The sequence below is a fragment of the Ciona robusta genome, chromosome 8 (assembly GCF_009617815.1).
Source record: "Ciona robusta chromosome 8, ASM961781v2".
NCBI lineage: Eukaryota > Metazoa > Chordata > Ascidiacea > Phlebobranchia > Cionidae > Ciona > Ciona robusta.
Window position 1 is genome coordinate 2027809 of NC_143242.1, and position 1114960 is coordinate 3142768.

A 1114960-nucleotide genomic window follows, 5' to 3' on the forward strand; every position below is an offset into this window, starting at 1 on the left:
TAATTCGTGTGTACTAGCTGAATCTAATTGCTTTGGTATCACCACAAAAACGTCGTATATTTTGAGTTTAGAAATATTGGACAATATGGGCTAGAAAGTCCCGTCTTCCTCCACTCTACTAGTAAGTACGATAATTCCGAAACATCCATATTGTAATACAAAAAAATATTAAGTCTAAATATATCTATTTTACTCTAAAGCTGTTAGCGATATAATACGTGTTGCTCCGTTGTACAATATATCATTTTAAAAATTTGTCGCACGGTGGCGTGAAGAGCAACCCGACTTGAAATTTGTGGTTGTGAGAAAAACGAGACAGCAAAGTCTTCTTAATTGCCAATACAAAATATTTAAACTTAGCTGTAACTATTCTTCTTATAAAGGTGAGTTCGATACATGTTTGAAAATTTACAATGACCAGACTTTTAATCAGCACATAGGTGTTTTAAATTCAATAAACGTTGGTGGTTTTCGTGTAACTTTTAAAAAATCCACAAAACAGTTATTTGGTTTTATATTTCAACATTCGTTTCTCGTGATTGCATTTAAATTATTGAGTACCCCGTGACGCTATGCGTAAAAGGCGCACGAAGCATACTTGTAATTAAGCTAATAGGACTAAAATCAATCAGACAGCCTTATCCGTAATAACAGCGCGCGCTTTTAGTCTCCAACTTCAGATACTTAAACGCCCGGAAAAGTATCGTAAAATGCTGTATGTTATATAGCGTTTGTATAGCAAACACACTGGTTGGAACTGGTCGTACAAGTTGTTGACGTGTTTCTGAAATATCACCCACCACTCCCGGCCTGCCGGCAGATCTTCTAATCACACAAACTATCTACTATTATCCATAATTATCCACGCATTGTTTTCATTGATATTTTTTGGATTATTCAATAAATCGTGATCCACTAAGACTTTTATATATAGGCACAGCTCTAATATTATGACATAAAAGGAAACAGATTAATTAATGTATTTAACTATTACGTATAAAAAAGATGCGATCGGAAAGACGGGCTTTATTGGTCAGATTATGCCATGCTGATCTGTTTTGGTTATAAAGGATTTAATTAGCAATGCTTTATAGTCATCAGTGGTGATAAATGACCCACTAACCTACTTTTACAGAGCTCAAAAGGCTATGAAAGTTAAACATTTTGCAAATTAAGCGCCAACTTTGAACCATAGATTGCTTGGTAAACTATTGTATAAAGATAATTGCTGGTTCAGTCACCAGCACTTAAAAAATGTGACGTTATTATGGATTTTAAGCATTTATTTCTCAGAGTGACGTTCTGGGTGATATTTAAAATACAATGTCCTTCCCGTGTAAAAAATGCAAAACATTATCGGAAAGCATAAATTTACATTGTATTTATTTGCTTCGCAAGTAACATTTCTGTGAGGAAATAGTATTTTATAAAACTTTTCACACTACAATGACACGATCCTTTTTTAACCACCATGTTGTAGCAGCAGTTTTGTCTAAGCAAGATTTCATCAGCCGATATTTCAAGGAACACGTGTCCTACTTACTGCACGCCGCTGGGTTGAGTGTTAGAGGCCGCATGATCAGCGCATGTTTCTCTGACACAGGGTGATTCTTGAGTGACGTAAGCTTCTGCGCTTCATCAGCTCGCGTTATCTTTGGTTATAAACTGCATGTTCGTTTGCGTGAAACATCATAATGTGTAATGGCATGTGTTCTACGTCATCGATTTACGTCACTAATTTATATTGAAATTACATATGCGATTAGGCGGATATAGTGCAAAATCTCAGAAGTAAAAAACATTATCATATACAAACTGTCGAATTCAATCTCTGAAAATAAAACTACGAATGTACAACTTCCAACTGTTTGGCGAAAACTGTTTTCAGTGGGGCCGTAGCCTTGGTAAATATAATATACGCTATGTGTCGTTGAACCGGCACCGCCCACGTACAGCCTGTATGGATTGGCTGCTTTTGTGGGTTGATAAAGTCAGCTGAGCGCGAGGTCTGGGACGTGACCGACAGAACGTGGTAAATGGCGACTAACGGACGGGTCATTCTCTCTTTTTCTCCGCAACTTTTTTGTGTGTAAACTTTGAATGGCTATTCGGTCGATATCAGAGGAAAGAGAAATACTCTAATTACATCCTACTTCGGCTAGGTATGTGCGTTGGTTATGTGTTATGTGTTGTTCGGCTAAAATATATTTCAGTAAACCCCACGTGGGACGCGGTTAAATAATTCTTAACCGCAGAAATGCACGTACACTGTTTTTGCCCATTCATTAGTCCATTAGTGTATTATATATACCATAAGTTTTGATACACATAGCACAAACATTATATGCGAATATTAAATATCTAGACAAACAAAGACTTCAATACATTAGCCCATGTTACCAAGATTAAGTGATATGTTTAGTCAACATACCTTGTAAATGGAATGCATGGGTCGACCGGGTTCGAACGCACAGAACAACTTTAGTCCAACCTTCGCAGCACAAACAAGGAGTTGACCGCAGACAATCACGCGCCCGCCGCGTGCTCGATCGAACAAAACAACACCAAGTTAAAAATGGAGTTAAATGGCATGCGAAATACACACAGTTTAATTACACTAGATGTTTACTTAAGGCCGAACTTCCCGTATTATAACACAATGGCGTGTCGTTTGGTTTAATTTTAAGATTACCTATACATTTCACACACGTTGCCAAATGATGCATAATAGGATTGGGGAAGATGGGACACCTTTTCATTATATTTTCTCGTACTTTTTGGTAGTAAACAAAGATCATTCAAGGAGTTATAAAGCCGCATCCTCAACCTCGAGACTTTCACCGACCGGTGTTAGTTGTTTAAAACACAATTAAGATATTCGAATATTATATGTGCTAAAAGCGTCCCGTCTTCCCCCATTTTACTATATTTTACATATTATTCCAAGCAGTTATTTTTTAAAATGTACACTAGACTTGTTTATATTAAATAAAATATCAGTTACAGTGGTTAATTTGAGTTTTCGCAGGAACATAATTGATCGCAGTCTTTATATTCAAACCTTACCATCCGTCTTTGCAGAAGCGCATTGACATTATTGTTTGTTAATTCGTTGATGAAAGTCGTAATCGCGTGACGAACCTTTGTCAAGAGCGAGTTACTTCTGCCAGACATATTAACCCACTTTTATATAAGTGTTGACTAATTGTACCATGGAAACAGTCAATGCCGTTGAATACTGCACGCCGACTGTTTGCTTAGAAGCCATGTGTGCTATTTTAACAGGTAAACAAACGCGTCGGAACAACACAGGAAAGCACCACGTTTAGTTAGTAATCTTATCCGTGCATTCTAATACGTACGTAATACGGTATGCTATTACGGTCATAGTAGAACACTAAATATAATATGGGGTGGCCTATGGCCTACTAAAGATATCTTTATATCCCACGTTAGATATTTTCAGTCATGCGGATGCTCTTACCGGAACCCAAACCACAATCGGTTAATTACATTAATCGACTTAAAATAGCCCGAAGATGACGGGTATACCTTACCATCTTACTCGTTTAGCGTTGTGAATCATTATTGCAGCTAACGGTACATTGTCCGTTTTAAAGAGCGGATATGATTAGCCATATCTACCATCGATATTAAAGGTATTGGTGTCGTCATTATGACTTTATATTATATTTTAACCCAGCATTACTGATAAACCGCAACTAATTGATATATTATTGTTGATCATGTATTACCAACTGCTTTCAGTTGAAAATTCCACACATAACCTATGAAAGCAGCATTTAGCTAATCGCATTAGGTCACCTGTGCTAAACCAATTATGCTAATCTAATTAAATGCCCTAAAACGTTGGCCATTTATTTGTTGAATGTAACAGCCCGACTGCTATAATGTATATTATATAAAGATAAACTTAAAATACAACTTTCCACGTTGAATTTATTGATATCAAACAGTGTTAACGGCACTTTGACAAGAGGTGTACAAAAATATGGGATACATTAGAAATGAATTAAATAGCTATGTTCTGTATAAAAGTGTTCAGGAAGGCAAGTGCTGAAATTAGGCATATCACTTTAAGAGTATATGCAACAGTAAGCATTTAAAAAGAAACATTCCAACTTTATAAAGATGGCTGCTTAATTGGCAGCCAAACGCAACACTTTTGTGGGTGATGAACAACAATAATTGCAGCAGCATTCACAGCACCAGAGTTAAGCTGAAATTATAAAGACGTGACACAACATGCCAATGTAGACACAACAGCAATAAACCTTGACAGTGCGATTGTACATGTGTGCTCATGACAAACACCGATCTACCAGCAAGCGGCGATTTATGCGCAATAAAACGTGCACAATGAACAACACTGTACAATTTGCTTCCTGTCTTTCTTGGGAAATAGCGCAGAGACTACCAGGAGGACATGGGTATTAATACTGCAGTTCACAATAATGTTATTGCATATGTGTAATTATAGAATTATTTCAGTGGACAGTATCAGTAAAAGGGTCCACTGCCTTCCCACCCCACCCATGTATTAAACTGTGGGCCAGGCAATTCCATGTAAGTGGATGGTGCATGGGTTGAAATATTGGACAGGTGGTTTGCAACAGGTGATTTCGATTTTTCAATACTACTTCTGTTATTTATAACAGAAATGACATAGTTCTGTCCTCTGTTATTGTCCCAGAATTCACCAGCATCACAAACATACTGAAAACACATCTGAATATCCTCTGATTGACACTGAGGAACATCTACATTAAACTGAAACGTATCAAGGGCCCCATTTTCATATGCGTTTTTAACATATTGACATTTATGATCAGAGTATGATTTCCAATTATCGAATGTGATTCGCACGGAAACAGTTTTATCAAAACTTAAGTTTTTCACTTTTACAGTTCCAGAAATACAAAGGCTGTTTTTTACAACTATATTTTCCAGTGATACATTATGTTGCTCAAGGCTTCTTTTAAATTCCACATAGTTTGCCACCGGCTGAGTGAATTTAAAAGCAAACTTTTGTTCTTTTGTAGAGGAATCAGTATCAGAGCTAGATAAGTTTAAGTTTTTAACAAGTTGCCTTATAAGTGTACCAGAAGTCATAGACTTGGGCGGCTCATTCGTAGACTCAGTTAAATATTTGGTGAGTGTTAAAGAATAACCTTGTGTGTCTGCAAATGTAACTTTCTTGTCTTTTCTCTTACTACCATTAGAACATACTCCAACATTCGAGCTTGTTAACACTTTGCGGTGAGTAATGATTGATTTCAGTTTTAAATTGTTAACAGATTGTTTGTCAGCATCATTGAAACTGTGGGTTTTTACCCTCTCTTTAAGCAGTGATTTTTGTACAGGGTATTGAAGCATTGAACTTGTAAAACCAGCATCACCATAACGATTAGATGTTTGGAAATCCGTGGCTCTTTTTTGGACTGGATAAAAGTCTGAAGAAAATGAATGGAAGGGTGGGCTGACACTGTACAAGTATGACACATCGGCAGGCATGATGCAGTGAATACAGTGAGTCAAAAAGCAACCTAAAAACAATTAGGGTTCATTATACAATATATTTGTACTAAGTGAACACTTAAATATACACACATTGTACAAGCCATTTAAAAAGTAGCCTACATATTTTCAAAAATAACTTTTAAACAACAAACTTTTAACTTTATAATAATAACTTCTATTTGCCTCTTTAACTTACCAGCAATAGGATATTTGTACAGAATGTTAAAAGCACGTTTTATTCAGCATGAAACCGCACACAGCAGACAACAGTAATATTTTTACAAGATCATCAACTTATAGGGTATATCTGAAAGCGAAAATGATTTTTAAAACTGAACTGTCATGTTGCTGTGGCCAGTGGTAAACATTTGTATTTTTTAAAAGCTTTATTGTATTACTAAGTTTAGACTGTCGTACCACTTATTGCTGTTACTAACCGGTTCAAATGAATGTTCAATCAGCCCGAATTCTTATACTGCACTGACAGCTCTTACGAGGAAAGAACGCACGTCACGCGTCCCATGCCCCGAGCACGGCTCTCTCTACCACAAACATTGCAGCAAAGTGCGTGATGTCGGTTGGATCACGCCTTCGGCGCATGATCACTGTCTGGCCGCGATTGCTAATGTTTGGTGCTCGCTATTGAAGGCGACTGACTCTCGCGTGGGAAGTTTCGCAATTCTTATTTCTTGGGTTGTGAAATTCAAAGAAGAAAGTGTAGACATGGTACTTTTTAAGTATAACACACATACTGAAAACCTCCCAGTACATCACGCCATAATACCATACTGCATCGAGTAATTTTGTTTGCAAAAGTACTACCTTAAGTAGTCTATTACATATTACGTTTAAATTAAAATATAGTAGGATGGGGGAAGATGGACACCCTTTAATTCTATTTTATCGTCCTATTTGATACTATATTTGAATTTTATTTGCCAAAGGTGTCCCATATCTTACCCCACAGAACTATACAGTACCCCAACAAACGGCCGAAATGTCTCCACATTACACATGAACTAATGCAAATCTAGGATAAAATAGTCTACTTTATAGACTGGTATAAATAACACAGAGTCAACAAATCTAATTAATTAAATACGTTTTATGAATGAATGTAATAATAGCACGTGCATTTGTAAGCAAAACATGCTGTTTTTTTCAAAGCAAATCGTTTCGGACCTTAATAATCTTTGATGTTTGGACTCTTGTCATTATGTTAACCACTTTATTTTGAAACGAGTTGAAAGTTATAATCAGCGATGGTTTGGCACGAAGGAGAAATATAGCACTGCTAGCAGCTGTTGTTTGATTTATCACTGGTCACTTACGAATCGTTGCTAAATTTCTGACGATGCGGCATTTTATGTGTTTATGTTCTTCGATTAGTTTGACCCAAATGACCTTCGCGACTTAGTCTCGTAAGGGAAATGCGGTACCCCTTCGATTTTCTCAAAATCCAATTTCCGCCTGCGTTGCATAATCGCTTGGAAAGACATCCGCAGGAGAAAGCAACTGGATTACTTAATGCATTACTCTTCACACGGCTAAATTTAGACAGAATGCTTCTAAGCATAAAATTTGCAATAAACTATTTATATAAATTGTAAAGTTGAAAAAACGGACGACAATCAGAAGCACATATACCAGAGTCTATAAATATGGCGAAACCCTGATATATACTTAACTTAAACTATTTGTTTTATTTATAGTAGAGTGGGGGAGATGGGACACCTTTTCATTCTATTTTCTTGATTCATTTGGTAGTGAACAAAGAACATTCAAATTAATATAAAACCGTATCCCAACTACTTTCAAGAAGAGTTGTTAATTGTTAAAAATACAAATATATTTGGATATTATGCACTAAAGGTGTCCCATCTTCCCCCACCCTACCATATTAAGCGAACTAGTTGGATTTAAAAAAAACCCAACCGGTTTAGGTTAAATTTATCAGCGGTAGCTTTGGTATATTAGATAAAAGTACAAACAGTTCATGACATTATATCGAATATTATAGTATACCAATGTATATATAAGTAGTTATATACATTGAGTATACCCACAACAACTGTTATTTATGACTCTCTATCGACATGTAGTGTTTGGATTTATGTGTCTAGAATTCGTTGTTTATTTCGGAAACTGGTAGTTTGTATCCAATGAATGTAGTTAATTTAAGCAAGATATTATATAATTTTTAAAATTTTAAATAAGGACAAAAATCTTGGTTTGAATTTATCTCACGAAATGCGTTTATTCAGAGTCCGTATATAAACATGCGTTTACTGTCGTTGGAAAGAGTACTGTAGTTGGAAACAACCTCAACCGTTGCTCTTAGCGTGAGCAAAGGTAATAAAAACAACCATTTTTATTATTTCTTGCCTGAATGGTTTAACTTGCTTTTTTAAACTCGGCAAAAAGCGAACCGAACTGCCATTTCTATAATGTACTAAAACACGCATTTATTACCGACACGCCTCACTGCGCATTGAGTTGTTGTTGTTTTCGTTTTTCTCTCCTCGCTCCTCCCATGCGGGATATGCGAAACAGCGGGACGCAATAAGAAGAACGAAAGATTTTCTCAGTCGAATAAAGATAGATTCGCCTGATCGGTTGTGACTTTTGCAACGCTTGCTGCTCCGTTTAGGACATAGTGAACGTACTAACGTAAAAAGGCAGTTTTTTTTATAATTAGAGAATAACAAACTCTTCAAGTTTATACTTAAATTGCTTTACCCAATACGCGGTTATTGAAATAAGGTAAACAGAACGGCTTTTATAAGATTCGAGCTTTTGTAGGTTCAGTGATTATAGATTAATTGTGTATTGTATATATAATTTATAGACGTAAAAATTTTTTATGTTTTGTATTTATACGTTTCAGAGAGCAGATATCAAATGGATCAGCTTTAAACATTTGTGTTCAGTGTTTATACTTTTTATTTGTGTTAAGCTACTGTGAAAGATTGCCTGCTGCAGTGTCAGTAGCAATATTGTACTTGTTACATGAAGATGCTTTTCACTTGGTCTCGATTGCTGCCTAAATATCTGGCCACTTTTGTGCTTTTTGTTGGCCTTGCAAGCCCAACTGAACCTATTTTAAGTATACACCGTGCTGGAAGAACAGAAGTATTTGAAGAAAGCTCTTTGTTGAACTCTAGTTTTGATTCTATGACAATTCCTAATGTGCCAATTGAACAAGAACTAGGAACAGAAACGAGTGAAAATGTCATGAAAAGTGCCAATTCTACTTTGCTAGATTACTCTCGATTTGAAGCTACAGTCTTAGCTTTATTAAGTGCTGGCCTTGTTGGAATGAGTGGAATATTTCCATTGATTATTCTCCCAAAAATCAACGGTGGTTTAAACAAAAAAGGTGAATATTAGGAAACTTATTTGTACCAAAATGAGAATGTATGTTGCTTTACTTCCTTTGTTTTTAATATTTTTTACTCTTGTTTCAATATTGCAGCAATTGCATACATGTTTGGTATTTAACCTCATTTTTACGCAAAGCTTCAATAACAGTTACACTCAGTCATGAGCTTTTGAGTTTGGTTTCGAGTTAGCGCCTTACTCCCATTGTACATAACACAATATAAAATATGTGAACTATTTAAAAATAAATATTAAATTTTACACTCTGCATCAGACAGTATTGTAATGGGACTTGGCAAATTTAAAATTTACTGCAAGGTATATCACCTTATGTCATGTTTCTCTACTAAAACAATTTTCACACGATGTCATGTGACATGCCCATGAGAATAGTGGTGTCTGTAACAATTCGGCATGGTGATTTACCACGCATGTTTGTTTTCTTTTATACTATATATATGTTATATATATATATATATATATGTATATATATGTATATTTTTGTTTACAGAAACTTTTAGAATCTTTTTATACTAAATATCTTCTTATGTAAATAAAAATACCTTTCTTTAAAATCTAAACATTTTGTATCCAGGTAATCTATTTTGTTGTTTTGTGAAGGTGCAAATTAAAGAAAATACAAACATAAATTGGTTTTGGCCACACAATATTTTTTTAATTCATCTGGTGCTGCTTTTATAGTGCTGTAATAATTCATTGAACAATTAATGTTTTACAGATGGGTCAGTTCAGTTACAACGCTTGTTAAGTTTTGCAGTTGGTGGTTTACTTGGTGATGTTTTCCTTCATCTTCTACCTGAATCATGGGATCAATTAAACAACAACAGTGAGTTGATATTTAGTTGATTTTGTTTCCAATGATGAAATAAAATATTGTTTCTTGCAATATATTCTTTTATATAAAATGTGTTTTAATTTTTTTTTATATAATTGCTTCAATGTAGGTTTTCTTTAATACTTTTAGCTTTAGCATATAAATCAGTGCAGTGTACAAGCATATGGTTTATAAATTTGTGTTCAGCTGCCAAGCAAGCTTGATTGAGGAAGGAAGTTATAGAGTTACTGCTTACTGTTGTACTGTGCTACCAATTGTGCTGAAACTGCAAAACTATTTTACTTTAAAACAATGAAAGCCAGTAATAATTAAATTATATATTTTTTTAAATCAGGCGGTTCACACACACATTGGCCAGCAGTTGGCAATGGTTTATGGGTGTTAATTGGCCTCATCAGCTTCTGCCTCCTTGAAAAACTTTTCCCCGATGACAAACCAGAAATGAGTGATGATCTGACAGTTTCGGAACATACTGACATTAGTTCGTGCGCTGAAACAACTTACAAGCAAGTATGAGTCATACAGATAAATAGGCTGCAGTTAGGCTGCAGTTTCGCTGTGTTTTCGGAAGTGTTTTTTTCACACATTTAACTTTTAAACTAATACAGCTGGTAATCACATTAGGTATTACATTGTTTATGTTGGAAATGAACCTACACGTCCGTTTATCTAACTCTGTAATCAAACTTCAGATTTTACTACTGTTTATATTGTACTTTAAATTTTAAGCGATTTTTAATATTGCATTGATTGTGTTTTGTGTTTACTCTACCCTTTTACTTTGCAGTATTCAAACGGCTTTAATCAAAATGAGAACAATAACTTACGGCAAGTTAATGGTACGTCCAATGGTCATGCTTGCCATCAAACATCAAAACAGAATGGCAGTAAAAATACAAAGCATTATGAAACAAACAAAGAGCGAAGCAGTTCAACACAAATCAAAGTAAAAATTTTTATTGGGTGCTTTTATTTTTTATTATATTTGTATATCTTTTTTTATTTACTTTTTCACGTTTTCGCGGATGTCTGTTAATTATAGTTCCATTTAAATCTAAATCTTAATTTTAAATACCTTTCAGACAAGTGGATATTTAAACCTACTAGCAAACTGTGTGGATAACTTTACACACGGGTTAGCAGTTGGCGGAAGTTATCTCGTCAGTAGACGTGTTGGTGTTTTAACCACGCTTGCAATTCTACTGCATGAAATACCACACGAGGTACGAGACTTTTTTGTATTTTAAATAAGATTAATGTCTGTAATTTATGAATGCGCGCTTATGTGATGTCTCTTTAAATCATTTAAATCACGTATAACTTTCTTTATGACTGTACCAAATATGTAATATTTACCAATCAGCATGACTAATTCAAATATGTTTGTTTATAAAGTTAGTATAAACTAGCATGACGCCAGCACCCAATATCAAACATGTTAACTAAACAAGTTGTTTAATTAAGGTCGGCGATTTCGCAATTCTGCTGCGAGCTGGCTTTGATCGCTGGCAAGCGGCTAAACTGCAGATTCTCACAGCAGCTGGTGGATTACTAGGAGCAGCCGTTGCTTTGTTGGCAGAATCTGCCAAGAGTGCAGGTCAGCACTCAGCATTATATCATAAACCACTGCCACATTGAATTAAGTGGAACGCCAATTTTGACATGAAAATGTTTTTTCTTAAAATTTGGCTGTTTGAAAGCAAATACTGTTGCTAATGAATGACTTCATGTATATATAGTAAATATTCATCGGCATTCTTCCATTGGATCTGAAAATATCTTGAAATATTCTTTTTGTATAATTTCTCACTGATCTATGTTTCATTATCTCACAAGGTGATAGAGTGTCTTGGATTCTTCCGTTTACATCTGGAGGATTTATTTACATTGCACTTTGCACTTGTGTTCCTGATTTACTCAAGGAAAAATCTCCCAGGTTAGTTTGACCCTTCAGGTATAATTTATTCGGATTTGAATGAAAGAATGTAATTTGCTTTACCCTCGTGTGGCCGGAAAACGGCAGTTGTTATGACACAACTGTTCTGTTTTATACACTTCTTGCCAGCTTATGAGTTACCATGTATTTTATTTTGTGGGTAATTATTTTTTTAATTATTTTTTTTAAATGTTTTAATTTTTATGTGGCTCATAATCAAGACAACCGATCTTGATAAGTTTATAATTTATGATGTAAATTACATGTGAACAGGCCATTATAAGCCTGATGAAGTCCAACCAACTACATAGTAGATAAAACATTGTTTTTTAATAAAATTTGTCAATTTTTTGTGCCAAAAGTTGGCCCTTAGAAAATTATATTATGTCTGACAGTGACAGCAGAATGTCAATAATTTACTTTTAACAAAATATGACGCAACCCTATATACTTGCATGTGCATGGGGTCAATGTGCAGTTAAACTAGTTTTCATTACAATACAAACAAATTTATTTGACAGTTGTGTTTATATTGCTCCGTCATCATTTTGCTTTTCATGTTAAATCATAATTTTATGCTGAGTATTACATTTCTTTTACCACATTGCGTGCTCTAGCATTTGGATCATAGTTTATATCAAATTTTGTCTATGATTGCCACAGGTTGGTGGTAAAACTTATTTTTGCGGACAAAACTACTGTATTAAAACACACAGTTTTCACTCTTAGTGTAAATCCAGTTCATAAGTGTATTGTATACAAGTGCAGATCTAAATATCTAGACATCCATTCTTTAACTTTTATGTCATTTTTGTTACAGTTTGTCTGAGAATACGATGGTTTTTGAGTTCAAAGCTTAGCTTCCATTTTGCATTTGAAATCATTAAAATTCAATATTATTTGCTTTCTGCCTTATTGTCTTTCCACCACACACAATATAACATGTATGAATTATAAATAACATAATCTCTTTTGTATCAACAAAAATGTATAACGTGATCCTAAAAAATATTTTTGCAGGGAATCTTGTATTCAAATCCTCTATATTATCCTTGCTATTGTCACCATGCACTTAGTGAGTTACGTTGGCTGATGTAAAGAAAATAGCCGACAACTCGTTGGATTGGTTCTATCTATGCAATTCTGGTTCTGTTTGAAGTGATGGTAGTATAAGAAGTGTTGTAACTGTATTATCATGCCAAATGATATTATTCCGAGTGTGTAGTAGATAACATCATGCTTGCCATCCTCTGTAGCAGTCTAAGCAATATGAGAATACTTTATGTCAAGGCTGCAGTAACTTTTATATTTTCTTAATCGAACTAGGAAGCAAACTGCGTGAATGCTGCCCACACAACGTTGCAGCTAACAGTATTGCTATTTTGTGCAAAGTCTTATTATTTTCCATAAACTTAATTGAACTTTCTGTTTCCTATGTTCAGTAGACGCAACACGCAATTTGCGTCCACGGTTCAATGCATGTCGTTCAACCGTAGAAATGGCTGATAAAACAGCTCCTACAGCTCCTTCTCCACTGTAAGAGTCTGTATTTCATACTCAATATCTGCAGTGCCTTGTCTGAACTCGTTAGTTCAAAATGCATGAATTATAATATATTGTCAGTAGGAATTTGACATGACGTTAAACAAGTATTTCATTGTATGCAGTCGCGTTTTAAATAATGTAAATATTTCTGTCAACAAATCTTGATTTTAAACACTTTTATTATTATTGTTACGGCGTATATTCGTTTGTATAAAATTGATAACATACGTAGATGATCAAACTGTATGACTTGAACACACAGTACTTCTTTTTAACTTTACTTTTGGCTTAAAGTAAATAGCAGAACAAATAAATTTAAGACTACTTATTGCCAAAGAAATCTCGTTTTAGTTTAACTTAGTTTAACAAATATTTTATGTGCGTGGTAACAACGCTGTAATAAAACGAACGTTTGGTTTTATAACTTAGTGCGCTTCATAAACTACTCGTGTGCAATATTCTCATTGCTTTGGCTGCGTTAATATATTTATTAAACTTAATTATTTCGAAGAACCATTTTTATGAATCAGAACTTTATAAATTATACTGTAAAAAATTATACTGTTTTTACAGTAAAAATCCGCCTTAATTCTTTTTAATAAAACCACAGTTTTGTTTTTTTGTAAATTGTTTTCATTGGTCATCGAATTTGCTATTGTTTTAATCTTGTTTTTTTTTCATCGTGGTGATAGCGTATGCAGAAGTGTGGGGGAATAAAAGATTTTAAAAGCGTACATGAATGAATGACACCTATTCGTTGCTGTGGTGGGGTAATGAAGTCGTTATAACACAGGTGCACTATCGCACACACCTTGTAAACGCTTACGAGTTACAACGTATGTAACTGGATCTGTGGGTGATTTTTATTGTCCGGGACAATTTATACTGCTCATTAGTCGCTACTGAGTTTATATATATACAGTAGGGTGGGGGAAGATGGGACATCTTTTAACTCAATTTTTTCGTCCCGTTTAGTAGTCAACAAAGAACATTCAAAGAATCATAAAGCTATATCTTCAGGACTCCCATATACCGTTGTTAATTATTAAAAACATGATCAGGATATTTGTATATTATGTGCTAAATGTGTCCCATCTTCCCCCACCCTACTATACAGTATTGGTAAATGGAAGATTGGCTTTTACTGTTGGTTGATTTGGTGCCAATAGAACAAAAAAAGCAAATGTTTAAGAACAATTTTATATTTACATCTCAGATTGGGAAGTTTTTTGTACAAAGAATGTTAAACTAAAATGTTATCTGGTGTTGTGAGTTATAAAAACGTATTTGATGCATGTTTATACCCGTTTCTTATTTAAAGAACCGTATGGCGGAGGTAGAGAGTAAAGTTTTTTTTAAATGTGACATTGGAACTCGGGCATAAAAGGCTCGTGCGGGAACTGTTTCACCAGCAACTGTGTTTTAGCACCAGCTATTAAGATTTTTATAGAAAATTTATAAAACCGAGCCTATGTTACGCATATTTTATTTAAAGCAGGCACATGAAGCAACTTTGGAGAACGAGTATAAAATGTTGAGGATATAAATAATTAATTAAGCAGATATATGGACAGATTTACATACTCGGTTATTCCTAGAACCAATATAGACTTGCTCACTTTTTTCTTTGTAATCTTACCTATGTCGATATAGTTATGTTGATCAATGCGTGCCGACTTCTTTTATAACATAAACCAATGGGTTGCTCGTGTTTGAAGTAGCTTGAAACATAATTAACCGAATTCGATACTTCCAAACACTTGAAGTACCAACCCTCTAAAATGGGACTTCTAATGCTGCAAAATAGAAAATCCAACCACTTGCAATTATATCACTGATGTAACAGCGAGGGGATGTGAGATCTGTTTCGTGTCATATAAATCATAATTAGATAAAGAGATTGGTGTCTAAAACCAACAGTTATAAGAAAAATGTATGTGTGCTTGTTTTACTTGCGCTTTATGAGACACTCATTAAAGTTATCTAAATTAAGGAAGGGGCATAAGAAAATAAAGTGTTTAGTCGTTGGATTTGGCTTTTACATACTTTTGTATATTTGTAACGGTGGTAATGGAAGAGAGATAAAGGGAACGGGGAACGAGGAATATACGTTCCGACATACATGAATATTTCATTACGACGTATTTTTCTTTAAGGCTATCAGCTGTTATGCTGCGATTGACAGGTTTTATCGTAATTGCTTTGACTAGATTTACGGTGTTAATATAATTGTTTCACATAGTAAGAAAAACATTTTTTCCTCTTGGGTTACCGACAAAGCATTAATCAGACAAAACACTGAGAGTACTACGATATGTGAATTAGTCGCAAGTAGCGTGATGTATGTCATAAATTAAACACATTTATCGCATTGTGACTCGTTTAACTTAAATAGTTGAGTTAGTCTGTAGTGTTTCATTTGTTCAGGAACAAAAGCAGCAACAGCATATAGATAGAGGAAGCGAAATAGGTTTCGGTGTTAAATTCATAAATACACATCATGGCTCGTTGATGCGAATAATGAACAAGTTGGTAGACCTGTACATCTTACTGTATCCTAATATCAGTTTTCGCTTCAGTGCTTTTCGATCGATTGGATTAGCCATGTGATAGCGTCGGGGCGGTGTTACGCTTGAATTCCACTGTCTCCAGCCTTTGTGTTTATTTTTAGCTGAGTGAATCGGTATAGACCTAGTTGCTATACAGTTGCGTGATGTTTTTATTTTGTTTTTGTTTTTATAACACTGCAAGGGGAAAGTTTGTGAATGTTATTGTTCGAATTCACGCGGTTATTGCTACCTTATGTAAAGTGTTTTATTAGGATGTATTAAACTATTAGTGTCACGTTGTTTTGTTTTTGCTCAAATTTGATAAATTTAATGCCTGAGGCATTTCGTCTTTTTGACATATAAGCAAGCCGACTCTCTACCAATTAGTTTTATGTCATCATATCTGCACTCAAGTACGATAGCTAAAAAAGGCTTATGTAACCCGGAGGCGAATTTACATGTCTTTCAACACGATACAAGTTGTACAGTGAGTGTAGATGACATATTACGTCGTTGTATTAAAATTGGGAAGTGAAGTTTAGCTAGGTTTGTAGCTAGTTCGTTAATAAAACGCGTTGTTCCGTTTAGGGTTTTTAAAGCTACATCAACGGTATGGCAATTCATGGACAGTGTGCTTATTCTTCAGTAGCCGCAGATAGGTGTGGGCCCACTTGAACTTTTACCGATGTGGTGAATGTACAGGCTTGCCCTTGGTTGAATTAACCTAGATGGTAGTCTAGCAAGTGCTTAGTTATGCCAGAACGCTGGCTCTAACATGTTATTTTAATGTTTTGCATCTCTACACTTCAGAGTCTCAAACCACATGTACTTGTTTAGCGTAGGAACGGACGGTAAGTAGCTCGAGTGGACCCCTCGATTTCGAGTAATGTTACCGAGCGAGGAAACGCAACAGTTGGAAAAGTTCAGCAGGAATAGACACGAAGGCAGTGGCTTCTTGGTTCAGTGGAATTTGACGACTTCCAGCACACCAGAGAGACCTGAAGAAGGTGGAATGGAATTGAACATTACTGCTGGAGTTTTCATGGTGCTAATGATAGCCATAGTAACAGCACTCCTGCTTTGCTGTTGTAAAACTTACGTGGTTTGTCAAAAGAGAAGACGAAGGCAGAGAGCGTGGGAACGAAATGTAATTATCTTAATGTTTATTTAATCTTAGTCTCAAGTATAAATTCGCCTGCTGAATTATCTTAAATACCAAAACCACATTAACATCCAAGTTTTACTTTTACTGACTTATACAATTGGCAATATTTTGCTATACAAGTTTTTCTGTCAAAATTACCATAATATTTCAATATAAAACAGCAGAAGGGATTTTATTAGAATTTAATAATGTTCTGTTTAACTAAAATTAAAACTAATTAAATCAATTACTTTGGATGGAATGTACCAAAGAATCTAGATAAAAAAATGTATATATATAATAGGGTGGGGGAAGATGGGACACCTTTGACACATTATAACCAAATATCCTGATCGTGTTTTAAACAATTAACAACGGTCTATGGGAGCCGTGAGGATAAAGTTTTATAAAAAATCGTTGAATGTTAGTTGACTGCAAAATTGGAGGAGAAAATAGATTGAAAAGGTGTCCCATCTTCCCCCGCCCCACTATACTCTATATAAGTGGCTGCCCGATAACTGAAATCAGAAAGCGTGACCTCTACATCTGTCATATGGTTTATCAGCATATCCAGTTGTTATTGATATCTTAAAAAATTATATTCGTCTGGTGTATTTTAAACTGAGCTGGGTCGATATAGCTTGTCGAAATGGGTATGAGACTCATAGCGTTTCAATCGTTACTAATTAAACTAAATCTATAGCCCACGGCGTACCCTTGCATATATATATAGAGAGAGAGAATTTATATTTCTGTCTCCATCGTAGATTAACGAGCAGTTAAGCAAAAATAAACCCAAGTGATTGATTTTGTCATAAATACCTGAAATATAAATAGCCACAATAGATCTACCCAATTGGGAGTAATAAATAGCTATTCATTCTAAGGAACTGTTCAAATGTGTTTTCAGAACGGTGGAGCAGAAAGAGGTAACCGAAGTCTACCGACAACCCAGCGGTACAGTGACGAACCACCAACATACGCAGATATTTTCTTCAGCCGTTCCGCAGAGCAGTCACACGAAGCGGAAACCCCAACAGGTAGTATAGCACGCATCAAAAATTTCCAAATCGATGTAAATTTAGATGCACCAAAGGTGTTTTTTTTTTCTGGGAAAACCAATCGCAGAAAGTACCCAGATTATCTGCAAGTTTCTTATACTGCCCTGGATGCACCGTTTTTTCGTTATTGAACGTAAAAAACGCGTTTTCGTCATGGCCGTAATATATAGTAGGATGGGGGAAGATGGGACACCTTTTCATTCTATTTTCTCGTACATTTTGGTAGTAAACAAAGAACATTCAAGGAATTATAAAACCTTGTCCTCGCGACTTTTATAGAACGTTGTTAATTGTTTAAAACACGAACAGGGTATTTATATATTTTGTGCTAAAGGTGTCCCATCTTCCCCCACACGACTACATTGATTTTTCTAGAACGTGATTATTGGTAATGTAATAATTGGTAGATACAGCTATTCGAAGAGTTTTAAGCTATGGCTCCTAGTAATAATCTTTCTCTTTCTTCAGTTACTGCAACTACTATTTCAAACAATAACACTCAACCAAAAGACCCAGAAGATTCAATTGCTGTGTATTGGTCATTTGATGACATAAACATCAGCACTGAAGCCCCGCCACCTTTATATCCAACCGTGGTGATAGAAAACGAAGCAGCGATATCAGAACTGCCACCGCCGGAGTATGAAACCTGCTCAAGAAACCGCGTGCGAGCGCCACCATCCGGTACGTCTACAAGGCGATCAACGGGGCGGTTAAACATTGTCTCAAATGCAGTGATGAACGCCATTCAATCAGTTTCTGCTTTGGTTTCAAAAGAAAATCGACGTACAGTCACAAACCAGCGGACAGAAAGATCTGAAAATAGTGTAAATGAGTCTACTTCTCGCACTGTAGGGCCACAAACATCAAGCACACCAGATACTGTCCCCTCTGTTGAATATTCAAACGCTTTAACAGATGTGTAGAACTCGTTACACTACATAATTTATATGTCTTGTCCTTAATTTTATTTTACCTGTTGTTCTTTTGTATGTGAATGGTGATTTCATGCGACAAGTGTTAAATTATCTTCTGTTGTCTTTTGTAACCGCTTTTAAGTTTCTTACAACTGTTTTGTTATCGCCTTGCAGTATTTTGTTTTGTCGTCGTTGACAATTATTTGCATTTTATGTGGCCTTCAGACATTTTTTTAATATCTGAGTACATATAGGCTATTTATATAAAAAATTAAAATATTAAAGGCAGATCAAGTTTCCGCGTTTGTACCATTCATATATTTGATTTCGTGTTTTAAATTTTTCTTCAAATGAACTGTTTATTTGATAGACTAATTTGTAATAGAGATTAAAAGGTTTTGGCGCTCACTGGTATAGATAGATAAGCCGAGGCTACCAAGCTGCATGACGCCTGGCATTCACACGTCATCGACATATTTAGTTCGTTAGGAATTGGAGTAACAGTTGTCGACTCGCCTTTCTCTATTCTTATGCTCCCTTAACCGAGGCCTCAACGCCCGAACTTCATTCTCAGCTTCGCTTCTCAGTTTCTAAGCACGGACAAAAGCTAAAAGGCAGTTCCTCACCAACAAAAATGGTACGTTATACTTAGTTGATAATTATCTCTTAGAATGTATAGTTATAGATAACGATGTTTTGTATTTTAGGAGATCAACCTGTCAGATGAACAAAAAACAGGCAAGTAACTTATTTTTTAAGTTTAACCTAAATGTCGTTCATGAACAAGCTATTTATAATAACCGATTTAGTTGGTATTATAAGGAAGAACAAGGTAAAACCCCTACGCTATCTGTATATGAACTGTAATCAATTTAAACGTGCCAAAACTAGTGTAGGGTTATCGCAACAGCGATGCTAGTGGAACATGGTATATAACCGTTGCCGCTAACTAGAATTCAAAGCGGCGTTCGATGTATTCGTTGCCGATTCCGCCGATGGTACTATTACTATAAGGGAGTTGGGCACCCTTATGAAAATGCTCGGTCAGAATCCTACCAACCAAGAACTCAAGGATTTGATGGCAGAGGTAGATGAGGATGGTAAGTGAAGATCCAGCACGGAAGAATGGACGAGTGGGTTTATGGACTGACGAGCATGCGTTGTCGTTTGAATTAGACCTGTTTAAAATTCGGAAGGAGATAGATTGACAGTCAGGAGGAATTAAACGGTTTAGAGACACAAGAAAGCAGAGTTTAGTTGCGCCAACATACGTCGTCGGTTACTCTCAAAATATCTCGAAAAAGTCGAAATTTCTCGAATGGTTTCTTCACAGAATTTCGTGCCGCCTACGATATTTTTGTAACTGACTCCGATGATGGTACGATCTCCACAAAGGAGTTGAGCAAGTTAATGAAAATGCTCGGGCAAAATCCAACTGCCGAGGACTTGCGAGAAATGATAGCAGAGGTTGATATTGATGGTCAGTATATTCCCATCACATCACCTCACTTCACCATTGTACCATACACCACATCACTTGTTTAGGCGGTTAGCAACATCAAACACGGTTCATCACAGCGCATTCACCGATAGAACATGGCACAAGCATGGGATATACTACACTACTTGCATATATATAAGCATCGTTGTAAGTCAATAGACAAAGAAATAGGACGCCAAGAAAAGTTTTATTCTCCTGCATGCATTATAATTTGCCGTCTGCATGTTGCCGCTCGCCTTTGATATTTGATACTGGAATATCCTCATGGGAATGATTAATTGCATGCCATTTCATTTCACGGGTGCTTGTATACTTGAATTGGTCAGTTATTATGCGATGATTGATCAAAGGCAGTGGAACGATCGATTTCGAGGAGTTCTGCTTGATGATGTACCGCCAGATGCAAGCTGAGGAGGAGGCGAAGATTCCCGAACGTGGAGAGAAAGAGCTTTCCGAAGCTTTCCGAATGTTCGACCTTAATGGAGACGGTTTTATCGATTGGGATGAATTAAAGGTAAAGGTCATGGGCCGGGTCTATATATACAGTTCTGTGGGGTAAGACGAGACACCTTTAGCACATATTATTCAAATATGTTGATCGTGTTTTAAACGATTAACAACTTTCCATGGGAGTCGCAAGGATAGGGTTTTATTTGTTTACTATATCTAGGGAAAGAGGAGATGAAAATGCGTTTAATCTCCCTCAATAAATCTACCCTTCACCGACCCAAAACAAAAAAAGTTAATAATTGCATTTCCTGTATAGATGGCGATGGAAGGAACAGGCGAGTCTATTGAAAAGTGGGAGGTCGACGACATGATGAACGATGGAGACAAAAACCAGGACGGCATGTTGGACTATGAAGGTGAGAACTATTTAAAAACACTTGGCAACAGAAACTAGTTTTCACCGACTGTGTGTTGTCAAACTGTGCAGTACAATTTGCAGTTTAACACGCAGCTGTAACACTTCCGAATTCGATTCCTGCCGCATTAATAACTTATGTTCATTATATGGCTTAGCTTATATTCGATCCGCTTATACAAGCATTTTACTTTCATTTTAGAATTCCTCAACATGATGAAGTTTGTCCAGTAAACTAAAACCACTGACTCATGAAATGTCATCAGTCGAAGAGGGCAAAAACATTTGAAAAGAAACTTTTACACAATTATCTGTGCACGCAATTATTATTCTACAATTAAAATCTCCCGCTAAAATCAAAGTGGATTTCTTGCTGGTTAAGGGTGGTCATAAAACAACAGGCAGCCCAGTAAATTATTCAACTGCTGCTGTTTTGCTTTGTCCCAACGTAAACTTATGGTGCTTTGTACAAAATAAAACAAAGAGGATTTTAAATTCACAATTGTGGTAAATGCTGCCCGGCTTTGTAAATAATTGATCGAGCCGTACGAGCTCGAAGGAATTCAACAGACGGCGTAAAAGGAAGCAAACAATCAATATACGGCCGGGACCGCCCGTCCCAGTAAAATAACATACAGCGAATGTCACTTAAGAGGTTGCGGCGAAGCAGCCTCATTCCACTCCATCGCCTTATCTGGTATGGCGAGTATTTATAGCCAGAACGCTACGCTTGATGACGTAGAACCCAGTGGGACTGAGGTTAATCAGCATCGACTGGGATGAACGTGATCTGCTTTAACAAAAATTTCTATGTACTGCTATTTAGAAAGACATGTATATTACACTCATATAGTTCCGGTGTATTTTTACAATCAAATTACGTAACCAATTACGGTACATTAAGTTATCTAGGCTTCATAAATAAGCTACAGATTTAAAAAAACGTTTGATTTCGTGCATAGATTTTATTATTAGGAGCAAGAAAACGATCGATCGATATCCGGGCAATATGACTACGTTGCATTATAGAGAATTGCGTCATCGACTGAACCGATCGAAGGCAGCCCTCGCCCGTTTGCTTGATATTAACCAAGGCAGTAATGACGCGGCTGCTAAAGTTGTTGCAAAGAGTGGACGAAACCGCAACCATCCAAATGCGATGACAAGCAATGACAGAAAGAGGGTGAGAGTCATATTGAAACTAGCGACGCTAAACGCCACGATTTGTCGCACCACTGGTATCCAATCCACTGCAGTAATGTAAAGGTTTGATAAGGTCATCAGAACGATGCACACAATGACTAAGAGTGCGCTTATGAATTATGGAAATTTCAATTAGGAACATTCGCTACACTGACTCACCGAGTGTGGTAATAATATTCGTCATTATAGAAAGACCAACGTACATTAGAATCATTCCAATGAATCTTAGAGCCCATGTTAATGTGCTATTTGATGATTCCTCTGACCTAAATATTTGTTCAGCAGATACTGAACCACGATATAGAAAAGCAATGGAATGGCCGTTGTTTGAGGAGTATGTCGTGAACTTGTCGTCCTTTAACATTGCTACTATGCTCACCTAAATAATCAGAATATGAGATAGCAATGGGTTAAAAAGTATAATTATGTTTACCATGTATTATTCCTTTATGGCGTTTTAACCATTTTCAAGATTTACAAAGAGAAACTTCTTAAACACACTTGGCTTTTAGCTTAGAAGTTCAAGTACAAAAACAACACACACAACAAAATATTCTTAGATATCCTATGACAGGATAAGCTTGGAATATACAATATCTACTTACCACGTCACGTTTACCAACATGGTTTGTTTCTCTTGTAACACCGGCACATTGGAATGAGGTCCTTGTGTCACCTACTTCTGGATACAATAGGTCACCACCATGATAGTAATAGTGCTTATGTATGGTTGCTTTACTAGAATGTTCAGGCACCGGTAGATTATGGATTGTTTTAAACCAATTTATCTTATCTATTAACGTGCCGGATAGCTTTATTCCTTGCGAGGTCACATATTCAAGTGAATGAGTTGTAGAATCTAAAAGAAAATCTCTGAAACAAAAACATGAGAAAGTTAATATAATTTTAATTAAAAAAGAAAGCCTGGAAAATATGTTTGGTATACTGTTGTTTTGATGGTAGAACTAAATCTGGTAATAGAGCTGTCTTAGATTCGTATTATGCCTAGAAGAGTTTATATTTTAGATTTGCTAAGCTAGTTTAATCAACTTTGTTAACAACAACAGGATTTATCTAGAAACAATGCTGGAGTTACATGAGCATATACTATCGCATGCCAAATTGGCAAGACATATTAAAAGTACCCTATACGTACAACGTTGTATGCATATTTCAATGAAGCATGAGGCAAAACACTTGAAATATGTGTCAAATACTCGTCTGGTTGTTTCATGAACAAAATACTGATGTTTATACATTGGCACATTCAGTGCTATAAAAATTCATTATTTTAAAACCTATAGTTATTGAGAAACAGAACAGATGTAGGCAATTATCTGAATATTGGAGAAAATGCAGGATTACAGCTGCATGGAATAGGAATACATATGGATTTCCAATACAAATCAATTTTCTGCTCTACTTTTCACTGATTAGTGGAAATCCCAAGGCAACTTGGTTAATGTCTATATTGCTTAGGGAAATGAATTGAATGTAAAGCATTTAAACCTTGGATTAGTATGACCTATTTCTTCAGCAAAATTCCGACTTTGTGATAAAGTAGATGACCATTCCAAATCATATGTGTATGTTGTCTCTGTCTCAATCTTGTCACCAACATTGGTTTCCTTGCTTTGTGAATGCTCAATCCACTGATACATTTCAACAGTCCGTTTCAATTTGACGCAGGGCAGTTTTATCTTGTAGTAATCATCTTGAATATCCTTTGTACAATGGAGAGCATTATTAAGCATAATTAATAAATAAATGTTTCTTGATTATCTTTACATGGCGACACAGCAACACACATATTAGCTTAGGTGTAAAATTTTATACTTTGTACACCAACAAGGTGCATCTGTTATTTCAAGTTTGGTTTTGTTTTCTTTTATAACCCTGACCAATACAAACCTATGCATTGATTAATATGTACAACATAAATAGATACTTTTAAAATACATTTCTATTATCAAAGAATGTGTTTCCATTCTTATTTGTATGGAAACATTTGGTATTAAACAGAGATATTATTTACATTTTGAAGTGACTGTTATTAGTAGGGTAGGACTAAAAGACTTGACTATGTTCCAGGAAAAAAATCAATATTCTTACATTTTCTGCTTCAAGTAAGCCGATGTGATGAACAAGTTTTCCATTGAATTGCCATTTAGATGACATTTCCAGGGAAGCAACGCTGTTTAAACCTTCCTCCAGCATTATTGCCACAGCAACTGATCGTCCCTGCAATAGAAAATGCGTGCTGGCCTTTCCAATGAGCTAATAAATTAATAATGCACAGCATTTTACATAGAATGCGAGAACATCTGTTCCATACTCAAGCAGGGCATTGCAGCTTGCCTAACCTCGTTATAGTAAAGTAAGATGATTGAAATGAGAAACACACAGATTCCAACTAAAACACCCATACAGCTGTTACCAACTCTTTCCAAAAATCCCGGTTTATGGCGATGGGTAACTCTTCTGTGCTGGTCCTTCATGTTCACCTGCAAAATAATATCAACCCCATATGATACATGTCTCGAAGAACTCCGTTTTAGAACTTAACCTACTGTTTTTCACTTTCAAGAGTAAAAAAATATGGCCACATACTTACGTTTGATGAAAAGATGTATGTTTTTGTATCAATCGTCCATTTGGTACAATAAAGGAACTTATCCTATCTTTCATGCATTCCTATACAAAACATTACAGGTATATAATGCACATGTACAGCAACTACAACCTTAACTACCTTCCTCATAGTTTATATTGCAAGAAATATACATCTAGTAGTTTTTATTTTCAACATTACGCTCATTTTACACCCAATTCTAAAACCAACTGCACAATAATGGTAAAAGCAATATATGCAACTAAGGAATGGCAGTAAAAATCAACTGTTGACATCAGAACAACGAAATTCACATGAGTTTATCATCCAGGAAAGTAACCTTTCAACCGTTAATAAGTTTATATTGCACGTCTTTTATTATTCGGATAATTTTGTGCAAGTAACTAAACAAAATCGCACCGTGCCATGATACTTAACTCAAATATATATATATAATTTACAAGACAGAAAGAAATGCATTTTAAGTGCAGAAAAAATGATGCTTCATACCTTTTTTTGTATAAGGAATGGTCTTTTATACATAATATGTATTTATATGTAACGTTGACGAGTTTTCTAACATACATAGTACCACTACACAGCTAATGCTTTGATAGCATACAACATTAGGAAAATGAAATTTACGACAATGCAAAAACTAAATGTTTGAAGACATCGACTATATAAAAGTTGAATGAGGAGACGAGGAATCCACAATTAAGCAACAGCTCAACAAGCGCAGTTCCCAGCAGCTTGATCTTGATCATTTTCAGTCAGACGTGTGCCTTTGTTGGCATTTCCTAGTGAAGGATCAGATTCCAGGCTTTCAGACATCTTCACACAAATGAGGTCCACCAGACGTTCGAACACTTGCTTCACATTTACATTATCTTTTGCACTAGTTTCGAAAAACTCAAATCCAAGTTGATCAGCAAGTTGCTTTCCTCGTTCAGTTGAAATCACTCTTTCGTCCTCCATGTCACATTTGTTGCCAACCAACGTTACTTGAGCATTATCCCAAGAATACGTTTTAATCTGGGTTGACCAATCTTGAACACTGTTAAAAGATTCTTCATTTGTGATGTCATACATTAAGATAAAGCCCATCGCCCCTCTGTAATAAGCTGTAGTAATTGTCCTGTAACGCTCTTGTCCAGCGGTGTCCCATATTTGCAGTTTCACTCGTTTGTCTTGCCGAAATACTGTTTTCACTTTGAAGTCAATTCCCACCGTGGAGACAAATGCACTTGTAAATGAATCATCAGCATATCGAAACAGAAAGGAGGTTTTACCAACACTGCTGTTACCAATAATTAACAACTTAAACATGTAGTCAAAATTTTGATCTGCCGCATCTTTTTGCTGCTGTTGGACTGCATTGGAGTTTGCCATATTCGTACTATTACACGCTTGCTAAAAACACAAAGTCTGAACCAGTTTAAGAATGTGTACGCCCCCTGTACAAATATTCCGTGAATGAATGAATGTTAAACAATAGCGTCCACGGCAAAGCTGGCTGTTGAAACGATGATTAATGCTTTGTTGAGTGGTGAAGCGTTACAGCTGAGTTTCTAATTTATCAAACAGTACAGCAGCTGTTGTATAAAAAGTAAACCGAACTTTTCTTTTAAAATAAAAAGAAAAAATTAAAATTTCCGAATAACAATTGTAGAAAGATTAATTATTAATTAGATATTTCCTCCTTTACTGATAATGGCAGTGCAAATTTAAGGTAAACAATATTGAGTTTTATTAATTACAAAACTCAGCTAACCCAATTCACAATTTATATTGACAATTTAAGTAGGAAATTCGAAATTGGAAAGATAAAAATGATAATATGACATAAAAAAGTCAATCACTATGGGGATTTGGTTTAAGCCTTACCAAAGGTTGGTTAAGGGTTTAGAAACTGTTGTCCTTAAATGTGGGGTTATTAATTGTAATGAAAAATTCAAAAACTTAAATTTTTATCCCACTATTTTTCCAAAACTACAAAAATAAGTCTTTTGCTTGAAAATATTTCATAAAAATGCAAATGGGTTTTCTGTTTACAGTTGTTTAGGCACAACATGAATAAATTATTAGCTAATTTTTAACAAACAAAGACAGATGTCAGTTTATTTACTTGTCTAAACTGTGCATCTAACAGAAAAACTACTTAAAACATGTCATTTGTTACAAACTGCAGTTACATATATATACACTTCACTACTTCAGCTAGGTAGAATAAAAAATAAATAATTAACACTGCAAATATTTAATGTTTAATATTATCATTGCTTATTGTGGCATAACAACATGGGGGGTAAATTACAGTGGAGTTGTATAGAATTACACTGTTGATAAATAGTAAAAATATCGTATCCTATCCCTTTCTTCTTTATTGCTACAAAAACAATTTAAGATAACATATCTCTCAAGCATTGAAATTCAAGGCAGTTATATCAATAACACCCTTGTTATTATGGAACCAAGAGCTAACTATTAAATATTGCAATACAAAGACTTTTTTTATATTAATGTGTTAATAGCTTAATACTCCCACCACAAAAAAGGAATTTGTATAATTGCATTGTAAAACTTTATAACTAACACAAATAAAACTAAATAGCTTTTCATAAACTACTTATACCAAGTACTGAAACTAAAGCATTAAAACAAAATGCGACAACGATACAAATTAGAATTTAAACAGGCTTGCCCACATCTACAAACTTTTTTTTAAGATAAAAAATGGTAATTGTTGTAATTTTAACACATCGAGCACGCGAATATTTCCTGTACAACAGTTTAACAAGATACCATTTCTACATTTACAACTTAGCGTCTTGGTATAGGCTGCGTAACAGCAAACACGGAAACAAAGCGTAACTACATTTGGGCAAACATTCTGCTCCGTTGTCGTTCTGCTTCAGAAAAAATGTTTCCTTTTTTATTCTTCATTGAAAAGTCTGCTCGAGACTACTATCACAAGACTTTTGTTATATTTATGTCGATTTATCGTCATTTTTTAATACTTAATATAGTGATAAAAGCAATTTAAATATTCTGTATGTATACTACATGATACTTGTATTGTAAATAGTCGAATCTGGTATTGTTTGTACTGTGTTTGTTCTGTACACTACGCTGTGTAAGTTACTCGATTTTACTCGTTTTTTTTTTTTTTATTTGAATAAGCCTTTTACCATTGAGCAGTGCCAAATGCATTGGCTTCGGTATAACCAATGTATATATAACTAGTTATAATAGTTATTTACATTGGTATAACCAAAGTCTATGGCTCTGGGTATAACACCCCTAAACAAAATTGCATTCAATTTACATTGGATTCATCGTCATATTGTTGGTTTCCGTGCTGGTGGGATACCATATCCCTACATTCAAGTATTCAATTTCTATTCTAAAGGGGCATACCAACGAAAAATGAAAATTTGTACATAGATAGAGATTTTACAAGTAATTTTGAATGAGAAGTGTTAGTAAATTAAGTAAAATATGCTAATTAAACCAGCATAAAATAAGTTTGTTAGTATAGTACTTGCTTATGGGCTTCAAATAACATACCTAACTCAGTTCTGCTGACTTTAAATCAAAAACTAAAGTTTTAACGTGTAAACGAGTTTGGAACGTTTTCAACGGGGAGTCGTAATAAATTTGGACCGGGTGGTCATTATTTTTGTTCCGACCTACTTCGCATGCGCAATATTGTCCGCTACAAGAAGTATACCGATTGAAACAAGAAAATGGAATGAAAAGGTGTCCCATATTCCCCAGTCCTCACCCTACTGTAACAAAACATCAAAAGTAACAAAGTCTAGTAGAGTGGGGAAAGATGGGACATAATTTTCTTCTATTGTCTCGTCCCATTTGATAGTAAACAACGAACATTAAACGAATTATAAAATCGTATCCCCACGACTTGCATAGCCCGTTGTTAATTATTTAAAATACAATCAGGACATTTAGATATTTTATGCTAAAGGCGTCCCCTCTTTCTCCACCCAAGTATATTATGAAACAATAGCAACTCTTTAACAAGTCAATTCTTTTAAACCTGAGGCGTTGACTGGTACACAATCAACCTTTCTATTATGTGCCCTTAAACTACCAATCATCCCGAATGTTTTATTGCAGTTTTTACATTTAAAGGGCTTTTCTCCAGAATGAGATACTTTGTGAATTGTAACATGTTCCTTGCGTTTGAATGATTTTGGACACAAATCACACTTAAATGGTCTTTCCCCTGTGTGAATAAGCTCATGTAAGTTGAGATGTCCTCGGTGTATGAATGACTTGTCGCAATGTTTGCACGTGTGTGGTTTTGCACCAATGTGAATTCGACGGTGTTTCTTCAGCGTACCAACATCAACAAAAGATTTGTCACAAAATTCACACATGTGAGGTCTGTGTTTCTCGTGAATTCTCTTGTGGTGATCTTTTAGATCACGAAGTTCATTAAAAGCCTTTTTACAAATTTTACATTTGAACGGCCTTTCACCGGTGTGAGTTCGCAAATGCACCAACAGTCTGCTTCGATGTTTCAATTCCTTCTCACAAACAACGCATCTGGTTCTATTCTTTAATTGTGATTCACTGTCCAAAATTTGCTGAGCTGTCCGTTGAACAACAGACATTCTGTTGTAGTTGTCACCCTGGATAATTTCACACTAACATATATACCATTGGCTAAAATGAAGCAAAATAATGTCATATAAAAAGTGACTAAACAAACAAAACCCTCACATTCTTTTAACGACTAGCTACACCAGATATTCAATAAAACCATTCGTCTAAACGTACATAAAACTGCGTAAAAGTATAACGCATTTACACTGGCACAAAACGTTTTTACATAAACTCTAAAAAAGCTGCTGTAGGCCTACTAAGCTATATAGAGAGTGTATATCTGGCGTAACTGTGTTTATGATTGAGCGACACATCTTGCGTTTTTGCAGGAAAGCAGGAAACTATATATGCCCCTTAGCTATAGTACCGCTCGTTTGTGCGTATAATGAACCCAAAGTTAGTATGGACCTACTAACTTTGAATGAACCGAGCTGTCGACCTATAGTGTTATGGAGTCTTTAGAGATGGGTGCGACCGTTAAACTTGTTCCTGCACTTCCAAAAAAGAAAACTGCTTGATTGCCTGCGGTGATGCAATTATGGTGATTATAAAACTTTTTCCGCAGTAAACATCAGTAATACCCGTTTATTTTAAAGCCTGGTGCCCTGGTCCATAATATGGCATTACTTGCATGGTATAAGAGACGTGCCTTTTCATCGGCGAAATTGTTTGTTTAAATTCAGACCCCTAAACTGAACATTACAAACGGAACATTTTGTGAAGTATTTTGCCAGTAGTTAACCGCTGAAGCAACGAACTTGTGGAACGTTCAAATCAATAAATTGTTGCGAATATTGAATGTACTTATCAGTCTGCGTCAAATTTAGTTTTCTTGTACTTTTATTTGTTATGGCGATATGATTTTCTTTCATTTGTTTTATTCCGATTATATATACCCGGGATTTCCTTCGGTAATAAAATATTGATTAAAATCATTTTCACTTAATTTCCACGTCACCTCTGACCGGTTATAAATACGATTGTTCAAGTGTTTGAACTTGTAAAACCTAAACTGTCTGAGACCCTTAAACCTTGATTGTACGACATATATTCTGGTGAGCTTGTTTTCTCGCTATGGTGTGAGTTATTATCGATTTATATTGTGCGATTTATATATTCGTTAGTGCTGTGTTACGGTTTTAAGAGTTACAGATGGATTTTATTCGAATTAACTATCGAAAGTTTCTCGAAGCTGGTGCTGTTAATTACTCTAAATATAACGGGGGGACACTTAACCACATATTGACCAATAGGCGGCGATACCACGACTTAATGACTGTAGGTAACCGTCGTGCTTATTCCTCTTACTCACAACAACACGTAACTCAGTTCACTCTTGTATACATCGTGTTACTACGGACCACAACACGCTTATAAAAGCAAAAATTTCGCGCCAAAAGACACACAAACAAAAGAAAGGCGTGATAACTGCAACGTTTAGATACGTAACAGCAGGGTGTTTTTGATTTGGCTCCAGATTTTGCAGTTAGGTTCCACGACTTCCGCCATGCAACTATCGTTCTAGATAAGCCCATAGAACTTCTTACAAACTCATCCACACAATAGAAATATAAGAAACAGCAACACTGTACGCGCAAAAGCGCCAAAACTCTCGCTTTACTGACATGCTGCATATGCGTATAGTGCGTATATGCCTGCAGTCGATCTTGTGACAAAATATACGTAAAAACAAGAGTTACCACGAATAGGAATGCGAATGAAAGCAGCAATGAGTGGAGTGAACTTAAACTGTTGAAATAAACACACAAAACATAAACGAAACGGAAAACAAGAATATCAAATAAATATAGAGCTATTAGCTTTGACGTTATACGTATGAGCATTTATATATATATAGTAGGGTGGGGAAAGCTGGGACGACTTTTCTTTCTATATTTATCTCCCATTTAGTAAAAAACAAAAAACATTTAAAGAATAAAGAATTATAAAACCATATCTTCATGATTCCCATTGACTGCAGTTAATTGTTAAAAATACGATCAGGATATTTGGATATTATGCGCTAAATTTGTCCCGTCTCCCCCCACCCTAACTATATAGCTAAACATCATTGTCACAATTATGAATCCTTCATTTTAAATAAGACCGTGGGATCTATGGTTTGTCTGGTGGATGAATATTTCCGTTTCCAAGAGTAGGAAGTTGTGCAATCGTAACGGGTGCGGTGCCGTGTGTTATTATTCCACATTGTGCGTTAGTACTGATAAAGTTAAGTGTATGGGATTTCACATAAAAACTTTGCCCGTTTCTAGTTTCTACACTACTGAAGAAAACTCATAAAAATCGGTTGAGAACCTTTAGCTACGTTTTGATACACATATCGGGTATTGTTTTGTAACAAAGCTGCTGTTCTGGTATTGACTGTTACGTCATTGACAGTTTTTGTTCTAGAACCAAACTTTATTTAGAATCTGAGCATCTGGATAAAACAAAACTTTTACTGACTGTCAATAAGTCCGCTTGTGGTCTATTTTGTTCATCGTATCATTTTACCACAACCAGATATATTAGACGCAGACCAACTTAGTCGTGGGAAAGATTAAAGTCCTACTATATAGTTGTTGGGGTGGTGTGCCAGTTCGGCGAGTTGTTAGATTATTCACTTTCATATGTCTGCAAAAATGCTTCTATACTAATTTAGAACATTGTTTTCTGAAAGAGTGCTAGACTAGTAACGATACGTTGTAGGTGGTTGCCAATTACATTAACTAGATAAGTTATATATACATACAATGTGTTGTAAAGCGCTATAGAGTAGAACAATAACAGGACATATAGTGGGGTGAGGGAAGATGGGACACCTTTAGCACATAATATCCAAATATCCTGATAGTGTTTTAAACAATTAACAATGGTCTATGGAAGTCATGAGGATGCGGTTTTAAAATTCTTTGAATGTTTATTGTTTACCAAATGGAACGAGAAAATAGAATGAAAAGGTGTCCTATCTCCCCCACTCTACTATTATTCTTGCACTATATGATAATGTCTAGTGAACATCCTGACATGAAGTTATATAGTTTTGTGGGGTAAGATGGGATACCGTTAGCACCTAAATCCCACATTTCGATTGTGTTGTAAACAATTAAAAATGCGATTACTTCTGTAAACGTTGTTTGTTTACGTCCTATTAAATCAACAAAAAAATAGAATGAAAACATTTTCTATCTTATACCATATTACCCGTTTTTTGAGTTTTTTTCGTTAACTCAAAAATTGTTATCAGCTAAGATACAATTGGTGTAAAATCAAAATGTCTGGTGTTCAACGAACAGCTCAGTAAATTTTGGACAGTGAATCACAATTAAAAAATAGAACCAGATGCATTGTTTGTGAGAAGGAATTGAAACATCGAAGCAGACTGTTGGTGCATTTGCGAACTCACACCAGTGAGAGGCCGTTCAAATGTAAAATTTGTGAAAAGGCTTTCCATGAACTTCGTGATCTAAAAGATCACCACAAGAGAATTCACGAGAAACACAGACCTCACATGTGTGAACTTTGTGACAAATGTTTTGTTGATGTTGGTACGCTGAAGAAACACCGTCGAATTCACATTGGTGCAAAACCACACACGTGCAAACATTGCGACAAGTCATTTATACACCGAGGACATCTCAACTTACATGAGCTTATTCACACGGGGGAAAGACCATTTAAGCAACGCTTATATATATAAGCGTTGATTTAAGTGTGATTTGTGTCCAAAATCATTCAAACGCAAGAAACATGTTACAATTCACAAAGTATCTCATTCTGGAGAAACGCCCTTTAAATGTGTAAACTGCAATAAAACATTCGGGAGGATTAGTAATTTAAGGGCACATAATAGAAAAATTGATTGTGAACCAGTCAACGAATCAGTTTTATTAGGGCAAACACAGCACAATTGAATATGTAGACACAGCTACACAGCAGTTAAATTATTGAACCCTATGACAACTACACTTTCACCCAATTCGTTGATTCCTGTGCATGCACAATCGAATACATACTAAAGAAAAAAAACACCGATGTAAATATTACAAAACTTTATTTCCTTTGTCGCTTTCTTTTTCTTTGTCACCCTAGAAAGGTAAACAAAAAAAGTTGTTCGGTTTAAAACATTTTTTTGTTTTTAAATATTCAACAAGTAATTGCAGGAACACCAGCAATGTTTCCAGGCTCGAGACTCGATTAGCGATATATATACGGCAACAGACTTCGCATAGAGCACCTCCCTGTATACGTTGTTCAGCCTTTAATTTTAAAGTTTATAATATGGGAACATATAGTAGGGTGGGGAATAATAAACATCTTTTCATTCTATTTTGTCGCCCCATTTTTTAGTAAACAAAGAACATTCGCAGAATTATAAAACCGTATCCTTAGAAATCCCATAGATAGTTGTTGGGATATTGTGCGCTAAAGCTGTCCCGTCTTCCCCACCCGACTATTGACCTGTATTAAGGTTTCTGCTGTATATTCACCGTTATAATAACATCTCGTCTTTTCTATAACGCACTCCTATGTATTCCTCAAATTCTTAAACTCTTATTTGGCTCGATATCCGCGTTAAGCGGCGCGTACTTTTCTCAGTAAAGTTTAGTAGGAATATCAATCAAGCAATTTATTTCAGTTTTGTATAATTAGAAGAACGGCCAAATAGCGATTATAATATAAATGCATCACAAATACGACGATATAAGGTTATACGCATATATCACCCCGACTTTCTAAAGGTGTCCAAACCAGCAGAGGCCAGTCCTGAACTGGACCTTACGCAGTTAACAAGGCAAGTGCGGCATTGCTGCATTTGCATTTGTTCCACCGTAGAAGGCCGTGGACAAGACGGGCAGTTGATTCGAGCAGAGATCACACAGCTCGATATCTCGTTCATTTGTTGCGGTTGAGTTGTGCCTGTGTTGACAAAGTTAATAACCGTGCTCTACTTCATATAGATTTCTCCCATATACGATTAGCAGTCTTACTGCATACTTACCGCATTGCTGCCTTACGCAGGAAATACACCCTGTCGTTGTGCTTCTTATTGCGGACCAAGCTTGAGATCTTGTAAGACACGCGTTGTTAGTTGCACATCCTTGCATACACTGTCTCATAGCTGGTGACGAGGCTCCTAAACCAAGTTAAGAACAACATTAATCAAATCGTGACAATTTAAGAAATCTAAATGTAAGAATGACACAAGTTTTTACCTCCAAGTCCACCAGAACTAAATCCTCCTCTTCCGGATGTTGGGCTTCCCGGTCCTCCACCCATTGGTCTCATTCCTCCTGGGTTCATGTTGTTGGACTCATCGTCGTCATCATCGGTGTCGTCATTATCAGTGTCGTCATTATTCATGTCGTCATCATTCATGTCGTCATCATAGCTGTCGCCATCGTGGTCTTCTTCATTAAAACTTGTTGGTCCGAACATCGATTCAACTAGTTCAGGGAACATACCAGACACCTCATGTTCGGTATCGTTTCCTTCCATACCCAGTAATCCGAAAGGCCACATTCTAAACATTCCAAACTCGATGCCAACGAATCCAACAGAAACATCATCATCTGTAAAGAAACAAAGCGTTAAGAAAGTCGTTATATATTTTGACTTTTTTATGTTTTGATGATGAATAAAATTTACCATCAACATCGCAGTCGCGAATGCATCTTCTACAACTTCTCATGTTGGTTTGTTCACTTGACGATAAGGTTGGACATCCTGTACATTCAGCCTTTGCTTCTGTGATGCAATCGGCCACCTCGCTTCTATTGGCTCTGTTGAATGGTCCTGTAAAATGTGGTAATTGAAATGATTTACATTAAACTCTGTGTATATTATATTCTAATGTATCTTAAATGCAATGCAAAACTTCCAAGGTTGGTTTTAAACATACCGCATCTTTCGACGACACAGGATCGACATTCTTGTGATGTTTGCTGAAGACGGTTCCAAGCTTCACCTCTGGTTGGACATTGGTTGTTCGTTGCACAACTGCGCATACAAGTTCTGTTCCTCCTCATAAATGGGGGTCCAAAACCTATGTTTGAAACAAAGAAATATTCAGCAAAATTTACAACTATTTTGTGGAATTAACATGTCTCAAGACTATATATCTAAATTTTGTGTTATAAAATTACCTCTTGGTGTTAGCATCGGGAAGCGTCCGTTTCCAAATTGCATGCCCAAGTTGCTTCCTAGTTAAAATATAATTGTGTTTTAGTACTTGAAATAAAAATTAGTTTTAAGTTCATACCTTCAACAATTGGACAAGCTTCTCTGCAAGTCTTGCACGCTAATTTCCTTGCAACCTGAGCGGGATTCAAGGCCGGACATTCCGTGCAATTAGTTCTCGCTTCCGTCAAACATTCCAAATGATCTCCATCTGTTGATCCTTGTCTTCTGCCTGTTAACACAAATACAACTTTTAAAGATTGCGGTAGTTTTCTTTAGGTTTACAAACCCCTAGTTCTCACAGAAATAAACAAAACAATTGTCCATACTATTTTACTTTTCCAAATATATCCAGGATTATGTTTCTTACCACACAGTCTCATGATACAGGTTCGGCATTGCATTGATAAAGATTGAAGTTCTTGGATTTTCTCTACTTTAGATGGACATTGAGATGGACTGATACATGACCGAACACATGTTACATTACGACGTGGTTTCCTTCCACCCATTCCCATACCTGGTAAAAATACGAAGAGTCATAAAGTATCTTATATATTTGAGCACCTCATGTTTTAAAGATACAACTATATGCGAAAATTACCTGAACGTCTGAGCATTTGTAATCCACGTTCAACAAACACACCTTGACCTGCAGAAAATATTTGTGTTAATTGACTTAATAATAACAAAATCATCGTATTATCACGCAAATTATTCGGCCACATGGTACTTACCCAAACGTGGCAAGCATCCACGAAGACATGTTTTGCAAGTTCTCATTCTAGTTTGTTCAGCAGATGAGAGTGTAGGACATTCGTCACAATCTGCTCGTGCTTGTGTGATGCACTCTTCAACCTCACTTCGGTTGGATCGATCATATGGACCTGTGTTTAAAGAATTGATGGATTATTTTGAAAATAAGTTTTCTTCGTATAATATATAATTATACAAAAGTTAAGTTTTTAAATGTCTTGTAACAGTTTGTCATGTTTGTAATATTCTAGTAACATTAACATGAATTGCAACACAAGAAGAAGGTAAACCAACTTTTACCGCATCGTTCCTGGACGCAACTTCTACATTCAAGTCGAGTCGTCCTGAGCGTGTTGAGTGCTTCTTGTCTACTTGGGCAACTTTGCGATGAAACGCAAGTTCTTTGGCAAGTTCGATTTCTTCCAATAAACCCGGATGTTGAAACAACTCCAGAAACAGATAAACGACCTAAAATATAAAACAAAATGTAAGAACCGAAGTTAGGCTGGTATTGAACAATGTATTTACCTCCGAAACCTCTTATAGGAAGCATACCGACTCCATGCATTCCTGGAAAGAAATCTCTTGACCTGTTGCCTGTAGAAAATATAATATATTATGTTATTAATCGTTTTTTTAAGGTATGCGTCTAAATGTAAGGTTAAAATTATAACATACCTTGATGTGGAAAACAAGCACGAACACAAGTTTCACAACTCTCCATCCTATGCTGTTCAGCTGCCGACGGTGTTTTACATGAAGAACATTCAATTAGAGCGTCCACGACACAGTTTCTGCTTCGGTTATGAACTCTCGGTCCTGTATTTAAAAGCGTTAGTTTCATACTTATGGCATTAATGACAAAAAAACACAAAAATTACCGCATTTATCCATAACGCAACCGATGCATTGGAAGGTTGTGTTTCTCATCTTTTCATGAGCTTCTCTACGTGTGGGGCATTTATCTGGACCAATGCAAGCTCTCATGCAGCGTATAGGAGGGTGAGGGTGTGGCCTTGGGTGGGGCCCAGGAAATGGTCGTGGTCCAGGGTGGGGTCCGGGAAATGGGCGTGGCCCGGGAAATGGACGGGGTCCTGGGCGTGGTCGCGGACCAGGCCGTGGACCTGGGCCTGGCCTCGGGTGTGGGTGTGGTCTTGCAGAATCTTCGGGTAAACTTGTTTCTGCTTTAAAATTTGTGTTAATGTGTATAGTTATTTCATACATTGAGCAACACATATTCTAAAAACTGAACTTTACCAGTTCTGTTGCGCTTGCACGTCAGTAAACATGCCTCACACCTCTCCATGCGTTGGTTTTCTTCTGCAGATCTCGGTGGACACATAGGACATGCTGTGAATGCTGATTCAATGCATTGGATGCTGCGATTACGATGTCCTGGGCCTGTCAAATAAACACAAAAGTTTTGATAACTGACTTAACCAGTTGACATTTTTAACTGGGCGAATTGTACATGGTTTTCTGATACAGCGAATAATATTAAATTTGTACTCACCGCATTTATCCATTACGCATCCAACACATTCGAAACTCGTGTTCTGCATTTTATGTCTCACTTCACGTTTGGTTGGACATTTATCCGGTGCAACACACGAGATCATACACCGACGTCTCGGTGGGCCAGGTCGTCCGTGAGGAGGACCAGGTCTTCTACCAGGAAAGCCAGGTATAAGACGGTTTGGTCCGTTTGAAAGCCCCTGGTTCTGTGGAGAGAATTCAGTTCTGCCGGGTCGGATACTCGCTGGTCTGATGTTGGTTGTCAATTGGGAGGTCGTGGGATCGTTGTCTATTTGAGGTTCTAAAATAGAGAGATTAAATCCTAAACGAATATTATTTTAAACGAAGAATATACTTTTAGGTCTAAAGTTTGATTTGTAGCCTATGCGTAGTAAGTTCTTTAACCATAAAAGTAACTTACCATTCGGGTAATGAGTGTTTATGCAATTTTGTTTGCAAGTTTCACAATTATTGTGGCTTGTTTGTTCCTGTTGTGAATAACCAGGACATCTTTGGTTGGAGGAACATTCACCAAATGCGGTGATCAAACAGTTATTATCTGTGTTGACGAGATGATTGTCTGATGGATCTAGAAAGAAGTGTCAGTTTGAAATAACGACTTAACAATGTGATTTCTAATATTTCTGTAGATTTGGAAAACGATTAGCTGTGAAAACATTGTTTTGCAGCAAATTTTCTAAAACATTGTGATTGAAGTATACTGGTGTAAGGTAAATAGAAAATCCCTTACTTGTACAAGCGTTGAACATGCAGCGAATGCAAGTAGCTCCTTTGCTCAATACAATTGAGTGCATCTGGTCCTTTGATGGGCAAGATTCATTTCGTTCGCAGGTAATTTGACACAGAGCATTTGGTGAAAGTTGACCGTTGCAATCTACAATTAGGAAAACACGTATCGTGATTCAATTCAGTTATAAAAAAAGGATTAATTTTGCTTAATATAAAGTTATAAAAGAACTCTTTTGGCCTATATATTAGGGTGGGAAAAAATGGGACACCTTCTCATTCTATTTTCTTGTCATGTTTGGTAGTAAACAAAGATCATTCAAGGAATTATAAAACTGTATCCATACGACTTACATATAGATCGTTGTTAATTGTTTAAAAAAACGATCAGGATATTTGGATATTAGGTGCTAAAGGTGTCCCATCTTCCCCAACCCTACTATATATTACTTATTTAAACACCTTCAATAAATGCCACGAGCGATAACTGTGGTTAAGTAGAAGTTGTAGCGGTTTCATACAAAGCTATACTCACGTGCAAGAGCACACAACGCAGCTAGAAATATCACAACCTTCATTGCGATGATCAGAAGTCTTTTCTTCTAAAACAAATCTGAAAAGGAAAGTTGATTAAAATTCATCACAACAGCACAATCCCAGTTTCCTTACCTCTTGTATAGAAGCTATGAGATCCTTGTATGTCTCTTGGTATATCAGTGTCACCGATATATACCGCGAGTCAATTGTGATTCTTTGGCTGAAACCCGTCGCTTATATAGCTATAACTGATGACGTCGTATATCCTGTCACGTAGGCCTCCGCTTAGTTTATTCTTTAAAATTAAAACCGATGAAACTCAACCCAGATGCCGCGGGATGAAGCTTCAGGGCGCAGCTAAGTCGGCAATCGCTTCGGGGAAAATTTATTTTAAGAAAATTATTTTTGTCATGGGTGGGTCACATGTTATATTCTTCATGTTGCTGCCTTTTTCCTTTTAAACAATTAAACCATGTGATTCCGTTTACGTAAAACGCTGACGTCAAAATTCCAATGGAATGACATCGTTTTGTTTTAAATGTTATTTTCAATATATTAAACGTTTTTGTATGTTTAAAACTTTAGGACAGTTATCATTACAAATGCCATTTTCGTGGATACCCGGATCCTTTTTTTAATTATAAATTTAATTTTTTTTTTATATTAAACCTGCATGCGTAGTTTACGCATTAGATAAAAAGATACTCTCCTGTGCGTTAGCTGTAAAGGCAGGTTCTGGTTTACAATGCAGGGAAGATTACCTGCGCGAGTAAGCATCTCTCGAGTGAAAATATCACAGAATAATTAAATTTTGCAGAAAGACGTTTGGTCGTGACGTAAAATATGCTTCATACCTTCAGGCAAAATCAAGAGCTTTTATTAATTTGCAGTTTGCCTTGCTGCAAACGTCGACTCTTGAGATGCTATTTTTAAATGAGAACAATTTAAGCATGGTGTGTTATTCCAAATTTAGACAAAGATTATTTAAACTACGTCAGATAACCTGCACAGAGAGATGTTTGTGCAAATAAACGTTTTTCGTTTGTTTCCGGTCAGACATTACGTGATACAATGGACATTAAATTGCAACAAAACAAATGTTCTGGATCTACTCAAATGCAGCAAACACAGATCTTGGCCAATCAGCAATCGTTGCTAAGTGTGTGACTTCAGAAGCTATATTTTACTAATCAAAAGCCAGACGCATGTTGTCACGTGTATAAAGGAAACAAATCCATCAGAAAGTTCAAACAAAGACCGAACTTAAAATTCCTGCGGAAGTAAAGATCCGCTTAACATTACCAACGATCACGTTGTTTGTCGGGTTGTGAGAGTACACCTAAGCCAGGGAATCGACTTTATATATTCCTGACCGAGTTGAATGCCCGTCATATTTAAATTTTCCAAAGAATTATTTTTTACGCATGAATTATAATTCATACTTTAGTAACATGAAAATATTTTCCACTTGTGTTCGTTTTACACACGGTCTTTACATAGCGATTGGATTTTACTGAACAGTTAGTTATACAACCATAATGTAAGTCTGACCACACTACAGCCTATAATATTGTTAGTTTTGACTGTTTTCGAATATACAGGGCACACTCAATCAAGGACCACCAGTGACGTCACGGAATTGATTTTCCCGAAAACAAGTCTAAAACAGTATGATTTTAGTAGTCTCATTAGAATAAAGTAGTCACATTAGAATAAAACATAATAATGTATTATTTGGAAATACAGGCAAACATTTGAAAATATGTAGTCATACTTGCGACACAGCCTGTTGTGCCACTTTCAAATACGGCACACCCCGCCAGATAAAATACCACAATCTAGTTATTTAAGTGTAAATATAATAAAGTGGTTTGTTATTGGTTGATTAACCATTTGATTATGACGTAGGCATAACCCGGGGCAACCCTTAAGGCAACTTCCTGTGCAACGTCATAATGGATGGCCTTGAGGTAGAGCGACTTTATTTTTTCTTTTATTAGGCCATGTCAAATTTTCAATAATTTATTTCCAAATTCAATTTTTCAGCGTGACTTTTACAGAATAAATTCCACTTAAACGTCTTTGCGGAGCGTGCAACGACATGATGGATAACACAGGTGCCCTATATCTCTCACATTTCGCGCTCGTGTTGGGTAATACTAATTAACAGGAAAACGGAACTACGGGAAAGACGGGAAAAACTGCAAACTAATGTACGGGAATACGGAAAGCTACGGGAATCCGGAAATGTGTTTTAAGCACAATGCCGTTACAGGAATGCTGTGTTTTAACTTGTTTTAAGTCTATACCAGTTACGGGAAGGTTACGGGAATGTGTTTTAACCTTGTCTAAAGCCTATACCAGTTACGGGAATATGTTTTGTGCTTGTTTTAAGTATTTATCAGTTACGGGAATGTGCTGTAGGCTTACTAACGTTACAGGAAGATTACGGGAATGTGTTTAAGAAAATTACAGGTATTTTCTGTCTTTAATTCGTTCATGTGCGAACTCTCCTATTATCCCTCTCGTGAATGGGAACGCCAGATTTACCTCCATGCGCTTTCACCAACATTACCCGCTTTTGTTGGGCTGCTGTAGCCTATCTGCTCTTTTTCTTTAAATATTGGCTGATTCAATCCTGTTTGAATACAAACACAGATCATTCAATCTTTTGTGCAGGAAAATTACTTTGCTGGTTCAGAATGACAATTTAATTTAATATTCTCCGATCGACGTAGGAAGTACAGACCCAATGGAAGAGGATCGAATATGCGAAATGCAATTAAAATGACATGGCCGGACCCCACAAATAAATTGGCCGCGGGAGTTGGGAGTACAGAAATGACTTCTTTGTTCCGGTAGTTTGACCCACGTAACCTTAGAGGCTTAGAAAGCAAAGTCATAATGAATCGTCACAAAGCCGCTCAATTGGGGTGAATGCGAAGCTCTTAACTGCAGCGGAAATAAAGAAAAACAGCTGCAATTTTTTGTGTAACATGTAGAAAATATTTTCATAAATGTTGTTTACCTGCTATTAAAGTTGGTCTTTCAAAAATATTTCTTTGTACAAAACACTAAATGATTTCCTAGTGTTCTACATACTAGTCTCATAACATAGTAGAGTGGGGAAAGATAGGACACTTTAGCTTTAGCACAAATTGCCCAGCAATATTTTTAAATTTAAAATATAAGACTGTTTTTAAAACATACGAAGAGTTATTTAGCGATTCTGTCATGTGTAGTAATGGAACGCACTTGTTCTGTTCAATACGAGCTTTAATAAGTACGTAACGACTAAAAAAAGTTCAGAGGAAAAATATTACAAAACGTATTCTACCATCTGTACTGTTGGCGTCGCTATGATTAATTTTTAGGTGTTACGTAAAGCTATAACATATTTAAAGCTGGGTCGGTAAAAATCCATAAATATGTTTTTTTATAACGAATATAGTAGGGTGGAAGAGGATGGGACAACTTTTCATTCTATTTTCTCGTCACATTTGGTAGTAAACAAAGAACATTCGAGGAATTATAAAACCTTGTCCTCGCGACTTTCATAGACCGTTGTTAATTGTTCAAAACACGATCACGATATTTGGATATTATAGTAGGATGGGGAAAGATGTGACACCTTTTCGTTCTATTTTCTCGTACATTTTGGTAGTAAACAAAGAACATTCGAGGAATTATAAAACCTTGTCCTCGCGACTTTCATAGACCGTTATTAATTGTTTAAAACACGACCGGGATATTTATATATTTTGTGTAAAGGTGTCCCATCTTCCCCCACTCTATTATATTAAAATTCAAAACTATTTTTTTTAATAAATAATTTTTTTTTTTAGAATCGGTACCGCTGAGGTCCAGTTGGTACTACAGTGCCCAAATTTTTGGTAGTAGCACGCGTCATCACCTTGGTTCACAAATAAATTGTGCTTATTGAACTACCATAAACTTTTCTAGGCTACAAATAACATAACTAAAGTTTTAACGTATAAACATTTTGTATAGAGCGTTTTCAATGTAGGGTCAAAATTTGGACCGGGTGGTCATTGTATTTGTTCCGAGCTGTTGCGCTTGCGCAGTAGCGTCTCGGCGCATGCGCAATAGAGCCCGGTAAAAAATATATTAATCGGAACGAATATATTACGACACCGGCGTCGTAATAGGACTTTCTGTTGTTTTTGCCATGTACGTCACAACAAATATAAAGACCTAATTTATTGCGACTTTTCGTTGAAAACAGTTCTTTACACACCCCTTCTCTCTTGTTTTCCTGATTGGTTGGCGGGAAAAAACAAGATTTGTTTTTATTTTATCAGAGAATCAGAAAGCACAGCATCGTTAAGTTTTATGTTTTTTACATAAGTTTTATGTTTTTTACATACATACGAAGTAAAGCTGGAAAATATTGTATATTACAACAGTGACGGTTTATTACAACTAAAAGGATTGTTCATTTTTTTGTTAACTTTTATGATTCAGAAACGTGTACAACTTTTATCAATTAAAACAATCAAGATGGCAAGGAAAAGTCAAAAAAACAAAGAAAATGAGGAACAAGAGAAACAGAAAAAAATAGAAGCTGTTGTTGAAAACTATGACACTGAAGGTGAACTTATAAGTGTACAAAGTATTTTTTTATGCAAAATTGGGGTAATCTTATTTCTATTATATACACATCAACACATGGGACTATATGAAGAAGTAGGTACACTTTTCCACTAGATGTCGGTAATTATTTAAATTAAAAAATACGTAAAAACGCACAAAACAATACTACAAAGTGTTAATAAGTGTAAAACAAATTAATTAAATAATAATAATAATACCTTTCTAAATTCATAAACCACTAGTAAGAACAGATTTCTCATATTAGGTCGGTTATATACGCTCTTTCGTTGTGTCTACTGTCGTCGAGTCTGTGGTGTAACGATTTGCGTGCGGTCGTATACTCTCTTTGTTTCATTTTTACCGGGTTCGAGTCCCGCACAGTGAAATACTTTTTTTATTACATGGAGCTATACAGAGAATACGGAAATTTTTTTCACATGGAGCTATACCAAGATTTTAATGGCAGTTTAGCGGCCATGAAAAATTACAGGATTTACTCGTTTGATTTCAGGTAATTCATTACGTCACAAAGGCCTTTACCATGAAAATAAAAATTTAATTGCTGATTGCTGAATTGCATTTAAGCAAAAGTTGGACTTGAGGTCGCGATTTTATTGAATTCCCGGCATCAACCATAGGTAGCCTACGATAGCTAGCCTAGCCTACATAACTTTCAAAAGCGACCCAACTAATTTCATCCTTGGGGTCACCGCAACTTGGCAAATGTTATAAAAGGGTCACGGCACCAAAAAGGTTGGGAACCGCTGAGCTATACAGAGAAGACGGAAAATTGTTTCCGCTAGGAGGCGATGACAAATTCGTTTCTCTATTCTATAAGGAGCAGTTAGTTTCACGGTTTATACACATAAGATATAAACCCCTAACACTAACCCCTAACCCCTAACACTAACCCCAACTTCTAACTCCTAACCCCAAACTCGTCCAACAAAAAAAACTTGAAAAAAAAAATATTTCGTAACAAACACGCTGCTTGGCTGAGGAAAACATGGTAAATATTATAAAGCAGCAATACTTCTGTAACAGATTTAGGTTGATTATTACGGCCTAAATCGTTTAGAATGCAATGCAGGGATAAAACATTGTCTGTTTAGCAGTATTGCAGTAATATTGTTTGTTTACCTGAATTCCTATGCAGTAATAGAGAGACTGAGAGAGTAAACTAAACTCGCTTAAGCAAAAAATAGTAACATCCTGCGTAAATAATCACTGTTAACTCCAAGAATTACTATTTTACTGACTGTCTAGCGCCACCGTCTGACTGGCATATATATTGCCTTTCTCCTGTCTTCGTTATGCGAACGCCGTCTGTCTGGTCTGCGTTTCAGTATAGGTTCTTGCATGGTTCTGTTAGCATCGCCAATTTAGCGTAACCGTTTAAGATTTAGTTATTATGTGTTCAGCTATTATCAATGTTCTATTTGAAAAAGCGACTGAACGTAACTGTTTTTTAATCTCTCTCTCGGTCTCTATCTGGCTCTGTGGCAACCTGGCTGATTTGGCTCTCTTTTGGTTATTGTTGGAATCTGGCCATTGTTTATGATTTGCGTTATCGTCAATACATCTGTATATATTCATCAAGTGGAGAGCATTAATTAAGTTATAGACATCAGTCGCTTATTCCTTATAGGCTAAAAACGCAGCCGCGTTCGAGCTAAACCGTAGCTCCTACAAGGACTTTGTTATGGGTAGCATAGATTAATGTTGCTACCGCGGGCGAATGCAAGTGGTCAATTAAAACTTACGGGTTGGTTTACGCTCATGTTAATACGTTGCTTTGCAACTATTAGTTAAACATTTTCTTGCGAACACCCCTGTCAGAATAATCCTAGATCCGCCTATGATTGTACCACAGTTACCACCTAACGGTAAGGAAACTTACTTTGCATCTTTTTATTTCAGTGAAAGCACAAATTGAAGCTTATCGAAAGTCTGTTCAAAATGTTACCGATAATCTAAGAAAAGAAATGCAGGTTACGCTAATGAGTATTCCAAAACATGTTCAAGAAATGACATTAAGGGAATATTGCGAAAAATATATCATTGAAGCAAAGTCACGGGAACAGGTATTGTATTTAAAGAAGCGTTTTATTAGTTTTTGTATTTGTAAAATACTTGGATAATGTGGTATTAAATTGATTCAAGACACAACAAATATGTTATGTTCTTTCGTTTTTGTTGATGCTTAACCCTTTGGCCGCGTGATTGTTTTTCGTAATTTTTTACTTTTTGACCAGGTCTCACTTAATTGGAATTTGCAAGCAAATTATAGCAGCTAGACCAAAACTTTCTTTAGGAAGTTTGTGCTTTCGCCCCGTGATTATGAAATTATCTTCAAATTCATATTTTAATATTTAGATTATGGAATATTTCAGAAAAGAACAAAATTGTTAAAATATAATCTATTACAAACTTGCTTAGTATGTAAAAACCTTCTTTTTGATGTATAATTTGTGAAGTTACCTGCATCATAAATGAAAAAATTACAACAATGTTCAGATTCATCAGAACAGGTTGAACTTCTCATGTTCAGAGTTTGACAAAATAATATTTTTTCGATGCAAATCTTGATTTTTGAAAACATTTTTCAGTCAGTACCTGTGCAGCATACCAGTTTGGGTACTTACTAGGAATTATGAGAACTAAACCTACAAACACTGTACAGCTAAAGCCTAAGGGGTGCCCTTTTTATACATTATGTACAACATACCTGTTCTATATTGTTTTCAAGGCTAAAACAGCTTTGCAAAGACCAAATCAATGCCAAAACATGCTTTTTACACTAGGGTTTCCCTATCATAACTATTCACACAGTTAAGTTGCGCAAAAAGGCAAAAAAACGGCCAAAAACTAGGGACCGAATTCTAAGCAACACTTAAATATGCCAATAATATGTTCACAAACTTTAGCAACAAAATGCTTAAAATTTTTAAATACATTGACATACAATTGATTACTTCTTCTTTCAAACGAGACCAAATTTGGGACCGTATGATAAGAAATAACCGAACTACTGACTATTAACTAACTTGTGGTAGGAAATAGCCCGGGCGAGGGTTGCGGTCCAAGGGTTTAAATTGTTTTGTATTTAATGAAAATGTTTATATAAATGTTTATATTGTTTATGTCAGTGTATTTCTTTTGTATAAGTTGATCATAAATTCATCTTGAGTGTTGTGGTAATTATACTGGGATTAGTGGGATTGAATTACTTTTTAATTCATTAATATAAAACTCCACAGCTAAGAAATAATACTTGAATGTTAAAATATATCCCCAAACCTATATTTTATAATTTCTTACTGTTGTAAAGACTAACCATTGAATATTGTATAGGGTGAAAGTGGGAATGACCATGTAGAAAACATAGAAGAGATGACAACTACTTCAGTTGCAACCAGTGCTGGTATAATTTGTGTGTTATTGATTTAAAGAAAGAGGATTGATATTCATATGCTTAATGTTTTGTTCTGTTACTATGTTCAAACAATACTTTGTGTTTTGTCAAGTTATTATCTTAATACCTATAAGACTGTATGCATTTTGGTTTAAATTTATATATATTTATATTTTATAAGTGTTTATATATTTTGTTTTAACAAATGTATCTATTATCAATTATTTCTATGCAGTCAAAGGCAAGTCCAAACGTGTCAGTCGAGCTGTTAAAGGAAAAAGAGGTCGAAAAAAGGTATCAAAACTTCAATAGAATGTAATCGACATCGAAAAAATTAAAGTAGAAACTATTATTTACTCAGATTCCAGAATATAACTTTTGTAGTTGGTCTAATTGATATTAAGCTTAAGCTTAAAATTTATCACTTTTTATTTGGCTGTAACTTATCCTTAGAGCAAAGTAAACTAATAATGAAGTCAATTTATTATTTACAGTCTTCATTAAAAAACCCAGTCCTTGCAACACCTGTCGCACATTCCGGGGTTGTCCAAGGTACTCCTATATTCAAGTAAGTTCAATAAAAGTTTTGCTTTTTTAATATACAACCATTTTGTGTGTTGGTGCTACAGAATCAGATTACAGTTAAATTTGCATGTGTTTTACGAACTGAAAAAGAAACAAAACCGTTTAGATAGTTTAATTGCCAATAAATTAAAAATTAACACAGTTTACATATGAAACAATTCTTTGACTAAGTTGGCCACATTTCATGTTTTTCATCTTTTAAAAATGAAGTAGAATAGTAATGCTTTAAGTTTTTAATTATTACCCAATGCTTACATATGCGGATACTGTATACTAGTCCATGTATTAATTATGGTAACTTACTTTGACAGACCTGGCCTGACTGAAACCTGCACGCGCACAATGACACCAAGAGACATCTCCAATTTCCAGCTGCAGTTGTTTTCAAGTCGTGGATCTCCCCTGCATATTGCAGTAAGTTGGTTTGTAATGAAAGTATGAAAACACTAAACAGTATGATTTTGTTTTTCAAGTAAGTTTAATATTTGATGGAATGTAATTTATACTTCTGTCGTTTCATGTATGTAAAAGATGGGCAGATCTTTTTGTGTATGGCTGAAAACTTAGACAAAGTACTAGTTACCAAAGGGTTAAATGAATGATCGTTAAGTGTTTTGCTTAAGCACACACCTACAATGGGAGTGACATTGAGCATTGAATCTGATATCGTTTGGTTACGATGTAACCTTTTAACAATTAAGCCATTATTTAGGAAATATTTGAATTGCTATGTTGGCAACGCAACGAGAAAACATACATAAAATAAAATAATATATATATATTTTAAAAATAATATGTTTGTTCAATTAAAACCGGATGTTCTTTTGTTACTAAAAAATTTGATTGATTAAAAATGTCTAAAAATATGAACAAACATTAGCATCTGAATTCTAAAGTAATTTTATATAAACCAGGCAAACCACATGAGTGAAGAAATGCAGAGAAAGGTGGCAGAGCAGTTCGCAAACATAACACAGGGACTGCAGAGAGGATTGCCATAATAACAATGATAATTCATTAATTCTATCTTTCCAGCAATGTACTTATATCTCTGATGTTAACAGAGTCACATACTTGTCCAAGCCTATCCTAACATTGTTTGCCACGCAAACTTTTTTAAAGCCCTACGTGTAGGCGTTGGCGTCATGGTGTGTTGGTTGTGAAAATGATGTAATAAAACCTACACATTAATCATTTGTTGTGTCGATGGTATTTACATGTTTTAAAATAAACACACACTAATTAGATTCTTTAAATTGACATTCACAAGAGTTACTTGACATTAACTTCAGTATTTAGCAGCAAAAACACATCGGTAAAGCCAAACACGCAACAATGCAATGAACGAATGTAAACGGAGTTTTTATTCAACGGGTAATACCCAAACCGAAAACCAAAGTTTCGCCTCCTCAACAATTTCGCAATGTTTGTGTCTTGTTTTGCTTGCTGGATATTTTGGAGTTGTGTTACCAGTAAGTGGACGTTTCCAGCGGACAACTCGTTTCTCGTTAACAGGGGTCAAAATGCGATATAGGTAAGTCACCTAGATTTTTGTTTTTCCCGCAATAAGCGATTGAATTGTAGACCTTTATTTAGGTTATTTTTAAAACGATTTCTAGAGTGTTAAGCTAAGGCTTTTGTGTTAGGAGCAACAAAAAGCGACTGTACTACACTAGTAAGTTAGAAACGAAATAGGCCTATATCTAGTTAACTTCTGTGAATCGTGTTCTGCTGCCAATATTGCATGCCATATACTACTATACATTAAATAAGGGTTAAACCACGAGTAAAAAAAAACTTATTAGGGCTAGTAGGCCGTGGTCATAGATATTAAAGTCATTCAGTGAAAACTTTGATGTTACAATCTTACAGTTGCGAATTTGGTTCTATTGTTATATAGAAGCTGGTTTTAATCTGTTTGAATAAGTCAATGGACAACCATATACGGTCGGAGATATATCTACATAGTTTAAACACTGTATCCTGACTATTCTACAATATCAGTCACCCGCAACCCCAACATTGACGTATAGGGTTACGCCGTTAAACATCCGAACAAAAGTTTTCAACCTGTAAGACACAAAGGGTAATAAACAAAGAATTATCATTAAATGGGAGTCCTTATAAAGAAAATTAAAAAAAGTCTCGTCTGACAAAGTGTCCCATCCCCCCACCCTACTATAGACTATATGTTCATGCGAAGGGTAGAAATTTTGTTTACAAGCTATTTCGGTCTAGCAGCTAGCTCTAGTAGGCCGTGGTCTAGCGGTCTGTTGTCATATGGGCGTGACTGAAGGTTAATGCACGGCCTACTAGAGATCTCTTCATGGAATCTTAAATATAAAAAAGTATGATCATAACTTGAATCATATAAATATTATATTTCCGATTTTTTTGCGAAAATATAACTTACGCATACATCTATGTAGGTCACTAGCATGTTATCCCCATCGAAAAAAAAATTAATTTCAACTTTTTTTATAACTGAATATTAATATTCGTCATAAAAACATATTTATAGAATTTTCTCCCGGTCCAGCTTCGAATATGTTATAGCGCTACGTAATACCTCAAAAATGAAACATCATTTTCTTCAAAAAAGTGCGGGGAAGGGTTCAGAATACAAACAAGTATGAGGGTCATAACCCGAATCATACAAGTATTAAATTTTAAAATATTTCGGCGAAAATATAACTTACGCATACATCTATGTAGGTCACTAGCATGTTATCCCCATCGAAAAAATAATTAATTTATTTTTTTTTAAATTTGAATATTAATATTCGTCATAAAAGTATATTTATGGAATTTTCTCCCGATCCAGCTTTGAATATGTATCCTGTCCGTACTTACGTAGCTGGAAATATATCAAGAATTTTAATTTATTTGTTTCAATTAATACAAAAGATTGTTTGTTCTTAAAGCCTCTAAGATTAATTGATAGGCTGGATCGAATTGTCGCAGACAATAATGAATGTCTAAAGGAAAGGAAGATAAACCTGTTTGTTATAGAAACGCCTGAAGTAGAGGTGCAAGGTCGCTTTCGCCCATTTTATGATAATCTTTGCACCTCCGTTATTGAATTTGCGAATGTGTTCACCTTTGGCATTTATAGAGTTTTAACGTTGTTGGCAAGGTCCACCAGAGAGGAGTTTTGTGCAGTTATAATCTAAACACTTTACTCTTCTACTATTCTGCAAACTGATACGATGCAGAATTAATAGAAGAGTAAAAAGTGAGGAATAGTGACCAAACATTTAGTGATCTCCTCGTTGTCTGTTCGTTGATCATCGTCGGATTCCTGTAGAATATAACTGAAAACACATAGTTATCATAGGTAGTAAACAAATTAGTCAGAGCAATTGATACAAAACCATTTAACGCCGATACTTTTAGCCTCACTAGGTATATCAATATTCTTATATTTACTGTTATAATTTTGTTATAAAAACATTTATGTGGATTAGTATGTACTATTTTTGCGTTCGTGCAAATAAAATATATAAACACGAAATTCGAGTAATTAATACTCTCCACAATATTTAACATCCATCCCCGCACTTTTTTTGAAGAAAACAATATTTCATTTTTTAGGTATTTCGTGGCGCTATAACATATTTAAAGCTGGATCGGGAGAAAATTCTATAAATATGTTTTTATGACGAATATTAATATTCAGTTATAAAAAAGAGTTGAAATTATTTTTTTTCGATGGGGATAACATGCTAGTGACCTACATAGATGTATGCGTTAGTTATATTTTCGCAAAAAAATCGAAAATATAATATTTATATGATTCAAGTTATGATCATACTTTTTTATATTTAACATCTATCCCCGCAGTTTTTTAAAGAAAATAATGTTTCATATTTTAGGTATCACTTAGCGCTATAACATATTCGAAGCTGGATCGGGAGAAAATTCTATAAATATGTTTTTATGACGAATATTAATATTCATAATTAATATTTTTTCGAATTTTAAGTTTTTCATTTTAGAATCGGTACCGCTGGGGTCTAGTTAGTACAGTGTCCAAATTTTAGGTTGGTGGCACTAGTAGAAGGTATCGAAAATGGTCGCTAGAATATTTGTATTCTAGGATCACCTTGGTCCGCTGAACGAGGTTTATGATATCCCGTTCAGCCGCTGACAGACCCAAATCGCTCCCATTTTATCGCATGACGTCACACTGCTGTCACGTGATTCTGTCCGGTATAAAATGCCATTTCGCCTTAACACAATAACGGAACAAGAACTACCAAACTAACGCCACTATCGGTACTGAGACCTTAAGGCCAATCTAGGCCCATGGCGGGCTCTTACGAGCCCTTGCCCGGCAGTCAAGTAAGCCTTTGCCCCATACTGTATCGTGTATTTGTTTACCAGAAAAAGGAATATAAAATATAGCAAGATATCATGAACTGTTTGGTCTCTGGTTATAAAAGCAACTAGTACTACAGTAGATATAGCACCCCGCTGAAGCCTGTATATGAAGTCGGATCAACAAGGGCTCATTTAACCCAACCATCAATCCTGTTTATTTAGTGGGGGCTATATGTTCATTAAACGCCAGTTGATTCTATAAGGCTCCACACCTTGTACGTTCAGGTAAATACGCTGTTGGAATAATAAACTGGTTGCTTCATCAGCGATTACGAACAGTCAGAAGGGAAGTTTACCTGCCGAATATCGACCTAGTCGGGATTCGCGTAGACACTAACGCGCTCAGCCACTGGTGCCCAATGTCCGTTGTAGCCTATATACAGTGGGGTGGGGAAGATGGGACACCTTTTCGTTCTATTTTCTTGTCCCATTCAACTGAAAACAAAGACCATTCAAAGAATTATAAAACCGTATTCCTACGACATTCAAAGAATTAAAAAAACGTATTCCTACGACTTCAATAGACCGTTGGTAATTGTTGGTTAGCCTGCATGCCTCTAATTGTCTAACACAAAGGCTATGGGTTTAAGTTGGCACGAGGTGTATAGAAACAGTACACCCGTGTTATAACGGCTGCCATTTTTCAGCCACGCGAGGATAAAGCAAGTTACATTGATTCACATTTAAATCTTATGATCCCATATTTTATAGGATTGCCTTTACTCTACTGTATCTGCACAACAATTGCATTTTCTTATTATGAATGAAATATGAATGTAACTTACTTTATCCTCACGTGGCCGGAAAACGACAGTCGTTATAACACGGGTTTAACACCTCGTGCCAGCTTACGAGTTACTATGTATGTTGCTTTGTCGTTGATTATTTATTTCTGATAATTTGGATAATCCATTAGTGACCACTGGGTTAAAGCAATTGCCGGTAATATCTTGTCCAAAGACACATACGCCCACAATGGTAGCAGCGTCGAGCCTTTAACCCATTACCTTTGGGTTACAGGCAGGCGCGCCAACCACTACCCCACGGCGCCGGACATGTCCCAGGGATCGGGGCATAATTAGTAAATTAAAACCTTAAACAGGTATCATGATCGCCAAGGTGAAAGAAGAAGACGGAGTTTCAGCAGAGGAAGAGAACTTCGCTTCCAAGGAGGAAGTCGAGATGAAGCAAGATTTGGTCACAGAAGAAGGTTACCTTTCTCTAAACAATAAAGATGTATTAGTTGTATTTTTTTAATACATTGTTTTTTAAAGTCTATACTCTATGGTTGGTAACTTACTACACATGCACATCTGACTTTATAAGACTAGCTGCTCTTCATCAATCTGGTTGCATTTTTTTTATTAAAAACCGAGGTGTTTGAGTAATAGTTTAAAGTTTCTATTAACAGTGGAAGTTTATTGTCAGGATTCATAAGATAACCAAATTATATTTTACTAATATAAGAGTAGCAAGTTGAAAGTTCTGCAGATGTTATTTTAATATATTATCTAAATTCAAGGTTTAGAATCTTATTATCCCAATTTTCTTTTTGGGTTATCTCTATTTCTCTGATCCTGAACCACAAATACATTTTCTAAAAATCATGGGGCAGGAATCGGGACATAAATAATAATTATCAGAATCCAGATTAAAATAAATTATAACGTTGTTTCCAACAGGTATCGTGAGCACCAAGGTGAGAGAAGAGGACGGAGTTTAAGCAGAGGAAGAGGACGTGGCTTCCAAGGAAGCCAAGGTAGAAACAATAGAGGAGCAAGATTAAGCAATGGTCACAGATCTAGGTCACCTGTATCAAGAGATAAAACGTACATAAGTCGTACCTTGTTTTAAAAATGATTTGTTTTTTATACTCATTTGTTAGTAACTTATTATTTTAATACAGTACCAAATGATAAATAGGCATGAGTGCATTTAACTACAATTATATCAACATTGCAGCTTTAACATAAGGGATCTAGATCAAATTGTGGAAATGGCAAAACGAAATTCCACAAAAGCGTTGACAAAATTGTTGCGAGATAAGGAAGAGTTTTTAAAACTGCTGCAGAGACAAATGCTTGATGGTAAATAGTTACCCGTAGAAAGTAAATAAATTAAAAGCAGAATAGAAGATCCTAATAAGCTCTAATTTGGCATTTTAGGGATATTTGATTTTTAAACTGTAAATCAGCAATTGGATCTGGGGTATCATTCTGCTACCGGTATATTATAAAATAATTATAAAAGGTTCTGAAGATTTCTAACATTTCCCTGAAGGACTATTTGATATGTTGTAATAGTCTTTATCATTGCAGAATTAAAAGCTTCTGTTCTTGATCTTTGTGGTAAGATCGCCCAAATACATGGACCAAGAGAAAGTCTTGTTGAAGTCTCAGAAATTATCATTGGAAGTGAATTTATTCTGCAAATTATCTCTTTGTTAGATGACAAATTACACACAGAGTATGCATTTGTCTTTTATCGCTATTAGGTTTTAATTTTAGATGTTTATTTGTTTAACAAACTCTTTCTTAGGAACACCGACAATTTTTGGTCTCAACTTCTTGGTTGTGTCAGATTAATAAACATGTGCCACACTTATACTCCACAACAATCCTGTGACCAGGTTTGGGAATTTTATAAAATATTTGTAATGATAGAAACTTATACCATCCTACTAAGCATAACATTTCATCCAAGACCCAGAGTTTAAACAGTTATGTATTCTCAGGTTACAAGGTTGATTCAAGTTTTAAAAACAGAAATTGACAAACTGCCTCAACAAGAGGAGCATTTTAAACGCATCATACAACACCTTATGTCCCTCAGTTTGTATGGGCTTAAGTTTTCACAAACAACTTTATTATTAAAGTTCACTTATTTACAGCTCTGTATGTGAAGTAGAAGAGAATACAATATTTGAAAGATTTAGATTAATTTCTGTACTTCCCACACTGGATGATATTACAAGTATAGAGAATCCAGTTTTACGACCGAATCAAGTTGATTCACCCTACCAGAGGTATTCATATTCACATAGCATTTAAACCTTGTGTAATATAAACTCGCGCCATGGCAAAGTAGTTGGCGCGCCTACCTCTAACCCAGAGGTAATGGGCTCAAGGCTCGTCGCTGCTACCATTGTTGGTGTATGTGTCCTTGGGCCGGACACTTAAAGACAATTGCTCCAACCCAGTGGTCACTAATGGATTGTTTAAAATATCAGCCATACAAAAAAAAGAAAAATTGTATCACACATGGTAACCCGTAAGGTGGCACGAGGTGAATGAAACAGAACACCCATGTTACAAAGACTGTCGTTTTCCAACCACGCAAGAATAAAGCAAGTTACATTTAGTCATTCATTCAATATCTTGATTGATAAAAATATAAAGTGCATTTGAAATTCTCAATTTTCTTTCAGTTTAGTTGATTATCTTGATGTTCAATTTCGTTTATTAAGAGAGGACTTTGTTCAACCTTTTAGAACGGATATCAGGAAGCTAAAGCAACTTGGTATATTACTTACACCTTAGTTTTTTCTATGTAAACTGTGCAAACTTCAAACTATTTTCTTAAGGTGGAAATGAAAGTCCGAATGAAGTTAAAAACTTGACTGATATTACGGTTTATCAGGATGTGCGGATATTATTTCCCGAACCAACTAACTATGGTTTGTGTTTCCTTTAAACAATTCAATAATTAGTTTATTAAACATTTGCTTTGTGAAGGTATTCATTATCATGTTCAGTTTAATGTGAAGAATATTGGAGAAATAGATTGGGCGAACTCTAAGTGTTTGCAGAGTGCTAACCTCCTTTACTTTTCTAATGACAATTTTAAGGTATGGTAGGTCAATCACATTTGTAACATTAAGTAACATACCTCCAACTTTTAATTTGGAAAAAAACTTTTTGATATTTACTATTCTTTTTGTATTTTTATAATTTATTAATTTAAATACCTTCAAATTTAATTTCCATATAAACACCATATCGTCTTATCTCTGGCATTTTACAGGAAAATGTATTATTTGGAGTGATAACAAAAAGAGAACCCAAGGAGCTAAGAAAGGGATTTTTCGAGGTGAAGTTGTTGGCGGCCCACAACGTTCATTTTTTTGGAAACGGTACCATTAAAATGTTTTGTTTTATAATTACCTTATGTTGTTTCATGTTTTTATGCATAAAATGTGTAAATGCCCTTTTAATTTACCTCTTTTTTTCCCAATATTCACTTTTATCATATATTAATGCAACCTATATTTGGAAAGAAAAGCTCATCTTGGCTGTTTAATTTTCAGGACATATATTTTCCTCCAGTTACACTGTGGTTGAAAGCCAAGCATTTTTCGAAGCATATCATCATGTTCTTTTTAGTTTGCAAGGTTATTATTGTTATTCAAATTTATTTAATAAAAACTTTTAATTATTTTACCAATAATATTTTCTACATTATTTTATAGAAATGAAAACCTTACCCCTGAGCCGATATATAGTTGGATGTGACAAGAATGTTCTTTTACCTATGTATCAAATGAAGAACAAGCATGACTTTCTATTTGGTATGTAAAAGTGAATCTATCCTATTTATGATTTCTGCAATTGAAAGTGTAATTGCAGCGTCATTGCTGCAATTGAAACTCTAGGCATAATTTTTTTAAAGACCTCATATTTTTTAACAGTGGGCAATATAACCGCCTTACCCTTGCCAAGTATTTACTTTTAATTGTAGACTGTTATAGAAGTTATGTAATATTAATTACCTGATGCTCTATTAGATCACACAAAATGGTTATCCGACATCCACGTAAATTTGGATGATTCTCAAAAGTTTGCTTTGCAAACTTCGCTGGCCAATGAAATAGCTTTGATACAAGGACCCCCTGGTACTGGAAAGACGTACATTGGTCTATTAATGATGAGAGCTTTGTTACGCATGCATGGAGGAAGGTAACAGTTCAATTATTTCTTGTTTAAAATTGGCTGAAGTAATGTTTCTTTCTTTAATTTAATTAGGAATCCCATTCTTGTGGTTTGTTATACCAATCATGCACTTGATCAATTCTTGGAAGGAATTATTGACTTTCATGACAAACGTATCATAAGAATGGGTGGTCAATGTAAAAGTGAAAAGCTTAAACAATATCAGTTCAATAATGTAAAGACAAAAAAAAGAATAAAAACTCGCTATGAGCGAATTGATGGTACGACTATTTTCCCGTTACTTGAAAGGAAGACACCCAATTTAAACCGCAATCTTGCTACCAAAGTCTGCTTTTATTTTTCTAGACAAAATACTTTAGGATGATGCATGTTGCGCAATAAAGTACATGCAGCTTCAGGCCTTTTTTTTACTGTGCAAGATCGTATTTTCTTTCTGTACTTGTAACAGCTAGTCATATTATAAGTTGATGTAGCTTCTGATGTGACCACCATGAAAAAGGCAACCTGTATAGGATTGTTGGTTTAAATAATACTATGTTGCCAGAAGACTTATATTTTATTAAGTTATTTGTATAGTGATTTTGATTATAGAACTAAAATAGTGGAAAAGGAAATATTTTTGTTTTCACATTTTAAAACTATATTGGGAGGTGGTGACTGTACAAAGTTATTACTCTATTTTTAATTTAAGATCTCAAACGTCCAATGAAAAATGAGACAGTCGCGCTGAACGCTTCAACAAGTTGTATTCTCAGTTTAAGTGTTCTTAAAGAGGTGATTCCAACAGAATTGTTTCAACAGTTTGTTCACTTCTTCAATCAAGGTATTGTTTATATCTCTATCATCTTTTTAACTTAGTTTCCATTAAATTTAAATTTGTTTTTCAGAAAAACACAATTTAGATACTGCTTTGTTGCAGTGGTTGGGTTTCTGCCAAGTACAAAATCTTACACCATATAGTTATGTGATTGAAGGTAAGAATACATTTTATGAAGTGTGCATATTAGAGTTTTAGATGAACCATTTTCCAATTATTTAACTACAATTTCAATATAGAAGTACTAGAAGCATGGGCTGGTAGCTTCCATTCAAACTATACAAAGGACCAAATTAAACAAGCTATTAATCTAGCAGGTTTGTTCAAATTATATAAAAATTAAAAATAACCTAAAACTTTAAAGTTATTCTGTGGTCAGATCTTCTTTAGACCCTTCCTTTGTTACCATTTAGGCCTTTTTTATACACACCGTATTTGTGTAATTCATTAACTGTGTTTTTATGTAGGGCCTATAGCTGTATAAGCTTATCAGCCGTTATTTGGTCAACACAGATCTTGTTTGTTTACCGCCAAGTCTTTCAATATTCTCATATTTGTATTGTATGGTTATTATTGCATGTATTAAAAAAAAGAAAAATTATCTTAAAAACCATTTTTTTGTAACAGGCTCTTTAGATTATACAGCTGTTGCTAACTGTCTTATACACAATGGAAACAGAACAGTCTCATCAGATTCAATCGCAGGTACAATATTTAATTATTAAACACAGAGTACGATATTGTCCTTGCCTCTCAACTAGATGACATCGAACTTGAAATTTAATGTTGCCCTAACTATGGGCGATACAGAAAAACAAGCCTAATGCCAACAAAATGAAAGCCTGAAAAAAATTAAGATAAAAAATTAAAAATTCCGTAAACCCGGAAACTCTCAAGCCATAAGTGTATGAAATAAAGCCATCTGTGTTGATACTTTCTTAAGTTACCCCACCATAAATTAGTAAGGAAATTCATTTATTAAATTTGATGTAACAAACTGTTTCTCAAATTCTTTGCTAATATTCATTTCCTAAAACACAGAGTGTCTAAAGATGGTTCTTAATTTCTCTACATCCATATTTAGTTACCTTTTATATACATACAACTTACCTTTGATTTACTTCCTCACTACACTGGCACAATGTTGCCTGTTGTTGGTGGCAATAAATTAGCACTTAGGTACCTTAATTAGTCAATTTTATTTCAGAAATAGTTTACTCATTTCTTGTATTTGAGGAACTGCCATCACATATCGAACCGCTTCTGGAATGTTTCAATGAAGTTGAAGTAAAATGTGCTGTCTATGTTTTAATCGAAAATCAAAAGGGTTTGTTGATTATACTATGTATTTGTTGTTCTCACTAAAAATTAGTTTTAATCTGGTTATATTTTTTGTATTTGCAGACAATGACGTTTCTCTTGAAGATGTTATAAATTGGTTGTTGAAAAAATGTTGTTTGAAAGGTGTGTATAACAACTGGTTTTTGCACTAAGGTTGAAAGGTTTAAAAGTAAAACCTTGTGCCCCCTTACTTTGGAAAAGTAAGAAGGGGTTGCAATGTTGCAATACTTTTTTTGTATCTGCAGACAATGATGTCACTTTTGAAGAAATTGAAACATGGTTGTTAGAACAATGTGATGTATGCAAAGGTGTGTATAGTATACTACCATTGTATTTTGCGCCGACGTTAAAGATTAAATTTGCCTGCTTATTTTACAAGGTAAAATAAGATGGCAACTTACAACACTTTTTCGTGTCCATGGACAATGAGCTGGATGGAATTGTAAAATAGCTTTTAAAAAAATACATTCAATTCAAAGGTGTATATACCAATGTAATTAATTTCAAATTAAGATGAAGGGAAACTACTCTGCTTTAAGTAGCATTTTACAGAGCTGTAAATATTTTGGCTGGTCTAGCAAAATTTAAGTTTTAATTTGCATTAAAAATCTTATATATCTTGCTTGTTTTGTCACATGGTAATGTTATAAACTAGGAAGTTTCTACCTACACTTTTAAGTTGTTACCTACATCGGATATTATAATAAACAGTTATGTTTATGAAACAATCTAGGCAGACAAGTTTGCAATGAGTACAAACAAGGCATTATTGAGAAAATGTTGCAGCGTCGAATGCTCGCTGCAGCAAGTTATACAAGCATTCTTCCTGGTAAGTCATTGAAGTTGTTTTTTTCCGAATTTAATTGTCATTTTTAGGATCACAGCAAATGCACAGCAATAATACTCGAAGAATCAAACTGGAATTAAACAACACCACTACAATATCCTTTCAAGAGATGATCGGAATAAAGAATATTAGGATTCTCACTTTTCAAAAAAAATGGAAATTGTATCGGTCAGTAATAATTTTCAAACAGATGTTGTATTGTACACCATGCGTGATAGCAGAAAATATTGTTGTATTGTACACTGTGCCAGGTTCATTTTCTGATAATGGGACATATACCCATTGCTCTAATGGCAACGTACAGTTGTAAATTCTATTTCTTACAAAACATTTTTGTTCTAGCTTGTGAAAAAAGTCATTCAAACTATTAGCAAGAAGAATAACTGTTTCTGTTAGGCAACAAAGTTATGTGTGTAGTCTAGATTATATTGTAATTTTTAAAAATGATTAATCAAATTTTCCAGACTGTGGGCTCAACTTTGGAGGATGCAGTTTAGTGAAAAAATAGAAAACTATGCAGAAGCTTACAATAAACAGGCCGCTAAATGGAAAGAATCTTGTGATAGACAAGATTGTACCGTCTTGGAGACAGCTGATGTTATTGGAATGACAACTTCTTTTGCTGCCAAGTACAGATCAATGCTACATGAATTGCCGGTAATATAAATAACCGAAAATTTTTAAACGTAGAGTTTGCCATCTTTTTCTGTAGATAAAGGTTGTGTTAGTCGAAGAAGCAGGCGAAGTTTTGGAAGGACACATTGTAGCTTCATTACCAAAAACTACAGAACATTTAATTTTAATCGGCGACCACCAGCAACTGAAACCTCCAACTACAGTATATGAGCTTGCTTTGAAAATGAATTTGGATGTTTCTCTCTTTGAAAGATTGGTAAGAAATTTAACGTCAAGTTAACATATGAATGCAAATGGTGGTGAATTTTTAAAACAACAGAGTGTGGTTCTAAAGTTATCTTTGAAAAATTAACCCAAATAATAATTTAAATAGGCTACTGTAAAATGATGTATAATATATTGTATGATATCTTATGCAGAATTAAATCTTTAAAGGTTTGCTTATAATATGAAAAAATAACTTGTACAAAAAATCAATCTAAGTTAAATTCTGCTGTGTAATGATGTTTAAGATTGTTTATTAAATCATCCTGTTATAACAACCCATATGTTTCCAGGTGAGAAATGGACTTCCATTCGCCCAACTCACCTGTCAGCATCGAATGAAACCAAGAATCGCTGACCTCATTCGACCTCATATTTATAAGACTTTGACTGACAACAACAATGTGAAAAATTATAAGGAAATTGCTGGAGTTGAAAAAAGCGTTTTCTTCATAAGCCATGAGGAAAAAGAGGAAATGGTGGATAAATCAAAGGTGAGGAATTCATAAACCATTCATCCTTCTGGGATTGGATTAAAAGCCCACTAAAAGTTTTAATTTTGTGGTTGATTGGTTTAACTGGATTTTTATCACCCCACTCACCATGGAACCTGCTATGTAAACCTTACTTTTCCTGTTGCATTGTTGATAAATGTTAATTTAATGTGCACATTAAAATACATCCCACTTATTCTTTAATTGTAGTTTAGTTACTATTAAGGATAAAGTGAGAAAACATATTTGAATTTACTAATCAGATGAACTTGCATGAAGCGGAATTTCTTGTAGCCCTGTGCAAGTACTTCTTGCAGTTTGAATATTCAAGCAAGAGTATAACCATACTTACTACTTACAGGGGTAAGTCTTAGTGAAATTCGAATAATCACTTAAGGAAGAATTGTAAGTTTGTAAACTGTGAATCATCATGAATGTAAAGCTTTTGTTTGTAATTCTGGCAACAACTGTGGCGTATGTGTCTTTGGTAAAGACACTTACTGGCAATTTGCTTCAACCCAGTTGTCCCTAATGATTTAAAAAATACAATCACCCACCTCCCAAAAAAAGGCAAATAATCACTCATAAAATTACATACGTGGTAATTTGTAGCCTGGCACGAGGTGTATGAAAAAACATCTATGTTCAAACAACTGTTGTTTTCCGGCCATGTGAGGATAAAGCAAGTTACATTGATTTATTCTTTCAACAGCTTAAAACATAATGCTACACACATGCAAAACATGTACGAGTTATTGGAAGAATTTTTCATTAACATTTAAATTTATAAAACATTTGTTTTTGGTTGGAATAAGGTCAAATGCTTAAAATAAGGAAGCAATTAAATGAGGAAAAGTTGAAGAATGTTAAAGTTGCTGTAGTGGATAATTACCAGGGCGAAGAAAATGATATTCTTCTTCTTTCACTTGTCAGAAGCAATGATGAGGTATGACTTTGATTTGTTTACTTGACAGAGTGTGTTTTTTATTCTATTAATTTTTTTTTGTATTAGTGGGCATAAATGAATGTAACGCATTTATTCCCATATGGTAGGGCAACCTATAGATTATAACAAAGGTTCTCTATTTTTATGATTGCTCTTTGGGTTACATTCGTATTAAATTAATGCATATTCTAAACTACTGTTTGCCATTACCTTATATCACCTATAAGTTGTATTGTTTGTAGGGAAATATTGGCTTTTTGAAAACTCACAATCGCGTATGTGTTGCTCTCTCTCGTGCAAAGAAAGGTCTATTCTGTATTGGCAACATGAAAGTAGGTGATCAATCTATTATTATGGTCTAAGGTATAAACAATTTGCCTTTTATAGCTGCTACGTAAAGAAAGTCAACTCTGGAATGAAATTGTCTCAAATTTAGAAACAGATGGTTCAATTGGAGATGGTTTGGTACTAAAGTGTGCACATCTAAACTCATTGGTGGTTGCCAAAACTGCAGCAGACTTCAAAGATTCCCGTGGTGGTATGTTATTATGTTTCTTTCAATATTTACTTTTTTTTTTTTTTTTTTTTTTTTTTTTATTCTTTATGGGTGAGGTCCTTGTCAAGGACCTGGGATTTAGGCCAGATTTGGCCCATTACCCCAACACCCGGAAAAGCCCATTTAAGTCTTTTTTTGCGTGCGGTGCCGCGACACCGCATCGCAGTCAGACGCGTATTGTTGGCACCATTTTTTATCCTCGTGTGCTTACGAGTTACCATACTTTTCAACTTTGTGTATGATTTTATTTGATATGGCTTACAATTTAGACAACCCATTAGTGACCGCTGGGTTGGAGCAATGTCCGTTAAGTGTCTTGCCCAAGGACACATACGCCGATCAGTGTTAGTACCGCTGCCGAGCACCGAACCGGGGACACTTTGGTTTCGATGCAAGCGCCTAAACCACTGGGCCACGGCGCCGGACAAAAAAAAAAATATTTACTTTAAACAAACATGCAAACTTGGTTTACTTTTCTAGGAAGTTGTGGAAAAAAATGTAAATTTCCCTTAAAATGTGGTCACTTTTGTTTGAGAAAATGTCATCCTGATGATGCTGATCACGAAAGATACAAGTGTCTTCTGCCTTGCCTGAAGTCGTGTGAGGAAAGACATAAATGCCTCAAAAAATGCTGGGAAAATTGTGGGACTTGTCCAGTATTAGTGGACAAGGTAACATTCGAATTCTAATTAAAGAATGCTGTTTTTAATTTTTATGTTCACAACAGATAATGCCCGAGTGCGGTCACACTCAAACGATGAAATGTGGAGTGAATCCTCAAAACTTTTCTTGCTTATTACCGTGTACAAAAGTTTTACCATGTGGTCACCGATGCATGCTTAAATGTGGAGTACAATGTGGAGATTGTGAAATTTTTGTGGAAAAAGTAATATTTGTCAAGATTGATTTTTGTTTTTTAAATTAATATTTAGCAACAATTCTTTTCATAAATAGTACTACACGTTTAAAAATTGTCATTTTTTAAATCTAACTTTAACAGTTATGACACAGTTGTTTTATTTACTACATTTACAAATGATTGCCTATTTAAAAGAGACATAAGTGCCTCAAAATATGCTGGAAAATGCAAAATTCGTCCAGTATTTATAGACAGAGTAACGTTCTAATTAGAATTAAAGAATGTTGGTTTTAATTTTCAAATTTCCAACAGATAATGCCCGAGTGCGGTCACACTCAAACAATGAAATGTGGAGTGAATCCTCAGAACTTTTCTTGTTTATTACCGTGTACAAAAGTTTTACCATGTGGTCACCAATGCATGCTTAAATGTGGAGTACAATGTGGAGATTGTGAAATTTTTGTGGAAAAGGTAGTTTTTGTCAGGCTGATGTTTGTTTTTTAAATTAATATTTCGCAACAATTCTTTTCAAAAATAGTACTACACGTTTAAAAAATGTTTTTTTAATCTAACTTTAAAATTTACTTTTTTTTAATCTAACTTTAAAATTTAAAATACACAAACAGATTTTTTTATACGCTCCCTTTACAGTATTGCCTATTTAATTTTGTCACCAATTTAATTTTTTTGTATGCCTGACAGTTCTGCAGTCCAAAAACACTACTTAAAATAGGGAAGCAAATATAAAATAAGTAAAAGCCCTGTAAACAGTGTAGTCAATATTGTAAGTAAATAAATTTTGAAATATTCACTCATATAAAACACTGCCTAATAAAGTTTTAACTATTCTGTTTTGCAGACCATGCCTGAATGTGGTCATCAACAAGAAATGCCTTGTCATATTGACGCAACCCTCTTAAAATGTTACTTTCTATGTGACAAGCTGATGTCCTGTGGACATACACACATGAATGCACGATGCCACAAAACCACATGCGACAAAATTATGATTCAGGTAAATATGACAAAATGTAGGGACAGTATTTTATAATATTAATATCAAATTGCCTTATTGGGTATTTTGGTAAATTGCTTCATTTGGTATCAACAAGCAGCTCATTATGTTTCTGGTACAGGTTTACAACAGATGTAAGCATAGACACGTGGTTCCTTGTTACCTTCATGAGAAGTCATTTCCATGCAGGGCTACGTGTGATATGCCACTTATTTGTGGTCACGCATGTACTGAGTACTGTGGAGAACCTTGTCCTATTTTGTGTAATGTTTGCTTGCAAGATCCTGAATGCAGGAATAGAATCCTAGTCAAACAATTTGTATAACATCATTTTTTTTTTTCTTTAATTGTTGTTAAAATATCTGTAATAGATGTAGCCTAAACCCCAAAGTTGATAATAGAGTTGTTGTACTAATGCTATATACACATATTGTTGACCTTTTTCGTTCAGCAGTTCTTTTTTTTTATTCTTTTATCTGTAAATAACTTGGCACTATTAGTCCATTTGAAGTACTAATACACAGATACTCTAAAACTGATGAATGATTATTTACCCTCGCGTGTTGGACAAGGACAGTCCTTATGTCATGTGTGTTTAATGTCAAAAACAGGGATGGAATGTTTACATGCCAAAAATCTGAGCGAACAATAAGATTGACTAGTTTTGAACTTTGATATATAGTAAGATGGGGGAAGATGGTACACCCATAGCACATAATATCAAGATATCCTGATGGTGTTTTAAACAATTAACATGTATAAGTTGCGAGTATACGGTTTTATAACTCTTCAAATGTTTTTTGTTTACTACCAAATGGGACGAAAAAAAAGAATGAAAAGATGTCAATTCTTTTCCCACCCTACCACACTATAAATTGTCTAAGTTTGCTATCTTTGTATAAAAAATATATTGCTGTGGGGCAGTGGTGAGACATTGAACCCAAGAATGCGGAGTTCTATGGGAACAAATTGTAAGCAGCTGTGTTTTGATCAAGGCACCGTGATGGTGGTTGCTCCACCCCAGTGGTCACTAACACCAAGGTGATCCTAGAATACAGATAATATAACGGCCATTTTCGTTACTGGTGCCACCAACCTAAAATTTGGACACTGTACTAATTAGACCCCAGCGGTACCGATTCTAAAATAAAAATTTTAAAATTCAAAAAAATATTAATTATGAATATTAATATTCGTCATAAAAACATACTTATAGAATTTTCGCACGAACCAGCTTAGAAAATGTTATAGCGCTACGCAATAGCTACAAAGCTGTGTTTTGATCAAGGCACCGTAATGGTAGTTGCTCCACCCCAGTGATAACTAACGGGTTGCCGGAATTGTCAACAACAAAGAAATATTACGAAAAAACAATATTCATACCTGGTGAATTGTACGCGGGTACGATATGTATGAAACGGGATTCCTGTGTTAAAACGGCCTGTCGTTGTCTCTTTACATGAAGTTAGATATAAGCAACTTTTACTCAATGTCGCTCTACCTCAAGGCCATTATGACGTTGCACAGGAAGTTGCCTTAAGGGATGCCCCGGGTTATGCCTACGTCATAATCAAACGGATAATCAACCAATAACAAACCACTTTATTATATTTACACTGCAATAGCTATAGATTGTGGTATATTATTTGGCGGGATTTGGATCATTTTAAAGACAGATCTCAAATTGCCCCGCAGGCGATCTATTTTTTAATTTGGGATATTTTTGTCTCGATTTCGAAATAGAATGAAACTATTTGATACATTTTTGCTTTGACGTTATGTTTATCTTTTTAAATTTGTGAAATATAATTTGGCAAACTACCGGTTTGCATGCTGGTAAAAAACAACATTCTTTGAATTCTATTGATGTTGTATAGTTATGTGGGGGAGGATGGGACGCATATAGAACATAATATCCTGATCGTTTTTTTAACAATAAACAACAGTCTATGAGATTCGTGAAAATACGGTTTTTATTTCCTAAATGATATTTGTTTTCTACCAAATGGGACAGGGAAATAGAACAAAATAAATGTCCCATATCCCCCCGCGCTAATAGATATATATCCGTATAGTTTACAACGTGGTGGTTGCAAATACGAAGAGAATATTGTCTTCGTTTCGCTGGAATTCTATTTTCAGTTTGCAGCAATGATGAATTTGTTTTTCTGTACACGTGACAACATGTGTCTGGCTTCTGATTAGTTAAAATATAGTTTCTGACATCACGCGTTTAGCAACGATTGCTGATTGGCCAAGACCTATGTTTGCTGCATTTAAGTTGATGCAGAACATTTGCTTTGTTGCAATTTAATGTCGATTGCATCACGTAATGTCTGACCGGATACAAAAAAAACGGTTAATCCCATAAACGTATATGAGCTCATGCTACGTCATCTGTTTGCGCAGTTTTTGCAGGTATTGTGACGTATTATAAGTAGTTTAAATTTCTGAATTTAGAATGATATATTTTGGTCACATAGGTTCTATGTAAAAATAGAAGCTCAGTGTGGTCTTTTGCAAAGAATACAAATTATTAAAAAGACTGTGATTCTGCCGCAGGGCATGCCTGATATACGTTACGGACGGCTGAACATTTTTTGTACAAAATGCAATTAATTTGATGATATTCACACTAAAAAATGTTTACCGTACATTTAGACATTATGGTCAGCAGTGAATCAAACTTATACAATGCTTAACACAATCAAAAACCATTTTTATTAAACTTAGATATAGTAGGATGGGGGGAGATGGGACACCTTTTCATTCTATTTTCTCGTAAATTTTGGTGGTAAACAAAGAACATTTAAAGAGTTATAAAAACTTCTCCTCGCGACTTTCATAGACCATTGTTTAAAACACGACCAGGATATTTAGATATTTTGTGCTAAAGGTGTCCCATCTTCCCCTACCCCACTATATATTGGATATATCAGTTAATAAAATCACGAAACACTGTTTTGTGCGGTCTAAATTGGTAATTTGATTCTTTTAATTAAATTTATATATAGATGACATAAAAGGCCAAAAAAAGTTAAAGAATTAAAATGACGACAGTGAATTTCGCTGGAGTTTTGACGTCACAGTTTTACGTAAACGGAATCACGTGACTTAAATTGAATATTGAAAAAAAAATGCAGCAACCTGTTTTGCACGAAGGATATGACATGTGACCCACCCATGACGAAAATAATTTTCTTAAAATAAATTTTCCCCGAAGCGATTGCCGACTTAGCTGCGCCCTGAAGCTTCATCCCGCGGCATCTGGGTTGCGTTTCATCGGTTTTAATTTTAAAGAATAAACTAAGCGGAGGCGTACGTGACAGGATATACGACGTCATCAGTTATAGCTATATAAGCGACGGGTTTCAGCCAAAGAATCACAATTGACTCGTGGTATATATCGGTGACACTGATATACCAAGAGACATACAAGGATCTCATAGCTTCTATATACAAGAGGTAAGGAAACTGGGGTTGTGTTGTTGTGATGAATTTTAATCAACTTTCCTTTTCAGATTTGTTTTAGAAGAAAAGACTTCTGATCATCGCAATGAAGGTTGTGGTATTTCTAGCTGCGTTGTGTGCTCTTGCACGTGAGTATAGCTTTTGTATGAAACCGTATTTATTGCTTATATTGTGGCATTTGTTTGGATATTTCAAATGAAGGATTTTTATATGAAGAGTATTGAGTTAAAGTCTTTGGCACTTCCTTGTACAAAATTTGTTTCCTTAATTGTAGATTGCAACGGTCAACTTTCACCAAATGCTCTGTGTCAAATTACCTGCGAACGAAATGAATCTTGCCCATCAAAGGACCAGATGCACTCAATTGTATTGAGCAAAGGAGCTACTTGCATTCGCTGCATGTTCAACGCTTGTACAAGTAAGGGATTTTCTATTTACCTTACACCAGTATACTTCAATCACAATGTTTTAGAAAATTTGCTGCAAAACAATGTTTTCACAGCTAATCGTTTGCCAAATCTACAGAAATATTAGAAATCACATTGTTAAGTCGTTATTTCAAACTGACACTTCTTTCTAGATCCATCAGACAATCATCTCGTCAACACAGATAATAACTGTTTGATCACCGCATTTGGTGAATGTTCCTCCAACCAAAGATGTCCTGGTTATTCACAACAGGAACAAACAAGCCACAATAATTGTGAAGCTTGCAAACAAAATTGCATGAACACTCATTACCCGAATGGTGAGTTATTTTTATGGTTAACTTATTATGCATAGGCTACAAATCAAAATTTAGACATAAAAGTCTATTCTTCGTTTAAAATATTAATATTTTTAAGATTTACACTCTCTGTATTTAGGGCCTCAAACAGACAATGATCCTATGACCTCCCAATTGACAACCAACATCAGACCAGCGAGTATCCGACCCGGCAGAACTGGATTCTCTCCACAGAACCAGGGACTTTCAAACGGACCAAACCATCTTATCCCTAGCTCTCCTGGTAGAAGACCTGGTCCTCCTCACGGACGACCTGGCCCACCGAGACGTCGGTGTATGATCTCGTGTGTTGCACCAGATAAATGTCCAACCAAACGTGAAGTGAGACATAAAATGCAAAACACGAGTTTCGAATGTGTTGGATGTGTAATGGATAAATGCGGTGAGTACAAATATAATATTTTTCGCTGTATTAGAAAACCATGTACAATTCGCCCAGTTAAAAATGTCAACTGGTTAAGTCAGTTATCAAAACTTTTGTGTTTATTTGACAGGCCCACGACATCGTAATCGCAGCATCCAATGCATTGAATCAGCATTCACAGCATGTCCTATGTGTCCACCGAGATCTGCAGAAGAAAACCAACGTATGGAGAGGTGTGAGGCATGTTTACTGACGTGCAAGCGCAACAGAACTGGTAAGACTCTGCTTTAGATTAATGTATGAAATACTTATATATATATTAACAAATAAATTATAAAGCAGAAATAAGCTTATCTGGAGATTCTGCAAGACCCCACCCACACCCGAGGCCAGGCCCAGGTCCACGGCCCGGTCCGCGACCACGCCCAGGACCCCGTCCATTTCCCGGGCCCCACCCTAGACCACATCCCGGGCCACGCCCATTTCCCGGACCCCACCCAAGGCCCCACCCTGGACCACGTCCATTTCCTGGGCCCCACCCAAGGCCACACCCCCACCCTCCTATACGCTGCATGAGAGCTTGCATTGGTCCAGATAAATGCCCCACACGCAGAGAAGCTCATGAAAAGATGAGAAACACAACCTTCCAATGCATCGGTTGCGTTATGGATAAATGCGGTAATTTTTGTGTGTTTTTGCCATTAATGCCATAAGTATGAAACTAACGCTTTTAAATACAGGACCGAGAGTTCATAACCGAAGCAGAAATTGTGTCGTGGACGCCCTAATTGAATGTTCTTCATGTAAAACACCGTCGGCAGCTGAACAGCATAGGATGGAGAGTTGTGAAACTTGTGTTCGTGCTTGTTTTCCACATCGAGGTACGTTATAATTTTAACCTTACATTTATACGCATACCTTAAACTCCTGGTTTAAAAAACAATTAATCACATAATAGAGTAAGTAGGGGAAGATGGGACACCTTCGGCGCATAATATCCGAATATCCTGATTGTGTTTTAAACAGTTAACAACGGTCTATGGTAGCCTTGAGCAAATAGTTTTATAATTCTTTGAAAGTTCCTTGTTTACTACCACATAGGACGAGATAATAGAGTTAAAATGTGTCCCAACTTCCCCCACCCTACTATATATCATATTTTCTACAGGCAACAGGTCAAGAGATTTCTTTCCAGGAATGCATGGAGTCGGTATGCTTCCTATAAGAGGTTTTGGAGGTAAATACATTGCTCAATACCAGCCTAACTTCGGTTCTTACATTTTGTTTTATATTTTAGGTCGTTTATCTGTTTCTGGAGTTATTTCAACATCCGGGTTTATTGGAAGAAACCGAACTTGCCAAAGAACTTGCGTTTCATCGCAAAGTTGCCCAAGTAGACAAGAAGCACTCAACACGCTCAGGACGACTCGACTTGAATGTAGAAGTTGTGTCCAGGAACGATGCGGTAAAATTTGGTTTACCTTCTTCTTGTGTTGCAATTCATGTTAATGTTACTAGAATATTACAAACATGACAAACTGTTACAAGACATTTAAAAACTTAACTTTTGTATAATTATATATTATACAAATAATCCATCAATTCTTTAAACACAGGTCCATATGATCGATCCAACCGAAGTGAGGTTGAAGAGTGCATTACACAAGCACGAGCAGATTGTGACGAATGTCCTACACTTTCATCTGCTGAACAAACTAGAATGAGAACTTGCAAAACATGTCTTCGTGGATGCTTGCCACGTTTGGGTAAGTACCATGTGGCCGAATAATTTGCGTGATAATACGATGATTTTGTTATTATTAAGTCAATTAACACAAATATTTTCTGCAGGTCAAGGTGTGTTCATTGGACGTGGATTACAAATACTCGGACGTTCAGGTAATTTTCGCATATATTTGTATTTTCTAAAACTAAGGTGCTCAAATATATAAGATACTTTATGACTCTCCGTATTTTTACCAGGTATGGGAATGGGAGGAAGGAAACCACGTCGTAATGTAACATGTGTTCGGTCATGTATCAGTCCATCTCAATGTCCATCTAAAGTAGAGAAAATCCAAGAACTTCAATCTTTATCAATGCAATGCCGAACCTGTATCATGAGACTGTGTGGTAAGAAATATAATCCTGGGTATATTTGGAAAAGTAAAATAGTATGGACAATTATTTTGTTTATTTCTGTGAGAACTAGGCGTTTGTAAACCTAAAGAAAACTACCGCAATCTTTAAAAGTTGTATTTGTGTTAACAGGCAGAAGACAAGGATCAACAGATGGAGATCATGTGGAATGTTTGACGGAAGCGAGAACTAATTGCACGGAATGTCCGGCCTTGAATCCCGCTCAGGTTGCAAGGAAATTAGCGTGCAAGACTTGCAGAGAAGCTTGTCCAATTGTTGGAAGTATGAACTTAAAACTAATTTTGATTTCAAGTACTAAAACACAATTATATTTTAACTAGGAAACAACATGAGCATGCGTTTTGGAAACGGACGCTTCCCAATGCTAACACCAAGAGGTAATTTTATTTTTAACGCAACATTTATACAAATATAATCCCACAAAATATTAGTGAATTTTGCTGAATATTTCTTTGTTTCAAACATAGGTTTTGGACCCCCATTTATGAGGAAGAACAGAACTTGTATGCGCAGTTGTGCAACGAACAACCAATGTCCAACCAGAGGTGAAGCTTGGAACCGTCTTCAGCAAACATCACAAGAATGTCGATCCTGTGTCGTCGAAAGATGCGGTATGTTTAAAACCAACCTTGGAAGTTTTGCATTGCACTTAAGATACATTAGAATATAATATACTCAGAATTTAATGTAAATCATTTCGATTACCACATTTTACAGGACCATTCAACAGAGCCAATAGAAGCGAGGTGGCTGATTGCATCACAGAAGCAAAGGCTGAATGTACAGGATGTCCAACCTTATCGTCAAGTGAACAAACCAACATGAGAAGTTGTAGAAGATGCATTCGCGACTGCGATGTTGATGGTAAATTTTATTCATCATCAAAACATAAAAAAGTCAAAAAATATAACGACTTTCTTAACGCTTTTTTTCTCTACAGATGATGATGTTTCTGTTGGATTCGTTGGCATCGAGTTTGGAATGTTTAGAATGTGGCCCTTCGGATTACTGGGTATGGAAGGAAACGATACCGAACATGAGGTGTCTGGTATGTTCCCTGAACTTGGCGGAAATCCGTTGGGTGGTTTAATGCCAGGTAAATGTCCGCGAATTATTTGCGCTTACTTTTATTAAGTTTGATATTTGTTGCAAACTTTTGAAGATTAAGTAATTCTAATAATATTTACTACTTTTTAATAATACCGTTTAAATTCGTCTCTTCGATTACTGAACCAAGATAAAAAAATGGGAAAAACGATAAGACAGAATATATAGCGACCAAACTAGAGTCGTTCGAATATGCCTATAAAGAAAACTATTTACATTTATTGGTCGAGAAATATTTATTGTCGATATCTACCGTTTTTTTACAGTTGGTCCTTTCCAAGCATTTCCTTTATCTGGGAGTTTGACTTCGATGTTTGGACCAATAAACATGGATGAAGATTCGAACGACGAAGATGAAAATGATGATGATTCGACCACCAGTATGTACACTGGTTTTAGTGGGGGGCAAGGTCAGTCTCCATTCAGAGGTCCACCAGGAGGTATAAGACCTATCGGTGGCAGAGTAACGCCAATGGGTGGAGGACTTAGACCAATGGGTGGAGGAATTAGACCAATGGGTGGAGGAATGAGACCAATGGGTGGAGGAATGAGACTAATAGGCGGAGGAACGGGAGGCCCAACATCCGGAACAGGAGGATTTGGCTTTGGTAGACTAGGAGGTAAAAAAGATTTATTGTTAGATTTGGTTTTCTCAAACTGCTTGACAATATTTCTTTGTTAAATAAAGTTTTCTTAAAACTTTCATCAATGTTATTCTTAACTTCCGGCTCCGTGACAACGGTTAGCGCGCCTGTCTCTAACCCAGAGGTAATGGGTTCAAGGCTCATGGCTGCCACCATTCTAGACGTATGTGTTCTTGGGCAAGACACTTAACGGCAATTGCATAAATCCAGTTGTCACTTATGGGTTGTCACTAAAAATCAGCCATACATAAAATAAAATAATTACCCACAAAGTAACATACTTGGTAACTCGTAAGCTGGCACGGAGGTATGAAACAGAACAATCGTGTTTAACGACTGTAGTTTTCCAGTCACACGAGGATAAAGTAACATTCATTCATTGTTAGATTTAGTTTTTTCAAAGTGTGTGACCTCTACATTAATGTTATTCTTAACTTGGTTTAGGAGCCTTGTCACCGGCTATGAGACAATGTATGCAAGGATGTGCAACTAACAACGCGTGTCTTACAAGATCTCAAGCTTGGTCCGCAATAAGAAGCACAACGACAGGGTGTATTTCCTGCGTAAGGCAGCAATGCGGTAAGTATGCAGTAAGACTGCTAATCGTATATGGGAGAAATCTATATGAAGTAGAGCACGGTTATTAACTTTGTGAACACAGGCACAACTCAACCGGAACAAATGAACGAGATATCGAGCTGTGTGATCTCTGCTCGAATCAACTGCCCGTCTTGCCCACGGCCTTCTACGGTGGAACAAATGCAAATGCAGCAATGCCGCACTTGCCTTGTTAACTGCGTAAGGTCCAGTTCAGGACTGGCCTCTGCTGGTTTGGACACCCTGAGAAAGTGGGGGTAATACATGCGTATAACATCCCATCATCATATTCGCAGTTGTGTAATACTTGCGATTTGGTCGTTTTAAATTAAAAAAATTGCATTACACTGTTTGATTGTTTGCAGATCAATTGTCAGGGTGTCTTCTTACTGTTAAGATTTATTCATATATATAGTTAAGTGAGGAAAGACGGGGGGGGGGCATTTAACCACATATTGACCAATAGGTGGCGATACCACGACTTATTCACTGTAGCTTACCGTCGTGCTTATTCCTCTTACTCACAACAACACTTAACTCAGTTCATGCACTCTTGTATATCATGTTACTACAGACTACGATACGCATATATACGCAACAATTTTACGATGAAAGACACACAAACAAAATATCAGCGTGATAGCTGCAGCGTCTGGATACGTAACAGAAGGGGTGTTTTGTTTGACTTCAGACCTTGGAGTTACGTTCCACGACTTCCGCGATACGCATTTGTAGTTCTAGATATGCCGATAGAACGACCTAGAAACTTACATGCACAAAGCATATAGTGGTGTGGGGAAAGATGGGACATCTTTTCATTTTACTTTATCGTACCACTTGGTAGTAGTAAACAAAGAACATTTAAAGAATTGTAAAACCATATCCTCACGACTTGTTGCAACTCGACACCTAAAGTGTCGTCACGATACCCAACCACAATACTCCGTCAATCAATGTCAACACTGCGGGTAAGACTTATCTCATGGCGAGACTATTCTCATGAAAACAACCTGTTTATTCAGTGGCGGCTATAGACTCTCATTGACCGTTGTGAAAACGTGATCAGGTTATTATTAAACACTTGCGTTGGAGCATGAAGTTGTGACAATCTTCAAGTGCAAGTGACTGTTGAATTTCGAAAATATTTTTCATATATCTTTTTATTATATCAGTATAATTATACCAGCATAAACCTACAAAACTACAATGTCGGGAAATAAAACGGGACAAAAGATATTTTCGACTGTGCATCTTTGTCATGTAAACTTTATATATATATAACGTTAAAACGGTATTTCTATCTTAAATTAAAGCTATATTGACCCGTGCCTATCTTTCTCGTGTAAGTTTTTTACAAAACTAAAACTATTATTAGACCAACGCTAATATATGTTCGGATATTATATTCTAAAGACGTCCCGTCTTACCCCCACAGTACTATATGTGGCATTTGCACATTTTCATTTAACAAATTACCCAGTCAAGTTTTGCTTCATAAAAGGCATATTATACATGCATTATTCCACATTATAATCTCTGACATTTTTATTTAAAGAGAAACAATAAAATGTATTCACACCATTTTAACCTAAACCAAAAGTGGTGTCGAAAACCAATCGCAATGTTGTAACATGCAAACATATTTTAACTGAATAAAACCGCCAAACGCACAAGAATTTACAACTAGGAAAACTATCGGTACGTTTTCATTTCACTTCTACCTCGTTGTGTTCTTGTTACCTCTTACAATACCTATTTTATTTCGTGACTTTTTTCGTGAATTTCGTGAACTAATCTAACAACTCTTGCAAAAAAGGCACTAAACTTGCGAAAATTTAATCGATAAAACAGATAAACGGTAGAACGATCGCACTACCGGATAGTAGGCAGGAGATAAGATGCATACTGATGATGATAATATGTAAACAAGCAAAAATCTAATCATGTAGGCGCGCATAATAAAACTCACGAACCCATCGCTTTTGGCGGCAATAAGCCAATCCCCGCAAGTTTAGGTGCGACTTCTACAAATGGAAAACCCTGGGAAACCTTAATGTTACATCGCATTAAAAGCATGTTGCTTACAATTTTATATAAGTTGTAGCTGAAAAAAAAATAATCAACTTACAACTTAAAAGACCATTGTAGCTTAGATTAAGTTTAAATTAAACACAGCTAGGTGAGAGACATAATACAGTAGCTTATAAAGTCTCATCTGATAAAAACTGGTCACCTGTATATTCTTGTGCCATTAGTAGTAAATAAGAAAATTAAAGAATTATTAAAACTGCATTACCACAACTCGCATAGCCATAGACCGTTGTTAATTGTTTAAAATACGATCAGGATATTTGAATATTATGTGCCAAAGGTGTCCCATCTTCCCCCACTCTCTTACAGGATACTTTATTATATATGTCCCTTACATATATGTTTAATCCAAAATTAATCTACGCCTAAACGGTCTTTTAATTTGTAATGTGCTTAACTATTACTGATTTCATAATCAGCTACACAGGTCTACCACAACAAAACTAAAACGGGCGCGAAGAATTATCTTACCATACTTTTTCATATTCACCGTCTATACTCGATCCTTTCTCTTATAAGCTATCCCCCTCTTAATCCTGCAGCCACGACACGTCTTTCTAATTGTGCTTTGTCCCTCGTTGTTGTGCTCCAAAAGGGAAACACAGCTGTGTCGTCTTGTTATAACAGAAAACGTTACTCCAGCCCTCTGTCTCGACCAACGGGGGGAGTCTGTTTTCGTGAGAATAGTCTCCCATGAGATATGGCGTGTCCACAGTATTGACATTGATAAATTGAAAATTGAGACTGTGTAATGTGACGTCACTTTGAGCGTCGAATTCTAACAAACTATAAACTGCGCGAGACAAATCACGGCACTGTGCGGCCGCGTATTTGCGCAGCTAGACGGAACATTGATTGTAGGTGGTTTTCATATGAATGAATAAAACTTGCTTTATCCCCGCGTAGCTGGTGGATTGTATAAATTGTCAGCATAAACAAAATAATAATAATAACAATCACTCACGAATTTACATACGTGGTAACTTGTAAGCTGACACGAGGTGTATGATGCAGAATATAACGACTGTCGTTTTCCGGTAAAATGCATTTATTCGTTTAACATCTTGGGTCAATGTATTTTAGTATGGCTGACAATTCAGACAAACCATTAGCGACCACTAGTTCGGGGCAATTATAGTTAAGTGTCTTGAGCCCAAAGACAGACTCACAATGGTAGCAGCGACAAGGCTTGAACCCATGACCTCTGTGTTTGAGGGTCGTAGGACTGATAGGTTAGATTTTCATATTCGAGCCTATTATTTACCGGAACACTAGCTGAGTGTAAGGTCCCGGCAGCCATCCTTTATTTACTGCATGTTAACTCGGAAATGCAGAAGCTTGGTTTGCCTTTGCTGTAGTTTTCGTCACCTGTTTTTGTCCCCGCCTTTTGCGTATACCTATTATCGCTGGTGATGGTCGGCGCGAATTCACGTGTAAAAAATTAAAAACTTTCGCGTGGTATTGAGATTCAACCAGTTGTATCTAAATTTAGTTGGACCGTACTTCATTAACGGTTTGGTGTAAGAGCGTATGAAGACATGGCGATCAAACGCAAAATATATCTTATTTGTTTTATCTCTAATGTATTTGATCTTCGAATGAACTTTTTTATTCCGGTTGTTTTACTTGTAATGACCCGATTTAACTTTTATCTGGTGTTATATTTCGGTTGCTTAATTGTAAACAACACAAACGATACTTTACCTAGTTTGTTATCCTCATCGCAAATGCGCATGTCTCATTTGGTAATACTGTATAAGCGTTAAGCATATAGATGTTGTTTACCGAAGTTTTGTTTTAAATTTCTTTCTGCATCGGAAGAATTAAATTAAAATGAAATATCTTGGGTTATTGGTCGTTATATACACTTTGATGATTCAAGAATCTGGTAAGTCGGTAAGATGTTGAGCCATTTGAAGATTTGAACTTCTTAACGTTTTTTATGTGGATATATGTGACAGATCAAATCTTGTGGAATACTGGAAACTTTGAATTTTCTTCGTATTCTCCAAAAGCAAGCACAGAGGTGGAAATCCCTTATATGAGTTGCCAGACGGTGGCCCCTTTGTACGTAAGCGCAACAGCCAAACCCACAGACCCTTCACTGCCTTATAAATTCAACCTAACGATACTGAAAGTTAGTCTGACTAGTTTTGTGGTCAAATTAAAGAGAACTGACGATTCGACTGGTTGGTATGTGTCGTTGAACGTGGCATGGCTTGCATTCCAAAGTAATCACTTACTGTTTACCTTTATGAGCTCAACGAATCTTTGTTTCACAAACTTTCTGTGTTTCACAGGACAACCATTTATATTTCGCAACACGGTGATCTGGCTTCGCGATTTTTCTTACGCTGTTGCCATGCAGCGTCAGGTGGCAGAGCAACAGTGCAACGAAGTTGGCGGTAAACTTGTAGAAATCTCTGATAAACAAATGTACGACGCAGTCTATAATCATGTCGAGAAGAACTTTATATTTGATAATCGAACCGCAATTTGGTTTTGGTTGGGTTCCAGTTATGACTACAAGGTAAAGAACGTAAATTATCGGCGCGTGCTGGCGCAACGACAGTGGGTTTACCCAAAGTTAGTATAGACCAAGTTAGGAAACGGCGCTCGTGTCCGCCATTACGGAGCCCACAGAGCGTTAATCGCCTATACAAATGCATGGTCGGCATGTGTTCATTTAGTTCTTGTAAGCGAAACAAAGCTAGAAAACACGTATAGCGGTTGTTTTAACATTTAAAATATAATTTATAATATAAATCTTGTAATATAATATAAAATCTAGGAATTAATGTGGAGTAAATTAATATTTTGACTGGTTTTCGGCGTACAGTGTGGTTTAACAGGGTACTTTACGTTGGCGATTAAGACAAGCAGCAATCAGCTTAGTTTACATAATAATATATGATCATACCTACGAATCTACAGAGCCATTCTTTACTACATTTATAATCCAACATGAGTGGACATGCAGCTCCCAACTGCTTAAGTACTAGCAGATAAGGTGTTCGCGTTTTCCGATTTCATAAAGACCCGGAACGCAGAAAAGGTAGCTTATTACTTCAAGCAGAGGACCAAAAATAGTAACTCAGTATTGTTTTCGTCAATGTCACTTCGATATTAGGCAAATTTTACAAAGATACCTTAAGTTTCGTTGCCGGGTATACGTGTTAAGTTTGTGAGCCAAAAAGTAAAATCACGGCAATTTACATGCAAAACTGCAGCTAGATACACCAGTTTATGGTAATGTTATGCGTTTTTGTTTGTATTTTTATATTTTAAACATGTTCTTTTATGTTTTTGGTTAGTAAACTTGATATTTTCTGTTTTTTTCTCTTTAATCGATTGAGTGTTCAATAAAAGTTGATTATTTTTGTGAGGTTTATTATTGTGATAAGATATAACATTAGTAGAAAGCCATTTTTACGTGCAGAAGTGCTTGGTTTTTAAAAAATCGCAATATTTAAACGAAAAACAGCACTCAGCAATGATAAAATGCTATGCCGTGGGCTCCCTAATGGTGACGACTATGACGTCATAGACGCGAGACAATGGATAACAAGACTCGTTGTTTTACAATCCGTTTCCTAACTTGGTCTATACTAACTTTGGGTTTACCATGGAAGTAATGTTTCATGCACGATACACCCTTGCTCTCTCTTACGAATTAAACCTATGTAGGCTAATTTGTTGAGTGTTATTTTTATGGGTATTTAAAAATTTAAAACATTTTGTATACACCACCTAACAATTCATTACTTTTGTATTATATAGAACAGCATGGTTGTACAAAGCAATGGAGAAGCAGGTTATAATGGGACCTGGGTCGTCGGTTTTCCCAACAAGAAACATAGTTGGCGTGGCCTACTCGTGCTGATTGTGTCACCTGGAGGAAATAAAACCTTAAGCGGGATGCAAAATCGGTCATCGAAATTTTATTCATGCGGAAACACCAAATGCACTTCACTTTGTGCAATGAGACTTCCATAAACCACGGGGCGCGGTTTTAGGTGTTTCTTTGAATATCGACAAGTAACTGAAAATTTGACGTATATATATTACTGTACACTATTAAGTATTTCTGCATTTAAGTTATAACCTGTGGATATTACTATTTGTAAAACTGTATAATGGCTTTATTTAAACCGACAAAACTAAATGGTCGTTATAAAATTGCAAGCAAATTATAGACGTTTATGTAATAAAATAAACTGACGCTCAAAAGCCACGCTTTTTACCTGAAACTCTTTCCCACACCTTATATCCGTATCATATTTTAATGACTGTAGTTTTGTTGTTCATTAAATTATCTTCGTTCTTTAAATAATATGATCTTTGCTATTGTTTTCGAAAAGAAAAAGAAAAACCCTGTGTTCGTCATTTAAATACAACATTTTATAAAACTGTAGAAATCACGTTCAGCCCCTAAAAGCTCTGTGTTTAATATTTTGTATGTAGGTACGTAACTTAAAGGGCAAAGGCTAAAACACGAATGCAATTACTCTTAGCCATCTAGTGCAACCGATACTACATAGCCGAATCAACTGATGTTATAACACAGTAAATTAACTAACACGTGTATTCATAACAACTAAAAGTATGTGTTATACCAAATAATATTTTTTACCACATTAATAAAAAAGGGTAGGGAAAGATGGGACACCTTTACATTCTATTTACTCATTATTTGGCAGTAAACAAAGAACAACATTCAAAGAATTTTAAAATTGTATCCTCGCGAGGATATCTGGATGTCTTGTGCTAATGGTGTCCCGTCTCCCCCACCCTCTACCATATAGTATTGTATTTCTAATAATAAAATTATTTGTTAATTAAAATTAACCAAGGATTTTAAACTGTTCTGTCTTACGCTGTCGGTTTCCGAATTGATAAAATTACACTGGGTGTGCGAATCGTTAAATAACTTCTCGTGTGTTTTAATATACATATTTTAAATTGTATCACCGAAAATCATATGTCCTATATTTTGTTAGGGAAAGATTGGGCAATATGGGCTCAAGTGTCCCATCTTCCCCACTCCACTACATCATTTAAAAAGGTTCTATGATGGAGCAACAAGCAGCCGAAAGGTTCTATGATGGAGCAACAAGCAGCCGACACAAGGGTTAGATGCCGTTTACCTGAGCGATAATTCACGAGACTTTTCAAAACAGGACTGTTACCGCAGTGAAACAATAAAAGATCTCACGTTGATCTTCCACTAAGGGTAAGTTTACAGGCGAGCTCGACATTTAAGTCAAACCAAATTTTAACATGTTCGAGGCTCTTCGTCGATAGCAAAACAATTGTTTGGCGGCGGCGTTTTATCGTATTTTAAATCCCATCACGTTTTGGCTGCCCTATGCTGTGATGTCCTGCCTGATAAATCAATAAATTGGCTCACGTTTCTTCTTGCCCACTAAGCATGGTGGTTGCTATACATTGTTCAATCAGAGTATACTAAACAATAGTTTAAACCCGTTGGTTTTAACAATAGTTTAGAATACTCTGGTTTAAATTTCCATACATGGGCAGTAGTGCGTTCGTTGGTAGAGCAGTGTTTAAGTTGTTTGTTTTTAAACATCGCAATGCCTTAATAGTTGGTTTAGTTATGTTTAACCTTAATTACGCCATCGGTACTTGCACTATTGCGCCACCGACACTTAATTATGTCACAACACTCACGTTGTGGTGGTATATTTGTTCCGATCGACGTATTTGTACTGGTAGTATAGGTAGCAGTACTTCCTTATGCCCTATACTTATATAGTATAGCTTCTATACTGTTATCAATATTAAGGCCAATATAACTAATTATTATCATTAATATAGACTTTCATCCATACTTTATTGACCGCTTTAACATATAATATATATTTTTAAATGCTATTATAAAATTTAATCTTCTGGTTCCTAGGATCAAAAATGGTCGTACAAGTTGTGTCTCCCGTACTATACAACCGATACAACCTTGTTTCTTTGTTGCTCGCAACAAAACTAAGGTAGGCTCTTTTTTTCGTATCCCTGAGGCATCCGTACTGTGAGTCAATAGATATCTTATAATATTATCGCTGTTAATATTAGGGGAAGTCCCAACTTGCTCATTCCCCTGAAGCATAACGTAAAATAAGGTAGTATAGCCCCTTTAAGACTACCTACCCCTGGAGCATAACGTAATATAAAGTGGTATAGCACATTTTAAGACTACCTTTCCCGCGGGGCCCGGTCGGGCCCGGTGGAAAAAAATATACTAAAACACGCCCGGTGCGGGGCCCGGTGGGGCCCGGTGGGACCCGGTGAGGACCCGGTGTTACGAGTCATACTAAAACACGCCCGGTGGGGGGCCCGGTGAGTATTTCTTGAAAGGGGAGCTTTCCCTATGCAAGAGCCACCAAAGTGCGTGTGTGAAACAGAACTTGTGAAAACATTTTTGGAAGATATTGTCTCTCTTCAAGGCATAAAGATGGCAATTTTCGGTGATAGAAGTTACATTCTTGCTTCGCACGTCATCGCTGAAACAAAATGTGCATAGGAAATAAAACATGATGATGAAAATGGACACGTAATTTGCAAGTCCTTTAATTGTCGCTCTGCTAAAACGGAAACAAACGTGGGATCGCGCTACTGAGGGCTTGTCCGAATCAGAGTCGTAAAAACACCGAGTAGTCCAACTGCCGTCTTTGTGTGTTCAAAATAGAGCAAAAGCGGTGACTTTCGCAATGAATTTAAACGAACTTGTTGAGTTTTATTTGCGATTTCCTTTTGTGGAAAGGCGTAAAACAGCTTCTATTTACATTACCAAACATTTTTTTGAAAAAACATATAAATTTACCCCCATTAAATGACTAAAATGTCACAAATCAACCGCTTCTAATTCCATTTTTGACTTTTTTTGATACAGAAAACAAATAACACTTGTTTTTTACACTTTTCAACCTTTAAATTTGTTTTTAGACTTAAGTTTTTCTCTAATTTACCGAAAAACATGCATTTTCCCTATACCCACTGTGTTATTTTGGAACCAAATTGCCGTTCAATTTGTGTTTTACGTAACAATGGGTTGGACTACTCGGTATTTCTATGGCTCTGGTCCGAATACGTAAAAGCCTAACACGCTAACTAAAAGACACATCATGTCTAATATTTACATTTTTCGTTTTAAAAGTTACATTGTTCGTCTTTTAAAGTTTTTAATAATAAAACTTCGATCACGTATAAGTGTATGTATAGTACTGTGGCCTAAGGTAGGGCACTTATAGCACATATAGTAGGGTGGGGTAAGATGGGACACCTTTTCATTCTGTTTCTCGTCACATTTGGTAGTAAGCAAAGAACATTCTAAGAATTATAAAACTATATTCTTACGACTCCCATAGAACGTTGTTAATTGTTTAAAACACGAACAGAAAATTTGGATCTTATGTGCTAAAGGTGTCCCGTCTTCCCCGTCCTACTATAATATTTAAATATCCTGATCGTGTTTTAAACAATTAACAACAGTCTATGGGAGTCGTGAGGACATAGTTTTATAATTCTTTGAATGTTCTTTGCTTACTACCAAATGGGAGGAGAAATAGGATAAAAAGGTGTCCCATCTTACCCCACCACCTATTAACCAAATTTAACGAATAAATTTTGCTAAAAATACAGTTCATTATGTAAGTGTACAACGAAACAAACTTCGTACATCCATAATCAAAGTTAATTTTCAAAAAACTCAACTCGGGGGTCTCATTAGGCTATCTGAATACAAAATCTGAATACACGCATCACATTTTGGTGGATCTTGAATAGGGAAAGCTCCCTTTTCAAGAAATACTCACCGGGCCCCCCACCGGGCGTGTTTTAGTATGACTCGTAACACCGGGTCCTCACCGGGTCCCACCGGGCCCCACCGGGCCCCGCCGGGCGTGTTTTAGTAGGACCGCTTTATATTAAGTTATGCTCCAGGGGTATGAGCAAGTTGGGACTTCCCCTAATATTAACAGCGAAAATATTATAAGATATCTATTGACTCACAGTACGAATGCCTCAGGGGTACGAAATAAAGAGCCTACCCAAAACTAATTCGATATACCACTGTTCATAGTTTAAATCAGAGTTTATATACGGACTCTGGTTTAAATATTAAATTATTGTATATACATAGTAGTGGTACGGTGTTAGAACAACTCATATATAGAGTGTGAACACATTATAAAGCTAACATATTATGGACTAGATATTAAAAAGAACGAGCGAAAGTGGGAGAGGAAACTATGTTGAAATTATGGTGTAATAATTATGACTCATCACAATTTTAAATTTATAGTCACCTTGTTGTTTCGTGTTTACTAGCACATACGCAACCGGTAGGATGCTGTATGTGGCAGCAGTGCCAGGTTATTTAGTTTTCGTTTAGTTTTTACTTTAAATAATAGTAATTAGTAATTACTGTGTATTTACTTTAGTAAAGAATTCTTACCAATTATGTGCAGTGTGTTGATATGTTGTAGGAAATTAGGAATGGTTTGGGTTTATTGGTTATGGTTAGTAGGAAAGGATTCTTCTCCAGCACTGATACAAAATACTGATATATTGTTGTTTTACCAAGAGCTAATGTCAATGGAGTGATAATTTTCGTCTTGTGATTTGTGTGTGAAGTGTGACATAGTACAGTTTTTATAATATTTTGTAAACTGCACGAACATTTTACAAAATATTATAAAAACTTTGCTTTAAACCCAAGATGTTTTCTACATCAAACTCAAGCAGCCTTTCCACAAACCAATATGATGGTCATGAGTTTATTCAAGGTATTAGTTTAGTTTGTTATCTGTATATTATATTGTTGTATATATTGTATATATATATATATATATACCATTAGATAATATAAATATACCCTAATTTGATACAATCGATTGGGTTTTAAAAAAATGTTGAACCTTTTTATGGTAGCCTGACAACTTTATAGTAGTTTCAATAACTTTGATTTTTAAAGTTATATATGTATGTTATGTCCATTGTATTCTATTTATAAATACTAATACGCCAATCATCATTTTTCCCCAAGCTTTTCCTAAGTATGGTTGTTTACAGCTAGGGATGCACATGTCAGAATTTCGAATCTGTGAGAATCGCATCCTTTTGTATTCGAATCTAATTACGGGATTCGGTGTTGTGTCTAATGAAGTCATCTTGTAAACTATAATAACAATTTTTAAAACTAAATAATTTTGAAAAAAAATATTTTTATGTTTCTGGGACTTTAGAGAGTAAACGTTTCGCAACGTCTTTTCATAGCCTACTATACGTTTCATGACGCAAAAACTACCCAATAGTACAATTTTTGGTCATTTTACAGCTCATGATCCAACAAGGTACTACGAAAGAGTCAATAAACTGACTTATGTGGTTTTTTCCTATAAACATAAAAAGATTCGAAATTCTAGATTCGTAAATTTTAGATTCGAAATAAAGTATTCCAGGATATCCTAGATTACTTAATTATTCTGTGATGTGCATCCTTATTTACAGCAAAACAGTTTCAAGCAGCAATACATCGACATGTTTATGTTTGTTCATATTTTATTTAACATTATAACTTCCTAAATTAATTATGTATGGTGTTTTTAAAAAATAGTTTCGTGCACAAAGCAAATTATACCTTGTATAATAAAAAGAAAGTTAATCCAATTGAAAAGTGAGCAAACCTGTAACCTTAAGCATTTATATACTAATAAGCCTCCAGTTAAAAAAAATCGCCTCTAGGTACGGTTTTCTAATAAATTTCATATTGCACAAATCCAAGACAAAACCCCTTATGCAAAAATTAAGCTTTCTAACAGGACTATACCCAGCAGAAAGCCATGTAATGTTTAACAACATGAATTGGTAATATTTTGCTTTATCCTATAATTTCAATTCTTATTACAGATAATTTGACCAGTGACATTGAGGTGGACGGCAGAATATCTCAAAGAATAAATGACCCACCTGGTGTGTATTGTTAGATTTTATTATTTTATGATACTATACACTCGAAGAACCGAGATACATTGCTTGTTGTTCAGCTAATGCAAGGGACTTAAATTTTTGGGTATTCCCCTGTTATTGATGTGACTAATCTCATGTGACGTGTTTCCTGCGAATGTATGCAACAGTTAAATATGCACAGTTGCGTCTTTTATTCTTAGTGCTGATTCACCTCTAAATTTATCACACAGTAGGTCGATAGGTTTATAATGGAATTGTGGCCACAATACTATTTATTATCAAATAATTATATATTAATCTATGGTGCGCATGCAGGGCGTGCCATTAGATTATACTACTAGTACTGACATACTGAGTGACTCATTTAGTCCTGTAAAGTAGGCCTATAATTGTGCAATTTATTTATATTACATTAGGTTTGTTTGTCTTTCTATAATCATATTATTTCATGAAATTATGCTCTAGTACACAACAACTGGGTGGGACAACTTTTTTTGGGCCATTATTGTGTTATAATTTTAATGTCCAATTTAAAACTGGTATTGCCTGGTTGAACCAAGTTACATTTGAATGAATTATGTTTCAGATGACAGTCCAGGGGCGCAACCAGGGGGGCTGTTTTGCTGTCATGACAGCCCCCTTTTCCGCAGACACGCACGTAGCCAGAAAGTGCTAAGACGCAGACACACGCGTTGCATTTAATATTACATTCGTTCGCTTAAAATTGGAATAACTTTTCGTTCAATTGTTACGTCACTTGTCCTATTGTAACGTAACTATTAATTATGACGTTTCATAATATAACAATCTGGAGGAATGTGCTAACTGCCCAACCAACCACGAGATCAAAACATCGTGTATGAGCGTCACTAATAAAACTCTGGTTCTCGTGCGGTGCCAACGAACACGTTTTTTGGCCTTTGTCCAAGCTCTGCCGGGGCGATACTTTATAATAATATATTACAATTTGTGTTGGTTCCAATTTACTGATAGCGCCGCTCCTCGCACTTTTATTTGCACCAATTAAAATGCATAATAATCGCGGTTTATCAGCATTCAGTGGTTACCAAACTTTATCTACTCGCGTACCACTTTTTGGTTCAAGCAGCGTTCTCAAACCACCTACATACTAAACTACTAAAGGCTCGTGAACAACTCATTTTAAATAGTGAAATTAAAAACCGCACGCACACCTATTTTTTCCGCGGGCATGAACTTGGCACTGCCTTTCTCAAAGTTGAAAATAAAAGTAATTTGCCTATTAAACAGGGCAACAGGCGCGGTAATAAACAACCTAAATATGTTCCAGAAGTAGCACTGCTGTATATTTACGATGTTTTCCTCAGCCAAGCAGCATAATTATTACGAAACAGTAGGGATTCACACATGGATTCATCGCGTCATAATAGCGATTGTTTGACCTGGAAATTGATTACGTCATAATAGCAGTTCACACGTTGATTATTTGCGTCATATTAGCGATTGTCCCCTTGATTATTTAGCCTGCAGGTGCTTGAAAACAGGTTGAATATTTGCCTTTTCATGCGCATAAGTAAAGATAGGCTTGCAAAAATATTCTGTACACGCGTAAAGCAACGCCTAGGTTTAAAAAGTTAGGAACACCGGTGTAGGGAATATAGCATGGAATGTCACGCTCTACGTAATTTATGTGGATTAAAATAATGCTCACGACAATCACTAAAAGATCATTTGCGATCGTTTGGTGTGAACTTAATAAGGTGCTCGCGTACCACCTGGGAGGCCTTCGCATACCATAGTTTGGGAAGCACTGATTTAAACTAATCATCAGAAACAGAATCATACAAAAACTACAGATCGTATGGGAGCAAATAAAACACGATTGTTTACCAACAATCTCGTTTGTGATGGAACAATCGTAATGGTTTATCCAAGGTATTCTGACGTAAATAATCGTTACATTAACGTGCGTAAATCTGCAACAATGTTTCCTCTGTTTATATTAATTTAGATACGTCTTTTTAATAATGTGGTGTTAGTTTTAATTTACCGCGTAAAATAGAATATATATTCGTGTGCACAACCAATAAAGGGAGTGTTTTATCGCGTCAGAGATAAACGTCAAAACGTGGACTAGACGTAAATATGACAGCCCCCTTTTGAACGCGCTGGTTGCGCCACTGGATGACACAGAGAATAAATATTGGTTCATACTTTTGTTATATTTACTTTCATACATTCATGTTAATTTGTAAATATGTCCTACCACTGCATTGCATAGTTTAAATGTAATATTGCGTGATCTTAATCAATAATCATATATATATATAAATATACTAATATACATATAGTTAGATGAAGAAAATTTTATTATGGCTTATCCAAAATGTGTTTTACACTAATACAATGTTTTTCAATCAATTTTTAAGTTTTTTTTGTAGCCTATGCGCTAAATACTAAAACTACATTTCACACGCATATTGTAAGCTTACAAGTTACAATAATACATGACTTATATTTTATCCAGTCTAACCATATGCGTTTAAAGGGGTGCTAACACAGGACGAAAAGTAGAAAACAATCAATGTATGTATATATGTTGTGTAGTTTTTGTTAATTTTATATTCAAGGTCAAAAGAGTTTGTACATTTTACCTGGAGATACGGAAAGAGAGATTTATCGTCTTACAACGTACATTAAATATCCACAAAATGCACCAATTGATGTTGTTCTTCTTGCTAAACATGGATTCTACTATACTGGCTACAAAGACAGAGTAAAATGTTTCAGGTTTGAAATTGGTTTGTTTAGTTCTGTACACTAAACTAAATGTATGCTGGTAATATTCATAAAAAAAGTATCTTGCTCTTGCATCCCATAAATGGCCAAGGTAATGTTTTAGTTGTGGAGTAAATATTGATGGTTGGTCTATTGGTGATGATCCCACTTCTGAACGTTGGCACTTCACCAACTGTGATCTGGTGAGCGGGAAAGATGAAAGAAATGTTCCAGTTGCAAGTTTACTGAAAGGCAGGAAACCGAAAATTGAATTCAGCAAAAGTAACAATATTTCAGCAATGGATGTTTCGGATCAAAACTCACAACAATCAATAGAACATATTTCAATGGAATCCACAGAACAGAGCAATGATGTAAGTAGACACATGTTGTGAAATTATAAATCCAGGCCTCTATATCTATACGCCCTATTTTTGTCCCCAAAACAAAACATGTTTATAAATAAAACCTAAAACTGTTTTGATTATGTAACGCAACAGTCAAATTGGTGTATTATAAACATCTTCAAGGTTAGAATTAAATTTTATTCACTGTTTTATATAGAGTACAGCACAACAAGTATTGCAGTCCGATATATCGTCAGCACCAACAGGTAATAGAATGATGATTACACCATACGTCAAACGCCCTCAGGACATTTGGCTTTTGTTATAATGAAATAGTTCTGTCTTTGTCAATCTTGTTTTTGTTCTATGTGGAATGGTAACACTTGTTAACCTTTTAATTCTACCATGATTGATATGCTGGACTTTGTATATCACTATTTTAAATCATTCAAACTTGTGGGCAACTCTTGCTCCCTTATAAAATTTGATTCTGTTGTCTTTGTGCCGGTTTATCAATATTTAGATAACATTTCTGTGTTAATGTCATTTTAGACAATTCATTACTAGGGGGTTAAAGCAATTTCCTAACCAAGAACATTGGTAGCAACATAAATGCGTTCAAACTCCTACTGTAATCAAATATTAAGTATTTTATCTTCCAGATGTTACAAACATGACACAAACATTAAGTACAATACAAATTCAAAACAAAAAATCCAGCAATGTTAGCAATGGGAGTGGTAACAAAAATCCAAATGAAGTTTACATGACAGCAAGATATGTCCCTCCAGCAATACCAAATAACCCGGTATAAATATAAATAATAATGTTGTAAAACTTATTTTTTATTTTTTTTTAAATATATAGCCTATTTTTATTGTATAAAAACGTAGCTTGTGTATTATATAAAAAAAGTACTGATTAAGAGTAATAGTCATTTGCAAAATCCTCATTTTTAAAATTAATTTTATTAGCATCGAAACTAGGTGTTATGGTTTGGGTATTTTCAAAAACTTTTCCCTTGCTATACCTCTCTTTGTAGTTCCCCTTTAGTTTGTTAAAATCTAAGAATAAAGTTTTAAAACCTTTTTTATTTTAGGGTTTAAATTTTGCCAGCATTGTTGATCCTTTACATAAACAACTACTTTCTGAAATGCAGCTTTGTAAAGAAAGTGAAAGAAGGTATTTTAATTATTCAATAAAAACTAAAACATGGCATTTTTCAAGAACTGAATTTTTGGCACCAAAACATTAACAGAGAGTTTATTAAACCTTTATATTATTACGTTGCAGTGTTTCTGTATGGAAGACAAGATTTCCAGGCAGTTACTCCAACTATTGATTTTCTTTTAAAAATTGCTGATTTTTTCAAGTTAAAATAATTTTTTTTAATCCAATTTTACAGACGTTCATTTGATTCTTGGAGCACGGCTTTTTCTGTTGAATATATTGAAGCATTGGCAAGATCAGGTTTCTTTTATCTTGGGAATTTAGATCGAACCCAGTGTTTCTCATGTAGTGGGGTGCTAAGAAATTGGAGGTCCAACGACAACATTGATTCAGAACACATTAAACATTTTCCACACTGCAAGTAAGTATATGTGGACACCAATCTCCCACTTTTGACTTGTTTAAGTCAAAGAATCTAACTAAAAAGTTATGAATTGACACATTAATGTTGACTGAAATGTTTTACAAAAACGTTTTTTGGAACTATGCAAGTAAATATTTAGGTATAAACCTTAAACAATATCTAGATGCTTGTTTTAAAGTAAAGGTTTCTTTGTGTTGGTAATTGAATTTGAAACCAATGTTCGGTTAAATAGCATTGACAATTTGATATAATCTGCACACTAGAACACATCAAAGCACAAAATCATTAGATGGACTTACTAATGGGCAAAAATTCTGTAACTAGGTGGTTGTACAATAACAAATTTCTTACTTTTATTAATTATTAATTCACTTCACTTAACAAACCGGATGCTAATTTTGAAGTTATACTTCGAAATTCTATCACATGCCTAAATCTTTATCTTGAATAAAAAGATAAATCTGAATTTCTGCTCCTGAACTAAGTATCATGTAGTAAATATGATGTGGTGTTGCTTGAAATACATCTAAAACTATTCGCTATAATGGGCCGCAAGCTGTGTATCTGTAATACAACTTAACTGTATTTACTTCAATTATAATTCAAATAAATAAGTTATTACTTCATCAACAGGTTAATGATTGGTACTGAAGATAGAAACATAGGTCTTCCAGTTGGAAATGATGCTTCTTCTTCCTCTGATGGAATGCCAGAACCAGCAGATCCTGATCAAGAAGAACAACATCAATTGGCAAAAATCTTTCCGCTCAGAAATCCAGTCAACTCTTCTATGAAAAACTTGTCATCACGACTCAGCACTTTTGAAAAATGGCCACGTCATAAAACTGTTGCAACTCCAAATCAAATCGCGAAATCCGGGTTTTTTTACTTGGGTATGAATAAATAAATAAAACTTTTATGTCCTTGACCGGTGCGATAAAGGCAAACATGGTGTTTTATATCATACTCCCACTGTGCGCTTACCATTTACCATGTGTTTAGTTTTTTGAGTGACTGCTTTACCATGGGTCAATGGGTGACAACTTTAATAACTCGCTAGTGCCCACTGGTTTGAAGCAATGACTGTTAAAGTGCCACAAAAGTATCACCATACCCAATATCATTTGGTTAAGGTATCAGTACTCTGCCCACTGAGCTACGGTGCCGGACAGTAATCGGGGTAACTTTAAAATCATCAAAAGCACATCACTTTGTATAAGATGGACAATAATATGATGACTTTATTGTACTGCCTCCAAAACAACCACCAATGATTGTAACTGTTTAGGTGACCGAGATCGTGCTAAGTGTTGGTATTGCAACGGTGGGTTGCAAGACTGGGGTCTGAGAGACGAACCATGGACGGAGCATGCTAAGTGGTATCCTGGGTATGTGGAGCAAAACAATAACACCACTAACTGTTTATTTTCATTCAATTATTTTTCACAGCTGTGAGTTTGTACTGCGAAGCAAAGGCATTAAATTTGTTCGAGACATCTATCTGAAAGATCCGAACATCCCAAGACCTGAGATCTCAAATGGTAGAACGGAGTATCTTGATCCTTTAGTGTTGAGCCCACCTTCAGCTTCCAACGTTCCAAGTGCTGGTGATGTGCTCGCTCACTTTTCACCCCCGCCACCGGATGCAGTAGAGAGAATGCCAACCAATGGTCCATATGATATAGACGCGGAGATGGGAAGTGAGATTGTCTTGGCTGCGCAGACCATGGGGTTTCAACCAAATCACATACGAGTGGTTGTTGAAAGGTGGGGTACTTAATTTGCATTTCTAAAATAGCTGTATCTGTATATTATTGGTAAAATTAGTGAATTAATATGGTTTATCTGCTAGTTAGGCCAGTAGTTGCATTATACATACCTATTGCTAAATTTCTTTAAATATTAAGACCACTTGGTTTACATTCGTGCCATTTCACATCTATAACATTTGAGATATGAATGAATGTAACTTACTTATCCTCGCATGGCTGGAAAACGACAGTCGTTATCAGACGGGTTTAACACCGCGTGCCAGCTTCTGAGTTACCATGTATGTTACTTTGTGTGTAATTGTTTTGGGGGGATTTTTTTATTATGGCTGATAGTTTGGATACACCCACAATGGTAACAGCGTCGAGCCTCGAATCCATTACCTCTGGGTTACAGGCAGACGCGCTAACCACTATGCCATGGCGACGGTCCCCTTTCATTTTAATGCCTCCTGGAATTAAATTTTGCAAGGGTTTGCTCCAGTTTTATATTATCATCACACATTCGCCAATATGTACTTTTTAAGTATTCTCTCTGACCAAACCATTTGCTTATAAAACTAATATATTTTAGACACTTTGCTGAGCATGGAGTAGGCTACCAGACTGTAGCAAGTCTCATTGATGCGATGTTATCGTATGATGATCAAGCAGAACAAGCAGATCAAGCGGAACAAGCAGATCAAGCGGAACAAGCAGAACAAGCAGAACAAGCAGAATCAACCTCAGTCGGTTTGAAGAGAAATAACGTTATATTAAATCATCAAAACATTAAACAGCAAAAAATGGATGAAGTATAAGAACATGGTATGTTTAGCTTTAGCGATGAATTTTTAATAAAACTTATTAATTGTTGTGTGGCGAGCCCAGGGCAACAACAGTCTATAAAATGGATGTTTTATTCATTCGGTCTAACTCATGCCCGCTTACCACTTCCACTAATGTAACTTTAATCACATATCAAATTAATTATACTTCTGAACTAGTGGTGATGGGCCATACAAAACAAAAAAAAATCAACACTTGATTGTTATACTTCATTATAAACCGCTACTTGTGCTGTACAGTTTATATTTGCTTTTATAGCCCTGTGTTGGTGGCAAAGAAATAGTGCCGTAAATAACTGTTGGCACTGCTGATATTATACTGTAATATGGTGTAGGTCTGTACACTGGCGTAAAGTTACGGGGTTGCAGGGTTGCCTGGCAACCCTTTGATTTTCTCCATACTAATAATGCGTAAGGAATTACGTTCGACCAAACGAAGACGCCATTATTACTGCGAACAAACTTCGTTTACGTTCGTTAAAATATGCCAATACCGATGCGTCATTTACGACACAAATGCATTCAACTGGTATTTAAACTCCTGTTTGCTAAATAATTCACGTGTGAATCGCTATTGTGACGTCAGTAATCAACGTGTGAATCGCTATTATGTCGTAATCAATTGCCAGGTTAAAACAACCGCTATTATGATGCAATGAATCCACGTGTGAATCCCTACTATTTCGTAATAAATATGCTGCTTGCCTGAGGAAAACATTGCATATAAATATAAAGCAGTGTTGGAAACGTTTTAGGCAGTTTATTTCCGCGATATTTCGTTCTGGAAACCTACTATTTCCAACGGACCGGTCTTCGTTTGTAAGATAACCACACACTCGTGCGGGCTTGACGAAAGGCGCATGCGACATAGCTACTGTGACGTCACTCGCCAGGCAATCGGATTCGACCGTTTCTCATTACACGGACTCGCCGAACGCGCGTAATTTTAATTTGTCTCATCCCTACGTAATTCTGAATACGTTTACGTTTGTATGAGCTTTTACAAAGCACATATTTAAAGGGTTGCAAACCGAAAACAAAGGGTTGCAAACCGTTTTTTTTTCGCGCCTACCGGCGCGAAGACTTCCTTTTTTCTGGTTTTTGCAACCCTAACGTTTAGTAAAACTTTACGCCTATGGGTCTGTAGGAAACTTCATGTAAACAATATTCACATACTTTTATAGAAACATTTATGTATTAAATTCTATTTTCAGACAAAAGAAAAGGAGACAAAAGATAAGCGTTTGAACAATGCAGAAAGTTTGTTTAATATTTACTTCATTACTGTACAATAAATGTTTCTCTTTGTTGCTTTAGTTTATGTATTAAATGTATAATTGTATTGTATACACTTTCATTTGTTTTGCCAACAAAAGCTACTGTATGCTACATACATGCAAATTGGTAAACTTAGCTTTGCTCATTGTAAATTGACATTGAAGTGTTAAATTTCACATGCTGATATGACAGGGTGTGCTGATAACGCGTGTGGCCCCTTCCTTTATAAAGTGAAGATCATACTGCGTATATCGAAACAGAAGATTCCACATTTAATATACATCTGGTATATTTATATACTTACAGTCATACAATTTTACCTGTGAAATTTTTGATTGAAGAAATACTTGTTTTACCTAAGCCTATAACATCATATCACAGGCTTGGCTAAACTGAAGTTTTGTTTGGTGTAAGGTACATGTGCATTATGTTCTTCTTTCTAGTTAGCTGGTGGGAATGCTTTTTTTTCTGCAGTTTGTGCTTCTAAATACAAGTTGACATATCTGCATGCTAATGTGAAAACACAACACTTCTGTTAACAGAGTTGATTGTTTGTTTGAAATAGTCAGAACTAGATAAACAATTTGCAGAATCTTAAGATCTTTGAATGGCTGATATCCTTACGTGCTTACGAATTACCTCGTCTGTAACTTTGTGGGTGATCATTATACTCTGTGTTACTAACAATTTAGACAACCCATTAGTTACTACTGCGTTGAACCAATGATTAATATCAAAAACCAAGATCTCCAGCCCTGGTGCTGGACGTTAAACATTATTGTCAGTGCTTACATAAATTTCAAAATATAAATCTAGGTCTGTAAGCACTGATAAATATATTTGCCGTCATTTTAATTCAGATTTTCTACTAAGCAAAATTCTATTTTCTTTTACTTGATCACAAATAATTTTTAATTCTCTTTTATTAACTCATATGAATTAAGTGTGTGATCTGTCAGTATTGGACCATAAGCCTTGTTAACAGTGTCCTCCTGAAGCCACTTGAATCCACTTACTGAATTGAGTAAGGTAAAATGTCATACATGTTTTCGATGTATTATTTTAAACCTTACCTTCTGGATCGACCAATGTTCTGGGAACACAGATGGCATTTGTTAGCATAAGTTATTCGATCAGATCCGCAAACATATTCGATGTTCATTGGACAGATAGGTGAAACATCGGATTCACTGCACTCCTGTTGAAACAAATATAGTTACATATATTACTAAACATGGTAACTTCCACCAAACACATATATTTACCTCGGCACAACTGCTTCCAAGAAACAACACTGTAAATAACAATTGATTAAAAAATATCGCTTTGAATATTTCAGCAGATAATCTACTATTACTCTTACCAAGACAAAAGAAGGCAATGGCTAAGATTCTCATTTTCAATTCGTTCTTGCTGTAAATTAAATACTTTATACTAAGGTTTCCAATCTTCAAAGTGTTATTATGTTGGAGGATGTGTGAACACCAACACCTGTTGTATAAGTAAGCTTATCACCCTCTAATTAAACTTACCTCAAGTATGTAAACAATACTGTGTGATTAACAAATGCCTTTAAATACACCCATACAATTCAAACAAGATAACTAAATTTATTTCACAGAATGTAACAATTCTACATATGTATCACTAAACTGTACTTTATAAAAACAGTAAATTTACACATTAAATATCTTTTTTACTCTTGAAAAAAACTGTGAAAATATAAAATAATTTTGTTATGGTAGCAATAACAGCTATAGTACCAATAACCACATGTATGGAAGCTTTGATGAAACTGAGAACACGGATGATATTCTACCACAAAAACCTTAAACAAATACACGATACAGTATCTTAACATACAAGAAAGAAGAATCCAAGTGTAGGTACAACGGTATATATAAACTTATACAGTTAGTTTATTATTCAGATATGGGGTAACTTATTTCTGCATAAGTGCATGATTGCGTACATTGTATGTTACAGCATGATGAGTACATGTTAAACAGTGGCCATTTCCATCAGTTAAAGTAGTGCATTACCAAAAGATAAAGAAAGTATTTATTAAAAAACTCAAATGTGTTTTAACAAGAAAATTAAAGGCAACTTTGGTAAATAAATTGCTTTGTGGTGTATGTATTCACTTGTAGCAGCATTTAAAGAATATAAACCTTAAAATAGAAAAAAACATTATCAGCTGCCTTTGTTTTTAACAGCAATTGAAACAATGATTATTATAAGGATCATTAACAAAAGCACACCAATAATAATCTTTGTCCTCATGTCTTTCCACCACATCTTTTTTCTTAAACGAGTGGCATGTGTGTTAAAGTGTGTGGCTGAATCTGCCAAACTTTCGGATTTATCCTGCAATGAATTAAATGAATATAAGTACTTCAATTTAAGTATAGGTAACATAGGTTAATAGGTATACAACTAACATGCTTAATTATGAACTAAGTTGCAGTAAACTAATTGATTTTTTTACGCTTGTACATATATATACATTGTTTGCTGTTGCAAATAATTTATAAAGTATATATATATATATTTAGAATTTTTAGATATTTTAGGTAATGGGTTAAATAAACAGCATGCCGCAAGGTAAAATTTGCCACTGATAATTATAATAGGCTGCTTGGTAACTCCCATAAACTATGTCAAATCCAGAATAATGTTTTGCCTATTGGCACATGAAGTTTTGCCCACCCCTTGGCCCCCTGTTTTACAAAGCAGTTTGCATTACGAACCTGTAAATCTTCAAGTTTATCTCCTCGTTCTAAAACCTTTCCAATGTTTGTCTGCATAACATCAACAACTTCATTGACTTGACTCTGAACTCGTTTCACCTGGAAATAAAAGGGTTTAATAACACAAACTTTAACATAAACCTGTCCTACATTCTAGGACCCATGGCGTGCAACGACGCATGACCTCGTCCACATAGAATACAAAACATAATTAAACTTATTTAAGACCATTTAAAGTTTCATATACCATCAGTTGGTGTCTAATAAACTGTATAATATTTATTGTGTTCATGGGACATATTGGTGTTGGTTGACACACTTTAGTCAGACCGGAAAAGAAAAATTAATGTACAGAATTGTCCAAAGTTCATTTTATTAGATATATATGTTTTAAAAATGTTCTTGGCATTGATTTTTTCACCATACCATTACTGCTTAATGACTTTTAAGCATTAGGGTGGGAAACTAAGACAATACAACACTTGGGACTATGCGAAGAAGAAGTAGGTACACGATTCCCGCTAGGAGTGGTAATTATTAAGTTTAAAATTTAGGAGTTAGGGGTTTAAATCTTATGTGTGTAAACCATAAAACTAAATGCTCGGCACTAGGGAAGAATCTTCTGGTACATAGCAGAATAGGCTGGTGGAAAGTTTTAGTGGTTGTGAGAAGGTAACATTACTTCTGTTAATTTAAATTCAATATGATTCACACCTGTGAGCCTATGGAAGTTCATTAACAGTATAATAGTATATTATATATATGAATAAACATTTACTTTATCAGAAGCACTAGAGGGGCCTTTAAGAAAGAAGTCGTCGTCCGATTCATAATCATCAAGCAAGGCAACCCTTTCGGTATTCTTTCCCTTGTTATACCGCGTCATCGACCTGGTTGAAATTTTTCTTACTTTTACGAGTTGTCGCAATGGGAATTTAACGAAAATATCGGATTATATGCTACGTCATTGTGTTGCAATCTGCAACGTCAATAAAGTGTTTATCGTGTAGATTTTGATCTTTGTTAATTTACAAAAATATTGAAAAACGCATTTACGAAATGAAACTTTTTCTAGAGGCAATTCCTTGACATTTGATATCTCCATATAAAATTGTGTATGTATTGGCAATTAAACTTAGTAGACGAAAACAAAACGTTAATCGACTAAAATTTAACGGGAATCACTGATAACATGACTAGGCATAAGTTTGTTTTCGCTGTAACGCATTTACTTCTCACATGTGATTTGTTGTATGTTGTCGTTATGTCGGGAGACAGGGAAATTCCTGAAGATGCTCCGGCACATTGCCCGGGAACTGAAAGCGAAGATGCCGGGAAAGCGTCTGCATGTGCAGGGTGTCCAAACCAAAATATATGCGCGGCTGCTCAACCCAAATTGCCTGATCCAGACTTGTCTAAAATCCAAGAAAGCTTAGCAAACGTAAAACACAAAGTACTGGTTCTATCCGGCAAAGGAGGTGTCGGGAAAAGCACTGTGACTTCACATCTGGCCTATGCACTGAGTGAAGACGTTGATTGTCATGTTGGTGTGTTAGACATTGATATATGTGGACCTTCCATTCCTCAAATCATGGGATTACAAGATGAACAAGTGCACAGTAGTGGTTCAGGTTGGTCACCTATATACGTGGATGATAACTTGTGCGTTATGTCACCAGGATTCTTGCTGGCAAGTCCAAAAGATGCAGTGATTTGGAGAGGACCTAAAAAGAATGGTTTAATCAAGCAGTTTTTACGAGATGTTGATTGGGGTAGTTTGGATTACTTGGTTGTTGACACACCGCCTGGAACTTCTGATGAACATCTTTCCATTGTAAAGTTTCTGTCAGAGGTAACTCAACCTAACTGTTATGTTAAACAGGCTAATAATTTCTTAACTTAAACTTATCCGGCAGTTTACAGATGTCCTCTTTTACCCCAATGTAATCACGTGACTCACGTCTGTTCAGGAGTTAGACCACCAAGTATATGCTATGTAACTTTGAGAGTTATTGGCTTACCTTTTCAACAACTGGGACAATTACTTTGAAGTATTTTACGCAAAGCAAAGACATATACTAGTGACACAATTTTAAATCCTGTAGACTCCTCTGCACTTACTAGTAAGCTTACCCAGAGTAAAACAATAAAAGATTAATAATACTATATTCTTTTGATCTGAACACTGCACATGTCAATTTTATACCTTTTCCCTGTTACTTAAATTTAATATGACCAACCAGCCGCACACTAAAACCTATGTTTTACAGGCAGGAATCTCTGGTGCAGTTATAGTGACTACTCCTCAAGAAATTGCCCTTCTTGATGTACGAAAAGAAATAAATTTTTGCAAAAAAGTGAACATTCCAATAATTGGAATCATTGAGAACATGAGCATGTTTGTTTGCCCAAAATGCAAAAAAACTTCCATTATTTTTCCACCTGTTGAGAATGGTGTTAGTGGAGTGGCACAATCTATGGAAATACCGTTTTTGGGCAGCATTCCCCTTGATCCATTAATAGGCAAATGCTGTGATAATGGAAACTCATATTTACAATTACATCCTGATGCTGCAGGAACTGTAGCATACAAAAATATTTCACAAAAAATTAAAGACTATTGCATCAGCTTAAATGAAAGCAAGGATTGAGTACTATTACACTTAAGTGATATTACTGTTTATATAATGTTTGTTAATATCTGCAATACTTGGTGTACAAGTACAATATTTATTTTTGACGGTATTTCAGATAATTTAATGAACAAATTAACACTCTATGCTTTGAATGTTGTGAGAACTTAATCTGGATTATGAACCAAACAGTTTGCTGTAAAAAAATAAATCAGTATCTGCCAATATAAAACTCGCGCAATGTTCTTCACTCTTTACATCAGGTTTGCTTAGGATGGATGTCAAGTGTTCTTGGCATTCCTCAGGTAAATTTAATTCCTTTCTTTTGTAAATCTTCCTTTGCTTCCTTGATTTGACATTTTAGTTCCATATATGCCCCTTCACAATTATTAAATGTTGCCACTCTGTAGATTATTACAAGGAGAGAAACGACTGCAAACAAAACTAACAGAACTAGTGGCATGGGGAATACAATTGCTTTGATATTTGGTGAAGTTTCAATAAGTTCATATACCACTGTGATCCATACAGCAAGAATTACAGACACACCACTTAGCCATTCCAATAGTTTTGTCATTTTACTAAATTTATAAACCTGCAATGACAAAATAACAATTCAGTCTGTTTGTATTGATTATTACACTTAAAGTAACAGAATAATGTATTCTCTTTGATTTATAAAAAACGATAGCGAAGAAGTTTTTTTTATAAGTTTTATTTTCACACCAGTGTTTTTCCATTCACCAACATATTGCAATTCGCAGTTCAATGTAGTGCATTAAAACAGTGAAGTAGAAATGCTTCATCACGTTAATCTTCATTCAAATATTAAGATATGTAACCACACAAATTTTAAAACATTGCAGAAAAAATATAACTAAAGTTAGTTTTTCTTTGCTTTGACAGTGTACTTCGTTTTGCTGTTGTAATACAACATGTAAGGAAGCAGGAGAGAAGGTATGGTCCAGATACCAAACATTCCCCACTCAACAACATGGGGAGCATAAAGGCGGTTGTATTCTTTTAAAGAAAGGATTTCAACTTCTCCAATCTCACTGCTGAATCCAAACTTCGGTTCTGAGTCTTCACTGGCGACGTACTGAACGACAGCAGAGGTGAAATTCTGAGCACCAGATTTGAGAGGTCGTACTACAACAACATGAGTGACATTGGTTCCTGGTTGGATTCGGTCCCACTTCACGCTCATTTTGCCAGAAATCAGCTCGAAATCCGTATCATGTAAAGTTGAATCTGCAAGTTCTACATCAGTGGCCACGCCATCTCCGATATTATACATGTTATATTCGATAGCGAGATCATTTCCTTGCGTTATAATAGAATTTAAGATATTCTTGGTCAATATGAGCTTTGCACTTGATTCTTCACTTGCCACGACGCAAAAACATGAAAGAAACAATACTAACACACAATATTTCATGATGCTTCTGGTGAATGTTCCAAAACCTCCGCTTTAAAATTCAATAAGAAATGTTCAAACTGTACGGCTTCTCAATCAAATTACTCTAGAATTGCGCTACGTGGAGAATTTTTAGAAACGATGAGACGAAGGTTTGCTAAAGTTAAAAATCAGAGCCATAGAAATACCGAGTAGTCCAACCCATTGTTACGTAAAACACAAATTGAACGGCAATTTGGTTCCAAAATAACACAGTAGGTATAGGGAAAATGTATGTTTTTCGGTAAATTACAGAAAAACTTGGGCCTAAAAACAAATTTAAAGGTTGAAAAATGTAAAAAAACATGTGTTATTTGTTTTCTGTGTCAAAAAAAGTCAAAAATTAGAATTAGAAGCGGTTGATTTGCGACATTTTAGTCATTTAATGCGGCTAAATTTATACATTTTTTCTAAAAAATGTTTGGTAAGGTAAATAGAAGCTGTTTTACACCTTCCCACAATAGGAAAACACAAACAAAACTTAACAAGTTCGTTTAAACCCATTGTCAAAGTCACCACTTTTGCTCTATTTTGGACACACATAGACGGCAGTTGGACTACTCGGTGTTTATACGACTCTGTTAAAAATTACACCAAAACTCTATAGTATCCGCTTCCTTAAACAAATAGTAAACAAAGAAAAAAAAATTAATGACGTATTTTTAAATGAAAGTATTTAATTTCAATTAAAAACCAATAAATAGCATCTGATGTGTAGGTGTCTACTTACATAGCATCCATTTTAATACTACTACGTCCCTTGATACGTCATCATAACTCGTATTCAGTAACCAAACTTTTTAAACTCGGACTTCCTATATATACCGATTATCATTTTGTGATAAGGTCAAACTAATTCACGAAAAAGGTGTGACCAATGTGTATACGAGTCACGAGTATATGCATTTTTACTCTTAAATGTATAAATGAATGTTACTTGCTTTATTCTCGCGTGACCAATAGGTATTTGCACGCCACCGTATCGGTAAAATGACACTCTTTATAACGAAACTTCTTTTCCGAGACCTTGTGCCCGCTTACGAGATACTACGTATGTAACTTTGTGGACGGTACCTTTTGCGAATATAGATACGGACGAAAAATAATTTACGGCCTGCAATCAATATCCGAACCTAGAAATGGCTCAGGAAACAATTTGAAGGACTCAAACTGCCAGTGACAAACAGAAAACGTTACCATGCAACAAAGTTTATGACGACTTGCGAACACAAGGTCGGTGAATACAGGACTCTGTTGTCGTAACGCAGTTATTGCTAAAAGCATAGCGCTATAGTGACTATACCTTTATAGCAAGCTGATGACGCCCTGACGTCAATAAAACTGCTGATCATCAGGTACACACGTAGTTTTTTCCAGTGATTATGCAGCAGGAGTATGAATGAATATAATAACTAGCTTTATACTCCGTGACTGGAAAACGACAGTCGTTATACGTTACAACACATGTTCTGTTAGATATACCCTGCGAGTTACCAAGCCACACCTTACGAATTACCAAGTATGCTACTTCGTGGGTAGTTATTATTTTGGGAGATTTTTTTATGCGTGGCTTACAATTCAGACAACCCATTGAATGAATGAATGTAACTTACTCTATCCTCGCGTGTCTGGAAAACGACAGTCGTTATAACACGGGTTTAACACCTCGTGCCAGCTTACGAGTTACTATGTATTTTACTTTGTGGGTGATTATTTTTTTGTTTTTTTTTATGTATGGCTGATAATTTGGACAACCCATTAGTGACCACTTGGTTGGAGCAATTACCGTTAAGTGTCTTGCCCAAGGTCACATACGCCTACAATGGTAGCAGCGACGAGCCTTGATTCCATACGAGCCTTGAACCCATTAGTGACCACTAGCTGGGGAAATTGCCCTTACGACCACAATGGTAGTAGCGACGAGCCTTGAACGTTTAATCCATTAGGGCTAACCAACTGTGCTACGGCGCTGGGCAAACACAGTATAACGCTTGTACTACAACACCAATCAAACCCAGGACATATTACGAAGTTGCACAAGTGTTTTTTTTATGTTTCTTGTATCCAATTCCCAGATGATGTGTGATAATAATTACAAAAATATGGCAGTCTGTAAAATGCTGCATTAAAGACAGTTTTGTTGGTGGTAAAAATAACAAGGCTTATTTGACAGTACCACAGATTGGTGTGAAGAATTTTTTTTTCATAGGAAATTATATAAATATTCATTTATAACATAAATATTGCCACATGAATCAGTGCTAGCCATGCATATTGTTTAATACCATCACTATTTTTGCAATGTTCAAAAAATTTCCTAATCACATCTAGCATGAGCACCATGCTACAAAACTATTAATTTACAAAAATTGTTTAGAGGAACACACCAGAAACAAAAGCTTCCTGCAACAACAACTGGAGTTATAGTAACCCCACTTTCACACCAAGATGATATTGCACAAATCTTTTTAAGATAAACAGGTTTTAATCATCATCAAATGTAAGTCTTCCTGGTCCTCCTTTATTCATCCACCTTCTGTACCTCTTCATCCGAGGATCATTGGCCATCTTGGCTTTTGCTTCCTCTTGCTTTTCATGAATATAAACCTGGAGAGGCAAAAATAGTGTCAAGTATAGACTAGTCAAAATAACTTAGTAGGTACTTTTTAGTTTTTTTTTATCACTAAACTAAGCTTAACTTAAAGCGCTAAAGGGTAAATATGTATTATAGCGAGTTACTAGAAGAAACTTAATAAAAGCAAGAAAATTACAAAAATGTTTCCCAAATACAATTAATAAAACCAACAATAGAAAAAAAGTTAACATTACTATTAGCACTAAATCATCAGTTGTTTAAAACTTGCTTTGGGTAGAAATTACCGAATGAAATGTATTAAATAATAGAGTGAGCGGTTTAAAACTTGCTTTGGGTAGAAATTACCGAATGAAATGTATTAAATAATAGAGTGAGCGGTAAACTTTGTGTTATTAAAAGTTCAAATTTGATAAATCTTTATATGATAGTTTGTATTAATAGCATGTTGTTTTAACACACATTACCTTAGCATTGCTTGTAATCCACAGTTCCCGATTCATACATTCATACTTATTCTTGTCACTTTGCATGTCCCATGCAACCGGTTTTATGCCCAAGTTTTTGCAAACAAGGTAAATTTTATCTTCTTCAGTGAACTCTTTTTTCATTATTGTGTAATTGTAAAGCCAGCTAATATGAAACTTGAAGAACCTGAATATAACATTATCATTATGTATCATTAAGGTTGACCTGTCGCAGAACACTTGGAGATTAGTCAAGATTACATGCATATGCTACTATCATTATTGTGGGTATTCAATTTCGTGTCACTAAATTATAGGGCTGTACAAATTGTAGTCATATAACAAATTTTATTTATAAAGTTTCATATTTGATTTGATTACTTGGTTAGTTGTAAATAGTACAAGGTGTACGAAGCCACAGTATATAAATTACCACAGAGTTGTCATGCAAAACAGAAAATCAAAAGGACTGACAACATATTAGCAAATACTAAATAATAAACTAAGTGTTATCATAACAGTATACGTACTTATAAATATAATACGGCAAAAGAATTATTTGCATCCACAGTACATCAGAGTACTCAGGTTTTTGATAACCGCCTCTTATGTCCATCTTTTCTTCTATAATGGAACGAATTAGATCATCCTCCTCTTGCTTTAAATCTTCTTTTGTTTTGAATTTCTTTTGTTTTCTTTAGGAAAAAATTATTTTAATACCCTAGTTTTCCAATGTATAATTTTAACAGAGTAGGCTATGTAACAAGTAATATTAGTTTAGTACTATCCTAGATAACGGCTCCCTAAAACTGTGTGTCACTAAAGTTAAAACTATCTTTAACAATAACTCAAAAAGTTTCAACAACCGCTGCTGTGCTGCATAAACTTAACTTAAAAAATTTGTTGTGTAGCCAGCAGTTTCAGGGACCACGACCCTGAAAAGTTTGCAAACCCTAGTTCTCCATGTTTACGACTATAATACTGAATAAAATGATAAAAAACACAAACATCATATAACAAGCAGTTGTTATATTTTTAAATCATTTATTACTTATTTACCTTTTTTCAACCCACAACCCTCTGCTCTTGGCTTCTTCCTTCGCAGCATTTCTATATTTTGAGTTCTGTACCATATACTGTATTGCTGTGTTATAGGAAGTCATCCAACTAATGTATTGGAACACAGAGATTACTGTAACTGTTCCAAACAAAACCACTCTCACATCCACGTTTGGCATTTTGCGCTTATAATACCGATAATAATTGTAATAATATTCTTCAGGATGTTGAAGGTAGTAGTCATATTCATCCCTTGTTTGAGTGTTTCTCAATGTCTCATACGCTGTGGCAACCTGGTGAAACTTTAACACACCCTCTTCAATCTCCTTTTCAGACCCCCCACGTCCCCTTAAATAATCAGGGTGATAGATTCTGGCCAGTTTTCGGTAGGCCTTCGAAATTTCACCTTTTGATGCGGAGCTGTCAACATCAAGAACATTGTAACAATTTTCTGTTCCGCAATACATTCCAGGAATAAGTTGACATGATGCAAGATCAAAAGTACACAGCAGAATCACAACAACACTGCTTATGTGTACTAAATATGAAGCAAGCATCCTTCTAATAATTAAGAACAAATTAAATCATGAATTCAAGAGTAGCTGTACAACATACAAGAGTGCAATGCTACCTTGATGATACCATAGTTGGAACTAAATTATTCATCAGTGACTAAAACGAAAAATTATACATATTTTAAGTATTCCAACCGATATATATGACTAAACCCTTACACAAACTTTTTTCCCAAAACGACGTATAGCAGGAATCAGGGAAACCTATGTGGTACACTTTAAGACCAAAGTTTTAACTAGTCACCAACAACAGGAGCATCCCATACCATAATACCTATGACACTCCAAACCAGTAGTTTAACTTTATTTAACAATTCAAACTTAAATTGGTTAACCCGTGTTAATTAATTAATATGATCAAAACGTTTAAAACATAAAATAAATTAATAACTTTATTGTTTTAATTGATATGTGTACAAAAAGTTACAGATTTTCTATAAAATCATACCCATCTAAAAATTAAATAAATAAAGGAAGACACTGACAGTATTTCTGTTATCATATCCTACGACCGCGTACCTTGCTCTTATTTCCGATTGCGTTTTCACTGTTCACTATAACTATACAGTAAGTTGCTATCCATTCCACGCGAATATTTCGTCACAGCTGAAATCTCTTGTGATGTCATAAGGCAGATAATCGGGGTGCGTGCCGCGCGATCGAGGAACAAAAATGAAACTTTGTAGCGAGCTATGATTGTTCACAAACATTTTGTCGCAAATTATTTAGTTGACTTACAGGTGCCAGCCAAATTTGTTTATTTTTAAAAATTCTACAAACTAAAAATATTTTGTGATATTTTAATATTACCAAGCAAATAAAAGGTTTATTTGATTGCACTATTTTATTACCAAATTAATTGCAGTAGGGTTACAAAATTTTAGTAACAATGTAACGAGCAACATGATATGAAATAAAAACAATATCACCCAATTTTTAAGAAATAACGCAGGCTACGTTTAAGTAAATCGCCCACAACACTTGCAAATGAATTGTGTGGGCAATCACAACAATTAGTTTAATCTAAATGCTTAACGGTTGCAGAAAATAATTTATATATTTATATAAAAGCACAATGTTTAAAACAAACAAATTGCTGAATCGAATTTTTGCTTCCAGTTTAGTAATAATTAAGGCTACATTATCAAAACACTTCAAAAGAATACAGCTGAAAAAATTACAACTGAGAAGAAATAAACATGAAAACAATGGCAAAGGCGAAGCAACACAAAATTATTAAAATTAAATTTTTAAACAAGCTAAAATGAATAAAATATTAAAAAACCAATGAAAATAAAATACTTTTGAATTAGGTGAACCGTCAAAGCAAATGCTTAAGTATGTGATGTACGACCGATTTATTTCTATATTGTCCACGAGAGAAGTATATCAAAACTAAAACGCTGTAAAATCTTCTTCTTGATCAAGATTTGGATAAAGACGATCAGTTGAGACATCAATTGTAACATCACCAGGTGATACATTTGAAGTTACTCCCATGCTGATGAGCTCCTAAAATAAAATAATGTAAAAAATAGGAAAAAATTGTGGTAAGGCACTAAAAAGACAGCTTACTTTTTTGTAACGTCATAAAAACAAAGCTGAGTACACAAGTGGAGTGATATAGTGTTTTTCATGCATGTGCTGTGTGGTGATTGTTGCCGATTTTAGTGTGAGAGTGTGAAAATACATGTTGCATTCTACGTTTTTATTAAAAGCAAATAATGTGCAATGTTTATTTGTGAAAAAACATCTAATAATAGTTAAGTTAACTTACATAATTACCAATGATGAAATTGTCAAATGCTAATGCTTCAGAGTGGTAGTTTGTGGTAGTTTTTAAAGTTATTAACAGTTATTCCTTGGTTTTGCCAATACGATTTTGCATTTTATGACTGGCCTGGCAGTATTATAGAATTTAATCGGATTAGGAGCTAAAGCTATGATGCTGTCGACTCGAGATACTAAATGTTTCATGCAAATTGAGTGGATCGAAGTGTCATTGCATTCAAATGCAATCAAGCGATACCTTTCATCAGGTACATATTTATTAAACTTTGGTTCAATCGGGGGTAACCTGGCACCAGCTATTGGTGGCAACTTGTGGCCAATAGACAGAGGCATCACTCTAGATGATACTTTACCAAGGCGAACTTTTTGATTTGTAAAATGTTCCTACAAATTTTATTTTTTATACTTTTTACTGGATTTGAATGTGACAAAATAAAATAACATCTCATTAAAGCTCATGATCAGTACTTATTTGCCACGTAGGTGACTTGGTGTGCAAATGTTATTTACATTTTTTGTGTGTCTGGCTTCTTTGGCAACCCATAAGTAACCACTGGGGTCCAGTGTCTTGTTCAAAGACATTTCAATACCGGTTAATGGTAGCAACATTAGAACTAGAACTGATTGTCCTTTGTTTACAATGAATGCACTTTAACCACTAAGCAAAGTTGATTATTCAACTCTACAGTGCGTTAGGTGTTTTATAAATTATACTTATTTGAGCACTTAGTTCCTACAACTTAATTTTCTTACATCATGATCTTGTGTCAACATCTCATCAAGGCTTCCATTCAGGACGTAAACATCTGGTCTCATTCTTGACCTCTCGTTCCAACAACCTTCCATTACCTTAAACCTTGTGGAAAAAGTTGCTTTTGAAAGATAGATCACAAGCACACAGTTTCATATACTGTAATATGTGATCAGCTACATAAGTGAATATTTAAGCCATATGAAGTTGCTCATTGGTAGAACTCAAATAATCATCACATAAAATACTTACACAGCATCAGAACAACCAGCGGGCTGCCTAAGTCTCTGCCCTGATTCCAAATATTCTTTAATTTGATCGGTAGCAATGCTAAGGTCTTCATAAGGAACTGCACCAAGTGACAATACTTCCCACATTAAAACTCCAAATGACCAACTAGCAATAAATACGATAATGTTAGATGATATATTTATTTACCAGAAATTGATTTTATTTATTTTTAAACAACTACAAAAGTCAATTTTTGGTAGGGCATGAAGGGTACAGATGTGTAATTAAATAAGTTCTTGTTGTGTTTGTGATTGCATATTGTACTTAACATTTTATATTAAACAAACTTACATGTCAGTTGATTTTGAACTCAGTTCATTGTTCAATACTTCTAATGCTTGCCACCTCTCCCTGTCCCCAACCTATTTGATATTAAAAAATATATGAGCCAGATTTTATTGACGCATAGAGTAATAATATGTTGCAAACAAAACTATTTATAGGCCACATATTACATCTGTACTGTGAATTGGAATTAATATTCCTATGTAGGCAATACTTTTGGTTGTTACTTTATATTTATAGTTAAAGCTGTTGGTGCTGCAGCAATAAGTTTTGTCTTGCAATTTTTATTTTTTTGAACATTCATATTTACTTTATTTTACCTTAATGCTCGCTATTTCATTATTTTCAACATCAGTAACAAGTGGAGTAAGTTGATTGTCCAACATAATACATTTTGCTTGAAGATGGCAATGCACGATGTTTCTAAAGTAAAAATAGTTAAAATTTTTCTTTCTTTACTAGGGGTTTTGGAAAAGCAAATAGCTTTTGTAGATACCATTACGAAACCAAGTTTCATTCGTTTGTCAACAGCAACTTTATTTAGCCTTTAAACATTGACGTAACGTAACAGTTCTACTGCCCTGCCACTTACAAAGTAAATCATTTACTAATGTACACATACAGCTTTTATATTACTTACCTCGAGTGCAAATATTGCAAACCTTTTCCAGCACCTGATATGAGGAAAAGAATTTGTGAGGAAGAGAGTTCATGTCCATGAGATCGTAAGTGATCTCTTAGATTCCCCTTTTCAGCATACATCATAGCAAAATGTATTTCATCTACAATTAGATAAAACAACCAAAGTTTAAAACATGCAAAGAGATAAAACAATTCATATTTATAAAAAAAGGAAAAGTAACCTGAATCTTCATGTTTTCCATAGTACTGCAGAATGTTGTTATGTTCTTGCTCACAAATTCTTTCCAACAAAACAATTCGGCTTTCAACACTGCTTTTCTCTGTATATGATATCTTAGCAAGCCTGTTAAAATAAGTATACTTTTTTTTAAAAAACATAAATGATAAAAATAACACTGAAGTTGCAATATTTATTCCAAACAAAAACATAAAGTTTAGCACTTTAAACTTTGCTTTACCCAATTACCAATACATTTTCTTACTCTTAGTATTTAATATGTCTAGGTATTACCACACTGAATGTTAATCACATCATTTCAGAACATGAGTGCAGTATCACATCATGTGTTATGGCATCTTACTTGTATTTGTGAACAACAGAAAGTTTATCCCTTCTTTCGGAGCCATACTTTTGAATGGTAACTAACTGAAGTGAACCAAATGATCCCGTCTATAAAGAGAAATCAAAGTAAGCATCTACTATATTATTATTTCAAAGCTGTTTATTTTAACACAATAAATGGACCTTTTTCCACCTTTATATTAAACCAAGATGTTGAGTTCAACTATGTTCTGGTAAAATATCTTGCAAACAATAACCATATTTAAAATACCGACCTTTAAAATCCTTTCATGTCTCACATCATCATTTACATAAGCTTTTCCATAATCTTGCGCATCATCTTCATTAACTGGTAACGGCAAAACATCTTTATCATCAACTTCATCTGCAATTGCAACAGCAGCACCAGCAATACCAGCAGCCACCAAACCTCCTGCAGGTAACTCCAATTCCGAATTTCTGAAATAGTAAAAATATGTCTCCCAATACACAGTTTATGAAGTTTTACCTCCCATTTATTTTTTCTTTGCTTTGTATACATAAGTCACACCTATTCACAGTAATTTACTTCTGTAAAATATTCATTGTTTTTATTTAATACTTTGTTAACTCGTTTAAAGGGAGAAAACTTATTAATATGAATGAGTAAATGTCACTTATTTATCCACGTCAAAACACCAATATACAACATGAGTGTTCTATTTCAAGACTTTTTACAAGTTGCCGCATATGTTACTTTGTGGGTGAATGTTTTTTATTTATTTTTATTTTTATTTAGCTGACAATTTAAGCAACTCATTAGTGACTACTAAATGGGATCAATGGCAGTTTCTTTCTTAAAGACAGAAACACCCACGATAGTGATAAAACCAAGCACCAATTAAATTACCTATCTTCCTCCTCAGGTGGAACAAAAGGTTCAGGAAGAGATGTTTCTTCTTCTTCTTCTTCTTCTGGTTCAGGTTCAGGTGAACTTCTATCCTGATCATATTCATTTATCTCTGTCCCACTGTCGTTCTCTTTTCCTTCTACCTCATTCACTTCTACAAAACAATTAAAAAGATATCTTAGCTACAAGTTTGGGTTTTTTAAAAACTTAAGTTAATTTTCTTTACTTACGTATATTGGATCTTTAGTAAACAGGAAAAAAATGATGAGTTTACATTTTCATTATCATATTAACAAGATCTAACTAACTAAAACAATTTTAAGGTTGAAATTTAACAGCAAAACGACACCAAACACACCAAGAATAAAAATTATAAATAAATGCAAAAATATAACATATCTATAATAACTGAATATTTGAATTCTGCTTTACCTGTATACACTCCATCATTTGATTCATTATGTTTATCATAAGCCCCATTTGAATAGCCGGTCACCGTTATAATTTGCTCACTTGACTGAAAATGTAATACACCAATGTTATAATATTTTAATACTTGTTACAGTAAGCTTGTTTGGTAATTTTGTTTAACTATTCAAAATAAATTTCAGTGAATTTGTGTATTAAAAGCTACCCTTGGTCAAAAGCATAATATAAAATAAAAAGATCAGTTTTTTTGTCTGTGGAATCTGCTAAAAAGGTTTTTAAAGACTAAATATGTGCATGGTATGTGTTATAAATTACTTACAAAACCCAAAAATTATTATTTACCATATTTCCACTTTCTGGTTTGTTTCCATCATCTGACTTATCATCATCCACATCTTTTGGTTCCCGACAATATTTGTATAATAAATAGGCAATGATGATCAAGCAAATAGCGAGAGCCGCACCCAGACTTCCAGCGACGGCATACAAGGTAACTGCTGACACTTGATCACCAACTGGAACTCCTGTTAAATTTAAAAAAAGTGTGAGTCCTAAATATCTTATAACACTCTGCATTGGATTGCTAACACAGAAACAAACACATGTTCACATGTGTTCAGTACTGTAGGTTTAAAACTTGTATTAACACATGATTAATTAAAACAGGTGTTATTGCAGAACTACTGTTTAAAGCTATAGCATTGCAGCTATGTTTACGGCCATAACTACGCTAAATTAAATATTTGCATGCAAGATGCTACTCTACAAATCAACATGCAAGTCAACAACTAATATTAGAAATATAATCCACTGCAACCTGCAACATAGAACAGAAAGGTTAAAGCAAACAAAAGCATTAAGTCCTACACACTTCACAGTTTTATTTCACTACATGAAAACTGAAGAACACAAAATTATTGGAGTTGTGGAAACAAATTAATATAGAAAAGTAGCTGTAAAAAAAATTACAAAATTACTTACCATTGCCTTTGGTTGTCGTATCAACTGGACATGGTTGAGATGGAATGTTTGAAGTAGACACTTGTAAAAAGAGAATATTTAATAAGGATGCTTTTGTTTAGCTGCACAGTAAATAACAAAAACATACAACACATGGGAAGAAAAATCAAATAATTCGATAACTGTTTAAAATTATAAAATGTTATGACCAATCACCAAACATCTAATTGTGACAAATTTTTAGTTTTGATTGCTTCCAATTTTTTATTCTACCTGTGGTATGTGGATTATTGGTTGCGGCTGCAGTGGTATTAACACCATTATTGGTTGGATTTGCAGGTGAGGTTTGAATAGAAACCGTTTGAGATGAAGTTGTATTTGGTGCAGTAATTACAGTGTTTGTTGAAATACCAGCTGATGTTGCTGGTGTGGCAGTGGGTGTTACAACTGTGGGTGATGTGCTTTGTACACCTGATTATTTATAAAAATAATAATTAAAATGGTTGTGACTGATCAAAAACACACTTTGCATGTTACAGAGAAAAATATAAACATTTTGTTGAACTATAAAAAGAATCATTCGCGTATCATGTTTTATGTTTTATTAAACAGTTATGTGCCTACCATAAGATAGGATTTTATTAAAGTTACAAACAAAGGGTATTTGTGCATTTAAAATATTTGCCAATGGTGTATTTTTTAATATTGAATCAACTCCACACGTATATACTTGATATCTTAAGCCAAACAAACTGTACACATTACACAAGTGTTCGGTTATAAAGGAAACAATAATTAATGATTAGCACTAAAAGACGGGACAATTTTATTGTAAATATTCAAAGCTGGAGTTCACATAATGGTAATATTAATACTTGCTAAAATTGAAAAAAAAATAATTTTAAATTATTTGGGTAATTAAAACACAAATAATTGTGTAATTCACCTGTTGTTGAAGCAAGACCTGTACTACTGGGATGTGTGTTTCCTATAAAATGTAAAAAATGTATGTATGTTGATAAAACATTAATAATGACTAAACAGAAAGGGTATTTTTAACTACTGCCAATATATTGTAACTAAATTTTGCAGAGAGAATAATAGAATATCACCCAAATTAACAAAGCTAATAGCTATCCCAACCAATTATAAAACTACATAAATTATGCACCGTTGGTAATTGTTGATTGGCCTACGGTTGTGGCTTGTGTTGTGTCAGGTGGTTGGGTTGTCACTACAGTTGTTTGAATGGTAGTGATTTCTGGTGTTGTAGCAGTGCTTGTAACAACTAATTAAAATCATGGGAAGGTTTAATTAGCCTTCTTGTATTACTAACAAGTGCTACTGAATATGCAGAGAAAATCAAATCTAACGATTGAAAGAATGTAACTTGCTTTAACCTCAAGTGGCCAAAAAACGACAGTAGTTATAACACAGTGTTCTGTTTCATACACGTGCCTTAGAGTGGTATACCAAAAAGTTTTATTCAACAGTCTAGCAAGATAAGTTATTCAAATTAAATCAGGAGTATGTAAATACTTAACTACAAATTTAGTACATAAATATACACCTCTGTTTTTTTAACTTTGTGTTAAACATTATTCACAAGAAGCGGAATTCTGCTTCCATTCAAAAACACATTTAAGCTTAATTATTAATAGGCGGAATTTTGTTTACCAAAGCGCAAACTTTACGAGGTGTTCAATATATTTCTATCCAATGTGAACATCATGCTTTCCCTATGTCTACATTTTAAGAAAATGACAACCATAGAAATTTATTTTCCAACTACAATAAATTTGCAAGATAAATATGAATTAAGGTCAATGCATGATATTGGTTACATTACCAGTACTGTCTGTCGTTGACTGCTGTGTTGTCACTTGAGCTGTAGTGGCTGTATTGGCAATTGAAGTTTAATTAATGCAACATGTGATAAATTCAGCAAAGCCAAATTAATTAACATTTTAATTTACCAGTTTCAGCTGAAGTAACTGCATCGGTGGTTGATAATGAAGGAGTGGACACTGATTGAAGAACAAATGACAATAAGCAAAATTACTCTACACCGCCACCAGCACAATTACAAGCAACGCCTACACATCTAACATTCAAATAAGTAACTTTTATTACCTGTAGTTGCTGGTGTAGTAACTTGCTCAGTAGTAGATGAAGGAGTTGTCACTGTATTGGAAAAATTAAACAAAGAATTAATGTGTATTTCTAGCAAAATCTGGTTACCAAATGGTCACAATGTTTTCAAGAGTATTACTATTAGTATTGTAAATGCCTATATTTTTTGAAACAATAGACCATTTACAATGAAAAGCAAAGTTAAAGTGAATTTTGAAACTAAAGCATCAAATGTACCTGTGGTGGCTTGTGAAGTAACCTGCTGAGTTGTGGAAGCTGGAGTTGTAACTAAATAAAAAATAAAAATGATAAAATATACATTTTTTTAAAAAAAGTCAATGTACAGTCAGAACAATCATAAAACTAGTAGCTGCAAAATTTTAAATAAGTGTTAAAATCATTACAAAAAAAAATAAAAAAGTTAAGATAAGTGTTGTAAAATCATTAAAAAATTCATAAACCTATTTTAAACAACATTTTTTTAAACTATGGCCAGAAAATACTAAAATTTACGGACCCGGTGTTGTTTGTTGTTCAGTGGTTGACACAGGTGTGGTTACTATAATTAAAGCAGTGAAAATCATGCACGGTTATAACAATATATATTTTATCAACCAAGTTAACTTCATGCATGGTTAATGTCTTAAGCAAGACACTTCTACAAGTCTAAAGTTTTTTTTATATTAGCTACTGTCTAAATTTGAACAAATTTTGCCTTTGTGTATTTAATTTTATTGTAACTACTTGGTAAAAAGCAACATAATGTCTAATATCACACCTGTGGTGGCTTCAGTAGTCACTTGTTCTGTAGTTGATACCGGTGTTGTGACTACAATTAAAATATCTATATTGCGGTGTGAATTAAATTAATAACACAATGAGAAAATATTGCATAGAAGTTGACTTAAATTTATAAAATTATTTAATTTGGTTAAATTACAATTTCGGTTTAATTAGTAATGCTTTAATGTATTTCAGCTATGGGTTAAATCCCTTTTGCACCTTACCTAACTTTACCATCATATTTTTAGCAAAAAAGTGAAAATAATTAGCAACAAAAAGCTGTTTTATGAATTCTCCCCACACCTGTGGTAGCTTCAGTAGTAACTTGCTCTGTAGTTAATAGTTGTGTTGTGACTACAATTAAAGTAAGAACATTTTGATCACATTGCAATTACTTTTAATTAAAAATAGAACTAACTAATTTGGTTTCATTAAATTATATTTACTAAAGAATGTACGTATCTTCACTACAGATTAAACTAATTTTGTAACTTCACCTCTACCGATGATTAATTATTTTGCCACAACCTAAAATTGTAAAAAGCAGCTTAAACAGAATGCCTAATCTCACACCTGTGGTGGCTTCAGTAGTCACTTGTTCTGTAGTTAATAACGGTGTTGTTACTACAATTAAAAAAATATTGCAGTGTGAATTAATAACAAATTACAGGATGGAACAATGTTGTTGTATTGTAATAAAATTAAAAATGTTTCAAACCTTGCTGAGTTGTTGCTTCAGTTGTTGCCGGCTGTGTTGTTTCCATTGTAGTTGGCTCAGGAGTTGTGACTAATATTTAAGGCAAACTTAAACAGAACAAACTTACCGGTGGCAGTTTCACTATATAAGTACGTTAGTATTTTAATTAAGCTTGGTTAAGCAATGACGTAGCTACAGCTATGTCTAAAGCATGTTTGCTTTATGATAAATCAAAATTGTTATAACGCAATTTTAGTTTTATAGAAAACGCACCCACTCCACTCGCTATTTTATGAAAAATTACAATCACCAAAAATAAGCGAATTAATAAATGTGTTACAACCAGACAATTTGGTTGAAGTATTAAAAGAATGTGTTTAGTACAATATTCTTGATCTAAATCTAAAGTTCCTAAACTTTTGCAAAGCCACTGTGCATAGCCGCCACCTTGCAGCAAAATCATTTACTCTGCAAATCAGTTTTTCAACTAATTTTCATCGCCTGACTGCACACTTACCAGAGTTGACAGTAATGGACACGGGATCCGATCTTCGATTTGGAGACGCAACGTCAACATCAATGTTTACTGCAACAATCTACAACAAGAATTGACAAATAAAAACACAACTGATACCAGTAAAAGCAATACAATTGGTAGATGCTGCCATCATTGGGGGCAAATGTGTCTTTGTACAAGACAATTAACGATACTTCTACCATTGTCTATCATACATTAACAAAACAAAATTAGCAACAAAGTTACAGTGGTAATTCGTAAACGGGGAAAATCTGTGATATAAGCGTTGTCCGCAACACCAGGATAAATAAGTTTCATTTATGTAAGTATTTATACCTCTATTATATCTGAAAATGTAGTAGTTGTACCCAGAGGGTCATAAATTAGATATCCAGCTTTTGTGACATCATAAGGTGAAGTGACTTCATAGATAAAAGTTCCCTGTGAATTAAGAAACATATATTTAAAGGGCAGACAAGTATCAGACCAGCAAATATAAAAGGAGGATGAGGACATTGCCCTAAACATGTCTAAGCGACTTGCCGTTTATTCAAGATTAAATCCGTATCTTCAAGATCATTCTGTATAGTTTTAAGCATTTTTCTCTGAGATTTGTAACTTAAAACACAAATTTTACACTTTAATAAGATATAATAATTACTTTTATGATCAACAAAGTTAAGTGTGAAACTGTAAGATAGTACGTGGTGTACCACTACCAAAAAGTGGCTAATATATTTTATCATTTTAAACTGTACTTCTATATGTGAGTGTCCAGCGAAAAAAAGAGATGCTTACGTTGTTATCGGCATCAGTGGTTGTAAATTGAAATGGTGTGTTTCCTTCTTCATCTTCAGTTACATATGCTATTGAGTTAGCATTACTTGCTTGAATGTATCCAATACTTGCAGAAGATGAAACAGTTACCATAGGTTTGTGTTGGTCAACAGACATAACAGCATCAATCTAAAACAAACATTGTATTTTCACTTTAACATTTGTATCCGATCAATATATTAAAAGGTAAACAAGAAAACAGCGCCTTTAGTGTACAATATACTCTGTGTATCAAATGATTTCAGCTTTTGTCACAAATTTAAAAGCCATTAAGTAGGCTGTACAAAACTAACAACATTTGTTTTAGTTTTATCCACCTGCGTTTATTGGTAGTTTATCAAACTAATAAAATATACCTAAAATATCAAATACCCAGCAAACTGAGTTAAGCATTACAAAACTATTAATCTATAGCTTCAACAATAAAGTTTCCATACAATGACTTACAGTTAAGTATGTTAATGAAGACTTTCCTGTGTCTTCAGTTGCTGACACTGAGATTGAAAACTTAGTAATTCCAGAAGTTGCTTCCAAAGCTTTTTTCATTGATACGGCACCAGTTGTTGGATCAATTTGAAAATATTCAGTGTATGTAGAAGGATCACCTATCATTCCAATATTGTCAAAATTAGTTTATTTATAAAAACATGTGAGATGAAAAGTTAGTAATTGACTTTTGTTTAAAATCCTACCATGCAGTAGAATAAATTTACTTTTAGTTTACTGCACAATATACAATAACGTATTGCTATTTTATCTGGATACAAAATGTAATTGCAAAAAAACACTGACAACCAATCAATAAAATTTTATTTAAAGAAAACTTTAAATAAAACATGTAACATATTTTAAATATACCATTTACCATTCACAAATCCGTATCTAATTGCGGAATTAAGTTTCACATCTAAATCTTTAGCTTCTATTGATGAACTCGTAAAATTGACCTTTAAAATGTAAGAGTATGTTTAACTTTTAAAAATTTGTTAAAAAATTTAATTTTAATTTCTTTTGCAATTTTATGCATTTAAAATAAAAACTTTATCTTTTCTTACAGTGAAACCTAAAGGTTTCAATAAAGCTACTACAAATTTTTCAACATGCAAATAAAATATTTTATTTTCAATTACTTACATTAGTTTCTCCATACACCACAGTTGCAGTGTATAATGGTGGAACAAGAATGTTCCCAACTTCAACAGTTGGTTGAAACTGAGGAGCATGATTATCATCATCAGTAATGGTAATACGAACAACAGTTTCAGTGTTTTGTATCAAAGTACCTCCCACATTATTAAATCCAGTGCTTGTTGCTGATCTGAAAATTAAAGAAGCGTTTATATTTACATAAATATAAAATAATTCACTTAATAATTAAACATGAAAAAACACGCAAGCATAAAAAAGAGATTTTTCCAATGTCGTTTTCATAATAGGTGGAACTTGAACTATATTATTTGTACAAGAATAAGTATTGTTTAAAACATGTGAAAAGTTTTAAAAGCACATTAGTAAAGAATTATTATTATGGTTCAGTCACCATCAACTATCTATTAACAAACATATTTTTATCCACAGGAATTGTTACGATGTGAGCTGTATTCTACAAATAATCAACCACATAAACACAACTTACATGGTAATATTATGCATTTCGAAGGACTGAATTGGATTTTTGATTGTTATTATTCCACTTGAACCAGTTAGTGCAAACATATCTGCAGGAGTTTGGTCAATAATTGAGTATGTCACCCTGGTGACTTCTTCATCTGTTGCTGAAACTTCAATAACTTGTGAACCAACACTTGTTCCCTGTATTGAATATACATTTAATAATTTGCTAAATATTTGCAGCTCTATGTCTATTTATCTATGTCTATTTAGTTAGTTTGTTCAGTAACTTTGCAGAAAAAAATTAAAAGAATAATAACCCACAAATTGATGTAGTAACTGAAGCAGCTACAAGGTTGGTGTAACAGAAAACCGATGGTAAATTGACTATTGTTTCCCTATATTGACTATCGATAATAAATATTTTACATTAATAAATAATACTTACATCACCCAGTGATGTTGCATAAGGTTCTCCTTGAAATACTGGTGGATTGATATTAATCTTTTTTACCGTAATTTCTATACCACTGTCCTGTAAATAGCATAAACCGATAATTTATTTCAACAATATTTGATACTGTAAGGTACTTACTATTGATGGACCCGGAGTTGCAGTTAAGGAACAAAGAAGATCTCCCTTAATTTTATCGTCATCACGAGTGATATTAACACCAGATTTTACAATAAGCGTATCTCCACTTAAGCTAAAATATTTAGCCAGCTCTGGATCCAATTGAAGTGTATAATCAACGCCATTAGTTCCTTCAACTCCACCATCCCATGCTGTGCTGTTAGCAGGAGCATATTCGTATACAGAACCACTGGTGGTAGTAACGTCACAGACACGACCTGAGAATAGCATATTACTAGGATAAAAACCAATGTACAACATAACAAAGTACTTTACCTCTACTGTAGTGCAAAGTGCCAATCAAACACAACAGAAAATATATCTTTATCATCTTTCTTTCATTATTTTAACCAACTTCAAATTAAAAAATTCTTTAAAAACAAGTTGCTATACTAAAGAACATTAAACTAGTAATTGGTTTACAATTTTTCTTCTTATTAAACTTCTAACTCAAAAATTCAAAACCATATGACCTAACCTCAACATTCGCTAACTGAACATAGAGAAGGATGACAAGGGAACGACACTTGAACTGATTGAAGCACTCTTCACTTACTACATACTTGACATGATTCATCGTTAAATTAGCGAAAACGCTGAGGCACTTCAAATATTTAAAATCTAACTCAATATATTAATGTGGTTCATTGTACTATTAGCCTGCTTTCTTTAGTACAAACTGAATGTATTGAATCGCTGTTAAAAATTATCTAGCTATGAGCTTATAGGCACATGAACAATTTATACCCCGCATTATAAATTTTTTCAATTATTAACTAAAGTGTTATTGCATGTTTACCCATTGATAAAGTCTTCACAAGGGTAACAGGCACGAAAGAACTAGCAGTCCAAAACAAACACACTTTTAATTCACTGTGTTTACTTTCAGCAAATACAATGTTGGTGTAATGTTTAATTTAAAAGAAAAGAAGTTGAATGGATAATAATTACAAAATAAACTCATCTACTCCTATCTGTATGTTTAACTGTATTTCAATATTATTTCAATTTTAACAATGCAATCTTCTATAAATGGCACTAAACACTTACTGCAGTTTCATGCATAATAAATATTTGATTAGGGAAGTAACCATAGATGGTACAAAATTTAACAAACACTTACATACATCATCATAAAGGTAAAAAAAACAAAGCTTTAAATTTGTTTGAAATTTATTCAAAAATATAAATAAAAAAATGTGTGCATATGCAGAAAATGTGAGTTTTATTGGGAAGTCAAAATCAAAAAAAGATACATCATATATATTTTTACATATTCTATATCTAAGTCAGCTGTTGTCAGCTAGGATGGCCTACAGTTACTTAAATATTTTTAATGCATGAAAATGTCATCTGTATATATGTTTATTGTTCTAAAACTAGCGGACGTTATAGTTATCAAGTTTTAAAACGTAACAAATTTACAGTTTAAAAAAAACATAATATAAATATAAAATCATAATACACAAAAGTAAAAAAAATGAAAGTATGTTTTATTTTGAGAAAAGCGATTGGAAAAATTAGCAACAAAATATCTTTGTTCAAGTAGGGAAACCTGTAATTCCTTAGTGAGGCAATGGCTTTCACTTCTAAGCAATAACTTTTAAAGAGAGTGAATTAACTTATTTGCTTTTTTGGTATAAAAGTTTGTAGCAGATTGTGCAATTAGGTTTCAATAGTAAATTCCCCTTTTAATCATTTCTTGCAACTTTCACAACAAACACTATTAATATACAAAGGCAAATATTGTTGTGTGAAACACAGTCACTTTGTATAAAACCATATTATTTATACCTTCGTCATTATTTATTTCACAAAATGATTTTATTGGGTACCAGTATACAGTCCTCTTGTAATGCATGGCGAAAACTGAAAAATAATGCAAAACATTACAGATGTGGTTAGGGGTTGGTGTATGTCATAGCTAGTGGATTTTTCACTAGCATTAGGTGTTAAATTGTTTTCAAGTAAACTGGGCTTAATCTATAAATGAAACGAGGTTTAACAAGGGAAAAGTGGTAACAATAAATAATTGTGAATGAATGAATGAATGAATGAATGTAACTTACTTTAGTCTCAAGTGGCCGGAAAACGACAGTCGTTATCACACGGGTTTAACACCTCGTGCCAGCTTACGAGGTTCCATGTAAGTTACTTTGTAGGTGAATATTTTTTTGGGGGGATTTTTTCATTTTTTTATGTATGGCTGATAATTTAGACAACCCATTAGTGGCCACTGGGTTGGAGCAATTGTCGTTAAGTGTCTTGCCCAAGGACACATATGCCCACAATGGTAGCAGCGACAAGCTTTGATCCCATTACCTAATGGTTACAGGCAGGCGCGCTAACCACTACACCCCCGCGCCGGACAATGAATTTATAATTAACCATATTTTAAATTTATCAAGATTTATAGTTTTGCTGTTGTAAAAGCAAGTAGTTAAACATTAGCACAATAGTTCAAGATATAATCACCCACAAAGTAACATACATGGTAACTCGTTAGCTAGCACGAGCTGTAGCCCCGTGTAATAACGACTGTTGTTTTCCGACCACGCGAGGATACAATAAGTTACATTCATTCATTCAGGATAAACTCATAAAGTTGTATACTCGGAAATTTGTTAAGCTGTTTTATACCTTTGAGTTGCGATACAACAGCAGGATTAGCAGCAGATAAATAATTTATCCATAACGTTGACATCAATTAAATAAAAGGACAAGAAAATGCACTCTATAAACATTTTATAAAACGCGTCAACTGAAGCTGTGTTGTATTATTATGGTCTCTGCATAGTCACACTTACCGGCGAATAAATATTAACTTTTACTGCAGGGGATTTCCCCACAACGATCGTAGCAAAGATGAAACGTCGTAGTTTGTCGGTATCCCCAGATATATGAACTTTCGAATACAAAAAAACATAATTTTGATCAAATGATTTAGGTGAAGCAATAAAATATTGCAATGGACGAGAAAGTACAGTATATATGTAAGGCATCTTGTTTGAGAAAAGTGTTAGTAAATTAAGTAAAACATACCTATTAAACTAATCTATAATAAGTTTGTTATTGGTACTTGCTTATTCTAAGCTACAAATTACATAGGGCCTACTCATCTCAGTTCGGCTGACTTTAAATTAAAAATTCAACGTGGAAACATCGTGTTCTGGAACGTTTTCAACGAAGGGTCGTAATAAATTTGAACCGGGTGGTCGTTGTATTTGTTCCGACCTACTTCGCATGCGCAGTAGCGTCTCGGTGCATGCACAATAGCGTCCTGTACACATATATCAATAGGAACAAATATATCACGACACCGGCTCGCAAAAAAAGAAAGTTACATTTTATATTAAACAAGAGATCACAGATCTAATGAATGAGCACGTTTTAAACTAATTAGCATAAGATAGTAGAGTCGGGGAAGATGGGACACCTTTAACGCATAATATCCAAATAGCCTGATCGTGTTTTAAACAATTAACAACGGTCTGTGGGAGTCGTGAAGATACGGTTTTATAATTCATTAAATGTTCTTTGTTTACTATCAAATGAAAGGAGAAAACAAAATGAAAATGTGTCCTATCTCCCCCCACCCTGCTATATTAATTAATCCTTTTACTACAACGGTCGACTGGGCTCGATCAAAAACAAATCTGAAGTAACCAACAAAACGAGTTCTAGTCGCCATTGGTGACTGTGAAGCAGTAGGCAGAATGTATTTATACATGTATTATAACTAATGAAACTTATGACGTATGAGGATTGAGTGATTGGTAAAGAATATGTGTAAATAAGCTTTGTACAACTCCTGTACCATGTGTTTATTGTAAACTTACACTACTTAACGTTGTCGTCGCTTAAAAACGTTTGTTTTCATGAATTTTGACAAATCGTAATCACGCAGTAATTAGGTAATGTTAGAAGTTAATATTAATCATATGGTGTTAATTTAAAAATAATGTTTCAATTACGATTAATGATAATACGGTATAAGAGTAGTGCATTTAATGCGTCCCCACTTAAATGCTAATAGTTTGATTCAGACGTGAATCGTTGTGTGGATACAACACGTGCCGTCGTTTTCCGCCAAACTCCCAAACAGTGTTTCCGCTATGTAAAGTGCATAAGGAAAGCAATCGTTAATTAATCGCTCATCGTGCGGTTTTAAATCTGAAAATTCAGTCTAGAAATTTTAAGTATTATGATTTGATTTCTATCAAGAGAATAAAGAAAAATGCTAGAATTAAGAATTGAGATAAGTGCGAAAAAGAGTCACGAAAAAAACAGCAACAACAACAACAACAACTCTTCGACGAAAAAGGATCTATGAGACCACTAACGTGCTCAACTATCCATCAATCTAAGAGAGCATAGCTCTAATAAGTAAGCACGTAATATAATTCGCCTAATTTTAATTACCCTATTACGATCGACTAAGCTGGGCTAACGTTAGAAGTTAATTTTATTAATATCATGATTAACTAAAATTATGTTTTGTTTACGATTAATGACAATCGTTGTGTAGATTCCTTATCTCACTACTGCCAACTTCCCAGAGAGTATAGTCGCTGTTTCGACTATACCGATTACTGCGTTACTACCGGGACCCTGGCATGTTGGAGTTTACTTTGCTTGTGAGTATTGTAATACTATTTTACTTAATATTTGGACACGTTTATATGACTATGCTTATATGGTTTATATATATATGCTTAGCTAGAAATGTTCAATTTCATAAAATTAAATAATTAAAGTTAAGCTATTTCAGATTTGGTGTTTTTAAACAAACGGAAAAATAATCTTTACTTACTCGCTAATTAGACGATTGTATGCACTTTGGTTTGTAAAACTATGCTAAGTTAGCAACCCATTCATAGAGTACAATGATTTAACTAAGTTTTAAGATACATTTTAGATTCATCACTTTTGATCATATAGTCGTTAAATACTCGGTAATTGTGCGATTTTAAGTTTGAAAATATTTCAACATTCATGGATGTACTTTATTATTTGATTTCGGTCAATAGATTAAAAAATATGTGTGTTAAAATTAAGAATTAAGGTATGTTAAAAAGTTATGACAAAGTACAACAAGAATAACTGTTCGGCGAAAAGGAGGATAACCACTTTCGTGCTCAATAACCGAGGACAACGTGTAAGCTATGTGTTGGAGATCATGCTACTTGAAAAACAAATTCCAAACTATGCTTGCACGCGATGGTGACGCAGAAACCGTATTTACGCTGATCGAAATACGAACAAAACAGTAATTGGAGACGAGCGGCGATGACGTTCTGGTCATGCCAACGCATGAGAATTATGGGTAGGATATGAAGTTCATGCTTGAACAACCTCTAACACGACTTATCTTTATTTTGCAGCGTTCTTAGCGAGGTTTCCACTTATATATGCGTATGTGGTACCTATCTTCAAGTTCTGCCGATTTATTTGTTGTTTGAATACGTTAAATTGTGTATATGAGGAAACTTCACGAATAGCATCAACCAAAATACAGGAATATTTAAATACAAGGCAGAATGTTGCAGAAGCTTCTTCCAATAACTGGTTGTTTGATCTTTATATCATGCAAGCATATCTTGGCGACTGGTGGGTGTCAGTCCAATACAAACCAAGTTCAAATTTGCGCACCTGTGTCTAGTTTGTCTGCACTACCTGGTAACAGTGGAGGTAAGTCTACAATCATTCTATTTAAATGTTACAAATGTACACATGTCAAACGCCATGGCAAAGTATTAATTATGGGTTGTCTAAATTGTTAGCCTGACATTACAAAAAAAAAATTAAAATAATTACCCACTAAGTTGCATACATAGTAACAAACTTGTTGTAACTATTAACTTATTATTACATTTTGGTGCATTTAACCTTTCGGTTTTTTACACAACTATTAACTTGTGAGTTAATAGTGGTGTTTACATAACTATTAACTTGTGAGTGGTATGATGTATGAAATAGACATGTAATATTTTTTTACAAAGAATAATATGGCACAAAGAATAACATGGCCCGGCGCCGTGGCGATGTGGTTAGCGCGCCTGCCTGTAACCCAGAGGTAATAAGTTCAAGGCTCGTCGCTGCTATACCATTGTGGGCGTATGTGTCCTTGGGCAAGACACTTAATAACAATTGCTCTAACCCAATGGTCACTAATGGGTTGTCCAAATTATCAGCCACACATAAAAAAAGAAAAAATCCCCCAAAAATAATCACACACAAAGTAACATACATGGTAACTCGTAAGCTGGCACGAAGTGTATTAACATCCGTGTTATAACCATATCGACTGTCGTTTTCCGGCTACGCGAGGATACAGTAAGTTACATACATGCATTAATCACTGTTCTTATTTTTCCTATTACTGGTTAAACCAAAAGCTTCTTCTAGAGAATACGATGTAAGTTTAATTAAACCAACATTTAGTTAGTTTTTAAAAGGAATATACCTACAGCACTATTTGTTATCGTTCTCAATGTTGACAGATTTCTTTTCTCAACTAAATGGCAGAGCCGGGGTGCGTGGTAAAGCTGGCCCTAAAGGAGAAAAGGGAATTCGCGGCCTTCCTGGACCCAGAACAGGTGTAAATACTAGTTCTGTATAATTTTCTACATGCGCTGTTCTTACTTTATCATATATTATAGGAATAAACTTTACTAATGTTTTGTTATTTTAGCTTATTGTTATGACCTACAAGTAGGTATTTAACAAAACCCCTTAAAAATATTAAAACTTGGTCAACGCTGGTAAATGTTCTTTATGGTGTAGAAAATGAAAATGAATGCAACTGCAATGAAGAACTGGAACGTCTTCGAAATGAAATTCGACAATTTACGGCTCTTGGTAAGTAAGTATGTATACTGAGTAGATTAGTGGATCTTACCCTGATGGCCTAGTTCTCAACACCAACTAAAATACAATAGTTAGCCTACTTATCCTATATAAATGCACGCAATGTTCACAATGTTATTACTGAAAGGTTGCGTGTATCAGTTTACTAAAATCATAAACCGGTAAACCACAATTTGAAAATACGATGGGGACAATTTAAAGGGCATACAAACGAAAAATAAAAATTTGTATATGGATAGAGATGCTCAAATGTGATGTAAACGTACCACCAAAGTTTTTTTTTAAAAAAAACGAAACACATAACAAAAAAAAATAACCCTGTCGTGCGCACTGTAACCAGAATTTAAAACAAATTTATCCTTGTCTATTTTTATCATGTATATAGAGTAGGGTGGGGGAAGATGGGACAACTTTTCATTATATTTTGTCGTCCTATTTTGTACTAAACAAAGAAAATTCAAAGGATTATAAAACCATATCCTCACGACTTCCATAGACCGTTGTTAATTATTTAAAACACGATCAGGATATTTGAATATTATGTGCTAAAGGTGTCCCATCTTCCCCCAACCTACTATATCTCATTTTTCCCACAAAACTAAAACTAATTTAATCAAAAAAAAAATCAAACTGCATACGAAATATTTCAGCCTGTTTTATTACACTAAAATACTGAATTGATGATTCAAACTTGCAAACTTAAAAATTTCGATTTTCAGAGCATTTTAATTGTGTAACCTACTGTTTTTTTACCCATTGAAAATTACTGTTTCTATATATTTCAATATGCTGGCGCGCGGTTTATATAGTCGTGAGAATACTGTCGAATAAACCAGTAACGTTTTTTTTATTAAAGGGGGGACCGAATAAAGAATTTTAAAAAAGTGTCCTACTTTACCCCGCCTGGCAATACCAATTGCGTATGTTATTGCAGTGACGGCGTTTCAGATTATATTGTACAGAAATAAGGGAACATTTAATACCTTTTTTTACTTTATGGTTTAGTAAATGTTAATGAATACAACTGCAGTGAAGAACTGGAATCTCTTCGAAATGAAATTCGACAAGTTAATGCTGATGGTAAGTAAGTATGTATATCAGTATATTACGGAAACTTTTACCTTAAATTTTATCTGATAATATTCGCTGTGTTATTACCTAAACATTGCTTCACGGCCTACTAGAGATATCTCTAGTATAGGCCGTGGTTGCGTGTTTCAATTCAATGCCAACAGTTGTGATCTGAGTCGTCAAGGAATATATACGCTTTTTCTAAACATTGCCGCATGATAGAAACGAATACGGGCGATTGCCACGCGAAATAATATAGTGCTAATATATGTTAAGGTATATAATATATATTTATTCATAAATGTTCTTTTCATCGTTCAAATGATGATAAAGAATGCTATACTATATAGAAACACTGGAAAACTGGGACGACTACGAAATAAAGTTCCATAGGCTCGCTTTAAAGTAAATATGCTACGGCAACTTGTTATTACGGTTTAGACGCTTTACAATAACGACATAGCTCGATCACTCACAACTCCAGTGTTTTTGAACATTTACAAAACTAACACTTTTATTTGAACAAACTTTTAAATTAAAAAATAATTATACTCGTCCTTTTCTCCTTCAAGGTTGCCCGAGCGTCATTTTCAACTTTTCAAGATTGAATCAAATCACAGATTATGTTCGGTATCGACATTACGTTCCCCAGCTAAATTCCGCTACAATATGCATGTGGGTGCACACGTCCGATTTTACTGACAGTTCTTTATTCAGTTACGCGACCAGATCGGGGCATGCCAACGGAATACTTATAATATTCATGAATTCAAGAAGAATTGCGTTTTATTTGGAGAACAAACATGTCAAAGATTTTACGTTTCCTTCAATCATGAACCAATGGGTGAGAACAAGTCGTTATTATCATATAGTAGGGTGGGGATGATGGGACACCGTTCCATTCTATTTTCTCGTCCCATTTGATAGTAAACCAAGAACATTCGAAGAATTATAAAACCGTATCCTCAAAGGTTATGGGTTCAAGGCTCGTCGCTACTACTATTGTAGGCGTATGTCTCCTTGGGCACGACACTTAACGGCAATTGTTCCAACCTAATCTAAATTGTAAGCCATACAATATACGCATATATAATATTCACAAAGTTATGTAAGTGGTAACTCGTACACGAGATGAGCTGTATATGAAACGGAACAACCGTGCTAGTACAGACTGTCGTTTTCCGTCCACGCGAGGACGAAGCAAGAATCATTCAGTTATAATTAAAATACCCTGCCAACTGATTTGTTATATATATTTTTTGTATTCATTTTTTTAGTAAGACCATGTCATATCTGTATATAAAGTAATATGCTATGTAAAGCAAATATATCTTGTTAAATCTTTGTTGTAAGTCAATATTTTTGGTGCGAACTAAAAACACAATAAAAAGGTTGACACCATATATATTTGGAGTAAAAAAGTAAAAAAATGTGTAATCGTTTCAGGCTCACCTTTGCGTTTGGTTCTCCACACAAACATCGCAACTCGGAGTTTACATTAACGGTAATAATTTGGGGAGTTTCCCTTACACTGGCGGCTATGTAAGAGGTGGGGGGTCGTTGATACTTGGTCAAGATCAAGACCAATTCGACGCTGGTGATTTACAAGCTTCACAGGCGTTTAGGTAAATTTATATTCAAAGATATGACTCACATTTGTGATTGGCGTTACTGTGTTGTTTTCAGCGGGCAAATATCCAGTCCAATAATCTGGCCGCGTGTTTTGACCGCTTCGGAGATTTCCGACGTCACGCACCGTTGCATTTGCCCACGTGACTACGCAATAACGATGACGTTGGACAAAGTTGAGTTGCATGGAACAGCGGGATATCGAATGGAAGATTGTCCTCCTGTGTGAACATTAATTAAGCAATGTATATAGTTGTGTCATGCAACAAAATGGTATAAACATATGTACATACAGTTTATGTTGATTTTAATCTTACTTCGTGCGGTGGCTGGTGCCTAAAACCCTATACGCAGAAACCATATAGACTTTTTAAGTTTGTTTTTTTCTGTGCATATGTGCTGGTGTTCTTTTGAATATTCTCTCTACCCGATGTATATATATAGTAGGGTGGAAGAAGGTGGGACACCTTTTCGTTTAGTTTTCTCTTTCCATTTGGTAGTAAACAAAGAACATTCAATGAATTATAAAGCCGTATCCTCACGACTTCCACAGACTGTTGTTAATTTTTTAAAACACGATCAGGCTATTTGGATATTATGTATTAAAGGTTTCCCATCTCCCCCCACCCTACTATAGCAAAATAGCGGTGGTTTTAAGATACAAATATCCCTTGGTATAGATATCCTCCATGTCTCCTTTAGGAAAATAGCAATTCTCGCCTGGACCGGACACGTCAATAAATGATAATTTGTGTTTGTATTGTTAAATTAATAATACTAAAGTTTGATGCGATTAATCAGCTTAATTTATTACAAGTTTTAAATAAATAGCGCTGTCATTCTTAACTGTTAAATGTATGGTGTTTTTAAAGGAGCATAACAAAGGAAAATTAAAAACTTGTATATGGATAAAGATGCTCAAATGTAAGAATACCAAAGTTTCAAAAAACGAAACAGCTACAAAAATCGCCTAAACAAAACAGCTGGACTAAAAAATTCGGTCCTGCCACAATGCATGATGGGATTTCCCATAAGAAAAAATTCAAATCCCCGAATTTGGACTGTTTTTAGTTTCTAAACTATGCAAATTTAAATTTTATTTAGGATTTGGTATAATAAATGCTCCTTCTTTGTGAATATATCAAAAAATTAAAATATAATCTTTAATGTTTTTTGATTGAACTGAGCGACATACCAGATTACGCTGACTCTTCACTTATTAAAGGAAAATGGTACAGTATGTAGGCTATAGGTACCACGTAGACACAATGAACGTTTTAATATAAAAGTGTAGAAAATTAACGAATACGAGAAAATAAGTCAGCATAGTATGCATTTTCAGTCAGCATAGCAGATATTTTCAGTCAGCATAGTATGTTTTTTTTAAAAAAAAGTCATAATATACATATAGTAAAGTGAGGCGTGACATTTAGCACATAATATTCAATTATCCTGATCGTGTTCGAAACAAATACCAACGCTGTATAGGAGTCGTGATTATGCGTTTTTTTAATTTTGCATGTTCTTAGTTTACTACCAATGAGGACGAGCAAGTATGAAGCGATGTTCCATCTTCCACCCTACTATATTAATCTTCAAGAATTATATGATTATGATCAAATATTATGCACCTTATTTTTAAACTTATAAACATATATAGCCTACTAGTAATTTATTTGACTCGTTTGATGTAGATTTAAAACACAATTAAGAACTGAGAAGTAAAAAAAACTAAGACCAAATGTTGGACGAAAAAAGATTTCTATGACAACTACGTGCCCAACAACCCGACTGTGGCAAGACAACCATGTTTGCCGCTTTGTTTGCTGTATGCTTAGCATGGCCGGATCAATACGATGTGTTTACATTGGTTCAGCATTGCGTGTTCATAACAGTCCGTTAATAAAAAAACAACTTGGGCTCGTTCAATACTGGTAACAGCTTTTTGAAGCCCGGTTAACAGGTTTCCTTAAGTATCTTATTGTGACTTGAATAGCTGCGTATAAATAGGAATTTTAATAATAGGAACTTAGGAATTACTTAATAGAAATAGGAACTTATCATATTAAACATGCCGTACACAGAAAGCTTGACTTTAAATACAGGGGCAAAAATGCCTTTGTTGGGATTCGGAACGTGGCAGGTTTGTAGAAGATCGTTTAAGCAACAATACAAGTAGTAGGGTGGGGTAGATAAGACACCTTTTCATTCCATTTCTTGTCCCATTTGGTAGTAAACAAAGAACATTCAAAGAAATATATAATTGTATCCTAACGACTTTCATAAACCGTTGTTAATTGTTTAAAACAAGATCAGGATAATGAAATATTATGTGCTGATCGGGTGTCCCGTCTTCCCCACTCTACTATATATGCAGTATTATAAAACGTGCATGCGTGTTAAGTGTCTGCATACATCTATTATTGCGCATAGGCTGTGTTTTACTGCACACGTCGCATATAAAGCGAAATAAAATTATTGGCCATCAGACACCAAAGGAAGAAATCAAAAAGTGTGTTGAACTCGCCATCGATGAGGGTTATCGTCATATAGACGGTGCTTGGGTTTATCAAAACGAAGAAGGAATCGGAGAGGCAGTTGAAGCAAAGATTAAAGAAGGAATAATAAAACGTGAAGATATTTTCATTACGAGTAAGGTAAGAACTTCCGTTGAAGATTCTTTGATATTTCGCCTGCAGCAAAAACGTGTGTAAAGTTTAACCTAAATAACTAGGTAGTTGGAATAATATGTATTCATAATATGCACAGGTTAACATAGTAGGTTTGGAGAAGATGAGACAATCTTTCAATCTGTTTTCTCGTCCCATTTTGTAGTAAACCAGAACATTTAAAGAATTATAAAACCGTATCCTCACACTCCCATAGACCGTTGTTAATTGTTTAAAACACGATAAGGGTATTTGAGTATAATGTGCTAAAGATGCCCCATCTTTCCATACCCTACTATACTTAAACAACATTACTGTAATAATTTCCGCGAATCTGACCCTGACCTGGAGCTCATACAGTTGGACGATTCTTGTGTAAAGAAATACAGTAAGGACCTGGTGCTATACGAAAACATAACAGACAAAATCAAGTTCCAATTGTTTAATAAAAGATTTACCGTTTGTTTGACTCAACTGACATCGTCGGTCTCTTTTCTCTTTTCAGCCAATGACTTGTAATATTCAACGGATATACACTGTGTAAACAACATAACATTTGATTGTGTAACAGCTTTGGAGCACATTTCACGAGGCTGATGACGTCAGAGAATCTCTCCTTGAAACACTTAGCTTGTTGAAAACTGATTACGTTGACTTGTACCTTATGCACTGGCCATGGTCTATGAAGGTATATATGTGTATTTTGACACGTAGCATTTTCTTTTGAAAATTGCATAAAACAATAAAAGTTGAATGTAAATTATAGCAGGTAAGATTTTTTTATTAATTGAACCGTTAACCATATAATGTAGTTTTTACGTTAAATATTGTGCTGCAATCTTAAATATATAGTAGGGTGGAGAATAAGGGACACCTTTAGCACATAATATCCAAAAATCCCGAAGAATTAACAACGGTTTATGGGAGTCGGGAGAATACAGTTTTATAATTATCCAAAAATCCCGAAGAATTAACAACGGTTTATGGGAGTCGGGAGAATACAGTTTTATAATTCTTTGAATGTTTTTTGTTTACTACCAAATGAGACGAGAAAATAGAATGGAAAGATGTGCCGTCTCCCCCATCCTACTATATATGAGTGGTTGCGCGTGTCACAGCATTGCAAATATACATTGTTTAAGTTTAACCTGCAGATATGCAGATATGCTAAAGATAGTTATACTTGGATTCTTATATATTCTGTGTGTGGTAACAACAACGGTCCATTGATTCAGTTAGTATGTAACAAATATTTGTATAATTTCAGAAAGTTGGAAAAGAGATTTTACCGAAGGACGAAAACGGCAAATTTCTCTACACCGATGTGGATTACGTAGATGCTTGGAAGGTTAATATCATTGGAGAAATTCTCGCAACAATCTGTCATAATCTTACATTAACTAACAGGCCATGGAGTCCGTGTGCAAAGAAGGTTTGGCTAAAAACATCGGCGTTTCAAACTTCAATGAGTTTCAAGTTAGTCGGCTGTTGAAGGAATGTGCAGTTGTACCAGCTGTCAATCAAATGGAAGTACATCCATATTTGGCTGATACGAAGAGAATTGAATTCTTTCAGTCGAAAGGAATTCAAGTTACAGCATACAGTCCCCTTGGATCTGCACAACGGCCATGGTAGATATAACACTGTAATTAAGTTTAATGTTTTTATTTGCAGTTTATTTAGAGTTCAATTATTGCCTAAAACAAAAGAAGATTGTGTAAATTTTTCTAAACATTTGTTGATTTATATTTTTTTATTTCTAGGGGAAAACCTGAAGAACCGGTGGTTTTAGATGATCCAACGTTAAACTCTGTAGCGAAAAGGCTTGGTAAAACAGCGGCCCAAGTCGCACTGCGGTTTCAAATCCAGCGTGACGTCATTGTGATTCCTAAAAGTGTTAAACCACACCGAATCAGAGAGAATGCTCAAGTAAATTATACATAGTAAAATGGGGGAAGATGGGACACCGTTTTTGTCTACTTTCTCATGCCATTTGGTAGTAAACAAAGAAAATTCAAAGAATTATAAACCGTATCCCAAAGACTTCACTATACCGTTGCTAATTGTTTAAAACACAATCAGGATATTTGGATTTTACGTGCTAAAGGTGTCCTGTCTCCCCCCACCCTGCTGTATAATATGAACTTTCTGCTAATACAAGAAGCATAATTTTTTTGGCAAGATATCTTTTTTAATTTCACACTTACAATATTTGCCAGAAGATTTCTTGCAGACTTAAAGCATTAGCGGCAAACACGTTTTATTTTACTACACCTACTTCTACATAAGTAAATATTTACTGCTGACGGTTAATTTTTGCGACGTTAACTGCTGCTCTACCGGTTAATAATTAATTCACTGTATTGGTTACCTTCTTAAATCTCTTTTCGGCTGCTCAAAGTTTGTTTGTCAATATCTTGCTAAACTCACACTAGTCATTTTGCAGATATTTGATTTCAAACTTTCTGATGACGATATGAAATTAATTGCTGGCGTTGACAAGAATTGGAGAGCTTGTGGAATGGATATGTAAGAAATAATAATAAAAATAACTTTCATTACTAAATCTTCGTCAAACTGTCCTATATTCAAATCCTAATCCCCCAACCGATCGACCCCATTGAATCTTTATAGCCTTCAACCATGGCCTACTATAAAATTACTATATATAGTAGTGTGGGGTAAGATGAGACACTTTGAGCAAACAAAATCTAAATATCCTGATCGTGTTTTAAACAAGATCAACGGTGTATGGGAGTCGTGATGGAGACGATTTTATAATTCTTTGAATTCTCTTTGTTTACTAGCAAATGAAAAGAAAAAATAGAATGGAAAGATGACCCATCTTCTCTCACACTATACCATGCATGAATGAATGAATGAATGAATGAATAAATGAATGTAACTTACTTTATCCTCGCGTGGCTGGAAAACGACAGTCGTTATCACACGGGTTTAACACCTCGTGCCAGCTTACGAGTTACCATGTATGTTACTTTGAGGGTGATTATTTTTTGGGGGATTTTTTCATTTTTTTTATGTATGGCTGATAATTTGGACAACCCATTAGTGGGTTGGAGTAATTGCCGTTAAGTGTCTTTCCCAAGGACACATACGCCCACAATGGTAGCAGCGACGAGCCTTAAACCCATTACCTAATGGTTACAGGCAGGCGCGCTAACCACTATACGCCACGGCGCCGGGAAGTATTTTAACATGAACAAATGAGATGCATGTAGATTTGGTATTAAGCCATTATCATTGCAGAACGAATGATGCTAAGTACTGGCCGTTTCGTCCAAACTACACAGAATAAACTGACATTTCGACATCGATCGTAGCAAGTCAATGATTTCAAACAGAACTGTCAATTTAAGAAAGTTTTAAGTTTTCCTGTGCGATGGTTGCTCATGCGAACTTTAATGTATAGCTGAAAAATGTGTAATTCGAGAGTAATTAAAATTAAATCGTGAGAAAAAATATCCAGTATACCTGTTTTACGTAAATATAGCTGGAAAGTAAAACGGGCAATAGTAATGATCAAAACATTAATGTTAATTTGGCAATCTTATTCTTTAGCATATACCATTATGTTGCGATATGTGGCTAAACGTGACCTACCTAGAGTTTGTTGGTAAAAAAACTGTTTCAAAGTTACGAAAAGTGCCTTGCTTATCAAATATACAGAAATAGTATTTGACTACGAATATGAGCTATCTCTTTCAAACGGTGTCGGTATCATGTAAACAAACATTTCAATTCACGTTTACTCCTAGGTTGTACAACACGTTTACTCTGGGGTTGTGGCTCTTACTGAATCTTATCAAAGTTAAAGCATTGCAGATATAAACATTTATGTAAAGCAGGTTTTATTTGGTTTTGCAAACGGAAGCATGATTGTTAGATTAAATATTTGATCTTTGTTTAAAGTATTGCTAAGAGGTAATATTGATAAGAAGCATTTGAAATAATATTACCTTGGTTTAAAAGTACAACGCATAAATAAAACACTCAGACGTAGTAAGTGGCCATATGAAAGAAAGTTTCACTGTTGTACAGACACTTCACGTGTCTGAAGGACAACGAGTAATCAAAATGAGAGTTATTAAACAAAAGACCTATGGGAGGGAACAGTTTTCCGGAAGGCAACCCTTTTATAGGACTTATAAGTTTCGCTTTTTTAAATGCATTTGGTTGAAGTTTTAATAATAGAAAATAATAACTGGAAAGAAGAGCGAAGAAATATTTAAAGCATAAACCATAACATGCCAGTGCTTGGCCTTAATGTCGGTAAGTGTTAAAGTAATTATTTCTCTAGAAATATGGTTAAGCAAAATCTGTACCAGAAGAACGGCCAGCTACAGCTCTTCCGTTGAGGTCGGGCCGTTTAACTCCTCGTATAAGTTTTGCACAACGGCAGTTTATTTCACGGTTGCGAGCACGAGGGTACTCAACAGATTCAAGCTTTGGGGTTTACAGTGGTAGAGACTGTGTTACAACATTACCACAATCTGCGTACGTTTCATCTGGTGAACTCACTGGGCGACGCATTCGCGAACCAAATATTGTTATTGCAGCATATGGAACCCAAGCGCTACTACATGATCATAAGTATGAATATTTATATATAATGCACTGCTTTAGAAGCGATATCGACTATATGTAAATTGATTAAAATGTTCCTATGGTATACGGTGGGGGAACATCTTCATTCTTTTTTCTTGTTCCATTTGATAAACTATAGTAAACAAAGAACACAAAGAATTTTAAAACCACATCCTAGCAACTCTAAAAGACTGTTGTTAATTGTTTAACACGGTCAGGATATTTGTATGTTATGTGTTAAAGGTGTCCCATATTAACTTACGTACTACATGTACATACATGTTTTTATCACTTTTCCTAAGCAGAAGTGCATATTTTTTAGATCCAGACCGAAATCTGCACCGACGCCGCAGCACCCTGGTTTACGAGGCAACCTCGATACGAACCGAACAAGCTTGTTCATGAATTATAGTAAAAGTGATGGACCGTACAGAGGAACAGCAGCCAAATGTAGTTACTCATTTGTGAAACAAAACCTCAGACCGGACACTCATACACAAACCTTTTTGCCAAAGTTTTCCTGCATTGCTGCTAAACCAGACAAACGTAAGATAGTAGGGGGGTGGGTCGAGAAGATGGGACACCTTTTCATTCTAACTTTTCATCCTATTTAGTGGTAAACAAAGAACATTCTAAGAATCTAAGATTTATAAAACCGTATTTCTTACGACTCCCATAGACTGTTGTTAATAGTTGTCTAAAACACGATTAGGATATTTGGATATAATGTGTAAAAGTGTCTCATCCCCCACCCTACTTATTTGTTTAACTTTATTAGTGTTTAACTCAACATGAATGATTTTAGATGTAAAGCACAGTCTCCGTCCGCAGTCGTCGACAAATGGTCGTCGTAGGACATCAGAAATGGCAAAACCAAGACCGGAACGCAATGAAGTTACAAGCAAAAGTATGTTGCTAATTAAACCAGAGTTGTAGTACTGTGGGGTAAGATCATATAACGTTAGAATCTAAATCTCACATTTCGTGTTTTAAACAATTAACAACGCCATTTTATAGTCGCGGGGCTACGGTTAAGTAATTCCGTAAATATATTTAATATACTGTACTACCAAATAGGACGAGAATGAAAACATGTTTCATATTCCTCCACCCTACTATATATATTAATTTTTAATTCATTGGTTTATCGTAAGAAACCAAACTTTACAGATTTCAACATCGCAGCTTCTCGAGTTCAGAACAACAACACCGAATTCAGATGACAATCAGCCCGGCCGCCATTGCAGCACGCCACAGCAGTGGCGGCATCAAAGAAACCAATGACTAGCATTGAGACGATTACGTATTTGCTGCAGAACAACACATTAAGTCATGTGCCGCAAATGAGAACTACTAAAATCGCAAAATCAGACAGGACAAGCCAGCAACTGCGTTACCCCACCAAAAGTAAAAAAGCACAAAACGTGCTGACACGCGAGAACTTGTGGACATTTTGTTTACAAGAAGAAAATAACACGGATCTTTACACCGATGAAAACAAGATTAAAACTTGGTTAGAAAACATTAAATATGATTCTTATTACTCAGACGAACTGCTGAGTTAATATTAGTTAGTAATTTATATTTAAAACGTTGTTCTTTATTTTAAATTGCTGTCTTTTTTCATATAGTGGTGTGGGGGGGGAATGGTACAACTTCAGACATGGCCTACTCAATACAGTCAAAACGTGTAGTGAGTAGGCAATGCTTCAGGACATAATAACCAAATATTTAATCGTGTTTTAAAAAAAATACGAACAGTCTGTGAGTCATGAAGATACGTTTTTATATTTCTTTAAATGTTTTTGTTTACTACCAAGTGGGAAGAAAAATAGATTGCAAAAGCGTCCCACTTTCCAATAACCCCTTTATAGATAAAGACTTTTTCATTATTTACATTAATACTTTATATTTATACAGCTTTCTTTTGGCGAATGAATTTATTACACTGACTGATATTAAACCAAAACTCGTTTCTTTTGCACCGGGAAGCGATGAAATTTTCTCATATACTCAGACACGTAGGATGATGTAGTTCTTCTATCAGGGTAGTAAAGAGCAATAAAAGGATCGCTATTGGTGCGATCAGTCTTTTTCTCATTACTTTCAAGGTCTGTCATCGGAACATCTGAGGATTTGGCTGAAAACATCAAAAATATATTTGTTTCGGGAGGTTTTTTTTTATTAGAAGTGATATCTAAAATCGGTATATAGTAGGGCGGGGGAAGATGGACACCCTTTTATTCTATTTCCCCGTCAAATTTGGTGGTAAACAAAGATTATTCAAAGAATAATAAAACCGTATCCTCGCAGCTCCCGTAGACCTGAGTTAATTGTTTAAAACACGATCAGGATATTAGGATAATGTGTGTTAAAGGTGTCCCATCTTCCCCCACAGTACTATATGTTTGACTTTATATTCACCGAATTTTAAATTGTGTATAGATATAATTATCCTTTTGTTTTTATAGTTTGTTTTAAATTTTTCTTTAATTTCCTGCCCAAACACGGTTAAGTCTTACTGATTTTTTCGGTTTTTATTTTTACTGAAAATGTATAATAGGGTGGGGGAAGAAGGGAAACCTTTAGCACATAATGTCAAAATATCCTGATCATGTTTTTAACAATTAACAACGGTCTATATGAGAGTTGTGAGGTTACGGTTTTATAATTCTTTAAATGTTTTTTGTTTACTATCAAATGAGGCAAGAAAATAAAATGAAAAGGTGTCCCATGTTTCCCCACCGTACTATAGTAAAAATAGTAGCTTATATTCTAGTCAATATTTCATAAAAAACAAAGGGCTTTTGGTAAAGGTCGATAATTTAAAATATCCAAAATGATTTAACTTATATACCATCATTGTGGACTCTTATTTTGTATTCCGGTTTTTGACCAACAGGAACTTTACAGTCTTCGGGAATTTGAACTTTCCATTCTTCTCCTTTGTTCATTGGCAAGTTCCAATGACCGCTGTAATAAAAAACTTATAAATAATCTGAATGAATTTATTTATTCATGCGTGGCAGGTAATCAAAATTCGTTATATGTACAGAGATTTATTTGTTAATACACCTAATGTTCGCCAACGAGTTTACACGTATGTCATTTAAGCAAGACATTGGTGATCAATGGGTTGAGCAATTTTCGGTAAATTTCTTGCTCAAGGACCCACACCCCCACAATAGTAGCAGTCTTTACCATCGAACCTAGTATATTTCATCAATGTAATACTTTTTCATTTTGTGCCCTGGTGTAACCGTAACAACTCTTGCGTTATAATGCGCACCATAGTCGGCTTTTAGTTAATAAAGTTAAATGAAAATCGCCAACTATGCGATTCATATAGAAGTATCTTGTATAATGATAAATATGCAGCTAAATGATATAAGGTTTAAAGAAAATATTGTAAAGATAAACAAACAAACGAACAACAAGAACAAAAAGGAGAAAAAAAAAACAACCGTTAAACACAAGCGGTTAGACATTGGGGTACATACTGTAATACATCAAACATGCATGTTATCCAAACATACACGGGCAGAGTATTTAAAATTTTTGCCACAAAAGTTGTACTGTATAGTCATTACCTCCCCAGTGAAACGATCGTTTTATTCGCCCAGATTGGCGCCTCTGGTGGTTTAGGTTTGTGAGCTTTGAAAGTACTTGATGACGTCATATTCATCTTCATTTTGCCACTGGGTCCAAAAAGTGCTTGAAATTCTTTTTCTTCGATATCATCGGCTTCTTTTATTAGTCTAATAAATAGATAAATGTCACTTAACCTTGTGTGGCGGGGAAGCTTGATAAATTCAATTTTACTATAGTTGTCCTCGCGTGGTGGGGCAATTCTGAAATTATGACATGGGTGTTCCCGTATATACACTTTAGGTGTCTGTTTTTCTACGGTTGACAATTAGAATAACCAATTACAATGTGCCACTGCGTGAGTTTCCTATAGATAATGATAAGTTACTTTTTGTTCATGGACATTATACAGCAAGATTTTTTCCAAAGCTCCAACGTAGTAATACCGAACTGCTAATAACATACCTATCTCTTTCAGCAACACGTGGGTCCGGTGTTTTTCCATGAAAGTTTACTTTTTTCTCCGGATCTTCGGCCCCGCTGCTTTGTAGTTGATCTTGTGGGCAACTTTGTAATTTAGAAACAGGACATTCGCTGCACGGGGGACCTACAATGATATGATGTGTTCAAATGTCAAATGAAAAAAAAAGAACAATTTTTTTAACTTTATTAGTACATAAACATTAAAAGACGGAGCCTCAAACACTTTTAGCCCACTTACAATAGTAGCAGCAAGCGATAAACTCCGGATTTTTCGGTTATACTGAACCGATCAAAACACCGAGTCACGCGGTGCGCTTACACAAGCAAAAGCGGTTTAATATAGTGAACTCGTACATAAGGAATATACTATGCGAACGTAGATCGGTAATACAACTTCTGTGTCAAATACCCAATAAAACGCAACTTTGTAAATAGCAGGAGCAATGAAAACGTTAATACCTTCAGTTAGAAGCTGTTCTTTATCAGTTGATTCATTCGTTTGAGTTGCACATTTTGATCGCACATCGTCGTAATGACTGGCGTACCAGTTTTTAAAATCAATGCTGTAACTTGAGTTCCAGCCCTGCTTGATTTTAAAGCTGAAACATGATGCATTTTGGTAAAATTGCCGCTATTTTAGCTATGTAATAGGGTGAGAAAAGATGGGACACCTTTTTATTCTAATTCCTCGTCCAATTTGGTAATATTGAAACAGCATTCAAAGAATTATAAAACCTTATTTCTATGAATTTCATAGACCGTTTTTAACTATCAGTATATTCAGATATTAGATGCTAAAGGTGTCCCGTATTCCCCCTATCCAACTATATGTAAACGCACACTAAAATACAGAGAACGATGCATTAAGACCTTTACGTAGGCGGTGCAGTTCCTAATGCAACATAATGTATCACTTTTCCCCCAAACCTGAATCAAAATGACTAAATCAAGCAACGTGGGTAGGCAGCTGAAGAAAGGGGCAAACGTACGTACAGGCCAGCCAATAATTACTTAAGCTAAAACGTGAAAAATCAAACCACAAAAAGGTTTGCTTTGCTCAATCGTATCAATAATTATTTCCCAATTTTAAGATATTTTTGTAATACAGTAATGTGGGGTAAGATGGGATACCGCGGGCAAATAAATTCCATATTTTCTGATCGTGTTATTGCCAATTAACAAGATTATTTTATAGTAATGTGGATACGATTGTATGATTCTAAAATATTCTTTATTCACCATCAAATGGGACTTTAATAGAGAATGTTAATGCTTCCCATCTTACCCAACTTCACCCCGGTATACGATTGACATCTTGCCAAACATAAACATAGTGGGGAATGAGGAATATATGCACATTAACTGTGCACACAAAATCTAGGTTTATTATCAACTTATACGTTTCTTTGATATGATCTGTGTCGTCGTAACAACTTGCAAAGAGTTTCCGTCTATCATCTCCGTGTTCTTCGCCAGCGCCTGTTAAATATATATAGGTGGGTGGGGTAAGTTGGGACGCTGGGCAATTGAGACATTTTCTAAAATCTTCCTTTGCGGCACCCAATTTGATGATGAACAAAACAAATGTTACAGCATTTTTCGACATTATTTTCACAATTTTAAAACGCCCCTTCTTACAACTTATTGCGATTTGAATGAACAAATAAATGAATGAATAATTGAATAAACGCGTATTTATTCTCACACGCCACTTGCGGTCGTTTTAACGCAAGTGTTTTGTTTGACTGCAATTAAACAGTTTAAATGCGTGGCTGTGTTAATTAGCAACACCAGCCAAATATATACCTTGATAAACCCACCAAGCAAGCCTTTGTAAGTTTTTCGTAGAGTTTCCAAATCGTTCGGAGGTATGTTGCTGTAGAGTTGTCTTAAACTATCTTCCCCCACAGAGTCAACTGAGAAAGGCTTGCTTCGTCGTCCTTCTTTACTGACAAGATGTTTACACGACTTTTGAGGCGTCCTTGGCAAGTCGTTGGTTTGTTGATCAAACGGTTTCAGTATGATAGATTCACTGAAACAATAAAAGTTACATAAAGCCGTCGAATTGAAGTTTTATGATAAAATTACCTTCGCACCGGATTTATTTTATCCAGCGAGTTGTCAGAAGGAAGATTCTGAAGGTACTCCGTGTTCGGTGGTTGGTCTGATGCCCACTGTCGACCGTCCTCGTTCATTGAATCAATTGCTTTGCATAAATCGCCTAACCTCAATTTATCATTTGTTCGTTGTTTTGGAACTGAACGAGGCGTAGAAACCAGGGAAGTATGCCCTGGTATGGTATTTGTAGGCTCAATGCTGTGACCTTGGTGGCCAGTGCGAATATTCGGGTCTTCTTCTCGTCCCCAAGCATGTTTTCTGCGGTGGCTTTGGTTGTTTCGGCCTTTACGTGGCTGAGAAGTGCCAGAAGAAGAAAATGTGCCTTTGGTTGAAGCGATATTCGAATACGCTGTAAGATGGCGTAACTTGGCTGAAAACTCTTCTTCCGGGGCAAGTGGGAATGACTCAACTGCTTGAAAACTTGAACCGCTTCGTCCCTCTCGATTCTTACTTGCATATTTTCCGCTGGATTTGCCCGGTTTTCGTGGGGATTTTTGTTTAGGTTGTCGTTCGTGCATTTTCGCAGTTTGGGTGCGCAAAGTAGAAGAAAGACTTTCGTCTATAACTTCACCCACGTCGATTGACGGAGGAAGCGCGACAATAGAATCGTTGGTTTTGTTTTGCCGTTTTTCGACTGCGGCCGTTGGCAGACCATCCTATAAGTTTCAAACAGTTTTATGAAGGGTCAGCTTTATACAAAAAATCCAAAAAATATAGTTATAAAACAAACTAAATGCAATGTGTAGCTTATAAAATTCCAACTCAATTACTTATTTATGTATTTTGTGAAAATATATTTTGCACCGTTGTCGCAGACAGATTTCCGCGACACTGTAATAGAATATATTATACATTAAATAGGAAAACAGTCATAATCTCACCGATGAAGCTGTTGAACAAGGGTAGTCTGAATTAAAGCTCCCCATTTTGCAAAGACCATGGGTAGGTTGTGTAATCGGGTCTTTATGTTCTATGAGTTCTTTTTTCGGTTGTTTTTTGACTACGCGGAAAGTATCCAAAGTAAATGGTCGCAGCGGCCATTTTTTGTACTGTAAATTATACTCAGTCGGCGCTTGAGGACGACTTGGTTTGATCAGCCTAACAATGTATAAAGTTTTAAGTTAACTTGGTATACTATCGTTAGGTTCGTTATGTATGGAATAAAAACTTACCGAATGCGCTCCTTCACCATGGATGGAACAATGTTATTCATTTCTCAACTATCGGAGCAGTCAGAAGTATGATAATCTTGGAAACATAGATTGGAGATTCAAAACAATACAAAACACTACACCCCTAGTTATATACAAACGCAAATGCACTTTAAAAAGTATGCAAATAAGTCACCATGTATTCCATTGTCTTATTTTTGACGTCATAAATAGTTACTTACTACCTTAGAAACAAATTACAAAGTGAAAAGCAGACAAACATTTTGAAACCTAAGCCGCAAAAATGCCAGGGAAAATAAAAATACCGAAGATTAGAGTCGTAAATGTGGTAGAACCTGTCATAGAGGAGAGGATGGGTGTGGGTAGGGAAGTACCAGCGCCAGATTCTCGCCTTAATCTGTTATCTCCTGAAGAAACACACAAACAAGCAGTCAAATTTCATGCAATAATGGGCCTGGTTTCAATATTGTGTGGAATTGTGGTTCAATTAATAGCCGACCAAGCATCAGTTGGATGTGGATACTTCTTTAACTCATGCACATCACATGCAAGCCAAGGGTTGTTCACTGGCTTTATGTTCCTTCTTCCGGTGATGCTTGATTTCTTGAACAACAAAATAAAAAAATGGGACCTGTTCAATATCAATCCCAAGCTTATCTGCAGTTTGACTTTTGTCGAATCTAACTACACTGTTTTATATTTCACATTGTGTTGTTCAAACTGTATATTTTCTATGGCTTTGTTCCTAACTACGTTCACATGGGCTGTAAGCTTGCCCTCATTTGAGATAACTTCAGCACAAATTGCCGGAATGTACGAAATTGTCATATTTTGCCAAATTATGCTGGTTCTTGTGGGCTTGTTCGAACTGTTAGTATCAATGACCGATCTGTATTTTTTCGCCTTGTGGAAAGAGGTGATAACTACAAAGAATGAAAAGAGCGAATCTACTGAAACCAACGACATTGAAAATCAATAAAAATAAAAGCAATGCATATGAATGTGTGCCACGTATTTATCTTCTCGTGAAGGGGCAAACTGTTATAAAACAGGTTATGTTCTGATTCAAGCACTGCATCGTTTCCGCTTACGTTAGATCTTTTAATATTGTACGCTTTATTTTTTTGTTTTTAACATGTTACCTAAAGTATGTTATTGTATGAAGAAGTGTTTTATTATTAAGAGATAAAAACGCTTGGCAAAACTCAGTCACCTGGCATTGATCGAGCAATAATTGTCATTGTAGGAACTTTATCGATAAATATTACAAATGCATTTAAACTTATTACAACAGAAAAATTACCATAAACTTTGTACTTTCGCCACAAATAGGGTTATGTCATACTGAAATTAGAATAAGCCACGTCTCGTAATTTATCTCCAGGTGCCCGTGGGCCGTGACTGCATTTTAAAATGGCATACCAACGAAAAATAAAAATTTGTATATGGATAGAGATGCTCAAATGTATAACCTAAACGTACCATCAAAGTTTGCCAAAACGATACGACTTCTAAAAAAATCGCGTGAAAAAAAACTGCTGGAGTAAAACAAATTCGGCTGTTTCGACAATGCATGGGATTTCCAATAAGAAAAAAATTCACTCAACTTTGATCGTTTCTAGTTTTTAAAATACTAAAGAAAATTCAAATTTTATATCTTATTTAGTTTAATGAATGCTTCTTCTTCAAGAATATATAAAAAAAATTGTAAAACATAGACTTTATTATGTTTTAATTTTTTGATTGCAAGTAGGTATATACTAGAAATTCAGACATGTGCAACCAGTGGCCCACGCGCTAACAAAAACAAGGACAACACTAAAAGGAGGAACGGGGGAACGGAGGGACGGAGGGAAACTGAATACTAAAAGGAGGGAAGGGAGTGGCGGAGGGAAAGTATCGTTACTAAAAGGAGGGACGGTAGCAAAATGGAGGGACAGAGGGAAACAATAATTCCTTTGCTTAAACCCAATGGGCGTAGGGACGGAGGGAAACTATTTTTTACCCAAAATAAGTGGAGGGACGGTAGGGAAATGGTAGAGGGACGGAGCGAAACTATTTTCCCTAGCGCTCCTCCACTCGTTTTGGGTAAAAAATAGTTTCCCTCCGTCCCTCCACCAGTTTCCCTACCGTCCCTCCACTTAATTGAGGTAAAAATAGTTTCCCTCCTTCCCTCCGTCCCTCCCTTCCCTCCTTTTAGTATTCAGTTTCCCACCGTCCCTCCTTTTAGTGTTGTCCGAAAAACATGGTGAATATAAGGCCGCTAACCTACAACGCAAACGTATAATCCGAACGGTTATATTATTTCTTTTTTTGCGTTGATTGTGATAATGCGTTTAACACAATATACAAATACCGTTAACCGGGGGGCTCGTTTTAAAGCAAGTCCAATATTTTTATTATTCGTAGTTAGTGGATCATCTGGACTCCGTCTGAGACGTGTAACTCGAATACGTTAATAGTGTAAACTTTTGCATACCACTTTCGGAAGACGAGTATATGAATTGTACACTGATGATACTGATAGAAAAACAATTTGCACATGCAGAAAATACTTTCTGTAATGAGTGGAAGAGATGAATTTAAAGACTAGCCGTTTAAATAAAACATGCTTAAAAAATTTGTGGGAAATTACTTGCAAGAACAGGATGTTCAGCTTTATAAAAACCTACAAAATTACGTGAGGGAAGATGGGACCCCAAATTGAAATATATTTACACTAACAGTATTCTGAAACTTGTAGTTAACCTAGCGAAATTAACCGGCCGAGCTAGTTTCTTTACCATGTAAAGTTTATATATATAACTTTAAAACGATATTTTTGTAGTTGTTTTTATCCCAAGTTAACTCATATTGACCCCTGCCTATTTTCCTTATGCTTATTATCTCAGTTTTTTTTTTCACAAAACTAATACTAGTTTTATGAGACAAAATCGAACTGTACGAAATATTCAAGTTCATGTTATAAATCTATAAAACTATAGTTTAATCGTTCACACTCGCAAACTTCAACATTTCATCGGCTTTACCATAAAGTAGCATTCAAAATTAGCACCTTATCTTTTCCCATTTTTACTGTTCAAAAAATAAAGTTTCTATTTAACATATTTTTTTTAAGATTTATAAACAGTAATCAGTTTTGACGTGCGCTTTATGAAGTCGTGAAAATACTGTCGAATAATTCTGTAACATTATTTATCTGATTATCATTAAATGGGGAACCGCAAAAGAGAACATTTAAGATTTTTCTCGTCGAACAAAGTGTTCCATCTTCCCCCACACTACTATATGATAGTAATAATTCGTACTATCACCCAAAACCGTATTTCGATTGGGGAAATATTGGGCAATATGTGCTTAAGTGTCCCATCTTTCCCCACTATACAATATATGTATTATGATTTGATTTCAGTCAAGACATTAAAGACTAAATTCGAAAATAAAGAATAATTATAAGTATATGTTAAAAAACACAAGTATAACAATACCAACCGGTCGATGATAATGAACCTGTATTGTCAAAACGTGTCCAATAGGGATCTATATATAGCCACATCGTGCCCAACAATTGATCGGCGAAAACGAGTTTATTTTTCCACTAACGTGCCCAATATTAATATGTATACACTTCCCATGTTGCAATTATCTGACCCTGTCTTTATTTTTTCTGTCACATTTAGTTTAGTGTTTACGCAGTTTTATCTATTGTTGCATTGCCATAGCTTTATACCATCAGTATGGCTGTAGGTTGTAAGTATTATTGCTCAATATAGGTTTGTATCTGTATATACCCCAATAAGCACTTGCAAAGATAATTCTCAAGTATGGATGTACTTCATAAATGATTCCATTGAGAAATATATAGATTGCTTGTAAACACAAAGACGTGTATATGCATGTTGGTTTATTGATATCGACAGCAAGTGTTTTGCATTTTAAGTCGTCTAGTTATCGTTTCACCATCTATCATCCTCGACTTCTTCAGCTGAAATGGCTTCTTCAGCTGAAATGGTGTAAAAATTGTTATGAATTATGACAGGACCTATGTTCGAATTATTCTTACGATCATCACGAAATACACAAATAAGTGGCGAATTATGACCATAATATTTCGTTGTTTCTTTCCTTTTAATGTGTTATTACGAAACAAACAAAGCTTAACGCGCTAGATAAATAATTATCATTTCCTTCTGTTGTTCTGGTGTGTTTGGTTACGAATTACGTCGTAAATACGAATTACAACATTCGTTTGCAAGTTATAACGAATGTAAAAACCATCATCGTGTAAAATTATAAAGATGTTAATCAATGCTGATTTCACTAGACGTTTGCATTGCGGGTTTTCCGTACCAATCACGCACTTGTGAGTATAGCATCATCCTTTAATGCTCACCATTTTGCCTTTGGTTCCAATTCCACTTCGAGCTCCCACTACGACGACGAATAACTGCGTGAGAATGAGCATTCGTATTTTCGGTGAGGACGAGGAGTCCGATGACAAGCAAGAGGAGAAGCGCTGACTTATTCATCTGCAGAAAAAATATTAGTCACAAAACACGACTAAAACAAACCAACCACTCACTTTGTTATCTTGTGAACAAAGAGGTGACTTCGTACCGGAATTCGACGCCTTTTATTACGAGTGTGGTGGTTATTAAATGCGTCCATATTTCCGAAACGTTTTGATTTAAGAAGAATTAGTATGTTCTTCCGCAAAGCCAAAAATGATTTCGCAATTTCGGTAAATTGCTTGGTTTCCTGTGCTTGGAGAGTCTGTTCACGAAAGCTTGCCATCATATAATATGGTTTCTATTGTTTCTATAACATGCACCAACGTGATTGCATTCAATTACACAAGTACGACTTAATGATTTAAGATCGAAATCAGCGAGCTGCGCAAGGGCAACAAGAGGCTGCATATAATATCACTTACATACGCCTCGCGTTGGTAACACATGTTGCAATATTTTTTTATCCAAATATCCTGATCGTATTTTAAAAATTAACAACGGTCCATATGAAAGTCGTTAGTATACAGCTTTATAAGAAATGTCCCATTTAACCCCAACCTACTAAACGACGGGTTTGATGACATCATAGGAGTTTATCATTCTTGATCAATTTAAATCTGTTCTTATATTTACAGAGTTTTGCTTTCGAAGTCAGAGAACTTTTTGGAAACCAAATTAATGTATGAAGGTAACTTGTTTATCCTGGCGTTATAACACAGGTGAATTATTCATAAACCTCATGCTCGCTTACGAGTCACCACCTATAGGTGTATGCAACTTTGTAATGAAGAATACGTTTTATATGACGGATAATTTAGACAAGCATTAGTGAATGAATGAATGAATGAATGAATGAATGAATAAATGAATGAATGGCTTCGCTATAGATTTGTGACCACTGAATTAAGGCATTGCGCTCTAGTTTCTTGCTCAAGGACACAACTGAAACAATGATAGTACCATTATGTGCCTCAAACACGTGTATATCAATTGCGTTTAGGTGTAATCACCAATGCGGTATACACCGGGAAACTCCTGTTCATGCTCAGCAGTGCTGATACACCATTTATCTATATTTGTAAGTGTTTTGGTATAATATTCTTGGATCTAAATTCAGTACTGGTGTTTGTCACCGAGTGTGTGTTTGGTTAACAAAGATGCTGCGTCCATAAGTGCGGGTGTTGTTCGAACGAAGCCACCACGTATACTGCAGGGTTCAATCGAGCACAGCACCCATGTTGTTACAGCTAAATAAATTTTGAAACTAAATTCTTCTTGATAAAAGCAACTTTTGTCTTCTCTATCGTCTGTTTCCTTCTAACTGAAACGATCACGTGATGTCTCAATTGATTACTTCCCGTGATGTTTCCTACTAACTACACGAAAATTGCTGTCGATAATGCTGTATTGGTAATTTTCCATTCTGTGAGACTGAGAACAACTGCGAAAAGATGCGTCTCACAACGTGAAAAATTACCGAAGAAGCAATTATATTTTAGTATAACATGCGCTATGGTATCGAAAAGTTACTTAAAAACATCACTGCTGGAAAGTATTACTTAAGCGAGAAATCACGTGATGGTTTTGTTAAAGGATTGCAGCCAAAAGAAATTGCATTACTTTAACAAAAGTCTGGGTGTAATAAATGAACGCATGTACAATTGAACCTATTTTACTTGTTTGATTTCTATGTTTGTTAAGTTCATCTTGATCAAAATAACTTTGTTCATCTGTTAATACCTACATCTGGCACAATTGTTCTGTCCCGTCAACTGTTGCAAATATTTTGATTAATACCTCATTTACATGTTTTAAACAGCACTAAATCCAATATACCATATACTATATGAAACACCATATTTATTTTATTTTAATGGAATTTTATTATAAAAAGCAATTACTGACTTTGACATTTTCGCTACATTGCGCATGTTTTTGTTATAAAAAGCCATTTCCTGGCTTTTATAGGTACATAGTTAGTTGCTGCGGCTGGCAGACGTTCTTATGCCTAAAGTACTTCTTACACACAGTTTGGTGCGCTTTATTTATTTAACCACCTTCGTTTGGTTGCAATTCGTGCGATAACTAAGAAACGGAATACACGTCAGCACATACACATTAGCTAAAACAGCGTTGTTAATCTAAATTAATAACTGAATTTTCGGCATTTAAAAATTGTAAATAAAAATATAATCAAGCGTTAGCATTCTGAAATTAGGTAAAGAATGTTAGCGTTAATTAAATCGAAAGCAAATACACGAAAATGACAAGGAACATAGAATGTACCCTCTGTTATTTAATTGTTTGAAATTATATGTATAGGGGGGTGGGGAAAGACGGGACACCTTTTTATTCTGTTTTCTCGTCCCACTTGGTAAACAAAGAAAATTAAAGGAATTAAAAAACGTACCATTATGACTCCCATACACCCTTTTTGGTTATTTAAAACACGATTAGAATCACCCCCACCCTACTATATATGCACCAAGAATGAACTTAGATTGCCACGTAAAGATACTAAAAATGAAGCAAAGACACATAAACATTTAAACTTAAATAAAATTGGCATTCAGCCAACCGTGATATAGTTTGATTGGCTGTTATTACGTATTTCCTGATTGTTACGTTCAGTTGCTTCCTATAAAATTCACGTGCATGAACAAATGGTCTTCATTCTCTTCTATACAGGTACACATATATAAGTACTGCATTGTGCATATTAGTAAAGACCAGCTATAAATTTGTTTTTTTTTTATAAAGGTTTTACCAAAGAATCTACGTTGTCTATAACAGCTTAAAGAGTTTAACTTGAATTACAAGACCACGGATCTTCAAGAAAAACCAACTGTTTGTTTTATAGTGGTGCTGGGGTTCAAGTTTTCATTCATCGTTTGATTACAGCAATATGGACGGATTTACTAAAGGCTATGACGTTACGACCATGAATGCATCTGCTGATGACATTATTGAACCAAAAACGAGGCAAATCCAGTTCATCGCTTCTTTGACAATCGAAGCCATTATTGCGGCATGTAGTGTATGGTTTATAGTGAAGCTGATTGTCCATGGTGTAAGCACGAAGAGATTCGGGCGACGAAACAAAGCTGATACAAACGGTGGTGTTTTGTACAGCTTAGTTGTGTTGGCCGCTGTCATGTCTTTCGCCCGGAGCAGCTCCTCCCTCTTGATTATTGCACTTTCTCCTCAGAAACCCGGATATGACGTACAGTGTGGCCGTTTGATGGGATCCAGTTTCGTCATTTACATGGTTGCGTTGGTGTCTGTGTATTTCTCGCTATGGTATCGACAGCGTGCTTTGTACGCGAATCGACTGCTTGCCCAATCTCACAACAAATTTGTTTTGGCTTGGAGTCTATTCAGCGGTTTTCTCATAACGGTCGGCAGTGTTTCTTATACGATATATGCTGTGGTCACCGGTGTTGATGGTTACGAATCATCATATTCTGGTTGCATATATACAGGTCGTATAGCCCGATACCTAATAGGGAGCATTCTTAATACTATTATGCAGTTTTCACTCTTAGTTCTTTTTATTATTCCCCTTCGGCGAAATTGGAAAGGGTGCGCAAACTTTTTGTCATTTCGGAAATCTATGATGCAGTGTATAAACAAACAGGAACCTGACACGAGCGGTTCTGGCAGTTCTTCACAAACGTGCACAGATGTAGTGGAGGAAACTAATCTACCAGAGGCCACAGAACAAATTGAAACGAAATCTTTAATAAACAAGAAGATACTTCGCTTGCTTAAACGGTTGACGTTTGTCACTGTAGTTTGTATTATCACAGACTTTCTGGCCACAGTGCTTGCTATCGTTATAATACAAAATAACGGAAGTTTTCACAACCTTACAAAAGTCGTTTATGATGTTAATCTTCTATTCAATGTCATCAGTGTTATTTTATCATTTGATGACTATGGGAAAATACTCTGTCCATGTGGCAACATCAAATGTGTTTAAAGAAGACACCACAATTATTAACATTACATCAGTCGTCTAATCTCGCCGCTGTAAAATACAATTTCTCCAATGTTTTCAAGTTTAGCCTATATATAGTAAGGTGGGGAAAGATGGGACACCTTATTATTCTATTTTCTCGTTCCATTTGGAGGTAAACTAAGAACGTTTAAAAAGTTATAAAACTATATTCTCACTTCCAAAGGCCGTTGTTAATTGTTTAAAATACTTTTAGAATATTTGGATACTATGTGCTAAGGATGTCCCGTCTTACCCCACCCTAATATAACAAAATCAATATTTAAATAAATGGACTATATGTTAAATCGCCACTTAATGTCAAGTGTTGCTAATGTAAAATAAACTGTACATATACTTGTGGATTGTCACGATCTAACATTACTTAAAGCATAGACTTTCTGGTTCACAAAGGTGTCCCGTCTTACCTCACTCTACTATACCGTTTTTCAGAAACGACAGTCATTATAAATAAGTTGCATTTTAAAATATAGTTGGTCATTACTAATGCATGTGCTTTTGCTCGTACCCATACACATGCAACAGCTCCAGAACCACACGCTTTTGGCCCAAATTTTTAATCAAGAGATTTTGGGACCGAAAATTAAGAATTTAGTTGAAAAAAAGAACTAAACAAAAGTGTTTTATTGGACAAAATACCCTTATAAAGAAGTGTATATCGAAATCCGCAGCCCATATGGTTACACATTTTGTAAATCGTTTGAGTTTCTCCTGATAGAGTAATCTTTACTCGACAATTCAGAAATGTTTGTTTTCCTTTGATTCTCGTACGCCCTGGACCTTTGATGACGTGCAGCAGGTGTGTAGAAAAACGGGTCCAGCACTGGCTTTGGGGCCTTGGCAGAGTTAATTTTCTTAAAATCAAATGGTTTCGATTGATAAGGGAGAGGAAGTAACATTGGAGGCAGAATATATTGTTGCTGCGTGACTGATCGAGAATGTTTTGGTCTGTATCAAAAGGACAAGTTATTAATTTTTAAGTTGTTCACAGTTTTAATCTTACCGTACTGGAAGCTCTGTTTTTGTATTTGCTGAAGTGTCAAATGGTTTAGCGTGCTTGGAAGATATAGATCTAAGAATGGTTTTCACTGTTAACATAAATTTCAACAATAGCATAGCATCCCTTTAGTGTACTATGCTGATAGATCTACTGCTTACCGTGCTTCTATAACAGACGGTAACTTGTCCACACTTTTTTGGCGCATTTCAAATGACATTCGTTTGTGTAATTCCCTTTGATTGTAGCAACGTTGTATGTCCGATGCTTTTGCAACATCAATTCCACTTATTATTGGCCAATGTTGTAAAAACCTGACATACACAGAACTTTTCTGACGCTGTCTGTTGTGCATTCTGTAAAGTACTAACCTGCAATTTGCAGCCTACTTTTATGCGCTTGCCTTCATACTGTACAACGCATCCAATAACGCTAGGTTGAAAGAAATGGGGGAGTGTGGAATCAACTTTGTCATGTTCTTGGTAATACCGCAGGATGGTGTAAACGCCTACAGTCCTACATCGTACAACTACGAGATTTCTAATAGCGCTGACTAGCTAATTAACTAAAACGTTACTAAAAAAACAGTAGATTTTTTACAAATAAAAAAACAACGAATATTTACCCGAGTGCTTAAATTTACCAGGTTTTCTTTTTTAAATACATTACTTGAAAAAACAACCACCAAATCAACGAACTACCGTAACCAGATAAAAGAAACTACCGTATTTGTTTCTATTATAGTATTGTGTTGTTTGGAAAAAAACTCACAAATAGGTGCTGTTACTTTTGCATCGCAAAGGAATGACCAAAACTGGCCCATTTGATTTGATCGCTGGGAGTTCACAAAAAAAGACTGGAAAATTTAGTGTACGCTAACAAATAGTTGTGTGAAAAAATGTAGTCATATAAATAGTGACTAAAAATCAAAACAAAAAAAATAGCTTAAATATTTGTGTTGTCAGAAGAAAGGTTGAGAAAATGATTACATGTATTTAAAAATAGTATCCTAAGTATAAGTTGCGAGTCTTTTGACTGTTGACAATTGAAACGAAAGGAAAAATTGGTAAAATACTGTAAAACAGAGAGCCCTTGAAATATTGGTTACGATGACACTGATATTTGTTTTGTTGCATCTATGATACCATGGATTGTATTTCCATTTGAAGAAATATTAGATTTGTTTTTGCGAGTGTTTTGGTATAACCTTGTGCTGAATCCTTCCTTGTTTCGAGCAATTTCAATTGCCAAAAACTGAATTCGAGTTGCTAGAAAAACAAATCAATGCAAATGGGTTAAACTAATCTATAAATCTAATCTAATTTTAAAAGCTGACTTTACAATTTGTGTTATAAGCAACTAAAATGAGAATGTGTTCTAAGAGCAGCATAAATTTAAAGTATATAAATTACTTAAAAAAAAAATTTTTTTTTTTCAATTTTACGGCATGAATTAGTAAGTTTTTTATGGTATGAATATAAGCTGTGATTGGCTTGATCTACTTGAATGATTAAACTACAACAGTAACTTCTTACCAAATAAAGTATTAGATTCACTATACTCCAACAGCGGGTCTAACCGCAACAAAGTTCCATAATTAAAATCTTGAATAACTCCATCGAACTTATTACAAAACGTTCTCCACTCCTGTTAATATAAATTTAATTTATAAACAAGTTGAAACAATATAATATAGAAAAACCTATAATGCCCTGTTGCTATAACACTGTCTACTATAATTATAATATTAAAGATAAAGGCATTTCTACTCATTTAACAAGTTACTTACTACAGATTGGAGATAAAAATCTACAAATATTTGAACGGTAGCCTTGGTCCAAATCACATACACAAGTCACGGACTTAGACATTATGTTATTAATTTATTAATTTAACACAATCTTGGGTGGCAGTGCGAATATACAATTAACACACTTGTTCACATAGAATAGGGAAACCGATTCTTAATCAAAATGGTAAATGCAATATAGTTTGGCTAGGCTTGTCTGAATAGATAAACTACCTAACAGCAGAGTAAAAGGTGGTTTAGGAGCGGGATGGTAAAATATATGTGGTCACTTTTATTTTCAAAAGTATATAACTTAAACAGAACAAAATAAACGGTAATTAAAAAGTGGGCATTAAATCTTAAATTTATTAGCAAGAAATTGTAACACTACGGGTGGTATGCAGAAAGTATAATCAACTTTGATCTTAGATCAAAGTTCATTGTTGACATAACAACGATTTAAACGGTATGCAGAAAGTATAATCAAAGTTAATTACCGATTTTTGATTGTCGATTATCGTCAAAAAGTTAAACAGCGAAATTGGCTGTTTAAGTGTCTGGTGGCGATGCAAATTGGTAGTTTTTAGGGTTGGTAACGCGACATAAGATTAATTTCTGTAAATCCACGTCAAATAGATTGTATTGGATCGTTTTTATAGGTTTTAACGGAGTCTGGGCCTTTTTAGAAAAAAGGGCTTCGGATCGCAAAAGTTCGGTAACCGCTTACTGACCTTACTCCGACTTGCTGCTACTCTTTCCATACTATTTTTACCGTTTATATTGATTACTATTCTGTTAAAGGTATAAAAACAATAACAAATTCGATTTTGACTTTTATTAAACATTTTTGTCGTCATTTTTACCGAGAATTGCCTTCTTCGTGGAGTAATTTTCGAGAGAAATTCTCTCGTCCATTGTTACGTCACAAACACGAAAAAGATAAACATAGATCAGCTAAGAATCACTGATTATACTTTCTGCATACCACTTAAGTTTTTTGCATGATCTCCGTTTAGCTAAACTAAGATCAAGCAAAAAGTTAAGTATACTTTCTGCATACCACCCTAAGTGTGACTCCTGTATTTAGTTATAGTACCACAAAAATATGATAACCTCACACCAAACCAAATAATCTAATATTATTATCATCCAGTCTGCAAAGTATGGCAGTTCCTGACGAGATCTCGCGCGTGCAAGACGGTTATTTTTCGCGTTCGCGCGTGCTATCATTAAAAATCTGCGTGCAAAGCATGTACATTGTCAAGCCACGTTAGGAAATCTTACTTAATTTAATACGTATTTTTTTCTTTGTTTAATTAATTGGCGTGCTAAGGACAAATTGTGGCATGCATAACCGAAAGTCTGTAAAAAAATCGCGCGTGCACCTGCCATACTCTGCAGTCTGGATTATCATCAACCTACTTCTTTACTTTTCGCTGTTTTTAAATCATCCTCATGTAAGTGAGCAATGTCTAAATCTGGAAATGATTTTCGAAACTGTCGGTATATTAAATCGTCTTCCTTTGATAATTGAAGGTAAGTTGGATCAACTGAAGTTATCAACTAGAACAGAAGGAAAAATAATTAAACCCATCATTATATAATAAATATATATATATATATATAAATACTGGCACATGTAATTTTTTATTCGAATTTTTATTGATATATTATTGTACATAATACTTTGTCCTACATCTGTCAATTACTTTAACAAAGGGCAGAGTCTTATAGTTTAGCAGTAACCTACCTGAAAATAAACAGGTAAAAGTAATCGAAGACAAACTGAATGCTTACACTCACTGCAGTACTACTGGCAAAGCAACACAAAGAAATTGAATAACACTAACATGGCAAATAAAACTAAACCAAATGGGAATGTAGGTTCTCACTTGGTACGACAATTAAAGGCAACAGAATACATTACATTAAAGAAGTCATACCTCACTACACCTATGTTCGCCAAATACTTTTAACACCAGCATGAAAATCATATATTATTTGGCATAGGATATTTTATTTTGCATAGAACAGCCACATTCCAGAGCACATTATTAAACCTAAGCAATAGACCACACCATGCAAAAATCACTACATGTAATACATATTAACATAAAAACGCAAACAATTACCTATCGAGGTATAAAATTGCGCTTACGTTATAATGTAGTTCTGCCTCATCATAAGCTTTCATTGCCCATGACACTTCAATCGTTCTCTGTGGTTCAAGAAATAAATAATATTTATCTTTGTTTAAATTCGAACAAATAGTGAATTTAACATTACGTAATAATTACAGCAAGAACTTACGTCATTTGTGTATGATTGCGAATTCGTATCCATTTTTCATGTGAACGTAAACGAAATAGCAAAGATAACAACAAAGACTAAAAATCTTGAAAAACGTGAGTATCCTGAAACGTTGTGAATGTAACCACCATGTTTATTTCCAGTGTTCCCATTATTTACCATCATATAAAATAACGTGTTCTCTAAAATTTTATATACGATAAAGCATACAAAATACGCGAATTTTATGTAACTTGATCTAAATTGAAAGTAAATTGACAATTTCTTTCTTGAAATTTTAAATTAAGCATATTTCATTTACACAGTAAAACGAAATTTTATGCTTTGGAAACACTACGTGCCACTCGCGGGAAACAGTATTGAAGCAAAATCGAAGAGGAAAAGAAAGGGCTGTGTCGGTAAGAGTGGGAAAACCGAATATTAGTTATTTTTAGTGTATTCTACTAGAATAATTATGTTTATGTGTTTTTTTAATTGTTTTTATTTATTCTGTTTCATAAAATTTTTATATCACACAATACAGTATTTATAAACCATAGTAAATATTTTTTTAATAGCGTACCAGTATGTGGAACGGGTATTGCTATTATTATTGTGTTATATTAATGTTTTCAAATAAACAAAAGTGACTATAATATATATATACGTTACGATGTAAAAAGCTACCAGTGCCACAAAGACTGCAGTGTTGCCAGTCTGCAGAGTATGGCACGAGCGATTTTTTTACAAACTTTTGGTTATGCATGCCATAATTTGTCCCACGCACGCCAATTAATTAAACAATGAAAAAAAAACGTATTAAATTAAGTAGGATTTCCTATTGTGACTTGGAAATGTACATGGTTTGCACGCCGATTTTTGATGATAGCTCTTGCACGCGCGAGATCTCGTTTTAAATATATCTAAACTTAAATCGTCCACATTAGAGAGACAACGTAATAAAACAAAGTTTTATTTTCAAAAGCAGTATCACCCCTTCCCATGTGTTTGATAAGATCGATAGCGGGTGTGATGTAATAAATAAAATAGTTTTACATTTTAACATCGTATGAAAGTGGCTTACATCTCATTAAAACATGTTACGTAAAAGAGCTACATTCAAGTCCACCATTTATCGTTACTCAATATTTAATGTATTTGTATTTGGGTCCCAATAACACTTGTTGCATAATATTTTGGTGTGACAAGATAAACATAAATGTTTTTTTGTAAGCACTTTTTTTCATGCAATTTTACTATTTGTCCCACTTTTCTTTGTTTCTGATTGATCAGTCAAAACTGGTTGCTTTGTAATAAATTCATTTTACATGTATGTACTTTTTCAACATCTTCACTTGACCAATTATTCCAAGCCCCACTATTTACTGGTAAACAATGAGAACAGTTTTGGTTTTCTTCTGCTGCGTAGTATTTTAACTCTCGTGTGGGAACATAAGTCTCACTTTACCAGCGAAATTATAATTTGTTGCGTTCTGTCATGTATAGCCAAGAAAAAGGGCTTTAGTTTCCACAAAAAGGGTTTTGTGGCAGAAACCTGGTTGTTTTCATATTTTAGATAAAGTTAAATATTTTTGTTTGATGTATTCAAATTTAAGCTTTTTTATATTTTATAGCTACAGTGAAGGTGTGTACTGGTTGAATTAAAGTTAAAATAATAGAAATGGGAGAAAAAGACGGAGCGTATGATGATTCTGTTGAAGAACGTGTCATCAATGAAGAATACAAGATATGGAAGAAAAATACACCATTTCTGTATGATCTTGTCATGACCCATGCTTTAGAATGGCCCAGTCTTACTTGCCAATGGCTTCCTGATGTGACCAAACCTGAGGGGAAAGATTACACAGTTCATCGTTTGATTCTGGGCACCCATACCTCTGATGAACAGAATCATTTGATCATCGCGAGTGTTCAACTTCCAACTGACGATGCTCAGTTTGACGCCTCACATTATGACAGCGAGCGTGGGGAGTTTGGCGGCTTTGGTTCTGTGAGTGGAAAGATTGAAATTGAAATTAAAATCAACCATGAGGGAGAAGTAAACAGGGCCAGGTTCATGCCTCAGAATCCATGCATCATTGGAACAAAGACTCCATCCAGCGATGTGTTGGTGTTTGACTACACAAAGCATCCTAGCAAACCAGATCCATGCGGAGACTGCAATCCTGATTTGCGTCTGCGTGGTCACCAGAAGGAAGGGTATGGCCTTTCTTGGAATCCAAATCTAAGCGGCCATTTGTTAAGTGCATCTGATGATCATACCATTTGTTTATGGGATGTTGGTGCCACACCACGTGAAGGGAGAATTCTGGATGCTCAACATATTTACACAGGTCATACAGCTGTAGTTGAAGACGTATCTTGGCATTTATTGCATGAAAGTTTGTTTGGTTCAGTTGCTGATGACCAAAAATTGATGATTTGGGATACGCGTTCTGCTGCTTGTAACAAACCAAGTCATGTTGTTGATGCACACACCGCTGAAGTTAACTGCCTTTCTTTCAACCCATACAGTGAGTTCATTCTAGCAACAGGTTCTGCCGACAAAACGGTTGCTTTGTGGGATTTACGGAACCTCAAACTTAAGTTACATTCGTTTGAGTCTCACAAAGATGAAATTTTCCAGGTATAACATTTTGAATTGAATTTAAATACCGTCCTAAGCACGACTCTACCTTTTTTATTATGATAAGTGGCCAACTCACATCACAAGTCACAACCACTGCTTGGTGACGGCCGCGTACCATACAGTACAATTTCCCCTTTTTTTTAACCTTCATTTATCAAATTAAAAGAAACTAATTTTAAAAATCCGAACTAATATATTATATGTTAGGGTACAAACAGTACATTAATTAGGGAAGCACTATACAGTGATTCATACTGCTACAGTTTTACTTTACAAAAGCCAATGTGTAATGGAATATTCTGACAGCATTAGATCATTGGCCTTGTAGTTGTTAGTACAGCTAGTTTGTAATACTTCCAATTTTGTATCTCTTTCTGAACAATTGAAATTTGAACATTTTGCTACTTTTTCAGGTTCAATGGTCTCCACATAATGAAACCATCTTGGCTTCAAGTGGAACTGATCGGAGGTTAAATGTCTGGGATCTGAGTAAGATTGGGGAAGAGCAGAGTGCTGAAGATGCAGAAGATGGTCCTCCTGAACTCCTCTTCGTACATGGAGGACATACAGCAAAGATTTCAGACTTTTCTTGGAATCCCAACGAGCCTTGGGTGTCTTGCTCTGTTTCTGAGGATAACATTATGCAAGTATGGCAGATGGCTGAAAACATCTACAACGATGAAGAACAAGATACAGCCGGGTCTTCTACTCCTGCTGCAGAGTTAGAGCAAAATGCTACCTGAAATAATCATCTAAAAAACAAAACAGTTCAAAAACGGTCTGAAATAGATTTGTAATCTTGGTTTCTTTTGTATTGGTTAATAAAATGTGTTCCAAGGTTATATATTGAGGTAAATTTATTTCAGACTGGTTGTAATACCAAATACGTATACATGATACCTTTTTATAATTGGAAAATCATTTTGTTGTGATAAGTATAAATGGAAATTTTTCGATAAATTCAGTCGTATTTTTTACTTGTAAGGGTTTACCATTGGTTGTACATATGTAATAAACTATTAAGCATACAACTTGTATTAAGTTTCAATCTTAGATCTAGATGTTTCTGAATCTAAAGTTGAATGAATGTAACTTACTTTATCCTCGCGTGGCCTGGTGTACTGTTTCATAGACCTCGGGCCAGCTTACGAGTTACCTAATATGTTACTTCGTGGGTGATTATTTGTTGGTGTTGGTGGATTTTTAAATTTTTTATGTCTGGGTGATAATTTGGACAACCCATTAGTGACCACTGGGTTTGAGCAATTGCCGTTAAGTGTCTTGCCCAGGAACACATACGCCCACAATGCTAGCAGCGAAGGGCCGTGGACCATTAATTCTGCGGTAAAGGCAGGCGCGCCAACCAACTGTGCCACCGTTCGGGAAGTTCCCATCATAACGTAAAAAACATACAGGGTGGGATAAGATGGGACATTCTTTCATTCTATTTTCTTTCCCATTTGGTAGTAAAGAAAGAACACTCAATGAATTATAAAACCGTATCCTCACGACTCCAATATATACCTTTGTTAATTGTTTAAAACACAATCAGGATATTTGGATTTTACGTGCTAAAGGTGTCCTGTCTCCCCCCACCCTGCTGTATAATATTACTGTGAAGTAAGGTAGGAAACCTTAGCCATTAAATCACATATTTGTGTTTTAAACAAATAACAACGCTCTTAGAGTCGTGATCATACGGTTATACACTTTTCTAAATATTCTTTGTTTATACAAACAAATAAAACGAGTAAACAGAATGAAAACCCAGCCTACCCCACCTTACTATATACTGAAAAAATTGTTTCGCACAATGACAGATAAATGTTTCCAAAACACATTGTGGAGCAACAACATACGTTATAACTCGAACATCTTATTCCACATACACCTCGTGCCGCTTACGAGTTGCCACTTGTATAACTTTGTGTGGAGGTTATTTTCATATGCCTGACAATTTGTACAATAGTTTAAACACTAGCAGACTAGCTAATTTTGGTTGCCCGTCACGCGACGTCAAATATGTTCCATCCTGCATTCAAAAACTTTTACGTTACATGTATAATATAAGGTACACCACGGCCTATAGGCTACTAGGGATATCTCTAGTTGGCCGTGGGTACACCCCGAATGCACATTGTTGAAAGAAGAAGAACGGATCGTTGTTGTTCGTGATCTCTTTCCTGCTAACTGCGATCGTAATACAACATTATGCACAAGCTACTATCGAAATACTCTGTTACGTCATAACTGAAGCGACTGTGGTAAAATGAGTTGGGTTATTGCTTACGTGTATACCCCACATATTGTTTTAAACATTAAACTGTGCTTATTAGAAGTCTGTTTGTAGTACTTGCTTACTAGGCTCCACGAACATACCGAACTCATTTTTACTTGCTTAAAATATAGAGAAGCGTTAACTCGTTTTAACTGTTTTATTGTATACATTATACAACATGCATAATTTGTACAATCTGCTTTAAAGGTGGGTTCTCTGATAATACAAACTTTTGGAATGCGCAAACCCTGCTCTAACAGCTGAACTTAATATTTGTATGTGTTAGAAATGATCCACTATCGTGATATATTCGTTCCGACTGATATAGTAGGGTGGAGGAAGATGGGACACTTTGTCGGACGAGACTTTTTTAACTTACTTTTTACGAACCCCCATTTAATGATAATCAGGAATATAAGGTTACAGAATTATTCGACAGTATTATCACGACTTTATAAAACGCCCGTCAAAGCTGATTACTGTTTTTAAATATTGAAAAAAATATGTAAAATAGAAACAGTACATACTTTGAACAGGTAAAAAATAAATAAGGTAAACACCCTAATCACTTCAATGTTCCACTTGACTCTGTTAGTACTGTTCTATTTTGTTGCAAAGGCAAATAATATAGTTCGCATTTAGGTTTTAGTTTATTTTTGATCAGCTGAAGCAAATATTTAGTTTCTATTTTAAACAGCATATTTTTCTAAGCAATTTTACAATGGACGCGAAAAGTATGGTATGTAGGGCATCTTGTTTGAAAAAAAAAGAAATCGCACCAGACGAATTTGACAAACTACAGGTCTCGGTTGGATACACCAACGGAAACCATATATCCCCTTGTCGGTTAGGCAAGTTGCACAAGCTATGCACGTTGCATTAGAATTTTAAGTTTCTTTAGTTTAGCATCTTAAAGATGTTCTATTGCAAATAAATTTAGATATAACATTCTATTTGGTTGACACTTTAACAACGTAACAGAACTAGAACCCTACAGTAAGTATTGCTAATAAAAAAATAAGGTTATTTATTAAAACAATCGATAGTTAGTTTAATGTTCGTAAAGTATGATTGACATATTTCAAACTATTTGTGCTTCAACTGGTCCATACCCTTTTACCGTTCTGGTAATTTGTGTGGTTTGGGTGTTTCGATGGTGGAGAAGACCACACGATCTCCCACCAGGACCGCGGGGATTTCCTCTTCTTGGGGTGATACCTTTTATGGGTGAATTCCCTGAAAGAGTTATAAAGAAATGGAGTTTGGAAAACTATGGACCAATAATGTGTGCCCGGATGGGAATGCAGGACAGCGTCTTCTTAAACACTGCGGATGCTATTAAAATGGTGAATTTTATTTATATTCTGAATATTTCTTATCAAATTGGTTGGATAGACATATATTGTAACCGATGCAAAATTTGATTTAGGCATTTTGTGACAACAGTGAATATTTAAGTGGAAGACCGACAACAACAATCTTTAAGCAAGTAACAGGAGACAAAGGAATAGGGTTAAAACAGTACGGGGAAAATTACAAAGTAATACGAAAGTTTATTGTAAGGACACTTTCCAAGTAAGTAATCAGTTGTTTTCTGTTTACCACCTCGTGCCAGGACACAAGCTACTACAAATACAGCAGGGTGGAGAAAGATACAATATGTTTATCACGTAATATCTGAATATCCTAATCGTTTTAAACAACTTCGTGAGAATACGGTTTTATAATTCTTTGAATGTTTATACCAAATTGGACAAGAAAATAGAATGAAAATGTGTCCCATCTATCCCTACCTACTATATATAGTAGAGTGGGGGGAGATGGGACACCTTTATAACATAATATCCAAATATCCTGATCGTCTTTTAAACAATTAACAACGTTCTTTAGGAGTCATGAGCATACTGTTTAATAATTCTTTAAATATTCTTTGTTTACTACCAAATCTGACGAGAAAATAGAATGAAACGGTGTCCCATCTTCCCCCACCCTACTATACCTTTATTTAAGTTTTTTTAGAAGATTTTTTTTCATTTATTACTAACAACAGATTAATCTTACAAAATAATATTTAGATATGGAGTCGGGAAAACAATGATTGAAAATCAGATAGTTGAAGAAGCTGGGTTGCTGGCAGAATTTTTAAAAACTAAAACAAACCAACTGGTTGATCTGAAGGTAAAGATATAGCCCCCACTAAATAAACAGGATTGATGGTTGGGTTAAATGAGCCCTTGTTGATCCGACTTCATATACAGGCTTCAGCGGGGTGCTATATCTACTGTAGTACTAGTTGCCTTTATAACCAGAGACCAAACAGTTCATGATATCTTGATATATTTTATTCCTTTTTCTGGTATAAGTACAGGATACAGTATCGGGCCTAAGATTGCATGTCGGCCGAGCAAGGGCTCGCAAGAGCCCGCCATGAGCCTAGACTGACCTCGAGGTCTCAGTGCCGATAGTGGTGTTAGTTGGGTAGTTATCGTTTCTCGTTATTAGTTATTGTGCTAGGGAAAGGGCGAATTATTTACCGGACAGAATCACGTGACAGCAGTGTGACGTCGTGCGCTAAAGGGGAATCGATTTGGGCTGAACGGGACATCATTAACCTCGTTTAACGGGGGGTTTGTTTTCATAGGAAAGTCTCTCATGAGATAAGTCGTATCTGCAGTGTTGACATTGATTAATGAAGTATTGGGATTGGGTTATGTGACGTCACTATACGCGTCGAGTTGCAACAAAGATTATACAAATGACATCGGAAATACATATCACAGCATGGCATATATTGCACTTGTTAAAAAGGATGTATATAGTAGCCTACTGTAGGGTAGGATAGGACACATTTAACAAAAAATATCCTAATCGTGTTTTCTATCGGAGTCGTGTGGATACAACTTTATAATTCTTTGAATGTTCTTTGTTTACTACCAAATAGGACCATAAAATATTTTTAAAAATGTCCCATCTTACCCTAATTTACTATATCTAATTGTTATCGCAGTTTTATCTTTATGTTCTTACGTCAAACATTGTAAGTCGCGTTGTTTGTGGAAGACGATACGATTTTGAGGACGAGAAATATCACCAAGTTTTAATCAATCTACAAAAAATGTAAGTTAGAATGTAACTTTCATTAAATCTATAGACCCAATACAAGGTTTACATTTAGTTTGGGTGACGCGAAAGATGCACCGTTCACACTTCTCATTGATTTTTTTCCTGGTCTTAAACACCTGCCTTGGTTTCGTGGGGCTAATAACAGGATGATCGAACGAATAAAAAACTGGTTAGGTGAGAATGTGTTTACATATAAAAGCTGTTTGTGGTGTTATATATTATGCAGCATATTATTAAGAGAACCATATATTTATCCAAGAACATAGTAAAGATCACGTTGAAGAACACAAGAAAACCTTTGATAAAAACAATCTTCGCGACTTGATTGACTCATTCCTACACGAACAAGCATATGGGAAAACGGAAAACAAGAACGTATATACAGTAAGTTACGTTGTATGCAATATAAATAAGAAACATTTTGAAAACGCATTATAGTGTATTGAAATAACGTTACGTCGTTACAGGAGGAAGAACTGATTGTTATCGTCCGTGATCTATTTTCTGCTGGCTCTGAAACCAGTAGTAACTCTATACTGTGGATATTGATAGTTCTACTGCATCATCCACACCATGCAAAAAAATGTATACAAGAAATCGACGATGTTATGGGTAAGCGCTTTTAAATTCCTAATAATTTATTGTTTTAACTGATAGAAATTACTTAAAAAATGAATAAATGTAACTTACTTTATCCTCGCGTGGCCGGAAAATTACAGTCGTTATAACACGGGTGTTCATACACCTCGTGCCAGCTTACGAGTTACCATGTATGTTACTTTGTGGGTGATTTTTGTTTTTGATTTTTTCATTTCTTTTATTTATGGCTGATAGTTTGACCAACCCATTAGTGAACTTTGGGTTGGAGCAATTGTTGTTAAGTGTCTTGCCCAAGGCACATACGCCCACAATGGTAGCAGCGCCGAGCCTTGAACCCATTACCTCTGGATTAGAGGCAGGTGCGCTAACCAACTATATACTACGGCCTACACAAACACACATTCCTTAAATCTTGTTTCACGGGTGCCACATTCGATAATAGCCAAAAACAAATATTACAATATTATTTGACAGTATTTTTTCACGGTCAAAAAAAGTGCTCGATAGATGCAACCTTAGATATAACAGGGAAACAAGTCAAGGAGTGTATAACTTGATTTTTAAAGTGTGAATATTATTTTGTGTTACTTACGTATATTTATAATAATAAATTTAGTTATGTGACAAAATTAACAAGAATTTTAAACTGTCTCTTCTTACCCTGTCTATTTTCGAATCGATAAGGTTACACCTGCTGTGCAAATTGCTAAATAACTCGCGAGTTTAATATATAGTATAGGATGGGGAAAAGACGGGACGCCTTTAGCACATAACATCCCTGATCGTATTTCATACAATTAACAATGGTCTATGGGAGTCGTAGGGATACGGTTTTATGATTCTTTGAACGTTCTTTGTTTACCACCAAATAGGACGAGAAAATGAAATAAAAAAGTAGGTGATCCCATCTTCCCCCACTCTACTACGCTTCTTTGAAGTGTCGTCACTTGATAAATGTATGGTAGTAATAATTCGTGGTGTTACTCCAAAGTCGTATATATATTTTGAGTAATATTAAACTTAAGGGGTCCCGTCTTCTCCCACTCTACTATATTATTTAAAAAGGTCCCAATGGAGCTCCAAGCAGCCAACATAGGGAAAAGATGCCGTTTACTTGCGCGGTGATTCAAGAGACTTTTCGATACAGAACTGTTGCCCCAATTGGATTACAACATTATGCACAAGCTACTGTCGAATTAGGTGGTTACGTTATTCCTCAAGGAACAATGGTAAACATGAGTTTTAACTATAGTTAACCTACTGATCGTTCCTTAACAGTCATGTTTCTACCAGGTTTACTCCAACATTTGGGGAGTTCACAACGACCCGGTAGCTTGGCCAAACCCTTCTGAGTTTGACCCGTACAGACACATAAACAAAGATGGAAAATTCGTTCTCAGTAACAATATAATGACATTTTCAATTGGACCACGCAGTTGCCCGGGAGAGGCCTTGGCAAAATTGGAAATCTTTATGTTTGTCACAAAAATTTTGCAAAAGTTTAATGTCAGAGCATCTCCTAATAACCCGCCGTCTTTGGATGGTGTTAACTGCCTACAGTTTACTCCATTGTCGTGTGAGGTTATTTTAACGGAGCGCTGACTTGTATTGGCTGATGCGTCGTATACACATTGCATAATTTGTACAGTCTGCTTTAAAGATGAATTCTGTGATAAGATGTACAAACTTTTGGAATTCGCAAATCCTGCTCTATGGGAGTCGTAAGGATATAGTTCTATAAATATTTAAATATGTTCTTTGTTTACTGGTAAATGGGAAGCGAAAATAAAGTTAAAATTTTGCATCTTCCCCCACCCTACTGTACCTATTCATTATTTAATTCTTCAAAAACCATGGCGAAGAAAGTATTGAAAAAAAAGAAGAAATGAAATAAATACCAAAACGACGGTCGTTAAACCATTCGCATTTGAATACGAATACACTACATGGGTAAAAGCGCTGATTAAAAGCATGGCTAAAGGCCATGGTTTATACAGCTTTAATTATTTTGTGTGTCCATAACGTGACACGTCAAATATGCGAGTTTGAATGTACATATCACATAATTCGCCTTGGAACACTCCACTATAGAAGTATATAGTTCGCTTGAATGTTACGCGTGCTTTGTGTATAGAATATGAAAGGAATCATTTCAATTGACGGAAACGCGCTGGGAATCGCTATGGCTGCAAATGGTTTTGAATTGTAAGTTTAGTTCAGCGCATAGTGAATGTTGAAAGGCTTTAATTTATCATCGTGTGGTTTAGAACTACTAAAAAAAGTATGTTGTGTTATGCCTTGTTTATCCTTTTTACATTGAAACTTATTAGTGCATCTAACAAACCTCTTCCGTGGAAAAAAGATACTGTTACCGAAGATTGCAGAGATTGCATGGTAGGTAGGCCTATATGGGAATGTGACAAAAACACAAGTATATATTTTAATTGTAATCAAAATGGTTAATGTATTAGAACAATAGTTCAGCCTATAGTTGAAGTTGAAGTCAAACTATTAACATAGCGCATACTTGCAATACATTGCACCACATAGTTTGTTCTGGTTATAGCAGTTTGTTTTACCAAATTCGCTTGTATATGTCATATATAGTGGGGTAGGGGAATATATTGTGGGGTGTTTGTCCTTCCCATTTAGTAGTAAACAAAGAACATTCAAAGAATTATAAAAACCGTATTCTCACGACTCCGATAGACCGTTGTTAAATGTTTAAAACACAACCAGGATAGTGTGTACTAAAGGTGTCCCGTCTACCCCCACCCTACTATATGTCAAAATAATATCTGGAAGTATTGCTCTATCATCAGGTGTACCGGTACTATGAATGTGAAGATAATGCTGTCTGCAACCAAGGAGTGTTCAAAGACAGCTTATATTCTACTGCGTTCAGGAATCATTGTTTCGGAAGATACGCTCTTGATCAATCAACCATTGACGATTTTTTTACCAAGTTTTATTCTGGAAAAAAGGGCTGGAGAGACCCACTTAATGTTACGTATAGATCTAGTGTAAACAAAACACCAGCATTTAAAAGCAAACCAATATATTTGTTCATTTAAAAGCGTACTAATATTTCTTAAAATAAAAAGAGAATTTATGTTGGGGGAAATGGGACATCTTTTCTTTATATTTTTTCGTACTATCTGGTAGTAAACCCAAAACATTCAAAAATTATAAAATCGTATCCTAACGACTCCTATAGACCGTTGATAATTGTTTAAAGCACGATCAGGATATTTGAATAAGGGTGTCCTGTCTTCCCCCACGCTGCTATATATACGGTCCATTAGGCAGAAATCAGTTTAACATGTATTTCCATATAGGAGCTGGTAACTACTCTGCATGAGACGACGTACTGGGGGAACCCTTCTTACTCTAATAAGACCAAATGTGCATTGACGTTAGAAGACATTTATTCGTTACGGAACCAAACTGATAGGAAACCACCTGAACGCAAGAAGAACAAAAAGCGAAAACGAAAGAAGCGAAAACGTCAACGGTCTGTAGAGCCTCAACGGCCGCATATTTCAAAGCAGTTGTTCTATTGTCCTATCAATAAAAGTGTCATTTGGATGGAACAAATACGCTATTGTGGTCCTAAGGATTCAGTGGTGCATTACTCTGAATGCATATGCCATCAGTAAGTTGCAATCTTTCACAAGTTTTAGATAGTATTATTGTTATTTCTTTATTTCGTTGACATAAAGCAGTTTTGTAGAGTTTAGCGTTACCAGAACTGGCGTCCGAGGAGCAGCAATGGATTGAGGCACGGGAAATCGCCCACTAGCTCAAAAATGCATATACCGCTGTTGTTACAATATCTTGACAATGTTTGACAATTTGATAAATAATTTCAAACTGTTCAAAAATATTCAGCCTTTTTTTTTTGTCAACACTATATATGTAGTATAGGGCGGGCAAGGTGGGCCACCTTTTTATTCTATTTTCTCGTCCTTCTGGTAGTAAACAAACAAACATTTACATTATTTTAAAACCGTATCATCACGACTCCCACAAACCGTTGTTAGTTGTTTAAAGAATCAAGATATTTGGATATTGCGTACTGCGGAGCACCGTCTTCCCCCACACTACTATATATTGTGCAAAGACATTGTTGTCAAATCTGTATATATTGTTATAGAGCCAACACGAAAGGTCGGTTAATGCAAACTGGTATTTGTTTTGACGACTACGGTTACTTGGATGATAACTGTACATCATATGATCTCATTCCATGTTACTGCCCAATCTCAATAAATGGTGACGTAACTGTTGCAAGGTATATATAGCAAAGCATAAAGAATGTACTACCTTTTATTGGAATGTTAATGTTGGAGATTTGGTAATTGCTTGCTTGCTTTTAAGTCACACGAATTCACCAAAAGTTTCGACTGCGATCGCTTCTAACTTCACAACTACAGTAAAGGTAATGCCTGTACAAGGTGGTAAAATAAATAATTTCTGTAAATAATTTATGGACATGGTTCTATAATTAATTCTTTGAATGTTCTTTCTTTACTAACAAATGGGACGAGAATAGAGAACGGACAGTGTCCAATCTCTCCTTTCCCTATATAAAAACTTTAGTCCAAAATAGTTTTTGAAATATTGGCAACCTTTCTTTTATTTACGTTACAGCAAATAGGGTTCAACGCGACGGCTACACTGAACAATCAACCACTCAAGTCTATACTCACTACTGTAGTTATTGTACTGTCTGCATGTTTGATGGTGGTTATCATAACTGTCATCGTATTTTGCGGATTAGAACTGCTAAGGAAATCGGTTGGCGATCAAAGGCAAAGTCGGGCTGGATCACCTGTGAGTTGCCTTTCCTTCCAACATTTTTACTGTCATTTGACATTTACAATTTGTAAATAACCATTTTTATGGACACATCATTTTTTTATCAAGCATCAAGGCTCTACGATCGGGGATCGGCAAGGCGGGAGTAACCAACAGGATCCGGTTTACTTTTGCATGGCTGACAAGCAGGGTCAAAGTGTTTACCAAACTATCGGTGCTTACACATTCAAACCAAATCCACCATCTGAAGTGGATCCTCTACCGCCTGCACTCCCGTTACGTCTCTTTTCTGTTGGTGGTTCCAGCTTACGAACCCCGCCACGTTCCCGATGCACAACTGAGCCAAGCGTCTATCTTTCCCCCATTGTTTCCGAACCCAAACCGAGCACCGAACACCCAGTTGTTCCTGTCGACCAAGCATATGATTCTATCAGCGTACAGGAGGAAGAATACGACCTGCCCCCGCCTGCTGATGACCCTGAATTCAGCGATGTTGAATTTTCCGATGACCCCTGCTACGATGACCGAAATGACGACATGAGAGTAAACCCGCTATATGCTAGCGAAGACGACATGCAGTGACACGATGTTATTCTAATATAGCACAAATATATAGCTACCAAAATCTCAATGCTCGGTCTGCAAGGAAAGACTGAAAATTTGAAAAAATGGTATAGCTGTCCATGACCGAACTTTAATACTTAAAAACAGTAACAAATTTTGCCACGAACTATGGGTACCGGTTAAAGTGATTTAAAAAAAGAAAGTCTCGTCTTTTCCCACGCTATTGTATATAGTAGGGTGGGGAAAGGTGGGATACCTATAGCACATAACATCTAAATAATCTGATCGTGTTTTAAACAGGTCACAACAGTCCATGGGAATCGTGAGAATATAGTTTAATAATTTTTTGAATGTTATTTGTTTATTACTACTAAGTGGGACGGAAAAATAGAATAAAACAGTGTCCCATCTTTCCCCATTTTACTGCATGTAGTTTACTCATATTTTACTTAATGCCTATAGAGATTAAATATTAAACAGTCGTATTCCGTAAATATTATTTTGGCAAAACTTTCGTAAATGATTAAAACACACGTCTGTTACTGTATTCGCACAAGGTTTTATGTAATAAAGGTTCTCCTATTTTCTGTGTCAGGAGGGCAAGCAGCACGCGCTTTAATTCCCGACTGTCCTCACATTGTCTGTAACCCGATGCCTTTCGTCGTTTTGTTTAACTTTATTAAACCGAGTTGTCGACCTATCGTTATGGAGTTGGATAACGTTGAGATAATTCCGAGCTTAAACTTGCACTGTCAGCAATTAAGACTTGACGTTTTAAAACATCCGACAACCAAGACAAACCGGTTTGATCTGCTCGAATTAGAATAAGAATGCAGTGTATTTTATAAATAGGGGCATATTTTATGCTTCTCCAAGTTTCCGTAAAAATACGGAGTATCCTGGTTTTGAGAATGGCGCTTCTACCTCAGCTTATCATAAGCTCTATTGCGCAAGTGTTTACGCGTAAATTCGACGTGTGAGAGAAGGCAATGACTAAGCAAACTTTTGGTGTGTAAGCTTCTTTGCTAAGAGGTAGCACATTTCTTTCTCTACTGTTCTCCTGTTGTTTGTACAAATAGATTAAACTTGTCCCTTATCAATTATTCAAAGAGTTCCCGAAAAGAACCAGTGGTACAAACATTTTATTATTTGAAATTACTAGAACAACCAGCAAAACTGGTACATTCATTTGGAAATGCTGCTTAAAAATTTAAAAGAAACTGAGAGCATAATTTTTTTCGAATTCCAATGCTGCGGAAATGTAATATCTGAATGGAATAGTTTGATTTCTTATTATAAACTATATGCGTCAATCAAAGATTCTCCAAGGTCATTTCAGTCAGTTTTTCCTTGTTTGCACCCTTGAAAGTTGCAACCTGCAAATATAGAATTACCCATCAGTTTAAAATAAGATATATTTTTGTGTTAAATATTGTCTTCCTGCAAAAACAGACTTGCTTACTCAATGCAAACCCAATGAAAAGATAGTTTCCCTGCCATGAGAAAAGTGGACATAAAATAATACCCTGCGTCTTTAACCGGATTTAACCAATTGTTTAATGCTTCAATAATAAAAGAACAACTTTCCCAGGTCTGCTTTCCTTCATTATTGTGAAACAGTACAATTTAAAATGCACATACTGGTACTGTATAACAAGTCAAATCAAAAGACCAATGGAGTTGTTTTGACATCCAACTAAAGTCATAGTTTATGCCCAACTTACTTGTTTTCCATTTTTGTAAAATATAAATGTTGGCATGGCAGAAATTTCCGCTTGTTCTGCGACGTCCTATTAAAAAAAATTTATTACTTTTAAAAATTCTTATTATTATACCCTTTCAAAGTTTTCGTTTTTATCAAGCCGTTTTTTATTTTGTTTCATGAATAATAATTACTAAATTAAGGATTTTCAATAACGGTAATGAAAAACTGAAGATTAAGTATTTTTTGTAAGTGCGACTATCAATATAACAAGACCATACTGTTTTATGTTGCGTATAGCAACCATATGTTTCAGGTGCTAGCTTTTCAACTTAAAACTCCATAACTCACCGCTGCTTCATCCACGTCCACTTTCAAAACAACAAGTTTATCTGCATGTGTATTTGCTAACTCCTATAAATACAGTATATTTTAGTAATTTCATACATTGAAATAACTGAAAAACCATGACTGCAATCAAGTTACGTATAAACTCTTATTGTGCTTTTATTAAGGGCATATTCTGTTGTAGTATGCGTGAGATATATATTTAATAGATCTAGAATGTGACTTAGAGATAAATATACAACATAATGATAGTTAAATTAAATAAAAAAAATTATGCCTGAGACTGAGAGTACATGTTTTAGTATCTACCTTTTTACAACTGATAAATCTACAATGTCTAAAATATCAGCTACAGAAACATTGCAGTTTACCACAAATATTTTTAATTTTAACAATACGGTAACCTATATCTATCTCTTTAAATTCAGGGAAAATACAAATAAACCACATGATAATTAAACTACTTACTTTTACAGTTGGGGCAATCATTTTGCATGGACCACACCAAAGAGCATGGAAATCAACCAACACCAATTTATTACCAGCATCTGCCAGAGCTTTGTTGAATTCAGCCTAAAAATGGATAGCGATTTAATTTGAGAGATGTTCGGGGCGGACCAAATACACAAATCTTACCAGGTCACGAATATCTGGTATCGCCATTTTCAATTATTGGATAAAATCTTATTAACCACAATAAAAACTTAAGATCTATTAGAGAAATTTTATCATAAGATATTTGACTGTACAAATATTAACCTAAACCGATACTGAAGTATACCATTAAAGAAAACTTTAGTTGGCTGAATCATGTTCTAGTTTAGTCCACATCTAAACTTCATATTTCTGACCGGAGAGATAACACAATGTAAAAAAACGCCTCGCTCTTTTATAGTGAACAGAAAGATCGAGAAAACCCGATACTGCGCGATCTTTGTTGTTTTACAAGTCATAGACAATCGCCGGTTTTTATGTCGAAATCACGTACCGTACACTCGAAATCACACGTACGGTACGCTGCTCACAGCTTCTCAAGTACAATGCGTTGTGAACACGCACCATACACAATACGTAATCGGAGTTCCCTAAATAAAGCACGTGATGTGGTCATGCGGTAAGCGCATGAACGCATTCTGTAGCATTATAGACCTTTTTACATCATAATCCGTCGTATTTGATTTATATAACAGCACCAAAGGTGAAAGGTCGAAAACTTTATAAGACGACTGTTAGCTTGATACACGTCATTTGGTAATGTGTAAAATAATGAAAAGTATCTATGGCTTGATGCACAAAACGGGGAAATTCCGCTATGTAGGCGGCTGCAATCTCATAAAGGCGGGTTCACACTACGGGCGGTCAAAGCGCTACCGATCGGAGAGAACGATTGTCGGCCGATATGTCTGCCGACAAAGCATTCACACACAAATGTAAAATCGCCTCGTATCCTGTTCTGTTTGGCGGGAAGTTGGAAAACAAATTTAATAGTTTTAGCGTAAATATGCGATTAAAGTGAAAGAAAATACACAGAAAAGAATATAAGTTTCGTTTAGCAGGCATTGGATTTAAAAAATTTTAACCTAGATGCCGAATTTATCAAGGAATTGGCTAGTGTTATATCTGCCAGTGGCGTATCATCGACCCCGCGAACCCCGCAGCCGCGGGGGGCTCAAACGAATTAGGGGCCCACTATAATACCCGATAGAAAATTAACCACATATAAATTGTTGTTATGTCGCAAAATAAGCTTCGCCGCTGTAACCCAATAACACGACAACATACGTGGTAATTTAAACATTTAAATAAGTTTGTAAAACGGGGGAGTTTTACAGTAGAAAGGGAGGGGTTTAATCCAAAATTTTTTTTCAAATTAGAACCCCCCTTTAAACACGTTTATTTGCGCCAATAGTGAGACCTATATGTAACAGTTTGAGTTGAATTGTTTGACAAGTCACCAGATGTAGTGATGAAGAAGGGGGCCTACGTACAAGCCTTGCGGGGGTCCTTCTATATCTTAAAACGCCACTGATATCTGCCTATATATATCCATATAGTTTGGTTTTATTTCATCATATTTCAACAAAGTAATTGTGTATCGTGTAATTACCGTAATATTAAACTGTTTTATTTATTTTTTTGTTTAAAATGCTGAAAATAGTCGCAAAACACCTTAACGAACGTTGTTTTTAATATTATTATGCTAAATTTACAATATAGTATTCATGCAACAAAATATATTCATTTTTACTTTCATATTTACTCGAAAATAATCTCCACTGTTTAATTTGCAGTGAAATAGTTTAAGCGAAAACTGTTACTTTTCGTGCCAAAGCGGTTCATCACTAGCGATCAAGTATACAAGCAATCAAGCATGAAACCTAAGAATTGCTGGTCTACTTTTCCTATTCACATACATAGCTAATTATTTGATATAATTTACCATCCTTTTTTTGTGTAGATAATAGGTGTAACTATTATAATACTACTGTTAGTGATAAAGAATCTCTGACAACGTTATTTAATGTCAGCACATTCCCGAGTGGTGAGAGGTTTGTATAAGAGAATTTTAAGACTGCATGAAGGCTTTCCTTTAGACCTAAAAGTAATTGGCGACCAGTACGTGAAAAGCGAGTTCAAGTTACACAAAGACTCACCACCGGAATTTGTACCAGAGTTCTTGCAACAGTGGAATGAGTACGCTGATTCATTGGACTCACAAATAAAACCTAGCGGGACACAAACCCAATCTCTTGGCAAAAATTTGGATTCAAAAACTTTGGATAACTTGTCGGACGATCAGGCTGTACAGCTTTTTGAGCTTATGAAAGAAACGAATAAGGAAAATCGACAATTCAATATTAAAGAGGAAGATTAATATAAAAGTATAAACATTACAAATATGATGTCAAAAGCTTTGGTTTCAAAAGTAAACCTATTTTTTTCAATTTCAAAACCTGCCTTACCCAGGTTAAATTTAAGACATTACAGGCCATATACTGAATTGGACAAGTTGGTAGCACGTGAGGACTTGGGTGGTCTTTATTCAAAATGGAAACATATAAAAAGACGAGGAGATCCAGAAATTAAAGTTGACCCTGACGATGAAGTTAATATTTGGACAGAACTTGGCGGTGAAAAGAAAAGTGACACCACCGTCAAACATGCTGAATCATCAAAAAAATAAAGATCATTTTTAATTCTTATTTTTTCTCCTAGTAGTATAATACTGTGATCACTTCGCTTGTATTCTAAGACAATAATAATCTAAATTTAAAGTACTCTTTTCAGACTCCGAGCATTAACCTTGAAATTATTCAGTTCGCCTATTTAAAGCAAATGCATTAGAAGTGCCTATTTGGACCTAATGGTTCAATGCATTTGTTAAAAGGACCTGTTTTGTACACAGAACGAACATATTTAGCTGATTAGTTTCTTGATAAAGACACTTGAAATGCAATGTCACAATATTTACTACACAAGCGAATAAACATGTCAGGCAAAGGTGGAAGTCATGAAACGTTAACACGAAGGTATTTCATACTGCTGGTGAACAATAACAAAACGGAATGTGGCAATCATAGTGCAATTGTACAGCAGAAACATTGATGGAAAGCCAATTACAAAATTCATTTCAGATCAGCAGCCCTTTGGTTGTTCACATATATGAGCAATAGGATGTGAGGTATGCAATATCAACTCTCAAATAGTGTTTAGGTTTAGTGTACGCTGTGTAAAGGTACAAAGCAGGATTTAATGAATTAGAGTTGATATATTTTACAACGATTGAAAATACAAAGGGTGGTTACAGAGTTGGGTAAAATAAAATTGTTACAGAAGCTAGTGGGTACAAAACAGTGATACAAAGGTACACGCACCAGGGAATAGTTACAGGGAATCACTATGGTATAATATGGATATAAAAAGCATTATTGCTAAAATAGTATAGCCACCAATAATGTGGGTCAGCTTAAAAATGGGTAAAACTCAAAACCAATATGAGAATAATGGAATGCAACTTGTGTAAAAGCACAGGTTGGCAGTGATTATAGTAGTTGGGTTATGCCAAAACATGTGTAACATGATCATTATTTACAAGGATGTAGCAAAAATACAATGATTGGAAGTTTCAATCATGTTTAGGTTACAAAATGAAACTAAAAACCAGATTTTCAAAAATAATAACGTGGTAACACTTTGTCCACAAAACTGATATAATTCATTTTGAAGGTCAAATGTAAAATTAGTTAGTGCAAACTAGGAAAAAATACAAATCAGCTTCACAGCTGTGTTGTAATAGGGCAGTTGACTGTCAGTGAAGAAGTTTTTATAGGATGAAGAAATTGCTTCATTCACGGCGCTTGGTGGTGTTGTACTAAGAAAACAACACTGCAATGACAAGTGTGTATTACGTGGCTTACTGAGGTAAAAAGGGAAGTAGCACCTGTTAATTTGGTGCTGTCATCTGGAAATACACATTAAGAACAAATGAAATGGTAGGTAGTATAGTATAAAACAGACGCAATAAGGTAAAAGCATTTGGTTGTGATGTAATTTTTGTCACAATTATTGCTAATTTAGATTTAAATCCTTCACATTTCGGCATGCACAAGCGAATGTGTTGACAACTGGGGAATATTTTCAAAGCGTGCTTGTGGCTCCTTGTAAGCAAAATGGCCCAAAACAGACATATTGTTTGTCATATGTAATGCCTCGATCTTGGAAAAGCCCTTTTGGTCGACTGAATTTGGCTTTGAATTGCTTTGGAGTTGCTTTCTGCTTGAACGGACTGAGGAATCAATCTTCTTGCTCTTGTGTTGCTTCCGGATGTGCACAAGAAGAGAGTCAGAGGTGGAAAAACTGCGACCGCATCCGATGCAGATGTGACACTTGGTGGCGCTGTGGTGAGCTACAGCCAGATGACTTTTGAGAAGATAAATCTTCGGAAACCCTGGATGCACACAGCAATGGCATTTATACCTCAACTGCATCCTGGACTTCATTTTTTTAATCATGGCTTTTCCATAATAAATTTTTATTCTGTTCTTTCGTTTGGTATTTATCTTAACTGCAGTCATCTTCTTTGGTGGATCCAGTTTAAACTGGATTGATCTGCCTTGGCCAATGACCTCAGACGTTAAAGGGTTAGACTTAATATTTAATTTTGAAGAAATGTCATGGCTCTCATCATCATTAGCAGTAAGTAACATTGATAGTTGTGAATTGTCTTCATGCAGTTCATGTCCTTGTACTTCACTGTTGTGTAGGTTGGGCTGTAGCGGAACAGTCGAAAAATTGACGATCTGCTATATAAGAATTAGTAATAGTATTAGGATATTTTACTCAGTATTACTGTGTGTTGAATTGGACTTACCTGCTGTGGCGTTTGCTGTATTGTTGCATTTGACACAACATGTACTTCATTGTTCTGTTTGTTTAGCTGTAAGAAACAGTATTTTTAAATGCAATGAATAGACTTTATTATTAAAATATTGAAACAGTAAAGATCTGGTGCTATGAAAACGTAATAAACAAAAATCAAATTCAAACCAATTGTATAATTAATAAACAGATATATATTGCGCCTGAATGGCATTCGCATTCAAATTGATTCCATGTGAATAGAAGATTGACAATGCCATTTAAGCAAAATATATATTTTTTTTATTATGAAATTGGTTGGGCTTGATTTTTTCAGTTACATTTTCTGAACACTTAATCCTTACTGTCTTTCTTTGCACAAGAATTGTACAACTTTAAAAGCACCAGATCAGAGTCAAATTCCAGTAATTGATTACATTGCAGTTATATTAAAACAGAGGCGTATTTAACACACAAGCAACAAAACCTAAACTAATTACCATTTTCTTGCTTTCATTTTGATCATAAGGTTTTGAACCCATCTTTTCTCCTTGATTTACTTGATCAAGGTCATTAAACAAGTATCCGTATTTGCTCCGGAGGTCTTCTGATCTGTTCTTGTTCTTCGCAAAATGCTTCCTCTGCATGTGACCTCTCAGATGGTGGGTGGTCAAACAACGCTTGCCACACTCAGGGCAGTTGCATGGGTTCAATTGAGAAGCAACCGGACTGTCTGCCTTCGAATCAATGTGAGCTCGCATATGTCGCTGTAGGTAGCAGAGCCTAAAAATTTTAAAACCATATATGTAAGCCACCAAATTTTACACACAAAAATTTAATCATTTGCGAACAAAACCTTTATTATAAACTTTTTAGTGTATCGGGTTAATTTTGATTTTTCCTAAAAAAAACTATTTGGGACCAGTACATAATCTGCACAGGCCAGTAGTTAACATAATTGTATTTCTTACCGGTCAAATGTAGAATCACATTCCCTGCATCGGAACGGTCGCTCTCGTAGATGCACGAACCTTATGTGTCGTTTTACGTTGCCGGCTTGCGCAAATCGCTTGTTGCATATGCAACATTCATGAGGGTTGAGACTCAAGTGAACTGCTTCTACATGTTGCATCAACTTGTCAATTCCCTGTGGAAAAACATGGTTTTAGTGGCCTGAACATCACAGCCACAATTAATTAATTAAGGCTTAAAATGGGAGATTGTAAGATACAAGGGCGATGAAAGAAAATCTAGTCATTTAGTTAATAGCCATTCTAGTATGCATTGATGTTCAGGTAAAATAAGATGTCTGTAGTGAATACACCAACACTTTATTATTTACAGTACGATAGAAAAACACCTACTCACCTCATACACCTCACTGCATACAGTACAGTTGTAACTTAAATTCTCGCTGGCTGGATCTTTGGTAATCATCCCAAGTCCTTGATCATCATCTTCTTCTTCTTCATCTCTCCTTCGTTTCTTCTTAGGTCTTCCTCTCTTCACTTGAAACGAGCCATTTTCGTAACTTTTGTCTCCATTGAGTGAATCTTGCTGCAGGGGGGGTGTGACTGTAATATCATGGCACACTGGTGCTGAGAAGACTTTTACTTCAGGATAAGACAAAGCCTGGCCTGGATATGCTGCACCAGTTTCCTGTTGCACTGATGAGGCTTGGTAGTAATCCCTTGAATCAACTTGGTCTGTTTGCATTCGGGCTCTGCTGGGGTAGTGAAAGTTCGGCAGTGGCGAGTTGGACTGGAAAACTGATGGCCCCGCACTCAAGTAGTCAGTGGAAGAAAAAGAGAGGTCATCATATGAGAAATCAGATAGAGCTTTCATTGCCATGGAAAAAGCTTCGGAAACTGTGTTTGGTTCAGAATAAACAATGGGTGCTGCCGGCTGCAAGGTGTTTGAGGCACAGGATGTAAAATATTGCTGAGAATGTATTGCTTGTGTTGTGTCAGTTACAGAATTTTGAACGATATTTTTAGGCATTTTATTTTCTATTTCTTTTTGGTTTGCAGTGTAACTTTCCACTGTTAACTTTTCTTCTTGCACAGCATGTGGTGCTGGGGCGGTAAGAACACTTTCAGATTTTATTGGTTTCACTGCATGCTCTATGTTCTGACTTGCAGTTGTTATTTGAGGGACAACATTAAATGGAAAAGTTTCAGGTACAGCCTTTGGAAGTTCCATTTGGAAATTAGGTTCACTTTGGTGGTGAGCTTGTACTGAAAACAAAGTGTAAATGACAAATTTAAGATGGTTGAGTGGAAAATTTATGTTTTATTTCGAATTTCATAAATACCTGGTTCTGGTTGGGCAGTAGGGTTTAAAGCATTTGCAATTGTTGTATTCACTGTAGGTTGTGATTGTGTGCTGACACTAGGTGATGCTACAGCAGTTGAAGTATTGCTGATTGCACTTGTACTATTCTCTTCCATAACGTCTCTACAACATATAACACTAATTTTTAAACACTTAATGTATCAATATGGTGATTTAAAAAATATTACATACAAGTAGGTTACAGTCCAAATAATATATTCAGAAAGAGTTCTGCTTTACATCACAAAAGAACAACACAGTCATTGACATCCTGAAACCGCATTTACCACACAGGATGTACCACAACAAGCCAATACAAATTCCAAATGTGTCAAAAGTTATGTTTTGCATAAATACTCATTGAAACTGAACAGGAAACTAATGCTTATTCACTTTCTATGGATCTAATTTTACATCTTAAACTGTAGTAGTCTGTGGACCGAATTACTCTGCTAACTATATTACATTAACTCTTACTAACCTGTCCTGCAATTACCAACTGTTATTGTGAAAAGCTTTGAAAATGAGCTTGTATGGAGCCACAAGCCATTAAAACTGATGATTCGAAAATTTTCAATTACATGCATTAAATAATGCATGGCACCCCTGCAGTAAATGATTTCATTAATCGACTGCTGGCTAAAAACTGGCCTTTGTTCAACCTGACATGGCTAATTTTAGCATCTGCACTTGGAGTAAAACAAAATCATTTCTAACTCAGAATGTGCCCCGCCCGACATATGAAAGAAAGATAAGAGCTTAAATTGTGGGCAATTCTAAAACATTGCATGACAAAGAGTTGACAAAGAGCGAGAGAGAGAGCTTGCCCAGGTGAAATGCATGAATAATTAATATCTCAAAGTGGAATCACTCAAATCTAATGTTCTTGCATATTAAAGCATGCTTTCCACAAGAGCTTTGGGCTTCCAAGAGAAGCTGTAATATTGACAGCAACTGGAAGAGAAAAAAAATTGGAAAGCAAAAAGGGAGCTTAAGTTTAATTTCAAACAAACCATGCTCCATGGACTTAAATATTTTAACTTTGGAATACATTTACCACAACCAACCAGACACATTACGCATATAGTTAATTAAACAGGCTTTCCTAATGTTGTTGTTTTTACCAACCAATATACAAAGCACACCTTGACCTTACCCATGCAATTTCTTTACATGCCGCTTTAAATTTTTTTCAGATGAGACAGTTTTGTTGCATAAACTACATGAGTATGTCCTGCTACACTGGTTGATATTTTTCATATACTCCAAATCCTGTGCTTCATGTAAACTAGTAGCATGATTTTCAAACTCCTGCAGGTTCACTATTCGTATGTTACACCTGCAAGAACATAGTACAACATAAAAACACTGTCAATGGTTGTATTATAATGTATCTTTTAGCAATACAGAAAGACTATTAGTGAAAGGCTATAACATACTTTAATTAAAAGGAAGACTAACAAAATCTAAACACCTTTGACCTAAATATAAACAACAAAAAAACAACTTGTCGGTCTGCAACTGATTTCAGTTAGTTATAAAGAAAGGCTAGTTAAACACACAAAGTGATACTATTTCAAAACTTTATGTTATTTTAAACTACTCAAGCGTATATTCTACCAACATTTATTACAGTGCATCTCTATATATACACCCACAATATTTTGCCTACAAAAAACACGATTTTTGTTCATACCTGACACATAAATGTCCCTTTGTTGTTATGCCAGAGTGTGAGGTTTGTCCGTGCCGTAAAAGGGTGCTTATTGAAGCGAAACCCTTAGAGCACTCTCCACATTGGTATGGGTGTTCACGGTCATGGACAGAAAGAAGATGCCTCTTCAAGTGATCTCCTCTTTTAAATACCTAGCAAGTTTGTAATACATTGTTATCAATATCCGTCATAAACTATCAACAACATGTTATTAAATGATTATATATATAAATATATATATATATGATATAATCAAAACTTTAGTAAACATTTACATCTCAATTCCCATCTATTTAAATAAAGTACAAATGAAATTATGTTTTTACACAGTTTGCAATTTTGTTATCCTATGTATAAAAATATAATAATAAAATATTATACATAAGTTCTAACGTTAATTATGTTTCATAAATACCTTGGCACATTTTGGACATGTGAAAGATCTGTTTGCACGAGAACTTTTACCGTCATTGCTGCTGTTGGAAGTGGGACTATTGCTCATGTCAGATTTTGGAGACTGGAGGTGGTTTGCAGTGCGTTGATGGTGGTGTATGTTGTGTGTTGTGTTGTCCCATGTTGGGGGCTGGGAGACTGGAGCTTGATTGGGGTATTGAGGCATTCTTTGGTAGGGATTATTTTGCATGGGGTAACCACTGCTAGTGGGGTTGTTGTAAAACATGGGGGACGTTTGGGGCAGGGAATGGTTGTTGTTGTTGTTGTTCTTTAATGCAAAACTTGGAGGTGCAGTTGAAACTGGGTTGGGTTGGTGATATGCAGAATTTGGCATCAGGTGTTGTGGTTGAGTAAAACCACTGTGAGTTGAGGCTTGCATGGGTGTAGGGTTGGACATGGATATATTCGGGTGTGGGACTCCAGCTTGGTGGGGCATGCATGGTCTGTTGTGCAAATCATGGTGGCTTTGGGTGCTGGGGCTGTATGGGGATTTATGCTGTAACGAATAGGGCTGTGGGGCAAAGTTTGTGGCATGAGGAGACCCTGTTTGAGGGACAGGGAAGTTAGAATAACCTGTGAAAATAAAGTTGACCAGTTTAGTAACAAAGCAGGAAATATGAACAATTAAACATATGATACTTGTTTACTTTATTACTTTAAAAGAGTTTACCATTATTTTATAAATATATGTACCTAAGTCCTATTAATTAGTCTATTGTAATAATTTTAATTTAACACATTATGCATTATCGTTAATATTTACCATTGTGTAGCCCTCTATGCGGGGATGCATTATTAGAATGTGAGGGTGGCTGTTGGTACATATTTGAATATTTGGCTCTTCTGCATAAGTTTATTCATTTAGAAGCAGGTTGGTACACATGTTGGAATTCTTCATTTAAAAATACTTTGACAACACAATACAGTGGAAAATCAATTACACCAAATCTGTTTAAAAACTGCATACAATATTGGATAATTATTCGAAAGTATAATACAAACGAACATATATTTTAATCAGGTTAATTTGTACACGAAAGTATTAAACAATCCGGCTAAATTTGGTGATAAACAAGCTAGCTAAACTTGGTAGTAAACAAGCTAGCTAAATTTGTTAAACGTTTTATCTATTTTAGGCTATAATTGTGTCAAATACACTATTAGAATTGTGATAAAACAAACCCATTTACTATTTCCTAATAAAATTATAACACGAAACTGTACAATATTTCTAAAACAGGAATAATTCTTGTAACAAAAAAACTTTTCTCGCAGCTTTTTTACTCTTGCATTGTAATCTAATTACGAAGCGTTGTGCGCATTGTCCACTGGTAGTGCTGTGAGTATTTCTTTAGTTCTGTACTTTCAAAGGGGAGCGCGCACGCTTATAAATTACAACCTCTTTGATACAATGGTTTTAATATTTTTGCTACAACAAACTAGAGCAGTTTACAGTCTGATTTTACTTGGGGGTAAAATAAATATAAAACGCAATTTAATTGCTACATTTTAAGAAGGCATTGAGTTGCGACACAAGAGTTTATAAAATATCATTGTAACTGTGTATGGCAGTTCTTCCTGGTTTAAATAGTACTGTAAACTATGGAAAAGTGTTTCAGGAAAAAGTTAAACTTGTGGAAAAGAAAAAAAAATGAATAAAATCAAAATATGTTTCAATGCAGGGACTATTAAAGCAGAAAGTTTTTTACACAAATTTACTTCTTACACCAAAACTAAAAACTTTTCCTACATAATTACAATGCTTCAAGAGTTCTGATGTCAAACTCACAGTAGAAATTAATTATTTACCAAAAAGTTATGAGAAACCACACAATTTTGACATGCATGCCATTTTCGTTTCAATATTTGTAAATATTAAAACTGAAACTTTGTATGCACTTGGCTACTGAGATTTTAAAATGAGTGGATAACTTGAGAAATAATGGCAAGACTTTCATCGAGCTGTTCATCTGTTATACAGAGTGGTGGAGCAAATCTTATGATGTCATTGTGAGTTGGTTTTGCCAGCAATCCATTATCTCGAAGGCGGATGCAGACTTTCCATGCATTGAACTCTGTTTATACATTGTTATTAATCAGAGACTGATAAACCAAACATTTTTTTATGTTGAGTTACAAAATACACCAACTTTGTTAACTACAATTGAGCTTTTACATATATGTGACATAATACAACAATCAGTTCAGGTTTAAAATCCAGTTATTCCCCAGTTTAAAAATGAAAATATTTGCAAACAAAAAAATCTAAACCAATGTATTGGGGCAATGAAAGCAATGAAGCAACTTAAACCTGAATCAAAAGTAATCATACCATGGGACCTCACCCAAACAGAATTGAAAACCAAAACAAGAAAACATTTAAAAACCTTTAGTGTTGTTGATGACCATGGCATTGAGCAATCCCTTGCCCCGAACCTTTGCCACAACATTCGTTGGAAGTTCGGAGAGAAAAGATCGAGTTTTTCTCCCAAGACGTTCTGAGTTTTCAATAAGATTTTCCTCCAGCAGAACCTGCAAAGACAAGCATTTTTAATTCCTTGAAACTGTTATTTATACTTTACTTTAAATGTAACTTGCTTTACCATTGTATGACCGGTAAACAGTTGTTATAACATAGGTGTTCTTTTTTCATACACCTCATGCTCGCTTACAAACTTAATAGGTAATTGTTTTTTAAATATATATATTTTTTCTTATATCGTGTTGCTGACAATTTAGACAACCCATTAGTGACCACTGGGTTGGGGCAATCCCGTTAGGTAAAACGTAAAAAAGGTAAACCTTTATTGCTTAAGCAGTAAAATGTAAGGAAAATCAGCTCAAACACAAACATTCAATGATTGAATAACAACAAAGGGTCATTATATTACAGTATCGTGTTTCGTAACATAATATTGGCTTGCAACATTTCTAATAACACATATCAAGCAACACAGAAGCTCCACAATAAGTGCTAGCTTAAGTACAACATGCAAAACCATATACATATATTTCTAAAAACTTACGTCCAAGGCAGCCATGGCCACTTTGCAGCCAAGAGGGTTTCCACCATACGTTGATCCATGTTGACCTGGTCTTATAGTCAGCATCACCTCATCTCTGGCAAGCACAGCTGAGACAGGGTACATACCACCAGACAATGCTTTACCTGAGAAAAATCAACCTTTTTTTTAAATTAATAAGTGTTATTGTGCAGAGTAACACACATACTGTTGTGTACAATTTTTAGGCATACATTTTAATACAATACTCTTATATTATGAATGAATGAATGTAACTTACTTTATCCTCGCGTGGCTGGAAAACGAGTCGTTATCACACGGATTTAACACCTCGTGCCAGCTTACGAGTTACCATGTATGTTACTTTGTGAGTGATTATTTTTTTTTGGATTTTTTCATTTTTTTTATGTATGGCTGATAATTTGGACAACCCATTAAAGGCCATTGGGTTGGAGCAATTGCCGTTAAGTGTCTTGCCCAAGGACACATACGCCTACAATGGTAGCAGCGACGAGCCTTGAACCCATTACCTAATGGTTACAGGCAGGCGCGCTAACCACTACGCCACGGCGCCGGGTAAATACAAAACATTAAAATACAATACTCTTAATATTATTGACCTGTTTTAATTAAGTAGAATGAAACCACATCACATATTCAAATATACAACACTATTTGCAGAACACAAACCATTATAATACTTACCTAGAACAAGGATATCAGGCCTTACATTTTCGTGATCACATGCCAAGAGTTTTCCAGTTCTACCAAGACCAGTTTGAACCTGAACAAACCAGTTATCTCCTATTTATACAGAACCTACAGAATGTGTTTGTACACTTGTTAAATGAGCTGATTAAGTTTTATTTTATCATTAATATTACATGAGCGAAAATGGTTTTGTGTTCCCATACATTATTCCGATGAAAAATATATTTTATTTGTTGTTGCCCTTCATTATCCACACATATGAAGTGCCACTTAAGTTAAAGCTTGAATTTAAAACACTATGTCAACCACTCTTACCTCATCCCCTATCCACAACACATTGTGTTTGGTGCATAAATCTCGAACACCTCGTAAATATCCTTCATCGGGAACAACAACCCCTGCTTCTCCTTGTATAGGTTCAACCATATATGCTGCTGTGTTCGGGTTTTTTAATTCCACCTAGTTTTGCAACAAATATGAAAAAAATGGTTTTAAATTTTTAACATTAATATTAATAAACAAAATAATTTAGGGAAAAAAATACATTAAAATATGCTGGAATGGTTGATGGTTCAATTACCGCACCATAGAATGCCTTTATTATACACCAATGAAAAAGGATGAAGTACACACCTCCAGTGCAGAGAGGTCATTGTAAGGAATAATAGAAAACCCTGGCATGTATGGACCAAACCCCCCATAGCTGTCACTGTCTGTTGAGGCAGACACAGCAGCAAGTGAACGACCCCAGAAGTTTCCAGAAGCAAACACAATCCGTGCCTCGTTGTTAGGCACACCTTTAACATCATATGCCCATCGTCGAGCTAGCTTACATGCACTCTCACAAGCTTCAACACCTGCAATAAACATTCAGTTATTATTTGTCCGGCGCCGTGTCATAGTGGTTAGTGTGCCTGCCTGTAACCCAGAGGTAAAACCCATGTGATAATGACTGTCGTTTTCCGGCCACGCGAGGATAAAGTAAGTTACATTCATTCATTACATTCATTTAGCTTGGAATTGTCTTATAAAACACCTGTAATCCATTTAATAGATCAAAACTGAGTCACAGATTCAAAACCAGTTAATAATGAGCATTTAGTAAGCGTGAGTTATATACTCATTTATTTCATTAAGAATTTAATTTGTTCTCTGTCAAATCTGTGTAAAGTATAACTTTATGAATGCGATATTTTATGCTATAATAATACTGCACATGATTACCTGAGTTCATGGGTAAGACCTTATCAAAGTTAAAGAGTTTAGTTATATATTCTTCAAACTCTCCAAGCACATCTGTGTAGAAAGCTCTTGAAGTGATTGCAAGTGTTGATGCTTGGCTCTATCAACATGCATATTAACTTTTATATTTATTTTCACATATTGATTGCGAGGGTTATCCTTTTTTATAAGAATTATTTTTTTTATTTTACCGGTGCAACTGCAACGAAATGTATTAAAACTAATCCTTTCTTGATATATTATTACTAGAATTAAATAAAGGTATTTGGCCAAACTATAAAAGCACTACTTTCAAACCCAAATTATAAATTCTCACCACAAGAGCGTCAACAATTTTTGGATGACAATGTCCTTGATTGACTGAGCTGTAAGCACTCAAATAATCAAAATATTTCTTCCCATCCACATCCCACACATGAACACCTTTTCCAGCAGATAAGGCAACTGGTAAAGGGTCGTAATTATGCGCACCATACTGACGTTCCCTCTGTGATAAGAAAGGCAAATTATATACACAATTTAATAACTAAGAGTGTACATATCAATCTGTTCTGTAAGAAAAGTTATATAATTCATCAAAATAAATTTAATTCTGATTTATACATACACAGTAAAGTGGGGTAATAAAAAACAATGGGGGAAGAAAGGACAACCTTACTAGCCTGCTAAAAAGAACATTTTATAGTGAACAGCTCTTGTGGGTAAAGGGGACATTTATTTGGCTTATTTTATATCCTTACTGTTATTCTAGCTGGCAATTTTTTCGGTACAACACAAATTACTAAATGAAACAAAAAAATAACAAAAAAATCTTTTTATGGGGTTTGCTAAACTTTTGTTTGTAAGAAGGTCTTTCATAATAAATTTATTATAAACTCAGGTATTTGCTACATATTTAAGTACCCTGTTGCTGGTATATTTTAATTTTAAATTTTACGAACATTCTATACTTTTTTCGTTTGTTTTTTTCACTATAAAATTGCCTTTTTGATTTTCAAAAGTGTTTACCACATAGTTGGACCAAGTGTAATGCTTTGGTTACTTCTTGTGCTTTATATAGTTATAAAACTCAGGGCTTTTTAGTCAAATAGACGTTATTTGCGGGTAAGCTTATGTTTAAAAGAAAGTATTTAATTAAAAATAATAAATTATAGAAAAAAAGCTTTAGAACAAGACTGTTAAAAGTTTGTAGGAGATATTTTGCTTTTGTGAAAAAAAAGAGAAAAAGTTAAGGTTTCTCAGAAAATATAGACTGCATAATATCTTGTATGATTAGTATTTGTATTATTACCCTATACTTCCATTAATAATGTTTTTTTCGTAAGATTATAATAAGTTGCTTTTGAAAGCATTGTTTTTTATTGCCACATTAATGTCCGTTTACCCCAAAGCCCAAGCAATAAAAAACAGAAAAAAGTTTTGAATAAAATTTATATGCATTAGCATTAGTGATTAGTTATGTTTGATAAATAATTTTTACACTATGAAATACAATAGAATTATAGAAATAACCATAATTTTTATGTTTGCTCATGAATATTTAGAATGTGATGTAGCATTATTCAATTTCATTGTACGAGCACTCGACATGACAAACACTTGTAAGTTAATAATTGTACAGAACTGAACTTTTAACCCCATTTTATCTAACTCTTTATAAACAGCAAGATTTGTGTGACAAACAGTACTTACATGGTAAGGCAGTGACTACGGTTTGTTTCACTATTAACAATATTCGTTGAAAACAAGGGAAATAAGGGGTGTACAGTATTAAAACCAGACATCTATGTCTTAGGTTAGTACTACAATTTTGCATAAGAAACTTTACCGAAGTTTTTACGACAGCTTACCTCAATTATTTCGGTAGCCGAAAGCTTTCCTTTATGAGAGTTGGCGTTTGGTATTGCAGTACTTGCTTGCCGAAGTAAGTAGGTTGTTTTTATTCCTTTAGTGTAGTATTGCGATAGAATACTAGAAGTCGCCCGACGCAGCATCTTTTAAGTTTATGATCGTGTAGCACTGTAGCTTCTCTGTAAATACGGTAATACCGTACAAGGTTTTTAATGTTAAAGCGTGCGTACTGTTAACAGAAAACACGCCCACAATAATTAGCCAATAGAAAGCTTTTGCGGCTGTAGAGAAAGAAAAAGTATGCGTAAAATAAAAGAAACCAACGTGAGAATCGGACAATATCGGATTAGGTCGGTGATTACCGCTTTCGCAATTCATAGTTTGCAGAACTGACGCAACATGACATTACAAAATCCTGCCCAATCGCAACTCGCGAAAAAGGCAGCATCATTCTGACTCCACAGTTATTTCTGTAAAATTCGCGTCTGGGTCAAACATTAACACAACGCGTGGTGCATTCACGTCTAATGATCAAGCGCTTTGTAATGTGTGTAGATAATAACTAGTAAGCGAAAGAGACAGTTACCGATAGAACGCTCAAAAATCGGGTGTAACTTTCTAATTTACAATCGTTTTATCAATTAAACGACGACTAAACAACGCGCTGAATGTCATTTATTTTATCGGTAAGCGTAGATTTTGTACTCATGCATGTAAATTTCAGAGCGGAAAATCATTACACGCATAATTCATAGGGCTTCAGACGTTACACAAAGATATATTCGAGTCTGTGGACAACGTACTCAACCAAGATGCCGCCTACGGAAAACGTGAGGTCGCTGGTCGAGCAGAACATAAAGGATAATCCTGTGATGGTGTTCAGTAAAACTACATGTGGATTTTGCTCTAAGGTAAATTGATATTTTTAGTAATGGTTTGATGTACTGTCTGAATACCTTTACAAATCTTTTCAGGTCAAATCCCTATTCGATGAGTTAAAAGTTACGTACAAGGCATTGGAAATTAATCAACTTGGTAGGAATGAGATATTTTACCATTTCCCAAGACTCTATGTCATAAAACCCGATTAAGAATACTGACAATACTATAATTTGCAGAAAATTCAGCTGAAGTTCAAGCAGTACTGTTGGAAGTTTCTGGACAACAAACTGTTCCCAATGTTTACATTAAAGGCCGGCACTTGGGGGGCTGTGATACAACTTTTAAAGTAATTTTAAAATGTTACATTTTAAATAGGCCTATGTTATTGTTTGTACTTTCATGCTTAATCTGTTAAATATTTCTTGATGGTGCTTAAAGTATAGTAATTCTTTAATTTAAGGGTAATTGTTGATTAGCACACAATGTTTTTTCCATCACATTAAATACATTTGTAGCTTGCACCATTCAAGCCACCTAACCAAAAGAACAGATCAGTCATTCGCAGATGTTTTCACGAAGATATGGTATTGACACCTGACATTATCATTGTATTTATATTGCCAGGCACACAGTGAGGGCCTGTTGTTAAAAATGATTGAGGCACCTTCATCCACCCATGAATATGAATACGATCTTATTGTGATTGGTGGTGGTTCTGGGGGATTGGCTGCTTCCAAAAGAGCAAGTGAACTTGGAAAAAAGGTATATATAATAAATATACTTAACATAAAAATAAGTTTTGCATATATTGTCTCATATACTATATTAATGGTAATATAAACATACAACAAAGTGAATCGGCTATGTATGATTGGAAAGGCAAAATGTGATAATTTGTTGTATAAACATTAACATAAAAACACAAATTAACATAAAAAAACAACATATATATGGTATCGGTATGTAAACATAAAAATATCAAATGTATAATATAAATATAACATAATGTTTAGGTGGCAGTATGCGACTTTGTCCAACCAACCCCAAAGGGTGTTTCGTGGGGATTGGGAGGCACCTGTGTCAATGTTGGTTGCATTCCAAAGAAACTTATGCACCAAGCTTCAATGCTGGGTAAAAGCATTGAAGATGCAAAGTCATTTGGATGGCAGTTAACCTCAGAACCAGGTATGTAATGATTTCATTGTTTGAAGGATTTTTCTATTATGTGTGGATATTAAGGGTAAATATGATATATCTTTTTGGGTTACATTTTTTAATAATGCATTGTTCTCTTTTTTAATATTCCATAAATTTCACCAGAGTTGGTGCACATTTTTCAGTTTTAGCATAAATACGTGTACATAACTCTTTTTTAAAATAGTGAAAAACAAATGGGAGGGCATGGTAGAAGCTGTGCAAAACTACATTGGCTCTTTAAACTGGGGGTACCGGGTTCAACTCCGGGAGAAGAAAGTTAACTATGTGAACGCTTATGCAAAGTTTGAAGACCAACACACTATAACGGTAATTGTTTATTCACTCATGTAGAACTATCTTGTTTTTGCTATAGTTAAAAAACTAGGAATAAACGCTCAATAAAAAGTATTTTTTATCAGAGCACACAATGAACATTTAACTAACATGATTGTTTATTACAGACTGTGAACAGGCGTGGTAAAGAGACAAAGATGACTGCAGATAAATTCATCGTAGCAGTTGGTGAAAGACCTCGCTACCCTGATATACCAGGTGCAAAAGAACATTGCATTACAAGGTAATGAGTACCTTTTTTAACCTTTTTAAACTTATCTGTTACCAATCTAGGCGTTTCACAAATTGAAAGTATGTTGCCCTAACAAGCCAAAAATATTTTTAAATCTTTTTTCGGACTTACAAATGCAACTAATCTGTTTCTATTTTATTTCATTTTTAAGTGGCATTTACAAAATAATGAATTTGAACGTTTTACTTTTTCAGTGATGACTTGTTTTCACTGCCATACTGTCCTGGTAAGACACTGGTGATTGGAGCATCATATGTTGCACTGGAATGTGCTGGGTTCTTAAAAGGGATTGGACTTGATGTAACTGTTATGGTTCGTTCCATCTTTTTAAGAGGTCAGTTAATATATTTGAGCTGTTTAACCAGTAGGAATTAGATTTCTAAATTGGTGGGAAAATGCATTTGTAAGAAATATGTACATTTATATAAGTTTGTTGTTCTGTGTCATACTTCTGTCATTCTTCAGCGATCAACAATACTGGTTTTAACAGGATTCGACCAGCAAATGGCAGATAAAGCAGCTGGTTACATGGAAAAAGAAGGAGTGCAGTTTCTTAGAAGGTATTAAATTATTTATTATTGCAAATTGGCATCACCAATAAAATACCACTTGCAAGTTGCAACTAATATATCTACACAAGTTGTTCAATCCCCTTTTATCCAAAACATAATTTCTTGTTTTTTATCAACAAGCGTGTTTAAATGTGTCGTTTTACTGTTTCTACCTGTCATTTTGCTTTTGTAATCTTCCCTGGTCCTTATTATCGTGACTGAAGAGATGAAATAAATTTCATTCAATTCTATGAACTGTAAACCGGTTTTGTTTCCAGATGTGTTCCTGTCAAGATAGAGCAAGTAGAAGCAGGAGAACCAGGTCTGCTGAGAGTTACTGGGAAAATGACGGAAAACGGAGAGGAGGTCACTGGAGATTATAACACGGTACGGATATTGGCCGCTATGGAATTTCTATACACCAGTAACAGTAATATTGCTTTGTGTATTCAATACTGCAGGACTGGTATGTAGTGTGAAGCTCACACCGGAAAAACACAATGAGTTTGACTAGTGCATAGATTTTGCTGACAACTCAATTTAATATCATTGTCCACTACCAGACAAATATTGACTCTGCATAAACCAAAAAAATCCTTGCTTCGTTGTGTGAATGTAGTTTATAAAAATGTCTGAATTTTCAAAAGCTAAAACTACCAATTTTTTGTCTGTTTTACATTGGTAATGTAAACATATTGATATATTATTATTAAACCAACACACAGGTTATACTGGCAATAGGAAGAGACTCTGTGACCAAAACCATCGGGTTGGACAAAATCAATGTTCAAGTTAGCAAGTAAAAGAAACCGACCTTATATTTGATATATAGTATATGCTTAGAATCACACTTTGATTTAAGTCTTGCATAATACATGATCCTACCCAATTCGAAAATCTTTTACGCATTTTCACTTTCATTTTCTTCAATGGTTTAATACAAGAACATCCAAGTTACAAAGATATTTAGAGTAATAAAAAAAGTTGGGTAAAGTTAGACCTAAATTGTAATTTCCTCTCATGCCCCAACTGTAGGACCTCACCCTAATAGAATAGTATGTAACACATTTAAAGCCAATGTTTTTTGTTGTTTAATCCCATAGAAATGGAAAAGTTCCAGTAAATGACTATGATCAAACAAATGTGGAAAATATTTTCTGCATTGGAGACAATGGTGAAGGAAGACCAGAGTTAACTCCTGTAGCAATCCATGCTGGTCGACTTCTATCAGAACGATTATATGGTGGTTCAACACTCAAGGTATGCTACATACAAACTGATATATGTATTTAATTGTGATATATGGCTAACACGAAGGTGCCTTTAGATCAGAGGTTAGAGTGTAGTGTGAGGTTAATTAAGTTACATTTATTCAATCAATCAGGTTTCTCTTTTTGCATTAAATTTGGGTGTAATTAATAAAAATTGCTTTTTTTTATAGTACCATAGATGGCGTATCAGCTTTGTCTTACATAAATTTAGGTTTAAATGTGTTTGACGTCTTCAATTATGATATACGATATAAATGACTTGCATTTACCAACAGTGTGACTACGAAGGTGTCCCCACTACAGTGTTCACTCCACTTGAATACAGTTGTTGTGGACTTTCAGAAGAAGCAGCTATTGCAAAGTATGGAGAAGACAACTTGGAAGTGAGTTATTTAAATTAGCACTTATATAAACACTGAGAATACCCTATATTATATAACATACAGCAGTGATAACTGAAAACCTATTAAATGTATTGATTTATCATTAAACTGTAAATCCTATGTATAATTAAAGTGACAACTGGCAACCTGTTTATTGCATTGATTTATCATTTAATTGGAGCTACATTGTATAATTACAAAAACTTTATTTCCATTCAGGTCTACCACACAAATGTGTGGCCATTAGAATGGTCAGTGCCTGGCCATGACAACAATACTTGTTATGTGAAAGCTATCACCAACAAGTTGGACAGTGAAAGAGTGATTGGTGAGCCAAAATCTATATACCACTTTATCAACTATTACTGTATCTTATACATAGCTGCATATTGGATATTTGTATTAGCATTCTATACTTGCCATTGTATATTGTGTTGCGGGTCTGCATAGCTGAATTCACAGCTCTGTTTCTGACTGAGAAGGAAATATCAGCTACGTGGTTAATTTCCTGTTTTCTGACTACAATATATCTCAATATTATGATATACAAGTCACTGTTTGTAAAAGCAATAGCAAATACAGCACAAGTTTTTATGGAAAAGATAACCTATTAACTACTGTACACTCTTTAAGTATCAGATAAAACTAATTAATCTTCTAAGCTCTACATTTGAGAGAAAGTGTAAGTGCCTTTGAATACAAACTAAATTTAATGTTCCTTTCACTATTCGTCAGGTTTGCACTACCTTGGTCCAAATGCTGGTGAAGTAATGCAAGGCTTTGCTGCTGCCATGAAATGTGGAATCACCAAAGCTCAACTTGATCAAACAATTGGAATTCATCCAACTACTGCTGAGGTTTGGAACTAGCATATTATAGTAGGGTGGGAAAAGATGGGACACCTTTAACACATAATATTCAAAATGTCCTGATCATGTTTTAACCAATTAACAACAGTATTTGGGAGTCATGAAGATATGGCTTTAAAATTCTTTAAATGTTCTTTGTTTACTACCAAATTGGACGAGAAAATCCAAAGAAAGTGTGCCCTATCTTCTCTCACCCTACTATACTTTGTATAATCTCAATAACTATCATAAAACCACATTATTTTACCGTATTCGAGTTTTTAGTGACTATACAATATAAGATGCCTTTATTGATAATATAATAACTAAATTTTTTTTTACAGCTCTTCACCACGTTAAATGTAACGAAGAGATCTGGTGCAGCCATTGACCAAAGTGGTTGCTGAGGTTAAATACCAGCTGCAATAACTAAGTAACCACCAATCTAATCATCAGTATTTCTGGCTTACAATTCTAATTCTTTTTGTCGCAACAGCCATAGTCAATTTGAAATACATCCTCAAATTTTAGGTTCGTGTTTTAGTTCTGGTGGTTACTTGGTTGGCAGCTGGTTTACTTTTCTGGCAAGCAACGGTGTTTTATGTTGTTTTCTCTCTTGAAAGCAACTTTCATGACGATTGCTTCTTAAACCACTATTAGTGGCTGAAGCAGTTTGAGTTAAAACATTGCGCTTGCCTCTTTCATTTCTTTGCGTTAGAAAATTCATGCCTAAACTATTTAATAATTTAATTCCTGTTCGCCCGTATTGGTGTTATTGTACATAAATCACTGCTTGCCGATCTCATAGTGTAATGCTGTACTATGTGAATAGACTTTAAGTTCCCTCACAGAAATTATGAAGGCTCCACTGTACAATTAGTTTACAGGTGTGTGATTGTAATGTGAATAAAAGGCTCTAGAATTGAATCAGTAGAACTTAAAAACGCCTGCCTTTGGAGCATAGTTACAAGTGTTTAAGAACAATAGGGCTGCTTCTAAGTATCCTCTAAAAAACAACATCTTTAATGTGTAGATCTTCCACATTAAAATGTAGCTGCCTAAATTTCTGGGTTAAAACACTACAAATTGAGAACATCACTTTGGGACATTGAGTTGTGGCAAGACAGGAGTCACCGGTTGCATGAATTCCTAAAGCAGCGGTTCCCAAACTAGGTTCTGCGGACCAACTACGGAGTCCGCACAGCAGTTTTCAGAGGGATATATTTTATAGTTTTTGCTATTCAGAGATATTTCATAGTTTTTGCTTTTTATTTCAATGGTATGATTTTTGCATTTTCGGGATAGCCTTCTTTGATTTTTATAGGGCTGTGAAATATCAAAAAATGTGCAAAGGGTCCACCAGGCAGATTTTTAAGAAGTTTGAAAAAGACTGTCCTAAAACGCAATCCATTCTGGTGTACTTAACTATCAGGGTGCTGGGGTGATTGGCTAAATCTAGCTGAATTTCTAGGACCTTGTGTAAAATAACTGCATGAATAATAATACCATGCGTTTGGTGACAATCAAGTAACACAAAATTTGCCACGATCTTTTGACTTTGACCATTATAATATCACATATATATACATCGTTACACTGCGTACATAATCATATTCGAAATTAATTTAAATACGGCAAAAAAGGCCTTTAAAATTTCAGAACCAAAATCGCTGGGTATGATGGAAAATTTACCAAACTAAACTTGACCAGTAACATTTAATTGTGATAAGAATTCAATGTAACTGGTCATGGATAGCAATCATTATTATGAGATAGGTTTAATTATGACTGCTCTTGATTAATATACAGCAGCTGCAGAACAAATAAAGCTGCAAACAGTTACACAAGTGCATCAGGCAAAGATTTTGCTCTAGCAAAACTTTTAATAAAATCTTGTTGAAATTTGTTTGCGAGTGCAGTGATTTGAGTGGGCACCTCATGGAATGTTTCAAAACTGTAAAAAGAAAATTTGCAAATTAATATACATCCTGAATCATACAGAAACATTAAAGAACTAATTTACAGAAGTGTAGTTTAAATTTATTAAACATGAAATTAAAAATAAATCTATTTTATTGTTGTAACAAATACACAAGTTTCATGACAACATACTAAAAATCTGACCACAAGTTTGCTTTTGAAGTGAAAAACACTAGTGTAGTGACCAGGCCCAAGGCAGAAACTCATAGCTTTTACATTGATATACCAAACTGCCATAACAAGTCACCTTTTTTAAAAATTCTTCTGCTACGATTCTTGCTCTTGCATTCACAGAGAGTTTCATCTCGCTTATTTCTTTATCGATCTCCTCCATGAAGTGAATCACAAAGTCAACGAGTTTGTGTTTGAGCATCTGCTCCGTGTGGATGTTGGTGATGAGGAAGCTGATGTCGTATCCCTGAAGATCAAAACAAATGATAATTACCAGTAAAAGTTTCCTTATTGTTATACACACAGACTGCAATAGAAAAAAATAGTTAAATAGTAAATACACAATTAAGGAAAAGCCTTGACTTGAAGCTAAAGTATAGCTTAAATTGACCTTATTGTTGTAGACACTACACACTACATGAGCATAAAACATACATGTATATGCTTTATTACTATAGTTGTCATACTAGTTTTAGTTTACAACTTATAAACTAAACAAGGTGGCAGATTAAGACAAAAGGAATACTTCATTCTGCTTTTGCCTTTAACAATTGATTTATAGATCCGAAATAATTTCTAAGACCGAACTTTTAATTTTAAAATTGGAATTGTACACATGTACAGAAGACTGGTATTCACACATTCTAAACACATAAATGGGTATGGCTATAGCAAAACTTTTCCTATACATGATACCCACTTCAACTGGTTTTCTTCGTAGAACAACAAAATTCTCAGCTCTCATCATCATAAACCTCATGAACTTTTGGCACAGAATTTGTTCGATTTCATCTGCCTGCCATTGAAAGTTTAAAATGCAATAAAAATATTCAATTGTTCAACATTAATAGTGACTAAGATGAATTTGAATAATTTTGTACTGGCTATATTGGCTTTCATGTTAAACTGCATGTTTTTTTTACATTTAAAACCAGGTTTGAGGCCACCACAGTAAACTTAGTCTGGTAAGCTAGCTACACTTGTGATTTTCAACCAATGTTTTGCAGAGTCTTGTGACGGTTATTAAGCATTTCCTAATTGGCATTACTAATCCAATCATTGAATCTTTGTCAGCAATTTTAGTTTGGTGTTAAAACATGTTTTTTAATTTTTTCTATGAAATTTCTTACACATACGGTGTTCGTGTTACATTGGTTAAAAAGGTTAAAAATCGTAAAGCTAGGGACCAGATTAAAAAGTTTGTTTTTTAATGGCAATATTTTTTTACATTTTTTTGTAGCCCATTATATAAGACTTCTGCATAAATTTTGGGGTAAACCTAACAATGCGCAAATGCCTTATTCCAATATGGGCTATGGATTGTCACCAGCTTAACTACATAGCTATTGCATTTCTATGAGAATAAAGTTTATGCTAATAATTGCAAAAAATGTACCTGTTTGACAGCAATACTGACGCGAATGGAGTTAATGGATGATTCAATTAAAACTTTTTCTTTTTCATTTCGTGCAATTACGAGTGGTGTTAATAGAAGTTCTTTGCTTGTTTTTACTTCAACCTGCATAATGTATAATGGATAAATGAAGCTGTATTGCAAGTTGTTACGCAACTTACTCGAAATTTAGTCTAAATGAAATTTGTTTATTCCTTACATAACAGGACAAGGTCTGACAATGATGTGTGTCCTATTGTAAAATATTACTGTAATTAATGTGCATGTCATGTAACTTAAGGTAAAACTGATTTATTACCACGACAATATATATGCAGTTAATAAATATAGATATACAAGTGGTGTACCCAAAATATTGGTGCTACTGAAGAATCTTCCCCCCCCACCGTATTTGCTAACCACTCCACTAGCACCAAAATATTACCTCTGGTTTAACATGACGTTCCACAACTTGTGAGTTGAAATTCTCCAAACACATCGAGGCATTCAATGTCGCTCGAACTGCGTTTAAATACGGTCGCAAAGTCGTTGACTGCGGTAAAATAATTTATTAAAAGATACACTGATACATATGCGTTGTAATAGATAAGATTCGTTTAAGTTAAAGTATAGATCAACAAGTTTTATTTCCTTTACACGTACCATTATCGAATTTGACTTTTAATCCACTGACGATGGTCCAAATTTATATAAATGTGATCACCAGATCGTATAATTCAATACTTAAATCTGCGGCTGCTAAAAAGGTATGTAATTTTTATAAATGAACTAAAGTAGGCGTTCGTTCCGCCCTCAACCAAAGTTTTTCGCCGGTCTACTTCCGGCTGTTTCGGCACTAATTATCGAGTCTATTCGACATCTATTCGAAATGGTTTACAATGCAAAAAAATAATAAAACTATTTTTAAAAAAGTTGAAAGTATAAAATTTATATTTTATGTTTTAATTTTTATAATTGTTCGATAACATTAAAAAAATTATGCATTTATTCAAATAAACTTTAAAACAAGAGATCAAAGATCTAATGCGTGAGCACGTTAAGTAAACTATCCGGCGCCGTGGCGTAGTGGTTAGCGCGCCTGCCTCTAACCCAGAGGTAATGGGTTCAAGGCTCGTCGCTGCTACCATTGTGGGCGTATGTGTCCTTGAGCAAGACACTTAACGGCAATTGCTCCAACCCAGTGGTCACTAATGGGTTGTCCAAATTATCAGCCATACATAAAAATGAGAAAAAAATCCCCCAAAAAATAATCATCTACAAAGTAACATACTTGGTAACTCGTAAGCTGGCGCGAGGTGTTAAACCCGTGTTATAACGACTGTCGTTTTCCGGCCACGCGAGGATAAAGTAAGTTACATTCATTCATTCATTAATAGGCATAGTATTAATTAACCCTTTTACTACAACGGTCGACTGAGCTTGATCAAAAACTTTTAATGCATCCCACTTAAATGAAAATAGTTTGATTGAATCGATGTGAGGATTCCTTATCTCACCAACACGTGTCCTCCAAATTCCCAGACAATATAACCCCTGTCTCGACGCTTTACTAACGTCATGTTCCGGGTTCGATCCTCGCCTGCCGTAACAATTATTTTGGATTTGTTTTCTTTTAATAAGAGATATATGAGACTGATACTATATATACTTATTGTTTATATTTGCATAACGTGAACAAAGCCAAAAGTTACCGATTACCAGCGACTTCCCAATGCATGGCAGTTTACTTGACTCGCAAGCATTACTATCATTAATTACTAATTGGACGATTTTATACACTATGGTTTATAAGGCTATACTTAGTTAAAATTATTGTATCGAATACAGTCGATTAATCAATGGTAAAGTACATTTTAAGTAAAAATCAAACAGCAATGTAGCGCCATAAACAAACATGAATGTAATCGTTAATTACTCGCTAATTAGGCGATCATATGCAATATGGTTTATAAAACTATGCTTAGTTTAAAATACTTTATAGAGTACAATTATTTTATTAAATTTTAAGGTGCATTTTGAATTTGGCGCATTTGATCAAACAGTAAAGTAACTGTTAATTAATCGCTAATTATGCGGTTTCAATTCTGAAAACTTAGTTTAAAAATTATAAATATATATTATGATTTGATTTCAATCAAGAAATTAAAGAATAGGTGCTAGAATTAAAAAATGAGGTAAGTGCGTTAAAAAGTCGCTAAAACAACAACTACAACAATAAGAACAACTGTTCGACGAAAAAGGATCTATATGACCACTAACGTGCTCAAAAATGTGGTTTTTGTGCCCGGTAGTAGTCATATCGAATCTATAGATAACTAGTGTAAGTTTACATGTCAACACATGGTACAGGAGGTGTACAAAGCGTATTTACACCTATTCTTTACCAAACGTCAATCCTTATACGTCTTAAGTTTAATGAGTTATAATACACGAGTAGATGCATTCTACCTACTGCTCTACAGTCACCAATGCCCGCTTTGTTGGTTACTTTTGATTTGTTTTTTTTATCGATCTCAGTCGACCATTGTAGTAATAGGGTTAATTAATACTATTCAAATTATTAGTTTATACGTGCTCATGCATTAGATCTGTGATTTCTTGTTCTTTCAACTTTGATGAATTAAAAGGTTCTGTTATAGTTTGTTTTAGCCATTTTAATATTGACTTGTTCTTGTTTTATTATCGATTCTATTGCAACGACACATGACCACTTGCAAACAAAATGAAGTAATGTTCAAATGCTACTAATCTCGCTCCACATGTGGCGCAACAGAGCACAAGGGAGCAGGAAATAATTGTTTGTGGACTACAAATTGTGGTTTAGTGGAAAGTGTATATACGGTAAGAGGTTATGTGGTGTGACGTTAAAGCCTGTAGTTTCACTTTTAACTAGTGTACTGTGGATGTTAGATAGATACATTATGAAACAGACGTTTATACCTATTTATCGAGTGTTCTGTTTTACGAGGATTCGAGGAAGGCCTATATTTTCGGGCAGACCCTTTTATCCTCCATATAAAAGCAATCTAACTAACCTAATTGTGCATCTTTGTATTGCAGTGTTATATATTGCAACGTAGAGACGTTAACGTTTATATGTTGCAAAATCCCCTTCGCAACACCATCCAGTGTAATTACGTTGCTGGGTAGGGAAAATTTCAAGTTATGACTTTGGTTTAAAATATTGCTTTGGCAAGAAAGCAAAGATGTCATCCACACAAGATGTAATTGATGATTTTATCAACAATGCTGAAAAATTATACGACCAAAATATAAAGGGTGAAGATGGATTTTCAGTGGATTTTCAAGTAAGATCGTCAAAATGTTAACTTTATTATTGTTAAAGATTAAAAAAGTTATGATTGAAGCTTTGTTTCAATTTCTAGTTGTATTAATTCCTTAAATGAATTTTTGTTATTTGTTTTACTGTTTAATACATTATAGCTAATGTCTTTTTAAACAACAAAGTTTTCACTTTTTATTATCATTTCTATCATTAACATTTGTTTTTCTTTCTTTAATTTAGCATTTTAGTACAAGAAATACCCTAAAACTATGTTTTTTTGTGTCAAACTATTTTTTATTAATTTACAGAAACTAAAACACCTTTCCGCATCATTAAAAATAAGTTCAGATTCCCAATACAAATCAAGTTCTGGTGAAAAACCTGAAAATAAAAAGAAAAACCGATATAAAGATATATTACCATGTGAGTAAAGAAATTACACCATTTTTAATGTGTCTGAAATGGCACGGACTGATTATTAATTACAGTATATTTAATACACTTTAAAAATTCATAACTTTTACTGCATCAATACCTTTTCATATAAATTCTTTTGTATACATAATATAAAGCCAGATAAGTCACCATAAATATTATTTATATACACATAAATAGACTATGATGTCAATCTAATTTATGCGTAATTCAATTCTACCTCACATTGACTTGTAATTCTGTGAATTGACTTTGGCAGTTCTGTGAATTACTCTCAATATGTCAATATTAAAATGTGTGACATTTTAATTCTTTTTTTCTTATGTTTAAAGGGGTCCCAAAATTTCTGATTTTTTTATATTGTGAATAATATGTTTAAATTACAGTTGATACAACAAGGGTCAAGTTATCCACAATCAACAATGCTTCAGATTATATTAATGCAAGTTTTATAAAGGTTTGTTAATATTTAAGTTAAAGTTGTTTATTAATGTGTTATCTTGTATACAGCTTTACATTGGTTTGCTCTGTGGCTGAGTAATAAAAATATTTCTGTACGCCTATTGTATAAATATGCTGAATGGCTGTTTTAGGGTTTCCTATACATGTATTACATTTTATGTATGTTAGTTTTTCTTACAATTTGTCTAATCTGTTACAGGGCACAGATGGAAAAAATAGTTACATTGCTTCACAAGGCCCACTTCCACACACTGTGACTGATTTTTGGCGAATGTTGTGGGAATATAGGATTAGTACAATTGTGATGGTGTGTAGGGAAATTGAGCTAGGAAAACAGAAGTGTGAAAGGTGGGGAGTTAGCTTAATTATTTTCCCTACCACTATAAAGTTCCTGTATTTACATTAACAGAGGTAACTAAATTTAAAAGTTGAAAACACATTAAATATTAAATATATATAACTTAATAAAACTTGCAAACATTGCCTAATTTCTATCACATTGCACAAATGTACAAAATATTAAAATACAGAATGTAGCAAAAAAGTATGATAATATCTAATATGTAATTTTGTGCTAGTGTGCTGTATTGTTTTCAAAAGTTAATGTCCCAATTAAACAGGTATTGGCCTCAAGAACAGGAATTAAAGCAGTATGATGACATCTTAATCATCCTGGTATGTAATTTACACCATGCATTGTCAATGCAACACCACTATTGAGACAATTGCGTAATATATGATTTCATTTACTTAGACTCGTGAGGAAAACAGTGAACACGGCTTCGTTATTCGCCACCTTGTTGTACAGAGAGGCCAGGTAGGGTATTCATACAGTATGTAGTTGTGTGGGATGTACACATGTAACCTTGCCTTTCATTTGAGGAAATGGGCAACTCTATGCTTTTGTTGCAAGGAAAACACAGTGACTATGCAAACCGTCATGTTGGACTACATAAACTTACTTGTTCTATCACGAGGTCATTGCAATAGGGGAATTTTTACAGCGTTTCGTGTAGTTGAAACGTGACGTAACTCACTTTCCTTTCATGTAGTTATTTGGGGTTTTAAATATATGTATGTTTCTTAAGGATTTTGAATATAATATATTTGTTAAGTGACATGGTTTACTTGTTGCCTTACTTGGTTGTGATAGCGCTTGGTCATGTTAAATTCCTATAATAGCATTGAACTTGTCATGGCAGTAGTGATTAATTTTGATGTTGGCGCTCATAAAGCACTGGGTGTTACTTGTGTAATTGCCATGTGAAAGCTAACCTCACATTGCAAAGAGGAAATTGGCGCCTTACACAGGAGGTAGAGTTGATTTACACATCTACAAAGTGTGACAGGTTCTTTTGTAAGCAAGCAAGAATGTGGCCGCTTGTTTAATATGACCTCAGAGCGCTTATGCAATTCTCTGCGAATGAGCGTTTCCTGTATTATACCGTAAACAGCAACTGTGTCAGGATAACAATTAATGCAACACAAGTTCCAAACAAATCCAATACTTTATTTACTCTCATTGTTATTAAAGGAAAAACGAAAAATATCCCAGATCCAGTATAAAGCTTGGCCTGACCACGGTGTGCCAAGAATAAGGGATGAGATCTTAAATATGATAAAGTACGCCCGTGACATTCAACCTTACAGGTACAAATGTACAATCATACTAAAACCTACTTTTTACATTTCATTTGTGCAGCTGCCATATCATAAGGTTATATCAACCATGAAAATTTATAGTTTATGGTAATTGTAAACATGTTGTTCTACATTTGAGCAAGCAGGATGTAATTTACTTTTTACACAAGGCAAAATATCTGTTTAGGTAATTTAATGTCATTTTTTCAACAACGCTACTATTTGCATATTTCTAGCATCCTTAAAGCGAGCTTTTAAGTAAAAACCTGATATCGTTTATCATAAACTTGTTCTAACATAACACTGTTGTTTAGCATGGATTCCCAAGTTCCCCTGTGTATTCACTGTAGTGCTGGATGTGGAAGGACAGGAGCAGTTCTCGCAATTGATTATTTTAGGAACCTGTTACTGCATAAGGTATGTACATGTGTTGATGTGTGTCTACTGTATACCAGCCCATTTTTGTATACATTTTTTGACGTTTTAGTAAATGGGTATTTAAGCCATTTTGGTAATGGTTAAGAAATGTTATGTCAGTTGTTATACGGTTCAAAATGCCTGAGGTTATAAATTAATCGTTAAGCTGCTTGAAACACAACTATTTGTATTTATTTACCTCAATGAACCTCCTGCCTTTTGTGTTTATTTTGCCATACATGCCCATATTTGTAAACAGAAACTGTTAAGAAGCATTACAGTGTTCAACGTTGTGGCGGAAATGAGAAAACAAAGACCAGCAGTCGTACAAACAAAGGTATTTTAACAATAACCCTTATCTGTAGTAAGCGAACGTTATGCTGCATGTTTACGCTAACCTTATCATGTACCCTCAGGATCAATACGAGTTCGTTCATCTCGCTGTTTCAGAGATGTTCGTTAAATATATAAAGGACCAAGGAGGTGTGTCTAATTCAAGCCTCTCCAGGGCATTGGTGTCGAAAAACTATGAAAATGTGACAATAACTCCAAAACCACCACCGTCATCTCAAAAACCCACATCTGCTGGAAATAACGACGAACCGGGCCGTCCTTTTGAACAAGCAAAGCACCGCAAAAGCTTGAACCAAAAAGATAATCAAGTGATGTCACCGATGCATAGGCCTGAAGATTTCCTTGGCCCCCCACCTCCCAAACCCTCCCGTGGCGACAGACCTCAAGGTCGTGGAAGTCCATTGACCAGGCCGGTGTCGAGCTATGAGTCGTCAAATTTCCGCTACGGTGGTGGTCAATTAAACAAACCTAACCAAGACGGTGGGAGGAAAATGAGCACACCAGCTTTAAAAGAAACCCAGCAGCCTTCAGCTAAGCCAGCAGTAAGAAAACAGCTGTCTAATAACAGCCCACCTGTCAAGAAGACGACAGCCTTGCCCATGCGACCTAATACAGCAAGCAACTCTACATATCCACCAAACCAAATATCCGGGGCCATGTCGTCAAATATTAAACCGAAACCAAGGTAGGAGTGAAAGTAAACACTGTTTAACAAATACAACCACACCCTTATGTTTACACTGTTCATCACTAGTCATTTTCTTAGGTTTTTAGGCACACAACAGTCTCTTAGCTCTTAATACTAAAACCACGGCAATAAACAAGCGCTACTGCCTAATAAAAGGTCAGAAAACATTAAAAACGTTCTTACCTTCACAGGTCACAAGCGCCAACTGGTATATCCTTAGCAGATTACACGAAAGCCGCAGGTAAGCCCGACGCCTCCAGTAAACCAACTAAACACATGCCTGCTGCATCATCCATTTTGTTTGCACCCAACAAGCATGATCCTAAGTTACCAGGTTCGAACCTCAAACCCCACGACAAGGTACCTCCCGCTATAAAACCAAAACCGAATAAAGTGTTAACAAAACCAGAAGAGACAAAAGTTCCCGAATCAATTGAAGCTCGAAAGCAAAGACTGTGGCCACAAGGGTTCCAGAAAGAAACATCTCCAATGCAAAAGTCCAACGTCTCCGCTTCCGTATTCGACTTGCGCGACATACACGAGCAACCACCAATCAAACCAAAGAAGCAATTCAAACGAACGGCGTCTGTGGACCGGGATATACGCTCACCGGCAACCGCTGCTTTACACCAAAGTTCCAAACCCGATACCCGAAACAGTTTCCACTCAAGAAACAACAATAACAACAACAACAGTAAAGTGAATGCTGCTAAACACAAGTTTGAAGCAGTCAAGCCTACAGAAAAAGATACAGATAAACCTGCCGTAAAAAAGTCAGCCATAACGTCCAAAACGAACCAATTCATCACAACCGATCATAAAACCAACCCAGACTCCCAGAAAATCTCTACCACGCCTGTGACGACCACGAACAGCACTGGAGCATACACGGACATCGTAACCAACACTACCCACGAAGTAGCACGTACCAGTCCTACCTACAACGTTCTACAACGCTCAATAAAAGACAAAACAGCAACCCCAGCCTCTTATGAAGTCGTAAAACCTCTTGCCCCCGAAAAACCAAAGCCCCCAGAAAAACCAACCAAACCAGATGCAACCGAAAACCTTTACAACAGCTTCCAAAGAACAGTCCGCCATAAGCCCAAACTTACTTGTGCATCTCCATACAGCAGTATTGATATCCGAAGTGCATCTGAAAGCAGTTACCTCCACAGCAAGTCCAACCACCTTCCTATTGCTTTGGGCCCAATGCCCTACCGCACTCCCATAAGCTCTACATCCTCAAGCGTCTTTGAAACATCACCCACAACAGAACCTACCCATGACCCTTACTCTGCTGTAGCCCATGAGCCGCATGGTTTGGTTGTAACGCAAGGTTTGCTTTTTCCTTTTATTTCCGAATTCGACTCATTTTTTGCAATCATTCTCATTGTTTGCGTTCAACATTGGTTGAATTTTAAGTTTTAAAGCATTTTGTTTTATTTTACGATCATGATCGTTTTTTTTATATAGTAGGGTGGGGTAGGTGGGACACCTTTACCACATAATATCCAAATATACAGCTCGTGTTTTAAACATTTAACAATGATCTATGGAAGTCGTGAGAATACTGTTTTATAATTCTTTGAATGTTCTTTGTTTACTACCAAATTGGACGAGAAAATACAATGAAAATGTGTCTCATCTTCCCCCACCCTACTATATATTTATTTTAAAAGCTATATGCTAAGATTGTGTGTTATTCACCCACGTCGTATCACAGATAACAAGCCCGCCTTGACTAGTAAACCACAGCCTCCATTGAAGCCAAAACGTACAATCAAACGCAACAACAATCCATACAAAGCTCAAACCACCGAAGACAAGGGTGAGTTCAATGTGTTTAATTTGCTGGGTGTTTTTGCACGTTTACTAACAAAAATGGGCTTTCTTTGCTGCTGTGCTACTTTGCCTGCGCCCGTTTAATATTTCAAGCTTTAACCATACGTAGCTGTTGTAAACTCTGGAGCCGCGAGTCCTACATCTCCAAGAGAGCTGTACGCGTCAGTAGGTGGGAAATACGCCGAGATAACTCTTCCCGAATCGTCCATGTACTCTGCTATATCCCGGGACGAAGCCGATGGCCCAATGTACGCATCCGTGGCCCGCGAATCACCCGCAGACACGATGTACTCTGGCATTACCCGCGACGAACCGGCGTACTACAGCGTACCTGCTGAAAGCATGAATTTGTCGCACCCTACCCAATTCACTGGTTTGTTCTTAACAGTGACATAATATGGACTTTCTTTTGTTTACTTTGCATGCTGCTACTAACACAACAAACATCATTTGCATGTCTGTATCCGTAATTTTTTTTCGTAATTTTTCATCAAGTTTTACAAATCTAGGCAAACAAGTAAACAGTGACTACTCCGAAATTTCATCCCAGGATTCAAACTCCATTGCCAACCCAGCTTACAACCCAAGTTCGTACATATCTTTGTTGTGATAGATAATACAATACATCACATGCTTCCTCTTACGGCTATTACTACCCCAACGAACATGAATTTCCCGTATCAAGGGTTGTAAATATACCTTAATACATAGATTATACTCCCGCGTTTAAAGTATTTGCTCAAGTCACAAGACTGATACCATAAGAAAGATAAATGCGTTTCACTATCTCGGTTCTCGTATTGCTTCACACGTTACACGACCCGTATTTACACTTCAAAAAGATAAATCAAGACATTTTAAAATGAAACTCATGCTTCGTGTCTCATACCACACGTAACGCAAACAACTTTTTGCACTGTTTCATTGTAATATCATGTCTTAGGTTTGCTACCAGAAGGCAACGTACCTGCTCGGATGCCCACGCGTTCGTCAGTTGATATGCCACGTAAGTGGAAGCAATGTAACAGTTTCCTTATATACCCATGTTTGTTAGATCAATGGTTCTTAAACTGTTTTGTAAGCTTTACCTTTTTAACAAAGATACTTATCAGATTTACGCCCAATATGTAATATGGCGCTCATTTATTAAAGAGCGAAAACAATTAATTACAGCAGTTTTGTTTAATGCGACGGAGGCGCTTGCCTTTTGGCAACGAGTAATTCAATGTCCAATAAAGTACCACAATCGGCTCAATTTGTCTTGTCAGCCGATATGAATCTTGATTAGTATAGATCATTGAAATTTACCCCAGTTTAAGAAACGCTGTGTTACACGAAGTTTGATTAAATAAACAGTTAAATCTACCAATACAAAACTCCGTTGAACCCCGTTTACCATGCCTTTTCACGCTCCATTAGGTCTCTGGTTTTTTTCTCACCCACATAGTTTGTAACATTGCGTTTCTATCCACCGTGACTAACTACGTTCTGTTATTTTACCAGCACTTCCTGAGAGGACTGCAGCTTCGTACCAATGCATTGACCCAGACGGTAAGTAACCTTGTGCTAACACGGAAGGAAATATGTTCTCATGAATGAAGTTACGTTTGATTTCAACAGATTACTCGCTCGCCTCTGACCCCGCTGCAAGGCAATACGAAGACTTGAATTCAAACACCAAATCTACCCAAGATACGTAAGTGATTAACAGTATAACAGACATTGCTACTTTATATATTGACATGTCTATCTGGCGGCTTATAGTGGCGCTACAATACAGACCAATTTTGCAACATATTATTTCAGTTTTACTTTTAACCCAACCTTTCATATGTTAGAATGTTGAACCAGTTGTTTCAACTTGTTTTTTTTGTTTTGACAAAAATGTTCGAGATTATAGTTATAATTTAATTATGTTGTTCCAGTAAAGAACGTCGATCTAGCAGTGCTGGTGGTCTGTCTGGTTACAAAGCCAAAGCAAAGAACGCATTGGGAAAGGTATGTCTTATTCACAAACAAACATGAAATTTGTTTGCGTTTTTGCGCTACTGTGCCGTGTATATATTGAATGAATGCACCTTGCTTTATTCTCGCGTGGCCGGAAAACTACAGTTGTTACCACACGGGTGTTCATACACCTCGTGCAAGCTTACGTGTTACCACGTATGATACATTTTTGCTTTTTTTTTATTTGTTTATATGTATATGGTTGGTAATATGGACAACCCATTAGTGACTACTGGGTCGGAGCAATTACCGTCAAATGTCATACCCAAGTACACATACGCCCACAATGGTAGCAGCGACGAGCCTTGAACCCATTACCTCTGGGTTAGAGGCATGCGTGCTAACCACTATGCCATGTCACCGGATATCAATACGTCAAATGTGTTTGTTTACGTACATGCACATACCGCTTATAACCCGGTGACTCATTTTACAGACAACCAATGTTCTGAACGAAGCAATTCACCAATTCTCTACTGGTCGTCAGAAATCAGGTTAGTTTCTTAAGGAAGTTTTAACATTTTAGTATTGTCTGTGACGCAGTACGTGACTGTTTCCATGTATTAACTAGTCATATGCTGTATACTGTATGTATACCTCATGTGTAGTTTCCAATTGCACATCACAAATCACAACCATGGTATAATACGTCGGATCGCATAAAACTGTCGACCGAATAACAACCAACCAAAAATAACAATTTACACCGAAACTATGGGCGTAATATCTTTACTTATAACTGCCCACACCATGAAGGTCCGTTCCGCAATTAATTCACACACATAGGTGTATATATAGACTCTTAAAACGATCTCCTGCGTTGCCAGTTTATTTTAAGTGGTGTTTTTGCTTGAGTTGTGTGTTGATAGACACGCAGTGTGGTATACCGCTTTGGAACTGCAGTCTGGGCACTTGCTTATCATCCTTGCATAGTTTCTTCAGTCGCTTCTCGAACGATGGGTTACTACAACAAAGCGAAAGTTACGCATGCGCTTAAATATAGACGTCATGGGATATTATGTATGTGCTATATACGAAGGCTTTCTAGTCACCTCTTGTTTACTTGAAACTGATCGTCTCTGTTTCTCGTTACTTTGCACAGAAGCAACTTATGTTTTCTCATCCACTCCAAGGCGCTGTTCAAGCCACTGTGGTGGTAAAACAAGCGATATTAACGATTATCCTTAACTATAAACGGCAACAGCAGTACATAATATCCCACCCTTCTTCTTGGTCTACTGTTACAATACACCCGATTTACACCACTTGTATATAATTGATTAAACGAAGCGCGTTTAACGAATACATACATCTTATTTATCCTAAATGGTTATCCGGGCTATATGGCAGTCGTATTAACACGTGTGTTCTGTTTTATACACCTCGTACCCGCTATCGAGTCACTATGTATGTATCTTTGTGGTTGAGTATTTTAAAACACGTGCACACACGCTTACACTAAATTTAACTCCGTGAATTTCCATTTCGACTTCAGCTGTTCCAATATCTTTAACGGATAAGCTTTATTGTGATTCTCCAGTCGAGCAATCACTTGTAATATCGCCCATCCCAACGAAGTCGATCCTAAACAACATTCGTAAAAGCAAACCATTAAAAAATTATGCGTGAATTTATACCCTTTTCTCTGCTAAGGTAATGCCCGGTCCTATGTTTCTTCTCGTAGATAAATTTAGACTTTTTTCTTGTCTGTTCAAGTCGACTTTTCCACTTGTTTCTAACGCACTCCTTGCAAATAGTCTTTACATTCACATCTTTACGTTTCTTCTTATGCTTCCTTTTCTTCGCAGATTTTTTAAATATACAGCTGTTTTTCCTTAGGCAAATCTTACTTCCCGCTGTCCGCTTCCGTGTTTTACCCTTTCGCATGCGGTCTTTTTTACACCGTTTCCCACTGGCTGCTGGTACGTTTTTACCCTCGCTATTTTCTCCGCGTTTTTTTTTTGGCAGTGCCAATTTCACATACTTCGAAGTGCCCGCCGTACATTGCACAGATACAGTGGAAGGAGTCGCCCCCTTTGACCAGTCACTTACACTCGGTTGCTCACACAACCATTTAATGCAGCGTTTACTGGGTGATAACTTGGCCCCCATCTTAAACTCCCTTTCAAATTGGCTGGCTCGGTTTTGACCAACAGCCTCTGGTTTATGAAATTTGTCTTGTTTATTCTTCTCTTTATTAACTTTCCCGCGTTTAGGTCGATTATTTTTTCTTCGGTTTCTAATTTTAGCGGCCGAGCTTTCGTCCGAACAAACCGATTCGTTCTGAACCCGTCTTACTTTAGTTTTCTTCAAACGGGGCTTCTTACCATGTACATCCTGTTCAAACAACCCCAGTAATAACTCCTTACCCAATAAAAGGGAGTATATACCTTTTCCAACGCTAACGCTCGCTTTAACCGATCATATTTTTCTCCGTGGTAACTTCTCTCACCATCTTGATTTGATTCCTTTCTTACTTTAGTGCATATCTTCTAAAAAAAATACACCTCGTAGTATATGTGTCCTTGGTCAAGACACTCAACGGCAATTGCTCCAACCCAGTGGTCACTAATGGATTGTCCAAATTATAAGGATAAGCCAAGCATAAAAAAAATGATTACCCACAAAGTAACATACTTGGTAACTCGTAAGCTGGCACGGAGTGCGGGAACAGAACATTCGTGTTAATACGGCTGTCGTTTTCCGGCCACGCGAGGATAAGTAAGTTACATTTATTTCATCATTCGTTCATTCATTCAAGGTAATGAAACTTGTTTTTATTCTTGCGTTGCGGGCAACGATATTCCATTATATACTACACGTGCGTTCTGATAACAAAATACAAACCTTTTTATCTTTCCATTTTCGTCTCTTACGATCCGTACCGTTAGCGTTCCCCATTCCAGACAACAACTACACCGTAAAACACGGGGCGTATATCTACATAATGTATTTCAGTCTAATCCCAATAAAAAAAACAAAACCCTAAAATTTTACCAATCAATTGCATTATGACGTTTTATTATCACACAAGCCATCGAAGTGACGTCACAAAACCGATAGTGACATCTTATCATTTTGAGTTCAAATGTTCCTTTATTTTAGAAGACCTAAGCAGTCCACGGGCACGACAGCAAGGATATTCACAAGAACCGCATATGCTTAACGGGCAAGACATAAGTAAGTAATAGGTTTGCTACAACAGTATCGAAAGTATGTCATATCAGTAAGAGTACTTTTCTATTATCAATAATATGTCTAATCCATCAATCGCATGTTTTTTACCGAAACGTGAAACATCACGTTTACTCGCCAAATACGCTGCTACATCGGTACTTTCCAAAAAACTGCTTTCGTTCTGCAGGTTTCGGACACCGATACCAAATGAAACCGACCGGCCCTCGCCCCACCCCCAATCATTGGAAATAATGGCAACGTCCAAAAATTTTAGTTTTAGCAGATTTATATGGCAAACTTTTAAATTTACTTTCATTGTGACGTGTTATGAAGCATTGTGACGTCACGTTGTGAGCAACTGCGTGCCACCAACGCCTAATCTAATGCATCACTTAATGTAGTCTAGCAACAGAATCATGCCTGCCAAGGTCTTAATACCATATTATGGAAATTGTGCCGAACAGCGCAGACCTGATCGTGTTGTTTTTATTCCACGGTTTGCACTTTAACTCGTATTTTCTCGCCTTTAATACTCTGCAGCATTGTATTTAACCATCGACATTGTATCCCAAGTGTTATTGAATGTAATCTTTATCCTTTTCGCATTTCTACCAAAAGTATCACTAATGCTAAAAAGACTAACGGCTTTTTAACTTTGCTCTCAAAAGTGTCACCTTTAAACCCAAACTTAAGACACGTTTTGTAAACCCATTAGCACTAAGCCCTAATACAATCCTTCAATTACTTTTTAAAGCAATTGAAGCTATATAAAACCTACAAATAGCTTTATAACCGTTCACCCCGCTGTACATAAAATAAGCCAAGATTGGCTTTATAATTTATCACATAGTGTCAGTGTGTAAAATCACCGCCACTGTAATTGGCAGCTTCATCCGCACTTGTTTATTATCGCGAATGTATTGTGTCTTTAACCCATCGTCGCCCATTTCGTTAATTATCAATTTCTTTCGACCGACAGTAAATGCAGTCTGTTTATTTAATCGGGCACCTAATCTAACCCCGTGCAATATTAACACCATTATAATGACTATAAATTAAAAGACCGAGACTTTTTTATCGTTATATACCTTATATCGTCTTCCTTTCGTTCTCGTCGTTCAGTTTTAATCCGTTCATGTTCCGTTCAAGATGAACGACAAAATACAAGCATCTTGCTTTCACTTCTGGTACAGTTTATAATCGCACTTCGGAGATCGGTCATTTTAAGCTGCCTGGTAAGCAAATATGACTAAAACATACCAATATTCTTACGTTTTTAACCAATAACAGTTATGCCCCTATAACAACTTATTAAATTTAAAACTTAAACAGCGCCACCACAGCCGCATGAACTCGCTTCATGACGTCATATTATCGTTACTAAGTTGCAACTTTATCTTGAGCGAAGTCGGAGTAAGTGCTTTGATTGTGGGCGTGCCAACACGTTGTATAACGTGTTATTTTTAAGAAGATATAATTAATTGCGTGGCCCAAAACTAGTCTCTGTCAACGGTTAACACAGGGTCGCGGTAAGCAGTTACGAGCAGTATACGATTGAATATTGGGTTCTCTAAACGTCAATGCGTGCATGAATTTTTAATTACGTGCCTGATTTTTTATATAATCGTCGTTAATTTGGCTCTGTGTTAATGTATGTCGTATTTTTTGTGTTATATTAAGAATAATATTTTAAAATTTTATTTAATTTATAACTTTAAAAGCTAGGGCTGCATTTTTGTAAAATGAACTAAAGTATTTGAACTGTAATTTTACCAAAATAATGGCTGCGAGTTCTGGAACTGGAAGTTCCAAGTCAGAATTTATTGTCGGTGGGAAATATCGCCTCGTTCGTAAAATTGGAAGTGGTTCATTCGGTGATATCTATCTTGGCATTAATGTGACCAATGGAGAGGTTTGTAGGCTCTCTCTATATGTATATTTACCAAATTTATGCCTATTATGCTTGATTTAGTATTTGTATGTATCAGTTACTAGGGGCTAATAGCCTAATACACAAGTTCAAGAATTTTAGAAAAATTATTTTTATGATTTTAAAAAGTCTGAAGTTGTAGTTGATTTATATAGGCTAGGCTATATCCTATATATTGCTGTGTTAAAACTGTGTCTGCTAAAAATTGGTAAAGTTTATTAATTAAATATGATATATTGCGAAATATATGTACAAGCAGTAACTTACGAAAAACTCACTTTTGCTACCTGTATAGTACAACAACATTTATAAAATTCATATTACTGTTGGTTTTAAAATCAAAATGTTATTTAATTTCCATTATAGATATATATATTTAAATATATTTCCAATTGAAAATGGTATGTAAAAATAATAAAATTGTTCATATTATTGTTGTAGGAAGTTGCTGTGAAGTTGGAATCACAGAAGTGCAGACATCCACAGTTGCTTTATGAAAGTAAACTCTACAAAATATTGCAGGGAGGTGTTGGAATACCTCATATAAGGTTACCTTTGTTTGTTACAAACTCATTTAACCGTTTTGTTTTGCTTTTTGACAAATTTTGTATAGTTTTTGTGCTAATCAAATGCTAACATATGGAATAAATGAATTAACATACTCTATTCTTGCGTGGCCGGAAAACGATAGTTATAACATGAGTGTTCATACACCTCAAGTCAGCTTATGAGTTACAATTTATATTACTTCGTGAGTAATTTTTTGTTGGCCGGGGGGGTTTCTCTCTTTTATTGCTGTTATATTGCTGGAGGAATTGCTGTTAAATGTCTTACCAATACTATATAAATATTAGTTTTGTCTACTCACTACATTATCGACGAATATATAAATGCAGTTTTAAAGTTGCATTTGATTAAATAGGGGGTGGAAATATTATGTTGATTATTGAAGTTCACATATTAATCTTATGTGCACTTAAACCACTAGCCTACTCCATATTGCCACGCTAATTGTCAGTGAAAATTGTAATTGATTAGGCACGCCCAGCCACTTCAAGCAATGAAGTAGTAGTGTTATGGTTTGTGTACCATACTTAAATCATCCCCAGGGCCATACAATTAAGTTTCTGTTTATTTGGATACCACTGAAGGTTTGAGAACGTCATCATCTAATTGTAAAATTGCCTTTAATTGCTGTGTACCGATAACATATGTATGTTTATGCCAACTTAAAATCAAATGGCCCCTACTCTCTTAATATAGGATATGATTTATATGCTGCAGTATAATGGTGTGTTACCTAAATGCAATTCTTTACTCTCCTGTGCATTACTTATAAATAAACATAAACGCAAGGATGTTCTAGTTCACAATTATTGCCAAAGTTTGATTTCTTTGCCAATACACCACACAGTAATTTTATATTCTACTTCATAGATGGTATGGCCTTGAAAAAGATTACAATGTCCTTGTGATGGATTTACTCGGGCCAAGCATGGAAGATCTTTTTAACTTCTGTTCCCGTCGTTTCACGATGAAAACAGTGCTAATGTTAGCAGATCAGGCAAGAACTTATAAAAATTTTCAGTTAAACCTGCGGCCTTTGTTGGTCACGACCACCCCTTTATAAATTATTCACACAATGATTGAAACGATATTGATTTCCCTCCTAGATGATCAGCCGCATCGAGTACGTTCACAACAAAAACTTCATCCACCGCGACATTAAACCCGACAACTTCCTGATGGGAATCGGGCGTCACTGCAACAAGGTAACAACTTGATGATAAACAACATGCAGGAAGCTTATAAGGAGCCATATATACTATATAGCAGATCCACATACAGTGTTGATTGATGTTCGTTCTCCTGTGTAAACCGCCAGTAAACAACTGTTTTTATTAAAAAGAGACGATTCTTAATGTTCAAGTTCTTTCAAATCAACATGCTTTTTTTTTCTGTAAAATACAGTCAAGTGTTAGAAAATACAATAAACCTTATGCAATTTGTCAGTCACATACACTATTTATATTGCTAGTTCTAGCTGGTTTTGTTGCACTGACATTTAATATTGTTCCAGCTCTTTAAAGCAACACTATTTGTAAATTACAAGGTTGGAAAATACATGCACTCTTTATGCCGCTGTTTTTGTCTGATTAATTCTAACTATAGCATAACGACTTCATTATTTTAACTGCGTGTTGAAATTTTCCTTCAGCTTTTCCTCATTGACTTTGGGCTCGCGAAGAAATATCGTGACAATCGAACACGTCAACACATTGCTTATAGGGAGGATAAGAACCTCACCGGTACAGCGAGATATGCGAGTATCAATGCTCATTTGGGTATTGAACAGAGGTACGAACAACTATGGACTAACAAAAAATATTGTCATTTGTCTGGTTTATTCTGTTGTTCAGAAATTACAAATAAAAATAACATATTGTCTTGTTTATAATATTGGCCTATTGTCTTGTTCTGTTGTTTACAATGTTAATGGCAAAATTAGAATAAAATAAATGAAAGAGCGTTTGTTAAACAATAATAAAGTTATTGTTTTTTTTTTATTAAAAAGTATCGAAAAAATTGTAGTAATAAAATGAAAAATTGTGTTTTGTCTCTTTTAAAATGAAATGTCAAATATAAAAAATAAACATATGTTTTGTATACTGTGCTATGAATTGTAAAGTACAATCAGTATTATAGACTTTAGTACGCTTAATTCTACTTTATTAATGTAGTCCTAATGCTTCTTATATACTACTTCCACTAATGCTAGATTAACCATCTGATTAACGTAATTGATTTTAATGTCCAAAGTAATACACTGTACCATGTACTATTATACTAATGCATTTTTTATTGCCCCATGTATGGTTACTTTAACATTAATTTGTTTGTTGTGCTGCAGTATTGGTTTATGTATAGAATAACTGTGTGAAATGGTTCAACAATACTTGTGGTGATTTTGTCATTTACTTTCTGAATATTGTCTGCATTTCTAAGAATTATTGTACATGTACTCGTTAGACCGTAAGGCGCTACCTATACCTAAGTCTTCTTATATAAGAAGTTACCACATCTTTTGTTGTTTCCTGCAGTATACAATACTTAAAGTATAACTGTATCCTTTCTTTATGAATTCATACACATTATCACACTACTTAATTTATCGGGCTATTTGAAATAGCATATATATACTGCATTGGGCTTCCAATACTACACGAAACTAACTTCAAGGGTATTTCAATTTTACTATTGCCTATATATATTATAGTGTTATACTATTAATTTAAATTATTGCATATGCCATATATTATACTTACTATATGAATCGCTAAAAATTTTATTGCGATCAGAAATGTTTGATATGGTTAGCAAAAAAGTTTGGAAAATTCTGGTGTTTTTCAAGCCTTGTTTTTACAGTCGACGAGACGACATGGAATCGTTGGGTTACGTTCTCATGTATTTCAACCGAAGCTCTTTACCATGGCAGGGACTCAAGGCAGCCACTAAGAAACAAAAATACGAAAAAATTAGTGAAAAGAAAATGTCTACGCCAGTCGAGGTTTTGTGCAGGGTAAGTAATTGTTCCAAAATAATTGGTTGTAAATTGCTACTGTATCAGTTTGGGTGGTAAATGCGTACCCACACCAGAGCCCTAGAAATACGGAGTAGACCAACCCATTTTTGTCTAGAATAACACAGTAGGTAGGGAAAATGCAGGTTTTTCGTTCAATACAAAAAAACTCACAGCAAGTTTAATGGTTGGAAAGTGACCTCACAGCAAGTTTAATGGTTGGAAAGTGTGGTTTGTTTCTATGTAAAAAAAATCAAAATATGGTATTAGAAGCGGTTGTTTGTGACATTTCAGTCATTTAATGTGTGTAAATTTATATATTTTTACCCAAAAATGTTTGATAAGGTAAATATAAACTGTTTTACGCTCTCCCACAAAAAAAACACGAATAAAATCTAAAAAAGTTTAAACCCAATGCGAAACTCACCACTTTTGCTTTCCTTTGGACACTAGGCCCTGACCCTACTAGTGACACTACTGATTATTTAAAGCAAAGTTTTTTTCCAAGATTTACTCGGATAGGTAAGTAAACCCACTGGTATTTTTCATAAAAACTATAGGGCTACCCTGCTGAGTTTGCAATGTATCTCAACTACTGCCGTGGACTAAGATTTGAAGAAGCACCAGACTATATGTACCTGCGACAGTTGTTCAGAATTCTTTTCCGTACATTAAACCATCAGGTGAATACATAGAAATATAATACTACATTGTAATTGGTAACAAGTCCTAAAGTTTTTCGAGGCAAAACATATTTATGCTACTATACTACCTCTGCATTATATTTATTAGCACCTTTTTATGGAAGATTATCGTTTTATTAGGAATACTTCCCACTTCCCAGTTTACCTCTTGATGTCTATGGTGCCGGTGTCCATATTTATTCGGACCTGTATCTAACTGCCATACGTTCAAAAACAGTGATTTTTAAAATGTAAACTGCAGATGATCCCAAAATATTATTACATTGTTTTGTAACTGTTTTTCTTCAATAAAATCTATATTTTATTCACCATTTTTCATATCTTCATGCAACAGTATGACTACATATTTGACTGGACAATGCTGAAGCAGAAGGCAGCAGCTGCAGCAAATTCCACAACTGGAGCCACTGCGTCGAATAAAGCAGAAAAAGTGAAGTCAAAACCAACCTTCTAACCAAGGTGACAAAAAAAATTATATTTCGGGCCGTGATATGCAACCCAAAATTAACCACCCCTTTAGCTTGGTTGTATTGCCTACTACAGTAGTTCCTAACAAATATTGACTGGATTTACTATGTCTAAGAAATTTATGTAAAATGCATTGGGAAATCCAAGTTAGGCATTTAATTAATTTTTAATATTTGGGTCGCGTTGAAAAAAGTTATCAGAACCAGTTCGAGGATTTATTTATATTTAAAAGATTTTTTTACAATAGTAAAAAAATGTATGGAATTTTATTTCACAAAATAGTATAGAAAAGTTTACTATCTAATTAAATGTTTTTTTAGATGTTCCAGTTCCTCGACTTGTACAATAAAATCCTAAGTGTTCCTCTACTTTATGTATTAAATTTTTAGTTTAACCTCTTTTTTGTGTGGTGCGGTTTATACAACATATATATATATATATGACTGCTGGCTTTGAACTGAAATGTATTGTTTTATTTTTTAACTTTTTGAGGTTCCAGTATAATTCAGTTGTTTCTAAATCTGTTTACCTAAGCAAAAAGCATTTGTAAGTCTTATTATCTGTTCTCACATGCTGGTATCCCATTACACACGCGTTCGTTTAAAGTTTCAGCAACTATTTCATTTTCGTTACAAGTTTTCAGGGTTTGTGGTATCGATGTATTTATTTTATCATCTTTTTTCCAAGTGCACCAAGCGCTCATAGTTGGTGTTTAGAGTTTTTAGTCTTTTTCATTTTTTCCTTCTATGTTCTCAGCTTTTCTGTACATAAGTAAGCATATCACTGTAGATACTTTATATAACACCATGTTTTTGTAGTACCTGATTGCAATTTTCGACAAAACACTCAAATTGCTGCGTTAAACATTGGACATCAGTGCTATAAACCAAAGTAATCATTAATTGCTGTTGTTTCATATCACTTTTAGATAACACAAACTGTTTTGTAAGACTCCTGCTGATCTTAACGATGCAGTACCAACATGAGTCTGCTATTTGTTCTTAACTTGTATAACACGAGCATGCTGAAACTGGGTGTGTTTTGTTTAAAATGGATACAAAAGTTTTACATGTTGTTGTTTTCTACCCTGTCCGGCGTGGCCAGCATGGAACTAAACAGTGTTGATTATTAATTCATTACTAACGGGACCAGTGCCACGTTTCAGCCCCTCGCTGTCTTTACGCGTTTTCGTTCCCCATGTATCAGTTTTTAATTTATCGCAGCCTCCTGGCTTCTCTCTCGGAGTCAAGCAATTTAAGAATATCTCCTTCTCTTACTGGGCCTTTACCATTACGAACGATTGGTCTGCTTGAGTCATCTAAAAACTCAACACGGACCTGTGCATATTGTCCTTGTAATAGCCTACGGTGTGACCTTTGCCAATCTGGCCCTGAAATATTTTTCGGTTTTAATGCGACGACAAGAGTGGAGAGGGGTTAACATCTAAGTTTTTTATGCAACCCTCCGTTGTTTTACGTGACCGTCTAAGTTTGTATGCATTTAAGATACTTTATTTTTCAATAGACATGAGTGGACCAAAGAAGTTAAAACAAAGTTTTTAATCTCTTTGCGTAAGTTTAAATACTAAGCACCAAGCAGGTCAGGCTACGGATTCAAAATCATTAATGTGTCCATTCATTAAAGCTCAGCACTCTTGTGCTTCCTATTCGGGTATCTCCCGAAAGAAACGAATTTTGACTTTGTTGTGTACCCACAGTTTGATATGCAAGTATCCAATGTAGAACATAGTTTACTACAGAAGAGATTGAAGAGAAAGGTATTCACTTATTTCTTTACTCACTTTCTAGTTTATAGGTTTTCATTTTATAATAATGATCACGTTACTTGTGTACTGCATCGTTGCATTGTTTACATGCAGTGACGCAATTGACATAATGCAAATGAAAATAGTCAATGAGGTTTCAAATTATGGTTGGAATGCTGGTGTAGGTGCAGATTCCAGGTCAAAACTAACAGCCAGGGTGTCTCCAGCATCATTTTCTGGCCCAACAAGTCTAAAAGCTTTGTCCCGCAAGTGTTTTTCCTACATGGGTGACTATAAGTATGAGCTTTGCCCGTTTCATAATCTCACTCAACATGAACGCTCAATGAGGTGGAACCCATATAGTGGTGTTGTTGGTGTTTGGAAAGAATGGGAGATAGGGAATAACACGTTTAAAGCCATGATTATGAAGAATGGTGATGACTGTGGCTCTGTCACACGCCAGGCTCGTGTTTTATTAAAGTGTGGCACAGTTAATAATATAACTTCTGTAACAGAGCCTAGTCGGTGTCAATACGAACTTATTTTTGAAACTCCACTTGCTTGTCATCCAGATTCAATGCTGGTTTATGTAACAATGAATGCTAGTTTGCGATATGAATGGGACAATATAGAACAAGCTCATTACAATGAGTTCATTACAGAAAAAGGTTACAATCGAAAATTATTGGAACTCTTTGACAAAGCTGGTTTTCTAACAGTGCCAGAAGAAGATAACATTGTTTCACAGGATATACAAGAGTTTACATCGGTACAAACATGTAATGTGGAATATCAGAAACTGCTTTCTGAAGTAACAAAATTACGAAAATTAAACAGTAATAACAGCTCGTAGTTCCGGGATGGGCAACACAATTAAAATGTACGTGACAATATTTATGCAACATCTAATACATATATATTATACCTGTGTTATAAAAATTTGTGCAATCAAAGAACTAAAAATTGGTAAAATCATTTGTAAAATTAATTATAGTAAGTTTAAAGAAAAATACGTTATTTCTTACAATCGGTACAAATGTTATTCATTACAAACAATGCATTAACCTGTAGGATGCAACGGTATTGTGTTGCTTAAGCATTCTTCCCTCTCTGTACCAGTCCACCAACTGTCCAAAGACTTTATAATTTTACTTACATTGTTAAATTTGACTTTTTCTGTCAGCATTTGACACATCTGACATATTCCACTCCTCCTTTTGTATTCACTGGCATGATCCACCATTTTGTAAACAGATGGCGATGGTTGCTCAAGTCTCCAATTAAAATACTCTGCATAAGCAGTGTCATTTGTATCTAAATAATTTAAATATTCAACGAGTTTTGCAGACGACTGAAAATCCTCATAAAAAATATAGGATCCTTTAGGTGCGAGTTGCTCTAAGTCTTCACGTTTGGGACCCCATACTATGGGAACCAAACCAGAATCCAAGGCATTTTTCCATAACTTCTCTGTGATGTAATCTCGGCAGTGCATTGCATTTTCAAATGAAAAGTAAAACTTATACTTGGCAGCAAATGTTTTGTAAACATCTCCTTTTGGAGCTTGGGTGCCAAAACACCCTCCACGTTTATCAACTTTTAATCCTGCTGCTTCAATTTCTTTTACCAATTGCATTCGTAATTTAGCACCATGTGTTGAACCACAGTTTCCAGCCATCCATAATACCATAAGTGGGCTCGACTTTTTAGATATTATGTCCTGTACCACTTTGGGGGAATACTGATCTTTTGTGTCTCCATTAAATATGTTTTGTCCAACATACCATTCAAAGCACGGGAAAAAAATATCAGCGTCTCGTCTATAATTCATGGTCCAATTAAAGTAAGGTCCTAAACTATCAAAGTGCAGTCCTCGCAAAACGCTTACTGCATACGGTGACTCCATTGAAAAATACACATACATTTGGTTGGGATGCCTGTAGAAATAACTCAATATTAGTTTACATAGTATCACACCAATGTCATATACAGCACAGATTTCTCTTTACAAAACTTAATGAATAGTACTAACCTCTTGGCTGGGTTAGGTAATGCACCAACTCGTGCCTCACTGTAGTGAATTATGACTGCATCACTACTTTCCAAGTACTTGGTATCATAGGAAACCACACAGTTACCACACTGCTTGCGATCAATGTTAAATTTAATGTATTGGCCAAATATGGGTTTCCAAAACAGAATGCGTATCTCCCTGTAAGAGTATAATGCCATAATTCTGAGTAAAGTAATATAAAAAGTGAATGATATTAAAATCTCTTCTAGATATAGGTTACTGTTAAGGATTAAAATTTATAAAATAAACAGCTCACCGGTCTTTATCCTGAGTAGTACTGGTTAAATTTACAGTTGCTGAGTTTGTGTAAATGTTCTCAATTTCTTTGTTTCTATATTTCAGGGGAAAAAGTTTTGGCCCCTGTGTTGGGTCGTCCGACCATTGGTAAATGCCAACAAATATAAACAACCCTATTAGGCATGCCAACGAGGTGAACTTTACGTTTGACATTTATCTGATATGGCTTCGCATGTCACTCGCAAATAGCTCTAACGAAAGTGGCTGTTTCAGCGAACTTAACAGCTGGTATTCGGGACCTATAAATATTGTTATCTATTATTGAAAGTAGTCTTGCCGTAAAACCGCGTGCGCGACAACACACTAGTTACAAAAACACTAGATACAAAAACGTTTTCAAAATCGAAGGCAACTGTGTTTTGTGTTAAGTGACAACGTGTGAATACGGTGGTGGTTTGTGGTAAGTATAGCAACTTCATTCTTTACAAAAAACGGAGTCATAGGATACAAATCAAACCATCACGTAACGCGCACATAGAAATAAACATTTCATTTACAATTTCGCAAATATAAAGTCTTCTATTAAGCCAGTTTAGCACAGCAGAACCTTGTAAAACACTAAAAACTGAAATTAATACATTTGTAAACATACTAGATAGTTTTGTAAACATACTAGATAGTTCTTTATGCTACATTTTTGCAAACATTATCAGTTGCGATTGGAAACACCATAGCGTTCCGCTCTGTTGAGTTGTAGGGTTCCTTTTGTTTTGCTTTTATATTGGTATTTAAAGTAATTGTTCTTGTAAATATTTTAAGGTTTTGTTTTGTGAATTATGAAAAAGCAGCAGTGATTGTATTCTGTTTCAAAAATTTCCTGGTCGCTGTCGTGTATATACGTCTTTATCGTACAGCCTTAGTATAATGGACATTTCAAATTCAGCAACTGAACAAAACGAAGACCAAGTCAATCCAATACCCACTCCACCCGTTCAGAATGTAGCCCCTGATAATCCAGACACGTCGTAAGTTCAACTACTTTGTTAAATACTGTAGTTTTTAATTAATCTCATTCGTGTTATTTAGAAAAAGCTGTTGGGTCTGTTTTGGTAGCGAGTCAGATGACATTACGGCTGTGTGGATTCGGCCATGCAGATGCAGGGGTACTACAAAGTGGGTCCATCACAATTGCTTAATGCGCTGGGTTGACGAGAAACAAAAAGGTCATTCATACACTAAAGTTCACTGTCCACAATGCAACACAGAGTATGTTATAACATTCCCACCCTTCGGTAAGTTATTTACAATATTGTAACTGTACACTGGATAAATTGTAATTTTCTTACACACGTACTGCGTAATGAGTATAACATGTTTATATTTGTTTAGGTAAATTTTGTGGCATAATTCAAACTGTGGACAGAATGATATACAAAGCATCCCCTCTTATTGCAACTGGTGTTTTGCTTGGTTCTGTTTACTGGACCGCTGTAACATATGGTGCTATTACTGTTATGCAGGTAATAAAAATTCAAAGCATCTGAAACGTAGGTATAGTCTACAATGTAAATTTGTACCAATTTGCTTTTGAGTGGCAGTAGTATGTTACGTCAGGCGCTGCAAAGTGGTTAACGAGTCTGGCTGTAACCCAGAGGTAATGGGTTGTGTCTTTGGGCAAGACACTTAATGGCAGTTGCTCCAACCCAGTGGTCACTAATGGGTTGCCCAAATTATCTGCCATACATAAAAAATTCCCCTAAAAAGTAATCAATTACAAAGTAACATACTTGGTAACTCGCAAACTGACACGAGGTGTATGAACAACTACTGTTATAACGACTGTTGTTTTCGACCACGTGAGGATAAAGTAAGTTACATTTTCACTTACTGTCACGTACCAGCAAAAGTACTAGGCTCCTAATCTAAAAACAATGATAAAAAATGTGTTTTTTAAGGTTTTAGGTCACAAAGAAGGTTTGGACATGATGGAAAGAGCTGATCCACTGTTCCTACTTATTGGGTTGCCAGCCATACCTGTTGGCTTGGTGTTGGGCAAAATGATACAGTGGGATGAGTATCTACTTCGAGTGTGGAGGCGTCATGCCCACAAGCTTGGTATTCTTAACTACCTCTTCCCAATGTGAGGCTATAAAGATATAGTAATAGAACCATATAAATAAAAAATCAAATACAAGTGGCTGCATTTAGGTCAAATATTTTGTTCAAAATTATTCACAATGCTTCTTTATACTTGCGTATGGATAGTAACTTTTTTGTTCTATCCTTTGATAATGCTAGTCCAATTTTTCAGGAATACTTATGGAACTGTACGCCCCACTCAACCACACGAGGCACCAGCGAGAGAGATAAAGTTCACCAGAGTTTTCTGTGGTGCAATGTTGTTTCCAACAATAGCTACAATCGTGGGTAAACTCGGCTTCAGAAAAGTGGATGGTAACCTTCAACGAAGCTTTTTGGTAAGTGGAAGTTGGTTTGCTTTTATAAATACTACCAACCATTATAGTAATTTTCAAATGTTTGGATTTTGGGCAGGTATTCAATGTTGCTGTTTTATATACAACAGAGCCATAGAAATACCGAGTAGTTCAACCCATTGTTACGTAAATTGAACGCCATCTTGTTTCCAAAATAACACACAGCGGTATAGGGAAAATGCATGTTTTTCGGTAATTTGAAAGAAAATTCGGACTTCAAAATAAATTTAAAAGTTGAAAAGTCTTAAAAACATGTGTTTTTTGTTTTCTGTATCAAAAATTGGAATTAGAAGCGGTTGATTTGTGACCTTTTAGTCATTTAATGCGGCTAAATTTATACATTTTTGCAAAAAAATGTTTGGTAAGGTAAATAGAAGCTGTTTTACATCTTCCCATAAAAAGAAATCGCAAATAAAACTTGACAAGTTCGTTTAAATTCATCTTTTTTGAACACACAAAGGCGGCAGTTGGACTACTCGGTGTTTCCATGACTCTGATATACAACAGGCTAACAGCATTACCTTTTATACTGCAGGGTGGAATAGCTTTTGTTGCGATCAAAGGGATCCTGAAGATTTACCTCAAGCAGCAAATATATTCACGTCTTGGCCAACGCAGAATCACAAATTACGAACACACAGATAGTGGAACGCCTACTTGAACAAATACATGCAGCATACACTGTCTATTGCGCAAATTTTACACTAAGTTTAAAAGTAATTATCACTAGTGCATGGAGTAAAGTTTTTTTCTTGTTGAATTCAGATTATTTTAATGAAACTGCGCCATCCTGCTTGCTATGCCGCAATTAAGTGGTATACTGTGTGTTTTGTTGTTCTGTATAATCCTGTTGGTATTTTTCAATATACAAATTTAATCTGTAGGCTATTCTAATCTTCATGGAAGAGGCTGCAGTGTGACACACTATGAGACCTGAGATTCAGGCCAGATGAGATTCAGGCCAGAAAGTTTGAACTTTTTTGAGCAAAAGACTGGCTCATATCCTGTGATTACTTAAAGAACACAGAACATAATGTTTGTCTTAGGAGATTCAAGAGTTGCTTTGTTAACAATTTGTAGCGCTTGGTGATGTATTTTCAGCAGAATGGAGGTAGTGGCTTACAACTACAAAAGCGGGTTCGTGAATAAAGGTAAGAACGAATGGAAAAGTGAAAATATCTACAAAATATTGTGATGGTCCAGTGGTTTGAAACGAGTATTAGATGTCGTAAGCATGATCAGATTACGTTAAGTGATGTTCCTTGGTTAGTAATAATATTTACAGTTTACATAAGATGTTCACATTGAACATTTAGAATTAGCAAAGGCAGTAACTGTTTAGTGATTTCTGTACAATGCTTAAAAAAACAATAATAAAATGGTAAAATCTGACAAATTGAACTGCATAAAATGGTAAAAAAAGTAAATTTTTAGCACCTGGGATCTTATAGTTCCGATTGAAAAGCTTATGGTAATCGCACTTGCTTTAAAAATGAGCGCAAAGTTTAAAGTTTGGCGTTTGCATATAACTATGAGGCATGACAATGTATGCGAATTAGCACAATGAGATGCAATAAAAAATGATGGATTATAATACTTATTGAAGATGAGACACTCGTTGGTAGAAATGCTGGTTCAAGCATTACACGCTTGTTTCGTTTCGCAAAGCAGCGTAAGCCAGGTCTGTGTCTTCTGTAGGAGAAGTTGTGGCATTTTCATGGCCCACGTTATTGTCATCCATGTCTATAATTTGAAAACCTGGGTTCTGTGGCTCGGTGTTGCTTGGTGCCTGGCAACTTGAAGATTTTCTTGATGGAAGGTGCATTGCTCCTGAGAACAAGTCCTGTGCAGTAAGGTAGTTGTGTGCTTTGTCTTGGTGCATGGCCCACCCCGAGCTCCTAGCTTCAGCAGCTGCTTGGTTAGCTGACATTCTGCTCTTGACACTGACATTATCAGTAACTGGAGGTGCCGTGGCTTCAACCTGAGAAGCTGTGGCTTCAGTATGGGAGGCCGCAGCTTTTATCTGAGTCTCATGCCTTGTGGCACGCTGCCTGGCTCGTCTCCTAGAAGCCGGCGGTCTCCTTCTCTTTGCATTTCTGCTGCTTCCACCAGGTTCCAAGGGCACTGTATTCTGTTGCAGTGATTTTCTTCTGTATGATGACACAAGATTGGGGTCGCCCGTCACCCTTTTACGTTGACCATACTTCCCCTGCATACATGTTTCACCCTTCTTCTTATTAGGAGATGAAATAAGCAACAACCTGTAATTTTGCTCGCCCTCATCTGCAGGCTTTGGCATGGGAAGTGTAATGATATTATCTAAAAAAATAATTAAAAGAAATAAATTACCTAGAAGCTTAGGAAATAACCATGATTAAAACAACAGAAGGTTTACTTTTATACACAAAATCTTTCAAAAAGACCAAAACAAGATAATGATTAATACGAACATACTTGTAAAACATCTGTATGTAAAACTACTTTTTAACAAATGTACTAAAAACAGCAACAAACCTGTGTTGACTAAATTATCCAAACCCATCTCATCTTCATTAGCATTGTGGCATTTGCTCACGTTAGATAAAAGTGGAATCTGTTCCGAACTTTTGTCGATTGACTTCTGTGGTTTGGTGGGAGACTCATCATTGCTTGTGAGCGGATCTTGAGCGTATTCACGAAGAACTGTAAGCTTCTTCTGTCTGTTACGTTTCGCATCTAAAGCTTTCCGCATTTTCTGATACCTGAAAAAATAAAGTTGGTTGTCTAAATTATCAGCCACAGATAAAAAATACTCACCAACAAAGTAACATACTTGGTAACTTGTAAGCTGGCACAAGGTGTATAAAACAGAACACCCATGTTATAACGACTGTCATTTTCCAGCCATGTGAGAATAAAGTAAGTTACATTCAATTATTACCGCTGATAAAAATGTACAACATATCCCTCCCTACCTGTGATATAAAACTTTGTTGTCAATTTTTGGTTGTGTGTGTTGAAGTACAACAGGTATGGTATGCATGTTGTTGTGACTGTCATCAAAGCTGTGTTCGGTCATGCTCGAATCCAACTGGTGTTGCTGCATAAGACAAACATTTTTTTGATAATAAAGATTGAAAAAAAAGAAGAAAAAAACCTAATAAAAAACACATTAAATTAACAAAAAGTATTAACTAATTTTTTTTTGTAGTTTGAAAGGCAGCGTAGATTTTTCAGATTACCCTTTTTAATATATCCACTTACGTTTACACTCCATTATTATATAAATAAAACTCAAAGTTTTAATTTACCTGCAAATTGGTCATTTTCACTGGTTTCGAACTGCTTTTATAGTAATGTTGTCCATAACCATGGTAACCCCACTCTTGTGAAGGGGAGTGGAAAGAATCTCCATGTTGGTGTTCCGTAAGTGTGTAGAAGTTGTTTGGATCAGATGGCTGGTGATAGAGGTGTAGTGATGGTATGAGGAATAGAAGAACATATAAAAAGGAAGTAAATATACATAGTCAGCTTCATGTACAAAAATATAGTACCGGGGGAGGGGGGTAAGATGGGACACCTTTAGCACATAACATCCAAACATTCTGATAGTGTTCTAAATAAATAGCAATCGCCCATGAGAGTCGTGAGGATACGGTTTTATAATTCTTTGAATATTCTTTGTTTACTATCAAATAAGACGAGAAAAATGAGAAGATGTTCCATCTTCCCCCACCCCACTATATACAAAATATAGTACTGTGGGGGAGGATTAGATTTTAAACACTATTGACACCTAAATCCTATATTTCTTGATTGTGTTTTGAACAATAGTGGGCCAAAAAAATCTTACTATATACATAATTTAAGCATACAAGGTCCATTGACTTTCAGTAAAAACGCTCGAAAGGAGATGAGAATTAGTTTTAAGGCACAAAATACAGTAATAGAAGATATTGGAGAAATAATTTGATTTCCAATATAAACTTACCAACAGTAATGATGAATTGGAATGTGGGACAAGCAGACCACTCTCAGTGAGTGTGTTGCTTAATGCTTTCTCCCTGTGAAACTGTGCGCACTTATGTGCACTGTTGGCGCGGGATGTGTCATATGTGCCACCGGGCAGGGGAGCAGAGCTGTTTTGGCCAAACGGACTGTGACGAGAGGTGAGATTACCACGAGAGCTCTCTCCTCCAGTTGTGAGATGAAGAGCAGTTTCAGTCGTTGTTGGATCAGTTGCTAAAGCAAGAAAAGTATTTTTGTAAAAAATTATTTTTTTTCAAGGAAAGCTTAAAGAAAATGGTTGTAACTGTATTTTGCCAAGATTTATAAAGTTAAAAAAAAAGTAAAAAAATAAAACAAAAAATATGACTCAATAATGATTTTTGAATCTTTTGACACAGACATTTATATATATACAGTATTTTTTGGGTAAAAAATTGTTCAACTTACCAGCAGTAGTGACGGTGTTCTCTCGTTTCCGATCCGGAATGTTGGTTGCGATGTCATTGTTGATCTGGATGTTGCTCTCTGCCTCCAGGACCTTTTTCTTCCTCCTGTTACAAAGGTTCCTCCAGCTCCTCCGGACATCTGATCTCGAAGTAAGATGTTGGATGAGGAGGAAGGATGACATGGCGATACACATCATCGCGAAGATGCACGAGAAGATAAGATGAAGATCGATGGATAGAGTCGGCTCTTCTTGCTTGAAAAACTGAAAAAAAAAACAATATTTTACTTTTAAAGAGATTAAAAACAAGTAAAAAAGTAATAAAATAATAATTATTAATTATACAGTAGGGTGGGGAAGAAGAAACACCTTTTAACTCTATTTTCTCATTCCATTTAGTAATAAATAAAAAGGACAGTTAAAGAATTATTAAACTATATCCTCATGACTCCCATAGACCGTTGTTAATTGTTTGAAACACGATCAGGATATTCAGATAACATTAGCTAATGGTGTCCAATCTTTCCGACCCTACAATACCAAAAGTTGAAAAATTAAAAAGCATGAAACCCACCTTGAAATAATTTTGGTTGAACAAAGTTTGTCGGACATGACTTGATATCTTTTGTTCCTGTTAGAAAAAAAAGAGATCAGTTTTTATAAGTTGTTTTTGTCAAGGCACATCTTAAAAACATTGAATTCTTCCATACTATATTAATTATTGGGTTGAAATATTGTTAAGGCACATTTTAGCGAATGTTTAAAACAAAAAACATTGCTATTTATAAACTACTCCTGACATTTGAATAACAAACCTGTATTCTTGGAGCTGCAACCGTCATTGCAGCCGTCACCCACGTTGTTATAAATAAAACAAGAATAAGCGCGACACCTTGTAATCTTGTCTTCGAACTTTGTTCATTTTCAACCTGAATAGTTGTGTGAGTTAAAAAAACAAGAATTTCTGCATCCTCATGCTCTCTGTCAAGTCATTTATGCAACTAGCACAAGATATTTGAACACATTTTGAACGATTTGTTTTTTTAAAAAATAACACAAATATTTCAATACTTTTGACCCTACTATTAAAAAAAACACGTTTTGACCGATTGATTTATTCTGTTGAAACTTACATCTTTAGAGAAAGAGTTGTTAACTGAATTGGAATGTTGAGTGAATGAAGACTCCATGTATTGTAGAGGTGTGTCTTCCCCTCTGTGTTCAAACAACAATATTTATTTAATAAATAAACATAAAAATGGTTTTAAGCAACAGCTGTTACCATTTTAAATTAATTCATTTTTTTTTTTTTTATTTTTTTTATGAAAAACTACATAAAACGCTCCTGTGATACAAAGATAATGCACCAAATAAAATATATGTTGCTTCTAGTTCTGTCTTACCTGCACAAACAACAAGTCAGACATTAAAGTCTGTACACAAGACACAACCGACTTACATAAACTCTTTACTATATTCTCGCTTTCTTCGTTTTCGTGACTTCCTCTTCATTTCACCACTAGGAGCGCAGTTGAGCGTGGCAAGGATTCGAAGTAAGACGAGGATGCAGAAGATTGCGATGCAAGCAGCTGGTGCGTAGAACGCATATAAACTCGTCTCCCATGACAACCAACAGCTGGAAATAATAAAGTACAAGCGTTAATCACTGGTTAGTAAAATAAACCTTTTTTTTAATTTTAGGACAAAACTTGGTTGCTGAGAAAATGTCTGTAACCTTTTAGAAAACAAAATAATGTGAAGTTTCTATTTCAACTTTCAGAATATAAAACAATATTTTTTAAAAAACTTACATGACTTTATAAACCCCAAAAGCGAGAGACTTAAGGTCCACAAAAACGCTACAAATGTTAACGTCTTGATGATATAAAGATATATCGTTGCTAAGGTTATGCATTCGTTTGAATGATATTTCTACATCTTAGAATATAAATTATAATTTATGATGCAAGACACACCACTGCTCACTTACTATTGACCACCGTCACCATTGTAATTTTCAATCTTGGCAGAAGCCGTGATTCCACAAATAATAATCGGGATTCCGCAACCAATCAAGTAAAATCTGGAAAAATATTAAAAACAAGATATTAAAGTGAATATTTAAATATAGTAGAGTGGGGGAAGATGGGACACCTTTTCACTCTATTTTCTCGTCCCATTTTGTAGTAAACTAACAAGCCCCCCACAATTTTAAAACCGTACCCTCACTACTCCCATAGACCATTTTTAATTGTTTAAAACGCGATTAAGATATTTGGATATATTGTGCTGAAGGTGTTTTGTCCCTCCCCGCATTTTAAACAGCTTGACAGCTATGAGTTACCTTAACATTGGTTTTGAAGGTTTTGGTTCCAACAATGGTGGTTGTTGAGCAGCCAACATCTCCTTGCATATGTTGCCACTAGATAATGTAATCCACAGTAGTACAGATAGTGAGGAGTAGTGAAGTAAGATGCCGGTTACATAACACATCACCTGTGAAAGTAGGTTGGTTGTTACTTGTAATGCTTGTGAATTCATGGTGCAAATATGCGCTGATCGTATGCCATATTTCACTTAACTTTAGGAGCGTCTAGCATTTTGAAGAGACATACCAATGAACAATGAAAATTGGTATGTATTTATATAGATAGAGATGATTAAATATGTTCTAGAGATACCACTAATGTTTTAAAAAATATATTTCTTCAGAAGCTGTTTTGTTCATTAAAACTTTTGTGGTAGCTTTTAAATCACATTTGAGCAATTTCTTCAATTCATAAATTTTGTTTTTTAAGTTGTATGCCCCATAAAGGCTTTAAATTTGTGTGTTTAAACTGTTTTGTCACAATTTGGCAAGTGGTATATGAGATAAGACTGTTGGTATTCACCCCGATAATACTTTAAAGCTTGTTTGTGAAACTAATTAATATGAATAACACTTTATTATTAAATAAAGGTTATTATGTAATCGTCAACCCTGCCATTTTAGTTTAATTTTGTTGGTAACTTTTATCTTGACAGTATTTTTGAAAGCAATGGACAAAGAAGAAGTTCAGTCTAAAAGATATTTTAATAATCTGGAAGCAGATTAATCCGGTTGAAACCAGATTACACGTTTTACAATTAAATATTTCCGAACTCATGGCATTTGTACCAAATTTACTCAACAAATATTTGTCTTGTCAGCTCGAACATTCAGAAATGGGAAAAGCAAACAACAACAGTTCAACTGTAATTGGTTAACATTCCAGGGAAGGTTTTGAATTGGAATAATATGTGCGCGGGTATGGTAATGTCAATATTTGAATGACATACAAGAATTTCTTAACCTTACATAATAAGTTTGCTGACTGAACTTTTTAAATGCATAACATAGAATTGGTCAACATGTTTTTCAAACACTTTATTATAAATATCCCACTTTTAAGCAGTTTTTTAAATAAAATACAAATTTTTACATACCAAAGCATTAAGAAACCACTTTGATGTGTATTTGGAATAAGAAATATTTTATAATGGTTAGAAATAATTCAATAATTAAACCGTACCTTTGAACTAATGCTCCATACACCGACAGTGAACGTAAGGACAGCAACGAGGAGGTGTAACGTTGTGTTGATGATCATGTGGCGAGCGTCACGCGACAGCAACAAGCTAGAACAAATCACGAATTAAAAAACAAACAAAAAGTTTTTTTTTTTCAACTGTGTCTGTGTAGTGTGCTATGTATGTGTTACTGGCTTGCATGTAAACATGGCTTCAAATAACAAAAAAAGGATAAATAATTCAAGAAATACATTAAGCCTTAAGTGTAAGATAATACACTAAAAATGAAATAAAATAAAAGCACATACTTTCTGAACACTGCATATGTGATGAGCATGAGTAGTAGAGTAAGTGTAAGCACAGCAGATCCAGCATACACTGTGGGGTGGGTGAGAGTTGTTTGTCTGCCATTGTTGCCTCCTCTACTGTTAGGATCTTGAATGTTCTGTCGGGTTAAACAATAATGGTTGGTAAGGAAGAACAAATAAGAACATGAATCAATTGTTGTTTATTACTGAGTAGTAATACATTTTATGCTATATGGGTATATATGTATACTGCATAGTACATATAGGGGTATATGGCACACTGATACACTGACATTTTATGCAATAGGGGTAAGGTAGTAGGCTCTAGGCCAGCAGACTTGGAATGTAGGCATTAGGTTCGCCTCTTCGGTAGTATTAGGCAACAACACATAAAGTGCTTAATGCTTTGTAGCCTAAAAGTATAAAAAGGCACAAACTGTAATTTTCCTACAAATGCAACTACAAAATAATTTTAAGCAATATCGAATTTGTAATTAAATTTAATGTCATGAATTTTAAATTTAAACTGAAGTACTAGACTTTTTGTATTTGCAAAGTAAAGGTTCTTAGCTAACAATTAAAAACTGCCAGTCAGGATATCCACACAAATACAAGGATTAGTATTAAGCAAACACAAACACACGGTTATGAATGGTAGGATATTCGAAACTTAATATCATTTTAAAGCGATTTCTTAAGTTAATTCTTTGCTAGAGGCATTTAATTTATATCACAATATATAAAACAAACCTTATACTTAGTGCTAAACTGCTTTATTATTGTTTAGCCTGTTAAAATTCCTAAGGTAAATTGAAGCCATAGAGTTAAATTTTAAACAAAAATTACATTGTGTGCTTTGTTGTATTAATTAAATTTAAATTTTCAAAAAAGATTCTTTTATATATATATATATATATATATATCCTATGTACTACAGCAAGGCCTGCCAGGGGTAGATCTATTACCTAGTACCAAAAAATCAAAGCTGAAAATACTAAAAATAAAGATGACATGTCACCTAGGCACCTTAATCTGCTGCATAAGCCTATGCTGATAATAAATTGAATCAGGTCATACCTTCATAATAGCAAATGTAGCAAGCACATCACATTGTATGACAGTTATATTATGTTGTTGCTGATCACGAGTTGTATGGTTGAATATACAGTGATGATGAGCTCTGTTCCAACCACTACCATTCCACATAGCAATGTAATGCTCATAATCCAAGTTCAATTGGGAAACTAGGGGAAAAAAAGAGTTTTAATTTTTATTTTTTAAAGATTTTTTAAAAATATTTTAAAAACATTTTTAAAAGATATTTGTGATAATAAACATTAAAAAGCTCGCTGTGTTGACATAAAACAAAAGGAAAAACAGAAAGGAGTCTAATGGAAAACTGCTTTATTTTTTGGTAAATCAGGAAAATAATATCAGACATTTTAAAACAGCCAACTAAATTGCATGAATATAACAAAACAACACATATCGTCATGTAATAATTCGTACACAGCTTTAGAACTATTCTATTCTAATTACCTGACTCTTGTGTATGGAAGATATATACAGCAGGTTTGGTGAGATTCACCACATTTCTATTGTTCACATGCACGGAATATATGCTCGACACAAGAACGTGTCGTTCAGGATCAGGTTTTATATTCTTTTTTAATTCCTGCTTAAATTTTGTCATATCGGCAAGAAAATCAACTTGTTTGGCGACTATTTTGCTTTTATCTTCTTGCTGGCTGGATTGAAGGTGATTTTTCCATGCTTTGTATTCCATAAGACTCATTGTTGTTGTGGTGGAAGATTGAAACAAATTGCCGTTCCTGTGTAATATAGGCAAATGTCGCATCTTATCTGCTTTATAATATAAATGTGTAGTATATTCCATATGATATGAATGAGGTCTTACCGAGTCTGAAGAGCGCAGAGTTGCCAAAATAACAGCAAAGGTACAGGTGTTATTTATAAAACATTTTCCACTATTATTTTTCAATAGTTATGCTAAATACAGTTTGCTTTGGTATAGTGGGGCGGAGGAAGATAAAACACTGTTTCTTTCTATTTTCTTATCCCATTTGGTAGTAAACACAGAATAGGCTATTCAAATTAATATAAAACTGCATCTCTCCGACTTCCATAAACCATTGTTAAATGTTTAAAACACGATCGAAATATTTGGTTGTGAGCTAGAGGTGTCCCATCTTCCTCCACTACTACATAATAAAAATAAATAGATGGTACATACTTGTAAACAGCAATGTAGAGTTTGTTTATTGAATTTCCATTCAAAAACGCAGTTGGAACAGCAGGAGGTAGGAGGAGAGTGCTTTGTGACGCCTGTAATGCAAAATGTTCTGTACTTGTGCTTTATATGAGATATTTAAAAAATTCACCTATGGCTTCAAAATACTTTTTATATTATGACTGTAATGTTAACATTATGACAATATATCTGTTACATTACATTTTTTAACAGAATTTTGGACGACTGTAATATATTCCGTGAATCTGACCCTGACCTGGTGCTCATACAGTTGAACGATTCTTGTGTAAAGAAATACAGTAAGGATCTGGTGCTACGAAAATGTAACAGACAAAAATCTAGTCCAACCAATTTGGGATGACATTGCTAAAACGCAATTACACTAATAGTCAATTATAAGGAACCTAATGCAGATGTGGAGAATGCAGTATTATTTAGCTATGCTAGTTTGTATGAACAAATAACAGCATTAAAAACGCTGTTTTTGACTTAAAATCGGGGTGCAATAAATCCACAAATACCCCTAGTGTTACAGTTATGGTAATGTATGTGTTAAGTATGAAAAAATAAAAGGAATGAAAAATTAAATAATAACAAATCCTGGCATACCAATTCCAATTCTGGATATTTTGTCAATTCTGTCCATTCAATCGCCTCAGAGATGGAGCAGTAGATATACTTTTGGTCGGTAGCGTTAAAGTTATAACCAGCTAACGCAATATTTGAAGATTTCTGGGAAACAACTTTGTTAGAAAAGTTAAAAAAGGAAAAAGTTATTCAACTCCATACCATGTTTATGTTTGTCATATTTGAAAGGAATCCTATAGCAGTTGTTTTCAGTATTCGTTGTAGCTTGTTACATGTTTGAACCACTTCATGCGAAGGTAGTATAGAGTAGAATGCATGGGATGACATGGACTTGCCCATTAACTCCAGTATTGAACTACTCAGAGATATCTAGGAGAAATTTCAGGATTAAATCAATTTAAATAGGGGTATGAGACGAAAAAATCAACACATGCTTACAATATGCACAAAGCATAAAACATAGGCAGTAAATAAATCAATAAAAAAATCAAAAAAATGGACATAAAGACCAAAAATAGACATTTTGGGCTCCTTGGGTATAAAAATGAAAACTTTATTCCAACGTTTTGTTTGCCATTCGGCAAGACTTCATCAGAGTATGACAAATAAAACCTACATTACATTATGCTTAGAAGTAACAAAATATGACCAACCATGTTCTCTTGTAAATGTTCACTGCAGTTTCCGATCACTTCACCCAACAGTTGGAAACCGATTGAATCGCGGACAATCACCCCACTCAGGTTACCGACTGCATTACTGCACACTGACCATGCATTTTCCCGTGATATGTTTCGTTCAAGCATCATCTAGAAAGATAGGTTTATGTATTTTTTTAAATTGATTGAAGTACATATGAGAACACTAAAATGCTTCTCATTTATTTAGAAAAAAAAAGTTTTGTAACCAAGTGGTTAAACACAAGCATTGCAAAACCACTTGCGTTGTAATGCAAGTATAGCCTGTTCGATACTTGATGCAGTTGTGGACGTGTAATTTCTGGGGCAAAACACTTAATGAATATAAATCCCACCCAGGGTCCAAGTTTTCAGTCATACAGAAAAACAAACAAAAAAATACAATTACTCATAAAGTTGCATATCTGTTTCCAATATGTGTATGAAAACAGACATTCATGTTACGATTACAACTACATCATTCATTCTAAAGATATACAACCGGAATGCTAATTACACAAGTCATAAATCGGTCACTTGAGAATATTAAATTCAAAATAACAACATTAAGTAGGGTGGGGGAAGATAGGACATTTTTCATTCTATTTGGTCCTAAAAAAAGAACACTCAAATAAATATAAATCATAAACCTATGTGCTATGTTAATTGTTAAAAAAAAACTTTAGAATATTTGGATATTTGATGCTAAACGTGTCCCATCTTACCCCACCCCACTACAATACAGCCAATAATGCAACCGAAAATTGTTTAGAATAATCAATTTTTGTGCTACAGTTACAGCTTGTACAATGTAACAGTTTAATGTAAAGTACAGAACAAGCTTTTCAGTAATGAGAGGATACGGCGCACTTAACAATTACAGGAATAAAATCCAAGTATTTGATAATAACCACCACGTTACACTACACAACTACCAGCGCTGTAACACAGCCGATAATTACATCGAGATCTCAAGTATTTGAAGAGAGGTAATGACAGTGTGGTATGAACTTTCTACAGTAAATTAATAGTTTGGTATTTCATGTCATCTATGGTAACCTTGTATAAGGAAATCATTGTTTTGTTTTTTTATTTTTTTTTTGTGAAAACTTGCCGGAAAACTTTGTGAAAACTTGCCATTTTACGCATAAAATTTGAATCTTCATACTGTATTGGTAATTTGGTAACACACTGTAGTTGCATATAAACTGACAGCATATACAAGTATATCAGGATATTAACAAAACCATTTTTTTTTTATAAAGTTCTAACAGAAACTTTCATATAAGTTATTTACTATGTTTTCATATTTTAAAAAATATTTCAGCAGGAAGAGAAAAATGTTAATGTTTTTTTAAACATACTTTACTCAAAACAGAAAAATAAAATGCAATATGTCTTTTAAAAGCATGGCTACATTATTACTTTTACTTAAATACCTTAGAATATCTTGCAAGTGGGTCACGGAACTGACATTGTGAGTAGTTGCCAATGGACCAAACACCTGGTAGTATACACTGTCGTGATGCTATGTGTGGTTCCATGGTAATCTTGGGAATATAGAACAACAATTACTACAATACAATGTGTGGACTTTGTATAAAGTGGGGCAAAGGCAGTCAACCAGTTGCATGACAAAGCCTTGTATTTTTCTAACTAAACGGAAAATGTCAAATGGTTATGCTGCTTTACTGATAACCACTGAAGCAATTTATTCCCTTTTTTTAATTTGTTCATGAAGCAAACAAATTAGGTGGAATATGTCATTGTCAAAGTTTTAGATGAACAAATAATGAATAAAAATTCCAAAATTTAATTTCAAGTCCTCCCACAAATAAACACGAGGATAATGCAGCTTACTTACAACCACCAGCTGAGGTTAGGAACACTAGACTCAATATGTTGCATTCGCTCGCTTAAATTTACTACCCTAACTTACTTCTTGTTGTGGTTCAGTGCAGTTGTAACGTACCGTGACACCCGTCACGGCTTCGTGCCACGTGAAGTTGCCCATATCGTTTGTGACATTCACCCTGTCACAATACTTGGCTGTGGTTTTGAGCACCTTGATCTCAGTATGTTTTGATACGAAGGAAATATTTGATGAGATAGTGCACCCCCACACCCCTGCAAAGAATTTGTGTTTTAAATGTTTTTTGACGGGGCATTAATTTCAGAAAATATGTGTGCTGAAATAAGTTTTTGGGAAGTGTTTAGTTAAATGAAGAAAACGTTTTTAATTATACATGCTGCTTCTTAAGAAGGCCCGCTGATTTTCTACTATTAAGTTTAATTTACATTATTTGAAAGTAAAAAATACGGTGCAAAACAATGTGCAAAAACGTTCATAGTCATACTACAATACTATACATATGACTGCAATTTTAAAAAAACTAAACATTTTGTAAAAAAATTACAAATTTTGCATCTAACGGCTAATACAATATTACAAACGCTATATTCTTTACCTGAATATTGTGCAGTTAGATTAGGTAGTGTAAGTCTACTTGATACAACTGACGTATCAAAAGATCGACGAAAGGTTTGGTTGAACATTTGCATGGACGAGTTGCTTATGCGAACACCATTTAAACTCCAATTGATCTAAACATAAGCAAAATACAGATGATATGGAGAGAAATATAGAGAGCTAAATGTCTAAAAATTAAAGGATATTTATGAATGAAACCTGAAACTATAGGCCTACTACAATATAAGCTGTAGCTTAACTGTGGAAAGCCTATTTCGTTTGAAAGAACACAGGCATAATAGGTTCAACCACCGACGGGTTAAAGTTTGAAAACACACAGAATATTTATACTTTTACTTCTACTATTGGTATTACGGTAATCTTAAAATAAACATATTCTATATGCATCTGTCGATTTCAGACTTAATTCTATGGCTTAATAGATTATCTATGTTGTTTCATTGTTTATTCTATAAATAAAAGTTCACCAATTACATGTTTTACAGTTAAACAACAAAAACAAGACGATAAAAAAACCTTTTGCCCGCTATTGTTACACGTGATTGTAAACAGATTTACCTTGGCATGGAAAAGGTCGGTGCCCTCACAATGCAATGAAATTGAATCGCCTTCAAACACCACTTGCTGTTTAGCGGGTCGTATATCAAAGTATGGAAGATCGGATAACACGTCTGTAACAACGCCACTTATCCGTTAAATTATCCACACAAGTTAAACAACGGAGTAACAAAACTACTGTGTAAGTGCAACAATAATACAACTGCAGCAAATGGCTATTTTGGACAAAACTGATAGTATAACACTATATTGTTGAGGGTAAAGCAAAATAATTTTAACTATAGTCCAAATTTGCAATGTCATTTTCCTTGGGTGGTCTAGCGTTTCTGTTTAACCATCTTTGTAAAACAATAAAACTCATACAGAACTTGCTGGACTAAAAATTAAACACATTAAAATAATCTAATAAACACCCTAAACACAACGCAAAATTCTGTTACAAAAAGATCATTCCAGGTTTTTTGTCTCAGACTTAGTTCAGATTTCGTCTCAGACTTTGTGTTTTAACATTAAATAGTGTCCTATAGAAAAAAACTAATTAAATAGTGTCTTATATGGACTTACATAACTTTATATCAACTTACCACATTTCAACCGTTTAATTTTCACTCTTTTTAAGTTGATTCCTTTCATAGATAAAGGCACTGTGCATGCACCGTTCAGTTTAAGTTTGGTTGTTCTATTCATTTTAGACCATACCAGAAATTTCCTCATCATGCAGTTGCATACTAAGTGGGTTGATGACACATTCCTATTGGGAATAATATGATGATAGTAACATAACCTTGGAATTACCTTGCAAACATGGAACCAATAGATTAGGAAGTAGTTGATATAATAGCAGGAAGTAATAGTCGTAAAGTGGTAGCTCGTAAAAGTAGTAACACATGTTATAGAAAAAAAACAACTCTATTTAATGGCTTTATGGATATTCCATAAAAAAAACTATTAAATCCTCTATCTTGCTCGTATGTGGAACTTAAAATCCAAGAAAAAGTAGCAATAATTTTAGAATGATTAATTATAAAAACAAATTAGTAAAAGCAAATGTTACAGTCACACAATAAATACTTTCAGAATAGTAAATTCAAAATACCAATTACAAAATTTTTAGGGGAAGTGGTTGATAATGTGGTAAAAATTTGTTGCGAATCACTTAAATGAGAAACTTACAATCTTTTAAGCGATGTCAGAGATGTGAATGTGTCTCCTGGTATGAGGGGGAAAATGTTATTGTTCAAATACCTGGAATACAAATCAAAGTTGATTTATGAGTTACTTTATAGTGTATACACTACTAACTGCGTATAACATAAACGTAAAATTTATTAAGTATTGTACAGTGTACACAAAAAATAACTTTAAAACAAAGTCCATTTTCCAGAACAAAGTTTATTCAAACTACTTTAACAAGGATTTGCTGCTATAGTTGATGCTATAGATCAAGGATTAATTATATAATACATATAATATTTATCTATATGGTCATCAAACTACATTATTACACTCACAGTCGTTCAAGGCTGGTAAGGCCCAGAAACATGGATCTGTCGAGTCTCCCGATGTTATTATGACTCAGATTGCTGAAATGATATTATGGTATGATGGTATGATGGTATATAATAGAGCCTACCATACAAATATACAATCAATATCATACATAGTGATACATTATAGAAGACATTTACCATAAAACATACAGCGGAGGAAGGAATTATTGGGACTTTTGGTTGCTTATCTAAACACATATAAAAATTTGGCAAAATAGTATGTTGGGTTTTAACGATAGGCTTAATTTTTGCCATGCAAGTTCTCAGGGCAATGTAGTTTAAAAGAAAACAGTTAAGTGAATGGCATTTTGTTTTAAGGTTAAGGTAATTTTAAACAAACTTAAAATACACAATACACAGAACAATGCGCAACTCAGACGAGTGGCTCCTCTAACGTGTCTGGCATAAACAAGCTCTCTAATCTTATTGAGAAGCACTTACAGTCTCTTGAGATTCCTGAAATTAGTGAAGGTTGAAGGCCCAATATAACTTATTTGGTTTTCCGCCAATATCCTGAAAGCAAAAAGAGGAAGTTCTAATAAATATCATAATTGGAATTTTAAAACAATAACTGGGGAAGGAAAAGTGTTTTACTTTAAACAGATAACACATCAGCTTAACCTTAGAATTTATATTGGATGCTACTCATTGTGTCATAACTACAATGTATGGTGATTTTGCCAGGACTATTCATTAGTTATCAGTATAATTATTACTATTATATATGTAAATATATTCATATAAAAAGTATTTGCTATGCAATGTGGAAAACTGAACAATCCTTTTTATTCCTCATATATATTACAAAAAGCAGCAAATAATAATAACACTCAAACATTTTTATTAAAAAAAACACTATCAATTTTATAGGGGTGGTCTTGCAGCTTCTATAAAAGTTTATTTATTTCAACACAAAGATGTTTTAGGGTTTAGTTTAAAATGAATTGTGGTACTTACAAAGAAGTGACACTTTTCAATAGCTGGGAAATTGCTGCAGGAAAAAGCTGCGAACTGATATTTTTAATCCAGTTGTCCGACAGGTCACTGTAAAAACAAGCGTATTTTAAACCAGAATAATATTTTTTTCTGGACAGTAAGTCTGTAACACAGTATACAGAATTTCCGGTTAAAATGGGAAAAGTTGTATTTTAATGTGCTCATATTTAAAACAATTTTAAATTATAATGCAAGTCTCTATATATTTGATGTATTTTTATACAGCTTACGCACAACATATCATAACCTGTACACCATATAAAAACACATTTGTTGAAACGATGTTTTAAGCTTATAGGTAATGTAAAGGAAATGTACCAGTTTAAAGTAATATTTGTATTTTTTGTTCCAAACTTACATAGAAATGACATCGTTTGGAAATATCCCAGCTTGAAATATTTTGTGAAATTCACTGGTTCTATGGCAGTAGACATCTTTGGAGTTACTTGACTGTAAAACAATTCAATTAATGTTTTTACTTCTTTGTAAGCAATTTAAATAACACAGTGTGTATCATAAAAGGCCCTAAACTGATATATGCTGACACGCCAGTCTGTAGGATATGGTGCACACTCAATTTTGCCTACATACTTTCGATTAAGCATGGCATAATTTGTCCCCGCACGCCATTTAATTAAACAATGAAACAACTGTATCAAATTACAAATTTCCTAATGTGGCTTGGAAATGGATGTACTTTCACTCTGATTTTTAATGATGAAAAAAAAACAAAATATAAAATGCACAAGATCTCTGTGCTATATTCTGCGGACTGGTTAGCATGAATATTACAATTAGAAAAATGTGTTATAACAGTAAACAGGCTTTCGATAATCAATTTTTCCCAAATAACAACTATATGTTTAGAAATTCACATGGGTCTATACGCAAAATAAACAGCAAAAATTGAATGTAGTAGCCAACCTTTATTGTATAACTGTATATTGTAAGGACTTACAGATTGAAAAAAGTACACCACACTCACTTTTTTGTTGGAACAGCCACATGAGTTCATAGTAGTGTCGGAAAAGCAAGAATATCCAAGATGGAGAATAGAACAAACAAACAGTAGAAATAAAATCCGTTTCACATGTAATACATACATGTTTGTTTTAAACAAATTGCTCTTTTACTGATTTACATCCGTTGAGACATATTCTGTAACTCCTGGCAAGTGCTTTGTTTTTTCATATTTATCACACGCATATATTTAGCTTATCTCACGCATGTCGTTCAATGGTCGTTAATTCTACACAGAAAAGAGTTTACTGTATATTTGGTACCTATATCTTCTTACAAAACTCTACGTTGTTTTTTTCTCTGATTCATTTTACATTAAAATAAAAAAATACCGCCTTGAAAACAAATGAAAATTAATGGAAACTTTAAACGCCAAAAACATATGGGAGCTGTAACTATCCGCCAGAATCTGTGACGATTGTCATAGTTTTAAAGCGCGAAACAGCGAACCAAACATTGGGGGGTTGGGGATTATTTTAAATGATTCTAACGGTAAAATTACATTCGGAAAGTGAAAACACCTAAATGCCATATAATTTCAGCTGGTTCGTGTTTAAAATAGTTTGGTTTTTAGGTTTAGGAATTATTTTAAAAAATATGAATCAATTGAAAAAAGTTGCTGGGTGATAATGAATGCAACAAAAAAAATGGGAATTAATGGTATATATTCGTTTTGGTATAAATACGTTTGCAACATTTCAGTTTGATAACATAAGCACCATTTAAAACTTAGTATAAACCTCAGGTTTAGGCTACATGTGTTTGGCTACTTTTGAGTACTAGCGGTCCGAAAGCAGGCATTCTTTTATTGAGGACCCTAGAAGTTAAAGCAATTGCGGTAAGTGTCTTGCTAAAACACATAGGCCTCTAATGGGAGCAGGGTGATCCTCGGAATCGTATTTTTTTGCTTAGACGTGGGCTAACCACCGTGGCACAGCGCCAAACGAATCCTGGTCTATAGAGTATTAGTGTGAAGGAAGAGGGGACACGTATGGCGCATATTATTCAGATATCCTGGTGGTCTTTTAAGCAATTACCAACGGTCTATGGGAGTTGTGAGAATACAATTTTATAATTTTTGAATGTTCTTTGTTTATTGCCAAATGGAACGAGAAAATAGAATAGAGGGTGTCCCATCTTGCCCCCACCCTACTATATATTAATAAAATAGAGAACAGCTCAAGATTAACACAGAAACACACTAAGGAAACACTCCTGAAGCCAAATAACACATTTATCCTGTACTTTAACTAAAGCTGCAGCAAAATCAAAGAACAACAACATTTCGCACAGCCAGCTTGTAATTCGCGAGATGCACAAAGTAAAACGAGTTTTATCGCTCACGAGATTTTAGTACGTTCCAAATAAAACAAGCTTTAGTTTCGTACCCAAACTTATCACCAAAAAGTAAAAAATTATAGCACCGATAGTTAACCATTATACCTTGCATACGAGATTTACTGATTAAAACGGGCATGTTGGTTATTTCATGGCACAAGCATCTACGCGTTATTGCTTATAATGATGTATATGGCGAATTTGATGCAAGCGGAAGTATATAGCTGTTATGTAGACTTCGTATCACGTGCGACTTTGCCGAAGAAAAACAATTATTCGATTCGAAGTGAATTATTAAGAAAATCTAAGTCTAGGAAAAGAAACAGGTATAGTCTAAAAATTGATATTTGTAAAATCATTGAAAGGAAAACTAGAATTAATTGATTAGGTGGCTCGCCTGGCTTCTCGTAGTCATACCATTGGGGAAACGTATACGATGGCACATTCCAAAAAAACGATAGGGCTAACAGTGTACAGTCGGGTATATGAAATTATTTTCTCGGGCAAAAGTACCAGTTTCGGCGGCCGTTTATCACCCTTTGCCTTCGCAATTGGGACATATTTACATGCGGTGGCCAGCTTCGTTGGCAAATTACTACGCGACGAAAAGCACCAGTGGAGAGAAATTGCTGGCTAAAAACGCGAAGGTCTATACAGCAACGTGGGAATAATATACAGGGTTCTCAAAAATCGAAGCGCTGGTTGCAGAAAGTCGCCACGCAATATAAAATTAAAACGTAACTTCACAAAGAGCCATGGTGCTTTGATTAGAGGCGAACTGTAACTACTTTGTCGGTGTAGATTCTGCTGGTTTGGCACTGCGTCGAGTTGGGTCCTGCTCTCTTTCAGGGTCGGGTGGAATTCTTTTTACAGTGTGCGTAGCGGCGAATACTGTACGGAACGATACAAAAGTGCTTTCAACCGATTTCGCAAAAAGATAGAAAAAGTTTGTCCTGCGTGACTAAATTCATTTTCACGCTTCTTGTTACTCGGTAGGATGAATGTTCGGTCGGTGATAGATCGGATACACGGTGGGTCATGGCTGGGTCAATGACGGAGTAATCTTGTTCGGTTACAATTCTATTTTTCTGCAAAAAAATCGAGTTACAGCAATGATATGAAAATACAATACAGCTTTGACGTCATTGAGAAGTAAATACATACTTGTAGACTGTTTGTTCGCGGAAGATCGGTGACTTGAACCAAGAGCACCAGCTATCATGCGCTTCGCAACAGCATTACTTGATTTTGGTCTTTGGGCTCTTACTTCTTCGAATTCTGTGCGTTAAAATAGCGCCGTTGATTACAAAGATAACGTTACAACGAAGCTACTGTTCAAACTCCATACGTAATACTGAGTAAACAACCTTAAAGCGTTTTTAAAGTTAGGATTGATATGATTGTAATCTATAGGAGAGGTACTATAAGTCAAAGCACGCCATGGGAACTAGAATTTGAGTCAGAGTTGGCCAATTACCCCAGATTGTATTGACAAATATTTGAGTCGCCATAAAAGCAAAAATCATACACCCCCATGTTTATAGTATACTTTTAATTAAATATCCCCATACTTTCGTTTTCTAGTTTGGCCTTTGCTTTTGCCTTTGTTTGCTTGCTTGCATCACATAAGGGACGAGTTTCAAACGCTGTGAAGTGCTGATCAGCTAATTCCTCGGCGATCACATCCGATGGTAATGTACAGAGAGCATGCGTGGCATCAACACGAGCTAACCTGAGTCCCCTATTTATATATATACATATACATATGAGCAGAACAATCATTTTATTCAAGAGCTTTTCGTTTAATTTAAGCCAACGTCATACAAGCTGTTAACAAAGTTGCTTTTGTCATAGGGTTGGACTACAGAACCAACATACCGAAAGAGTATGTCGTATGTGCACCTCTATTTACATAGCGTCAAAGATAAGAGGTAGGAAATAACATACCATCAGACAATGGTTAACTTGGGCCGACATATAGCACTGGATCATGGCCAGGTTAACTTAATAGTTAATTATTAACGATTACATCATGCACTTGAAGATAACAGTTCACTTGTTTAAACGTTACGTGGAAAATGACTGGTATATTTAACATGACCACACGTTTGTTTGAAACGTATATATGATTTAAGAGAGACGAGAAAATATGAACTTTACAGGCATGGCTCGAAATTAGTTGCACAGCATATCTGTTATAATTAATTTAAACTAGTTAATCGTAAATTGACTGTAACACGGCTTTTATGGGCAAAACTAGAATATAAAGGCAAAAATGTTGAATGTTTTTTTAGATATTTCCACTTTACCACTAACCTGTATTTGCTCAAGTGCTGCGTGACTTCTATATCGCTCATAGAGGCGGGAAAATTGAAAATCTCAACGAATTTCTTGTACTCTGGGCTCTTCCACACGTCCTGGTCTGGTTTCCACTTATAGTAGTCGAATTGTGGCTCCTAGGGCACGTAGGGGCGTTAAAAGGGCATGCAAAATAAACCACAATTGCGTGTGGTGGGAAGGTATATATACCCAAAAAACACTTACAGTTTCAGCGGGCGTAAAATTCGCAGAAACAGTTCATTAGAATATGGTGTCCTATCACTGTCATAGTATACACACAGTGAAGGCCGTGTAAATAGCAGCTGTTTCGACTTGTAACATAAATCGTAATGAAACATACTTTACCTGGACCACGACCATTTCACCGTCCACCTCAACTACTTGGTTTGTTCCGTTGGTCGCTGGTTGCTCTTTATCAGCGAGGATCGATTCTTCTGTCCTGCTCTGATCCCCATCATAGCTACCGTCACTCATTTTGTGGTTTTCTGAGGGACAAGAACGGTTAGACGGCGATTTGCACGCGAATTACACACATTAGTCTCGGATAGGCACCCTACTATTAGTTTATTAAAACGTAGATAAGAAAATTAGGCACGGCGAACTTGTAGAAAGCCATGCAACATTCAAGCGAGAATTTAGTAAAATGTTAACAGCTGTAAAGATAGTTATGAGAAATGGTAAACATTAGACGCGGATATAGTCGGTTAGGAACTATATACCGTCGGACGTGGATAAATCCGAGGACGAGTTGCTTCGCTCCCTTTCGCCGTTTCCCAAGTCGCCATTTTTTGAGGCTTTTTCGCCTTCGGTAGCGGTCGAGCTCGCGTCGGAGTCGGAAACGTCAATCAGCGGGACTTCGGGATGCTGGGGAGCGGCAAACGGCTCAGAGCTGCTCGATGTCACGGAGCCAGCAGACTGGTGCTGCTCCATCTCTTCGTTATCAGCATTATCAGTCGGAGACGTTACTATATCGATCGTTTGAGTGACGGTCGCAGGCTCTTGCGGCGGAGATGGCTGCTCGTCGCCTGATACGGGGGACTTGAACTTGTCTACGCCGTCGCCGTTTACAGGAACAGGAGGTGCGGGCCATGTCGCTTCTTCAGAATCTGAGCTTTCCCCGGAGCGTTCTTTGTCGCTTTCCTGCTTATCGTCTTCGTCCTCTTTGTCAGAGCCGTCGGAAGCGTCCAAGGAGTAAATAGATATGTCACCAGCTGAGCGGTCGATTGACCCAACGTTGCTTTTCGTAGACGCAGCGTCGCTTTCGCTTTCGGAGTTTTCCTCTGCCCCTGTTGCTTCATCGTTTTCATGCACCTCAATATCAACAGAGTTGGTGGCTGGTTCTATATCTTGTGGTTTAGGTATGTTCTCTGTTGGTATAGGAGGCTGGGTGGTCTCTTTTGGTGGAGCCTCCGTATTCTTTGTTTCTTTTGGGACCGGAGGCGCTGAGTTAAGGGAAGAACAACTAGAAGCATGTGACCCGGAAAGGAAACCGTCAACATCATCTTCTATGGTGGCGAGAGGCGCTCTTCGCAGCGAAAGGATCATTTCTTCGTGTGAAGCGTCAGGATTGGCATCTTGTAGCATGGCACTCGTGTTAAAACTTGTGCTGGGTGTATCGGGGTCGTTATGAGGTTTTCTTGTCGAAGATTTGACCGATTTTCGTCCCGACGGTGTGCTGTTCTTTACCGGCTCTTTTGGCCGGCGGTTCGGGGCTGAAAGAGCGTTAGAAAATGTGTTTGGTGACGGAATTGGCTCCAGAAAGGCGTCTGTTGCATGCAACGAGCTAACCTTCTCAGTAGAAGGTGCGAGCGAGTGATTATTGTTACGATTAGGCGGTGGTATGCCGTCATTAGTGGAAAACGCGAGGTTAGTGCGCGGTGGATCCACTCTCTCACCTTCGGTCGCCTTCCTAGAGCTCAGTCCGTTTTTTGCCGGCGAACTTTGTTTTGTGATCTTCTTTCTCTTGCTGCTGCCGCGGGGCGACTTCTTTCGCTCGGAGAGGTTGGTCTGACTCCCGTGCTCGCTGCTGCCAAGCGACTGAACGTTGTCGCTGGTGTTGAGACTCTCGACGCTCTCGTGTGTGCCGGCGGTGCTGTTGGACCGACTGTTGGGCTGGCTGCGTACGTAAATCATCACTCCTCCTTTAGGGTTGTTCGCCACTGCTATTTCACCTTTCGCCACCGAACTTGCTACTGATGATGTGTCAGTCATGTCGGCGTCGGTGAGGATAATAGACGTGTTGCAGTGGCCGTTGTCGCATTTAGTCGTGGGTCGCCCGCGCTCCTGCCGCGCGTAGTCTTCTGCTGGGACACCATCGTTAAAATGGTATTGGTCGGTAGGTGGGGGCACGTCGTTGTAGTCGTTGTAGTCGTCATCTTGGTTATGGGGGTGCGCGAATTGCTCGTAATAGCGGGCTGCTTCTTCAGCGTTCGGTGGACGATCGTGGGTTTGGTGGAGTTGATGCGTCTGCAGGTTTGCTGGGCTGAGGACGGGAGGAACGTCCAGGTGTTGGCTGTTGCTGTTATTCGTTTGTGGGATGATAAAAGGGGGCGGGGCAGGAGGTGGGGCTCCTGTTGCTCCAGCGTAATATGCTCCAAGCCAGGATAAGTACAACTGATGAGCTAGCTGTGGCGGCAGTGGTGGCAGGTTTGAATTCTGCTGTACTTGCTGCTGCATAAGGTGATGGAATGCGTTGAGTAGATTCTGCTGTTGGAAGCTGTTGCCCTGTGGTGGGGGAGCTGAAGTAAACCGGTTGGGACTGGAATAATCCGGATTCGAAGGCTGGTGTGAAGGAGAGTCTTGTGGGGTGGTGTCCGTCGACTCTCGTAGCCTGTTGTCTTTTCTACGGGACAAAGTACCGCTGACTTCGGTCTGAGCAGTTCCATCACAAGTCACTGGTGAGATTGCATTGGGGTCAGACGGTGGGGTGGCTGGGGAGGATTGTTGGGAATGTTTCTTTTGCTTTTCTTTCGTGGATTTCTTCTTACTCGTTGATGGTTGCTCCTGATCAGGAAGAGGATGATAGAGAGTGGAGTTGGAAGCATCCAGCAAGTCGTCCGTGGATGTTACAACAGAACTATGCTTCTTTGGTTCATCTAAGCTGGTAGGCTTCTTTCTTTGTTTTGAAGACGAGCTGCGTTTCGGTTTTTCTTCTTCTTTCTGTGGAGGAGGGGGAGCAGGATGCTTTTTAGTGCTCTGACTCTTTGACCGACCGGTAGAGACTGGAGGACCTTTTAAGGTCTGGGATCTGCCTTTAGAAGAGGAGCGCTGTTTCTTAGCAGGTTCTTTCGTTGAACGTGGCATGGTAGATGAACGTTGCATTTTACCTTCCTTTGAATGATGTGACGACGTTGAAGCGGGTGGAGATTTATGCGTCGAACCACGCGGTGCAGGTCTACCGCTGCTGCTACTACTGCTGTCCCTAATCTGAACATCTTCGTCGGAAGTTGGTTTCGAACGTTGGGAGTCGACCCTCTTGATACGGTTAAGGTTCCGTTCCGCTTTTTTAATGGAGCTGGAGTGCTTGACACGCTCGTATGACGGAGGACGCTCATCGGAAGCCATTGATGCGGAGTCTTCGTCTTCATAGTAATCATTAGAGGAGTCTTCATCCATGTCATCATGTATCCCACTAATCCTAGACTCCACTTCAATAGAGTCCACATCACTGTATTCTGGTCGTCTCTTCGCCTTCCCAGGAGTGGTACGTCGAGGATCGCGGTGGTAATGGTGTGCATCGCTGTCCTCCGACACCGACCTCGCGCTGCTTTCTTGGCTGTGACGTCGACTTCTCGGCTGGCCACGCTTCAGTGACTCGACGGGCGGTGCCTTTTTCTTGTGTCTCTCTTTTTCCTTGTTCACAGCGACATGGTCGATGCGTCCGATGTCGCTCTCGCTGTCACCGTACGAGTGCGGATCGGCTATGTCCCCGTTTACGACCTAAGAAACACGGTGTAAACATGCTGAATTAATAATTACTTAGGGAGCATTTGACGGACAGGAAAGCCAAGAACCGTGCCAACCTTGCGAAGCTCCGATGGTAGAACTGGCCCATATAGTAGCAGGCGTGTCATTAAATTTACGTGATAATCGTATATACAAAAGGATAATCAATACCAGGGTCAGATTGCACTGTGCTCAGCCAAGTGTAAACAAGTAAGTAACGACGGAATTATTGGTAAACCATAGTTGCTGACTCACGCAGAGTGAGAGTAGCTTAATTACCTTTCCTTCCATGCGTAGTCCTTGCGACCGCTTGTGTATGCTTACGTCAGAGACGTTATGACGTAATGGGGGGTGTTGTTTTTGGCGCCGGAATTCATCTTCGGACGGTTCAGGCGAAACGTCACGCTCCCTGAAGAAGTAATGACCTGGTTATTATGAGAAAGTTGGGAGAAAACACCGACGTAAAGTACGCCTTGAATCATATCGCATTCTAAGCATAACTTGTCACTAAATACCGTCAGAAATATGATGAAATTGTTTTTATTCTGTATGGGTGAGGTCCTACGGAAAGGCACGAAATTTACGTCAATGTTGGGTCGAATATAAAATGACATAATCAAAATTTCACTTATTTTCGAAAATCTCTCACCGTCTTCGACTGGGAGGTTTCAGACTAGCGCTCCTCGGAGCTCTCTTCCCACTCTCACTTCCTTTGCTCCTCCTGCCTCTCCTCCCGTCATCATCCGTGTGATAAACCTCTTCATCCATCCTCACAGGGGAAGACTGCAGAGAACGAGATCTCTTCATTTGGTCGCGTTTGTTCGTCGCTTTTTTTGTCCGTAGCGGTTTCGGCACATATGCCTGATCCAACTGCTTTGGTTGGCTGTAAAAAAACACCGTTAATTTGAAACTCAGGCATGATAAACATTTAAAGCAAGCTGTGTAAATAAAGAAATGAAGCCGCATAATATGTTTTTATGGGACATGGGTGAAAAGGTATTGGATCCGGTATAAACTTTATGCCAGTTTAACAATGCTGAACAAATATTTCGCTGCAATGTATATTACTTTGAAGTATTTGCAAACAGAAAGTTTGTTATTCTTTTTACAAACCCCATAAACGCCTAAGTGCAACTATCTCAACCATGTAAGGAGAAAGGGGTAGAAAATAGACAAACACGGCGACGTTATTTTGTCTAAAAATAAATTAACATTTCTGCGACTTCCGTTCCAAAACTCACGCCTTACCGCGGTTGTTTAGATGTGTTAGCATCGTACGGCTCGTTCTTTTTTCGACTCCTTGAGGAATCTCGGCTCCTCGGAGCAGATTGTCTTCCTTCCTCCTCTCTTCCACGCACAGGTGCGTTAACATATTCGTTTTTAGGGTTGGGAAGTGTTTTAGATGTTCCGTTCGCTTGTAATCCTTGCTGCTGGTCTTTCCTACAAGGTTTGCAAAAAGGATATTAAAACACACTCAGAAACAAATCATTTTATGGAATATTAAAGTAGATCTATTTTTATAGGTTAGAACAAAATATTAAGAAATTTTCAATGTTGGGTAAAATATAATTTGCGACCATTCTCTTACTTTTTGCTTTTGAAGCAAACTACAGTTCTCCTGTTACTGTCATCGCCAATGCTGAAACTCGTCAACTTGGGAAAGACCTCAGTTACTTTGTGAATGAGATACCGCTGGAAACCTCCCAGGGGATGAAACATCAACGCCCTAAAACAAAAATGTCGGTTCAACGAGTGCAAAGGCCCGATTTTGGCAGCGATCAAACGCTGTGTTTCATATATTGTTGTGCACAGTGCGCAGGCGAAGAGGTCGCGCGGGAATTTCCGCAACCGCAACTTTACTTGCTTATTTATGATTCCTTGTTTCTTTTATTAAGTTAGAAGGAAAACAGTACGCGCACCCCATGTCACGTTAACAGGGCAATGTACACCAGCTCCTGTGGTGGTGACCGCCTTGTTGTAAATAAAATTCGCCTCAAATCGAGTTTGTAAGCGCTAAAGGGTTGACCTTAAACTACCAAGTATCGTTTGGGATTGACAAGTTGGTAAAGTGAAGTGTTTTCGGCGGCAAGGAGCGCTGAAGGGTCGGATCGGTCTTAAATAAGAACAGAACAATCGGAAGGAAAGGTATGGAGTGTTGTAGAGCTACGAAACTTCACCAACGACTAGGCTTCATTCTGTGCGAAGCCCGTTGCGGAAACAAAGCGCTGCGATCGAATTACCATCTCGCTTGCTGGGCACAAAGACTACGTGATGCTGGTTCAAACAGACCCGAGGCATGCACGCTGGGCAGACAAATAAAATCTTAAGAAAATACACGAGCTACTTTGGGAGGGGGCCGTGACGTGAAATTTGTCTGGGAAAAGAAAATAAATGCGCGTTTTTCACACCGGCACACAGTATACCAATTAGCGAAATTCTGACCTTTAAAGTTTTAATATTGTATTTGGTAAACGAAACCTATAGGTAGGCAATTCCAAATTGCATCTGTCTTAGAGTACTTACAGCTTAGCAGCACTGAAATGTAATTGGGGATCCCGATTGCTCAATCGAAATCAAATTGACATTGATCCTAAGAATCAAACACTCTCGCGGCATTTTATTTCCATGGTGGCAATACGTGACAGTAAAAGCGACTTATTTCTGAATTAACTACTTTTTTTAACGTTTTCTTTTATAAACTAGATTTAAAAATGGTCATTCTTTGGTAAATTGTGTTAAAGTTGTGTGTTGACTACATTTTGGTAAAATCTAAGTCTATGGTTTTATCTTTTAAAGATCATTCTCCAAATATAACATAAAAAGAACATTCCAGTGACGAATATAAACCTGTAAGCCAGTTTAATACCATTGTACGATTGTACAATAACATCACCGATAGCGTGAATTTCACAATGTAACAGTGGAAACATTGTCTTATTTCGTGTCAATTGAAGACATATCAAGCTATAAATATAAATATACAAAGAAATAAAGTATGCCTTTCACCGAACTAAAAGTGCGAAGTCACAAAGCTACGGTGACATTTCTGATAACGTGAATAACTCCCCAATGTCAATGTGAAATCATTGTCTTATTTCGTTTCAATTGTAGACACATCAAACCAGAAATACATAAAAAGAAAGTCTACAACGTAATTCGCCGCACACAGCGTCGTGAATTTTTCAAAGGTAAATTATTCTCTGTTTTGACGGAGTAGGTATAGAGGTTCATACACTGCGTCAGTTCGCGCATTGTATTGAGCATAGTCGCGGTTTTGCTCAAAGATAGACGAGCAAAATTACCAGTTGCTATACCTGATTGTACGGCTGAAAAGAAATCATGCGGAAGGGAGGCTTTAACGCTTCGTAACCGTTTATTGCTTGCCTATAACAAAGCAGGCATTTCATAATGTTCATGGTTAGATTGCAGATAAAATTAGATTAAAAAAATCCCGGTATGTGATATCTTATATAAAACTTTTAAAAATGCAGAGGTTTTTAATGTTTTTATGAAGGTTTGCTCTTGCCTGTTGTAAAAGAAAATTAAAATGGGACGATTAAAATACATATCTACACAGACCTAAAAGAGCAGAAAAGGTTTATAAATACAGTTTTATTCTTAACAATAAACAAAGTTAGGATAAGAATTTGATTTCAACGAATCGTGAACTAAACCACATGGATACTCGGCGCACAAACGAGAAAAAACACACCAAGAAAATTAAATATTAGGTTACGTTGGCTATTTTGGGACGAAAATTCCGTAGAAAATTAAACAGTCACGAAGTTACTACCACGTACAACTTAATCTGCACCACCATGTGAGACGATACGCACGATTAATAATTATGTTTTCACTGAAATATGCTCACTGGCGTAATTATGCACATTCCACATACGAGAATAACTTTCTAATAACTTAATTTGCAGTAATGGCTGTATATGTTTATTGTTTGAATATAAAATAAATAGACGCAATTGGTGCGAAAAAGTAATGAAAAGTGGTGTTCGGTAATTGAGACGAAGTTGTTGTCGTGGCTCGTTTAATACAAGAGCTAACATCGCAGGCAAATGAAATATCGAGTCCTTTCGTATTCTGGGCATGAGAGTTGAATCAATAGCAAGAAGCGGGCGCAGGAAAGGGGCGCCTGTAATGCAATTTCCCTAGGAAATAATGCGGCGAATTTAATCAGAAAACTTCCATCGATTGTCAAACTCGCAGTCGAGTAGAGTTGTGGCGCGCGAGTGTGCGCTTAAATCCACCCTTCTGTCGATTACGTGTACGACGGATGAGTCCGTAAGGCCTAACTTCGATTTGGGAAACGACCCAGCCGTTCGCGCGTGTGTGAGAACCGCCTAAACTCTATTTTTGGTTACGATTCTATAGTCAGACATAGATAAACAGTAATGTTTTAGCCACTTGTCTGGGTCTCTGGGAGATATGGCCAATACACGTTACCAGCTAAACCAACGATATATCGGGTACTTTTGGTTTGTAGGTAGGAGGAATATGGTTTCTATAATCTATAATGGTATCCTGATAATGCTCGGTAATGATATGGGTCACTAGGTTATTTTCGGCGGTGGTTTACAATAGACTCTGCTTTACAGGAAAAGGCACGCCCGTCGCATGTAATAAGCGTCATGACGAGGAATTTTACGCTTGCATTCTTTCGTTCATTAATATTTCATTGTTGATCATATGCAGCGGTGGAGGCGTTGATGTGTTCTGACTGATAATGCGCCTGTCGTCGCTCGTAGAACGCCATGTAGTGTCCGGGTCATCCCACAGTGATGATGTCATATCAACCGAACCAGCAAGTACGCACTGTGTGCGGGGGTGTCTCCGCATGTCCAGTTTAAACCGGAACAAACCATAGCTCACAGCTACTATGCGCGTTTAAAAACAACCAATTTTACTTCACACCCAGATGCGCTTGAGGTAAACAAGAAACGGGCATGAAAGAAAGACGCATGGCATCAAAGTCACTGCATATCGGTGTAGAGGGCACGCAACGTGACCTACAATTTCGAAAACAAGGTTTATCTTAACTTCTGTTTGTAGAAGTGACGTATACCTTCGATCACGTGTGTTTTATAGAAGTGCTACGTCACGCCGGTGTCATAAATCAAACGTCAGATGAGGGAGTGACGTGGTGAGAATGTAGCAAAACATGTTCGATAAGCAGCGGCTTAACCGCCGACATGTGACGTTGGATTCCGAGACATACAAGGCTGGCAATTCAATAGAAATCCAGATATCTGTAATCCGCGATAGCAAAACGCCAGCAAATGCCAAGTTGCCGCAAAGGCGTCTGACAAAAATTCGCGATAAAATTTTGACTGGGACGGTTTGGGGGAGTGAGTCACTATCGAAATGCCCAAGTGTATTATCGACTTCAGTCCGACTAATTATGATTCCTCTAGAGCTGAGACATACCCGCAGGCGTGCACTGGGCTGAGATATTATTCGGTGACTTTGTTGGTGGCAGTGGAGGAAGCGGAACCCGTGAATCGGTCGTTTCTCGGGTGTGAAACGTGCCGTTAATGTACAAAAGCGACGAGGGTGGAGATTAGGCCACGCGCGTAGGCCGATGAAATAAATAATTCAAATGGACGCCCTCCTTCCTATACACCGTCATCGCGGGGTCAGGGGTGGAAAAACGTCGCTGTCTGGAGCAGAACATTCCTTCACAGAATGGTTCCGGGTAGAAATTCGGTAACCACGTTGTGTTGTAGACATTCGAAGTGTTGTTATTGTGTGAGACCCTTGGTGTGTGTAGCCCAATGACGCCTTTTGATTAGCTCTACGAAGCGAGCGAATAACAGTCGCAGCAAAACCTGAAACGCATGTTTTATTCAAATTAAAAACGCGCGGCGGCGAAGCAGCAAGCAAAGCGTTTGCGAGCGGCCACCGCAAATTGTACAAGAAAATCGATTTCGGCTGAGCAAACCTAAAAGTTAAACGCGCTTGAAATGTCTTTTCGCGGTACAACAAGTCGATACAGAAGTAGCTTTTAAGTGACGCACAGTGTGATAATGATTCGTTAGTAACACCAAAGCAAAGTCTGGGGCGTTGAGATAATGAGTTTTAAACGATACCGTAAGCGTTTTTTTCCCACCATGAACCAATCAAAGATTAAAAGTCATTTTATGGGCTTTTTAAGCAAAGGTATTTGCCATGTAAATAGCCACAAAGATATTGCTTCTTTGATGAATAGTGCCCATTCAAAAGGTCCATACCAGTAGTATGGGAAATGAAACAGCACACGGAATGGGTATAACAACAAGCTTTGTACACGGTTATCCGCTAATCACGTAAACTGTGGCCTAGTTTAATTGTAGTTTAAATCGCCAGCATTGCTCCGGGCCATAACGCGATCATGATATTGGCCGGTGTTATCAATCCTGTATGTCTGCACGTCACTGCAAAACAAACAGCACCGTTTCGCTCCATATAACGACGAATGGGAGCGAGTGGCGATAAACGGCTTTATGCACCAGTGGCGCATAAATGGTATAATCCCAAGTTTTAAACACTTGACAGAAGATCTCACGGGCCTTCGGTCTTTGTACGATTTTTTTTCAATGAGCGGCGTTGTTTGTTGTCCAAAAACTTAAGCTGCTTTCGCGACCTGTGACCGCGATTTTGACGGCGAAAAAAAGTTGACAGGATTAGGCGCGAAACGATGTAGCCTACTTTGCGGAGCTTTTACGTCGGGGGTTAAGTCGTCACACGCTTTGTTATGGGAAGTTACGCTACGGGTCATGCGGGTACGACGCAGCAGGCGGTAAATGACCATTTTATTAGTTTTGTAAAAGCGTTCTTTATATGCCCACCATGAGTTGACGAAAGCAAGTGAAAGGGCTGAGACTGATCCCCTAATAACGGCGAGGAATGTATTAAATCACGAGACCCGCATTTTCAGTAAGTTTAATGAACACAATAACGACGATCAACTGTTGCTGCGTTGATCTTTGGTAAGAATAAGTCGCATTTTCAACTAGTTGGGCGAATCAGAGCCTGAAATCAAGCTGTCAAATCGGATTTGATATCCTAGGGAGATTTGCGCAAGGGAAATTTTAATTTCGTGAAAGCGGTCGGTTGTGCCGTGGAGAATACGAAGTTAATCGACAATCCATTACCGCGATGCTTGCAAGGCGGGGTCGTGTATTTAAACAAGGGTGCTGTTGCTAACATGGCATTGCAGCGCAGTGCACTTGGCTTTTGGTCGCGTCAGCGTAAATGGCGCAATAAATATTAATTTAATCTGATCAAGCCGCGGCCGATGCAGGCAGCGCTATTCAATCAAATTGAGTGTGCACAAAGTGGCCGACGAAATTGACCCTCGAGGATCTTTGGGGTCGATGAAGCAACGCAGTCAATCGTTAGCATGAAGAAGTTTAATTAATTTGACCGTTAATCAATCTGCCTATCTCGATAGGACGCAATCTTTCCTCATTTAAATCAATCAGGTGGAATCGCGTTGAGAAACCTGGGGTCACGGGGCGCAAAAGTTCGACAGTTCTTAAGCAACAAAATCATGAACATCCTGGTTGCGGTCGCTTATTTGCCTCATAAAACTCGCGTACGTGAAGTCACGGGGAAGTAAGTATAGTTGGATACAAGGGTCGTATAACAATTACCGACGGCAAACGTGGGGGAACTGAAATCGAGTAAAGTGTGCGTAACATAGTTTCGCTTAGTCTGGGTTGACGACACTGGTACAGGTGAATCGCGGCGAATTGGGTCAAGTAAAGCAAACACAGACTGTCGAGACCGACGATTGGCCATGTTTGCGAAAAGATCGTGCTCGGATTGGCCGCAGTGTCGTCGGATGACGCACTTCGGTTGATTTATTACGGATAGTCTTCGGCGGATTTCGCTTGGGGCGTTGCCGGCGACGGATGAAGCTGTGATCACGTTCATCTAAATACTGCTCAACTGCCGTGTGTTGTGACGCCAATCCTGTATTAGTTGCACCGTAATTGCTCCTCCAATCTACTCCTTTTAACCGCGGAAAGCGTTTATGGTCAAAGAAACAGCGCAAATAGGCAAAGTCGGTTGTGATAGCAAAACTACAAATAAGCAAATCTCGGATAAACGACAAACAAAAACATAGCTGGGTCACCGAGTTTTGACCTTGGACAAGATAACACTTTTACTAAACATTGCTTAGCTGACAAGATAGTTGGTTTATTATGTACACATCATATAATTGCCTCGTTCAACCAAAGGCACACACAAATGTGTTTAGCCAATTACTCCAATCCAGCCGTTGGAAACCACAGCAAACATGCTCCTTGGGACGATACATATTTTCCATGGGCGAGGCAAGTAAACAGCGCTGGTTACAGAAAGAGTTATGTGCCTGGATGGTCATTTACGATTGCGCTGGAAATTTGGTTTTATTTCCACGTTTGATGCGCTAGTCTTTCGTTGCTATGAAACTACTGTGCAAACGAATGGTTTTACCTAAAAGCGTTAAATCAAAAACGCTTTGGTTAACAGTAAACGTTATATAACGTAAATTGGCTTGGGCTCCAGACCAGAAGTCGGGGCGATCTGCAACACGTTTAAGGTGAATATATAGCGCATAATATGAGTTTAATTTGACCGGGCATTGTTACGAAGTGGGACGGACATTCTGTATCGATTATATTTTCATTCACGACTCTCACGAGTTATACCTCACGTTGCAATATCGACAAATGTATCGGTCGGTCAGTCACTACACTACACCAATCTGTTGGGCATGTTGTTACTGTACAAAGCGTCTGCGGTGACGTCAAAATTTCGCTTTTTAAGCCAGAGAAATCGCCTTTGCTGACGTGGACGAGGAAGTTTGACGAAGAAGTGTGAATTTCGGGTGGGGCACGATAAGGCAAATCCATTAGATAGCTTACTCCCGCGGTGACAGCCTGCCTGCCTATCACTGTCAAGTCACAAAATATTACGATAAGACACATGACGGGCCGTTATAACGATTCTAATGCCTCATGAATCGAATTCGAACTGTTTCAAATTGAATAAACTGCCAAGTGCTCAAGTGGGAAATGTAAAATTGAGATTTGGGTGAAAATGATCAATAAATGAACTTTTGTTGACCAGGATGAAATGGTAACTAGGTTAATTGCTTGCTAACTATCAAATGATAATTGAACAGCACAAGGAAAGTGGGCCCTTCTCTATCTAAGGAATTGTTTAACAGGTCAAACAAGCTGTGAACTTGTGAAGACAACAGGTTGTGCCAAAAAAGCATGTTATCACTGCACACAGCTAACACAAGCTTGGGATGTTAAAATCAGATGCAAATCTTTCAGCGAAACAACCTTTAACTATGGTATGGACATACCGGTGAATAGAAAATTGGTTATCGGCATAAAGATCAGGGGAAAGTGAATCAGAATAACTTCCCAAATACATGTCTGATTTACATTAAAATGCAATCCTTAAAAAACAAGAAGTCAACATTTTCACAAAATAATGAAAGGGTTCGTGCAAACCATAAATACTAAATTTTAAACAATTTTACCCTTCATTCTAGATTTTAGTACCACATTTTAATAAGCAACTTCTCAAATTGTTATGAAAATGTTAAGTTACCCCTTTGTTTTATGGCAAAGTCAAAGTGTCAAACCTAACTAGTGATCCAAATAGAGTGAGATTTTAACAATTGCACTGCAGCACTTTGTCACTATAAACTCAGCAGTATACAGCAATTAGACTTTGTTTAAAGAGCAGCAATTAGAATACTGACCCGGTTAAATAGTCACTGGGAACATTTAGTGCATTGTAACTGACACAACAACACACTCTAAAACTATAAACAAAAAATTAGGAAAATTACCAACTGCTGTAAGACTTACTAGTGCATTCTAGGTGTTATTTTTTAAATTATAAACTTACCCAAAGGAGAATTAGTAGAATATGTCTTTTGTAATACTTTGTTGTTATATATAATAATAATTAATATATATATATACAATATACATGTATATATACAAACTTTGGCATTAAACCTATTAACCATATTTGAAATGCTCACATTTTGGAATAAATTCCTAGTCACAATTAGTAGTTTAGCAATACAAACATTCTTTTCATCCTATCAGTATCGCGGACCGTAATTGTTTTTAATCGGTAAAACAAGATTACAACAAACGTAAAGGTATTTTTTTGATCAACGCTGTACAAACAATAGGAACATGTTTTGGATATCAAGATTCATTGTAATAATTACAGCTAAAATTTCACCCTTTCAGTATATTGCTACCCAACGCCGAACAAGAAAATGTAGTAGCATGGATGAGTGGAAAGGAATTGAATACAACTCATCATGGCTTGACTAAGCTAATTCAATCGGAACAAACCGTTTAAGCTTGACCTCTAGTGTTTGCTGCAAACTTTGTGCCAAAGATTATTTTTATGATTTGAAGGGATGTCGGAAATTTAAATATATATTTCAGAAATTTAGGAAGATAAAAACAACCTAAAAGTTGTGAAACTTATGTGATACATAAAAATGGTACATAGACAATCTAATATCCTATAAATTAAGTTAAAATCTGTAACAGATTTGCTCATTTCATTTTGCTCTATGTCAACTAATGAAAACCACTATATACACGTTAAACTTAAGAATACATTCTAAAAAATATTTGAATGTTACCACACCCAACCCAACTTTAAACAAACTGGAGAAGGTTATCCAACTGTTTAGGCAAACGAATGCTTTTACAGCCAACCAATATTCCTTGAAAAATTTCTAAAACTGCGGTTTTCAAGTATTATATGCCATGTTCAAAGATAGGGAAGATAAAACTGCATATTGCACAGTGCGTGTTCGTAGAACGTGATAAAACACTTCCCATGACTGCACAGTCATGCACCACAGACCACAGCAATAAACCATGCCTTACCGATCTTTCGGTGCTTGATATTGGAACTGTTCAAGCTCGCTAAGCAATGTAGATACAAACTGACGATCAGCAGGGCTCAGGTAACGGCCACCGGTGTCTAAGAGATTTTCTATACGATCCATTATGTAGTTTAATCTTTGTTCTTCAATTCAAGTTAGTGCCATATTCAGTAAAGAGTTAACCCTTCTCCATTTTACTTAAACCTGTAAATGTAATTCTTTATTAAACAATTCTCCACAAGTACACATATGTATATATACATATATATTCCTCTTTTGCAATCTACAACATAGTCAATTCTATATGGCAAGTAAAAATTGCGAGTAACCTAAAATTTAATTCATTTATAATAACGCTCATTTATAATAATTGAAAGTAAGTCATACTATCTTAGCAGAACTAAAAGCCCAAAGTTTTCAGTTTAACACGATTGTGTCTTCGGATGTATTCACAGTAAACAGTGAATAATTCACTATGCAAAACATATTGGGAAAATAATACAAATTTAAAATAGGGCAGAATAATAGACAAGTAGAGCAACATTGTTTATCTGTATTGCTGCCTTTACCATTCAAATTTAAAAAATCTGGATTATGAGCCATTTTATAAAATGCTGACTCTGTTATTACCCTAATACTAATAAACATTCTGCACGTTAGCCATTTAATAAAAAAAAAACTGATAAAACAGTTGCTTTTATCCAACTTTGTTTATGTAACTAATAAATCTGATTTTTTGTAGAGCATAAATGAATAAAAACCTGTTAATTTAAACCTAATCTCGACTGTTTACCAAAACAACATATAGTAACCTTAAATCAGAAACTTGTCACAGAACAGCTGATGTCAATTTAAATGTTAAAACTGACAACCAAGGTCCATAAAACTACACTGGACTTTGCTCAGAAATCAGGGCATGATGTAACCGTCAGCAACTATAATGGTGTGATCTGCCAATATTATATAAGATATAACTAACTACATATTAAAATAGTAACCTGGAAGCTACCTTACAGTAACTTACTCCATAAATAGAAACATGATCACCTAAGAAGGCAAATACACTTGTTAAATACATCATTTTATTTCAAACAAACACACTGCTCTTAACTAAGCTCTTCCGTAATGACTGGAAAGAAACTAAAACTTTGTGCAAGCGATTTGTGCAAATACGTTTATCGGCTCGTTGCTGACACCAGCTGACAGCTATTCGATCCAAACATAGAAAACGGTCTTTCGACTGATATTCTCAACACACACACAGTTCGTTCACCAGTAGACCGGGGTCATTTCTTTTGATTTACATATTTAATATTAACTACAAACCACCACAAAAACAGATTGGTCTGACTTTATCGTAATTTAGCGGCGATTCAATGAACGAATGACAAATTTTACCCTATGGTCAGGAACCTTAGTCAAAACAACAAACACAAAATTCTGCTTTTTTCAGAAGTATCTTTATTCTATACAAACAACACTATACTACAGAACATTATAGATAGGAGTAATTCACGTGAAGGTTATAGCAGTTGATTTAAATACATATGCAAACTTGTTCCTTCACGTACAAACATTCTCCGATGATAGCAAAATATTGGTCTTGTATCTACTAATAAGGTTCCTTCTAGCTTTATGGTAGTTCAAGGCTTGGTATTTCACACGGTGTTGTCCGGGGAAGAAAGACCGCTTGATCGTAGAACATCTGCAGCGGATCAAATGCATTAAAAAGAAACAACACAGTCGTTTTAAGCGTTTCAAGTAATACCAGATGGTTTTAAAGCTCGGAAGAAGATTCATTGGAGGCGGACGGATGATCTCTCTTCGGAGGATACGAATCCACATCTTTGTTCTTTGAAACTTCCACTCTTTCTCTTCGTTTTCACTGGTCCTCTCGTACGATCTGGACATCATCGCAATCAGCATGTTCAGTAAAACTATAATGGCGATTACGTGATAAATTGCCAGCAGAGCTTTTGCAACATATTCCGTGAACAAGTGTTTTCCAGAAAGAGAAAGTTTGCTCATATCCAGTTGCCCAAACAAAGACCAAAACAAATCTATCATTGAATACCACACACTATGAAACATCGTGTTGATTTCCGGGCAAGAGGCAGTAGTATTCGTCAAGTTGCTCCTTACCCCGACATCACACGAGATTTCTTTTCCTTTTGGCGTCCCGTAAAACCAATACAGTTCCGTTAGAGCCAAAGCAAAAGCAAACAAAATAAAAGCAAAAATGCACAGAAATTGAACCACGTCTTTAACCATTCGGGCCAAGGAAATTTGAAGTGGCCCAAGTGTTCGATCTACTCTAGTTAGTCCAAGCAGGCGTATGAACACAAATACATAAGCGCATGCCATTAGGCCTTCTGCTACCAATCGCCATTCAAACATGTACCACTCCGATCTAGGTGGACGCTGCTGGACGGGAACTTGGTGATACTTGACGTAATCGACAATTCTGCGCATTTAAAGTTGACTGTAGCATTAATATTGCGGGTATGGTCAGCATATCCACAAAGACATGATTTTGCTTACTTGATTTATATATATACGTACCGAAATACATAGTTAAGTGCGAACAATATTGTTGCCCATAAGTCAAGATGGTTCCATGGGTCAAAGAAATAACTTTCTAATCCACGTTTATTTAATTCATTTATTTCTTGAACAAATTTTCCCATCACCCAAATCAATATAAGCACCTCCCAGGTAGTTGGTGGTGCAGCTGAAAAGAATAATATATAGTTATATATAGTACAGTGGGGTAAGATAGGACATCTTTTTATTCTCCTTTTTCATTTGGCAGTAAACAAAAAATATTTACACAAAAATATGACTGTAGTGCCGCGACCTAAAAGAGTTTTAAACTGTTTAATCACGATCAGGAAATATTGGGATTTAGTTCCTAATGGTATGCCATCTTATCCCACACTACTATATATTATAGTATAGTGGGGTGGGAAAAAATAGGATACCTTTAGCACCTAATATCCAAATATCCTAATCGTGTTTTAAACAGTTATAACAATGGTCTATGGGAGTCGTAAAGAAATACGGTTTTATATTTCTTTAAATGTTCTTTGTTTACTACCAAATGGGATGAGAAAATAGAACGAAAAGGTGTCTCATCTTCCCCCACTCTACTATATAAAAACACAAAGTCCTATTGGTTTGCCTTCGGTTTTATGCGGTGGATTTTAAATACCTACAACCTACAATGTAGTTATTTTGTAGTATAGTGTAACGACTTACCTAAGTATTCCAAATGCATTTTTTTGTTTGAGATATTCGTGACGAGAAATACAACAAACAGGAACTCTGACATCATGCGACAATCGTATGACGTACATGGGTATGTTATTAGTCCTGTAATAAACAACATGGAAATACATTGTGGTCGCATATAGCCTACGCTGTAAATAAGTTTTACTTCCTGCTCAACTTTTGGGGTTTATTATGTTGAAGATACTAAGAACAGGAAACATCAACGCGAGCATAATTCTTGTCAAATAGAACGTGATATGATTTCCCGTGCGAAAGAATGGCGTGTTTCTGTATGTTAAATGCTCGATGGCTAACTGTGAGAAAAGTTATAAAAGTAACAGTTATACATGTGGTATAGGACATACCTAACTTAATGAATAGTGGGTGGGAGAAAACCGGAAACCTTTTTATTCCATTTTCTCGTCCCATTTGGTCGTAAAAAAGAACATTCAAAGAATTATAAAATCGCATCTTTACAACTTTTATAGACTGTTGTTTTTGTTTTAAACGCGATCTTTGATAACACTGTGCTAAAGATGTCTTCCCCCACCCTACTGTACATTATATAGTTTGTACAAAACAACTAAAATGTTTTACCTGTGGGTTATGGTGTGTGACAAAATTAACTAATTTATAGTCGCAAGCTTTCTCTAGCATTCTAACTCTTGTACCGATACCGATTTCTTCTAGTCCGTTGTTAATGTCACACTCAGGCGACCATTGAAAAATGTACTTCAATGTCTGTGTCCTTGCTCTCTTGTCGTAGTCGTACTCAAAAATAGCAGCCAAATCCGCCGATGTTTTAATCTAAATTAATGTGCAATTTTGCGAACGTTTGGATTGAAAAGTTTAATTGTAAGGTTGGCCAATGTATAATTGCTTTAAGATTGCTGCTAGTAATATTTTCTTATAAATAATACCTGATCTAGTAGTTTGCACATGAATTTTTCCACGTCTTCAACAAGTTGTAGATAAAAGTTACTGATCTCATGTTCAACTTTAGCGAGTTGTCGCAACTCGTAAATATGCTTAATGCAATATAAGAATGTATCAAAGTTTCGGTCCGCCTGTATTAATAGGTATTCGTATATAAACTTGGAACGAGCTATTAATTTGTTAACTTTGCCTACATCGCCTAGTGCCAGGATATATGCTGGACTGGATCTTGCTTTTGAAATCATTTGCAAGTGATACGAGTCCTCCAAAACGAAGTGCATGTTATTTTGCGGTGGTTTCTGCAAGTAAAATATGGAAAATTTATATAGATACTCAAGGTGTGCTTTGTGTAAAACAAAACCATGTTAGCCTATTCCAACCTCTATTTCAATGGGAAGCTTTGTTTGCAAATACGAAAGGATTTCGTAATTGTTGTGGTAGGCTGCCAGTATTTGAGGTGTAGTGCCTGCCGGAAAAGCTTGATTGGAACCACAAATTTTCAGGTTACTGTCAGCTTCCCTCTTTAGTAGTAGTTTTACCCCTTCAAGGAAATTGCAAGCGATTGCGAAATACAAGCAATGGTCTTTCAAGATCTGTTATTACGCTTAAAGTAAATACAATTTTTTGTCTCCTTATAATATATAGTAAGGGGGGGTTGAGACGGAACACCTTTACCACACAATAGCAAAATATTTCTATCGTATTTTAAACAATTAACAACGGTTTATGGAAGTCGTGAGGATACGGTTCTATAACTCTTTGAATGTTCTCTGTTTGCTACCAAATGAGACGAGAAATACTATGGTAAGTTGTCCCATCTTCCCCACTTTATACTATATATAAAAATTTCCATCTCCTGATAGTATACTTATATATGCACATATCGTTACTAAACTGCAACATCACTTTACCTTTATTTTCTCGTTCTTAATTATGTCTTCACTCAAAAGAAGCTCAAGCATTTTAATGTCCTTGTTTTCAACTGCGATTCGCAAAGGTCCTCTCATCTGCTCGTCGCACGCTTGCTGACACGAGAATTTCGAGTATTCTTCTTTTTTTAACAGGGCGAATATTGCTTCGACTTCTCTCCAGTCTCTGGACTTTACTTTAGCGATCAGTAACTTGTCTATTGAACCTTTCCTAAACAAAAATGCAGATATTGACGCTGTTGATAGTTATTATCGTAAATATAGTGGGGTGGGGGAAGATTGGACACCTTTAGCACAAAATATATAAATATCCTGATCGTAATTTAAACAATTACCAACGGTCTATGAAAGTCGCGAGGACAAGGTTTTATAATTCATTGAATGTTCTTTGTTTACTACTAAAATGTACGAGAAAATGGAATGAAAAGGTGACCCATCTTCCCCCGTCCTACTATATATAAAAAAGCATGCTTCTAGTTTTGTATATAGGTACTCTGACAATTCTGTCTATATTGATTACGATTATTTAAATAATAAAATATGTTAACTGTGTTGAATCCCCAAACCATTGTATAAGATGTGAACATGTTTTATACTTTATGTTTCGCAACAATTACGACCACTTTGTATTTTGGGAAACCATTTTGCCCCCTTCTAATGTTGAAGTTCAAACAAATAGTTTTGCTGTTTTTACATCTGCATACAACCGGCCTATTTATCGAGCCATCTACTTTTAAGCGTAATGCGTCTTCGGAAATTGTTCGGTACGCATATTTGAACCATAGCTGTACTATAGTACTCTGGAGTAAGATGGGGAATATCTTTAGCACATAACATACACATGACGTACATATATATTAATCGTGTTTTAAACAATAACAACGGTCTATAGGAGTCGTGAGGATACGGTTTTATAATTCCTTGAATGTTCTTTTTTTGCATGTCTGACAAGCGTGAATATGTCTACAATAATCAAATTAAACTTCACCATCATTCCCTCATCGCTTCATTACGATTACCAAACAACCTTCGTGGTGTGAGTCGGAGAACCAGCAGTAAGACTCGGTCATCATCGTCTGTCGCAGGTATATCCGGAATGTGTTTTGTTTGCATGACTTAATTAATTAGTCATAACAGGCAGCACTTCAATATTGTTTACAAACAGAATTACCAGTCTGGCGAGGCAAGAATCTGTCGGATTTTGCATCCGGCTTCAATCTTTTCTCTGAGTTCGTTTTGCATCTTCATTTCTCTCTTCTTCTGCTGCTTTAACTCCCACTGTTGAGCTGGACTCATTTGCTCCAGTGCCGCGACCACAACTGGATACATTTTAACACAAGATTGTTTAGGCTTTAGCAACGTAAAATACTACAGACTCTTAACCAGAACAAACCAAAATATGATCTATTGAATATATAAAATATTTTTCGTCAATTACAGTATCTGCCGCATCCGATAAATATTGAAATAAGAAACTTACCAATTTCGGGTTCAATGCATACTATAACTTCATCATCGTGATTCGATTTCTCTTCAGATGTTGAAGATTTATCTAAACTTGGTGACAAAGAAGTCCCTGAATTGTTTAGGCTTGAAAAGGATGATGAAATTTGTGTAACAGGGACACCTGTATGTACAGAAAGCATGTTTAGTTTTTTTTTCAAATTCAACTCAATATTGAACAACTCTCAGTTCTTTGTATAACATCGTACATTTTTTTGACTTTTAAGGTAGGTTAAGTCAAGCCATTTTATGCTTGGTGAAATAGGTTTGGGTTACATATATCATATTCTTTGAGATATATTATGGATCAGGTTTGTCGAAATCAAACTCGTGTTATGCGATAAAAAATGTTACACATATTGTCTTACCTTCATCTTCCAACGGGTGCAGCTCAACGTTGTTGGAATTCGTAAAAAGTTTCAAGATGTTTCCATTTCCCTCCGTTACTACTTTAACCAGTGACGTATCTTTTTCCATTGAAACTATATAGACAATGCCGTTTATAGACAGTCGTTTGTCACCCTGTATATCACCTTGTATTTTCGTGACGATCAGTAATAAAGACTTACGACGGTATATTCTGCATTGGTCTAACTTTACTAAACAAACATTGTTATGTATTTAACGTTCTTATATCATTTTAAAAGCTTGCTTTTAAAACTTTCCATTCGCTTTATTTTCGGTTTTAGTCTAATGGCAACTAAACACTCACTTCACGACAGGATGCGCCTAAAACCACACATAGTTCGTAGTGTAACAGATCACGTAGTCAGTGATACAGAAAGTGTTAAATTATAAAATGTACCCTGAATATGCATACTTATTCATTCACTCAAGCTTTAAACGTTTTTGCTATTTAAAGCCTGTCTGCGCAATACGCTTATTATAGCTTTGCAAGCAGCGCAGACAGGTCGAACTCGGAGCAAGAGAATCTTTGAGGAATTATGGTAAAATTAGCGAACCGGCAAGTTGTTTATAAATATGACCGACTTGGCGTGTAGTTTCTGTTTTGAAATGAAAACAAGAACGTAAAGCAGGTGATCATTGGGTATTAATCGTTGCAGTTCTATACAAATATTTATTGCTATTCTATGCAAATATAGATTAAAGCATTAAAGTAACAGATTCGCAATATTTTTCATTAAATATTTGAAGAGTGTAGCCTATACTACGCATTACTACAGTGTACTACGGTTCAAGATAAATATTCATAGTTTACATATATGTGGGCATGAAGGTCAAAACAACAAACAAAAGTTCTTGCGGTTTCCTCATGAGTATATTTACAAACACACTATACTACAGAACATTGTAGATAAGAGCAATTCAGGTGTAGATAGCAATTTAAATACATATGCAAATTGTTCCTTCACGTACAAACATTTTCCGATGATAGCAAAATATTGGTCTTGTATCTACTAATAAGGTTCCTTCTAGCTTTATGGTAGTTAACAGCGTTGTACTTTGGCACGTAATTTCCTACATACCTATTTATCTGTTTGATGTTTCTCCATCTGCAGCGGACAAGATTTTTGAGAAAATACCAGATATATTTTCTGGCAGAATTTAAGTAATACCAGACGGTTTCTAAACAAGGAAGTAGATTCATGGGAGGCGGACGGATGATCTCTTTCCGGAGGATACGAATCCACATCTTCGTTCTTTGAAACTTCCACTCTTTCTCTTCGTTTTCACTGGTCCTCTCGTACGATCTGGACATCATCGCAATCAGCATGTTTAGTAAAACTATAATGGCGATTATGTGATAAATTGCCAGCAGAACTTTTGCAACATATTCCGTGAACAAGTGTTTTCCAGAAAGAGAAAGATTGCCAATATCCATTTGTCCAAACAAAGCCCAAAACAGCTCAACGATAGAATTCCAAACGCCTTGGAAATACGGATTGCCTTTGGTGCAGGGAGAAGTTGCGTTTAGTGTTGAGTTGGACTTCTCTAATCTGTCACAGAAGATTTCTTTTCCCTTTGCAGTTCCATAAAACCAATACAGCTCGGCCAGAGCTAGAGCAAATGCGAACATGATGAAACCAAAGATGCACAAAAACTGAATTACGTCAATAATCATTCGGGCCAAGGAAATTTGAAGTGGTCCGAGTGCTCGGTTTACTCTCGTAAGGCCAAGAAGTCGCATGAACACGAAAACATAAGCGCATGCTATAAGAATTTCTGCTACCAATCGCCATTCAAACATGTTCCACTCTGATCTAGGTGGACGTTGCTGGAACGGTACCTCTTTATACTTGACGTAATCAACGATTCTGCGAATTCAGATAGAAAAAAAGGTTTTTTAAAAAGTGTGACTCTAGAATAAGCACCAGCTACGCGCTTGACAACCAACTAATTGTGCGGCCCAATGTTTCAGACGTTAAAGCTATTGTTCATGCCTATTTCGAATATACGTACCGAAATGCATAGCTTGACGCAAACAATATTATCGCCAATAAATCAAGGTGGTTCCACGGGTCCATTAAATAGCTCTTTAATCCACGTTTAAAAACTTCTTGGATTTCTTGAACCCATTTCCCCAGCACCCAAAGTAGAATGAGCAATTCCCACACAGTCGGTGGTGCGCCTGAAATATTAGATATATAGGATTTGTGCAACTGAGTTCATTCACTTTAGTTTGCACAAACATGTAAAAACTACCATTGACTATGCAGTAATCGGGCGGACAAAGAACTAATAAATTGGTATTGGTGTGTACAGAAGTAAAACTCTATCAGAAGCACGACATCTGCGAATTGCTTTTATTCGATGAAAAAAAGACTTTTTCTGTAGATTGAACAGGCCTGTCAGCAGTTGAGTGAAACCATTTAAATGTCCATTACAATAGCATGCTGGACACAGGCATGTGCCTTTGTTCATGTATAATGGTGTGTAGCCAATATTTTAGGATGTATAACTTTAAACCATTTGAAGAATTATTAATAAGACCGCATAATGTTTCTTCTTATTATTTCTGATGTTCTATATATGTTTATCACTGTTTAAAAAATGTTTTGAGTTTTTGTAATAGTATCATGTGATACAGCTTACCTAAATATTCCAAGTTTTCATTCTTTGTGGAAATATTTGTCACAAGAAATACAACAAACAGAAACTCTGACATCATGCGACAATCGTATGACGTACACGGGTATGTTATCAGTCCTGTAAAACATTAAATAAAACAAATTCCTAAAGTAACTATAAGGCTTATTAAAAACAGGAGAGCAGAGCTTTAATGAACGGGCACATAAAATATAAAATGACTGATACAGAATAGGTGTATATATGCGCATTGTAAAAATATACAGCGACTACGTGTGCATTACACGATTACTTACTCCCAGGTTTACTCTTGGGTGCCACTATGTTGAAGATACTAAGAACAGGAAACATCAACGCGAGCATAATTCTTGTCAAATAGAACGTGATATGATTTCCCGTACGAAAGAATGGCGTGTTTCTGTATGTTAGATGCTCGACCGCCAACTATAGAAAATAAAACAGCTACACACAACCAAGTATTAATTTTATAATATACGAACTATTAGCTTGTATATTTTTCACCTGTGCGTTATGGTGCGTCACAAAGTTGACAATTTCATTTTCGCAAGCGTCCTCCAGCATTCTCAACCTTGTACCAACACCAACTTCTACAATCCCAGAGTCAGGGTCATCAGCAGATGAAGTTTGGTGAATGTACTTCAATGTTTGTGTCCTGGCTGTTTTGTCGTAGTTATACTCGAAAATTTCGGCCAAATCCGACGACGACTCAATCTAAATTGTTAAACATATAAATGTTTGCTTTGCACAGAATGCACCTATCGTGCAAGTACCATATACACATTTAGTTCTATTTCGTTTTCTTTCACAGTACCTGGTCTAGTAGTTTGCACATGAATTTTTCCACGTCTTCAACAAGTTGTAGATAAAATTCACTGAACTCATGTTCAACTTTAGCAAGGTGTCGCAACTCGTTCACAATTTCAATGCAATACTCAAACGTGTCGAATTTTCTGTCGTCCTGTGTAATGTGTCAAACATCTTTAAGAACGTGTTTTAAACACCTGTACGTATATTTTCTAGTAACTGGTCGCTTGGTGTTTAACGTATTGGTTTTATTAAAACTAACGTTTCGTCTGCAATACAACGAGAACTTATTTGGATTTCCTCCAAGGACCAAGGTTATGGCATTATAGTAACAGAAAACACTTTTCTTACGTCGCTTAGTGCCACTATGTAAGCTGGAGTTGACCTTGCCTTTGAAATAATTTGCAAGCGGTACGAGTCTTCCCAAACAAAATGCATGTTATTGGTTGGTGGTTTCTGCAGATAAAAGTATATCACTCAGAGAAAAATAAGGTAGCAACCCATGGATCTTTGACTTAGTACGAGACCTCCCTGGACAAAAGAAAGCGACCAGAGGCTTATATGCAGGCATCAATACAGGCGTATGTGGGCTTGGGCAAAAGCCGAATGGCAATTGCTTAAATCCAATGGCCCATTGTTGTTTATTTACAAGTTATAAATAATACAGACAGAAAACATATTAAAACTCATAAAAATTGCGTATACTTAGTAACTTGTAAGCGGGCACAGTATGGCAAACATTTGGCAGTCGTATTTTAATGACTGGCGATAATAAATAGATTAAAATTACCTCTATTTTGATGGAAACTAATGTTTGTAAATAAATGAGGATTTCGTAATTGTTGTGATAGGCTGCCAGCATTTGGGGTGTAGTACCTTCTATAAAACCATGACCGGATTTGTGAACCCTCAATTCATCTTTATTTTCCAACTTCAGCAGTAACTTTACCCCTTCAAGGTAATTGCTCGCAATTGCAGTGTACAAGCAACACTCTTTAAAGAGCTGGAAACGGCAAATGGTTTAGTTATACTCTATAGCCAACGTCGGTATAAAATATCGTTTGCTACAATACTAATAAAAATAACTCTGACCCGTGGCAAATTGATATATAATGATACATATAGTACAGGGGGGGGGGGGTAATACGGGAATCTTAAGTACATAAAGCTACCCACTATTTTCAAAGTCAAAATATATCGCGGCTTTTTGGGTGTTTAAAATAAATTAGTACTATATAAATTTATCAAACCTTTATTAATTGACAACAACTCAAAGAAATATATAAAAACACACAAGTGAGTTTTAATATGATTCAATGAGCATTCAAAATGAGTATATTATGCTTTTTTCAGCCATTGAAATAATGTTGTAGTCGTTTAACACCGATTTGTAATACTAACAACAGTAACCGTATTTGCCACGCATTTCGTTGGATCGTGAGAATATACTGTCGAATAATCCTGTAACATATTTGTCTAATATCAAATGGGTACCCCGTAAAAGAAGATTTTTTAAAAAAGTCCCGTCTTACGCCACAAGTCTCGTCTCTCCCTACCCTATATACTATATTAATATTGCATTAATTGCCACATCGGAATATTACCCTTATCTTCTCTTGGTTAAATATTGGATCACTTATCAGCAGCTCTAGCATTTTAGTATCACGGTTTTCAACGGCAATTCGAAGAGGCCTTCTCTTTTTTTCATCTTGCACGCCGTAGAAGTACTCGTCACTATATTCTTCTTGTTTAAGTATGGCAAAGATGGCCTCGACTTCTCTCCAATCTCCGGACGTTACTTTAGCGATTAGTAGCTTTGGTATTGAACCATCCCTAAAGTACCACACATTTATTGAACCTGACAGCTTTAATTAGCACATTTTTAATTAATATTAAAAAAACTAATACGAATTACCAGTCTGGCGAGGCAAGAATCTGTCGGATTCTGCATCCGGCTTCAATCTTTTCTCTGAGTTCGTTTTGCATCTTCATTTCTCTCTTCTTCTGCTGCTTCAACTCCCACTGTTGAGCTGGACTCATTTGCTCCAGTGCCGCGACCACAACTGGATAAATTTTAACACAAACACATTGGGTATACCGGCCGGCATGTAAACTATCGGAGCCATCAATTCAACGTAACGTTTCTTACTTTGTCAAGCGAAATAGCGACCAATGATTAGTTTAATAAATAAGTGATGGTTATACTGGGAAATACAAATGCTCATCTGCAATACCCGTCGTCTACTATTCAAGCACTGTTGTATTAGTAGGTATTACATTCTGATCGTGTTTCAAACAAATGATATCGTTCCAAGGGAGTCATGAGAATACGGATTTATAATTCTTTAAATATTCTTTGTTTACTACCAAATGGGACGGAAAATAGAATAAAAGATGTTCCATCTTCCCCCCACCCTATTATATTTAACAGATATTATGAGTTTACCAATTTCGGGCTCGATAGATGGTTTTACTTCATTATGATTCGACCCCTCTTCAGATGAAGATGTTGAAGATTTATCTGAACTTGATGATGACGAAGAATGAGATTCATGAATTTCTGCAAAAATGTAAAATTGTATCTTATATTAGGGTGGGGAAAGATGGGACAACTTTAGAACACAATATTCAAATATCCTCATCGTGTCTTAAACATTTAACAACGATATATGGGAGTCGTGAGAATAAGGTTTTATATTTCTTTGATTTTTCTTTGTTTTCTACCAAATGAGTCGAGAAAATAGAATAAAAAGGTGTCCCATCTTTCCTCACCCTACTATATAATATTTAAAAGGTTTAAACGTATGCATGCAGTTTTGCACATTCCCACAATAAACAACACGGTTTAAAGATAGAGAACACTCGAAACCATTTGGAACAATTACATATATCGCTTGATAAACCAGGTTGTTTACTACTCACTGAACGTTTAGGTGACAAACATTGATGATAAATGGGTATGTTTAAGATTGCAATATTACGTATACAAGCATGTTGATTCATATATAGTCGTGCAAATAAACAATTAGTCACACAGTTGGATTCTTACATGTGTATTTATAATCGCACAATAACATTTTTTTATATAGTAGGGTGGGGAAAGATGGAACACCTTTAGCACATAATATCCAAATATCCTGGCCGTGCTTTAAACAACTAACAACGGTTTATGTATGGGACCCGTGAGGATGCGATTTTTTATTTCTTTAAATGTTATTTGTTTACTACCAAATGGGACGAAAAAATAGTGTGCTAATGACGTGTCCTTTCTTCCCCGTATACTATATATCTAGACTACCCTTTAAAACGTTACAAACCGAATCAAAATTTATGGAATTATTTAAACATAGTCGTGACTCTGGAAGAGCGTTGGTAATTGTTCAAAACACGGTCAGGAAATGTGGATAAACACACATATATTTCCCCATATTACTAAACACTTACTGCAAATCAGTTTTAACATTCCGTTTAGTCGCTTTAGTGTAATCAAATATAAAAGTAACATATTATTTTACCTTCGCTTTCAGCATGAATCAACCGATGCATTTCAATATCGTTCGAATTCCTTTTCAAGATGTTTCCATCTATCTCTGTTACAACTTCAACAAGTGACATATCTTCTTCCATTGTTGTACCAACACCATTTGTTTGTTACGCACTATTTCTCTATAGTTTCGACACACAACAACTTACAATGGTTCTTCCTGCTTCTAAATTTTGCTTTGCCGATATATAGTTTGATGCGATCGTCTGGAACAGATATAACACAACGTATTTTTTAAATTAATACTACGAAAAGAAAGGAATTAGAAACAAAAAAGTCCTTATATAGTAGGGTGAGGGAAGATGGGACACTTTTTTATTCTATTTTATCGTCACATAAGGTATATAGTAAACAAAGAATATTTAAAGAAATATAAAATCGTCCTCGCAACTTTCACAGACCGTTGTTTATTGTTTAAATCACGATAAGGATATTTGGATATTATGGTCTAAAAGTGTCCTATTTTACCCCCACAGAACTATATACAGACGCTGCGGGTAAAAACTGTTTAAATAAGAGTGTTAGGTAAAATCGCTGCTATTAAACGTATTAGGAATCTGTATAGCACGTAAACTGTACTCTCTTTAGAACACATCATAACTAAACAACCTTTTTTATCACGACTTGGTTATGAAGGAATGTGACAGGATATGCGAGTAGATGCCTGTATATACAGTTCGTCGTGTCATAGTCGGGGCAATCTACTATAGTTTATATAGAAATTCAGGATGACTATCTATAATCGGTGACTCACGCCCATCAATGAAGCATTTTTGGTGTTTTTAACTCGCCTACGTATAAACTCGCTTGCGCAGTTATATTCATCCCTATATTAACTAAAACAATTATAGAAATTGTACGGACAGCTCAAACTCAAATGGCTTCATTCGGTCTGATGACAATTTCTTATTGAAACTAAATGCGGCACCCACACGTTCGCTCTATTCAAAACGCCGTAAAAGCTTTTATATGAACAGCTTAACAACTTTGTGGTGCGGCCGTTTCCTTGTGAGAAATCAGCGAAGCGGTAAGCTGTTTACGAAAGTGACCCCTTAGCGAGCAATCTTTGGCTTAACGTAATAGTAGACTACGGAACTTTACAATGAAAAGTAGTATAAGAGATACAGCTTAAAGGGTGTTTACCGTTTAAAAAATGCGCCCAAGCTTATAGGCGAAGAAAGGGTCTTTTTGGCGAAGAAGAGACTATAACAAAAACCCATAACAAAAGAAATAGCCCATAGATACGTTTAAAGTATCCAACTTGTCGAAAGCGTCTTACCCTATATGTTGTTTAATGAATTGTCATTGGTCACTAAGAGAAACCGTTCTCGAGGGAATAAGGAACCCTTATTGTCCAATATCTCCAGACTAAAAATTTATTATGGTGTTGGGGTGATACCACGAATTAGTACTATCATACCTTTATTAATTAACAAAACATAAAAGAAATATATTAAAACATACGAGAAGTTGTTTAGCGATTCGCACAACAGTCGTAGTTTTACCAATTCGGAAACACATAGGGTAAGACATGACAGTTTTTAATCATTGTTAATATTGAATAATAAATTTGATTAGTAGTACGCCTAGTGTTGTAAAAAATAGTGTTGTACGCTTTAAAAATAGTGTTGTACGCTTTAAAAATAGTGTTGTGCGCTTTAAAAATCAAGTTTTTAAACATATAATTAATTTTGTGGGCAAAATCAAACTGCAAGAAACATTTTACCCTATTTTATTTAATTACGATACTGAACTGAGGGTTCAAACTCGCAAACTACAAAATTTCGCCTTATTTAGTATACAGTAGGATGGGGAAGACGGGACATCTTTTACCTCTATTTTCTCGCCCCGTTTAGTAGTAAACAAAGAACATTCAAGAAATTATAAAACTATATGCCCATGGCTCTCATTGACCGTCAGTAATTATTTAAAACACGATCAGGATATTTAGATATTATGTGCTAAAGGTGTCCCATCTTCTCCCACCCTACTATATGAACCAACGAGCATTTACAATAAGCATCCTATTATCACATTTTTTCAGCCGTTGGAAAAATGTTGTATTCGGTTAACACGGAATTGTAATACTTAACTATACAGTAACCCTTCTTGAGCACCACGAAAAAATTAAAATCGTATATACGAACATTTTGTGGATCGAAAGCGGATGATCTCTTTTCGGAGGAATACGAATCCGCATCTTCCTTCTTTGAAACTTCCACTCTTTCTCTTCGTTTTTACTGGTCCTCTCGTACGATCTGGACATCATCGCAATCAGCATATTCAGTAAGACTATAATGGCGATTATGTGATAAATTGCCAGCAGAGCTTTTGGGACATATTCTGTGAACCCAGAAAGAAAAAGTTTGCTCATATCCAGTTGCCCAAACAAAGACCAAAATAGACCTATCACAACACCTTAACAAGTTGATGGTAAGAATCATAGCTTGACCCTTATCACTCACCACACTGGTTGCCCCAAACAGAAGCTTTTAATTGAGAAATATAACGTGTAGTAGTTAAATTGGTTGCCCTGCCGCTGTCTTAACAATTTGAAGCATCTGATTGGCCTATATTGTCGGTTAATGTTGTGGTCGTATTTATAAACTTTCAATAAAAGGTTCTTCGTTTACGGCCCTTTCGCGCTGCGATATATAGAATATAGATCAATCCAACTATATACCACCAATTTAGTTACGCTAAACGTATACTGAAAACATTTGCGAACCAAATTTCGTGTTCTAAAATAAAAGCAAAACTGCCGACCAAACAACCGCTGTAAAAACAAAAAAAAAAACATGTGTGGCTCTAAGGGAAGAGTACCAGATAGGAGCGCCCGCGCTTTTAATAATTGCTGCGTGAATGTGCAACTTTCCAGCAAGCCAGAAACAATACCAAACACGCCTTTGCCACAGAAATAAATAGGCAACGACCTCATGGCAACATGTTTTATTCATTATATATTATCTGTCTTGAACATGGATTTGGTAAAGTTCAGAGCTATATTTTAGTTTAAATACATTTTTATTAAAAATAATAAACAATGGTTACTCTTTAGACAATCCGTTAAGCGTAATGGTAATCGAACTGTATCAAGTGTGATGTTGGATTGAATATTCGATATTACAACCTGTATTAAAGTGCATATATCAGTTGTTGTAACGCCTGATGCTTCTCTTTATTTTAAAAAGTATTTCTTACATTGAAATGACCATGTTATCGCAAGATATACGTGAATATGTTTAGTTAACTTTAAGTTCGAACCTACTTTGTTACCCGCATTTGATTTACCGTTAATCGTATATAAGTTCAATGAAGCGTGCTGTATTTGCGTTCGTGCGTTTAAGTTTTAGTTTATGTGCCTTTAAGTTTATGTGCTCTAACGTCTAGCCAATCAGCGCCGCCCGCATCACTCGGGTTTGGCTTACTTCCTTGGTTTCCTATACGTCCTTTAGTTGTAGTTGCATTGACTTTAAGTTTAGTATGCACGTTTAGTTTACAGCCAGCTTTATATATTCGCTTTAAGTTTATCGTTTCACCAATTATTCTTTCCTATTCCAGATGTATAAGTTATTAAATCCAAAATGATGGTATCATATTAATAGCCGCAAACAGTTTGTAAGTACTTTGTTGTTCCTTTAACGTTGCGTTATTTAATCGTTCTTATTTTGTTATACAGAAAACCATCCGTTAATAAACAAATCAAAAGGGATGCGTTGTCTAATGCGGCAACAATAAAAGAAATTAACTGTCATAGAAGCTTGGCGGTTATACAGTTTTAAACTGGCCTTTAGAAGACCCATCATTATGGATTCAACAAGAAACCAAATCGGAGAAGCTGCATCAAATTCACCAATGCTTGCAGCAAGTTTTACCGACCCTCCTGAAACGGTCGATGAACTGCAATCTAACATAACAGTCCGGACAAAACAGCGTTTAAAAAGGATGTCAAACTCCGACGTCGACGAGCCGCCACACGCTGTCAGTCAACATTCCAACAGTCGCACCAGCCTACCTTCAAAGACCACGCTGGTGAGCACAGAAGAGAAACGCGCTGCTCTAATCGCGCGGGCCGAAACTGAACAACAACTAAACAGATTGGAAGAGTTGCAAATAAAACTGCGCCTCGATTTCGAGGAAGAGGAATTGAGCCGAAAACAACAAATAGAGGCAGAAAACTTCGCACGCCAACGCCGCATGGAGGAGCAAGAGCTTACGTACAGACACCGGAAACGGGAATTGCTCTTAAAGGCAGAAATCGCTGAAACGGCGGCGGAAATGAGCTGCCTGAAAGACAACTCCCACAATTTGGGCGAATCGACGAAGCATCGGGCACCAAACACCTCATCAACCATGTTTGCATGCCCAGCAAAACCAATAACGCGTCCAATAGCAGTCGAATCCGCTCCACCGCCGGTCGACAACGCCATCCTCACAAGTCTATGTTCCAGGTTACCCGCACAAGAACCACCATCGTTCGAAGGCGATCCATCAGAATATTGCAACTTTATAGACGCGTTCGATACGATAGTCGCCAACAAACTATCCGACGACAAACAAAAGCTGTTCTTTCTCGCCAAATACACTAAAGGTAGTGCCGGTCTCCTGGTTCAAGGATGCCAACACATGCCACGCAATGAAGGATACCAAAGGGCAAGAGATCTACTTCAGCAAACGTTCGGACAAAAATTCCAGATAGCAAGAGCATGTATGGACAAAGTTATTTTCGGACCTACCCTGCGTTTGACAGATAAGCATGGGTTAATCGAGTTCTCCGCAAAACTCACGGCATGCACATGTACATTAGCAGGGATCAACTACCTCCATAAAATGGACAGTATGGACATTATCGAAAAAATACTACGTCGGTTGCCCGCACAATGGCAAACCTCCTGGGAATCCGTGGCCGACGATATATTGTTTACTAAAATGACGGAAATAAGTATAGACCACCTCGCCAGCTTCGTTACGAAGAAAACAAGAGAAGCAACCAACTACATGTACACTCCATCAAGATACGAGAAACGCACTTCCCTTCAACGTACGTCATCTCAACCCCCCAAGTCCTTTGCTACAGAGGTAACTAATATGGAATGCCAGATGTGTCACGCACCACATTTCCTTAATCAGTGCTGGAAATTTCGAAACTTATGCTACAGCGATCGTCTTTCATTTGTCATTGAGAAAATGTTGTGCATAGCTTGCCTACAACGTGGACATACGGCTTCCCACTGTCGACGGATAAACCCTTGCAAAAAAACCGGTTGCACTAAAGCCCATACAACCCTGCTTCATCCTACGCCCGACCTCCACAATGCAGAGCCAGAACGTCCAATACGTCTCGAGAGCCACCATACAACGACGTCCGCCATCAAAGGGCATAAACCAATGAGAGCTCTTCTGCCAATTCTCCCAGTAAAGGTGCGTCACCCGCGTTCCGGTAAAACGATCGTTACGCACGCGTTCCTAGATCCAGGTAGCAATTCATCCTTCATAACCAGTTCGCTTCTTTCCGACCTCGGTATCACTGGACCACCAATCCGGATAAGTACAACCACAATAAACAGAAAACTGCGCAACCAAACCGTCATGTTGATAAAACACTTGGAAATCGCTGATCTCGACGAAAACGTACGTATAACTGTTAACCCTATGTATTCAACCAAAGAACTACCTGTGACGAAGGACGACATGGCACATCAGGACGACATAGCTATGTTCCCGGAATTCAGTTTTATCGATATCCCGAACATAAACGCGGAAGTAACGTTGCTAATTGGAAACGACAATCCGAAAATTCTACAACCAAAACAAGTCGTCGCAAGCGATAAAGACTATTACGCGCTAAGAACGTCAATCGGATGGGTGTTTAACTGCCCCAGCAAACGCCCAACAACAGTAAAAACATTTTCTTTAAAACTGCATACGGAAAATATATGTTCTCTGTGTGCAGATATACAGGATTGTCATCAAAATGCGAAGCAAGAGCTGTCTAGAACCGATCAACAATTCATGAACCTGGTTAAAAACTCACTACGTCACCTACCGGATGGCCATTACGAGATCGCACCACCTCTCAAAAACGTCGACTTAAAAATGCCACCAAATCGAACCCAAGCAGAGCAACGAGCCAACAGCCTTAAACGTAAGTTCACCCGAAACCAAACGTTTTTCAGCGACTACAAGACCGCCATCGACGACATGTTGCATAGCGGATATGCGGAGAAAGTTACAATTATTAAGCCGACAGACCGCACAACCTGGTACGTACCACATCATGGAGTTTATCATCCCGAGAAACCAGGGAAGCTTCGAGTGGTATTCGACTGCTCTGCTAAGTTTAAGGGCACATCCTTAAACGATAACCTTCTACCTGGACCCAATCTAACTAATTCCTTGTTTGAGGTCCTTCAACGATTCCGCCAAAACAATATAGCCATAATGGGAGATATTAAATCAATGTTTCATCAGGTACGAGTCCCGGAGAAGCACAGAGACCTATTTCGTTTTCTCTGGTGGGAAAACGGTGACCTGGACGGACAATTGCTGGACTACAGAATGACGGTCTACCTCTTCGGAACGGTCTGTTCGCCTAGTTGTGCCAACTTCGCTTTGAGGACAACCGCCTCTGACCACGCAGACGAATATCCAGCGGACGTCGCTGAAACGGTACAGAGAAACTTCTATGTAGACGATTGCCTAAAGGCCCTTCCAAACTCTGCAACTGCGATCGACATGGTAAACAACTTACAGCACTTACTATCGAGAGGCGGATTTCGGATCACTAAATGGATTAGTAACTCGCGGGAAGTCATAAACGCTATTCCACACGCTGAACAAACAAGTAGCGTCAAGGGGCTAGATTTAGAAAAGCAAACGCTGCCCGTCGAGAGAGCCCTTGGCCTCCAGTGGAACGTAGAAGGCGATTCCCTTTGTTTTAAAATACGTCTAAAGGACAAACCTTGTACCCGGCGAGGAATCCTATCCATCGTAAATTCAATGTACGATCCTCTAGGCTTTGGCGCCCCGGTCGTCCAACCAGCCAAGGTCCTTCTGCAAACGCTATGCAAGCTGAAGCTACTGTGGGACGAACCAATTCCAATCAAAGCAAGGCTCCGATGGTCGAACTGGTTAGCGGAACTGCGAGGTCTCGCTAACTTCCACATACCCCGTTGCCTAAAGCCAGCAGGATTCGGTAAAATAACGCAGGCCCAACTGCATCATTTTTCAGACGCGTCCACGGAAGCGTACGGTGCCGTCTCGTACATACGATGCGTGAACAGTAAAGGAGAAGTTCACTGCAGCTTCGGATGCGCAAAGACACGACTGGCCCCAGTTAAGCCGATGACAATACCGCGCCTGGAGCTTACCGCGGCAACCGTCTCCACCACCCTCGATTCCATGCTTCAGCAGAGTCTCGACATATTAACAATGCCGTCGGTGTATTGGACAGATAGTGCGACGGTCCTGCGGTATCTACAAAACGAAACCAAGAGCTTTCACACATACGTGGCAAATCGTATTTCCGTAGTTAAAGACAAAACTAACGTGGATCAATGGAAGTATATTCCTACAAAGCTTAACCCAGCCGACGACCTGTCGCGAGGACTTAACGCGAAGGAGTTCCTTAACAACAAACGATGGTTAACTGGACCAGATTTCCTCTGGAAATCAGAAACGAATTGGCCCGCACAACCAGACTTTCTGAATGTCAGCGAAGAAGACGACGAAGTAAAGAGGTGTCCAATATCCATGGCCTTGCTTACCGCACCCATTAACGAAGATCCGATTCGCCACCTTTTCAATAAATACTCTAGCTGGACCAAATTCACAAGAACCATAGCGTGGTTATTGCGACTTAAACGACGGTTACAATCCAATGCAAAGCTAAAACTACCGGCAACAACAGTTCAAGTAAATTTTAAGCCCGTAGTAGAAGCAATGACCGTGGAAGAACTGACTATCGCAGAGAATGCAATCTTCCAGGTGCTGCAGAGACAAACGTTCGCCGATGAAATATCGTGCATTGAAAATAACCGACCAATCAAGATGTCGAGCCCATTAAGCAAACTGGACCCCATTCTACGCGAAGGTTTATTGTGCGTCGGAGGAAGAATTGACAAGGCCCCGATTAATTACAATGCTAAGCATCAAATTATTATACCACGAAACTCACACACGGCAAAGTTGCTCATTCAAAACGCACATACAGTATCGGGCCATTCCGGAAGAGAACACGTACTGAGCGTCCTTCGAGAACGATTTTGGATCCTACGAGCAAATTCAAGCGTACGTTCTATCCTGTCCAGATGCTTTACGTGTCGAAAAAGAAGCGGTAAAGCACTTCATCAAAAAATGGCAGACCTACCCACCGATCGCATTACACCAAACAAGCCGGCTTTCTCCTGTGCGGGCGTCGACTACTTCGGACCTTTCTTCGTAAAACAAGGAAGGAGCAGAGTAAAAAGGTACGGCGTCGTATTTACCTGTCTTGCAATCCGAGCGGTACACTTCGAAATAGCCCATACACTAGACACAAACTCGTTTATTCAAGCGCTACGACGTTTCATCTCACGCAGAGGACATGTTACAGAACTAAGGTCTGACAACGGAACAAACCTAGTCGGTGGTGAACGTGAGCTGAAACAATCCATCGAAGAATGGAATCACTACCAAATAAACAATTTTTTATTGCAGAGAAAAATCAAATGGACGTTCAATACACCCACATCATCTCACTCTGGTGGAGTGTGGGAAAGAGTCATTCGAAGCGTTCGAAAAATTTTGTTTTCGCTGATCAAAGAACAAACAACAACCGACGAAAGTCTTCTGACACTAATGTGCGAAGCAGAAGCTATTCTAAACAACCGACCAATAACCACCGTATCGGATGATGTTCGTGATGCGGAAGCATTAACACCAAACCATCTCCTGCTACTGAAACCAGGGAAAAGCCTACCACCGGGAGTGTTCAATAAGGATGATACACTCAGTCGAAAGCGATGGAGGCAGACACAATACCTGGCCGATGTGTTCTGGCGCCGATGGCAGAAAGAATATCTACCCCTACTGCAACAACGAGCGAAATGGACCAATGTACAATCGAACTTAAAACTGGACGATATTGTCTTAATAATCGATTACAGTCAGCCCCGTGGCTCATGGGTAATCGGTCGCATAATCGCGGTTTTTCCAGACGATCACGGACTAGTTCGATCCGCTCGCGTCAAAACACAACATTCTACTCTAGAGAGACCAATAACAAAGTTGTGTTTGTTATCTACTGATCTCGTATAAACTTTCCTTCTCCTTTATGATGTATTCTGTTTCCTTGCGATATTTCGATTAAGCTTATGACCTTAATGGGGCGGGTGTGTTATCGCAAGATATACGTGAATATGTTTAGTTAACTTTAAGTTCGAACCTACTTTGTTACCCGCATTTGATTTACCGTTAATCGTATATAAGTTCAATGAAGCGTGCTGTATTTGCGTTCGTGCGTTTAAGTTTTAGTTTATGTGCCTTTAAGTTTATGTGCTCTAACGTCTAGCCAATCAGCGCCGCCCGCATCACTCGGGTTTGGCTTACTTCCTTGGTTTCCTATACGTCCTTTAGTTGTAGTTGCATTGACTTTAAGTTTAGTATGCACGTTTAGTTTACAGCCAGCTTTATATATTCGCTTTAAGTTTATCGTTTCACCAATTATTCTTTCCTATTCCAGATGTATAAGTTATTAAATCCAAAATGATGGTATCATATTAATAGCCGCAAACAGTTTGTAAGTACTTTGTTGTTCCTTTAACGTTGCGTTATTTAATCGTTCTTATTTTGTTATACAGAAAACCATCCGTTAATAAACAAATCAAAAGGGATGCGTTGTCTAATGCGGCAACAATAAAAGAAATTAACTGTCATAGAAGCTTGGCGGTTATAGACCATTTTTTTAAATTACAAATGTGTATGGTATAGTAGGGTGGGAAAAGAAAGAACACGTTTTCATTCCATTTTCTCGTCGCAGTTGGTAATAAACAAAGGAGGTTCGAAGAACTATAGATCCGTATCCTTAGGACTCCCATAGACCGTTGTTAATTCTTTAAAACACGATAAGGATATTTAAATATTAAGTGCTGACTATGTCCCATCTTCCCCCACCCTGTTGTATATAGGCATTAGCTGAAGAGTGCCAAAAGTCATAAATGTTTATTGAGACCGTTTGGTGATATCTACGCCGCAGTTCATGCTTGTACTGCCACGGAAGCAAAGATACAACACGAGCCTGTGGAAGTGGACCCACATGGACAAGCTATATGTCAAATCGCTGCACTGCTGTAGGTCGGTGATCGAAAATATATTGGGTTTTCAAAATCTTCTGCATCTGCTTCAGAAATTCGTTTGTTGTATCCTCGCCTTAATCTGTAGGTTCGTATTCCACTTCTAGCTCGGTTGCAAACCAACGTGGCGTACCAAGCGAAGATAAAAGCAGCTATGATTGCAAGGAAAATAACCACAACGTACACGCCCGTGTCTGTAGAAAGAAATTGCTGTATGAATATTGACTTGGTAAAATATCATGTGTGTTTTATTCTCACTAATATAAGACGTATAGTAGGCTGGGGAAAGATGGGATACATTTAAACTCTATTTTCTCGTTCCATTTAGTATTAAACAAAAAACACTCAAAGAAATATAAAACTATATCTTTACGACTCCCATAGACCGTTGTTAATTGTTTAAAACACTATCAGGATATTTGAATATTACATGCTAAAGGTGTCCCGTAATTCCGAATCCTACTATATATATATATAGAATACAGTAACCAATATCAGATTAATTAGAAGAAAATGAAACCCTGGTCTGAATCAAAAAATCCTTTTGTGGTTGCTAGTTTGTTTATGGTACAGACATTTGCTTCTCAAGGGAGAGAAAACGGTTCGTACGCACGCATGTGGAACGTTTTAAGACGCCTGTAGGGGCTATACTTTAACGTAAAGTAAGTTTTATAAGCGAATATGCAAGATATAGTATCCCCGAACCAAAGAAACTAGACTTGCAAATTTCACATGAACTTGTTATTGAAGAATACACAACAGTTAAATGATTAGTCGCAGCAAGTAAATATATAGAATACTTACTATTGAATGGCTTTTGCGTTACAGCAGTTGAATATTCTACAGTTGTCGATAGTATTGTTGCGTTTACCAGTGATTGTGCTGTGGTAGTATCATTCAACATATTTTCCCAGGTTATTACTGGTTTTGCTGTACGACCGTTATAGATCTACGTCTTTGAGGTATATACGAATACGATCAAACTATCACGAAAGAAATGTTTAACTTCTGTTGTAAAACTGAAAAACAGATCTGCCTTTGAAAAGCTTCTGTTTCTTACTTTAATTGTACTTTTTTTAAAACTAGTGCGAGCTTCAGGCATACGATCACAACAAAGGGTCTGTGTTGTGCGCAGTTGCGGCCGTTGCTTTCACACTTCGTTGACAGAGATAATAAGGTGTCGTCAGAAAAGGTAACGTCTCGAAATTTTATGGTTTACTCGGACGTCATTTCTAGCCGCAAATGTAATATCAATGGTATAGGTTGCTGAGACACCATGTCAAAATTTTAAAACGCTGATTTACGTACAACAACAAAATACAACGTAAAATGCTTGTTTGTAGATGTCCTTATATCACCAAAATAAATAAACAAAAGCTTGAACTTTACCTAAAACTGACGTGTTATGTGCTACAGGTGTCCGGTACTACTAGACTTAAAACTATAAATATTTAACAGTTTTTTATAACATAACTATCAGTCAAAAACAGAAATATATATTAACTCAAAACAAACGGTTCCCGCAAAATTTTAACTCTTTAATGCCTAAAATATGCAAAAAACATTTAAATGTAAAGTGCTTTAATTAAATATAATTATACCAACAATTAATTCCGGCACAGTTAAGTCTTGGGAATTATTAATTGAATAACTTTCTTCATGTCTTGCTTCATGATAGGTGTTGGAATATTAAGTTTGTTGGCAATTCTCATGCTCTCAAAAAAGCATATGAACGACTCGTAATATTGGCCAACATGGTAAAAGCAACTTGCGTAAGTATCATAAAGCTGCACGTGCTTTACTGTCTTTGTCTTGCAAGGGTGCAACAAGCGTTTGGCTTCATGCAGTTGTAGAAACGCTTCTTTATATTTTCCCTCTCTGAACAGTGTGTCAGCTGAGTTGCACAAAACTATGGGGTTTAGAGTAGTTAGGTCGGACCTCGATATTCCGATTTCGTCACTGATAGCCTGATACCTGTCGCTGTTTGCATATACTTTTGATGCATGTTGGTGTCGACGAAGTTTAACCAAGTTTCTAGCGTACTGCTCTAAACACCCGTGGACTCGAAGTATTGGTATAAGCAAATCTGGCTGCTGCGTTTCACCTGAGCAATTCTGGGTTTTTATTGTTTGTTCAAAAGCTTCTATTAACCCATCTAACTCGTGTATCAATGGATCAACTTCACAGTTCGTGCAATCATAAGACGTGGTCTCTTCATTATAAGAGCGAGCTACAATGCACTTGAGTTCATGTACTTTAACTAGAATTTTCTCATCTTCCGTTAAGTTGAGACGATATGTCTTTGCACATAAATCCAAAACCAGGTCATAATCTTCACAAATAAATGCGTAGCTAATGACAATCATACAAGCAGGAACTGAACTATCATCCCACGGTATTGTAGTCATCATCTTTTTGATTTGACATATCAAATCTTGTCGTAAGTCGAGGCAAAACAAAGCATCCAGCTTTCTTAACATTTGCCTTACATTTCTTGGCATATCTAGCTCTTTTCCCAAAAACAAAAACTTGAGTATTTCTTGAAGAGCAAGTACTGCCTCCATAAAAGAAACAAGGCTGTGTTTTCCAACAATCCCGCTCAAGCTAGAAGTAAGGTTGATACCAGCACTTTCTCCGGCAAAAACATCAACTTGTTGTCCCTTTGCATGATAGACTTTTGCACGAACTTCGCAAGCCACTGCCACCATGAACCGAAGCTGATGAGCAACCTTTGCATCGGAATTCCCAATTTTTTCCAATTTGTTGATGACATCAAAGCAAGAAGATTCGGTTAATGAATTTAGTCGCCCGAAAGCTGAAATAATGACGGTCGCGCTTCGATAGATCACTCTCTTCATGTTATAGGCTTGTAAACCTAACGATGAATTCAGTTGCTGGTGTGATACATTCAAGTTCTGTAAATCTTCTTTAATTTGGTCCATTAAAGATGAAAAATTGGTCTTTTGGTCATTTTTTTTTATCCGAAGATGTGCCTTTTCTTGATATTCATCATAAATTCTTTTATCTCCAGCTACGAAGCAAGTCTTCGACAGCACATCAGTCAAGTGATATCCCTGCTTTAAGTCTTCCTCGCTGTCTAAGTATTGGATCATTACATCTACTGGTTTAATTAGTTCCATTTTCCATGGTTTGGCTTTGGTTGGTTGTCGTCCAAGAGGAAGTTTACACGCATGGGCTACCATCCCATCGAATGTAACGCCATTCGGTGTAAAGTGATCTGTAAACCAGTATCTATACCTGGGGTTTATACTTGGAATTGCAACACAGTTGATCATTGTTTCCCCAAGGTTAATTAGGACGATGCTAAAGATTGTTGTAAACCATCTAAAGTATTTCATTATTGTCTTTGAACCTTGCCTATTAACGGCTTCATTTTCAAGAACAATAATGTGTTCAAAGTCTGAATATGCGGTAATTTCTAGGCGTGCCAAGGAACCCATTCCAACTACAGCATATCTACATGGTGGTGGTCCCATTATTTCGATACATTTGTTAGAAATAAATCTCATTAACTCAGTGTACCTTCTGGTAATTTCAGCTTGGAGATTTTGTACATCTTCTATTTTCTTCTTTTCAAGTGCAAATAGTACGCCTTCTTCTTCGTCATACGGAATAGTTCCAAGCTGACTAAAACCTTTTCCAAAATCCTTTCTAATCCCACTGAGAAAGGTCTTCACTGTGAAAGCAATTGAAACCAAATCAGCGTCAAGTTTTGCGGCGTTTGCCTTTGTCAAAACTGTTGAGCACAAACCTTGAAGTTCACTTTTAAATTGAACGTTCTTTGGATCTCGTACAATAGCAGCATTATACAATGCTGCACTGCGAATAGCATTTAGTTTTTTGAGTTTAGTTTTATTTCTATAGACAGTGGCGAGCGCGTGCAATATCGGTGCTGATTTTATTGGATCAAGTTCTTTTCCATTCGAATCACACAACTGTTTAAACTCCTTAGCAAGTTTGTCTTCGACTTCACATACCTCATCAAGTATAAAATCAGCTTTACCTGTGGGTTCCATTTTATATTCTTTTCATATTAGGCTGTTATGTCCGTATACCAACTATATCTTTATTACTTCCGTGTATTCTCCAGTCACTGCTCTGTTGAATGGCTGGTACTAAATAACACAACGCACGTACAAAGTAGGTCATGCTTGAGTAACTTTGTATGCGCATGAGAGAGAATGATGTTTGTTTGGTTCTCTCTCACATTCTTGGAGTAGATTTGTTGAACGTTTGGTGTTGAAAACTTCAACTTAGCTTTAAAATTATGTCAATTTGTGCCGGTTAGCTTGTTGGTCTTGGAAAATTGAATGACTGTGACTGTAAGATCGTGATTCTGCATATTAGTAAATGATTTGGAAATCGCAACTAAATAGTGATGGACGTGGTTATGACTCTTCATGCTGAAATCGTGGGACCGAACACAGTGTGGTGGTCAAAGTTCAAATGATATCACATTTACATACTGTCACGTGATACACCTTACTTATATAACTCCCACCCAGTTAAATCCATAAGAAAAAAAACTGTGCCGGTTGGTCTAGGAGAGACTTTGCACTTACACGCTAACACGACTTGGAGATTTATCTGGCTATTACGTAGCCTATATTGGAAAAGTACCGTGATGAAAACTGCAGGCTACGTCTGCTTGATAGGCAAACGTCTATTGAGCTAACAGAAAGGAATTCCCCAGGTTCATTATCAGATGGTGTACGCGTACGGTTGTTGTAGCGAGTGACAGTGCTTTGGCGCAGATTTAAAGATATAGTAGGATGGGGGAAGATGGGACACTTTTAGTGCATAATATCCTTCTCTTGTTTTAAACCAGGTATGTGCAACCTTTTTCACAGGAGGGCCAAATACAAACTTTTGAATGACAACGCGGGCCGCATGATTTTTCAGAAAAAAATAGTATCATAAAACGACTTTCCTATGCACATAATATAATTACTGTTAAAAATAATAACTTTTTATCCACTGTAAAAGTTTCGAAATTAACACCTGCAACCAAAAATAACACAAGTAAAAGAACTAGCAAATGATACCAACTAGCGCAATGCCTTAATTCAGTGGTCAAAAATCTAATTTTTAATTTCAGTGGTCACAAATTGTTTTTCTTAGTCAGGTAGACTGTTTGTTACGAAATAGTAGGCATTCACACGTGGATTCATTGCATCATAGTGGCGATTGTTTGACTTGGCAATTAATTACGACATAATAGCAATTCACACGTTAATTATTTGCGTCATAATAGGGATTGACACGTTTTCATTAAGCACGGAGGAGTTTTAAAACAGGCTTGAATGTTAAACAAACACACGTGTCGTATTTTAGCCTTTTTTTCAAGACTACATTGAAAGATCCACACAAACAGTTGAAAAGATCCGGATACGGATGGCGATCCGCCATTTGAACATCACTAAACTATGGTACTGTACAATGCCACACAGCTTTATCAAAGTGCTAATCTCGCATTGCAAAATTATGGAACACAGCATCACAAAGCGCAATATTTCTGTACACAGCGTGCGAAAATTTCTAATGCTTTGATGTTTGAACTAACATTTTGCTGAGCACCATGCGGGCCACAGGGCCACTGGTTGCGCATCTGTTTTTAAACTGTTTTAAACAATTAACAACAGTTTATGGGAGTCGTGAGGATGCAATTTTATATTTATTTAAATGTTGTTTGTTGACTACCGAACGGGACAAGAAAATGGAATGAAAAGATGTCCCATCTACCCCACTCTACTGTATAAAGATACCTAAATTTAACACTAACGCATAAAGATTGAATATAAAGCAACGTTGTAAAGCGAAAACAAAAGCATGACTTGAATTGAATGAAATTTTGCTGATTTCGCAATACACTACCTACTTTTTCGTCATTCTAGTCGTGATAATAAAAACAGTTACCCAGTTGTGTGTACGCCAGGCGAGGCAATTATTGCCACATGCCAATGACGCGTTTTATGTTTTGTGACACCTCTTTTTCGTTATATAAACCTTGAAATTTTCTGTACTGTATGGCAGTAGTACGCGGCTAGTATTACTCTGCTGTGTCACTTTGTCCCTAAAGCTTGATGACACTCTTTCCCCGTACTATAGAATGAGCAGTGCCGTACAATGTCTTACAACGATGTGCAATCCCTTCGTTGAGTAAGATATAGCGCGTACGTTGGGACAGGTGCGGCGTCTCCGGCTGCGGAACTTAAACTCGCGAACTATACTTGCAATATTAGCCGACCCCCACAGTGTGAACAAATAGAAACCTAAATGTAGGTATCTATTGTAGCCTATAATATAAGCCAAAGGTATATATATATACCTATATATCACAGTAACAAGTAATAATGCGCATGTAGATAAAGCTTAGCATCAATAAAAAGTTGATACAATAATTCTTAGATTCAACCGGACAGCACTTAACATAATATTACCTATTTGACTGAATTGTGCCAACAATACTGCGAAGTCGACAAAATTCAAATAAAATAACGCGCAATATACACGTCAGAAAACAATGTGTGAAAACAATGTGTTTTCTGTTGTTGCGCAACAAAGTAAACTGCCGCTTGGTGTATATGATTAATCTGTTTATTTTCCTCAAATATAAGTACCGGATTTTCGAGTGCTATGTTTGTAACCAAGATTTTTGTTTTTCTTTTGAATCTAAGTTTCAGCAAAGGTTCGTAAAATTTAGGATGAGAAGATCTATTTTGTATTAATGCGTATATAGTGGGTTGAGGGGAGATAGGACTTATTTATTTATTTCGTCAAATTTAGTAGTAAACAGAGATCCTTCAAAAAAGTAAAAAATACATATCTTTACGACTTCCATATATAGACCGTTGTTAATGATTAAAACAGGATCAGGGTAATTGGTTATTATGTGCTAAAATGTTTCCAGTCTTGCCCCACCCTACTATACTTAAGTTTGAGTTACTGCATGTAAATTTGTGTATAACTTTTTTTCTGTTTTAGGAAAATTAAATTATTTTATCCACAGAAACATTGATTTCATCGTACGGTAAATGGCAGACTTCCATTTCTTCGATCGAATCAAACATTTTTCTTTCAATAAAGTACAATACTTGCATTTCTTCTACGCCGATGTCGATCAATGTAACTGCCCAGTCCAAAGATGCGTCATTGCCACATATGTTTAATGTGACGGTGGTGGAAATATTGCAGCCTTTGTTTATATTTAACCTAGAACGTGTTGATAAAAGCGAGGGCTGGGCGGAAACAGAAATCCTATTTGAATGGAACCTTACCTATGGTATGTACCCATAATTTTTCTATAAAGTTGAGTTACCAACAACCATGCATTTAGGCGAAGGAATCGTGTTCAGACATCAATATATATGGCTACCGTTTGCATCAGAGAATGACATGTTTGACAGACAAGGCTCATTCGACGAGTGTAAGAAAACTGGTGGTAGTTTAGTGGATATCGCCGACAAAGAAACTTTTGATGTCATTTGCAATTACGTAAAAAACACTTTGCATTCTGGTAACAACATTTATATTAACATGTGGACAGGAATGACATTCAACCCAACGGTGAGAAATATAAGATTTTGCCATATATACTTATATTGACGACTGTCAAAGTTTAGTATATATATATAGCACTGTGGGGTAGGATGGGACACCCTTAAAATTCTATACTTACTTCTCGTGGTTTGAACAATTCAAAACTTGTTTACAAATGCGGGAACAAAAAAAGCAAATGGCAACATCATGACACATCTTATCTTGCACTATTAATTATGCTTTTCACTTTAAATCTATGTGTTTACCAAACTCGTTTATTTGATAGACATATGAAATAATTCAGAGCAATGGCGAACCTGGCTACAATGAATCTTGGCGTCAAGATCCAAACACAGACATATATTCATTCGGCATCAGAATGTTTGTTACAACTCAAGTCAATTCTTTAAACGGGTTTCGAAATCGAAAATTCACCACACTGGCATCGCCTCTCTGTTCATCACCACTAAACGTCGCATTAAACGTGATGGACTGAGAGTATTTTGGTATGGTTAAACACAAGATGGCATATTACAGCTAAGAGAACTGTACTTGCTGTATCATACTTTTGCTGTTGATAAAAGCAGATTACGAAAGCTATAAAAGCTATTCTTTATAGTCATGTTCTCTAATATTCCGGGGTGTTCTTTGGTCTAAATTAAAGATTAAATAATAATTATTGCTACTGTTCATTATGCATTATAAACAAATAAGCTTTATTGTACATGAAGTCATAAATCGCTCTGTCCGGTATGTTTGTCAGTTTACTATTATACTTATACGTTAGGATCTGTTTATATAAAATGTAATAAAAGCCCCTATAATAAAACTGTAATAAATTCCCCTATAATAAAACTGTAATAAATTCCCCTATAATAAAACTGTAATAAATTCCCCTATAACAAAACTGTAATAAATGCTCTTATTAAATTCGTCTTGAAATATACCATTTATTAGGGCCCTTATGACCATTGTGTCAGGTTACGATGAATTGTATGATCGTCTATTAAATTTGTTAGGGTGCTGGGGGAGACAGGATACTTTTTAACTCTATTTTCTCGTTCCATTTCGTAGTAAACAAAGAACATTCAAAGAATTATAAAACTATATCATCACAACTCCCACAGATCGTTGTCCAAAACACGATCGGGATATTTGGATGTTATGTGCTAAAGGTGTCCTATCTTCCCCCACCCTACTATATCAACGACTACTATGTAACCAAATCAAAACTATGAAAATTATTGCGTAATTAAATTTAAATCACATTATGAACCGTATATGGCTTTAACCTATCCAGGTTTAGCTCGTAATAATAAACCTGTATTACAATGTGTGATCGTTCCTTTCTACAATACGGTGGGTTTAAGTTATAAGCACTAAAGGTGTATAAAGGATATATAGTAACACTAATATTTAACTCTTAAGTGACTCAGCACACGCCGCTCATATTCGTATGTGCATGGTATACTGCCACTGCTAATACATACAAAGTGGCACAGCAGTATGAGCGGCACTAAAGTTTCGCAGCCCTACGTTAGGAGCTGCTGTCGGTTTAGTTCCAACCGAAATAACCACACCGATACGTGTTGATCCGCCCAGTGGCCACCCAGGGTTCCAATCATCATTGTAGCCAGGTTCTCCATTGCTTTGAGTTACGTTTCCGTTCTAAACACAAAACGAGGGTCGTTAAAGCACATATACGGTTAAAAACAAAGGGTGGGAAAGATAGGACACATTTTTATTCTATTTTCTTGTCCCATTTGGTAGCAAACAAAAAAACAAAGATTTATAAAACAGTATCCTTACAGCTCTTATTAACTTTTGTTAATTGTTTAAAGACACGATTAGGACATTTAGATACTATGTGCTAAAGGTGTCCCGTCTTTTCCCGGCACTATTATATACTATTATATACGACAAAAAAAAAAAATAAAATAAATGGTTGTAAAGGCGTGGTCGCTAAAGTATTTATATTTAATTGGGTAATAATTAAATTTCTAATAGAAAGGGGTGCGCATTAAACACGCGTCCCCTAAGTCAAGTTATATAGTTTTCCATACCTCAGTATTGAAATTCATTGCTGTCCAAATATTAACATAATTATAAATGCCAGAATCGAAAGTGGTAGCGACGTAATAGTATATTACATCATACATTTCCTTGTCAACAATATCCACTAATTTTCCTCCAGATGAACTGCATTGTGTAAAAGACCGGGAACGGCTATACGATAAAGAAACAGCCGTGTACAGCAGCTTTATGTATCTGTTCTTGTAAGCAACACCGCCCTGTCCTGCAAATCGACATTTTAAGTTTAGCTCAAGACTCAGATAAATTAATCTTTACCGAATTTAAGTTGCCAATCAAATTTGATTGGAGTTTCCGACCATCCCTCAGTTTTATCAGTTCTTTCAATACTAACAATGAACAAAGATTCTAATATTTCTACCACGGTAACTTTGAATTCGTAAGGCAATGACTGATCATGTGTTTTTGCTTCAACGTCTATTCCAAAAGGGGTAGCAGAGAGACATTCTCCGTACTTTATTGAAAGATAAAGTCTTGGGTTGTTAGAAGAAAGAAGCGCCTGCCAGGTTCCACTTGAAGTGGTTACTGATGTGATAAACGTAAAAATTAGGTTTAATTAATTTCTCTCACTACTCTGATCACTTTAACTCACAACAATGAAATAGGTCATTTACCTGATGCTGCTGTGCTGTAGCTAATGTACAACAACAAAATAAGTGTTCTGACTTGCTCCATTTACAGTTAAGTTTAAACAACAACGTAAGATGCTATTACATGAAACCACTTTCTAATTACAATGATTAGTTTGAAAGGTGTCAGCCAAATAATAAGAAATGAAGATCTGTGCTCTCTTGTATAAACTTATTTCGTAAAAATTGTATCTGATACGCACACACAACGTCATACATGGTTACACAGAATCACAGCAGTACATGCTTATACGTCCGCTTGATTTACATATACACTTCAATAAACTGTAACTAATTTTAATTGTACATTTTGTTTACAACACGCATTTACACCGGTTTTACTGTCAAACTTAATTTTTAATAAACGGTAATAGAGCTCAGATTGTGGGAGTATAATACATTTTTTTACAAATACAAACTTAGAAAAATAGCATGATCTAAATTCTAAAAAGAGCAACTTTTCGGCATATAAAAATACTTTGTGGTTATATAGTACTGTGGGGCAGGACCAATCAAGCACATATTGCCCAATATCTCCAAATTTAAAAAATATGGTTATGGGGTGATAACACGAATTAGTACTTTCATAGTTTTTTTAATTAATAATAACAATACAAAGATATATGTTAAACCACAGGAGTTATTTAGCGATTGCCACACCAGGTGTAAATTTAGCAATTCGAAAACAGGAGGAGTAAGACGAGACAATTTAACATCCTTGTTATAACATTAATTAACAAATGAATTCATTGTTAGGAATACACGTAAATTACACGACACACTACTAAAAGCTTTAAAACAACATTTTACAAAATTATCGTTATTGTCATTTTCAAGCAATATAATAAGCCTATTCTTTGCTTGGGGAACCATTTTTAAATAGTCTTCTTTTGTATAACGCAAATAAATAAATATACACAGGGTATATTGCAGCTAATGTACGCAGAGAATAACTGCGGTGATGTATGCATTATGTCAGGATATTTCCTAGAAAATAAAAACATATCATGTAGTCAGCAGTTACTATGTAATATTTGCAGGTAAAAATTGATACTATTGTGTTTTTAGTATGTTCCACTTTATCGTATGCGTGTATTCTAATAAACGCACAGAGGTACATATCGTTGGGAAATTTCAGCGTTTCGCATTCCTATGTTTGTCCCTGCAGAAGGGTTGGTGCCAACAAATACCACCACACCCGTACGAGACCCAGATGTAGTTGGATAACCAGGATTCCAATCTCCATTATAACCAGGTTTCCCATTGCTCCGAGTTACATTGCTGTTCTATGGGAACATGTTATAGAAAAGATTAGGGACAATGCAATTATAAACTCTATACAGTAGGGTGGAGGAAGATGGGACACCTTTAACCTGCATTTTCTAGCCCCGATAAGTATAGTAAACAAAGATCATTCAAGAAATTATAAAAACTATATGCCCATGGCTCTCATTGACCGTCAGTAATTATTTAAAACACGATCAGGATATTTAGATATTATGTGCTAAAGGTGTCCCATCTTCCCCCACCCTACAATAACTAAAATTATCTCACACCGTTACACAAGGATAAAGTTTTATTCACTCATTCTTACCGCTTGGTTGTAATTCATTGCCGTCCATATTATAACAAAATTTAAATGGCCCGAATCAAAGGTAACTTCAACGAAAGTATTGACGAAGTCGTACATTTCCTTGTCAACAATATCAGCCAATTTCCCTCCAGACTTCGAGCATTCAAGATGACTCTTTTCACGGTTAAACTCCGTCCCTCCAGACGTGTATGGAAGATGGAAGTAAAGACCCTTGTAAGCACCCCAACTGTAACCTGAAAATCGACATGTTTGTAGTTCGGCCGGCGCCGTGGCAAAATGGTTAGCTCGACTGTCTGTAACCGCATAGGTACAATGAAAAGGCAGGTCGCTTGATACCATTATGGGTGTTACGTTGTTAGTATAAGGCCTTTGAGCCTACATACGCTTATTTACCTTTGTGTTGTGTGTGCTATATGGGTTTGAATTGTTTCAGTCTTTGTTGTGTGCGATGCTTAAGTTGTCGATTTAATAGTGTATTTTTATTCGTTTTCCTTATCACTGTTTCACTTCTATTCACTCCTTTACTTCTTTTTTTCATTGTTGTCACGCTTGGTTTCTTTGATTGCTCACGTGTTTTATAAGTATCGTCGTTTACTGTGCCATTGGGCTGATTACTGCTGTAAATTGCGCGTTTTCCATTTCTCGTTTCGATTCGCTTTTTAGTGAGCAAGGTTAGTTCTTGTACAAAGTGTTATTTCAGTCGGTTTACAAAATACGGTTTTTCTTAGTAGTAATATTGCATCAGTGTACGTTAACTTGTTTATCGGTCATTGCTCCTTTTATAGTACAATGGGGGAAGATGGGACACTTAAGCTCATATTGCCAGACATTTCCAGAATCAAATTAGATGGCGGTTTTGGGGTAATACTATATATTTTAGAACGTCTATTTTTATATTTGCTTTTATTAAAACGACATAGGATACAGTGGTTTTAGTTCAGGCCCCGCGATTGGCCTTTAAAGGCAACGTTCCGGACCAAACACCTCAAACACGTAACACAGACGTATGTGTTCTTGGGCAAGACACTTAAGTCTCCAACCCAAGAGCAATGGCTCCAACCCAGTGGTCACTAATGGGTCGTCCAAATTGTTAGCCATACATGAAAAAATAAAAAAAGTCCTAAAAAAATGACCCACAAAGTAACATACATAGTAACTTGTAAGCTGGGACAAGGTGCATGAGTACTCGTGTTATAACGACTGTCGTTTTCCGGCTACGCGAGGATAAAGTAAGTTACATCCATTCATTCGTTTATAGTTATCTAACCCTAACACCAACATTCAAATGAAATCCTTACCTAGGTTAAGCTCCCAATAAAACCGGAACGTAATTTCCGACCATCCCTCATTTTTATCAGTTCTTTTAATACTGACAATGAACAAAGGTTCCAATATTTCTACCACGGTAACTTTGAATTTGTCAAGTTTATAGCCACAGGAATAGAAAAAATACAGGTTCTGTATTTGATTGGTACGTAAAGCTTTGACTCTTTTGATGATATAATTTCTGGCCAGTCGCCGAGTATTAAAACGGTTGCTTTAAAAAAGAAGGTTACCGTTAAAATTTGAAACGTTATCTTTTAAAAGTAAATTTGTACCTGCTTTGCTAATTTTCAGCAATAAAACGGCTAGTCCGATCCAATTCATTTTCCTCAAAATATATAACAGCTATCTCTCCGAAGATCAAGCAGAAATACGGCAACCTCCAACAAAGAATCACCTATATATTATACAAAATCAATCATATTTTCATGAAGTGCATGGAGGTTTGTTAACTAAATCAAAAGAAACATCAAGCTGTTTCACTTTGTATGAACGTAGTTCGTAAAATAAAATAGACCAATCATCGTATGTTCACAAGAAATGTGCTATACCGCGGGCTAATTCAGTTCGTTTTATAATACACAGCAGTGTGTAAACGTGCGGTCTCTAAACGAGTAAGAGCTTTCTCGGTAATATACCACAACTAACTAAAAAACACAAATTAGGCTGGTCCCACTAAAAAGGTTTGTTAAAATCACCACGGCCTACTAGAGATATCTTTATAGTAGGCCGTGAAATGACACGAACCTTAAAATAAACGCCCAGGAAAAGTCGGAAAAATATACATGGAATAAACTTTATTTTAAATGGATTTAGTGATTCGAACTGCAAAAATTGCCATCGGGAAATATCTTTACATTAATTTACTGTTACGAACACGTATCATCAAACAAACAATAATATTTGTATCAAACAAACAGGGTATGCTAGCTATAGTAGGGTGGGGGGAGATCGGACACCTTTTCATTTATTTTCTCAATCCATTTGATAGTAAACAAAGAACATTCAAATTTTTATAAAACCGTATCCTCACGACTCCAATAAACCGCTGTTAATTGATTAAAACACAATCAGGATATTTAGACATTATCTACTAAAGGTATCCCATCTTACCCCTCAGACTTTATAGTGTGACGCGGATCATAGAGACATTGTATTACAATTCCCAACATCATATATGTTTTACTAAACATACAACTGGACAGCCTCTTAATTGCAGAAGGCGGCTATTTTGTGTTTTAAAATTTGATGATCGACATTTTTCTGCCCTGTTTTGTATAAGTATATAGCAGCCTCATGTAGTAATCATAACTCTCACACCCACTTCGTTGTCGTCAACTATAAATCGCCATTTAGTTGTATATAGTACTGTGGGGTAAAACAGTATAGAGCTGGCACTTTAATCACATATTTCCTGAACGTGTTCTTAACAATTACTAACGCTATTTTACAGCCACGAGAATTGCGATCTTATATAATTCTGTAAACTATATTGTTTATTTACTGTCAAATGAGACAGGAAATAGAATAAAAAATAAGTCCTATTTTACTCCACCCCACTATATTCAAACTTTTTGTTTCCGTATACCCCCCAGTTATATTACGAAGATAATAGAATGACGTAATAACATAATCGTCAGCTGTTCGAACAAGTACGTACTCGAGACGATCACGTGGTCCCGATAGGGTTAAATATTAAACTAGAGACACGTTGAACAGAACTAGCTCGAATCGAACTCAATGGGCGACAGAAGAAAAGAATAAAGCTAAGCTTTGTTTGAGTTACAAAGCGCAGAACAATAGCTTTGAATAAACAATACTTTGACAGTTATAGGCCTTAAACACAACTACAATCTCTGCCTATCAGCATAGGCATATTGTTAGATATATTAAGATTTTGATATGCTGTAGTATACATTATAGGTGTAATCATTGGTTTAGATTGGTAATCGGTATATCAAACAACCGGTTCGTCAGCATAAGGACTATATACACTTTAAGTAATACTCTAGAGAAGCAGAAGCGTATTGTCCCTATACTGTTAGACTGTATATGTATCGTAATCCTATAATGCTATAGAATGCTGTGCAATTAAAAGCGTCGCTACCATTAAAAGCATGTGCCGCAGACCAGCTCAGAATAGATTACAGTTAATTACCATTTCTGTCGATTTGTAGCTCATTGTACAGATGTCAGTCAAATCAGTTATTACCGCTATCTAATGTTAGATCAACCAACCACTTACTAACATTTCATATTTCATACACCTCGTAAACAGTTTAAGGCAACAGAGCGCTCAGAATAGGTGGAAATATGACCTTGCATTAGTTATGGTCGTGGTGTTGACCCTTGGCCGTTTCACAGCACAGCACAATAATGGACCCGGGAAATAAAGAAAAATCCGGCCTAAAAGTTCAGAGACATGAAAAGGAAGATAAAACAAAAGCAGAAATCGGTGTGTATGTTTGGAGTAAGTATAGGCTGAAAATGGTGTAGTGGGGTGGGAGAAGATAGTACACCTTTAGCACATAATATACAAATAGCATAATCGTGTTTTTAAAAATTGACAACGGTCTATGGAGGTCGTGAGGGTACGGTTTTATATTCTTTTAAATATTTTTTGTTTACCATGAACTGGGTTAAGAAAATAGAATGAAAAAGTGTCTCATCTTTCCCCACCCTAATGTATGAAACACGGGTGCTTTTTGAACGTGGTGCGTATAACGCTGTTCCCTTCTGAATAAGTTAGTGTTAAACGAGTTACATACGCATGTATTCTTTAAACATAGAGCTGTATAAAAGCAGACAGTCTATTATCGATTTTTATCATTATCAACACTCATAGACGGATCAACGTCGAAGAACTCTCCGGTTATACCAGACAATGAATTCACTGAAGCAGCACGTATTCAAGAACAAGAAGATTTAAACGAATTTCTTCTCAGTAGCAACGAGGACGTATCTGGAGAAGATGAACATTTGGATTCCTTCCCTGTGCTTTTAAATGACGAAGAGTTTCAGTCTCACGAAAATGACGTTTTGGATTTGAATCCTTTTGATGGCTTGCCTTACTCAACTAACTATTACCAGTTATTAAGGGAACGAAAAACGTTGCCAGTCTGGCAAGCGAAAGAGGATTTCGTTGTTGCAGTAGAAGAGAGCTCTGTGGTATTGGTTACTGGAAAAACGGGGAGCGGTAAAAGTACGCAGGTAAAGTCGTATTTTAGTGAAAACGGACACGAATGAAACAGAACTTCCGGCTTATAACGATTGACTCGCCACGCGAGGATAAACAATAACTTCAATTTCAAACCGAGACTTTAGTTTTACGACTATCCCTCTGTTTTTCATGATAGGATTACAGTCTCAGGCTGCCATTGCAAAGCAGTGCAATCTGCATGAAATTATCAGTACCCAAAACAAACGATAAAAGTGTATAAAGAAACTACTTTCCATTTTCAGATTCCACAATGGTGCACTCAACTGGCGAAAGAAACCGACTTTAGTTTTGGTACAGTCGTGTGTACGCAACCTGTAGCAACCGCTACCATGTCACTTGCTGTTCAGGTGATTGTGAAACTAGTATATTACAATCTTTTTAATATAGTAGGGTGGGTAAATATGGGGCACCTTTATTCTATGATATCCAAATATCCTGCCCGTGTTTTAAATAATTAACAGCGGCCTATGAAAGTCGTAATAAGCATACGGTTTAATAATTCTTTAAATGTTCTTTATTTACTACCAAATGGAACTGGAAAATAGAAAAAAAAGGTGTACCATCTTTCCCCACATTACTATATATACTGTTGTATGATATAGTATGTACACCATGTATATACAAGAAAATCATTTTCAACTTTCGTTTATTTCAAAGCAATAATGGTCACACAATAGTATGCGTTGCGGAAAACTTTGGCATGCGATCAGACTATACCTTCATCTTAATAAAATATGTATCAACCGGCTCCATTCATTATTAGCACATTTATGGGTGTTTAAATAATATTGTTTCAGGTCGCACAAGAAATGGATTTCACTAGCGTTGGTAATGAGGTCGGTTATAAGGTACACCAACAAGACTGTGCCTCCGAGGACACAGTGTTAAAGTAAGTCGATTGCTGTCTTAAATTTAGTATTGTGTTCGAATGAATGAATTTAGTTGTTATTTTGCCCGTATCGGTTCTAGTGGCAAGAAGAGGACTAACATGAAATGAAATGTAACCTACTCTATCCTCGCGTGCTGGCCGGAAAACCACAGTCGTTATAAAACTCCGGTGTTCATACACCTCGTGCCACAACTTACGAGCTGCCATGTATGTTACCTTGTGGGGGATAATTTTTTGTTTTGTTTTCTTATTTTTTATGTATGGCTTGGACAACCCATTAGTGACCACTGGGTTGCCACATAGAATACCAGAAAGTTACTCGATATTTGTATCAGGTTTACAACGGATGAGATATTGTTGCGGGAAATGTCAGATGATCCACTGTTGCAGAAATACAGCTTTGTTATCATCGACGAGATTCAAGAAAGAACCGTCTCCACTGATATTCTGCTAGCCCTGCTAAAGTAACAAGTATTTCTACGTACAGTTATCATTTTAACTTATATTCATAAATATTTTCAGAATTATATTAAACTTGCGGGAAGATCTAAAAGTTATCTTAGTCAGTTTGATTCAAGAAATGCCAACACTGGAAGAGTTTTTCGAAGGTGTTCCGATCGTTGATCTTCATTTCCTGGACGAAGCTGTTGCCTCCGATGAAGATAAGGCTCCCGAAAAGTCAGAGCAGGATGAAAACCTGATATCAGAAAGAGAGCGAAGCAGGAGAGAGGTCGCTGAGAAGAAAAGGACGGATCAGATCGAAATAGTACATCTTCCTCTACAAGGCCAAACACTCATTGAAGAAATCACTTCGCTTGTTTTGAACCTTCATTCCGACCAAGATCTCGATGGAGATATTCTTGTGTTTCTACCAACTGCTGCGGTGAGTTATATATGTTAAAAAATGCATCTAAACCTGAAATGTGCTTTTAAACGCCTAAAGATGGCTTTACACATATCCGGCGTGCGAATTCGCATGCGAAGTCGTATACAAACCCGTGTACAATTCCGCATGCGGCAGCGAAATCCGGACAAAACAGACAAAACGGACGAATTCCGGATAGTGTGTACAGCCACCTTAAAAGTATATGCACAAAAGTTACAAAGAAAAGATTATTAGCAACAATATCTACAATTATAGTAGGGAAGAGACAGGATACCTACCTTTGGCACATAACATCCAAATATTATCTTGATCGTGTTATAAACAATTACCAACGGTCTGTGGAAGACGCGAGGATAGGGTTTTAAAATTGTTTAAATGGTATTTGTTTACACCTGAATAGGACAGGGAAATAGAGTGAAAAGGTGTCCCATCTTCCCCACCCTACTATATATTTTGGGCTGTGAAACTAGCCCTATTTTCAAGGTTCTATTACTTTTATGTCGCAGGATGTAGAAGAAACATGTGACAGAATAGCAAGGGAGATCGCGATGAAGACGCTGCGAGGAGATGCTGGAGAAGCAGCGGTAGTTCGCTTGCACCGTTGCCTTGCTTACGGTGCACAGCAGGTGATAATATGTTGCTTGTGGTGAAGTTTGACTGAATACGAACGATTGCTTGACTGTTGTTCCGTTTTTATGTAAGAATAATGTATGTCAACGTATTTACAACAGTATAACATGAAAGGCTTTACGCGAAATGTATATATAGTGTATAGGGTGAGGAAAGACGAGACACATCTACCACATAATATCTAAATATCTTGATCTTCTTTTTAAATTTAAACAATTAACAACGGTCTATGGGAGTTGTAAGGATACGGTTTTATAAATCTTTGAATGTTCTTTGTTTACCACCAAATGGAAGGTGAAAATGGAACGAAGAGGTGTCTTATCTTCCCCACCCTACTATATCTCATAGAGTACAACTAGTTGGACCTAATTATACGTTACGTCTTTCGTAGGACTTGATTATAAAAATATGGCTATAATCAGATACACGCTTTTTACAGGCAGTGTATGACAAGAAAGCAAACTTCGGAGATGGTGATCTTATAAATCGAAGAATTGTCGTGTGTGACGACATAGCCGAGTCGTGTTTCTCAATGGAAAATATAACAGTAGTTATTGACACCGGCGTGAAGTTTGAAAAAGTAAGTTTTCCCACCTTGCGTAAGCAATCCGTATTTTATAAATACACTTGGCATGTATTTCAGGTTTTTAACACCCGATTTCGCACGTACTCCAATATTAAGCAATACATTTCTCAAGCTAGCGCATCGTTACGTATGGACCGATGCCAGGCAGGTGGAAAGTTATACAAACTTTACGACCATGTTCATTTTGAAGAGGTGGGATCAAACTTACTTTAATGTTTAATCTCTTTGCTATTACCAAATATTCACATACGTACTTTAGTTTATTACGCTTTTATTACATATATACGAGTTTTACAGACTGCATCAGAACAGTCGATTCCCGAAATCAAACGTTTTGAACTTACAACTGAAGTTTTGCTGATGAAAAGATTGTTGCAAAGACTAAACGTATCTCTCACACAATGCCAACTACTTGAAGCACCAGGTACAGTGTTGTTGTTACATGCGTTACGTCTTAAACGACCTGGAATAAAAACGTATCTGTTCTATATGCTTGATGAATGTGCAAATGATATGTATAGTAGGATGGAGGCAGATGGGACACCTTTGGAATATAATATCCAAATATCCTGATTGGATTTTAAACATTTTACAACAGTATATATAGAAGTCTTGAAAATACGGTTTTACAATTCTTTAAAAGTTTATTTATTTCAACCAGATGAAATGAAAAGTGTCCGATCTTCCCCTACCCTGCTATATATAGTGGGGTCGGGGAAGATGGGACACTTTTAGCACAAAATATATAAATATCCTGGTCGTGTTTTAAACAAATAACAATGGTCTAGGAAAGTCGCGAGGACAATGTTTTGTAATTCTTTAAATGTTCTTTGTTTACTACCAAATTGTACGAGAAAATAGAATGAAAAGGTGTCACATCTTTCCCCATCCTACAATGATATGAGATGATGAATGTATTTATTATGTTTTATACCGTTCTATCTGATAGTAAATAAGAAAAAAACTACAGCATTATATAACCAAATTCTCACGACTCTAAAATGTTGATATTATGTGCTAGCGGTATCTATCTTATCCACAGTATATATTTAACCTTATCTGAAACACAGCCTGTGGATACGAATCATAAATTACAAATTTAGTAAGGAAGAGATGGGACATCTTTTCATTCCATATTCTCGGTGGTGTTCCGAGAATTATTCAATCCTCGCGACTCACATAGGCCGTTTTTATTAGCTTACAACACGATCAGGATATGGATAATATGTCTTAAAGGTGTCCCATCTAACCTCACATATATAGCCTACTATATAGATCAATTTAAACGTTATTCCATATGTTTATTGGTAAAGATCCCGAAGCTTACATGTTGGCATTGGAAGAGTTGGATTACCACGGAGCATTGGACGAGAATGGGAATCTATCTGACCTAGGAATGGTAATGAGTGAGATGCCGCTGTCACTTGCGGAGGCCAAGGTGGTTATCGCAAGTTGTGGAGAAGGATGTACCCAGGTAAACATAATATGCTGACATGTTTAGTTTACCGATGTACTGCCGTGTTTTAAACGTAACATTTAAATTTAAAACTATGGTTTCATATACTTATCTTATAGTAGGATAGGGAAGATGGGACCCATTTTTATTCTGCTTTTTCGTCTCTTTTGGAAATAAACAAAGAACTTTCAAAGAATTATAAAACCGTATCCTTACGACCCCGAAAGACCGTTGGTATTTATTTAAATCACGAGATGTCCCATCTTACCCCATAGTACTATATGCATATATATATCACAATTCAGTGTGTTTGAATTTGTAGGTTTCATCTGTGTGAAGTACCATTCACAATTGACAACTCATAATGCTTTCATGATGTTTTTTTTTCAGGAAATTGTGACTATTATCGCAATGCAAAAATGTTCAGATTTGTTCGTAGTTCCTCCTGGCTTAGAGAGCAAAGCTGCAGTGTGCAGAAGAAGCATGACCCATAAAGCTGGCGACCATTTCACTTTCCTCAATATATTCTATCGTTTCGCAAGGCGTAAGTCAAAGTTAAGCAATAGAAGAATTTATACGGTCATATCATGCATGCTGTAATATAGTTGGGTGGGGGAAGATGGGACACGTTTTTATTCTACTTTTACGTCCAAATTAATAGTAAACAAGGAACATTTAATAAAATATAAAACCGTATCCTCACGACTTTAATAGACAGTTATTATTTGATTAAAAACATGATTAGGATAATTAAATAATAGGTACTAAAGGTGTCCCGTCTTCTCCCTTCGCCTTATATACCAATATGGTTGAAATAAGCTTCACTTGCGTTTTACGATATTGATAACCAAGCATATGTTTGTGCATACATGTTGTTCGCAAACATTGCCGTTGCATTATTTAGTTAGTAGTGCAGAATATCCAAATACTGATTAACTTATTAGGTAAACACAAAATACTGTACAGTCCGTTATATATAGTTTTTCAGTGTAAGTACATACTTGTATATTACAAACTCTGGAATCTTTTTCTTAATCCTTTGTACATAAACCAACACATAATATAAATGTTTGATAAGAAGGTGGTAACAGTTTCATTGTTTGTTAAAGACAAGCGATCTGAGTCTTGGTGCAACGCCAACTACGTGAGTTACGATGCTTTGAAAATGGCGGACAAGAAACGAAGTGAAATACTCGAAGTGATGGAGATTCTTGAACTTCCTGTTAGTGAACCAGTCATCGAACCACAGTTAATGGAAACTAGTGTCAAGAAAGCGTTACTTGCTGGATACTTCATGCAGGTATATTATGAGCTGTATGGGTTATTATATTTGCGTTCAAAGTATACGAATCAAGTGGTCTTGTTACTACTGCGTTTTTTCCAAAAAAAATTTTTTTTTTCAAAACTCCATCCATCTATAATTGAGCTGTCTTAGTTTCTATTTTAGTTTAAAAACAATGTAAAGTTACGGGAAATGTAACTTCATAGTGACACCAAAACAGAGAAGACAAAAAATTTAGAGCACATAACTTTAATTTTGGTTTGAATACATGTTTACCCAAAACAAAAGCGCATTACATTCTACATGCCACAATGCCACAAATATCTACCTAAATATGTACTATAATAACAAATAAATTATTTACCAGATCGCGAGAGACACCGATGGGTGCGGGAATTATCACATAATACGAGACAAACACATATCACGACTTCATCCAGACTGTGGATTGGTCAACTCAAGGCCAGAGTGGGTGATTTACAACAAGTTTGAACTCACAGAGAACAGCTACCTTTCAACTGTCAGTCCTGTTGATCCCGAATGGTAAGCGAAATACTAGGTTTTTAAAAATCGCAATAAACCTGTAAAAGGCTCGTCGCTGCTGCCATCACCGTGGGCGTATGTGACCTTGGGCAAGATATTCATCAGCAGTTGTTTCAGTCCAGTAGTCACTAATGGGTTGTTCAAATTAACAGTCATTTAAAAGATAAAAAAAACAATTAAATAAATCCCCAAAGCTACATACGTGCTTGGTAACTCGTAAGCTGGCACGAGGTAAAACAGAACACCGAAAATCCGTGTTATAACGAATGTCAGCATTTCCCGGCCGCGCGAGGATAAAGCGAGTTACATTCATTTATCTGTGTGATGCACAAATCTTGCCTATTGTTACAGCACCAGTTTAAAACCAATATTGTTAAATTTGCATTTTCCGATTTTGATTACGTTTTAAGCCATTGCAATGGCTGTGCAGTAAACGAGGCAAAATTAAGCATACGAGCACTTCTTGGAATAACAAGTTAGTAATTTATTTGTTCCTATAAAGTATCTTTGTATCTATAAAGGAAGTTATTAATAGACTTTTTTTTAGGATTGCAGAAATCGTCCCACATAGCTATCTCACTAACTTGCCAACAAATGAAGCGAAAGACACTCTTCTTTATTTAGCTGAGAGGTACCGTGGTAATGCCGGCGGTATTGAAGACGAAGAACAGAACAACTTTAAACCCAACGAAATTCGAAAATCTATAAATAAACAAGACGCGAAAAAGGCAAAGCACAAACAACAAGTGCAATCTTCAAGTGCCCTTAAAACGGGGTTGGAAATTAACAGAGCTCACGTTGACAGTAACGACGCTGGTAGCGAACGGGGCGATGATGCGCTCTCTGATGACACTGACGTTTTGACGCAAGCTGTACGCGACGTAACTTACGTTTACAATCAAGCGTCAACTTACGTGCGAACTTCGGAGTATGCTTCAGAAGGCTCTCAATGTAACGTGCAATAATAAGATGCAATAATTTTACCTTTGTTTATTTACTGATTTCTTCCTAACTATATTATCAGTCCTTTATTAATTAAATCACCAACAACTATTAGAAGTGTACACCTTTTTACGTCTCTGAAGGAGTTTTAACAATATATATGAATTCTTTATTTTATTTCACTAATTCAAGTGAAGTTTTAATTTTTTTTGCTCTACTGTGCGCAAAAGATATGCGCTCGAATCCTGTGCTTTGTAGAACTGTGATAATTGTTAATTGACACCTATTCTGTTGATCGTAGCCTAAAACTGTGTAAAATAAATGATTTTATCTCAAAGTTACAACATAATATATGCTTGGTATCATTATATTAGTAACATAAGGTTTGAAAAAATTGAACGAGTAGGAGTCCCCAAATATTTTTGCAGATTTGTGTTTTTGAACCAGTGGCACGTGACAATCCAGTCATGCGTGTTCGTACTCAGTCAAGCGTTAAGCATTTACAAACATAAACTTAAGACGAAGAAAAGACTGTTGTATGCGATTGATTGTTAAGATGTGCTATGCTTAGTCATCGTGTGCAAAAGTTTTTACTGGCGAATTCGGTTAGAGTAATACTTGCTTGTCAGATTCACACGTCTTTTGCTTCTCAAACTACAATGCGCGCTGTCAGACAGCATAAATTCGGCGGCTCTAGCGAGCTTTACGTTTCTACAAACGAAACGAAACCGACGGCCGGCGATAATCAAATTTTGATACGAGTGCACGCTACAGCGTTGAACCGTGCGGATTTGCTCTTGAGAGAAGGAAAATATCCTGGAATGAAAGAAGCTGCTCATCTAGGCCTTGAAGTTTCTGGTGTTGTGGATGCTGTTGGAGAAAAAGCGAATAAATGGAAGATTGGAGATAAAGTTATGGCTCTTTTGCCGGGTGGTGGATATTCTGAGTTTGCAGCAGTAAATCAGGACCATGTTATGTCAATTCCACAGGCTTTCACCTTTGAAAAAGGAGCTGCAATACCTGAAGTATGGCTCACTGCATATCAACTGTTACATTTTGTTGGTAACCTGCAAAAGGGTGAAACTGTTTTGATTCATGGTGGTGGAAGTGGTGTGGGCACTGCAGCTGTACAGCTTGTTACACTTGCTGGTGCAAAAGCAATAGTCACAGCGGGAACAGATGAAAAAACAGCTTTCGCAAAGAAGCTGGGAGCTATAGATGGTTTCAACTACAAAAAATCGGAATTTAAAGACCTTGTGTTAGGGGCTACTAATGGGAAAGGAGTCAATGTCATATTGGATTGTGTAGGAGGTTCATACTGGGAGCAAAATGCAGCTTGTCTTGCTGTAGAAGGACGTTGGGTGGTGTATGGGTTATTAGGAGGGCCAAATGTCAATGGTCCTATACTGGGTACTGTTCTCAGGAAGCGTGCTTCTATACTTGGCACTACACTCAAAGCTAGAAGTGATGAATACAAAGCTTCATTGATTAAGGCATTTGCTGATAACGCTCTGCCTCATTTTAATGCTGGTACCACTGGTAAAGTGCTACAGCCAGTAATTGACAGAATACTGCCTTTGGATAACATAATTGATGCACATGATTACATGGCTACAAATAAAAGCAATGGAAAAATTGTAATAACTGTACAAGAGGATTTAAATACACAAAAAAGTGAATTGTAGTTTGCTACTCAATGTAACTAATTATATATATATATTACATATATATCCAATTTTTAAATGTATATCATGTAATCTTGACTTTTGTGTTTAGTTTGTTTATGATGCAACTCCATTACTTAAAATTTGTGCTTTTGTTGTGTGTCGCATAGTTCTAAACTCTAATAAAGTTTACTCTTTAGCTTTTCTAAAATCCTACACTTAATTTTCCAAATAGAACTAGTATTTTTGAAATGGTAAACACTTCATATATTTAGCATTGGTGCTTCTCAGTAGGCAAGTAAAGTGGTGAAACATGGAGGAAAATCTGATCGATAAATTGTCTCAGGAATTAAAAGTGCCTCGTGCTTACTTTAAAATTCTGGATGAAAAATCTGCGATTGCTCTTGTTGATGCAGATTGGATCGAAGCAATAAAAGATAAGGATCAAGTTCCAGAGTCTTCTATTTCAGATTTGGTCTCGGAGCAGGAGACGGAGGAGTTGTTCCGACTTTCCTCTCGTTGTGAAGATAAAGGAACATTTAAAGTTTCTATTTCCATTGTTGATTTAGATTCGGTTAAGCATTTGAAACTAACTTTATCCAAATCGAAATACCAAAGCTTAGGAAAATTGTGTGGTGATATCGCGAAACAGAACTACCACAACCAACTATTAACATCCCATCAAAGGTTCCCTCATAATTATTTTCCTGCCAACTCAGAATCTGCATATGATGAACATTGTGAAAGCCCTGTACAGGTTCTGTCTCATAGCAATTTACTGATGCCCTATGGTATTGTAAAGGGATGTGCGAACTCCTATATAATTAGACCTTTTCTTAGCCACAGTGTACGACATGCACTCATGTACAGTCCAAATATGCTCAGTCAGTCGAACTCTAAACCTTTGTTTTTGGTCTACCAAATTCTTCAACTGTTTAAATTTCTGCATCGAACTTGCCCAAGTTTAGACTTGTGTGGTTTATCTTGGGGTGACATTGCACTGGATGAACTCATGTGGTTACGAGCACGTATTTGCCACTTCATACCTCAAACCTCAACTAAAAATCTTCAAGTGAAGGCACCAGAACAGCCAGAATTAAGTGAAACTGTAACACACAAAGCTTTTGATGAAACCATAGCAGATATTGTGGATAAATGGGTGAGCTTACTGAGTATACTTGGTAAAGTGCTTAGCTAACTTCTTGAATTAAAGCAATCAATACATTTTTTTACCCACAATTTTTTTTGAAATTAGGCAATGGTAAAGTTGGTCACATAGCCTTACAAAGAACATAATTTAAACATACTATATTCTGCCTTTTGTGTCCTGATAAGGTTAATCCTGTGAATATTAGTAGAATGTAAATTGTTTCGTTTGTTTTAGGTTTGTGGAGAAATAAACAACTTCGACTATCTGATGTACCTTAACAAACTCACAGGTAAAATTTGTGTTCTAATGTTTTTTTTTTTTTATTTAATTGCATAGCAATGCTGCATGTTTAAAAAAATAACCTGAAATTAAAAATGCATTTTTCAATAAAAATGCTTATCCCTTCATTTGTTCTGTGAAAACGCATTTCCTGCCTTTTAACAACATTTTAGTTTTTAAGGACGTTTATTTAATTTCAATTTGATTGAATGCAGGAAGAAGATCAAAAGATCCCCATCATCACCCTATTCTTCCATGGATCTCTGATTTGTCTTCTTTTAACGGGGGATGGAGGGATTTATCAAAATCAAAATACAGGTGTATATATAATATATATATATATATATACAGTGGCGCAGCCAGAAAAAAATTAGGGGGTGGGTTTTAATCAAAAAAATTTCCAAAAATTTTTTAATTATTTTTTTTTTATTTTTTTTTGGTTTAGAATGGAGGGGTTGCGACCCCCTTAACCCCCCTGGCTGCGCCAGTATATATATATATTTAGTTTATTATGAATTTTGCAATGTACTCTTATCAAAAAACTCTAATCCAGGAAACTTTGCTAGTGCATAATGTAAACACCAGTGTCATTACAGGTGTAATGGTCCTAAGGTGGCGGGCTTACTTTAAACTTAATTCCAGGACCTTGCCTTGCCTCACTATAGGACCATAATAGAACACCCAAATAGAATAAAATATAAAGTTATAAACTAGGCTTAGTTATGGAAACATTCGAATTGGAACTTTGAAAAAACTGTAAAATGTTTTACAGTGTGTACATTTTTACCACAAATGCATACATAGGGATGCACATTACAGAATTTCGAATCCATGAGATTCGAATCCTTTTGTATTCGAATCTATTTACGGGATTCGGTATTCTGTTTAATGACGTCATTACACGTCATCTCATATACTGTATTAACAATTTTTGAAACTTATTAATTTTGAAAAAAAATATTTTTGTGAATGTAGGACTTTCGAGAGTAAGCGTTTCGTAACGTCTTTTCATAGCCTGCTATACGTTTCATGACGCAAAAACTACCCAGTAGTACAATTTTTGATCATTTTACAACTCAAGATCCAACAAGGCTGTTATGAAAGGGTCAATAAACTGACTTTTGTGGGTAAAATTTTTTTTTCCTATAAATATAAAAAGATTCGAAATTCTAGATTCGGAATTCTAGATTCGAATTAAAGTATTCTAGGATATCCTAGAATACCTAATTATTCTGTAATGTGCATCCCTATGCATACACATTTTACACTAGTTGCTTCAATTAATGCCATGATATTATCCAGGTTAAACAAAGGAGATGACCAGTTATACCTTCAATACGCGATGGCAGAAGACAACAGTTGCCACGGAGCACAAGTTCCTCACCATGTGCCTGATATGTTGTCAGATATCACATACTATGTTTACATGGCTCGTAGGATATCAAGAGATGTACTACAGAAGCACGTGCGGTTGGTCAATAGATGAAAAACTTAAGTTTTTGTATAGTTTATTGCTTTTTTGGATGGGACCTTCAGAGATAATATGCATGTTTTATAGTTACTACAAAAAAAAAAAAACGGTTTTAATAATATTTAGACATATTGAGGCATACGGTTTCTAAATAGTAAACAGTTTCCTTCTTGTACTGCATATCATATAAACATGACATGACCAGAAAGGCATGAGTCATAGGTAGCAGTATTGTTCAACTCTATTGGAAGTTTACAAATCTAAAACTTCAATACATGCATTACTGTGCCTATTTCCTGAAGTCTTTATAACTCAGTGGTTCTTAAACTTTTTTCTATGCTTAACACTTTCAACAAAGATGCTTATCAGATTTACCCCCAATATGTAATATGGCGATCATTTATTAAAATGCAAAAACAACTAATTACATCAGTTATATTTAATGTTTAATCGGATTAGCAGTTAATTTGAATAAGTAAGCTACAATAACTACAAATGGCAAAAACTTTTGACCCCCCTGATGTGGATTTTGATTGGTGGCTTTTTTACCCTCTAAATACGAGAAATTTACCTTCAGGGGTAAATTCACGCCAGTTTAAGAAATGCTGCTTTATATAAAAGGCAAACTTATTTTGTAATTTTTTAGATCATATTGGGAACCAAATGAATATCCCTCAACCATCCAGAGAATACAGGAGTGGTCTCCGGATGAATGCATCCCGGAGTTCTTCACTGATCCTACTGTCTTTTACTCCGTGCATCCAGACATGAGCAATCTCGGACTTCCAGATTGGGCCGAATCTCCGGAGGATTTTGTCCTCCAGCACATGTAGGAAGATCATTCAACTATTAATATTCATTTTTTTAAGTTTGTGTAGATATCATAAATGCTAATAACAAATGCTTGTTTACATACTTGCTACTTTTTAAATAATTTGTTCCAGCTAAAGTAAAGTAACATAAAAGGTGCCTAAATAGTTTTTCTGCAGTTCTAATTGCACAAAATATTATATGGTGTTTTTTTCCTTATTTTATTGTAAAGCAATTACTTTTTTTTTTTTTTTTGATAAGCAATTCAAATAATTAAGCGTTTCCACCCACAGGGAAATGCTTGAGAGCCCACAAGTCTCTGCTAAACTTAATGAATGGATTGATGTAACTTTTGGTTACAAACTATCAGGCAAACACGCAGAGCAATCAATGAATGTGTGTAGACAGTTGGTTGACCATCATACTGACCCCCACACACAAGGTATTGTACAGTTGTTCACAACACCTCATCCACAAAGAAGAATGTGCTGTGGGGATGAAGCTTTGATTGTGAGTTGGTATTTTGAATATTATAATATTATTTCTGCTGCATAAAGCATGTTTTTTTCTGTTTCAATACAAACATAACATAACGTCCAGATTAAATTGAAAACGTTTGTCCAAATTTTATTTGAAAACTTTTCTCCAAATTTTATTTGAAAGTTTTTCTCAGTTTTTATTTCGGAATTTTTCTCCAGATTTTATTCAGAAACTTTTTTATAAAAATTGCAGCATTAACACTAATATTTTAAAAATTACATGAGTTTAATATGCAAATAGATTTTGCTTTGATTTTATTTTGATCTTTTTTCCAGTTAAATTCTGATCAATTAGACGGTGGGTTTCTTAGCCCAGGAGTAGAAACTGCAAAGGATGCGTTGGTTGTGCAAGAGGTAATATTAATTTACATGATTGACACACATGTTTACTTTAGGACACATTATGTTTTTATCCTTGTTTTTGTGAAGATATAAATTTAAAATAATAGTCCACCGGAGGGTTCAGCTATCCAGATGCCGCATAAATATTTCATATTGTTTGTCTGTTTGTGCATTTTATAGCAATATTTGGGTAACAATTATGCATGTTTGAGTAATAGTTTCTTTATAACTTGATGACTCTAGTTATTTAAATGTTTCCACTTGTGTTTCTACACATAATGTAATATTTAATAGTATAAAAGAAAAATACCTATAACCTTACTGAAAATAAGTATTTGACAGCAGTTTCCGAAAAAAATTAAAACCATTGACATAAGATGTTTATTTGCCATATACCACAACACATGACTACCTATATTCACACAGACTGGCGAATTAAAGAGTGGGGACGATATAATGATAAATGATGAAATAAATAAATCACCAAAAATATTGTTTCCGGTTGATTACGAACCATTTAAGTGGTTAGACCAACTGGAAAAGTTGCTACTGTTTAAGTCCAGAGATACAGAAAAGTAAGTTTTTCATTTTAACTTATATGCCGGAAACTTTAATCATAAAAGTTAAATTTTGCTTTACACTAAGCTAAGCGGTTACACAAGTGGCCTTATATAATTATATGGCCTAATAAAATGTAATTTTAACTTCAATGAGAACTATTTCAGTTTAAACTCTATTAATACCTTTGTAGGGGTTGGTAGATAATTTTAGATTCGATTTTCTAGGTTGCTTTCCATTTTTTAATTTTATTCCAGGTCGTCATTGTCCACTACTTTTTGTGAAGTGTTGCAAAATGACAACGACTTAAAAACAATGTGTTCGCTAGAAGACCTGACCAGTGATAAAAACATGTTATTGTTCATTTGCCTCGTACTAGAGTTATACCTCGCCCCACAGTTACATGCTAAAGTTGAGAGACTCCCTTTGTCTAAGAGATTTGAAGTCACTACAGCATGCTATAGTTCATATAAGGCTGAGCTTCCATCTGGTATAAGATACCCTGTGGATTACATGCTTAAAAACTTGGCTGCTGGCATTCAAGGGTAAGTATAAATGCACTAATAATAATAAGGCACAAATGTACACATCTGGTAACTCATAAGCGGGCACAAGGTGTATGAAACAGAACACCTGTGTTATAACGACTGTCATTGATTTGGCACAAGAGGCTGAATATTGTTACTAAAATCGGTAACTAAACAAAAAAGCGAAGTTTATCAATAATATTTACTTATTTTCGATTGTTGCACATTAGACATACAACATTAAAATTAAGCAAGCACTTAACCTCTTCAATTTAATTTATTTGTTTCCGTAATTTGCGCACACTTGTACACTGTAGAAAAAAGCAAAACATTTTTAAAATGGGCTTGTTAACAAATGAGTATTTTAATTATGTATAGGATTTTTAGTCTAAAAAGTTTATTACTCACCAGAACATGCACACAGCTTATGCAGTGGGAATCAAGCACTAGTTTTGATTGTAAACAACAGCAGAGACTATTTAAATCCACCACCAACCGTGGTTTCCCTCCCCCCATACCCGACCATTTACTCCATACATCAATGCACATCATGCACTTCCCCGTTTACTTTGACAAACTTTATGCATTCCTGGAATATTTACTGGTAAGGAGAAAAATACAGAATGAAAAAATATTATTTTGATTTTATGTAATAATTTAATGTTTCAACAGTTTTGGATCTACGCATTTTGTAAAAAAGCTGACAATATTTCTTACTCTCATGCAAATGTTTCAAAAATGACCGTCTATTTACTAAATTAACAATACTGTTTTCCTATTCCTAAGAACGAAATATATTATTTTTTTTAATTTTGGAAAACTTGTTTTTTTCCAGGTTACTACAGACCATTACAGCAGCCCGTTACTAGAGTCAAGTTTCCCTGAAGTGAATATTTCACTGAATGAGCTTCTTCATGAACTGCATGGTCGTCATGAAGGGCTTGAGATACTTCTACCTCATGTATTGAAACTGTTACAACAACCCCCACCCCACAGCATCAACTTTTTAATTATGGCTTTTGACAGTATAGCTCAGGAATTAGGTATGTACTCGCTAGGTGGTGTGTTTATTTGAAAGGGCATACCACCTAACAAAAATAAATAAAGTATATGGATAGAAAAACTTTAATGTAATCTAAAGATACTACCAAAGTTTAAAAAAAAACAAAAACGCAGAAGCATTTATTGTAACAAACCCCATAAAAAAAGATTATTTTGGTGACATTTTTCTTAAGGGATGTCCCATGCAGATGCAGTGCTTTAGTTTTTACTTCGATAAAATTTTGTGCAATGTTGGGCAACTTAGTCTATTTCATAGGAGTGGGGTCCTTTATCAATGTATACTACGGGACTGGGGAATTAGATCTTGTTAGCCCATTACCCTGGGGAAACTATAACACACATGCCAAATCCTTGCCCAGTACTTTTATTGATTATTAGTAAAGTTGGACTTTTTGCAATTTGCGTTTGCTAAATGTATTTGTGCAATGTTAAAAGCATTTTTTTTCTCTAAATTACTTTTTCCTAAAACCTCAACATAGCTTTAAGGCAAACACAAATATAAATTTTAAAAATACCAATAATTTTACTCTCCTTCAAATTTATTCTATATTCAACAAAATGTTCTCTCAGGACCTAAAGAGAGTTGCAAAGTGTTGCTGCCAGTGGTTGTAAATGTGTACAAGACCGTCAGCAACCACCAGGACAAGTTATCTACATTGATTTACACCAAACCATTCATCACTCAGTTATACTACAGGTTTGGGTTGCAGGTTTTCATGGACAACTTCCCTTGTTTAATGATTGAAAAACTCGCAAAATCAAGTTTTGATTCAGGTAAGGTATAGTATATGTTGAATATATTTGCCAAACCTGAGTTGGCTTTATGTATTTTCTGTAGGGGTACTTTATTAATTACTAAACATTGGAACCAAATTTTGGGAATGCAAAAGTGGTATTCTTGGCTACCGACTAAACTAGTTGGTCGCGGTAACTATTGGTTACCACGTTTTTTTTAACCGATCAACTAAAATTTAGTTGGTGGTTTTTTACATTTAGTCCACCGACTAAAATTTAAATAGTGTTTTTTCACATTTAGTCCACCGACTAAAATTTAAATGGTGTTTTTTCACATTTAGTCCATAATTACTAAACATTGGAACCAAATTTTGGGAATGCAAAGGTGGTATTCTTGGCTACCGACTAAACTAGTTGGTCACGGTAACTATTGGTTACCACGTTTTTTTTAACCGATCAACTAAAATTTAGTTGGTGGTTTTTTACATTTAGTCCACCGACTAAAATTTAAATAGTGTTTTTTCACATTTAGTCCACCGACTAAAATTTAAATGGTGTTTTTTCACATTTAGTCCACCGACTAAAATTTAAATGGTGTTTTTTCACATTTAGTCTGCCGATTAAGTTTCTGTACATTACTTATTACAGAAGTTTGGCCCACTTAAATTTTAGTCAGGCGACTTATAAATCAAGACCAAATTTAGGCGCGAGTTTAGTCGGTAGCCGAGAATGGCATCCCATGTTTAAATATTTCTTCCTTGCGTTTTGTGGCTATATTGTTATTACATGGAATAATTTTTTTATTGCAGTAGCTGTAGGTGTAATAATATATATGTTCCGGTATGTGGGCAGTGGATACATATTTTAGTTTGTCTAACAGACCATAGTATGCATGTATTTTTCCCAATGTTATTTGTATTCAGTATTTTAACATGGTATTTTGCAGGTTGTTTTTATTCATATTATACATACTGCTCCTACTTGAAAAAGTTTATCAAATTTAAACCACTTTATTTTAGAAACCATAACTTCAAGTCTACAGTGGATAATAATGAAGTTTGGTCCAACACTGACTTCCAAATATGTTGTACGTCACGTACTTCGTGTGCTTAATACTTGCTTTTATAACAGCACTGGTAAGTATTCCTATTTAACAAATTCATCATTACTGTATTGAGTTTAAACTCTTCTAATATTGTTTTTATTATAGAACCTATACACTCTGAAATATCAAGTTGTCAGCATTGTATGAACACCTAATTTTTTATACTTTTTTTAATTGAAAAATTTAGAATTGTTTGCAAAAAATAGTATTTCCTCTTTTTTGTTTTAGATGGGGAAGTCCCCAAAGAGAGATTCCAGCCGCTTATAAACTGCCTCATATTTTCTGCATCAATGTATGGACCATCTTACTTCACACTGCAGTATATACCATACTTATCCCACACTGTGAGTTCATTCATTATCCTATGTTTAAATTACTTTAAGTTTTCCAAACTACCTTTTCTTATTACATTAAATTTCCTAACATTGCCAGTAAAGGTGGCTGTACACAGAATGCGTATTGCCTTAACATGCGTATATCGCATCTGAAAACAGACCGATAGATAACGTCTGTAAACGAAACGATTTTTCGTTCTAAACCATCCGTTAAAGGGCGGTGCACACAGAATCCGTCATGGCACGGTTTTACGCTTGGTTGCTAATGTAAACAAACGGTCGGACCGAATTTTAATGCGCGTATGCGCATACGGACCAAAACGGATCCTGTGAATATTTTGAAACTTAAATAAAAACTTTTCGTTAACTTAAAAGATAAGTTGACTTAAACGAATAACTTTTCTAAACCTGGCTAAAAATGTTGTTAATGTAAAAAGTTAAGTTAAAAACCTCTATTAGGAAAACTGAAATACATAAATATAGCCTGTGCCCCATAAGGATAGCAAAACTTAAACACCAACATGAATAAGTAATGACGTAAGTATGATGTTTCAACAAGGTGTCTTCTGCAATACGTGGCACCAAGTTCACAGGTCGTGCCTGCGCGGCTTTAGAAGCCACGACAACCATCCTCACCCATCTGGTGCCGTATCTAACTGACAAAATCTTAATGGAACAATTGAGTCGCTTGTCAAAAGAGATCATTCTTCCACTTATTGGAATGCTGGCAGCCAAGAACTGCAGGTACTTATGTGGGTTTTGTCAGAAAATTGTTTTCTTTAATGCGTTTTTTTCTATAAAAATTAGTTAGTTTTCAAATTTCTGTATTTAGTTTGTCGTGCATCAACAGCTATATTCAAAGAGGAGTTTAATATACCAAATCTAAAAAAATATTTGATTTTTCTTCAGTAGTTTAGAAACTAGAAACAGTCAAAGTTTAGTTTCTTTTTTATGGGAAATCCCATGCAATATCGAAACAGCCAAATTTGTTTTACACCAGCTTTTTTTTCACACAATGTTTTTAGAAGCTGTATTATTTTGGGAAACTTTAATGGTACCTTTAGGTCACATATTGGCATCTCTATCCATATAAAAAAATTCATTTTTCCTTGGTATGCTACTTTAATACTGATCTAAATATGAAATGCGGCTTTTCTAATCACACCGGATAAAAAAATAAATAAAAAGCTTCACAGGCCAGATATGGCATATACACTGTAGTATGCTCAGTTCTCACTGTTTTGTATTTTTAACACAAGTTAATCTTTTTACCAAATTTGAATCTTCAGTTTTCCCCTTGGAGGACCTCAGCGAAGACGTTTGTGTCTTAAAACTGTGAAACTCATCTTGGCGATTGGAGTTCGGATTGGTCGCGAAATGGCACGATTACACCTCAATGAAATCCTGCAATCTTTTTTCAAGTACATGAAAAATTTTAGTTTGAAAATATTTCTTATTTAAGTTTGAATTTCATGTGTTGGATTTAGTAAATACGTTTGTGTTAGTCTTAAAAATATATCTTATCTCTTTTAACTAAATACTTAATTTAAGACAATGTTTCTACAACAGTGTGTTTAGAAACTGAATAATAATTTATTAATTTTGTACAAAATTTGTGTATACGGGTAATCATAATGTTTTTTCAAAAATTACGAGTACTTTTAACAACATTCTGTTTAATGTGAGAAAAAAAGCATTAAATTCGTTTGTTATTCACATAGAACAATAATTTATTTCACAGAAATTATGAACTTTCAATTTCTAATGGACTTGGTAGAAACAATACTTACTGTGATGACCAGGTACGTTTGAATAAATGATTCAATGAAATAGATTAAGTTTAAAAAGAAACAAAAAATTAAATATATTTGAAATCCAAAGATTCTATAAATTCTTCATTGTTTTATAAGTTACCTCATTTTAAAGACTGTTTAATTAAAATATAACACATTTTAAAAAAAGTTAGAAAAAAATCCGTAGGTTTTATAAATTCCTTATTGTTTTATAAGTTATCTTAATACTAAACTAAGTCTTACATAAGTATAATATTAAATATATATTACTGTTCCATAACTTTCATTTCAACTCAATTAAGGAATTAAGGTGACTTGAATAGGACATACCGGCCTGAAAACTAAGTCTGACAGAATAATTATTTTACCATCATATTCTGCATGACAGCAACAATATATATTTCTCCAGGTTGAAGATTTAGTTTTCACCATCCCTAGTAGCTTAGAACCTGCAAGTGATTCCATTTCTGCCATGATTAAAACAAGTGGATTGAATGATTCTTGGCTGTCTGAATCTCCCAACTCTTTACATGCTAGCTCTGAAAGTCTGGTAGGTAGAAAATGTAGCACTTTGCAACATGAAAATATTTGTATAAATTCTTACTTATTACCAAGAAAAAGTGTTAAACTAGCATTTTTATGTGTTTATAATACCAAAATTGTTGTCCTGGCGTTTTTAGACATGTATATTATCAGGAAAAAAAGTGATTATTTAGCAAAATACTTCTTTTATTTTTATTTTTTGTTTTTATTAAGTCCAATTGAAACAAATTAGTCAAGTATTAAGTTTAAACAAATTATATCCGTGTTTTTTTAGAACATGACATCCAGTTCTACTAAAGAAAAAACCTCAGCCAGTTTACAAAACCGTGAATTAGAGGAAAAAATCTTGGCTGAAATTTCGGAAACGTTTTGCCCTGAAACCGCATACCACGCATATGTTCCATTCACAAGACTCATGGGTGGAATTCATATGGAAGGGATTCTTAAACCAAACCATGAATTAATTTGGAAACTAAGCAGCAACTATGGAGATGGTTTAGAGGAAGCTTGTGGCTCCAATAATAAGGTACGTTGATGCACTCTGCAGATTTTTTTGGCAGTCTTGGGGTAACAGGGACGTAGTCTTGTTGCAGAACTTTGCGGAAGCTTTAAGGACATACTCGACATAGACTTGAAGCTTTTATGCTATAGCCTTATGTTTTTTTCAGATTTTTAGTTTTTTTTTGTTTTTTTTTCAGATTTTTAATTTTTTTCTTATAAAATTGTAAAAATGCAGTTATACCTTAATAAATAATGATAATGTGGCAAATGCAGTATACTTTGGCTTTAGTCATTTGTAGATACTTACAAAGTAGTAAAACCTATTTTTACTCTCAAGCTTAATTTCTAAAACATTCAATCTCACCCAGGTTCAAAAGTTCAGTCGACTTTTTTCAAACCGTGTCATATCATATGTCATTACCCAGTCAGTGTTAAGTCATATTATCTTCTAACCTGTGTTTTATTTAAGAGTGACTGTAATTAATTAAAGTTACGGTTTCATTATTTCTTTAGGTTTCTTCAAGTAGTAAACTGTCATCATCAGCTAATATAACAATGGTTGGCAATCGAATTGTGTTAGATGAACATACAGAACCAAATGAATATTCCACTGATGGTATCACAGTACAAAGGAAAGATTTAAATGGTCAGTTGCTGGGTATTTGTAACATTTTTTTTTTTGGTTATAAATGAATGTATATAACTTATTTTATCCTCACTTGGCCGGAAAACGATAGTTAAACACAGGTGTTCTGTTTCATGCACCTCGTGCCAGCTTATAAGTTACCAAGTATGTTATGTGGGTGAATATATTTTTTCTCTATGTATGGCTGATAATTTAGACAACCCATTAGTGACCACTGGGTTGGAGCAATGTTGTTAGTGCCCAAGGACACAACGCCCACAATATATTGTGTTACACTGCCACTGGTGTCGTTTAAAAAGGGCCCAGCTGCAAAACTTGTACTAATTAAAATCAACGTATGAACTAGTTTTTTCATGTGTTATAAAAATTGTTTATAACACATGGTTTTCAAAATTTGATGTGCCACATACAGATGCGGAGAATCCAAATTTGATTTTACCATAAATCGTTTAACCCACTACATGAAAATATACCTTGTCATTCTCTTAAATAGTTTGGCAATTTTTCTACAATTATCTAATACTTGGGTGTTTGTATCTCATTTTCGTTCTATTCTTTTTAACCGAAGTTTTTCATATAATTTAGGTAATGAGAGTTCCCACCTTACTGGCAACTGGCTTGCATATTGGGAGCATGAGATAGGACTTCCAGATACTGATAATCAGATTCATTTTAATCAGATCAACCTACAAAATTTCACTGGCCACAATGGTGCCATACGGTAAGGCATATCCGAATGTTATTTTTAAACTTAAAAGAAACTGTTAATTTAAAAGAAACTGTTAATCTAACCTAGTGGTAATGTTTAAGAATCATTGCTGCTACCATTGTGGGCGTATGTGTCTTTGGGCAAGAAACATAACGACAATTGCTCCAACGCAGTGGTTACTAATGGAAAGTTATTAGCTATATATAAAAAAAGAAAAATCCCTTAAAAATAAAATAATCACCCACAAAGTAGCATACATGGTAACTCGTAAGCTGGCACGAGGTGTTAAACCCATGTTATAACGACTGTTGTTTTTCGGCCACGCGAGGATAAAGCAAGTTAAATTCATTCATTCAGATGTTGCCTCATTTCTGTGTTTTTTTTTGTGTTTTTTTTTCAGCATTAAAACTTTGTCTTATTTACAGGTGTATGTGTGTGAACAACTCTGAAGAATGGTTTGCTACCGGAGGCAAGGATAAAGCAGTGAAGATATGGTCTTTACAAAACACCACATCTGACTACATTAAGCCTTCTTATGTGTATACCTCACATAAGAAAAGTCCATCACATATCAGTATCTTGGAGTCAGATAATACAATGCTGACTTGTGATGGTAGTGTGCATGTATGGGATCCTTATACCGGCCAAACTGTGAGTGTTTTGTTGTGAAATTGACTGTAGTTCTGTTGTGTATACTTTTCTTAAGTACTAAAGCTTTTTTTTTCTTAATACTGCGGATTCACCCTTTTTGTATAAAGATGGCGATTTGAAAACGTTATTTTTATATTAAAGAATTATATATTCTTTAAATTTGCAAAACATAATATAGTTTAGAATAGTTCACTGATCTTCTGGCTCAAAAAATCAATTGTATAAGTCATCATTCCGGAAAATAACCTATAGAAATTGCCTTTGGAGCAAAATATTTTCAGAAAAATTAAAACTAGTCATACGGATAAAGGAATAATAATACAGCTTTTTATATAAAAACACAACGCTACCTTTTTCTCAGATCACAACGTTTGATAGTTCTGACTTTAAATCTGGTATTGTGTGCCTTGAATCTCTACCTGCTCCTAACAGAACAACATTAGCTGCAAATTCGGATTCCATCATCAAAGTAATTGATGTTCGTGCCCAGAGTTTGGCTCAGGAATACAAAACGAACATGGGGCCTTCTGTGGGCGTGATAAGGTTTGAAACTTTTTATTTATTTCTTTTACTTTTATTTTAATACTGAAAAAGCTGGTTCATATTAATTTTTAATTAGGATCGTCAAAAATATCATTTTTGCTTTATTTTAAAACTTAAAAACCCGGTTTGTTTTTAACAATGACTGTCAAACATATTATTTTTATATTTTTTGGAAAATATTGCAGGTTTTTTCCAGTTTTAATTCTATGAAATCCATTAAATTAAGGAAAAATTTATAAACCGAAAATAAACCTTAGTTTTTATTAGGACAATGTGTGCTACTTCTACATGGGTGGCTGTGGGTTTCTCATCAGGAGTTATATCCATAATTGACATTCGGATGGGACCAATACTTCGTATGTGGCAAGCACATGACAGTGACATTACAACATCTTGTCTCATTTCACCAACAAACTTTCTCACGGCTTCTATGGACCAGACAGTTGCAGTGAGTTTCCTGGAATTGTTTTCAATGTGTTTATTACTAATTTTTAGAAATTATTATTATACCATACCATAATGTTGAATTTTGCTGGTTTTTATAGATATAACATATTTATGTTTAAAAAGTATGATGATTTATTAGTAAAGGATATCTTTAAGGGGTTAAACCACTTTTGTTTTAATAATTATTTTATATCATATATCGGATGTATATTGTGATATTACATGTGATAACAGGTTTAGATCTAAATTATCTATCAGATATTATCTTCAAAATAGTTTTTAACAGCGGTGTTAGATCATTTTTATATGCAAATTTTTCATTTCCAATTTTTCATTGACTGTTTTTTATATGCAAATTTTTCATTTTCAATTTTTCATTGACTGTTTTAGTCAAAAAAATTTCCATAATTTGTGATTTTGTCTGAACACTTTTTCGCACCAATTAACCATAAATACATCACAGCATTGGGAAACGACCAGCACTACCCCACGCATGGTGTACCGATCCATTACTGAACCAGTGACCACAGTCCGAACTTACCACACTGAGATAGTTTCAAGTTCTTCTTCAAACAGAATCAACATTCATCGTTTACTCAACACTGGTACTGAGGAAGGTGCATGTTTATTTTACATTTTTTTGCAAATAATCAAGATTTTTTTCAACTATCAAGATCTGATTCAAAATGTAATAGAATAAAGTAGAATAGAGACTCACTGCAAGTTCAAATTTTTACTTATCTGCTACTGAAAATTTCTTTGTTTGCTATTGCTATGACTCGGATATGTGAAGATTAAACTTTAGCTTTATGAATAAATGCCAAATTAATCATCAAAAAATTGTTTACTTTTGGTTTCTTATGTTATAGTATATACTTTTTATTTTTTGCATAAAGTTATTTAGATCAAAATGTTTGTTTCATTTGGTTTCTGTTGAGATACAAATAAAGTAACTAACCAATTAACAAATATGTTTTTTTAAGATTTTCAGAATGGCAAAGTGGGTTTAGATAAGCCAACAGCAGTGACAAAGTTGAGGTCGGAAACTTTGAAAGGAACACTTTCCACATTCCGTATTTTACCCATGAAAAGACAATTACTTGTTTCTTCAGACAGTGGGGCTATATCTTTGCTTGCATAGTTTTAATACTGGCCTATTGTTATTTTAATCTAAACAGTGCAATTGTTCTTTATACACTTTTTCAAGTGTTACACGTTTTTTTTGCGTTTTATAACATTATATGCTATTTCAGTATGTCGATGATACAAAGTGTTTATTAGCAATTAGCATCTGATATTGCTTGCTATCTTCAGTCGAAATTATTACACGTTACGCTTTTTTATTGATCAGACCAACCTTTTTTTGATTTGTTTGATTCTAATACAAAAAGATAGTGCAATAAAATACTCGTTATGAATTAATCAAAATTCAACCAACATAAACCATGTTTACATCATAACTGGTACGCGCTACGTTGGTACGCGCGCGTTAAGTATTTGTCCAGCTTGATAAGCGTCCTATTAACGACCATACCACGATATTTAAAAAGGACAAACAAACAAAACCGCACGCGTATATTTGCGGTAAAAACATGGCCAGAGGCAATGTACAGTCATCCCAAATTTGAAGAAATTGGTGTATGTGGTTGCCAGGTTTTCAATTTTTCATAAATTACAAGATTTGGTTTACTTTTAACACCAATTTAAAATATATGTACCGAAGCCACGGTTATCAAAACACATGACCCGTAACGCCGTCCAGTGTTCCTAGTAACAGAGGTGAAACGTGTTGGAGCTTGGGTCACCACGTGTTTAGTTGCCGCGCCATCTCATTCGAGTTAAGCATAGTACTCGCGTTTGCCCGCAGCTGTACGTGCAGCATACTTAAAATGGAGCGCATGTAGCATCCAGAAATCTGTTCATTACCGGAAAAATAACAGAACGGTAAGTTTAAGTTAATTGTGACAAGTCAGTTTGTGGTAAATTTAGTTTAGTTTGGTGAATTGGTTTAAGAAGGTTTTATTTTTAGGTGAAGTAACCAAGTAAGGTTCAAGTCACGTTCACAGCAGTCTACAAAATGTCAACTGCTGCCTTGACAGATGCCATTTCCACTGTCACGTCTGCTATTACATCTGCAACGACTGGTTTCTCAACCGAACAATTTCAATCCGATGTACTATGGATGATAATAGTTGGATTTATTATCGCATTTGTTCTCGCTTTTGCTGTTGGCGCAAATGATGTGGCCAACAGTTTTGGTACGACTGTTGGTTCAGGGACACTAACTCTAAAACAGGTAACACCTTTTTGTAGTTATTCTTGCGATATGGCAAAATATATTAGAAAAATAAGTTTAAAAAATTGTCGTCATGCATAAAGAGAAAAAGACCCATAGCATACCCATAAATTTAGTCCCATAGTAACTTGTAAGCAGATCTGGACATGCAAACTACTGTATAAAGTAAGCCTGTGTTATAGCAGTTAAATTTGATATGGCATATGAAGCTGATTGAGTGTAATGATTGTCACCCATTCATTTATAGGCATGCATCTTGGCCTCTATTTTTGAAACTCTTGGTGCTATTTTACTTGGTGCCAAAGTAGGTGCAACAATCCGCAAGAAAATCATAGATGTCAATATTTATTCTGGACAACAAGCTCTGCTTATGGCTGGTAACATCAGTGCCATGTTAGGTGGGTACACAGACTTTATTTACACAAGTTGTCCATTTAAAAACATAGGCACATAATGTGATATTGAATAATTAGTAACTAGTTTAGGGGCGTGGCTTATGGGTTTGGAAATGCCCACTTTTTTGTCGGATTGATTTAGAATATTTTTTTCAAAATAGTCTTCGCTAACTATGACTATGTTCTAAAGAAAAAATAATGTTATTTTTATCTCACTAGTTAATTTGAAAAGAATGTATTGATATATATAAATAGGCTATGTATCTAAACATACATTTCGCTCCTTTGGTTTTGGAAATGGTTTTATTTTTTGGTATGGCCAATGTCTTTCTGTGAGATCATTTTGCTTATTTATCAAATTGATCTAAACATATATATATTTTCATTTTTAGCGTCAGGATTATGGCAACTAATTGCAACGTTCCTGAAACTACCAGTATCTGGCACACACAGCATAGTTGGTGCAATCGTTGGTTTTTCACTTGTTGCACATGGTGCTGATGGAGTTAGCTGGGTTATGATGGGGAAAATAGGCAAGTATTTTGTTGTTATAGTTGTGTTTTTGTATGATGTATTGTATAGGCCTAGCTAAACTGGACATTGTATTTGTTACAATTGAGTTGGCATAATACTGTTTGCTGTGGTGAGTTATTAAGTCTGCTTGGAATTTGGACCTTAACATATGATGACTGTCAGAAAATTGAATAAATAAGGTATTTACATGTTGATTTATTGTTTAGTTGCATCATGGTTCTTGTCACCCTTGTTAGCTGGTGGAATGGCCGCTGCATTTTATGTTCTTTTAAGAGTTCTTATTTTTCAGAAGGTTTGTAGTTCAAGTTCTGTTTTAATTTTATCCCTTTTTTGTTTTGTTTTTATTTAAATTTGTTTACATACACAAATACAAGTTACATAATGCCCTGTGCAAATAGCATTTAATTTTTCACATAATGGCTTTTTCAACTAACATTTAATTTAATGTCCCACACTTTACTGGCAAACAGGGCATTTAACAATTACTTGATTCACTACCTTAATAATCCCTTATGTGTGCTAGATTTTATGCGTCATTTATAATTTTTTTTCACTTTATTTTTAAAACTTGACGCTTAGGTGTTAAGTAGACATATTTGATTTTCAATTATATAGAATGACATATATATCCATATGCTTGGATTTTTCACATAGCCTTTTTTTACTTAGGATGATCCTGTTTACCCTGGTTTGATAGCCATGCCAGTATTATACGGTTGCACTATCGGCATCAACTGTTTCTCAGTTTTCTTTTCTGGTGCTCCATGTAAGTAAAAAATTCAGTATCATTCTCAATTCCCCAATTTAAGACTAACTTTGTTCCAAACTTTATTTCTTAATAGTATTTTTAAACGTGTCTGTCCATGTCTACCATTGTAGGTTATCGAATCAATGTTTTCTTGTGGGTTGTTACTGAGTGATATATCAAGTAGATGCTTTATATAAACCATTTTCTATAGGAGTATTGTAGAAGTAGCAGTAGCATAAAAGTGCATTTGCATATAACACTGTTTATAAAAAAGAATTTACAACGTACTTAGTAACTTAACATATTTACAACTCTGTAGTGCTTGGATTCAACTATCTCTCAGTTGGAGCTGATATTGGAATAGCTATCGGCATCAGTGTTGTTGTTGCATTGGTCGTGCAGTTTGTGGTCGTAAAAAAGATGCGTGCTTCTATTGAAAGTAAGTGATATATGTTTTGAATGAAACAAGGAGATTTATTTTTATTGTGGGACATAATTCCTGTCATTTTACAAAAAAATCCGAATATCCTGATTGAGTTTTAAACAATTAACAACGGTCTTTGGAAGTCGTGAGAATACGGTTTTATATTTCATTGAATAGTTTTTGTTTACTACCAAATGGAACGAGAAAATGAAATAAAAAAGTGTCTCATCTTCCCCCACCCTACTATATAACCTATCTTTACCACAATTAAGGAAGCAGAAGTGAAATTGTCAACCAAGCTGCAGTTTCTGATCCTGACAACCAGCAATTGTCAGCGGTGGGCAGCAAGAAACATGTCAAACTTCCAACTGTGATGGAAACCATATCAGAGAAAGAATCTCCTGAAAGCAGCAATGCTAAGTTGGCTGAAAACTGTAAAAAAGTAAACGCTAACTGCAGTAAAATCACAGACGAAAAAATGCCAAGAACAAATGGTAATTTTGCAAAATTATAAAATAAAGTTTTTCTAATTACAATAAAAGCAAATATGTTATACTATTATACATTCACAAGAATTTTTATAAGGACCAAAACATATATATATCTTGATTGTGTGCATTTTTACCAAATAAGTGGGCATGTGTTACAACCCAATCATTACCTTAGAGAAAATAATAATATTTATTGCTTTAGGAGATGGCCATTGTCACAAGCGAACTCGTAATTCTTCTACAAGGGATTATTTTACTCCTAAAACTGTGGAGGCAAGTTTTTTTAAACCAACTGTATTAATTATACTTTCCAAGAGTTTTTCAAAAACTACCCACAAAGTAACATACATGGTAACTCGTAAGCTGGCACGAGGTGTATGAAACAGAACACCTGTGTTTAACGACTGTTGTTTTCCGGCCACGTGAGGATAAAGTAAGTTACATTCATTCACTCATGAGTAAAATATAAACACATAATCTTTAACATATAGGCATACACTTCCCATATGTTTACATTGCTGTAAATTACATCATTTTGTGCAGTAAACATATTTTGCATGTAAGTTTGGAATTTATTATTTTAACCCTTTGACAGGAGGCAAAAATGCTTCGACAAGCATCTTCAAAACGTTCCAAATCAACAGGACACGATATACATCACTCTTCGGTGAGGCTTCCACCTTTGTTGCAGATGGAAAAGCAAGTTTTAAAGGTAAGTTGTGTCAAGGATTAGGTAATTATCCAACTCTGGCTTAAACAGATATTTCCCACAAAGGGCCTTAACATATTCATTGAACTACGACTTGTGTGAAGGTTAAAATAAAAAAGGCAAACATTCAAGCCTTTGTTTAAACTTCCCCATGATAAATGATGGACATGTGAATCAAACAATCGTTATTATGATGCAATGAATCCATGTTTGAATCCCTACTACTTCGTAACAAACAGTCTACCTGGCTAATTTAGTACGGTGCTTCATTTTATGGTTAAAAATATATACACTGCTGTAAAAACATCTATACCTACTAATGTGAGTTCAAATACAACGGTTAAACTTGTTCATGCTTATCAGAATGAAGATATTTTTTATACATTTCACCTTAAAATTTCTGGGAGAATATTGCTGTAGGCATGACTTTAAAAATATTTCAAATTATTATTTTTTCCACAGACAAGTGTAGCACTTCCGAGTGTAAAGCAAATCAAGGATGAAATTCGTCGGAATTTTTCCGAACCAGCAATGATCACAATCACCGAGAAATCTGACGCTGATGTGTATGAGGTGTTTATTAATAGACAACGTAATCTTGTCACTATACAGAGGAAAAATGAACATCTACCTTCTTACAGTGTAAGTTATAGGGATTTTACATATAGGCTTAGCTGTATGATACTTGTATAGATTTAATCAGCACATATTATATTCTTTGTGGGTTTCTTGTTAAGGACCTGGGTTTTGGGCCAGATTTTGCCCCTCACCCCATAATTAGCAAATGCATTTATTATTGTTACGTTTTATTATATATTTTAAGTTTTTTTATCATATATATGTATATACATGAAACTTGTTTTATCAGCACATATTTTATATTTATAAAGATTCTTTTTTTCACAAAAGACTTTAATACTCTATAATCTTATTTTATTTTTCTTGAATAAAGAGTCCACATAATATAGTTACTCAAGCAAAGAATTTTAAACAACATCAATCTATACTACAACCTTGCCCGTCTCCAGCCCAGTATAAACCGTCACCCTTATATTTATAGAGTGTTGACGCCAAAGGAGACGGTTCGCATGAGTTGGAAAACTTGTTATCAGCTTATCCACAAGATATGAAGTTCGAGGAATGTTTTGAAGAAAGCGACGATGAAGGATTGGTGGGTTTTTTTAACTAATTTGTCGGTTTATTGAACTACTTAACTTAGTGCTTTATCATTATTTGTTGTTTTGGCCGGGAAATGGTTGTTAAATTAAACTTCTTTGTCGAAGATTTATAAAACTACTTTATCATTATTTGTTGTTGGGGTGGAGAAATAGTTGTTCAATTTTAGGGAAATGGTTGTTAAAACTAGATCAATATTTCACAAAAGAAAACAGTTAAACTTTCAAAGAGATTTATAAATCTACTTTATTAAGTATTTGCCTTTAAGGCGGGGAATTGATGGTTAACTCATATAAGGTAGTTTTACAAGAGAAACTGCAAAAAATAATTAAAATCTCCAGAGGTTTAAAAATACATTTTGTCATGCTTCTCTCTTATATAGGTGGGAGTTTTTAAATTTTAATCTCCATAGGCTGAACATTTTACCAAAGAATCGCAAAATATGACTAAACAGTCCTGAACATTTGTGACAAAAATATGTTTAAAATTTAATATTTTTAGTCCGAAATGCTGATTTTCAGTCAGTTGTGCTAAATAATCCTAATATTAAGGACACTTTTCTTACAACCTTTTTGGTATTGGCATAAAAACTTAGCTTTCTTACTCAACGTTGAAGTTTAATTGAAAAAACTCAACCACACAATGAATTATTCAAAAAGCAGTGAATATGTTTTTTGTTTTGCTCTCCTATAGTAGTGAGATTTGTTTATTTCCAAATCACTTGGGAAAAACAAAATTTAATTTAGGTATAGGACAGTCTATTTGTCTTGTTACTGCATTTTGTTTTTATTCCAATTTAATAAAAAAATATATTTATTGCATTAGTATAGGATAGTATACCTTTTTCAGTTTTTAGGGCACAAAATAAGTATTGGCACTCATTGAACATTTTGTACAAACTTTATCTTATATAGGAAGCAATACACCATTAAACAGATTTACTGTGAATATATGCGCATATAAACACCAGCCTTCGTGTCAATTATGTTTCATAAGTTTGCCTGCATGTAGACTTAATAATGTTTGTGTAATAAGTCCATTTTTCCTCCCATAACTTACATTATATTAACTTTGCTATAGTAGGGTGGGGGAAGATGGGACAGCTTATCATTCTATTTTCTCGTCACATGTGGTACTAAACAAAAAATTCAAATAATTATAAACTGTTTTCTCACAACTCCCATAGACCGTTGTTAATGGTTTAAAACACGATCTGGACATTAAGAATCTTAAGATATTGTCTGCTAAAGGTATCCCATCTTCCTCCACCCTACTATATTACTTGGTGTAAGTCATTCAATGGCACTTAACTTAATCTGTTATACAGGCAATGAAGCCAACAGCACAGCTACAAGAGAAACACGGTTTATCGAATAAATACAGTGGAGCAATCATGGAAGGCTTCAGAAGATTATCCTCATCTCAACAAAACATTGTGGCAATTAGGGTAAGAAAAAAGCACGGCCAATTTTTGTCTTACATCGGATATTCTGTATACAAGGATTTAGTAGTTATTAGTTTCCAATTTAGTATTTTGTGAAAGTATTTAAGTATGTAAATTAGTTACATTTTTGTTTTTTTGTGAAAAAATTCTAAAATAAGTAATTTTAGATTAGTTACATTTTTGGTATTTTGTGAAAGTTTTTATAATAGGGTGATTTAGGAAATTCTAATTAAAAGTTACCGTTATTATAAGAGATTTTGTCCAAAAAGTTTTTACTGCGTCGGTGTCCATACTGTTCAGGACTACCATCCAGGTTATAACTTATTAAACCAATAATATTTATTCATATAGGTTGGAGATGATGTAGAAGAGAAAGAACATGAAGAACTTACAAAGGAAGAAGAATTGGAGGTAAATTGGAAACAAAATATTAAGAAACTGAGAAGTAACAACCTCCAAAAATTTGTCAAATCTAGTTGTTTTTAAATATTTAGGTTTTCTTATAAAATTTTTGGAGATTTTTTTATGTCTTGCCTAACTAACAACCTGTAAAAATTAGTTGCAGCGTTTTTAAATGTTTCTGTTTTCCAAAAAAAAATATAATGTTTTATATATAATCTTGTATATTTAGGCAAAGGAGGGTCGTATAGAAGTAAGAAAAATATTCAGTTTTCTTCAAATTCTCACAGCTTGTTTTGGTGCCTTTGCTCACGGTGGTAATGATGTGAGGTGAGTGGTGTATTACATAACCATGTGGAATGTTTAAATTCTATGTGTGTGACGTCACGCACCGTGACAAGCCATGGTTTCTTGAATTTAGGCCAAGATTGGCCCAGGGGCTTAGTGCATGTATGTTATGTGACCTTTCTTTATAAATATTATAAAATTTTCAATTATGAACAAAACTACATTTAAAATTTTAATCAACAAAATATGCAAAAATGCAGCTGTAAATAGGTAGCAGGGTATTTTCAAATAAAATCAATTTATTTAAGTTGTTGCGTTTTTTGCCAGTAATGCAATTGGGCCTCTGATTGCCTTGTGGATAATCTACTCCGATGGTTCAGTACAGCAGACATCAGGCACACCACTGCTTATCTTACTGTATGGTGGCTTTGGTATTTGCTGTGGTTTATGGATCTGGGGACGCAGGGTGATCAAAACTATGGGGCAAGACTTAACCAACTTAACTCCTTCAAGGTAAAAATCATATTTTATATAATATCAATATATATCAGGGGTTCCCAAACTTATTTTATCGCGGGCCAATATGTGAAATCCTAATTATGCGTCGGGCAAGGTTTTCCTTGCTATATTGGCGACGCGACTTGTATTGGCCAAATTTGGTTATAACGTATACTGTTAGTTAGGTCAGGAAGTTCGACACATATGCTGGTAATAAACATGGCTTCTAGAACAGATTAAACTACGTACTTGCGAAGTAAAAGACAAAGTTTCACAGTTTTTTTGTTGAATCATGTCGGGATATAACCCCTATACCAGAGTAACAAGCGTGGAAGGTTGGCTGATGCTGTGACAGTCATAACTATTTTTGTGACGTAACAAAGACAACGTAAATTATTACAGAAATTAACATTTTTAGACGATTTTTTTTTTTTGTGAATGTATGCAATCGGTAATTTTGAAGTACTCTGAGGGCCATTTATTTTGCTTCTGCGGGCCGCAGATGGCCCTTGGCTTTAAGTGCTTTGTCAAAACTTTTTTTTCGTTTATGCTGAGAGTTTTATTGTCATTTTTATCCCTTATCATCAGAAACTCTATTTTAACACTTATCAGACTGACCTTTCTTATCAGACTGACCTTTTATTCATATCTCGGTTTGTACCTAAGTGAAACAGTCGTAAGAAACTATGTCTGTAAGCTACATTGCTTAACTCTTATGCATTTTGATTTTCAAATTTAAATAATCTTACACAGGGGTTTTGCTATTGAACTGATGAGCGCTATCACTGTTCTTGTTGCTTCTAATCTCAGCCTTCCCGTTTCTACAACGCATTGCAAGGTATTTATATTCAAGTATAAAAACTCAGTATCACCCATAAGGCTACCTAAATGTGATGGTAATTAAACATAAATGGTTTGTTTGTCTGCAAGTTGTAGTAATTAAACACCAGTCCTTTTTTTTACAGCTAAATGTAAATATGTTTTTAACTGTAAGTGTGTTTTAACAACTGTTGTTTTGTCACTATATTCTGTTTAACATATTTGTTTAACTTAGCTATCGTAATCAAAGAGACATATAAAGTTATTATGATATTACTATTATGTCATATAAGCGTGCACATGGATAAAACACCAGTGTTAATATGTTTTAGAATTTTTATTCTACTAGTACAGTCAATATGTGGTATTTACTCATTAACCTTTGATACCAGCATAGCTGCATAGCAAAAAACTGGCCACGTAGCCAGTAATTGAACCCCCTATCACAGTATATGTTAAGTACACTTCTTATAGTCATATATATTGTTAAAGTAATCCAATATTTTACTACAAGGTTGGAGCTGTTGTAGCAGTAGGTTGGGTAAGAGGAAGAGAAGCTGTTGATTGGAAAATATTTCGAAACATCATTTTTGCTTGGTTTGTAACACTACCTATCAGTGGTGGACTCTCTGCTTTGACGTTTGGTCTTATACGTGCTATCACTAAACTATGAACTCTGTGTACTTTATGTGGCTTGTCATTTTTCCTCTATATGTACCAAAGTACTGCTGTATTGCTGCTGTTTTTTATTGCGTCAATTTTAGTTGGGCTTGTAACACTTGTTTTATTTTCTGTGCTTCCTACGCCTCATACAAGCAGTTCCATATGCTTTTATTTCGATTTTATGATTCATAATTGCGGATTTTTAAGATTCATAATTGCGGATAAACTCAAGAAGTGTACGTGTTGGCCTTCCAGCCATTCCTTTGCATAGGTATGGTAGATCGCTACCATTGGTAGACATCACACCAGCTATATCAAGATGTGCCCATTTTACCCCTTGGTCAACAAAATGGTGCAAGAAAGCTGCTGCAGTGCATGAACCACCTCCCCTGCCACCAGTACCAACATTGTTGATATCCGCAAGCTGTGATGGCTTCACCTGACTTGAATAATGCTTCAACAAAGGCATTCTCCACATTCGATCACCCGTGCTTTGCCCTGCCTGTCACAACACATCGTTTTTCAATAAATAAAAAAGAAAAAATTTCAAAACTTACATTTTGTAGTTGATTCCACAGCAATTCATTGTTTGAATACACCCCAGTTACTGCAGTGCCCAATGCAACAACTATTGCCCCTGAAAATAAGAGATAACTTTTTATTTATTGGTAATGTTTTTTAAGAACTAAGGGGGAAAATCCACAGCAAAACAATAGTTGTTAATTACACTATAGATAAAAAGTTTGGCAAAAAATGTTGGTTAAAATGTGTGGCTGTTCCCTAAACACATTGTTAGAGTCCAACCTGTTAGTGTAGCAGCATTAAGTATAGCAGTAGGTTTGAAATCCTGTCCATATAGCAATGCATCTGCTAGCAACAATCTTCCTTCAGCATCTGTATTGTCTACCTAGGAATTCAATAAAGGTCAGTTTGAAATAGTTGGGTTTTGACATTCAACCCACCTGTATTTGTGTTCCATTTCTTGCAGTGACCACATCACCAGGTTTGGTTGCTTTTCCGTTCACCATGTTCTCACATAAAGGAAATAACCCTGTGGTACAAATACAAAGTATTAACTTGGTGTTTCAACAATACACAAACTTTAAAAAAACTATTGTAAGTTTTTTTGTTAAAAATTTTAATTTGATTAACAGCAATCCAAGGTATCTTAATTTTAATGCACTGGAAATTTCGACACACCATGCATTTTGCATCCTTTAACATAAATACCCTAACCATTAAAAACTTTATTGTTATTTAATTACCAGCAATTCAAAGTATTTTAATTCTGAAACATTACAAATTTGGACACCATGCATTTTGCATCATTTAACAAAATACCCTTACCAATAATATGTCCTGGTGCATTCAGTTTGCATGCTCCTAAAATAGCAGAAGTAACAGTAGCAGCTCCACCCATATCGGCTCTCATTTCATCCATCGCTTGTGAAGGTTTGATACTTATACCACCACAATCAAATGTAACTCCTTTCCCAACCAATACTAATGGTTTACCATTGAAGTTTTCACTAGGAAAAAAAGAGTTCAAGAAATGTAAAACGCTATACATATTGTATATAGTAAGAGGGAAGATGGGACACCTTTAGCACATAGTATCCAGGTATCCTGATCATGTTTTAAACAATTAACAACGGTCTATAGAAGTGGTGAGGATAAGGTTCTATAAATATTTAAATGTTCTTTGTTTACAATCAAATGAGACAAGAAAATAGAATGAAAAAGTGTCCAATCTTCTCCCACCCTACTGAATATTAAGGTTAAGTATGCTGTTATGTTTAGTTTTAAATAATACACCCACCATAAAATAACCATAACTATTTCAAGAGTAGTGTTATAATTAGTTGGCCAAACAAGGCTTTGTATAGAAAACACTCACATGTGATTGAATTGGTTATTTACAAATGTTTAGAAATACTCCAATTACCTTTTATAGTGGATTTCTACAAACTTTGGTGGTTCATCCGATCCATTGCTCACACTAAGGAACGCTCCCATGTTTTCCTTCTCAATCCAATCAAGATCTCGAACAAAAACTTCAATACTTCCTTTTGTGTCTGAAAATATATCATTAGTTGGAGACTTGGTATTTAAAAAATAGATAAATTTAGGATGAACCATTAAATATGGCCAATGTAAAAAACATATTAAATCTGGCCAATATAAAAAGCATATATGTACACAATCACTTAATAATGTTTTATGTCAACTCCCTTCTCAAATTTCTTAGTTAAGCTTATATAATGTTAACTTCAGATGAATGAATGAAATTTATTTCGTCTCTTCGGTCACAATAATGAAAAACAAGAGAGTTGACAAAAAGCGAAAAGACGGGTAGTAACGGTAAAACAACAGTTGTTAAAACACGCTTATTGATAAAAAAGCAAGAAAGAATGTTTTGGATAAAAGGCGTGACCGTTACACCCTACAGACGATACAATGTCAAAATTAAATAAATAACATTTAATTAAACATATTTAAGTTCTAATTGGAAGAAAAGTGTGCGTAAGGACACAACCAGTACAATGGGGGGAGTCGGCCTTAAAGAAGATTGATCCAAAGATTGGAACATGATGAAAAAACAAAACCCCCCAAAGATGCACCCACCTTTTTTAGCATCTTCAAATGCTTTGCTTACATTCTCAGCAAATAGAGTTGGTGTCATTAAGTTTGCCGGACTCTCCATTAAAAAGCGAGCAAAGTTTTGACAATCTGCGTAAACTTTTCCTACATTCCATTCCTGTTCATCTGAAAAATCGCATGAATTATCCCACATGTTTTTATATTAGTTTACAAGTTATAATGAATTGTTAATTTAACTGTGCTTCTCAGGCCATCTGTTCCATAACAATTCTAGGTAACTTAATCCCTGTTATAATAGTCAGGATAATAACTTAAAAACAAACATAAAAGACTGCTATGTAACACTATATTTTGTTAGTGTTGGTACACTATAGAACAGCAGTTTCCAAACTGGGGTCAAGACAGCAGTTTTAGAGGGTCCACAACAAAGCAATGATTGTGATTTAAAATCAACCCAAGTATTGATTTAATTGCAGTAAAACAAGTGCACCCATCCCATTAAACAGCTTACTGAATTTGATAGTATTTGCGTTTTCTTTCATTGGTGGTTGTTGCTTTTTTCCTATAGCATTCTTAGATTTTTATAGGGTCGTAAAATATCAAAATAATTGCAAAGCGTCCACCAGGCAAAATTTTTAGCAAAGTTTAGGAACCGTTACTATAGTACAAGTGAACTTTATTACCTTGTTCTTGCAATGGTGATATTGTTGAAGGAAATTTGTTTCGTTCTTTCTCCTTGTAACTCCATGATGCGAGAAATGCCCCTTCAGCAGCACCTAGTGGTGAAACTGCTGCATCAACGTGAAGTGAGGAGAAACCAGAATCTTTGTAGCTTTTTATTCCAGCTGTAAATATTTAACAACATGAAATAGGCATTATAGAATACATAGGATTATAGGATTATAGGCATTAGGATTATAGGCATTATAGAATACAGAATGACTTTCTTATAACACAAGTGTTTTGTTCTTATACACCGTGCCAAGAGTTACCAAGTATGTTACTTGATAATTCAGACAAACCATTAGTGCCCACTGGGTTGTAGCAATTGCCGTTAGGTGTCTTGCCCAAGGACACATACGCGGTAGCAGGGATAAGACTCCATTACCTCTGGGTTACAGGCAGGTGCTCTAACCAATTGTGCTACGCTCCGTAGGAAGCTGGAAGACTATATTCGAGTTGTACACATTAATCACATGCATGAAACATTTATCATCTAAGTATTACAGACTACCTGCTACTGCCAGTCTCATGTTTTCTTTCTCATCATCAATTAGCTCTGATGATTTAACTTCTGGGTCACTTTCAGCGATGCCAACAACAGTGACTGCTGAAAACTCATCTTTTATTCCATAGAATGTCCGAGCTTGTCCTGCTTTGAGGGGCTTCCCGATACTTACCAGATCTGTTAGATCATTGTTCCATTTTTTGTTGTAAAAATTAAACGATTCAGTTCCTTTGATTTCTTTTACAGATATTTTGGAAGTAGAATTTGAGTCTGATCCTTTTTCTTTTGGTGTATGGAGTCCAAGAATTATTGCTCTAGTCTGAAAAGTACAGCCTTGCCATTATACAACTAATTATCAAATATTCTACACAATAAACAATTATAAAAAAACATGGAAAACACAAGTAAAAAAACATGAAAAAATGCAGCAGTCTTACCTCAGCTTCATTGCTGTACTTTTTAATTGAAACGTATCGTCCTTGCACTTTAGAGTAGTTTAGTAATCGAGATGCTTGTCTGTGTAGCATTTTATTCGGTTTAACAAACGGCAGTATAATAGTAACGCATGTAACTACAGTATCTATGATGTTGACATCCTCTAATGGGGAATCACCTTTTAGTGTTTCCAGGTTTATTTTCTTGATTTGGATTAATTTTCGTATATCAATAAATAAAACTAGTTTTAAACTTAAAAGATGCATACATTATTTTTATTATTAAATTTTAGATAAATAAAGCATAATAATATGTAAAACCTTTCTTATAAAGTATTGTTAATTATAAATTTAAAAATTGTTTCCTAATTGGAAACATTACTTTCCAATTTCCAAGGTGGTTCTTGTTTTGAATTATATTAGACAAGCAATCCAAATTCCGCGAAATATTTTGTGAATGAGCAGATCTAGTGATGTCAGAGGCTATACTAAACAGAGTTCGCAACATAGTAATTGATTACACAAATAAAGTAAGTCAGTTATTGCTAGTTTTGGTGCTAGGGAAGAATCTTCACCCCCCACCCACCTTATTTGCTAACCACTAACCCCCAACCCCTATAACCACTAACCCTCGAACCATCAACACCTAACCCCCTAACCTAGGTGTTAGGGGCTAGTGGTTAGCAAAAAAGGTGGGGGGGAGATTCTTCACTAGCACCCTAGTTTTAGTATGTTTTGTTTTGAAATACCGTTTTCTGATCATTTATGCATAAATAAGATTTTAATAAATATATTTTCACAGCATCAATATGAGTCGGCGCTTTTTTGGTCAGACAAAGCTGCATCTTTATCACAGTGTAAGTTTCATCAAGTTTGAGTTTTGTTCATCCAGCATTTAAAGTGTACCTAATTTCCTCCACATTTTGCACTATAACTTTATGAGAATTTCATGTTTAATGTATTTTTAGACCATGCATCAGATGTATATCGACTTGCCCAATCAATGTTCCACATGAAGCAATTCGAACGAGCTGCAGTGCTTATCATAAAAAAAAAACTGCATTTAAAATATAATGCATTTAGGTAACCTATGCAATACAAGTGTTTATTTCAATGCTACGTCAAATATTATATGCCTGAATTTTAGCTGCAAACCTGAAAGCTGGTTTAGAAATTCCATGATGATTTAAGTTGATCAGTCCATGCTTAACCCCTTGCAATTAATTTAAATACTTTGTTATTCAAATTAACTTAGCTTTAGCTCCGGAATTGCTAATATAGAAATCCTGTCCCGCTTTTTATTAAATATTCTATGGTAGCTTGGCGGTTTACTGCTTTTAAAACTGCTAGTTCTGTAAAGTATGTAAACCTACTTCTTAAAGTATGTATATATGTCAAATTGCCAAATATGTTAAATTCTATAAAGTTTGTAAACCAACCTTCTGTTAAAATTGGAATATATGCATTGCCATTGGCAACCTTAAATTTTAACTTGCTTTTATTTTATGTACATTCAAAGGTACCTTGTTGCAAAATGTTATGCTTCATGCAAAGAATGGCAACTTGCACTTGATGTGTTGGAAACTGTGCAACCAGATGGTAGCACTAGTATGGTGTCCAAGAAAATATTGTTGGAGGCTGAAAAAGTGGAGGGCGTGCCAGAGGATAAGGTAGAATATTTGTTTAATTATCAATAATTAGGAAATATTATTGGTGTATGTTTGAAAATGTAAAACAATGTTGTTGGTGTTGTATCGGAATATCCACATACATGCAAACATGCCAATTCGCAACATTTTTGTATGCACAGTGTTTTGTTGGTAAGCCAGGGTTTTAATTGGTTGCACATTTCGCTTTTTGGAGGTTTTAATTGGTTGCACATTTCGCTTAAAATGAATGTATTTTTTGTTCAGTTTTGTATTTTTGCCAAAGGGATTCAGCTAAGCTGGACTTTTACAACTTCCCTAGATGGAGTAAGCCTTATAAAGTAACTTCATGTTTTTTTTGATTCAGGAAATGATTGCCAGTCTGCATTTATTGAGGGGTGACATTTATGAAGCTATGGATGTAAGAGATATCGCTGCTGACTGCTACAAGGTGTGAATTCATTTTATTTTATATTAGAATTTATGTGTCACAGTGTAACACAATATTTGGGTATTTGCCAAACTGCTGGAATTTGATTTTAATTTAGCAAGTAAAGCAGTGATACTAGCGTATGATAAAATAGATCATAGATGATGTCTAATTGTTTAAAAATAATAATGAAAAGCAATATTTTAATTTAGCAAATTGCTGAACTAACTACACATTAAAACTAATGGATACCTATCTCAGAGAAACTTAATTTTTAAATTTTTTAGGAAGCTGTAAAAGCGGATGTATTTTGTTATGAAGCTTTTGATCGTTTGATCGGACATCATATGCTGCGTGCGGAAGAGGAGCAAGATCTTCTTGATTCTCTTCCAATGAGGAAACAATGTAAATCAGTGGAGGAACAAAATCTTCTACGATTTTTATACGACATCAAACTGAAAAAAGTAAAAAATAACTAAAAATATAAATTTTATCTAAATTGGTGTTTTTTTGTAAAGAATGTTAAAATTCCTGATTCAAAAATACATGTTGTTTTCATATTTTAAATTACATAAATAAATTCAAGCTTAAGCGTAAATTCAAGCTTAAGCGGTCATCCATTAATACCCAGCCTTTTTTAGTACAACAAGCCTGGACAGCTTGAGGTTCCTAACAGTGTCGACAACCTGCATGAGAACCTTGATATTGCTACTAGTTTAGCTGAGAGACATTATTACAACTGCGAATTCAAAACAAGTTACAAGATTACAGAAAAGTAAGTCCTAAACTAGCTTTGAAAATTGTTGAAGTGCCTTTAAAAAAAGTAATTATATATCTGCCTGTAATTTTTTCTTTTTTTATTCCTTTTGGGTGAGGTCAAGGACCTGGTATTTAGGCCAGATTTGGCCCATTACCCCAACACCAGGAAAGCCCATTAGAGTCCTTCGCGGACCTATGCCGTGATACCCCATCGCAGTCGGATGCGTATTTTTTCACACAATTTTTTATCCTCATGCGCTTACGAGTTACCACAGCTGTAAAATCCTTTAAAAATAAACTATTTTTTGTGCCATATTTTTAACAAAATATACTTACTTTACTTATTTCTAACCTCCTTCATATTAAACATGCATTCCTATTCCAGCATATTAAAATGTGATCCATACCATGGTGCATGTCTTCCTCTGCACGTTGCTCTGCTTGTTGAGTTGAAAGAAAGCAACAAGTTATTTTACCTCGCACATCAACTTGTATCAAGATATCCTGAGTTACCGGTATTTAGAAAATATTTTCTGCCATAGGCCTATTGTTAGGGGTGTGCTGTGTGACCTACTGACATGTCACTCGGACTATTGAAATAGGGCTGAAAAAATGGATGTAACTTACATTGTCCTTGCGTGGCTGAAAACCAACAGTCGTTAAACACGGGTGTTCTGTTTCATAAACCTTGTGCCAGCTTATGAGTTACCATGTATCTTTCTTTGTGCGTTATTATTTTTTTTTTTGTATAGCTGATAATTTGGACAACCCATTAGTGACCACTGGGTTGAAGTAATTGCCGCTAGGTGTCCTTCCTAAGGACACATAAATTGACATCATATGTTTTAGAACTCAAGTTTTATGTATAATACAACTTCAACCCTACTGTTGTGTCTATACAAATAAGTGGAGCCAAAGTAAACAATATTCAGTGCAATATTTTAGACTGTTGCATTGATTCCACATTAAACAAAGAGGATTTCTATATTTAAGGCCGATAATATAACTTATATTATACAAGTGTAACTGAATTTTAGAAATTCCGGATTTCGGCAAAAAAATTAACTACGTTATGCTAATGCATATTACAGTGTATATTCGAATGCAGGTTTCCGATATTATGATTTAATTCCAGATATCATGGTATGCGGTTGGCTGTTACTACTTACTGCAGCCAAAGAAGCAAGAACTAGCACGTCGGTATTTGCTCAAAACAACGTTACTTGATAAGGTAGGGTATGATTTCAAGTAAGACTGAAGGTTAACATAAATGTAATTGCTTGAGAACTCTAACCTTGTGCTACAGTTCAAGAAGAATTAGGGTTTTCTTATCTGCAACAGTGTATTTCTCACAGTTCGAACAATATACAGTGTTATCTGTTTTTCGTATTTAAAATGTTGACAAATAATATTTATCATATTTCCTAATAGATGTATGGACCGGCATGGTTGGCTTACGGACATTCATTTGCATCGGAAAACGAACATGACCAAGCAATGGCTGCATATTTCACAGCTTCACAACTCATGAAGGGGTATAACTTGCCTATAAACTCACTATACAAGATTTCTTCTGAAGTCTTCTTTGTACTGGTACAAGATTTCTGTTCTCCAATTTTAACTCTGTGCTTTATTTGTTAAATGTCCATATTGGTGGAGAAGCAAAAAATATTTTTAAAATATTAATTAAAAAATATATATTAAAAAAATATTTAAAACAGTTTTAAATTTAATCCATCTGTTTTTCCACAGATGTCACCTGCCATTCCTATACATTGGATTGGAATACAGTGTGACTAACAACACAAAACTTGCGGAAAAGTTTTTCTCCACTGCGCTGGAGATATGTCCCGATGATCCGCATGTATTGCATGAAATGGGGGTGGCTTCATGCACAAATAATGAGTAAGTAACCTTATTATTTATATTTACAAGTTTTAATGGTAATAAGTTTCACGCATCAGATAAGTGCTTAATCATTTGAATATTTTGAATTGAAACATGAATTCGGACCAATTTAGAACAGCATTTAGGATTGTAGTTTTCCCAGCTCATGTTTTCATTAATTATATTTTGTTTTTTTTTTTTGTTCAAATTCTCACGATTTGATTTTCTGCAGTTACCAGAGTGCAGTAGAATATTTTAACAAAGCTTTGAATAAAATCCAAGAACTTGGAGATGAAGTCTCAATTGAAGAATGGAAACCATTGCTTAATAACCTTGGTCATGTACACAGGTGTGTGGGGGGCTGGATTGTTTATTGCATTTTTAACATATGTTTTTTTGTAATCTCTGATATAGTGTATTCCTAAGAGAAAGTCAAAACTCAAATGAAATCGTTTATTGAGTTTTTTACAAATTTTTTTTTTTTTTCTAGAGTTTTTGTAATATTTCATTGTTGCATACAGTAAAAAAAGATGAAAACTCTATTATAAATTCACACTTAACAACTGCATCTTGGTTTTTAAAGCAACTTTAGAGTTATAGGATTTATAAATCTATTCAACTTTCTGTGCCATATGTATTGTGTCTACCAATAACTCTAAAATATTGGTGTGCACAATATATTTAACAAAAAGGCGTTGTCCATTATGACATAGAAACATACGTATGCTCCAGAAAAAAACTTCATTAGACTATAGACATATAATATATGTGGCAGTAACAGCTAACAGGTTATATATGAGGTTCATGTTATTATTTTATTCTTTGTAGGTGAGGTCGTTGTCAAGGATCTGGGATTTAGGCCGGATTTGGCCCATTACCCCAACACCCCGAAAGCCCATTTAGGTCTTTTATGTGACCGCAACACCGCATTGCAGTCAGACATACTTTTGCACATTTTTTTCCTTGTGTGCTTACCACACTCTTCAACCTTGTGTATGATTTTTCTTTAATATGGCTTATAATTTGGACAACCCATTAGTGAACGCTAGGTTGTGGCAATGTCCTGCGGGAGGACCAATGACACATACGCCGATAGGTATTAGTATCGCCATCGAGCATCGAACCGGGGACACTTTGGTCAAGATACAGGCGCTGGCGAGGTTAATGCCATGTAAAATACCTTATATTAAAATCACTACAAGTGGATATATACCGATTTTCAATTGCATTACATACATAGGCATTTAAAGAATTACCCCCAAGCACTGACTTACCACCGACAAGCATTGGTTTTGTCCCCACATTCCGCTGATACTTACACCAACATCGGGTTTGTGTTAAGCTACATGGGGAACTATCTGGAGGCAATTGAATATCTGCATAAAGTGAGTGAAAATTGACTGTTTAAGTTGGGAGTTTTTAAACTATGTTTGTGTTACTAGTAGTTACATTTTGTGACACAACCCTTGTGTTCTATACTGCTATGTAAAAAGCTTGGTCTTGTTGCAAAGTCATTTGAAAATTTTTAGATATATTGAATTTAAATTGCAAATAGTTAATAGTTTCATGTTTTTTCTATCTTTTTTTCATAAAACGAATGTTATCATTTTTAAAGTGGGGTCCCTTTTAAAAGATATGGGAATACCTGTAACCCTGTTAGCCTATCAAAAGCTAAGGATTAATTTTTTTATGTTGTCTGCTTTATGAGATACTTTAATTTTCAGTCACTGGGTCTTCGAAGAGATGATGCATTCACAGCAAGCTTACTGGATACTGTGATTGAACAATTCTCAGATTCCGATATCCCGGTGTATGGTGAAGTGGTTGAACCACCTGAACTTCCTCCAACTTGTACGAGAGAATTTGCGTATAAACCTGAAGGTAAAATAACCTGGGACAGTATTTTAGTTATTTTTCAGTTACTGTTTTTTACTACGTACGCCTGTTATTTTTAAAAGATTTGTGAACAGTGTTTCTTTTTTATTTTTTTTTTATTATTTACAGTAAATTATTGGAACTACTTGGCTATTTACAATAAAATTTTCAAAATTACCATCTTAGCTTAGTAAAATACGAACGTTTTTCAGATTCTCTGATAGATTGTCAGTCTGAAAAACCACGGAAACCACTTCAACCAGCTTTTTCTGATGCTTCTGGTGACAGCACCACTGCCACACCATCACCAAACAATCCTTTGACATTTAACTATAAACTGGAAGTCACAGACAACTACACCACACCAGAAGAAGCAAAGTGTCTTGACACTCCCATGTCTGGTATTACGGCACTCAACTACACAAGTCATGACGAGAGCTGTAGTAAAGATACTGACCTTGGTACTTCAATGACTGGTATGTCGTACCCCCACACTCGTAGTAAGGGAACTGTTGACCATGATGATTCTACATGGTGGGCCAGAAAAAGGGGCGAAGCACATAGTGGGTCAACCGGCACGTTGAGCACGTCCACTGTGCACGGACAAGATGGTAGCTTATTAGATCAATCTGCTTTCACATCCCCTGGCACAGAACAAGGGGGGAATCAAGTTTTTTCAACAGACGATGATATGGATTTGGATGATTCAACAGACCAATAAACATTTTTTTCCAATTTTTCTCACATTCACATTTACAGAAAATGAACCTATTAAAATGCTTTCATTACTTTTTAAAGTTCTCTGTATTGCAGATTGCGCAATATCTCTTTTGTAATGAGTTGTGCTGTTAAATGATGCATTAGTACTCTTGTTAACAGAGACTTTGTATTGTTTAGGTTAATTTTTAGGAATAATTTGTCACTGATGGCCCTGCAATATGGCATCGTGTGTTACTGTACAATTAGGCCAATGTGGGACTCAAATAGGGCATGAGCTGCTTGATATTCTATATGAAGATGCATGTCAAACTTCAACTACTCTGACAACAAAAACCAATAACGAATATAAAGACACCTCACTCAAGACATTTTTTCATGAAACCGGCAGCGGATATGAGGCCAGGTCCGTCATGGTGGACATGGAGCCTAAAGCTGTGAACTGTGCATTGAGTGGAACATCTGGTAAGGGTTGGAGTTATGCAAAGGGGCAACAGTTCTGCCAGAAGAGTGGTTCAGGTAACAACTGGGCATATGGGTTTAAGGTTCATGCCCCGCGCTGTAAAGATGGGATTTTAGATTGCATTCGAAGAGAGGTAGAAAAGTGTGATTACTTTTCTGGTTTCCTTATCTTAATGAGCCTTGCAGGTGGTACAGGCTCTGGAGTTGGCTCCTACATTACTGGTTTACTCCGTGAAGAATATCCACACGCGACTTTAATAAATCCTGTGGTTTGCCCGTACACTGCTGGAGAAGTAGCTGTACAAAACTATAATGCAATCCTCTCACTTTCCAATATGTGTGCGACAACGGACGCCAACATTCTCTTGCATAACAACCACCTACATGAGGTGTGCCAGAAACTTCTGGGATTAAAACATGTCACATTCACTGACATGAATTCTGTAGCAGCTTCCCAGCTTGCATCTCTTCTCCAACCTATTTCAGCTTCTACCAGTTCAATGGATCTGTTCGCGCAGCAGCAAAGAGATGTTTTGAGTGAAATTGTGCTGCAGTTGGCTTGTAATGGCCAGTATAAGTTGCTGGATATAAAGTCTGTGCCTCACATACCAGTTGGCAGCGTAGCATACAGTACTTTTGAATGGGAGGCATTAGTAAAGAGGATATACCAAATGCACATCACTGACTATTATATGGACGAAGGCTTAAATTGGAAAGCGAGACTTCCTGCAACAGGACTTGAGGAAAAATGCGCAAAGTATCCGTCCAAGTATTTATCCACACTGCTTATCATGCGCGGTCTCGAAGCGAGCTCTTTTGACCCGAATTTAAGCAGAAAATTTACTGACTCCAGACTCTATGCAAATTGGATGCCAGAGTATTATCGCTGCGCCGTTTGGAAAACCGACAAACCTTTTCAAAAATATGAGAAAAGTTTAACCATAGTAAGCAATGGTACACCCTGCATCAAGCCACTTAACATGACTGTTGGAAAAGCATGGAACATGTTTGGTGCTCGTGCGTATTTGCACCAATATACCAAGTATGGACTTGAGGAAACCGATTTTATAAACGCATTTGTAGCTGTGGAAAATTTAATTTCTGTTTACAAAAAGTTATAACACTAATTTTTTATACATAATATATATATGACAAGAATAGTACTGATAATCTGGTATTTTGTTTTAGTAAACCTATATTTCCATAGCTCTTAGGAATATAATTTATGGTACAAATTATATAAAAATTTGTTTAAATTTAATTGCTGTATCTCTCTATGAACATTGTCAATTCATTATAGTTTAGTTTTTTCTGTATATATATATTCACTTTTTTATTCTTACAGGTTCATATGTAGGAAATGGCGTTTGGTGGTAGGGTATCTTCACTGTTAAATACATCACTGTATTCTGTTGTCAAAAACTTTTCTATGTTTGAAAGAGATCTTGATGAAATACCTGTCAACATAAAAAGAAAACTGACATCTATTCTAGCACAGCAGGGCTTGTTGTCCGATGATAACATTAGATCATGTTTGTATGCCAACCTTGGAGAGTTAAATTTAAATAGATGTCACATCTCTGACAAGGGACTTTTGGAAATCTCTAAGAGTTGCCCGAATTTGCTGAAAATTGACTTGAATGCTTTGAAAGGTTCACAAACTGAAATCACTTCAGTTGGGGTCCAAAATTTGTCAAAAGGTTGCAGAAAACTTAGAGTAGTTTACCTACGACGGTGTGTGCACGTTAATGATAGTGCTGTTATTGCTCTTGCAGAAAACTGCAAAGCTTTAAAACAAGTAAATCTTGCTGGTTGTTCTGAGATAACAGATTTAAGTGTAAAAGCATTGTGGGTGCATTGTCATTTTCTTGCACACTTAAATATTTCCAATACTTCAATCACTGATGATGGAATAAGTGGCCTTGCTACCAGTCCTTGCCGAAATACTGTTATGGAGCTGCATATAAACCATTGTGTTAAGTTGACCAATGCTGCCTTAGAATGCATTGCAAACTCATGCTCAAATTTGCAGATCCTGGTTTGCCATGGCTGTCCGAATGTCACTGATGTTGCAGAGAGAGCAACAGAAATTCAGGAAAAGAAGGGACAATCTTTAAGACACTTGACATGGACCATTTAGTTGTACTAGTAGTTTATTTTTGTAGCAAGAATTATATTTTTGTAAATGTGTTTCTGCATATAAATTAAAAAAAGTTTTTATATATAATAATTCGTGTTTATTGCACATAGTTATTGTTGCTGCGGGACAGCAAAAGAATGTGAATATCCATCACATTAGTTCCCGTCATTCCACATGTTACCAGCTCTTTGTAATGGTGCTTAAAGAAGTTATACGAATCGTGTCGCATCAAATGCTCTTTTGCTATTACAATATCAATGTCACTGTAATCTAAAGTAGAGAAAACTGCTCCAGCAGAGTCAGTGGGACCATCTTGTCCATCAGTGCCCGCAGATAAAAAGCACACATTAACTCCAGACATGTGTTGAAAAAGGTCTTGGAGTTCCACAAGAGCAGAGAGTGTCATTTCTTGGTTCCTACCCCCTTTACCATGTTGCTTGCTCAAATTTACTGTGCTTTCTCCAGCACCAATTATACACACAGGGTTATCAAAGGACACAACATCCTTTACATCTTCAATGAACTTTTGAATTGATTCTTCTGGGAGAATAGTTTTTAAAAGCTCTTTAATTTCATGCTCGATATTCAGCCTATTTTCAGCTTCTAGCAACAGTTTATTCAAAGCGGAAGCCATTTTCATGAAGCTCGTTCCAATATCTTTTGCTTCACCCTGCACTGCAGAACTCAAGACAAGAGTAGTGCAACCAAATTCTTGCGCCTTAGCACAAGCTGCTTCTACTGCAATTGTATTATTTCCAACCAATAGATTATTAATGTTGGGCGTTCCTAACCCTTTCTCTGGAGCAGTGCGAAGACCATCGTTTAAAACTAACTGCACAGATTGTGGGAGCATATTACTCAACCCATACTTTTCAACCACAGCCATTGCATCTGTGCATGTGTTGCTTGTAGGAACTGTGGGTCCACTTGCAATCAGATGTAATGGATCACCAATGATGTCTGATAATATCAAGCTCCACATCTGAAAAATATTGTATTTCACAGTTGAAAATTTTGTGCATAACAGCACTCAGCAAATATTGCTTATCATATCTTCAGGCTAGTTCATCTAGATATACTTACAAGCTATATCACGATACAAAATACCTACTGTAAGGAGTATTGCGGCAGTTTTTACATGATTCAATAGATTTACAGGACAGTGAAACTTTTTTTGTCTATATTTATCTATTCGATACAGTCACAAAAATCAGAATTATAAAAACAAAGGACAGAATAAAATTACCAGTAATGCAAAATTACCGTTGCTGGTGTTGACATCTGAACCAACTTGCCACCTTTAACTTGAGATATTTGTTGACGAACTATGTTCATATCTTGAATAGTGGCTCCGTTCTCTGTGAGTAGCTTCACCACATTACACATATCACTGATGGTTATTGGATGTATTGGGGAATTGAGAAGTGCTGATCCACCTAATGCAAATTACATTATTTTATTTTGCTGCTTGAAAAATATTGGTTTATGACTATGTTGACTTTGTTGTTAAATCATATGTAGCAACTACAAAACAAGTTTAGGTCTACACACGATAAAACAAAATACAGAAGTATGTTTAAAAAGTTTATGTACCACTTACCGCCTGTTACAAGTGATAATATTAAATTACTCTCTTTGGCTTCTTTGCATAATTTAATTATTTTTTGAGTAGAAGCAAAGGAAGCCTGATCTGGAGTATTATACCTTGCTCCTTCCAGTACTTCTATTTTCCCATCATTCCGTGGAAGTAAGTGGCTGAGGCAATAGGATTTTAACATGAATGTGGCATTCAACTAGTATTTTTAGGTTAGTTTAGACCTAACGATCAAAATTAGCTTCATAAATTTTGTTTGTATATATAAGGTATAATGAAATCAAAATTAGCTTCATAAATTTTGTTTGTATATATAAGGTATAATGAAATCAGAATAATATATTCGATGACTTCAATTTAAACCAACCTTTTGTTGTTAGCCTTTAAATCATGTATTATACCATGTGGAACGCTCAGTACCCCACCCACAATATGGTCTCCTACAAGATCCTGAACAGCTCTACACATGCCGCATACTGCTTTCCCAAATCCAACCACGAATACATTAAGGTTTAAATTGAACGACTGGTTTCCTGTACATAACTCATTAAATATACATGAATGGCTGGTTTTAATGCAGTGGGCTATCTACCTTGAATTAATTGGTTTCCGCATCTCTGTATTGTCTTTTTAACAAGATGGTCTGGCATTACAGCACTTACAGAATGGTTGAAAATTTCTTTCGCAATTTTTTTTCCATAGGCAGGTCCGGCCATTTTAGTGGTAACAAGGTATGTTTTAACGTTATTTAATTTTATTTCACAAAACTAAGAGAAAAAATAACAATTACAATTAGGGAACAGTGATGAACTATTGCTCTATAGTCTATATAAACAGGCTATGGTCATATTTTAATAATTAATTAAATTTCTTCAAAAACGTAAAAAATGAAGATTTATTCTACACTAAGCACAAATGAACAAGGCATAAATATATGTAGATTTCCAAGTGGTCATTACATTCAGAAATTGGGGAAACGGTATGAAGATATCGATATGTGTAATTGTATAACATAATCAAAAATACATTAGGTTAGGTAATTAAATTGAACTATTCGCCATACAGAAGTAAAGTTCACCAGCAAACTAGGTAGCCAGCATTACGAAGTTAACACAGGCTGCGTGTTTCCACTTTTTTCACCGACTTTTTTGGTCTCACAACCAGGAGTGGATGGTGTACTACTGTTGATGCTAAGACTTTCCAGCTCTGACAGCAAATCTGACGATGCAGGAGTTGAAATGTCTTCTGAAAGAAGATCATTGAGCTCTTGCTCCAACTCATCATTGGAGAATTCTGTTTCGGAAACAGGAGTAGCCATGATGGAGGAGATGTCATCCTGCTCTGCGATCATGTCCCCAAGATCATTCATTGTGTCCTCCACAGCATCAATGTTTAGTCCTCCTTCATCTTTTAGTTTCTTATACATCTCAATCCCAGCTTTGTATGTTTCCACCACTAGCATATCTGTCTTGCACTGATGTATGCGCTCCAAAAGCTGCTGAACATTGCTTAGTGAGGCATCCTTCTTGTCAAGAACTACAGTTAACCTTCGCTTTTTTCTCAAATAATTTTTAGCAAGCACTCTGTGCTTATTCCGAATACTCTCCCTGCACAAATTGACGAGTTTTGTTTGCTCCGTGTACAAAAGAGTGATTTCTTTCTCCAGAATCTTTTCAGACTCTTCTAATTCCAGAATTCCAAGGTCTACTTCACCTACAGGTTGTGCAGTTGTTTCTGATGGTGCTGCGAACTTGATATACCTTTTTACTTGTTTACTTGGTGAACTGGTACCTGCAGCTGCTGTGGGCTCTGGCATATACACTGAAGCAGATTTCTTGTTCTCTAATGTTAAAATAACTAAGTCCAAGCAGTCTGTCCCATTCACAATATCAGATGTCAATGCCTGTAGTTGCTTGTATGAATAAATATATGTCTTGTTGGGGTGATCCTCTTTTTGTTTTTCTTCATGAACTCTCTCCAGCACCAAATCGCACATTTTATGCAGCGATTTCATACAAATATACTGCTGGCTGCCCAAATCCCCTTTCCCTTTCAAAGGACTAAATACTTTCCCAGTTATCCAAGTTGTTGGTTTTCGTACCAGCACATTAAGGCCCCAGCCCAACCATGTTGAATTTCTACTCAGATCCTGTGCATATTCTGATGCTGAGACAAATTCCTTTGACTGCTTTAAGTCTTCCCACACAACATGTAGGCCCATAGGTTTCCTGTCATCCCTTGCCACCCATACACTCACAGTATCTAAAGTAACCTTCATTCTATTGTTCTGCACACATAAGTCCATGATCAGGGTCCTCCAAAAGTCAAGTTTTGACTTCCAGTGAGCGGGATTATGGGAAGGATCGGGAGGAAATGCAGAGAAGAGAAAGTTCATTCTCTGTTCATCATTCCAACAGTCTGTGAGATCACTTGGCTTTTTTACCAATTCCATCTTCAAAGTCTCTTCTTTTCTCTATAAATAAAACAATATACATTAGGAGCATGTTGTACAGTGGTAACATGTTGTACCGTCTATACATACAGTGATATGCCAATACTATGTTTTTTATGCTAATACTATGTCTTTTTTCATTAAAAATTGGCACCACCAATCCATGCTGAAAAGTCAAACTAAAAGTGGGGCGAACCAAACTCAAACCATATAATGCCCACAGGTAAAGCATGTATTTTATTAGAAAGTCAGGTTTTACTTTTCACTGACTAATCTACCAACCTGTTGTGTTCACCACGTCCAGCAGTTGGAGATGAAGGGTTGGAAACTAAACAAGAAAATTTTTGCTTTAAAATCTATCGACACAGGAAATGATAACAGTAACAGGAAATAAAACTTACTGTTGTTTTCCTTTGAAAAGTGTTCAGTAATTGATCTGCTGTATATTTTCCAAGCTACACAGATAAGAAACACCAAGCAGATACAGATCACACACTCAACAAGAAGAACTTGAACTTGCCAATCCCCGGATTTATTTGCCTCTACAAGCTGTAAACAATGTGTCATTAGGTGCATGGATTTTCTGGTCAGTTTAAATGCATAAATTACAGCCCATATATATGACAAAATTGTCTTTATTTTAAAAACACAATATTAATTGTTTGTATTGAATTTTGATTACCGGTACTGCCAACAATTTATGTTATAGGCTAATAAAGCTATATTATGCTCGATAACTATTCAAATAATGATATAAAATAATAAGACAACTGCAACAGAACCTCTGAATATATCCCGTTCGTATAATTTGAAATAAGAGTAAACAAATTTCCTGCTTTGATCTCTTCAATTATATCTACCATATTTAGCCTAACCTTCTGCACGCAAAAACATGTCAAAAAGGAAACATGTAAAAAGGTAAATAAAAAAATACGAAACTTCAAGGCGCATTCAGAATGACCATAAACTATTTACCAAAACTGTTTTATTTATCTTTTGCAAAATGGAAACGAGAAAAACACATCTCATATTGAAGTCACTGAACTGTGACCGTTATTACATCACAAGCTGGGGATTCCCCTTAACAGAAATCTAAAACTTTATAGGCACATGTTCTGCGTTTGTTCTTCGTCTTCAATTGTTAAAAGATGGAGAAAGAAGAGCCATCTTTTAGCGAGGTGATGAATTTTTATAATGATAAACTCGATGAGCTGTTGGGGGATCCACTGCTTAATGATTTACCACAGGAAGTTACACTGGAAGAAGTAAGTTTTCCTAATAATGAATGCGCTGACAAACATTTACCAGAGTTTTAACACTTGACATATGTTTTATATAAAAGCATGAATTCTGCTGCATTGGCTACTATACGTAAGCGTTTTTTTTAAACTAGAGGACTGCCAACATTCGTTTACTGCACCAATTTCAACATGTTTAATAAATACATTTAAACATAATACATGCACTTTTATTTTTAAGTGTTATTCTTAGGTGAATGCAAAAATTGCTTTGGAATTCGGACAAGCGATGACTATCAGAATAAGAAGAGCTGATGGCTTTACATATCCAGTCATTGTCAAGCAAGATGCTACTACTGGTGACTTGAAGAAAGCTATTACACGACATGTACAGCTGAAGCAGCAGAGGGAAGGTGGAAATCAATGTATTTCATGGAGAAGGGTGTGGAAGTCATACTGGCTTTACTACGATGGACAAAAATTAAAAAAAGATTCTCATAAATTAAAAGACTATGGATTGCGCAATCATGATGAAGTCACATTTATAAAACGTTTAAAAGAAAAATAATAAATCTGTATTTTGTTCACTGTTCTGTTTCTTTACCTTTTTACATGATGTTTTTGTACTGCAATATATTATACTTTCCTGTTGAATAACATAGAATATTAATTGGAAAAATTATGCTTTAGATTATAAACTGCTTCGAAGCTGCATTTAAATATGTGTTGCATAAATATTTGTTGTAAGTCTCTCATGTTATCCAACACAGAAACAATAATACAAATTTAACCAAGTCAGCAATTCAAGATTTAACCTGTGTATTAGTAAATGCCTTGTTTTTCCTTCATCCAGCTGCTTTACATTAAAATGAACGTTTATGTCAGAAGCAGGAAATATTATTAAGGTATTTCTCTGACTGGTTCTGTTTAATTGGACTTAATGAACATTGTTTGCTTACACTGCTGGTTGTCGCACTGCATATTGATACAGCTTATTCACTCCAAATACAGCCACTCTGAAAAATGTGCTTGTTAATCATTATTCAAATATATGTATGAGGAAATCATGTTCATAGGCAATCAAACTGCTAGCATATAACACCAGCGTAAGTGTTAAAGATAAATATAAACTAGTTGTTCGTAACTCCAGTAGAAAAATTTTGCTTAAATTATTACAATTGATTTTTTTCTTAAACTTGTTTCTTTTATTTATGAAAGCTTTTGTTTAGATTATCTTTTGAAATACCATATTTTAAAACAACAACCTAATTTAAATTTCCTTGGGCTTTGATACAGATGAGTTATACCTTTAACAACTGTGTGGTGAACTTTTCAGCCAAGGGCCCTGAAAATGTACCTCTTCCTGGTTCTAGTAAAAAGGATGCAAAAAGAGGGCCAAAACGGACAAATTTCAAGTAAGAAATTTCATTTGTATTGAGCAATTTTATAAAATAAATACCAATAAGGGCCCATTATTTAAAAAAATAAACTGTTTAAATATTTTTAGGCGGGGAAGACCTACAGAAACATCAAAGTTAGTATTCTTGGTTTTCTTTTACCTGTTCCTATAATGGCTGGTGTAATGTTATAGGTTGCTAAAAAAAAGAGGTCTCAAAGGTTGGTTAAAAACAAAAGTAAAAGAAGAGGTTCAAAACAAAGAGACAGAAGATGAAGTGGAGCGGATGCATATGATAAAAAAGGAAGAGGAGATGATTAAGATAAAAGAGAAGATGCCAGAAGAGGAAGAAGAAGAATTTACAATTCTATCTGTGGATGGAATTGAATCCGCAAACAGTCAAAAATCAAAATAAAGTTAATTTATATCTTTTGGATCTATTATGTATTGTAGTTTTTTAAACACAATATTTTTTTCTTGTTTAGAGTCGCAAAATTGACTATTTATGTTTAAGAGGTGCAAGGGCTGAATATGTTAAAAAATTTTTTTTTTATTTGGTGTTTTTTGATTATTTAATTTTTTATTAATATTGACAATATGTGGATGTCTATTTAGCAATATGTATAAAATAAGTAATGTTAACCAGAGAAGATGTTTTGAAAAGTCTTATTGAATAAAGAATAACCCAATACAGAGTTTTATTACGAAAGTACTTTATGGATTACATGGTTGGTCAATATTTACAAACTCATATTGTTATACCATTAGTACTGCATATTGATACAATGCACAACCTCTTGCATTAACATATGCTTGTTAATAATTATCTATGTTCCAGTAAACAATATGTCACTTGCCAATTGCACTGCAAGCTTGCAAAAGCACTTTGACTTAAAAAGATGGGAGATCAAAGAACTATTTTACAAGAATGGTTAAATAAAATACAAGCGGAACTAGAATCAGTTGTAAAGTTTTGGACCACACATTCACATGATGTTGAAAATGGGTAAGAGTTTAGGATTTGAAATTGTGGTGTATCATGCTACATTTTGTGCAGGGGATTTTTTAACTGTCTGGATAAAGATGGTAAAGTATATGATGAGATAAAATACACCTGGCTTCAAGCACGGCAGGTGTGGATGTATTGTAGATTGTATGTAGAAGTGGAACGATTTCATACACCCGATATTTTGGAAGCTGCAAGAAATGGTATGTATGGGTAAAATCATCAAAACAATAAACTTAACTTTGTGTGTAATGATTCTACATAACTATTTTTAAACTTAAAAAGATGCAACACTGTAAAATGTCACCTACCAATTACGTTTCCATGTACATTTCACTTCTAATCAGGCGCAGATTTTTTGCTGGAAAAGTGTCTTATTAAACAAAATGGTTTTACCCGCTGTCCATTCTCTGTTGCAAAAGATGGGGCAACTATAAAAGTGCAACGAACTATGTTTGCTGAGTGTTTTTATGTTCTTGCAATGTCCGAAATGGGAAGAGCATCTACAGAAGAGAAGTATAAGGTAAACATGACATAAAACAGTTTAGAATAATGTATGACTTAACAGAGTATTTAAAGCAATATATGGTAGATCATGTAGATTTTTGTTGTGAATTGTGTCTTTTATATTGATTTATATTTGGAAAACAAGTTGCAGCTACACTATAACTGGTTGAAGAAATTTACTTGTTTTATTCCCGCTTGGCTGGTAATAACAGTCAAGTTGGAGCAATTGCCATTAAGTGTTTTGCTCAAGGACACATGTGCCCACGATGGCACTAGTGAGAGCCTTGAACCCATTACCTCTGGATTAGAGGCAGGAATACTAACGAACTGTGCAAGAGCATTAGACAATGGTTATGTGCTGTTGTTTCTTACAGGCACGATATAAATACATACTAGGGACCCAGGCAGATAGTGTAATCTATGAATAACTTAATTAAACAATGATTATTTTTATTGCTTTTTCTTATATTTCCATTCAGGTTGCAGCAAGAGACATGATGCGCCAAATTAAGCATTGGTGTCTGGTGGATACTGAGGGCTTAGGAAGGGAAAATATTCCAGGAAGTAGTTTTTCCGCTTCTTTGGCAGTGCCTTTGATGGCTTACTGTGTGTGGGAGCAAATGTTAAAATGTGAGATAAACTAGAGTGATGATGCAGAGGTTTTGCAAAAATGGGCACTAGATAAAATGTTGCAACATATTCAGGTTTAGAAAATTATATCTTATTATTTGGTTTTGCCAAAATTTTTTAAGACTTTGTTCGATACAGGATATTTGCTTGCGGTAATTATATATTTTTACTTCCGGTAGTTATATATAGACTTTGTTCGATACAGGATATTTGCTTGCGGTAATTATATGTTTTTACTTGCGGTAGTTATATATAGACTTTGTTCGATACAGGATATTTGCTTGCGGTAATTATATATTTTTACTTGCGGTAGTTATATATAGACTTTGTTCGATACAGGATATTTGCTTGCGGTAGTTATATATTTATTTTCTAAAATGATAACGCAAAATAGTATTAATGTGTTTTTGTATAAATATTGACATGTGATTGTTCAAAATCTCTTCATTCGTTTTTGTTTAAAAGAGAAATGGGCAACATGTTTTGGAGAATGTATCAGACTTGGGAGAGGAACTTCCAGGATCTGCAGGTCGTTTGCAAATACCAGGTAAATGAGTGTAACTTACTTATCCTTGCTTGTCGGGCAACAAAAGTCATTATAACAGGGGTTAACTTTTTCATACATCTAGTACCTACTTTTGCCACCTTCGTAGATTTGTGACTAATAATTTTTAAATGTATGGCTGACAATTTACACAACTCACAAATGAACATCTGGGTTGGAACAATTCTCGCGAGGTCCCTTAATGGTAGCAGCATTAAGCTTCGTCTCTAGGCTTAAGGCAGATGCACCAACCACCATACCAAATGCACCAACCGCCATGTGTAGCAGATGCACCAACCACCATACCTGATGTGTTGAACGAATGAATGTAACTTGCTTCCTCACTTTTTATCTCCATAAACTTAAACATTTAGGTCATGCTATTGAATGTGGCTGGTTCTTGTTGCAAAATGCGATGATTAATAAGGACAAAGAACTTGCTGAAAAAGCACTGACATCATTTATAAACAAACCTTTCGAGTAAGCAAAATTCAGTTGTTCTTCTTCTTCGATCATATCAAACAATCATCATTAAAAGTTTTTTCTTAAACCACCTTTTTTTAATTCTTATTAAACTTGTTATGTAATGTTTAATAACTTAAACTTTAAATTACTTCATGTTAAGGCAGGGGTGGGATAAAGTGAACAAAGGTATTTTCTACTTTCTTGATGTGGAGGGGTATTCTCCAACTCAACTTGAATGGAGCATGAAACTGTGGTGGCCACTTAATGAAGCAATGATTGCGTTTCTTATGGCTTACCAGTACACAGCGGATAATAGCTATTTAGAGAAGTTTCAAACTGTTGCTGAGTATACATTTGCAAAGGTCATAAATGATGTAAACATAGCACAGCTCTTGTAAATGACTGCAATGGTTTTATACCTATTTAATATGAAGTGATACGTTACTGCATATCTTAAAACTTGCGAGTTCTGTTCCAAGCCTGCTGTAGCAGTTGCTGTTAGAGGCGATAGCTTTAACCCAGACTGTTTACACAGAGATCAAGTACACAGGTTCTAACATCTATTAATGCACATACAATGTAATAAAGCTATATGTGTAAGCGTGATTTAACAACTGTTGTTTTGTCGCTATATTTTCCTACCGTAATCCAAGAAAATACAAGTTATTATTATTATTATTATTACAGTTCCCTGATAAGCAGCATGGTGGTTGGTATGGTTACTTGGATAACAAAGGTGAACTGACTCATCGTTTTAAAGGTGGTCCTTGGAAAGGTTTCTTCCATGTTCCAAGATCTCTCTATATGTGTGAAAAAATCCTAAAGAAGTTGTTGTAAATTATCAGGTGTTTGAAATTAAATATGCATAGCTGTAATGAATGTGCATGTAAATTGCAATGTCTTAAAAGACAGTTTAATTCATGCTGTTGATTTTTATGTACACTGCAAACATTAAAGCCTTATTGGCATTTTAGGTCCATTATAGTCTGTTGTGGAGCAAAGACAGTTTGGGTTCTGTACAGAGACTATGTTTGTCACAGACATTCAGTGTAAATTTTAAAATCCGGCGCCGTGGTATTATGGTTAGCGCGCCTGCCTGTAACCTGGAGGTTGTGAGTTCAAAGCTCGCGGCGGCTACCATCGTGGGCGTATGTGTCCTTGAGCAAGACACTTAACGGCAATTGCTCCAACCCAGTGGTCACTAATGGGTTGTCCAAATTATCAGCCATACATAATAAAAAAAATCTCACCCAAAAAATATTCACCCACGAAGTAACATACATGGTAACTCGTAAGCTGGCACGAGGTGTTAAACTTGTGTGATAACGACTGTCGTTTTCCAGCCACGCGAGGATAAAGTAAGTTACATTGATACATTCAATTGCAGAGATTTTTTCTGTAAAATTATTTATGTCCCAGGTCAAATGTGTACATGAACTAAATAATAAGCATATTTTCTTTTGTAACTTTTTATTCATTCAAAATGCAGTATAGTCAATTTTTGTAGTCACGGCTATGTACAGTAAAATCACTCCTCAGCTTGTATAAAAAAGAAATAGCGTGTGTTGCGCCCAACGTACTTTGTTAGGTACAAAGAAACATAATTTTCTAAAACAAATTTTTCAACATTTTGTTTCAACGTGACGAGCCAACAGTCAGGTAATTTGTGGGATGAGAAATTTTGAGCTGAGAGAGTATTCCAGCGTACGAGCAATCAACAAGTGCTCTTTGCACAACACGTTGAACACATCACAGCTAATACATAAAAGGGGAGCGGGTAAGAAGAGAAGAACAGTTTACACCAACACAAAGAACAGAACGTTTTGGAGGGAACAAGACTCTGTGAAGGTCACACAATCAGTGCTCAAATCCATGTTCACCGCAATTAAGTGTCCCAACACCGCAAATCAAAAATTCATCCGTGCCACAACGCAATTCATAATATCAGTTCAACAGAAGTACAAATAAGACATGTTGAATATCCAACGAAGCTTAAAAGTCTCTAGGATCTTAGTGTTAGATTAGTTTTGTTACACTTTTTTTGTATTCTGTAGTAAATACATTTTAGGCAAATAAAAGTTACTAACAACACACTACGGTGGCAAACATGCGGGTAAAACTTAAAATTCTAAAAATTGTCATTTACCGAAAAACTTCACTTTTTCACCATCTACAATAGTGGTAACTTGGGAGGTGAAAACTTGGCTGGAGAAGCAAGCTTGCTTCACACAGAGAACATCAACGGAACATTGATTGTTACCAGTCTCGCTGGATAGGGGCATTGCATTAAAAGTATTATGCTACGAATAAGCTTTTTACTATAGTTTGTCTCTACATTGTGGGAATAGATGGACTAGAACGCTTTTTCATGTGACCTCCTTTTGTCTGAACAGCACGTGTGGAAATAAAAGGTACACAGGGTTAGAACAAATAAGACGCGTGAAATACTAAATAAGAGGAAGTAAAAACGTTTTGCAGCGCCGTCGCCATGCTGTCAGGACCCAAACCAAGCATTTGTATCAAAGTAGCAAGCCTTTAGCAACAAGTGAGCAGACAACAAGTGCTGCATCAACAAAGTCCTTGCTAAGGTTTGACCTAAAAAGTCAATGACGTGTGAGCTGCTAAAAAAGGTCCAAATCTGCCGTCACAATTCCATGGTTTCTGTCTCGTTCTCTGAGAAGTCACTGAGCGTTGATTCCTCTGAATCGCTCGACTCATCGTGTCCATTCTCCATGTGTTTGTCATGCTCCTGTAGGGCCTCCTCTGTGGCATACCGACTCACATATTCTGTAATAAACAAATTATCATTAAGATATTTTTAACAAAAAGATTTTTACACCTGGTCTGTCATGTTTTTATTAAAACTGACCAGAAAATCAATGTTTTATGCATATAACTTGAAAAAATTCTGACAGAATTAAGTATTACAAATAAGTGGAACCTAATATTGCTGTTTTATTGGAATTTCACATAAGAGCTTTTTCTAGATTCTGTGAAACTGTAAATTTACAACTTATATTGGTAAAATTATCATTGGACCACCATAGTTGTGTTAATTGCCTTATTCTTGAAACAATGTGTATTGATTGGACCAACCTTTGATTTTTTTCACATAGTCATCAGGCTTGTGTAGATACAGGGCAGCGGCATCACCATTCAAAGGATCCACAGCATTTGGATATGAGAGAAGTTGAGGCAGAAACGCCTCGAAAATATTGCTCAAGTCTAAAACAGATATGATAGTCATTTTTTGAACAAATTAACAAAGAACAAAATTAGCAGGGCTTTACCCATAGAAGAATACAACTACTCCAAAATACTCATAAATCATGGTAAATTGTTTCTTTTTAATTTTTTTTCATTTACTCTTCCGCAAAGGTAACTAATTTTATTTACAGAACATAAAACTTTCATTCATTGTAGAAACAGCTTTATTAAAATCCAGTCAGTCAGTCTTTCACACTTTTCTAACATTACAACATACACTTCATTAACTATTGACATACTTTCAGTGTATACAAATGCATTTAGCAGCTTATTAGAAGCACTTTAAAGCCCGCGCATTTATTTTAATCCAAACCACATCAGTAATGAAATTACTAGGCAAAGCCCATTCATCATCACAGTATACTTCACAGCCAATATGAATGTATAATATGAAGTAATTTTGTCATAAAAACTCAAACATATAAGCATATAAATACAATGCTTTCATTGGTGCCCTGCTGCTGGTTTCATTTAGCTATTATTATAACAGCTATTTTAGGCATTGTGTTATGTGTCCATTGTGTCCAACACTATGTAAGTAGACATTTTCGGATATTACAAAAAATTATATATTAAAAAGTGTGGAAGATTTTTTGTACGGATTTTAGAGACCATATACCTGCACCATTTGTTATAAATATTATAATAACTGGTGCAATGAGCAGCTTTACTATTCAAACTCACCGTAAAGTGAAGTCCATGATTGATTTATAACATCCAAGCAAACTGTCCCAGATCTGTAGATACACAAAAGGATTTACAATGTTATAACTAACTGCAGTTGCCTGCAATTTTACTAGATAGTAGTATGGCTGTTCCAGGTATTATATTTATTTGTATTAAATCGTGATCTGTTTCACAGACTGTTTGCTTGTATTTCACCACAGTGATCAATAAGCCATTTTGATCAATAAGTAGGTAATGCCAGATTTTTCAAGGATTACACAAGTGTGAAGTATCACACAAATGCTTTAATCCATTTACAAAACACAGAACTGCTGACATGCCAAATTCAGCAGCTCTGTTAGGGATTTGAGTGACATTTATAGAATTGCGGCTGACATAAGTATTGACACTTCAGCCACTACAATGACAAACATGGCACTTAAACCAGATTTAAAATTTTACGACGTACCCCTCATCAATGTTGGGGTGAAATATTCTGTTCATGAAACCTGTGTAAAAAACAATGGCTTTAAATGTGAATTTACACACCAGTAGTCTTAATGCTTCACTGGATTCGAAATACAACTACTCAGCTATACACATACTTAAAAAATTAAGCAGTGACAGTTATATGGCACAGATGACTCATGATAACAAAGGATAAATGGGTATTACAAATATCGAGTTACCAACAATTGTACAGCAAATACCGTAACTGTACAAGTCGTATTAATTTAAACTGGATTTACAAAGCAAAACACATGTGAATATAGGTTTAACTTATAAAGTTCATTATGAAATATAAACCTATATGGTATACCTACATTATGAACTTATATGGTAGTATGTTCAACATTGGTCTGTGTGCAACTATATTATATTTTATGTGTGTTATATATTTCCATACAATAAGCAATAGTCCAATACTGTACAATTAAAATTGTACAGCAGTAACAGCACACATAATAAACACATTTTACTTTCTCGATAAGCTGATACAGACTGTTCCCTGTTCTGGTCGAATAAAAAAACACAATTATCTTATTAAAATGAAGCAAAGCAGCACACAACTGTCTGGACGGGATAATCAATGTTTGACTAAATTGAATAATCATTTTCTAGGTTAGTATTTTAACAAAACAAAAACAGCTTAAAGAAAATATACAACAATTCTAACAACTTGTTAACAGTTGACTAAATGTACATATTGATTACAATATTGAAAATTAGTTGTTTTTATTACAATATGTTGACGTTATAACAAAATTAAATGTTTCATGTGGTATGCATTATATGATAAGACTATATCGGAATTGTACTGTTTAATAACAGTATATTTTAATAATGCAAGAGATAAGTATTATGCTTTAGTATGTATGCTTGATAGGGAATACCAATATAATAGTCTGAGATGTGGTTTTAATTTGACAGATATATTATTGATGTCATATTTTATATTTTAATTACAGCTCCCATTGGTTTGTTGTAACATAATCTCATGTTGACAATAGTTTATTGTATATACAAACAACACTATCTGCATCCTGACATGGTCATGCAGTTCTGGTGACAGCTCAACCATTATATTTACAATATTTTCATTGCACGACATATGAATGGTAGAACACCTACTTCCAGGTGTCTTACTATTAGTTAACAGTGGGGCCATGTTTGAAACAGTCGTTCTGTTAAAAAGAACCACAGTTTTCTGGTTAAATTAAGGCAACTTACCAATTGATGGTGATTTAAACGGGTATTTTTCAGGCAGGTCAACTCTAACCTTCCACACACCCCCCTCGTAAGGTGCTGAAACAAAAAGCATATTTTGAAAGCCCACAATACAATTCTGTAAACCTAAAATTGTGACATAATGGAAATCAATACTAAGCTGCTGATAAGTCAGGGATCTGAATCCAAAAAATGCATGAAAGTGGGAATCAGTATATTGATTTATTTGCACCAACTTTTTGAAATGAGGCCATATACTTTAAAATCCTCGGGTCATTTTTATCATTAATGCAGATAAACAACATATTTTTACTATTTAAATATATACTGCTTATAAAAGCGTTGGTATGCTTTAAAATGCAAGTTTTGAATCTACAATAGCTTAGTAATGGTTAACCAAAACAGTCAATTAGTCTACTGCATTAGACACACTTTGGAAATCATTTTAAAAGGTAAAATACTGTAACCTAGTTGTGAATGATTGTAAAATACATATAATTTCATCATGTTAATTACTGTTTAACACAAAAGTAAAATGTTGAATAACTCTTTCTAAACCACCTACACACAAAAATACACACCCCTTCATTATACATTACTATTTTCTTATTGAATCTGTTGTCCAATGATGTCACATGCAGTAGCAGTGTAAACAACTAGATTAAGCCATTGTATTGTTGCTTGACTAAGACATTGTTTTTACAACGAGTAATTTCTAACATGGTGTTCCTTTGTTTGGCTAGCTGTTGGATTTATAATTACCACTCAAAAAGTATTTTTGCATTACGTGTTCAAAAGAGGAGTGTACCAGAGTTAATAACACAAAATCGCCATCTAATGAAAAAAATGTTTAAAATTTGGTTCAAAAAAACAAACAAAGAAACTTACTCCCAGCTGGTCCTTTGAATTTCACATAGAATTCATTCAATCCACCAAGAAATGTTACGTCATACTTTTTCTCACTGGTTAGAAAGTTATTAAGGAAAAAAACAAAAAAATATTAAAATAAAACTTATACCCATTAATCATATACAAATAGGTTATAGTTTTAGGCTTAAAATTGTATTGTGCATGCAATTTTCTTGGAAAAGGATACAGTTTGATGACATCTGTGTCCATCCGTCGTTTTCCAGGACTGGGTGAAGACATGGGTTTTGGTATCTCAACTTCTTAGGTGGAAATGTTGTGTTGACTTATATTTGTGAAAACAAAGAGATAGAGAGAACACAGGCAATGGTAGAAGTACCTGGTGCTTTCAGTTCTCAGCAAGGTTTATTTCATGTACTTTGTAAAATGTGTTTAAAAAGCCAACAGAGAAATTAACCAATGGGATAGACTTGATAGATTTGCCTACTGATACACTGACAAACAAGTATATGCATATTTATTTATTAAGTACTTCTATTTACTTAGTAAAAGTCTTTCATTACATAACAAAGAAAATGTAGGATTTTAATTATTGTTCAATAGTCTGTCTTTCTCAATATTATACAAACACATAAACACTTTCAGTTCTTTCTTTACAAGTAATTATTTTATTAGTAACTTAGGGAAACGTCTATCACCCACTTGTTAGAAACTGAAGTATCTCTAACTTTTCTATTTGTATATACTACCCAACTTCTGTGAACCATATATGGTTATGTTACATGCAATGCGTTAGTATTACGATTCACGAAATTCTTATGTGTGACCACGGCCTACTGGTGTAACAAACAATGCCTATTCTATTTTCTTTCTTTGGGGCAGGACACAACACACTTCCGTTCATGTGATAAGTTGGTAATAAAGCAGGCACAGGCCTCAACATATAACTGGCTGACCTGCGAACCCAATTCCTTTTTCTCTATTATCATAGCAGAGCAATGCGTTTGCTCCTGCGTGCTCTCGGTTTTGCCTTTCGCGAGTTTTCGCTTAACTCCTGCATTCTCATTGGTCAAAACAGCGAAGGTCATTTTATCACTACAGAGCGAGGAAATGTGGGTTTAGGAGGTAAATCTGTGTATGGCGGATACTTGTTTATTGCTAGTATTCGTTTTTCAGTTCATCTATGTTGTAAAGTGGTTAGTACTAAGCCGAGTTAAGTAGCTACGAGCTTTTCTCAGTAAATATCGGATATTAACCAATGTATGGCATAACTTTAGTATTTGTTCGCACTAAAGCTGTACCAAGGGTAAAGAATTAAGCTCGGTTTACAATTTGACAGCAACAGCTTTATCAAAGTCATTTTAGAATGTTACTTGGCGTTCATATCCATTTTACTGCCAACCCCTATGCCCATAAGATAGTCGTTACACATTAAGTAAACCTCATCAAGAGAAGGCCATGTAGAACATGACATCAAACACAAAATAGAACCACCCTGGCACATTCGCTTATAACAGCTGGCAAAAACAACAACGCTCTCTCCTTACGAAGGTACCTAACTACAAAAAAGGCAGATTCGACATCAGCTGAAACGTAGCAACGTTCGTTTCGTGACGTCACAACGGACCTCGCCTCCTGCCCGCTCGCGCGTAACGAGAAACAGCTGATTGAATGTAAACATTGAACGCGACTGCGTGTGTGTGCTCGTGCGGGTATGCGTGGGTACTGCGTGTTGCGCTCGTTCGAAGAGCGTGATAAAATCTACAAAACTCCGCCTTTTCTTTGTTGCGCCAATCGCTGTTTCATACTTTTGTGCAATACCATAAATAACCGAATTGGTCATAAACAAGCTTTCCTGCAAGTCATACCAACACGTATAACAGACTAGCTGTTAAAAACACATTCAAACTTTTACGTCATGTAATCATTAACCTGGCTTTACAATCCAGATAATGAGAACAATCATGTAAGAACCAATTTCCTGTTCTAAGAAGCAACGGGTTTAATTATATTGTCGCTGATCTTCAGATAAATAACCAGTAAATCTGTTGAACTATATTTGTAGAAGCATACGACTATGGGTTTTTTTATGAACAGTTTAGCTGTAGTTGTAGCCTTTATTTTGCTACCTTACTACTTGCCTGACTCACCAACTACTCAAGATGTAAACAAGCTACCAGAAGAGGCACAAACATGGTACAAGCAAGGACAACTAACATCTATCAATGGCTACAAAGTGTTCTCAATCTACAAAAAGTGCAGCAACCCAAAAGTTGTGAACCCGCCCACTTTTGTGCTCATACATGGTTTCCCATCATCAAGTTATGATTATCATAAAGTAAGTTTTGGGTTGATTGCTGCAGTCCACTAATCTTAATCAGTGTAACCCAGCTCATATGTGTGTACTGTTTACCTTATTTGTCTTTTGCTTTAAACTGAGTGTTAACCTAATTAGTAATTGCCATAGCTCACTAAACTCAATCAGTTTTCCACATCCCCTGGTGTGTATTGTACACTACTCTGTTTGTCTCTTGCCTTAAAGACGATGCTAACAATTGGAGTAAATCATAAAACAGAGAATACTAAGCGGAAAAATCGCCCCGAGTCAAACTCTTGTTTTGTACAACTGAACTGCAGTTCAAATAATTGCCATCGTTATAACTTTGAAAACGGTCGTTATCTCTCTGCTTAGTTCAGTAGGATATGTAATTCAGCAGCCGACACGGGCGAGTAGAGCTTCGTGGAACACTGTCTGACGTATATATGGCTTTTATAATCCTCTACGCAGGTTTTGGACGGACTCTTATCAAAGGGCGACGTGTTTATGCACGACCACATAGGTTTCGGGTTTTCCGATAAACCTGTCCAGAACTTCACATATTCCTTGACTGAGGCTGCAGATAATTGCTTAGCGACCTGGAAAATGTTTGGCATCAAAAAGGCCCACGTTGTTTCACACGATATGGGAGACTCTATATTGACTGAAATCCTTGCTCGTAGACACAGAAGTATGTCTTGTGATACCGATATGAAATCATTTAATGACTCTACTCACGATACGTTTCCCCAGATATGTTGCCGGACTATTTCAGCAACTTTTTCGAGAGCATCACTTTTACAAACGGTGGCATGAAATATTCGATGATTAACTTTCGAATCGGCCAGCGTATGATGAGCAGTTCGCTTGGCCCATACTTCTCAATGGTAAACTCTAAACTCGGCCTTTCTAGGGTATTTTCCTCGCAGTTAAAATCTGTCTGGGGCCCGAACAGCGATCATGACGAAATGATGAAAGAAATAGCGTTGATCACCGCCTTGAACGACTACAAAGGCGGAACTAAAATAATGCACAAACTAATTTACTATTTATGGGACCGAGCACATTTCGAATTTCGGTGGTTTTCAGCGCTGTCGGAAATAGATGTTCCTGTTCGCTTCATTTGGTCAGATTCGGATGCAGTAAGTCCAATGTCCATACCACGTTTCTTTCGATCTTTTGTTCCCGGGGCGAAGTTCGAAATTGTACAGGACGCAGGTCACTTTTATATGCTGGAAAAGCCCAAGGAATGGCTGCTAAAAATTACCAATATTTTGGACTGAAACAACTCTTTTATCGACTAAATTGAACTAATTCTTTCCTAATTTCGAAACAAATTGGTGCCCGACGGTACTATACGCAATTAGATTAGATAGATTATACAAAGCGCGCACAACTATATATTTTATAATTTATTAAATAAAACAAAGTTCAAACGAATTTTATTTTGACAAATCATTACGCTACAAAAGTTAAACAAGAAATCACAGCGTATCCAGGCCTGTATTTGTTTAATCAGAACATATAAGTCGTGATTCACTAAAACACCAATGTCACCACACGTTTATATTATACACCTTCGCACACTTAACAGGAGGTATACAGATGAACGTAATATGAAAGTATCAACTACTGGCTATGTCAAGTATATAATCATTTATAGAAGTAGAACACTACAATTTACTACGCCAACAACATTAAATGTGATTACTATTTATAGATCATACGTCACTCCAAATCAAATTAACCTACGATTAAAAATCGCTAATCACGCGTAATGAAGACTACGTTTCACAGTGAATTCTTTGTATCGGGTAAGGATATAGTAAAGGTAAATATTAATGTACGTTGCAACGATAATAAATGCACACAAAACAACGGATACTCGAACACTAGCAAAATCTATTTTCGTGTTTACATTGAGGAAAGTATGTACATATAAACATGATGAGCTGTAGTAGTAAATGGATATGTCATCGCCTATATAGTTGTAATGTTTGCTCGTAGTAAAACTACAGCAGTCTGTGTGTTGTTCTTTGAAACTTGCGGGTTACTTAGTATCGCAAAGTACGGCCACGCCTCGCAAAACCCAGTGGTCAGGATTTTGTGAAGTACGAAGAAGTAAAGAGAATATGAACGTCAAGTCTGTGAAAAAAGAACGCATTACATGTTATTTATAACCATAACAGGGGCCATAACCAAGATACAATGTGCCATAGTGGTGTGGGATATACAATGCATACATGAGTGAGTTATGAAACATACTTATGTGGATTGTAATTCTCCGAAACTAACGCTTATCGCAGAACCTCTATACAGTTACGTTATAATGATAACAACCATATTGCTGCTTACCCGTACGACGTGGTTTCTTGTACACGGGGCATGGGAACAAAGACATGCCGCCCCTCTTGTCGTCACGTGACTGGTTGATGTTGATGGCGTACACATGTACGACAGGCATTTGTGTGAACAGGACCTTCGGTAAAGGTTCCATCAGTTTCATGGCTTTTCTGTCCCAACCAGCGCCGTCCAGGTATAAGCCATACACATAGACGCCACCTATAACGCAGAAAAAAAGATGTTTGTTCAGTTTAACCACTTTTCTATTTCTGATCATCGATTACCTATATCTGCAGGCGGAGGGGCAGTGACGTCTTCCTTTGACATTTTCGTGACGTCATTATAAAGCATGACGCCATCAAGAGCCCATCCTTTGTTTGAGTGAGCACGCGTCACTTCCTGTCTCATCGCAGTCAAAAAGCCCTAAGATGACGACATTATGTCAAACAATATAAATTCATTCGAGTTTGCATTTAAGCGTCGAAAATAGCAGACGCAACCGCGATGAATCTGAATACGGACTAAATTAAGGTTGCAACATATTTACAATCATGCGGGACTTTACATATTTAATAGGTGGTTGCGTTCTAAATGTGGGCTACTTAACAAGTATTATGATCTTTAAATTTTAACACCGAACTAACCTGTGGGTTGAAAAATCCTGTCATCCAAAATTGATTAGGTCGTCCTTCGAATAGCCAAGTAAAGAACTGCTCATGACGTTCAAGGAATTCGGTAAACCAGAAGCCCAATGTCGAACTGTCCCATGATATCTACGTGGAATAAAGTATTAGGCATACAGCGCGTTACGTTAGGGGTGTGGTATAAAATAAAAACGAAAACCTGCATACCTTTTGCCATGCTTTTGGTATGCGGGCATCGTACATTTGATCGAGAGCATCACGTAAGTTGTCGCTCATGATAATAGTTCCATCAATTGCGAGCTGAAGGTCCATCAACATTGTCCGTACAAGGGAAATAACTCTTTGCATTCGGTCAATCTCTTGCCTTAAGAAAATGTTCATCGGCTGAATAGAGCCCATTTTCTGCAGTCGTGATTTCACCTGAAGGAAGTTTATGATAATTACAGAAAGACGATATATATGACGACGATTAAGCACATGAGGACAATTAAACAAAGTCAAATAATAAACCGCAACTCTGCTCGGGTCGTGCGTCACCACTTGGCATATTAAAAGAAACGCTGCCTATACTCGACGTTTAAGAGCCGATTACGAGTTACCACCAATTCGCTGTAAGTAGATCTGGTAACGTCGTTAAATCCAAAATAACTGTTGGAGACAACTTAAAGTCGAACGTTTATCTACGAGACTATGGGGATTTATTTACTCAAAAAACACAATTGTTTTTATAGCTTATTACCTCATGAGGTAAGAAATCATCGGGTAACTTTTCCAACATTTCTTGAGCCATTTTCCATACAACTGACTCTCTGGTCTCACCAGATCCTCCGCTGCTTTCTTTTGGTTGGATGCTCACAATTGTCCCCAAGCTGTCATTTGCCATGTTTGTCTAAAAGAAAGACACCCCAATCAATTAACCGTTTACTAAAATAGCGGGAAACACTAAACAGAGTGGCGCAAAAATTGATTTCAAATACAAACGCGCACGTTTTCGCCATATATGTACAGGCAAAACATATATTTTAGCTATATTTTTGCTAACTTTTACCTGATATGTGATGTCAGCATTTGGATGCAAGCCAAATACTTCAGGAGTGTCAACCAAAGGTAAATTGTCGATGTATGTGTGAAACTCTGGCAGACTCTTCACTTTTGGAATGATGTATCCTGTATCGGGTGAGAATAGATGAAGCAATTGTACAATGTGTCTACTTCAACACTAAATTTGAATAATTTCAGGTATGGCAATCACTACAGATCATATTAATATTATTGTTCAGGTAATAACTTTATGATAAAATTCACATGGGACTATACAAATAGTTTCTCTATTCTATGGGGAGCATTTAGTTTCACGGTTTATACACATAAGATTTAAACTCCTAACCCCAAACCCTAACCCCTAACTCGTGCTAATCAAACAAAAAAACTTTAAAAAATAAATAAAAGTATTTCACTGTGCGGGACTTGAACCCTGTAAAAATGAAACAAAGAGAGTAAACGACCGCACGCAAACCGTTACACCACAGACTCGTCGAGGGTAAACTGAACGAAAGAGCGTATATAACCGACCTAATATGAGAAAGATGTTCTTACTAGTGGTTTATCAATTTAGAAAGGTATTATTATTATTTAATTAATTTGTTTTACACTTATTAACACTTTGTAGTGTTGTTTTGTGCGTTTTTACTTATTTTTTAATTTAAATAATTACACCTAGCGGAAAAAGTGTACCTACTTCTTCGTATAGTCCCATATATAACATTTAAATGATGACATCTTTTTTAGCATAAATTAATAGCTTGCCCTATTTCAATTATTATGTAACGACACACGACCATACTGTATTTATAAAATAACAAGCCAGCTTCTTGACTATTGGTTATCTATAAATGCACTATTGCATGATCTGTTACCTGTGTAGAAACAGAACTTTTCAGTAAACATATGTTCCCCAAACCATGCCTTGCAAAATGTGTTAAGTAAGATTTTGTCCAAGTCGTCAGTGACGCGACCTCCATATTGAATTTCCCCAAACATGTAACGAACAGTGCTCCATGAAACACCCTAAAGTGCATATTGTTAAGCACATGAAAATTTACTGTCCAGGTCATGGTTACATAACAGTTTAGTCAATTTTATTCATTGTGTAAAGTCAATTTGAATTTTTTTATTATAGTCAATTTGGAATATTGTATGTAATGGTTTAGTAAGTTTGAATTTTAGGGATAGGTCCAAAAGTTGTGGGTTATATCCTACTTGTTAATTATTGTTTAGTGAAGAGACTCTTAACACACAGAATATGTACACAGAACACATATATTCTAAAGCTAATTCTTTAGTTGTGTTTATGAATGATTACAGTGATTCATATAAATAAATAAATTACCTAATTTAAACTCATAAGCGAAAGCTTACCTTTTTCACATCAATGTCATCCAAGTGGTTCTGTACAAATTGCACACTGGCAGAGAAATCTGACTGGTTAAACTCATATGGAATATTCCAACCTAAAGGTCCAAATTTCCTTCTTTCCTGCACTGTTGTGTGCAAGAATGCTACACCATACAGTATCGACTTCCATTGTGGCATGTTTGAAATTTCCAAGAATTCCTAAAAAAGTCTCAATTCAGTGACAGTGACTACAGCCTATAACTAATTACTGACTTATTATTGTGCATGACTATTTTTCATTATAAAAAATAAAATTTAATTTTATTGTTTCTCATTTTATTTAAGTTATAAAAAGTAACTTGGTACCTGTGTAACACTGTTGTATGTTCTCTTCAACCCAGCTCTTACACCTTGAGGTGGCTCGTTGGTGTATTTAATGCTGGATTGAAGCAAGTTGATAGGGAATTTCTTGTGTTGTTCGGTTGTGATCCATGTTCTGTAACCCTCATGAATATGTTCGGTGTTTGTAACCTGCATTTCGAATTTAATTTAAAATAAACACAAATTCTGGTTTTAAAAATACCCACGTTTTCAAGTAGTTCATCCATGTAATCCAGCCCAAGATGACAGTTTTGGAGCAATAGCCAACCACCATCTTGAAAGCTCAGACTAAGCAGTCGGCGTGCATGAACCTCTTGCCCTTGACCCATAGAAATTGCTCTGCACGCTGTAATTACATTTGTAAATTAAATCTGTTTAATTGAAATTGTAGATGTGCTGTGATCATAGTGTGATGTATCATGAAGGGGAAAATGTATAACATGCTTAAGTTTTAATTAATTTACAAATGTAATTACAGCGTGCAGGGCAATTTCTATGGGTAAACTTGCTTAAGTTTTAATTCATAATTTAAGGTAATTTTTTTCTGGATTGTCTCCCTCCTTTTTTATGATTATTTTATTTTTCATACGCGGTATTAGTAATACTTACGAATTCCTTTCAACTTTGCCAGTCTCTCAATGTTCTCAGTGGGATCTGAACCCATGCTAAGGAAGCAGATCATTGGATTCCTATTGTCTGATTCATTCCACATCGTCTCCATGTCCAAAATCACAGACTCTGCATACTTTTGCCCCAAAGATTGTGCGATGTAGTGACGAGACTATAAATAAAATGCTTATAGGTCTGCGCATTTTCAAATAGTATTTTTCCATATCAAACCTGAGCTATTGTGCGGTCAGGACACCAGCTTCTTATAAGAAGTAGTTTTCTGAATGTATCGAGAGAACTGCTGTAGCCATCAGGAATAACAGCTTCTTCTGGTGCCTCTTCATCAAACCATGTCTTCCACCCCTGATTGAATGTGTGTGCTAATTAGAATAAACCGCAGTTCCATACAATACCAGTAGGCCTACTGTATATTGTTTTTCAAGCTTATACTTTCTCAATCACGCAATACATACCCTGTCATTCCTTGTGATCTGGTTAATCAATTGTGAGAACTGAGGCAGGCGACTCAGCTGAATCAGGTTGAGCCATGTCATGTCTTGAATCCATTTCTTTGGTTTTGCTTCAACTGCATTCAGATCAAGTGACGCACCACCTGAAACCCAACGTGTTAGCAACCAATTCTTTTTACTGAATAAGATAATAAGGATCTGATTACCTTTGATGAAGGACTGAAACTCTTCATGCGACAAGTACCCACGGTTCAGATCAATTTTTAGAGCCAGTAGCAGAGTGTATAAGAACTTGTGGTTCTCATACAGTCCACGTGCAGTGTACTTGAACACGATAAACGTCAAGTAATCCATGATGTTAAAGATTCTCTTTGCAGGTATTGGAGACTTAGCACTTTTTTCCAACGCTTCGTCAAACAGGCCAAGCACTTGTCGAAGTGATGTCTTGAAAATATTCATTATAAGTATGTCTTGTTATAAGACCTGCTTTTAAACCATAAATTGTTACAACAGCCTACATTGGCCTTGGCTGTTTACCTGGTACATTACATCCACCAGACTCATTTCCACGATCAGGAAATAGAGAATGGATCCTCTAGTAGCAACAGGTCGATACTCCTCTCTTGCTGCATTGATCTTTATTTCTGTTTCTGCTGCAATTGAAAGCTTCTCACTTACTTCCTCAGCAGTTTGCTTGGTTGTCTAAAAATAAAAAGTTTTATACTACAACAACCCGTAACCTATTTATTTTAATGTTTATATAACTTGTACAAGTACTAAAGCCTGAAATACACACCTGAAGCACTTGAATAAGTGATTCATCATCAACGAGTGATCCCTTGGTTGATGTAAGGCGGTATAGCAAGTTATCTTCTAGTTCCTGCATTCTTCTTTTATTTGCAGTGACCTCTGTCATCAGTGCTACTCTCTCTGCCTCCAATTCCTACAGTATACAAATTTAGTATGTTGTGTTTCTTTAAAGCATTCAGAACATACATTCCAACCACATGTTTATGCTGTATAGCTTTACCTGCTTCTCTGTTAAAATGACCCGACCAAGCAACTGGTCCTCCAACCCTTTCATTGTGACAGTGAAGTCAATGATAGAAGTACGCGCATAGATTTCGGGTGTGTAAGCAGGGTTGGATAGCTTGGTCGTGATGTAAAGTTTGAAACCCTTCATCACATCTACTTCTTTGTCTCCAACTTTAACCTATGTTTACAAAATTTACATTAGATCAAATTAGTCACAATATGTTTCACTGTAATAATGACAATGTATTATTCCTGTTTGTTTAGTTGTATTTTAACCAATTTTATACAATATGGGCTTATTTTCTAAGAATACACATTGTTTAATTGTCTGTACCTTGAATGTGCTTCCTGATTTTATAAAATTTTGTTCCAACACATTATCCAAAGCTGGATCCAATTCTTCTCTTACATCTTCAATGATGAGAGAACGGCCAAGAGACAATGCATCTTCCAGATGTGTGCGGAAGTATTTATGGTTCAATGATGTTAACTACAAAATAAAACATTGCTTTAGCTAACTTAGAAATATTGTTTGTACAAAATAATCACAAATTCCACATTTTAACACAAAGCTGGTTTTGTTTTTTTAACCCCATACCTGTAATTCTTTGTTCTTTTCTCTGTTTTTAATCCATAACTTTCCTTGACCTTGTGGATCAATTAGTAGTGGATACCTTGTTGCTTTGGTAACAATGATACCATTTTGAATGGATAGTTCATCATTGGGTAAACCTTCTAAGTTCCATTCTCCAATTGTCGCATTGTCCACCAGCATAGAAATAAGGTTCACATCCTGGAATGACAAAGTTATATGTTTGTTTTTGGTATGATATCGGTAATGTTGCTGATTGATTTTAGTATATTCATATACTAAAACAAGTTAACATACATCTGAATATGGGATTTCGTTCTGTGCCATTTCTTTCTTCCACTGTGACACCAAAAGGGACCGGAAGTCCTGGTTGAACGGACCAGAGTATGACAGGAAACCTGTAGCAAGCAACACATCTCCAACAAGTTTGTTGATTTGGTCTTCAAATTTCTTCCCAGCAGCTTCCCATCGGACCTATTTGAAATTGTTTATTTATTGTTGTTCAGTGTATCAATCATGTTGCCATATGAACAGGAATTCATATTACCTTTTCACCACCAAGTCCCTCAATAAGTGCCATTGCATTTGTCATCTTCCTACGACATGTTTCTGCATCATCAAGTAAAGCCTGCTTGTGGCTCATTGCTTTGTCATATTGGGCCTACAAAACATTACTTATCAGTATAGTTTAAAAATTAGGTGGCAATATAACAAGGTGATGACTGCTGATGTACCTGAACTTCATCTAACTGCCTCTGTTTTTCATCCAAGGTGGCCTGAGCATTTTTCAAATCTATCATTGCGCGTTCCAAGCGTGCTTCTTGCACAGCTAGATTTGCCTGAATGTAAAACACACACCAATGACTAACATTGCTTCAACCTTATATTACTAAACCAATTACTTACCTTTAGTGGCAACACCTCTTTATTGATGCTGTAAAAGATAGCCATGGCTTCTGTCCATGAACACAAGCCAGCAACGTTTCCACACACCTTCTTTGCAGTGTCTAAGTTATAATCTTCCATTTCAAGGTAAGGTCCTAAAAGTTCCACCATCTCTTCAGTGATAGAATCCTAAATTCAAAAACAAACTTGGTAAAACGAAATTATTCAATCATAATCCTTGCCTTGGGGAAATTAAGAAGCATTCCAAGGAACTGTGACTGGTTCATCAGTTTGAGCGCTTCATTCCAACTTGGTCTGACACATGGACGTTCAGGATCAACTTCCACTGGATTTAATCTTCTTCTCATAAGGATGAGGACACAGTCCATGATCCTCATGATCAAATGAGGAGGTTTACCCAGTTTACGCACAGTAGCAATGTCAGAAGGCTTGATGGTCTGTAAACAACATTTAATTTGATACGTACAATATACTCTTATTAAAATTTATTCCTACCTGTAGTGCAGCTTCTGCTCGTGCCAGTGCAGGTTTTGCTGCCATAAGTTTTGCTTCTGCAATTCCTTTGTCTTTGTTAATAGCATCCACAATAGCTTGGGCTTTATCTTTGACTTTCTGAACCTCTGCTTTTACCTTTTCAGCAGCCTGTGCCTTTTCAGTTACTACTTTAAGTACCTGTGATAAAACACAACTTAAATAAAATCTATAGTGTTTAAGCATGAAAGTATTGAACATTATTATCAAAGTTGTGTTAACTTCTATATTTATCATTATGTTTACCTCATCAGCTTCTTGTGATGCAACAGCAAGATCTTTCTCTTTGATTTGAAGTTCAGCAGACAGAGCATTCACTGATTTTTGAGCTTCCACAAGTTTGTCCAGACCTGTCTTCATCCGTTGAGACAGGAGTCCAATTTCACTCAGTTTTAAACTAAATATGTGAGTAATAATATATGGCATTGTTGTCTTACTGGGTATACTAACCTGTAAATTGTCTTATAACCAGTTATAAATGAGAGATAGGACTTCGGTGTGACGTGACACAATCTTCTGAAGCGTTCAAAGTATTCAACACATTTCTCCGCAACCAAATCTTGCACTGAACCCATGACCTGGTAAAAAACGCAATTTGTGATTGCAGCAAAAATATCAATGTTTGAATAAATAAAGTAAAAAAACATATAAATTTTAATTTACTAACTTACTTGGACCATTTGAGCTTTTGTTTCCGGTAGACACTTGATTTCATAGGATGATAGGAAATGTTGGGCAACTTGAATCAAAGCCTCTCTTGGCCATCTCAGAAACCAATCCATTGTGCATCCAGAAAATAACCCTGAAATATGTGTTTTTTTACATACCAAGTTAAAAAGGGGATGGTGAATAAAAGACCAACACAATACCAGCAAATTTATTTAAAGTGATGTTAAATTATTGTATTCTGAATAATATGTGAGCCACATCTGTAAAATGTATTGTTGTTGGCCTAATAAAATGTATTGTTATTGGCCTAACTAAAGTGCTCTAAAATTGTAAATTACACATCCTTGTGTTAAAATTTTGTATATCAGTACTTACCAGGAAATTTGAGCGACCGTGCTCTGAATTTTTCACCAACTGGTGAGAAGCAGAGGACGACATGCAAGTTTTCACGAACACGTGAGAGAAAATAATCGTAAAGGTTCTCAGGTGTTGGTGGTCGTTTAGGAAACTCTTTCTTCATCACTGGAATTAGTTCCATGTTGATTTCATCTATCTCATCTCGAGCAAACAGGTTGGAAACCTAGTTTAAACAGGCAATAAATATAACTGGATTACCTTCGATACTATTGTTATCGGTTCTGGGCCTTACAGCAGAGAGAATTGCATACCAACTCAATATACTAACAGCTATTTGCAAAACCTATGAGTTGATAAAGCATTTTTGGGTTGACAGTTTACCTCTCCTGAAGCCAACACATTGTTCATATATTCAAGGAATCCTTCATCTTTTATCTCATTGTCAGTAAATATAAAAGTTACGCCCATTCCATCTTTACCAGCAATTTTGTACAAGACTTTTAAGTCATCCATGAGGTTGGTTACATTGTAGGTTCTGAAATAAAGTACATAGGTAAGTCGTGAGTATCATACCTCATTAGTATTTATATGAATTTGCAACCTAGCTTGTTTACCTGCTCAGAGTAATCTGGAAAATCTTGTATCCTGCAATAAATGAAGCGAGTCTTGTAAGGGATTGTTTGCCAGAACCACCAACACCAACAAGCAGTGCATTTCCTCGTGGAGTTCGAATTATACGAGATATTCTAATCAAATGAAGTGCAGCATCCTAACATAAAACAGAAACATAGTTTGTTTGTATCTTGAAAGATGAATCAAAATTTTTGAAAGCATTGTGAATGAATGTAACTTTCTTTATCCTCGGAAAAACAACAGTCGTTGTCACGCAGGTTTAATACCTCATGCCTGCTTACGAGTTACCATGTACGTTACTTTGTGAGTGATTATAAAACCCTTCTTGTACTTTGGGAAATTTATATTGATTGTCACCTTGAAAAACACCAAGTCCATTTTTCCTCCTCGTACAGTTTCATTGTATTGTTCTAAGTAGCCATGAAGGCGGTCCTCAATCTCAGGAAGTGATGGAAGAAGCTCATAGATCTTTGGAGCTTCTGGTTCAAAGTCATCAGGCTCATCTCCTAATTAATAAAATAGTTTAGAACTCTATTTCTATAAAATATACCTGATTTATCAACCTGTTAGTTCAGGTGCTTCACGTAAGAAGTCAACAAAGAGAGGTTCTTCTGGCATTAAACTTGCCACTTCTTCCCCAAGTTCTTCATTTAGCATCTGTAAGTGATATATAAAAACAGGAGTTATTCGTATGTATGCTTTAAAAGTAAAACCTAAAATGAACTAATAGAATTAACATGTTTTAAAAAAATCAAAATGTAGCAGCCTTTTACAGAGTATCATTTGAACCTTTATCAACATTTCATTGAACCAGTCTTTGTCAGGTTGATTGGTAAATCGATCAGATATGACACGCTCGCATTCATGCTTCCACAGTCCCAAGATGGTTGCAATATCTTTCCCAACTTCAGACTCAACAATCAGGATACCCTGTTATATATATGAGTTATTTCATATCAGTCTTTTAGTGGTTTTATAAAGGCTAATTTAACCTACCTGCCAAATTCTGCTAAGATCACGCAAGTTAAAAATATAGTGAAACTTTGCTGGTGTGGGCAACATCTTTACTTTAGTCTTCTGCCACAGGCTTCTGGTCAGTGGTACAAGTTTTCCAATGATGTCAATCACCTGTTACAAGTATAAGTTAGATATAGTGTATGATTCGCAAACTAAAGGTTCCATACTGGCTGTGTGAATTTCCGTTCTTTGCAGAAGTAGCCAAGAGCAATGGTGGAGAATATCTTATCAATTGAACTGTTGGATGGCAGAGTGCAGTTGAAAGTGCAGAACTGTCTCTTTAGTCGCTGAGGAATGTCATTCCTACCTCCACCAGGGTGAATCATGGCTGACACAAGTTGAATGTCAGCAATGTTGGTGAAGTCACCTGAAGAAACAATATAAGTCCATCATGTAATAAATATAAACTTTAATTCAGTATCGACATTTAAATTATCTGCCATACCTGGTTTATCAAGGCTGTAAAATCCTTTGTTTTCCAACAATTGTCGAACAATTTCATTTGTGATCTATCAAAACAGTCACTTTTTAACATAAGCCAATTCAAAACTACATAGCATTCTATGACCCTTACCTGGTCACCCCATTCATTGATGGTGGGCATGTTTATGTCATCCACAAACACAGTCATTTTCTTTCCTGCTGGTGGACCATAAGTTGTCCCTACTCTCTTGTCCACATAGCTTTCAATGGTTCTCTATTTTATAATGTTTAAGAGAATGTAAAACCATGCTTTAAGTGGTAGGTTTTTATGTTATGCTATTCTGTTACTTCTGCTACCAGGCACAATGTGTTCATAAGATGAGCCATAAAATATTATTTATGGTATTATACCTGGAACATGTTAGGTGTGGTGGCACTGCTGAAGTTCAGTGCTTTGTTCAGATGAACCTCTGGGTCTGCTTTGCTTGCATAACCCTTAATCATCACTGTTTTTGCTGTTCCTTGTTCACCAATCAGTAGCACCGATTTTTCCTGTAATAAGCAGGATATAAGCATTATAAAATCTCAAGTTGAACATTTAAAAAAAAGCTATACAAAATTGTTTACACTTGCCTGTTTCATAATTGTTTCAAGCAAGAAATCTGTTCTGATATTGTCAACATTTGGTACAAGGATTGAAGCATATGCTGGGATACTGTCTTTAGGGTATTCGTATACTTCAACCCTAAACACGCAAGTAATCATTAATCAAAAAACCTACTATAGCTGTTTGTGTTCTTACTTTGTTCTCCAGTGCTCCCATGATCCTTTGCTAGAAACGTAATACTCAAAGATGGTCTCATCACCTTGCGTTGGTGGTAGATTAAGTTTTGACTCATGGGATCGTAGAAACTCTTCCATTTTCTCTCTGCACAGTTGCAATTGTTAATATACTGTGACCAAAAGTGCACTAGTTTGATTCACCTGTTATCCAGTTCCAATAATGCACCAAGTGACCACATCAAGGAGAAAATAAAGTTCCGGCTTAGAAGCTCCTTGTTTAAACCTTTGCCTCCATCTTCATGACTTGGCAGAAGACCTTATATAAACGGAACTTGCAATAATTGAAATTAAATTATGTTCATTACTTTACCTTGAAGAAGGTCAATAGATTGGCGAATGTACATACATTCTAAGATGTCCATCTTTACAACAAGTTTGGTTGTAACAAAGTTGTACAGATCCTAAAAATTTAAATTTCAGTTTTATTACTGCTGCATTGAACATAAGGCATGGTTACTTACTTGAAACACGCTGTCAAATAACTGCCATAGTATGTCTGACTGCTGTTGTGGCAGAGTTTTTAGCCATCCTTGACATACTGGGCGCCAATCAAGAGCAGAAGATGACATGAACACCATACCTGAATAACAATGTGTGATAGGTCAAAACCACAACAAAGATACAAAACTGCATTACCATTTCTGGACACTGTAGCGGGGGAAGCGTTGTCAACATTATGAGGCTCGAAAATGATCTTACAGTTCGGGGCCATTGGAATTCGATCACCGTTTGCTAAAGTAAGTGTCTTGTTATCATCCAACACAGAGTTTAGGTTTTCAATCCACAATGTATCGACTGGCCCATCCAGAACTAACCAGATATGCTCTCCCTGTAAATTAAACACATTATTTGGTATGTGTTTCAAAACTTGAATTGCAATGTTTCGTATAATAACAATCCCCTACCTTCTTGGCCTTGTGTGATCTTCTCCACAAAGTGGAGAATATTCCATCTGTCCAATCATTTGTTGAAACATCAAGTGTACCAAACATCTGGGGTGCAGTGATTGCTTTAGGGTTCATTCTCATCTCCCTAGAAATAATAATATGAAAACAAATTTCTGTATACACAACAGTTTAATAGCAAATACTTACCGGTGTGGTTCACCACAGTCGGTAAGAGCTTTCATGAGGGTGTAGATGCATTTGGTTTTTCCTGCACCGCTTGGACCAAGCACCATCATTCCATGTCTTACACGTTGTGTCTCGAACAACTGGATGATTTTGAGAATCCAGGACGGATGGAAAACTAAGCCAGCTTCGTTTACCTGTGATGCACTTACAGTGTCAGTATTACTGATCAACATATTTAAATTACACTTTAAGGGACACTTAAAAAAAGGAAGTTCGAGTTCTATAAATGCCCTTTTATGTAGCTAGTATAGACATACCTGCTTCTCAATTGCAGCTTCAAGCTGTGGATATCCTGCTTTATCGAGGTGGATACCTGGGAAGAGATCATTGATAAGGGAGAGGAACAAAGGTTCATCTTCATCCACAAGTTTTGAGAGGTTCATATCACGGAGTCCTCGCATCACGATCATTGATTCTGGATCATTCGGATTTTCTCGTTTTACGGCGCCAAGCGTTCGTAGCACAGATAAGATGTTGCGGAGACCAAAATCGTAATGAACCTACAATAAAAGTATAGGCATCTTATTACAATACAAAGTAATACCTTTGTTTGGTGTAAGGTGGCCAACTTTTACTAAACGGCATTTTTAGAAAATTTTTATCTCATTCATAAAAGAAGCATTTAAGAATGAACCGGAACATAAATAATTGTCATACTTGTTTTGAGAGTTGTTCTTCACACAGCTTATACAAGGTGTAAAACTTCTTAGCAAGCATGATGTTTTCAAGGAAGCCACAAGCTGCGAGTTTGACACGAATGATAATAGCCCGATCTGGCACCATCATTGCCACAGTACGGAAGTTAATCTTTAGATTCTCTGGCAACTCTTGTCGGCCAGCATAACCTGGATTCTACAAGTACAAAATTAAGTTATTTAAGTCTCGCTTAATGTTTTATACAAAGAAGTATTTCTACCATTGTAAGGAAAATTCCAAACTCCCTGTCCATTGAAACCACATCGCCGTCACTGAATATGAATTCAGATTTCTTCATTTTCTTGCAGTGCAAAACAATTGCAATCTGCTGTGCAGCTACAGAGAGTACAGGAAGCTCAATTCTGTTAAACTCATCAAAACAACCCCAGGAACCAGATTGTGCAAGCCCTAAAGAATATCAATGTGTTATGTATACTTTGCTGTAAAATATTGTTGGTCTACTAATAAATGTTTTGATAACTGTGTCAGATAGCTAAATTACCTTTATAGATCCTTCCAAGACCTCTGTAGTCCATTTGATCTGAGCAGTTAAACACCACGACATACTTTGCAAGACACTTGCCCATATCCTTCACTGTTTCTGTTTTACCAGTACCAGCGGGGCCAGCTGGTGATCCCCCTAAGTTCATGCCCAACGCTTGTGCTAGTGTGATGTAACATCTAAAAATATATGTAAATATTTAGGTTAGCAAAGATTTAGTCTGTTCAAGTCAAAGAATTGTTTTTGTACCTGTCTGTAAGTGGTGTTATGACCAACCGTTCATTGCAACCTGTGTATTCATTGCAATACACAAAGTTCACATCAGTAATAGAGATTTGACATTTATCTGAATCTTCAATGTAGTAGAACCTTGACTGTTTCAACCACTCAAAGTCAGTTGGTGACTTAATGTGCATTTTGACCTAAAATAAGCATTACAGGGTGCTTAACTGAAACTATTGTGCATCTTGTAAAATTAGGTTGAAAATAAAATTAATTGTAAGTTTTAAATTACCATATCATCAAAGATGTCTCTTTGGTGAACATGAATTGTAATGAGCGTTTCATATTTGATTCTTTCATATGAAGTCAGGTCTAATGTGGTTTGGTCGATAAGTTCTTTCAGGATGTCCATGAACCTTTGGTTTGCATTTTGCATTGCCTGTCAAGGTTGAATTAGGCTTTAACTACCATTCTATTTACTTCAACTTTAAGAAGTGGTTTAAACATCTTATTTTTGCATACCTTTTTATCTGACTTAGCTATTGTCAATGCATCTTCAGAATCTCTTGTCCAAAGCATTTGCAGTCCCAGGATTCCAATCTGTGCTGGAAATACATTCTCAAAGTCAATAACTTGAAATCCAGATTCATTAATTGCGGATGCAGCTTTCCTCACAACTGAGTGGACACTGTTGCGAATCCCATCAAGCAATGTACCAAGCCAGATCTCCACATTGCCCTGGATTTGTGTATTAGGTAAAAGCAGTATTAGGAAAAACATAGAATATTATTTTGCTTGTATTAAATAACCGAAAATTTTACTGTATATTAATTTATGTAATATCGTGTGTATCAAGAACAGTAGTGGATTCGTGTGTTACCTGTGCCAACACAGGCTCTGCCAACTCCATGACTTCTGTTTCTTGTGAAACCATCTTCAGGATTTGGTCGTAATTCTTCTCATGAAACTCCACCCGATATACGTTGTCAAACAAGCCAAGTAAATGGGCCTGTGTGGTATAAATGGCATAAATTTATTGGACTTTTGTAGTGTTCTGTAGGAAAATCTTACTATGAACTAAAAGTATAAAATTTTATGCAAACATTTTCATTTACCCATGTTAAATTTCTGGCGTAAATTGTCAATATACCAGGAAAAGTAATATATACTTACTTGGATAGTGTGGGAGTCACTTGCTTGACCCAAAATCTCAAGTAGAGCAGGATCAGAAACAAAAAAGAATCTATTGAAAAAGCATATGTAATATATATATACATATAGATTATTTCTTACAATCTGTGTACTGTGGCATATTATACCTTGGAAAGATTAGACGTTTTTTCTCCAAGTACCCTGTCAATGACTTCTGGCACATTTCTAGTTGTTCCAATATGTGGGGAAGTAACTGTGCAAGTGTGTCATCACCCATGCAACACTGCACCACATTTGGTGTCTCATGAGCTCTTTGCATGATCTTTAACCAAGACTTGTCGATGTTGGCGAACCGTTTTGCTTCCTAAATGTGAAAACTCACATAAGTGCTTACTGTAAGAGCTTTTTGTCATTAAATTCAAAACTAAAAATATTTTCCAATTTAAATATAAAAGTGATGGCCAGAACTAACACTTACTGGTAATGGTACACATTATAGTTTCCCCCTACCTGTGGTAATTGTTTAGCAATGTCCCCACCCACAAATACAGCTTCGAGGTAGACCCACAAGTTCTGTACAATCAACCAGTTCTCAATAATTTCTGTTGTACCAGATAACTTATGAACCCACTGCTGAATGCTGGGCTTGAATGGAGCATTATACCTTGGGAAAAAATTAAAATAAAATTACTTAACGCACAAAACATTTCATCGAAATAGAATACAGGAAATGATGATGTATTAGCAACCAATTTTTGGTATCAATTTTAAATATCTAAGTATTAGTGATAGCAAGAAATATTCAATTTACTAATAATTTTGAGGCTAATAATAAACAGTAGTTACCTGTTACTCATGAGGGATCCAAGCACCATTAAGCTGTCCTCCATAAGTGCCACAATATCATTAATATCGGATCCTTTAAGAAGAAGTTCACCTCGAGCTTTGAACTGACTGAAAGTGAACACCTGTACACTCCATTCATTTATAACTTGTTTCAATTTAGCTTCAATGTCCCTCTCTTTTACTGCACTGATGCAGATATCCTGTAACATATAATTTTATATATATCTACTATTATTGTGTAAAGTAACATCATATGCATTACTTCAATATCTTCTTTATTTTCCAGCAATGGAGCCTCCATGATATTACGTAGCAAGAAGTTTTCATTTTCCACATCAAAAGTGCAAGCTGTGATCTTTTCTATCCTCTCCCAGTGTCGAGGCATCATAGCCTGGATTTTTTATAGGTAATTAACTATTACATTATACATATCAAGATATTAATATAAGTGAAAATAGATTCATGTATTTAGTTTTTTATTTATATATACTACACTTGCATAATGCAAGACATAATATTAACCTTGTCTGACATCATTTCAAGCAAGGGGCAACATTCGCTAAAGTTGTCAATCTTGGCTTTTAGATCCAGAAATGCCTGCCATTCTTTTAAAGCTTTTGGTAGTTTACGGCACCTATGAAAGAAAAAGTTGATCAAATTAAACTGTTTGTTACACTATTTCACTTACTACAGATAACCATTACTTTGTAGGGATTCAAATATGTTAACTGGTGTCAGACTTACTTGTTTTGAAACTCTAGAAGTTCAGAGTTGATTTTGTCAATGTCCAGTTCCGCCCACAGTATGTCATAGTAGCTATTGACATTTTCAATAACCATGTTGTAGAGGTTGTAGAGTTTCTGTAGCAGTGAGAGCTCTCGCTTGATTCTTTGTAGATCATTGTATTCTGCACAAAAATAACATAGTTAGACATGAACTATTACTACTTGTTAACACACCCATTTGAAAGACTGTTTGGTTTTTATAAAGTCTATTGAGCTAATAATATTTAAGATCAATCAAAACAATTAACCTGTAACACTGAGTCCAAATAGTTCTTCCCCTCCTGAATAAGTTGTGTATTTTCGCCACAACTCATCAAAACGTGTCTGGAATATTTGCAACCTGTCGCTGGCTTCGCGTGGTGCAAGTCCTTGTATGTTAGGGCCTCTGTTGGTTTTATACAAAATTTATAATTAGTGTAAAGTAGATTGATTCTTTGTCAAGCCAACACTGAACAACTAACAACTATCACTAAATCTCTCTAGCCCCAAAACCCTGCTAACAATAACTCCCTCCTTTATATTGATGTTGGGTTTAAATTGTCAGGGTAACAGTAGATTAATTGAATCAAAAATGTACTTACTTGACATCATAGTCTCTGTAAAACACACCCACATCTGCTTGAAACTTTTCCACTCCAGACAACAGTGCTGCCTTAAAACCAGGTTGCACTTCAAGTAGAGTGTTTTGCACTTGATTAACCTGCATAGAACATTAAACACATTCAATAAACTGCCTATATATGCACATAATTGCATAAGAAAACCACACTTCACCTGGGCCATAAGATTCCGCCATTGATACGCCAACCCATCCACTCTTTCTGAGTTTCCATCATCAAAGTAGAGTTCAAACCTGTTCAATAAAGCATAACTTTCTTCAATTGGCCCGATAGTCATATCAATTCGAATCTGTGCTTCTCTGATGTCTTTCAAAGAGCTCATTGCCGTTCGTACATCATCCAGGTCATTAATAGGGCGACTGTTAAACAAAGAAAACAGTTAGGTATGTTGCAAAGGCTTACACATAGCTCGCATGAAAATCAAAATATTTATTTGCTAAGTTTTAAACTATCACCTTAGAATCTTGGTCAAGTTGTCTGTGAAAGCCATTATGCCATCCATGCCTGCACCAGCCTTCTTGTTAAGAGCAGCACCAAATGCACGCTTCCATGCTTTGCATTCCTCCACCAATGCAAGCCTCATTTGGTCAGTTTCAAAATTCACTGCACCAACTCTATAGCTGAGTGGAATGTCTTCAACCATGGCTTCCATCTTGGCATAATATCTATCAAAACATTTGAACCATTACTACAAGGTTTCTTACTCTTCAACATAGTTGCATAGTGTATAATTTTACTCAGTCTGGTGTAAAGTTGGACATTTTACTGTATATTTTACGCCGTTAAGTTGTCTTCCCTGAATACGATAGTTATGCTGATCAAATCTTTTGCTATGTTTGAATGATGCAAATCGTGTCTGGTGTTGTCATTTTAATTTGTATGATGTATCACTAAACTAAACCTACAAATACAGCATTCTCAGTTCGGTCCCTATGTCTTTGTAGGATTGTTACATATGCCAATACCTGATCTGACTTTCATACTCTGTCATCACTGGTTCATCTTCCTCAAATTCCTTCACACGATCATGTGGATCTTGTGACCAGAGTTCTTTGAACATGGAGAAGGTTTCCAAAACCTGCAAATGTTTTGGAACATTTTAACAAAAACGGTTACAAACTGTTGGAAAATAAGATTTACCGAGTCAGATTCTGTCTTCAGTGATGTTATTGTGGAATGGAGAGGACCAGACACTTTTACCACATCCTTATGCTCTCTGTCATTAAATTTTATGTCAGATGTTATTTTATACAACAATACGTATCCTCATAATAAACAACTCACGTGACTTGTAAGTAGAGTGGCATTTGTGGTTGTGTCTTTGTCATTTTAGGATCATCTCCCACCTTCTTTGCTGCTTCTGCTTCAAGTTTCTGTTGTTGCTTCTGCATTTCTGCATGCTTCCATAGTGGAATATCCTTTGCTGCCTTCAGGATAATTTCAATCGCCTTGTTTAGGGATGTCTGCAAAAGGTATATGTCAGTAACCATGCAGTTCCTAGGAGCCAACCCTACTAAATCATAGGTCACATACCTTGCCTTAACACCTCACCAAAAGAATTCATGCAGTTAGACAAGGTAGCCCAATCACTAGAAGAAAATTACCTGAATTTCATCCAAACTTGGTCGCATCACAACAGCAGGAATAGATAGGATGATGTTGGATTTGAAAAGAGGAATCTTTTCTTCATCTATTTTCCCACCTCCAGGAAGTTGGTATTTGTTTGAGGATTGTTGAAGACGCCGCTTTATGGTATCCAAAGTCAGTCGTGTACATTTAACCTAAAAATGTTCCATGATTGTAATCAATGAAAGTTTTGTGTAATAGTAAATTAGGAATACTAGAAGTCAGTTACTTACCAGAGCATCTGTATTTTTTTGGCAAACAGCACCCATCACACCATGGTACCATGTAGGATAGTTCTCAGTTTTACCTTGGGCATCCAGCACAGCCATTTCATCAGCTGTTAAAGTCTCTTCGAAGATCTAAATGCAAACAACAAGTTAGTGAATAAGAAGACCAAGGCCACATATTTTTTCTTACCCTGATTATTTCAAACACTGCAAGTTCCACATTCTGACTTTCCTGACAAAGACACCTCGCAGCTATTTGCACAGTGTGTTCAGTTCTTTCAATAAATTCCTCTGGAGAAACTGCCTCATATTCCGGAAGATCACAAAGTGCACTCATTCCCATGTCTTCAGTTGTCGCCTCTATCCTACATTCTAAGATATCTACAACCTGGGGAGAAATTATTGTTTTTATTTAATATGCAAACCCAATGATCTCACGATCAAGAACATTGAATAGACTTTTGTACCTTTTTATTGAACATTTTCAACTTTTCAAGAGCATTGCTAACATCCTCAATGAAGTTTTCAAAATTCATGGACCCCCAATTGAGGAGAGTAAGACCTGGTATAATGGCATCTTCTACCCGGCTCACCAATGGCTTCATGCACTGCTGCATGATCAATGGTATGTTCTGCTTCGTCTTTTCAAAATCATCTATTAAGTCTTGCAGTTTCCGCTGTGGATAAAATAAACTGCATTAAACATAATTAATACGGAATAGGCTACACTATATGTACCATTGGTAACCCATACAACTCAGTTTCACATTTCATTTTAATGTCAAGATTTAAAATCTAATTCAATGTATCCATATATTGAATTCATTATCAAGATTTTAAACAGGATTGCATAAGAGCTGACCTGGTTCTGCCTCAGTTTCTCTTCCTTAAGACACAAGGTATAAACAGCTTCAGGAATATCAAGACCAATCTTTCTTAGATGTTTTGCTTCACAAAAGATTTCAAAAACAGAAGGATCAAGATTCACCAAGAAGTCTTTTGTTTCCGGATGTCTCACAAGCAAGGATGATTGAAGATTTGTCTTTGCCATTTCAGTTGCTTTGCACCTTATGTCAAAACACCGGTAAAGAAATATTTATCTTGCCAGACATTTAAACCATGTGCATGTAACCAACAAAGGGCACTTATTACAATATTAAAGTATAGCATATGCAATATCCTGCCTTACCAAGCTTTATGATACAGAAGTTCAAACTCGAGCAAAACTGCAGCCATTTTGTTAAAGTTCTTCACAATTCGTTTTCCTTCTGGAGTAGCAAGTACTTCAGGCTGCTTTTTTAAGAACTCCATTGGTACTTCTATTCTCCTATATTAGTGCACCAAAAGTTGAATTCAATATTCCCTGTATACTTCTATATACCAACCCACCTATACATCTGGCGAGCCCATGTAATTTTTCCTGATATTGGTGGAGTGTTCCTGGGAATTGGAGGATCTGTCTTCATTTTTTGATAGGCCTTTTTCACACTTTCCATGTCTCGTGCATAGCGGGACAGGAGTGTCATACACTTTTCATGTGTGTCCAACTTTGCTCCTGTTATGTTTTGGAACTTCTCCAAAAGACCTTAAAATAACAAAAAGGTAATTATAACCCCTTATATTATCTACACTAGCCAAGCAACTTACTTAACATGTATTCAGTAGTAAGAGGTTTAGAAAACCAAGTGTCCAAGAAATCTTGTAATGTTTGCTGCAAATTGTCAATCTGCATTCTAAATTCATTGTAATCAACCTCAAACTCAGCCTTTCTGTGGTCCAACACATCATATTTCTTCTTCTCTGTGTTTGTTACAATGTTCTGGTACCTGTAGATATAAGTTGTTTATATATGCCTAACAGGTAGTGGTAAGTGGTCAAACAGTTAGCATACTTAAGTGCAATTGAATCAATGCCTTCAATTTTAACTGTGTGGATCTGAGAGAACTGGTGCATGGTGGAAAACATTTCCGACAATTTGTCAAGTCTTCTGCAGAATGTGTCAAACTTTCCAAAGATGTAGTTTTCACTGAATTCAAATTGTCGTTCTTTAGGATTTTCCTATAAAAAATTCGATTAAGAACAAATTTGTTACAAATAGCTAATCAAAGAAAAACATTTTTATGAATTATTACCCTTAGTTTTTCTTTTATTTTGTGGAAAGCTCTTTGATATTCTCTGTTCAACATTCTACAGTCTTCCATCTTGCCCAAGATTGTTACTCTGTCCTGATCCCATATTTTTACAGCTCCCTCATTGATATAATGCTTGCATGTTGTGATCATTTGGTTCGTCACCTGCAGTAAAAAACTTTTGATGCTTCGAAAGTAGATTATCTTTTAAAGCTAGAAACACTAGCACCACTCACGTGATGCAGTTCAGAAAAATGTGCTTTATTTACCACTCATGTTTCACATATTGGACAATGCAGTAGAATCAGACTATATTTTATACCTTTACAAACAAAGAAGTCATTCTCTCAGAGGTATTGTAGTACTGAGATATGCTGTGTATCATGCGAATGCTGTTCATTAGACTTGGTATGATTTCCACCATATTTCGAGGGTTGCATTTGCTCAATGGTCCAAAGTACTTGTCCAGTGTATACAAATACTTGACGTTGTCTTTAGCTTCATTTGCTGCATCAGTTATTCTGCTGTCCAGAACAACCCAGTGACGAATGATTCGAGATTTTGCAGCGTGCAAAATTCCAACAACTGTTTTAACCTTGAAAACAATAAATATCAAATGTAACTAAAGGAATATTTTACAAGTTTTAAAGTAACCTACTCAATATTTCAGATGTTTTTAAAGCATTGTTAACTACCTATCACTGTAATAATATAAATACCAAGTTACACACCCTTGGGGTCTTAATTTCATCAAGTAATGCATTAAATTTTGACATTCTTTGCCTCCAGTGTTCAAGTTCTGCTGCTGGACCGATGTCATCTGCCTCTTTTCTCATTTGTTCACTCTCTGTAAGCACCTGTGAACAAAACACTTATCGTCAACAACAAAACTAAGAACATATATTTTTTGTGATGAATTGGGGTAACCTGTGTTTAATATTAAACTGTTGGTTGTAACATTTAATGCATACTATGACAGAAGCATTGTTCCAGTGAAGTTGGTTCAATTAGTTTGTATGAACCTAATCCTAAGTTAGCTTTCCATACACTAGCACTACTCTAGTATGTACCTGGTCAATTTGTTTACACCAGACTTCCACCACTTTATCAAGCTTATCGAGCAGATCAGAATTCCTGGATGCTTGAATAAAGTCAGCAGGTGCTCTCATGCTGTCCAAGTTGTAGCCAACATCAATTTCATCCAATTCAAATTTGCCTGTACAACATAAGATATAAAACATTCTCATTATGATCATTTAAACTCACCTTCCATGCTTATTCTTGCTGTGGATAAAACACCAACAAACTTTTCAATGGACTCAATAAATTCTTCAACCTGTACAACATAACATAAATTTTTATTTATCTCTATAAAGCGATATCAAACATCATATTATTGAAACAATAAAGCTAAATGGTAAAGTTTAACTTCTACTTTTATTTTTCATCCTGAAAATCATTCAAACACTTACAACGGGTGAAGTCGACTCATCTTCTGCTGTTAAAGCTCCCCAATTATTCTGTGCCCTCAACGCTGGAATCATAATTCTTCCAAGCAAGGTCTCAATACCTTTAAGAAGACCATCTGCGAGAATAACATATTATGGCATGCTGTTTCACTATTTTAAATACAATCGAATTGCCAACTTGATGCCTCACTAGTTGGATCTGCTACTAGGCCCAATGCTGAACACGGCAACTAACGATCATTGCTCCAACCCAGTTGTTACTGTCCAAAACGTTAGCCATACAGAAAATAAAAAAAAAGATAAAAGATATTACCAAAAAGTTACATACATATAGATGACGCTCATCTAAATAACTGCTTTCTACTAACCGGAGCTGTCAATCATCCCGAAATTCACTTCGTTGGCGATGTTGGCACTGGTGATCGGTTTTGAAATCGTTCTCACGAAAAAGTAGCAAAACCCGGTAAGGGCTGTGATGAAAAACAAGGTTTTAAGTAAATCAGGCAGTAATAAATTTAGCTTTTCGTAGGTTTACCGTCTCCGTCGCCGTTTGTGAGAAACAGTTTCTTTGCAGAAATGCTGGGTATAACGCTGGCTACGTCTGCCGCTCTCGAGTAAGCACTCTCTCTGGGTGCAACATCCTGTGTAACATTGTGTAAGCATTTATCGTCTTACAATCCTTCGTTAGAATATTACCTGGTAATAAAACATAAGCTTCTTCGTCCCGTTGGGGGCGAAGAATGTTTCTATTAGGTCGAAATGATCATCGCTTACGATTTGGTCCTCCACAGTCGTATCGTCAACACCGATAGCATCAGCAACCTAAATAGTCGTATTGCGTGTGCATATTAAAAGCTACTTTATTCACGTAAACATTCATTTCCGTAAAAGGTTTTGGTATTGAGTAAAAATTCTAGTTGATCATGTTAGTGTACACTACCTTCGAGATAATGTATTTATGTCTCGCGTCAAGGCATGATCTTCTCTCCTCCCTTGTTGCTTTCGCTTGACGAGCCATTTCTTTCATAGCATCTCCCGAGAGCACCATGTTCTTTTTGTTTGCCAGCTACAAAAGCAAAACATTTTATATGACGCATATATATTTTTATAGGTGGAACACACCTTTTCATTCTGTTTTCTCGTCCTATTGGGTAACATATAGAACATTGATAGAATTATAGAACTGTATCCTCACGAATACGATTGGCCGTTTTTAATTGTTCAAAACACGATCAAAATATTTTGATATGTGCTAAAAGTGTTCCATCTTACCCCACAGTACTATATCTCATTATGGACCATTCAATATTGGGTATGTTTTGAGAATGCCAAAAGGTCTATACATATCAACATTATTCATTTGCGTTACATTACCGCTGCAGTGCTAGTTTGCGCTTGATGAGAAAATGTTGTCATCCTTTTCCTCCCAGAATTAGATTGTTCTTGATCCTTTACTCTTCTGTGAGTAGATCTATGGACTGGAGCTCCACGGACACTGTTTGGTGTCGAGGTGCCTGCAGTGACGTCATCAGGTCGGCTTCCGTCGATCGGTGTGTCTGATACCAATCCTGTAATGTAGTAGGGTCGGTTAAAAAGGGCCATGTTTTCTTTTTTTGTCCCATTTGGTGAGAACAAAGAATATTTACAGCATTATGTAACCGTATAGCTCGGCGCAAATTTAAAATAACATTTTTATTGTAAAAACAATATTACGAAATTTAGGGGTTTAAGTGCTACATAACACTATCCCATCTTGCCTCATTGTACTATAAAATCAGTTATGTTTGAATATAAAGAGCGCGTCATATTTTTGTGAAATTTCAAAGCGATTTAATTTTACTCAACTCGTCTTGTAGGGTGAATAAGACGACTGGCAGTCGATAACCACTAAATCACTTTTGATTATCCCTGATTGGTCCGTAGGTAGAGGTGTGTTGATCACCACCACGAGTTTGTTGTCGTCCTTGTTGTTAAACTTACTCACGTGATGTTTATCATCAAGAACAATGGTTCGAAAATATTATTGTTATGGCAGCTCTGTTCATAACAGCGTATTACGGTGTTGGGTTTTAGCCCCACGCATGTTTGCACGCGACACCCAGTATTCAGTTTCACATCAATGCGATTCATTGGCCACTTGTTCATTGTAATCAAGCTGATTTTAAACGAAGCGTACGCGAGGTCAACGACCTAGATATAATTCGATATGCTGGAACGGCAAAAATGCTATGGGCGATTCCTGAACTGGAACCCGACTATACATGAACCGGAGTGAAAACACAACTGTCGTATCAGGTTACACGGACGCTAGTTGTCAACAAAGTATTATGTATTAATTTGAATAAAAAACGCAAGTTTGTAAAAACAAACTGCGATATAAAATGTAAACTTAGACGCCTTAGAAGTTCGGTGTTGTTAGGAAAAATTAGATTAATACAGTAAAAAATTTGGGCACGCAATAAGAACGATTGAGTTTTTTTCTCACAACATTTGTTAAATTATATTTTAAATCGTGTTTAAACTTGTGCTAATTTTTGCGGTGTGTAAATTACAACTATACTGAAATAGTTACGTGAACAAAGTTACTATTATGTGCTGGATCGATTTCCCATTTCTGCGTCAACGGTTTGTTATGAGCGTTGCTACGAGAGATAGTAATTTAATACACCATCCGCGCCGTTGATTGTAAAAAGCTTGAAGTTTGTTGTTATCTCTACATTGCTGTATTTCATCAATGTATACGTGGCGTTTTTTTGTAGCTTTTGGTGCGCATACCTTAGCAAATAGGGTGTTTTGTGACACACGCATTTAGCGAGCATGCTTACTGCTTTTTTACCACTTATGTGATTTTTTTAATTAACAAAAACAAATTTGGGATTGGTAAAATATCTACTGACCTGCTTTTTGTGTCGTTTGCGGACTTCCGTTTGCAGTATCCGGCTTCGGCGATGGTGGCTTGTTCGCCTCCTTGTCCGCTACTGGAGAATCCGCCATTTTGAATTCTCAAAAAATCGCCTCCAACTCGTTTTTTTTTAAATCTCTGTAAAAATATCCTTGTAACAAGTGTGTGTTCACGCTGGGTAAACGTATGAGAAATGACGCCCCGTTTTGTATCGCTGAGAGCCAACGATACGTGGTGTCCAATGACGCTTCGCGCTTGGAAACCAAGGATTTTGATTGGTACCGACTATGGGAGTAATTCCATCTTGTGTAACGTGATATTGTTTCTCTGGTTATGCGAGAATACTCAACGACTACGAACTGCGCCGTAGCCCAATGGCCAGAGCGAACCCCTCAGTTTAAATCTTGCACGGTCGACGGTGTTACATATGGAAACTGCTAATAAGCAGACATAAGGTCGTAACACATAATGTATAAGCCACATGTGATCACAAGGGATTACTTGCATTATATTTTCTAATTTGCCCACTTTCAGGTCGCTAGTGCATATACCTTTAATAAAACTTGCATTTCAACAAAAGTTAAGCCATTTTATTCCTTGCTTTGAACTTTTACACAACCAGTCAACTTGCAAAGGCATATGATCCGAATTACCAATAAACACAGTGGCGGATCTGATATTTACACTCAAGCAAAATAGTGTGGAACATTAAAAGAACAACAATGTCAGAATGGCAGTGACAGCAGGACATTTCACATAAAACCACCAAAGCCACCTCCACCAAAACCTCTTCTGTTTCTCTGCTGGTTTGGTAATCCAGGCAATCCAAAGTTCATATCATCCATCATACCTCCTCCTCTTCCAGGTCTAAAACCCCCAGGATGGGGGTTCATGGGATCAAACCGGGACCCTGGAAGTGGATTGTGGGGGCCTGGGCGCATGGGCCCCATAGGATTTGGGTTAAATGGGTTGGCACGCCCTCTTCCACCGAGAGGACCAAAAGGAAACGTAGGATCCAAATCGTAATCTCCACCTGTTTGAATAATGGTTGCATGAAAATATCTTTGGAATTTACATCTCCATTGTTAATATTTTTTAGATGGGTCATTTTTTGTATATTTTGAATTTGGTACTTACACTTAAAGGAATGCTGTACAAGTGTGTTATCACATTATTTACAAACTTAAAGACATTTTTACATTAAATGTAATTCAATTTATCCTCCCCTGGCTGGAAAACGATGTCGTTATAACATAGGTGTTCATACACCTTGTGTCAGCTTACGAGTTTTGCCACGACGCCTGACACACTATTACCTATCATTCCGAGTGGTTGGCCAGGAAAGGGTTGCGCAGTTGGGTGATTAGGACCAAATGGTTGTCCGGGAAACTGTGGTGTTTCAGGTGTAACTGGGTAAAAAAAATCTTGTTCTCTTGCAATTCGCTGACGTTCTTGTTGTCTCTGTTGTTTTCTTTTGTAACGTTGCATATATACCTATAATTGAATAAAAATAGTTTTTGGCAGTAAATTAATATTCATTACCGTTGCATATTATCTATAGATGAAAATGGTATTTGGATATGAAAGAAAACTAAAACTGTTTTTTTTCTGTGTACCAGACTAAAGAGAAACGAATTTTTAACAAAAACCTCTTTCCAAGAAGTTCCTTGCATCTCTCTTGGCACAGCATTGAAGTCTTTGATGAGGAGACTCCTCCACAGATTATCATCTTTTGCAACATCACAAAGAATCCGGCATGTCTGCATTCAAGAACAAGCAAAGTGAAAAAAGACCAAATAAACAAAAGTTAAAAAAAGGTTCAACAGTTTTAAAAAACCAAGGTTTCTTTATCTATGTTTGATTATGTGTCATTTTTAATGGTTTTGTTTAACTAGTTAAACAGTAACCTGTGAAACGGCACACAAACTCCCAACATCCAGATGTGAGAGGATTCTTAACAAAAGCTCAGGAAACAAAGAGAGCATTCCATGGATTGGTGGAAGTTGAAGTTCTAAAATGTTACAAAGAATTATTAGACCTGGTGTTATCAGTTATATTCACACAACGCATTTAGATCTTTTTGAATCAGTACATGATTTTTATGCAATTTTGAACAAATCCCCAAAGTAATTACCCACAAAGTAACATGCTTGGTAACTCGTAAGCTGGCACGAGGTGTATGAAACAGAAAACCGGTGTTATAACAACTGTTTCCGGCCGCGCGAGAATAAAATGATGAAAAAAGGTCCCACAGCACTCAGTTTGAGAAATTCTAGAATAGATAGATCATGCGCAATACCTGCTCTCATATTGTCAATTGCTCTGTACGCAACAGTCTCCTTAAAACTGTGTGCAAGTTTTGTGAGGTCTTTGAACACCTGACTGCTATCAGAAGGCTCTATAAATAATATAGCGTAAACAAAATTAATATTTCATTATTTTAGGTGATATTTTTGCTTACTTGAATCTGCATTAAATTTCTTCACAAAATCGCTAGACTTGACTTGTAATGTTAGAACTTGTTCCTCAGTATTGCTGCATGGTCGCACCAAACCTATATTAACAATGACAGAATAGGAATGATCATTATGCCAAAAAAACGAAAATGCTAGGTAATTGTGTGTTAAGCAATTTATAATTTTTATTATAAATAATAAAATTGTCCGGCGCCAGAGCATAGTTGGTTAGCACGCCTGCCTTCAACCCAAAGGTAATTGGTTCAAGGCTCTTCGCTGCTCCCATTGGGGGAATATGTGTCCTCGAGCAAGACACTTATAGGCGATTGCTGCAACCCAGTGGTCGTCAAAATTTAGCCACAACAAAAAAAATATAAAAAAGCCCCCAAAAATAATCACCCACAAAGTAACAACTTGTAAGCTGACACGAGGTGTATAAAACAGAACACCTGTGTTATAACAACTAAAGTTTTTAAGCCACGCGGGGAAAAAGTAAGTAACATTCATTCCTGTATTTATATATTTTTTCTTTACTTATTTTCATGATTTACCGTTTACCAACACAAACTGTCCGAGTGGATTACACGTCATAGAAAAATGCAAATCATTCCCAGCTGGATGTTTGTACTCCAAGTTCACAACAAACGACTTCAATGCATTCTCTAGATCAGGAGGCAGCTGTGTGTTCAAACCCTGTGAATGGTAAGAAATGGAATTGTTACCTTGTTTTGTTATTGCACAAAAAATGAGCGCTTTAATAATAATATTTACTTTTATTTGTGTCTTTGATTGCAGTAGCAAAGATTTGGAAATATTTTAAACGAAAAGACAGGACATAGCCACGAAACAACAGTTGTTAAAACACGCTTACAGTTAAAAACGTATTTACATTTAATTGGAAAAAACAAGTGTGGTTGCTACACCTAGCACTAAGTTACGATTCAGATTGTATTTCTTTTACAACACTGACCTGAAGGATAAAACCACTTTCCAGCATAAAGCTGTGCAGAATTAAACAGATAGCATGAAAGTCAGTTTTCACTGATTCCAAGCTGTAGAGTTGCTGCAGATAATCAGGTAGCTGCTGTCCTGCTTTGTAATCTTGTAATAGAAGAGGACCTGGATGGTAGCAAGGTACCTCAAATGCATCTGAAGTACCTGGCTGTAATTAGAAATATAAGCTAAGTATGTTAGCTATTCAGAAAAACAGTGCATTTTGTGTTGTTTTCATGTAACTACTAGCTGCTACTGCCATTATAGACGGATTTGTCTTTGAGTGAGAAACTTATCTTCATTAGGCCAATCCAGTGGTCACTATTGTTTTGTCTAAAACTGAAAAATTGTCAGCCATGGGCCTATAAAATACAATCACCCACAAGGTTACAACTCATAGATGGAAATTAGATGTACGAAACAGAACACCTGATGTATAACATTAGTGGACATCAGTTGAATGAAATATCACACCAAGTTATAATAACAAATGTAGGAAGTGTAAACTGACTACAAATCAAAAAGTAAATCTTAAAAGTAAGTAAATTAAAAAGTAAGTTTATCTTAAAAGTAAGTAAGTATATTTAAAGTTGATTATAATTTGGAAATACCTGATCATCTTCATTGCTAGCATCTTCAACTGGATCCATCTGTTCAGTTCTAACAGATGTCATGCTCACCGAATCTTGTACTGAGCTGCAATTAAAATTTAGGAAATCTCAAACCAATTCACATATAAAACATGTATTGGTGAATGCACACAAGTAATTTCAAGCACAACATTTTAAGTTTACTGGAATGACATTTCCGTAGTTAATATAGCTTTTTTATTTCAACTAACTTATAAATCATAAAATCAGAAAGTTTTTGTGATAGAAATCCAGTCTTGCATGTCTAATAGATCCAATTCCTGACAAGATCTCGTGCATTAAAAAGTCGACGTGCAAAGCACATACATTTTCAAGTCAGAAGTCACATTAGGAAATCTCACTTAATTTAATACGTATTTAGTTCATTGTTTAACTTATTTGGCATGCGTAGAACAAATTAAATTTGTAAACAAAATCACCTGTGCACCGGCCATACTCTGCAGACTGGTAACACATAAGAGTATACCCATTTGCATGATAAAAGTTAATGAGAAAAGCGATCTACATTAATTCATTATTTGATAACTCGCTAACGGCGTTGTTTTGCATGGTCATTGGTTTATGCACGTAACATTGAGTTAGTTTTTTTAGCGCAATTTTGCTAAACCTAGCTTATAACATAAGTTCTGATACTTTACTTAAGGTGTTATTACCAACTAAAAACCGTAAAAGTAAGATCCGAAAAAGATTAGGTTTTTTAAAGTGAAACTGTCCTTCCACCAAAGTTTTGTTTACTCAAATTATGCGAGTGGCAACCAACCTTCTACAGCAGATGACATGCTTATGACATTATGCGTGTCAACTTCGTTCCTGCCTCTAAATATGCGAGTACTTACGAGCATAAAAGTTAACATGCAAAAAGGGTAATAGACGTTGATGCAACCTACCTGATTTGATCTGTTGGTATTTCATCACTGATCAGTATTTTAAGTAAATCTCCTGAAACGATTCCTGCTGCACTAAGTAAGTCTCCATCGTTGCCAATGCTCGTCTTCCCATTTAGACTCAATGCAAAACTTGTGTTATGTCTGTAACAGAAAACAGTGTCTGGGAAAATGAGAAAATCGACACCAGATTTATTTTAATCTATTCACTCACGGAAGCTGGAGATCATTTAGAATCTCTCGTACTTGATTTTTCACGTGTAAAACTGTTAGTACGTTCGAATCGTCCAAACTAACTACAACGGTACGAGTTTGAAAACGGACGCGTAACTTCATTTTGTTCAAGATCAGATACGAATGATGACACACACGAATACGTGGGCAATCCTACTTTATGTACAAAATGTTGCCAAACTCACAATAAACCCTATTATGCAAATAGCAATTAATACATTGAGTTACAACCTAACGTACCGTACAATAACAGACACATCTAGTTTACCATTACTCAGCATGTCCCGGGTACTTCCCCTGGTTTCAACATAAATTGCGTAAAATAAAGAAAACAAATTTCCAAAATCGCTTAAACTTCTCTGTATTACTGGACGCATTAAACTTTCCATTTACATTTTCTCTACCGAATCATTTATCGTACAGTACCAAATACTATGTTGAAATGAGTAAGCAGAACAGTGCGTGACCAAGAATTTTTTGCAGTTTATAATAACACCGTACCAAAATCAATACTACTCGGTGGTCGGTCACTTATAAAAAATGAAAACTACTAACTAGCCTAATGCTATATCCAATTATGAACAAATATCAAAGTATCTGTTACTTTCTTTGGATGCGGTGTGGTCTAATCTATTTACAATCGACGGAAATGCGTATGCGTGCTGCTCAAGCGCTCAACATTCAGACAGTTGAAACAGTGGTTTTGGTACTCAGTTATTCCGCATTTATAAATAGACGCTTTAAATGTGGTATTAATGCTTTCGAAGAATTAAGTGAACCTAAGTTTAATCTAGTTGGTTGGGTCATTTTATGTAAAGAATATGTCAGCTCGGGAAATTTGTCTCACCAGTTATAACTCTTCAGTAGTACAGTACCTGTACCACAGTCGACAGTTGACGTTTGTAAACGCAAAATATCATTGCGAGCAATTTCATGATTCAGCCCTGGCAAGATTTCAAAACCAAGCAACGTTAGAAGCTATTGCCAGCCATGCACCACGTTATGGGTCATGCGGGACAAACTATTACAGCATTGGCCTTGTCAAAGATGCCGGTGAGGACGAATTTCGTTGGTTGAGTGATAGAAGTGTCTTTCAATCAAACTTTACTTACATACGGCAAACATCGAATACAGCGCAATCAAACGCATGTAAAAATGCCGCCATATTTATTACTTCAACTGGTGAAGTGAAGCTATACGCCATGAGATGCAGTACTGCCCTGCCATATGTTTGTGGTAATATAGTCAACCATGTAGTCGAGGACGACAATATACACCACCAAGGCGGGTCGCCAGGGTCTAAAGCCGGTCTAGTTTTGGGGTTACTATTCCTTTTCTTTGTCATAGCCATACTTTGCTATTTGCTGTATAAATTCCGAAAAAGGCTTCACGTTCGAGAGCTGCTAAACCGGCGCAAGTCACCACGTCGTCCATCCACAACTCAACCAGCGAGCAGTAGTATGCCAGAGCACGGTCAAGTCAACAGCCCCGCTGTTGCCGAAGATCATACCTACACTACAATAGCAGAAGTAACAGGTGGTAGGAATGGTCAGTCTAGTACAAGTAGCGACGTTCAAGTGAGATATTCATCAATATTAAAGGACAACCCAGACTCTGTTTATTATGCGACTGTTGCAACGGATACGCAGCTGAGTAGTGGAAGTCGTGAAAGTGAACATTACTCCGAAGTTCATAAAAGTCCGTAAAGCAAAAACTGATTATATTTGTTACGTGTGCCTTGCCTGCACCGCGTCTTTCTATTAAAGCCTAAAACTTATTAACGGGTGGGCGATCTTCACGGAGTTTTTAAGATATAATGATCGTATAGTAGGGTGGGGGAAGATGGGACACCTTTAGCACAGAATATCTAAATATCCTGATCGTGTTTTGAACAATTAACAACGGTCTATGGGAGTCGTGAGAATACGGTTTTACAATTATTTAAATTTTGTTTGTTTACTACCAAATGTGACGAGAAAATAGAATGATAAGGTGTCCCATCTTCCCCCACCCTACTATATATGTATAGCTTTGATTAGTAAAATTCAAGCAATAAAGATTGTAATTTTGATTTATTCAACTCGTAAAAACTTCCGCATTAAAAAATCCATTTGAAAAATCAGTATTATAAGCTGGAATAAAAATCGTTGGGAGTATCATTATGCGTCTGAAGGGCGCGTAAGTGTGTGTCTTTTCCTTCTCACAGTATCTGCGAGGGAGCCATCGGTTGCACGTTTCAGTTTCATATCATGCAGGAAAGTTTTCGCCTGACCATCTCTGTCTTTCTTTGCTGCGTGGACCTTCCGTATCTTTTCCTCTCTCTCGTTTTCTATCTTCTCTTGTGTCGTGTAGTGCTTCACGTTGCTCTTTCGTTGATCATCCCGCCACTCAGCGTCTTGCATCATCTCTCGCCTTTTCCGTTCCAGTTCTTCTTTATCCAACTTCTTGGTGAAACCTTGTGCGTGCTTACGTTGGTAGCGCGGTTTTTCGGGCTCTGGTGTTCTAACTTTTTTCCTATGCTTTTCATGTTTGACGTCTTTTTCCTTCAACACAATCAACCCATATCCAGGTTTTCTCTCACGTTGTGGTTCTGGTGAGCCCGGCGAGCGATCTGGAGATTTTTTTGTTATTTTTTCTTCGGATTTTCTTCCATTATCTCTATCACGTTTTTTAAATCGGTCTTTACGATTTTGTCTTTCTGACGATCTATTGCGTTCATGTCTATATTTATCTCTATCTTGTTTATCGTGTCTGTGTTTTTCTTTGTGTTTACTCTTCTTTTTACGAGGAAGCTCTGGCTCTTCCTCAGATGAGGATTCGGATGAGCTGTATTTCCCCTTCAAATCTTTCTTGAGAGCATTCTTTAATTGTTCTTGCAACTTTTTGTTTTTGTGGGCGCTTTTCAGAAGTTTATCCGTATCAGACTGGTCTGAATCACTTGAATATTTTTTCGACTTTTTCTTCTTTTTTCTTGATCTTCTCTCCTCTTCTGAGCTCTCTGTATCTGAGCTGCTTGAACTTGAATTTTTTCGATATTTTTTGCTCCCTTTTAAATCTTTTTCCAGTGCAGTTTTCAGCATAGTTTGCAATCGTTTCCTTTTTACAGGGTTACTTAAAAGTTCATATCTTTTCTCACTCTCCCTCTTCTTAATGGCCATAAGCGGATCCTCTCTTAGTTTACTCTCATAATCCAGTTTTTCGAGCACAGAAACACTCAGATTATCGTTCGTTGTTTCTTTAACAATAAAGTCCCCTTCATCTTCAGGAGCTTTTGTGATCCTCTTCCCTAGAAGATAAGCTTCTCTGTCGATTGTTGAACTTTTTCCTTCATACATCCATTGTATGTTAGAAGATTCACCAGGTCCAGAGTTGCCAGACATATTCAATTACTTTAGCCTAATAAAAAAACTAGAAATTCTGAAACATAAACAAAGATAATTATAGACAACACAAAATATTAAATATTTAGAAAATACATCTGCTTATTAACGGCTACAATACACAACAATTTACTATTCGATTTTTTCATGATAGCATAAATGTAAAAAAATGTGTTCAAGTTACAATCACGAAATTTTCTCAAGTTTTTTCCACAGTTCAATACCTTTTCCCACAATCAAGTTACCAGTTTCATCGGAGAAAGGAATACTGTTTAACACACCTACGCATGATGACAGGTTGGTACAATGCATTAATTGTCGGTCAAATACCAGCAGTATCTGAACAGCAACACATGGAAGAATTTGACATGCTTTGCCAATAAGAATGTCCCAAACTCTTTCAATCCCTCCACCAACTGGAATAACTTGAGCATAACATTCTTTGTACCATATTTCAACTGGTAAATTGGTAAAAAGTTCTAATTCACTTAGTTTTGTGTAGAGGGGAGGGTTTTCCTTTTTAACTGCTGACATTATTATGGCATTGAATTCTTCACTGTGTTGGGTGTAGTTATTGTCCATGAAAAACTTGTGAAAGTTGACTGTTATCCAGTAAGCAATAACTGGAGAATCCACCAAGTCACACACCACGTTTCCGACTGCATAAAAAAACTTATGCCATTCTTCATCTTTAAACTTGAGGTAAAGCTTTCCAGTCTCTAAAAAATGCATCTTTAGAAACGAAACTGGAAGTTCGGTGTCACTGTCAATCTTTTTCATAACCTCAAGTGCATGCTGTAGATCCTCAAAATGCTGTGTCCGTTGGTGCATCACAAATTTATGTGACTGCTGATGCAGGGGAAGAATTTGCAACAAAATCTCCCAAATCAGGACCCGAAAACTGCTAGGTAGAGGAAACCTCACACAAAAGTCTTCCAGTTTTTTCTGTTCTATTACATCATCTTTTAAAATGGCAACAAGAGCTTTTTCCCCGCTTCCACGAAAACCAACTTTTTCATAATAAGAAACTCTGAAGTTTCCTTTGGCTTGTTCATCATCCAACATGTTTAGTTCATTAAATACACTGGTAAATACCTGGAAATTAAACAATATTTTTCAGTCAATTTTCATATATGAATGTTATCAGAACGAAAGGTTTAAAACTATATGTTTCATAATCAAAGAAATAGAACATGAAATACAAAGGGAAAATATTGCACAAAAATTTCAAACACAACTTAGCAATATTATTTTTGGAGTAATGAACTTTAAAACTATTGAAGAGACACCAGAATAGCATAGTAACATACAATACAATATACACAAAACATCACGAAAGAACAGTTTCAAACAGTGGTTACATGCTCAGGCATTAATAAACTGTTTGCTATCAGTTCCAGGCGTGGCATGTATGTTTGTGCTTTGCCTATTTTTGCATGTTGGGATTTCAACTGCGACTTATCCTTGGCAAAATTATCCTTGGCAAAATTATCCATGACATTTGGGAACAGTTTTATCACAAAATGTCAATGAACTTGTGATTCCAAAGCTGACAAAACATCCTTTATCTTGTGGCTGTAACAAAATAGATTCATTGAGAAAAAATAAACATATAATAAATATAGTCTACACTACATACTGTATAGGAACATAACCAATGTTGTTTTACCGTGCTTGAATTATGTTTCAATTGCTTTCAGGTGTAAAATAATAAACTAATAGTATTCAGCAATATGCTCAGACTTTATCCGTTAATGCACACCCTTACAAAAAGAAACTGTTTTTAAATACTTATGCCATAAAAAAATGTCATACATTTTAGCAGCAATTAAGTATGCTGGTTCCATGGCATCATCTAACTCTTCAGCATGTGCAATAAGTGAGTACATTGTCCTTACTGATTGATCAACTGTCAATCCCATTTGATTGACAGTATCCGAACAGGTTTGTATGTTTCCCACAGATAGAGCACTAATCTGTAACAAAATTACATTTAAACATATGTTATCTTTAATAGATTTTATACCCTGCTTACATTTAGTTAATTTACTTGTAAAGCCTTTCCGTCTTTAAACAAATGTATGACCACTAATGTCAACCACAAGCAACTGGTGTATTTATGAAAATTTAAAGAGCAACATCAAGCTCTTGAAATCAATCAATTAACGACACCACGCAAAACACAGGAATGTCATATTGATAAAAAACGAAGGAATGCACCTGGCAATTGACGCAGGCTCTATAACTTAAAATAGAAATATGATAATGATAAATCACGCCCTGAATAAAACGTTACATAACTATTTTTCATTATTCATTTTGAACTGACATGACCAGTAAACTATTTAGTATTTTTCAATATTACCTTGTCAAGTTTACTGGCCATTTGCTGAATAACAAGATCAACACTCTGTGATAGTTTTTCACAATCCTTTTCCAAGTCGTCAATCACATTTCCATCCACAACCGGCATGTTGCTTTTACGTTTAAACATCCTATCGCTCGTACTGCTGCTAGGTGATAGTTCCATTAAACTGCTTGCTGTTTCGCTTGGTTGGGAAGAAGCTGCTGTAAAGTTGAATAATGTGGTATAAAAATGGGTGACTAGATATGGGTAAAACCAATAAGCAAACACTAAACAGGTAAAATAACTAATTTTAGTATAAGCATATTTTGTTTTACATATGTAATATACAACCCAACTTTAACACATATTAATTGCTTATACAATCCAACAATTAATATTATTATTACCTGAATTTATTTGGCCTAGAAGATCGTTGGAAACGAACGATACTTGCCCCCCTTTTACTGTAACCACTCCAGCCCGTGAAAGCGAATTGACGATTAAATCCTGTTCGGTTAAAACGTCATTTGAAGGCTCCTCATTCGATTTTTCAACTATAGATTCATTACTACTTTTTATTTCTTCCGGTTCTGGTTGGGAGACGACTTTCTCTGGTGTTGAATTTGTACTTTCGGACATTTTCCTGAATAATGTTTCGACCCCGCAATCTTACCAACGATATTTCCCCTAAAATAAAACCACCGAATCGCTGTCCTTGTCATAGAAAACTGAAGAACATAGCATGAGGTCTGACGTCTCGAACATTGTAATGTAAGTAATATAGCAAGGAATGTGTTATTACAATCTCGTTTATATAAATTATGAGAAAACTCGTTTATATAAATTTTTAAACTGTTCCATTAAAACCAATTAATAATTTCTGTGCCGCATTGCATTTGTATAGTTACATTCGCAAGAATGAATGAACGCATTTGCTTTGTCTTTGCTTATTTTGAAATAACCGATTATGTAAATGCACCCAGCGATTAACGTTGTATAAATGGTGAAAACGATTTTAGTTAATTAATATGAGTTGGTTTCCTTAGTTTTATACGGTGCGACATCGGTTGAAGCATACGTGCTGTGTGAGGCACGTGTCAAACGTAAACACGTTTCGTGTTGTTGCTTTCGCATGGCTTAATAAAAACATTACATTAAAACAGATTTGTCATATTTTAACATCCTTTACATTTGCAGTAGCTCTATTACGTATTATATTACACAATATTGAAATGGAATCCCAATTAAACGAAGCATGTTCTAAATCTGAAACCACTTCTGTTACTACCACTGTTGAGGACAATACAGATGCTGTGCAACCCAAAGATTGTCCTGAAGATACTGATGATGCAACAGTGTGTCCTACTACACAAAACAAAGAGGTGGATGTAATGAATGGTTCTCAAACTCCTACAAAAAGTGGTGAACCTACAATATCTGATGATAATAAACCTACAATGACTGATGATAATAAACAAGCTGATGAAAACGGGAATGAAAATGTGGTGGACAAACAAGAAAAAGAAGCAACTGACGAAAACGCTAATAAGGTGTTTTGTTTTGTTGTCTATTTTTAAGAGGCCCAATAGCTCACTTAATTCTCACTGATTACAGCTTAATAGCGATAAGCAGTAACATCACATATTGCATAAAATCTTTAGATCTTCACAGTCCAAGCTTTTATGTTTTTATCATAGACATGAAACCTGTATACCATGCTAGCCTTAGAATTGCTGTTGTGAAATTTTGTCATTATATAATTCTCAACCTAAATTACAGTTCGTCTACGATGAAAAGTCAAATAAAAGTGGATTGGAAAATGACTCAATTCTATTACCTCTCGTGTTTGATGATGTACGATCCGTTTCTCAATTATCGGAGAACGGTAAATATCAATTTAATCAATTAATATTCCAAAATCATGTCACGACTTGCTTGGTAGGCTTATACCCTGTGTGTTATCTTATGTTTTTTGATTGTTTGAATACCTAATGTAAAAGAGTTAAACGTTGCAAAAATACTGGAACAGTGTATATTTTAAACTCCTTTTTTATTAAAATGACTATTTTATTGAATATAGTGTAAAACAGAACTAATAAATATTTTAACAGAGTTGTTATTCAACAGGCAACACCAATGCTGACAACAACAATTTAAACAACAACGTTATGACAGTTGTGGCTGAGTTAAAGTTGTCAGATAATGACATACCATGCATGCTGTGTGAATATGTGGAACATGAAGTTGATTCAAAAAGCCACAAAGACGAATACTTGTGTCATCTTATTGTGGAACATTGTCTTGTTATTGCCGATGTCAAACTGATTGCTGATCTTCGAAAGTAAGAATGCTTCAGCAACAAATTTAACACATTTTAAATAGTTAGGTCAAAATTAAAAGTCATTTATCTAAAAATGATTATTTGCTTTGGCCGAACTATTAAAAGTGTTGATATAAATAGGTTTCTGCCTCCACAAAAGTTTTGAATTAGTTCGTAGCTGCTGTATGTTTTTACTGGTTAAGGTCGATTCAGTGTTTTTGTACTATTTTCCTAATATTCTGTGGTTTTTCTTTGTTGCTTGTAACACACTTTTATTTCCAGATATGCAATTTACTGGAAGAAGAAATTTAAAGAAGCAAACCTTGAAACATTTTGCTCTAAAATCCGCACAAACACTGGAGCAAAGGATGTAGCAAAAGGTGAAGAATATTTTCTTCTCTGTGATGCTCTTCCTGAAGATAAAGAAGTGAGAGAAGAATTACAACTTATAAAACTGGTAAATTTAAAATACATCACAGCTATGGGTCTTTATGTCAGTATTACTTAAGTATCAGTTTACTGTAATTGAGCCTTTGTGGTAAAGTAAAATGATTGTTTTAGTGATATATATATATAACAGGGTGGAGGAAAATGGAACACCTTTTCATTCTTTTTTTTTGTTCCATTTTGTAGTAAACAAAGAACATTCATAGAATTATAAAGCCGAATCCGCATGACTCCCATAGACCGTTGTTAATTGTTTAAAACACTATCAGAATATTTGGATATTATGTTCCAAACGTGCCCCACCTTCCCCACCTTACTATATACTAAATTACTTGTTGTTGATTAATTTTTAGAAACAATTACTACTGCGACAAGAATTTGAACGAAAAGATGACGGATTTAAAAGAATGTGTCCATTCTGTACCAAGTGTTTTCAGGTAATTAAAGTAACTTAATAACAACATTTTGCCCACAATGAAACATCTGTTATTGTTAAATTTTATTATTCCGTTCAATTCTGTTTTTCTATACTCTGTTTCTAATACACATAGCAAACATTTTCCTTTTCCTTTAAGATATAAATAATGCAAAGTGTTTTCTATTTTAAATTGTAGCTTAAATATTTCAGGGCAATCGGTTGCTACTATTCAACCACATGACAGATGATCACAACTTTAACATTGGTCACCCAGATAACATAGGTAAGCAAATGGTGTTGAATCTGTTGCAATTTTTTGGTAAAAATTTCTTAGAATTGTTTTGTTGTTAGGATTTAAAGATTTGTACTGTAAGGTGGGAGGAGATGGGACACCTTTGGCCCATAATACTCAAATAACCTGATCGTGTTTTTAACAATCAACAACGGTCTATGGGAGTCGTAAGGATACGGTTTTATAATTTTGTGAATGTTCTATCATCTTTGTTTTCTACCAAATGGAATGAGAAAATAGATAAAAATTTGTCTCATTTTCCCCGACCCTAGTATATATATATAAAATATAACAGAAGCCCATGCTTTTTTGTTTTTCAGTGAACGTGAGAGAATTACTTGACGACATAGAAAAAAAACTTGACTCGTAAGTGATGTGTATTAAAAAGTAATTATTGAAAAACATAACACTGTTGTTGTCATTACATTACAGGTTACATTGCTTGTTCTGTGAGAAAGTTTTTAAAGATCGTCCTTCACTTCGTGAGCACATGAGGAAAAAATCGCATCGAAAACTCAACCCTAAAAATAAAGATTATGACAAATACTACATTATTAATTACTTGGTGGGTTGTTTTTCATGTTTAATTTTCTTATGACTAATATATTTTACAGTAATATATTTTGGTACCTTTTTTTAAAAAAGCCTTCCATTTTTTGGTTGTTTTATACATTTTTTTGCAATGTTCTAAATGGCTGTAGATATACTTACACATACTGTGTCTATCTGTATACACTGCCGTAATGTATTTTCAGTTCAGTTTGTACAGCTATATTAAATTGTAATCCTTTTTAACAAAAAGTATTTTTGTTGCTATATAGAAACAGAATGGATATTTTATCTTATTTTTTAAGGAGCTGGGAAAGAACTGGGAAACACTACAAGGAGAGTCCGAGAGATTGGATTCAAACCTGGAGTGAGTTTGTGTTTGCCTTGTATTATGATTGACGGTTGTGGTTTTTAGATCTTGAGATGAAAGTAAGGGACCATAAGCAGTGATGAGGCAGAAGTGTTTGATCTGTTTAATGAAAGAATTAAAAATCTTAGCGTGCACTAGGCACACATATTTTTTAAAACTTAGTTTAGATTTTACGTTTGTTGCAGTTCTTTGTTTTTAACTAACTGACCATGCATGCTGGTATTACCTGAGAAGAGATGGAAAAGGCTAGAGGATTTAGTTTAGTATATGTAACCACAGGATTCTACGTCTTGGTTAGTGGCTGGCCTGCTAGTGAAAATATAGTGTATGTTGCAATTAGACCAGGGCAGACGCGTGTGTTTCAGTTAATTTTTAATGCAGTGACTCAACTTTAATGATATGAGTGCCGAATATGTTATTTCTAAGCTTAATCGTAGTCGTCGATGGCACACGACAAGTTGGGCCCAATCACATAACTAAAATAATGAATGGTTGTAACTTTATCCCCCGTGGCCGGAAAACGACAGTCGTTCGTGTCAGCTAACGAGTTACCATGTATTTCACTTTGTGGCTTTGTGGGTGATTAATTTAGTAGCAGTGATGAGCCTTGAACCAATTACATCTGGGTTAGAGGCAGGCGCGCTAACCACTTTGCCACGGCACCTGACATACACTATACATACTTCAGTGGACCAGTATTTTCGCGACAAGCTGTTTATGCTGTTTACTGATAAGCTGTTTCTGTTGGTGTGTTCTGTAGTCAAATGCTTATTTATGTACTTACAGATTTATTGTTAAATTCATTTTGGCGAGAAATGCAACACAAGATACAGTTTGTTAAATCCAAAAGACAAAAATGTACAAAACCGCCGATCAACATTTAACGGCGTAAGGTATGCGTGCAGAAAGGCGTAACACAAATCGTCAGAATACATGAAATTAAACATATACATCGTACACAAAACGACGTAGCGAGGCTAATACACGCAAAAACTCCCTCAAAGTTGTAAACAAACACACTTCGCAAAATTGTCTTCTTTCCAACCCCTTGGACTACGATCGCCACGTACTACGCGCAGTCCCGTACCTGCTGCTTACCCCAAACTTAAACCGTCCGTTCAGGTTCCGTTAACCATGGTAACAGGTACGTGGTCGTTAAGACTCGTAACTTTTCCTTGGTAATGTATCTTTCCACTACCAGTACTGCTTAAGCTACCGTTGCTTCCACCATTTGTCCCATTAAGTACAGCATCCAGTGCTTGCTGCCCAGTAAGCGACGGTGTAGAAGGGGGCGCGATTGGGGATAAAGGCGTCATTGCCGTTAGGTCGCTGTCGCTCGACGAAGATTTCTTGCTCGCCAAAGTTTTACTCGGTTTACGCGTGATGCTAGATGTCGCTATTGTATTATGAATGTTGCCGTTCGTCAGTCCGTTCACTGAAAAGCAATTTGGTTATTACACACGAGAAGTGGTTTTTGTCGTAGTTTATTAAAATCAAGTTTGAATGCAACATTCATACTAAAAGTGTGTGTTTTTGTTCTTTCGTATTTTACCTGCATGTTCTGGGTCTTGTGCGTTTGGCGATGTTAGCCACCAGGACACTTTATTACTGAGCAGGTTGGGCAGGTCAAATTGTCCAGCTAACTGATCGAAGTCAGGTATTAGTGTCGTTGGTGATATAATCTCATCCATAGATGAAATAGAGGAGTCGTGACGATATTCTGTGCAATAAAAAGTGGTAATTTAAACGAGACATTATAATTTATGTGTTTGTACCAACCTGGTAACTCGAATATTTTCACCGACCAACTGTAGTCTTCTGACAGCACGAGTTTACCGTTTGTTGTCAAAGAAATGCACCATGGGAAGTGTAGACTGTCAGCGCCTGTTAAAATGCATGTTCATAACCCATTCTAGACCTACATTACGCTTTAATCAATAGACATACCGGTTGCTATATGGCGCATAAAACAGCCATCCGGTGTGAATATATCCACTCTATGGTTCCAGCAATCCGCCACTAAAATATTATCATGCTCGTCTGTGCAAAGACCGCGAGGTCCTTGAAACTGTCCACGTTCAGGTCCTTCGGCTCCAAAACTCAGCAGAAATTCGCCCTAAATTGAGAAAAATCATTATTTAATAGCTTTGGTCCAATATTGCAACTAAAAGTGTTCATAGGTATGATATGCAGTGTTTTTTTACCTGAGAAGAAAACTTCTTTACGCTACAATCTCCACCGTCCGATACGATGATGTTATTTTGTGAATCGCACGCGACGTAACGCGGCTCCACGAGCTTGCTTTCGCCTTTGCCCTGTGCCCCGAATTGTAGAAGCATTTTTCCAGTATCCCTGTTAGGTAAACGTCGTATTAGATTTCAAAAAATTGCGAGTCGTACACGATTTTGAACTAAAACTTACGTGAATACCGAAATACAGTGCTTGCCCACGTCTGCCACTACGATGCGGTTCTCGCTGTTGACGGCAATGCTAGAGCAATTGCCGAATTGACCTTTTCCGAAGCCAAGAACGCTTTTCCCCTCGTGTGTCCAAATATGTACCTGGTCTTCGCAGCATACCACTATGTCATCATTATCGAGGATGGCAATCCCAGCTGGCTTACACATCCGTTTGTTTACCTGGCAACGTTAAATACCCATTAAGTCGCAATACACCACATTTTCCGCAACAGTGCCGCCGCTACAGACGATTTTTAATTAAACCTGGGGTTCCCGGAACCCCGGTCGGGCCACCGGCGAGCTTCCAATGTCATGAATCACTCCTGGCTTTTGGCACGAGAACCAAACCGCCTAATACTGCTCCCGAGAGCAGTAAGCTTACATTCCCAGTTATTCGGGCGTGCAAGGCAGGAAAATCCAATACCGGTGTCTGCTTTTTAAACGACGGATGAGCCCGCAATCTCGGTCAGGTCCCGTAACCCGACTCGACTTTCCCTCGCGGGATTGGTCACGTATGGCGAGTTTAAACCACACCAGTCGATTCCAATCTCTCAGCACAGCCCACGTCCATTATGCGAATATTTCTGGGTTATATCACGCCCCTTACCTCGGTGACGAACGAATCTTTAAAATTTCCTTGCGGGTCAAATATCTGGATTTTCGCTCCATCATAATCAGCAGTAATAACTTCGTTCACTGAGTTGATCGCCAGATTCGGGGTAGACTCAAACTCGCCATCAGCAATCCCCTGCTTCCCAAGCTGTGGTCATAGAATAGATGTTGTTATTGGGCTTGGCAGGAGATTAGCATGTAATTATAACAAGGCGTTGGCAGTCGTAACTCATTTCCGAAAACCGCAATTACCTGCTAAATAGTTTTTCACGGATTCTGCCGTTTCTGTCAAATTTCCTATTTGTGTTTAAAGTTAAGTACGTTCTCTATACCCAGCGTAGGTTCATTATCGATGGAGCTTAACTTGGGTGAGATCCCCACCCTGACAACGTGTCGTACTTTCCCATAGTTAAGTCGCATAGACGTCAAGCATCGCGTTTACCGCCACTCCCGGTAATTCACCTGTACAACGAGCTTGGTTTCCGTCGATTCCGCCCTCTGTATCAAAGTTTTTCCATTCCGACGTACCATGCTGTGGTTATCCGCCACGCAGAACGAATCCAGTTGCTTTAACACCTGTACAAAAGCTGAATTAAAGCACGCGTGATGTTATGCCAGTGTACTTCCTAGTTGCGGTTAATTTGTCGGTACTTTAAAGCAAAGCAGATATCTGAGCATTTGCTCTCGGTTTACGTTATTTTAGAATAAATCTCATCAATTTTCGAGTATATTCGGGCAATTTTAAACTTGTTTCATATAAATTTTCCCATTTACGGTCAAATACTTTTCTTACCTTGTTGACAACCTCGTCAAATGTGGCTTTTTGTATGATGAGTCTTCCTAAATTATCCCGTATCACCCTCACACTGGCATCTGCGTTGGTGTCGAATTGTATGTTATCGGTTTGGTTAGTATTATGATACGTAGCAGCCGGATGGGTTTCCAGTAACTGGTGCAAGATTTGCGTCATTTGATTGTTGAGGCCAAGAACCTCTTTGGGTGTACCGTACTCCAAAACCTAAAAATAGAAAAATTTGTAAGTTTGTTCAGCCTCGCATATGATTTCATTTTAAATAGGTTTTGGTGGAAACAAGGACTTGGTGATCATTTTTGTTGTTATTAGTTTTTACCTTGCGTGAGAATTCGGTGCAGGAAACGAGAGAGCTGAGTTGCATTTCAACGGAGTCTTCGTCGGCGTTGATTCTCTTTACCTCGGTAGCGTGCATGTTATGCAGCTCGTCTGTCAGTTCTTGCTTGCGCTGCATTACAAGAGCAATTATAAGCAGGTTAAATCTGTGCATGTTATGCAGCTCGTCTGTCAGTTCTTGCTTGCGCTGCATTACAAGAGCAATTATAAGCAGGTTAAATCTCCTCGGCTCAACGCCAGGAAACGTACAGTGCACACTGCGCGCCTAATCGTCCGCAAAAATCAGGGATTAGATCGCCTTAAATCCGAACGCCCGCGCTTCACACACATTGTTGGCCTGATCATACCAGCAGTACAAACCAACGCACTGCGGTTAGAACGGACGCTTCAGAAAACACGTCAAAATCGATTGATCGGTAGTTCTAATTATACATTATCGAAATTTCTGGTTATTTTTGACGGCCTATTTTCCAGGTGCGCATGCGTGTCCCATTGAGTTGGCTACTTTCGACTGTACGGCCATGGGTTAAACCGCGCTAATCGCTTAGCATACCGTTTCTTCAAATGACGAAAGTAATCTCCGCTCCCAGGTTGCCAATTATTGACTGGTCGTGTGCAATTAGTTGAATTTCTTGCATTTTTGTGCCGAACTGGAACACGTATCGTGCATATAGCGTCTTAATTATCGACTTGCTTTTTGAGTAGGCGGCGCGGAAAATCCGACAAAATACAGCCCATAAATTGAATCTATAATGGGAAACTCGTGGGAATTCAGCATAACTCCGGAAACAGCTCGGTTTTGTTTTCAAAAACAGAATATTTGGCTGTGTTCACAAAACGCCCCTTGTACAAGACTGTTACCGACTGTTTGTTGTGCCCAATTAGTTAGTCATGTTTAATATACTGGAAACCGTCCGCGTTGCAAATAAACACCTTGTCAAACTGTACTATGAATCTGCCACGAACGATGAACCAAACACTAACACAACAGCAAACAGTTCTTACCCTGTGTATTGTGTTGATGAAGATCTCGCATATTCTCTCTATCTCGGATTCGGCTTTGTCTCGATCAAGTTTCTTAGTCTGTTTGATGTCTTTCAGCGTTCTTTGTAGAGTTCGAAGCACGTCTGTCTTCTCCTTCGCAGTTTTAAGGAGGTTTTCGATCTGAAAGGTATTTTTGTAATGGTTGTCAACACAACACGAGCTTTGGACTTTTCGAACTAATAACTTGTTACCATAGCAAACCTACTCCGAAGTGCAGAAGGTTAAAACGTAACACGATACTATATCAATACATCATTTGTGTTGAAAATATAGAGGCAGCGGAGCCAAAGCCTAGTTTACCAGCAACTGATCCTTGGGTGGCTGGGTGAAAGCCTGCACGCTTCACTTGCCGCACAGATTCACCTTCTTATTCATTATAAGCCACTATATTGTGTGTTAGTTGCTTGGATCTTTACCTGGTGACTTTGATTGAGAACTTCTTCTTTCAACGAGCACCGGCGATGCCGTGAGTGCCCGCTCTCCACGCACTCATGGCAAATCGGGCATTGACATGACTGGCAATATATCTTTGCTGCTTCCCCGTCATGAATCTGTAACACAAAGCAATTTTAAGTATTCCAACTGATAGTTGAAATGACTAACTGATTGTGACCGATAGTACGTGAGGTAATATTTGTTTGACAGCTGAATAAAACAGTTGCATTTCTTCCACTTGAAACTTAAAAGCGACCGCGATTATGTCTCAATTGGCGCCGCGTGCTTTGATAGCATCAATCTTCGGGCACCGTGGCTCAAATTTTCGACTTAATCCTAACGCCACCAGCGTTACCCTTTTTATTCAGAAACTCGTAATCGTCGATACGAGATAGCGATAATTGACTTTCCGTGTCTCGCCGATGCAGAGATCGCAGGAATCCGCACTTATTTACCGAGTAAATATCATTCTACTTAAACTTCGCTTCACAAAGAAAACGTTGTTGAAATCAGTTTTAGACAACCAAACTTAAATCAAGACGTCCTCTTACCATGCAGTAAATCTTGGCTCTGCTTTTGAGCTCTTGGTTGTGGATGCCGGACTCAAACTCTGATAGAGAGACGATCTTATGTCGTCTTGTGAGCTTTGTACGTATGTGCCACGTCGAGCATTCGTTGCATAGAAAATCGGTGCAATCGAGGCAGCGAGCGATGGCCACTTTCCTATTGTCATGGTCGCATGTGTCACACATAAGAGAAGTCCCATCCTTGTCCTCGCTGCGAATCTCTTTGACCGTCTTCAGCATGTCGGACATGCTAGAGATAAAGAAATTGTCCTTTAAGCCGTTGATCCCATCTGCTGTGAGCGGTTGTTCACTCCTGCAAGTCGGGCATATCACTCTGACGCTGTTGGGCGGCGTGTACTCTTCCAAGCATTTTAAGCAAAATGTGTGCTGGCAATTCAGACTTTTCGGTCTGGTATAGGTCTCGAAGCAGATCTGGCACGTAAGAAATTCATCGTTTATCTTTGTCAGCAGGTCGATCGAACTCGCCATCATATGTCCCGCGAATCTGTAACGCAAAACAATTTCTGTAACTAAAGCCGGCACTTGTTTGCAGCAAAAACATGGTACAAGCATTTCCGATGCAGCGACGGTCACGCGAGCCTGATTTTCGCTGCACCGGCGTTCTAAGTTCCGAAGAAACGCACTCGTCGGCGCATATAATGTTACAGGTTAGATCTGTAAATGCGCGGTCGACCGCAGAGCTATTGAGTGCGGACGGATCGTTTTCATGAGAAGTAGCCGACTCGGAAACTGCGGTCGACATAGCAACGTCGCCCAGCGCACCTGTGCGTTTGTGGTTGTACCCAAAATAACTACTTTAGTAACACCGAACCCCAACTGACATTTTGCTGGGCATTTTTTACAAAAATAGTTTGCTACAGTTAAAACAGGCAACATGGTCGTTATATTACTTTAAGGTCTTACAGCGCTCCTCCGGTTTAGGCTGCAGCCGCAGTGCACATATTGTTTACCCAGAGCTTTCACTCATAGGTTATACATCATACTGCATCATCCGTTGCGATATCAGCCGAATGTTTTCAAAGCTGTCAGTCGGACAGCATGTACGTACGTATGACGTTAGTTCAATGCTGGCTAATTCGTGTGTGGTCTCGGAAGGCGTGTTAACCTATATAGGGAAAACCCACCAGGTGCCTGATCATTGGTTATGGACGCTGATAGCAATGATTTGAATGGTCTGGTGGTTCTGAAAACATCCATTCCGGTGCCAAAGCCTTAAACCACCGGCACTTGCTTGCTGGAATTTGAAAGTTAGCCGCTAAACGGCGGTTTTAGTATACCTCTACCTCACTCGTCATCAACTAATAGATTTGGGGTCGACCAAATACGGTAGTAGTCTACCGCCCACGCGTCGGTTTCCTTTATACTCAATTAACGTGAAGCTACCGCGTTATATGCGCGTACAAATATTTCTAATCGCTAATGACCCTGTTGTTTTGCAAAGCGTGCCGTAATGGTACGCGGGGTTCTTTAGCAGCCCACGGACATAGCCCCGCGCCTTGAACCGTGGATTTTAAAGTAGTACTCAGCGTAGTTCACTCCAAAACGACCCTAAGAACAGTCGAACATTCACTTCGATGCCTAACGCAAAACCGCAAGACTTTGACTTTCTTAGTTAAAACGCTGCGTCCAAACAAATATGCCGGATGCATTTATCGGCTGAGGTGTCGAGTTTCAGCCGCGAGACCTCGTCCGTAATACCTGATGTTTTCCTTGAAGATATTGTAGTCTGGTGTCGAGCTCGCTCTTGTGCGTATCGGACTCATGGGTGGATGTTGGCGTGTACTAACAAGGGTGTTTGTGAACTACCCAAACTACTACACGATATTAAGTTTTGCTTTTAAATCTAATTTGCGAAATCTGTAAAAATGTCACACGGGCAAAATGAAAAACCGTTTACAAAACACGGCATTTAGTTATTCAGAGCAAACGCAGACACGCTACTTAATCACATTCACAGAACAATTTGCGACTAACTCTTCGCTATTTAACGTCAAAACAGAACGCCGATCGTTATTCAACACGGAAAATCTGTGTTTTCTCAGCAAAACAAAACCGCGGGCTCTTTGACACTTGTTCGGACGCGTCTAAATCCGAATAGATGTAAAGACTCGGCACTGCATAACTCGGCTGCACTCATTACTAGATTATAGCAGAACAAACACTATGATTGCTTCAAGCTCGCCAAGACTAGCCTGTTGCCAATTGGTTACAGTATCAGCCAAAGGTTTAGTTTTGCAAAGCTGCTCACAACTATGTCTTTTTCTTGTTGCCAGTTGCCATGATCAAGCAACCTCATAACTTTAACTTTTGTATGCGCATTTTTCCTCAAGTAAAAGCGCGACCTTTGCATTATCTATATCTTGCCTGAAATGCCTGTCTTATATTGATAAATAGTAGGCTTACCGCACTAGATAACGTTATACAGTGTGATTATATTCTTGATCCGAATCGAAAATTTCCTATTGTAATGCATTCATTGCATTGTCTGTCACTTCACGGCCATGTCTTCTGTTTTTGATCCCATTTCCAAGTACCAGTTACCATCTTCCTGTATCTCTGTCTCAAGGCGAAGTAAATTTCCTTTACTTGCGATACTCCCACAGTCGCGCCTGTGCGTCCTACTTGCGCTACCAGCGCCAACTGTTTCGTCAGTTACTAACTATGCCAATTTACTTGTAAACGCCGAGTATACAAACACGGCGATTTGTTTAATTAGAAGCTTGGGTTTCTCGCCCTTGTTCCGTCCTCACTCAACAAGCAATAAATCAAACCCTCATCTATCATTACCCTGCAGGGGCTCACTACTCCAGCGTTCAGGCTCCATTGCGCACAAAATTGCCTCGATTTTCAATCCGCCCCTTTGAAAGTCGCCATTACCGCATGAACCGCCGTCCACAGCGGTTCAGGTGTGTTCTCAATTGCTCGAAATACGCTCGGAGACTTTGAAGTCATGCAAATAGCAGCGAGTTCGGTTCAGCTTACTCCTGGAGTCTTGTTCCTCAAATTGTTCAACTGCTATTCTTCCGTCTCTTGTTATCCAGTAACAAAAATTCAGATCCGTTGGGCCGTAACAAGTCCAAGCAAACTCGAGAAGCGAAACGATGTTAAAGTACAATGGGGAAGTGACATCTGCTGAAACTGTGGCTGTATCTGACTCTGATAGAACTTTTTGCGCTGCAAATTTACAACGATGCTGCAATGCTTTTTAATCCGTCCAAGCAAACTGCAGTTATAAATTTAAATTGGTCCCGAATTTTTTTGTTTACAAAATTCTTGTCCGAAAAGCGTGTCCAGGAGCTTCAGTGGCAAGATAAACACATGCGATGAAAGGAAAATTCTACTGTCGAAGTTTGGTCACGCTGAAAAGAATTCGAATGGCACGACAAGGTCCAACGATAATTGAAGACTGTCTCCAACCCTTATGTGCTTACACAGTCACAGCATTGTTTTTAGCATATGTCGATGTTGTCATGGCTATTTTTCTAATAGAATATTTTTGCCACAGTTATTGAGAAATATTGTTGACTCACTGTATACACTACTTCGGCACAAAACGCGCTAGAAATGATGTTAATACACCCACGAAGCTTTTTCCACACCAGCAGAACATACGCTTGTACTACACCAGAATAATTACCGATAAGTTATCGGTTCCTTGAATTTACTGACCACACTCAAGCCTCGCTTTGAAGATCGCTTTAACTGAACAAGTCCTGTCTGTGGCGCCAACATGATTGAAGACAAATTAGCTTATCATAGATACGACGACTGGGACCACACAGCACATCAAAACACTCAAGAGTTCCGACGTCACCTAAACGCCCAAATCTTAAACAAATCAGTGAATCGGAAATTACCACCAAATATTCTCGTTCAAAATGGGCTATATAACAAGCCCAACCTGCCTGTGACCTTAACTCGCATCAGGTATCGACCTTTTTTCTCAAATTACTTAATTGTACCATGGTCAACGACTAACTTCTTCTCTGTCATTCGTCATTTTCTTGGCTGACTTGATTTCTGCATTGGCTTTTGCCTCCCTGTCACAAGAAACGCCTATCGCTGCAGTCACAAGTCGCAGAACAACCGCTACGCCCGTCAGCCGCTTTTCTCTCGCAACATTCCGTTCTTTCCACCGCCTTTCTGAGATCAAGCGCACCGATAGGCCGTAGAGACGACGGAAAAGAAAACAAAAACAGCAATTTAAAGCCTATTTCGCTGCTGAGCGGTTCGAATTAAAGCGAGTTGCGATTTCTCTCGCAATATTTCATTTGTTTCACACCACCATGACATTTAACAAAGCACAATCATAATTTCAATCGCGATTTTCACATTTCGAACAACACCAGTACTTATCGGAATTCACTTTTGCCCCCCTTTTCATTCGCACCGTGACGTGAGATATCGGGCACTGAATCTGACCAAAAAAAGCTTAAAATTCCGTTTCTTTTCGATTCCCATGGAGATGGCTACTTAGAGGCTCCTCGCTTGACCGCAGTCACCTATAGGTCACGACCCCTTGGCATTTCTTACCCAGGTTATTTACTCAACACGTTTCCTGTGGACACTCGTTTCCGTCAACAAACGGAATCTAATGGAATTCGCTATCTTGCTACATTTCCAGATTTTCTTGTTACTTACTGGCATATCTGGTAATACATTACATTGTGTATTCTAATCAATGCGTAGTGAATTCGATACACAGGAGTCAGTCTCCCAACAACGCTGCGGTTATTACTTTGTTTTGTTCCAAGAACATGTTGTTTCCATGGGTTACAGTACATAGTAAATGCAAAACCGCAAGATAACGAACCTAGGCTACCTAACTACTCTGTTGCGTTTAATAGATACGGCGTATACTCTAAATCTGTGAAGTCCGTATTATCCTAAGCCTGTTAACAAACTCCCGAATTTCACTCATAAGCAAACTGATGAATGGCTGGACATTAAGCTCTTTTGGATTCGTTCCTGCGTCTTGATCTGGCTTGACTCAAAAACTTGGCTACATAACAAAAGTGACACGAAGACACGCTTGCGAATAACCAGTTCTAATGTATTAGGCCACCCCGCCATACGCCGAGAATCCCTCGCCTTCGAGTTCACATACCTCTGTGTATAGTGTTTCAAGCATGCGTGAAAACCGTGGCGGGCGAGCCGAGCAGTGTGCGACCCTATGCGAGCAAATCGGTAAAACTAACACCCGGCCAGGTGCGGTTTGGACACTGATCCATTGTTCGTTATAAAAATGCACCGACCAATCGGCCATTCCGCTGGGCAGGTATGAAAACAACGATGGAATGTTGAGCAGCGTATAGGTGCTTAGCGTTAGATGTATAGCTTCCCAAGAACGCTTGACCAGCTACGAATTTAGAGCAATTTCCGGCACAGCGTGTTATTACTGTCGCTGTAACGTCAGCCTGGATTTTCTCCGCCATGTAATAACCGAGGTACACTACGACCCGCACATACTTGGTCCGGTAATTGTTGTTTTCACAATTGTAGGTTTACATTTCTTCACGGCAGGGTTGTTGTTTATGTTTTATAATCAGTTGCACAAAGCCGCAATGGTTCATTAGGCGTCGGAACGTTTGTTTGTGTTTCACCGTTTCACGGACTTATTGTTTGTGTACCAAATCCTGTCGTCGCGGCTCATCCCACAAGAGCAACGCCGGGCCACTGTCGCCCCAGGCTATACCTCCTAAATTGATACGTTTCATAGCACCGATCAACGAGATGCCACGATCGTTGACTTAGTTTGCCATTACTGCGACCTCGCTCGTTGTTTTTACATCTATTACATTCCCCAAGTATTGTCAGGACAGCAAATTGTCACGTTTTTGTTGAATAGCGATTTTTGAATAGGATTTGTTTATAAAGGCAATGACACTTTTAGTTGCCCGGCATTTGTGTTTCATTACAAGATCCTCCTGTGCAAAATATTTTTTTTACAAGTGCAGCGGTCTCTTAGCGCCACCAAATCTTTCAATTTTGTGATCTATCCTGCACATATGAAAATCGTTTATAAAACCAGCAAAGATTTGTCTGGCTTATTTTATCTCTAGCGCCACCCCGCGGGCCATAAATTTCGTCTTCTCGCACTATTTGATTCTATTTTCTGGTGTACATCTTGGTTTCTGGGCGCGTCGTGTTGTTTGCACCAAACACCGTTCGACTGTGTTCACCGCAGATACTCAATCTTATCGGGCGTGCTTGGCACTAACAGGGTTAAACCGGTATACCTTTTACGTTCTAACTTCCATATAGATACATTTGATGTCAATGACTGTACAATATGCAAATATAAAAAGGCAAACACAGAACACTTTGTAAGATTAACCCCTCGAAAACAACAACTTCAGTTTAAGTAATACATTGTTTTTTCCCTCGATAAGCAATCTTGGATGACGTCATTGAAACATGACGTCATCGGGTACCGTGATAAACAACTGACAGAGCAGTGAACTCACGTACACTAACGCAATTACCAATTCTGCATTTTTTGTACTACAGCACAAACCGACAGCTAATACTTATGGGGCGTGGGCGTTATCATTACGATTTTATCATGGCGGGGGCGAATTGCATTTCTAAAGCTAACCTATGTTTAAAAGTCAATGTTCGCTATATCTTAAAATCTTTACTCACCGATCGTCTTCCTCTTCGTCCAAATCGCAGAGGTTTCGGTTCATTATATCAGCCATCGCAATGCCTACTAAATTGCATCTAAAACTGCGTATGCAACAGCAAATAGTTACAAACAACTGAATTTAACGCTAAAGTCGCTTTATATACCCGTTTCCTAACCATATATAGTCCTCACGATAAGGGTTTATCGACACGTATTGGAGTCAAACTTGTCGTATTCAGTCACGAATCACCCATCCCGAACCTCAATCCAAGATCCACTGCACGAGCAAGCTACTACTCCGTGCCAGTTTATCTCATCAACGACTTTGCTGCGGTGGGTAACGAGCATTACGTAACCGACAGACTTCTCTTCGTCATCCGCGTCTCCCTCAAACTTACAATACTCTCTTTGTTACCGAGCCGTGGCCTGGGATCCTCCGGCCATGCAGTCAGCTGTAGTTCGCTTTGTTTACTCGCAAATAGAAGTTATTGTAAACTTGGTCGGGTGATATCAAGCGAATCTATGCTTACGCTGCCTTAGGCACAGTTCCGATTTGTCGACTATGAGCCATAATCTCACTAATCCTAAACAACTCGTCTTCACATGACACCGTATTTACTTAACAGTAAAAAACAAACGTTTAATTTGACCTTATCCGCCTTGCAACAACATTCGTACCGTAGACTCTCTCCCGAAAATAGGACTCAGCCTTATTATACCGCCACATTAAACCAAAACTTTGTTTTGATAAAGGATCAACGTTGCTGAAGATTACAGTTACATACGCGTGCTGATACTTGTCGCTCAGGATGCATTTAAATTCTTTCAAACTTCTGCAACGATCTCTGTAACTATGACAGACTACTCTCAGCACCAACAGCAACAACTACCTGAGGTCCTTGTCGTGAGACGCTCCAGCGAACAGCTCGATCGCGGCCTACGACGCCACACGCGAATTCCGTATTTAACCCTTACGTAATCCCCTGCTAAGCTCTTCGACTCTATTTTGCATTGCGTTTTACGAGATTTAAAGTTTCCCAGCATTCAGGTATCTTAAGCTTGTGTCTTGCGTTCAGTATATACAAAGAATGTCCCGATCATATACACAACATCACGAGGAACTTTTACATAACCCAAAGTTGAAAAAAAAACGTTTTTCGCCGGTAAAATACTAGGGTACGTTTCCTGGGCAGGAAACCGTCGCTTAAAATGCAACACTTTCAAGGCAATATATCAAAATAACACGTACGGCGAGGAAGTTATGGTGTAATTGTGAAGTATCGTTTCGCCGCAAACGAAATCCGGCTCGGTGAGGTTTGCATATTAAATAACTACAAGTTTGCGCAACGTAAACTGAATATCGGAAATATTCAATTTTCTGAACACCACTTAAACAGTGAGGTCATAAACCGCCCAGCAAACTGTCTTTATTCCATCACATGTGTAATTGTCATTTTACTCGGGCTTTTAAACAATTGCATCAATTGTCGTCATCGTTTTGTGTCCCAAGTTATCACGCGTTGAGTGTCACCTTTAACCTCAGGTGTGACTAAAATACTTGGAGCGGAAAAACCCGAAACCAACATTATCGTACGCTCGCTTAAGATGATTTAGCAGCGATCTGTACAAAGCTTACTTTGTCCTGGTGCTCGTATCACATTGCGTTGTACCTTTTCAGCGGCGCTCTTTCCCGTGACCGCTTCCCCTGCCCTTAATGCAGTTGAAAAAGGCCCGTGGCTTGCGGTAGGCTTGTTTGTTTCGGCGCTGTTTTGATGCCTGTCTGCGGTATGTTAATTTGCGTGACTCGTTTTTCCGCAAGCGGGCTGCTTTAACTGTTAAGCCAGCTTACGTACCGTCGCGAACTTGTTTTTTTATTATTTAAAATTGCTCTGTACGACAGAAAGAGTCCTTTGTTTAATTCTGTCGATTCACTAATAGATAATCTGTTCCGGAATGATTGAGTGTTTTGGCTGGAAATCGGTGTTGCGTGTAAACATCGTGTGTGTTCAGTGCAAACAGAGAAAGATAAATAAACAAGATAATTAATTTTCGTCAATGTTCACGCAATCGGTATCTAATTTGATCAATGTGTTAGCAAATCATTGTTCAGTGTAATAAAATACGAAATTATTACAATTTCATCTAAACTACCACCCAAATGTCGCAAAATTACTTCTTCGAATTGTCAAGTTTGATAGCGACCTCTGGCGGTTTTGCGTTGCCGTATTTTAATCCGCCCACCGTCGCCACCGTGTGATGGCTAAACATTGGCTTAAACTGATTCTGAATGACCGAGACCTCAGTACATTCATGTGCAATGTGCTGTGTTATCGCAAGCTACGATTTAATCGGATCTACAGAACTCCGACCACGTTCGACTTAATAATCTCACGAATATGCGGGGCCTTCAAAACCCAATCCGTTCCGGTCTGTTCTCATGCACAAGCCGTTTTCGTCATTCATTGTCTGACCGCCTGAGCGGCAATAACCCCTCGCCGGTGATCAAAGGGAAACGACGCACGCCGTTTGATGTCACCCAGTGACCTACCCCACATACGATCGCTAAAACTAGGGGCATTACTTAAGCTCTTAAAATCTCGTTTATATAACCGTGTTTTCAGGAGTACAATGCTTCCAAAAGCGTACAGTGCTGTGATTTCGTCTTTATGCGATTATAGGAAAGTCCCAGGCCCTTTCTCAATAGTACATAAGCGATCATTTGTATTCATTCTGTCCGGTTGTATCTTACACGCCGGGCAAAGCGATCACGGATAAGAATAACAAAGTACCTGTATTATCTCTGTTATATCACCGGCCCCTCCTTCCCGCTTTAGATCTTCCCAATTTTGTTGAACTTCAGTAGAACTAAAAGCAATATCGATTTTTATCAACAGTCCCTAGAAACAGGACCATAATATTAATATATATAACAAATGATGTTTGTTAAATGGTTCTCAGACAAATGCCTCGCTATATTGTCGTCAAGGTATTTACGACTCGTCATCTAAACAGTCATCATAGAACCCAATTAGCTAGTAACAGGATGTGCCTCTTAAGTTTGTAAAATAATCTGCCATTTGTGGGGCGCGCGCAGTGCAACATTAACGGTCATAAATCTGTATCGCGTGTTGTGCGCTTCACATACAATAAAGCTTAAGTTTATGTTATTAAACCCACAGCCTAATGGTGTTTATAAACACTGCATACTTTGTGGGACTATAAACAGATTGTTTATTCAGAAGAGTTTGAAATCGGTTTCTGTCTTAATGAAATACCCGCAGTTTACTTTAAACTTCGTATGTTACCTTACGCTCATTTCACATGCCTATTTTACTTTCCCCAGTTCTATAACTTCAAACACCTTTTAATTTTGGTTTTCCATCAATTCATTAGCTTATGTGATGAGTTGTTGAGAGATTCACAACAGAGGCACGCGCTTAATTGCTTCAGGCATCTATTCGTTTGTTTACACATCCGTATTTTGTAGCATCTATGACGCAATACGACGCTAAGTAATCGGTGTCAATCACATTTAGTCTTAATAAGTTTTATGCAAATTTATATTAATAATAAACGCATACCACCCTAGAGAAACAGTAGTTACCCCAAGATCGCAGGTGCTACCAGTATCCGCATACCTCGCTTAACGCGTACAGACACAGATGCCAAAATTTCAAGCTGCAAGCTTACGATGCGAAATTCCAGGCACCGCTAATGCGTTAATCGTTTGATTAACTTTGCAGCCAGCTTTATCCATTTTTTCTGCTGCATATCCTAGCAAGCTGCAACGGCTCAGCTGTGACGCTTCGCCCTTGGTGCCATGTTTCAACTATTAGGTGAAACGGAATTTTGTTGACGCAAGTACCAACCACATGAAACAACGCGCGCTATCCAGAACTCCCCACTTTGTTTACACGGACGGCAAAATAGACCGTCATGCGACACCGGGCATCCCTGTTTTTGTTTTGGTTTGCGCTTCATTGCAGCCCCATAGCGTTCAATTGCTGCCTTTTAGTGATCGTTTTCGTGAGCTGTTTTTGGACGAAAGTAACAGTACCTTTCAGACTTTGACAGCCCGGTATGTCTACCCTGTAGCAAGGAAACACGTCAGAGCATCGACCGTCGTAAAACAGTTTCCCTAAGCGTCCGAATCGGAATTGGATCCGTTTCACTTAAAACAATAAGTTGTTTTGTGTTCACGCTATAAACCCGTTTTGACAGCATGTATAAACGCATAAGGTTCTGTACCTTACGAATGTAAGCGGCACTGGCGTCCGTTTTAACCGCGTATTGATAAATTCCTCTATTCCAATTCTCCTTTATGTTTGACATTTCAATTTTTTAAAGTTCCGTCTGTGGGCAGTTGGTGAAATTGCCCATCAGTGACAACAGCCTCTGACGCACATAGGGCCAGAGTAGATGGCATTGTGAAATGAACGTGTTGGCCACCTTGCTTGACTTAAGTCTATATCTGCATGTACAGGAAACCACGAGCTTTCTCAACTGGTGGTCGTTCCCACCGTGTGTAACGCGGAATAATGTACGGTTATATAAGCACTTACTGCTATGTATACTGCCAGCGTAAAGCAACCGAATGCTGTGTAATTACCTCCACAGCTGTGTCTTTTCGTATTTAGCATCACCTGATATTCGAGTATTTACAGAACTCAAGTTTTGCGGTAATTGTTGTTTTAGTTTACTCTCCTAAACTTTATGTTCGTGAGTTTAATTGGGTGGTCGGGCTTCACGCTTCAGGTACCGTTGGTTCTCGTAGCTTAAACCCAGCCAGTGAGATAGTCATGGCTTGCTTGTTTCACGCATGGGAGAAGCATGAGCTGCGACAAAGTTCCAGGCAATTTTAGCCCGGTGGAATGAGTTGCATCGGCGCCTTACGATCGCACCAGACGTCTTTACTCCGCCAAAAATTCCACCTCCCAGCAGTCTGCGTACACACACCGCTTAGCGGAAAAGAGCCTTTGTTTTAAGCCAAACTATAACCGAGTAAAGTAACCGCATTGACGATATCACCGCCCAAGGCGAAAACCTCGACCAAGAATGTTCATATCATACCATTCGCCGGCTCCTCCGTATAACGAGGCTGTCATCGCCTTTGTTTCCGCTCTCCTAATTCGCACTTAACACGGCGCCGGAATGCGCCGATCAGTTCGGCCCGAGCGCCCCAGGCATTTTGCGTTCTGATGCCATTCCGCTAATCTTGCTTGCATATTCAGTTTGCCGTAAAAGCTCCACCCTCTCTGTTGCACGAAGTCGGAACACGACAGCCTGAAATCATCCAAGGCTTGCTTATCTCGTAATAAACATCGCTTGCAGATAACGCAAGCTCCGACCTCGCCGCTAATTAAAGCATGCGCGTAGCCGACGACCGCGCAGATAAATCACACAAAGCTATCTCCTTCATTGATCGTTGTAAACATGTTCAAGCCCTATAAGCCGGAAGCACCAACTCCACTAAAGGCATTCCCGATTCGCCACGTCAATCTAACAATCCGTGTCATCGCTTAGAAAAGCACAGATCGCAAAGCAGCGACTTTGTTCTTCGGTTTTCCGGCCCAAAATAGACCGCACGATCAAATTGCCAGCAATTTGTTGTCGCTAATCCCACTTCCCACGCAAAAACGCCGCTAGTTCACACACCTAATTGTCGTAAAACAACAATGACTTTTAGCTTGATTAATCGGCACCCGAATTTCACAGCTGACATTTCGCCATTGCTTCCCCTTTGCATCGCTTGATCGGCTTACATATCTCCCAGGCACAAAGCGGGCCCTGTGCCCAGCCATGCCAATATGCCGCTGGTTAATGCGTCATCTCCGGGCAATATAAACTGTCCATTGTTTCACTTTGTTATGACAGTCCACTCCTGTTCTCCATATAGGGTTACCATGCTCACCACATCCGACTTCCGTCACACGAAAGCGATAAATTGTGATTTTCCGTGTATCAAGTTACGTTTCGCGTCGATCCGGACGTTAAATGGCATCGCTTATATTTAAAACAAAAGTGGTCTTATAGTTAAGAACCATATACTACTCATTTTTATCTTTTGCCTTGTTGATGAGCTAACAGTATCCATTTTACCCCACAGTTCTATACGTAGCGCACACTAAACCGCATTTTGTTTCATACATTGTCTCATCTCTCAAATCGTTCTTTTAAACCCATTGAATCATGGTCGCACCCAGCAGTCATATACGTCGGAGGCGGAAACGTCCAAATTTACGAGCATCCGAGCGTAAAATCGTGTTTCAGCGCCCGCGAGAAAGCTGTAAACCTTTTCGATCGTTTCCCGGTAAAAGTAATAATATAGATTTCCTTTCACTGCCACTGCTCGGGCATGATATGTTTACCCAATCCCGTTTCTCCCTACAGTAAGAAATTGCCACAAAAATCCTGTTTACCTAAAATTACTACTCTCTCAGTCGCATTACACGTGTAATAAACGCAAAACTGACAGTTAAATTTCACGTATGGGACTGGCATTGTCCATATAACATTTAGTATACAACTGGGTATAACTTATTGTGCACCATTAAATAAAAGTAAGGCATAACTTTTTAGAAGGAACACCACTCACCGTATTTCAAATGTAGTTCCGTATATTCTTTAGCTATCGTCCTTATATTATGCAGCCGTTTATTACAGTGAGTTAAAGTTCAGTTATGTATTCCTGCGTTTTAGTATAGCATAATTAATCAATATTCAATTAAAGCTACGTTCTGCAACAAAATAAGGTCATTTTAACTTGTGTGTCTGGAAACATATAGCAGTGTGGGGAAAGATGGGACACCCTTTTTTTCAGTTTTTTCGTCCCTATTGGTATAGTAAACAAAGAAAATACACAGAATTTTAAAATCGTTTCCTCACGACACCCGTAGGGATGTTCGGATATTATGTACTAAAGATGTCCCGTCTTCCCCCACCCTTCTATATTTTATATGCTACTAAAAGAGATATTTTGTGAAGATGTTTTAGCAGAGCACTTAGTTCGTAACTCCGCACGTAAAGCGCATATTCTTGGTGGGACAAAAAGGGGTTCAATTATAACTTGGCACCCCTATTTGCTTATCCACGGTCATTGCTTTAAATACATGGCGCACTGTTCTTTGTAGTTTTGGACAACTAAATAATTCCTAACCAAATTCATATGCTTAAGCTAAAAAAAACTCCCCTCAGTTAATTTTCCCTTTACATACCACTCATACTGTAAACGATCATAATCACAAATAACTCTGCTGTCCTGTTCTAATTCCCGGGCAGTTTTGTCGCCATCATTAAGCACATTTCGCTGCTCAGCCGTGGACCGCATACCTTCGTTTACACCTGGACCCTTTCGCCTTGGTTCAGTGCATCTTATATCTTCCTTCTCCTGGCCTACTCTTATAGCTGTCTTACGCCGCAGCCCACAGTCGAGCATCCACGTTTTGCGTTCTGCCGTCTCGCCATTGTCGCCGGCGGTAATTTATTTGCCACGGTTATAATCGCCTAAGAATCTTATCAACGTTAAGCTATGTTTGCACAAGCTTCCATGCCTACCGTACGCACCTCAATCTCACCTAAAACTGGACAACCTTTTCCCCGCGAGCTCCTGTATCTAGACGCCTAAGAAACTTGTCAAGTTTCCACGAAACCGCCTCTTAAAACTGACGGCTTCTCACTTTTTAATTAGTCCGCATTGAAAATATCGCCCAAAAATTCAACCACGCACTCTTGGCTGCAGCCACCCTATCTCGAAATTGAGGCACACAAATTCTTCTAACGTCAATTTAGCTCCGTGTTGGTTTCAAGTGTTCTGTCCTCGTCTGCCTAGGTCACCCTCTGTTCGTTTTACTCATTCTCCTCGAAGTCTCTACGCCCAGGAATGCCAAATATCCGCCAGCGGTCTACGCTTTCTTCCGAGCGATGTCTCGTTATCTAATATTATTGCTATACTTACAAGCTTACCCGCCAAACTGCTCCTCGCTGTCCGAAGCTAAAGCTCTGCTTATTCCACTCTCGAAAGCCGATAACCTTAATCCAAGGAAAACCGATCACTGCAAATTCTTGTTCTCCCCACCTTTCTAACCACAGAAAGTAATCACGCACTTTAACACACTCATTTTCAATCGTACGAAAATCCCGCGAATCTTGTTTTTGCCACGTCCTTTAACTTTCCGATCATTGGAATTTTTATCCGAGCCCAAAGCTTAAAGATTCCCGTGTTACAGTAGCGCTGCGCTAATTACCGCTAGCCGTGTTTACAGTTTTAAATTCTCGTGAGTGGTCAAGAGGGTTGCTAAGGTTTAAAGACATGTTCAACTTTGTATAAAGGAAGCTTAAATCTCCTAAATTTGTCTACTTGTTGTACATTACCGGTGCGTTGTAGGTTAGCACACAGAAAAGAGAAAATACAAAATTAGTTTGAAATTAATTTTTAAAATTAAAGGTTACATAGAAGGTTTGGGTAAGATGATTAATTCTTTTATTATTTTTAACTTTTGATTTGGTATTAAATAAAAATATTTAGAAAAACGTTATTATATGTTGGTAAAGCGTATATGAGTAAACAAGATACCCATCTTACCACACAATACTAATGTTGTCGTTAGAATCCGTCCCGTTTGTGTGACCTGTTAACTACAGTGCTAAAACACATCTAAATACCTTGGTCTATACAGTAGGGTGGGGGAAGATGAGACACCTTTTCATTCTATTTTCTCGTCCGATTTGGTAGTAAACAAAGAACATTCAAAGAATTATAAAACAGTATTCTCACGACTTCCATAGATCATTGTTAAATGTTTAAAACACGAGCTGTATATTTGGATATTATGTGCTAAAAGTGTCCCATCTTCCCCCGCAGTACTATATAAACAAAGTGTTAACATTCAGCTCGTTCCGAAACGGCTCACCTTTGCCCCAGCGAATAAACACCCGTCTACAGAAACTTCAACTGTTGCTGTTTTGCAAAATACACGTTAGGATTGCCCCTGTGCCCTTTTAAAACCACACGTTGGTTTTCCTATGCACCTGTGTCGGAAACGGGGACACAAACTCACAGCTTGTATAAGAATCTCTCGCCTTCCCTTACACACTGTCTTTCGAAAGTGAGAAGCTGCTCTGACGACAGTTTTCCGTCGATCCCGTTTGACGTCATGCGGTGTCTACGTCAACGGCGGCCAAGATCGAGCGTGGTTAAGTCTGATCGTTGCGTTGTATTTACCGAAGAAATTCGAACCCGTGTGGTGGCTGATCAAAACCCTTATACGGCAGTTTTCTCAGTAATGCCTTACTTGGCAGTGCAAGTGCGTGGTCGGTGTCGTACAAACATGTTTGCATCTAATTTAAGGTCGTGTTGACGATATCACATCCGCATAACACAAAGGTATAACTTTGCCCTTCAACACAAAGTCATCTCATACGAAAACTAAAGACTCGTGCTCTAAAGTCTGCACGATGTGTCACTCGCAAGGGCGCGTGCGTTCATACCGCAGACGAAAGAGCTAACTCAGTATAACTTGTGTACTATACACAGCCTAATACACCGCTCTTTATGTGCACGACAACGTACTAACAAAACATGCATTATTTCGGCAGTATGAGTATACATAAACATATAATACCGCAGTATTTAGGTGTCATTGAACTTTCTGGATCAGCCATATATATAAATACCTGCTGCACGTTCATGTTTCACGGATAAACATCTCGTTAAAAAACCCACGCGTTTACAACTTGTCAATCATAGTTTTATTTTAGGTATTCGGTTCCAACCGAATGCTTGTACCCTGAGCTGCGGATTTTTAGTCGGAATCCTGCTTCGGGGTGTTTAACACGAAATGAAAACATACTGGCAGTTTTTGTTTTATTGAACAATAAAGCAAATTCATACATTATGGGTTGCATGAAATTGGTTCAGTGTAAAGCTCCATCTTATAAAGTATATCATTTGCTGTACACATTTTAAATACGACTATAGTACTGTGGGGTATGGTGGGACACCTTTAGCACATAATGTCTAAATATCCTCATCGTGTTTTAAACGATTCCCAACGGTGTGGAAGTCGTAAGAACATGGTTTTATAAATCTTTGAATGTTCTTTGTTTACTACCAAATGGGGCGAGAAAATAGAAGGTGTCCTATCTTCCCCACCCTACTATACAATAATTTACGTGCATATCCTGCACAAACCAACGACTGTTTCATTTTAACTTTGTCACTTTAACATCGATTTAACTTAAGATAATCTTTTACAGTGATTGGTCGGGTTGGAACGAGGAATCACAACATGCGGTCTGCTTCTTCTGCGATGCTGCGTTCGACCAATCAGATAAGGTCTACGATCACATGACGGTGGGTCCTTTGTTCCACCTTTTTCATATTTTTTAATATTGCCACTGAACAGCAGTGCTTTTGTTGCTACCGAGATGCCACGCCTTGCTTAGGAAGTTTGCGGTTTCAGAGGAAATGTTAACATTAGATGCGAAAACCACAACCGATATTTACAAAGTTTGCGATTCCCTCAAAAGGGCAAGCTCTAATCTAACCTTTCATTTTATCTATATTATTGTTACCCCTTATCAGAGTTACATACAAAGCATCATTTATAAAATATCTCGAAATCTAAACCATAAATTATAACATTTTCTGTAAAACAATTTATTCACTGATATTTTATATGGGTTGGGTCTTAAGGCGGGGCATGCCACGAGACCCGGGATTTAGGCCACAACTTATTACATTTAACATGTTTGTGCTCGTCTCCAAACGTATCGTACAAGCACTCCTGTGCAGCTTCCATAATCTATATTACATAATTGCGCACAAGGTAACATACGTGGTAACTCGTAAGTGGCACAAGGTGTGTAAAACAAAACACTCGTGTAATAACGACCATCGTCACCCGCTACCCGAGCATAAATAGGTTTCATTCATTCATCCGCGTCATAGGAAGCTCACGACTTCGACTTCCGGACGATGCGCCAAGAGATGCAGATGAGTTTCTATCAACAAGTAAAGATGATCAATTTTATCCGGAGGCAAGTACATCTCCAGAAGAAAGAAAGAGATTGGAGCTCAGATGACATCACTGCCTTCGTTGTCGAAAACCTCCGCAGCTCCACCAAGTGGAACCACCCGCAGTAAATAATTTCAACTTTGGCGGTTTGCTTACACAGTATAATATGCCCTTTAAACTTAGACGTCCTGCATTGCGGGTAATTTTAACAATTATTTAAATCTACGAAGGTATACGTTAATGTTTTCTCTTATATTTGGACCTTTGTTTATTGTAAATGTTCCAACACTTGTATGTACAAGCTGTTTTTGACGTTCATATTAAAATAGGCAAGGACGTGCCTACATAAACGTTAACAGAACTGTAGGTGTATTTTAAAACTAATGTGTGGTAATATAATATGTTTGCTGAATGACCTGCTTCTTAATCGTGAAGTGAACATGCGGATTCGGATATTATGTGATATCCCTTCTCAATTGTGTGGAATTCCTTACTTTATATACAATATAGTAGGGTGGGGAAGATGGGACACCATTTTATTATATTTGTCCCATCTTCCCCCACCTTACTATATAACCTGACAAAACTGTAACTCCGAGTCAAAAATACCACCATATTCAAAAATTTAAAATGTGTGCAGATATTACTTTCCTACCTACGAAAACGACTCCCTGCTTTGCCAATTGGAGGACAAAGATGGTTTATTTGAGCCAGAAGACACATTCGTGATCAGTGAGGACGGAATCGACTGCCGATCAATTGTAAATAACAGCATTTTAACTGATTTGGTGGTAGGTGGCTACTTTGATGTGTAAGAATATGAAGCCCAGCTGACAGAAACAAAAACTGCGTCTCTCTATACGCAATTATGTTCGTTTTAAACTTTGTTTTGCCATGAGCTGAAATCCTGTTTACCTTTAAAAACAGCAACTTTTTTCCGGCAACTGCCTTACGTTTTTATGTCGCCCGTTGCGAACTCCTACTTTACCAGTATTAACCTGCTTTAACTTGCTTTTTCACCCGGGTGGTTTCTGCCGTTGCTAACATTTTCTTAATCGTGGTGGTTAGGTACAGCAATGCTGTAAGTCGGTTGTGCTTTAATTCTTTCAATGTGTTTAACGGTTCCACTCTGTTTTACATGACTCGCAAACTTGATTAAAACTTCGCATTTCAATGTACCGAAAAAAGATGGACAGTTCCACATATTTACTTTATTTATTGAAACACGTGCACCAAAGATCTGGAATATATTTCCGAATGAACTAAAATCGGCTTATTTGAACACGCTTACAAGTTACCCGATGTATACCTGATTGAAACCGTGATATGTCATACCGTGAGAAAAGTAATTGTGCCACCGCCAGTGCAAAGCAGTATAGTCCCAAGTCATGCTGCATCGAAGCCACGCTACTGGGTAGATTCTAGCTCCCCGCGTGTCGTGACACCAGTGTTGTTTTATATTATATATATCGTAATTTTGTTTATCCAGCCGCCCACTCAAAACAGAAGTAAGCTAAATTTATACAGCGTAGGAAAGTACGGCAACGTGACGCTCGAAAAGCTTGCAATCGCACCTTCCACACCTTAATGTTTTGTCAGTTTTTTCAAGCACGATGATTGCTTACAGCAGGGACGTTGTTTAGAGTTCGTGTATGGTACCTTGTTTTCCTATCCACATGCGCAGCAACCGTATTCTCACGAACTTGACGCCTGGAGCAAAGTCCGCCTCACAATTAACTAAGATGTGAACAGTTTGATCAGTATCTGCATAGCTGTATTTCATCAGTGTTCAATGTATATATACGTAGTTATAAACAGGTTTTTACATTTTAAGGTTTAGCAATGGTGGGAATGTATGAAAGCCATATAAACAATACGCTTGATCTGGGTATAGTAATAACAACCAGATGCGCTTATAAGTTGCTCAAACGTCAGCAAAGTCGGTCACACCTAGTATAGAACCGGTTATTAGGAAAACATTTCCCAAAAATATAACGGGCACGCCCGAAGAAAACGTAAACATGCATTTTATTTTCGTTGCAAATGTTTAAACGTGATGTAAGGATAAAATTTTATCGGTTTTTGGACGGTTTATAAACGAGGTGCGGGAGCATAGTTTTTCACAACGAGTAAATGCAAGTCTTTTTAACGCAATATTTTCAACCGTGAAATGATAGTTTTTTTTAAGAGTTTTGTTGGGTTTTGTTAAGATTAATTATTTAATGGCGCCTTATCGATCTTGAAATGTGGCCAACAGTAACACTTTAAAGCTGATTAGGAAATGTAATAAGTACTATGTAGTGTAAACTCTAAGACTTTGACATTAACATTCTACTAGTGTCTGAATTAAGGCGTGTGCATGTTCCGCCATAGCATTTTAACATTGTGTCTTTAAGTTTTTACACACCAAGTTTGATCCGCAGCACGCCTTTCTTAAATTAGATGTCTTAGCCGTGATTCGAGGTCACGTTTAGCAGCAATGTTCGATTATAAACATTATGTGATAGCCGAAAGCGATTCTTGAGAATATTAGTTCATGAGCTGATCTAACATTCCAATTATTTCTAACAGTTTGGCTCGCGAGGTTAGACTTGTATAGATTAGATGGCAAATGTTAACGAAATTAAGGTTCTTAACAATGAGAGTTTTCGTGCCGAAGACATCTTTACAACATGGATGCCAGGATCAACCACCGGAAACTCAACAGAAATGCCGAGTAACGGTGACGACCGTATTCCTGCAAAATGGATAGCATTTTCTACATTGTCAATCTTTGTTCTTATGGTTTCAATATACTTCGTTGTGAGTTTGTGCACGTATCTATGCGTGTTGGAAAGGCGAAGATCAGTAAGCCGGAAGAGCTCGTCAGGAAATGGCTCCTCAACCCGCCATCCAAGGTTAACTAGGTACAGCAATGCTTTACGCCGGTTATGCGTAGGTGTTGCTATCATAGTGCTTTGTACTGCCGCCTGCGGCTTAGCTGGACTTCTGGTCTACAGTCTCAACTTCGACTTACAATACTGCGAAAACTTCGCCAAAGCTCATCACGCCCTTAGATCAACTACGGAGATTTTATTGAACTCAATTCTTTGGTTGAGACAGAAGATTTTTTACCTTCACCCTGCTATGCGTCATCTTACGTCACCATTCACGACTCTAATAAGCTGGGCGTTCTACATCATCATGATCATTTCAACAGCGCTTTCGTTCGTGACGTTTTTAGTCGGTTACAAAGCAACGGACGGAGTTGACATGACGTGTATGGTGGAAAAGAACGAACTGATCAAATTAATTCCAAACCATGTCGTCCTTGCAGTGACCATAACTCTCCTGGTGACTTACCGTGTCTTATTCCTTGGCTTGCTCATCTACCCGCTTATTAAGCACAGTCGGCAAGTTAGGTCGTCCAGCCTCGGAAAGAAACACGCTGTAGATCTAATGAGCCTTATAAAACGAGTGCTGGTAGCAGACTGCTTATGCATCAGTATCTTCATAACGGTATCAGTGCTCACGAGCGCGCTGTACAAGGAATCAGTTTTCCTTCTCATCGTGATTTGGGAGGGTGAACTTGTACTTGGATTCATATTCGTGATGTTGTCTTTCGTTGATTGGCGCCGTAGACTCTTCCCTTTCTGTAATATGAAACAGAAGCGACAATCTTCTTCGCAAAGATCAACCCGTACTACAATATGGAGTACGAGCAGTTAAATGTAAAGCTGTAACAACTCGCAATGTTTGCTTAATAGTAATACTGTGTTTCAAAAAGTGATATTTACTTGTATTTCTTGCGCCACATTGACCTATATAAGCTACATTTCTAAACTTTATCACTAATATTTAATTTGTTGGAACTATATGTAGATACTTTTGTTAAAAAGTGGTTATATTTCTTTTTTTTTCGCCTATACATTCTTATACTTACATTATATCACTGGGTAAATCCTATTCCATAACAGAATTCTGTAAACGATGGTTTCACAAGTTTTTTTTTCCAGTTTTTATTTGAACTTTTCTTTTTTTGCAACAAAGGTGAATATTCTATATATTTTTAGACACTTTATTGCGGTGTTGCCTTTCGTTCCAGGGGATGTGTTAAATCTCACACATAAAAAATACAATAAACGAAAATGTAAAAGAAAGTGCTTACTGTATAGTAGGGTGAGGGAAAAATGGGACACCCTAATTCTTATTTTGCTTATTAGTACCATTTGATTGTAAACAAATTAACCCTCAAAGAATTATAAAACTGTATTTTCGCGACTCCCATACACCTTTGTTAGTTGTTGAAAACAAGATCAGGGTGTTTGGATATTATATGTTAACGGTGTCCCATATTACCCCTTAGTACTATATGCCACACATGTAAGAAGTCTAATAAAATAAACACGAACGCTAACACAGTATAACCATTGTTCTTGGTGTATATTTTTCTATGCTGGCGAAGTTGTGGCTGTTGTTTATTTACGCAACCATATCACACAACTCAACTCGAAATGTGTCATTAAACGAACATATATTTTATTACATACCGGCGCAAAAAAATCACGAATTGGTCACATCCTGATATTAGTCACTAAACGTAAGTTTAAAAACACACACACAAATGGCTGCAATTTATAACGTACCACAGTAGTCATGCCTTGTGCTCTTGTTGTTCATCTTTTAAGTTATACAAATCACAGTAAGGAATACTTAAAGCCGCCACACCCATTTAACTTTCGACAACATTAAAAACCTTAACGCCGCTCAGCCGTTGGACGAGCTGCTTTCTGTTGCCAGCGTTTGATTTAAAGATCTTATTGGCCTGTCGTTCATTTGAAACTTTCGCCTCACGGTTCCAGTGACAGTTCTTGAACGTACAAGAAACGGTAAGAGTCTTGCTTTCCAATCTCGAAAGGAAAACACGATACAGATAATGGATATTGTGTGGTCCAGGTTGTAAATTACCTGTCGCAATGGACTGTAGGTATCAGTTAAGAATAGCGCACCAGAGAGGGTGCAGAACAAATCGACGACAGTCGCTACTGTAGAAGTAGCAATAACTCTTTTCATTAGCTTAATGTGTTTTTGTTTAATGCTGGCTGTGGGTGACTGGTGTATGCACATTGGGTAGACCAGCAGAAAAAGGAGTATAACTTGAAAAGCAACGAGAAATGCCATGTACGTTAGGCCTGCAGCCATTCCCATAGCTTCGTTTGCCCAGTACAGTTTGCATCCAACCGCTGTACCTTCAAAGAATCGACTGCTCAAGTGTATTGTGAGAACTGTGCCGCCACACGTCATAATAAGCCCAAGCACGCACATGCTTAAAAATCGTATGAACTTGTTTGCCAATGCCGATATTGCGGATATTCTGTAAAGTGCTCGCTGTCTAAGCCATAAAATCAGGTACACGGAGACTAGAATAATCCCCGACAAGATGGTCGCCGTTTTTCGAAGTCCCGTACAAGTGGCCGTTGATAGGTCCCAGTGCGCTAGCTCGGGATATGTCGTCAATACCCGTACCAGTGTAAAGACACAACCCGCGAAACCAAAACGCCTCATAAGGTCTGCGACTCGGTCGCGTATAAGAAGCGACCTTTGACAGTTAAATGTAGAGTTTTGCATCTTTACTCTGTACTCGTAAACCGACAAAACTGCGATGAAGTACATCATAATCAGAAGCATTGCTGTATTAAAAACAATGCAAACAATTCTTTGTCCGGTGTATAACTCCATAATGAAGCTCTCATTCAACATTGTCAAATTGTCCATCTTCGTTTTAAATCCCAACATATTCTATAGCAGAACTTTATATGGCTTAACTCTGCCTAAAAGTATGCTGTAAATGAAAATCCCACTGTCCCATAAACATTATTAAGTCTACTGTTATTTTGTTTTTCGAGACATGACTGACTCTATCAACCTTTTAGGTGCTATTTTAGTCAACAAAAATACCCAGAAAAGTGTAGCCGTTTATGTTATATCGGCTATAGTTAGCTGATACACCGCATGTGTGTCTCGTATTTTTTCGTGCATAGTCTCATGTCCGATATTAAAAGAACAAATGGACAACGGAAATTCAGTGTGCTCATACCCGCTTGCTAAACACGGTTTAGTTTTTACTAAATGTTGTATGATGAGCTGAGTGTTCGGTTCACAGTGACTAATTCACACGTAAAAATGTAAACAATATTGCGTCATAATCATAAAGGACAGGGTGCAGAGGCAATACTGTTGCAATCCCAGTTACATTAACTAAACTTTGACCAGCGTTTTCCTATTTTATTATTCAAGCTCTTGTAAAGCTGTACAATGCCAATATTTTCGTACAGTACTGTTGGAAAAGATATGACACCTTTAGCACATAATATCCAAACATCCTGATCAAGTTTTAAACAATTAACAACGGTCTATGGGAGTCGTAAGTATACAGTTTTAAAATTCTTTGAATGTTTTTGTTTACTACCAAATGTGACGGAAATATAGAACTAAAGGTGCACCATCTTTCCAACCCTTAGCACGCTTGTAACATAGCGGTTACGGATTTAAGGATCGTCGCAGTAACAATTGTGGGCGTATGTATTTGGGGGCAGCCTCTTATTAAGATTAATTATTAAGAACAATGTTAACCAATGGGTTGTCCAAACTGCCAGCCTTGAACAAAAATAAATAAATAATGAACACCCTCAAATTTAAATAAATAGTAACTCGTAAGCGGACGCGAGATCTATAAACAGAACAGCAGTCTTATACTAAAATCTGGACTCTTTATGTTATAAGGACTATCTTTGCTCTTTCAAGCGTGGACAAATAAGTTACAATATCATTCACAACCGTAATATACTAACCTTGACCTAAATTAATGTTCACGGAAAATTATTTGTTAATCGGTTTACCAACCTAACAAAACTCAAGATATAAAACCTTAAACTATCAACTCAATTACCTTATGTCATTTCTCTTTTATAACCCGTTATATTTAAAGTCTGGTGATTCACTTGTTCTATATACCACCTATGCAATCATGGCACGACATCTGACTGCGCAGTCATTATATACTGATGTAACTTTAATTTATTTGACTCATATATAAACAGAAACACCAACGAAAAAGTAACTAATGAACGGTAATTAGGTGGAGCTTCATAGAGCGTTGACTCCTAGATCAGTAAAGAAAAAAATTAACTGAAATCTAATCGTGTAGCTGTAGCCTATGTGTCAAAATGTCAAGTCGTGATAATGCGCATCTGTTACCTAACAAAAGCAAAAAAGAAAAAACGCAATCGTTGCTCAAATATTTTTCTTTATGTGTCCTTCCTGTTGAGGTTATTTACGGTTTAGGAAGCGCTGACATAAAAGGTTCATGTCGAAACGTTGTGTATTTACAGACTGTGTATCTGTATATAGTTCATCAAATAGTGCTAGGATATTGTTGCAATGTTCGTGTTCTCTGAAGTGTGGTCGCTTGCCCCTTCCAGCCTCCGGATTGTTCCAACTACCTTATCAGGTGTCACAAGGAAAGGGAACAAACGGTCCCTCCAGTCGTTAAAAGATACAATAACGCAAGTCAATGAAATCAGCATGTCAAAGTCGTAAACCAAATGTCTTAAAACACCGTATTTTTTCTTTAATAAAAATACGGATATTCCTCCGCAGATTATGTCAGTGGCAATTGCCATAACTGCGGCAATGGTCACGCGTTTAATGAGGACCATTTCTTTGCTTGGTCCTGTTTTTGTGGAAGCCATTCCGGTTTGTCTGATTGCTTTCAAGTGTTGCAGGATTGGGTTAATCAGCAATCCTAGGAGTATGATTTGAAACAAAAGTGTGGAAATAAACAGAACAAGGCCGGGTATGAGCGTCCAAATACTGCTCCACTCAACTACACAGCCCCTTAAAGAACTCATGTAGGCTCTCGTAGACAAGTAGAGGCCTATGGTACAAATATTAGTAACTGCCATAATTATAACGACGAAGAAACTCATGCTGCGCACGAAAGGGTTGCTAAGTTGTGCCAGAGCCGCCATTTTATAAAAACCGCGCTGACGTACCCATAGTACAAGGTAAATACAAGTGACTACCAACGAATGCACTACGGATTTGAATTTTCTTATATGTCGACAAACATCGTGAGAAGTTTCACCGTACCTTATCTCAACAAACTCTGTGGTAATTCGAATTATAAGCAACAAAGAGGCTGCTAGGCATAACCTTCTCATCCAATCTGCCGCACTGTCTTTTGTAACTTGCTGGCTCCTTCTCCTGCTGCGTTGTATCGTACCAATAGAGGCATTTTTCTTATACACGTATACTTCAAACACGCAAAGCATAGAAGAAACGTAGACACTCCAAATCATCGCGAAACTTCCGATCACAATAGCCGCAACTCGCTGTCCTTCATATGTCACCAAAACAGTTTGATTTCCTGGAATTGTCGCGTTTTCCATTGTAGCTTCTAAAAAAAATGCAAAAATCTACTATATCCCAAAACTGTGAAGCCTTTGAAAATGCGTGCTATTATTACTTTCGTGACTTGATGCACGCAAAACTATGAACGATAGGCAAAACGCCGTCTAAAAACTTATTGAAAATACCATCATCCTTTCTTACGTTAGTGGTGTGTCATTGCACTGTACAAGCGTAAAGGGAATCTAACAAAGGTATTAGTCATATCCCAGTAGGCGACAAACACAAACACTTGGCGAAAGGGCGTGTAAGCAATACATTGTTTATGTATACGTATTGTTAGGATACGCTTGTATCGCTATTTATAATATTTTAGAAAACCTGCATGTAAAATAAAAATTTACATTCATTTGTTTTAGAAAAACATAATTATTTGCAACATTTCTAATAGCAGATCTCCTGCCCTACTTCTTTGCAGTTATAGCTCATAAGAATAATTTATCATGAAGTGACATGTTAGTATGAGAAATAGATTATTCATTATATAAAAATACATCTGTGACAAAAACACTATCCATAGCTTTTGTACGTATAGTTATTGAATCATCACTGCAAGCAATCACCATGTCTCAGAACACCGCATAGTATAATGATGTTGTTTACCCACTGAATATAAACGCACTTCGGATAGAATATAACCACATTTAAAAAAGTCTGACTGGGATGCTTACTACTCAGAACTTTCAAGGGGACTGGAATATATCGATGCCAAATATATCAGAAAGACTGAACGGAACGAACATTGAAGAATATGAAAGACAGAAAGTCGGTTCGCTTGTGGTTTCAGTTTTGATTGCTTCCGCTGGTGCCTATGTATTCTTTGCACTATTGACACATGAGATTATTGTTTGTAAAAAGAAGCCGAAAAAACGAACTGGGCCCAAAAAAGTGACAAGAGAAGATTTGATGAGATGTTTGTGTTTAGTGGCATCTTTTCTATTATTTTTTCGGATTATTGCTGAATTTATTGAAATCAGTCATGGTGAAACTTCGCGCAATGTTTGTCGGTATGTGAGAGCCTTCAAGTCCGTAGTGCATTCATTGGTGGTCACTTGTATTTACCTTGTACTGTGGATACGTCAGCGACGGTTTTATGAAACACCTGCTCTTGAATATCTCAGTACTCCCTTCGTGCGCAGCATGAGTTTCTTTGTCGTTATTATCATGGCAGTCACCAATATCTGTAACATTGGATTATATTTGATCACCAGAGCATACACGAATTCAACAAGAGGATGTGTGGTTGAATGGAGCAGTATTTCAAAACTTACACCAGGTCTTGTTCTGTTTGTATCTACTCTAACTTTCCAGCTAGTCTTGCTCGGCTTACTTATCTACCCACTTTTTCACCACCTAAAGTATAAGAAACAGAGAGGTCTATCAGAGGCATGTTCCGGCCCAAGCAATGAAATACCTTACATCAAACGCGTTACAGTGGCAGCCATGGTTGCAGTTATCACCGATATAACTTGCGGTGCGGTAACAGTATTTGCGCTAAAGAATACGTATGGTTCCATGCGGCAAGTGGTGTATGATATTGATATGTTGATATTATTAATTGCCATTTGTATGTCGTTCGAGAACTGGAGACACCGCTTGCTGCCGGTTTGTTCACTTTCAACGAACAGTCGCTCTACTTCTAGAAGCAGTACCTGTAACAGCACATCAGCGACTTTTCGGCATACCGGTTCACAAAACACTAGCATTGCTACGATATCTTGATACCTGCCGATAATAGTTGTATTTTTATTTTGTCTTCGCATTAATTTGTTTATTGTGCGCAACTTCGATTTTTTAATTTTAAAATGGTAAGATATAGGTATAGTAAAGTGAGGGAAGACGGGACACAGCGCAAAACATGCCTTTTTTATTTTTTTTACCGGTACCCATTTAATGAAAGACGAAAATGTGTTACAGTATTATTCGACAGTATTCTCACGGTCCATAAAAAGTGCGCGACGAAAATGAAAACTGCTGTTAAGTATTAAAATTCGGTGTTAGACGACTATACAGCATTTCTAATAGCTAAAAAAAGCATTATAGTAAGATGTTCATTTTGAATGCTCGCGAAATCATATTAAAACTTTTGAAACTGTGTAGTTTGCGAGTTTGAATCATTAATCCAGTATCGCAGTTTAATAAAATAGACTGAAATGTTTTGTACAGTTTGATTTTTTTCTCATACAACGAATTTAAATTTTGTGAAAAAAAGTTCAGATACATACATGAGAAAACTAGGCGAGGGTCAATATGGTATTAATTAAACATTAAATAAACAAAAATATCGTTTTAAAGTTATCATAAAGTTTACATTGCAATGAAACCATAGTATATACAGTCAGTTAATTTCGGTTAAATTAAAGTTGCAGAATACTACTAATATAAAAATATTTCGCTCATTTGCCCCATCTTCCCCCACATTGTAGATTTAAAGATTTTATTGTCAAACTTTGAAAGGATTGCTTTTAATTCAAGAATTTATACCTCAGGTGTAATTTAAATATAATATACTGATATAATAACATGAGAATTTGTTACCTTTCGTGGTATCAACCCGGAGACCGTCATATATTTTGATTTTGGAAATGTTGGGCAACATGTGCTTAAGTGTCCCGTCCTGCCCCACTATACTATACTTACCAAAATCATGTAAAAAATTGTGTTTTTATGTACCAACATGGCCTACTCAATACATTGAGTAGGCCAATGTATTGAGTAGGCCAATGTATTGAGTAGGCCATGGTACCAACTTTTCTAGACTTTAATGACGTCATGCTATACCATAGACAACTTATAAGTTATCTATGTTAATATTAAGTGCTCAACTTGTTTTAAAATAATACATTTTCAGTTTATAAGCATGTATAACCAACGAATGATGCTGTACCCATTTTTGAAATAAACGTGCATAAATTAAATCTCTGCCACGGTAATGGAAGAGAGCAAAGCTATAAGAATTGTATTTCTATGGAATTGGAAGAGAGCATAAAGTTTTGTTTTCCGTACCCATTTATTACATGTCTGCTTTCTTGTTAATTTCAGGTCGCGGTGCATGTTTGTGCCGCCATATAGGTTGAAAATGGCACGCGTGCGATTCACTGCAGATTGTAATTCAAACCACCAAAGTGGTGATACAACGTAAATGCAGTGTTTAAGAAATTATTTTATATATTTTTTACTGGCCTAATTGCAATTGATAATGCGGATTCGGGGTTTAGAAATGTAGTGTTCAGTGTATTCTAATGTTTAGTGTGATTGTAAAATGCTATTTACATGTTGTGCGTGAATGGTCCACATCTCCCGTGTGTTGTAATAATCACGTGTGCCTTGTGTTTTTAATATAAAATAAATCAAGGACTTTAAAACAGCGCTGTACTGTCGCATTTATAGGATCATTAGAGAGGAAACCATTTGGCAATGGCGAAAGCAATCTCATTTTTCTGGTACGCATGCGCGAACATTTTAATGGGCACGTCGCTTTACATTTAGTTTTTCTAGTCAAATTTGAACTATTACTCCATGTTTGCGGTTATTGCTTGCCGTTACAAAGGTAAAAACATAGAGTACATTAAAAACATTCTAACCAGAGTAGCATATGGTATTATTACCAAAACAAATTCAAAATAGTTTTCTGTGACCTAAAATGGCGACCGCCTTGAAATTACTTGCACAACTGTACTCCCAAAGCGTATTGTTTTTTGATTTAGTTTGTTTGTTATATTTTCATGCAACAATGAGCAGGTGGTTCGTTCTGAATGGCGGGAATAAGCTGAAAGTTATGTAATTCATTTAACAACCAAAAAGCAGGGTATTTTTTAATTTATCCATTCTCTAGCACGTATGCAGCGATTTCCTGCCAAAGCTAGTTAGACTGGCGTTTGTGTTAAATTTGGAATATGGATAACTCTGAACTGACTCGCGGACCTTTCACATGTCCGAATTGCAATAAAGAATTTCAACAATTCTCTGTGTTCAATGCACACAGTCAAGGTATGCAAAATTTAAAATCGGTGCTAGTGTAGAATGTCCCCCCCCACCTATTTGCTAACCACTAACCCCTAAACCCTTGGGTTAGGTGTTGATGGTTAGTGGTTATAGGGGTTAGTGGTTAGTGGTTAGCAAATAAGGTGAGGGAGGGGGAAGATTCTTCACCAGCACCGTTAAATCCCAGACTGCAGAGTATGGCAGGTGCACGGGCGATTTTTTTACAGACTTTCGGTGATGCCTGCCACAATTTGTCCCACGCACGCCAATTAATTAAACAAAGAAAAAAATACGTATTAAATTAAGTAAGATTTCCTAACTTGGCTTGAAAATGTACATGCTTTGAACGCAGATTTTTATTGATAGCACGCGAAAAATAACCGTCTTGCACGCGCAAGATCTCGTCAGGAACTGCCATACTCTGCAAACTGGGTTAAATCTTAATAGCTTTAAATATTTGTGTGTTAAAATATGTAAATGTGTTTTTTGCTTCATTTTACACAAGCTATTCTAATGCCCACTAGGGCAGAAAATTTCACCTTGTTTGTTGTATACAGAGAAATGTGTTCCGGCGGATTCCCAACCATTTTGCATCATTTTTAATCCAACCAGCAACAAAAATGCCAGACCACGTAAAAAGTTGCACCTTACAGTAGAAGAGTATTTCTACGGGAAATGTAACGGCAAGAAACATAAACAGTGAGTGAAAATTAGTTACCAAAAATACCTTTATGGTAAGATAGAGCTTTAGGACATGCATATAAAATGCATTTTGTTGTTTTGTTTTTCTAGGATAAATATTGGAAATTCTGTACAAATGTATTTAATTTATCAAACTGAAAGATGCACAAGAACAAATTTAGCTTTCTTGGGCAAGCTTCAGTTGGCAATTCAAAATCATACAGAATTTATGTTTAAACAACACATACTAAACTAGTACACTGCAAGTTTGGTGAATCTTAGTGTTGTAATTGTTACAGACAGTTTTTCATTATATAGATCAATATAAAACGGTCCCATGTTTTTTCCTTTATTAATCTATGTTAAATGAAAATGTTTGAAATTTAGTCCTATGTTTGAAGTGCCCACCAATTGAAACCAAAACTTGATTTACAGGGTAGCCAACTTCAACCCATCAAAGAAATATAAATGTTACAGCTGTGCAAAAGTTTTGAAGAACAACCTCCGGTAAATTTATTCTATTTTTTTCATTTAGTACTAAATGTTTGAAGAATTATAGAAACATATTTACTGTTGTTTTTTGTTTAAAACGCGATCAAATTATTTAGATATTATGTGCTAAAGGTGTCCCACTTCCCCCGCTCTACCATATGTGTTTTAATTAAAATTAAAACCTTGACAATGTATTGATAGATTTATGAGCCATGTTCGCCACAAGATTGAAAATCATTGGAAACAGAACGACAACATAAACGACTTCAACATATGTAGTCACTGCTACAGACATTATGATACACCTTTCCAACTACAATGTCATGTTGAAACTGTTCATTCTTCTGTAGCTGCATCGAGTCAGTATAAAATGTTTTCCTAACTTTATATATAGATATTAGATAGACTGGAATACCTTTTAAGCTACATATGTAATATAGACCTATAAACTTCCTGCCTTGAATGTAGATAAAATTCTACTATCTATAGAAAAGCAAAGTTCAAGCATTTCCCATTAAAGATTAAACACATTATAGACATATCAACAAAATGTGCCTAAATAGACGGATTCAGTTCAAGTTAAAATAATAAAGTTTTCCTAATAAAGTTAATGTTACACTCTGATTCAATACAGACTTCATTAACCCCCCCCCATAGACTTATCCAGCAAAATGTGACTAATTTCAGAAAAAAACTTGCAAAAAAAATTAAAGACAATTTTTTTTACCAGCCACATGCTGCATTTGTGAGCTCAACTTTCAAGACGAAGAAACTTTTCTATTTCACATGAAAAATCGTCATGGTTGTCAGGAAATGCCTTATGTGTGTAAGATCTGCTCTCATCGCTCTTCACTCTACTCTGACTTGATGCAGCATTTCAGGTGAATTTTTTGTTTTAAAAGTTTTATTCTTTTACAATTTTTTTGTGTTTGTTTAAAATGATGTGTTTTGATCATGCATATGCGAAGATTGGTTTAGCTTTAGAAATACATGTTATGGAGTTACAGTTCTAAGTTAAAAAAGCTATGATACTACACTAAAAGCTATGCTACTACTACCTACTGCTCTACCAGTAAATAAAATCTCTGCCAGTGTCTGTTTTTAGATAATATATTTATTCATATGACACATAACATGCTTCATTTTTTATAATAAAATCTTACCAAGTTTCTGTTTTATTAGAGAGTGCCATGAAAACAGCAATTCCTTGATGTGTCCCTTCTGCTTGTGTATTCACAACACTGGCAACTCCCATCTAAACCATGTAATTCAACATTTGGTAAGCTAAGCCATAATTCCTAACTATATAGGCTTATTTCATACTACAACTCCAACTGTTGACACATTTTTCTTTATAGCTTTTTACAGTTTTAAATTTAAGACTTTTTTCCTGCTGTTCAGTATCTACCATAGCGAACTTAAATACTTAAGTAAAAGTTCGCTGTGGTTTCTATTTTTTTAAGTATATTACATTTACTTAACCTGAACTAATAATTCCCCATGTTTGAAAAAGATGTGTGAAACTATTTTTACAATGTCACCAAGTTTTGTAAAAAAAGTTAAAAAATAGGCCTATAATAAAAAAAACAAGCCATTTTTGACCATTTCCAAATTGTCCGTCAATAACATATATATATTTTTTTGTTTAGAAAAAGTCGTACAGATGTTCACGTTGCCGTCTGCAGTTTTCCAGCAGTGTTGCGCGGTGCCAACATTTAACAATTGACCACATAAAGACAATGAGGTCTAAACTTCAATACCCCGTACCTCCCAATATTAATGAATACACGGTAAGCTATTTACAAATTTATTTTAAGAATTTTAGAAAATATCTAAATTTTGCGTCAAGGCAGTTACCAGTTTACCAGCATTTAAATGTTGATTGCCACGGCCTAAATATTTCAGCTTTGCTTAGAAAAAAATTAGAAAAAAAAATGCATTTTTTACAATAAGCAGCCTAAAAATAGTATTGGTGCCAGTACAAGTGTTTTTAGACATATTCCTTAAAATTTAATGTATTTTTTGTTAACGCTTGTTATTGGTGCAGGTCTTTGTAAAACTTGGGAAAAAGACATCTTTACCACTTAAATCATTTTTCTTTGGTTCTCCAACTGCACGGGAAGTATTAGCAACAAGTTTTCCAAACTTTGTGGATACCAAAGAAAAAAGCAAAAGTAAGTTGGCTTGTTGCATTTACAATTTAAAACTAAATACAGAATGACTCACACTAACTAAAAATGTAAAGTTTATAATTTTTTTTTGGAAAAATATATTTCACTGCTGCAAAATTTATTAAACGTATATTGCCTAAGTTGATCAATTTTTTTTCATCAAATGAAAAAATTGAGTAAATGCCGTGAGTCATGAAAAGTTAAACTTTTGTTAAAATCAAAAATATGTTATTTTATGACCAAGGAACCAGAATTGAGTCTTAGAATTCGATTGGATTACATTAAGTTTATCAATCCTGTTGTTTAGGTTGCAAACGAAAATTAGATCAGACTCTCAAACAAAAGTTAGTTTCAATGAAAATCACAAAGTCTACCTTACATCTGAAGTAAGTTTAAGTAATCTATCATTTGTTTATGATAACATAACACTTAATGCATTGCTATAGAGTAAAGACAGAGTATAACTAAAACAAATGTGCACATAGTTTTAACTCAATGGTTTGTAAATGCACAGTGCATAATTTAATGCAGGTATAGACCGTGTGTAGCGTTAAAATATGGCTCTACTCTACTGTATGATATTATTTTTATGCACACAACTGAATTAAAGTAGTAGACTATAAAAAAATCGGTGATAACTGACATGGTATAGTATGGGGCAAAAACTAAGAAGGGACATCTTTCTTTCCCCCTCATTTGGTGGTAAACAAACAATAGTTACCGAATTATATAACTCTAGCCTATATAACTGTACTCCAAATGAGTGTATTTAATTGTAAAAACACGATCAGAAAATATGGAATTTAGGTTCCAACAATATCTCATCTTGCCACACAGTAATAAATGTCTCGTTTGTCTGCTAGGTGTAGCGACCATGCTTATTTTCTTTCAATTAAATGTAAATATGTTTTAACTATAGGGGTGTTTTCACAACTGTTGTTTTGTTGCTCTATCCTGTCTTTTCGTTTAAAATATTTCTAAATCTTAGCTACCATAATTGAAGAGACAAATAATGTAAATACAATTTTTGCAGCTTTAATCTAATGGACGATACCAGTGAGTTTACTTGTTGGGAATGTGCATTAACTTTCCAGCATGATGTTCAACATTATATACAGCATTTCCAGACAGAATACAAATGTAGGGAATGTTTTTATGCCTCACACTGTCTCTATGCTGCTGCAGATCACAGTGAAACACACACAAACAGGTACAAGAATTTTAATCTTGGTTAGGTTTAATTTTTACATCTGATAACAGAAATCTAATTTTTCATATATAATAAAATACCAAGAGTGTTGAAAAGTAGATAGGACAAATAAAATAAATTTAACTACATTGTTAAGTTTAAATAGAAATATAGTAGGGTGGGGAAAGATGGGACACTTTTTTATTCTATTTTCTTGTCCAATTTGGTAGTAAACAAAGAACATTTAAAGAATTATAAAGAATTATAAACCGTATCCTCACGAGTCACGACCGACGTTGTTAATTGTTTATAACATGATCAGGGAGTCGGGGAAATTGCATTTTATCTGTTAAAGCTATCCCATCTTCCCCCACCGTAATATATTACCTAAAAATGTGTAGTAAATGTGTAATAAATTTAATATTGTTCTAAAAAAACACTATAGCAAACAAACGCATTGGTCCAAAGCAAAACATTAAAAGAGTCTGCAATAAGATTGTTAATCATACAAATAACAAAAACAGTTTTTTTTGTTTTAAAATCAAAAGATTTAGAAAAGAAGAAGACAGGATTAAAGAAACTAAAGTAAACGTCGTCGTTTCACCGACTTGGCCATCAAAGTCACCAACAGTTAACAGGTAAATAAAACAAATACGCATATCAGGATATGCAAACGTGGGATTCTATGACCGTGGACTTGAATGTACATCAAAGGGGTTTAAATTTGTTCAAGTTTAAAACATCTAAACATGTTACGCCTATACCTCATTTTACAAGTAAAAATTATATATATATATATATATATATATATATATGTATAATGTATTTGTTTTTAAAAAGACCGCAGTCTGCAAAAGTGTTTGTAATCATACAAATCAAAATAATGTTTCGTTTTAAAAGCAAGAGGTTAAGAATTGGAGAGAAACATGGAGTACAAGAAACTGGAAGAAATAATGACAACATTTCACCATCTAGCCCACCAGGAATGTCAGTTACAATAAACAGGTAAATAACCCAAAATACTGTAAATGGTAGAATTGTGGTGCATATTAGGGTATACAATTGTAGTAGGGTACCGCTACCTGCCAAATTGTGTATTAAATGTGTTAAATGTCTTGAGTTTGGAATTTAAATGACACCAATGGTACAGACCTTGTAGATGTGGTGTATGGGAAATGAAACACATTTTTTATATCTATCAGTATAGTTTCGAAGTTGGTTACTTAAAATTTCTATAGTATAGTGGGTGATGATGGAACATATTATCCAAATATCCTGATCGTGTTTTAAACAATTAACAACGGTCTATAGGAGTTGTAAAGATACATTTTTTTAAATTATTTAAACGCTCTTTGTTTACTAGCAAATGGGGCGAAAAAAGTAGAATAAAAAGGTGTCCCATCTTCCCCACCCTACAATATATGTTTACATTCATGCACAAATTGCACAACCAATGTTGGCAGCTTCAGTTGGTTATACAGTTATCAAATTTTCTCAAATTCCCCATCACATGTCTACACTATGGTATTTGAAGCCAGCAGTCAAATGCACAGGGGGCAATATAATAGGAGGTCCAAAATATCTTCGTTTCATTTCTTCATGCTCACTGACCACGTTTTTCGAATCTTTTGTGTCCATTGAAGATGTTTCAGTTTTGATTTGAACTTTTTTTTCCGTCACTTTTATTTCTGTCTTTGTTTTATCGTCTGTTGGTAATATAATGCTGGATAAGTCTGGTAGACTGCTTGAACGACGTCTGGTCCTTTGAGTATAGTTTGTATTATCCATTATAGATTAAACAATTGTTCACCTAACAGGGTTATGTAAAAAAAACTGGTTTTAAGGTGTAAATCGTATATATCTAGAAAACTATTGTTTTGACATTTTTAATGCTAAGTAAATTCTGTTTCTATTTTTATTGCCAAGTAAAAAAAAACATTTTTAATGTCATGTAAATTCTGTTTCTATTTTTAGTGCTGAATTCTGTTTCTATTTTTAGTTCTAAGTAAATGCTAAAAAACAACAGTTAAAAACGTTCACACTATGATTTTAACATAACCTGTTCCTAATTCTTACCTGACCACTTTCATAGACAATGACACTCAACACATATTGTAGCTTGTTATTACCTATTCTTGAAAAATAGAAAAACATTGGTCTACCTACTTTCCACTATTGTAACACAATACCAAATCCATTGTTGTGGTGTAATATTATCCTAAATGGTCCTTTGAAAAACAGCTGTGGTATGTAGACTGTCAGTCCTGTCACATAATTACATACATACTCCTTATCTTTATTATGGTGGCATCTATGATTTGTATTGTTATAGTATTGAATGGGATCTTGAAAATGAGGAGAAATTAGAAGAAAACTGGAAGCCAAATGAAGATCTTCCGCTTAATAACTCAGCTCAATCAGGAGAAGAGAAAACTAACAAAGAAAAGCAGTAAGTGCTTTGTAATAAACGGTGGAATTTTTTTCTAAATTTTAAACTTTTTTTCCAGTGTCTCCAAAAGAAAAAATCCTCGAAGAAAACAACTTTTACCACAAAAAGTTACCTTTGATGGCGAGGACTCACCACAGAACAGTGAGTGTATGAAGTATGGGCTAGAGTTGTAAAATAATCTCTCGGAAATAAAAAAAATACAGCTAAATTTTGTTAAGATTAGTCATTATAGTTAGTTTACACTTTATAGTGTATTTGGATAATTTAGGTATTCAGGCGCCGCACCAGCTGTTTAATACTCATATTGTGCTTAACACTTTAGTAAAGTGCAATATAGCATATGTGTATTTTTTGCTGATAATTTGGACAACCCATTAGTGACCACTGGGTTGGAGCAATTGTCTTTAAGTGTCTTGCCCAAGGACACATACGCCCACAATGGTAGCAGCGTCGAGCCTTGAACCCATTACCTCTGGGTTACAGGCAGGCGCGCTAATCACTAACCACTATGCCAGACATATATGGCATATAATTTTGGACAGTGCCCAAGCATAGGTAATACACCAACTATGGCTTAAACACCTGATCCCACAGAACAGGTCTGCCATGCCATAGCATCTCACCATTACAGAATAAAATACAGTCATACAGTAATAAAAAGAAATCTTGATTAATTGTAACTTTTTCCAGACATTACACCAAATTCAGTTAACACAGTTGGTTCATCAGCCACCCATGTGCCAAATTCGCTTTCCTCTGCTCCAAAATCAAACAAAAAATCAGCAAAAAAAAGAAAATTATCTGAAGAAGCTTCAGCAACAGAAGAAAAGCCACAGCGCACCAGGGCAAAAAAGAAAACTTCACAACTAAATTTACTCTCAGAACCCCCAGCTAACCCTTTTAATTTTCAACGGAATGGTGTCGTCTCTTTGGGTTCCACAAACAAGCCTATACAAGCACCGGACAGTGCTAAGATAAAGGCAAAACCATTTCCCGCTAAACCATTTGATATTTCCCAAATGTCTTTTGGAAAAGTTTTTGCAAGTTCAAGAACCTTGAGTGAAAAACTTTATAATCCTTTAAAGAAAAGCAACAAGCAGTCTACAACACCAAGCAAAAATGTTCTGAAACCCAGTAAGCAGGTACCAGCCTCTCCAAAGAATGTTACAGGTATATATTTGCATTTATGTTTTTTCTGAACTATATGAATAAAAATTTAGTATACTTAGTAAGATTTAACGTTAATATAAATTTATTGCGAAAAGGAGCAATATCTTGCATATGCTGTACTTTTGCTGTTATGACCGTTTTATACTTAACTTTTTTTTGCATGAAAAACATATACACATCAACAAATGCATATATATTAGGGTGGGGGAAGATGGGACACCTTTAGCACATTATATCCAAATATCCTGATTGTGTTTTACACAATTAACAACGGTCTATTGGACTTGTAACTCCCAAGCACACTAGGATAAAAAAATAGTGCCAATATTACTTGTCTGACTGCAATGCCGGTCGCACAAAGAACTTAAATGGGCTTTCCGGGTGTTGGGGTAATGGGCAAATTTCCAGGTCCTTGACAGGGACCTCTCCCATAAAGAGTAAAAAAAATGGGTGGCCTGAGGATACGATTTTATAATTCTTCAATGTTCTTTGTTTACTGCCAAATTGGATAAAAAAATGGAACGGTGTTCCATCTTCCCCCACCCTAATAAATTTCTGCGTCACTGTTTGCTCATACCAAAATATATTTTATTTAGAAACACCAAACCCACAACCTCCAGTAAAGGATTTTGTGTTTGAAAAAAATGCAAAAGGGAAATTGGTTTTGGTTCCTAGGACACTGAAGAAGGCACCTGCCAAATTTGGTATGCATTTTCCTAGTGTTACTTTTGCCCCAATACGTGTGTTAGCATGGTATTGCTATGTTGCAGACTGGAGACAATTGTATGTGGCAGCTTAGGATAATTCATAAACCAAGATTATAGTATGTTTCTAATGTTAATTTTATAACACTGTTTATCAACAACAGTTTCACCACTTTTCAACAGGAAACCATATATTGGTGGCAAACCAAAAAATAATTCTTTGAATAAAATGTATGTTTATTACAGAAATGCCAAAACCACCTCGTGCCATAAGCTTCAGTGAAGTCACAAAGAGCAGCATCTTGGTCAAATGGCTTCCTCCAATAGACTGCAGTGTTACCCAGTACTTGCTCCAATTTCGAGGTAATTTTATTTTTCATGTTGTAATAAGCATGAAGAAAATTATTTAATAATTTAATGGGTTATCAGGACGTGTTCTGTTTCATACACCTCCCCCCCCCCCCTTAGTTACCCTGTATGTTACTTTGTGGGTGATTGTTTTTTGCATGTCTGACAATTTAGACAACCCATTAGTGACCACTAGGTTGGAGCAATTGTCGTTAAATGTCTAGCCCAAAGACACACATGACCACAATAGTAGCAGTGGCAAGTCTTGAACCCATAACCTCCGGATAAGAGGCAGGCGTGATGCTATCTACGGCGCCAGATATCGGTCTTTAATTTTGCTATCATCACTTACTGCCTTAGAAATAGTTGCTGCAGCTTGAAAATAGGTACAAGTGAGCATGGGCATACATAAAACCATAATCAAGTTACACAATCTACAATTTAACAATTATTAATGTATTTTACCAGGCTTCGGGATTCCCACAACTGAAGTTCTTCCACCTGCACAGACTATGGTGAGACTTGTGGGTTTGCGTTCAAATACCACCTATGTTGTGCGTATGTATTCCATGTATAAAAACATGAAGAGTTCTTGCATACACGGAAAGCAGAAAACATGTAAGTTTCTTGAATTCATTATTTTTTACTGCCATCATGGGCCTGGCCGTTTACTGTTTAAAAATGTTTTTTAATTTAGTGACCAAATTGTTGTTAGAACTGTTTGAAATTTGGTTGTAGAAATTTTAAATTCTGTTTGGTGGATGTTAGAACATTTTATAATACAGCTACTTGCTTTGGCTGATTTACAGCTGTAGTTTCAGAAGCTTGTGTGCGACCTGATGCATTATATCAGTGATTCAACCTATAGTACTACTTGTGGTACATGAATTTCAACCTGTTAAGGTTTATTAAAATCAAACGAATGTACAGTAAATGAATTATTAGGGTGTATATTTTGTCCCACGCCACAAAAGGTGTATACGGATGTATTTGGTAATTATAAATAGTAAATACTAAATAGTTTTTTGGGTAGAAATTTGGGTAGAAAATGAGAGCATAGCTCTATTAGATAGGTACATTTTTATAGATGAATAAATGTAACTTACTTTATCCTTGCATGGCTAGAAATGACAGTCGTTATAGCACGGGTGTTCATACACCTCGTGCCAGCTTACGAGTTGCCATGTATGTTACTTTGTAGGTGAATATTTTTTGGGGGGGTATTTTTTTATTTTATGTAGATTTGTTTTATGTATGGTTGATAATATAGACAACCAATTAGTGACCACTGGTTTAAATCAATTGTGTGTGTCTTACCCAAATACACGTCTGCCCATAATGGTAGCAGCGACAAACCTTGAACCCATTACCTCTGGTCTACAGGCAGGCACGCTAACCAACTGTGCCATGTCACCGGACAGATGTTTGCCAAACTTTTATATTTTTCAGTATATTTTTCATTAGTATATACATATTTATATTGAGTGGCATATTGATTTTTTTAGTGGGATTGCGAGAACTTACTCAGCTGAACAAACAAGCAATGGAAAGTCCTGTGATTATTCTTGATGATGAAGATGAAGAAAAAGATGTGAATTCATCTAGTGCGGCACCAGACACCTTTAAACCAACACCTGTGGTGTCAGGTGCCACACCCGTGGCGTTGAATGCCACCTCTGGCACCGCTAAATTCACACCCTTTCAATCCAGTTCCGAAACACAAAAAATAACTCCAAAAATAACTCCAAAACTTATCCCGGTATCACAAATCAAAACAGCCACGGTACTAAGGACAGCTATGGCAACTCAGCTTAAAAACCTATTACCAATCACATCGCAGGCGTCAATCAGTATAAAAGTCACAAAAGTTGGCGGGATAAATATCCACAAACTATCTGCTCAACAAAAGACACTGCCTAAAACAATTGACAGCAATGTGATCATGCCCCCGATGAAACTAGTAGTACAGAAAGGCAAAGTTACCGGAAAACCAATTGTACCTATATCAAAAACCGAGCTTGTTAGAGTTTCTAACAGCCCTCAACAAACCGTTCTGTCAGCTTTGAGTTTGGAGAAAAAGGAAAATACTGAAACTGTATCGGCAACTAATGTTGTGGACATGGAAAATACGACCAGTGATTCAAACAAAGATATTTCTATGGATACTGGCACAGTTATCATTGAGACGTCTAGTATAAACGATGTCGAAATATCTAGCCAAAATACTTCTATGGTTGATGGCATTGCTAGTGGTGCTCAGAGTTCGAATCAGGATACTGTTATAAATACTATGAGCCAAGATAAGCCTTTGGTTTCTGATGTTGTTGTTGATGCTCAGATGTCAAGCGGGGATTCTTTGGAAAATACAACAGGCAAAGATAATGTTTCTGTTGATACTCAGATGTCAAGCGTGGAAGGAAAAGATGAAACGACATTATTAACGAAAGACATTGGTGTGAATGAAAAGGTTGTTTCAGAAAAAATGGACAAACCAGATGCCAAAACTCACGATGTTCAATCTTCAAGTGCTGATGTCGTAACACCCGCTGTGGTAGAAAGAGTTGAGAGCGTTGCAGTTGAAGAAACTGAGAGTTTTGTTGAAAAAAAAGACCCAATAATTGAACACAATATGGTTGAAACTGTGCCCATTGAGCCAGCAACTGAAACTATCGATTCATTTACTGTTGCTTATAAAAGCGACCACAACCCTAGTGAAGATACAACGGATGTTCCGTGTGATATTGTAGGTGATACCTTCACTGTCACTTGCACAGGTACCTACCATCATAGTGAAGATGCTTTGAAAGTTTCAAGCGGTTTGGCTGCAGTGTTTGATAATGAACAGGCAGATGATGATGATGATGATGATGATAGGGATAACGGATCTATTGACGATATTGCTATGGAAGATTTAGATGAATATTTGAAGCATATCTGAAGCAGGGTGTGTATTTCTTGTCTTTAAGTTCAAATTAAGGGGTTACTGACAGCTAACAGGATAAACTTAAAGAAAATGTACATACGTGGTGACTCGTGGTAAATATGATCAAAAAGCTGCTGTATGAATTACGCTGCTGTACAATTTAGTGCTAGTTTTAAACATAGCACTTTTATTTTACTTTACTAAAATTAACGAACGAATTTCAATTTTTGTGTTTTATCATGATAAAAACACAATGGGAAACTACTTTTGCATCATTGCATCGCTTGTTGTTTACACTTGTTTTGTCTTTTCATTTTTACCTTTCACATTTCAAGTTTTAAATGCCAATCATTTCAGTATAAATTGTTCAGATGAACTTGGTATATTATTTTAGAGGTCACTTTCTGTTTATTCCTTCGTTATTGTTTGGTTATTATGGGTCAGACCATATACCTGTAATAGATGTAAATACACCACATGCATTAGTGGAGTTTTATTTTCTAAATAATTACAGATTCAGAGCCCACTATACCATCCGATATAACAAAGGTGTTTGCATGGTATACACAAATATAATAAAAACATAATCTGCAAGTGCTTATATATGATAAAATCCAGAAATGTTCTCCATGTTAAGAAAGTACGGGACAAAATGTCAGTGGTAGAAATTCCGGTGTCGTGATATACTCGTTCCGATTGATATATTTGTACCCGGCGCTATTGCGCATGTGCCGAGACGGTACTGCGCATAAGTAGCTCGGAACAAATACAATACGAGCTCCAATAAATACGTACCGACTAAAAAAAGTTCTGGGGATTCATTTTTAGGTGTTACGTAGCGCTATAACAAATTCAAAGCTGGATCGATAAACATCTTTTTTAATTATTATTATTAAAATTTTATTTTAGAATCGGTACCGCTGGGGTCTAGTTAGTACAATACACAAATTTTATGTTATACCACGCGTAGAAGGTACTGAAAGTTGCCGCTATAATTTTTGTATTCTAGAATCACCTTTGGTTTACCAGCGCCGTAAAAAATTAAAATGTGTTATTGAACTAGCATAAACTTTTTCTAGGCAACAAACAACATACCAACTCATTCTGATGACTTTAAATTTGAAACTAAAGTTTTAACGTGTAAACATCTTGTCTGGAACGTTTTCAAGGAGGGTCGTAATAAATTTGGACCGGCGGTCATTGTATTTGTTCCGAGCTGTTGCGCATGCGTGGTAGCGTCTCGGCACATGCGCAATAGCACCCGGTACAAACATATAAATCGGAACAAATATTTCACGACACCGGCCTGGGGATTTACGTGACTAGGAAAAAAGTTGTAGCAACGCAGTTATTAGCAACGCAAAGTCTTTATGTCCAAGGTTTCAATATCGTTAAAAAAATTTTGCTCACATTATTGAAACTGGAAACTGCATATTCTCATGGAAACACATTCCTAACTTTCAACGGGTTCAGCAAAAGATTTCCGACGTAGAATTCGAATTGCGTCTTTAACAGGACCACCGCACACAGGACACACGATAAACCTGAACCAATAAGGGTTTAAATGATGGATTGCGTGATTATAGCACGTGTATCTTCCTTTGCAGCATCTACAGTCGTTATAACACGCGGGAGTTCTATGTAAATACTCTATGATACGGCGGATTAGACAATAAGGTCAAAATTAGTACGCCTAATAGCCAAATACGATGTATAGTAGGGTAGGGAGTCTACAGGAGTCGTGGGGATGCGAATTTATAATTCTTTTAAATGTTCTGTGTATACTACCAAACAGAACGAAAAAAAAACGGAATGAAAATGTGTCCCATCTCCCATCACCCTACTACATCTTTTTAAAACAAATGCAATTTTAGATTTCAAAAACTGACTTACCGTAATTGTTGCTTCACCATACAAGTAATGGCACACCAATGACACAATGCGATATGACCACACGGTTGAATTGTACAATCCCTTCGTCTGTCTTTTTTGAAACACATCAGACATTCAAGTTCAGTTTCTTCGTCCTGCACGTGATCTATGGAGAAGTTGTATTTTTCCGTCACTTCCTGTTTTGGATCGAAACTTTTTATGCGGCCTGCAAAAAAGAGCCAAGTTTAGCTACAATGAAAAAACAAGCAGCCCAATGCTTGTCGCTGCTACCATTGTGAACGTGTGTATTTCTGGACAAGAAACTTAACGGAAATTGCTTCAACCCAGTGGTCACAAATTGGTTGTCCAAGTTATCAGCCACACATAAAAAATAAAAATGCACGACGTACAAAACTTTACTTTCGAAAATATTAATATATGCTGAAACCGAAATATTAACACCAATAACACATACCCATTAGTTTGACTGTGGTAGTGCTGCCATAAAGATCACATATTAACCAGTTGTGTTCTTTGGTTGAAATCTTGTCAAACAAAACCTTATGTTTGGAACCGTTTTTGCTGTAAACCATTCTACCGTCTGGTTCCAATATAAAACCCAGCTGGTCGCCTGTAACCAACGTAAAACGAAATGGTTAGTACTGACTCTACGTCTGTGTGTTGGAGCATTGAGCCATAACTCGGTTATAAATCCAAAGTTTTCTAGTATGCCACCTTCCCATAAGATCTTACCCATATAGAATACAAAGCAGAATCGAATCGGTTATATGGAGAAACTTCGTAACCAAATCATGTTTACAAGCTATATTGGTGGAGTGGTTCTAAACAAACCATATTTACTGTCGTACGAGTAAGTATATACTGGTCAAACATAGCATTTATTGTAGGAAATTATCTATACTAGTATAGGGGGGATACAGGACACCTTCAGCACATAACATCCTGATCGTGTTTTAAACAATTAACAACGGTCTATAGTAGTCGTAAGGATACGGTTACATAGTTCTTTGAATGTTCTTTGTTTTATTACATGGGATGACAAAATAAAATTAAAAGTTGTCCCATCTTCCCCTACCCTACTATAACACAAATCATTTACAGGTAAAGACTAACCAAATGAAACTTGGGTGAAATTATAAAAAGAAAAAATGAAACTATAAAAAGAAAGTAAAACAGGTCTTACTTAATTCGCACATCAGTTGTTTATCAGGGTTGATTTTTAGGGACGTATTTTACTTTTAAACATTTTTCAGTTTGTTTGTGTTAAGTTTTATCCAAAAAATCTAGCATGCTGCTAACAGTTCCCCACCTTGCTCCGTTTCAATATCTCGTGAAATTCTCCAGTATTTACCAGGGCTTACTACAAGCAGATCCGCATTGTCTGGTAAGTCTTCGCTTTTCAACGTCGCTGGATTTACGTTTGTAAGCCCAACACCAAGCGCACCTGAGATAACAGTATAGGAACTTGTTGTGATAAATATTCATATTAAAAGTTATTTCTTTGAGGTTTAATCTTAAAGTAGCTTCCTACAGTAGGCATGAAATTTTGCTACTAAATACGTACCGTACCTAAAAAAACTGCTAATTAAATAAATAGTCGCGCAGTGGTGGAGTGCAAAGAAAGCATAAACGCTTGTATAAACTTCTACGTTTTCATACCTGCATAGTTTGCTTCCACTTTTGCAATCTCAATAAAAGTCATATCCGACGTACGCAGAGGCTTTGCAATAAACGTGAGGGCATTCCAAAACGAATCGAAGCGTTTTGCGACCGTCCTTCTGCTGTCCATGCGCACATTACGTCCACATGTGTCATGAAACGCCACAACGTTTTCCGAAGACTTCGAAAGACTGCTTCGTTTTGTTTTCCGTCCGAAATGTCCATCAGTTTCAGAGTCACTATCATCGCAGTCTGAATCAAGCAGTAACTCTGAACCCCTTTCTGCCGTTTCGTCATCAACGATCGCCAGTTCTTCAACCTTCCCGTACAAGTCCAGCATCGGCCACAATGATATTTTGGTGCTTAAACCAGTCGCAAAAATACCTTTGCCTTCGTTGTTTATCATGAAGCTTACAGAACCATCATCTATTAATAAGAAATAATGACAATCATTAATCATGCTTATAATTTTTTTATAATGTTTACATTATATAGTAGAATAGGGTGAAGACGGGACACCTTTAGAACATAATTTCTATACTAGAATGGGTGAAGACGGGACACCTTTATTTAGATTTAGAACATAATATCTAAATCTCCTGATCGTGTTTTAAACAGTTATCAACGGTCTATGGTAGTAGGGTGGATATATGGTTTTGCAATTCCTTGAATATTCTTTGTATACTACTTAGAGACGAAAAATTAGGATAAAAAGGTGTCCCATCTCCCCCCAGCCCACTGTATATTTTTTCAATTACATTAATTTTACAACACTTATGTTATTTTCCCACCTTTGCAAACGAAGGAAAATATGTTATACTTTGTTGCATACTTCTCGGGGATCGGGATTGCCCAGAACCTTGATCTTCGAGATAAATCGGGCACCGCATAACTTGGTAAGGAAGCTGAGTTACACCGGGCTGGGTTGTAAGGGGTAAAACCTAAACGAATACAACCTCGCCAATCTGGCCGAACCTGTAATACGGTAAGTTTTATTAAACCTTGTTCTTTAAAAAACTTTTGTAACAACAAAGAAAATTCTAACTAATTTTTTAAATCTAACTTTGCAAAAATAGGAAAAATGTGCTTGTGCGTTACACCGAGATAAACGTTACAGTTTTTGGTTGAAAAATATTTGCATTGCATACATGAAAAGTATTTTTTGTAACTCGAGTGTGTAATACATTTAATATAAAAATATGGGCCTATATTGTATAGTACGGTGGGGGAAGATGGGACACTTTTAGCACTGAATATCCAAATATCCTGATCGTGTTTTAAACAATAAACAACGATCCATGGGAGTCGTGAGAATACGGTTTTATTATTCTTTGACTGTTCTTCGTTTACTGCCATATAGGACGAGAAACTGAATTAAAAAGGTGTCCCATCTTCCCCCATCCTACTATATAGTACTTTATGGTAAGATGGGATACTGTTAGCACCTTAATACCATATTTCCTGATCTTGTTTTAAACAATTAACAACACTTTTTTAACTTATAGTACTGTGGGGGAAGACGGGACACCTTTAGCACATAATATATCTAAATATCCTGATCGTGTTTTATTATGCTATCAAATGGGACAAGAAATTGAAACGAAAAGGTGTTCCATTTTTCCAGACCCTAGTGTATATAAATACTCTTTGTTTACTACCAAATAAGACGAGAAAAGAGAAAGAAACCGACCCATTTTACCCCATTCGATATACGTGTAACTTGACTGTATGTTTTCACCTAGCTGTAACCAATACCTAAACCCAGTACCTTGTTAAAACGAAGATGAATAGCTTCACCAAATTTTACGGGACGATGACCGAAAACCAAACCGTTGCAGAAACTGTCCGGTTTTCTTGAAGCAACTTGTCGGTCACAGGAGAGAACTACGTTCGAACCATGCACCGGGTGAAACCGTAACATATCATAAAATCTGTTAAAAATGTCATGAGCATATATTGTTTATTGGTAAAATCGTTACGTGCGTTGTTTCAATATTAATTCGACTGTCGACATATAGGCCTGGTTTTTCGCTCTTTATATTTGTTTAGGTTTCCTGTGTTGAGATTTACCGAGATAAACAAACGGGTTAAGTGTACTGCATGGGCTTTTATATAAATTCATTGCCAATGTTAACATCCAAATTGCATATGCCTTTATAAGAGAACTGGAAATGTAGATAGACATACATGCAACACTCCAAAGGGTATAATACTGCGTGGTGTATAATGTATACTATAGACACAAAACATTCTATACTTCCTAATCTTGTTTCTAACAACTAACATCGCTCTTTTTAGAGTTGTGAGGATACGATAATGAAATTTTATAAACATTATTTTTGACTAACAAATAAAACCACATGTACCCATTTTATACCTCAACGTACGATGCATAGTACAGTGGGGGAAGATGGGACACATTTTCATTCTATTTTCTGGTCGCATTTAGTGATAAACAAAGAACTTTCAAGGAATTTAGAAACGTATCCTCACGACTCCCAGCATAGGTCGTCGTTAATTGTTTAAAACATGAACACGGTATTAGGATACTATGTGCTAAAGGTGTCCCCTTTCACCCCGTTATACCATACATCAAGTATTTTTCGTTTACCTGAACTTTGTGCTTAAAGTCGTCGATGTGACGGCTGTGATGGACGAACGTTTGGATGATTTGGTCGAGGTACTTCCCCTCATTGAAGAATAAGTTGAACCGTGTTCGAACAAAGAACTGACGTCAGAGAATGAAGATTTGAGATGGAATCCGTCACGTGTGTGTAACTTCGGCCGACTTTTTCTGGCGTCTGAAAATTGAAAGTAAGTAATTTAACAGCATAAAGCTATTATGGATTGGCGTTTATTTTTTACACATTACAATAAAATTTCGTAACTTATCCTTATACATTGTAAATATATAGTACTGTTGGGTAAGATGGGATACCTTGAGCACATAATATCCAAATATCCTGATCTTGTTTTAAACAATTAACAACGGTCTATGGCAGTCGTGAGTATACGGTTTTATAAACCCTGTTTTTTGTTTACTACCAAATGGGACGAGAACATAGAGTGAAAAGGTGTCCAATCTTCCTCCACTGTACTATACATTGTAAATATACTACGGCAGAAAACATTAAAAATTAATCTAGTAAAGTCGAACAGAAACAAAACCACAAGGCGCAAACACGCAAATTAACTATATTAGGCTAAAGATCTATTTACCGCTTCCGCAACGTTTTGTACGGTTTACAATCAAAGTGAAAGCTACACTAACCTTTCACGAGTTGATGAATGTTCCAACCTGCGACATATTCCAATCTTTTATGCTTCGGCTGTCGCAGTCTGAGTTCTTGTTCTGTGTAAAGTTACCATAACATCAGGTTATTGGTTGATTTGTGTTTTTAAATAATGATATCTTTCAACAAAACAACGTTTTTATCAAAATGGTTATATCTTTTGACGACTTATACCGATTTTAAAACTATATTCTATAGACACGAAGAGTAACACGTATATACGATAAATGGTTGAAAATACCCTTTACGATAAATTATGCGTATATATATTTCTTGCCCAAACTGCATACACGCTGTATTATTTTATTTTGCAATAGACCGCCACGGAATTTGATCTGCCCTTATTTTGTTATATAACCCGACCTGTCAATCATTTGCGCAAACACCGCAATAATAAAACACGTTCTACAAACACTACTATTGAAGTACATTTTGACTGACGAGTTGATCACCCCCGGCAAGGTGTATGGAGCCTTTGTGTGGCGAGTAACACCAACAATATCACGAAAACTTTGCCAATACAACACATAGAATTAAACCTCCTGAACGGTAACGCCTATAGCGCAAACTGGGAATATGTTTTACATCATTGTCCCGTTGTGTGATACAGTAAATGTGGGGTAATATGAGACACTTTTAAAACATAGAATTCAAATATTTTGATCGTGTTTTAAACAATTAACAACAGTCTATATGCGAGTCGTGAGGATACTGTTTTATATTTTTTTGGATGCTCTTGTTGCTACCAAATGGGACGGGAAAATAGAATGAAAAGTGTCCCATCCTTCCTCACCCTACTATATAGCTCTTCCTTTAAAGTTTAAACATATGGCTGTCGCATATTGGAGCATGCGATTAACATTATGTAGGATAGGCTGTGTGTTGAAAAGTTAAGTAAATGTTCCTTTCTGACAACATCAGGCACAAAGGGTATTAATTATGTATATTTTAGCGCCGATCAAGCCACAAACTTTTCCGCACTTGCGTGCCAAAAATATATACGTTACAAATTAGCTTTAAATTTTGGAAAAGCTATTTTATCAAAAAATTTCATTACCAGAAGAACAATTTAAGATTTGTCATAAAGGCTTACCTATTACATCATCGTTATGATGTATAAGATGCATATGTCGTTCCTTTCCTTCCGTTTGTAACATTACATCGACTGCCATAACTCACACTTCACACAGAATACGAACCTAATAACTGAGTACAAAAAGCTGGCGATAAAAAGTCTGAAAATACGTGTTAGTAATTCCCTCCAGCACCCATGACTCACATAAAACACGAAGGATTACAGTCTGGAACCGAATTCTTTTTTCACAAGTGGCTCACACGTTCCCGGCGCATCGGCGCTTCTCCTGCGCCACTTAATTACGCAAAAACCAGAACCAGAAAACTGGTAGCTACTCTGAGCTCACGCACTCGAAGCGCTATAATATTTAAACAGTTGTTGTTTGGTATTATAATCCCTCAAAACAGAAAGCCTTTATAAACAAACAAATAAACGCTAAAGCTCATTTGTCGGACTAAGCCCTTTCTTACATCAGTGGCGTTATATGTTCACTTTTTAATTGACAGAACATGTATATTTCGACTTAACTTGGCACACACTTGAATTTCAAACTCATAATTCAATATTGATTTATTAAGTCTGTTTAGAAGCTGAACCACACTGAAGCGCGTATGCTGCTCTTTGCCTGGCTTGTTTTCTGCGAGTAATCAAGCAGAAGTGGTATGCTTCCACGGAGACGGCTGTATCAGAGAGATGACATTTAATTAGATTGTGATTCGTTGTTTATTGTTGTGGTAATTTGGTATTGTTGGTACACAGTGGGAACGAGGCATATAGCGTCAGGTTACTATAGGCGTCTTCAATTTAAGTACGAACAATAGATCGTATTAATTGGGTAGTCTTACTTACAAACAAATGTAAATTTCATTTTAACTATGAGATGTTGTTTACCCATCACATTCCTGGGTTTAGTCGGTGGTGGTTAACATATGTACGCTTGTTATTTTATTTGAGTCATTAGGGGTGGCTGAAAATTCCCTGTTTAGAGTATTATTACTCATCTCATTAAGTGCGGTTAGTCAGAATTTGATCAAATACGTACCTCGAAAAAACATTAATATATACAAAACTTTCTATTACAGAGATGATAAAACTAAATAATATACGTAAGAATACTCAGTTGAAAATAATACACTTTTATACACCTCATGCGTTGTCTAAAGTCTGTCTAAACCGAGTAGGTGGATAGAATGTCCAGCGCCGTGGCATAGTGGTTAGCGCGCCTGCCTGTAACCCAGAGGTTCAAGGCTCGACACTGCTACCGTTGTGGGCGTATGTGTCTTTGGGCAAGAAACTTAACGACAATTGCTCCAACCCAGTGGTTACTAATGGTTTGTCCAAATTATCAGCCATACATAAAAAAAATAATCACCCACAAAGTAACATACATGGTTACTCGTAAGCTGGCACGAGGTGTTAAGTCCGTGTGGTAACGACTGTAGTTTTCCGGCCATATTCATTCAATTTATTCAAGTTCAAGGTAAATCTTTCCAAAAATGTGGTTATGAATTAGCCTGATTGAATACTGTAACAACTCTTCTACCAACTATATAAACTTCGGTATGTCTTTTAACATTAAAATACACTGTAAGTAACTACTCTATTGAAATACCTTGCCTTATTATTTGTTATTATCAATAAATTCTTTAAATAATGCCTGTTAACTTACACACCTGTCAGATTCTTCTAAAGATCAATTCCACAGTTTCGTGAAGATTTGGTAAATTGGTAAATTAAAAGTTACTTTGAAAAGAGACAATAGGAAATAGAATATCTAGAAAAGCAACTGCGAAGCGTGCTGGAAAGAAAAGCAAGAAATATCGCAAAAACAGTGCGTAGTGAGAAACAGGTTTGAAAATCATCGGAAAAAAATAAAAAAAACGCAAGGAATGAATAAATGGCTTATTACTTAGGTAGCTAATCTCTGTTGTCAAATTTAGAAAAATATTTGAAAGGCACACCATCGGCACCTGAATATCGTATAGTGAGACGCATAAACTGCAACATACTTCAAGAATGGTCATGGAAGAGAAAACAAATGCATCATTGAAGTACACAGCAGTAAAAACGCTTCGTTGGTTAGGAAAAAAAACAGCTGTACTTTGAAAAGTTTTCCTAACAAAAACCCTTGGAACAGTAGTAGCAAAAAAAATAATAAAAAAGACAACTATGTCTCGAGCTTAGTGGTTGTAGAAGCTATTTCAGATACACCGACATTTTTTTCTGGAGATGCTTCTCGTAAATCGTCATTCGGATCGGTCTCTATGTTCTGACTATCGACCATTTCCTCGCTCACACGAGAAGAACGAAGGTATTTGAAGATACCTCTTTGGTACTGAAAGAATGTATGAATTAATGTAACTTACCTTATCCTCGTGTGGCCGGAAAACGACAGTCGTTACAACACAGGTGTTCTGTTTTATACACCTTGTGCTAGCTTACAAGTTATCATGTATTACCTTGTAAGTAATTATTTTTGGGGGGATCTGTTCATTTTTTTATGCTTGGTTGATAATTTGTGTATGAAAAACATTGTCTGTGTTATAACAACTTCCATTAGGCATGTTAGGATTAACATTAAATTCATTTCTTTAATGCTATTTTTAATATTTAGAAACACCTACACTTATTTGCTTGGGCATTTCCTCCAATTGGAAATCTATCCTTGCTGTTGTTAATCGAATAAAATGCTTCACTTCAGAGCAATATAAACTACCATCTCTTATTCCAACATCTAATGCTGAAAGACTTGCAGATATTTCGTCCAATGGGGCCTGGGTATTGAAAAAAAGAGCATTTTACAGAAAAATCAAAATTAAAATAGCATGGTATCACAAAAAAATACTTTAAAACAATGAACAGTTTGTGTGGTGTTTTAAAATACTAACATTGATAAAATTTTCTTTGTGCATCCAAGTGTATAATAAATTACTAGTGTAAGTTAACTAATTAGGTTGTGGAAATCCGTGGTACTTAAACTTTTTGTAAGCTTTACCCTTTTCAACAAAGATGCTTATCCGATTTACCCCCAATAAGTAATATGGCGCTCATTTATTAAAAAAACGAAAAAACAACCTTATTACATCAGTTATATTTAATGAGACAGATGCGCTTGCTTTTTGGCAACGAGTTGTTCAATGTCTGGTAAAGTACTACAATCGGCACAATATTTCTGTCCCTTAAACTAATGTGGATTTTGATTGGTAGCTTATTTACCTTTTAAATACGAGGAATTTACCCCAAAACCCCTGTTTAAAAATGCTGCTCTAAATGAAAAGTTTATGCTTTTAAATAAAACTTTGAAAAAATGACCAGAACACCTTAATTTTTGATAATTGGTTGTTTTCAATCGTTACCTTCTGTTGCTTTGGTATTTTGTCATTGCCGATAGAAATTTGCACAAGTAATACGCACGACCATAATACATGTAGCACCTTGAGGTGAGATACATGCTTGTTGCATTTGTTGAGGAAAGAACGGACATTTGGGACCGTTAGTTTCTTTGAAAGAGCAGCAACAGGCTGGAAAACAGAATGTTGCATAGAAATATTTCAAAAATTGGGATTTTTAATTTTAAAACAGTTTAAAAGATTATAATTTGGGTTTTATGCAACCTATTATAAGGTGAGAATTTTATGAAAAGTTTTTTTGCAAAAGTTAGAAGCCGATGTTTTTTTAAATATAATTCAAGCATATTTTTAGCTGTAACTGTAGAATAAACACAAAATTACTTTATAATTACCTGCTTTTCACAATATTTAGGCAGGAAATTAAACTTATTAATCAACATAATGTTACTTGTCTAAATTTACAGACTTTTTTAACTGTAAGCATGTTTTAACAACTCTTGTTTTGTCGCTATATCCTGTCTTTTTCGTTTAAAATATTTTAATATCTTTGCTACTGTAATCAAAGAGACAAATAAAAGTTATTATTATGTTATACATCAGTGCTCTTTAACCTTTTTGGGGTTGGTGAACCCCTAAGGTTGTTGCGACGAACTCATCCACCCCTGATTGCTTTAACGTAAAACTCAAGGCGTTTCGCAATTCCCAGTGATACGAGATATAGAATTCATATAAAAAAAACTGTATCGGAAAATGGCTCAATTTAATAAAAATGCTCAAAACTGAATATTATTGCTGAAAATTGTTGAAGTTTGAGATGCACCCCCCTTTTGTAGTTTGAGATGCATACCCTTGTACTGGTGCACACCAGTTGAAGAGCACTGTTATAAATAATACAAGTATAATATTATAATACCATGCATATAACACACCTGTAAATCTCCATTATCAATACCACGTGGAACAATATCTTTGACTTGAGAATTCTCAAGACATCGGTGTAATGCTGATTGTGCAAGACTTCGACGTAACTGAACGCATTGAGCTGTATTGGTTGGAAGATCAGATGCTAGATTTTCTAACGTGTGGTAGTCTTCAACGTGGTTTAAAACCTCCCTTGTTACAACTAACCTCTGTGAAAATATGTTAGGATTAAAATATGATGGCAAGTAAAAAGGTACAGCATGTTTTAAGACTAAACAATATATGACTAGACCAAGTACAGTAAAAAAAAATATAGAGTGCCCTTTTTTGTAATACAGTAGTAACTAAATAGTCAATTTTGTTTTAAAATTTGATTACTCTGTTAATACGAATTCATAAGTGATTTTTTTTTAAATTTATTATTGCATATTTTTCATAAACTGCTACACATTGTAAAATCATAGTTATAGTCGAGAGGAAAACGACAGTTGTTATAACATGGGTCGGATGGGTGTTCATACACCTTGTTCCAGCTTACGACTTATACTATGTATGTTACTTTGTGGGTGATTATTATTTGTATTTTTTTATGTATGGCTGATAATTTGAACAACATATTAGTGACCACTGGGTTGGAGCAAAGTGTCTTACCCAAGGATACATACGCCCCAATAGTGGCAGGGACAAGCCTTAAACCTCTTGGTTACAGGCAGGCGCTAACCACTTTGCCACGTCACTCGACGCCTATTTAAACTTAGTTGAAGAAAATAAGGGTGGTCGCTACACCTAGCAGACAACAAGCCAGCTACTTACCATATCTTGCCAGTTGTGCACAGCATTGACTGTGGTGGACAGAGCTTGTCTTAAAACAGACTTTAATTCGCTTTCTTTGCTTGTTATAGACAACATAATGCAGAATATCGTTACATACTTGGCCAGAACCATGTCCGCTATTCTGTAAGTGCTGTTTCGAAGGCAGTAGGCAAAAATCTGAAAAGTAATGTATTTTAGGTTATAATGGAAAATGTTGTGTGTTTATAGTATACAAATATGGTAATGAAAAAACATTTTTTTCTATTATACATTAAAATTGACTCAATCAGATAATTTGGGTGTCTTATTCATATTTTTTGGCTGTTTAAAACATGCTGTCACATGAACATTTAGATATATTAACAAATGAGACAACTATTGTCCTTTATTAAAATCCGCTTGGCATTTATACAATGGACATGCCACTACTGCTAATCAGAGCAGTATAGAGAACTAATGAGAATTAGAACAATTGAAATGATGTGTATTGTTTAAAACCACAACAATTAGTCATTTACTACAATACTATATTCCTCACTTTTAACACAAGGCATAAATTAGAATGAAGATTACAAATTCTGGGTTTGTTTTTCTTGCATACGCAGCATGGTTTGGGTACCCTGCAAGTAAAATTGTATTATAGTTATAATATATCAGGGAAAAGCAACTGTAGTGTAAATTCTCCTGGCGAGTAAAAAAATAGTAAATATATATATAGTATATTATTTATATTCAACACATTTTTAAGTGAGTGGGTCAGAAAGTTTAGGAATTTTCTGCTGAATTTGGGTCTAATATCATAAACTTAATAAAAGAAAAATTAATTTTAGACGTAAAAACATAATATTTTTGACTTATTGATTAAAAAACTTACGTTTTGTGGCAAGACATAATTTCTGGTTTGACACCAAAATTACAAAACATTTGATCAAAGTTGTTTGGGTCTAATGGCCCATACGTTTGCAATAAATCGGTCAAAACACTCTTTGCTTGGTTTACAATTTGTCTATCAGTGTGGCAAGACACTACCTGTACAAAAGTAAAAGTTTTTTTAACACACACAAGTTGGACACAACATATACCAGGGGTGGTATTCTCAGCTACCAAATAGTCACCACCTAAATCAATCGAATAAATTTTACAGACTAAAATTTTCTGTAATAAGAAATGCACAAAAATTTAGTCATCCGAATAAAAAAACGCGGTAACCAATAGTAACCGCGACCGACTAACTTAAGTCAGTAGCCAAGAATACTATCCCTGGTCGCCTCTCTAGAATGATTTCCTAATATGTTGTACTTAAATCAGTTAATCAGCATGTTTGTAAAAGCCCAGGCTCAAGTTACAATACTACCAGGGGTAATACAGACAACAACGTGCATGGGACTAGATTGTCTTCATGTTTATCTACATTAGGTGTAGGTTTACCATGCAAATATTTGATGCCTCACTTTAAACAACACTATATGTTGATGGGTGCTTTGGTCTTATACCTGGCTAAATCTGAGTTTAAACAAAGTAGCATTCTTTTAATACAGCAAGTTATTAATTTTTGTAAACAATTTTTTACGATTTAGTTTGTTAATAACAACTAAATGAAAATAACCTATTGCCATGCACAAGGTAAAGCGAAGCGATTATAACTTCTTAATACTTACCAAAACATCTCAAATTCTACCCATTGTATTAAAAATTCCTATAAAGAGCATTATTGCAAAATTCAAACCAAGAGTTCATTTAAATTTATCAAAAATATTTAAGTCAATTTACCTTGAGCAGCCACTGCATAATGTTAACAAGCGATGATTTGTTTGCAATTATTTGACGAACGTGACCAGATTTTAAGTATTTCAGTTGACTTGCAACGTCTTTTAATCTGTGACATAATGTTAAAAAAGGTTGGAGAAATATATACACTAAGATTTTTTGCATATTTATTAATATTATAAGGTAAAATTGTTTTTGTACTTAAACATTCAGCAAAATGTCTAAAAGTTACAAAAATACAACCAATATATAATAGGGTGGGGAAAGATGGGACACCATTAGCACATATTATCAAAATATCCTGATCGGATTTTAAACAAATAACAACGCTCTATAGGAGTCGTGGAGATACGGTAATATATTACTTTAAAATTTTTAATTGTATATTGTTTACTACCAAATGGGAAGAAAAAATACAACGAAAGGTGTCCCATCTTTCCCCACCCTACTATATATAAAATTTTCTTTGGCGAATTTTTTTTGAAAAATGTAAAAAACTTATCGAAGAAATCCTTTTAGGTTGGCCATAATCACCTCGAAAGAGCATTAGGAGCTTCTCCTTCCGTGCCAACATAAAGCAAAGTATGGGGGCAAAAGTAACGAAACAAAAGATCTTTTTTGAACAGTTTTACAGGTGGACAATTGTTAGGTAATCCCTTGCAATCATCGGAGCAAGAAGTCATTCTGGTGAAGAGAGAGAACACAAGTCAGTAACTACAATGATTGGAGCTTTTTAACTAAAGCTTTTTTAGGGGGCTGTCATGTTGCGTTAAAAAAAATGCATGAAAATTAACAATTAAAAAAAAACAAAAATTAAAAAAAGGTTGAGAACAAAGTTACATACATCAAATCAGGCATGAGAAGGCAAGTTGTTTTGTGAAACAGGGAAACTTTGTTAACACAACTGTAGTTGCCGCACTATGCGACAAAAAAAAAACAGTTTCATTCAACTGAAATAATGGCTATTGCATTATAAAGTTTTCAACCACTGACAAAACACAAAATATAACAGCAACTTACTCTAGGACTTTAAAAAAGCGTAAAAAATATATATACTACTTATATATGTATATATATATATATATATATATATATATATATATATATATATATTACATTTTCAAAACTCATACACAAATCTCATATATTAGTGTATTACATTCTGATTTATAAGATCATATTTCAACTTACTCTCTCAGGACTTTATATTCTTCATCATCGGGTTCTTCCGTCGATCCTTCATCCTCTTCATCGCTGCTGTTGATGAAGCGAGAAACTCCTCCGGACTTTACGTACTGAAGAAGATCCTCCTCTGTTTGTTTTAACATCTCACTGTTGGAAGAACATCAATCGTGCTTATATAGTTTCTATGTTCTGTTTAAATACATGAAGTTTAAACCACATTAAGGGTTAAAATCAACAGCTTCTATTTAAGTGTTTTTGAAACACAAGTTCAGGTGACTACTTTAGATAAATTCATGTCTGGCTAATGCCTTGTAACAACTGAGTTGTCCAGTGTTGTAAATGGCGGATGATGAAGCTTTAAAAGAAACTGGTGGAAAATTCAGTTACATTAACATTTTGCAATGTTTTTAGGTAATAATAATAATTCTTCCGGTACATTTTAAAATTACATTTCACAGTGAACTTGTCCCTCATTATTCAAAATTTTATTGCAAGCTGTACAAACAAAAAATGTGTTAGTTTATTACGCTATATAACTTACCCTTCTTGTTTGTCTCTCACCATCCTATTTAAAGTGAATCGTAACTTAGTTCGCTTTACATGGCATTTTTCCTTAGGCTAGAAAGAGGAAGTGTTATTATATTAGAACAATTGAGGCTTATCACAGAACAAAGTTAAACATTTTCCTTGCCAAGCAGCAATGAAATTACAAGCAGAGCTAACAAAATGGGCTAAAAGGAATTTTAATATTACTCTTTTATCTGCCAGTTTTAGGAGTATTTTTGAACATAAAGTTCCCAATGGGAATATCGACACAATATCATGCTGAGCCCCTTGGTATGTGCCCACCATGTGGTTATTTGTAACTAAATCTAACAATCTCACTATAGTAAGATGAACAACACAATAATATTGGAAATTGGAATTAAATATTTTGCACTTATTTCATTTTAAATTTTATAATTACAATAAATCCAATTAAATATTGAAAAACTGTGATATAGTAGGGTGGGGGAAGACGGGACACCGTTATCACAGAATATTCAAATATTGATATATCCTAATCGTGTTTTAAACAAATTACAACAGTCCATGGGAGTCATGAGGATATGGTTTATAATTCTTGATTGTTCTATGTTTACTACCAAATGGGGCAAGAAAATAGAATAAAAACTTGTCCTATCTTCCCCCCAACATACAATATATGTTGGTTGTCTTAGATTACCTTAGTTTCAGGTGGTGTGTGGAAACTTTCAAAACTTGTTGATCGTGATTGCTTTCGGGGTGTCAGGGGAATGTTTTTATTTTCACAACTTTTTAACATCTAAAACCAAAAAGAATTTTGTATATGTTTATTATTACAATGAATAAAGTTTCTAAATCATAGAGTTGTAATGTGCCTTATGTACATAAAGTAGGCTTAAAATTTACTGATGCAGGTATATTTTATCTGTACCCCAAACAGTACAATAAAAACAGTAAAACACAATATCATTATTGAATATTACGTAGCAATTTTTGGCATAGACTATCTTGGAATGCATGTAGATAAATTAAACGCAAAAACAGACTTTCATGTTTTTTTTATTTTAGATAGTCTAGCACTGGTATGTTTGATTTACACATTGAACAACGACTTTAACAAACAGAAGTTAAAGATTTCTTAATACGAGACCAACAAAGCTTGAGATAACGAACCTGAAGAACGTTGTTAACACTGCTGTCCGAAACCTGAGATGAAACTGGGCTGTCGAAGTCCATAGGAGAACATTCAAATTGAGTATGAACATTATCTTCTGTGGTTGAATTTATACCAACAATCTAAACAAAGGACCAATTACAAAATATACACAGTTTAATGAAAATGACCTTGCTGTTGATTTGTACTTTTTAAACATTCAGCATATTGAGTATGAACATTATCTTCTGTGGTTGAATTTATACCAACAATCTAAACCATACTCTAATTACAAAACATCCTTTGGTTAAAAAAATAGCTTTGTTGTTTATTTGTTCTTTATAAACATTCACCTAATGTGAAATTCAAAAAACTTCACACTGTAAACTATATTTGGTATTTACCATTTCTTCCAGACTTTTATCTTCAATTTCGTCTGAATGACTAACTTCTCTGTAAAGATTTGAGTCCATTTTAAAACTTAGGTTAGCTTTTACTTACTAGAGCAGTTTTATGATTCAAAACAAAAGTGGTAGTTTAAAAACAAAGCTAAATTTCGAGAGTTTAACATCTTGTGTGTTGGTTTCCCAAATGGTTTGGGCATGAAAGGATTATTTTATTTAAAATTGGATGACTACTGTAGTTTTAACTTTTCTAGCAGAAAATTGGTCTGCAAAAGCATCGTTTTATTGGGTCATACAAATAAAATAAAATTAAAATATCATGATTTTACTTACTTTTCCCAATGTCTGTTTGAGGTTTCGCTTTCAGAGAAGTAACTGTTAGCCTGAAAGACATCGATAAATTTATTCAATGTACGGAGTGTGGGAGTGTAAATCAACACTACTTAGTTTATCTGAAGTAACATCCATATGGGAACAGGAATACAGGATACACAACATGTATCTCTTTGTCAGTTTATCTAAGTTCTGATAATGCCATAAGGCCAATTGGTGTGATAGATTACTCATTATATGTTAAAGATATACTATAGTCTATAGTATATATTATATATACATACATACTTTTTACATGACTCATCAACTATACATACTTAGTTATTTACCATGGAATGATTTGAACATGAAATAAAAACATATGCATATATATCTGATTATCTGTATATTATACATGAAAAAAAATTTATGATGCTTGTAGTTGTAGATCACCTCAGTTTTTGGAACATCGTCAATTGAACTGTTCTCCATTAAAGAGTTTAAGTTACAAAGAGCAGGAGGTTGAATGTTACAGAATGCTGGAAGATCAAAATCATCTTCGTCGGAAAGTCCATCTGATACATCCAGGTTTTTTGTTTCGTATATATCAAGGAGATTTTTTGGCGGCGAGAAAGATTTAGTTCGTTGGTTAACTTTGGTTTTTCCAGGTGAACTTGGTTTTACGTTGACAGTCTTTTCAGTAGGACTAGTTTTATTTGTGAATATGCGTTGTGAACTTTTTAAACTGTTTTTACTTGGGCTCATATGGTCATCTATCTTCTTTCGTTTGTGTGCTGGTGAATCAGAGTCTTGTGGTTTTCGTTTAACACGCAGGTTTTCAGGGCAGCTCAAATTACTTTCGTAACCATTGTTAATGGTGCTTTTGATTGGTGTTGTAATGCTGGATATGAAACAATCATTGGAAGACAGTGATGAGGTATCAGATTTTGAGCACGTCGCAAGAGGATTTGCACAGTCGTTTAAATAGTCTGACCATATGTTTCTGTCTGCACCAAGGCAATTAATATTGCCAGTGTCCTGTTGTTTCTCGTCTGTGCAATTTGCCCCATTGACAAGTCTTTTTGAAACAGCATTGCCCTTTACGGATTTTATGGATTTGAACTGTTTTTTAGGAAAATCCTTAATTTCTTCCTTGATCATTTTCTTGCTTTTTCTGAAGTCACATTTGTTGGAAATATCGATCATATTCACTTGTAGTGGTGAATCATCTAATAAACTTATTACAACAGGAGCCTTTACCTGAGAAAAACACATTTACTTTATAAAGTAAGTAACCAACTTAAAGAAAAAAATAACCAGCCTTCGTACTTTAGCTGTTAGTGTTGTATACAATACTATGCCTGATACAAAAATAATGAATTCCAAACTGTAGGCATTCATTTAATATATATATATATATATATATATATATATATGTATATATATACATATATATATTATTTATTTTACCAATTTGGCAATTTGTACTAATTTAACTAGTATGTTTACAATAATTTTGGTAATTACTAATTAATTGATTTTCTTCACTGTATATATACAAAAACTTTATAACAATAGTAGCAACTTACATCTGTGTTTACAGCCGGTGCGTCGTCCTCATCGGATATTACAATGATATCAGCTGACACAACACACTGCAATTTCCTACACACTTTTCTATTAGATTGATGTTTTTTTGCCGGGGTCTATGTAACGACAAAAACAATGGATAAATGAAAGACAGTCTAGCAATGGTTCACGCATGTAGTAACATGGCACAGTACCTAATACTTACTTCGTGCAGCAACTTAACTTCAGCTGTACTATGCAGATTAAGATTCTGAGGACTACTGCCAAAGTAATTTGTAATAACACTTTGTCTGAAATACAAAGAATAACAGTCACATAAAAGGAAATTTAAAAGCAAAACAAATTTTATGTATGCTGTCGTCTAATTAATCTATCAGCAGAACGTGGAAACAGCAGTCAACAAACAGCTTACGTAAGGTTGCATAATAATATCTAAGGCCACATCACTGTTAGAAAAATACAGGGTAGGAAAATAACTATAACTGTTTACAACAAAACAGCAATCAAAAACTCAATGCCTCAGTAAGCTAAAATAAAACAAAATACAAGAAAAACAGTTTGAAAACTAGTAGCATTGTATACTTTAAACAAAACAGAACAGCATATCACATTTCAAACACCGCTTTGTAACTAATTTCGAGCCCTGCACTGTATTGTGTATTGGGCTTTGTCTACTTCCTATTTGTCTCTTGTTAAACTCTGGCTGTATGACCTGTAGTGACTACTTAGTTACAAGGTATTGCACAACATGATAACAATAACACTTAATGCCAAGTATCTATTTAATAATTTAAAAAAACAGCATAGACAGTAAACCATAATATATTGCAAACATTGGATTAATCACTCACACATTTCATAAAACAGTACTACAGTATAAATTCAATATATTTATATCATTAAAACAAAACTAAGTTTTGAAACCTTACAATTAAACATTAAAGACTAAAGCAACCACTTTACACAATGTGAGACATACTGCATTGTAAAGGTTGAATGTGGCAATTTCAAACTTGCATGAAAAAGTGAACTGTTATGCAACATTTACCTTGGTTTAACAGCACCCTGTTCTTGTCCATGCATGTTTACACTTGATTTTAAGTAAATAGTAAACTAAAGGCTAATCATTTCTATGGAATTCCAATAAAATGTACCTAAAACATAAAACCTATGCATTATATTATATAGTATACACCTAAAAACATACAAATTCGCCAGAAACTAAACTTTTAACCATGTGCCTATAAATAATAAGATAGAAATTCAAATAAACACAGCTGTCATGGTACCAATGTACCTTCAAGGACAAATACCATACAGTACCAGCACAGCTTTAGTTGATGTAATGTTTGTTTTATATATAAACAACATAATACAATAATATTGGGTCAACATTCAAATAAAAAAGGGGTAAAACTAAAGAGTATCAGTTAATTTAATTCCAAATAAAACCAAACTTTTTATAGAAGATTACAGACTAACAAGTAAAAGTAACCATAACAACAGCATTAGTTGTCCATAGACCCCAATGTATTTCAATACTACATTCATTCATGTTCATTTATATGGCAACGAACATACACGAAACTGTATAATGCAAATGTAGGCGTTGTCATTATAACATTGGCGATATTTTTCAACATCTTTAAAACATATCCGTTTTTTGTCGCTACATCCTGTCTTTTCGTTTAAAACATTTCTAAATCTTCGCTACCGTAATCGAAGAGACAAATAAAAGTTATTATTATCATTCGGAAAGCCTTCACGTAATGTATGCAAATTTATAAAAAACAAACCAGGGTCAAGTTCTTGTTCCCGCCAACTGATATATTCAAAGGAAAAAAGGTTTTCTCCTTACTAAAATTGCACCATACCTTAACCTGTGTGTTACATACATTTGTTTCAAATGCGCTCGCATAAAGATAAATGGAAAGCATCACATATATATTTATAAATATAATATTTTAACATTAACTAACATTTTCAATTGGGTTATTTTGCCCGGAACCATATTGCCGACTGCAAAGGGACCGAGGAATAGGTTAAATTTGACCGGTCTACTAAACATCAAAGCGGTTTTGTAAGTTTTATTTTGCCGCGAAATCCAAATATCCAATACGTGCCGTCGTTCAATTGGGTTATTTTGCCCGGAACCATATTGCCGACTGGAAAGGGACCGAGGAACAGGTTAAATTTTATCGGTCTACTAAACATCAAAGCGGTTTTGTAAGTTTTATTTTGCCGCGAAATCCAAATATCCAATACGTGCCGTCGTTCAATTGGGTTATTTTGCCCGGAACCATATTGCCGACTGCAAAGGGACCGAGGAACAGGATAAATTTTATCGGTCTACTAACCATCAAAGCGGTTTTGTAAGTTTTATTTTGCCGCGAAATCCAAATATCATTTTGGAATTCCTTTTGGGTCCTAAAAATAAATGCGCAGCGCATTGAAATATATGTGCCTCACCAATATGCGAATGGGATTTGATTTAAACTAGGCTTTGTAGCAACTTGACGACTGAAGTGATGTCACATTCCACAGTCTCAATATTAATTAATGTCAACAGTCAACATCGCCGATACAGCTTATCTCATGGGAGTTTATTCTCTAGAAAACAGACTTTTCTCTTACTATGTTGAGTTTTGTATAACAAGAAAGGGGGTAAAAAAGAAAGTTACCGTGCCTTTATCGGTCGGGTTCACAGAAATAAAAAAGAGTAGAACGCGCAACTGCCCAAAACCGTGATATATTCTTTTTTCTATTCACGTGACCGCCAACTCCGTCCCCATTTTGCTTGGTCTCCATTGTAAAAGATAGGCGTACAGTGGTTTTGGGAGGTTTTAGCTGTTTATTATAAAAACCACACCAACTATTTAAGTTTATTAGGCCAGTTAGTTATTTGGTAGGTTAACGCTTACAGTTTAGCGCTTGTTTAGGAAATTTAATTATTTAATAAATTCATTTAAAAACATTTACACAAACGGTTTGTTAGAAATATATATATATATATAACGGTTTTATAATTCAGTAAATGTTCTTTGTTTACTACCAAATGAAAAGAAAAAACAAAATGGAAAGGTGTCCCATCTTTCCCCACCCTACTATATTAATTAATCCTTTTACTACAACGGTCGACTAGGCTCGATCAAAAACAAATCTGAAGTAACCAACAAAACGGGTTCTAGTCGCCATTGGTGACTGTGGAGCAGTAGGCAGAATGTATTTATTCATGTAGTATAACTATGAAACTTATGACGTATGAATATTAAGTGATTGGTAAAGAATATGTGTAAGAACGCTTTGTACAACTCCTGTACCATTTGTTTATTGTAAACTTACACTAGTTAACGTTGTCGTCGCTTAAAAACGTTTGTTTTCATGAATTTTGACAAACCGTAATCAGTAATTAGGTAATGTTAGAAGTTAATATTAATCATATGATGTTGAATTAAAAATGATGTTTCAATTACGATTAATGATAATACGGTATAAGAGTGGTGCATTTAAAGTTTGATTCAGTCGTGAATCGTTGTGTGGATTTCTTATCTCACCAACACGTGCCGTCGTTCCCTCCCAAAAAGTGTTTCCGCTATGTAAAGTACATGAAGAAAGGAATCGTTAATTAATCGCTAATCATGCGGTTTTAAATCTGAAAATTTAGTCTAAAAATTATAAATATATATTTTGATTTGATTTCAATCAGGAGAATAAAGAAAAATGCTAGAATTAAGAATTAAGATAAGTGCGGAAAAAGTCACGAAAAAAACAACAACAACAAGAACAACTGTTCGACGAAAAAGGATCTATATGACCACTAACGTGCTCAATAACGTGCTTAATAACGTGCTCAAAAATAAGCAAAGAAAATAGATTACAACTCGAGAAATGTATTTTATCTGTCAAAAATTATGGCTGCCAGAGTAATTTGAAACTTCAGGTTTCCAACTCTATAGGCCTAGGTAGTATACAGTGGCGCAATATACCCAGACGTTGGCGTAAGTGCTATTAGTATGGGGACTGTTACGAACAACCCGCTGGTATCTATAATCACACCAATTTACAACGGTGAGCAGTTTGTGAATTCGTGCATTCAGTCCGTTTTAGACCAAACGCACAGAGGACCATTGGAACTATGTATATTTAACGATGGAAGTACGGATTCTTCTATGGAAAAAGTAAACAGTTTTTCAAAAAAATTGAAATCAAGAAATATTAGTCTAAGCATTAGCAGCCTTTTTAATACGCCTAAAGGTAAGCAACATGAAACTATTTTTTTGCTGTATTATTTCAAAAGTTTAACTTTTTGACACTTTGTTTTAGGTTGTGGCTTTGCAAAGAATAGATGCGTTGAACAAAGTAAAGGAGAATATCTTTGTTTTCTAGACATTGATGATGTAATGCATCCAGACAGAATAAAAGACCAATTAACTGCAGCTCTTTCATTGCCACCTTTAACATTAATTGGCTGTCAGGTACGAAACCTTTTACTCTAATATGAAAACAAAAATCATGTCAATCAAACTGTAGGTTATCAGAGAACCAGAAGATGCAACTGTTCGATACACACGTTGGATAAACACCATCAGTTCATCTCAGCTGTACACACAAATCTATACATCACATGGGCCAACTGTTGTCATGCCTTCCTGGTTCTGCCATAAATCCGTATTTAATTTAGTTGGGGGCTTTAGTGAGGAAGGAAAGGGTGTTCCGGAGGATTATATTTTCTTTTTGCGATTTCTGGAATTAAAAGGGAAATTGCATAGAGTAGACAGACCACTTTTAACTTACCGCCACCATTCTGGTGCAACTACATTTTCTATATCGGAGACTACATTATGGGATTTGCGGATCAAAGAATTGCAGAAAAATGTTCTTTGCAAGTGGCCTCCGTTTACCATTTGGAATGCTGGAAAACAAGGCAGGAGATTTTACAGAGATTTGAGCAGAGAGAACAAAGAAAAGGTTCATTGTTTTTGTGATGTTGACACCAAAAAAATTTCCAAAGGAGTGTACATTTATGAACTATCTACCGAGCAGAAAAAACCAAGAATTCCAATTGTTCATTTTAAGGATGCCAGTAAACCTTTCGTTATATGTGTTAAACTTGATTTAACTGATGGTGTGTTTGAAATGAACCTTAAATCGCTAAACTTGGTCGAGGGGGTAGATTATGTTCATTTCAGTTGACATAATACCTGTGATCACGTGTTAGATATGAATTTTATACAAACCGCTTTCCGAATATTTCTATAAATGACATCAATTAATATGCACTTACCCATTTCAGATCTGTTATTTTAATAGTGTTACCCTGTAAACACATTGCTTGTAAATAACAATGCATCGGAAGGCATGAAAGAGCAAAAGTGTATAGTTGTACAACTGTCGCTATGACTAATCCAGTGGAAATATGTGCATTGCACAAAAAGAAGAGAAGTGATCATATCTGTTACATGGACTTCCGATTGTAAGCAATACTTAAAATTTCTTGGTAGATTCAAATAATATTTTTTTTAACTAGCATACAAGACACTTCACTTCAGCATCTAACCATGTTTTCTAATTAGGAAATTTGAAGGTGATTCTGTATCCAGTGAAGAGGGGAAAATGAGAGCTGTTTTATACTCTGCAATGATGACCTTACATGGAATGGTTTGCACTTCTTAAATGCATGGTTTCTTAATTTCCATACTATTATGTACTCGTCATTTTAGGTTGGGTTAGGTCATGACCCAGATTTAAAGTACTTTGATCCCGACTCCGGCAGAGGTATAATTGCAATTAACTCAATGTATGCCTCAAAATTGTGGACAGCTTTAACACTGAAAGGCGATATCGATGGTAAAAAATGTTGTATCACTGTACTGGACATTAAAGATGAAATGGACAGTTTGAAAGATACCACACAGTGTGTATGATATTTTATGGTTACTGGTTGCAATACAGGATATTCTAAAATCATGATTTTATTTAGGCAACTAAAAAAATTTGCAATCCGTTAAAAAGATAGGCTTTTACTTATGATTTTTGTTGTTGTTTTGCGCAATAGAATTTGCTAGGTTTATTGTATGTGCGATGTCACGTTGAACCATTAACATTGCTTCCTTGGTTGCAGCTTCATAAAATACTTGCCACCATTTTTTATCTGCGTGTTCGTTAAGAGGCACTTTAATTTTGCAACTTTGCAGTGCCAAGTCTATGACAGAGATTGCATAAATTTCTGGGCCGTGGTTTAAACATGTGTTTGAGATGTAACTGTCATTTAAAAGTGCCCATGCCACATCGCTGACCATGCTTTTTAGCCACTCTGTCCTGGTAAACAAGTGTGATAGGGACATCAAGTAATGCAGGAGATACTTGTGTGGGTGTATGCATGTTACATTAAACTTCAACACTCTCAACATCAATAATTCGCATGATGCAATAGTGTCTCTCAGGTTCCAAAATTCAGAGTCGAGTTCCAATGGTTTTAAATCAGGGTGACATGTTCGATGGCACACATTTACAATATCTCTCAATCTGGTGTGTTGTTCTTCTACTTTTGTTGCAAGACAAATAGCCGTTGCTGCTATGGTGTATGGATCATATTCCTCCACAGAGCAGTGTTTAAAGAATCGGTGATAAAGAATAATGGAGCTGGCTTGAACAGTATCCTGCAAACTGAGTTTTATAGAGCATTTCACAATGAATTTAACTACTTCAATGTGTGTTTTTTGATCACTGTCCATTCTGCAAAATAGCATAACACTCATTGTAATTAAGGCAGAAACGAAAGTAGGGGTAATACAGTACTCAGTGCCGGTTATGAGTGCTCTTACTATATTTGCACAACAAATTTGTTCTAAATCCGTTTTGCTGACTCGGCAACTACATATTGCCCGTTTTGCGGAGTCGGCAACTACATATTGCGCAAGAAAACCGCGTTCGATAACTGCTCGATGCCGTAAATTTCCACTACCGCGTGGTTCTATTTAACAAGTGTGTAACCTCAAGAGTACGTTTATAGCTCTCCCTAAAAACGCCGATAATAAAGCGGTAACTTTCCATTCAGCAAGCTCAACACCGCACGCTTCACTGAACAGGATCGATGGGTTGGTTGCGGAAAAGGTAAGTCCTGTTAGTTGTCCAGAGCGAGGAGATAGCGCACTGCGACAATCACATTGAGTTGTGCATTTCCGCATTAAAGGTTTGCACGGTTTAGTATTCTGTTTTAATCGTCGTTAATTAGTTACCTTACTGTAGTCGTCTAAATATAAACTGTTTATACTGTCAAATAGAGCTGTACGATACGATTTACTGTTCTGTTTCAAGGTCGGCCTTCGTACGTATCTACGGTAGTTTGTAAGGTGGCATACCGTATTGCTAACTTAGGACACCTGTTTGCTTAGTCATCTCTTCGTTGGCCACGCTGCTCTAAAACACGCTGAGTGTTTGCATGTCTGCGAGGCATTCGTATTGTGAGAGCATTTGTCGGAGCAGTATCAAGCCTTTTTCTTGTGTTTCCGCTGAATACATAACAAGGATTTAAATGATGTGGAGAGCAGCGTTGATACCAAAGCGCCTTTTTGCGACATCGCAGGTTGGTAGCGTTAATTTAGCGCGTGTATATTTACAAATGCAATAACATGAGGTTATAGATGCAAGCCAAGTAGCACTGCAACATATGTTAATTAAACAACTATTTACTTTTAATGAAATAATTAACCATACCGGTTAACCAATACAATTGCAGCCAACTAAGAATTCTATATTTACACAAATCTTCAGGAGTACTGGGCAAACAAAATGAAGATTGCAGTCATAGGTCAATCCATGTTTGGTGCAGATACTTACAACATTCTGCGAAAAAATGGCCACAAAGTTGTTGGAGTGTTTACTATACCAGATGTTGGTGGGAAGCAGGATCCCCTAGGTAATTACTGAAGTGAATCAATTTAATTGCAACTCTGTAAAGTCATTATCTAATAAACTGTAGCAATTGGTGTATCTGTTCAGACTTCTTGTTACACCTTTCCCAGTTTCCCGTGTAGTTTTAAACCACCTGCATTATTAATTGTCATACTGATTTAATATACAATGTTAGCTGAGTTAATTTTAACTGTTTGCATGATATTTTGAGTCCATAACTTTTGTACATCTTGCTTTCACTTTTTTAGCTGTTGCTGCTAGCCAAGATGGAGTCCCTGTCTTTAAATTTAAACGTTGGCGATTAAAGGGCAAGCCAATACCTGAAGTAGTGGAACAATATGCTTCATGTGGAGCTGAATTGAATGTGATGCCATTCTGCTCACAATTCATACCCATGAATGTGATTGATCACCCAAAGAATGGTTCCATTATCTACCATCCTTCCATACTACCAAAGCATAGAGGTGCTTCTGCCATTAACTGGTAAGTGGGCATGCAAGAAAGAGATATAAAGATTATCTTATTTGACCAAAAACTGAACATACGTTTTGTGTTTCAAAATTATCAACAAATTAACACATATTTGGTATATTAAAGGTGTATGTGGATTTCTAAAATAAAATGTGTAAATAATAAGATTTTAGACATGCTTTGGTATTTGTACTTTGGAAATAAAAATCAAATACAATTTGTAGAACTCATTGTATAATGGTGTGGGTGAAACAATAGCTTTAACTGATAATATATTGATACCTTGCCTTGTATATGTAAATCATAATACTTTATCAGGACCCTTATGTCTGGGGACAAGAAAGCTGGCTTTACAATATTTTGGGCCGATGATGGTCTTGATACTGGGCCCATCTTACTTCAACGAGAATGTGATGTTAAAGCAAACGATACCGTTGATGACATATACAACAGATTTCTCTACCCTGAGGGTATAAAGGCCATGGTAAGTTTTCTAAACAATTTATTTAAGTGTACATTTCCACTTCTGTCCCTCACTACATCCGCCAGACAAAGTACATATTTAACATTGCTTAACTTTGGTGGTGCTGAAAATAGCTTTAGTATCAGAGTGTTAATATTAACAGGCTTCATTCAGTTACATTGTTTGCTTAATTTACAAGGTCATCTGACTTGTGTATTTTATTCACTGAACTAACAGGGAGAAGCTGTACAACTGATAGCTGATGGCAAGGCACCAAAAATTGTGCAGTCTGAAGAAGGGGCTTCATATGAAGGCATTATGAAACACAGCACTGCAGAAATTAACTGGGACCAACCGGCAATCAACTTGCATAATTTTATCAGGGGCAATGACAAAGTTCCTGGGGCTTGGACAGTTATAAATGATGAGGTATTAATGTATGCCAATTTCCATCGTACACTCCAATGTGTTATTAATAGCACAATGCAATATTATAACAAACCAAGCTTTTCTTTGCTTGTTAAGATACTAGTCTGTTTTCTGATTGAAATGGCTGGAGGGCAGTGTTAATATAACATATTCAAATAAAATTAATACACTAAACAAAGCTATATCTGCAGAAAGTAACTTTGTTTGGGTCAACTGTCCATCGAAGCAAACTACCAACTGGGGAGGCTGTTCAAGTAAAAGGAATGGCACAACCAGGCATCGTGCATAAGAACGGACTTCTTCTTTATGGAAGTGATGGAAAAAAGGTGAATAATTAATACATACAGACCCAGTATTGTCTTATATTCCACTGTAAATAGAATATCTCAGTAAAGTAATTATCGTTGAGTTTAGAATTTTTTACCATTATCAAATTAAACTTTGGAGGTTTCTGCCTGCACTAAAAATTGTGGTTCATTTTTCAGATAAATGTGAAAAACATCCAATACTCTGATGGTAAGATGGTTGCTGCTTCAAAATTCGGGCAAGCAGATGCATCTGAAACACTGGAGCTTACTGAAGAAGAAAAAGGAATGATGGCCAAGATTTCTACAGCTTGGGGTGGCATCCTTAACAAAGAGATTGATGAGGAAACAGATTTCTTTAAATCTGGTGCTGGTTCAATGGATGTTGTTAGGTGTGTTGTTTGATAGATTGTGTGTTATTTTGGTGTAAAAATTTTATTATTGATAGAATTGGTGATGATGAAATAACTGAGATAGTGATTGTTTTATGCGTGTGTAAAGTTTTTGTAAACAGAATTGCAGTTGCAGCAGCAAGACTAATTTACAATAAACATAATAAATTATAAGCAGAAACATGGCAATAATAAACATAAAAGGAACTGGCAACTGTGCATGGTGTATAAACAGGCATTCCTTCAAGGCCTTACATGTGTGATGTGTTCATAAAATATCATTACAAATTATCCACAATGAAATATCTTCAGTGTAGTATTTCAGATGCTTTGAATGGTGATGGTTTTGTTTAACATATATCTTGTTACAGGTTGGTAGAAGAGGTTAAGCAAGGTATTGCTGTTGTCTTAAAAAACGAGGATGTATATATGAACACCACATTTGGTGCCTTCATACAGAAGGTAAATATGAATATATGAGTCATTTCTGTTCTATACGGCTAAGGTCCTACCATAAGGCATGTATGGATTTAACCCAAAGTTTGCCCATTACCACAATCAAGGGTATTTACAGTCATGGCAAAGTAAACGGAACATACCAGTTGTGTTTATTTTTTAAAATTTCAGGGGTTGTGGCAACGAAATAGGTTAACTTTTTCTAAAATGTTTTTAATAATAAATTGCTTTGACAATTGAAAATCCAGAGGTTGCTGCTACCCCTGCACAAATATTAGATTAGGCTTACAAATCCTGTACCATTTAATATTGGCCATTGGTTCCTTTGAGAATTTTGCCCTTTCTTTGCACAATGCTATACATTTTTGCCATTATGTTCATTTTTTCCACAATATTTATATTTCAGGTGATTCGAGTTTTCCGAGGTTTAGAAGTCGAAGAAGAGCTTGATGTTGATTATGCGGAAAAGGAGGTGAAAGGAAACATGTTACAGATGCCCCATCAACTCTTTATCAACAATGAATTTGTTGATGCTGCAAATGGTGATGAATACAACACCATCAACCCGGCTGATGAATCTGTACGTATTATATTTGATTCTATATAAATAAAGTCCTATAGTGAGGAATACCATGAGACATAGGAGTTCAGCCAGAATTGGTCTGTTGTATAAAAAAAGTGATTCTATATGAGTGTTTCGGCAAAGCAAGAAATAGGACCTCAGCCTTGTTGCAAAGTAGGCCCATTCACTTTACAGTGTCTGTAAGATCTGTAAAAAAGTGTGTATTCAAACCTAGTCATTTTTTATTTGAATGTTTTCCTACCTATGTATGATTCTTACCATTAAAATCCACTGTAGTAAACCTATGCACTCACTAGGTGATCTGCAAAGTATCGAAAGCAACGGTAGAAGATGTGGATGAGGCAGTGGAGGCTGCGAAGGAAGCCTTCGAGGTTGGACCATGGTCCACTATGAATCCTAGGGATCGTGGTGAAATGATGTTCAAACTCGCAAACTTAATGGAAGAACACCAAGAAGAGCTTGCAATGATTGAATCCATTGATTCTGGAGCGGTGTATACCCTTGCTCTTAAAACACACGTGGGAATGTCTATACAAACATTCAGGTATGAAGTGGCTTCTAAACAAACGGCAGAACATATTGTGTAATTCATGTTGTGTTACAGGTACTTTGCTGGCTGGTGTGACAAAATCCATGGCAAGACAATCCCAATTAACCAGGCTCATCCAAACCGTAACCTCACCTACACCAAACGAGAACCTATTGGGTAAGTTGGCTGTTTTTATTGTAACAAGAGAATTGGGTGGGTCAGTTGATAAAAATGATATTTTGAGTTTAATATTGAATGTATTATATCGTAGTGTCTTCTGCCATGTCGGAAATACACTACTTTTTTATACCAGATAAGTTGCTTAAAGATTAATTACATTATGCCTGGGAGCAGCGGTAACGCAAAATCAGTTGGTCTTTCTATAGTGTAAATTTAATGTGTATTTGCTAGCGTGTGTGCGATAGTTATTCCATGGAACTACCCACTAATGATGTTGGCATGGAAGATGGCGTCTTGCTTGGCAGCTGGAAACACAATGGTGTTGAAACCTGCACAAGTTACCCCTCTTACTGCACTCAAGGTAAAAATACTAAATCATGGACTCTTCATAGGCCCAAGTAAAGGTAGAGCAATATAGAATTTAGTTGCTAGGTAAAATGTGGCATTTTCTTGGAAAAGGTTGGGCACCCTAGACTTAATATCTCAGTAAACTTATTTTGTGTTGGTATATTGGATGTATGATTTAAGGCAAGCCATTGGTCCAGCCTATTTAAATGGAAATACAAATGTGCTAACACAAAAACTTTTTAGTTTGCTGAGCTGGTAGTTAAAGCCGGCTTTCCTAAAGGAGTAATCAACATTCTGCCTGGAGCTGGTTCAAATATTGGTCAGAGACTGGCAGACCATCCAGATATCAGGAAACTTGGTTTTACTGGATCAACTCCAATTGGAAAGCAGATTATGAAAAGGTAAACACTTCATATATGTATATATAAATGTATGTATAAATGTTTAAAATGTAACTTACTTTATCCTTGCATGGCCCGAAAACAACAGTCGTTATAACACAGTTGTCTATACACCTCGTGCCAGCTTACGAGTTACCATGTTACTTTGTAGGTGATTATTTATATATATTCATTATATATAAATATATTCATATTCAACGCACATAAGTAAGAATAGTTGTTGAACTATGGCCCATGTATGGACACCTTTTTAATTGCAAGTTCGGTTCTGTGTAATGATTTTTGTTTGCAATAAGCTGGTGTGCTTACTTCTTGATAACCAATTTAAGAGCCCCTGGTAGAGAATAATCCAGAAAAACGATATTCCAAAGATAGTTCTGGTTCATATATATGATTATATGAACAAGTGATTATTTTCAATCAATCCAGTGTGTTTTTTTTGACATGCCATGTTTTATAACAGTGCCGCTGTCAGCAACCTGAAGAAAGTATCTCTGGAGCTTGGTGGGAAATCCCCTCTTATAATATTCAGTGACTGTGACATGGACAAAGCAGTTAGATTTGTAAGTTGGTATCTTCTGTATTGATATCATAATGTGGCCGACAAATACTTGGGCTAAAACTGTAAAACCAATGTGTAATAATATCTACAGTATGGAGTGAGATGGGGCACTCTCTTTTCCTGTGCTATTTGGTAGTAAAAAAAGAATATTTATAGAATTATATAACCGTGGCCCCATGACTCTAAATGAGTGTTGTTTATTGGTCAAACATGTTGCGAAAGGATGGTCCTAGGCCTAACAGTTTTTGATCTTACTCCATAGTACTATAATGTGTAACAAGATTTTTATGTAAGCAATAGGCATTAACGCTGTGTTGTCTTGCAGGGAATGAGTTCTGTGTTTTTCAACAAAGGAGAAAATTGTATCGCAGCTGGTCGTCTTTTCGTTGAAGATGCAATCCATGATGAGTTTATTGCCAGGATCATTGAAGAGATAAAAAAGATGAAGATTGGTGATCCTTTAAGTGCAAGCACTGATCATGGACCACAAAACCACAAGTGAGTCCAGTTCATGATTTTTTTCAGAGGCTTGAATCTTGTTTCATTTCAATTGGGTAATATTTTGATTATGGTTATTTTTTGGCTGATGTTTTTAAAGCTATTACTATTTCAATCACTGTTATTTTTGTTGGATTTTTTGGCTGAATTTTTTTTAAGGGAAAAAATGATTGATAAGCTCTATTTTGTTTTGATTTTTTTTTCAGGGAAAAAAATGATTGATAAGCTTTCTTTTGTTTTTAGGGCTCACTTAGATAAATTGGTTGAATACTGTGATGTTGCTGTGAAAGAAGGCGCTACACTTACATACGGTGGCAAACAATGTGACATGCCAGGCTTGTATATGATGCCAACTGTTATCACTGATGTACAAGACCACATGTATGTAGCAAAGGAGGAATCATTTGGACCTATCATGGTGGTATCCAAGTTCCCTGATGGGTAAGTTTTATTATATTCTATATGGGTGAGGTCCTTTGGTTACCATGTAGGTATTATAGAAAATCAAAGCAATAGGTTTGAGTTTGTCCATTAACCCAATTGGTGAAAACAAATGTGGTAGCTTGCTGTAGAAAAACAAATTTCATGCACCATTTCTTGTTGGATTAAAATTTAAAAGTCTCTTTGTGTTTAACAGTGATGTAGATGGTGTTTTGAAGCGTGCCAATGACACTGAGTATGGGCTTGCATCTGGAGTGTTCACGAAAGACATCAGCAAAGCATTATACGTTTCTGACAAGCTTGATGCTGGTACAGTATTTGTAAACACGTACAACAAAACAGACGTTGCTTCTCCATTCGGTGGTTTTAAACAGTCCGGTTTCGGCAAAGATCTTGGTAAGAGTAACGCTATACACTGATTACACCGGTAACTACCTATTAAAAGCCGGCGCCGTGGCAAAGTAGTTAGCGCAGCGGCCTGTAAGTTTTAAGCCTTGTCGCTGCTACCTTTGTGAGCGTTTGTGTCCTTGGGCAAGACAAATGACAATTGCTCTAACCCAGTGGTCACTAATGGGTTGTCCAAGTTATCAGCCATACATAAAAAATCCCCGAAAATAATCACCCACAAAGTAACATACATGGTAACTCGTAAGCTGGCATGAGGTGCATGAACACCCATGCTATAACAACCATCATTTTCCAGCCATGCGAGGATAGGTAAGTTACATTCATTCATTCAACAAAATTTATATGATATTTCTGCTGATAGAAATGTAGACTCCAATGCATAACCTACGGGACCCTTTACCTGCGCTACACAATGTTCACATGATGATATTGATGCGAAGTTATGGTTTTCTATGTAAATAATTGATATTTGTTTGTTTATAGGGGAGGACGCACTTAACGAGTATTTGAAGACTAAAGCAGTAACCCTGGAATATTAAACCTTCCTGTCTCTATGTCTTGCACTACCAGATCTTCACAAACAACATACAAGTCATCCATATCTTCCTCCATTGCCGTATTTTCTGAATGTTTCTGCATGATTTCATCAAATAGTTCAAATTCTTTTAGCTCTTGGTGGCAGAAGGGGTAGTTTTATAGATACGTAATTCTATTATGTTATTTCACTTTTTTTACAACTTTTATTTCGATCAGTTTGGATTTTAAACAACATTTTTCTACTAATATAATATACTTAGTGTTACTATTACCAAATATCCTATGTCAAACATATCTTCTGTATTAAGATAGTAAATTAATTTTACCCCGACTTTAAGAATAGATATCTTGATACAGAAATTAATTTACTAAGTTCATATTAAAACTTCCTGCTTGAATTTTATTTATTCAATGTTTGTACACGTTATGAAGTAATAAGCCTTACTACTCAACTCAAAATTACATTTCAAAAAACCCAAGCAGTATACAAGACAACATAATTGTATCTTGTACAAAAGAAAAGAAACTGACTAAAAACTGTAATAGCAGGAGAGTATTACTCCAAGACCCAGATAGAATAGATCATATAAGTTGAGTGATTATATAGAATTCTCATCTTGGTACAAGATGACGTGCATTGTATTTTGCTCCATGGTCATATTTGGTCATCTCCTTATCTGCTACACCACAGGTTCCAATACCTACCTTACCACCCGCCCCTTCAGGAGAAGCAAAAATACTTCTTTTTACCTGTGGTGCAAAGGGAGGATTGAAATATCTTTATTGCAGCAACTTAAACACAAAAGAGGGTTGCGAAGAATTTAATATATATATAGTTGGGTGGGGGAAGATGGGAGACCTTCAGCACATAATATCTAAATATCCTAATCAAGTTTCAAAAAATTAACAACGGTGTATGAGAGTTGTGATAAATGAGATGGAAGATGGGACACCTTCAGCACATAATATCTAAATATCCTAATCAAGTTTCAAAAAATTAACAACGGTGTATGAGAGTCGTGATAAATGAGATGAAATAATCGAGTTAAAGGTGTCCCATCTTCCCCACAGCACATAAGTTTAGTTTTGGCAAACAATTTACAAATGTTATACACTTAACACTATGAAAAACATATAACCTTGAAACCAGTTGAGGCCAAGGGTTAAAATGAAATGTTTAGAGGTACGGCACACTTATTTTGATTTTGTATACACTTGAATGTAACTTACTTTATCCTCGGGTGGCCGAAAAACAACAGTCGTTATAACACGGGTGTTCTGTTTCATACACTTGTGCCAGCTTACGAGTTACCAAGTATGTTACTATTACTGGGTTACAGCTATTGGCATCTGGTCATGGAAAGTGTCTTCTAGCTACTATTATTACAGTTGCCTGGATAATTAATTAATAAACTCCCTACTCACCTTTCCCTTTGAAGTCTTTGAATAAACTTTTTTGTTGAAATCTTTCCATTTATTTTTGGAAATTTCAGACTCGGCCTCTTTCTCCTTTAATCTCATTTTCTTTTTCAAGTTTCTCTTTTTTCTGTATTCACGCTGAGCAATAGATTGCTCCTTTCTAAGAGTAACATGATGAATAGCATAAAACACTCAAGAAATCAATACTCTACCCACTTCAAGTGGTTTTTGCTTTTCCAATGCAAAGAACCTGGTCCAGCCTTACCACCAATTGCAGGTTTGAGGGCCGACATTTGACAAATATCTGATTTTCCACTTTCACAAAATGCGACCGCCACATATTCACTCTCAGCGAGTATGTCTTCTACTACAGCTTCATAATACCTAGCAACAAAAATATGTGTCATTAATGGTAAATAAAAAGGCACGGCATATCTGTAATTACTAGCAGCCATAGTCTATAACTAGCAGCCATAGTCTATAGCAAATTTAAAAACTGTATAAAATCTGCACACAAAGTAAATTTGTTAAAGCTTAAACAGAACTATGCAAGAAAATGTTTATACCAAATATATATAATATTATAAAGATGTTTCAATCAATATTGTTTATTTTTACAAACTAAAACATAGGTTACCAATTAAACATTGGGTTTGTGTTCAAACTTATTTGTATAGTGTGGGGTAGTTACATTTTGTAATACAATTAACTAACAAAACAACTTACTTTCCTTCATCTGCTTTCAAAGCTAAGCATTTATCTCCAATACCCCACTCTAACTTTGGTTTGGATTTAGATGAGCCTTGACCATCTTCATTTTCAGCGCTAATTAAATCTTCTGTAAGTTGAATAACCTGCACATAGACAATAAAAGAAGATAAAAAATGAGGTGATTACTTCATGCTGTTGCAATTTGTTGACTAATTTAACAATTTTCAAATGAATTTAGGCCACGGCATAATAAATTTTCCAAAAAAAAATTTTTACTTTAAAGATTTTTTCGGTTGAAATCCGTTTATGATGAAAATCCCTCAAATTACTACTATACTTATAATATGATCAATTTTGATTTTTGAAATTACATATGGAAGTAAAAACATCTGACAAATCTATGGTTTTATTACAAAAATGAAATAACTTACTTCAACTAGATCTTGTTTTAACTTGAGCAATTCATCGTTTTCTTCATCGGCAGCAAGAGCAGCTTCCACCTGCGCGTATTGGACTTTGTAACTTTTCAAGCTGGCCGTTAACTCTTCCATGACTTATGTGGCTTTTTCAAACCAGCATATAACTTTTGCGTGGTTCCAAGCTTTTATTTCAGTGCAGTTATTGCAATTAAATAAAGCAAAATAAACCGAAAAACTCTTTACTATTTTACTTTTCTTCAATCTCAAGCTAATAGAAGTTGTAACAAAACGGGAAACAAAAAACAGAGAAAGGTCACCAACATAGAAATTTTCGGTTGCGACCACAATGTAGGAAGCTTTAAAAAGATGTTAATTTATCCTGACTTTAACATTTAAACAAACGCTAATGTATATATACACTTCGACGTTGTTTTAACTATTGCTAAGTTGCAATGTAACTGACTTTTGATCCCAATACCAGTAAGGTAATTTTATGCGAGTGTCAACATGTCAAGCGTGCTGGCACCATGGCAGCAATAGAAGTGTATATAAAACTACAGTAAATGGTCTGTTGTGTATTCTGTTTATTTCCACGTAGTACCCGGCTGTAAACCGTCGTTATTTTGCAGATTTAACAATTTTCTGTACAACGATCCTGAGTTGATTGAACCTGGATGGTGAAGGTGGCGGAGCCGCAACAGATGATCCGAAGAAAGCGGAAACGGATTAAGCATACGTTGCAAACTGTCCAGGAACAAGTCGAATTTTACTTCAGCGATGCAAATTTACGAAGGGACAAATTCTTTCTGCAAAAGACTGGCTCAAATGGAACTAAACCGGTACCAATTCATGTTCTAAAATCATTTAACTGCATTAAAAAGTTGAGTGTTAATGAACAAACTATAATACGAGCAATAAAAAACTCAACTCTGCTTACGGTGAATGAACACTTAAAAACTATTCAACGAAAATTCGTTTTACAAGAGGAGCCTGCCAACACAGACGACTGCACTGTTTATATAGATTGCTTGCCACCCGATGCAACCATAGCATGGTTAAAAGGAATATGCAAAAAGTTAGGCACTGCAAAGTACATTTCACTACCACGGCAACAAAATGGAAGTATTAAAGGATTTTGTTTTATTGAGTTCTCCTGCCCTGAAGAAGCTTTGACCGCCTACTCAAGCCTTAATTTCCCTCGTAAGAATTTCTTTCCCAATCGAACTGCTGAGTATTTAACCAGTCTCCAGCTTGAACAAGTTGGTGAGGAAGAAGAAATGGATACAATAAGCTCTGCGGCATCTTCTGTACAACATGCCTGTATAAAATCTTCAGAAGATTCTCAGGCCATGCCACACAGAAACCAAAGTCACCTTAAGAATGCCGACATAGAGATATCAGAACAATTAAAATCCAGTTTTCAACATCGCCAAGCGACCAGACTACTGTCTTCTGTAACCACTGTAAAAGAAAATATTAAAAGAAGAGGAAAACGGATCAGAAAATCGAAGAAAAATGCAAAAACGAAACAAGACCCACCACAGATTCGAGCTATAATGAAAACTGATTGGTTGGAATTGAAAGAAAGTTACGTGAGGATGCAAAGGAAAGAGATGGGGAGACTAAAGAGCATCTTACAAAGTTTGTCCTCTGATTTGAAGCACACAAGTGGCTTCATAAAAGTACATAATTCCCGAAGCAATGACATTTGGGATTTTGATGACAGCTCGAACCAGTATGATATTGATAACAGACAATCTTCTGAAGAAGAAAAAACAAAGCGAGCTGCTCCTTCATTTACACCAGGGGTTGTAGCAAAAGTTCAATGTTTAGATTCGGGGCAACCAAACCGAAGTCTTCCCGAATTTAAGGTTCTAAAGCATCATTTATTCAACCATGGTAAAGTAGCATATGTTGATGTTGCTCCTAAAGCAACAGAAGGTTTTGTGCGGTTTGAGGACAGTGTTTCTGCTCAGAGAGCTGTACTGAATGAAGAGAAATTCTCTCTCCGGCTACTAACAGGGGAAGAAGAGGAAAAATATTGGGATCGCCTCCTCGTCTCTAGGCAAATGAAGAGGAGCCGAGAGAGACCTCGAATCAGAGGCAGGGACAGAATTACAAAACGAGCAAAAAACTTGTTGCTTGCCACAGGTCGAAAGCATATCAAATTCAACCAATATTTTAACAATACTTTGCAATAACAAAATCATTATTATAGTATGTGAAAATGAATTTTGATTTGCTACCGAAAGCTGCTACTTTTACTGTTATATCGTTTAAGAAATGTTGTTTTCTATTGGCTTGCATTGTTGCATGCACTCATGCTTCCTTGTCGTTTTTTTTTCTATTTGTACTGTTTTCTTGTTTCTACTTTAAACCATAAAAGGTGAAAACTACGGAATCGTTAAACAAGCTATGAAAATGTGTTATAAAGAGGTAATGTTATCTTAACAAATGGAATGGTAACGCACTGTATACGACACTTTGTCAACAGCTACGATACAATAAGATCTTAGGATAAGACGTAAGGAAAAGTTCCAATAACCTATTAACAGAGGCTTGTGAACTAAGCGCCATATGCTTCATTGTTTACATTAGTTGCAGAGACCACGGAAGGTTTTGCACTGCGGCATATGTTCTGTGGCGCAAATAAAGGGCGATACGAAAAATAAAACAATACTTTATCCGCAATATTGTTTTAAGAATTATTGGCAAGAGTTTTATTGGCGCAAAGTAGGCGATATTAAGAATAATAAGCAACCATACCCCATGTACTGATTTACAATGTCCGACCATGGCCTGGTCGAATCTTAAGTAATGCTGTATATATACGTTAATCAAGTACGTATTTACTTACACTCGAAATAAACGCGTTCAAGCTAAAGCCGTTTACGTTGCGCATTCAAAATTTGGCTCGTCACATTTATTTCGAGGGCAAAAAATAAACATACCTCAGATGTCACAGTGATTATTACGCCTACCTCTAGCCCAGAAGTTACGGATTCAAGGCTCGACGCTGCTACCATTGTGGCGCATTTGTCTATGACTCTATGGTAAAGACCCTTAAGCTTAACGGCAATTGTTCAAACCTTGTGGTCCACCGTATTGTAACTACTGTCGTTGCTCCGCCACCCGAGGATGAATAAGCGACTTTATACATTCGGATAGGACGTAAATCATCAACGGGCCAGTGAAGGTATAGTAGGATGGGGGAAAGTGGGACATCTTCGGCGCATAATATCTGGACATCCTGATCGTGTTTTAAACAGTTAACAACGGTCTATGGGAGTCTTGGGCATATAGTTTCATAATTCTTTGAAAGTTTCTTGTTTACTACCACATTGAACGAGAAAATAGAGTTAAAATGTGTCCCAACTTTCCCCACCCTACTATATATATATATATATCTCAATATACTTCACTGTTCTAACTTTCTCTCTTGAATTTGTGAATATCATTTGCATCTCAAGAAATGACGTGATCTCTTTTTGCTATAAAACAGCATTTCTTATTTAAATTAATTATTTCGCGAAGATTATTTCCTAATTAATGTAAAGATATAGTAGGGTGGGGAAAGGTGGGATACCTACTTATTCTATTTTCTCGTCCGATTTGGCGGTAAACAAAAAAAGTCAACGAGTTATAAAACCGTACCCATAGACCGTTGTTAATTGTTTAAAACACCATCAGGATATTTGGAAAATATGTGCCAAAGGTGTCCCATCTTCCCCCACCCTACTATACAATACTGTAGCGTTAATGTTTCGTTCGTATTGTATACCAGAAACGCTACTTGGATGTTCCTTAAAATTAGGTATATATTCTAACTGTATGTAGTCGAATGCTAGTCGTTCTTCTTAATTTTAAACTCGAAAAACGTATCGTATTACAAGGAAAGGGTGCGGCTAGCTTACTTGCGCACCTAAAGATAAACCCAGTGATGTCACGTCCCCTTTGAGCGGTTGCATGACGGCGTGTCAAACAAGCCGCGATTCGGGCCAAGTAGTAAGCTGCTTTGTTTAACAATCGTCGTCAAAGTCGGCAGTGCGCGCCCATGCGATGTCGAACAAAGCGACAAATTCTCAAGCTCGCCGCCAAGTAATCCAAGCACCAGAAATGTTTGCGGCTTTTTGCGCAGGCGAAGTCTTATAAGCCATTGCCTCGGCAGCATACCAGACTTTGCGCTTCACTAGCATCTGACTAAACCGCGCACAGCGGCTTTCCACTCGCCAGTAAATACCAAAGCAATGGCCAAACTGTACCGAGTTTGACAGGATCTAATTGCCTGTGTACAGACCGATTCCGGGATCGTCAGATAAGTCGCCGGACTTCACGCGTAACGTTGTTCTTCTGGCGCCAAAACCAGACATTTGCGGAGATGACAAAATGTACTGTAGAAGGTGACAGTGGAAAACGGACGCGCGAATTCCAGGCGGAAACAGAGTGAAGCACAAATAGAAATACATGAGAATTATAAAAAAATAGTAGTAAAAATCACAATGGTATAAAGCGTGGAGAACAACAACAAGGTCGACTGCAAATCGGGTCAACAACTCTTTAAAATTCTTGCGTTCACCTGTTCCGGGATTACGGGGCCCAAAATCGCCTTACCGAACGAGGAAGGAATTTCAAGCGACGGCCAGCGTTTTGGGAATAAGTCGGTGGCTTCACGCAACGTTACATCAGTGTAGACCGATAACAGCTTGTCATAATAACACCTCAGTTTAGGGGAAGAGGTGAAGCAGCAGTACAAAGCACCAATTAAGGAACACTTGGGTCGAAACGACCGTCACGACTGCAGCAGATTTTGCTTAACAAAAAGCAGGGCGTCACGGGCTACGTAGGAAACTGCTCCATTGGTAAAATGGAGTCGAAGCTCGGGTCTGGTAATATCGACACCTCTAAGCGCTTTCGAGGCCACCTGTAACTTTTCGGGAGCTGTGCCTATTAAAAAAACATAGGCAATATTATACGAGGCGTTTAGGTGTAAGGTGAATATTTACACATGCCCAAAACAGTTGTCAAAACAAAGCGATGTTTTATAGCTAGTTTTATGGGCTATAACTTTAATTACATGTGTGTAGCTATGTATATGTGCATCAATACCGACTTAACGCTATAAGCATGTAACACTTATGCACGCAAGTAACACTTGAAAACTTCAAAAGCTCGATACGGATTATTAAAACCTTACAGTGTCGATGCTTGTCAACTCTTCTAAGTCTCGAATGAGTTCGTAAGCGAGGTCTTCTGTGACCAGGACCTGCAGCCACGGTCCCCTGGCAGCGTAGGGGTTTCGTTCATTAACGAACGCTCCCTCGACCCCTAAAAAGGGTGTTGGGTTGAAAACAGGCGTGACAAAGAGCGCGGGTGGTTGCGACATCGGTAAAAGCATCTCACTAATGGGTTACCTGTTGCTACGAATGTCACAGCCGTGTCTCCGTTCACGCTTTTGAAAGTGAAATGCCGGCCATGCAGTACACGACCTTTGCAAGCAAGGGCGAGTAGGGAACCTGCCTCAAGATTAAACTTGAGGTGTACTGCGTCCAATGTACGTGTGTATACCATCTCGTGCGGCACGTCGTTCTCGCGTGATCTGTAAATCGCCACGTTAGAACTAGTTGTTTATATGTCAAATGATGGTTTAGGCAAAAATAAACTTACACAAGTTCCCTTGAAGGGACAGAGGGAAGGGCCTGGTGCTTGGCGCGGCCCAAGCCTTCTAGAAGCGCATCCTTGATTTGATTTGAAACTGCGAATAAAAACGGTGATCTTAAAAAAATAAAAAAAAAAAACGGTGAAAAAATACAGCTCAAAATTTTAGCATATATATATATATATATATGCGTGCTAGTTTATACGAGGAAAATTGGTTTCCTCTGTTTGAAATACTATGTACACAAAGTTACAGTTTATAAGAATGTTACTCGGCATTCTATTACCTATTCATACGTGCCGTAATTATTTGGTAAACACAGCTTAAAGTAGCGATCTTACAATATCTTTAAGTGGCCGGTAAGATAAATATAGATAAATACTCAAGCCAGCAATTTTCATTTCTCACCTTCCTCTGAGATTTTCGGTGGTAAATGTAACTCGTCTCCGTTCTCGCCGTAAATTGCGTCTGTCGATTCGATCCACGTACATTTGGCGCTGACACCGCTGAGATTTGAGCCGTTCTGCCTGATCCCCTCATCGACGCTCTCCTGGGTTTGGCAGATAGAGGTTTTGTTGGTTTGTGCTAATTCGTTTTCGATGCGCCCGCCGAGTGATGGCCACGCTGTACCTACTTGTAATGACGGGTCGATCTCGAAAATGGTCTCGCCTCTCCTCATGTCGGTGACAAGCCAAGGCCCGCCGGCTCTGCAAGATCAAAGCGAACAAAAAACATCATTTTTCCCGATTACCAATAACTTCCACTCATCAATTCTACTTACAGGGGAATAGTTTTAAGCAGCTCGATAACGCCTGGGCCGTTCCACTGCTGCGCCGCCTGCAGCTCCTCGGTGCAAACGCCGACGACCTAGACCGAACAGATATCGAGTTACAACCAATTTCGAATGGGCAGCACTATAAAAAATACTTGTATGAAGTTGACCGATCCGATCGGTGTAGTAACCATCGGTAGTTGGGCGTCATCTGTCATGAGCATGTGCTGCAACCTTGACTCGCAGTTGTCCAGTGGTGCGTGCCATGAAACATGATCTCCACTATAGAGAGCGTTTTCTGCATGAAGCAACCAGACTCAATTACTGTGACCAATTGTGGCGGATTTAAAACAGTAAAAAGTTAAAAATATAAAAAATCACCAATTTTTATATACACGTATTAAAATAGATTATTAAAAGAAAATAAAGAGATGATATTGTAAAATAACATGCTATGCACATATTTCATGCTATGGTTGTAAATTTTAAGGTCTGTATAGTATAACATCTGCTTTAAATCTGGGTTCAAAGTCAAATATCAATGCTTTCATATATTCGATTTAAACTTAAGATTAACCAGTCCTAACACTCATTTTGTTCCATAAATAAATGTTGTGGTTAGAATTCAAAAACGCTGGAAATTCCAATAGAAATACAAACAAGATGCAGACATACAAATACAGAACAGGAATAAGCAAGTACATGAACGTTGATCCCTAGTAAATATGTTAAACATCTTATCATAAATATTAACATAACTGGTGAGATTTCTTAATTGAAACCCTAACAAAGCATCATAGTTCCAGTCGTAAGCTGTAAGAACTGGTTTGCATGTAAATAGTTGTCTGTAGGATTAAGACTCTATTTGTTATTAACTGCCACTACAGATTTACAGATTACTTAGGAGAGCAGGCACATGCCGACAAAACTAGAACCAAATTTAATCCCTTCTTGAGTTAAGCTACTAAGAAGAGAAATTCACTGCTAAGTCAGATTGCTTTTTAAATAACCTAAACATCATAGGGACATAGAGGTAACACACTGACAGGGAAGGGTCTTGTGAAGTTAAGATCTTTATCATCCTAACAGGCACATCCTAACACCACAGCGCGACAAATTGACCCACTACAAACCATGAGCCAAGCATACACTGGATTAGTAAGTTCATCAAAGAAGTTCATACTCAATGGGATTGATAAGTGATGGACACTATCACGAAATTGTTACCTGACTGGAAGACATATCGGGCCAATGCCTGGAGCAATTCAGCAGGCCAAGTGGGTGGTCCACTCTCGCCGGGCTCTCGTTTCAACCGCATCGTTAATTCGAATCCAAATCCGCTGGGGCCGTCAGAATTGCTAGTTCTGCACAAAGGTGAAAACGCCTTAAAATGGCCGCCGGGATATACTTTATTGTACTGCGGCCTACACAATTGTTAGGTACTTCGGAAAGAGAGAGAGACTGACTGTCTATAACTAATAAACTTCACACAGTCTTATCCAGGATTTTTTGCTCCAATGGTTCGTCATACATAATAATACAGTGTATCACTATCAATTGTAAGCTTACGGGTGCACACGTCCATCGCCATGCAAATCTGAAAATCCAAAGGTAATGTAGTGCCAATGTTCTGGAATGTTTCGTTCAGGGTCCCCTTTATTGTAATACATTGAAACATAATCCAACGGGTCTGGTCCTCCAAGCCTATGAAGTTTATTATTTATATATTAATTAATTGTTCAAAAAACATACATATATATACACTCTATTGAATTAGACCTGTATATTTAATTAGCATAATTTTAAATATTATCGCAACCTGTCCTTAAAAAATAAGTGGTAAAGTAAAAACCTAATGCATCTAAAAAAATGTTATTGCACATTAAAAGCACTGTTTTTCTATGTCTGTAGACCACATTGTAGCGCCCGAAAAAAACATAGTAGGAAAAAGAGTTGCTTTGCTTACCAATATTTAATGACAGCAGTTACTTGCAAAGGGTTAGGTTGGTCATGATATACATTTCGACAAGCTTGATAAATAGCATCTAGTCCAGGTGGCGGGGTAGGAACCATGTTCACCGAATTACTTGGTGGTCTGGCATATGTTTTCTCTTGTGCTGCCTGCATAAATGTTCCTGCCATTGGCCGTGAAAGCTTTAAACACGTACTTTGAGTGCGCAGCATTTAATCAATTGATGATACAAAACCATGAAGCATTTTGAAACAGTTTATATCCTGAAATTGTATAGGAAAATTTTAGGAAAATCTCAATACAAAATCTAAAACAGCTCAATCCATATTCATAAATATGACATTACATGTAGATTTGTGCTGCATTTCACAGAACTTTGTCATAATATGATTTTGAAAGGCAACATTTTTAGTAAAACATGATAACATTGTTCTAGTGTAAAGAATCGAGCTGTTCTGTTCGGTATCCATTATTGTCAACCACATCTGCACCACAGTACCACACATACAGCTATATACATGGAAACTTAAAACCGTATCTCAGTTCACTAACATTACATACGCCCTTGTAGCATCGCTATCCATTGAACAAATATTACTGTACAGAGTAGAGTGCTGCTATGCGACAAGTAACAGCTTCGCTCACGTTCATCCGATAATTAAATGCGCAAACAGTCAGAATAAATAAAACTAAATCGACTCATCCATTTCCTACAGTGCGTGACTCAGACTAAGGCTGGTAAGGAAGCCGTTTGCTCAGACGTTCCTTCAATCGATTTCAGCAAAAGCCCCGTGAAAAAAAGAAAAAAGCGGTTAGTAGCTGGCCCACCCAAGACGAAAGCGGAGCGGCGGTGAGACTGCGATGTGCGCGGATTCGCACGAAACGCTGGCATGTTACTATTTGACAAAAAATAATCGAATTGACTTGTTTACCTTTAACAAGCGCGGGCGTTTTTCTCTTGTTGCGCTGCCTTCGTCTCGTTTTCCTTTCCCTCTTCGTTTGTGCACTTCATGCTCGGATGCGCTTGAATTAGCTCGTTTGCGTCATTCACCCGCGAAGCCTCGGAGCGGCGTATTCGTTAATTTGAGCGCCTTTCATGCTCGGCTTTACGACTTTTAAAGCGCAATTTGCCACCGGCTGCATATGAAAGCGACAAGAATATAATATACCGGCCACCTGAGATGGAGCCGTTAAATTTCAAGCGCCATGCGGTCGTAAAACCGACGGTGGAATGCTTCTGTGAAGACGGCCGCAGCTAATAGGATGGAGCGTCGCGGGAGATAAACCAGTTCCCTATGACGAATAAAAAACAGTTTTTGTGCTTCTGCCCTTCGAAAAAGCAATCCGATTTCACGGGTTTCGAATCCTATTTTATGACCAAATTTGGCTATTTGAAAATATTCACACCAAATCTTAAATTCGAAATCCCCCTTTCAAGACCCCAATAATATGTTCTTGGTTAGTGTCAACGTAACTTTGGTTAGGGTTAAAGATTGGAAAATATAACAATATGGCTATTCTTGGCTTTTAGTACTGGTCATTTTAGATTCGGAATAATAATAGGGCAAGATTAAAAGCGTCCCGGCCCATAAACAAATGTCAGCGATAAGGATTATTGCGATACAACAGGCCAGAGCCGAGAAGGATTAAGAAAATGAAAATTTACGGCTGTGTATAATCCATGAGAGATTATCTGTTGTCGTGGCGCACAGGTTAAAGAAACATAGCCTAAAAACTCACTCATTTTGGTATTTTACTGCATTGAATCTGACTTCAGGCAAAAATCTGTTATGACAAGTCGGCGTTTTTGCGAAGCAATTAAACTGGCTGCAGACTGCAGTAGACCGCTATTCTGTGCTTGAACATCTGCGATGATAGATTTATACCACCAAAGCTACCCCAATACGCAAAAAATAGAGTTTTAGAAAAACAGGTATATAGTAGGGTGCAGAAGATGGGACACCTTTTCATTCTATATTCTTAATAAACAAAGAACATTCAGAGAATTATAAAATCGTATCCTCAGGACTTCCACAGACCGTTAACATTTTTTTCAAAACACGATTAGACTATCTGGATGTTATGTGTGAAAGGTGTCCTATCTTCCCCCACCCTATAAACAAAGTGAATATGTCTGCGCGCGAAGTTAAAGACGCAACATTATTGACGTAATCAAAATTGATGTGGTTTGGTAATCGATACGATAAGCAAAAGGCAAGATAACGCCAGTCGTATGCTAACACGTCAGCACGAATTGCTTTTGTGTTTACGCATTACACTTTGGTAAATACAATGGCGTAGTAGCGTGTCAAAGTTTCGTTGATAACGAACCCAGCAAGTCACTATTTCTGCTTATTTTGGCAAAGTTCGACATATACGCACACAGCACCTGGTCTCAACAAAATATCGCCTCGACCTTTTAAAATTGTTATCGAAATTAATAGGGAAAACGCAGCTGTTTTTGCCTAAAACACAATCGAAATTACTCTATGTTTTGCGGTTTTGTAATAAGGTTTATAGAATAGATTATCGACTGCATATTTACATTGTTTACGACACCAATAAATTGTTTATAATCGATGCCTGATTTAGTGTTAAATGCTGGTTGGGTGTTTGGCTTTTATGTTTTCTGTTTATAGCAATCATTTTTATCACCCTATGAACTTTTAAAACTATCATTTATAAAACTAAGAGCATTTCAGAAATCATGGTAAATATGGAGTGGGGAAAGATGGGACACCTTTGGCACGTAATATCCAAATATCCTGATCGTGTTTTAAACAATTAACAACGGTCTATGGAAAGCGTGAGGGTGCGGTTTATAATTCTTTAAATATGCTTTGTTTACTACCAAATGGGACGGAAAATAGAATAAAAAAGGTGGCCCACTCTACTATACCATCGATGGTATATAAGCGGTTTTGATAACGCCGTAAGTAAAGGTCGGTACAAGTATTCCAAAACAACTCCTATATTAGTAAATGTTTAAGTTGGTTATCATGTATATTAGGGTGGGGAAAGATAGGACACCTTTTGACTCTATTTGGTTGTCCCATTTGGTAGTGAACAAAGCATATTTAAAGAATTTTAAACCGCACCCTCAACACGATCAGGATATTTGGATATTATGTGCTAAAAGTGTCCCATCTTTCCCTAACCCACTATATAACAACATAAATAACATAATTTTTGTCTCCTCGAAAACGATAGCAAAGGTCATGTTAGTTAAAGAACAAAGCGAAGGGAATCAACAGCAAAACAGCAGGTGCAAAACACGCTATGAATATACGTGTGATGAAAACGTCAGTTAAAAAGCGTGGCTCTTGCATCCCGAAATGTGTGTGAATGTGACATAATAATCTTAAGTCAATTGAGGACCACGATGTTAAATAATAACAGTATTTCGAGAACTGCTGCCGCTGTAGGTTGAAAGCTTTATTTATGGTTTACCGTGCAGCATTTTAACAAATTCAAAAAAATACCTTGGTAATGTTTAACACCTATATATGCCTTTCTGTTTTAAAGGGTATATACAAACCCAGGTGCGGTTAATCGATCAAAAAGAAATATAAGCATCGGAGCAAAGGTTTTTATAGAACATCACCTGAAGGGCATGTTGCCTGTCGAAACTGCATTATAAATCTTATCAATGGAGTAAAATGCGGACCGCAGTTAAAACTCACGCGTTCGGGCCTTATCACGGTGGGAAATGCAATCTCATGTTTTTTATTAATTCAACGGCCGCTATATATGGGTATTCGATTGTGCGCAAATTATAGGTTCAGACCAGCTGCTACAAAGGTTAACCGAGTCGCTTTTAAGGTATTTTAAAACCTGATTAAAACTAACCAACTATAGTTAGCCTGTTAGCGTTTAATGCATAGCATATGCCACTATATGCATCAGGATTAAACAGGTATATGCTTACTGTAAACCTTTTGTATAGGCTATATATAGTAGGGTGGGAGAAGATGAAATACCTTTTAGCACATAATATAGTGGGGTGGGGGAAGATGGGACACCTTTAGCACAAAATATACTGGTCGTGTTTTAAACAATTAACAATGGTCTATATGAAAGTCGCGAGGGCAAGGTTTTATAATTCTTTGAATGTTCTTTGTTTACTACTAAAATGTACGAGAAAATAGAATGAAAGGTGTCCCATCTTCCCCCACTTTACTATATACAACAGCGGTAGGGCTAGATTCGTAAACCATCCTCAATGTTATAAGTTTAAAAGCAAGGTACAGCAGATTTTCGTATTCCCCGTACACTAGTGCCCAAATTGGAAAAATCAAACGCTCCGAAGTATATCCACGATCACGCGAGAATTTAGACATGTAAATCGGTCGTTTGGATCCTGTATCCACTTTTGCTAAAAAAAAATCGAATGCCGTTTTGTAATACGAATATATATAAATCATAAAATATCGTATCGATCCGATGTCATATCAAATCAATTTAGGCTACAACCATTTTGACGACGGTAACCTGGCGCGCCGCTAAGTGGATATCCGATACCACCCAGTTGAAAAAGCTGCAGTCATCGACAACACGATTTTTACGCGTAAAGACTGAAGCAAAATTATTATATGGAAAAGCTTGTCAGGGTCAAAGTTAGTATAGACCTATACTAACTTTGGTCAGGGTAACACAGCAGGTACAGCCTGCATATAACGAACGACCAACCTGTTAATTTTTAAGTTTTAAAAAATTCCCTGGTATTTCCAATTCTTTAGACTTGACTTGCGTTTTACAACGAATTTTCGTAAGTTCCACCTCGAATTTCGTGGTGTATTTCAAAAAATTATGCATAAAATTCGACCAGTACCTGCATGCAAATTTAGCCATATCAATGTTTTTTGGCTACTTGACACGTGCAGCAACTATTTGAAATCTGTGTTGCCAAACCAGTATTCAGTTCGTAAAGATGCCCTTTGCGACAAACATAAACAGGTTATTTTATGGCGGGTTTTAAAAATCAAACACATTTTGTGATAAAGAGTACCGTAAATATAAAAGGGAAAACATTACATTGGGTGCTTCCGCTCATTTTATGGTGTCGAAAGTGGAAAGTTTGTTTGGATTAGTTTAATCATTTACAGCACTGCTGAAGAATATGTTGTTTGATTGGTTGTTTAAACAGCACACGCCCACAAACTTATCTGACCGACTTTCAGTTCATAGTCAGAAATTCTACATAGGCGGTTATATTTAAAAGTGCAATTTGATTTTAAACTACACTGAATATTTACGATGACTTCCAGGTAAGATTACTGTTGTGCTGCGTTTAAATATCAAGTAACTTTACATATATTCCTTATGTTGTCTCTGCTCCAGAGTATTCCATGGTGTAAATAGAGTAGTTTGTTTTGTCCTGGTAATCGCGAACGTAAAACCTGCGGACTCGCGTATCAATATTGACACCATTAATTAGTGTTTAGTTGGGAAAATCCAAGTTTATTAACAGTTTCTGTGTATTAAACCATAAACTAGGAACAGAGAGTAAAAACGCAAGAAATGTATAGGTTTGTATTTATTTGATTGGATTTTCCACCATTACCTACCTGTTATACTTTGGGTTATCTATGTATTGTTAATAAATTAATATATTTGATAATGTTGCATTTAGCATTACCTATAATGAGGACATGCTCAGATGGTAAACTTTTTTTAAACAAAAGGCTTTGTATTGGTTAACTTTAAATAAGACCTTGACTCTCTGCTAATTTTATTTACCTTGTTTAGTTCAAATGAGGGTTACAGCACAGAAAAGGTCCGAGTATCGGCAGATTTTCTCAAGTCAAAGATGGGCAATGTAAAACCTAAAATTGGAATCATTTGTGGATCTGGACTGAGTGGTCTTGGAGAACTAGTGGAAAATAAAATAGTCATAAAATACAGCGAGATTCCTTCCTTTGTTGAATCTACTGGTATTTCTGATTGAATCTTACGAGTTGTATATTTTGTCATATTAACAAAATATACAAATGTAGAAACTTATATTTGCATTTAAATCAAAGTCAACACATTAAAATCACAATTATTAAAAAAAAAAATGATTGAAAAATATAATATATTTTAAAAGTTTGTGTTTAATTTTGTTTTTACTCATTATTTTTTTCCAGTGCCTGGTCACAAAGGCCAGTTAGTGTTTGGGCAAATAAGTGGAAAGGACGTGGTTTGTATGCAAGGCAGATTTCATCCATACGAAGGTTATCCTGGATGGGTGGTAAGTTATGTTAAGATTAAGTGTGATTTGTTTAATGCTCCAGTTCCAGACTGCAGAGTATGGCAGGTGCACGTGCGATTTTTTTACAGACTTTCGGTTATGCACGCCACAATTTGTCCTACGCACGCCAATTAATTAAACAAAGAAAAAAATACGTATTAAATAAGATTTCCTATTGTGGCTTGAAAATGTACATGCTTTGCACGCAAATTTTTAATGATAGCACGCGCGAACGCGAAAAATAACCGTCTTGCACGTGCGAGATCTCGTCAGGAACTGCCATACTTTGCAGACTGGCTCCAGTTTAGTCAGAGTGTGGCATGTTATATGGCATGTGGTGGTATCTCTATATATAACTTATATGTGGTAACTGTGTATACAATGGTGCAGCCACGGGGGGGTTCGGGGTCGTGATCCCTCTTTTAAACCAAAAAAAAAAATTTTTTTTTTAAATTAAAAAAAAAAATTTGAAAAAATTTTTGATTAAAACCCCCCCCCCCATATTTTTTTCTGGTTGCGCCACTGTGTGTATACATAGGCCTATATTGATGTAAATATAGACCAATGCATATATGTGAAGTAAATAGAGGGATACATGTCAACGTCCTAATGGTTTATAGGCATTATAAAAGTATGCTGTGCAAACGGAATGTTTGAAGTTGTTATATAACTGTCATTAATATGAACAAAGTACACAATAATCTTGAAAGTAAAACTCATACGTTACATATGTAATAAATTTTATCTTTCATGATTTATAGTCTTGTGTTTCATTTATAATTCATTTAACCGGACAATCGGACATGTAAGAAAAAAACAATTATTCACCATAAGTGGTAACTTATAAGCAGGCATAAGATATATAAAACGGAACACATGTGTTATAACGACTGTCTTTTCCCACCAGGCAAAGATAAAATACAAAAGTTACATTTACTCTTGTAATACCCTAAAATCCATATTTTTTTTAAGGTTGGATTCCCACTTCGTGTAATGAAACTTATTGGAATTCAGATGGTTTTGGCCACTAATGCTGCTGGTGGAATAAACCCAGAGTTTAAAGTTGGGGATTTCATGCTGATTAAGGATCACATTAGTTTTACTGGACTTGCTGGTTACACCCCACTGGTTGGTCCAAATGATAGCAGGTAAAAATACTAGAGTAAAATCTGAAAGACCTGAATTGTGTATGTCAGCCTGTCTGGGATTATTCAACTTATTGAAGTTCACCCCCACCAACCCCCAACAAAGATCCTAACAAAACTCGCGCCTCCCTTTTTTTAAAATTTTTATAATACATGTTACACTTTTCTTTATTGTTTTTCACGCCCCCCTTATGAGTCTTACCAGTTTACAGTTAAATTAAAAAAGTTTGATTAAAAAACGTTTTTTGTTTTCCATGCATTAACACTTTGGAAAAATTATATTTTCAAGTTTTGCTGCATGGCAAACAAAACAATAATCTGTAATGTTTTTGTGCCAGAGATCTGTCCTTGATAAAAGTATTATGTCTGGTAGCTGTAGAACAGTTATCGTTAATTTGCAAATTGTGCTTTAAAATGAATTGTTCCCTAAAATACAACAAACAACATCTTTATTTAGTTTTGGACCAAGATTCCCTCCCATGAATGATGCATATGATAAAAACTTAAGGACACTATTCAAGCAGTGTGCGAGTGAGTTAGGATATGATGACTTCATGAGAGATGGGGTGTATTGCAATGTATTTGGTCCTTCATATGAAACTATTGCAGAGTTGAGGTTATTGCTTAAACTTGGTGGGGATGCTGCAGGTAAGTGTATTGTTCATTTTCACATTCTTTGCATTAATTAATTTACTGGAAAACAAATACAGTTATATAGAATGACATGTTTTTGCTTATATTGCTGAAGGGTGCTTGTTAATGTTGTTAAAACATCTTAATACAGTAGACCGATCCAGTTTAAAATTTGTTTTCTTTGCAGGTATGAGCACTGTTCAAGAGGTAGTGACAGCACGTCACTGTGGTATTAAAGTGATTGCCTGTTCGCTTATCACAAACGAATGTATATTAGAGTATGATACCGACAAAACCGTTTGCCATGACGAGGTGCTGCAAACTGCCAATGACAGGGCACATCAGATGCAAACTTTAGTGGCAAAGTTTATTGGGAAGTGCTGAAACTTGAGCAAGCCCAATATGCTTTACTAAGGCTCGCTTAAACACAAGCTTCTATAATGAAATATTTACCCAACGTATTTGGCTTATTGTATCTTTTTTGCTAACAAGTTCCTTTTTTTGCTAACAAGTTCATCTTTGCAATATGAACTACTTGCTTTTGCTTCTGCATACGTTATCCTATAATCGTCTTGTGATCTGCAGTTTTTACCGAATTTTGCTTCATGTGGTGTGTTTATCTATGTATGACATGACTGGGCCAAAATATAAAGTTCCAATACAAAGTGCAAATGTATTTCCAATTACTCACAGTAAAACTATTCAGAATAAGGTACAAATTCACCAGGAGACTTGACAAATATTGCACAAGACACCACTATGATTATCATACTACTGTCACTATAAGCTGGCAACAGATGATTGGCAACTTTCTACAAAGGTGCAAACAGAACTTCATACGTATTACATCAATATGACAGAAAATATTACAGACACTAACAAAGGTTGCCCTTTATGGCACATTTAGAGTGGCGTTTAAATCATGCACTGCATGTTTCACGCTCATTTTCAGCAACCTCCGATAAAGAAGTGGAATTATTTTCATTGTGACCACAGCAGTTACTGTTATCATCAGTTTTATCAACTGTTGGGTTATTATTTGCACACAAATCCGGCATAACATCTTGTAAAGACAAATTCTCAAACGAGCCGGACACATTGGCAGCCTCTACATTGTTCAACACATCAGTATCTGTCACAGGCTGCTCAAAATCTTCCACAGTATTATCCATATCGATCGGCACATTACTGAAATCAACACCCTTCCCTTTATGCTCTGTGTGCAGTGGTGTCTTATCAGTATCAGAAGTAAATTCACAGCCATTACCTGAAGGTTCATAAACAAAAATTACAAGAACAAAGCAAATTGCTAGATCAGGGTAAAATTTATGGAACTTACAGTTAAAATATCTAATTGCTAATAAATCAACTTACTCTGAACATTCCAGAGTCCACCAACTTCTAATGTTTTTAATTTCTTCTCCAAGTCAGAAACTCTTTGACCTAAAATTCTAAACAAATAATGATTTTAAGTATTCTGTGGTGCTGCTATAGTTTGTTTCACTGTATGTTGTGTACGGGTACATAAATTCAATTAATTTACTCTTAAAATACAGAAATACCTCTCTGCTAAAATGCCAATATACAGCAAAAATGCTTTAAAGGCACCTATGTAACCATGTTATAATCTCTGTTGTTGTTCGGTCACACAAGATAAATAGGTAAGCCAATTAGGTGTAGCATGTTTAACATGTGGTTTACTCACTTATTTGTGCTCCTTAAATGATGCATTGCAAGGTTTTTATCATTGATGGTTTCCAGTAATGCGGAAACTATAGATTGTAAATCAGCAACTTGTTCAGGTGAATTGGTGTTAAAACCTGAACATATACTGTGTTTAGAATTACCACATATATTACTGTTATACGGTATATTTGCGATAAAACATGTTAAAATATAAATTCCTAACACGCCAAAACAAACGATTATGTCGCACAAGAACTTGGGTATTCCTTGATATATTACGTTATCTAAAGCCCAAAGCTGCCGTGTTAAAGGTTACGAAAGCTTTTACGAGCTGCGGTCTTTTGATCTGAATTTCGTTGGAAAAATACCCGATTAAAAATTCACAGTAACATCTGAATGTTTTTGTTGTGATCATACCAATATACTATCAGTGCAAAACACCCGTACGGTAAAAGTTGTAATTTCATTTATTAATGGTCAATTGTATGTGTTATCAGCTATTTGAAGATGAACCATGTAATATGGCAATTAAACTAACATTTTAAGTAAATATGAAACATCAGACCTTTCAATAACATTTGCTTAAGTTGCTTGGGGGATACCACAGTGCCCGCAGACCTCAGATTTCCCAACTTTATCGACTCATCTCCTCCAGTCTTTTTCGAGATAAGGATGGACTAAAAACAACAGATCAGTCACGGCAAATATATCATCATACACGACTTGTTTGCGTTACAAATCAACAGCGCTGGTGCAACAACGCAGAGTAATGAGGTTGATAACAGAAATGCTTCAGGAGTCAGTTTTCAAAATTACAGCCTAATGAGACCAGGGTACTTGATTTTCAATGTTTAAAAGTGTGAAAATTTTCTAATTAAGCTTGTTCTGTTATTTTATGTCTATTGTGTGAATAGTTTATACAGAATAAAAAGTGCTTTAAAATATGTTCTGTTAGATAAAATGTGTCTTGAGTTGAATATGAGATACCGAATTGTGAAAATTACCTTGTATTTGTTAACTTGGGTGTGCAGAGTGTTTTTCTCCTTTTGACACTGACTGATGCGTTCTTGTAAATACCTGACGAAAAGAATTTTTCATTTGTGTACGCTAAAGTAAACAAATATTTATTTAATACACAACTTAAAACTTGTATTAATCATTTAGACTGGTCTGCTATGTTCAAAATAAACAAAACCAAAGCTCCATATCATGTGCAGAAACAGGATGTTCAGAAACGTCCTATTGAACCAATGTCCTGATAAACTTCCTTTTGGCCAAATACACAAGGATGTCCAGATAAAAAAGACCAATATTTATCTTATCACAACAACCTACTTATTCTCCATGCAAAGCGCATCAATGTCGACAATCCTGCTTTTATCTCCAGACAACACATTGGATAATTCCTTGTTCAACCTTTCCCCTTTCAATCTATACATTTCAGCTTCTTGCTTTGCTTCCATGGTAACTTCTACTTGACACATGTACTCTTTATGCCAGTTTTCACCCTGATTTAACAACAAAAGTTACAGAATAAAGACATATAATGTTAATATGCCTCCTTCCCCCTTATTTACACTTTTTTAAAGTGTAAAACACCCCTTTAAAAAAATATTGCCGAAACCCCACAAACGGAAGATTATTTTTGAATGTTAAGGTATTGGTAATGACAAATTTCACTTTGAACAATGAAAAAATTGCAAATCATCTTCAGCTCTGCACTTCAGTTGCTTTGTTGTCGTTCCCTTTGCATAGATTAATTGTGAGCTTGCTATCTTGGGCAACCTGTATGTGGTTGCCGAAGACGTCGTTCACAGACAGAACTTATTTTAACAAAAACTTAAATTACATAAATTAAAAAATATCAAAAAAATTTAAAAGATCACATAATCACCTGCTGTTGAGCTTGTTCAAGTTCCGATACTAATTTCTCCCGCTCATGTAATGGAAAATGTCTTGCACCAATTCCTTCATCACCAATTCTTTGTCGTGCAAATTTTTCTCGGAGTAACTGAATACAAATGTTATATGAGTATTGACCAAAAAGTTATACATGTCGTATGATAGAATTATGTCCAGATACTAATTTCAATGATTCAGGTCTGGAGTTTTGAAATTTTGAATTTGACCTTAATAATGTCCACAAATTTATTTTCGGACATTTCATTGTTACACCATGGGTATTAAAAATATAGTTGTTTCACCTTGATATCTCCAAGTGCTTCATTTAGTTTCTGTTGCAACATCTCACTGTGTCTCTGATGACCCAACTTTTGATTCTTTGTATCACGCAGAACTCGAATCAGTTTCGCTTTATCACTCAGCATTGCAAAGTCTGCCTGCTGCCGCTTTAAAGCCTGTAAAAGAGTTCACAACATAAAAATAGTGCAGATTTTAAAAAGAAGCAAAATGTGATACACACTCAAAAAATATGACAGCAGTCAGCATTTTAACAGATTAGTATAGTAGCAAAATTGAAAAAAATATCAGCTCTGTGAAATTCTGTTATGAAATTTTCTTACTTGGCATCGTTCTTGTAGTTTCTCTGCCATCATCTTAAACTGATCTCGCTCTTTTTGCGCTGTTTCCAAATCTTTGGAGATGATCAGCAGAGCTTCACTTTTGCTTTGCAGTTTTCTCTTGAATATCTGATGCTACAGAAACATAAACACGTTTTAAATATGTATTAACTACATTTTTAAGGTTTATAAAGTATTCAATTAGAATAACACGCCCTGATGAAACTTTGTTTCCATGCATAAACAAGAAGTTTTTACCTCTGCGATAAGTGCTTGCCATTCTGGATCATTTCTTTCACGTCTAGACATTGTGAATACTGGTTAAAAATAAGCACCACATCAGCAGATCAACAAGTACTACTCCCAACACCTAAAGAGAAGTAACAAATCAATGTGTATAAACATAATAAATCTTATTTTATTTATTCTGTGATGTGTTTTGAGGTAATACATTCTACAACTTTACATGTATAGTTTTAACTCCCACTATATCATATTAAATTACAATGAATACATACATAACTTTAATATAAAATGTTTACGGTTTGAAACAACAACAAACAAAATTTCAAAATCGTGACCAAAGTCGAAACGTAAATAAATTGCAAAACTGCTTGTGCGCATGGAAATAGCATATTTATAGGGAGCTAAGTTTCAATTTCATGGTCGGTGAATAGAAAGTCATTTCTGAGGTTAATGTATTATTTGAAATATTTTAATTTGTGTTTCAACCAGTGACATTACGGATGCTTCTCGCTTGACTCCTCGGTTTATTGGTCACATATTAATTTTCGTTTTTTATGTATAGCCGAAAATTTTTACGACACACGGGACCACTAAATTGGAGTAGTCGCTGTTAGATTTTTTGCCCAATAACACATATGCATACAAAGTAGTGCAGGGCCCGTAACCCCTGGGTTAGACCAAAGGGTTAGACGTGGGCGCGGTAAGCACTAAGTACCATGCACTGGCATACGAAATGAGATGCTTAAATGTGATCTAAACCAGAGCTATAGAAATATTCATACGGTGTTTATACGACTCTGATCTAGACCAAAGTCCATAGAAATAATTTATATGGTTCTTGGTTGTAATGAATATACTAAAAATTGGAGTAGTCGCTTACCGGCGACGTGGTATAGTGGTTAGCGCGCCTGCCTGTAACCCAGAGGTAATGGGTTCAAGGCTCGACGCTGCTACCATTGTTGGCGTATGTGTCCTTGTCATTGTTGGCGTATGTGTCCTTGGGAAAGACAAGGACACATACGCCAACAACGGCAATTGCTTCAACCCAGTGGTCACTAAAAAGGTCTAAATTATCAGCCATACATAAAAAATACAAAAAAATCCCCCAAAAGGCAAAAATAATCACCCACAAAGTAACATACATATGGTAACTCGTAAGCTGGCACGAGGTGTTAAACCCGTGTTATAACGACTGTCGTTTTCCGGCCACGCGAGGATAAAGTAAGTTACATTCATTACTGTAATAATTCATTACAATCTGAACGCACAACCAGTTTCAAAAAAAACGAAAACTGCCTCTGATAAATTCCCGCGGAATCGAACCGCTGTAGTAAAACAAATCCTAAAGTCTTACCCAACTGACCGTTTCTTGTTTCTGAAAGACTAAAGAACATACACCAATCGCTAACTTATTACCTTCCTATCAAAGTTGCAGTGTTTGTGCCCTTTTATTGGCGATTTGCTCTCTTTTTTAAAGAGTGAACACTTAAAGTAAGTTTTAGCCAAGGGAAAGTCCCGAAGTAATCGTAGTTTTTTTTACAAAGTGCGAGAAGATAAACTTTACATTACGATAATTTGTGTGAAGGCGATTACCACCGTACCAATTAATACATCCATATTAATATGAGTTTTCTAAAGACGATACAACAAAGTCTCTCCAGCCTTATTACCACTTTGACCAATCGTAAATCTACAACGCCAACGGATCTACATGAACAGGATTTCGAAAATTTTCTAACTTGGTTTCACTCAATCGAACCACAAAAAGGTAAAATTCATAATTCAATCTCACACTATTTGCATCTACTTTTTGGCGGTGTTAGAATTTAAGCTTGTTTATTGTTTACATTATAGCCTTGTACTGGTATGGTGGACTTCCTGTCACACATTGTTAACGCGCACACTATTGTATTATATAGTGGGGTGGGGGAAGATGGGACACCTTTAGCACAAAATATACTGGTCGTGTTTTAAACAATTAACAATGGTCTATGAAAGTCGCGAGGGAAAGGTTTTATAATTCTTTGAATGTTCTTTGTTTGCTACCAAAATGTACGAGAAAGTAGAATGAAAAGGTGTCCCATCTTCCCCCATCCTACTAAATTGCAAAACATAATATTTTACCTCTATTTAGTATATTTATTAACCTTATATATTTCAGATGATTTTTCTCTACCTAGTCAATGCCAATTGCCTGCAGACACTTCCAGCCATTCCATAGCTTCAACTAAGGAATTCAACACAATTAATGGAAAAGTGACCACTTTGTTTGAAAGTCATGGCTTAATTGACCACTATGTGTATTTTGAACAAAAAGGTTTTGAAATATTATGCAAATTGTGTTTTCTTATCCATATGTATATATATTATATATGTTAGTACAGGATTGTAAAAGTTGTAAATCCGGACGGTGATCGTTTAATTTTATTGAAAATCGGACGTAATATGTTTTACGTGCGTCTGTCACCCAAGCTACCAAATCTTGTTATAAAGCGTATTACTGAATATCACCACGACACCACAGTCTAGTACGGGCGCCTGTGCGATAAAAACCGTTGTTAAAGCTGCGATCTAATGTTTTATGTTAGTCGCGTGTTCGTAATAATCAGCTAACGAAGTCGTTCGAGTAACAAACATTGCCGTGCTGCAATTTGACATTTTGCGCTTAATTATTACGTCACATGTCTTATTGCAACATAACTATTAACTATGACGTTTCATTACGTAACAATCGAAAGGAATGCCCACTGCCCAACGAACCACGAGATCGAAACATCGTGTATGAGCGTCACATTTTTATGCTCTGCGCCGCCGTAGGAAATAAAGAAAGACGCATGCGGTAGCATACATTCTACACCTAACAAACGAAGCAATCGTTGTGAATTTATTCTCGTGACAAGTGACGTAATGAACGTAATGTATTACTGAATATCACCACGACACCACAGTCTAGTACGGGCGCCTGTGCGATAAAAACCGTTGTTAAAGCTGCGATCTAATGTTTTATGTTAGTCGCGTGTTCGTAATAATCAGCTAACGAAGTCGTTCGAGTAACAAACATTGCCGTGCTGCAATTTGACATTTTGCGCTTAATTATTACGTCACATGTCTTATTGCAACATAACTATTAACTATGACGTTTCATTACGTAACAATCGGAAGGAATGCCCACTGCCCAACGAACCACGAGATCGAAACATCGTGTATGAGCGTCACATTTTTATGCTCTGCGCCGCCGTAGGAAATAAAGAAAGACGCATGCGGTAGCATACATTCTACACCTAACAAACGAAGCAATCGTTGTGAATTTATTCTCGTGACAAGTGACGTAATGAAACTCTGGTTCTCGTGCGGTGCCAACGAACGATGTTTTTTGGCTTCTGTCCAAGCTCGGCCGGGAAGATACTTTGTAATATCATATTACAATTTGCGTTGGTTCCAATTTACTGATAGCGTCGCTCCTCGCTCTTATATTTGCACCAATTAAAATTCACATAAACGCAATTTACCTGCATTTATTAAAGTTTAAACTATTCTTGGTTGCTTGCTTAAAATTATATCGGGAATAAAACAATTATATGAAATATAGGAAGCACATAAACCACAATTGTTTTCTAAAATTTTATTAGTTTATCAAAGATATTATGACGTAATCATCTTTACATTTTTAATCCACGATGAACGTGCGTAAAACTTTTCATTTGTTTCTACCGATTTAGATACGTCGTTTTAATAAATGTAATATCATTTTAAATTCACCACATAATGGTTCCATGTGACATGATTTGTGACAAAATTAGTATAGTAGGTGTTAGGAAAATGCATTTTTTTAATGTTTGCACGAACCGTTTCGTCATTTTAGCTATTCGCCGTGTTCTCGCAATGTAACCGATGCGGTTAAAATAGAGCGCACGTTTATGTCGTCAATAATTACGGAACAAAGAAACCAAAGAGTATATTGTCGGCCGAACGTAAGAAAGTTGATTTTAATATAAATAGGATTTATTTCTACTAAAAAAATCCGGACATTTTTCGACGATCCGGACGGTGACATTATCACTGAAAAAGGGGTATTTTTACAATCCTGTGTTAGTATATATATATATATATAGTATTAGTGAATTTTTATTCAGTTTTGTAACATTAATTATTTAAAAAATTTTCCCATTATTAATTTTGTTTTCAATTTTTTTATATTATTTACCTTCGTTAAACTTGTCACATGTGTAAGACAAACAACACTGAAAAATTTTGTTTTGTTCAGATGTGAGGGGATTTGAAAGCACAAACTCACTTTCTGTTGGTGACTTTGTCCAAGCAGAAGTTGAAAGAGACAACCAGCACAGTGGTTGGAAGGCAACTTGTGTTAGTTTAGCAAACAAGGAATCAGAATGGAATGAAGGAAACGCAACTTTCAGGTCAGAATGTATTTTTAATGAAAATTCCTTTTTCGGTGGTTTTGTCAAAAAAGTTAGTTTCAATTTTTGAACGACAGGAATAAATTTAAGTATCTTTCGTTAATTTTTGTTTCATACTCTAATGTATATACAAGTGTTTAAGTGTATCATTAGGATCATAGATCAAGATGTAGTCATGCTGCCTTGTTTGGTTTTTCAATTTGTTATATGTGTTTTTGGTGCCAAAATTGGAATTGTGCATTTTTTCCACTGACTGACAGTTTATTTCACCGCAGAACGCACACAATGCACGAGGATAGAGGGTCCATCATTGGTGTCATTACAAATCTTACTTATGATAAAGAAAGCAACAGCTTCACTGGTTGCATTGAAAGAGATGTAAAATTCAACAATGAGAATCTTTCACCCAAGTAAAAGGAACAATTTTTATTTGTTGAATTTTCCCTTGAGTATTTCGGACATTATGTTACCGCTACTCTGAAAAAGCTTCAAGTAATGTTAATTTGTGTATACCTTATTATCCTTGCAATAATAAGTTCAATAACACTGGTTATAACGGCGTTTTAACACTAATGTTCTGTCGTAAGCAGACATGAAGGATATCTGTTTAATATAATTCATGCCGCTGAGGAGTTACTGCATATGTAAATATGTCAATGCATTATTTTATTGTAAAGGTGATCATTTAAACACTGCATAAATAACCACTTGTTTAAAACAATTACCATTAAGTATCTTGCCTAAAAACACAATCACCCACAATGGTAGCAGGCTAAACCCTCAAACTTATTATCTGAAACAGTGCGCTAATCACTTTGCTGTGGCATTGGATATTTCTTTGCATCATTAGTTAAATTGTTCCCATTCATCTATAAATATATTCAATTATATTCTGTATGGGTGAGGTTCTTGAGGAGTCCTTGAGGTCCTGAGATTAAGGCCAGATTTGGTCCTTTACCCAAACACCCTTGTTCTTCCGAAATTGATGTGCTCACGATATCTATAAATATATATATAAAAAATTGATTAATATTATTGTATCACAGTTACATACCATGGCGTGGCGACTGGGTCCATGCAGAAGTCAGTGAGGGTAGCGTGGCAAACAACATACGACCTTTAAGAAGCAAACAGATCACAGGATCTGTGACTAGAGGGCCTAACAGAGACAGAAATGACACAACAGGTAAAATCTTTGAATTATACTAATAAACCATAGCTTTTTTTCTAGCTTGAATGTGTTTATTAATGAATGTAAATGTAACTTACTTTCTATTCCCGTGTGGCCAGAAAAATTAGTTTGCGTCGTAGTTTAGCCTCATATTTACCATGTTTTTCTTGGCCAGGTAGACTGTTTCTTACGAAATAGTACGGATTCATTGCATCATAATAGCAATTGTTTTGCCTGGCAATTAATTTCGACATATTAACAATTCACACGGCGATTATTTGCGTCATAATAGGGATTGACACATCTCATTTAGCATGTGTAAGAGGTTTAAAAGCACGCCTAAATGTTTGCTTTTTTAACTTTTACGTGCGTCGTATTTTAGCTTTTTGAACACCACTGTAATAACACTTTATTTTAGAAATTTTCGCGCCCCCCTTTCGAGTGTAACACGCCCCCCTAGGGGGGTGCACACCCCAGTTTAAGAACCACTGTTCTAGAATGTGAATCCTTTACTTTATGATATCACCGAATCATCACAGAGTCAGATACCTACTGAGTTAGCTAAGTAAAGACCAGTGCCAATGATGTTTTTAATAAATTTTAATTTTTTAGCATTTTAAGTTTATTTCATTTTTTTGTTAAAGGTGTAGTGAATGGAGAAATATGCTTTGAGGTTTATTCTTGCCAAAATCAATTTTATCCAAGAAGATTAGATCAAGTATCTGTTGTGGCTATTGAAAGCATGCAAGGTGGGTAAATTAAAAAATTACAGTTTTCTATTAAAAAATTCCCAGTTTTCAATCAAATTAAAAGTTCTCAGTTTTTAATTTAAAAAATGTTACTTTGAGGGTAATTAATTTTTTTGGATTTTTTATTTTTTTTTATGTATGGCTGATAATTTGGTCAACCCATTGGTGACCACTGGGTTGGAGCAATTGCAGTTAATTGTCTTGCCCTGAGACACATACGCCCACAATGGTAGCAGCGACAAGCCTTGAACCCATTACCTCTGGGTTACAGACAGGCGCGCTAACCACTTTGCCACGGTGCCGGATGTGTATATGTTTATTTGTTCATACCCGATAACAAGGTACCGTGCAAGTAACCTCTGTTGATGATTGTTTTTCTGTATGGCTGACATTTATGCAACCCCTAAGCGAAGTGACGACAAGAAACAAAACAGGGTCATTCCTTTATATTTCATATTTTTAATGTTTTATATTTTCAAGGCAAATACTCATGGAGAGCAACTGAGGTTAATTTGATCGGAAGATCTGATAGAAGAGGAGGTGGGGATGCGGGACATGCGAGGGGAGGGTGGGTTCTTCGTGGACATAGACCAGTAGAGTGAGTGTATCAGTCTTGTTTTTTTTTCAAGTCAATTTTTTAAACATTTTTTTCTAAAAAAAAGAGTCCATTTTACCAACATACAATATAAATATATATACGTATATTTTATACTGTGTTATAAAAGTAAATTATTGTTAGTTTTTACCTGAAGCCTTTATTCTACATTGCATTTATGAAAAAAAGATGAAAATTTCATTTAAATTTTTATAAAAAACAGTGCACCCCATTTAGTAAAGAAACAAGTGTCGTATTTTACAGTAATGACCGCCCTGCAAGTCTGCCGTCATTTCTGCCATCGTTTGCGATACCAGACACACTAAGGACTGCTGTCAATCAAGGTGGTGACATTCTGTCCACCAATCCAACACTGAAGCAACCGCTGTCATGTGATAATTATGCAGGTACCATATTCTGTTAGGTCAATTTTAAGAGGGTACAGACAGTTTTAAAAAATTTACTTATGCTGATCAACTGGATCTGGCTTTCTAAGTTTTTAAATTGCAAGTGGTTGGCTGTATTACCCCTGGACCCTAACATTGGGTTTCTGTAATTAATTTATCTTAATTATTCTTGCATGGCAGGTCAATGGCAGTTGTTATAACATGAGTGTTCTGTTTCATGCACCTTGTGCCCATCTACAAGTTCGCGCATGCCTGTAACCCAGAGGTTATGAGTTCAAGGCTCGGCGCTGCTACCATTGTGGGCGTATGTGTTCTTAGGCAAGACACTTAACGGCAATTGCTCCAACCAGGTGGTCACCCAGATGGGTTGTCTAAATTATCAGCCATACATAAAAAATTAGAAAAAATAATCACCTACAAAGTAAAATACATGGTAACTAGTAAGCTGGCACGAGGTAAAAAACCGTGTGATAACGACTGTTGTTTTCCGGCCACGCGAGGATAAAGTAAGTTACCTTCTTTCATTCATTCACATATGTAACTGTGTGGGTAATATTTTCACTTTTTTATGTATGGCTGATAATTTAAGCAACCCAAAAGGGAATGATGGGTTGAAATGGCAGATAACTGTCTTGCCCACTTACACCCATAATGGTATAACCACATACACCCATAAAGCAATAACCTTTGAAGTTGTATTCTATCAGCTTGTAAATGTTTAGTAGGTTGCAAGCTTATTCATAAAATCTGTTTATTTGTTCTTAAAAATTGAGGACCAGTTGTAGCCCACATTTTTTTATATTAGAGAGATTTTCGTGCCTTCTTCACTTGGAAGAACTATCTGCCGAAAAAGAGATTCAATCTTTTCAGTTGACCAATATATCCTTATCACGCAAAGGAAAATTCTTAACACTTAATGTACCGGGAATTTTGGATGGGAAACCAAGTCTACATATAGGTTTTATAATAGGGTGGGAGAAGATGGGACCTTTTCATTTTTTTTCTCATTTCATTTCGTAATAAACAAAGAAAATTAAAAAAATTATAAAATCGTACTCTCACGACTTCCATAGACCATTGTTAAGTAATTAAAACACAATCAAGATATTTTGATAATATGTGTTAAAGGTGTCCCATCTTTCCCCGCAGTACTATATACCAATTCTAAATATTAGTTAAAATTATTTTTGCTACACAGTTTTGTTTTGAATAGATTATATTGTATTTCGTAATTTGCAAGTGTGTGCTTGAGGTGTATAAAGTTACCACAATACCAAATGTTGTCACTTTTTTAAACTGGTAATATAAGTGAATGTAAATTCATAGGTAAAATAAGTTGTTCTGGAAAGTGGTGAGGTGACAATAGATTCTCTTTTTCATTAAAAATTATTTTTTTTTGTATTGCCTATATAAAAGTGTTTTGGCATAAATTAGTTATGTAAAATTTTCTTTGAATTAAATCTATGATACAGGTGACATTGTGATTCTACGTGATCCCGTGAATCCTACATCTCATCCCGAGCATCACGGTTTCATCCATCATATTATGAGCGACACAGAAGACCTTCTGCTCAAGTTTCATGACCGCCTTCATTCAAACTTTGACGAAGAGGACAAATATGTCGCCTCATTTACATATAGTAGGACACCATATAGAAGAGCTCATCTGGCAGTCAAGGTAATGTGTAATATTTGTCCGGCTCCGTAGCACAGTTGGTTAGAACGCATGTCTCTGACTCTAACCAAGAGGTAATGGGTTCAGGGCACTTCGCTGCTACTATTGTAGGTGTATGTGTCCTTGGGCAAGACACTTAACGGCAATTGCTCCAACCCAGTGATCACTAATGGGTTGTCCAAATTATCAGTCACAAATAAAAAATAAAGAAAAAGTCCCCCAAAAATAATTACCCACAAAGTAACATACTTGGTAACTCGTAAGCTGACCTTGGGTGTATAAAACAATACACCCATTTTTAATGACTGTCGTTATTCTGCCACGTGAGGATAAATTAAGTTGCATTCATTCATTCAATATATGGGTTAACAGCCCAATAATGACCAATATTCAAAAACCTGCTACACCTTACAGTTTAAAGTAGTACAAATTTCAATTGTTAAATTCAATAAATTGTAGCTTCTGTTCTGGTTCTTTTTACACATTTCTCTAGTTTCAATAAAGTCTGCTGTGATTTTCGAAATTATTCTTTAAATAGTAACTAGAGTTTATCAAAAATTTCATATTACATTAAATGAACCTACTCTTCTATTCATAGCACGCCAAGCAGAAATTCAACAGCGAAATTTTATTTTCATCCAAATCTGGCAACATCAGCACAAGAAAACCACAAACTGAAGTATTTCTCATTGACCATGTAAGTTATAAAACATATTTTTTGAGAAAAATCTCATTTTATGAAGATTACATACTTAATCATTGCAATTCAAGTCGAATTTCCTATAAAGAACGCACATTTTAATTCATTTTTAACTAATATCCTCTTTTTGGCAAAAGTGTAACTAAAGGTTTAAATATTGTTGTAACTGATTAAAACTTATCAAATGACTTTTATATTTTGGCAGATATCTGGATATGGTCACTTTTTCAACCCATCATTGAATGAGAGACAGCAACAAGCTGTGGAAAGAATTCTACACGGGGTAGCTCGCCCTAAACCTTATATCCTGTTTGGACCGCCTGGAACTGGTAAAACTGTAAGTGCTGAAATGAAATAGAAAAAAACTTATATAGCAGGCATTTATCATTTCAACTGCATTTTACTAAATATGTAGTTTCCTAAACCTAGAGACCTATAATGTGCCTATTACCACTTTTAACTACATTACAATGAAAAAGAAGCAATTTATTGCATATACATATGTAATTAGGTGTGCTCTAATTTTTAATACCTTTTTCTACAATAGTTTCATATTTAGTTTTAAAGGCATAATATATAACATAACTATACACCAATACTCAATATTTATTGATGTCATAAATTTTGACTTTAATTTTTAATTAAAAGTATTTGATGGCAGGTGACTGTAGTTGAAGCGATATTACAAGTTATCCAACACCTCCCATCGAGTCGTGTTCTTGTGTGCGCTCCATCCAACAGTGCAGTGGATTTACTTTGTGAGAGGCTTCACCTCAGTGGGAAAGTAGATTCAACTACAATGGTCAGATTCAATGCATTCAGGAGACCAAAGCAGGTGTGTGGAACAGATTATTTTAAAGGTATTGTTTGTTGGTTGAGGTAAGATGGTTCATGTTTTTAAACTGTTTTATCGTCCTGTTTCTGTATCTTTACATAATTATGCAGCATCCAAAGAGAGTTAATAGTTGGTAAATACATCTGTACATGATTAGGAAATATGGGATATTATGTGATAACGATCCATTTTACCCCAAAGGTCAAACCATAACGGGTGTGGCAGCTGTTAATTTGGTTGTATCCAATTAATTATGAGATGGTTTTAATTACACGTTTCACTTTATTTAGTTTCAATGTTGTTTATAACTATATAATATATCTAATGTCTAAGAATAATAAATGAATTCACCATCCCTTTCTCATAAGCCTGGCCATTCACGTGCTAAACATCCCAAATAAATGTGAATTAAAATCACAGATAAAAATATTTTAGTACAAGTTGAGATATAAGCCAATTACTCCTGTACTCTAAAGTCTTTAGCTACTAAACTGATTAACAATGGGCATTAGATAATAGATTGATCTCAACCAAGGTTTGATTTTCAAATTAATATCTATTTTTTTAGTTAACATGGTTTCCAAACCGGCAATGCCAACGTATTTATATTTAGGCAATGCCAACAGTGGTGCAGGAATATTGTCACCCTTATGAAGCAATGAGAGCCACAGCTCGATACAGAATAGTTCTCACAACTTGCTGTAATGCTGGAAACTTCTACACACTGCAGTTGAAATCGGATCATTTTAGCCATGTGTTCGTGGATGAGTCAGGACAAGCCAACGAACCAGAATGTTTGGTGCCAATAGGTCTGGCCGCTAAAGGACAGGTAGGAATTGTGTGTGTTGGTTTGTTTGTATGTTAAGTTAGGTTTCATTCCATACAAGTCCGGCGCCGTGGCAAAGTGGTTAGCGCACCTGCCTGTAACCCAGAGGTAATGGGTTCAAGGCTCGTCGCTGCTACCAATGTAGGCGTATGTGTCATGGGGCAAGACACCTAACGGCAATTGCTCCAGCCTAGTGGTCACTAATGGATTGTCGAAATCACACAAGGATAAAATATGTTACATTCATATACAGTTAGTACAGCTTTTTGATGTTTTGTCTGTATGTGTTATGTAGCAATATAACAATTTGTATGCCACATGTAGCATGTATGTCCTACAATGCTTTTATTGTATTTTATGTGTATATAACGATAAATAATATGTTCAAATTTTGTTTAAAATTAAATTAATGAAATGACTTATATAGCGACTGTCGCTTTAAAGTTAATTTCCGTCTGTTACAAAAGAAACAAAACAAAGGGTTTCATTTATCATATTAAAATTTACATCAATAGATTGTATTGACGGGTGACCCCCAACAACTGGGTGCTGTCCTCAAGTCTTCGTATGCACAGCATTATGGCTTGGGTATTTCACTTCTTGAAAGATTAATGCAAATGAAAGAATACACAAGAGATGATGATACACATGAGGAAGGATATAACCCGCTTTTGGTATTTTGCATATATTTAAAATTTAGATTAATGTGTTTCAATGTAATGTGTTTTATTTTATGTGGTGAAGTACTGCAGTGTGGCACACCATGGGACTTAAGATTTAGGCCAGAGTTGGCCTGTTATCTCAACACCCAATGTGATACTGCATAAACCTCATCAGATGTTGAAGCCTACTGCTATTCTGTGTACAAAAATCCCAATAACCCCCACTGTTCCAACGACAGTCAAACTGTCAAGTAAACTAAAGATTCCTCTTTTTTAAAAAAAGAACCGTGCTAATATTTTACAATGTGACATAAAAAGTTATTATAGTAAGAAGTTTTAATTCCCACTTTTGCATTGAATGAATGAATGTAACTTACTTTATCCTCGCATGGCCGGAAAACGAACAGTCGTTATAACACGGGTTTAACACCAGCTTTTGAGTTACCATGCTATTTTTAGGTGACAAAACTTGTAAACAATTATCGTTCTCACCCCGCACTTTTAACCCTGCCATCGAAACTATTCTACCATGATGAACTGAAGGTATTCTTGTGAATTATCTATGAAATATGCATTGATAAAAAACAATTAAATAGTGGATTGGTTAAGATGGTCCATGGTTTATTCACTTGTATCGCCCATTTGGTAGCAAATAAAGAATATTTACAAAATTATGTAACCTTATCATGACTCTAAAAGAGCTTGGTAATTGTTAAAAACATGATTAGGAAATATGGGATATTAATATTCCAACAGTAGGCCTACTATTTCAAAAAAAAATAATAAAAAACAAATAAAAAATTAGCCAATATATATATATTTTTTTTTGCCAATAATTTTCACAGCATTACTCATTAGGCATGTGCAGATCCTGAGGTTCGCGAAAGCTTGTGTGCTTGGAAGAAATTACCAAACAAAACATTTCCAATGTTGTTTCATGGAGTAGTGGTAAGTTAGAGTTATGCAGGGAATCTTTTATCAAAATTATCAAAGCATTTGGTATTTTAAAGCATGTTGTATATTATAATAATGTTGAAACATGCTTTTTACTTATACACTCTTTTGTAAAATGTTTGATTATTTTCTTATGATATTTAGTAGTAATGGACAAACTAAGCCCTGATTCCCAGTCTATTTTATCTGTATCATTGTAAATGCTTACCCTTATAGATATACATTCTTTTTAACTTTTAAAATGCAGAGAGGCATAAAAACTTAAACTTACATTTCTGTGAAACAATTCTAACTTACTGGTTTATAATGTTTACTAATTAATGCAGTGTAGAAAATTCCATGGTGGGCCCGTCCACCTTGGGTTTGATACCTATGAATGAATAAATGAATGAATTTTACTTACTTTATCCTCGCCCGGCTGGAAAACGACAGTCGTTAGACTCGTTGTAACACGAGTGTACAGCTCGTACCAGCTTACGAATTACTAAGTATGTTACTTTGTGGATGATTTTTTTCATTTTTTATGTATGGGCTTATTGAACAAAATTACATTTATTCCAGGGTACACAGCTCAGAGAAGAGAGAACTCCTTCATGGTTTAACCCATCTGAGATAGTTCAGTTGACAAGGTATGTCAAACTGCTTACTTGTGAGACAAATATGGTGGGTGCTGCATCTGGTATTGGTGTGATTACTCCATATAAGAAACAAGTGGAGAAGATACGACTCATGTTTAAAGCATTAAGTGTTGAAGGTGTCAAAGTAAGCTTCTCCTTTAACATTATTTTGATGTTGCCTAATGCTGACTACTGCGTTTTTATTATACTGTTGTTAATTCTCTACACCCTCTGATAACCTTTTTTTTAAAAAAAAGATTTTAAACTAAAAAAATGTAAATTTTTTTAACAGATTTTAAGCTAGTTCACTTTCAAAAATCACTAAACGAGTTATATACCACCAATAGCTACCAACAAAGTTACATAAATGATAACTCGTAAACGGGAAAGAGGTGTATAAAACAGACAGCCACCTTACAACGACTTTTATTTTCCGACCACATCAAGATAAACAAGTTGCGTATATATGTATTGTTTTCCATAATTCACTCACTACAAAATATAAATAAATGAATGTAAAATACCAAATACATATAACAACATATGTACAAGTAATGTTCCAACCAATAAATCAGTTATAACCAGTTCAATCCAACCATACACACTATAGGTTGGTTCTGTTGAGGAGTTCCAGGGCCAAGAGAGAAAAATCATCATAATATCAACTGTGAGGTCACAAACAGAAACAACCAATGAGGATTTCTCACTCAGTGAGCACGACTGCCTGCCCACACTACTTGGTTTTGTTTCAAACGCAAAGAGATTTAACGTCGCAATAACTCGTGCTCAAGCTCTATTGATAGTAATTGGAAATCCATTTTACCTTGCAAAGGTGATCATATTATTAAATACATAGTAACATACATGGTAACTCGTAAGCTGGCATGAGATGTATGAATACCTGTGCTACTAAGTAACTTGCATTCATTAATTTATTTATTCATTAATAGGAACTTAGTTTAGGTTACAAAAGCATTAATTAAATTAGTGTTTTCAAGCTTTTTAGAACAAATTTATTGGGCAAGTTATAAAAAAAACTGTTTAGTCTTTTACTGAAACCTGTTCAGATTTAAGTGGAAAATAGGCTGAAATACATTTTACCAGTCTTTTTATAATTGATGTATTTCCAAATTACATTGTACCGGTCCTTGTTATGTAATATCTCGAACTAATTTTAATACAAACTTTGTTCTATAGGATCAATACTGGAGATCCCTGCTTAGATTGTGTGTCAACAATGAAAGTTACGTTGGATGCGACATCACTAAACTATCGCTGCTACGCTGAAGCCATAATACCTGAAAAAAACATTTCATTTATTTTCATATTTTCGTTTCATAATACACACTGTTGGTGCTTTTTGTTACATACCATGCCAAAACACTGTAATACCACAGCATTTCGTTCTTACAGCATTTCTATAATATTTTACTATTTTGTTATGCTTTTAAGTATTCCATCAATTTTTTTCCATGGTGTTTAAAAATAATTATCTTCCTTTTTTTTTCTTTCTACAGTAGGATAGCCTGTCTAACAAACATGCTCATATTGTAATGTCTTTATACTGCCCAAAACTTTTGTATGTCTTTTCACGGGGTATTACATCTGTTGCAAAAGCCACAAATCGAAGAACGCTACCACTTTCACTCACAGTGCGTCATTTTTCAATAGCTAAGGTAATAGGTTCATTTTTATTAGGCGTTAACTAGATGTAAAAAATGGGCATTTTTTACAGTTTTTTTTGAATAATTGGTAATTATAATATAGTGGCTCATCAGCGAAAAACAACTTTTTTGTCCTCAAATATGCAACAACTGTTATTTAAAAATCTGCTTTACCTCAAAATGCTTTTATTTCCAACTGGTCAAGAGTCATTGGCTAAAAAACTTTTTTCTTAATTGTGCATTTTTATTGAGCATTTTTAACAATTCAGGTTGTGTATTCGAAGAAAGAGGATAAACCTGAAATTCTCACCGAGGAATCGTTTGTGTTCACATTAGTGAAGCCTCATGTGTTCACTGAAGTCTTGTCGTCTTTTCGAACAGACAAGAAAATTCAGTTGGAAGCAAAATCTCATGGACTTACTAGTAAGAACAAACACATTTCCAAAACGTGCTATATATATATATATACAATCAAAATCTTTCGTGTACTAACATAAAACTTTTTAAAGTTTTTGAATAACTTTTATGGTAATATCCAATCAAATTCTCACATCATTTTTTCCTGTACAACTTAGTGCGTTTTTTTTACTGGAAAATTTAACCTTTTGCATTCTTTTTCAGAATCATTGTTTAAAAAAGTGTTTTCTTCTTTCACAAAGAAATTAGCAAGGAACGACTTTTCTGTTTTGTCCATGAAAGTGAACCACGTGTAAGTAAAACATCCATTTAAAAGAATGAACAAATGAATGTAACCTGCTTTATCCTCACATGGCCATTTTGAATTGTAATTCACACAACCCATTAGTGACCACTAGGTTTGAGAAATTGCCGTTAAATGTCTTGCTCAAGGACACATACGCCCACAATGGTAGCAGCGACGAGGCTTGAAACCCATTCCCTCTAGACTAAAGGCATATGCGCTAACCACTTTGTCAAGGTGCTGGGCATCTCAAGTTACTTTCTAAATCACTAGATACTATTTTTTTCAATTTATAGCATACTATGCGATACTCATGCAAGTGTTTACGCTGCCTCATTTTTTCATTTCAATGGCATTGAAATACATTTCCTTGATTAGTTTTGTGTATCTTAAAACGTTATATACCCTTCGAAATTGATTGCATGGGAATACTTTTATTTTACACAAGTTTATCCACCACCCAGAGTGCATGGAATTTCCTCCAAACTTTACAACCTTGATGCATTACTTCCACTGTTTATTGAGCATGGATGTTCCGTTTATCCTTCACTTAAACAATTCAGTGACTTGAGGACAATCAGGTAAAAGTAAATCTGTAAATATGAATTACTTTTTATTCCAGTTTAAAAAAAAACTGGTTGATATAGTTGTTTGGTGCTATATACCATGCAAGGTGGTTTCATATACCTTATGTTGTAGGCAGCAGTATTTTATAAATGCAGAAGAGGCAGTTTGACTCACAATCTTTTCAAACAAATTTTACCTTATCGGTTGCAATGTTTACTGATTAATACAGTTCAAAAAGTTCCAAGGTGGGCCTGGTATATAAATGGTGGCACCTTTGCCTTATGTTTATACTTAAGAATTACTAAAATCTTGGTAATTCATTATGTGTATAGGTGTAACTTGGTTTGTTTTCAATGCTTCTGATTTAGAAAAGTTCAATAACATTTTCTAACAAATAATACTTAAAAATGGCGTATATATAAAGTTTTTTTTTTAATTTTTTGACCTAGAGATTCAATGTAAAACCTGCTATCATGCCACCCGCCAATGCTGTTTTGATTTGTTATATTCTTCAGTGATATATCGGAACCAACTTTATGGTATGAAAATGCAAGGTCTATCAAGAGAAAGATAATTTACCATGCTGGACCAACCAACAGTGGGAAAACACATGCAGCTTTGCAAAGGTAAACATTTTTATGCTTACTGGAATAATTTACTTATTTATACAATATACAGATATGTTTATAAGAAATTCTATGTGAAAGTAACATTTTGTGTTTTGTTGGGAATGCAGTAAGTTTTAGTTGTGTAATTTAAAAGCATTCTATACACCTGTATACCATTGCAAATAATTCTGTTGAAGCATAACCAACAACTGAACAAAATCCACACTACATACTGTACACAGTAGTGTTTAAACCCAATGAATTACCTAATATTCTAAGTAACATCAGGTATAATGTCTGAATGATACCCTAAATCACATGCTGAAAATTACAGTTTCAAAATAAATTGACAAATTTTCTATGCACTTAAATTTTCTATGAAAAATAAGTTAAAAAAAAAAAATCACAAAAATTTCTAGGTTTTATGAAGCAAAAACTGGAGTATATTGCAGCCCACTTCGTTTGTTGGCACGTGAGGTTTGTCAGAAGGCACGTGATCATGGTGTTCATTGTGATATGATCACGGGAGATGATAGAGATTATCATTACCATGAAAATGATCAAGCTAGTAAAGTTGCATGCACTGTGGAAATGACTAATTTATTCAGAAGGTAAGCAAAATCTAATGGAGTGTAACAACAACAAAATTATAACTTTTTAAATGCAAAATTCAGGACCACATCAGTGTTTTTTATGTGAAAATTTTTGTGGAAAATTTAGGAATACATCAGTGTTTTATCATGTAAAAAAATGGTGGAAAATTCAGAAATACATAAGTGTTTTTTATGTATTTTTATCAAAGTTTTAAAAACCAAATTTGCAGTGTAAAATAAGGCAATATTTTTTCTCATAATTGAAGCCAGGCCAATATTACTGGTTATCTCCCAGTGTACATGATTACCAGTTGGTTCTACCAGTAACCAGTGCACCAAGACCTCTGTGTTTCATAATCCAACCATAGAACAGTCACACATAAAAAATAAAAAAGTGCCCAAAAAAATAATCACCTACAAAGTATCATACTTGGTAACTCGTAAGCTAGCTTGAGGTGTATGAACATCCGTGTTATAACGACTGTTGTTTTCCGAACACACAAGGATAAAGTAAGTTACTATCAATGTATAGTGTTGCTACCAACATTTTACACTTTTATTTTGGCTCTTCCAGCAAGAATTTTTGTTAACCTACGTTTCGACGGCCTATTTAGGTCTATTATTACAATATAACTCATTTAGGTCTATTATTACAAGTTTATAATACAGGTTTAATGTTTACCAGATATGAGATTGCCATCATAGACGAAATACAGATGTTGTCGGACATGGAGCGCGGGTGGGCATGGACAAGAGCTTTCCTTGGTGTTTGTGCTCCTGAGATACATGTTTGTGGGGAGGCACGAGCAGTAGATATTGTGCGGCAATTGGCAGATGAATGCAATGACTCCTTTGAAGTGGTGACTTATAAAAGACTTGGAAAACTCAGGTAAAAAATGTTTTAAGATTTTCAAAAATTCACATTTTTTCCGGCATGTAAAATGTTTCAATTCAAGCAAAGGGTTTATTTTAAAACCATGCAGTTGAACAGCATGTGCACTTGTTTTTATATAAATATTTCTCAATCATACATATACGTTTGCAAATCTCCATATTTTCACTTGTCACTTGTGTAGTTTTTTGTCCCCTTCTAAACAGAAATGTCTTTTATATTTGTGTTTAAAATTACAGGGTAAAAAAGCATCCTGTTGAATCATTCAACAACCTTAAACCAGGTGATTGTATTATTTGTTTCAACAAAAGTCGCATCTATAGCTACCAAAAGAAACTCAACAGTTTAGGAATCAATGTAAGTTAGGTTCAAAAATTTTTATTTGAATGTGAATTTTTGTAACCTACTTTATCCTCGCGTGGCGGGAAAACGACAGCTGTTATAACACGGGTTTGATACCTCGTGCCAGCTTATGAGTTACCATGTATGTTAGTTTGTGAGTGATTATTTTTTTAGGGGAGAGGGGGGGTTTATGTATGGCTGATAATTTGGATAACCCATTAGTGACCACTGGGTTGCCCTTTCTGCGTTACATTTTTTGAGGAACCCTATTTTAGTATTTTTTTATTTTTGCTAAAAAGGGCTAATGAGGGAAATTAATCTTTTTTAAGTTTTAAAGTTGTGGTTTTACAAAAGAACTAAAGTAGCATAACATTAATACCAATCCTCAAGTATTCCTATCTCTATCATATACTGCAGTTTTAGCCAAGCTGTATAATAATATTGTCATTTATATACTGTGTGACCATAGATAAGGGGTTAGACTGTTCACATTGCATTAAATAATTCATTCATATTTGACCATCAGTCAGCCATTATATATGGAAGCTTACCACCAAGGACTAAACTGGAACAAGCCAAGAAATTCAATGACAAAGATCACCCATGTAATGTTCTTATAACAACTGATGCAATTGGAATGGGTCTTAACCTGTATGTATTAGGATAATACTTAAAACAGATTTTTCAATATTAATTTGTATATTTCCGGTTTAACATAGGTACATTTGTCTGTGTGTACCAATTACTGAATGAATGAATGAATGTAACTTACTTTCTCCTAGTGTGGCTGGAAAACGACAGTCGTTATAACACGGGTGTCCATACACCTTGTGCCAGCTTACGAGTTACCCAGTATGTTACTTTGTGTGTACTTATATATTTTTTAGAGTTTTTTTTAATTTTTTTATGTTTGGCTGATAATTTGGACAACCAATTAGCGACCAATTACTTCATGTTAATTGTCAGGATTTCTGTATGTTGTAATGATAGAGTTATAATATTTTGTTGACAGAAACATTCGAAGAATAATATTCAGTGATTTGTATAAAACAACTTTAACCAAGGGTGGAAGAAGAGAACTAAAACAACTCACAACTTCTCATGTAAATTACTTTGTTTTTACACAAGCATATTACATACAACAAAGTGTTGAGCTTGGAGATACAAGTTTCAATGCAATTACTCCATTGTAGACTCACCCCATTGTACGAGTCGTGTCTTTACGCACACTTTTGTTTCTATTAGAAGTTTAACTTAATTAAAACAAATGGCTCAGTGTCTGCCAAGTGTAGCAACCACGCTTATTGTCTTCCAACTAAATGTAAATATGTTTTTAACTGTAAGCGCGTTTTAACAACTGTTGTTTTGACGCTATATCCTGTCTTTTCGTTTAAAATATTTCTAAATCTTCGCTACCGTAATTAAAGAGACAAAAAAGTTATTATTATAGCTTTTTATAAAAGTTCTAACATATTGTTTTAGTAGGTACAACCTTTCTCCTTACTATTGCTTGTCCTTTCTTTGCAAAAAAAGTATTTTTTGCTTTACTTTTTAGAATTTAAAGTCATACACTTGTACCCAAAGTTATAAAGTAATACTGTTGTACTAACATAATTTTCTAAGCTATTATAAGAATATTCACCATTTTATTCCGGAAATGTAAATACCTTATGATTTCTACAGGCTTTGCAAATAGCAGGTAGAGCTGGTCGGTTCAATTCACAATACAAAGACGGTGAAGTAACATCATTGTCATCCAAACATATGCCGTTGTTGCACAAGTTACTTCGGCAGACAGCTCCAGAAATTAAGGTAAAATAGAGTGATACCTATATGTTTAATCAATTTATAAATTTTAACAAATTCTTTCTACTTATATTCCCAATTTCAACAAAATAAACTATACCAAAACTATGTAATTTAGAAAGTATTGCCACAAACAAATTAGAACAGCAAGTTCAGGAACCCATTTTATTTATTCTTACTTTTAGTTTTTCCTGTACCATGTTTTAAAGACTAGTTTTGTTGCCTATTCCCTTTTTTATTTTGATTAATCTGGTTTTCGTTGCCGCATTCAATAGGTTTGAAATAAAATTGATGTTATATTATTTTCAGGTTGCTGGCCTGCATCCCACATTTGAATTGTTGGCAGAGTTTGCTAATGTGTTAAACACAAAATCACTATCAGAAGTAATTGTGATGTTCATTGGAATGTGCGAGATGAATGAAAAACTCTTTTTCCTATGTTCACTTAAGGAGTGTCATGACATTGCTGAATATTTGGAAGATGCAAATGCCTGCAGAGGAATTTCTTTACGAGATATGTAAGGTTTTCATTTCTCATACAAACTTATTGCTAAAAACTGTTGAAAAAAGGCATTTTGTTTTTAGAGTACTTTGTTTCCACGCAATACATTCATAATGGATAACTTTTATGGATTTAGTTTTATAATAAATTCTGTATTTACAGAACAAACTTAATGTTAAAAACTGGTGAAAAAAAGCGTTTTATTTTGAAAGTACTTTGTTTTCAAGCAATATATTCATAATGAGTATTTTGGGGGGTTTTGTTTTATAATAAATTCTGTACTTACAGAAGCATATTAAATGTGTTTTTTTTATCCTTTAGGTATACATTCTGTTCAAGTCCCATTTCTTCAGGAAATAAAGAAGTTCTATCTGTGCTCGCAGCTTTTGTTAATTCCTATGCAAATAATGTTGCAGTGACTGAGCAAGATGTGAAAAGTTTACTGCGGTGGCCACCCACACAACAAGCTAAAAGTAAAACCGAAATTGAACGCTTGGAAAGCTTGCATGAAGTATTAAGGCTCTATATGTGGCTAAGGTATGCTAGACTAGTATGTGCATATCAACAACGTTAAGGTTTATGTAATGTTTAAACACTGATATTTTGTTTAATACACATGTCTGCTTACAAGCTACCACATATATTATTTTATGTGTGTTTTTTTAAATTATCTCTGACAACTTGGACACCCAAAAAGGGATCATGGGATTTAAGCAATTGTCGATAAGTGTCTTGGCTAAAGACACATACACCAATAAAAGTGGAAGTGTCAAGTCTTATACTCATAACCTCTACTCTGAAGAAAAAATTGACCAAAAAATGGGAAAATTATACCATAAATTCTTTGCATTAGTCAGAAATACGTACTACTTTATTATTTTCATACTTACTTCACACAGCTATAGATTCAAAGACATTTTTCGTGACATGTTTGCCATCAAAACCATGAGAAGACATGTTGATCGTTTGATACAAAATTCGGTTTCCAGCAAAAGTAATAGTTATACCAGTAAGTCACCATATAAAACCAAAACATTGTTCTGACTATCTAATCATTTTTTTACTCTAAATTCGACAAAACTGCTCTTCTTATATAAAATTTAATATAAGATATATTGTAACCAATATTTCATCTGCCATACTACAAAACTTCATCATATTTATTTTCACAATTATGCTTGGTAACAACATAAGCATAATGTTTTAATTTTACTTTCCACAGATGCTCACAGAAAAGTAGAACCCATTATTGACTTCACTGTGGATTGATGACAACATTCTACATTCTTATTATTTATTCGCAAGATATATTTTAGTAAATTCAAGATACAGATTGATTTTTGCATATATAGATCATCAGATAAGTTAAGATACACAAGCACAGTACAAAATCCTTCAGAGGTATCGCATGATACACAAATACAATATAGTATAGAACCTACAATGTATAAGAACTTTTCAACGCTACTAGTGTGTAACACATTCTTGAAAAAACTTGGTAAAGTGGCTTGGTAAAAATCTACTACATGAATGGATTATACACAAAACTGTTTGGAGGTTTAGTCAGTTTGATAATTGTTCTGCTGCACACTGCATGGGGAAAATAATATTATTCAGTTTAGCCCGTGGCTCCTACAGTTATGGTGTACTATAGTTTTACCACAGTGAGCTTGAAATTGAGATTAATCTAGTCACATCACTGCAGTCTGCACATTTCCTAAAATTAATGTTGGAAATAGTCACTGCTATTGCACTTACACAAGCATATGAAATCTTACAATTGTACAAAAAAATTGGGAATTTTAAAAGGAAATTTTAAGGAGAAAATCAAGAGCATTTCTAATTAGAACATTATTGATACTTTGACCAAGTGAAAGTTTGAATAGAATCTGCTGGGCTTGTTACATTAAACATGCTTTCATTAGCAACCACTGTAATAGGAACATCATCAGCTGATGTGTTGAGAACCACAAGGACAAAGCTACCACTTGGGGTTTTTGCAGCCACATATTTGATATCACTCGGTAGGTCAGTGCCAGTAGAATGAATTCTCACTGAACCTTCTACCAAAAATTTGCTGAAATGTCCCAAGTGATAAAACATAGGTTGCTTGTAGAATTCGTCTGCAGTTGCATTGGCAATAACAGGACTGTCGTCAAAATTGTTGGCCCAGTTTGGCCCTCCTTGTAAATCAAGACACATGTTCCAATCCACCCAACCAACAGCCCAGTTATTAAGGTTATCAAGAATACTGTTGCTGTATTTTACTCCTGTGTCCCATTTTCCTAAATCAGGCTGTGGACTGTCTTTGTTGCATGCTTCTGTGCCAAGAATAAATGTATCAGGAAACTTATTATGTGTGTCATCTAACACATCAGGTCCAATAAGCCAGTCCCAATACCAATGGACACCAATACCAGAAACATACTGTGCTGCTTCTTTATCTGCAAGAACAACTTCAGGAAAAGCTGGCAAAAAGAGTCGTTGGTCATCTAAAATCATGAGTTTAATATTTCCATATCCATGTTTTCTCAATGCCGGACCCAGGTCCATTTTTACAAAATCTCTCTGCATTTCTGCAGTGAAACCAGTAGACTGCCAACTACTCTTTACCAGAAGTCCATTTGAAGGTTCATTTTGAACAGTTAAGCCCCAAAATTCGATACCATGCTTTTTATATTCGTCCAAAAATCGTGTGAAATACTCGGCCCATGTTTTATGGTATTTATCTCCTGCTTGTCCTTGTAACCAACCCCTACCAATCTCATTATCAGAAGTTTTTAACCAAGCTGGTGCAGTCCATGGGCTTCCATAAAGAGAAAGGTTATTTTTGGACATTGCAAATGCCGATTTCAAAATCGGAATTTTGTAGTTTATATCTTCCTTAGCTAATGCGAAAGTAGAAAGATTAAAATCGTTCGGAGTATCCAGGTAGGTGTATTCTCGTGTAGAATAATCGCAACTTGCGATAGGAACCCTTATAATATTATATTCAATTCCCAAAGGCCCAAAATAACTAGCAATTAACTGATCTTGTGTCTTAGAGCTCAGAGACTTAATATTAATGGTTGCAGCATCAGTAGCAGCGCCACCAAAGCCTTTGATGGTCTGAAAAACTTTCTTATCGGTTACTGTAATAGTTGGTTGGCCAGTCGAAAAGCCTTGTGCCTTTTGAAGTTGTTCCAATGAAAAATCAAATCTTGATTTACTTTTTGATGTTGTGTACACACTTACCGAGTTCAATGGTACCGGTCGGTTTGTAAGCAGAGTGTCACAATATGTAGCATTGCAAACGCAGACGAACGACTCGTGCCCATAATCTCGAGGTACGCATGGTTCGGACAAAGCACTTTGTATTATAACGACGAATGCAAACAAAAAGCGAATCATTGCCTATCTCAGCCTTTATTCCTGCAATATTAAAGTTAAGACGCACGGTTAAAAATACATCCTCTTATTTATTACAAACTTAACCGAAATACTGACTGCTCACTGCTGTACAAGACAACATGTACAAAACAAAAAAGTGACTATGTCGTCATTCTGACAAAATATTATTGATTCTTTTGTTGCGCACGTAGTTGAGTTTAAAGGGTACATTAAATTCAACGGAAAAGCCTCGCATTGCAAGATTGCAGAACGACATAACGATAAAGTGGAACTTGTCAACTACATTGAAAATAAGTGGAAAGCAAACAGACTGGACAACTTAAGAGTTATTTGTAAACTTGGTAAAGAAGATGTGGTGGATACGAAACATACCGCAGGAACAAACCCACATATGCACATTTCTGTGTCGTCTACCCTACATTTCTACTGCAATAACTCGAAGTTTACTAAATGAAAAATCTGTTTTATCATCCTCGTTCCTTACACTTTGATATTTAGGTTTGTTCTTTGATATTTAAGTTTGTTCTGATCAATGTGCAAACAAATTGCAGCGTCATTTGTTTACTAACTGCAGTGCCAACAATGCGGGCAAGCATGTCTTTTGTAGGGGCGCCCGCGTCTCGACGTGCCTTAGTCAGTTCAGTTCGATTATCTAGACGAGGTGCGCCAGTTAAACACCTTGTTGCGAGTCGCGGCTGTCCTACGCGCTGTATCCTACTCTCGGAATGTGCGCTGTATTTGGGAGAAGTTTCTTGCTTCTGTCTTCTGGTACTGACGTTGTCTTGTTGAGTATGACTCGGTTATTTGAACATCAACTTGTATTGAGGCGTTATAAACTTTTCAACAGTAAACAAGTACCAAAAGCAACTCCAACGTTTACAATCACGTAACCCTATCTAGTTAGTCACTGGTCTCTCGAAGCGTCTGCGTGTTTCTCCGTCTCATAACATGTACGGTAAGGTTTATAAAGGGGAATTGAAGTAAAAGGACAGATGTAACTTTACGACGTGACAAATGTTAGGAGAGAAACCATATAAATACATCAACACCATAAGCGAACATATGTTGCTATAAAGATTTACAACCACAATAAACCGAACCGCTACATTTACTTCCCTCCTCAGAGGTATGGCTAGAAATTAACGGTTTAAAGTTAATAAAAAGGCATACTTCGTAAAAGAATAATACTAAAAATCGTTTAACTAAATCTCGAACCAGCCTTGCTGCATGTGCAATATGGTAAAGGCATAACTTTTTAAAACGACATAAATTATACAATTAGATACAATGTTGACACGAAATACAAATCAATATCACCTAATATCATATTAACGAGGTAATAAAATAAATTATACTTGACCCACAACGTTTGGATTATTGCGGTACTGTAAGGGTCGTGTACTAGGGTCTTGTATTTTTCTAGGTCTAATCGAATTTTTAACTGGACGTGTTTGTTGGGGAAGGGAAAGGTTTGGGTTAGGTAAGGGGTCGCTACGAGAGGTATTTTGCTTTCTCCAAGCGAACAACTGCTTGATTGATGAAATTGTCAAAACAAGCCCCCAGAACATTGCAATTATTTGTAGTATCGAAACTACAGCGTTTATTAACGGACTGGTGATGGCTGATAAACCAAGAAGAAAAGCATGTTTTGCTATCTTATCGATGGACTTGCCTATGAATTCAGGATCTGCATCTGCTGTCTCATTGACGTCCTCGTTCAGGAGTTGATTAATTTTCTCCGTAGTAACTTGCGATTGGGTGATTGAGCCTAAGATGGCATTGAAATCTTCTAGACCCATTGACGAGAGAGGAAATTGTTTCGCTAGGGAAACAAAATCATATACTCTTACAGGTTCTGCAATCGGAGTTAACGAGGGAAATATGGAACGAACATGAACATCCGAGTGTTCTAATGTATAATTGTCATACAAGTAGAACTGTTCGTTGATACGAAACGTGAATGTTCTGCCCGGAGTATAGTGCTCTACCAGTCGTACTCCTTCATAGACCACGTCGTTTTTCATTACTTGACCAATTCTTAACGATCCGTTGGAATCGGTAAAGTAAACGAGTGGACGTATTGAAAAATGGGACTTGTATTGAAGACTGTGGCGTAATGTGGCATTTATTTGCTCACATACAATTTCAGTTATCACGTCCCCGACGGTAATCGCAGCTCGGGAGCTACCCATTATTGCTGAAAGCACTTCACTAGGAAATTGTCGGCTAGAGATAGAATAGAGTGCAGCGAGAAAGTTTTGCAGTTGACATTCAAGGTATAAAAAGTCTACCGAAGTCTTGATCGCCTGTTCTTGAATGATTGCATTGAGTTCGTTAAGATAACGATCCTCGGGTCTTGATGCATTAAACACCAGTGGGTTGGAGAGGTTAGCAGGTTTTGTTTCAAATTGATCTAAATCTTCTAATCGCTTACACGAATAAGGTACAAACATTAGTCCACTGAAGTCACAGTAAGAGTAGTCCGGGAAACAGACACTTGAATATTTGCCGCACGATATCCAATGTTGAATGGAGATGCCTAAATTCAATAGTTCAAGACGATACAACCTTCCTGAAGAGTTGTAATGTAGTAGCAGTTCGTCGTCGGACAAAAATTCTGTGAAAGGACAATCTAGATTCTCTGGGACCTTCCAAACATAAGTTTTAGAGTTCACGTAGCAAAATCCTTTTCGAATATCACAATGGGACATAACTGACATTGCACTGTTAATTTTATGGTTTACATGATCGTACTCCATAATTGACTTCATTAATAACGCATTCGTCACTTTTCCCGAAACATGAGTGGGCCACGTGAAATCTTTGGGAACCTTGTTTTTTTGTTGTCCAAACACCCTTGCCGTCTTCTTCGAGTTTTCCAACGTTCGGAGCGGTGAGAGTTCTTACCCAATCTGAGCATAGGCCATGATGAGGCGGTGCATCAATCTTGGTACTTAAATCTTGTACTTGAGCTCCAAAGAAGTAGTAAACGTTGTCATACTCTACAGAAAAGGTTTGGCAGACATATACCTCAACTTTTATGAAAGCTTCGGCCGGCCGGTACACATGAGCCTTACATTTTTCTGTTCTTAATTTTTGGTGTCTGATACAAGGTTTTGGAGGTTCGATGTAATATTCCGCCTTAGACAATTGTTGGTGGCACAACTTCAGAGGAATTTTCCCTATGCCCAACGTCGTGGACACGTATCCAAAAATAATCCATATCATGGTTACATCCAGAAACATCGTTTTCAACTAAGATGGTAATCGCGAAGATGAGAAGGAATTGCAACTCTTCTCCCTAGTCTAGTACGTCTTGGTGCTTCCGCAGCTGGAGGTGGAGATGGATCAGGTGCAGGATCTCCAGTATTTGGAATATCGAAAAATTCAGGATTTAATATATCGCTAGGGCTAACGTGCACCTGTAACGAAGTAGGTGTGGGATTATCTGATTCGGTGTCAGTATCTGGAATCAAAACATTAGCTGCTTTAAGTCGATCTACTGTTACAGTATTTGGAATTCCGTTATAATCTAGTGTGAAATATTTTGCGTCACGTTTAAGTATTTTGAAAGGTCCGTCATATGGCCTTTGTAACGGCCTTCTCACTGCATCGTGTCGAACAAATACATGTGAGCAGTTTTGTAGGTTGTCTTCCAAATACTCCATTCGTGGACCCGGTATTCTTGGTGCCGTTGCTTTAAGGTTTCTCATGAACGTTCTAAACCGATGGATGTAGTCATGAGAATCCCATGATCGGGAAGTTCCTTCCTGATGTACCAGTTCCCCTGGTAAACGAAGTGTCGTCCCATAAACCAGTTCCGATGTTGCATATCCGATGTCTTCTTTGATCGAATTCCTGATTCCTAATAAAACCAAACCAAGATTAGAATACCAATCTTCAGGATTCTCCTGTGCCTTCAAAGAGGTTTTAAGTTGTCTATGCAGGCGTTCCACTTGACCATTGGCACAAGGTCTGTAAGCACAGGTGTGTTGCAACTTACTTCCTAGAAATTCCGCAAAGTGATGAAAGAGATGTGATGTAAAATTGCTTCCTCGATCAGTAGTTATCAACTCCGGGGAACCAAAACGACTCACCCAATGTAAAAGAAATGAGTTGCAAATAGTTTCCGCCGTTGTATCTTTAATGCAGATAACTTCAGGCCATCTCGTATAACGGTCCACACAAGTAAGTAGATAAGAATAACCACGAGAAGGTGGTAAAGGTCCTACAACATCTAGATGTACGTGACTGAATCGTGCCGTGGGCAATTTGAAGCGTGCCAGTGGCGCTTGATTATGCCGGATTATCTTTGAACGTTGACAAGCATCACAAAGTTTACACCAACTCCGTATATCTGTATTCATGTTTGGCCACATAAATCGATCTCGTATGAGTTTAGTTGTAGATCGTATACCAGGATGCGATAAGCAATGAATCGTGCGGAATACCTTCTTACGGAGTGTTTGGGGAACTACAGGCCTAGGTTTACCTGTAGCAACGTCGCATATAATGGTGGTATCGCTTTCCTTCAAGTAAATTTTCTTAAACTTCATAGAACTCGCTTCCCCGGTCACAAGATTCTTAATTGAGACGTCGTTTGCTTGAGCCGCCGCCATTTCGGCATGGTTGATAGGCTCTAAAGCTTCAAAAATGTTATTGATCTCTATACGTGACAAGGCGTCAGCCACCACGTTTTGTGTCCCTGGTAGATATTGGATATCCGAGGTATATTCGGATATGTAAGCCAAATGCCTTGCTTGTCTTCCAGTTGCATTTTCTCGGGGTGTGTGAAAAGCGCTAATTAGAGGTTTGTGATCTGTTCTGATTACAAATTCACGACCTTCCAGAAAATATCTAAAGTGTTTTACAGCGAGATAGACCGCTAGAAGTTCTCTATCAAATGCAGAATATTTGACTTGCCTGGCATTGAATGCTTTAGAATAAAATGCCAGCGGTTGCCATCCGTCATCTATACGCTGTTGTAAAACGGCTCCGGCTGCGATCATTGAGGCATCCACCACTAACGCGGTTGGGGCGTTTGGTTCAGGATACGCGAGCATTGCTGAACCGGCAAGTTTTAATTTAAGCCTTACAAACGCTTCTTCAAGTTTCGGGTTCCATGGAATAGTATATTTTCCCTTTTTCTTCGGTGTAAGCAGTTCGTTTAAAGGCTTAGCTATCTCAGCGCAACTCGGAATGAAACGAAAATAGAAGTTTACCATTCCTAGAAATCTTCGTAATTGTTTGAGTGTTTTCGGTTGGGGAAAGTCTTTGATTACCTGGATTTTCTCCTCCAAAGGTCGAATTCCTTCCGTGGTAATTCGATGGCCCAGAAAGTTCATTGTAGTCACTCCGAATTCGCATTTCGATGGATTGACCACGACTCCATTATCTCTCAGGCGCTGGAAAAATATCTCTAAGTGTTCCTGGTGTTCTTCTGGATTTGAACTAGCTATCAATACATCATCCAAATAGCAGTAGCAAAAGTCCAACCCTCTGAGAATATCATCCATAAATCGCTGGAATGAATTAGCCGCACATCTCAGTCCAAAAGGCATTTTTAGAAACTCAAATGCACCGAAAGGAGTTGAAATTGCGGTTTTATGAATGTCCTCGGGATCAACAGGAATATGGTAATAAGCCTTTAACAGGTCGATCTTAGAAAACAGCTGGACTCCATGCAAAGAGTTGACGAAGTCATGTATATGAGGAATTGGGTACCTGTCGGGTAGAGTGATTGAGTTTAAACGACGGTAATCTCCGCATATTCTCCAAGTCTTGTCCTTTTTCGGGACCATGAGCAATGGTGAGGCCCAGTTGCTGTCCGATCTTCGAATAACTCCAAGTTCTAGCATGTGCATAAATTCAGCTTTAGCGATCTCACTCAACTCCGGTGACAATCGTCTTGGTCTACCGAATACTGGGTTTCCTCTGGTCATTATTTTATGGGTAACTTTGTGTTTTACCTCAGGGATCTTTTGTTTCGGGTGTGTAACATCCGAATATTTTTTTAAGATTGCTTCGTATACGTTGGTTGGGTTAGGTGAAACAAACGTGGCCGAAACAGAGGTGCTCATGCCGGAATTCTTCCCCCTAATAAACTCCTTTGTAACAACGTTACACACTTTTCGTGAGTTTAAGTCAACCGTGAAGTTAAAATGTTCTAGGAAGTCCGCTCCTAGTATGGGAATATCAACATCGGCGATTGCAAATATCCAAGGATAATTATGTTCGTGGCCAAAGTTTAGTGAAATAAATCGCTCACCGTAAGTTGCCATATTTGTTCCATTAGAAGCAATTAAATCCCGTCCGGTGTTACGTCTTGTCCGATCATCCTTTACAGGAGGTGTTATACTTATTGCCGCTCCCGTGTCGATTAAATAGTTGGTATTGGTAGTCAGGTCCGTAATAAATAACAAACGAGGCGATTTCATTGTCATTTTGCCGACGTTATACGCCCTGTTTAACGTCGACTTTGCTCGTTTTTTGTTTGGTCCGAGCGTTCTTCTCTCCGCTGTTCCGGAGCATGTGGATATCGTTCTCTCGGTCTTCTCCAATTTCCACGTCCTCTATTATTCCACGGACGTCTGCCAGATTGAAACGTATTTCGTTCTGATCTTTCATTTCGCGGGTTGTAGGAATTAGATGTAGATGGCATATCTCGCAGGCGTGCTGAAATTTCATCTAATCGGTCCGTTAAAGAAGCAGTGATTGCGACTAAATCTTCCTGAACTTTATTGTCAAACCTTTGCTGAGGTTGCTGGTGCGTCTGCGATGTGCCAAATGGTTGCCGCTGATTATCCATGATTGAATCAGCTCGTTGGGCCAATTGAGATAACGTGTCCGTAAGGTGGCCATTTAATACGACTTGCACATAATCAGGTAGTCTCTTCAAAAATAGCTCTCTCACCAAATGATGTGACAGTCTTGAATCCTCAAAACCAGTCAACTGTAACATTTTACGCATTAATTGCGATGGTTTTTGGTCGCCCAAGTGTTCATATGCCAGCAATCGTCGAATTCTTTCCGAGTTCGACATAGAATAATGTTCAATCAGTCGTGTTTTTAACGACGTATATGGCGCAAGTCTATCTTTAGCAGAAGTAATATAGCTCACCGATCGTATGTGGCGTGGTTTGAGCGAGCGAATGACCATTTGGTACTTCTTTCCTTCCGAAATAATTCCGTTCTCATGAAAGGTACTCTCCGCGATATCGAACCAAGTCTGCGGGTCTTCCTCCCAAAAATCTGCCAGACTAATTGACGCCGATTGTAGGAAATTATGCAGACCATGAAGAGTGGTACTAAGATCAACAGGTTGACGTTGTGCCGGGTTAGGGTTATATCGGGTTGGTGAATTCGTTCGAGTCGGCTCCAAATCTCTCGTAGCAAGGTAGGGGATATTAGAAGGGCAAAGGGTGGGATTTGGATCAGGAGGGTTAGGGTAGTTAAAAGTTACTCTTGGTGGATCATTATGGTTAGGGGTAGGCAACAAAACTCGTTCAGTCGAATCAGAGTTCACGACCGAAAAGGTTTCATCAAAAAAATGACCCGGTTCATATACCGGGTCGTATTGGTTATAATCCCGAGGTATAGGAGAGGAATTATTCTCTCTAGCAGATCTAGCACGAAAATTAAAAAATCTTCTCATGGTAATATATGTTATTATAACAAAAAAAAAAAAAAAAATAATAAGAATAAATATGTTACGAAATAAAAAGAATCTAAAAGAGTTACTGAATTGTCCGTAAAGATAGTGTTTGAAGATGAATCCACGTAGATCTTGAAGAGTTAATCCGAATATTTAATCCCAAGTTCGTAAATAAGTTCTTGTAAAATCCCAACGAAGATATAATCCAATTCCCGTAGTTGTTTCTTGATGGAGCACAGAAATCAAATTCAATAAGAATTCGTGGGCTCCTCGAAAATTGGCCTCACAAATCTTATGAGTATAACTATTTCTCCGAAATGTTCTTGAAGTCGGGGTCACCAAATATGTAGGGGCGCCCGCGTCTCGACGTGCCTTAGTCAGTTCAGTTCGATTATCTAGACGAGGTGCGCCAGTTAAACACCTTGTTGCGAGTCGCGGCTGTCCTACGCGCTGTATCCTACTCTCGGAATGTGCGCTGTATTTGGGAGAAGTTTCTTGCTTCTGTCTTCTGGTACTGACGTTGTCTTGTTGAGTATGACTCGGTTATTTGAACATCAACTTGTATTGAGGCGTTATAAACTTTTCAACAGTAAACAAGTACCAAAAGCAACTCCAACGTTTACAATCACGTAACCCTATCTAGTTAGTCACTGGTCTCTCGAAGCGTCTGCGTGTTTCTCCGTCTCATAACATGTACGGTAAGGTTTATAAAGGGGAATTGAAGTAAAAGGACAGATGTAACTTTACGACGTGACAAATGTTAGGAGAGAAACCATATAAATACATCAACACCATAAGCGAACATATGTTGCTATAAAGATTTACAACCACAATAAACCGAACCGCTACACTTTACAATAATTTCCTAGGGGAGTTACTGGCAGCCCTACAGTGCAAACAGATAAACTTTACAAGGCATAGTCGTTAAGTTTGATTCTGAGCTCGATTCGCAGTGAGATTATAGTAAGGTTCTGTAAAGCGCTTATAAAACGTCATGCCTTCAAGATTTGTTGTTGTGTTGGTCTCTGTACTTGCTATTTCAGTTTCAATTGGCATCGGAGTTATAATTGGGTATTTTTCTCAACCGTCCGCCAACAGTAACGTCCAGACACCGATCGAGGATGAGTCTATCCAGCAAAAGTTAATGAATAGTATGAATAAGGAAAATATCCGGACACATCTCAAGTAGGCAACAAATAACCTTGAATCTATAAGTTTAGTCTGTTATTTTGGCACACATAAATTTACAGTAGGGTGGGAGAGGATGGAACACATTTTATGTTCTTGTTCTACTTGGTAGTAAACTAAAAACGTTTAAAAAAAATTTAAAACGCAGTATCTTTACAACTCCCATAGACCGTCGGTAATTGTTTAAAACGATCAAGATACTTGGATCCTATGTGCTAAAGGTGTCCCATCTTCCTCCACCTTACTATATATATATTTCAAGATTTCTGACGAAAAAGCCCCACATCGCGGGGCGAAGCAACGACGAGGTGGAACTTGTGACCTACATTGAAAACGAGTGGAAAGCGAACGGACTGGACAACGTAGTAAGCTACCCGTACAACGTCTTGTTATCATACCCGAAACAAGGAGACTCGAACTACGTTGCAATAGTTGCGGCTGACGGTACAGAGTCCGATATATCACAACGAAAAGAACTAGTCATCGACCCGGAACAAAATGACCCCGACGTGGTAGATCCGTTTAACGCTTATTCTGCGGCGGGAGAGCCGGAGGTATAGTTATTTTTCGTCTTCAGGCACACATGGTAGGGCGGGGTAAGATGGGATACGTTTTTATTCTCTTTCTCGTCGCATTTGGTGGTAAACAAAGAATTTTTATAGAAATGCATAAAAGTATGGTTGCTCGACTCCAAAAGAGCGTTGATTGCTTAAAACTCGCTCAGGAAATGTAGGATTTACGTGAAAACGGTATCCCATTTTACCCCCAGTACTATATAGCCTACGTAATAGCGGTATACGAGTATTTACTGTGCACCATCTATTTCCAACAGGGTGATATCGTCTACGTGAATTACGGAACCATAGACGACTTCATTTACTTAAACAGGACGATGCTCATTGATTTTCACAACAAAATCTGCATCGCAAGATACGGCTCAATTTTCCGAGGAGATAAAGGTAGTCAAGTACAAATGTCGAGTTCTAAGTGTGGTACTGTGGGGGTTGACATTTCATCCCATTTTTTTACTATCAGTGATTTTACCAATTAGTAACACTATATTAAAGTCATAAGAATAAGGTTATATAGTTCTATGAATATTCTTTGTTTATTACCATCTTACCGTAGTATATAGTAGGGTGGGGGAAGATGGGACACCTTTTCGTTCTCTTTTCGCGTCCCATTTGGTAGTAAACAAAGAACATTCAAAGAATTATAAAACCGTATCCTCACGACTCTCATAGACCGTTGTTAATTGTTTAAAACACGATCAGGATATTTCGATATTATGTGCTAAAGGTGACCCATCCTCCCTACAGTACTCTACTATATGGCGATTTTCGAAAGACTATTTTTGTGTGAACCTATATTCATTGTGGGAAAACTCTAATTTCTTTAAATCAATCGCTGCTTCTTTATCAGCAAAGCACGCAGAGCAATACGGTTGTGCTGGTCTTATACTTTACTCCGACCCAGCAAACTACTGTGTTCCTGGCGAAGGGGTTTACCCCGACAGTTGGTACCTCCCACCCACTGGTGCACAGAGAGGAAATCTAAAACTTGCTCGCGGCGATCCAAGGACCATCGATTATCCTTCGATTCGTAAGAACTTTGTGTATTTTTTACAATTTAACCCAAAAATGAATGTTATAAATAATCAACAATTTTTACTATTTTACAGTATACAATTTTGGCATAGTCGGGTGGGGGAAGATGGGAGACTATTCATTCTATTTTGTTGTCCAATTTGGTAATACAAACTTTATCCTCACCACTCCCATAGTCCGTTTTTAATTGTTTAAAACACGCTGAGGATATTTGGATATTATGTGCTAAAGGTGTCTCGTCTTCCCCTTCCCTACTACATATACACAAGAAATTCGTTTATAAATCATTCCCGCTCTTACATTTTCAGTAATTTAATTTTATTTCAGCTACTGCATGGTTTAAAAACGTGAGTGAAACATCTTTACCGAAAATTCCAGTCACACCAATAGGTTATATCGACGCTGTGAAGTACTTGAGCAAAATGGGTGGACCTGTCGTACCTGAAGGCTGGAGTGGCGGTCTGAACATTACGTACAGAATAGGCCCAGGATTTTCTGGCACTTACGCAAGCAGGTATATATAGTAGGATGGGGTAAGATCGGACGCTTGCTCATATTGCCTCATATTTCAAAAACAGATTATTACGACTTTTGGGGGATATCATGAATTCGTAGTATATAGTACTGTGGAGAAAGATGGGACACCTTTAGCACATAATTTTCAAGTATCATGATCGTGTTTTAATCAATTAACAACGGTCTATAAGAGTCGAGGGGGTACCGTTTTATAATTCTATGAATGTTCTTTGTTTACTACTAAATGAGACGAGTAAATAAAAGGAAAAGGTGTTGATTTTTGTTTTCATTTGTTTTGTCCACCATCAAATGTAAACAAATAAAAGCAGATTTAAATAAGTGTCCCAACTTACCCTACTATATTGTTGGATGGATTAGTTTAGTGATACAAAATAATAAAACACAATTTAACCTCCTCGTGGATTAGAAACGCGCTTGTAGTTTTATCATACACTTTTCAATAGGAGAAATAGTTACAAATTTGTTTTTGCAGCAAAATGAAAATGAGCGTAAAAACAGAGAACGAAGAAAAGGAAATTAAGAATGTGATGGGATTTATAAGAGGCTCAGTTGAACCTGGTAAACTAGTGTTTAATAAGACTATAGATTCTATCTAAAATCTGTTACCACCTAAAAATATTCCGACGTGACCAACTAGCGCTTTTACATGGTATATACAGTATTATCTTGGTTTATAACTTTTTATTGGCTTAATCTCTTAGAAAATTAACATTAAAATGTTTTTTTTGGATTTTTTTTTAAATGGTCGTTAATCGCAAAACATCTTGTGCATTTTAGACCGATATGTTTTGTTCGGCAATCACCGCGATGCTTGGGTGTTTGGTGCCACTGACCCCTCCAGCGGAACCGCTGTGCTTATGGAGATGGTACGATCGTATAGTGTGATGTTAAAACAAGGTTGGCGACCCAGAAGAACTCTCGTGTTTTGTAGTTGGGGCGCGGAAGAATATGGTCTTATTGGTTCTACAGAATGGGTTGAGGTTAGAGTATGTCATTTCTTGTGCTCGCGGTGGTTTGGACGCTCGCATTGTAATAAAGGATACCTGGTTTAATGTTTAGGTCGCTTCCTCCACCTTGTACTACTGCGAAGTGCATTTAGTGAATATACTAACTTTGCTTGGTGGTTATTTATGGGTCGTCGTAAAATACACAAAAACAATCATTCACAGAGTTACATTCGGTAACTCGTAAGCGGGCACAGGGTATATAAAACAGAACAACCGTGTTATAACGACTGTTGTGTCCCAACACGCAAGGATAAACAAATGCCATCAAAATTACGACGTATAAAAATCAAAAACTTGTTTCGCTACGAGTAAATTTGAAATTGGTGAACTATGCATTGTCAAAATATAACATACATTCTCTTTAAACAGGAATTCCAGAAACAACTTCTGTTTCGAGCAGTGGCTTATATTAATGTTGACGTCAGCGTTAAATCTTCCTACGTGTTTTCATGCCGTGGAGTTTATAGTTTGAGTAATCTAATGTTCGACGTGGCAAAGTCGATCCCAAACCCTGATACAGCAGAGGTGTCTAAAGGAAGAACAACAGTATATGATACTTGGCTCTTACGAAGTCCATTCAATTCTTCTGATCCAAGTTCCCTGCCATTGTAAGTTTATAATACAGTACGGTGATGCAAAATAAGACATGTTTTAATTCTTATAACTATAATAAGAATAAAAAAAAGAGTTTTTACAGAATTATATAAACGTAGATTTTTCACCAAAAAAGAGCGGTGTTAATTCGGGAAATATATATGATTTAGTTTAGGAGCTCACCGTTTTCATCTTACCCCACAGTATTATACATTATATGTCTGGTGAGCATTTATGTTTAATAATTAAGTTAATGATTTACAACCATCCTCAATACTATAACCCACGACCGTAACTATAAGTGTCTTTCAAACATAGTTTCAATATGTACCGTAAACTCGTAAAAGTAAATGGCTTATACGGAAAAGGACAAACATGTAATTTTACAACGCCTCTTTGTATTTTGCGCATCGTTAGCAAATAGTGCATTCTATTATCCAGTTTCGGCACGTTGGGTTCTGGAAGTGATTACACCATGTTTCTACAAAGCGTTGGTGTTCCAGCTATTGATATGACGTACGACTATGATCGGGTATAATACGTCTCTTGTTTTTATTGCTCCAATTTCACATTGACACACATTAATATAGTACTGTGTGGGAAGATAGGACACCTTTAGCACATAATATCCAAATATCCTGAATGTGTTTTAAAGAATTAACAACGGTCTACGGGAGTCGTGAGGATACGGTTTTATAATTCTTTGAATGTTTTACCAAATGGAACGAGAAAATAGAATGAAAAGTTACTCCATCTCTCCATCCCCCCCCTACTATATATTATTTTTTTCAATAAATTGTTTTTTACTAGTTTGTGTTATAACGTTTGTTTTACTTTTCAATAAAACAATGCCTTCAGAAGTACATGATATTAAAATTTGACCCACGTTTTTACTCGCATACAAAAAATATTTACCAGCATACTGTTTTAGGGACTTGGTATATCTTCCTACCCACTTTACCACTCTGTGTATGAGACGTTTGACATGGTGACTACATACGTTGATCCAGAGTTCACTTATCATCTGGCCATGGCTCGCATTTGGGCAGAAGCCGGACGCCGGTTGTCGGATTCTGTTATCCTGCCCATTGATTGCAGATTATACGGTGTCTACCTCGATAGGAGTTATGATAGCCTGATGACAATATACGGAAAGAGCATGAGAGGAAATGGTATAGATACAGGTCTGTATAACTAGGGATTATTTTACGAATAAAAAAAATTAGAACCCTCACGCCCGTATATAATAAAGTGGGACACCCTTGGATTCCATTTTGTCGTCACATTTGGAGGTAAACTAAGAGCATTCAAAGAATTATAAAACCGTATCCTCACAACTCCCACAGACCGTTGTTAATTGTTTTAAACACGCTCAGGATATTTGGTTGTTATGTGCTTAGGCTGTCCCATCTTACCCCACAGTACTATTTACTAGTTTAGGTATAGTGTGGGTTTATATTTTGTCCAAAATTAAGCGTAATTGTTATCATTTTACAGATAAGCTAAAAGAAGTAATCGATTTGTTTGCTGTTGCCGCGAATGAAATTCACGACAGAGAAAACACGCTGGACCTTACGAAGTTAGAATGTTACTTAATTCATTTTAACCGTCAGTTATATTTACGTAGAACAATAGGTGTATAGCGACCACGCTTATTTTCTTTCAATTAAATGTAAAGATTTTTACCTTTAAGCGTGTTTTAACAACTGTTGTTGTGTCGCTATATCCTGTCTTTTCGTTTGAAAATATTCTAAATCTTTTCTACCGTATAATTCAAGAGACAAAGAAAAGTTTTATTTACATACTTTTTTTCAGTGATTTCCTGGTCCGGGGGTACAACGATCAACTGATGCAATTAGAAAGAGCATTTCTGGATCAAAATCCACTTCCTGGAAGGCCTGTGTACAGGTGGGCTAGTGTAATGGAAAAAATAATTCAATTGCGGAAAAGGTTTCATATTTGTATATTATATTAGGGCGGGGAAAGATGGGACACATTTTAACTCTATTTTCTTGCCCCATTTTGTAGTAAACAAAGAACATTTATAGAATGAAAAAACTATATCCTTACGACTCCCATAGAGCGATGTTAATTATTTAAAAAACTTTTCTTCCCCTAACCTACTATATCGACTGCCATTCCACGCATAAATAAATTATTAATTCTTATTTTTAACGGGCACATATTCTACAGACATTACATAACTGCACCAAGCCAGCACAACAACTACGGTAACTCTGGTTTCCCTGGTTTAGTGGACTCGATGTTTGATATAGACGCAGATCCTGATCAAGTGGGAAGATGGGAAGAAGTGAAAAGACAATATTCGATTCTCATTTTTCACATTCTATCAGCAGCATCGACACTGCGCACTCCAGTGCCGATGTAACTATGTTCGATTATGCTGCAAATATATATTTTAAAAGGCCATTAAGTCGATGAATATTAAAAATAATGCAAACCGTGCGCTTGGTCCATCTCTCGTTCATGTTTCGTCGCTGTTCGGGAAGTTTTTTCGGCAAATTTTTAGAGGAATATTTAGAGTACTCACGACACGGACGGGTGTCACATAATAACAATTTGACGCTTGGACGTGTGTTCCGAACATAGTGTTTCCTATTTTCTTTGATAAATTGTTCTCACATTTCCCTGTACCACTAACGGTGTTAGCGAAATATTTAAAAATAGTTCCGTGTTTACGCGTTAAAGTAAAATAACACCTCACCCAAATTCGCATAAGCGATTTATTTATTGCACAGATACATAAACCAACTTTCACACAATTCTCAGTTCACAATATGAAAACGATGGAACGTGTCCTTTATATACGGATGTAAATGGCACACGCTCGATAAACTACGAGTCGCATTGCTTATACGACAGAATAAAATGATTCATAAATACATACAATTAACCAATCAAGTGAAAAGGTACCGATCCCAAACTATTAGACTTGTGCACCAGTAACGGCGTTTTAACAGGTTTTCAGTTTTGGTAAGTAAAATCACTTGGTTGGGACTGCGGGCTTTTTTCTAGGGTAATATTCGTTGATGACGTTGCGTGGAATACGTTTGAGCATTTCCTTGGGGAAAATACGAAGCAACTCCCAACCGATGTCCAGGGAATCGAACACGGTGCGGTTTTCATACGAACCTGGAAAATAAAGGAAAATTTTGTTACGATGAAATAAAATTTTGTAGGGTCAATGGCCGACGCCATAGCCCAGTCGTTAAAGCGCTGGCATCGTGACCAAAGGGTATATGGTTCGATGCTTAATTCTGCCACTATTGTAAACGTGTAGGCTATAAGCTTGGCATGATCGAACAAACTCATTTATTTCCCCAGATGGTGAATTTGAGTTGGTGTTTCATAGTTTGAACACTCATGTAAGTTAGGGCTTAATTTATTCAGAATATGCAAGGCAGAAACTTAACCACAATTTCTCCAACCCAATGGCCACAAATGGATTGTTTTAAATTGTCAGCCATAAATACAGGTAAAAACTAAAAAAAAACAACAATTTTTACAAAAAGGTGTAAGTAAAAATAAGATCTCACAAAATTTTTATATAAGCTTTCAGCATTAAATCTTGCATAAGTGATGTATTTTTATACAAATAACAAAAAGTTACTACCATGTTTAATATTTATTTATACCTTGAGCAATGAAACTCTTCTCAAACTTAGTAAGAAACTCAAGGTACAACATGTCATCTTGTGTAAGAGCTTCCTCTCCAACAACAGCTTTCATTGCTTGGACATCTTTACCAATGGCGTAGTTGGCGTACTGGAATATATAAGAAAACATGTATATCATCACTCAGGTTTATAGTAGTGAATTGAGTACTCTAGAACAGAGTATATGGGTTCAAAGCTTGATGCTAAGTCGCTGACCAATTGTGGGTACACGTACATGTATCCCTGGGCAAAACACTTAATAGCAATGGCTCCAACCCAGTGGTCACTAATGGGTTGTCTAAATTGTAAGAAAAAATACCCTAAAAACAGTCTTCTACAAAGTTACACTTGTGATAACTTGTAATTTGGTATAGGGTACCTAAAACAATACAACAATATTATGCTGTTGTCCTGCTATTCCATTATATAAATAAGCTGCATTCAATTAATCATTTTCCAAACCATACCCCTCACTTACAAGTTGCATACGACTTACAAGTTGGTTTGATACATCAGAATGATCTTTTCTTGTCATTCCCTCGCCAATAGCTGACTTCATAAGACGGGATAACGAAGGTAACACGTTGATTGGTGGATAGATCTGCCTGTTGTGCAACTGCCGGTCGATGTAGATTTGGCCTTCAGTGATGTATCCGGTCAAATCAGGAATAGGATGAGTGATATCTGGATTAAAAATACTATGTTAAATTCTGTTGGAAAAGTTTTGATGGACAGTTGAATGATATCTGGAGTTATAGGGTAAACAAAATAAAATTAAATCTGATAAAAATATTGGCGAACAGTTTAAAGCTGTTAAAGTAGAATTTAATCAGAGAAAATATTTTTTGTGTGTTTAGTAGCAAATTGCAAAATTGTTAGCTAGGACCTAGCTGCTAGGTAAGGCCTTTAATGCCGGAATTAACTCAAAAATGTATATCACCAATACTTTAAGGGTACAAAACCAAACTTATTTTGACCAAAACATATATTAATGGAAAGTGCTGCAGTGATAATTTCGGTGTACCTTTAGAGCCGCAGTGTTTTATCCAAAAAATTCATATATGTTTACCCGAAGACTGACATTTTTCCCTAATTTCCATTTTCCCTTTTTAAATTAATACGTTCTTCACTATTCCATTCGAAAAAAAAATCAAAATTATCATAAAAAAGTCTTCACCATCATTAGGCATAGTAAGGATAGGAATTTGAGTGATTGAACCATTTCTTCCGCTTACACGACCAGCACGCTCGTATATTGTAGCAAGATCGGTGTACATGTAACCTGGAAAACCACGTCTACCTGGTACCTCCTCTCTTGCAGCAGACACCTGACAAAAAATAGAGTTCAGTTTATGTGGATAAAAAAATATAAACAGTACGGTGGGGGAAGATGGGACACTTTTTAACTGTATTCCATTTTAAATGCAGTAGTCTATATATAGTAGAGTAGGGAAAGATGGGACATCATTTCATTCTATTTTTTCACCCTATTGGGTAGTGAACAAAGAACATTCAAATGAATTATAAAACCACATCCTCTCGACTCCCACAGACCGTTGTTATTGTTTTAAACACGGTTAAGATATTTGGATATTAGGTGCAAAACGTATCCTATCTTCCCCCACTCTACTATAATTAAAAATATAAAAATTAAAAAATATAATTCAGTTTATAGTTCAGTTTTGTGTCATTGGTGTTATTCATAATGTTTAAGAAATGCCTAGACTTGGGTATACATAATACATATACATCTGACATGTACTGTGTTGATTAGAGCAGATTCCCAGTCTGTTAAAGAAGCCCAGCCCACAGTAATATAAGTTGTTTATGCTACAATGTATAACAGAATACCAGCCTGTTTGATACTAAATAAGTAAACTGAATCAGCTAAAAACCTATTTTAATTTTTTTTAAATAAAATAAAATCCCAATAAAGTACATGGTGTATTTAAAAATTTTCCAATACATTAAAATTACTTACGCAATTACGTTCAATATCTTTTAATCCAAATAACAAACAAATCAAAATTTTCAAACTTAAACAAAACCTTACCTCTCTCAAAGCTTCAGCATATGAGCTCATGTCAGTGAGAATAACAAGGACATGTTTCTCGCATTGATAAGCGAGGAACTCAGCCGTTGTGAGCGCAATACGTGGTGTGATGATTCTCTCAATACTGGGGTGTATGAAGAATGAATTAAATGAAATATAATGCATTTAAAATAGAATTGCTAGTGTATTATTGTTGAGGTTTAACAAATATGTGAAATTAATTAATGGGTTATAAAACATAGAGCATTTTATTTGTTGGTAAACAAAGGTATTTTGTTTGGTACTCAAATTAAATGGAAAAAATTGGTTAAAATGAAATAGCTAGTATAATATTGGTAATAGTAATCAAGTAATGGGTTATGTAATGTAAAGACATAAAAGCATTTTATTTGTTGCTTAAATTTAGTCAGTTTTATTGTAATGTTTGTTTTTGTTGGATTTTTAACAGGATAACATTTTTGTGGACAAATATTATAAAAAAAAACAGATAAAATAAAGAATTTTAATAAAAAAAACCTAGCAATTTAAGAGCCACTACTAATTTCACAATTTTTACTTAAGATGAAGTCAATACACTAGTTAAAAATTTTAAATTAAACTGAATTTATTCCTAAACTTGGATGAATTTTATTCTCCAGTTTAATTTTAAATGACCAGGTTGACTAAAAATGACTAAAAAAATGCAAAAGTTACTCAAAATTTCAACTTACGTTGGGTCGTTAGCAAGATTCAAGAACAAACAAACATTGTCCATGGAACCGTGCTGCTCAAAATCTGACTTGAAAAATCTGGCAGCTTCCATGTTCACCTGGAAAACCAATGAAAGTAAAATTATATGATATGCACATTTAAGAATGTTACAAGCATTTTGCATAAAACATACATTTTTAATATTTAATCCAGGGTGTTACTTGGTCACAACCAGTGGGCATTCAAAAAATAGGAGGGAAAGTTAAAAAAAATTACTAGATTTTTTTAAATTTCTATTTTATTTTTCTAAAATTTACAGGTTGTGAGCTATGAAACTTTCTCCCTGGCTGCACCACTGGTCACAAGATGTCATATTTATACCCTCTAGATATGCTTGCATCAATCCAGATAAAAAAAGATTTTAACACGTTTTTTTTAAAGATTTTAAAAACGACATAAAAAATGACACATTTTTGCAAAAATGACATGTTAAGTTAATGTCAAATTGTGAAGTTTACTAATCACAGCACAATGAGCACATTGAGTAAATTTTACACAGATTTCGAAACGCTTTTGCAAAATCCACCTAAAATAATCAAAACATTAATTCAACTTACACCCATGGCAGCAAACACAATGGCAAAGTTGTCATCGTGTCCATCAAGAACACTCTTGTCCGGCATCTTAACCAAACCACCTTGCCTACATATCTGTGCAGCAATCTCATTATGTGGTAAACCATTGGCCGAGAAAATGGGAATCTTCTGGCCACGAGCAATACTGTTTAAAAAAATGTGTTAAGTTTTATAGCCGCTCAAAAAGGATTGGTTAGTTGGTTACGATACTAAGAAATATAAGATACTAAATTATCTACTTGAAATCATTTTTTTTCTATTGAATTTACAAAATTTTAAATTGCAATAAAAAAGTTTTAAAAATTGCAAAATTTTTATTTTTTTAAGCTGCTTGATTTGTGTTTAAATTTCAAATCTTTTTGTAATCTATCATACAGACAGGGTACCGAGCTAAAAAATGTTTTTTATTAAAAATAAAATGTTTCCAACATATACCTGTTCATAACATCAATGGCTGAAATCCCTGTTTGAATCATTTCTTCGGGATAAATCCTTGACTCAGGGTTGATGGGTTGACCCTGGATGTCCAAATAATCCTCAGGAAGAACAGAAGGTCCTTTATCGATAGGTTTCCCAGAACCATTGAAAATCCGACCTGTTATGGAAACAACATATATTATTAGGCTATGGAAAGCTATAGAAAAAACAAGTAAAACAACCCATTGTTACAGGAAAAGTTAATAACGGAATTTAGAAGAGGGTATTTTGTGACATTTTAGTCATTAGGTAGGGGTCAATTAATTTTTTGAAGGAAAAAATGTTTGATACGGTAAAGTAAAAATAACCTATTTTTTGCCGTCTGGCAAAGAGAAAATGCAAACAAAACCCCCCTAAAGTTTGTTTAAATCCTTTGTGGAAGACATTTACCACTTGTGGATAACCAAACCAAATTAAATAACAACATTGATAACCCAGCAATAATAAAAAGCTAAAAATGCCCAAGGTTTAAGATTTTTCAAATGTCAATATATAATGAGAATACTAAGATAATATGATTCTTTACCTAACATATCTTCTGAAGTTGGAATTCTTAAAATATCTCCAGTAAATTCACATGTTGTGTACTTTGCATCAATACCAGACGTACCTTCAAATACCTGAATACAAATTATGGATAAGTTGGCAAGCAAGGATACAAGAGTATGCAAAAAAGTGTAGCTAATAATAAGAAAAATAAAATTAATAAAAATATGTATAAATCTTGGTATGCAGAACGAATTACAGCAGTTTAAATTTATGCAATACTTAGTTTAAAACCAAAAAATTCAAATATATAATACACATATAGGCCTATTTATTATTCTGCTGTTATTGCTACCATGCGTAATGTAGTAAAAAAAAATAAAAAAAAATAAGTTAGGCATAAAATGCCTAATAAAAGTAGGTTACCAGAAGAGCCATTAACTTAAAAAAAATAACAACTTATTAACTCAATATGATAAACAACCCAGGTTTACAAGTATAATCACAACTATTATATTACCTGTACAATAGCTTTTTCACCACTGACTTCAAGAACCTGCCCACTTCTCTGGGTTCCATCAGCCAAGTTTAACGTCACAATTTCCGCATATTTTGCAAACTTTACTTTGTCAAGAATTACCAGTGGTCCGTTGACTCCAGACACCGTTTGATAAGCTGTAATGTTGAATTGAGTTAAATAATAAGTTTTATATGATGATCCTTTAGCTGGTAACGAAAATTATTTGTCCAAAATGTAGGTTAGGCCTTACTGATGCTGAATTTGCAGTTTTATTTGTGAAAATTCTGTAGTTTGTGATGAAAATTAACTTTGAAATTAAATGAAAATGTAATTCGCCTCCTTTGTATTAAATTTAATTTAATTACGTCAAATGAGCAATGTACACAGTACAACATGACAACAAGTTTGTGAAGAAACAAAAATTTGCCTCCCTTGCATTATATTTACAGTTCTATTATGACAAAATAGTGATGTGACATAAGCAAGCAGATAGGCCTTTAAAAAAAACAACAAAGGTACACAGCTTAATATGACAACAAGTTTGTGCAGAAAATTCGCGAAGCTTCTCGCTTAAATGTGCATATTTAACAGAAACATTTCACTACTAAACTGCCATCTTTCAGGCTGTGCACAAAAGCATTAAATTTAAAAACAACCAACACATACTTAGCCTTGGTTGAGAAATGTAGTCTCTGGTAACAGCGAGTGTGTGTTCTCTTGCCCCGGCTAACGTAGCGTTAGAAAGAGCATCTGTCATCTGCATCAAATCTCCGTTCATTTTCTATTTTTTCGGGTAACACAGAATTTGAACAGTAATATACAAAGACAGCTATCGCGCGTCTAAAATAAAAGATTAATTAACTTATGCCAATATAATACTAAACCGCAACGCGAACTGATAGAAACAAACTACTTTTGTCGTTTTATCATTTTCCACTAGCAAAACTCTCAACGTTAACGTTTGCTTAAAAACTGTAACCGGTTTAATGACGCTGCAAAAAGCACGTGAACCATCACGGGATAATCAATATGACTCGGCGTATTTTTATGGGGAGTTTAAAACTGAGAAATAGGCTAAGATGCTTTAATGTTTACCGACTGTCACATAAACCGTTTCAATCTAATATAACATGAAAAACATAGTTCTAAATGTAAAATAGTAATACTTTTATACAACCTAACAAACACACTTGTTCTACAGAAAGCGTCCATTTTCAACTGTTTTTTAGAAAAATATATCTTTCCTACACCTTCAGATAACAACAGCCAACTTTGCATGGCATTTTTGCTTTATTGATGATCAGTAAGATAAGCACAATGGGAATTTTTTACGCTGTAGTTCAGTAATGGGCACAAACATGCAAGCCAACATTCATTTCATAGCACAAAAAGAAAGTTAAAAATGGTAAAAAAAATGCCAAGAGCGAAAAAGAATCAGGTAAAAAAGGAACAAAACGAACAGGTCAAAGCATTGGTTTAGAGTTTAAAACAGCAAATTTAATAAGCGGTCTATGCAACCAACATGGTCCTATTTTTATATGAAGCGTGGAAATCCCATTTAAACTAAGGCAAAGTTACGGTTTCTACTAGTATGCTTGGCAGTAAACAGCAAGCTTACTCTTACACAGCAAAAATGAAGGTTGGCAAACATGTATAGGTTGAACCTTAGTTGGAGTAACAAGCATAGTGATTCAAGATGATTAGAAACTACAAGAATAGTTCCAACCAAAGTTTTGGAGCCTATAGTTCCCAAATATTACCTTATTGGTATGCTAATAATTGTAGGAAATTGTTATTCCGGAAAATATTTAAAAACATCTTTTTAAATGATGCACTGCACTAGTGTTAAGTATTTGCAATTATGGAATACATTTAACTTTAAAATTTCCAGTTTTCATTGTTAGTTAGTTTTGCACACACCCTACTCTTGTTGCGTGATCTCTAACACCAGGGTTGCCGCATTTTGGTGACACTTTTATTGTTTTGGCTTAAACTGTCAACCAATGTCATTATCGAACACTTCTGAGTCACTGGGTGAAATAGGGGGACTCATATCAGGGGTACATGGGGCACTAAAATGGGGGTGGGGGTCTAACCCTCGTTGGCTGTAGAAAAGTATGTACGCTTGTGCTGCCATTACATCATCAATTGAGCATAACTCTAGGTTAGAATCATTACAGTGGACCCAGAACTCTGTTGGATAATTCAAATTTAAAATATCAGTATTTTAATCAGGTTTGCATTGATATACAGTCACAGTAGTCTCAGTACTGTACATTTTAAGCGCAACGCGCACAAAAGCAAAACAGTATGGTATACATTTGTACAAGATCTTATCGTCTAAAAAAGCTTTTTTTGGGGTGTCTATTTGATATTATTTAGTCACTAATCATTTTCAAAAAATATAAATGCAATTATTTTCTTTCCAATTATCATTTTTATATAAGCTCTTATTGTATAAAAAAGCTTTTTTTGTCATGTCTATCTAATATTATTTAGTCAGTAATCTTTTTAAAAAATATAAATGCAATTATTTTCTTTTTAATCAGCATTTATGGATAAAAAAATCATCAATTAGTATTTAAAGATAAAAAATCATTGTGATCTTTTATAGAACTTAGGGTACAAATGCAACTTGTCAAAAATAGACCTCATGTCAAACTTACTTCCAATATCATTCCAACAGTATGCTGTATAATGACCTGATCCAAAGCCCCTTCCATGGTGTATAACTACAGCACTAAGATCGTATACAAAGTTCCCATCACTGCTGCTTGGAGCAGAAACATTGGACTAAAAAATAGAAATATTATTGAAGTTTCAATGCAACTAATACTTAACATGCAGACTGGTGAAACTGCTTAAGATTGTTGACAATTGGGATTTGCTGTAAACACATTTATGCTGTGACTATGCTAGTTAAACACTGCCTATATTTTATAAATTACAAAAAGTTAGTTTTTCTGAGCAAAACAGAATTTTAAAATTTAAAGCAATTCACCACAATAACTATATACCTATGAAATAAAAACAACTTTTTATAAAATCTTGGAGATTTACAAGTCCTCACCTGATGATCAGACCAGCAGTGTTGCCTGATATCGAATTCCGAAGGAAAATTGACTGGCACCGTTATTTTTTCACGGTGGTTGCGACCACTCCATCGAAAACGCTTCAAATGAAAACGAAGTATCTGAAAAAGCATTTTACAAAACAATTTAAAATCAAGGGATTTACTATGGAAAGTATAGCAGAATGTATATGTGTTGTTAAACTTAACAGAGTTAAAAGGATATTTACTTGTGGCAGTTTCGAGATTTTGATTTGTTTTTCCGCTTCAGTGAGTTTCTGGGTTATTTTACGACTGGAAAGTCGCCTACGACGGTTGCAACGATCTGTAACTGTGAATATAAACAAGATAAACAAATACCCTAAAAATATATAAAAAGAAATACTTATTTTAACACATAGTAACACGCATAACACATAATTACTCTTAATGTGCATTCTGCTATACACGAAGTCATAGACAGTCATGATGACACAATTAAATATTAAAACATATAATAATACCTTGTTGTTCCGTAACATTGCATTTAGCGCAGTTGTACACACATCCACCGTCGAGCTGTTCTGCTTCAGTGAATTTCTCCAACATCTCCGATAAAGTACATCCTTGGTTGCTGTTCTTCCTGTGATGTCACAATGGGTGATTAGTCATTAAGATACAAAAAAAAATGTCTAAATAATTTATGTTTTGAAAATCTTTTGTTTATGGTTTAAAAATCAAGCTGGATTTTAAAAAATTTAATGCAAAAAAATAAATTTTATGCCATTGTTCTGCAAATTTTAAAATTATATATATATATATATATATAAAAAAATTATATATATATATAAAAAAAAAAAAAATATATATATATATAAAAAATATATATATATATATACTTAAAAAATTAAAAAAAGTTTTTGTATTAAAACTGACTGAAGTTCCTACCAGTTGTAAGCATTGACGTGATACCGCTGGGGAAATTCTAGCGACAAATCCCAAAAGGGTTCAATAGTGCTTGATATATTACCACACTCCAAACACTTTACCATACTGTGTAGTTTACCTTCAAACACTGCATGAACCACCTGTTTAAAATCAAGAAGAAAAATTTAATACAAAGTTTGCAGATAGAAATAACTGTAATATAAATGATAGGCTTAATCTATGCAGAACACATGAGAGATTTTGGGATTCTAAACATTCTGATTGTTAAAAATTAGTTTTTCAGTTGCTTGTTGCCTACCTCTATGTAAAAAATTATAGATACCGAACCTTTTGTCCATTAAACACAGATTAAACAGATTGTCCATTAGAAATATTAAAAAGTAGTTTTTCAGTTGCTTGTTGCCTAGCTCTATGTAAAAACTTTTAGATACTGAACTTTCAGCCCATTAGCACTGTCTTTAGGAGACATTAAAAAGCATTTATTCGGTTGCTTGTTGCCTACCTCTACCTCTATGTAATTTTTTTAGATAGCAAACTGTCCGTCTATTAAACACTAGCACTGTCTTTAGGGAAATTTAAAAAGCAGTTGTTGGGTTGCTTGTTGCCTACCTCTACCTCTACCTATATGTAATTTTTTTAGATAGCAAACTGTTTGTCTATTAGACACTAGCACTGTCTTTAGGGGAATTTAAAATGCAGTTGTTACATTGCTGGTTCCCTACCTTAGATATCCTGGTTGCCAAACCGTTGGAAACCATCATTTGAGGTCGTCTGCGTTTCCATTCCAATTCGGAGACAATTTTATCGAGCAACTCGCACAAGAATTCCTGAGCATCTTGCTGAGAATAACCCTGGATGGATAAGAAGTGGTTAGTACAGACAAAAAAAAACAATACATAATTTTACTTTGCTTAAAGTAAACTGAAGCCATGAAAAAAGCATACCAAAAAAACGGACTGAAATAAGAAGTAGTAGTCTTTGTTTTGTAATGAGCTAATGGCCCAACTCAAATCTCATGTCACTTGACCATAGGACCCCACCCGCGCTTAAACTCAATGTCAGGTCCCTGACAATACCTGTTATAGGACCTCAGGAACCTTTCCCATATTGAAAAGGCCTGAATTCCAGGTTCTCGTGTATGCCTTGAAATCGGACCACGCCCATATAGTACAAAAAATAAGTCTAATTACATTCACTACTATTTTGATTTTTGGCGTAAACAATATATCCTACATCCATGTGTCTTAATGAGCATTTTTACCCGAAACGAAGGAATGAGTTGCCACACTGAACTTAGGAAGTGACATGGAGACACCAGCTTCCACTTGCCCGACCACATTATGTGGTAAAGGTCATTTAACTCATGGCAAAGAGAAAGGGAAGGGGGAAGTTGTGTTGATGGCAACACTGAATCTTTTTCACTGGAAGCACTGCCATCATGACCACCATTTAAACCTGTAGAATATTGCATGTTTAATTGTAGCTACAACTGTATAGGGTGAAAGGCAGACAGGCCAACCTTGCAGTTTTGTGCCTTTTTTAAAAAGTATGCCGGTGTAAGTCGTTTTTTCGGGAATATGGTACTATCCTTTTCTTCTTCGGTATTTAAAAAAAAGTAGTTGTAGCACTGACAGGTTAACAACATTAAAAAAGTGGCAAGCGTAAACTAATGCCTAACAGAACGAAATACAAAAGCTGACCTGATTGAAGCCGCAGCATTCTCCTTGACACATTAGTTTGGTTTTCATACATTTCCATTGTAGATCGTCTGCCCATTTGAGAATGTGTAGCAACAGGTGAAGTTAAACTATCATGGTGTTCGTCCATTCCGTCTAAGTCCCGCAATGCCAACAAGCATAAACGGAATTTCTGAAGATGTCCCAAGACCTATGGTGCCGTGAAAGAAAAGTAAACAGTTACGTCATACGAAGAATGACTGAAGGCAATACAGGGCCAGCATTTGTTTTGGCAGTGGTTTAATCTGACTTTATGTATGTGGGTATGAGGGTATGAGGGTATACTAATCCTAACCAAAACCACATTGGTGGCAATATTAATTTCACTGGGGAATAAGGCAAATTTCTGGGACATGAATCATGTTTATCAAATTTTAATGTTTTTACCAAATCAAGGCAGCAGTTTTGTTGACTGATCAAATAAAAGTTATTGAAAAGAGTCAATATGTTTTAATATGCTGGTTGTTTTTTTACTGGCATAGCCTACACTTGATGCTTTTTACAGGTTAATATAATGTATGTAGGAGCTGGTTTATTGAAAATCTTTCAACCATAAAATCAAAGACGTATTATATTACCTTTTTAAAATAGAACAATCACATGAGATAGGGCCTATCCAGTATCCACAAATGCCAGCAAAAAAAGGTGTATGTCCAAGAAACAAGCATAAAGTATAAATTGAAAATATGACTGTATCGTGTATCCTACCTGTATAATTGAATTTAGATAGCATGTGTTGCCTAAGTTTCTCAGCCCAGTGACTCCTGGTATTAAAGAAGTGACTGCTTTGTTAGGGATGCTATCATATAGTGATCTGAGACCACTCTGAGTTCGAATTCTTCTGTGGGAAGTTTTAGAAGAACCAGTCACTCGAGTTGCTTTTTGACCTTTTTGTGCTTTTTGGGTTGATTTTCCATAGGATTTTTTCGTTTTGCCCCTGTTTTTAAAAAACATAAGAAATAACCTCAAGTTTTTTATTCAATAAATAAAACCATACTAGCCAATTACCAATACTTTCTGTAAAAGGTTAAAAAAATTTAACAACAAATTATTCTATTTTAAACTTACTTCTTTTTACTTCCCTTCTTCTTTCTTGCTTTTTCCGCAGCTTTTGCCTTTTCACAAGTTCTCTGGATAAGTCTTGCACTTCTTCTTCTGTCCTCTAAATCCACAGAAGTTTTGCGACCAGCGCTTGGAGTTGGTATTGTCAATTTCAATCGTTTTTTTACAGGTTCAATATGAACAAAAGATGAAAGTCTGTGCATTATCTCATGATAACGACTGGCAGCATTTGCGCGCTTAGGACGAGTTTGCGTGGTGTCTGTATTTTGAGTAGCTTCTACTACGCTATCTTTTCTGCTAACTTTTTTAGATTCAGTCTTATCCCCTTCTGGGAAATTAGATTCTTTTTCACTTTTTATTTCCGATTTGTGTCCTTTGACGGATATATCCGCAGAAAACTTATTGTCAGACCTTTCATGACTTAAATCCAACTGATCATGGTCGTTTGGAACAGTGTCTGAAGTATCAATCTCAATTTCTATAATAGACTGAGTTGATTTGCATGTATCTTCCATGGTAAGTTCTTCTTGCATGGCAGTTACTTTGTCCATCTCCAAAGACAAATCTTTAGAATTCACTTTGTTTGCTGATGATATTTCACATGTATTAAAACATGGAAGCAGATCTTTTGATCCGGGAGAAGAGGATACCGTCTCATCATTTTCAGTTTTAAGGTCCAGGACTGCAAACTCCCTCAGCCGAATTGATTCCATCCTCACTGGAGATTCATCTGGGGAGATGTTGGGAGACACGGGCTCCTCATCTTTGTATTCACTTTTGTGTCTCACGTAATGCAGCCAGTATTTAAACGCTTTTCTTTGACGTACAAACCTGTACAAAAGATAGTACATTAAAATATTGGCTTGATTAATAAGATGTACTTAAAGGTACTTTTTTATTTAAAATGACGTTGAACTTTTTTATCGTTAATTATCGTTAAGCATGCTTGGTTTTATTTTAAATTATGCATGAAACATATTCCGAAAAAAGCAATATTATTATATATAAATATGAATGTTAAAAGCACTGCTAAACCACACTAAGTTTTCATCTCTGCAAAGGTTAACAACTACCCAATTTGGGCCAATAAAACATTTTACAAACAGTATATAATATTTCACTTTGCAAAACCCACACATTTACACCATTTTTGAAATACAACATGCATACTAATCAATGCCAACAAAAAATTTTTTTTACCTGGAATGCCATATGGCTGTGAAGTTACGATCATCCCTATCTAGTTGTTGTTGTTGCAATCTTCTTCTCATCTGTATATCTTCATCAGAACTAATGGTAGCAGTTCGTAGTGTGTGCCCACTTCTTGTAGTGCCAGTAAAGTTCTGGTATCGAATTGCCTGTAAAAATTTATTATAAATAGATAAGATTTTTTCATAATATCACTCTTTCAGATTTTATACTTTGATCAATATGCTTTAAAAGAAAAGTAGTTTTAATTGGCACTTAACATAAGGAGGTATAAGTGCACAACCAACAATTAAACTATAAAGCATTAAATTTGAAAACTATGATTCCAATTATCATTTCAATTGTTTTATGCGAAACGCTCCCACCTTATTTTTATAACAGTAGGGTGGGAAAAGATGGGACATTTTTAGGACATAATATCTAAATATCCTGAGCGTGTTTTAAACAAGTAACACTAGTCTATGGAAGTCGTAATGATACAGTTTTGTAATCCATTTTCTTTATTTCCTACCAAATGGGACACGCAAATATAATAAAAAGGTGTCCCATTTTCCCCCACACTACTCTATACATTTTACAGTATTATAAAAGGCTACTCCCCTACCTGTAAGGTTTCCCGCAGTACTTTAATATCACCTGACTTGTTATCATTCAGCACATACTCCTCACAAGCATAGCAATAAACGTACAGTTCATTAACGTCAATCGCCAGGGGATGTTGTGTTTCGAGGTAATGATTCAACGCATGCTCATGTATGTATCTGAAATAACGAGTGTGAGAAAATAAATTGGCCCGCCCATTTTGCTGTTAATATAATTTTTTAGGGCTTTAAATTTTTTCTGTATTTGATTTATGGCTACTTTTTGTTGCTAAATTAATTCATTATGTCTATTTTCTGTTGCATTTTCTTAGCAATTTTGTTGCAAAATGTTGACGACCTGTTGTATATGCTCTCTATTTTAGCTTAAGTAATATGAAATAAAATGATCAAACAAGTACATAAGCATGCATGCTTAAGATTGAAGTAATGTAGAGTAAATATAGATACAGTATTAGTCATTAGATAACCCCTGTAGTTTTATTATACAGTTAAACATTAACCTAATATAAGACTATAATGTCTAAAATCCCGCAATCATGTCACATGGTGTTTACAGCAAAACATCACCTGCCTATGTAGTTTAACACCTAACAAACCACCTGGTTTATGTTGAGTTATTGTTTAATCAATAAGGACCCAAATTTAGCACTACCAGCCTTAATGGGGATTTCCTTTGTTTCCAGGGCCAGGTGTTGAACAGAAAAAATGCTTTATCATACAATGCACTTCAGCACAATGCTTCTTAATTTTTTGTCATTGCCTATTGGTAACCCATATTATTAGAAAAGTTAACAATTTTACAACCCCCCAAACTATATTACAAATAACTTTTGTAAGCAAAAAGTTTAATATGATCATATTATACAATTAAACATAAGAAGTGTACAGGCAGGGTAACCCAACCAAATGAAATTCCAACCCCTTTTTAAGAAGCACAACCATATAAAAAGAACAAAAAACATACCTTCCACAAGCAACATTGGGACAACTTAGACACGCCCACACTGACTCTGTAGTGAAACAAACATTACACAACCAACGCTGCGGATTTACCACTGAGTGGCGCTCTCCAACCGTCATACGAAGAATATGCTTACAGTTGCATATGCGAAGCTGAAAGTTAAACACATTTAATTTTTTTGTAGTGCCTAAAATATATGGGTAAACGTTGGGGTTATGGGGTGAAAAGCAGAAAGGGTTGTCTAGGAAGCAAAATGAGGCTGTGGCCCACAACAAAACGACTTTCCCAAACCTACGAACTGGCAAAGCCCAATAAATTAAAGCATGAAAATAGTCCTGTCACTTCCCTAAAAGGTTTGGATTTGCTGATCGTGACAGGGTAGAATTTTCTATATTGCAGTGATCACTGGGCCTGAACATACAGTCAATAATAAATTTAATTGGTTCTGAATATTATACTTATCCTGCATGTAAATTTGCACCTATGGTAAAACCCGGACATTAATTTTAGGTGGATTAGAGGCCTCTGGATTATTTTACACAAAATTACCTCGTATTCCCTGGAGAGGCGAAACCTTGTACATTTTGTAATATTCTTAACTTCAGAAAGGGAAGAATCATTCTGAAATAGGTTTAGACATATAATATTAGTGGGGGACTATACAAATACTATTGCTTGGTCTATCTGATTAAGGCAAGAAATGAGTGTCAGTGTTTGTCGAGGTTAGTTTCGGCATTTTGTTTTTTTCTAATAAGAAATGTATCAGAAATTTAGTTCACGAGTCAAAAATGTTATCTAAATTGTACTTTGTTTATGCAACACTCAGAAATGAACCAATAAATATTATAAGCTATTAGACAGATGAAATAAAGGAAGTCACTTGTTTACAAAATTTTCTATTACTTCTTACATGTGTTTGATCTTTTTAACATACCGTCCTCTCGTTTGCATAATTCTCAAACAAAAAAATAGCCTCATTATACCTCAATTTCAAAAAAAGAATATATACATATTAAATATATAAGCTAAACACTTACCCCAACCTTGGACAGTATTTGAGTATCTTCTGAAGTTTTACAGTTTATTTTCGAATCTGGACTTTTCTTGGCTTTATCCATCTTCAAGATTTTCAACCTTTTCGGCGCTGACGATTGCTGAAGAAAACAGAAACGTGCAGTCGTGCAGCGTGTATGTACGCTTGTTCAAGCTTCAAAACTAGCTAAGTTAACATGTTACCATCTGCACATATACATGAAACTGCAACAAATATAACGAAATATACACCTATTAGTAAAAAAACAAAAACAGTAAAGAATTACGCCACTTTTGCTGACGTAATTGACAAAGTTGCGACACAGCCCATATCATACTCGTTCCCTCCGAGATCACAGGGTGAGATAAAAAAAATGGTGCTACGTCATACAAAAGAAAAAAGGTTGTCTCTGTCGTCACAGTTCCCTTTTTCATTGTCTCTCCAAAACCAGTAATTAAAAATTGCAACGGATAATTGCTAAAATCGCTATTAAAATTGACTGTATTATGTTTACTAGTAACTTTTTTAAATATACAAACATAGCTTTAGTGGTGTCCTGTATTGAATATAGTACTGATAACTATTTGAACAGTATAACTTTGAACGTGTAAAAAAAAGTTTTGTGCTAACACCACATGAGCACCAAGTATTTTAATGTTTTTTTTGTGGTATAATTTTTATAAATCTTAAAATGGATATTTCGAGATATCATCCGATTTTAGATTGCGAAGCAATTACAGCGTGGTTACGCATGACCGACTTCCCGAGTTTTTCTGACAATTAGATTAAAATTATTGCCAAGAGCAGTTGCGTAGTGCACTAGTCATATTAATAACGTACATATCACTAGCATCTACCTATGTAACGAAAGACTTCAGGATTTATTTTATGTGACCAGCTCGAACGGTTTTAGAAAACCAAAGCCATGTCGTACTGCCGAAAAGAAGGTATGTAAATAAACAACTTTTCCATTTTGTATATAGGCATTTATCAATTACGTTTGTGTAGTGTCTGTCTGTCAGTTTAACACATTAAAATTTACTTCTAGGTAAAGACACCATCATATTCGCGACGGAAGATATTCTCTCGTCTCCAAGTACGACACAACTAAGACCTGACAATCCAGATGAACTGGATACAAGCAGTGCAGGCAAGACCTTTAACACATTATTCCTTTACTATGTTTACAAAATAGGTATTGGGAGTTGTGTCAAGTATGGTACTGGAATCATACCTTTTTAAAGTCAATTTCTCTGAAGGAAATGGTTTTCACTTTTGTGACTTTTACTTATTATTCCCTCTTTTAGGAGCGATTTTACCAAATGGAGAAATAAACTGGGACTGTCCTTGTTTGGGTAATTTGCCTAACGGACCATGTGGTGACAATTTCCGTAAAGCGTTCTCGTGCTGGGTTGAGCATAAAGACAATGAGGAATCTTTCGCTGAAAAATGCTTTGAAAACTTCACCAAATGGGAAGAATGTATTAGTGAGCATAAAGACATTTATCGGCCAACTGAGGAAAAGAAAGAAGCGAGTAATAAAGATGAAAAAGAGATAAACAACACGAATGAAAGTGCATCAATTGATAGTATTGATAAAAATAACGCGCACAGCACTTCACAAACTAGAGCAATTGCAGCTGCTTCTTCCCTTGACCAAAAACAATAAATGTTTATCCAATCATCATTATGCTGTAATTTAATTTTTAATGTCAAATAAAAATTGCAAATTGCGGTTGGCTGTCGTAAAAGAAATTCATGATAACAAAAAAAAATGGTAAAAACAAAAACAGGAAAAGAAGTAAATGATGCATATTAACTAAAAAGGACAAAACTATAACTTAAAAATCATCAACAGCAAGGCACTCCCATTTGAATTTCAGGCACCAACTGCACATTCCAGTTTCTTAACAAAATGTTCATTTATTCCCAATTCGAGAAGTTGCTTTTTTGTCATGGAAAGCAACTGTGGCATGGTCTCAATCAGCTTATTCCAACACAGTGTTTGTAAGGAAGGAACAGTAAGCCAGATACTGTAGCTTGAATTGGTTCTTATGGTTGGAGTGATACATATATTACCACCTGTGACCAACATGCAACCCTCCTGAATGCAAAACATAAATTTAGGGCAATTTATATTTACTAGGGCGGGGTAAGATGGGACTTAATTTAATTATCTTTTCCTTTCCAAATTGACATATACGGAATTATATAAACGTGACCCTGCAACTTTAAATAGTGTTTTTAGTTGTTTAAAACACACTTAGTAAATATGGGATTTACGCGTAACAGTATCTCATTTTACCCCTCAATACTATACTAAGATGAGACATGTTTTCATTCTCTTTTTCTGTCCAAATTTATATATACAAAATTATATAACCGCGACCCTGCAACTTTAAATAGTGTTGTTAGTTGTTTAAAACACACTTAGTAAATATGGGATTTAGGCGTAACCGTATCCCATCTAACCTCACAGTCACAGTACTATAATTACTAAAAGACAAGTATTTAAAACTTACTGGTGTAATTGCTGCAGAATGGAAAAACACCGGTTCTGGCATGTCTGCGATTTTTGTCCAAACAAGACTAGGCAGATGCAACTGCCATAGGTCACCATAAATTGTCCTACCATTATACCCTCCACAAATAAAGGCTTTGTCACCAAACTGTACACAACTATGGCACCTGTAATGTACATTGTGTAATCATCAAGATGGTAGGTTCTAGGTTGTGCGAACTTACCTTCTTGGTTTAGGAACAGTAGTGTCTGAATCTGGTCTTTTTTCCGTGCGCACAGTAGTCCATGTATTATTAGTTATTGAGTAAACATGTACATACAACAAAGGGAAGACTTGGGTTGAGGTACCACCTCCTAACACATATAGTTTCCCATCATACACAGCAATTTCATGTCGATACCTGTAAGAAAAATAATGTAATTTAATGCAAAAGGCATAGGCCTATTATTTTTTTTAAACTATATATAAAAAGTCTGTAAGTTCAAACAAATCAGCAGACCCCAACCAAACAAATATTCTTTCAGTTTAAATAATAAATATCATATATTAAATATAGGAGTATTTGAGACTGAATTCAACACAACTTACCTCTCAAATGGTAAGTCTTCTGGTGGATTGTTTGGTTTTAAACTGGTCCAAGTTAATTCATTTAAATTCAACTTATGAACGTCTGAGTTATAAATGCGACCCGCTGTGCCACCATAAACATAAAGGTCAGAATCTACAACTGCAATGGCCTAAAATATGCTAAAACTTCAGGATTCGATTTTTTACTGAAACAGCAATGCTATTGAAACCTTTTTAAAATTTAAAAAAATATTCTGACGTGAAAATATTGAAGTCTAAACAAAAAATTTTCCGCCATTCAAAAGGACTTCATCAGTAAAACACTTGTACAATAAAATTAGTAACTTACATTCATTTGTTACCAAAAAGTAATTTTAAAACTATATGTTTTATTTTCCTAATAGTAACAGAAACTGAATTTATTACTAATACCTGTCCATATACTGGGTCAGGAACAGATCCATTACAATTGAGTAATCTCCACTGTCCAGTGGGCAAATGACAAACAGAGAGCTTGTTGCTGCTGGTTTCACCAAATGGAAAACCAGTTCCACCAAACACCAGCATATGCTTACCATGACGGAACACTAAACATTAACAGGTTTGATAAAAAATGTGTAGCCTGAAAGACCTTAAATTATTTTTGCGAAAACAACCATGACCATGACGTGAGGCGATAAGGAATGTAATAAAGTGCAATTGTGATGCATATCTTGTCAAATTCGTATTTCCTCATCCTACATTTGAATGAATGAATGAATGAATGTAACTTACTTTATCCTCGCGTGGCCGGAAAACGACAGTCGTTATAACACGGGTTTAACACCTCGTGCCAGCTTACGAGTTACCATGTATGTTACTTCGTGGGTGATTATTTTTTGGGGAATTTTTTTATTTTTTTATGTATGGCTGATAATTTGGACAACCCATTAGTGACCACTGGGTTGGAGCAATTGTCGTTAAGTGTCTTGCCCAAGGACACATACGCCCACAATGGTAGCAGCGACGAGCCTTGAACCCATTTCCTAATGGTTACAGGCAGGCGCGCTAACCACTACGCCACGGCGCCGGACATGAAGGATAAATGAGTAAATGATATTATATAAGGTGCAGTGTTGAGTGTTGCAGCATTTGCAAGTAAAACTATGTCACACGACAAACAATTGCTACTGTGACGCATGCCATTTTCTATGGTAATGTATTTCCTGGTATGGTACATAAAGTGAGTGATGTTATTTTTCGGTGTAAATAATCATCAGCAGTAAGAAGATGGCCAATCAAGCAACAATAACCCACTTCCATTGTTTTAACAGACAGTTAAATTTTTCTTAAGATTTTAACGTAAACCAAATTCTACGTGGCTGGACTTGGCTGTACTGCAGTTACACTCACAGCATAAAGTATAGAAGTTTTTTGTGCATAAAACTGGGGCACTAATACATACATACATATTACATATATAATGTTTTCTCTTTTGATTTTATGGGCACCCCTTATGAACAGCAGATGCCAGCAAGCAGAACCTTACGCAATCACATAATGCCTTCCTACCTGCATGAGATGCTACTTCAGCTGGCATGTTCTCGTGTAATGGCAGTTGTTTCCAAACTTTTGTTGTTAAATTAAATTTCCACAACTCCCTATTTATAAACATAATTTTAGCGTTTAAGTAAATGCAAACATATACAGTAGGGTGGGGAAAAATGGGACATTTTTAGCACATAATATCCTAATCGTGTTTTAAACAATTAACAGCAGTCTATTGGAGTCGTGGAGATACGGTTTATAATTCTTTGAATGTTCTTTGTTTACTAGGAAATTGGACAAGAAAATAAAATAAAAAGTGACCCAGCTTCACCTACCCTACTAATATAGATATATATGTATCAATTATTAATAATTTCTTACCTTTCAAAATATAATAATTAAAGATACATAGAAGATTTCTTTTTACTTAAATGTTTATTTTACTTATAGCTGTTATTGCTGGAAAAACAGTAAGAACGTCACAACAAATGTTTTTATTTTTTATAACAAATTTTAGAAAAGCAAATGTTACCTAATGAAACTTCAATAAGGTCCAATAATTTTTTTTTTGGGGGGGGGGTAAATAAAAATAAATTAAAACAGGTATAAAGCATTGGTAGACTATAAAACAGCAACATTTACTTTTTACCTGAGTAATCCATCAGATGGTTGTCCATTTATAATTCGAATATCAGGGTTATATCCACCAAACACCCACAAATTATTGTCATCTGCCACACAGCGATGACCACTTCTTGCAACAGGTAAGGAACATGCTTGGCCTAAAGATAAAACAACATAGGTAATACCTTGCTAAAATACAGTGAAGAACATAGGCACCTAACAAACATGCCCTAAAATAGGTTATATTGTATTGGTATGATATCCTGTGCGAAAAGTCTGTGTATATATAATAACTATTATGTGATACTGTAACTATTATTTTAGTGATATTTGTTGATCCCCCATGCAAATAGCCTTTGTACTTATACTGACTACAAAATTAGTGATAATTTAGCTATTATATTGGCGATTTTTTAATTCAACATTTATTTACATTGGGATATGGCCTAAAGAACAGCCATGGTAGACACCTTCATATGTCTGCCTTACCTTGATTATTTGGCTCAAGTTTATTAAATTGATTTAACAAGACCCCTTTCATATGCAATCTTTGTGCTGTTTCGAGCCAAATAAAATTATGTAATCATATCCTTTTGCATCCAGTTATATCACATTGATCTACTGCATAAACCTAAACCACATATTAGTTTGGCGAGTGTAGAAAATGCCATGTATATTGTCATATACACATAGCAATAGCATTTCAGCTCTTTTGCAATTATTTCCCAGTGCTGTTCAAATATATAACATTTGAAAAAAAACTGTTACTGTAATACATTGTACTAATTGTGATTGAAAAAAGGAACTTTTTTTAAAATCAGTCAAAAACATTTCAAGTCCCAGGTATAAACCACTTGAATTTTGTATAAGGTCTGAAGAATAATCACCAGCACCATATTTAGTTTGGTCCCATCTCCCATTTAAAATGGTCAAGAATCTGAATCAATATCAAATTCATCATCAAGGTCAATATCATCTAACTCTTCAAACAATGACTCGTCAACTTCTACCGCTTCCTCCCCGGCCAAAAGTGCTGATTCATCCTCAATGTCCCCACTTTGAAGGAAAATCTCTTTCCCGGACAATTTCTTTGTTTGTTTCTCCTGCTTTTTCTTTTGGCTTTCAATTTCTTGCATTTTCAAATCAAAGTCCGCTTTCCAAGCGAGAAATGATGCGACTGTGACTTTTGTTCCGGCACACTTCCGCTCTTGCTCTTCGATCATTTCTCTTTCCTTTCTCTCCTCCTCTTCTTGAATCTCCTGTTTAAACCTGTCATCCTCCTGGTTGAGGAACTCTTGCACTGCGGACATGATGGTAAAAACCATCACGCACCCAAGATTTTCCTCAATTTGCTCTTCTATTAAAACCTCCAGTTTTTCACCAGTGTTCTCAAAAGGAAAGTTTTCTTCCTCTAACACTTCAAACAAAGGGGCCTCATCCGGGTATTTCTTAGCATATGTAAATTTAAGAGTTACGCTTATAATTGCTTTGTCAACATCCAAAATGGATTCTTCCGTCGATATCTTAAGTGAAAATGCAGTCGGATCTGTCGACACTATAGTAAACGAATCTGGATAAATGGATTCTAAAGCTTCAAGTTCATCTCTTTGTTCTTCTTCGTAGTTTGTCATGTTTACATTATCTGTTAGATGACTTTAGATAATTATATCCAACTTTTATATAGAGGGCCAACTCAAAACAGATATATCAAAACCTGATGTAACCAATGTATAATTCTTGTGTTCTAAAATAGAACCTGCACTAAAATAGCAACGGTTTAGGACTTAGGTATTATAATAACGATGTACATTAATATATCTATACTGCGTAAGCTTGTTGGCTGCATAAGTATACCATATATGCAATGGGAACATAACGCAGCAACTAAAATACGTAAAGCAACAAGAACAAAATTTCATGGAAAATATCAGCTGTGACGTTACGTTACTCATGCGTATCGCGACTCTTATTAAGATTTCTATTGCCAACTCCAGCCAAAGTGTTTTGTTTAATGAGGCAACGGCATAAAAATATGTATATATGCATTTAATTAAACCAAATATTTATCTTGGTGTTAAGTTGTACGCCACTGCGAAACCCAATCATTAGACTTACACATTCGAATGTTCACATTTGTCACGTATAAAACTAGAAAAGCATTTCTGAGCAAAATGTTATGCGATGTTCAACAATCAACAGAAAATCTTTTAATGACCTACCAATATGAGAATGTAACGACAGTCGTTAGAAGCAAAATCTAAATGAGAGTGTAACTTGCTTTATCCTCACGTAACTGGACAGCGACAGTCGGTATGACATAGGTGTTCTGTTTCATAGACCTCATTCCAGCTTACGAGTAACCCACGTGGCCATGTAGGCCCATTTATATATAGTGGGGTGGGGGAAGATGGGACACATTTAACATATAATATTTAAATATCCTGAACGTGTTTCAAACAATTAACAACGCTCTGTGGGAGTCGTGAGGGTATAGTTTTATAATTCTTTGAATGTTCTTTGTTTACTACTAAATGACACGATAAAATAGAGTTAGGAGGTGTCCCATCTCCCCCTACCCTACTGTATTACTTAGTGATTATTCTTTTTTGGGGGGAAGGAGTTATGTGTGGCTGATGATTTGTACAACCCATTCATAACCACTTGGTTTGAGCAATTGCAGTTGGGTGTGTTGCCCAAATACATATTATACCACAATGGTAGCAGCGACGAGACATTAACCCTTGGGTTATAGGCAGGCGTGCTAATCATTTTGCCACGGCGGCCGATGATGCGCAACATACTACTCCGTATGTACTCTGCTACGATTTACATTTAAACTATTTTAAACGCTACTATATCGCTTTTAGTAAAAACAATTCTATTTGCTGCCATCTTATAAAAATCTGCAGTCTGTATACCACTATCACCTGACTGTTCAATATTTCCTATAAACAAGACTACATGTCATATTTTTGGTGCTCGTTTTTCTATTGGCTTATGTTACGAATACAAAAGACAAAGTGACGCACGGACAGATTGGTCCGTCAAAGCTCGCGGCTTCGGAATAGGCCAACGAATAGATATCTATAAAGATTTACACAAGAAATGTAAGATGCGAAAATATTGGGAAAAGAACTTCATCGCTCGTTTGCCAAAGTTACGAATGCAGGTAACGCGAATTGAGAATAGAAAAATCGATTTGCTAACGGTCAAAAATTGGTCAGATTCAGTAAGCACAAAAGCAAAGATTGTGTTAAAAAAGCAAATCGAACAAGAACGCACTCTGCCGAAAATAGATTGCTGGTTGCCAAAAATTCGTAAGTAATCGATTCGACATATTGATTTAAAAATAAAAGCAAAAGAATAAGTTAAACAGCCAGCTACATTATGACGTCACACCGAAGCATTGTACATGCGTGCACGTTACACAGTGACATCACAATCACCACCAATTGTTTGACTGAAAAATTATGCTGACGTGTTCGTATCGACGATGGGCGCGGATTCGCGTGCTTTACTGCCACCGCGTGGGAGGTACGAGGCGTCCTGGGAGCGCCAACTTTTAGTTTCGGAACTTTTTCGATCAATTTCGCTCGTTTTCGTGACGGCGTTTGTGGTTACATGACGATACAGTGCTTTTTCTGCTGTCTCCGCCTGTTTCAAAAAGATCATTGTCATAAATAACAAAAAAAAAAGTTTTTTTAAAAAAAGAAGAAAAAAAGATAAAGTGAATAATTGGACTTATCATGGCCTACTCAATACATGGAACTATTTATTACCTGTAGCGCATATGCGACGTGGTGGAGAAATTGCGAGGCATCGAAGGTCGGTAAACTCCATTGCTGTTAAAGCCAGCTGCTGATGCAGCGAGCGCCGAATCAGCATTGGCTAGGAAAGGGTGGGGAGGTTGACGACGTGTCATGTTGACTCGAACACCAACCGGGGCTGATCCTCTTCTCATAGCACTGAGTGGGCTTGTTGGGGGTGAAGTTCTGAAAGAAAAACATGGTTAAAATTCCGAAAATGATACAACAAGAAGTTTTCTGTTACATTCTTTTACTATTCGAATCTGCAAAACGTGAAAAAATGTACAATCAGTAAAAGCTAGACCGAGAACCTGATCGTTTAAATTCAATTTGTAAAGTTTTGTAAAACAAAAATAAATTTTACAACACCCTTAAAATTGCTATCAAAATTCAACTATAAGGAAGACTGGGAATAAATAAGACCCGACTTACCCCAAACCGTCCCAGCGCTCGTAGTCGCTATCATCACTGGATGATGTACAAGTAGAACACCACCCATCCTCCTCTTCGTCTTCAACGAATCTCTTGGTCCTCCTGTTCTTCCGGGAGGACGTAGGAGTGGCTGCGGACCTCTCAAATGCGAAGTCGGTGGATCGCGTTCGCTTTAACTTTTTGCTGCACGTTGATTTTCTGTAATTTCAAAAAATGAATTAGGTTATTTTTTATTTGTGTGCAAGTTACGGTGTTGCACGTTCATCCAATTAAACAAGTGTGAGGATTTCACTTTTATATAGATTACTGTACTAAGCATGCAAATCAATTTTTCAACTAACCCAGATAATTTACTGCACGTCTTTCCAGGTTTAGGATTTCGTCGCGCGATGGCGCAATCGAGCTCGTCCAAATTGAGAGCGCTGTGCGTTCGGTCGAGCGCTGAATTATCCTTAAAACGCGTTCTGTGCTGCGATCTATTGATTGGTGCAAACATGCAAAGTGCGAATTAGATTTGTGTGCAAAAAATCAACAAATGTGCAATAATTAGGCTATTTCAAAATTGTGATTGAGCTATTTGACCTCGCATGCAGTGTATATAGTAACTATAGTTTACCTTGGTCGCCCGCCTTGATTTTGCGATCGAGGCTTTTCGGTAACTTCTTCGGGGAACCGAGCGCTGCTGTAAAGACGTTGCCCGCGTTGGAAACTGGAGAAGTCCCCTTGTGCGTCTCCGAACCCTGCACCATCCTCATCGTCAGAGGCGTATTTCATTACATCGGATTTGCCTGCGACAAAGCATAACAATGGTCAAAACATGGCATATTGTGGTTGGGTTGGATATTGTTTCATTAACTTACGGTGGAATTCTTCCAGGCGATCTAAGGATCCTGACAAGGAACCACGCTCACGGTTTCGGAAAGATTTGGACGGGTTTCTAGATTTCTTCAATATGCTCTTTAACTCCGGACTGGTTTTATCATTCTCGACAGAAACGTGTTTGTCATCTGAAAAAATGTTTTTTGTTAAAAAGGTAGGATAAACTATTGGCTAATGGCTGTACAAATATGGTATATTCTATATAGGTGAGGTCCCATAAATTTTGGCTGGATGTTCTTGGCCCCAAAGGCTACAAAAATTTACATACAGGTTCCTTGAGTATGCTTCAGTTTAATCTAAGCATTTCAACTTACCTGATCGTAATCGTGGGTGTTCAGATATTGTTTGTTCAGGAAGACTGATGGGTTCCCTGCTGCGACGTTTGTTGGCAAGTCGCTCGCTGACGCTCCGCTGGAGGGGGCTGCTGTGCTCCTTGCTCTCCGTGGGGGGTGAGGGGACCGGGACAGGGGGTGAGGGAAATTCCCGCGAGTCTGGGGGCGAGTCGGTGCGAGCGTGGCTTTTGTGCATCCATGGACTTGTTAGCTCCGATGCCGCGGTGCTAGGTGGGGAGGGGGTTAAGGAAGGGGCATATCGGGCCCGAGGGGCGGGAATGGGAACCGCTGACTTGGGCAGCATAGAAGCTACGTTGACTGGCGGTGATTTGTTGTCTATTTCGGTCGCTTTAGTCAGCGAGTCGATTGTCTTTTTGATTTCGGGCGCTAGTTTCCGACTGCCGATAATGGTCGGTGGCGATGCTCGGGGCGCGGCAGGGTGGAATGGGGTAAACTCTGTCGCTGAAACGTGACCGTCTTCGCCGTTTTGGGGCCGTTTTGAGCATGAGGTTTGCTTCGATTTTCCATAACTGTAGTTTGAACCCATCGCGGCCTTGAGAGCTGCGTTTTGTTGGTGCTCGATTGCGTCTAATGTACTGCTGCTGTTGTAACCGCTACTGTCGGTGCTGTTGTAGGTGTTCTGCGGAAACTGCACGCCGTTTTTCGACGTGGTTCGAGACGATACGGTGCTGGTAGGCGATGTGACCGAATTGGTAACAGTTTTTCTTGAGGTTGCCGCGCCTTTGAAGCCAGCGTCGTTTTCAGTGACCATTTCTGCGTTAACAGGGTCCATACCGTCAAGGTAGGGGTGGGACGGTCGGGTATGTCCTTTGCTGTACCGAGTACTAGCAGCGACAGCAGCCGATGTCGGGTACATATCTGCTGCATCGATGAAAACATTGTTTGAGGCAGGACTCAGCTCGCCCTTGTCTTCCCACGGTTTGTCATGGATTGAAAGATTGTCAAGGTTAAGGCTGCGGCGTACGTTGTGGGAAGTTGGTAGTTGCGGGTTCTCGTATTGCGATGAGCTATGCTGTGAATTAAAATAAACATCTTAAGACTTTGAATTACGTCTAGTCGAAAGTGGTGGCGCAATTTACTTTCAATGGCCGCCCAAGGCGTAACAATAATAGAAACTGCGTCTTCCATTCTGTTCATGACCATTGACCGTAACGTTTGAATTATAGAACTTTACGCAAAGGTGCTAGACCTAGTAATTATGTCCTGCCCTAAAAGTGTCAGCTTTATCCGGGGATCTATTGTGCGTGAAACACTAAGTCGCAATTACCCGGGGCCCCAACCGGTCTTGAACACCAGTGTTGTGTTATTGCTCCGATAAATAATGTATGTATTACAGGGTTCCGATTGTCGGCTTTGAAATACGTGTTACGTCGCAATATAAACATAGCTCGGGAAATAAATTGTCCGATTGATCTATATTGGGTTTAAAGTTGGCAGGAATAATAAATATTTTATTGAAATTCGACTTTGCCAAATTGGAATTTCAAATTTCATTTTAAGTACCTGGGAATCGGATTCAGAATGGCCAGGGTCCTCGCCAAGGCTGCAAGCTTTCGAGCAAAAGATTCGGCCGTGTTTTGGGAGAAAAGGCCTCCCGAGTAGAGACTTGCGACAGCGGTTGCAACAGAAGCAATTATCTGTCGCGTGCCAGTGTTGTCCTTCGTATTGCATCTGCCCAGCGTCTAGACCTGAAAGATATAGATTCACGCTTATATATAGAATTGTGGTGTAGCAATTTATATATTTACATAGGAAATAAGTAAAGTGGAACAATCAAGCAATGTCCGTCAAAGGCAGAATACTTACCGATGAGATCGCCGCACATATCACAATACTCGGCGTAAAGTGCTTCAAAGCACTGTGTGCAGTTAGGTTTCCCGTCGCGCATGATATAGCGCTGTCCGCCCAACACCTGGTCGCACTCGAAGCAGCAGAAATGATCCATATGCCAGTGTCGGCCCTCTGCCTCAGTGCACTCGTCGGAGAAAATGATCTAAGGGAACGACAAAATCGTCAGTGGCTGTTGTATATTTTGATAACACGACCAGAAGGTTAAGCGGGCTTACCTCGTCACAAGCTGAGCAACGAGGCTTTAAAGTCTCAGCGTGATGACGTCCACAGTACAAACGTCCATCCTATCAAAGAGAAGTAGAATTATAAAACTAATCTAATCCTACAGACCTATTATTGTAAGTCGCCTACACGAACCTGGTAAAAGTAGAAAAGATCAACTAGAAGTTCTCTACACACAGAGCACACGAAGCAGGCTGGATGCCAGCACATCCCTGGCTCTGCTCTTGAAGCAACAGCAACGATGTCACCCCCTTTTACAAGTATTCCGCACTAAAATGAAAGAAAACGTTAAATACTCGATAAAACATCTAATTTAAATAGTAAAAATAGGTTAAATAACCATCTTACCTCCGAACAGGGAGTTCCAGGAGTATTAAGTGGAAGAATTCTGATCTTCCCGCATCCCAAATAGTCCTTCTTTCTCTGCTCGCTGAAGAGACGGAGTTCTCGTTTCTCCTCATCCGAAAGATCATTACAGTAACAAACCTGTGGTAAATGACGTTGTGGTTAGGAAAATAAACAAACGATTTCGTGACCTAACTAACTTATGACAATGAGTAACACTGCTTCAAACAATGCTATCTCGGGTGGAAAGCCGCTGAAAATAAAGGCGGAGTGACTCAGGGCGAATTGGTTTTGCTTTTCTAAACTAGTTTTCAGAACCCAGACTGCTGGTGCGCGGCGTTTGTGTTATGTATTTGAAAATTGCATTTAATTTTAGCGAGAGATCCACTCAGACATTGGTCTGTTATCGTCGATCGCATCTCGCAGGGTACAGCACAAATCACTTAACCCTTAGCGATTTGCTGAACTCGATAGGACAATACGCGAGGGCTAAAGCAGCAGCCAGTCCGTGGTTGACTGTTTGGATAACGGGATTTGAACCGATACGTGGTGAAGAATTACAACACAGCAGTTATCTTTGGCCAGAGTTGGCAAGCGTATTCGACCCTTTATTGTTTCAAGGCAGCGTCTGCGCTATATTTGTAACGGTCACGTCATCGCATACGCTCAAGTGATGGATGATGGTTAATGTCTTGAATACACAGCCACTTGGCCGTCGAGCAAGACAGCTCGGGTTTCTGCACTCAGCTAATTCGCCGGCTCGTTTATCACCAAGCTAGCTTGGCCAGGAACGATGGGCAAGAGAAGACCGTTTCCTCCCCTACGCTGGCCGTATGTCGGCTCCGTCAACACCGGCACGTTTACGCGGACAGACAATTACCAACGGTCAAATTAACGCGCGGCGACAATAGCGCTAAGCCGATTACGCACCGGCGCAACGTCGCCAGTTTGTGAACACTCATCCCATTAGCGCAATGAAGGACATTGAATCCGGGTCCGATAAAGCAAATACGATAAGCAGACTGCCGACCGGATGGTCAGAGCAGACACCCGTCCATTAAACAGGCGACGCTGATCACTGCTTAATATAATACCTGCTAAGTAATATATCGACTGGAAGAAGAAGCCATGCTACACGTTAATATGTGCATTCTGGATAATCCGCAAAACGCTCCGCGCACCGAAGGATTGTATCCGCATTACCAACGTAAACAGTTGGATTAGAGTGGACGGCGAAACAAAGAAACCATAGGCTTAGCATGACAGCAGCCGCATTCCCCGCATCAGGGCAAAACCTGTTCCCTGTCTCTAAGGAACCGCACGATTAAATTTAACAGAGAAGACCCTTGGTTGAAAAATTGCAGTCCGATTATTGTCATGCTATATATGCGCATAATAACTATGAAATTAAAAATAAGTTGCCCATTTTAAAATACTGAGTGAGTTAAAATACCCAAGGCGCTGCTTTGTACTTAAATATATACAAAAAAATATCAGAAAATCGAAATACCACGCTATTTTTCGTTCGGCACCAAACAGTGCGGCTTGTCGCCACATTGGGCGACCGAAATAAAGCGGACACCTAAAATAGGCGCGGTTAATTCTGTCCGACGGTCGCCATCACTGCGGGGCATCTGCACGTTGGTGAGTCGCGTATTCGATCGCTATGACGACGTGACCACTACGTTGCAATGCGTTGGCCAATGGAAACTCCGCCGACGAGTTCTATTCATAAAACCGTCACTGCAAGAATTGAGAATCTCCCGACGTGATCAAGTCGTGTGAAATTGCTCCAAATTTTTCAGCGCAAAAATCGAAGATGGTATATCCCATGCGTCTACTGACATATGCTGACTTGTGATATGCCAGGCGTCGATATCATAATCCAATCCTATGCAACGACGCGTGCTGTAATAACTCACGAATTTTAATTGCTCTTTGTCCCGCACAGGTTGCGGTATTCGCACAATAAACTCGCGCTGGAATTGGCACGCATTGCCCTTAGGGCTAACGCCTACACCGTTGCTGGCCGACAGAACAACTGTCTTAGTCCTGTACACTGATGATGTACTTAACCACGCATCCTAACATTGGCAGTGTGGTTAGCTAAGAATTTTGTCTGGCTTGTTCGATTAGGGAGAAGGGTCGGCGTCTCGGAAGCCGAAATGATCCTTATACAGCATTCAAGTTGTTTCTTCCGAAACCGCCGTTAAAATATGCGGCTATCACTTACAGTAAAGATCGCCGATTTTAATGGTACGAATTTCTTGAGATTAACATGCGATTGCCATGCTGTCGTTCGAACATGAACCTGTCGAAATTTAAATTGGCGAACTCGAGCTGTGAATGCGGTTTAAACAGCCGCAGCGAAAGTCATTTCGCCGATAAACAAGTACGCTGTTAGTCGTGTAGCTGGGCATGAGAATTTGCCAAGGATTTGCAACAAACAAGAAAACCATTCACTCCGTAATCCCTCTTATCTTCGGCAGCGGAGGCATGTGCGTCCAATTACATGCCGAAAACTCTGCCCGTAATGGGAACGGGTATGGAGAAATTAGGAGTTAAATAACGGATCGTTAGGCCAGGCATTCTCGTTATGCAGCAAGGTATAGGCTTATCTAGCCCGCGAGTAACCAAGCGCTGGTCGGATGCAGATAACGATAATAAGATCCCGGCGCGGGGTAGCGGTTAACTGGTACGGTAAACAACTTTCTGAATTTACGGTAAGCTGCCGCTGCTTTGAAAGTTCGCCGACAAGGGCTGGCTGGAGATTTATTTTCTGAACACTGTATACCAGTAGCGGTGAGGGTCACGGTGTTATTCAGGCTGGGACGTGACGATAATTCTTAAGCGAACACGTAATTGCAGTAGCATTATGTAATAAAGCTAGCTTGGGAGCCGGCTTTGTTGTGGGGCTGTGGTTGCCCTGGGTGGATGAAATAACCTGCTTGTTTTCGTTCCATAACAAGCCCGGGAAAACAAAGGAACTGCCGCGGCGAAGCGGGGCCGGCCGTCGGGGCGTGAGTCTAGTCTCTCATCCGATCTTTGCGGGGCAAGACAGGATTAGGGAAGTTCAAATCCAGCAGCAAATACGCCAAGTATGAAAAGAACGCTGCTGCCGATTTCCGTGTCGAAGAATTTCTTTGTCGGGACATTATGCGCGGTCGAACGATCTGTAGCAGGTGTGCACGGCTGCTGGGCATATCCGTTTCTTGGCTTGTAGTTTGTTTAATCGGCTTGCAGGTCGAGGTAGTTTATGTCCACAACAATGGTACAACGCGCACAGTTAAACCTGTAATCCCCTTATCATTCCTTAGTGAGATTAACCCAACGGTTTGCTTGACGTGGAGATATATGCCGACGGCACCCACAGATCTGATGGACTTGTTCCGAAACTAAGGCGCAAATGTTGGCTGAAACTTTTATAGTAAATTTCCGCAAAGCGAAAATGCCAAGAAATATCCTTTGTTGGCACGACGAGAATTAAAATAGGTCTCAAGTACGTGGAAAAGCATCTTTAAGGCGTGCAAAGCGTTAAGCGGTTTCACATGTGTTTAACAACGGCCTTCTTAACCATTACGGATTACTAACATGACAACGTATAATTCAGGAGAAATGTCAAATGTCTTTGCTTAGCTGAACCGCTGAACTGTATCCCCACAAGGCTGAGGCTATTTACAAGTCTAATACGACCAGACGACCAACTAATGCGTGGCTGAGTCGTCTTAGCAATGCCGTAATAAATAGTTTAAGAACAAATAGTGCGACTTGTATAACTATAAGAGGTGTACACCTGCGCCTTGTATCTGTGACGTCATAAACGTCCGACGTAAGTGAAATATGACGCTGAATTGACGTCACAGTCGTAGCCACGATTTGCAGTGTAAGCGAGATTCATGGTGGGATACGAAAGTACAAAATCCTATAGCTGTACTTCGGATAAAGTAAATCATTTACTTTCCGCGCTTTGACATACAGCAAGGTTTTCGTGTTTTACTCAATTTAGCCACTGTCGGGCCACACAGTCGACTGAGAAAGTGGTCATAAAATTTGACGTCCAATTCCGTGCATTTGAACCGCAGCCAATTTAATCTTGCTTCCGCCCAGATGTGCCGTAAAACAGATCGAGCGCCGGACAGGTTTACAGCAACTCAGCTGTACGGCGAGGGTCGAGTAATAAAATCGGGTTGCTTGGCTGGTTTTTTCGTTTACTGCTAACTTACAGGTTCTCTAAAATAGGAGCCTCCGAGACCTGGGATACAACGCCGCGGCAAAATGTTGCTGCACTATAGACCGTCACCATTGTTCCTGGCGTTGATTTTCGATTACGCCGCCGCGGTAACACCTGCCCGAAAATTGCCGTCGAGCTTGCAAAACATCGCCGACGATAATTCGCGTTAAAAGCCCAAGAATCCTTATTATCTTTTGCATCGCTGTCGGGCAGCCACGGGATTGTAACTTTAACACAATTTGCTTGGAAGAAGAGCACGAAAGCGATGTGGCCATTAGACTGCTTCTATGTAAGATAGCTGGCTTAATGGGGCACTGCGGTGCTTAATCTATGAGATTTGCAGATAGGGCGATTCCGTCTTCGCCGGCAATGAGAATGTGGCCCTTTATGCGAAGCCGTCGCGTTTCAATGACGGATCACCGCAGGTATGTTTGTGCCTGTCGTTCGCGGACAAAGGGTCGAGTCGATTAGTAAGGCCCTCATGAAAGCGACGGTAAACCAGCCACCTACCCTGCGACCGCAGACAAAAATTAGTTTGTGGGTTATTATTATACTTATAATAATTCCCCAACCTTTCCGTGCGTCTCCTTGCTAAATGCGACGCAGTCTGCTGCTATACGCCACTGAACAAAGCACGCAGCAGCATGTCTGTTTGCGCTCGACTGGAGCAGATTTTAACAATCGCGCAGTGGGAAACTAGAACTAATTTGCGAGAGCTGTACTATTTAACTTGCGCATGATTTATGGTCCAACAAGCTATCGCTTCGGACGATGAACTCGCTAAGGCCTTCCGGTCAAAGACAGGTAGCATTGAGGTTGTTTACGCTGCTCGCTTGCCCGCCCGACCCCCAGTTTACGCTTTTATTTCGCTTTGTTTAATTGCTGCCAGCAGCGGGTTGCGACGCATGATTTTTCAATTGTTGCTTTGGACAACCCGTGACGAATTGGTTCGCGCGAATACATTAGGAGTTACCCGTACTGATCACAAGGCAAACAGTAACGCTTTGTTGCGTTTTACAGAGCACACTGTATTTTAACAACGCGTTGGTGCGAGGTCGTTGGTTGAACACACAAATCACCGAGGGATTTTTACCTTGTCGTCGTGCGGTGGTAACTGATGTAAGAGCTGGCGAACCCTGTACTTGTCTCCAATACTGTCAACCAGTGGTACCTTGTCTTCCGGTAAAGATGTGAAGTAATAACGGACCTATGAAAACAGCATGCTTAAAACTGGGTGTTTTTAAAAGGGTGTTGTCTCAGCAAACAGTTACGATTAATCAACATAATTTCGGTTTGATAGCCGGTTTTACATCTAGCAATTAGGCGTGAAGGCGTTTACAATCTGAACTCTGGGCCCCCACCCTCTGCCGAACGCGCAATTTTCTCTTCGCGAGTAGGAGCAAAAGAAGAAACAAGGTGGGAGCAAAAAGTAAGAAGGAAGTTTTCGCAGTCGGCTCCAAGATAGACATCACGTGAATTGAGTGGAAGATTGATCGGGGCAGCGGGTTTGAGAATAAAATTCGCATTTGCTGCGATAAGATCGCACTTTAGCGTTTGTACGGCTTGCGGTGTGTACCAGCATTCCTATCCCTATTCCTATTCAAGTTTCTCGGGGCGAACCGAGTTAATTGGGCCCGACAGGGAACAGGAATGCTATCAAGGTCCGACACAATTTGTCAGCCGGAAAGCGTCGCACTGGCGAGCGGTTATCTTTTCTCGACTGGAAGGTGGACATTTCCTTGGGAGAGCGGGGGTCGGCCTAGATAGCGGATCCCATTAAAATCCATGAGCTCTGGGCTGTAGCATATAAAGTGTGACGAACGAGGGCTACCGGTACGACGTGTTGTTTTAAAACTGAGCCTATTACCCGGTGCATTCGGCCATAGATTGTGCGCAGGGGAAAAGTATGTTAAATGGAAAAAGCGGGCGCCGGGTTTATCGACGAAATATCAAGACAGGCGTCATGCATAAAGCCGCAAATTAACCACAGGCGAGCAGCGCACATAAGACACAAACACCCTGTGAGACGATGTGTATGTTCGCTGCTGCGTTCCTGCACATATCGTGTTTCACCAGGGCGTTCAAGGATCGCGGTCATAAAACATTGCTTCTCCTGCGGCATGCTCGCCCGATACGTGGCAGGGCGAGCTTTGATGTCTCGCCGTAAAAATTGACGAATTTGTACTCGCCTATCAAGCGTATTTGACTTGGCACTGGAACGGTATCGATCTGCTCGCTAGAGCGCGCGGTGCCCGCGGGCGAGGACTTGCTCTTTGAGAAACCGTCACTGTAATGGGGTGGGCCATACACGCAATAGAAACCATGCACAGTCTGCCCGCAGCCCATTAGCCGAGTCTATAGTAACATAAGCGCAACAAGACCAACCTGATCCGGGGTTAGATTCGGTGGCACCCAAGCGTATTCTTCCAAAGCGCAGCCGCTGTCGCCGTCGTTCTCTTCGTCCGACGCGGAATTCCGATTATGTCTCACCGACGCTTGTCTTCGGGATTGCCGTCGACGTACACGGTTTTCTGTCGGTCCTCGAATGACGATGTCCTGGTCAAGTCCCGCCGATTTAGGGTCGATGTTTGAAGGCATGGTGCCTCGCGTTTGCTCTGTAGCGGCCGCTGGCATGGTCATAAGACTGTCGTCGCTGCAGTTGCTGAAACGACGGTTTCGATCCAAGTATTCCGATGCGTGGCCAATGTGGTATGACACCGAACACTTACAGTGAACGCAGCACTTCCTAAATGCAAAAGGCAGCCGCGGTTGATAACTTAATCCCACTGTTTCCAAGGCTAGTTAAAATCACCACTACAAGCATTACTTGCTATACTTAAGTACTACTAGGCTGTAAAACAGAGTTTAGTTAGACCGAAAAGGCAAAAAATCCTTGGCCGGAAAATCAGACTCCGCGTCTGGCGCTTTAGGCGACGACTGCCCGATGAATAATGAACCGCGAAATGCTTTAGATTTAGTTATTTCGATAACTGCCTTAGTTTATATATTCCATATGATTACTATGTCTTTCACTAATATACACTGCTAAAATCTTAATATTTTTAAACGCCGGACTTCCTACACCTTAACTACATTTATAACAACTGAACCGATTCTATAACAAAACGGTAGTTTTGTACGTACACGTTCTGTTACCAACGCACACACGGCGACTGGTAAAGCGAAAAGGCGAGAGGCGTCTTAAATTTAAACAACGTATCGCCTTTTTCTTACGTTTATCATTTTTGATTCTCTCTTTTTGAGCAAACGATCGAGAAACCGACAACATCCACTACGGAACCGGGATAGCAAGACGAACACACATTTTGCGAGTAATAAATTACGGATAGCCAAACGACCAACGGGTTGACGAAATAAGTTGCGTCGCGTTGGTTTTCCGACAAGGAATTTGCCGCTTACACGCTTAACAGTCCGTGGTTAACGCGGTCCACAGGTTATTATTAATATTCCAGGTTTTGACTCGACAAAAGAATGCAAACTGGTCCTGGGTCACGTCACAGCGATCAGTGACTTACTAGGGGTTTGCGATCGCTATAAATTACCAACCGTTGTGAGGTAAAGTACCGAAGGTGTTGGGTACTTGAAGGAGATTGATGCTTGCCCCGCAATGGCCAATTGAGACACGATTAATCCAGCGCGAATGGGAATGCGCCGTGTGGGGCACCCCAGCTGGTGCGACGAGCAAACATAGGTGAAATATTCCAACAACGAAGTGTTTGCTGCGGATTAAAGGCGCAAGCGGAAACCAGATTTTGGTGCGACGGAAATTGAAAACTGTATTTCGTGACTCTCAAAACCTGCGGCTTAGGTATCGCCTTAAATCGACCGCTTTAAAAGCTTGTCTGATTGAACATAAAGCTATTGAAGTTTTCCGTGTGCTTTTCGGCTTGCAGGAGCAAACGTGGCGAAAGTTCCAAAGTCCGGCACCGTATGTGACGATATCACGACGCCATGGGAAAGTTTGGTTTTAATTAAGAAGTGGTCGAACGCAAGTTTGAGACGTCAAGGTAGCGTCGTACACGGTGATGGATTGAGCCAATGCAAACGAAGCGTTGTGTGTTTTTACGCCGCGGTGAAGCCGACTGCTTGTTTATACCTAGGATTAGTGCGGAATTGGACCTTCCGATTTCTGCCGCACCCCATACGAGTTTAAACAGTCAAAAATCAGCCATACCACTGCGAGAGTGGTTGTTAAAATCGCTGAGGTAAGCGAGAATCGGTAAAACAGAGCGTAGAATCGCATTTGCAAACGTAACTATATCCACGGGTGTTATTCATGCGAAAGTTTATTCTCCGGTGCATTTGCGGCACCTATCACCGACAATGCGAATAAACAACCAAGTCTGGGAGTTCTTGTCACGCCTATACATCCTGCAGCAATTACCACGTCAATGTAAACTGGAACACAAATTATTGATATCAATGGAGCGATCTCTATTCAACTGACTCGCAACTGTACGCCGAAAATGCGATTCAATGATCACTTCTGTCTGCTCAACTGACTGTACGCGCTGGTAATCCACGACTTGTTTTAAACAGTACCTGTTACTAGTATGCACAACTGATATGACTTTCGTTTGGAACCGTGAACTCAATTAAACGTAGATTGACACTACGTGTGATAAACTTTCCCGGAACCGTAGCGAGCGAAGCCCAGTTCTCACGGCCCCGCCAAGCAAGAAGCGACAATGGGTCTGCAGCCGGGTAGATGCAGACGATCGCCACTCTTAATTCTGCCCAGCCGCGGGATAAGGGTGTGCAGTGAATAGACGCACGCGAAGAGATACGCACTTTCCATTGCGCCGAGCTACAAGCGAAACTGTAAACAAAGACTGTGCGAAATCGGCGACAGTTTCTAACACAACTGCGCTACGACTAAGGACAATGGACTGCGATCGGTTTCGCTTGTTTCCGATTAGGCACGAACTGCAAGTTGCGCCAAAGCTCGCAATTAGCTCTATAACAGCTCGAGCTTTATCGGTGAAAACAGTTTTCGGAGATAAACAACAACAAGACAAGAACACATAACATTGTTAAATTTTACGTGGTGTGGTAAACAGGTGTAAAAAAACAAGGAAATTATTTAAAACTTACAGCACTTTCTAATTGGTCATATCAGTAGAAAGTAAAAATGATTTTATTATACGAATAAAAATACTATTAAATATACTCTTCCTGTTAAAAAACAATTTTTAAAACTTGACAGCAGTCAAAACAAAAATATTATCTCATGCAGTTTCTACTACTCTGTGTGACGTCATACAGAACAGTATTTTCCCACGAATGGTCTGTCACCGGCCATCCAGCTGGCCAAGTTCGGTCTATATTTAAACTGTTACTGAGGCGACAAAGGCGTCGCGTGAAAGCGGAAGACTATATACGTAGGTGCGAATATGGATTTTCTCTAGCGGGCCAGACTGATTGGAATCTAGTTTGTCTGCAAAGTTGAATTATTGCTTTCAGGAACTCGGTCAAAACAACTTCATAAATGCAATATCTGATTCCTTAAAAGTGCAGAGCCACGTTGTTTTGGAAATTTTATCTCTATAAAACGTTTCTGACTCAGAGATACGCAAGCAAAACGGTTTACGAGTTTTGATTAAAATAACTTTAACCGGACATTGTGTATTGTGATAGCGAAACGCAGGTGTTACAGTTTGAAAGCTGTTTTTGGAAGCTGGTGTGCCAGGAACGGTTTAATTTCCAAGATGGCGCACTGCCATACTGAAACAGCTGCTTAAGTGATGGCACAAAAAACGAGGATGTCGTACTGTCAAAACCGTGGCTAAGTATGTACACAAACGAATTATATCGACTTGAATTTAATGCATAATTTATCACTTTTTAGCTTAGAGCTATTTTAAGACCGCGAAAGTCGCTATGTGATGGAATGTTAGGATTTAACTGTTTTAGGCAGAAAACACAATAACTGCGATTTCGAAAACGCCCCGTTGGCGTACTTGACTCTACGATCTGTAGTTCAGTATTTAATTTTCGTCCGATTTTGTTGTGTTTCTCGTAAAACAACATTATAAGATGGTCTAAACCAACATTCGAATAGATGGGATCTGCGCGTGGGGTAACACTGAGCTTATAGCGTAAGATTTGTGCATTCTTTGCAACACTTTTGGCGGCAATTTGGTAATGAAATATTAACCCTCAGTAAAATTCTTGGCGGAGATGTATATATACATATACGTCTTAGGTCCAATTCCAAAGCTTATACGATATTTTTTAAGCATCGAGTTTAAGTCAACAGGTACATACTACATAACAAACAACAGCAGGCTGTACTTAGATTAAGTGTTACATTTTTATTAACATTTTTATTTTTATTAATAAAACAAGTAATGTCTACTCTTTCGGACGCGAAACTAAACTGGAAATTACGATAGGAATCGCTAAGCGCTTAAAACCTCTGGGTATAGCGAACAGGTGCGCCAGTTAAAGCAAGTCGATCTCGGGCGTGATAAACGTACTCTGAAAGGGTCGTGCACACTTGAGCTAAGCCAACAGCTACACAGGACCTTCGAATGACTCGACCACGTTCAAAGGCTCATAGCGCTATTGGAATATTCAACGTCGAACGGGATGTACGGATATGTTGTACGCCAAAGTATTAACGCTGCTTTTCAAGGTCTGTCAAGCGAAACCCGCGTACACAACATTTAGGAACTGGGAGTGCTGTATGCCATATTTATCTACAATACGTAGCTATGACCTGACGCACCCATTAGTTTTGGTATCACTGAAGGACGCGAAACGTAAACGTTTAAAGGGTACACTAATTCTTTAAAATTATAGTATGTTGGGGTAAGATGGTACATGTTCCATTCTCTTTTATTGTCCCATTTGGTAGTAAACGAAGATAAAACACGATAAGCTAACATGTTATATTATGAGTTAAAGGTATCTCATGTTACCCCACCGTACTATATATTATTAGCCTGTCATCCGAAGTTCGTTGCAATATTACTTAAAAATAAATTGTCACGTACAATACTCGTAAGCAGCCTCTGTGTTGCGGCAAATTAAATGGGAAAGCTGCATACATCACAGAGCGGGCATTTCCGAAAGGTCGCTTTTGCGTGAACGCTTTCATAAGCGCGTTTCCCGCTACGCAACCTACTGTTTCTGTGCGGAAACTTTACCTTTATAAATATACACGAATACTGTTTGAAGATTAGGAAATTTAATTATTTAAGGGAAAAGCGGTAAAATGTACCAGGGTGAATTAAACATAGGCTTTGCACGCGAAAATGTTTGTCAAAATTTCGAAAAAACGGCGGAAAAAAAATTGTGAGAAGAAGTGCTGAGAAATTGTTTGAACTAGTTCATGTTACGTTTTCATACTCTACTGCGTCACCATAAGCAGTTAAATCCAGCAGTGCAGAATCGGTATGTTACCTATAACCTGGGAGCAAACAGATCCAATGTTGAGATAAGAAGTCGACACCACACACCGCGAGTTTGAAGGCTATTTAGGCTTGTATTTGTACATGTACCCGCGCTTATTTACCGCATGTAACGATGCCGCGAATTTAAGTAATGTTCGGAACTCGCCGCTGCTGTTTCCAACATGCTATTTTCAGTCCTCTGATTCTAAAAGGTCTGTTGATGCGCCACGGGGAGCAAACGGATTATTTCGGGCACTTTCGCTGGGTTAGTCAAACATTCCAACTTACATTTTCATAACACGCGTTGGGAAAGCGAAATACTTCAACCGATTGTTGTGTTTAACAGGCCCGACCGCATAGTGACAAGGGTTTTCAATTTAAATACTCCGTATAGAAACAACCACCACTATACGCTACCACAGTGAAGTTTTTAAGGCACGAGGATAACACCATTGACGTCACACGACCGTGACGTCACACAACTCCGAAAAACGATGAAAATCTTAACAAACAGCTAGCTTTACACGTCTTAGCGCCCTCGGCTTATGCCATACGAGGTTGTTGGTGCAGTATACCGAACTGGTTATAACCGCATTGAGCCAGATCCACGAAAGTCGACAGTGATATCCATCGCAACATAACCTCGGTATATTTTAGCTCGCCCGCAGTTAACGCCTTGCTACCACATCGCCGCCTTTATCTCCAATACGCTATATACAGGCTTAAACTTCCATATACAAAACTCTGGATTGTATTTCTGAACATTGATACATGAACAGTTACAAAGCTGACATGCGATGCTGCAAAGAAATATGGCTCAACCACGAAACACAGCACAGCAGGCCTGCTGGATAAAACCTCCCGTTTTACAAGCAAGAACCATCTACATTCTTTACTACAAGCTTAGCTGTCATCTCGCACTATCCAATTACGAAGGTGTCAAGCTAGCGAACGGCCGAGGTTTTTTAAGTGGGCTGAATTGCTCGTCCGCACGTCCTCGGCTAAGTGGCTTTTCGCCGCGCTGTTTCAAAAATCCGCACAGTGATAAGTCGCAGTAATGAAGTGGCTTAGCGATGTTCGTTTAACTCGCACACTCCACGTTCTCCGTAAACCCAACTGCTCTATAATGCCCCTAAATCACGTTGCACGCTGTACGATGTGAAGGTATATTCGCTTGGACAGCGTGAAAACGCCAATTATTAGTCATACATGACGCGTTATCGACATTCATTGGAATCCTAATCCATTATGGTCATACCAAGAAAAGCTAATTTTAATAACCTTTGAAACACAGACTGCCCGGTAAGCAGAATTCTACTTACACTAATAAGTAAAGCAAATATCGGCTAATTACCCACGACAAACGGGCATGCTTGTTGTACGCAACCTTTCATACCAGGGTAGCATTGCAGCAACACAAAGGAATATTGTACCCTAACTAGGCATGGGGTAATGGTTTATTTAATTCTGTTATCTCGTAGCGAACAGCGTGAATGACATTGTGTAAATTAGCTTAGACATTAGGCGGCCGCTGTACTAGTATGATTTACGAGCTGAGGTTAAGTATGAGGTGGTTAAACTTGGTCTCACTGTGGTTTAACGGCGCTCGACTACAGCACATTAATTACACGAGGAATGGTTCTAATTTAAACCTAAGTTTCGTGGCTTTTTGCCTTGATAAAACCAAAACACGTCTCACAGGTGAACTTAGGGTCGAACATAGACAACTTATATAAGATAAATTGCGCAGAACTGTTGACAAAACTTGTCTTTCCAGTTCCGCTGGCCGGCAAAGCAAAAGTTCTCTTATCTTTCAGAAAATTCTTAGACAGCGAGGTAATGAATGTTTTTTCAACCAAAAATTGACAGTTGGTGTCAACAACTTGGCTTCTGTGCGAGCTTCAGGTGCTAAAGCTATTTTCTCTCTAATTATTATCTGCATCTCATACACGGTAATAAGATCTCAAGGAAATTCCTTGCGTTAAACAAGAGCGGTCACGAGAAAATATGCCGCTTAAGCGCCAGGCGTTTGAATTTGGATTAATTACGGTTACGATTACATGGACGTGCGGCTTCGGTTTTCAGAAATTCGTTATTTGTGCCGCTTTTAGACTAAAGCGGAAGCCCCTTGGATGGTTAAGCCGTGGGAATAGCAGCAACTATGCGTCTTGACTGGAATACTGTAACAAGTTGTTTCCTGAAACTGCGTGACGAACGATATTGCCTTACGAAGATACCGTACAATATTCGAACCTTATCGAATCGAGTATCGAATTATAATTTACTGTTCTGATGCTTTGGGTACTCAAATGCGATTAAAACACTAAATGATGGTGAAAACAAAGAATATACCCCCTTCCACACCTTTATAATTGCCGGTTATAGTAGTTGAATGCATGCTACAACATATACGAGCGGAAAAAGCCAAAAAGATTTCACACAAGACGGATTCGGATTGCGCTTGAGGCAATACAACTCGACGCGATTTTTATAACAACATGTCTTTTGTATACGTGGTTTGCCGGCTTTGAAGAAACAGCTTGATGCTTGATCATGCTATTTTACTTTTTGCGTGGTATCTGACGGTGTTATTCTACGCTTTTGGTAACTACCACACACGCGATGAAGCTAACCATGTACTGTATTAGCGACAGCACTACACGTTCGATACATTTTAGAAAATAAACAACACAAGTGCTAAGTTTTTCGTGTGTGTACATCGACAACGCTTTAACTGGGTGAAAGTGCCAAAAAAATCAAGTAAAAATAAGCGGCGAGTTACGGGTCTGTCGCCTGTTTATGTACACATAATATGTCGCTGTTATGTCTCGTGTTATGCCTACGAATGCCTGCACGCACTGCCTAACTGTTTGCGCCCGGCTGCGGTGGTCCTGGCTGCGCGCCCGTGCCCTTTCTCACTAGGCTTCGGTAAGTATCGGCACGGCACGAACGAGGATTAATCAAACCACGACGACCGCCTTGTTTAGCGAACTTCTGCGGGATTTGAGGCTCGCATGGCCCGCACGAAGTTCGTCTCAACGCCCCGAAATAGCAGGTTTCCCAGAATCCAGCAACCATGGAATGCCGCGCGCAAGATTGGCCAGTTATCAGCCAGTCTAATCCCAGTGTTTTGAAAGCCTTAACGCTTAGCACAAGCTAACACGCAACCCACATTACAAAACGGCACTATATGCTCACACGTACGTAACTAAATTGGACTGAAAATAACATAATCTCCCAAAGTCCTTTCGATACGTCCGTTATCCTACCGCATACACAGCAAATGGCGATCAGCTTAAAACTTGTAGCCTGAAAACAAAAGCGAATTATTGTCCGCAGCTCATTACGGGAAACAAGAAAATGTGAGCCGAATCCGCTCTGCTGGAAGCGGTCTTAACACTAATGCTAGATAATATTGTTGTTCTACTTAAATTTCCCGCTTACCAGTCGGGATTAGACTTGAGGCAAGCTTCCTATCGGAGAAAATGCTCTCACTGAGACCTAGATCTAGCTGACTAAAGTGAACACGACGTAAATATTTACCAGACGCATAAATTCTTTCATTCTACATAATCAAGAGCCGGTGTTGGTATACACAAACAAGATAGCCAGATATGGCCTGTTAATGAATGCCGGCTAATTAACTCAACTAATGTGTTACACAAGCCAAAGAGGGTACTTCCAATATATAATATATACCACTATACCAAACTAAAAACAAACATACACGAGACGGACTAAAATACCTACAACGAAGTGTTGTACTTTTGAATGCTATTTTTAATCTAAATGTATCTCTCAAAAGGCAAAACAAACACAGCTAAACAGGCAACAATGCGAACACCTACAGCGAAACATAACGATATACGGTTTCCTAGCAGTTTACAAAAGAACCTTACAGCTTTATACACCCTTACTTGCTACCATTCTATTTGCGGCTATCCGCAAAAAAACTAAGTCTCTATCTAGGAAACAAAAGTAATTTTGGCGATGCACAATTTCGAACCGAAAGGTGTGCCGAAACTCATTTATCACAGTTTAGAAACACAGGCGCCCGTACTGGACAGGCGCTCAACCAAAAGCGTGGAAAAACGCAGTCATAAACCTCCTTTTATTTCTCACTCTAAATTATCCTGTTTCTTCCTTTCTCCTCCACCCCACCGCTCCTCGCCTTGTTTCTTTATTATCACGCCCAGGGGAGCAATTAACATTGGCGGTGACCGGGCCATGACAATGCGAGCCAGGAAACGCGGGACTTGGATTCAAAAGAAAAACCAAAATCCAATTCCCGACTTTGCTTATCAAATCATAGGCTATAATGTCTCAAAAAGGGCTTGGCAACAGATCAACCAGCCATAGGTATATAGTAGACTCATTTTTAACTCAATTAAACGCCTTAAGAAATTGACACTTCACCTCTAAAGAGCTGTACAAAATTTTCAAAATATGACGCACCAAACAGGCTCTCAAGCACAATGTACAGATACTGGAAGCTCGCCAACGAGTTAAACTGCCAAGTTTGATTTAAATAAAAGAAAAACGACGACCGAGTTACTAATTAAATCGCAACCCAATGCTAAGAACAAAGAGAAGATCCGTGTTTGGATTTAGCACGTTATGGGTAATGTTTGTGGAACGGTTTACCGACCTTCGTCGCATCTATTCTTAGAGGAAAGTGAATTAATTATTTTTAACCGTAATGAAACTTTAATTACATACAAATTTTATGTACGGAAAGGTTGTAGGATTTACCGAATTAAGGCTGTCAATGTACGTGTGAAAATCGTTCCCGTTTAAAATAAAACCTTATTGTCAAAGCTGGTACAATAAGAACGCAATGCAAGTGTGCAAATTGGAAAGTTAATTGCTACCCCTTGCAGTGCAAAGCACGTCGAACACGGTGCGCTGGATTACGTGGAGGTGATTCCACGGCTTTCAAGTACCGATCCTTTGATGGGTGCCGCCTACAAAGCGAAGATTTAATGCGGTTTGTATGCAAAGCGGTAAACCCCGTCGTCCGCGCAAATACGCGAAGCAAACCTATCTAAGATCCCTTCAAATAAGAATACGACTGAAAGTTAGAGCTGTATATACGTATCAATGCTGTTACTCAGTGGTGCTGCAGAGGGCAAGGTGTCCCTTGGTGCTGGGTGTAGACCACAGCAGTTGTTTGGTTGGGATCTCAGGGAACGGACGTGCGGGATCGTGTGCATCATTCCCAAGCGAGGTGGCATCTATAAAACTGGTGCGTGGTCGTTAACGTCTATTTATACTTCGTGCTGATTCGGCGAAGCTGTTTTCGTCGTTTTCTTGGCTCAAAGTCGATTTTCTACGACCTTGCTGCTGGGCGACGACCGCGGACAAAACGAGGACGGTAAACCGGCTCATAACTCAGCCGGCCGTCAGTGCTGTTGAATACACAGATCGTTTGTAATGGACGTACGGTCGGCGACAATCAACAGGCTAAACAGACGCATCGCCGCCGGACCTGTAAATAACCGAATCTGCATCAAACGCTGGGACAACATGTACGAGCGAATCGTTTATGATCTCACCCCTTTTATCGTACAATCTTGTGACGCGAAACTATTGTCCACTCGTTTTCACACAGTTCAGTTACACTGAAGGCACGTTATGCGTCATGGGTCGAAGTGAGTTCTATGCGGCTAGTCTGTTGACTTGGCGCGGTCGGGCGCGTGTCGAACGAAAACAGGCTTTAAAAACTTAAATTTTGCTCCGTCTTCATGGCGTTATTTGCCAGGTATACCTGGACACAATGCGACCACTTGCATTAGACCAAAGATGGTGTTTGCTGCCGCTGAATCAAAGGCTTTGCGTGCTGGCAACGAACCCACTCCCAGCTAGTTTTACAATCAGCGAAAACATCTGGCGAAAAAATGCATGACGTGCTGGGAACAATTGACGATTGACAGGACGAGAAAAACCGCCGAAACTTCCCAAGAATTCTTAAGCAAACCGTCAGCGTACGTTGGCAGCATGCACACTGCCTGTCACTGCAACAACAACACCGCATCGTATATAACCAACACATAAACCTGCCAACTCTGCCATTGTTAGCAAACGAAATTTATGCGTTTGGGTAGTAGAGTATACAGAATACACATCTTGGCTTAAACCAATGGCATTAAAAACAGGAACTGAAGACGATAACAAGGTTGTAGTATTGTATACTGTTATAACGTACGTGAGCAAGCGGAGACAAAACACTCGATTTCGTAGTTTAGCATGTAAACAACGCTCTTCAATTGCGCTCATTGGTTGTCAGCGTATATTGTCATGTGCGTTTGTATTCTTGTTTACCAGAGCTAATGGACTGCCCACGACCTTTGTCCGCGATCAAATCCCACGATTACTCATAGCAGGGCGGATGATAGGAAGCTAAATATAGCTGTTTTTGTTTTTTTGCAACGATGGAAAAGGCAGCTTGTAAAAACAGGAAATGAACCCGAAATACTCTTAAGCAAGTTTGCCAGAAAGATCCGGGCAATTTAGGTTTACAACCGCTACGGTGGGCGAGTGTACATCTGTCCCGCGATCGCAAACCACATCCCGTAGCGAGCTCAACTTTCAATTACCTCACGCTTGCTCTATGGACGACAAATCGCATTTATTGCCGCGGAGATAACGGGCCGCGAATGGTGCTGGAAAGAGCAACGACCGAGAAACGGCGGCGGACTGGCTGTTAAACAGATCGCTCGTAACTCCACTGCACCAAAGTCGTTAAACCTTACCAGACGGTTAACGACTTTAACGCGAAAAAGGGCATGGTAGGGTTGGCCGGAGGTCGGGGGGTTGGGTAGAAGCTACAATTCGAGTTAACGACCCGTGTGTGCTTTGTAAAACAGTCGGAACAACTAAGTTATTATTTTGTCACCCGTTCGCTCGTCGGGCTGCAAGCAAATTTCACGAAGTGACTGCGTAATACGGCCCACGGTGATTACTGGAGTAACTGGACTGCTTGAACTCTCGTTAGACCGCTATAAAGGTTGTAAAATCTCGCTTCGTTTCGTGGATTTATAAAACGCCCGTGTCCACTATATACCCTGATGCGGTAATTGGGAGATTGAGACTGGTGACCCCGGGTGACCTCGGCTGGCGATTTCAGGATTATATTCGTAAAACGGTTTGGTCGGGTCACTGACGCGAAGAAAATAGACAAAATACTGCAATGCTCGGTATGTGGAAAATATGCTGTGGTCTATCAACCACGCTGTCTTGTTGTGGTTGGTAAAATATTATCCCGAAGACTTCGGCGCGACCTGGTTCGGACGGGATGTTTCCGAAACACTTCGAGTGAGTGACGCGGCCTTGTCGTTGGCATTTCGTCAGTGTATGCCCGACACATGAATTAACATAACGAGGTGCTATGTTACAGCCTTCAAAGCGTTTGAAGCAGCATTCGGTGGGTGCGGAGCAATTTGTTGCCATTTACTGCGCAAGGCTAAACTGGCAGACGATGGATTAGCTTCGTTGGCAAAAAAATTGGAGAAGAGTTTGTTGCAACAAGACTCGAAAGATGAAAAGTAGAGGCAGCGTCGCTCTGCCCGCAAGGTAACGCGAGCTTCTATGCACACATGCTGCCCGCACTGGCTTGTATATTCGATCAACGTACTCACCACACCCGAACAGCCGCAAACTGTTTTCACAACATTGTGCAATAGCGCTGGGTGTATATGTTCGCTAATTTAGTAACACGGGCGTTAGGTTATTTAGTAACACGGGCGTTAGGTTAAGCTACGCCCTGCTGGCTACAGCGAGCTTATTTACTTCGTTTCACCTGCAGATGATGAGATAGAATGCCGGGCATTCCGGGGCACCGATAAACTGCCACAAGTCTAGCGATACCGATAGGTGAGAAAGGCGTCCGCCTGTTCTCAACACCGCGGTCCCGTATATGTACATGCGCACCAGACACATCTGATTAAATGGGAAACTGGAGCGTGGGTCAGGGCCGGAGCTCTTCCGGGCTATGGACAAGCGAAATTCGCCACATCACGTTTTCGCAAATAGATCAAACGCTCGAGAACGCATGGGACAAGAGATCACCTATATTCCGACACCGCGGTAATCGCATTATCCACCTTTATACACAGGTGCGACGAACGGCGGTCACAGAAGCCCGGTCGTTACTACACGCAGAGAACAGCAATTAATAAATTGAAATAGCCCAAGCCGCGAAAATGCGCGAGTACATAGCGGTTTCCATGAAATACAAATTAAACTGACCGAAAAACAGCCACAATGGATTTTCCCTGCCCAATCTCGCTCTTTCTTGTCAATTTATGCGGATATTTAACCGTGACACCATGCCCTTCTCACTACCTGCCCAATTCTGTAATACGCGGTTAGCTTACACTAAAATAGAGGTATTTTGAAAACAAGCTGTTTTTCGTGTCGGAACGTTTATAAGTCAATGCCGCAAGAATCGTGTGTTCGCAGTTTCGAATCTGTTTTCAACATGCTACACCCTTTAATTACCATCAACACGGCATCCGCATATTAAAACCACAGCACCAAATCATAGTTCGACTAAACAGTTCCAACCGCCTATTATGGAGCCTTAATGGGACTGCGGCCATTATATGTACAGGCCCAAGTATTGACATATAAACGACTGCGCCTATTTACGAAGTATGTGATCAACAACATTTTAGAAATAGCGTACGCTAATTATAGGCGAAACTTAATTTCTCTTCTCCTTTCCAGTATCTTGACTGGATCGAGAAATTTTCGCGATATTTTTTGACGCGATGTCGATTCTTGTTGTATAAGGCGTTTGAGATGCTTGTGCGTCACTTGTACTTTATCTCGGTTATAGAAAGGGCTTTATCCCGCCCAAGAGCCACACATATCTTCTCATTAAAAGCAAGTGGGGTACTTATCTTTAGATCCACACAAATCCGTTGAAAATACAGAGCCAAAAGCACATTTTAGCGCGCATGCCGATGACTATATATATATGTGCATATATAGTCGCAAAGGAATTATCGAAACCCTCAATAATATTTTCGAGCTGCCTCAGTGCACGACCTCAGCCAAACAAAATCTGCAATTAAACTCGCATTAAAAAGCACACGACCGCAAAATAATGATTCAGACCCGTCTCGGGTTCAAGACCGGGTTCGCATAAGTTGCCATGTCAGGCTGAAACCCAATGATCGAGATCGTTACGGAGACTTAACCTTACGACGGCGAAGATTCGTTTGCGGATTAATGAATTGGCAGCAGTGCAAAACTAAATCTCGGTATCAAGGCCTTTATGTATCTGCGCGGAAACTGACTGTTTGGTATAAATTAAGAATAGATTTACGTAATGGCCAGGAGCCAAAATATTTCGACTAAACAGCACGAAAATATTTCGCTAACAAAGGTATACCGCCTATAGGCGTGTGATGTACAGACAGTGTAATACTGGTGCCCAGGATTTCGTCTGGTTATAGCATCGCATAAACATTCAATCAGCAATTTATGCTTGAAAAACATTGGCCCTATTTGCGGCTGCGGCTTTTTTAAGCTTTTAATTGTGTAAACTGAATTACTCAGTCGAACTAACCGTTAGTAGCGCAAAGCATTATACACTTTGTGCTGCTGAAATTATAAATAGTATAACAAGCCGGATTACGAAGTAGGGCCAGGCACCAGACCAAGAAAAAACACGGAACCAATTCGACGTCGTTTATCAACAGAGCTGACAGCTAGGGCGGGATCTTGCATGTCGTCCAGTGTAATCCTGCTTCCCAATGCCGTAAGCAAGGCGCCAATGCTCGGCGCTGTTTACTAAACAGAAGCGAAACGATCGGGGTAATGACCGACCACGGACCGAGGCGCCAGCCATTCGTATACATGCACGCGGGCACCGCCAGGTCCAGCGCTTTAGAAACAATAACAAGTTGAACACAACTGATCCCTTTATAAGTTCACTGAACTTAAACCACCTGTTAACGGTATAGCGAATCAAGTGGAAAGTGTGCCTCATAAACTAACGGTCTCCTTGCATTTTACTTGCTACCAAATTTTCAAAATAGAACTTGCCTGTAGTAAGACGACTCCTCAGAGCAAACAAGCTGAGAATAGTGAAGCTGGCTACTAGTCTTACTGTTGCGTTACCACGTGCCATAGTATACGAGCACGGGGCGATCCTTTGACCAACGCTCCGTTTTCGCAGATTTAATTCGGACGGTAATCGGCATCGCTCCTAATCTGCGAGGATCTGGGTCGACAAAAGAAAGCATCACCCGTTCTCTAGTTTCGGTAGCTCGTTTCGCGATAATTAAAAAGGTGGAAGAAAAACGAGCTTCTTTTGCTGAAATAGAGTTTACAATGTGCTTTAACGCAAGCGTGTTGCGAGTTATAAATAAATCGCCTTTGAAATAATGTTCAATCGCTATCGCGTTTTGTGAATGGAAGTAGCGGTTGGAAATGAGGTAGCGATCGCGCCCTCAACGCCACAAAAGGTGTATAGGCGCCCGTAGGTATAACCAGCGTCCTCGGACTAACAATAGGGACCCAACACGAAAACGAGACGCACAAAACAGAACAACTCGGTAAACAAAATCAATCGATTAGAGAGGACGGGATACAATAGACGGGATGCTTGAATAAAAGTGTTAGTGTTCAAATTGTTATTTCAATCGACACCGTTTCACACGGTTACAGCGAATCGTCCTATTGAGCGACTCCGATCGCTGTGAAGCTAAAATGCGCCCCCGACGAAGCAAAACTTTTGCGACGCAGCTCACACGTACCCAAGCTGCATCCCAGTCTTGGAAAGCGAAATTACGATTCGCCGATGTGAAACTAAAGCGGCGACAACTCGCTGGCGTTATGTTACGATTTAAATCCGATCGTAAGCGCTGGTAACGGACACCGGTCGCGGGATTTGCCCAATAATAGTCTGGGTGGTCGTTTGAAAAGGCAACCGTGTTACTGAAGCCAGGTGTAGGCATTGGTTAGCATTGTACTGGAAGTTAGGACAACGACAGCTGCGTGGGTTAGGGTTACACGACATTTGTCAAGCGACTTCGCGCCAAAATCGTTTGCTTCCGGCGCCTTATCCATTAACTATGGTCGTTTGGTTGATACGAAACATGAGATGGATCAGAAGACTCCTGTTTTACAACGACCTATCTAAACAGGCGCGCAAAGCAAACGGATGATCAATCTCCGATGTCATCCAGCTTGAAACCACCTTGTTGTTTTTATGAGAAAAAAAATGCTGTAGAGTAGTGTGGGGTAAGATGGGATACTGTTAGCACTTATTTCCCGTTTTTTTGCTGAATATATTTATAACAATTAACAGCGCTCTTATAGAGTCACGGGCCAGAGTTATGAATATTCTTCCTTTACCACCAAATGCGACGTGAAAAGAGATTAAAAACATTTCCCTCTTAAATTACCCGACTTACTATACGTAAACCAAGAATTTGTAACTAGTCCAAAAAGCTGTTTGTATTAATTAAGATACTAAGCGTGGTCAAGCGTGTTTGCAAAAGGAAGCACAAACAAGTGACATGGTGTCAAGCAAACGCGAAAAGTCGAATTTACTCGCGAGAAAAAGCAACAAAACAACAACAGCAGAAAGTAACCATTATTATTCTATTTGCATTTATTTTTTATTATGAGATATCAGTCGTGTATAACAAGCAGTATAAGTTGCTGTGGTTATTCTTGCTATTCCAGAACATTTGGGGTCACAAGCTGTATATTACTGGCCGATAGATTGGATTTTGGTTTGACCCGCGGTACAATGAAATGAAATAATAAATTAATTCGACAAATCTGTACAAATTGATAAAGATTGATGTACACAAACATAACACGTTCAAAACTAAGTGTTTGTTTATGGTTTAACAGCATTGATCGATTCGCGAGAATGACCTATGTCTAATTGAATTCAAAACAAACGATTAAGACACGTCAATATAAAACATATCGCATTTCCTTGCGTAAAGATACGAAGCCATCGTTCATGCTTTCCGACTGGTGAAATAATAAGAAATGCAGTTTGGGCAAGTCTTAAGTGTTATAAAGGGTTAACGCGCGATCGCATTTTGTATTTACACATCAGAAACGGGCGTAAACAAAGTTTTTGTGCACTGGCACTTACGACGCCGCCGCGACACTTGTACACTGTATATACGTGCTGCTGAAAAAAGCCAGTAAACATTTCGTTCGCCAGCGAACAATAGCGGACTAGTAGGTAGGTATACATATAACATATACAGAGCTTTAAACAAGCGGCAGATGTGAACTGTTGTTTTCCCCAACGTACTGACAATTAATGTGACTGTATCTAAACAGCCACACAGCAAATGATGCTCGCTTTTGTGTTAAAACAAAGGCTTATCAAAACACAAATCGTTGTTGTTTACTTTTGGCGTCAGTAACCAAATCTGCAGCAACAAACAAATGCTTACTAGTCCAAATAAACTGCCAGTTTTCCCTTTCTGACTTTTCCAAGAATTGCAACGCAACGTTTTTCTCTCTGAAAAGTGACCTGAAAGTGCTTGTGCTTATTTAATGTTCACTGACATATCTCAAGAGTCTTTACCTGGAGAATGAATAGCACTACACGCCACTCAAGAGAGGCATACAGTACTTGGCCTCCGAGGTCAAGCCTACTTTCAAAGCCGCATTCGTACTCGCTAATATGAATATAATAGTCGTACAGTGTAAAAATAAACCAGCTTTTGATAACACAGCAACACCGCATTTAGGGGTAAAGCGAAAAGAGGCTATTAACTGCTCTTTTCGTTCGACAAAACGGCTTACTGCTCTATACCTTTTAGTTTATAGGGTAATAAGTTAACGAAACAAAGTTTAGAAGTGTAATTTGCGGCGGTAAAGCAAGTCACCTTCGGCGAACTAGAACCGTAGGCACCTTAATTGTACCAGTCATGAAATACACGCCCGTATTAAGCTTCAACGACTCTAAATTCGGCTGTTACATTGTGGTTAGCGTTTCTACGAGTGTTTAATTGTGATGGTTTAAAACATACAAAGTACACGTTTAATTATAGCCACTGGCACGAAACGAAAAGGTAACTTATAAAAGGTCTCATTAAAAACATGGAGAAAATCATAGCGACGACTTTCCATATAGCCACTGTCAAGCTGTCCAACCTAATATATAGAAAGTGTGTAAGTTTGGACAATTGAGATATTTTGACTCATTATTTCGACTGCCTACTTGACCCGACTCGAAGTGACCACAAAATATTTTGTTTCTAATGACACACGCCAGAAGTATCAGCTTGAACTCGTGATAACCCTTTAGTTTTGGGCCAATTTATTAAAAACGTATTGTATAGTAGAGTGGGCGGAGAAAGGACACCTTTAGCTCAGAATACCTAAATATCCTGATCTTGTTTTAAACAATTAACAACGCTCCATGGGAGTCGTGAGGATACGGTTATATAAATCTTGGATAATCTTTGTTTACAACCAAATGGGAAGAAAAAGTAAAATAAAAAGGTGTCTCATTTTCCACCACCCAACTATATAATTCTGTAAGTATTTAATGTTTTTACTAGCGAATGGGCCCTATTTTACCTCAACTTACTACACTTGAAAGGCTGTATTATATTGTCCAACACGATGCAGCAAATTTGCTCCTAACTTGGTAGTTGTTTGCAAAAGTATAAACGTTGTCAGAATACAGATTTATGAGTTTGCAGTCTAACAATAGCATTGAATTTACAGCATGGCTGGTACCATTAACGCCATTACGGCGTTTGGAATGGAACACGGTGTACCGCGTATCCATAACAGGCTATAAACTTATCAATGCGCACACATGATGTTAGGCAAACGTGTAAAACACAACCTTGCCATTTATGGAAAAGTCACGATGCTCCCTTTACAGTTAGGTATGCCATAAAAACGTCATACTGCCAGCACTGCGTACTTGAACCAGAACACGAGCTGGTGGGGTGACGTCGCTTTTTCTATTAACGAGATTCCCAACGAATCGTAAAAGCGAAATTAAATTCTGTAAGTTACGACTTTTCTGTTTGCACAGCTTGAAGTTCGCCGTGTCCTCAGTGAAGCAATGTTTGCTGCTGTTTTGCGAGGAATATAGCTTCCGTTTATATTGGTTTGTTTGAAAAAAATTTACTTGGGAAGCCCCACGAACGATTCCGTGTTTGGACAGTAACTAAGAGAGCACATTTTGTAGCTTTACATATTGATGTAATAACGTAATGGGAGTTATGGGTAAAAGTTCGAGTAAAGTTCGTTTCATCTTAAATTTCGATGTGTAATACGTCATACTCCAATTAAACATTTAAAGAGCGCACTCAGCCGGCCGTAAATCGAATTGAAAGCAAATAGCCTGGACTTTAATTTTAACGGTGCAATTTCTTTTTTCTTTTTGCTACCACGTTAAACGCGCTGTCGTAAATTTAAAGTCGGTTTTAAAATGCCAAATTCCGTGAACCAGCACGCCAAAAATATGATCGATGTCTTCAATTTCGTGAAATTTGAAGCGAACTTGCAATATTGCAGCCCCCGTTTTATATTGAAGGGGCTCTCTAGCAACGACCTGCTGGGCCAATTGCTTGAATGAACGCGACTGTTTTGTTTATATTGCTTTACATAACTATCCACGATTAATAAAACATCGGGGTGGGCAATAAACTGTAGACGACCGACACGCCCAATTAAGTCATTTAGATCTGCCGATATGCGTCTGCCAAGCTATATTTTGCCAGGGCCGTCGGTCTGGACTTGGGGCCCAGACAACCGGGCTCCGCTGTAGTTTAATATCTCATGCTTTGTTTCAAGCTAATGTATTAATAATGAGGCGTAGAATGAATTCGAATTTAAGTGACGTAAACAAATGATAGAATTAAATAAAAAAACACCGGATATTGCGGGCTGAGAGCTGGAGTCGTTATACGGCACTTGTTGCTATTTCGCGGAAATCCATTTTTGGAGATATAGAAGTTGTTTGTCAGCAGTCTCGATGGTAAACAAAGATGCGGTATTACAACTTTTGCGTTGTTATGTGATGTGTGACGTCTCCGCGGTGATGAAAACCTAAAAATGCGAAAGACAAGCGCCGGGAGAAAGATGGCGGGTGCGAGATCGACAAATGAACCGGATTAAGACTCATAAATCTTTCAGTGCGATCAATCTGTCAAAACACAATCCATGTGATTCCACCGGTACACTGGCGATAACAGACAAAGCGCCCGTTGTCGATTTGTGTTTTGCCGTTCAAGCATAGCGTTTGCTGGCAATTGCGGTCTCAGTTAAAAAGATACAATCTAACTAAACCAACGCTTATCCGCTTCAGGATTCGAACGGCACAGAAAGATTACCCCCAATTTTCGGAACCCGATATCTTGGCCACGCTCCTCTGTGACGTCACATGAATGACGCTTATGACGTCATAACCAGGGGTAATAGCACCAACCCGCCGTCCTTACGCCTCCCGGAAAGACAGATATTTGTACGCGAGCGGGTTTAGGCTTAATACTATAATAGCTTCCGAAAGGCGCCCACGTCACGGCGGGTGGGGTCGACGGTATAGGCGGCGAAAATAATACTCCTTTGCGGCAAGCGGTATGTTAGTGAGGTCTATATACGGTTTTCCATGGTATACCACAACAATTCATGTTTCTGCTATTTGACGTGTATAGTTCCATGAACGATGCTAACAAACAACTTGACATATACGAAGGAATTGACATTACTTAGAAGCAAGCTACAGCCGAAATTTTGGTTTTCGTTAAACGTGTGTGGTTTATCAACACAGAATTATTTATGTCATAAGACGCTGTTCCAAAACGACACACGGGCGGTCATATCACATGTCACTTACAGTTTTGTACAACATTTGCGCCCACTTACAATACAATATCTTGTAATAATCAGGTAGCATGCCACCTGCATGTGAATCAAATCAATAAATTGGCCAAGAGGTTACGTTACACTAACGTTTATACTTTAATGTATACTAGCAACGATGCCGAAAACTGAATTTACAGACATCACTTGGCGAGCACGTATTTTACAATTTGTTTTCCGAATGACGTAACCAAATATTCTGGGACGACTGCACGCCCGAATCACAGTTTGTCTAATCGCTTTGTATTTAGATTGATCATGAGAAAAATATGCGGCTTAGATACGGAAAAACAACACGCCGATACCGATAATGCTTTGTTGCTGTTCAGCAGCGTAAAAATCCGTGTTAGGATGACGTCATTTTTAGTTACGACAGGGATTTCCCATAAGTAACTGTTATAGCCCAGTTGTCTATAGCGATAGATACGTAATAATATATACAGCGCGTTCGTTGCCATGTGAGCAGCAACGTATTTCGAAGCATTGTTAAAATAATTGCCTGGGAACGCGAGTACACATCAGTCACCGCCGGTATTCCTGGAAAAATTGGTTTATTTCCGTTTTGTGAATCGGCACAATCTTGCCTTGCTTTACGCACAGCCGACCACGATTCAAGATAAATTATGTGTATTTACTTGCGCAGTAAAGTAGGCAAACAAAATCTTAATGATGAATTTGCATTTTTACTGGAGCGCTTTTGTTAAGAGCAATCGCAATTGTAATTGTAGAAACAATTTTAATTGCTCACGTGAAACATTTATTACCGTCTTTACAATTGAAGCACTCGAGTGCCACCTAACGACAGTTTATCAAAACTTAAAAAATAATTCAACAGAAAGTTATACGATTTGTGCTGCATGGCAGCGACATTGAACAACTATTCATAATACATATTTATTGCTGTATATTAGTTTTCGGAGTCACCCATTTCCAATACAGATATAACCGAATTAAAATAAAATACTTTTCAGATTTTGCTGCATAAATCTTACCAAATAGCAATTTTTATCAATCAGTAGGTATTTCAAGGCGTGGTAGACAGTTATGTTGAAAATAGGTTTAAAGGTTGGGGTGGTAGTTACCTACATTTTTATCAAAATTGCTGGTCACAGGCGGAGAGGCGAATCTCGAACGCAAACAAACGTAAATCGATAAAAAGGGAAAGTGAACAAGCCAGCCAAACTGTTCTACAAGGGTCTAGCTATACAGCAGTGTGAATGTGCTTATTTCAAGGGCCCTTAACGCCCATTTTCGAACAAGGCGGAACTAACTTTCTGGTGTGTCATGTATGTAAGAGAATACATCGTGTTACTTTTAAACTAAAAACAGCATGAATTTCTAAGAAATTTATATAAAGCTTCGTAAACAAGTTTTTGAAAATAACAACAGAAATTCTTAGAAATTTATAAAAAGCTTTATAAAAACATTTCCTTAAGAAGCTGTCTACGCGGAATCCTATCTTCGTCACACAAACGAGCGATCTGTTGCCTCTTAAATTACCGAAAACCATCATAAGTCATTCTCCTTTTACGATGTCATTGAAACCTGTAAACGGGTGGGAAGTCGGCAGTGGAACACATAATTTACGTCAGGGTAACGCGACACATGAGATTCCCATCAGAAAGCGTCATTTTCGAGCAGTTTGTCCGCATTAGTGGTTATAAATATTCATAATTCAGTACGGATTACCAGGCCGGAACATTAGGGTTGGAAAGCAATACAACAACAAAGCGGGGTCGATGATGGACGAGGCCACAGTTCAATTTAAACTACTAAGCAACAAGTGCAATGTTACAACATGCGCTAGGGTAAAGTGGGCTTCGGAATTTCCGCCCAAAATAACTTGACCCTAGTGATAAAAGGCGAGGGACACGTCAGAGCTTTGAATGATAACTCCAAGTTATCAGTCAGGATCTTTCAGAAGAAAAACGCAGAAAGTCTACAGCAGATCTGCGGATTAAACACCGCCTGTTCTACAAGGGTTATCAATCTAAAATAATAGACCGAGGCCGGGTCCCTGTAAAAACAAACACTCCATTACGGTGACAAGCCGAACTCGCTTTTGATCGCGGAACCCAGCCGAATCGACTAATCTCGGAATCTGATCGGGACCACTGTTTTGAAAAACTGGAATCCGCACCGGTTGTACAGTATCTTGTCGACGCGGCCACCCAAGGCGGAAGCTCCGACGCTGCGTATTATCGTCATGCTAAGCTGTCATTAAACTCGTATTGCGCGACCTTTAGGTTTCCGGCTAGCATCTGCTTAGGCGCAATTTGGAAGTGGTCGGGCAAATACAACTCTTTGTCTCGACTTGAATTCGCGTTTTTGCTGTCAGACGAAAAGTTAGACATGGAACTTTTAATCACAGAAGCAAAACTTTTAAGCTGTTTTTTAAGGGGCTTTTTGGTGTTATACCGTACTGATCGACTAATCTCAATTCAGAGCCACCTTTTGTTTTACCGGTGCGTATGCAGTTTGCAATGCATGGCGGGCTTATTAGGTTAATCAGTCACTTTTGAAAGTATAGTCATGGTTAAGTACAGTATTATAATAAGCAAACCTTCATCAAAAGCCGTGTCTTATACAATAATTAGCACATTAGCATGCTCAATATAATATCTGAACAAAATACATATTAAACTTACTAAACATGTATTTTAAAACTATTATTAACTGCAAATGCACAAATGTCATTGTATTTTACGAATGTAATAACACCTTTTCTTGTTTCACCAGAATTAACTACCTGCAGCTAAAACTACTTGGCGACACCTAACGGTACTAAATACCTAAACTCTGTCAAAAAACAAAACAAGTTTTAAAACTCGAAAATTGCCCCTGCTCTTACACCACTGTGCAGACAATCTTTGCACAAAGCTGAAATAAAAAGACCCTAAACGTGCACACCGCCAGCGCACAACGAAAGTTTCAGACACAAAAACACCACCTGTCAAAAGCCTTGATTTGCTCGTATAGAAGGCAAATAAAAGTCCAATTTTGTGGTAATTCCAAAGCAAATATTCCGAGTTCTGAGAGTGGATTCGGGCGCGTTTCAACTTCCCCGAACATTGACGCGACGACAAATAATGAGTTACCTATTATTTCGCACAGCACGAGCTGACAAACATACACTACGTTCGCGGGCGCCAATATTTTGACTTTCTAATGAAATTTTGTTGACCGTCTTTGGAATGCGGTGGGCACACAGTTTTGACAACAAAATTCGTAAAACGACATCTGATTGGAGTTGGCAAACATTTTAAAGGGAAGCAGTTATAATAATTCAATATTTAGAAATTTGTTTGCAAAAATCTCTGGCCCTTGCAAAAATCTCTGGCCCTTGTTTGAACTAATTCGTTGGCAAGACAACTATTGCATTCAACTAAAATGCTGACGAACTAACAGGCGACAGCGTTGCAGTCAAATGCATAAATATTTTGGTAATTAAGATTATTCATACTACACTTATTCTCAGTTTGTTTTATAGTTATAGTAGGGTGGGGAAAGATGGGACACCTTTTCATTGTATTTTCTCGTCCCATTTGGTAGTAAACAAAGAACATTAAAATAATTATAAAACCGCATCCTCACAACTCCCATAGACTGTTGTTAATTGTTTAAAACACGATCAGAATATATATATGAATATTATGTACTAAAGTAGTCCCATCTTCCCCCACAGTACTATAGCATTTGTTTTAACGACTGTTGTCCTTCTTTATTTTTGAGCAAAAATGTCAATCCCCTATTTGAATGTTACTCGCCGTTTAGGTCTATATACAAGCGGACGTGTTTTACCACCGACTAAAATTGTGTTTATTAATAGCATTTGTTTTAACGACTGTTGTCCATCTTTGTTTATGAGCAGAAAAATGTCAACTTCGTAGCCCTATCTATTTATACGAACCAAGAGAGTGTCTACGTATCCGTTTACGTCAACGAAATATGTCACTTTTGTCATTTGGAAAATATTACCTATGACGCACCAACCGTATACACAAGAAAACTGCGTCATCTTAACACATTCAATTGGCGTAATGTGTATTATATACGTAATACTTCTTCTAGCAGGTACATGGTCTACTTTTAGCCGATCCGAACAATAGTTATACCAATCAAACAACGCGCTTTATGGTTGCGGTTGGAGACGCAAATAACGCATTCGACCGCAGTTTGAGAAAGCAAATATGACCATTTGGTGGTTTGGGGCCTTTTAATATATTTAGCGGTTATTGTCGGCGAGTTAAAAGGTGTTTGAAGGAACCACGATATCTAATTGTTAAGCACGCGTTGGGCATATGTCATATGGTGATTTAAGGTGAAGAAAGGGGCGAGAAGGGCGTGTATTAACACCTTTTTGTGTTAGCATTAGTGCAATGTAATCAGCATACAAAGTTTCAATTGTGACTAATTTCTAAAAATAATTTGGGTTTTTAATAAATGATTTTTAAATGCAAACATAATTGAGTTGATCCGATCTATACTCGTTTCCTCAGTAAAAACTAACGTTAGCAGTTCTAAGCTAATCCGACTTGGTAAAACCAAATGTTTCGTCATGGTAACTCTTACTGCAAATACATCATAATCACTTCTTAAAAACTACAGAAGAAATTTTAAAATTTAGATTTTAATATCTGCGCAATAGTCAACACCTCAAACAACGCAAGATAAAACTAAAACCGCCTGGTGGAGCAAGAGAGTCAAATCTTAACCAATTTAGCCCACTCCTCCAAATACATTCTGCAACTTGACAAGTCCGTTATGTTGAATGAACAGTTGTATATCGCTGTTATATACGACTTTTTGCTGTTTTACAATGAATTATTTAACCTCTAAAATAGAAAACTAATTTGTGAAACCTTCCATACCGCATTTTTTTAAGATGAGATATCGATTACGTCACTTGAAATGAAAAATTAACACAATACGAAAATATACAAAGCACCTAAAAGCAACCAAGCGATCTTTTCGTATTTTCGCAAAACAGGTTTCATTTCCTATCGTTTTCTCATTAGAATAAAATAAAATTTTCTTGAAAATTTTTATTGGTTTTATAATCTACATTTAAAAAAAAAGAAAAAAAGAGAAAAGAATCGTTTTAGGAAAAAAATAATAAAACTTTTTTCCTAAAAACGAAATAGATTCATTCCTAAAAACTGCCGTAATTCAGCACGCGTTTTATAACACCAACAGCTGACGTTCATTCTACGAAGGTTCCCTAGTAAAGTTTACGAGTTCATAAAACTCTGCCAGGGGTGATTGATGTATATAGCACCTCTCAACACAACGCTTTTACTCCCCTTTCAATGCCTCATTTTACATTTTATTAAGTTTAATTTTTATACACTAAAAAGTATAATGTACTTTTGTATAGAACATATTTAAAAACAATTAAATATCGATTCCTTTATGGCAATACGTTACATGTAATATATAGTAGGGTGGGGGAAGATGGGACACCTTTTCGTTTAGTTTTCTCTTTCCATTTGGTAGTAAACAAAGAACATTTAATGAATTATAAAACCGTATCTTCACGACTTTCACAGACCGTTGTTAATTATTTAAAACACGATCAGGCTATTTGGATATTATGTGTTAAAGGTGTCCCATCTTCCCCCACTCTACTGTATATATACATTATAATATTTTTTTTAAACTGTATTATTCACCTTTTCGACTTCGCTGCGTTTTTGTTTTGTGCGCCAATATAAAACGCTTCACAAAGGTAATTTTTAAGTAAAACCGAGTTTTACTATAAGAAAAAGGGCTAGCAACGTCTAGAATAGCCTACAAAATATGCCAAGTACTGTTACGCATACAGAGAGTGCTGGGACATCATGACCCATTACCCAATCCGCTCGCACAGCCATTTTTACTGCTTAAAAGTCGAATAGGAAGTACATTAGCATGCTCAACACATATACATACCTCCACTTATGCAAAGTAAAGCCGGGACAATTTTCTCTGCAGTTAAGACACCGCTTGCCGTTCACGAAGCCACTCAATGCGTGGAACTGTAAAAATCGAATGGCAATAATTAGAGAATATATATATATATATATATTCCTCTCTCTCTCTCTCTCTCTCTATATATATATATAGTAGGGTGGGGGAAGATGGGACACTTTTAGCACATAATATTGAAATATCCTGATCGAATTTTTAACAATTAACAACGGTTAACAACATTGTTTTGGTTTACTACCAAATGCGAAGAAAAATAGAATAAAAAGGTGTCCCATCTTCCTCCACCCTACTATAGATGTTGCTTTTACCATTTCCTAGCCATATCACTAACTTACAGCATGCGTTTGACCTGATAACAGGTTCTTTATAGGGGTACGAAACATTACTATATGATATTGAACTCCGACGATGGTGTAAAAAGCCCATGACTAATTATTGACAAACAAGTCTAATGTGTCGCAAGTTGATGAACAAATAAGATTAGCGACACGAGTCCATCGGACATCTCGCCAAAAATGGCGAAACGTGATGTGCCGAGTTGGCCGTTTATTTTGCGACGCGGAGATATTAAAATACGGGCAACAAAAACCGCAGCCAACGCCTGGGTGTTTTTCTACATGGAATTTTCGGGGAAAAGGACCCTGTCTCATAAGCTTGGGTTACGCAATGCTGTCACGCAGAGGCAGCAGGCACGGGTATGGCTACGTCACGCCGGTAGATCGCACGATAAGGTGTGTTTGAAAACAACTTAATCGACAGACGACACTTAATCCTGTGGAGCATCTGCCGCAGCAACACGCAGATATTTTAGGCACTTCGTGGACACTAGTCTTACTTGCAGGTAATGAAGAGACGGGGATGCAAGCAGGAAACCATGTTTTTCTATTACAATTCTTCAAGAATATCGATTTACCAAAGGCCTTAGCGCAGAAACGAAACTCATATCCGAATTGTAACCACTGCGAGCGATTGTGTAACGCGTTCTAAATTAAGAAAACTAGCGGTCGGTAAAACCGCAGCTTCGACTGTCTTCTAACAACTACAAGGTACCACCAGCAGCAGCACATATAGGAGCGGTGTATATGCTGCGGGAGGCAGCAACAGCAGCGGTCAGGCTGCTTAGTGCGTCCAATTGAGGGGATTACCTCTACGTTGGCGACTCGGCGTGTTTTCAGGGATTAGTTAAACTCTAATCCCGCTGCGGACATCTTTTCGATTTGCACCGCCGCAAAAATAAGCTCATGACATGGGGCATGCTATAAACAGCTATCTCTCTCTTGTTTCCTCAAGCCTGCAGCTCGCAGTCGAATAAGTTCGACTTGCACTTCGCTACGTTTGTTTGGTGCAAGCAAAAACATAGCGGCTGCACGCTTTTAAACAGACTTTACCGTTAGCTGACATTTGCAACTCGGTTTAACATTTAAATGTAATGTTTGTTGTTCATATCGCAACGGTCGTGAGAATGGTCAAAAACTCGCTTGGCTTTTAACCGCAGAAAATGAATGCCCTTATTGGGAGAAATAAACAAACAGGTTTTAACAGGTTTACTGGTATATAATAAGCAAAGCTATTTTAACCCAAGTCTAAATATAGGCTTATGAATTTCGGCTATCGTTCGCGAAATCAAAATACAGCTTACAAATTTAATTTCACACACCTATAAAGAAGAGTAGATATTTACCCCTATAATCGTGCCTTTCAACATTAAGAAAATAGAAACAAAAATCAGACCAATAAATCCTAGACATTATGTTAAGTTGGAGCCGTGAAGCACCTCTTCAAGGAGACTTCAAGGTTCGTCAGCACGGTATTGTGACGTCACAGGGTCTAATTGTCGAGGAGCATTAAACATGGCGGGCTACGGTACTTCAGCAATTTGCTAATCAAAGACTGTGTAATGTAATCTTGGGGTAATGAGGCATGCCTTGCACCGCATCAAGGGGCAGATAGAGAATCGCAACTTTTAAATACGTGTGGGTATTTGATAAGGGTCAAAAGTTCATGAGAATAGGCTGTATGTTTGCGTAAAAAAGGCAGCAATTGTATAGCCTTGTTTGCTTTTTTAACCACACAAACGAGGGTATAGTAGGGTGGGGTAATATGACACATGTTTAGTTCTCTTTTCTCGTCCCATTTGGTATAGTAAACAAAGAATATTGACAAAATTGTATAACCGTAGCTCCGCTACATATATACTATATATATTTTGTCAAACACAGTCGAATATAACCTTTTTAAGAATATAAACTATTACATTTATTGTGTAATAGCAATTGTGTAATGTGTAATATTTATTATGTAATAGCAAGCCCTGTACCAGCGTTTAAACATTCAAACTGGTCTGTGGTCTCCACCCAATGTAGATTACATATTTCAAACGCTAAACCGGTTTCACCGCAAATTGAAAATATAAATTAAATTTCTCAACACGCGACACAACACGTATTTACTCAAATATTGGCTCGCTTCAAATTAAACGGCCAACTTAAATTACATAAATATGGAACAGGAGAAATTTTAATTGCCCAGTAGCGTCTGAATCTTGTGGGCGGGAAAAACTGACGTGGTAACTTGTGCTGATACGACAAAGTGTATTGAATCAGAAAGCAAATAAAGGGATAATCGAAAACGTTCATTGTATTGCACTATTCCCTATAGGTTAGCGATTTTAAACGATTTTATTTCGTGCTTTAAAGGCGACAAACGGTCAAGTACTGTTCATCCATATAGAGTATCCTGCCTGGAGATATAGGCGTATAAAACTGGATTTAGAAAAATACATCAAGTACCTGGTAAATACCGGAAAGTAAACGGATATAGCACTAAAGAGCCTAAAGGTATTCGACCGTCAGCGAATCGCACAAGCATTCGTACTGTATACATAAAAGTTTTATACACACGCCGAGATTGATAGGTCTGAATGTTCTTAAACGCCTGATTGCAAACGAACTTAAAACTCTGTTTTCTAAGCTCACGGAAGGGAAATACGTTCCAAGTTCGGATTAAAACTTTCAAGGAGAAATACAGTGGCTTAGCACATGCATGTTTACCACTTTGTCGGCCATGTTTCGCATTGCTGGATGGCACAGTGTAATCCATGCCTAAGGCGCCGATTAATTAGTCATCAGCGTCAAGATAAAGATAATTAACAAACCAAAGGCATGTAAATAGCACGAGTGTGGCGAAAGGGTATCTTCGGCACATGGTACTTCGTTCGCTGCGGTTACCCTAAAAAAGCAACACAAAACAAGAAACAAAACGCTCGACTTTGACAGCGACCTTTACAATACAAGCGAATACAATGCGTCGTATCAATCTAGGCCGATTATAATATACAACAGGTCCAAACAAGTACACACGATAATACTTATAAACTGATACGACAAATTCATTTTCCATTTTACTAAAGTTAAAAACGAACAATTACGACATTGGAACTGGTACAGGTAAATCAAACCACTTTCAGACGGCATTATTACTGAAAACACATGTCATGTAATTTAAATACAAACACAATCATTAGATTACAACTTACTGCATCGTTCGTCGCGACGTTCTGTCTTGTCATCGAATAGGTTCAGATTTCTTCGCAATACACAATTGTTTTCGACTAATGCTCTCAATAATATTATTCTCGTATAACTGAAGGCAGCATTTAACTAGCTTTTGAGCTAAATGGTCTGTGTACAAGCTATACGACGTGTTTGATCGTCATTCACGCTGTGCAAATAGACTTCAGATCGTGTGAACACTCGAAAGCGTTCACTAATCAATGAAATAGAGACGCGCCAGACAGCTCTCTAACGACACCTATAAGCTCAACTTAAAAGCGGGGAGAAATAATATTTCGTCGGGAAATATAATATATGTTTTTTTCCAGTGTGATTGAACAGACGTATATTGGTAATGCCAATTGGTAAGTTATAGCGTTTATGAATATTAATAATTACTTAAATCGAGGTAAAAAATGTGACAGGCAAGCAAAAAAATATTCTTTCACAAAGTTATAGTAGGATGAGGGAAGATGGGACACCTTTAGCACATATTATTTAAATATCCTAACCGTTTTTTAAACAATTACTAACTGTCTATGGAAGTTGTGAGAATCTAATTTTATAATTCTTTGAATGCTACTTGTTTACTACCAAATGGAATAAGAAAATTGAGTGAAAAGTTGTCCCATCTTCCCCCACCCTACTATATATGTGTGCTCTCGCAAGTGGGCACGCGGTATACAGGAAACAGAACATCAGTGTTAGTAAGACTGTCGTTGCCCTGCCTCACGAGGATAAACAATTTACATTCATTTATTCAAGTTCTAACGGGACTGTTGGATCTAGCAGTTTTACAATGCTATCAGAAAAACTTAAGAGAAATCTAGCATCTATCAGCACAAGTTTGCACTGTTCCTCCGTTTATGTTGAATACCATTCACTTTAACCAGGGTTTCTGCACATGCAATCTAGAACCCCCTGAACAATTTTCCCATGCTTCATTCCGAAATCTTATATAGTATTGTGGGGTAAGATGGGAAATCTCTAGCACAAAATATCCCAAAATCCTAAACTTTAACAACGGTCTATATGGAAGTGAATTTTCTTTTTTAACTACCAAATGGGATGAGACAACAGAATGAAAAGGTGTCTCATCTCCCCCCACCCTACTATACAATTAAGCAAAGGTTGTTGAATAACTGGTGAATAGAAACGTTGTATTTGCGGAAGTACGTTCCGGCTAAAATGATTTTGTACAAAAAATATGACGCATTCTCTATCGAGGTGGGTGAGCATACACAAACTGTAACTTTTCTACATGGAGCTTCGGAAAACGGGATAAAAAAGAAAATCGGCATGCAAGGACACCTTGACTTGAAGAATCGGCTCAAAAATGAATTAAAATAAAGGGAAGCGCAAGCGTAGGTTACGTAGCGCAATGTAGTACCGTGAGAACGATAATAAAATAAGTGATAATTGTGAAAATTCGCAAGACAGGATCTTAAACTCATTGAAATAGAAGAAAACGCAAGAGACAGCCTTGATGTAAGTGCGTAAAATGAGTCTGTCGTCGGTGTAAGTAAGCGGTTATAATGTACTACATGGGCAAGGATGCAAATAAAGGCTAACGCTACATTGTCGAAACTTCGTAACTTGAATGGTGACTTAATAGATCGTCAGATGGGGAACCGTCGACCAGATCATTCGACTCCACGTACGGTTCGGTTACTTCGGCGGGATCGGGCGTTTCGCCACGAATCAGATTACCGAGTGGAGAGTCGTTGTCAGCGATGCGACAAGTGGCGTAATTGTGGTGTGACTGGCCGTCAGTGACAGTTGGCACGGGACACGGAGTGTGTGGCGGGGAGTCAGTGAAAAATAACACGTCCTCTCTGTGTAAAAATAGATGTACATATTTAGGCGTCGTGACACAGTAGTAGTTACTGCGATTAGCCCTATATCCAAAAGGGTACGAGTTCCGTGGGCGTTATGGATTGTATACATTGTCAGTCATACACTAAAAAAATAACAAATTCCTAAAGTACATATGTATAAGGTGTATGAAACCGAACACCCGTGTTATAACGAATGTCGTTGCCCCGGCACGCGAGGTCAAACAAGATCATTCATTCATTCGAACTACAGTCAGCAATAAATAGCTAAAATTAAAAAAATATATATTCATAAAAAAACAAACAACCATATTACCCTGTGCTTGCCGGACTTGCTAATGTATCCAGCACTCCACGTTGGTTTATCATGGCGTCCAATCTAGTTACCACTTGTTCGAAAGTGGGACGTGTGTTTTTATCACGATGCCAACATTCTAGCATCAGTTGGTGGAGTACGGACGGGCAATCCTGTAAAAATAGGTTTTAATGAATGTAACTTGCTTTATACTCGCGTGACGAGACAACGACAGTCGTTATAACACGGGTGTTCGGTTTCATATACACCTCGTGCCAGCCTACGAGTTGGGAAATACTGTTTTGATCTTTTCTACGTTTCACTGCTTTTTTACCCTTACATTATACATAGATACAATTAGAGCTAATCGTAGTCGAAAAATTGATCCAACGCCAACGCTTTTTGCGCATTCGATTTTGGTAAACCTGAGTTAGTAGAATGCCCATGCGCGTATACAAATCGCCTATAGTTGTACAAGCACTATACCAAACTAGAAAAACTACATCTTTATATCTGAATAATTTTTTAAAGTTAAAATTGTAAATGTATTTTAAAGGTAATAGGATTTTTTTGTACAGTATCGTTAAAAAGCGTACTATACTGAACGTATTGTAACAAATTAATACCTCGGGAGCTGGGAGTCTATACCCATCGTTAATGGCTTGTAACACTTGTTGGTTAGTTAGACTCCAGTAAGGTTTCTCACCATAAGTGATCACTTCCCATGCAAATACACCGAAACTCCAAACGTCTGATGCCTGTATGGAAATACAAACTATACGTAAAATACAAATATAGTGGGGTGGGGCAAGATGGGACATATAGCAGGGTGGGGGAAGATGGGACTTCTTTAGCATATAATATTCAAATATCTTGATCGTGTTTTAAACAATTACCAACGGTCCACGGGAGTCGTGAGGATACGGTTTTATTATTCTTTAAATGTTCTTTGTTTAATACTAAATGTGACAAGGATGTAGAATAAAAACGTGTCTCATCTTCCCCCCTCCTACCATATATATATAGTGGGGTGGGATAAGATGGGACATTTTTCATTCTCTAGCCTACAATATTTCGAAATCTAGCCTAAAAAAAAACAAGATTCCACGTTTAAAACCAAGCCAGGTAAGAAATATATTTGAAAAGTAAAATAAATCACCTGTGAATATGCCTGATACGCTACTGCTTCAGGTGCCGTCCAACGAAGCGATATTTTTCCACCCTTAGTATTAACTGTTGACTTTTTCTCGCCTATGTGGCGGATAAGACCAAAGTCGGCGACTTTGCATACGAGCTCGTTGTTTATGAGGACATTACGCGCCGCAAGATCGCTGTTGGAAAGGAGGGGTTATTATAATGCCGTGGCTTTATAGAACTGAATGAAAGAATGAATGAAACTTACTTTATCCTCGCGTGGCTGAAAAACGGAAGTCGCTAAACACGTGTTTTGTTTTAATTAGAATATGATGTCTTGGGGTGAAAATAAACGATTTTTTTAGGGGATTAAATGAGGTGTGGATTTTTAAGAAACTACGAGTTGGGCCCGTAAGTTTTAATCGGTAAAATACTGGCAAAACAAGTTTTTGCCCACACGTTTTGTAGTTTTTGTCTATCAAAACACGATAAAAAAGAAAGTAAATCTTTAAACTAGGCACATACAAAGTTACACACGTGACAACTCGTAAGCGGAAATAAGGTGTACGAAACAAAACACTCGAGTTATAACGGATATTATTGCCTAGAACAGAAGAATAAATAAGTTTCATTCATTCTCTAAACTCGTAAGCAAAAATAAGGTGATCGAAACAAAACATCAAAAGTTATAGCTTATAACAACTGACATTACCCTGCCACACAAATATAATAAGTTGTATTCAATAAAGATATAAACTGGCAACGAAACTTACCGATGAACGTAGCACATCTTGCTCAAGTAAGCCATTCCTTTTGCTACACCATGCAGCATGCGGACAAGAACCGTAGGCTTGAAGTAACGTTTTGCTCCACGATGGTGCCGCAAAAACTTCCCAAGGCAACCGTTCACCATAAGTTCGGTTACGATCATGAATGGCCGGCTTGCCATGACAACTGCTTCAAGCTTGACAATGTTGGGGTGCTGGAATCGTTCAAGGGCCTTCGCCTCGTGCAGAAAGTCAATCTATGTATAGTAGGTTTGGGTTAATATATACTAATGTGATACCTCAATATGGTTGTATACGGAAAACTGGTTATTTTTTTAATTGTAACATAGCAGAAAGTTGTTGACATTGTATTGAATGGCCGAATTCATGTTGTATAGTAGGGTGGGGAAGATGGGACACATTTTATTCTAATTTATCGTCCCATTCCGTTGTAATTAGAGAACATTTAAAGAATTAAATAACTGTATCCTCACGACTCTCATAGATCGTTGGTAATTGTTTAAAACACGATCAGGATATTTGGATATTAAGCGCCAAAGGTATCCCGTCTTTTCCCAACTATGTGATAAAACCTTTATACACGTTATATGTAAGAACATCGCGCAAGAGGTGTTAGTACCAACAAGAGGGGTTTTTAATTTCTAAATGAAACGGTTGATAAGATAATGAACCTGCGGACCATCTTACCCCGACCCACTACGTACCTGTTCATTAGGTTGGCACTGCGCATGAAGCTGCTTGATGGCAACGTCGATCACTTTACGTTTACCTCCAGTATCTGTGTGGGGTTTTGACCAGTTAGAAACCGCATCAACGATAGTTATTATAAGACGGATGTTCTATTTCATACACCTCGTGCAGGCTTACGGTTTACCACATATAGAACTAAGAGAGTCATTGTTTTTTTAGTGATTTATTTAGGAATAGCTGGCTCTTCGCTGCTACCATGGTAGGCGTATGTGTCCTTGGGCAAGACACTTAACGGCAACTGCTCCAACCCAGTGGTCCACAAAGTAACATACTCGGTAACTCGTAAGCTGGCATGAGGTGTTTGAAAAAGAACAACCATGTTTAACGACTGTCGTTTTCCGGCCACGCGAGGATAAAGTAAGTTACATTCATTCATTCAATCATTCATTCATTCATTCATTCATTCAATTTTAACAATGTGAAAGACCATAGGGTTAGAGTAATACATTAGGTGTCTTGTCCAAGGACATATACGCCCACAACGGTTGCAATGCCCAGCCTTTAATACATTCCAGAGGCAAACGCCTTACCCACCATGCTACGACGCCGGTAAACGCTATTCTGTCATTCCAAAACATCTTTGTTTAAATTATTTACTCAAAATATTTAAAAATGATTTTACCTGTTAATGTAAGCGAGCCTTGGTACACTTCACCGAATTCTCCACAACCAATTACTTTGTTTATGGATACCAAGTCAGGGTCGGTCTCACAGGAAAACTTATGCGTTTGTATCGGCCCGCACGAGAACGGGTCAACGTATGTGCGCTGGTCTAAAGAAAGGGTAGGGCATGAAAAATATCACTTTAAGGGGGGCTAAGAGAGATTTAAGATGGTTGTTTTGATTTTTTGACAGCAAAAATAAACTTTTTTCTTGATTTTTTGTTTAAGGTGTTGCCTAGTCATTGACTAAAAAAAGTATTCCAAAAATATGAGTTTAGTATTAGGTTTGGAACAAACGACACATTATGATATAAAACATAAAATCCCATAAATTAACAACGTGTTTCGGCAAATAAAATAACCAAAAAGAGCCTTGAAATACTTTTGTTTCAGAAATATATCACGAAAATAGGTAAATATATAAAAGGAACAAAATCCACAAAAAATTGTAAAGAAAAAAAAGAACAAAAAAAAGGGAAAAAATTAAAAAAAACTCTATAAAATTCTTACCAGAGAGTTCTGTACAGACAGTGAAGCCATCACACTCTTCAGAACTTGACTGTAGGGGTTTATCTAGACATGGTTTGGACTTCTGCTTTCCTGAAGTTCCACGACATCTCCTCCAAAGAAAGAAAAACACAAAACCCTGTAAAAATTAGTCAATTAAAAACCAATTAGGTTATCTACAGTACTGTGGGGTGAGAGGTTTTTTAAGAGTTGACGATTTATTTGCATTAAATGCTTATTGCAGAAAATGTGATTGCCTGTACTTAAATCTAATTACTACATTTGAAAACAGACATAACCATGTAGTATAGTAATTATAATGAATAAAACAATCTTTATGAAGCTATTTGTGGATTAGAGATGGGGAGATCGGATTTTGGTATAATGGTTTTAGGTTACACCAAATTCTATTCGATATATATGAGGTGAGGTCCTATAAGATAATGCACACCACGCCCCTGTGATTTAGGCACAAATTAGTTAAGTTTTTCAGTTTTTAGCAAAACGTGGGGTGACAAAGGCCATGGCCAAACTGCAGTTTGCATTCATTGTCGTCAAACATAGGGTACCTCATTGATTAATTTGATGAATGCAGTACAGTTTGGCTGTACTCCTTTGTATGGACACATAACAGCAGTTTAAAAGGTATTTTGCAGTTAAACTGTGTTACAGTCAAAAAAAGTTGAACTTGTCATGTTTTATATATTTAAAAAAAAAACTTTTTTTGTGTTAGAATAAAAAACAAACTTTTTGTGGTAAACGTTGTGCAGTTAAAAAAACTTTTTTGGGTAAAAGTTGGGTTGAAACATATTACATCACCCCTGTTTAAAAGTCGGGGTGTCATCCAAGTCACGCTGTTATTACACCCATGTTTACACCAACTTACCCCAAACAGTAGCACGCTTATCACAGCCACGAGGTAGACATATAATGATTCATTTGAATTGTTTGGTTTGCCTGTTGGTTTTGAAGTGAGGTCACTGGACATGGTACGGACTTCTAAAACACTGCTGTAGTTGCTTTGTCCTAAAATATCAAAAAATACGGTCTTTGATTAAAATGTATAGATCATGGATCGTGTTCTCGGGAATTTAGTTAGGTTTTTTTTTCAAATTTAGTCGGCCGACCAAATTTCTGTGCATTTCTTATTTTAGAAGTTAGTCTGTCAAAATCATCTGACTAAAATTTTATTCGGGCGACCAAAAAAGCAAAATCGAATTTAGGCGACGATTAGTTTATTCTATAGCCAAAAATGGCATTTCAGATGGGTATTAAAAGTTAGGATTTTTTTGTAACAAGGAAACTGAATTTGTTGGTACCTCTGCTACCATGCATAATGTAATATACATTTTTTGGCTTCCAAAAAAATGATAATTTTATTATAAAGTTTTGTCTGGCATTAGGTATAACATTCAAGGCTCTCTTGTCAAATTTGAAGCGTTGGAATAATATTGTTGTATATTTTAATGTGAATTAAAAAAAAGTAAATAAGAAAAAATAAGCAAAAAAAAACAAGTTTAACACATTGCAATTGCAACACACAAAAAAAAGCCATTAAAAAAAGTTTTAACAAAAAAAAAACTTAAAAGTCAAAATACATTACATAAAAAAGTTAATTTTTATCTCAGTACTAAAAGTGAAAAAAATGTACAAAATTGTTACCTGCAGTGCTTAATGCTTGAACTGCTATGTAATACTTGACCCCTGAGTTAAGTTGAGCAAGATGGGCTCGAGTTACATTCACCAGCATATGGGAGGTAGGAAGGGTGGTGGATTTAAGCTGCAATATCGCTGTTTTGTTACGGCCCTGGTCTTCCACCCAAACAACCTGTATAATGGGAAAAATGGGTTAGAAGCATTTGTTATGAAATGCAATGACATAAGAATTTTTTTGTCGTTTTTAAAGAAATTAAAGGAATGAAACTTTAGTGACGATTAGAATTTTTTTTTTTTTTCTTAAATAAAGAAATGGAATTTTAGGGAAAGTTGCATGGGTTTTTAAAGAATATATGTCATGTACAACCTACATACCAGGATATCATTTGGTTATATGGTACTGCAATGATTACTACAGTGCTTGGTAAACAATATTAAATAACTAAAAATTTATATATAGAATAGGCTTTCAAACTAAATACAAAACTTGTGTGGATAGAGTTTGGAACATACAATAAAAGTTCTCCCCATGAATATTTTCAATAGAATTCATTAAAAAACATTTTTTAAATTTTCAAGTTACCTAATTACAATTACATAACGCAATTGGAGATAGTAACTTCTTGACAGTAAAAGTTTACACCCTCAATTGTAGTTTTAATATTTGAATAAAACTGTCACAGCAAAACGCACAATAGCTATATGAATCGTGGAATGCAATTTGAGGTTTTGAGCAATTTTAATATGATTTTAAAACTATTTTAATTTCACCAGTATTTGCATTAGAAGGTAACATATATAGTAGGGTGGGGAAAGATGGGACACCTTTGGCACATAGTATCTAAATATCCTGGTCGTGTTTTAAACAATTAACAATGGTCTATGGGAGTCGTGAGAATGTGGTTTTATAAATATTTAAATGTTCTTTGTTTACTACCAAATGGGATGAGAACATAGAATGAAAACGTGTCCCATCTTCCCCCACCCTACTATACATAATATGTGTTTGATTTATTATAAAATACAAATATGAAATATATATACTATGACACTACTAGCATTGTTATCAGTATAAAATAACTTGTTATATTTTTAAATTTCTACTTTATTAAAATTAAAAACATTGTTAAAATTTCACATAATAAAAAATATAACATGTAATGTATATATATCTAATAATAAATATACACCCGTTTTTATATATAGTAGGGTGGGGGAAGATGGGACACCTTTAGCACAAAATATCACAATATCCTAATCGTGTTTTAAACAATTACCGACGGTTTATGGGAGTCGTGAGGATGTTGTTTTATAAATCTTTGAATGTTATTTGTTTACTACTAAATGGTACGAGAAAATAAAGCTAAAAAGTGTCCCATCTTCCCCCACTCTACTGTATATAGTTCAATAATATCAAAAAATAAACTGTAAAATATTAAAAAAAAACAGCATATATTTATATGCATATATTATATTACTTAACTTAGTAGCTTAACCAATTTCAAACTGGCATTTATTAGAATTTTTACTCAACTAACCTTATATGATATTTGATCTCCACTTGTGTATACGGGTGGGTTCCATTGGATGGTTACAGATGTGTAATTAGAATGGATCATATGTAGGTTTGTTGGGGTGGAAGGGTGGAATTTATCGATTGAAAATGTAACAAAAGCACTGCTGGTATTGGAAACCTAAACAATTGAAAAAAATTAAAATGTTTTTAACTTTTTTTTTTATCGACTGAAAAGTAACAAAGGCACTGCTGGTGTTATAAATTTGAAAAATTAAAAAAAAAATTAAATTAAAATGTTTTTAACTTATTTTTTATCAATTGAAAAAGTAACAAAGGCACTGCTGGTGTTATAAATTTGAAAAATTAAAAAAAACTAATTTAAAATTAAAATATGTTTTTTAACTTATTTTTATTGATTGAAAATATAACAAAAGCACTGCTGGTGTTAGAAACTTGAAATTACCCAAATTTATTATAATTTAAAACTAAAACATGGTGTTTAACTTATTTTTGTTTGTAATATCGTTTAGAGTGAGACAAAGTTGTCAATTTTGTAATTACCAGGATTTTAGGCTTAACACACGGAGTTACAATATTAGTGTAATAAAAAAATGATTTTTTATAAAATTTACTTTTACAACTGCGATAGTAAAACATAACACATGAAATGGGTTTTCTGAAACATGGGGCATATTAAATTGACACTTTACGTTTACCATAAGAGCAATTTCAAGTATTTGATAGTAGGCTATTGTTTGAACATTCACACTGACTGTTAAAATAAATTGGTTCCGGTTTTCTGATAATTGTGAAGTTGGGCAAATTTATATCGTCAGAACAAAATTGATGACCATTAATTGGACAATTAAAACGTTTTTTTTTTACAAGCATAACATAGTAGGGTAGTAGGGAAAGACCTTTAGCAGATAATATATAAATATTCTGATGTTTTAAACAATTAACAATGGTCTATCGGAGTCCTGAGAAAATGGTTTTATATTTCTATAAATGTTTTTTGTTTACTACCAAATGGGACAAGAAAATATAACAGAAAGGTGTCCCATCTTTCCCCCACCCTACTATACTTGAAACTGAAAACCCCCACCCTACTATACTTGAAAGAAAAGTAGGAAACATACAATGTTATGTCATAGATATGCTGAGAGCACTTCTGTTATGACCGCAAGATTAAAATAACATACTCAGCACACCATTAGTGGATCTGTAGGACTTAAAGTGTAATCTTATGCATAACACTTAAGTGGTCATTACTCTAACACTCTGGTCACTAATGGGATGCTATACAGACATTGCATATCAGTTTTTTCGAGCACATCATTTTCGGAGCTGCAAGGGCATTGGGGTGATGGGCCAAATCTAGCCTAAATCCCAGGTGCTTAAGGACCTCACCAAAACAGAATAAAAAGCACATCATTTTCGGACGTACAAGGGTATTGGGGTGATGGGCCAAATCCAGCCTAAATCCCAGGTGCTTAAGGACCTTCACCTCACCAAAACAGAATAAAAAAATATCAGTTTTTGATATAGAAAACTAAACAGGCATCAAGGCATGTATTAGATACCTACATAGTGGTTTATAAAAGCTTTGACATGTTAAAAACAATTATTTATGGTGGACTAATCAAATAGCTTTTTACAAAACAAAACTGCTTCCCAAAGGCACTTAAAAATGTACATATATATAAGTACAGAACCAATAAAATGTGTAAAAAACTAATAACAATAGGAAAATAGAGCTATATAGTTAATACTAATATCTATATACACACTTTGGCCCGACTGTTTAAAAAAACTTGGTTCTTCTGTCAAAATGTAAAATCAAGACTTACTTTTGGGTTGAGCATTTTATTTCTAACAGCATCTTGTCCAGTTATGGAATCGGCATGTTTATGAGTAACAGCATTTGTAGCTACAACCTGGAATGTGTACAAGCCATGCCCTGTGAGGTTGTGCATATCGACAAAGTTGGTTTTTAAGCTGCATTGATGTGGGTAGTAAAGGACACCATCACAAGCGTCAACAGTGTATGAGGGTTGGGTAGGGTCAGATTGCTTAAAGAGGCTGGAATTGTTGTTCTGCTTGCTTAAAGAGGTAGATGCTGTGGAATTTGGAGGTTTATGAGATAGTATTTTTGTGGTGGTAACAATTGAAAAATCATAGGGGAAAATTTGTTCATTTTTTGGAGGTTATGAGATAGTATTTTTAAAAAATGGTTGGAAAAAGTTGCTGCTTATTTTATACAAAATCTCACTAACAAGCTAAAAGGGGTGTTTTACTCATGTTTAACAGAGACATTGTTTTGGAGACAATTTGTGCGGGTGGTCGCAATTGATAATAATGGGAAGAAAAGGAAAATCCCAGCTGCGTTTTGTCTGTTTTTTTTAATCTAAAAAATCATGCAGCTATTTTGTGGAGTAGTGTGATATTTTGTTTTCAATAATATTTTTTTAATGTCTGTCAAAGCAAAACTGTGTTATGGAATAGATCATATTTACATACCATGGTTTATAGAATGTACTTGACAAAAAACACAGTAAAATATTTTCTGGCAGTTTCCGAAATCTTGCGGCTTTTCCCATTCAAGACGTGCTGCACCTGTTGTATAAAATATATAAACATTATATTAATAATACTTAAACAAAATAAAGTTGTTTTATCAAATATAAAGACGTTTTTACTAATGTGGGCATCTTTAAACAAAAAAAAAGTAGATCATATTGGAGTAATACTTTATTACATTAAATATAAATACATTACCTTTTGAGTTACTTAACAAAAAAAATTAGAAATATAATATCTATATAATTTTTACAATAATTTCTAAAATATATATATATAGAATTAATACAAAAATTTTTCTTTATAATAATAAAAAATTAAAAATGTTGAATAATAATATATATCTAAAATTTACAATAGAGCTTTACTTTCCTAATTGTACCTGGGACAGTGGTTGATTTGATCACTTTAAGTTTCAATGGTGGTGAAGGTAGCTGTGGACAGACCCCACAACCATCTAAGTAACTAGTTGATACGAGGTGTCCGTCACTACACACACATGATATGGAGCCTACATGGTGGGTGTATGAAACTGATGGGCATTTTGTGCAGTTTTGATTGCCTGAAGTTGGCCTAAGAAAAAAGTTGTGTTAAATTGGAAGTTAAATTGATTTGGTATTCAATTGTAGTTGGGTGTTGTGAAAGTTTTTAAAACGTCATTTTTAATTAAAAAATATAAATATTTTCAAACAAAATTCAAAACTTTGAAGCAAAATTTTAAAAGTTGATTGTTGTTAAAATGTAATATATATATATTAATTTTAAAAAATAAACCTCCCTTTTTATAAAAAATACATATATATAATATAATATATATTATTATTATTATATAGATTTTTTTAAATTTTAATTATTTTTACTACTGAATAAAAAACAGAAATCCCATTTTAGAAAATTTGGCAAAAATAGAAAACGAAACACATTTTGAGTTTGTGAAAATATTTTTCCGAAAAAAAAGAGGATTTGTGTAAATTTACGGATTAACAAAAACGTGGCTTTAATCTGTAATCCTGTTGGCAGTAATAGAAATGATGGCTTAATAATTTAAAACATTATCGCCAAATCTGTTTGGGTGGGGCAAAAAGATTACCAGAAGTTGCAAATATCAATACAGGCTTAGAAGAAATTGTTGCGATGTCGTGACAGTTGGCACATGTATTTCATGGAAATCATAACTACACAAATCCGATTTGTCATAGAATTACAAATACTTTAAGCTATTGTTGATATTTATATCTGTACATGAATTGCGTATTGTTTCATTCATTTTTTTAATTTATATAGTAGGGTGGGGGGAGATGGGACACCTTTTTATTTGATTATCTCGTCCCATTTGGTAATAAACAAAGAACATTCAAAGAATTATAAAACCTTATTCTCAATACTCCCATAAAACGATGTTAATTGTTTAAAACTCGATCAGGATTTTTAGACATTATGTGCTAAAGGTGTCCCATCTTCCCACACCCTACTATATGTAGATTCATGGACGCTATTTTTCGAACTTTTGCGAATGCTTATAGTCATCAAAAATAGCGAACCTTACAGGTTAATATAGTGAATGCAGTATAATTTCACACCATTAACTTGCATATACATTTTAAGTTAGATAAAATCCTTTTTTAAATAAAATTGTGGTGCAAAATCATAGGTCACCCATGTTAAAAAGTTAGGGTCACATGTAATAACCCTAGGCTAAAACTAAAAAAAAAAATAATTAAATAAAACTACACTTATACAAGGTTGTACGGTCAGACTACTGGGTAATAAATCAACCCAAGCCTAAATCTCATGGAAGTTGCTACTATAGGACCTCAAGCATATAATATAATGTCAGACTAAGTGTTAACCCAAGTCTTACTTGTACATGTTGCGTGGACATGGTTGGCAGGTTCTCATGTTATGATCAGGTTGATAGCCTGCCTCACAGTAGCAAGCACCAGTCCTTACATTCCACCTTCCATCACTTGTACAGTGGTTTACTGGTTGAGAGGAAACTTCAGAATTTGCTGGATGCGACCTTTCAACGCAACTACCGTTTACCTGGAATTAAAAGGATTCAAAATAAATGTTTTGTGCTTTTTAATCATATGTATATATATATATATATATGTTTTGGTGAATATTTTAGTGTAGAATAAGAAAATTTATAGGTTTGTATTATTGTATAAAGTGTGTATAGTATATGTATATATAATGTAAATGTATAACATATTTTTCTTTACATATATATATATATATATATATATATATATATATATAATATATATATTTTTTTTCTATATGCATATATATATATTTATTTGCTTAATTTTAACAAATTGAAATAAAATATAATATACATAACTGTTTTATTTGTATTTTAAAATATGAAAATCTCGAATTTAACCTACTTTAGCTAAAGTATTTTTTCTAAACATATTATGTTTTTTATATTTTTTTTGGATGGGAATAGATAATGCAATTAGAAGTTTGTTCAAGTATAGTCATAAAAGCTGGTGAGCAAGAGCTTAGTACAATGCAAAATGTTTGTGAGAGTGATTACTCTACTTTGATTTGTTTTGTCCCACAAACAGCTAATTAAAATTTAATCAGCACACAGTTTAAATGGACTGCTGTTAATCACTACACCACTACTTCCTTAATGGGGAAATTAGGGAAATGAGATACAGCAACAAAACAAGCAGTAATACCTTCACTAGTGAGGTGTCTAACTCTCCGGTTAACGTCTCGGGAAAAATGGCCAAGCTTTGTATTTCCATGGGGCACACTATGCTGTAGACACGCACTGATACAAGAGCTATGCATGCGCCTTTGTCCACGATTGCAACATAGACGCCGGCGTGGGATATATCGATAGATTGTGGGATTTCTATGTTTACGATTTCAGTGTTCAGCACTTCAGTCCAGTCGGAGTTAGAATCGGCAAACTGGTCCTGAGGTTAAATGGAAAAAATAGATTAATGGATTTTATATGAAGTGGTTTATGATTTGGGAAAGAATAAGAATATGGATACTAATTCACATTGCATGAATATAAAATTTAATTCACATGAAACAAATGAAATTGTCAACAAATGTCAAATACATACTATATATGCAGGAATAAGCTGTGCATTTATGCCATAAGAATATGGGTCCCGATCCACACTATTACAAAACAACTAAAATCACACAAAACCAAGTAGAATTCAAATAAAATGGAAATAAACAATTTGGATCATTCCCTTACATATTAATGGTTGAAATGATCCAATACTTATTAAAGAAAATTTTACCTCAGCAGCAACTGTGTCAATCTTTGTAAAAACACTTTCGTTCAGTTGTGGAACTTCTGATTGGTGACTGGTGATTGCGTAATAAATTTTGAAAGTTTCCGGGCAGATTGTATCTTTATTCTCACATTCTCTCATCCAGAAGTTTAGCTCAACGTAAAGACGGGAGCGCCCTGTTAAAAAATTCATATATTTGAATTTTTGTATCGAGATTCGAAATTAAAAAATTTAATCACGTTGACTTGTTTTCGTTGTAGTTAAGAATGGATATATAATATATATATAACAACAAATTGTGCTGAGTTTGTTAATTACTTTAAATGTTCCTAATATATATGTTTATATTATATATAAAGGCCATTTATTTTTAGGTCAAAAAATTAAAACATACTTTTGAATAATATATATATATATATATATATATAGGCCTATATACCTATTTTAAGAAAAAAAATTGATATTTTAAAAAAGTTGTTCTCCAAAATTGTCTTCAAAACTCGGTTATGAAAATTTTACCAATAAGTTTCATGTAGGGAGAGCGGAGCCAGTTTTGTACGTTGGTTTTATAAGATTGGGTGTCTTGTGAGTCTGGGCAGATTTGAAAGGCACGAACTGATGGATTCAGTTGGTGAAATGTAACCTCATCCCACTGTAACAACAAAAGATTTAAATTAACAAAACACGGAAGTGTTTGGTAAAGAGAAAAGCACTGTGTGATACATGACAGGAGTTCATGGGAAAATGGGGTGTATGTCTCTTTAATGTGATGTGAAGACAAAACAAATCAAGTTAAGAGAAAAGATAATATGCTCTACTTGGTAAAAACAAAAATTCAATATACATTACATTATATAAGCGATATACATAATACAATCATATAATACATTAATTTTAATAACATTTTAATGTATATGATTGTAATGTGCAGTAACGCTTTAATTCTTTAATGAAATTGATTTTTTGTTATGTATTTTCATCATAGGTCTGTGTACACATAATACATTGTGTTATTTATTGATCACCTTAACCTCTGGAGAGAAGTCCTCAATATTGTTGACATAAGTTGTCATGTTCCATCCTATTAAATCGGACGTGGCATTCCTTGTGTTTAAAATTTCAACTGACAAAAAAAAACAGTTATAAAAAAATACATTTTAAACAGGCTAATGAGTACTAATTATTAATTGTTAATAATTTTGAAAAAGTATGCCTACTAAGTGTTAATTGTATAGGTCATTTGGGTAAAACACAGTAAAAAATCCACACCCAAACAATTTAAAAGGCTTATAGTAATAGGAAAGCATTAATATTCATTGTGACATGACAGGTGATAAATAAACAGATACAAATTGAATACTTGGCCTATTTAACTGCACCCACCATTGGAAAATAGTTCACTAGTTCAGTATAAGTAATTTTGGTGCACAAATATGTTTGTTTGTAAAAAAATAAATTTTTCCGCTCAGTTTGCTTCTCGCTTTTGGCGTGATGGAAATTTGCAAAGCGCTAAAACATGAAAATCAATATACAGGGACAAACGCGCTACAGGATTAACATTAATTATTCATCTCAGGTCTTAAGCAGGGAAGAGTGTCCCTAACTCGTGCCAATCTTAGTTAATTGAAGCACTTAGGCAACTCAATTTAGGTGATTGAACTCTTTATATCAAAGTTAAGATAAAAATAAAGATTTTCGTTTTTTTAAAACCTTTCTACTTTAAACAACAGGTACTGGTAGTGAGGCATATATAATATGATAATTTTACAATGTTATCATTTACAGTTAATTTGCCATAAAATTAATATGCTAGTCTCATTAGCACATTTTTATTTGGTGCTAGTGAAGAATCTCCCCCCCCACCTTATTTGCTAATCACTAACCCCTAACTCCTAGGTTAGGGGGTTAGGTGTTGATGGTTAGGGGGTTAGTGGTTATAAGGGGTTAGTGGTTAGCAAATAAGGTGGGGGGAAGACTCTTCACTAGAACCTTTTATTTTTAATATTTAACATAAAAGTAAATAACACATTTCGTAATCGTTAAATCGTAATACACACGTAACAAGAAAATGATATTTTACCTTGATATGAAGTAACGAAGTGCACGAAATTCGCAAAAAGGATTAGGAGACTTGAAACTGGAAACATCTTTGCGGGTATAACCATCTATAGAGTTTCAGAAACACGTAACAGGTGGCCATTATACACCACACACTTTATCATATTATCTGCCACCTTTGGAGAGACGCTCGTCAATTCCTATCATAATTATGTAGCTTAACTGAAACATATAGGTATACGGAGTCAAATTTGAGTTCGACTTAATAGGCTGGCAATGACTAAAACTCTTCACTAAAATATATAGAACGATCCGACAGACGCACTCACAGTTTCATCATAGATATCTAAACATATAGATAGGAAACTAGCGAAATCGTTCAGACGCGTCACGCTTCGATGGGTCTGGTAAAAAGTTGATTCGCGGCAATCACGTGAATCGAAGTCAATGATGTTAAAACTCGGATAGTAAGTTTAATGTATCTTCTGAAACCGCATTGCAGTTGTGAGGCAGGTAAATGTTTAATTGTTTTAAGATTGTGTTTGGTACCTTATACGTAAAATGTTTTGGCTGCTTAAAACTTTTGTACACTGTATAACTAACACGCACGTGCATACGCCCATTTCGTTAATCGATATTTATTGTAATACCGATATACCTAATCCTACTAATTTACTCTATCAGTGCACCAATATTGAAGTAATAATATTAATATATATATTACAATGAGTCATTGCTGCATTCCTGGCTGTACATATGTGTACAAAAATGCAATTATAAAACGGTCTCTTTTTAAAATATTACGTCCGGAGTTTGCAAAGTCCGAAGAAAAACGGAATCATCGGGAAAGTTTGGTGCAGAGCATCTTGTCTATCCGTGATCCAACTAAGGGTGACAAGATAAAAGACATGCTGCATAGAGAAATGTAGGTTTTAATATAGTTTACGTAATGTTTCTTCTAATTGATAATGAAGAACTCACACATTTTTATATAATACTTACTTTGCTGGTTATGAATTGTTTATTTATATTTATTATTTCTATAGGGCATCTATCTGTGAAGCACATTTTACGGAAAATGATTTCACAGTGCACTCAAAATCTAAAACATTAAAATTAGGATCAATTCCAACACTACACATGCCTGAAAACTTAACAGGATCAATTAAGTATGTTGCACATCTCTTACTTTAAGGATTCTCATCTAATAATACTTAGCGGTTACCATGTGAAGTGCCCATAAAGAATGAAAAGACAGATGTGGGGGTTCTTTCCTACACTAATCCCTTCTATTGTTTACACTGTTTTCCTACACTTTGAATTTCTTTTTTCTGTTGCCTTAAGTTTCAATTAGGTTTCTTAAATAAAAATGTCAAAACTTAAAATGAACTGGTGTACAAATTATATTTGCAAAGTTTACAACAAACACATACACAGTGATTATTAACAAGCAACAGCCTTTTAGCTCGGGGTGCTTGAGATACCCGATCTGACCTGCTGCTCTACCCAAATTTATCACTTCTCGAGGTTTTTTTTGTTAAAGCAGGACAGAGGCGCTTCCCCGAGATCCAAATTTAGGTCAAAGAGCACACAAGTATTTATAGAAACAAAATCTACATGGAGGCACCTTCTGGGACACTATGTATATAAACACACAAAACAGAATTAGGTATTTTTGCACATCTGTTTCAGATCACTCCTAATCCCCTTTGATATACAAGAACGTACAGAGCGCTTGTTCCTAAACATGCATTTAGCCAAGTTGTGACCTAAAAGTTTTAAGAATAAGTGGAGCATGAAGTTTATGACCTGAATAAGGGCATCATAGTCTTGTTCCCATTTATTAAATAAAGAATCCACAAAAGCATGATATTCCTGATCCCTTTTTACAAAATCTATAACACGTGACAAATTGATATTATCTGGTTGCTTGGATGTCTCTACCTCATACAACATAAAAACTTTATTCATGAATGTTTTAAAAATAGAATTAGGACAGTGTAATGCATTTTCCGATTTTCTCATTGCAGAAACAAATTTATAACTTGGCTCATCTTGACAGAATGTTTAAAGAATGATTTGGTGATGGGTTTTGTAATGTTGTATGGCCTTTTTAATTAAGAATCCACTAATATATTCAAGTATTTCTGAAATATAATTATTTATTAAACTCACAGCTCCGAAAACAAATGAAAATTTTAGAGTTTTATATACATACCTAGATCACGTTCGCCTATGTTCTCGATATTGTAACCAGCAGCATTGGTATGTTGTGTGTTTTTGTTTTTTTGGTTTGCGATTGCATCCAGAATTTTTATTAAAATTTGAGCAGCCAAGTGTTGTGGCATTCCTAGATTTTCATCTGCATTCATACAAAGCTTGTTATACTCCATGTACAATTTTTTACAATTCTGATGCTGTTTGTAGTTTCCAACTAAATCTTTGATGGTTTTGTATGACTGCTGTGGCATTGAATAATACTTTTCTGGAATTACAATACCTATAGAAGTGGATGCTGTAAGGGCTGCCTGGTATATCAATCTTATTTCGTCGTCTGTAGTATCAACTTTGTTGTGACTCTCTTTGTGAATGGTTAAATCGTATGGATCATAAAATGAAGCACTACAATTTTCACAGGTGAATGTGACACGAACTTGCTCAAGCTCAAGCAACGCTTCTCTGACTTCCTTTAAATTGCTGCACATTATGAAATTTAAATTTCCTGTTATATTCTATGTATCTGTTTGAGAATATTTGCTTAATATTTAATGTAAGCCATTTGACACATTGAAGCAACGTAAATAAATTCCAGTCTGCAGAATATATAAGATATTGTTCAAAACTAAAAGTTTGCGCATACACGTGCGACGTGTCATACTCTGCAGACTGGACTGATTTAATGCGTTCGATCTGTTTATACCAGATCCAGTCAAGCGTGAAGCGTCTGAAACTGGTTTTTCGTTGATAATTCAAACAAAGTACTATATTATAACGTGAAACTTTCAAATATAAAGAAAAATATTGATATTAACGTAAATTGTTTCTTTTTAAATAATAATATTTCGGAAATTAGCAGTTAAAGTGCAAAAATCACTTGTCACGTGACCTTAGTTTCCTATCTATATGTTTAGATATCTATGGTTTCATTCACAAAGTTACGATAGTTGCTGAAATATGTTCTCACAGTTTTTCTCTAGAGGGCGTTGAATGGTCCCGTTTGGGGAGTGATTAGAAATCTAAGCCCTGTATCTCGTGTGGTACTGTAACGACTAGGCGATAATACTGACTCATACAGAAGGAATTTTGTATCTCGAAACTGTGGTAAACAACACTAGACGAACGGATTTACCGACTTTTTAAATACTCCGAACCAGAGTCCGTATAAATGTTTATATACCGACTCTGCTCCAAAGGAAACTGCATTATGTACGAACTAGATAGCAGTCGCGAACAGCCTATTTTGTTTTCATTTAGAAGTAAACAAAACGGCTAAAACAATACCTTCTATATTCTTTATATTACAAAGAAATACTCATTTTCGTTAAAAACATGGTGGCTATCACATCTGTACAGACAGCAGGGAATTCTGAATCTTTGCATGAACCTACGTCATTGAACAAAAACTGAACAGGTGCGACATGAGAAATATAACAGCTGCATGTGATTTTGAATTACATAAAAGCGATGGAATGTCTGTATGATTTTTCTATGATTTGTAATGATGATAAGTAGATTATACAATCGTCGTAGAGGATTCACAAACATACGAACGTAGAGGCGCTATCTTACAGCACCTTACTGGAATAAACATGGCGAATATATTTGCTTAATATAGTAGGGTGGGAGAAGACGAGACACTTTTAGTAGATCATATCCAACTATCCTAATTGTGTTTTAAACAATTAACAACGGTCTATGGGAGTCGTGGAAATACGGTTTTATTATTCTTTGAATGTTCTTTGTTCACTACCAAATGGGACGAGGAAATAGAATGACAAAGCGTCCCATCTCCCCCCAATAAACTATGGTACAGCTCGTTTTTATGTTTTCCAGTTTTACTTTATTCTGACTCTGTTCTTTTGTCTAAAACTTCAAACCGAGACTGTAAGGCATAATTTGTAAACGCTGTGTTTATCGCGAATATGCTCACAAATGAATGCTTATTGGCCCAAACCCTGTTTAATTTAAGCGCTACGAGCACACTCTTATTACCTAAGATCCCCTGGGAATAAATGCCGTTGCCTTAAAGAAAATATAGTAGGATGGGGGAAGATGGGACACCTTTGTATTCTATTTTCTCGTACATTTTGGTAGTAAACAAAGAACATTCAAAGAATTATAAAACCTTGTCCTCACGACTTCCATAGACCGTTGTTAGTGGTTTAAAACACGATCAGGATATTTATATAATTTGTGCTAAAGGTGTCCCATCTTCCCCCACCACACTATACTACATTTTCCACGAAAAAAAGTGGCTCGCGTGCTAATTCGAATTAATGGCGAACTTGATTTTTAAAGCGTTTCGTGTTAACTAAGTCCATAATAATAATTAATAAATTCAATTTTCAAAAATAACAAGGATTGTTAACTGTCCCATCATATACCCTGTTAGCGAATCGTCAAATAACTTCTCTTCTGTTTTAACATATTTTTTTGGAATGTTGCCAATTGATAAAGTTATGACAATATTATTACTCATAAACCGCCATATGTTTTTATTTTTAAATATTGCATGGGCTATAAAAGCTATACATCGTTTAATGTTATAGTTTGTTATAAACCTCATGATCTTCCTATAACATGTGCTTACCTGAACACGTTCCTTTTTCTATTGTAATTTCCATTTGCTCTTTACAGCTATACTATAATTGTATTTATTCGTATAACATACTATTCTAGGAGTTAATGGCACTTCATTAAGTTATCTAAAGTCGACACAACTGAGACAATTTATGCTTTCAAACATAATTATTACAATCTTAATTTTAACTACACAATCAAGAGAAAATTGATTTCGAACAAAAAAATTACTAATAGAGTAACACTGTTGCTTTTCACCTGGAGTTAATGCATATATTGGCAATGAAGTACAAGAAATTACAAAAAAATGCAACAGTGCAGCATGACACCTTGTAAAGTGCATTCAAGTTATGACAAATGAAACTTACTGCAAAAATCACCACATAACAGAATAGGTCAGTGAACAAAAAGGTTGCTATATAACATAAAAGCGAATCTCCGTTTTCTTGGCCTGATGACCGTACCCCCGTTTTGACTGAATAAGAAAAGCCATAGCTTCATTATCAACTTGGAGTGACTCCGACCCCGCTGACGAAAAAGAACTTGTACTTGAATTACTGGTTTTATCAAGAGAATCTTTCTTGTTGTTGTTGTTGGTGCTTGATCGGCGCTTAATAGGCCGATGTTTATTCGGAGTGTTTAAACTGGGTATAAAATAAACATTAGATATATTTTAGGCATTATAATATTAGCAAGCATTTTGTTAAACTTTGTGATCTAGACATAACAAGAACATTTTACAATGGAACTGTTTTGTGGGTGCATTCTTACATCAAAGTTTAAAACATTGTTGAAATATAAAATATTTTAAAATTGAAATGTATTGTGGTTTGAACAGTCCTTATAACAGGGTTTTTTGTTTTATACACGTTGCGCCAGCTAACATGTTACCACATGCGTAACTTTGCTGATTTGTTTTCTTGACAAATTAGACGACCAAATTATTGACCACTTGAGTTAAGCATCGCCATTAATTGTTTCACTCATAGACAAATACACCCAAAACGGTGGCGGTGACAAGTCTTGAACCCATAACCTAGGAGGTGGCTAAGCCATTGTGAAGCAGACAAGCTAACCATTGTGCGACAGTGTACGGCACTTACCGCATAACAAGACAGGTGACTTGGACAGCAGCCAGCACAATAAAGAGCATGCCTACCACTCCAAATGTAAGTTTAGCAGTGTCATTATCAAGCCAAGACCACTTCTCGTACACCACCACTACTATATCTTTACTGTTTTTTTCCAGAGGAACTGTTAAAAAAACATCATTATGCTTTTTTGAAAAACTGGTAATCTTTTAAAAGATCTTTTAAAAAATGGGTATTTTTGTGTTTATGACAGCACTAAAGTACAAAAGGCTGATCAAATGCATAAGTGAAAGAAAAATATGTATTTTTGTGTTTATTTATACGCATTTTTGTGTAAAAAATACATATTCTTGTGTTTATGACAGCACTAAAGTACAAAAGACTTAACAAATTGAAAATTCCTAAGTGAAAGAAAAACACTCTCAAACCTTTGACAAGTTATAACCATCGCTAAATATAATTCTACTGTTCCACAAACCTTTGTCAACTTGGTGCATATCATTATATGAAGTAATGATAATTACAGACTTAAGTTTTTCTGCTGTTATTCCAGATTCCCAGGCATAAAATGTAATGTTAAAACTAGACTTGTACATTACTATAGCATTTTCAGAGAAGCGTCCTGAAAAAAATTGGATTTAGAATTTATGATTATAAAAATAATATTATTAAGATCCTGTGCTGTTGTAATAGTCTACTATCTTTCACTCTAGCAGAGGTAATAAATTTACCAAAAAAACAGTAGGTGTAAAACAAACATACATCTTTTTTATAATATAATGGTGCCAGAGCACACTTGGTTAGCGCGCCTGCCTGTAACCCAGAGGTAGTGGATTTAAGGCTCTTCGCTGCTACCATTGTGGGCGTATGTGTCCTTGGGCAATACAATTAACAACAACTACTCCAACCCAGTGGTTACTAACGGGTTTTCTCCAACCCAGTGGTTACTAACGGCAAATTATCAGCCACTTGTAAAAAATCCCCCCAAAATAATTACCCACAAAGTAACATAACTCCTAGCACGAGATGTATAAACACCCGTGTTATAATGACTGTCGTTTTCTGATTTCCGGCCACGCAAAGATAAAGTTACTTTTATTCAATATATAGTTGTAATTTAATGGTACTGTCTTATTAAGCCTGTTATACCAGAAGTTACATTTCTATTTATAGAAATGGTAGAATGCAGAAGAATACCTTTAATACCAGGTGTTTCCAACCACACAAATAGAACGGGTACATCAGATGTTAGGTTAACAGTGAAAATATCTTGTGCTGTCATTACAACAGATTGCACCTATATTAGTATAAAAGATGGTATAAAACACCAAAGTAACACGTTTATCAAAAAATCCTAGTATATTCAAACAACTGTATCACCCAAAACAAGTGCTAGTGGACAATTATTGTACATAGCCTTATTTCCTTACATTAGCATTGCAGCCATTAACATCACACTTTATCACTATTACTATTTAATGCCACTGGTATATTGCGCAACGATGTTGCAATCACTTTCAGTACTTTACAGTTGTCTTGTAAAGTGTTTTGTATATGTTTCCTTCATCTAACATACCTTAGCAGTGACTCTAGTCATCCCTTAGTTTAGTATAATAAATAAACTTTACACTGAACTTGAAATAAGTTTACGCTTTTTCCTCTAGACAGCAGTTCTACACATTCCAATTACCTTTATATTTGCCTTTGATAATCCATCAATGTTTTTAAATGGGACGGGGAAAAAGTGGGTCACCGGTACTTCTGGAGAGTTTAGTAGACTCACAGAAATGTAGCAGAGTTCCTGGAAAAAAACTACTATTTATGCAGTTTTAAACTCATCACTGTCTTGATATGCTTATTTTAGTATAGGAATGTTCAAAAGAATTAAAACAGAAGAAAATATGCGTTTGAGGAAGGTGTATCAGGAGATGTTTGTTATAATCTGTAAAAATCAGAAAATTAATAAAATGCTATTTGGTCAATGTAAAGAGTTTAAAACCAAAGAGATTAAAGTATGGTTTTAAATGTATTTAATTATGAAAGGTATTATAATCACATAATTTACAAGTTATCTCAAAATCCACAAACTTTGTATGGGCAGTTTCCATAGTGCAGGAGTGTTCCAACACTTTCCTGAAACAGGTTTAAAGCGGTATGAGCCGGTATGGTAACTTGCTGTGAGAAAGTGCCAACAGAAGAAAAAGTTGACCAGGTTCGAATCGTGACCACTACAGTGTCAGGAATGTTATTGGAAACATCAGACATGGCATACACCTCCATTACTGTATCATCATTATATGCACTTAGTGCAACAGGGGCAAAAAAATCCTTTGCAAAATAATGAAGTGCTTTCCATTTGCCTCCGTATTCTGTTTGAAGGTTATTTAAAAAAATTAAAGTCAGATAAAATAGAAGTGCCTGAAAAACAAAGTCGTTATAACACGAGTGTTCTGTTTCAACCCTTTAGGGACCACTGGGCTGAAACAATCGCAATTGGGTGACTTGCCCAAGGACAAATATGCCCACTATAGTAGCAGCAACGAGCCTTGAATCCATACCTTCAGGTTAAAACACGATAACCACTGTGTAACGGCACCAAAATTTTAACACACTTGCCTGTTGATGACCATGTAGGTGCCTCCCAAATATCATTGAGTTGCCAGTACAATGCACCCATAGTATGCCCTGTCCCATTCACCAATTCATTTCTACTTCTTCTGTAGAATTCGGTCTGTGCCTTGTAACATAGACCTTGCATAATCTGGAAAGAATGAATGAATGAATGAATGAATGAATGAATGAATGAATGAAATTTATTTCGTCTCTTCGGTCACGATAACGAAGAACAAGAGAGTTGATAAAAAGCGAAAAGACGGGTAGTAACGGTAAAACAACAGTTGTTAAAACACGCTTGTTGATAAAAAAGAAAGAAATAATGTTTTGGATAAAAGGCGTGACCGTTACACCCTACAGACGATACAGTTTCAAAATTAAATAAATAACATTTAATTAAACATATTAAAGTTCTAATTGGAAGAAAAGTGTGCGTAAGGGCACAACCCGTACAATGGGGGGAGTCGGCCTTAAAGAAGAGAAATGGGTGAATTTTATGCTGTTACGAGAAAAATATATTTTGACCATTTTAATCTTTTTAAAAAATTAAAAAATATTTCTGTTTTTTTAAAAAATATTTCTGAAAGATTGCCACAAATAAAATTAGTAGTCACTTAATACAAACCATTGAAAACACTGCTTTTTAGCAAACTGGGCTTTATTTTAAGTTAGCAAACTACAGTTTATAAGTTAATGAAAGTAACAACACTTTTTAAAAAAAACATTTAAAATACTTAAAATAAAATAATTATTTAAAAAATAGCCATAAGCTCGGATAAAGGTGGCTGCACACAGTATCCGGCGTGCGAAGTCAAATGCAAAGCCGTGTCCAATTCAGCATGTGGCAGCGAAATCCGGACAAAACGGACAAATTCGAGATACTGTGTACAGCCACCTTTGATATAAAATTGTTGTCACTGTATTGGAAGATACCAGTAAAAACAAAGAAAAGTAATGAAATATCATAGTAAAATGAATTCTGAATCAAATTTCAAACCTGAGTTAAGTATATTGTGTTGATAAAATCCAGAGTGGTATTTGCTGAGTCAGGAATCTGAAAATGCATCATAATCTGACTCAGCATTTGTTTGTTACCATCGCCATGGTGATTTCTGTGTTCTGACCAATCAGATGTTATGGTCCAGTCATTGGGCTCAGAAACTCGTTGAACTGCCTCAAATGAAGGCCAGGACTGAAAACCATACTCAGATGCGAATCTTTTGAAAAAAAATGAGTTTGGTTAAAATTGACATTATTACAGGATTTAAATAAAAATTAAATTTTAAAAACCCTGGTCACAGTAACTTCGTAAAATTTTTATGAAAACCTAAAAAATTGTTTTAAATAGCCTAAACTTAATAATGAAAAACTTGCTTTATAACCTAGAAAAGTAGTAATTAACAGAAAAACAGTTCTTTATGCATAATACCTCAAAAATAACACTCTAAAATATGATTTTGGTATAAATTAAAAATATACCTTTCTAAAATTCAAAGCTTTAGGATTTCAATACTGCCAAAGAATGGCCATCAAACCAAAATATATCAACCATAGTCCATACTACAAATACAATATACAGTATAGCAAACCTTACACACCTGGTTTTTGGAAACTTTGTCCAATCCAAACAATCATCATTGTAATTGTAATAATGAACATCTCCATAATGGACACTGTACGGATCCTTTGCCACATAACCTTCCTCTGTGCTTTCTTTACCATTAGTGGGACTTGAAGTTAGAAAAGGACGGGTCGGGTCCAGTTTATTCACAATGGGTTGAATAGTGTCTGTGGGGATTAAAAGCTTGTTACTCTGTATAAAACAATGCAAGTTTGGGGTTTAATTGGTAGTTTCGAGAATCTAACCCTGATCTGATGCTCATAGAGTTGAACAGTTATTGTTAAGTGAAATACAGTAGGGATTTAGTATAGAATAGAATCCCTTTGAAGAAGATGTTTCTGTTTGAATAAGAAACTGACGATGCGATTTAGGCGAAATATGTTTCGCTAATACAACTATTGGTTGGACTTTTGTTTGCTATGTTTTCATAGCAACAGAGTCCAGATTCATGGGGGTTTAAAGCTCTTTTTCTTTATTAAGTATAGTAGGATGGAGAAAAATGGGATACATTTTGCAAAACAAAATTGTTATTTAACTCTTTAAAAGTTTGTTGCCATAGCGCCATGGTTTAGGCACCTGCCACGAGACTTAATCCAAAATCTGCCACAAGATTTAATCCAAGACTGCCACGAGACTTAGTTCATGACTCGAGGTGGATGAAGTTGGCTGGACCGTGTCGCGGATAGAGTTGGGGACTGTGTTGTTGATGGTGTCTGAGATGGAGCAGCACCGGTCGCATGAACGACTTAAATGAACTTCCCAGGTGTTGGGGTAATCGGCCAAATCTGGTCTAAATCCCAGGTCCTTGACAAGGACCTCACCCACAAAGATATAATAGAACTTACATAGAGAAAAGAATATAATAGAGAAAAACGATAGCAAAGGTCATGTTATTTAAAGAACGAAGAGAAGGGAATCAACACCATAACAACAATAGTTAAAACACGAGGTGGATAAAAAGCGAGAGAAGGCGTTTCAATTAAAAAGTGTGGCTGTTGCACCCAACATATGGTAAACTACAGTTGGCTGGTTTTTAGGACTTTTGAGTGTTAGAAAGTCTTACGTTACTTATTTTTTCTTAGTACTGTTAAAATTTCAACCACTACATAAACAATTTAGAAATATGACTGAGTAACAGGTTCTTTTGGCCTAAATCTTTAAAAGCTTAAATATAATATATAAATCAACTACTAAAAGACATTTGGTGGGACAAGGCACTTCAGTTAGCTTTTAGTTGCTCATAAATCAATACGATGCAATGTTAACAGATTACACCAAGTTTTTTCATAACAAGTCCAAAATATTTTTTTTATATATATATGTAATTTTTCTTACCTGCATATAGTGCCACGTAATCCTTCTTGTACCTATCAAAGTTATCTGATGTGTTGTACCAGTTGGTTGATAATGCAGCTTCATTTTCATTGTTACCTGCCCATATAACTATAGAGGGATGGTGTTTCAACCTATTGACTTGGGTAAGAACTTCCTGAAAAAAGATAAATAAAAATAAATTAAAGTTTAGACTGAGTGACTAAAAGTGAAAAAAAAATGTTTTTCTGTTAAAAAATATTTTAATTTACATTTTTTTGTCACATTTACAAACATTAAGCAAAGAAACGTAGAAGAAAAAGTAATAGGTAGTGTGTGGGGTAGTTTGCCTTGTAGTTTAAAATTAATGTCTGCCTGCAGCGTTGTGTTTTTTGTTTGTTTGCGTAAGGTAAGTAGCAAACGTTAATTAATAGTAGAGTTTTGTTTGTGCGACTTCACTGTACAAACAGATACATATTACGGATGAGAATTTGAACCTACAGTGCGCAAAATTTAATATGGTTCAGGTCTGGCACACACACCAAAAAACTTAAAATTAAAAAATTTAGGACACACATTAACTGATATAGAAGCAAGTCTACTACTTAGAACTACTGAGCAAATTGTAAGAATATCGAAATGTAGGAAAAGGTATTTGTTAGAATGTTTAAACTTTATTGTCTTTTTTATTTTACTAAAGTTTGGGACAGAAATTTTTAAATTGCTTTACAACCTATTCAAGCATGGGGTCAAGTAAGGGTCAATCATGCGCACCACAATTACTATCAAATAATTTGTACACAACAAGTTAAATATGTAAAATATTCAAACTCAAAAACATTTCACTTATACATAAAGTAATCAAACATAAAAAAAGTAGTACGCAGAAATTAACACCAATAATGTTATAAAAACAAGTTCAAAACATTTTAGTGAAAAATTTTAGTCAAAAAATGTCTTTATATGTGTTATTGATTACCTGTGTAACATTAGATAGGAATTCATGTGAAGCTGGGTACATGGCACAAGCAAACATGAAGTCCTGCCACAGCATTATTCCATATTGGTCAGCTATGTCATACAGCCTATCATCTTCATACACCCCTCCACCCCACACTCTGAGCATATTCATGTGGGCATCACGTGCGGAGCCGAGCACGTTTTCATATCTGCATGGAAATGTGTGGTAGCATTTTACAAATAACTACGCTGTATATGCCTTATGACATGTGTTAAATAAATAGAGTTAAAATCTTAAACACAAAGATTTGAACGTTTTAGTTGTTAAATAATTGGAAAAATAAACAATCTTTTTTTTTATTTAATTCTGTTTTAAAAAAATTGTATTACGATTACAAAACATGGCAAATCAAAAATCGTTTTGCCCTTTGCAATGAGAATAAATGTGTAAAAAAGCATTTATTTCATAAATGTTCGGTGGGACTCTATATAGAGACAGAGACTAACATAGTATTTATCATTTTAATTTACCTTTCAGTAGTTATTCTGTTTTTGAATGCATCTGCTGGAATCCAATTTGCCCCTTTTGCAAACACGGGCATATCGTTGATACGGAAATAAAAACTTAAACCACTGTCGTTAGAAATCTTTTCTTGAACCAGTTCTACTTTTCGGAAGCCAAATCTGTAAGTGAAAAATTAAAAAAACCCTTACCAGGCATTAGTAGAAGGAATCAGCATGCTATTCTAATAATAAATAATAATTGTATATTTGTATCGCTCAGAATGGAAAAGAAACCATTGCCATCTGTTTACCGGTTTATAGGGGGTTCTCTGCCGGTTCTCTGTTTGTTGCTAACATTTCCTCGTATATTTATATGATTGCCAATGAATTATTTGTTTGTTCGTCAACATTTTACGTCAAAATTTAGTTGTGACAGGTAGCTTGTTTTTGGTTGGTTGTCGTCTAGCATTCTATTCTAACAATAAATGACCAAAAATTGTAGTTTTAACATAATTACGCAAACATATTTTCCAATTTTTCACTTTTTAATATAAATATTGAATATTTTTAACAAGCATACCTGAAGTGTTTGTAAGTCATATCATGGCCAGATGAATTATGGTAAACAGAGATGTTATACAGAGTTTGCAATCCATACCCATTAGGCCACCACCTTTTGAAACCAACCTGAGATTTAACGTAATATATACAAAGTAATTATCGAATAGCTGTATGTGTATGTAGTGGTGCAGGCAGGTCAAAAATTTTTGATAGACTTTAAAAAAATTGTAACATACATAATATAGCAGCTTGGGGTAAAAAGGGACAATTTTTCATTCTGTTTTCCCATCCAATTTAGTACTAAACAAAAAACTTTCAAAAAGTTATAAAACTGTATTCTGACAACTCCCATATACCGTTGTTTATATTTTGAACCACGATCGGGAATTATATTTGGATATTATGTGCAGAAGGTGTCCCGTCTTCCCCCACCCAACTATATTCTATTTCATTCACTATAGTACGATATGCTGCTAAAAATAAAATACAGTTTTGTATTCTGAAGGAACATGCACACGCCACATACAGAATAATATTTGTGTTTGTTTTGTACAATTGAAAAATGCTTACAAAGCAATCAATACCAGTACTACTGTGTAATCAAATGCACAGCAACTAGCACATAAGTGAAATACCAAGCGGCAATGTTAAAACCACTATAGTTAAAATAGCCATATGCCTATGATATGGGTAGGCTGAAATTATTGCAAGAAATTGTACTACTTTTTGTAAAGATAGTAAAATAACATGAAACAAGACTTACATTCTTCATGTCAATTAAAATACTGACAGTAGGTGAACTATCTTGTGCAACAGGAATTGAAAAATTTACAAAATTTTTCCAGATGTTTAACTCCTTAATCTCCACAGTAAAATTTCCAGTGAGATTCATATTTGGTGAAACTTTTGCCGTTTGCAGTTTCAGATCAAAGAGAAGTTTACTTGTCCCTGATAAGTGATAATATATATATATATATATATACATTCAGATTTAGTGACCCAGCTAGAACAAGATGAGTAAATTTACATAAATTGATTAACTTATTTTACATAAATCTTGACTGATTTATTTTAAATAAATGTAAAATAAATCAACCAATTTACATAAAAAGTTCAGGATTTTTTTTTTTCGACTCCACTCGGATGCGCCAATACTTTACACTTGAAAAAAGTTACACAAAAACAGTAAAATGAAATAGACGCCTCACCCCAGTCGTAAACAGCAGATGCAGCAGTCAATACTGAAGTGTTAAATGCGGAAATGTAGATTGGTTTCCATATTCCTTGAGTTGCAAACCCTGGACCCCAATCCCAGCTGAATGAACATTGCTCTTTCCTATATAACAGAATGTGGTACATTATGGGTTAATATGAATAAATTGTGGCTTAATAAGTTACAATACAACTGTGGGTTCAAGGCTCGGTACAGCTACTCTTGTGTGGATACATGTGTCTTTGGGCAAGACACTTTCCCGAATTCCTCCAGACCTGTGGTTACTACTACTAATAGGGGGTTTGTTGTATAGTAGGGTGGGGGAAGATGGAACACTTTGTCAGACGAGACGTTTTTTTAATTTTCGTTTTACGGACCCCCATTTAATGATAATCAGGAAAATAAGGTTACAGAATTATTCGACAGTATTATCACGACTTTATAAAATGCCCGTCAAAGCTGATTACTGTTTTTAAATATTAAAAAAATGTGTAAAATAGAAACAGTATACTTTCAACAGGTAAAAAAATGCGAAATAGTAAGGTGAAAGTATTGCCTACACATTACCAAACAGCCTGTCAATTTACGAAGCTATTTGTTATGCATAACATAATACATACTTTTTTACAAGCAAGTGGGCATATTCCTTTATAATTTCTCACCTAATAACATTAACATGACAGAAACCATGTTGCACATCAGGTGGGCAAACTGGTGGTATGGGGTAGGGTTGTTTGGCGTAACATTGTTTAGATGTTGTTACTGCTGATGTAAATCCAACCACCAACATATTGAAGTTCTTTTGCAAGATACCAGTAATATTGAACCGCTGGAAAATGAACAGGATGTTTAAAATCATAGTTGTGGAAAGAGATAATACATATGTGTTGTTTTAGTGGAACATTTCACAAAGGGAAATTGCTTTGCCTAATCAAACATAAATAAAACAGTCTATCAAGCAGTGACAGTTTTCCAGGAAGGCCCAATGGACAGTTTCTTCCAAAAAGTGATCAGTTTGCAACCCTTTTATTTATTTATTTATTTATTTATTATTAATATGCAAAAGTTGTATGCAAAATGCAATGCAGGTGCTAAAAAGTAAACAATCACCACAAAGTAAAATACATGGCAACAAGTTAACACAAGTTCTTACATATGTGAGAAACATATTGCTTGTTCTGCCGAGAACTTTGCCATTCAATACAACATCTGCGAATGTATCTACGCCCTCCATTACAAGCCAATGTTCACGCTGGTTCAAAACATCAGCCTTTACTTGAAATGTTCTTGAATAAGTCCAGTTTGACTCTGCTATCCATTTTAACTTGTCGTCATTGAAACCATAATATGGGTTCTGTAACAATGGGTATTTATATTATGTTAGTTTGCTACCAGACATAATGTAAATATTTTTTATCTGCTCTTCTAGTATAAAAATAGAGTGTATTTACTATGTTTTACTGCTATGCAAGACATCATTAGGGAATGTGACACAACAACACACGTGAGGGAAAACATTGAAAAAAAGGTAAAAAAGGGCAAGAAAAAAGTTAAAGGGTGATATAAAAGAAAGATGGTGTGAAGCTCTCTGTTTTCATTTAGATATAAAGGGCTGGGCGGTTGTGCAATAAAAATGGATTACAGAAAAGGGCTGAAAGTATCGTAAAGTTAACTCAACTTAGGTACCAGTGTGCCTATACCACGTATGGCTAAGGTTATTTAATAATTCCTTTAAACATTTACACACAAAGTTTTGAAGTAATACGTCAATTCTGGCATCGCTGGTGTGTCACGCTAGAGGACCTCACCCAATTAGAATGAAATAAAAATTTGTTATGTCACTTACATCAGTGTGGCTTTTGCCTTTAAACCAATCTGTATGTACACACCCAGGCACTGTAGCATGGTCCAACTTTACAATAACATTTGATGGTGGTGTGGTCCCACTTGCCGTCCATGATGACCCCCCGAGATCCTGCACAATGCCTTCGCTGGTCGCACAATGGTCTTGGAGTAAGATCATCAGTCCAATGACCACAAAATTGCAAAACATCTTGATGTTATAACCTGAAAAAACGCTCAAGAGTTGAAATTTAAACTGATTTATAGGCATATACTGTTCTTATCATATATATGCCTAGGCTATCTATACCATACTATTTAAATGAGAAATCTTGCTCGTTTAAGTAATCGTGTTATTTAAAATGCTCCATTGGCTCACTACATTTGATGTAATCAATTTGTACAGTCGTGCAAACAATTGCAAAGTTTAGCATACCGTATGAGTCCAAACGAAGTCACGACCAAACACAGCATTCTCCAAGCGTCATGCAAGTTGTACCGTGCAAACAAACCATTACATCAACCGTAATTACAAAATCGTTCAAACTGTGATAGCTTGCCTTCTTTTAAATCAGTTTCATTATGTCCTCTTGTGACCGAAATTTGGAATAATATTTACCGGCAAATGTCGCAAATCATAAGCAGAGTCTTTAACATTATGCTATGTCTGTGTTGCAAGCGAAGCGTAACGGCGTTTGTTTTGAATTTCTTAAAACTGAATTTTAAATGGTGTATTAAATATTAAGATTTTTACGGGTTATTATAACTGCAAATACCGAAGCAATATTGTTTTTAAACAAAGTAAGTATTGACAACAAAACCAGTAACGAGAAGTTACGTAAAAACTGTAAAATTCTAAAAAACTTGGTGGCTTTTGTTTATGCAGTAATAGACGCTTCACGTTTGTTTCAGTGATACACTGCTCGCTTAAAAATTAGGTAAACAGAAATGATTGTTTCACAAAGAATTACAACATGTTCGCAAAAGACAAGCAAAGGTGCTGGTGGTAAATTTAAAACAAGCAACACTTCGAAACTTCCGTTAAACAAAAGTGGCATTCCAAGGTATAATTAATATAGTGTAATCTATATAATTAACACTATATAATTAATATAGTGTAACCAAATCTGTATCAAACAAAGTAGGTTTCTTGAATGTGGCTAAAAAATGTGTAAGGAAATCGTCTACAAATTTTAATGATAGCCAACGCGCACCTGTAAAATTACTTGCACACTAAAGATCTAGTCCGGAACTGCCTTATTTCGCAAACTAAGAAGTTTGTAATTTAATTAACGCTTCGTTCTATTACAGGCCATCACTTTCCAGCAGCCTCAAAAGATCCGGTTGTGGAAAAGTAACAAAATTAAAAACAATGGCTTCAAATGTGGCTGGAAAAAAGCGAACTGTGCATGAAAATCGTAAGCTTATAGTAAAAAGTTGTGATTCGATGGCTTTTCTTTGCATTACATAACCTACAAATATGCATTCACTAATTATATTCATTTCAATCATTATAACTGAGTTTATTAACTTTCGTGTTCAATTGCCATTGCCTTTTTACCTTTTCCATATTAGTGTGTCCGAAAGGCTGTTAATTTCTGTCTGTTTAATTTTGTTTGGTTTCAAAACATTTCCCAATTTAGGTGGAAAAGATGAAAAACTGTCCAGGTTCAGTTATGGTGTTGGTGGAAAAGTAAAAGAAGTAAAGGTAATTAGCAGTACTTTGTTAAGTGCAGCGTGTTTTTGCACTTGATTTCCCATATAAAGTAAGTTTGGGTAAGATGGTCAATGTTTTCATTCATATTTCTCACACAATTTGGTAGTAAAAAAAGATTATTCACAGAGTTATATAGTATACCTAAATCTTTATGTTTCTAAATGAGCGTTGTCGTTGTTAATTGTTAAAAACATGATTGGGAAATATTAAATATTCCGTGCTAACTGCTAACAGTATCCATCTTACCCCACAGAATCATATTAGATAGCCTTCGTACCCCTCATGATTTATTAAAAAAAACTTATTTTTCTAGGTTGTCACAAACTCAAAACCAGAAACACACAATTTCTTAAAACCTTCATCAAAGTTGACATTTCTTGAACCGAGAGTGCCCAAAAAAATGGCGAACAAACCCAACCCACGGTTGCCATTGGTTACGGTGAATAATTCATCTCCTGTCGTAAAAAAGGAACGCCCAAAATCGAAATTTGAGTTGGAGAAAGAGAACAATGCAGGTAAGCCGGCTAGTAGGTTTTTGATGTTAATAGTTTTATATTTTGTAGTTACCCAATAAGTTTGTAATAATTAATTAAACACAGACAAGCATTGTTATTTTGGATAATTTATATATATATTTTAAAGAAACTGAAAAATAATATTTATGCAAAAAATATTTTATATTTATTTTTAGACATTGACTTTCAACCTGACACTGATGCATTAAACAGCATACTTAATGATAATGGAATACCTACTAACTTCACACAGACCAGTGCGGTAAGTTGATTCTGTAACATTAAACCACTTTACCATTCAAGGTGTTTTTAGTAATTTCTGTTCAGGTATTTTTTTCTCAGATTAGGTGCAGGGGGTTTATCTGCAGAAAGTTGGTAATACAAAGTGCATTGCATTAAGCAATACATGTTCTTGTTGGTATTAAATGTGACTATGGTCCCTTACTGCTTTCATTAATTGATAAAAGCAACGCAAAGCGTTAAAATGCATTATTTACTGATTTACAAGTATTCTATTTTTACAATAAGTGCAGCATGCCAATCCTTACAACAGTCATACGAATAACAAATATATGTATATCCTCTATCCTCAGTCACGATCAAGTACAGCATTATTGTTACCTGATGGCCGACCATCATTATGTAGAAGGGTTCCTGTGCGTCAACCTAAACAACCTCGCCCTTCCTTCACTGGACCTGCCCGTGTATTATCCAACAAAAAAGGTGAAGTTTTACCTTAATATTGAAAGTTAGCAGTTATAAGTTTGTATGTATATATTTTAAAATTCAAACTCTTGAAAAAATATTGTACATAATCATAAAATTGTCGCTTTTATCTGATTTGTTACCAAAATCTGAGACAACATAAATAGCCGTCAAGCACAGGGAACTTTGTTGATTAATGTGGTGACTAGTGAATGCAATATATTTTAGCGTAACTTGTTTGCATACACAATAGACACTTAACAGCAAGGCTGTTATAGGCCAAAAATGGCCGCTTCTTTAAAAATTGAAACGCTATCTTTTTTTGTAAGTTTCTGGATCCATGGTACGACCTTGATTAGAATCATTTTCAACAACAAATGAAAATAAAAACAACAAAGTTTCAGAAACATCTTCAGTTTTTTGTAGTTGATGTTGATTTGTTGATTTTGTTGTCGATTAGAATCATTTTCATTGTTGAATCGGCTAATATAGCATGCCGTAACATTACTTCCCTTGGTAACAGGTACAAGCACACAATTCTCCAGTCAAACCAATACATATGGCCCATCATCATATGCAAGACATTCCTTGTATGATGTAGTACATGGTAGATACAGCAACCACCAGAATATTGATAACTCGAGGTTTTCTCTTCAACAAGGTTTGTATAACTGTAACAGAACTTGCCTAAAGCTGCGTTTGTGTTATAGGTTAAATATCCTCTTAAAATATTAGTTAATCCTGTAAATTGGACAAGAGTAAGTTGATATCTATGTATACCCTAGTGGTCTATCCTAGTGTCTGGTGAAGATACAGTACTTTGCCTATTTATCAAAAATATGTATAAGTGATAAAAAATCATATTTCTGGATTCTGTATATTGTTTACGTCTAAGATTGCACACTGAAACACAAATACACAATAATATGAAAATAATTTTTAAAATCATTTGCTTCGCAGGTAAACGGCAGAATTCTAATCTTTCCGCTGGCTTTTCAAGAAATGTTATTCCAACTATCAACACTCCAAACACTGTAAGTACTGTATGAAACTTTATGCCTAATTCTTTTGGGGGATAATTCTGCTTTGAAAAGAAATCTTACCCAGCTTTAAACTTAGTAATGTAAACTTTAAGGAAAAAATTTTGCTGGTACTTTTAGATCCTATTCGGGCATCTTTATCCATTTACAAATTTTTATTTTTTGTTGCTGTGATTCTTTAATTTGAATTTATAAAAATCTGGAAAATTAGCTTAATATGCCGGAATATTTATTAAATTAAACACTTATATTTGTAACAGCCCCAGAGAGTGTTTAAGAAAAGTGTGAGAGTATCTGCATCACCCGTTTTGAGAGTGGCATGCCCTGTTATATCTACTCCTCTGCCTAGAAGAAGACATATCAAAAGTAGGAGTTTAGTTTTGTTTATTTCCTTAAATTACTGTCAGTGTCGTATGCTTGAATAAAATATGTTTGAATTTTGTTGTTTAAACAATTTTTGGTTGATTGTTCTCCCTATCAGAAATTATTAGGTATAGTAGGGTAGGGCAAGATGGGACACCTAGCACATAATACCCAAATATCCTGATCGTGTTTTAAACAATTAACAACGATCTATGGAAGTCGTGAGGGAAACAGTTTTACAATTTTTTAAAAGTTGTTTGTTTACTGCAAAATGGGACGAGAAAATAAAAAGAAAAGGTATCCCATCTTTCCCCACTCTACTATATATTCATTTACGCAATTCAAAACTGTTTAATGTATTATTAACTAAACATTAAAACATATGCTATCAAAATATATATATATACAACTATTTCATTTTACAGATAAACAAAGAGCAGTTACATGGGCAGATGAGAAATCACCATGTGTGCAGGTATACTATAATTTTATTCCAATTTTATTAAACCAAAAAAAATTTTAACAATTTCGACAACTAAAAATCAAAAACTTTATAAAACAAACGTTTCATTTTTAGGGGAAGCTGGCTGTTCACTTGTTTGAGGATTCTCCTTCAGATAAAAAGATAAATAAGAGCAAAGTTTCGATCATAAAATCAGGAAAACATGACAAGCGTAACTCCCTTACCCCGCCAGTGATGAAAAAAGAGAAAAACTCTGTTTTGGATGAAGGTAATTAGTCTGAACTACACCAAAACAAAAGTGTTATAATTACTAGATTTGTGCATGATTTCAGATTGTGAGATTGAGATAGTAAGTCCTCCCACTTTAAATGCACAACCTCCTCAACTTAATTTGGAAACTCAAACTGAAGATTTAAAATCATTTAAAGAAATATCAAACAAACCAACTGAGGCAAGCAACAGCATTTCTCAATTTGTTAAACCTGCTGCAAAGAGTCAAATACCGCCACGAAAAGCACTCACAAAGCAAAAACTTGCCAGCCCAGATGGAAATACCTTCGTAAAATCTAACCCAGCTGCATTTATACCCAACCAAAAGAACGCGCCAAGTCAAAAATCTGAAAAAATAAATCAAAAACTTGCCAGTCCCACTGAAAGCATCTTTACAAAACCCAAACCTCCAGCAAGCTCACCCAACCAAGAGAACACGCTAGGTCAAAAACCAAGAAATACTCAAGAAAATAAGCCAACTGAGAGCACCCTACCCTTAAAGCCCCAACGAAGTCCTATTGAAAAGCAGGACGATGTAGTTTTAGTTGACACAGTGCTCTCACTTATGAACCAGCAGTTGCTCAAAGTAAAACGCAGGAGTGTACAAGCAGAACTCGCCAGCGCACTTAAACTTGTAACTAAGACCTTAAAACCGGACGCTCCCATTTACGCCAAGATTTTGGAGGTGGATGAAAGGGAACAATCGCCGATTGTAAACAAGATGCATGAGGTCACACCAACAAGCTCAAAAGTGAATATTTTTATTACATAGCCTAATTTTGTATGTTTTATAGGTTTTTAGGTAATTTAATATTTCATGTTATCTCGGCAATTCTCCGCACATCTTGTAGCAGTTTAAGACTCAGATAAGCTTACATTCAAAGTTGCATTCAACCAGTTATTTATTACAATGGTTTCCAAGCTTTTAATTTGTGTATCAGGTTTTAGTAATTTTTAATACAATAAATTACATCATGACATCAAAACACAAATTCTTCTTCACAGAATCCTCCGATGCCTAAAGATGTTCGAATCTCCCCGGAAGACGTGCAGAAGATCAGAGTCAGTTACGAAAAGACGAATCGAAGTCTTGATGAGATCGTCATGGAAACAGAAAGGATTAATAAAGAGTTGCAACAATTACAACTTGACAAAGAAAAACTGAATTTGTTTCGAAACCAAGGTATGTATGGTTTGGTGGGGAAAGACAAGACACCTTTAGCAATTTAGCATAATTAATATCTAAACATCCTAATTTTGTTAAACAATTAACAACATTCTATAGGAGTCTGGACTCTTGAAAATATGGTTTTATAATTCTGTGAATGTTCTTTGTTTACTATCAAATGGGGCAAGAAAATAGAATGAAAAGGTTTCCCATCTTCCCCATCTTTTAAAGCAGTGGTTTTTAACTTTTTCATCTCTTTCAAATTAACAACCATTTTATGCACCCCCTTTTAGAATTGCTTATATAGAGTAAACCTAACCACAAACCACCTCTGGTTAAGTAACCGTGTTTAATAACTGGAGAAATTAAGAAGTTTGACAATAGAAATTACAAACTAAACCAATCAAGGGTAGAAGTTGCGTATAAGTACTGTTGGTTGGGGTTTAGAAATTTTAGATTAAAATAGTCAGTTCTGAGTTCCCATTTCTGTGTAGTAATATGGAACCAATACAGTAATACATAATATGCATTATTTCCAGCCAAGCTTGGAAGCACATCAACTCAACCAAATCAAACACCTCCAGTACAATCTAACACGGATGCAAACACTGTAAAATCTAATCCATCAAGGACACCAGTATTTAAAGTCCCTGCACCGGCAAACCAGTACCCGAATTCAAAATCTCCAGTATTAGCTACGGTTACAAAGACAAAGCAAGTCACTCCCAAATCCAGTTCAGAGATTTTGAGCTCAAAAATGGAGTCTACACCTCAGAGTTTGGGCTCGTTAAGTCCGCAGTTGATCTTGGCACAGTGCGGACGACCTTTGTCGGAAAAATTTGAAGAAATCATGTCCCCTGTTGAAAGCTCAGTTCCCAAAGTGCATGGAACGCATCATAGTAGCCCATTGTTAAGTCACGCAAAAACGGACCAATCAGAGAGGAGTTCAGCAACATTTGAATCGGAAAATGTCAAATCTCCTTTTTCGGATTTATTCGAAAAATTTCGGTCAGAAAATTTGACATTGGATTCTGAAAAAGTTGCTATGAATACTAAAGATACATTTTCATTGGTATCGACACCAGGAGTACCACGTCATGAACTTGTTAGTGTTGACATACAGAAATCTTTACCAGTGTTGCCCAATCTGAATGAAAGTGACCAAACCTATAGCTGTTTAAATGTACCTGGCAACACTGAAGCCCAGACTCCAACAATAGAAGAATCTTTTAATTTTAAACCACAAGAAATTGAAAACAAGGAAAACCAATTTTCCAGTTTCAACTTTAGTAAAAGTAAGAAATTAAGACTTTATTATTAAAGCATTTAAAAAGACTACAGTTTTAGTGTACTTCCATAATTTTGGCTGGAGTAATTTTTTTGCCTAAAAATGTATGAGCACATTTATTAAAACTGATCATTTTATATAGACATGCTTAAAAAAAACTATTTTTAGCGTTCTTTTAAAAATTTTGGCTTAAGAATTTTTTCCGCAAAAAAATATGTGAACAATTTTTATAAAACTGAATTTTTTTATATCCAGACATGACCTCAGCGTCACCGAAACTTTACAACCCCATCCCAGTGATTCCATTCCAACCTCAAACACCCGTGGCTTTCCGTGCATTGAGGCAAACATACAGGCTCAATAGAACGAGGTGAACAAAGCAATATGTTATGGGATAGAACTTCAATTAAACCATTTTTTTAAATAAAAATTTCCAAAATGGCAATTAATTAAAATGTGTAGTGAAATCAATTGTTTTGCCCCATACGGATTTTAAATTTTCATTAAAAAAATTTTCTGCAGAGAGGGCGTGTTCCAGGAGAGTCCGAAAACGAAGATAAAGAACCAGTTTGCTCATGCTCTTCTAGACGAGGAGGTTTCTCTTTTCACTTGCAGAGTTGTAAGGTGAAAAAACAATTTGCAGTGGTGTGAATGGAACATATTTATCATGACGTGTCTTTTGTTTGGAAAAGTTGGTAGTAATAGGGGGTAAAAATGTCTTGCCCAATTACCAGCAACCACAATGGAAATAGCAATGTAGCATTGAACACAGACACAGTATTTTCTGCTTATAATGCCCGAACCACTGCTCACAACATTATACTAGGTTTTTCTTCATTTTTATTTTTTTTGTAACGCACTGGAAAAACAATGTGTGTTCTTTATGTTTTTATAGTGTACTTTTGCCTAGTTGTTTTCAAAACCATAACATTATTGCAGACCAACGCTTGGTACAAAACTTTCCGATCCTGTAGCGAGCTCATTGAATGTTGGAGATGGCCAGGTAAGATTGTTTTATTTTAAATGATTTAGTATTGTCAAAATATTGAAATTGGCATACCCATCTGTCATTTGGACCCACGTGTCATTATATAACACTGCTTGTAAAAGTAAGTTAGAAGGCCATATAATGCCAACTAAAAAAAATGAAAAAATCCAAAAAAATAATAATCACCCACAAAGTAACATACATGGTAATTCGTAAGCTGGCACGAGGTTGTTAAACCCATGTGATAACAACTGTCGTTTTCTGGCCACGCAAGGATAAAGTAAGTTACATTCATTCATTCATTTAACTTAGTAACATATGTGTACGGGAGCATCTAACCCTGACCGAGTTGTCAAGGGAAGATCTCCCAACCATTACCACTAAAGCCCTTGTCGCCTACCTTCAGAGAAGCGACAGGCTGGTTAAACTGGTGAGGTCCATGCAGTAGTGCCCCGGGTGTTGGGGTTATGAGCGAATTATGGCCTAAATCGTGGGACCCATGGCATAATACGCTACGGGACTGCACCCACATAGAATAGAACATACGATATGTGTATACATTTTAGCCGCCCATTTGGTATAATATGTAGTGTATTTCCAACGTTTCATCTTCCATCTGGCAAAGCTTTTATTACATTCATTCCTCATTATTAATGCTTGATAGCAGAAGTATTACCTATACAATATATTTATTTTCCAGCATTTTGTTCCAATTCAAATGACACCAAAGGCTGACAAGAAAAAGAATTCCGCGTTTTCAGCGTATAATTATTCGTAATGTTTAGTGTTTTTCCATTTTACTGCTGGTGTCAATTTATCTCGAATATGTATTTTGTAAATTAGCGGGATTTGTATTTTACTATCACGTGTGATAATACAAGCTTTTATTTCATTGAGTATTACCTGAATGTGTATAGTGTATTATAAAAGGTTTACATTAAAAGTTGGTTTGAATTTTTCAGGTATAAAATCTAAAGCTAGGTATTTAAAGTATTTGGCATGTGAGGTAGAGAAATAAAAGTCAGTTAGACTGATAAGATTTACATCGAACTTAAAGTTTTAAACTATCCTAACATCAAATGATTCGAATTAAAATAAATGTCCATCGCCGCACAGTAAAATAACTAGAAGCTGCATGCTCTATACACTGCATTAGAAGAACTTAATCAAACATCTTGCTGAACTAAACTCTGTACGATTAAACAGCTACATTGTGATGTTAACACTTTCTGTAAAAACCTTTAATTTGCTGACGACTAAAACTAGTTTGGTAAAACAAAGCACTTTATTTAAGTTCCAAATTTTTTCTGATACAAAGTCGCCGGTAACTGATCCCAGATATCCTGTAGGGGGCGCTCTACAACAAGCATTGTTGAGTCGTCCATGATGTCACAATGCAGTAACGGCTGTGGAAAAAAGTAGATTATATTTATAGTAAGACAAATGTATGATCAGTACATGGCTTGTTAAGGCAATTTTGGGGGTCAAATCTGATCTAAAACCAAGGTCCCTGGCAAGGACTTCAACCACATAGAATAGAAGGTGATTTTTGAGTCGTGTGTAAAATTAGTTAATAGCCTTGTTTATATAAGAGACATATTGATACAGACTAATGACTAGAATATTAGACAAAAATATAATAAAATAAAACTTATAATATCAAATAGACTGAGCCAAAAACCATGAAAAGTTAAAGATACACTGACTTAATACAAGCAACATACTAACCATGAATTGATGACAAAACCTGGACTTGTCTCCTCCTTTTTTCCTAGATGGCTGAATTAAATCAAAATATTTTTTAAAACAATACAACAACGGCAACAAAAATCTATTTCAATTGAAAAAACGGCCAATGTAAAATTATATCATATATAATAATAATAATAACTTTTATTTGTCTCTATGATTGGGGTAGTGAAGATTTAGAAATATTTTTAACGAAAAGACAGGATATAGCGTCAAAACAACAGCTGTTAAAATACGCTTACAGTTAAAATTTTTTAATTTCAATTGGAAAACAATAAGCGTGGTTGCTACACCTAGCAGACAAACCAGCCATTTATCTTTATTTATTATCAAGTTTGTCTTCTAATAGAAACAAAAGTGTCTGTAAAGATTTTCTCACCTTTTCTATTATGAACATGCCTTCTCTTGAAACACACATGATAATGTCTTTGTCTGGTTCACATACATGTAATATGTTGTTCACCACAGCTATATTAGAGTGCTTTCGCATTACAGCTTTATGTATACGAGCAAGGTATTTCTCTTTTGAATTGGCTGATAATATACCACGAGTCCATGGTGTGTAGGCGGCTGATTTAATGCTGAATTCAAATATCTAGGAAAAAATAATGTCATGAGAAAAGGAAAAATAATGAAAAATATTAGGGTTTTAATAGAAATTGAAATATATATGTTTATTCTCAAATGGCGGGGCAAAGATAGATAAAATACAGTGTTCTGTTTTATACATCTCATGTCAGCTCACAATTTGCCACAAGTGCAAGTTTGTTTGATTATTTTTTGAGAGATTTTTTTGTTTTTTATGTATGACTGACATCTGACAATTTAGACAACCCATTAGTGACTACTGAGTTGGAGAAATTGTTGTTAAGTGTCTTGCCCAAGGACACATATGCCCAAAAATTAGTAATTACTCTTCATAAAAGAAAAGTGTCAGTGCATATAAGGTATAAGAACCACACCGCTCAAAGTGAAAATTACCTGTAAGTCATCATACACTACGACCACATCGTTAGTTTTGGGATGAAAAGATATTGCAGTTGGTATTCGTGTGTATCGTGGTAGGGAACATACATGCTGAATGAAGAATATTGTTTTACTAAATAACAAACTATAAAATTTACTAAAAAAGGGCTGTGAGACAAAAAAATTCCATTCGGACACCAAAGGCCTTCACAAATGCTATAGTTTAAATAAATAGCAAGTAATTTGTATGCCACATATTGTTTATTTCAATATTATAGCAAAAAAAGTGTTTAAAGTATGAAATATTAAAATCAATAATTGGCATGTGACATATTTTTTGTTTTAGTGTTTCAGCAAATAGATTGTTAAAAAATAGGAAATATATTAAAATCAATAATTAGCATGTAATTGTAAAATATTTTTTATTTCAGTGTTTTAGCAAAAAAAGGTTAAAAATATGAAATATATTAAAATTAATAATTACTGTCATGTTCTTTGCATTAAAAACGTCAACTTGTCCTTCCAAGTTAGCGACGGCAAAATGAGTTGAATCGTTCGATATGCTCAGTAACAAAGTGGGAGAAGTGTAGCCTATTGAAATTTACAAATTTATAAAAATTTAAATTTATAAAAATAATACATAAACTGAAAAAATTTTATTCAAAAATTTAACTGAATGTTGCATTTAAAGTTTTAGCTTGTGTTTTTTTTTAATTTATAAATTAAGAATTAGGTTTTGGTTCAAGAATTTGAAGTGAGGACATTAATAAAACGATATTATAGTACGATAAAGCAAGATGGGCCACCTTTTCATTCTATTTTCCCGTTCCATTTGGTAGTTAACAAACAACATTCAAGAAATTATGAAACCGTATCCTCACAACTCCCATAGACTGTTGTTAATTGTTCAAAACACGATCAGGATATTTGGATATTATGAGCTAAACGTGTCCGGTCTTCGCTCACTTACTATATTAAAAAATGTGGTAAATGTTTTTTATTTACATTTTAGAGAATGGCTGTGTACAAGGTTGGCAGTATGGGCAGATGAGTCAAGTTTCGTGATCATTACTTTGTGATTCGTAGAAGCCGTGATCATGATATTAGAGTCCTGTGAAAATCTGATCACATGAGAAGGTGAAAGGCCACTGCAACGAACCTGAAAAAATTTCAAGTTGATTTTTTTTTGTTATTTATTTAGGTTTTTTTTGAATGTATGTATATTACATGGATATAACACTGCATAATACATACAGTAGGGTGGGGGAACATGGGACATCTTTTCATCTATTTTCTCGTCCAATTTGTTGGAAAACAAAGAACATTCAAAGAATTATAAAACCATAACCTCACAATTCCCATAGGCCATTAGACTGTTGTTAACTGTTTAAAACACAATCAGAATATTTAGATATTATGTGGTAAAGATATCCCATCTTGCCCCATAGTTTTATACATCACATTTGTAGCTTGGCGCAATAAAGAAAACTTAAGCTACAGCATGTAAAAAGTTACTCTACCATAAAATAAACCAAATTATGATCTAAATTCCAGAACGTTTTAATTCAAACTTTGGACATAAAACAACTCATATAAAATAGTTAAAGGTGGCTGTACAATCTGACATGCGAAGTCGTATGCAAACCCGTGTCCAATTCCGTATGCGGCATCGAAATTCGGAAAAAACGGACGAATTTCGGAAACTGTGTACAGCCACCCTAAGTCGTTTTTGGTCTGCACTCTTAAAGTACAATAACTCCAAATGTTTCTTGATAAAGATTTTTGTCAATTATTGTTATCAAGCGGCTTTATCTTTATATCTAATGTTATGTCAAAAAAATATAGAATTACTTAGGGTATTTATCAATACCTTTTGAACTTGTATGTTAGATTCCTCATGTTTATAAGTTAGGTGATAAAGTCTAAATGTTGAAGTTGTAGAGTAAGCAATCCAGTGACCACAGGATGAGATGGACGAACACTTTATGTGATCAACACTCTGTATAATGACAAAAAATTGAAACAGAAGTTAACATATTGGTAAACACATACACACACAGGAAAAATTCTATCATTAAATTTTATTTTTTAGCTTTCAATAAGAGTTTACTCTTAGAATATTAGAACTAAAAAAATAAAAATAAATTCTGGGAGTTGCACTGGTCACTTGAAAGGTTTTAATGGACTTTCTTGGTGTTGGGGTAATAGGCCAAATCTGGCCTAAATTCCAGGTCCTCACCCACATAGAATAAAATTAGAGTATCTAAAGCCCACAAAGGCAAAACTAACATTAAAAAGTGTACTGCAACTAAAACAAAGGGTAAAAGTCAACTAAAGCAAAAACAAATACATTTTCTCACCGAAGTTGGCACTTTTAGCTGAACCATCTTTAAAGGTTGTTCTTCTAGTGGAAGCACCTTGGATTTGGTTTCTTGAAAAAAAAAATTCATTACATTACCTACCTCTTTGGGTAATTGGTGAATTAAATTGAAATTTGAATGCAATTTACTTTATCCTTGCGTGGCTGGAAAAAACAGTCGTTATAACACGGCCCACGGGTGTTCTGTTTCATACACCTCGCCAGCTTATAAGTTAACAGGTTTGTTACTTTTTGGGTGATTATTTTGGGGGGATTTTTTCTTTATTTTTTATGTATGACTGATAATTTAGACAACCCATTAGCGATCCCTGGGTTAGAGCAATTGTCGTTAAGTGTCTTGCCCAAGTACAAATACGCCCACAATGGCAGCAGCAACGAGCCTTGATCCGATAACCTCTAAGAGGCAGGCGCGCTAACCAACTGTGCTAAGGCGCCTGACTTCTGGACTAAATCTCAAGTTCTCGAACAAGGACCTCACACATATAGAATAAAACTAGTATAAATACCTGTATTATCAACAGAAGTTCCCATTTTCCAAACTTCTAAATAAGTTGAATATTGAAGTAAGACTAAGTTGGCAGCTTGAGCAACGGATACAGTTTGATACTGGAAAAAAACAAACATTTTTTTACACTGGGTTTAGTGAATACAATAACATAACATTGGCATGTGAGTATAACATACAAGTCTTAATTTGTAGCAGGCCTTCAGAGCTTATGCACAAGTCATAGGCTCATAGCATTTATACCTATACACAAAATCACCCATACAGATAGGGCATTAATACCTATATAAACAAATCAATTTACCATACTAGTGAAAAACTGTTAGGGCCATTTTAAACATAGTATTATTTATTTAAAAAAATAAAAAATACAACTTACAGATGGAAATGAGTAAATTCGTTTAAATTTATCTTTTTTTCTTGAAACGGAATTCACCATAAGATTGGTATCAACACCTGCAATGAAAAAAATGTTATTTTTGCATTACAATGAAAAAAATAATATTTACCGAAAAATAGAACTATGGATTTGTACAGCATGAATTTGAATGTAAAGAGATTCAAAAGAGTTTGTGTAGTGGAACAATATATCTACACCCTTGTTTCAAATAAAGGTAATTCTATTTATAACCAAGATCAACATAAGTCAGCTTGGCACAACACAACTCACAAAGTTACAATAATATCTCTTTGTCTCTTAGATTACACCATTGAAGATTGAGCTATGGATAATAACGGAAGAAATGACAGGATGAAGCGACTATTCAAGTGAAAAAAACAAGAAAACCTAATTTTAGGAAAAAAAACAAGAGAAAAATCCAATTTTTGTTGGGAAACCAAGCGAAACAAGAAAACACGCAACAAATAGATAATATCTTTAAATTCAAGTGTCTAGTGAAGATAAAAGACCAATAACAAAATAAAACCAAAACCATGTCCATCAAAACAAGCTACTTACCCCCTGATACAATTAAGTCATTGACAAGCGCGAGAGAACGAACATCATGTGTGTGTTTCTGTAGCATGGGACCTTTCACCCACGAAGTGGGGTCCTCGGAGTTGGTTAATTTAAATGACAACACTCTGGGGTCGACGCCCGCCGCATATATTGATGACTCCGTGGTGCCGCGGCATAAAGTTAACACGTCGGCACGATGGACATGAAGTGACTGAATGGCAGTTGTAATGTTTTAAATTTAAATTTAGCATAAGTATTTATAAAATCAGGTTCGACATTTTAAATACTCAGCCAGAACTATTGTTAACAATATTGTTTGTTTTAGCTGTGTGTTTGGAACAATTTTTCTAAATCAGAGAAAAAATAAAAGTTAAATGATTATAAAATTCAGTATCGCCACGCAGTTGCATGACCTGCATTTTTGTGTCAATAAGAGTAGGCTACGCCCATGAAACGATTGTAGCTATTTAAGTTATAACTTTTAATAAATTCGACGAATCTAACCCTGATCTGATGTTCATATAGTTTAACGATTCTTGTTTAGTAAATACAGTAATGATCTGGTGCTATGAAAGGGTAACAAACACCACATTTTGTGGTTAGACTTGATTTTTGTTTGTTACCGTTTTGTAGCACCAGATCAAAAATTAAGTTATACTGGAATATTTAAATAAACCTACTATTGCACTTACCTGTAGAAGCGTTCCATGCTTTCCATTCCAAAACTGAATGCGCCCAAAAGAATCTCCACTTACTACAGTGTAATCACTAAAAGAAAAATGTAGTAAGCGACTAAGCGTTGATGGGTCTTGGGTGTTAATGTAATGGGCAAACTGTAGTAGACCATTTGTCTCCTAATGTGCTGCATTATAAGATCTCATCTTTACAAAATGAGGCACAAAACTTTGGAAATGTTTATATAAAAACCCTGGTTTAAAGTACAGATTCCCTAATGTGCCTCGCTATATAAGCTCACCTTGGTAAAAAAAACACAAAAAGAATGTTTACCTGAGAACTAGAACATCCCACACAATCGTTTCAACTTTCTTCATATCTCGTTCCAAAGTAATTCTTTGCACAGCGTGACCTGAATAAAAAAAACTTAAAATTGATGTAAAGAAAAAAAATGTGGATAATTTTATCATTTTTTAACGAAATTTTGTTCTGCTGCAAAAAATAAGTAGAACTGTTACTGCAAATAGTGGAAAAAGCATGTTCATATTTAAGTATAGTCTTTTGACACTAGCAATCTAATCAAATAGAATTTAAAAATGGAAAAAATGGTTGCAACGGAACACAAATACACAGATACCACTATTAAAAAATTACCAAAAAAAAAACAAGAAAAACTATATTTTTTCGAGTACCAACCTGTTTTGATGCTCCACAGTCGAATTACATCCACGGAACCAGTTACGATGACATCACCACTTTCATGCCACGCCATACACATAATACGACCTATAGTATAGTATATGTGTAACTTATTAATGAAATATATATAAAGAACTGAAATGCATTTTAGGTTAAACAACACATGCACTACAACCAGAAACTTCGGGTTTTTTGGTTCAGGGCTCACTGTTGGACAGGAGCTAATTTTATTTACATGTAAATAAGCCACAATGAACTATCTATTTTAACTGTGGAAAGTTGTAGTTGTAAACTTGTAATATATAATTATGTTAATGTAAAAAAATCGGCTTAAAACTATCAGTAGCTTATATAAAATTCACAATAAGCATTTTAAATAAAAATCAAATTAAAATTAGTTATGCTTGTACAATATAAATTTTATAAACAACAACAAAATGAAGAAAATACCTTCTTGTTTGTCAAAAGAACGCTCGAATGAGAGACTTTTGTTTGAGGTTTCAAGCATTTTGATGCTACCATCCTCACATCCAGCCTGTGGGAATATAAAGTGTGTTCTTTTATGTTGAATTTCAACATTTAACTGTATCTTGTATATAACAGAAAGAGACCGACCGATATCAATTTTTGCACCAACACCAATATTTTTTGGTCTACCGATACTGATATTTTACCAACATTTGTCACTATAGCGATACATCGGTCGACCTTTACTAACAGGGGTATAAAAAGTATGAATGAATGAAAGTTATTTTGTCTTTAGGTGACGATAAAGAAGTACAAGAAAGTTTACAAAAGCGAAAAGCCAGTTATTAACAGTAAAACAACCGTAAATGCATGGTAGGCAGAACTAGTTACAATGAAAAAGTTGTCGTTAATCATGTACCAAACATAGCTGACACAAGTAATGGCAAAGGGGTATGGTATAACCAGTGGCGCAGCCAGAAAAAAATTAGGGGGGGGGGTTTAATCAAGAAGTTAAAAAAAAATTTTTTTTATAATTTAAAAAAAAAATTCTTTTTGGTTTAAAAGGAGGGGGTCACGACCCCAGAAACCCCCCTGGCTGAGCCACTGGGTAAAACCATGCATGGGCACTAAACCTGGGGTAGCAGGCCCACCCTGGAATGTTACATTCTTCAGTATAAATTATATCACAACAAAAATTATTATATCACAAAACTTGTTTCATAGGATTGTGTGTTTTAATTATTGCTGCCTGTTCTGTATTTATAAAAGTTTGACACATATTACAAATACTCATGGGAAGTGACCATGAAACCAACGTTTTATATATTCTAACAATCAAAGTTATATTTATGTGTGTAGAATTTAATATTCAAAATGACTTACCGCAATGTGAGTATGTGTTGGAGAGAGACCTAAGCACCAAACTGCACCTCCAAAACTATCAACTAAAATCTAAAAAAAATAGAGTTTTAGTTTCTTAATGGAATTATAAATTTCAAAACGCTTACACCACCTAGTACACACAGAATATACACTATAAATATTAAATAAAACAGTTTAGTAGGGCTTTCAAAACTGTTTGCAGAAAAAAAATACTAATTAGGCAAATAACAATACTTCATGAAAATATTGCCAAGTGTTTTATCAGTTTTTACTGTTACACTTACATACACAAACTCAAAAAATTCCTTTTATAGTGAGCTTAAAAGATTGATAACATACTACTATATACAACAAGAAGTAAAGGTAAATTGGCATATCTACTTTGACAGTTCCACTTGTAAGATCATACTCCACAACATTCCCATGGAGCCCCGCTGAAATCAATCGGTTTCCCAACCACAGAAGAGATTCTACGGAACCGTTCTCAGAACCAGGAATCACCTTTAAATACATGACAGTTGTACATTTAACTGGAATCCATGTGTATTGGTTGCCAAGTTTGCAGAGTATAGTAGGTGCACAGGCAGCCCAATTTTGTTTACAAAACTCTGGACTTTATTTATCCCAGGTAAGCCAATTAATTAAACTATGAAACAAATACCTATCCCACAGTTGGCTCCCCCATGCAATATACATCAAAAAAACTTAGAATAAGTGTCAAATTAAAGCATTAGAGTACAGCAACAATAAAAAATATTAAAATACAAGTATTTCAGTTTTGATCGCAGTTACCATTTTTTGAAACCAGCATTCTTCAGTGCACCAGATCTCAATGCTTCCATCTGAGCGTCCAACTGCTAGTTGTGAATTATCCGAAACTGCAATGCATTGTACAGCACGCGGGTTGTAGTTATACAAACGGAATCTATGCACTTTACATTCCATGTTTAAACATTTGCATATAAGTCTGAAAAACCAAACTTAAATTCATTAAAAATTACTGCTATGTACTTATATTGGCACTAGTGAAAAATCTTGTAAGGTTACAGATTAGGCTGGTCATCGCTGGTGGAAAGTGTTACAGGGAAAAGTGTTTATTTGGGTTAGTGATAAACAAAAATACGCAGGGGCAGGATTTTACCACCACCGAAGTATATTTTTAAATGTCTTAAGCATTATGTTTAATTTTACTATTAATGTTACTCGATTTTATGCAGAATTCAATGGTAAACAGACAACAAAACGACACTTTTTAAGGTACTGCGTAAATAAATTGCGGGGTAAACAAAACTTAACCGCTCAAATAAATACCATAACGACTTTATTTATAAATCTAACTGCTGATTGTTTCTGCTCAAAACCAAAGTTAGTATAGACCAAGTTAGGAAACGGATTGTAAAACAACGAGTCTTGTTATCCATTGTCGCGCGTCCATGACGTCATAAAAGCCACCATTACGGAGCCCCAGGCATAGCATTTTATCATTGCTGGGTGCTGTTTTTCGTTTAAATTTTACGATTTTTTAAAAACCAAGCACTTCTGCGAGTAAAAATGGCTTTCTACTAATGTTATATCTTATCACAATAATAAACCTCACAAAAATAATCAACTTTTATTGAACACTCAATCGATTAAAGAGTAAAAAAACAGAAAATATCAAGTTTACTATAGCCAAAAACATAAAAGAACATGTTTAAAATATAAAAATACAAACAAAAACGCATAACATTACCATAAACTGGTGTATCTAGCTGCAGTTTTGCATGTAAATTGTCGTGATTTTACTTTTTGGCTCACAAACTTAACACGTATACCCGGCAACGAAACTTAAGGTATCTTTGTAAAATTTGCCTAATATTGAAGTGAGATTGAGGAAAACAATACTGAGTTACTATTTTTGGTCCTCTGCTTTAATTAGTAAGTTACGGGTCTTTATGAAATCGGAAAACGCGAACACCTTATCTGCTAGTACTTAAGCAGTTTGGAGCTGCATGTCCACTCATGTTGGATTATAGTAAAGAATGGTTCTGTAGATTCGTAGGTATGATCATATACTATTATGTAAACTAAGCTGATTGCTGCTAGTCTTAATCGCCAACGTAAAGTACCCTGTTAAACCACACTGTACGCCGAAAACCAGTCAAAATATTAATTTACTTCACATTAATTCCTAGATTTAATATTATATAACAAGATTTATATTAGAAATTATATTTTAAATGTTAAAACAACCGCTATACGTGTTTTCTAGCTTTGTATCGCTTACAAGAACTAAATGAACACATGCCGACCATGCATTTGTATAGGCGATTCACGCTCTGTGGGCTCCGTAATGGCGGACACGAGCGCCGTTTCCTAACTTGGTCTATACTAACTTTGCTCAAAACAACTTATTTCTTATTACGTTTGTAGGGGTCAATCACGGGTCAAGCTTTTACGCACATGGATTCATAGACATCTTATACAAGGGATTTATATAGGGACAGAAGGCCCGCAAATATATAGGTATACTTTTTTATAATTTGTAGAGTACTAGTAAACAGTTTTGTTGCTGTTTGTGTTGTTTTTGCATATTTACGTTTGAATATTTTTTGTAGCAGGGTGTTCACATCTTATCGACCCTTTAATCACGTGAACAGGTGAGTGGGGTTTCTCAATATCGCTCCCTTTCTTGTGTACGTTTTCTTGCCACGTGTGTGTATGTTTTATAAGGCTTATGTTTTATGTATCCAGGTTTTTTGCCCTCTCTACGTCGTACTGTAACTTCATCGTTATGTCGTCAATAAAAGAGTCAACAAGAGATCACAGATCTAATGAATGAGCTCGTTTTAAACTAATTAGCATAATATAGTATAGTCGGGGGAGATGGGACACCTTTAACACATAATATCCAAATAGCCTGATCGTGTTTTAAACAATTAACAACGGTCGGTGGAAGTCGTGAAGATACGGTTTTATGAATCATTAAATGTTCTTTGTTTACTACCAAACATGTTTTATGAATGAATGAATGAATGAATGAATGAATGAATGAAATTACTTTATCCCCGCGTGGCCGGCAAACGACAGTCGTTATAACACGGGTTTAACACCTCGTGCCAGCTTACGAGTTACCATGTATGTTACTTTGTCGGTGATTATTTTTTGGGGGGATTTTTTTTATTTTTTTATGTATGGCTGATAATTTGGACAACCCATTAGTGACCACTGGGTTGGAGCAATTGTCGTTAAGTGTCTTGCCCAAGGACACGTACGCCCACAATGGTAGCAGCGACGAGCCTTGAACCCATTACCTCTGGGTTACAGGCAGGCGCGCTAACCACTATGCCACGGCGCCGGGTATGTAATATGTAATATAACTAATGAAACTTATAACGTATTAGGATTAAGTGATTGGTAAAGAATATATGTAAATACGCTTTGTACAACCCCTGTACCATGTGTTTATTGGAAACTTACACTGGTTAACGTTGTCGCCGCTTAAAAACGTTTGTTTTCATGAATTTTGAAAAACCGTAATCACGCAGTAATTAGGTAATGTTAGAAGTTAATATTAATCATATGATGTTGAATTAAAAGTAATGTTTCAATTACGATTAGTGATAATAAGGTATAGGAGTAGTGCATTTAATGTGTCCCCACTTAAATGGTTTGATACAGTCGTGAATCGTTGTGAGGATTTCTTATCTCACCAACACGTGCAGTCGTGCACTCCAAAAGTAAAACTCCCAATATCCCTCATTCCTAGACCTTATAGCCGCTGTTTCGACCTGTCAATAACGTGCTCAAAAAACAACAACAAGAACAAGTGTTCGACGAAAAAAGGTTCTATATGACCACTAACGTGCTCAATAATCTGTTGAGTTAGTTGATAGTCAATCGTTCGTTTAAACGAGGTACAGATACAAGTAAGCGTTGAGATTAGAGCTGTGAATTTTCCCATTTTTTGTTTAACCGTTAACCGTTCAGTTTTAACCGGTTAACTGATACCAGTGTAATCCTAATAAAAGCGTCCTGTTTATCGCTTATCTTTCGCAAATTTAAAGGCAGCTTTACGATATACGTATGGACTATGCTTGTAATACACGCGCAAAAGTTCTTAAGGTCAAAGTAATGCTTTCTTGTCTGTATTTAAAAATGTTTTAAAGCACCTGCCGGCTAAATAATAAACATGTGAATTGCAATTATGACGCAAATAATTTACGTGTGAATTGCTATTATGTCGTAATTAATTGCCACGTCAAACAATCCGTATTATGATGCAATGAATCCACGTGTGAATGCCTGCTTTTCGTAATAAACATGCTGCTTGGCTGAGGGAAACATTCAAGTTGTATATTACGCCAATATAATGTTGCAAAACTAGTTACCCTGCGGTATTAACAATCAAGATTGACGACGTAATTGCAGTTGTAGGGCACGATCAAAGCAACAGCGTCGCTGCGCACTCTGTCTTATCACGAAGAACCAATGAACGAACGCGAACACGTGCATTTCGTGTAAATAAAACAGATATTGATTAAGGTGTATGCCCTATGACGTCATAGTTCGGTTAACGACTTTAAAGGGCCTAAACACACCCCAAATATACTTCGCTTTAATCGATAGAGTGTGTTTTTCTAATTCCAACGACACCTTACTTGTTTTAATCGGTTCTGTATAACCAAAGATATTCCAGCTCAAACACCGTGAAATTCAAAAAACTGATTTGAAAGTTGCGTGGCGAAAAATTTGAGAAGTGTACTACCCACGTGACAAACACGTCACAAAATTGTTGGAGCGTGGCCGCTCTCATTCAGAAAGGCGAGAGGCAGTGTTTTCAGCGAAAAACGAGAAAACAAAAAAAAACGCAAAAAAGCACAAAAAAACGCAGGTTTCGCTTTTCGAATGAATCAGTCACGTGACTGGTACGTTCCTACGTCACAATCACGGAGCTCGTAGTAAAAAAAAGATAGCTCTAGAGATCACTGTTTGAGGACGAATATCTCCGCCTATACTGGACCAATTTTAATAAGCAAGTATTTTTGGAATCAATAAAACGGTCGCTTTATGAATTTACCATAAAAAATAAAAGTGACGTGGGGTGTGTTTAGGCCCTTTAACTTTCCGTTAGCGGTTGATTCGGTTAACCGTTAACTTTTTCACAGCCCTAGTTGAGAGTAACTACTATTTGTGACCACCACCTATATACATATATATTACAGCATAGTACACTAACTGTTAGTGTACTATGATTACAGTATTAATCAACAACAACAAAGTTATGGTGATCTTCAGTGTTTTAACGCAATACCGACGCAACGTCGCGCAAAAAACAACAACATACAAACAACCATGTTAGGTTTAAAAACAACTCAACAAATTTGCATTAAATACAAGTGTGTTAGTATTACTCGTTAATACAATAGGAGCTTGCGCACAGTCTCGTGACAGTTATGAAAACAGTTTTCGTTCTCCACTTTCAGAAACGTTTGATCTGATGACGCGCATTCGCACTCATGTGTGATAACGAACGAAGTGGATTGCTGTATATTAACTCATGGCTACCGGAAACTAACAACATACTAGCTACCAGCGACGCCCCCACATACCAGGTACCAGCTACGCGCCCAGCCAGTGCAGTCACCAACGGCTGTATACTGCAATTGACAAACTGTTATCCGGCCTTTTCCTGCTTATTTTTTGGGTGAAATGCGTGTCTGTATGGAAGTACAATCGTTATAACATCGTTGTGCTGTTTCATACATCGATGCCCATTGTTACGGTTTACCGCATACGTTGTGGGAATTACCATTACTTTTTATCACTGGGCTGGAACATTCGTGGTTAGGTTTCTTGTCCATAGACGCATACACACATATTAGTAGCAACGTCGAGCCTTGATTCTATACCTACTGGGATAGAACCGGGCGATTTAACCTGCGCTGGACAATAATGGGCAGCGATCAGTTTCATCCGTGACAAAGGCGCCTATACGCATTAAACGAATGTAGAGAAGTCACTGTAGTTTTTTCTCCAAGCAGGCTCATGGTGCGTGACGAGGGCTAGGTTTCTGATCCGTGTGTTAAAGTTTTGTTTTAGCTTTGGAATGTACCAGTTACTTACCACTTTTTCGCCTCTTACCACATAGCGCACAGAGGCGCGCGAGGTTATAGACAGGTTATGAATTATTGCACGACTTTTGTTGAGGCAATGCGTTGATTGGGTGTTAAAAAATTAATGATATCCGCCGCGGTTGGTTTGGTACTAAGAATAATTTTAGGATGGTACACAAAATGCCGACGTGATTTGTTTACCAAAAATAGCGGATTAAGCATGCGAATTGAATATCTATGGGTCGCCATTGTAGCGGGTTTAAAATGTGCAAATTCTATATTATTTAAAACTGTACTCGTAAATCAGAGTTTTAAACGTATAGGTTGCGGGAAGTAACGCTAAGTTTAGAAAGAGTCAATTAGTCAGAACGTGGAAACGTGACGCGGGTGCCAGCAACTTCGCGCTACATGCTTTTTAAGAAACCGGGAAAACAAAGCATGACTTCACGTAACACTACAGAAATTCACACAGCGAGTGCTGACAGTCATTAAATTTTGTTTTCTAGTGAGGTAGTATTGGTGTATGTTGTAGTGCTAATAGTAGGATAGCAATCATGGTAAAGTGTAACTGAAGTATGAACGGACGGTTTCTAAAGTCGCGGTTCCTATTATGGATACTTGTGTACGCTTTTTTTATACTCGGAATGCTATGGGTTTACCGGGATGTGAAAAGCAGGACGATGAGCAAAGCCTTAAAGTTTGCCAGATACAAAAACTTTATAAAAGCACAAATGCTTACAAAGTCCTTCGATCAAGCAAAGTTGAAATCTGCAGGCAACGCAGGAGTGCTTGTAACGCCAATTGACAACACGACACGGTTGACTAATGACTCTGGTGTACCATTTCATCCTTTACTTCACGGAAATCTTACCATCAATATTACTGAGGCGGAAGCAGCCTACGCCAAACTTATGACTGAGTTCAGTAAAGTAAAAGACCGTGGTTCGATTGATATTTTCGAAACAAGGCGCGGCATATACGATCTTACAGTTGCTGTAATTATACCGATTCGAAATCGGCCCGCACATTTACGCTTACTGCTTGGACATCTAATACCAATACTACAACGGCAGTTGCGACGGTAAGTAGATGCATTTATAATTCCTAGCTTGGCTTAATATACATGTAGGAATCTAAAATATTTCTTCCGCCTTCATTCTGTAAGAGATACCTTGGGATATAGGATGTGGGCGTACCACAACAAAATCTTTATCTCTTAAAGGGCACAATTATGGTATAGTAGGGTAGGTATATATAGTTGGGTGGGGGAAGATGGGACACCTTTAGCACGAAATATATAAATATCCAGATCGTAATTTAAACAATTACCAACGGTCTATGAAAGTCGCGAGGAAAAGGTTTTATAATTCCCTGAATGTTTTTGTTTGCTACCAAAATGTACGAGAAATTAGAATGAAAAGGTGTCCCATCTTCCCCCATCCTACTATAGGATATGTTTATATTCTCTCTTCCCGTTCAATTTGGTGGTAAACCAAATAAAATTACAGAATTACAAAACCGTAGCCCTACGACTCTAAAGTAGCGTTGTTTGTTGTTAAAAACACAGTCTGTAAGTATGGGATATCGGTGCTAACGGTACCACATCTTACCCCACAGTACTATATAGTAGGATGGGGGAAGATGGGACATCTTTAGCACATAATTTCCAAATATCCTGATCGTTGTTTTAAACAATTAACAACGGTAAGGATGCCGTTCTTTAATTCTTTGAATGTTCATTGTTTACTACCAAATGCAACGAAAAAATAGAATAAAAAGGTGCCCATCTTCCCCGACCCTACTGTATCACAATAAAAAATAATTTTAACTGACAATTACCGGTTAGTTTTCAGATTTTCACCGCCTACCAGTTCGGTGATGGGACATTTAATAAAGGCCGCCTTATGAACGCAGCTTTCAGGTATTTACTCGATGCAACCAGGGTAGAAGATGTAAAATTCGACTGCTTTATTTTTCATGACGTTGATATGCTGGCCGAAAGCGACCTAAACACATACGAGTAAGTTGAATGCAGTGTTTTATATGGCTACCGTATGACAAGAACTAACATGCGTATATGCTATACAAAAACACCACACGTGGGATGAGACATTACACGTAGATATGAAAGTTTAATTTTTAATCAACTGTCCGCATATACCCTTTTTGCATGGTAACTATTATGCGCGTAAGTACTCGCATATTTACTGGCAAGAACAAAGTCTAGCAATTGCTCCAATTATAATAAAGGGTGTCCAGAAAGTGGAGAATACACATATAAATAATTGACACTGCAATTTGCAGATGTTTATATGGTGCATAGGTACACCGTTTAATTAACTTTGAACAACGCGCAGAAGAAGGTATATGTATTATTAATTGGCGTATAATATAGCTATCTCAGTGTCAACAAAAGAAATACAAGAATACATCATGTTTTAAACAATTAACAACGACCTATGAGAGTTGTGAAAATTTGGTTTTATAATTCTTTGAATGTTCTTGTTTACTACCTATGGAACCAGAAAATAGAACGAAACGTTGCTCCATCTCCTCTAGCCTACTACATTATATTTACAGATGTTTTCCTGGTACGAACAAAGTGAAACACATGTCGTATACTGTAAACAAGTTTAATTACACGTTCTGTTGTGGTATGACTGTTGGTGGTGTCCTATCGTTTACCGAAGAGCAATTTATAAAGGTATGCCTCATAATATGCAACCATTGACTACTGTGGCAAACAAGCTTTTTATTAGGCCTCAATTTCGGAGTACCCGCTACCGCAGGCATATCATTAGTTGCACTAGCTATGTAATCGAATCCGCACAGTTACAAAAGCGTTTAAATCCGCCGCAGACAAGCGGTGAAGTTTTGTGAATTCCCCTGGCCCTGGAAAATTTTATTTCGCATTGCGGTCGAAAAACCACAAGGTTAAAACGTGCAGACCGATTTATTAGAGTAATACATGACATAATGCCAATTGACCCTTTGGTTAAACTAAAATATTGACCTATTCTCAAGTTTAATATTGTATACAATGGATAGGTACATTGGCTAAAATATATAACGGTATATTGCGTATCAACAAAAGGTTTTAACTTTCAAACAGTGTTTTGTTAAGTTGGTGCTATATCCAATGTATTGTGTATCCCCCGCAAAGTTACAATAGTTTACCTGCTTTGTATAACTGTAACAAATACTTCCAACTTCCCTTTCGGAAGCGACACGCATTTTCACGATTCTTTAAACGTTCTTTACCAGGCAGTCCAAAAAGTAGCGGCATACAAATATGCCTGAAAAGTTAGCAACAATATACATAATCCTATATTTATTTTAATTTAAAATATTAACACACGTTTATTTAATAGGTAAATGGTTTTTCCAATCACTTTTGGGGTTGGGGAGGCGAAGACGACGATATGAATGCAAGAATCAAGGAAAATAAACTTGAAGTCGTGCGACCGCACCTTAGCGTTGGAAGGTAGAGAGAGGCCTGAAAATAGCATTATATTCACCTAATTTCATTTGTACACAATTATAACGTGATTTACCGGATATAAGGCAAATTGAAGTAAAATATCGAGCGTCTGCATTCATTTCTGGTGGAGCAAAGGCCGGCACACCCATATAAACCATATCTAAATGGCGTAACCGCTCCGGTCTGTTGAATACTTGAGCGGGATTTGCTTTAAAAGCAGCATTATATTCGAATATAACCGGTAATTCTCACCAGCAACATAGAATTTTCGGAACTCGGTATTTGATCTTAAGAAAACAAAGCGTTTTGTTCGTCACATAAGTCGTCGTATAGAAATACATAGAAGAATTCGCAATGAATAACATTCATTGGCAAAACAATAGACTTACAAATTAATCATTGTGCTGTGCAAGTGTCAGTTACTCCAAATTAGGAAATAGCATGCGTGGTATAGTTCCATGTAATGAACGTGATATGCGTTTAACCAATATATGCAAATGCCAATCGTCACAAGTTAAGTTTTGAACCATTTTATATAGCAGGTTGGGGTTATATGGGACGTGTTCTAATTTCGCGTACCATATTGTAGTAAACAAAGAACATTTAACCAGTTGCATAACTGTAGCTAAACTATAAAAGAGAGCAATGTTATTAGTTAAAAACACGGCTATTGAATTCCAAAGTATCCCATCTTAACCCACATTATTTATGGCCAGAGTCCTAAGAATGATGATTAATTTCAGGTACACTATGATACCACACGACCGGGACAAATTAAATCCCTACAACGCTAAAGTGTTAAAACAACTTGGAAGACGACAACGGTCAAATTTTAACGGTCTTGCTGGATGCCCCGCGCAAGTTTTAGGCGTCGAAGTTCGGCCCCTATTTGTAAATATCTTGATTAAAGTCGAAGAAGATTAAATAAACTAATTTTATAATATTAGGACCAAATTTTATTACCTTTTTTTCTCTTAATAACGCAGAGCCATAGAAATACAGAGTAGACCAACCCATTGTTACGTAAAACACAAATTGAACCGCAATTTGGGTCGGTCCAAAATAACACAAAATGCTCTATTTTGGCCACACAAAGTCGGCAGTTGGACTACTCGGTGTTTATACGACTTTGCAATAACGGTGTCTCTGCAATTTTCACCTTCAAGTTACGAGAGGTGTTAGTGTTTTATTATGCTGTGGCGTTAATGCAGTTATGTTGTTTATAGACATATTATACTTCAATTAAAACTCTTCTCACTGTGCTTAATGATCAAATTGTTGTTTTTATATTATATGAATTAGTAGTGTCGTCGTTAGTTGTTCGTAGTTATAGCAAAATCTGTCCAGATGTCCTCGTGATGATATATTATAGTTAGCAAGCAGAAACCAAGCCAGCGTTCAGCGTTTTAAACGCGCATCGATTCTTAGTATTTCTAAACTTTGTTGCTTTGTCGCATGAGGGCGGGGTGTCATTCAGTCATTCAATGCAGTTCTGTTACGTTTTCCCTTTAAAGTATTACTTGTTAGCGTTAGGCAAAAGAACTCCATACCACCTTTGATGGCACTTTAGATGTTTTAATATGCATAATGCATTAGAATACCATTTACTGCCGTCCAGAGTCGTATAAACACCGAGTAGTCCAACTGCCGTCTATGTGTGTCCAAAATAGAGCGAAAGTGGTGACTTTGACAAAGGGTTTAAACGAACTTGTTAAGTTTTGTTTGTGTTTTCCTATTGTGGGAAGGTGTAAAACAGCTTCTATTTACCTTACCAAACATTTTTTAGAAAAAATGTATAAATTTAGCCGCATTAAATGACTAAAATGTCGCAAATCAACCGCTTCTAATTCTAATTTTTGACTTTTTTTGACACAGAAAACAAATAACACATGTTTTTTACATTTTTCAACCTTTAAATTTGTTTTTAGGCCTAAGTTTTTCTGTAATTTACCGACAATCATACATTTTCCCTATACCTACTGTGTTATTTTGGACCCAAATTGCCGTTCAATTTTTGTTTTACGTAACAATGGGTTGGACTACTCGGTATTTCTATGGCTCTGCTGCCGTCTAGTTTACCGATATTAGTATCGAAAACATCGCAAAGTTTCTATGGAACTTGCACATTCTTGCTCGGGGATTTCCCGACAAACTTTTGCTGATAAAGCAAAATTCCTCTAAACGTAAGTTTTAAATTAAAATAAGCGACACCGTATAGTGTAGACCAAAGAGATTGGTTTTAATCTCTTTGGTGTAGACTGTAGAAGTACCCCCTGTTTAAATGTTATAATGCTGCAAGCAGAAAGTCACTCCAAAGTTTATTGGACTGGTAGTTTCGTGCTTTGCGTGCTTGCAGTTTATCGTTTATGGAAACACCGTTTAGATAACGAAGCTGCAAACCAGTTAAAGTTACAGCCAGGATTTGGCTCCATCGTCCCAAACAGGGTATGTCTTAATCTTTCTATATTTTGTATTAACACACGGTTTATTTTTTACTCAGTCACGTGACACGTCGTTAATGATGAAAAATAAATGTATTAATGTTAAAAGCTTAAGGTCTTAGTACATCCATGTACGATGTACTTTTGATATTAAAAAGTTTAAGGTAGGTCAGTGAAAAATATACCCACTTTTTATATGCTAATAACCACCAACCCCAATCTGTTTTTTGTTGTTTCTTTTATACCTTGAGCAGATTAAAAAGCTAAACGAATTTTTAATATACCCTAATTCCAGTCTGCAGAGTATGACATGTGCACGAGAGTTTACAAACTTTTGGTCATTATAATTTGTTCCTTGCACACCAATTAAATAAACAAAAAACCTGGCTTGAAAATTTACATGCAAAGCATGTATGATAATAGCCTGCGCGCATGCAAAATATAAACCGCTTTGCACGGCGGAGACCTGTCAAGAACTGCCATATTCTGCAGACTGGCCCTAAATGATATCAATACATTTAAAGTAACAAGCCAATAAAAAATCACGATAAATACCTTTTTTGTCCTGCAGATCACACAAGTTCCCGAGGAGGATTACGATTTTGAAAGTGACGAGGAAGATGAAATAGAAGCTCCTTTTGTTAAGAAGAAATGGCATTATTTCATAACCAAATACTTCGAGAGGAAAAAGCCACCTATTGATAAGAGCATGCTAGCTTTACACATCAGTGCTATGTCTATGATACACAAAGCAAAATTAAAAAACTTATTGAAAAATCATGTCCCGTTTGATGATAGTTTATTATAGTAAGGATATTGCAACAGTAACATGACTTCTGTTGAATTAACGAAATATTTACATACTACTGCAGTACTTCCCTTGCAAGCTGCTTAACAATTACTATACTAGATATTTTAACCACTGTATTTAACACAAAGAGTTTTAACTTTTTAACAGATTTGTTGCATTTCTATTATGAAACTTTTTACAGAGAGCACAGAGCATGTTATTTTATATGATATACTTTTTTACAACGCTTTAATTTTTAACTTCCTGGTTTTAATAAGAATTTTTAAAGAACCTTTTATCCCGATAAGGCGACCTAATTTCGTTTTAAATTTTTTTGAGTAATAAATTATCTTGACTGGCACACTGATAGAAATAACTTATTTTTATTAAATGTACACCACTCTGTTTATGCTATGCAATAATAGTTTCCACAGTAATTTGATATCACTATTCAAGTTTAAAACTGGGTTTTCAATTATAATAATTTATTTTTTCACTTTTTATACAAATTTCTTTACTTTATAGGTTATTGGAAAACAGGTTTACCCATATGCTTAAGGGCCTACTAGATTCTATTTTGTTCGTATATATAAAGTATGTATATCTGCCAGTATTAAGGCAGTGAATTGCATCATTTTATTTGTTGTTACGCAATTTAAAGCTGGCAAGAATGAATACAGAAAGATTGTGCTGAAATAAATTTGACTAATTTTCTGCTACAAAGTATTTTACAATAATGGGAATAAAAATTAACGCCTGTACTTTGAAAATGGTGTTTTAAACTGATGTTGTTTTACAAGTACAGTGCCAAGCAAGGAAACTCTGCAGCAGAACAAGAATTCAATTTTCTAGGTAATTTAACAGAGCTATAGGTTGTCACATTAAAGCAAAATCACAGTTCTGTAGAATCTCTTAAATTAGCAGCCAGCATTAACAAGATATATTACAATATTTCAAAAACAGAACAGCACCATTTGAAAGAAAACTGCACGGCAGTGACATTTTAGCTACAGACATACTGATAGTCTGATACTGTAGTTGTTATGTACAAAAATATAACTACAAGGTTTTGAATTAGTTATAAATATATATTTTACATGTATTTAACTGGTGCTGCTTGATTTTAATACCCATGTATGAAAATTCCAATCTAACTGACAATTGCAAGAACATGTCATAGTTAACAATAAACTATTGCTAAAACACTGTAGAGGTGTAAAAATATGTGTTTGCCCCAAAAACTGTCCATTTTCTGGTCTGTTTTACTTACACTAGCATTGCATTTGGTACAGCACTGCAAAAACAGACCAAAAAATGATGTGCAACTTTCATGAAGCAATTCACAACCCAAATTGTGAAAGCCTAGAAACTAGATTGCTTATGCTGTCACCATCATTAAAATCTTCTGTTAAACGGAAAGATTTTCTCCGTGGACCACATCGTACAAGAACACCATTCCATTCAAAACTTCGAATCGCGTTTCTTATTATATCACTGGAACTGTGTTCAGCTGAATGCATAGAAAAGAATTGTGTTATAATAATTTTATAATAGGTAAAAGTAAAAAATATGGACAACTAGAATTTTTATGTCTACACATACAAACCATTTTAGGACAGTATTAATGTAAAAAAAACATAGTCTAAAATGGCCTATTTTTTGGCCACAATTTAAATTTATTTTATAATAGGTGAAGGTAAAAAAAATATGGTCAACTTATTTTTTTTATGCCTACAAAAACAGACAATTTTATAGTTCAAATATCAGAAAAAAAGAGAGATTATAAATTGGCATATTTTGTGGCTACAATTTGTAAAAAGTTACACCTAAAAAACCTTTTAGTAAACTTACTCCTAACTGAGATTTCTTGATGAATTCGCTCATGTGCAGCATCCAATATCCAACGTTTTAAATCCGATTCCTGCACGACATCTGAACCAACCAACTTAACCAACTGTGTGCTTGCAACCACATAACCCTCAACAAAACAAGATAATACTGACTGCTTTGATATCAATTCTCGAACCATATCTAGGTTGACCTAAAAAAAATACATTTTTTATAAACTTAAGGCATAGGAAGCAAACACAATACAAAGCTGGTGAAATATTTAATTTTAGCTTGTGAAATGGTACTGGAAACTGCTACCTTATCCAAACTGATATTTCTGTAACAGGTCATTTTGACATTTTATTTTATTATTTAAGTATATATAAATATATAATTATATAAATATTCATATAATATATAGGCTATATGTGTAACCACTAACCAGGCACAAAAGGGGAGTACACAGAACTTTGGTTTCTCTGTATTACAGTGATCAACAAGCATTACAATCAATGAGGTGAAATTAGTTTTACATTATTGTGTGTTTATTTAAAAATCACATTGCTAAAAAATGACATCTTAATTTTATATACTGCAGGTCTGCCTGCTAAAAGTTAAAGGTTAGAGTTATTTGTCCAATTGAGGTAATGGAGTAATCATGGCCTAAATCCTAGAACCCATGGCGTATCACACTGCGGGACCTCACCCACATAGAATATCCAATTAAAAGAAATAGTCCAGGAAAACAATGAACATGGTTTAAAGCCTAATAGACCGTACCCAAGCATAGACATATATTTGTTGAAAATTTTGAAACAAAAATGATTTCTTACCTTCAGCCACTGATCTGCTGTTGTTTCAAAATCATTTTCGAAACACAAATCATTTGCTAGTTGTGAAGTTCTTGTAGCAGCACTGACACCACATGTGTCGGCATCCAAACAACCACTACTGATGATCGAATCGATAGCGTTGCTTGCTACAGACTCCAAATTTTCTGTCACCTGTAAAGTTGTTTGTACTTTAAGTGTTATGACCTTGAACTGTTTAAATTGCTTTATTTATAAATACACAGTATTTTAAAGGAGTTTAGTTAAAATACAAAAACACTTAAAACTTTTTTTAATAAAAAAAACACATTTAGGAAAAATAACATGATTTTTCTGTCATAAAGGTTCTAAAAATCTGCATGTTAAAATATAGCGATTAAAAAAAAAGCTTTTTAGTATTGCAGAAAAAAAGGAAACTGTTTTAAAAACAAATTGTTAAAAATAGTAGCCTATTCAGTTCATGTATTTTTACTGTAGAAATTTATCAGTGAAAAATTTACCATGCTAAAAATTCTAAAAGGTTGCCAGAAAAACTATAAGAGGACTTTTAAAAAGCTTACATCGCACAGAATAAGATCAATCTGCAGAAGATCGATAAGTTCCATGACTTTATCTAAGAGTGAGGAGCGAAGAAATGAAGTTTTCACACAGTGTGGAAAATCCTCACTAGTATTAAGCACCACACATTCACTACTGCTGTGTTTACCAAACACGTCAAGTTGTTTTTCAAGTACAGAGAAGTGGAAATTGATGGTGGCACCAACTGCTAATGCTGTGAGAATGGGAAAATTTTAAAGCAGATACTGAAATATTAACAATTAACATATATATAGATATTAGCTAAGAGAGTATGTAAAGTGTCAAAAAAACATAACAAGATTGATATGATTGGTATCAATAATCACTATAAAAACAGAGTTGACATTGTTTTTATGTAGTAGGGTGGGGGAAGATGAGACACCTTTTCATTCTATTTTCTCGTCCCATTCAGTAATAAACAAAGAACATTTAAAGAATTATAAAACCATATCCTCACAATTCCCATAGGCCGTTGGTAATTGTTAAAAACACGATCAGGATATTGGATAATGCGCTAAAGGTGTCCCATCTTTCCCCCACCCTACTATATATTTAAAAGTGAATAGGCCTTAGCAATTATTTTCAGCTTACTAATAAATTACCAGTACATAAAAATAAACGCAAAACTTCAGAAAATGTATTGGAACTGAAAGTAGACAATCAGAATCAAAGCAAAATCATAGAATTAAAACATCATCTTACCAACTATAGATTCCATTGCATACATAGGTGTCAATGCATTACCATAATAAGCAAGTTCAAACACCTGTGGTATCTCAAGCACTGGTTTAACGAAGAGACAAACGTCACTTTTGGATTTTCTTCTTCCTTTGCGACTGAAATAAAGTAATAAAGATAATATATTAGTGATGAAAACTTTAGTATTGGTAATTGTTTGGTTTGAAAAATAATAAAAAAAACTTGAATGTATTGTTAATTGTAAACGGTTTATAAAAAAAACCTTAAATGAAAGGTAAAGATCAAAATAATACATTAAGATATTTATTTTTGTGCATAATAGATAAATATTAAGGGTTTTCTGTAAAAAAACTGATAGTAATAAATCTAATATCGAAAATAAATGGTAAATTAAAATTAATTAGATTTAGGCAAAATGTAGAAAAAAATAAAGTATACTCCCCTTTTAAATTAAGTATATATAGTAAGGTGGTGGATGATAGGAAACCCTTAACACATATTATTCAAATATCCTGATCTTGTTTTAAACAATTAACAACGGTCTATGGGAGTTGCGAGGATACAGTTTTATAATTCTTTGAATGCTCTTTGTTTACTACCAAATGTAAAGGGAAAATAGAATAAAAAGGTGTCTCATCTTCCCCACCCTACTATAAATATTGTATAAAAACCGACAGTAATAAATGTAATATCAAAAATAATTGGTCAAATAAAATGAATTGCATTTAGGCAAAATGTAGAAAAAACATGGTTTAAATAAGTTATATACATATATACTTTTTTTAGTTATTTAAACATAAAACAAAATAAAGTTACTTTAATTCTGCAGCTGCTGCTTCTTGTGTTGATACAGATATCAATTGATCGTCTTCATAAATACCAGACTCTGATAGTTTCATGTACGTTCCTGTCAGTAATACATTGGATGGAACCTCATGCTTGGGACTTTGCTCGTCGGGTGTTAATTGTATTGTGACATCACTATATGCAGGTGTCACTGGTGAATCAGACACTGTAAAAAAAATTTTTAATTTTTAAATTTTTATTATTTAACACTTTCGGCGCCAATCTACGTATATATACGTTTAAGTAACAATGGTTCGCGGTGCCATCACACGTACATATACGTTTTACCATTTTTTCATTGTTACGAGTGCCGCGTTGCATTTAAACTAATAGTAATCCACGTATATATACGTACGCTCGATCTAGGCTGCATTGAGACTAAAAGAACGTCTGCTTTGAGATTACATTATTTTGACCAATTAGCTTGTGACTCTGCGATCAGCTGTTTCTGATGATTTCAAGTATATTTTACGCAATATTACTAGTTTACAATGTTTTCACTGCTGGAATAATTACAGATAATGGTTCAAACTTCAATGATTTAGTGTCTGATCATTACAATTATGATGTTGTGAAGTTTTATTTTGTTTAATACCCATTCTTCTGGCTCTGAAGAAAAGTGAAGTTATGGATACATTGGTAGTTATGTTATACGTCCACACAAATGGGAAAACATGGATATGTCACTGTTTCTTGGATTCCTGTTGCTTACTGTTGTATAATTCGCAACTTTCAATTGTAATCCATGGCTTATTAAAAATTTAATAAAACCAAAAATTCTTGCGGCACCCAGTATCCGATTGTTTAAATTTAGTGCGGCGCCGAAAGTGTTAATCAATGTTACATGTGCAATGGTGCAGTCACAAAAAGCAAGAGGTCTTAATCTTTAGATATTTTTGAATAAAAAAAAACTTTTTTTTACACTGGTTGACCTATGTTAGTATAATGAGCAATATACAAACTCTTCTAAAACAAAGATCTAAACATAGCAATTACACTTTAAATCAACTGAAAGTACATGCGATATTAAAAACTGATATGTTACAGACATTATTTAATAGAGTGAATATAAAATAGTGGCTAGCTCTTAAAATAGAAATTTAAAAATTAAAACAATTAGGGCATTTAATTTAATGATGAAATAAATTTAAAAAAATAATAATTAGGGCATTTTATTTTATCGATAAAATAAATTAAAAAAAATTAATAAAAATTTACCATCATCATTGTTTGCTTGACTGTAACTTTAAACATGTCAATTTAAAAGCCTTTGTTGTTTTATTAGAAAATAATAGCCAATATCACATATAATAGCATAAAGCCAACATCACATATATAATAGAAAAATAATGGTATACCAAAATAATAGCCAGTATCAAATACAATAACATTACCTCTGACTGGAGTAGAAGAAGCACTGCCTTCCTCCAGTTCATACCCAGAGTCAGCACTATGTCGACTTATACTGGCAGTGCTTGAACTACGACTGTGTGTTGGTTGGAAGGAGTTGATGCAATCAAGTGACACCAGTCGTGGACCAAGCAAGTGCACGGCATGAAGGACAACTTCATTAAAGTCGCCTAAAAATTTGAGATTTATTTATTTAAATTAAAAATTAGAAAATTTAAGATTTAATAAAAAAATTGAAATATATATATCTTTGCTTTTTTGGAAATGGATTTTTTTTAGATCAAATGTAAGTTTTTTTATTACTTCTAAAAGAAATAATAAATATATATCTATTGTATTGGGAAATAAAGCAATATTCCTATAAAGCACACAATTCTGCCTAAAATAAATTCAACCCACACCAAAACTAAAACTAAAATTTTGACATTAAAATTTTGAATACTCTCATACAGCCAGTGGCGCAGCCAGGGGGGTTTCAGGTGCCAATTTAAACCAAAAAAATTTTTTTTTTTTTAAATAATTTTTTTGGAAAAATTTTTTGATTAAACCCCTTTTTAATTAAAATTAAACCCCCCCCCTTATTTTTTTCTGGCTGCTCCACTGCATACATTACACAATTATGCTTTAAATAAAGTACAATTCAACCAAGAATAAAACCAAAATCCTCACACTCACCAGAAAAACCAACATCATATTTTGACGTGAGTAGCTCCGTAACAAGCTGGCGGAATGAATGAACAAGCTGCGGCATGCTAACACCACCTCTCCACTTATGTAATAGTAAATATGCAACCAGGTTCGTGGACATGATGGCTTTGCACTTTGTACTGCCTGGTTTGGATAGTTTGGATTAAAAATACTGGCATTTTGTTATGCATATCAATAATTTTACAAATTAACAATTAACATGGTTTAAGATAGTAGTCAGGTCAATTTATGGTTTCACCCCCAAAATTCAAAAAGTGTTTTCAACGTTTTTTTGAGGTATTTATCATCAAGAATAATATATTAAAAATCTAGAAGACATGGAGCACCAGAAAGTTGTCATTTTTATGATGGCTGCCAAAACAGTAAAATGACAATAATTCACTTAATATTATTGTAGATACACCAAATACGATTATTATGGCCATGACGATTGACTTTTCTTTAGCAAAGTTAAAAAATGTGTGGTATATGTAGTACTCTGTAACATAACAGTACAATTTGATGAAACTGTATGCTCAAATTTTCAGAATATACACATATGACTTTTTTAAAGCAATGATAAAAAAATGCGTATACATCTAGTACTTTGTAATTACTTAATAAAAGACTTTTGTCTTTTAATTTTTCTGAGTAAGTCAGATTCTTAGTCTAACTATTTTTTAAAAATACACAATATTTGGAAAATTGACAGTAATATTATTAAAATCATTTAAAGGGTATGAGTACAAATCCTACTTCAACCTAAACAGTAAACACACTCACTGTAAACGACACGCTCAGCAAGCAGCGTGACGAGCTCCCTCCTCTCCCTCTCCTCCCTCGCATCTTCCACCTCGATGAGTTGTTGGGCGGATGGTGGCGAGGACATCGTGTGGTAGTGAAGACGAGCGTTGCTCAGGGAGATATCGGGGGAAGTGAGGTCAACGCCGCACGTAGGGGTAGAGCTCGATAACTGAGGTTGGATGATAAGATAAATAACAAAATTTAAAATAAAACAACATAAAAGTAATAGTTTGGTATTATATTTTAGTTGTTTTTAATTAGAACATATTAAAAATGGCCAAAAATTACAAGTTTGTGTTTTTAAATATTTTTGTGTGTTTAATTTCGTTTTTAAAAAATTGAAAAAATAAAAAATAACATGAAAGAAATTGTTTGTTAATATATTGTTTTGTGTTTAAAATTACAACAAATCAAAAATGGCCTAAAATTACATTTTTGTATTTTTGTGTTTTTATTTACAACAAATTAAAAATGTTTTTTTAAGTACAGTCAGATAGAATAGGAAAAAAAATAGCACGTTAATCACCTTATTTTCCATGGATTTGTTAGTGACTTGCTCATACAAGGATCGAGATCTTGGAAGAGATTGTTGGCTCTTGGAGGACAAACAAGCAGGAGAGGAACGGATTTCCGCGAGCGTTTTCTAAGATAAAAGACATGGTAAAATTTAATTGGTAAAATTGCTTTTAAACTATATTTTATCAAAAATAAAATTGCTTTTGAATTTTATATATATATTTTATTAAAAATAAAATTGCATTTTAAGTTATATTTTATCAAATAATTTATTTTTATAACACACCAGCTGGTTTAAAGCACTACAATATGCTTATAATTGCGAAAAAATAAATGGTTTACAATTTAAAACGAATAGCACTTCACTATTTTGATCTTATGGAATTTAAAACAGCGCAAATCAATGCATCTGTTTTGGTAGTATTGTCCTATTTATAATGTTATCTACAGAAACCTTAATCAAGCATTTCCTTAGCAATACAACGCTCATATTTCATTTATGGTGGCAACTAAAGCGCAGATGTCCGTTTAAAATGGCATACTAATATATGCAGTTTTAAATTCTATTAGAATAAAGACTGCCGATGCCATTTAGGCGAAATATATTTCTCAATTACTACTAGTGGTTGGACTTGATTTTTGTTTGTTATGCTTTCGCAGCACCAGATTCTTACTGTATTTTACTATACAAGAATCGTTCAACTATATGAACATCAGATCAGGGTCAGATTCGCCGAATTTATTACAAGTTATTTCGCATACCAATATATTATAAAGATGTGTAAAACAGATTTTCTGTTAATTTATAACTGTATTGACATTTTGACATTCGATAGAGGTTGTCTTTAACAGGGTGAAAAACACTCTAATAGTGTAATATCACTGAATTATATGTGCTGATAAAAACGGCCTGTATTAGATGTTAAACATCGGTACTGTAACAAATCGCCAGAGGATTTGTTTTGTAGAAATGTGATGTGTTTAGTTTGACAGCTACAGTCAGTATATTATTATAATATAATCCATTTATTTGTCTCTATGATTGAGGTAGCAAAGATTTAGAAATATTTTAAACAAGAAGACAGGATATAGCGACAAAGCAACAGTAGTTAAAACACGCTTACAGTTAAAAACATATTTGTATTTAATTAGAACACTATAAGTACCAAGAAGAAATTAGGAATTAGGAAAATTCAATGCAAAACTAAACTTATGAAAATTACAACCAATTACAAAACCTGCATTCTAAAACCAAGAACTAATTACAGAAAAATTACAAAAATTAATTATTTAAATTCTATTTTATATATAGACAAGTCATACTAGATATCATGGGACCTGGAATTCTTGCCAGAGTTAGCTTATTAATGAGAATTCATAAAAGTACCTTTAGTGACTGAGGAGCGCCAAAATTCACTCGTATATGTCCATAGAATCCACACAACATTTTACCGATAGTAAGGATGGAATGAAGGAAAGTCTCGGGAATTTTTGTTTGACCCTGTGTGTATGTATGTAAATAATAATTAGTTAACTACATCAGTGCTCTTCAACCTTTTTGGGTTGGTGAACCCCTAAAGTTGTTGCGATGAACTCATGCATGATGCACCCCTGATTACTTTAACGTAAAACTCATGACGTCTCGCAATTGATGTAAGATATAGAACTCATATAAAAAAAACTGTAGAAAAGTGGCTAAATTTGTTAAAAATGTTTATAACTAAATATTATTGGTGAAAATTGTTGAAGTTGGTGATGCACCCTCGTATACCCTTTTGCACTGTTGCACCCCTGGCATATTTTGGTGCACACCGGTTGAAGAGCACTGAAGTACATGATGCCTATATTAAATTAACATTAGAAAGCAAGCAGAACAAGACACTGATGTTTAATGCTGTTTGTTCCACAGAACAACATAGTCCTAAATGTACAGTAACGTTTTTATTCAAAATTGAATCATGCGTTATTAAATCAATGATTTTCAGATATTGTATGAAATATTCATTAGAAAATCCAGACTTTGACTGAAACCAAAACCCACCAAAAAAAAATTTTTTTTTTCATTTTAACTGTGACCATATTACAACTTTTTTACATTAAAATAAAACCCACCATGAGTTCTGCGTCAAAATTTCCCTCCATAAGTTTTTCATAACTCATACATGTTGGTATAATGATGATATCATCAACTTGTGACTTCTCCACGGCCTCCACAGCCACAGCAAGCAACCCTGTCTTTGGTTGGTTAGGCAAACCACTTCTAGTCCTTGTGCCCTCTAAAAAAATCAAAATCCAAATTATTCTTCCATTTTAACTTTAAATCATAAAATATTAACTCAATATTAAAACTGATTTTGTCAGATATAAATCGACAATTGAAAACTAATGGGGAAGAGGGTATTTAGAGATTAATGGCTAAAAAGTGTTGGTTTACATCTAATTATGGGGTATATTTGAAGCAAAGATTAGGTTTGTAGTTTTAATTTAATTTTTTAAATATTAAAAATATGCCTACTTACCAATAAATATTTCCAAACTTTGTTTTTCTTTTAAAAGTTCAGTGACGTACTGTAAATAATAAACTAAAAGTAACATGTGAACAGTTTATAAAATAAGACGTAACACAATGTTTTTGTCTGTTTTATACACTTTTAACTTTATTTGCTTATAACACAACAAGAAACTTTTTTTTGCAATAAAATGTTTTTTATTTTTGAGTTTCTACAAAATCAAAAATGTTTAATATTACTAAAGACAATTAGTTTCAATTACTCACAGAATACAGTACAGCTCGATAAACTAAATCTTTTTCTCCAGCGCTATCAATTTTCCTTCTTATGAAGAATCCACCTACTCTCTTCATAATATAACTGCAACGGTTTTAATTTTCCATAATGCATTTAAGTTTGGACAAAAAATTAGGGCGTTTTAAAAAAAAACAGCAAACATTTAAAAGCAAATATACAGGTTTCTATAGCAGCATTTAACTTGTACAGCAATTTTAAAATTCATTCAAAATGGGATAAAAAGTCAATTACAACTCACATTATATTTTATAAGTCATATCATGCACATATGTGTCATTTAGGATTTAGGCCAAAGTTGGCTTATTATCACTCACAAACATTGCGAAATTTTTTCTTTTTTTAATTTACAAACAATATTTCGATAAAATTAAATTAAACGTTTTTACTTCTTACCTGAACAATGGAATATGAAGGTTATTGCCGCTAGCAACAAATGGAGAGCGTATTTCATTGTGGTAGCAAATCAGTGAAAGAAGTATGTAGTCGAAATGACTGTAGTGAAGTGGAAGATACAACACTGGAAGATCACTCTGTTGGATTTACTTAGTAAGATTTAATATGGTTTATGTGAATTACTCATAAAAATACTAAAGCAATGAACAGGTGAAACATGGCCCAAAATGGCCAAAGAGTTTTATATGAAGAATGCATTCTTTTCAAATGCATCTTAAGACACAGTACTTTGTATGTAATATCATAAAATTACTAGATGGAATTTACATACACCAGGCTTGATCCATAATAAATCTGTAACTAGATAAAAAAGTGGCCCAAACTGACATTTAGAGACAAAGACTTTTTAGCGGTATTATAGTTTAAACATCTGTACTAAAACAAAACGCATTCATGTGACATGGGATAGGAAACCTTTTCATTAAAATAACTCGACTACAATTAAAATTATGTCGACATTAAGATAAGAAAGCATTGGTTGGAAAATAAGGCTGTCTGTCAAGGTTATTCGGCTGTGAAAGACAGATGTCTAAAAAATCAATAAATACAAACATGAAACTCTATTGATCTGTACCTCAGATAGCTTCCGTAATGCATCAAGCTGGGCTGGATGTAAATGAACTGATGATGTCAACTGTCGGAGTAGGGTCAGGAATAGCCAGCCACAAAATCTAAACACAGACATTTTTTGATTCAACTTTTCTTCTTTTTTTTATAATTTTTTTGAGGGAAATTATTGAAGTAATCTAACTTTTTATTTTTAAACAAAGAACTTCGTTTATATATATATATAACCTTATTTTTTAAACAATTTTGTTTTTCTGAATAGGAAATGAATGTTTAATTTAAATACCCTGGAGAAATTAAATAAATATGATAATATAAATAGTTGTCTGCGCATTGCGTGCATGCATAATTTACAAGGTTTTCAACTAACGAGGCAATCAACACCCCATTACTTGAGTGCTTTTGACGAAACGGTCGCCGTCATGTCTGCAAGCATTGTGGCCGCTTTGTCGTGAAGGGTTTTTTCCAAATATTGATCCAGCTTTACTTGGCCCTCTGCTGTGGCATGTGAGTGCTCGGTGCTGCACAAAGTTTTCTGCACTGCATGGTGCAAACTGTATGGAAATAATAAAGTAATACTGCTGTTTGCTTGTGGGTTGTTTATGTGACACAAAGTTTTTGCCTCACATGGTGTAAAGTTTACAACTGTATGGAAATAATAATGTAAAGCTGCATCTGTTTGCTTGTGGGTTGTTCTGCATACACACACCAGATGGCTGGCTACATGATGTCTGCACCACAATAATAAAGTCCAGTGACCATTAAATCAAAACAGGCCATAAATGAGTTCAGTAAATACAAGCTATGTTACACTTCATCATGTGTGATTGATAAAACAATGTTCAATGCAAAATTTGCTGGATACTTTTAAAGTCCATAGGCATACCTATTTAAATGTATTTTGGCTAAGTTTAGACATAAACTTAAAATTTAAATAAGACTCAAAATTTAAAAAATGTTAAAATAAAAATACAATAAAAAATTTAAAAAATGATCAAAGATAAAACTTTTTTAATACACTTATTTAAAACACCTACAGATGCATCTGTGTGTTTGTTAAAATACATAGTTAGTAGTCTAATCAAGGTGGATCAATAGATGCTTAATTAACAATAAATAGTAAATGTAGATGTAAAAATGAATATTATATAGGTTGTTGCTGCCAGGCTCTAATTGCGGTCTCTATAAATAACCTTTTTTAAAAAAAAATGTTTTACGTCCTTATTAAGCACTTAACAGGGTAAAAATATGCGGTCAAAAATACCTTTCATCTTCAAGGACTTTCTTTTTCATTTCAATTTGATCTGGATATTTATGATGAACACTTCTAGAGCATGTTATGTAAGAGTAGTACATAAACCTGGTCAAAATCCCTCTGTAAACCAATATTTATATCGATATTTACAGCGTACATATCAGTGTGTACAAAACATATCCTGTGCAAAATATTTAATATGATTTTAATACATTGTGTAGTTAAGATATTGTTTTGCTTTTGTGGGTATGTTAATTAAATTCTGTAGCATATTTAAACGATGTTTACATGGGAAAAGAGATTGCAAGCTAATACGATACTTTTCCAGCAGTTTAAACACTCTATTTTGCAGCATTTCTTAAAATATGATAAATATAACCACTGGGGGTTAGTTCCTCATATTTAGAGGGTAAATGAGCTACCAATTGTAATTCACTTCAGTTGATGGAACAGAAAAATTGTGCGAATTGTATAACTGTACCAGACATTGAACAATTCATTGCCAAAAACTAGAGCATCCATCGCATTAAATATAACTGATGTAATTAGCTGTTTTCGCCTTTTAATAAATGAGCACCATTTTACATATATTGGGGGTAAATCTGATAAGCATCTTTGTTAAAAGGGTAAAGCATACAAAAAAGTTTAAGTACCACATACCACTGCTATAACGCAAAGGTTTATAAACCATAAAAAATAATACCTTTCATCTACACCAGGAACATGAAGTAAGTTAATAAAAGGTTTCTGTGATTCATGAAGTAGCTGCTTAGCGTTCAATGATAACTGGGAACTTGCTTCATCTATCTGCTTTATATTCAATTGGGTAATATATTACATCTACATGTATAAACCAACTATGTAAATAAATGTACAAATTTGGTGTTGAGAATAGGTTCTTTACGTCTTCAAGCTTAAATGCTGTTTAAAATAACATTGGCCTAGGAAAATTCTTTCAAGTACTTGTTTTTAACCCACTGATCAACTACTATCTATAGCCGAGTCCGAGTGAGTCAGTATAGAAATTAGAAACATTGGTTATTTCATGGAAATCGCATAACACAGATCAAATGGAGCTAATTTGATCAGAAACAAAATATAAATATGTACATATATTAGTTATATATATTTATTTTATTTTATATTTCTACTTTTAATACAAATGCGGAATGGAGACAAAAATGTTCAAATAGTTACACAGACTTCTTAAAGCCAAAAAGTGACATCCGGTTTTGATTTCCATGAGTAAACTAATTGAACAGAAAAAAAAAGTTTAAACATCTCTGTTGCTACGATAAATAATCGGCGTTATTAGCTCCATTTGGTTGCTCGTAAGATTTCTATGTTGATTAAAAAGTTCATGTTTATATACAGACTATGATCTATAACGGTATGAACACCACAGATGTTAAATAAGGTAACAAAAACACACTTATACCAGGCCCACTTCAAATAGGTTTCTATAGGGTTAATGTAATAATAACAGTAGCCTATCAAAGATTTTAGAAATATTTCAAATGAAAGACAGGATATAGTGAAAAAACAACAGTTGTTAAAACCTGTTTACAGTAAAAAACATATTTACATTAAATTAGAAGATAATAAGCGTGGTCGCTAGCGAACAAACAAGCCATTTATGTTTGAATATTATCCGGTTAAACTTGTAATAAAAACAAAAGTGTGCGTAAAGACTAAAGACACGGCGTCCAATGAGGGGAGTCGGCTTTAAAGCGGAATGACCCATATCTAAAGTACTTCTCATTCACTAAAGACTCTTACTTCATTCATATTCCAGTATCCACAGCCAACATCTGGCCGCTTTATATTGTCATCATAGGTGGAGCTGGCATGGAATTGTTCTTTGTAAGTGGAAATACTCATTTCATCAGATGTATCAGTTCTCTCCTGAAACAACAAGATGTGAAACTTGGTAGATTAGGTTTTATTGTGTACCAACACTTTTACATAATAGGTATGCAACTTTAGATTTTAATTTATGCTTGATTTATTATATTTGCAGTCACAGTTCAATGTCAAATACACATGTGTACAAATACAAATCTGAACCATATCACTTAAAATATTGAGGCAATAAAGTTATTTATCCACTCACCTGCTTTCTGGTTGCAGCCATACTGTAATTACTTATTCTTTTAGACGGTGCTTGGCCCTTGGTGGGCAAGTTTAATCTATCCATTCTTTGTTTTATTCTTTATGAAAAAGTTTGCGAAAACTAAGCAGTGCTGATCTGCAATTTTAAAGCATGATAACATCAACAAGGTGCTCGAGTCGAATAAAGTAGAATCGCTGTACTATACTGCCTACTCATTTATGTATTTATTCGGCGTGTTTGATTAGCTACCACACGCTAAACACGACTGAAAAACAAGCGAAACTATACTTTGTGTCGGCTTCACATTTTTTTAATCTACGAGCTACAACCAACTGGTTTCTGTACCCCAAGCGTCGGTTCGTCACGCGTGCTACACCAGTCGTGCAACATGCGTTTAACACGCGATAAACTACAAGGAATGTTATCGTCTCTGCTGCCATCACGCTATTACCGGTTGGATCGGTTTGTTCTACACTCTACACAAAAGGCACCTTGCGGGGTGTGTGAATAAAAGCTGCTGCCAGCTGTCTTCTGTTAGGTTCTCTATTGTCTATTTCTATACTTTGTATTTACAGCCCCATTGTTTACTCTCTACTGTATAAAATCTCCTTATTTTTAAATAGCAAATGTTGTATTCTTTAAATAATGCACTGTTAGTGGCAAATCATGCCACTTGAAAAATTTGGTCAAACTAGCACAGTTACAATGTAGTGAAAAGGAAACATGTTTTTAATTATTCTAACGATTTCATGATGCATAAACACACACACAAAGGCAATATTAATATGGCATTGGATAAAAAATTCTATATTGTTCCTCAGCACAGATTATAAAGAGTTTTAAACATTTCACAAAAACTTGACCAGTAGCAGTTAGAACTGCGCTAGTTTCATCAGAGATACATAAACTGGTTTCATAAATTGCATACTAACAGGACATATATAGGCAATTGATCTAAGATTCTAAAAATAGCAAATATGCTATACATAATTAAAAATAATTTGCCCAATCTCCAATAGAACCCATGCAATACTCTGGGACTTGGCGTTTCATATTTGGGTCAGAACTTTCTACTGCCTTGTTTAATGATTCTTGGTCTTCAACACCAGAAAGTACAAGTAATGTATGCAGCTCACTTTGATTACCAAACAATATGTCAGTGTTCATACGGTCACCTACCATCATGCATTTAGTAGGGTCAATTTCCACAGTTTGCTGCAGTTAATAACAAGAGAACAGCATTAAACGTTAAAAATAAATTTGCTGAAACATTTCTACTGATTAAACATATGAAAGTCAGACCACCAAACCTAAACCCTGTGTAAAACTAACTAAATATTTTACAAAAAAAAATACAAAACATGATTGAATTTCAAAATGCACAGACTGGAGCGTTTTAACTCAATTTTCAGAATATAGGACACAATTACATACATACTTGTATACATTTCAACATGAAAGTGCCTGGTTTGCCAGCAATAACATCAGGATTTCTACCAGCAGCAACTGTTACACTTGCCACCACGCATCCAGTTCCTGGCACAACATGCCTTTCTCCATCTGTAACCACATAACTTGTGCAAATATCTAACACTACATGTTAAAATAAATTTCCAATAACACAAGTACATTTCCTAAAAAAAGAGTATTACCGGACAGTCACAGTGTTTTCGTTTTTAATGTCATCTGCGTAGTTTAATCTGTTCTAGAAGCCATGTTTATTACCAGCATATGTGTCGAACTTCCTGACCTAACTAACAGTATTCGTTATAACCAAATTTTGGCCAATACAAGTCGCGTTGCCAATATAGCAAGGAGAACCTTGCCTGACGCATAATTATGATTTCACATATTGGCCCGCAATAAAATGAGTTTGGGAACCCCTGATCTAAATGAATTGCCCGCATACCACCTGGAAGACCTTCATATATCACCAGTTGACCAGTGGTATGTATACCATAAACAGAGAACTACTTACTTAATGGCATTCTGTGATCCTCATTGGTGGCAACATACAAGCATTTAGGGTCATTTAAATACGAAGCAGCTTTGATCATCTTGGTGTAACTTATATGTCCATCGTAACCAACTAGAACAGCACTAACATCATTTTCAAGAACACAACTGAAATACACTATTATGTGTTTTAAAAAGATTCTGCTAAAACATAGTCAGAGAAAATCAGTTTTTTTTTTTAAATTTTAATATCCATAACTTTTTGTGTTACAATTATTTTAACCTTTACAAATTTAAACTTGTTTACATAACAAACAAAAGTGCATCACCACAGTAGATATTCCAGTAAATTACCTTCTAACTTCATCATGGTCTTGCGTCGTGACTTGATTATCTGGTCCTGAACCAAAGTGTTGGATTTTTAAGCTGTCCAATTCCTCTGCCATGGCTGGATTGCCCACTAAGTAAACCTTTCCTTGTACCTGTAGATAGGAAGGCATGTCTTTATTACTGTAACTAAAAATGTTTAACACGTCACTGCCTCGCGAAGCTTTAATATATACACACTGTCAAATTGTCTTTTTGTTTCAAGGTGTTCAATTTTAGCCCCATTTCAGACAGTTTAATATAATTACCAATTGAAATAAAATAATAACACCTCAAGAGTAACATTTTCACTGTTTCAATTTTCGAGTACCTTTGCAATATTTTTCAAATACAGGGCGCTGGTGTATGCCGTGCTGAAGACGGAATTGACATCTGCAGGAAAGCCAAGTCTGGTCAGTTTCTCAACATATCTGTGCCGTGACTTTGTGCTATTGTTTGTAACATAACAAACCTGTTTGCCCAAACTTTTCAAGTGTGCAACAACAGCAGGTGCTCCTAAAAATTTATTAAAAATGCGGGTTGTCAGGATAATGCATTTTCATAACCTTGGTTTATTATAGCTAAGACTACAAGCAGTTTTAAATGTTTGTAACCAGTAGTTGATTAGATACGTTACAATTTCTAAGGAGAGTATCAGGTTATCAGAATCTATATTCTACTAGTAAATTCAAACAACATAAAAATATTGCAGTTTCATTACATTTAAATTTACCGACAAAATAATACCTTTCACAGCAATGTTTCCTTGCCAAAGCACACCATCACAGTCAAAGAGGAATGTGTCAATTTTAGAAAGAATGTTTCGAAACACAGACTCACAGTTTGCCAACTTAACAGTCATACCAATTGGCCCCTAGCCTCCTATCATTGACTTCTTGGAGCAGAAAAAAATAAAAGGTTAATTTGCATGATTGGGACAAAAACTTTGAACCATATTATGAACTTTTTTAAATGGTAAACAAGTACAGTAGTACATAATATATTAAATTAAAAGTCACAGTCTATATCCAAAAGTTCCTTTTCCCTTTCCTTTGTGGAAATCCATCTTGAAACGATGGTTTCTTTAACTTGAAAGTTATTTAAACATGATACATCATACGAATCTGATTTCAGGTACTTTGTTGGCACCACCACATGACAGAGCATAACCTCTTTTGAAACAGAGGTAGCTAGCCTCAGTTGCCCTGACATTGTGGGCCATGAAAATGTTCTGTTCTCGGCCTTTCTAAAAACAGTTTCCTGCGAAATCAGAATTATTAAGTTAATTATACGTGGAAAGTTAAATGACTTGCTGTTACTGAACTGTCAAATATATTCACATTGTTTTATAAGATGGCCATAGGCCCATAGGTATATCTAACAGACTTTAACATGAAATATATGTACAAGATTACATGAGATACACTTTCAGTAAAAGGTTTGATCATGTATCAGTCATGTATGACATATTGACATTTAATATGGAATTTGCATTTGTACATATTGAGGCACTAATTTGGGAGCTGCACATGGTTAAGTACCAATTTACCTGTAAAGTTTCTGCATTCACTGACACAATTATCACAATGTAGCTTGCGTGGTAATAAGGTGGGCCTTTCCTATACAACACCAAGTCACCACCATAGCGTATGCCATCCCTTGGAACCCAACCTTTGCTTCTGAAGTGATGATATGCACAGTATGTGACTGGAAACCGCATGTTGCGTTTACAGAAAATATTCCACTGCCTGTAAATTACATAGAGGCCACTCATAATATGATGTGACTTGCAGTTTTTTATGTCATATGACCTGCACAATAATAGTAATAACAATAAATCTTATTTGTGTTTTTGTCGAAGAAGAAAAAGCGTTGTCAATACACGTAAAAAACAAACAATGAGGTATGTAAAATACCTTACCCTATATAGGTTTGTTTATTACAAAGTAGACTTACTGTTCTATATTTATGTTCTCTCCATTATAGTCCTTGACAAACAAGCAGCCAAGTCCATAAGATAGAAAAAATGCTTCTTCATATGTCAGAACTAAAATCTCTTCTACTTTTGCAGCTAGTGCAGTTTCATGCTGTTTATGTTGTGTGGGAATGGTGGATGAGTGACCACTGATTTTATTCAAGCAGGAATCGTGATTTGTAGATGTGTCAGAGCCTTTGCAATCGATAGATAGTTTCGACTTTTCATCTTCTGTTGGTTCATCATTTTGGGTTGCAGTTTTTACTAACCTGCCAAAGAAACCCTGAAAGTAGATGTGTACCATTATGTACAAATAATTTTTAGAGTAGGCATACAAACTGAGTGCAAGAATTCATAAGAATATAAGATGCATTGGCTTAATCAGATGGTTCACTTGTACCATTTAACAGATATGTTTGTGCATGCTAAGATGCTATATCTTTAGAACATAAAAGCTAATATAATTAGACTATATCGTGATAATTTTTTTCAAACAGATGTGTCTGCAGCAAAAATTACAAAATATGTTTTCTAGGGTGCATTAAACTTACTTTTCACTGATAGAAATACTTACGTACTTGTGTGTGTAGACAATGAATGTCTCCTTTTAGTTCTACTTTAATATGATCTTCTTTTAAATGACCATCGTAATAACTCCATAACTCAAGTTTCGGCACTGCTTTGTTAATACTTGCGATTGGCACAGGTAATGGAGTGTAAAACTCCTTTGAAGCACCTTTCTTCTTCTGTGGGGGTCGAAAAATTGCCATATACTTTATATATATTCTGTATTTCTTGGTCAAATAATCGTATGATGATGTACCTACAGATTTTGACACCTTCAAACGTCACGTGTTAAGTTACGACGAGAGTGTTGATAATCTGCTTTTTTCGTTTACGTTACGAAAAAGGGCGATATATGCAGCGTGTTCCTAATTTGCTGTCGCGCATTTCACTGCGGCATTCGACACATGCATAGCTAGTTGTGTATTGTTCAGTGCCATGTAATGTTGTTCTATCCCAAAAGTCTTATTATATTGCCAAACTATTTTATAGATCCTTTATAGCATATTAAAGATAAAGCTTTTATGTTAGTTATGTTATTTAAGGTAAAACGAGTGTGTAAACAGTTGTAAAACGCAGTTGGCGCAAGCAGGTCCTGACCTCACTGTAAACATTACGTTGTTTGAGCAGAATTGCGTCACAAGATTTTGAGCAACCAACGCTGTTTCTTTGCTCAACACAGAAATAGATACGAAACTCATGCTGTGAATAACCTATTTGCGGGATCGTAACATCAGTCTGAGGGTAACACTAAAAGAGGGAAAAGGGAAAAGAGGGAAATCGACACTAAAAGAGGGAAAGAAGGAAAAGAGGGAAAAAGGGAAAACTTGCATTCCTAAAAGAGGGGAAAAGGAAAAGAGGGAAAACAGGGAAATGCTGTTTAGTAAAAAAACGAGATTTTTTTTATATTTTATTTTATTTACTTAACTTTGATAATTATAAAAAAGGGAACAGCAGAAAATCAATACTAACATGCAAGGGAAAAGATGAAAAATAAAGAAAAGAGGGAAAACAGGGAAAAGAGGGAAAACAAGGAAAAGAGGGAAGACAGGGGAAAACAGGGAAAACAGGGAAAACAACACTAAAAGAGGGAAATAGGGAAAAGAGGGAAAACAGGCGATAAGAGGGAAAACAGAGAAAAGAGGGAAGACAGGGGAAAGAGGGAAGACAGTTTCCCCTTTTTTCCCTCTTGTTTTCCCCTCTAAAAGATGAAAAATAAGGAAACAGGAAAAAGAGGGGAAAACTGTCTTCCCTCTTTCCCCTGTTTTCCCTCTTTTCCCTGCTTTCCCCTCTTTTCCCTATTTCCCTCTTTTCCCGATTTCCCTCTTTTAGTGTTGTTTTCCCTATTTTCGCCTGTTTTCCCTCTTTTCCCTCTTTTCCCTCTTTTCCCCTCTTTTCCCTGTTTTTTCCCTCTTTTCTTTATTTTTCATCTTTTCCCTTGCATGTTAGTATTGATTTTCTGCTGTTCCCTTTTTTATAATTATCAAAGTTAAGTAAATAAAATAAAATATAAAAAAATCTCGCTTTTTTACTAAACAGCATTTCCCTGTTTTCCCTGTTTTCCTTTTCCCCTCTTTTAGGAATGCAAGTTTTCCCTTTTTCCCTCTTTTCCCTATTTCCCTCTTTTAGGGTTGATTTCCCTCTTTTCCCTGTTTTCCCTTTTCCCTCTTTTAGTGTTACCCTCAGTCTGACGTTAGTAACATGTCCAAACAGTTTATTGCTTGCATCAAACTTATAAGGAACCATAAAGGTAAGAAGATTTACCGTACTATGTTTGTTGTTAGTATTTTTGAATAAATTATAATATACATACAGTGCTAAACGTAACTTTCCATCTTTTAGGTAAACTCCAGCTAGTTGCCATCACAGCCACAGGGTGTGTATTTGGATACGGATGTTACTATGCAAATGTGAAATTCCGTGAGAAACTCAACATTCCATCAAATGTCATCGAAAATGAAAGAGCAAAAGCTTCTGTCTACATTCAGTTAGTACTGTGTCTGAATATATTTGTCTTTTTAAACAATATTATAGGGTTAGGGTATGTATATTTCATTATCACTACCAGTACCGGTTCTGATTCTGATGCTACTACCATTGTGGGCATCCGGTCCTTGGGCAAGACAGTTATTGGCAATTGCTTTAACCCAATGGTTAGTAATGGGTAATTAGTATGTCAGCTTTACAGAAAAATAATAAGCAATTACTGGCAATGTTAGGTACATAGTAACTCGTGACAACGTGAGCATCCGTGATGAGATGTATAAAACAGATATTACAGACCCTTGTTTGAACGGCTTTTATTAACCCAAGTTTTAAGTGTCAATAATTTAAATATATGTATTTTTAGTGGCAGATCATATTTTACAGTTATGTACCTTTTATAGCAACAAATACTTCAACAAGCGCCATCATGACAACCCAAATGTTGGATACTTCAGTGGAAACACAAGACAAACAATCAAAGAAATCTTTCCAGCACCTCTCGGTTAGTGCTAAAAGTTCACCTATTAAAGGATACTTTAAGATTAATGCTTAATTGTATAGGACTACAGCCTACATGCTTTCTGCAGTAGGGTATTTTTGATATTTTTATTCTTTATCGGTATTTTATTTTTTGAAGGTATTTTCTGTATACCAATATCTTATCGTTTAATTCTTTAAAATGAAAATTGACCAACTGTGGCTTATAAAAAATCTTTAAAACGCTACATTTATTATACATATGCATTAAAAATTATTTATTGGAAACAATGTTATTACAAACAGCCAGGTTAATTCTTCTGGTGGATCGAAAAAGTGTTGATCTTGCAGAAGATTACATATCACCATGGAGTGTATTACGTGAGGCATATTCAAGAAACAAACAGATTCGGTTGAATGCTGTAGAAAAAATGGCGGCTTATACAGAATGGAGTGGTAGGCTTAATGTTTTTTCATACATACAAAACTATTTTAAATGGAAATACATGCACCTGTTGGGCTATTTCTATATGAGTGTCTTTCCTTCTAGTAGGGAACATTGGTAAAGCAGATTTGTTTTTTTTATCTTTGAAAAAATATTATTTAAAAAAATTTATATATATATATATATGTTCATATGTTCAGTAATATTGCAGTTTCTTAAATGATTTTTTCTGCTAATAGACTCAAAAACAATTTGCATAGCGTTTATGCAAATTTAGTTTGGTAGTCTTTAAATCCCAATTACTGGTGCTATTGTAAACCAAATGCTGTCTGCTTTGTATAAGTTAGCATGCTAAAAATCAACCTAAATGCATTTAAGAGGACAGAAAGAATAGCACAGCTGAGGGCTATGTGACTAACAGAAAGAACAAGCGTTATAACTTTGAAGAACACGAGTTGGAATCTTTTGACATAGGTACCGTACAGTAAAAACAAATGAAAAATTTGCCACTTCTTGGAGTGAATTTAAAATGATTGTTTCAGCATGTGTTTAGTGCAGTTATGTAGAGATACGGCAGTGATATATACTTTCTGACTTCTTGGAGTGAGTTTAAATAAAGTTTGAGCATGTATAGAGTGCAGTTATGTATAAATACGCACGTTCCAGCATGTTAAGTCAAAGTGTTTGTAGAAAAAAAAGGTTTTGATTTATGAAAATAGAACCTGGAGGACAGAAAGTGTGTTTTATTGCAGTTGACTAAATGTGTTTTGTTTTAAAGTTAACAAGTGTTAATGTGCAGTCTTAAAGTCAGGGTTGAATTTGTTTTAATATGCCAGTAACAATTTGAAGTGAAAGCACCTAAAACTTACCGTGGGTATTGTATAACCAAGTGTAATACTTAATTCATTAAATAAACTTTAAAGCATGTAATTAAATGCATTTTTTAAATTTCTCTGCATGTTTTTCACAAAAAAACTAACATGACCTATAACAGCAATGACTTCAAATCTTCACTAAAGCACTGTCCTTATGTTATCACTATCGTCCTCTAGCAATTTTTTCCAGATGCCGAATACAGGACTATTGCTCAAGCACTTGATTCAACCACACTGGTTGGTCTAGCAAGGACCAACAATGTGGACGATCGATTTTTTCTTCCACCTCCTGAGTTACCCCAAAAAGTCAAGAACTCTGATGTTGGTAGGAGTAATGAGAACCTAAAGAATTTTGTTTAGTATTTTTAGATAATATTGATATAAATATATATATATATATGTGTGTGTGTGTGTGATTAGACTGTGTTAGTTATCATATGCCTTTGAACTGTGTTAGCATGCTAGTATTACCGAATTTTATTTTAACCTTAAAAAAAAATTTAAAAGGAACTTATGACAGAGTACAAAATTTGCTCATTGGGTATTTTACATATATTTGATTGGCTATATTAACATATTTTAAGCTATAGCATATTTTATAAGTATATTTATTACTAAAGTCCCAGATACTTTTTTAAAGATATATGCTATGACTTTGCTTGGTAGATTATGAAGTAAGTTATTCAGATATTTTTAATTTAAAAATTAAAGGAAAAATTAAAAATTTTCAATTTATAAATTATAAGAAAACTTGAAATATTAAAAAAAATTACATTTGACACCTTCTATTCAACACAGAGGATTTACTGAGGGAACTTCTGATAAAACTTCCTCAGAAAGATGTTGAGAAATGTGTTCAATATTTCACGTCTGGCGCTCTTACTATGTCTGATGAACAAAAAATGAAACGGGCACGTAATTTCTTATATTGGCAATGATTATTATAATATTCACTATTGTAAAAATAATATCTATAGCGATACTTTTTATACTTTTTAGCATCATTTTCTTATATCAAACAATTATGCTATATACATAGATCAGTTAAGTAATTTTGTCACTAGCCGTCCAACATATGTATCAAATCAAAATAAATTTCTTTGTTTTGTAAATTGTAACTGTAAGTACTGTCAGGCTAAGAAGTTTAATTTGTATTATTTTTTTAGCATTGCTTTCTTTTATCATACAATTATGGTTTATTACAGATGTCAGATCAATTAAACACTTTTTATATTTATCAAAACAGAACAATTTTTCTTTCCGTTGTAACTGTTAGTAATGTCACGAATAGATTCTCCCCTTCCTGGTCCTTAGCTTTCTAAATGCATTATCTTTTTACCAGGGTGGATTATGGTGTTTTGGCGGCAATGGTTTAAACTACACCAGAGACATCACGCCACAAGAAGAAGTGGAATCTTTCTGTCTGCAGGCTTTAGTGAAGCACTCTAAGGTGGAATTTCTATGACACATATTTAAATAAATTGACTACCTGACCTTTTCCCATTGTAAAACACAAAGAATAATAACAATAATATTTACTTTATTTGTCACTTAGATTACGGTAGCGAAGATTTAGACATTAAGTATTATTTTAAATAAAAAGACAGGATATATCGACAAAACAGAAGTTGTTAAAACATGCTTACTGTTAAAAACATATTTATGTTTAATTGAAAGAAAATAAGTGTGGTCATCACACCCAGCGGACAAACGATTTATGTTTAGTTATTTTAAAGTTAAACTTCTAATGGAAACAAAAGTGTGCGTAAAGAAATGGCCTGTACAGTTAAACTATTTTTGAATTTTTTATAAAAGCATTTTGGAAACATGGTATTTATGTGAGAATGGATTATAAATCACCCACTAAAAATTCAATTAAATGGGTTTATTAAAAAATACTGGCTTTTGAAAACTGTCCACCATTACTACCCATTGCCTAAAGCAGTCTGTAGCTTTGTTTATTAATTCAAATAATAAATAGATGTTACAATTTTTTTTAGTTTGAGGAGCACTGTGAAGCTATGGTTAAGTTAGGTGTGTTACCTCTGCTACAGAGGATTCGTAAACTACGACCTAATTCTCCAAAAATACAACGTAATATCGTAAGGTAGGGGTTGTGTATCTGTATTTTTATGAGCGTTTCAGTGTTTTCCGAGTTGTGCTATTTTACATAGTCTACCAAAGAAAAACTCTATGATTTTTGGGAGTAGTGATGAACAATGAAATAAAGTTGCTGTTTCAGAAATTGGACTATGATAATTTTTTTAAATATAACCTTTTATAACAATAATAATAATAATAATAATAGTAACCTTTATTTGTTTCTTCTAGTATGGTGACGAAGATTAAAAAAATATTTTAAACAAAAATGCAGAAAATAGCAACAAAACAACAGTTGTTAAAATAAGCTTACAGTTAAAACATATTTACATTTAATTGAAAAAAAGCGTGGTTGTTACACGTTACACCTAGACCTAGCAGACAACAATTGTATCTTTATAATTAAACGAACTTTACTCTTCAATTATTCTACATGTCTAACTTACTTATACATGTCAGCACATATATATAACATACAGGACAATCAGCAACATCTGCTTGTATGAGAAGCTCCACCCACAAATCCATCAATCAGGATGGATCACTTTGTTGGCTGAGATATCAAAGTCTGGTCACGCTTCATTAAGAACACAGGTAAGTTTTAGATATTGCATCCATTTTGGATCAATCTAATGCAAATGTGATGAATACTGCTTAGTGTGCCGTTTATGGCACTTTCACACTAATTTATGTTCATTTATAAATTCAATACATATGTTACATTCATTTATGTATTTGCATGTATATTATATAATGTTGATAAACCTTAAATAGAATGTTTTCTCTTTTATCGTTTTATTTAGTAGTAGGAAAATTATATTCACAGAATTGTAAAGCTATATGCTTGCATCTCTAACAGAGGTTTATTAATTGTTAAAAAACCAATAATAATAATAATAACAACTTTATTTGGCTCTTTGATTTCGGTAGTGAAGATTTAAAAATATTTTAAACGAAAAGACAGCATATAGCGACAACAGTTGTTAAAACCTGCTTACAGTTAAAAACATATTTACATTTATTTGGAATAGTATAAGTATCAAGAAGGTAAAAAAGTGTCCGTAAAGATGATTAGGCAACATGAGATATCATGTTCTAACAGTATCCGTAAAACCCACAGTACTATATACTGTATATAGATATGTATTAAAGTAAATTTCTTTACCAAGGCATCTCGTGGACTTGCAAACCTTGACAGAGATGCACTAAAAGACAAATTCAATGATGGGGTTTATGTTTTATATCCAAAACTTCGTTCAAAGTTGGTACTTCCTGCTTTAATGACCTTATTTAAATGTTGGTTTATCTATAGTAAAAATTCAGTTTCTGGGAAAAAACTGAAAATCAAATCTCTAGTTTGGTAGGATGGTTTTTTGTCCGCATATGTTGTTTTGTCCCTTTTTTGATCAGTGTAACTTTCGTACAAAGAAATAATAATACTGTATTTAATAACTTACTATGCAGTGATTACTTTTCACATTTTTTTGATCAGTGTAACTTAACTACACAAAGAAATAACAATACTGTATTCAATATTTGCCTATGCAGGAATTATTTTTTTCATTTTTTAATTAGTGTAACTTAAATACAGAAAGAAATAATAATACTGTATTCAATAACTGTCTATGCAGTGATTATTTTGCCCCTTTTTTAATCAGTATAACTTCACTAAAAGAAATAATAATAGGGTATTTAATAACTGTCTATGCAGTACATTAGTCTATTCCGAATCTGTGATTAAAAAAAACAGATATTTGTCTTTCTTTTAAACCTTCAACTTTCAAATTACCCAAGTAAACCTACAAGCATAAGTAAAACATTGGCCAGGTTAAAACCTGAAGCGGACATCGTGTTCATCCATGGTTTAATGGGAGGAGCATTCTATTCATGGAGGCAACAGGATGGTGTCAGTGGAGCTGAAAACACAACAGATTGCTGGCCTGAGGTGTTAATATGAGACTAGTGTGTTGTTTTAGATGTATTAATACTGAGACTGTTTAATCCTGTTTAATACTGTTTAAAAATGACTTGAAATAGTATCACAAATAATTTTCCTCTTAATTTTATCTGTCTGGCAATAATCATGTTGTATTGGTACAATAGTTTGTGAAATGTATTTTGTCTTGCCTACATGTTGTTTATGAAGTGTTTATAAATAGGTGTGTATTGCTAGGTTTTAGAAAAGCTGTGTCCAATAAATCGAGCTAATTCTTTTTATCAATTTTAAGTGTACAATAACATAGGTATACCTACCGGTAGTATCGCGTTTTATCAGTTATTATATCTCTCTACGTTTATACTGGATTGCTGGTTATCCCTGCACTAGTTTAATTTAAAGTTAAACCTTGTCATTTTTACTATTTTGGTATCTTTTTCACCTAAAATAAAATAAGTTCCTACACCAAAAGTAAAATTCATTTTTTACCAAAATTAATTTACTAAAAATAAATTACTAAAATTACTTGCATAGGATTGGCTGCCGCGAGATTTGCCTGGTTGCAGAGTTATGTGTGTGGAGTATGATACAAACCTTAGTGACTGGATGAACAGATGCCCCCATGAACCAGAGAGACATACAATATCATACAGAAGTAGACATATCATGGATAAAGTGTTAGCTGCTGGGATTGGGGACAGGTGAATTTAATACCTTTGTCAACTTTCATAGAGCTATTTACCCGTGTTGTAATGACTGTTGTTTCCAGGCAACGCGAGGATAAAGCAAGTTACGTTCATTCATTTGTTTTTCATATCCAAACTGATTTAATCATGTCATTAACTTTGAAATGAATTATTTTTTAGGTTTTAAAGATAGAATTTTATTGCAGTTTAAACTAGGTAAAGCCAGGATGAAGCATTTGACATGTTATTAGCAATTTCAAATATATTTTTAGATAAAAACTGTTAATTTAATATTTTTAGATAAAAACTGTTCCTATATGCTTGTTTATATCTTAATACAACCTTTCAATCTTACAGACCAATTGTTTGGGTTGCTCATTCTATGGGAGGTCTTATCATTAAACATATGCTGAGTGATGCAAGAGAAAACCCAAAGAAATACGGAAAAATACTCAAAAAAACAAAGTAATTGCTGCTTTAACCATAAATACCAGTTTCATATGCTGTATGCTGTAAGTGTTATGCCGAATGTCCATCGCCATGCGGGTATATGTGTTCTTCCACAAGACACTCAGTGCCAATTGCCTCAACTTGCAATACATTGAAAAATTGAACCAAAATAAAGTAGCCCCAAAGTTACATATGTGCTGGAACATCTACAGGGGCACGAGGCGTATGGAACAGAATACTTCGTTATAACCAAAGCTGTTGCTCTGCCACGTGAAGATAAATAAGTTACATTCATTCATTCACTCCTCATTTTTCCACACACAGGGGTGTAGTGTTCTACAGCACACCACACTTTGGATCTCAATTAGCAAATTACTCGCGAAAAGTACGAAGGTTACTTTTTCCTTCAGTTGAAGTTATGGAACTTAGTCATGGTAAGTTATGCGGCACCGTGGCAAAGTGGTTAGTGCGCCTGCCTCCAACCCCGAGGTAATGAGTTAAAGGCTCAACACTGCTTCCATTGTGGGCGCATGTGTCCTTGGGTGAGATACTTAACAGCAATTGCTCGAACCCAGTGGTCACTAAAGGGCTGTCAAAATTATCAGCAATACAAAAAAAATTAAAAAAATCTCCAAAAAATAATCACCCGCAAAGTAACATACATGGTAACTCATTAGCTGGCACGAGGTGTTAAACTCGTGTAATAACGACTGTTGTTTTCCGGCTACCTGAGGATAAAGCAAGTTTCGTTCAATCATTCATTCAAGTTAATCACTTATACTTATGTGCAACAAACCAACAAAATCAAATTTTACCTAACCTTCTACAAGCAAAATATCTGCAAAACATCAGGTTTTCACACATTGTGCAATTCACTTTCAAATAACTACATGGTATATATGTATACTAGTACATACCACACAGTATACAATATGCAGTCATTTTAAAATCAATTGCATATTTAGTGAAAATGTGATGACATTGTCAGTTTGTTGACCGTTTTTTAGTCTTTACTGGTGTAGATAAACTATTTCTGCTTTAATTACACTATTATATATTAACATTATAGTTGTTCAGACTAGAATCTAAATAAAAGCAGATTTATAAAACATGTATGCACCCTTTAAAAGTAAGTTCCGTGTTTCAGATTCTCCCAAATTAAAACAACTGAACATCAATTTACAAGAATTAGTTGAACTTGATAAAATAAAAGTGATGAACTTTGGTGAGATGCAAGCAACTGATATTGGGTTAGGGCCTCGTATTAGACTTCATATCGTGCCACCTGAATCTGCAGGTATGTGTTTCAATACTCTTAGTAGAGTACTACCACAGAAAACTGCCCAAAACCATTATACATTCTTTTTTCTATTCATGTAATTGCCAACTCTGTCCCCATTTCGCTTGGTCTCCATTGTAAAAGAAAGGCGCATAGTAGTTTTAGCTGTTTATTTCAAAACCTGCACCAATTATTCAAGTTCATTAGGCCAGTTTAGTCATTTGGTAGGTTAACGCTTACAGTTTACCACTTGTTTAGAAAATTTAATTATTTAATTAATTTATGTAAAAACCTTCAAACTTTTTCTGTGGGTATTATGTAGTTGGAAAGTTTTTTGGTTTGTGTTGTGTAAATTGGGTAATTTTGTTTGGGCTGAAAAGTAGTAACTACAATTGATAATTTATCCATTAAGTTAAACATTTTAGAAATGTAAATAAAAATCATATTAGTTATTATTTCTGGTTTAAGCCTCTATTAATATTGAATATTTTATAAAACACCACTCTCAATGCTAACATTCTTACCCTCTTTTCTAAACAACATTACCTTTAATAGAGTCTAGATAACTTACCGGGGTGATACATGTACGTAACATGTGTTTGACATAGCCCATCTAAATGCTACTAAAGAACACCATTTTAATTCTGCCCAGTATAACTAGATAAACAGTTGCATTTTTTTTCAATTTAGATTCCGGCATTGGTGAATTTATTCTTGCTGATAAAGACCACCTTAATATATGCAAGCCACAAAGTAGACACAGCTCCATATACCAACAAACTGTTGCCTTCATTCGATCCTGTGTTACTCCCAAACGACCTGGAGAGGAAGAAGAAGAATCAAAAAAGATTGAAAAAGAAGCAAATACAGATGATTTGCCGTGGTGACGTGGAATTAACTGTTTTGATCTTACAAGAAAGAAGATACAAGAGGCAGCCTTGCAAATGTGTCCTATTTAACTTAGGAAATTTTATTGTTTTAATTTTACTTTCCATTAGTTCCGTGTTACTGTGATGTACCCGCTTTCTTGCATGTGTTTGCTGCTTTACAGGGATTCAAGTCTTACTGCCCTATCACTGTGTTTTGTGTGCGTATTTTTCTGTTCCGGTTTCTGATGATTGCAATTTTACCGTGTTCTCTTATACGTTGCAGCTGTAGTTTTAGGAAGTATGTTAAGTTAGGCATATTAGCTTTCCTTCTGGCTTACGGATGGCGCTCGTGACCGAGGCCACGTTGAATGAGGCCTACGATATTGTGCGCGCCTCACGTGACTGTGTGCGCACTCCGCTACTGCGCAATGTTGAGAAACTTGGCTTCTTGGATTGTCCGGACGAGGTAGAAGTTCATTTGAAGTTGGAAAATATGCAAGTAACAGGTTTGAACATAATCTGTTCTAATAGCAGGGTGAGGTTAGACGGTTACCCTTGGCGTGTAGTTGTATCTCGTATTTTCAACAACTAATGATGCTTTTAGTAACTGTTACCTAATACTGTAAATAATCCTTGCGTACTATACTAATTGGTACGATAAAAGAGAATAAAAACTGAAATTAGCGCGCCCCAAACTACTATAAATTACTAGTTAAAAACTAGGCCGGACGACGCAGTAAATTACATGTACCCCGTTACACCGCCAAGATGTCGCACGCTAATTGCCTTACCATTGTTACGGCGGCGTGTCGTCAATTGTTTATCGCAAGCTATCCGGATAATCAGCGCGAATTTTGTCTGCAATTTCATGCTGTATTATCGTGCCGTCACTTTATTTTCGTCGTCGCGTTAATTATTTACAAGATACTCCATTATCGCCAAAACGTATACAAATACCATGCATGTAGCAACGACATTATCCAAAAATAGATTCCCCGCTCTTTACGATAAGCCTGTCAAAATTATATAGACGTATTAGGATGGGGTAAGATGGGACACGTGTTCATTTTAGAGCCCCATTTGGTGGCAAACAAAGAACATTCATAATTTGTATAAATATATACTTACGTGTTTCAAAAATGTTTTTAGTTGTTAAAAACACGATAAAAGATATGGGGTATATAGACTAACAGTATCCCATCTTACCCCATAGTACTATACGACGCAGGTTCTTTTAAAAGCAGAGGAGTAGTGGTTCAACTCGCAAAAGCTCCTTCGCTCGTAACGTCAGGGAAACGAAGTTTAGTAACCATATCAGCTGGTAACTACGGTAAAGCATTCGCCCACGCTTGTTATCAACGTGGACTAAAAGGTACTGTGATTATGCCGCTCACAGCGCCAGAGAGCAGGGAACGAATTATACAGGCAAGTTAAAAGAACTTACCTTTTCTATATAGTAAGGTGGGGGAGATGAAACACTTTTAGTACACAATGTCCTAATATCCTGATCTTTTTTAAACAATTAACAACGGTCCATAGCAGTCGTAAGGATACGGTTTTATAATTTCTTTGAATGATCTTTGTTTACTACTAAATGGGACGGGAAAATAGAATGTAAAGGTGTCCCACCTTCCCCCACCCTCATATATTAATGCACAAAAATAATATTTGCCATTTTTCTGCAGTCGAAAGGCTGTGACGTCATACGAACCGAATCTTCTGAGCTAATGACAAAAGTGAAAGAATTGATACATGAGAAGGACATGACTTTTTTACATCCATTCGATGACCTCAACCTTATCGCTGGCTATGGAAGGTATGCATTATCCCGTGTGGTTGTGTAGTAGGCTGGGGTTAGGGTAAGATGGCCATGAACGTAAAAACTCCTTGCCTAAGCGGATACGGGGTGTGTGAAACAGAAAACATTTGTTTCATGTTTTTATTTTTTTTTTCCAATTTGGTGGTAAACAAAGAAAAGAATTCTATAATCGTATCCTCACGACTTTAAAAGAGCGTTGTTAACTTTTTACTATTTATAATAGGGCATGGGAAAGGTGGGACACCTTTTCTTTCTATTTTCTTGACCCATTTAGTAATAAACTAAGAACATTCAAAGAATTATAAAACCGTAACCTCAAAACTCCCATAGACCGATGTTAATTGTTTAAAACACGATCAGTATATTTGGATTCCACCAACATACTATATACGAATTTCAGCGGTAATTTTAACTTCCAATTTTAAAGCCAATTAAATAATAGTTTTGTATACTAAGTAAAAAGTATTAACAACAATTAGCGTGACAAAAATGGACCAAGTATGGCCTGAATTCTAGGCCTTTGCGAACTATTATATAGAATCCATATGGAATAGAACGAAATCTTTACGCTACGTTTACTCTTAGTGCTGGATTGGAAATATTGGAAGAAGTTAATCCTGATATTGTATTGGTGTGTTGTGGTGGCGGGGGACTCGTGTCTGGTATTTCTGCTGCTATAAAATACAAAGGGTTCAAGGATACGAAGATTTATGCAGTGGAACCAGAGACAGGTACATATATATAGTAGAGTGGGGGAAGATGAGAAACCTTTAGCGCATATTATCCAAATACCCCGATCGTGTTTTAAACAATTAACAACGGTTATGGGACCTGTGACTTGGGGTAATGGGCCAAGTCTGGCCTAAATCCCAGGTCCTCACGGACCTCACCCATACAGAATAGAATGGGACCCGTGAGGATACGATTAATCTCCCCCACCCTACTACATATATATGTTTCAATAATCGAAGTACTGTTGATGTATAGAATGAATGAATGTAACTTACTTTATCCTCGCGTGGCCGGAAAACGACAGTCGTTTTCAACACAGGTGTTCATCCTCGTGCCAGCTTATTAGTTACGGTTGATATTTTGTAAGAAGATGTTTTTGGGAGCGCCTATAGAGATCGTTAGATATCTAGAAATCTAGCTTTAAATTGTTTCTGTAATGTGGCAGCAGTACATGCTTTGCAAGAAATACAGTACATTCTAACTACCGCAAAATCTTCTGACAAGTTATCTTACAGTGCATTGAATAACTAAGAGGTAGCTCAATAATAACTAAGAGGGGTTCAAGACGTCTCTGCTACCATTGTGGGCGTATGTGTCCTTGGGCAAGAACGGCAATTGCTCCAACCCAGTGGTCACTAATGGGTTGTCCAAATTATCAGCCATACTTAAAAAAAATTTAAAAAAAAACAAACAAAAATAATCACCTACAAATTAACATACATGGTAACTCGTAAGCTGGCACGAGGTGTATGAACACCCGTGTTATAACGACTCTCGTTTTCCGGCCACGCGAGGATAAAGTACGTCACATTTATTCATTCGAGCTTATTTCGCAGCCAACACTATGCAAAGAAGCCTGGCACAGAACTCAGCAGCTACACTTCCAACTGCACACAGCTTAGCTGCTGGTCTTGCCCCACCTTTTGCAGGTAACAACACGTTTCAGCACGTGAAGTCGCTTACAGATGGTGTTCTTACTGTCAGCGACAAGGAAATAGCCAAAGCGACCCGTGTCCTTTATAACAAAGGATTAATTGTCGAACCGTCCGGAGCCGCCGCCTTTGCTGCTCTCGTTACAGGGAAAGTACCAGAGCTGAAAGGGACAGTCGTGGTTTTAGTGACAGGTGGAAACGCATCGACTGAAGAGTTGTCTAAAGTATTCAACGATTACGAATGTTAGCGATCATAAGGTTGACGATTGGGCCAAATCTGGACTAATCCCAAGTCCTTGACGAAGACCTCGTCACCCCCATAAGAATGGAATAGAAGGCGGACGATTTATAATTTGAGTTATAGTAGCCTACATTTGTGTATGTATTTGCATAGGTGAATAGTTCTGCACTTTTAGTAGACGTTATAATTTTGTAATTAAATTCCAACACAACCTAAGAGAGATTTCTCTAGTAGGCCGTGTATCCAAAAATTAAAACTTAGATTCACGGAGTTAGAACAGTCGAATCGAAAGGAAGAAAGCCACAACAAGAAATTGAACCACAATGACATGGCAGTTGCTGGACTACTGAAGGCTTCTCGTTATCGCAGGAACCGCCATAATGAAAAGATAGTTCCTCCCCGGCCTGTATGTTTCTCGCGGCGAATAAAGCAAGCCGGGGCACCACAGAGTCGACGCGTACAGGCACCATGACTAAGTTTGGGTCGCAACTATGGTTGATGAATCGCCCAACGTTGCCCTTGTGTCGCGGGTCAATGTATGTCGCAAGGGTGCCAGACTCCGAGTGTTCCCGCACCGCTATTATGTAGTTCATCTCGCCGGAGCGTTGGCTGGCAGCCCTGCTGATAGCTTCTTGTTTCTCAAGCACCTCACCGGCGTACTCACACACAAAATTTCCGCGGGATATTTCGGAAAGTGTCTTGACACCCAGACCACGATTTTTGGTTCGGAAAATAAACAGCTTACACTTAACACCGTGCTGTACTTCCCGGTTCAAACACCCATCCCCGCATTTACACATTGCGTTACACTCCACCACTGGCATGGATGGTATATGGGTCAGTTTCAATTCTTCCAAGATTTTGACTCTCTTTCCATCACTTAACATGAGCGTGTAATTGTTTCCAAACATACGAAGACATCCACAGCTGTCGGTCTGGTTCGAGTCCGCATCGGCGTTATCGCAAGTCATCCTCTGGCAGGTACAGCCTTCGAAGCGGATTAAAGAAGGGTCCGTGTCGTGCGATGTGCCCACGTTGACCGCGCTGTACTGCAACGAAAAGCTTAACTTTAATTAAACTGTCAAACTGAACGGCAAGCGATTAAAACGTCGATTCAATTCTCGTCGACGCGTCACTTTCTAAATTGTGCGAGCAAGCGTGAAATTTAAGGCTGCTATTTTCGACGTGCGCAATTACATCGTCAGGGACAAAGCTTTCTAAGTTAAGGTCGAATTACTGTGAGGGCAAATTCAATCAAACTAATTGGCTTGACATTCGAAAAGAATTGATTTTACTTCCCAGCGGAACGGTACGACAGGTCTGCAGCCGTGAGACACGATAAACCTTATTCTCCACCCTTTCCCCACAGGGCTCGAACTAGCGCCTGACAATGCAATTCGTGGTTTAACATCTTGATCTCATGGCCGCCTCTCGCGAAAAGTAAAGATCTTCGACGGCCTCGAAGCCTTTATTGATTTCATTTCGAAGTCGAATCAGCGATGCGCGATTGCTATGTGAAGTGCATATTCTCAAGGCGAATTTATTCCGCTTCGTTTATATAGGTTTTAATAATGTACACCCTATCAGTGTAAGGTAAGATGGGTACTGTAAGCCAATATTTGCTATTAGTGATTTACCAATTACTCTTTAACTATTAATTTTTATTTTACAGGCTTGAAGAAACGGGTATATAGTAGGATGGGGGGAGATGGGACACCTTTTCATTCGATTTTCTCGTACATTTTAGTAGTAAACAAAGAACATTCAAGGAATTATAAAACCTTGTCCTCGCGACTTTCACAGCCCGTTGTTAATTGTTTAAAACTCGACCAGGATATTTATATATTTTGTGCTAAAGGTGTCCCATCTTCCTCCACCCCACTATATAATTTTTTTATAAATAAATATTCTTTGTTTACAACCGAATAGGACGATAAATGAAAACAAAAACATTGACTATTTTCCCCCGACCAATGCTTTAGGTTTTTAACCCCAGGACACAATTACTAAAAAACAGCTTTATATTTACCTCTAAAAGGACGTGTACACACTGCGCAAACATGTTTTTGTCAGACTTTAATTTTATTTAACGTTCAGCTTTAGCAGCAAGATCTGAGATTTCACGCGCAAATGTGCCCACTGTTCTGTCCAAAATTGATTTGCGCAATTTAATTCGAGGTTTAAAAAACGAATAGCATTTGCGATGATTATTCTGAACGAAGAGATCGTCATACAAATTCTGTATATTAATTTGTTAAATTAAATAATAATTGAACATTACATAAACTGAGAAGACAAGAAAAAATATACATATGTATAATGCATATACGCGTACAGTCTTAATTTGATTTATGCACGAGCACAATACATGATTAACCTGTAATTTGACCTGTAAATAAACGATTTTTGATGGTACGTCGCCAGGTATTATCTCCACGCTTGCTTGGGGGGAATTGCTGTAATTTTCCATGTCAGCGCGACTTCGAAGGTGAGGGGAACGCTCGATACGGAAGTCGCCAGGTCGCATTTATCGACCGATAAGATAACTACTTAAAGCTTTCATTAGCACGCTAAGGTTGCGGCGAAAATGCCAATTCAGTCCCGGCTTCGCTATATCGATTTTGGCTCAGATATACTTAACACTCTTGAGAAATAGCAGCCTCTCGGGATAAAAAGAGATGACACGCCAGTCACGCCTAGAATCGAAAGGGACAGCGAACGAAAGTCAACGATTTTATCAAGAGATATCGTAACCAATGACTTTTCCTGCCTTATCGTTGACGATTTGTTAAATAAATTGAACTATGTGGACATCAAATTTACCCGTGTAACCTTGTATAATGTCTTTCAACGCGACGATAAGTAATCTTCTCGCAAAAAAAAAAACTTTATTTCTTACGCCTGTTTTTGCTAACCTTATCGCATTTTCAAGTCTGGTAAAATGTCCTTTAACACTAATGACAGATTTTCTTGAATGATAGCACAAACGTATAAGTTGTAGTTTCAGTTTATTGGCCACCAATAACACTTGTGTAATGTGGAAGACTGGACATGAACTAAAACTGGCATGGAATAAATTCCGAAAAGAAATTGCTGCTTAAAAGTTGGCAAAACATGAGGATAAATTACACTCATGATCATTGAGAAATTGGATTTGAACTCTTGTGGACCGTTGGCTACGAAACGAGCAACAAAATTACGCATGATTGACACAGCGTTGTAGCGAAACATCGCACGATAATTGGCGTAACTTATTTACAACTAAAACCCGTCGTCGTCATCGTTTGCCTGGCAATTGTCGTAACAGTCATAAGCATCGGCGTTAAACGAATCGAACCCAACGTCGTCGAAATTGTCCAAGTCCTCTGCGTAGTCTAAGTCGTCCAAATTGTCGTCGAACTGCGCAGGGTCAGCGCCATTCAGATAAGCCTCTGCCATTGCATCTGTCTCGTCCTCCCTCCCGCACGGCTCACAGTCATCACTGTCGTATCTATCGACTTCCTCATCAAAGAGCAATCTTCTTTCGTCCTCATCAATGCTATGCAAATATATATAAAATTTTATTTCCGTGAAAAAAATCTTTGAAAAAAATCCGGATGTTATTTAAAAAAAAATCTGGATGTTGGATGTTAGATGTAGGTACCTGTCCTCTTCATCAGGATAATCGTTCCTCCAGTTGTCCTCATCATTGCTGTCATCATCATCATCAAGTTTATCCGGATCCGTCCATTCTGGATCAATGTGAAGGTATAAGTCTCTGTGAAAGAGATAATTTAAACCCCAAGACAAATGTTTAGCTAAGGGGACATCCAAATGCAAAATTATCTAACCTGCAAGGTTGTACATAGAGAAGGTCTTGGACATTCCAATTCTTTGCTGTGTTTTGGCAATAATACAGATCATAAACAAAGTCATCTTCCGCTTGTTTCTTGGGATTTATAGTCAATTTTTCGCGCAGCATTGCAACGGTGTTACAGAGAATATCACTATCACACGGAGGGGTGTCATTTTTCACTAAATTCTCTTCCACATCCAGAAGAGCAGTGAGTTTCTTTGACTTTGGTTTTTTCGGCTCTTCTTCTGAAGAGCTGTTTGCTCTGTGTCGGAACAGTTTGCTGCACAAGCTGCTGCTTACAGGATCTGAGTCTCTCCTCCTCTTCTTCTCACCTTCGGACTTCTCCTTTCCTTTACAGAAGCTTATGAATTTGTATTTATGCTTTGCAGGTGGCTCTTCTTTGACTTGAGTGGCAAGTTTTCCCGCAAGCACTTTGCATGGATGGGAAGCAGCTACTGCTGGCTTGTACATGGAAACCAACTTATTTCTTGTGCTTATAGCGCTCTGAATTTTTTCTGTCACTCCATCATCTATAGAAGAAGAAGCGCCAACCGTGGCAGCAAAATGAAACACATTTTCTTCGATCTGAATAATGTCGGCCATGCCACTTTTACCCCGAAAGTTTTCATTAAGCTTTGTTCGCTTGCAAGCAAGTAGGAGGGCCTCTGCAGGCTCAGCATTTCGCTTTCTTTTAACTCTTATTACAGTGGCCATACTTAATTTGGCAAAACCTGTTCAAAATGCAGCAATGTAAATAAAATGCAGCCAATAAGAGATGTATGACAACGCACTGCAAACAGAAAAAATTACCTTTTTTCTAAATAAACCTCACATTTTGACAAACAATAAAATATTACATTTTACCACTTCTAGTCTTAAAACTAGATTAGAACTAAAATCTAATTTATTAAGACTATTAAAAATCAACCCTTTGCCATTAACAGTTTATAGCTTAACATTATGTAACCAAAACCATTACAACAACTGTCAATGGTATAAATTTTAACCACTTTTTAGCCAAGCAATATCCGATCACATTAAATTATTTATAAGTGTTAGTAATCAATATGCATACCTAACAAAACATAATCACATCAAAGTAACTTCTACATTAATATTTCACCTGGCATAGCATAATCACAGTAACTTGAAAAGTTAAATATTGTAGACCGCACTCATACAAATGCATACTAACAAGAAGTGGCAATCCACTAATGCCATTTACCAATACAGTAATGCCAGTAAGTACAGTTTACCGATATTATCAGTATATTAGATTCCTATTGATTTTCATTGAATTCGATTTGTGGATAAACAAAGAATTAATAAGCGAAATACACATTTCAAATGACATCGATTTTGCATACAATTGCATCTCTATATCTGCTTTATTTTTAGTCAGGAACATAAAAAAAACTTTTTATGGAAAAATAAGTATATATATTATAAAGCCTACCTGGAACTTATAGCTCTGTCTGCTAACTTTCCCAACAGACTCACTGCAACTGAACTATGCTGTGAGCTCCCCTGTGTTTATATACAGTAAAGGGATAAATTAAACGATAGATGAAGGAAATGCCTTTTTTTCTTTCTTGGTCCCTTAAGACAGAACTTTAAGACAACAACACAAACTTGGAAAACATTTTTCCATAGGGTACCGGAAGAAAAAAGCAGCAGCATGAATTATTAAAACAATACATATGTGATTTCCCAAGGGCGCCATCACACCAGTTTCACCGAGCATATAATGCATAAGGTATTGACGCCCTGCCCGATTTGGGCAGGAATAAATTAAAATATTAAATTATAAGCACTCAGCAACAATCAATAATAAACAATAAACCGATATTTTATTACTGCCAAGGAATTACCTGGGACTGAAAACTTCATTAAGCCTAATGCATTACCCTTTCAATGTGAGGAAATTTATAATGACAAATATTACTTGGGACCAAATTTCACAACTATTTTAAAAACGCATTATTTCAATTAGCTAAGACCACAGTCGTTGTGGCTAAGACGACTTCATCACATTTAATTAGTACCATGTTCGACCAATGTTACTGGCTAATGCACATTATAATAAACAACCAAAATATTGCCATTTTAACGGTAAGGTACACAATTGTGTCTTACCTGAAAACTACTGTTCAACAAAATCTCCGCTTCTTTTCGTCCGATTAAAATCACGACTGCTTCTTCTCCAGCTGCTAAATCCGTGTAAAGATCCATAAACTGACTGCCTGAAAGTCTATTTTGCCAACGTAACCGACAGCCAACATCCTAAGCTGTTGCAAGAACATGCGTCATAGTTTTTGTTTGACTCTCTGTCGCTACGTAGAGGCTGTCTAAAAAAAGGTCATTTGTCTGGCCAAGTATTTTTCGTTTTCGTTTGCATAATAGTTGTTCCTCGGTAGAAACATGGCCCACTTAAAGTATTAACAAGTAGGCCATGGTAGAAATTACGTCGTTAAAACATTTTGCACACATTTGTTTCAAAAATGAAATAGGAGCTACATTAATGGAACTTCTTACTCACGAGTAGCAACTTACGTAAACGTAACCGAGCTGCACCACGGCCTACTAGTTTACGAGTGACCTTTCTCATCTGTGCTTATACTACTCGCTGTGCGTGTTTTTAAACTACATCCACGTTAAAACGGGTGTTTTATTTTGCACAAAAATCTACATGTCCAATTTGGTACCAGGCTTGGAGAGAAACTCCAACTTACCTGGAATTTCGTAACTCCTAGGAATTACGTCAACATTTCCTAACTCTCTTGTTCCTGCGTTCAGGCATATAGGCACACATTGGAACTGTGCGGAACCAGACCTCGAACCTAGACAGTATATGATTTGCGTTGGGTATTTGAGGAACATTGGCAGTTCCATCTTGTAGTAATTGTAGCATAAGAGGAATATGTGCTTTTAAGTAGCCAAGTGTACGACGATCATTCGGACAGTGTATTTGATATGGTAGGTAACGATAATAAAAGTATGTTTGCAACATGATGTGCTATGTCAGTGTCGGTAGTTATAGTAGGGCGGGAGAAGATGGAATACCTATTCATTCTATTATCTCGTCCCATTTGGTAGTAAACAAAGAATATTCAAAGAATTATAAAACCGTATCCTCACGACTCCCGTGATCAGGATGCTTATATATTATGAACTAAAGGTGTCCCATCTTCCCCACCCTACTATACTTCATTGTTAATTTTGATAATTGTAAAATTGTACTCAAAATCGGTGTTTTTATAAGAAACACTCGTGATACAGTGGCTATATACAAGCGTGGAAAACAGCGCCCTATTTGCACGCGCTCAAGCATAAAGTGTATCCCCCGCAAGGCGCAAATGCTTTTTGAACAAATACACTCTTCCTCAAAGAAAATATATTGTACAATTGAATATACTTTGGGTTGTTGTGCTTATCTTATCCATTTGTTGTAGGAGCCGTCTACTCTCGAAAGTGAAGAATCAGTAACAGGTAGGCGGAGACCTCTTGTTTCCAAAATCGAGCAAAAGCGGTGACTTTCGCAATGAATCTAATGGAACCTGTTGGGTTTTGTTTGTGATTTCCTTTTTGTGGGAAGGCGTAAAATAGCTTATATTTACCTTATCAAACATTCTTTGCAAAAAATATAGAAAATTACCCCTATTAAATGACTAAAATGTCACAAATTCACCGCTTCTAAATCTCGTTTTTGACTTTTTTCGATACAGAAAACAAATTACGCATATTTTTTAGACTTTCCAACCTTAAAATTTGTTTTTAAGTACCGAAAACATGCATTTTCCCCATCATACCTACTGTGTTATTTTGGGCACAAATTACAAAACATTAACCCTACATGATTAAGCAAGTAAACTTCTATTCATACAGACAATGCCAACAACTATGCGTGGGAAGAGTCAAGCTACGACAACGAAGTTCTTCAGATAGATGAACATGTAAATTAAAACGCTTTGTATAAAACTTGTTTAAAGCATTGTAAGGAATGCAAAACATGTTTGGTGTGTTCAAAACAATAGAAAACTATATATGTATATATAAATCACCACATACGTTTTAGTTTCGCTTTCTAGAAGAAGAAAATCCAAATATTCAAAATGAAACAAGTACGTATGACTTTGGATGGTAAATGCAGTTCTACACAATTACCACACTTCTTATATATACAGTTCCAAAGCAGCCATGTGAACCATCAACATCACAAAGCTGCGACGAAGAAACTGTATTTGTTCGAAATCCACCCAACAATCAACTGGTATATACTTTTACAAGTTATATCATTACCCTGGTCAATTAAACATGTCTAAATCGCTAAATAATTGTTCATAGGAATCTAGCTTTCATCAGACCATATGCATTCACAACAGCAAGGTTTACCTGGGAGACGTAATCACTCACGTCTATTCACCGTCCTCCCCATTAAATCCTGACAGTGGACCAATAAGTAAGTGTATAATCTATAGTTCTATACCATAAAGTTCGTAACCTCATAAAGCATTTTTCAATTTATAGTACAGTATATTCCAAATTTTCAGTTCAGAAGTTAAAAGAAAATCTGCGCTCCTATTCCTTGGGGATATCCGATTACATAACTGACCCAATACAGCCTAACCGCGTCATTCGCGCTGTTAAGCTACAAATGTCGGATGCTTCTGTTCCTTTGACAAGCAATTTCTTTGACGAGGGTCACTACACCAGACGACAAGAAGTTGCTACAACATTTTCACCCCCACGCGGCGATGTAGATCTTACGGAAATTTTCAATCCTGTCAATGTTAACGAAGGTGCAAGTGAACAGCCAAGAAATACCGTGATGATAACTGGACAGGCAGGCATTGGAAAAACCACTGTGTCGAAAATGATCGTCGGGTTACTTTTGGATGACCGTTTGTCGGTTCCGTGCGAATTTATATTCTATTTAAGATTCTCTGAAATAGATTTCACCTCCAAAAAGAGTTTGGTTAAGATACTTCTCTTGCATTCCGGTTGCGAGTGGTCCGATTTCAAAGAGCATGAAAACGTCATCTACCAGAAGCTAAAAACAAGCTCAGGTGTTGTAATAGTAATGGATGGTTTGGATGAATCAAACACCGACCGTTTCTCGCGCGACACACGAAGATGTGACCCAACTGATGCTGAAGACGTGGCGTCCCAGCTGAAAAACCTAATGAGCGGAGCGTCACTTCCAAAAGCGAGGATCGTGGTAACGTCAAGACCCCGTGAGTACCAAGCAATGCATTACACTTGCCGGCCACCCACATTGTATCGGGTGTTAGGTTTGGATAAAGCCGCTCAAGCGGGGATAGGTGAACAGATTTGTGGAGATATGTGGCCAATGGTACGGGATTACATTGAAAAGAATCCACAAATACGTGTTATCTGCTACGTTCCTGTAATGTGTATTCTTGTCTTCCATGTACTCGTTTGGAAATTCAGTGACCCACGAAGTGCTGGCAATTTTAACACTATGACTAGTGTGTTGGAGTTTGCTATTGGTTAGTACATTAGATCACCGCACGTCAATGGCACTGTCGATCTACGTAAGCTGTCCCTTCTCGCTTGGAACGGATTCTTGGAACGCAAGATCATCTTTACTGAACAGGACTTGAAAAATGCTGGTATAGTCGAGCGATGCGCCGAGTCTTTTATCTGTACTACTTCTAATGGAACGCAAAGCAATTTGAGGGTGATCCATTGCGATAAGAAGAGTTTTTTTGCCCATCTCGTCTGGCAAGAGTTTTTCACTGCTCTTCACGCAATATTCGAGCTTAGTGTGCGAGAATTCGAAGGATATATTTGCAAGATCCAACACCGACGATGGCAGGTTGTCACCAGGTGCATGTTTGGACTTTGTTGCAAGTCGATATCGCGCAGAATGCGTAATCTACTCGGTTCTATATCGTCAAGAGATGTCACCCAGAAACGACGTTTGCTTGTACATGCCGCCTGTACCTTACTAAATCAGGCCTCTAACATGGGCAAGCAAGCCAAACTTGAACGCATTTTCCTAGTTTGTGAATGGTGCAGAGAAATGTGTTCAGATGAGGTTACTGCACAAGTAGCTTCAAATCTTCCTCTCCGTCTCACTTTCACAGGAGATATTCTTCCAAATGACGTCATGAACCTCCTGCACGTTGTCAGAGCGGCGAGTCACTCAATCGTCATCAACGTTGCTGTTGGCACTGTGTTCATATCCGACTCAATGCACGGCCTTTTTACCAATGCGTCTCAGATGGAGAACGTGAAAGTAAGTGAAACATACACATATATATACTGTTGCTGCCAGGTATTGGACACTTATAGTGTGTTTTCCTAAAAGAAAAAAGGGAGTGGAAATATTCAATTGCTTACACTCCTAAACGTACAGTAGATTTAAAAACGCACACTACATGTTTCTTTATTATTATTCAGATGGAAAACTTGTATTTAAGCCGGAGCAGAATTGTTGACAACGATGCTGAAGCTCTAGCACTGTGTATAAAAGATGGGATTCAAATCTTATGCATCGATCGAACTGATATTAGCGACATCGGATTCAGTTATATCAGCCAAGTTATACAAGGCTTAGGCAATCCGGTAACCATATAGTCTTCTCCAGGCCCATAACGGTTTCTATGACCTTGGTTTGCATCAGTAAAAACTATAATACTATAGGTTGAATAAAAAAAAGTAACTTATTTGTCCTCGCGTGGCAGGGCGAAAACTTCGTACTTAAATTGTAACATCTTCGGCAACTTACACACGATATTTTCTGGCTTATTGTCTGAAACTTGCTAACATGTTACTGAATGGGACAATAAAGACCCACTGTGCAATGCATGGGATATCCCATAAGAAAAAAATTCACTCAACTTTGATCGTGTCTAGTTTCTAAAATACTAAAGAAAATTCAAATTTTATTTCTGATTTGGTATAATGAATGCTTCTTCAAAAATATATAAAAAAAGTGTAAAACATAGACTTTATTATGTTTTAATTTTCGATTGAACATAGCTACATAATATGCTGACTCGGCACTTTTTTCTTTTTAGTTAATTTATAGCACTTTTTTTATATTAATATGTTCATTATGTCTTACTAGTACCTACTGTACCATTTTGTTATAAAAAAGTCAGTTTTTCGTGTTTAACATTCGGTTCGAAAATATGCTGAGTCAGCATAATCTGGTATGTACCATAATCAGCATAATCTGGTATTATAAAACTTTATCCTCACGGCTCCCATAGACCATTGTTAATTGTTTAAAACAAGATCAGAATATTTAGTTATTATGTGTCAAAGGTGTCCCATCTTCCCCCACCCTACTATAACAGAAAATTGATAATAACTATTAATAAAGTTTTTATTTTTGCTACAGATTGGGTATTACTACTCTGTTTTTGGCACAAGCTACTTCTTATAAATTATCACCAAGTGCAAATGACAAAATTTCGAATATATTTTCAAAATATAGTAGGGTGGGAGAAGATGGGACACCTTTTCGTTTAGTTTTCTCTTTCCATTTGGTAGTAAACAAAGAACATTCAATGAGTTGTAAAACCGTACCCTCATGACTTCCACAGACCGTTGTTAATTGTTTAAAGTACGATCAGGCTATTTTGATATTAGGTGTTAAAGGTGTCCCATCTTCCCCCACCCCACTATATTATCTTTTTAATATAGTATTCCCCACTATATTATCTTTTTAATATAGTATTCCCCACTATATTATCTTTTTAATATAGTATCTTATAGTTGAAAACCACCTGAGGTATAAATTACTAAATTAAAAGCAAATCTTTCAAAGTTTGGCAATGAAAGCATACAAAACTACATTGTGGGGGAAGATGGGACTCTAAATTAAAATATATTTACATTAGCAGTATTCTACAACTTGTAGTTAACCTACCGAGTTTAACAGGCTGTGCTAGTTTCTGTGCCATGTAAACTTCGCATATATAACGTTAAACCGATATTTTTTGTTGTTTTAATCTTAAATTAAAGTCATATTTACCCCTGCCCATTTTCTTCATGCTTATATCTCAGTGTTTTTTTACAAAACTAAAACTAGTTTTATGAGACAAAATCAAACTGTACGAAATATTCAAGGTTGTTTTATGAAGCTAGGAAACTAGTTTAATCGTTCGCACACGCAAACTAAAAGATTCATTGGCTTTACTATGATTAAGCGAGCATTAAAAAATGGCACCTTGAATGAATGTACCTTACTTTATCCTCGCGTGGCCGGAAAACGACAGTCGTTACCACACGGGTTTAACACCTCGTGCCAGCTTACAAGTTGCCATGTATGTTACTTTGTGTGTAATTTTTTTTTTGGATTTTTTTTCATTTTTTTTATGTATGGCTGATAATTTGGACAACCCATTAGTGACCACTAGGTTGAAGCAATTGTCGTTAAGTGTCTTGACCAAGGACACATACGCCCACAATGGTAGCAGCGACGAGCCTTGAATCCATTACCTAATGGTTACAGGCAGGCGCGCTAACCACTACGCCACGGCGCCGGACACCTTACTATTTCGCATTTTTTTACCTGTTCAAAGTATACTGTTTTATTAAGCCGTGATAATACTGTCAAATAATTCTGTATCCTTGTTTTCCTGAGTATCATTAAACGGGGGTCCGTAAAAAGAAAATTAAAAAAACTCTCGTCTGGCAAAGTGTCCCATCTTCCCCCACCCTACTATAGTACCTCCAATGGTAATAAAACATGGGTAAATATTTTTTTGTTTACTTATATAATATATTTATTCATTTAGTATGGTGGGAGAAGACAGGACACCTTTAGTACATACTATTCAAGTATCCTGATTGTGTTTTAAACAATTAAAAACGGTCTATATGGCAGTCGTGAGGAAACGGTTTTATATTTCTTTGAATGTTCTTTGGTTACTACCGATTGGGACGAAAAATGTGATGGAAATGTGTCACATCCTCCCCCACCCTACTATATAATAATATGGGGTATTCTGGGATATCGTTAAAACCTAAACTCTATTTTTCCCGATCGTGTTTTTAATAATTAACAACGCTCTTTTAGAGTCGCGGGGCTACGGTTATACAACTCTGTAAATGTCATTTGTCTACTACCTAATGGAGGAGGAAGAAAATGATAACATTCCCATCTTACCCGATTCTACTATATGCAGTTACAGCAGTTGAACCTGGCTGAGATACACATGACTGACGAGAAAGCCATTCTTCTGTCGGCTTGCATCCACAAAGTACATACAGTGTATGTGTGCAATAGTAGATTATCTGAATTCGGTCTCATGAGGCTTGCTGAAGGAATAAAGAGACGAGACTACCCAGTAAGCTTTTTATTATGTAAAGCTTACGTCCTACGACCTATAAAGCCTGCATGGCCTGTTTTATTACAAAATGTTTGGTACAAAGGTTAGCACAGAGCGTCTGCCTCTAGCCCAGAGGTTATGAGTACTAGGCTTAACGCTACTATCCTTTTCCACGTGTGTGTCCTTGGGCAAGACACTTTGCAATTACTCCAACCTAGTGGTCCGTTATATAGTTTGTCTAAATGTTCGACCCACAAAGTTACATGTGTTGTAACTCGTTTTTGTTATCACCCCTTTGCAACAAAGCTCCTGCCAATCAACTCTGATTATTGATAAAAGTGTTAACTTTCCAGATGTCGGAGATAAACTTTCGGGTAAACGTTGTAACAGATGAGGCGGCGCGTGCTCTTGCCAGTTGCGTCAACAATATGCTACGGCTCCTCGTCCATAAGTGTCACTTGTCGCTTACAGGCACGAGATATATTGCAAACGCCATCAAAGAGCTAACATCTCCGGTAAATTATAGGTTTTTCTTTCTTTTTTTCCCTGGAACTTGCAAACATGTTGCTAAATAAAGCAATAAAGACCACGATTAAACGTCAATTGAAAATATACAAACCAACTTGGTACAGTATGGTACAGTTGGACAAGAAACTTAATAACAGCAAATGCTCTCAGTGCTGTTCACTTATGAGTTTACTGATATCCATTCATTCATATATTTGTGGCATATACAGTATTTTCGCCATTTTTTTTAGATCCAGGATTGGTACCTCTACGATAATGAAAGCGTCGGTGACGCCGGGGCAGAACTGGTAGCATCTTGCCTTCATAACATAACTGATGAAATCAGGATGGAAGGTTGTGGGGTGACTCTAGTGGGGATGGCTAAAATAGTAGAAGCTATAGAAATGCTCTTGAACACGTAAGTTTTAGTGATAATCAAGAGGCGATGTTAACTTGTAATAAGTCTTGTGCAAATCAAGTTAGTTTCAGTGCGTTATCTATTCAAGTAATCTTAATGTAATATTGTTATGTACAATTATATATGTTTAACAACTGAAGATGTGTGACAACCAAGTATTTTGCCTAATAAAAAGTAGACTGGCACACCTCTGCAACTGTGTATATTTTACGTAGATCTTACTGCTAACACAAACTTGGACAATGTAATGCCTACTGGTATTTTAATACAGAAACCAGATGTTTATTTTGGTCACATCGAAGGAAAGGGAGAAGTGACGCTTATTGATTAGGACAGTTAAGGCATTTCGAAACCGTTTCAGATTGATGCCTATGCCTCTGTTATGTTTAGTTGTTGACTTCTGTATTTCGCGTTAACATTGCGTAAATCGGTTTCTTTATATATGAAGACAATATATATAAGTGGGAACTGGTAAAACCAGCCTACTACATTAAAAATGCTAATAATTTATGTATTTTCACATAACTGGCCTATTATTAGTTGTATAAGCATGTGTTACATGTAAAATTAGGTTGTTACATGCAATGTCAACCTAGATATGTGAAAGAAGTTTCCCATATACACAAGTGTTACGGTTATTAATCCCCTCCATTGTGTTATGTCACATCTACATCTATACATTAGCGCATTCCAAAATCACTCATGCGTTTCGAAACCGCCATTATTCCATTTCCCTTTGTTAACCGGAACGCTGAGTTCAATGTAGCGATATTTAGTTCTGTACAGAACAGCATTTTTCAAGCATTATTAATCCAGTTTAATCGCATTGATTTTGCGTGGTACCTATGTTTGCTATTCACAGTGACAGTCTATTTTGTAGTATTCAAAACTGTACTAACGCTAATTCTTGTTCTTGATTCTATTTTCGTTAATATACACACCTTTTTACGCATCGCGAATCTCTGTAAAACAGATGCCACAGCCTTTAGTTTAAAACTTAACAATGATTAAACCATGTTTCAGTCTGACTGAATATATATACTGTACATTAGTTTATTATACAAGTTATTTGTACATAGGTTGAAGGCTGTGGTATATTGACTATTCTCGCTTGGCCGCAAAACGACAGTCGTTATATATACTGGTGTACTGTTTCATACACCTCGTTCCAGCTTACGAGTAACAAAGAATGCTAATTTGTGGATGATTGTTTTTTGGGTGGTATTTTTTATTACTTCAACATATCCTAACTATCTTGTTCCTGCGTTTAGGCATATATAGGCACACATAGGAACTGTGCGGAACGAGACCTCGGACCTAGACAGTATATGATTTGCGTTGGGTATTTGAGAAACATTGGCAGTTTCATCTTGTAGTTTTTGTAGTATGAGAGAAATATGTGCTTTTAAGTAGCCAAGTGTACGACGATTACTCGGGGTCGGGCAGTATATTCTTTATTGGATATATAGTGGGGTGGGGGAAGATGGGACATATAAAGACCTTAATCTTATAAATACAATTTTATTTTTACAAAAGTTTCAAGGAGTTTCGTATACCCAATACCCTCTGGTTGCAATTTTTCTTCCTAAATCGCCAACTAAGGTAACGTGTTAGCACGTACCAGGAAATCCTAACTCACCGGGGATGTTAGGTCTTTGATAGCGTTTGCAATATATCTCGTGCCTGTTAACGACAAGTGACACTTATGGACGAAGAGCCGTAGCATGTTGTTGACGCAACTGGCAAGAGCACGCGCCGCCTCATCTGTTACAACGTTATGTCCGAAGCTTAACTATACATCTGGAAAGTTAACATTTTTATTAATCATCTTTTTATCTGTCAGCATTGTTAAGAAGAAGGACAAATAACACAATTTCACCAACGGAACTGTATTCATAAAGCGGGAATACTGCAGATTTGTTAACAATGTATGGGACTACTATACGATCAAAGGACATTGCCCATATCAGACGAGCCATACCAGTTTAGTAATATATAGTAGAGTAAACATACAGGCTTTAACAGATAACAAGACCTCGCCCTTAAATAATGGTTATAACTTACTGGATAGTCTCTTCTCTCTACTCCTTCAGCGAGCTTTATGTCCAAATTTCATCCACGTTATGAATGCAAGCAGACAGAAGAGCGACCTTCTACTCAGTCATGTGCACCTCGGTCAGGTTCAACTGCTTTATCTATATATAGAGCGAAATAAATATATATTTGGACAACCCGTTATAGATAATTTAGACAACCCAGTGACCCCTGAATGAATGAATGAAAGTAACTTACTTTATCCTCGCGTGGCCGTAAAACGACAGTCGTTATCACACGGGTTTAACACCTCGTGCCAGCTTACGAGTTACCATGTATGTTACTTTGTGGTTGATCACTGAGTTGGAGCAATTGCCGATAGGTGTCTTGCCCAAGAACGCATACGCACACAATGGTAGCAGCGGTGAGTCTTGAACCCATTCTCTGGGTTGGAGACACGCGCGCTGACCACTTAGTTAAAACGTTGAAAAACCGTCATTGCTCTGTTCAGTAATGTGTTTGCAAGACGCAAGCAACAAGATAGAAAATATTCGGGTGTAACCTTTTTTGGAGGGGGGAGGGGAATAAGCTTAACGGCTACTATTGCTTCAACCCAATGGTTCCTTATGAGTCTAAATTGTTAGTCATACACACAAAAAAAGAAAAAAATCCAAAACAGTGAACACCCACAAAGTTAAAAATTTGGTAACTCGTAATTGAGCTCGGGTCTATAAAACATGAACACCTGAGTTATGAAACGTAAATGCTGGTATGTATAGTGATTAGGCCTGCGTCTTTAGATACGTTGTCACCGAAGCGTATACAGAGACATTTGATTGGTTAAAAAAGCGGACGACTGCTTATATATATATACAGTGGGGTGGGGGAAGGTGGGACACCTTTAGCACATGATATCCAAATATACTGATCGTCTTTTAAACAATTAACAACGATCTAGGGGAGTCGTGAGGATACGCTTTTATAATTCTTTGCATTTTCTTTGTTTACTATCAAATTGGGCGAGAAAATAGATTGTAAAGGTGTCCCATCTCCCCCCATCCTGCTCTATATATAGCAATCTGTATTTTAAAACACGCATACCGGATTGCCTAAGCCTTGAATAACTTGACTGATATAACCGAATCCTCGGTCGCTGAGACCAGTTCGATCGATGCATAAGATTTGAATCCCGTCTTTTATACACAGTGCTAGAGCTTCAGCATCGTTGTCAACAATTCTGCTCCGGCTCAAATACAAGTTTTCCATCTGAATAATAATAAAGAAACATGTACTGTACGTTTGTAAATCTATTGTACGTTTAGGAGTGTAAGCAATTAAAACTTTTTTTCTAGAAATTGGGACTCTTCTTAATAAAAGAAACGCACTTTTTTAAAGGACCTTTACTTTTATTGGAATAACCGAATTATTAAATTCTTTATTTACCTATGTATCACTTACTTTTATGTTGTCTATCTAAGACACATTGGTAAAAAAGCCGTTCATTGAGTCGGATATGAACACAGTGCTAACAGCAACGTTGATGACGATTGAGTTACTCGCCGCCCTGACAACTTGCAGGAGGTTCATGACGTCATTTGGAAGAATATCTTCTGTGAGAGCGAAACGACGAGGAAGTTTTGAAGCAATTTGTGCAGTAACCTCATCTGAACACATTTCTCTGCACCATTCACAGACTAAAAAAATCGTGTCCCCTCCTTCCCAACCCTATACTATGAAAATATTTTTACGAAACGCGGAGCTAATGCGTGACAGCTGAAATGTGGAAGACTATAACACTTACCTAAAATTTAACCTATTTTAGTCTGAATGAATACATATACCTTACATGAGTTTATTAAACAAGTAAATTGTACATAGTTTAAATGTTATTTAATCAATTTTAGAGATGGTCATAGAATATGATTTTTGTTGTAAAACATTTATGATTGTTGTTTCATTTTTTTTCTAATTGTGTGGTAGGCTACATTGCTTGTTTCTTACATATGATTTGATACAAACGTTTTATTTCCGATACAAACTGCGTTTTACAATTTACCAATAAAAAAATAGATTCTAGATTTATAACTGCTGCTGCCCCACACACTAGTCCAGAAAAAAAGGACATTGAAAATATAGATCTTGAATTACAGGCGCATGGATATACAACGGCAATCTAGACGCGTGCGCAGGCAATTATTTAAAAACGCCTGCATCAAAAACGCAGTCGTGTGCTGTTTTGACGATTAGAGCTGGCTGTGCTGTACAGTTTCGAGGCGTCGGAAGTTTAGTATACGCTGTAAGTTAGTATAGCAGGTTTCTGAGTACTATGTAGTTAAATAGGCAAAAGCTGACGCAGGCTGTAAATAGATGAATGATTTAAAGTTCTATGAAATGATTTTAAAAATATTTAAAAGGAAGTAACATTATTTAGATGTTTTTACAACTCGCAAACGAAAAACGGCATTTTATGTTGTGCTTTTAGCAGTTTTAACAGTTGCTTGTAGTGGTACGACTGTATAACCAATTAATTGTTATATAGTAGGGTGGGGGAAGATGGGACACCTTTTCAATCTATTTTCTCTTCCAATTTGGTAGTAAACAAACATTCAACGGTTTTTTATAAAACTTTATACTCACGGCTCCCATAGACCATTGTTAATTGTTTAAAACACGATCAGGATATTTAGTTATTATGTGTCAAAGGTGTCCCACCTTCCCCCACCCTACTCTATTTTCAGTTTATACAAGCTAAGATTAGATGATGTTGTATATAATATAACCCAAGTGCTAATTCGAAACTTAATCCCTATGTCTCATATTCACATAATTAACCCTCGTGGTCAAACGTAATTGCCTGCCCAGTTTCAACAGACAATAATCGTCCACAATTATATAACCCCTACTTTAAGTTCAATATGTTCAACATTGGCATAAGCATCACTCGCAGGCCCTTATTGGTACTTATGTAATGTATGTTTTCGTTATTAACGTACTAGGCTGGGTATGTTTAATGTTATATGACAGACGCTTTGCTGTGTTAGTGTATGTGAGATATGAACTGGCTGAGACATTTCCAAATGTTAATTCTGTCACTGGTACCGATTAGGGGCTGTTAGCGCAGAAATTTTCGCCTTTCTGTTTAAAGTGTGGATTATAGCAGTTCGAGTCGTTAAAAGTACAAAGAGTGGCGGTGATAGCAACTGCGTGGATGGTGCCGGTGTGGATTTCCTGCTATAGTTGGCTAATTATAAACAAATCCGAAGCGCCAGCTTAGTTGAAACAACACGGAACCGCATCGCATTATGCCGCCATTCAGCCAAAGTCTGACAACTTAGATTACGTATATAGCAGAGAGAAGTTTGCGTCATCGGTCTTTATCACTAGTGAGCTGTTATTTGTTAGCCGACTTTAAATGAAAACATTATGCTTTACTTTGTGGCTATGTAGAGTAGAAATGCTGGTATACGAGTTATTTAACGAATCGCAGAAAGGCTTGACTCTGAGGAAAATGATATTATAGTAGGGTTGGGAAAGATGGGACACCTTTAGGCTTTAACACATAATATCGAAATATCCTGATCGTGTTTTAAACAACCAACAACGGTCTATGGGAGTTGTAAGGATACGGTTTTTCCTTTTCTTCCTTGGATGTTCTTTGTTTACTACCAAATGGGACGAGAAAATAGAATAAAAAGGTCTCCCACCTCCCCCATCCCACTATATAGCAAGTCAAGGCAGACAGTAAAAACACCCGGATTCTCTGTAATGATGGAAGTGTCTCTTCCGCTATTCGTGCACGTCATATACGCGTTTGTGTACGTTTAGTTGCATAAAGTAAAGATAATTTAAAAGTATAAGCCTAATTTTAAAGTGGTCATTGTCATTCACTTTTACAACTAATTTTGTATCCGTTTTACACAGGCTGCGGTTAGCTTAATTAATACAGTGAAGAAAATTAGCTCAATCAATCATTTCTACTCTTCGCATATGGACAACAAATCTGATGTGTTAAGAATGCTCCCACACATTAGTACCGTACTGGATATCAACACATCAACAATGGCGGATAATTCAAGTTCACTGCTAGCCAGTTTAAACCGGACTGAACTGGATTTCGTCACCAATATAACGAACGATGGCATTCCAATCATCGACTTTTCAAACGATCCAACAAAGCTTGCAATGGACTCTGCAATTAAATGGTTTTCGATTTGTATCCTAATAGAAGTTATGCTCGGTTTAGGTAAGCACGTAATAAAACAATCACAGTTCTCGAAATGCACGTTTCTTTGCTTTTGAACGGTTTTTGCATACATAGCAACATAGTGCACAACATGCCTATTATTGTACTCGTATATAGTACTGTGGGGTATAAAATGGTATACCATTTAGCACGTAAATCCTATATTTTCTGACCGGATTTAAACAAATGACAACGTTTTTTACAGTCGCAGAGTTATGGTTACAATTATGTATAGTAGAGTGGGGGAAGATGGGACACTTTTCCATTATATTTTCTCGTACGATTTGATAGTAAAAAAGAACATTCAAAGAATTATAAAACGGTATCCTCGCGACTCCCATAGACCGTTGTTAATTGTTTAAAACACGATCAGGTTGTTTGTATATTATGTGCCAAAAGTGTCCCATCTTACCCCACATTACTATAAATATTTTTGTTTACTGCTTAGACAAAATGCCTAGTTTTGCATATTTTTGAACTTCTACATTTCCCATAGTACAACATATACCCAAAATTCTACTAATATTTTTAAGGTTGTGCTGTGGACATCGTAGTTTTAAAGGAACACATCAAACGTCCAATTGGAGTCGGCATTGCCGGTCTTTGCCAGTTCATTCTCATGCCATTGATAGTATTTGGGTTAGCACAAGCATTACACTTGCATAAGGTCGCTGCAGTTGTTATGCTAATAACTGCAAGCGTACCGGGTGGAACGCTTTCAAATATCCTTGCTTATTTAATGGAAGGGGATCTAGCTTTAAGGTAAGCATGTTGTACACATGTGTGTGATAATTGTATTGCTGTTTACATAAACAGATAACTATGTTTTGATGACCGATATGCACATCCGCTACTAATCCGTGAACAATGTGATTAGAACGCATCCATGTAATCGCCATTCAAGCCGCACTAAAAATGACGTAACAAATCGGTAAACACACGAACTGTTCGGTCTGAAAACAACAACAAAACGAGACATGACTCGCAGACTCAACCAGCAACTTTGTCGTTTACATCATTTGTTAAACTGGGAAATTAACACGACATGCGAAGATTCATACATGAATGCGTTTTATTTACCAACCGTTTTAAAACGTCTAACTTATGTACGTTACCACAACGACCGCGTGTTTGTTATTGTTGTTCTTATAACAGGATATCGGTAAAGTACTGAGTAGTGTTTCTGTAATACTAAACTAATTAACCATACGTGGTTGCTAGTTTCCAGAACGACTTGTATATGCTACAATATTGTGTTTAGTAGTACTGTGGGATAAGATAGGATATCGTAAACATCTAATTTTCCTAATCGTGTGTTTAACAATTTAACAACGCTCTTAGAGTCGAGAGTCTATATATGGTATTTTGGAAATACTCTTTGTCTAATACTAAATGAGACGAGAAATGAAAATGAAAACCTTTTTTACCACGCCCTTAAATTGCATAAGAACATTCCAGACTGCCCATGCTTATAATAAAACATCTAATCTTCTGTCCTCTAGCATGCTTATGACATCATGTTCTTCCATCCTCGCTTTTGCTTTCATTCCTCTCAACCTCTTCTTCTACGGATCACAATGGATGCCGAAGGACACGGACTACGCGACTCTCATCCCTTACACGTCCGTACTCCTCTCTCTCCTCTTGATGATGATCCCAGTTGCTCTTGGAGTACTCGTAAACTGGAAGTTCCCATCTGTAGCGCTGAGGATAATCCTGGTAACTTAAAATGAAGATTTCTAACATATTGAAAGCATTAAGTTTAATATCCTGAAAATTGGCTTAATATGGACCTTTGATCTATTCCCTTGCTGCTAATAAGACACCAAGTAGCTTTTGATGTACATCAAACTTGGCTGCATATATAGTAGGGTGGGGAAGATGAGACACCTTTAGCACAAAACATCCAAATTTCTTGATCGTGTTTTAAACAACTTACAGCGGTCTATGAGAGTCGTGAGCATACGGTTTTATAATTCTTTAAATGTTCTTTGTTTACTACCAAATGGGACAAAAAAATAGAATGAAAAGGTATCCCATTTTCCCCACCTAACGTCCATTATACAGCAACGTTCATGTATAATGTATTAGTTTAAGCAACTTTAATCTGCCCGTATATCTTAAACCTGTAATCCGCCAGGTGTGTAAAATTCTTCTATGTCTTACTATTGTCTGCTTGGCTGTGTTGTCGGGTCTACTGTACCGGGATTCACTTCTACGTTTCATGCCAAACGAACTATGGCTGCTGTGTGTCTTTATGCCAATGGTTGGGTAAGATAACAGCATTGGATAGTAATAGATAATGATGTTAAAAGTTGTTGCACGGTATGTTTAAATAAGGTGGATTTTTTTTCTGTTTGACGTTCTGTGTTGCAAAAATTATAACAATTTTTAAAGCTTGATTTTAAGGTTACAGTATACGCACTCCCAGTTTGCTCACGCAGACGGCTATGTAATCAATGTCATGTAAAATATGCTTGTAGGCTTTGTTTAAACCAAATACCATGTTAAAACACCTCTCAAATGCCATATCCTCTCTGGATTCTTAAGTCAAACTGAAAGTTCCAGTTGTGAATTACATAAGCCGACATAGCCTGTTGCTTAAAGCAAACGTTAAATACTGATGTGCTACTTTACTTTTTGTTCAAACTAGTTCATTTCATTTCAGATTTGGCCTCGGCTACTTATTCTCTTTCGTCGCCCGATTAAACTCGAAAACTCGCCGCACGGTAGCAGTAGAGACCGGTTGTCAAAATGGCCAACTGGGATGCGCAATTTTAAAAGTTGCTTTTCCAAATCACCTAATCGGAAGTTTTTTCGTCTTTCCTCTCCTGTACTCCGTGTTCCAGCTGATCGAAGGTCTTCTCTTGGTTGCTCTCTTCAAGCTCACTTCCTCCAAAGAAGAGGAGGAAGAAGAGAAGAAGTCTCCTCCACGATCTCCTATTCGTCCTGATGCGTTTGAGAGATTTAGGAAGATTTCAGTTTACGCCATCGACAAAGTACGACGAAGGTTCTCTCGCTCTTCAAGGTCAGACGACCGGAATCCGGTATGGGGCGATAAAGAACAAGGCATGACTGAATGTACTGTCCGCCCTAAAAGCGACCTTATGGCCTCTGGCAGCATTATAACGCCTGGAAGCAGCGCTATTATGTCGTCCGAGCCCGTCACCCCTGACGAATTACAGATGACCCGACCACCTATGCAAGGTCAAGCAACTGCAGAAACTGTTGTAGGGTCCGATATTAACAAATCTGACGATGAAGTCTTTTCGGAAAAAGTTGATTCTGGAATATCGAACCCTGCGTATCAGAATTGACCTTGCTTGCGACTTCAACCAAACAACATTAAAAAATCAATAATTTAACTGCCGAGCAGGCAGAGGGAAATGTGGTGTACGGTCGGGGTGGCTCAAGTCCCAGGAGGTTACTGCTTTGTGCTTCCTTAAATGTCATGAACTAAAACTGGGTTCAACATTTAGCAACAGTTCCGACTGCAGCGTAGCATGCCCTTAACTTCTAACCTGGCCAGTGGTTAACCCCTAGGTTCAAATTTTTTATCCATTTGAAAAAAAACTTATTTCAAATTAGCAATTTTCTGCAAAAAAATGAACTGTTGCAAACCCTTAGCCATTACACCTCTGCAACAACTTCAAACAGAAGCACTTCGTTTTGTAAATATAATTTTCTCTTGCATTGTATGTTCATTTAACAATATTCTACGCGTATCGACTATATAACACTCGCACACGTCACCAGCTTTTAGCAAAAATTTTCAACAAAATTTGCACAAACGAAAATACGTACAGTTTGTGATAACTTATTATGATAAGATTAGACGAATACAGGTTTACAACGAAACGCACCAGCCGACAGGAGTGTCTAAAGTGCAGCAGGTAATGGCGTAAGTCTAAAAATAGGATATCCATTGCACGTTATCACGCAGTGTTGTTGCTCTGTAAAATCAATAAGCTTAAAAGCATCGATGTACAAAAACGCGCATCCAAAACAGTCGGCGAAAAAGTATATTCTGCACTCGGATAGCGCTTATACATTTTCCACGTCGCAGAAATGGGTTTATATATACATAGCAATTTATATTGCCTCGATTCGTTGAAAAATGAACGGAGAACTCTATAACCTTACAAAATTGCACGTATATTGATTGACGAATGTTGAAGTTAAGTACAAGGCCCACGTATAGGAAAAAGGGGGCAATTAAATATACTACACCCTTGGTTACTTCATATAACGAAAGTTTTATACTTCAATGGATGCCAATTACATAACACTCAGGATATAGTGCAACCGTCAGCGGCATTCGTCACTTTTTGTTGCAATTCGCTAAAGGTTTTTTCGGCTTGGCTGAGGACACCTGAAACAATTTATGATTACATATGGTAGTCTGAAAGTATAACGTTGATTAATGAAACACTATGAACCGCAAAACCACTGTATATTGACGCTTATTGATTTCTTTACAAAAATCGTTAACGATTTTTAAATTCGACGGTATAGTTTCTATTACATTTCCTACCATTTATATATATATATATATGAATACCAATACCATTTATATATATATATATGAATACCAATAGCATTTATATATATATATATATATGAAATACCAAATATGTAAAAATTTATAACAGTATATTTTAAAACTAAAATCGACTTGAATTGTCGGGATAAAGTACAAGACATTGCCCTATAATATGAATACCGTATATGACATGCTGCTCTGTGCCCCGAATTAATGTCACGATATATATAACGGGCCGACGCTCCTCGCATTTAGCATTTAGAACGGTGCATTAATAATAATGATCAGGGCTCGCAGTCTCGAAACATTTTGTCGTTTCGGCTTTCGTGTAAAAGAAAACCATTAGTTTAATTGCTACCACGGACCTGTTAATGTCATATGCTCCGTCTACATTCGAATAAATGTAATTGGAAAGGGTCCTAAATTATCAGACACGCTATACGGTTGACTTGCCACACTAATTAAGCTGCGGATCAATGGAAAGTTGATTCTGGGACAATTCTATATTACAGTGTATGCACCATAGATCTCAATATTCATTTCATCGATTTCATCTCCGTATGTTTCTCATCGTGTCCGAAACCGAATTAAATTTATTGAATTCCGGATTTAAGTCGGAATAGGTTTGAGATGCCTGTTGCGCATGACTGCGCTGTACCGCATTGCGCAGTGTGAAATCATAACACGCCCAACCAAGCAATGGTTGTTTCCTTAGAGTTTAAACCCAGGGCTAAATCCACCGTTTTGCACAGGTTTCTTTAACCGTTTACCGTAGAAAGGTGAAGTGTTTTGCAGACTCTTTTAATAACTATAGTTCCGCCACGCGCAGTATAATTTTGTAAACTAAATATTTCAAAATGTTGCTTGTTTTTTTTTAAACACGACTTTCTGGCATGTATTTGCTAACCGATGTTTTCATAAAAATTGTCTGTCGCAAATAGACTCAGAGAACCTGAGTAAACCGTGTCCCTAAAGTTCGAATTGATTTAACAGGACATTGAGTAATTATTACGTTTGCAATCGATTTAATTAACACGAATTATTTTGTGCATAATTTATTTGCTTAACCAACTGAACTTACTCTCGTCTTGCTGCCTTTTGCGTTTAGTAACGATTTAAAGTAGGTGTTTTGATAGGCGCCAAACGTTCGACGATTTTAATTTGTTTGGAAGGTAAAAGTTATTATATATCGTAAAAAAGCATACAAAATCTCATGTATAGAAGGGTGGGGGAAGATGGGACACCTTTAGCACATAATATCTATATATCCTGATCGCGTTTTAAACAATTAACAACGATCTATGAGAGTGGTGAGGACATGGTTTCATATATTTTTGACTGTTCTTTGTTTACTACTAAATGGGACGAGAAAATAGAGGTATAAAGTGTCCCATCTTTCCCCATCCTACTGTATAATATCAAATATACATGTATAGGGTGAAAACGAAGGGTGGGCTTTAAAAATATAACTTAAAAAAATCAAATAAAAACACTGATTTTTAAACAGCAGCTACTCACTCTCCTCTTCCTCCTCCTCTTGCTCCTCCTCGAACGTTTGTTTCCTCCCCAACCTCCCAACTGTCTCCCTCTCCCGGTTCGCTTTCTCTTCCGCTTCAATTTCGTCTTTCCTCTTTAAACCATACTTCAGGAAAAGAGGTATTATATTGAAGGCGTATATATACGGTCTCATATAAACCCGCCACATATTTTTAACGGTCATATTTTAAAGGTCACATATAGAAAGTATAGAAAGAAAGTAAGTAGTAGTAAAATGGTTCATGTTCTCATTGTTTTTTTGCCCCATTCGGTAGCAAAAAAACATCTGTATACTTTGTAGCATTATAACTGGATGCTACTGTAAAAGTGTGCTGTTAACTGTTAAAAAAACAATAAAAAGTATAGGATATTGTGTGCCAGTTGCTGCGCATGCTATCTTATCCAATAGTACTACATACAGTATGGGGCGGGGAAGATGGGACACCTTTTTATTCTACTTTATCGCCCCATTTGGTAGTAAACAAAGAACATTCAAAGAATTATAAAACTGTATCATCACGACTTCCAAAGACTGTTGGTAACTGTTTAAAACACGATCAGGTTATTTGGATATTACGAGCTAAAGGTGACCAATCTTCCCCCACCCTACTATATATTTATATATGTTTCAGACAACAGTAGGAATATTATTTGGCAAGCGTGTGTGTATAGTTACATAATTTTAAGGTGGTGATTTTATTTAATTTGCGATGCTGCTTGAAAAACCTACCAAATGCAGCAATTGTTGGTAATAACTAATGTCAAAGGTTTAAATCTCAGGTCCCATGGCCTGTTCCCACCCACGTATAATATGATAGAATAGAAAGCATTCTGTTTACTGAGAATATCTAGTACAACCATTTCAATATTCATAGTATCGCAGTAGTGCTATGGAGCGTCGACAGTTCGACATGTAAACGAATTTTCTTCGACCGCAGAAAGAAATAAAACCTGGTAATGTTATGCGAGTGTCGCTTTCAATTTAAGGCGCATAAAATATGACTGAAAATAAAGCAAAATTTGCTGTTGTCGTATTTGAACGGTGTATATCTAAATGTGATTGTATATATGTATACATACCACAGTAATTTGTGTAACACCTACGATTCACGTTAAATCCGTTTGATTTATATAACATATGTAGTACGATGGGAGAAGACGGGACACCTGTATGGGAGTCGTAAGGTTACGGTTTTATAATTCTTTGAAAGTTCTTTGTTTACTACCGAATAAGACGAGAAAATACAGTAAAAAGGTGTTCCATCTTCCCCCACCCTACTGTATGTTTGCAAAAAAAATTATTACTATTTACTTTGTCTCTAATTCTCTGTCTCTCTTTTTCTCTTTCTGCTTCCATCTTCGTGTGTTTCGCCTTTCTCTCCGCCTCCTGCTCCGCCATTGCCTCTAACTGCTCCTTCTGGGCCTCCTCTGCCTTCGGATCCGCCTCCTCTCCTCCCTTGTCCATCATTTTGTTGAGATCTTTTGTTGCTCCTGTAAAAACAAATAAAGGGTGAGTTAAAAGGAAAAATATTCAAAACATCAAATTTGGTGGGAATGCGAAAATTATAATCGGAGTCTCTATAGTTATAATCTTCAGTTACGGATTAAACATTGTCGGTTAAATTAGGCTTAAACCAACGTCTATACTAACTTTGGGTTAAACATTAGAGTAGGGTTGTTTGAGCCTTTTTAAAGCCGCCAGACACATACATTGTAGGGATGTGCCGAGCCGAGCCCGAACTCAAAAGCTCGTGCCCGAGCGTCTCCTTTTTTGATGCTCGGCGCTCGGCTGAAAACTGGGCCGAGCGCCGAGCCTTATGCTATAATGTTGCACGCGAGAGCGAAAAATATTAAAAATGAAAAAAGTGAGGCTACTAAAAGATAACGAGACTAGTCAGCGTAGCTTTCTCTTTAATTGTTTTTCGTTCGTTGTGAATTTGCTCTCTCGCAAGTAACGAATCGCAACGTTAGCAATTTGCCGGTATCGAGTTACAGCCGGTGTCGAATTACACGAGCGCCCAATGTTTTCGTATCACATTTTAAATAAAAAGCCAAAAACTCAAACTTTTTTATAATGAAATAATATAAATTGCTGCAACCATGGTTTTGCAACCACAGGGTTTTGCAACCCCTAAGCCACCTTTACCGCAGACACGCACGCAGCCAGAAAGTGCTAAGACGCACACACACGCGTTGCATTCAATATAACATTCCTTCGCTTGGAATTAAAACAATTTTTCATTCAATTGTTACGTCACGTGTCCTATCGCAACGTAACTATTAATTATGACGTTTTATAATATAACAATCGCGAGGAATGTGCCCACTGCCCAAGTTGGGCAGCCCAACCAACCACGAGATCAAAACATCGTGTATCAGCGTCACATTTTTACACTCTGCGCCGGCGTATGAAATAAAGGAAGACGCATGCGGTAGCATACATTCCACACGTAACAAACGAAGCAATCGTTGTGAATTTATTCTCGTGAAAAATGACGTAATGAAACTCTGGTTCTCGTGCGGCGCCATCAAACGATGTTTTTTGGCTTCTGTCCAAGCTCGACCGGGACGATACTTTGTAATATCATATTACAATTTGCGTTGGTTCTAATTTACTGATAGCGTCGCTCCTCGCTCTTATATTTCCACCAATTAAAACTCACATAATCGCGATTTACCTGCATTAAACTAATTATCAGAAACAAAAATTATACACAAACTGCAGATCGTATAGAAGCGAATAAAACACGATTGTTTTCCAACAATCTCGTTTGTGATGTAACGATCGTAAAGGTTTATTCTGACGTAAATAATCGTTACATTATCCAAGATGAACATGCGTAGAAACTTGCTAGTTGCGCCACTGGCTGTAACAGTTATAAATATTTTTTTAATTAAATACTTTTTGTATGAATTTTACATTTTGCAACAGTAGGAATTATGAAAAGCGAGACGCGTCTTTAACCGCAAACCACGTGTTCTGTATTATTTTGATTAGCGGCGCTTTTCGGCTGAATAGGAACGCATTCTCGTACGCCTTTCTCCTTGATGACGTCATAGGTGCTCGGGCTCGGGCTCGTGCCGAGCTTTTCGTTGAAGCTCGGCGCTCGGCGAACCCGAGCTTTTTCAACTTCAGCACATCCCTAATACATTGTGTTAATTGTTTTGTAGTTTTTGTAATTTAAACTAAAAAAAACAATAAAAGTTTTGTTTGAAAGACAGACACTGAGTTTCAAAATATATACCCTTCTGTATAGTATTCTGTTTGGACTATTAACAAAGCTGGTTACAATACGCCACGTTGTAATCAGGCCATCACAAAAACATAGTCTGTCGCGTTTCCCAACTCGTCGTTGCTTTATTAATAATTTAAGAATTACCGCCATTAGTGGGAACTGGACAGCGAGTTCGAAACGTTGTTTCCAGCCGAATTGGCGCCAATGGGTTTAAATGGCATTAACATAAAAAAGTGTTTTAAAGCATGAATAAGACTATTGTTTTTTTTCTTAAAAAAACTCATACATTCGGTTGTAATATTTTGATATGTGGAAATGGTAAGAGTCGGCCTTTAAATGTAATGTCAGGAAATGGAATCGAGACGTGTGGTTGATTTCGGGCCTTGAGGTCTGAGAGAGAACTTAACGAGAGAACTGGTTTTCGGGCTTCGTTAAATTATTCAATACCTTTGCTACACAGTGTACGGGCCACTGAACAGACGTTTAGACAACGAATTTAAAAGGGGAATGAAATACTGTCCACAAACAAGTATTTAGTTTTTCTTACCTCCGAGTGCTTGCTTCACTATGAAATCCATGACAGCTTTATATGTTCGTACACTAAACAAAGAACTGTAAAAATATCGGTTAAATGATTCTTCTTTCACATTCGCGACTACAGAATATTACAAAAGTTTTCTGCTGTAAAGTATGCGCATTCTTACTTAACAGACATTGCTGGAAGCCTTATTCAAACAACTGTTAAACATTAAGTGCGCAAGCATGTGCGTCTTGATTTAGTGTTACAACGTATTTGCCTCCGGCTGAGCGTACATAACCTTTAGGTTTGTAATATCTGATTGAAGTTGTTTACGGACTCTATGACGTCACAAACTGACGGCAATTTCGTCTGCGGGCAGCTTTCAAAATAACCAAGCGACTTAATGAGCCATTTTACAACGTCTCTTTTGAATATTCGCGGTTATTTTATCCAAAAACCCAAAATCGACTATTGCCTGCCCTAACGCATCTGTGCCGCATGATCTAATCCTGTTTTACACAAGCTATAGACTGTTATATGCGACGCACGAACGGGTCGTTGTTAACCTAATCTGCGTTATTGACAAGCCGTCTACGGTTCAACTAGGTTGCCGAAATGAATACGCAGTGGTTATAGGTTATTCCGCTATACGACACCTTGAAACAGCTGAAGCTTAGTTGCCAGCAAAAGCCTACATATACTCTCAACTGTTCATTTTCTCTCAGTATAATCTTGAAAATGGGCATACGTAAATCTAATGCACAATGCAGCCATATGTGCAACCAGTAGGTATAGATCCGACTTTCCATTTCGCCTGTCTGAACACTCGCAAATGTCGGCGTTCGCTGCACTGCAAACGAGTAAATGGAACGTTTTGGTCGCTGGTAACGGAATAGGGAACGAGAGAACTGGGCTGAGCGCCCGCCCAGTCGATGTATCGATCTTGTAATGGATTTCGATGGACTTTCAGCGTGCTTGCTGATGCGTCCACGTACAATCCTTTCGTTCTTATACTGAGCTTACCTGAAATCCGTAAAGAACATTCAGGGATATAAAAAATACTCATCTATAAACCTTACTCTGTTAAAATATAACTTAACTTATCCGTTGATGGCTCCCATACTAAAAGGCGGGCTTTCTATGAATTATACGCACCAGCAGGCGGAGGTGCTGAGCTTTTTGCATATCGACCAGTACCACTGACAAATGTTGATCTCAACCCATATGGGAGTACAGACCTATTTAGTTCAGTAACTCGGGGACTTAACGCAAGATAGGTTCTTCCATTAAAATATATTATCCTTGCGTCTGCTATGTTTGTAGAGTGCTGGCTCTTAATTAGACTGGAGCTAATTGTCGAAACTTAATTTAAACGTATTGATTGAACCGAAGATTGGATATACAAACATTGGCGTTCTATTTATATGTGTATAGTTTCGTTTAAGCAGTTCAAACATAATGATAGGCAGAGTTTTTAAAATCCGTGTCGCATTTACGTCTCGTTTTGTTTTTCTAACACAAACATACAGTAGGGTGGGGAAAGATGGGACACCGTTTTATTCTATTTCCCGCCCAATTTAGTAGTAAACAAAGAATATTCAAAGAATTATAAAACTGTATCCTCACGATTTCCATGTACCGTTGTTATTGTTTAAAACACGATTAGGATATTTGAATATTATGTGCTAAAGGTGTCCCTTCTTCCCTTATAGCATCTACTATGAAATTGCACGATATTCCTTTTTATTTATCTAATAATTTAAAAGTCGTCTTTATCACAGATAATATAATCTAACGTACATATTCTATCTGAAACTCCATACCATCTCAAAAATCTTTTCTCTTATAGCTGACTATTGTACTCATAAATGTATATATGCATATATATATAAAAAAAAATTGGAGCTCTTTCACTGTACATACAAAATACAATCGAAAAAAAGTTTAAAAAAGTCTCAACGTATGGCCTTTATATGTTTCATATGCCCCGACCGAACCTAAGCACATTCTAAATCGATCGCTCTTGCAGTGAAACCAGAGTGCTGCTACATCTGCAACTGCAATAAAATATTAATGAGCGTGCAATTAAAACTGGACGTAAGTGACCGATTTCTAGTTTCCTTTCTTTTTATTTTTTTAATGTCTGTCTGCCATGTGCCTTTCTGTATGGGGACTGTTATAATTTTTCATAATTAGCAGAGCGTATAAAATCCATTTGTTTTGATTACCTAGAGTTCATTAAGCAATATCATTTAATTACTTATGTATATTATCTAATCCTTTAATCATCCTATACGCTGGGTATCGATTCTGTTACAACAAGATGGGATGAATATTTTAGATCTTGGACTTAAAAAATACGTTAGGCGTTGGATGTATAGTATAAGGTGGGGGAGGACAGGACACCTTAAGCACATAATATTCAAATATCCTAATCGTGTTTTAAAAAATTAAGAACGGTCTATAGAAGTCGTGAGGATACTTTTTACAATTCTTTAAATGTTTTTTGTTTACTACCAAATTGAACAATAAAAATGGAATGAAAAGGTATCCCACCTTCCCCCACCCTAGTATATGAATATGTTAATTCGTTTCATGCAGTATTGTAAACAAGATAGTAACTGAAACATGAATTATGTAACAGATTGTTTGAACTTGCAAAGTTTACGCTGCCACTGTAACGCAAACGGTTGCTAGGCCCAGACCGCTTTAGAAAGTGCGCAGCATGATCGCCACCTAACGACTTATTAAATTGGAAACGTTGTACGTAAGTTAGCGTTGTTGTCGCTTGCCGTAATATAGTTTGTCCTTTGAAGTTATATTCACCGAATTCGGTATTAAGTAATGTTTTAATTTTAAACTATAATATGCAACCATAATGCGTTCAATTTAAATTAAACAAGTTTTTTTCAATCGGTATCTTACAATACGTTGTCATAAAAAACGCAAAAATCATTAAAACAAGTACAAAAAGATCCATTAACTTAGTTGTAGTAGAACAAACATAAACGAGAATTCTAATTAGCGACTACAACCTTGATCGTTTAGCAATTGAAAGTAAATTCGTTTTCAATCTAAAAACTACCATTGGGATTTATAATTATAACTGCTTACCACATAATAAATCGTAATATACGCGATAGGTACTTGTAAGACTGCAGCCTATGTTTGAACTTGGCTGTACATAATACAAGTAGTTATGTAGCTCCTGTACTTAAGCCGTCAAACGCCTTTCAATCACTTTTACAATGTTTATAGCATGCGTTGCATTTCATGCGACTTTACGGCCAGAATAACTGCTGTGTTTTTACCTTGCTTTATGTTATACAGTACGATAGGGGAAGATGGGACACTTTTTAACTCTATTTTCCCGTCCCATTTAGTAGTAAACAAAGAACATTTAAAGAATTATAAAACTAAATCCTCATGACTCCCATAAACCGGTATTAATTGTTTAAAACACGTAAGATATCTGGATATTATGTGCTAAAGGTGTCCCATCTTTCCCCACCCTACTATACTTAAAATATAGCTGTTGTAGTAATATAGTAGGTTGGTTTAAGATGGTAAATGTTTTCATTTTCTTTTATCTTCCCTTTTGGTAGTAAACAAAGAATATTTTCAGAATTATATCTACAATATAAAAACTTTTAATTGTATCTTCGATTACGGTACCCAAGATTTAAAATTTTTTTAAACGAAAAGACAGGATATATATATATATATATCTCCGTATCTTTACGACCATATAAAAAAGGTGTTGTTAATTGCTAAAATACGATTAGAACATTAGGCTTACTTTGTGCTAATCCTACCCAAGAGTACAAACAGTTATGAAACGTTTGTACCTAAACTTGTCCAGCGCCTTTCAATTATTTTAACACGTATGGTGGGGAAAGATGGAACACCCTTTCATTCCATTTCTCGCCCCATTTGGGTGTAAACATAGAACATTTAAGGAAATATAACACCGTACTCTCACGATTTCCATATACCGTTGTTAAATAAAACACGATCAGGATATTTGGATATTATATGTTAAAGGTGTCCTGTCTACCCCCAACCTAACTATATACTTTGCTTGTCTTTCGTGTAATTTTAGTTTAAATGCTTTTTTCATTGTAGCTTCTGTTACTAAAAATAAGTTGTAAAAATATATAATGATTTGGATAAGATTATGTATGTATTCAATCTCTTTTAGCGTCCTATTTATTGGTAAACAAATAATATAGAATTATGTAGTATAGCATCCTCACGATTTAAAATGTTGTTGTAATTGATAATAGCACAATTAATCAATATATAGTAGGGTGGGGGAAGCTGGGACACCTTTTCGTTTCATTTTCTCGTCTATTTTGATAGTAAACAAAGAACATACAAAAAATTATAAAACCGTATCCTCACGACTCCCTTAGACTGTTTTTAAATGTTTAAAACACGATCAGGATATTTGGATATTACGTGCTAAAGGTGTCCCGTCTTACCCCACAGTACTATATATATAGTATAGTAGGGTGATGGAAGATGGGACACCTTTTCCTTATATTTTCTCGCACCGTTTGGTAGTAAACAAAGGACTTTTAAATATTTAGAAAATCGAAACTTCACGACTTCTATAGACCGTTGTTAATTGTTTAAAAGCGATCGGGATATTTGGATATTAAATGCTAAAGATTTCCCGCCTCCCCACAGCTTGCTATATTATGTGCTAATGGTATCTGTATTGCCCCACAGTACTATAAACAAGTTATGAAACTTTATTTAATTTCGTCCAGCGGCTTTCGATCACTTCATAACGTAAAGTTCCGCTGTTTTTCGTACAATTTTGTGGTCAATTTAATTGCTGTTTTAACCGTATGGCTTGTTTTACCAAAAAAGGAACTATTATAAAACACATCGCCATTTGCGTGTTAATGACAGCGTACAGATACAAAACTATTTCCTGGAAACAACGTTTGTGATCCTTATCAGATTAACTGGTTTAGTGTTACACCGTCACTATAAATTAAACATCCTAAAAATGACTGACAATTTATGAAAATTTGCATACAAGGTAATTACGTGAATTAAAACGGGTAACATATTTTTAACAGTTTCTCTTTCGAATCTGATTTTTCTTTTGTATTAATTATATTTAAAAGAAACAGATCCAGAAATATTTGATTTTGAATAAATAAAATTAACTCAGTTTATTGACATAGCAAAAAAGTTTTACAGATGACGTTAAATTCCTAAGAAACGGCTTTTAGGTATCCTTACAGTTGTCCATAGATTAGTGAGTTATGAGGTCAAACAACGCGACGGTGGTTTTAATCTATTCATCTGTAAGCATGCTGCTGTAAGTCGGTTGGTTGCGACACCGACATGTTAGGAGCAGAATCTTGTTTCTCTATTAGCACTGCTCTCAAACGTGTAAGAGAAAGAAAGAGAAAGAAAATGAGAATAAATAGGGATTTTTGCTCCTTTCGCACATGGGAATTGGTTATTGGATTCACGTTTACAATTACGGTAACGATTTTCCGATTTTGAAATAAAACTATCCTTGAATAACATGCGAGACAATAATACACTTTATATTAATAGTTGACCTATTTATAAAGAAAACAGCATTATTGAAAAAATAATATGTCACTTCTTTTACAGTAAATTTTTAAAAACAAACAAACAGTAAAAACGAACCTTGTTACAGGAATATGCTATTCATATATTATTGTACACAAGGATATACACACCTATTCAGCAAACGTTTAAGAGGGCGAATATTTTTCAAACAAATATTTTTATGAGCGGTTGGAAAACAGACATGCGATGTAAGAGTAACTGAATCGGTATGTTTACTAACACAATATAGTTATGAATGACACATATGTGCTGGTTTAGTACCATGGGGCAAGATAGGATACTGTCAATATACTTAAATCCTATATTTTCTTGTCGTGTTTTAATAAATTAACGACGATCTTATACAGTCGAGCTGTGGGTATTCTGTGTGTATTTTGTTTAATACCAAATGGGACAAAAAGGAAAAGAAACATGTCCCATCTTACCCCACCCAGTTATATATAATTTTGTGGAACTCTCTTGGACCACCGCGGCAAGTGTAACTTAGTGTGAAATTGACGATTAAACAGGTCGTCGGTCGCGCTAAACTAATAATACTTTAATCAAATTTAAAGCCAAAATGAACTGCCGAGGTTATCACGGGTTATTGGGTCAAAACACGTACCTAATTATGGCTGTGTTTTCTGGTAACACCGCTTATTTTTACGGTCGCGCAATAACACCGTAGCATAAGAGCACAGCCACGTGTGAAACGGGCATGCCAATATCTCATAAAAAGTCGCCCTCGCCAGGCAACGGTTTACCGCAACACTGGGTGTATCCTCTCCCAGTGTATGGTACTGTAGGGTAAAATAAGACACCTTTAGTTTATAATATCCCGCATTCTCTATTTTTAACGATTAACAACGCGCTTTTAAAGTAGCAAGAATATGCAGTTATATAATTCTTTGAATTTTTTTGTCCGCTATTAAATGGGACGATAAAATGAAATGAAAACTTGTCCCATCTTACCTCAAGTGTAAATGCAAAGCTTAAATGCTAGATGGCCACAAGACCAATCGATTAGTAAATGTGTAATTGCACTTGCCGGGATAACACAGACCCTCATTGATGAAGTTACTTTTGGAGTAAAAGCGGCATTGATTAAAATCCCTTGCGGCGTATATATTGGCAGCGGTCGAGCTATGACCCGCTTGGACCTATTTACATTATACAGCGCAATTGTAATTCAATTTAAACGGCTTGTTTCACGGATGGTGTTGTTTTATAAGGAACAGCGGTTTTAAGCGATAATTGGCGCATAGAGTGTTTAGGAATGTCATGCTACATGAATATAGATTTATATTCAAATATCGAAATAATTACGTTTCGCTGCCACACAAACGATAAAATTACCTTAAATGCTTGTTTAAGAGCAAATATATTCGGCCAAAGCAAACCCGTTTCGGTTATTTTAGAATTTACTCCCGACAACAAAAGATAGTGTATACCGTCCTTTAAAACAATCATATAGTATTGTGGGGTAAGATGGGACACCTTTAGTTTTATATTTCTTTGAATGTTCTTTGTTTACTACCAAATGGAATGAGAAAGTAGAATGAATAGGTGTCCCATCTTTCCCCACTCTGCTATACCCTTTATTATAACTCAATATAGTGTCCACATATCAAAAACATATATTAAAATTAAGTTTGTCAACACTTCTGATTTAAAATCCACTCCATACAATTTTCTTGATGAAACGAGTTTAATATATGAATGTGCTCATTGTGTATTTTGGGCAGATGGTAATTTGTAAGCGACGTGTGTGGGTACATGTTATATGATAGATAATAATATACATCTTTAGCAATACTCAATCCGTTAGAGGTTTGGGTATAGATAAAGACTTATTCGTATCGATTTTATTTCGATGCAGCACTGCAAATCGTATATTAGTTCCTTGGTACATATAGTAGGGTGGTGGAAGATGGGACACCTTTAGCACATAATATCTAAATATCCTGATCGTGTTTTAATTAATTAGCAACGCTCTATGGGAGTCGTGAGGACACGGTTTTATAATTCTTTGAATGATTTTTGTTTACTACCAAATGGGGCAAGAAAATAGAATAAATAGGTGTCCCATCTTTCCCCACCCTACTATACAATATTAAATTTTACAAAACGTTCAAGGTGTAAGCATCGTACTGTTCAATATATTATGCGCCCGAATCTCGGCACAGATAAAGCTTTAGTTCGGATTAAGTTAAGATCTCAGTTAGACTGGAATTCATTTATATTTAATGAAGCTCTCGCCAAGTTATTCGCTGTACATTTGGAAATGCCAGGCTGTGTTGAACGATTGTGGAAACTCTGTCGTCAGCATATAGACAAGCAATAGGAGTTGAGTACTTGAAAGGAAGGTTTTCGCCGAATTGTGGGCAGCCGATAAGAGCAGACTGTTTAAATTCCCCACTTGTTTTGAATGTCGCGGTGATTTATTTAGCGTGGCGTTGTTTAAGGAGACGCCAGGTCGATATGCTTCTTGGTATGAATAAACTAATGCTTCGTTTTTTTACCGAAAAGCTTACTCTTTAAATTTTAATGGTTGTACTGACGCAATAAAACCAAATCGTCATTCAGAACGGATCAATTATTAATAGCGCCTACGCTTCGGCGGCTTCTCGGCTGGCCTGGATTTTTAATTAACGTACCCAAAAGCTAAGCAGTAATTTTTGACGCGCAGGTAAACAGCGGGTGAGTTAGACACGTTAGAAGAAATTAACTTTGCTTCTCCGCGTGTGACCTTTTCATTGAATTCCTGTTGCGTGGATTACAAAGGCCAAGGTTGCACGCTGCTCTCCGCGCGAGGCGAGAGTAAGAAAGAGAAAGGCGCCGCGGGAGAAGTGGGAGTAATTTCGGAGCTGTGAGGAGAGCGCTGTCTAAATATTTAATCGTTGTATAAACTGCTTACTACACAGTGATTTATTGATTTTGGACTGGCTAATCAACTTTATATATAAGTAACTGTAGTAAGGCTTTTAAAAACATGGTTTGGTACAATTTTTCCTCTGCCTGAACAAAAACAATAGTTTTGTGAAGAAATCGAAACGTGACTTAAAAATTTAAATTACTTGTTGTCGGCGTCTGTTTTTAACGTGCTTATTCGGCAAGGCGAGTAATGGAATCGACGGCTAGGTATTCCATTAATAATTAAAGGCGATCTTGTCGCAAGCAGGCTCTTTTTTGTTCTGCGGTCGCCACGTCCACGTCTTCGTTGGTGTACGTCATGGTGTTAATCGAATTTCACCGTCCGAAGAGCAAGAGGTTTCGCCGCATGTCTACGATTGCGGTCGTTAAACGGCACGATCCGTATCGAAAATTGCTTAACAAAACAGAGCTAAATTGACCAGAAATCAAAACGTGTTTTAAACTGAGACCTGAGTCTCGCGCAGCTGTTGACGGGAGCTAATTGGTGGTTATTATGCGTGACGTAATAATTAACCGTTTGTTACCAGGCAGCGGGATCTTACGTGTGCCTGTTTTGTGTCGTCCGTGACGGTTGATTGCTTGTTTGAAAACGAAAGGAGAAACAAGGGAAGTTAAAACTTACAGATAAAATAAATGAACTTTTCTTTGTTTACCTGAGTTTTGTGACTATATTTAGTTCGCCCTTTAAAGAAATCAAAATTCGTTTACTTCCTTTCTTTGAAATCTGTCCATTTCCGTAATGTCTGCTCACGCGTTAATAATTTAACGCTTTTTATATGCGTTGTACGATTATAGAACCGACCCCAGTGACGGAATATGCCTTAATTTTGGAAGGCGCGAAGCGTGGACAACAAATTGTGAATAATTCATTACGGTACAGTTCGTCGCTGACTTACACAGTTTTCTTCGGTATTTTGGCGTGTTTAATGCGTCGACATTAATACGTGTGTCAACATGTTAGGCACATATTATAACAGAGTGGTCCAGAATACCAAACGCAACGAGCAATAGGTATGTTATATTCCCTGGTTTCACATACGCTGTTTTAAATCTAGGCAGGTAAACTTTACTTTGATATTCTATTGATTCTTTTGACCTTTTAAAAAGCGATTAACCGTTTTTTGCACAAAATGCAAACCATGTCGCTTTCAATTGCCCCCGGTCGTTTATGTTATTGCGGTACGATGGCCTTTTTGTATCGCGACTATCATTGTTTAGGTTTAAAATTGATGAGTTTTAATGTTTCGTGTATTTAAAAACTGTTAATTTTTTGACAAATTTGAATTTTGTGGTAAATGTATGTCGTAGTTTTAATTAACTGTTGCAATACGATATGCATTAAGTTAGTTTGCAAAATGTAGCAGTCGCAGATAATTCTTATCCCTGCTGGGTGGAATTCATGATTACTGAGAAGAAACTTGAAACGAATAGGGAGGGAAGGAGAAAGAGAAGGAAAGAGAAAAACGAGAGAGGCGTGAGTAGGATGAGAACAAAATACGCATGTGATTGATTGCTGTGGGTGGGGTATCGGTAAGTAACATATTGCTCTGCCTTCTGTTACACTATCAACAAATACATGCTGAGTTATAGTATAACTGACTTCATTACACGCCGTATTTAACACTTGCGCAAAATCTTGTAATCCACAAATACTAAACCACACGCAAATGACAAGCGTAATTAATTTATGTAATAAACCGTACTTATATTAAAAGTAAATCCACGTAGATATAGTAATATTAATACCACAAATCTATAAAGCACATTTAAACGCGCGTTTAAAGTAAATAGTAATTTATAAATCAAACATTTATTATAACATTATAACCGTGTCCCCAAATCAACGAAATTTTAACTTTTGTCTAAAAATTAAAACTTTGTTAAACTCGCTGTCAAATATTTTAAATTTTCGCGAGGTTGTTGCTGTTTTAAATATTACAACAGTCTCACGTTACCCGGATGACGTAATGATTTGTTATCTTAATCCGGTAAATTCGACAGCACTTAAAATACAACGCAAATCTTAAAATTGTGGTCAAAAGTAGACCAGTTTCGTTTTGGTATGTTACGCATTTTGAAAATAAAAAACTTTTCGGACAAAATGCTAAGAAATACGGAAGAAACAAAATTTAAGTTCAACGAATTGTGTTTTATGAGATATAAAGTGGGGTGGGGAAAATGGGACACCTTTTCGTTCCATTTTCTCATTTTCGTGGTAGGAAACAAAGAATATTTAATGAATTATAAAACCGTTTTCTCACAACTCCCACAGACCGTTGTTAATTGTTTAAAACACAATCGGGCTATTTGGATATTATGTGCTTAAGGTGTCCCACCTTCCCCCACAGTACTATATACTTTGTTTAAAACCATGAGTCATTATTCAAGTTGCATCTTGAATAACGTTTTTGCATAAGTAATTGTATGAACAAGGATATATTTAAAAGTGAAAAGGCTTTACACGTCTTTAGTTGCAAAATTCCCGCGTGTGTTGTTGCAGCATTTTAATAGGAAACAGGAAATAGTGCATTTCAAAGGCTCCAGGCTAGAGGTCGGGCAGCAATTAAACTGCTTCACCGAATAGCCAATATCTACACACAAGCTACTACATACTTGGCAATGCATTTTGCACTGTATATTTGTAACCAGCAAAGAGCTTGCGTTTAAAATACAAGCTTGTGTTTGTATACGCGGTCAATTGTATTCAGATCAGAAGGCGTGTTTGTGGCACGTTTAATGACTGCGTAATTAGAAGGCACTTATTGCCACATTGTCTCTTTTACGACTAGGTGTATGTATACAAAGACGGTCGTTAGTTTTGATTTGATATTTCAAACGACAGTAAATGAAGCTTGTCACAAATTTTGAAGTAGAGTACTGTGGGGGAAGATGGAACACCTTTAGCACATGGTATTTAAATATCCTGATCGTGTTTTAAACAATTAACAACGGTATATGGAAGTCGTGAGGATAAGATTTGTAATTCTTTAAATGTTCTTTGTTTACCACAAAAAGGTGTTCTATCTTCCCTCACTCTACTATATAACCTTTAAAATTAACGTGCGTATTTAGAGCACAATACAAGGTTGTTGCTAATTGTGTTGCAAATTCTATATTGAAACAACTTAAGCCTGTCATTGTCTGTTGCGGTGTACTATGGGTTGAATACGTGTTTCGTGTTGTGACGGAAATGTTACAGTTGCTCATACACAGACGCCATGCCTTGCCCCTTGAGACTTGCCTGTAACCGAGGTCTTGGCGGGCGGTGAAGCGTATGCTGAGTGACTGATTAGTCTGATCAAATTCAGCGACGGCATCAAATGCGTTCTTAATTAGTAAGGCGTGGGCCATTGCGGGTAGACCGAGCTGTTATATCTCTACACCAACGCAGCTTAACAAATAATATGGTAAAAGTAAATATGTTTCAAATTTTCGCAATGTAATGCCACTTTTGGATATATAACTTGCAAGTGCCAAGCCAGCGGTGCCAAACGGTAGTGGCAGGGGTCGTGTTCTCTTGAGATTAAAATTGAAGAAGCTTAATTTGAGCGCCAGACCGAGCGCCCAGTTAATTTCGATCAATTGGAGAGACGAATGAATTTAATTCAGATTTCCACCAAGCACTTCGTGCCGCTGTTTAATGCAGCCAATGTCTAAATTGCTGAGTATTGATTCACAGTAACTGCACCGTGTAATGTCTTTGTCTGCTCTCTATTCGCTGCGAGTTTAAAATAGAAAATCTGAACCACTGTCTTAACGTGTCCGGACACAGAACCAAATGTGCATAACAAATATGCAAGTTGACATTTAAAGGTTACGTAGCCTATACATTATCATATTAAAGTTTCGGTGAAATATTATACTACATGATAAGATGGAAACTATAAGCACATACTATCCCATATTTCCCATTTTTAATAATCAACGACGATTGTATAGAGTCGTGAAGATACGGTTACATAATTATATAAATATTTTGTGTTAGCAAAATAGATAGGATAAAGTCGAATAAAGACATTAACCATCTCGGGACAGCACATAATATACAAACATATTTAAACAATTAACAAAGGTCTATAGGGGTCGTGTGGATGCCGTTTTATAATTTCTTGAACGTTCTTTGTTTACGACCGAATGGGACGAGAAAATAAAATAAAACCATGTCCCATCTTCTCCCACCCTATACCATACTTTAACAACTTCTAACAAATGAACCCACAACTAAAAAAATCTCCTTAATTTAGCATTATAAATTTAATTTTAAAAACAGTGCAGTTTTACAGTTTCGTATATTAAATCTTCGACATTTAAAGTAACGATGATTACCTGAAACATTACAGAACAATTCCCTCTCCCAATGAAGCTAATAAGAGAGATTAAATATTGATGTAGTCTGTATGTTCGGTGCCACTTTCGGGTCGCGCGGTATTGTATGTTTTTCCGAAAATGTTTTTTCAGCATGCATTAACGAGAACTTATGTTCTTATATGTTGGACCAAAGCTGTAATTATCCAACACTCAATCCACAACTCTTAAATATGTAATATACCAATTTCCGCGACAGGTATTATAAAGGCATAACGTGGTGGGGTAAGATGGGACACGCCTTCCTTCACTTTTCACGTCCTATTTGGTTGTAAAGAAAGTATGTTTACAGTTATATAAAAATAGCCCACATTTAGAAAAAACGCAATTATGAAATGTTGGTATATACATATATATATGTGTTTGAACAGCATCCCATCTTACCCCATAGTACAAAGTATTCAATAATCATAAGGCGATTCGTTGGCTATATTAAACGCAAAATATACGCCTGGCGATTGTAAAACGTGTCCACCCAAATTGCTGTAAGAGGTCGGCATGCCAGACGTAATCGCGGTTGCTTTGTTTCGCCTTTAGATTAATAATTGATATACTATCCCTATCGAGAATTAAAGTCTACAGACCCAATGGCTAAGGTGAAAGCATAGCATACATTGTGTACTGAAACTGTGTCTGTTATACCAAGTTTCAAGGTCCGTGCTACTGCATGTCGGAGCTCGTTTTAGCTCGATATAAACGAACGTGTATGTTATGACACTATCGATTTGGCGAAAATCAATCCGCTTTGCTCGTTTGTGTGTGCGGGGTACGAGCGATAATTTCGTACATATTTCATGCGATTTATCTTAGGCTTGCCGTAAGAAAAATATTGGACATTTTGTGAAGAATTTTAATATGAATAAAAGCATCATAATAGCACTTTTAAAATAGGGCATTAAACCATATATTGTTTTATATACTATTAGAAAACGAAGCATTTTATAAATATTTTAGCAGAAATAGGAGAATTATAACTAAAGTATATATAAATAAATGAATAACCAATACTGTTTTATATTTCATGCAAAGTAAATGTATAGGTGAACTCGCTTTAAAAAATAAATGGGCATTTTATGTACAATTTTAGTGTAAACATTTTTAGTATATACGAATAAATTCAGTTTATTTACGGTACGTAACAAATCGAACAATGGCTAATACTTTTAATATTTCATTCGGTATTTTTGTTTTAGAGCTTGCGTGTGAATCAATTCAGTTTAATTGGACTAATTTTTATATCGAACAACAAACAATGCGGTTCAAGTATAATACTTGAAATGTTAAGTGTGATTGATGAATGAGTATCCAGACGAAATAATATTAATAACTGACTTTATATTCACGTTATATGTCGTACCGGTCTGGGATCTTGTTTTGTCTATTGGGAGTCGGTATTGACGTGTGTTGGCAGGGTACTCGATTATGTATACTGTTGTTGTTTACTCGCTGTATTGCAAGATATGCAGTTGATTAATATCAGATAAAGGACGCGTCATTATACGCTGCATCGCGGTGGATTTAGTTTAGAAAACGTGACTCACCAAAATCAACAATGTGCGCGGTCATGCTTCAAAGGTGGTGTTTACCGAGCTATTGTGACGTCATAAAAGGCGAGAACACCCGCATGATTGTTACGTCAGCGCTGAGCACTCTCTTATTTCCGTTCGAAATTAATCTGTCGCCCAAAACTTTTTTTCTAATTGAAATTTGACCATCCTTACTTTTTTCAGTAAGATAAGCTAAACACGTCTCCAAGTTTACACAATTTATTCGGCGTTGGTCCAGATATCCCTTTTCGAGCTTATGACGTCATAAAGAGGCCGAGCAAGCGCCGAACTAATTTTAGACGTCTGGTTGTAACTCGCTTATTGTTCGCGGTCGTTCCTATCTACGTAATGAAGCAGATAATAAACGAACGCCAACTTGGCTGTTAATAGAAATAAGTGCTTATTAAAGGTTTATGGAACATATTAAAAACTAATTTAAATTCGACGTTGGGGTATTATCGTATTGTTTTACCAAGTTTTCTTTTATGATAGGGTTTGGACCATGGGATTTAATTTTTTTCTATGGCTTTTGTAATACTTGTATACCTATTTATCTGCAAAAAAATGTTGAACTTAATGCTAAAATAAGTTTAAACAACGAGGTTTATATTTTTGTGGTGCTGTATGAATAGGTCGTTTTTTTTGTTTGAAATGTGAAGCATGCGTCATTTGGTATTGTTTGAATTCAGTAGCGGTTCGTTGAGCGGCCATTGTACAAAGCTGTGCCAAAGAATTCGCCCTTTTCGACTCGTACCCACTTGCGCAAAACCCACAGTGCCTAATTTTACTTTTTGAGGCGCGGTGCTAGAAGCGCATAACATCACCGAAAAACAGGCACATTCCCTGTCCAATGATGGTATCGGTCAAATAACTGTTTGTTTACACACCGACATCTTCAAGCTGCAAGATTTTTAACAGACGGTTGGCCCGCTGCCACTTCCTTCCCACTATTTATCACTTTTCCTCTCTCACCGCTCCTCCTTTTCTCTTTAATCTAGCGCCGCTCACCCCGGGCTTATCGGATTTCCAATTATTTTCGCGTTCGATTTACAAGTCCCCCGCTCTCGTTTATTAGGAACTGAATTCACTCGGTTAAAATAATTCGTTTTATCTCGACTCGGTAAAAACCTAAATTTTAAAATTCCCATAAAATAACTCACAAACAAAATGTTATTAGCATCGTACGCTAAAAAAATAAAACAATATTCCGTAACAGTATCGCAAAATTACTCATTTTCTGCACCAATGGGCCAAGGAAAAAACACATTTTAAAAACCGGGATTCAGGCTCGTTAAATTTATTAAACTTGACATGAAATTTCGTGACGTTTATGAGTCCCATTGATCCGCAGTGCAGGTGCTATTTACTTAACAAACTGAGCAGTATGTACTTATAGTACTGGACAATCGATAGCTGTCTATGTGGGGCAGAAAAGTGGACGCATTCGTTGACTGCTGACTCGTTTTCTACAAGTATTGTTTTCACTTGAGTGAAGCGGATTACAGGAGTGCTGACCGCTCTCTTGCGTGACGGGAATCGTCCTGAATTATGCATAAATCGGGATGAATATACGCGAGTCCGCGAAGCGATAAACGACGCGGTTATAAAAGAAAACAGCCACGACGCACTTTCCCCACAAGCAATGTAATAACGAGCGGCGTTTACAAAACAGACAGGCGAGCATGATTGATGACTCTACAAGGTGAATTAAACTTTATCGAAAGTCACAAACCAAAATCAAACCCAAAACGAATGTACAATGAACGACGCTTTACATTCACAAATACCTTCTGTATATTTCATTTATCAAAGTCTGAACTTATAAACAGGTCAGTCTGTACAACAAAGCGTATACGTTGTTGAATTAACCCGAATAATTGTGGATATGTACACGCGCAAACTGGTGAACATGTGAAACAAAGCGGGACTTGGCTGTGCTTCCTCACAACGACGCGCTATGACGTCATAAAGCAAACCCGCAACGAATTTGGTAAAGCCAGATGCGCTTTGAGTATGAGTATCAAACCTAATCACAATTTCCAGGAAATAAATAAATTATTTATCGATTTTGAAGTACAAATTGTCTCATTATTCATATTGTCTCATTAAATGTAGTTTTAAAAGTCAGTAACTTTTAATATTTTGCGTGTATTCTGTTTTTAAAATTCGATTAGGTCTTTGAATTAGAACAGAACTAAATACAGCTTAAGTAATGTGTCTGACAGTTTGATATCGGACAGGGGGTATATTTCTCATAAGCAAACATTACTCGTACCGTGAAAATGTTAGGACGATGCATTTAAACATAACACAAACAACTAAACTAAGTACCATATAATCACAGCTTTGATTTGTGCGTGTTTTGCGTCAGCGCATGCTTATATTGGCGAAAGATTACAATGTTGGTAACGAAAATCGATTGTGGAAAAGGAGTACAGTTTGCTGGTGTAATTAATACGGACGGACGAGCCGATTTTAACGTTGTTTAATAGGCTTATTAAGTCGTCTCAATATGAGTTATCCGTAAGCGTTTGGGTTTATTGTGGCACTTGAATTAGAACGCTCTTGTGTAACGCTTAATAAAGTATAAGTTGTTTGGTAATTCGGGTATTGAGCTAGCGTACACATACCGTTCAAAGAAAAGATCACATTTGCAGTTTTTATTGCATTTTAGTGTGTTTGCTATTAATAATTCATCTGGTTATCTGCGTTCGGGTATTCAAGCTATACGGTTGATCTAGGGCAGGCCCTGTACCTTTGAAGCTGGGCGACAGATTATAAAGTTAGTCGGTAAGGCGTCTTTATGGGTTCCGACGACTGGGCGCGGTTTGACGTAACTATCATTTATTTGGAATGGAACACCCGCGTTATAGTTTGTACACACGAAGCCTCGAAGCTCAGAGCCTTCAAGTTCGAAGTGATCTAGCGCTTCAAGGCTATACGTGTAAGTGTTGTTTACACAATCGCGGGGGCTTTCTCTAGGCGGAGGTCGTCAAAGGGGGAGGAATTTTTCCACTTTACCTCTGCGTTAAACGGTACCACGTCGGGTGGTAATGCGGGTAATTTATCGCCGCTATGCAACTGACTTAGTTAAAGGCATAAAGAAAGCAAAGCATTGTCGACTCAAGCACGCCTTGCCATTCATAGAACTGCATAAGCACTAATTGTCGGATAAAAATCGATATTGACCGGATTTAAATTTGCGCAACATCAGCGAAAGGTATAATGCAACATACTAGGCTTGTATGATGATGGATTAGCTCACTGGAGCGGTCTTTTTCATTGAAATACCAAACTGACAGAATACCCAATTTACGCAACAACAACGCAGTCGAAATGGATATGTTTTTCAAGCAAACAAGTAACTGACGAAGTTAAAATTTTCGAGAAAAGTACTTTTTCGACATTCTGCAAACAACTAAAGCAGTATGGCCAATAATATCCTGTATACCCTAATTCCGCTGTCTTGTAAATCGCTCATTTTATTAATTTACGTCGCCAGAAGCTTTGTTTTCTTGGTGGTCCCGAATTAAACGTTTTGTAACTTTTCTTTAGCCCAATTTTCTGCAACCGTTTCATGCAAATAACACAGAACACATTTCTACGCATTATATTAAAAATCAGATAATTTTTGGCTGAGTATAAACTTCGTTCCAAATAGCGTCAGCAAATCACTTTTGGGCCGTCCACCAATCGATACTAGATGTCTGTTGTCCCTAAATTCGGCGAGGTATGCCTTGATTCGTTGCTTATAACAATGCCGGTATTTCTCTTGGTGACTACCTGCGTATTATTAGCACCAATTTAAATGACATGACTTTTAAATTAAACACTTTTATTAATAAATAGTTTCATAATAAAGTTTATGTATTAGTTAGAGGGTTTTAGAGTCCAATATTATGATGATTTTTTTTTTCTTTCAAGCGTTATCAGCGTTTACACGGTAATCGTTACATGGACACGAAGGAGTAATTCGCACACCGCTTATTGTGTGTTTAAGACCATCGCTCGAGTTTGCTCAAGTGCTTAGGAGTGTTGACAATAGACGGAGTACTGTACAAGCCGGGAGAGGTCTATCGAGTTAATTACCTGCGCATTATCTTTCGCTGTGTTGCGAGATAGACTTCTGAATGCGTTTATTAAGTACTGCGAAACGGCCTGCAAGCTCTGCCGCATATCCGAATTAGCACCGCTCAAAATCCGAACTGCAGTTTCCGCACTCGTGTGCTATTGTTTCTTTACCGCCTTTGAATACAGTCGCCATTCATATCAATTCTATTGTTTGGGACTGTAAGCGCCGCTTGGCGTTGACGAGATTTGACCGTGGAATGTCTTGTATAAAATTGTGACAGGCTGTGTAGTTCGAGCCTCTGTTCGCGTCCAACTTTTTCTCTGAAACGGGAGAACGAGCACACGAGTTCTGCTGATGTGTCTGGGCACTTAGTGCAGGAGTTTTTATACGCATGGCAAAACCGTGTGTTTTGCCATCCTTTGGATCGATTTGTATTTGACAAGCCTAAATCGTAGTCAAGCCGCTTAGATTAGCAAACGAAGTGTGAAATACCCGTAGAAAAGTCGACCGCAAGCGTTATTGCTATTTTAAATCGCCTCGAAAGTGATAGTGTTTCTCCGCGTCTAAAGATGTCAATAATTTGCTGATGGTAGGCCATACACGCTCTTCCCCCTCTCGACTTTCAGGAGATTAGAGAGAGCAGTTCCTCCGGGCGAGAAATAAAAGAAACTAACTTCTGCTCATAGATTGACGATGTACTGTTTCCCGTTCTGTTGGCGAGTAATCACAATTGCTCGATACGCGGTGTCATTACGCCATGCGAGTACTCCTACAGAAAGTTAGGTAAAATTTCTCAATTAGGCCACAGTCATACAGCAATAGTTACGTCAGAGTTCGTCATAACTAATTTAAACGATAAGATAAATAAGTGGAAGTTCAGAATTACATACAGCGCCGTTTATAAAAAGCTTTCCGGTTTAAATAGCATGAGATTTAGGTATGTTGTTGTGTATACATAAGTACCTGGTTTATCGAGTACAGATTAATATTAAGGTCGATAATCTTTAGGCGATCAATCAATTAAAACAAATTTAACCTTTACGCCTTCAGTGAAATAGTAAAGCAATTGTTTAAGAAATTTGTTAAATTATACTTTACCGTGTAATGTTCGACCAGAATTATGATTTACAATTTAAATAGTACATGTGTGTCACTACAGTTCCTATTGCGTCGGTAAATATATTGTATGTGTAAAGTGCGCCTCGCTATAGGTTGGTATGATGTTTATTAACGTGCGCACTGTTGTAACACATACTTCAGCTTTGTGGCTATTGCCTTGCGTGCATCGATCCGTGGCTTGAAATTTTCAATTGGATTTCGGTCGCTCGAGTCGGGGGTAATTCTTTCTTAATTCTGATCGATCAGATTCGAGTTTGGAATTCGAATATGCGACGAACAAACTGTTCTGCTGTTGCCCGGAGCGGACCGCACACAAAAGACTGGTTTTATTGGCTCTAATCTCCTGATCGCGGGTAATTGGCAGTAGTAAATGTAAAAAAGGAAGGCGGGCCATGATATGCACTTTTACATAGAAAACAACATTTCACCCGAAAAATGAAACGTAATAACGTGTTGACTTTCTATATTTACAGTGCTTCTCGGAATTTATCAACTTTTACCGTTATTGTGGTTCAGCCGTTCGCAGAAATTTTAAGCAATGATAAAACAGCGCACGAATTTGAGACAAAGGAATCGTGCTGCAATAAACACATACTCGCGAAACGCATTCGCCCTTCTCTTCACGCTGAGTTATCCTTTCGTAATTCTGGTGTAATATCCTGTCTAATCGCCACAGTTTTTCACTGCCCGATTAAATGCGCGTTACAACTTTGTATTACATTAGGGTTGAAATCGGCTCGCTTGATTAGCATTGCTTTCACTATATGCTAGAAGTTGCCGTGCGCTAAGACCTGAAACGATGAGACGGTTAATTAAACCGCAACTAATAAGATTCAAATGCGCGATAGCAATTCTCGGGCTACAGTTGAATTATTGTGCGGAAAACGTGAGCGTGCTGTGACGGTGCGACCGCATGGCCACTGTCAACATTTTAAAGTCGCAGACCAGTTGGGCAAGCGATTAATGGTAATTTAGGTCAGCTCGTTTTACGTGGGCAATAAATGACCGAGTTCGCAAATTTGAAATGTCCATAGATGACATAGGTGTCAGCATGTTTTCCTTTTGCCTAGAGGGTTTATTTACGCTTTGCAACCTACATGCGAACATTTCAATACAATAGTATATGTCTGATACATCATTACGTAATGTTGATATCGGGTAGAATATTAGGAAGGAAGTGCGGCCGCGATGTTCTTGTGGTGTGTCATAATATGCTTTGAAATCGTGATGGTTTCTAATTTAAATTTTGTTCATTTCTTTGGCACGGATCGGTATTTAATTACGGCACTCTTCGCTTACACTTAGCAGTTAACAGGTTAAATCGCAGGCAAATTGACGAGAGTTTAAGAAAAAGAGGAGAGTGCGAGAGAAGAAAGCTGCTCCGCGTGATTCGCGCCAAGAGAAAGAAAGAGAAAAAGAGGGAGGAGAGAAACGAGAGGAAAGACTTACATTACACTCGTCTTGTAGTGATGTCATTGTATTTGATGGCATAAGCATTTTAACGAAACAATCAATGAAAGAGCAGGCAGCGTATACTTCTGTGACGTTATACTATGTGTTATTTCGGTAGCCGGAGAAATTAGACAACAACAGTAGAACAGTATGAGGCTATAAATACAAATAAATACACATGACAAATTATGTTTAGAGCAAAAGGATAGCGAGTTTTATTATTCAAATAAGTATTTATATTAAATAGCGGAAAAGATTTTGTATTAGTTTTTTAGTTTGAAATTCATATTGTACAGAAGTGAAAGTCTGTTTAATAATTCAGGAGTACCCATGAATATGCTATTTCGGTGCCTTTAAGATTTAATGTGTACAATGTAAATTGTTCCCCTTTTAAAGTTTTTCAATTCTCCTAACTGTTTATGTCAAGTTAGTGTCTTTCTTTGTTTGTGCGACTTTCAGTTTAAACATTTTGAATAGGTGGCAAAATTATTAGGATAGTGTTCTAGGAAATGGTAGCCGTAATCAATGTACTGTACTCGGCCGGATACTGCCTGCACTATAAACAACGGCGCAATGTGCACAGGAGTCTATGAATAAGCACGAGACATGGCTGACACAAAAGCGCTCACTAAAGGAAATTGCGCCTGTTTAGTTGATTGTAAGCTATTTTCGACCAGATCCGTGCTTGTATTGTTTACCGTTAATTTCAATCAAATTGTACGCGAAACTGCCGGTTTAGGTTATAATCACATACGTTCTCTCGACAGGCGAGATATTGGTCTTAACGTAGTAATTTATTGAACTTTTCATTTTTCTAACAGATTTAGTACTGCTTAGGATATTTAACACAATCGTTTGAATTTGTGGAAGTGATTTAGTTTGGCTTAATTCAAGTGAGGACCAAGGATTATTTTATTTCACAATGAACACTTTCGATGTCACAGTCGCTTCGGAATCGAATCAACATTAATCTCCGAATCACCTTGTTTTAAAATCGAACACAGCGAGTTACCCCCCAGTCTGTACTGCGGGACTCGCAACGTCAACACAGAAACACTTTGGCCTCGCTCTCCGGCAGCGCACGAAGAGAAAGAAAGAGAGAAACAGGAGTAATGACGAATCGACATCACAATGCGAACCCGAGGAGCGCGGCGCCGAGGGGAGATGCTGTCACGGTAAATAGCTCCCGATAAGACAATATAAGTTTAGAAATTTGTATGGATCACGAATTTATCGCGTATTTACTTTAGGCCCATAAAGCGCGACCGCTTTAGGTATCACCTGTTTTTATTTTATACGGTTAAGATTCCCGTTTTCTCATACATTAATTCCCGCATTGACGCAAATGGAATTTATGTACATTGACTCATATTTGCTTATCTAGGCCGCGCGACCCAGTCTTAAACTGTGACGTGGAATTTTGTTGCTATAAGTTATACAACATTTAACTATCCCTGGCTTCCACCGCAAAACTGTATTTTCGATGCATAATTCTTGTGACTGAGTATTTTATCAAAGTTTAAATACCCAGCTCCAATTTTCGATTTTCGTCAATTAAACGCCCGCCCTTAAAGTGCTCTTGGCGTATTGCTCGCCGCGCATAAGGTAACCCATACATCATCTTATAAAAGAATATTTTTCGCAATCTTAATTTGTTAGATCGAGATCGAGCCTAATAAATAATGCATACCCCACCCAAAGCCGGGCCCGTTCATTATTGGGGAGTTCTCCATAAACTAAACCGCAACAGATCGGAGAATACAACCACGTTGGGCAAGCCCGCTAGAAATAGCTGCCGGATACTCTGCCGCAGATATGCATAACAGCATAATATGTAGCACTATTATCGATTTTAAAGATCACGCGTTGTTAGCGTGCAAGAAATCCGACGTATATTCTAAACCAACGATACGTGAAGTTGAAATTAGCCACGCCCAAACCGATAGTTGTAAGGGCACCACACATCGTGTTTCTTTTGCGGCTTTGATTTTTCTTGTCCAAAGGTCACTTGGTTAAATGACATTATGTATAGTACTCTGGGGTGTGAGATACTGTTAGCACATAAATTCCAAACTTCCTAATCGTGTTTTAAATAATTACCAAAGCTCTTTCAGGGTCGCTGCGGTTGCTTAATTCTGTAATTGTTTTGTTTACTACCAAATGTGACGGAAAATAGATTAAAACCTGTCCCATCTTGCCCCCACCCTACTATACAATTAGGAGTTTTACTATTTCGAGTCGTAGTATGGCATAATGTGACCTCCAACCGTGTAAATATTGTTCTACGGAAGACTAGCGTAAGCGAAAATTACAATGCCAGATCCCCGCGGGCATTAGGCCAAAACAACGCGAGTATGGCATGGACGCTACAACACGTGTCCTTGTCCGATTCAATTAGGCAAACCAATACGAATAATGAACCATCATTAATGCGCCATTTGCTCTTGAATTTCGCGGTTTTTATTTCCTTATGTCAAGAGCGTACGATATTTTACGCATAATGGTTTAAATATTGGTTTAATTGTGCTTATCATTAGCTTGTAGTGTTTAGTATGCCTCTCCAATACTGAGGGGCGAGGGAAGTTTCATTCGTGTGGGTTCGCTTGTCGGACCTAGTATTATTGTAAGAACCTCGTCCTCAATCCATCCTAATTCCGCCCTTTGTTTCTTGGCAGTGGGTGGGCGGCAATTGCGGTCGGCATGGATCCTACGTCTTCTACAAAGCGTTCCGCTACCATATCACCTCTGAACCGACACGATTACCCTCCTTGCCAAATACACCACGCGGTCGAACACGAGACCGGAGGCATCAGTCCGAGGCCTCTCGCTCTGATGACGCAGACTCGCCTGATGACGTAGCTCGTGACGTCATAGGCACCGAAGAGCGCATATTGGCGCTTGGGGAATTCTTCTTCGTTCAATGCCGCCCCGAAGACCCTGTGTGCGTTGGTGAGCTACAGCTGCTTTGGCACGACAAACACTCTGGACAAGACCTTGCCTCTACAAGGTTATATTACTTGCCGGACACTACACCGGCTGGAAGGACATCTCAACATGGTGAAGTAAGTTTAAGTTCTATTTTAAGCTGCATGTATTTCAAAAACTCTTGTATGCTGTTATCAAAGGGCAAATATTAGCTTTGGTTCGAATGCTCATCGGTTTACTATCGGGACAACAAGTACCTGAGCCACTCATAAAGTGTAGCTTATTGAAGGTACCGGCTGTAAAACGAGACGTCACTCTAGCCCTCATTCGAGTACCAGTTAAGTGCCATGCAGGTTACTTCTCCAGCGTACGTGTCATCTCTTCTAGTGCTGCCGCTCGCAGTCTCGGTTTGTGGAACGCAAAAACATTTATCAACGGGGGCGTGTAACCGCAATGTTTTGCATCCACAAAAGCCGCCTAATGTCGCGTTCGTTTCTTGTCAGTGACCCCACTTGTATACAACATATGTCCATTCGCTGTGGAGAATCGCATGTTTGCTTGTCTTGATCTGTTTTGATTTCAACTACCGAACACACGCTGGTTGTGTAACACTCCACAACTTTGGCTCACGGCTGCTTATCTGCATTTTTGCGTTTTGTATCAACACACGAGTATCTTAATGAAATCGCGGCGGTTACACTCTCTGTGATTATTATGTATGCACCACGACATTGACCTTGGTCGACTTTTACCAACCCGTATAGTCTGGAATTTGCAAAACACATATTTTCATTTCATAAGTGTAAAAATACGAAATCTTCATTCGATGGATATATTACTATCATATAAACAAAAACTGGTGTATATAAAATCGCTGACAAGCCCTGTATTTCGAAAGTGCAGTGCTCGTATTATCTCATATTGATTAGGGCGTAGGTGCAATGGCAGTTTTAACAGTATCACTTCGTGTTTAGCCGCTGCTCTATATCGATTAGAAATTATCGTCTACAGACTGGAGCAATCAAAGCTATTGTAACTGCAAACATAATACCAACTCGCCGGAATTCAAATTATTGATCCGTATTCTCGGCCGCTTCGTGGAAAAATTGTAATAATCACCGCAGTAAATATGCACGCCCGGAGAAACTGTCGTCTTCTGTTCAGCTAATTGGCCGAAATGATCGATAAGCAAAACCATAACCACAGCTATGACGTAACAAACCTACCCGCGGGCAAGGGAACCAGAGATTATTTGTTACTCTTGAGGTAATCGCTTCGGTTTTGTGATCGTTTCAATGAATTCTTCTTTTGTGCTTTCGTCAATTGCTTTTTACGGTCCACTGCGTTTGGGGTAATGCGGAAAAAATGAAAGTGACGTCATATCGATGGAATTTTGACGTCATCTGCGGACGTGAAACGCATCCATTTAAATTTGGGTGAAATGGGATTGTTTTATTGCAAGTTTCGTGGGGAGTATTCGTATCAATGAAAGTACTGTTTGTTTAATTCGCCATATATGTCAAGCGGGCAGCGGCTTAACACTGTAAGTGAAGCATGAAGTGCGGTATGTCTTTTGAAAGCAAGGGTGCACTAACCCCAATACTTTGCGACAATAGATATTCAAATATAACCAATCGGTTAAAACTTATAAAACAATGCACGCAAAAAAAATATTATTAAATTTAATTAATTCGCTCGTGAGATTTTGAAGTAAATATGCCTCGAAAACCGAGACTGTCGAAATCAATATATAAACGGACGAGATTGGACCCATAATGCTTTTAGTTTTAAGCAATGTTGCGTATCAGCTTTGACTTTCAGCTGCTGGGTAGCAGGCCAGGCTGCGCCAGACCGCGTCGCATTAAATATTAATTCGAGCATAGAGTCTTGTACTGCCCGCGTCGAAAAGCTGACGGAATGTTAATCACTTAGTGGCTCCATACAGGTGATAGGTTACCCAACAAGTAAAAGTGATACTGCTCATCCGAAACGTAACAAAAAGTGGTTTGCCAAATTTTTTCGGCGACGTGTACGTTTTTGTGACAGGTTAATATATTATAATGACAATGGCGAAGTTCCAAAATATTTTATATTCACTTTAGCATATCATACAAGCCAAAATAAACGACTCCGCCTGTTTCGCATGAGATTATAGACCCACGCTAACAGATGTTTCACTCGTCGAACAATTGGAGCCACTGCTCCCACTCCGCTCAATGCTCTTATTCTCTTTTATTCTCCTACGCGAAGGCCGCGCTCGCGGACTTGTTTCGATGTGAACATTTTGTTATTTATGTGCGCCCTAATCATCGCTTATTATGGGTCACGCTGTTGCGTCTCGCACACTTTCAAAGCTGGAATGCTGATTGCCGTGTATTCATTTCCCGTTCTAAAGCACCGATTTGTCTAAAAAAAAAATTGAAAATTTTGCGGGCCGATTTTCTATGAAAAGTGTTGTCTTACAAAACACCTCGCATTTTCGTGTAGGATTGAAAATGGTATATAGATTTCATTTTCGTTGCTGCGGTCTTAACAGGCACTTGTAAAATATCGCTCTCATTTACGCGCCACATTTCCTTTGACGTTGATTGTTCTGGCATAATGGGAAACTTCCCGTATGTTTCTTTATTTCTCTTTCAGAGCAACTTACTCATAATGGTGTGTGAGAAGTGGTGTATTAGAATTCAAAGATAGGAAATCGTTTTACTGGACGATATATGGCCGGTCTGTATACAATACTGTCTACGCCAAACAACATGTGACCACAATGCGAAATTTACTGCGAATTTTAGTAAGCTGCCACGTAGGTCTAAATTTGACGCAAAGTTATCTGGTATTTTTTAAATGAACTCCGTTGAATTTACAATACGTAGAAAAAACTGCCTTAAAAATAGCTCGGTTTATCCTTACAGTAAAGATTTCAATTATTTCAAATCACCAGCTTGTTATGTTGTGGTAGGATACAAAACTTCCAGCGGTTTCCACTACAGACTAAACTTTGAGCATCTGGTTTCAAATTTAGTTCTGAAAACCGTTTCCTTTAAACGTTTAAAGTTTATCAAGAAGTCTGCTTGGGATTTGCCATCCTACTCAGTATTCAGCAGCAATGCAATATTAGTGGGGAAACTGAGATTTATATTGACAATCGATAGCTCTTCAAGTGTAATAAACCAGCACTCACGCACACCTCGTTTCGTGGTGTAACGGCTGTTGTTTAACAAGGCAAAATACGTAACAAGCAATTTCTTTATGACCGCACTAACTCCATTCGATTTCACCAGATCAAGTCAGCGTAGTGCGCGCGCACACACACGTATGGTGCGTTGCCATGTACCCTACAGCACACGCACTAATGGTTTGTGTACTCAGCCCGTTTACTGTCAGCGCACTTAATAGATTAAGAGCACAAATATATCCTCATTTCGAAATTCTGCGACGTGCTTATTGATTCAAGGATCGTTAAATTGAACATAAACCCAATGTCGTTTTGCTTCGAATTCTATTTAGCGCCTATGCCTGTCTTTAAACTTGATTTAAATTTTAGTATTAAAAATTTAACCAAAGGGCGTTTATAAGATAATTTGGCATATGCCTTTTCTCAAAAGTAGGGTATCGTTTCATTTGGCCATATCGAGTCACAGCATTTATTATTCACCGATCCGTTACATAAACATCTGTTTGAAATTCAATTTCCTTTAGCGGGGTGGTGTCTTCAAGACGACACACGTAAATACGTGTAATACAGCTACTGAACCGTGTTGTGCGTATGTCGCGCCTTCTAACCATTCTCTATTTCACGTTCTCCCACTCCTCCGGTGTTCTGCTTGTTTCTTTCTTTATCTTTCCGCTCCCACCCCCGCGCCCCGGTAACTTCATTATCTTGCTTGTGATTGATTGATTCCAACAAGGCAGTGTAAATCGCTCAACGCGGGGTACTCTATTCGAGAAAATGTACAAAAGTATTTGATCACAAAACCGACAGTTTAACAAACTTCTTTTGTGTCACCCCCAAAGATCAAACCAATTCAAATAAAGTACAAATTATAATTTTGACAATAATAACCGATGTGGGTTATTGCGTAACATTTATACACCTCTTCAGTTATTTCTTAATATACTATATTTAAAAGACAGTATATGGTAATTTATAATAGTTGTCAGAATTCTTAAATATCATCTTATTGTAAGTCTACAGGAAACGTTCCTATTGATGTTTTTGATCAATAGAATCTTTCATTTAAATGCAGGTATTGATTTAGTGTACAGTTATACTGTACTAGTTCAATATTTGTTTCCAAATTATCACAAAAAGTTTTAGTGCAAAATTTTATAGCACTCTGTTTTGTTATACTTTTGTTGTTATAAAACACCAATAGCCTATTTACAAAATTCAAACGAGTTTTTGTTCTACGCTTGTCCGGTTGCGTTTATCGCTGGCTATTGTATAGCAGGACAGTCCCATCTCTTTGTATACATAATGACATGACACCACCGGTAAACCTCCACGTAGCGTTGTAAACCATCTGTACTGTTTCTGGTACAGACTCGGTTCGCCAACATTAATTAGAGCAGTAGCGAACTGCTGTACTACCAATTAACTTACCTAATAAAATAGACTTTCAATTACAAGTTATACTTAAGAACAAGCACTTGCGAATTTAACATTTATAATGCTGTATGCCTAAGCGCAATGCGGCCATTGTTATCACTAAAAAGATCACATATTAAAATAGATTACATAACTTAAATATTACACATTACCCTGTGCGTCAGAGTTATAAATTCAACATACAGAATTCATTTGTATTTACGGTGTTGGTTAGAAAGGTCACGAACCTAATAATGTTGTCATTGGCGCAAGCAACTTGCTTACGGTTAAAGGGCGTAACAGCTATCGACCCACGAGTTCAGTGATGCGCTTCGTATATTTTATCACCGGTTTTATTTACTGCTGCGGACTTTTAGCTTTTGTGTTTTGTAAGCAATTTTGCAATCTTAATTTTCGTTGATTTTTTTTCGCTGGAAACACTGGCCGCCAGTATTGTTTCTCGTTTAGGAAGTTTGAACTATGGTTTGCCACATAAACTGCACAACACAATGCGCCGTTATATAAAATGCACTCAGCGAGTACCATAATGTTATCCGTAAATTTTAGGAAAATTTTAAGTTAATTTAATAAATTCCTTAATTTGGTAATTGAAACCTTAACTACTTAAATCAAATGAATGTCCACTAAAATAAGTGAGTTAATTCTAAAGCTGTTTTATCAAATGTACCTCTAGATTAGACAGGGTGACTAGCTTTTCCCTCTTAAATTCTGGTAACCCGATATCGCCCACGTTTTGGGCCATAGATAATTGACAAAAGGCCCGGATTACTGAAATGCTTGTGGCTTGAAGCTGTCATGTCAATATTCGGACAGCCTGTTTTAAATATGCGACTTTATAAATCGGTCTTCCCAGTAATTTCTTATATCACATATGCGCTGTTTACTGCAGATATAGTACTGTGGAGTAAGATGGATACCGTTAGTATTTAATATCCCATACATCCTAATTGTGTTTTTTACTTTCAACAAAACGGTCTTAAGAGTCGTGAGGATACAATTATATTCTGCAACTATTCTTTGTTTACTAACAAATGTGACAATAAACCAGAATGAAAACATACCCCACCCCACTATAAATAATAATGGTCAAATGGCGGTTATTTTTACGACTCTCAGTACACGAATAAATCGGTCAGCAACACTAATAGAGAGTGTTGCAGTACACGAGCTTTACATATTTCACCACTAAAACGTGCTATTCCTCTTTCTACAGTATTGCGTGTTTATGTATTGGCTTTATAAGCTTTGGAGCTTGAAATTTAAGTAACTTTATATTATAATCAGTATAGTTCAAAACTCCCGGTCGCACGAATAAAGTAAACAGCACGAAACCGCTACGTATGGTTTCCCACGAATTAAAGCTATGGTTAGTAGGCTTCGTGTGACTATGGCCCTGTTCGTGTCATTTATATTGAAATGTAAACGTATCCCACCGGTGTAATAATTTATAGCTCAATCGTAATGCGGTGATTTTGTCTCGGCCATGTCAATTAAGCGCTTTACGGCCACCGAATCTTAAAAGGTAATATAATTCGCAGTCTTCTAATACGCGAACCCACAAAGCGATATCTCTTCTGTCTCAAAATTGTTAAGTTTCCCCGACAGATAAACCGTTCTCACTCCGCTCCTCTCGGTTATTCTCTTTTATTCTCCTGGAGGAGCGAAGCGGTGTTTGTGTGCGTTCCGCCACCTGGCCGTGTAAAATCTCACCAACAGTCAATAAAAGCGCACTGTGTGATTAGCACAGTGATAATTCAACACGCATTCTTATCACGACCGACCTTAACAAGATCCACATATGCATATAATGTTGCATCTACAAGAACGTGTCTTAAATTTAAAATTGAATCCTGCTTCAGCTTTATAAAAATAAATATGTTGTTTTAAAAAGTCGGAGTGTTTCAACATCGTATAATTTGCTTAGAATTTCAGATCATACCGGTTGTTATGGCTCGCTGTCCTTAAAACTAAATATAACCACTTGTCATTATTCTTTTAATGCGTGATATGTGTACGTGGCCGCTTACCGTTAAACGCATGCATAATTAAGCCTGCCCGTCTTGGCGACCGTGCACACTATTTTACATTAACAACGAAACTGTGGCGATTATTTAAGTATGGTGATATTCAATTCGAAGCACGCTGTGATTCTCTATTGTGTGGTATGTCACTCAAAAGCTCTTTGTAACCAATTCCAGTTTCGGGCTAACGAATTAAGGAAGGATGAGACACGCCGGCTTTAGGTGCTGATAATTCTGTAACCTGCTGCAGCCGCTGTTCAATGGGCTTGCACCAAAAAATTGGTGATTGATAGGCCATTTCTCGTTAATAGGACCCGGGAAGTAATCGCTCTGTCGCCGCTCTTTGTTTTTTCCTTCGAAAATGGCGACTTCCGCGCTCAAGCCTGTGCGGCGCGCATGTTTTACCGCAACTCTGCTAGCTCTTTGTGGAGCATTCTTGTTTAAGTCAAGGCGAAAATGTTACAGTTAAATTACCATCGATAGCAATCTTTGTTTGGAAGCGCCGTGAAATATTTGATTACCTTAAACTTTAACGAACTTTTATGTGGGAATGACCAGGTTTCGTTCCATATACTATGTGGTTTAAAATCGCTTCTTGATTGTATAGCTACATCGTGTTATGGATATATGTTTGCTTCGTATATAAAAAGAAAGTGTTACGTGTCGCGTCGTCTCGTTAAGCCCCATTGCGAAATGAGCAGCTGCAGTTTAAATAAATGTGTTTGCAATGCGAGTAAACCTGCCAAACTATCGAACCGGGAATTAATAAAGCACGTTTCAACGATCCGTTCCTTCCCGCAACTTTTCCGTTCTCGGCATTCTTTGTCCTCGCGAGACTTTGCCCACTGAACCGTAACCGCAGGAATTGGAAATTCTAGACCGAAGAGAGCAAGGCGCTGTGACATCATAATACAACCCGCGTGACTTAATCCCCGGCTTGAGATTATAGGCTTCCTAAGTTATGAGCACCAGACGTGAAATGAAATTACATGTTAGACACCAAACGAATCGGGCTGGTTCTCAAACTTCAAATAGCACGCGCCCTATTACTGCTTAAAATTACAAATAATTAGTTGAATGTTTATTTCGTTAAATACCGACAAGCGGTCGGGAAATGTTGGCTTATGTGCCCACTGAAACCCCCAAGGCCTCGAGCGTCAGTTCTACAAACAGCTGTGCGTGCTTATTTTACCTATGACCTACCACTGCGTCAAATCTAATGCGTGTACAGCGTCACAGTTACGCAGAACACGCATCGTAATGGCCGTGCTTGAATTCACACGAAATTTTCTTTCAATACAGACAGTGCGGAAATTCTCATTAAACTCATACACGATACGTGGTTAGACCAACAAAAGTCGGCTTAGTTTGGCACGAAATTAAATTTTACTATTAGCTCTTTTTGTTATAACGATCAATTTGTGTACACGATTTCAAATTTAAATACTGCAACCGCGTAATAGTTTTGTAACCAAATAGTATGACTGCATCTTAATGCGTTACAATAGTATACTGGGCCTTTGTTTTGTAATCAATGCGCCAAGTGTCGAATTGAGGGCTTTGCGATCACGACGTATTGTTTACTGTTAATCATCTGGGACGTTGTTAATTACAATAAGGTTGATTACGAATCAATTCTCACTCCCACGCTTCTCGTTCTGAAACAAAACAAGCGGTGTTTTGTTTCTCTTTACTCCCTCCTCTCTTTCGTTTTCCCCTTTCTCTCACTTTTCTCTCGCTCTCCTCTTTTCCGCTCTCTCTCGCCCCTAGCGACGGTGCCGCTGTACAGCGGCAACGATTAGACGTAGATTTGTCGGCTTTAATCGGATTTCCAACGCGAACCGATTCACGGCGCACTACTCGTGTTATTACTGTTATTATTACCATTTATGCACGAATAAGAGTCGTACTGTTCAAAACTCAAAAAATCAATAACTATTTCACATTTGTCAAATCGACTTGTATGTAATATATTTATTGACACGCGTGTACCGCAACACTCAGTCCCATACCATAGCACTTAGATTTAGAAAGTCGATTAAACAGTTTATGGGTTTAAAAAGATAATGCGGACATTAATCCCTACCTATCCATGTTTTAATACTACCTGAACAAGTTGGTTATCGAAAACGACATTTTGAACCATAGCACTCTTAAATACCTCGTACGTTCTTGTAAAATAAACCTATTTCTATGCCTACTTGTGAATAATTGATAGAAAGGCTACAGATTGGTGCCACGTTTCAAACCACAGGGAACCCTTCTTATACGAACGATTATGTTAACTTCGATTTTAATAACTGCAGAAGGATTCCACTTACAAAATACTCGATTTTTAAATGAATTATTCCCAAATTAATTTTTGAACGACATATTTTAAAATAATGTGTTAGTTTTTATTTTTAAAATTGTTTTATATATAAGTTAAATTGTTGGTTTAAAAACATGGTCGTTGTTTCTTCATAAAGGGATTTGTTTTATTCGGTGTCCTATCTCTCATACCAGAAAGCGGTTTGTTTTGTCTATTGTTCAAACAAGTGCCGCGCCGATGGCTCTATGACGTCACAGTGGCTGCAAAACAAATACTCTCTTGCGGTCTGGGTGTGAACGCCGCCCGGAAACTTTAGAGACACGAATTGACGATTTTGTCCCACAAACTTTTTTCGCCAGCGCGTTACAATAATTCTATACATATTTAGCAACAATCAATAAAGAATTTAAAATAACGCGCACGAAGCAAAATTACTATATTTCGTATTCTTTTAACTAAAGCTGAACTACTTAAAACATACGGCGAAGTTAAAATTTATACTTTTTGTTAAAATATTTATGCTCCCAATACAGTTAATGAAACAATATTGCGTATACAATTATCATATCGGTATAAATAAAAGTAAAGATTTTGAATAATCGTTTGCTTTATCTGTTTAACCGCAAACAGTTTGTATAATACCAAAGAAATGATCGTAAAATCATCTTCCAAAAAGCACCGTGGTTAAAAATTACACAGCTGTTCATCTGTGCGCTTGAACGAACGCGATACGCACGAAATAATCATGACGTCACGCTTCGATCCTAATATGACTTTATCGGTATTCTATGATTTAACAAATCGAATTGACAGCTAACTCGATTTCCGCCATTAAAGTGACCGTTACCTACGTAGTATGATATCCTTTTACGCCGATCGCACTTTTAGATAATTTAACGTCAATTACAGTTGAACGTTTTGGACGGTAAGTCCCTGGAGTCTATTTTCACTGTTTTTTTCGCGGAATAAATTTCGTAACTATGTGTCAGTTTCCGGGCTGTGACGTCACGTCATAAATTCTTTGCAACTTCACAACACAAAGTTAGTATTTCGATCGGCGATAATTTTAAACAGAAATGGTTTTAGGTTTCACTCTTTTCTATTATTAGACAATTGACAGCCCTTTCCAGCACCCATTGATCCAATTCTACTAGATTCAATGGACAGCACCCTTATTGATTGCTGTACAATACAGCATCTCGAAATGGCGAAAATCCTATATTTAGGTCAAGTGTCCATATTGACAAGTCTCTCGCGCTTTCAATCTCCTTCCCGTTTTCGTCGTAGCAATTATCCGAAACTAATTCTTTCCGTTTTAAAATAAAAGTTTGATTAGGAAAAATTAACCCAACATAGCAACGGTTTGTATGCTGACAGCCAACGGTGCGTAACTTTGAATGACTTTTATTGTAAACATGTCTTTAAAATCAACCACGCGGAACGTCTCAGCTGAATCAACGCTCCTGTTACGTCACACTCGATATTATTTGTGAAAAAAAAGCAGAAGTCCTCCTCTCTAACGACCTCTACTGGGAGGTAAATTCTCAATATGTTTAACGTGAAAATTGCCAAAAGCAAAATTCCCCAACGAGTATAGTACTCCGCAGGGACTACTAACGGTTCAATCATACCGTGGGTGTGGTTTATTATTATTTCTGTACGAAATCGAGTCAAAGAAAAATATTTTTCTCAAAACAAATTTTATTTTTTTGTAGAATCGTCACAAAAAATCCGTAATATTTCATTTCTTTATTTATACAGTCGTTACGAAATCCGCGTTGTAAAATATCGTATATTAACCACATGTTTGCCTAATGTATACGACAGGAGTAAACCTAACTGTGTGTGGACTAAAATATGAGCGCGCACTGCAATCGTTTGTTAAACCTTTAACAGAATTAATATCGACAGCTGTTAAGCAGTGCTTCGTAAAATTGCACGTTCAGTAAAATTATTACAAATACGTTATGTTTTGTTTAGGGCGTGGAATATATTACAAGTTTGCTTGGGAAATCTAGTTTTCTTTTCCGTCATTAATCTATTATTGTTTTCTCTCACGGCGCTGTTAATAAGGTCGGACCCGGACTTTTCTATCCACGGTTTATTTACGCAATAAAGCGTTGTGTTATGTCACCATGTATCTAGTTCCCATTGAACGCAGTCGCTTGCGCTGACTTAGTCTTTGTTCAATCCCGCTTGTGTAAACACTCCTCCTGGGAGAAGGAGTGAGACAATTAGTGGGAGGAGAATCCCTTTGTTCGGGCGGATCAGGATTTCTGGCATTTTTATTCGCGAGAAAAAAACGCATGCCGTCTTTAATACGTTTCCGCTCGTAATTTACATACGCATTTTTATCTCGAAACGGCGAACGAAATTGCCGCCGGCAGTCGTTTAAAAGCTTTTTAATGCCATGACCAAACAACATAACTTTTTGGAAAGAAGATTCAAAACTAATCCAATGTCACTTTTATATTGCTGCCAATAAGATTATTTTTAGTTATCCAAACGAAGCCAATTTCAGTCCAAGCACATTACCCAGCTATCACTTGTAAAAAGTAGAGTTTGGAGTTTGTAAAAAAAACACGTCCGACTCGTCGATTTTTTCTGCGCTCGTAACCGACCTCTAACGGACATGTAAAAAGTTATCGCCACCCGCCGACCGTCGCCTTTTTTTATAATGCTATCGATCATACTGGGACACAGCATTGGTGACCTGGCCTAGTTTGTTTCACCTCTGTTGTATATTGTCACCTACAGCAGCTTAATTGCGCTGGCTGAGCAGCGGGTTCAGTTTCGGGTCAATTTCACGGAAAAAAAATAATCCACGAAGTCGTGAGAATGATTATTTTGCCCACATTCTTGCGGCCGGATTTTCATTAATTTCAGCTTTTTTGACCCTGCCTTGCTCCGTGTTGTTTTTTTGCAAAGATTATAAGTTATTAATATATATTCGACATAAACGCCAAATCTCATGGTCATTTTGAAATACTTGCGTTTTGATCAATTTGGTTTCGTAACCGCCTCGTTATTGTCTGTGCGGACCCGCATTATGTCTATACGTTAGCAACGAGGCCATATCTTTCAGATCAACCCGGTCTTCTAGGTCATCTCGGTCACGTTTATGACTTGCGCTTTGTTTTGTAAATTCCTTTTTGTGTTTAAAAAGATGGAGAAACTATTTTTTTTCATTAAAAAATTGCTTCTGTGAAATCTGGAACAAATTTCGTTTTGTTCGACGCGAAATTGTAATTTTTATCTTGATAGTATTTTTACTGGATGTTTTCGAGGCATTTTGAAGGCTAATTATAGTATTAGTGACAACCAATTTACTTTAACCATAAGGACACATTGGCGCTGGCGGCGATAAAACTGTGCACAGAAGCTGGGTAATTATAAGGTATTGTCAATTAGCGTTTTCGTGACTTCCATTTTCGGGCCATACCAGTTCTATATATGCTGAGGCAGTGTCATGTGGAAAAACAAGTTGCCAGTGGCATTTCAACACAGCCCATACTGGTAGCGCTGAATGTAAAAGTAGCACTGTTGCCAAAACAACCGGCGAAAGCGTCACTTTGGGCGCCGCTGTCGTCTCTACCGCTGGCGGAGGACTTGGCCGTCACGATTTTGGCTCACGAGCCGCCGGTTTCGGCGAATTTGCCGAATTCCGAGCATCACGGTTAAGACCGAAGAAAACAAGCTTGAGCCCGATTCCAAGAATTGCACACATCAGCCGGCCCACTCGCTTACTGCCTGCTCTCTTCAAGTAGGCTGAAAACAAAGTTATTCTGACCACGCTGCTGTTGTTCGCCAGCACACAGGCGCAAATCACCGGTTTTTATTGTAGCCTGCCACACTCGGCAACACTTCTCCCCACCAGTGTTATACAAGACCTTGAGTTCTGTATCCGCGGTGCTTTTCACAATACATGGGCATTAGTCACGAACTTTTCAGCGAAATTCAACAAGCTCTTTCCTTTGGCAATTGTGATGTTCGTCGCGATATTAACGAACCTAATCTATTTGTACGGTCGCGCCCAGAGCTTGTTGGCTCGTCATAAACGACATACAGTTAACAACCAAACTGTCACGTTCCCACCTTATCAGGTTAAAACATGAACATAAGCTGTGTGGTCAGATAGATTTCGGTTTACTCGTCCAAGACAGGAACCAACGTACAGCAAGCATAATTTCTTCCGACCTCAATGTTTTATAGCGCTGTGTCAATCTTTTGTCGCTAATTTTTGGTTTGATAAAGCTATATATTTTGACCTAATATCAGTTAAATTTAAAAGCTCTCAAAACATCTTGTTTTCGGTTAAGTCGCCAACTGCTTCGGTAAACAATATACATTGAGTCTAATTCGATCGAGATATATATATAGTAGGAGGGGGGACATGGGACACTTTTAGCACAATATAACCAAATATCCTGATCGTGTTTTAAACGATTAACAACGGTCTATGGGAGTCGTGAAAATACGGTTCAATAATTCTTTGAATGTTCTTAGTTTACTACCAAATGAGACGAGAAAATAGAATGAAAAGATCTCCCATCTTTCCTCACCCTACTATATTTAGACGGGATATCAGTTAAATGTAAAAGCTCTCAAAACAGTTTTTGTTGGTAAACGCGTCAACCGCGGTAAACAACATCCAGTCTAGTTCGTCTAATTCCTCTGTTGTTAAAGCTGTGTCGATTTCTGTGTCGCTAATTCGGTGTTTGGTAAAGATATATATTTAGATCTGATATCAGTTCAACGCAAAAGCTCTCAAAACACGTCCGGAATGTCGTTACAGCAAGTTATATTTATATCACAAATGGCGACCTGTACTGCATTTTACCAGCGACGTTTTCAACTCAAACCAATCATTTTATTTTCCGTTTCGTGTGTTTTCGGTTTACATACTACTCTGCAAATCAAAACTGCATAAAAGCTGCGGTGGTACCAAAACCAGTATGGTTTTTAAATATGATTGACAAAATAGTTCTGTTTCATAGCCTTTAAATAAAATAAACGTAATTCCATGCTAAAAGCTGCGCTAGAACTGAAAATACAGTTTGTTTTAAAAGATGCATTTCCACAAAATTCTGTTTCGTACTTTTTTTTTGAATAAACATATTTTTAATCGTAATTTTTCTCCAAGACGAAATGTTGGCTTTATGATTGCTCGCATTTATTGTATTTTTAACCGCAATTTTTTTAACAGGACGAAATGTTGGCGGTTTCGGAAAAGATCGTTATGCGAACCACCGACCTTGCCTCGTGGTTGGTCGAGCCTGAAGAATGGAACTATGGCAGCCCCCTTCTCCTTACCCCGGTAAGTTTACGCACAACTCAGCAGAATATATGAACCCCACCACGAGTTTACATATTCATACCGGCAATAAATCAATTCTCTTTCACTCGAATTCTTTGCATGACTTGAAACATCATTTCCTAAACAACTAATGCTTCAGCTGTCCCAGCGGGTGTCTGTAGCATTCCACATAAAGCAGTACAAACGAACTCAAATTTGTATATTGTGTGGGGTAAAATGGGACAACGTCGTAGGTTGTAGCATTAGAATGTAGACTGCAGGTTGTAATTGCTAAAAAAATAAATAGAGGTTTACTTTCGATGAAATTTGGGGTTGTATAGTAGTGTGGGGTAAGATGGGACCTGCTTTCATTCTCTTTTCTCGTCCCAATTGGTAGTAGGCAAAGAATACAGAATTATATAACCGTAGCTCGACTCCAAAAGAGCGTTAGTAATTCTTAAAAACACGTTTATACAATACAGGTTTTAGGTGCTAACAGTATCCCATCTTACCCCCAGTAATATTTTATTATTCTTATTAATTTTAATTTTGCTATTATAATTGTAATTTCTGATGCAGAAACCTCCAAACGGTGGTGTAATACAACCAACTACTCTCCCCCTCCACCGATATTCCCTCCTACACTCCAGTGTAAATATGCAGGACGTACTGATGGAACGAAAAGCTCTCAACACATCAAGTAAGAACGTTATGTAATACTGTTATAGCACCCGAATCCCGTATTTCCTAATCGCGTTTTTTACAATTAACAACACTTTGTTAGTTGTGGGGTTACGGTTATATAATTCTGTAAATTTGTTTCTTTTACTAGCAAATGTAACTAAAATATGACATGCTAACCCAGCCTACTATTTGACCGCAAAATTCATCAGAAGTTATATTTATCTTTTAGCAAATACAGCCTGTTGCCTACATTCCAATGCTACAGCCCAAGAAGATGGAAGTCCTGTACAGCAAACTTGCCAATGCAACGGTGCCAGGAGACACAAGGCAGAAGTTCTAATGCTGAGCGTCAGTGCTTACTGTAGACACAAGGCGCTAATGAAGCGTATCGAAGGAACGGAACGTGATTGGCTGGAGCGTCCGGGGGCGGGTTTGATGCTTGCTGCACTTGGAATATTCACGAGTGAGAACCCGAGAGCAAGGGTCGTGTTTTGTCGGGATACTTTCGACTATCCCCAGCTTTTTGAGCACGATTTGATCTGCGAAGAGCTCGGTAAGTGTCACATAACGTACCAGGCTGTGTGAGATGGAATATTTGTAGTCATTGCGGTAGGACCTCTCTCCAGCGACAGATAAGGCCGATTAGGATCTTCAGATTTTTGCAACTTAGTGCGGAGGCATTCGCCTCCTGCAGAGTCGTACATAAAAACAGGCAATGTCTGCTCTCATTTTGCGATTGCATCGTGTGGGCGCCACGACCAAGGTTACTGTGTCCTGTTTACCGTTAGAGTGAGAACCCTTTGGAAGAGATAGCGATCCAATGGTTGCACGCTCGCCGAACGGCATTTGCGCGAAATTCCGTTCCCGCAATCTCGGAGGTAAATCGAAGTCGAGGTGAAATATCATCGGTAGGACTTTTAGATTAAAATGTCGCGATGCGATTACTGTGTCGTTGCTGCTGCAAGGATTTAAGCGCGAGATACCCTTTACATGAACCCCGCTTAAGCCCACGCAGTGTTTCGCACTGAATCCGGTGTCTTCATCCGGAATTGAAACTGTAGTATACGGTTCACATGCGTATCACATCGGGTTTGTGTTTTCCGTGGAATTTTATTGTCGCTTAAAGTATTTTAGTACTGTGCAAGGTCGGTTAAGGTGATTCATAAGCCCTGTATGGTGCAGCACCAAACACACAGGTGCCTTGTGTTGATATGAAACGTTGATCTGCACTGATTTTCCCGGCCTGTACCATTAACGGCCGGCGGATAACCATCAGATCCCGATCGCTGTGAGATAACCGCCACGATAGCCAGTACAACTGCTAATTTTAGCAAATTCGTTCACTACCGCTATCTAAAATGAGATTATACCGTAAACACGCTACCCGGCAGCGAATACACATTTCAAATACCTCGTGACTAGATTTACCTCCAAGAATAATTTCCTGTCGCGTATGATTGTTTGCACTGTCGTTTTGCGACGCTCTAGCATGAACCGTTGTGTACATATTATTATACGCCCTACCAGGAATAAATTTAATTCTAAAGTGTTGATTCACCGTTTTGGTGAACTGTTGCTTAACCTGAAGGCCTACGTTGTGAACTTATATCACACTGCGACCGTGGGGTAACCTAAATACCCGGAACTCCACAAACATTAGTTTGATACTACGCGACAGTTCTACGTCGTCTGGCTATGCTAAACACCTACGCAATCTAAAATGTACAGCAGTCTCGAACCGGTAGCGCGCTCTCTTCTTGGGTATTATTAGACGCTTCTCGTAATTGCGAAGCACAGTTTGCGGGTTGCGCAAGGCTGTTGGAACAGTGAAAAGCTAGTACGGCAGTGGTGTCGTATAACTATTAGACAGGTTTTGGGAATCTCTGTGGCAGCGGCGCCAATCAAAATTGATCTTATGTATCCCGCCGAAGTCTTGGAAAGGTGCGAATATGATCAGACGTTCATGCCGTGTTAGTATACGTCTACCGGGAACTGGCCACCGGCAACATACTACTTCTCGAAATCCGCCCGCACGATTTCCTCGCCGAGCTCAGAAAGCTTGCGGGTAGAGAGAAGCGCGAGTGATGTGCGTCCATATACGTGTGCCACTGTTGACAGCATTGGAAAATTAAATATTTCGCATGTTTACCGTGTAAGAATATCAGCACTGTGTATTGGAGGCAGTTTGTGGGCGGTAATGTCTTATGTTTTGGCAGGAAACAGGTGTTAGCTTTCTAGTTAACTTTAGAGAATACAACTTAATTCCTATAAGCGGTACGACCATAATGTTACGAGTCATTCTTTATAGTAAGTTTCATGGCACAGAATCGAAATGTGATGTGAATAGCTGTTCTAGGTTTAGATAATTAGGTTTTGAGACAAAATATTGAGATAAAATGATACAGTTTTGCTTAGCAGAGGTTCCGCGTTATGTTATGTTATTTTTGTACTAATAATATAATAATAACATTTTGCAATAGTTTGATACTGTTTCAATTATTTTAAAATGTTCTCCCAAAAATATAATGCGTTAATAGTGTTAACTGTTAAAGTAAAATTGAATTTCTTCGATTTTTAGATGTATTTTTATTGTTTTGCAGCGCCAGTGTTTAAGGGTCGCCCGCGTAAGAAGCCTAAAAATAAGAACGGCTCAAACGGATCTAAATTAGGCAACAAAAAGTCATCGGGAAGTGCTGGAATTAGAAACGTAGCTAATAAGCAAGAAAACGCATCATCAGAAAAGGTAAATGAACTTCATTTTAAAACTTTTTTCTTAGGGTTGGACTTCATTTTAAAACTTTTTTCTCGACTAACTTTCGCTTACTGTTTGTAATGGCACCAAAACGACTTGGCTTTTGTGTTGATTTGTAGATAAGTTTTAGCGATCTTTAACAAGACATAGGGCGTACAAATTCCATACAACTAAATCGCTCATGTTTTTTTGATACAAAAGCTTGGACAGTTAAGCGTGTTATTGCTGCTGATGCGTTTTCGTAGAAAGCGTGCGACGGAAAGTTCCGGTCGCAGTCTAAAACCCTTTTTCGCGATAACACGCGGTGTGGCAGTTGGATCATTCCTTAGCCAGACAAATACGTCGCTTGTTTAGACCCGCGACCTTTTACCCCGAAATCTGCGGTTTGTGGAATGTCGGAACGTGTTTGCATTTATGAACGCATGTTTCTAGACGCGGCATTACCGGAATTGCGCTTCTCAGATGTGAACAATTTCGGTACAGTAATCAAGTATTATAATAATTGGAAATCTGATAGCCATTTCTAGGAGTCAAAATTTGTAACATAGTAAACGACATTTCGTTTGTGTTTTGAGCTTTTTCACCACAAGGTTATTTAACGTGCCTCCAGCCACGTGGGCACCGTCTCTTAGCCCTTAAAACATCTTGATCGTCTTACAACCTCAATTAGCAGTCGCTCTTCGTCGAAAAATTAGGACACATCGCGGCCTCTGTTGAACTGATATACCAGTGAAACGCAACTAGTATCAGGATGTCGTGGGACATTGCAATTCGATATGCAAGAAATCACACGCTGCCATTGAATGCCGACAAAGCATGTGGAACGTATGGCGATAAAATCACATGCCGACCTAGGGCTGTAAATTGCTCCGATAAATGTTGTTACGCTTTCCACAAACCCCTCAAATGTGTATTTTCTCTTTTCGCATCCTCTCGCATCGGTTTAGAGGAGAAACGTACTATAGCACGTTGTTAAAAACAAAACACATTTTCGGAATGCCAGATGTTTGTGTTGTTTATTCTAGATGCCACTAATTAAGTTGCGACTAGCTTTCAGCACTATACTATTGTGGATTTTGCTTAAAAAAGCATAATATAGCATCTCCCGGCTATTTACTATGCTTTACCTGGATTTTCAAGTATATTTCATGCAACAATACGTGATAGTAGGCAAGTGTAAAACACTTTCGCTTTTTGACGAGTAAATTGTAAATATTTAAAACTGAATGAATTCCAGAGGGATTTTGGTATGATAATCCAGAAGATCTTTTCTCAGATTGTTTTTCGGCTAGAAGGTCACGCCATGTTGTTTTTAAGCCAGTCACGATATGTTTAGATTATGCCTGTTCCAACGCACGTGCACAAAATCGCCATATTCAGCGTGTTCGTCTTGTCATATTAAACTTTTTATAAACAGGACGGCGAAGCTCTCACCCCGACTCGAAGATACAGCAGCCGCCGCCGCAGCAAGCGCAAATCCCCGCAGACATCACTTTACGAGCAGGAGTTCGCGCCGCAGTCCCGATCGAACAAAAGAAGCCGGCGTACTTCTGCGCGCACCCCAACACCGGTCAGCGAACTCTCCGACGTTAAACCAAGACTTGAGGCGTCTTCGAGGTCGGAACCCGCCTCCCCTGACTCCAAAACCAGCGTTAACGGAGGATACGCTTCAGAAGCGACCGTAGCGCAAACTATTGACGCGGCTGCGCAAGCCGCGGTTACTAACTCCTGGAAAAAGAAGACTCGACCAAAACGCCGCCCAGGACGCCGATCCTCCACCTCAGCTTTAAGCATAGCAATCAAAAACAGTCTACTAGAAAATAACCCAGTTTCAAAAGAAAACGACTCCACCGAAAACAAAACCTCTCAAGTTCCCCGCCCTCCCTCTACATCAAGCTGCGTGTCTTCATCGTCCGATCCATCGTCTCGAAGTTCGAGTCCCTCGATTGAGCTTCGAACCCGGGATCTTAATACCCAAGCCCCCACACAGCGTTCAGATTCTCCAGCATCTGTTGCTTCTTCTATCGCCAGCCACGACGGTCTTTCTTCGCCTTCGTCTGGTTCTCCGCTTGATTTTACTGCAATAATGTCTGACGATCAATGCTCTGTTCGAGCCAACGTTACGCCTTTGACTACGGAAGATTCAGAGAGCCTTCGCGGGCTTCGCGACGGTAAAATCCTGGAGTCGCAATCTGCTTTCCTCGAGCTTCTGTACCAGTTCATGAGGAAAAGAAACACACCTATTGGAAGAATACCTTCTCTGGGGTTCAAAAAACGTAAGTTTATTTTATTTTTTTTACTTTTAAAGTTTTAAATAAAAAAACTTAAAAAATATCGACAAGCTTTGCGGGTCCAGTTTATGGATATACTTATGGATATAAACGCTGTTAAATATTTTTTAAAAAATTGCTGTTTAAGATTACTATATAAGTTTGTTTAATCGTAAAACAAACAAACCGAAACAGTTGTAAAAAATACTCGTTACCTCATATATGTCGTTACTCAACGTTTTAGTCAACTTGGTGTTTACAATTATATTCTTTATCCTAATGAATCGCCAGTAAAAAACATATTTTTGATTTGTTGTTAATTTAAACGTGATGGTAAACAACTGTCTTAATAGACAACGGATCGTGTCTTTTTACGCACACTTTAGTTTTTATTAGAAGTTTAACTTAATTAAAATAAATGTCTCGTTTGTCTGTTAGGTGTAGCAACCACGCTTACTTTCTTCCAATTAAATGTAAATCTGTTTTTAACTGTAAGCGTGTTTTAACAACTGTAGTTTTGTCGCTATATACTGTCGTTTAAAAAGTTTCTAAATCTTCGCTACCATAATTGAAGAGACAAGTTAAAGTTATTATTATCAATTTCGCTGCTAATTATAAAAAAACATCATATAATCAAAATGGCGGATTACTGTATCCTGCGCTTAAAACTGTTTCCGAATAATTTTAGCTTATTAGACTTTAACTAATTAACTACATTACTATTAAAAGAATGCCCAATATCTTACAATAATAATTATTGTAAGATTTTTAATTCAATTAAATAATTTAATCGAATGCATTTATGTGCTTAAAGGTACTTTATAAACAATGCCGAATAAGTTTACACGCTAAAAGACATAGCTTTCCTCTTGAGCAATTTTGTCTAAATCACGTTTTGGCAATAAAACACTATATTTTATTCATAACTTTAGTCGGTAAATTCTTTTTTTTTGGTAAAGTTATTATTCGCGTACCCATTAATTGCGCCTTAAGATATCTAAAGCTTTGATTTATCTATTTCATATTTGCATACAGTGAAGCTATTTTTGTAGCAATGCCGCCACACCGTTGCTGACCGCTTAATTATACGTTTCTAAAGCTTTCTTTGTCTGAACCTGACCTTTGCTTCCTCCCACTTCCTGCTGTTTATGCAAATAAACGAAACATATGCGAATTAAGCAGAACGATTTTTGATAATCACGATTCTGCGTAATGTATGTCGTCAATCATGCCCACGATTTCGATTTGCTGTAAAACTTAGCGACTGGTAACTCAATCCTAACATACACTTACGTGGCTCCGTTATCATACCATCTTGACTCCTAAGAGGCATTAAATAAGATACGACACATTCAGCCTTCGCTGACCTCACCCCAATGAAATAGCTTGCATAACTTTTACTTACATAACTGTCGCATATTTTGTTATTATATAACATTTCGCTCGCTGTTGAACCTTTGAGGCCTAAACCGCATTTTCACGGCTGTTTCCTTTACAGTTGACCTGTGGACCTTTTTCAAGCTCTCCCAAGAATACGGAGGTTATGACATGGTGAGTTAGAGATCGAATTCGGAATTTTTTTCGCCGTTTATAAACCAGTCAAGCTAAACATTTCGTTTTTCCAGGTAACAGCCAAACGTCTATGGAAACACGTCTATGACCGTATGGGTGGAAATCCCTCTTGTACAAGCGCTGCTACGTGTACAAGAAAACATTTCGAAAAGTAAGTTGCTAAAAATACTCGGACTCGCGAACTTAATGTATTTTTGTGGTTTATTTCGTCGCTTTGACGCGTTAACGGACGGTTTTCGGCCGCCATTTCTTTTATGACTGGTCGTCCAGTGAGCCTCGGGCGACCAGAGCTGAGACTAATCGTATACGTTTGTTAGATTTGAATTGTAACGAACAAGTTCATTCATAATCTGCCTGTGGTTTGAGAGCACACAATCCGTTTCTTTTTTGGTCACGCCTTGAATTACGGATTTGCAAAATAAAACTCACTGAAGTGATGAAAGACAACTTAAAAGTTATTTTTGTACGGACTTGGTGTGACGTATATATCCGAGTGATTTTTTTGCTTTATCACAACTGATCGCGGCCTTTTGCCTTTATTATCAATGACCTTTCATGTGTAAATTCACTTAGATTACTGTTACCATTGGAAATGCACCTCCGAAAAACATTACGTCCGAAAGACAACGATTTGACGAAAAATAAACTGGACGGGGAAGTAGAAGACGTCAATTCAAATTCGGTGAGTAGTTACGTACAGTGTAACTATATGTATTTTTTTGTATAGTTGAATAGGGAAGATGGGACACCTTTCATTCTATTTTCCCGTCCCGTTTGGTAGTAAACAAAGAACATTCAAAAAATAAAAACCTTATTCTCATGACTTCTATCGACCGTTGTTATTTGTTTAAAATATGGTCAGGTGTTTGAATATTATGTGCTAAAGGTATTCCACCTTTCTCCACAACACTATATAAAGCCTTGTCTTTACAATACATTCAGTTTAGCAAAATGTTGTTTAAAGTGTGTTTCCCCTAATACGAAGACGACTTCATTTAAAAACTGAAAAAGGAGCGTATTTTTCTGTTGTATTTAAAAATAATAACATTTTCTATTTTCTTGCCTCCGCAGACCACACCCCTCCATATTTCACCTCAGTTAAGAACTTTTAACGGAGACGCATATTTTCACAACGAAACTTCACTTCACAAACCCGGCAAACCAGCTACACATTCTACAGCAACGGACCAACAGTCGAAGAGAACCGAGATCCTTGTCGGCAAACAACAACATTACGAAAAAGGTGCTACGCCCCTTTCAAGCACCAATAGCACAAGCTGTATCGCAGCCAGCGTTGCCCCGTTCGTCAATTTTGAGGCGCTTGCTCACAGTGTTATCCGAGACGAACTTCTCGCCAACCGGGGGCCGCACAGTAGCAGCCAGCGTCATCAAAACGAACACAGCCTGTCCCCAAGACCCCACGACTTAACTAAGACCCCTGATTCCCACCCGGCATCCACTCGAGCCGAAACAACTCGTATTATTACTCCTTCTCCGTCGGAAAGACAAGGTGTCGTCACGACTGTACCATCAACACAACATTCCCACTTTGGACCGCCTCTTTTTAGCATTAGAACTCGAACACATTGTCCTCGGTCGAGTGGTGCCCCTCCTCCGTTCGTACCTACCAGATCAAAACCGGTTCAATTGCTTCCCGAAGCTGGCGCGCGTCTTGGCGGCGATAACGGCGAAGGCAGTCGTTCAAAACCGCCAATGTTCGATGACAAGCACGATTCCGAAAGGCTCGCAGAACGCCACCGAAATCAACAGGTAATTAGACACTATACACTTACAATTCGAAATTAGAAAGTGCGCGGTTTTTCTGTTGACTCACGCATGTATTTTTAGCATTCTCGTTAAATTTACACTTAAGTCTAAACTTTAATATTTACAATGATGATTCATGCTGTTGTGTGCTTTGCATAATCTAACCAACAATCATTACTTTTTCAGAAACGTCAATTTGGAGAAGTATCAAACCCAGCATCGAGTTCCCCGTCAAGTCCAAAACGGCCTTGTCCTGCTACATCCCTTACAACACCTTCGCCAAGCAATCGAAGATACGACATTCGAAACTTGGTCTCAATTCCGACAGAAGATAACTCCAAAACAAGAAATCCTGATATTGGCTCGGCAAAGACTTTTCCGAACCCCGACGGTCCGAGGCAGCAAGTTTCGGAGACCGAGGCGACTCGGCTAAAGTACGACCCACTAATAAGACGAGTATTTCCGGATCACCGGCCCACAAAGGTAGCGCCGATCGGCGAACACGACGCTGAACGTACGCAAAGTCGCCAGGTGACGCCCAAGAGCCATGTAACGGATCGGGGAGTGAGAAACCCGGACGAAACGAATCGACCCCGGGAGGAATTTGTTGACCGACATTGGCGTCCGGAAGTTGGTATAGATCGGAAGAGAGAGTCGGAAGATGCTCATCGAAGATCATCTGCTACATCTTCCTCCGGATACTACTATCCACCGAAGAACAATAACACTTCACATAAAGAAGCCTACTACCGCCCTGTCGGCATGATAGCTAGCTATAGAGAGGCAAAACAACGCATCCAGCAACAACAGCAGCAAAAACACACTCCTTCCGACCCCGCACCCAAACCAGGACACCACACACAGCAAGCAAGCAGCCACGAAAAAATGTCAGGTCCACACATGGTAGCTGAAGAGCGAAAGATCCTTCGCCCAAGCAGTCCCCACCGACCAAGTGGCAATGGAACCTCGCATTACCAAACCCCAACCCCAAAACCCCTAATGCAAAAGCGGGATTCTCAGAGTTACTCACACCATCATACCCCCTCACACAACGCACGACCACCAACTAAAAGAGAACCGGACTCCGAACGAAAACCGTTTTCCGCCTCTTTTTCCGTGGATCGCCTCACAGCGAAAAGCCACGATGCTCCCAATCCCCACAAACCGCAACCTCCAAAACAGGAACCAACTCAGCAGCGATATCCATTCGTACCTGGTAGAGTTGCAACACCAAAGCAATCTCCATACGCTGACCGTTGTGCCCCTGACCGCAGATCTTTCCCGCCATCTGCAACAGGAGATCCATTCAGATCTCAACACTCTCTCTCCCACCAACAAGGCCGGAACGGTGCTACCCCGACAAGACTATCTAAACCAGAGTATATCCCTGACCGTTCGCCCCGCGACGGCAAGAGCGATATTTTTGCCACGCCGCCTGGTAGAGCCAAGGACCCTTCCCCGCCTGTTAAACATGGTTCCCATCTCTCCCCATCCGCGCGGGCGTTATTGGCGAATCTTCCGCCGCCAGTTGCTTCGGCAATTTACCCGTACATCCCGAAGGACTGTCCTCCTCACGTGCTAGCAAGGATTCTTCAAGAGACGGAGAAAGTAATCGGCATCACGCCAGGGGCACCTCCTGTTCCACCACCACTTGATATAATGGCGCGACATCAGGCTCATTTTACCCAACAGCAGAAACAACTCGAACACCAAACCGCGCTTCAAGATGCCGTTCTTCGACAGCATCTAGCCGGGGATCCTTTCCGAATGATTAGTCCTCAAGAACAACAAGCAGCGGCGATGGATTACCTTGCTCGCGCCGCATCCGCGGTAAACGGAGGTACGGCACCCAATATGCAACCTGGTCCCGACCCTGCTCTTATGGCGTCAAAATTACAGATGTACCAACTCTACACGCAACAACTGGCGAGTCTGCATCAAAATGTCGCTCGTCAGCTTCAGGAAACAGCGGGCCCAAGTGTGCCTCAAGCTGCAAAGTTGGGGCACGTAACCAGCTCAGATATGCTGCAGCAACTAGCGCGAATCAGCAGCGGACAAATCGAGAATGGCACAACCGCATTTCCAGACCTCCGCAACCCTTCTTACCTGGCCGCCACCCCGCAAATTCCGCCCCAGATGACGCCTGAAGTTGCCGCACGATTGGCGTACTCAATCGGCAGGCGTTAAACTGGCCAACTCGTCCCCAATTTTTACCGATTACTCTATCTTTCATTGCGCATAATAGTTCATTGTTTTACTCTGCTGTTTAACTCTTATATTTATACTGCTTGTAACAACTATTCTCGTGTGCTACTCTTATTACGTTCGTGCGATCGTTACAGATCATGCATAGCAGCAACTTCTCGTTCGACGTACTTACTCCAAACTATGACGTTAATTTCGTATTGACCTAAAGCCGGTGACACTGTGTTACACTGTGCAAACATTCCAAATGATTTCTCCTGGCTTCATTTATTTTATTCGCACAAAATTTTCAACTACAAAATTTAGCATCAAATATGTCCATTTGTTCTGCAATTAGCAAACGAAATTCGCGACACAGTTAAATGCATGTCGAATAGCGCTGTTTTGCTGCTATATACGCCTTTTTCAGTTCGTAAATTCTCATTTTATGGCTTTCTGTTTCGTGATTTTGAAAACAAGAGAATTTATAGATCAACTAAAATTGTTGTCTTAAATGTCTTTTCTAGCTTGAATTCAATTTAGCAAAAAATAAGCGAGAAATCTTTCATGTCTGAGCAGCCTTAATCAAATTAAAATTTACAAAATTAGCGAAAAAAATTGCAGAAATACCGGGAATCAGTCCAGTTTTAGGTTTATCTTAGAAAAATTAGTCAAATTTTGTAGAATTTGCAATCGACTGACTAAAGTTAGGTCGTTGCGTCCTATTACATAGTATAGCCACGTATACTATTTCTTTGTTTGATTATGCATGCAATCGCCTAATTAGCGAGTAATTAAAGCTTAACTTTCTGTTTGTATTTACAAATGGTCTCCCATGTGCATTATTAAATTAAAGCAAATTCAAAACAATTATTGCACTTTTTTATTGAATTTAACATTGTTTGCTGCTGGGTAACAATTTATTATTTAAAAATATCTACGCTGCTGTACCTTTCGTGTTATGTTAAACAGGGCTATGCTTACAAGAAGCATAAAGTTCAAATAAAAGCAGGTTTAACATATAGGAGGGTGGAGAAAGATAGGACAGCTTTAGTACATATTAACACAACGGCCTATGGGATTAACACAACGGCCTATGGGAGTCGCGAAGATACGGGTTTATAATTCTTTGAATGATCTTTGTTTACTACCAAATAGAAAGTAGAATAAAACGGTGTCCCATCTCCTCCCACCCTAATATATTACTATGCCTATACATCAAAGTAGGATAGCGACTTACTTTATAAGCAATTTAAAGCATAATTGAACCCTATGTGGCACCAGAGAGCTTATACACAAGTAACCGTTTATTAAACGTTTATAAACAATTCGACTAAATTACTTGGTAAAAAAAGGAACTATTAAATATGCCACGCACAGGGGAATTGTTGTTGACGATTTTTTATTAAATGCATTTTGTATCGTGGATGATTCTTCTTTAGTAGGATGGGACACTTTTAGCACATAATTACCAACGATCGCTTTTTAAACAATTAACAACTGTCTATGGGAGTCGTGGGGATACATTTTTTAACTCATTGAATGCTCTTTGTTTACTACCAAATGGGAAGAGAAAATCGAATGAAAACGTGTCCCATCTCTCCCACCCTGCTATTACATCTAATAAGAATAAAAAGCGCTTTGCTCCAACACAGCCATACAGAACTATAATATAGATCAATTTCAACCAGAACTTGATTACAAAAAAATACTTGATTATGTACTTAACAAAAATAAATCTACTTTTGAAAAAAGTTTCTACTGCAACGAAATAGAACTTAAAGGTTTAAGTTAAGTTGTGCAGCCCTCTTTAAACTTTCTTGTTGTTTTAGAAATAACACCAAGATCTGCCCCTAACTCTGATATAAAAGGAGTCGAATGGCCAAAGTTGTTGCTATTAAACGTACGTTCCAAATCTTTAAGAAGAAGTTTCCAATCTCTTCTAGCAAGATCAAAGGTGTCGTACTTATACCCAAACAATTCTTGGTAATAATAAGAATTGCCGACAGTCCACGAGTTTTTATTTAACGTGACATAACTCGGGTTCATTGAAGCGTTACAAAACGGGGACATTGGCCAATCCCATGACCCAGAAACATCAGGTTGTTTGTCGAAATCATAATCATACGAATTCTAAAAGATAAATATTTTTTTTATTAGCCACCTTTGACTTATATTATAACTTAACAGCGAGCTAAAGGACTTACTTTATAAGGTTGAAGGAAACTATTTTTTGTCCAATCCTGTTGACCCATTAGCTCCCTCAAGTGACCAAAAAGTGCGTACAGTCGATCCATTTGACTGTGGTGCAGGAAAAACATGGCGTCGAATGCAGAATAGTCAGTGGTGTCCATACTGTACGTGCAATCTACTCCAACTTCGTTAGGTGATGTACAAACACAATTGTGGATCTAAAACAGAAGGGTGCAGCTCTAATGAATAGGTACATCGTGAATACATCCACTATCTGGCGTTAGGGAGGTTATGGGCTCAAGGCTCGTCTTTGCCACCATTATGATCGTATGTATCCTTGGGCAAGACAACTACTGACAATTGCCCCAACCTAGTGGTCATTAATGGGTTGACCAAAGTGTCAGCCATACAATGTGGGAGCTCATAAGCGGGAACGAGGTGTATGAAACAAAACACTCGTGTTATATAGTTGCCCCGACACACATAGGCACATAAGGTAAATTCACCTTAATCTTAAAAATCTTTTTAAAAGCAAAACATAATAACAAAATCAACCCTTTAAAAATGGACATACCTGGTCGTGTGAAAAAACAGAAGTATCGTCGAACTTTTTATAGTACGGCGTATTTAGGGCTTGTATGACATTTCTAAGCATCAAATGTTTCTTCGTAAACCCAACTTCATCAAGCAGACGAAAATTATATCTGAACATAACATAACTTTTATTTATCTTTACAAATACAGTATTAAAGATCAAATTAATTAAAACAATGAAGAGCAGGGAATTAGGGGTAAAAACTACTGTATTTAAAGCGTCAATGAAAAATGTAAAATATTGGTTACAACATTTTCTAATGTTAAAATAATAAACATTTGCATATAGTAGGGTGGGGGAAGATGGGACACATTTTCGTTCTATTTTACACTCTCATTTGGTAGTAAACAAAGAACATTCAAAGAATTATGGAACCGTATTTTTACGACTCATTAGACCTTTGTTAATTGTATAAAACACGATCAGGATATTTGGACATTAAGTGCTAAAGGTGACCCCTCTACCCCCATATTATACTATGTTATAAACTTATTTTCCTTTTTGGTTCCAAAGTTAAAGGTGTAAGTAACACGCAAAAACAAAAGCACAGAAAGTTAAAGACAGTGGGTGTAAAACTTACAATGTTTGGTTATTTACTTTGGCGTGACTTGGTATATAAGTTCTATAGAATGGATTGGGAACATATTCCTTCAATATGGGATCATAAATGGTCGGGTTCTTCACTAAATCTGGAATTCCTTTGTAAGTAGGATCCGTCCAATCCCAGTAAGGAATTCCAAGCGTTTTGTTTTTCATATGACGAGATAAACCTGAAAATACAAAACAATTTTTTATCAATAATTCTAAAAACAATCAGTTTGAATTTTGGTTAACTTAGTTTCTTAAACTAAACGTCACAAAACGTTTTAACATAAATGAAACACATACATTTAGCTAATGTGTAGCAGACACTTCCAAACCATATATATAGTAGGGTGGGGAAAGATGGGACACCTTCAGCACATAATATCCAAATATCCTAATCATGTTTTAAACAATTAACGACGGTCTATGGAAGTTGTAAGAATACGTTTTATATTTTTTTAATGTTCTTTGTGTTAACTACTAAATAGGACGAGAAAATAAAGTAAAAAGTGTCCCATCTTCCCTCACCATACTATATAACAACTTAAATGTATTTAAAGAAAAAGCTGAGAAGCACTGTTATATAATAACAGTTTAAACAGATTAATTATCTTAATCATATTTTAATATTTTGCAAGCAGCACATAAGCTATATGTTATACAAATTTGCCACATTAATTGCTCAAAAGAAACCATTTTTGAGCAAGGGCATTTGTGTTAAATTGGATAACTCACCGATTTCGAACTGAACAATGTATAATCTGTGCCATGGTAAAAACATGGGATGATCGTGCCAACTACAATGCCCATTCTTATGCCCTTTAATACCATGCTTGTACCATGGGCATCTATGGGGCCATCCGTGCCACTTGGCTGTGTTCTAAATGCAAACTATTTAGTGGTATAGTAGGATGGGGAAGATGGAATACCTTGAGCACATAATATCCAAATATCCTGATCGCGTTTTAAACAATTAACAACGGTCTAAGGGAGTCGTGAGGATACGGTTCCATAGTTCCATACCGGTTTATAATTCATTGAATGTTCTTTGTTTACTACCAAATGAGAGTGCAAAACAAAAAGGTGTCCCATCTTCCCCCACCTTACTATATGTACGTGTTTATTATTTTAACATTAGAAAATATTGTCACCATATTTCTTTGAGTTTTCTTTGTTTACTACGAAATCCCACGAGAAAATAAAACAAAAAGATGTCCCATCTTCTACCCTATAGAACTAATACTCATTTACAAACACTCCCACTTACAAGATACCCAAAGAGCGAATGATCTTGTTTAAATTTAGTGAATCCTTGAATGAAATCATGAAGTTCCTCATCGGTCAAATCCAACAGGTTTTTACGAATCCGAAAATCTAGAAAGTGGTTTAACAGAACAATAACATATTGTTTTATTATATCTCTTTGAAAACTATTGGGAAAATGAAATTAGCTAAACGATTGAAGGAAGGGGAATTAGCAGTAAAACCATAGTCGTTAAAAGACCCCCCTATAGGGTTAAAAATTATGGGAAAGAGAATCAGTTAAAAAGTGGGCTGTTTATTACTATTAGATTGTAAAAATTATTTTAAATAAATAACCAAGCAATTGGACGAAAAGTGAGGGTAAAGTTAACACATACAATGAGGGGGAGTTACCATAAACAGAATTGACCCTAAGATTGGGTCATGATGGAAAAAAAACTCCAAAAAAATTTAACCAATAGTTAAAATTAACTATTTTCTGTTTAATAGTATTGGTACAACTATACCAGTACAAAACAACACATAGCCAACTTACCTTTGGTAACTTTAGAACATGATCTTGATTGGCTACCAGCTCCCACACATCTATTATTCGCATATCTTCCTAACTTTGTTTTACAAATTCGTTCTCTGTGTTGCACCCCACCCCACTCAGATACAATGCATGAACTCCAACTGGACCATTCCCCAAACCTTACTGTAATATTACAATTTAGTTTGAAAGTAACTTAATTTATCCTCGCGTAGCCAGAAAACGGCAGTCTTTATACAACACGGGTGTTCTGTTTCATAAACCGCGTGCCAGCTTACGAGTTATCATGTATGTTACTTTGTAGGTGTTTATTTTTTAAGGGATTTTTTATTATTATGTATGACTGATAATTTGGACAACCCATCAATGACCACTGGGTTGAAGCAATTGCCGTTAAGTGTCTTGCCCAAGAACACATTCGCCGACGTACGTAGCAGCGACCAGCCTTGAACTCATTACCTCTGGGTTAAAGGTGTGTATAAAACAGAACACTCGTGGTGTATATACAGACTGTAGTTGTTCCTTCATGCGAGGATAAAACGAGCTACATCGTCGGTAACTCGTAGGTGGGCACAAGATGTATAAAACTGAACACTCGTGTTCTACCCACCGCTGTTCATTCATACACCCACTGCCTTGATTGGAGACACTTATTTACAGCGAGACTTGACTAACATTTTATGTGTCCAGAGACTAACTACTATACCCGAGTTGAAACAGACAAAAGTACAATTAGACCCGTATACATATAAAATTCTTTATTTCATCATACAGCCAATATAAAACATTCAACTAAAATACAAAATACAAGTTAATCAACGTACCTCTAACACACGAACGTCGGTTGAGCGCAACTATGTAACCTCTTCTACACGTACATGCACAGCAACCACTGGATACGTTGTATATTTTACCATGGGCACATTTCGTTGTGAGGCAAGATCCACCGTCTATGAGAAAAATTAATTAAATAAATAATCAAACTAATTGGGTAATTTCTCCAACATAAAGCACCACTGTCTTCACATTGGCAATCTCGGTTTTACATTAACAAGGGAATGGAGCACCCGCGTTTTTTTATTAACACTGTTTCACCCCACTTTTTATCTATAGCGTATTTGAACAACTGTCGTTTTGCTGTTGATTTCCTTCTCTTCGTGCTTTTAATAACTCGAGTTTCGCTATCGTTTTTGAAGAGATAAATAAAAAATATGTTATGTTAAATCAAGATTTTCCTGGCTAATTTTACTTTTCCCGACCTAATTTATTTTTCCCGATCCGAATAAATCTGCTTTTGACCTATCAATGGTTAAGTCTAGACCCCAACACAGGGTTGCGTAAAGTTTGGTATTGATTGCCGTAATATTCCGATTTTAAGTTCGCATGCGCAGTAGCATTGACGCGCATGCCCAATAGTACCAAACATTACAACTTAACTCGATCCAAACCCACCTATGCAATGGTTAACAAAGAACGACTGTAACGCAGTCTTGAACGGCACCAGTTCAAAGTTGATGACGTCACTTTGCTTATGTTTCTTTGCGATTGTGAAGGTCCCAGCTGTTGAGAAGGACTGAGCTATATATATGGTGGTAATAAAGAACAAACAAAGAAATATATACGCTGACCACCTGCGCTAAACAACGCCGGGTGTTGATATTTCTTTGTTTGTTCATCTTACACCGAGGAAAGTTACGTCATATTCAGTACACATAATACTGGAATGCGTTGTACAAAACAGAATGATATAATAATGAACGTTGAACCAGATACGGAAATGATGATCAAATAATGAACGACAATTACCTTTTTGAGAAGATACAGCAAACGATGACATCATCAATGCAGCGATGAAATAAAAGTAATAATACGTCATTATGACGTCACAGACTTGTTGTATAACCTCACAAGTTTGCAATACTACACGTCACGAACTTTCTGTATGATGTTACAAACTGGTTACAAAGCGACTGTTATATGAGAAAAGTTGAACCACGGCCTACTAGAGATATCTCTATAGTAGGCCGTGGTTGAACCTAATTCTGAAGTTTAAACTTAGTTCTAAATCTAATAACAATGAACACAACAACATACCGGTTCGCTCAAAGTGATAAAAATTCAACTTATTTCTGGAATTTCAACTTAACTCGGAAACCAATAACAAAGAACACAATAATGATTCGTCTAAAAGTGATGAAAAATTTCAACTTAATTATGGAACTTCAACTTAATTCTAAAACTAATAACTAAAAAACACAATGGATCGCCCAGCAAAGTTCAGTACATCAAACACCACCATAATTTCCGAAGCCACTTTGTTTAACTTAGAACGAACAACAATAGCGGGCGTCGACGTTTTACCTTTGTTTAATTTTTTATTATGACGCAGAACCTTGATTTCATTATTACAAAACGACATAATAGGAAAGATATGATTATACCAACCCTGTGGTCACTTATGGGTGCCCAAATTAACAATCATCACTTTATTAAGCACGAAGTGCAATATAAATAATTGTGACTGATTTATCCTCTTGTGGCGGGTAATGGCAGTCGTTATAACACTACTTGTGTTTGAAACTTGTGCCCGCTTAGGAGTTACCAAGCATACACCTACCAGGCTCCCATTTACCATACAACGCTTTGCCGGACACCTAAATATTCACGCCTATATGAACTATAACTTGCTTGCCACTAACAAAACAACAGCAAGCTATTTAATCGGGTCACTTAATTAATCCAACATTAAGTATAAACATGCCATGCTTCACATACACTGCTATATACGGAAACTATCGGCTGACAAACTCAGCAACAAAGATGGAACTTTTCCAACTAACAACGGGACTTTTCGTTATTGAGTTACCTACTTCCGTAAACTTAGGTGAATTATCCCGTGTTGTATTTAAACGCAGCAATGCTTAACCATAAGGTAGGCCTATGTATTCTTGGGCAAAACTTTTAGCGGCAATTGCTTTAACCCGGTGGTCACTTCTGGGTTGTACAAGTTGTCAGTCAACATTTACCCATAAGTTATATAGCCTACGTCGTAACTCGTAAGCGGACACGAGGTGTATGAAACAGAACGACCGTAACAAGCCCAGGGTTGCTCTTTTCTGCTCTGACATGAAAATTTTCTGAAATAAATAAATCATACATATTCACTTGAAATTAAAAGATGCGAGTGAACAATTTGCATTAAGTTTACTGGATAAATGTTACTTCTTAGTGCAGAATTTTGATTCTCCCAAAAATATTAAATAAAAATGTTGGCGTCGTCTAGCGGTAAGAAAACGATAAGTTGGTCGCTAATGCATATTCATTATCAATCCACAAGGGCAAACATTTAAGTAGAAACACGGAAACATTTTACGTTAAACAAAATGAATGCCTGCAAAATTTTAGCACGATGCCGAGGACTGACAAGAAACTCAACTTTGGTAAGCTATGTAAATATCACTTTGGTGCTAGTAAAGAATCTTCCACCCCCACCTTATTTGCTAACCACTAACCCCTAATTACTAATTATTTTTTGGATAGTATAAAAAACGTGTGTAATTTCAATTGTTATTTTTCGTTAACCCAATTTAGACTTTTTAAGTAAAATATTGAAGTATTGTTAATGTAACAAAATGACACTTTATCTAAATCCTTAGGTAACTCGGAATCTTGTATCTCGATCAAATACGAACCAAATTGTACAACGTAGACTTCTGATGACCAGTTTAGAAACTGGAGGAGTTGTTCCAGCAAAGCCATTAAAAAGTAAATGTAAAATAAATGAATGAATGTAACTTACTTTAACCACGAGTGGCTGGAAAATGATAGTCGTTATAACACGGGTGTTCTGTTTTATACACCTCGCACCAGAGTTACCACGTATGTTACTTTGTGGGTTATTATTGTTTAAATTAGTTGCATGTTCAATTAATACTAAAAAATACTGCATTACAGTTAAAAAAATATATTTATATATATATGTATATGTATTCTTTGTGATTAGATTAAAAAAGGCACACTCCAGCCATTAATGAGCAATGTTATTTTGTTACGCCCTAGGAAATGTAAAATCCAACCTAAAACGATCTCAATGCAAACAATAAATTTTCCAATGTGGCCTTACTATTTTATAAATGACACTTTACCATGCAGGGATTGGGCTTAACATGAAGGTGCCAGCTTTTGGTATGTTCTGTTTAACAATGTTTGGGACTGCTGCAGTGTTCAAGTACGATGAAAAGATTGCAAACACTTTGGGTAAGTATAAATTATGTATATGGTGCACATAAAATGACATGATTTTAAATCTACATTATATATAAGCTAAGAATTGTTGTTTGTATCTATAATAAGCATACAAAGTAAAAAGGTCAAACAACTAATGTCAAAAAAAATAATCACCCACAAAGAAACATACTAACTCGTAAGCTGGCACGAGGTGTATGGATGTTATAACGACTGTTGAATTCCGGCCACGCGAGGATAAAGTAAGTTACATTCCTGCATAACTTGTATTACTTACAGGTGTTGATTGGAATATGAGCTTGGTTGCATGCACTCTACAAACTATTGTGGGCTACCTCTTGTTAACAGTTACTTTCAGTGCAACATTGCCAATTTAAAAATTATCTCAAGAGTTCCATTAAAATTGCGGGTTGAAATAGGAAAATGTTTTGAAATTCTGATTAGTTCCTTTAATAAAATGTATTATTGTTAAATGTAATTGTGATACATATAGGGTCGTTGTAGCAAGTCAAAAAAACTGTAGGTTTTGAAATTATTTGGCAACTGTTGTTGTCACAGTATGATTAAAGAGTATGTGGCAGTTCAGGCATAAATTAGCGCCACGAGACAAACAGAAATGGTGATTTCAAAGTGTAGTGTATTATACATTTTTAATATGCTACTAAGTATCAACGTAATTATCACCTTGGCTTCTTAACTGTAGACATAATTAATTAGTTAACTGTAGACATAATTAATTAGTATCAATTTTAAGTTGCTCCGGTTCTGTAGCTTAATAGGAGAATACAGTATCGACTAATGAGTTAGAATTTCAGTCTGGCGCGTGTATTAGGTGCCTGCATCAGAACCAAATTGTCCCCGGTTCGATGCTAGATGGCAACACTAAGACTGATCGGCGTATGTGTCTTCGGGCAACACTTAACGGACATTGCTTCAACCCAGCGGTTACTAAAATATCAAAAATCGGACACAAAGCTAGAAAGTGCGGTAACTCGTAAGCATACAAGGATAAAAAGTCGTGAGAAAAAACATGTCTGACTTCGATGTCGCGGCACCTTTCGCACGGAGGTCCTAAATGGGCTTTTCGGGTGTTGGGGTAATGGGCTAAATCTGGCAAAAATTCCAGGTCCTTGACAAGGACCTCACCCATAAAAAATATTTCAAAAAATTAGTTACCCAACATGCCAGTACTTAACTGACGTTGTCATTATTGACCCTTTAAAAAATCAGTTTCATGACAGAAAACTGTTATACTACACTAGCGGAAAACAACAGAAAACAATAGAATTTATACAAAATTTTTGAATTTATTGAATATTTTCCTGCGGTAAATATTACAATTTGCAGTAAACTTTACAACTACAGTAATTGTCCATCATGCTTTCTATACCAGTTGGTTGATAAGCGGGCAAAATAAAAACGTAAAACTTGCAAATTCACAACAAAAGTATCCAAGACGGTTAGTGTGAAATCTACAAAGAGCTTGATATACAAACATGTTCGATTGTCAGTTTTTATTTTTTTTAATCAGTCACTGCTGCCAGAGGGAGAGGAATGGCCTGACCTGTGATAAAAAACATTATTAATGCAGTAGTGACACAACTCAGGACTAAATGGTATGTCCCTTGACAACTCGCTGTAAGACCTTAATCATGTATATATAATTAAAAGATTGTAGAATATAAATTATGTAAAAAAGCGGTTTTAAAACAGAGAAGATTTGCTTTGAATGTTTGGCAATAGCATTTGCAATTTAATAGCTGATTTGATGCACCCATTTCTGGCACCGTGGCAAAGTAAGCAATTGTTTCAACCCAGTGGGCACTAAACCCCCCCCCCCCCTAATTAATCACCCACAAAGTAACGTACATAGTAACTTGTAAACTGGTACAAGGTGTATAAAACAGAACATGCAAGTTATATCAACTGTCGTTTACCGGCGTAAATTATACATTTTCTACCTTTGGTGAGCCATAGCATTTCTCACCTTTGAGCTGGTTTGCTTGGTGGGGTAGCGGAACATTCATGTCTTCTTTCAACAGGTGGTCGCTCTGGGGTAGGACTTCCTCGTCTTCCAGAACCAGATCTTCGATCAGGGGTGTAACTCTTCTCTCTGTACACACGTGATCTTTCCCCAGAGTATGAGCGTCTGAACGAGTTTCATTCGTTTAACAGATAGTATATTTGTGTTTAGATATAGGTGTAAAAATAGTTGAGATAATAATTTTTACAGAATACTCTAGTTAAGCGGAATTAAATTGGAAACCTATTTATTTTTATCAGGTCACTTATATTTACAATTATAACATTATACCAAAAGTGTGCAAAGACAAACACTGTAAAATCCAAACCATAAAATTTACCTTGACTGGTGTCCATAACCATTTTCCGGTGATCTACGTCTATTATCTTCTCGGGCATATTCCCTGGATCTGCTCCTGCTGTATCTTCGTGGAGGAGACCTTCTTCTCTCATAAGATCGACTCCTTGATCTCGAATAACGTCTCCTTGGACTTCTGCTGTATGACCGGCGTCTGGACCTGCACAAAAGCAGTGATCATGTAGGAATGTTATGGACCAAGAACTCATTTTACATGGCATAAAGATACAAATTGAGGACATAAAATCACAACTAAAAGCCTGGATCCGTTATATACTAAACCTGATGCAAACATAGTGTACAAAACAGAAATTATCGCCGAATAAATTCTAAAAATCGAGCATAAATCTTATTTACCTTGGTGGGGAGTCTTCCTTAGTTCTCATTTGATTTGGAGCTGAAAAATAAGTATTACCTTAAGTAGAGAATACACATAACAAATATGTCACACTGCATAAATCAGACCAAGCTGCACAATTGTAATCCAGGTAAATGGAACTGGTTAAACAAACACACTTGATCCAAAATTCCAAATTATACATTATGGCAGTAATAATCCTGTAAGGTTGTTTATGGGTACTTACTTTTTCTATCACCAGCAGCAAATTGAACTTCAATATATCTGCCACAAATCCACTTTCGATCCATGGCGTATAAAGCATCTTCTGCATCTCGAGTATCCTCGAATGTGAGGTGGGGGTTAAGGATTTAAACCGCATGAAGCTCTTTTTACCATACTACCCAGTTATGAACATTGTATTTTGGTTTATGCGTGCATTTTTGGGTTATAAAGTTGATTATGTTTTTAAGGTCACCGTTCTATTCTTAAATTTTAAGTTTGTTCTATTTGTTGTACTTGTACTTAATTGAAAAATGTAATGTATTCAAGGATATAAAAATGAATGAGAGAAAATGGCAAAAACAAGAATGTATCCAAAAACTTCAGTTTTAACTACATACTTTGATTGATTTTGCAATTCTGACTTTGATGGAAAGTTGAGTTCTTTATACCTTACAACCTAAACGGTACATTTATAAACATTTACCAGCCCTATAGGTTTTTTTAATCTTCAATTTAAAAGTTTAGATAATGGCACTCTTCTGAGACCAATCTCTAAATCAATTCATGCATTTTAAATAGGATAAAAAATCTCCATATATATACCTATTTCAGTTTAGGGTTTATTTTCTAAACATATTTTTTTTAATTAGCTTATGTTTAAAATGACATGAGGGGTAGTGGGGGTATTGGACATGATTTCATTTACCCTCACCCAATAACGTAATCTAAGCCTTTTTCCAATTTCCGATCTTTAAACTTTAAACTTGCGACGGCCTTGGCCATTTTCCATGTGAAATGGTCTTGGCTTGGAAGAAAATTAACTCTTTGTCTTTATCTTTAAACTTTATCTTTATCTTTACTTTTTGTGTCTCTCCAACAGTCTTTAACTGTAGAGAGTGAAAAGGGGAATTAGAAATCCATAAAAATAACTTCATTTTTCAAAGGATATTGTATATAAGCAAAGCCACGTGGGCGGCGATTGTAATAATCAAGGGGTATGTACACATCAGACACAGGTCCGAAACGGACAAATTCACGTCGAAGATCATCCGGTCTACAAGATAAAAATGGAAACGATTTGGTCCACTTTCATTACTGACAAATATATATACAAGCAGCAAAGTTAAGTTACTGGTTACTCATGTACATTCTTTAGACTAACAAAAAAAGGCCATAATGATAAATTTGTGTTTGTTAACCAGTTTGCAAATATGGCAGTTTTTAAACTCACAAGTTTGTGTGTTATACGATATTTCTCTTGCAAATGCATTTTAATTTTGTTTTTCCATTACCAATGTTCAAAATATCCCAAAGTCATTACAGGTCCTACAAGATATAGTTATTTTTTCTATATATAAAAATTTAAAGGAAGCACTAAGCAATAACAAAAAAATTCAAAAATATAACATACAACTGCCATATCTGCAAACTAATTAATCTGTACAGTTAGGCAAAAAATGAATTTTAGATTAAACTATTTGTACATAATATTGCCAGTTCAGTATGAATACAAACATACTTTATTTTATTCTCCATTAAAACTAATTACCTTTATTAAAGAAAACATCAAAATAAGATTAAACTAAACGTTTTTATTTTACTGAATCTACCAGAACGCATGATTAAAACATTTATACAATCTATTTAATAAATTTAATTGCGATATTTTGCCTGCATTAGATAGTAGTTATAGGGGTATAAGTGAATTAAAGTAATAGATTAATTAGATTATAGGGGTTAGCAGATAACGTAGGCCGTAGGGAGAGGATTCTTCACAGGCGCTAATAAATGTACTGTTAACTAGCTAAAAGATTACCATATATATTATCGATGAGACTCTTGTATTGCCCATACATATCAAACATACGTAACAATAACATACCTTATGTTATCGGCGATGTTTCTAACAAACAAAGATGCATTTGGCCTCGCGCGTGACATGTTGCAGTATAATACAGGCAAACCTTCGGCACAATCTACACAGAAACTATGATTCCGTTCTGTTTAAAATAAACCAATCTATTTATCTTGTAAATTGGCGAGAATTTGCAAAACGATAGAGAAGCGCAAAAAGTAAATCAAGATGGCGACTTTTCAAAGCGCGGTTTACATCATTAGAGTAGATATTAGAAAGTATGATTCAAATCAGAGTCACAGAAACACCTTTTATGCAGAGTTCTGTGGCTCTGATTTAAATCAAACGTTTGATTTGTTATAGAAATTCTGTACAATTATATCTAATATATAAATTTATGATTTTAAATTATTCTGTTAAAATTTATTTGTGCCGAAATATCGTTGATGATGATTGGTGATCAAATTAACTGCCTCTCGTTTAATTAATATTGAAAAAAGCAAGTGAGAGAGTGGTAGAAAAACGCAGCATTAAGGGGTCAAACTGTTTTAACATATTGTATACACTTTGTGGTATGGTAGTGCTGGTCGATGAGTAATAGAAGATTTTTACATATTTTTTAAACTTACATATAATGTGGTGATGGGGGAACGTCGGTCCGTGATAAATTTAACCTCACAGTACATGGATGACAACATTAAAATAGTGCGAGTAAGTAAATCATGTATTAAACTACTTTTCTGGTGATTTTGACGTTCAGTTAATTGTAAACATGCTGGTATGAAAAATGTTTCGATAACACCTGACACGCCGTTTTCTTTTACCAGGCGGTACCATATGCCTTACTTGGCACTCTTGGCCTATACTGCACATACCGTTATAGAATTGTAAGTATCTTTGCCGCACCTTATTATTAGGAATGCCCGCATAGTGCATTGACTCACATGTTTCCAGTTCTCCCATTTCAAAACAATTAAAAGTATACCTGAGGAATTCTACACTAAACGAGTGTCTTTAAGAGGAAAACTAAGAAACGTAACACGCGAGTGCACACTTGAAGTGGAGCATGTACCCATTGTAAAGCTTCCTTTTTTGAAATATTTAAAAAATAAAGGTATTTGCAATTCTGTAAGACAGTAATAATATTAAACATAAAAAATCTTAAAAACTTAACAGAAGATACATAACAGATATTGAGGCTGAAACACTTCCAATCAAATTTCTTGGTATTGATTTTCCAAGTGATACCAGTAATCTTGCATACACCAAGCTTCTGCATTTAAAGCAGTCACGAAGACCTATTTGGTTTCAACTGTGGTACAGAGAATATGAACAAGTTGTGGATCCAAAAGATGCCACACCCATATATTTACATTGCCTTGTGTACGAGCCATATGTAAGTTACTTATTTGATTATATAATACTTGTATTTCAGTTTTCTTTAGGAAATAATAACATTCTTGCTTTCGCAGTGGTTTTTAGGCAGTTACTTGAACACCACTTTCGTCAAACTTGGACATGCAAAATTTACAAGTTTGCCAGACCTGGTCAGTACTGGTAAGCAATCCGAGAAGCTAGCCAACTCACTAGTCAAGGCTGAAAACTTTGCAAAAAGAAAAAGGCGCGGAATATGGTACGTCCCATCAAAGCCTGAACTGATTTATGAAGACATGAAAAGCAAAGCAAATTCTGTAAGATCTACTGGAGCTGGGGCATGGAATGGACTTAAAAAATTAAAGGAAAAGTTCTGGAAATCGAAGCAGTAGTTTTCACACATGTTGTTATGATTTGCATTGCGCTAATTTATGCATGAAAATTATGTTTTGATTTATTAAATGATGTTCACCTGGGAACCGGGATTAAATTTGTATGAGTTTAAAAACAGCCCTAAAGCTTTTGTGCGAAGCAACAATTATTAATGGTATAAAATCAGTTCGCTGTTTTTATAAAAAAAGCGGTATGGGTACAAAAAAACCTTGAGTTTAAAAACAGCTCTAAAGTTTTTGGGCAAAGAGTAATTATTATTAGTATAAAATCAGTTTGCTGTATTAATAAACGAAAGCGGTGCGGTACAAAAAAAAACCTGAGAAATAAAATCGTGTGAGAAAGACACTCTAAAAGCAGTGTGTTGATAACATAATGTGAAAGAAATAGCACCATATGGCAATATGAAGTGTAACAAAATGTAAAGCAGTAGTTCTATCAAAACGTAAACGCAAGCAAAAATATTAGTAGAAAAACAGTTTGGTGTATGTGTAATAAAAAAAAGCGGTTTAAGATGTTGTATAGTAGGATGGGGGAAGATGGGACACCTTATCATTCTATTTTCTCATACATTTTGGTTGTAAACAAAGAATATTTAAAGAATTATAAAACCTCTTGTCCTCGCGACTTTCATAAACCGTTGTTAATTGTTCAAAACACGATCAAGATATTTATATATTTTGTGCTGAAGGTGTCCCATCTTCCCCCACCCTACTATATAACTAAAACATAACATGGGAAAGGAAGGTAGTTTCATACTAAACTGGTAGGAAACATAGTACTTAGCACAAAGAGGTGACATGGTTACTTAGCACAAAGAGGTGGCATGGTTATATATTCACAAGGTAATTCTTTCCAGCAAATTCTCCACCTCTAACAGTCTACTTTTCATAGCTGATTTTCGTCCTATTTTTTCAAGCTGGTCGGAGTTAAGAACCTCGCCAGCAGTTTGCTGTGACTCCATATTGCTGATCTGAAGATATGAACAAATACGGTTAACACCAGCTACAGACAAACAAGAAAGCCAAGCTGTAATGAGTAAGCACTTAGTAAATTAATTAGTATGATTATTAAACCTTTTACTATAACCGTTAATTAAGCTCGATCAAAATCAAACCGAAAATAACCAACAAAGCGGTTTTTAGTCACCATTTTAATTAAAAAAAAAATGTTTTTTTTGGTTCGTTATTATTATGCCCTGTGTAGAATACCATGTGTCCTCCATTTACTATATAAAACAGTCTTCTTTATTTTATTGGGAGTAAACGTACTATGTTGGGCAAATTTTTAATAAAGAAAATGCATACCTGATTCAACAGTTTGTTTAGTTTTCTCTTTTCATGCAGCAACGTCTTTTGAACCATAGTTTTATCATTAATGGCCGATTCACCTGCAAATGAATTAGGAACACAACGGGGCTATTAGATGTGTTCTCCGTTAAATTGGGTTTTTAGACATGTTTTCAATGAAGAAAAAGGCTCACCATTTTGTTGAACTGGGTTGGTAAACTTGGCTGCCATTACTGGGATACTTTTGGGACTTGGTGTTGGAGGCCTATTGTAAAAGTAAGAGACAGCATCAGTGGCGCAGCCAGGGGGGTTGTGACCCCCCATTTTAAACCAATAAAAAAAATTTTAAATTTAAAAAAAAAATTTGGAACATTTTTTTGATTATCCCCCCCCACCCCCTTATTTTTTTTCTGGCTGCGCCACTGGACAGCATCAAGTATTTTTCGTACCAAGTGATTGTAGAAATTTTAACAAGTCTGTACAGTTTTGGCAGGGCAACCAAAATGAGGGGCATGCTTAGAGTAAATAAACCAACAAAACTGTGGGAAGTTTTTACCCCATTACAGTAGTCTTTAATTCAATAGAAGTTTTTATCTACTAACAACATTTGATGTTGACAGCACATCAAGCATAATTCAACCTATATTTTGAACCACTGCCACAACTCAGACATAATATTATAAAAGTATTCATAGAAATAATATCTAAAACAACACAGACATATTATATACACACACCGGTAAAGGCAAACAGAGAACATTGTAACATAAAAAGTAGGAACATACAATTGTGTACAGGCCAAAAAATTGTTAATAAGGGTGCATTTCTTTCATTAAGTTAGTAATTTGGATTTAAGCTTTAACAAGGACACTGAACATGGCAGTAATTACTGAACACCCGGGTCATTTTGATTCTGTTTACAATTTTGAAAACTGATAAATAACTTACAATTGCATATTGCTCGGTTTCTGCTCTTGATGTATTCCATTCTGAGTAACAGATTGTGGAATGGGTCGCCTTTGTCTAACTGGAGGGGCAGGACACTCTCTGCGTAAGCAATGCAAGGTCATTTAAACGAATTTTAGTAATCAGTGCTGATTCCCCAACTATCTATGTAAAACTTCACGGACTTTGGGTGGTATTACTCTATACACTAACAAAGACTGGCCACATGGGGTGTAAAAAAATCAATATTTTAATCATAGGCGTAAAGTTTTACTAAACGTTAGGGTTGCAAAAACCAGAGAAAAGGGAAGTCTTCGCGCCGGTAGGCGCGAAAAAAAAACGGTTTGCAACCCTTTGTTTTCGGTTTGCAACCCTTTAAATATGTGCTTTGTAAACGCTCATACAAACGTAAACGTATTCAGAATTACGTAGGGATGAGACAAATTAAAATTACGCGCGTTCGGCGAGTCCGTGTAATGAGAAACGGTCGAATCCGATTGCCTGGCGAGTGACGTCACAGTAGCTATGTCGCATGCGCCTTTCGTCAAGCCCGCACGAGTGTGTGGTTATCTTACAAACGAAGACCCGTCCGTCGGAAATAGTAGGTTTCCAGAACGAAATATCGCGGAAATAAACTGCCTAAAACGTTTCCAACACTGCTTTATATTTATATGCAATGTTTTCCTTAGGCAAGCAGCATATTTATTACGAAATAGTAGGGATTCACACGTGGATTCATTGCATCATAATAGCGGTTGTTTGAACCTGGCAATTGATTACGACATGATAGCGATTCACACGTTGATTACTGACGTCACAATAGCGATTCACACGTGAATTATTTAGCAAACAGGAGTTTAAATACCAGTTGAATACATTTGTGTCGTGAATGACGCATCGGTATTGACATATTTTAACGAACGTAAACGAAGTTTGTTCGCAGTAATAATGGCGTCTTCGTTTGGTCGAACGTAATTCCTTACGCATTATTAGTATGGAGAAAATCAAAGGGTTGCCAGGCAACCCTGCAACCCCGTAACTTTACGCCAGTGATTTTAATATATTGGCAGAAGAGTTGTTTTAAAATAATGACAATCCTGGCAGGGCAGCACCAACGGTTCATACCATCAGTCTAAATCAGATGTTTATTAAATTACCTTGGTTCTATTTCTTCTTCTTTATGTAGAGCTTCAGCTTCATACACAGATGGAAACGGGTTTATTTCATTTCGCTTTTGCCTTCTACGTCCACGAACCATCGGCAGACTTTGAGTATTGTTGCGAGCCTGTAACAAAATTGGTAAAACAACTATTTTTTGTCCATTATGCCCAAATTAGCAGTACAATTTCACATTAATATTAATGCAAACGTGTCTAAAAGCTACAGACAAGCTTTAGGTGAATTTTACATGTATAAACTTTAAACCCACTTTTTTTTAATTTCATACTTTAATTATTTACAGGCCACAGCACAATATTTCTTGAAACAACAAAATATAGTGATTAAATGACCAGTAAAGACACACACCGAAATATAAACTTGGGACGAGTGTTAATAAAGTGAATCCCATTTTATTATAAAAATACTTGTTTTTGAAGCCCAGAAATTTTGAACATTTCTTTTAAATAATCTGCTATGAAATAAAAGTAAAAATAGATAAGAGATAAAATCTCTTTACAACAAAGCTTTGTATTAATAAATTTAAATCCATTTTATTATAAGAATACCGTTTCTGCACCCGATAAATTCTGAACTGTTTTTCTAAATTGGCTGCTATGAAATAATAAGAAATATGATCAACAAGTAAAAAATGACAAAAAGAACCTCTTCATCCCAATCTTCCTCATCCCCAAAGTAAAGTTCCTCATAACTTGTTGGGATGACAGAAATCTCACTTTCTGCTACCACTGAAATTATAATGAAAGCACGTTTTGTAGAAATTGATTATTCATATAAAATACTAATATTAGTAAAGTTAGATAAAAAACCACTTTATTTTCATTTTTTAATTAGTTTAAATCTAACATTCTGATGTGTTATTTACCGATTAGATTATTACAACTTCAGTGACAGACTGACAGATAAAAATTATGTTATTTAATGCTAATTATAATAGCTTTATAACTTACTGAAGTTAATGTCAGAGTCCTTGTCCGGGCATATTTCAATATGTTGTTCCATCTCTGGTTTTGGAATAATATGTCTTGCATTGAATGGACAAGTGGCCTAGAAAAACACATAGTCATACAATGCAATTAAAATACGATAAAAAATGTTACCATATTTGCGTTCGGGTGATTCTTTTTGCACTTGTGTATGTGCCGCACAAATCTTTTTACGGAGATTCTATGCACGGGATCATAAGGGCATATCACCATTTCATCTTTGTTTGAATCTTGCATTGACTGCATGTACACGGGAACATGGTACGGTGATTCGAAATCCATTTTTCCTACTTTCTTGTGTCTTGTGTAGGGTTAAAAAATACAAATTCCTTCTTTCAAGCTGAGCAGCGAAGAGTAAAAAGGACTGTTTGCAAATTTTGCACAAGTGCTGCTTCTTAGTAAAACGGATGAGAGGTAGTGTCAAAGGTGTAAAATTGAAGTGCGAAAACCAATATCAGTTTGAGTTTAATGTCCATAACAATATTTTATATTTTAAACTTCTTAGAAACTGTTAAATTTGTGTTGAATATTAATGCCAAAATCTATCTATTTCCCAGGCAAACGATAACCAAATGTTTCTCCAATTTTCGGATTGCTTAGGGGAATCCCCGATAAGAAAAATTATACGAAGAACAGAAAACGTGAGAAGTCCGAAACAAAATTCATATAATATATATATTCTGCACTAACTATAGTTCCTAGTTTTTGAAACGTTACGAGATACTAAACAAATAAAGATGGAGTTGGGATTTGTAGAAGAGCCTGAAAATACATGGCGACTGCTGCGGTGTTACTTCCCCAGTAAAGTTGGTGGGAAGCCAGCGTGGTTGGATCCCGAACATTTACCTTCAGTAGATGACATGGAATGTGGGTGCTGCCACAAACCGTTGGTGTTTCTACTTCAACTGTATTCACCAAATGATGACAAGTTAGATTCTTTCCACCGGTAAACATATAATTACTATTGTGTGTCTTTTAATATGCAGTGTTTGACACACGTACTATTACACACACAGTGTAGGCCTTCTTTGGCAATAGCCTACGCTATATTGAATGAATAAACCAATGTAACTTTCTTTATCTTTATGTAGCTGGAAAACAGATGTTTCATACCTTGTTTCATACACCATGTGCTTCATTACAAGTTTCCACAGTATTTAACTTTGTAGGTGAATGTTTTTTTGGTGGGGTAATGCATAGGTGACAGTTTTGACAACTCATTAGTAACCACTTGGTGGGAGCAATTGCCGTTTAGTGTTTTTTCTAAGGACACATATGCGCAAACCCATTGAATCATTCTGTTGAAGTCGGGGCCAAGCATAAAAAAACAAAAAAATATGCCCATAATTGTAGCAGCAACGAGCCTTGAACCTAAAACCTTTAAGTTAGAGTAATATTAGCATAACATTTGCTTTTCACATGTTTTAAAATACAATAACACAACTGTACATTACTGCTTTCTAATTCTGCAGCACAATATTTGTCTTCTGCTGCACCAACGGGACATGCTACAGCAGTGAAAATGACGCTTTTCCTTTCAAAGTGTTTCGGTCCATGTTACCAAAAGAGAATGATTATTACCCTGCTGATCCACCAAATTATGATGAACCAAATGCCATCAGGTTTTATGTGAAATCTTCTTATAACATTGGAACATGACATATTACTTTAGTTATTTTATTACTCACAGTTATTAACTCATTTTTTTCAAGTTTTTAAAATAATATATGGGCTCATTTTTTCTACACAATGCCAAATTTTTAGAACTGTTCTAATAAAAAAAATGTTAAATATATGATATAGTAGGGTGGGGGAAGACGGGACACTTTAGTACATAATACCTAAATAACCTGATCTTGTTTTAAACAATTAACAAAGGTGTATCAGTTTCGTGAGAATATTGTTTTATAATTTATTGTATGTTCTTTCTTAACTACAAAATGGGACGAGAAAATAGAATGAACTGGTGTCCCATCTTTCCCAACCCTACTATAATAATAATTTTGAATTTTCTTATGTAGGCCATAATATTTTTTCTTTTCAGAGAATGTTCGCAGTTCACAAATTTGTGTGGGTTGTGTGGCAACCATGGTGTGAAGAAATGTTCGCGCTGTAGAGAAGTTCAATATTGCTCGAAAGATCATCAAGTTTTTCATTGGAAGTTATTACATAAGTATCGATGCAGTAAACCAAAGGATGAAAATAATGAAGTTGAAATGGAAAAATCGATTCTGTTTTCAGGTGGTTTATCATACATAATGTTACATAATGTGTCTGTATAAAAATACTGGTGTAATGGGCCAATGCTGAAACAGACCCAGGTTTATACAGGTGTGTGACCCTATATAAAGAATAGAGTATGACAAACTCTAAAGCCCAAAATTTTCACAATAAATTTTGCATGTTGTAAATGAAAAATGTTATACACTCCTCATTGTTAAAATATAGTAGGGTGGGGAAGGACGGGATACCATTAGTACATCATATCCAAATATCCTGATCCTGTTTTAAACAATTAACTTTGTTTATGCTTTGTTTACTACCAAATGGGATGAGAAAATAGACTAAAAAAGGTGTCCCATATTACCCCACCCTATTATACATGTAAAAAATCATTGGAATTTGAAACCAAATGCATCATGGTATAGAAAAAGAATTGGTGATTGAACCTGAGCCTACAGCACCCAAGAGGGAAAATACTGAAAGCGAATTTGAAAATTTAAAAAATCACATTCAATCTGGTGAATACACAGAAGAAGAACTTAATGATGCGGTCGCAAATGTCAAATCGGACAAAGCGTTTGAGAAGTTTCAAAAACAAATTGCTGTGGAGCCTGAACAAGTATGTATTCATTATGGCTTTTTCAGATATTTTTATATATTTTATTTTTTGTATCAGATATTTTTTGTGACAATTTTTTTAATTTCAGACTAATCTATAGTTTTATAGACTAAGAGTTTTTTGTAACAATTTGACCAAAATTCAGATTGACCAGAGAGTTAAGAGTTTCAGTAAGTGTTTTGCTTAGAAAAGGATCAGGTTTTGATTCTGGTACCCTCTGTTTACAAGACACGAACTGACATTGTTTTTTAATATGGCTTGTTTGATTGATGCTGTTTGTATTAATTATTTGATTGACAGGTGATCAGATACCAGAGAGAAGGAAACGTGTTATGGTGTTCAAGTGAGAATATTCCAAGTAAAATACCTTCGTGTGAATGTGGGGCACAACGGCAGTTTGAATTTCAGGTAATTTTACAGATAAATGATACAGCTGCTAGTTTAGGTTTATGAATAAATGTAACTTACTTTATCCTCGCGCGGCCGGAAATCGACAGTCGTTATAACACAAGTATTCATACACCTCATGCCAGCTTATGAGTTACCAAGTATGTTACTTAGTGTGTGATTTTTCATTTTTTTATGTGTGGCTGATAATTTGGACAACCCATTAGTGACCACTGGGTTGGAGCAATTGTCGTTAAGTGTCTTGCCCAAGGACACAGACGCCCACAATGATAGCAGCGACGAGCCTTGAATCCATTACCTTTGGGTTACAAGCAGGCGCGCTAACAAATTCTGTCTAAAAAAGCTTAAAGCTAGCATAATGCTTTTAAATGCTTGCCAAGTACTCCATACCTAGTTATATGCCATCTCCTAATATATTTATGTAGTTTGTTTTATGAAAATTTTTATTTCAGATCATGCCCCAATTACTAAACCACTTGAAAGTTGACCATTCAATTGAAGGTCCGACCATTGACTGGGGTACAGTGGCCATATATACATGTCATGACGATTGTAATGTTTCACCTTATATAAAGGAATACTGTTGGCTGCAACACTTTTCTAAAGAAGCGATTTAAAAGTGTTCCAAAATTGATTTTTAATAAAAACTGTTAAAGGGTGTGTATTACACAATGATATGCTGCAGACGCATTGGTGCAAATATGTTTATATATAGTAGAGATGGGACACCTCTTCATTCAATTCCATTAGAACCTTCGAAGAATTATAAAACTGTATCCTCAAGACTTCCATAGATCGTTGTTAATTGTTTAAAACAAGATATTTGGATATTGTGTGCCAATAAAAGTGTCTTGTCTTCCCTTATCCCACTATATATAAAGATAAGGTTGAATGAATAAACATAACTTATTTATACTCGCAACGATAGTTGTTTTTACACGTGTGTTCTGTTTCACACACCTCGTGCTTGCTTCTAAAAGGATGATTTTTTAAATTTATGGTTTACAATTGAAACAACCCATAAAGAAAGACTGTTTGGAGCAAGGTACGTGTGTGTTATACAACTGTATTTAAATGATGTCTTTTGACCCGATTTTCGTTTATAATATATGTCTTCAACATATAGTAGGTAGGGACACATTAAACTCCATTTTCTCGTCCCATTCAGTAGAAAACAAAGAACATTCAAAGAGTTATAAAACTACATCTTCACAACTCCTATAGAATAGACCGTTGTTAATTGTGTAAAACAAGATTAGAATAATCGGATAATATGTGCTGAAGGTGTCCCACCTTCACCCACCCTACTATATATAAATCCGTTGTCAAATGACGTCTCAGAGAAAAACATTATTATTGATGTTGTTGCATAAATAAAACGTCAAATGCGCAGCATATGTGTATGCGTGGCGAAGTTTTAAAACGTAAAACAACGGAGTTCATATTAAAATGGTTGCCAAATTTTTCCGCGAATTATTAAGACGGAATTTAGTTTCGTCAGTTGACATGACAAAACGTATGCAAGTGCGTCGATGACATTTGTATTGATTAAACGACTTAAATGTATATCAGCTATCTGCTATTGCATTTATTACAACAGAAACTTCACAGTACAATTTAAACGTAATATTTTTACATTTTTTAAATGATATAGTGGGTCGGGGGAAGATGAGACACTTTTTTATTCTATTTCCCGTCCCAATTAGTAGTAAACAAAAATTAATCAAAGAATTATGAAACCTTTTCCTCAGGACTCCCATAGACCGTTGTTAATTGTTTAAAACTCGTTCAGGATATTTGGATATTATGTGCTAAAGGTGTCCCATCTTTCCCTAAATCATACAAAAAAATAAAAACTTTTTTTCTTACATTTTTTAAATTATAAAACAAAGAAACAAAAAACTTAAGCATGCGTTACAGGGATTTGTGACGTAACAGTTTCTTTAACTGTATTCTCCTCCGTCGGCTTCGTACTTTTCCACCACGGAAACATGATAGATTTCCAGTTGTTGAAAGAAGCTACGAGGCAGACTGTGTTCACGATTGCGTTCAAGTCGTTCAGTACCAAGTTATGCAAAAATACTGTATTGTAACCGTTAATTACTTCGCTGGCAAACTGTACCAATATGTCTAGTATATCAGAAGTAAACCAAATGCATGCGATAATCAGAGATCGGCGAATTAGCTTATCAATTCCACTCGTTAAATTAGACAATGCCTCATTCCCGCTTTTGCTGCGAAGTGATCTTCGTTTTTCGGAATTCTGTTTCCACAGAGGATACACAAACAGACAGAGAAGAGTGCTCTGTACTAGTGTACACCCGACCAACCACGAAATCATTTCTGCCAGCCTAGCGGAGATTGCACTCCAGTACCATGTAAGTACGATTTGTGCCACAATATTGACAAGGATAAAAACCAATGAGACAATACTGAGTATGAGAAGAGGGCTGTTTTTACGATGCAAGCGTCGAAGTGGTCCAGTGTAAAACAACCGTTGTCTCAGCCACATAAAAGCGTACCCCAGTACAATTTTTGTACCGAATACGAACTTGATTACCAATATGAGAGTAGCGGGCCTTGTCTTTGCGAAAATAATGAATTGCTGTACAGTGAAGAACACGACGCACAGAACGGCCATGAAGAAGCAAAGAACTAACATAGGTATCTTATAAATACTCCTCGACTTTGAAGCCGTTCCATCGCCATAGCCTTTCTGAGTTTTTGACTCATTTTTCTGACCAACTTTTAGTGGTCTAAAAACAACATAATACACTACAACGACGAACAGGTAAACTGCTACAGCAAATAACAGAACGATGATAGCATATAGAATCCATTGTGCCCCTCGTGGTCTCAACTTAAAAAACTCCGTGTTGTTTCCCGGCACTTGCAAGGTACTGCTCTCTGTATATAACAGTGATAGCGTAGACATATTGCTGGCTTACTGAAGCTTAGTATATTCTGATGCTGTGTCGTACAAGAAATTGAAGCGTCACGGCACGAAGCTTTAATAATAATATTAATAACAATGACGCGCACGCATAAGAGTTAAGTGCTACACACACAACTCAATTGGGGAATAGGCCACAGGCGCAGGCGTGTGCAAAGTAGTTTGAGCCACTCAATATACTGCGTAATTGCGCATGTGATACAAACATAACAGCCCATATAAGCCACAATTGCCTCTATCTGCATATGTTGATGTTGAATGACTGAATACGGTTTTATTTTTAAAACGAAACGTAAGAATGAATTGATTTTTTCACAGATTCGGGCCTCTGTTTTTATTAAAACCAGAAAATTCATGTTTTATGAAGCTAAATTACGTGCCAATATTGCATCACACGACACTTAATTAAATCGTATATATAGTAGAGTATGGGGAGATGGGACACGCTTTCATTCTGTTTTCTCGTCCTATTCGGTACAAAACAAAGAATTATAAAACCACATTTCTCACGACTTCTATAGACCGTTGTTATTGTTTAAAAAAAACGATCAGGTTATTTGGATATTATGTGCTAAAGGTGTCCCACCATACCCAAAGCATTATATATAGAAATTGCTCATATTTACGTTATAAATGCCAATTCTCCCATGACATATCTTCTACCACGCCTTGTCACGATGCAGGCCAGTTATATCCAATCAAACACGGACGAAAATAAACCAAACTACAGAATATCGTTTTATTTCAATACGGTAATCATGAATCGGTTAAACTCAATTGACGAAGCGATTTCTGTTGATTAAAAGCCGTTGGCAATGTCTGGTGACGTCACAGCCTATGACGTCACGGGGAAAGCACCTCAGTTTAATATTAGTTGAATACCAGTTACCAATTTCAGCTACCGTGTCGACAGGTGTCCCAGATCTCTTTGAATTGGTTGGCGATCTGTGGCGTCTTAAACTTGACGGAGAGTTTTTCAACCTCAGCTTCGCCGTCTGTAATACGACGTGATTAAGTTAAGACAGTTGTTCGTGTTGATATGGCGGGGCAATGACGGTCGTTATAAAATGCGCAACGTCTTTCTTAATAAAGGCTAGCTAAATAAACCGCCACATGATCTCTTAGCCCAGAAATTTGAAAACTGCAATCGTCAGATACTACCTCAGAAATCATCTTGCGCTTCGGCAAGATCTGCTAGTAAAGTGGGCGGCTGTCTAAGCGACGGAAAACTTGTCGCAAAAAAAGATACAGCAATTACGGCATGTACTGTACAAACCTTTAAGTTTTGCTTTATGGTAGTAATACAATAAAAGAATGAATGAATGAATGTAACTTACTTTATCCTCGCGTGGCCGGAAAACGACAGTCGTTATCACACGGGTTTAACACCTCGTGCCAGCTTACGAGTTACCATGTATGTTACTTTGTAGGTGATTAACACTAATTCATTTAGTGTTGGACTTTTTTATGTATGGCTGATAATTTGGACAACCCATCAGTGACCACTGGGTTGGAGCAACTGCTGTTTAAGGTTATTGTTTGAACTAACCTGATTTATTGTTGGCGACATACATCCACGATTTATCGGAGTTCGGCAGCAAGTTCATATCCTTGGTTATTAGATGGTTGGCACACACTTTTAAAACCTTGAAAAAAGTTTACAAAGTTACAAGTTAAAAAAAAAGTTTGAACCTTGAAAAAAGTCTACAAAAAAAAACATTTCAAGTTGGAAAAAAGTATTCTTGTTGTCAGGTTAAAAACGGATGTACTATAAAATATTTAAACTAATTTAGTATACCTACACAATAAATACAATCATTTATAACAAACAATTATTTACTTTAATAAAAATCTTAAAATACAAACAAATATACAGACAAATTTAGAACCTGATAAAAAAGAATAAAAAATCTGATAAAAAATTAAAAACAAAATCAAATTTGAAAACCTGTTCCCTGCGCATCACTACACGGTGCAGGTTCATCCCTTTATGGAAGAGAATTTTCAGTTCACCAAGTCCGCGTTCTTTCCAGTTTGATATAGAGTTGTCGAAACGAAACATTTTGCATCTTTCTTTAAAGAGTATCTGAGAAGATTTTTTTGATAAATAATCACAAAAAAAAATCACAGAAATTGTCTAATGAAAATAAACAAAAAACACTTTTAAGATATTTAATAAAACTAAGGGATTGGGTCAAGTCTGGTATTCCAGGTCACATGGTGTACCTAGCTGTAGGATCTCACCCATAGAGAGTAAAATATGGACACTGTCATGTCCATGTACATATCGATAAATTTGGAAATACTTTTTCAACAAATTTCAAACACCTTCCATTGCCAGTCCTACAAACCTTTCAAAAACCGTCACACGAAAAAATTGATAACCACTAACAGTGGCGAAGCCAGGGGGGGGGTTTCGGGGGTCGTGAGCCCCCTTGTAAACCAAAAAGAAACATTTCAAAAAAAAATTGAAAAAAAAAAATTTTTTTTGAACACTTTTTTGATTAAAGACCACTTATGTAATTCATTGGACATAAAAAATACAAAAAGAGAAAAATTTCTCCAACCTCTTCCTCTTCTTCTCCTGTCTTCATTTCAATGAGAGGAGGAAGTTCTGCGACAACAGGTTTGTAATCCGGATTAAAAGCTTCCGGATCAGCATCCGGACTTTGTGAGGCTCCAGTGAAGAGCATCGACTGTGCTGCTGTTACTGTGAACTGTGTGGAAAATGAATTTAATTTATTTTATTATCCCTGCATGGCAGGGAAAAAACAGTTGTTATAATTTAGGTGTTTTGTTTTATAGACGCTTTAAAGTAACTTCACAGATTTTTTTCTGTGTGGCTGACAATGTAACAACTGATTTGGGACTGCCTGGAGCAATGTCTGTTAAATGTTGTCCTAAAGATATAGTAGAGTGGGGTAAGATGGGGAACCTTAAGCACATAATATCCAAATATCTTGATCGTGTTTAAAACAATAACAACGGTCTTTCGGAGCCATGAGCATACGGTTTAATAATTCTTTAAATGTTCTTTGTTTACTACCAAATGTGACGAGAAAATAGAAGGAAAAGGTGTCCCATCTTCCCCCACTCTACTATACATACACCGTCAATGGTATCGTATTGAGCATATTATGGTATCCTTTATATAAGACTTGGGCACCTAACAACACACATTTAATTCATTTTCGCTTTAGTTTAAAATAAAATAACGAAGTGTTAGATTTTTTTAATTTTTTTTTAAAGAAATCTTACAGCAGGTAGTAGAACTTATTTGCAGAGAATTTTCAATATCAAACACCCTTAACTCACAGCTGCGTCTTTCCTTGCACCAAACGCATATTTATTATCAACAGCCGTAGCCATCGATGCAAACGAAAAATCTGGTTTCGTGAAATTTCCGAAAAGATTTCCTCCAATCTGAGATTGCTCCTTGAGCTCCTGATTCTCACTCTTTTGCTCTTCTTCTCTTTCATTCTCTTCTGGAGAGGGAGTTTCTTCTTTATCTGATTCAGCTGCAACAAATATTTTTTTAAAAAAAAATTCCAAAAAATATTCAGAAATGGAATGTGTCTTATAATAACATTCATATAAAAACACACTGCTAAAAAAATTATTATGCGTTTTAAAAGTCATGCATAGATTTATAATATAAGCCTTACTATGCAGATATTTAGACAGGACACCTTTAGCACATAATATCCAAATATCCTGATTGTGTTTTAAACATTTAACAACGGCCTATGGGAGTCATGGGAATTTGGTTTTATAATTCTTTGAATGTTCTTTGTTTACTACCAAATGAGACATGAAAATATAAATAAAAGGTGTCCCATCTCCCCCACTGTAATATAGATTTACATTAAAACCAAAACTTTATTTTTTCCACATTTTTTTATAATTTTTGTACCAGTTTCAGGTGGAGGGGTATCTTCTCGAAGAGAAAGTGATTTTCTGTATTCCTCATCTTTAATTTCATTCTCCGGATCATCTCGTAATCTCATGTACTCCAGGATCGCATCTTCCTCTTCACTGTCAACATCTGAGGGGCAAAGATTTGAAAAATAAGTTTTGGTAAAAAAACGAAGAAAAATTAGTAATTTTGAATAGAATTTTTGTTTAAAAAAATAATTTTGTTTAATCAGATTCTTAAAAAAATAAAAAATGTGACATTTTTAAACATTTAAACTTAAATTCATATACAGTTACAGAAGAAATGAATATTTTGTAGTTCATACACATTAATTGTTTGTTTATTGCATATAGTAGGGTGGGGGAAGATGGGACACCTGTTCATTCTATTTTCTCTTCCAATTTGGTAGTAAGCAAAAAACATTCAAAGAATTATGAAACTGTATGTTTACAACTCCCATGTACCGTTGTTAATTGTTTAAAACACGATTAGGATATTTGGATCTTCTGTGCCAAAGGTGTCCCATCTTTCCCCACCCTACTATATATATGTTTTGTACAAATTGGTAAATTAATGCATTTCTTACACAATGAGAGCAAAGAATTAAATTGTCTCATGTTGTTCAGTTATAACCAAAGATAAAACATACAAAAATAGCATTAAAGTCTTATAATCACCCACTTTGCGTATTTTTACCACCTTAAAAATATTTATAATAAATAAAAAAAGAAATAGGAAATAGAAAAAAGGCATTTATGCAGAACATAAATGCACATGATTGGGAAGTGGCATCACTTAGATATAGTAGGGTGGGGGAAGATGGGACACCTTTAGCATATAATATATAAATATACAAATACTGATTGTGTTTTAAACAATTAACAATGGTCTATCGGAGTTGTAAGGAAACAGTTTTAAACTAATTTGAATTTTTTTTACCACCAAATGGAATGAGAAAATATAATGAAAAGGTGTCCCATCTTCCCCGACGCTATTCTATTTCTATTATTTCTAAAACCGAACATTTCAAACTACCTTCTAGATCTGGGTTATTTTCATACAGAAAGAAACATGGGGGAAGTTGTAGCTTTCGTGATCGTTCTAGTTGACTCTGGGTTGGCACCGCCTCCCAAACAAAAATAACATCATCATCTTTTTCAGAATCTTTTTCATCATTTGTGTCCGTTTCAACAAGTTCTACTGGTTTTGCATCTGTGAAAATTTGATTGGTTCATTTGAATTTTATTTGGGCTGTGATTGGCTGGTTAAATTTGGTGTTTAAATTTGATTGGACAGTTGGAATAGTTGCTGTGCTGTGATTGGTTGGTTTAAATTGTATTAACTGGTTAATTTAAACGCCACCAGGATAATAATTGATAAATATTAAGTGATTACTCTGAAAATATAGATAAAATTTACAATATTTCAGTGTGCATGTGTGTGTGTATTCATATGGCAAATATATTTAACAGCCACACTTATTACTGACGCACTTTTCACACGTTTTAACCATATCAGATGTTTAAAGATTGTTTTTATCGTTGATTTCCCTCTCTATATTGTAAAATGATATGATCTTCATTTTTAACCATGTGCTTACGAGTTACCACACTTTTAACTTTTGTGCATGATTTTTGCTTTGATATGGTTATGATTTGGACAACCCATTAGTAACTGCTGGGTTGGAGCAATGTCCGTTAAGTGTTTTGCCTAAGGACACATACGTGATCAGTGTTAGTATCGCCGGCGAGCATTGAACCGGGAACACTTTGGTTCCGATGCAGGCGCCTAAACCACTAAGCCACGGAGCAGGACAAATTATATAACTATACATGTAACAAGAACATAAGAAAATAGAATTCTTACCCTTTTCAACTTTTTTAGTTTCCTTTTCACCAACATTGGTGTCTACTCCATTTTGATCATTATCTGCTGTTGCCATGTCAAACTGAAATTTTGAGGAGTGTTGACCAAATATTGTGTTTTGTTCTTTTTGTTGACTGGCATCATTGTTTCCAGTTGAAGGTTGCACAACACCAAATAAGGATTTGCTAGCCGCTGGCTTTTGCGTCTGAATTTGAATAAAAATAAAAACTTTAGTAAATGAAAAGTTTTAAGTAAATTGTTATTAACATTTTTCTACAATTGCTTTCATCATAATCACTCATATAAAATAGAAAATATTTAATTTTTAAAAAATACAATTTTGCTGTGTAGACAGTCATAATACAGGAAAAGTTATTGTTTAATGTTTCAAATACAATATACTTTGGCACCTCTTTGTATAAACATTTAACGACAGTGCAAAAACTGCTTTGCGTTTAAACTGGTGTAAAAACACATACATTAACCCTGTTCCAAAGTTATGACAGCAAAACCTATAACATATTAATATATTCTAAAAATGAACCTACCGCAGCAGGGGCAATTTGGAACGGTGGGGCACTTGTGGCCGGTGTGCTTGTGCTGCCAAAGTTAAAAGATATTGAGCTTGCATCAAATGTGAACTTTGTTGTTGGTGCTGCTGGTTGTGTCTTTGGTGTGCCTGGTTGTGATGTCATAATAGAGGTTATGACGTAATAAGGAGATGTCAACAAAAAATATTGCGTTTTTATTTTTTAGTAATTTTTTGGGGAATTTTTTTACCTGTAAGGATACTGGTACAGCATAATAACAGTTAAGCGTACAAGCATAATAACAGTTAAGTGTACAAGCATAATAACAGTTAAGTGTACAAGCATATTAACAGTTAAGTGTACAAGCATATTAACAGTTAAGTGTGCTGTTTAAACGCCGCAATTATTTCAAATAAAAGCAAACCATTGTTGAAAGTCTGTCTTATTAAATACATAAATTGGGCGTAAAAAACTTTGTCCAAAATCTTCTAACAGCATGCCACACTGTACGACTTCACCCAAACAGAATCAAATTAGAAAAAAAAAATTTTACTTTAAACTGACCTTAAAACCTTTTTTTGCCAGTACAGGTTTATCAATTTCTACATTCGGTAACGTGACAGCAAAATAAAAAATGTAAATTTTTCTTTTAAACTTAATTTATATCTTTTTATTTGCCAGTAAAGATTTATTATTTAAAAAAATTAAAAAGGACCATCAACATACCGAACACAATGTCACTGAAAAGTGGTTTGTTTTTGTTTCCAAACGGTGTAGCAACATTTGCGAATGAGAAAGCTGGTTTGGTGGATTTTACTGGGGATCTGTGGACAGAAGTGTTCCCGTTTTCACTTTGTTGAGAAGCATTTGATGCGTCTTGTACACTTGTGTTTGTCTCTGTTGTATGAAATACAAATACAAAAAAAAATTTTTTTACAAAAAAAATAGTAGTAAAAAAAATTTACAAAATATAGTGATAAAAGTACAACAAAAGTAAAAATTGCTAGAATAACATATATGAATGCTAAAAGAGTAGTTCTATTCTAATGTATATAAAATGTGAAAAACTACGAACGATTAAAAAAACTGCACCATACCAAACTCCTGCAACCAAGTACACAATTATTTTAGTTACAAAAATAAACACCTGGGAAAAAATAAATAGTAAAATTTAACAACAATAATCAAAATAAAGTACATTATTAAAAAAAACAACACCAAAATTTTCTGCAGTAAAAACAACATGCTATACTGACAGTGTAAAACGCTACAATAGGCCAAAGATATTTTGGGAATTAATTTGAAATACAAAATAATGCACACCTGATTTATCCTCAAGTATAGACACAGGGTCAAGCAACCTCTTGACTGAAAAAGCTTCGTTTCCATCTTGTACTGTGTTCAAGAAATTGATTGCAGTTTCTGCTGATTTCAGTTTCATTGCAAACTGAAGCATCTGGAAAATTATGTGGGTAAAAATTTAAGCGGGAACAGTCGGTAGCTGGTTCAGGACTTGATGCTGCTACCATTGTGGGTGTACGTGTGCTCTTAAGCAAGACACTTTCGACACCGCATTAATTTAAACAAATGCATAAATGGTGTCGCATTAATTTTGCCTTATATTAAAGAGTGGAATATATTTCAAATTATAAGAGAAACGTTTTTTGGCCAAACTAAATACTTTTTTTCACAAAAAATACGACAGATAGTTTTATTAAGTGTAAATTTTCATTTAAAACCAACTTGTAGGAGCGTGGTCCAGACTCTATAAATTTTCAATAAGCCACAAATTAAATTTGCGAATCGTACAACAGTAAGCAACATGAATCCATGAAACAGTGACAATGTTTTCTTAATAACTGTCGTATACGTGCTTTACTATTGACTCAAATGAAGCGCTGCACGCGAAAAAATGGTAAAACGTATATTTACGTGCGACGGCACTACAAACCATTGTTACTATAACGTGTATTAGCAATTTCTACATTAGGTTTTGCTATGGCAACTAGTAAAAATAATGAAGTATATACTTTCTGTTTGTAAACAGGTTGAACCTAAAAAAAATTAAAAATAAATTTTTTTTTGAAAAACACAAAATATAAAAAATAAAATTATAAAAGATTCAAAAATGTTTAAAATGCTGGCAAATGCGATACAGGCTGTGTTATAATTATAACAATGTTAAATACAAATGTATTAAAAAACAAAGCAAACCTCTCCATTTGGTTTATCGGGGTCGGAGAAGTCAGTTGCTGCCCACACAAGTACTTTATCGGAATTCTCTTTGAAATTAAAGTGGATTGCTTCCGTGATAAAGTGGTTCAAACAAACTTTAAACACCTGGAAAAAATGTGTATTCGTTGTATAATGTTGCAAAGGGTGTGAGAATTTTTTAAATTTTTGGATAGAGTGTGGACTCTACAGTTAAACAGTATTTGAATTATGGGTTGTAAGTTCAAATACCAGACTTGGTACTTTTCATAGTATGGTGGTGGAAGATGGGACACCTTTAGCACATAATATCTAAATATCCTGATCGCGATTTAAACAATTAACAACGGTTTATAGGAGTCGTGAGGATACGGTTTTATAATTCTTTAAATTTTCTTTATTTACTACTAAAGGGGACGAAAAATAGAATGAAAAGCTGTCCCATTTTCCCCCACCCTACTGTTTCTTAAAGCAAAGATAGCTTACAATTGCTTTTAATATGTTCCTTACATGGATATGTTAAAACCTAAACTGATAGTTTATGCATATCCAACCTAACACACTGTAAAACAGTGGTTCTTGAACTTTTTATATGCTTTACCCTTTTAAAAGATGCTTTATCAGATTTACCCCAATATGTAATATGAAGCTCATTTATTAAAAAACAACTAATTACTAGACGATAAAGAATCAACAAGCTACAAGGCTAGCAGTTATTCTGAACTAGAATAGTAAGCTACATTTGGCACAATTTTCCTGTCCCGTCAACTGAAGTGGACCTTGATTGGTAGCTTATTTACATTCTAAATAAGAGAAAAGGAATTTTAAAGAAATGCTGCTGTAAAGAGAGTAAAGCTGTAACAGTATTACAAATAGATGAGTTACTATCATGGTTTTAAAATTCATTAAATATTATAAGACCCTTACCTGTTCCCTTCTCATAACAAGTCGTATTCTATAATTGTTTATGTTTTGTAGAATTCGAACTTTTCCCAAACCCCTTTCTTTCCATTGCTTTGATTCACGATGAAATACGAACAACTTCACACGATTTTCGAACAAAACCTGTTTTTTTAGGTTTAAATAAAAAAGTATACAAAAAATGTATCAAAATTATAATATTCCAAATGCATTTTTAATTTAAATCGTTTTTCTTTTACAAAAATAAACAATTCTGCATCCAAAAAATAATTAGAAAAAAATTTAAATTTTGAAAAAAGTTTCAGGTAGCATAAAAAATTAGAACTTAAATTGTTTGTACCTGGTCTTGTTCTTCCCCAGTAGGAACATCTACTTTATCAGGTAATGGAACAATTGGTTCAACATGTATATCTGCCTCTTCAGTGCTGTGGATTTAAACAAAGATTTTGTATTTCATATAATTTTTTCAATCCACAAAAACAAAATATATTTGAAAAAAAAACAGTAGCAACAAAATATATAATATAAGAACAAGCACATCACCTTGTAGCCGAACACACACTTATGTTTCTTGTTTTGTGCGAACCATGTTCTGGCATAGTAGGGTCTACTTTCATGTTAAATTCAAACTTGCTGAGACTAATAGAGGTGTTTCTTGTCCTGCCTGTTTTAAAGTTTATATTATTTAAAAGTAAGCTACACATGTAGAACCTAGAACCTATATATGTATAGTAGGGTGGAGGAAGACGGGACACCTTTAGCACATATTATCCAAATATCCTAAACGTGTTTTAAACAACCAAGAACAGTCTATGGAACTCGTAAAGACATGGTTTTATATTTCTTTGAATTTTCTTTGTTTACTATCAAATGGGACGTGAAAATAGAATAAACCGGTGTCCCATCTTTCCCCACTCTACTATATATATTTAAAAAGTAGTGTACACTTACACAACATATATATATATATATATCATATTATATAGCTATATAAATGTACATATTATTTAAAAGTTACTACTTTATTTTTTCACGTAGTAATGCTTTGAAAGTTATTAGTTATATTTAAAGCAGAAATACTTTTACGAAACACAACAACACATACAATTATGTGTACATTACTGATATAAAGGAAAAATTGAAAAAAAAAAAATTGAAAAAAAAATTTTTTTTTATACAGGTTTCAGTCTAATACTGTTTAAATATGCGAATATTATACAAAATTTAAAGTTAAAATACCTCCGGTCACTTCAACATTTTCTTTGTCGTCTTGCTTGTCATCAGAGGGAGGACTGAGGGAAATCAATGTAGTGTTTAAAACATTAAATTAGTATTTGTGTGGAAAACTAGCAAATGTATGTAAAAAATGTCCTGCCATTTTTTGATTGGTGTATAAGTGGTATACTATGAACAAAAATATATGTTTTATAAACTTTTATTTAATAGTTTGTAAAACTTTACAATAGTCCTTGTGTAACAAACTAGAAATGTATTTTAAAAAATTCATGTAATTTTTTGTTTAGCGTTTAAGTGGTATACTATGAACAAAAACATATGTTTTTTTATAATTTAATATTTTATTTTATAATTTGTAATGCATTACAATACTCTTTGTGTAGAAAACTAGCAAATGTATTTTAAAAAATTCATGGAATTTTTTGTTTAGTGTTTAAGTGGTATACTATGATCAAAAATATATGTTTCATACTTTCATTATTTTTTAAATTTTTTATTTTCTATTTTGAAATTTGTAAAACATTATAACATTCCTTCTGTAGCAAACTAGCAAATTTATGTTAAAAATGTCACGCCGTTTTTTGTTTACTGTATAAATGGTATATTATAACCAAAGGCATTTTTTTTTCTTATATTTATTAGGGCTGTGGATTTTCCCTATTTTTGTTTAACCGTTAACCGTTCAGTTTTAACCGGTTAACCGATACAAGTGTAATCCTAATAAAAGCGTCTTGTTTATCGCTTTTCTTTCGCGAATTTAAAGGCAACTTTACGACGAACGTATGGCTATGCTTGCAATACACGGGCAAACGTTCTTAACGTCAAAGTAACGCTTTCTTATTCATATTCAAACCTGTTTTAAAACACCTGCCGTCTAAATAATCAACGTGTGAATTGCAATTATGACGCAGTTATTAACGTGTGAATTGCTATTATGTCGTAATCAATTGCCAGGTCAAACAATCGCTATTATGATGCAATGAATCCACGTGTGAATGCCTGCTTTTTCGTAATAAACACGCTGCTTGGCTGAGGAAAACATTTAAGTTGTGTATTACACCAATATAATGTTGCAAAACTAGTTAGCCTGCGGTATTAACAATCAAGATTGATGGCGTAATCGCCGTTGTAGGGCACGATCAAAGCAACAGCGTCCCTGCGCACTTTGTCTTATTGCAAAACAACAATCAACGAACACGAACACGTGCCTTTCATGTAAATAAGACAGATATTGATATACGTTTATGCCCTATGACGTCATAGTTCGGTTAACGACTTGAACTTTTCGTTAGCGGTTAACCGAATAGGTTCGGTTAACCGGTTAACCGTTAACTTTTCCACAGCCCTAATATTTATTAATGAACTGACCTTGTTTCAGATTGAATTCTTTCTTTGTCTTTCTGATGTTGTTTAACGAGAGGTGTTAAAGCAAGGTCTGGTAGTTTGGGAAGACTTTTTACCTCAGCACCTGAAACATGGGGTTTATAAAGAGATGGTTTGGGAAAATACGTTTTAAGCAGATTTTTAGCCAATTTAGTGCTAAAAAAGGAACAGAATTTTGAGAAAACATATATAATTTAAGTATCTTTCCTATTTTTAAAATAAAAAAAAAAATTTTTTTTTAAAAACTTTTTAAAGAAATTTATTAGTTACAAAAAATTCTCAGGTTTGAAATTTTTTTTGAATAAGAAAATCAATTTTAAGTTGGCAGACTTGCCTTCAGTCAATGTATTCTCCAGGTCAATTTTCTGCTTCACAGAAAGTTTATCCTTGAAAAAATCAAGTTCGGATTTCATTTTTTCTGCCTGGTTGATGAGATCTGTTGTAGTTTCTTGAAAAGCAGATGTGGTTGTCGCGTTTGTGTCGTCAATTAGTACCTGTTGCAAGTATTATTACACCTCCTATTTGGTTGCTTATATTAAGTACAACTGTATGTTATTTTTTTCAAATATTTTAGTGTAATTTAATGGTTGAATTTATAACAAATTTTTAAGCCATATATTTGAGATACAATAATAATTATTAAAAGACTAAATTAACACAACTATTATAAAAACCAATAAAATATTAAACATTTAAAATATAAAAAAAAAAACTAAAAAGAATAAGAATTATCTGAATTAAAGCTGTAACAAGTAGAACCCAGTTTGACAAAAATTGTTTAAAAGTATAAAAACAAAAAAGATTTTTTTAAGTAACATGTTACAAAAAGTAAAAAAATTACAAATTTTTAAGTAAAATGTTACAAAAAGTAGAAAAACTACATATTAGGCAATAATGTTAAAAAATGAAGAAATTTACTCATTTTTAGGCAACATGTTACAAAAGTAAAAAACTACTAATTTTAGTAAAACGTTACAAAAAATAAAAAATCACTAATTTTTTAAGCAATATTGTTACGAAAAAGAAAAAAACTTATTTCTTAAGTAACATCCTACAAAAAATAGAAAAACCACTAAGTTTTCAAGTAACATGTTATAAAAAGAAAAGCAATACTAATTTTAAAAGTAACGTATTACAAAAATAAAAAAAACTACTCATTTTTAAGTAAAACGTTACAAAAAGTAAAAAAAAGCTACTAATTTTTTAAGCAATAATGTTTTTACCTGGCATTCTTCAAACTTCTCCTTGAACAAGTTGGCGAGTTCGCAAGTTTTGAACTTGATGGCAAAATTTTCGATTTCCGTTTCTTCGCCGTCAGCGAAATCTGCTGCAATCCACGTCCATGTACGGTCGGAGTCGGGCATCGGGGTAAGTTTCATCTTGGATGTGATGTAATGGTTCGCACAAACCTGCGGAAATAATGACCATTAGGTGTCAGTGTGGAAAAGTGAGACAATTTTTATATAGAATATATATGAATTTATAATTTTTTTTGTTAAAATTAGCCACTTTTTTGGCAGTTTAGAAACCCATAGAAAACAAACTATTTAAACAATAATGAAATTTATTCTAGAACTACCAGCATAGTGTTTTAGCATTAAAAAGTTTTTTTAAAACCTTACAAATACTTTCTACACATCTGTAATTTCTAAAGTTAAAAATTTGAAGTAAAACGTTGATATAAATTAAGTTTTGTGAGATTTTTTATTTAAACAACAAAAAAATATCTTATTGTAAGAAAATCCAGTGTATTAGCATTTAAATATTAATCTAAAATCACTCATTATCACAAAAAAACAACTCATGATCACATAAATATCACATGCACGAATATCATGAAATTCACTCACTTTAAAAACTTGTTCACGTCGCATGACAATTCGAAATTTTCCATTTTCTTGATTATGCTTGATGCAAATATCTCCTAAACCTCTTTCTTTCCATTGCTTTAAAGTCTGCGCAATATTTTAATGTCTTTTATAGGAGTGATCATTTCACACAAATAAGCTGTATAGTAGGGTGGGGGAAGATGGGACACCTTTACCACATAATAACCAATTTTCTGATCATGTTTTAAACAATTAACAACGGTCTATGGGAGTCATGAGGATACAGTTTTATATTTCTTTGAATGTTCTTTGTTCCCAATTGGAACATGTAAACAGAATAAAAAGGTATCCTATCTCCCCCACCCTAATATACTTAAATATTTTAATAAAATAGAATGCTTTGTCTGCCATGCAGTCAGACCTAGTTGGGATTTTATCAAAATTAACTTTAAAATTTCTTATGCTACACTACCAAAAACACAATATGTTGGTGATTTAGTTATTTTGGGAGGAAACTTTAATACTTTGTCTTTTACTATATTTTTCTAAAAAGCTAGATTTTTGCATTTATTCCAGATAAGTTTACATTGGTGTATATAACTTATGGAACATTTGGTGTTAGTGTAGTATTTTGCAGAAATAGTCCGCAGATGGAGTCCTACGGGCCAAGAATCAGGACAGAAAATGGGACTTGGTTGGAACACTAGAGTCGTAACATAAAGAAAAAACTTGACTACCGCGAGCACGTCACTTCCGGACGTACAAGGGTGTTGGGGTAATGGGCCAAATCTGGCCTAAACCCCAGGTCCTCATGGACCTCACCCATACAGAATAGAATAGTTAATGTGGTTTTACTTGTTAAGTTGTTAAGTTATAAGCCTTTAATTAAATGAGCACTTTTAATGTATTTTAATACAAATTTTTAAAACAAGTCATTTAAAATATTTAAATAACACAAGAAGAAACAAACCTTGTCCCAGCGAAATAATTTTGATCGCTGAGAGTAAATTGTCCTCTCCCCCTCTTCTCCTGTTACCACGGTAACCAGGTCAGGGAGCTTTGCGATTGGTTCAACATGGATATCCCTCTCCTCTTCCTCCTAGAAAAAAGAAAATAAAAATATTAAAAACAATGTTTTTGGTAATTTTTTCTTTATACTAGTTTTTATTTTTAATGATTGGTATTTAAAAAAAACTAGTAACTAATTATTTTTCATTCTGACAATTTTTAATAATTTTTTATATTAAATTTTTCTTTTTTAAAATATATTTTAACACTTAATGTACTAACCTGATACAAGTCACTATTGTTGTTTTTTGTTGTTGAAAAAATTGGTTTTCCATCAGAACTCCAAACTGGTTGACTAGTTGGTGGTGCAAAAGTCGCTCCAAATTTGAAACCAGAGCTAGAACTTGCAGCAAGATCCGCAAATGACTTTATTCCTGCATCTCCAGTATTGCTACCTGGTAGTCAAAAAAGTCGCGTAAAAAATCGGGGGGAAAAAGACATGTAATCAGTGGCGCAGCCAGAAAAAAATAAGGGGGGTTTAATCAAAAAATTTTCAATTTTTTTATTTTTAATTTTTTTTTTTTTTTTTTTTTTCGGTTTAAAAAGGGGGGTCCCGAACCCCTAACCCCCCCTGGCTGCGCCACTGCATGTAATATCATAGGTTAAGAAAGAAAAAAACATTGTGAAATATTCAGACTAAAAATTACATGAAATATTACAGGCTAAAAAAAAAGAAAAAAAGGTAACATTTTTGGACTAAAAATTACGTGTAATATCATGGATTAATAAAAGGAAAAAAGGAAAATAATTGGACTAGAAATACATGTAATATCATGGCTTAAAAAATTAACTACTCTATACTAAAATATTCAGTACTCTTTCTATTAGTTATTATTTTAATAAAACATGCCAAAATAATGATTTTCGAAGACAATTCTTACCGAACGCAAATGTTGATTTGCTGACTTCAACAGGTTTAGCAGCATCCGATTTTAAAGCTGGTTTTTCAAGATTTTCGGTTTCAGGTTTGTCAGATGCAGTGGCACTTGACTCTATTTTAAAGTTGAAAAACTTTATTTTAATGTAGGTTATTTGTATTGCATACAATGACATTTTGTATTTAATAGAAAAAACCTACAACTGAGAATGTGTATAATGCTATATAGTAGGGTCGGGGAAGACGGGACAACTTTACATTCTATTTTCTCGTCCAATTTGGTAGTAAACAAAGAACATTCAAAGAATTATAAAACCGTATCCTTACGACTCCCATAGACCGTTGTTAATTGTTTAAAACACGATCAGGATATTTGAATATTATGTGCAAAAGGTGTCCCGTCTTTCCCCACTCTACTATACACAAATACATTTGTATGATAACAACGTCTTTTACAATTTTTCCAAAAAAAATGGTAAAATCAAAAACAATAAAAAAAAAGTTTTTAATTTTTCACCTTCAGAGTCTGCTTCTTCCCCATCTTTAAGATAATTATAAAATGAAGGATGAAGTTGGAGGCTCTTCGCTTTCTCCTGTAGCTCCTGGGATGGGAGGACCTCACCAACACAGATCACATCATCTTCATCTTGTTCTGCATCTTTTTCCGACTGTTTATTCCCGACTGTTATACCCTCAGTCTAGAAAAGGAAGACTTAAAAATAGCATCAAGCAATATACAGGAGTAAAGTGTTAAAATACACCTATGTTCTGTGCATTACTACCGGATTGCAAAAAGAAAACAATTTTTTAAATTTAATATTGTAGCCTTTTTAATACAAACATGTATTTTTACAACATAAATTTTGGTTAAAAATTCCAAAACAGTTTAAGCAACAATTGTTCTTCAATATTCTATTACTTCTGCTACCAGGCATAATGTAAAATGTTAGCGGCTTAGCTGGTATGAAAAAACGTAGCGCATGACAGAAGAAATGCTGAAAATGCACTACTTAATACCAGATAAGCCGCTAAAAGATTATTTTATTTAATCTGTGTTTAAAAAATTACTTTTGGAGCTGTGAACTTGCTCATTGGAGATTGATGATTTTGAACAAAATCTTCTTCTTGCTCATCTTCATAACTTCCCTCAGACTCCTCCGTGGAGTAATCTGCATGAAGAGATAAATATTAAAACGACATTTGATCATTTGCTTTTCTCCTTTTTTCTTGTTTCTAATTTTTTCTTGTTTCTCATTTTTTCTTGTTTCTGATTTTGTCTTGTTTTCATTTTTTGCTTGTTTTTCATTTTTTCTCGTTTCTAATTTTTTGCTTGTTTCTCAAATCACTGATTACTTTTTAAGTTTGAAAAATTAAAAAAGATTAAGACATAAAAGCAAAGTCAGCATCTTATCTGTTTAAATACTTGTTAAGGTAATTGGTTATGATCGTGACACAGGCCTTCTCAAGTTTTTAAACATTTCTAATTCATCTTAAAAAGTAGGGATGGGCCGAATCGAATCCGAATCCGAATATTCGGCGTTGTTCGACGCATTTTTAGGTATTCGATCGAATCCGAATATGCGTGGTCGAATCCGAATACTTTCTATTGCCCACGAAATGCCACACACACTACTGAATTCGCCAAAACAGTAATTTCGTGATCGTCTGAATATAAAAAATCTTGATTTTACAACCAACAATTACGCGGGTTTCACATTAGAGTTTATAACGTAACTCAGTTCACACAAATTTCGTTCGAATTTACTCTAGGAAATTAACGAATCGCAGCGCCTACGAACTACTGAGTGGCCTATGTTTCCGCGTATGATTTGGTAATTAAAAGCGAAAAATCGTAAAACTGTTTTTATTTTAATATTGCAAAATCTTCTGTAACAGTTATAAATAAATGTTGTTTAAATTTTGTTAACTTGAATTAACCAGTAGCAGTAGTTAATTCTACATCTCGTAACAGTGCAATTCACGAAACTCGTAGTTTTGTGCGGTCTCTTTGATCGTGAACCACGTGTTCGTTTGATCGGAAACCACGTGTTTTGTGGAATTTTTATTAACGCGCCTTCAGACTAAAACCGAGAGTGTTCGCGTGCGCCTTTTCTCCTTATGACGTCATTAGCTTTCGGACCCCGCCTATTCTTTATGGCGCACTCTCAGAAGCTTAGCTTTATACAATGTCCGATTCCAGATATTTAAAAATTAACGAAACCATTACAATTTATAAATTTTACAATCCTGGCTACAGGTAAAATACGATAAAACGAAATATGAATTAAATTCTACCGTATTCATAACGAAAAATCTACTCATCAATACAACGTTTTACCTTTGTACTTATGGATCCTATAATGGTGTAGAAATCGAGTAAAACTTTGATTGCATGTGGCCAATAGCCGGTGCGCCGCGTTTTATATGCACTCGGCCGGCGTTGATTGACAGGTTTTTAATTAATTTCTCGGCTCGCAGATAACGCTACGATAGAACGATACCAATAGAAACAACGCTGGATATGCACCGGTTATACAATTTCATTTGTTTCACCACAGTAAATTAGTTGAATGACGTCATCGAATATTCGGATTCGATCGAATATTAGACTCTAAACTATTTATTTATATTTTCTAAGGGAATATTTAAAATAAACTATTTATTTTAAAGGTAAATAGTTTGGATCTTAGCCCATCCCTATTAAAAAGTATCAGAAAATAAGAAATATTCCCTTAGAAAATGTATTATCAGAGTGTGAGGAAAAAATTTTAAGTTTATATATTATAATGTGTGAGAAAATATCCTGAAAAAAGTTTTTTTTAAATAGCATCGTGATACAAAAATATTGTACAAAAAAATCCTACTTTTCAATTAAAAATGTGTAAGAAAAAATCCGTTGTTTCAAATCTGTTTTTTAGTTAAGTTTTCAGGTACATGCAATTAACCTTTAAAATAGAATATTCTTTAAAATTAAATTGTGCAGTTTTAAATCGGTTATATTAATACAAGTTTTCAGGTACATTCACATTACCATTAAAAACAGAAAAATATTCTTTAAAATCAGTTTTTTAAATGCGCTGTTTCAATTCTGTTTTTTTTTTGTAATATAAACTTTCAGCTACATACAATTTACCTTTAAAATCAGAAAATTAATCTCTAAAATCAGATTTTTAAATGCGGTCTTTTAAATTTTTTTTTGCACTGTTTTAAATGAGTTTTTAGGTACATGCATTTTACCGTCATCATTTTCTTCATCCTGACTACTCTCGTCTCCATTTTCCTCCTCATTCTCGCTATCCATGGTTGGAAATTTCGGTTGTGAAGTTTGGTTGGTTGTGGTGGTGGTGTTGGGTGGTGGCGCACCAAAAGATGGTGCAGAGAATAAACCAGTTGCTGCAGTGGTTTGGGAACCAAAACTGAATGGTTTACCATCACCTAAAATGGTTGAAATAATTTTGGTAATGTGTAAAATTTTAGTGCTAAAAAAAAATTTTTTTTTTGTAATTAATTTTTGTTGTAGAGATCCTTGTCGGGGACCCATATTTGGCCTATTACCCCAAAACCCAGTCTGCATATTTGCACTATTTATTTAAAAAGTAGGACTAAGTATTTTGTAATCTATAAGCGGGTTTTAACTGGTTAGATCCAGTTTACACTGGCTTGAACCAAAATAGGTTAAACCAGGCCTTTAAAACTTTTTTGCAGGGACATATTTTATTTTTCCCAAAATTTTCAAAATCTTCCATTATTTACAGTATAGTAGGATGGGGAAGATGGGACACCTTTAGAACATAATATCCAAATATCCCGATCGTGTTTTAAACAATAATAACGGTCTATGGGAGTCGTGAGGATACGGTTTTATATTTCTTTGAATTTTCTTTTATTATTACCAAATGGGATGAGAAAATAGAATAAAAAGGTTCTTTAACTTCCCCACCCTTGTAATAATACGAAGTATTTCATTAAATGTTGAAATTAGTTAGGTGTCTTTTTGTAGAATCCTAACCCCTTAAAGCCTTAAACTAACTACCAAGTAAAATACAATTACCTGTTGAATTGTTGCTGTTAGCCAACTTGAATGAGAAACTTGAATTCGTTGGAGTTTGTCCTGTTCGTTGTAGAGCTGTGTGTTCTTTTACTGGTTCCTGAGAAAATGGTTGTTAAAAATAAGCGTGTTTGAATGGAAAAACAGATTTCCCGGCTATTTTCCATACAATGCATTTTTGAACACTGTTATCTTTTAAACAAAATTGTTTTGATTTTTACTGTAATTTGGTTAAGAACTGTTATGCTTGAATTAAAATTATAAAAATAACATGGTTTAAAACATAATGAACACAAGTAATTAAAGCTGTTTTATATGCAATGTCTTGCTGAATATGACCATAATATAATAGAAAATAGCTATCACATAAAAAGGTCCCAGAAAAAAACAAAACAAAAAGGCAACAATATACAGGTAACTATTAAATTTCGGACAGAAATGTGATGATAATATATAGTAGGGTGGGGGGAGATGGGACACCCTTTCATTCAATTTTCTTGTTCCATTTGGTAATAAACAAAGAATATTTAAAGAATTATAAAACCGTATCGACTCCATAGACCAGTGTTAATTGTTTAAAACACAATCAGGATATTTTGATATTACATGCTAAAGGTGTACCATCTTCCCCCAGCCCACTATATAAATATAACAAAATATAGCCATCACATAGTAAAAAAACAAAAATAAAATCAAGTACAGGTGAACTAGTAAATAACAGACAGAAATTTATTGAAAATATATCCCAGCCATTTAAACAACTGCCATTCTTATTCCTAAGTAATCCCAAATCTTAAATCACCTTGTTGTCTGTAGGTTGCGGTGAACCAAACTGAAACTTGGAACTTGCAGCTGGTTTTGATAAATCGCCACCAAATTTAAACGAAAACTTTTGATCGGTTGTTGTTTGTGCTGTGACAATTTGTTTTTAGGAATTCAAATTAAAAAATTCCAAAATTTGGTTTTAGATAAATTTTATATTCACTAAAAAATATACTTTTTACCAAATATACTAAAACTAATTTTTTTTAAAATCTGTTGTAAGGCTAGTACTACACTAATATTGCAGAGTTGTAGATAAAATACAGCATTCATGTGAACATAATGCATTGTCAGAAACAAAAAAGTGAATAAATATTTTTTTTTATGTTTTAACATGTTATTCCTTGAAGGGTTTTTGGCATTGTAAAATGGAGTATTGACTGTATATTTTTTGTAGCTAAAAAAACTGTTTTTTTTTGGTATGTGTTTAATATACCACACATTTGGGTTGTAAAAAATTAATTCAACTGCCTTTTTGGAAGCAGTAAAACTGAGTATATATATATAGTAGAGTGGGGGAAGATGGGACACCTTTAACACCTAATATCCAAATAGCCTGATCGTGTTTTAAACAATTAACAGCGGTCTGTGGAAGTCGTAAAGATACGGTTTCATAATTCATTGAATATTCTTTGTTTACCACCAAATGAAAAGAGAAAACTAAATGAAAAGGTGTCCCATCTTCCCCCACCCTACTATATATATATTCAGTATGCTTATAATGTTTTGTGTGTGTTTATTTAAAATTGCACACAATTGTTTTGATAAAATTTTTGAAATTAACTTCATAAAATAATTGCTTTATAACTTTATATAAAAAAATATTGTGTACAGTAAATATGGCTGCAAAAACTTACCATTGGTGGTGGTACTGACATTTTTACCAAGTAAAATGTTTTCCAAGCAAGTACTGGCTGGTCTAGGACTGCTAGAAGCCTAAAATACAGGATAAAATTAAAGAATGAATGAAACTTATTTGTTCTTATATGGACGGGCAGTGGCAGTCGTTATAGCATGGGTGTTCTGTTTCATACACCTCTATCTGCTCGAGAGTAACTTTCATATAACTTTTTTTGTGATTTTTTGTAATTATGTTTGTGGTTTTCTGTAACTTTATTTGTGATTTTTTGTAACTTTGTTTATGGTTTTCTGTAACTTTATTTGTAACTTTTTGTACTTTATTTGTGATTTTTTGTAACTTTGTTTGTGATCTTTTTAGCATTTGCCATTCAGTTTCCCGCCAAAATGGTAGCAGCGGCGATACTCACACCCATAACCTCTGAGTTAGATGCAAAGTTAACCGCTGTGTTTGGGTTTCAGATAAAAATTATTAATAAAAGTATAAATAGGCACCTGCTCTCCAAATTTAAACTTAGGAGCAGCTGTAGAAGTTGGGACACCAAACTTGAAAGCAGAAGCATTGCTGGCTGCATTTGTATTAGCACCTGTGAAAATAAAATTTACACAGTTTTTTTTATATAAATAGTTAAAATTTTTAATTGAAAATGGCTGGCTGTTAAATTTTGAGTAAATTATGTGCGAGAAATTTTATTTAAAGTTGTATTTTTTGATGTGTGAGAAATATCCTGAGAATTTTTTAAAATGACAATGTGATACAAAAATATTGTACAAAAAAATCAGACTGTGTAATTGAACAACGTGTAAGAAAAACATCTTTTAAATTCGGTTTTTAATTTTTTTTTAAATACAAGCTTTCAGGTACATGTACATAACCTTAGAAATAAGAAAAATATACTTTAAAACGATTTTAAGAAACTGCCCCGTTTTAAACCTGTTTTTTGAAATTTGTTTAACACGTTTAATATTTTGTTCAAATCAAGATTACAAAAATCTACACAACAAAGAAATTTTGTTTGGCTTTTTCTAACATGGTTTAGTATATGAATTGGGGAATGTAGTGTAGACAAAACGTTAGTACAAAAAATATTTATTTTATACCAAAGAAACTACTTTATATATAAACTGTTTAGTACAACTATAATTTTAAGGAAAACTTTTTATAATTAAAAGTTACATTATAAAAAACATAAAAATAGGATTAAAAAAAATAAATTGCATAAAAATGTTGCTATTACTAAATAACAAGCTGTCCAAAAATACCTGGGGCTGGGGCCGGTTGGTTTGGATTGGCTGATCCACAACAAGGACATGTTGCGTGTTTAGCGCTGTTGCCCGCATAACAGTCGTTGCAATTCCATGACCCCGCTTCTTTAGTGATCTTGAAAGATCCGGAGGACTTTTGCTCTCGGAGTTTTTGCTCCTCGAGTTTTTGCTCCTGGAGTTTTTGCTCCTCGAGTTTTTGCTCCTGAAGTTTTTGCTCTTGCAGTTTTTGCTCCTGCTGCTCCTTTCGGAGGAACGCAACAGATGCGGAGGATGGAGTGGTGGGAGGAGGGAGGGAGGATCCTGAGAGGAGGAAAATGATAAAGAAGAGGAAAAAGAAAGGATGTGAGATTCAAACACAAACTTTAATCGTATTTTACCGGTTAATTTCCACCTACTGCTTTTTTTAAATAACACAACAATAACATTTTAAATTATAATTTTTTTTAATTAATGGTATTTTTTGAAAGAAAAGTTATCTTAAGAAAGGAGAATTATATTGATAAAATTAAAAACTTGATAACTTTTTTACAGACTAAGTGGTAAAAAATATAGAAAAAATTAAAACAAATTGTGTATAAATAAATTTAAACATAGTATATTTCCGTTGAAAAAATGTTTTTATACCAGATAAGCCACTAAAATATTATTTATAGTATGCCTGGTAGCAGAGGTAACAGAATAAATTTAAACAATTAGTTCTATAGACTTACCCTTATCAGTAGTTCTAACGGAAAAGGCTTTTTCAAAATTTTCTTTAAATTCGTTTGCAAGTTCAACGGTTTTAAAGCGCACAGCAAACACCTCATGCTGAGGGTCGAGCTCTGGGTCGGAAAAGTCCATTGCTGACCACGTCCACGCTTTTCCTGTGTCACCGTATGACTTCAGTTGCATGGCAGGGGCAATAGAGTGATTTGCACATATTTTTAAAACCTGCACAAAAATTATGAAATAAAATATTTTACATTTTTATTTAATTAAATAAAAAATTTAATAATAATTTTAGATAATTTAAAAAGACCTTTTTATTTTTTTTTAACAAAACATGAACTTAAAAATTACATTTCAGAGATTTTTTTTATTTATTAATTTTTTTTAGTTTTTTAAGCTTAAATTTGAATTAATTAAGTTTTATTACAGTTTGTATTTTTTTTCTTCAGGTAAATTTGACTTAAAAATGACATTTCAGCATATCTAAAATAGACTTTACTAGTGATTAAAAAATAGCTGATAGAGTTAGCTTCAGCAAATATTACTTTACTGTACAATTAGGTTAAATTGAAATAAAAAAAATATAATAAAACGGTCATACTTGCTCCCTTCTCATAACAACTCTGTATTTGTTGCTATTTTTATGACAAAGAATTTTCATTTCTCCGAGACCTCTTTCTTTCCATTGAGCATCTATATATCGGTATAATTTTGCTCTGCTGCAGAATATTGCCTGAAAAGTTAAAAATTTTAGTAATTATATAAAAGAAAAAATAAAAGAATGAATTAACCTATTTATTGTCACACTAACGAGGCAATGACAGTTTTTATAACACTGGTGTTACCTCGTGTAATTTAATCTAAGTATTTTAATTGAAACAGTTTTTATGTAATTTTGCCCATTTTAATTTTCGAACATTTTTCCGAAAACAGTTATATAGTAGGACGGGGGAAGATAGGACACTTTTCACTGCATTTTTTCTTCCGTTTGGTAGTTTAAAAAGAACATGCAAAGAATTATAAACCAAATCATTACAACTTCCATAGACCGTTGGTAATTTTTTAAAACAGGACTTGGATATTATGACTAGGTGCCCTGCCTTTCTCCACGCTACTATATAACAGTTTTCAAAAAATGTTTAAAAATTAAAATGGGCAAAGTTGAAATTATTTTAACTTTTGAATTTACATGTTTAACCTTTGCCGTACATTTAAATAGAAAATGTTAAAAAATTTTAAACAGATTCCATATTTTTCAATTTAAAAAATTCCCGCATTGATATGAGAAGAATAAAAGATCTCAAAGTCATCTCACCTCTTCATTCTCTTCTCCTGTTCCAACATCCACTAGATTTGGAAGATCAACAATGGGATCAATATGAGGTCCTCCACTTGTGTCCAGATTAGAAGAGGGAGACCTTGCGTCTTCATCTTTCTTCCCCTCGCCTTTATCTTCTGCTGAAAAAAATAATCAGTAAGTTCATCTTAGTCTGGCGCTGTGGCACAATGGTTAGCGAGCCTGTCTGTAACCCAGAGGTTATAAGTGAAAGCAGCAGTTCCAAAACTTTTCTAAACATTTTTTAGTGGACCCTTTGCAAATATGTTGATATTGCTCGGCCCTATAAAAATATATATGTAAAAATTCCTATAAAAATCTCAAAAGATTAGACACACATAAAGTTGCATACGTGGTAACCCGTAAGCAGGCACAAGGTGCATGAAACAGAACACCTGTGTTATAACGACTAGAATAAACCAGTTACATTAAACAAAATATTTTATAGATTAACCATTACCTGGCACTGGTGTTGTAGCTTTCGGTTTCGGCGAACCAAAGCTAAATTTAAACGCACCAGGTCGGATACCACCTTCTGAACCAGTTCCACCAAAACCAGTTTGAATTGCTCCAGCCAGATTTCCAAATATGGAGGGTTTGGAAATTTCTAGAAAGAAATGGTTTGTATGGTGGATAATGTAGATCAAAACCACCGGGTGTTTTTTTTATCTAAACATGTTATATCCGAACTTTGTCATGTTTCCGCTCAGTTTTGATGTCTGCTGTGACGTCACTAACGGTTTTGGCGCGAGTACGGTAGCGCCTGGCGTGACGTCACTGATTACGCGCCTCTTTTTATCGTTCTTTTCAAATTATCAGTCTCTGTTTGCAGTCGTTGTGTAACGTGTCGTATTGCCCAAGTTAGTCTTGTGTTTTAGTGTAATGATCTCAACATAGTATGTTTGTAATCTATATCGTGGTGATCTTTTCTGTCTATGTCATTACGCTATAGCTCACTGGCTAGGATTATTACCGCTTATCTGAACAATAAATGTGAATCTTTAAAAAGCGTACATAAAATGAACTTCAGTAGTGACTGAAAGAGCAGGCAAACTTAGATCCAGCAATATTCTACTTTTCCATACATTAGGGTGGGGGAAGATAGGATACCTTTAGCACACAATATACAAATATCCTGATCGTGTTTTTAATAATTAACAACGGTCTATGGAAATCGTGAGGATATAGTTTTATGATACTTTAAAGGTTCTTTGTTTACTACTAAACGGGACGAGAAAATAGAGTTAAAAAGTTTCCCATCTTCCCCCACCCTATTGTATATTAGTGTGGGGAAGATGGGACACCTTTCATTCTATTTTGTCCTCCCATTTAGTGGTAAACAAAAAACATTCAAAGAATTATTTATTCTCCCAGAGAGCGTTGATAATTGTTTAAAACAGGGTCAGGATATTTGTATTTAAACAGGGTCAGGATATTTGTATATTAAGTGCTAATGGTATCCCGTGTTGCCCCACCCTACTGTATGTCTAACTTACTAAACAAGCAAATCAGAGTGGGTTTTATTCTGTTTTATAAGGGTGAGGTCCTACATTGAGGAACGCCATAAAACCTGGCATTTTCGGCAAGTGTTAGGGTAGTACTTTTTAGCTTTTTCTCTGCCACCATTGTACTCTATATGGGTGAGATCCTACAATGTGGTACGCCATGGGACAAGAAATTAGGGGCAGAGTTGGTCATTGCCCAGAAAGTGGTTACAATACCCAAAAAGTAAATTTTAGATTTTACGGTTGTTTACGGCAAAAAGAATGATTCGAAACATTTAGTTCGATTGGTGAGAATAAGTTCTTGGTAAGACATTGCAAACGATTCATTACCTGGTTCAGGTTCAGGTTGACTGTCAGTCGCAGTTACATTTGTCGGCATTTTGAATTTAAAACTGGAAGCTGCTGCCGCCACTGAAAAGTGAAAACAGAATATTTAGCTGGTAACTGTTACCGGCAGAAAATATATTAAGTTTAAAATAATAAAAAGTTGCAGTTGTACCTTTACGAAGCAATGCTTTTAAATAGAAAATGTGGATGTGCCACTTCAAAAAAAAAAATAAATAAAAAAAAATAAATAAAAAAACTTAAAACAAAAATGGAAAAGTGGTGGAAATGATTATAGCCTGAAGATACTTCTTCTCTGCTGTACAAAACAACATTTTCTTTAGACATTTGCATAAAAAAGAAACCACAACTTTGATTTGGGATAGCTAACGCATCGGTCGCATTAAATATAACTGATGTGATTAGTTGTTTTCGCTTTTTAATAAAAAAGCGGCATATTACAAATTGGGGGGAAATCTGATATTCATCTTTGTTAAAAGGTAAAACATACAAAAAAGTTTAAGAACCACTGGTTTAAATGAGATACAAAAACAGTCCTACATGTTGTTGTTGTTGTTGTTGTTAAAGCAGATGTGGATTTTTCTTTGTCTGGTTTGTTACTATTTGGCTGACTTGGTTCAGCAGATGGAGCTGTAATATATAGAAAGCAGAATTTTAATTAATGTGCACGTAGATATAACTTCACTGGGAATAAAAAAAATGGCCTGTTAGTGTATGGTCATATAGGTAAACAAATGTGCCAGCTTACTAGTTTGGTTACCAAGTATGTTACTTTGTGGGTGATTAATTTTTTTGTGGATTTTTTCAGTTTTTTTTTATCTGTGGCTGATAAGTTGGACAAACCATGAATGACCACTGGGTTGGAGAAAGTGCCGTTAAGTGTCTTTTCCAAGGACACATATGCCCACAATCGTACCAAGACAAGCCTTGAATCCATTATCTCTGGGTTAGAGGCAGGCGCGCTAAACAACTGTGCTACGGGGCTATGCAGTTATACAAAAGGAGTTTAGGAAATATGCCCGGCCTAAATTCAAGGTTTGTTGAAAAGCATTTTGAAGGTCCTTATTTACATAAAGTCAAACAAATTTTTAAGTAAATTGTACAGATTTTTCCACGTTAAGTTTATTCTGACTTTTAAAAAACAAGCTTCATACCTGACTTTTGAGTTTTTCCCTTTCCAACTTTTGCAGCTTCTTGGTTGACTGTGTCACGGAAATTTACGGCGATTTCATGCGTTTTGAATTTGGCAGCAAGTTTCTCTTCACGAGGTTCATCTTCAGCAAAATCGAGAGCAAACCATATCATGGCTTTGTCGGAGTTTGCCATCTGTGATAGTGAGGTGCTTGACGATACATACTGGTTGCAGCAGACTTTGTGCACCTAAGAAGTAAAGTTAGTGTGAAGTGTTGGTTTTGGAACAGATTGGGAAACATAACTAGAAAAACATGGGGATTTACGTTCAAAACTAGATATACACAGATTTTAGACAGTTAATTTTTTAAGCAAAAATATAGAGATTTTGAGCAATTAAATTTTTGTTACGCAAAAATACAACGATTTTAGCAGTTTAATTTTTTTAAGCAAAAATATAGAGATTTTAGCAGCAACCTAATATTTTAGGTAAAAAGTATTTTGTCTTCACACAGCCATATATTCTATTAATAAGAGCGGAAAAATAATCACCCACAAAGTTACATGCGTGGTAACTCGTAACTGGAACGAGGTGTATGAAAAATAACACCCATGTTATAACAACTGTCGTTTTCCGGCCACGCGAGGATAAAGTAAGTTACATTCATATTCACAATTAGGAAGATTTACAACCAGTTTTGAATCTTTAATTTACCTGTTCCCTTCTCATTACGAGCCGAACTTTGGCATTCACTTTATGTTTGAGCACTTTCATGTTTCCGATTCCTCTCTCTTTCCACTCACTGCGATCCCATCTGAAGAGTTTGCATCGCTCCTGGAAGAGAACGTCCTCATTCTCTTCTCCCGTGCTCACCTGTGCAACATCCAAAAGATCGGAAATTGTTTTTTGATAAAAAAGATAAAAAAACATCTTTTATTGCCTTTTTATACTATATGGCCTAAAACATATGCATACAGAAGGAATTATTTTTTGATAAAACAGATAAAATAAATTTAACAGTATTGTTAAACCATTGGACATACTACTGTAGGCATAAAAGTAGTAGTAGAGAATTTAGAATTAATTTATTGAAACTGTTATTTTAATTAGGGATGTGCTGATATTGAAAAAGCTCAAGTTCGCCGAGCGCCGAGCTTCAACGAAAAGCTCGGCACGAGCCCGAGCACCTATGACGTCATCAAGGAGAAAGGCGTACGAGAATGCGCACCTATTCAGCCGAAAAGCGCCGCTAATCAAAATAATACAGAACACGTGGTTTGCGGTTAAAGACGCGTCTCGCTTTTCATAATTCCTACTGTTGCAAAATGTAAAATTCATACAAAAAATATTTAATTAAAAAAATATTTATAACTGTTACAGCCAGTGGCACAACTAGCAAGTTTCTACGCATGTTCATCTTGGATAAAGTAACGATTATTTACGTCAGAATAAACCTTTACGATCGTTACATCACAAACGAGATTGTTGGAAAACAATCGTGTTTTATTCGCTTCCATACGATCTGTAGTTTGTGTATAATTTTTGTTTCTGATGATTAGTTTAATGCAGGTAAATCGCGATTATGTGAATTTTAATTGGTGGAAATATAAGAGCGAGGAGCGACGCTATCAGTAAATTGGAACCAACATAAATTATAATATGATATTACAAAGTATCGTCCCGGTCGAGCTTGGACAGAAGCCAAAAAAACATCGTTTGATGGCGCCGCACGAGAACCAGAGTTTCATTACGTCATTTTTCACGAGAATAAATTCACAACGATTGCTTCGTTTGTTACGTGTGGAATGTATGCTACCGCATGCGTCTTCCTTTATTTCATACGCCGGCGCAGAGTGTAAAAATGTGATGCTGATACACGATGTTTTGATCTCGTGGTTGGTTGGGCTGCCCAACTTGGGCAGTGGGCACATTCCTCCCGATTGTTATATTATAAAACTTCATAATTAATAGTTACGTTGCGATAGGACACGTGACGTAACAATTGAATGAAAAATTGTTTTAATTCCAAGCGAAGGAATGTTATATTGAATGCAACGCGTGTGTGTGCGTCTTAGCACTTTCTGGCTGCGTGCGTGTCTGCGGTAAAGGTGGCTTAGGGGTTGCAAAACCGTGGTTGCAGCAATTTATATTATTTCATTATAAAAAAGTTTAAGAGTTTTTGGCTTTTTATTTAAAATGTGATACGAAAACATTGGGCGCTCGTGTAATTCGACACCTGCTGTAATTCGATACGGGCAAATTCGCTGACGTTGCGATTCGTTACTTGCGAGAGAGCAAATTCACAACGAACGAAAAATAATTAAAGAGAAAGCTACGTTGACTAGTCTCGTTATCTTTTAGTAGCTTCACTTTTTTCATTTTTAATATTTTTCGCTCTCGCGTGCAACATTATAGCAAAAGGCTCGGCGCTCAGTCCAGTTTTCAGCCGAGCGCCGAGCGTCAAAAAAGGAGACGCTCGGGCACGAGCTTTTGAGTTCGGGCTCGGCTCGGCACATCCCTAATTTTAATACATTTATTTGTGAAACTCGCAATTAAAACTGGCTCTAAAAAGGATGGAAATTTTTTTTTAATGAAATAGACCAAATAAATTTAACAGTGTTTCTAAACCATTGAAAATACATTGCAACATATGCTGGCAATGGAATTATTTTTGATGCAAAAGACAAAAACGTATTTAACAGTGTTCATAAACCATTGTGCCTGCCAAATATGTGGGTTATTTGAAGTAGGAATAAATTCTTAGTAAGCTATTAATTTATTGAATGTTATTTTAATACATTCATTTGTTAAGACTAACAAAAAAAATGGTTTTAAAACTATGGGGCTTGTCCAGTTAAATAACAGGATTTTTTGATAGACGAACTACAATTTTCGTTTAATTGCAAACAATTTGTTATCTCTAATGTAATATGTAAGTGACACAAAACTGTAAAAAAAACCTGCTTTCTAAGAAAAAGTCCTAAAACTACAGGGTATGACTCATTTGTTGGAGATGAATGCTTAATATCCAATTTGCAAATTTATAAAAAAAAATTACAAAAAAAATTTTAACCACTTTATCTGAAGCTACGGAAAAAGGAGAAAAAAATGATCTTTGACGATGCAGGAAAAGATTACCAACCTCCACTAAGTCCGGAAGAGCCACGATGGGATCAAAGTGAGGTCCTGTGTCATTGTTGCTTGAGTCCTCCGCATCAGCGTGCTCCTGCGCATCCAGTTCTTGATTTTCTCGATCCATTTGCTCCGGAGATTGGAACTTCATTGTTTCACCTAGAGGAAAAAAAAGATTTTGTCAAAAAATTGAAAATATGTGTGAAAATAAATATTTAGTAATAAATTAAAAAAATTGATTAAGGAATGAAGAATTTTGTTAAAATATGAACATCTTGTTAAAAAATTAGAATTTTTTCAAAAATTAATATGATATTTTTGTTAAAAATAGCAATTTTAACAAAATCCAATATTTCAACGCAGAATCTAGATTTAAGTAACACAAATAAAAATTTAAGAGGCAACAATTAAGTTTAAAAATAACCAAAACCTGAATCCAATATTCCACCAACATACCTTGCTTTAAGTTGACAAAGTTTCCAAGGAATTGGAAATCTTTGGTTGGAGTTACATCAGCAGCAGATATGGCTCGCGAACTATGTTTGTCCTCTAACTGAAAAATAAAATATGTCACTTATTTACACAGATTTTTTTATGCATTACTTTTGTGTTACTTAATTTTTTATGAAATATGTATCTTATTTTATGACACTTATTTTTCTTATAAAATGTGTCACCAAATTACATCGATTTTTGTTATGTGTTTTTTATTCAAAAAGTTTTTCATTTTTTAAATAGTTTTGACATTATTTTGAAATTTTTAAGGAGAGATACAAAGACAGAGTGCTTGAGTTAAAAGTTGAAATATTCAAAGCAGGAAGTCATTACTACACTTCAATTAGGTTATGCTATACTGTATTGCTATTGCTAACACATTTTAGGTAAAATTCGGTTAAAATTTGTGTTACACACATAATACAACCAGTGAATAACTTCTAAATTTGCCTGACTAATTATATCAACCCATTCTATATAAGTTTTATTTGCTTCAATATAATCTTAAACTACGCTGTAAGCTGTATAGAATATTTGTATACAAAATGCAACCAATGTGTGCGTATGTGTCCTTGGGCAAGACACTTAACGGCAATTGCTCCAACCCAGTGGTCACTAATGGGTTGTCCAAATTATAAGCCATACATTAAAAAAAACTAAAAAATTCCCCCAAAAAATCCCCCACAAAGTAACATACTTGGTAACTCGTAAGCTGGCATGAGGTGTATGAAACAGAACACCTGTGTTATAACGACTGTTGTTTTCCGCCACGCGAGAATAAAGTAAGTAACATTCATTCATTCATTCATTTCTTAACAAAATAGATTACCAGTAGTTTTTGCACAAGGGACATCGGAGCAACTGAAGGTTCAACCTGCTTAGCAAAGACTGGTTTGGGCGTCTCAGTTATAGGAGGCACCTACAATAATAAATTTAAATAAAAAAATTAATAACAAAATTAAAAAAAATGTTTTTTTTAAATAACAAATTTTTCCCCCTTTTATAATACACTGTTTACATTTTTTTATTTTTTTTGTATGTAAAAATTATAAAAAACATTTTTTTACAACAAATTTTACATAAAAACTCACAAATGGAATGGATGTTGGCGTGAAAAGATTTTTTGGAGGAATGGAAGATAATGGCAGTCCCATGCTCGCATTAGGGGGCGCTGGAGAGCCAGACAGCGACTGACTTAACTTTTGTTGTAATATTTCGGCATCTGAAACACAATATCGTTTATTATATACAATGCGGTAGTTGCTAATAGAAAAAATTTGGAAACATTAAGGTTAGTGCTAAGCATGTTATAGAGACTGCTTAATTTTTGCAGTGAAGAAAATTGACATGAAAAATTAGTAGTTTGTTAAAAAAATTAGAAATTTGGACAGATTACGCAGTTTAGAAAAGAAGATTTTTTATTAGGTTTATTTATTAATTCTTGAAGTGCTAGACACCACATACAAAAGCTTCTGTCACTCAGAACTTATGTTCAACACTATTGGTTAAAAAAAGAAAATATATACAGGCATCTATAGAATATACATGTAATATATTTATGTATAGTAGAGTGGGGAAAGATGGGACACCTTTAGCACATAATTTCCAAATATCCTGATCATGTTTTGAACAATTAACAACGGTATATGGAAGTCGTGACGATACGGTTTAATAATTCTTTGGTTTTTCTTTGTTTACTACTAAATCAAACGGGGAAAATAGAGTTAAAAGGTATCCCATCTTTCCCCACCCTACTGTAAGATTTTTCGAAATACAAGTTAGCATCGCATACCTTTGTTTTGTAAACGTTGTGTCAAAAGATTGGGTTGTGGTGGTTGGTTGGTTTTATAAGTGGCCGACATTGGTTCTGGGGTAAAGGTTTGGTTTTGATAAGCTGGTAGTATGGGGACTTGTGGCTGGTGGTAAGTGGGCATGGTGTATTTGTTAAGGTCTGGTTGGTATGCAGATGCATAGGGGTTGATGGTAGGGCTGTAGTAGGCAGGTTGTTGTTGTTGTTGTTGCTGTTGGTAAGGGTCAATGCTGGGCATCTGTGTTGACACAAAAGTATTAAACACGGACACATTAATAAAGGGAAATTTCAGAAAGATTACAGCAATTTAGGAAAAAAACAGTTTTTTATATTACAGTTTAGTATTTTTTAATTATGTTTATTTAATAATTGTTAAAGTGATAGCCATCATAAAAAGGCTTACATCACTCAAGACTCAACTTTGACGGCATGGTTAAAAAAATTAAGGATAGGGTAAGATGTCTGTGGCCGATATTTAACATGTTTTAACAAACTATTGTTTTATCATGTCGACTTTATTTACTGTTAAAAATGAGCAGTTTCTACAATATACTTAAAAGTGTGTACTTTGTAGGCTCTGGGCAGACTGTGCCCAAACTGTGGGCAGACTGTGTTAGCCTAACACTGTTAGGCAATGCGGTAAGGTAGATAAAACTGATTTTATGGACAGTTTTAATACAAACATGACAGACAATTTTTTTTCATTTCAACTCCTTATAACTAAAGATAGTTTTGGTTTTTTAAACCAAAATGTTAAAATGTAAATTGTATCTTACATATGGGCTGCCAATTGTCATGTTTCTATTGAAACTGACCAATGTGGAAACAATGGGTTTTTCTAGGAATCAAGGTGTTGAAATTAATACTGAATAAATAAAACAAAAAAAGACCGGTATTGTGAACTTTGTATACAACCTAATCTTCTATATAAACACAAAAAAGTAGCTACTTCAGGTGAAAAAAACAGGTAAAAAAAATTAAACTTTTTTTTAAATATAATTTTTTTTAAAAAAACAAGCAAAGTATTTATAAAGACATTGCAATCCGTGTGACTTAAAAAAAACATTTAAGAAAAACAAGGAAAAAACATTTTTTTACCTGGCCTGGCAGTGGTCGCCCAGGTACTGGTGTCGTGACCCCTCTTCCAGGGTAATACCCAGGGTGTACAGGGGTAAACGGGCGCTGGGGTGTGAACTGATTTTGTGCATGCATGCGATCATGCTGCTGGCTAATGAAATTTGGACTCATCATCTAAATTTAAAAAAAAATTAAAAAAAGGGAAAATTTTAACTTTAATAGTTTAAAATTAGTATTTAATAGTTGAATCCTTGCATGGCCGGAAAACGACAGTTGTTATAACACGGATGTTCTGTTCCATACACCTCATACCAGCTGAGTTACCAAATATGTTACTTTTAATTATAAAATTATATTTTTTTGGAATTTTTCTTTCATGTGTGGCTGATAATTTGTACAGCCTATTAGTGACCACTGGGTTAAAGCAATTGTCGTTAAGTGTCTTGCCCAGAACACATTCGCCTACAATGGTACCAACGATGAGCTTTGAACCCATTACCTATGGGTTAGAGACTGGCGCGCTAACCAACTGTGCTACTGGGCCATAGCTTACCATATGCTGATATCCTGGTATGTTAGTGGCAGTTGGATGGACAGCGCTTGGACTGTAATAACTCGTCATGTTCCTTTTCTGTTCCTCTCTTATAAAACCCATCTCCATTTGCAAGTTGGACAAAGCAGACTGAAAATTAGAAAAAAACATCATCATTATTGTAATAATTTTCACAAAAAAATGTTGACTAAAAATTTTGCGATTTTTGTTAATGTAAAAATACATTTTTCTGTTTATTATTGAAACAATAAAATAAATATTGAAATATTTAGAAATTGACTGTAAAATTCGCAATCAATTGTAATATGCAATAAATCAGTAACCCAACGCATATGCTTTATGTTAGGTATTTTAAGATAACAATATAGCCGTGATAGTGTTGTTACCATTGTGTCATTTTATAGGGGACAATATACGCCTGGTAACCTGTCTGATACTTTACAATTACTTTTGTCCTATGAACAAACTCATTGTCATTGTAGTAAAAACCATCTTAAATTACACATATTACAATACTGTATAACGCGATAAAACTCCCCAGAAAATATAAAGAACAAACTAACTGTGAGTGAGCTGATGGTATCCACAAGTACATTGGTATCTCTTTCCTCAATCCCTGATAGAATGGTATGCGATGTTTCATTCATCTGTGAGGGATATTCACTCATTAGGGTAAGGCACATTTATTTCTATTTAATTTTATTATACAATACTTAAAATAAACTTTAACCCAAATTCACCCCAACCCCCATTTACCCAACAATAACCCCAATTCTCCCCAACTTTACCCCCAAATTTCTCAATTTTAACCTAAATTCAGCCAACTTTTACCCCAACACCCAACTTTCACCCCAATTTATCTAACCATAACCCCCATTTACCCCATCATAGTCCAAACTTTAACCCCAATTCACCCCCAGTTTAAATCCAAATCCCCTCACTGTAACCCAATACATTATGTTAACACACGTAATATAATCACCTTTGGAGTTGACTGCTTGCTTGGAACGGCCAGAATAGAATCGTTGCCAGATTTATTCGCTGTTGAAAAAATGCAACAAAATTTTCCAAAATTACTCAATTTTTTAAAAACATGATTTTTTTCTCATGAATTTTATTAAGACACATAGTTGCAAATGAAAACTAAAGCAATATAACTCACTAACAGTGAAAAAGAATAACCCTATCCATAACATTCTTACTCTAACTTTGCTTTAAAATTGTATTATTAAAATAGTTTAACTTTTTTATACAAGTTACATATTTTTTATATCACTTCAGCTGCAATTATCATTAATATAATAAAATAAACATTTGTATCTTGAAGAAACCAATTTATACATAATACAATATGCCTGGCAGCAAGACTAGCAAAATACAATAGTTTTTTTAGCAGTTTCGCAGCAAAAAAATGTTAATATGCAAAAAGAACATTTTTTGCTACTGAAACAAATTTATATATAATTCTTTATGCCTGGCAGCAAGACCAGAAAAATTAATCAACTTTTTTCAGCAGTTAGCAGCAAAAAGTTGGTATGCAAAAATGGTCATTTCTAACTAAACCAAATAATACATAATTCTTTATGGCTTATGATCTGGTGCTACGAAAATGTAACAAACAAAAATCAAATCGGTAAACTATGTGAACATCAGATCAGAATTCGATTCGCAAAATTGATAAGTTATTCATTTATGCCTCCCAGCAAAATACATTTTATACTTAAAAGACAATTAAGCCATACCTGTTGTGTTGGTAACAGGTTGGTTGCGCAATGGACTATGACGAGGACTTGTGATAAGACGAACAGTTCGCTCGTGAAGATTGTCATCGGGATGTTGCTGGAGACGAGTTAATGTGATCTCGAGGCAGCGACGATACTGTGGAAGAAAACATCCGAATAATTTTGTGATTAAATTGAAAAAAAACTGAAAAGATTGTATGGTAATAGCAAATCTGTTAAAAAAAATAGATTATATGGTTATTTTTAGATTATATGGGACGTAGCAAAATGTGTTAATTAATGAAAAATATTATATATGTCCTTGTGGGAAGGGCATTGGTAGTTGCTTTAACACAGGTGTTCTGTTTTACACCCCAGGCTGCTTTTAAGTTCTATTCTATATGGGTGAGGTCCCGCAGCGTGGCAGGCCATGGGTCCTAGGATTTAGGCCAGGATTGCGCCATTACCCCACACTGCTTATGAGTTCAGGCAGTTTTAACTATGTGAGTGATTCTTAAATTAGAAAGAGATAAAGACCAATGGGTTGAAGCAACTGTCAGTTAGTGTTCACATTGAAAACGTAAATTGAAAAGAAATCTAAAAAAATTGTAATATAAAAACATTAAAAAGTACTAAACACATAGCCAACTTGGTAAAATAAGCTTAATTTTTCAAAATAAGTCACAAATTTAAACAATTCTAAAATAGACCAATAAACAGAAAATGTTTCAGATTGAGCTTTGCTGAGTAAGAAAAACACATTTCGGTTTAGCTATGTTATGTTTCAGGTGAAGCAATGTTATAAAACAGATTTAAATTCAAACACCTTTCTCATCAGAGCTTCTTTTTTCTGATCAAGATCAAACAAAGGAAGGTTGGGAGTTTTTAAATGAACATTCTCAGCCATTTGTCTGTACAAGTGGGCCTGTATAAAAATATATGTGTATGTTACTCTTATTTAAATGTGCTTATATAAGAATATATGTGTATGTTACTGTTATTTATTGCGCTTATATAAGAATATACGTGTATGTTACTGTTATTTAATGTGCTTATACAAGAATATATGTGTCTGTTACTCTTATTTAATGTGCTTATATAAGAATATATGTGTATGTTACTGTTATTTAATGCACTTATACAAGAATATATGTGTCTGTTACTCTTATTTAATGTGCTTATATAAGAATATATGTGTATGTTACTGTTATTTAATGCACTTATATAAGAATATATGTGTATGTTACTGTTATTTAATGTGCTTATATAAGAATATATGTGTATGTTACTGTTATTTAATGCACTTATATAAGAATATATGTGTATGTTACTGCTATTTATGCGTATTTTACTCTGTATGGTTGAAGGTGTACAGTGTGGCATGACACGGCATTATGCATGGGATTTATTCCGTAGTTGCATTTAGATTTAAAATTAAATTAAATTGATATCAGTGTATATTTTAATGATATTTGATAAAGCTTTTTAAATTTCGTCATGACATAAATAGCCTTAAGAAATTTTATAAAAATAGAAAAACGGCATATATTTTGTCATGACCAAATTGGACTTTAGCTTTTTTTATAAAAAAAAAACCAAAAATGGTATATACCTGACAGAAGGAAGCCTGGGGTATTGTCGCTTTGCTGTAAAAAGATAAAGCTTCGTCGAACCTGTTCTCCTGTGCAGCAAGCTCGCCATGGCACATGTATGCTTCAGATAATAGACTGAAATATTTTGAAGATGAAATTGAAATTTTTGGTGATTATTGCTGTAGCTTGTATTGATGCTAAATTGTGTTGTAAATTTTCAATGTTTCTTTTAGTGAAAGCACAAATGTTCTGTTAAATGCTATCAATTTTGCTAATGCCAAACTGTTATATTACAGCTAGTAATTTACACAAATAATATGGCTCTTAAAATTGGTACTTACTTAAAAAGGAAAACAGTTTTTAAGTGGGTACGACTTTTTGTGTGGGTATGACTTTTTGTGTGGGTATGACTTTTAAGTGGGTATGAGTTTTTAAGTGGGTATGCATATGGTATAACTTTTTTTCTAAAAAAAACTAACATTTCTTTTGTGTAAAAACAGTTGAGTAGGAATTTAGTATATATTATTACAGGGTCTGGGTCTAAATATTTAATAACCATTGATTTAGACATTTAATCCAATTTTATAAGGTATCTACAGTATTAGAAAAAATATATGTATTATATAGCAGGGTGGGTGAAGATGGGACATCTTTTATATCTATTTTCTCGTCTCATTTGGTAGCGAACAAAGAACATTTAAAGAATTTTAAAACCGTATCCTCACGACTCCCATAGGCCGTTGTTAATTGTTTAAAACACGATCAGGATATTTGGGTATTATGTGCTAAAGGTGTCCCGCTTTCCCCGCCCTACTATATTTAAAATAAACAAACCTAGAAGCCTTTTCAGAATTCAGCTCATTGAAAATAGAAGAAAACAATCTTTCTTTTGCTTTGCTCTGATGAACTACTCTCCCATCCGAGGACTTTAGGAGGTCCGGAAGAGCAAGTGACCAGTAGAGGGCAGCACGGCGCTGGTAGAGGAACCAGGAAGTGGAAGTTCCAGTTTCTTGTTGAAGAACGTATGACTGTAACGGGAATATTTAGGTTGTAAATGTAAACAAATGAAAAACAGTCAACCCTGCTTAATTGGTCCACACGTTAAAACAGACCACCCCTTTAATAGACCTTTTTTCGCGGTCTAAAATCTAAATCTCAATCTATTTTTCTGTGCAATCTTCCTTCTGTGCAAACTTACACAGCCTACTTTTCCACCAAACATAGGCTTTTACAAGTGTTTTGTTAAAAAAATAAATAGCGTTGGGTCAAATAATATAAAAAAAAAAATTATAACAATTATAACAAAGACTGTGTCAAAAACGGTGTTGAAAAGAGTAACAGTAATGTATGAAGTAAAAACAGTTTCTAAAAGTATAAAAAATGTGTTTAAAATGATAAAAAATGTATTTAAATTTGCAAAACAGTTTAAAAAATAGTTAAAACCAACCTTGGATGCAAAGTACTTTGCAAGTTTGGTGATAAGTACAACTTCCAAACCATGGTTGCCCACACCTCGCAAACATTCTAGACCTCGCTGGAGAATCGGTTTCAACTTCCCTGCTTCTTCAGCACTGGAGAATTTAACAGGATTTTTTAACAAGGGCACCAGCCTGTAACCCAGACGTAATGGGTTTAAGGCTCTTCGCTGCCACCATTGTGGGAGTATATGTCCTTGGGCAAGACACTTTGCTTTAACTCAGTGATCACTAATGGGTTGTTCAAATTATCAGGCATCCAAAAAAATAAAAAATAATAATAATCAACCCACAAAGTAACATACATGGTAACTCCTAAGCTGGCACGAGGTATATGAACATCTGTGTTATAACGACTGTTGTTTTATCGTGGGGATAAAGTAAGTTACATTTATTCATTATTTTTAAAAAAGGTAATTGTTTGTATAGTACTGTGGGATAAGATGGGATACTGTTAGGACCTAAAACCCGCAATTACTGATCAGTTTTTAAACAGTTAACAACGCTCTTTCAGAGTTGCAGGGCTATAGTTATATAATTTTGTAAATATTATTTGTTAACTACAAAATGGGATAGTTAAAGAGAAATAAAACATGCCCACCTTACCCCACCCTACTATATATGGAAAAGTACAAGTATTATTTGTTTATTGAATGGAAAGGTACCAATATTGCTTGATACAAAATACTTATGCATAGAAAACTGTACAAAATTCTGTATTTTTTGTGAACGATAAAGGAAAACAACGAAGAAATATAACTTACGTAACATTTTTCTTGTTGGAAAGTTTCACAGCTGCACTCCACCATTTATTCTTAAAAAAAAATTTTTGTACAAATTTGTAAAAATACCAACTAACAACATATTTTTATAAAGCCTTGGTTTTTATGGGTGTTTGGTTGTTAAAATAGACATGGCAAAACTTTGCACACAGTATATATTAATAGTTTAAATTAAGTTTTCTGCTACAATATAGCATGCCATGGGATCCGAGATTTAAACCAATATATGTTACTGTTTATTTTGGCACCTAGCACGTTCATGTTTGAACATGCGCCAAAGCAAAGTTGGTTAGCGGGCCTGCCTGTAACCTAGTGGTAATGGGTTTAAGGTTCTTCGCTGCTACCATTGTAGGCATGTGTGTGTTCTTGGACAAGACACTTGATGGCAATTGCCTCAACCCAGTGGTTACTAATCGGTTGCCCAATTTATCAGCCACACAAAAAAATAAAATAAAATCCACCAAAACAAATCACCCTCAAAGTAACATACATGGTAACTCGTAAGCTGGCACGAGGTGTAAAAAACAGAACACCCATGTTTTACACCTGTCATTTTCCGGCCATGCAAGGAAAAAGTAAGTTACATTCATTCATTTAAACACACTACCTCTTTAAAACCAGCAAATATATTGACACACCTGTAGATCAGTAGTGAGCTTGCGACAGAGTGGGAGTGGTAACGTTGTGCTTGACAGTTGACGGTGGTTCAGTGTTGCCGCACTTTCCCAGTGTTGCGCTTTCTTTTCGGTTGTGTAGACGCACGCAGCAATGAAAGCCTCAATGTCAAGCAGACTTAATGACCACAGAGAAGCACTGAAATGTTGGATTTTTTATATTTCTTAACAAAATTTAGGCCTACAGCAGATTGGATAACCTAGATTTGTTTGTGTCATACAAAAGTTTGCAAACTCACATTTTACGCAACATTTGCCGAAACTTTTTTTTCATTTTTAGAAGTTTCAGCAGCACAGAGCACACAGATCAAGTAAAAAAAAACAACCTATCACTTCTAAAGTAGTAATTTACGAATTAACACTGTTAAAAAAGGCAAACCAATACAATATACAATCCATTGATACCCTGCACTGCTGTTACTGGTGACCATCTGTAGATTAGGAAAGCTGGATTTAACCCAGTGTAGAAAATCAACAGTCATGTCCATTTTCATCCACCTTATACCAAGCCATATAAGCATGTCAAGCTTGCAAGATGCGGAAGCAACTGTAAGGTACAAGAAGGGTAAAAGTTACAGCATATTTTAGTATATATATATATATATACTGTGCTACAAGGCATATTTAACTTGTATTTGGGCATGAATTTTTATTTTGCTGCAGGAATGAGTTTTGCTGAATAAAATTCAATGTCACATTCAGGACTAATCTTAATGACCAGTGGCATATTTCAGAGTCTTTTTTAAATGTTACAAGGCATTTTACTGATGTACGAAAAGCTGGCCCTAAGTATGAAAAGCTGGCCCGCACAATACATTTTTTATGGTACTAATAATACAACTTTGATAATAAAGGTCCTTAAATTTGTTATATCGGTGGGCGCTGTGGTTCGCAAGTCCATTAAACTATTTCTTCCACTGATATTTATCTAATAAATCAACATAGACCACAACTAAGCAAATTAAATATAATTTGAGTCAATTCTCAATACTAATAGTTAAAAAAAATAATACACTAATCATTTTAACAAAATACAATTTTTCTGTCCCCTCAACTGATGTGGATTTTGATTAGTAGTTCATTTACTGTCTAAATATAAGGAATTTACCCAAGTTTAAGTAATGCTGGCTTAGTGAACAACCCATTAGTGATCACTGGGTTGGAGCGAGTAGTTTATGTTTACTGTGGTAGAAACTTACCATTATCATAAGCCATCATCTCATCTACAGTTGGAATGAAGCAAGCGACTGATGCAAGTGATGTTGTGTTGCATAAATATGATGATGATGAATTAGTGTTGTGGAAAAGGGATTGGAATACTGCTAAACCAACCTAAAAAAAGATAGACAAGTTAGAAGTGTTGTTAGTTAGGAATGCTTGAATGTAAGTTACTTTATTCACAAGGGGCCAGAAAACTACATTCGTTATAACACAGGTGTTCTGTTTTATACACCTCGTGCCAGCTTACGAGTTACCAAGTATATTACTTTGTGGGTGATTATTTTTTGGGATTTATTTTAATTTTATTTTTTTATGTGTGGCTGATAATTTCGACAACCCATTAGTGACCACTGGGTTGGAACAATTGTCGTTAAGTGTCTTGCCCAAGGACACATACGTCCACAATGGTAGCAGCGAAAAGCCTTGAACCCATTACCTCTGGGTTACAGGCAGACGCGCTAACCAACTGTGCTACGTCTCATGGGGAATGTGAGCACAATTATTTAAACAGGCCTGCTGCTGGATAAAATATGTCTATAAAAACAGGCAGGGCTAAAGTATACTGCATTTATCAAACTAATCACTCTTTATCTGACTGTAACTGTGTTTTAACACTATCACTACAAATTTTAATAAAAAATCAAAAACATGACATAATTGTCTATGCTTACTGTCGATTGGTCCAGGTTTTCTCTTAGCTTTGCAATCCATCCTTCTTCTCCTTGTGCTGACAATATCCACATCATATGACTGGATTGACTGAGTCGCTGGGCTGCGTTTCTCTGCACACGACTTGGTAGATATGGTTGATGGTTAAGGCAGTGCATCGACCACGCGCATGAGCTACTTGGTATCGACTTTGAAACACTCGAAGAGAAAAGCACTGCTGCCAAGTCACTAGCTTCACCCCATGGCTTTTCATTCTGAAAAATAGGATAAAATAAAAACAAGAACGGAAGAAAAAAAATCAATATATATTGCCAATTTTGGGTTTACAAATTGAAGAGTGTCGTTTTATCATTTTAGGGAAAATCCTGTTTTATAGGAGTGTTTTTGCTCACTGCTCTGAATGTCTATGTCCATCAAGGATCACTATTGTTTAAAAAGCTTCTGCTCACGCTATTTGCTTAATTTTAATTAGGCAATTTTCGCATTTAAAGAAAAGCACACCATTTAAATATACATTTTTCAACAAGAGTGAACTTTTTTTTCAAGAGTGTTTATCAAGTAAACATAGTTTTGACTACCTTTGCAGCTTGTTGAATGAGAAAAGTTGCAGCCAGCCAACATAACTGAGCTTCCATCTCAGCAGCTAATACTTTCCAATCTCCAATTGCTTTGTTGGATAAAACTGATGACAAGCATTCGTCCATCCTAGTGGAAAATAAATTATTGAACCAATTGTAGACCACTTTACAATTTTGGACATGCTAGCTATAGACAATTTTGCTTCATTTTTGTAAGAAATATAAAAACTATTTTATAACATTTATTTTGTTAAGAAAATATTAAAACTAAAAAAACTATTTTTTTGTTAAGAAAATATTAAAACTAAAAAAAACTATTTTTTTTGTTAAAATGTGAAAACTGAAAACTAATTAGAAATATGAAACCCTTTTGAAACATATTCTTTGTTAGAATGTAAAAACTAATTTAAACCATTTTTTTTGGTAAAAATGTGAAAACTAATTCAATATAGGTTTACATTTGCAGTTTTTCCAGTGCCTTCTGTTGTTTGTTATCCTCTAAGCAAACCCATATGAACCGGGAAAGAGCTTCCAGGAGCATCAGTTGAGCAATATGATGGGAATGCTGTTGATTATTTTGTAACTTTTCTGTGTGTTCCTGTAATTTAAAGATTTTTAATTAAAATTCCCGGGTGTTGGGGTAATAGGCCAAAACTGGCATAAATCACAGGTCCTTGACAAGGACCTCACCCTCAAAGATTAGAATAGAATAATTAAAATTAACTAGAGCCCGACCGATATTGCTCTTTTCAAACCGATACTTTTGTAAATTTCAGTTGCCGATAACCGATATTTTAATGCACCTAAAAAACTTGACTGATTAAAACGGAAAAATCTGATATAGCTAATAAAAGTTGCTGGCCGTCTGGTTACTAAGCGCCGATAATATCGGCCGTTTTTTGCCCTTGCCGATAATCGGTAAATCCCCAAAAATGCGGCCGATATATCGGCTAACCGATAATCGGTCGTGCTCTAAAATTAACCATAGCATTTTGGGAAAATGTAGATTTTCTGAAAGCAATGTAACACACCAATATCATAGGAATCATAGGATTAAGCTTTTTTTGCATAAGTTTTGTAAAGAGTAAAGGATCAATAGGAAGCTGCCATAACTTCAGGCTTACAAACAAAAACACCAGATTTTCTGTGCAGTTTCAAACAATACGAACGTAACAGCTCATATGTATATAAGACACATTTGCCTTCATTTTCATTTGTTTGGTTTAAAATACTAAAATGTTACTTTGTGGGTGATTATTTTAATTTGGACAAACCATTAGTAACCACTGGGCTGGAGCAATTGCAGTTAAGTGTCTTGCCCAAGGACACATACGTACACAATGGTATCAGTGCCGAGCTTTGAACCCATTACCTCTGGGTTTGTGTGTGTACTATATATTGGCTGTTATGTACGCATTAAAACATAATTGTACCATTAAGTTAAATATAATAATGCAGTGGTTACCTTGTATGTACTGACAACACACGATGACCATTTATAGTCAGATCTTATCGACGCAGAATCCAATATATTCTCAATCTTTACACAATATGCATAAGCATCTTCCAGCCGATCTTGGGTCTGAAATTAAAACAAATAAGGTTAATTTTTTCATTGTCATAAATAATAATGTAAAAAAATAAACAAAAATAACCTTGCATTGTCATATGTTATTCTGGGTAAACATGACTGGGTTCCTAGGTTTTAAACTTTTTGCATTTGTGGAACATAATATATAATTATATATTACATTCATTGCACCAAAACAAAATTAACAGACAACGATATTAGAGAACATGTATCTTCAAGGTTATCAAAAGACAACGATATTAGAAAAAACATGTTACTAATACCAATCTTCTGTTCTGTTCTATTATGTGTGGGTGAGGTCCTAGGATTTAGGCCAGGATTGGTCCAATACCCAGGGTTCTATCGCATGGACCTCCCCAGTTTTTGGAACATGTTGCTTTCCCAGTGGTAGGCGACAGGGCTTTAATATTAGTGGATGGGAACGGCTCATCTGGTATAAAAAATGGAATTTCTAAGTGTTGTTTTGGCTGCCGGCCATTGGGCAAAACTTCATCAGGAAATTTGTCACACTTTTTCTACCAGATGAGCCACTAAAATATCATTTACTAACACTAGTATTAAGTCTTCCTACCCTCATAAAGCTAACATACTGCACATGAAGTGCAGGGTCATTTGATCTTCTTTTTAACTCTTGAAGGATTGCTTTTTCCAATACAGATGGTGATGCTTGTTGTGCTAGCATAAGCTCCATCTGTAATAAATATAATGTATTTAACTTGACATTAACTGACTTATTATACCAAAGGCCAGGGGTGACAGGGTGGCCAGGCCGACAGAACTACCCTAAATTTTCTGCACTGCATTAATCCGTTAACATTATAGGCTAGAAGGCTACCCAATGTGATAACATTTGTCCAACAGAAAAATTTGTGTGTCCTATATTTATAAAAGTTTAGTGCATGTACATGCCACTGCGGTGTTACCTTCATCTTGAACACTGTTGCATTGCCAGGCAATGAAGCAGCTGCTTTATCCAACCAAATCTGGGCTTTGTTTGGATTTTGAGCAGGGCCTGGATTCAAGTACAGCTCTACAATATGGAGAAGAAGCTCAGGCTAAAAGCAGAAACATAGAATTAGCACATAAAATAAAACTATATTATATATAAAAAAACTCTTATGAATCGATGCATCACCAGATAAAAATGTAATTGTATGTATACATATATACATATATATATATATATATCTTACACAGAAATTAAGAGGTAAAAATAAAAAAATGTTAAGTAGTTAAAAAAAGGGAAAATATTTAAAAATGTGTAACCCAAATAAAAAATGTAAAAAAATATATATATATAGCAAGCAATGGATATTGGTACAACGTACTTGATTGGGCTTTATTTGCAGTGAGCGTTTAAAGCATGATAATGCAGCTTCAATTTCGGACAACTTCTCATAACAATCCCCTAGCAGTTTGTGTGCACTTGTATCTCGGTCAAATGTTTTCAGGTACTTTACTATCCACTGGGCGGCACTGTTGTAGTCCCCCGCCTTGTACCATAACTTTCCGAAGTGCAGACCTTTCAGTGGCAGCTGAATAAAAAAAAAATTAATATTAATTTATATGTATATATATAATAATATGTTGAAAATAATATTATTCTAGGATTGAATAAGGTGCTACAGCACAATAGAGCTAGAGTCCCATAGAATTTAGACCCAAATTTGCAATTACATCTAAAGAGAATAAAAAATTAATCAAATATTAAACCGATAAAACAACGGACAGTGCCATTTTAAACAGTTCAATTTTTGAATTTTTTTTATGAAAAATAATTAGAACAAAAATGAAAAGTATTTCGATATTATTAAACTAACCTCTTGAGGATTAGATGTTGCAGTTGATTTTTCTATAATTTTGGAAACTTCACTTGGAGTGAGAGACATTTATTCAATTTTTACACAAACTTTAGAAACATTGAGTACACTGTACATCAAAAATAAAGGACTAAATATGTATATCAAATACAAATAGAAGTTTTACGCATATAGCAGATGAGCAGTATCAGTATAATGCGTACCACATATTAAGTTTAAAATAAGTATAAATAAAAAAAATATGACGTAAAAATTCTGAACACAAATATATACCAACTTGTTTACGTTTACCCCGAAAGTTTTAGAACTTTATTGGTTTGAAAATTCGCAAACATGACCTACGGTACATTCGTTTATAGTTCAACTTCATCATACACATTGCACAATGGTTAGTATGCGATTTCCATGATCAGACAACTCTTGCCGAAACTGTTCACCCGTAACCTAATTTGTAACTTCTAAATCATGCCAAAAATATGCATATGGGACAACCAAATACTATAAATTAGTTTTGATATAGAACTCTTCATAATGTATGAATTAAATTTCCAGCTGCCAGCAGGAACGAGCGACGGAATTACATCGCGTCAACTCTTGTAACGGGGAATTCCCTGAGCCTTACTTTTACGCGGGAAAGCAAATCAAGTAATAAAAGATAGATTTCAAAAATTAATACACACTATTACACAAAACACGAAATATACAGGTTATTTGTGCGTAAAATTGGCAAACAGTAATGTTCAGACATTTGTCGAACATCCTTCGATTAATCATTAATTTGCCTCGAGCTTAATGATAAAACTGCTGTTTAAATGCAACGAGTCAAACCACAGCGATTTGAGCCACTCGAACAAACAGTTCATGAGATTGTTTTCGTAGAAACAGAGTTTTTAGTGACGTACTAATCCTAGAATTTAAGATACCAGTTATTGTTGGCAAACTACTTTTTAAACTATATGTTTAGGCTGTAGTATTTAACATATAGTAGGGTGGGGAAAGACGGGACACCTTTAGCACATAATATCTAAATATCCTGAACGTGTTTTAAACAATTAACAACGGTCTATGGGAGTCGTGAGGATACGTTTTATAATTATTTGAATGTTCTTTATTTACTACCAAACGGGACGAGAAAACAGAATGAATAGGTGTCCGATCTTCCACCACCACAGTATAGGCTATACCTACTTTCGTAGACAGGGTGGTAGAAGTAGTTTATGTTTGGAGTAAATAACATACCGACATATCATTTAACGTTTAAATTTGAACTTTTTGTTTACATCCCTACACTTGAAATACAGCAGGATGTCATCAAATATTTTATCGCTAAGCATTTTCTTTTTACTGTGTGTCCTCATAAAAGGGATTCCGAGTAGTGTCTTGTCGTCTAGTTGTCCAATTGGATTCTCTTTGCATGGCGACTTCTGTTACAAGGTGTTTTCCCTAAGAAAACTGGACCACCGAAACGCTTACGAAGCTTGCGAGTCAACAGGTTCTATCCTTATCGAGCCGACGAGTGCAGAGCAACAACAACACATTCAGAATTTGTTTCGAACAGCTCACAGTTTCTGGATCGGCCTCTCGAGTGAAGACGGTACGTTTGAATGGCCTGATGGTGCCGAAGTAAGCTATGCGAACTGGGCCATGGGTTTTCCAAGACCAAATCATGATTGTGTTATAGCGTCCCACAGGCACCGTTACCAATGGATAAATGTAGATTGTGGCTCGCGTCATTTGTTTGCTTGTCAACATAACTCGTCGGCTGAACCTGAATCAGGTTTGCAGTTTAGAAATCGTAACGACCAACCTTTTTCGTGCCGTAACAAGTTTGGTTACTTCGCGAACCCAAATGATTGCACTTCGTATATACTTTGTGTGAGCAACGAAAATTTCCAGTACAGCTGCGCGGAAGGTTCTGTGTTCGTAGCCAGTCGTTCAAGATGCGAAGTCGGTGCGACTTGTGAAACTAGGCCAACACAGCCACTGACTACTGTGGCACCTGCAAGCGAAAGCACACCGGAAGAAGAAGAAAATCAACCTGATTCTGTCGCAGTTACTTGCCCCGAAGGTTACATACGGCACCGTAGAAAATGCTATAAGACTTTTAAATCTTATCTTACATGGAAAGCGGCAAACGAAAGCTGTGCAGGTACTGAAGGTGGACGAATGGTTGTTATAACTGATCGGGGAGTGGCAGATTTTGTCCATAGCCTAGTTAACAGCGACTCGTGCCAAGGTGCGTGCAGAAGTAGCCATTTCTCGGATTACTGGATTGGCCTAAACGACTTTGAAGAACCGGAGCAATTTGTTTGGAGTGACGGGACGGCGCTTGTGAATGTAAACTATGAGAACTGGTCAAAACGGGCCAGAAAACGATATAAAGACTTGAAACAATGCGTGAAAATGTCAAGATTCTATGATTTCCAATGGATTGATTCAATGTGCAACAACGCGAACGCATATATATGCGAAAAGGAAGGAACTGTTCAGAACGAAATGTTATTGAGCACGTTGTCCGACCAGGAGTCGCTCGCTCAAAGTAGAAACGGGCCTACGTGCGGTTTGCATCGCTTGGTTGGCCAGCCGCTTCTAGAGGGAGTAGTCGGGGGCACCAGAGCCCAACCTTCTTTACACCCTTGGCAAGTTTCTCTCCGAACGCGGGGCGTACACAAGTGCGGGGCTTCTCTCATAAATCGTTGCTGGGCAATGACAGCAGCTCACTGCGTTGCTTTGCCCAATGTACTACCTCGTGATGTTCCTACTGTGGCGGTACTTGGAGATTACGAGATGAACGTTGTGGAGGATACCGAAGAGCGCTTAAACATTCTTGACATTCATACTCACCCGGACTGGTCTGCATTTCCAGTACCAACCAATGACATTTCTCTTATACGCTTGCGTAATTGCTCAGTACAGGGCATTCCTGTGTGTTTGCCGACACAAAACATCAGTGATGCCTTTCCTCCTGGCACGCGCTGTATCGTCTCAGGGTATGGCACTACAAAACCAAACCGAGAGGTTTACCCGGACACACTGCAACAAGCAACGGTTCCTTTGATTTCGCAGGCACAGTGCACTCGCATGTATCGACAGAGCGTCCAGGAGCGCCACATGCGAAGCTCTATGCTCTGTGCCGGCTACAAAGAGGGCGGAATAGATTCTTGTCAAGGAGACAGCGGGGGGCCCTTGGTGTGTACTGACCCCACAACAGACTCTCGGATACAGGTTGGGATCGTATCATGGGGAAATGGTTGCGCCAGGCGAAATAGACCGGGTGTATACACCAGCACATATCATTACACCGATTGGATAGAATCAGTAATTAGCACCGTTGTGAACTAAACGATATGTTGTATATTTTAAAAGCGTAATAAATAGAAATAAACGCCAACCTGTAATGTCTGCATTGTATATACTGTACTGCAGGCCGCAACATACTGTAAGCATAAAGAGCCCACTGGGCAACATTGTACCCGTCGATGTTAAAAGTGTCTCAAGGTTCACCTACACGGTTAATTTAGTGCGGTGAGTTTCTGCACGTTTGCAGAATGTAGTCAGTTTCTGCAATTCTGCAGAATATTGCAAGCGCAAGCGGCACTTGAGCCCTATTAAGCGGCAGTTGAGCCCTAGAAATAAACAGACTTTCTTAGTTTTGCAAGCCCAGCACGATCCCATGACCCGTAACCCTCTGCCGCAAGAAAAACACTTGATTTACCGAAGAGAAAGTTGGCACATCAATCATCGGGGAATTTTCCATCTTCCCTTTACCCCAAATTGTTTTTTAAACTTGTTTTTTTAAAAAAAGAAAAGCTCAAGCTTCTTCACTCCCATGATATATAATTGCAGTAAAGCGGAGCTGCAACCATTGATATACGCAGGTATATTAGGACAGTACCGTAGAATTTATATACAGTAGGCTGGGAGAAGAAGGGACACCCTTTCATTCTATTTTCTCGTTCCATTTGGTAGTAAACAAGAACATTCGAAGAATTATAAAACCATATCCTCACGACTTCCATAAACCGTTGTTTATTGTTTAAAACTTGATCAGGATGTTTAAATATTAGGTGCTAAAGGTGTCCCATCTTCCCTCACAGTACTATATTATAGTGTTTAAATATATCAATATAATATGCTTTAAATATATCAATATAAAATGGCATGTTGCTAATTTTTCCATTTTTAGACTCCGTTATTCTTAGCCTAGATTAAGCGATAATGGCTGTTCTTGGAATTGCAGCACTTGTATGTTTAGCATGCCTTGTAAGCGGCCAGCAAACCTACGACTCCTGTCGTATAACATGTCCAGCTGAGGATGGCACTTTCGCCCCGATATGTGATTGTAAAACGCCAGTACCTGAGAATATGTTGATACAAATGGCCACACGCGAGTACATTAAAACGAACGCCGCAGTTCACTATGATGTTACCACTGATCACAATGTGGTGTATGACATACGCGCATCCAGCAAGATATCGAAAATATTCGACCAGGGTTTTCTACAGGCTCATATGATACAGAATAATCCGACCCAACAACCAACTCTCTCGCTGGGCAGACAGAATGGAAGAAGGTTTATTTCTTTTGATGGCCTAAGGAGAAAATTGAACGCTAACATAAATTTGGACGACCAGAATGATATAAACGTCTTCATTGTGTACAAAATCACAGCTTATAATGCTGATACCGCGTGGGTGAGAAACGGCCTGTTTGGCAACGATAATGGTCACTACGACAAGTTTATTACTTTCTTTCCTAACGGAGATATGATGGTTCCTGGATCAGTTGGAAACTATGTCAGAGTCAGTACATATCCAACCGGAGCAAATGCTGGCGCAGTTGGCGTATGGAACGTACTAAGTGTACAATGGAAAGCAGGAGGTCCTCCGAACTCCAGCAGCGTGTGGTGTAACGGGCAGTTACTTACGCGTTTCCAAGCCGAGGTGTCTCCAGGCTCACCGAGCTTATCTTTGGGAGATTTAAATCCTGGAGGACTTCATCCTTTAAAAGGTTCGATCGGGGAGTTTTTGGTTTACAAAGGAATTTCGATGACGGACAAGAACATTAGGGATCATCATCAATACTTCATGCAAACATGGGCGATTGACGGAACAGCACACCAAAAATAACATTCTTATTTGCCAAGAATGAATAATATCCTACAACTAATGCGCATTTACCATATACAAATTAACGTACTGTAAATATTGCTAAAACTATACTCACAAAAATAAAATTGAATCATGAGCATTGGTATCTTTATAGCCTGAGTAATTTTTCACTTATTCAAGTCTTTTTAATAAAGAATTTGTCATATGAGTCCGGTAATTGATTTTGGCGCTTTAATCCCCACACGCAGACATAGTGGCCTTGGCGTGCACAGTGGATTTAAAACAATTAATAGCGACCAAGACAAATATGCAACCGTTGTCGGTGGCTTGCTGTAAACTCATAGATTAATAGTTTATTCTAGTAAACGTGACAAATTATAATGCATTTTGGCGTGGGGACTCCAGCACAGCTGCAAGAGTCGAATTTTTCAAAATGTAGTTGACGATCGCCAGTCAGAAAAAAAATTATTATAGTAGGGTGGGGGAAGATGGGACACCTTTTCAATCTTTTTTTTTTCAATTTGGTAGTAAACAAACTTTTAACGATTTTTTATAAAACTTTATCCTCACGGCTCCCATAGACCATTGTTAATTGCTTAAAACACGATCAGGATATTTAGTTATTATGTGTCAAAGGTGTCCCATCTTCCCTCACCCAACTATATTTATTCGATATGTAGTTAATGGAAAAACAAGAAAACTACAAGGTGACCAACTTTAGCCTTCGACGACACGAGTTTATAAAGAATTAGATATTACAGTGTAGTATACAATATATACAAACGTGGCAATAAAAGTCGATAAAAAATGTGCAGTGCTGGGCCCTGCGCTGCGACCGTGTATATAGCGCGCCTATAAATACCGCTGTTTTCGCATCACTTTTGCTTTTACATCGCATGCGCTAACACGCGCGGTTGAATTGCTACATCTAAAACTTTAATCTTTGAATATAGGTGTTTTATAAAGCGTAAACTACCGTCGGGAAATGAGTTATAAGCTTGCATTAGCTTATTTGATGATTGGGCTAACAGTCGTACACTGTTACACGAAGATGGAATACTGTAGTATTGAATGTACTGGAAACGAACAAGCGACAAGCACTGCGACGTCTCGTGGTAATCTTACTTCGACTACAGGTCGTCCTGGCAAACGAGGACCACCCGGCCTAAGTGGACCCATTGGACCATCTGGCGGGCCCGGACCAGCCGGTCCAAGTGGACCATCTGGTGAACCTGGACCAACCGGACCGAGTGGACCCATTGGACCGTCTGGTGAACCTGGACCACCCGGCCCAAGTGGACCCATGGGACCATCTGGTGAACAAGGGCCACCCGGCGAAAGTGGACCCATGGGACCATCTGGTGAACCTGGACCAGTCGGCCCAAGTGGACCCATTGGACCATCTGGTGAACAAGGGCCACCCGGCGAAAGTGGACCCATGGGACCATCTGGTGAACAAGGGCCACCCGGCGAAAGTGGACCCATGGGACCATCTGGTGAACCTGGACCAGTCGGCCCAAGTGGACCCATGGGACCATCTGGTGAACAAGGGCCACCCGGCGAAAGTGGACCCATGGGACCATCTGGTGAACCTGGACAAGTCGGCCCAAGTGGACCCATTGGACCATCTGGTGAACCTGGACAAGTCGGCCCAAGTGGACCCATTGGATCATCTGGTGAACAAGGACCACCCGGACCAAAAGGAGATTCCGCTACACCATGTAACTGTACTTTTCAAACTATGGGAGCTGAAAATAGTTTGTTTGTACGAATGGCTGTGTTAGATCATATTAGGACGAAGGCAAGTGTCCACTACGATGTTGGTTTAGATACGAACGTGGTTTACGATGCTACAAGCAACAAGATATCAAAAATATTTGACCAGGGTCTCCAGCAAGCTCATATGGTACAGAATAATGCGGCCAACCAACCGACTGTATCTAGTAACAGACAGAACAAGAAAAAAACTATATCATTTGACGGTAGAAATCGGTGGATGATTGCCAACTTGAACTTAAACGACCAGCATGATATTAACGTCTTCATTGTGTACAAAATCACAGCTTACGATGCTACTACGCACTGGGTAAGAAACGGCCTGTTTGGGAATGAAAACGGTGGGTACGACAAATTTGTTTCTTTCTTTCCTAACGGAGACCTGATGGTTCCTGGGTTACAAAATTATGTTAGAGTCAGTACATTTCCGACTGGGGCAAATGCTGGCGCAGTTGGCGTATGGAACGTACTGAGTGTACAATGGAAAGCAGGAGGTCCTCCGAACTCCAGCAGCGTGTGGTGTAACGGGCAGCTACTTGCGCGTTTCCAAGAAGACGTGTCTCCTGGCTCACCGAGTTTAGCTTTGGGAGCTTCGAACATACTTGGACACCACCCTTTAAAAGGTGCGATCGGGGAGTTTTTGGTTTACAAGGGAATTTCGATGACGGACAAGAACATAATGGATCATCATCAATACTTCATGCATGGATGGGCGATCGATGGAACAGCAGCTTAAAAATGAACATTTTTCGACCAGAATGAATAATATATTATTATAGTCTTATATCTCACAACAAATGTGCATTAACCATATATGAAATAATGTAGTGTAAATATTGCTGAAATTAAACTCACGAAATAAAATTAAAAAATAAGCATTGGTATCTTCAAGGCCCGAGTAATATTTTACTTAGTCAAGTCTTTTCAAAAAAGAATTTGGCCAGTCGTATTTTTTTTAAAGATATTATTTACAAACTGAAAAATACTCTTTACGGAGTGAGTATTCTTTTATTAAGTTAATTTTTTTCAATAAAAAATTTGGTCATATGAGTCCGGTAATTTGATTCGGTTTAAAGCCCGCACGAATATATGATTTGCTAGATAAGTGATTTATTTCACTATATACGTGAAAAGTTAATGGCTTTGGCGTGCACAGTGGATTTAAAACAATTAATAGCGACCAAGACAAATATGCAACCGTTGTCGGTGGCTTGCTGTAAACTCATAGATTAATAGTTTATTCTAGTAAACGTGACAAATTATAATGCGTTTTGGCGTGGGGACTCTAGCACAGCTGCAAGAGTCGAATTTTTCAAAATGTAGTTGACGATCACCAGTCAGAAAAATTATTATAGTAGGGTGGGGGAAGATGGGACACCTTTTCAATCTATTTTTTTTCCAATTTGGTAGTAAACAAACTTTTAACGATTTTTTATAAAACTTTATCCTCACGGCTTCCATAGACCATTGTTAATTGCTTAAAACACGATCAGGATATTTAGCTATTATGTGTCAAAGGTGTCCCATCTTCTCTCACTGAACTATATTTATTTGATGTGTATTTAATGGAAAAACAAGAAAACTTCAAGGTGACCAACTTTAGCCTTCGACGACACGAGTTTATAAAGAATTAGATATTACAGTGTAGTATACAATATAAACAAACGTGGCAATAAAAGTTGATAAAAAATGTGCAGTGCTGGGCCCTGCGCTGCGACCGTGTATATAGCGCGCCTATAAATACCGCAGTTATCGCATCACTTTTGCTTATACATCGCATGCGCTAACACGCGCGGTTGAATTGCTACATCTAAAACTTTAATTTTTGAATATAGGTGTTTTATATAAAGCGTAAACTACCGTCGAGAAATGAGTTATAAGCTTGCATTAGCTTATTTGATGATTGTGCTAACAGTCGTACAATGCTACACGAAGATGGAATACTGTAGTATTGAATGTACTGGAAACGAACAAGCGACAAGCACTGCGACGTCCCGTGGTAATCTTACTTCGACTACTGGTCGTCCTGGCAAACGAGGACCACCCGGACTAAGCGGAGCCATTGGACCATCTGGTGAACCTGGACCAGCCGGTCCAAGTGGACCCATTGGACCATCTGGTGAACAAGGGCCACCCGGCGAAAGTGGACCCATGGGACCATCTGGTGAACCTGGACCAGTCGGCCCAAGTGGACCCATTGGACCATCTGGTGAACCTGGACAAGTCGGCGAAAGTGGACCCATTGGACAATCGGGTGAACCTGGACCACCCGGGCCAAAAGGAGATTCCGCTACACCATGTAATTGTACTTTTCAAACTATAGGAGCTGAAAATAGTTTGTTTGTACGAATGGCTGTGTTAGATCATATTAGGACGAAGGCAAGTGTCCACTACGATGTTGGTTTAGATACGAACGTGGTTTACGATGCTACAAGCAACAAGATATCAAAGATATTTGACCAGGGTCTCCAGCAAGCTCATATGGTACAGAATAATGCGACTATCCAACCAACTGCATCTAGTAACAGACAGAACGGGAAAAAAACTATATCATTTGACGGCAGAAATCGGTGGATGATTGCCAACTTGAACTTAAACGATCAGCATAATATTAACGTCTTTATTGTGTACAAAATCACGGCTTACGATGCTACTGCGAGCTGGTTAACAAACGGACTGTTTGGGAATGAAAACGGTGGGTACGACAAATTTGTTTCTTTCTTTCCTAACGGGGATCTGGTGGTTCCTGGCTTAGAAAATTATGTTAGAGTCAGTACATTTCCTACTGGGGCAAATGCTAGCGCAGTTGGCGTATGGAACGTACTGAGTGTACAATGGAAAGCAGGAGGTCCTCCGAACTCCAGCAGCGTGTGGTGTAACGGGCAGTTACTTGGGCGTTTCCAAGATGACGTGTCTCCCGGCTCACCGAGTTTAGCTTTGGGAGCTTCGAACATACTTGGACACCACCCTTTAAAAGGTGCGATCGGGGAGTTTTTGGTTTACAAAGGAATTTCGATGACGGACAAGAACATAATGGATCATCATCAATACTTCATGCATGGATGGGCGATCGATGGAACAGCAGCTTAAAAATGAACATTTTTCGACCAGAATGAATAATATATTATTATAGTCTTATATCGCACAACAAATGTGCATTAACCATATATGAAATAATGTAGTGCAAATATTGCTGAAATTAAACTCACGAAATAAAATTAAAAAATAAGCATTGGTATCTTCAAGGCCCGAGTAATATTTTACTTAGTCAAGTCTTTTTAATAAAGAATTTCGCCAGTCGTATTTTTTTTAAAGATATTATTTACAAACTGAAAAATACTCTTTACGGAGTGAGTATTCTTTTATTAAGTTAATTTTTTTCAATAAAAAATTTGGTCATATGAGTCCGGTAATTTGATTCGGTTTAAAGCCCGCACGAATATATGATTTGCTAGATAAGTGATTTATTTCACTATATACGTGAAAAGTTAATGGCTTTGGCGTGCACAGTGGATTTAAAACAATTAAAAGCGACCAAGACAAATATGCAACCGTTGTCGGTGGCTTGCTGTAAACTCATAGATTAATAGTTTATTCTAGTAAACGTGACAAATTATAATGCATTTTGGCGTGGGGACTCTAGCACAGCTGCAAGAGTCGAATTTTTCAAAATGCATATAGTTGATGTACACCAGACAGAACAAGATTATTCTTTATTTGATGTGTATTTAACAAATGGCACATAAGATATGTTTCAATTATTACATATTTCATTTGCAACTAAGCACTACATTATTTAGTTTTAAAAGGATTGTTTAATTGCATTTCTTCTCCACAGCAGCCTGTACAAAAGGAAACGTAAAAGCTAATCAAATGTAGGTATAATGTTTTTACACAACAAGTATATGCATGATACTGAATGCGGGAATGAAACAATTAACTTTTATATCCCCCATTCGTGCATGAAGTATTGATGATGATGATCCATTATGTTTTTGTCCGTCATCGAAATTCCTTTGCAAACCAAAAACTTCCTAATCGAACCTTTTAATGGCAAGGCTCCATTAATGTTTTAATCTACCAAAGCAAAACTGGGTGTGCCAAGATGCACATTGATTTGGAAACGCAAAAGCAACTGCCCGTTACACCACACGCTGCTGGAGTTCGGAGGACCTCCCGCTTTCCATTGCACACTTAGTACGTTCCATACGCCAACCGCGCTAGCATTTGCTCCGGTTGGATATGTACTGACTCTGACATAATTCCCAACTGACCCCGAAACCATCATATCCCCGTTAGGAAAGAAAGAAATGAATTTGTCGAAGTCACCATTATCATTTCCAAACAGGCCGTTTCTCAGCCATCGTGTATTAGCATCATAACCCTCGACTTTGTACACAATGAAGACGTTAATGTCATGCTGGTCGTCTAAGCTTAAGTTGGCAATCATCCACCGATTCCTGCCGTCAAATGAAATAAATCTTTTTCTGTTCTGTCTGTTACTAGATACAGTTGGTTGGTTGGCCGCATTATTCTGTACCATTTGAGCTTGCTGGAGACCCTTGCAAAACCAAGAAGACCCAGTGGTTTTTACGCCCTTTATAAAACCAATACTTTTATAAAGGATCCTGGTCGTAATTTTAAAGTAAGGGTCGAGTGCGACTTGCAAAATTCTGCAGAGGCAATTGAACGTTGCTGTGAACCAAATCAACTGTATCGATAATGCTTGAGTCATTTTGAACCACAGGGATTAAAATGTTGCCTGGTATATTTGATTTTCTTACATGCAGTTTACATTACCTCACACTGAAACCAGCATATCCACGCTAGGAAAGAAACGCAAAAACTTGTCGCAATAAGAATAAAGTGTTTGTCAACTATTCCGTATAAGCATTGCAAGCGGTGATTCTGTACACATTGAATACGTTTATGTAATGTTGGTCGTCTAGGTTTAACTCGGCAATCATCCGCCGATTTGTGACAAATAAAATAAATCTGCTGTTTCTGCACGCAATGCAAGTGAGTCAGTAAATGAGTCAGTGCATATTGAAAATTCCAACTCGGTACATAGGCTACTTCAACATCATTGTGAATTTACAAGCCAGACAAACACTGTATGATCAGATCGAATATTAGAGTTAAATTTTATTACATAAGGTAAATGTACGCAGTATAATACCCATACGCCCCTAACATTAAGAAACAAACATTTTCAATATAGTTAATCATGGCCTACTAAAAAATATATATTTTTAGTAGGCCATGAGTAATTTATTTTAAGCATTTGTGGCAATAGCCCGAGTTATAGCTTCCTATTAAGGGTATATGTTATAGGAAAGATACTCCTTGACCTGCATAGACAAGTGCATGACGAGTGATGTTATATAACGGTGTCTCCATATCTATTTCATTATTAATTTAAGTTTAATATGTGTCCGTGAATCTGCTTAAATATAAAATTCAAACCTTAAACTGCAATAGGTTGCTTAAGACGTGAATCTGGTTAAGCAAGATGAGTTTTAAACTTGCATTAATCGTTATGGTGGTTGGACTCACTGCTGGCAGTCACTCTTACACGAAAATGGAATACTGTAGTATTGAATGTACTGGAAACGAACAAGCAACAAGCACTGCGACGTCCCGTGGTAATCTTACTTTGACTACTGGTCGTCCTGGTAAACGAGGACCACCCGGCCCAAGTGGACCCATTGGACCATCTGGTGAACGAGGACCACCCGGCCCAAGTGGACCCATTGGACCATCTGGTGAACGAGGACCACCCGGCCCAAGTGGACCCATTGGACCATCTGGTGAACGAGGACCACCCGGCCCAAGTGGACCCATTGGATCATTCGGTGAACCTGGACCACCCGGATCAAAAGGAGATCCCGCTACACCATGTAACTGTACTCTTCAAACTATGGGAACTGAAAATAGTTTGTTTGTACGAAAGGCTGTGTTAGATCATATTAGGACAAAGGCAAGTGTCCACTACGATGTTGGTTTAGATACGAATGTGGTTTACGATGCTACAAGCAACAAGATATCAAAGATATTTGACCAGGGTCTCCAGCAAGCTCATATGGTACAGAATAATGCGGCCAACCAACCGAGTGTATCTAGTAGCAGACAGAACGGAAAAAGATTTTTTTTCATTTGACGGCAGAAATCGGTGGATGAATGCCAACTTAAACTTGTACGGCCAGCATGATATTAACGTCTTCATTGTGTATAAAATCACAGCTTACGATGCTAATACGCTTAGGCGAAGAAACGGCCTGTTTGGGAACGGTGATTTCAACAAATACATTTCCTTCTTTCCTAACGGAGATCTGATAGTTCCAAGGTCAGTTGGAAACTATGTCAGAGTCAGTACATATCCAACCGGGGCAAATGCTGGCGCAGTTGGCGTATGGAACGTACTAAGTGTGCAATGGAAAGTGGGAGGTCCTCCGAACTCCAGCAGCGTGTGGTGTAACGGGCAGTTACTTGCGCGTTTCCAAGGCGGGGTGTTTCCTGGCTTATCGAGTTTATTCCAAGCCGAGGCGTCTCCTAGCTTACCGAGTTTATTCCAAGCCCAGGTGTCTCGTCCTATCTCACCGAGTTTATTCCAAGCCCAGGTGTCTCGTCCTATCTCACCGATTTTAGCTTTGGGAGATTCGAATTCGTTACTTGCGCGTTGGCTAGGCATGGTGTCTCCTGGCTCACCGAGTTTAGCTTTAGGAGATTTGAATCCTCGCGGACGCTACTACCTAAAAGGTTCGATCGGGGAGTTTTTGGTTTACAAGGGAATTCCGATGACGGACAAAAAAATAATGGATCATCATCAATACTTCATACATGGATGGGCGATCAATGGAACAGCTTAACTTTACAGCCAAATTTGGGTAACTCCTAATACTCATGTATACACCTATGTATTGCTTATATTGCTAAACATGTAAATAAACCAAATACAAATATCCCGAGCATTCTAAACTTGCTTACATTATTTTATATATAAATATTACCATGCGTCTGCAACTCCATTAAACGAGACTGTTATAATGTATACCCCAAAGCTTTTAATGTTATTAAAAGTATTGGAAAAATATATGTCGCAAAGTAGAATTTATAATGAGCGTTTTTTATTCGTGTACAACAGGACATAATATGATAAATAAGAAATCACACATTCGCACTACGTGCACAATATATATGGTTTGGTTGTTCTTATTATGATTGGTTTTCCCGTGTGAAAGCGATTAAATCTTTACCGTAACTTGCCCTAAGGGAATAGTCAACGTGTTATTTGCAGTTTAACCTGATGTTAAGTTATGTGATTTGTGATTAACTTGAAATTCTCACTAAAGAATCGGATCTTTTGTAGAAAAATCTAAAACAAGCAAAATATAAGGTGTCCAAATTTAGCCTCAGACGACACGAGTTTATAAAGAACTAGACATTACAATATAGTATACAAAATATACAGATGTGGCAATAAAAGTTCATAAAAATGTACAGTAAGCCCTGGGCTGCGACCGTGCATGGCGCTCGTATATGAACACCGCAGTTATCGCATCACTTTTGCTTATATATAAATCGCATGCGCTATTACGCGCGGTTGAATTGCTACATCTAAGACTTTAATTTTTGAATATAGGTGTTTTATATAAAGCGTAAACTACCGTCGAGAAATGAGTTATAAGCTTGCATTGGCTTATTTGATGATTGGGCTAACAGTCGTACACTGTTACACGAAGATGGAATACTGCAGTATTGAATGTACTGGAAACGAACAAGCGACAAGCACTGCGACGTCTCGTGGTAATCTTACTTCGACTACTGGTCGTCCTGGTAAACGAGGACCACCCGGCCCAAGTGGACCCGTTGGACCATCTGGTGAACCTGGACCAGCCGGCCCAAGTGGACCCGTTGGACCATCTGGTGAACGAGGAACACCCGGCCCAAGTGGACCCATTGGACCATCTGGTGAACGAGGACCACCCGGCCGAAGTGGACCCATTGGACCATCTGGTGAACGAGGACCACCCGGCCCAAGTGGACCCATTGGATCATCCGGTGAACCTGGACCACCCGGATCAAAAGGAGATTCGGCTACACCATGTAACTGTACTTTTCAAACTATGGGAGCTGAAAATAGTTTGTTTGTACGAATGGCTGTGTTAGATCATATTAGGACAAAGGCAAGTGTCCACTACAATGTTGGTTTAGATACGAACGTGGTTTACGATGCTACAAGCAACAAGATATCAAAGATATTTGACCAGGGTCTCCAGCAAGCTCATATGGTACAGAATAATGCGGCCAACCAACCGACTGTATCTAGTAACAGACAGAATGGAAAAAGATTTATTTCATTTGACGGCAGAAATCGGTGGATGAATGCCAACTTAAACTTGGACGACCAGCATGATACTAACGTCTTTATTGTGTACAAAATCACAGCTTACGATGCTAATACGCTTTGGCGAAGAAACGGCCTGTTTGGGAATGATAATGGTGGTTTAGACAAATACATTTCCTTCTTTCCTAACGGAGATCTGATAGTTCCAAGGTCAGTTGGAAACTATGTCAGAGTCAGTACATATCCAACCGGGGCAAATGCTGGCGCAGTTGGCGTATGGAACGTACTAAGTGTACAATGGAAAGCGGGAGGTCCTCCGAACTTGAGCAGCGTGTGGTGTAACGGGCAGTTACTTGCGCGTTTCCAAGTCGGGGTGTTTCCTGGCTTACCGAGTTTATTCCAAGCCGAGGCGTCTCCTAGCTTACCGAGTTTATTCCAAGCCGAGGTGTCTCGTTCTATCTCACCGATTTCAGCTTTGGAAGATTCGAATTCGTTACTTGCGCGTTTGCTGGGCATGGGGTCTCCTGGCTCACCGAGTTTAGCTTTAGGAGATTTGAATCCTCGCGGACGCTACTACCTAAAAGGTTCGATCGGGGAGTTTTTGGTTTACAAGGGAATTCCGATGACGGACAAAAACATAATGGATCATCATCAATACTTCATGCATGGTTGGGCGATCAATGGAACAGTTTAACTTTACAGCCAAATTTGGGTAACTCGTAATACTCATGTATACACCTATGTATTGCTTATATTGCTAAACATGTAAATAAACCAAATAGAAGTAATCCCGAGCATTCTAAACTTGCTTACATTGTTTTATATATAAATATTACCATGCGTCTGCAACTCCATTAAACGAGACTGTTATAATGTTTACACCAAAGCATTTAATGTTATTAAAAGTATTGGAAAACTATATGTCACAAAGTAGAATTTATAATGAGCGTTTTTTATTCGTGTACAACAGGACAGATATATGATAAATAAGAAATCACATAATCGCACTACGTGCACAATATATCGTTTGGCTGTTCTCATCATGATTGGTTTTCCCGTGTGAAAGCGATTAAATCTTTACCGTAACTTGCCCTAAGGGAATAGTCAACGTGTTATTTGCAGTTTAACCTGATGTTAAGTTATGTGATTTGTGATTAAGTGGAAATTCCCACTAAAGAATCGGATCTTTTGTAGAAAAATCTAAAACAAGCAAAATATAAGGTGTCCAAATTTAGCCTCAGACGACACGAGTTTAGAAAGAACTAGACATTACAATATAGTATACAAAATATACAGATGTGGCAATAAAAGTTTATAAAAATGTACAGTGAGCCCTGGGCTGCGACCGTGCATGGCGTGCGTATATGAACACCGCAGTTATCGCATCACTTTTGCTTATATATAAATCGCATGCGCTATTACGCGCGGTTGAATTGCTACATCTAAAACTTTAATTTTTGAATATAGGTGTTTTATATAAAGCGTAAACTACCGTCGAGAAATGAGTTATAAGCTTGCATTGGCTTATTTGATGATTGGGCTAACAGTCGTACACTGTTACACGAAGATGGAATACTGCAGTATTGAATGTGCTGGAAACGAACAAGCGACAAGCACTGCGACGTCTCGTGGTAATCTTACTTCGACTACTGGTCGTCCTGGTAAACGAGGACCACCCGGCCCAAGTGGACCCGTTGGACCATCTGGTGAACCTGGACCAGCCGGCCCAAGTGGACCCATTGGACCATCTGGTGAACGAGGACCACCCGGCCCAAGTGGACCCATTGGACCATCTGGTGAACCTGGACCACCCGGATCAAAAGGAGATTCCGCTACACCATGTAACTGTACTTTTCAAACTATGGGAGCTGAAAATAGTTTGTTTGTACGAATGGCTGTGTTAGATGATATTAGGACGAAGGCAAGTGTCCACTACGACGTTGGTTTAGATACGAACGTGGTTTACGATGCTACAAGCAACAAGATATCAAAGATATTTGACCAGGGTCTCCAGCAAGCTCATATGGTACAGAATAACGCGGCCAACCAACCGAGTGTATCTAGTAACAGACAGAACGGAAAAAGATTTATTTCATTTGACGGCAGGAATCGGTGGATGATTGCCAACTTAAACTTGGACGACCAGCATGATATTAACGTCTTTATTGTCTATAAAATCACAGCCTACGATGCTAATACGGCTTGGCTAAGAAACGGCCTGTTTGGGAATGAAAACGGTGACTTCGACAAATTCATTAGTTTCTTTCCTAACGCAGATCTGATGGTTTCGGGGTCAGTTGGAAACTATATCAGAGTCAGTACATATCCAACCGGAGCAAATGCTGGCGCAGTTGGCGTATGGAACGTACTGAGTGTACAATGGAAAGCAGGAGGTCCTCCGAACTCCAGCAGCGTGTGGTGTAACGGGCAGCTACTTACGCGTTTCCAGGCCGAGGTGTCTCCAGGCTCACCGAGTTTAGCTTTGGGAGATTTCAATTCTGGAGGACTTCATTCTTTAAAAGGTTCGATCGGGGAGTTTTTGGTTTACAAAGGAATTTCGATGACGGACAAGAACATTAGGGATCATCATCAATACTTCATGCATGGATGGGGGATATAAAAGTTAATTGTTTCATTCCCGCATTCAATATCATGCATATACTTGTTGTGTAAAAACATCATGCTTGCATCATGGCCTACTCAATTATTGAGTAGGCCATGCCTGCATTTGATTAACTTAAAAAAATGTTATTATATAAACATGTTGTTACCTCTTCTTAAACTGAGTAACGTGTCTTTGGTTGCAAATGTAGTATGTATTTTTTTTATTCTTCATGGGTGAGGTCCTTGTCACGGACTTAGGATTTAGGCCAGATTTGGCCCATTACCCCAACACCCGGAGAGCCCATTTAAGTCCTTCGTGCGACTGGTGCCGCGACACCGCATCGCAGTAAGACGAGTATTATTGGCACCATTTTTTATCCTCCTATGCTTAACGAGTTACCACACTTTTCAACTGTGTGTATGCTTTTGATATGAATTAGGACTTGGACAACCCATGTTACCCATTAGTGACCGCTGGTTTGGAGCAATGTCCGTTAAGCGTCTTGCCCAAGGACACATACGCGATCAGTATTAGTACCACCGTGGAGCATTGCCTAAACCAACATGTACTATATATGTATACTAATTATTATAATGTAGGCTATCTCATGTGCCATTTGCTAAATACACCGAACTAGCAGAGTGTATTGTACATTGTTTTGACTGAGATTCACATACTTGATTCTTCGAGAGTTAAAATCATATCTATATAACGACTGCTTTTGGTGCCATTATAAAGAAAGCTTTTCCGATTTCTACAATAGTCGACCGGAAGCGTACCAGCACAAACTCAATTGTAATTTATTATTTTTAACCCAGAGAGTGCAGACCGGTTTAAACCGCTTCTAGCAGCAACAACATGCATTATCATTTAAAAGAGCAAACTACATCACCAATTCACGAAAGAAAGCGACGACCGAAACCTGGAGACCTCATAAAATGAAGTAAAACTGATAGTTGCCTTAATATGCTGTGATTACAGACAGAGTATAAGGCCACAACAGTTGGAACTTTTCATGGTTGGCACGTCATTTTTTCTTTGGCTGCGAGGGCGTGTTAAACTTGAAAAAGATGATGTCCCCATCTTCTACAATGTAATTTCTTCCTTGTTGGCGATACTTACCGGCTGATTTAACTGCAGACTCCGAGCCAAGCTCTTTAAAATCAGAGAATTTCATAACCTCTGCCATAATGAAGCCTTTCTCAAAATCGGTGTGGATCCTCCCAGCAGCTTGAGGGGCGAGAAAGCCGGTTTTGATCGTCCACGCTTTGACCTCGTCCGCGCCTGCAGTGAAGAAGTACTGCAGACCAAGGCATTTAAACCCGGTTACCACAATCTTGCTAAGAGCTGACCCGACCGAATCCTTGTACTGTTCCTCCAGGTAAGCCTTCCGTTCAGCATCGTCAGCCATTTCAGCTAACTGAGACATAGAAAAGCGCTTGTTTCACATGTTTCGTGATATATTCGGATATTACGTGAGTAAAAAACACCCACAGTTGTTAGCAAGCACAAGATTTGTTAAAACACCGGTTTTATAACGACATTCGTAAACCGCCACGTGAAAAAGGAATAAGTTACACTCATTCATATAATTAATACATGATTGTAAACAGTAAGACTGTTGTAAACACCTTTAAAAAGCTGTACTCACTAACTACCCAATAATGTGTCTACTTTTTATAAAAAAAATATGTTTAAAATATTCCATATTAAAACTTTACTGCCTGAAAAAATCTTAAAATTATATTCAGGATAACTTTTGCCACTTTTACAGCTCCTACCAGAAACTGCTGCTAAACAACAGAAAAAAAATGTAATAAAAATTTAATCTGTATGTTTATCAGTCAATCTCATACCTTGAGTTCAAACGCTCCCGAAAATGGGATTAGGATCGCTGAAGAATCATTCTCAGTAACCCAGGTTTTAATCTTCATCAGCCATTTGTTCTTTTTCCGGATGTAATCCTTCTCACTCAAGTTTACGAGATAAATCTGGAATAAAAAGGGGTCATCACTCATCATTTATTTAAATGTGTCCTTGGGCAAGACATTCAACGGCAATTGCTCCAACCCAGTGGTCACTAATGGGTTGTTCAAATTATTAGCCATGCATAAAAAAAGAAGAAAAAATTAACCAACTCAAAAGTGTATGAAAACATGTGTTATAACGAATGTCGTTTTCCTGACACGCGAGGATAAAGTAAGTTACAATCAATCATTATTATATAAATGTAATGAATGAATGAATGTAATTTGCCTATATTCTTGCAGGCTGAAAACGACAGTCATGATAACACGGGTGTTCTGTTTCAAACACCTCGTTGCATGGAATAATTGCTTAAAATCCAGAATTTTGGGATTAATAGAAACTTGCACTGTTTTAGGTGCATTGCCATTTAAAGCACTCTACACTAGTTTTTGAAAGTTGAAGGTCTTTTAAGTACATGAAGGTCTTTTAAGTACGCAAAGAACTTATTTGGGTTTACTTATCAAACAATTACCACAAAATAAAACAGAATCAAAAAACTGTTTTCAGAATCAAAAAACTGTTTTGGATAAAATGGTCTCTGTAAAAAATGGTACGCAAGTAGAAAATGTCAAGAACAACAGCTCAAAATAACAGAACTATCAAACCTGTGGTTTAGAGGTTAGAAAAAGATGTTCGTTAAGGACTTCGATTTCTTTTCCTCCCCACTCCCCATCTCTTACAGGTTTCTTCTCATCCACCAACAAAGTCTTGATCTTACTAAGCGTCTCAAACTCAAGTTTGTACTGCAGTGATAAAGGTATTTGATTAAAGATCTGTTGACATGTACCGATGTACGTCTGTAGGGTAAGATTAAGTGACCCCCCCACCCCCGCTTAAAATTACTTTAAAAAAACTATCAATTTGCAATAGATTAAATTGATAAAGTGTAAGCATTGATTTAAATTGGTTTTAGGCTGGATCTTAAGGGATTTAAATTTTAATTAAATCAACAAAGTGAATGTAACTTGCTGTTGCGTGACTGTTTTTCTGTATGGCTGATAATTTAAACAACCCATTAGTGATCACTGAGTTGTAGCAAAGTGTCTTGCCTAAGGACATATACTCCCACAATGGTGGCAGCGACGAGCCTTGAACCCATTACGTTACAAAGTCCTAGTTATGTGCAGGGGCGCTAATCATTGTGACATTGCGCCGGACAAAGCGTAATAAAAATACCTGGCAACTTTATTTGACCATTCTTTCTAATATCACAAAACAGATATATATATAATAAGTATGAGTAAAATACAACCAATTCTACACCTTATCCTTATTCAACAAACCTTTTTCTCACCACCTCGACTGTAGACCTTCTCAAGTTCAGCTAATCTCTTGGTTAGGTGCTCCACATCCTTCAGACGAAGTTCTTCTTGAATAATTTCCAAATCACGAACAGGATTTACATCTCCTTCAACATGGACAACCTGTGAGCATATTTTTACAATCGCTTTTATTCACCAATAAGAATACTGTTTAGTTTTTACTTTATACATTTATATTTATTCGCCTATAAGAATACTGTTTACATTCAATTACCTAAGCAATGATTTCTTTATACTTACATTTATTTACCTAGGAGAATATTGCTACGTTCACTTTCATTTACCTATTAAAATACTTTTTACATTCACTTTCAATTACCTATGAGACTATTTATGTTCGCTTTACTTACCTAAGAAATTATTTTTACATTGTTTTCATGAACAAAAGAAAATATTTTGAACATTCACTTTAATTTACCTAAGAAAGTAGGGAATTATTTTTATATTCCGATTTGCATTCATTTACCTATTAGAATACTTTTTACATACAGTTTCATTTGCCTAACTTAAAAGGGTACACAAGTTCGCTTAACGTACACCCTCTGTGTACTGGATCTTATAAAAAAATATAAAAAGGAATAAGCTACAATGGATAGATATATTAAATATATATATGTTTTCAAGGGGAAATGAATTTCAAATATATATATATATTAAAAAAACAGTTTACATGATGGCCCAAACTCAGATGCAGAAAATGCATGCTAAACTTGTATCACAGGATTAAGCAAGTAGTACAAGCTCAATGAGTACTGAGTAGCATAATGAACTGTTGCAAGATATCCCATTTCATATATGAGAATCAATGTAATCAATTAACTTTTTAACAAGCTATTCATTACCTCTGCATCATCAAAAGCACGAGTCATGTGAAATATTGCATCACATCCACTGATATGGGAAAGAAAAGCATTTCCAAGACCCTGACCTTCATTTGCACCTTTCACTAATCCAGCAATATCAACCACTGAGAGAAAAGCCGGAACCTGAAAAGTATTTTTAATAATAATTTAAGTTTATGTGTATTAAGTATTTCTAGGGTGGGGGAAGATGGGACACATTTTTATTCTATTTTCTTATCCCATATTTCTAGCAAACAAAGAACATTCAAGGGATTATAAAACCGTATCCTGAGTCAGGACTCCCATAGACAGTTGTTAATTGTTTTAAACAAGGCCGTGATCTTAGAATATTAAGTGCTAAAGGTGACCCATCTTCCCCCACCCCACAATATACATTACAGACCTGGTAAAAAATAGTTTTAAAAAAGATCAAAATAGTTTGAAACAAAATTGTGTCAAACTTTTGATTCAACTGATCTAAATTTACCACTTGACCTGGCTTTGTGGCTTTACATATATGTGTAAAACTAAAATGATAGGAAAAGGAAAACTGTTGTGTAGATAAGAAGATGAGTGTTACGTAATTGTCCAATATCAAATGTGACCGAATGAATGTAACTTATTTTATCCCCACGTGGCTGAAAAACGTCAGTCGATAAACCTGGCCACACAGGTGTTCTGTTTCATACACCTCGTGCCAGCTTACGAGTTACCATGTATGTTACTTTGTAAGTGATTTTTGTTTACTGAATGGTAACTATCCTACCTTGCTAGCAGGCTTGTGGTATTTGCAGAGAAACTCCCATCTTTCATCAGGAACTGGAACTCTGCTCTCATTGGGATCAATCGTACAAAACGGGAAGTTTTCAGCAGAAGCCTGAAGTGGAATAAATATCACTTGTTATCCTCAAATGACAAAAAAATGAAAAGTTTGAGGGTTATAGCATTAACATAAACTAAAACAAAGTAATAATTACAATATATATAAATATAAACAAATTTAATAGCCTGCCAAAATAAAGTAATAATTTATAACAAATAGGTTACAACCCTGGCACCTACATGAATCTTTGTTTTATATTATTTGACTGCTAATCACAAACTTCATAACAGGCCTGTGACTTTTTTACACTTTCTTATATGCAGGACCCATTATTAAATACCCTTTTCATAAAGCTTCGATATAAGTTTTAAAAGTGGAAGTTTTATGCTTTTTAGCTACCGTAATGAAGAAAGGATTGATCAAAGAGTAATAAACAGGTGGAAATAAATAACAGTCAAAGTTAATATGACATGATGCCTAAGTTATATAATTTATATCATATATATATATATATATAAAATCAAGGCAATTTATTTTACCAAAACACCAGCAGAGTTATACAAGTATATATAACTAAATTATATTAAGGTAATCCTTTAGCTGGTGGCCACCTCAACTTTGGTTTCAAAATGTTCCTTAGGTCTCACTGATACCCACTGTATAATTTTTTTTTGAAAACACTTGGGAGCTCGTGTCAAAAATTAACTTTGAAAATGCGCGAAATCGTGCTGCGTCACCGTATTTTCCACACCAGCCGTTATGAATTAAACCAAGGTTGGATTATTACGTCATAAAATGCGTATTGTTACGTTTGATTCCTACGTTAAAACAGTGGGAAAAAACAAGGTTATAACGTCGCGTGACGTATGTAATATACCACTATTGTGACGTAACAGACCGCGATTGTGACGTAATAAACCTGTTAACCTTACGCAAATCAGACGAAACATTTTTAAAGTTAATTTGCAACATGAACGTCCGACTTTTTTGAAAAAAAATTATACACCCCTTACTGGTACCTGCTGTAACTGAGGGCTATAGAACATTTTGAAACCAAAATTTCAGGTGGCCACCAGCTAAAGAATTACTCTATATTACATACCTCGCTTTTAGTTAGGACATTAAAAAAAGTGGATTTTCCGACATTTGGCAACCCAACTATTCCTATCTTTAATGATGTGCCCAGTCGTCCCAATATTAAAGGTGGCTTTTCAACTTCCTTTTTCTTCTTTGGTGGCATGCTGTCTTTTTACACCAGGCCAATGTGTACAATCCAAAACACCAAGTATCAGAGCTACAACTAATGTCTGACACAAAACGAAAACGATTATTACCAAAATGTAATTTTAATCCAAGTATACAAACAATCTGTAAAAAAAACGTAATTCTGTATAACAAGATTTATTTCATGTCTTAAAACTGACTGCAATTTCATTTATTCGACTTTAAAACTATCAATACTGAAAATACAAAACTTCACAGCTGCAAAGCCATAAGTAGTTTACATTTGAGCACACACGTCGTGCTGGATGGAAATTATAAGTGTTTGCAACAAAATGCCAGCTGACAGTTGACACTTTTACGTGCGACAACGGCTGTTGGGCACGTTGCTCTACCGAAACAACGTCCAAAAATGCAGTTTAAATCAGAGTCCATAGAAACACGTCAATCGGAGTCATGAAAGTCATCGATATTTCTATGGCTCTGGTTTAATTAACAATCAGTCAAACTTACAGATTCTATTAAGCTTTCTTGTGATATTATACAATATCTTATATTTTTACCTTTAACTGACAGAAATGTATGCGTACAAGATAAAGTAGGGTATAGGTGTTTATTATTTATACAGGGGGTTAATGTAAAACAGAAAAAACACTGTTGTGAAAATTTACGATGTTACAGAAAATACGCATGCTTCATAATACAGGCAAACAATTTATACAGCCGTGCAAACCCTATACCATTTTGTAACGAAAATAATTTTAAAGGTAGTGCAAGTTATGGTCATTTCTAGAGGTAAAATGTGAGAGAATGATGTGTAAGTAAAAAGATTAAACAGCCAGTATATACAAGCGAAAACAGGCGACTTCTAACAGTTTAGACTTTGCTCCCTTGGCAAACTTCTGGTGTGATAGCTGGCAGCTGCAAGCCAAGGTCGGTCCATGTTGAGGATGAGTTACGATCTTTCCCCTTCGCCATCTTTGTTGGAAAGTTTCCAAACTGCATTCCACATATCTGCGAAACTCCGGCTTCGCTGCCCACTGATACCAAAACCACTTCCATAACTAAAAACGAGGTTGTTATTACAAAGTATTGACAAAGTGTTGTCGAGTAATACAACAATGCTGCGCCTAATATTACAGTGGGTTGGGGGAAGATGGGACACCTGTTTAATTAGTTTTCTCGTCCCATTTGATAGTAAACAAAGAACCGAGAGAGAATTGTGAAACCATTTTCTCATATCATACATAGACCGTTGTTAATTGTTTAAAATACAATTAGGATATTTTGATATTATACTAAATGTGTCCCAACTTCACCCACCCTACTATATGTTTTTTATTTGTTTTAAACTTACCTGCTTTGTATGCAGTCAAAGTTGCATTGTTGCATTCCGCTATCAAATTTGCTTTGGCCACCTTTGCGTGCTCGTTAGGTGTGCATGGGGTCTTTTCCTCCTCCACACTTGTGACGTCACCGACTGCGTAGATATTGTCATGACCTTTGACCCTGAGGTAGTCGTCTACGTCCAGAGTGCCATTCGGCGACATAGATCCAGCTGCAAAAATGTTGTGTTAGGCGTATAAAATTTCTTGTTCGGTATCTCGGCACTGCTGTGGTCGTGTCTGCCTTTAAGTTCAGAAAATATTATAGTTCAAGGCTCGATTTATAGTAGTATGAGTGAAGTTGGGACACCATTTTATTCTATTTTCTCGTCCGATTTGGTAGTAAACAAACAACATTCAAAGACCGTATCCTCACGACTCCCACAGACCGTTGTTAATTGTTTAAAACACGACCAGGATATTTGGATAATATGTACCAAAGGTGTCCCATCTTCCCCACGGTACTACATATGGGATTTGCATGCGTCTGACAAATAGCACTAAAATTTAATTACACTTCGCGTATGCTTTGCGTTATTTTTAATTACCTAAATCCTTTTCGTAAAATCCGTTGTTGATTCGGGCGCTTCCAGTATTAATGAGGAAATCCGTTACGAGGACTTTCCCGTTCTTAGTTTTCAACACCTGGCCGTCTGCTCGTCTGTTTGTTATAACAGATTCAAGATTGTAGACTGAGTCGTCTGAAAGGATATTAAAATTAGGATCGTATTTTACGCCGTAATTCCAAAAACTCACTGTGTATAACGGCAATCCCTTTTTGCTGCAAAATGTTAAGCAAGCTTGCCTGCAGAGCTGGTTTTGCCCGTTTTGTCACGAGGTGATCTTCGTCAGTGATGATAATCACCTGTACAGGTTTACAAACCTATTGAAACTGTTTCATACACGAATTTTAATGAATAAATACTAGACTACCCTAACTATACGAAATGAGTAATTATACGAACTAACTATACGAAAGGGTTTACTAAAATGCTGAAGTAAAAACACACCTCTTTTTCCGGAAAAGCAGTTTTGATTTCTCCCGCCATTTCTACGCTGTTGTAGCCACCCCCTATGAGAGCGATTCTGTTGCAATCACTCAGCTGAAAATGTAAGCAATTAACTTTGTCAGCAACGTTGTATAGGTTAAGAATTTAAAGGTGGCAAAAATGCTATATAGTAGGGTGGGGGAAGATTGGACACCTTTAGCATATATTTTTTTTAAGTATCCTGATCGTGTTTTAACAAGTTATAACGGTCTATGGAAGTCGTGAGGATATGGTTTCAAAATTGAGAAGTTGGAATGAAAGATGTCCTATCTTCCCAACTCTACTATCTTAAACAACCTAATTAAAAGCACTTCGTCTTACCTCCAGTCTGTACTGTTTGAGCAAATCCGCAGCTTTTGCAGCTGACAACTCTGCGTTTTCGCCGCCAAGTTTGAATGGAAAGGGCATGTCTTCTCCAGTAGCGATAACCAAGTGTGTATAGCGAACCTGTTGGTTTAGGGAATATATTGTAATAAACGTATATGCCGATGCCAAAGAAAATACTGACAGCCATATACAAGTAAACAGATAAGTGTTTTTTTAGTGTTTTCATATACTAGGGTGGGGAAAGATGGGACACCTACTCATTCTATTTTCTTGCCCCATTTGGTGGTAAACAAAATAAATTCAAAGTATTACAAAACCGTATATCCTCATAACTCCCATTGATCGTTGTTAATTGTTTAAAACCCAATCAGGATATTTGGATATTATGTGCTAAAGGTTACCCATCTTCCCCCATCCCACTATATTAATTACAATTTGATAAATGAGTTTCGAACCTGGTATCCGCTTTTTAAAGTCAGCGTCTTGTTATTAGAGTCCATAGCAACCACTGTCCCCCTCTGGAACGAACTTCCGAGCATATCAGCGAAGGGAAGGAACATATAGTTTATAAACTCTGCGTGAAATGACAAAATACAGGTATTAAATGACTAAAATTTAAATTTAAAGAAGTTTTTACCTTCGTTGACTGCTGCTCTCATTGCGCCGTGGTTATGGTACATGGCGTCACGAGGGTCAATCAGCGTCACTTTGCAGAAATTGCTCTTAAGCAGTTGTACGGCTAGATAACAGCCTGATTGGCCACCGCCGACGATAACAACATGCATGTTGTCTTGATAGGCTACTTGTGTGGAGTTTCCGTTGCCCATGGTAATAGTAGTTTAACTTTATACTTAGTTTTAATTCTATTTCTCTGTCGTGCTCGCAGTGCTGATCTGCAACGAACGCTGTACTGTTCGTATTTATAGACCCGATTTCTACGTTTTTCTCTGTACATCATGTGACTGGGCCGGCATCATGAGACGGTATTTCCGACCACGAGACGAATTGTTGTACACGTGGAACTACCAATGCTGCACGTGCAACATTTTGTAATGCAATCGTAGTGTTCTATATTTTCACTTTATTCAGTTTGTATTTTGCTGACTTGGTGTACCGTTTAAATATTATTATTGCACGAGGCGTGCATTTGTAGGTAACATTGTAAATTCGAAAGCACACTGTAACAAAAACAATTATATTAGTCACAACAACAATATAAAAATAAAGCTGTTTGCCTGTATAGTTCCATACTTTTTGAATGTTTAATAAGTCATTTGAGTTATACCGTTTAAACCCACGACCTGAGCGCCTGTTATAAGGCAGACGTAAACAAGGAGTGACGTCACACATATTTTCTCAGCGCGTGTTTTGTTCACTATCACGAGACTGTAGTGGCGTGAGGCGATTCAATCGAATGATGAAATAGTGAATAGTATTTTGTAGTATAACTGATTTTTGACGTCATGCCGCAAAATAACAAATGGACACGTGTACTAACTGACATGCAATTTAGCCATTGTTATTTATTGAGTAATTACTGCTAAGAAAACCAGCACATACACGCTTTAAGTTTAACGTGTTAAAAGGTGCACCAAGCAAAATGCACTGGCACATTAGTTTATAATTATACGGACCTGAACATAATGTTCTTACCCAATTATTGTTTTCACGTAGATTTCCACGTATACCAGTACTGTGAATCCGAGTCTGTATAGCAATTCAGCATGACCCTTCATCGGAATGTACCACTTTTAGTTTAATAAAAACAAACAGAAACCGCGCTGTTCAACGCAATGCATTTCATTGAAAAAAGCAGTAGGGCGTTACGCGTTAATGCTACAGGCAAAACGAGAAATAAACAATTATTACACAAGAGCAAGAATTGTATTTGACTAATCAAGAGTTGGCGGGCGGAATGACAACGTAAAAGCGTGTGGAATAATACGGTGGGGGAAGATGGGACTTCTCTTCATTCTATTTTCTCGTGCTATTTGGTAGTAAACAAAGAACATTCAAAGAATTATGAAACCATATCCTCACGACTGCCATAGACTGTTGTTAATTGTTTAAAACATGATCAGGACAATTGGATATTATGTGCTGAAGGTGTCCCATCTCACTCCACAGTACTATATATATCATTGAAATAATAGAAGAAATTCAAGTTACTATATAATACTTAAGTGTTCGGTATATTTCTTCACAAAACAGTTGCTTTCAGTGTAAACCTATGGTATTCCCTTTTCACAGAGTGCATAGTTTTGCATGCTAGTTTGAAAACTAGCACATTTTAGGTCATTCCACTTTCCAGTAGCAGCCCGAAGCTCTGCACAATCCTGACCTGGCCCCCAGTCGTTTGGTTGGCCAGCGGCCCAGTTTGCTTCATACTGAGTAAGCTTTCTGCCATCGGTCCACTGCCATGTACCCTCACTTAAGCTGTCAGTCAAACCAATCCAAACATTTTTATCAAGCGGTTTGACGAGATACTCTGAAAAAAAACTGTGAAACACAAGTCGTTAAACAATAAACTGTTTACTAAAATCTAATTTTACAATCTGTCAAAGCAGGGTAGAGTAAGATAGACATATTTTCATGCTCTTTTCTTATGCCATTTGATAGGTAATATAAAATACTTACAAAATTATTAAACCGTATCCTTACGACTCTAAAAGAGCCTTATTAATTGTTTAAAACACGATCCGAAAATATAAAATTTAGGTTGTATGGGCATCGCATCTTACCCAACAGTAATTCAAATTTAGCTACTTACTTGCTAAAGTTGTTTCGCGGGCCCTCTATAGCCAAGTCGCTAGACAGCGCCAAACATGCGCTCCTCGCTGCAAGCCAGGACGGAAATAATGCTTGCAAAACTTTGTAGGCGTATCCGTTAGATGCCGAAACCCATCCGATATCTAATTTTTCTATAAAAGAGCATATGCATTTGGTTTGTGTATTTAGTCATGAAAAGTAACTTCGTTAAAATATATAAGTAGGGTGAGGAAAGATGGGACACCTGTTTATTCTATTTTCTCGTGCCATTTAGTAGTAAATAATGAAAATTCAAAGAATTATGAAACCGTATCCTCACGACTCCAATAAGCCGTTGTTAATTGTTTAAAACACGATCAGGGTATTTGAATGTTGTGTGATAAAGGTGTCCCATTTCCCCCCACCATACTATAAGATTGTGGGGTGAGATGGGATACCGTAAGCACTCAAACCCCATATATATTTCCTGATCGTGTTTTGAACAATTAAAATTGATCTTTTATATAGAGTCAGAGTTGCAGGTTTACAGTTATACAATTCTGTAAATATTCTTTGTTTACTACCAAATGGGACAAGAAAAGATAATGAAAAAATGTCCCTTCTTACCCCGCCCTATACTATATATGTGCGGGTATATATGCGCAGTGTAAAACGACATGTGTGTACAATGGGCAGTGTAAAACGACATGTCCACTAGAATAAGAACCATTTTCCTTTTTATAAGGATAAGAGATATTGTGTACGTTTATAAGGATAAGAGTTATGATAAGAGATATATACAGCTTTATGTGTCTAAATGGTTGCTTACCACTGAGCCTTTGCGTGAGAAAATTAGTGGTATTGCTGATGGAAGATATAGCAGAATCTGTACGCGATGCTCTTGCTTGTAGAACTGACACAGAATTCCGAATATGGTAAGCGGTCTGTTCTGCCAATGCTTTATTACGAGCGACGATTACGAGCATTTGCTGGTGTGCATGTGCTCTTGTGTCTGCCTCGGCATTGGTGCTGGTACGAATGAAGGTTTGTAAACGTGTATGTTCTTCTTCTAGCTTTGCATCGCATTGATTGGAAGCTTGGTCGAGGACCTTCTGCGCCGTTTTATTTATCTTACTTTTGACTTCTATCATTAGAAAATGGTTTTGGCTTTCAACTATACTGTACACTCCGAGGAGGCTGCGATTGAGAGTTTGCTGATACTGTTTGGTGGCTTCAAGCGTTATATTAGGAAGATTACTCAATCGCGCCAACTCTTGTGAGAGAAACTGCACATCTGACCCTAGTTGAGAATTCGAGTCGTTTAGTTGCGTTACATTCCAACTTAGTTCATCAAAATGTTGCGAAATTCGATTGTTTTGAGATTTGGAGTTGTTCAACGCGTCTGCCAACGTGACAAGTGTATTTCTGTCAGTATTCACCTTGATTTCCATGGCTGATATTCTGTCTTCTAACCATTGAAGTGTAGCAATGTGATGTAAAAACGCTTTTTCCAGATTTTTAAATTTTTGATTGGTCTCGTTTTTTAGCTTGTTTATGTATTCCTTCATATCCAAGATGTCTGCCACGTACTCTGCGTGTTTTTTATCTTTATCGTCTTTCGGTTGCATTGTTTCGCTTGCACTGCCGCCATCCGCATTTCTCGACAACGAAAAATTTAGCATAGTCGTGTTGTCTGTTACATTCTTGCAAAAAAGAACAAGGTTTAAAAACGCAATATAATAGTAGAGTGGGGGAAGATGGGACACCTTTTATTCGATTTTCTCGTCCCCTATGGCAGTAAATAAAGAACATTTAAAGAATTCTACAACCATATTCTCACGACTCCGATATAGACGGTCGTTAATTGTTTAAAACACGATCAGGATATTTGGATATTATGTGCTAAAGGTATCTCGTCTACCCTCCCCCTAACTATATGTCTCTATATAAAACATTTTACCGCAAAATCTTTGGCAACTGTTGAAATGTAGTAAACGGGAACGACAATGATGCTGCACACAGCTACGATGGCAATTACTACGATTATTGTTTCTCTCATAAACCTTCTTGGTTGTCTGTAATATAATTTTAAACTTAATTTGCGCAAAATTAATAGGCACCACAAAAAAACTATAGCTTTAAATATTATACAGTAGGGTAGGAGAAGATGGGACACCTTCAGCACATATTATCCAAATACCTTGATCTTGTTTAGACAATAACAACGGTCTATTGAAGTCGTGAGGATACGGTGTTATAATTCTTTAAATGTTCTTTGTTTACTACCAAATGGAACTAAAAAATAGAATGAAAATGGGTCCCATATCTTTCCCCTCCCTACTATATAAAATTCGATGCTATCAAACACACAATATACATACAGAAGCAGACTTTAAGTAATATTCCCACCACAAATACCATATATAGGCTCCAAGCTGCTTGCAAACTTAATCGAAAATTCGCAACAATAGGCTGGGAAATTTTCGCGGTGTTGAACCTACGGATTTAAAGTTTCTTCCTTTTCCATTGGTGCCGGAATTTCCTCTGATCTGGTAAGGTAGGAGACGCTTTCGCTTTTCCTGGAGAAATGCATCTTTGTAGGACTGTTTTATATGAACCGACGTCTATCTATCCGCTGTTGTTCTCTTTGACTGTAAATTGAGATATTGTCTCTACCAAGAATGCCGCGGTCTTGCTTCTACGAAAACTCGGGAGTAAAAGACCTAGCAAATATGCTCGTTACATTTAAAAGAAGCCTATCTCGCCTTATGTGTGTTCACAATATGTTGAGCAAGCAAATTAGCCGTTGGTGTTTTCCTAAGTGTATGTGTAAGCCGTTGTCCACTGAAACAGATATGTCTTAAAAAGCAATGATATTGCCACTACAGAAATATATAACTGTCATGTGAAACTTAAGTGAACAACCCATCCTATAAAATCAGCTAAAAATTATATAGTAGGGTGGGGAACGACGATCACCTTTAGCACATAACATCCAAATATCCTGATAGAGTTTTAAACAACTAACAGCGGACTATGCGAGTTGTGAGGATATGGTTTTATAATTCCTTAAATGTTCATTGTTTACTACCCAATTAGAGGAGAAAATAAATTGAAAAGGTGTCCCATTTTCCCCACCTTGCCATATAGTATCAAGTACATTTGAACATGATTTTAAATTATCTGTGCTTCCAAACTATTGGAGATAAAAACGGGCGAAAAATTAAAATCTAAAAGTTATCATTTCCACCATAACATGCTGACCTCATCATCCTTTAATTCGAAAAGTACATGTCGTCATCTTAACCTCATGCGCATTGAAGAAGCGAGGCGTGAAGAAACCATTAAAGCACTTTGCTGACAAGAAAATACAACAACAATAATATAAGATAAGAAGGGTATAAAAATAGGAAACATGAAAAGGAAACGCAGATAAAATGACGAGATATGTATGTGCAATCGGGAACGGTAAATTAAAAAAGAAACAAAGAAATAACAACAGCATTGAAGTTTAAGTATAAATGAAACGGGGAATAATGATTTCAAAGTAGCGATTCCACTTCAGTATATATAGTACTGTAGGGGGAGACGGATCACCTTCAGCACATAATATCCAAATACCGTGTTTTAAACAATTAAGAACGGTTTATGGAAGTCGTGAGGATACGGTTTTATAATTCTTTGAATGTTGTTTGTTTACTGCCAAATGGAACGAGAAAATAGAGTGAAAAGGTGTCCTATTTTCCCCAACCTTACTACATGGAGCGTGGCAGCTCTGTACGGTTGTACTTAAATATTACAGACTTAGTTTAAATGCTTTTCTGTTTACGACCCCAGAAGGGCCTCTCGCACGCATAGCAGTCTACTCCGCCCAGAAAAACCAACTGGGCAAAACCTTTGAAAAAATCTGGTGCAATAACTTAGAATATAACGATATGCCATCGGTCGGCCGCACTGGTCCGACGTGTGTACAGTTTCGGTGGTCTTTGCTGTCACCGTTAAACCATAAGCTTAACCAATGGTAGTAACGAAACGGGGAAACCACCGTGTGCGCTATGACGTCACTTTCGATGACGGCGTAACATGACGCTGCTGTTCCACCTACTATGATGGTACCACTGTATGTAAGTGGGGCATATGCTCCACTTGCAGTTTCAATGGTTCGTACGCTCACAACACGAGACGGCCGTACGGTGGCGCTAGGGGTGTCGGGACCAGTATGCGAATTGGGGAGTGTGTAGATGTAGTCGCCCTGGCGTACTTTGGCAGCAAAGCTGGAATGCGGTGAAGTGAAATCTTGGAGACCGAGTCGTTCGTTGTTTTGCTGTGTTGCATTTGATGTTGCAGTCAACAGGGAAGCGTCATATGTTGGCTTAGATACGTATATCAAGTGATTTCGTGTCAATGTAACAGAGAAGCCATTCTCTGTTGTGATCTCTACCATTTGGCGATAAGCTTGGTGTCCTGAAACGATATCACTTCGTGCATCCATAAACGAGAGGAAAGTGTCAGTGATGACTGCACCGCTCTTGTCTATAGCAAGCACTTGGTCTCCAGGTTGCAGACTGGAGATTGGGACATGTCCTTCACCAGGAACGATCACGGTTGACTCACCAGGAAAGCATCCTCCATATTTCGCTGCGTCCGATTCCTCTGTAAAAGCAGTTCAAGTTAAAAATAGAAATTCTTATCGTGAAAGTGAAAAGCAATCGTTGGTGAGAAAGCCAAAACGAAAGGCCAGGTATTTTCTCGCGTGATGCTTTTTTCTCGTCTGTTCGAAATCATTTTAAGGAGTCTGGGATGACGTTTATTTACGATTCCGCCGCCACACACTTTTCTTTGGGCATGCATTCGTGCACGTCGGACCACGGCCGAGAACGGGCGAGAGGCACTTAAGGTGAGGAGCGGGCGGTCTATTTGAAAAGGAATGTATACGAGCACGAAAGGCGTGGCTATGGAGTTGTAAAATCAAGCCAGTAGTGGAATTCGCAAGCAAGGAAAGGTCTGTCGCGAGTTGTGTCACGTCGTTCCCGTGTTATACATTTGCCGAAGCATAAAACGCTGTTAACGCGAGCCACTTCCTGGCAGTTAGCGCCGCGCCCGATTGGCCGTTTCAAAACAAAAAAAGAACGCCTTTCGCGGCTAATGTGTTCCGACGTTTATTTCCCGTGTTTTGTTAGCGCGAGAGATGATGCTTTGTGCGTGATTGGATCGACGTAGGGTTCGGCTGGTCAGGTAGCTTCTTCCAGGAAAGCCTTTTCGAATCCAGACGATACTGGGTTGACAAAGGCGTATTGGCGCCGATTGTCACTTGTGAAGTCATAATAAAAATAACGCGCCGAAATTATCGTGTAGTGATTGGTTCGGTTTGTTTTTCAACGCGACAGGCTATGAAAATTCTTCAAGCTGGCCTTAAGCCTAAAGGATTGGTGCGACTTATCCTTTTTTACAATCCAGGCCTGTGTCCTATCAATAGCTTTTTAACGCCGCCAACTTTAGCCCCAAAATCAACTTTTCGATTGCACGGTGCCGGTCTTATTAAAGGGCGGTAGGGATTTGGAGCAAAATTGCAGCGTGTAGTTGCTTTGAAGAGTTCATTACATGACATGAGGTGCGAGATATAACCAAAGTTTGGCTGACTTGCTCCATACACTGCCTCTTAATGTAGGGTGACACCGGCTGTTGAAATTATACGCTGGCTAACGCGGCCAGTTTCCGTAAAAGATTACTTAAAGCCGGTCTGACACGACTATTACATGGTCGACAGTTTGTTATGACTGGCAAAAGCGGTAACCCCCCCCCCCCCTTTCTTGGTGGAACAGTACGGTGCAGACATCGCCCGAAATTGCAAGGTTTCTGCAGCCAGCAGGAGCCCATTTTGGGGAGTCTTTTAAAACAAAGGTACCTTACATCAAACAGCTGTCAATGTATCCACATTATATCGCATGAATAGAACGTTTCCAATACTTCGGTGTAACGTACACAAAACCGATTTCGGAGTGAATGAATGCGGACCAGTTTGTTTGGAAAAAAAGCGTTCAATAGACATTATTTACACGAGCAATAGCATAACCCTGGCTGTTTTGACAAGCACTGTCGACTCTAAAGAGTTGGCAAAATTTTAGAACCAATATTTTCTCAGATAACAGTCTCAATCGTCGACCCGTTATGCCACTCTTGGTTATCGCTTTGTTTGCGAGCGATTGTCCTATGATGGCGGCGCTAATTTTCGGGGAGTGGCTATGTAGGTTGGCTATGACAATGATATTCTCACTTCGTTTTAGCCCGAACATCAATCAACCCTTAAACGGTTGATACAACGGACTGGCTTTTCAGTGGCAATTGCCGTGACTAAGTATTTAGTCGTTTAAATGGAAGACCATTTTGCTGCGCTGTATGCGATTGCGAAATTTTTATTTATAGGCGACTCTCAAAGCTTTTGTGCGAGTCGGCCGGTCCATTTAAATTTTTTAGAAATTAATTAACTTTATAAAATAAATATATATTTTACAGCCTGACATCAAAGGGCTATTAATTTATCCGGAATGGCTCCACGAAGGCTGCGTTTCAATATCTCATTCCAGTCGCTAGTGATGGCAAAAGTCAAGGCCAGGAAACGAAAACAGATATTTCTAATTGCGCGACAACAAACAGTAGTTGGTAAACAGAATGGTTGAGCATGCGCTTGTATGGTCAACAAGCAAAGGAGGCGTGCGGTCGCAGTGGTTACTACTTCTCAACGGGAATTAAATGGTTCGCTTAAACCGCTTAAACGAAGCGAATGTTGTTTATTTTCAAAACAGCAGAACGTGGAGAGCGAACTGCGCAGTGACACATCGGCGCGTCCGTTTCTGCACAAGCTGTAGAATATTCCGACTGATCCTCGTCGAGCAGCCTTAATGAAAACAGGCTTGTGTCTTAACAATCGCCTTCGCGTGTCACGCAACGGGTGACTGGTCGGGGAATGCGAGGACGGTCTACTATTAACAAGATATTACGTGGGCCGAATACAAGAGTTTCAATGCGAGCTTGCTTGTCGCTAAAAACAGCCACATCCCAGTCGCATAAAAGCTGATTTTGGAGCAGCGAAATTTCGGTTCAATCGAATTCCTCTCCCAATTTGAAGCCCTGCCCACATTGGGCAGATCAAACGAAACAGCCGTATAAACAAAATGCAATTAACTTAGTTGCCTCGGTTCACGAATCCGTAACATCTTTGCAAAAGTTTGCTATACTCACCAGACTTGACGGAGCAGTGGACGACCTTTCCGTCATATTTTACCCAATCGAACCCTGCCACAACTGCAAGCCGAGCAAGAATCGGATATTTATTTCTGTCTGCATCATCAGTCGTTATATCAACGGCTCGACCTGTACAGTTAAATAATTATAGTTAAATTCTAAAGCAAAATCTAGCATATTTACCTTCATAATGCAAAGGGTCGTTGGCTTTATCGTTCCCATCGTCCCATGCTTCGAGAACTTTCAGTTTGACACGCGCCCATTGGTTCGCTACGAGGATTGCAAGGTAGTCCAGTCTAGCTCTGCATATCTGTAATGAACATAGAGCATATGTGTTAAAATGGTTTAGCAGGTGATGTCATATGCGATAGTGGGCGGTTCCGATCGCGAATGGGTTTCTGTATGATTTCTGGCAGACCTTGGATTAGTATGTTTAGATGTTAAGCATATAACGGGGTGACATGGCGATGAGAGACGGCCGATTACGCCAGCGCCTCGCCCCACACTTTATTGGCACCTGCTTTCGGGGACGTTTTAACACACGATGCGCTCCGTTTGGAACACTTTTGAGTGAGTGTTCTGTTGAAACAAGAAAGCAGGGCTCTTTGGCACGCACCGACGCCCATCAATTCAACTTACGTTAGAAATACGCACCGGAAATCAGCAATTTCTTAATTGAGTGATGCGGTTAAATTTAAACGAGCCGTATACATGATTAATCGAATCCACTTCTGTCAATTGCGACTCGGAAACAATCCGCAACCACAGCATCAAATGTTAACTATTACGACTCAGTGCAATCTGTTTTCGTTGCATTTCTTATTGGACAGCTGGTACGACACACCCTCTCCCCACCACCAAATGCAGCGAGGAATATGCGGTAACGTCAGGAGATTTTCCGTTAACGGTTACTGACTGTTGCTGTTGTCAGTTAGCGGGCAAAGCGTGACTGTGACGGTCGATCCAATTTTCGTCGAATGCCTTTCCAGGGATGGCATAATTTCGACTCGGGTTTCTACAGGCGAAAGGGTCGGCAGCTATTTTCGTTTTAAGCGGAGGGTTAGCGGGAAAACAGTACGGGTGAATTTAAAAGTCGCTCAAACTAAAAGCGCTAAAAAAACGCCCAACCGAAGATTTAATCCACGCCTCGGATACAAGCAATTACTGAATAACTTTGGCGTGACGCCAGTCCCACCCAGATATTGTTTGGACACTGTCATAAGTCGCGTCGTGCCGTCCAGCTTTTAGTGAAGTGTGGGTCGTGGAGATCTCTTCCGCGCGAAGAATCGCCATTGTGGTATTGCGACCCGTGCCATCAAAACACGGAGGCTGTTTTGGTTTATAATTGACGTCTAGGCTAAAGTGCTGGGATTAGGGTAAGGCTCGCTCGGGCAACAAAAACAGGACGGCTTGTTTTTAGCGTTAATGATATACCACAGAGGCATTTTTCGGTGGCATCGGGTGTGGACGTGTAAGCGAACATACGTCAGTTGAAAGTCATGCTCAATTACAAACGCTCAAACCGCTGATCGGCCATGTTGTCAAATTGAAACCTTTTAGTGAGGCGCTAAAGTTAACACATTTCACTTTCAGCAACCCTTTGAGAAGATTCTACAGCGCCAGAAAACTAGTCCATATACAAGACGAATTGCTGCTGTGACTACGTGAGAATTTAAGCCGCGACGGCAACTAATTTACTTAACCCGATCGGCGATTTTCGGAACGGATGGCCGCATTTTTGAGCGATGATGGCGGCAAGGTGAGCCCGTATTTCCGGGCCTCGAAGAGTAATTAATCCTGCCGCGCGCCGACGGTGTAGGATATTACCGCAGTGGCCCAAAACAAGTCCTCGATTATGAATTAAGCCGGTAGCGCTCGGCGACTTGAGTTCGCCAGGAAGAAAGAAATCCGCCGAAGTCTGACGACTGTTTGCGGATCGGGTAACAGGCTATGTCCGACTCGTTGACAACCAGAGCAAAACAAGCATAACATATTACTACTGAAAGTTGCACCTCGGGTGTAAAGGTGGACCGCGTTCTCACTAAATTCCTGGCTTAGGTTCGAGCACAAAAGCTGCATGCGGTGTAACGTTATACGGCTTGTCCGCGGATCGATGTCTTAACATTGGTCGTGCAATCAAACCCGGGCAACCGCGAGCCAAAAACTCGCACGCCCAACGAAAACAATAACTCAGTTCTGTCAAAAGCCTACCCACGACCACTTAAAGAGCAATTCGCGAATCAACTGATATGTAAGTATAAACAGTCGCGGCTCGCCGGCGGTGCTTGAGTAAACGAATACATAGAGGCCTACATTGGCGACCGCATTGGGGTATTATACACGCTCAAAATGGCGCGCCCGGAAGAGAAAGTGCGAAACTGGATATTGCGTATCTGCGTGTTCAAAGGCCATATTTTGAAAAGCGACACCTTGCAACATTTGAACCGAAATTAGGAAACGGGTGTGCTGTATAAACTATGCGCATATTCTTTAAAATGTTTGCATATACATTCCAAGGGTTACTTTACCACCTTTGTGCTGAGCAAGTACATTAACCTACACACCCGTGTCAAACTGTAGAAAATCGTGTTTCATTACATTTACTGTAAAGTGGGTTTCGTTAAAAAAGTTACGTATTTTCGCAAGAAATTTACAAAACATACGAGTTTTTATAAAAAAAAACAACGTTAATATATTTAACTCAAACTGCAAATAAATCTCAATCCAAGCGATGATCAATACGAGTGCGAAGCATCAGCAGACATTGTATTATTACGAAAATAAACTTTGTTTACTTTGCAGAAACCGCCAAATGATGGGTCTGGCAATGCGCATCGGTTGGACTAAGCCTTTGGTTCGGCACTACAAAGCAAACATAGTCACAACTGCTGCCCGTGGGTTTATCTTTGTGTCACGCCATGGTCAGTTCCAACAGCAGAAAGAAAACTTGGAGAAGCCGCTTCTTTTACCACGCATTCTTGCGACGGGCAGGCTCCCTAATTGCACCGAAACACTCTTTGAACTGTGGCGCCATATGTGCTGTGAAATTAGCTGCGTGTTAAGCAGCTTACTCGAGCGGCGATGACAATCGATTTTCGATTCGGCCATGTATTATTTATTTCGCAAATTCACAAGTTCTTGACTTGTGGCCCCGACAAACGTGATCAACGGATGTGCCTGTCCTTATAAACAGGACCGGGCTGTTCGTTCTCGCTCGCTTGCAATTTTCCCAGGTTATACTTAGCGAAGAGTGAAATCGAATAGTTATGAATGTTTGACGGGTCACATCGACTGGGCAAATACGAACTGGCATATTCTGCTTCACCACAACCAGTCGGCCTGCCGGATATCGTACGCGCGCAGGCGTAACCGCAACCGTCATTTAGCAACGTAGGATTTATATATATGTATCCTGGCAATTGCCATTTAGAAACATCGAAACGTAAAGGGCGATGGTTCTGCCAACGAGCAATCTAACCATGCTTCAAGGCTTGCGACATTTCCTTTACAGAAGCGAGGTGGTTACGTCATAAAATCGAAAGCGGCGAAGCAGTGAACGGGGCTATGTTGTAAGCCACTTCGGAGCGAATGAACGCATTTCTCAATCCCAGCGCCAACCCGCTTGCCAAGTACAATCGAACGAGAAAGTGCCTCGCAATTTGTGAGCTTTCCCACGCGCTGTACATCGTCTGATTCTTTAATACTTTGTTGACGCTGCCTTGTCGCAGGTCTGTCGACGGTGGAAGTCAGGCGGACGTATCTCTATGGCCGTTGAACGGAAAACGAGCCACAAAACCGCGTGAACTGCTGACGTTTTGTAGCCCTTTAAGTGACTAATTGCGCTCAAGTCACGCTGATGAGCGTTGTGATCTTTGAACAGCCATGTTCAGCGCTTAGCGGCCAAACTGTCATTCAACTGGCCAAATGAATCACTGTCAATCCTTTAACGGCAATTACGCATACGTCTAGTCCGCGATCAATCGGGCTTAAGGGGTCAGGTATGCGATGCGTGTTACCTTTACAAGAGGTGTAGCGGTTACGAGAGTCCACACGGCACACTTTGAAGTGGGGACGGCTTAGAATTATTAAGAAGTGGAATTTCCTTTGACCATATGGGTCGATATCCTGCCCGCGGCTTTTTCGGTTTAATTGGTCTCGCTGAAGGCATGTCAATGACTCTATCATTTTCACTGCTTCCGTCATAATACACTGGGAGGGTCTCACATTGAATAGGTATAGAGCAATGAACTTGCTATTTGGTTGAATGGACCACGTTATTGGTAGCCAAGTACCACAACATGCGTTTCCGTGTGGTTTCAATACGTGATGTGCTCACTACTATATACGCCAAAATATTACAGACTTGAATTGGGTTGTAAAACCTATTTTTAACGTGTACGCAAAGTATTTGCCCATTACGCAATCTCTGTATATGTAAGCAGTTGGATTTTTAATTGAGTAAACAGTTAGCCATTAGTATAACGTAGAGTACGAACCGGGGTCATGAAGCGATCCTCATTGCTTTCTTCCTCGTCCCGGAACTCGATATCTGTGTTCCAATTCGGTACCAGCTCTTGTCGAAATCGGGGAGTATCAGCTCTAATGCGCCCGGTGACCGGCCCGCTTGCCCCGATCGTCTGCTCGGACATTTTCGGCACGTATTCACCTTTCAAGAACGGCACAAGCTCCCGACCCGGCATCCGAGAGCCGCCGCTTCCGTGCCCGGGTCGGCACGCGCCACACATCGACACCCCGCCCAGGCTTGATCGGCGCCTAAGCAGTCTTGTGTCCATGGCTATGCCGCTGAGCAAAGGGGCTACGAGCAGCGTCCACGCCAGGAAGCCTGCAATGTGGACTCGTATGGAGGCGCAGGTCGGTAGCAAGGTACAGTAGCCAGCACCTGACCGATGCGATTTATGTTTGCGGGTTGAGAAGCAGAGCCGCTGCAGCTGACGTCGCCGTAGGTTGCATGTACAGATCAAGTTCGTGAAGCGTTGGAGTACAGTTTGATTGCACGAAGCAGCGGGGGTTCTGCTGCCATTTTCGTTACAGCAGTCTTGCGTTGAGTTGACATTGTCCGGTGAAAGACGAGCTTGAACAGAATCCAGATCTTCTAGCATATTTATATTATCTTCCAGCCTTATACATTTATATCTACTTATCTATATACTGTCGAAATAAAAAAACACTGGTCATTTTTTAACATAATCCAATTCATCATGCAAGCAACGCTAGATTATGGTAAAAACTGCCAACATTTTTGGTGCTCTAATACGTTTTCCATATGCATTCTAAAATATTACAAGACAAAACGCTCAATGAAAATAGGAAATCCTGTCTCTGCTCGTCTTGCCTGAGTTTGCTGTCTCGTAGCAGATTACGCTGGCAATATATCGATTACATAATCCTCTATGGTGTCTTCCACGGACTGCATGGTGAGCAAACGATGTACGATAGCGGGCGGCGCGCTGTCAAATCGCAAACGTCGACAAACAGAGACGGGCACTACGCTTTAGCTGACTGTTTTCTTGTAGCGTGTAATCCCGCCGAATCGAGTAAATAAAGTGCCATGCCGCGTCTCACGCAGCACATTACAGCAAATCAAGCGCTGGAGTCATGTATTGATCTAAACGTCCATGTTTGCCGAACCCACATACCCTCCCACAAATCAGTTTATCCTGAACGCTGCGATAAACCATATTGCCACCAGCAGTAAGCACGAGGTAACTATATGTCGCTGTCGATCGTCTGACTAGCTACCCCGGCAGGCTCCCTATTTATGAGGCGACCCTCATTCCAAGTGCATTCCATATACTCTCTTTTTTCGCACACAAGAGTCATGACCACAACGTACGTATTCAACGGCGCTTTTTAAAGATTTCACACCTCGTCGTCTTTTGATTTCTTGTCGTTTCTTTTTCTCCTAATCTTCGTCCGTGCGCACATACTACAAAACGGCGAGGCAGACTTTAAAAATCAATAGAACTGACGTTTACACGAGCCTGGCTGACAAGACGGCAAAGAACAGAAGAAGGATCATCCTTTTGTAGATGGCTTTTTACGACATTAACTTTTCAGACGAACGCAAATAATAACGTTCCGTGTATTTTTATACGCTGGACCGCTTTCGGTTTACGACGCCTTTCAGAGAAGCGCTGGCTGTTCTGCAAGACTATTCCTGTTATAAGCATCTATTTCAATCGAGCTGTGGTAAGAACAAAGCAAATTCCATACGTTACCTAATGGCGTTTTTGTCAAATACACTTTACACTATAGCCGTCACGCCAGATGCGATTTACGTAATCTTCTGCCTTCTTATTTTTAGCTTACTATAAAAGGCAGGTTTTTCTTTCCACGTGCACACAGCTTTATGCTTGAAGCACATCCCTTTAACACTCATCGCTCCAGACGCTTGACTGACACTCAAATTTCAGGTACACCTCTTGCAAGTTAACAAGCCACCGCGACCGACCTCTGCTCGCGGTGATTCCCAAGTATTTCCGCCGTGAGAACAAATATAACAACGATTGATTGTGGCTACGCGCAATTTTGCGCTGCCTCCTGTAACGCTCATGCACGTCGCGGCCTCTCGCTTCTGGAAACCCGGGGCGAATCATTAAAACACAGCGACGCCGAAAGAGCGCATGCTCCTTGCCAACAGCGCGTTCTTACTACGAATCTGACTCAAGTAAGAAGTTAATCACGGCGCCAAGTTTTATGTTGTTATATACAAAGCGCTTTTTGGGAGTCTGAACGATCCTATCAATTGCTTCAATCGATTGCTTTTGGTTAAACAGTGGGCTGCGTTATGTCGACTGGGCGTGTATATTAGCTTAACCTTATGTTTAGTCGTCTGTCTTAGTCTGCTCGTCTGACCGCGGAGAGCAGTAAGCTGGTTGATCAAAAACGCCGTAAGGAAGTAGTTCTCTGGGAAAGGAGACGAAGAACGCATCGATGAAAACGGACAGCCGTGAGAGGTGAAAGCTGAACGACGACTGCAAGAAAACTAACGAGTGTCTTGTTCAGTCACGGTCACTTGCTAGTGATAGGCAGAAGTCAGATCGGTTGTCTTCGCGCCCCTATGTAGCTTGCTGCAAAAGCAAAACTCGCGCTGTGGGGCCGGGAAGTGTAATCCGAAAGCCCCTAAAGCTTTGCTTTCTTCCCGGTCAGATATCAACGTTGGTGACGAATAAGAGATGGCCTGGCCGAATTCCGGCCGACGCAACAAGTAAGCACAGCGGGTTGATCGGGCGGATCAGTTGCGGTAGCTTGGACTTCGTCACTGACAGCTGAACACGATCTAAATAGGTTTGAAATTAACCCACGGATATTCGCCGCACCTGCTATCCTACGTCACCTAGCTATGAAGTCCCTTGCTTACATAATTATCCGATGGCTTTTCAGCAGATTACACACGCCACTTCTTGGGCATTCTTCCTATCCCAAAACTCCATTTAAAGGGTTTATTACTCCATATAAAATTCTCAATACTCGTTCCTGGAACCTTATAGCGCCCAACTCTGTTCTCGGTGCCAGATGCGAAAAGATTATTACAACTCGCCCCTGCTACCCAATCAGTGGTTTGTGACCGCGATTGTCTCGCGTTGCGGCGACCCTGCTAAGTAATGAGTTGCGGCCGACTCGGCAACGTGCGAAACGCCTTCATAAAGCCGGCAATATCACTTCGAGAAACAACCGCAAAATCGCCAAGCGTGACATTGATTGGAAGAAGTGACACCGATAACTGTACCCGGCGTCGTTTGAAGGCGATCCCCGCGCCTGAACGGTGTTTCTAGTAAACAGGCTCGCAACACAAATTCCCATTGTTGCACTCGCGTGCGTTAGTCGAAAGCGGGGAAACTGCCAGCTTTCTGGCGGCGAAGTTCAGACGACGACTGGCCGCACGTTTCCGAGAAGTTCGTCAAAGTAACATGACACGACCTTTTGGAGGCGTTTGTTCCGATTGAGGCTCGTGTGAATGTGAACTGGTGGGAAAAGAGCGGAGAAAATACCGCACAATTTGAAGGGCAAATGCAACGAAAACTGCGTCACTGTAAACACATTAATTATAAATAACGCGGAAATTTTGTCAAAGTTAATCTACCATTTGATGGCCTATGCTGTATAAAGTATCGTGGATTCTTTTGTGTGTTACGAAATCGTAACGTCAAGGTGGCCTGGCACTGTTTGGGGTTACGTCGCTTACATCGTGGGCCATAGCAAGAGGAAACGGTCTAAAGTGCATCGAACGTAAACTTTAAAACGAAACAACGACTTGATCTATTTTCCTGTGACCTCCGCTAAAACGGGACATTCCGGTACATTTGCGGTCGCCGTTAGGTGTCACCAAACAGCGCTTAATTGCGGCCAATCAGCTTTGATGGCCATCAGCCGCGGGGCATGGGAAAGCGGCCTGGCACTTTAAATAGGCGATGTTACAAGAGGTCGCTTGCATGTAAGGTTACAGTGTGGAAGGAAGCGAGAGGCTTGAAAAGCGTGAGAGATTTACATCCGCTTACCAGTGAACGACGGTTGGGGTGTAACGAGTCAATTGAGACAGGTTTCGCAAACTGGGCGTCGGTTACTTGGCGAAATCACTTTCCCCATCACATAAGAAACGTTAATGGGGCGGTTCCGTGTCACTCCGCGCCACTGCAAATGAACTTTTCTACACTGAGGGCATCACCGACATTTCAAGTGCTATAAGCGATAGTTAATTCTGCGCGAGTTTCCATAAAAATTGAGGCTGTATTCGTGTTGAGAAAGGCGTGTCATAACCTTGACGTCATTTGCACTTTGCCGCCTCTTAGCGGGGAAGCGCAACCGTGGAATTCCAGATCGTACAGCACATTGAGTGGTGAGACTGCCACTTGACCAAAAAGCCTCGTTGACTTAAGAGTATAAGTCAGAGTTGCGTACTTTACCATATATGGCGGTTCATAACCTTTCTTCTAACAGTGGCTAGTTTATTCAGGTGATACAAGCTGTTATCTTTAATGTAAAATAAACAGTTTTATGACGCGGACGGAAAGAGAAGTACATGGTTTCGAAATCCGTCGCAGTTGGACAATAGCCCGTCTGAGACATTGGTAGCGCCTAATGCCGTTAAAATCGAGGCGGACTTAATGTGCTGTAACTTGGGCTTACCCAAGGTTTGTTCCCACGCCGTTTTGGTCCTACATTCGGGCACGCTTAGTGCGTCATTCTGACTAATGAACGTAAACAAGTTAGGGCGGGTCGTTACTCTTAGGTGAGAACTACCGGCCGCTCCTGCGTTCCGGCGCATTGCTTCCGAAGCTTCAACATTCCGATTTCCGACACCGGTAGGAAAACGTGACTGCTTAAATCTAGAAACCAGCAAAGCGCGGAAATAACATTACGGAGGCACATCTTAGAATACAGTGGTTCATTTTAAGGGTAGTTGTGACAGAAAGGCCCAAATAGTTTGACGATTCGAGGCAAGAAAAAATTATACAAATGGCCACAATTTCGGCGATTGCAGCATTGTCTTTATTCTGAAAAATATAAAATGATTTGCATAGTAGGGTGGGTAAGATTGGACACCTTTATTTTTATTTTCCCGTCCCATTTGTTAGCAAACAAAGAACATTAAAAAACTGATAAAACCGTACCCTAACGACTCCCATGAAGCATACAGACCAATGCTAATTGTTTAAAACATGATAAGGATATTATGCGCTAAAGGTGCCCATCTTCGTCCGACGCCGTGGTATAGTGGTTAGCGCGCCTGCCTGTAACCCAGAGGTAATGAGTTCAAGGCTCGATGCTGCTACCATTGTGGGCGTATGTGTCCTTGGGCAAGACACTTAACGGCAATTGCTCCAACCCAGTGGTTACTAATGGGTTGTCTAAATTATCAGAAATACATAAAAAAAAAAGAAAAAATCCCAAAAAAATAATTACCCACAAAGTAAGATACATGGTAACTCGTAAGCTGGCACGAGGTGTTAAACCCGTGTGATAACGACTGTCGTTTTCCGGCCACGCGAGGATAAAGTAAGTTACATTCATTACCCCACAAAACTGTTTTATAATAAAATTTGGATTTTTTGGTATCTATATAAGTTAAATTTGAACTTACCGAAAGTTATGTTCTGTTACTTTTGGTTAATCGCGAGGTTTCACGGCCAGGCATGGTCTATGGGTGTTAAGTCACAGTTGGCCCATTACCTCATTACTTACCGACATGCAGAGCAAAAAATAGCAGTAAATAATCAGCGAATTTTGTACTTAATGCAAAACAAATGAATCCAAACTAGTCTAGTTAAAATTCATTAACATTTATTATCGTATAGTTGTCTAAAATGTTAAAACACAATAAGTTTCAACATTAAGCAGTTTAAATTTACTCGAAGATTTTGTAGCGAATATATCTTTTTTTCTACACTACTAGGAATACACGCCGAACACACTATGTTATTATACATCGTTCCTAATATGCGTATAAGGGAATACAAAAATATAAGAATCTGCACTGCAAAAAAAAAACAACTCCACAGCAGACGTAACTTAACGGCGGTAAAAATTTGTAGTAAAATATAAGATGGCGCCAGAGGCCGCGCTTATAGGAGGTCGCTTCGGTTTTTTAAAAGATAAATAGAATTTTGTTGGGAGGCGATATTTTGGGCGCTTTTCGCTTTTTTAGCCCTGATTTTTTGGTCTTTCGTAATACTGTTTTAGGACTTTAAAATGGAACGTTTTCAGTAACAAAATAAACTGTGCATGTTTCACGCTGAGCCGTGCTTCACCCGGGAGTAAATATCATCATATATCTGGTCGATGCTGCTTTCAAATGCAGCGCGTCTTGGTTGGGATGAATATTCGTCCGCCATCTTGTCCCAATATTCACCATTTCCGAGGTATATGCGGTTGCTGAGGGAAAAATCGTACCAAAAAGTTACAAAATTTTACGGATACAAAAATATGACAGAAATTTAGTTCATTTTTTTGGCCTATCTAGTATTTAAAATGTTGGTATGAAATTAACGCTTTATTTCTATATACTAAATGCCGAAAAAATTCACATTGTACATTATGTTGTAGTAATAACAATATTATTAATAACTTTATTTGTCTCTTCGATTACGGTAGCGAAGATTTAGCAGTATTTGAAACGAAAAGCGTGGTCGCTACACCTAGCAGACAAACGAGCTATCTATTTTTTTTAATTATTATCAAGTTAAACTTCCAATACAAAAAAAGAAACAAAAGTGTGCGTGATGGCTTATAGTAGAAGTAACAAAATATCAGAGTTGTATCTAATTTTATTGTTAACGTTATGGTATTCACCAACGACAGTAACATATGTATTTAAATTTTAATAAATTACTAATTCACGTAAAACGCCTTTGACTGTACAAACAGATTTTAATCAGTTTTACAGTTGTTTGTAAAGGAATTGTTTAGTTTTCAATTTTTTTTATAAAACATTTCTATAGATTATTTCAATCAAAAATTAAATTAAAATATCCAAAAAAAACGCTATCTTCTAATTAAACACCGGAACTAACAACAAAAATAGTTCTTTTTACATTTTTATAACTATAAAATACCTAATAGACTTTTTTCATTTAAACACATAAAAACAGTAACTAAAAAAAACATTTTTTTTTCGATTTTTACAGCGAGATCTGGGTATTTACCTGGGCGATATACGGGGACTTGCTTTAGGTGACCTTGGTGACCTGGGTGACCTTGGTGACCTGGGTGACGCACTTCGACTTCTACGTAACCAGTATTTCTCATTTGCTTCAGCGATTGAATCGTCCTGTTAGATTTAGTGATGGGTAAAATAAACAATAAACATGATCATTCTTTTTATTCTTTATGGGTGAGGTCCTTGTCAAGGACCTTGGATTTAGGCCAAATTTGGCCCATTACCCCAACACCCGGAGAACCCTTTTTAGTCTTTCATGCGACCGGTCGCGACACCGAATCGTCGGACACGTGTTTGTCGCAGCATTCCTTACGATTTACATTTCAACTTTGTGTATGAAGTTAGTTAAAGTTAAACTTAAATCATAATAATCTGGGCAACTGTGTAAAGCCCTAATTATATTACTTTAAAACAACTTAGATGGCCAATATTACCCCGGGGTAAGATGGGTTACCGTTAGCACATAATATCCCATGTTACCCAATCGTGCGCTTTTAACAATTAACAACGTTTCTTAGAGTGCTGAGGATAGGCTTAAACAATTCGTAAATATATTCTTTGTTTACTACCAAATGGAAAGATTAAATAGGATGAAAATATTCCCATCTTACCCCAATTATTACATCGTTAAGAAATTGTAAGTATACACTCATATGACTTGGGTTCGCCTTTAGCTGCAATTAAAATAAATACACCACACCAAAAAAACGTATTGGTCAAAATAGAAAATGGAAATTCTCACCACGATTCGTGTAGCACGGGGAGAGATTAGTAAACCACGCACTCGATCTCGTATCTTCTCATATGGCGACTCTTCATTCGCAGTGAATCTATCTCGGAGCGAAGTTCGGAACAGGATTGAGCTTGGAGTCAGTTTACTAGAAATGTGAAAACAATTAATTTGGTTTCACAAGAAATATTATACACCTTTGGCTGGTAATATCCCGATCGTGTTTTATAAAATTAACAACGGTCTATGTCTCTATGAGAGTCGTGAGAATATGTTTATTTATTCTTAGAATGTTCTTTGTTTTACTACCAAATGGGACGAAAAAAACAGAATAAAAATGTGTCCCATCTCCCCCCGCCCTATACTGTATTTGTAAAACAATGTAATAGTTTAAGCCAACCTTTTTGTATCAGATCGGTCCAGATCAACGTCAGCGCCAGAAAACGAGAGATCTCGCTTCGGGGTGAGAGGACGTGGTGTCGACTCCGGTGCGCTCCTAGCGGACGATGGACGGCTGCTGATAGGACTACGAAGACGTTGTCGCAGAAGAGCGTTGTCTATCAGTTCCTCTGTGTCGGCTGTTGGTTTATTTACAGAAGTGTATAAAACTTCGCCATTTTGCATTTTAGGCGGGTTTTAAATGTGTAAATTAATATTGTTTTACAAACGTGAATGGTTGGTAACAAATAGGACCACAAACTCACTTTTAAAACGAACACACGCTGCTTTCCTTCGCCTGCCTCTATCGCTGCCTCTTTCTGATGAACACCTGCTATCACTGACATAATGTAGACCTGACTTCGCTGAACACCTAACTCCGTCCCTCTCTGGCGAGGTATGCAAGCTTATATCTGCTTCTCTATCCCTGTCTCTTATATAAGACTGCAGCTCGAAATTTGCGAATTCTGCCGGTTGTTTTCGCATACAACCGGCAATAATAGGTCTGTAGTAAGCTGACTTAAGCGCCCTATGCTTCACTTTAGGGTCGAGGTATCGGCACCCCACCCAGCATCCACCTGGTTTGCTCTTTATTGCTCCCTTGCGACTGGACTGGCTGACTTCTGAACTTGATGTGTCTAAAAGAAGAAACATATTATTGTGGGGGAAGATGGGACACCTTTATTATAAAATATTCGAATATCTTCATCGTGTTTTAAATAACCAACGTTCTATTGAGTCTCGCGAATACGATTTTATAATTCTTTGAATGTTCTTTGTTTACTGCCAAATGGGACGAGAAAATAGAACGAAAAGGTATCCCATCTTCCCCCACCCTACTAAATGGCTAATTTATCTTTGCGTGACGGGGCAACAACGGTAGTTCTAACCATATACACACCTCGTACACGTTTACGAGTTACTAAATATATAACTTTATTGTAGATAATTGTTATGTTTTTTTGTCATGTATGACTGAAAAAATAAAAAAGGATCACTAGGTTTACTCAATTGTCATTAAATCTCTTGCGCAATGCCTCAAACGCCCACAATGGTAGTAGTACCAAGCCTCGAACCTGTAAACTCTTGGCTATAGATAAATGTGAAATATCGCCTTGTAATTATTTTAACTTGCCGGACTTTTTTAAGTACTATATAACTGCTTTAAGATATCCTATCACAGCACACATAATATATTGTTCTCATGCAACAAAGTCTAATGTTACCGTCACTGTCAAGTTTTCCATTGTAATCGTCCACACCCGAAAGTCGTTTTGGTCTTCCAGCTGCAAAAAATACATTAAATTAAATATTAAAATAATGTTCATTTTTGGGCAGCATTTGTATAACTTGTATGTGCGAATATTTTTAGGAAGTTTTACTAAAGCATGACATACGATGTATGATACGGTTTTTTTCCAAACGTTTTAGTTTAAACAGTAAAACTATGAATGAATGAATGTAACTTACTTTATCCTTGCGTGGCCGGAAAACGACAGTCGTTATAACACGGGTTTAACACCTCGTGCCAGCTTACGAGTTACCATGTATGTTACTTTGTGGGTAGTTATTGTTTTGGGATTTTTTTTTTATATATTGCTGTTAATTTGGACAACCCATTAGTGACCACTGGGTTGGAGCAATTGCCGTTAAGTGTCTTGCCCAAGGACACATACGCCCACAATGGTAGCAGCGACGAGCCTTGAACCCATTACCTCTGCGCTACAGGCAGGCGCGCTAACCACTACGCCACGGCGGTAATCTTTAGTGGTGTCGAAATTATATCAAATATCTTCAAAACACGGAAAGTTTGTTACGAAAATAATAGCATACGCTAGAACATCCGCGTTTTATGTTCCTTAATGTTTTTAATTGGACGCTTTCCAATGGTTTTTAATCGTTTTTGAATTAAATCGGATTTAAGTCTAGATTAAGTTGCGCGAATTGTCAAGTTGTTGCGTCATTATGTTGCAGTGATATTGGATACAAAATATACATCACAGATAGATCTAATTCGTTTTTTTTGCGTATTTACATTACGTTCCGAATGCACCTTTAGTAACGTAACTATACAGATAATTACGTTGATAGGCCACTATAAAGATGAACCCCGAACTTTTAAAGGTTAAACTAAAATATATCGTCTTTCCAATAAAAACAAAATAAAGAAAAAAACAACACGTATTCTTGACAACAAAATGAAAATAGCCAATGTATGGGTTCTTATTAATAGAAAAATAACCGATATATGGACGATATTTTGAAGGGCGCTCAGCTGTTGTTAAGTGCACCGTTACTCTGCTATTTATCAGTTTAGGTCGACAACGAAAAGGGCGTTTTGAATGGCGATCTTGTGAGTCGTTGTGACCGCTATAAAAACAACGCGAATCTGGGTAAAAGCGGTCGAGACCGGATCAAAACAATGGGCGTAGTGAAACTGGAGCGCAGTAGGGCCGCTTTACATGGCATGGTATAATAGGAGGCCTGTATTCAATTATTGGCCGCCTTATCACAATTAGTAGTAGGTGTTATATGATACTAAGAAAGAACAACTGTGGTAGTCTATGTGTGAGTTACAAAATAAACAAACCCGCGTACTTTATGTTTCGATTAACTACTTATTTTGAGGATTTTCAAATTTTAACGGCTCATTTCAAAACCAAACACAAACTAGAGGTGTATAATTTCTAATTTCTGTCGCAATTAAGACAAAAACTGGTACAGGATAATGTTTAGGGAAAATTGATGAAAAAACACAAGTGCTTACGTGTTTGTTTTCGTCTTAGCGGGGACCTCGTATTTTTGGGCGAGGGTGTTCGTGTTCGTACCCTGTCTAATGGTGGGGTGAGTGGGGGTAGGGGTGGGGCAGGATGAGACATCGAATCTTCCGCTGCCTGTATTTATAGTGTTTAATAAGACAAGTTAAAATTGGTGGAAGATATTGCATAAAATTTAAACCCACATAATGACTGAAATGTTTTAAATGCTTATGCCAACAACAAATAATTAACAAACTTATATACTCCTTTTAAAAACGGTAGTAATCTACACTCTACATACTAAAATTTATAGTTAAATCTATTCTTTTGAAATTAACACGTTAATCACATACAAACTACATTACATTTTCCCATAAATAAACATAATTGTGTGAACGTAAACTAAAGTCTGGTAAAAAGTAATCAGATATCCTGGGTGATATGATATAGTTTTTAAACTGAAATGTTTTAAAATTAAGCCATATATCTGGACTACAATGTTTGTGTTGAATCTACCAAAAAAATCTGTTAATACCCCTAAGTATTCATAAAAAAATAAAAATAAATCATTTTATTCCACCTTTCGAACAACGAATTCTGGTCGTTCCTCGAGATCGGATTTATACGGACGAGCAGATACTGCTGATTCAAACGGATCGTTCACTGATAATTGAGCCATCCTCCTCTTCGTGTAAGGTGATGGAGACCTTGCTCTTGATGCGATTGTGGATTGCTGGTATCCCCTGCTTGATGCACATACTGCTTCTGAACGAAAGCGGCATGATTTTAATTTTTTACCAAAAGTTGGGTTGATTAAAATACAGTTACACTTACATTCTGCCTATACACAAAACAGAAGCGTCATGATTTTCAATTTTTACCAAAATTGAGGTGATTAAATACAGTTACACATTACACTTATATTAGTGTGGAGGAAGATGAAACATCTTTTTGTTCAATTTTCTTGTATCATTTTAGTAGTAAATAAAGAACATTCCAAGAATTATAAAACCTTGTCCTTACTACCATAGATCGTTGTTAATTGTTTAAAACACAATTAGGATATTTGGACATTATGTGCTAAAGGTGTCCCACCTTCCCCCACCCTACTATATATATACTTTTAAAAATAAGTGTCATATGCCTAACATTAAGGTTAACCAAGGACCAGGGTGACATGTTAGATTAAGCCCAATATTTTAAAATAGGGTGACATTCTATGTTACTGTTTGTCGGGCATCCACAGAAACAAGCAGAGCCAAAGTATATTGCATTTGTCAATTTAATCAATTAGGTTCCCTATGTTTGACAACTACGGGGTAAACTGCATTTTAGCAATGCCGCCCAAGATTTTACTAACAGATTTAAAAATTATGACACCCATGATATTTTTTTAACGAAAGGAATATAAAAATTATTTACTGTGACATAAACTTGAACTCCTGGCACGAACTCTGCCTTGTCTTGAAGCATCTTTATTCTTTGTCTTGCTTGGCGTGGTTCGTTTGTGTGTTGGAACATGGGGTGTGGATGTTTCAATAGGATGCTGGATGGGAAATAATGAACCATTACCAAATTAACCCTTACTTTATGTTATAATATAAGTTAACAGATTAGTGTTTTCTGTTTTGACAAAGTAGCTGAAATGTACACTACTTCATATGTAATTCAATGCTGCTTTAAAATTGCAGCAAAAATGTTGCTAAAAATATCTTTTAAAAATATGTTATTAAATACTTATAATTCAATGCTGCTTTAAAATTGCAGCAAAATTTTGCTAAAAATATATATACAATCGAAATTCACATCAGTTGATGGGACAGAAAAATTGTGCCAATTGTATAACTAGTGCATCCATCCCATTAAATATAACTAATGTATTGGGTTTTTTTGTTTTTTAAAAAATGTGCCCCGTTTTTCACATTGGGGGTAAAGTAAATCTGATATCTTTGTTAAAAGGGTAAAACATACAAAAAAGTTTAAGAACCACTGGTTTAAATCTAGTTAGATCCATTAATTATCATGTACAAGTTCAAAACCACTCACTTCAAATGCTGAGTAATTGTTATGTTGAATGGATTCTTCTTTGTTTTCGGTTAATTTACGATTTCTTTTCTCTTTCTTCTTGCTTGATGCTGAAGATGTGTGAGATGTAACCGATGTTACCTGTTGGAAAAATGGCACTAAAGTAAGTAGAGTTGATATAAAAAAGCATGCCGTCGAGGGAAAACCGAAGTAGCTTATGTCATATTCTTTAAGGTCTATATAAATATGTGAAAAAAACTTTGGTTTTACCTTGATGATATATTCTATTTTATATGGCCATATGAGTGATGCCCAACAGCAGGGTATACCATGGGACCAAGGATTGGGCCACAGTTGGCCCATTACCACAATAGCATGCATAGTAGGGATGCACATTACAGAACAATTAGGTATTCTAGGATATCCTAGAATACTTTATTTCGAATCTAGAATTCCGAATCTAGAATTTCGAATCTTTTTATATTTATAGGAAAAAATAATTTTACACACATAAGTCAGTTTATTGACTCTTTAATAGCAGTCTTGTTGGAACATAAGCTGTAAAATGATCAAAAAAATTTTTTGGGTAGTTTTTGCGTCTCGAAACGTATAGCAGGCTTTGAAAAGACGTTAGGAAGCGTTTACTCTTGAAAGTCCCACAAACACAATTTTTTTTTTCAAAATTATTAAGTTTCAAAAATTGTTATTACAGTTGATGAGATTACATGTGATGACATCATTAAACGGAATACCGAATCCCGTAATTAGATTCGAATACAAAAGGATTAAATAAAATACAAAAGGATTCAAATCTCATGGATTCGAAATTCTGTAATGTGCATCCATAATGCATAGGCCATCAAAGTTTAAAGATTAAGATAAAAACTTGTTAATTAACTTTTAATGTGACACTGTTTTTGGATAGATAACAGAGAAACCTGTTTAAATTGGCTTATATGAGTAAATTTGTACAAAAAATATACAATGAGTACATTAATAATAAAAAAATTTAAAAGTGTACTTACAGTTAGGTTAACAGTTTATTTTAAACCTAGCTACCTAGTAGATGTAAGTTATTTATTACTTGCTTAAGCAAATACTATTGCCCTGTTCACTTGAATGAACGTGAATGAACGTAACTTACTTTATCCTCGCGTGGCCGGAAAACGACAGTCGTTATAACACGGGTGTGCACCTCGCGCCAGCTTACGAGTTACCAAGTATGTTACTTTGTGGGTGATTATTTTTTGGGGGGATTTTTTTTCTCCATTTTTATGTATGGCTGATAATTTGGACAACCCATTAGTGACCACTGGGTTGGAGCAATTGCCGTTAAGTGTCTTGCTCAAGGACACATACGCCCACAATGGTAGCAGCAACGAGCCTTGAACCCATTACCTCTGGGGTAGAGACAGGCGCGCTAACCACTACGCCACGGCGCCAAACACAATACCATGAAAGCTTTTCATAACCACAACCGTGACCACTACATAGTACTACATAGTAGTAAGCTAAGGCATTGTAAGAAGACAATACGAAATTTTATGAATAAAGAATGATCACAAAAAAATCACACACAATATGAAATATACAATTAAGCATGGCTGAATCATTAGAATTATTTATATTTTTTAAAGTTTTCAATTTTTTTGTTAAGCTAAAACATGTGTTTTGTTAAATTTGTTTATGTAAGTTGGTTTATCAAAATATTTTGGTATGTTGAAATTTGAAACTGTAGGCTATATTCCACACTGAAAAGGTAAAATTAAAAATGTTGTTGAATTTTCAATTTTGTAACAAAAAATTAACCCAAAAAGTATAAACCAAATTACCTCTTTAATGATGGTTCTAGAAGAGAATTCAAGTTTAGGAGCAATGCCTGGGAAGCTGTATGATCTCTGAAGTAAAACCTCCCTATCTACTCCTGGGTAAGTGGGGCTGATACGAGGCGTGGGAAATAAAAACTCACGCGCGCTGTCTTCGTAAGTTGCAAGCAGCTCACCGCCTAAAAAATTTTTTTTATTTTTTTCATCTTTTTTTTAAAGTTATCGATTTTTTCGTGTATCAAGCGTTAATACTAGATTTGCTAGGGTAATGTTACATTGTTAAACATATGGTGAAACTATGAATGGAAAACTAGATACTCCTTAAGTGACAACTTTACATATGTTTTCCACAAAAAGAGATAAATATATGAACAAAATTTACCGACACAGTAATGAACCAAGTTTGTAAAGCAATAACACCATTATTACAAGTGTATTTCAATTCATTAATTAAAACGCTAAAAGGATTTCATGGAATATTAAATTAACATCAGAATAAAGATTTCCTACCTGGATAAGTTAGTTGTACGAGTTCTATACGAACAGATTCACCATCCAATGCATTAGCAATCTGCACTGGATCGGTTGCGTGAGAGAACACTTTATCAAATCTCAGCTGTGAGAAAGTTTCCACTTTTAGTATAGATTTATCATATGTGGGTCAGACAGATTAAGTGTTCTTTATTAAAAAACCCTTGACCTAATATTCCAAAACTAGCATTTGTACATAAACAATATGTATAGTAGGGCAGGAGAAGATGCCACAACTTTAGCACATCTTTTAAATAATTACCGACGTCTTTCCAAATATCTTTATAAACAATTAACAAAAGTTTATGAGAGTCGTGGAAATACAGTTTTATAAAATTTGAAAGTTCATTGTTTACTACCAAATGGGACAAAAAATAGAATGAAAATGTGTCCCATTTTACCCCACCCTACTATATGTATATAAATATTTTAACCCAACTATATGTATATAAATAGCTTTTTTCGTAGCTTTGCCCTTATAAATTAGTTCTCTCATATTCACTACCATAGTAACTAGTACAGTGAACAACATAATAAATGAGAAAAACACATTTGGTTTTGAACCACAATTTGATAAAAAAAAGGGTTATATATATATATACCTATATATTTGAATTTAAATTTGTGACTTCAGTCATAGTTGACATATTATAAGTAGATATGTTAAGATACAACATTATTTAAAATAGTAATAAAAATCTAGGATTTATTAAACAGCCTAGTATTAGCAAAAGTTAACAACCACTCATTACTGATCCCAATACCTTCTCATGGAACAAGAATGGGAACACAGGAGGAGCAGCTTTCGTTCGTTTTCTTTGTCCAAGTAACTCTACATTGAGGAAAACATCTTGCTGTTCGGGTAGAAATACTCCAGGACAAGTAACCTGAGAATATCATATGTTGAAAAAAAATTGTAATTTTTCCTACTAAAATAAGATGTGTAGTACTATCAACTGTAGTAGTTTAGTGAACATGTAAGGATATATTTTGGGCAAAAATTAAAGTAATAAATAGTCCTCTATAAAGGTATCTGTACACAGTATCCGGCATGCGAATCCGCTTGTCATATGCAAACCCATTACCGAGTTCCGTATGCAGCGGTGAAATCCTAACAAACAGACAGAACGAACGAATTCCGGATTTTGTGTACAGTCACCTTAATACATATTTAAGAATATATATATATATAAATTATATATACCTAACATAACCATTGCAAAAAGTGTTTTAAAAATGTGCTACATATGTCTTGTGCAAAATGATTTATTAATTAACTATACATGACAAATTGTCATTGACACACCTAAAAATAATAGTAATGCATTGCAATTACTTACAGCATGAAAATGCACATCCACAACCACCTTCAAAGCTTTACGTCGTGGCATTTTGTTTTGTTTCAATTAGTAGATAGTCTGTATAATAAACAACATTGGATTGAGCTTGCATTGGATTGAGCTAGTTAAGAATTCACCAGCTACTTTATATACGCTAAACGACAAATGTAAAGCCTTTTTTTCTCAAAAGTCACAGAATAGTTCTATTTGTATATCACCAATACATTAATATTACACGTATATACCTGGCCTAAGGTCTTGAACCGTTTCCGCACTAAGATAGTACGTTTATGTTTGTTGTATAACAGCCGTTTCTTTGCAGCACACACTGTTTAATCAAAACCAAACAAACTAGTATTGATGAATAATCATCATTAACTACAACCACCAATTCTGGATCTGTTTTAATACAAGAAAAAAAAACAATTTTAAGTGTATATAATATATCGTATATATATATATTAAAAAAAAACTAATTTTGCTAACTTATTTTTTAAAAGTAATAAACTACAGCACTAACTCTTAAGCTATAAATCACTCACAAACTATTAAATTGTTTAACTGTAAATTGTCTCGCCTTTATCTCTCTTTAAGTCAGGGGAAATTTGAACTTACAAAAACTACACAACCGACTTGTGCAAATCCACATCTTAAATTTACCGGTTCTCCAGCACAGAAAACAACCATAGAAATCGATGTTAATTGTAGCGGTTACTGTGATATCAATGTGGACAGCAGGGGCAAAACACTTTTTTATTAGAAACTGTTGTCGTAATATACTTCTTCCGATTGATATATATTTGTACCGGGCGCTGTTACGTATGCGCCAAGACGCTACTGTAGCCTACATGAAAACTGAAAAGTAGGTCGGAACCATTGAAAACGTTCGAGAAATGACGTTTACACGTTGGAACGTTTTAGTCCGGCGCCGAGCATAGTGGTTAGCGCGCCTGCCTATAACCAATATGTAATGGGTTCAAGGCTCGACGCTGCTACCATTGTGGGTGTATGTGTCCTTGGGCAAGACACTTACCGACAATTGCTCCAACCCAGTGGTCACTAATGGGTTGTCCAAATTATCAGCCATACATAAAAAAAAAGAAAAAATCCCAAAAATATAATCACTCACAAAGTAACATACATGGTAACTCGTAAGCTGGCATGAGGTGTTAAACCCGTGTAATAACATGTCATGTTTATATACGGACCATGTTTATATACGGACTCTTGTGGCTAGCATTCAACCATGGAGATATATTTGCTTTTATTTACAGATGTTTGCTTTTATTTACATACTGGCAGAGATATTCACAGTTCAGTTATTAAATTTAATACCGTTTATTTTTAATGAAAGAGGTATAGGCCTATCTGTTTGACAAATCACTGTATGCTGATAAATATAATATAGTAGGGTGGGGTGGGGGAAGATGAGACAGATTTTTATTCTATTTTCCCGTCCCATTTGGAAGTAAACAAAAAACAAGAATTACAAAACCGTGTCCTCACGTCTCCCATAGACTGTTTTAATGGTTTTAAACACGGTCAGGATATTATGATATTATGTTCCAGAGGTGGTGTCCCGTCTACCTCCACCGTACTATATGAAAGATCATTGCATAAGAAATCGAAGATGCACGTTAGCTTAAACAGAGATTGAACCTTTTCTAGTTTAAAACAATCCAGTTAAACCGGAATATTTGTCAGTTCTGAAGCGCGACTTCTTCGCCTTAAACGATGACAAGGGAGCTTCAAACTTTTGTACGATTCGTCTATTTCTAAAAATGTTCGATGCTTGGTAACTGGAATTGCAACGTAAACATGCGCCGCGAACATAAAAGCCAGTGTTGCAAACACCAGATACGAATATCCACCAATTGCGTCCTGAAAGTAAACAATAAACACAAAACAATTAGACCAATTAAAATTACACTTCAACAAATTTACAGTCAAATTTATAAGCCTATATAGTAATTTGGATTAATTACTTGATATACTTTACGCACACATTTGTTTTTGTGTTAGTAGTTTAACGTAATTAAAATAAATGAGTCGTGTGTCCTTATTTTCTTCTAAATAAACGTAAATGTTTTTACCTGTAAACGTGTTTTAACAACTGTTGTTTTGTCGCTATATAAGCTGTCATTTCGTTTAAAATGTTTCTAAATTTTTGCTCTTGTAATCGACAAATAAAGTTATTAAAATTATTGCATTATTATTATATATAGTGGTGTGGGGGAAGATGGGACACCTTTAGCACATAATATCCAAACATCCCAACCACATAAAAACAAATAATAACGGTCTATTATAGTCGTGAGGATACGGTTTTATATTTCTGTGAACGTTTTTTGTTTACTACAATGCGGAACGAGAAAATAGTATGAAAAGGTGTCCCATCTCCCCCCATCCTACTATACCTGAAGATAAGGCCAAACCACAATGACCAAAGTGAAGCAAAGCCAGAACAAAAAACATGCAAGAGATTGTGCGGCTGATCTTGCACTTTGTGGAAAGCTTTCCGAAACTAAAGTCAGTGTGTTTGCACCAGGTCCAATGGCGAAGCCAAAATTAAAACCTGTAAGCAGCTACAACATTTAAAATACAAGATTTTTCAAAGCGACCGTTCTATAAAATTCTGCAAGGGTAAGGTCTTAGGCAAAGTCTATAGTGATTGGAATTTGGGCAAAGGTTGTATTTTAAGCTATAACAAAATACTATGGACAGGGTGAAACAATTAAGAACGCTGAGGGGTACTTGGGTAAGATGGGATACTGTTAGCGCATAAAACCGAAATTTTCTTATTGTGTTTGCACAATTAAGAGTCGCGGGGCTACGGTTATATAATTCTGTAAATATTTATTGTTTACTACCAAATGGGACGAAGGCAAGAGAATAAAAACGTGTCCCACCATACCCCCACTTTACTATTACCAAAGTTAATAGAGACGTTAAACTGTACTTACACATTGCTGAAACAATCGAAATGTATGATATCCAAGTTGCCAAGTGTTGTGTTGTAGCGGTAACGGTCAAAAGTACTAATGATATTGCTTCGACCAGGTAGCCGAAAATCAGAAGATATCGACTTGCTATTTTCACTGCCAACTTCGCCTGTACAAAAATGGTTTAGGTACAGATGCGTTTGTAAGATGTATATGTTCTATAGTGATAGGGGTTCTTAACCTTTTTGGTATGTTTTACCCTTTTAACGAAGATGAATATCAGATTTACCTCCAATATATAAAATTGTGCTCATTTGTTAAAAGACGAATGTAACAAATTACATCAGTTATATCAATGCGGGGGTTGCCTTAGATTTTTGGCAAAGAGTTTTTCAATGTCTGGCTCCTAGGGCGAGGTTATTTATCCCATTGGGAAAATTGACCCCTGAGGTAATAAAGGCTGTTCTAATGGCATAGTAAATGATTGAAGAAGATAGGACACCTTTTTATTTTATTTTCTCGTCCCATTTGGTAGTAAGCAAAGAACAGTTAAAGAATTATAAAACCGTATCCTCACGACTCCCATGGACCTTTGTAAAATGTTTAAAACTCGATCAAGGTATTTGGATATTACGTGCTCATGGTGTCCCATCTTACCCCATCCTACTATATAACTGTATGTATGCCCAGTATAGTATACAAAAAAGGTAAACCTACCCCAATACAATTTGTAGCCGCTAGGACAAACGCTGCTGCAATCGTAAAATACGGAATCAGGGAAGATTCCACTCCAGAAAGAACAAAGAGCTGCCCCATGTATATTTGTACAGCGTTTATACCAGTTATCATATGGCCAACTGTAACGAACGACGTTCCCCAGACTTGGTTTCGTAAGTTCGGGGAAGTTAGAATCTGAAGAGAACGTATAGTAGTGTGGGTAAAAAGGGAAGCGGTTAGCACCTAAATCCCATATTTCCTGATCGTGTTTTAACCAACTAACAACGCCACTGTTATTTTTTTCTGTAAATACTCTTTTTTTTACCGCAAAATGGAACGGAAAGGAGAATGAAAACATGTTCTATTTTTTTCCCAAATTTACTATATTAACGTTAATACCACATTGGCTATCTTATATATTGCACAGAAAGCATTCAACCTGTTTGATTGTCACTCGTTCTTCCGCATCACGTTTGGCGTATTCATCACGTAGGTCTTGTAACTCTTCACTTACGTCATCAGTTTTACGAAGTCTTTTCAACAAGGCTTCAGTGGCTGATTGGTTTTGTTCGGCAAAGTACAGACTCCTGTAAATGTGAAGATATTAAAGTACAGAAATTGAATGTAACGAACGTATTTGTTATCTTCGCGTGGTGGAAAACGACAGTCGTCACAACACGGGTGTTCTGTTTCATACACCTCGTGCCTGCTTATGTACAAGTTACCATGTATAGCCTATGCGTGGCGGGGAAACGACAGTCGTTCTAACATGGGTGCTGTTCTGTTTCATACACCTCGTGCCCGCCTATGTATAAGTTACCAGGTATGTAACTTTATGGATAAATACCAAACATGTTATACCTTGGTCCTGGTGCCATGAAATAGCAGAACGCCAAAAGGAGCAAGGACGGCACGCACGTGAAAAAGAGCAGAACAGGCCATAGCGAGTTGTTCCCAAGTAACTGCATTGAAAAGTATTATTTCACCGATATCTAACACTTTGCATTTCTTTGGACACAGTTAACACCTAAACCTCATATTTTCCGATCGTGTTTTGAACAATAAACAACGCTTTTTAGAAAAACCTATTCTTGTGTAATTCTGCAAACATTTTTTGTTTTTTTACTAAATGGAAGAAAGGAATAAAATATTCTCTCACCCCCCCATACTATATAGTAGAGTGGGGGAAGATGGGACACGTTTAGCACATAATATCTAAATATCCTGATCGTGTTTTAAACAATAACTAACGGTCAATGGTAGTCATGGGCATATAGTTTTATAATTTCTTGAAAGTTCTTTGTTTACTACTAAACGGGGCGAGAAAAGAGAGGTAAAAGGTGTCCCATCTTCCCCCACCCTACTATATATCACAGCACAGTAAACAATTTTTGAACACTTTATCTATCAGGCTTAAAAACAAAACACAAGTTTTACCTGCTCAAGTCCGAAAATGTTTGCCAGGAGGTTACCAGTGCTTATTGATAACGAAAACAAAGCACCAAGTATTCCTCTGAGATGACGCGGACTTACTTCGACCATGTACAGTGGAGCAATGCCTAAAAATCAGTTACTTTACTCACAATAACCATTGTCGAAATACGACAAGTAAAACATAACAAAAAATAACTTGTATATAGTAGGTGGGGTAAGATGGGATACATTTTTCTTTTATTTTCTCGTCTATTTTGGGTGTAAACAAAGTACATTCAAAGAATTATAACACCGTTTTCTCACGGTTCTCTTAGATCGTTGTTAATTGTTTACAACACGATCCGATTATTTTGATATTATGTGCAAAAGGTGTCCTATCTTACCCCACACTGCTTATATATACTAATTTTCTCAAAGTAACAGCGCGTATAGCAGGGGAAAAGCAAATAATGAAAAACTGGATATCCCGCATGTCGATATATAGCATCTGTTAAAACACGACTACAGTCATACACACATAATGTATTTATACGTCACCTGTGCCAGCAGTGGCGGTTACGAATCCGATGATTAGTCGACCAACAATTAAAAGTTCAAAGGCTTTACCTGCGTATGTCAGGGCAAGTAAGATGCTTGCTAACACTGTAGCGGAATGCAGAATCGCCAGGGTTTTCTAAATCGATTCCATGCTTTATTTTAAACGGACTGTGTATATATAGTAAGGTGGGGGGAAGACGAGACAAATTTTAGTTCTATTTTCTCGTCTCATTTGGTAGTAAACAAAGAACATTTAAAGAATTATTAAACCGCATATCGGATTTTTATGACTTCTATACACCGTTGTTAATTGTTAAACACGATCAGGAGATTTAGAAATGTGTTAAAAGTGTCCTGTCTTCCCCCACCCCAATGCATAACACGTAAAAGGCCTATTTTTAATGCGGTATATAAACACAAGCTTAAACAATGCAGGCTAAATCAAATATATATAAAAATGCAATATTCAGTTCGATACGAATTGTTAAACTTAAAAATGTAATACACAATATTTAAAATCTCACCCTATATTCAAATTTTCTGAGTTGGTTCACAAAGAAAGAACCGATAATTCCACCGACTGGAAAACAAGCCAGGATTGACACCCATTTCACTTGAAGTTGATTTTCGGTCATCGTTTGGTTGTGCCGCATCTAAAAGTTACATTGCTGTATTATATGTATAATGTGGGTGTAATGTAGTAGGGTGGGGGAAGATCGGACACCTTTTCATTCTATTTTCTCGTCCCATTTGGCAGTAAACAAAGAATATTCAAAGAATTATACACCGTATCCTCACGACTTTCACATACCGTTTTTAATTGTTTAACACACAATCAGGATATTTTGATATTATGTGCTAAAGGTGTCCCATCTTTCCCCACCCTACTATTTGTTTTGAATAAATGAATGAAATTTCCGTTTTTTTTTGGTCACGATAACGAAGAACGAAAGAGTTTACACAAGCAAAAAGACGGATAGTAACGGTAAAACAACAGTTGTTAAAACACGCTTATTGATAAAAAAAGGGAAATACCGTTTTGGGTAAAAGGCATGAGTGTAACTTGTATAACCGCGCGTTTCACGGTAACTCCAGTCGTTACTTAACGTGTATTACGTTACACACACAAAATAACGAGTTCTCACACATTCTATATTTAGCTTTGTGAGTGATTATTTGTGGCAGTATATAGTAGGGTAGAGGAAGATGGGACATCTTTAGCGCAGAATATCCAAATATTCCGATCGTGTTTTAAACATCAACGGTATATATGGAAGTCGCGAGGATACGGTTTTATAGTTATTTAAATTTTCGTTGTTTACTTTAAAATGTGACAAGAGAATAGAATGATAAGGTGTCCCATCTTCCCCCACCCTACTATATTAGAAGGTAAACGTTACGATGGTTAACTGTATAGTTTGTTTAACAGTAATTAGTAACAGTTATTAATACCATGTGATAATCTTGCAGGGCAGTCTGAATCGGTACTGCTGCCGCGTTCACGGAGCCAATGGAATACCCATATTGAAATCCGCCGGCAAAATATGTAAGAAACACAGACCAGAACGCCCACCATGATAACTTCTGCATTTAAAAACGAGTTAGTTTTGAATGAATATTTTTTGGTAATACTACTAATTGGATTTGTATTATCATAGTGTACTATATTATACTTACTTCAGTATACTATGGTATTATAGTAGAGTGGGGGAAGACGGGACACCTTTATTATTCTATTTCTTGACCCGTTTGGTAGTATAAATGGAACATTTAAAGAATTAAAATCGTATTCTCGCGACTCTCATATATACTGTTGTGTTTAAAATACGATTAGGATATTTGGATATTATGTGCTAAAGGTGTCCCATCTTGCCCAATAGTACTGTATACGCCAGTATATGCCTTTGTAATTTTCTAGCGAGTAAGAAATTGAAAACAAATGACCACCAACACGCACATTGCACATAAACACAGCCGTCTGCACGCTAAATATATACAATATTGTTTTGCCTCGACGTTTGACTTCTTGTTCCTCGTTAATTTTCTATGATCTGTCAAAATTTTCTACAGATCTTGGATATAGTAGGTTAGGGGAAGATGGGACACCTTTTCATTCTATTTTCTCGTCCCATTTGGTAGTAAACAAAGAATATCCAAAGAATTATGAAACCGTATCTTCACGACTCTAATGTACCGTTGTTAATTGTATAAATCACTATCAGGATATTTAGATATTACGTGCAAAAAGTGTCCCATCTTCCCCCAACCTACTATATTATTTTCTTTTGTTTTTTCTGCTCTTATTATAAACAGTGCGTGAATTTAACTTTTTCTTCAGAATTAGGCAGTCTTGTCGATTAAAAAAATTGAATAGTTTTTCTAGTCTGTGTAATAATAACGATAAAGGTTAACCCGAAAACGATAAACTCAATACAGATTTTTTTACTTGTTTTTCTATTGATGAAGCGCTGACACTAGGAAGAATTTCCGCCATTTCCTCCAGAGGTTCCATCTTACAAAAACTTTAGTTCTAGTATAACCTTCACTTAAAAATTTATCTTGCTAAACTACATTGACTGTTTGGCCGGTTCAATTAATAACTAAACTTTGTTTACTGAATCCGCTACGCCTCTATGGTTATACAAACATGCGAAAATTAAGGCTTTTGGCCGCCGTTTAATTAGGGCCTTCTTGAAACACAACTGCTGACTAAGCACGTTTACTGTATTCGGCTGCGTAACCAATGAACACAAGGCGGGGTATCTATGAGTAAAGCTATACTAGCAGCGTGCGACGCTAAGTACTTGGGACAAACCCTTTGAAATGTATGCAGCATACACTACACGGATTGTAACAGGACACCCATATGCACTAAATATGGCGTCGGGTTCTTCCGCTTTGCGAGTTTAATTGGTAAAGATAAAATTGCTTTTCTGGAAATGATCAGAGGGCAATAACGTTACCAATCGATGTACCTAAATATGAAGCCCTTAACTTTACAGCCTAACAATTTTAAATTTTTTATTACTTAAAAAAAGATATCCCCGTGGGGCGAATAAAAATGACCTGCACAATGTGTGCTGATAATTACGCCAAGCGTATTTAAATATGTGCAGGTAAAACGATGGAGTAAAAAAATATATATCAAGGTGTGGGAAATGATACAAGCTTTTTTTTTCTCTTTTCCCATTTGGTAGTAAACAAAGAATATTTTCAGAATTGTATAACTGAAGCTAAACGACTCTAAAATCGCGTTAGTATACATGTTCAAAAGTCGATCCGCAAATTAAGGTGCTAATAGTATCCCATCTTACCCCACAGTACTATAGCCATATAAACTACATAACATATCACTTATATTTACTTGTTTTCTTAAACTACAAGCAGGAGCTTGGTTTGTTCTAACGATGTCTTGTGGGGCGTTCATTGAGTAGAGTGGATTTTATGTAAAAAGCAGGTGTTATTTTATCTAAAAACAGAAGTATTGTTTTTACACTTTTCTGAATCAACCCGAACATAATATCGTTTTAATTAAATGCCTTATTCTGACATGGTATTTAAAAGGTGTTAAAATCACTTTTTATCCAATAAATTTTATACGTCTGTATCATTCTTTAGCTTGTTAAAACCAACGTCTATACTAACTTGGGTTAAAACGGCTGTCGTCTTGACATAATAACTTTCTGATTTTCCGTACTATTTTCAACTTCGTTACTGTAACGTGTAACCGAAGAGACAAAAATAGGTTAATTTCTATAGCCTCTACTTTTCTAGAATTTCTTCATGTTTAACTTGTTTTCATTATTCTTCACTTCCGACTGCACCGCGTGCCCAACAAACAGTCTGGTTTGAATCTACCTGCCATAAAAAGGCCTGACGTTGCGAATGGAAGCTTTTACGCATTTGAGGTAAAAAAAAGTGGTCTAGAATGCTGTGTCAAGTAAAACTAGATAAGTGTAATTTGAACAAAACATGGACCAATAAAACAGTACTATAGGGTAAGATATCTCGTTTTAACAACTCTTTTAAAGTGGTGAGAATATGGTTATATATTTTTGTTAATGTGCTTTGTTTACAAGCAAATGGGACGATAAAAGAGAATGAAAACGTGGACTATCTATTGACACTCTACTATTGAGAAAATAGAAAAAAGCAACGAAGCGAAACTTATTATTTCATTTAACGCACCATTTTTGGTAGTAAACAAAGAACATTCAAAGAATTATAAACCGCATTCTCACGACTCCCATAGACCACTGTTATTTATTCAAAACACAACCAGGAAATTTGCACAGTTGTTAAACAAATTAGCACAGTTGTAGAAAACAACAACCAACGTTTATTTTCCAAAACTGCATTGTCGTGGCATGGGTAGAATCTAGGTGACATTTTAGTTATATCTATTTTTAAAATAATACAGTTATTTAGTAAAATTTTCATTAGTGCAATGCATTAAATACACAAGAAAAATGTTATAGTAGGATGGGGGAAGATAGGACACTTTTTCGTTCTATTTTCTCGTCACATTTAGTAGTAAACAAAGAACATTCAAATAATTATAAAACCATATCCTCACGACTCCCATAGACCGTTGTTAATTGCTTAAAACAAGATCAGGATATTTGGATATTCTGTGCTAAAGGTGTCCCGTCTTTCCCCACCCTATACTATATTAGATATATTATGTATAGTAAACGCTTTGTAGAGGAAAAGTTTAAATTCAACCTTAATTATAAAAAAATTAAACTCTGAACAAATTTATGTACAATATAGGTACAAGTAAGATTGTTGTAAAACAGGGATGGCTAATTAGTTTTGTTGCATAATTTATCTTATTCTTCGCAGTAAAATGGTAAAAAGAAGGAAAATGTGCTTCTGCAGAAAAGTGACTACATAATCTCGGTAAAGAAAAGTGATTTCTAAAAGGGTAAATTAAAATTGTATAGTGCAAGATTGGACAGGAATATGGTTTTGATTAAAACTAGTAAAGTGCAAGACCTACAGGTTTTTTTATAGGAAAAAAAGTGCATAAAAAGTTGCATAACAGGCAGGAAAACCGACAGAATGCTGCGCAAATGCAGAAAAAATGCGGCCTGAACTATTTACAAAAAAGATATTATGCGACATAGGTTGGATTGTAGTGAGAGTAATTGGTAGTTAACTCATGCAAAACCATGTCATCATTTTCGGCGCCACCTTCTGATGCTAATATAGGACGCTGGAGGCCGTATTCATGCTCAAGACCATCAGTTTGGAGCTTCGCAAAACTTACAAAGACCTAGAGTGGGAAATGATGTAGTTCAGAATAGATATTAAAAGGATGTTTGAATACAAATGAATGAATGTAACTTGCTTTATCTTCGTGTGGGCAGAAATGACAGTCGTTAAAACACAGGTGCTCTGTTTTATACATCTCGTGCCAGCTTAGGGGTTACCAAGTATGGTACTTGGTGGGTATTTTTGCATACAGATTTATAACAAGTTGTTAATGTAGTATTACGTAGACTAAACGCCACTGTATTTAACACATTATGCACTTACTGTCACTATGGATATTTATCTAAAAATAACTGTTACCTAATACTTAAATTACACTAAAAAATACAATACCCGATGATTACAAAATTACATTGACTTGTAATAGTAAACTATTTATAATTAAAAAATATGTTAATAAATCAATGCGCTTACCTCATCCAGTGTAGTTTGGCTAACAGAATAATCTTCAATATTTAATCGACTTTTGTTTCGTTCCAGCGCATCAAACAAAAATGAAAGTTTTGTGTCTTCTAGTGGGATTTGATACTAGAAATATAATTTTAACAAAATTAAAAACTTTTTTTAAGGGGAACTTTCAAACTTGTTTTTAACTCAATGTATCACATTTCATCTTTAGTCAAAACGCTCCGGACTGTACATTTTAAGATTCAATCATGTTTTGCATTTTTGTAAGAATATTTATTTAGTTTCATATTGTAATACCCTTTTTGCATGGTAAAAAGTTAATGCGAATAGCGATCCGCATTAACTCGTGATATGATAACTCGCTAACCGCGTTATTTTGCATGGTCATTGGTTTATGCGCGTATTAACATTCAGTAAGCTTATTTTAGCGCAATATTGTTAAATCTAGTTTATAAAATAAGTTCTGATACTTTATGGTGCTATTACCAACTAAAAAATGTAAAAATAATACCCGAAAAAGATTAGGCTCTCAAAAGTGAAACTGTACTTTCACTATACTTTTCTTTACCCGCATAATGCGAGTAACAACCAACCTTCTACAGCAGATGACACGCTTATAACGTTATGCGTGTTAACTTTGTTTTTGCGAGTAAATATGCGAGTACTTACGTGCATAAAAGTGACCGTGCAAAAAGGGTATAACTGCTGTTCTGGTATAAAAATGCTAACGTCTTTTGGTATGGCAAATGAAACGTTGGTTGGAATAAATCTTATCTTTCATTTTTATACAGAAAGAAGCAAACTTTACAGATAAAAATTTCACCTGAAAACCAGTGTTACTTATTTGTTTATAAAAAATATTTAATTTTCTACAAGTAAGTGGTCCACATAAAAATGTTTCCATATTATCATTGCAAAAAAGTTTTAAAATGGTAAAATATTCACTTTGACCCACCATAATCATGCTACTGTGACTTTCCTTCACAATACTTGATGGAAAAGATTCTTCAACGAAAGATTTAACAAGTTCAAGGTTCCCAATGTTGCCTGCTACCTTTATTGTGATGGTGTAACCTTCTCCATATCTGTGTTTGAAAAGTAAATGCTTGTATGTAAGGGTTGTGCCTTTACTAGGGATGTGCCGAGCTGATCGTTTGCTTTTTTGATGCTCGGCGCTCGACTAAAATTTGGACCAATTAAATGTAAATATGTTTTAACAGTAGGTGACATTTAACAATTGTTGTTTTGTTGCTATATGCTGTCTTTTCAATCTAAATATTTTTCAATCTTCACTACCAAGGTTAAATAGACAAATAAAATAAAATAGGTAAAAAAAGTTTAAAGTATGTCTTTCATATACCGTCCAATATCTGGATCTTTTTTATAATGCATTATATAGCACATCCTGAAGTTAAAAATACAGGGTGTTTATTACTTGCAAATACACCTAAAACTAACTCACTAAGCAAAACCCTACCCATTGCTCAATACAAAACAGTAAACACACCTATTTTTCAGATGTTGAGGTCCTCCAATGCACTTAAAACTCCCATTGACCATGATAGCAAGTCTTGTACAAAGCGCTTCACATTCCTCCATGCTATGGGAGGTAAGCACAATACATCTTCCCCCACTCACAGCTTCAGATATTCTACCCCAAAGGAATCTACGTGATAGAGGATCCATGCCAGCAGTTGGTTCATCCTTTTGAAATTTTTTGTTTAGAAAATGTTTTTAGCTTTTGTTTTTTTTTTTATAGATTTAGTAAATATTTATTTTTTGTCTTGATAACATATTAAAATAAAAATTAGTTTTTGATGAGGGTTTTGAGATTTCTGTATCACAATTTTTACATCAATTAACAATGTAGCCTACATAAAATATGTATTAATATACAATTATAAGAATTATTGACGGAAAATAATTTTCAAATCATATACTTTTTCACTTACCAAAAATACAATAGGTGGACAACCAATAAATGCAATCGCCGCTGATAATTTCCGTTTGTTTCCACCACTGTAGGTTCCTGCTGTTTTATCTGCATACATGGTGAGTCCAAATCTCTTTATTCCCCACTCTGCTACTCTGGAAATATCTTCAGGTGGAACGCCGCGTAACTTGGCATAAAATTCCAAATGCTCACGGCCTGAAAAATTACAATTTGATTTGTTACAGCTTGGGAATTCACAATTTTATTTTTACAGCCTGAAATTTTACGATTTTGTATAGTGGGATGGGAGAAGAGGGGGTACTTTTAACAAGTAATATCCAAACATCCTGATGGTGTTTTAAACAAATAACAACGGCCCATGTGAGTCGTGAGGATATGGTTTTATAATTCTTTGAATGTTTTTTTGTTTACTACCAAATTGGACGAGAAAATAGAATGAATGGGTGTCCTATCTTCCCCACCCTACTACATAATTTTCCCAGCTCACCTGTAAGTAGTTGATTAAGTGCTTCAAACTGCGGGCAGTATCCAGTATTCTGTTGTACCTCCCTTATGTTATCCATGATACTTCTATCACATATCCAAGCATCCCCAGCAGTTGGAGCAATGTCTCCAGTCAGCATTTTGAATGTGGTCGTCTTACCAGCGCCGTTAACGCCCAATAAACCAAAGCATTCACCTTGTGGTACTCCAACACACATACTGCAGAAAAAAAAAACGAAAAATCAAATTTGGTAAAAAAACTACGAAAAAATAATTTGGTAAAAAACAACGAAAAATTAATTTGGTAAAAAAACAATGAAAAATTAAATTTGGTAAAAAAAACTACGAAAAAATAATTTGGTAAAAAAACAACGAAAAATTAATTTGGTAAAAAAACAAAGAAAAATTAATTTGGTAAAAAAACAACGAAAAATTAATTTGGTAAAAAAACAATGAAAAATCAAATTGGTAAAAAAAACAATAAAAAATCAAATTGGTAAAAAAAACAATGAAAAATCAAATTGGTAAAAAAAACTACGAAAAATCAAATTGGTAAAAAAAACAACGAAAAATTAATTTGGTAAAAAAACTATGAAAAATCAAATTGGTAAAAAAAACAATGAAAAATCAAATTGGTAAAAAAACAATGAAAAATTAAATTGCCTAAATATCACTAGTCATTACTATTTAACATAGATTTAGCATTAGGGTAATGAGACAACTTTTGCCAAAACCTCAGGTTCCCTGGTGTGCCTTACTGTAGCACCTCACTCATATAAACATACAGAATTTTTAGATTTATTTGTTAACAATATAAACCAGCATACATAGACAGTTTCAACAGTGATATACTAAATCTTATGTAGTTTATGTAGTTTATGTTTTTAAAGAATAAAACTTTGCAAACTAACCAGGCAGTATCTTAGTACAACCAGTCAAAAATTTGGATAATTCATTTAGCAGTTTTCAACTATAAAAAAAAGTAACAGATATTTTTAATACTTACCGATCTACAGCTAACAGTCGTTTCTTGCTTCCAACTTTCGTGTAAACTTTTGTTAAATTTTTGATCCGTAAAATATCTGTGACATCTGATTTAAGCAGCCTCTGTTTCTCTGCAGCGACGTCGTCATCTTCCTCACTGGAGTTGCGAGGAATCTTACTCAAGTCTTCTACTTTATCACGTTTGATAAAAAATCTAAAATTTCAAATTATATAAATATTTTGTGAAATATGTATATTTATTTTGAATATTAGGTGTAAAGATTTGGTGTTTAGTGTTGTTTTTGTTTATATAGTAATTTTTTAAGTTGTGGTGGATTTTACTCAAGTCTTCAACTTTTTCACGTTTGAAAAAAAACCTAAAATTTCAAATTATTCAAAATATTTTGTGAGTTGTGGTATCATGTATTTTTAAAACCGGATGTGTAGCTACACTAGCTAGCGTATGGTATCGTATTGTTTATACATTAATCAGTTTACAACAATTTTGGGTTGTTGGAAATTGTACCTAAGGCTTTTACTTTGTCACGTTTAATAAAAAATCTAAAATTGCAAATTCTTTAAAGATTTTGCGAGGTGTGTATATGTATTTTTAATACCGGAAATGTAGCTTTGGTGTATACTATCCTTTATATATTAAATTAGTTTACAGTTGTTTGTACTTTTAACACATTTATTACATTGGTGAAAAGTGCAAAGTAAAGTTACTATATTAGCATAATACAGTAGTAATGTAATAATTTGTAAATATATATCTATATAATTAAAGCATAAAGCAGTAACAAGAAGTATACAAAATGTCACAGAATTTAAATGAATGAATGAATGTTACTTGCTAAAATCGACAGTCGTTAAACACAGATGTTCTGTTTCACACACCTCGTGTCAGCTTACAAGTTACCACGTATATGTAACTTTGTGGTGATTGTTTTTTCTGTATGGCTGAAAATTTACTAAAAACAAAGAATTTCACTGTTTCTGTACCCCAATAAAACATACACCCTACCCAAAGAAGCATAGTCAGATACCTGTACTGTATCAATACAGTAAGAATAAAGAACACGACCCCTTCAATTGCCATCGCAAGCAAATTCCTCCCAACCAAATCAAAATCAAACGGATTTTTGAAAGAGTTTATACCTGTGTGATCATAATTGAATTTAAATTTAGACTTTTTGGCTTTTTTAAATTAAAATATAAGGCATGCATGCACTAGTATAATAATAAATGATATCACATTGTTGAAAATTTTTAAATTTTTTTGATAAAGTTTAAGCCTATATTACTACACTTTTTCATAACCTAAAAATGCGGAGTGTATAAAATTAATTTATTTTCAGTATTTAAACTGTAATAACTGTTTTAAAGGTATATATTTTTCAATTAAAAAAAGGTATTTTTTTAGATTAAATAGAATATGCTTTTAAGACAAAAAAAATTACAAATTTTAAATAAAAATTTTTAGAACAAAATGGCGTTGAATATAATTGTTATACATTAAAAAGTTTAAAATTTTACCAAATGCAGCATACGCATCAGCATATGCTTGGTTAATGGCCATGTCAATCAAAGCACGTCCAAGGCAGTATTGTGGAAACGCAAGGAAAATAATCTTCAATACATCGTTTACTGCAGTGAGGTTAGGGTCATCCAATAACTGGGGAACAGAATTTCATGTTTACTAAAGTGAAAAAACATAGAAAAAGAATTTCAAATTATTCAAGTATTTTGTAAAGTGTGTATATCACATTTAGTGAAAATCTAAAATTTCAAAATATTTAAATATTTTGTGAGGTGTGTGTATGGATGTTTAAGGACAGACGTGTAGCTTTAGTTAGTGTATGGTATTGTTAATATAAAAATCGGTTTATAATATCTTGTGAAAAAAATAGAAAAAGGGTACAAGAAAAAGTAAAAAAGGGGAAGTAAAACTAAAATGAAAAATGGTAGATTGGTAAAAAATGTTCACATTGTAGGTGTAATACAATTGGGTCATACGTTATTAGCTACAGAAGTAATTTATTTGTATCTATGCAGGCTTTCTGTTACTTTTGGGAATTTCAAAATTTATGAAACATGTAGAAAAAATTGGCTCTGGTATAAGTTTACATTCTATTCTATATGGCTAAGCTCCTATGCTGCGGCACGCTATGGAATCCAGGAATTATGTCAGAATTTACCTATTACCCAAAGAGCTTAGATAGTAAATGCATAAAAGTAAAAAGGAAATTTTTCCAATAACAGTCACATTACATTATATAACTGACACAATAATACTTCAAGGGCGTTAATATACACCCGTACTTTTTGTGCATAAAAACTAAAGATTTACCTCGAGAATGAAAGTGGCAATACTTGTGTTGATTCCAATGAAGAGATTAATGCAAGTCAATACAACATATGCTGTGCTTGGGACCTGGGTAAGAAAACAGAATTGAAGTCCATTTTAAAAAGGCAAATATACTTTAAACTAATAATTAAATTTAAACTGGCAACAGTAGTTATAGTGCTTTCATATAGACCAGAGGGTATAGAATCAAGGCTCATCACTGCTACCAAATAATCACTCACAAATTTACATATGTGGTTACTTGTAAGTGGCGTGAGGGGTTTGAACACCCGTGTTATAACGACTTTCGTTTTCCGGCCACGCGAGGATAAAGCAAGTTACATTCATACATTCAATACAACAATGTAAAAAGTGTTAAAACAACTGCCACTGCCCTAGTCTGCAAGAATAAATAAGAATAAAATACAACCTAAGTAAAGCAAGCACAAATGTGTCATATTTTTTTAAAAACTAAAGCAAGCACAAAAATGTCATATATTTTTTTAAAACTTACTTCAAAATAGAAACTTGCTGGATACATCATGGGTGTTATAGAGAAGCCATAGAGGAACAATAGACAGACGAGGCATGGGAGGTTAGATGCTGACACGTACGCGTCCGTTTGGAAACAAAGGAATATTATGATGACAATGACAGCAGGAACACTGTAGTTTAACTGGAAAAATAATTTTGCTTTAGATATAAAGTCAAGGGTATGCTATGGAGAGTTTATATAAAATATATATAGTAGAGTGGGGGGAAATGGGACACCTTTTTATTTTCTTGTCCAGTTTGGTTATAAACAAAGACATTCAAAGAATTATAAAACCGTATCTCACAACTCCCATAGACCGTTGTTAATTGTTTAAAACACGATCAGGATATTTGGACATTATGTGCTAAAGGTGTCCCATCTTCCCCCACCCTACTATATCAATAGGCTATAGAATATACAATTCATATAGAATATGAGCTTACAAAGCTGGATAAAAATGAAGCTAATAATTGTCACCTTTTTTAACCACAAATATGCCAGCTATGAATAAAGTATTAGCCCAGTATGATGGCATTATACAAAGAATTTAATAAATATATAAATTTAAAAAATATTTTTTAAATTAAAAATAACTTGCTTTACAGATAAAATACATTTTATAACTGATAAAGGATTTTAAAAATAGGAAATTAAAATCTTAATTGGTAAAATACATGAAAAATATTGGCTTTATTTTATCTATTGAAATACATTTTATAATTGATTTAATAATTTTTAAAAATGGTAAAATACATAAAGTTTAAAAAAATGGTAAACACATGAAATTTTAAAAAAATGGTAAAATACATGAAATTTAAAAATTGGTAAAATACATGAAATTTAAAAATTGGTAAACACATGAAATTTTAAAAAAATGGTAAAATACATGAAATTAAAAAAAAATGGTAAAATACATGAAATTAAAAAAAAAATGGTAAAATATATGAAAAAATATATTCAATATTGACGCACCATGTCCCATGAAAAGTTTGCAATCCAATAAATGAACTGGTTGACTCCACTGACAAACTGAAGATGTTTTGCTTTACTGACTTTTTCTTCTATGAGGAAAAGTACAAAACTAGCGGGAACGAACGCAAGAGCAAAAATCACGGATATTGAAATGATTGTGTCCGTTGCTGACTGAGTGCTGGGATAAAAAGAAAGAAAAATTAACAAAAACAAACAAACAAAGTAAATTTTGTCCGTTGCTGACTGAGTGCTGGGGTAGAAAGAAAAGAAAAATTAACAAAAACAAACAAACAAAGTGAATTTCGTCTGTTGCTGCCTGAGAGCTGGGGTGGAAATAAATCATTTCTGTTTAATATATTTTGTTTTAAACAAAGCCTACTGTTCAACTGTATTTTATGAATTTATTTGTGCTTTACATAATATATTACTGTTTTAAAGCAAAAGTATTTTTCATAAAATGATAAACATGACCAAAAACCGCATTAAATTTAAACGCAAATTATTATAACATAAATTCTTGTACTTTTTCATTAGTTATTAAACTGTATAAACCACAGCTTCACTAAAGCCACTTTAAAAAGATATTTTGATTTGTTTACTTACAAAGCAGCCAGGTCTACTTCTGCCTCAGTGAAATTAAGGGGATGATTAAACGCAGCGATCCCGTATTCTCTTGGATCCTCAGTAGGTGGCAGTAAAGATCTCAAGGCAGCGTTGTTCATTATGTTAAGCCATGTTGGCATAGAGTGCCATCCGTTGTTGTCAAACCAAACCTATGCAAAAATCAAGTTTAGGTAAGAATTAATCCTGTATTGACCAGCAACTGCACCATTTTAACAAAAAGATTAGGTAATCTATAAAAATGACTGGTTTTATCAGAATTTTTAAAAATAATAAGAAATACTGAATAATAAGTAAAAAATTCTAGATTTTAAAAAGAAATACCAAATATGTACTAAAAATAGTAGAATTTTTGTAAAAAACGCTAAATATTGACACTAATACAAGGCATTTAGCAAAAATGTTGGTTTTAACTACTGTCCTAAAATAAACACAAGCAAAACAACTTGCCTTGGAGTTTTCAGTTCTTTCAAGCCTTTGCATAATAGATTGCACGGTGTTTGATGTGTTAGGGTTGATGTTAAGAGTAAAGTTACTATTGCTTAGCGCAAACTGCAATAGTGGTGAGAGCGTGCTGCCCAATGTAGAATGGTATTTGGCCCCAAATGATAAACCTCCAAATCTATCTTGTTTAAATCTGGAGAACAGGATTTGAGTTTAAAAATCGGATAGAAAATTTATAATTAAAAAAAAAAAATTAAAAATCTGATATAAAATTTAAATTTAAAAAAATTGAAAATTGGATAGAAAATTAAAAACTAAAAAAAAAATGTTTTAAATCGAATGGAACATTTAAAATTAAAAGCGGATTTTTTTTACATATTCAAAGTTGTAATAAAAAAAATCAATCTGTAGTAGGGCTGTGGATTTTCCCTATTTTTGTTTAACCGGTTAACCGATACAAGTGTAAACCTAATAAAAGCGTCTTGTTTATCGCTTTTCTTTCGCGAATTTAAAGGCAACTTTACGACTTACGTATGGACTATGCTTGCAATACACGGGCAAACGTTCTTAACGTTAAAGTAATGCTTTCTTATTCGTCTTCAAACCTGGTTTAAAACACCTGCCGTCTAAATAATCAACGTGTGAATTGCAATTATGACGCAGTTATTAACGTGTGAATTGCTATTATGTCGTAATCAATTGCCAGGTCAAACAATCGCTATTATGATGCAATGAATCCACGTGTGAATGCCTGCTTTTCCGTAATAAACACGCTGCTTGGCTGAGGAAAACATTTAAGTTGTGTATTACACCAATATGATGTTGCAAACTAGTTAGCCTGCGGTATTAACAATCAAGATTGACGACGTAATCGCCGTTGTAGGGCACGACCAAAGCAACAGCGTCCCTGCGCACTCTGTCTTATTGCAAAACAACAATCAACGAACGCGAACACGTGCCTTACATGTAAATAAGACAGATATTGATATACGTGTATGCCCTATGACGTCATAGTTCGGTTAACGACTTGAACTTTTCGTTGGCGGTCAACCGTATGGGTTCGGTTAACCGGTTAACCGTTAACTTTTCCACAGCCCTAACCTGTAGTGTTTTTGCATCTGTATATATATACCCTAAAAATGCATCACAATTAATTAACCTAGCTTGACACCTTATTAATTGACTGGTTTCTGACTTTCACATTGTTTATCACAAAAATTACAAGCAAATAATTTTTGGAACAAATGTTTCAACTTTTAATCTATTAAATTTTTTCTCAATTCGTTTTTTGTTAATTTTTGACAATTCATTTGTTTGAAACATTTCACAAATATTTATCGACAAAATTTTAATCATTAATTTTTGTCAATTCAACCCACAGATATTTACCCTTCTACTGTTTTAACGAGCCAGTCAGATATGTTTCGCTGAGTCATGTTGTACATTGGGTTGCTTGTCTGAGTCACAATTCTCGGTGTAGGGGAACCCCCCGTTCCACTCGGACATTCTGAAAACAGGGTGAAAATTTTAAATGAATAATTGAATGATACTACCCCTTTGGTTTTTATAGCTTTTTTTATCAATTTTTAATTTATGATTTTTCTCGTATTTTCTTAATTTATAAAAAATAGTAAAATTAAGGGTACATAAAAAATGAAAAGTGTATTTGGTGAAACTTACCTGCAAGCAACACTCTGGTTTGTTTATCAGTGCAAGAACATACAAGGGTGTTGTTGGAAGCTGAGTTTTGACTCAGAGCTTTGAGACTTGCGTCCATTTCCCATTCCTGATCTGTTAATGTAGAATATGATAATTTGATAAAATGTAGAATATGATAATTTTGGATATTTTTGTGGCTTTTTACATTAATGTTGCTTCTAAAAAATTGAAATTTTTCTGTTTCTTAATTGAATTAAAAAAAAATCTTTTTTAGGGCACCAAAAAAACAAAATAAACAAACAAAATTAGTAAATATATTGTCTCGATTTGATTAATCTTTAGTTTAAAATGTTCAAAACAGGACAGCACTTACTTGATTGAGCGTTGCACGTTATGTATTTCTTGTTGTAATTATAAACTGAGTAATCCTTCACACAACGCATGCCAATGCTTGGGTCGCTTACAAATGCATCACTTGCTGAATTAGAGATGCTGCTTGATGTATTATCATTGCTGGTATGAAAGGAGGGGGTGTTAAAGTTATAATTGTTTTGTATAATGGGGGTGTCAAGGTTATCATTACCGTGTATGAAAGGGAGGGGAGAGGTTTAACTTATTATTACTGGGTGTTAAATATATAACTGTTTTGTACAAAGGGGGGTGTAAAAGTTATAATTGTTTTGTATAAATGGGGGTGTTAAAGTTAAGATTGTTTTGTATAAAGGGGGGTGTAAGAGTTATAATTGTTTTGTATAAAGGGGGTGTTAAAGTTATAATTGTTTTGTATAAAGAGGGGGTGTTTAAGTTATTATTTTTCCGTTTAAAGGGGGGTGTTAAAGTTATTATTTTTCTATATAAAGGGGGGTGTTAAAATTATAATTGTTTTGTACAAACGGGGGTGTTAAAGTTATAATTGTTTTGTATAAAGGGGGGTGTTAAAGTTGTCAGTGTACTGTATAGTGATGTTAATACATTTTGGTTGGAACTGTAAAAGTTGTGAGTTAACAACACAAATGGTTCTAATGAAATGGATAACCCTATTGTTGTGACATTTGAAGATAACATCTAAATTATTAACTACAAACTACATACTAATATTTATATAGTAAGGTTAATACCTATTTTATATTGATATTATTTAATCACAGTTGAAAAAATAGATTAAAACGTCTATACAAAGTGATAGATAATTCCACCGATGCAACCAGTGGCGCAGCCAGAAAAAAATAAGGGAGGGGGGGTTTAATCAAAAAATTAAAAAAAAAAATTTAATTTTTTTAAAAATTATTTTTGTAATGACCTCCTACACCCCCTGGCTGCGCCACTGCATGCGACATATATATTATTCTAAATTGTATACTCTACTGCGAACTTATAAAGTAATCACCTGAAAAAAGTGCTGGTGTCCCCGTACATCCATGGTTGTAATTCTAACGAAGGATATTCTTTGTTCTGTGGTATGATGAGTGCAAAGGCAAGCGCAAGCGCCACAAACACAGCAGGAACAATTACTTGTGCAATAATACCTTTTCTATTACGCCTGTGGATTTAAATAGTGTTGTTTTTGTATCTATACACAAATTTGCCAAAAAGTGCAGGTTTTCAGGCTTATTTTGTAGTTGCTGGTGTGAGACCTTGTTTATAACAGAATATTAATATATTATTTTTTTTCTGATGTCAAACCAATTTTTCAGTAGAATAAGCATTGCAAATTGGACATGATACAGAATATGGATTTTAATTTGACAGTATCTATATTTTATTTGTAATATGGTAACAATAAACTAACAATTTCATTTTACAGTGAGAATAAAAAATATATTTTATGGAAACGTAAGCGATAAAACTGAGCAAAAAATATTTTTTAATATTTAAATTTATTTAAGCTTAAAATTTAAGATAAATAAATATGAAATTAAGAAATATTGCCAAGTACCTTGCGTGGTGGAATCTTTTGACAAAAAGGGCAAAAAATTGTTGTCGAACTAATTTATTTCCTTCTACTTTGTAAGCTCCTTTGCCCTGAGAACCATCATCGAGTTCCAGTTGTGAGCTATCGTCTAAGACTTCAGATGGTTGGTCGTCATGTACTGTGGGGGTAGGTGGTACTAGTTAATAGATTGAATAAATGCTTTTGGGGGGAAAGGGTAATGAGCCAATTCTGGTCAAATCCCAGGTCCTTAAAGAAAATCCCGCTCGTATAGAATATAAAAAAAGTTTTTCTCACATGGCAGGGCAATGTTGTAGCTTGAGTGCCATGTTTCATGCACTTCATGCCTGCTAATGAGTAGTCATTTATGCATAAAGAAACACACAATAATGGTAGCATTGAATATAATATCCTGTCATTGTGTGTGAGCCCTTTAACCATTTAGCCAAAGGTCTGGAATTAATATATTGAACATGATGCTTGATTTTTGCTTTACTAAGAAATAGCAATTTTGACTAATACAGGCCACAGTACACCAGGATTACAGTACAAATGAACTGGTACAGTAGTAAATGGGAAGATGGTAATTAGTAAGGTGGCGAAAGACATTTTTATCACATAATAACCAAATATCCTGATTGAGTTTTAAACATTTTACAACGGTCTATGGGAGTTGTGAGGATACGGTTTTATAATTTGTTGAATGTTCTTTGTTTACTACTAAATGGGACGAGAAAATAGAACGAAAAATGTCCCATTCTTATCCCACCCTACTATATATTAGGTCAAGTTTAGATCTTAGATTGACAGATGACAGTTAAGTCAGACAGTAAATAGATATAAATTATAATAACACTTATAGAATATGAAATTTAAATTAAGCTTTGAACACTATGCCAGCCTTGTAATTAAGCACACTCACAAAACAACACACAAGATCGTGCAAAATTGTAAAAAAAAATTCTGAAATTTGCGAAAATTTTTCCCACTTACCCAGCGGAGAAGTAGACATTCCAGAAAATTCTGCGAAAGAAATCATGCTTGATTGCAACAATAACATGCCAGAAATACAAAAGGAATTATTAGGAGTGAAATTATGCACAAAAACTAAAGACCTCAATGTGTAACTTTTTTAAAACGGAAATTTTTTTTTTCAGCTTTTGATATTAGGGTTGCATTTCCGTTAAGTGATACATTTGATTACAGAAATATAAGTTATTTTTGGAGGAATTATGTGCATTGCATGGAAGAAAACACATAACAAAGCGCATTCAGTTTGAATGCAGTGCTTATAAATTAAAATTAGTAAATAAAAGATAACAACTTTGAGGTTAGTCATTTTCTGCGACATTTGAAAAAAAAACCAAGTTGACACTTAGTATACACGCATTCAATATTCCAGAATTGAAATCGTATTAGTCAATTAAAATAAAGAATTAAACAATTAAAAGCAGATTGCATGCAATGGTTGCAGGGGGAATTACCTGAACTAATACTCCGAGAAGTAAGTCGGGCACGCACTCCACGTCGCATTTCAAACTCTGGTGTTGAAGCTGGGGTGATGGAAGCTTTGCGACGTTTTGGAAAACAACTGCAGCCTGTGTGCGGGTATGACAGTTTTATGAGTGTTATTCGTTTTAGGCATTGGTTTAGATCTAAGCCCATGGCCCATTACTACATGAATGTATATTTTTTTAAATTAATTTTTTTGCTCTCTTTCCCCACCAGGTGGTGGAACAATAACGATCAAGCGGGATTGTGAAACAATTTTACCCAAACAACATAAACATAGGGTTGCAATCCTTTACAAAGCAATTTTCCCCAAACGTGTTGGAGTTTAGACCATAGGGCAGTACTTGGATTTTGTAAATGTTATTCTGGTATTTTAATAAAAAAACTTACTGGCGAGCTTGTTTGGCACGGTAAAGAAAACAGTCTTTAATGAAAATGGTTACAAAATCCACACAAAATAATATTTCGCCGTTTTTTATAAAATTCTTATAAAAACAACGGCGTTATAGTTGTAAGACTACATTAAATTATCATCTTACATTTAGTTAATTTTTTATCACAACGTCATACAAATCACACTAAGTGTTTTTCTATGAAATATTAGCAAAACTCCATCTTTGCTTTATTTTTAAAAAGGAAATTTAATATTAAAATCACATTTTTTATTCTCATCTCTTCCTTCATCAATATTCTGTTCAGCAACATTGAGAAATATTTCCTCCAAACTTGTATCAGTCAACCCATAGTTAACTTTCGCATCGTCCAATTTCTCAAATAACTTGACATAACTGAAATGTAAAAGGTACAGAAATTTTAAAACTGTAGAAGTTTTTTGCGAAAAAAAACAACATTTTTTAGTTTTTGCTAAAAGTTTTGCAAAGCTAGAGTTATATTGTATGTGAAACTGAAATTTTGTCGAAAGAATTGGTTAAAAATAATATATATATACATAAACACTATATAAAATTTAGTATTATTTATGTGTACAATTGTCTAAAATATCAACAAAAAAACATAAATTTAAACTATTTTTGAATGGTTTATTTTAAAACATAAACGTTACATCATAGTAAATACCTTCCATCAGCTTGAGCAGCATATGGCAGAACGAAAGTAATTTCCCGTCCATTTTCTTCGTAAAGTTTTGCCCCAGATACCATTTCCATTACCATGTGTTCATAATGTGTTGATTTTGGCTCTGTAGGTTAAAAAAAAAAACTATAAAACCTAAATTTCCCTCGTAAGGTATTTAAAAAGAGGATACAAAATATATACAGATTTTAAATTTAAAAAAAAATTATTTTAATTATCGTATAGTATGAAATGTACCAATACTTGCATTGCAAACTTGTGGTCGTAAATAAACAAAAAATGTGCTAGTAGAAAAACCATTTTAAAGGCAATAAATCAAAAGATGCCCAATGAAGATTAAGACATCGCAAATCCAAAAATGACAGAACAGCTGTTTTATGAAACAATTGTAAAATCTATGTAATATTTCCTGTAAATCTTGGTTGATAATAAAAGAGTTATAACTTGAAAGCGAGTATGGGGTACTTTAACAAATTATGCTTTTTTGCATTTTATTTTTGTTTTAGAAACCAAAATAAAGTAAAAAAAAACAAACAATTTTTAGAAACTAAAATATAATATGACGAAAAAAAAAATTTTACAGATCAAAATAAAGTTAAAAACAAGCAAAAAAACTTTTTCAGAGACCAAAATAAGGTATAAAAGAAGCAAAAAAACAGAATCTATAGACCAAAATAAAGTATAAAGCAAGCGAAAATTTGAGTGATATGAACCTATGAATGAAACATCATGAAGAGTTGATGGAGTGGATGCGGAGGACACTGCTGTGGAAGAGGAAGGAGCTTCGGACACAGTGAGGGATTGTTTCGAACTAAAACTTGACTCAAAACCTTCATCAAGTTTCTGTAAATAGTTAAATGTAACGTGCATAAGGTGGTAGGCCAAAGTAGAATTAATCGTTACTGAAAAGTGCAAAAATTATTTCACTGAAAAGGCAGACAAACTAATTTTTTTGCTGCATTAACTAGTTAACTAGAAGTTAACATTAATTAGCTTAAAGAATGACAGTCCGAAAAGCAGTATGTGAAAGCGTGGGTGTATGAAAGCTACATAAATAAATATTTAAGTACTAGTTTTTGTGCTGCATTAACTAGTTAACTAAAGTTAACCTTAATAATGATAGAATGAAATCTGTAGCACAAGATGTTGCTTTCAAATACCTAGCGCTGCTGTCTAGTCCGGAGTTAAAACACAAGCGGACAGTTTTATATATCTTGCGCTTGCTTAGAACTATTCGCAGTATACAACTTAATGATTTTTTTGCATGCAGCATTGAAAGTAATTACTTTTTATGCTTCTAGCTACGCTTTATCATAGCTAGCAGCATAAACAGAAATTACGCAATACAAAAAAATTTAAAAAAAACACAAAAAATAAAAACCCACTAAGTTACATACGTGGTAACTCATAAGCGGGCACAAGGTGTAGAAAACAGAACACCCATGTTATAACATTCATCCATGCCCCGTCATTCAATTATTCACATAATGACTTACCGGTAGTGGTAGTTTCTCAGGTATGGGACTTGCATCTGAAGCTTCTTTATCTTCCTTTATAAGGGTCAAGTAATACCCAACACCAAAGCAACTTTTCAAGAAAAGAGATGAACCACAACATTTAAGTTTGCCCTAATAACAAGATTTAATTAAAAAGCATAAGAAAAATAAATAAGCATTTTTAATTGAAAAACTATTTTTGACAGTTTCTTTTGTAAAATTTGTAAAAGATTATCTTAAAAAAGGCAGATAAATAACAGTAGTAAAATAAAGTTGTAAAACAGTAGCCTAATATGAAAATAATGAAAAAACAGCACCAATTTTTTATATTCAGCACCAAATGTTGCAAAATACTTAAATTGCTTTTTTCATAAACAAGTTAAACTTAATCAAACCACACTTTTAGATGTAAAACAACATTTTTTTTATTATTTCCTTACATGAGAGATTATGGCAATTCTGTCTCCGAGTAAGTCGGCTTCATCCATATGATGTGTGGAAAGTAAAATGGTTCGGTTTTGTTTGTAATGCAACAATAAGTCCCATATACCTCGTCGAGCATAAGGGTCAACACCTGAAAATAATTTGACATTTATGAATTGAGATAGGGCGGGGAAAACATTTATATTTTTAGGACAAAAAGCTGTTTTTTTAAATAAAGTGAAACACAAAAGTAAAAAAAGTATAAATATGTTTTTATTTTTAAATTAGTATTTATTTTTAACAATAAAACATTATCAAACAGTTTTAAAATTGTACTAATTTTACAAAATAGAAATATTGTATTTTTGTATAAGGGTAACTATAACATAGTTTTACAACATAAAATATTGGCCACTCTCACTAATTGAATGAAAAAAAAAACCTACAGAGAACAGAGTACAGTTATGGACAAGTTTTACAGAATTAGTGACGCTCTGTGATAAATAATTTATTACTAAAACAGCGGTGTTATAGCGGTGTTATGACTCAAAAGCATGATAATAAATAAAGTGAAACTTGTTGTGCCTGTACATTATTTATAACAGAACAACTATAATATTCCTTTTTGTATTCAAGAGACAAATATCTATTAAGGGGAAACCATGGGACCTGGAGATCAGAAATTGCGCACAACTACCCAACTAGGTTAAATATGATGATCAACTTGGTGGAGACCATATTAAAAAAAATCATATTTCAGTAACTTTTAAGACAAATGTACTCTTTGTCCTAGTAAGAGTGTCAAAAAGCGCCTTAGACTCCTTAAAAAAACATTGCAAATTCTGTTATAAGAAAAGTTTAAAGTAACTTTTCAAAGTGTATTAAGGTGGGGGAAAATGGGACACATTTAGTACACATTCTCTGAGTATTCTGATCGAGTTTTAAAGAATTGACAACAGTCTATGTGAGTCGTGAGGATACGGTTTTATAATTCTCCGAATTTTGTTTGGGTACTACACAAATGGAACCAGAAATAGAATACAAAGGTGTCCCTTCTTCCCCCACCCCACTATATTACAAGTCCAGTTATGCTTTGAGTTTACATGTGATACTCCATACTTAGCTTATGATTTCAACATTTTTTTTCACCTGCAGTTGGTTCATCAAGCACCACACATTTAGAGCCACCCACAAAAGCTACGGCAACCGACAACTTCCGCTTCATTCCTCCAGATAAATGACGAGAGACCTCATTCTTCTTATGAGGAAGTCCCACGTCTCGTAGCATGCTGTCTGTTTCTTCTTCACTTTGTACCTTACCACTGCTGGCTCCTTTTAAACCAGCGTATAACTGCAGGTGCTCAAGAACTGTCAAACTGTGGAAAAAATTAATCTCAATTGTAATTTTTTTAAAGTTTTTTCCTTGAGATCTTTTAAATTATAAAAGATTTATATTTTTTAAAAATATTTATTGGCTAATTGACTTCACTAAGAATAAGTTTGTTTCTAAAGGTAAAATTGTTGGTATTTTTGGAACATTTTTTTTGCTGACAATTCGTACACCTATTAGTGACCACTGAATTGGAGCAATTGTTGTTAAATGCGACAGGCCTTGGACACTTAATCTTTAAGTTAGATGCTGGTTCCCTAAGAATTAGGTCTCGGCGCCAAACCTATAAAAACTAAAATACGTCAAACAGGTCATATCAAAACTGAATAATCCTTATTTTGTAACAGTTCATACAATATTAACATAAAAAATATAAAAACAAACACACTTATTCTTCAAACAGAACATTATGTTGTATTTTAATTATTTGTTTGTTTATTAAAAAAGTTAAAACATACTTACTCTCCAAACAGAACATTATGTTGCGGACAGAAGCCCAACTCGTGTCTAATTGAATCCATATCAGTTCTAATGTCGCTGCCGTAGATTTGCGCAGTTCCACCACTAGGTGGGAATAACCCAGTGAGCATCGACATAGTCGTCGTTTTCCCCGCACCGTTATGCCCAAGAAACGCCGTGATCTGGCTTTCGTAGAAGTTAAGAGACAAATCGTCAACTGCCACTTTTCCATTGCTGAAAAATAATGTTGAATATACTTAATGTATCACATAATACCCTGGGTTTTTTAACGCATAAGAATACAGTTATTTTATTTCTTTCCATTGCTGAAAAATAATGTTCAATATACTTAATATAGCACATATTAATGCCCTATGCTTTTTAACGCATATGGATACAGTTATTAACTTTTTTAGTGCTGAAAAATAATGTTGAACATTCTTATAATAGCACATATAATACCCTGTTTTCTATTTGTGTGTTTTTTAACAATAACGCACAAGGATACAGTTATTCATCGTTTCCTATTGCGGAAAAAAAATATTGAACATTCCTAAAAAAAAAATTGTGAAAAGGTTACATAGTTTGGTGTAAATTTGATACGGTCAGCACATAATACTTTATGTTTCTTAGTTGTGTGTTTTTAACAACAACGCCTTTAAATTAGTTAAAAATAATTTTGATCATGTTATTTAACATGGTTGTAGCTTTAAAAGTGTGTGAAGAAGTTAATTGGAACCAACGCAAATTGTAATATGATATTACAAAGTAAAGTATCTTCCCGGCCGAGCTTGGACAGAAGCCAAAAAACATCATTCGTTGGCACCGCACGAGAACCAGAGTTTCATTACGGCACTTTTCACGAGAATAAATTCACAACGATTGCTTCGTTTGTTAGGTGTAGAATGTATGCTACCGCATGCGTCTTCCTTTATTTCCTACGCCCGCGCAGAGCGTAAAAATGTGACGCTCATACACGATGTTTCGATCTCGTGGTTCGTTGGGCAGTGGGCATTCCTCCCGATTGTTACGTAATGAAACGTCATAGTTAATAGTTATGTTGCAATAAGACATGTGACGTAACAATTAAGCGCAAAATGTCAAATTGCAGCACGGCAATGTTTGTTACTCCAGCGACTTCGTTAGCTGATTATTACGAACACGCGACGAACATAAAACATAAGATCGCAGCTTTAACAGCCGTTTCTATGTGGTGATGGTTAGTAATACGCTTTATAACAAGATTTGGTTGCTTGGGTGACAGACGCACGTAAAACATATTACGTCCGGATTTTTAATAAAATTAAACGATCACCGTCCGGATTTACAAATTTTACAATCCTGTACAAAACGCTGCAAAAAAAGCGGGAAAATCGGGATCATAATACCACAACTTGCTAAATGATTAAAACTTTACTAGGAAACATTTAGACTGTACCTTCTTTTGGTTGGGTATTTTAGGTTAAGGCATTAGTCTTATTAAAAAGTTTCATTTCATCATGTATGACAGTCAAGTGGCTTCATAATACATACCTGTAGACTTTCTTTAAGTTTTCTATAGCAACTCCAAGTTTCAGATGTGTTGGTTCATTTTCCAATTTCAATTCTTCGTCGCTTTGTTGACGGAAAGCAAGATGAGAATCCCTTGTATCTCTAGGTTCAGTGTTGCCACACCAATAACTTCGATGCAGGAAGAAGTTCCATGGACGTGGAACACCATACTGACCTGGAAACACTGCTTCGATGTACCTGGGATTAACAATAGGGGGAATTACAATGACTCAAAGCAAGCAATTGTAAACACAGAATGGTCTACTGTTGTTGTTGGTAATACCAGGAACTTAAACTACAATGGTTGACATAATCTATGGACTAAAAAAGGAACAAAAGAACTTTGTTTACCATTATTCTCTGTGCTCAATATGCAAAAAATGTGAGCAATAATACAAAATCTACACACAAAAAAAGAAAAAAAAGAAAACAACAATCCTAAGACGGTACCATTACCTTTCTTTAACACTATTCTTTCTCCTAATAGGAAAATGCAAAAAATGGTACAAAAAGTTTCAACAATGGTACAAAATCTACATACAAAAAAATGTAACAAATGGTACAAAATCTACACGCAAAAAAAACGTAAAAAAATGGTAACAAAAATCTAATTTCAGCAAAAAAAAATAAAAAAATCAAAAACAGCACTAAAACAGCACCATACCATGTTAGTATGAGATATATTGCAGCGTCAACCAACATCATAAGCATGGAGAGGAGGAAATTCATTCCATCCGAGGGATCGGGACTTTTGTTCCAGTTATAAAACTGAATTCCATCACCTGACATTTCATATTGAGATATATACCCAGCTCCGTAACCAAAAGATACAGTTGACAGAAGACACTATAATTTAGGAAATTAAAATAATACATGTTATTTTTTGATACAAATTTTTGGGGTAGTGATGGCAAAATTTGATACGTATTTTATTTTGTAAAAATCCAATAGAAGACATACTACTATACTATACAACTGTATTTAAAAAATAAATGGATTTTTCAGGTAACAAGTTTACATTATTATTATACTAAAGTTATATGTAACCGTATAACGAGTGTAATACCTATAATACAACAACAATTGAATGCTATCCACACAATACTTTGTGCAATATTAACATACACTGTTTAAAACCTCTATATTTCATAGTATACATGACATAATAACATTAGATATAGTCAAAAATCACAAATGTAAGAAACAACGAAAAAATCCCCAAAAAATAATCACCCACAAAGTAACATACATGGTAACTCGTAAGCTAGCACGAGGTGTACAAACACCCGTGTGATAACGACTGTCGTTTTCCGGCCACAAGAGGATAAAGTAAGTTACATTCATTCATTCATTTAACTTACTGCAACTAGTTTTGTTGATAATGTCATCCGGTCCTCCCATGCATAAGCCATGTTGTATGGAATGTAAAGGACAAAGTAGATGATTCCACCGCATGCAGCAGCTAGATTGGCCCTATGGAATTGTGGTAAAAACATAAAAAAATAGGTTATAATAATTTTACATATAGTAGGGTGGGGGAAGATGGGTAACCTTTAGCACATATTATCCGAATATCCTTATCGCGTTTTCTCTGGGAGTCGTGAGGATACGGTTTTATAATTTTTCGAATTTTCTTTATTTACTACCAAATGGGACGAGAAAATAGAATGAAAAGGTGTCCCATCTTCCCCCACTCTACTATATACTATTTTATGGGGGAGAGGTCCTACGGCATGGCACACCAATGTCACCCTTGCCAAATAACACATATGCAGTCAATGATACCACATGCAGCAGCAAGATTGGCCCTGGATAGAATCGAGGCAAAAACATAAACTATGCAATAAGTTTACATATATTCTATTGCCCATTGCTGAGGTGCCCTGCCATACTAAAGGACATAAGATTTAGGCAAGAGTTGACCCATTTTCCTGACACCCAGGGTTAGGGATGCACATTACAGAATAATTAGGTATTCTAGGATATCCTAGAATACTTTAATTCGAATCTAGAATTCCGAATCTAGAATTTCGAATCTTTTTATATTTATAAGAAAAAAAAATTTTACCCACAAAAGTCAGTTTATTGACTCTTTTATAACAGCCTTGTTGGATCTTGAAAAATCATTTTGTAAAATGATCAAAAATTGTACTATTGGGTAGCTATTGCGTCATGAAACGTATAGCAGGCTATGAAAAGACGTTACGAAACGTTTACTCTCGAAAGTCCCACAAACACAAAAATATTTTTTTTCAAAATTAATAACTTTCAAAAATTGTTAATATAGTATATGAGATGACGTGTAATGACGTCATTAAACAGAATACCGAATCCCGTAATTAGATTCGAATACAAAAGGATTCGAATCTCATGGATTCGAAATTCTGTAATGTGCATCCCTACCCAGGGTGCTACAACCCATTAGTGGCCACTGGGTTAAAGTAATGCAATATAACACATATACAGTCAATGGTATTAGTAACGCGCAATTAACTTGGTATTTTTTGGTTAGGATACAATGGCTTAACCACTAAACCAGGGCACCAAATAATTTTACAGATACAAAAGGTTTCTCAAAACGTAGTACATGCTTTATAATGTAGATTTTTTACTTGGTAATTTGGAATTTTTTTACCTGGAAAAAAAGCAACTGATGAGAAAGCATTGCGATATTGTGGCGATGGCAAAGCAACACAGCCACAGCATTACAATGAACATGTTGCTGTATGGTGTCACATCTCCAACCTGTTACATTATAGCATATTATGTAACTGAGAATAGTGTGTGTGTGTATCACAGGTTGTAGTCTACACTTATTTGCTCTTTAAAAACTGAGCTATTGACTACTGCTCATAAATTTTTAACGACAAAACTTTATGAGGTTTTTTAAGAAGAAATCTCTTTATGCTTAAGAAAAATGCACACATAATCCCGAAGATTTTTTTAACCATATAAATTGTTGATTTCAGACTTTTAAAGTACTTTTCATTTTTTACTTTTATCGGGATAATTACACTCACAAACATAGTGCAAAAATTACGCACAATATATTTGCAATAAGAGCTATATTACACCTATCTATTAAAACTAGTTTTTGTTAAAATTCCTTTATTTCATACCTTAAGTACCATCAGAAGTAGAAGTATTGAAACAAACATGAGAATGAATGAATTAATGAACCAAGCCACCCAATGCACCCCGTTACTTAGGCCCATCATTTTCATAACCTGGGTCAGTGAAAATGTTACATTATGTGCAAACCGAATGTGCAATAAAGAGGACAAAAATGTCATGTGCGAAAAAATCAAAGAAAAGGCAATAAAATGTTGAAAATAAAAAAATATTAAAAAAAAACATTCTTAAAAGTTTATTGATTAAAAAACTAAATCCAAGCAAAAACTCTAACTTGTAAAACAAAGTTTAAACGCTATATAAACATACTTATTATGTAAAATTTAATTAATATTAAGTTTATATGAAAAAGAAATGCAATAAAATATTTAAAAAAAAAATTTTTTTAAACATTTCCAGTTTTTTAATGATTTTGACCAGTTAAAACTGGTTTATACAAGTCCAAACCGGTTTAAGATGCTCACCTCTTTCAGGCGCTGCTCTTTTTCATACACAATATTCTTAATGATGATACAAACAGAATATATCCAAGCCAGGGTCATAAGGAGGGAAAGAAGACCAGATAAATATTCCAAAAATCTTTAAAAATATAACAAATATAATAATTATAGTAAATATATAAGAAAGACATGCAATTTGGATTAAGTCATGTGATAGCAGAAATAATTAGTTTTGTGTAAAACATTAATTAAATATTTTATAACACCAGAATTACTTAAATAGTTTGCTCTTTATTATCTAATTTTAGATTTTAAATACAAAAATAGACAATTGTTATTTTACCATAATTTTGTCGTAAATTCATGGTGTTTAACAAATGTAAAAAGTAAAATGTGACTGCACCAAATTGTTGGCTTAAATTTGAAATAAAAAATTGGAAATAATTAAAATATGTATTTTATTTTATAATGAAGCAGAGATGACATTCTCGGCTACCGACGAAACCAGTCGCCGTCTAAATCGACAGACTAAAATTTTAGTTGGCCGATTTTGACCGACTTACTGCTGTAATAAGTAATGCACGAAAATTTGGTCGGCCGACTAAAAAACCGCAATCACCAACAGTAACAGCGACCGACTAACTTTTGTCGGTAGCCGAAACAATTATTCCAGTTGACCTCAATTGAAATAAATTTTGAAGTGCTCAAAATTAACCATTTTAATTGACACAGCAACACACAGAATTAAGGCAAACAAGATGGGAACCCAGGAATTATAGCAGACGTTTTAAACTCGTGCTTTTTTCTCACTCGTCATATGTATAACATGGGTATGGAAACTCTTGCAAGTAATGCCCCAAGTAGTGGGGTAACCCGGGTAAGGGGGGGTTAGGGGTAATTCCCTCAATAATTGCTTGCTCTAGCATGTCTTGCAAAAATAGGAACCCCCCGTTATAATAATCCATATTGTTGGAGGTGTAGTCCGCCTCTGCGTCTGGCTGCCAATAGCTGTACAGGAAATAGCAGAAAATAAATATAAAATATTGTAAGCCACCAATGCAAAAGAAAAGGCTCTTTCAAACACCTTTGGTCAATGGTGTATAAATTAATAAATCTGAGAAAAACTTCAATTTCTTTTGCATTGGAATTTTTTCCAAGTCACCTGTCTCTTGTAAAACAAGGATAAGGCATTAGTTGAAGGTATTTTCCGAGTATATTTTGGGAATTGGTATTACTAGTTGTCACGTTATTGTGCTGGTTGTGAAATTCTTCTACGATGGCATCCTCTAACATGTCTTGAATGTGCACGAAGCCGCTGACATAATACTTGACACGGCCCGTGCCACTTTCTGCACCAGGCCGCCAAAAACTGAACATTGATTGGAAATTGTTGAAATGAATATGATTTGCACACAATTAAAAATGAATATGATTTTCAAACTTTTTTAGTTCAGTTTAGGAAAAATTACTAGAGTTTTAGGAATTAGATATTTATGCTTTTTATTGTTCTTTGTTTGGTCATTTTTTGTGAACTCTGGGATAATTATGAAATAATTTAAATACGACTTTAAAAAATAATTATATTGTATATATATATATATATATATAAATGTTTTTCAAAATTTAAAAATCTACACCACACATATTATTCATGCACAGGTTACAGGTAGGCAATTGTCCTTTTTGTGTTTGCTGAAGGTAATTATCTTTTTTTTTGTGTTTGACTGATGAATAATTAAAGAAATGTCAAATTAAATGAGAAACTTACATGGCGTGGTAAGAGGCATTGCACAATTCCACTTAGCAATGAATTCGCTATTCCATAGGCTTAAACATAAGTTTGAAATACAAAACCAAACCATTGTCAATTGGACAAAGGTAAAAATATTTCGAAATTGAACCATACACAATAACAATGCACCAGCATGACAATTGTTTTTTTCAAACAGCCACACTGGCACAGTGACCCTACTGAGGTGGTGTTATACAACATACAGACCTAAATTGCTTCATAAATTATTAACCAGAGCACTTACAATCGTTGTACACTGGTAGTTCTAGTAACTGAACTAGCATCTTGGCGAATTTTGTATTTTAAAACCTTGGGAAGGGTTTTAGATGTCGCTGTAAGATCCGGAAAAACAATTCCTGTAAATAAATTGCTCTTGTATTTGCAGTAAACAGAAGCCTTAAGCCCAAGATCATATGACAATAGATTATTCATAGCCTTGTTTTAACGTCCTATTCAGGCTGCCTATGTCAGGGTAAACAACATTCAAGTGCAAATGTTATATGGGTTGGCATGGGGTAATGGGCCAATCCTGGCCTAAATCCGAGGCCCATGGCGTGCCACCCTGCTGGACCTCACTCACATAGAATAGACCAGTGGTTCTAAAGCTTTTTAGCTTGGGAACCGGTAAAGTTTCGAAACAAATTTTGCGGACCGGTGAACCTTCAAAAATCAACCCAAAATATAATTACGTCCAAAGTAGATCATGAACTCTATATTACGTCACAGTGCTGCAAATTACGGAACTGGCAAAGTTCTAAACCAGTTTAAAATTTGATATTTATTTCTTTAATTAGTGGACAATGACTGGCGGTTAAAACCCACATAGAATAGAATATATGGGGTACCAAATGAAAAAAACAGTTTTAAACAGATGGGGAATCTAAGACAGCAGGAATAACATATATCTTGCCATGAGCATGGGACACCCATGAGATCAGTTACTATTTCCATACCACAATAAGTATACAGCACAAACTTATTTTTAGTGATGACAACACAAAAACGTTACTGTACTAACTAATTAAAACCCATTTTAACAAAGGTTGTTGTGTTATAGTTCTTGGGTAACTATTCAGTTAATAATATGGTAGTATATTAGGATGGGGGAAAAGGGGACATTATTATATATGTTTTCATTTGGTAGTAAACAAAAAACATTGAAAGAATTATAAATTGTACGACTCCCATAGATCGTTGTTGATTGTTTGAAACACGAACAGGATATTTTGATATTACGTGATAAGGGTGTCCCATCTTACCCCGCAGAACTTTATATTAATATCTTTTTTATTTTTCACTGTAGCTGATTAAAAACAAAATTAACATTTTTGATACCGACCTCCCCATAGTGTTTTGTTTTTTGTTCTTAATAAAGCATCATCCACTAACTGCCATTCACTGGGATATCCTTCAAACTTGTTCAGATCAACACATCTGAGAACCTGAAGGTAAATATTTCATTAGGAATTACTTCATGGAAAAATCTGTTTTGGTAAAACTTTATGTAACATTCGTTTTGCTAGAACTTTATATAGTACGGTGGGGTTAGGCAGGAAACCTTTACCACATAATATCCAAATATCCTAATCGTGTTTTAAACAATTAACAACGGCTTTATCTAATATTCTTGTACTTGTTATAAATACCAATAGTATATGGTTTTGATATGAGTAACCTAAATAAAAACATGGTAAATTGGTTCATATCATAAACACAGAAGATAAGTTAGACTTTGGTGCAGGATATTGTTTTTGCTGTGTATTGTAAATCAATGGCGAAACAAACTGTAATGATTATTCGCATTAGAAAACTTCCAAATCAAGTAAGGACTGTTAAACTAACTAAAACGCTTTCAGGTTAAAGTCCAAACAAATATATATTGTTCCAGGAATAGGATATACTGTGTTCTAAATTAAAGGTCTCCTAGCAGACCTTGGGGTACAGCCTCACCCATATAGAAAAAAATAGAACACATAGACTAATCACATTTTTACTCTCAAAAGTGCAAGTTTACAACATCTTTTTAAAATTGAATTCCAATGAATTATCAACATTTTATTGTCATACACAAGCTTTGGGCAAATATTATTCTAACACAATGTATATAGGTTCATTTAGGTTGTACTTTGTGGCCAGGCCAATGTCCTTGTGTTGGTGGATCATCAAATGACATGACAGTATTTAATAGATTTTGACGATATTACAACATATCCCACTGCGTGTGCGTATATTTAAATATTAGGATACGGAGGCCATTCCAGTAATGACGTAATCATTAGGATTGCTTATGCTGTGTTATGTGCATTACACATGACTCTGGTTTATTGGAACAATTTAAGTACACTGGTTTATTGGAACAATTTAAGTACACAAGCTACCAGTACCAGGCTATCAGTATACTGTTGAAGTTATAATTATGGTTATACTATCACAATTACCATTATAAGCTTAAATGTGGGAAATATTAACAGCATGAATTCCATATACCAAACATAATATAGTAGGGTGGGGGTATATAGGACACCCTTTCATTGTATTTTCTTGTTGCATTTGGTAGAAAGCAAAGAACATTTAATGAATTATAAAAACAATTCTTCATGACTCCCATAGACCATTGTTAATTGTTTAAAACACGATTAGGATATTTGGATATTATGTGCTAAAGGCATTTTTCCCATCATACTATCTATAACATATATAGGTTTACACGTTATGCTGCAATTATGCTAATGATCATTACAGTTTAAAATAAACCTCACATAAAGTGTATAGCTAATATTGGCAATCCATATATATATATAGTAGGGTGGGAAAATATGGGACATCTTTAGCTCGTAATATCAAAATAACCCAATCGTGTTTTAAACAATTAACAACGGTCTATTGGAGTCGTGAGGATACATTTTATAATTCTTTTTTTCTTTTTTCTCTGTTTACTACTAAAAAGACCAAAAAACAGCATGAAAAGGTGTCCCATCTTCCCCCAACCTACTATATATCTACAATATACAAGTTAACACTTACATTGGTTATGAGCAATATTCCAGAATTTAATTGGTAATACAAGTCCTTCCATGTTGTTATACCATCGGTAGGACTGTAATCATTTGATAGAAAAGTTTTTAATTGCTGTACATTTGAAACTGATGTGTTGAACAAAGTGGCTAATGTGTTAAGAGGAGTAGTGTTCAAAATTGTCTGCAAAAAAAATTAAATAGAAATTGGTTAATGAAAATATATAGTTACTGGTATATAATGTTTGTAAATTGTTATAACGAGATATAGGTTCTACTGCGGAGTATTTATACATTAGAACAAAAAAAAGTTAAGTTTGTCTGTTTGTATGAACTAAATATATACAGTTTGAAGTACTGTGTGAGAATAAACCATGTGCTTTCTTGATAACACTCATGAAATAACTATTTTATTACTTTCATTCTTAACAGAAAAATGGTTAAAATATACAAATTATTATGCAAAGCATTATTTATCTGTTGAAACACAAACTTTAATACCACAAAAATACACTAGAAACTTATTCCTAAAGCACTGATGATAGTTTTAGAAATTTTAAATTTTCTGCACAGTTTGCCGTCATTATTTTAAATCGAAACATATGAAAATGTAGACCAAAGTGACACCTATGTCTATTGAATTAAAAATGTAATAATAATGCTAGCTAGAGTACTGTATTGTGACTAGTTTAATGAGTGCTGCTTATATAGCACTTGCAATGTGATAAAAACACTATTATCCATGTTATATACTAAATCCTATCTATGTCATATATATATATATATATATATATAGGCTGAGATCTGTTACGTTCATATTCAAATCAAACATACACTTAACTTACTCTCAAACTTTGCACTGTAGCTCCACTTTCAAGCAAATTATAAAGAGCTGGTCCATTGGTTGACAACCATAGTTGTCCGAACTCTTGAACAATTCCAATTGTTTCAAAAGTTGCGTTTGCTCTTTTTATTATGGAGCGAACTAGGGGTGTGTCCGGTGTGTAGGGAATTTTTCCTAAAGAAAGTTTTTTTGGATTTTTAATTCCTTTTCTGACTATAAACCTAGTACAAAAAAACTAGATGCGTAAAACATGATTTCCTGGTCTGTTTTAGTTTAAACGTAACAGTCCATGTTTTATGCTAGTGTACAGTATTCATGCTAGAAAACTGTGTACAGTATGTTTGTATTGAATAAAACAACCTTTTAATAGAATATTAATGAATTTTTCAACATACTATTTATGCTAAAAAATCGATCGCTAAAAACCAGGTGTTTTTTTATAAAAATCTACTGTATAACTTACCAACTAACAGTGGTTTTAGAACTTGCCAAAGAAACTTAAATTGATTGTTGCTTTCAAGGACTGAGGTCAAATTTTGACAGAATGCTGTTGAATTGATGGGTCCACTGCAAAATAATTTTCATATTTGATCAGTTATAAAAATGGACTGAAACAGGATTTGAAATAATTGTGTGTTAATATATTTTTACAATATTTTTTTTGCATAAAAAAATAGAAATTTGCATAAAACATTTTTTTCACTTTTTATGTTGCAAATTTTTTTACACTATACTTGCTTTAATCTACACTACATAAAAAAGTATGAAGTCATCCCTCATCAGTGTAATTACCTGGACTGAGAAGTCGTTAGAATTTGAAGCAAGCCTGACGTCAGGTTTTGATTTCCACCAGTTAACAAGGAAGAGGCTTGTGTTGTTTTAGTATGTGGGTGACCACAGAAGTCCTACACAGTAGGTGGTAAGTCAGTAACCAGTATACATATTTCAACGGTTTCGTCATATGCTTATATCTTATGTATGTGTGTGTATTTACGCACACTTTTCTTTCCATTGGAAGTTTAACTTGATGATAATAATTAAACATAAATGGGTCATTCGTCTGCTAGGGTATGTTTATTTTTTTTCCAATTGCTTATTTTTTTCCATGCTTATTTTTTTCCAATTAAATGCAAATATGTTTTTAAGTGTAAACAAGTTTTAACAACTGTTGTTTTATTACTATATCCTGTATTTTCGTTTAAAATATTTCTAAATGTTCGCTACCGTAACCGCAAAGACAAATAAAATTATCTTAATTATTATGAAGCTATGGCATTTTATCTTTGCATAGCTTACTGCTTATATAACATCTTGGAAAAAAAAGTTTTACTGCCTATACTAAATACAGTAATTTTATATTAATTACACAAATATAGACACTTTATATTAAAATTAAAAAAAAAAAAAATTTACCCTTATAAAAATCCAAAACTTTCTCATAAAAATAAAAATCCAAAATTTTTGTAATCAAAGAGACAAACAAAATTATTTTTATTAGAAGCTAATTTTATATTAATTACACAAATACAGACACTTTATATTCAAAAAGACAATTTACTCTTATAAAAATCCAAAATTTCCTAACTTATATTAAACTTACATTAAATGAAAAATTTCCAGTAATTAATCCCAACCCTCCAGAAGCTGACTGGGATGATGAAAGCAAACTAGCTGCAGGTCCACTAATAGTTTGTAGCTGGCTGCTGTAACCAGTGACCCTCTTTAATACTTCGTTGAGGTTAGCCGAATTTTGATTAAGAAGAAGTCCAAGCTAAAAAAGACAGTAGTATTTAATTTACTTAATATGTAATTTATATTACCCAAGAAGCAAGAAAAAGGTTTAAATGTCGCAAATTGCGAAGACAACAACATGGACGTATTTAAGGGAATCTGGGCCCTGACCCTTTTTGTGAAAAATAAATTAACCATGCTTTATTGTCTCACATCATTTCTCACTTAAAGAAATGTTTCAAATAGAGTTGTACCCCCTTTGTAAGTTCCTGGACATGCCCTGGAACCGTATTGCCATTTAAGCCCCAAGTTAGCCATATTTTCATAAAACTGGCTACAATTTTACCATTATACAAAACAATCCAGTATATATATATATTAGCAAAGTTATTCTAAAGGTAACACGTCCAGATACTCCAAACTAGATCAAGCATTAAATAACTTACTGGCTGAATGGTAACCAAGCTTGAGCCAGTGTATGAGGACAGCAATGCCAGTTGCGCGTCGGTTAAATTACAAAGTTGGTTGGTCACGGTGGTTGTATTGAATGTTGGTGGGAATTGGAATGTAAGTTGAAAGGTTTGTGGATTACACACAACTATACGCTGCTGGAGTGTCGCTTGTAGAGTGCTTACCTGGGAGAAAATTGGTGATTTCTTGTAAAGTTATGAGAAAATCATGAATAAAATATTTTAGTACGAGTGTAAGTGAAGTTACAAGTTATGGCATGGTTTTATAGTTATATAGTTACATGAAACAGAATGCAATAAATATACCATTTGACCGAGATTTATATAGCATATTAAATTACACAAAATAGACTTGAATCTTTAATGTTACTGTGTATGGGTTAAGTCCTTATCTTAGATACTAATACACCATGGGAACTGAGATTTGGAACTGAGTTGGTCCATTACCCATGAGTCAGTTGGCCAATGTCTTTTATCATGTAAAGCCTTACACCTATCTATGTATATCTCTGCATAAAATGCTATAAATTGAATATTTGCTTTAAATTAGTTGTATTGAAAAAAAATCATCAATAAATAAAATGTTCGGCAATTTAAAATGCTTACTTGTAGCAGGGCAACAGTGCTGTTCAATAATGCATCCACGGTTGCAGTCGGTAGACTGAGGTTAGTAGTGAGAAAATCAGCATATGTTGTTGCATTTGTGAGGACAGTGGAAAACGCTAAATAAATAAAATATATTGATTGTATTTTCAGTAGTACAATTCCAGTGAAACCAGTATAGACAAATTTTTTGGAGGGTGAAAAACATTTGTTTCACCACTGTATGTAAATAATAACTGTGAAATGTGTTTCCCCTTATACAAGTGACAGGAACCTTAGGGGCCAGTGGAAAATCCCATGCACATGTAAGCCTGTTACTAAATTTTCCATGACATGGTATTCTTATTTTCTATGACATATGTATTGGACTGTTTCTTAATTTTCCATAACAAAAAATTTCTTACTTTCTATGACATATGTAGCATGTTACAGGTTTTAACAGCTACTATCTAAAGGCCCAGCCTATTTTCAAACATTATGATGCTAAAATGCCCTTTAATTTTAAATGATTATTTACCATAAATATTCCATATGCTAATGGTATAATATTACTAATATGCTTGCACAGTGCATTTTTACTACTAATATGTTAGCATGTTTATTATGAGTACATTGCACTCACCCACGCGTGATGTGTTGACAGACTGCGTGAGGTTCAATAATGCTTGTAGATCACTGTTTAATTGACCAGGGTTTGAGAGCACTGATGTATTTTGCTGGACGAGTTGAAATATTCCACCAAGAGAATTCAAAAGGCTGTAATTATACAAATTGAACCACTAGCATGGTATGACTGTTACCCCATATATATATATGACTTGCCTGACATGCGACGTAATAATTACTCATAAGTGGAACTAATGACTAATAATTGGGACAGAAAGTAAATTGGTCTAAACAAAGCTGTGTTTACCGACAGCTTACAGTAAAACGCCTAGGTAAAAACTGCACATACAGGTTTGTAAAAATAGTTTTGAAAACAGACAAAATAAAAATAACCATCGATGTAATCTTGAGCAAGCATAAAACTACACTCTTTTGAAAGTTGATATATAATACAGTAGGGTGGGGGAAGATAGGACACCGTTTAACTCTATTTTCTCGTTTCATTTGATAGTAAACAAAAAACAAGAAAAAATTATAAAACCATATCCTAACAACTCACATACACCATCGTTAATTATTTAAAACGATCAGGATTTTTGAATATTATGGGCTAAAGGTGTCTCATCTTTTCCCACCCTACTATATATTTTTTTTGAACACAATACAATACATGTTAACAATATACAGACCCATTCCCGTTTCCATTTTCAGGGGAGTTGATTTGTCCAGGCACCTCTGATGGCACCATCTTGCTAAAACAAGGGTTCTCCAGGTCACAAAGTAAACTTTTAAACCATGGATACACACCAGCACTTGGCATAGCACGCCCTGGGTAGTGACCTTAACAGGAGAATAAATCATGTTAAAAAGTGGAAAATATTAGAAATAATTGGACATTGGATATAAGCAATTTAAAATATAGTTTGATGTCATTATAATTAAAGTTAAAAATTAAAAAGGTATAAACTAGTTTTTCAAACAGGAATTTTAAGTTAAAGTTTTCTTTCTGGTCATTGGGGTTAAGAACTGGAGTTTCCTATTGTCGAAATCGTGTAAGCTGATAGGCTAATTATAACTAATCAGCATCACGACACATGCAGACATTCAATCAATCTTTTGGCAGTTTCGAAACCGTTTATTTTTAGATTGACAGGTTGTTTTAGGTAACCATACACAAAACTCTGTTAGGAGGAGGACTCCAATAACCTATAAAACATATCCGCTATAGTTTCAATGAAGGAAAAGCAATGTTTGTTTTTGGTTTATTCAAAGACATATATATGCCCAGTGTCACAAGGCTTTTGTGTTAGCTTATGGTAAACAATAAAATGGCTCGTCACAATGACATCAGAGTATTATACTGCGTTTAACTTACATTCTCCTTTTGTATCAATCGGTTGAGTTTTACGAATGGCGACCAGAATTGCGAAGAGAAAAATTGGCCATAAGATTTCTATTATAGTTCGTACCTGTAAAACAATATACCAAGAATTATACATTTTATGAACTACAACAAACTGACATAGTTTCTTGTCATCTCAGACAAGGTGTTGTTTTAAATAAATATGTTACTTTTATATCTCGAAAGGTTAGTTCTTGGAAATAAGTGTACAATAATATGAGTAACAGCCTACCTAGTATCTATACTTGTGCTAAAAAATGAATATAACAGTAACTGAGACATATGTACACAATAGAAAAAAAAAATTAAAAAAATTCAACAAGAAAAACTTACTGGGTGTCTTTTCCTGAGTATAAAATTTTTCCACAGTAACAGATAAAGCTGTTTCCAAAACATGATTTACAGATCTTTTTACAGAATATGTTTTAGACTTATCATTCCTATCCTATTTGTACCGCTGAGCTAGTAACATGAAATCAAACATAATTATGTACATGAGTTTGTATGACATTACTAAAAAAATGAGTGTTTTATTTGCCACACAATTTAACGTGGCCACAAAAAAGTATGTTACCTTTGCATTAACAACCAATTTTTATTAACCATACCCAGTAAATAAAGAAGAGAAAATGGAATTCAGTGGTTTTAACAGCATAGCTAATGAAGAAGCTATGCACCAAACTAATTTAGAAAACAGGTATTAAAAAATGGTTGTCATATTATACCAATACAACTATGCACTATATTAACATTAACAGATAATTGGCATTTAAAAAAGCAGTGTTAGCATGTCTACAAATTACAAAGCCACTGTTGTAAATATATATGGTGGCTAAAATATGTAAATCAATGTATACGCATCTTTTTTTCATTGCCATTAATATTATATAGCGCTTTTATACTTAATGTCTGTTTAAAATAGGTGTGGCATCACTGGCATGCATGATATTATCTGTATTATTGACTGTTATGTAAAAAGGGTATACTAAAATATATTAGCCTCTACAGTTTATGCTAGCATACACATACTCTAATGTTTAAACACGTACATAAATTGAACCAACAAGAACAGAAAACTAAATGATCCCCAAAAGCACATTAACAAAACAAAAGAAAAAAGCGAGAAAATAAACAAAGTGGTTTTACATCTATAAACATCCTTCTGGAGTATTACAGTTTTGGTTTGAGCTTGAATTAGAATTCTGTTTTGAGAAAAATACTTTTTTCCTTAAGGTAGCAATAGGCATTGGCATCTGCTTGTATGGCTTGGAGGCCATTTCTTGGTTCACATTTATCATTATGCTCAGCAGGTCTTCTTTCTCATGGTATTTCTCAAGGCTGTCAACAAGAGTGCTGATAAACCAGCTTCCGTCGGTCCGACTTCTGTAAGACAGGTAGCCTGGTACTGTAGAATGGCCAATCAAGAAGTCAGACTCACTTGGGAGAACTTGACGCCCATGAGAAGCAGCTCCGTCGCTTTCAACATCATCAACTGGAGCGGAATGTCCATCCATGGTCCGATCACCCTGGCAGGCTTGGAAGAAAAATATCTTCGGCTTGCCAGTTAAGCTGGAGCACATGCCTGGTCTGAAAGATTTGCTGATCTTGGATGTAGAAAGAGACAAGCCATCAACACCATACACACAGCCTGAGAGCCCATGAGACATGACCACGCACACAAAGCAGTCTTTGTCGGAATGGTCCTTTTTCGTGTACTCTTGAATGACTTTCTCCATTTCTCTCTGATCTAGGTCTTTGCGAACATCGAGGATGAATCCAAAGTCTTTAAAAAGATTCTCAAGTCGTTCTGTATCGTTACCGCTGCCTGTACGGTCCTTTAACCCAACATTCGGAACTGGAAAATCCCGCTCTGTCATCTGAAGCCTTCTTTGTATCTCCTCTTCATTAACTTGCCTTTCAAAATTCTCATTGTTAATGATGAGGCAATAACCTCTTCTCTCCATGGAGTATTTATCTAATATACCCATAGTACTTGTATCTTTTATCTCTGAAACCGGTGCCTTGGGCTGTGCTCTTGGGGGTGGGGTCTCAAACCCATTAAGATAATCACGAACCATCGGGGTACCATCACAACCCACATTATTGGTTGTGCCTACAATTGCATTTCCATTTGATGACACCCCAGAATACTGTGTTGGATTTGGGAATTGATTCGATTGATCACCAGAATAATCCTGTTGGCGATTTAATTCAAGCGTTTCAGATGAACCAGCATTTTGTATTGGTACACTTGGCATAGTGGTACTATTGTTGCCTGTGTAATAAAATGATGGGTTTTCGATCATTGGTTCGTTTTGACGATGTGGGTAACTGTACGGAGCTGTGGACGAACCACTTGTTGTGTTTTGTTTCCATGTTGTATCTGATTCATCTACATTTTGAAAAGTTTTTTCTCGGTTGTTGTTGTGAAAGTTTAAACTTTGCTTAGGTGTTGTTGTATGGCTGCTGTTTTCATATTGACCAGATTGGTAATTATTGTATTGGTTATAACCGCCATTGAATGCGCGATGATTTTCCATGCTAACATACTGAGGTTCTAGTTTTGATGTATGGTTGTATTCTTGCTTGCTTAGGGAGTTAAACCCTGACGCAACAGGCAAATGAGAGTTTGGTTGGAACGCATTTGATTTTTGTTGATTTTTGGGCAAAGTGACGGTGTTGTCATTCATGCGAACTCTCTGAAATAACTTGTATGGTTTTTGGTTGTCAAGGTGTTGTAGGATGCTCATTATGAAGTCTAAGTCTCCTTCTGAAAGCAGGTCTTCCTCCTCCATGCATGTGAGCCATGAAAGGACATCCACTGATCTTCTAACATTAGCTTTGCTCATCTTTCCGGCACATAAACGCTTCAAAATTTTTAAATCGCCCTCTGTTAGTTCATCTGCAAGCATGAAACATACAACTCTGTAAGTCGTGAAGTTATTCTGCTGAGCTTGAAAATTTTCCTCGTAATCTCGACGGTTCTTTACACCGGGAAGTAACTTCAGGAGATCATGCCGATTTATCCTATACAAGACTTCAGCGAGAAATCCCAAGTCCCCCTCTTGTATCCATCCTTTTGCTTCAAAATATTCCATAAAATCCAAAGCTGTTTCCAACTCTCTGCTTCGCGGAATAGCATCTTTGCACAAAAACTTCATCATGGAGACATTTTCTCCAGTTAAACCTTCACATATTTGGTGCAACAATAAACGAAATTCACCTTCACTATCCATTGTAATTTGGTGAAAGCAAATTTCCAGAAGTATTATTTTATTTCATATTTTTATTTAATGTACAATTGTATCACCAGCTTCTATATAATCTGTAAAAATTTAACATTTAGAGGACATTTATACAATCAACGTAATATAACACAACTTTGATTTATTTCTTTGTCATTGTTTTATCTATCTCCGTTATCTATGTTTTGTTCTATTTTAGTCGTCTGTGTAATTCCAAAATTCATGTTTTCTGTAGCTAAGAATAACTCACTATCCATTTACCCGCAAAACTTAATCTATAGAAAACTTGGACCTGATAAAGCCCGAACCGTAGAACCTTTTAAAACGCAACCGAGCGCTAAGCAGTTTAAGTGGGGAATCACCTAACTTTTTCCGGGGGACTTTATCGACGTCACAAAGTCACAAGATCAGTGATACCAAACTACCTGCTTATTTACCCACCGTCGAAAATAAATCCCCAACCAACAATATTTCTAGGATTTTAAAAAGAGCTTCTGTAATATTGATTTGTCAGATGTATCAAAATCAAATGTTCTAGGCAGGTTTTACTGTACTTTTTGGTAGACTGTCACCTTTTGATAGATACTCGTCTTGCTTGCTTTCTATATTGTTATCGGTGTAACTAGGGTCTAAAACCAGCTTTGTGGTATCAAAATACTTACGAATCGAAATACATTATATACATATCAATCACCTCATTAAGTTATGCATAATGATAAAACTTTTTTTGGGGGGGGGGGAGTGAAAATATCTCTCACCGACTACGTGGCAGTGGTAAGCACAGATACAGTCGGAGCTTGACCCACTGCTACCATACTGGGCGTTTGTGTCCTTGCGAAATATTTAGGACAATGTCTAAAACCCAGTGCTTACTTGTAGGTTGTTTATAATATATAACTATACATTAAAGACCAACCAAAAATCAATACCCAGACAATTACGTTTGTAGTAACTCGTTAACCAGCGCAAGTTGCATGAAGCAGAACACTGGTGTTATAACACTGACGTTGCTCTGCCACGCGGGTATAAACAATTTGCCTTTACAAACTTAACAAAATATATAAACTGAGCGTGTTCATATTCAGTAAGTAACTAGTAACAATTTATTGCACTAAAATTTTATTTTTTGTTTGTTGGTCTACAATTTCAAAAAGATGCAGCTCAAAAAAAAACATCATTCTAGTGCATACCTAAACATTGGTGTGCTTTAGTTTATGCAGCACGCCCAACAGGACATGATAATGTTATTGAATATATACACTCTCACACAGATTCAAGTAAAAATAGATATATGATTAGCGCTGCAGTGTGCGCATGTTATATTATTCCAGAAGTCAGAAATGCCATTGCTAATATGCTCAATTGGTTCGTAATTGGTAATCTGCAAAAAATAAAGCAATTAAAATTAAAACAATATTAAGTTCTTAGTTGTATTTTAGAAAGTGTAAGTAAAAAGCACATGTTATATACAGTAGAGTGGGAGAAGATGGGCTATCTTTTATTCTATTTTATCGTCCCATTTAGTATTAACCAAAAAACATTTAAAGAGATATAAAACCGAATCTTCCCGACTCCCATAGACTGTTGTTAATTGTTTAAAACAAGATCAGGATATTTGGATATTAGGTGCCAAAAGTGTCCCATGTTCCCCCACCCTACTATATATTTACATAACTAGAATAAGATGTATTTAAATAAAGATTGCAACAAAAGTATCTGAAATTAAAACATGGTCATACTTACCCCCATTCTGTGTGATGTACCTCACCCAAGGCAGAGCTTGGTATCCACTTTTCTCTATGATTTTCAAATACCTTACCTAAATAAACAAACACAACAAAAATAATCAACACACCGCTCCAATAGATTAAACAGCAATTAGGACATACCAAGTTCAAATTTCAAGGAAGTAAAAGGAAAAAAAATATTCTGGTATTTTTGCTACCAGAAATAATGTAAAATAATCTTTTTTTCCACACACCTGGTATATAAAAAAAATAATATAGATGAATGTAACCTACTTTAGTCTCATGTGGCCGCAAAACGACAGTCTTTATAACACCAGTGTTGATGCCAGTTTACCAGTTACCATGTATGTTACTTTGTAGGTTGTAGGTGATTATATTTTTAGGATTTTTTTTTATTTTTTTATGTATGGCTGATAATTTGGCAACTCATTAGTGACCACATATTAATCAAATAAATGTTTTTATATACAAGATAAAATATGACTAAACAAGTTATACCCACAAGTGTATGCCCGATGTCAAATAAATTTTTATACACGAGATGAGCGCAAATAATATGATTAAACAAACAAGTTATATTTTTAAGTGTCGAATACATGTTTTTTGTATACCAGATTAGCCAAACAATATAATTAAACAAGTTATAACCACAAGTAAAACCTGTATGCCGGATGTTGTAAAGTAAGGAATCTCAAACTTGACGCTGATTGGAGGTTTTCCCTCAAGTTCCTCGCTCTCAACACTTGGAAGACCAAAGTGAGCTCTCATTAAATATTCTTTACCTCCCTGGGTATTAAGACAGTTTGTAAGGTTAGGGATATAGTTTGTAAATTTATATTTAGTTCAAGATATAAATATACATGTAGTAGGGTGGGGGAAGATGGGAAACCTTTAGCAGATATTATTTAAACATCGTGATCGTGTTTTAAACAATTAACAACGGTCTATTGGAGTCGTGAGGGTACGGTTTTAAGTTTCTTTGAATGTTTTTTGTTTAATACCAAATGGGACGAGAAAATAGAGTAAAACGGTGTCCCATTTTCGTCACCCTACTATATGTCAATTATATGCAATATAAATATAAATTTCTTAAACTTATAACATGGATACTGGTATAAGCAAAAAGAAATTGAATGCAATTTATGAGCTTAAGTTAGAGCCACAATCCTGCAGACATTTGTTCAAGATTCGTCCACCTATGATTTACTGTTCAGGTTACATATTTATACAGTGTATTGTTGTATTGGAAATAAAAAAAACCATAGCTATATTTCAATTAAGTATCCCAACAACTTGAGTTTATTTATATGTATGTACCACTGATGAACAACAATTTATTAGTATAGTAGGATGGGGGAAGATGGGACACCTTTGGCACACAATGTTTGAATATCCTGATCTTGTTTTAAACAGTTAACAACGGTCTATGGGAGTCTTGAGCATATAGTTTTAAAATTCTTTGAAAGTTTCTTGTTTACTACCACATTGGACGATAAAATAGAGTTAAAAGGTGTGTCAACTTCCCCCATCCTACTATATATAGAAATATATATACGTACCACTGATGAGCACTAATTTTTTTGTTTTACATATAAAAGCATTCTTCGTATTTTCGTCATACATAAAAGCCCATATTTTTAAACTAAAAAAGTCAACTATACTAGATTCGTCATACATAAAAGCCCATATTTTTAAACTAAAAAAGTCAACTATACTAGATTCGTCATACATAAAAGCCCATATTTTTAAACTAAAAAAGTCAACTATACTAGATTCGTCATACATAAAAGCCCATATTTTTAAACTAAAAAAGTCCAACTTACTGGGAATGACTTCACGGTCCACACAATATTGCTTGTCTCAGGCACCCACTTAACGCTCCCAACAGATGTTTTAAACTTGGGTGTATCGGCATCGTTTGGAACCGGTATTTGAATTTCGACATTGTTCGCCGTCGAGCGACGTTTGAATTGACTTTTAGCCTTGAATGAATTTAAATTTATTAAATGAACCAATGTCCAAAATGTTACTACAATCCTATTTGTGTGACGTAATCATCGATACCATGGTAGTCGTTTCACTTTAGACTGCCAGCAGCTTGGAATAAAACAAAGTCCAGCAAGAGAAAATTTAGGTATTGCAGTATGTCCGACAACAACAACAGCTTAACTTATCAAATCATTTTCACAAATGTTCAGTCTAGTTATCATACTGTTGTCAGATAAGCAGAAAAAAACGAAAACTAGAAATTTAATGAGTAGGGAGGCAATGGTGTTCTGATTAGAAAAATATATCCGAAAGATATTTGACAACTTAATTTTAAATCAAATAAAGAAGTTCTAACCTTAACCATGATTTCAACACGACTGTGTGAATGTCGTTCAATCACAGATTCAATCCAAATCAGTGGTTTCACCTACAACAACAGAATAAAATAATAAATAAAAAAGGTGAATCCATGAAGTTACACAATTAGTCAATTCAACAGTTGTATAGTGTTTGCTAATTACTGCATGTTTATGTGCAGACGACTATGTTTTATGTGCTTTATTCTATTTATTATTATATTCAATTTTAGTTCTATGTATTTCATACAAGTAATACTGCCCAGCCACAAATAGTATATAGTAGGTATAACAGGATTAGTCTCTATTTGCACAAATTCAGTGATAGCATGAATGAGGGTATGAATGAATGTTACTTAATTACCCTAGCTTGCAGTGGCATGGCAACGACAGGCCTTATAACACAGGTGTTCTGTTTCATACACATCGTGCCAGTTTATGAGTTAGTATGTAACTTTGTGGGTGACTATTTTGGGGGGATTTTTTATGTGTGGCTGACAATTTGAACAACCCATTAGTGACTACTAAGTTTGAGAAATTGTGGTTAAGTGTCTGCCTTGCATAATCTGTATAAATTAAGCCTCAACTTACATGAGTGTTTAACCTGTACGACATCAACTCAAATTCACCATCTGGAGGAATAAATGAGATTGTGCGATCATTTTCAAACCTGGAGAGTCTTACACATTGATGGAACTTCACATCTTCCATCTCAACAGCTTTGCTCTTCCCTCCTGGTTAACATTAAAGTTTCATCAAATCGATGCGAGAAAAAGTTACAGCTTTGCAGTTGTAGTTGTAACATAGATAAATTTCATAAACTAAGGCCAGGGAGTTTTTTATCTGCTCCATTAGATTATACTATTGCAGTTACCCAACTCTACCTTTTTCCATTTATTCTTATAGCACTTCGTAACTTGCACATCCCTGCTTTGAAATTAATGAACAACCGTTGCCATTATATATTTTACATCAGGGGTTCTTAAACTTTTTGAAGCACGCCCCCCCAATGAAGATCTCAACAAACTTGCGCCCCCCCCCTCCTTTTTTGTTAAGTTACCACAGTGGTGTTCAATTAATTTCTGCCATGATCAACCACATCCGAACCTGACATATTGGACATGCTTTAAACCGCGCCCCCTTGGTTAACTGTATCTGTATTATTGCGTAAAACACTTTATCGCGATCAACACAAGAGTGAAATCAAATACCTGTTCAGTTTACGTTATACTTTAACCTTATATTTACCATTTTTTCTTAGCCAGGTAGACTGTTTGTTATGAAATAGTAGGGATTCATTGCATCATAATAGCGATTGTTTTGCCTGGCAATTAATTACGACATAATAGCAATTCGCACGGCGATTATTTGCGTTATAATAGGGATTGACACCTCATCATTTAGCATGTGTAAAAGGTTTAAAAACAGGCTTAAATATTTGCTTTTTTAATTTAACTTTTACCTGCGTCGTGTTTTAGCCTTTTGAACACCACTGTAATAACACTTTATTTTATAGTTTTTTGCGCCCCCCTTCCGAGTGTTTCCCCTCCAGTTTAAGAACCACTGTTTTACATTATCTGTTTAGCAGCCGGTTTTAAACAGTATACATGTAATATTTCAGAAAACTTTAATACATTTTGTGAATCTGACCCTGATATACTGCTCATAAAAGTGGAAAATTTCGTAACGAAATAACATTCAGGATCAAGTGATATTAAATACGTAACTGACAAAAATAAAGTGCAACGATTGTATTCTCTCTATACAATACAATTAGTTAAACTTGATATTTCGTATCACTCAGCAAGTGAAGAGGAAGTAACATACTTACTTCCAGTGTTCTGGAAGAGGACTTTATCATTAAGTCCGAGTCGTAACTCTGGCATCCCAGTGAGGTAAACTCTCATCTTGACGCTTCCAACTATCTCAGACCTCAAGACATTACCAGTTGAACTTACAAGCAAGTTGACGGACTCTATTACATCAAGGAAAACCTGAAAATACATGAAACATAGATAGTATTTGGGAACTTCTGCTTCTTAACCAGTAAAAAAATGATTTATTTCAAGAAATTCCAAATGTTCTTGATTGAAGACATTTTAAAGCCTACAGATTACACTATGCTTTTATTTACATCTTTAAACAGTTTTCTTTGAAAATAAACAGTATTGCAAAAAAATTAAAACAAATTTTAAATAAATGCTTTATGAAAATATTAAACAAATTGTTTGGAATTTGTCCAGCAATTCTGGAGTATATACCTCATTTTTGCGATACTTTAAGCCCTCAGAACGCCATGAAACAGCATTAGTTACTGTGGAAGGAGGTCGGACTTGTATTTCTAACTTGTGACCTTCTTGTGTGATATATCTGCATTAGATTGTTAATATATATATTATGTTGTGTTTTTATCGTTTTTTTGTTGGTTTTGCATGCTAGTACTTACTGTCTAATTTATTGTGAAAAATTATGCCATTACAGAATGGCAAGACTATATGCTGCCTCTGTCAGAATAACACCTACACACAGAACTCTTTAAAAGTTAAGCCAAAAACACTAGCTGTTAGCAATAAAATTCTTTTCCTAATAATAATGCAGAAAGCATATTCATAAAAAAAATTTATACATAAAAATTTTCCATAAACAGTATCTTACTCTTGTAGGATTTTTGGATCACTAAATTGAGGATACCCGAAGTCCATAACTTCATCAAATAATTCATAAACAATGACAAAGTTGTCTTTTATACTTTCTTCTTCCAACTCTTTAAAATAATGAGCAAAAATCTGGAATATAAAACAACTGGGAATAAATTTTAGTGATATTTTGATTATTATATACATCTCTAGTTATAAATTCCATTAACTTTGTTTAATGTTAAGTTATTTACATGTCTGACTGCGATGCGGTGTTGCGGCACGGGTCGCATGAAAAACTTAAAATGAGCTTTCCGGGTGTTGGGGTAATGGGCCAAATGTGGCCTAAATCCCAGGTCCTTGGCAAGGACCTCACCCAAAATTAAAAAAATGTTAAATTAAGAAATATTATTCATAATGTTGCAAAAACTTGTAATCAAAAGTTTATTTCACCAAACCTAATAACTGCATGGTACCAGGTTTTTAAACTGTAACATAAAACAGGCGTAGTTGGTAGTTTGTACCACAAAATTATAGCATATACAAAAAGGCGAGGCTTATTCAAACCATTTAAAAATATGAAACTTAAATCTACCTGGCACAGTTTGTGCATAAAAGAAGAAATCATCATGACATTCGAATTCTTATTGGTTGTTGCCACCATGTAAAGATTGCTGAACCGAATGAAGACAAACGTAATGTCACCATGCATTAACACTGGAGTTAATGTGCCTTCCTATAGTAACAGAGATTTAGTGTTATAGAAACAGGAGGCATTAAGTCCCATAACACTTTTAAATAAGCTAAAACTATACACCTTTCTAGGCATTTTTTTCTAATAGTTAGGATAACAATCTAATGAAAGAACATCCCATGTCTGATAAATATACAGGAAAAATATACACATACACTTGTATTATATAGCCCGTTGAAAAATAATCATATGTAAGAATGTCATAGCAATACCAGGTAACACACAGTGTTTTAGCAGTAAGTAAAAAACCTTAATTTCTTTGAACTTACCTCTTCTTGTTCAAGAAGTAACTTTGGAAATGCATCAATTGCATTCATGGGAATATTTCCTCTGTAGTTACGTGATATTAAAACCTGAAAAATATAGTTGTAATTTTATATCAAAAACTTAAACGTTAGATTAATGTTTCATATTTAAAATAGTAATATAATACCTTTATTTGTATCTTTGATTACAGTAGGGAAGATTTAGAAATATTTTAAACGAAAAGACAGGATATAGCGACAAAACAACAGTTGTTAAATTCGCTTACAGTTAATTAAATACATATTTACATTAAATTGGAAAACAATAAGCGTGGTTGCTACAGCTAGCAGACAAACGAGCCATTTATGTTTATTTATTATCAAGTTTTTCTTCTATAAAAACAAAATTTTGCGTAAAAAATACAAAATAATATAAATATATTTCTACCTTTCCTTTAAGGTCTAACACATAAATAGCAGATGCCACCATGTTTTTGTTGAGTATTTGCTTTCTTCAATGAAATTTGTATATACAGAGTAGAAAGTTATTATCTCAACTATATACAAGTGATCCCAGTGATCATGACCTAATACAAAATATAAATATGAAATTTTTAAATCTGATTTTAATAAGATAACAAAATTCACGTATGGCAGTTTTAGGAACAACCCCCCCCCCCCCCCCTAAAAAAAATATTCTGTATTGTAAAATAATAAACAATCAAGAACTTTATTGTAACGCAAAAAAAACAGCTATGTTGGTATAGACAGCAATTTCAACAAAAATTAGTTGTGTATTAATTGAATGGCAGTAAGAAGCAAAAAGAGGTTTGAAATAATATGTTCATTATGAATCACTGCTCTGAGACAGTAAGCGTTGTTCCAGTGTATATCTCCACTGTGCGAGGTTACTCGATATTCGATTCACTTCGTTTGAGGTGGTTCGGTGCTTGGCACTACTGGATGCTGGATTTATAGGAGGGACAACTGCAAAGCCATCAAACCTATGAAGCACAAATATGTTTATTGTTTACATAAACACAGAAACAGTTTTAGCGCTGTGGTACAGTGAATGTCTGTCTGCCTTTAGTTAATACAGGTTCAAGGCTTTAACCCAGAGCCCCAGAGGTAATCGGTTCAAGGCTCTTCACTGTTACCATTGTGGGTATTTATGCCTTAAGGCAAGACAGGTAAAATAGCAATTGCTCCAACCCAGTGGTCACTAATAGGTTTCCAAATTATCAGCCACACATAAAAAAATACCCAAAAAAATCACACACAAAGTAACATTCTTGGTAACCCATAAGCTGGCATACGGTGTATAAAACAGAACACTTGTGTTTAACGACTGTCATGTTACCGCCAAGGGAGGATAAAGTAAGTTTTATTTATTCATTCACCCTTTTATGGGTTGACTAAATAGTCAGCGATACACTATAAAATATAAAAACAAGAACTGTCATTCTTCACCACACAGGGAAAATATAGAAATCCCTCCAATAAGTTTTGCACTTAATATATCTTTGAGTTTGTGACTTTAGTATCATTATTGGTATAGGGTATCTGAATAGTTTTGTTAATGAATTTGAAATCTTACCCTTTTGGTGGTTTAATCTTTCTTGGTTTGTCAGTATTGCTTGTTTTCGTTTGGTTGTTATTAACCTTCAATGGAATCTTCTTTGGTTTAAATTTTCCCAGGAAATGTTTAGCTTTTGACAATACTTGATGGTAACTTTCATTCAATGTGGCAGATTCACTTATCAAAAACATTTCGCTTTCATTTTGTTGCGTTGATTTTGTGGGCTTTGAAGCAGTTGCAGGTAAATCAAATCTGTTACTTGCATTTTTGCTATTGTCAAAACTTTTATCAATTAGAACGGAATTTTCCATATCCAAATGCACACTACTTTGTGCCTGGTTTTCATCTGCATGGATGGGAATACTTTTATGCGAAACGTCAGCTCTAGATTTAGTTTTATCGAATACAGAGTCAGATTCTTCATCAGAAGGGTTGATTATAACAGAGGTAGACTGTACCGCAGGTTTTGATTTTGCAATAATAGGGGAGAGCCTTGGTCGTTTGACAGAGTGCAAATCTTCCACATTATGAGACACTGATGCTCCTATTTGAGTAGAGGAAAATATCTGATCCATACTGTGCGACTGTTCTTCTGTATTTTGCTGTTTATCAGCATTTTCAATAAGTTCTTCATTTAAATTCTTATCGACGTCTTGTTTCATTTTTCGCTTGAGTGTCGACGGTATGGTTATTTTGAAGTTGATTTGTCCTTTCTCAATTGGACCTTTCCGTCGATCCAGTTTCCGATTTGTTGGTCGATAATATATACCAAGATCGTTTTCCATTTCTTCCCATGTCTTCCAATTCATACTTAAGAATCAAATTAAAAATCACAACTTAAAAGGAAAACCTAATAAATATTAGGGTGCCTTAACATTGTACATCAAAGAATTAATTTTGTTGAAATGGCCCATTGAAAAAACTACATACACTCCTGAATTGTTTATTTTAGATATGACAGTAACAATATAGACCAGTGGTTCTTAAACTTGGTTGTATGCTTTACCCTTTTAACAAAGATATTTCCCCCCAATGTGTAATATGGCGCTGATTTATTAAAAAGGGAAAACAACTAATTCCATCAGTTATATTTAATGCGACGGATGCGCTTGCTTTTTGGCAACAAGTTGTTCAATGCCTGGTAAAGTACTACAATTTAGCACAATTTTTCTGTTCCGTCAACGGATATGGATTTTGATTGGTAGCTTATTTACTCTCTAAATACAAGAAGTTTCCCCCGAGGGGTAAATTTACCCCAGTTAAAGAAACGCTTATATATATTGTGAATAAGGAAGGCCATTTATTATGCAGAAAGAAGCTTTAGGAAACAACAAACAACACTACACATCACGAGTATTGAAGTATATAAGTAATAAGAGAAACTAAATTGTTTCAGACACGGGATTTACAAACAAATACGTTATTACTCAGATTACTGTTGTGCCTTATGGCTTTGGGATTTTCCACTTTTATCTCCTCGATCCAGTAACGCAATTTTGGCACGGAATTGTAATACTGTAAGCTAAAACATTTTACACAAACTATAACTCGTAGTCTATACAGTCGTACACCACAACGGTTTACGCTTTATATTTCCCTTCCTTTAAAATTTTCTACAGGTTGACAGTAGCAGTGCTTCCAGACGCTAAAGTCATATTAAAAAGAGTACGGAATCCCGCTTAAAATTCCATTGGAAATATATACAGATGTAAACTAAAATCTATGCCTATGATATTGTTGTGGATTTTCCCCCAACAAAATTTTTACTTCAACAAATGTATTGCGTCACACAGTAGGCAAATTCTAAAAGTGGGTTCCCATGCGTGTGCAGTGACAGAGTGGTTTATCACAGTATAGTTTTATACCGACTCTAAAATATTTATAAATATGTAAGCTATGTATTTTGATAAACGCGAGTTTAGCTAACGTTCCAGCGACGATCTTACCTAATCAAAAACCAAAGTCAAATCACACTTAACGAAGACGCACGATTTTGAAAAAACAACTATGGTATCAAAATTGAGTATAACAATAACAAAAACAAAAACATAAAACACCAAATGAAACGGATTAGCTAAAATTATGTAAAATATACAGTAATTGATGCTTTAATCACGTTCAAAAGGCTTATATACATAATAAGGTGAGGGAAGATGAGACACCTTTTTTATTTTTTCGTCCTATTTCGTAGTAAACAAAGACTATTCAAAGAATTATAAAACCTTATCTTGACGACTTGGCGTAAGATGGGACATCTGACATATAGAGTGGGGTGGGGGGGAAATGGGACACCTTTAGCACATAATATTCAAGTATCCTGATCGTGTTTTAAACAATTAACAACGGTCTATATGTGAGTCGCGGGGATATAGTTTTATAATGCTTTAAATATTCTTTGTTTACTAATGAATGCGACGAGAAAGTACAGTTAAAAGGTGCCTATCTTCCCCCCTCCCACTGTATGTCACGATTTACCCCGATAAAGACACACTGAAGTAAACCCGATCTTATTAATAATCTCAAAACAATATGCCAATATTTTCACACATCTACCATTCGTGAACTAAAGAAGCAACATACAGTAGGGTGGGGAAAATAGAACACCTTTAACCCTATTTTCTCGTTTCATTTAGTAGTAAACAAGGTACATATAACATGATCAGGATACTTGGATATTATGTGTTAAAAGTGTCCCATCTTCCCCACCTCACTCTACATACAACATTATAATTACCGTAATAAACATGGTACGATTTATTTAAAATATATTTAATATACATGCGCTTCTTTCATTTTAATCTCACAATATTTCAAAGCTGTTATCGGATCTTTTACAGGATCCGGAACATCTGCATCACCCTTGAACTGCAGAGGTTGATTGATCACGACATCATTATCAGGATAAGCGAAGTATACAATCGACCTTCGAGATGAATTTCTTCGCCATTCATCTTGGGGTATATTTATACGATGTTTCTGGGAAAAATCAAGTTAGTGTACTGTCATTATAGTTATGTTTTATTTATACTGTCGACTTTAGTTTCCCTTTTGTCCAATATTCCAACGCATCTCCAATGTTGATCAAAATCGTGTCTTCTATTACAGGGACATCTTTGTATGTCCCTTCCGTCTCAATCTATTTTTTTTAAAGTTACAATTTGCCTACGTCAACGCACAGTATAACTGACCAACTCATTTAGTTAACCCACGACATTACAATTGTTTAAAATCTAAATACCTGAAGCCCGCCAGTGTTGTCAACAAAAAGCAAAATGATCGAACCCCAATCTGAATGTTCGCCCAGTCGTTTTTGTTCGGGTTTAACATCCTCTTTAATTGGTGGATAATAAAGATATTTGAGAGCACCTCCCAAACTGTGTTTAAGGTTTAAGTGTTGATGAGCATTTTGCAAAACGTGGCGATCCTTTTAATAGCATGGGTATAGTAGAGTGGGAGAAGGAACACCATTTATCACACAATGTACGAAAATCGTAACTGTGTTTTAAATAAATAAAAGGGTCTATGGGAGTCGTGGGGATAAGGTTTTATACTTCTTTGCATGTTCCTTGTTTACTACTAAATTAAACGAGAAGATAGAATGAAAAGATGTCCCATCTTCCGCCACCCTATAGGCCTATTATATAACACGGTACGAATGTTAAGCGGTTGACGTTACAAATGTATAACTTCCTTGCCATCTTATGACTAAAAACGGCAGTCCTATAACACACGGGTGCGGATGTTCTATTTCATATACATCTCGTGCCCGCCGCTTACAAGTTACTACGAACGTTTTAATGCAAAAATCTTTTTTTCTTTATTAACATACCTTAAGTTGTAACCCAACAGCGATCACTTCTAGTATTATTAAAGCCAGACTCTTGCATTCTTCCATAAAGGATTTGGTAAGTGGGGCAAAGTTAAGTGAAAGTTCATGTGGCCATTTTGCGCCTACAGATGGATCTAAAGCAAAACCGGGCACATTAAACGCCTCTTTATAGTCGACAGGTAAGGCTGGGTCCACCCTAAAATATACAAAGTTAAGAAAAAAATAACCTTTCAGTTAATGCATAATAAATTTGCCTTTGAGCTGTATACGTGAAGCCTTAGTATGTTGTTGTCGAAAAGGACAGAAAATATAAAGTTCCCATCATGGCCTTCTCAGTACATTGTAATAAATATGGGACATGCATCCAACTTGTTGCATTGATTAGAGCTTATAGACCAAGCTCCGACCAAATTCTTTATATACACATGAAGGTTTGATATATTAGGGTGGGGGAAGATGGGAAACCTGTTCATTCTGTTTTCCCGTCCAATTTGGTGGTAAACAAAGAAAATTCAAAGAATTATAAAACCATGCCTTCACAACCCCCTTAGGCCATTGTTATTTGTTTAAAACACGATCAGGATATTTACATATTATGTGCTAAAGGTGTCCCATCTTTCTCCGCCCCACCATACCTATAAATGCATCCTATAAAAGCTATACATGTATGTATAACAAGTAACTTAATTCAGAGTGAATTCAGCAAATATGAGAGTAAATGAACAACAAAGTTACATGCAGATATCAAGTTTACATACTTTTCTGTACTAAACCCAATATAACCAAAAGTGGTTTTTGGATTTCTTTTATAAATGTTCTTCTTATCAGTTGGTGCATCAAATATTTCATCGGCGGTGTTTCTGAGTTCTTCGACAGTTTCTCTGTAAACATGCATAGTCATGTTCGTTTTAAAAGTACTTGTCATTGTAAATTCTCACCTTTTTATTCCACAATTCTTTAGATATGCAAAACCTACTGTGGACAAAGCATCCACCAATAGCTTGGCCGTTTCGTTTATTTCTTTGTCACTAACTTCAACACCAGGTCGACATTGCTTGAAATCAACGATGGGCAGCATTCTAAGTCAAGTGTATCTGCAATTGTTAGTCACCTTGATTTCAATGCAATATATGATAATATAGGCGTTTGTCCAAAAGCTTATACACAATCTGAGGACATAATTTTACTGTACATCGCTGTAGCTTACGTATACTACAACTATACTATGTGGTTATACTGTTTGGCTGTACATGCTTTAACGAAGCGACAGCGAAACAGAATTTAACATCTCATTGCGTAAAACAAGGCTGATACTGTCTATTAACCTAAAGTGATTAGTCAAATCGTTTCGGATATAAACAGGAAACGAATACACACCTAAATATCTGTATTCCGGCATCAAACGATTAGAAAAGAATTTAGATCCGCATCAGCGAGTATACAACTGAACTAACACAACTTTTACAATGTCACGTAGCCCACTCAGTCAAACGTAAAAAACCACAGACGCCAATGAGCCAATGGGAAATAATGACGCCATCAGGTCAATACTTGCAGAGCGAGGTTGTTTTGCAAATCGGCGTCCTATTGCTTTAGTAGCAGAATGACTCGCCACTGGAGAACTTGAAAATTTTGTCAGGCCAGTCATTTACTTTACTACTACAGTAGTCTTGAAAGGGCCGGTAGAAATTGGCAATCACATAAAACATCAATACAGACTTTCTACTAAAGCGCGTCCATAGATGATTCTGAGCACTGGGGAAATACAAGATGCGTAATATGTGAACCTTATAATCCTAAAAATGTTTACGATTGCATCGGAGGTATACAAGTGTTCAGCACATACAGTTTTTTCTGACAAAAAAACAACACACAATCTCTTTGTAACTGCTATAGCAAGCGCATGCACTATAACTAAGCTATAATATGCAAGACCAACGAACCACTTTACGCATGTAGTGCGCAATGCATTAGATTTAAACACACTTGTACGAAGACATATGACTTGGCAAAAAAAGAAAAGCAATATAGACAACATTTGTTAAAATTACCGTAAATAACATTTTGCGATTTAGTATAGTATAGGGTGAGAAAAGATGGGACACCTTTTCGTTCTATTTAATCGTATCACTTGATAGTAAACAAAGAATAGTTAAAGAATTATAAAATCGTATTATAAAACCGAATATTCAAAGAAATATAAAACCTTCACGAATTCCACTGACCGTTGTTAGTTGTTTAAAACACGATCAGCATTTTTGGATATATTGTGCTAAGCGTGTCCCGTCTTTTTCCACAGTATCTACATAAATATCGGAGAAGCAGCGCTTGTACAAGAAACATTTTTACACTTTGTAACTAGGTTGAAAAATATTCTTTCATTTTGATCTCGCAATATTTCAAAGCTGTTATCGGATCTTTCACAGGATCCGGAACATCTGCATCACCCTTGAACTGAAGAGGTTGATTGATCACGACATCATTATCAGGGAAAGCGAAATATACAATCGACCTTCGAGATGAATTTCGCTTTACCTCATCGTCTGGTATATTAACACGGTGTTTCTGGAAAATAACCAAATTATACCTCTGTTCCTATGATCCAGTTGTAGTTACATACTGTCGACTTCAGTTTCCCATTTGTCCAAAATTCCAACGCATCTCCAATGTTGATCAAAATCGTGTCTTCTATTACAGGGACATCTTTGTATGACCCTTCCGTCTCAATCTATTTTAACTTACAAGTTACTAGATCGTGGAAACTAATTAAACGACTTTTATGCTAATAAGTGAAACTGCACACCTGTAATCCGCCACTGCTGTCAACAAAGAGCAAAGTGATCGAACCCCAATCTGAATGTTCGCTTACTCGTCTTTGTTCGGGTTTAACATCGTCTTTAATTGGTGGATAATATGCATATCTAAGAGTACCCATACTATTTTTTTGGTTTAGAAATTGATGGGCATTCTTCAAAGCATGGCGATCCTGTCAAAAAATACGGTACGCATTGGGTATATAAAGCTTATAATATGTTCACATATTTTCCATTGCACAAAATATCCAACTTGTCAACTTTTACCTTCAACTGTAATCCGACAGCGATCACTTCGAGAATTCTCAAAGACAGACTCTTGCATTCTTCCATGAAAGATTTCGAGTATGAAGCAAAGTTTGGTGAAAGTTCATGTGGCCATTTTGCGCCTACGGATGGATCTACACCCGAGCCGGGTATATTAAATACTTCTTTGTAGTCGGTGGGTAAAGCTAGATTCGCCCTAATATACAAGAAAAAAAGAAACAAATAAGTTGCATGCACTCTTGAACTTGACGTACTTTTCTGTACTGAGCGCAATGTAGCCGAAAGTGGTTTCTGGGTTTCTTTTATAAATGTTCTTCTTGTCAGTTGGTGAACAGAACACTAGATCCGCGGCGTTTCTGACTTCACTAATGGTTTCTCTGTAAATGTATCTATAGTTACTATTTCGTTCAAAAAGGCTGATTATAAAGTAAATGTAGAGTTTCTTGCCTTTTTATTCCATAATTTTTTAAATATGCAAAACCTGCTGTAGACAAAGCATCCACCAATAGCTTAGCCGTTTCGTTTATTTCTTTGTCACTAGCTTCAACACCAGGTCGACATTGCTTGAAATCAATAATGGGCAGCATTCTGAGTCAAGTGTTTTGGCAGGTGTGTGACAACCTTTATTTCAATGCAGTAGCTTAATTATTAGCCGTTAGCACAAGAGCTTACAAGGTCTGGACATGCAACATATAATATACAATTGTACTTTTCATTTATATTTGCATAGTGCAACTCCGTTTACACATATTGCTTGACCGTATATACTCAATCAAAGCGACAGAAAAACACGTCATATAACACCTCATTGTACCCAGAAAATAACTTATGCGACCTGGTGGACTGCTAGAGGGTTTCAAAAGTAGTATTACCGGTTAAACCAACACTATAAGCTAACTTGCAGCCTGCAGCGATTTATTGGCACATTGCGATCAGCGAGTACGCAACTGGATAAACAAAATCTTTACAACGTCATTATGTTCTCATTTCAATGTAAACAAGAGAGTACAGCTCTAATGAATGGACACGTGAATGAATATATGAATGAATGTAACTTACTTTACCCTTGCACGGCCGGAAAACAAAAGTCGTTATATAACACGGTTGTTCTTTTACATACACCTCGCGCCAGCTTACGAGTTGTATGTTATTTTGTGACCATGTATGTTACTTTGTGGGCGAATATTTTTTTGAGATTTTTTGTAAAAACACGATCTAGTTTTGCGAGTGTTAAATTTCCATAGGATGTATTACTAACAACTTTTGTTGAATATATTTCAAAGCTGTTATCGGATCTTTCACAGGACCCGGAACATCTGCATCACCCTTGAACTGCAGAGGTTGATTGATTACAACATCATCATCAGGGAAAACAAAATATGCAATCGACCTTCGAATCGAATTTCGCTTTACCTCATCGTCGGGTATATTAACACGGTGTTTCTGGGGGAAAAAGTAATATACATAAATCCGTTTTTCTGTAATTTAGTTTAAGTTCTGTACTGTCGATCTGAGTTTCCCTTTTGTCCAAAACTCCAACGCATCTCCAATGTTGATCAAAATCGTGTCTTCTATTACAGGGACATCTTTGTATGTGCCTTCCGTCTCAATCTATTTAAGAAAGTCGGGTTAGTATATGAGTGGGTTATAAGATTGGGTTATACATAAACGTTTTTTAAAAAAAATGATTCAAAATTATATACTCGCATAGCCTATACCTGTAGTCCGCCATTGTCATCAACAAAGAGCAAAGTAATCGAACCGTAATCTGAATGTTCGCCCAGCCTTTCTTGATTAAGTTCAAGTTCGCCTTTAATTGGTGGATAATACAGATATCTGACGCCACCCATATTATTTTTACGGCCCATGCAATCATGTGCTTTCTCCAAAGCGTGGCGATCCTACACACATGTGTAAGTGGTCGCATAAATAAAATAGGTCTATAGGCCTAGTTATATACATGCAGCTAAAAAGAATATTTGTTTTGATGATGGTCAAGTGTAGTACAATGCCGAACGTAATTACCTTAAGTTGTAATCCGACAGCGATCACTTCAAGTATTCTCAAAGACAGTCGCTTGCAATCTTTCATAAAGGATTTGGTAAGTGAGGAAAAGTTGGGTGAAAGCTCATGTGGCCATTTCGGTTCGGTTGAGGGATCAAGTGCACTGTTGGGCACATTAAACGCCTCTTTGTAATCGTACGGTTTTGCTGGGTTGACCCTAATATGTGGACAAAGTGCTTTAGTATCTACAAAGGCCTGTGACTAAATTTTAAATGTATATTTTTATTTTTTATTATTATTATATATAGGGTGGGAGAAGATGGGACACTTTTTAATTCTAATTTCTCGTCCAAATTAATAGTAAACAAACAACATTTAAAGAATTGTAAAATCGTATTCTCACGACTTTTATGAACCGTTTTTAACTGTTAAAAAATGGAGAAATTTATTTAGTTATTATATGTGTTAAAGGTGTCCCGTCTTCCCCCACCCTACTATAATACTAACTTACAGTAAGTTAAGTTATATGAAGAAAAAAATGTTATCTTGTTGTTATATTAGTTCAATTTACCCACAAAATATAAGTTTTTGAATTACAAACAAAGTTTCATACACCTTTTGGTTTGGCAACACAAACCTTAAACGGTGAGAATGCTGTCTAATATTACTGTAACATTCTCTTGCGTCTATTACTAAACAGTGACTCGTAAAGTATCCAAGTTGCCATATATAGACCAACATATCTAAACAGAATATATGAACTAGAAATTATGACAAAAAAAGGGATGTTTCCATGAACTTTACGTACTTCTCTATATTGAGTCCAATATAACCGAAGTTGGTTTCACGGTCTACAACGTAATCCTTTTTCTTATCAGCTGGTGCATTAAATATTTCATCCGCGGTGTTTCTGGCTTCTTCGACAGTTTTTCTGTAAATATGCATAGTCATGTTCGTTTTAAAAGTACTTGTCATTGTAAATTCTTACTTTTTTATTCCACAATTCTTTAGATATGCAAAACCTACTGTGGACAAAGCATCCACCAATAGCTTGGCCGTTTCGTTTATTTCTTTGTCACTAGCTTCAACACCAGGTCGACATAACTTGAAATCAACAATGGGCAACATTCTGAAACTTAAGTGAAACCAGTCTATTTCCAAACTGCCCAAACGGTGACATAAACAAAACACTCAGGTAGGCAGTTTTATAGCCTGGAGGTTTTAAGCGTATTTGTTTTCATGTGACTTGCATAAAAACGGCATCTATCTGAAAGATTAATACATTTCTGCTCTGATTTTTAATCGTAAAAACGCCAATTATGTTTCAAAATGTAACAACCTCGTGATACTTTTTTCTAAGTCAAAAATATTCAACTTCGCCAAATAATCAAGCGCCTCTTCATCTTATAGTGTTTTAAATGCCCTGCAGTTTTATTACCGCAGACTCTTGCAACATCACGTTAGCATTTAAGAATAACTGCAGATAACATGAAATACGTGACTGGCTTTTTATTCAGCGCTTTGTGCGCCAAGTGTAAAGGTTTGTTTGGAAAATTTGCTCAGGGGATGCGTGTTTTTTACCACTAAGAACATTAGTGTTGAGTCTGTTGACCAATCACAGAAAACCAGCCACACAGTTGGCTTGTACTTGGCGACTGGTAAACGCAGGTCCCGATTCGGGAGATTTTGAACATCCCATTCGTGCACAGTAGTTAAATTTAAATTTAGAACGTGAAACATTCAGTTAACGCTCTTTTGTCTTTCCGTTAAATTCGCGTCTTCTGACTCACGATCACGATGGGAAATCCCAGACCACGAACGTGATGTTTCCTTACCAAACACCTCCATTGGATTTCACAACACAAAGGGACAGACTGGGTAGTAAACAAACACAGACACGTTGATAATGGACCAGTTATTTAAAGAAATGCCGCATTTTAAAACCAAAATCGGGTACCTACAGTTTTACACTATACCAGCATCATAGCATTACACTATAGTTGTTTATAATTTTCAGAATTTCTGATATAATTTAATAATTGTGTTTACGATGCCAATGTGTACATGATGTAATGGCTTTAGACCATCAAACAAAGACAGCGATAACACTATGGCAGTGAACAAATTTACAAAGGGGTTGGATGAAAATATTATTAATGTTAATGGTGTTAAAAAAATTGTGTATAATTGTATGTATAGTAGGGTGGGGGAAGATGGGACACCTGTTCATTCTATTTTCTCGTCCATTTGGAAGTAAACAAAAAAAACACTCAAAAAACTATAAAATCATATCCTCACGACTTCCAAGGACCGTTGTTAATTGTTAAAAACACGATCAGGATATTTGGATATTATGTGCTAAACGTGTCCCATCTTCCCCTCCCCTACCATATATACTTTTAAGCCCTTATAGTGTGAAAAGTTAAAAATAGAAAGTCACATCAAAAACAATCTTTCTATTTTTCATGGGTAAGTCCCTACTAAATGCATGATATGGGAACTGTGATTCAGACATGAAATTAATTAAACTGTAAACTCAGTATTGTCAGACAGATCATATAAATGGTGCTTTCAGATTACCTCACTATATTAACAATTGTTAAACTTCTGTAATCCCCATTGCTTTAAATAGCCTATTGTGTAACAAAAATAATTTACATACTATGGACTGCAATAATACAAGAAGATTTGGCAAACATACGAGTAGGAACAATGGAATATAGTGCAATATAGTATAGAAAACAAAAACGTACAAATACCTAAAGAAAATTTACATCAAACTTTGTTTATTTATTGTCTTGCACCCCACCCAGACTCCGAATAACGCTGTTCCAAAACCAAGAATCTTCTAGAACCCTTGTTCTGTTGCATGGGTTGATTCCGGCCAGCAAGTTTGGCTCGGTAATCTTCTTGTAAATAACTGGAATGATCTTTTTGCCTTTAGAGCCTAAGTGGAATATTTATACGAGTTATTGATTTTAAACGCCACAGAAAACAGTTTCATTTCAAAGAGTAAACAGATTTTAAAAGTTAGGTACTTTCACAGTGGCGATTTTATCGTTCATGTATTAAAAAATATCACCCACAAAAAACATATATACTTGGTAACTTGAGATGTATAAAACAGAGGGCAGAAGATGCATGAAATACCCATGTTATAATGACTAATTGATCTAATTGATTTATCTTTGTGTGGTGGCATGGTATAACAATTGTAATTAATCTAACTGTGGCCCCCACCACAAAAAAGATAGCGTGGGGTGGGGGAAGACAGGACACCTTTTAACTTTACTTTCTCGTACCGTTTTGTAGTAAACAGAGAAAAATCGAAGAGTTATAAAACTATATCCTCACAACTCCTATAAGCCGTTGTTAATTGTTTAAAACACAACCAGGATTTTTAGATATTAGGTGCTAAATGTGTCCCGTCTTTCCCCATCCTACTATAAATCAGTTAAAATAGTTGGTTCGAAAAATTGATGTAAGCTTAAATAAGGCAAGGTAAAAGTTACCTGGATCAAGAGACACGCCCACATTTAGCGACCACTGACTATCAGGGTTCTTTAAGAACTCATCTGATAAGATGACAACAAGTTTGGAACACCTGGTTAAAAATAACACAGAATTTAGATTTTATATGTTTCCATATTAAAATCGAGACAAAATTCAGTTTTTTTTTATAGAAATGGATATGAGATAATGGGCCAAGCCTGGCCTAAAGTGTCAAGTTTTATGGCTGTTATTTCGTAACACCTCAGTTTTACATAACAGAATGAAAACGGTAATGTTTACCTTTGTGGACATTATGTTAGAATGTTTATTATTTCATGACATTTTTTTGAATGTTTTTTTATTTCATTCAAAAAATAATATGCCGCATTTTGGTAGTAATAGGTGCTAAATTAAATATTACCTTCTGAGCATAAACTCAAGCTGACTCTGAAAAGCTTGAACTCCTGCATCTAAATCTCTGTCCGGTACAAAGAGTTTGATTTTTGCATCAGTTTCAACTTTGGGCAAAAATTCTTCCCGAATAAATTTGCTGTCAGCAGCATCATACAACAAGAATGCATCATAAGATTTGTTGAGAATGTCTGCTGTTCCTTGGTCAATTGGAGGCTTTTCTTGGGCTGCAAAAACATTTCTCTAACAATATATACTATAAACAGACACAGTACAACCTTTTAAAGTGAAATCGGCTTAGGGTTTTACAGTGTGTGTGTAAGGTTAGAAGGGTGAAAAAAAGTCTAACTGTTTTTATGAATTAGGAATAGTACTAAGTCTGGTTTACTAAATAAAACCATGGTCCATGGGTTTTTATTTCAGACACCATAACAGGACAATGTGTCTTGAAAATTTTAAAATAAGAAGTTTTGAAAACAAAAAGAAACTTTAAGACAATGAAGCCTGTATCAGCTAAAATATAAACCTCGAATAAAACACATAAAATATAATAAACTTAACCCAGAAAAGTTGATCCGAAATTCCACGATGAAGTTACAGCATTTTGTTGGATAGGCAAGCTAGGTGGACTTGACAACAATCTACTTGGACTGAGGTCGAAATTAGAACTCATGCTTGAGTGACTTCGTTCCACAGCCATGTTAGAGTCCCGAGCTAAAATGTAGAAAACAAACAATAAATAATTTTATATTAGCTGCCACAATGGTAATTTAAAGCAACATTGTTGTTGTTCATAGTAAACTATTGAATGAATGAATAAATGTAAAAACGACAGTTGTTATAACACAAGTGTTCTGTTTCATAAACCTCGTGCCAGCTTATAAGTTATCAATTATGTTACTTTGTGGGTGACTATTTTTTTAGGATGTTTTTATGTGTGGCTGATAATTTTGACAAACCATTAGTAACCACTAGGTTGGAGCAATTTATTAATACTGCTGGAGTAATGAACTCTTTAGAGCAAACTACTATTAATACTTATAAAGTAATGGACAAACTCTGGTCTAAGTCTCATGCCCCTGACATGCTTTATCAAAGAATCTTACCTTTATGGAATAGAAGTGCAATAACAACTTTGTAGGTTTAGTAACAAAACATGTTTAGCTTATAATATCAACATAATCAATAATATGTCCGGCGCCGTGGCATAGTGTTTAGCGCGCCTGCCTGTAACCAATAGGTAATGGGTTCAAGGCTTGACGCTGCTACCATTGTGGGCGTATGTGTCCTTAGGCAAACACTTAATGACAATTGCTTTAACCCAGTGGACTAATGGGTTGTCCAAATTATCAGCCATACATAAAAAAATGAAAAATCCAAAAAATAAATAATCACCCATAAAGTAACCTACATGGTTACTCATAAGCTGGCACGAGGTGTTAAGCCCGTGTAATAACGACTGTCGTTTTTCGGCCACGCGAGGATAAAGTAAGTTACATTCATTTATTCATACCAATGATCAAGAACAGAGAGTACATATAGTTTAATAAATAAGTACAAAATCAATAACTAGGCTAAATTCTTTACAAAGAAAAACTTCTTAATTACCAAACCATGGTTCCATATCTGTGAGAACATCTTGACGACCAATTGCATCTAACATCATACACAAGTTGCCAATGGTAGCAGATGGTTGTCTTACTTCATATTCTTCCAAAACACATCTGGTTTTGTGGCGCTCATTCTCGAAATTTAAAATCTACAAAAAAGGCCATAAATTCCTATACAGTTACAGTTTAAAAGGATAGGCTACCTCGAGGTTAGAGAAGCCCATTAAATCAGCCAAAGACTTCCAGTTTTGAACTGTAGCTCTTTCAGGGTCAAGATGCAAACCCAGCTGTCTGCGTGAGTCGAAACGTAGATGTCTCAGCTTGGTGCTGCAGAAATCACTTCTAGGCATTCCGACCGCATAACTTATAACATTATTTCTTTCATCTTCTTTTGCAGAAATTTCACCAAGTGGATTTGGATCAGCAGACGCATGAGATTGTTGCATGTATGAAGGTGGGGGGAAAAGACATGAGGCACCTCCACAAGCCCCTTCATTTTCCGGCTTCTTGTCTAGTTCAGCCGCCAATTTATCACAACCACCATGCAAACTTTCACCAGACTCCAAACGAGCTCTTTCTTGCTCATGTGCCAGCTTATTAAATTCCTTTTCTTGGTCTTGCAGTGAAAGTGGGGCAGACATTTTTACAATCACACCAAGTGTATCAACCAATATTAAATATTTTACAAGCTAATACTGAAATACACACAACAAATTAAACATGAACACTCATAATACTAATCGAACTGCCCGCTAGAACTAAAGCTGCTGAATCACATTCAAGATTCAACCAAACATTACAAACATATTGCTTTATAATTCGCATAGGTAAAAGGTTCCACCAACTCCTTCGGTTCCACGTACACCAATCCCCTGCTTTTCATATAGCTATAACCTATAACGGTAGCCTCACAGACTGCGACAAACAAAAAAGTGAATGTGGAAATTACCCTTCCGTTTTGGTCATTAAAATGACGTCTGGGGTTTTCCATTTTCGTCACAGCTGTTAAATTACAAAGCGTGACCATTTTACGCTACGGTGACTATGTTTCGTTATGACCTCATGAAACAAGACAAACTGTTCATTTGAACCTCCCCTTACAGTTTTAAAATTTGATAATATATTAGATCAACAAAATGTTTTTTATAATAAAATACGGACATGCGATATTTAATCCTTATTAACTTAAAACTAGATAAAATTGCTAGTAAATTGGGCACAGTGTTTTGTGTATTAGTATTATAGTAAGGTGCTAAAACAATATCTACGAATATTTATAATATCCAACAACATAATTATCAAAGTAGCATAACCGTTTACCAATGTTTAGATATCTATGGTTTATCTGCGGTATACTCTTTCTATGCTTGTCGTCATGACAACAAAGAAAAATACCTAAAGGGAAAAGTCGCGTATTGTGAAGATATCCATCGAGAAACTGTATATATATTTTAAAACATACTACAGTTTTAATTTAACATATTTGTTTAAGATCCAAGTTTTCTGTGCTGACACTAACTGTACAATGTCAAAGAATTTAAGAATCGGACGCAGTTACCAGAAAAAGTTAGCTGGCGATCACAGAATCATAAGGTTTCGTTGTGCATTGAATAACACCATTGGAGATGTGCTGAAACAAAGACCTGGGTGGGTAGAATCGAAGGAAGGTGAAGATTGGGACTTTTACTGGTGTGATATCGGGTGGCTGCGGGAAAATTTTGACCATATTTATATGGAAGAACACGTTCGAATTTGTCATTTCAGAAATCATTTTGAGCTTACACGTAAAAACTTAATGGTGAAAAACTTAAAGCGATTAAAAAAACAGCTAGAAAGAGAGTCAAAATCTGAGTCGGCAAAATGCGACTTCTTTCCAATGACCTACGAGCTTCCGAGTGAGTATCACATCTTTGTTGAGGAATTTAAAAAGAACCCTGGTACCGTGTGGATTATGAAACCGATTGCAAAATCTCAAGGAAAGGGAATCTTTTTGTTTCGTAGACTGAAGGACATAATCGATTGGAAGAAAGAAGGCTATAGGGCAAACAATGAAGAAAGAAAGGAAGAAACGAAAGATGTTGAAACGTACATTGTACAGCGGTATCTCGGCAATCCTTATCTTATAGGAGGAAAGAAGTTCGATTTGAGGATTTATGTTCTTGTGACTTCTTACGTACCACTGAAAGCCTGGTTGTATAGAGATGGTTTTGCGAGATTTTCTAACGCGCGTTTTACACTGGACAGCATAGACGATAGCTACGTCCATCTTACGAACGTTGCGGTGCAAAAAACTGCACCGGATTATGACCCAGAAAAAGGTTGCAAATGGTCGCTGCAGCAGTTAAGGCATTACCTAACCGCGAAACACGGTTATGAAACCGTCGCTAACGTTTACCAACAGATGAACGAGATTTTTATCAAGAGTTTACAAAGCGTGCAGAAAATTATCATAAACGACAAGCACTGTTTCGAGCTGTACGGTTACGATATTTTGCTCGATTCAAACCTTAAACTATGGCTGCTGGAAGTGAACGCTTCGCCTTCATTGACTGCAAGTAATCAAGAAGATTATGACCTAAAAGTAGGTCTGCTTGAAGATACGTTAAATATCATAGACATGGAAGGGAGTCTCACTGGTAACGAGAAAAGGGTGGGCAACTTTGATCTAATGTGGAACGACGGACCTGTATATGCTGAAGATGGAAGTACCGATGCATTAGGCGGACCTTCGTACGCTACCAATACGTATTTAGGGTGTCATAATGACAGAAAACGCCAACTCAATCAACTTTTTCGTTCATTGCAAAACAAAAAAACGGCCGCTGGGCATTAGGCAATATATAAAACCGTTGCTGCTGCACTTAGCGGTCGTGCGCTGCATGTTCTTACCACACGATTTCAGAATGCATTTTCTGTTACTGTTTCATTCATATATTTTTTCTTCATTTAAAGAAACCGTAATGGGTTTGTTTAAAGCAAACGATACTGAATAAAACTAATTTATATCAGATACCTATTTTTTTCTATTTATTCGTCCAAAAGTTAGTGAAAGATTTGTCCTGCCACGTTTAAGAGTCTGTGTTTGTGGTTACTTTAAACTGCTCATAATTCAAAGCGTTTGTCGTATACTCAACGAAAGAGAATGACTAGATTCGTAAAACCGCATTCTTGGCAAGCGATTATGTGGTGCAAATTAGTCGACTGACATGCTGCTAACGCAGTTAACCAATGTACGAGGCGCATTCTTTTTAATTTGTTGTACTTGCCGGACGCATTGTTAAGTCGCCGTAGGCTACTGTGTGAAACCCTTTTATATTAACTGAGTCAGCGGGTAGAAAGTCTTGTATATAACCCAAACAGTTCTTATACGAAATGAAGTCGAATCGACGGCACATTTAAGCATTGAATGGATGTTGGACTCCAGCCTTCGCATATCGAATTTCTGCTCTCTTGCGAATTCTGTACTAGAACGATGCCTTGCACAGCTGTGTACTTCGCTCAATGTCTGGGTTGTTATCCAATCTATATAGTGTGGAAATCTGGAATAAGCCTATAATTATATTATTTTCTGTAATACCACTGTGCTGATAAAATTTAGAAAAATCGTTGCCTGCAACGCGTAGAAAGCTTGTGTAACCAACATGGAATTAGACGGTTTAGAACGACAAGGGAAGAGCTATTACGATAAGAGGCTGCTCATTCTTATATTTTTATCAAGCATTCCGAATGCTTTCATTACGCTGCAATCTATTGCTGTGCAATACCAACCACCTTATCGATGCGATATCTCTGTACTCCCTTTCCACGCAAATTCCGTGAGTACATTTTAAAAATATTTATAATTGAGATAAGGTGGACCAGGTTTTCATTCTTTCCAATCGTTCTACTTGGTTGCAAAGGAAGATTAATTGCATAAATATATTACCGTATCCTTACGACTTTAAAAGAGCATTCGTAACTGCTTAAAACACTCTTAGAAATTTGGGATATTTAATGTGTGCTAACGGTATTCCACCTTACCCTACCGTACGGAAGACGGGGGTACCATTAGCACATAATATCCAAATATCCTGATTGTGTTTTAAACAACTAACAACGGTCTACGGAAGTCGTGAGAATACGCTTTTACAATTCTTTGAATGATCTTTGTTTACCATCAAAAGGAACAAAAAAAATAAAATAAAAAGATGTCCCATCCACCCCTACCCTACTAAATATACACTGTTGCAAAATCATGCTTTTAAAGATAAAAAAAACAAACAAATATTTCTGATCAAACAGGATAGTTTAAAGAATTGGAACGAAACTGATCTAAACGCTACGATTCCGTGGGTACTGGACAGCAGTGGTAAAATTGTTAGGAGCTCTTGTACAATGTACAATATCACTCCAGTACATTTGTCAGGCCTTTCACTTTCACAAGGTAAAGTAGTTGCATGAGTTCACAATTAAAAATAAAGAAGTTTACGGCTTACCGTTATAACTCATTTGCATTTCTTCAGTAAACAAAAGTGACATTGTTCCATGCACGAATTACTACTTTGACGGGGTTGAGAAGTCAGCTACAACAGAGGTGAACCATAACTTTTAAATTATTTATAAGTAAAATAGATTGGGGTAAGATGGTCTATGGTTTCATTTTCTATCGTCAAACAAAACATTAACAGAGATACATAACCGTATCCCCATAGTCTAAAAAGCGCTGACAACTGGTAAAAGGCGATATAAGGAGAATAGAAATGTTTTGTGTCGACGGTATATATCTTGCTTAACCCTACTGTATAATATGAAAATACACCAATCTAACATTTTAGTTTGAGATGGTCTGCCAACAAGCTTGGATACAAAAAATAATAATTTCAATTTATTTCACTGGTGGTTTGGTTTTCTCTTTAATTGGAAGTTACATCTCAGACAGGTAAGAATACGTTACATATATTATATCACTATGATTTCAACCTTTTTTTAAGTACCAAATGCATTGATGTAACAGGGTGGGGAAGATGGGACACCTTTTTATTCTATTTTGTCTTCCCATTTGATGGTAGCAAACGAAAAATGTTTAAAGAATTATAAAACCGCATCCTTACGACTCTCATATAGACCTTTGTTAATTGTTTAAAAGTAAAACACGATCAGGATATTTGAGTATTATGTATTCAAGCTGTCCTATCTTCCTCTGCCCTACTATAGAATGTAGATCGTACCTAACCGTTTACGTATGTTCTTTTAGGTGCGGTCGCAAGCCGGTATTCTTCATCTTTACTTTTCTTCAGTTTGCAACATCTATCGCAGCGAGTTTCAGTGATAGTCTAATAACTTATGGCAGTACTATGTTTCTGTCTGGTGGAGCAAATATGATTAATTTTATGACGACGGTCGTTCTAGGTATTACGAAATTGATTAAAAAGTATATAGTAGTGGAGAAAGACGGTACTTTTTTAAAATATTTTTTTACGGGTACCTATTTGATGATAGAAAAAAACAAATGTTAACAGTATTATTTGACAGTACTGTTGTTATGTATTAAACATCGGTGTTAAGCAAAACATATACAACATATTTTCAATGGCAGAAAAAGACATATTAATAAGATGCTTGATAGAACTAATTCGTAGCATCACCCCAAAACCATGTGAGTTTGGACATGATTTGCAGTATGTTCTTAAATGTCCCGTCTCCCCCCACTCTACTAATATACCACCGTTAGGTCTGTATGCTACAAACATCGTGTTTTTTTTATATAGGAACAGAGATGCTTTCACAAAACAATCGGTATCATTCATACTTCTTAGCGGAAATTGGATTTTCTGTTGGATATTTATTGATGCCGCTGTTGGCTTTCCTTCTGCGTGACTGGAGATGGTATTTAAGGAGCATTGGTTTCATGGGTGTTCTATACATCCCATACTTCTGGTAGATAACTCAGTAAATTTTGCATTGCCGCTTCATATAGTAGGGTGGGAAAGATACATTCTATTTTTTCGCCCCGGTTGGTGGTAAACGAAGAACATTCAAAGAATTATAAATCCGCATCCTCACGACTCCCATATAGACCTTCGTTAATTGTGTAAAACACGATCAGGGTGTTTGGATATTATGTGCTAAGGGTGTCCCGTCTTCTCCTAACCTACTATATAATTGCTTTTCAATACCAGGTTAATAGACGAATCTCCGAAGTGGCTTTTGGCAACAGGAAATTTCAAAGGCGCGAAAAAGGTACAAGAAAAAGTACGAAAGTTGAATGGAGAATCACCGGGCGTGAAATTAGTAGCAGATTGCGATGAAGTTGTGGCAACAAAATCGAACGTATGGAAAACTTTAAAGGGGATGATGGAACACCCTGTTTTGATATGGAGACTTGTGATCATAACTTTTGGGTGGTACGTGCTGGTTCAGTGTTATCATAGTATACTGAAGTCACTTCTGTCACTTCAGTATACTATGGTATTATATTGTTTCTTAACATATCATAGGGTGGGGTGTGGTAAGATGGGTATATTTTAATTGACCTTTCTCTTCCTATTTGGAAATATGAATATATTAACAAAAATGTATAACCGTAGCCAAGCGACTGTAAAAACAGTTTCTATAGAAACTTGTTTTAATTGTATAAAACACGATTAGGAAATATTGGCTTTAGGGGATAACGGTGTTACATCATATACTCCACAGTACCATAATCATACATACCGTTTAATTTTCAGGTTTGTGGTGAACGTTTTGTACTATGCAATAGCTTTGAATACGAACAGCTTGAGCGGCGACCGTTTCCTCAACGTCTTTTACGCTGGAATAGCAGAGTTTGTTGCAACGTTGTTATATTTCCTTGTTGTCTCAAAATGGGGTTGCAAGAATTGCTACTGTATCACAATGTGTATAGCATCTATAATGCTTCTATTGACACCACTGTTTGCTAAGTGTGAGTAAAATTGTTATATGGTAGGATGGGGAAGATGGGACAACTTATCGTTCTATTTTCTTGATCCATTGGTGGTAATCAAAGAACATTCAAAACCGTATCCTCGAGCCTTTCATAGACTGTTGTTAGTTGCTGTTTAAAGCACGGTCAGGATATTACCTGTTTAAAAGGTACCATCTTCCCCACCCTACTATATAGTATTGTGAGTAAAAATTGGACACCTTTATGGTGTATTATTCCATCCAACTCTGTTTTAGCAATTTGCAATGCTCAATAAGAATCGTAAGGCTATAGTTCTATAAATATTTAAAAGTTCTTTGTTTACCGACAATTGAGTTAGGAGTATAAAATAAAAACATATCCCATGGAACCCCATCCTTCTAATTGTATAATATTGTTACTAATCCTGTATTTTATCAGGGAACTCTATACTAGTAATTATAGCCACCATGATGTGCAAGTTATGTTCGTCAATTTGCTTCAACTTACTGTATGTTTACACGACTCTGCTCTTCCCAACGTGTGCACGTAACTTAGCAGTTGGAATTTCGAACAGCGGCGGCAGGATCGGTAGCATTGTCTCTCCCTATGTAATGTATTCAGGTGTGTCAACTATTGAATTAAACAACATATAGAGGCCTTAAGCTTAATATTTAGTAGGGTGGGGGAGAGATGGGACCTTTTTTTGATCTATTTTCTCGCCCAGTTCAATGGTAAACACGAAACATTCAAGGAATTATAAAACCGTATCTTCACTACCCCCATAGACCGTTGTTAATTGTTTAAAACACGATCAAAATATTTGGAAATTATGTGCTAACGGTTTTCATCTTACTCCGCCCTACTATATTCTACAACACCAAAAATGGCTATTTTATAATTTTGTAGGGTGAGGTAAGATGGGACAAGTTTTTACTCCCTAGTTTTCGTCTCATTTAGTAGTAAACAAAAAATAAAAAAATATATAACCGTAGCCTGGCATCTTTAAAATTCCGTTGCTAATTTTTTAAAATACCATTAGGAAATATTGGTGCTAACGGTTTGCCTTCAAATGTTGTTTTTTATACCAGGAGGAATGGACAGTTCTACAATCCCAATTATTGTAGTCGGTGTCATAGCTCTATGTTCGACCGGAATAATATTTTTCGTGCTTCCCAATTCTAAACAAGAAGACTTGCCACAAACTGTGGAAGATGCGTTGGCTTTAAAAAGGTAATTTTGTAGGGTGGTGATATTGATAGTAAACAAAGAACATTTAAAGAATTATAAACCGGTATCCTTACGACTGCCATAGACCGTTGTTAATTGTTTAAAATACAATCCGGATATTATGCGCTAAAGGTGTTTCATCTTCCCCCACCCTACTATATTATAACAGTAGCATATTTGTAACACACCATACATTGTATACCTTGATTTACTGAATCTACGTTATAACACCCAATCACAACGACTGTCAACTTGTTGTAGCCGCATAGAGATTTAAAAATACACTAACATTGAACCGTTCGTTTATCCTTTAGGGACTTCAACTACTGCGGTCAAAGGATAGTCTTAAATGGAGCTAAGACAAGAATAGAAAATGATCCGATCGAAGGACCTTCTAAGAGTTCAACAGAAAAGCAAACTTTAGTTGCCTAACATACAAACGGGTTATGTATCAGTCGAAATTTTATCTGCGAAAATCGAAACGCTGTTTTGGCAATGGAAAGTTTATACTCGTCTGTCGTATTTGAAAGTTATTGTATAAATTACCATATAGCCGGTATAAATTGGCCACGTGATGTATATGGATAAATTTACGGACGCTTTCACAAAATGTAATGTTCTCTTTCCAACGTGTTGTAAAAAAAGCAACTGGTTTTTCGGAACTGATTTATAACGTTAGCAACATGACGTCTATATGCTGCTTTCCATTGCACGAATACGTTGCATAGGGAGCACGCACGCATATATATATATATATGCGACAGTTAGTCGATATAGCATGCAAGTTGTAACTGCTTCAGCATAAACACTCCATATCTTCGCACCATACAACATTACGATGGCAAATGATAACAGTATACCGTGTATAAAGTGGGGGAAAATAGAACACCTTTCCATTCTCTTTTCTTGGCCCATTTAGTGATAAACAAAGAACATTCAAAGAATTATAAAACCGTTTTCTTACAACCCCCATAGAGCGTTGTTATTTTCTAAAATACGATCAGGGTATTTAGATATTATGTGCTAACGGTGTCCCGTCTCCCCCCACCTTACAATACCAATTTATAACAGTGTGGTCAACATGAATATACATATATATTAAAACGGTATATTATATACTAACTTAAAATCCCTGCGCTTACAATTAATGCTAAATCATTTTAATCAATTATTAGAACATTGGCAATTGATCATTTCAGCACACTATTATTACTTGCATACAATGCAATGCAACCCCTATATCTGTGATCAGATAAAAAAGTAAATGGAAATTGCTGCCACTACGACCGACAGTGCACCAAAGAAAAGTTTTGCTTCAAATTCAACTTGTTTCACGACTGAAGAATCGTTGATCATACGTTCAGCAATACTGGTTTTAGAACCTGCTTTGTTCTCAACTGGAAACGGTTGATCTGGAATTTTCTTTTCCAAAAATTCACAAATTGGATCCCAGCCCTATGTGTGCAAAAAGAATGTGTTTTTTGAATGAATGAATGAATGTAACTTACTTTATCCTCGCGTGGCCGGAAAACGACAGTCGTTATAACACGGGTTTAACACCTCGTGCCAGCTTACGAGTTGCCATTTGATTACTTTGTGGGTGATTATTTTTTTTTTTTTTGGATTTTTTCTTTTTTTTTATGTATGGCTGATAATTTGGACAACCCATTAGTGACCACTGGGTTGAAGCAATTGTCGTTAAGTGTCTTGCCCAAGGACACATACGCGCACAATGGTAGCAGCGACGAGCCTTGAACCGATTACCTAATGGTTACAGGCAGGCGCGCTAACCACTACGCCACGGCGCCGGACAAAGCCTACAATTTTTGTAGCCTACAATTTTTGTAGCCTACAATAAGTGGGGTGGGGAAAGACAGGACACATTTGGCACATAATATGAAAATATCCTGATTGTGATTGAAACTAAATTTACGTTGCAAACGAAAAATAAGTTGAAAAGTGTTAAAGCATTTTTTAAAACTTTTAACGAATAAACAGTTTAAAGATTAAAACGCAAGGTTGTCATTTTAAAACTATATGCGATTTATGATTACACGAATGCATAGTGTAACAATATAGTTTCAGGCAATTTACCTGCTTAATGTTGTAAATAAGCAACTGGTTTTTCGGGACAACTGATTTAACGTAAGCAACATGGCGTCTATATGCTGCTTTCCATTTCTTTGGATTTGGTTTTATTGACCCCTGTTAAAAAAATAAAACATGAAAACATTAGAAAACAACAAATATACAGCAGGGTAATAACAAGTTGCTTACAACAGCATAGGCCGACTTTTATATATCGTACAGGTGTTATTGGACATTAAATAAAGAGCATTGCAGTCTAAAATAAGTTTGTTAGTAGTACGTGGGTATTTTAGGCTACAAATAACAAATTTAACTCAGTTCTGTTGACTTTAAAATAAAAACTAAAGTTTCAACGTGTAAATGTCTTGTCCGAAACGTTTTTAACGGAGGGTCGTAATAAATTTGGACCGGTTTCGTTTGATCATTATATTTGTTCCGACCTACTGCGCATGCGCAATAAAACCCGGTACAAGTATATCACGACAACAGCTAAGATTTCTGAACAACACATGTATTTGGTTGGTAATTGCAGTCTATACAGACGTATAAGAAAACTATCAAAGAACAAAAATAATCCACATGTAACTTACGAAGGTAGAAAGAAACATATTTTCATGCCAGCGTGTCAGCCGTTTGCTGGTTGGACAAATGTATTGAAGAAACTTGTAAAACTTGTGATCTCGCTCGGCCTGTTCCAACATGTTTTTAAAGCTAGTAAACCAGCTGTCTTCCTCACGCAACATGAGAATAACCTAAAATAACACCACCCAATAACGTATAAGCCTACAGTTTATTATTTGAAAAATGGGACTTACAGCATTTCTGTAAGCAACAACAGTTGATTACGAGTTTGTTTGAATAGGAGAAAATGAATAGACAGACTGAAGGTATTGATGTATAGGTTATAGTTCAGTATACACTACAAACAAACGATTAAAAATTAACCTGTACCAAGAAGTTACAGCTTGGGCGTTATGTAAATCTTTTTTTTTAATTTCAGCGAATCCTTACATTTTTATAATAACCTTCACGAGAACAGTTGGTCGTTTTTATACCTTATTTCAATGTATATAAGGTTGGGTAGGATGGGACATGTTTTCATTAACTTTTCTCGTCCCATTTAGTAGAAAACAAAGAATATTTACGGATTGCACAATCGTAGCCCGACGCCTCATTAAACTAGTTGGTAATCGTTGAAAGTACGATCATGAAACATGACATAATATTGCTAACGATATTCCATCTTACACCAATACCTACTATACCTTAGCCGAGGGCCAACGCTTTAAAAACTCTTCAAAGTGATATGAATGAGGCATATCTACGACGGCTTCCACATTTTTCGAATAAATCTTTTCCAGAATAGAATCTACGTCTGTGGATTGGTTGTTCCATATTTTCTCCCAATCATCGAACGCGAACTCAATCGCTTCTTCATAGTCGTAAACTGAAGAAAAAGACAATAAAGAGAATTAAATAAACAATAGACAAAAGTAAAAGAAACCAACAGAATAAGCGTGGGACTGTAACGGTTGACTATGCTATGATTTCAAGTTACAGTTTATCCAAGTTTAGTTTTATGTGTAAAGATTGAATATTTAAAGCCGTGTTACGTAACTATTACAGCTCTAACATCTGTATGTGCTTGATCAACACATCGCGCGTATTTTAACGTATAATTAAAACTATACGTCAAGCCTGCCCGTTCGGCGCAGTGACATCACTTTTCAACGTAAAACCTCATTTAGGATAAGGCATATGTCAAGGGAGACTGGCAAATACGTCCCTGGTTTAAGCCGGAAATCTGTCTTTCCATTACCTTTAACACAACAAACTCACGTCTCAGTTCAGTATGCAAATACAAATTTTACGTGCAATGGCGGTTAATCGCGATTGTGTGCACAAGGTAACCCAATCAATCTAGAATATACAAAACTAAAGCTCTTACCTGCATTATAGTCAAGCAAACGTAAGGCTCTTGCTAGCGACTTGGTACCAGTTTTTGGAAATCCAGCACATATGACTTTCATCTCGCTGTTTTAAGTACTAGGTTCTTACTAGCTTTAACTCTTAATTTATTCAATGGCATACAAACAGAAATGACCCAGCACTGTTTAAGCACCTCTGGCAATAATTACCTGTAATGAGAGCAAAACCTAACATTAGCGACGCGCACCAGACAAATAACGGTGACAGGCGTAATTCCCTTTTTCACTTAATGTAAAAGAAAAAAGTTTTACGCAATAGCGCATTCATAGCGTTTGTGATATTACTGTAGTAAAAGCTATAGATGACTCATGTAAACAAGTTCTAGGTCAGGCAAATTAATAAAATCTTGGTCTTACACGCTACATTTTATTTAACTTTGCATATGTGTTTGCCTAAGTTATTATGGAGTCGTTGAAATATGCCACATAGCAAACTCAATTCAATAAATGCAGCCAATAAAAGTTATTTCTTTGTGACCAAACTCTATTTGCATCTTACCTGTGCTAGTTGTCCAAATACTGAATCACTACAATGCAAGAAATAAGGACTGTGGCCAGAGAATAAGGTAGATAAAGTTTCAAACTGATATGTTCCCAACATAATTATTTTTTGTTATTACCTCCTAACAATTGCACTAAAGAATAAATCTTCCAATTGAAATACCCATGTAAAGTCATGCCCTTATTTTTAAGAAGAAATAGTTCTTTATAATATATAGAGAAATTAGAGTTTAAAAATATGTCGTCAGTCATCACATTCCTATTGAAACATAAAGTTGCAAAGAAAATCCAGGGCCACAAAACAATAATTAAGACCAGAATTCCTTCTTAACAGTATTAGTGACCATCTGTATGACAAGCACTAATTCAATGCTCATCCGTCAATTTCTATTTTCCACAGTTTAATGCAACTATCATCACTACAAGATGCTAAAAGGCCTGGTGTGGTTGGATTCCATGACACAGCATTAACATCTTGATCATGTGCTTGCTGAGTTGAGGCAACAACGCTAAAAATAGGATCAGAATCCCCAGAGCTCTCATCTTCACGAAAAACTATAATAGAGTTGTCACCGCTGCATGCTGCGATCATGTCTGTTTGATGACACCTGAACAAAGTATTGTGGCCAAATGAATGAATACAAATTATTTATCATCGCATGGCGGGACAGCAACAGATGTTGTTAACTTGTTATATGGGTGTTTTGTTGAGTACACCTTGTACCCGCTTACAAGTTACCACATATGTATATTGCTGATTATTTTTTAGGATTTTTTTAATGTTTGACAATTAAAACAACCAATAAAGAAATACTGGATTAAAGCAACTGAACACATTCGCCCACAATAGTAACAACCACAAGCCATAACCCCTGGACTTGAGGCAAGATTATAAACCACTGTACCATGGTCTTAAATAAAGTGATCTAAATTTCCATCACTATAGATAAAAACCTAATGCTTACCAAGTGACACAGTATATTGGTTGATTAAAATAGCCAGATAAGGTGCACACACATTTCCAAGTAGGAGTTTCTCCTTTAGTTGCAATTCCTGAGCAAATGCATGTGTGGTGACAATTCCAATATTCAACAAAAGCATTTCACTGGACATTACATTATCCTAATTGTCACAAAATCATACTACTACTATACAACCTTATACGTAAAGTATTGCCATTCCCTAAACATATATTTTATGCGCATAAGTTTTTGGGTCGTTCTATTGGCTTATCTAGAACAGTAATTACGTATCGGGAAAGTCCTGGAACAGAACTTCAATATTTTTTTCAAATACATATTGTAATTACTGCAATTAAATCAGGAAATTATTCATCTGCAGATTTTTTTAAATAACTAGTTTATGAACAGAATTTTTTTTTTTAAATGAGCTACAGTTTATATTCAATAACTGAATTTTTTATATTTAATTTACCTTCCATATTACCAGGTTCATATTTTTGCCAAACTTTTATTGTTTTATCGTCTGAACCTGACACTAACCGCCTACCGTCCTTTGACCATGAAACTGACCATACAGTAGACGAATGACCGGACAAGGTGGCGAATGAAAGCCATTCGCCATCATCTTCTTTAAACAATTTTATCGTATCATCGTAACTGGCAGATGCAACAATCTGAACAAAGGTAAATAAGTAATAAAAAAATTTCTGTGGCATAACAATTTGACGACAGGTGTCCTATTTTATACTATGCAAAACTATACATAAGATTTTCAATGTAAAACCATGCATAACCCTAAAGTGTCTGTCTTAGTGGGTTACTAAGCATTAGAACATCAAAACACCAATATTCTACAGAACAGTTGTTCAAAAATCATTCTTTAAACACTTTACAAAAGGCTAGGTAGTGGGTACACTACAGCAAGATGTGAATCTCTTTATTTTCCCTTAACTTAGTTATGCTTGAAACTATTACCATTTAACATGTGATGCATTCAAAGCACTACTCAGTATTGTCAGGACTCTTTATTATTATTATAAATCGCGACTAAACATAATTTTTAGTTAAACATAATACCTCAAAACATTAATAAAATGTTTATGATAAAAAAATATTAAAACCTCTTAAAAACATACCGGTTCAAAAGGATGCCATGCTATGTCTTTTACGTCTTGTGTATGAACAGTAAGAACGCCCGCGCATTCAAAATCGTCTTCTTCGTCATCAACTGAAACAAGTAATAAGATCAAAACATTTATGGTGATACTAAACGGCACCAAATATACAGTTTGGGAAAAATGATTTTAGAATTATAAGGTATGTGAACACCTAGAAATTAGGCAGTCATATCCATTTTTTAAGCCGTCATATCCTGTTTTAAAATAGAGCTGTTATAGTGAACTGAAATAAATCCGTAACGGTACAACCTGTGCATTTTTACTTTGACGTGCATTACAAACTCAGCACACGTCACCAAAATTCTTGCCCAAAAGGCCAAAATAATACCTTGGCACACTGCTCTGGCAAGTTACGGTTACTGGTTAAACATAAAACTCTTAACAATTTATATAATTTACCTGACCAGATCCAGACTGATTTATCCCTTGAGCAAGTAGCTAAATATTCTCCAGATTGTGACCATGCTACTGCTTTTACTTCATTTTCATGACCTTCTAATGTGGCAGCAGATTCAAATTGTCCGGAACTTTTATCCCAGATACAAATAGTGGCATCGAAGCTTGCAGAAGCTAGTTTATTACCGCATGGGGACCAACCTACTTTACGGATAGTTCTTTGATGACCATCTTGAAGAATTGATTTGCAAACCCATTTATCACCTGAAAAATTTAAATGTTAACTGTATATACTATGTCAGCAATAGTGAAGAATCTTTTGGTACAGTTCAGCTTTGGCTGCTGTTGGTACTGGTAGTCAGGGGTTATAGGATTAGTGGTTGGTTGTTACGTTTAGTGGTTAGAAGATAACATGGGGGTAGGATTGTTGGCACCAGTGAGGAATCCTCTGATACATAGCAGAATAGGCTGGTGGAAAGTGTTAGAGGTTGGTGGTTAGGGGGTTAGTAGTTATAGGGGTTAGTAGTTAGCAAATAAGGTGGGGGCAGGATTCTTCACTAGTACCGGATTGTTCACCAGAACCACTATTTCCCATCAATAAATGGAAGCAAAATGTGTTTACCTTCTTTTCCCCATATCCGTATGGTTTTATCTGTGCCACAAGTCGCCAACAGTGTTCCTTTAGGATTCCACTTCACGTCCCATACTCTGTCCCCGTGATCGTTTAACGATGCAACACAATCTAACGTCGGAGTCATGGCAAAAGCTGTCAGATTATTAAACACAAAACACAACACGCTTAAAATAAATTAGATTGTCACTGCGGGGTTCTCCCTAATTCACGAAACGAAATATCTGTTATTGTGCACGTAGTGTAAACCCAACTTGCAAATTAAATCTATTGTCTGTGATCTAGGACTTCTATGCAACTTGCGAGAATCCCGATGTAACGCTATGAACGGAGATGCCACGTCACACCAGTATCTATTATTATTGGGATGTCATAAGCTTCTATGTCACAAATACGTCATAGTGACACCAAACTGGATTTTTGCTAATCGCGCTACAAACAAAAAGAATAATTTTCGCAAACCTGGGCAAAATTTGATCAAGCTAACACATTCGTCTACGCAAAAGCGGAGAACAACACAAAGAATGTTAATTGCGGCCTGGTATATTTTTTGGTATGGTGCAAAATAGTAAAGTTTAAAAAATTAAATATTTTGTATGGAAGAACAGAATTTTGTACGAGAAGTATATATTCGCAAAGTGCAAGTCTTCTGAAAAATAAAAACAAGATTAAAATACCCTCATAATTTATGTGGCTGGCGTTAGTGAAAAGCCACTACGGCACGACAAGCCCCCAGCCAATGGTAGTGGGTTTCTTCTTAGGTGAGAAACCCTTGCGGGATATTACTGTCCACGCAGGTTAAAGAAACCCTAGACAAAAATTGTACAACGAATGCACATACAATGCAATAAAAGTAAACAAAGAATACGATGAGTGCTCATAAACAATTTGTGCCATGCAAAAACACAACAGCGCAGTCATACCAAACAACTAGACAATTACAAAAAGGTAATTAACGTGGACATATTCATTGAAACATCTACCAAGAAAATATGGTTCAAATCCTGAAGGATAAATAATCTGCAGTGTACACCATATTGAATGTCCGACCACAAGGAATCGAAGCCAACAACGGCTCTGTTTGTCCTAGTTAACCAGTAAGTCACCATGTTGGTACCGCGATACTTTCGTATAACTACACACATTATAATATCGTTCAGATGTTACGCACTGTATCGACCGTTACGACAAACTGCATTGGTTGTTACGTACCGCGCTAACAGTGGCCTAAATAACCAGCGTAGCACCACTGCAGCATTGGCGGCGACGTCCACGTAACAAACCCGCAACTGTACAACGTAACTAAGTCGACCGTCACGCAACCGCACCGAACGCAAGGTCCTTACGACCATCGACGTAGCGTAATTGTAACGTGGCCAGCGTCACAATCAGGCTTTATAGGCGAAAAAAGGTACTTTGTGTGAAACAAGGAAAACATGTGTTTTATGTCGGACAAAAAAGGTATTTTAACGGGATTGAAGATAATAAATTAAAGAAAAACAGGGATTTAAAACTGGATTTGGAGCATATTACATTGTGCGTTAATATTACTCAAGTATTTGTGTACCAACATAGCGTTTCTTACCAAGTTAACCAAGACAATACAGAATCGCCAAAGATTTCGATCTTTGCTAAAGAAACACTGAATAGAGTGTACAAGGCCAACTCTGATCCAACAAGATGTTCGCCATAGTTTCATTGCATACATTTCAGTGGTATGCAAAATGCACTATAGTAGTGACTCACTAAAAAACTACTGGCAAAGTTAGTTCCAGTAAAACTGCCTTACGGCAACACGGGCACCAGCCAAGAAGAGATCAATTATCTGACAACACTGTAAGAGTGCGTAAACTACCGCACACAGACACGCCAACACACAACACGTATTTAAATATAAAATCTCAAACCGGCATCCTTTATCGGTGTTTTCATCTTTGTTCTTCGGCTACGAAAAAAGGTTTTTGTTACATCATACTATATTTGGTTTTCAGCTTCTATATTTCAAACCTTGCGTAAAGTTAATGGTATAGTAGGGTGGGGCAAGACGGGACACATTTTCATTCTATTTTCTCGTATCATTTGGTAGTAAACAAAAAACAATCAAATAAATATAAAAACCGAATCCTTACGACTCTGATATACCGTTGTTAATATCCAATTATGTGCTAAAGGTGTCCCATCTTATACCTAACAGTTCTACATATTATCACTATACTAATATCAGTTTCTACATTTCAAACAATATGTTATAGTGGTATCATTTTTTTGAATTATACTTTATTGCATGTAGAACTAAAATGCAGGCGTTTGGCCATTGGCCCTAGTAATTTTAACTCTACATTATAGGGGGCGCACACAATACGCTATTTTCGAAATGCAGTAATAGGCTTGGGTAAGATGGTATATATATTTTTCTTTTGTCCCACAGAGAACACTTAAAAGAATTGTATAACTGTAACCTTACACGCTAATAAATGGGTACTGTATGGTATATGGTAATATGTGCTAAATATATCCCATCTTACACCACAATACTATGTGTTAAGTTGATATATACAGATATTATAATTGTTTAAACAACAAACACTACCTTGTGCTTTCCTTCTGCAGCCTTTTCTGCTGACTTTTCTAAAAAAAATCGACCATGCTTTTATAATTAAACAAATTGTACATCTTATAATATGCAATAATTTAATTGTTGTTTATTGTAGCATAGTTATGTCCAATATTTTGTATATTATTACGTAATAATAACCTTCATTCCATCTTCGTGCTCGACGGTCCACTTTTCCTGTGACGTCACATACCATGTTCTAAAAAATATCAAACATCTCAAATACTAATCTTTTAATTAATGGATATTGTGATAAAATGAAAACTTACGAAGTGGGTTCTTCTGTCGCGTCATCACCACTTCGTGACGTCACATCTCTGACGTTATCTAGAAAATAGAAAGCGTACGTAACAATGCCTATTGTGAATAATACTTTACCATTTTTTGATCTTCTTTACATCTTTTGCGCTTTTTGTGCAAATGTAATTATAATAAATATAGCCTACATTTGGATAATAAGTAATGTGCCTTGCGCTGACGAAACACGCGCATGGGGCCCCACGAAAAAAAAGGCGAAAAACGCAAGCGTAGAAGAAATCGCGTTGTGACGTCACGAACGTGTGCGAGCGAAGGACGACCTAACTATGACGTAACATCAGCGAGCTATGACGAAAGCGATTATGACACGATGCCATTCAAACATATTGTGACGTAACGAATAACGTTGCGATTTTTACGTCAGCATTGTAAAAAGCGTGTCACGTGGCGAGTGACGTTCGTTATGACGCAATAAAGAAGTGTCACGCAACATCTGAAAACAATATGTCAATGTAAAGAATATAGTATATTGATATATATATTACTGTTTAATATAAGTGGTATAAGAGTACGCAAGACACATACATGTTTTAAACTAATACCAAAAAGTAATATTAGAAAAATACTACATACAGTGGTGGAAACAGTTTTAAATAGCAATATTCTGTACACAAATAATATTATATAGTACTGGTTTATAACTAAAATAATACTTAACTCAAAGTTTTGCAGTAGAACACCATATCCCAAGCTGGTGCAGAACTAACTTCGTCTTTACTGCCACGTTCTGTAAATGCGCCGTTGAAATGGTTGAAGTTTTATACGCGAGGTGTAATCTTAAAATGCGGGAGGCAATTAACGCTGGTTGTAAGGTAAATTGTAATTGATTGTGTTTCCAGTTTTATTTTAAAGTGTATAAGTGCGGGGAACTATTTGGGGAGTAAGTTTCTATTCAAAGAATTTGGAACGGAAACACAACATTTGCAAACGTTAAAATTTTTAATTAATTGGTTATATAGTAAGGTGGGGGAAGATAGGAGACATTTTTATTTTATTTCTCGTCCCATTTGGTAGTAAACAAAAAATATTCAACGAATTATAAAACTGTATCCTCACGACCATAAACCGTGCGAAAGGGGTCCCAGCTTACCCCACAGTACTAAGTATGACCACAACGTGCCATAAAAGCACGTTCTGCTTTTTTTAAATGAGTTAAAGTGACTTTATATTGTGGGAAGGCAACAAGTCAAAGCCAAACCAATAGTTAAATCCCAACGTAAATATTGTTAAAGAAAATCAGTTGTGGGCTAACTCTCATACATTCCTACACGATTCGGGCAATAGCGTTGTTTCCGCTCATAAAAGTGGTGAGGGCATCTGTGGTTTCATTTTAATTTATTTTAGTGCCACTGTCGGCGATGTACTGCTACTATTATACCTATAACGTTGCACCTAATTTAAGTCCCATCTAGTATATACAGTACTGTGGGGTAAGATATAGTAGGGTGGGGAAAAATGGGACACCTTATCATTCCATTTTCCCGTCACATTTAGTAGTAAACAAAGAAAATTAAAATAATTATCAAACCGTATTCTCACGACTCCCATAGACTGTTGTTAATTGTTTAAAACACGATCAAGATATTTGGTTATTATGTGCTAAAGGTGTCCCATCTTCCCCCACCCTACTATATATTACTGTTAGAGTTTAATTCCTATGTTTCTTGGTCGTGCTTTAAATAATTCACAACGCTCTTTTAAGGTGGTTGTACACAGTATCCGGCGTGCGAATTCGCCCGCGAAGTCGTATATGCAAACCCATTACCGAGTTCCGCATGCGGCAGCTAAATCCGGACAAAACGGACGAATTCCGGATATTGTGTACAGCCACCTGGAGAGTCGCGGAATTTCGGTATATAATTGTGTGAACATTTTTTGTTTACTACTTATTAGGACGAGGCGAAGAATGAAAAAAGGACATGAAGAGGAATGAAAATGCGAATATGGTAATCAAGAAATGATTGGTTTATAATTCCTCCCATTTTATACAGCGTAATATAATACTTCCTGTATTGCGTGCCATTTGGTTATACTATTCATCGATGCTGCCAAAAACTAAATATTCCAGTAAAGCCGTTCAAGGTGTATTGCTTTCCCAAGGTCGAGGTTCTGTTGTTAGGTGTTTAGGATTTCTAAATCAGGTGTTTACAATTTTTTAAATGGTAATGTAATAAATAAACAACGCTTGAAACTAAAATGTGAGGTACAAATGCACTAAGTATATTCTGTATCTCAATTGATTTCTTGAATGGTGTAAAATACATATAAACTGCAGTCGCATTAATAATTTATGTAATCAAAAAACTATAAGCCTAGCAAGTGCTTTGTTATTCTTGTTAAACAATGAATTATTTTGTACCACAAACTCAAATATTTTCCCTACAGGGTACGCTAATGTTTTTAACATCATCATTAATTAAGGTCGCGATAAGAGACAACTATAATAACGCGGGTTAGTTTATATCGCCAAATAACACTAATTTCGGTGAAACGGCAATTAGTAGATAGTAAATGTAATTGCGATTGATAGACGGCCGATTTAACTGTAACATATGGCTTGATTTTCAAGTCACTTATAATGTACTACTTTACACTCTTGTTAAGAAATAGTATAGCTTGCAAGGTTGTATGTATGATGAGGTATAAAGCTTAAGTCGAAAGCTAGAAGCAACGCCAATATTTCAATTTTAGTAAAAGTGGTCGGTATGTTTTTCCGCCTTTTTCTCTTAAGTAATCGGAATGCGCCATCGCTGGAAACATAATCCGTTCTCTTTTTTCTAAACATGGGAAGTGAGCACCTTTAGTACAGACCGTACATACCAAACGTCGGCACAGCCCATGGTTCAGCCTAGCCATTTATAATGTAGACTGTAAAATATGTATCGGTTATTTCAGATGTTAGACAAATAATTTTCAGCAAACAAGCCAAACTTAAAGGTAGTTTAACTTAAAAGGATACCGACATCTTGGTTCTTTTTTACAGTTTTGCATTTTCAAGTTACTAATGTAATTCATATCCAGGAAGCGAAATATTTGTATGCTTATAACTGGTATAAAAATCAATCCGTATGTGTGTAGGCCATGATGTGTTTCATAGGTTGGAACATGGTTAGGATTTCGCTTATTTTTCGCGTTTTGGGTATTGTTTCAATTCTAACTATCATTTATATGTCTGGGGCTTTGCTTAAATTGGAATCCCCATTGCATGATAAACAACCTAATAGAAGAGGTATTACCACAAAAGTGGAGAATCCAAACAACGATGACATAAACCATTTTGTCCTGTCTAAAACAACAAGTTTACGAATAACAACGGCCCAAACAACAACAAAGACACTTTCCTTGGCAGAAACTACAACAATAAGAACTAACAAGATTCTTTCAGTAAACCAGGAGTTTAACACAGGTGACTTGATCAAGTTATTATGTCAATATATATATATATTGCATTTGTAAGTCGTATATATCTAAGTAAATGCTCATAAAGGTGTATCAATGTACGGCCAACACTAGAGATATTTTATAGGAAGCAGTAACCAATGTGAATGTGTATCTTGGCTATATTTTCAACTTTTTTTCGGATACGTGACTGTTCTGCATTGTATTGTGGGATCTTGACATGGAAAACCCGATATTTTATACGGAAAATTGGCGTAAATTAACTAGTTACAGTTTTTCAGAAAGGAACATATATTATATTATTAAAAGACCCATGTAAAGTAACGCCACCTAAATATTAACGCACGTTTCGCTTTTAACTGCTCACTGTTGTGGTTTCGCTTTTAACTGCTCACTGTTATGTGGTTATGATACACGCTCGGATAATTTCGAGGCTTTTTGTCTAGGATCCAGACAGAAGCCATAAAACTTATTTTTATTTGATCAGTTTTCTTTCAAATATTTCACAACTTTGTTTTAAATATTACTGATTGTGGTGTCTATATATAGAACACACACATATCTCTTCGAAGAATGAAAGTACTTCACTTGAAGAAAGTCGGCCAACCGAAACAGAAACCGCTGGAACTAAGCTTTCGAACAAACGCCTTCAAGTAGTTATGCAATGGAAAAAAACTGTACCTTTGTTTAGACAGGGTTATCACATACGGTTCATTAATAAAAGAATGTCTATATATTTTGTCTCAGTTATCAATGTTTAACTTGTTAAATCTTTTAGCTAAGCCTTTTTACCCACGAGATATACACATGCTCTGTCTGGCGTAAATCACAGTCATATAATGTTTCAATTTATTCCACACTTGATAAACAAAAAACTGAAATCATGAGATGAGGCTATTTTCTTTATTAGATAACCATTTTGACGTATAAACAAGCTTTATGGTTATTGCGATTTTCTATCTTCGCTATTCCATAATACTAAAATCGGTACACGCTTGATTTCCCCTGTATTAACGTATTTGACTCTCCTTTTTTAGGAATGTTCCGTGTCGAAAATTGATCATAAAAAAGCTCAAGCAAAGATCAAATTAGACCGCAACAAATTCCTTCTCCCAATTCTTACGTTTGGTCCGAATAACCAGTTGCTTGGCCTCAGAGAATCAATGCTGGTTGCAATTAAATTAAACAGGTTCGGTTACTTCTTATATAATAGGTTGGGGTAAGATGGGACGTGTTTTCAACTTCTTTTCTCCTCCTATATAGTAGTAAACAGAGAATATTTACAGAGTTATATTCGTGGCCCCGCGCCTCTGAATGAACTTTGTTAATTGTTTTAAAAAAAATCCGAAGAAAAACGGTATCCTATCTTACAGTACTATATTATACATTAATACAAATCGGCCTATGTGGTATATATTAGGGCAAAGATGGGACATCTTTATATTTTTATCGTTCCTTTGGTAGTAAACAAAGAATCTTATTTTTTTATGTTATAATGACATTCATATAGTAACTGGGGTGAGATGGGACACCTTTAGCACATAAAGCTCAAATATCTTGATCGTGTTTTAAAAAATTAACAACGGTCTATTGGGGACGTGATAATGCGGTTTTATATTTGTTTAAATGTTCTTTGTTTACTATCAGACGAGAAAATAAAATAAAAAGGTGGCTTATCTTCCCCCGTCCTACTATATTTACTAATTCATATATACTCTTTAAAATTCGGTTCACCCTTAACAAAAACGAAGTGTTCCGTTTTCTTATCGTCTAAACGCTTTTCGAAACGTATTGTTCATATTTTAATAAGAAATTGAAAAACCTTATGTTGATATCCAGATCTTTGGTCATCCCACGATTTTACCCACAATTCAATGACCCGGGACGTCATGGACTCCAAGTAGTTTCGCCAAAAAATCGAATAAACGTCGAACATCTGGCTGAGTTCATGACAACCGTAACTTTGGAAGAATTTCAGCAAGAATGTAACCACACTATAGACGCCATTTTTCAAGTGAGATTTTTTAAATATTTTGTTAGCAGAATTTTATATCTTAGGACGTTACAAAACAACTGTTGTTTTGCCGTTATTTTAATGTATGTGTGAATGGAACTTGCTTTATCCTCGCGTGGCCGAAAACGACATTTGTTCTAACACGGGTTCATACACCTCGTGTTAGCTTGTGGGTGATTATTTTTGGGGGATTTTTTTTTTTATGTATGTCTGATAATTTGGACAACCCATAAGTGACCACAGGGTTACAGTAGTTGCCGTTAAGTGTCTTGCCCAAGGACACATACGCCCACAATGATGATCCTGAACTTTTTGGTTTTGTACATTATACTAACAAGTTTAGTTACCATAACCAAATTTATAAATTACAAGTCATGTTAATACGTTTAATGTTAATGTTTTCTTGGCAGACAAGACCTATAAATTGCAACGAGTTGCACAAAGTAGAACGTGACAACGACATAAGGATATTTAGTGATCAAAACAGGGAAGAATACATCAAAAGCGGAAGTACACTCCAATGCCCACCAAGTAATATCCCAAGTTACCCGAAAAATGTCAGATCCAAAATCGTATTGGATATTAAGAAACTAAATGATATTTATAAGTACGTTTACTTTGTGATCTGTATAGAATTTATATCGTTCAAACTATAATATACAGTAGGGTGGGGGAAAACGGGACACCTTTACATTCTATTTTCTCGCCCAATTTAGTAATAAACAAAGAATAATTAAATAATTATAAAACCGTATTCTCACGACTCCTATTGACCGTTATTAATTGTTTAAAACACGATCAGGATATTTGGATATTATGAGCTAAAGGAGTCCCGTCTTCCCCCAATCTACTATATAAAATGGCACCCACCATTTGGTAAAAATTTATCAGGTATATAAATCGTGCATTGGACAGAAATAACCAATAGGGCAACCTGAAATTATCATTTTGTGTTTTATGTTGACACGTGGTCATTTGGTCAACGCAGCAAACCTAGCCGCATGACTCTTCGCTTGTCCAAAGCTCTTCGTAGAGATATCTCATTAGTTTATAGCAAGGTGGGGGAGATGGAACACCTTTAGCACATAATATCCAAATATCCTGATCGTGTTTTAAACCGTTAACAACGGTCTTAAGATCCGTGAGGATACGTTTGATAATTCTTTGAATTTTGTTTGATTACTACCAAATGGGACAAGAAAATAGATTGAAAAGGTGTCCCATCTTTCCCCACCCTAATATTATATATATGTATATAATTGGCAGAGTTTAGATCATTGTAATTCAACTAAAATTTTCCTTGTGCTATTATACAGTTCCACTGCAAGATGCCCAATATTTCTTCACCCTTACATCGCATTAAGTGTCGACTTCCACGAAGGTGTGATTTCAAACGAACTTTTCAATTCCTCTCACGTCGATAAGCTTTTATCTTTCGATGCTGTGCAAACAGAGTCGGATGACGTCATTTTTGCAGCCATCGAACGCGCAACGACACGGCCTCAATACGTTGCCAATATAGCGAAGAATTTCGTTGACACTTCGACAAACAATCTCCCATTCATTGCTATACATTGGAGGTAAATATGTTGGTTGGGATATATTCCCATTTTTATTACGAAACAGCTAAGTTATATATGTAGTAGAGTGGGGGAAAATGGGACACCTTTTCATTCAATTTACTCGTCCAATTTAGTAAGAAACAAAGAACATTTAAAGAATTACAAAGCCGTATTCTCACGACTCCCAAAGACCGAATTAATTGTTTAAAACAAGATAACGATATTTGAATATTAGATGCTAAAGGTGTCCCATCTCCCCCCCCCCACCCTACTATATACATAAACTAAATAGAATGTAACTTTCCTATACCCTCGCGCTGCGGGAGGAAGAAAGTCGTTATAACAACAATAATGCTATGTTTCTTACACCTTGTACACGCATTACGAGTTACCACGTACGTAACTTTGTATTCGTAATTGTTTTGTTTTTTATATAAGACTAGCAACTTAAAATCTTTTTTTCAGGTATGACGAAGAGATAATAGCAGCCATGTGCAGATTAAACCCAAAAGACAAAATATGCAACAAAGTTTTCGTTCCCGAACAAGTGGCGCGTGCGATTGCGCAAGTGCAACAAAAAATGATTCCAAAAGGAAATACAAAACTCCGTGTTCCCATTTACATTGCAGCACCGCCGACTTTGGGTACTTTCATTCGCGAAGTAAAGGGAAATTTAACCGAACTTTACACGCACTTATACAGTACTTCGAACAACACAAAAGAAAACTTTGTATGGACACTCGATGACTTGGAGAAATTCATAGACGAACGGTACCCGACAGAACTATGTCCAGATATTCGACCAACGCCGAATGAACTAATTTCTCTTGTTGAAATGGAAGTTTGCGCTATGAGCGACGCGTTTTTATGGTCTCATTTTTCAAGCTGGTCAAGGGTTATAGCACACTTTAGGCCCACAAAAATATATCCTCACGATACTTGTGTTTTTGACTTGGTTGCCGCAGCCGCCGCAGCCTAAAATAACACGGGAGTGCGAAACTGTATTGGAGATTTGTCCAGGTGGAACTAAAATTACGGGGGTTGCAGAAAGCCGTGCGTGATGCAGTTTGTAAGATGTGGAACCCTTATTACACTGTCTTTCTATAGCAAATCATTTATCTAGAGAAATCAAAAGAGTATAATGGGGTAGGGAAAAACGGGACACCTTTAGCACATAATATCTAAATACCCTGACCCTGCTTTAAACAATTAACAACGGTCTATGGAAGTCATGACAATACGGTTTTATGATTTTTTGAATGTTCTTGTTTTACCACCGAGTTGGACGGGATAATAGAATGAAACGGTGTCTCATCTTCCCCCACCATACTATATTAATAAAAAGATTATGCCTTATTATAATATACCCTTTTGTAATATTCAAAAACTAAGTCATATTAAAAATATAAAACTTCAGTTTTACTAACTGTGTTACTAAAATTGTTGAAAATTAAATGAAAGTGCAATGGCAGCATCTGATTTATTTATAATGTTTTCCGCGTAATACGTTTGCCTCAGATGCGCAGAGTATTTACAGCTCTATATATTCGCAATATAGTTATAATCAATTACAGTGAATTATACATAGCGCATGGTATATTGCCTTAGGATGCTGTATAAAGGCAGCAGTTTAAAAACACAAGAACGAAATAGGAAGTGCAATTTAAAAACTACTGGATAAAAACTTAATTTTATGAATGGTCGTTTTAACTGACACTTATATACACTCTGTCTACAACCAAGTGCATTGGGCTAACTCCATACTTAAAACATCTTTGTCGGTATTTACACTTCCTTTCATTTGTCCGTTATAGTGAGTGAAATTGGGCAAATTTTGCCAACTACATGTCTTATCCAGTTTGGATGTTTACAGAAGAATTAGCCAAGCTGTCACTCAAGATTCGCGTAAAAATCATCTAAGTTTCCGCCTTCTTCTTCTTCGGCAGGCTCTGGCTGTTTAAGCTCTTCCGGATCATCATATACAGCTTCTTGGGTTGAATTATCATGCCCACCCGCCTCAGTGTATTCGGCCTCCTGGTTGTTGTTGTATTCATTGGTATCATAGCTCTGATTTTGTTGGATAGTATCATCGGCATAGTCTGCTGCTTGGTCGTATATGTTTTCCTCTTCAGTTTCGATCGGCACTGCTTCCGCTTTCTGCTCTGGTTCGACATCTACCGGATCTTCTGGCGCCGGTTCCCCAAGACCATTACCTGAATATTCTTCGGTGTTTTCGCCATTACTGTCCCCGTTTTGTGGCAGTGTAACTTCCTGTGTTTCATTTTCCTCCACTGCGGTATTCTCTTGTGTTTCCATATTGTTTTGGTTTATTTCAGGCGTTTCGGCTTCTGCGTCTTCCGACCGATCATCGTAGTTTTCAAACTCTTTTACTTCTGATGCCTGATCATCACTATCACGTGTTGTATTCTCGAGTACCGGTGCGGAATCAGGTATTACGGGCGTTGAAACAGGTTCCTCGGTCTTGATTTCTATTGTTTCTCTCGGGGTACTACTTCGATCTCTTGTAGCTGACGGAAAACAGAAATATACTTCCTAATTCAGGAGTGTTTATATCATAGTTTAACTTAATATGTTAAAACTTGTAGCAAATAGCTAGGGATGAGTCATCTGGTATACACTTTCAGTTACTCATAAACATGTGAATGCAGTCGCTAAATACGCTACGCGCACTGACTTGACATAAGCATTAGAAAACTAATGCTTTTTAAATACATTTTACAAAGAGAGTAATTCAACCGTCATTCATTGGAAATATATTTGATCCCCATTTATCAACTCACAAGCTGGATTTCTTTTGCGTGGTTTCGCTGCACCTTTGCCAGTGTAAGACAGGTTACTGATCTGTTTACTCACTTTGCTCACGCGCAGAGTTTCCGGGTCGTCAGCTATCTGTAATAACGTGTTTATCCTCCAGTTTAAAACAAACAAAATCTACGTGAATGCTGCATATACAGCGTAGGCAACATAATATTATCTTTAATATATAACGCAGACGGCATGTGTATTCTAGTCACCAAAATATGCTATAAGTATAGTAGGGTGGGGGAAGATGGGACACCTTTGGCACTGAATATCCAAATATCCTGATCTTGTTTTAAACAACCAACAGCGGTCTATGGAAGTCGTGAGGATACGTTTTTATAATTCTTTGACTGTTCTTCGATTACTGTCATATGGAACGAGAAAATATAATACAAAGGTGTCCCATCTTCCCCCACCCTACTATATATTACGCGAAATATAACGCCTCCAAGTCTCTAGTCATGACTGAATATTATACGTTACGTTTCTCGTAAACCTGAGTAAATTTAGCTTTGCTTTTTTCAAACTCGCTTCTGTACTGTGTCCGGCTGACCAGGGAGCTTTGTCGTTTAGCGTTATCCAATTCCGGGGTCGAAGCAACAGGCGTGAATTTTGCCTTTGTCTTATTGAACTGTTCGGTGTATTTGTTCTGCAAAACAAATTGGAAAATCTTAAAATATGGCCAAGTCCAATACTAAGCAACCCGGCTAGCACAATTACCCGGCTTTGTTGTTTGGACATTTTCAATGCGTGTACCATTGCTGGGGTCATATAAGCGCTGCGGGCAGCAGCTTGAGCCCATCTTTTCTTTTTTTCTTCCTCGGTTTCAGGCATGCTTCAGCAGAATTTACCGTGACAGTTGAATATGTAAAAATAACTTTCTTACTAAGAATTAAAGACGAATTAGAAACACAGATGTAGTTAGCGAACTGAAGACTCTTAACCAATAACCTTTGCTTTGGTTTGTCTAAAACTCTAAATGCTGTTGGTTCTAGAAAACCTTAAACCTTACTTTTAATATAATTTTACTTCTGCCAACCAAACATTAGCTTTCACTCCGTCCAGGTTTTACGCTGTGGTGTGCGTACCGATTGTATACAAGTTTCATCGTTTGAGTTGGGCGTCATTTCCTCTCCTCTCACTCTTCTCTTCTTAGTTTCTTTATTAATAATTCACGCACTTCCTTCTCCTACTCCATGCAAGAGAAACTCTTCCTTCTTACCGGTAGGTATCCAAGCTCATAAATTGAAAACGAATTTCGGTCGAACGAAATGCCCTTTGACATCTATACGCATATTACAAGGCCTCTTCAGTGATATACCGAAGGATAACTATTCTCCACAGTCTGCCAATCTGTATTGCTAAATCTGACTGACAACACGACTATTGACTCAACCGGTTAACACATTACGTTTCTTCAAAACAACGAAACTCTGCAATAAAATACACCCTACCAAATTTCACCATATTCTGTCATATAATTAATGATCATTTGCGGAAATTATTAGCTGCATAAGAGAAGTACGTGCACCTACTCATCACCTCAAACAAGCGGTGACGGACGGTATGACCAAACTCTCAATAGGCCCTTTACAACAGAATTACGTTCACTTTGTTTCATCGATTGGACCGTAGTAACATTTAATAGGCCTTGCTCTCGTGGGCGGTAGTGATTCATTTTCCGGAATTTCTAAAAGATTCGCTCACCTATACCATACAGGCGTTAGTCACCAGCAGAGCATAAGTTGCAGAGCACGTAGGGTTTTTTACAGCATCAAACAAGTTTCGGAAACTTATTAGAAAAGAAAGCAAACCATATGCCTTCCATGGTGAACAGAACTTTAAAATCCGTAAAGGTGATTGACATAGAAAAGCGCCGATTGCCGTCTAAGCATTATGTGAGTACTATATTATATTACTATAATACGTGAGATTTGAGATGCAAGATTGATAATAGAAAGTTTTTATAGGTCTACCTTATCGAGATAAAATGGAGCGACGGCAGTCTTTGTACAGTTGGGAGAAGGTTCAGTGCATTTTTCATGATGCATGTGAGTTATTGTTTATTACCAAACCTTGTTTATACTGATCGTACGTGGGGTAAAATGGTACATGGGGTAAGATGGAACTATTCATTGTTCCGTTTTTTACTGATTAAAGGATATTTACAGAGATAGATAACTGTAGCCTTGCGACTATAAAATGGCGCTGTTATTGCTTAAAAAATAATCAGGAAATGTGAGATGTTGATGCTAACGTTATCCCGTCTTACCCCACAGTACTATAGTAGAGTGGGGGAAGATAGGACAAATTTAGCACATAAAATATAAATATCCTGTTCCTGTTTTAAACAATTAACAATGGTCTATGGGAGTTGGATATGGTTTTATAATTCTTTGAATGTTCTTTGTTTACTACCAAATGATGGGACGAGAAAATAGAATGAAAAAGTGTCCCATCTCCCCCCATCCTACTATATAACTTTTTGCCTTGGCGTTCTGTTGCTAAATACGCGATAACCGCAATATACGCATCAGATGACGCTGTTGGAGAAATTTCCGCTGGAAGGTGGACAGAAAGATCCATCCAGGAGAATCCTTCCCTTCTTACCTGGGAAAATATTGTTTAAGCGTTCCCATACCCGTGATGTAACACTGAAGAGACTGGGCAGTATCAGTGAATACTGTGAGGTAAATAGGCCATGAAAGACCACATATAACCAAATAAAGAATTAACATGTGTTCTCATTATAAAAATTAAATATATTTTTTCTCTATCGTTTTTTTTTTATATTTTTGTATGCATAAAAAAACTATATAGTAGGATAGGGAAAGATGGGACACCTTCGGCGCATAATATCCGAATATCCTGATCGTGTTTTAAACAATTAACAACGGTCTATAGGAGTCTTGAGCAAATAGTTTTATATTTTTTTGAAAGTTCCTTGTTTACTACCACATTGGACGAGAAAATAGAGTTAAAATGTGTCCCAACTTCCCGCACCCTACTATATGTTGGATCTGTTCGCTTTAAGATTTGCCTTGCTTTGCAGTCATTACTTCTGTTACCGGAGCACATATCACAGTGCGATACTATATTGAGGTTCTTCGAAACTAGCTCTTCCGATATCGCCCGGGACACAAAGTTCGTATATATGCAATACTATAAATATATAGGTTTGACCACATGTATCTTAATGATGCAGAATTCAAACTCTACTGTGGCACGTTTGGTTGAGCTGTATCACTAAAACAAAATTTTAATCAACTATTAACTTTTAAATGTCTGTTTTTTTGTATTTGCAGGGAGAAGACACAAAGTACCGCCGGTAAGCAACGAACTATATATATATATACATAACTTCGAAACGTATAGTAAAGTATATTAATATAAACTTTAGTCTATATAAGTGCCGTCTTTATAATACTGCTTTACAGTCTCGCAGATAATTCAAGACATAACGGGACCGATAGAGCTTGAAACATATATCGCTATTGCTGATTATAAAGCTGAGGCAAAGACACAGATTAGTTTGCATTCTGGTGAAACGGTGGAGGTTGTTGAAAAAAGTGAAAGTGGTAAGTGGTATAAGAATGTCTTCAGATTTAAATATTTTTAAAGAAATGACGACGTAACAGTTATAACTCAGGTCTAATAGATTTATAATAAATGTAGGACTGTCCCTATAATAGTTTGACATTTCAATGGTTTTTGAAATTAAGTTTGCCTCTAACATTCGTCTCGTGCCAAGAGGGTTGGAAATTTTTAACATGTTGTTCTTTATAACAGGCTGGTGGTTGGTGTGTAATACATACGGATCCAATGGTTGGGTTCCAGGAGCCTACCTTGAAAAGGAGGATGGCAGTGAAGAGGATTTGGTGACAGAAAAGGCCGCAGTGGGACAAGGTCAGTTACTCCAATTCACAATTTACAATCAAGTTGTGGCAATAACTCATATTACGGTTTATTTTAGTTCAGACATAGCGGTGATTTGTCCTTTGCATTTCCTTATTACTGTATCCTTATTTAGATAAACCGAGCATGTCACTCGGTCAAACCGGTGAATCATATTATTAATCTGTGACATAATGTAACGTTATGTATGACTGACGCAGGTACGTGGTACGTCGCTACGTCACACTACGACGCTACTTCTAACGACGAGATAAGTTTCCCGATGGGAGCAGCGTTGGAAGTTCTGCAAGTTAATCTAGAAGGATGGTGGCTAGCAAGGTGAGAATTTACCAAGGGGCAGAGATTCGCGAGGTGGTATATTGTAACTAATGGAGTTGTTTCTTAGGTATAATAGTAACGAAGGCTGGGTGCCCGGCTCGTATTTGGAAAAATCAAGACGGACGTACAGTTGGGCGACTGACACAGCACCAACTGAAAGTGTTCCTGGTGCAGCAGGTATATATGGCATAACAACAAGGATCTTCAAAGCATAGCTAAAGTTATATAGAAGGGTGGGGGAAGATGGGACACTTTATATTCTATTTTCTCGTCCTAAAACGTATCCTCACGACTCTCTTGGAGCGTTGTTAATTGTTTAAAACACGATCAGGATATTGGGATATTCAGTGCTAAAAGTGTCCCATCTTCCCCCACCCTTACTATATTACTAATCCCTGCTGGGACTAATGTATAATAATGTGGTGTAAGATGGGTTACCTTTAACACATAGTATCCCGTATTTTCTAATTGTCTTTTTAACAATTACCAACGTCTTTTTAGAATCTTGAGGCTACGGTTCTATAATTCTGTAAATTTCTTCATTTCCTAGCGAATGTGAAAAGAAAATGGAATAAAAACATGTTTAAATGGTATACGAATTTTAGAATCAGTCAAGAAATCGACATTGGCACTCGTCAAGCCACCGCCGAAAAGAGCAACAATCAGAAGGACGCTCAAGGTGACAAGAGGACAAGATAGCATCAAGGAGAAACACGACGAAGACAACCTGTATATAACTTTATTCGATTTTGATTCTTCAATTGAAGACGGCCTTAGCTTTAAAGCCGGGCAAATCGTGAAGGTACAGATACGGGTAGCATGCAAATTGGGATAAATAGACTGTAGTATATAGTATAGAGTGCTTTCGTCTATCACCAAATGAGACTTGTAAAAGCAGATTTGAAAATATGTCCCAACTTGCCCCGTGTTCCAAACACCTCGCCTTACTATATAGCTTGTTCGAAAAATGTCATAAAGATAGTTCGCATTTGATTCTGATATATGCAAAGGCATTATCAGTGTTTTTTTTTAAAGCTGTTTTTTTGCAGGTGATTGAGCAGTCGGATAACGGCTGGTGGTTGGCAACACTAAATGGCGCCGAGGGTTGGGTGCCGTCAAGTTACTTGGAAAGCAAAACAACGGAAGCCGAACCTGCAAGAAATTCAAACCCGGGGTTTTCGGCAAAGATGGTTTTGCCGAAAATCGAAGAAACTGGCGCTGGGCGATCTTACGATCCTGGTCAAGCTAAGCAGAAGCTCATAGGTTCTCCGCTGAAGTTGAAGTTAGAAGGCAAAGAAAGAAACACGCCGTTCCAACTCCAGGCAAATAAACAAGTGCGACCTGTATCTCCTGTCTTTCCACGGAAAGCAGACGCATTGACAGGAAAAACAGGACAAGAAGACTTATGGAGGTTTGGGCTGCAGTTTTATCTATTTTCTTTGTATTGTAAGACCTATTTGGTCATCTTATTGATGACATGCGCGAAATTTTGCTAAGCTTTGGAGCTGCGCTTTGAAATCAAACGTAAAAGCAGTTCCCTTTTTTAGAAAACTTCAGGATATTAAACGTCGTTCAAACAGTGATGAAAACCCAGATTTAAAAACGATATTTCGGGATCGCTACCCAACGCCGAAGAAAAGTCAGTCTCCGTGGCGAAGTTCTTCACCGTCTATGATGGAATCATATCTAGAAATGAGTATGTGTATTGTAGGCGGACATATACGCATATTGAGAACGTGGTAAAACTATGGGCTTTTTTATTTAGAATCCGTGGATGTGAAACCGACAGAGTTAGAGGAATGGTTCAAAGACGTGACAAGGCAACAAGCAGAAGCTGCTCTGCTTGCAGAAAATAAGGTATGACGGATAATATTTCAGCAAGCCTAGACTAGTGTTTAACACTTTACATTCTATCACTATCAGTAACAGTTTTTTATAGTAGGGTCGGGTACCAACTGACATGTTTTCATTCCCCAAAGCATTCTGGTCCCTTATTTTGGTAGCAAACAAAAACATTAACAGAATTTTAACGTAGCATCGCGACTTCAAAAAAAGTTTTTAATTGTTTAACACCATATCTATACCATCACTCTCAGTATACCCAACAACAGTTTTACAGAAGCTTTATCCCTTTATTTTAGGAAGGAAGTTTCGTTGTAAGAAAAAGTCGAGCCGGTGGCGCCAAAAACCCTTACTCATTCACGCTGTTGCATAATCAGACAATATTTAACTTTCACATCAGAAAGAGAGTTTCTGACGGTAGATTCGCCACCGGTTTGTATACAGAAGGTGAAAAATCCTTTGCTAGTGTGAAAGAAATGGTTGATTTCTATAAATACAATACTCTAGTGGTGGGTGATGAGACAAATAGAGTCCGCCTTTCTACGCCTCCGTTTAGTTTGTAGACTAACTTGGTTTTATCTTGTAACACTCTCCATAAGTTTTTGGTTGCACTCTTTTTTTTTCTTTTGATATATATATGTATAACTGCTTTCGTTTTTTTTTTTATTCCTGCAATTGTCTCAGCAGTGCTGTGTAAAGTAATTTATTATGTATATAAGTTGTAACTCGATCTTTTTCAGTCCGATTTCTGTTATGATTTTGTAAAAAAATATGTCTTAGTAACTTGCCAATACACTCTTCATGTTTTAAACAAACACTTCTTACGAATCCTTAGATAATGACAGTAAACAAAGAACATACAAAGAAATATTAAACCGTATCCTTGCGACATCCATAGACTGTTGTTAATTGTTTAAAACACGATCAAGATACTTGAATATCAAGTGTCCCGTCTTCCCCAACAGTATTATATTACGACCACTCGCAATATTTCTGCCTGTCTGTGCCTCTGTAAACAAAGTTTCAGACCCAACTTAAATTAACTACAAATGCAAAAGAAAGATAACCTACTTTTAACTCTGTTTTCATTTTCTAAATTCAAACACGTAAAATATAAGTTTTAAACTTCTATAGGTAGGCTAATGCACATGCAAAACACCAGGTGTCTTTATAAACAAAATCGTAAACTAGTTGAAAAAAGACCTTATGTGGTGCCAAAGCACCAGCATATACACGTTAAGTTGAAAAAGCTTTCCAAAGATTTTTTTCTTCAAATAAAAATTTTCATCGGAATTCACAGTAATTTGTAAAAGGAACTAAAAACATCTTATGCACCACATGTGTGGGCATGGGATGCTTGTAACAGAAGATAGCAAATAGCCTTCTAGCCTAAAGATTGTGGCAATTTTGCTATATGACATAGCCTTTGCTAAACTGTGGCAGTTTATGCAATTCTATAACAGCATACTAACACATAAGCTTGAAGAGTTTCTGTTCTGAAATCCTTAACTAAACTATAAGGCAGATTCTGTAACTGTATAAAGTGCAAGTAGATTCAGTTCTTTAAAAAACGCCATCAGTGAGTTTCTTCATCGATAACAGTGGCTTTTACAATGGTGGCCGTATGGCGCTTGCGTGACCTTACGCTATCTGATGTCTGGTGACGTAGAACGTCAATGTCACCTACGTCATCGTCGTTACGGCTTGGGAGATTGGTACCAGCCGCAACAGTGTGGTCAACAGAAGGGGCACGCATGGAACGTAATCTAAAAAAGGATATAGTAAGTTTGGGCAATATGGTACATTTTTTATTAAAGATTTTTACTGTAGCAACACGATTTTAAAGCGGTGTTATTCTAAAGCGGGGGTAATTGTTAAAACAAATGAATAAAACTAAGGGATATTTTGTGCTAAAGATATCCCATCCTACCCCCACAGCACTCGCATTCATAATAATCATTGAAAAAACTTAAATATTTAGTAAGAAACCTCGCCGGCGTCGTAACTTCTTTTGGCATCTTGCGATTCTTTTCGGGCGACAGAAGCAATTTCTTTGAATCCAGACCAGGATCTCCACTGGCCGGCGGTTTTATGGTGGGTTCGGGGGGCTGGGCACGCGCCTGAGACACGAGGATGGTTTTGTTGCCCCGCTGTTCGAATGGATCGACCACAGCAATGCGTGCTCCATTTACTCGCACGTTAGCTGCTTGCGCTTCGTCATCGGAAATATAACAACAGGCCTTGCCTACTATTACGATGCTGTTGAACACTTTTAACAGCGTGAGACTGGAAAAGTGCATTGATTAAAGTGGTACTATATACATATATATATATATATATATATATATATGGTACTAGGAGAGAAAATGGGACACCTTTACCACATGATATCCAAATATCCTGACCGTGTTTTAAACAATTAACAACGGTCTTTAAGAGTCGTGAGGATATGACTTTATAATTCTTTTAGTGTTTTTTGTTTACAAACGAGTCAAGAAAATAGAATGAAAAAGTGTCCCATCTTCCCCAATGCCACTAAATAATTTATATCATATAAAAGGACTTACATCACGTAACCAACCAGTATCACAAGGAAGCCTGCAGCTCCATGAAAATCAATTGATATTCGTGTGACATGAAATATCTGTTAAAGAAGTTAGTTTTAAATAACCAAAACATTCTATTCTATAACGTACAGCTTCGTACGTCCGTGTGGAGTTAGGTCAGGGTTGGCTCATTACGTCAACAAACAAGTGTTAACACAATGTTTAAGTATATTTGGACCACTGTTTCAATTAAGATCACTGTTAAATTTCCATTAAATAACAATAGTTTATACTCTTTTTTACGATATTACATACTAGTACGAGTACCACTACACAGCTTGTGATGTAACAGTTACGTTGGTGGGCGTACATTTAATCATAGTTTAATAATACAACTTCTTTATTAAACTATGGTTTAATTAACAGTAACATAAATCTAGCCAGAAGTTAAAGCGTAACCACTGAAGATTCAATCGTCGACCGTAATCGTGAATGGTTTATTTTATAAAACATGCAAATCGTATGCGCTTGTTTACTTCATTATGAAACACGCTTACGTTAGGGATGCAGTAACATCGCCTGTTTAACAGGGTTATTGTTTGTTAGCCGAATTGTAATGCCTTCGTACGGGCCATCGCAGGCTCGCGTCAGTAAAAATGCGGTTTCTAGAAAGTTACGTATCGTATGACATCATAACCTGTAACGTAACTGCAATCTCGCCACCCCGGTTTTCGTCTGAATGCTTAATGTTTCGACGCCTATGACTACTACTACATACACTAAATTCTGTATCTGGCACAAATTTAACACCGGAGTAAAGCACCAGGCTATCTTTTCCACTGAATAACAAAAGTCTATACAAACCTTTTTTTGATTCTATATACTAGTACACTACTACATACACTAAAATCTGAAACTGGTAAAAGTAAAGCGCTAGAGTAACTCACCAGCACTGCTAGTGGTAGAGGAATGAACCCCAACCTTCGGGACACAACATCTGAATGATCATTAATTGAATCTTTGTGCCGACTGCTTGCAACATCATATGCAAGCGTGGCTCTGTATTCGCTATAGGACTCAATAGGAATATGGTTGAATTTGAGTACAAAGGCATGCTTGAACCAATCAACTGTAAAATATATTTATTTTTAATTAAGATGATTACTTTTAACACGTAATACCCCATATTTCCTAATCATGTGTTTAACAATTAACAAATGCTAGAGTCCAAAAACATGTGATATCACCCCTGTTTTGATTATTAGACCTATGCTCAGAGTGCTGAAGTGTGAGTAGGCAAAATGTGTTTTAAATCTAGCAAGAACAAGAAAAATGACAAATGTACTGACCAACACATTCTGAAGACAGCAGCATCAACATGTTTGGAATAATTTCAGTAAAATGTTCGTAGTTCCATGAATACTGTTGCATGTTACGCAGTAGAACCACGAGCATCAATGCAAAGTAATGGAACCGCTCACGTATGTCAGAGCAGGAAATCTGGGAAAAGTTACATTTTTTTATTTTGTAAAGATAACAAGACAAACTCTAAACATAAACTTATTCAAAAAAATGAGGGCTATAAAGATTGTTCAGTGAAAATAAAGGTAAAATGGATTAATGTACTTAGGTATTTAAAACCCAACTTAAAAAAATAACCAAGGAACAAATTAATAGTATTTTCGCAAAGCAACAAATTTATTGCTCTCTAAGATTTAGTGCAGCGTGAATTTTTACCAAATATATAAATTATGAAAAAAACTTTTGCATATGGTGTAAAAAAGCGAAGTGTGCTGCACTGATAAAAAAAACTTAATAAGTTCCTGTTTTAGTGAAATAATATAAAAGTATTATAGACCCTTTTCCATAGAAGGTTTTTTAGTATAGAAACATGAAAAGACAAAATAGTTTTATACCTGAAATAAATTATTTTTGTCGTATTTCTTGAAAACTGTTCCTTTAATCTCAACAAAGTTATTTGCCATCATGATCGTTAGAAGGACTTTGTTGTGGGAATTAAATGCAACGTTTAATGTGGTGGCTTCAAACAAAACCAACACAGCATGGCTAACTGTGTGGTGGCTTGGTTAAGAAAAAATAAAAAAAGAATATATATATTAATATATCTATATACATTTAAAAAGTGTATATAGTGAAAATAAATTTATTTATTTAAAATGCAAAGAATTGTATTAGAAATATCAAACATTTTAAGAAAGAAATTTCAAGTCGAAAAATAAAAATAATTCCTAAACAGACATAAAAACATACATACATAAAAAATGATAATTAATATTGGGAGTACTGAACAAAATTGTGTGAGAAGGATACAGACATAAATAACAGCAAGTATCAAGTGCAGTAAAACACGAAAACTTTCTCTTTTTTGTCGGTTAGATTCAGTGGCAGTGAGAAACAATGCATCTAAGATGTCTTGGCCAAATGACGAGAACAAACGATCTGCAACCTGTAAACAGGTGATTCATAAATCATGTCTTGATAATATTGCAAGTTGTAACTATAATTAGTTCTTTTTTTATAATTAGTTCTTAGTTTTTTCTTATCATTGTATTACTTGAACATCACACTTCTTCACCCTTATGTGACAGGGAAGTAACAGTGTTAAGTTACAAGGTATAAAGTTACTATGTAGGTCTATACAACGTTTTAAATGCCAAATACATGCATTACAATTCAACATAGCAACCTAAATAAAGAATAAAGATTAGTATTGCGATTAGCGAATATTTAAAAACTGCTTAATCCATTAAGAGTAAACAATCAAATATTACCAATGATAATGTAAAGGTATTAAAATTGGTCTACAGTTAGCTGTTTTCTCATGTCATTATATATGATATATAAATATTTATATGTACAGACAGTGGCGCAGCCAGAAAATAAAATAAGGAGGGGGTTTTAACCAAAAAAATGTTTAAAAAAAATTTTTACATTTTTTTTTTAATTATATTTTTTTAATTTTTCTTTTGGTTTATAAGGGGGTGGGGTCACGACCCCCTAAACCCCCTGGCTGCGCCACTGTATACAGATTTAAAAAATGCTGCAAAAATTACAACCCCTTACCTCTAGCATATTGTATATGATGTATAACTTTATGAGCGTCTGTGCTCGTACCAAGTGATAGATGATTGAAGTGTCAATGTAAGACATACAGAAAACACATGATATAAATATAACACCTTTTAATAAGTCACAGCTCTGTGCTGGATCAAGCAAAGAACGCCTGGAAATCAAATTAAACTATTTAAAAGTTAAGATTTTGATTGAGTAATTAATTACTAAATAGTCCTGCAGTAATTACAATTAAATATAAATCCAATGTTAACATCGTGCACTTACCGTTACTTTAGATAAAGTGATTGATTTTCTTACTTAATTAAACATTCACTGAAACATACTCAAAACTTTACACTTGGAGTAGATGCTTTCCATGTATTTCTAGGCTTACACTAAAAACTGTGTGTTCCTTCTGAATCTAACTCTCTTTGTTATTAGCACAGAAAATAAAAATGGTCTATATATGGTCTATATATTATGTTTATGTATATATGTATATATTAATTTTATCAAATGATATATATTTTCTTGATATTTTCATGAAGTTCTTGATTAATCTTGCATGCAATAGCCTATGTTTATAATTAAATTAAATTGACCAATTAAATAATACACAAACAGCGTTTACCTTTGGAACCAACAGAAGGGAGCTGACAGCAACTTAAGCAAAGCGAAGAGCACTCGCAGAGGAAGAAAGGTAAAAACGTACAAGAAAACGTCGAGACATAAAAACAATCCATATATCATCATCTGGAAATTTATGTTAAATTTAATTTATCAAACATTATTTGTTGACATACTGTTTAGTAGCAGTAACGTCCTACAGTAAGGTATGCGATAAAACAGGAGATTTAGCTTGGTTAACCTACTACCTGACCTTGAGGGTGCTACCATTAGTGACAACTGAGTGTCTGCTAAGTGTCTAGAAGACACAAATCTCTTTAGTATCAGTATTAGTGATGAGCATCCAATGCAGAAATGTTTAATTATTATGCAACCGCCTATCCATGGTGCCAATCTAACAGCATAGTTGTTGCAAATCCTGTGCCAAACTTGTACAATTACATAGCTATAACCCTATAAGTATATTACAGGTCGTAAAAGCACACATGTTAAATGAATGAATTTATGCAACTTGCTTTATCCTAACACAGCTGGAAAACGACATTCGTTATTACACAAATGTTCTGTTTTATAAACCTGATGCCAGCCTATGTTACTTTGTGGTTATTTAAAGGTAAACAAATACATATATATATATATATAAAACAGGTGGAAAGGGTCTCACCTTTTCAATTTCTCTTGGTTGTTTAAGAAATGTATAAACTCTCTCTCGTCGTTCAGTATACCTCGCATCGTTCTGGTCCATGAAATATCCATGAGTCAATTCTTGGGTAAAATAACTGAAGAAAGAAACACCACCCCGGCTACCTAAAATAATACAAGGATGAATGAATGGCAGGATAAAAGACAGTCGTTAACTTGTTACAACACAAACGTTCTGTTTCATACACCTTGTGCCAGCTTACGAGTTACAGTATGTTACTTTGTGAATGATTGTATTTATGGCTGATAATTTGGACAACCTATTAGTGACCACTGGGTTGGAGCAATTGCCGTTAACTGTCTTGCGCAAGAACACATATGCCAACAATGGTAGCAACGACAATCCATGAACCCATTACCTCTGGGTTAGAGTCAGCAAAGATTCTTCACTAGCACCAAACTACAATATACATTACAGCCTATGCAAGCAAAAGATTTAACATTTATATATATTAATATATACCAGGTTTTCTTTTTGAGCTTGAAATATTTTTCTCCAAAGGCATAATTCTTCACTTAATCCAACTTTTGTACGAAACTCAGTTAGTTGTTAAATTGCTACAAACCTAACTTAATCATGATATTACAACAATAATTTCTATAAAAAACTATGTTAAACAATTAAAACAATAAACATCTAGCCACCTGAGACCTCAGTTAATCTCAGCTCTTGGTAATATATTGCATTATCAATAAATAGTATTATATTTACGCGCCTCTTGTTCCTGTAAACAACTACAACCTCCAGTTTTCGCAGAGCGAATAACCAATGCTCCAGTCTAGTGATCTAGGATTCTAGGTAATGAGCATGAGTTGTGGTTCGCGCAATTCAGCAAAATAACAGTGCATGATCGCGTTGTAAAGAGCGCCAACTTGCGACAAAATATTTGTTAACCCTGAATACCTGTATCACAACACAGCCTTTACCAATGTTTATACGGTGAACATATATTAACATTGGCCTTTAGCCCTTTACATTCCTTCTAAAGCTATGATTGTACTAACAGTATACTTACCGTTCATTTAAAAAAAATGGTCGCCCCTTTTAGTTGGTAATAATAAATGATGTTTATGTAGATTTACTGTTTGGGTTATCTTATATGAAAGCTGTATGTATTTAAGATGAACAATTTAATTGCACATACATACAAGAGTGTATGGGGTAAAACAATATCACATGAAAAACTAACAATGCAGCAAAAATAACTGAAGTCGCATTTGCTACAATAGCCAATGTATGGACGTTTAAAATGCAACTTTAAATGAATGTTTCGTTTTGTTTCAAACAAGTATTTACAAACGCTTTTGAACATTGTTAAAAAACAGTTCAAATAAAAAAGAAGGGAAATCTACACTCCTACATTTCATTTCAACAGGTTCTCATGCATGTTTAAAAACAATTTAATAGAACACCTAGCATTGCGTTAGAAAAATATTGGCTTAATTAACACAAATTCAAACTGGGCAAAATATACCTTGTAACTGTAAGATGAGGAGAAGGACTTACTAGCTATTAATGGCCAAGTTTAAACTTCCAAAAGAGCAATGTTAGTAATTTAAACCGTTGAAAATGGAAGCAATAATCATAAAGCAAGAAAAAACCTCGCGTACACTAAAAAGTACAAAACTGTTAGGAAAAAAACAACTAAAAAACGCAGCGGGAATAGTTGATAGAAACAAAAATGCTCATCTCGCAGTTAGTATACTTCACAGCCTTGAGGATATGTAGAGTCGGCCAACCAGTGCATGTGGCCAGCAGGTTTAAGGCAATAGGAATGCAGTGTGGTCTTCAGTCATCTTGCTCTCTTACAACACACTGGATCACATAACCTTTTTCAAGTTTATATTGCTGTAAGTGTACAGAGTCCGACATCATTTTTCCAGAGAAAAACCAACGTTGTTTGCTCACTGCTATACTTTCCTGAAATACAAATTGCCACAATTTAAGGACAATGTTGGAAAATATACAAATATTATACAACAAGCAAGACAAAGATTTACAATTATCCTAATCAAAATATATCTGAAGGATGTAAAACTGACATATTTTGACATGATTTTTGCTTTAGATTTTTACAAAAAAAAGAGTAGAATATAACAATATTCCAGGCATTGATTCACACACCATCATATTATAGTACTGTGGGGTAAGATAGGATACCATTAGCATCCAAAACCCATACTGCCCCATATTTCCTGCTGTCATTTAATTGTATAAATATTCTTTGTTTACTACCAGATGGGCAGAAAAAAAGGCATGAAATGTCCCATTCTACCCCACTCTACCTGTATGGTTAAAACAGCAGGAGCTTTCTTACATTTGATTTAAAATATTTATTCGCGCTGAAACACATAACTGGCTAAAAAATATACTGGAAAATCAAGCACCACATGCTATTAACTGAAAGGGCAACATGGGACAAATAAACAGATGTCCTACAGAGTGAAATGAGTCCGTTATAAAACAATGCCTGTATACTATGTTCACACTCCGAATCATTTCATTTACCACACAATGTTTATACTATAAGTAACCATGAGTTTATTCTAACAATTAACCATGAGTTTATTCTAACAACAAATACAACTTAAAACTTGCACGCATAACAATTGTTTAAGCATAATGAATGATTGAATGACTGAATGGAACTTACTTTATCCTCGCGTGGCCGGAAAACAACAGTCGTTATCACTCGGGTTTACAACCTCGTGCCAGCTTACGAATTACCATGTATGTTACTTTGTGGGAGATTATTTTGGGGGGATTTTTTTCTTTTTTTATGTATGGCTTATAATTTGGACAACCCATTAGTGACCACTGGGTTGGACCAATTGCCGTTAAGTGTCTTGCCCAAAGACACATATGTCCACAATGGTAGCAGCGTCAAGCCTTGAACTAATTTGTATGGGTTTCAGGCAGGCGCGCTAACCACTATGCCACGGCGAAGAAATAATTATAAATAAAGTTGAACTTATATACTATATTTGGAAATAAACAAATATTCTGACCTGTGCTTCTAGTCTCCGTTTTGAGTTTAATACTGAATCATTTGGAAGAACTTTTAATCTTATTTCTTTTTCACCTCGCAGTCGAACTTTAATTGGAAAAGATCTGATAAATGGAAAGGTTGTAAATTTTATGACTAAAAATATTTAGCAAAATCGGCACTTAAAAAACTCTGTATAAAAAATTCAGTTGCTAAATATATATATACAGGTACTTTAGAGCAATACTTTATCCTAACACTAGTTTTAAAAGCAAATCAGACATGTTTACAGTGAGATATGTATACAACTCAAATATATACTGAAAAAACAAAAGGCATTAGGCAAAAGTGCAATACTTTCAAATTAGTGCTAAGACTGGTAACAAAAAAAATATACTCAAAAATGCTCTGTAAGGGATCAAAATATCAAAGAAACAGCAGGCCTATAAAACCGAAACACATTATTTTCTGTAAACATTGCGACATAGTTTATTGTCAGAACAAACAAATATGAATATCGACCATGTTACAGAATTAAAACAAAGAAAAGTACATTATAACAAACTGTACTGAACAGCGTAGTTTTAAAATATTGCAACACATGCTTAACCCCTGAGGCACAAGATTTTTTTTTTTTTTTAGTTTTTAACCGACTGTCACATATTGCTCTTTATCAAGTTATCAACGCATATTTTTATTAGCAAGTTATGCAGATAATTCATATTTCTTTCAAACTAATACCGAACTGTTAAAACTTATAACAACTATAAGCGAACTTATAAACAGTTTTGAGAACACCTGTTTCAGAATGTATTTTGCATTACATGTCCCAAAGGGGTTATTGGTATAGTGATAATATTAAAGTATTTATTATAACTTACTTATCCCCAGGTTTGATTTCCACAAGTTCCTCCTCTACCCTTGATTGTGAAGCAGTGACTCCACGAATTAAGTTCACCGGCGGGGATAAACAATACACAGGAACTTGGTAGAGTGCACCAAGTTCATCATAGCAGTCAAGCATTGTACCTTTACACGTGACAACTCAATAAGCATAAGGAAATTGACATTATAATAGAAGAATTAGCAAAAGTAAGGCAGACATACCCTGGGGAAGGGAAATATTTGCTCCATCAATAATTGCTTGGGCCAGTGTATTGTCTCCACTCTCTAAAGCAGCAGCTGCTGCTTTTAATGCATCCCAGATTTCTTTTCGACCTTAAAAAGCATTCAAAACTTTTTAAATTAACTTTTGTGCTTGTTTTTGTAATGTGTTGTGTAGCTGATGTAGTAATTTTGTAAGTAGGCTATCCTATATAATACTGTAATAAGTTAAGTAGTATAGGAAATTACAGATAAAACTGTAAACCAACTTCTATTTTAACAACAGTTTATAATTGTATAATGTTTTGTACTTGTTTCTGTTTTAAATCTCATTTTAAAAGTGAGGCCCTATAAAATACACACTAGATTCTGCATTATTCATGGTTGCTAATTACCACTTATGAATCTACTGAAAAAGTGTATCAGTAGTGATTTATCAGTAGTTCAGTTACTTCAGTACTATTAGAATTCAGTTTAAACAAAACGGAGCCAGAGTTAACAGTTAACCATTACACCATACAAACTGTGTGTGGGCAAATGACACAGCAAACCTGTAGAGGTGAAACCACAAAGTAAATAAACTTCATAACAACCATTAAGTACACAAAAACATAACGTTTAATCTGCCATGGTGCTTATAATGAAAACTCTAAATCAGTCATAATATTCCATAGATCTAAATTACAATTAAGAATGCACAATATAGAATTTCGAATCTGTGAGATTGGAATTCGTTTGTATTCGAATCTAATTACAGGAATCGGTATTCTGTTTAATGTTGTCATCGTATGTCATTTCTTAACGTATGATGTCTAGGATATCCGAGAATACCTAATTATTCTGTAATGTGCATCCCTAATTACAATGTAATTCTTTGTAGAATGGGTAAACATGAATTAACCATCAAAAGCTGGAGCTGTATCCCAAAACTCGTCCCTTTTACTTCGTAATTGCCCCTCAGTTAAAGGCACGTCACTTCTCCACTTTGGATGTTCTTTTCGCAGAGTTTGATTTTTCCAAGTGCCTGTACCTAAAATATTGCCACAACATTTCTTCAATGTAATATGTCATTTATTTTACAACATCATATTAAAATTTAATTTATATATTTACATTTTTGTTTACAGCTTATTAAGTATAGTTATTTGATATACCTTTAAAACAGCTACCACATAATTCAAGTTTACCTGGATGTCTTGAATTGCTGTGTCTATGTTCGTGACGCCCACGATTCGTACCTAAACAAGCACCCATTGTGGATCAGTGATCACAACATTTATATTTGGTACTGTGGTATCCTTAAATTGTCTTATTTCATTTTGAAAAATGATCACTGGTTAAACCAGAGATACATAAACAAACTTCAAATCAAACGAAATAAGAAGTTTATGTATCTCTGGTTAAACTCTCTGGTTTGTTTATGTATCTCTGGTTAAACATAATATGTACCTTTTATAATTTTAATCTGGAATACAAAGTAATATATGTTATAACAATGACATAACGCAGAGGCATATATTAAAATAGTTTGTACGGTATATACGCAGGTAAAGCTTGTATACAGTTTTTGGTACGTTTGCCCAAACAATTATAAACGTTTTGGTATACATACAAACGCAGTAGCAACAAATCACACATTCAATTCAAACTAAACTATCTTTCTCATTTTCTAGCTAAAATTATAATGCACATACAGCTTCAACTATTCACCCACGCGCTTGCTTCAAAACTCACTCTAACCTTTGTTTAGCATTTAGCTAACAGTTTGCAGAACGGAATCTGCATTTACAAGAAATTTCTATGATTTCTACCGCGCTATATATAACTGATTGTTTCGGGGGATATTTTGGGGTCGGGGTTCAAACTTCAAATCAAACGAAATAAGAAGAAAATATACAAAAAACGTTTTGATTGTATTTTAAACAGGATTACATAAAAGTGCCCTGCAGTTTCTGACTTTCTGTCATATTTTCTAATACCTAGTGCGACATTGACACGAGTTCTAGTGCCTTTTGATCTCGTAGTGTGTAGGCTAACAATCTCTAAGTCTAAACTGAAGGATAACACCTGCTTTTCTTAATAAATGGAGAATGGCGTCGCGTGTTGTAACACAGGTTTGTAGTACTTGGCGTTGGACTTCTTCCTCGAATCCGTTCAAAGTGTTAGTCGTGTCTGCTAGACACAATCTAATCACAATGGATATACAGTAGGGTGGGGGGAGACGGGACCTTTAGCACACAATATCCAAATAGCTTTATCGTGTTTTAAACAATTATCAACAGTTTATGTTTGGTATAAGAATACGGTTTTAAAATTCTTTGAACGTTCTTTGTTATTTTCAAATGAGACGAGAAAGTACAACAAAAAGGTGTCCCGTCTTTCCCCACTACTGTATAAACCGTTATATATACATATGCAAAACACCACCGACTGGAATTAACTGCAATACTTACTACGAGCCTAGAACCAAAAGTTTCCTAGAAAAGAAATCGCATGACAACTCAGTGCTTTGTGCACGGGTTCTGCTTCCCGCTGCTGTGATAAACAAAGCATATGCTATTGTATTATATTATAAACTGCTATTCTTGTGGTTCTGTATGTGGTTTCGGTTCATGAACAAACTTCATCGTTTTTTAAGTTAACTGCAAATGTAGAATGTTAGATTTATAGGTATTATTGTTGCCAGTAAAATGTAACCGGTTAAGTAAAGTACTTAGCACCAGCAAGCATAGCCAGCAGAATGGCAGAAAAACCTGAAACTTCTCCATTACTTAGAGACCGTCGTTACGACCGAGCATATTACCGAAATGGTCCAGATGATGAGCAAACAGTAACGCTCCAGTCGGGTGTTTTGGAAAACTCGAATAAACCAGAGCGTCGACGTGAAAGAACGATTTCTTCTCTTGCACCGATTCCACCTTCTTGCTACAATATCAACACCTTTACTATATTTCTCGTCTGCTTCCAACTGCTCAATTTACTTACACTTACCTACACCGACAGCGTGATAAACTACATAACCAAGCGTTTTAAAATCCCACATACGTTGGCCGCCTTTATTCCAAGCAGTTACGAGTTCGGTTCAATGTTAATCATGATTCCCGTTGCCTACGTTGGAGATAGATGGAACAGACCCAAAGTAATCGCTATTGGTGTAATCGTAATGATCATTGGTCTTGGTTTTTGTATTCTTCCACATTTCATTCTTCCTGCACCTGCTTCTCACAACTCAACCGTGACGTACTTGTGCCAGCCGCAGATCGTCGCTAATACTAAAAAGCCAATCACTTTACCACACCATTCCACATGCACTAAAAAGCACTCAACGATATACAACCCATCCCTACTTCTAATGATAGGTATGTGACTATACTACTGTATACTATAGTGTTTTAAAGTAAAATCTGCATCCGTTAATACTTACCGCACGCAACAAGCATTAAGACCGCCACATTGACGCACAACACCCCAATCATGCTTTGAGCGAATGACGTGCTGTACATTTGCCCCGCAACCACAACCGCCAACCAGTAAACCGATTTCATACATAATTTGCATTAGACAAAGATAGCTTGCAGTCAATGTTATAAATCATCACGTCTAACCAAAATACACCGAATTATTTGAATATTTTTAATTTGATGATGTCCTAGTTTGCAGCAGTTGTATAAATTGTCGCATCTAATCAAAATACACCAAGCTATTTAAATATTTTAAACTTTATGACGTCCATGTAATTAGGGCACGTCTTCGTCGGTCTTGGCTCGGCACCAATTGGACCACTCGGTCTGTCCTTTATTGACGATCACGTGCTACAGAGCAAAGCACCAATATACCTTGGTAAGTACAATCTTAACCATAACAAACTGTATATTGGATTTTATGTTTATAAAATTGTGTATAGTAGGGTGGGAGAAGACGGGACATTTTTATCGCTTAGTATCAAAAAATCCTGATCGTGATTTAAACAATTAACAACGGTCTAATATAGGAGTTGTGAGGATACAGTTTTATACTACTTTAAATGTTGTTTGTTTAATACTAAATGGGACAAGAAAATGTAATGAAAAGGTATTTCATCTTCACCCACCCTACTTATAGTCTGTCGGTTATAGTCACAATAGCGATCAAACACGATGCAGCGTCAAAACGATAGTCTTTAAAATGGTTTATTTTTTAAAACTGCCTTCGGGTGTATGATTCTGTTAATATTCTTTCTTTACTAGCGAATGAGACGAGAAAAGAGAAGGAAAATAAGTCCCGTCTTACCTCACTCTATCATAAACCCTTTGTCATATAATACAGGCATCTATGTTGGAACATCTTTGTTGGGTCCAGTGTTAGGATTCTTACTCGGGAGTGTAACTTCAAAAGTGTACGTGACAACTTCTAAGTTTGGAAATGAAATTAACTCCGGTAATCCAGATTGGATAGGAGCTTGGTGGCTCGGTAAGTGTTTTAAGTATTTTCATAAAGTTCTGTTGGGTTAGATGGGATAATGTTAGCCCCTATATAAATGCCATATTTGCTGATTTTTTTCTGAACAATTACCAACGCTCTTTAACTAATCGTGGAGATACTGTTATATAATTCTGTAAATGTACTTTAGTTGGAACAAGAAAAGAGAATGAAAACATGTCCTGTCTTACCCCACCCTACTATAATTAAAGAATTAATTAAGCTTTGTAAAATCCTTTTGTATAAAACCGACGTCGCGCAGGTGAGACACAACGGTGAAAATATAAAGTATACAGTACATTGCGCAGTGGGCACCATATGTTTCAAACTGTATTGTAAATTACAGAATGCGGTGATATAGCAGGATAGGGAAATATAGGACACCTTTTCATTCTATTATCTCGTCCCATTTAGTAGTAAACAAACATTCAAAGACGTATAAAACCGTATCCTCATGACTCCCATAGACCGTATATTATGTGCTAAAGGTGTCCCATCTCCCCCCACCGAACTATATTAATAAACTTGTACTAAAAATTATAATGTACAGGTTACGTCATTATAATTTGTCTCATGCTGTTCTTGCTCTTTCCTTTCTATTTCTACCCACGGTATCTTCCAGTTTCGGATGAAAAGGAAGAAGAAATTATGGCGATCAGAAAAGAAAGTCTAAGAAGACATGGTGCTGATACGCAAACGGTTGGCTACTTTAAAACAACTTAAATTATAACATTAATAGCAGGTTTACATTGTTAAACTCATTAAGTAAAGATAAAAAAATTGAATAAAACTTGCTTTGTACACCTCATCATGGCCGCTTACGAGTTACTAAATATGTTACATTTTTTATGATTGTTTTTTTTTCTGTTTGACTGACAATTTAGACAACCCACCACTGGGTTAGAGCAATTGCCATTAAGTGTCTTGCCCAAGGATACATACGCCCATAATGGTATAGCAGCGACAAAGATATGGCTTGTGTTTGGTATATAGGTCTATGCTCTGCTGTAGCTCTGGTTACATCTTGGGAAACGGTTTTAATGATACTCTAAACTGGTAAATACTTTGTGCAGTCTACAGAAGACAGCACATTTCCGTGCACCGAAGAGAACAGCAGCGCTTCAATCTCGAGCAAAAGTACGATCTTTGGAAAACTCGTTTCTGCCATTAAAGGTTGTAGCCTCTATACAGGTTTTGCTTGACGCTATACTACCTTTTTAAAACTTTTTTCGCAGACCTAATATGCGCTATCCAGAGAACGCTTGTAACGCCTTTTGTGTTTTCTGCCATACTCGCATACATTGCAATGGCGAATCTTTTGGGAGGAATGTCGACATTTGGCCCAACTTATGTGCAACGGATGTTTAATATACAGAGAACAACTGCGGATTTACTAATCGGTATAGCCCTAGTACTGTATAGACCTTACTAGATTATAAATATTAAAGAAAATAGCCCTTGAACTATAGACCCTATACTTACAGCCTATAATAGAGAATATAAGCATTCATATTTTGCAATGCTTTGATACTTAAAACCATACTTTTATTTGCTATGAGTTAAGTTTGGTGCAATGTATGGGTTTACGTCAGAACTACCTAAATTCCTTCTTGTAAAGTGGAAATATTTTGTTAGAGCTTCCAGCAGATCTGCGTCCTGTTGGGCTTCGGTTAGAATCCAGCTGTACACGAAACTAATATGTAATTTACTCATTTCTTGATATTTAGGCGGTGTTTGCATTCCCATGGGGGTAATGGCCACCATATTAAGCGGTTACGTAATCAAGAAATACAATTTTGATTTGCGAAAGACACTTCTGTTGATCATCGTTTTCTCTGGGGCAGCTTGCATTTTCTTTGCAACTCTCTTTCTTTTCGGTTGTAAAGATTTGACCGTAGTTGGCATAAACAAGCCATTTCAGTAAGTTTGATAAAATAACATGTTCATTTTAATGGAGTTTTTTAAACAAATGAAGCAGGTGGCTTATTATAGATAACTTTAAGCCGAGATTGTTATATAGATTACAAACTTCACCATTTAAAGTAAGGTGGGGAAGAGATGGGACACCTTTTTAGTCTATTTTCTCGTCCCATTTGGTAGTAAACAAAGAACATTCAAAGAATTATAAAACCGTATCCTCACGACTACCATAGACCGCTGTTAATTGTTCAAAACACGACCAGGATATTTGGGTATTATATGCTAAAGGTATCCTGTTTTCACCCAACCTACTATATCAAAAACTGCTGGTTTAATTTTTACAATGTAACAATATGCATATCAGCAGCCAGACCAACGGATCCTTGTGCAGTTCTCAGTGTGGTTGTCCCAAGGATCAATTTAAAGTAGTTTGTGGTTCCAACAAGTTGAATTACATCTCACCGTGTTCTGCCGGGTGTGCGGCAAGCCATCTAGCACCGAAAAGCAGCAACCTGCTTCTTAAGCAGAAAACGGTTTGGTGGCTTTTTATGCTTGAAACAATGAAATGAGTGTTCTGTATTTAGTATGAAACGATACAGTAATGGATTATAGTCGATTGAAGTTTAACGTAACTGTACGGTGGCGCGTGTGTGACTGGACAATCAATACCAGTTTTCTTTGGTTGACAACATTATTTTAAACAATTCTTTTTGCATTTCAGATTTACACGAATTGCAGTTGTATACCTGGCAAGTCAAACACCGCTGTCAGTGGTACGTGCACAACTACACAATGTGTAGGAGTACTTGCTGGATTTCTGGTGTGCGGTTCTATTTCAGTGGCATGTTATTGCTTCTGCCAAGCTCCTGTATACGTTATGCTGCTACGAGTGTTGGAAACGCAAGATAAAGCGCTTGGTATTGGACTTCTTGCTTTTGCATCACGGTTACTTGGTAAATGAAAAGCTTAGGCCTAAACTGTCTGTTAGGATAATACAAACAACATGTATACACTTTGGGCGCTTTCATTGCAAATGGTCCAAAAACTTTTGCGGTGTCTGCTACCATATACTCATTATATAAACCACTTAATTCCGTTGTAGGCTACATTCCAGGACCGATTTGGTTTGGTATTCTGGTAGATCGAAGTTGCAAGTACCATGACAACAAGTGTGGCTCAAAAGCGTTGTGTCGACTTTACAATAAGTATGGACTCCGCCTAAGTTTCATAGGACTTAGTCTAGCTTGTGGAATGACGTACATGCTGGTTTTTGTTGCCACATTTGCTTGGATGGAATGTCACAAGAACATATACGAAACCGCAGTAATTTACCATGGAAAGTCAGAGGACTTGTTGCTTGGTAAAACAGAAGAAAATGAAAGATGAACTTTTGTCTAAATCCTCAATGCCTATGCTTTCTTTTTTAAATAAGATATTTTCATTTTTCCTTTTAGACAGTTTGTGCGTGGTAAAGAAACGAATGCATTTGAGATGCTATGCAAACATGATTAAGCCAACAGTGTTTAGAAACGTTTTCCATCTTTTCTTGGTTAAGAATTTCCACAAAAAGATAATCGTGACGGAAAAAATAACTTAATACTTTATTAGCAAAAGTGGGTACGCAGAATAATCTCAAACGTCCATCGGTTGCAAAAATACTGCCATTGAAAAAAGAAAAAAAATCGATCGGTTTGCTGGCAGCAAACAAACGAAAGCGGCGCTACTGGCAATGAGCAGCGGCTGGTTATTGCACTTGCCCTATGCGGCGACACAGTGGCACCACAGTCAAAATACGTGCCCATTAAACTCCCAAGTGGTTCGCACGTCGGTGCGCCATTGGTCGATTTAAATAATAGACACACAGCGTCGTCCAATCAGAGGTGAGATCTCACGGTGACGAAAAATGAGGAATGTGAGAAATTAACAGGACGTGAAAAAGAATATGTAAAACCGTTACATAGACAGCGTAAACGGCAGTATAGTACTACCCGAAGCACATATTATGTTTTAAAGAAAATTTCGTATTATTTTTAAATGTGTAAAGTAACGGTTGGTCGCAGTGTTCACCATGGAACTGCATCTATACACGCAGCTATTAAATCATCAGAATATGAGATATTGCACGAAAAGAGAAACTATTTTTAAACTATCCAGCAGAAAGTGAAACGACCACGATCAACCGGAAAAATATTTAAAAAAAAGAAAATTCAAAATACAAATCTGGTTTTAGCCCATACTTAATTATCAAAACAATAAAAAATTTAACGTGTAGAAATGCGGAAACGAAACGAGCAGCGCAATTAGTGATGAAGTTCCTTTATAGCAGCCTGAAGTCGCTTTAGGTGGCCCATCTTAGAAATACCGAGGTCCTATTTAAAATGTGTCAATTTTAGGCTAGAATCGTCCACAAAAATTTTCATTTTAATCGAAAATGATATCGCTTATAATTTTTCGCAGCTAGTTTTCGATTTTATTGAAACAATATTTACGAGTTTTAACACAAAAACTTTAGACCGTTGAAATTTTACCTTGAGATCACTTGTATCAAGTTTAAGAAGTTCCTTGCCCTGAATGTCGTTTCTTGCAAACAATTCCCGATAATCGTGTAGCTGGTTCGTTTCCAACCATGCACCAACATCATCTGACGTCCAATTTGTAACTGTGATGAAACAATAGCAATTTTAGTATCATAAAATAACAGAAATTTCAGTATCATAAAATAACAGAAATTTCAGTATCATAAAATAACAGAAATTTCAGTATCATAAAATAACAGAAATTTCAGTATCATAAAATAACAGAAATTTTAGTATAATAAAACACAATGTGATAGTTATGAATACCGTTGCAATCGGTAGGAGAACATTTTTCTTTCTTCTGCGCTTTCTTAAACAGCCGAAACTTGCCGCCTTGCCGATTTCCAGATGATTTTGCTAAACCAGTTGCTTCTGAGCTTCGAGACTGAAAAACAAAACAATATATAGTAGGGTGGAGTAAGATGAGACAATTTTCATTCCTTTTTCTCGTCCTATTTGGTAGTAATACTTACAGTATTTAACCGTAGCCTCGGAACCCTAAAAGTTTGTTCATAATTGTTTAAAACACGATCAGGAAATATAGGATTTAGGTACCAACAATATCCCATTTTACCCCACAGTACTATATACAAAATACACAAAAACATTCAATAATAGAATTTAATTTCAGTTATTATAACGGCAACTTACGTCTTCTGTTACACGAGACAGCCATCTTAAATCCCGCATTTTCTTGAGTTCAATTTCAATCCATTCCAACCAATTCAACATTTTCTCTAGCATTTCAGGGCCAAGCTCCTGCATTGGAAGATTAGGCTTAAATAAAAAAAAAACACAGTAATATATGTGGTAACTTGTAAGCGGGTACAAAGTTTATAGGACAGAATATTTGCGTTGTAACGCCTGCATTGCACGTCACGCGAGGGTAAACAAGTGACATTCATTCTTAGAATTTATAAATGGTGTACAACATTCTTGTATTTATTTATTTAAGATATAAAAGATAACCATAGAAGATTAATGCAGTGTTATTCATATCACCCTTCAATTTAATTCGACAACAGCAACGATTTACGTTTAACGCACAAACCAGCTGGGTAATTCAATAAACAAAATAAATTACCCAAAATTCAAAAAAACTAATTTTACAATATATTTACACAGTATATTGAAAATGATAGAAATTCGATATCAAAGCAATGTGTCATACCTCCCCTTTTCTTGACAACAAAGAACTCAATATTGCGCTCAGCTCTCGAACCAAGTCGTAAAACCCGATTACCATCTGGTGTGTGGTACTGTCGGCCAAGCGACCCATAGGCCGTAGTTTGCCGTTTGCCCGAAGCACAGCTGAGACTTGGGGTAAGAGCTCTTCACTCAAAAGGTTGCTGCCCGTTACCGACTCACTGATGCTGTTATGTAGTGGGGATATTTTTAATTAAAACGTGGAATACTGACAGTGTAGAAGGAATCTTAAACCAAAATAGTTTAAATAGAAGAATATAAATGTATTACATTTTATCATTTAGTTAAAACGCTCTGGACTTTCCGTTTTGAGATTCAATCATGTTTTGCAGTTTTTTTTAGAAAATATTTATTAAGGTATAATAAAAATGAGTGGTAATATACTGTAGGGCGTCTAAGTTATGCTAAAGCTAGCACTGTTTTATTGAATTAACACAGCCGCAAATTACATTAATTGGAATATTGTTTATAGAAGACGTTGTTATTATTTTTCATGGTAAAGATGGAATTATACAATTGGGAAATAATATTTTCCAGCGTCTGGCACGAGGTGTATGAAACAGAACACCCGTGTTATAACGACTGTCGTTTTCCGGCCACGTGAGGATAAAGTGAGTTACATTCATTTAGCGCGCTTATGGCAGCATTTTATTACTTTTTTCATAAAGGGGAAAAGGAATGCCTTACCACACGGCTACTGTTGAAACTGTTTCAACGAATTCGTTTATTAGACTTGCATCCGCGTCAGACATAAATTCGCTGCCGCTGTAATTTTTCTCGTTGCCGAACCTATGCTTGTCCTCCCATGCCTTGAGCGCCACCTCGAGTCTCTGCGGGAAAATAGATGTTACCGCTAAGTGGCGGGGAAGAGGCGCCTCAAACACTTACGCGGTCTCGGGCGAGCATCTGGACTCGGTTTTTGTGCAGGATTTTTACAACTCCTGGCGGTTGCAGCCAAGCCTCACCGTCGATTTGTAACGGTACAGGTTCTTCGCCTGTGGAAAACATATGGGGAATATACTACGTGATTTAAAATGGCCCTGGAGCACACACTCAATTAAATGACCGAAAAGCAGAACAAAAAAATTAAAACTATTTTTTTTTATAACAAAACTACACAACTATACACCTGGAAAACTAGAACAAAGAAATAAAAAATCACAATATTTTCCCTTAAAAAAACAACAAAAATTAAAATAAAAAATAGATATATCAGAAATTATAAACTTACCGAGTATCGTGATCTTTATGGATCTACACTGAGCAATACGATGATGCTGCAACACACCTTCAGGACCAACAACCGCCATACCAAGCTGTACTGTATTGAATACTGCCAAAACTTCCAGCATTTTATCATTATACGAAGGGGGCATGAAAATCTATTATAATACTGGTTAGCAAGGGCACAAACGTGTATATTGGAATGGGGGTAAGATGGGATATGCTTTCACTCGATTTTTTCGTCCCATTTGGTAGTAAACGAAGAATAATTACAGAATTTATAACCGCAGCCCTGTGACTCCAAAAGGGCGTTCTTAATTGTTTAAAAACGTTATGGAAATATGAGAGTTATGTGATAACGATACCCCATCTTACTCAACGATACGATATATTCGTTTTTCAATACATACCTCGTTACCGGACCGGCTGCCCCAGAAATTTGCTCCGCCCATAAAGGAAGGTATATTAAGCACTACAATGCCTTGTATGGTGGGTAGGGATATCGGTTGTCCGTCACATTCAAGTTTTATTCGTTGCTCGAGGTTCTTGTACGTTTTGACGGCGAACTCTTTAGTTGCGAGCACGCCATACCACATGCGGTTCTTGGCTCGGCTGTTGGTGTATGACGTTAAGTGTTTGATAGAAACCAATATTTTGAAATTGTTATACAGTAAGGTGAGGTGGGACAGGACATATTTTATTCTATTTTTTCGTTCCATTTGGTGCTAAACAAAGATGTTTACAGAATTATATACCCTTATGTTTACAGAATTGTATACCCTTAGCACTGCGACTAAAAAGAGCGCTGTTAATTGTTTAAAACACGATGAGGAAATACAGGATTTAAGTGCTACCTTACCCTACCATAGTACTAATTTAATTTATTTAATAAAAGCAAAGCAGCCGACCACGGACAGTAAGTCACTGAACTTACGAAGCTTACTGCCTTAAATTGTTAGATACACCATAACTGGCAGGGGCAAACCAAAACTGGGTGGACGGTATATATTGTTCGGTATTCGGTAGCCAGCTACTGACCTGCATTTCTTCGGGTGTTCCTCTCTTTTCTTGTGGAAATCAAGAGTAATTTTAGCATCGAGTCCGATACCGAAGTAACTGTTCATGACGCATTTCTCCGACATAATGCTGTTCAATCTGTTTAGTAAAAATGTAAGTTAATACACTTAGCCTTTTTGCATGGTAAAAAGTTAATGCGAATAGCGATCCGCATTAACTCGTCATATGATAACTCGCTAACCGCGTTATTTTGCATGGTCATTGGTTTATGCGCGTATTAACATTGAGCTTATTTTAGCGCAATATTGTTAAATCTAGTTTATAAAATAAGTTTTGATACTTTATGGTGCTATTACCAACTAAAAACTGTAAAAATAATACCCGAAAAGGATTAGGCTCTCAAAAGTAAAACTGTACTTCCACAATACTTTTCTTTACTCGCATAATGCGAGTAACAACCAACCTTCTACAGCAGATGACACGCTTATGACGTTATGCGTGTTAACTTTGTTTTTGCGAGTACAACCAACCTTCTACAGCATGCAGGTAACACGCTTATGTCGAGTACTTACGCGCATAAAAGTGACCATGCAAAAAGGGCCGGCTTATGCTTTTATAATACACGCGTTCTATGTATTGAGTAGGCTTAAGTTATACTTAATTAGGTTATTTTTACCTATACCTCTTGTGTACGGTCGAGTTTTGACTATATTTGTATGGCAAATTGTATCACGATGCAAAAATCATATCAATAAGGGGACCGGTTTAAACTAGTTCAAACCCACTTACACTGCTTCGCTTTCCTTGGTAGCCAGGGGTGACGTGACAGGAGCGCAGATTGTGTCGGCATTTGCAAGCAAAGCTCGGCTGAGGAAACTTCCACGTTTCTGTTCGGTGTACAACGGGTGGATAACTGTAATAGATGGAACTTAAGTCGATACCTTGAATGTAGTGACCAGAAAAACACAACATAAAACTAAAAAACACGGTATTTCCCATAAGAAAACATATGCAACTATATTACTATACCCCTGAAAAGAACATAAAATATAAAAAACAACTATATTTTCCTTAAAAAGGTTTTTAAGTCGAGGTTAAGTCGGTACATTGAATGTGGTTGCACCCTGGGTGTTGGGGTAGTGTACCAACTTTGGACTAAATCCTAGGTCCCATGGCGTGCCGTAGGGCCTCATCCTCACGGAAAAGAATAAGTGGATATACCCATTATAGACATGGCGGTCGTATAATATATTTATCTAACTTTTTATTTATTACTTCGAAAACAATAGCGGAGATCATGTTATTTGAAACGGAAGAGAAGAGAATCAACAGCAAAACAATAGTCGTTAAAACACTATGAATTAAAGGTGTGGGATTATAATGCAAAAAGTCTACTTACTTGTTGAATTCGGTGTTTTTGATCCTTGTTTGTCTGGTAAACTCGCACTGAACGACGCTGTGGGGTGAACAAATAATAAGAAATAATGAAATGAAAAAAGATTGAGAAAAATATCACACGTACCGATTCCAGGTTTTGAGGGGTTGCCTTCACACATGGACTGTTGACGAACGTACTGGTTAAACATAGGGGCGTTAAGAGTGGAAGTGGGCGTGTTGGGGGCGGAGCGGGAGGTGGGACGAACACTGGGAACGGGTAGGGATGACGTCACACATTGGGAGGAGCTGTAGTGAGGTTGTAAAAAGTTAGGTTTGTTGTTGTTTAAGCATGACGGAGATTGAATTTAAATTATATACCTTTTATAATAATGTTGTGTCTATGTATTTCTGTTGTACAGGGAGTCAAGCAGACATATTGATTATATATATATAGGCTATAAATAAGGTTTACATTGCTGTAAGGGCGAAGCTTAAATATAAATACAACAATTATCGTTTAGTTTGTTCAGTAATAGAAACATAAATTGAGTATTGTACTATACAAAAAAAATATAGTAGTAAAAAAGATAGGACACCTTTAACACGTAATATCTAAATATGCTGAGCGGGTTTTAAACAATTAACAACAGTCTATGGGAGACTGGGAGTCATAAGGATACGGTACTATAACCCTTTGAATATTCTTTGTTTACTACCAAATGGAAAAAGAAAATAGAATGAAAGGTGTTCTATCTCCCTCCACCCTACTATAACACACGTATTTATTTCGACCACACATAATAACCTTGGTGAAGTGACAGTAGTTGTTCCAACAGTAGTTAGAACTTTCTCGATGGTTCGAATCGCTGATGACGTCATAGCGGTCTCATCTACGTCATCTTCCTCGTATTGAACGGAAAGTTTCTTCTGTCGTGTTTGTTCGTTTTGCTCGTCCACAGCTGTGATGTACAGGGTAGTGTTTTGAAAAGATTCACAATTTTTTTAATTTCTTTTAACGAAATTTTCGAGTAATATTCATACGGAATGTTAGAGTAATTTTTATACAACATTTTCGAGTAATTTTTATACGAAATTTTAAAGTAATTTTTATACGAAATTTTCGAGTATTTTTTATACGAAACTTTGGGGTATTTTTATACGAAATTTTTATACGAAAAAAAAAATTTTGAAATATTCGTGTGGTTATTTATCCTATTAAACTATATTGTGTCAGATTTAAAAAGAACTCGCTAGATTGTGTCACATTTTTAGAAATATAACAAGAAATACAAAACGATTCCTTCTATTACCTTCCTCCGTGTGTTCAATGATCTGACGCACTGCTTTCTTCAAGCTGTTAGCTCTCAGCATTAGTTGTGAACGTTCTTCAAATACGCCTGACGATTTCTGAAAAAATAAACAAAAATTTAAAAAAATATAACAAAAGTATTTTAGTCACAATATACCTTTCTACGTGTTGTGGATTTTTCCGGTTTGTCATGCTCGACTGCGTCCATAGATATCGTAGGTTTTTCCGCTTGAGTTGGTTCAGTTTGACCAGGTTGAGTGACCACGATTGTGCAAACGTCGCTCGTTGCCTCATTTGCATCTACGTCATCAGTGGCTCCATGGTCTGAATGACTTGGCTCGTCCAGCGTCGGCTATTTTTGTAATAAAGCACAACATGACATTAAAAACAGGTGCAGATGACGTACATTGTAACTTTAATTGGTAGAAAAAAATAGTAAAATCGAAAAAAAAAAAACGGTTAAAAATGCAGAAACGAAAAAAAAACGGTAAAAAAAACAGCAAAAAAGATAAAACAGTGTATAAATAAAACTTCTTTATAATTTGTAAGATTTATTTAAGTAGTTTAACATATGACATTGCGCTGAATTTTATATTAAAGTGATGATACTCAATTTTTGTAGGATGTAAAACAATTAGTCTACCCACCGGTTTAATTAATTGTTCTTCTGCTAGTTTTGATTCGATAGTCAATGTACTTAGTAGCGAGGCTAACTTCTCGTCCAACGTTCTACATTTCTTCGCCATCTCTCCATCGTTACCGGATGAAGCGACTTTTGCAACAAAATCTTTCACCGTCTCGCAAAGCACACTGAATTATAATACGTTTAAAATACGTTTAAAATACGTTTAAAATACGTTTAAAATACGTTTAAAACACGTTTAAAATACGTTTAAAATACGTTTAAAATACGTTTAAAATACGTTTAAAATACGTTTATAATACGTTTAATATACGTTTATTATACGTTTATTATACGTTTATTATACGTTTAAAATAAGTTTAAAATACGTTTAAGATACGTATTCTAATTGAATTTAATTTTTTAAATAGGATAATTTTTAAATGGGAAAATAGTTTATAAGGTTTATGTGAGTATGTTTGTGATTTGGACTTTAGGCGCTGATTAAACAATGCGTTAACATGCGACAAAAGACGTTAACTATACTATTTAAGTACATATTATCATATACCATGCATTTATGTATAGTAACGTGGGAAAAGTGGGACACCTTTTTTTCATTTCCCATTTGATAGAAAACAAAGAACATTTAAAGAATTAAAAAGACGTATCCTTACGACTCTAATAGACCGTTGTTAATTGTTTAAAACACGATCAGGATATTTGGATATTATGTGCTAAAGTTGTCCCGTCCCTTTCCTACTATATATCTTGGGACAAATCGTTAGTTAGTTTAAACACAACAGAGATCCACCACTATAGAAGCAAATTAATTAAGATTGCTGATCTAAACTGAATTACTCTTTTTACAGTATATAACCTACGTGGCAGAAGTAAGAATTTCGGCGTTTTTCTCCGAGTTAAGTATTGTAGCTAGATGGTCGGCCACTGTGTGCTCATACTGGTCGATCGGTTCCGGCTGTAACCGGTTTAAACTGGTTAGAATAAGAATTCAGGTCGCTGGAGTTACATGCATTACCGTGTTCTCGATTTTCATATTGATTCCAGTTGAGATGGGAATTGTGCCTTCGTATGCTAATATGCTCCATCTGTGCACAATATATACAGATTAAATAATATGTATACTAATTTGGTGTATAATGTAACATGTTCATTCTCTTTTTATTTCCATTTGGTAGTAAACAAACAATATTTACAGAATTAAATAACCGTGGCCCGTGACTTTAAAATAGCTTTGGTAATTGTTAAAAACACGATCCGGAAATATTGGTTTTGGGAGCTAAAGGTATCCCATCTTAACCCACAGTAAATAGTACAGTAGGAGGGTGGGAGACGGGACACCTTTAGCACATATTATCCAAATATCCTGATCGCGTTTTAAACAATTAACAACGGTCTATGGGAGCCGCGGGGATACCGTTTTATAATTGTTTGAATGTTCTTTTTTACTATTAAATAACGGGAAAACAGAATGAAAAGGTGTCCCATCTTTTCCTACTAGAAACCCCACTTAAAAAAACATTTTAATTTTTCTCAAAAAATTGGGTTAAATTTATAAAAATCATTTGTGGCTATTTACGGTTAACTATAAAACAACTGTTTAAGCACAAGTCGGCCTGCAGCTGTTGCATAAAGCATCAGGAAAGTTTTAAGTAGGTCATGCAATTTAACTTGCGACGTGACCAAGTTGGACTCGTATTCAATTAATCCCAGAGGGAGGATCCTATACTGGGAAGTGAACGCAACCTCATTTATATTTTATACGAAGGAAATTATGCAATAATTATGTGCAACGATCTTTTGTGGTCATTTGAATATAGTAATAGTAGAGCGGGATAAAAAAATGTTTTCATTCTTTTTTTCTGTCCATTTTTTGTAGTGAACAAGAAATATTTACAGACTAATATAACCGTAGCCCGGCGACTTGAAAAGCGCGTTGTTTATTGTTTAAAACATTAGGAAATTTTTGTGCTATCAGTATCTTACCCCACAGTCGTATAGTAAGGTGGGGGAGACGGGAAACCTTTACCACATAATATCCAAAAATCCTAATCGTGTTTTAAACAATTAACAAAGGTTTATGGGAGTCGTAAAGATACGTTTTACAATTGGGGGTCGAGAAAGCAGAATGAAAAGGTGTCCCATCTTTCCACCACAATATATCTAAAACTCAAACCGACCTGTCGAGTAATTTTGTGCTGGATTTTTCGTATTTTTCAATGAGAGCTGGCACTTGCGTGTCATCGTCGCACACATTGCCCCAGCCCATTACCTGCGCCAGGTCGTTGCCAGTTCCCAGCGGCAGGACGCCGACTTGCGCCTGATCAGAGAAATTAGATCAATAGTAATAAGATGCAAGAGAGCCTAGTATTTGAACACACGGAAGGCGGGCCGATATGTACAAGACTTTGATTGTCTTACTTTGTTGTTAAGGTTCAGTTTGTCCATCTCACTGAGCACCCAGCCAATAGAACCGTCACCACCGCAAATTAGGATGCGAAAAGTCTCGAATTTTCGGAACATTTTAAGCCTGAAAAATAGATGAAAAATAGAGTGAGATTTTTAAAACACTGAAAAAATGATTGTTCAATATGGAATTAAATTGCTTTTCGGAACTACTCTGATTTGAGACGTATTTTGGGAATAAAGGGCCGTATATATATGGCAGACTCAATAATTTTAATTGCACTAAAAATGTATACGTAGTATGGGCACAGATAAACATTAATGTACACAGACCGTAATTTTCGCCTAAAACTTATTGTGACTAAATGTTGTGATAAATAAAACGTGTCTGTATCTCGAAGAATCAGCATTTACCCGACTTGTGGTCCCGAACACATGAGGTCAAACACTTGAGCAGGATTAAGAAACTGACGAAAACGACGGAGAAACTTCACTCCTTGGTTGTCGCCGCTTTTGGAGTTCACAAACACAAGTAAAGGGCTTGAACACTGCGGAGTCGGGAGCGCTTGCCAGAACTCTGACAACAAATTTAGATTTCAAAGTATTGACCAAAGGAATACGATTCCTGTTGAGGCTATTTTTGGCAAGCAAACAGCTGGAAGAAAGAAGGCATACGTGGCAAGTAACGAATGTAATTCAGCAATCCTCCCGAGGTAAGGAAACGACCTGGGAGTCCATTACCGATAACAACTGATGCCCCGACAAATAATTAAACCCATGAGTGATTAACGACTAGTGAATGAAATTTTCGATTCTTGTAAAAAGAAGTAGGTCTATATAGTGGTTTCGTGAACGTTTTTTGGGTTTACAACTTGCATTAAACTATTTAAAAGTCAATAAGATGGCAAAAAAACACGAAAAACAACATGTCATTTTTAACTATAAAGAAATGCGATCTAAACTTAAACATTTCATAAGCAAACATACAGAAATAACGTATAGTGGGGTACGAAAGATGGGACACCTTTTCATTCTGTTTTCTCGTCCTATTTGGTAGGAAACAAAGAATTTCAAAGAATAGACCGTTGGTAATTGTTTAAAACACGATCAGGATATTTAGACATTATGTGCTGAAGGTGTCTCATCTCTCCCCACACTAACTATATGTCATAAAATGTGTTTCTTACCATCGGAGTCTTGCGTGTGGATAGCGGTCGGTGGTATGATGGAAAGTTTACAAGAACCAAGCGAGCATTTGGCAGGCATCTGTGTTTTGCATGACGCGTGTACCTGGTCGTATTATTACGTCATATAGAGAATTGTTGGAAATTATTTGGGAATTCGACACATTAAACACGGTTAATGGTTAACGCGGACCGGGGAAGTGGCCTATTTATATACACCGATTTATTATGACGTAACAAAGGCTTCTGTGAAAAAATAGTTCAGACATAGCGGTTGGAATTTTAAAGGGAAAGGAATTCGTCGCTGAAGACATTGCGTAGTTTTTTTTACATTTAAAATAAACTGTGTACTTAATAAACATACAGACCATGCAGCAGGCAGACACGGCATGATTTTTTTAGGTTTTATTTGAAAAAAATGTGAACACTTTTTTAAAAATTTGAAACATATTAAAAATTCAAACTTTTTTGCTGTTATTTTTGTAAATTTTTTATTTAGTTTAAATTGAAAACATGAGCCCTTTTATTGGAGGGATTTAAAGTACACCCGCTTACCATACTACGGCACCATAAGCATCTACTGTCCTGCAGTCGGAGTACGCTCCCACACGTCTTTTCACACACAACACACTTGGCGCTAACAGGGAGGTTTCCTTCTAACCATTGATGTGGTATCCATAGCTGGAATTATAAAGTGTGATAAACAAGTTAATATATAGTAGGGTGGGGAAGACGGGACACCTTTGGTACATAATATTTAAATATCCGGTTTTAAACAATTAACAACGGTAAATGGGAGTCGTGAGGATACGGTTTATAATTCTTTAAGTGAGATGTGCCATCTCACCTACTCTACTATTTAAGTGTTATGGTTAGGTTAACATAACAAGCTATAGTAAAGTGTAAACTGTGAGATTTTAATGTACTTTATTCTTTGGGACAGCATTATATGCCTGCATATGCCCAAACTGCAAACGTGGTATTTTCGTATGGAGTTTGATATTCCCATTGGGAATAAATCTTTATAAATCAAATACAACTTGGCTAGGCTTGCCATGGAAAGACGCAGGATAGATAAATCATTCTACCAAACACACACACGCACACTAGACTATAAATATCCATCGAAAAGACGACATGATTCGGCAAGTGCTCATATTGATAGGCCTAGCTAGGCGGAAAATGTAATGGTGCGTATACGGTGCGTGGATACACAACATTTCCGTTGAATTCTGGCCAACAAAAATAGACCAGGCAGGCCGCTGTAGAAATTTTGACATGGAAAAGGATAGGAAGTTAATGATGCGCAAGAGTAGGCTCCATTGCTATACACGTATATATCAACAAAAGCCAAATGCTTGCCGAATCGCATATGCTACCCATTGTACCCATGGTCACGTATATGGAACGGGGTAATTGATATCACCTAAATCCCATACTTCTTGATCGTGTTTTAAAGGATAAACGACGCTTTTCAAGAGTGGCGAGAGTACGGTTATTTAACTTGTAAATTTAATAAGTTTACTACTAAATGGGACAAGAAAATTGAATGAATACATGTCTGATCTTATCACATCGTACCATATTATTATTATCCTTAAACAAGTACGGTGAGGTATATTATTAAGTGTCAATGGACAAGACACAGGGAAAACCATAATATCCCGTATCATGGAATACAAAACGTCTTCAGATAACAAAAACAAAAACGACAGAAGAGTTCTTTGACATTTATAATCATATGATATGATTGGTAGTTCTTACCCCATCCTCGTCTTCAATGACACTCTTGCCCACTGTGGCCAGTGTTGCCCATTTGCAGCTGTTCGGAGCTTTGGATGCGCATCGCTTGTGAACTTTAAACTTGCAAACTGAAAGAATGGAAACACTGTAATTGCAGCATAAAGTCTGTTTTCGAATCGAGTGGCTCTGCTAGCGCGCAAAGCGAAATATGGGATAGTATAAATAATGCAAGCATCAACTTAAATTTTGAGATGAAATACAGAGCAAATAACCGGCGCCATAGCACATTTGCTTGAGTAATTGGTTCAAGGATCTTCGCTGGTACCATTGTGGCCTTATGGGCGTATATGTCTTTGGGCAAGACACTTAACGGCAATTGCTTCAACCCAGTGGACATTAATGGGTTGTCCAAAATATCGGCCACACAAAAAATATGAAAAAAATTCCCCCAGAATAATCACATACAAAGTAACATCGTAAGCTGGCACGAGGTGTAGGAAACAGAACACCAGTGTTTAACGACTGTCGTATTCCGTCCACGCGAGGATAAGGTAAGTTACATTTCTTCATTTAAATAATATAAACCGCACTTGTTGGTCTTATAATGCAATACGCAGCTGCACTATAAGAGCCCTAAATTAACATCAATTAGACTCTTAGACAATGCTTTTAAACCGGCGATGAACTCATTTCTCGGGTCAAGCAGGACGTAATAGCATGTGCAAATCCTATGCAAATCTCGTATAAGGCTAATGCACTCACCGTCGCAGGACAAGCCATGATTCATCACACCTGATAGCACCTCACGACACACATTGCAGTAGGTAGGCCGGTTATGGGTACAGGCGTACCAGTTATGTCCGTCCGTGAAGTTATCCATGTAAACTTGATGCGGCTGCAAGAAACTAGTTTAAACCGGTTGTAACATAAATCTGATTCCTAACGGATCTGTGTATGCACACAGGCAGTTATGCCGCGGCTGTAAAACATCGTCATAATATTTGACCTTTCGGAACTGCCGTCTTTTTACACTAAAGTAGTTTACCTACCCTGTTTTCTACTCACTATACCATGTCGCCTCTCGCTGCTATTTACACAGCTGACGACCGACCTAAAACAGACTACTAGTACTACTACTACGCATTTCTTGCAAAGCGATCTGGAATAAGATTGCAAGCAAAGCGCTCCAATTAGCAAATGTAAACGCGGTAACTTATCGATCGAGCGGACGAGCAGGGCGGAAAGCGACGAACGGTCACTCCGAAATGACAATAATTCAATTTTAATCTTTCTTGCTTGCCCACGGTCGATGGTGGCTTCTCAAACCACACTTACTGACAACTGCATTGAAATAAAGAGAAAATGATAACTAAGTAAGATGAACTTAACGAACATGGGGCAAAAGGGAATTTTGTCGATTACGAAGTAGTTATAGGCTTACAAAGGGAGGGCGAAGTTCGGTTCATTTCACGACCATGCGCAACTGATCGGTGTTTATTTTAAGATTGTATGTATATGCGCACTGGAAGATTTGACAAACATCACGAACTTGGCACCGATTTCATGAAAACGCACAAACACATAGCCATTTCAGATCAACAATTCTCGTACGAGTTTATTTATAAATGCTCTTTAGAAAAACTGTAAGGAATACTCCAATACACATAATAAACGAGCTACCTTCTAGCGCTGTTTAATTTCCCAAGCACTCATTCAGTCCACGCCTTAATAGTAATAAACTGTCTTAGGCATTGCAGTACAGCTAGACTAGGACACGGCAGACCGGAAATCCGCTAAGCTTCCAACGCGTCATTCACTTACAATTGCTAGTATATTCGTGGAATCAGTGCAAAGAACTCTTAACTTAAAGCTAGGCGAGTAAACAGCGACGATCGGTAACTCGATTCCCGGTGGGCGGGGTGAAACAGGTACTACCGAGATATTTTCACGGTTTCTTCTGACAAACAATGAATCCACACGCCGAAAATAGAAGCAGAAACTCAGTAGGTAGGTTCGTTCCGTTGGCGAAATCGATCTAATGAATCGATAGTTTGCACACGGTGATCAATGCTCTGCGAGCGCTGAATTAACTTTAAAATTATACCGGACCGACACGATTATCTAAAAGTTATTGGAACACCGAAGCGCAGCGTCCCCTGGTCCCTAGGGATACTGAAATATGAACGCATTTTCCCTAAGCTTGAATATTGCTGCAATATAGCAACTGTCCGAATATAACTTCTTTATTAGACATTTCTAACCTAAACTAAAAGGCGAACGGCCGAGATGTCAAGCTGAATTAACTATCTATGTAAACAACTTCTATGGAATGCTAACACGGGAACAAAGAAGTTATGACGGCTCTTTATTCAGCTAACGACCACGGCGAATGGCATCCGTCCATGGTTCCTTAACCTCGTTAAAAGTTTGCCTTTGAAGGCATAAAAATAGACATCCCGATTCGTAACTGCCTCAGGTATTCATTCTGGGATGCAACTGTTGGTTTGGAAACGACAGCTGTGGTTTTAGAAAATCCCTGGCTAAGCCCTGCCGAACTTGGCTGTTCTAGACTGACGTAATACGGCTTTCGCAAATACTTGTTTTGTGCATCGGTTGGGTGTAAAAATAAAGTCTTAACATATTTTTTCTGTTTTTTTTGGTGCTAGAAAATAACGACAGAGTCAAGACTATCCGCGTCTACGTAATTCTTACGGAGTTGCCTAGCGACACTTGTCAGAAATAACGAGAACAGCAACTGCCTGATGCGATAGTTGGGCAAGCGAACTATAAAACGATCTCTTTACGTCTATGCAAACACCGCACACCGCGAGCACCGTCGTAAACAAGCAAGGTGCGTAATCTAAGAACTGCCGTCATCAGAATGGCAGATGCTTCTCATTGAGGAAACAGGCCGCATTATAATATAGTGTGACGTTTTCAGCAACGGTGTGCACGTACTTCCTTGCTTTTACGAATCTATCAGAGTCTATTATAAATCTATTCTTCAAGGAGCTGATAAAACGCAGGCGCTTGTGTCTTTCAAGCACATTATAAAATCCGAATAATAATAAAGAGAAACGTACGATGTCGAACAGAATGTTGAAAGGTTTAAAAGCTCTCTTCTATGTGAACGCACTAATATTCTTTTAAAACTAACCACTAAACTACCATATATTAACAACGTTGAAAAACAGGCTAGCATAGCCCTAATAGCAACTTACAGAGTAAAACTCCCCGCCTTGCACAGCTTTCAATGCGGAAATCCATTCGTCCATCTCGCTGCGGGAAGCAGCACAAAGGATCATCGTAGGGAACGACCCTATTATCTGCGGATATCAACAAAGGTAAACTATCTACGGTAAAGCAGAAGTACAAACGGCTGTATAAAGGTTAACACTAGTCTGCAAGCTATTTTCGCGTATCGCAAAAACATAGGCGACGCTAATTTCTCCTAATGCTATTATACAAGTTTTTCTTTACATCAAATCAGTACACCGATCGTTAAAAATATACTATAGTTTATTTTAGAAATTCGCCATGAAAAGAACTATGTAAACTGCCTAACCAGGCTTAAAATAACAGGCATGTCACTGCGGTTAGATTAGAGCAGTTATATTTCCAGTTATTCTGGTTAAAACTGGACAGAACTGGACAAAATAATCGTTTTTTGCTGGGGAATGTTTCACTCGTATGGAGAAGATGTTCTAGCCCTAGGCGACGTAAGCCGCATTGCATTACATTCAGTGGTATAAGGTAACCAACGTTTTCGACGCTCGGAAATAGACGTTCAGAAATAAACGGGAAGTCGAACTGCATAAAATGTGAGTGGGCGTATACCGAGTTATTTCTGCACCATTGTAAGAGCGCAGTTTAAACAAACGTACCGAGAAACTGCAGTTTACGTTCTTCGTGCTTCGCTCCGCTACGCTGGAGTCCGTAAGGTCGAGTTCGCTGAAGATTTCCGACTAAAAATAAAGGTTGTTTTGAATATATAGGAATCGGAGACGCATAAGGTTTTGTATACAGTGTACGTTAAAAATGGAAAACCTTAAAAAATAAGAAAAGTTCACATATCTCAGTATGTGTTTATGTTTTTTAAAAATGAGTAAGCTCGATTGATGTTATCATATATATAGGGTCATAGGTTTAGGAGAAAAGCTTCAATTTAGCGGACAGCGATCGTGTATAAAAGAATACTTCTGACTGTTCAAACATGTGTTTATGCGAAAATACCCGACTGGTGAATTCGGCGTTACATTTTATAATTATTATCAGCAAATCTAGGGTAATCACTGCTTACTATATAAATAAACAGTGGGGTATTTTAATAAACAATACTGATAGACTGATGGTACAATTGATTTTTTTTGAATAAAAATAAGAATAAGACTTGTTTTTTTTAGATATTTCGATTTTTACTAAACACAGGTATCAGTTTCGATAAAACATCTGGACATTTTTTCGTTTCAATCGCAGAATGGTAAAAGTAGAAAATTCTGTTTTTGTTAAATGTCGCAGAAAATAAAAATTAAACATAAACTAAAGTCTGATTTAAACTGGTAAGTAAAGTATTTAAAATGTTGTTTTCCTGCATTTTTAGACACAATTAGTACACATTTTTGTACAGCATTTCTAAATGTTTTTATATATGGTGCATTTTCATTGCATATTAAACTACAGTACTGCGGGGTAAATTTTTGTAACCGCGTTTCAAACAGTCAACAACGCTCTTTTAGACGTTGGGGACTACGGTTATATTATTTCATAAATATTTATTGTTTGCTAAAAAATGGGACGAGAAAAGATAATGAAGATGTCTCATCTTACCCCAACGGACTAAAAATTCGAGTTTATTCGGTGTTAGTATATTGTTTACTAACAAATGTGGGGAGAAAATAATAAAAAGATGTCCTTTCTTACCCTAACCGACTATAAATTCATTTTTAGTCCATTTTAGTATATTATTTACTAAAAAAATGGGACGAAAAATGAGAATGAAGATGTCCCATTTTACCCCAAAAGACTACACATTCATTTTTATTTTATTTTTGAATATATATTAATGAGAAAGTGGTGCTGGAAGAGAGGCATAAAGTTACGAACATGTACCATATAACATTAATACTCATATACTTACGTCTTCATGTTTAGCGTAGAACAAACGTCGCGGCCTTAACTTGAAGTAACGGGGTCGCCACCGCTGTTAATGAATAGAAAACGAATAAGATTGTTTACAATCAAGCCATAACGCTGATAAACCCGGAAAATAAATGAACGAACATAGGAACTGCCATGATAGGAAGAGAGTAATTTGGTAGTATAAAAAGTTATCATTTAAAAAACAATACTTCGCATTTGTGTTAAAAAAGGGCAAACAAACTATTCGTTTTATCTTTTGTTTGAGTATTCGTATACATACGAATACAACCAATGTGGTAATTCAATTTGTTTTAATATAATTTTCATTTTGGGATAAAATGCAAAATAGTTGTGCCAGTCAAACAACAAGCGCATTTCTAAGAACTTACGAGTGGCTTAAGAAAGATTCGATCACTCTTTTTAAAAATACGCTTTTCGCTTTATACTCTGTAAATGCAATTACACGTAGGGGTGGGGGAAGATGGGACACCTTTAGCTCATAATATTCAAATATCGTGATCTTGTTTTAAACATGTAATGACGGTCTACGAGAGTCGTAAAGATACTGTTTTATAATTCTTTGAATGCTTTTTTTGTACTACCAAATGGAACGATAAAACAGAATGAAAAGATGTCCCATCTTCCCCACTCTGCTATAGTATATATATTGTGTTTAAAAGCATTAAAGTAAAACTTACCTGAAACGACGACGTAGTCTGCTTGAGCAAGTAACCTTCCTTTATGCAAACCTGAATAAAATAAACTTCTGTTAGACTTTTAACCTGTAAATATAAACGGCTTATAAACTGGCTACAATATACGTCTTACAGTAACGGAAATTATAGACATATGTTTGCTGTATAAGAGTAGGCTCAAGCACCTTGTGTTTTCTGATTGCTTCTGTGGCATATCTTTTAGGTTGCTGCCCGAACATGGCAAAAAAGTATGCTGTGCACAACAGAATAAATTCGCTTCGCAATAAGGGTTCTGGTTATAACGCGTTAATATCCATGCGAAGATAAGCCTGATGCTTCCGCTTCCTTTATACAGCATAAGGGCGGTCCTATTATAATTGAATTAGACTTGGCCATTTGTAAGTTGAAATTAACTGAAAGGCATGCCAACACATTAAGTGTGAAGAATAGACAAGCAGCAGCCGTTGTAATAGAGAGCAAGTCAAGCCCAAGCCACGTATTAAAAGTTGGATCCATGCCTTGCGAACACACATAACTTGTACATACATGTCAGTCAATACTGTCAGCTGTGCTACTAATTCAATACAGTACTATACGGCGTAGTTTAACTGCAACAACCTGCTTTATGTTACCTTAACCCAAACACGCCAGAGCTTAAGGTTAACTTAATACAACTGAAAATCTGGTGTTTTTGGAAAACACAAATCGATTCTTTGCTGCGTCAATTTAAAATGTGAAGCCGCTGTGGCAGAAAAGTTGTATAAGATAAAAGCTGGGTCGACTCGTGCTAATTTACGCGTTTTCTGGTCGAACGAATGCTTTAAATATATATCGACAGGAAATCTATAAAAAATGCTATACGTATATGGTGTACACTGTACACATATACAAGGCACGTGGAAGTCAAAACGCGGGAATTTTGACGCGTTTTGCACGGTTGTTTCACGTCAAAGGTAGCACTTCGGCGGGGAAATGTCCCTTCGATATTTTGCATACTCACTGGTCGCAGTTACGAGTCATGGTCGTATCGCTAGTGTTCAAGTGCTAACGTTTTGCTAGGGACGGGAAAAAAGTCCCTCGTGCCGATTTTGAGAACGCTTGAATGAACAAAAAGAATCGTTACGGGTGTTCCACACTGGCTCAGAAGTCGCTTTTGTTGCAATACCAAAGAAAAGTCGAAGGAATTTACAAAGAGGGAAATTTCGAGTTTTTTTTAGAACAATTTGCTGGAAGGTTTGCATTACCATAAATACCACATAAATAAATACTGAAAAATGGGTAAAAGTGGGTACGGTGTTTTCCGAACTAATATATGAAATAATGACGTGAATTATAAGTAACATGCATATTATTTAAAGAATACAGTAAAGACGCAACTGTTAACTCGTTTATTTCTATTCTGAAAAAAGTTTTATAATTATTATTAAGGAGAATGAAATGTGCGGAGTGTAGCTACTAATGGGAGTTTCAAACCGAAGAGTTTTCTTTAATTAAATAATAGCGATGGTTTATATTTATGTAAGGTTATTTATTATACAGTTTTGTATATCATTGATAAACAGTAGTGGAATAACTAGATTCTAAAATATATAAAATAAATCACGTGTTATACGTTTATTGCGCTACCACAAGTTAATTGACAGTGCTTTCTTAAGGGAGTGCAATTTCACAAAGTTGAGTCCATAGCGAGCCTGAGCGGGAGTAATTATTTTAAAATATAGCCGCGCGGTGGCGACCATGAGAACACAAAAAATTTTATTACATAAATTCGGCTGCTTTTGACTGGGGTAAATAGTTGGTATAACACTAGAATTAAAACGAATGTAATGAACCTTGTTACGACCACCCAGAAACACAAAATTTAGTTGTATAACAGCCACACGGGAATATCCGATTCTGGTTATAAGTTATTGAAGTAAATGATGCTGTCTGATGTGGTAAGTCGTGTTTTAAATTTATTTATTGGAATTTACAAGCGAGTTGAAGGAAATTGAAACCGAAACGAGTGTCGTGAAATGGCGTGAGACATTGTTGTGAAGAAAGGTATTTAGGAGGCGGGTTTTCCATTCATATATCCGGGCATAAGTCCCAATACAATAGAATTGTGGCTTCCTGGTTTTTATACACTGTCACACAAAACATGGGGTAAAATTTGTATGATAATTTATGGTTCAATTGTTCAGGGACGACATACCAGCAACCGACCGCAACGTAATCGGTGTTTAAAAATACTGTAAAGAGAAGGTTCATAAGAGTCCATTGTTCAGTGTATCGTAACGACTTAACGGAATGGTTAAATAACATGATAATAACTCGCGGGAGTCGTAAGCACGATTGTAGCTGAAATGGGATACAAATTATATTTAAAGCGAACCCCACCCAGCCCTTCACGATAAACGTGTTACGCAGTTGCATATGATATGCCAACATGATTTTTTAAGATTGTGTGCGTGCCTAATCTATTGTGGAAGTCATATTCTAGTCAGTTGAATTCATAATATTTACACATTTGAAGTGTTTTTAGCTCGTAACGTGGTGTATGCTGATGTAGTACCACCAAACGGCAGAAGGGGCAAACAACACGGGGAAGCTAATTAAATTAGTCATTCTAAATCCATATCTCCAGTAAATCAACAGTCCCCATAGATCGTCGTTCAACGATTGCTTGTCGCTATAAATATCCCGCGCATGATGCAGCGAATACTTAGGATTGGGTATTGATTACCGAGATATTGGCTTTTCGTCACGTTTGCTCACGTTAGAAAGCAAATCGCCAGCCCCACCAATATTGCGGCAGCAATAAGATGGGAATAAAAGAGGAAGTAATACTCCACCAATGCAAAGACGACTCTTTGTTGAACAAACGGTCCTAAATATACCGCCGTATACAACGCGTTTACCGATTTTATTCGGAGAAAACTGAAACGGACAAGCTTTGGCGTCAGGGTAGATTTGCCCAGTAAGGCAGGGGTAATTCTATCAATCATATTTTGGTAATACAGAGGCCAATCTATTTCCGCTTAAGCACTCCTAAAACAGCCTATCTGTATATATTTTCGTCATAACAGTATTGAATTAATGTCGACCGATATTTTCTCCTTGAGGTAGCTTTCCTTTTGCAGGATGCAGCAGATTTATAGATACCGGTTCTCTTTATAGACCGGTGAAACAAATTAGTTATGGAATGCACTTTCTGTGTTAAAATGGTCGCTGATCAATTAATGGCTTCGCCTTATTCTGGCCGAGTATTGGCGTGGGAATACGCAAGCCGATGAGCGACTTTTAAACCCACTGGATGGGAATAGTGGAAACCAAGCGTGGTAACCACTCCGTCCCCTCTCTCTCGGCGCCATCGCAGGTCACGATACCCGAAGGAAGGCCTGAGGCTGTGATGGCGCCATGTTCCCAAAATAGGACAACTCCTCAGTGCGCTTGGACGGTCATAACAACTGGTAGAATGTATTGTGTTCAATCAGTGACTTTTCCGGTGCACATTGGGTGCGTATACGTTTCCTCCATAGCCCATACAGAACAAGAGTAAATGAGCTACCACCAAGCCCGATTTTAAATTACACCCAGCTCAAAACGTCCAATCGGGGACGGTTTAACAAGCTGCGGCATCGTAAACTATATTTACTACCGGCATGCGGAGGTCGAGCGCGTTCGTGAATTTCTGCCCTTTGATTTTAACTAGGGAATTGCTTTGACGGGTTGAATTAACCTAGCAGAGATGTTTTTGTGCGTCTTGTGTTTACTAGAAAAATAAACCGGGGTCCAATCATAATATTAGTTCCTGCGTAACACGGTGTGCGTTTCTTCGATCATTTTTCGCGAAACATGCAAACGTTTCTTGCGAAATTGCGCAAAATTATAGATAAACGTCGGAGAAAAATCAAACGAAAGACGGGGTCATTCGTGGACACGAAAAAATTACGTTTTTTTAAAAACAAATTGACCGCAAAAAAACAGCCCATAACACGAAACCAAACCGGAAAACAAAGAACAAGAAAGGGAACCAAATGCCCTGGCCTGAAAGCCTGTCATTCACAGAACGGAAATTCTATAAATAATAAATTTAAAATCTTTAAAGCAAAGAACCCTTTCCATAGTAGCGAGGCACAGCGTCACTGAGTGCTGTAGAATTGGTGAATCATATACCTTTTTGACGTATTCAAACAGTTCCTAACGAAATTATGTCCTCTTGAGTCTTGACACATATAATCGTTTGACGTCACAACCTTTGAAGATTATTAACCACGAAAAACGTTCACCGAAAAATGCCAAAATTACGCAAGATGTACTCCCAGCTTGACCAACAAGGCAACACAGGGCTATTAATAGTTATTTAATATTGAAATACAAACATGAGTAGAGAAATGAAAACCGCTTTCTCCTAACCTTTCTTTTGAGTTGCTTTTGAGTGGAGACCTTCCTTAGAAGTCCTTTCGATATTTCTACTTGAGTTTCCCCATCACTGTCAGATGACATCATGATTTCTGATCCAACCGTCATGTTCTTGAGTTGCTTTTTAGATTTACTGAAAAGTAAAGAGCTTTTTACATTATAATTGTGCCGCAGCATCTAAACATATGTTGAAGGCCTGAATGGGACTTGACCAAGCTTTTTTGGGTATTTCTGAAGAGAATATATTTCTTGAGCTGCTTTACTGAAAAGTGAAGAGCTTATATGTCATAACAAGGCCACATCATCTTAACATATATTGAAGGCATGAATGGAACTTGACTACTTGACTGAGCTTTTTTTGGATTTTTAAAAGAGAATATATTAATATTATAATTATATTGTAGCGTATAAACATATGCTTAAAGCATGAATGGGACTTGACTGAGCTGCTTATAGGAATTTATATCATGCGATCTTGGACTAATGAAGCCTGTAGGCATAAAAAATGATTGAACTATTATAACTGCTATAACTAATGCATCCATGAATAATGATTATGCAAAAATAAAATAAGTAACAAAAATCTGAAATTGAGCATACATTATAATCTGAACACAATTTTACTGTAAAATTTGAATAGAAATTATTGTCACCTAAGCTTGTGGTCACTAAGCCATATTTACTTAACCCAGAAAAAAATTATGGCTAAATCCAACTGACATGAACATATGTTCTAGCCCACCATGTTATGAATATTTTAACAGGTACGATTTAATTTTCTACTTAATGTTAAAAATAAAATCTGGTCTGTTGACCATTGGGCCCAATAATTTGATGTAGGTAGTTAGTGGAAATACCATAACACTGTAGTTCAAACTCACCTTAATTCAAGGTAACTCTCCGATGACATTTGCGGTTTCTTTTGTGGTGCGCTGAATTTCTTTTTAAAACTAAGTTTCTTTGGCATTCACGAAAATATATTCTTAAAATTGAAAATTAAACAAGCCACATCAATGTAGCTCTTTCTTACTAATAAATAAATAAATCAACCTGATAAACAGAAATTGCCTGTTTAGTATTATAAACTAAACATTATACAAGTTATTTCAATATTAATACTATGAATGTCTTACTGTCTTGGCTGGTCGTAACAAACTGATAAGTCTGCCCAGAAAATTGGACCTAAATATTCAGAAAAGGTTTACATGATTATATTATAAATGATTTATCGGCACATAAATATTGAACGAATTACAGAATGTTGCCGTTGCAGAATAGCAGAAAACAACCATTTAAGCAATGAAGCCGTATATGTAGCATAGCAAACAGGAGATAAAAAGCTGGCTAAGCATTACTAAAAATACACGCATATGCGATTAGGCTAAATAAAAAAAATATATAATATACATTACTGATTCGTAAACCTATAGCAAAAACTGCTATTTATACATAATATAAAATAACTGATGTATAACAGAAACAGCATAATTACTCGATATGAGTATAAACTGTTTAAACACTGGAATTTCTACAACTGCCTTTATATAATGATACAAAGAAATAAAAGTACCTTAGGAACTGGTACAATAGTCAGTAGGTAACATAGAATAACACAAGAGTACAGATAAAGACTAAAGATAGCTGAAAAAATATGTAAATTTGTAAACTACACTTTGAAATTTATCTGAGAAAGTTTACGATAAATAATTGCTATATTAACCTGACAGTCTGTGGTAAATGTTGTAACCTATACCACACACATTATTAACACATGCTATTTGCAAAGTGCCTTGCTATTTACATACCTCAACCTATGCTTTATTTCCACAATTCATGGTATTTGTCAAAATGCCTTATGTATTGCAATGTCTGCTCATTGAATATAGGGTGTTATATAAGATAGATCTGGCCTTTTATTTAAACCTGATGTACGCCATGAAACAATAACGACAAGCAGAAAATAGGACCAAAATAAAGCTCACTGAAAATAAAATTATCATGTTGAACCAGATATAGGTTGAACTTTAGACACCATACATATCATATAAACAGATTGCATTGTGTGACTCAAAATAGAGTATATCCCGCATGTGGTCACATTACACAGTGCAGAAGGTCGGACGAATAAATGTACAACAATAATTTGATATATGTCATTAATTATTTAAACTAGACTTGAATACATTGCGGCCAATTTGAAATTTAAATAACATATTTTGACCGAACAATTGTTATATATGTATCTATATTTTAGGAGGCTTAAATTATATATGGCACAAATAACCAAACTACAATACAATCTTGGAGAACCATTGTATTACAACATGTACCTTGAGATCCACATTGTTCGTCTACTACACCTTGTCACAACACACACACCTCCATTTGATTAGCACGCTCGGTACTTCTGATAAAGCAGACGTTGTTGGTTTACGAAGAACTGAATAAAATTCACCGTGAAAGAAACGCAGAGTGTTGCGTTTTACACTCTCTCGTTGTTTCGCAGTTCATAGCTCAATAGCGCCGCAAAGCATGAAGGATACAGAATTTCACGGACCTTTTAAATGTCTACTCCGAAATCAACAACTTTACACACTCAACGATGCATGTAAGTCCCAGTATATCACGCGCTGTGATGCTTAAAAAAACTAGCGCTGTCATGCCCTAAATTTCATACAGTAGGAGTGGGGAAGACGGGACACCTTTAGCACAACATATTTAAGTATCCTTATCGTGTTTAAAACGATTAACAACTGTCTATGGAAGTAAGGGGGGGTGTTTTTTATAATTTTTCGAATCTACCTTGTGTACCACCAAATGGGGCAAGAAAATAGAATAAAAGGTGTCCTATCTTCCCCACCCTACTGTATAACCAGATTACACTAACTTGTTTATTAGTTGCAACATTAATTCAATTGTCAAACATTTAGAAATCTTGTGTACCTGTACAACTTTTATTCCAGGCGAATTATATAAATCTTTAACACAACAGAAACAAGTGTCAATGAAAACACAACATTTCACAATTCTTTATATACAACTAACAGAGTACATAATACATTAATATAATTATATAAATCCTAGAATAAAACAAACTTTTGTTGCACATAAATAACTCTAGACAGCCAGCTTAAAACTTCAACACGGAATGCGGGAACAGGCAGAACAGTAACTGTATGGTGCATGCATTGTAACAGTAATGTTTTGTTGCTCTAGGAGTACATGGCACTAAATGTACAGAGCATGACATTTACAGATCCTTTTTGTTGGTTTCACCAGCAAGCTCATTCTGTAAGTTGGCATGTTCAGTCATCAAGCGATCATATTCTGCATTAGTAGCTTCAGCCTGTGATTTCATTGCCTCCACACTGGCCTCAGCTGCAGCCGTGGCTGTATAACACAAATAAAAAAAGTGATTAGGCATTGAATGAGCTACAAAAGTATGCAATATATACTTAACATAGTAGGATAAAAACAACTTTATAATTGGGAGTTATAGGGAAGTGCAGTATGGTTGTTTTGTGATACATTTAATCAGGCAATTCAAATGTATTAAACAAAGAATAGCCAAGAAGAAAAAAAGTCAAACTCCATTGTAAGTCTGTTCCCATGCATATTTTACCAATTTACTTGCTGTTTGACACTACAGTCTAATCACGATTCACAATGTATTTGATATCTGACTACCTAATAGGAAATTAGGAATATAGAATAAACATTGTTTTTATTTGCGACTTAAATTGTAATTAATTACCTTTTCTGGCTTCCACTAACTTTTCCTTCAGTTTCTCTAGTTCTGCATCCTTTTCCTTATTATCACCACCAGCATTACTGTCACCAGCTTGGTCCAGTAAATCCTGAGTATTAAGATTAAAGGAGCTGATGTCAAAATGTAAATACAAAATACAATACAAACTTTACTATAAATAATCTGGGTAAAACTGTAAATACGATATGCCTGATTATTTTTACTCTGGTGTAAGTCTAGGGCAATTTAAGTGAAAATTCAAACTTAGGTAAATTAAAGGTATTGTTTTTGTGTTGCACATAAAATTAGTAGCCATGCCTTTAGCAACATCCGCGATTTTGTTAATTAAAATTATCCATTAATTGTTGAACTGAAATATATCCAAATTGGTAAATGTTTATGAATTGAACTACTGTACGTCTATACATGGCCTTATGTGTTGGCGAAAACTAAAGTCCAAAGTTCTTACCTGTGCAGTTCGGGTGGCACTTTCAGCTTGCTTACGGAATGCTTCACCTTGTATTTCAAGAGTTGCACTGTTCGAAATAAGAAGAACCAAACGTCTCAACACCCTAGAAATACAAAGATATTAAAACAGATAACAATTATATTGATTGTATTACGAACAAACGTAAAGTTCATTTACAGTGCAGTTCAAAATTGGTCTATAATTGAGTTTAAAATATTTTTATGTTGTATAACTAACATATGCAATTTTAAGAGTTTTGTAGACTATTGTAGAAAAAAAACAGATTTAAAAAAAGAACTTTTGGTATTCCAATATGATTACTTTACAGGACACTTACAGCCAGAGAAAAAGAGCAAAACCAGATATGTACAAGTTCCTTTGGGCACGAAATAGCATCATAAGTACATGATCTTGTGCATTTGGATTGTTGGACAAATTAACTTGCTGTGCATCGGGTAAAGAATATTTCCGAACTTCTCTGACAGCATCTACATAGAAATTAAATTAGTTGGCACTACACCAGCACAAATCAAATACCTATCTATACATATATATATAAAATGAGACTAGCCTATTATATATCATTATAATAGGCTAGTCTCATTTTAACACAACAGTTTTTGATTGTTAGATAATTTGGTATTAATGTATTATAATTGACTGAATACTAATTGTATTTATATATAAGTTACCCACTTCAGTAACCAAAGATGGCCCCAACTAAGCTAGACTATTTTGACCCAAAATATTACATGTACATCCATTTTTTTTGCTTTTGCATTCATTTATGCAGCATTAACAACTGTGTAGTAGTTCCTTCATTGTAATATGTGTGGCAGTGCTATAGCTTACCCAAATAACTTAGGAATTCAGGATATAATTTTTTTAATATATTGCATTAGTATTCATAGTTTTGAAACATACTTTTAATAAACAATGTAAGAACAAAATACAGAGTTATCAGTTAATTAGGCCTATACCTGCAAAGAGTAAACAGAGTATGGATATTAGCACCATGAAGTAAATATTTCCATAAGATACGAACAACGCAAAGAGTCTTGATCTTAAAATAGATTGCCATCTGCAAAAGAGAAAAACTCATTACATTATAAATAAACTGTCAATTTTTAACAAACATTTTACTCACCTTTTGGAACTAACAAATGGCAGGCACAGTAATATACAGACGACGATTTCGGCGTACAGAAATCCGGCTACGAATGTCCATTGAATACTCATGTTAAATTTATATGTCGTATCGTTTTCTAATTTCCGAACAGTATACTGTAATCTAAACAAAATGCGTAAGTGTTAGCATGTACGTTTGAAAGTAAATTAGCTAATGAAGAACTAGAACTACCGCAGTCCACGTAAAAGCCAATTCTCTGTCAACAAACACACAACCTTATATACACGAAAAGATCAAAGTGCACGCACGTTCTGCTTTAGTGAACACGTGAAACATCGATGATGCAAAAGTATCCCCACCTCAAGTCATATGATAGGCCTTTAAAATAGCTTAGGACACGTCGCGCTAAGAAGTGATTCTTTTAAATGTAAGGAGCTGCTTGATTGTGCAATAGCGATATTTTACAAGTTATACGAAATTAACTCCACAGCTAAATTTAAAATTCTATCCTGCGTACAACCTAGGGCCTAGGCAAAAGAGTTTAAAACCATCTCTTTTTAATCTCTTTGACCCAAACTACCCAAACCTAAATCAACAACCACACGAATACCTTCACGATTTGTCATACAAAGTTTATTAAAAAGAAAAAATGAAGAGTGCATACTGTGAAATCACCAATATGATTGAAAAAATTAAAAATAATACAAGAACGAAGTCAACACTTATTATGGTTTAACAAATAGTTCAAATGGTTTCCACTTCATATGGAAAATTGTTTTTATTTGTCTTTTTCTTCGCTGCACGCGTTTTCCTTTTAGGTTTTTGCTTCTCCTTTTCATTCTGTAATCTTTCTGTTTGCCAAGCTGAACTGGTAGTTGCTGGAGTCTTCTCGTCTGCTGATGTTTGTTGTTCCTACATGAAACAGAAAACAGACTTTAATATAGAGTAGGCTACTGTTGGGTAAGATACACATTCAAATATCCTGATTGTGTTTTAAACAATTAACATTGCTTTATAAAAATTAGAAACCGTTAGGATACAGTTATATAATTGTTTTATAAGACTCTTTATTTACTACCAAATGGGGCGAGAAAATAAAATGAAAATGTAAGCTATGTTTTCTTACCCTACTATATCATTTATTCAAGCCAAAGCCATTCATAAGTTGCAGAAAACTTTAACAATTCATGAAACCTGTAATAAACAGTACTTACATTTGGGGTCGAATCTATTGGTTCAACATCTTTGTATTTATTTCGGAGTCGCTCTAAAGTAAGAACTCCACGAAAAAGAAGTTTCCAATTTTTCAAAACTCGTTCCTCGCGTTTTGCAAAAGCACGTTCAGCTGCCAAGGTTTCTTCCTCTTCCCAAGCATCAGTTAATACCTCCTCAAACTCTTTACACACAACATAACCATCCAAACTGAGAAGAATAAAGATTGTGAAATAACTTTACCCTATATTTTCTTTTGGTAATACAAATTTGAACTGACAATTTATTGTACAAGTTGCAGCCCAGATAACTTAAAACACTCACGTTGGATGGGGAAACCCATGGTGTGTATCGAACCCAACAACAGCAGAAGCAATATCAATGTTTAGTTTCTTAGCAACGACTTGAAGGTTTGGTAATCTCAAATGAACACATCCAATGGGTAGCATGGATGGCTGGTATAAATCAACATTGCCAAAATCATTTCTTGGTACCTGAAATTATGGTTTGTATTTTTAAGATATGACTTTTTGTAGAGCTTTAAAAATGTAAACCCTAAGTATATTAGCCTTTATTGAATCAATAGGTATTCTCATACCATCAATATCATATTAATCTTCCAAATGATTTGTGACAAATGAATATTATTAGTTACAGAACAACTTGTAAAAAATCCAATCTTACTTTTCCCCCTTCTGCAACAGGAGGTTGGTAAGGGTCACACTGCCATTCTCCAAATAAAGCTAAAGATGGCGTATCTGAGTTCCTCTGAAGCTTTTTATTAAGTAAGTAAGATGCAACCATCTTGTAAGGTTGCTCACCATCTCTTACTGTTAATGCCTAAATATAGACAAAACTGTTAGCACCAAAGAAAGTGTTAATTTAATGTATGATTAAAAACAAATTTCTTTAAGTTTTATTTCATAACTTTAAATTTTTATATTCTTTGCAGGCACAGGCAGCTTTTTTTGTAAAATTATTGTCATTTTTTTTGTCAAGTTAACTTACAGATTGAAGCCATTTCTCTTTGGTGTGCAAACAATGGACAGAGGAACGAGGTAAAACTTCTTCACTTTTAACATAACCAAGGGGTGGCACATCTGGTGGGTATACAGCTTCATATTTTAGCAAATGACGCCGCAGAGCAAAAAGAGGATGGCTCTTGAATGCAGCAATGCTGGTCGGCAATGGCTGTGAAAGCAACTTTGCTTCTAACTGCTTGTTCTCCTCCAAATCTTGAGCCTGAACATTGTATGAGTAAACTGAATTATAACTAAATAAAAATACATATTAATTTGCAGTATCTGATTTCCTCTACAAAACAGAAAAAAAACAGATTATACCATATTTTCACTTAAAATACTTCTGTTTGCATTCAGAACACCCTTTCCCAAGAGTGTATTACAATATAAACATATTGCATTTATTTCCCACTAAGTTTCCAGTATTTACCTTGTTTTTAGTTTTATAACAGGCAAGTAGATTGTTCCACCAATCTTTTTCAAGGTAACCTATTCTCAGTTTCCTTGTCATAATGAGCCACTGAGAAGCATATCTTGATGTAACATCCTTCACACTATTGTTGCCATCAAATGAAAGAACATATTGAATAGGATTTGTAGTTTTTGATTCAATAGCGTCTGGTTCGTTAATAACACCAGACACACAATCCACTGTCACCCAACCGACCTGGATAAAAAGAAGCATTATTGAATTTCTTGCACAAAAAAAAATTAAAGAAAAAAAGTTGCATATGTAATTTACAAGATTAAGTTGTAAGGTTTTTTGGTAATATTTTAAAATTTTGATAATTAAATTATTGAAGTTAAATGATTTTCCATTATTAAGTTATGAAATAAGCAAACTTGTTTTAAAATATAAACTAATATACATGCTAAGAGCAGTTCAATTGCAACAGCATACACAAACCTTAGCAATATAAACTTCTAGCCATTCATTGATATCTTTTTCACTATTTTGATTGTTTGATTTTGATTTGGTTCCAGATGCTTTCTTGACTGGTTTTTCTGCACAAGGTATAAAAATAAACAGGCATTTAAAAACATATATATATTTTTTAATAAAAAAATTAAAAGGATAGTTGATATACAAAAAACCTTAAGTGGAATTTATGTAAAGGTAAGTACTACATGGTAAAAAAATGATCAGGAAAAGCAACTATTCAGGATAGGTTAAATCAATTTAAAGCTTTTTCATATTAGGAAAAGGAATGATTTAAACCAAGATACAATCAGCAAATGAAGTAAACAATATATATATATATATATATTAAAAAAATGTGTCACAAGCCAATAACCAACTTGTTGGTGGTTTCTTTAACTGGGACGGTCTTGATGTCGAAGGTTTTGCTTTTTTATGCTCCACAGCTTCAAAATCACTGTCATCATCATCAGAGTCAGGTTTCTGATCGGGCAAAAAGTCATCTTCCTCGTCAGATAAAACATTATCTTGTTTCTAGAAAAAAAAAACACTGGTAATTTTAAGACAATTCTTTAATATTTGTCAAACAGTCTAATTTAAGTAATGTGACAACGAGAGTATTTTAACCCTATAATTTCAAAAAACTTAATCCATTAGTGTAAGCATGACGATTTAATAGCATTGCTGACAAACCTGTGCTTTCTGTGTCTTTGGTTTGGTTTTATTGCTTCTTGTTTTACGTTTTTTTGAAACAGTTGTTTTAAAATCATTATTATCCTCGGATAAATGTTCAGAATCCTCAGGGCAAGATTTAATCTGAAAAAGTACCACAATGCAGTTTTATTTTATTTAAAATAAACAATAAAAATACGAAAAAATTTATCTTAACAATACATCGAAACATTCCATATTATATAACACAATACTTACTAGTGAAGTTTGCCAGCATATCAATATCAAATATTTCTCACTCACTTTTGAGAGACAACACTCTTATTATAAGAAACAAACCTTAACGGCAAACTTTCTCAAAGTACGCTTTACTTTGTTTTCTTTCTCTTGTTCTTCATCATTTTTTCGCTTTCGTGTGACTGCATCCTAGAAATGGCAAATAACTATATATACATACAACACCATAGACTTGGGGCAGTAAATCCCATATTTTGAGATTAAGATTAAAAAACTAACAAATGCGCTTATTTAATTCTGTAAATATTTGTTTACTATCGAATGAGACAAAAAAAGAAAATGAAAACTAGTCCCATTATACCCCATCTTATTTAAAAAAAAATTAATTGTGATAAGCACAACCAGTTTTGCTTACTTGATCATCAGATATATGGTTTTGCTGGTCCGCACACGGCTTATTATCCTCAAACACAGGTTTATCATTGCTAACCTTGATGCTGAGCTTTTTAGAAGGTGAAATGTTTCTTTGTAGCTTTGACTTGTTTCCTACCTTGGACTTAAAATGCTTTGAAACTTCCTTTGAATTATTACTGTTTGTATTTGTCGCTTCCTTTGTCAAAGAGCTGTCTTTAAATTCATATTTTGACACAACTTCGGTTTCACTTGACGATTTTTCGTTTGGTTTTTGCCTTTTTGTTCTAGAACTTGAGTTCTTGTTAGTTTTTGCTTCAGCCAAAACTTTTGTCCGTTTACGAGTTGACCGACGTGGTTGAGTGGTTTCATCGTCGCAAGCCCCATCCACTTGTGGTATGGATTCCTCCTTTATCTCTTCAGGTGTAAAGTTAACCAAACGTACTTTGCAGAGAAGTTCTTCCAAATTCTCACACTGGTTTGCTGTGACCTTTTTTAACTAAACATAACATTTTAGGTTAAAAAATTTAAGCTTTACAAATTGCACTGAAATAGCCCACATAACATCTAATGATCTAACTTTAAAAAAATTATGTTTTTTTCGTTTTTTTTTCTGTAACCTTGTGGTTAAGCTATAATACAGAAATAAAAAACAATTCATAAATATTAACCTTTTCCAAGTGATTTGCCAGTTTGAGGGCATTCTTTTCCACTTCTTCATATTTTGGTGGTTTAAATGAAATGGGGTGGACAGAAAACACAAAACGAACTTGTAATCCCAAGGCACGAAATAAAACCAAACACAACTGAAAAAATTGAAAATATTAAATCATATCCAAATATAGGAGCAAAAAAATATATAAAGGATTGTATTAGACAAAGTTTTAAAACTTACCAAAACTAAGTCCAGTTTTTGTTGTACGCTTCCAATCTCAATGCATTTCTCAATACATTTTTCTTTTTCACCAATATTAACCATACCTTGATTTTTTAAAGTTACAGCATTGTTGCCTTTTGTGAATTTTGAAGTGATCCAGTTCAATATGCTGTGAATATATTGTAAGGTTTATAGAATAATTGAAATAGTTATATTGATAAGTGCTACAGATGCACAATCGGTCAAAAACAACCAAAACTTTTAATTGTTAACGTATTATTGGCATAAGCTGATTAGGACAAATTTACTCACAACTTTATGCTAAAATGGCCCATTTTTTTACAAAAAATAATCGAAACAAAAATATACAGCTAGTAAACTTTTTATTTAATTTTTTTTTTTAAATACTGACTTGGTTAAACGTTCAATAGTCATTAACTTAGGTTGTGGATCTATAAACTTCTCTGGCAGAGTTGAAAGAATTAATGCTTGAAGATCCTCACTTGAACCGACTTCATTTAACTGGAAGCCAACAGATAACAAGCAAACCAAATGTACCTAAAAAAATTTTTATGTTTCTCTACTACATTATACACAGTTATTTTACTCCTATATAGGTTATTACTAGTGTATTACAATTATGTGAAGATCAGAGTTTTTGGCATTTATAAACACAAGTTCTCACTTTATGCAAAGATATTTGCCGATCTTTAATATTTTTATTCATGCATCGCTTCACAAATGCAAGAATCCAATCTTTTGCTGAATTTTTCTTTCTTTGTTTCTGAACGACTCCAGGCAAGTCAAATTCAATCTACGAAGAGAACAGTAAAAAAATGAGAACCAGTATATTCATTTTGACAATTTGTGTATAAACGTTTTCATAAAATATTTTTGAGACTTACTTCAACATCCTTTACAGCTATATTGGATTGGTTGATTTTATCTTCTTCCACCTCTTCCCAGTCATCCTCATCACTGCTCATTGATGATGCAGCTTCCTTCTTTGTGGATGGGGGAACATCTTTTTTCTCACTTTTCACTGTGATCCTCTTTTTGGTCGATTTTGATTTCGGCATTATTTAAAATATGTAAGAACAGTTTATTTAAAATCTTTTTAAAACAATGTGTTTGTATTAGCATTAGTTTAACAAAGCAATTAAAAAAAATATATATATAAAAAATCATATTTTTAATTCTGCCATCAACTAAGTGTATTCCACACTGTATGTCTGTATAGTAATCACAAGACAGACGAAACTATCCCTGCCATGTAGCCTATATTTACTTTGACCTATATATCTGCAGGTAATATTCCCATGACGTCACTATATTGCTTAGTTGGGAAACGTACTAATATTGGAATAAATACAGCGACGACATTTTACTACGCTTGCACGAACAGAAAAGCATGTTGTTGCAAACTTGTTTATATATTAGAAGGTTACGTAACAACGATTTGGTTGCCTTTTTCCATCGTTTATAAACTGGGTCAAACTGCCTAATGTCGCCGATTTAAATATAACCAGCTTAACACTTTAAACGGCCGTTTGTCTGTATTTACCAATCAGTTTAGCGTTATTGTGTTTGTTTAGATCTTTGTAAGTCAATGGGAAAAGCAAAACAACTTAAATTTTAACGTACAAAGTCAACTGTTTCCCTTACATTACATTTCGCGGGAAATTGTTAAAAATTCCCCTAATTAACCACGTGCTTTTCTCATTCAACCGTAGATGAAACTTTTTCTCTTTGCATCTCTCTCAATTTTTTTTCTTCTTGTTTCTCTTAAATAAGCATGTGCTAAAATTGTTTACAGGACCGTTGTTTTGATGAACAAAATCAATGTTCATATATGAACTGAACAAAATACAGTCCAAAAAAAGTACTTGAAATTCCTGTGTTTTCTTAGGTATTGTCTAGGTGTTTTCCCTTGAATACAAGATAAACAGATTACAGTTCCACTGGTCATTTTTTCCAGCTAACCGAGGAATGGCTGCTCGAAATATCGTTACATGCGTACTTAATTCCCAGCGATCGTTATGCAACATATGCTGCTACACTCCTATTGTAACACGAAGAACTTACAGAAACAGACCAAGTCATAACATTGGAAGAGTACACGGACTTGTAATAAAAGATGTAAGTAACATTTTTTAGTATTTTACAGTTAAATACCAAATAAAAGGTAATGGTTACATAACCTTACCTTTTTTTCTCATTGGTAAATTTATAAGGCCTTTTCTTATACATTTTTTTTAAATCTTTCCTACCATAATCGAAAAGACAAATAAAGTTATTATTATTCACCAGAAACCAATTGAAACCAAAGGACTTGGAGTATGGAAACCAAAGGACATAGAAGCCTCAAAGCCAACAAATTTCAACACTTTAAATTTTGTAGTGTCGGGTTATGACATGGTGCTGGTTGAAACTTTTGCTACATACGTTCACAGATTAATGATAAAATTCAAGCAAAATGTAACTGAAACGTGAGTTATTTAAAGAAAAAATCTGTTCCAAAAAAAAATCCAGAACAAAATCTCCCACAAACTAACATATATATACTTAGTAACTCTTAAGCTGGCACAAGGTGTTTGAAACAGAACACTCGTGTCATACTGACTGTTGTTTTCCAGCCACGCAAGAATAAAGTAAGTTACATTCATTCATTTATTCACACAATTGTCTTGATAGCACATAGAATAGTGTATAAATGGTCGTGTTATCGGTATATTTGATATCACAATTGGTAGTAAAGTTTGGCTGCTGCCACTACTTATATAGATAGGATATACTCATATTGATAGGAGATAGGATATACTCATATAGATAGGGCCCTCCTATACGCGCCATTTTGTGGCTCTAGATTCGGGTTTGGTTATCACCATTTAAATTTGTTGCAGGTATGCCATTCCAACAACCAGTACAAGTGTAAAGAAAATGGGCAAAAATGCTTCTGCAGATGTTGAACAAATGGACACAGACATTGTACTTAAAAACCACCAGCGTGTGGTACAGGTTAAAGACTTGCCATCTACCTTAGCACCTATGTTACTTCAGCAACTAATGCACACAGTTCCTCAGTCGGTGTCTTTTTCAGTGAAACAGGTTCGTTTATAGCATTTTATATTTAACTATTTATAAACTATAGATTGTATGTTTTCTATTCCTCTGTCTTAACCTTAAAAGAACTATAAAAACATGAAAAAAATCTGAAAATAAAGGAAAATAGATTGGTCAATAGGTGCATTTTATTCATGAAAAATCTTTACAAAAGCTTTAAAATTGTTTTAATTTTTACCACAGTACACTGAAGAAGACTTGAATATGCGATATCAACAAAGAATTGAAATAGAACGAGAAAAGGCGGAACTGCAAGCATTGCTGGACTCTCGATAATCTTTTTATAAATTTTTATTTGTACTTTGCTAAAACATTTGTGTTTCGCACTTTGAATGGTCATAATAAATTCAATGCACAGCGAAATACATTTCTGGTAGAAAGCGGCAATAGAAATTTTCTTGGCAGCAACATAAGTTAATGTAATACTTTCAAGCTACAGTACTGCATAAAGAGAACTATATACAACATATATGGAGTACAATGATATACTTTTACTACTCATATAATATATAACTTAAACGAAACTTACTATTTTTGAAACTCATAGGCTAGTAATACTTATGATAAAGGTAGTTTAGGCATTCTAATATATTTACTCTTCTGCTTGCCATGTCAGTTACCCAGAAATGATTTCTTGTGTTCTTTTAGTGAAGAAGGTCTTGACCCAGAATCTATAACACCAGACTCCCTTGCAGCTCTGAAATTGTTACATTAAAAGTAAAATCTAAAATCGAGTTGTCATTTTTGAGTAGTACATGCGATTTATTTCAGTAACTCTTATAGGTTGAAGACATCTTAGATACAAAGCATTACATCGGGTGTATCTAACGTTAGTTAGTTGCGGGGATTGATCTAATGCATTGTCAACACCTCTGTACCTATACAGGGAATCTTATTGTTATTATTTCTACGTTATACTGCAATGCAAAACAAAATAAAGAAATGCGAGAAGTTTGAAACACCGGCGAATGTGCATAAATTGAAAGAGAATTGCAAATAGGCAAGTAAATAAAATTACATGCGATACTCAAAAACAAAGTCATCTTGTATTGGAAAAAAAGAGAAATCAAAATGGTAGTGGTATAAATGAATGCAGAAGCATACTATGCTACAAAACATAAAGTCAAGTGTAATCCAATCATATACTCCAGCAACAGTTGGGCACCGTATGTCTCAAGAACTAAAAATGTCATGCGTGCTGATTTCTAAAGTGGAACTGAAGGGTGTTGGCATTTTTTTCAAGGAACCAGTAAAACATAAACATGCAAAATCCTGGCTTGACCCAAAGGCAGCAGCATTGGAATGTGTCAATTTCCCAACACAATAAAACTTGGCAAATAATAAGTAACAGAACCACAGCACGCTAGCACTCTGGTGAAGCACGAGCACCACTCAAGTGACTGTTTAAAACTGGAACCGAATCCAACCTTCGGATGAGAGTTTCTAACTTTTTCCTCGCTCTTGTTTCATCTTCCATAGTCTGCTTCATCCGTTTTTGCTCCTGAATAATTTACAGATAAAAAAATCAAGAAAAATCCCAAAAAGTGCGCAATGAACAATGACCATTACTACGAACAAAGTTTTATATTTTATAACTTGCAAAAAAAACATAATAACTAAACAAACCTGCTTCAATGAGTTAACTTGATCCCGTAATTCATATACAGTATCAACCAGGCTTCTAAAAAATATATTTTAATAAAACAATTAACAAATGATTACACTGGTTTTATTCAACTAAAAATTGGTGTAAAAACACACACCTATAGGAAGGGATTTGTAATACAACAAAATCAATAGTTATTTTTGTAAAACTAAAAAAATGGAAGAAAAGTTATCTTAAACCAATTACAAAATCATAATTTGCAAAATACAGTACAGAATAATTGGTTCCATATAATTAAAGTAATAAAACAATTAATCTTTAAACTAATTACAATATAAAAAGTTGCAGAATCGACATACTTCTCCTCAATAAGAGCGTCATTGTCTGGATTTTCTATGATAATTTTTTCTTCTAAGATTGAGGTATGTCTGCTGCGGCCTTGTGTGTTGGTAATGAAAGCTGAGAATAAAAACTAAGTGTAAGAAATATATATAATGATGTTTCTGGTCTTAGGAAAATGTGGAATAGAAATTGTAGAAATTTCTCAATTTAGTAACAAAAGCTAGTTTAATGAATATTAGGATAAAGCTAACTAAAATTCCTGTTTTTTTAAAATTGAATTCCCTTTTTATCAAGTCAAATAAAACAGAAAGATATAGTACATAAACATATTTCATTAGTTGCATAATTCTTTACAATAGCTAATTAAAAACAATAAAGGCATAGGCGAAAATTAGCTACTATATTCACAAGCTAAAAGCTATACTAAACATAGTAACCAATTACCATGTATTCTGAACTACCTTTTTTATCTACATTCTTCACAGATGTCATTTCATTTGGAAATCTGACTGAACCAATACAATTGCTTTGCTTATAACTGAACTCAAATCTCAGCTGTATAATATATTGTTTCACTCTCACATTTATTGCTGCCAACTATATCTAGCTCCCTGAAGGCACGTCTCATTTCCTGATCAGCGGTTTACAATACAGGAAGCCATTGTGAGCTCAGCAAAGCAACCTATCATGACAGCATAATTGCTTTTAATTGCTGTTCTGCGTGTACATTTTGTGATGCAAATACCTAATACACATTTAGATGGCGGATAATGGTTTTGAAAAGTATTTGATTCATTTTTATGCAGGAATGAAACTACTTGGAAAATAGCTTTCACAATATAGGCAGTTATATAAACCAGATTTTATTTTGTGGGAAAATTTCCACATTCATAGTTTGCACATATAGACATCTAATGACGTGTAGATTAAGCTAATAAAGTAGCGTGCGTTATACCACCGGCATTTCGTGTATTCGTCCTCGGTTAAAGGTACATGTTTGCATGGTAAACATAATTATAAGGTGTGTGTTTAAACTTACAGTGCACGTTATTTCTGGCGAGTGTGGGCGTGCAGTATGCGTCGAGGACAAGAAGGATTTCTCTCTCATCTTCTGGCCGGCCTAAAGGGAAAATTTGAAAAAAATATTAACTTTTGATTTTTATCATGACAATAATTTTTACATCTACTTTTATAAACCATGCTTTTTATAAACCATGAAACATTTCCAAATTGTAACCAAAAAAACATTGTAGTATTTTAATCCGATTAACCAACCAAAAAAATCAGCCATAATTTAAGGGTATGCAAATAAAGCTTTGGTTGCATTAAAAGCTGTTGGCAACACAAACAGTTCAACTTAGTGCATTACAAAGACAACAGCAACCAACACACCTTTATCAGGAAGTATTTTCTCTGGAGGAGCAAGATTATCCTCCTGCTCACTGTGTTTCCTCTCCGCTTTCTTATCTTTCTTTTTTTTCCGCGTTAACTTTGGACTTCTGCTTCGCTCCTAAAACACAATAGGGATTTTGAGACAATACTATGAGTGACATGACAATGCAAACATGCCATGGTAGCAAAAGAATGAAAATGCTACTACGTTATACAATAATTGCCGCTTTGTAGTTATTTTATTTTAGTAATCTAAATTAAGATATATAATGAGTAATGACTGTCACTTTAAAGATATTTTAGTTTCTGCTTTACAATAAAATAAAGCAAGTTAAGTTCATCAAATTGATTTTTTTTAATTTAATGTTTGCCTTTGACTATTTAAAGAAATTAATGTTTGTTTTTGAAAGTTTAAATAATGATATTTGAAGACTTACCACATTTGAATGTTCTTTACCATTAGAAACAGTAAGATGTCTGCATGGGGCAGATGGTCGTAAACACATCTGACACCAGGTTTTCTCACCAAAAGTGCTGTTTGCATCTGAAACTTTAAAATACCAAAGATAAATATTATTGACTTTATTGGTTGTAGATTATTTGACTAACAAGAACTAACCAGCCCTGCCTGCAACATACTAAAACATTGAAAACAAACATACAGTAATATTCCCAGCTGTAGCAAAAAACAGACACATAAGAAGATCACGCTGCAATTTCCAAACAAACTGCCATCTTAAACATAGTAAACTTTGTTTCCAGTAAAAGTTTAACTTGAAAATATTTAAACAAAATGGATCATTTTTGTCTGCTAGGTGTAGCTACCCAGTACCCTGCTTTTTTCTTCTAATTAAATATAAAAATATTTATGGTAAGTGTGTTTTAACCACTGTTGTTTCTACGCTAAACCCCGTTTTTTTATTATTTTTAATCTTCGCTACCGTAATCGAAGATACAAATAAAAGTATTATTATTGTTAATACTATTACCAACTGCCCCTAACAGATACAAAACAACAGAATTTCCCAACTTACCACCAGTGTGTGGGAAGGGTGGGGGAGATACAGTGGGTGAGATGTGTTGAATGAGCTCTAGTTGACGGTTTGTACCTGAACGTGGTTGTGTGTAACCTGGTGAAGATCGGGAACCATATGGAACAGCATGCTGTAAAGAAATATTTAAAGTTTTCTATCAGTATAAAATGTATGACAAAAAAGTCATATTAATTACATTTTGTGAGTATTTTTTAACATTACTTTGTTTTGAAATTGTTTTTAAATAAAATTTCCCAATTTTTTGTTTTAAATGTAGCTTTTTCCATCAGTATGAATTGTATAGGAACACATTGTAACACAAAATCCCTTTGATCAAATTTCCTTCACGGTTTACTTATACGAACAGCTGATATAATGACAAATTTATATTGTATTACCTATTTTGTAAATAATTTTAAAATTACCTTTTTAAATTTTTGAAATAAAATTTTCCAAAATTTTGTTTTAAATTTGGTGACACTATCTATATTTATATCTATATATATATATATTCTAAAAACTTGAAAAAATGTAATTAAACTTATAGGAATGCAGAAAACACCTATAAAGTTTTTACCTTAGGTGGAGGGGGTATTTGTGTGACAGGGGCCTGCTTAACTATGGGTGAGGGAGCAGTTAGCGGGGCAACGGGGGCTAGCGAGGTTCTTCTGTATTTCTCACATTGATTCTCAAGTGTTTGCACCCAACGTCGTTGCTCATCTGCTGACTTTGTGATTACGACAATCCTTTCTATGAGGTTTCCTATACAAGATATATATATGTGTTATGTTGAATGCAATATATATATAACTTATAATAAAGGGATGGGCCAACCCTAACCCCATTGTATGCCACACTGCCATACCAATGTTAATAGTTCAAGACTGTGAAACAATGAAATTAAACTATTATGTCACTTTATGTGTATGTGCATTTTATATGTATTGTATTTTGTATTGGTACACTACTATGTGCTCATGTGAATTACATTGGCTGTTTAAACAAACAATAAAGGCCTTTGGAACCCCAAATAATGTAGTTAAACCTTATTTGATGATTCCTCAGTAAATAAAACATTAAATGTATAAACACAACCGATTCAATTACTAAGTGCTTACACTTTAACACATACTTGGTGAACTGAATCAGTTAAAAGCTGAAGTAGCATTTATAATTTTATTCTTAAAATGTCTCACACATAACAATACTTTGCAAGGTATAAATTTAAAAAACAAATTTCAATCAACCACATTGTTAAATACATTTAACCAGGCCATACAAGGTTTAATGATATAGTTTGTCATTTCTTATTTGATAATAATTTTTGTAAATTCAAACTTAATGAAACAATAGCCTGCACTGCTGCACATAAGACCATACACGCCAAGCTTTTTAAATGCAAGGGAGGTAGGAACAGTTAGACACTATCCATTCCTGTGAAACAAATCTAACTTATTCATTTACTTGTAATGTTTACTGATAACTTGGTACCCCAGTTTTGGCACAAATGCATACAACACAACAAAGCTACTAAAATATGACAATATATTATAATATCACCTGTTATTTCAAATGCATGTTGATAAGATGAGCAGTCATCTAACTTCTTTGCTTGTAACGCGGTCAGTGGTAGTTTCCCTTCGTAACGGAAGCCGCTGAGTCGCTGTGACGCAGACAAAATTAGCAGCGCGCTCGAAAATAGAAGCAAGTGTCTCTCTTTCCGTTCCTGCATTGAAGGGAGGTCATTTAAAGATTTGTCTTGATCTTATTTTTTAATCTTGTAGATAGGAGTGATTGACTAGGTTAAATTTGTGTTAATTTTTTTTTTCTGTAAGTTTTCTTAATTTGTTTTATTCTTGCTGTTATAAAACCAATACCACTTTACTAAAGACAAAAGACTTTTCAGACATGTGTGGATGTATCATATCCTGAATTGTTTATAAGTTAGTGCAGCGGTGTTGTTAAATGTATATTTATCATACAAAACAACCCTATTCCTATCATATACAGAACATAGGAACGTAAGGCCATAAAACACTACATATTAACCAATAGGCAATAAACATCATATTTGTTTAAATATAAAATAAAAAACATCACATTGTGTTTAAATAAAGAAGAAATTACTGACATCATTTCCAATTAGACAAGTTGCTGATGATAGAAATAGAACTTGACCAAGGTGTGTGAGAGACTCTCCCTCCCACCCTTGTATCTGGCTGTTTAGTATATGCTGTTCAGTTTCTTTACGCTTCCATGTGTCTTGGCATATGATCTGTAATCGGTAATAGTTAGTGCAAGATTAGGCATGTAATTCACAGTGTTTTATTAAGCATAAAAGCTTGTTTATACAGGGTGTTTGAAAAGTCACTGTGCACTGTTGTCATGTTTTAATAATAACTAGTTCTAATAATTTAAATTTTAATGGTAAAATTAAGAAGGGTCCAAGCCTGTACTAATGCCGACTTTTAACACTATTTATAATTTTCATTCCTATTTACCTCCTGGATTCTATACTGAAACATGTTTGTTAATAAATATGAAAGTGCCCATTGCCTCCCCAACATTCTGTATGTAGGAATGTAGCTTTTTTATTCCATATGGGGTATTGTGGGGTAATGGCCCCAACTCAACCATAAATCCCAGGTCCCTGTTGTTCCTTAGTGTAGAACCTCACCCATATACAAAAATATTCAATTATAAACTTACTGATATTTTCTCATACTGATGCAGTGCAGCTGAAAGGTGGGACTTGTCTGGATGGTTTTCCTATAACAGGAAAACAACAAGAGTTCATGAAGAGCATTATGCAAATATGAAGCCATTATGTATAATAGGCTAGAAGTTGGCATAAAATTTAAAGGCTATTAAATGATTATTTAGATTTAAAACCTTAATATAGGCTATTAAGTTTCAAAAATCCATTAAGTTTCGAAATGTAAAAAAAATTAAACACTTACAAAAATGAATATTTCAATATATTGTTTTGTACAATATTAGAGCAAAAAATATATTGTTGAGCCATCATATAAAACCTAAAGGTGTTGCAGCTCTGTAATTTGCAGGTACTGTGTAGTGCTACAATTCACAGAAGTAAATAGTTATCAGCAAGTGTGGCTTACAATTATATGGCGTTCCAATTCTCTGAGAATATTTGGGTATTGTTCCAATCTTTTAAATGGTTTGCTGAGGCCACTGGTTATAAACATGACACCAGGACCACTGGGATTCTTGCTTTCCATATACCTTGAAATATGGAGAAACTTAATGACATTTCACTCACCACTGTAGTGAGTCATGACACATATACAGTGCGTGCCATGGATTAAATGCAGAAAACCTACAAGCAGAAAACTCAAGCTTTATTTTTTGGTCTATTGCCAAAACAATCTCTGGCTGTCAACGGTTACTATTAGTTGGTGTGATTTTAGCACATTATAAGAAAGCACTTTTTTAACAACAAAAAGTCTGCTAAAAGTTTAACATCTATAACTTTATGACAGACTGGAATAAATTATACACCAATGAAAATAATTAGATACAACTTTTATAATAATACACCATGACATAGATTTTACTTCCAAAAAAAAATAAAAAAAATAAACTGAAAACCTACTTTAATTTTTTGAATGGCAGTAAAATTCAACTTTAGAGTTTGCTTATCTGAATTAATGTAAACTTAAAAAACTTAATATTCAACAAAGAAAGGGATAATTTATTAAAGATTGACAAAATTATCGTACAGAAAACACACACACATATACACATTATGTATCTACCTTTGTAAGGATTCTTTGTGATTAAGAATAACTTGTACAGCGGAGGGATGGTTGGCACAATATTCATTATACAGAGGATCCAACTTATCTCCATACTTCTCAAAACACTGGCCAACATTTTGTTGAATACATGGCAGTCTAAAGAAAAATTAAAAAATGAAACCCACATTTTAATATAACGATTCAGTTTTTACAGTTTTCTAGGTGGCAAATGGTAGGTAATAGGTATTTGCAGCAAAGTGATGTTATGCAACGTAGTAGTATATTGTTTTACCAATCAATGGGATTATTCACATATTTATATCAACTTTAAAATTTATTATTGAATAATTAATACAGAGATACTATAATGTTTCAATTTATACTGAATTAAATTAACAAAACATATATATATGTATAATAAATATAATATAGCTTTTAAGCTTTATGCTTTAGTCTTGACATCTTAGTAAAGTATTGGCTTTAAACACTTCTGTAAATTTAACTCAAACAATTAAGATAAAGCCAGGATAACTAGAAAATTGTAGACATCTCATCAGAGTTTAAAACTTACTTTGAACAATCTTCTATCTCACGTACGAACTTGGTCTGACATTCAAAGATCTTTTCCAGGTTTCCCGCCAGTGTGGTTGAGTTAGGTTTGGATAGAAACTCATTTCCACTTGATTGGGTCAATGGTCTTAAATAACTGGTAAGCAGATTCTGTATTTCTTTGACATGAGCCCACTCTGTTTCAAGGAAATTCTGCAGGACCTGTGCATTGAATAGAGTGGTAATGATATAGACATAAACAATCGCGGTATAGGCTTTATTCATGCTAAGACACATTCCTTTTAAATGGATTTAGATAACAGTGTTTCAATAGTAGTTTTTATATTGTTTCAGTGGCGATTTTCTCAGAGGTCTTTGGGCCTGCATGTTTTCTAGCAATGATATAAACCACTAATCACTTAAAGCTGACCAAATGTTTTACAAATTATTCAATGACATCATTTCTTTAGAAAACAAGAATGTTTTTTAGAACCTAATTGACTTCTGAGAATTAAACTGACTGAGCCAATTGGTTAGCAGAACAAACAGAAGAAACAATACCTTCCAATAAAGCTAAATAGTAAATTCAAAATATTTGGTATAGGCTTTATTTTAATGTTTACCCAAAAAACGCAGCTGAACAAAATAAAACAATCCTATGATGTACATTAAATGGACAAATATTTTATACAAACAATACATAACATACCTGTTGGTAAAATGCTTGTTTTGTTTCTAGTGCTTTTGCAATATCTTCTTTCTTCTGAGCTGGTTTCTGTAAGTTACCAGGACTTGCCGACCTATCAGCTGCAAAGAATATAAATTAATTTATATTAAACTCAACTTAATTAAAAATCAACAATAAAATTGATAAAGTAAATACATTAAAGCAAAGTTAACCATAAATAAATATTTATTAAAATAAAAACTATTAAAGATTCCAAGCATTTTATTAAACCTACACACCATATATGGTAAAATACAAATATTTACATATATATATATTTACCAGAGTCACTTTTCTTTGAACCTCTAATTTCCTTCACATAGTTGCTGGGGAACCAACCAATTTTTCCATTGTATTTTCCCTCCCACCATCCACCTTCTGTCTTTGATGTAAGCTGGTAATACAATACATAATCAATTTATAAAACAATTATACATAATAAAGTTATTGTAGTACTTTTCGGTGTGATACTGTACTATTTGTACCTTAAAACCTATATTTCCTGATAGTCCATTTTGTAACTAACAACGCTCTTTTAAAACTGTGGTGCCGGAGTTATTATGATTCTTCTTTGTTTACTGCCAAATGGGATGGGAAAAGAGAGTAAAAACATGTCCAATTTTACCCCACCTTACTATATCCTTTTAAGTGATTAAATACATAGAGAAGGGTCACAAAACAGAACTTAATAGAGCATTGATTTGATTGGTTAAGGTGATATGCATGAAATCATAATAGTAAGTCAATCATTATTCTATGCAATTATTGGTTTTAAATGCTGGTTTGAAACGCTTGATTGTTCTGATAAATATTAGTAAAAAGCAGTGATAACATGAAGATATTAACATTTTTTGCTTACAAAACACATATAAAAGCTTTTAACAAATCTAGAACATATATAAAGTAAAAACAATAAGCACACATTACCAAGAAGTGAAAGATAATACTTTAAATACCTGCATTTAGCTAATAAGTCTATAAAGAAATTGACAAGTGTGAATAAGCAGTGTCTGCTGTTTGCAAATTTCAATGTAAATTAGCTATGACTTTTACCTGAATGATTGAGCCCTTTCCAAAAGTTAGTTCGTCTTCATTCTGTCGTTGGTACGCATATTTAGCCTTCACTTTTGGCAAAACGTATTCACCCATTCTGTTGCAAGCATGAACTGTCTTTTGTCTCTGCAAAAAACGGGTCATGTTACTAAAATATGATATTAAAACATGAATTGCTTTTAATTTACAATTAAACATATCGCCTAGTCTATTTTACAAGCATTAGGATTGCGGCTTACCTAACTTCCGGATATTCAACACAAACCGAATCAGAACTTCGTTCTATCAAAAGATGAAACAAAAAAAACGAAAAAAGTTTTACTCCGACTACATGGATGTTTCGACAACAATTGGGGTGAAAATTTATTATATGTTTTTCTGTATAATAAATAAATAATGTAGTTAAAAAAAAAACAAAGGTATATGGGCAAACAAATAGTACTTTTGCATTTTTCCGTATAAGGAAACAGATAGACTCTTGCAAAATCTAATAGGCGAAATAACCAAAACCGTAACATTTATTAAATGGGCACGAAAACATAAAGAATCTGCAATATCATTTCGCGTATTGATACAAGGTAAAATGTTTGATATTTACAAATAAATAAGTGTCGGAATTCTCGCGTGACTAAAGAGTTTATGTGGTACTGTTTGTAAAATATTATAATATGCATTTACTATTTATTTACTGTTTTAATTGTTGTGTAGATTGATTAACCATGAGCGAAAACGTTGCGTTTAATTTCTGCCAAGCAAAACCACCTTTGGATTTCTACAATGACATACAACGCACAAACCAACTATCGAAAACGGTCTGGGTGTAAATATTCTTCATACCTTTTTTTTATGTTTAATAATTTGTAATATACATACAGCAATACGAGGAACTGTTGGAACATCTATTTGCTTTCTTGGCCAACATTGAACTTGCAAGCGAGCTAGATGATATTCTGAATCACTTTTCTACTTCACATCAAGTGGATATTAAGGAAACTAAAAACATGTTTAAAACATTACTTATATTATGCAAAGGTGGTCTTGTTTTATACAGTATATGTTGT

The 1114960-nt window shown here is 36.0% G+C and overlaps 160 protein-coding genes, 10 long non-coding RNA genes and 1 pseudogene across 246 annotated transcripts in view; 77 read left to right on the plus strand and 94 right to left on the minus strand.

Annotated features, from left to right (window-relative positions):
- Nucleotides 1-3940: 3940 nt before the first annotated feature.
- Nucleotides 3941-5962, minus strand: LOC149732152 (protein phosphatase 1 regulatory subunit 3B-like). Its single transcript, XM_089882247.1, has 2 exons — nt 5738-5962; nt 3941-5567 (listed from the first exon to the last, which is right to left on the minus strand). The coding sequence occupies exon 2, from the start codon at nt 5533-5535 to the stop codon at nt 4522-4524; it is 1014 nt and encodes a 337-aa protein (XP_089738373.1). The 5' UTR covers nt 5536-5567; nt 5738-5962; the 3' UTR covers nt 3941-4521.
- Nucleotides 5963-8423: 2461 nt separating this feature from the next.
- Nucleotides 8424-13683, plus strand: LOC149732153 (zinc transporter ZIP13-like). The gene is made up of 8 exons (XM_089883546.1): nt 8424-8920; nt 9662-9769; nt 10113-10288; nt 10566-10724; nt 10861-11001; nt 11243-11375; nt 11615-11714; nt 12735-13683. The coding sequence occupies exons 1-8, from the start codon at nt 8551-8553 to the stop codon at nt 12805-12807; spliced, it is 1260 nt and encodes a 419-aa protein (XP_089739672.1). The 5' UTR covers nt 8424-8550; the 3' UTR covers nt 12808-13683.
- Nucleotides 13684-16582: 2899 nt separating this feature from the next.
- On the plus strand, nt 16583-19220 carry LOC149732154 (uncharacterized). Its single transcript, XM_089883548.1, has 3 exons — nt 16583-16955; nt 17863-17992; nt 18482-19220. Exons 1-3 carry the CDS (start codon nt 16695-16697, stop codon nt 18937-18939), a joined length of 849 nt encoding a protein of 282 aa, XP_089739674.1. The 5' UTR covers nt 16583-16694; the 3' UTR covers nt 18940-19220.
- A 212-nt stretch (nt 19221-19432) lies between these two features.
- LOC149732155 (troponin C, body wall muscle-like) lies at nt 19433-21791 on the plus strand. Its single transcript, XM_089883552.1, has 6 exons — nt 19433-19567; nt 19638-19668; nt 20264-20410; nt 20782-20945; nt 21198-21297; nt 21499-21791. The coding sequence occupies exons 1-6, from the start codon at nt 19565-19567 to the stop codon at nt 21528-21530; spliced, it is 477 nt and encodes a 158-aa protein (XP_089739678.1). The 5' UTR covers nt 19433-19564; the 3' UTR covers nt 21531-21791.
- A 344-nt stretch (nt 21792-22135) lies between these two features.
- On the minus strand, nt 22136-25252 carry LOC149732156 (transmembrane protein 43-like). The gene is made up of 7 exons (XM_089883547.1): nt 25114-25252; nt 24863-25003; nt 24612-24740; nt 24009-24223; nt 23105-23372; nt 22659-22878; nt 22136-22546 (listed from the first exon to the last, which is right to left on the minus strand). The coding sequence occupies exons 2-7, from the start codon at nt 24995-24997 to the stop codon at nt 22335-22337; spliced, it is 1179 nt and encodes a 392-aa protein (XP_089739673.1). The 5' UTR covers nt 24998-25003; nt 25114-25252; the 3' UTR covers nt 22136-22334.
- Nucleotides 25253-25280: 28 nt separating this feature from the next.
- On the minus strand, nt 25281-26731 carry LOC149732157 (ras-related protein Rab-3-like). Its single transcript, XM_089883550.1, has one exon. The coding sequence runs from the start codon at nt 26500-26502 to the stop codon at nt 25840-25842; it is 663 nt and encodes a 220-aa protein (XP_089739676.1). The 5' UTR covers nt 26503-26731; the 3' UTR covers nt 25281-25839.
- A 1532-nt stretch (nt 26732-28263) lies between these two features.
- On the minus strand, nt 28264-29827 carry LOC149732158 (uncharacterized). The gene has a single exon (XM_089883551.1). The coding sequence runs from the start codon at nt 29748-29750 to the stop codon at nt 29148-29150; it is 603 nt and encodes a 200-aa protein (XP_089739677.1). The 5' UTR covers nt 29751-29827; the 3' UTR covers nt 28264-29147.
- A 4530-nt stretch (nt 29828-34357) lies between these two features.
- Nucleotides 34358-39768, minus strand: LOC149732159 (uncharacterized). 2 transcript variants are annotated; one of them, XM_089883554.1, is made up of 20 exons: nt 39610-39768; nt 39476-39553; nt 38945-39088; nt 38615-38782; nt 38192-38494; nt 37936-38079; nt 37560-37859; nt 37357-37497; nt 37207-37275; nt 36979-37146; nt 36660-36809; nt 36527-36574; nt 36293-36442; nt 36005-36154; nt 35889-35945; nt 35645-35788; nt 35392-35538; nt 34959-35315; nt 34745-34879; nt 34358-34662 (listed from the first exon to the last, which is right to left on the minus strand). In XM_089883554.1, the coding sequence occupies exons 2-20, from the start codon at nt 39516-39518 to the stop codon at nt 34466-34468; spliced, it is 3015 nt and encodes a 1004-aa protein (XP_089739680.1). In that variant the 5' UTR covers nt 39519-39553; nt 39610-39768; the 3' UTR covers nt 34358-34465. The 2 variants fall into 2 exon arrangements, with proteins under 2 accessions (XP_089739680.1, XP_089739679.1); XM_089883553.1 differs by having other exon boundaries at nt 37560-37862.
- A 4073-nt stretch (nt 39769-43841) lies between these two features.
- Nucleotides 43842-49282, plus strand: LOC149732160 (uncharacterized). Of its 4 annotated transcripts, none has more exons than XM_089883786.1 (8): nt 43842-43909; nt 43963-44089; nt 46012-46175; nt 47446-47524; nt 47742-47800; nt 48001-48074; nt 48403-48505; nt 49006-49282. In XM_089883786.1, exons 2-8 carry the CDS (start codon nt 43999-44001, stop codon nt 49090-49092), a joined length of 657 nt encoding a protein of 218 aa, XP_089739912.1. In that variant the 5' UTR covers nt 43842-43909; nt 43963-43998; the 3' UTR covers nt 49093-49282. The 4 variants fall into 4 exon arrangements, with proteins under 4 accessions (XP_089739912.1, XP_089739913.1, XP_089739910.1 ...); XM_089883787.1 differs by having other exon boundaries at nt 43847-43909; nt 47446-47515; XM_089883784.1 differs by lacking the exon at nt 43842-43909 and having other exon boundaries at nt 43916-44089.
- Nucleotides 49283-49423: 141 nt separating this feature from the next.
- On the plus strand, nt 49424-65721 carry LOC149732161 (NFX1-type zinc finger-containing protein 1-like). Of its 4 annotated transcripts, none has more exons than XM_089883776.1 (37): nt 49424-49625; nt 53577-53684; nt 54157-54303; nt 54437-54561; nt 54793-54940; nt 55013-55103; nt 55209-55309; nt 55365-55499; nt 55902-55993; nt 56058-56150; nt 56209-56321; nt 56498-56606; nt 56781-56864; nt 56943-57041; nt 57258-57429; nt 57496-57683; nt 58115-58246; nt 58311-58397; nt 58480-58557; nt 58868-58945; nt 59448-59567; nt 59645-59704; nt 59827-59889; nt 60315-60410; nt 60458-60596; nt 60893-61085; nt 61141-61320; nt 61622-61822; nt 62086-62185; nt 62638-62768; nt 63011-63100; nt 63156-63306; nt 63805-63995; nt 64052-64210; nt 64496-64654; nt 65043-65198; nt 65320-65721. In XM_089883776.1, exons 1-37 carry the CDS (start codon nt 49432-49434, stop codon nt 65521-65523), a joined length of 4767 nt encoding a protein of 1588 aa, XP_089739902.1. In that variant the 5' UTR covers nt 49424-49431; the 3' UTR covers nt 65524-65721. The 4 variants fall into 4 exon arrangements, with proteins under 4 accessions (XP_089739902.1, XP_089739904.1, XP_089739903.1 ...); XM_089883779.1 differs by lacking the exon at nt 49424-49625 and adding an exon at nt 50627-52699; XM_089883778.1 differs by lacking the exon at nt 63011-63100.
- A 2832-nt stretch (nt 65722-68553) lies between these two features.
- LOC149732162 (uncharacterized) lies at nt 68554-74678 on the plus strand. 2 transcript variants are annotated; one of them, XM_089883781.1, is made up of 21 exons: nt 68554-68663; nt 68720-68797; nt 68944-69087; nt 69250-69417; nt 69536-69838; nt 69951-70094; nt 70160-70498; nt 70561-70701; nt 70989-71057; nt 71118-71285; nt 71437-71586; nt 71672-71719; nt 71804-71953; nt 72092-72241; nt 72301-72357; nt 72448-72591; nt 72698-72844; nt 72921-73076; nt 73354-73707; nt 74176-74310; nt 74393-74678. In XM_089883781.1, the coding sequence occupies exons 2-21, from the start codon at nt 68755-68757 to the stop codon at nt 74587-74589; spliced, it is 3207 nt and encodes a 1068-aa protein (XP_089739907.1). In that variant the 5' UTR covers nt 68554-68663; nt 68720-68754; the 3' UTR covers nt 74590-74678. The 2 variants fall into 2 exon arrangements, with proteins under 2 accessions (XP_089739907.1, XP_089739908.1); XM_089883782.1 differs by having other exon boundaries at nt 70163-70498.
- A 1572-nt stretch (nt 74679-76250) lies between these two features.
- LOC149732163 (uncharacterized) lies at nt 76251-81478 on the plus strand. The gene is made up of 4 exons (XM_089883783.1): nt 76251-78307; nt 78381-78650; nt 78720-78949; nt 80200-81478. Exons 1-4 carry the CDS (start codon nt 78253-78255, stop codon nt 80413-80415), a joined length of 771 nt encoding a protein of 256 aa, XP_089739909.1. The 5' UTR covers nt 76251-78252; the 3' UTR covers nt 80416-81478.
- A 3425-nt stretch (nt 81479-84903) lies between these two features.
- On the plus strand, nt 84904-93677 carry LOC149732164 (baculoviral IAP repeat-containing protein 3-like). Of its 2 annotated transcripts, XM_089883501.1 has the most exons (13): nt 84904-85220; nt 86344-86406; nt 89013-89172; nt 89285-89534; nt 89725-89773; nt 90170-90315; nt 90607-90689; nt 90913-91098; nt 91735-91994; nt 92390-92489; nt 92551-92868; nt 93445-93535; nt 93572-93677. In XM_089883501.1, exons 1-13 carry the CDS (start codon nt 85154-85156, stop codon nt 93668-93670), a joined length of 1872 nt encoding a protein of 623 aa, XP_089739627.1. In that variant the 5' UTR covers nt 84904-85153; the 3' UTR covers nt 93671-93677. The 2 variants fall into 2 exon arrangements, with proteins under 2 accessions (XP_089739627.1, XP_089739626.1); XM_089883500.1 differs by having other exon boundaries at nt 93445-93677.
- Nucleotides 93678-95883: 2206 nt separating this feature from the next.
- LOC149732165 (serine protease inhibitor Kazal-type 1-like) lies at nt 95884-96507 on the minus strand. The gene is made up of 4 exons (XM_089883512.1): nt 96339-96507; nt 96241-96269; nt 96049-96173; nt 95884-95990 (listed from the first exon to the last, which is right to left on the minus strand). Exons 1-4 carry the CDS (start codon nt 96370-96372, stop codon nt 95954-95956), a joined length of 225 nt encoding a protein of 74 aa, XP_089739638.1. The 5' UTR covers nt 96373-96507; the 3' UTR covers nt 95884-95953.
- A 58-nt stretch (nt 96508-96565) lies between these two features.
- LOC149732166 (vesicle-associated membrane protein 4-like) lies at nt 96566-98726 on the minus strand. Its single transcript, XM_089883511.1, has 3 exons — nt 98504-98726; nt 97726-97824; nt 96566-97342 (listed from the first exon to the last, which is right to left on the minus strand). The coding sequence occupies exons 1-3, from the start codon at nt 98609-98611 to the stop codon at nt 97169-97171; spliced, it is 381 nt and encodes a 126-aa protein (XP_089739637.1). The 5' UTR covers nt 98612-98726; the 3' UTR covers nt 96566-97168.
- Nucleotides 98727-98875: 149 nt separating this feature from the next.
- Nucleotides 98876-100590, plus strand: LOC149732167 (cytosolic Fe-S cluster assembly factor NUBP1 homolog). The gene is made up of 2 exons (XM_089883502.1): nt 98876-99577; nt 99996-100590. The coding sequence occupies exons 1-2, from the start codon at nt 98918-98920 to the stop codon at nt 100374-100376; spliced, it is 1041 nt and encodes a 346-aa protein (XP_089739628.1). The 5' UTR covers nt 98876-98917; the 3' UTR covers nt 100377-100590.
- Nucleotides 100591-100953: 363 nt separating this feature from the next.
- On the minus strand, nt 100954-101796 carry LOC149732169 (translocon-associated protein subunit beta-like). The gene has a single exon (XM_089883510.1). The coding sequence runs from the start codon at nt 101794-101796 to the stop codon at nt 101242-101244; it is 555 nt and encodes a 184-aa protein (XP_089739636.1). The 3' UTR covers nt 100954-101241.
- On the minus strand, nt 100954-107170 carry LOC149732168 (dnaJ homolog subfamily C member 25-like). 3 transcript variants are annotated; one of them, XM_089883504.1, is made up of 5 exons: nt 107028-107170; nt 105934-106494; nt 105405-105569; nt 104875-105061; nt 100954-104421 (listed from the first exon to the last, which is right to left on the minus strand). In XM_089883504.1, exons 2-5 carry the CDS (start codon nt 106488-106490, stop codon nt 104299-104301), a joined length of 1032 nt encoding a protein of 343 aa, XP_089739630.1. In that variant the 5' UTR covers nt 106491-106494; nt 107028-107170; the 3' UTR covers nt 100954-104298. The 3 variants fall into 3 exon arrangements, with proteins under 3 accessions (XP_089739630.1, XP_089739631.1, XP_089739629.1); XM_089883505.1 differs by lacking the exon at nt 107028-107170 and adding an exon at nt 106668-106821; XM_089883503.1 differs by lacking the exon at nt 107028-107170 and having other exon boundaries at nt 105934-106632.
- Nucleotides 107171-107333: 163 nt separating this feature from the next.
- LOC149732170 (uncharacterized) lies at nt 107334-120732 on the minus strand. 15 transcript variants are annotated; one of them, XM_089883482.1, is made up of 36 exons: nt 120597-120732; nt 120282-120538; nt 120135-120221; nt 119712-119887; nt 119210-119393; nt 118941-119022; nt 118523-118680; nt 118037-118204; nt 117575-117679; nt 117239-117317; nt 116743-116811; nt 116598-116648; nt 116328-116378; nt 116020-116070; nt 115759-115800; nt 115479-115529; nt 115242-115292; nt 115085-115135; nt 114958-115005; nt 114280-114396; nt 114055-114096; nt 113382-113579; nt 113130-113189; nt 112491-112672; nt 112152-112236; nt 111720-111873; nt 111106-111289; nt 110850-110938; nt 110490-110611; nt 110267-110408; nt 109947-110049; nt 109633-109703; nt 109303-109446; nt 109053-109155; nt 108538-108683; nt 107334-108020 (listed from the first exon to the last, which is right to left on the minus strand). In XM_089883482.1, exons 1-36 carry the CDS (start codon nt 120649-120651, stop codon nt 107999-108001), a joined length of 3780 nt encoding a protein of 1259 aa, XP_089739608.1. In that variant the 5' UTR covers nt 120652-120732; the 3' UTR covers nt 107334-107998. The 15 variants fall into 15 exon arrangements, with proteins under 15 accessions (XP_089739608.1, XP_089739612.1, XP_089739609.1 ...); XM_089883486.1 differs by lacking the exon at nt 116598-116648; XM_089883483.1 differs by lacking the exon at nt 115759-115800.
- Nucleotides 110216-116707, plus strand: LOC149732171 (uncharacterized). Of its 2 annotated transcripts, XR_016385586.1 has the most exons (5): nt 110216-110351; nt 110809-110956; nt 111736-111798; nt 112579-112692; nt 115088-116707. It is a non-coding gene; the product is annotated as an uncharacterized LOC149732171 (long non-coding RNA). The 2 variants fall into 2 exon arrangements; XR_016385585.1 differs by having other exon boundaries at nt 111736-112692.
- An 819-nt stretch (nt 120733-121551) lies between the features above and the next one.
- On the minus strand, nt 121552-123121 carry LOC149732172 (uncharacterized). Its single transcript, XR_016385584.1, has 3 exons — nt 122961-123121; nt 122115-122189; nt 121552-122043 (listed from the first exon to the last, which is right to left on the minus strand). It is a non-coding gene; the product is annotated as an uncharacterized LOC149732172 (long non-coding RNA).
- A 2541-nt stretch (nt 123122-125662) lies between these two features.
- On the plus strand, nt 125663-130732 carry LOC149732173 (neuronal pentraxin-2-like). The gene is made up of 7 exons (XM_089883506.1): nt 125663-126011; nt 126824-126919; nt 127107-127181; nt 128196-128270; nt 128834-129105; nt 129708-129886; nt 129948-130732. The coding sequence occupies exons 1-7, from the start codon at nt 125861-125863 to the stop codon at nt 130117-130119; spliced, it is 1020 nt and encodes a 339-aa protein (XP_089739632.1). The 5' UTR covers nt 125663-125860; the 3' UTR covers nt 130120-130732.
- A 1019-nt stretch (nt 130733-131751) lies between these two features.
- On the plus strand, nt 131752-136025 carry LOC149732174 (aldo-keto reductase family 1 member B7-like). The gene is made up of 8 exons (XM_089883507.1): nt 131752-132033; nt 132380-132547; nt 133131-133247; nt 133827-133907; nt 133967-134190; nt 134323-134488; nt 135006-135088; nt 135827-136025. The coding sequence occupies exons 1-8, from the start codon at nt 131962-131964 to the stop codon at nt 135873-135875; spliced, it is 960 nt and encodes a 319-aa protein (XP_089739633.1). The 5' UTR covers nt 131752-131961; the 3' UTR covers nt 135876-136025.
- Nucleotides 136026-136167: 142 nt separating this feature from the next.
- Nucleotides 136168-139146, plus strand: LOC149732175 (uncharacterized). The gene is made up of 5 exons (XM_089883509.1): nt 136168-136849; nt 136909-137170; nt 137487-137710; nt 137970-138071; nt 138335-139146. Exons 1-5 carry the CDS (start codon nt 136825-136827, stop codon nt 138385-138387), a joined length of 666 nt encoding a protein of 221 aa, XP_089739635.1. The 5' UTR covers nt 136168-136824; the 3' UTR covers nt 138388-139146.
- On the minus strand, nt 139031-145950 carry LOC149732176 (uncharacterized). The gene is made up of 10 exons (XM_089883499.1): nt 144526-145950; nt 144235-144451; nt 143324-144009; nt 143056-143267; nt 142636-142714; nt 141695-141834; nt 141218-141359; nt 140755-140922; nt 140022-140137; nt 139031-139304 (listed from the first exon to the last, which is right to left on the minus strand). Exons 1-10 carry the CDS (start codon nt 144564-144566, stop codon nt 139123-139125), a joined length of 1983 nt encoding a protein of 660 aa, XP_089739625.1. The 5' UTR covers nt 144567-145950; the 3' UTR covers nt 139031-139122.
- Nucleotides 145951-148414: 2464 nt separating this feature from the next.
- Nucleotides 148415-149193, minus strand: LOC149732177 (uncharacterized). The gene is made up of 3 exons (XR_016385524.1): nt 149108-149193; nt 148919-149054; nt 148415-148528 (listed from the first exon to the last, which is right to left on the minus strand). It is a non-coding gene; the product is annotated as an uncharacterized LOC149732177 (long non-coding RNA).
- A 2497-nt stretch (nt 149194-151690) lies between these two features.
- On the plus strand, nt 151691-153373 carry LOC149732178 (uncharacterized). Its single transcript, XM_089883466.1, has one exon. It carries the CDS (start codon nt 151942-151944, stop codon nt 153016-153018), a length of 1077 nt encoding a protein of 358 aa, XP_089739592.1. The 5' UTR covers nt 151691-151941; the 3' UTR covers nt 153019-153373.
- A 222-nt stretch (nt 153374-153595) lies between these two features.
- Nucleotides 153596-158292, minus strand: LOC149732179 (protein PBDC1-like). 5 transcript variants are annotated; one of them, XM_089883470.1, is made up of 8 exons: nt 158151-158292; nt 157999-158058; nt 157263-157403; nt 155587-155698; nt 154423-155319; nt 154213-154365; nt 154058-154126; nt 153596-154002 (listed from the first exon to the last, which is right to left on the minus strand). In XM_089883470.1, the coding sequence occupies exons 1-5, from the start codon at nt 158181-158183 to the stop codon at nt 155156-155158; spliced, it is 510 nt and encodes a 169-aa protein (XP_089739596.1). In that variant the 5' UTR covers nt 158184-158292; the 3' UTR covers nt 153596-154002; nt 154058-154126; nt 154213-154365; nt 154423-155155. The 5 variants fall into 5 exon arrangements, with proteins under 5 accessions (XP_089739596.1, XP_089739597.1, XP_089739595.1 ...); XM_089883471.1 differs by having other exon boundaries at nt 154063-154126; nt 154213-155319; XM_089883469.1 differs by having other exon boundaries at nt 154213-155319.
- LOC149732180 (histone-binding protein RBBP4) lies at nt 158145-161810 on the plus strand. The gene is made up of 4 exons (XM_089883465.1): nt 158145-158245; nt 158456-158548; nt 159764-160776; nt 161193-161810. Exons 3-4 carry the CDS (start codon nt 159811-159813, stop codon nt 161520-161522), a joined length of 1296 nt encoding a protein of 431 aa, XP_089739591.1. The 5' UTR covers nt 158145-158245; nt 158456-158548; nt 159764-159810; the 3' UTR covers nt 161523-161810.
- Nucleotides 161811-164143: 2333 nt separating this feature from the next.
- LOC149732181 (cytochrome P450 2C20-like) lies at nt 164144-168697 on the plus strand. The gene is made up of 9 exons (XM_089883475.1): nt 164144-164403; nt 164487-164632; nt 165133-165235; nt 166065-166174; nt 166233-166354; nt 166440-166564; nt 166648-166792; nt 167846-168009; nt 168074-168697. The coding sequence occupies exons 1-9, from the start codon at nt 164281-164283 to the stop codon at nt 168380-168382; spliced, it is 1347 nt and encodes a 448-aa protein (XP_089739601.1). The 5' UTR covers nt 164144-164280; the 3' UTR covers nt 168383-168697.
- Nucleotides 168698-168917: 220 nt separating this feature from the next.
- LOC149732182 (uncharacterized) lies at nt 168918-177493 on the plus strand. The gene is made up of 7 exons (XM_089883463.1): nt 168918-169174; nt 169603-169785; nt 170119-170435; nt 170937-171074; nt 171161-171221; nt 171434-171616; nt 171710-177493. The coding sequence occupies exons 1-7, from the start codon at nt 169064-169066 to the stop codon at nt 172181-172183; spliced, it is 1467 nt and encodes a 488-aa protein (XP_089739589.1). The 5' UTR covers nt 168918-169063; the 3' UTR covers nt 172184-177493.
- LOC149732183 (thioredoxin-2-like) lies at nt 173290-174993 on the minus strand. Its single transcript, XM_089883474.1, has 5 exons — nt 174852-174993; nt 174684-174788; nt 174219-174281; nt 173890-173955; nt 173290-173541 (listed from the first exon to the last, which is right to left on the minus strand). Exons 1-5 carry the CDS (start codon nt 174876-174878, stop codon nt 173479-173481), a joined length of 324 nt encoding a protein of 107 aa, XP_089739600.1. The 5' UTR covers nt 174879-174993; the 3' UTR covers nt 173290-173478.
- Nucleotides 177494-177667: 174 nt separating the features above from the next.
- On the minus strand, nt 177668-185324 carry LOC149732184 (uncharacterized). Of its 2 annotated transcripts, none has more exons than XM_089883461.1 (10): nt 184838-185324; nt 184037-184647; nt 183604-183773; nt 183064-183246; nt 181888-182030; nt 180942-181810; nt 180545-180720; nt 180074-180356; nt 179587-179652; nt 177668-179515 (listed from the first exon to the last, which is right to left on the minus strand). In XM_089883461.1, exons 1-10 carry the CDS (start codon nt 184896-184898, stop codon nt 178805-178807), a joined length of 3273 nt encoding a protein of 1090 aa, XP_089739587.1. In that variant the 5' UTR covers nt 184899-185324; the 3' UTR covers nt 177668-178804. The 2 variants fall into 2 exon arrangements, with proteins under 2 accessions (XP_089739587.1, XP_089739585.1); XM_089883459.1 differs by having other exon boundaries at nt 177668-179518.
- A 152-nt stretch (nt 185325-185476) lies between these two features.
- On the minus strand, nt 185477-191170 carry LOC149732185 (ornithine aminotransferase, mitochondrial-like). The gene is made up of 9 exons (XM_089883464.1): nt 190901-191170; nt 189367-189537; nt 189033-189150; nt 188442-188665; nt 188124-188267; nt 187803-187881; nt 187101-187243; nt 186462-186606; nt 185477-186149 (listed from the first exon to the last, which is right to left on the minus strand). Exons 1-9 carry the CDS (start codon nt 191042-191044, stop codon nt 185989-185991), a joined length of 1329 nt encoding a protein of 442 aa, XP_089739590.1. The 5' UTR covers nt 191045-191170; the 3' UTR covers nt 185477-185988.
- A 216-nt stretch (nt 191171-191386) lies between these two features.
- Nucleotides 191387-197420, plus strand: LOC149732186 (thioredoxin reductase 1, cytoplasmic-like). The gene is made up of 17 exons (XM_089883462.1): nt 191387-191587; nt 191657-191812; nt 191876-191936; nt 192020-192129; nt 192408-192545; nt 192797-192968; nt 193165-193307; nt 193442-193557; nt 193761-193900; nt 194057-194126; nt 194396-194504; nt 194843-194916; nt 195221-195377; nt 195664-195771; nt 195991-196099; nt 196507-196628; nt 196964-197420. Exons 1-17 carry the CDS (start codon nt 191570-191572, stop codon nt 197030-197032), a joined length of 1872 nt encoding a protein of 623 aa, XP_089739588.1. The 5' UTR covers nt 191387-191569; the 3' UTR covers nt 197033-197420.
- Nucleotides 197421-198169: 749 nt separating this feature from the next.
- On the minus strand, nt 198170-200987 carry LOC149732187 (actin-related protein 2/3 complex subunit 4). Its single transcript, XM_089883473.1, has 6 exons — nt 200827-200987; nt 200609-200716; nt 200167-200289; nt 199471-199566; nt 198847-199017; nt 198170-198573 (listed from the first exon to the last, which is right to left on the minus strand). The coding sequence occupies exons 1-6, from the start codon at nt 200827-200829 to the stop codon at nt 198568-198570; spliced, it is 507 nt and encodes a 168-aa protein (XP_089739599.1). The 5' UTR covers nt 200830-200987; the 3' UTR covers nt 198170-198567.
- Nucleotides 200988-202895: 1908 nt separating this feature from the next.
- LOC149732188 (uncharacterized) lies at nt 202896-215677 on the plus strand. 6 transcript variants are annotated; one of them, XM_089883317.1, is made up of 22 exons: nt 202896-203025; nt 203245-203492; nt 203779-203893; nt 204292-204362; nt 204567-204715; nt 204988-205042; nt 205122-205184; nt 205902-206017; nt 206323-206425; nt 206685-206762; nt 206842-207464; nt 207659-208806; nt 209194-209298; nt 209422-209685; nt 209822-209899; nt 210256-210318; nt 210816-210863; nt 210933-211008; nt 211238-211310; nt 211756-211813; nt 214428-214499; nt 214684-215677. In XM_089883317.1, the coding sequence occupies exons 2-22, from the start codon at nt 203391-203393 to the stop codon at nt 214746-214748; spliced, it is 3525 nt and encodes a 1174-aa protein (XP_089739443.1). In that variant the 5' UTR covers nt 202896-203025; nt 203245-203390; the 3' UTR covers nt 214749-215677. The 6 variants fall into 6 exon arrangements, with proteins under 6 accessions (XP_089739443.1, XP_089739442.1, XP_089739445.1 ...); XM_089883316.1 differs by having other exon boundaries at nt 202897-203025; nt 214425-214499; XM_089883319.1 differs by lacking the exon at nt 210256-210318 and having other exon boundaries at nt 202897-203025; nt 214425-214499.
- LOC149732189 (uncharacterized) lies at nt 211486-214436 on the minus strand. 2 transcript variants are annotated; one of them, XM_089883330.1, is made up of 6 exons: nt 214167-214436; nt 213710-213808; nt 212957-213656; nt 212777-212903; nt 212372-212467; nt 211486-212283 (listed from the first exon to the last, which is right to left on the minus strand). In XM_089883330.1, exons 1-6 carry the CDS (start codon nt 214218-214220, stop codon nt 212148-212150), a joined length of 1212 nt encoding a protein of 403 aa, XP_089739456.1. In that variant the 5' UTR covers nt 214221-214436; the 3' UTR covers nt 211486-212147. The 2 variants fall into 2 exon arrangements, with proteins under 2 accessions (XP_089739456.1, XP_089739455.1); XM_089883329.1 differs by having other exon boundaries at nt 213710-213811.
- A 502-nt stretch (nt 215678-216179) lies between the features above and the next one.
- LOC149732190 (casein kinase I) lies at nt 216180-222213 on the plus strand. Its single transcript, XM_089883331.1, has 9 exons — nt 216180-216408; nt 216868-216974; nt 217864-217990; nt 218100-218198; nt 218645-218784; nt 219853-220006; nt 220567-220689; nt 221045-221169; nt 221499-222213. The coding sequence occupies exons 1-8, from the start codon at nt 216277-216279 to the stop codon at nt 221162-221164; spliced, it is 1002 nt and encodes a 333-aa protein (XP_089739457.1). The 5' UTR covers nt 216180-216276; the 3' UTR covers nt 221165-221169; nt 221499-222213.
- Nucleotides 222214-222904: 691 nt separating this feature from the next.
- On the plus strand, nt 222905-226279 carry LOC149732191 (N-acetylglucosamine-1-phosphotransferase subunit gamma-like). Its single transcript, XM_089883333.1, has one exon. The coding sequence runs from the start codon at nt 223011-223013 to the stop codon at nt 223794-223796; it is 786 nt and encodes a 261-aa protein (XP_089739459.1). The 5' UTR covers nt 222905-223010; the 3' UTR covers nt 223797-226279.
- LOC149732192 (4-galactosyl-N-acetylglucosaminide 3-alpha-L-fucosyltransferase FUT6-like) lies at nt 223505-225467 on the minus strand. Its single transcript, XM_089883328.1, has 3 exons — nt 225274-225467; nt 224976-225155; nt 223505-224880 (listed from the first exon to the last, which is right to left on the minus strand). Exons 1-3 carry the CDS (start codon nt 225465-225467, stop codon nt 224004-224006), a joined length of 1251 nt encoding a protein of 416 aa, XP_089739454.1. The 3' UTR covers nt 223505-224003.
- On the plus strand, nt 226139-228632 carry LOC149732193 (E3 ubiquitin-protein ligase MARCHF5-like). Its single transcript, XM_089883332.1, has 6 exons — nt 226139-226279; nt 226341-226546; nt 226644-226774; nt 227210-227394; nt 227566-227731; nt 228285-228632. The coding sequence occupies exons 1-6, from the start codon at nt 226179-226181 to the stop codon at nt 228408-228410; spliced, it is 915 nt and encodes a 304-aa protein (XP_089739458.1). The 5' UTR covers nt 226139-226178; the 3' UTR covers nt 228411-228632.
- Nucleotides 228633-228822: 190 nt separating this feature from the next.
- Nucleotides 228823-246482, minus strand: LOC149732194 (adhesion G protein-coupled receptor A3-like). Its single transcript, XM_089883311.1, has 31 exons — nt 246156-246482; nt 245529-245620; nt 245132-245218; nt 244616-244687; nt 244136-244207; nt 243798-243869; nt 243209-243375; nt 242625-242737; nt 242044-242179; nt 241515-241702; nt 241015-241125; nt 239552-239707; nt 239100-239267; nt 238920-239042; nt 238293-238384; nt 237578-237870; nt 237116-237282; nt 236039-236175; nt 235733-235838; nt 234526-234677; nt 234172-234264; nt 233641-233817; nt 233315-233396; nt 232997-233110; nt 232756-232812; nt 232184-232445; nt 231720-231970; nt 231040-231186; nt 230704-230828; nt 230264-230490; nt 228823-230068 (listed from the first exon to the last, which is right to left on the minus strand). Exons 1-31 carry the CDS (start codon nt 246273-246275, stop codon nt 229392-229394), a joined length of 4836 nt encoding a protein of 1611 aa, XP_089739437.1. The 5' UTR covers nt 246276-246482; the 3' UTR covers nt 228823-229391.
- Nucleotides 246483-247473: 991 nt separating this feature from the next.
- On the minus strand, nt 247474-265666 carry LOC149732195 (uncharacterized). Of its 2 annotated transcripts, XM_089883315.1 has the most exons (12): nt 264736-265664; nt 255402-255539; nt 255062-255253; nt 254463-254696; nt 254093-254222; nt 251764-253807; nt 250588-251580; nt 250214-250353; nt 249845-249984; nt 249100-249269; nt 248693-248806; nt 247474-248616 (listed from the first exon to the last, which is right to left on the minus strand). In XM_089883315.1, exons 1-12 carry the CDS (start codon nt 264855-264857, stop codon nt 248609-248611), a joined length of 4425 nt encoding a protein of 1474 aa, XP_089739441.1. In that variant the 5' UTR covers nt 264858-265664; the 3' UTR covers nt 247474-248608. The 2 variants fall into 2 exon arrangements, with proteins under 2 accessions (XP_089739441.1, XP_089739440.1); XM_089883314.1 differs by having other exon boundaries at nt 250588-253807; nt 264736-265666.
- Nucleotides 265667-267326: 1660 nt separating this feature from the next.
- LOC149732196 (short transient receptor potential channel 4-like) lies at nt 267327-272596 on the minus strand. 2 transcript variants are annotated; one of them, XM_089883327.1, is made up of 11 exons: nt 271741-272596; nt 271350-271496; nt 271041-271188; nt 269852-270080; nt 269321-269533; nt 269135-269239; nt 268925-269071; nt 268602-268811; nt 268171-268318; nt 267993-268106; nt 267327-267465 (listed from the first exon to the last, which is right to left on the minus strand). In XM_089883327.1, the coding sequence occupies exons 1-9, from the start codon at nt 271847-271849 to the stop codon at nt 268178-268180; spliced, it is 1449 nt and encodes a 482-aa protein (XP_089739453.1). In that variant the 5' UTR covers nt 271850-272596; the 3' UTR covers nt 267327-267465; nt 267993-268106; nt 268171-268177. The 2 variants fall into 2 exon arrangements, with proteins under 2 accessions (XP_089739453.1, XP_089739450.1); XM_089883324.1 differs by having other exon boundaries at nt 268925-269239.
- An 8-nt stretch (nt 272597-272604) lies between these two features.
- Nucleotides 272605-282001, minus strand: LOC149732197 (short transient receptor potential channel 4-like). Its single transcript, XM_089883322.1, has 13 exons — nt 279399-282001; nt 278761-278995; nt 277692-277805; nt 277161-277308; nt 276850-277078; nt 276036-276248; nt 275597-275701; nt 275253-275399; nt 274943-275152; nt 274717-274864; nt 274427-274540; nt 273794-273962; nt 272605-273648 (listed from the first exon to the last, which is right to left on the minus strand). The coding sequence occupies exons 2-13, from the start codon at nt 278870-278872 to the stop codon at nt 272742-272744; spliced, it is 2616 nt and encodes an 871-aa protein (XP_089739448.1). The 5' UTR covers nt 278873-278995; nt 279399-282001; the 3' UTR covers nt 272605-272741.
- On the minus strand, nt 281723-293339 carry LOC149732198 (uncharacterized). The gene is made up of 3 exons (XM_089883323.1): nt 292893-293339; nt 289925-292817; nt 281723-289314 (listed from the first exon to the last, which is right to left on the minus strand). Exons 1-2 carry the CDS (start codon nt 293155-293157, stop codon nt 290743-290745), a joined length of 2340 nt encoding a protein of 779 aa, XP_089739449.1. The 5' UTR covers nt 293158-293339; the 3' UTR covers nt 281723-289314; nt 289925-290742.
- Nucleotides 282597-287609, plus strand: LOC149732199 (uncharacterized). Its single transcript, XM_089883313.1, has 2 exons — nt 282597-287257; nt 287487-287609. Exons 1-2 carry the CDS (start codon nt 282597-282599, stop codon nt 287584-287586), a joined length of 4761 nt encoding a protein of 1586 aa, XP_089739439.1. The 3' UTR covers nt 287587-287609.
- A 367-nt stretch (nt 293340-293706) lies between the features above and the next one.
- On the plus strand, nt 293707-297610 carry LOC149732200 (uncharacterized). Its single transcript, XM_089883335.1, has 4 exons — nt 293707-295829; nt 296151-296423; nt 296478-296707; nt 296967-297610. The coding sequence occupies exons 1-4, from the start codon at nt 295778-295780 to the stop codon at nt 297174-297176; spliced, it is 765 nt and encodes a 254-aa protein (XP_089739461.1). The 5' UTR covers nt 293707-295777; the 3' UTR covers nt 297177-297610.
- A 492-nt stretch (nt 297611-298102) lies between these two features.
- LOC149732201 (uncharacterized) lies at nt 298103-299630 on the minus strand. The gene is made up of 4 exons (XM_089883336.1): nt 299386-299630; nt 299030-299296; nt 298744-298976; nt 298103-298348 (listed from the first exon to the last, which is right to left on the minus strand). Exons 1-4 carry the CDS (start codon nt 299444-299446, stop codon nt 298160-298162), a joined length of 750 nt encoding a protein of 249 aa, XP_089739462.1. The 5' UTR covers nt 299447-299630; the 3' UTR covers nt 298103-298159.
- Nucleotides 299631-299736: 106 nt separating this feature from the next.
- On the minus strand, nt 299737-302937 carry LOC149732202 (uncharacterized). The gene is made up of 2 exons (XM_089883337.1): nt 300995-302937; nt 299737-300686 (listed from the first exon to the last, which is right to left on the minus strand). Exons 1-2 carry the CDS (start codon nt 301331-301333, stop codon nt 300498-300500), a joined length of 528 nt encoding a protein of 175 aa, XP_089739463.1. The 5' UTR covers nt 301334-302937; the 3' UTR covers nt 299737-300497.
- Nucleotides 302938-304541: 1604 nt separating this feature from the next.
- Nucleotides 304542-313088, plus strand: LOC149732203 (putative pre-mRNA-splicing factor ATP-dependent RNA helicase DHX32). Of its 2 annotated transcripts, none has more exons than XM_089883591.1 (15): nt 304542-304787; nt 305163-305527; nt 305780-305884; nt 306335-306426; nt 306762-306890; nt 306949-307309; nt 307819-307938; nt 308382-308522; nt 308586-308720; nt 308826-308952; nt 309842-310002; nt 310375-310528; nt 311094-311284; nt 311634-311809; nt 312357-313088. In XM_089883591.1, exons 1-15 carry the CDS (start codon nt 304694-304696, stop codon nt 312772-312774), a joined length of 2769 nt encoding a protein of 922 aa, XP_089739717.1. In that variant the 5' UTR covers nt 304542-304693; the 3' UTR covers nt 312775-313088. The 2 variants fall into 2 exon arrangements, with proteins under 2 accessions (XP_089739717.1, XP_089739718.1); XM_089883592.1 differs by having other exon boundaries at nt 304544-304772.
- A 142-nt stretch (nt 313089-313230) lies between these two features.
- LOC149732204 (quinone oxidoreductase PIG3-like) lies at nt 313231-314652 on the plus strand. Its single transcript, XM_089883628.1, has one exon. The coding sequence runs from the start codon at nt 313315-313317 to the stop codon at nt 314434-314436; it is 1122 nt and encodes a 373-aa protein (XP_089739754.1). The 5' UTR covers nt 313231-313314; the 3' UTR covers nt 314437-314652.
- Nucleotides 314653-314728: 76 nt separating this feature from the next.
- Nucleotides 314729-330603, plus strand: LOC149732205 (WD repeat-containing protein 81-like). Of its 2 annotated transcripts, none has more exons than XM_089883573.1 (26): nt 314729-315574; nt 315800-315854; nt 316060-316162; nt 317147-317314; nt 317962-318144; nt 318419-318635; nt 318941-319018; nt 319433-319581; nt 319822-320109; nt 320503-320695; nt 320927-321134; nt 321724-321927; nt 322908-323024; nt 323222-323337; nt 323888-324072; nt 324618-324749; nt 325070-325130; nt 325531-325671; nt 325939-326190; nt 326679-326811; nt 327397-327532; nt 327946-328171; nt 328533-328714; nt 328982-329162; nt 329625-329778; nt 330145-330603. In XM_089883573.1, the coding sequence occupies exons 1-26, from the start codon at nt 314729-314731 to the stop codon at nt 330300-330302; spliced, it is 4866 nt and encodes a 1621-aa protein (XP_089739699.1). In that variant the 3' UTR covers nt 330303-330603. The 2 variants fall into 2 exon arrangements, with proteins under 2 accessions (XP_089739699.1, XP_089739701.1); XM_089883575.1 differs by having other exon boundaries at nt 329625-329766.
- Nucleotides 330604-330919: 316 nt separating this feature from the next.
- LOC149732206 (sodium-dependent phosphate transporter 2-like) lies at nt 330920-340601 on the plus strand. The gene is made up of 18 exons (XM_089883598.1): nt 330920-331105; nt 331191-331457; nt 331705-331855; nt 332245-332385; nt 332593-332678; nt 333056-333152; nt 333454-333573; nt 333831-334052; nt 334252-334322; nt 334645-334761; nt 335221-335400; nt 335819-335929; nt 337262-337381; nt 337730-337789; nt 338010-338107; nt 338393-338578; nt 339317-339401; nt 339897-340601. The coding sequence occupies exons 2-18, from the start codon at nt 331239-331241 to the stop codon at nt 340053-340055; spliced, it is 2223 nt and encodes a 740-aa protein (XP_089739724.1). The 5' UTR covers nt 330920-331105; nt 331191-331238; the 3' UTR covers nt 340056-340601.
- Nucleotides 340197-344480, minus strand: LOC149732207 (cytosol aminopeptidase-like). 2 transcript variants are annotated; one of them, XM_089883609.1, is made up of 10 exons: nt 344312-344480; nt 343881-344193; nt 343330-343491; nt 342671-342811; nt 341991-342120; nt 341393-341574; nt 341004-341096; nt 340850-340948; nt 340603-340682; nt 340197-340547 (listed from the first exon to the last, which is right to left on the minus strand). In XM_089883609.1, the coding sequence occupies exons 1-10, from the start codon at nt 344399-344401 to the stop codon at nt 340248-340250; spliced, it is 1590 nt and encodes a 529-aa protein (XP_089739735.1). In that variant the 5' UTR covers nt 344402-344480; the 3' UTR covers nt 340197-340247. The 2 variants fall into 2 exon arrangements, with proteins under 2 accessions (XP_089739735.1, XP_089739734.1); XM_089883608.1 differs by having other exon boundaries at nt 340850-340952; nt 341008-341096; nt 344312-344478.
- A 199-nt stretch (nt 344481-344679) lies between these two features.
- Nucleotides 344680-351802, plus strand: LOC149732208 (cell division cycle protein 16 homolog). Its single transcript, XM_089883601.1, has 15 exons — nt 344680-344838; nt 345111-345165; nt 345277-345391; nt 345828-345978; nt 346322-346405; nt 346672-346848; nt 347026-347159; nt 347529-347658; nt 348279-348374; nt 348575-348678; nt 348896-349048; nt 349263-349379; nt 350271-350415; nt 350755-350911; nt 351118-351802. Exons 1-15 carry the CDS (start codon nt 344782-344784, stop codon nt 351624-351626), a joined length of 2184 nt encoding a protein of 727 aa, XP_089739727.1. The 5' UTR covers nt 344680-344781; the 3' UTR covers nt 351627-351802.
- Nucleotides 351803-351840: 38 nt separating this feature from the next.
- On the plus strand, nt 351841-353429 carry LOC149732209 (tubulin delta chain-like). Its single transcript, XM_089883620.1, has one exon. It carries the CDS (start codon nt 351844-351846, stop codon nt 353203-353205), a length of 1362 nt encoding a protein of 453 aa, XP_089739746.1. The 5' UTR covers nt 351841-351843; the 3' UTR covers nt 353206-353429.
- Nucleotides 353225-356545, minus strand: LOC149732210 (glycerate kinase-like). The gene is made up of 5 exons (XM_089883616.1): nt 356411-356545; nt 356186-356351; nt 355825-355979; nt 355488-355660; nt 353225-355206 (listed from the first exon to the last, which is right to left on the minus strand). Exons 1-5 carry the CDS (start codon nt 356532-356534, stop codon nt 354322-354324), a joined length of 1503 nt encoding a protein of 500 aa, XP_089739742.1. The 5' UTR covers nt 356535-356545; the 3' UTR covers nt 353225-354321.
- LOC149732211 (protein AMN1 homolog) lies at nt 353445-354314 on the plus strand. Its single transcript, XM_089883648.1, has one exon. The coding sequence runs from the start codon at nt 353445-353447 to the stop codon at nt 354222-354224; it is 780 nt and encodes a 259-aa protein (XP_089739774.1). The 3' UTR covers nt 354225-354314.
- Nucleotides 356546-356552: 7 nt separating the features above from the next.
- On the minus strand, nt 356553-359204 carry LOC149732212 (charged multivesicular body protein 7-like). Of its 2 annotated transcripts, XM_089883621.1 has the most exons (4): nt 359053-359204; nt 358672-358819; nt 358553-358598; nt 356553-358291 (listed from the first exon to the last, which is right to left on the minus strand). In XM_089883621.1, the coding sequence occupies exon 4, from the start codon at nt 358268-358270 to the stop codon at nt 356918-356920; it is 1353 nt and encodes a 450-aa protein (XP_089739747.1). In that variant the 5' UTR covers nt 358271-358291; nt 358553-358598; nt 358672-358819; nt 359053-359204; the 3' UTR covers nt 356553-356917. The 2 variants fall into 2 exon arrangements, with proteins under 2 accessions (XP_089739747.1, XP_089739748.1); XM_089883622.1 differs by lacking the exon at nt 358553-358598.
- Nucleotides 359205-359303: 99 nt separating this feature from the next.
- On the plus strand, nt 359304-360532 carry LOC149732213 (U11/U12 small nuclear ribonucleoprotein 25 kDa protein-like). Its single transcript, XM_089883657.1, has 2 exons — nt 359304-359535; nt 359762-360532. Exons 1-2 carry the CDS (start codon nt 359419-359421, stop codon nt 360074-360076), a joined length of 432 nt encoding a protein of 143 aa, XP_089739783.1. The 5' UTR covers nt 359304-359418; the 3' UTR covers nt 360077-360532.
- LOC149732214 (uncharacterized) lies at nt 360271-361554 on the plus strand. Its single transcript, XM_089883660.1, has 4 exons — nt 360271-360413; nt 360805-360923; nt 361016-361042; nt 361100-361554. Exons 1-4 carry the CDS (start codon nt 360387-360389, stop codon nt 361317-361319), a joined length of 393 nt encoding a protein of 130 aa, XP_089739786.1. The 5' UTR covers nt 360271-360386; the 3' UTR covers nt 361320-361554.
- Nucleotides 361555-361640: 86 nt separating this feature from the next.
- Nucleotides 361641-364968, plus strand: LOC149732215 (N-acylglucosamine 2-epimerase-like). Its single transcript, XM_089883626.1, is given in 8 exon segments — nt 361641-361910; nt 361962-362113; nt 362258-362433; nt 362897-363121; nt 363513-363594; nt 363966-364071; nt 364217-364418; nt 364744-364968. Coding segments are annotated over 8 exon segments (1200 nt in total). The 5' UTR covers nt 361641-361803; the 3' UTR covers nt 364894-364968.
- Nucleotides 364969-365509: 541 nt separating this feature from the next.
- LOC149732216 (ubiquitin-conjugating enzyme E2 H-like) lies at nt 365510-371104 on the minus strand. The gene is made up of 7 exons (XM_089883653.1): nt 370814-371104; nt 370606-370679; nt 369721-369795; nt 368459-368498; nt 368008-368060; nt 367153-367281; nt 365510-366843 (listed from the first exon to the last, which is right to left on the minus strand). Exons 1-7 carry the CDS (start codon nt 370864-370866, stop codon nt 366701-366703), a joined length of 567 nt encoding a protein of 188 aa, XP_089739779.1. The 5' UTR covers nt 370867-371104; the 3' UTR covers nt 365510-366700.
- Nucleotides 371105-371511: 407 nt separating this feature from the next.
- Nucleotides 371512-374779, plus strand: LOC149732217 (uncharacterized). 2 transcript variants are annotated; one of them, XM_089883640.1, is made up of 4 exons: nt 371512-372922; nt 373373-373592; nt 373655-374043; nt 374622-374779. In XM_089883640.1, exons 1-4 carry the CDS (start codon nt 372662-372664, stop codon nt 374646-374648), a joined length of 897 nt encoding a protein of 298 aa, XP_089739766.1. In that variant the 5' UTR covers nt 371512-372661; the 3' UTR covers nt 374649-374779. The 2 variants fall into 2 exon arrangements, with proteins under 2 accessions (XP_089739766.1, XP_089739765.1); XM_089883639.1 differs by lacking the exon at nt 374622-374779 and having other exon boundaries at nt 373655-374341.
- LOC149732218 (dynein axonemal heavy chain 8-like) lies at nt 374293-401489 on the minus strand. The gene is made up of 91 exons (XM_089883572.1): nt 401053-401489; nt 399530-399723; nt 399096-399221; nt 398852-398977; nt 398691-398796; nt 398524-398625; nt 398159-398271; nt 397953-398022; nt 397757-397902; nt 397418-397543; nt 397009-397281; nt 396690-396851; nt 396449-396615; nt 396205-396383; nt 395947-396142; nt 395747-395884; nt 395420-395624; nt 395025-395234; nt 394748-394945; nt 394564-394689; nt 394309-394485; nt 393989-394167; nt 393845-393920; nt 393670-393782; nt 393160-393369; nt 392859-393063; nt 392666-392784; nt 392333-392469; nt 392044-392206; nt 391822-391933; nt 391562-391690; nt 391300-391499; nt 390964-391117; nt 390621-390817; nt 390475-390544; nt 390182-390310; nt 389824-390039; nt 389594-389740; nt 389329-389501; nt 389080-389258; nt 388798-388985; nt 388539-388733; nt 388139-388381; nt 387843-388015; nt 387654-387780; nt 387385-387577; nt 387210-387328; nt 387059-387149; nt 386890-387004; nt 386708-386833; nt 386539-386650; nt 386317-386457; nt 386057-386179; nt 385928-385991; nt 385650-385849; nt 385462-385593; nt 385255-385395; nt 385029-385122; nt 384823-384971; nt 384447-384601; nt 384214-384367; nt 383851-384055; nt 383478-383608; nt 383257-383384; nt 383053-383203; nt 382771-382947; nt 382497-382712; nt 382276-382443; nt 382104-382208; nt 381917-382030; nt 381667-381843; nt 381376-381570; nt 381112-381267; nt 380773-380955; nt 380539-380685; nt 380280-380444; nt 379949-380186; nt 379746-379885; nt 379504-379635; nt 379273-379444; nt 378870-379009; nt 378649-378813; nt 378307-378501; nt 377805-377955; nt 376937-377055; nt 376628-376777; nt 376096-376308; nt 375889-376017; nt 375529-375667; nt 375257-375463; nt 374293-375046 (listed from the first exon to the last, which is right to left on the minus strand). Exons 1-91 carry the CDS (start codon nt 401147-401149, stop codon nt 374952-374954), a joined length of 13983 nt encoding a protein of 4660 aa, XP_089739698.1. The 5' UTR covers nt 401150-401489; the 3' UTR covers nt 374293-374951.
- Nucleotides 401490-401625: 136 nt separating this feature from the next.
- Nucleotides 401626-406520, minus strand: LOC149732219 (F-box only protein 7-like). Its single transcript, XM_089883612.1, has 11 exons — nt 406255-406520; nt 406044-406184; nt 405118-405202; nt 404484-404675; nt 404065-404206; nt 403519-403611; nt 403357-403455; nt 402965-403068; nt 402707-402817; nt 402374-402551; nt 401626-402090 (listed from the first exon to the last, which is right to left on the minus strand). The coding sequence occupies exons 1-11, from the start codon at nt 406374-406376 to the stop codon at nt 401810-401812; spliced, it is 1548 nt and encodes a 515-aa protein (XP_089739738.1). The 5' UTR covers nt 406377-406520; the 3' UTR covers nt 401626-401809.
- A 346-nt stretch (nt 406521-406866) lies between these two features.
- Nucleotides 406867-409494, plus strand: LOC149732220 (uncharacterized). The gene has a single exon (XM_089883644.1). It carries the CDS (start codon nt 407096-407098, stop codon nt 407978-407980), a length of 885 nt encoding a protein of 294 aa, XP_089739770.1. The 5' UTR covers nt 406867-407095; the 3' UTR covers nt 407981-409494.
- Nucleotides 408328-409654, minus strand: LOC149732221 (uncharacterized). Its single transcript, XM_089883625.1, has one exon. The coding sequence runs from the start codon at nt 409652-409654 to the stop codon at nt 408434-408436; it is 1221 nt and encodes a 406-aa protein (XP_089739751.1). The 3' UTR covers nt 408328-408433.
- Nucleotides 409655-409689: 35 nt separating this feature from the next.
- LOC149732222 (TBC1 domain family member 7-like) lies at nt 409690-410719 on the minus strand. The gene has a single exon (XM_089883646.1). The coding sequence runs from the start codon at nt 410717-410719 to the stop codon at nt 409841-409843; it is 879 nt and encodes a 292-aa protein (XP_089739772.1). The 3' UTR covers nt 409690-409840.
- A 30-nt stretch (nt 410720-410749) lies between these two features.
- On the minus strand, nt 410750-412728 carry LOC149732223 (BLOC-1-related complex subunit 6-like). 2 transcript variants are annotated; one of them, XM_089883652.1, is made up of 4 exons: nt 412409-412728; nt 412020-412219; nt 411470-411630; nt 410750-411229 (listed from the first exon to the last, which is right to left on the minus strand). In XM_089883652.1, exons 1-4 carry the CDS (start codon nt 412638-412640, stop codon nt 411181-411183), a joined length of 642 nt encoding a protein of 213 aa, XP_089739778.1. In that variant the 5' UTR covers nt 412641-412728; the 3' UTR covers nt 410750-411180. The 2 variants fall into 2 exon arrangements, with proteins under 2 accessions (XP_089739778.1, XP_089739777.1); XM_089883651.1 differs by having other exon boundaries at nt 412020-412222; nt 412409-412717.
- Nucleotides 412729-413019: 291 nt separating this feature from the next.
- LOC149732224 (zinc finger protein 277-like) lies at nt 413020-441511 on the plus strand. Its single transcript, XM_089883611.1, has 12 exons — nt 413020-413551; nt 413781-413886; nt 414129-414342; nt 414604-414778; nt 415122-415205; nt 415397-415469; nt 415799-415844; nt 415911-416043; nt 416333-416394; nt 439564-439660; nt 440258-440448; nt 440965-441511. Exons 1-12 carry the CDS (start codon nt 413234-413236, stop codon nt 441137-441139), a joined length of 1674 nt encoding a protein of 557 aa, XP_089739737.1. The 5' UTR covers nt 413020-413233; the 3' UTR covers nt 441140-441511.
- Nucleotides 417166-436060, minus strand: LOC149732225 (tripartite motif-containing protein 2-like). 3 transcript variants are annotated; one of them, XM_089883597.1, is made up of 15 exons: nt 435905-436060; nt 432099-432174; nt 422646-423165; nt 422076-422210; nt 421621-421779; nt 420599-420727; nt 420262-420486; nt 419931-420044; nt 419464-419616; nt 418819-419036; nt 418602-418749; nt 418345-418513; nt 418177-418281; nt 417950-418117; nt 417166-417832 (listed from the first exon to the last, which is right to left on the minus strand). In XM_089883597.1, the coding sequence occupies exons 3-15, from the start codon at nt 423150-423152 to the stop codon at nt 417516-417518; spliced, it is 2547 nt and encodes an 848-aa protein (XP_089739723.1). In that variant the 5' UTR covers nt 423153-423165; nt 432099-432174; nt 435905-436060; the 3' UTR covers nt 417166-417515. The 3 variants fall into 3 exon arrangements, with proteins under 3 accessions (XP_089739723.1, XP_089739722.1, XP_089739721.1); XM_089883596.1 differs by lacking the exons at nt 432099-432174; nt 435905-436060 and adding an exon at nt 429327-429458; XM_089883595.1 differs by lacking the exons at nt 432099-432174; nt 435905-436060 and adding an exon at nt 424380-426766.
- LOC149732226 (uncharacterized) lies at nt 420622-439539 on the plus strand. The gene is made up of 2 exons (XR_016385601.1): nt 420622-420754; nt 420830-439539. It is a non-coding gene; the product is annotated as an uncharacterized LOC149732226 (long non-coding RNA).
- Nucleotides 441512-441661: 150 nt separating the features above from the next.
- On the plus strand, nt 441662-444032 carry LOC149732227 (uncharacterized). The gene has a single exon (XM_089883631.1). It carries the CDS (start codon nt 442929-442931, stop codon nt 444030-444032), a length of 1104 nt encoding a protein of 367 aa, XP_089739757.1. The 5' UTR covers nt 441662-442928.
- Nucleotides 444033-444820: 788 nt separating this feature from the next.
- On the minus strand, nt 444821-446099 carry LOC149732228 (uncharacterized). The gene has a single exon (XM_089883636.1). The coding sequence runs from the start codon at nt 446097-446099 to the stop codon at nt 445071-445073; it is 1029 nt and encodes a 342-aa protein (XP_089739762.1). The 3' UTR covers nt 444821-445070.
- A 513-nt stretch (nt 446100-446612) lies between these two features.
- LOC149732229 (uncharacterized) lies at nt 446613-448753 on the minus strand. The gene has a single exon (XM_089883637.1). It carries the CDS (start codon nt 448751-448753, stop codon nt 447728-447730), a length of 1026 nt encoding a protein of 341 aa, XP_089739763.1. The 3' UTR covers nt 446613-447727.
- A 444-nt stretch (nt 448754-449197) lies between these two features.
- Nucleotides 449198-452762, plus strand: LOC149732230 (uncharacterized). Its single transcript, XM_089883633.1, has one exon. The coding sequence runs from the start codon at nt 449436-449438 to the stop codon at nt 450492-450494; it is 1059 nt and encodes a 352-aa protein (XP_089739759.1). The 5' UTR covers nt 449198-449435; the 3' UTR covers nt 450495-452762.
- Nucleotides 452607-465373, plus strand: LOC149732231 (uncharacterized). Of its 2 annotated transcripts, XM_089883576.1 has the most exons (19): nt 452607-452762; nt 453314-453455; nt 453873-453944; nt 454131-454288; nt 454660-454810; nt 455112-455208; nt 455579-455719; nt 455977-456103; nt 456408-456486; nt 457134-457310; nt 457838-457927; nt 458190-458294; nt 459622-459738; nt 459797-459879; nt 460429-460908; nt 461505-461612; nt 461859-461975; nt 462429-462578; nt 463466-465373. In XM_089883576.1, exons 1-19 carry the CDS (start codon nt 452669-452671, stop codon nt 464896-464898), a joined length of 3921 nt encoding a protein of 1306 aa, XP_089739702.1. In that variant the 5' UTR covers nt 452607-452668; the 3' UTR covers nt 464899-465373. The 2 variants fall into 2 exon arrangements, with proteins under 2 accessions (XP_089739702.1, XP_089739703.1); XM_089883577.1 differs by lacking the exon at nt 458190-458294.
- On the minus strand, nt 465362-473010 carry LOC149732232 (protein neuralized-like). Its single transcript, XM_089883610.1, has 10 exons — nt 472822-473010; nt 471707-471787; nt 471047-471236; nt 470204-470366; nt 469227-469410; nt 468436-468861; nt 468086-468220; nt 467231-467386; nt 466777-466981; nt 465362-466427 (listed from the first exon to the last, which is right to left on the minus strand). The coding sequence occupies exons 1-10, from the start codon at nt 472898-472900 to the stop codon at nt 466337-466339; spliced, it is 1710 nt and encodes a 569-aa protein (XP_089739736.1). The 5' UTR covers nt 472901-473010; the 3' UTR covers nt 465362-466336.
- A 1498-nt stretch (nt 473011-474508) lies between these two features.
- On the minus strand, nt 474509-487014 carry LOC149732233 (uncharacterized). Of its 2 annotated transcripts, none has more exons than XM_089883583.1 (19): nt 486803-487014; nt 485029-485113; nt 484823-484939; nt 483687-484493; nt 483255-483304; nt 482922-482970; nt 482538-482660; nt 482065-482163; nt 481381-481457; nt 480846-480986; nt 480189-480338; nt 479658-479763; nt 478762-478916; nt 478426-478507; nt 477888-478064; nt 477083-477283; nt 476160-476324; nt 475428-475577; nt 474509-475138 (listed from the first exon to the last, which is right to left on the minus strand). In XM_089883583.1, the coding sequence occupies exons 1-19, from the start codon at nt 486889-486891 to the stop codon at nt 474971-474973; spliced, it is 2991 nt and encodes a 996-aa protein (XP_089739709.1). In that variant the 5' UTR covers nt 486892-487014; the 3' UTR covers nt 474509-474970. The 2 variants fall into 2 exon arrangements, with proteins under 2 accessions (XP_089739709.1, XP_089739710.1); XM_089883584.1 differs by lacking the exon at nt 486803-487014 and adding an exon at nt 485872-486669.
- Nucleotides 487015-488588: 1574 nt separating this feature from the next.
- LOC149732234 (queuosine-tRNA galactosyltransferase-like) lies at nt 488589-490117 on the plus strand. Of its 2 annotated transcripts, none has more exons than XM_089883635.1 (3): nt 488589-489077; nt 489210-489298; nt 489354-490117. In XM_089883635.1, the coding sequence occupies exons 1-3, from the start codon at nt 488837-488839 to the stop codon at nt 490014-490016; spliced, it is 993 nt and encodes a 330-aa protein (XP_089739761.1). In that variant the 5' UTR covers nt 488589-488836; the 3' UTR covers nt 490017-490117. The 2 variants fall into 2 exon arrangements, with proteins under 2 accessions (XP_089739761.1, XP_089739760.1); XM_089883634.1 differs by having other exon boundaries at nt 488599-489077; nt 489147-489298.
- LOC149732235 (ribonuclease P protein subunit p14-like) lies at nt 490115-490971 on the plus strand. Its single transcript, XM_089883661.1, has 3 exons — nt 490115-490296; nt 490397-490481; nt 490544-490971. The coding sequence occupies exons 1-3, from the start codon at nt 490220-490222 to the stop codon at nt 490745-490747; spliced, it is 366 nt and encodes a 121-aa protein (XP_089739787.1). The 5' UTR covers nt 490115-490219; the 3' UTR covers nt 490748-490971.
- Nucleotides 490780-491713, minus strand: LOC149732236 (cyclin-Q-like). The gene has a single exon (XM_089883662.1). It carries the CDS (start codon nt 491579-491581, stop codon nt 490844-490846), a length of 738 nt encoding a protein of 245 aa, XP_089739788.1. The 5' UTR covers nt 491582-491713; the 3' UTR covers nt 490780-490843.
- Nucleotides 491714-492111: 398 nt separating this feature from the next.
- Nucleotides 492112-500138, plus strand: LOC149732237 (cytosolic 10-formyltetrahydrofolate dehydrogenase-like). Its single transcript, XM_089883593.1, has 18 exons — nt 492112-492408; nt 492597-492741; nt 492986-493220; nt 493527-493692; nt 493909-494100; nt 494292-494426; nt 494586-494797; nt 495169-495259; nt 495660-495833; nt 496133-496380; nt 496441-496542; nt 496777-496906; nt 497137-497294; nt 497758-497857; nt 498182-498354; nt 498598-498795; nt 498992-499191; nt 499687-500138. Exons 1-18 carry the CDS (start codon nt 492358-492360, stop codon nt 499740-499742), a joined length of 2766 nt encoding a protein of 921 aa, XP_089739719.1. The 5' UTR covers nt 492112-492357; the 3' UTR covers nt 499743-500138.
- On the minus strand, nt 500120-502581 carry LOC149732238 (survival of motor neuron-related-splicing factor 30-like). Its single transcript, XM_089883649.1, has 5 exons — nt 502302-502581; nt 501886-502013; nt 501376-501543; nt 501166-501319; nt 500120-500490 (listed from the first exon to the last, which is right to left on the minus strand). The coding sequence occupies exons 1-5, from the start codon at nt 502419-502421 to the stop codon at nt 500353-500355; spliced, it is 708 nt and encodes a 235-aa protein (XP_089739775.1). The 5' UTR covers nt 502422-502581; the 3' UTR covers nt 500120-500352.
- A 149-nt stretch (nt 502582-502730) lies between these two features.
- LOC149732239 (la-related protein 7-like) lies at nt 502731-504744 on the plus strand. The gene is made up of 2 exons (XM_089883614.1): nt 502731-502855; nt 502919-504744. The coding sequence occupies exon 2, from the start codon at nt 502964-502966 to the stop codon at nt 504488-504490; it is 1527 nt and encodes a 508-aa protein (XP_089739740.1). The 5' UTR covers nt 502731-502855; nt 502919-502963; the 3' UTR covers nt 504491-504744.
- A 1914-nt stretch (nt 504745-506658) lies between these two features.
- LOC149732240 (suppressor of fused homolog) lies at nt 506659-511642 on the minus strand. Its single transcript, XM_089883619.1, has 12 exons — nt 511622-511642; nt 510684-510952; nt 510287-510421; nt 509945-510081; nt 508873-509015; nt 508727-508812; nt 508580-508652; nt 508354-508495; nt 507954-508041; nt 507701-507885; nt 507484-507614; nt 506659-507233 (listed from the first exon to the last, which is right to left on the minus strand). Exons 2-12 carry the CDS (start codon nt 510899-510901, stop codon nt 507126-507128), a joined length of 1446 nt encoding a protein of 481 aa, XP_089739745.1. The 5' UTR covers nt 510902-510952; nt 511622-511642; the 3' UTR covers nt 506659-507125.
- A 4154-nt stretch (nt 511643-515796) lies between these two features.
- On the plus strand, nt 515797-519371 carry LOC149732241 (purine nucleoside phosphorylase-like). Its single transcript, XM_089883647.1, has 6 exons — nt 515797-515956; nt 516438-516622; nt 516818-516921; nt 517894-518069; nt 518524-518714; nt 518887-519371. Exons 1-6 carry the CDS (start codon nt 515946-515948, stop codon nt 519081-519083), a joined length of 864 nt encoding a protein of 287 aa, XP_089739773.1. The 5' UTR covers nt 515797-515945; the 3' UTR covers nt 519084-519371.
- On the minus strand, nt 519359-524524 carry LOC149732242 (coiled-coil domain-containing protein 149-like). Of its 2 annotated transcripts, none has more exons than XM_089883624.1 (11): nt 524505-524524; nt 523163-523274; nt 522908-523039; nt 522590-522742; nt 522280-522396; nt 521721-521893; nt 521390-521462; nt 520951-521062; nt 520405-520519; nt 520074-520150; nt 519359-519915 (listed from the first exon to the last, which is right to left on the minus strand). In XM_089883624.1, the coding sequence occupies exons 2-11, from the start codon at nt 523211-523213 to the stop codon at nt 519620-519622; spliced, it is 1299 nt and encodes a 432-aa protein (XP_089739750.1). In that variant the 5' UTR covers nt 523214-523274; nt 524505-524524; the 3' UTR covers nt 519359-519619. The 2 variants fall into 2 exon arrangements, with proteins under 2 accessions (XP_089739750.1, XP_089739749.1); XM_089883623.1 differs by having other exon boundaries at nt 519359-519966; nt 524505-524523.
- Nucleotides 524525-524668: 144 nt separating this feature from the next.
- On the plus strand, nt 524669-538276 carry LOC149732243 (RNA helicase Mov10l1-like). Of its 2 annotated transcripts, XM_089883589.1 has the most exons (20): nt 524670-524918; nt 525312-525467; nt 527415-527568; nt 527844-527978; nt 528615-528754; nt 529384-529488; nt 529969-530086; nt 530348-530490; nt 531296-531448; nt 531963-532168; nt 532764-532862; nt 533071-533202; nt 533527-533700; nt 534314-534529; nt 535042-535200; nt 535648-535731; nt 536047-536136; nt 536704-536904; nt 537370-537591; nt 537957-538276. In XM_089883589.1, the coding sequence occupies exons 1-20, from the start codon at nt 524774-524776 to the stop codon at nt 538044-538046; spliced, it is 2922 nt and encodes a 973-aa protein (XP_089739715.1). In that variant the 5' UTR covers nt 524670-524773; the 3' UTR covers nt 538047-538276. The 2 variants fall into 2 exon arrangements, with proteins under 2 accessions (XP_089739716.1, XP_089739715.1); XM_089883590.1 differs by lacking the exon at nt 531296-531448 and having other exon boundaries at nt 524669-524918.
- Nucleotides 538277-538302: 26 nt separating this feature from the next.
- LOC149732244 (ATP-dependent RNA helicase SUPV3L1, mitochondrial-like) lies at nt 538303-545770 on the plus strand. Of its 2 annotated transcripts, XM_089883604.1 has the most exons (15): nt 538303-538435; nt 538693-538846; nt 539045-539132; nt 539588-539704; nt 540206-540316; nt 540718-540909; nt 541577-541780; nt 542023-542140; nt 542652-542776; nt 543138-543228; nt 543809-543937; nt 544241-544449; nt 544755-544970; nt 545333-545442; nt 545656-545770. In XM_089883604.1, the coding sequence occupies exons 1-15, from the start codon at nt 538313-538315 to the stop codon at nt 545700-545702; spliced, it is 2034 nt and encodes a 677-aa protein (XP_089739730.1). In that variant the 5' UTR covers nt 538303-538312; the 3' UTR covers nt 545703-545770. The 2 variants fall into 2 exon arrangements, with proteins under 2 accessions (XP_089739730.1, XP_089739731.1); XM_089883605.1 differs by lacking the exon at nt 545333-545442.
- Nucleotides 545771-545817: 47 nt separating this feature from the next.
- On the minus strand, nt 545818-547875 carry LOC149732245 (lysosomal acid glucosylceramidase-like). Its single transcript, XM_089883613.1, has one exon. It carries the CDS (start codon nt 547821-547823, stop codon nt 546285-546287), a length of 1539 nt encoding a protein of 512 aa, XP_089739739.1. The 5' UTR covers nt 547824-547875; the 3' UTR covers nt 545818-546284.
- Nucleotides 547876-550163: 2288 nt separating this feature from the next.
- On the plus strand, nt 550164-562876 carry LOC149732246 (putative N-acetylated-alpha-linked acidic dipeptidase). The gene is made up of 14 exons (XM_089883600.1): nt 550164-550300; nt 555580-556662; nt 556928-557219; nt 557498-557624; nt 558088-558267; nt 558600-558786; nt 559282-559367; nt 559587-559789; nt 560186-560424; nt 560852-560942; nt 561342-561594; nt 561908-561989; nt 562226-562318; nt 562604-562876. The coding sequence occupies exons 2-14, from the start codon at nt 556472-556474 to the stop codon at nt 562797-562799; spliced, it is 2220 nt and encodes a 739-aa protein (XP_089739726.1). The 5' UTR covers nt 550164-550300; nt 555580-556471; the 3' UTR covers nt 562800-562876.
- On the minus strand, nt 554130-555580 carry LOC149732247 (uncharacterized). Its single transcript, XM_089883638.1, has 2 exons — nt 554944-555580; nt 554130-554775 (listed from the first exon to the last, which is right to left on the minus strand). The coding sequence occupies exons 1-2, from the start codon at nt 555475-555477 to the stop codon at nt 554290-554292; spliced, it is 1020 nt and encodes a 339-aa protein (XP_089739764.1). The 5' UTR covers nt 555478-555580; the 3' UTR covers nt 554130-554289.
- A 264-nt stretch (nt 562877-563140) lies between the features above and the next one.
- LOC149732248 (V-type proton ATPase subunit B) lies at nt 563141-569809 on the minus strand. The gene is made up of 11 exons (XM_089883615.1): nt 569615-569809; nt 568949-569103; nt 568469-568562; nt 567901-568060; nt 567448-567610; nt 566851-566948; nt 566141-566264; nt 565265-565415; nt 564584-564771; nt 564067-564196; nt 563141-563563 (listed from the first exon to the last, which is right to left on the minus strand). The coding sequence occupies exons 1-11, from the start codon at nt 569724-569726 to the stop codon at nt 563415-563417; spliced, it is 1524 nt and encodes a 507-aa protein (XP_089739741.1). The 5' UTR covers nt 569727-569809; the 3' UTR covers nt 563141-563414.
- A 410-nt stretch (nt 569810-570219) lies between these two features.
- On the minus strand, nt 570220-579881 carry LOC149732249 (ubiquitin carboxyl-terminal hydrolase 44-like). 2 transcript variants are annotated; one of them, XM_089883586.1, is made up of 16 exons: nt 579559-579881; nt 579065-579136; nt 578519-578667; nt 577557-577713; nt 576944-577101; nt 575750-576574; nt 575390-575618; nt 574646-574832; nt 574207-574400; nt 573668-573796; nt 572946-573085; nt 572522-572640; nt 572249-572349; nt 572019-572141; nt 571615-571741; nt 570220-571141 (listed from the first exon to the last, which is right to left on the minus strand). In XM_089883586.1, the coding sequence occupies exons 1-16, from the start codon at nt 579631-579633 to the stop codon at nt 570945-570947; spliced, it is 2982 nt and encodes a 993-aa protein (XP_089739712.1). In that variant the 5' UTR covers nt 579634-579881; the 3' UTR covers nt 570220-570944. The 2 variants fall into 2 exon arrangements, with proteins under 2 accessions (XP_089739712.1, XP_089739711.1); XM_089883585.1 differs by having other exon boundaries at nt 579553-579881.
- Nucleotides 579882-580265: 384 nt separating this feature from the next.
- LOC149732250 (mitochondrial intermembrane space import and assembly protein 40-B-like) lies at nt 580266-581283 on the plus strand. Its single transcript, XM_089883656.1, has 3 exons — nt 580266-580495; nt 580597-580698; nt 580856-581283. Exons 1-3 carry the CDS (start codon nt 580474-580476, stop codon nt 581215-581217), a joined length of 486 nt encoding a protein of 161 aa, XP_089739782.1. The 5' UTR covers nt 580266-580473; the 3' UTR covers nt 581218-581283.
- On the minus strand, nt 581011-585418 carry LOC149732251 (kelch domain-containing protein 10-like). Its single transcript, XM_089883627.1, has 8 exons — nt 585278-585418; nt 584814-584946; nt 584189-584277; nt 583070-583224; nt 582659-582807; nt 582294-582470; nt 582071-582236; nt 581011-581652 (listed from the first exon to the last, which is right to left on the minus strand). The coding sequence occupies exons 1-8, from the start codon at nt 585327-585329 to the stop codon at nt 581428-581430; spliced, it is 1146 nt and encodes a 381-aa protein (XP_089739753.1). The 5' UTR covers nt 585330-585418; the 3' UTR covers nt 581011-581427.
- A 1-nt stretch (nt 585419) lies between these two features.
- Nucleotides 585420-586591, minus strand: LOC149732252 (RWD domain-containing protein 1-like). The gene has a single exon (XM_089883650.1). It carries the CDS (start codon nt 586417-586419, stop codon nt 585718-585720), a length of 702 nt encoding a protein of 233 aa, XP_089739776.1. The 5' UTR covers nt 586420-586591; the 3' UTR covers nt 585420-585717.
- Nucleotides 586592-587757: 1166 nt separating this feature from the next.
- On the minus strand, nt 587758-599760 carry LOC149732253 (uncharacterized). The gene is given in 15 exon segments (XM_089883580.1): nt 587758-588442; nt 588568-588593; nt 588596-588780; nt 589027-589224; nt 589368-589502; nt 589643-589814; nt 589887-590033; nt 590220-591270; nt 591762-591946; nt 592065-592251; nt 592325-592393; nt 592467-592601; nt 592680-592817; nt 598001-598114; nt 599293-599760. Coding segments are annotated over 15 exon segments (3183 nt in total). The 5' UTR covers nt 599548-599760; the 3' UTR covers nt 587758-588256.
- Nucleotides 599761-616070: 16310 nt separating this feature from the next.
- On the minus strand, nt 616071-630701 carry LOC149732254 (uncharacterized). Its single transcript, XR_016385598.1, has 3 exons — nt 629704-630701; nt 626130-626215; nt 616071-625007 (listed from the first exon to the last, which is right to left on the minus strand). It is a non-coding gene; the product is annotated as an uncharacterized LOC149732254 (long non-coding RNA).
- A 149-nt stretch (nt 630702-630850) lies between these two features.
- LOC149732255 (ephrin type-A receptor 7-like) lies at nt 630851-647021 on the minus strand. Its single transcript, XM_089883578.1, has 20 exons — nt 646795-647021; nt 645740-645837; nt 645234-645366; nt 644721-644890; nt 644136-644378; nt 643304-643485; nt 641825-642015; nt 641383-641478; nt 640713-640981; nt 638885-639040; nt 637353-637518; nt 636577-636716; nt 635694-635829; nt 635144-635293; nt 634476-634549; nt 633757-634007; nt 633009-633180; nt 632476-632607; nt 631871-632022; nt 630851-631554 (listed from the first exon to the last, which is right to left on the minus strand). The coding sequence occupies exons 1-20, from the start codon at nt 646877-646879 to the stop codon at nt 631293-631295; spliced, it is 3258 nt and encodes a 1085-aa protein (XP_089739704.1). The 5' UTR covers nt 646880-647021; the 3' UTR covers nt 630851-631292.
- Nucleotides 647022-647274: 253 nt separating this feature from the next.
- On the minus strand, nt 647275-649915 carry LOC149732256 (uncharacterized). 2 transcript variants are annotated; one of them, XM_089883655.1, is made up of 2 exons: nt 648991-649915; nt 647275-647683 (listed from the first exon to the last, which is right to left on the minus strand). In XM_089883655.1, exons 1-2 carry the CDS (start codon nt 649475-649477, stop codon nt 647658-647660), a joined length of 513 nt encoding a protein of 170 aa, XP_089739781.1. In that variant the 5' UTR covers nt 649478-649915; the 3' UTR covers nt 647275-647657. The 2 variants fall into 2 exon arrangements, with proteins under 2 accessions (XP_089739781.1, XP_089739780.1); XM_089883654.1 differs by lacking the exon at nt 647275-647683 and adding an exon at nt 648598-648919 and having other exon boundaries at nt 648991-649911.
- On the plus strand, nt 647557-648157 carry LOC149732257 (uncharacterized). Its single transcript, XR_016385600.1, has 2 exons — nt 647557-647697; nt 647819-648157. It is a non-coding gene; the product is annotated as an uncharacterized LOC149732257 (long non-coding RNA).
- A 1715-nt stretch (nt 649916-651630) lies between the features above and the next one.
- On the minus strand, nt 651631-663906 carry LOC149732258 (beta-mannosidase-like). The gene is made up of 19 exons (XM_089883582.1): nt 663725-663906; nt 663293-663513; nt 662600-662800; nt 662109-662275; nt 661442-661569; nt 660997-661181; nt 660253-660359; nt 659700-659852; nt 659188-659377; nt 658233-658386; nt 656875-657064; nt 656274-656493; nt 655280-655424; nt 654752-655032; nt 654354-654464; nt 653861-653960; nt 653142-653285; nt 652676-652826; nt 651631-652216 (listed from the first exon to the last, which is right to left on the minus strand). Exons 2-19 carry the CDS (start codon nt 663497-663499, stop codon nt 651988-651990), a joined length of 3063 nt encoding a protein of 1020 aa, XP_089739708.1. The 5' UTR covers nt 663500-663513; nt 663725-663906; the 3' UTR covers nt 651631-651987.
- Nucleotides 663907-663955: 49 nt separating this feature from the next.
- LOC149732259 (uncharacterized) lies at nt 663956-672702 on the plus strand. Its single transcript, XM_089883579.1, has 19 exons — nt 663956-664089; nt 664201-664352; nt 664600-664706; nt 664932-664996; nt 665319-665520; nt 665697-665782; nt 666114-666243; nt 666749-666886; nt 667186-667259; nt 667526-667631; nt 668054-668103; nt 668206-668359; nt 668424-669112; nt 669367-669544; nt 670069-670824; nt 671073-671187; nt 671340-671441; nt 671757-671820; nt 672506-672702. The coding sequence occupies exons 2-19, from the start codon at nt 664237-664239 to the stop codon at nt 672581-672583; spliced, it is 3210 nt and encodes a 1069-aa protein (XP_089739705.1). The 5' UTR covers nt 663956-664089; nt 664201-664236; the 3' UTR covers nt 672584-672702.
- A 369-nt stretch (nt 672703-673071) lies between these two features.
- Nucleotides 673072-682429, minus strand: LOC149732260 (U3 small nucleolar RNA-associated protein 4 homolog). The gene is made up of 18 exons (XM_089883606.1): nt 681880-682429; nt 681469-681588; nt 681088-681156; nt 680188-680272; nt 679735-679824; nt 679372-679450; nt 679056-679131; nt 678364-678574; nt 677785-677861; nt 677407-677506; nt 676881-676951; nt 676391-676519; nt 675526-675679; nt 675005-675111; nt 674536-674631; nt 673934-674149; nt 673534-673584; nt 673072-673211 (listed from the first exon to the last, which is right to left on the minus strand). The coding sequence occupies exons 1-18, from the start codon at nt 682030-682032 to the stop codon at nt 673095-673097; spliced, it is 2001 nt and encodes a 666-aa protein (XP_089739732.1). The 5' UTR covers nt 682033-682429; the 3' UTR covers nt 673072-673094.
- A 5328-nt stretch (nt 682430-687757) lies between these two features.
- Nucleotides 687758-691925, plus strand: LOC149732261 (beta-1,4-galactosyltransferase 4-like). The gene is made up of 5 exons (XM_089883632.1): nt 687758-688263; nt 689029-689202; nt 689763-689886; nt 690554-690666; nt 691407-691925. Exons 1-5 carry the CDS (start codon nt 687758-687760, stop codon nt 691585-691587), a joined length of 1098 nt encoding a protein of 365 aa, XP_089739758.1. The 3' UTR covers nt 691588-691925.
- Nucleotides 691926-692829: 904 nt separating this feature from the next.
- Nucleotides 692830-694594, plus strand: LOC149732262 (uncharacterized). The gene is made up of 2 exons (XM_089883659.1): nt 692830-693108; nt 693676-694594. Exons 1-2 carry the CDS (start codon nt 692953-692955, stop codon nt 693910-693912), a joined length of 393 nt encoding a protein of 130 aa, XP_089739785.1. The 5' UTR covers nt 692830-692952; the 3' UTR covers nt 693913-694594.
- LOC149732263 (uncharacterized) lies at nt 694508-709455 on the minus strand. Of its 2 annotated transcripts, none has more exons than XM_089883588.1 (21): nt 709291-709455; nt 708957-709082; nt 707881-707984; nt 707187-707297; nt 706315-706476; nt 705930-706026; nt 705296-705432; nt 704872-704965; nt 704615-704663; nt 704208-704371; nt 703483-703596; nt 702106-702222; nt 701559-701748; nt 700764-700919; nt 700073-700258; nt 698649-698844; nt 697836-697969; nt 697115-697326; nt 696558-696728; nt 695746-695935; nt 694508-695404 (listed from the first exon to the last, which is right to left on the minus strand). In XM_089883588.1, the coding sequence occupies exons 1-21, from the start codon at nt 709372-709374 to the stop codon at nt 695235-695237; spliced, it is 2964 nt and encodes a 987-aa protein (XP_089739714.1). In that variant the 5' UTR covers nt 709375-709455; the 3' UTR covers nt 694508-695234. The 2 variants fall into 2 exon arrangements, with proteins under 2 accessions (XP_089739714.1, XP_089739713.1); XM_089883587.1 differs by having other exon boundaries at nt 707881-707987.
- Nucleotides 709456-709899: 444 nt separating this feature from the next.
- On the minus strand, nt 709900-712501 carry LOC149732264 (phosphoglycolate phosphatase-like). The gene is made up of 6 exons (XM_089883643.1): nt 712360-712501; nt 711944-712128; nt 711601-711728; nt 711269-711414; nt 710729-710850; nt 709900-710505 (listed from the first exon to the last, which is right to left on the minus strand). Exons 1-6 carry the CDS (start codon nt 712472-712474, stop codon nt 710281-710283), a joined length of 921 nt encoding a protein of 306 aa, XP_089739769.1. The 5' UTR covers nt 712475-712501; the 3' UTR covers nt 709900-710280.
- A 3-nt stretch (nt 712502-712504) lies between these two features.
- On the minus strand, nt 712505-714458 carry LOC149732265 (tRNA-splicing endonuclease subunit Sen2-like). Its single transcript, XM_089883642.1, has 4 exons — nt 714166-714458; nt 713569-713870; nt 713162-713360; nt 712505-712872 (listed from the first exon to the last, which is right to left on the minus strand). Exons 1-4 carry the CDS (start codon nt 714355-714357, stop codon nt 712621-712623), a joined length of 945 nt encoding a protein of 314 aa, XP_089739768.1. The 5' UTR covers nt 714358-714458; the 3' UTR covers nt 712505-712620.
- A 154-nt stretch (nt 714459-714612) lies between these two features.
- On the plus strand, nt 714613-725537 carry LOC149732266 (protein SERAC1-like). Of its 2 annotated transcripts, XM_089883602.1 has the most exons (18): nt 714613-714884; nt 715834-715901; nt 715994-716138; nt 716539-716639; nt 716921-717070; nt 717438-717533; nt 718125-718259; nt 718733-718845; nt 719277-719384; nt 719935-720041; nt 720514-720628; nt 721204-721295; nt 721862-721979; nt 722505-722671; nt 723014-723121; nt 723431-723540; nt 724254-724403; nt 725076-725537. In XM_089883602.1, exons 2-18 carry the CDS (start codon nt 715853-715855, stop codon nt 725270-725272), a joined length of 2061 nt encoding a protein of 686 aa, XP_089739728.1. In that variant the 5' UTR covers nt 714613-714884; nt 715834-715852; the 3' UTR covers nt 725273-725537. The 2 variants fall into 2 exon arrangements, with proteins under 2 accessions (XP_089739728.1, XP_089739729.1); XM_089883603.1 differs by lacking the exon at nt 717438-717533 and having other exon boundaries at nt 714620-714884.
- Nucleotides 725538-725575: 38 nt separating this feature from the next.
- On the plus strand, nt 725576-729194 carry LOC149732267 (uncharacterized). Its single transcript, XM_089883641.1, has 5 exons — nt 725576-725760; nt 726483-726679; nt 726940-727070; nt 727659-727804; nt 728642-729194. Exons 1-5 carry the CDS (start codon nt 725595-725597, stop codon nt 728983-728985), a joined length of 984 nt encoding a protein of 327 aa, XP_089739767.1. The 5' UTR covers nt 725576-725594; the 3' UTR covers nt 728986-729194.
- A 7-nt stretch (nt 729195-729201) lies between these two features.
- Nucleotides 729202-735085, minus strand: LOC149732268 (histone-lysine N-methyltransferase SETMAR-like). Its single transcript, XM_089883645.1, has 2 exons — nt 734950-735085; nt 729202-730027 (listed from the first exon to the last, which is right to left on the minus strand). Exons 1-2 carry the CDS (start codon nt 735043-735045, stop codon nt 729242-729244), a joined length of 882 nt encoding a protein of 293 aa, XP_089739771.1. The 5' UTR covers nt 735046-735085; the 3' UTR covers nt 729202-729241.
- Nucleotides 731972-735090, minus strand: LOC149732269 (putative RNA polymerase II nuclear localization protein SLC7A6OS). Of its 2 annotated transcripts, none has more exons than XM_089883629.1 (4): nt 734950-735090; nt 732809-733544; nt 732622-732735; nt 731972-732516 (listed from the first exon to the last, which is right to left on the minus strand). In XM_089883629.1, exons 2-4 carry the CDS (start codon nt 733525-733527, stop codon nt 732240-732242), a joined length of 1110 nt encoding a protein of 369 aa, XP_089739755.1. In that variant the 5' UTR covers nt 733528-733544; nt 734950-735090; the 3' UTR covers nt 731972-732239. The 2 variants fall into 2 exon arrangements, with proteins under 2 accessions (XP_089739755.1, XP_089739756.1); XM_089883630.1 differs by lacking the exon at nt 734950-735090 and adding an exon at nt 734270-734308.
- A 1579-nt stretch (nt 735091-736669) lies between these two features.
- On the plus strand, nt 736670-746365 carry LOC149732270 (NACHT, LRR and PYD domains-containing protein 12-like). Its single transcript, XM_089883663.1, is given in 9 exon segments — nt 736670-736766; nt 736889-737083; nt 737158-737272; nt 737364-739075; nt 739240-739404; nt 741978-742139; nt 742475-742636; nt 742880-743046; nt 743318-746365. Coding segments are annotated over 8 exon segments (2655 nt in total). The 5' UTR covers nt 736670-736766; nt 736889-736957; the 3' UTR covers nt 743364-746365.
- Nucleotides 746366-748973: 2608 nt separating this feature from the next.
- Nucleotides 748974-753021, plus strand: LOC149732271 (hepatic sodium/bile acid cotransporter-like). Its single transcript, XM_089883617.1, has 5 exons — nt 748974-749323; nt 749857-750085; nt 750826-751042; nt 751464-751594; nt 751992-753021. The coding sequence occupies exons 1-5, from the start codon at nt 749068-749070 to the stop codon at nt 752638-752640; spliced, it is 1482 nt and encodes a 493-aa protein (XP_089739743.1). The 5' UTR covers nt 748974-749067; the 3' UTR covers nt 752641-753021.
- LOC149732272 (complexin-2-like) lies at nt 752984-759963 on the minus strand. The gene is made up of 4 exons (XM_089883658.1): nt 759186-759963; nt 756715-756893; nt 755385-755508; nt 752984-753695 (listed from the first exon to the last, which is right to left on the minus strand). The coding sequence occupies exons 1-4, from the start codon at nt 759214-759216 to the stop codon at nt 753613-753615; spliced, it is 417 nt and encodes a 138-aa protein (XP_089739784.1). The 5' UTR covers nt 759217-759963; the 3' UTR covers nt 752984-753612.
- A 15852-nt stretch (nt 759964-775815) lies between these two features.
- On the minus strand, nt 775816-780085 carry LOC149732273 (uncharacterized). The gene is made up of 2 exons (XR_016385577.1): nt 777695-780085; nt 775816-777388 (listed from the first exon to the last, which is right to left on the minus strand). It is a non-coding gene; the product is annotated as an uncharacterized LOC149732273 (long non-coding RNA).
- Nucleotides 780068-809141, plus strand: LOC149732274 (uncharacterized). Its single transcript, XM_089883372.1, has 12 exons — nt 780068-781423; nt 782924-783310; nt 797321-797431; nt 797990-798110; nt 798324-798647; nt 800695-800837; nt 802264-803122; nt 804615-804667; nt 804742-804839; nt 805262-805370; nt 805760-806458; nt 806642-809141. The coding sequence occupies exons 1-12, from the start codon at nt 781361-781363 to the stop codon at nt 808640-808642; spliced, it is 4968 nt and encodes a 1655-aa protein (XP_089739498.1). The 5' UTR covers nt 780068-781360; the 3' UTR covers nt 808643-809141.
- Nucleotides 809142-809714: 573 nt separating this feature from the next.
- Nucleotides 809715-816964, minus strand: LOC149732275 (hemocyanin, beta-C chain unit D-like). Of its 2 annotated transcripts, none has more exons than XM_089883374.1 (10): nt 815614-816964; nt 815260-815385; nt 814632-814757; nt 813811-813972; nt 813280-813386; nt 812748-812892; nt 812008-812197; nt 811407-811536; nt 810847-811050; nt 809715-810772 (listed from the first exon to the last, which is right to left on the minus strand). In XM_089883374.1, the coding sequence occupies exons 1-10, from the start codon at nt 815681-815683 to the stop codon at nt 810431-810433; spliced, it is 1602 nt and encodes a 533-aa protein (XP_089739500.1). In that variant the 5' UTR covers nt 815684-816964; the 3' UTR covers nt 809715-810430. The 2 variants fall into 2 exon arrangements, with proteins under 2 accessions (XP_089739500.1, XP_089739501.1); XM_089883375.1 differs by having other exon boundaries at nt 809716-810772; nt 815260-815367.
- Nucleotides 816965-817090: 126 nt separating this feature from the next.
- Nucleotides 817091-818525, plus strand: LOC149732276 (uncharacterized). The gene is made up of 4 exons (XM_089883383.1): nt 817091-817247; nt 817464-817572; nt 817960-818064; nt 818332-818525. The coding sequence occupies exons 1-4, from the start codon at nt 817191-817193 to the stop codon at nt 818427-818429; spliced, it is 369 nt and encodes a 122-aa protein (XP_089739509.1). The 5' UTR covers nt 817091-817190; the 3' UTR covers nt 818430-818525.
- Nucleotides 818526-819339: 814 nt separating this feature from the next.
- Nucleotides 819340-823056, minus strand: LOC149732277 (uncharacterized). Its single transcript, XM_089883382.1, has 7 exons — nt 822877-823056; nt 821942-822048; nt 821017-821118; nt 820790-820829; nt 820416-820592; nt 820040-820201; nt 819340-819616 (listed from the first exon to the last, which is right to left on the minus strand). Exons 1-7 carry the CDS (start codon nt 822933-822935, stop codon nt 819580-819582), a joined length of 684 nt encoding a protein of 227 aa, XP_089739508.1. The 5' UTR covers nt 822936-823056; the 3' UTR covers nt 819340-819579.
- A 330-nt stretch (nt 823057-823386) lies between these two features.
- Nucleotides 823387-824702, plus strand: LOC149732278 (mitochondrial inner membrane subdomain organizer 1-like). The gene is made up of 5 exons (XM_089883381.1): nt 823387-823560; nt 823677-823736; nt 823804-823963; nt 824040-824245; nt 824322-824702. The coding sequence occupies exons 1-5, from the start codon at nt 823492-823494 to the stop codon at nt 824613-824615; spliced, it is 789 nt and encodes a 262-aa protein (XP_089739507.1). The 5' UTR covers nt 823387-823491; the 3' UTR covers nt 824616-824702.
- Nucleotides 824703-824867: 165 nt separating this feature from the next.
- LOC149732279 (uncharacterized) lies at nt 824868-829385 on the minus strand. Its single transcript, XM_089883379.1, has 8 exons — nt 829127-829385; nt 828977-829073; nt 828672-828754; nt 828005-828132; nt 826851-826949; nt 826097-826167; nt 825921-826003; nt 824868-825586 (listed from the first exon to the last, which is right to left on the minus strand). The coding sequence occupies exons 1-8, from the start codon at nt 829292-829294 to the stop codon at nt 825452-825454; spliced, it is 864 nt and encodes a 287-aa protein (XP_089739505.1). The 5' UTR covers nt 829295-829385; the 3' UTR covers nt 824868-825451.
- A 234-nt stretch (nt 829386-829619) lies between these two features.
- Nucleotides 829620-833659, plus strand: LOC149732280 (uS5 assembly chaperone PDCD2-like). The gene is made up of 6 exons (XM_089883377.1): nt 829620-829958; nt 830485-830634; nt 831057-831253; nt 831661-831854; nt 832155-832262; nt 832715-833659. Exons 1-6 carry the CDS (start codon nt 829750-829752, stop codon nt 832877-832879), a joined length of 1023 nt encoding a protein of 340 aa, XP_089739503.1. The 5' UTR covers nt 829620-829749; the 3' UTR covers nt 832880-833659.
- A 169-nt stretch (nt 833660-833828) lies between these two features.
- On the minus strand, nt 833829-835802 carry LOC149732281 (uncharacterized). The gene has a single exon (XM_089883376.1). The coding sequence runs from the start codon at nt 835195-835197 to the stop codon at nt 834166-834168; it is 1032 nt and encodes a 343-aa protein (XP_089739502.1). The 5' UTR covers nt 835198-835802; the 3' UTR covers nt 833829-834165.
- Nucleotides 835803-835940: 138 nt separating this feature from the next.
- LOC149732282 (E3 SUMO-protein ligase RanBP2-like) lies at nt 835941-882422 on the minus strand. 3 transcript variants are annotated; one of them, XM_089883371.1, is made up of 65 exons: nt 882263-882422; nt 881771-881977; nt 881366-881497; nt 881014-881133; nt 880317-880433; nt 879310-879449; nt 878852-878978; nt 878276-878527; nt 877583-877715; nt 876789-876930; nt 876348-876522; nt 875692-875741; nt 874900-875023; nt 874287-874480; nt 873473-873587; nt 872687-872785; nt 871882-872017; nt 871122-871180; nt 870703-870786; nt 870140-870268; nt 869608-869760; nt 868492-868747; nt 867791-867921; nt 867529-867618; nt 866661-866757; nt 866215-866363; nt 863787-863945; nt 863095-863320; nt 862481-862570; nt 861934-862006; nt 860551-860699; nt 860070-860212; nt 859356-859487; nt 858757-858976; nt 858044-858346; nt 857276-857367; nt 856780-856858; nt 855903-856012; nt 855104-855200; nt 854290-854487; nt 852121-852221; nt 851570-851750; nt 851057-851167; nt 850398-850570; nt 850078-850206; nt 849129-849233; nt 848502-848687; nt 847613-847772; nt 847264-847363; nt 845899-845951; nt 845203-845323; nt 845000-845084; nt 844666-844803; nt 843742-843867; nt 842851-842983; nt 842254-842424; nt 841546-841676; nt 840998-841202; nt 840167-840343; nt 839129-839260; nt 838531-838733; nt 837783-837932; nt 837164-837301; nt 836765-836861; nt 835941-836210 (listed from the first exon to the last, which is right to left on the minus strand). In XM_089883371.1, exons 1-65 carry the CDS (start codon nt 882329-882331, stop codon nt 836110-836112), a joined length of 8958 nt encoding a protein of 2985 aa, XP_089739497.1. In that variant the 5' UTR covers nt 882332-882422; the 3' UTR covers nt 835941-836109. The 3 variants fall into 3 exon arrangements, with proteins under 3 accessions (XP_089739497.1, XP_089739496.1, XP_089739495.1); XM_089883370.1 differs by having other exon boundaries at nt 860070-860209; nt 860551-860697; nt 861926-862006; XM_089883369.1 differs by having other exon boundaries at nt 860551-860697; nt 861926-862006.
- A 1145-nt stretch (nt 882423-883567) lies between these two features.
- LOC149732283 (uncharacterized) lies at nt 883568-885660 on the plus strand. The gene has a single exon (XM_089883373.1). It carries the CDS (start codon nt 883568-883570, stop codon nt 885602-885604), a length of 2037 nt encoding a protein of 678 aa, XP_089739499.1. The 3' UTR covers nt 885605-885660.
- Nucleotides 885661-886422: 762 nt separating this feature from the next.
- Nucleotides 886423-887511, plus strand: LOC149732284 (uncharacterized). The gene has a single exon (XM_089883378.1). The coding sequence runs from the start codon at nt 886481-886483 to the stop codon at nt 887390-887392; it is 912 nt and encodes a 303-aa protein (XP_089739504.1). The 5' UTR covers nt 886423-886480; the 3' UTR covers nt 887393-887511.
- A 799-nt stretch (nt 887512-888310) lies between these two features.
- Nucleotides 888311-890191, plus strand: LOC149732285 (uncharacterized). The gene is made up of 2 exons (XM_089883384.1): nt 888311-888708; nt 889060-890191. Exons 1-2 carry the CDS (start codon nt 888360-888362, stop codon nt 889884-889886), a joined length of 1176 nt encoding a protein of 391 aa, XP_089739510.1. The 5' UTR covers nt 888311-888359; the 3' UTR covers nt 889887-890191.
- A 746-nt stretch (nt 890192-890937) lies between these two features.
- LOC149732286 (uncharacterized) lies at nt 890938-892458 on the plus strand. The gene has a single exon (XM_089883164.1). It carries the CDS (start codon nt 891020-891022, stop codon nt 892238-892240), a length of 1221 nt encoding a protein of 406 aa, XP_089739290.1. The 5' UTR covers nt 890938-891019; the 3' UTR covers nt 892241-892458.
- Nucleotides 892459-892959: 501 nt separating this feature from the next.
- Nucleotides 892960-894633, minus strand: LOC149732287 (uncharacterized; annotated as a pseudogene).
- A 2050-nt stretch (nt 894634-896683) lies between these two features.
- On the plus strand, nt 896684-898587 carry LOC149732288 (uncharacterized). The gene has a single exon (XM_089883161.1). The coding sequence runs from the start codon at nt 896827-896829 to the stop codon at nt 898189-898191; it is 1365 nt and encodes a 454-aa protein (XP_089739287.1). The 5' UTR covers nt 896684-896826; the 3' UTR covers nt 898192-898587.
- Nucleotides 898588-898715: 128 nt separating this feature from the next.
- On the plus strand, nt 898716-900746 carry LOC149732289 (uncharacterized). The gene has a single exon (XM_089883170.1). It carries the CDS (start codon nt 898999-899001, stop codon nt 900115-900117), a length of 1119 nt encoding a protein of 372 aa, XP_089739296.1. The 5' UTR covers nt 898716-898998; the 3' UTR covers nt 900118-900746.
- Nucleotides 900747-900878: 132 nt separating this feature from the next.
- LOC149732290 (obg-like ATPase 1) lies at nt 900879-906482 on the minus strand. The gene is made up of 7 exons (XM_089883166.1): nt 906220-906482; nt 905061-905171; nt 904295-904438; nt 903414-903554; nt 902736-902873; nt 901959-902093; nt 900879-901522 (listed from the first exon to the last, which is right to left on the minus strand). Exons 1-7 carry the CDS (start codon nt 906355-906357, stop codon nt 901130-901132), a joined length of 1200 nt encoding a protein of 399 aa, XP_089739292.1. The 5' UTR covers nt 906358-906482; the 3' UTR covers nt 900879-901129.
- Nucleotides 906483-906937: 455 nt separating this feature from the next.
- LOC149732291 (ferroptosis suppressor protein 1-like) lies at nt 906938-909983 on the minus strand. The gene is made up of 8 exons (XM_089883167.1): nt 909737-909983; nt 909555-909673; nt 909094-909219; nt 908734-908826; nt 908480-908588; nt 908272-908424; nt 907696-907896; nt 906938-907402 (listed from the first exon to the last, which is right to left on the minus strand). Exons 1-8 carry the CDS (start codon nt 909924-909926, stop codon nt 907215-907217), a joined length of 1179 nt encoding a protein of 392 aa, XP_089739293.1. The 5' UTR covers nt 909927-909983; the 3' UTR covers nt 906938-907214.
- On the plus strand, nt 909564-910339 carry LOC149732292 (uncharacterized). Its single transcript, XR_016385568.1, has 2 exons — nt 909564-909696; nt 909986-910339. It is a non-coding gene; the product is annotated as an uncharacterized LOC149732292 (long non-coding RNA).
- A 544-nt stretch (nt 910340-910883) lies between these two features.
- LOC149732293 (uncharacterized) lies at nt 910884-914969 on the minus strand. Its single transcript, XM_089883160.1, has 5 exons — nt 914349-914969; nt 913808-913922; nt 912677-913550; nt 911870-912020; nt 910884-911598 (listed from the first exon to the last, which is right to left on the minus strand). Exons 1-5 carry the CDS (start codon nt 914438-914440, stop codon nt 911328-911330), a joined length of 1503 nt encoding a protein of 500 aa, XP_089739286.1. The 5' UTR covers nt 914441-914969; the 3' UTR covers nt 910884-911327.
- A 135-nt stretch (nt 914970-915104) lies between these two features.
- Nucleotides 915105-926826, minus strand: LOC149732294 (sonic hedgehog protein-like). The gene is made up of 4 exons (XM_089883154.1): nt 923586-926826; nt 919273-919399; nt 919087-919218; nt 915105-916500 (listed from the first exon to the last, which is right to left on the minus strand). Exons 1-4 carry the CDS (start codon nt 924207-924209, stop codon nt 915710-915712), a joined length of 1674 nt encoding a protein of 557 aa, XP_089739280.1. The 5' UTR covers nt 924210-926826; the 3' UTR covers nt 915105-915709.
- A 2124-nt stretch (nt 926827-928950) lies between these two features.
- LOC149732295 (spermatogenesis-associated protein 6-like) lies at nt 928951-940840 on the minus strand. Of its 2 annotated transcripts, XM_089883156.1 has the most exons (15): nt 940661-940840; nt 940416-940493; nt 939840-939962; nt 939055-939160; nt 938551-938723; nt 936740-936859; nt 936116-936239; nt 935274-935458; nt 934702-934828; nt 933161-933220; nt 932201-932572; nt 931897-932074; nt 931509-931644; nt 930753-930877; nt 928951-929982 (listed from the first exon to the last, which is right to left on the minus strand). In XM_089883156.1, the coding sequence occupies exons 2-15, from the start codon at nt 940464-940466 to the stop codon at nt 929838-929840; spliced, it is 2025 nt and encodes a 674-aa protein (XP_089739282.1). In that variant the 5' UTR covers nt 940467-940493; nt 940661-940840; the 3' UTR covers nt 928951-929837. The 2 variants fall into 2 exon arrangements, with proteins under 2 accessions (XP_089739282.1, XP_089739281.1); XM_089883155.1 differs by lacking the exon at nt 932201-932572 and having other exon boundaries at nt 940661-940838.
- An 824-nt stretch (nt 940841-941664) lies between these two features.
- Nucleotides 941665-949872, minus strand: LOC149732296 (solute carrier family 2, facilitated glucose transporter member 5-like). 2 transcript variants are annotated; one of them, XM_089883159.1, is made up of 11 exons: nt 949410-949872; nt 947498-947629; nt 946570-946698; nt 946046-946181; nt 945512-945633; nt 944936-945036; nt 944514-944661; nt 944075-944269; nt 943379-943526; nt 942833-942990; nt 941665-942296 (listed from the first exon to the last, which is right to left on the minus strand). In XM_089883159.1, exons 1-11 carry the CDS (start codon nt 949470-949472, stop codon nt 942099-942101), a joined length of 1530 nt encoding a protein of 509 aa, XP_089739285.1. In that variant the 5' UTR covers nt 949473-949872; the 3' UTR covers nt 941665-942098. The 2 variants fall into 2 exon arrangements, with proteins under 2 accessions (XP_089739285.1, XP_089739284.1); XM_089883158.1 differs by lacking the exon at nt 949410-949872 and adding an exon at nt 948492-949367.
- A 417-nt stretch (nt 949873-950289) lies between these two features.
- Nucleotides 950290-986084, minus strand: LOC149732297 (phospholipid-transporting ATPase ABCA1-like). Of its 2 annotated transcripts, XM_089883150.1 has the most exons (48): nt 985950-986084; nt 985590-985683; nt 984904-985054; nt 984231-984364; nt 983612-983727; nt 982982-983170; nt 982405-982575; nt 981597-981709; nt 981268-981371; nt 980806-980978; nt 979971-980144; nt 978286-978388; nt 977191-977302; nt 976317-976523; nt 975179-975293; nt 974702-974809; nt 974218-974327; nt 972944-973055; nt 972247-972428; nt 971565-971780; nt 970035-970265; nt 969332-969558; nt 968200-968333; nt 967760-967891; nt 966977-967106; nt 966249-966369; nt 965829-965959; nt 965144-965257; nt 964653-964682; nt 963666-963819; nt 963117-963269; nt 962103-962242; nt 961751-961861; nt 961460-961577; nt 960077-960263; nt 959609-959778; nt 959006-959183; nt 958013-958174; nt 957502-957585; nt 956688-956826; nt 956198-956309; nt 955174-955365; nt 954172-954386; nt 953683-953879; nt 953238-953434; nt 952686-952815; nt 951737-951850; nt 950290-951323 (listed from the first exon to the last, which is right to left on the minus strand). In XM_089883150.1, the coding sequence occupies exons 1-48, from the start codon at nt 986010-986012 to the stop codon at nt 951162-951164; spliced, it is 6912 nt and encodes a 2303-aa protein (XP_089739276.1). In that variant the 5' UTR covers nt 986013-986084; the 3' UTR covers nt 950290-951161. The 2 variants fall into 2 exon arrangements, with proteins under 2 accessions (XP_089739276.1, XP_089739277.1); XM_089883151.1 differs by lacking the exon at nt 964653-964682.
- Nucleotides 986079-988961, minus strand: LOC149732298 (uncharacterized). The gene has a single exon (XM_089883152.1). The coding sequence runs from the start codon at nt 988850-988852 to the stop codon at nt 986765-986767; it is 2088 nt and encodes a 695-aa protein (XP_089739278.1). The 5' UTR covers nt 988853-988961; the 3' UTR covers nt 986079-986764.
- A 1002-nt stretch (nt 988962-989963) lies between these two features.
- Nucleotides 989964-997177, minus strand: LOC149732299 (AP-1 complex subunit mu-1-like). Its single transcript, XM_089883163.1, has 12 exons — nt 997038-997177; nt 996614-996697; nt 996186-996326; nt 995610-995740; nt 995216-995324; nt 994786-994948; nt 993546-993688; nt 992954-993025; nt 992433-992591; nt 991270-991395; nt 990605-990680; nt 989964-990242 (listed from the first exon to the last, which is right to left on the minus strand). Exons 1-12 carry the CDS (start codon nt 997077-997079, stop codon nt 990220-990222), a joined length of 1269 nt encoding a protein of 422 aa, XP_089739289.1. The 5' UTR covers nt 997080-997177; the 3' UTR covers nt 989964-990219.
- On the minus strand, nt 997177-998977 carry LOC149732300 (uncharacterized). The gene is made up of 2 exons (XM_089883180.1): nt 998187-998977; nt 997177-997593 (listed from the first exon to the last, which is right to left on the minus strand). Exons 1-2 carry the CDS (start codon nt 998975-998977, stop codon nt 997437-997439), a joined length of 948 nt encoding a protein of 315 aa, XP_089739306.1. The 3' UTR covers nt 997177-997436.
- A 41-nt stretch (nt 998978-999018) lies between these two features.
- LOC149732301 (uncharacterized) lies at nt 999019-1003624 on the minus strand. 3 transcript variants are annotated; one of them, XM_089883177.1, is made up of 7 exons: nt 1003375-1003624; nt 1002974-1003091; nt 1002756-1002878; nt 1001998-1002193; nt 1001407-1001592; nt 1001197-1001304; nt 999019-1001144 (listed from the first exon to the last, which is right to left on the minus strand). In XM_089883177.1, the coding sequence occupies exons 2-7, from the start codon at nt 1002985-1002987 to the stop codon at nt 1000938-1000940; spliced, it is 834 nt and encodes a 277-aa protein (XP_089739303.1). In that variant the 5' UTR covers nt 1002988-1003091; nt 1003375-1003624; the 3' UTR covers nt 999019-1000937. The 3 variants fall into 3 exon arrangements, with proteins under 3 accessions (XP_089739303.1, XP_089739301.1, XP_089739302.1); XM_089883175.1 differs by having other exon boundaries at nt 1002936-1003091; XM_089883176.1 differs by lacking the exon at nt 1001197-1001304 and having other exon boundaries at nt 1002936-1003091.
- A 327-nt stretch (nt 1003625-1003951) lies between these two features.
- On the minus strand, nt 1003952-1005823 carry LOC149732302 (uncharacterized). Of its 2 annotated transcripts, none has more exons than XM_089883178.1 (6): nt 1005525-1005823; nt 1005332-1005454; nt 1005078-1005273; nt 1004801-1004983; nt 1004618-1004725; nt 1003952-1004562 (listed from the first exon to the last, which is right to left on the minus strand). In XM_089883178.1, the coding sequence occupies exons 1-6, from the start codon at nt 1005662-1005664 to the stop codon at nt 1004356-1004358; spliced, it is 957 nt and encodes a 318-aa protein (XP_089739304.1). In that variant the 5' UTR covers nt 1005665-1005823; the 3' UTR covers nt 1003952-1004355. The 2 variants fall into 2 exon arrangements, with proteins under 2 accessions (XP_089739304.1, XP_089739305.1); XM_089883179.1 differs by having other exon boundaries at nt 1003952-1004509; nt 1004585-1004725.
- Nucleotides 1005824-1005971: 148 nt separating this feature from the next.
- On the minus strand, nt 1005972-1008934 carry LOC149732303 (uncharacterized). 3 transcript variants are annotated; one of them, XM_089883172.1, is made up of 6 exons: nt 1008070-1008934; nt 1007890-1008012; nt 1007103-1007298; nt 1006796-1006978; nt 1006581-1006688; nt 1005972-1006520 (listed from the first exon to the last, which is right to left on the minus strand). In XM_089883172.1, the coding sequence occupies exons 1-6, from the start codon at nt 1008207-1008209 to the stop codon at nt 1006308-1006310; spliced, it is 963 nt and encodes a 320-aa protein (XP_089739298.1). In that variant the 5' UTR covers nt 1008210-1008934; the 3' UTR covers nt 1005972-1006307. The 3 variants fall into 3 exon arrangements, with proteins under 3 accessions (XP_089739298.1, XP_089739300.1, XP_089739299.1); XM_089883174.1 differs by lacking the exon at nt 1006796-1006978; XM_089883173.1 differs by lacking the exons at nt 1007890-1008012; nt 1008070-1008934 and adding an exon at nt 1007719-1007840.
- A 147-nt stretch (nt 1008935-1009081) lies between these two features.
- On the minus strand, nt 1009082-1013488 carry LOC149732304 (myeloid differentiation primary response protein MyD88-like). The gene is made up of 6 exons (XM_089883165.1): nt 1012798-1013488; nt 1012593-1012743; nt 1011546-1011698; nt 1010995-1011211; nt 1010594-1010685; nt 1009082-1010028 (listed from the first exon to the last, which is right to left on the minus strand). The coding sequence occupies exons 1-6, from the start codon at nt 1013233-1013235 to the stop codon at nt 1009868-1009870; spliced, it is 1212 nt and encodes a 403-aa protein (XP_089739291.1). The 5' UTR covers nt 1013236-1013488; the 3' UTR covers nt 1009082-1009867.
- Nucleotides 1013489-1013905: 417 nt separating this feature from the next.
- LOC149732305 (putative tubulin polyglutamylase TTLL9) lies at nt 1013906-1015604 on the plus strand. The gene has a single exon (XM_089883162.1). The coding sequence runs from the start codon at nt 1014120-1014122 to the stop codon at nt 1015425-1015427; it is 1308 nt and encodes a 435-aa protein (XP_089739288.1). The 5' UTR covers nt 1013906-1014119; the 3' UTR covers nt 1015428-1015604.
- Nucleotides 1015605-1015635: 31 nt separating this feature from the next.
- On the plus strand, nt 1015636-1021921 carry LOC149732306 (organic cation transporter protein-like). The gene is made up of 11 exons (XM_089883153.1): nt 1015636-1016409; nt 1016876-1017017; nt 1017097-1017167; nt 1017409-1017512; nt 1017828-1017982; nt 1018342-1018510; nt 1018753-1018977; nt 1019302-1019516; nt 1019937-1020119; nt 1020587-1020728; nt 1021040-1021921. The coding sequence occupies exons 1-11, from the start codon at nt 1016236-1016238 to the stop codon at nt 1021155-1021157; spliced, it is 1698 nt and encodes a 565-aa protein (XP_089739279.1). The 5' UTR covers nt 1015636-1016235; the 3' UTR covers nt 1021158-1021921.
- LOC149732307 (uncharacterized) lies at nt 1021315-1024990 on the minus strand. Its single transcript, XM_089883182.1, has 5 exons — nt 1024762-1024990; nt 1024079-1024260; nt 1023404-1023565; nt 1022820-1022930; nt 1021315-1022180 (listed from the first exon to the last, which is right to left on the minus strand). The coding sequence occupies exons 1-5, from the start codon at nt 1024841-1024843 to the stop codon at nt 1021974-1021976; spliced, it is 744 nt and encodes a 247-aa protein (XP_089739308.1). The 5' UTR covers nt 1024844-1024990; the 3' UTR covers nt 1021315-1021973.
- Nucleotides 1024991-1025083: 93 nt separating this feature from the next.
- Nucleotides 1025084-1026801, plus strand: LOC149732308 (uncharacterized). The gene is made up of 2 exons (XR_016385567.1): nt 1025084-1025367; nt 1025703-1026801. It is a non-coding gene; the product is annotated as an uncharacterized LOC149732308 (long non-coding RNA).
- On the minus strand, nt 1025389-1028682 carry LOC149732309 (putative cytosolic iron-sulfur protein assembly protein CIAO1 homolog). The gene is made up of 6 exons (XM_089883171.1): nt 1028461-1028682; nt 1027842-1028102; nt 1027401-1027492; nt 1026737-1026938; nt 1026268-1026355; nt 1025389-1025910 (listed from the first exon to the last, which is right to left on the minus strand). The coding sequence occupies exons 1-6, from the start codon at nt 1028594-1028596 to the stop codon at nt 1025676-1025678; spliced, it is 1014 nt and encodes a 337-aa protein (XP_089739297.1). The 5' UTR covers nt 1028597-1028682; the 3' UTR covers nt 1025389-1025675.
- A 314-nt stretch (nt 1028683-1028996) lies between these two features.
- On the minus strand, nt 1028997-1032165 carry LOC149732310 (uncharacterized). The gene is made up of 5 exons (XR_016385566.1): nt 1032060-1032165; nt 1031353-1031410; nt 1031225-1031282; nt 1031060-1031097; nt 1028997-1030414 (listed from the first exon to the last, which is right to left on the minus strand). It is a non-coding gene; the product is annotated as an uncharacterized LOC149732310 (long non-coding RNA).
- A 2240-nt stretch (nt 1032166-1034405) lies between these two features.
- On the plus strand, nt 1034406-1039844 carry LOC149732311 (uncharacterized). The gene is made up of 7 exons (XM_089883525.1): nt 1034406-1034807; nt 1035350-1035453; nt 1035838-1035989; nt 1036640-1036814; nt 1037225-1037421; nt 1038131-1038394; nt 1038842-1039844. Exons 1-7 carry the CDS (start codon nt 1034483-1034485, stop codon nt 1039353-1039355), a joined length of 1731 nt encoding a protein of 576 aa, XP_089739651.1. The 5' UTR covers nt 1034406-1034482; the 3' UTR covers nt 1039356-1039844.
- On the minus strand, nt 1039832-1042106 carry LOC149732312 (uncharacterized). Its single transcript, XM_089883527.1, has 4 exons — nt 1041920-1042106; nt 1041696-1041848; nt 1041178-1041286; nt 1039832-1040904 (listed from the first exon to the last, which is right to left on the minus strand). The coding sequence occupies exons 1-4, from the start codon at nt 1042031-1042033 to the stop codon at nt 1040267-1040269; spliced, it is 1014 nt and encodes a 337-aa protein (XP_089739653.1). The 5' UTR covers nt 1042034-1042106; the 3' UTR covers nt 1039832-1040266.
- Nucleotides 1042107-1042890: 784 nt separating this feature from the next.
- Nucleotides 1042891-1053145, plus strand: LOC149732313 (SH3 and PX domain-containing protein 2B-like). Of its 2 annotated transcripts, XR_016385587.1 has the most exons (15): nt 1042891-1043097; nt 1043170-1043250; nt 1043737-1043889; nt 1044252-1044343; nt 1044505-1044527; nt 1044637-1044777; nt 1044989-1045105; nt 1045315-1045432; nt 1045500-1045609; nt 1046038-1046234; nt 1046482-1046843; nt 1046980-1047128; nt 1047198-1047289; nt 1052218-1052297; nt 1053032-1053145. XR_016385587.1 is itself a non-coding variant. In XM_089883524.1 (14 exons), the coding sequence occupies exons 1-14, from the start codon at nt 1043017-1043019 to the stop codon at nt 1047835-1047837; spliced, it is 1980 nt and encodes a 659-aa protein (XP_089739650.1). In that variant the 5' UTR covers nt 1042892-1043016; the 3' UTR covers nt 1047838-1048089. The 2 variants fall into 2 exon arrangements, 1 of the variants encoding a protein (XP_089739650.1); XM_089883524.1 differs by lacking the exons at nt 1052218-1052297; nt 1053032-1053145 and adding an exon at nt 1047574-1048089 and having other exon boundaries at nt 1042892-1043097.
- Nucleotides 1048343-1054850, minus strand: LOC149732314 (transmembrane anterior posterior transformation protein 1 homolog). Its single transcript, XM_089883526.1, has 11 exons — nt 1054688-1054850; nt 1054187-1054329; nt 1053527-1053648; nt 1052905-1053064; nt 1052152-1052287; nt 1051737-1051891; nt 1051170-1051320; nt 1050768-1050949; nt 1049842-1049918; nt 1049264-1049560; nt 1048343-1049040 (listed from the first exon to the last, which is right to left on the minus strand). Exons 1-11 carry the CDS (start codon nt 1054728-1054730, stop codon nt 1048851-1048853), a joined length of 1656 nt encoding a protein of 551 aa, XP_089739652.1. The 5' UTR covers nt 1054731-1054850; the 3' UTR covers nt 1048343-1048850.
- Nucleotides 1054851-1055338: 488 nt separating this feature from the next.
- Nucleotides 1055339-1059880, minus strand: LOC149732315 (ubiquitin domain-containing protein 1-like). 2 transcript variants are annotated; one of them, XM_089883536.1, is made up of 7 exons: nt 1059744-1059880; nt 1059503-1059648; nt 1059217-1059345; nt 1058319-1058429; nt 1058093-1058240; nt 1057234-1057336; nt 1055339-1056145 (listed from the first exon to the last, which is right to left on the minus strand). In XM_089883536.1, the coding sequence occupies exons 2-7, from the start codon at nt 1059567-1059569 to the stop codon at nt 1056014-1056016; spliced, it is 690 nt and encodes a 229-aa protein (XP_089739662.1). In that variant the 5' UTR covers nt 1059570-1059648; nt 1059744-1059880; the 3' UTR covers nt 1055339-1056013. The 2 variants fall into 2 exon arrangements, with proteins under 2 accessions (XP_089739662.1, XP_089739661.1); XM_089883535.1 differs by lacking the exon at nt 1059744-1059880 and having other exon boundaries at nt 1059503-1059689.
- Nucleotides 1059881-1060846: 966 nt separating this feature from the next.
- On the plus strand, nt 1060847-1066223 carry LOC149732316 (solute carrier organic anion transporter family member 2A1-like). 2 transcript variants are annotated; one of them, XM_089883533.1, is made up of 10 exons: nt 1060847-1061674; nt 1062057-1062155; nt 1062621-1062764; nt 1063324-1063472; nt 1063847-1063946; nt 1064009-1064173; nt 1064501-1064693; nt 1065058-1065226; nt 1065415-1065646; nt 1065796-1066223. In XM_089883533.1, exons 1-10 carry the CDS (start codon nt 1061056-1061058, stop codon nt 1066077-1066079), a joined length of 2154 nt encoding a protein of 717 aa, XP_089739659.1. In that variant the 5' UTR covers nt 1060847-1061055; the 3' UTR covers nt 1066080-1066223. The 2 variants fall into 2 exon arrangements, with proteins under 2 accessions (XP_089739659.1, XP_089739660.1); XM_089883534.1 differs by having other exon boundaries at nt 1065061-1065226.
- A 54-nt stretch (nt 1066224-1066277) lies between these two features.
- Nucleotides 1066278-1090686, minus strand: LOC149732317 (diacylglycerol kinase delta-like). Of its 4 annotated transcripts, none has more exons than XM_089883530.1 (32): nt 1090498-1090686; nt 1089611-1089749; nt 1085216-1085266; nt 1084516-1084578; nt 1083263-1083343; nt 1082600-1082704; nt 1080141-1080273; nt 1079400-1079506; nt 1078191-1078316; nt 1077639-1077741; nt 1076866-1077028; nt 1076467-1076575; nt 1076226-1076365; nt 1075064-1075133; nt 1074909-1075003; nt 1074050-1074212; nt 1073560-1073754; nt 1073404-1073500; nt 1072899-1073052; nt 1072239-1072399; nt 1072116-1072172; nt 1071506-1071629; nt 1070738-1070854; nt 1070110-1070311; nt 1069707-1069857; nt 1069364-1069470; nt 1069163-1069305; nt 1068441-1068642; nt 1067921-1068028; nt 1067537-1067654; nt 1067222-1067352; nt 1066278-1067062 (listed from the first exon to the last, which is right to left on the minus strand). In XM_089883530.1, the coding sequence occupies exons 1-32, from the start codon at nt 1090581-1090583 to the stop codon at nt 1066994-1066996; spliced, it is 3870 nt and encodes a 1289-aa protein (XP_089739656.1). In that variant the 5' UTR covers nt 1090584-1090686; the 3' UTR covers nt 1066278-1066993. The 4 variants fall into 4 exon arrangements, with proteins under 4 accessions (XP_089739656.1, XP_089739655.1, XP_089739657.1 ...); XM_089883529.1 differs by having other exon boundaries at nt 1067921-1068046; XM_089883531.1 differs by lacking the exons at nt 1089611-1089749; nt 1090498-1090686 and adding an exon at nt 1085398-1086082 and having other exon boundaries at nt 1067921-1068046.
- Nucleotides 1090687-1092549: 1863 nt separating this feature from the next.
- LOC149732318 (B-cell receptor-associated protein 31-like) lies at nt 1092550-1095158 on the minus strand. Its single transcript, XM_089883768.1, has 6 exons — nt 1094981-1095158; nt 1094814-1094914; nt 1094171-1094321; nt 1093834-1093936; nt 1093371-1093473; nt 1092550-1093006 (listed from the first exon to the last, which is right to left on the minus strand). The coding sequence occupies exons 1-6, from the start codon at nt 1095070-1095072 to the stop codon at nt 1092867-1092869; spliced, it is 690 nt and encodes a 229-aa protein (XP_089739894.1). The 5' UTR covers nt 1095073-1095158; the 3' UTR covers nt 1092550-1092866.
- Nucleotides 1095159-1095573: 415 nt separating this feature from the next.
- On the minus strand, nt 1095574-1101453 carry LOC149732319 (DNA repair protein complementing XP-C cells homolog). The gene is made up of 16 exons (XM_089883769.1): nt 1101218-1101453; nt 1100998-1101126; nt 1100725-1100870; nt 1100331-1100481; nt 1100107-1100241; nt 1099440-1099934; nt 1099127-1099213; nt 1098809-1098931; nt 1098496-1098649; nt 1098104-1098201; nt 1097627-1097863; nt 1097183-1097416; nt 1096859-1097014; nt 1096499-1096668; nt 1096177-1096384; nt 1095574-1095874 (listed from the first exon to the last, which is right to left on the minus strand). Exons 1-16 carry the CDS (start codon nt 1101389-1101391, stop codon nt 1095707-1095709), a joined length of 2865 nt encoding a protein of 954 aa, XP_089739895.1. The 5' UTR covers nt 1101392-1101453; the 3' UTR covers nt 1095574-1095706.
- A 707-nt stretch (nt 1101454-1102160) lies between these two features.
- Nucleotides 1102161-1103798, plus strand: LOC149732320 (large ribosomal subunit protein mL48-like). Its single transcript, XM_089883773.1, has 4 exons — nt 1102161-1102451; nt 1102623-1102801; nt 1103216-1103420; nt 1103619-1103798. The coding sequence occupies exons 1-4, from the start codon at nt 1102302-1102304 to the stop codon at nt 1103709-1103711; spliced, it is 627 nt and encodes a 208-aa protein (XP_089739899.1). The 5' UTR covers nt 1102161-1102301; the 3' UTR covers nt 1103712-1103798.
- On the minus strand, nt 1103546-1114279 carry LOC149732321 (rho guanine nucleotide exchange factor 7-like). The gene is made up of 19 exons (XM_089883772.1): nt 1114139-1114279; nt 1113900-1114025; nt 1113129-1113240; nt 1112829-1112926; nt 1112142-1112341; nt 1111589-1111726; nt 1110932-1111055; nt 1110519-1110578; nt 1109941-1110084; nt 1109370-1109535; nt 1108387-1108571; nt 1107810-1107939; nt 1107213-1107325; nt 1106776-1106893; nt 1106423-1106503; nt 1105401-1105500; nt 1105062-1105116; nt 1104863-1104936; nt 1103546-1104132 (listed from the first exon to the last, which is right to left on the minus strand). The coding sequence occupies exons 2-19, from the start codon at nt 1113993-1113995 to the stop codon at nt 1104048-1104050; spliced, it is 2079 nt and encodes a 692-aa protein (XP_089739898.1). The 5' UTR covers nt 1113996-1114025; nt 1114139-1114279; the 3' UTR covers nt 1103546-1104047.
- Nucleotides 1114280-1114337: 58 nt separating this feature from the next.
- The window catches only part of LOC149732322 (COMM domain-containing protein 7-like), a 1358-nt gene continuing 735 nt past the window's right edge, over nt 1114338-1114960 (plus strand). The window contains exons 1-3 of one of the 2 annotated variants that reach the window (XM_089883774.1): nt 1114338-1114477; nt 1114608-1114711; nt 1114775-1114931. In XM_089883774.1, the coding sequence (XP_089739900.1) occupies nt 1114619-1114711; nt 1114775-1114931 (250 nt within the window). In that variant the 5' untranslated portion in view covers nt 1114338-1114477; nt 1114608-1114618. Of the gene's footprint in view, nt 1114544-1114607; nt 1114712-1114774; nt 1114932-1114960 lie in introns of both variants that reach the window. The other variant, XM_089883775.1, reaches the window with a different exon arrangement.

Excerpts from the sequence above, each read along its gene's own strand:
- LOC149732152 (XM_089882247.1), bottom strand. The coding sequence starts at position 5,535 with ATGCCTGCCGATGTGTCATACTTGTACAGTGTCAGCCCACCCTTCCAT.
- LOC149732153 (XM_089883546.1), top strand. The coding sequence starts at position 8,551 with ATGAAGATGCTTTTCACTTGGTCTCGATTGCTGCCTAAATATCTGGCC. Across the intron at positions 9,770-10,112 it reads GGATCAATTAAACAACAACA|GCGGTTCACACACACATTGG; the intron begins GTGAGTTGATAT and ends TTTTTAAATCAG. Across the intron at positions 10,725-10,860 it reads GCAGTTCAACACAAATCAAA|ACAAGTGGATATTTAAACCT; the intron begins GTAAAAATTTTT and ends AATACCTTTCAG.
- LOC149732154 (XM_089883548.1), top strand. The coding sequence starts at position 16,695 with ATGTTACCGAGCGAGGAAACGCAACAGTTGGAAAAGTTCAGCAGGAAT. Across the intron at positions 16,956-17,862 it reads AGAGAGCGTGGGAACGAAAT|AACGGTGGAGCAGAAAGAGG; the intron begins GTAATTATCTTA and ends ATGTGTTTTCAG. Across the intron at positions 17,993-18,481 it reads CGAAGCGGAAACCCCAACAG|TTACTGCAACTACTATTTCA; the intron begins GTAGTATAGCAC and ends CTCTTTCTTCAG.
- LOC149732155 (XM_089883552.1), top strand. Across the intron at positions 20,946-21,197 it reads TCGATTGGGATGAATTAAAG|ATGGCGATGGAAGGAACAGG; the intron begins GTAAAGGTCATG and ends TTTCCTGTATAG. Across the intron at positions 21,298-21,498 it reads CGGCATGTTGGACTATGAAG|AATTCCTCAACATGATGAAG; the intron begins GTGAGAACTATT and ends CTTTCATTTTAG.
- LOC149732156 (XM_089883547.1), bottom strand. The coding sequence starts at position 24,997 with ATGAAGGACCAGCACAGAAGAGTTACCCATCGCCATAAACCGGGATTT. Across the intron at positions 24,741-24,862 it reads TCTTACTTTACTATAACGAG|GGACGATCAGTTGCTGTGGC; the intron begins GTTAGGCAAGCT and ends TTTCTATTGCAG. Across the intron at positions 22,547-22,658 it reads GAATATTATTACCACACTCG|TGGATTGGATACCAGTGGTG; the intron begins GTGAGTCAGTGT and ends ACATTACTGCAG.
- LOC149732157 (XM_089883550.1), bottom strand. The coding sequence starts at position 26,502 with ATGGCAAACTCCAATGCAGTCCAACAGCAGCAAAAAGATGCGGCAGAT.
- LOC149732158 (XM_089883551.1), bottom strand. The coding sequence starts at position 29,750 with ATGTCTGTTGTTCAACGGACAGCTCAGCAAATTTTGGACAGTGAATCA.
- LOC149732159 (XM_089883553.1), bottom strand. The coding sequence starts at position 39,518 with ATGAAGGTTGTGATATTTCTAGCTGCGTTGTGTGCTCTTGCAC. Across the intron at positions 38,495-38,614 it reads AAACACTCATTACCCGAATG|AACCTCAAATAGACAACGAT; the intron begins GTAAGTTACTTT and ends TCTCTATTTTAG. Across the intron at positions 36,155-36,292 it reads CTGTATCATGAGACTGTGTG|GCAGAAGACAAGGATCAACA; the intron begins GTAAGAAACATA and ends TTGTGTTAACAG.
- LOC149732160 (XM_089883784.1), top strand. The coding sequence starts at position 43,954 with ATGATTCAGAAACGTGTACAACTTTTATCAATTAAAACAATCAAGATG. Across the intron at positions 47,525-47,741 it reads AACCAGTGCTGGTATAATTT|TCAAAGGCAAGTCCAAACGT; the intron begins GTGTGTTATTGA and ends ATTTCTATGCAG. Across the intron at positions 48,506-49,005 it reads GATCTCCCCTGCATATTGCA|GCAAACCACATGAGTGAAGA; the intron begins GTAAGTTGGTTT and ends TATATAAACCAG.
- LOC149732161 (XM_089883776.1), top strand. The coding sequence starts at position 49,432 with ATGAACGAATGTAAACGGAGTTTTTATTCAACGGGTAATACCCAAACC. Across the intron at positions 56,322-56,497 it reads TTTCTAATGACAATTTTAAG|GAAAATGTATTATTTGGAGT; the intron begins GTATGGTAGGTC and ends GGCATTTTACAG. Across the intron at positions 58,946-59,447 it reads CTCATCAGATTCAATCGCAG|AAATAGTTTACTCATTTCTT; the intron begins GTACAATATTTA and ends ATTTTATTTCAG.
- LOC149732162 (XM_089883781.1), top strand. The coding sequence starts at position 68,755 with ATGAAGGTTGTGGTATTTCTAGCTGCGTTGTGTGCTCTTGCAC. Across the intron at positions 72,358-72,447 it reads CCCAATGCTAACACCAAGAG|GTTTTGGACCCCCATTTATG; the intron begins GTAATTTTATTT and ends TTTCAAACATAG. Across the intron at positions 72,845-72,920 it reads TCGCGACTGCGATGTTGATG|ATGATGATGTTTCTGTTGGA; the intron begins GTAAATTTTATT and ends TTTTCTCTACAG.
- LOC149732163 (XM_089883783.1), top strand. The coding sequence starts at position 78,253 with ATGAAATATCTTGGGTTATTGGTCGTTATATACACTTTGATGATTCAA. Across the intron at positions 78,308-78,380 it reads TTTGATGATTCAAGAATCTG|ATCAAATCTTGTGGAATACT; the intron begins GTAAGTCGGTAA and ends TATATGTGACAG. Across the intron at positions 78,950-80,199 it reads GTTCCAGTTATGACTACAAG|AACAGCATGGTTGTACAAAG; the intron begins GTAAAGAACGTA and ends TGTATTATATAG.
- LOC149732164 (XM_089883500.1), top strand. The coding sequence starts at position 85,154 with ATGTTTTCTACATCAAACTCAAGCAGCCTTTCCACAAACCAATATGAT. Across the intron at positions 86,407-89,012 it reads AAGAATAAATGACCCACCTG|GTCAAAAGAGTTTGTACATT; the intron begins GTGTGTATTGTT and ends TTTATATTCAAG. Across the intron at positions 89,774-90,169 it reads TATATCGTCAGCACCAACAG|ATGTTACAAACATGACACAA; the intron begins GTAATAGAATGA and ends TTTATCTTCCAG.
- LOC149732165 (XM_089883512.1), bottom strand. The coding sequence starts at position 96,372 with ATGAGAATCTTAGCCATTGCCTTCTTTTGTCTTG. Across the intron at positions 96,270-96,338 it reads CATTGCCTTCTTTTGTCTTG|TGTTGTTTCTTGGAAGCAGT; the intron begins GTAAGAGTAATA and ends TGTTATTTACAG. Across the intron at positions 96,174-96,240 it reads TTGGAAGCAGTTGTGCCGAG|GAGTGCAGTGAATCCGATGT; the intron begins GTAAATATATGT and ends TTGTTTCAACAG.
- LOC149732166 (XM_089883511.1), bottom strand. The coding sequence starts at position 98,611 with ATGACGCGGTATAACAAGGGAAAGAATACCGAAAGGGTTGCCTTGCTT. Across the intron at positions 97,825-98,503 it reads CCTCTAGTGCTTCTGATAAA|GTGAAACGAGTTCAGAGTCA; the intron begins GTAAATGTTTAT and ends TTTTATTTCCAG. Across the intron at positions 97,343-97,725 it reads ATAAACTTGAAGATTTACAG|GATAAATCCGAAAGTTTGGC; the intron begins GTTCGTAATGCA and ends AATTCATTGCAG.
- LOC149732167 (XM_089883502.1), top strand. The coding sequence starts at position 98,918 with ATGACTAGGCATAAGTTTGTTTTCGCTGTAACGCATTTACTTCTCACA. Across the intron at positions 99,578-99,995 it reads TTGTAAAGTTTCTGTCAGAG|GCAGGAATCTCTGGTGCAGT; the intron begins GTAACTCAACCT and ends TATGTTTTACAG.
- LOC149732169 (XM_089883510.1), bottom strand. The coding sequence starts at position 101,796 with ATGAAATATTGTGTGTTAGTATTGTTTCTTTCATGTTTTTGCGTCGTG.
- LOC149732168 (XM_089883504.1), bottom strand. The coding sequence starts at position 106,490 with ATGCTTGCTTCATATTTAGTACACATAAGCAGTGTTGTTGTGATTCTG. Across the intron at positions 105,062-105,404 it reads TTGCCGTATTATATTTATAA|GTTCTTCAAGTTTCATATTA; the intron begins GTACGTATACTG and ends TGTTATATTCAG. Across the intron at positions 104,422-104,874 it reads GGATTACAAGCAATGCTAAG|GTTTATATTCATGAAAAGCA; the intron begins GTAATGTGTGTT and ends TTGCCTCTCCAG.
- LOC149732170 (XM_089883482.1), bottom strand. The coding sequence starts at position 120,651 with ATGATAAAGATATATTTTCTGTTGTGTTTGATTGGCACTTTGCACTAC. Across the intron at positions 117,680-118,036 it reads CCACTGATGCCGATAACAAC|GGAACTTTTATCTATGAAGT; the intron begins GTAAGCATCTCT and ends CTTAATTCACAG. Across the intron at positions 116,649-116,742 it reads TGAAGCAACAACTCAGCAAG|TAACAACACCGTTATTAACT; the intron begins GTTTGAAACATT and ends TTTTAATTGTAG.
- LOC149732173 (XM_089883506.1), top strand. The coding sequence starts at position 125,861 with ATGTTGCAGAAGCTTCTTCCAATAACTGGTTGTTTGATCTTTATATCA. Across the intron at positions 126,012-126,823 it reads ACTACCTGGTAACAGTGGAG|ATTTCTTTTCTCAACTAAAT; the intron begins GTAAGTCTACAA and ends CAATGTTGACAG. Across the intron at positions 129,887-129,947 it reads CAAGCTTCACAGGCGTTTAG|CGGGCAAATATCCAGTCCAA; the intron begins GTAAATTTATAT and ends TGTTGTTTTCAG.
- LOC149732174 (XM_089883507.1), top strand. The coding sequence starts at position 131,962 with ATGCCGTACACAGAAAGCTTGACTTTAAATACAGGGGCAAAAATGCCT. Across the intron at positions 132,034-132,379 it reads TGGGATTCGGAACGTGGCAG|ACACCAAAGGAAGAAATCAA; the intron begins GTTTGTAGAAGA and ends ATTGGCCATCAG. Across the intron at positions 133,908-133,966 it reads ATTACGTAGATGCTTGGAAG|GCCATGGAGTCCGTGTGCAA; the intron begins GTTAATATCATT and ends ATTAACTAACAG.
- LOC149732175 (XM_089883509.1), top strand. The coding sequence starts at position 136,825 with ATGCCAGTGCTTGGCCTTAATGTCG. Across the intron at positions 136,850-136,908 it reads AGTGCTTGGCCTTAATGTCG|AACGGCCAGCTACAGCTCTT; the intron begins GTAAGTGTTAAA and ends CTGTACCAGAAG. Across the intron at positions 137,711-137,969 it reads TGCTGCTAAACCAGACAAAC|ATGTAAAGCACAGTCTCCGT; the intron begins GTAAGATAGTAG and ends GAATGATTTTAG.
- LOC149732176 (XM_089883499.1), bottom strand. The coding sequence starts at position 144,566 with ATGAATAACATTGTTCCATCCATGGTGAAGGAGCGCATTCG. Across the intron at positions 144,452-144,525 it reads ATGGTGAAGGAGCGCATTCG|GCTGATCAAACCAAGTCGTC; the intron begins GTAAGTTTTTAT and ends ATACATTGTTAG. Across the intron at positions 139,305-140,021 it reads AATAAGAGTCCACAATGATG|CCAAATCCTCAGATGTTCCG; the intron begins GTATATAAGTTA and ends TGATGTTTTCAG.
- LOC149732178 (XM_089883466.1), top strand. The coding sequence starts at position 151,942 with ATGGACGGATTTACTAAAGGCTATGACGTTACGACCATGAATGCATCT.
- LOC149732179 (XM_089883467.1), bottom strand. The coding sequence starts at position 154,406 with ATGCACAACAGACAGCGTCAGAAAAGTTCTGTGTATGTCAGGTTTTTA. Across the intron at positions 154,127-154,212 it reads CCGTCTGTTATAGAAGCACG|ATCTATATCTTCCAAGCACG; the intron begins GTAAGCAGTAGA and ends AACCATTCTTAG. Across the intron at positions 154,003-154,057 it reads AAAACAGAGCTTCCAGTACG|ACCAAAACATTCTCGATCAG; the intron begins GTAAGATTAAAA and ends CTTTTGATACAG.
- LOC149732180 (XM_089883465.1), top strand. The coding sequence starts at position 159,811 with ATGGGAGAAAAAGACGGAGCGTATGATGATTCTGTTGAAGAACGTGTC. Across the intron at positions 160,777-161,192 it reads ACAAAGATGAAATTTTCCAG|GTTCAATGGTCTCCACATAA; the intron begins GTATAACATTTT and ends CTACTTTTTCAG.
- LOC149732181 (XM_089883475.1), top strand. The coding sequence starts at position 164,281 with ATGGGTGAATTCCCTGAAAGAGTTATAAAGAAATGGAGTTTGGAAAAC. Across the intron at positions 166,565-166,647 it reads AAAACAAGAACGTATATACA|GAGGAAGAACTGATTGTTAT; the intron begins GTAAGTTACGTT and ends ACGTCGTTACAG. Across the intron at positions 168,010-168,073 it reads TTATTCCTCAAGGAACAATG|GTTTACTCCAACATTTGGGG; the intron begins GTAAACATGAGT and ends TGTTTCTACCAG.
- LOC149732182 (XM_089883463.1), top strand. The coding sequence starts at position 169,064 with ATGTTGTGTTATGCCTTGTTTATCCTTTTTACATTGAAACTTATTAGT. Across the intron at positions 169,175-169,602 it reads AAGATTGCAGAGATTGCATG|GTGTACCGGTACTATGAATG; the intron begins GTAGGTAGGCCT and ends CTCTATCATCAG. Across the intron at positions 171,617-171,709 it reads AAAGTCGGGCTGGATCACCT|CATCAAGGCTCTACGATCGG; the intron begins GTGAGTTGCCTT and ends TTTTTTATCAAG.
- LOC149732183 (XM_089883474.1), bottom strand. The coding sequence starts at position 174,878 with ATGGCGATACCAGATATTCGTGACCTG. Across the intron at positions 174,282-174,683 it reads TGATTGCCCCAACTGTAAAA|GAGTTAGCAAATACACATGC; the intron begins GTAAGTAGTTTA and ends CTGTATTTATAG. Across the intron at positions 173,956-174,218 it reads TGGACGTGGATGAAGCAGCG|GACGTCGCAGAACAAGCGGA; the intron begins GTGAGTTATGGA and ends TTTTTTTAATAG.
- LOC149732184 (XM_089883459.1), bottom strand. The coding sequence starts at position 184,898 with ATGTACCAACAGCCACCCTCACATTCTAATAATGCATCCCCGCATAGA. Across the intron at positions 181,811-181,887 it reads TACTGCCCAACCAGAACCAG|TACAAGCTCACCACCAAAGT; the intron begins GTATTTATGAAA and ends CTTTGTTTTCAG. Across the intron at positions 180,357-180,544 it reads TGTGATTCTACATTTGACCG|GCTCTGCTACCTACAGCGAC; the intron begins GTAAGAAATACA and ends TAAAATTTTTAG.
- LOC149732185 (XM_089883464.1), bottom strand. The coding sequence starts at position 191,044 with ATGCTGCGTCGGGCGACTTCTAGTATTCTATCGCAATACTACACTAAA. Across the intron at positions 189,151-189,366 it reads AAATTGTTGACGCTCTTGTG|AGCCAAGCATCAACACTTGC; the intron begins GTGAGAATTTAT and ends GCATGTTGATAG. Across the intron at positions 188,268-188,441 it reads ATGACCTCTCTGCACTGGAG|GTGGAATTAAAAAACCCGAA; the intron begins GTGTGTACTTCA and ends TTGCAAAACTAG.
- LOC149732187 (XM_089883473.1), bottom strand. Across the intron at positions 199,567-200,166 it reads TCAGTATTGCTGTCAAACAG|GCAGATGAAATCGAACAAAT; the intron begins GTACATTTTTTG and ends TTTCAATGGCAG. Across the intron at positions 199,018-199,470 it reads TACGAAGAAAACCAGTTGAA|GGATACGACATCAGCTTCCT; the intron begins GTGGGTATCATG and ends TTTGATCTTCAG.
- LOC149732188 (XM_089883316.1), top strand. The coding sequence starts at position 203,391 with ATGTCATCCACACAAGATGTAATTGATGATTTTATCAACAATGCTGAA. Across the intron at positions 206,763-206,841 it reads CAGCAGTCGTACAAACAAAG|GATCAATACGAGTTCGTTCA; the intron begins GTATTTTAACAA and ends ATGTACCCTCAG. Across the intron at positions 211,311-211,755 it reads CAAAGAACGCATTGGGAAAG|ACAACCAATGTTCTGAACGA; the intron begins GTATGTCTTATT and ends CTCATTTTACAG.
- LOC149732189 (XM_089883329.1), bottom strand. The coding sequence starts at position 214,220 with ATGGGGAACGCTAACGGTACGGATCGTAAGAGACGAAAATGGAAAGAT. Across the intron at positions 212,904-212,956 it reads TTACCTTAGCAGAGAAAAGG|GATCGACTTCGTTGGGATGG; the intron begins GTATAAATTCAC and ends AATGTTGTTTAG. Across the intron at positions 212,284-212,371 it reads CAGTTTCAAGTAAACAAGAG|TAACCCATCGTTCGAGAAGC; the intron begins GTGACTAGAAAG and ends GCTTTGTTGTAG.
- LOC149732190 (XM_089883331.1), top strand. The coding sequence starts at position 216,277 with ATGGCTGCGAGTTCTGGAACTGGAAGTTCCAAGTCAGAATTTATTGTC. Across the intron at positions 216,409-216,867 it reads TTAATGTGACCAATGGAGAG|GAAGTTGCTGTGAAGTTGGA; the intron begins GTTTGTAGGCTC and ends TTATTGTTGTAG. Across the intron at positions 218,199-218,644 it reads TCGGGCGTCACTGCAACAAG|CTTTTCCTCATTGACTTTGG; the intron begins GTAACAACTTGA and ends ATTTTCCTTCAG.
- LOC149732191 (XM_089883333.1), top strand. The coding sequence starts at position 223,011 with ATGATCACGTTACTTGTGTACTGCATCGTTGCATTGTTTACATGCAGT.
- LOC149732192 (XM_089883328.1), bottom strand. The coding sequence starts at position 225,467 with ATGTCAAACGTAAAGTTCACCTCGTTGGCATGCCTAATAGGGTTGTTT. Across the intron at positions 225,156-225,273 it reads ACTACTCAGGATAAAGACCG|GGAGATACGCATTCTGTTTT; the intron begins GTGAGCTGTTTA and ends ATACTCTTACAG. Across the intron at positions 224,881-224,975 it reads TTACCTAACCCAGCCAAGAG|GCATCCCAACCAAATGTATG; the intron begins GTTAGTACTATT and ends TTATTTCTACAG.
- LOC149732193 (XM_089883332.1), top strand. The coding sequence starts at position 226,179 with ATGGACATTTCAAATTCAGCAACTGAACAAAACGAAGACCAAGTCAAT. Across the intron at positions 226,775-227,209 it reads GTGCTATTACTGTTATGCAG|GTTTTAGGTCACAAAGAAGG; the intron begins GTAATAAAAATT and ends GTGTTTTTTAAG. Across the intron at positions 227,395-227,565 it reads CTTAACTACCTCTTCCCAAT|GAATACTTATGGAACTGTAC; the intron begins GTGAGGCTATAA and ends CCAATTTTTCAG.
- LOC149732194 (XM_089883311.1), bottom strand. The coding sequence starts at position 246,275 with ATGTATGTATTACATGTGAAACGGATTTTATTTCTACTGTTTGTTTGT. Across the intron at positions 237,283-237,577 it reads CTTCCATACACAAGAGTCAG|TTTCCCAATTGAACTTGGAT; the intron begins GTAATTAGAATA and ends TTTTTCCCCTAG. Across the intron at positions 232,813-232,996 it reads TTGCAGCTCCAAGAATACAG|GAACAAAAGATATCAAGTCA; the intron begins GTTTGTTATTCA and ends TTTTTCTAACAG.
- LOC149732195 (XM_089883314.1), bottom strand. The coding sequence starts at position 264,857 with ATGGATCGTATAGAAAATCTCTTAGACACCGGTGGCCGTTACCTGAGC. Across the intron at positions 254,697-255,061 it reads AACACATCTAAACAACCGCG|CCAACCAAAGCAGTTGGATC; the intron begins GTAAGGCGTGAG and ends GTTTTTTTACAG. Across the intron at positions 254,223-254,462 it reads AAACCTCCCAGTCGAAGACG|GGAGCGTGACGTTTCGCCTG; the intron begins GTGAGAGATTTT and ends TTACTTCTTCAG.
- LOC149732196 (XM_089883324.1), bottom strand. The coding sequence starts at position 271,849 with ATGGAAAAAGATACGTCACTGGTTAAAGTAGTAACGGAGGGAAATGGA. Across the intron at positions 268,812-268,924 it reads TGTGCAAACTACTAGATCAG|ATTAAAACATCGGCGGATTT; the intron begins GTATTATTTATA and ends ACATTAATTTAG. Across the intron at positions 268,319-268,601 it reads TCACACACCATAACCCACAG|TTAGCCATCGAGCATTTAAC; the intron begins GTAAAACATTTT and ends CTTTTCTCACAG.
- LOC149732197 (XM_089883322.1), bottom strand. The coding sequence starts at position 278,872 with ATGGAAGAAGATATGTCACTTGTTGAAGTTGTAACAGAGATAGATGGA. Across the intron at positions 277,309-277,691 it reads ATCTATCGAGCCCGAAATTG|TTGTGGTCGCGGCACTGGAG; the intron begins GTAAACTCATAA and ends AAATTTATCCAG. Across the intron at positions 274,865-274,942 it reads TGACGCACCATAACGCACAG|TTGGCGGTCGAGCATCTAAC; the intron begins GTGAAAAATATA and ends TATTTTCTATAG.
- LOC149732199 (XM_089883313.1), top strand. The coding sequence starts at position 282,597 with ATGGATTCAACAAGAAACCAAATCGGAGAAGCTGCATCAAATTCACCA. Across the intron at positions 287,258-287,486 it reads GGAAGGAGCAGAGTAAAAAG|AGAAAAATCAAATGGACGTT; the intron begins GTACGGCGTCGT and ends TTTTTATTGCAG.
- LOC149732198 (XM_089883323.1), bottom strand. The coding sequence starts at position 293,157 with ATGGAACCCACAGGTAAAGCTGATTTTATACTTGATGAGGTATGTGAA. Across the intron at positions 292,818-292,892 it reads ATTTAAAAGTGAACTTCAAG|TGAAGACCTTTCTCAGTGGG; the intron begins GTTTGTGCTCAA and ends TTGCTTTCACAG.
- LOC149732200 (XM_089883335.1), top strand. The coding sequence starts at position 295,778 with ATGTTTGTAACCAAGATTTTTGTTTTTCTTTTGAATCTAAGTTTCAGC. Across the intron at positions 296,424-296,477 it reads TGAATGGAACCTTACCTATG|GCGAAGGAATCGTGTTCAGA; the intron begins GTATGTACCCAT and ends CCATGCATTTAG. Across the intron at positions 296,708-296,966 it reads GAATGACATTCAACCCAACG|ACATATGAAATAATTCAGAG; the intron begins GTGAGAAATATA and ends TTTATTTGATAG.
- LOC149732201 (XM_089883336.1), bottom strand. The coding sequence starts at position 299,446 with ATGGAGCAAGTCAGAACACTTATTTTGTTGTTGTACATTAGCTACAGC. Across the intron at positions 299,297-299,385 it reads CTACAGCACAGCAGCATCAG|TAACCACTTCAAGTGGAACC; the intron begins GTAAATGACCTA and ends TTATCACATCAG. Across the intron at positions 298,977-299,029 it reads TGATTGGCAACTTAAATTCG|GACAGGGCGGTGTTGCTTAC; the intron begins GTAAAGATTAAT and ends GTCGATTTGCAG.
- LOC149732202 (XM_089883337.1), bottom strand. The coding sequence starts at position 301,333 with ATGGTATCAAGCGACCTGCCTTTTCATTGTACCTATGCGGTTACAGAC. Across the intron at positions 300,687-300,994 it reads CAATGAATTACAACCAAGCG|AACAGCAATGTAACTCGGAG; the intron begins GTAAGAATGAGT and ends ATGTTCCCATAG.
- LOC149732203 (XM_089883591.1), top strand. The coding sequence starts at position 304,694 with ATGGACCCGGGAAATAAAGAAAAATCCGGCCTAAAAGTTCAGAGACAT. Across the intron at positions 306,891-306,948 it reads ATTCTGCTAGCCCTGCTAAA|AATTATATTAAACTTGCGGG; the intron begins GTAACAAGTATT and ends AAATATTTTCAG. Across the intron at positions 311,285-311,633 it reads TTGCTGGATACTTCATGCAG|ATCGCGAGAGACACCGATGG; the intron begins GTATATTATGAG and ends ATTATTTACCAG.
- LOC149732204 (XM_089883628.1), top strand. The coding sequence starts at position 313,315 with ATGCTTAGTCATCGTGTGCAAAAGTTTTTACTGGCGAATTCGGTTAGA.
- LOC149732205 (XM_089883573.1), top strand. The coding sequence starts at position 314,729 with ATGGAGGAAAATCTGATCGATAAATTGTCTCAGGAATTAAAAGTGCCT. Across the intron at positions 315,575-315,799 it reads CAGATATTGTGGATAAATGG|GTTTGTGGAGAAATAAACAA; the intron begins GTGAGCTTACTG and ends CGTTTGTTTTAG. Across the intron at positions 319,582-319,821 it reads AAGTCCAGAGATACAGAAAA|GTCGTCATTGTCCACTACTT; the intron begins GTAAGTTTTTCA and ends ATTTTATTCCAG.
- LOC149732206 (XM_089883598.1), top strand. The coding sequence starts at position 331,239 with ATGTCAACTGCTGCCTTGACAGATGCCATTTCCACTGTCACGTCTGCT. Across the intron at positions 335,930-337,261 it reads AAAGCGACGATGAAGGATTG|GCAATGAAGCCAACAGCACA; the intron begins GTGGGTTTTTTT and ends TCTGTTATACAG. Across the intron at positions 337,382-337,729 it reads AAAACATTGTGGCAATTAGG|GTTGGAGATGATGTAGAAGA; the intron begins GTAAGAAAAAAG and ends TTATTCATATAG.
- LOC149732207 (XM_089883609.1), bottom strand. The coding sequence starts at position 344,401 with ATGCTACACAGACAAGCATCTCGATTACTAAACTACTCTAAAGTGCAA. Across the intron at positions 343,492-343,880 it reads CATGAGACTGGCAGTAGCAG|CTGGAATAAAAAGCTACAAA; the intron begins GTAGTCTGTAAT and ends AAATATTTACAG. Across the intron at positions 340,949-341,003 it reads TGGAACACAAATACAGGTGG|ACAATACAGATGCTGAAGGA; the intron begins GTTGAATGTCAA and ends ATTCCTAGGTAG.
- LOC149732208 (XM_089883601.1), top strand. The coding sequence starts at position 344,782 with ATGTCAGAGGCTATACTAAACAGAGTTCGCAACATAGTAATTGATTAC. Across the intron at positions 347,160-347,528 it reads AGTTACAAGATTACAGAAAA|CATATTAAAATGTGATCCAT; the intron begins GTAAGTCCTAAA and ends TTCCTATTCCAG. Across the intron at positions 347,659-348,278 it reads CAAGATATCCTGAGTTACCG|ATATCATGGTATGCGGTTGG; the intron begins GTATTTAGAAAA and ends ATTTAATTCCAG.
- LOC149732209 (XM_089883620.1), top strand. The coding sequence starts at position 351,844 with ATGGCATCGTGTGTTACTGTACAATTAGGCCAATGTGGGACTCAAATA.
- LOC149732211 (XM_089883648.1), top strand. The coding sequence starts at position 353,445 with ATGGCGTTTGGTGGTAGGGTATCTTCACTGTTAAATACATCACTGTAT.
- LOC149732210 (XM_089883616.1), bottom strand. The coding sequence starts at position 356,534 with ATGGCCGGACCTGCCTATGGAAAAAAAATTGCGAAAGAAATTTTCAAC. Across the intron at positions 355,980-356,185 it reads TTAAAGGCTAACAACAAAAG|CCACTTACTTCCACGGAATG; the intron begins GTTGGTTTAAAT and ends CTATTGCCTCAG. Across the intron at positions 355,661-355,824 it reads ATTATCACTTGTAACAGGCG|GTGGATCAGCACTTCTCAAT; the intron begins GTAAGTGGTACA and ends AATTTGCATTAG.
- LOC149732212 (XM_089883622.1), bottom strand. The coding sequence starts at position 358,270 with ATGGAATTGGTAAAAAAGCCAAGTGATCTCACAGACTGTTGGAATGAT.
- LOC149732213 (XM_089883657.1), top strand. The coding sequence starts at position 359,419 with ATGGAGAAAGAAGAGCCATCTTTTAGCGAGGTGATGAATTTTTATAAT. Across the intron at positions 359,536-359,761 it reads AGGAAGTTACACTGGAAGAA|GTGAATGCAAAAATTGCTTT; the intron begins GTAAGTTTTCCT and ends TGTTATTCTTAG.
- LOC149732214 (XM_089883660.1), top strand. The coding sequence starts at position 360,387 with ATGTCAGAAGCAGGAAATATTATTAAG. Across the intron at positions 360,414-360,804 it reads AAGCAGGAAATATTATTAAG|ATGAGTTATACCTTTAACAA; the intron begins GTATTTCTCTGA and ends GCTTTGATACAG. Across the intron at positions 360,924-361,015 it reads CCAAAACGGACAAATTTCAA|GCGGGGAAGACCTACAGAAA; the intron begins GTAAGAAATTTC and ends AAATATTTTTAG.
- LOC149732216 (XM_089883653.1), bottom strand. The coding sequence starts at position 370,866 with ATGTCTTCACCCAGTCCTGGAAAACGACGGATGGACACAGATGTCATC. Across the intron at positions 368,499-369,720 it reads GTTTAAATCACCATCAATTG|GTTTCATGAACAGAATATTT; the intron begins GTAAGTTGCCTT and ends TTTTTTACACAG. Across the intron at positions 368,061-368,458 it reads CACCCCAACATTGATGAGGG|ATCTGGGACAGTTTGCTTGG; the intron begins GTACGTCGTAAA and ends GTGTATCTACAG.
- LOC149732217 (XM_089883639.1), top strand. The coding sequence starts at position 372,662 with ATGGGTTTTTTTATGAACAGTTTAGCTGTAGTTGTAGCCTTTATTTTG. Across the intron at positions 372,923-373,372 it reads CAAGTTATGATTATCATAAA|GTTTTGGACGGACTCTTATC; the intron begins GTAAGTTTTGGG and ends TCCTCTACGCAG. Across the intron at positions 373,593-373,654 it reads CCTTGCTCGTAGACACAGAA|ATATGTTGCCGGACTATTTC; the intron begins GTATGTCTTGTG and ends ACGTTTCCCCAG.
- LOC149732218 (XM_089883572.1), bottom strand. The coding sequence starts at position 401,149 with ATGGCGGATTCTCCAGTAGCGGACAAGGAGGCGAACAAGCCACCATCG. Across the intron at positions 381,268-381,375 it reads AAAAGAACAAAGAATTACAG|TTAACATCATTGAACCATAA; the intron begins GTATGGGGTTAA and ends TTTATTTTGTAG. Across the intron at positions 377,056-377,804 it reads AAAGTTCTGTTTCTACACAG|GATACATCATTCCAAAAGTG; the intron begins GTAACAGATCAT and ends CACCCGATACAG.
- LOC149732219 (XM_089883612.1), bottom strand. The coding sequence starts at position 406,376 with ATGAAGTTACGCGTCCGTTTTCAAACTCGTACCGTTGTAGTTAGTTTG. Across the intron at positions 406,185-406,254 it reads CTAAATGATCTCCAGCTTCC|ACATAACACAAGTTTTGCAT; the intron begins GTGAGTGAATAG and ends TTTCTGTTACAG. Across the intron at positions 403,456-403,518 it reads GAAATTTAATGCAGATTCAA|AGCCTTCTGATAGCAGTCAG; the intron begins GTAAGCAAAAAT and ends TATTATTTATAG.
- LOC149732220 (XM_089883644.1), top strand. The coding sequence starts at position 407,096 with ATGTCAGCTCGGGAAATTTGTCTCACCAGTTATAACTCTTCAGTAGTA.
- LOC149732221 (XM_089883625.1), bottom strand. The coding sequence starts at position 409,654 with ATGTCTGGCAACTCTGGACCTGGTGAATCTTCTAACATACAATGGATG.
- LOC149732222 (XM_089883646.1), bottom strand. The coding sequence starts at position 410,719 with ATGTTGGATGATGAACAAGCCAAAGGAAACTTCAGAGTTTCTTATTAT.
- LOC149732223 (XM_089883651.1), bottom strand. The coding sequence starts at position 412,640 with ATGTCCGAAAGTACAAATTCAACACCAGAGAAAGTCGTCTCCCAACCA. Across the intron at positions 412,223-412,408 it reads TCTAGGCCAAATAAATTCAG|CAGCTTCTTCCCAACCAAGC; the intron begins GTAATAATAATA and ends TCAACTTTACAG. Across the intron at positions 411,230-411,469 it reads TACTTAATTGCTGCTAAAAT|CCACAAGATAAAGGATGTTT; the intron begins GTATGACATTTT and ends ATTTTGTTACAG.
- LOC149732224 (XM_089883611.1), top strand. The coding sequence starts at position 413,234 with ATGGAATCCCAATTAAACGAAGCATGTTCTAAATCTGAAACCACTTCT. Across the intron at positions 414,343-414,603 it reads CTGATTGCTGATCTTCGAAA|ATATGCAATTTACTGGAAGA; the intron begins GTAAGAATGCTT and ends TTTTATTTCCAG. Across the intron at positions 414,779-415,121 it reads AATTACAACTTATAAAACTG|AAACAATTACTACTGCGACA; the intron begins GTAAATTTAAAA and ends ATTAATTTTTAG.
- LOC149732225 (XM_089883595.1), bottom strand. The coding sequence starts at position 424,444 with ATGAGTCCGATACGCACAAGAGCGAGCTCGACACCAGACTACAATATC. Across the intron at positions 420,728-421,620 it reads TCATCAACACAATACACAGG|CGCAAGCAAGAACTGACAGA; the intron begins GTAAGAACTGTT and ends CTTGTAATGCAG. Across the intron at positions 419,037-419,463 it reads AAGATTCGTTCGTCACCGAG|GTAAACAAACGGATGTGTAA; the intron begins GTAAGGGGCGTG and ends TAACGTTGCCAG.
- LOC149732227 (XM_089883631.1), top strand. The coding sequence starts at position 442,929 with ATGGCAAATGTTAACGAAATTAAGGTTCTTAACAATGAGAGTTTTCGT.
- LOC149732228 (XM_089883636.1), bottom strand. The coding sequence starts at position 446,099 with ATGTTGGGATTTAAAACGAAGATGGACAATTTGACAATGTTGAATGAG.
- LOC149732229 (XM_089883637.1), bottom strand. The coding sequence starts at position 448,753 with ATGGAAAACGCGACAATTCCAGGAAATCAAACTGTTTTGGTGACATAT.
- LOC149732230 (XM_089883633.1), top strand. The coding sequence starts at position 449,436 with ATGCTTACTACTCAGAACTTTCAAGGGGACTGGAATATATCGATGCCA.
- LOC149732231 (XM_089883576.1), top strand. The coding sequence starts at position 452,669 with ATGGATAACTCTGAACTGACTCGCGGACCTTTCACATGTCCGAATTGC. Across the intron at positions 459,880-460,428 it reads CGAGGACTCACCACAGAACA|ACATTACACCAAATTCAGTT; the intron begins GTGAGTGTATGA and ends AACTTTTTCCAG. Across the intron at positions 462,579-463,465 it reads ACACGGAAAGCAGAAAACAT|TGGGATTGCGAGAACTTACT; the intron begins GTAAGTTTCTTG and ends TGATTTTTTTAG.
- LOC149732232 (XM_089883610.1), bottom strand. The coding sequence starts at position 472,900 with ATGGCAGTCGATGTAATGTTACAAACGGAAGGAAAGGAACGACATATG. Across the intron at positions 470,367-471,046 it reads ACTTTAAGCACAAAGTTCAG|ATTTTATGATATGTTACGGT; the intron begins GTAAACGAAAAA and ends CATTTTTAACAG. Across the intron at positions 469,411-470,203 it reads TTCATCTTCGTTTTAACAAG|GTTCGGCCAGATTGGCGAGG; the intron begins GTACTGGGTTTA and ends ACCGTATTACAG.
- LOC149732233 (XM_089883583.1), bottom strand. The coding sequence starts at position 486,891 with ATGTTTAGTAGACCGGTCAAATTTAACCTATTCCTCGGTCCCTTTGCA. Across the intron at positions 480,987-481,380 it reads GTGAGAGACAAACAAGAAGG|TGAGATGTTAAAACAAACAG; the intron begins GTAAGTTATATA and ends TTCTTCCAACAG. Across the intron at positions 480,339-480,845 it reads GAATATAAAGTCCTGAGAGA|AATGACTTCTTGCTCCGATG; the intron begins GTAAGTTGAAAT and ends TCTCTTCACCAG.
- LOC149732234 (XM_089883634.1), top strand. The coding sequence starts at position 488,837 with ATGGGGACTGTTACGAACAACCCGCTGGTATCTATAATCACACCAATT. Across the intron at positions 489,078-489,146 it reads CCTTTTTAATACGCCTAAAG|GTTGTGGCTTTGCAAAGAAT; the intron begins GTAAGCAACATG and ends ACTTTGTTTTAG. Across the intron at positions 489,299-489,353 it reads TAACATTAATTGGCTGTCAG|GTTATCAGAGAACCAGAAGA; the intron begins GTACGAAACCTT and ends ATCAAACTGTAG.
- LOC149732235 (XM_089883661.1), top strand. The coding sequence starts at position 490,220 with ATGACTAATCCAGTGGAAATATGTGCATTGCACAAAAAGAAGAGAAGT. Across the intron at positions 490,297-490,396 it reads TGTTACATGGACTTCCGATT|GAAATTTGAAGGTGATTCTG; the intron begins GTAAGCAATACT and ends TTTTCTAATTAG. Across the intron at positions 490,482-490,543 it reads TGATGACCTTACATGGAATG|GTTGGGTTAGGTCATGACCC; the intron begins GTTTGCACTTCT and ends TCGTCATTTTAG.
- LOC149732236 (XM_089883662.1), bottom strand. The coding sequence starts at position 491,581 with ATGAGTGTTATGCTATTTTGCAGAATGGACAGTGATCAAAAAACACAC.
- LOC149732237 (XM_089883593.1), top strand. The coding sequence starts at position 492,358 with ATGATGTGGAGAGCAGCGTTGATACCAAAGCGCCTTTTTGCGACATCG. Across the intron at positions 496,907-497,136 it reads CCCCTCTTACTGCACTCAAG|TTTGCTGAGCTGGTAGTTAA; the intron begins GTAAAAATACTA and ends AAAACTTTTTAG. Across the intron at positions 498,355-498,597 it reads CATGGACCACAAAACCACAA|GGCTCACTTAGATAAATTGG; the intron begins GTGAGTCCAGTT and ends TTTTGTTTTTAG.
- LOC149732238 (XM_089883649.1), bottom strand. The coding sequence starts at position 502,421 with ATGGAAGAGTTAACGGCCAGCTTGAAAAGTTACAAAGTCCAATACGCG. Across the intron at positions 502,014-502,301 it reads TAAAACAAGATCTAGTTGAA|GTTATTCAACTTACAGAAGA; the intron begins GTAAGTTATTTC and ends GTCTATGTGCAG. Across the intron at positions 501,320-501,375 it reads AAAAGCAAAAACCACTTGAA|AAAGGAGCAATCTATTGCTC; the intron begins GTGGGTAGAGTA and ends TGTTACTCTTAG.
- LOC149732239 (XM_089883614.1), top strand. The coding sequence starts at position 502,964 with ATGGTGAAGGTGGCGGAGCCGCAACAGATGATCCGAAGAAAGCGGAAA.
- LOC149732240 (XM_089883619.1), bottom strand. The coding sequence starts at position 510,901 with ATGCTGCGCACTCAAAGTACGTGTTTAAAGCTTTCACGGCCAATGGCA. Across the intron at positions 508,813-508,872 it reads GATCGGTCAACTTCATACAA|GTCGTCGGCGTTTGCACCGA; the intron begins GTATTTTTTATA and ends TGTTCGGTCTAG. Across the intron at positions 508,042-508,353 it reads ACCGAAAATCTCAGAGGAAG|TTTCAAATCAAATCAAGGAT; the intron begins GTGAGAAATGAA and ends TTTTATTCGCAG.
- LOC149732241 (XM_089883647.1), top strand. Across the intron at positions 516,922-517,893 it reads AAGGTTATCCTGGATGGGTG|GTTGGATTCCCACTTCGTGT; the intron begins GTAAGTTATGTT and ends ATTTTTTTTAAG. Across the intron at positions 518,070-518,523 it reads GTTGGTCCAAATGATAGCAG|TTTTGGACCAAGATTCCCTC; the intron begins GTAAAAATACTA and ends ATCTTTATTTAG.
- LOC149732242 (XM_089883623.1), bottom strand. The coding sequence starts at position 523,213 with ATGTCTAGACGTGAAAGAAATGATCCAGAATGGCAAGCACTTATCGCA. Across the intron at positions 521,463-521,720 it reads GCGCTTTGCATGGAGAATAA|GTATTTACAAGAACGCATCA; the intron begins GTAGGTTGTTGT and ends TCTTTTCGTCAG. Across the intron at positions 519,967-520,073 it reads TGGACTCTGGAATGTTCAGA|GTAATGGCTGTGAATTTACT; the intron begins GTAAGTTGATTT and ends ATGAACCTTCAG.
- LOC149732243 (XM_089883589.1), top strand. The coding sequence starts at position 524,774 with ATGAGTTTTCTAAAGACGATACAACAAAGTCTCTCCAGCCTTATTACC. Across the intron at positions 529,489-529,968 it reads GGCTATTGAAAGCATGCAAG|GCAAATACTCATGGAGAGCA; the intron begins GTGGGTAAATTA and ends TATATTTTCAAG. Across the intron at positions 535,732-536,046 it reads TCTACCATGATGAACTGAAG|GCATGTGCAGATCCTGAGGT; the intron begins GTATTCTTGTGA and ends ATTACTCATTAG.
- LOC149732244 (XM_089883604.1), top strand. The coding sequence starts at position 538,313 with ATGTCTTTATACTGCCCAAAACTTTTGTATGTCTTTTCACGGGGTATT. Across the intron at positions 542,777-543,137 it reads ATTGGAATGGGTCTTAACCT|AAACATTCGAAGAATAATAT; the intron begins GTATGTATTAGG and ends TTTTGTTGACAG. Across the intron at positions 543,938-544,240 it reads AGACAGCTCCAGAAATTAAG|GTTGCTGGCCTGCATCCCAC; the intron begins GTAAAATAGAGT and ends TATTATTTTCAG.
- LOC149732245 (XM_089883613.1), bottom strand. The coding sequence starts at position 547,823 with ATGATTCGCTTTTTGTTTGCATTCGTCGTTATAATACAAAGTGCTTTG.
- LOC149732247 (XM_089883638.1), bottom strand. The coding sequence starts at position 555,477 with ATGAGAAGATTTTTTAATTTTCGTGCTAGATCTGCTAGAGAGAATAAT. Across the intron at positions 554,776-554,943 it reads AACCACGCCACATACGATCG|TTGACTGGTTTTGAGGATTC; the intron begins GTGAGCTATATT and ends AAAATGTTACAG.
- LOC149732246 (XM_089883600.1), top strand. The coding sequence starts at position 556,472 with ATGCCTTCAAGATTTGTTGTTGTGTTGGTCTCTGTACTTGCTATTTCA. Across the intron at positions 560,425-560,851 it reads GATCCAAGTTCCCTGCCATT|TTTCGGCACGTTGGGTTCTG; the intron begins GTAAGTTTATAA and ends TCTATTATCCAG. Across the intron at positions 560,943-561,341 it reads TGACGTACGACTATGATCGG|GGACTTGGTATATCTTCCTA; the intron begins GTATAATACGTC and ends ATACTGTTTTAG.
- LOC149732248 (XM_089883615.1), bottom strand. The coding sequence starts at position 569,726 with ATGAACGGAGATTTGATGCAGATGACAGATGCTCTTTCTAACGCTACG. Across the intron at positions 564,772-565,264 it reads CCTTACTATGCCTAATGATG|ATATCACTCATCCTATTCCT; the intron begins GTGAAGACTTTT and ends TTTTTAATCCAG. Across the intron at positions 563,564-564,066 it reads GAAGAGTTTCATTGCTCAAG|GTTCGTATGAAAACCGCACC; the intron begins GTATAAATAAAT and ends TTTATTTTCCAG.
- LOC149732249 (XM_089883585.1), bottom strand. The coding sequence starts at position 579,633 with ATGGATAAAGCCAAGAAAAGTCCAGATTCGAAAATAAACTGTAAAACT. Across the intron at positions 574,833-575,389 it reads ATCTAAATTCAATTATACAG|GTCTTGGGACATCTTCAGAA; the intron begins GTAGGATACACG and ends ACGGCACCATAG. Across the intron at positions 573,797-574,206 it reads AACTCATTCCTTCGTTTCGG|GGTTATTCTCAGCAAGATGC; the intron begins GTAAAAATGCTC and ends TTATCCATCCAG.
- LOC149732250 (XM_089883656.1), top strand. The coding sequence starts at position 580,474 with ATGTCGTACTGCCGAAAAGAAG. Across the intron at positions 580,496-580,596 it reads GTCGTACTGCCGAAAAGAAG|GTAAAGACACCATCATATTC; the intron begins GTATGTAAATAA and ends ATTTACTTCTAG. Across the intron at positions 580,699-580,855 it reads ACTGGATACAAGCAGTGCAG|GAGCGATTTTACCAAATGGA; the intron begins GCAAGACCTTTA and ends TCCCTCTTTTAG.
- LOC149732251 (XM_089883627.1), bottom strand. The coding sequence starts at position 585,329 with ATGAAAGGGGTCTTGTTAAATCAATTTAATAAACTTGAGCCAAATAAT. Across the intron at positions 584,947-585,277 it reads ACTTGAGCCAAATAATCAAG|GCCAAGCATGTTCCTTACCT; the intron begins GTAAGGCAGACA and ends TTTTATCTTTAG. Across the intron at positions 583,225-584,188 it reads TGAAGTAGCATCTCATGCAG|TGTTCCGTCATGGTAAGCAT; the intron begins GTAGGAAGGCAT and ends GTTAATGTTTAG.
- LOC149732252 (XM_089883650.1), bottom strand. The coding sequence starts at position 586,419 with ATGACAAACTACGAAGAAGAACAAAGAGATGAACTTGAAGCTTTAGAA.
- LOC149732255 (XM_089883578.1), bottom strand. The coding sequence starts at position 646,879 with ATGGTTATACCCGCAAAGATGTTTCCAGTTTCAAGTCTCCTAATCCTT. Across the intron at positions 643,486-644,135 it reads TAGACACCTCACTAGTGAAG|GTAAACGGTAGTTGCGTTGA; the intron begins GTATTACTGCTT and ends TTTTAATTCCAG. Across the intron at positions 641,479-641,824 it reads CAAATCAACCACTGTCCCAG|GTGCAGCACGTCTTGAATGG; the intron begins GTACAATTAGGA and ends TTTATACAACAG.
- LOC149732256 (XM_089883654.1), bottom strand. The coding sequence starts at position 649,477 with ATGTGCAGCAATTTAAAGGAAGTCAGAGAAGCGTTGCTTGAGCTTGAG. Across the intron at positions 648,920-648,990 it reads CATAGGCGAACGTGATCTAG|AAATACTTGAATATATTAGT; the intron begins GTATGTATATAA and ends ATTATATTTCAG.
- LOC149732258 (XM_089883582.1), bottom strand. The coding sequence starts at position 663,499 with ATGTTTTGCAATTTTGTGGTCATTGGACTGATGATCTTACTCCAAGAC. Across the intron at positions 662,276-662,599 it reads GCAATATGTTTCTCACATAT|CGGTTCAATATTACTGGTAT; the intron begins GTAAGAACTTGT and ends TTCATTTTCCAG. Across the intron at positions 659,853-660,252 it reads ATGACTTACAAACACTTCAG|ATTTGGCTTCCGAAAAGTAG; the intron begins GTATGCTTGTTA and ends TTTCACTTACAG.
- LOC149732259 (XM_089883579.1), top strand. The coding sequence starts at position 664,237 with ATGATTGTTTCACAAAGAATTACAACATGTTCGCAAAAGACAAGCAAA. Across the intron at positions 666,887-667,185 it reads GAGGTTTTCTCTTCAACAAG|GTAAACGGCAGAATTCTAAT; the intron begins GTTTGTATAACT and ends TTTGCTTCGCAG. Across the intron at positions 671,188-671,339 it reads TACAGGCTCAATAGAACGAG|AGAGGGCGTGTTCCAGGAGA; the intron begins GTGAACAAAGCA and ends AATTTTCTGCAG.
- LOC149732260 (XM_089883606.1), bottom strand. The coding sequence starts at position 682,032 with ATGGAATGTAAAGTGCATAGATTCCGTTTGTATAACTACAACCCGCGT. Across the intron at positions 675,112-675,525 it reads ACACAGCCATTCTCTAAAAT|GCTACACTTCTCCCACTTTG; the intron begins GTAAATAAAAAA and ends AAATTTCAATAG. Across the intron at positions 674,632-675,004 it reads TTAATGCAAAGAACATGACA|CATGTATGTTCCCTACCACG; the intron begins GTAATTATTAAT and ends TTCTTCATTCAG.
- LOC149732261 (XM_089883632.1), top strand. The coding sequence starts at position 687,758 with ATGAACGGACGGTTTCTAAAGTCGCGGTTCCTATTATGGATACTTGTG. Across the intron at positions 688,264-689,028 it reads CTACAACGGCAGTTGCGACG|TTTTCAGATTTTCACCGCCT; the intron begins GTAAGTAGATGC and ends ATTACCGGTTAG. Across the intron at positions 689,203-689,762 it reads AGCGACCTAAACACATACGA|ATGTTTTCCTGGTACGAACA; the intron begins GTAAGTTGAATG and ends TTATATTTACAG.
- LOC149732262 (XM_089883659.1), top strand. The coding sequence starts at position 692,953 with ATGCTGCAAGCAGAAAGTCACTCCAAAGTTTATTGGACTGGTAGTTTC. Across the intron at positions 693,109-693,675 it reads GCTCCATCGTCCCAAACAGG|ATCACACAAGTTCCCGAGGA; the intron begins GTATGTCTTAAT and ends TTTGTCCTGCAG.
- LOC149732263 (XM_089883587.1), bottom strand. The coding sequence starts at position 709,374 with ATGGATAGATTAAACTTGCCCACCAAGGGCCAAGCACCGTCTAAAAGA. Across the intron at positions 704,966-705,295 it reads CTTCATATTCCATTGTTCAG|TTATATTATGAAGAGAGTAG; the intron begins GTAAGAAGTAAA and ends AAACCGTTGCAG. Across the intron at positions 698,845-700,072 it reads TTCTTCTACTCCAGTCAGAG|TGTCTGATTCACCAGTGACA; the intron begins GTAATGTTATTG and ends TTTTTTTTACAG.
- LOC149732264 (XM_089883643.1), bottom strand. The coding sequence starts at position 712,474 with ATGACTGTTAAGTTGGCAAACTGTGAGTCTGTGTTTCGAAACATTCTT. Across the intron at positions 712,129-712,359 it reads AGGAAACATTGCTGTGAAAG|GAGCACCTGCTGTTGTTGCA; the intron begins GTATTATTTTGT and ends ATAAATTTTTAG. Across the intron at positions 711,729-711,943 it reads ATTTGAAAAATATTGCAAAG|GTACAAGGAAAGGTTTACTT; the intron begins GTACTCGAAAAT and ends TCCTATCTACAG.
- LOC149732265 (XM_089883642.1), bottom strand. The coding sequence starts at position 714,357 with ATGGCAATTTTTCGACCCCCACAGAAGAAGAAAGGTGCTTCAAAGGAG. Across the intron at positions 713,871-714,165 it reads TTCATTGTCTACACACACAA|GGTTTCTTTGGCAGGTTAGT; the intron begins GTACGTAAGTAT and ends ATCTACTTTCAG. Across the intron at positions 712,873-713,161 it reads TGAATGCAGAAACTTTACAG|GAAACTGTTTTTAGAAAGGC; the intron begins GTAAATTGGTAC and ends CTGATTTCGCAG.
- LOC149732266 (XM_089883602.1), top strand. The coding sequence starts at position 715,853 with ATGTCCAAACAGTTTATTGCTTGCATCAAACTTATAAGGAACCATAAA. Across the intron at positions 716,640-716,920 it reads AATCTTTCCAGCACCTCTCG|CCAGGTTAATTCTTCTGGTG; the intron begins GTTAGTGCTAAA and ends TATTACAAACAG. Across the intron at positions 718,260-718,732 it reads AGTCAAGAACTCTGATGTTG|AGGATTTACTGAGGGAACTT; the intron begins GTAGGAGTAATG and ends TATTCAACACAG.
- LOC149732267 (XM_089883641.1), top strand. The coding sequence starts at position 725,595 with ATGGCGCTCGTGACCGAGGCCACGTTGAATGAGGCCTACGATATTGTG. Across the intron at positions 725,761-726,482 it reads GGAAAATATGCAAGTAACAG|GTTCTTTTAAAAGCAGAGGA; the intron begins GTTTGAACATAA and ends TATACGACGCAG. Across the intron at positions 727,071-727,658 it reads CTTATCGCTGGCTATGGAAG|TGCTGGATTGGAAATATTGG; the intron begins GTATGCATTATC and ends GTTTACTCTTAG.
- LOC149732269 (XM_089883629.1), bottom strand. The coding sequence starts at position 733,527 with ATGGCCACTGTAATAAGAGTTAAAAGAAAGCGAAATGCTGAGCCTGCA. Across the intron at positions 732,736-732,808 it reads CTCTATGTACAACCTTGCAG|AGACTTATACCTTCACATTG; the intron begins GTTAGATAATTT and ends TCTCTTTCACAG. Across the intron at positions 732,517-732,621 it reads TATCCTGATGAAGAGGACAG|CATTGATGAGGACGAAAGAA; the intron begins GTACCTACATCT and ends ATATTTGCATAG.
- LOC149732268 (XM_089883645.1), bottom strand. The coding sequence starts at position 735,045 with ATGGATCTTTACACGGATTTAGCAGCTGGAGAAGAAGCAGTCGTGATT. Across the intron at positions 730,028-734,949 it reads TGTTGAACAGTAGTTTTCAG|TACAGCGCGGTCAACGTGGG; the intron begins GTAAGACACAAT and ends TTTTCGTTGCAG.
- LOC149732271 (XM_089883617.1), top strand. The coding sequence starts at position 749,068 with ATGGACAACAAATCTGATGTGTTAAGAATGCTCCCACACATTAGTACC. Across the intron at positions 749,324-749,856 it reads AGAAGTTATGCTCGGTTTAG|GTTGTGCTGTGGACATCGTA; the intron begins GTAAGCACGTAA and ends AATATTTTTAAG. Across the intron at positions 751,595-751,991 it reads GTCTTTATGCCAATGGTTGG|ATTTGGCCTCGGCTACTTAT; the intron begins GTAAGATAACAG and ends ATTTCATTTCAG.
- LOC149732272 (XM_089883658.1), bottom strand. The coding sequence starts at position 759,216 with ATGGATTTCATAGTGAAGCAAGCACTCGGAG. Across the intron at positions 756,894-759,185 it reads AGTGAAGCAAGCACTCGGAG|GAGCAACAAAAGATCTCAAC; the intron begins GTAAGAAAAACT and ends TTGTTTTTACAG. Across the intron at positions 755,509-756,714 it reads GACAGAGAATTAGAGACAAA|TATGGTTTAAAGAGGAAAGA; the intron begins GTAAATAGTAAT and ends CTTTTCCTGAAG.
- LOC149732274 (XM_089883372.1), top strand. The coding sequence starts at position 781,361 with ATGACGAATCGACATCACAATGCGAACCCGAGGAGCGCGGCGCCGAGG. Across the intron at positions 800,838-802,263 it reads AAAACGCATCATCAGAAAAG|GACGGCGAAGCTCTCACCCC; the intron begins GTAAATGAACTT and ends TTTTATAAACAG. Across the intron at positions 806,459-806,641 it reads AACGCCACCGAAATCAACAG|AAACGTCAATTTGGAGAAGT; the intron begins GTAATTAGACAC and ends TTACTTTTTCAG.
- LOC149732275 (XM_089883374.1), bottom strand. The coding sequence starts at position 815,683 with ATGACGTATTATTACTTTTATTTCATCGCTGCATTGATGATGTCATCG. Across the intron at positions 812,893-813,279 it reads ATTCGCTCTTTGGGTATCTT|AACACAGCCAAGTGGCACGG; the intron begins GTAAGTGGGAGT and ends GTTTGCATTTAG. Across the intron at positions 811,537-812,007 it reads AAAGTAAATAACCAAACATT|ATATAATTTTCGTCTGCTTG; the intron begins GTAAGTTTTACA and ends TGTTATGTTCAG.
- LOC149732276 (XM_089883383.1), top strand. The coding sequence starts at position 817,191 with ATGAATGCCTGCAAAATTTTAGCACGATGCCGAGGACTGACAAGAAAC. Across the intron at positions 817,573-817,959 it reads TCCAGCAAAGCCATTAAAAA|GGATTGGGCTTAACATGAAG; the intron begins GTAAATGTAAAA and ends TTTACCATGCAG. Across the intron at positions 818,065-818,331 it reads AAAGATTGCAAACACTTTGG|GTGTTGATTGGAATATGAGC; the intron begins GTAAGTATAAAT and ends TATTACTTACAG.
- LOC149732277 (XM_089883382.1), bottom strand. The coding sequence starts at position 822,935 with ATGTCACGCGCGAGGCCAAATGCATCTTTGTTTGTTAGAAACATCGCC. Across the intron at positions 821,119-821,941 it reads TGGCTTTGCTTATATACAAT|TCGAGGATACTCGAGATGCA; the intron begins ATCCTTTGAAAA and ends CCCACCTCACAT. Across the intron at positions 819,617-820,039 it reads CCAAGCAAACCAGCTCAAAG|GTCAGGCCATTCCTCTCCCT; the intron begins GTGAGAAATGCT and ends TTTTTATCACAG.
- LOC149732278 (XM_089883381.1), top strand. The coding sequence starts at position 823,492 with ATGGGGGAACGTCGGTCCGTGATAAATTTAACCTCACAGTACATGGAT. Across the intron at positions 823,737-823,803 it reads GCACATACCGTTATAGAATT|TTCTCCCATTTCAAAACAAT; the intron begins GTAAGTATCTTT and ends ACATGTTTCCAG. Across the intron at positions 824,246-824,321 it reads GCCTTGTGTACGAGCCATAT|TGGTTTTTAGGCAGTTACTT; the intron begins GTAAGTTACTTA and ends TTGCTTTCGCAG.
- LOC149732279 (XM_089883379.1), bottom strand. The coding sequence starts at position 829,294 with ATGGATTTCGAATCACCGTACCATGTTCCCGTGTACATGCAGTCAATG. Across the intron at positions 828,133-828,671 it reads AGGAAGATTGGGATGAAGAG|GCTCGCAACAATACTCAAAG; the intron begins GTTCTTTTTGTC and ends ATTTTGTTACAG. Across the intron at positions 826,004-826,096 it reads CAACCCAGTTCAACAAAATG|GTGAATCGGCCATTAATGAT; the intron begins GTGAGCCTTTTT and ends ATTCATTTGCAG.
- LOC149732280 (XM_089883377.1), top strand. The coding sequence starts at position 829,750 with ATGGAGTTGGGATTTGTAGAAGAGCCTGAAAATACATGGCGACTGCTG. Across the intron at positions 831,254-831,660 it reads AAAATCGATTCTGTTTTCAG|AAAAAGAATTGGTGATTGAA; the intron begins GTGGTTTATCAT and ends ATCATGGTATAG. Across the intron at positions 832,263-832,714 it reads AACGGCAGTTTGAATTTCAG|ATCATGCCCCAATTACTAAA; the intron begins GTAATTTTACAG and ends TTTTTATTTCAG.
- LOC149732281 (XM_089883376.1), bottom strand. The coding sequence starts at position 835,197 with ATGTCTACGCTATCACTGTTATATACAGAGAGCAGTACCTTGCAAGTG.
- LOC149732282 (XM_089883369.1), bottom strand. The coding sequence starts at position 882,331 with ATGTCTCTCACTCCAAGTGAAGTTTCCAAAATTATAGAAAAATCAACT. Across the intron at positions 876,931-877,582 it reads GATGATGGCTTATGATAATG|TTGCTTCCGCATCTTGCAAG; the intron begins GTAAGTTTCTAC and ends TGTACCTTACAG. Across the intron at positions 840,344-840,997 it reads AACTAAAAAAGTTGAAAAGG|ATGCAAAACCAGTAGAACTT; the intron begins GTAAGAATTCTA and ends AAATTTTCACAG.
- LOC149732283 (XM_089883373.1), top strand. The coding sequence starts at position 883,568 with ATGTCATCAAATATTTTATCGCTAAGCATTTTCTTTTTACTGTGTGTC.
- LOC149732284 (XM_089883378.1), top strand. The coding sequence starts at position 886,481 with ATGGCTGTTCTTGGAATTGCAGCACTTGTATGTTTAGCATGCCTTGTA.
- LOC149732285 (XM_089883384.1), top strand. The coding sequence starts at position 888,360 with ATGAGTTATAAGCTTGCATTAGCTTATTTGATGATTGGGCTAACAGTC. Across the intron at positions 888,709-889,059 it reads TGGTGAACAAGGGCCACCCG|GACCACCCGGACCAAAAGGA; the intron begins GCGAAAGTGGAC and ends CTGGTGAACAAG.
- LOC149732286 (XM_089883164.1), top strand. The coding sequence starts at position 891,020 with ATGAGTTATAAGCTTGCATTAGCTTATTTGATGATTGTGCTAACAGTC.
- LOC149732288 (XM_089883161.1), top strand. The coding sequence starts at position 896,827 with ATGAGTTATAAGCTTGCATTGGCTTATTTGATGATTGGGCTAACAGTC.
- LOC149732289 (XM_089883170.1), top strand. The coding sequence starts at position 898,999 with ATGAGTTATAAGCTTGCATTGGCTTATTTGATGATTGGGCTAACAGTC.
- LOC149732290 (XM_089883166.1), bottom strand. The coding sequence starts at position 906,357 with ATGCCACCAAAGAAGAAAAAGGAAGTTGAAAAGCCACCTTTAATATTG. Across the intron at positions 902,874-903,413 it reads GTCGAGGTGGTGAGAAAAAG|TACAAACTTGAGTTTGAGAC; the intron begins GTTTGTTGAATA and ends TTATCACTGCAG. Across the intron at positions 901,523-901,958 it reads CGGGAGCGTTTGAACTCAAG|TTAGCTGAAATGGCTGACGA; the intron begins GTATGAGATTGA and ends TCTATGTCTCAG.
- LOC149732291 (XM_089883167.1), bottom strand. The coding sequence starts at position 909,926 with ATGGGCAACGGAAACTCCACACAAGTAGCCTATCAAGACAACATGCAT. Across the intron at positions 907,897-908,271 it reads ATTTTACGAAAAGGATTTAG|CTGGATCTATGTCGCCGAAT; the intron begins GTAATTAAAAAT and ends ACATTTTTGCAG. Across the intron at positions 907,403-907,695 it reads TTTGACTGCATACAAAGCAG|TTATGGAAGTGGTTTTGGTA; the intron begins GTAAGTTTAAAA and ends CCTCGTTTTTAG.
- LOC149732293 (XM_089883160.1), bottom strand. The coding sequence starts at position 914,440 with ATGCATTTCTCCAGGAAAAGCGAAAGCGTCTCCTACCTTACCAGATCA. Across the intron at positions 913,923-914,348 it reads AAGGAAGAAACTTTAAATCC|ACAACCAAGAAGGTTTATGA; the intron begins GTAGGTTCAACA and ends ATTATATTACAG. Across the intron at positions 912,021-912,676 it reads TCTCACGCAAAGGCTCAGTG|AAAAATTAGATATCGGATGG; the intron begins GTAAGCAACCAT and ends GCTCTTTTATAG.
- LOC149732294 (XM_089883154.1), bottom strand. The coding sequence starts at position 924,209 with ATGCTAGAAGATCTGGATTCTGTTCAAGCTCGTCTTTCACCGGACAAT. Across the intron at positions 919,400-923,585 it reads AGGATCGCTTCATGACCCCG|ATATGCAGAGCTAGACTGGA; the intron begins GTTCGTACTCTA and ends TGTTCATTACAG. Across the intron at positions 916,501-919,086 it reads CCACTGCTCCGTCAAGTCTG|AGGAATCGGACGCAGCGAAA; the intron begins GTGAGTATAGCA and ends CTGCTTTTACAG.
- LOC149732295 (XM_089883156.1), bottom strand. The coding sequence starts at position 940,466 with ATGCCACGACGTAAAGCTTTGAAGGTGGTTGTGGATGTGCATTTTCAT. Across the intron at positions 939,161-939,839 it reads CATTCTTGTTCCATGAGAAG|CTGAGATTTGATAAAGTGTT; the intron begins GTATTGGGATCA and ends ACTTTCTCACAG. Across the intron at positions 935,459-936,115 it reads GAGTTCAAGTTTATGTCACA|AAGCAGTATGTGCATCAAGC; the intron begins GTAAATAATTTT and ends GCTTTCGTTCAG.
- LOC149732296 (XM_089883158.1), bottom strand. The coding sequence starts at position 948,557 with ATGGAACCTCTGGAGGAAATGGCGGAAATTCTTCCTAGTGTCAGCGCT. Across the intron at positions 946,699-947,497 it reads CCCTGCAAGATTATCACATG|ATGCGGCACAACCAAACGAT; the intron begins GTATTAATAACT and ends TGTAACTTTTAG. Across the intron at positions 942,297-942,832 it reads TGGTTTGGCCTTATCTTCAG|GACGCAATTGGTGGATATTC; the intron begins GTATAGTAGGAT and ends GTTTACTTTCAG.
- LOC149732297 (XM_089883150.1), bottom strand. The coding sequence starts at position 986,012 with ATGTTTTGGAAACAGCTTTATCTGTTACTGTGGAAAAATTTTATACTC. Across the intron at positions 983,171-983,611 it reads GCACTGTTGCCCTGCTACAA|GTAAGCACTCTACAAGCGAC; the intron begins GTAAGCATTTTA and ends ATTTTCTCCCAG. Across the intron at positions 975,294-976,316 it reads CCTTGTTTTACAAGAGACAG|ATTTTTGGAATATTTATCTG; the intron begins GTGACTTGGAAA and ends ATATTTTTAAAG.
- LOC149732298 (XM_089883152.1), bottom strand. The coding sequence starts at position 988,852 with ATGGATAGTGAAGGTGAATTTCGTTTATTGTTGCACCAAATATGTGAA.
- LOC149732299 (XM_089883163.1), bottom strand. The coding sequence starts at position 997,079 with ATGGTGGCATCTGCTATTTATGTGTTAGACCTTAAAGGAAAG. Across the intron at positions 996,698-997,037 it reads TGTTAGACCTTAAAGGAAAG|GTTTTAATATCACGTAACTA; the intron begins GTAGAAATATAT and ends TATATTTTTCAG. Across the intron at positions 992,592-992,953 it reads GTGTTGAAATCATGGTTAAG|GCTAAAAGTCAATTCAAACG; the intron begins GTTAGAACTTCT and ends AATTCATTCAAG.
- LOC149732300 (XM_089883180.1), bottom strand. The coding sequence starts at position 998,977 with ATGAATTGGAAGACATGGGAAGAAATGGAAAACGATCTTGGTATATAT. Across the intron at positions 997,594-998,186 it reads AAGATTAAACCACCAAAAGG|GTTTGATGGCTTTGCAGTTG; the intron begins GTAAGATTTCAA and ends TGTGCTTCATAG.
- LOC149732301 (XM_089883175.1), bottom strand. The coding sequence starts at position 1,003,075 with ATGCTGCCCATCGTTGATTTCAAGCAATGTCGACCTGGTGTTGAAGTT. Across the intron at positions 1,001,305-1,001,406 it reads ACAACACTGGCGGGCTTCAG|ATTGAGACGGAAGGGACATA; the intron begins GTATTTAGATTT and ends TAAAAAAAATAG. Across the intron at positions 1,001,145-1,001,196 it reads AAGGGAAACTAAAGTCGACA|AAACATCGTATAAATATACC; the intron begins GTATAAATAAAA and ends GATTTTTCCCAG.
- LOC149732302 (XM_089883178.1), bottom strand. The coding sequence starts at position 1,005,664 with ATGCTGCCCATTATTGATTTCAAGCAATGTCGACCTGGTGTTGAAGCT. Across the intron at positions 1,005,274-1,005,331 it reads ATTGCGCTCAGTACAGAAAA|GGCGAATCTAGCTTTACCCA; the intron begins GTACGTCAAGTT and ends CTTGTATATTAG. Across the intron at positions 1,004,726-1,004,800 it reads ACAGCAGTGGCGGATTACAG|ATTGAGACGGAAGGGTCATA; the intron begins GTGTGCAGTTTC and ends AAGTTAAAATAG.
- LOC149732303 (XM_089883172.1), bottom strand. The coding sequence starts at position 1,008,209 with ATGTTGCCCATTGTTGATTTCAAGTTATGTCGACCTGGTGTTGAAGCT. Across the intron at positions 1,008,013-1,008,069 it reads AAGAATTGTGGAATAAAAAA|AAAAACTGTCGAAGAAGCCA; the intron begins GTAAGAATTTAC and ends GCATATTTACAG. Across the intron at positions 1,006,689-1,006,795 it reads ATGACAATGGCGGACTACAG|ATTGAGACGGAAGGCACATA; the intron begins GTATAGGCTATG and ends TTTCTTAAATAG.
- LOC149732304 (XM_089883165.1), bottom strand. The coding sequence starts at position 1,013,235 with ATGTCTGCCCCACTTTCACTGCAAGACCAAGAAAAGGAATTTAATAAG. Across the intron at positions 1,012,744-1,012,797 it reads TGGGCTTCTCTAACCTCGAG|ATTTTAAATTTCGAGAATGA; the intron begins GTAGCCTATCCT and ends CCTTTTTTGTAG. Across the intron at positions 1,010,686-1,010,994 it reads CTTGAGTTTATGCTCAGAAG|GTGTTCCAAACTTGTTGTCA; the intron begins GTAATATTTAAT and ends ATTTTTAACCAG.
- LOC149732305 (XM_089883162.1), top strand. The coding sequence starts at position 1,014,120 with ATGTCAAAGAATTTAAGAATCGGACGCAGTTACCAGAAAAAGTTAGCT.
- LOC149732306 (XM_089883153.1), top strand. The coding sequence starts at position 1,016,236 with ATGGAATTAGACGGTTTAGAACGACAAGGGAAGAGCTATTACGATAAG. Across the intron at positions 1,017,513-1,017,827 it reads GGAAGTTACATCTCAGACAG|GTGCGGTCGCAAGCCGGTAT; the intron begins GTAAGAATACGT and ends ATGTTCTTTTAG. Across the intron at positions 1,018,511-1,018,752 it reads CTATACATCCCATACTTCTG|GTTAATAGACGAATCTCCGA; the intron begins GTAGATAACTCA and ends TTTCAATACCAG.
- LOC149732307 (XM_089883182.1), bottom strand. The coding sequence starts at position 1,024,843 with ATGAAAGTCATATGTGCTGGATTTCCAAAAACTGGTACCAAGTCGCTA. Across the intron at positions 1,022,931-1,023,403 it reads ATATGTTTCTTTCTACCTTC|GGGTCAATAAAACCAAATCC; the intron begins GTAAGTTACATG and ends TTTTTTTAACAG. Across the intron at positions 1,022,181-1,022,819 it reads TTATTTACAACATTAAGCAG|GGCTGGGATCCAATTTGTGA; the intron begins GTAAATTGCCTG and ends TTGCACACATAG.
- LOC149732309 (XM_089883171.1), bottom strand. The coding sequence starts at position 1,028,596 with ATGACTCCGACGTTAGATTGTGTTGCATCGTTAAACGATCACGGGGAC. Across the intron at positions 1,028,103-1,028,460 it reads ACGGATATGGGGAAAAGAAG|GTGATAAATGGGTTTGCAAA; the intron begins GTAAACACATTT and ends TAAATTTTTCAG. Across the intron at positions 1,025,911-1,026,267 it reads CCAATATACTGTGTCACTTG|GTGTCATCAAACAGACATGA; the intron begins GTAAGCATTAGG and ends TACTTTGTTCAG.
- LOC149732311 (XM_089883525.1), top strand. The coding sequence starts at position 1,034,483 with ATGATGTGTTTCATAGGTTGGAACATGGTTAGGATTTCGCTTATTTTT. Across the intron at positions 1,035,454-1,035,837 it reads TTTCGAACAAACGCCTTCAA|GAATGTTCCGTGTCGAAAAT; the intron begins GTAGTTATGCAA and ends CTCCTTTTTTAG. Across the intron at positions 1,036,815-1,037,224 it reads CTATAGACGCCATTTTTCAA|ACAAGACCTATAAATTGCAA; the intron begins GTGAGATTTTTT and ends TTTTCTTGGCAG.
- LOC149732312 (XM_089883527.1), bottom strand. The coding sequence starts at position 1,042,033 with ATGCCTGAAACCGAGGAAGAAAAAAAGAAAAGATGGGCTCAAGCTGCT. Across the intron at positions 1,041,849-1,041,919 it reads TGTCCAAACAACAAAGCCGG|AACAAATACACCGAACAGTT; the intron begins GTAATTGTGCTA and ends TTTGTTTTGCAG. Across the intron at positions 1,040,905-1,041,177 it reads ACGCAAAAGAAATCCAGCTT|CTACAAGAGATCGAAGTAGT; the intron begins GTGAGTTGATAA and ends GTTTTCCGTCAG.
- LOC149732313 (XM_089883524.1), top strand. The coding sequence starts at position 1,043,017 with ATGCCTTCCATGGTGAACAGAACTTTAAAATCCGTAAAGGTGATTGAC. Across the intron at positions 1,043,251-1,043,736 it reads GTGCATTTTTCATGATGCAT|ATGACGCTGTTGGAGAAATT; the intron begins GTGAGTTATTGT and ends TATACGCATCAG. Across the intron at positions 1,044,528-1,044,636 it reads GAAGACACAAAGTACCGCCG|TCTCGCAGATAATTCAAGAC; the intron begins GTAAGCAACGAA and ends ACTGCTTTACAG.
- LOC149732314 (XM_089883526.1), bottom strand. The coding sequence starts at position 1,054,730 with ATGCCTTTGGAGAAAAATATTTCAAGCTCAAAAAGAAAACCTG. Across the intron at positions 1,053,065-1,053,526 it reads CCCTTCTGTTGGTTCCAAAG|GCGTTCTTTGCTTGATCCAG; the intron begins GTAAACGCTGTT and ends TTTGATTTCCAG. Across the intron at positions 1,051,892-1,052,151 it reads ACTTGCTGTTATTTATGTCT|TTAGCCATGCTGTGTTGGTT; the intron begins GTATCCTTCTCA and ends GCCACCACACAG.
- LOC149732315 (XM_089883536.1), bottom strand. The coding sequence starts at position 1,059,569 with ATGGGTGCTTGTTTAGGTACGAATCGTGGGCGTCACGAACATAGACAC. Across the intron at positions 1,059,346-1,059,502 it reads CAGCAATTCAAGACATCCAG|GTACAGGCACTTGGAAAAAT; the intron begins GTAAACTTGAAT and ends GCAATATTTTAG. Across the intron at positions 1,058,241-1,058,318 it reads AAATATTTCCCTTCCCCAGG|GTACAATGCTTGACTGCTAT; the intron begins GTATGTCTGCCT and ends TCACGTGTAAAG.
- LOC149732316 (XM_089883533.1), top strand. The coding sequence starts at position 1,061,056 with ATGGCAGAAAAACCTGAAACTTCTCCATTACTTAGAGACCGTCGTTAC. Across the intron at positions 1,062,765-1,063,323 it reads GATAGGAGCTTGGTGGCTCG|GTTACGTCATTATAATTTGT; the intron begins GTAAGTGTTTTA and ends TATAATGTACAG. Across the intron at positions 1,065,227-1,065,414 it reads TGCTTCTTAAGCAGAAAACG|ATTTACACGAATTGCAGTTG; the intron begins GTTTGGTGGCTT and ends TTTGCATTTCAG.
- LOC149732317 (XM_089883529.1), bottom strand. The coding sequence starts at position 1,090,583 with ATGCCAAAGAAACTTAGTTTTAAAAAGAAATTCAGCGCACCACAAAAG. Across the intron at positions 1,082,705-1,083,262 it reads ACGTAAACTGCAGTTTCTCG|ATAATAGGGTCGTTCCCTAC; the intron begins GTACGTTTGTTT and ends TGATATCCGCAG. Across the intron at positions 1,073,755-1,074,049 it reads AAGAACAATTAATTAAACCG|CCGACGCTGGACGAGCCAAG; the intron begins GTGGGTAGACTA and ends TTACAAAAATAG.
- LOC149732318 (XM_089883768.1), bottom strand. The coding sequence starts at position 1,095,072 with ATGAGTATTCAATGGACATTCGTAGCCGGATTTCTGTACGCCGAAATC. Across the intron at positions 1,094,322-1,094,813 it reads ACTCTGTTTACTCTTTGCAG|ATGCTGTCAGAGAAGTTCGG; the intron begins GTATAGGCCTAA and ends ATTTCTATGTAG. Across the intron at positions 1,093,474-1,093,833 it reads GTGCCACCCGAACTGCACAG|GATTTACTGGACCAAGCTGG; the intron begins GTAAGAACTTTG and ends CTTAATACTCAG.
- LOC149732319 (XM_089883769.1), bottom strand. The coding sequence starts at position 1,101,391 with ATGCCGAAATCAAAATCGACCAAAAAGAGGATCACAGTGAAAAGTGAG. Across the intron at positions 1,098,650-1,098,808 it reads CAAAGACACAGAAAGCACAG|AAACAAGATAATGTTTTATC; the intron begins GTTTGTCAGCAA and ends TTTTTTTTCTAG. Across the intron at positions 1,098,202-1,098,495 it reads GTTAAAGAAACCACCAACAA|AAAAACCAGTCAAGAAAGCA; the intron begins GTTGGTTATTGG and ends TACCTTGTGCAG.
- LOC149732320 (XM_089883773.1), top strand. The coding sequence starts at position 1,102,302 with ATGGCTGCTCGAAATATCGTTACATGCGTACTTAATTCCCAGCGATCG. Across the intron at positions 1,102,802-1,103,215 it reads AAGCAAAATGTAACTGAAAC|GTATGCCATTCCAACAACCA; the intron begins GTGAGTTATTTA and ends AATTTGTTGCAG. Across the intron at positions 1,103,421-1,103,618 it reads TGTCTTTTTCAGTGAAACAG|TACACTGAAGAAGACTTGAA; the intron begins GTTCGTTTATAG and ends TTTTTACCACAG.
- LOC149732321 (XM_089883772.1), bottom strand. The coding sequence starts at position 1,113,995 with ATGGGTGAATACGTTTTGCCAAAAGTGAAGGCTAAATATGCGTACCAA. Across the intron at positions 1,113,241-1,113,899 it reads GAAAGGGCTCAATCATTCAG|CTTACATCAAAGACAGAAGG; the intron begins GTAAAAGTCATA and ends TTGTATTACCAG. Across the intron at positions 1,107,326-1,107,809 it reads ACCCTTCCCACACACTGGTG|TTTCAGATGCAAACAGCACT; the intron begins GTAAGTTGGGAA and ends GGTATTTTAAAG.